Below are 1,153,433 nucleotides of genomic sequence, written 5' to 3' on the forward strand. Positions count from 1 at the left end.
ATTCTAGCCAAGCATGAATAAAGTCACTGGGGAAACGTACCCAAACCAACAGAACTTGAAATCATTTTCCTGATTGCCTATACGCACACATGACACAACAGGAAAAAAAAAATGCCTTGGATTGGTGATATTATTACTTATATTAATTTAAACTATTGAACAACACATCTAGTGTCCAACACATGAAATGTGGTGTTTACTTCTCGTAGGATTTCACAGGAGGTTACACTGGAAAAGTGACTTGCAAAGCACGGCGGGTTTCCATTTAGGCAACTTCTGTTCAGATAACTACATCAGGAAAGTATTATGCACAGTGAAATGGACTACCACAGACATAAATAAATAATTTGGCAAAATTATTCACAGCACGTAAGAAGAACCCAGATGTCATAAGTGACAAAAGAAATGGCAAACACCCCTAGCCCTTCAGCACTGAAGATTCAGAATGTCCTTAAAATTCCAGGAAATAAAGAAAAGGAAGCAGAAAATCAAAACCCACCCAACCAAACACACACACGCAAAAAAACCCCAAACCAAACCAAAAAAAACCCACCAACCCACCAAAGTTATTCTCATTTATGACCCTGATTACACCTACCTCTCTCTGTACTTAAAAGACATATCATAAAATCCCAGGCAGCATGATAGTCCCATGCCTTTATGCAGACAAAACAGTGTGGGTAAAGTGGCTAAAGGAAAAGCAACAGCACAAATGCCTCTGTGGCAGGACTAGGTTAGCTCAGCAGGTGAAACCAATACTGCTTCTCAGTGCCTAAATAAAGATTGACAGGAAAAAAAAAAAAAAAAAAAGAGAGAGAGAGAGATGGGGGATCATGAAAGCCACACGATGTTTCAGAAATTTTTGTTACTGATATTTCACAATAAGGCCAGATGTTGCTCACCTTTATCAAAAAATCCACACCAGTTGCTACATTTTGGATTCAGGATTTTTATCTATTTTGTCTGCATTACTTTCTGTTTACTGGGGTAAAAACAAAAATATATATCTCTGCACTGAGATAGAAAAAATTACACCTCTCTACAGTGAGATATATATATATATAAAAAATCTCTACATTGAGAGTTGACCTTTTTATAAAGAAAGGAAGCGTCAGCTCTTGGAGATGGACAATTCCTGCAATGGTTCCATACTTCCAGCCAACACAAATGTCAGCGAGGCAGGCACCACCAGCTCACCACTCCTTTGCACTTGGTCGTAGCGTTCCCAGGCTAGGGTCAGCCTCATGGAAGCAAAGGAAGGAGCAGATGTGTGCTCCTCAAAGGCAGAGTGACTCCCTTCCGATGGTCTTCAACCCACCACAGGGAAACAGAGGAGGGTGTTTTGGGGTTTTTTTTTCCTTTAAGAGGTACAGAAACCCGGGAGCGAGCAGAGGGGGCTTCGAGGTGAACAGCAGAGACCTCCTAAAACCACCTTCAAATGAAACAACTCTTCACGTGGAACCAGAAGGTTCATATCACACTAAAAAGACACAGTTTCTTCAGATGGACAGAGCTGTGGAGCAGAAGCAGCGTGGCAATTTGGGGATAATTACAGGACCTTGGGACCCATGGCCAAGCCTACGCAGCTGGCAGGTCAGCAGGTACAGGCACACGCAGCGGGGATGGGGTCCAGCATGAGGCTGGCCTGTCAGCTCTGAAAAGAAACATCCTGAGCCAGCTGCCACTAAAGATGGGACCCCACTGATTTGAGTGGACATTGAGGTGGAAAATATGGCACTTTGTGTGCAGACACAGCTTTGACACAATCCAGAAAGGCTTCATGGTCTGCACTACAGGCACCTCCTCCAGCTCCTCTTCCCGAGCTGCAGCATCCGACAAGGCCATCCATCCTGCAATGCAACTGGGAGCAAACTTACACTTCAGGAGGGTATCTGTGAGCATTTTAATTCTGTTAAGACCAAAATAATGATAAACAATGATAATAGTCACAAAAAATTCCCCCTCCCAAAAGAGTCCTAGAAATCCTAATTTACTGACTGGTAGCTAGTTTCACTAAACAAAAATACAGTAATTTAATAATCTTAGCATAGCAGTTTTCAGTAAGGAAAATTAACTAATTCATTATCGCTTATAATTTGCTGAGGCATAGCTGCCATATTTGTAAAATCAGCAGGTTCAGAAAAAAGCAAGTTTTTAATGAATGTGGGTTTTTTCCTTCCAAGATACATAAATGATACAATTACTTAGCTCCCTCTAGTGCCAATTTCTAAAATAAATTTCCCACTAATGACTGTATTCACCAATGTAATCATAGGAGCAAATTAAAAATTCACTTGGCAATAATTAACTAGTGAACTCTCAAAGGATTTAGTAAATTGCCATGAACTAAAGCAGAATTCAACTAGTGTCACAATTACAAAGAAAGGTCAAATGTAGGCTTTTTGCAGTAACAAAAATATGACATCAATGTTCAGACATTGTGTAGTTTGAACAATCGAGGCACACATGCCAATAAAGAATAGCAGTCAGGGAGCAGTGAGAGCAAATGCAGCAGCTCTATCGTTCCTCTGATATATCCAATGCTATCATTAAAGTTGCATGCTTTTTTTTTTTTCCTTTCATTCGCAGTCTTCATTTCTAAGGCTTTGTAATTTGGTTTTCAAAAGATACTCCAGGCTGGAATAGGACACAAATCTACAAATCTAATATATATATTCCTAAATAGTAAAAAACCTCTTTTTTTTGTTGTTCTGGTTCCTAAAAATGGGCACAAAACAGTATCACATACAGTTGCCCTGTTCTTAGATTCTTCCCTTGGTTTCTTCTTTTGGCCAGAGAAGATGCTGAGCTAGATCAAACTTTGGAATGACCCCATAGAAGTACCCTAAATAATAATTGGTAGTAGTAGTAGTAGTATTCACTACTAGTAATAATAACACACAGACATGCAGTGCATCCAGAGGAATGCTTGTGCTCATCCAGATGTTAGAGGCAAGAGGCACCACAGGGGCAGGAAGGGTCCTTAACTGTGTTACTGGTATGGCTCCTATGAGTTACACTGTAAATAAAAATACCCATAAACACAGCCATAGGAAACAGCTTACTTATAGGAATATTTGGGGTTTTCTTATAACTGTGGCATAGTTGTTCTGTGTTCCATTTCTATATTTCTTTCCTTTGCCATCTTCACACAGCACCCTTCAAGACAAAACAAATATTCTTTGTGCAGAACATATGTTGCAACTACTTTTTACTTGCAGTTTTAATATAGCAGCCATTCTGCAAATGCAGGTGTATAAAGTAGTCCATGCTGAACTTGGAAGGTACGTCACAGTGTACCAGAAAACACTTGTAGATGTTACAGTAAAAGTTCGTATTTAATATATATCGAGATAAAACTGAGGACTGAGGTGGGTTGCGCTTCCTTCAGCAGGAGTGTGCCATGCCTCATTCATTGCTCAGCCACCAGCTTAAACATCAGTCTGGGTCAGGCAGTGGATTTATGGTACAGAATCATCTAAACCCAATTGATTTCCAAGAAAATTCACCTCTCTCTTTTGAGTTACAAAGAATACAAATCCAACAGCTCTTTACCTGCTAGACACCATATGCAGTGACACTGCAAAAAAAAGGGGTTCCAATAGAAATACACTATTTCTTTTTCTTCCCATTTTTCTTTAATCCCTCCTTGGATTTGCTTATTAAACATCTGTTCCACATACCACAGAAATGATGGTACCCAGCTGATAGAGCTGCGATAGCTCACATAAACAATCCAGAGAGCTGAGTTTCTTTGGGGGCTCAGAAGTGCGTTAGAGGCACCACAGTAGGCTTCTGGGCATCCCCACCACCCCTGCCAACAGCTGCAGGGAGGTCAGCCCCACCTGAGCAACACCAACATCCCATCAAAATGGCCACCTTTGGGAAAAAACACCTCATTAAAACCTTTCCCATCCAGTGCCTCCCACCAGACTGTGCTGTAGCCTTTTTCGGGCTGGTCCAGCTGCATTTCTCTGCTGTTTAGGGTAGAGTAGCCCATTTGAAAGTAGTTGTGGCTGCTTATGAAAGGACAACTAGCTTTCTGCAAATGCCAGCCTTAGGTTGTTCTGTAGAAACTGAACTAAACTCATATTAAAAAAAAAGCAACCAAACAAAAAACCAAAACCCAAAACCCAGAAACAAACACCAAACAACAAACTAAGCTCTTGTTGAGGATGCGAGGGAAAGGGTAGTCCACACCTCCCAGTGATCTGATCCAGACTTCAGTCACCCTTTCTGCAGGAAAACCAAGTCTCAATTCCAGGCTGTGGTGGCCTAAACTTCCAAACATTACTGTCTGCAAAGTCAAAAAACAAACAAAACCTCCAAAGGTCAGAAAGTATCTTTCCCTTCCAAAGCAGCTCAGAAGGCACTCAGGTCACCCCTGAACTGCCAGCGACTTGAAGGCTGACCTCCTTAAATCTCCCATCGTAAGGCTCGTTTTCAAACAACAGTTTGTATTTGTAGTCATCCTGCGAACTCTTGTCAGCAAGTTCATGTTCCTCCTTGAAGTGCAGATGCTGGAAATAAAAGAGCAGCCCTGAAGCCCTCTTACCACAGCTCACTACCTCTGGGTGATAGTCCCCTTTTGTTTTTCAGGGATTGCATTAAGCTTCTCCAGAGGGCTCATGTGAAACAGCTGGCTGGGCAGGACCCCAGGAGGCCAGAAGGTCCCTGTGTCACTCAGCCAGGGCAGTGCCCCAGACTGCCTTCACTGCTTGCAGACATATTTCCTTGTTCTTGGCTTTACTGAGAAACATTTCAAGCACCACATCCAAGATCTCATACAAAATAACCGTAGCGGCTCAGATAGTTCCTCACCTGCTCCCCTTAAGACCCTTGAATGGAAGTCACCTGGAAATGTGAAAATATTCAGTTTAAACAGATGCTGTCTCACAGACAGGAAACCTCCACATTTCACCCATGCCTGTCTTTTTTTTTTTTTTTTTCTCCCATTTATTTTAATGAAACCAATAATAGCAATTGATTTTAATATTCCAGTCATACAGCCTATCCCACAAAATGTCAGTAGTTCTATCAATACCACACAACAGCAGCTCCACCTCCTCTGTTACTGCCTGTTCATTGAGAGGAGCCCTAACCACAGAGACACCTAAATTAGCTGTATGACATTAGTTACAGTCTACGTTGAGATTTTTCCACTTTGATCATAAGCATCCCATATTGCTTCTGTTCCCTTAAAAAAAAAAAAAAAAGAAAAAAAAAAAGCTTAAATAAATATTGCTGCAGTTAAAGAATGTCTCTTTGTTGCCTGTAGAGCAAAAAAAGGGACCTGAAACACTCACAGACATTAAAAGCTACAGGCAACAGTAGTGTGATATGATTCCTCAACACTAAAAAACATTGCTTGCTTTGTACAAAGGGCTAACAACCCCCACACACCCCACCCCACCCCACCCCACCCCATCCCATAATTATATCAAATAAAGTAAGGAGCACATTTGTTACTTTCCTGCAAACATACACAGCCAAAATATTTCAAAAGCAATTTGATCACTGGAAATTTTTAAGCCATGTAAAGTTAGAACAGAATAGAACAGAACAGAACAGAACAGGAATAGAATAGAATAGAATAGAATAGAATAGAATAGAATACGTAGGAAAAGGTAAAACGTATAATGCATGGCAAAACATGAAAATTCAACTCAGGATAAAATTTTAGATAAACTCCATTTTCTTAGAAAGCCACAGAAATAGTTTTCAATCTTCAGAGAAAGATCTCAGACAAAACTGGTCCCAATTGAACTACAACTTACACAAAAATTTAAATTTTCCATTTCAGGGCCAAAACTTAGGCTCCTATATCTATTTTTATTATCAAAATTATCTAGTTGGGATTTTTTCAGAAATGCCAAGAAACCCACCTACAGCTGGTATCAACTAAAAGCATCTCCAAAATCAAATTATTTTTAAATGTACCCAGCTACTAGTCACAATTTTCTGTTACAATAATTTTCTATGCAAAACTGTATTCTACTGAAGATTAAGATTGGTCAGCCAGTATCGCTTTCCTGTAACTTTTTTTTGCTCATTCAAAAAACCTCCCTTTTTTAATTTTTTTTTTATTTTTATTTATTATAAAAAATCATTTTGAACTACCTTTGCATTAGAGTTTTCCGTTTTAGGCAAACAGTATTTTAAGTAAAACTGAAATTTTCTACTCAGAATTATTAAAACCAAACAACTTTCACTTCCAATTTTACTAATCAGCTTTTTTGGCAAATTCTTCTGAATACAACTGCATTTGCCCAAAACCATCAATAAAAATGGAACCATTGATCTCCAGACATGCAGGTTGAAGGCTGCATGCTTTATGCAGACTCTGCATGGGTATTTTGCATTTAGGTGCCACACAACTAAATAGATTTTTTATTGACTTACCAAAATATTTTGCTGATAGCTTTCCTTAAAATAATTTTAAACCCATTCTATGTCCATTACTTTTGCCTTCATTCTCTTCTTTGAAACTTATTAATCTTCTTTTACCTTTTCCCTTTTTCTAATCTCTACTTCTTCACCTCTAGCCAACACTGTTAATCATTATTCAAAATCTTTGCATATTTTCTTTTGACCATTATTTCAATTTTGTTGTATATTTCCATTTTCTAATGTCTTTTAGATTTTTACCCACAACTTCCCATTCACTTCTCAAACTTTTATTTTTCTTTCACGTTTTTTTTCTTTTTGTCATATATGGTGATGCTCAGGTTAAAATTAATTGCTCTCTCACCATCTTCTTGGGGAAGAAAGCAAGGATGGAGGAAAGGCAGCATCTTTGTCAGTAGGAGAGGCATCAGTCATAATTCGGGCAACCTCAGAAGTTTCAGTTGGTTGGCATGGTTTCAGGATATATTTTTTGTTTTCCAGAATCGTTATTGCAGGCGCTGTAAGAATATGTGAAAAAAAAAAAAAACACCTATAACCTCTGCAACCTCATTAAACTTCTCCACTGCCTTTGGAAGAGACAATTCCTCTAATCTCTGCTTTTCCAAATTCTTCCAATTCAACAGCAATTGAGTGATCAGGTCCATTTCCCTATAAGCCTATATACACCTCTTCATTTTTTCCTGAGCAAACCATATTGGCTTTAAATGACAAACTGATTTCCCACACATACACTCAGAGTGTTCTGAAACTGTGATATTTTCATTGTAATCTAAAATGCAGAACTACCTGTAGGTGCTACTGACTCTAGTCACATATTTCAACGGATCCTTGTCATGAACAAATGACACTGTGCTCCTTTCTCTCGACCATGTTTCCATTAAAAAAAAAAAAAAGTGTTTAAAAACAACAAACAGTGGCATTTGGTAATAAAATACTGATAAAGCCTACACACCAATATCACAGTAGTGTTCTCCATGAGCTAACCTGATGAACTGTTGAACATAATTATATTAAAAATATAGGTGCATTATAGATAAATTGTACAGCAGTAATTTCTAAAATGCATGATACTTTTTCCAATACTGCCACAGCACCTGCTGCTAAGTATAAAGATGATTAGCCACAAACTAACCCACTACAGAATTATTATCAGTATATATTTGCGCAATGAAGAACTAATGGGAATTATGCAGATTGCATTTCCTTTCCTGCTGAAGGCAACCAACCTTCACCATCAATAGCAAAACGAAAACAGAACTCAGCTGTGGAAGAACAACACACGTTTTATTTTATTTCCAAATATGTATTGTTGATTATTTCAAGACTTTAAGACACATGTTTCCTTTTCACATAATTACATGACAAGCAGTCCAGTATCATTTTTAAAGGCGTACAAAATTTTCCGTTCATTTTAATGGCTTTAAATATGTAATAACTCTAACTGCTGTATGTAGAAACCGGTAAACACACATCAAAGCGGCTTTTAAGAATTATAACATAATCAGTAGGTAGTGCAAATCAGTAGCGATTGGCTCCTTAATCTGATTAGAAGTGCTGCTTTACATGCTCTGCCTCCAGTCAGAGGGCAAAAGCCAGCTCCTGGTCCCACTCCTCTTGCCGACGCCTCATCCCTGGATGGGGACAGGATTCCTGGGGGCACGCTGGGACCCTCCACTCACCACCTTCCCCACAGACCCAAATTCAAGTCAGGTGGGGGTCTCCCAACAGAGTCACCAGCACAAAGGGGCTCCTGAGGCTGCCTGGCCTCGGGGGCCACTGTCCTTTGAATAAATAAATAAATGAACAGCTGTTGATTTAATAGACCTCTGTCTGTACTTCATTCAACTTGGATACATCACCTTAAAAATGAGCAGTTGGGAGCACTATAAAATTAGGAGCTGGTAATCTCTGGGCAGAAACAAAAATAGGACTACCTAGAAAAGTGGGGGGTTGTGAATTTTTTTAAGGCAGCTTCTTCAGGCACTTCAGGGAAGTGGCTGCAGGATTTAATTTGCTGTGCTTTGATTTCTTGTTTCTTTAAACTTATGCCAAAGGTGATGGAAATACCAGATGCACATTTTTTGGTATACTTTAAAATCCAAATAAATACAAATAATGTATGCTTGGGGCTTGGGTTTGGCGTTTCCTTTCTTTTTTCTTTTTTTTTCTTTTTTTCCTTTTTCTCCCTGTGGAAAAAGCATTCACTAGAAATGTAGGTATTTCTGGTCTGTCATAAGAGCAGCCACAATGAGGATTCAGTAAATCTTTCTGAAAGAATCACTTACAGAGGGACTGTGAGATGAAGAAACATTTTTCTGCACATGAAGAGATGTGTAATCAGTGGTTTTCTTTTGTACTGTAATTGAGGCTTCAAAAAATGCATTTATTTGAGTACTGGTATTTAATGTTTCAGTCTGGAAAAACAAACAGAAATGAGCAAAACCAAACAGAGTTAAATTCTCAGATGATCAGCTTCGTTGCATAAGTCCTCTCTGGTTCACTTGAATCAACTAAATACTCAGAATAACTTCTTTCATTCTAAAACACATTGTGACAATAGTCTGAAGGTTTACATTCGTTATATGGAAAAATGAGATTATTTAAATATAGCCTTAAAGAAAATGGACCAGGATACCTTTAAATGAATTTTTGTAAAGCGGAATATTTAAAAACAGCAGAGAAAAATTTATAGTATTATAGTTAGTGTGTCGGTTCATTATATTTGCATGTACAACTTAAGTTCCTTCAATACATGGAATATTCTTCAGCCTAGCCTGAAGGATTCAAGGGTTTAGAGAACTAGAAATTTCTTTGCACATTCTGAAAATACGGACTGCTTATTGGGAAGGAAAGCAAATGTGTATTTGATTAATTGATGTAGTCACATATTAAAAACTTTTGCTTCTTATCCCATTAAAAGTAACACTAATGAGCAATGGCTGTGACCTTCAAGTGGAAAGCCACATGTGCTTCAACCCCTCAATATTTACCACCCAAATTTAATCTTTATAATGGACACCTTAAAAGGAATCTGATAGAAAATACTAAGAGCTGCTCCAAAACTAAAACACTTAAGGAAGATTTTGATTAATGCCTCATGATTAATCAATTGATTAATATAGTTTTCAATACAGATGTTAGGACACTGTCTACTTTAATCAACCATCCTGGAAACAGTGAAGACAAATGATCTATTTTTTTGTCGATTGAAAAAAGAAAGCCTATTTTAGCGGTTATGTAAATTATTAGACAAGGCTTCCTTAAGATGCCCACATTTTCCTTTTTATAAAAACCTTACACCCTGGAACTGTTAATTAGGTAAGTGTCATCCTTTTGGGCAGGAACTTTTTATAAACCTAAAAGAACCCACACATTCAGCCAAATGAATGCACTTTTTTAAAGGAATTGTTTTAGAATTGCACTATAATCCATATTTAAAGTCCCTCTCCCTGATATTTTTTTATTCTGAGACTGTTTCTAATTTGTGATCATGCTTTCTACCATACTAAAACTGAAATCTTTATTCCAGTCAAAAATAATCACCCCGTAATTACTGTGACAAACTGCCCAAGCTGTATCATTGTGGCCATTTCGACTAATGATATTGTATTAGAATGCCTAGCAATAGACTTCAAATGGAAAATATAATTATGTGCATTAGTTTGTCTAAGCATTTATAAGATCACATATCCATCAGTTATCAGGTCTCATAAAAAAAGCCATATATCACTGTCACTGCTAGTTTTGTTATTGGAAATGTGGGCCGTTATGAACTCGGCTTAAGATGTGTGTCTTAAATTTCACTTATTCTGTTGTCCAGTAAATCCATGTAAGCTGAACTCCTACAAAATGAGCAGAATTTTCAGCTGATGGCACAGGAACAAATTATTTGACAGTCTCACCAAACATAAACTAAATGTTTAAGGTACTATTTAAAGCTAAAGGCCTTAATCTTGAAGATATGTTTAACTTTACACACTGGACTACTCACTGTGCATAAAGTTGTTTCATACATCTTCACTGAACATCTATATGTTCTCCTTTTTTGCAAACCTAAGGTAATACCCAAGCAACCTCTTCGCATCCTGAGCAAACTGAGCATCCAACCCAGCTTCGCCTTGTCAAAATTGCAGTTTTGTGATAGCAACTACCTCAATGCTCTTTTCTTTTCTTTGGAAAGCCTAAGCTGCATATTTTTCATTCCAAAAGTAAATGCCACTTTGACCTATGAGCCCCAACATCCAAAAGCTCCTATGAAAGAGCTACTAAAACCCCCAAATGAAGTCAGTAAAGTCAAAGCAGAAGAAGAAAGGTATACCTGTTTGTTGAGTTACTGGCACTTGCTTTGTCTTTCGAACATGGCCAGAGGAGAAGCAATCCTTTTGCTCTTAAGAGTTTTCATAGTGATAGCAATGGCACCTGGAAAATGTCTATGCTGGCAGCCACCTCAGGCATAGCAATCACAAAGAATTTTTGATTCTCAGAGAAGTAAGGAGGGGGGTCGGATTTTGGCCTGTTGAGGAGCCTGGTTGACAGAGTCCCTTGGGAGGCAGCCCTGAAAGGCAAAGGAGTCCAGCAAGGCTGTATTTTCTCAGAGAAGGAAATCTTCAAGGCACAGGACCAGTCTGTCCCCATGTGCTAAAAGACGAGCTGGTGGGGAGAAAGACCAGCCTGGCTGGAGAGAGCTTTGGCTGGCAGTCAGGGGGAAAAAAGGTGAGTTTATAGTTTATGACCTTTGGAAGAAGGAGTAGGCAACCCAGGATGACTACAAGGATATCATGAGGTTATGCAGAAAGAAAATTAGAAGAGCCAAAGCCCAACTAGTATTTTATCTGGCTACTGCCATAAAAGACAATTTTATATATACATACATACATACATATATATGTGTGTATATATATATATATACACACATAAATACAAACATATAATATCTAGATATAAAACATAGATATAGAAATTATAAATACATTAGCAACAAAAGGAGGGGTAAGGAGAATCCTCCATCCTTTACTGGATGTGCGGCTAACATAGCCGCAAAGAATACGGAAAAAGCTGAGATATTTAATGCCTTCTTTGCCTCGGTCTTTAATAGTAAGACCAGTTGTTCTCAGGGTTCCCAGCCCCCTGAGCTGGAAGACAGGGAGCAGAATGAGACCCCCATAATTCAAGGAGAAATGGCCAGTGACCTGCTACACCACTAAGACACACACAAGTCTATGGGGCAGGATAGGATCCAGCCAAGGGTACTGAGGGAGCTGGTGGCAGTGCTCACTGAGCCACTGTCTACCATTTACAAGCAGTCCTGGCTGACCAGTGAGGTCCCAGTTGACTGGGGGGTTAGTCAATGTGACACTCACCTACAAGAAGGGCCAGAAGGAGGATCTGGGGAACTCCAGGCCTGTCAGCCTGACCTCGATGCCAGGGAAGGTCATGGAGCAGATCATCCTGAGTGCCATCACATGGCACATGCAGGACAACCTGGGGATCAAGCCCAGCCAGGATGGGTTTCTGAAAGGCAGGTCCTGTTTGACAGACCTGATCTCCATCCATGACAAGGTGGCCTACTTAGTGGATGAGGGAAAGGCTGTGAATGGTGTCTACATAGACCTTAACAAAGCCTTTGACACCATTTACCATGGCATTCTCCTGGAGAAACTGGCTGCTTGTGGCTTGGACAGGTGTTCTGTTTCCTGGGCAAAAGCTGGCTGATGGCCTAGTCCAAAGCACGATGGTGGATGGAGTTACACCCAGGTGGTGGCTGGTCACATGGGTGTTCCCCAGAGCTCCGTGCTGAAGCCAGGTCTCTTTAATATCTTTATCAACGATCTGGGCAAGGGGATCGAGGTCGCCCTCGGCCAGTTTGCAGACAGCACTGGGCTGGTGGGTGTTGGTGTGCCGGAGGGCAGGGGGCTGCAGAGGGGGCTGGGCAGGCTGGGCCGATGGCTGAGGCCAACTGCAGGAGGTTCAACACGGCTCAGTGCCGGGTCCTGCACGGGGGGCACACCAGCCCCAGGCAGCGCTGCGGGCGGGGGGCAGGGGGCTGGGAACTGCCCGGCTGGGAAGGGCCTGGGGGTCGAGAGCTGGCTGAAGGTGAGCCGGCAGTGTGCCCAGGTGGCCAAGAAGGCCAGCAGCATCCCGGCCTGTATCAGAGTGTGGCCAGCAGGACCAGGGCAGCGATGGCCCCCCCATACCCGGCACTGGTGCGGCCGCCCCTGGAACCCTGGGGTCAGTTTTGGCCCCTCGCTGCAGGGGGGTGTTGAGGGGCTGGAGCCGGGAAGGGGCACGAGCCTGATGGGGGCGGCTGGAGGAGCTGGGGGGTTCAGCCTGGAGAGGAGGGGGCTCAGGGGGGCCCTGATCACTCCCTACAGCTCCCTGGAAGGGGGCTGCAGCCAGGGGGGTCGGGCTCTGCTCCCAGGTAACAAGCGACAGGACCAGAGGGAACAGCCCCAAGCTGCACCAGGGGAGGTTTACATTGGGTATTGGGGAACATTTCTCCACCAAAAGGGTTGTCCAGCACCAGAACAGGCTGCCCAGGGAGGTGGTGGGGTCACCAACCCTGGAGGCATTAAAAGATGTGTAGATGTGGCAATTGGACATGGTTTACTGGTGGGTTTGGCAGTGCTAGGATAGCAATGGGACTCGATGATAAAGGTATTTTCCAACCTAAATGATTCTATGATTCTATGTCAAAGAGGATACATCTCCCAACGTCTGATGTCATATTATTGCACAAGGATAAATTATTACATCAGCTATTATTACATAACAATGATGAGTTACTCTCAGAAAATACAACTATTTTTCTTCCATTTTTTGGGTCATCTGAGATGCATATCTGTGGTTTCAGCACCACACTTAAATAATATCACTTGCCGTATTTTGGTGCCAGTATAAATTTAAGCCATCCAAACAAGATTGTATATTTGAACTGACAAAGAATAAATTATTTGCATCTGGCATAACTGATGGTTGAGTCAAAGCCCTGGCATATAATTCTTAATCTCATAGATGTCTGTTTATCTGTGCATAAGATAGCTGTGCTGAGTCTCTTCCCAGAACAATTATCAAGTTATTGCTATGGGCTAGCCTGGAACTTCCAGGGGAAGTCGCATATAAACGCAGCAATCTCGGAGCAGTCTGAAAGGGATATTTTGAATTAGAGATCACTGCTCTGCTTTTTCCTCTGTGCTCCCGGTAAAATGGGAATCGGAGCGTGCTGGGTGGGCACAGAGCCGTAGGTAGGTCTTTTGCTTCCATGTGCTTCCCAGCACAAGAACCCCCAAATATCACGTAAGCGGAGGAGAAACGTTATGCTCCTCAAAGGCTGAAGAGGTTTTGTGATAATATAGTGCATGTAACACAGTATATTTTTTTAAATTAAAAATGTCTTTCAATCGGCAAGGGGACTTTTCTGGTTGGTTTTAATTAATATTGATTCTAAATGTTTAGAAAGAAAATCCAACAATTCAGACTTGTGAAATGTTTAAGATATGTTGTTTTTCTAGGAGAATTTTCATTGATTTTTATTAATCCTGTCATTTGTGATGGCTAGATCTGTTGTTGTGTATTTTACATTATGATGCTAAAATAAACTATTGTATATGATATTCAAATGTGCAACAGAAAACTCAAAGAAACTTTCCCTGTGTCTACTTTTTCTACCCCAATACAGGGCTGAGGTCCTATTCTGAAAGATCAATAGGCTATGAAATTTCTGCCTCCTTATTAACAGAATTAATTTTAAAGTGGCAATCTACATCCTAGAAAATTTGCTTCATATTAAGAAGTCCAGATGTTTTTGGTCTCTCTGTCTGACATTCCCACCACCAGGATAAATTGTATTTCCAGACTAATGTAATAGATAAGAGATATGAATAAATCTCATACAGTTCAGTTGATAAAATTAACATGCTGATGATATTTTAATGTTTCCATATAATCAAGGGGGCATGGATCATGCCTCCACCAGTTCCAATGTAATTCTGTTCTTTAATCTTTTCTCAAGAAAAAAATAAAATAGAGCATTAGAGAGGATTATACAGTAAACAGTATGTGCTCCAGTCTTAAAGCAAGTTGTTTGCGGTACGGTTGAATGGCTTTGCCCAAAGGTATTGCAGCAAAGCAACTAATATACTGGAGACTTGGGGTCAGAACCAGTATTCCTGCAGTGCAAGTGTGTCACTTACACATTGTAGCTTCTGGTGGAGAAGCTCCACTGATCTGGAGAATAGTATTAACATATCAGAACCACTCATCATCCGTATGACTTTATACAGAGGACATAAAATCATACTTGTCTTATGCATAGGAAATCTAACTGACTTGAAACCTAAGGCAGTCAGAATTTGGCCCAAAAATACATATGAGGGTTTGCTGGAGCAGAGCATGGGCATAAGGGAACTTGAAATAAAATTACATTTGATGACCAAAGACAAACTGAGGACAAAGACATGAAAGGCAAAGGAGAGAAAAGAAGAAAAAGGAAGAAAAAAAAAAAAAAAGAAGAAGAAAAAAAAAGTCTAAGTATTGAACCTAAGAAGTATTCCTATTTGGCATTAATTATTGGTATGTGGTGGATTTCATCAGGCAGAAGTCTCAAATGTAGTGGAAGGGATTTAAAGACCGAGTTCCCACTACAATTTGATGCTGCTTGGGTATCTAACTGACTTACATGGCTTTAGACTCATAGCTTTAGTCTTTAATGTGAGAAACATCAGAACACATCCCCTTCAAATATTTGCAAGGGAAACATTAATCAGCTCCAGGACTAAATGGTAAACTTTGAGATTGATAACACTTAGTCTTCATCACTCTTTCTCCCCTTGTGATTTTTTTGATGTACAGAAGAACCCCTTGTTTTTCAAGCTAAAAACAGACACAATTAAGTGTGATTATCATTATATTATGTTGACAGAAAAGGAGCAGGTGATCCCATACTACAGTGAAGATCAGCATCATGAGCATAATATTCAGAAGGGACCAACCTTAAATTTGCATGCTGAATCCTTGACTTGCCTTCTGAAGGCATTGTTATGCCAAGTCCTAACATATGTTTGAATTTTCACATGAAAAGAATATTGCCATCCTGTTCAGCGTTACTTTTATGAAGAATCTTAACATCCCTTTAAAACTGCCAATTAGCTGGTGACATTTTGAGGCCTAAAAATTCACATGCAAATAATCTGAAGAGATGTAACGAAGGTGAAATTAATGATGATCAGCTGCCAGCTATGTGCACAGGCTCTATGTCAGGCGGGGATGACAGGAGAAAGAAGAGGTCTTAAATAGCCAGAGGTTCCTCTGGAAGCTAATCTCAAAATGTTATTCAGAAACAACATGTTCCCTGGGGAACTTGCAGAACACTAACACACAACATGGACAAATCACACATGTACTGAGACTATGAACATGGCAAAGAGAACTGTGTTAGGAGGAAAGGAACCCATCAGAAGTGTACCTCAGTGAACGAAAGCAAAACTCTCTCTATGGCAATTTCATCAGCATCTCTTCAATCCTTTTTCCCAACATACCAGTATAATCCACTATGGGAATGTCTCCTTACCACTCCAGTTTCTCCATGGTTGGGTGTCCAGTGTCAGTGGGCAGTAGCTCTGGGCCCCTGAGATGCTCTCAGCAGTCCCTAGTCTCTCAAGAGCTGGAACTGTGTTTCAGGTTCCTGCCCTGGTCATGAGGATTTTATCTTTGTTTAAAAGTAAGGAGCAGTTAACACAGCTCATTTGCTTTCTGCTTAGGAAAACAGCTCTGTAGCAACTTCCCTCAAATATCTCGCAGCATTTCTCATGCAAAATCCTCCGTGTGTGGCCCTTTACCATGATAGATAGAAGAGGTGAACTTTAGGCAGAAACGTTTCTCCTTGAGCCAAAACATTACTGCAGGATAGAAGCCCTGTTTCACCTAACTCCATTTCAAGCACACAATCGATTTTGACATGGGATTGACTTATAAAGGGGGCAATTGCATCGACCCAGAGGAATCATGGACAGAAAGTTCATGCAGGTCTGTTCTTTCTGTTGCCACAAGCTCCATCTCTGCCAGGAGACCACCAAAGGATGCTCCTCCTGGCAGATGCAGGACACTGGCCTTTTCCATGTAAGGAATATCAAGTGTCAGACTGTATTTCATGAAAATAAAAATCAGTCTATTCCCTATTATAGCAAATAATCTTTGAAGAAGAGGCAATATTGTCTTTACATGCACACACACACAGAGGTATCTCGCACCAGGAACGAAAGTACCTGCAGGTCTTTCACTATTACTGGGGAAACAACTGGCACCTTAATTTGAAACCTACCACTGAAAAAAGCAGTGGTTATCATGTAACAAACAGCAACCAAAAAAATATTGTGTGTACACATAACTGATTTTTTTATAGCTGGGTGCATTAATAAGAATCGTTAGTAGATTCCTCTAGGAGGGGAACTTAAATTAAATACTTAGTTATGTCAAAAGGGTTAAGATTGGAGTGAAACACCTTGTCCTATTACCCTGAAAAGACTGATGTGCTGGAGACACAAAGGAATGAGATATAGAAACTTTTACAGAACACATCCTGCTACCTTTTTAATTCCCTCACATATGAAGATCAGCAATCATGATATATTCATATAATCCCTCTACTGTGAGCACCTGTACACAACCTCCTCTGGCGTAGCTCGAAACAGTGGTATTATATGGGGAAGTTATTATAATTAAGAGTATTGTTCAAAACTAATTTATCAAAACAATGCGAGACTGTTCCAACAGAAAAAAATTGAAACTTTATTCCAAGGCAATCCCTGTATCTTTGCAAGTGGTCTGTGAGTTTAGCAAAATCCTGCTCAAGGAGCAGGGGAAGGCAGATCTGACCGAGAAATGATGAAGGCACACAGCTCAGTTTGGGCCAATACGAGACACAGAGACAATCCACCTAGCAATTGTCTCAAACTGTATCCAAATATTTCCACATGAGGAAAATGAGAATGTTGATAGCATTCTCGGGGGTGCAGGAGGATGAGAAAGAGGATGCACAGGTTTGGAGCTAGTTTATATTGCATACATTCTTAAAAATAATTTCCATTTTCCTGCTGGTGACCAGTGCGCTTGCACTTTCATCCTCCCATCTAGCATATCCTGCTCTTGGGGAGATGGAGCAGGATCGTGCCGTTTCCATCAGAGCACGGGTCAGCTGTGCACGGCACATCGGGACCGTATACGTGGTGTTACCAAACAGACGCGGAAGGTGCTGCAGAAAGAGAAAGCTCAACCTTTTGCCTCGTAAGTCATCTCTTTCCAAGTGATCTAAGAACACTACGCTCTTTGAGCAGCACAGCACATTTTAGACGCTACAGAACCACTCTGAGCTGTCAGCATATTTCCAACAGATTGATGACTTTGAAGACCTCCAGTGTAGAGGGTAATGTTAAGGATCTGCAGTTACTCAGCTAAAGTTGAGATGAGGGATGCCTTCTTTCCAGTCTTGGTTATTGAATTTGAAAAGCCTCATAGGTTTTGCTGTCAGAGTTGTTGCTTAAAACAGACTATTATAGGAATGAGTTAAAAAGGAATGACTTGAAAAAGTTTAAAGGAAAACGAAGATGTATCTTTATCTTTTTCAGGTTAACGTGGTGACAAAAAAAATAGAGTTTCACAGTAAAGTAAAAAAAAAAAATCATTGTGTTAGATTCTTGGTTTTAGAATAGCTTTTTTTTTTTTCAGCCAAAAAGCTCTTAATGTAGAAGTAAGCTCAGGGCCAACACATTTTATTACGCAAAAGTTTACCATAGGCAGAGGCTTATGGTAATACCTGAAATGCAACTTACATATTGTATTTCACTGATTTTATTCTACTTCACAATGAATAGCCATCAACCAGATAAAACTACTAAAGATAGAAAGAAGACTGCAAACAAATGCCAAGTCAAGGAAACGTTTGAAACCAGAACAATAAAACCCAAACATTTTCTAACTTGTTACATTTGAAAGGTAAAGAACTATAGCTCTATCACTGTAATTCTTTCTCATTTTCTGCATAAACCTATTTATATAACTGAAGTAAGATATTATACTAACCATCTGCCTTCCCAATCCCTCACATTCCCTCACTTACCCACCTAGAACTCCATGAACTTATCACCCTGTAAATCTGGCCTTCATTGTTCAAGGTACCTTCATGTAATCACCACTCTGTGCAATGCCTGCTAGAGTTTAATGAGTATAAAATGGCAAAAATGTGAATTGGAACATATGAGAAATACCAGAATTGCTAACAAATGTAATGCTTATGTGGTGAAGCTGGCTGTGCAACTGGAAGTTTGGGAGAAATGTAGTTCTAAAAATTAATATAGTACTGAATATATGTGTCTCTCTAGAGAGTGGTTTCATTGCACTAGAGAACTACATATTTGTTAAACATGAATAACAAGTACATTTTTGATTAAGCACCAGGAAGGTAGCCAAAAGAGTGTAGTATAGCTGGAGTGGAAAGCCTCACACTAAAAGGAATAGTCTGAAAACTGCTTCTTCTATTGGACTTTCATGTGTGAAGTAAAATTGAGTGTTGTCATATCATTCTGACATTGCCGACTGGGAGGTCCTCAGGAAAAGCAGGACTTTGTGAATCTTCTTGAGAATTAAGTGCCTAAACTTCTCCTCAGAGGCATTTGCCTTGGCAAAAGAAGGCTGCCTTCCTTTTCTTCCACCCTCTTGGAGGTATTTTATTTCTTCACCCTTAATCAAGCTTCCAATACCTTTTATGAAATCACCAGCAGGATTTTGCATAGTTCCAGCAGGGGCATTAATTATCTGCAAAATGGGCTCATAAATTCAGGAAGTAAAATACTGCTCTGATGTCCCTCTTTCCCTCTCCAGCCCCATCTGGAGGACAGCCACCCCTGCCAGGCACACTCCCGGCAGACAGCCGATGTGGGCATTACCCAAGACAGGAGGTAGAGCTTTTCCTTCTTCAGCAAACCACTGGTGTAAAGCTTTACATATAAAACAAAAGGCAAAGCTGCTCACAAGGTTTTTTTTGCCCCCACTGATCTTCATATGACAATGCAATATTTAATGAATCAATCAATGTAAAGTCTCTAGGCAGGAGGGTTCTAAACTTAGTGTTGTAAGTAGGCATTTAATTTTGATTTACTGAAGTAGTTATTGCTTATTAATCAGATAACATTATGAAAGCTGAGTACGTGTATGTCAGTTACACATTAATTAGTTAGTATAGTAAGAGATACTAAGTAGCACTAGAAGTTGCTTACACGTTCCCTGAATAAATTTAATTACAAGGAACGAAGTTCAGGAGCACGTTCTTCTATATGGGTAACCATCCATATGAAAAACAAATTGTAACAAATAGCAAAGTCTTCAGATTAAAAAATAGCTTCTGGAATTCACATAAGTAATGTGATAAAGCTGTATACAGACCAAATTCCAAGTTCAGGTATGTACAGGAGAATCGGAAGTTAGCTGTTTGCAGAGTTATGCATATCCATAGGCTGTGACTTAAGCAGAGTTTAGCTGTAAAAGCTGGGCATCCCATGTGAAGGCAGGATCACATCATGAAACTCTAATTCCCAATCACTCTTACCAGTCTACTATATCTCTACATATTTTCACTTTCTGTTTTAAATTTATCTCTAAAATATTCATTGGATGCAGCTCACAAATCGAAAACCCCAATACTGTTGGTGTTTAACCTGCCTTCTACCCTGCCAGCCTCCCCTCCCTGCTTCCGCAGCAGAGAAACAGCCCAAGACCCGGGGGTGGGTTCACCCCCACTGGTGAGAAGGGCGCTTGCTCACTGCAGCCACCTGAGCTTCCCTCGCTTTGCACACCACTCTGGCTTATGTTCCCTCTCTAGCATGGGCTAAAATAAATTTTCTTAATTTGGTAATAGTTTTGCAAACAGCCTTTGCAAATTTGTCTTACATAAGAATATTATTTCTTAGAAGTTAATCCCATATTTTCACTCGGCCATCGTGTTGAAATTATTTGCTGCAGCTGAATGTAAATTTCAAGGACTAATTTCAATGATTTTCTTGGTCATGTCCTAATGCAACCAGGTAAGGAACCTGTGAAAGGGCAGCCACCCTGCCCAGTCAGTGTTCATCCTCCTTCAGCATCGCCTCACCAGCCTGCCCTGCGGTTCAGCAGCAAGTCAGCCCCACTCAATGCACACACATCCTGGAGAATGTAAAAACAAGTTATAGTCCGTGTCATACGGTGACAAATACAGTTCAAAGTACCATTATCACTTGTTCTCATGGTGATAATTAATCCCATCATCATTATCATAATGAGGAACCATGTTCAGAAAATGCTGATTGAAAAACTCCAATATAAAAAATACAAATCATTCACTGCCCTATCAACCTCACTGATTCTTACATTTGCTGTTGATTAGCACACAGTCTTCCAAATAATTTTTATACCCCAATCCAAACTTTTCCAGTGTTCTTATGTTTCACTTTATGATTTTTTAAAATGTTCCATTCTAGCATGAAGTGCTAGGATTGCACTTTTGTTCATTAATTTATGATGGATCTCTAATCAGAACCTTTTCCTGATTTTTCTCCTCTCCCAGTGATATGGTGACAAAGAAAGAGAAAGAAATTGAGAGAGATAAATGAAAAGAGAGAAAGGAAGATGAAGAGAAGCGAAAAGAAGGCAAAGAAAAGCATAGCAAAGAGAAATAAAAAAAAAAAAAAAAAAAAAAAAAAAAGTGCTGTGAATTGCCATAACTATAAAAAAGACATGGGTTTAGGAAATGAATCAGTGTAATGCCATGGACTGACCTCTTCTTTCCAGCCCTGCCTCTTCCCACCAGGCAGAAGTCTAGACCCTGCCGAGCATCCCTCCAACATCTCCAACGGTGCCGGGCCGGAGGGGGATGCAGCTCAGGGATGTGCTGGGGTGGGATGCAGGCTGGGAGGCTTCGAGATGGAGCTGCCAAGTGCATGTCAGCACTCAGACGCCTCCATAATCTCCATGCATCCTCCAGGCTCGGCTGTGCAGAGGGCTGCAAAGGCAATTAAAACCACTTCAGCTCTTACCAGACTTTTGAAATGCAAATACAGGCTCCCGTTTCAACTTTTCATACATCGTTGTGTATTAACCGTCTGAACCTAATAAATAACCCAAACCTATTGCACATAGACTACTCTTCAGCGAGGCTGATAAGGCAAATTTAAACTACTTTAGATAAGCATTACATTTTTATAGGCCTCAAATTTTTCTCCAGTTTTAAGCTCACAATTAGACTGTGTAAACATAAAATGAGGTGTCTGAAATCACAGGACATTATACACCCCTGGGAATATGGTCCTACTTATACTTGAACATAGGTCAATGCCAAAATCTATGTAATACTATACAATGATACTTTTAAAACCCCTGTACATCAAGAATGTTTCTGAAAGATGTGCTGCAGATACCATATAGCTATATTATATAGTAACGTGTATATGTAATGACCTGACACTGGTTGAAATTAAAGGGTTGCACTGTAAACAAAGGTAGATCAGTTGATCATGGAGGCTTCTTCTAGTATTTTATCTGTTCGCAATATATGAATTCACTCACAGCATGACTGTATACATATGAACGATCATTATGTGACAAATTGAAAAGGGGCACATAACAAGCTTAAGTCACCATAAATCATATAATAAACATCTGAATGAGAAAATTTAATAAACAATATGTTTCCACAACAACTTTATCCCCTTCCATTAAATCCATATCCCCCTAGGACTTGTTCTAATATTCTCAATTCCTAAGTACACATCAGCTATTAAAAGAAAAAAAAAAAAAAAAAAGAAAAAAAAAGCACAACTCAGCCTGCCAGGATACATCTCTTACTCTCACTTTTTGGTCTGGCATTTTCTCTTCTGTGGCCAGAATTCAGCCTCCAGCCCATGGCTATTTTGGATAGAAAATGATTTCTTGCTCCACAAAAAAAAATCTTAATTTTAAAAATAATTCTAATCTGCATCAGCAAGAAACCAAGTCAGTGGGTGAACAGGACAGCCACAAGGAAAGACCTCCTTGCAGATTTTTACTATGCCTTCTCATGGCTGACAGCTCAGATTTACAATTCCTGCATCCTATATTAATGCCTCACGCACTGAATTTTCAGCCAGCAAAACCAGCTGAGAGTTTCCCTTAGCAGGAGCAGAAACTCCAGCCTAAGCTTGACAAGCTTCTCCTATAATAACTGATGCATTTACTGCAAAAAGAAGTTTCCTTTTCTGCACATAGTTTTGTGGCAGAAAGCTCTGCCTTTGCTAGAAAGAAACCTTCCCAGCTTATATTTTTCTAGTACGTTTCCTGACAAATTTGCCTTTAGAAAGAAAATTAATGTTTCTCTAATATACAGAGCACACTGGGATTTAGACCATCTCTTCACAGCACTCCAATGTGACTTTGGACAAATCACTTTTAATCCTATGTTGCCTAGGTGTCAGAACTGATCTTATTTAACAACTTTGATAATTAATTTGACAGAGAATGCTAGTATACCAATTACATTTTCTTCACGACGAATTTAGGAGGCATTGCCAACACAAAGGAATATTAAGCTACAGGTAAATTAAATGATCTGAGGACTTCAATGAGAGAAGTAGGATAACATTTCGTAATACAAAACTGCAAGTTTAAGAATTTAGGGACAAATAGTCAGTATTTTCACTGACAGCTTGAATTTGTTTTTGGAAAAAGAAGAGGAAGGCAAAGGTTTCGCAATACACTGACTATAAGCCACCGATACGATGCACCCACAAACACAAATGGTAAATACAGCTTAGGATAGGGAAGGAACAATTTTCTCGTTAGAAACAGGAAAATATTCATGCTGTTGTACTAGCCCACGCTAGCACTGTGTTGAGATTACCTAGTGCTCCAGATTGTTCACACACAGGAGGAAAATTCATAAAAATATGGGAAAAAAAAAAGTCCAACCTCTCTTAATTGATGAGAATGAAAAAAAGGCATTTACATAGCCCAGTAAAATGAATAAAGGCAGGGGTTAAAACTATTTTAAACCACTAAACAATTTTGGCAGAAATATGAACAGGCATTCACTGGCTACAGATGAATAGAGATTAATAGAAGAATATGTCTAAATAGTATGTCTAAATAACATCTTCAGACAGGGGAGAGGTTCTCGCATAGTAGTAGTGGAGGCAAATAAATTACTTAACTTTAAATTAGAGTGGTCACTTTATGAACCCAATTCCATTGTATGCTTCCCTGGAAAAGCTGGGGACTGAATTCGATAGCCCACACTGTCACTTCAAATATGTTGAGTGTTTTTAGTCTATTCGATGACATTGGAGCCGAGAGCCTGACATCCTTAGAGTCCCTTGAAAATCCCAGGCAGAAACAAAAGATGTGACTGCAGGAGCTGAGTGTATTGGATTTATTAGCACTTGTTTGAATTGGGTCTGTCAGCCAGGAGAGACGTCTACATTCCATATGTATCCCCATAAAGTGCTATTATAGCACTTCACGTCCCTATAAATATGTCACAGATAGTGCATAAGTGCATCCATATAAGTTACAGATATGCACGTTCTCCCTATGCAAGAATGGACTTCAAAATTATTTGTAAACGTATGTTTGAGGTTCCTAATATTATGATCGCATTAAACAATAAACATGTGTGTAAAAGAGCATGTTTCTCTATTTCCACTAGTTCTAAGTACAAGTTACAGTGTCCCTCCATTTTGCTATCCAGCCAAAAAGCATAGAGAAACTGGGATGCTAAACTAATATTTCTTTGACTAAAATCTTCCATCTTTTGCAACTAACTCATCTGATTTCCATGATCATAAAGAACTGTAGAATATTAAATTATCACAACAGCAATCAAAGGCATGGGGAGCAAGAGGATTCTCGATTGCAGCCCATGCATCACTCAATATCACCACAGAAGAAGAGATTGAAAAGCACATCAATTCACATAACTTCCTCACGGTGCCCATTGTCTTTTTCAGTTCCTAATGATGCTGAAGTGTCTCCATGATTAAAATTTAAAGGTTTCCCAGTAACCAAGTAATTTGCCCAAAACTCCTTATCTAGCACTCACCATGAAGACTCTGATTTTAATATACCATTAATCAAGCTCCAGCCAAGTTTACTACTGATACTTTCAATTACAGAGGAACTAACTCCATTCTTCTCACTGTGTCAGTGAGAGACCACTTCCTTGATTAGCCACAGACCCTAAAAACAGATGGATAACAGGGCGGGGTTTGATGCACTTTACCAAAGGAGCTGTTTGTTGCAAATTACGAATTAGTAAACAGAATCAGCGTTCTCTGCTGCAGGATAAACTTCAGCCAATTTTTGAGCCATACGTATCCTATTATAATGAAAAACATTAACTGTATAATGTAATAATAATATGTGATTTGATTAAATGTAAATTAATGCAATGGTGAATCTAACAGGCAAGTTCTAAATATCAGCATATTTCACAACGCAAACATTTACACAAATGCGCATGATGCGTGCTTAATTTAAGCATATGAATAGATCCACAGCCTTCAATAGGACATCTCATGCTTTAAGTGATGCACGTGCATAAGTGATTGCAGGATCAGTTATCAGAAAATGATCCCTGGTACAATTTATAAGAATTCCAACAGATTGCAAATAGCTATGATTTGTCACACAACATCTGGTCTCTTCTCTTCGCAATCAAATGGACAAATGGAAATAACAATACAGACTGTGAAATCGCAGCTTGTAAAAAACAATTAGAGGAAAAGGGACCCATACCTTACCCTGCCAGAGTGATGGAATTTGCACAGGACTGTCTGGCTCAGCTAACAAAGAGTCAGCATTTGTTCGAGATTGAGCGTGATTTCCACAAAACAAAGATTTAATTCTGAAATTAGTTCCCCAGCTACGGTCAACACTTCAGGAAAGCCTCTGGCAAAGCAGGCTTGGAAGTCCTGTTAGTACCCTAGCATGCCCCAAAAGCTTTCCCTGTTCTACAGGGCCCGCTGCATGGCAGCAGCAGCAGCACACCAGCATCGTGCCGAGATGGGCCAGCAGGAGAATTGGCCAGACAAAATTGTGGGGTTTTACCCAAATAAATCGGTAAGATCATTTCAATTCACTTGGTTCTGAATGCAATCGACCGTAAGGTAATGATTCCTTTTTCTTCAACTAAAGAACATTACAGCACTTCCAGTTACATTGCAAAATGGCAGGAATGTTCTCAACAGCGAAATCAAAGGGACAGGTAACGATAAGCTTGACTGTGGTGCCATGGTCGTATCTTAAAAGCCACCTAAGAGCAACATTTAGGAATATCATCACAAAGCTCAGATTTATGCAATACAATTTAAACCAAAAGGATATATAGTTTTTTTGAGGAAAAAAAAAATTAAGAGAGTATGTACTCTATGATGACAGTAAATGAGGTAGGTTTTCATTGACAGAATTATTCAACACCTCCGGATGGCACCGTCTGCTGGTAAGCTTGATTATTGAGCTTGTCTGACTAAAATAAGTTTGCTATTTCAGAAAAGAGCAAGGATACACTGAATTCATTGAAACATCTGAGTTTACTGTCATTCAAAGCTAGCCTTCACATATGAGTTGGCACTCTTAGCGCTACTTAAATAAAGTTTTAACTTACACACGTGTTGCGAGGTACCTGAAGACAAACTCCAGCATCTCTTCAGGTCAGGGCTGCAGTGTATATGTGGAAGGCTGTTTTACTAAGAGGAGAGAGACTGGGATCTCCCTTTAGAATGATGTCAAAAGAAACTAAAGATTTGGGTGGATTTCTCAGACAATAAGCAAATCTGCTCCTTTGGAGTACCTGACCTCACTGTGGAGCTCCTCTCAAAAGAAACTGGTCACAGCTTTGCAGGCAGTGAAGACAAGAAAACATTTAGGCAAGAAACTAAACTTTTTTAGTATTTGTCGAAAACAAAGTTCCCAGATTTCTACTCCTTACCTTTCTTTTAGTATTTTTTCTCCAACCACAACCAACAGTGCAAAGTGGGATAGATAAGGCACAAGAAAAAAAAAAAAAAAACCAAACCAAAACAACAAAACCCACACACTACGCTTTTTCCTGAAGTTGTAATTTCTCCCAAACATAGTAATACCTTTTTTGTAAGATTTATAATGTTAACCGATTCTTTTCTGTCAACTAGCAATTTTTTGGCAAATCCCTTTTGCATGATTCATGAAGGACCAGTAAAAGGCTAATTGTTCAAATTAATTTGCGTAAATGACTAAGCAAGAGATAACAAAATTACATCTGCACTTGTTTGGCAAAGATTCAATAGCAGCGGCCCTGTACTGCCAGCTGCTTCCAGACAACACTCTTGCAGAAATTAAAAGCTACAAATATTAATTAATACACTTTTTTGGTACGTTAATTTGCACTGAAAGGTTCCGGAGTACAAAACTGCTGAGAAGATGAACCATGATAATTAGAATTAATGGGATGGATGCATGTTTTTTGCAGCTGAAGTTTTAAAAACCCATGAATGGAACTGGGAACTTGGAACTGACATTCTCATAAATCTCTATGATAATGCCGCTATTAGTATTAGAAGGATTAAGTACTGTGGCTCCAGCGTTATCCATCACATGACACGTTGTATCCCATCTGTCACTGCAGCAGCTAAGACATGATAGCTGTCCTTGAGGAAGCCATATGAAAAGCTTGGGGAATTCAAGGAATTGTGGTGCTGAGTGTCGGGCTACAAAATGAATAGCTCAAACCTCTGACTCTCAAACAGAAATAATGGCCGGTGCTCTGTACTTGTCAGCTTAGTGCTTTAACAAATACTCCGACTATGGTATCTGTATTTAAGTTAAGTTAAGCAGTCTGAATTATAGATAAATCAGGCAGGGAAAAAGAACAGTCAAATGTCACAGATTTTTATCTTCAACTCCTTTCTGTCTTTGTAGGTTGGATGTCTCTGGAACTGTTTTTACTGATGTTCACCCCATTAATTTTGCATATTTTAGGGCAGCAAGCACCACTGGAGCACTACTCAGTGCATTGATATAACAATGAATTTTTACATGAGATCACTAATGAGACCATTTACCTACTTCACAAGGTTATCTGCACATTATCATGAGGCAAATCCCCTTCTACATGGAAATGCTGTCGTGAGAAAATGAAATTTTAGATGCAGCCTATCTTGAAACTTTGCCTGCCAAATTAACTTTAAAATTTGCCTTATTGCTTTCCAGATTTTTGACAAATCATTGCATTTTTACATTCTAAAAATACTTTACTGGGACACAGATGCAGCAAGACTATGCTACCTATTTTATTAATCAATTTTTCGGCACTAAGTCATAGAAAAGGAGCTTCCAAGCTTTCAGAGGTAAGAAATCCTTTAAGTAGCACTTTCACTTCTGTGTTTAATGATACCTGTGTATGCCCACAACGTGACTGGTGTGAAAGGCAGAACCCAAGGGCATAGCCAAGCAAGAGCAGGCAGTGGAGAGGCAGTGGAGACTGTCTGGGGAAGGAGCAGCTCCCTCACCCTGTTCACACAAAAAAGCCGCACCGTGGTGTTCAAGGCTGGCCAAGGCATCAAAGCTCCCCCAGAACAAGTAACTCATGCGAGAGAGCAGGCTGCAAGGTTGCATCCACAGTGCATTGCCCCTGGGTAGCTTGGTAGAAGAAAAATCAAAATTATGCTTTGATGATTTCTCAGACTCCCAAAACGTTACTTTTACCTACCAAGGCAGACAGCGATACCCTCTGTCCTTTTACAGGGCAATCACAGGCAAATTCAATCCATTCAGCTAAAACTTTTGTGGAATAACAATCATTTTATTTTTTTTTCCTAGTGAAGTTTGTAAAATATGCCAGTAAAAGCAGACAATCAGCAACATAATTTCATCCCTATTGTCTAGCACAACATTTTCACAGGCTACCCATGTTATTATTCCTTTACTCTGAACTACTGGATCATTTTCCTCTTCTACAATGAGATAAGTCTGCTTCTATTCAGCTTTTATTCATCTACATGAGCTAAAAAAAAAACCCAACAAACAACTTGTTATGTCCCATCTCTGATGATATCATTGAACAAAATAAAAAATTCTTCTTGACCTTGCTTCTCTGCATTTCAGCTGTTAATATTGTGCAGTCAGACTGCTCACAGTCTCACAGCACACAAAGCCAACACAAATCTTTCCATCTCTGGGCACCTGATCAAACCGAGAGCACAGCAGCGAGGGCTGGTGCTGAGTGCTCCTTCCTTGCTCCTCAAACACAGATTTTTCAGTGCCCCATTCACAAAAAAAGCCTGAAAATCATAAGGTATATGCATCTTTTAGAGCTTATCTGTATAATACTAATAAAAATGGATTATATTTAATTAATTATTATGAATTACAGAGTACGTGGATACTTTTTCCTCACCGACTGTGTGAGATTTATAGTCCAAAATATTCACTCATGTGGGTAGCAACCACCAAGCTGCAGAAATCAATATATTTTCCCTTTTTGCACTCTGAAGAGAGAAGTGTTTACCACTACACAGAGGTGCAAGACAAAAGTATTCTGTTGACGTACAGCTGCCACATGGAGTAAACTATTCAAAGAGTTTTTGAGTCAAGTAAAATCAGTGATTAAAGATAAAACTGAATAAGCTCATGAACCACAACACAACAGATAACATAGAGGAACAAAATAGGAGCATGGGTAAAACAGAGTGCTACATAAAATCAGTTCCTAACCACCTAAATTGTAAAATATAACAGAAAATGCGGCGGGGTGGGGGTGGGGGTGAGGATATCATCAACAACATTTTGGATTTCTGTAGCAGGTTCCATCCAGAAAATCCAAAGCACCTTATTGATGTTTCTGTACATTATGATCTTTAAAATCCCAGCAGGTTAACCATTACCACTATGGTTTTATAGACTGGAAAAAGAAGAAAAAAAAGGGGTAAAAAATTTGCCCAGAGCACAGGAGCCCCCAGCTGCAAAGGGAGGCAGGCTGTGCCCCATCTGGGCTCCGGTGCTGCCCGGGATGCTGGTCTCACCACTGGTCCAGGATGCTGCCAGGGTGGTACCCACCAGGCAGGAGAGACCCCCGCACAGGTTTTTTTCTTCCTGTTGCAGCATGTGCAGCTAGAGAGACTGCCTGAGATCACCCTGAGCAATAAGTAGTTTGTTGTTCACGGAATTTGTCTGAAATATAATTATCACCTCTCTGCTGTCTCATTAAAGCTAAGAGTAATTGTGGTGCCTACTTTATACCAGTTCTTCTAATGTGGATTGTGGTTTCTTTCTGTCTTTAATCAGCATACTGGACCTGATAAAACTTTACAAAACAGGTGCATACTTTTGGAAAAAGTTTTGGGGTTTTTTGATGATGCTGTCTTTTCCCATTTGCAGCTGCATCATAAAATAAATTCTTGGCTGTTTCTGACACTAAAGTTCATACTGAGAGCAACTTGAAGACGAGAAGCTTAATTATTAATTACATTGGCTTCCTTTAGGCTGCAATGATAGACCAGCATTACTAAAAAGAGTACTTAGATTTGCATTTATGGGCCTTTACTGAAACCATTTTCTTCCCTTGAGGCAGTCCTTTCGTTTTCCATCTTATCAGTCTTATATCCCAGTAGAGGGCATCAAACTTGTCACTATCAGTCTCAGTCTGCTTGATTCAGAAACTGGAAGTTTGTTAAAACGTCACAGAATGGTACTAATCTGTCCTTTTGCTACAGCAAAAAGAAAAGCAATGTACATCTGAAGTACAAGGCTGGTTGTGACTCAGATAGTCCCCATCTTCTTCCAATAGCACCTTTTGCACTGAACTTCTCAGGAAGATTTAGGAAATATTAGATGTTTCCAGAGATCTAATGGCAGACAGCAGGCAGCTGTCACCCAAAACGAGGGAAATTGTGCCACAGGGCAGGTGGGAAATACATTACGGTGGTCAGTGAAAATAGCATACCTAACTATACTCACTCCCATCCAGTGTCCCCAAACGCTACTGAGGTTCTGTATGGGGGGTTGAACTAATCTTGTGGAAGAGGCTGATGTCTGATGGGTACCTTCTCAGTAAATTTCTACAGACTTCCAGAATGCAGACACTAATAGGACATTTTAAAAAAATGCAAAAGCATATGTAAAAAGTAACTAAATTGTGGACACTGTGGGTATATAAGGTTAATTTCATATAGTTTAATTTCAAGAAAAATATTTTAACACACAAACCCAAAAATCCAGATCACCCCTAGCTATCTGTGATAAAGAGGTTTACCCAGTGTCAGGTGTCGTCTCCCCAGCATTGCTCCTTTACCAGACAGCAACTGACTAACTCCCAAGTAACTCCTTTATTTTTGATCTTGGCACTACCAGCTTGTAACTCTTGCAGACAGGCAAGGAAAAAACATCTGTTTCTGAGATCTCCAAGCTGGCCTTGACTGGGATATTTTGCAACACCTTTCTGTATGGGCTGGTTGCTTGTGGGAACACACATGCCTTGGACTGGTCCCTTAAGTCCTCCAAGTTCACATTGACCACTAGTGAGAAGTCAAACATGAAAAGAAGTTGTGTTCCAGCAACACAAAGAGTTAAATTCTTGATAACAAATAAAAGATAATCAGATTAAAAATAATAATAATAAAAAAACAAACAAACAAACAAACAAACAAAATATTTAAATAAGCCACCCCAGAATCAGAACAGCCTTGGCACCAATCTCACTTCCTAGCAGTTTCTTGACGACTCTCAGAGGCAGCTCCTGGTGCCAAAGGGATGGTGCCTACCCAAGACCGAATTCAGCTATGGAGAATTCAGATATGGACAACAAGAAGCATCTTTGAGGAGCCCATTTGTATTTTCCAGTGGAGGTATTAGTTGTGCTTTCCCCTCTACTGAACAGGTTGGCCTCTGAGAGCACTGAAGGAGCACGTGCAGGTTTGTTCGAGGACAATTTCCCCACAGACACGGCAGGGAACCCTCCCATGGCTGGTTTTCTTTTCTTACATTCTTTTATTTCCCCCTTAGAAAGTCCATTGAATTACATTATAATAACCTGCAAGCAAAGACCACAGTCGTGTTCCCGTTACACACCAGTGCCCATTTTCTGCTGGTTTACCAGGATTTTGTGAAGAACCCTAGTGAATTTTAATATGCCCTGTTTGTTATCACTGTCCCTGAGCCACAGAATATAAATAGGAGCAGGTGGTATCTGCAGTATATTGCACATTGTTATACAAAGCATTTGCAAACACTCACACAAAGTCTGGGTTTGGTACCCAAGTGAAGGCTTAAGGATGGATAAGAGATAGTCTTTCATCACTTTTTTAAGCAAAGATCTCTGTATCTAATACGTTGCTCCTCATTTCCTCAGCAATTATTCAAAGACAAACCCTACACCACCACCTAGCAATAAATGAGCTTTCGAGGTTAATGGTCTTAACCGGCACTATGCCCGTCAGTACTCGTATCACCTCCATAACCGTCATTTGCATGGACATTTTTATGGGTTTTTGGTGTTATTTTCTTTTCCACATTTCTCTCTAAATGTCCCTGCCATGCTCTGCATATTGCAGTTTCTACCATAATGGAAACAGGAGCAAAAAAGTACCAGCCTGCCAGCTGTAGAAATGAAGTCCTCTGTTTCTACACAGAACAGATGTAACGTGTATATCAGAAGGGCTGCCTTCATCCGAGCAGCTTAGACCGTATCAGCCCTGTTCTGCAGGACCATGCCAGAGGGTGGCGAGGAAGAAATGATTTATATTTGTGCATCAGACATCCTAATTCCCTCATGCACAGTTTCAATAGAAAGAGACACCAAGAGCTTTAGAAATGTGTGGCTAATTATACATCTCATCAAATGCTCAACACTTATACTCACGATGAGCACAAAGCACTTGTCTAGTCTGCCACCTATCCCCTTCCTGGGTTGTCCTTTTTAATGGTCTCTTATGTAAAGAGACTTGGCCGCTTAAATATTTGAAGTCTGCCAGTTTAAAAGATTTAACGTATTTTAAAAATGCAGAATAGATTTTTTTTGTGCTCTTATCATTCAAGAAAACCTTCACTGATACTTTTTTTTTTTTAATTAAAAAAATCCCTTTGGGCTATGAATGCCAAGTTTTAGCCCAGAGGGAATTTTTATTGCAGATATAAACCCCTGGAAATCAGAGTATGTATACATATACTACAGAGCCTGATAAACCCTTGACTGTGACACTGGTACTGAGGGCTGCTATAATATCTGATGACAAAACTGACAGATTACTTCTGATGAGAATGTGGAACCCTTTTTGTTTTTAACTTGACCCTGAAGACATGTCATAACATTTGTAACATCTGCAATAAAGTGTCAACTATACTGCTGTAAGACTGCTGGAGCTTGGAGTTAAGCATTCAGTTTAGTGCTCCTACAGCTTTCAATTTAAAATAAAAAAGACTCTTAATTTCCTTTTGGACAGTCCAAACCTCGTATAACTACACTGATTTGTCTTGGAAAATACGAAGCAGCAGTGGGGAACACGACTACTGGAAAAGAAATCCAGAGCAAGAGAGAAAACTGAATAAAATAAGCTTATCAATCATCTCTACATAAATAATAGAAATAATCTCAAGAAGGGATTGCAGTAAAGCGGGTGTCAATGACCACCTCAGTAGCAGGGCTAACTTGATTTCAGTTGGCAGCGAACCAAAATTTTACTCTAACCAAGCTACACAAGGTTCATGAAGGATTTTAAGACTGTTTCAAGAGGGATACAAATGTCAATAATGCCTCCTGTTCCCTGTACCTGATGCGCAGCTTCGGACCCCAGTCATTCAGTTCGGAAAACGGATCCTCCTGGACGGGTCTAACCCACCCTCCCACACATCGTTTTGCCCTGCTGTTGAACCACGCTGGTCATGATGCCCATAACAGCCTGATCTTGCCATGGTACAACATCTACTCTTTGACTTGGAGATGGCATTTCTAAAGATGTTCGGTGCAGACTGGAACAGAGAAGCCCCACTTCTCTGATAAACTTGTGCCAAAATTAATAGCTTGATATAAAAGTAAGCACCAGGCACAAGTCCGTGAAAGACAATATTTTGCTGCCACTAACAAGGGCTGATTTCTTTGTCTAAGTGTACAATATAGTAAAACTAAGCTTTATTTCCCGAGAGACGAAATACTTCATTTATTTGTGTAACTTCCTCAGACTTTATATTCTTGTGTGTTTCAGGACTTCAGTAGTTGCCTTCTTGTAATATTTCAGCTTTTAAGCTGTTTTCTTGCCTCACTGAACTCACATAAGATACATCTGAAAGCTTTAGTACAAATTTACTTCGAATAAAGTCTTCAATTCATTTTCATGGCACCAAAAAGACAGCTTTAATAACTGCAATGACAAATAAACTGGAAATCATTCCAGGCCTTTTCACTTAACTGACAAGTAGAACGCTCTCATAATGAGCCGCAGGTTTTACGTTTTCTCTTTGACCATAATAGCTTCATTTAAGAGCGTCAGACCCTGACACTTCATCATTTATCTACATTATTTCTCATCTTCTTTCAAATAAATTATGGAATACTAGACTGAGCACATAAAAACAAAGTGACTTGTTATCTGTAAACAGCAAGATAAATTGTCCAGAAGTTCCTCATTTAGTTCCTTTTAAATTTAAGGGCAAGTTATTGGTTGTACCTTTTTTTTTCTATCCCAATTTTTTGCATTTTTTTACAGCCATCTTATTCTGTTGCCAGTGGCCTTTGTGCAGCCATCCAAAGCCTGATGATAGTGCAGAAGGCATAAAATAATTCCATTATCCCAAGGTTGGACAGGGTAGTACAGAAAAGAAAAAAATCTTGAAAAAAATCAAATAAACAACTTACATGGATATATCTCTCCATCTGTAAAATTCCACGTCCATAATACATCTTGTCATACTAGCAAATGTGACACATCCAAAGTAATGAACAGTGGGTCTGTAACCGTCCTCGCCTTCAGAAAGATAGCTCTGATATGTACCATCAGCAAAGCCCCCCCTCCCTGGCGCAATGCGTTAATTCTTGTCTCAGAGCTGTGCTGAACACTTGGAGCTCACATTTATTTTAAAATCATATTGTCTGAAAAAACTATTAGCAACACTGCATTTACATTTTAATTATTAGTGAGAGATGAAATTAAGACAGGTGTGGTTTAATAGTACCGCACGTTTCCACCACACCTCCCCCTGTGAAAAATCACTGAGTGCATCTACCCGATGTCAAGGGGTGCGGAGACCCCCCAGCCCCCAAGCCAAGTCCTGATCTGAAATCTGTGAAGCCACGTGGGGGGCAAACAGCCGTCAGCATGTTATACCCTGCCAAGAGAGGTGGGGTCTCTCTTTGGGAGACAGTCAGACTATTCCTGGTTTAGAGATGGGGAAACAGAAACGCAGCACGTCTGTAGCGGGATTTTGATGGCTAAATGCTATACCCTCCGTTTCAACTATGGGTTTGAAGCCCTACATCTCAAGATAGAGTAAAAAACAGAAAAGCAAGAGTAGGTAGAAAGCCTTTTCAGAATTGCTCTTCTTTTTGCTTTGAAGGGTTTCTTTTAAAAGTACAACAAAACTATGACATCAATGGATTCCCTGTGCATTCCTTGTCCCAAGAGGGACTGTCTCTCACCACTGTCCTTGAGAAAACAGGGAGATGAAAAGAGGCTAAAACCCTCAAATCACTGCGAAGGATACCTCATCCAAGTGAGCCAGCTTGGCTTGAACTTTGTCTTTTGGTGACAACTTTAGACGGAGTCTTCGTTGACCACTGCACTGCACCATCAGCCAAGCTGAGACAGGGGGACCTTTCCTTGTGCAGAGCGAACGGCCCCAAGCTTTGTGTGATGCTCAGGTTTGGCAGCAAATCAGACAGTGGAATCACAAGTTTCATTAAGAGGCTGGTGAACAATTTAGGCCCGAGTCGTTTCGAGGTGCAGAACAGCACCTACACCTCACTGCTGCTCTCACCTGGAACCTGTGGAGGTCCACAGTTCCACACACCCACCCCCGCAGAAGAAAACAGTATGGTTGCAGAAGGACTTTCATAGGACTCCTCAGAACATTTAAGGCCAGACCTTGACCTGTTTGATTTTTTTCAGGTAAGTTTTCTTTTAAAGCTTTTCCATACCCTCTCTTCCCCAAGCTCCTGGTGCTGGCACTGTGGGCACCCAGCCATCTTGCAATTCAATCATGTTATCTGTGCAGTGCAGGCAACAATCAAATAAAGACAAAAATAAGAGTTTAAGCTGAGGTTCCCATCAGTTGCAATTTCATATACATAACATTTTAATTATATCTCATCTCCAGTGTAATAGTTAGAGATGCCATTTGATACAGCTCTTTTTTTTTTTTTTATTTGAAAAATTAAATCTAACTAAATTAGCAAAAATAAAGTAGTAGAAGTTAATTGGGAATTATCTACTTCAAAATAACTCTTACTGGTAAATGCTTTGTGTGGTTATAAAAGGCTGATAAATATAATTGTATTTATGTAATGAGTATCATGTTTAATTTACTGTACTTGGTTGTTATACACCATTTTATGCAGGCCTCATAAGTGAGCTTCATATTATTGCTTGTATCGCCTTTAAAAAAGAATCAGCATCAGATGCAGCACACAGAAAATGTCCAATGGATTTTGAACAAGGTAGCGATTAACAATTTGTCCAGAGAAATATTCAGGATCATCTGCATCTGTGTGACCTAAAAATACGAGTGTTTAGTAACACTCTGTACGCTGATGGTTCATGCCTAAGTGGCTTGACACAATGCGCTGCGGTCTGGCATATGTAGCCTATGGTTTAAGAACTGTGATGTTAATCTCCGAGCTCGCCTGCCCGTCAGATGGGCAATTACAGCCGAGTGCATGACAATGGAGTAATGCTTGCTCCTGGCAGGGCTGTGCTCTGGAAAAGGGTGAAATTTCATTTTTTGCACTTAAATCTTCAGTTAATACTATTTTCAGAGGTTTTTACATTGCAGAAAGCACAAGTCAACCCAGCCACTGACTTTGTGGGTTTCTCAGTTTGTTCTCGTTTAAGGAATTAACTTGAGACTATGGCACTTTTCTGTCAGTGTTAGTAAAAATTATGTAAAAAAAAACAAAAAAAAAACCAAAAACAAACAAAACAAAACAAACAAACAAAAAAAAAAACACAAAAAAAACCCAATGCAAAAAATGCGTTGGCATGACTCCTTTGGTAAAGATCTTTAAAATCGAGTGGCATTGCATGTGACACACTGGAGACCTGTACATACTCCATGCATGTTCATCCCATTCACAATGCAGGTAATACCCAAAAGGAAGGTAAGATTTCTCTTGCGTAAAGGTCTTTTCCAGGGTTACTTGGCAGTATACCTCACCGGATGCAATACAAACCAGCCGCATGACCCCAGGCAATCAGTAGGAAAATAGCACTCTAAACTGAGAAAAAATACACAGTATTTTGCCTGAATGGAAATTTCACATGCAAGTTACAGGAAAAATTCTAATTTAAGATCTAACTTAAATATCTAGGTGCAGCGCACTCTGAGGGGCATGGTAGGAACGTCTTTGCTCTATGGCTTTGTTCAAAGTCATTATCCAGTCCCTCCTCACACCCATTCCTGCTGAGAGACTGAATCAGATGTGTGTATTTATCTGTCCAGTCACAGAGTTGGCTAAAAAAATTCAAATGTCAATATATAAAAATATTTATCATATCTAAGTCATGATGTCCCCCTCTGCTTTGAGGAGTAACTATGTTCATCGGTCTTATTGACTTCATACTTTCACATCATTTTGGTGTTGGCCTTTAAGTTTTAAAATTATCTTCTATTTAACACATAAAGTACTAGAAACTGCATATACAGGATACTACTTTTTATCTCAGAAAAGTGTTTAAAGGGATGGGGAGCTTTCTTAATCTAAGTCACCATTCACAAGACAAGTGAAGAGTTTGGCTTAAATTTGGGTCTTCGTGTTTGCAAGTTCTTGAAGGAGCAACCATCCTTTTCAATTCATCCACCTTGTAGACAGAGCAAGGCTTTTCTCTGCAGGAAACAAACAAGCAAAACAAACAAAAAAATTCCACAGCAAAACCCTCTGTGTTCCCATCCAAATCCTTATAAGTTGACAAAGCCCAGTACAGCAATACAAAGCTTGTAGCAGAATTATCTGTGCTCCTCATCACGATAGTGGGAAAATCCTAAATTTAATTCTTTCTTACATTACTGAGATTGAAAAAAAACCCTATACAAAATACTAGTATCTCTAAAAAAAATAAATCTGACATCTAGGCCCTGATCACTATTGAGGAAATCAGTCCCAATCTCAGTACTCTCAGGACCATCCTTAAAACAGACAAACAGAAAGGACAGCATCTGCTGAATGTTATCACAATTTTAAGATTGTTCCATGATCTTTCTCATTTCTAGCTAAAGGTCTTTGAATGTAGGGTGTTGGCAATACTATTAGGCCATGAAAATCACTAGTTCCCATTACTCATGTGCAACATATGTAGTAGATTAAATTTCTTCCTTCTGCTAGCACTTATGCACACAGTTAAAGACCTGTTTGCATCCCATCCTGCCCACCAGCCACCACATGCCACAGGGCACCACATCTCACGCTTTCCTCTTGGTCACCATTTACACTGTAGAGACTCACTATATCTATGTGGACAACTTTTTGGCAGTGTCCTTATTCCCATTAAAAAAAAAAAAAAAAAAAAAAAATCAAAAAACAAAACTCTCAAAATTTGCTATTATAAAAATAATAAATATTGGATTTTTGTACTTCCTTTTAAACTACTGCAGTTCACAAGACCGCTAGAAATCTGAGATGCTCATATAATTACAGCACTGGGGTCTGAAGACCAGGTCTCCAAAAGAATATTGAAAATTCCAAAGAACATCTGGATTTTGAAGGTCTGGCAATGCTGCATTGCTTTTAGGCAAAGAGTCCAACCAAAAAAACCTTCTTTGGAGCAAACTGATTGGCAGCAAGTTGGCAGCAATGACTTGCTGACTTTGGAATACCAGAAAATCACCATATACTTTTAATTAAAAAAAGAGCATATTTCTCTCCAGCTCCCCCATACCTGCTCCAGCTTGGCCTGGTTTCTGTTATTTCTGTTGTGGATACGTAGCTGCAAGATTTATTGTACAAGATTAAAAGTAAAGGCTATTAATGTTGGATTCCATAGGGATTTTTCGTTAAGGCTTCTTAGTTTTAGGTTATTTATAAATTATCATCCTGAGGCTTGTAAAAAGGGCTTTCCCCCCTTCTCTTATTCTAGTGACATTGTAATTTATATTGCTGGTATTTCCATAGGAGGAACGAATTAAGAATCACAATTTGTTTCATTATAACAGGAGTTAAACTGGAGCTGTGCCTCTACAATGAAAGCTATCGACAGATTTTACACTATTAGAATGCCAAAAATTAATATATCCTCCACCAAAACCTAAAAATACCAAAACCAAACCCCAAAACAAACAATTAAGTCATTTAGCTGCTATAGAGCACAAATGTGGGCATTATGTTCCTCTACCCACCCTAGGCCAAGGGGCAGGAGCCACCCTTTGAGAAGCACATCCTTCTAAAGGGGTGGTATTGTAGGGACCCAGCACACCCACCTGGCTTAGCTGTTGACCTACCAAGAAATCCAAAAGGTTGCAAAATACTTTTTCTTGTAGTGAGGGAAAGAGGTACTTGATTATCAGCTATCACCCTCTTTACTGACCCCTTTAACGTTTTAAAATATTAGTCCTGTTTTGGTAAACCTTCTGAACGTGTAATTGTGAGCAACATACTACATCTTATGGAGCATGTGCCTGCTTAATTTGATTCTGCCAAGTTTCTACTTGAGGTTTGGACAGATATTTAGCAGGGACTAGAAACCTGGCACTTGTGACTGCCAACCGCGGCCCAGCAGGGGTTATACTGACATTTCTAACAGCACTAGACCGAAGGTGTTTAAAGCACTCTTGAGCTAATCTTCCTCTTGTTTTCATTTAAGGTTACCTACTCTGATCTCTTAAGGCCTTCATACATTTTTACATTCAACTATAAGATTCTTTAAACAGAAAAGATACAAAGTCACATACTCCTGCATAGATCATATTGTCATAGATCATAACGTACATAACTATACTAAAACCCACAAGATGGACTTATAATCTCACTTGCGCCAAATATTACTTTTTCTATAGCCTGGGTTCAGAAAATAGTGTGCTTATGTTTGCTTGACTTTCTGCATCAGCAGCCTTGAGGTATTTCATGCCATAAAATTACTATTTGATACAAACATAGAGGCTAATAATTAACCAAGAGCAAAAATTCAACGGACAGAAAACACTTAGGAAAACAGCGAGGACAGGTCTTGCCCTAGACAGTATGTCCTCTCTTCCAGTTCAGTGCACCAGCACAAGCTTGTAACATCACCCAGCTTCCAGGGTACCAGCAAAGGCCAGTGAACACAGCATAATCACCAAGTGTATCATAATTACAGAAACATCTGTTCCAGATGGTTTTGATGCATTGTGCATCACCATTTTTCACAATAGCCTGCAAAAGTTTACCTTCCTTATTTACAGCAGATCAGTGGTTATTCTTATTATTTCAAGTAAAATTCATGTTGATTAAAGGTATTAGATGACAGCCATAAAAGCTGAGAGCCTGCATTTATTACCAGCCAAATAATACTCTAGTGGCACCAGCAGTGCAGGTTTTTCTCAGTGCTCTACCAACACACATGTTCATCATATTATGAAGCCCCCAGTGTGGGAAAATTTACCCCACGTGGTCGGAGCACCCAGAGGAGCCCTGAAATGGACACACCAGTGCACAGCCCCACTCCAGATAGCCAAAGCACTGCCGTAGGTTCAGTCATCAGCAAAATAACATGGGAGACACAGAAACGAACATACTGATTACCCAAGTTCTAACATAAACACAACAGTTTAAGAGAAATTTATGTCCTTATAAAGTCTTTAGAATCATTTGGAAACAGCATTTGCGATAAAATACACCAAACCTATTGTCACATGAAAAACTACTGATCTTTTTCTTTTTGACACAGTCGTAGGTGCCTCAGACATCGGAATAAGGCAGTGAAAAATAAACCAATTAAGTCATGATGAGCTTGAGAAGGTATGCATGCATTAGTTTCTTTTTGCCTTTTAAAGCTGTCACATTTCTCCCGCTTCTTGTGTTTTTAAACCGTAAAGGATCCCTGTGTTTCCCTGAGACAAAGGACAGGCTCTAAAACTCTGTCTTCTGAAGTGATGAGTTAAAGAACACTGCAGGAGTACTTGCCAAATCATACCACCATTATTAATTCAGGCATGATGAAAGTGTTCATTTTAGTTATAATCATGTAATTCATCAAAATACTACTAGAGCATATCATTCTGAACTATTACACTGATATAGCACCTTATTGCACCTTCACCGAAAGCAGGAAATGTATTTTTTGATGCTTATCTACTGAAAAGCAATTCAGTTTGGGATTTTGGAAGCGCTATCTTATGTTACAATAAAAAGGAAATTTCAAACGTATTTTCTTGTACTTGTATGATGATGTTATGTATTTGGGTGATTATCTCCAGCGATGAAGTTTAAAAATGGTAGAGCCCTGCAACAGTGTATTTATCCAATGCTGAAGGAAGGAAAGATTGGGTTATGAATATACAATATGATATGAAGTTTAAATGTAGATTTTGGACTTTCTGCCCACTTTTAAATAGCTTTAGAGGCCAAAATCTTTCTGCCACAAGGACCTTTCTAAAAAGGGTTCTTTGAGAGTTCTTTCAATGACAAACAATACTTGTAAAAAACCTGCATCCCGTGATAAATCTCAGGATGTTGAAAGGAACAGCAGCATCCCAGGCGCTGGCCGAACCGAAGATCCTCATGTCATCATCTGGCACCGCAATTGCCCTCTCACTCTGCCTATCTGTCTTTTGCTGGGCACAACTGTTTGTGAGCAAGCTGAAATTACAGGAGGAAAAAAAGATAAAAAATATATATAGAAAGAAATGTGAAATTAAATAAAGCCCCGCTAAGTACAGGCCTTGCTGATTCTTTTCATGAATTAGCCGCGGCGCCTTTGGCACAGAGCTGGCTGGTGCTGCAGCTGTGCACACTGCTGAGTGATGCACCTAGATAATTTCCAAAGAACAAAAAGTCGTTAATTGTCCACATCAGGAAAGCTTCATTATTACAAATAGAAAAGCAAAAAGTTATCCATTCTCACTGTCAGGCAAAATCAAAGAAAACAAGATGAATGTATGTGAAAGGCATAAAAGGGCTACAATTAGAAGAGCTGGTGATGAGCACCAGTACCCCGTTTTCTCTCTCTCCCCTTTTCCCTCCCCCTCAGCCCTGGAGCTGAGGACACCCTCCTACATGAATGAAAAGCAGAATATAGGGATTGGAGGTGAATAACTGCGCATGCAACAGAGACACATCCACCCGCGCTTGCCACGCAAAGACGCCTGACAGGTCCCTTTTCCCCTGCAAAAATCAGGTTTCATCCTCTCGGAGTTTGGCTAAGAAGGTCACTCGGGATTTACAAAAGCATCTTTTCATCTAGAGCAAAATACCCTTAGGAAAGGAAAAAAAATGTAAATTCACGACTAACAGGAAGGCCACAAGCTGAAGGCATATGCTTCTACTACATCAGAACAGGGTGAAGGACCAGGGCTTGGATGACAGCAGAGGAGGAGAAAGAAATAATTTCTGAACTGCCCCTGTCTATTCTGCTAATACAATAAAGCTACAGTGCTCCATCCTCCCTCATCCACACCACTCCACATTGGCACGACAGATACATCAAAACAAACTCAATGCTTTTAGTGGAAAGTGAAAACAGAAAACAAGAAGAAAAGAGGCTGTTACTGTAAAGACTGAGGAATATAACCAAGTTATACACAGGGAGAATCCAGCAATATATTGGTAATTTACCTTTTAGAGGCAGCTGCAAAGCAAGAAACTGTTGGAAATGTTGTCCTAGTGGAAATCTCAATGTTTAAAGAAAAATGTAAAGAAGTCCAGAAATGGACTGAATGAAATGTACAGAAATGGAAATTTTTGTGCACAAAATGGAGTGAATTAAAAAGCCCTAAAAAGGTGAGCAACGTAGGAAGAAATGCAGCATTAAAAAAATATATCGTTATTTGGTGCTTCGTTATTTGATGGCTATAGCACCATGGGATTGGCTATTCCATGGTTCTGAAGTAAAAATATTACAACTGGAAATTTGATGAAAAATATGTATTTGTTGTAAATAGATCCCTCCTTTGGGGACTTTGAAGGTTTACAATTTTTTCCTGGATATTACATGATACCCTAAAGCTTTAGTAGGCTTTTATTCTTCATATGTCAAAAGCTAAACCCTTTTCCTTCACAAAAAAATATGAGGTCTCAAGTCAGTTGCAGGGGACGGAGGTTTGTGCAAACTCTCCAAAGAAGATGATGCAATACAAATTGGGCCACTAAGTAAGGACAAACTGATAATACATATACACCTGCTGCTAAGTCAAAATCACACGAGAGATGCTGCCCAGCAAGTGAAATCACAGATCTGCAGGCAGCAGGTGCAACACCTGAGCTATAAGCTGTTCCCCAATTCTGGAAATCAGAACCATACATACACATCTAACTCCTATTGTCCTCCTGCCTTGTAGTTTTCTGTTTGGTTTTGGTTTTGGTTTTGTTTTTTTTTTTCCTTTTTCAGTATTTAAGTTTGCTTATATAGGTCTCCTCTACAGAACTCTGACAATAATTGCATTTATTAGGGGTGTTTACAAAGCCACCCGGTTTCACATGTGTCTATATTAAAGCTGAACAAAACCTAAATTATTGTTGGAAGCAATGTTTTATGTTGAATATTAAAGAAAGCTAATAACATTTACTATTCTATTCAGTAATTATTTGAGAGTAATTATAAGCTAATAGCTACTAGTTTATAGCTATTAAGTCTCTTTAGCACTACAGCTTGGCTTTTATATGGTCCTTTTGTTTATTTTCACTACAATGATCTCTGCAGCCGCCTTCATGCAAACACAAACATCTTCCTCTTCTTTTCTTAAATTGCCCCAAAACCAGAAACAGGGAAATTTGTAAAGTAATCACAAAATAAAAGTACTTCCCCTTCAAGGGAGTTCTTTCTATTCTCTGGTTACAAAAGTGATTAAATTTAAGCATGTGAGTAATTATATTAACAGATTTACTGGGACGGTCAGGAGTAGAAGGTGCATCCACACATACCTGGCTCCTCCAGCACAGAAAGCACTTTTATTCAGGAAGAAATTCTGAGGAACAGCAGACAATATATTTTATGTATCATGGAAAGAGAGACTAGTTTCTTTTGTCCCATTTTCCAGTAAGAAATGGTTGCTGTTCCATTGCTGGAGCGATCCCACACCAGGAGGATGAAGCAATTTCACAGCATGTGGGTACAAAATGAGTTTTTTCACATGATTCCCTTTGAGCAAGTTTCTAAATGCTGCACTGGAACCAAGATTTTCTGTTATCTTCAGTAGCTATTATTGTCGTCCATTTCTAGGTGTGTGAGCACTCCTGGTGTAACACATCCGAGTGAGGTACAGATTGGCTTTGCAACCCACACCAATCTGCAGCGTGCCACAGGTACACAGATAGACCCATCTGGTACCCAATTTGCTGGCAAAAGATAACTTCCATAATAAATAAATCTTTCGTGTCAAGTATTAAAGTTCCTGTGGAGCAAGATATAAAGCCAGGCCTAAGGTTAAATACCTCATCAAGCGGACCAGGCTCATGAGCCCAAGTGTCACACAATGCACATCTCCTACAAGCTGAAGCAAGCCCTGAAATGCAAATATTTGGTGCCAGCGATCTTGCAGGCATTTTTAGCTAAGAAAATTTCATTCTGTTCAAGGATGCTGACACATTTCCTGACAAAAGCATACAGTAGCAAAAGCTGAAACAACTACGCTTTCCAAAACCAAATTGATACGCCGATACTCATCGACTGCCACCTGGTTCATTGAACTAAGCCTGTCAGCGGGGTGCAGCAAAGCCCTGCTGGGCTCTTCAAGCTTCTCAACACCTGTATCTAGAGGAAGAGCTGCAGGAAACAGAGCTGCATCTTCAACCGTCAGGAGGAAAGTGTGAGCAGTAAGAAACAGTGGAATAAGGAGCGATAAGAGCAATCCCAAAGCATTGCTTTGCTGGGGCAGGGACAGCAGCCTGCGAACTGCTCCTCCTCATGCTAACGCTCCCAGCCACCAACAAGGGTGACAGGGATAACTGTGAACTTTTCCACTGGACTACATCTTGCTAGAACATAAGCTGACTTTTTTTTTTCTTAGATCTCCATTTAAGCTGATAAGTAATATTTCTGAAAGAAGAGAATGTTAGATATAACAAAATAATGATGAAAATCTCATTTACTTAATAAAATTCCTTTGATTTCAAATCGAAACTGATCTCCATCCATTTGAACTTTAACTACCTAATTTTGTCTCGCATTTCAGATAACACACAGTAAATGTAATTTGTCATCATAAATGTATTATTATTTAATAATATGAAAGTTTTGGTTTATCTTGAGAAAATATTTATAGTAGTTTTAATACACGGGATCCATTCTTGACAGAAATGATGAAACAGATTTATCACCCTTGACAAATTATATTGCAAAACGTCCTCTCCTGACTGCTTACAACAGAAATATTAACAACACGCACAACTGGAATACCACCTGTGCTTCTCGTTTCTTGCGGCTAATGCCATGGCACCCTCGAATCCCCTTTCACGGAGACTATTACAGTACCTCAAATCTGAGTTACTTAGAAGAGTAATTCTATGAATGACTGAAACCTGTAGCCCTTTAAATCAAACTAAGTAGTGTTTTATTAAAGTGCCCAGCAAATCAATCTAAATCCAAGGATAATAAAGCCCTAATCAGGTGGTAGAAAAAATAATAGGTTGTCATGCATGAGGAAAAATAGGCAATCATGGAATGTTTTCTTTAATTAGGTTGTGTAAAGTGGAAGGACTGAGTAGGAACTGGCAAGACATTCATCATGAGCAAGGTGGGAAATTATTTAGATTACTGAGGAAGGAAAATTGAGTGTGAAATACTAAGATTTGACTGGACAGAAAATTAAAACTGTTTTGTTATTCATGTCACTTAGTTTCAGCAGCTTATTGGCAGGTATGGCTTTTCAAAGTAGTGTGAATCCAGATAGTTCTGTAGTTTAAAGACCCCATACAACTCGCTCTAACTTTTAATGGTATTACCGCATGCACATTGTGCCGGTGCCTCCCAGGGGGGGAGAGTGGAAATTCATATGTACAGTTTTAGCTGGAAAAATCATGTGGATTCAATTGCTACTTTAAAATAAAGTGGTTACTTCTGCTATCCCAGGCCATTTGTACCTTGCCGTGTATTGAAGCTATCTTAAAAATTACAAACGTCACAAGGTAGATTGTTCAGACAGTCAATGACTTTCCCAAAGGTAAGGAAACTATCTTTGTATATTCAATACATGGTGATGATGGTGGTGGTGGTGAATTGGTAGTAGTAGTAGTAGTAGTATATCCAATGTTGAATTCAGTTCTGTTATGTATAAAAATATTGACAGGACTAAGACAAGCTTATAAATGTCAAAAATAAAAGATATCCTAGAGGCTTTTAGAGATATTCAGATTAAGGAAATTATAATGCACTTTAGTTTGGTCAGCATTTTTAATACCTAGCTTAAAGTCTTAGGCGGCACAGCATGTACGGAGGACTCAGGAGCTCTTCCCAGCTGTGATAACATTTCAGTATTAAACTCCGAGATGGCCTCTCCATCTTCACTCTCATTCCATTGAGATGTTAAAAGGATACACCAATGATTATTTTGGAATTCCACAATTATTAATGTTATCAAAACAGGGTTTTTTTCATAATTGGCTAATGAGGAAGAGAGATCTTGACTTTTAGTAGTCCCTTCTCTCACCATTATGCTTGATGGTGGCCTCCATACCATAAATGAAGAGAAAGTTCCTGAACACCTTTAATGCTAATCTTAACAGTGAAAGCTGTCTCCTGATAAAATCAATATAATGGCAGAAATAATTTTAAACTTAAGGTCACTTTAAAGCCATCTTCTTCTAGGCAGGGTTTCAGTTTCTTGAAAATTACATCAATACCTAAGAGCTTAACAAATTTTGCTCGACTGAAATCTCACTATTTTGTTGTAAAAACCTGCAGCTGAGGGGTATCCAGGAATGAATTCTGCTCTGCAGAGTTTTCCTGGAGTGCTGGATGCTGGAAGCTGTAAGGTCTTCAAGAGGCAACCAAGATGTTTTCCCACTTTTGAGCCGGTAACTCTAGAAAAACGGGCACAGTAGCAGGCAGCCACGCCAGCAGGCAGAATGGCAATCAGGGTCTGTCACCGTGTCACCAAAGCCCAGACGGACGCTGATGAAATGGCAAACTCCAGTTCAAAAAGTGTTTCAGCAGAGACCTTTTAACCAGGTCTGCCCTGGTGGCTGTTCCGTGCAGGAGAGGATGTGACACAGTTATTGCCAGATTTGCATACAAAGTTTCTTTCGATAAAGTCTTCGGAAAAATAACTAAGTTTGAGTTGAACAGCTGGTATTGGCCCACTCCAAATTCACGTTCTCTGGGGTTTTTAGCAGAAGTACTACTCGCACCTTTGAAAAATGAGGCTGTTTCTTCTTCTATATTATTTTAAGAGTAAATAAAAGTGCTTCATAGAAGAATTTTCACAACACAAAAGTTTCACGGTAATTTTCTCCTTATTAACTGGCCTGCCCCTCAGGAATGGCATTTGGGGCTTTCCTTTGAGGCTGCTTGGCTGAGCAAGGAGTTGAGGGGCCACCTGATTTAGCGGTTCAGAGCACCAAGCAGAAGAGTTGCCACCTCCAGCCCACCACTCCTGAAGAACAAACCTACAAATCACTTGTCACCAACTTTGATCTACCTTGTTTCAGGTGGTTTCCTCTCGGTCTATTATTTCTGCTAAGAGACCCGTGAAAATTAAATACAGACCCCATCAATGCTTGACTGACCTAGTGCTCCATCATACCAGCAGTGTAATAGCAATAAATCATTTCAACTTTAATCTATTGTTATTGATGAATGTACAATTATTTGTCATCTAATATGCTGAAAATGATGACCAAAGAAATAGATCAACTTTTTTTCTTCTTCCAAGTACGGCATTGATGGATTGTATCCCTAAGCTGTTATTACACTTATAATGTACTCTTCTGCTATGACAGCACAGCTAGTTTTTTAATCATTCCATAGTAATCAACTTAAGACAACATAGCAAGACTCATAACTCATGTTCTTTTCATTTTTGGCAGTGATGGGAAATGAAAATGTTTTTATTCTTTTGAAATAATTCTTACCTGACTAGGCTGAAGATTGCTTTAAAATTGTAAATAAATGGTTGTTTATTGAGCTGGAACTGAAAAGTGACACATTAAAATGCCCGTTTCTGAAGAAAAGATAATAATTTAGGCCTGAGTGGAGCTAGAGTTGGTTAAAAAAAAATACTTTGTTTTTCTTTTAACTGGTTCAGTGCTAACTAAAATATGTACTTGCGGGTTACGTTATACAAGCAAGGCTCCTATCACTGCCTTTAAGAGCAGAGTAAGCCTGTAAAGACAACTGGCTTAGTAAAGCAATCTCAATGTGTGTTTTCAAAAACTCCTTTTGAAAATCTGTGGGCTTAGGAGACACTTACCAGTTTCAGCAGCAGCTCTGAAGTAATACATTCTAGAAAATGTGGTCAATTCAGGTTTGGTAGATGAAATGGAATTAGTAAAAATCTCTTGGAAGAGGGAAACCTAAGTCATTTCTCATGCATTGTAAGGATCAGAAGACCAGATGCTGCTTTCTAGGAGTTACCATGCTTCTGAAACCTGTGTGCACTATAAGAAGAGAAAATACTTCAAGAAACTGTTTCTTGATCATATGTCTGAAAAAAAGTTGCATTGCAATGCTACCAAAAACCAGACACTAATAAAATCACCTTTTTTTTTTTTTTTTTTTTTTTTCTGCTGACTCTGATCTGATGGGGTTTATATGACAAAAAAATAATACATTACTGGATCTGTCCCAATAAATGGGATTTGGCTTTTAGTGCACATCCCCTATATTTTATTTTAAAATGCCTATGCTAAAAGGACCATAGATAATTCTTTGTCTTACAGCATATGCAGGATTAACGAGAGGTCTTTGAAGTATTTCATTGCCCAGCAGCCTCAGACAGCCTTTGCACCACTTGACACCGTGCACAAAGCAGCTTTCTCTCACCTCTGTCATGTCACCTTTATCTTCACATATATTTCTAGCCATTTTTTTTTTCATTTTCCAACTGTTTTGCAATGTAGTACCCTTTGCTGGGCAAAACCTGACCTCCTGCTTTGCTTCCACTGCAGCTCCAGGTCTTATCTCACCCAGCTTGGGTGCTGGTGGCTGCTGGGATGAGTCCCTGTCCCTCCCCTGGCTCGAGGTGACACCCTCTGCCTTCCCCCTGCAGCAACACGTCTGCCGTGTTTATTTTGCCTCTGAGAATTCTTAATTGCAACCTTTTCATCTTATTTCTCTCTTTTTGTAAATAAACAACTCAGTTACTTGCTCTCCTGCCTTTCATTTATCTGTCTTCCCATCACTCTGGTGGCTTCAGTTTCTGGGAAGTAATTCTCAGTTTTGAACAGTGTTGCAGACCAAAGTCCAATATTAGGCTGGGAAAAAAACATCATTCCAAGTGCAGTTACCAGAACTGAATTCGAGGTTTCACTGTTGTGATAGTTTAATGCAGGTAGGACACTAGCTTTTCTTTCAAGCTACTAGGCTATTCCTCCCTGATCTCAAGTCTTGGTGGGGAATCCACATGTTTACAACACAGAAGAATTTAATTCTCCAAAGGAAGAATTTGACAATGAAATTTGACATTATTTGTGTTTTGAAGTCCCTTTACTGTATGGTTTGTTCCCTGTGGCCATTTAGGAACAAATGAAACAATATCAGAATTTTCCTGACAACCATTATGATGAACTATTTCCTCATTTACCAAGTTGGGGTTTTTTTTCATTGCCATTAACACAACTTCAGTAAATGAAGCAGAAACAACAGACAGGGCTAAATGGCTAAAAAGGACACTCTGTTTATGAAGCAAGAGCATCACACATCTTCAAGAAGTTGATTTTTAAAGATTCATATGAAAACAGAGAAGTAAAAACTTACTTTTCTGCATCAGGGACCCAACCTGGCGTAAAAACAACATTAAATCTATGAAAACCACCCGCTACTTGCACATGCTGGAGATCTTCATCTCTAACCCAACTCCAAAACTGCAAACCAGAAGCAACGATGAATGCATTAGCTGAAGCCCACGTACCTAGAGGTGAGTATAACTTTTTGCTGATCCTGTAACACCAGCCCATTTGTGGCTTCCTCCATATCAACGTGCCTGCCAGCCTGCTCCCATCTGCAAGTAAAGCACCGATTTTCAAATGATCTGGGTTCATCAACTGTCCCCTCAAGTGATTCAACTAATCTTGAATACTTAAGAAAAACACTTTCGCTCAAAATGAACCCTTGGTGATAGCAGACGTAAGTAACATTGGCCAAAAGCAGTAAAGAAAGCAGCAGTGAGCTTCATTCACTGCTTTGAGTGTGGTGGGAAACCATCTCTTGGCTTGGACTCAAGCAGCCCACCAGTACCTGGGCAGTTTTCCTCCAACCCAGAAAAAACCCTCTGCCAAGACAGGTAGCCCTGGTGCAATATAGGCCATATGTTCAAGAAACATTTGGGGAGGGATAAAAAAGTGTATAAGGTCTTTTTTTGTTTATTTCAGTGCAGCAGAATTTCAAGTGAGGAATTTTCAGGGAAGTTCAAGTCACTGCCAGCCTCCCCCTGCAAGAGGTCTGAGATGTACCTACGGCTCCTCCATCCCTGAGCAACTTGTAAAGGAAACTCTGTCAGGAAAAATCCTCCAAAGAACCCGGGATCTCAGCAGCGCTCTCAATGTCAGTGCTCTTTTACAGCCTTTTAAAAATCTTAATCTTTCTAACCACCCAACTCAGAGCTGGTCAGCACGCAATCTCCTCCAAGGAAAAAAATGAAAGTGAAAATGCCGCTGTAAGCAATGAGCAATGTAGATTACCAACTTTAACAAGCCTCCACAAATCACCAGCCTCTTCGGCTATAAAGGTCGGCTCCAGCAGGGTTGCTGATATATCCTACTTGGTGATGGCTGCGCTCCCGCAAGGCTGAGATGGGCCCTATCTGTCATACAGATTGGCTTTGGATGCTGCCGATGGAGCAGCAGAGGAGCAAAGCCATCAGTCTGCGGGTGCAAAAATATCGGCTGTCCTGGTACACACCAACGTCAGGTGCCGAGTGTTTATCTTCCATCCTAAAAGAGCCATAAGTACCACCAAATACCACTCCCCCCCCCCCAAAGAAAAAACCAAACCAACCCACACCTTTTAAAGGTCTACAGTTTTAAAAGTAGTTAAAATCTATAAAGTTTTGTTCTTATCATAGGTATATAGTATGCGATAAAACTGCAGTATGCAATGTAACTTTTAAAAATGTGAAAAGTGATTTAAAACAAACACAGACATATTCCCCTTTGTGCGCTGACTCCATTAGAGAGCTCGCACACACTGATTCAAAAGTGCCCGTTAATCACTCCCGAAGATGGCCCAGCTATGGAGGAAGCTGGCAGGGTTTTATTTTCTGGTTCTGCAAAAGGTCGAGACCTTTTAAAATTATTTTATGGGGAAAGCAAAGCAATGCTTCACTTGCACGCCTGGAGAGATGCAAGCAGTAAGTCAGAGCCCTTTAGTGACTTCAGCATCGCCCTGAGGTGTGTGGGTACCACTTCTCCCCATAATGTAATAGGGCACAATACGAGATACATTTGTACCTGTTTAATATACGTCCAACGCTTCTTTAAACAGCCTAATTTAAAAACAGTCCCATGGCATAAAACACATCTTTCTAGACCGAAGAATATTTTTATTTCCTTAAGAACCTTTGTCCCTCGCTTGTTTTGTTTGCCTTTCCAATCCCCACTTGTTGCAAGTGCCTGTAGTGATTTTCATTGCATCACCTCTACTGATGATAGCAAAACATTTCTCTACCAACACACAGCACTGAAGCAGCAGAGAGACAGACTCAGTAACTCTTTACCAACAAGAATAACTAATTCAAGAAGATAAATCATTACATCTTCACCAAAAGCACACACCATTCAACTCCAGAAAGCTGCTTTTTGTTTTTAAATGTTGGGACACCATTAATCATGCCTTTTTTCATGAGAAACTACTAACAAATAATTAACATGGAATGTTACACTTAACAGCAAAAAGACCCAACAAATAATACCTAAAGTGCTGCCTATTTAGCTACCAGACAGACTAAGCTGTATTTGCTTTTCCACAGAATTTGTTTAGGGAATTATGAATGTTGTTAAGTTGCTCGGTGCTCCTTGCCTTCAGCCATCATTATCAGTTATCTTTAGGGGTAATCATTTTTCTTAAAATCATGACCCATTTGATATCTTAAAAACAGCAACATTAATTTTCATTTGTCACATAGTAGGGTATAAATTGACTAAATGTTAATAGCATTCTTCTTGAGTAATCAGTTCTACATGATTAACCTAAAAATTGCCAAAATATTGTTTACTATTCATTTGTATCTGAAGAAAAAGAGAGCCACGATCCATGAGTTAAAGCAGGATTAATTTGGTTTCTGATCTGTATTAAAACTTGCCACAATGACTCATAATCATTTTACTCAATATTTATCCTGACATAACTATTTAATTTGCAGAGCTCCTCACAGTATAATAATGCTGCCCAAAAGCATCACTGCTTTCTCATGCTTGCAATTGATTTCAGTACATGCACTGGAGAGGTATGTTTATTTAGTTAGAGGTTTGGGTTCGGTTTTGGGTTTTTTAAATGTACTCTGAACTTTTTTCTCTCTCTTTTTTTTTTTTCGAGACAGGAGAATACAGTCGATGGTCTTTACCACCATCTAGTGGATCTAATTACTTATAGCAAGCCACCAGAATATCAAATAGAGACAAAAAAATATCTAACCTGTCATATATATATAGAATTTATCCATCTGATGGAAAATATGGCATTAGTTATCACATTGTGTTTATTTCTGTGTATTGCAGGCTGTAATACAACACCACCACTTCATTAAGAATGGAGAAAACAGATTTATAAGTGATTAAAATTGGGGGGAAAAAAAAAGAAGTGAGATAGCATACAGGACATAATTGAGCTCACAGTTATTATTGTAACATATGAAGAGGTTTGGGGTCAGAATACTATTCCAGATCTTAAAACATAAACAATTAACCAGTGATTCTCACAAATGGAGTCTGAAGCGGACATTTTTTCTCTTCTGAAGCACTCACTGGGTTTTTCAGGAGTTTACAGGTGTAGTTCAGTTCTCCGAGCGGCACAACAGCTATCCCTCCACGCATGCTTTTCCCAGCCCACCGCCAGCTCCCACCGTGCCATGCCGCTGCCCAGGGCAGGTAGGACAGACAGAGCTTCCCAGCCCCAAGTAGGGAATATTTAGTGTTTACTTCTGCACAAAGATCTTCATCCAAGGCATGTGCAGGAAAAAAAGCTTTACAATCACACACTGTCAAAGCAGACAGAATGTAAGATGTGCATCAGCAATATGCTCCCGTTAAAAACTGTGTCACTTCTTCCTTCAGGCAGAAAAATGTCCACGGCTACAATGTACCTTCAGGATTTTTACTTTCTTTTTGGATAGAGGGGAAAAGAGAAACCCTGATGAATGACAAAAGTTTCCCCCAGTATTATCAAAACAGATTCCAGCCCCACAAAAAGACATTTCAAATGGACACTGTCGACCACCGGTTGGAGGTGGGAAAGAGGAGTGTTTTTTCGATGCTGGGTTTGGTGATGAGGAACTGGCTCCTGCTACAGGATCCCAATATGATTTTTGAGGCAGGACTTTCAGATCACGATCCCTTCTATGCGTTCTGGAGGAAATGCCTCTGTCATTCCCAAGCATTAGGCTAGGAGGAGCTGACCACCGTGAGGGTCATGTGCACTGCAGGAGGACAGCGAAAGTACATATAACAATAGTAGAAAAGTAGAAAAAATAAATAATTATTATTTGGCAGGTAGAGAAGGCTTGTTTTCTTCCTCCACATGTAGCAGAATGGACCTAAATGGCCTCCTGTGGCTCCCAGGACACCACAAGACGTGGAGCGATACATTACACCTGGAGAACCAAATGGACCAGGCACATCTCAGCCCCCTGTCCCCAGCAAGGGATGGGCAGCAGCATCTGCACTCGCCTCCCACAGAACCAGCCCTTGCCTTTTGCAATACCTGACGGGTCAACAACTGCATCAAAACCTGCAAAAAAACCAAATTAGTTTATGATTTGTTTCCAGCCTTCTTTAAGGTGGGTTTTACTGGGGAGGTTTGTTCTCCTCTAAGCCCCTTGGATAAGGCTGGGACTAGTGACACTTTTCTAAAGATGCTTCTTGTTCCAAAACTTTTGCTTCTTCTGAGCAACATGTATTGGTGCGTCAAGCAAAATTTATTCTCTTTCTGTCAGAAGGTGTAGCTGTACTTTCACCACTGCCACGCTTCTCGACACACTGCCAGCCACTCCTACTGTTTACCTGAAATCTTACTCAGGTATTTTCCTTCTTAGCAGCAAATGATTTCATAAAAAAGCTTCCAAAATAGTGTTGAGTGGTGCTGCGTTCAGTTACTGAGGTAGTGTTTTTCTCTCAAGCACATAAATGTATCATCCAATTAACTAATCCACTATTTTTAATTCTGCATCACCAAATCCAGTCCCCAGCCCTGGCCAGGTTACAGGAACACTGAGCCTTTGCTCACCCACCTGGAAAGAAATAATATATTAATTGTTGTGCATGTGATGTGGTCAGTCCTCTACATCCACAACTGCTGTATATCACTATATACATAGTTGCACAAGCGTCACTACGTATATATATTTATAGTTTTTATATATAGAGAGAGAGCTTCTTCAGTGTTCCCAAATGATTTTTAGCACTTCTGTATGTCAATAAAATTTCCTTGCCTTCTCCCTTATTGCAAATAGCACATTTTTAAGCAGTGAGCAGAAGTGCCACCGTGCCCTGCGGCCACCTGTGGCTTTCTCCACCATCCCCCAGTCTGGAGAACCCTGACCACCCAGCTGATGAAGCACTGGGATGCACAAATGACGTTGTATGCACTTGCTGAGGCACTGGGGGGTTCTTTTCAAATTTATGTTTATCTCGCTGCTTTATAACATTTTAAGGTAACATTGCAGGGGTGATGCCCAGGTCCCTTTCCCTGGCACTGGAATTACTGTGGGGGAGGGTACACCAGCATGCTCATCCCACTGTCGCCGCGCTCAGCCAGGCTTGCTCCTGGCCAGTGGATGAAATGGGGTTTCTTTAACCAAAGTATCTCCATAAAGGAGCCAGCTGCACCCAGCAAACCCTAATCTTCCTTATCACATACCACTGAATTACCAGCAGTCTCCTTCCCAGCTATTCAGGGGGTTATTTTAAATTCTGGCCTGGAAATATTAACAAAAAAAAAAAAAAAAAAAAAAAAAAAAATTTCTAAAAGGAATGAAACCCCCCTCAAGCAGCTTCTCTCATTGATACCCAGTAGCAGGACTGTGTCCTTCCTGGAGGCACCTCTGATTTTGCACCTGATTAAATAGTAACTCAGGGTTAGAGTCACGCTCTTCACTCTTCGTGACTCAGTGATCTGGTTGACTGGCTGACAATCTCCACAGGGTAGAGTGCAATTTACTTGTGTGCCCCAATTAGCACTGCTAATTGGGGCACAAAATCTGTGTAATTTTTTTTCTTTCTTTTTTTTTTTTTTTTTTTTTTTTTTTTTAAGGCAACCACCGTTCTGGGAATGGCAAGGGGAGCTGATCTGCCGTGCTCCTCCAACGCCTGAACAGAGAGTGGGGAAAGCACTAGTAGAAGGTATCCAGGTGAAGGCAGAAATTTTGGGGTGTTTTCTCAACTGCTTCACATGCCTGGCTTCAAATTCTGCATTTCAGCCCTGCACAAGAGGCAGAGGCGGGCAGCTGCTTAAGGGGCATTTCTTGGGGCCTGACAGACCCCAGGAGATGCTCAGCTCTCCTGGATCTGCTCTGCACACTTTGCCCCTCTGGAATTCTCTGCTGCACATGCCGGAGGATCCCGACCCGGGTAGTCTAGGTCTGGTTTCCATCACTTATTAAAGAATGCTAAATTCATGAAAAAAATAACAGCAACCCAAGATTTTAGAACAATCCAAAAGATTACTGATTTTATCAAGTTTCCAAAGTTTTTCTTAGAACAATTCAGCAGAGCAAAGTATTTTTTTATTAAAACATGCAGGGAATTACTTAGGCTTATATGCAATTATTTCAGCTGTGTGCCAGATACCACAGGTACTAAGTAACTGCTAGTAACTCCTTTAACATCATTATTCTGGTATTTGCATACAGAAATGGCACTTCAGATGCTTAACTGCCATTAGCAGGCATTAATATTTGTTTTGCATCCACAGTTGTAAGTTAACTGTTTGTGGAAATATAGGCATGAAATAATTTGAACACTTTCGCATGCACAAAAATTACCTCTTTTAGGATCAAGCAACACTTACTAGATCATTTCTGTGGCTGATGCTCCAAACAAAATCCCCGATTTCAATACAAATATTTATCAATTCAAAGAGGATATGTAAAATAAACAGCCTAGAAAATGAGATGCTTTTTGCTTTTTTATTATGCCATTTGATAACACTGTAAAAGAATTACTGTACACTTCTCCGGCTAAAAAACTCTCCATTTCAGAAGTGCAAGCTGATTTTATTTTGATCTATTATAATAATAAAAGAACAATTATCTCTCTCCTAGAAGCTTCAAGCTTAAATCACCTTGTGTGCGTAATTCAGGATACTGAGAAAACCCACAGTATTAAGAAAGGGCCATCTCACATGGCTCCAGCCAAGCACCAAAGGGTATAAAACCACCGAGACACTTCAAACTTGGACTTGTTATTTGTGGCTGTTATTTGAGGGCCATAACGGTGACTGCAATAGCACAAGGTAACAGCACTTCACCTACAGCAACCTCAAGAAGATGCTGCAGCAGCCCATGCAGCCCTGCCCAGTGCTGGGAGCTCTGCGGTGGGACGTGGCAGCACCATGGGGGCCAGTACGAGGCCAGTCTCTCTGAGCTAAACAGGAATGTGTGTTTTACAGAGGAGCCGCTGATAAGTCATCTGAACAAGAGTGTGCTCTTTTATTCCCCAGGACCTAGGGCTGACACAAGTGCACAGTGTGCTGATGCTAAAGAAGTCAGATAATTTTAAAACTCTCCATTACTTCACTATTCATAGGCCTTTATGCTGCAAGAAAAACAAAAATAATCTGCTTTTATAGCTTTATTATAAACGACAAGCAAAAAATTGTTTGCTCCTCATTTATCGGGACTTTACTTGTTTAGAGCACGTATGTATAGTTACTCTTATCCTTAACTTGCAAACTAATTTAGCTCACACATGTGCTAAGGTGCCATGGAAGCAAACCGGGAGCCAAAAACCACACAGCCAAATAGTTTTCAGCATCCCCCGGTCCTGCTTGCCAGGTGGCATCTCTGTAGTGCTGCTGCGTGCCATGAGGTCCTGCCCATACACAAACTGCAGGAGGCATTTTCTCCACTCTATAAATTATCCCTCCTATAAAAAGATTAAACCAGGTTGCATGTGCATGCCCCTGGCACTTCAGCTAAGCCAAAGTGTGTCTTTGCAATGGATTTAGAAATAAGGGAGCAACCGTACGTTTTCTCACAGAGCCAAAACGACTGTCTTTATCAGGAGCTAAGCAGGACCATGGATCTGGCCCTCTGTAATTACATATGCAAACATAGCCAAATGCTTTTGAAGCTGCTGAACAACAGTTTTAAAACAAAGGCAGGCAACATCACAAGCAAAGATAAATAAAGTATTTCCATTTGTATTACTGCTTTAGTCCCAGCAAATATCTATAGCTTACTCTGAATCATTTACTCGTCAAAATGGAGACTTTGAAACTGACAGTAGCATCCTTTGTCCCCCACATATTTAACACTCAGAAATGCATAATAAAGGTTTTATTCAGCCCAGGTGATTTTTTTCCCATATCCTTGCCTCTCAAAATTTCCTATGTTCAGCCACACGTGCACGTTGCTGCCGGAACCTGTGTCTCACTTTTTGCAAAGGGCTAAAAGGGGAGCTCAGGCTCAAAGCCTTCCCTCAGGATTCCCTTCCCAACCTCCCAGGCAGTGCTCTGGGGTCAGCGTAGCCCAGAGACACAGGCAAGCAGCAAAACAGGCAGCCAGCAGATGTTTCTCTCCTGATACACTAAAACTTGTCAAATTTTATCTCCCCAAACTGAAAGTAGACTTTCTGCCAATATTCCCCATACCTGCCTTCCCGTCCTCCCTCCTTACCCATGGGCTTTCTTTCTAAAGCTCAAGACCTTTAAAAATATTCAAATCTAAATCCTAACTCTGCAACCCGGGCTCCTCTCAAAGGCACAAGCCCAGATTCCCTGCAGGAGTCAGGCAGCAGCTCCAACATGTTCTCGCTCTCCCCTTTGGGCTCCCCTAAAACCCCAGCGCTGCGCATTCTTACTTCGATGCTCCACCACCTCCCAGAAGGTCCCTTGCCTTCTCCTCCCCCTGGAAAGGTCTGGCAAAAACACCTCTCTGAGGGGTTTTGAAACGACATCCCTTCCCCTGTTTGTGTTATTCTCACCCCTTTGTGTTTTCACCTTTCAAAAGCCATTACCTCGGCCCCTTCATTCCCCAGAGATCCGCGTTGTCCCTCGGGGCTTGCCAGGCAGCCACTTCGCACAGCACTGTCAATTTATTCACCTGCTCTTCATTTCAAAACAGAGGCCACATTAAATCTGATGAGACTACACAAACGCTTATATTTCAGCACACACCTCGTTAGACTGAGACAGAACGTACTGTCCTTATGGGATATTCACAGAACGAAAAGCTCATGCAGCCACATGCCATGTCCCCACTGGGGTGCGGGAGAGGAATGTATATATGCATACATATTTTGATAGAAATGTATATTAAGAGCAATGCTTTCAGTAAAACAAATTGTCAACCATTCTTTTTTTTTTTTTTTTTCCCCACAGCAAGATGGAAAGCTCAAAAAGGATGGAGTCTGATAAAAAGGAAACCCCGAAGAGTAATGAACAGACGGGAATTGTGTGCAGCTGGGAAGGAAAAACTTTGCAACAGTAATTAATATGGAAATAATCTTCACCCACTCTGCAGCAAGCATGACATATGTTAAGGTCATTCCAACTCAGAAAATCTTTACTAAGCTGAATCCTTGAAGGAGGATGATTTAAATTAATAGGTAAAAATACCCTCAGCTACCCAGGCTGCACAACAGTGACCGCAATTACAGGCAGAGGCCAAAGGAGAGGAGAGCAGATTGGCCAAAGCGCAGGCTGATCAGGCAGTGTCCTCTCAAGAAGGACCACAGAAAGGCTGTTCCTTGAAAGTCCTAGCTACTGACACCAAGATGTACTTGGGGAACCGTGAAATCAATAGTTCCTTGTCCAATATTACTCTCCTACGGTGTATTTAGGAAAAGCCCGGAGGAGTCACGGTGGTTAAACGCCACCATCACGGCAGGCTGGCAGGAACAGTCCTCCTAGTTGACTTCCAGCCACCATCACAAAGAAACCCACTTGCCTTCCACGAGTCAGCCTGTCCTCCCAGTGATTCCAGCACAACCCCATTTTTTATTTCCCAGCAACGACAAACTGTCTGCCTTCATCCCCTTGCTGAAAACAGCATTTCCTATGCAATGCACACCTGCAAAAATATATCCAGTGTGACAGGGCTAATCAATGACAAGACTGTGAAGACAATGGAACAGCACCTCCGTGATCAGCCCTAGTTTGTAAAAACTCTGGGCGACAAATAATTAATTGTTCCTTCATTAAATAATTGGATATTAAAAGAGAAACACTGATTAGACTGTACTGATATCATAGTGTATATTTTCTCTCTCAGCTTTATCACTGAGGTCACCATACAACCAAAAGCCGAGAAGGATAGTGGGAGACAGTGTATGGGCATGGCTACAGAGGCAAGCCTTTCATTAACCTTGCTGATCCCCCATAATTTCATATGTCAGCAGCTAATCAACAACTCCCTGACATCATCAAGGGACAGGGAGAAAAGATCTCCTGAGGGACTGATCACTTCTCACAGGAGAAAATCTATACTTACACTGGGAGGTTATGTGTATTTCGCAAATAAATAAAGTGTTCTTGCATTGTAATTACTGTTGAAATATATGTTTTCACAGTTAGTGGCAATGATTTATATCTAGTGCGATGGAGATCACAGTTAAAGGAGTCAGTCCTTGATAGTCCACTAATTTCTGACTTTGTCCAGTTGTTGCACTTCATCAATTAAGGAACACACGCAAAATCATCTCCTTACTGACGCCTAGTCCACAGTTCTGCTAACGTCATTGGTTTCCCAGCCAGAAGAGGAAATACAGGGCACACTGCATTTTTCATAGAGTTGGATTTTAATCATTTTGTATTTACTTAATACTTTTATCCCAAAAGATTTTGTAAATCTAATCAACACAGCAGTTAATTCATCTACAGCCAACATAAAGCCTCCTCTTAAGCGGGATATAGATGCCTCCTTAGCAGTGCACCATGGTACCAAAAGGCCAGCGCAGATGGGAGGGGGCTTACCCACATCAGCATGGGGTCTGCAGAGCATAGCTGAGGATGCTGGCCAGGGCCTGTGGCATCATATACCTGCATTTCAAGCAGACAGCATGGGATCTGCAGGGATAATAGATGGTCAAACCAAGCCCATGTCGTGCAAAAGGTTTCCCAAAGCAATGCATTTCACCGCACCCACCTGAGCACCAAGGGAGAAGGGAAGTGCAGCATCCTGTGTTGGTGCTGCTGAACCCCTGGGCCCTGCTCAGGAGCAGCGGTGGTCTGCCTGTCAGTTCAGACCCTGCTGTATAGATGATCTTATGAGATCAGAGCCTGCCCTGCTGTAGCTGCAGGGTTATTTCCAGCACATAGTGTGGGTGGGGAGCATCACACAACTCATTAATACTAGCAGAAGGCACTTGCTAACAAGGAAGAAGCGGGCAACAGGGTGTGAGGTCCCTCACACCCCAAAAACAACAAGCCTTGGAACTCTGCATCACTTCCCATGGAGATATATTTTACATTTGGAAATAAGAAACCCACCTGTGTAATCTTTCTCTAGCATATCGTACGGGCACCAGTTTAACAAAACCAGTCCATTTGGAAAGCCACACGACATTCTCTCCCACACTGCGCTGGCACACCTCACTCACCTCCTGTGATAACACGCACCTCCAAGTGGCTGCTCAGCAGCTTCCTCAGGACCACTCCAGTATCACGTTGCACAGCCATGAGCACTTATCTCAATCAATAATAATAATAAAAGAATATATTCCTTGGTCATTGTTACCCTATGGACTGCTGGGTTTGTGCAACTGGACCTGATTATGCAGGATGGTGAATGTCCTAAATCCTTGATGACTACACGTGAGCTCAATGTCCAGTGCCCGTGTGTGTCTCTCTATACATCCATTGACCATTCAATGTGCCTATGACATGTCCCCAGATAGAAAAACTTGCCCTACCTACCCCAATAAGGCTTTATATACGTATAACATAGAACTAACACATCACCATCAACAGTCTAAATAAAGGTTTTCCAAATAATCAGGTTAGCTTGAATGTATAAGGATGCCTTGTGTCCAAAAAGGGTATCAAAATCACCTGTACAGAACGGAAAAAAAAAAAAAAAAAAAAAAGACATTTCTGCCTGAACAGCGAGATTTGCCCTGCACTGATGGAAAGTTTTGAAGAAGTACATATCCAGACAAGAGATCATGATATGTTAAAACAAGCATGTTAAAAATCAATAAATTATTTAAACAAATTATTTTGGAGTGGGGGGACTGTTTCAAGCAAGCAGATCTTACAGAGTAGATCTCTGTTCGTTTTTATGAGTTTTGGAGGGTTGTGAGCTAAAAAATTAAGTCAGCAGAGGAAGACAGTGTACTTAATTTTACACAATTCTTGCTTAACAGTCATAAACTAATGACATCCCAAATCACTGAATTAAGTAATTTTATGAACACACTCAGGTGATGACATGAAACATTCACTGATACTGGCTGCAAAAGAACAATATTCTAAAATTGTATTTGTGTAAACATTTACACCTTTTTTTTCCCCTGGCTGTAATTATATATATATTTCTAAAACTCCATTTCTGATTAGCACCTCTTCTCCTCTTAACTGACAGATTCTGCACCTACAAATCTCACAGAGATCAGCCAGCAGCCCTAACCTATAATCTAAAATGCTGGAATTTCAGAATTTCTTCTTGTAATCCTCATTCCTCTTCCTCTGTTTTGTTGAATGCGAAGATTTGAATTGCTGGGGAACTGTGCCTAATATGCTACATTCTAGTTCAAATCATGACCATATGTATTGTAACACAAAGCAATTAATAGCAGCATATCCAGGAAATTGCCACTTAGGATCAGCTGCCTGCAAACACATTATAACCACACGAAAAACAAAGATGAAGGAGTATTTGTCTGGTAATGAGAATATTTCCTGTTCAGGTTTGTAGAGAGGTTACTCCTTCCACAGCTCTTGTGAAGTGGAGCATCGATTTTTTAGGAAACTTTTGCCTGTCTCCCAGGTATCATTTTTACAGTTGTTAATGTGTCCACTTAATACCTTTTTCTTGATTTCTGTAGTATAAGAGCTTGAGCTAATTGCTTAAGCATAGGCATCACATGCCACTTCAGGGTACCTAAGGCATGCACACAGGACCAGCAGAGCACAGGATCTGCTCGCTCTGGCCATGACAGCTGGGGACTAGCCAGAGCACCCAAGGGCAACCAAAACGGGCACAGAATTGAGCCCTAAATGCAACAAATCTTGATGGATACTTGTTTTTATTCAGTAACTGGAAAATACATTCCCTATAGTCAATATATATTAAAAAAAAAAAAAAAACATAAACAAACCAATCAACAAACAAGCAAACAAAAAAAAAAAAAAAAGAAAAAGAAAAAAAACCCAAACCCAACCAATAAACAAAAAAAAATCTCAACAAATTAGCATTATACATGTAGGACAATATTTTAAGAATAAGACCTTACTTCCCCTTCCCCAGTGATGATGTGGCTACTTAGGCACATGAGAATTGCAGAAAGTTACAGTATTTGGGGTTTCTTTATTTTTAATTCTTCTGCTGCAAAATGGGAATTCTGAATAAAACCAAAAATAAGTTGCATTGATTTAAAATTGGATTCTGATTTTTTTTCAGCATACTATTGATTTATCATTCTAGTGAGACTTAATTCCTACTTATTAGGGTTTTTTTTACTTACATCTACTTATTCTAGAAGATCCACTTATGAATATAAAGCTGAATTTAACCGAGTTTTCACTTTAAATTGGTATATAATAATTGAGAATAAGGATATTTGAACCCAGGACCAAATAACCCCATTTGCTCTCTGTGACCCGGGTATCATCTTTAGGCATATCACCTAAATAACCTTAAATGATCACATCCTTAAATAAAACTTACAGGGAAAGAGATATGGGCAATAAATAGAACAAAATCCAAATGTCAGGCAAAAATAGTCTTTTCTAGAGTCATCTTTTCACATAGGTTTCCCAGTGTCTTGGGGTTACCACAGTATAGGAAATTCAGTAAATCTATATATAAACAGGCAATTCTTTGCAGGCACATCTGATACCCTCATCACAGTCCACAGCCTCGTTATACAGTTTGTTCTCCTTGGGATTTAACTTGGGATATAATACAATTTCACACCTAAAAAAATATGTAATTTAAGGTACTAAATGTTAAATATCTGTTCTCCATTCCCACCTACCTTGAAGTTACAAAAAAGTTCCTTTTTTTTTTTTTATTTTTTTGCTGTTCTTGCTATCTTAGTGCTGTGAAGAGGATTCAGTCAACCTTCTAATTTTAATTTTCTTGAAGAATCCCCGGAAAGATATGTAAATTGTTTCTTTCAAGATACTGAGCACTTTGTTTTGCTTTAAAATACATCACTAGAAGCAAAGTCTAGGCTTCAATAACTTCTGAATGTCAGCACATCTCTGATTTCTAAAATGTGTGTTTTAGTCAGTGATATTGTGAGAAGGAGCCTGTTCCAGCCCTGCGATAATGCCGGCACTAATTTTCACTTATAATTGTTTACTCCTTAAACAGCCCCACAGAGAGACACGCGCATCTCTTCATTACACATAACTTATCATGGCATTAAATTTGCCTCAATTGTACTCTGGTGCTGCCATACTGCTGACCCTTAAGTCTGTAAACAAATACATTTGTTCTCCATATATTTATGTTTTGTCTTCTAAATTGTGAGAAAATGAGCCTAGAATCTTCATATTGTAATTGTATCATCAAAGCCTGTTGAGAATACGATAAAGTAACCAGAAGTTAAATTATCAATAAGAGTCATTTATTTTGCATTTTTATTTTAAAGAATACTTATGAGAATTGTGATAAATTAGCAGTGACAAACTACTTCTTGCAGGCTGATTTTGTGTGGAGAGTTTAATTAAACATTGCAGCTGTTTATCTCTATGGTGATTAAATTTTCATATGTAAATTACATGTATTAAGATCAAGATACTTATGTAAATGTCACTTGCCTTAATGTTTTGTGTTACTGTTATTAACATCTAACCATCAGCTTGTAATCTTCTTGTATTGCATTACGCTGGCATGCACTACATGACTAAAATAAGTAGATTTATATCTTAATAACAAACAAGGTTTTTTTAAAAAGAACATCTTACTATGTAATTGAGATGGAGATAAAAAATAAAAAATAAACTGTCAAGTGTGAATGGCTGTAGACTGGAGAGCCTCGCTGGTTCGAGCCACACTCGCTGTGTAGGTGTGGTGCTGAGGGACACGAGTTAGTGCTGGGCTTGGCGGTTGGACTCACCATCTTAAAGGTCTTCTCCAACATAAGTGACTCTGATTCTAGGAGTGCCTCCCATCTGTCAGCAAACAGCTGCTTGAATTGAAGTTAAATGGACAGCAACGTTTTTAGATACAGGGGCCAAGTATGGACCCCAGGGGCAAGTGCGCTACTTCAGCTGCAGGGAGGGAACAGCATCATTTCACTGCACAACCTCTGAGACCCAGAAAAACTTTCACCTGGACGTGAAGGATCTCTACATCCATTCAGAACAGCAATTGAGGGTATAATGTTTTATTTTGTGTTGTTGCTGCCCAATAAAAAGCGGAATACTACTATAGTTCTGATATGAATATTTTCTTAATGACAACAAAAAAAAATATATTTGAAGTAGAAAAAAAAAAAGCTCAAGATCTACACATTTATTTCCAGCAACCAAAAGAAACCCCTAACAAATCACAAATGTTTCTTTAGCAACAGCGCTTTAAAGATCTTACAAAGAGTCAACAGCAGAAAAACACTGGGATTTGCCATTTACTAGATTTTCCTTTTTTTTTTTTTTCTGCTTCTGCTGTATCCTCGTAAGTATTACTCTTATTCACTTTGATGATAAAGAGTAGCAACAACTTGGAATGAATAAAGAGGAAGATCTGCCATCTGATCTTAGTTATTAGAGGGATGGAAGTTCTTCGTATATAAACTTGCAACTCCGATACAAGGGAGACTTTTCATTATGCCAGTCATGCTTGGAGCCTACTGGAAGGCAGGCACTCGATAGCAGGAAATCAAATTCATCATTTGTGAAAACAAATTAAGAGACCTCATTGCAGTAGGCAATACACAGAAAATGAGATAAAAACAGAATTAATTTATGTTGAGGAATCTATAGGTTATATGTGATCTCAGAGTCTGCATTTGTTTGTGTGCTGTGTAGGAAGAAAGGAAAAGATCACTGGGAGGTGGGGGCTTCAGTTCCTTACATTGTCATCCAGGAGGCATGCCGCTATCAAACAAGAGTACATTATCTCAATGATCTACTCAAAAGCAGTGAAACACTTTGAAGATACCCCAAATAATTGCATGGATGTTCTGATGGGCAAATTGAAGATGAGCATTGTCTCGCAGCTTAAAGTAAGTTCAATAACTCTCTCAGCACCACAATGTGCTTTGAAGAAAGAGCAGTCAGCTCACTTGGCAGCATAAGAAATTAGCAGGTTTTTTAATGGGTACTATCCCTCAGTGCTAATAACTTCATCAGAAGACAGCCTGACTTTGTACTTGTAGGGTGTCATGCACACATCTTCCTCAACAGCTGCAGTCTGTAAATTCAGCCTGAGTTTCCTTTTTACTTTGGAGTCTGAAATTACATCCCAAACACTCTCATGGGATTAATTCAATTTGCTTACAAAATTTTCTATTTCCAAATTAAAAATACACAATACATCTCCGTTAAACCTAGTCACACATTAAACCGTGCGAGAAGTGGTTGTTCCTTTTCCCAGCACCATGTTTCAGGTCTTAACAGAGGGTATCTGCAATGTCCAAATTCTCCTCCAGATTTAGTTGATGGTTTGGGCTTGATTGCTCCCAGGTATCTCAGCTGCTCTGCTCTACTTCTAACACACTGTTCCATGAGTCCTACCATCACTTTTTAAGCTAAAGAAAAGCAAATAACATTATGCAGAGTACTTACCTTCCACTGAGAAATGTGGTAGATGCAAGAAAGAGAAGAAGTTGGGGAGGAATTGGTGCTGCAAGGCATTTCACTCACTCTACTCATTTGCAAATTTACCCTTACAAATTTCTTTTTCAAATTACAATAACTGAAATTCCAACGAGTTGTGGGGTGTTGGGTTTTTTTCCCCCCAACAAAATAAAGTCATATTACATAAACTTCTGGGTTTGCAATGTTCCTTCCTGTGGAAAAGCTGCTGTGGCAGAAAAATAAATCATTCCAACTTTTACAGATAGCCACATCTCCAATTAATTGGCAATAGAGTTCTGGACATCATAGCAGTTTGTTGTGGGTTTTGGAGGTTTTTTGACTTATTGTTATTAAAACTGCTACTCAGCCCTGCAATGCTAGTGACAGTGCCTTTGCTTCTCCTGCACCAAGCATGTGTCTTTGATGAGGAGCTACAACCCACGACACTTCACCAGCTGAAGCAGGATAGCATTTTTGCTATCTGCAGATAACATCCACAGAAAGACCTGATCCAGACATGCAAATCTGCCAACAAGCTCCAGAGTGCCACCTCCAAGAAGTCTTACAGGCTACCATGGGGAAAAACAAAGACCGCAAGCTCATTTCGCTGAGCCATCTGCACCGCAGCCCCTTACTTCAGGGGCTTTCCTTGGCAAGGCAGTGTCTAGAGTAAGTGAAGAATTCGTCCTTGCATGCATAAATGTTTTAGTTTTCTATGGCTAAGATATTTGCAGCGGGCTCAGGCGGGAGTGTTGTTGTTTATCACTATTACAACCACCACCATGGTATAAAAAATGGAGTGTGGGACCATAAAAAGGCCGAGGAAAGAGGACCAGGATAATTGTAAGGGAGAAACCTTGTACTTCTTCACGCAAATCTCACTGATCAATAATAATCAGGGAGAAAGAGTCAAATACTGTTTATAGGGGGGTTGTAAATTACTACATTATCACAAAGATTGCCCGGATCTCTCAGCAGCTCTTAAACGTGGACAGATCATGATGAAGTTCACCAAGAGGCATTTTTCTTCAACAAGAAAACCTTCTTCTGCTATTTAAGTTTAGTTTGCCATAAAACTTCCTATATTCACTGGCTGACTGTCTACTGAAAATAATAACCCTGAATAATGATCATAGCTGGGATAGTTGGCAGCAGATCCACTACAATTACCAAAATTAATTAGAATTATTAAAATAACAAACGCAAGGGCACCGGTATTATACATCTACATTTAATAATGGAATCCAACAGTGCCTCTGATTCATGAACTACATTATATTATTTTAAAGCCTTTCTTTCTTACCAAATTAAATATTGATGGATTATCCTCTCCGAATTAGTTGGTGGATTGAATTCTATTTATACAGGCCCTAAAAATTAAGCTACAGAGCAGAACTATAAAGAGCCTGTTGTCTCCCCGAACAGTAAAATAACTTGCAGCTCATTTTTGCTTGTTGTTTCCCTGCCCACGGTATTATGTTTGGAAAAAGATATTTCAGACTTAAAAGCAATCGGTCAGGCAATCTCATCAAACACAGCCTCACCTCCTATGGCTGATTTAAGACAAATTTATTTAAGGCCATGCTTAAAGAAATTGCAAGTTCAAGTTGTCAACATCTTTGCACCCACGTGAACCCTAATAACTTTAACACGCTGTCTATACGCACAAGCTCTCACAGCTTGAATTTTCCAGAGCATTACAACACCTCTCTGCTCTCACAAACGCTTGTCTGCGGCCCTCCTGCCTCTTTCCTTCACACGAAAATTATTTTAATCAGCCAACTCAGAACAGATATAACATGTGTTTACTTCACTTCTGCATGTGCACAGTATTGTAAAGAACCTCGCTTTATTTTTAGATCCTAAACTGCATTATGCAGCACATGGTAGCAGAAGATAATTTTCAGGCTTTTATACTGGCAAATTTGAAGAGGAATTGCTGACACATATAATGCTGCTTTACACAGGCAAACGTTGTCAATGCCACACATAGTCATACTTTCTGTTCACTTTCTTAACAAAATCAACACCATTTCAGTCCACTGTTCTCCTCGGTCATTTGGCAAAATGCAAACATCAGTTTAACCCCCCTAACTGAAAAGACACGGAGCTCCCTGAGCTGCTCAGAAGGTTTTCTTTCAAGTCACAAGAAAAAATGCAATTCTTCCTTCCCTAACCAGCTATCTTAGCCATCAGCCTTCCCAGTTCTTCCAACCTGTATGTACAAAAAGAAAACATGTAACTAGTCCTAATACTTTAAAGCAAAATATTCCTAAATGCAATCAGGAACATAAGCAAAAAAAACAAAATATTGTCTGTTAGGATAAAAAAAAAATTAAAAGCCAAATAATGGAACTGCATATAATCTTCCTTCTGTTAGTTATCATGGGTTTAAACGACACCACTTATTTAGGAAAGAAAGAATATCAGATTCAACAGAACCATTAAAAACGCTCAGAGGTCTTCAGGCTGTATATTGCTTTTTTGAACTTCACATACATAGCAGGAGCGAAAGCGTGGAAGAGGTAGGAGAGGCAGCTCCACCGCAATCACTTAAAAGTAAAGCTTGCCAACCCTGCACGAGTGCCTTCTCTGCAAATTATTTTCAGATCTTTAATTCTAAGTAGTGGCAAGGTTATGAACCCAAATTTCCCCAGTTACGCTGTACCGAAGATAAAAGAACAACAACAACAAAACAAACAAACAAACAAACAAAAAAGCTAAAGGTTATAATTTGGAAAAATTCTTTTAACAATAACCACAAACTTAAGTTACAGATAAACTGTCCAGGAGCAATTGTAGTTTAGGAAAAAGCAATGAAACATAACCCAAACATGTCCAAACTTTGACTGTAAAGTGTAACAATTCTATAAAGTATCTTTACACTATGAGCAAATCCTATAGCATGTTAGATGAAATGTAATCGAATGTATCAAACACTGCATTTAATACAGATAGTAAAAATGAAGCTGTATATTTTAACTTTCAGTGACTTAACGTAGATTAATTATAAGAAAGACCATAAACACTGAGATAAGATTTGTATATACTGTGACTGTATCTCCTCTTTCATTTGCTATTGCAACTACACAAATATGGAAAATAGAAGTGGTTACCTGGCAAATCAGCCAAAGAGAATTTATATAAGGTGGCCAACTCAAGCTGTCTAATTACATTTACCTCCTCACAGTCCAGGACACAAAAAGACTGAAATAACAGTGCAGTACTGTACACTGAAGTTTAAAAAGAAAGAAAAGAACAAGAGGAAAGATTTTCCCCTCCTGCTGGAGCTTGAATCAAATTTTAATGCCAACCATAGCCTAACCAACCTGCCCAGGTGGCTGGTAGAGCAGGACACACCAACCAGCTGAGCACCCAAAAAAGCTTCTACATGTACGCGGAGGGGGAAATACATATGAGCCTGAGCAAGGGGTTGCTGTGAGGACAAGTTAGAAACTCCCCCTCTTAAAAATAAAATAATGGAGAGTCCATCAACAACTTACCACGGTGTTATCGATAAAAGCCCTAATAAAGATCAGCCTCTAAACAGCAGCTCTCCAAAGCATCAAAAATTACAAAATTGCAAATAGCAACCTTAAAACATAGGAAGAACATAGAGATACCGCGAGCTGCTGGGGAAAGGGAGAGGTGAGGAAGGGCTGAAGCCCTGGTCCAGCAGCAGAGATGCAGGACCAACACCTATCCGTACCAACAAGTCCACGCCCCTGCGTGCCAGCTCCTCACCATGCCCATACCACAGAGTTAGTGTGACTCCAGCTCACCAGAGAACAAAAAATGCCCTTTTTCCTCACTGCTCTAGGAACAGTATGAAGCCGTGGAGACTCCCTCACTCATCTCCTTGACCACTTCGACATTGCTTCTCTTCCGATCTGCTCCTTTTTGTTTCCCAGAATATCTAGGGATTTTTGCTAATTAAAAAATTTCACACCGTATTATCTACAGTTAAAATGAAACCAAGCTTTACTAATTTGATCTCCATATGTCTAGCACCATTTATTCATGCTGTATCACCATCTTTGAACATAGATGACAATTGACCTCTCGGTCTCTGTTCCAAAGCTTTCACAGAACTCACAGTTATCAAAAGTCAGAAGGAGTTGAACGTAACCCAGTGAAGATGGTATCAGGACATCACTATGTATCTAGCTGAATTGCAGATTGATTAGCTAGATGTATTTTTCTAAATAAATTTACATAAATTTTCAAGGAAGGTTGTCCTTCAAGTGGGGCACACTGGAAAAGGAGCAATTTTGGGATTTCTTTCTCCTCCTGCCTTTCCCCCTCCTTCTCTCCCTTCCACCTTCTGCATTCTTCTTTCCTTGATTTAAAACCTGGCCATTGTTGGTGACCATTTCTTTTGGGTTTCACTATTGTGAAAAGATCTTTCTGACGGCTGTGCCATCATTAATTTTTCCCTTTTCCCACGCTGTGTGTGGGCAGTGCCCCCTCCCCTGTATGGCGTGTGGATGTGTACATCCCGCGAGGGCACACAGGGAACAACCAAACTTATCCAGCTTTTGCCTCGAGAGGACACATGGATTCCCTTCCTTTTGCTTTTCAAATTTCCCTTTTAAATTTTCAAGTGATGATGTCAGCTTTGGTATTGTCATTCCCTGAGGATGCTGGACTTAATTATATTGGTTTGACTTTTCTCTGAATAAAATAGCCACTCTGCATTTCCAAGAGAGCCGTTGTCTCTCAGAAAACAATTAAATGATACTTGAAACTTCTCCAAACTGTGTTTGGGGTGCCATGGTTTAAACAGCTGAGGCATTTTAAAAGTCCTATCCTTCATTAAAACCTGCACAGAGAGTTTTCTGAAGACCTAAAACAACAAGCCGCTGAAACCTTCAGGTGGGGGTGTCGCTTTTAACATTAATTTCCACTGCTACGGATGAGCCAAAAGGAGTCTTGTCACTGACTCAGAAGCTTTCATGAAGCCAGGCCTTCGTGTACCAGTTACTGAAGCGAAATTCCACTCAACAGAAGTGTGAAAATATTTTCAGCATATTTATCAGCACCTCCTCTCGCTCAGAACGAAAACAAGATGACTAGATTATAGGAGAGTGAAAGACAGAATATTAGCCCCCTGCGCTGCCAGTGCCCCCAGATTTCTGCCAATACATGTCACTCCCAACCGGGGCAAACTCACGCTATTTTCTCTCATCAGCCTATTTCCAAATTCTTAAAAAAAAAAAACAACAAAAAAAACCCCAAATAAAGTTAAATAACAAATAGCATAAATATTTTAATAGGCCTTCACATTACCAACTGCCAGACCAGCTGTCTGAACCGCAAGGGGTTTGGTGGTGCTTTTTTTTTTTTTTTTTTTTATAAACCAGAAACACATACGTCTACGCCACCCAAGGCATCTGTCTCAGGAGTGATCCCTGGCCCACGGCGGTATGGCACAGATGGGTCTGTGGACACTTGTCCCCTGAGGGATGCTGCCTCCCACCTCTGCCACCACATTGCATCGCCACCCAGCCTCCCTCCACTCTCATCTTGAGGGGGAGAGAGGACAAAAAGAGTCCTGATCCCAGCATATCCAGCTCAACTTCCTTCTTCAACAATTTTCAACACTACATAGAAAAGAAGATGGAAAAAATAAACATAATACTGTGTATTTACCTGCAGACAACAAAAAGCTGTGGTTCCCTGTGTGGAGAAAGTCTTGTTTTGCACAGCCACGCTCCCAAAGAGCAGATATGACTTCATCCAGCTAATATTTTGGAAATGTGATGGCTTTTGTGACAGATGCCCCTTGATTCTGAGTATTTAACAACATGCTACTGGAAAACACAACGAAGATGATGTATGGAACATCATAGCCCGAAGGAATCAGATCAAGAGGAATCAAGTGGCTACAGCTGTGTATTTAATGATGTGTTCATGGAGAGAAAGAAAGATGCCTTGAATCTGTAAGTGAAATACCTCTGATATTGCATTCTAAAAAAAAATAATAATATTAAACACTTCCAGTCCAGTCCTATTAAAAGTAAATGTAATTTTCAATATTTCTGAAACTAGGAAAGAGGAAACTAATTTCCTCAATGTGGAAAAGGACTACAATTAAAAAAAAAATATATATAAAAAAGGTGATACAAGCCTTTGCTATGCAATATGAAAAAGAAACACGCACAGCCCCGTTATGGCACTGAAACAGTGAGATGGTAATGACAATTCACTTGTCCCTTTGTGTCTTGTGCAGGCTAACCTCCAAGCAAGTTCAGATTTTAAAGACAGGCATAATACCCACTGAATGCACAAGAGAGACAAGTTCAGTAGCTGAAATTTAAGGGAAAAAAAGAAAAATCATTACAGAAACAGAAAGCCTCCCAGAGGCAATGCAAGAGCAGCAGTGTACAGTCACCAGATCTAACTTCCATACCATCAAGGTGTACATGCATAACAATAGCCAACATTTTCATTCTGAACTTCTAATAGATTAAATAGTAAATTGACCAAAGCTATACACTGGTTTCATTTAATTATTACTCACTAAGCAGTAGTAGTTAATTGCAAAAATTTGCACTATGCTGAGGATACTGATTTTCATTAGGAATACTGATTTTCCTATAACACCACACTAATAACATGCTCTCTATTTTCTACAACTTCAAGTCAAAAGCTTACGTGGAGCCTCAGGAATAGTTTGCATTCAGCGAGAAAGATTTTGTTGAAACTCCTACTACTGCTTGCTCTTGACGTTCCCTAGACTTCTGTATAATACCCCACTATTTTATTTACAATTTTCCTGCTCAGCTAAACCATTTCCCTGCCTCTCAGTAAAGGATAACTAATAACCTGATAAACAAACACTAGTAACTGCTCCGAGTCCCCAAGAGAGAGGTTTTCCAACAGCTTTGATGCAGTTCCACGTGTTTTAACAAGAACTTCACGGGCAGGTTTGCACCTCTTTGCCAAACGCAGACGGTGGGTGACACCATGGCTGGAGCCCCACATTGTACCACAAGAGCTCAGCAACATTTTCCTCTTTCTCATCTTCTCGAGCCGTGGAGAAGGTCCCTCCACGGCCGTGTTACGGTGGTGGGAAAGGCCCGTTCTGGGTTTCCTTCCGAGGGGAAGCAGGAGAGGAGGTTTGAGCGGTGCCACCACACGAGGGCGCCATCTCCTTAAAGATCCACAGGTCTGGGCGCCTTGACGCCAAACCAAGCGCATCCCGGCGGGTCCTGGGTGACCCCAAGATGCACAGCCCCTGTTCCAGGGCCAGCAGCACAAACCCCAGATCATCCCAGTCAGGCCTGCAGGAGATCCAGGGAGAGATAAAATCCCCAGCCAGGGAGACAAAACCCCTTGTTTTGTACTATTCTCATTTACGAGCGACAGAGAAAGTTCCGTCTAATAATCATAACGGCAAGGTGCAGCCTTTCTGCCCGAAAAGCAAGCTCCAGGCAATCAAATACACAGGTCAAGTATGGCAAAGACTAAGACAAATCTGACCTTGGAAACCTGAGATAACAGGCACCAATCTTTTCTATTTTGCCCCATAAATTGTACCGCCTCCAGCAAGGCAGCTGGCCGGCACCTTTCCCTTGCCATCAACTCCCACCACCGCGCAGCCTCCAGCATTTCTGGCAGCCTCAGCGCTGCCATCTCTGCAAGTTTTTTTTTTTTAACTTTATTTATTTTATTTTAACTTTATTTTTATTTTTAAGTGTTCAAACAGAAGTGCTTTAACTGCACAGTCTTAATGTCTCACACCAACCTATTACTGACACAATTCATCCCCAAGTAGGTGCTAAAGCAGCCGAGGTGATTTTTTCACTCCAAATCACACAAAGCTCGTTTGGGTATAGAAACATTTAAAATATTGAGATCACAAATTTAAATTATTCAAATTGAGCTTGCTTTGGTATCTTAATCCTCCCTTGGCTGCTGCTGACATGTGCACTGAATATGACTCGGTTCCCAGGGAGAAGGTGTAATTACAGATTGTATCATACCATGTGCAGGGAAGGGAGCTGGATGAAGTTTGCACAGCCTTAAATCCAGCCCTTCCTGATGCTGAATGCTTAATTCCAACCCCAAATAACGGTGCTGTCCTGCAATCCTGTTCTATTCCCACCGCAGAAGACCCCACAGTCAACTTCTGAATAGTCATCTACTGCTGCCACCATACAGGTGGCCAAGGCTCGGCAAAAGGCACAGAAGGAAAGGGTTATCATCAGCACTCAGCCTTCAAAAGTCCTGATGGACACAACACAGTGCAGAGATGCAGCACGTCCCCCATCTGAGGACATCTCCCTCCCAAATATCAGAGCCTTGAGCCAGAAAAGGCAAGACCCCAAAAACAGAGTGAACCCCCAACAAAGCAAGGTGCTGCCATGGTCCGTCCTGGTTCCCCTCCGAGGATTTAAAGCAGATTACACGGGGAAAGCATTTTGAAAAAGGAAACCATCATGAAGTAAATGTATAATTTGTCAAAAGTCTTCCTGAAATATTAAAATACAACAACGTTTCTCCTGCCTTATATTACTTTACAGAAGCTTTGTATAACTTTGCATGTTTTGCAAACTTTAAATATAACAATTAGCTGAAAGAAGGTGTCTTCACACAGTAAGCCAAAATATTAGGGAACATTAATATATATATGTACTCAGTCGCTAGTGCTTGTAAGACCATATGATCCAAAAGCTTAAAGACAAAACTTCTGAGCCACCACTCCCACCTACACCGAATCCAGCTGCTCCCTTATTTAAAACTGCGTGTACAAACGCGGATCGTGTAACAGGAGGGTGGTGGAACAGTAAGGCACTGCACTCCTCCACCTACTAATTACCACTAAACGGGAAAGGATTTGACAGTACACCGTATACTTCTCAGACAAGGTCTCATTTTTTTTACTTTTATTAACGAACTCGGTCTATAATTAAAACAACAGTGCGAATCCTTGTGATAAAGAAACATGACTGCTTTACTCTTCACTTCTGCACTGATGCGCTGCATGCGTTGTACTGTGCATGATCATACTGTTACATTTTCTAACTAATAAAGAATGAAAGAGCCTTTCAACTGGGTTCAGTAGCCAGAAATCCTGCACTTTGCCTGTGCCTTACCCACACACCCTGCTTGTGGCCTTCCCGCACGGTGTGCACAGCCAGCACACTTGGCAATGGGACCTTCGCAGCTCTGGGCAGAGCTGAGGCAAGGCAAGGACACCTTTATGGGAGCAGTGCTGCAGGTCTCCACGCGTTTAGGCGTTCATGTAAATTAAACGCCTTGTGAAGTCAGCACCGCATTCACATATGAAGTCATGGAAAGCAAACTGAGGTCAGCTAGGCTCCTTTCCTCCACACACACACACATTACGTTAGAGCGGTTAGATCAAGCTGCCCGTGCCTTGTGCACTTTTTCTCCCCATGCATGATGTGGAAAAAGTAAAGACTTGACAAAAAAACCATCCTCTTTGTTTCCTAAAAGATCTATTTTTTTCATTTTTCTAAATTAGCCGTTAAGTACATTGTCCTCATCTCATCAATCTCTACCTCCGATGTTAGACTCTGTCTCAGCATGCAACGTGAGCTTTGCAGGAAGCTTTCGTGCCGCTGCCCATCCCTGACCTCATTGTTTGGGAGAGGATGCTGCTCACACCAACACATGGAAATCCTGTGGTTTCATCCTGAGCAAGAGTTATTTGCAAACTCTTCCTTGGATGCAAACAGGGAACTGAGCAGACTTATATATGCCTGAAGGTATGTACATACGTACACAAATCACATGCTCTATTTTACCTTCCTTTAATCTTCATCTCTTCCTATTAATTCAGCATGTGCTCTCAGGATAAGACTACCAGAGGGAGGATGAGCACGCTGAAGCCCCAGTGATGCAACTGGCTTCACCAGGCTCCCATCGTAGGCAACACACCATAAATCAGAATTTCATAAACTGATGACAAACTGCCATTGCTACCTGAAACTGCCTTGCAAAAGCAAGAGTGGAATGAATGAGCAAAGCAGCCTTCTGTAATTCATGCACTTATATATTGTCAAAAATGATGTAGTTGATGCTTCCATTCATCTAAATTTGCCTGGCAATAAGTCAGGCTGCCCACAGAATTTTCTATTAGCAATTACGCATGCACGGTTGCAATTATGCTTTGCCCACACTGTTCACCTAGTGCCGGATAGTGCCAAAATAACTGTGTGTATAAACATAAACACCCATTTTCAAGCACAGAGTGGAATTTCATCACTTTATCCTGAAATCACTACTGAAAATAAATGTTTAGGGTCTTCTAATCTGCTCTTCTACCTCACATACTTTGGTAGTTCTTTCTGCTTCAGGAAAAATGGAAGCAGGTCTAACAGACCTTAGGGACAGGACTCCTTTTGTAATTGTATCCTGCTACTCCTGAAGTCCCTCTACTCTCCCACACAGACTAGCCAAGTATTTCTCTAAATATTTGCTTAGCATAAGGCCTACAAATTCCTAACACCTACGAATAGGAAGCCAGGGTTGGAGAACTCTTAGATAATTGATCCATACCAGTGAAATCTATCTTTCATGACAAGGCCAGGGACATAGATACTTAACTACCAATTAGAAGTTTCCAGCAATTTCATTTGCACATTTGTCCAGGACTCACATTTGTCTGGGAGCTAAATATGAATGGATCTGTTGAAATTCATAGATAATGACTGCTTAAGTAAACAGAATTTCATATTTGAAACATGTTGATTTTACAGAGACCATCCCAGTAGTCGCCTGGCACATTGTGCATGGATTTATCATTTACCTATCAGAAACAAAAATTACATTTGGAAAAATAAGTAGAAAGAAAAAAAAAATGTAGCCCATCCTACAGGAAATGTAATTACAAACAGCATTTCATTGTTCAATTTTCAATAAAATGTAAGGGTTGTGATTGCAGCAGATGTTGCACACTATTCGGAGAAGCATCATTTACCTTTAGGTCAAGTGTTTTTTTACATCTCTGAAGACACCACACCAAAAGAAAAAAACCTAGGAGTGAAAAATCATCATTCATGAGCAAGAAAATTAACTTCTAGATACCTAAAATTTTCTCTCAAGTCATTTATTCTTCACCTACTAATGTAGTTGCCAGGCCTCACTTCTTTTTTTATGAAAGATTGCCTTCTGCATCAACAATTAATTTGGCCACTGCAAAAACAAAACAAGCTAACCATAACAAAAATAGTGCCCAATACAAAAATAATGCCTTTACCCTGGAAAGAAAGTAAATACTTGGTTTGTACCAGAAGCCACTGTGGGGTGGACATGAGCAACCCCAGTCCGAGCAGGAGGGACCCAATACCCCGATGCAATGCGGTGACTGGCACAACGACAAATGCCATGCAGATAAGTGTTAATTATGGTTACCTTGGACTGTCAGAGAAAGTGTTCAGTATGATCACTGCATTACTGCAGCTCAGATTAAAAGTTGTTTCTCTGAATCAACCGATCCCACTACTTCCAAAGAAGACCTTTTTGGAGAGTGTTTTTACTTTATTATTTTTTTTATTAATTTATGTCTGAATAGCTTCCTTAGAATATAAAAGACAAACAACTTTTCCCTCTCCCTGTAACAATTAGCAGAGATTATACAGCTCAAATTTCTAACTTAGTTAATTTAGCATGTCAAAAACTAATCTTTCCCTGGTAATTTCAATACACTGAATGTCACAGAAAGGCCAAGTGACAGATTGCTGCATTTCAGTCAGAACACTCATCCTACTAAAAATGTAATCGCTGATGTTCAGTTCTCATTTGACTATGCACTGTACAATATCTGGTTTGCGGGTAGCCTTTGGCATCCTCTTTTTCCCTGTCTCATACAACAGAAAAATGAACGAGCTTCAACATAAGCTTTGTGACTTATATGGACAGGTAAGCCTAAACCATGATAGTTTAATTCTGAGTTCAGATTTGACACCAATTAATACAGAGTTCAGTATTATCACTGGGTAATACTGGGTGCAGATTCAATAATGTTGGTAGGAACTGGAAGTATGTTTCCAATTCATACTTAGGAGACTACCATCAAATAGAAATTTAAATCCTTTACCAATCATAACGAAGCCCTGTGTTTAAGCACATTCCTACAACTGCCTGAACTTCGTTATTGCAATATGAATAGGCTCCCCTCCCCTTGTAAGCTGAATTTCAGGGCTCTGTCATCTTTGTTGTGCCCCATCTTTCAGCAAGCTTTTCATGCATATATTTGTTACAAATGATTTTGATGTACAGGAAATGTATTTGTCTTCTTTTCCAAGAACGGTTTCATAACCTCACTATGTTCCAAAGCTAAATAACACATATGGTTCATGTTTAACAACCTCCATTTGGTGCTTCATATGTGTACTTTTCCTTTTTGCTTCCAAGCCCGTGGCTGCAGAGCACTGAGGATCAGGCACCAGCATGGGTGAACACTGAATAGGCTTGCTTTTCAATTGTCAGACAGCAATTGACTGAAATCAGGGGAAAAAATGGTTATTCTGACAGCCTTTGATAAGTCACTGGCTCAAAAAGCCTTTCTGTTCAAGTCTCCTATGTCTATCAGATATTCAATGAGGCATATGGCATCTCCTTGATGCGATGCCCAATATCGGTGTGGAATGGTAACCTCTGTGCTTGAACAAGCCTCCCCTAGCTCTGCCCATGCTTTACTTTCTGTAACAGCTTCCTCCAACCAGTCCATGGCAACACGCTGATGTTGGCCATTTTAATTGGCCCTTCAGGCATGCGGAAAGCTCCGTAGGTGATTGACTTTTGCCCAAAGTGATGCTATTTGAGCTGAAGCTACTGTCAACACACAGGTGCCAGAGGCAGGAAAAGGCACTGTGCTGGGGGACGAAGAGCTACAGCAGTGAGAACGTAAAACACAAACTTTTATGCAACACCTTGTTCTAACTGTTTTCAATATCTACATTAAAATATAGGTCAGCTGAAACGATGGGCAGGAGCTCAATGCCTTGACAAAGCGCTAACTACATGTCAGTACCCGTACACGGGAAAGCGGCACGGTCAAATCATCTTACTTCAGGCTTTGCTTTACATATGTCTTATCTTTCCCAGTTTCCTTACACAAGCTGGCATACCTGTGCACCCTCACCAGAAAACTAATTAAGCCTTAAAATGAGTCCTGGATGGAGCAGTACTAGACAGGACCACTTCCAGCCTCTAGATGCCAATGCATGAAATAACATCAGAAACACACGTTTTTCATTACAGCCCTTGTTAACAGCCTAAGGAAGTGCCTCCTGCAAAGTATCTGACCATAAGTCGTAATGAGCATTTTAATTAATACTATCCCACTGCCAGGGAAAAAATATTATATATAAATTCAATAGATTATTTGCACTGGGGAATCATGCTGTTTGTGCACAGGCAGCGTCAACGCAACCCAAAGACCAAAACCACCGGTGTATCTCAAACACGTTGGTTCCCCAAGTGTAAATATCTGTCTGTGTCAAAATTTGGATGCTTTCACAACAGGCTTCTCTATCCAGATCTCCTCACTTATAGTCATTTTTATTCATATGTATGCAATAAACGGTTGAAGGTTCAAGAGGAAACAGTAAGAAAGGACTGGAGGAATTGCCATAACAACCTAAGATTCAAGGGGAAAGGTTCCTAAGTAGGTAATTTTTACAGGAGATGGCAGATATAAATGCCTATTAAGTTTTGTATCCTTTCTGGATGGGTAGAAAGAACGGCACTTCTAAGTAATATGAAAAACTTCAGTTCATTAAACAAACCTTAAGGGGAAGCGTAAATGAGAAGTGTTTTATATTCAGTGTCATCAATTCAGCTGAAAACATGTTTGTACCACTCCATGAAATGAATGCTTTTTATAGTGCCTTTCCTGCCAATGTTGCCTCATGAACATAATAAAATTAAACATGTAAAACCAACTCTGGAGCTGGCAGTTAGCAAGTAAATTCCAGAGAAACAGTAATACACATTTCTAAACAAACAGCTTTTCAAATATGAGGAGCAAAACAGGTAAACTGAGGAAAGTGTAATGCAGAGGGTGCATCGCATGTATATATAGGTCAGAGGAAAGGGGAAAAAAGACCCTTTAGCAGAAGAAGAAACTTCCTCCCTGGATGCCAGCCCCCGTGAATAACCACTGTAGTCCCTGGGGTCAGTCTTTCCACGTGTATTTCCGAAGCCTCCGCATTACAGCATTGGCAGCAACACTGCAGCCCACAAAAGTGATTAATGTGCAGATGTTTCTGCACCAGATCCACCACCAGAAGTCAGTTACCATGGAAGCAAGCTCAACTCCAGCCCCAAATCTGGCTTCACACCACTGCTGCAGAAGTGACCCCGACGATCATCAAAGGGACCCCTGCCCCAAGGGACTGCCTGCAGCAGGATCGCGCCATGCAGGCACGGTCACAGCCAAGGGGAGGGCTCAGCCCCTGCTGCTGTTGCCCACGAGCATCCTGCCCATGATGCCAGCAGGGACCCTGCACTCCCTTCCCGAAGCTGAGCATCCACCCTTGACATCTCAATGAAATTCGGATATACTCTTTTTGCTGGTTTTTATTCCTTAGCAAAACAAAAAACCAAAACAAAATATCTAGGCAAAAAGGAGGAGGGGGGTGGTTTTGTTTTGGGGGTTTCTGTGGGTGTTTTTTGGCATGGAAAATGCCAACCCTGCTTTCATTCTCCTCCACTCCAGCAACAAACCCTCCAAAGGCAGCAGAGCTTGCAGGACTCTCCCCCCTCAACTGCCACCCTTTCACACCAGTTGATCTCAAAACAGCTGAAAGGAGGAATAATAAAGCACACAAAGATCTCCAAAGTAATGCCACAGTCATCAAATACCAGAAGCATTTGGAAATCACTCTTGTGGCCCTGAGTAGGAGCAAACCTCTCCAAATAAGGCAGCATTTCTCCTCCAACGTGCAGAAATTGGCAGCTCCCCTCCCAGAGTTTATGTAAGATTTTGCAAACAGATTAGCCAACAAACAAATGTCAAATAGCCTCCTTTCTGGCTTGGGAGCGGCACCAGCAGCCTTTCATCTGCAGAAGTGGCTTCTGATAAGATTTCAAGTTGGGACACAAATCTCCGTGTTGCCATGATGGAGTTGCAGGAAATTTCCAAATACGTTACAACGAGCAATCAATGTCGAATTGATGAGCATTCGCCACGCTGCCACCCTGAAGTCCCCCCTCTGACACCCCCCCACACACCACCACCACCCCACCCCCGGTAAGGGTAGTGTGCATTGGCAGAAAAACGTGGGTTCAGGAACAAATTACAGGAGCAGTCTGTTAAACAGCAATGGGATCAAAAGTAATGTGGCATGACAAATATGAAATGCTGATGGAAAAATGGTAACATGAGGACAAAACATTCCCGAGGGGTCTCAGAGGGGCCAGATAACGCTGTATTTCTAATACCCAGCAATAGCAATTTCTGTCAGAAGATTGACCAAGTAAATTCAGCTTTACTTTCCAGTAAAAGGCTGCAGGAGAGCTATTGACAACTTTTTGGACAGGAGAACTTAAAACCAGGCTGTCCTGGGTACTGGTTAACCAAGAGATGATATGGCAAGTGCTTAGCAACGATCTTTCCCAATTTTTTTAACCTCCACATGCCTCCCACAGAGAATGACAAGGAGTTATTACCTACTGACAATGAGCTCTTTCTTCTGCTTCTTGTCCCATTAGGCCCTGATCTTTGCACAGAAGTCACTTTGAATATCTAAATACCTAAAAGACACGATTGTGTGCACAAAAGGCTCTTCATAGCAGTGAGAATCTGGGGTTACTGAATACAAAATCTCAGAAAAAGGGATCTGGCTTGTTTTGTCTGCAAAGTGCTCAGCACTTTGGAGCTCAGAGTGGTGGTGGCACTGAAAAATATAGTTTCAGTTACTTATTAAAATATCAAATTGGTGATGTTCATATATGCACATGCATCTTTCCACTTTCTGAACAGCAAATAAAAATAAGTAACAGATCACTGATATAGTCCGATAAAATAGAAAGAAATTAATTCCTCTGAGGAAAAAGCTGATTTTGTGGGATTTGAAACCTCATGGCGTATCCATCGCTTTTTCTTTCAATATGCAGAACAAGTAACACATAGGCCCGGCCAGCATCTGTTTCACTGACGAATCTCAATCCTAACAAGATACTCACACACAGACAGCAAAATAAAAAGGTACCAAAGCTCATCAAGTGTTTGGAGGCCCTGAATAAAACAGGCTTTGATCCACATTCACAGAAGAAAGGTGAGGTGGTCATTTAACAGCGTTTAAAGGGATTAAACAGAGAAGCAAGATATGGAGGATGGGTTTAATTCTGCTTTTTCCACTGAAAAGCTTTTCCCACACCATGCATAAAGACAAACACATAGCTGATGGCAAAAGAGGGCATGGCAATATTCATCTGGGAAGATGCATGAAAAAGTGCTTTTTCTTATACTGTTCTCTGCGAACTCCACTCTGGTTTGATCACCCCTTCCACCCGCATGATGTCAGTCCCAAGTTCTTTTATGTGGGCAATTAATAAATCTTAACCATTGCTTGATTTATCTTTCTTCAACATGTGTAGATCACATGGAGATGAACTGTGTGAATTATTACCCTATGGAGCCAAGTGAAGAATTCTGGTTTTACTGTCCTGAAGTTCTTACTTCTTAACTTGAATGAATAAGAAATACCATAAATATAAATATTAAAAATATAAAAATATAAATATATACAGTTTAAGAGGGACACAAGAAAATTCCTTGCCTAAACACATGCTTTTCTCTTGATTTATTATTCAGATTTATAAATGTACTCTCTGCAGTGTTTGAGTTACGCATTTTTTTCTCTGTTAAAAAACAAGGATCAAATCTTAACCACAATGCCTTGATTAAAGCTTAATTTTTCTGTGCAGCATTTTCTCCCTTACTTTTCTGCCTCCTGCAAATCAGAGGTTGCATGACTAAGTTCTTCCTGCTGCCGCAAACTGACGTTTTGAACACAAGATTTCTCTTGTTTGGCTTATGCATAGAATACCATAAAATCCAATCATAGTGTCTGCATTGACTAAATCTTTGTTTAAAACTAACTACGGAGGCTCAGCACGCCCTTTTCCTCCAGAGCACACTGAAAACAGCTCTGAAGGAGGCAAAACATGACAGGATTCCTCCAAGGACATTTCTAAATCGGCCCCAGAGAAGGGGCGCTGAGCAAACAGGGACTCCAACAGTTCAGAATTCAGCCCTTGAGTTATATCGCATGAAAAAGAAGTTCTCATCCCAACAGAGCACAATCGATCATTACATAGCATGGGGGAGTTTTCAGGTCAAAGGTGCCTTTTCTCTATGACTGGCAAAGATAAACATGAGAAACAATCTCCGATATCTTTTCACTTTCACGGCCCTGGATCTTCACCTTTGCCTCCAAGTCCAGAGACAGCTGGTTACGGAGGCACGATGCCAAGGAGGTCTGAGATGTATTTCTCCTTACGTGACTATGGCAAGCACAGTGACTCCAGCTTATTAATTAAAAGCCGTTGATGAATTTGAACTAGAAAACTGTGGTTTCTCTAGCTCTACTTCCAAAATGGAGCTAGGCATCACAAGTTCAAATAAAGTAGAAGTTCTACGTTAAATTTTGTGATGTTATCTTCTATCTGGACTGCAGCAGCTGTTTCATTCTGATTTGTATCCAAAAGGTATTACTATTTCGGAGTCATTCTGACATCCTCAGAAATTTTCATTATCATTTACTCAGATAAAACTGAAAAGAATGACAATAGCAAGCCCCGAGGCCCTCTGACATGGTTTTAAGCTGCAGGAGTGGCAGTTGGTCTGTCCATGACTGTCAGCGTTGCCAGTACTAGAATGGGCTGAATTTTCCTGATCTGCACCAAGCCAGAGCCATCCTCACTAGAAAATCTTTATCATTCCAGACCAAGTCCTCTCTCAGTGGAGCTTGTATGTGGACTGTCAGGTTTTAAAAGCCCAAAGCATTGAAGACTAATGCACTATTATGGTTTGCATAGATTTAGGAAAAGTACCAAATTAAACTCATACCTGAGGGAGCCTGTGGTTCTCGAAGGAAACACAGTCAGGTTATTGACTATACTGAGGTATCTAACCCTGCTTCTGTCACCAAAGCTGGTCTGTTAGAGGGCAGAAGACAACAGCTTTTGAAAAACTCCCTATGTTGAAGAAAATCTATTCCCTCCGGAGAAAGAAGCACCTGGTCCATTACATACAAAGACATTTCCATTGCAGGCGACATTCAGACTTTTCCAGACTTTAGTTTCCATCTAGTCAAACTGAGCTGCACTGATGAATAAGCAGTAACAAAATTTTGAGACCAAAGAATAAAAGTGTACTCAAACTTCAGTCCATATGCAAAATCAGAGCTGGTGCTTTTATCTGTAAATTTACAAATTAATCTATCTTAAAGAAAAACCCATATTAAGTTTAATACTTCAATTACAATTTCACAGAAGCACAAATGGCCAGTTGAGCAGATGCTACGGTGCCTTCCCATCACGGACACAGCTTCAACATGAACCTGATACACAAATTGTGTAATTACAGCCCATTCAGCAAACAGGGTTTTCTTTGTGATAATTTCCATACCAAAATATTTTTCAAGGCAATGGTTTGATGTTTCCCATAGATCTTTATTTTTAAAGCAATTCTAAGCAACATGGTAATTAAAGAAGTATTAAAAAAAATATAGAAACTATCCTAACCAAAGGTACGTAACACGTAAGGCTCTTCTGTGCTACAATAACTTTGTGGCTACATGAGCTGGTAGATAGTATAAATAGAATTATCCTGATAAACTGAAGAATTGAATAGAGATTAATTAAATCAGACACAATGAAGACATATTAAAAAGATTTCTAGAAAGAATAAATCAAATCATAAATACATTATTACAGAACCAGGGGTCAGCAATAATATTATTGGAATGGATGTTTGTATTAGTCTCTCCTTGCTTATTAGCTAGACAGTCCTATGGCTCATATGACTAAGTAACCAAGTAGCTCCCAGCTGCTGGTGGAATCATCCTCCCTAACGCCCTTATGCAAAGGAGAGAGTAGCATTTGCTCTTCACAAGCAGAAAACAATCAAATGAAGGCTTAAATCACTTGTCCAAAGTCACACAGGATCCTGAGAAAGTAGGAAATTCAGGAATGAAATAGCTCTCCTGCATCCTCTTTAGGCAAAGTGCCTGCCAGTGTAAACAAACCTTGCAAAATTGGCTTCGTCAAACCAGTCTGTCTTCTGAGCTCACCTATCTCCATGCTCCCCCACGCTCAGGCTATTCACTTTCAGTGACCTTCTCACAGGACTTTATGGGAGCAAGAAGAAAATGGCCCCAAAGCCCTACCTTCCGTCCAAGCAGTAATGCCCTGACTAAATTGTTTAGTATGTTCTCTGATATTCAGCTGACATGCTTTATCATAGCCATTTTCACAACTAAAACCACCTCACCTTCTCAGCATAAAAAAATCTTTTGTCAAGGATTAAAAGCACACAATACCCTATAAAAAGACCAGAATCCTTCCTAAGCAACGGTTAACCCTAGATCAATGCCTAAGACAGGTAGATATTATCTGAACATCTCAGATTGAAGTGTTAATTTTGTTTTCAAGTGAAATTCCTGAAAGACTTTCTGACATTCACAGTGAAAAGATCCCAAGTCAAGACTTTGCTCAACGATGTCATTCAGCTTGTTCTGTTGTATCAGTTGTTTGTTCAGTATTTATTCCCAGGTTTTGTTTCCATATCACCTCCGTACCCACCCTGCTGCCCTTGTTTATCACGTGGGTTTCTATGCACTCATAATTCTTTGAGCTTCCTTTCAAGTAGCTTGAAAAAAAAATAAATCACAGTATGAGTTCATGAAACAATGTGTGAATAAGACATTTCCTGCTTTAAATATGTCTCTGAGTAAATGATCCAGAGACTTTTCAAGAACCATTTACATAACAGTTGCTGATACAGTCTTCAAATTTTCATGTCAATCTCAAAATGGCATTTTAAATCACCCCATTTTCCTAAACGAGGTGAGCGAATTTTAAGAGAAGGTTTTTCGAACTTTTAGAGCTCTTCTTTTAGTTACAAATTTTTAAATGTTGAATTCCCCTCTTCTTCCTTCATTGGGGGTACTGCAGAAATGTCAGAAATGCTCTGTATGGATAACCCATCTTCCAAATGCAGTAGGGGTGCTACCTCAAATAGTACATTTTCTTTTACAACTACAAATGCCATAAATTTCAGCAACTGTCAATCCCGCTTCACAGTCTGCAGTTGGAAAATAAAATTTGGAGGCTTTGCTAGATGTAAATAACCATCTACTGCGGTACTACTGGGAAGACACCTATGAATCACAAGATGCTCAACTAGTTACAAATAAATTTAGGTAATTTCCAGGCATAACTCATAGACAAGTAAATAAGAGATTATTTGGCTTCCACGTGTATTTCTGAAGTATTGTAGGAACACCTATGCTTCCTTGGGATCAGAAGCCAAGAACAGCCTCAAAGGCAAATCTCTCCCTCAAATCTTCTTGGAGTGGGAATAGCAGTAAGGAAGGTCAAACACCACTAATAACTGGTACCCAAAGAAGCTTCTAGACATGGTTCCTGCAACAGCATGATTGCTCCAAAAAACATCAAGGAATGCATGCCGCTTCATAAAGCGGATCATCAAGAGGTCACAAGCTCCATGTGGTAGCTCTGCACAGGGTGCTACAGGGCAATGCTGAGTTTTCCTTTGCCTTGGGGTAGTACAGGGCTGTGCTGAAGAGCTTCTCCTTCCCTTTGATTTTGTAAATGGAGACAAGTACTTCTGCTGCCAGCCTGGGAACAGAAAGCTAGTGTTCAGATGAGCTTCTCTTGAAATGTCTGTGTGCTCAAAGGTCTTGGAGCACAAAGGAAAGGGCAGAGACGGGGATTCTGATCTCTGGCACTGTGAGAATCTCTTTGGAGACCAGCCTCCACATCTGCAACAGCCCTGATTATCTTTTTTGCTGAGCCAGGAGTTTAGGAGCGGGATAAAAGAGCATGTCCATAGCAGTTGGCACTTTTGTTTGATTGACCTAAAAGAACTCATAGGTTGGGAGACATAAATTCCCAAAGATATGGCCACATTTCTTTTTTTTGGCATCCAGTCTGAATGCCAAAAAATAGGACAGTTTACTTTGATGTGTCCTACTCCCAGACAGCAGAGGCAGCGGTTGTGACCCTGAGAGACTAAAACCCACAGAATAGCCTATTCTTCAAGTTCACTGAAGAGGTCATAGCCTTGTAGGTGTTGAATCCAGAAATACAATGTGATTTAAAACAGAGCTAAAGGAGAAGACAAAGCAACTGGGGGAAGGGAAGTTGCCAGAAGGCTAACTCCGTGCTGAAGCATAAAAAGAACAAGAAAAGGGCAATGTGACTTCACAACAATATTAAAAGGGAATCTGCAAAGAGTCAGAGGGTGAGGACCTGTGACCCTAGCCCAATACAGCTGAGCATGAGCACTGGGTCACCTAAGCATTTGAAAGGACCTGAGAAGGAGAGGTGCGATCCATCATTTTTATTACCAGCAATGCTGCGCCCAGGGAAGGGGAAAAGCTTAGAATCACCCCGTGGTGGGTAGTACTGCTAGGGTGCCTCAGACAACCTTCAGGCGTGAGGCTTAGAAAAAGGACAACACTACCAGAGGAGAGGAAATTAGGCGATTTCAGGATTAGAAAAAGGGGGAACCAGCGGAAAAACACCAGCAGAAATCAGAGGGAAAACTGTGTATTCATTTTGTTACTGTAATCTCAGAAGTGCCTCTTCTGGTAGAAGTCATGATTTTATCAAATTTCCACAGGTAGTGGTGCCAACTCTGTTGCAGAATAAACACTGGAGAAGAGGGTTTAGAGAACGTATCAGTCATAACTACATGACACGTTAGTGGTGCATGTTTCTTAGAGTGAGAACAAACAGTATAATTCAACTTCTAATGAAGTCAAACAACCCAAAAAGTAAAGGAGCAAAAGGAAACACTCTCTCTCTCCTCCCCATCACAAAACACATTAGCAAAATGGAGCGTTCATGATTAATTCACATTCCTTTCCGATTGTCTATCTTGCTAAAGCAGCATAAAATTCAACTCATTGTTTCTTCTCTCTGAAGATATAGGAGACATGACATCATGGCATCTCATGTAACAGTCAAACCAGAAAGCACAGCTGAGAGGTTTTGAGGTTTCCTAGCAAACATCAGGATGTCTGCAGCAATTTTACCTATTTGGTGTGAACTTCAAACTGTCTCCACAAGGAAAGGATTTATTAGACACTTTGCAAAGAGCATAGCATTTGCTGCCCCCGCTGTGTGTTGATGGACAGAAAATTCTACAACATCACATTATTTTAAGACTCGAGGCTCTTAAATTAGGCCATAAAAATGCAGAGAGTGGAGATCTTTACAACTAGAGAGAGATGCAGAGGTACACTGAGATGGACTCCTTTGCTGGATTAAGACATTACTAGAAGTTAGTGATGATTTGTACAATATACAAGGAGAGAAAAGTGTTTTCTTTTATAAAGAAGAAAGCTAAAACACATCAAATATACTACACTTCTTCATAAGAACAAGTTTTTTGAAAGTATTTCAATTTAGCCTAGCAAACTCTTCAAATTCTTTCAGATTGTTCCAGATCTCACCTGACTCTGTTCTACATTTTCATGCAAGAAAAAGTTATTTTACTTTGAAAATCTGCATAATTAAAAATGGTACTGTCTTCTGATTGATAAAGTTTTAAGTGACAGCTTTGCAGCAAGCTGCCTCCCACACAGCAGCAATTTGTAAAAGCCTTTCAGAGTTTTATGTAACTGAAAAATCTGAGTTGCTTTCATCCAGGTCTTTCTTTCCAGCACCACTTTAAACACGACTGCGAGGAACTGCAACAAATACATATTTGAATATAAGATTAATTTAGATACCAATAATTTTGCCTAATTATGAGGCACCTACTGACAGCAAAAGCTTTTTCTTGTTCCTATTTTGTATTTGGCAAATTTTGAAACGATATTATATTTGAAGTCCAACTAACCTTTATTTTTTACAACACAGCTGGGTACACAGCACACATTCGCTATCAGCTCAGGTGGGCTTGCGAGTCCCATGAAAGCAAACCCTATAGGAACTTCAGCAAGAAGAAAGAAAAGGTTACGTTAATTCTTTCACTGGATTTGCGTGAACACAAATCTGCAACTGTTTTCTGGTTTCAGTCACATAGTACATTAAACACTAGAGGGAGTACAGCAGAAAGTTGAATATTTCCTTCAGACAGAAGTGCAGTATGATCAAGATACGAACAGGAGTTGTGAAGGTTTCATCTGAACCCATGTATCTTCAAAATTCCCAGAGACCTTGAAAGCTGGTGGGGATAGTACCGTTACCCAGGCTAGATATAAATTTACCTGATAGCTTGTAAGAATTCTAGCTCTTCGTAAGCAATCTAAAACCCAAACCAGTAACATGGAGGTAGGTAGCTGCCTTCCCAAGCACATCTTTAGCTTTTAAGGTAAAACAGAAGTAATTCACTTCACACACACACACACACACAAAAAAAAAAAAAAAAAAAAAAGCTGAAAGCATTGCAGCTGGGTCAAATGCAGCTGGGTCAAAGTTTGCCCAAAATAACTCAGTAAAACACATTTTTACTAAAAGAAAGCATCACTAGTGGGCTTTCGCTTTGTTTGTTTAATCAACTCATCTTGTTCTTATAACCAAATAATGTGATATTTACAGGCCGACTGCTGCTGTAACATTACACAAAGGTAGTAGAAACGGAGTGAAAACATTTAACTTGAGTCTGTATTGAAAGATAAGAGAAAAAAAGTCTTAAAAAGAGTGAAATACTAAGAAAATGTAAATACATTTCTATTCCAGTACTGCTAGATCTGGCTAGTAAATTATTTTAATGCTCTAAAGTTATAGGCAGCTATTTCATAAGGTTCACAATAACTGCATCTCCAATCATCTTGACCCTGAATTTTCATTTACTTTTATTTTGATTGTTCAACAGAAACAGGCTAAAATCTGTAAAAGAGAATTCATTCTTTAGATGAGACTATTAGGACCAAAAGCCAAGTCAGAAGAAGAGCTGCCTGTATGTCATATTTTACCTTATACTTTTCCTTTATTTTGTGATAAAGAACCAAACCCAAAATACAGTGTAATTTCCAAAAAGGTCATAGTCAGATAACAACACAAGGAAAGTGTTAGGAAAAGACAGCTCTACAAATCATCTAATACTGAGGCAAATCCACAAGACAAAGATTCTAGACCTCATAAAATAAAACTCTAGTAATTTCCCACTTCAATACAGAACTGAGAAACCAGAGACTCACAGAATAACCTCCCCTGTAAGGCATCTGGAGGCCTCTGGTCCAAACACCTGCTCAAAACAGAGCCAACTTCAAAGCCAGATCAAGTCACTCAAGGCCTCATCCCCTTCCTCACTTCCCACTGCATTTTACATATTTTAAATACTGTTGTCCTGAGGTCACTGCAGCCTAGGCTGCCATCGATCTGCACATCCCCAGCCAGTTCCCCCTCATTCTTCACCAGCAGCTCCTGCAGAGCACCTCCCCCAAGCAACCCCTCTGGGGGCACATCAATACATTCCTAGAATTGTAGATTGACAGAAGAGTTTGTGTTGGAAGATACCTCAAAGCCCACCCGGTTCCCACCCCTGCCCCGGGCAGGGACCCCCCCAGCCCAGGCTGCTCCCAGCCCCATCCAGCCTGGCCTGGAGCACTGCCAGGGATGGGGCACCCACAGCTGCTCTGGGCAGCCTGGCCCACCGCCTCGCCGCCCTCACGGGGAGAGGTTCTTCCTGATATCTGACCTGCATCTGCCCTCTCTGCGCTCAAAGCCACCCCCGTGCCCTGTCACACGTGCCCCTGTAAGAAGCCCCCCCCAGCTTTCCTGCCGGCCCCTTCAGGCGCTGGGAGCTGCTCTAAGGCCCCCCCGGAGCCTGCTCTTCTCCAGGCTGAACAGCCCCAGCTCTCCCAGCACGGCTTCATGTTGTCCTGTTTAATATGCTCCAGAAATCTCCTACATTTTTTCCATCCTAACCCGTTGCCTTCGCAGCAGGTGATTGTTCCCCATTATATAGGCTTTCTCCTACTTGGTGCCCCTATACCTCTGCACCATCTGCCACCCATGCTATGCCCTCCACCAGCTTCTCCAGCTCACCTCTCCCAGACCCTCTCAGCCAGCTCTGAGCATGAGCCCCCCCCCCCCCTTGTCCTCATCTCAAACTTCATTCGCAAACACTTGAAATACCCTGTTGACACACAAATTCATGCCCACAGTGGAAGTAGACAGATTTGGTTCATATTGGTTTCCTGCCCTTATGCAAAGAAGACATCAGCCAATTAGCTGTACCCCATGCCTGTGAGTCTCAAGACTTTTGTTTCACACAGAAAATGACAGCAGCCTGAAGGATGAGGTAAAAACGCTCAAGACAACAAACCCAGAATACCCTTTTTGCCAGGCACATTTGAATGACTTGCTTTTTTACAGTCAGTAGACTTTTCTCTTTTGTTCCAGCTCTGTTGTGATCTTTCAACATCCAAGTGTTACTTAATTCAGGAGTTTGTCAGATAAAAGATATATATAATTTTTTTTAGAGGTTTTCATTTATGAGTGATTTGTTCTTGCTGGGGAATACTCTTAACAGCAAATCTATATTGATTGTTGCATTATACAAACCAGAGCATTAAATACTTTCTTAAAACATACTTTTTGCTAGTTACTTGCAAGTGGAAGTTGTTTTTTTAACCTGCCCAGTAAAACAGGGAGCAACCACTTACCCTCTCTATCTTTGGACTATATAGAGTCCAAATTATACAAAAGAGAGGAGGAAGAATTTTGACTCTCATCCTGCCCAAATTTGCCGTGAACTTTGTTGTGTGTGATTGTTTCAAAGAGTGAATGTGGAAAAAAGAAAATATTTGTATCGTAGTAATGGCCTCATCTATCTGTAGCACTTGACACCACAGCTGCTAGCTGTATGGATAAATATCGTGTTGCAGATAGATTGTGTCTGCAAAGCAGTGAAAATGGAATGTTAATTTAGGCTCAGCCGTGCTAAAACCAGGGAGGGCTCCGAGCATGCTTGGGGTAAACGAGGTCTCCATGAAAGCCTATGCTATGCTCTGAGCCAAGGGCCTTCTTAAAGTACTTTAAATTACTCACTTCTCTAACTGGCTTGAGTACTGAGTCTGATAGCTATTGCAGAAGAGCACACATACAGATTGATTGAATCACTCTTAGAAAATCCTTTTCACTGATTTGTCTATGTTCCTTGTTTCTTTTGGCATCCCCTTGCTTGTTCTTTTTTAGTTTCCCAGAATGTATTCCCTGCTCTCATCCATCCTCTTTGTCCCCTCTGAGATGAGGTTCTGCAGTGGAGGGAATGACCCATCCTCCTCGCTCCTTGCTGTTCCTCTTCACTGTGCCACAGAGGGAAGGAGCAAGGTTCAGCTTGTAGCAACCCATGACAGTGCTGGGATCACCACCTCACAGCAGTGAAGTTTGCACCAGCACCTTCTAGTGCTCACTAGACACTCACAGAGAGTCGACAACTGGCAAGCTTAGCACCATCAGCGCCTGCCCATGACAGCACCCTGGCATACGCTTTCAGCACAAAGTTACCTCCACCACAAGTTACCTGCTGGAGGCTAAAGGTGACCTACTATTCTTCCACCTCCCTTTATAACTTTCAAAGCCAAAGCCATGTTTGAAACCTTTTCCTTTTCTTCTAACTCAAAGGAGGATGCTTTCCTTTTACCCAGCTGTCCACCCATCCATCCACATGATTATGGGGGTAGACCAAAGGTAGTGTCTATCACACCCAACAGCCAGAACTCCACCGCTGTCTTCTGTCACAGCACTCCCCAAACTATCAAGCTGCAACAAGGTCTTTTACCACCTCATACCAGCATACTCTTCATGCAGTCCCTCTGCTGCCTTCTCCTCATCTCATCCAGAGCCTACTCTCTCTTCTCCCTGCTTTTTCCTCTCTCCTTCTCTTCCTCGGCTGCCCTCTCTTCATCGGCTCTCAACCACTTAACTTAACCAGCCCCAGCTGCACCTCAACTACATCGGCCAACCCTGCTGCCCCTGAAGCCAACCCACAGCTGTATATTATCAATGCTAATTAACCCAGCTTCATACCTCTACAGTCTTCAAAGTACAACACATCCAGCCCACCATGGTTTGTCTTGGATCCATGCATGGAAGCAGATTTCTGTGGCTTAATGACCCACATTAATGGCACATCACCCAAAACAAAGGCAGTCTCTGCCTTTGTTCTTGGCCAAACAGAAGGTAAATTGTAGCAACTGGTTAAACTACAATAACATCATTAGGTACCTAGGGCCTCAGAATTTGTAACAATTATTCCAAATTCAGCCAAAAATAATAGGAAAAAATGCCCAACAGCTCCAAAAAGCAACTCGTGAACTACTCATGTCACCCCGACAGCCAGCATCTAGGGGGAAAATAAAAATAAAGAAAAGGAAAGTAGCTCAGCCTTGGAATTTTAACTGTTTATGCTTCCCAGCAGGGCTGAGCTACCAGACAACGATATGGGCAAGACCTTCTTAGAGGACGGCTGGTGGTACAGTCCTTTCTATGAGCTTTGTTGTTTTTAAATCACTTCTGTCAAGCTAAGTAAAGAAAGAGACTTTGCTCTCAGGTTATAGACAGTCAATATCCTGGTCGTCAGTTAATTGTTACAGAACTTCAACTAAGCACTGTTAATTATCTAATATCTAGGCACTTTTTCTACTTCATAGTAATTTTCCATCCTATTAGTTTTTATATCAGAAGTCATGCAGAACTGACTCTATTTATCTTTTCCACACTGGTATAGTTAAAATTTCTTAAAATGCAGACCTGAATAAAATCTTAATATCCCTGCTAATTTGTCACCGATATGAAAACTGCACTTGAAATAGTTTGCAGAATCTCTTCCACACAGGTCTTTTGTTTTAATTGAACTTGTCTTTTTCCCACAGGAAAGCTAATTTAGTATGACTTGCCAGCATTAAAATTGAAATTCTTTGGCTAATTAACTTTTGTACCTGAAACTGAATATAGGCGACTCCCCCCACCCCACCCCACCCCACCCCCCACCCCCAGTTTTTAATACCTCCCTCTCAAAAATTCAATCCTTGGCATATGAAACCAAAGGAGAGTTAGAAAAGTTTTCAGGAATTATAAAACGTTACAGGAATTATAAGGTTTAACTGGGATTACTTTACAGGTTTATAAAAGTTTTTCATCTCTCAGAGTGGGTAGTAAAGTCTGGAGCCAGTACTGGCTTCCCTTATAGAAAGGCTGCACGGTGAGGCAGGAGCACCTGAACTTTTCAACCTCATTTCCACCAGTAAAAACCAGGAGACACATCAAGAGCAGAGATGTGGTACACGGGTTGTATGAATAGATAATGTCTAAGAGCTAAAAGAAACCACTTTTCTGTACTTACACCCCAAAGGGGTAAATTTCCCTCCACAAGCACCACTGGAGCTGAGCGTGAGTTGGGCCATCAGGGCTGTTGCTGACCTTGGGCTTTTATGCCAGAATTTTATATTGCAGCCAGCCTCAGACATTTCTCTGCTATTTTCTTTAATCTACAACTTTCAATTTAAATACTGCCACGCCTTTAACACTCCAAAATCACCCAATCTTTTACACTAATGCTTACAGATATTTCTCACCGTTCTACATCTTTTAGCAAATATCCCTCACCTTGGATTTTTGCCTAGCTGATAGAATAATATCTCACTGACTTCTATTTGCCGATGGCAGAGTTAAGATCAACTCCGGTAATTGCAGCAAGCCCTGTAATAAATTTAAGCCACTTCCATTACGCATACAAATTCTTCTGTGTGATGCCCAGAATACAGAAAAGGTCACACATTTCATGCCCAGGTGGGCCACGGCACTTCTTCAGCAGCACCAAGAACCAGGGCTGAAGGTTGTCTCCCACCACACAGGACCCCCCTGGTGTGCACCCAGCAGAATTTGCCTCTCCAGCCTGGTTTTGCCTCCCAGGGCAATGCAGGGAAGCAGTACACCCCGAGGCAGAAGGCAATGCATGCCTGGTTTCACCACGTCTCCAGCTGTGCCGCATCCCTCAACAACGGATGCGCCCAATAAGCTGCAGAACAGTTGTTTTCTTTCTCATATACCATTCTGCAAGCACAAAAATCACTAGGTTTTCTGCTGTCTTTCCCTTTTCCCTTGTACATCTTTCCCCACCACCAGTGGGCTGCCTGAAAGCTTGCGAAGAACTAACTGGAGGCTCCAGAAGAGACAAAAAAGCACCTGCTGCACACATGATGGCAACGCTGTGCTGCAGATGGCCTCATTTTGCTCCTTCTTTATGGCTTTCTGACCAGTCATACCCTCACTCCGCAGGTTTTGAGAGCATTTGTGGCAACTCCTACGCTGCAAAACACTACACGGCATTGGTCAGACACCGAAGTCATTTGTGTATGATATCACACAGATTTACAAGGATAAAAGATTCAGTGGAGTATTTTATGAATCATCACTACCTAGTTGAACCTTTTGAACCTCCACAAACGAGGCCAGCCCTCGGGGCTACTGCGAGGCAGGCAGGCTAGCTCTGGTTTACAGGGCGAGACAGAAATTCCTCCTGGAGACACTTGTCACTCTGGAGCAGACCCTCCAGAGCCACCTCTCCAAACCAGACGCAGCAACCTGGAAGATGATTCAGACAAGACATGACACCAACACCCTTCATGGGCTTAGTTATCTTGAAATGCTAAATTAAAGAAAGAGCAGGTGTCTGTTAAGTCCAGGCTTGCATTTCCTTCAGATAGGCGGGGAGGTGTCAGCACTATGCTTGCATTGATCTGGTTTTGGCTAGCAATACGAGTCAGGAAGGAGCAAGCGGTCCTCTGTACGTGCCCCAACACCCATCGCCCACGAAGCACAGCTCTCCCCTTCATCTCACCCTCCTTTGAAGGCTTCTTTTCTCTATCACACAGCCCGAGTAGAGACCACAACCCCTCCCAAGCATGCCCACAAACCAACGCTGATTCCCAGCAAAACACTCACCGAACCCACTTTTTAAACTCGTTTCCAGTGGGAGCTGTGCTCATGCGTTTGATTATGTACATGGCAAACATACAAAGCATGCTATTTACACAACTCCAGACGTTTGAAGGAGCAGCAGATAAATATGACTTCTCCAACTCTGGTCTTCACATTATAAAATGATCTTTTCACATGCACATATTTGAGGGAGAGCAATGCCACATTTTATTAGTGCATCCTATATAGGAAACTACACATGAAGTGCCTCGTGGGTTGTGTCTGTAAACATGCATTGCAAGCGATAAAGCACCTCATCGGTTGTACTTTCATATGAAAAAATCACCCATAAATTAGCATCTTTCCCAGTAATTATGTCTGTAGTACAAAACATCTTTCTGAATCTAAGTGGCGTGCTAAATACAGTGCTGCATGAAATAATTAAATATACACTTATTAATTAATCTGAATCCACCATATATCAACATCCAAGCCAAAAGATATGATTTAAGATATGATACAAAATACATATATTTAAGGAAAATGGGAAGGAAGAATTTGGAGTTGTTCTTTCTTCTAATGAATGACCTCTCAAACAGCAGGAGGACCTCGCAGGAAGCGTGAACCCACTCTAGTGCAGACACATTACAACAACCGCGGCTGCTTTGCTGGATTCTGTTATGAAAACAGACTTTTGGCAAAACATTCATATTTTGGAATTCTGCATAACCAAACTATGTTTTATGTTGCATAGTGTAGGTCTCTTTACTTCAATCTTACCCAAACTGAGGTGGCTTTGTCTTAAAGAGATTCAGTTTTCAAGAGACATTCATCAAGCAGTATGTCATCTGTCAAGCATAAATCAGCTAACCTCTGCTGAGTAATTGTTTTTAATTACTTGAAAAGTAAAACCTTAAGAGGTATACATGAAACTTTTTCTGCTTTTTAATAAGAGACTATTTTGCTACGTATGTTTTTCTCTTGGTCAGAAGCCTGGTGGTTTGTATGTATGGTTTTGGACCTTACAAATAATCAGTAATAAATAGTTAGATGCCCATAATTCAAGGATAGCACAGGATCCTGTCACTTCTGTGCCTGAGCAATATTTTAAAATGCAGCAGAGTGATACTTCTGTTATTTTCCAACCTGCAAGGGGAAGAAGTGACACCTAAGGCTATATACCACTTTGATAGATTAAATCTTTACCACAAGGATGAGCTTTTAAAACATGCCTGAAAATGTTTAAAGATTCCACAGGTGCTCTTCCTGAGTGCAAACAAAGGCTTCTCTTTGTAGTATGAAAACAAAATTAAAATGTAACAAAGTCCTGGGAGCTATAGTTTCTGCTTAAAACAAATCCTTGACTGGACATGTTGGATTTATTTATTTTTAACTAACACATTTTTGGAACTCATCAGAGTAATCTCTATATATGTATGGGGGGCAGGCATGTGTGTATATACATGCATGTCCATGGCTGTATATCTGTATGTATATATGAACATACATTTGCAAAAAACTTGAATCATAGAACAGCAGGTTTGAAGGGGCATCAGGGATGATCTGGCCCAACCTTTCTTGGCAAAAGCACGGTCCAGACAGGATGGCCCAGCACCCTGTCCAGATGAATGTTAAGTGTGTCCAATGTTGGGGAATCCACCCCTTTCCTGGGGAGATGATTCCAATGGCTGGTTGTTCTCATTGTGAAAAATGTTCCTCTTGTGTCCAACCAGCATCTCCCCAGGAGTAATTACTACCCATTACACTTCATCTTTTCCATGTGACTCCTTATAAAAAGAGAGTCACTGTCTTCTTTGTAGACACCTTTTAAATGGGTGTGAAGGGTTTAACTGGGACACGGTGAGAAGGTTGCCCCTAAGCCTTTTCTCAACAAGCCCATTTCTCTCAGCCTTCCCTCAGATGGCAGGTTTCCAGCCCATTGATCATCTCTGTGGCCCTTCTCTGGACACTCTCCTGTCCACATGGGTTTTGTATAGTGGGGGAAAAACCTGAACACAGTGCTCCAGGTGCAGCCTGACCAGCAGTGAGCACAGTGGGACAACGGCTTACGCACGTGGTGGTGACGCCCTTGTTGATAACTGCCCGCATCCTGTTGGCTTTCGTTGCCACAGCGACACACTGTTCATCACATGGCGCTTGTTGTCCACCAGGACCCCCAGCTCCCTTTCCACAGAGCTGTTCCCCAGCTGGGTAGATCCCAGCCTCTTCTGCACTCCAAACTGGATTATGTTTTGCCAGGTGCAAGACCTTACATTTGTCGTTGTTGAGCTTCATAAAGTTTTTGTTAGCCCACTCTTCCAGCCTATCCAGGTCTTCCTGCAGGGTGGCTCTCACTTCCAAAATGTCCACTTCCGCACTCAGCTTGGTACTATCAGCAAAATTCATCAGCATATCAAGGTCAAACAATTTGCTCTAACATCTTTTTTTCTCTCCATGTGATGCTCCTTGAAGATACTAGATTCTAGTATTAGAACTATTTGCTTATTTACCAACATTATCCACATTTAATAATAGCCACTGTAGGTAATGATAACAAAAGGTGGAGACAAATAAAAACCTTCATTAATAATTAATCCTGGTACATTGCAAAGTATGCATAACTATGAAAACAACCTTGACACTCTTAGCTGAACCTCTCTTGGCTAGAAAAGCACAGGTCATAACTTCACCTGAGATCTCTCATACCAATTTGTGCAAATTTCAGTCTCACATCCATACGTGGTATTAGCAAAGACACAACAGCATTACTATAAGAAGAAGATTGTTTAAAAATATTATAAAATACAACTCACAGGTGAATATACAGCATAGAGCTATGCAGGCAGTATCTTTTTAAATTCATTTATATATGTTTAAAGACTGTGTGCCTCCCTCATATCCCTCATTTTGGAAAGAATTCAGTATTGGAGGAAAGGCTCCAGTAAAGGTATTCTTCCATCATAAAACTCCTCGTCTACATTATCATAGATGTCCTGTGTCGTTAGGGAACATGATAACATAACGTGTTGCCTTCTGATTTAATGCCTTTTAAATTTTTGTCAAAATTTTTTGACATTCGATTTCATTAATGAATTACATTTCTCCGAGAACATTGGCTTACACTGTAAAACCATCTACAGGCACGAAGTTTCTTGAAATATAGCTGGAAACAAAGTAAATCAGTCCATTTGAAATTTCAGGACATGTCATATGCTGTCAAAAATATGTAAAATAAGAAATGTGGTGAGGTCCTTGTGTGAAGCTGTGAAGCTAACAGATAGATGAACATGAATGTCTTTGAAATCTGATTTATTCAAATATATTTCTTAAGTACTGCTGACATTATTTCTGAAGGGGGGGTGGGATTTCAGTCAAAGCAACAAAACCAGTTATCATTGTCTTATGAATACATAGAGTAATTAGTAGGAGTACAACTTCTGCCCTTTATAACCATGGATTACAGCAATGCAGAGTGCAACAATTCCATAAAAACTTTCTACTTCGTGAACTTCTGTTGGCTTTTGTTCTACCTGCGGCTGGGATAGCTACTTTTTTTCTCAGTAGCCGGTGCAGTGCTGTGTTTTGGGTTTGGTGGGAGAATAATGTTGATAACACACTGATGGTTTTAGTTGTCGCTAATCATGTTCATATTAAGCCAAGTACTTCAGTTCCTCAGACCCTGCCAGCAAGAGGGCTGGAGGGGCACAGGAAATTGGGAGGGCACACAGCCAGGACAGCTGACCCAAACTGGCCAAAGGGATATTCCATACCATAGACCATCACGCTCAGTACATACACTGGGGGAAGGAGGAGGAAGGTGAGGACATTTGGAGTGACGGTGTTTGTCTTCCCAAGTCACCGTTACACGTGATAGAGCCCTGATGTCCTGGAGATGGCCGCACACCTGCCTGCCCAGGGGAACTGGGGGTTGGATTCCTCGTTTTGCTTTGCCTGCGTGCGTGCGTGGCTTTTGCTTTACCTATCAAACTGTCTTTATCTCAACCCACGAGTCCCTATCCCTGGAGGTATTTAAAAGACGTGTAGACGCAGCGCTGAGGGACATGGGTTAGTGATGGGCTTGGCAGTGCTGGGTTAGCGGTTGGACTCAATGATCTTAAAGGTCTTTTCCAACTGAAATAATTATATGATTCCATGATTCTATTCTATAACAGAGAACACGAGAAGTGACAGAAATTCCACCACCAAAAATGGCTCTGGACTCCTCCTGCCAAACCTCAAGACCAGTTTTGAGAGAAAAATACCATCAAAATATTAAGCTGTGTGCTTTTTTTTATTTATTTATTTATTTATTTATTTATTTATTTATTTTAAATAAAGTGTAACTATTATAGCACTGACATCAATTTTGTTTCCTATTCTCAGGCTATTTAATCATTTCCAAGTTTGGAGGCAAGCAAGAACTAACAGATTAAAACCCTATAAACTATATCTGAATCTCCCATTAGAGCTAGAACAGTCTTAAACAAATTATCTGTTAACTAGCTCCACGGATTACAATGGTATTAATGGAAAAGCATTTGGTCCTTGAACGTGCAACTGAAGAAAGATGCTGAGCTCCATTAAAATCAGTAAAAGCTCAAGTAGAAGGAAGATCAGAAAATGTTCTTTATTCTGATGCCTGTAACCTAAGGATGATCACTGACTTCTCTTTCCTTATGACTCCATGACAAAGAACAAAAGGCCAGAATTTTAGGACTCATTTCAGCATAAAATTGCTTTAAAATGTGCTTTCTGAAATAGAGTTCTTCTTTCTAATTCCCAAGGAGTTCATAACTGTATTTTTAGAAAGGCAATTTGGAATTTAACAAATACAGATACTTGGAAATGTCTTTGTGCTTTCTTACTTTTCACAGAGACACCAAGGTCATATTTTTTTTCAAAAGTGGAGATTACTTTTGAGTGGTCGTAACCATGGCTACCAAATTTGGAACCAAATAAAACCACTGAAATTGGAACTCAGCAAGATGTATATAATGCATTTGATTTGATCCACAATAATTGTGACTCAGACTTACAGAAAATCTTCTTAGTTGCTGTTGCAAGCAGTCCCAAGCAGGGAAGAGGACAGACCTACCCTGCACCAAATTGATTCACGCATCTGTCAGCCCATTCTGGAGCATCCGCTCCGATGTTACAATGACCCCTACCCCTAATTTTCGTTTGATTTGAGGCCTCACTGACCTGTCGTACAGTCTAAGATCTTTAGGTTTGTTAAGGGCTCGTTCCCCCCTTAGCAGAGAGACCGTGAACTTCATGAACAAGTTATCTTGTCCACTCCTTTTAAACCAAGTAAATAGAAATAAGAAAATCAGGTGTCATCTGAATTATTTGGGGAAAAAGGTGCATTGCCCCCTTTACATGTTTTGTTCGACCAGCTTTTTTCTCACTTCAAAAAGATTTTTCTGTTACAGAATTCAGGACTCTTCAAAGTATGAGGAAGACTGAGACTTAAAGGACTAATAGGGGTGAATTGACAGGTATATTCATTTTTGAAGAGTGATGACAGTGTTTTAAATATTTTATGCACTGAAAAACATATGGAAAGAAAAATAAGGTGAAGTTGGCTTTTGCACAATAACATAACACCATATTTTCTGTGTCTTTGTATGTTGCAGCTACATTCTAAAGAACTGTAAAAAAGAAAATGGCAGATTTTAAATCAGCTATCATGGTGCTATCAGCTTTAAAAAAAATAATCTTTTTTCCCATTTTTTTTTCATCTTTCCAGTGCAATCAATAAACAAGCCATGGCTATCAATCTCCATATTATGCGGCAATATTTTATTTTCAAGCTGATAGCTTCACATGATGAATTATAGTCATTAGAAAGCTTGATAGTGTGTTACAGTAGCTTCAGCACACTTGTAAGTGTTGCTGACAGAATAAAATGGCAGGGTTTGCTTATTATTATTATCTGTATTTGAGATGTAAATATTACCCTGAGTATGCACCGTTCTGAACAGCCTATCAAAGCCAAACTCAATTGTTTCCAAACATTTGAGATGACATTTCAAAGCTATTTCCCCAATATTCTTTTTTTATTTGCAACATTTGAATGCGGTTTTATGGTCAAATATTTGGATAGGTAACCATTTCTGTTAGCAAAATGTGAAAGGGGAAAAGAAAAAAACAACCATCTGAAGCATTTATCTGCTATCCAGGTACATTAAAATGTCCACAAAGACAGGCTCATGATGGCAAAGCGAATTGTAACTTGGCACCTCTGACTTAGAAAGCAAGACAAAGAATACTTTTAGTAAATAATTATGCACGTAGCGTAATAAAAGTCATCTCAGCAGCATGGAGCTCCTGCGTTATGCAGCTTAACAAGCTGCCAGAAGCCTGAACTGAACTAGTAAAAGTAACTCTGTGCCAGTAAAACAGAACAGCTTTACCATCTTTAAGACCTTTCTTCAAATCTTTTCTACGTAAAAGCTTTTTTGCTCCTGCACATGTAGCAGCCAACATAAAAGCGAGGCATCTTCAGATGGATTGCAGGACTAGAAATTAAAATAGGTCGCGCTGATGTCTTTAATGTCACAAAACCCAGCCTGACAGGAGGCACACTGGAAGGACGGACAGTGGAAATGTGTTTTGCGGCTGGCGAGTTCGCTCTCTGGAGCTGTGGGATCAGCAGGGGAGAGAAGTGAGGTGGGAGGGGGAGCAGCCTGGACCGGGGCAGCTAGGGAGCAGAGCGGGATAAAAGCCCCAGGAGAAAGCCTGGGAGAAAATTTAGTGAGGGCACTAGAAGCAGAGAAAATGAGGGAAGGGGAAAAAAAGCTCCCCATCCTGCCTTTTAGTTACGAGCCACCCAGAGCAGAGATTAGAGTTACATTAGAAGAAAAAGCTTCCACTGCCCAGCTTAATGGGCTTCAGATCTGAGACATATCTGGACACCATTTGGGGTCCTAGGTCTGTAATAAATAACACATCCAAAGATGCTGTAGGTGGTAGCTACAAAACCTGAGCACACGCTGCTTAGACAACACAATGCAATTATTATTGTTTTTTGTGGCACGATCTGCAAAAGATTGTGAACCTCAAAAAATTCCAGAAACATCGGAAAACAGAGGAAGAGGTTGAATTTTATTAATTAAGAAAAAACAAAACCCAAAACCCAAAACACACAAACCACCCACAAAACAAACAAAAATAAAACAAACAAAAAACCCACCACCACCAAAAACCACACACACACACACAAAAAAAAAAAAACCACCACCAAAAAAACAACAAAAACAACATCAACAAAAAAAATGGGAGAGGAATTAAATATAAATTATTAACTTGCACTGAAAAAACCTGAGGTAGCCATGGCTAATTATTGGAATTTGGAGGAACATTTTCTAGCTGGCTGCTGGGACGGGGTCAAGGATTGCAACTGAAAGATGGATTCCAGGTGAGATATTTGGAACTAATCAAAGAAGCAGCTTCTGACAAATTAACAGAGACTGAATTGTTTCTTTTGTAAAATTTGCAACAAACACAAGAATCTAAAATCTTCCCTACATTTTTGCTAAATTTTGTTAAGCAAGCTTGTGCTCCATTCTGGTCTAAACCCTGCCTGGTGTTGGAACCCAGAGCAAAGGGGGGCAAAGACAATTGGATTCAAATCAGGCTTCAGGCAGAGAGAACATCCTCATGAGAGCAGGAGTTGTGTTCAGAGACCGGCTTTCCATGGGGGCTCAGAGGAGGCTGAATGGGCCACGTCCTGCGAGACTGCAGGGGTTTATCCAGAAGAGCTGGCTTTGGGGGAAACTTCCCACTGGCAAGAGCAAACAAGCACCATGCCCAAAAGAATGGAGAGCAAAAAATTATTTCTCTCCAAGTAAACAAATCTTTTTACAGTGGACAGTATTTATTTGAAGCCTTAGTGGAGTGTCGTAAATGAGCATTAAGGGTGTTACGTATCGCTATCATAAGTGAGATAACTTTTTCAACATGAATAATAAAGAAATATTAACTGAAATCATTTGAGTAGATTGATTGTAATTCTTACAAAAGAAACTTTCAAATGTCTATCTGTCAGTCAAAGGAATGAGAATAAAGTCTAATTGCTTCAATTAATTGCAATATATAAGATAAGATCTAAATATTCTTAAATTTCAAGTGTGTTCTCATCTGAAATGTAAACATCTGCCATATTAAATCCCTAAGTTAGCATTAAGGCATTCAGTCTTCTTTACAGTACATTACATTATATCCTACCTACCTTATGTTATACCAGTAGGTCATATGATAAGCTACCAGTGAGTTATATTAGAACCAATAGGTTATACTATAGCCTACTGTAACTTAAAAAATATATATGCATTTTGTAGTACCATGAAAAATATTTACAAATATAGTTTTTACATCCTTACAGAATGATAGCTAATATGTATAGTAACTCATATACTCATTAAACGCATTTTGTAGTACCACGCGCAATATTTACAAATATAGGTATTACATCCTTACAGAATGATAACTAATATGTATATTAACTCATATATTCGTTAAATGCCTTCTGTACCTACAAAGGCCAACTAACTTTGCTTTTTTTGTCTAAAAAATGCTTCATACCTCCATTGCATTTGCATTCTCTGACACCAGTAAGAGCCAGACTAGGACAGCCTACAGATCTCAGCACAGACCTGCAACACTTCGTACTTTTCTATCTAGTTCAATAAGCAACTAGTTAGAAAGATAGAAATAACACAGCAGCTGTCAGTCATTGCAATAGTCTCATCTCCTTTTTTCCTTTATATTTTCCAGCTAGATGCAATGACTCACCTGTCAGCCCCTACTCCAGAATTCTACTCTGGGCACTTCTTCTACACCCAATACTGCAGATTTCTATAAGAAGCATAGCAGAAGTGCATTCAACTCTGATACAGACCAATATTAAGATCACTCCTGTTCAAGAACCTTCCTGCTTTTACGTAGCAACGGATCTAAGCCTATTGCACATTTTTTCATTATATGCAAGCTGCCATCTTGTAAGAAAGGAGGAATAAACATATGGATTTGAAATATGTTGGAATAATCACTTTCTGCACTGATACTTGTCTGTCTACATAGACATCAAAGAACACATAATATCTAGCTTTCTACATGTTGTGTTATTTCACACCGCCTCCCATTTCACACGGAAAAGGTATTTGACTTGGTCTAATACAAGCTCAGTTTCTCATCGATTTACCACCAAGAAGGATCCAACTGTCTAAAGTAGTCCTGTTTATTTCAGCAAAAATATTGTAAAGTGAAGGTATGAAGTGTTAAAAGAGCATCAACATTACAGTGACTAATGCAGATAAAGGTCACATAACTTTCTTGAATGCACAGTTCACTATTTTTTCAAGGGAACACACACACACACCCTCGATCCAGGGTGCAGCTGTTGACTACTTATGCATTTAAGACTTACACTGTTCAAACTTAAAATTATATAAATTTAGAAACAATTCTGATGTAACTGCAGTAGAAGCCACAAAAACATAGAATAACTAAGAACAACATTTAAGAAATTAATTTTGTTTTTCTAAAGACAACCTGGAGCCAATTGAACATGAAACAACAATGCAGAGATTTATATCGTAAGTGATCCAGGTATTCAGACAAGAAAGAATCTGGGCAAAGGGAGAAAAGTGAGGAGCACAGACATTATTCTGCCTGTTCTCCTATATGATTAATAAGCAAATTATATATCATCACTTTTCCTCCAACATTTCAGAAGCATATCTGGTCTTTTTGGGAATCTATCTTAGTATGCCAAGTAGCTGCCAAGACTTCCACACTCTCCATGCAGATGATTAAACTGGTCAAAATATTGCTATGTGAAAAATGAGTAAGTCAGAGGATAATGAATCTCTGGATTTTGAGTCGTCTGGAAAACCTTAGAAGAAATCTGGCAGCACGAAACATGCTCAGGATGAAATGGAGCAGAAGAAGACAGGCATGAGGTCCCAAAAAACCAGTCCTGCACCATAGTGCCCAGAGGTTTGCACTACTTTGTAGCTGAGCCTGTTCTGTTTGCTTCCTGTTTACTTTGTCTCCATCGAATAAATGTGGATATGAAGAATAAAAAAAAAAACTTTATTTTTTAATAAAAAGCTACCCTGGCAGCTGAGCAAGCTGACCAGTTTCATAGCATCTCATAACTGCCAAGAGTTTGCATTTGCACTTACTGTGCACCCTGCCTAGAAGGTGAATGTCATGAATTTTAGTCACCATTCTTCCCATGCTGCATGGTACAAGCATGGTACATCCCCTTTGCTGCTCACCTCATCTTTTCTCACGCATCACAAGGATCTTGCTTTACCAAATTACCTCCTCTTGCAGCAGAGTATTCAGCTGGCAATGCTGTGATTATTATTATTGAAGTACCAATATGAGTATCCTGGAAAGATATGCAACTCAATGGCTAGATATAGGAGATACTTCATGTCATCACATGTTATAGTGAAAAATATAAAAGGTTTGAGTTGTACTTGGATCTGGGTGTGCTTTCATTAATTTGAGCAAAGTACTGTGAAAGCCATGGAGGGGTGCAGCAGGAGCTCAGCTCGCAGCTGGATGCTCCTCGTAGCAGAGACGTGGCCAGAGCCAACATCTGCAGCTCTGCTGATTGAAGAGCAAAGCTAATAATTTCAATATTCATGGGGAATAGTTTGCAAGTATTCTCATTTTTTCATGCCTCCTCCTTCTCAGACCAATTAACCCCTTTTCTAGAGAGTCAAGCCAAGCCTTGTCACTTACAGTAATTTGGAAATAGATGCAAAAAAATCACCTATCTCCCTTTTGTATTTGGAAGAGTGTTCCTCGGGGCTGCCCTGTCTTTACAGGGATTTTAAACCAAGAAAAATTCCAGAATGCAGAGCTACCGGAAACACACTTTGATCTGTAAATACTATCCTTAAAAACAAAATCCTCCAAACCTACATTTATAGGCTTATTTTTATGATGACAGTTTCGCTACATTTGTTGAATTGTAAACCATGTAAAGCTCAGCAATAAAACGTCTGCAATCTGTAGCGGTAATGGGAGGCATGTCTCATAAACAAGATAAGTTGTTTCTTGCCAATATTGTTACACTTCATAAATACGAACTCAAGTCTGTTTTGCGTTTCCTAGATCAGTAGCAGACTTTTATTTTAATTAAACACAACATATAAAAAATTCATTTAAAAAACAAACATCATTGTTTTAAAGACATTATACTAAATTAAATTATAGTGCTTTTGCCATAAAGTTCTTGCACAAAAGAACAATTTTGAATTCTAAGTGGGTTAAGACGGCACAAGCGTCCATCAAAAACCTATAGTAGGAAGATGGTAGCTGCCCTATGAATAAATAAACTATTTCTATTTCCTGATAATGTAAGTGCTTATATGAACTCACTTCAATTCCCAAAGACTGCTCATTTCAGATGGAGTTGTAATTAAGAAACTGTATCACATGGCAGCAAGGAAGATGCTGCCAGTCCCATTTTATGTAGCAGAACTACTAAGTGTTTCACTTCACACTGACATAATTTATAGTCTCATTTCATTAAACTAATGCTGGATATCTTCAATAGAGCCGTCTTTGACAGTCTCTATCCCAACAGCACTTTAGTTTTTGAAACCTACCCTTTTGAGTATAGACTGACCAGGATCCCAGAATACGATCACAGTAACTATCAGCTAGAGCTAGGTTAGTAACACAAATCCAGCTTCTGGAATTAGCATGGAAGCCAAACACATTTCTTCTGACATGAGCCTCAGAGATGGTATAAATTACAGAAAACAAGGTTTTAAATTGTCAGTAAAGGGAATTTTAGGAATTGCAAAGAAAGTGGCCAGAAATATCTGAATACTAATTTGTGCTATACAACCAGCTACCCATAACCATGGCCTGGGAGGCAGCAGACATCTACTAAAAGTTTCCTGCGTGGCCAGCATGGAAAAATGCATGGCACAGTTGTAAATCTATCAAAATGGCCAGCACCAGGAATTCACTGTGTTACAGGAATAGGCAGGAATTTACTTCAGAAACTCCTTGGCCAATAGTAATAGTTTGGTCACATCACATCATCCTTCTGTACCCTTAAATAAAAGTTTTAAAATAACTGAAATTACTCAGTTATGCTTTTAAGTGTTACACATTACTGCACTGATTTGTTTATTACTAAAGCCACTTCAACAGATTTCAGGAAATAGATTTGGGCTGTCAGTATCTGTATCAAACTCATGATCTTCTCAGGTCACTGCCTGAAACAACTCTGCAAAACAGCCTGGTAGCCAGATCTTGTCCCAGACTGGTCAAAGCTTTACATTGGTTTAATTCCATCCTTCTACTCCAGGAGAAAACTGGAAGGAAAAGAATAGCCAAGAAGCAGCATTAAGGTACCACTAAAATTTCAGGCTTCTATGGAATCTCAGCAAAGCAGAAATGAGAATAGGAAATAAGAGGAAAACTTAAAGTCTTGAGATGTGCCTGTGTCACGGGTCATTGAAAACCAAGATGTGCCTCAAACACCTATTTTACTAGTAATTTTCCAGAAAGGAAGCCCTCGATCAGCCCCAGATTCAAGATGAAGAAAAGTTGTAATAAAATCCCTGTCCTGTCAGGCTAGACAACTTTGTGCAGTCCTGCAGTCCCCCAGCTTTGGTGCAAGATAGGTGAACTGTTCATTTTTTTGACAGTAAACCAAACGGAACCATCAATGGACTAAAAGGGGAGCATGTTCTCAGAGTGGATCTTCAGAGACTCCCTCCCTCGGGCCATCCTTCTCTAGTATTTTCCATGTTTCAAGTCTTAAACCCATCTGCTTCACAAGAAAAAGATGAAATGAAGAAAAACATGGGTTTAAGGGTTGAAACGTCATTCTCACAAGGAAAAGATGAATAACAAAATGCATAAAACTCTGACCATCATCTCTACTCTGAGTCTGACGGCTGGTAAGTTACATTCACTTCAAACAGCCATGTGTGCAAAAAGAGCATAAAACATCCTTTCCTTTATATGCTCATCTAAAGCATGATTCATCTCTGCTCATTTTTTTCCAGTATATAATTTCTCAAGTTTGAGTAACTGTTTGTAAAAATCAAGATTATAGTTTTTCAATTAAAAAAAAAAATCTTTGAAATTTCCTCCTATTTTCTGCAAATGAACTGCTGAACAATTGAACAATTGAACAAATGAACAATTGCTGTTTGGCAACAAGCCTGATGCTTTTAGTTCATCTATACTTTCCCTAATCTCTTAATTTGGTAAAGCATATACTTTCATTCCAAATTGTTGTTGGTACCTCCACTGATTCATCCCATGCAGATACAGTGCAAAAGTGAAGTCATTTTAGCAGGTTTTATAATATTGCAGCATTCCTACATTAAACAGACAGTTAGTTATAAAAGACAAACTACACTGGGAATATTTGTGTTCCTAGTTGATTTACATTAAAATCAACGGGAGGTGATTTATATAAATGAATTGTGGTCACAAAAAAGTAGCCCTAATCAGACCAACTATTGTATGGGTTGGGGATGGGGATAAGGGATTAATTGTGCTTCCAGGCTGAGAAGGAAATGGTGAAGTAGGATTCATGCCTGTCTCCTGTACTTAAGCTTATCAAGAAGCAGCTTCAAACCCTGGCGCAAATGTTGCAGACTCCTCAAGAGAGAGCTGAGTGCGTTGGGTGAGTATTTAGTGAACTGATTTGGTCACAGCTTCCTGTGAGCCTGAGTTACCAGGCTTGATGTTTTAATCACACAGTCATTTATTTTTATTAAAAGTGTAAAATTAAAAATTATTAAATTAGACCAGTACTCAATATACCAACAAACTGGTCAGTAATCACTCTTCATATGGATTCCCAGCGTAGGCTGTTTCCTAATCAGTATTTTCCTCTAATGAAAAACTTCTAATGGTTTCAGATTCTGAGACAAGAGCTATAAAAGCTGTCGTTTCAGTCCCTCCAGAGCCCGTGAGCTGCAGCATCACCAGATGGATCCTCTTTGCTTACCCTAAAACCCAAATGAGATTTCTTCGAAATAAATCACGAGCCGTGCCGGCTCTGAAAGGACAGAGGCACATGGATTCGTTTTGCAATTCAGACAGCTATAACTGAATTTGTGTTTTCTCTTTCCTCCTTTTCCATATGTCCAAAGCTGGCACCAGTGAAGGGGAGTGAGGACGGATAACCCTGCTGGCTGGGAGACTGCAGGAGCAGGGAATTCAAAGGACAGGAGATCTGTTCTTCTCATAGGCCCACATGTCCATCAGCAACACTAAGCTCATATTTGGCTGAGAAACACAGAATTTCAGGCCCGGTAGCTCCAAGGAGGGACTAAAATGTCACGATGCAAAGCAGCTGAGTCCAGACACCTAATAATTCTGCACATTTTTTTCATCTTACAGAGCTTTAGAGAGTCACCAGCTTCTCTAATAAAAGTCGGAACAAAAGCAAGGATTTGGCTTGGATTTGGAGGACATTTTGTGTCATCAAAGTTTTTCTGTTATGTCAAATATGATCTCCCCAGTTTCTCATTCTCAGATATATAGCCTTTTCCACGCTAACCAGAAAAGTCTGACTCTTGACTGGATATCATATTCTTTACCCATCATAAATATTGGCATCATGTGAAAGAAGTGACTCACCAAAGATATCTAATTACACAGTAAACTGAGAAGATTATTATTTGTGTAGCCCAGTGCAGTTCAGCTGCAGGTCTCCTCCACAGCACAGACTGTGGCCACCACCACCACCTTAAGTCACGTCTTCAGCAAAGCAAGAGCTTGACCAGGTGAGGACCCCTCACCACCCTCGCCACAGAGTTTGACAAGGTCTTCATTGTTTGCTGAAGCCCGAGGTAAAATGCACACTGAAGCTACGACGAGGATGTGTGCGAGCCCCGGGCCACGTGCTGCTCAGCCAGCCCCAGCAGAAGCCCAGCAGAGGACAGCCCTGGGAACACACACAGCCCCCGCAAAAGATTCTCTCTACTTTTACAATGCAAAAGGTGGGGTTATGCCACATTATAGATAAGGCGCTTTACACCGATCCTGGTGTTAAGAAAACAGAGGGATGTGTTGGCAGAAAGGAGCGGGCTGATTGTAGGGTGGCTTGTCCCTCAGTAAGTGCTGGTAGAGCCCCGGGCAGCGTTAACACCTTTGCTGAAGGAGTTTGGCACAGACAGCTGTAGTGGAAGTGCTGCGGAGCCTTCAATTTCCCCTATTCAGTCCAGCAGCACTGTACTTCTGCTGATATAATCGAATTGGAATACATTTTTCTTATTTTAGTGGTTGTTATTTATCTTGAGTGGCTGTGAACTATGTTTTTGCTGATCTGAATGAATTGCTGTTCTAAATAACAACTAAATTAACTTTGGTATTTCGATTAGCGTGGCGAGAGCCTTGAGCTGTTTATTTCATAATCATTCAAATAACGTTTTTACTCAACAGCTTCATCATAACATTTTCATAAGCTAAAACTTGCATAGCATTTAGAAAATGGAGAGTAGCTACCAATACCAATACCACTACAACACAAGCAGCAGCGAGAAACATGTTAGCCCATTTAAAGATGCAAACGCAAGCAGCACGTTGAAAAACTTCCGCATAGCCACACAGAAAGTTATTAGCAGCATGTATATAACAATTATTTCCATAAAAGTTAAGGATATGTTTAATAGGAAAAATATAAAGCATCTACATGAAATTAAGCATGTTCATAATTATTGTGATGACTCAAGGAATGTTTCCGCAGGTGTGTAAGCAGAGTCACATCTACTGAACTGGCATGGGAATATGAAACTGCCTTTTTATTATCATACTAGTTAGGCAAACAGCCATTTAGAAAAATACACACTAAAAGTTTCTGCCAAGTTAAATACTTTCTAACATATTAACTATTATTAAAAATACTTAAACAAATCCCCAGGTATCTTTATTTTTCCCAGATGTGTACGATATGCCTCAAACACACAGTACGATCCTAACAAAGAGTTACGCACCTTCTGTTACAAATATATTAAAGCATGGAGCCTACAACAGGATGTATCTGGGTGTAGGATTCTATGTACGCATTCAGGAAAGGAAGAAGCGTGTCTCACGACTGACTCACTGCCATTAGGAGTGCTGAAAACCTCTCACAGGGTTCGACGGGGGTCCCTGCAGTCAGTAATTCTCAAGATTGTAGATGTGGGATCAAGAAGCACCGCTAATATTTTTCAGCTGGACCGAAGTCCAGCTCAGCAACATTTTCCAAAGTTAAAAAATTTACTCCCATCAGTTCTAAATATACGTAGAGCTAAATATAGTAAACCTCAACTTGAAAAATCACGGCTAAAGCTAACATACACTCAGTCTCAGTCTGTGCACCAGCTGTGGATAAAAATGTGCTGAAAAGTAGAACATTTTGTCTCTTTTCATTTATCAAACATTCAGTTGCAAACACACAGTCATCTGTTTAAGAAGAGCTGAGAATCTGTTAAAATTATTCATTTGATGGTTTTGTGAATTTAAATCACAATTTTCTCTGGAATTTAAATTCTCAGGTAACTTTTTATGGATAATGCTTTCAATCAAAAAAAACTTGGGTTACTGGAGGTCTTTTTTTAAATGTACTTTTACATTTTGGCAACATTTTTTTATTTATTTATTTGTTCAAATATGAAATTAATTAATATAAGCAATGCCACTTTTGCTAAACAGTTGTAAACCACATATCTGCACCATGCCTGCAGATTAATGAATCGACCTAACTGCTAGCATAAATTCAGTTATTATTTTATTTCTTTTTTCTGTATTTTACCATAGGTAGCATAGATTGCTAAAGTGTTGTCAACTTTGACACTTCTGTCTTTCACAAGGAAGGATTTACAATTAACTAAGTCCCTAAACGAATCTGTGTGAGCAGGAACAAGGCCATACAGGACCCAGGTGGACTCCAGATGAAAGGTTTTACGCAGACCTTGGACTTTATCATTTATTTCCTTTTCAAACCTGTAAGAATAATAAAGGATGGTTCAAGGGTCCATCAAACTGGTGATTATTGGTAAGCCAAATAAAATTTTCACTGTCTAGAACACAGTTGCCTGTACCTGAACTAACTCCCTATAGTGTTTCTAAGGCCAAGAGAAAGCACGGTGTTTGCTTCTCCTCCTTGAACCCCCCTATTCCCTCACTGCCTGTGCTCAAGCCCCAGTCCTAATCCTCTTCATAATCACTCTTATTCTTCCTTCTTCCTTGCACAGTCCCCTAACAATTTTCTCTCCTCTTCTTTCCCCTCACGGTACAAACATATTTAGCTTCTGCCATCTTAAAAATGCCTGATGCTACCCATGCTCCTCCCCCTGCCATTTCTCTGTTTTCCTCCTTTTTTTCTGAGTTCTCTGGAGCTGCTTTGCCATCTCTCCCCGGTGTCCCTTCCCCCTAACTCTCTTCCAGATTGCCTTCCTCCCCTTCCCTCCCCTAGGACTTCTTCAGCTCTGCTAAAGAGCCACCTTCCAAGGACAGGAAGATTGCAAACCTCCCTTACTTCTTCTTCAACTCAAAACCCAGTATAACTTCATCTTTTTTTTTTAAACCACCAATCACGTAATTTCCTTGCCAGTTGTGTTTTTTTTTTTTTTCTTTTCTCCTGACCTAAACTTCCAAGGTGCCATCACCTTTTTTTTCCTCTCCACTCCGCAGGGGAGGATGGGCCTTCGAGACACCCCTACATTACATTTTTCATAAGCAGCTTTGACGTATCTTTACATTTGAGGACACCATCCCACTCAACTACCTCCTCATCCTCTCTCAAACTGCTTCCTAAAAAACTCCTGGTGTTCCTGGTGACAGGAAAAGAGTTCATCAAAGTGCTGGCACTGAACTGCTCTGAGAGTGAACCTCCTACGCCCCAGGATAAAAATAAACAACAACAGTCAGAAATATTGCTAAGAAACCATATGCTTCAGATTTTTGGCTATCACCAAAAGAATGGGAATCGTTGGTACTCTGGGTCCCTGAGAATCCAACCACACATAAAGTAAAAATAATAATAATAAATCTTCCAGATAAGTTTGAAGTATAGACAAGCTGATAAAGTGCACTGGCTCTATTTTTTAATTCTTAGCAAACTATTTTAGATTGCTAAAGTGTCGATTCTGTTATTTCTCCTCCCATCTTAGAGCCCCAGACAGCTGGAGGTGTTTAAAGAAAAAACTAATGTGTGTTTTTTCCACAAGATGTAGAATTCCTATTCTTATATTAGTTTTTATTCTTAGAAGCTTGAGCTGAAATTTGAGTTCCACTGCAATGCTCCCACTAATTGCCTTGAATAATTCAAATTTTACCACTCTCAAGGGCACAACTGGAGCCAGACTGTTATAAGCCATATTTGTTACTCTGGAGCCAACAAAATAAGTATGCTTTATGCTGTAGAGCACGCTGAGCTTAAGTTACATTATTTTGTTTGTTTCGAATTTAGACAAGTGAAAAAAATCACAGTGGATTGGCTTGTCAAAGGAGCCTACCAATAAACACAGAACAAGCCAAATTTTACTTTTCAAGCAGCAGGAATACGTCAAAATCACAGTGTAACCCTTAAAATTGTACTTCGCCAAACAAAATTAGAAAAGGCCTGAACTGTGGGATCTCTCTATTTTTGGCTCAAGAGAGAAATTCTGAAGCTGCTGATGATCTGAAATGGGTCCTGAAGAGAAGGAAAGAAGGAAATTAGATTTTTTTTTTAACTTACAAAATTGTCTTGCCTGTGTAATAACACTGAGCATGACTGTCACTCTGAAGACATATTAGCTCATTTAGGTAATTAGTGTGAGCAGCATGTTTCCCTGCTTATTCCATTCAATTATAGGGTGCTCACTTTGTCATTACTGCAGTATCTTAATGTGACTTGTAATTAGTGTAATTACAATCCAATGTTAATTATATCTGCCACTTAGACATAATTTTATATAGTAATGGTCTTATTCTCAATAACCTTATTATGTTGTTTATTCAAACAGGAATTTAGCCTTCTTTCATGCGTCAAATATGGAGATTACAAAAAGTACTGCCTGTCATTTTTGTAGTTATGACTAGGGGATCTTTGCATTGCAAAATCATATTTGGGGCAATCAATGAATGGAGAAAACCAAATTATAGAGACTGATTATTAGAGACATGCTGAACTAACAAAAATAATTTGCACAGGAGGCACATTAAGACATACTCTGATTCACGAGTGCCGCAGAGAGAGAGGTCAGTGCCCAGAAGTTAACCAGAGAACAAGAGACCGCAATATATATATGAAGTACACGTGGTGGTGCATATACTTTAGCGGCAGGATTGCTGTTTCTTTTCTTAGCAGGGTAATAAAATAGCGAGACTAGATGGACCAAATAACATCCTGGGAAAAGCTTCTCAGAGGCAATGACGCCTTCTAGCACAGGGCTTGCACATCTGGTAAGGGGGTTTATTCTTTTGCCGGGTTGCTTTCTCTGATCAACAGCACTTGTGGGGGGACAGCCACGCCATGGGTTTCCTTCGGACAAGGAGTGGGGTCGTGCACAGTGTTCCCTGCTTCTGAGCTTTGCTTCGCCTTGTAGGGTTGGACTTGTGGATGAAGGCAAACTGAAAGGCATGCCCCAGGAAACCCCTCGATGCCCTGGTAAAGGATGCTCTCCCACAGCACCAGACCACAATGAGTCAGAATAAAAAGCCACCAGACGCGGACAGCAGGTCTCAGCACCACCTCGCTCTACAGACCTGCTCCCACCGGGCCCCCCACTTGCTGCTACAGCCATAAGCTCACTAGACTATATATATATACACACACATATACATAAACATACACACACACACACACATATATATATAAAATAAGGTTTTCTAGGAATTAACCCCAGACTGGAATAAACTCCTTATAGAAGCAGAGAGCTCCAGTCCCAAATCACAGTCTACCCCATGCATGCTTACCTGCTGTCTCTAACACAGTTACCTATATTTAGATTAAAAAAAACCCAAAACACAACACTAAAAGAGCCAGTCAAAACAATGTGCATATTTGTCCCTCCGGAGAGGCCCAAAAGGACAAGTAACACATGACAAATATTAGCCATGTTATTCAATGCACTATGTTGAAGAGCAGCACAAGAACCGGAGGAGCAGAGAAGGGAATTTGGCAGCTCTCTGGGAGATGCAAACTGAGATCCCCCCTAATCCGTGTCTTTTACTGAGAGTCTGAAAAGGGTTTCAAGCTTTGAGCTCACTCTTCGGAGGCTAATGAATCACTCAGATTTCCATGGCTCAGGGTGATATCCCAAGACAGCTGGCAGCTTTCTTTGAGCTCAAGAAGTTTCAAAAGGAAAGCAGAGAGTCAGTGAAAATGAAAGTAAATCAGGGGCATGTATACCAAGGAATGGTGTTATTGCTAACCCAGCTGGATAACCAGGAAACATTCCCTGGTACTGAAGAGAGGCTTAAGGAGCCAAACCCTGTGTGGCAAACTAAGCCCTCTCCTTTGCTCGCTGCTGCTGAGAAGCCTTGCTCCCGGGTCCACACGGCTCTCTGCCTGCTACCAGACACAGGATGGAAAGTCAAAGGTTTGCTCCTGTTGCCTTCCCAGAGTCGCCTTTTGGAAAACATGTGTGCACAGGCACGCTCCTGTGTGAGCAAATGCTGCTTCTGCCTTGGGCCACTCTGAACGGCAGCACTCTCCTGCCTTCCTCAGCATCGCACATGGCTGTTGGCTATTTCAGCAGTCTCACATGCAAGACATTGCATTGGGCCCTTCATGTCTCTTCCACATCAAATAGAATTATTTTTACTATTAAATCTGTTGCATTAAGTGGCTGTGAAATCTCCTTAGAATTACTTTCTTTAAAACTTTCAGGCACCCCGGGATCACTCTACTGAAACAAGGAATCAAGTCTGAGAGATTTACTGACATTGTTAAAATGGCCCAAAGGAAAAAGAAAAATACTTCTGTTGTTGTTGTTTGAATGGTTGCACAGGACACATCTGGATTATCACAATTCTATAATCTTATGGTTATTTTAACAAGACAGTTCCTATTAACTGCAACTAGGAACCCCATATAGGAATGTATCCCAAATACAACAAATAACGTAGCACACAGCATCGCTTAGGTAGCTACCTCAGCATTATGCAATCAAATATATCACTTGGTTATACAATAACAATTATTTATCCTTCATGCAATATAAAGCTTACTGGTACTCCTGCATAAAGAGTGATTTCTCACTGGCTTCCAATTAAATCATGTCTCTGCCAATAACACTAACTAAATTGACAGACCTACCTGTTTTACTTGCTTTTTTTTTTCTTGCTTTTTTTAACTCAAAGTCCACCTCCCAACAGCCGGCAGTGAATTTACAGTTCTCCAGTGATTAAAATCACCCAGAACTCAGTCCCATGTGTTACAACACCACACGAGGACTACTGTAATTGCCTCGAAAAGCACCACCTGTTGCATTTTATTGCTTAAATACAGTCAGCAGGGGCATCTCTGGAATGTGTGTTTAAACCAAGGCTGGTCACTAACTATTAACCAGCAGCTATCCTAACCAAGTTCTTCCACTTTCTTTGGTAGCTGAAAGGACACAGCAGGTCCACTGTGTAAGAAACATCTCTTGTCTCTCACCACCTTGCTGTCCTGCCAAAACAGTGTAAAGTCACATGCGATAAAAGGTTAGCTCTCTACCTTTTAGTATTTTTTATAAACTAAGTACTGTTACTGGCTGCTACAGCTATAGGTAAACTATGCTTGAAGATGAAATCAGGATGATGCCACATCCCTGGCAGTGCTCAAGGCCAGGTTGGATGGGACTTGGAGCAACCTGGGCTGGTGAGAGGTGTCCCTGCCCAGGGCAGGGGGTGGGAACTGAGCAGGCTTTAAGGTCCCTTCCAACCCAAACCATTCTGTGATTCTGTGATTGGAAAAAGAGAAGCCTGTGCCAGCTCATCATACATAGCCTCAGTCCTAGGACAAGCTGGGAGCTGGTTACACCTCCAGGAAGTACATTTCCTACACAGATTCACTTGTTTTCCTTGAAGAGGTCAGGAGCAACCACATATGAGCCCATCATACTGGTTATGTTGCCTGCTCAGAAGGGACTTTCCAGGCAATCTCCAGGATGGGTTTCTGTCTTCCCAAATAGTAGGGTTTGCCCACCCTGGAGTCACAGGAATCAGGCTGGAGGAGGTGGCCAAAGATGACATGGTCCATTCACCTGGTCCAAGGATGGAACAAGCTCTACCACAGTGCTCCTCAGAAAGGTTTCCTCACATACTGTCCTGAGACTTCCATGGAAGAATGTTTCAGTCTCTGTAGGGATTTGTGCCAGTAATTTACCTGACTATTAGAAATGGTTCCTTCATTCTTTAAGCAACGCTGCCCTGCTGTGATTTTTTTATATCGCTACTCTTCTTCTATCACAGGGGGCATGGAAAGCAGATTGCTGCTTTCCTTCTCACAGCAGCCCTTTCCATATTTGAAGGCTGTATAACTGTCATTGGGCAACCTGAAGCTAAAGGAGAAAACCGTGCAAGGACTGGATCTGGGAAATATGCTCAGCCTCTTCATTCTTCAGCTCTTTAAAACCATTCCTGCAGGCTTCCCTCCCAGTCACCTTCTGCACCCTGTGGTCCTTCTTTCAGCAAAGATTGCATTGCTTTGTCTCCTCACCACCATGACAGCTCCTGAGCCATCCATCTCCTTGATCCCACAGCGAAGGATACAAAACTAGAGATGGAGCACCAGCATCAGGTCAGCTGTGAAGGCAAACACACCAAGGGCTACCAGGGAGCTCACTGGCAACCAATACAGCTACCTAGAGCACATCTGCAACTCCAAAGCTGCACCTAAGTGCCAAATTCCTGTCTTCACATACAGCTTCACTGTAACCATAATGCTGAGTCCAAAACAAGTGATGAATTGCATCAATTAACGTATTGCAGCCATACAAATCACACTAATGCATAGCGAATACGGCCCTCCTTTAATTACAATTACAGACACGTACATTTGTTTTTCTTAGTAATTAAAATGTTCTATTGTACTTAATACTGTTATCTGTATTCCTTGGTTAAGTGCAATTACATTTGCTTTCTTAAGAAAGGTGCATATAATTTAAAATTAAAACTATATATCTTTTGCTAATATTCTTTTTCTAATACTGTTGCTTTCCATGACTGCCAATCTAGAACACAGTAACTTCTCCTGAGTTTGTTCACAAAGTTTCTAGAAAGTAATACTGTTCTAAAGCTCAAGAAAACATTTATTTGTGTTTGATTTGGGAAAATTTCCTGGTTCCTAAAGCACTTAATGCGATAAATGAGGTACCTGAGGCATCTGCAAGGCAAAGGAGCTTTCACAAGGAGCACTGGGGTGCTCTCGAGTGCACTGTTCATAGCCGATGTGCTGTAATTATTTCAAGAAGAGCTGGAGGAATTCCTTTTAAATCCTATAAGATGAAAATCATCCCTATAGAAGGGGAAACTTTAGGATGTTCCACAGTTGAGAAAAAAAATCACAGCAGTGAAGGAAGCAGCTCAGTCCCACATCCACCTGCACAGGAAACCAGAGACCCTTCCTACTCATTATGCCTTTAATGCAGCTCACAACCTCATGCGGGAAGGTCTGCAAATATAAATTTGGTCTGTCATTAACGTGATTATTATTTGGCTTGTCACAGCATAGGAAGAATTTCTTCCCTGCAGGAAATTATTATATTCTTTCTCTGCATACTGTCCCCTCTGCAGCCACAACCCATCCTTAACCAGCTCACCCAGAATGATCAAGGATGGAAAAAGCTACAAGAAGGAAAAGTATTTCAGCACACATTGAAGGGTGAAATACTGCAGGCTGCAGTACTGACTGCCATCCATCCTACACAAAGCAGGAAGGTATCCAGACCAAGAGCTTTAAACCACCGTTTGGCTGACTTGCATTTCTAGAGAAGAGAGAACTTTTGTAAACAGTGTGAGCGAACACCGGGCTCTTACAGATGCTGGAAGAATGTCCTTGCTTGCGTTTGCTGCATGGGGAACAATTCGTTTCGAAACACGCTCTCCCCGACAGCTTGCCAACAGCAGACTTTCTCCATCTTACAGCGTCACAGAAGCAGGGATATTGTGAAACCGTTCACAAGAGATGACCTGTTTTAATCTCAGCTGTCATTTCTAATACTGTTTAAGTTTATGCAGTCTCTCTAGGAAGGATGGAGCAATGTTTAAACATTACCCACTCCCTTCCTGTAAATTCTTATACTGTTTTGATTCCTTATCTCAAGCTGGAGAATCTCAAACCGAATCTGAGATCCTGTTCTCACTGTATGACGCATTGGTAGAGCACAGAAATAATAACTCCAAAATTCACTTAGAAGAGGTTACGATCCGGTCCACGTTCACAAACTTTCATGTTTTCTTAGTTCAAGAACTGGAATTTCCCCAGCCCACCTTTCAGGCGCAGCCTTGTTTTTGTCAGACTATGGAAATACTCTTCAAAAGCAGATTTTTTGCTTAATTTGAAACACAATGCTAGTCAAACCCAAATACCGATACCAATATTATCTCATACCAAACAGATTCAGACATTATGTCAGAAACCAGCTATCCTGCAGGATTACCACTTACAGGAAGGGAACAAGTCACCCCAAGCACTCAAAGAGCAGCAGCAGGTTATGGAGAAGTTGCTCCTGGCCCTCAACTGTGAGCTTGAGACACAGGCTGCATCATCTCCACCAGCTGCGCTTGTATTGCCCTGGATAAACAGATCCTGCCCTTGTCTGCAGTTTTTCTCTCAGATTCAAGGAAACCCCAACCTCACAAAATAATAATAAACATCACAAAGCCTCATGGTATAGAAGCAGAAAATCGAGGGAAGAGGTGGTGCTGTTAATTCAGAACAAACCCTCTTCCTCCCACAGAGGTATCTCAAAAGCCACACAATTAATTAAGTCTGCATTTTTAATGAGGTTAAATCAAGCAAGTTTGGGTCATTATTATGAATGTTTCACACTATTTTAATGACAAAAAGGTAAACCACTGAATGGAAAATTTGCAAATGTAGAAAACGTAACTCCCATTAACTAACAGTTTCAGGTACATAAAATCTTTGCAAGTCTCTTAAAGTATCCACTTTTAGCCAAACAGCTGAAAAACTAATTTATTTCATTACCAAATCTTTTGCTCTGCATGTTGAGAAGCAAGATTCCATACAGGTATCATAGCTGCACATGGTTAACAGGCCTCAATAATTCAAAACCACACAAGAAGGACAATGACATCCTGCATATCTGACAGGTGCCAGCCCACTGTAATGTGAAGAACCCAAAGCGCTGCACTATGCTGTCCTTTACACCAGCAGCTGCACTGGTGATACGCCAACCAGCCCAGCAGGGCTTTGTATGTCATTAACACCTGACCACGTCCCCAGGGGACAACACCTGACCACGTCCCCAGGGGACTGCAGCCCAAAACTCACTGCCTGCACCTGACAGACCCCTTCCAAACACACCACCAGTGACTTACTCTTTCTGGTTTGTTTTTATGCCGAGATTTTCCTCGTCTTGTGCACTTAAGCTCCAAGCAACTCATCTCCATTTCTCCACAACAGCTCCCCAACTCTTCAGAGAGCACACTGTGGCCAATGCTATCACAGGCAAGGAAGAAAGCAGCGCTCGGAATGTAAATCAGTGCAGTTTAAGCCCTCTAGCAAACAAGACCTCAGCTGCAGGCTCCCTCTGCTTCGCTGCTTCCCAGTCATTGCCACCCTCATGTGAAAGAGCCCCTCCTGCCATGCCTGAGCACCGCTCCTTTGACTCAAGTAGCTCTGAATCCATTTGCACAGCTGGTGAATTTGCCCCACTTGCTATTATTGATGCCTAGACAAGAAAAGCACAGACACAGAATTTATTTCTTTTTTGTCTGGGTTTTGGGTTTGGTATTTTTGTGTGTTTGTGTATTTTCTTTTCTCCTGGCAAACCAACCACTGCTAGAACACTATATTTCTGCAACACGCTAACCTAGTGTTTAACTCACCCAGCTGACACATACTACAATTACAACTTGTATTCTCAGCACCAGGACTGTAGAATGTGCTAGTTAACCTCTGTTCGAAATTCTCCTGTTTTCCCTTGGAGCTGCAGGGACAGATGTTTTCCCACAATGTGCAGTCATGCACATACATAAAATACATACATAAAAGTAAGAGCCCTCCTGGCCTGCAGCCCATCCACCTGAACTGCCTGTGTTAATCCCTCTCTGTGTCCTAAAAGGAAGGGATAACATAATATATATATAGTTATTTACAATATAACAAAGACTTTCTCCTCTGTAAAGCAACAGTTAGATATCCAAGCTCCTTCAGGCCACATAATATACTTTGTAAAGCACTCTGCAATACGTATAATTTCGAGAGGAGAGACCAAAACAAATTAGCAGCTCTTATTCCTCTGTGCTTTGATAATAATTTGTTTCCAGTTCTGTGTCGGTGATCAGGGTTAGTGTAATGAGGGGCAGGGAACAGTAACAGCCTAGTTAAGCTGGGGTGTATAGGAAGTAAACTGCAAATCAGCTAGTTAGCTGGAGCTTGGTGGGCAATGTTCCTCCCATGCGCTGAGAAGAGAAGAATCTTTTAAAAAATTAATAAATTAAAGGTCAAAGCAGAAACAGAAAGACAACTGCTTTGACCTGGATCGTATTTGCCCAAGTTCCTTTTCAAAATCTTTTCCAGGACTGCATACTGTTACTGAGTATATATGGGTTCCTAGACAGCACAGAGAACAGTATGTTTGTTCCCAGATCTTACAGATCTACTTCCTGGTTTGGGGGACCATGGCAGAGAACAAAGATGATGCATAACTTGCATTCTCCTGGATGAAATTAAGCTACTTTGAATTTACAATAAGCCACGTATATTTATGGATCAAGAAATTAGTGGCCTCAGCAGCAATACCTACAACTAAGAGTAGCAGCATCAGCAAAACTCCTTTTTTTACTCAGTTCATCTGCAGCACTTATAGAAAAATATATTTACTATATAAATTATGCCTCAGCTACAGAAGGAAGTCTCTGTATACTCCTATAGCTACATATACAGAGCCCCCAGAGTAGAAGCAGCATATGCTTATGGAAGGAGTTTTTCTGCTGGCTTAGTAGCATCAGCTTTTAGGAGGACAAGTGAAGCAGATGAGCTCCTTGGTCAGGATAGCTGTATCCACATCATAGCCTTTTGCACAGTGATATCATCTAGAGGCATGAATTTTTCACAATCAGAGCAAACACAGCCATGCCAGCACAACGTTGCAATGTGGCCACATTTCAGTCTTCTCTCACCACAAGGGAACATTGAACATGTCCAGCAACAGGAGGGAGAGAGGAGTAAACTGCAAGTGCTAAAAAGTTTCAGGAAAATCAGCCTCATATTTTGGGATTTTCAGCTGCCTGGCTGAAGAAATCTTGAATTTATTTCCAGAGGAAAGTTATCACACAAGCCCCAGATCCAGAATTTTAAATGTGTTCATGCGGCACTTTCAGCAAACATAAGGGCGCCTTTGGGATCAGGATTCCATCACTGCCACTCTCAGGCTTTTCCCATAGTGCCTCCAGTTATTACACTTCTTGTTTTATTTGGATATAAACTTTCTGAGGTGGCTTCCATCAAAAACTGTGATGAAATAACTGTCAATAGTATCAGTAGGACTAACACCAGATATCAATAGGATGATTTTCACAGTCACTCAAGGAAAAAAAAAAAAGAAAGAAAGAAAGAAAGATATATTTCAAACCAAATTCAAAACATCATCTCCTTCTACCACAGAAAGACATTTTGTGGACCTGCAGAACACTAAGGTTTTTCCAGCTTGACTCAATAACCTCAATTTGGCTCTGAGACCTACCCACGAGGATTGTCGTGCCCGTGCCATTTCACAGCCATAGCTTATTTATCTTTATCTTTACCTAAGCTTCCAGCCTTGTCAGTGAACAAAATCAGGTAAAGTTTTTGAAGCCACCAGAACATGAGAAAGAGCTAAATGTATTTAAGTAAACACAACAAGAACTGAAATGTCTCAAAATCCAGACCTAAGCAATGAGATTCCAGAGGCCTGATGTACCACTGCTCTACACGACAGAGACTGGGGATGATATTCTAAAAAATCCCCTGCTGTACTGCATTAACATTACATCTCCAGCAGAGCATTTCCCCTTATCTATCAGGGAGCCAGTCTGAATTTAGCCTTCATCCAGCATTTATCTGACATGAAGATCTATTTATTTCAAAACTGATTTTGTAGCTTCAAGTATTACACTGTATTTCTTCCAAATAAATAGCATAGCTGGTGCTAATAAATCCCCTGGGTCGCCGTCACTGGCATTGGCACAGCAGGTCTAATATCTGATGTAAATAATACATACAAGATGTTCTCTTAAATAGAGTGTTAGACCATGATATTAAGACTCCAGCCTGAGGGCTCTAAACCCCTATGTAATATTGATTATAATTACTTCATTAAGCCTGATTCTTTAATATCTTTACACCAAAGCGATATTACTGAAGGAGTTTGAAGCAATCGCCTACTAACACTAAGGCCCGAGTTGGGCCATCTGTTTCTGACACATCCAGTAAATGTCCTTCAGAACCCCAGTCCAAAGGGCTGAAAAGTTTGGGTTTCAGACCCCGTCCATGACATGAGATTTATGGTCAGAAAGTGATGGTGTGACGTGCTGAACCTTCATCCCAAAGGGCATCACGCTGAGCCAAGCCCGGCTCCTGCAACGCGCTCCCAATAGAGGCAGAAGGACTTGGACTAAGGCACGCTGCTCACAGCTTCACTGTCTCTTGTATTAAATCTGGGGTTTACAACCTTCACAGAGAGGGCACAGCTTTAAAAGTTAAGACAAGTGACCATTGCCACGGCCTGTGTCATGCTGCATGCAACACGGCTCATCCTAAACATCAGCAGTAAATAGCTCCAACAGCTCTCCTGGCTTGGCCAGACCTGTGGTGTATTGCCTGCATCAAAGCTAGGAGAAAACAAAGCAGAGTTTATTATTGCATATAATATTAAAAGTGCATATTATTGTTTACTTTCACTGTTTTGTTCCAAAAATTTGTATTTTTAAGCAATTATCTTCTTGAACATGCCTTAGATCTGTGGTGAAGCTGACACCATCTGTCAAAATACGATAGCGCTTTTAAGGTAATAAATACAAACAGATTAGATAATCCGTTATCTGCTGGGAAATTCCTAAAATGTCTGCTGTCTAGCAGGCTGTGGGATTCCCAAAAGTGGGGCAGTCATGCCTCAGCAGCAGAAGTCTAACCACAGGTAGTAGCATTGTGAAACGGCACCTCTCCCAGCTGGCCTGGCCCCCAGCCTCTGGTTCATCCCGCAGGCTGAGACCTGGGACTCAGCGTGACGCAAGCTTTGTGTTCGGGTGGCTAAACAAACCCCAAGGCTGCTGTTTCATGAGGAGTCCTGTGTCTGTGATATTTTTTTTCCCCCTTCTATGTCAGTCCAGCCCCATGTCAGACAAGAGGGATCCCCCAGAGCTGTGGGGAATGTCCTGACAATCCAACTAGGAGTTACTCACTCCCTCCTGTCAGATACATACCGGTACATAGAAAGAAAAATACAGGTCTTGTTGTTCTTCTGTCCCCAGTATTAAACTAGAGAGGAAAAATGTGTTGACCAGGAGAATTTGGCTGACTACACAAATTTATACATCCACAAACTACCCGAGAACATTGGTTGGCAGAAGACGTTGTTGGCATTTCAAGCACATTAAACAGTGATGGATTTGAACAGTGTTTAGCCTTCAGCTAACGCAGATAACTTTAAGATGTAAAGCATACCTTTTGATAAGAAATCAACAGGAGTTACCTACCTGATCTGCTTAAACTCTCCATTGGAGTCCTTATTTGCATAAATACTTAAAGGCTTTTTGAAAGCAGAGCCCATATTCTGCCCCAGCCCAAGCCAGGCTTGGCACGCCATTGGCCCATCCTTCATTTATACACCAGCAGGCAAACATTTCCCTGCCCTTGTACCCCAAATGGCAAGTTACAGGCAATAAACATGGGAGGAAGACACCATGTAATGTAGGATCTTATAAGCATTATCTAACCTCTTCGCCCCCCCCTCCCCCCCCCCCCCCATTTCAGTCTTTGCTTTTCTATAACCTGGTTTCAGAAAAGCATTGCACTGCATGGGGTGAAGGTAAAATAAGAAGCACCTGTAGCCCCAGGGTTCAGACCAAGACACAGAACATCAGCCTGAAAAGCCACAGCAATATTTGAGAAGCCATCAGGTAAAAAGCTTGAACAAAAAGGCTGCCTCATAACATGCAGTGATCAGCACAAAGAGTCCAGACCTTGACTAGAGTAATCTGTTCAAGCCCAATGTAAATCTTAACAAAATTACGTATCTTAATTCCCTTTCAACACCATGCTCTTCACAGCTCTTTTTAGGGTCGTTGTGGCATTTCTTGAGTTATCACATACCTATGAGAGATACACTTCTTCAGGTCTGCCACATATTCCAGCACTGACCTTGAAAATTTTTCATACTTATCAATCTATATACATAAAATACGTGCATGCACATATTCATAAATAAATACATTTATGGCACCGCTTTGATAGATGTGCTTTTTTGTAATACATTGCAAAGTCTTACGAGTGCCTTATTGAATGATGTTTTGGAAAAAAGTTAAATACTCAGCTCTGAACCAAGCTGTGTCAAACTTATTGCCAACTATAACAAAGGACTGCTGTGAAACATAACTCTTCCATGGAATATACTGTAATTGTACTTTTTGAAAGCAATGTCAAATCGTTGACATTGACTTGGTATTCTACAGTACAAGAAATGCAGAAAAGTTACAATATATATAAGCTGTAAATTAGATTGTAATCCAAACTTATAATTTTGCTAGTTGTTAGACAGACTATTTGGGTGCATCTTTATCTCTGTGATTTTTCTATTCCTTTTTCAAGCTGTTGTCTTTTTCTCAGATGTTCAAAACCAGATTTTTCAATAATATTTACAACAAATTACACTACAGTTAGAACAAAATACAGTTAAAATAAAGTTAAACTCAAGCCAAATCACAAACACAAACTTACCAAAGATTTATGAAGAGAAAACCCAGACTCTGGCAGATGAAATCCAGAATGCAGTATCTGGGGCAAATACTTCTTAGTTGCTGAGTATTCCTGAAGGTAAACATCTGAAAAACAAAATTCACATAAGCTCAGAAATGAGCGGTTATCCCATTTAGCACATACATTATATTTTTAAAATTCATCTTGCCTAATTGATGCCTTGTCATTCACAGAGCATGATGCAAGGAACAACCTAAGCTATGTGTACACTAGTGAGCACTGCCAGCCAACAGGACCCTCTCGACAGAGCAACAGAATTGGTGCTGAGGGTCTCCAAGTTGCAAACCTAAGTGCAGAAATGTGGACAGTCACACTCCCAACCCAATCTAACACACTCATATAACCCTCCCTTTGAAAGCAGGAAAAATCCTGGAAGGATTCAGGTTGAGCAGACATTGGCATGTAATGCATTTACACACACAAATTACTCCATGGGATAAAGCAAGATCTTAAAAGTATCTTGTTAATCATCATCAGATGTTTAATGTGTTCATTATCACCTACTTTGATTCTATTTCATAAAGCTACGACAGAAAGATTTCAGATGAAGATTGTACCTTCCAGATGGAAATGAAAACATAACAACACTTATGTGCAAATATAGGAGAAAAAAAGAAAGAAAAACATATTTTCCAGAGAAAACAAGTTCTTGTTCTCTTGAGGATCCTCCCTCAACTGCCAAAACTATGACAACAAAAACCACTTTGGAGAGAGATTTCAGTGATATTTTAAAAAGACATTTTGGTGGCATTTTTCACATTCTGCCTTTCCTTGTAAAGTCATGCAGCTTAATCAGCACAGGCCAAACACAACCAGGAGTATGACTCCCACTTACATTTCTTTGCTTCCTGATATCCCAGAGCTGCTCAAATTGAAGACACACTGACGGAGCATACTTATGGATTGCCCTGCAAATTTACACGGCATGTTTACTTCTGCCCTGCAAACTACCTAAAGTCCATGGGGCATGTGGAGAGTGCTATGCCTGCTGACATCTTGCTGGACTTGCCAGGTCTTACTGGAAGCTGAAGATCTCTCCTTCTCGCTAGAAAACAGCTTTTCCATCCTAACCTTTGGAAAGAGTCCCCTCAGCATTTCTGCAACTCCATGGCACAATGTTTTACATTGGGTTTCTCCTGAGATCACCAAGCCATAGCTTTAAGTCGAGAAACTGGAAATACTCTGACAGTTTGGTTATTTTTTAATATCTGAAGTTCTGCAGCTGGTGAGTGGAAGGTGAAGTTGCTTAATGCTTCGAACGCCAAAGCCAGATGGAAATACAACGGCGGACTGAGAACAAGTGAGCTTAGTAAAGGTGCCTAACAAATTCATTTCTCACAGTTTTGTAAGCTGCCACATGAATCCCTCCTTAAATGACCATGATGTTTGTGCAACAGATCTCTCCCACAGTTTTACAATACATTATGCACCTTTAACTGCTTTCTTTGCCTCCCTCCACCCACTATTCGATCTCTGCCTTGACTACTTCTAACATTTCGAACATCTGAAGAGCTGCCAAAATTTTGAAGCAACCTATTTCCAGAAATGTTTCTTTACCTCCAGATACGTAATTTCTCCCAAAACACTCCTCTGGAGCAAAGCCTAGGACGGCAATGTGTTACCCAGGATCAGTGAAAGGTTTACGTTTCAGTACCTATTGCACCTGTCATGATAATACCAGGCATTTTCCACCCACGATGTAGGAGAGAATCCAAACTTCCTGTGGGATGTGCAAAACTAGCACTCAGCCTTGGGAGCCATCCAGGCATGGTTATCAGAGAGAGAAAAGCTATTTCTGCTGGCTTGCAGGAATTGATGGCACCATTTAATGTCTTGTCTTTATATGCAACTGTGCATAACCCAGTTTTTCCACAGCTGCTGTGATGTAAATAAATTCCGTATTATCTCCATTTTACATTGTATGCTGTAATATAAATAGCACTGGAACTTACGCTGGGCATAATTCAATATTTAAGACATTTACCCTTTTCAAGTAGAAGGCACCCACAGAGCTGCCTAAAAAAAGACAAAATAGTTGACCTGCTTCAGGTCTGGTAAGGACAAAAATACTACGTATATTCTTAGATATATTTCCCTAAGTAGGATAGTATTTCTGGAAATAATGTCATTGAGTTCATCATTTTTTATCGTTGTAAACTGATAGTTCACTTCAAGGGCTCTTTTTGAACAGTACATCTATATTATACTGATTGATAAATATTAGTATACATGATACGTGAAGAATCCCTAAAATACCGCCACTTGCTTCTCATTATTAGCTATACTTGAATATCTTGTCCCTATGTATAAAATCCTGAATTTCTGTACATTCTGTTACCTAATTAGACATCATCTGCTTCATTGAAATTTACCAGAGCAAAAATGTATCCCTTGGTACCTGTAATTTTCATTCAGGCTTTCTCTCTTAAGGTAGCAGTACTTCAGCTGCAGACTGCAGCAAAGCCCCATCATTCCCAGAAAAATGGAATCCACCCTTAGAAATAGCTAACACACAAAAGTAGATACAAACAGAGTTTTCTTCACAATAAATACAGCTATGGGCAGCAAAATTCCTTCTATTTTGTTTCAGTAATAAATCACTTCCCTGACTTGAGTCAGTAATGAGATTTTTAATCATGTGGATTGAACATCTCCTCAAGTAAATAAAAAAGTATAGCTTCCTCTTTATCTTTAATAAAAGATTTGTACACTGCTGAAAGGATTAGTATTACACTTTTGAAGAACCTGAGATTGATGCTTTTCAATTCTCCTTCCTATTTTTCTACGTCTTTATAATTCAACGGTAATACAGGGAATAGTTAATAATTCATAAGGTAATTTTAAGGCTTTTATTCAGAAACCTTTTGCCTATTGACTTAAGGATGTGCCATAAAATATCCAGGTATTACTATCTTAGTAATTTGCAGATTATACAGATGAAATCTCTGAATTTATGCAAGTCAGGATTTGTGCTTAAGAATCAGAGCACATCATTACCACCTTGGAAGGGTACAGGGGGAGGAAAGAGCTTTGCAGGACTATTTAAACCAGTATATTTCATGTCTTCACACAGTTCTGCTTTTTTGCCCTTGTTTGCAGGTTTATTCTTGATGGAGTTATTTTTGCAGTTGCCTAAGAGACAAAGGAGCTAGCTGCATTTTTTAAAAAGGTAAACTCTGCCGCACGTGTTCCATGCACCCCACCTGTACGAGGTCCAAGGCAAAACCATCGCTCCAGCAAAGCTCAGCTGGACAAAACCCAGATTCTCCTAGTCTCTTAAAACAAAACAAAACAAAAACAAAACAAAACAAAAAAAAAAAAAAAAAAAAAAAAAGACTTGTTTGAGATGAAAATGTCAAAACTGGCTACCAGTTCATATGGATTGAGTATATTCGATTTGAGTTGCTGATGGACACAAAGCTGACACCACGCGCTGGCAGGGCACTCGCTGCCTTTGGGAGGGGACAGCAATAACCTCGCAGCCCCGACAGCGTTGCAGCTGCCTCCGAGCGCTCACCAGCCTCTTGCACATGGTGCTGCCTCCTCCAAATGGCTGTGAAATGAGCTGGCTGAAGAGTTTCCATCCACATATTGTTTAGAAAAATGATATTTTTGATTGAGCCCATAACTAGTTCACGAGGAACTTAAGTCAAAATTGGACTGGGGGTGTGTGTCAGTATTTGATTCTTGAAAATTATTTCTTTTAGTATTATTTTAACAACCACCCCACTTTAACTTGTTATTTCCCTCAAGTAAGAATTGAATCTTCTTCTCTCAGAGCTGCTCATCAGACTGAATTTTGCTACTTTCACAAAATACTCAATAGCAGTCAAGATTCAATAGATTTGGGTATAGCTTTGTTACCTACTTTAAAGAACCAAAGCATTTTTACCAGTGTGTGTCCTACTTTCACGTATGTGCACCGTAGCTGCTGCAAAGGCATCACCCATCTTGTGCAAGTTTCCAGGTACTGCGAAGGAACAACAGTGGAGGGTAATAAAAATTGATAGTAGTTATTAATTCCACACCTAACAAAGAAAATTGAGTTGAGCTGTGTACATAGCTGTTATTTACTGCTGTGACAAAGTTAATAGCACCACCTTTATTAGCATTTCCCTATATATAAATCTATGAGATCCTGCTGCCTGTTCATCTAAGCTTGCTGAATGTTAAATGCTTTAGATAAGGGATTTTGCTGTTAACTGATGGACGTAAGTTCTACCACCCCAAGGAAAAAGGTGTCTTTATGAAGTAATAGTAACACTAACTAGATTTCAGGCCAGCTCTGAACACATCCTTTGAGCTCCATTTAATTACCGTGTCTGCTAGAGCAGCTCTGAACTCTTCTTGGTTTGACCTCCGAGTCCCAAAAACTCCTGACTAAAGTTTACTGTCTCTATTTGCCAGCTCCAAAAATGCAAAGTGCTGTCAGGTTCTTCAGTTCCTTCTGCAAGACAGGCAGCATATGTCATGTGCATTATTCAGAGCTTTACATAGATTCTTTTCCATGGAGGTTTAAAAACGAATAGCAAACTGTGTATCAAAATCAAACCCTTCTCAAAAATACTGACAATCATGAAAACAAGTAGTCTAAAACTAGACTAGGGTTTTATTTCTAAAACAATGGGATGGTCACACAAGAAATTCACTACTTTTTAGACAGACAGGTGTGAAGGTACACTTTACACAGTCCCAAACAACTGAGGTCTTTTGCAGACAAAAAATTTGACTCAGGAAATAGTCCATGAGGAACAACATGGAAAATGTAGTTTGCGTTACCTCGAGGAGCAGGAAAACCGTGGCAGCAAAGCACAATGAAAGGACTTTCCTTTGTACTCAGCTAAAACAATAAATGCATGTACTCTGTAACAAGTGCTCTTCACAACCCTGAGAGCACCTCTAGGCTCACGCACTAGAGGGAGAATCAGAGAGTTCAGAGGAATATTGTGGTGGGCAAACAAAATTCGCTAGCTACTAGGCATTATTCCTCTTGGTCACCCATATGCATCTCTACCTTCCTTAAAGAAATACCCCAGGAGGATGCAGAGGTACAGAAACACCCCTAAAAAGATCCATCCTTACAGGGACCATCACTCGAGTTTTTCTCTCCTGCATTTCCATGACAAAGATAAATATATTGCTAAAACGTTATGCAAAGCCATGCTAATGATAATTCAGTATACAACAGCAGCTAAACGAGCAAGCTGGCTAAGCAGTGTTAAGTATTAATGCTATGATACTTGTTTATGTTCTGAGAGATGCAGACTCCATACAAGTGTCAAACATTATTAGAAGCAGCCCAGCCAACTAAGCAACCCCCAAATCCTCCCCCAGCTAACATTTGAGAAAAAAAAAAAAGCCCGAAACTTTGAATGACTCCTAGCACTCAGTCTAGTAGTGCCTGCCAGGAAAAAGGGAATTTTGGAGATGGCATACCATCAATTTTCTTCATTTGTGTCAGAATTTGAGCAGCTGTCTTCTTACCAGACTGAAGTGGAGCCAAAAGCCTTGTCAGGCAGCCGAAGAAAAAGCACTTTGGAGGAACTAATCTCAAAGACCCAAAAGTATGTGTCACATTTTTGAACAGGCATGTGTTAATATTACTACTACATTATCAATTGGCAATGTTTTGCAGAAGTAGTGTAAAAAAGACTGCTTTGTTTGTTTACACTGCTTGCAAAGGGAAAGCAAGATGCCACACATACTTGAACTCTGGTGCTTGTTTATTTATTTACTTATGGCCAGCAAAAGATTTTTAGTATTATCTTCCCCTAAGCTGGTGAGGGAAGTGAAATAAGATTCAATTCCACAGAAAGAAAGAAGATGCACCTGGGCTTTTGGTGGCAAACAGCTCCCAGTCTCAGCAAGCTCTGTTATTCCCCAGGCACTGCAGACACGTCGGCAAGGGATAAATAATCCCAGCGAGAGCTGCCTTTGAAACAGCTCACTGCTCCAGCAGTCACGGATTGTGACAGACTGGGAAAACCCAACTCGGAATTTGTTTCGTCTTTAGTGTGTGCTCCAGTAACTGTGTGCTGGGCTGGAGGATCCTTCAGGACACCCTAAGAAGACTTTACAGGTACCAGCACCAAGGATGTGACGAAGAAAGCAATCAAATTACAGCAGCTACGGCACGAGGGGCTTTCCCAGGTGGAATCCATGGCCGTAAGGCACAGTTTGGTCAGAGCACTGCACTCACTGCTCTGAATTCAGCCCAGAGGGCAAGCCAGAGCCAGGGGTGGCCTCCTCCCAATGGCGTGTCACCATCCAAGGCACTGGGATCCCAAACAACCACCAAGCATGCTCCATACTGGTGTCTGCCCTCTCACGAGGTGCGTTTTGTGATCATTTTAACATAGAAAGTCACCAGTTGCCCCCTTGTACGTGAGAAGGCCACTCATGAAGTAGAGGCCCCTGGGCGCGGGGTGGGGGAAGGCTTGCTGCCAGGAGCAGGCTGCACCGCCACGGGAGTTGCTGCTCCCTCTCAGGGAGATGGGGGCTTCTGCCGACCACATTTTACAGCAAGAAGAGTTGGCATTTGCAGCCATAACAGGCTATTGTCTAATTATATTTTGATTCTGGTGAATGAACCTGTCATTTGCTAACCATACACATATCGGTGTCATATACAAGGACAGAATTAAAGCGAATAAACAAATTAATAAATAGACACTCAAGATCCTACTTGGCTAGCCATCTTCTTTGAGCCAGCTTTTCCCCGAAATGTTTATTTACTACACAGCCAGGCTTTTGGCAGCATTCCCACTGTGAAATGTGCTGCCCAGATATTACAAAGTGAACTCCAAATGGAAAAGACTGGTTTTTTCTTAGGTCTCCTTTCCTTCCACACAGATATCCCTTTACTTCAGAACTGTGCCTTTAAGGCACAATTTCGCCTGAAATTTCTAGAATACTCAGCTTAAGAGAGACACATTTATAGACCATTGCTAAAAGTGAGATTTCCTATGTGGTGTTCAGCAAACTACTTTAAACAGACATTTTTGCTTCCTCCATTTACCAAAGCAAAGCTTCCTTATTTTTCACAGGTCTTTTTTAATTTTTTTTTTAATTTGAAAAGATATTAATGTACATGAAAAATCACTGCTGCTGTATTTTTAACATGTTTAATTTTTTTTTTTTTTCAAAAATCATTGTTCTAATCGCCCAACAATTCTGGCATTCGGGGTATCACATGCTGGGGAATGAGGTTTCTGTAGAACTAAACACAAAAAAGCAAAGAAAAGAAATTAATGATAATGCAAGTGGATGATGTTCCCCCATTTCAGAATACATATATATATTCAGCTGCTTTTCACAATGACGTTCCAGTCATGCTTAATAGCTCTGAAAAATCAAGAAATATAAATGCAAACCAGTAGGAAAATAGTGGGTCTTAGCTACTTTTACTATGGTCCAGCAGAGATCCTCAGATTAGCATTTGCAGACTGTACTAAGCATATCTAATATAAAGGCAATACATACTGCACAGCTCTCAACAAATATTATCAAGATGGAAATGCCTACTGACAAATTCACAAGCTGCAAATGTACAGTCATGAAATTCAATAGCCTCACAGCTGCGCACTTGTAACTTGTGAATGCAGAAAAATGTATGAATTGGCAGCAGGCTTTCTGGCAGATGATATCATTTTACAGATGACACTGTAGAGTCTGCCAGTTTGACGTTGAACTCTCCTCTTGCTTTTTTTTGTTGTTGTTATTTTGTTTTTTTGTTGTTGTCATCGTCATTTCGTAGCTCTTCCTCCGAGATCTCCTAGGATCACAGTGGCTGCTCTCCTAAGAGCTTGCTAGTCACTTTCCTGATTCTGCAAAGCGCTGTAATTGCTCCGCTCAGTTCCCTCGGCTCTGCTTATGTACAGCTGACACTGAACAGTGTTTATTCTGGAAAAACTTTGCCTTTCTCTACAATACTTCAGATGCACAATGCGCACTATGCCATAGATGTGGCCTAGGTGTTTTCCCCTGTTCAGAATAGCTTGGGTTTCACTGCAAGTGCCTCCCCTTCATAAATAGTTGAAATGATTGTGCCTTGACTCTCGTAATCTGCATATTTTTAGACCACTTAGAGAGAAGGAAGCATTCCTTGGAAAAGAAAAAAGCCTCTGTGCGACCCGTGGTGATGTCCAGCCAGGGCACTAAGTGCCAAGCTGGCCTGATGCCATCGAAAGCTTGATGACATAGGAGGCCCGTCCAAAAAAGCTTGGAAATAAATTGTAGTTGATTCATTATCATTTTTCCCCCTCTGAGCCCTGCGCAATCATCACTGCAATGCTTGACTAGGATCTATGACCAGATTCAAGCAAGGCACAAAAGCAGGGCACCACTAAAATGAAGTGGTTCTTTGTACCTTGAGGTCACACCTACACGGCAAAGAAATTCCTAAAGAGCCAGTAAGATGACATCATGGTGACCTGGGCCGTCTGGGTGGATTTTAATGCAGTTCAACCCTGAGTTTTTGCCTGTTTGTGTGTGTGTGTGTGCTTCTCTTGCTGCCTCCATCCCACTGGCAGGGGCCATCTCTGCACCTGCAGGGTCAGCCCTCTGGGAAAGGTCACATCTTGAATTAACACCTTAAATCACCACAAAGTACAAATGTAAGTACTTCAGTGGGACTGCATCAAACTTGCTTTAGAAAGCCAAATTTTACGATGTTTTGCCAAAGGTTTGAACCTGCATGGTTCCATCACTGAACACAGAGGCTCTCCTTTCTGTAAACTTGTGCACTTAAAATAAAGTAGAGGAACCTGGGGGAAAAAACCCAAACCAAACAAGAGAAACATATATGTGTGGTTAATCTCCAAATAAGGTGAGAGAAAACTCAGCTTTATTTCTTATAGCTGTTTTTCTGCTACTGCTCCAAGAAGTATCTGAGATTTCCGACCAGGCTCTGCACCACAGTTATCAGGGCTAGCCATTTTTTTTATCTGTTTTACTAGGTCCTTGTTCATATATTCTGAACCATAAAAGCCCATGAGCCTTTTTTTTCAACACAACTCTAAGAGCAGTTTTCCTGCTTTACACCTCAGCTATCCTCCTCTGAACTTAGTACAATGGTAGTAACTCTCTAGTAACCTATACACAGATGATCAAGTCATTATCCAGTGCCATACTGCCTGTGCTATTTTGCTTTAGACATTCATAGTTGGGAATCACTGCACAAAAATCTCCAGCCTGTCGTGGTGTATATAGCTAATGTATATATTCTGCCAGAAAAATACATTACTGGCATTTTAGCGAAGGTTGATTGTGATATTATCCGGTCTTCCTGTACAGATTTTTAATGTGAGAAATATCTCATACTTTTAAAGCTTTCTTTAATCACCAGACCTTGGGGCCACACTTCAAACATTTGCAACCCAACAGCTTCCACTGTTCCACCTAGCAAAAAAAGTAGGTTTTTTCCTTGAAAAAATCAGACTCCTTATATGAAAAACGAACTATTATTTATATATTTTTTTAATTTATTTATATTATTTATATGTTCTTTGCAGGACAGACACCATCCCCTCGAAAAAAGTTCAGATTCTGGGAGCTTCTATGACCTCTTCAACAGTTAAAATCATCCACAAAATATTTTCGCGGGAAGCCTTCAGGTTATTGCCAGGGGTAAGAAATGGAAAGGAAGGAAAATTACCTGGACTGCCAAAATAACACTTTCTCTTTTGATGTCTCTGATTTTTGTGGGAGAAAGCAAATTGCTCTCCAATACAAGAGCACGAATCACATCACCGAACGCACACTGAGAGCCACGATTAGGGGTGATCTCCTCCACGCTGCTTGCTTGGCTGCGAGAGGGCAAAGTGACCTGCCTCCATGAGCCTGCCGAGCGGGAGCTGCCGGGAGGAAACACAAGGAAACGTTCCCCCCTATGCCCTGCTCTCTGTGCCAGAAGGAAAACTAAGCCAGAAACAACATACAAATTGAAAAAGTTAATAACTAGCCTAACGTATTCTCAATTTTCCCTATTATTTTGAAAGGACAAGAATCATACTTCACAGCACCTTCCCCACCCTTCTTTTCTTGGATTTTGATGCTGTTGACAAGAATGGAAAAATTTTCCTTGAAAGTGGGCTGAAAATATACCCGATAAGCATTTGCTTGACAAGAGACTGCGGACAGAACTAGAGAACAGTTCATTCCCAGCCTATTTCTTAAGACAGCAAATACACAGAATCATTACTTATCTCCTTCCCGTTTTATCTTTTTTGAGAACTGTTGCACAATCTGCTCTTTCACAGGATTTCAGCAAGTATTCACCACTTTTAAGGCTTGGGTTTTATTCACCCAAAAAGCTTCAACTTTCCCTTCAAACTTTGTACATCAGCCTCAGCAAATCATACACAGAAATGTGCATTAAGTGTTTTGTTTACTTATAACTTGGCAGAGCCACATCAAAGAACAGAATGTAAAGAATGAACTCCTTTTGCAAAAGTCATTCACATCGAGACAAAAGCCTTTACCTTCCTGAAACAGATTTTCTAAGCAGGCCTCACTTATTTCTGAATTGCCCAGCATTACAGTGAGCTCTCAGACAACCAAGAAATATTTGAAAACCAGTCTGAAAACAGAAAGAATGAGAAAGTTCTCCCGGATCTGGTTTTTCATTAAAAAAGCATTAAGGAAATATGGGCATTTCAACACTGCAATCTGGACAAGCAACCACTTTTCATGTAACATGTAGAAACCTGCTGGATTCAGACTGCTTCCAACTTCCCCTTGGCTGCAGCAGCTGGATAGATTTGTTTCCACCTGCTTTTACCGTTTGTCATTACTGAGGTATGTTTCAGAAAGCAAATTTAGTTCTAAACTCTCAGTTTGGCTGAAGCCACAACAATTCATTTTTATTATTTGCTCACATCCTTTGGAGTGTCTCATGTTGCTTTAATTCCCTGCTCCCCACACCTCCGCACCCGAAGAGAATATCGCTGGTGTTTGGTTTTTTTTCAACCAAAATGCCCTTTTCAAAAGCACCGGCAGTAAAACCGCAGGTGGTTGATGCTAGCCGCTGGTCCTTCCCCACCGCTTGCTCCAGGAGCTGCAAACTTCTGCGGTCACCAGAGACCAGAGCATCCAAATGTGGCTGCAGCAGAGAGCAAAAGGCTTCTGAAGAACATTAAAATCTCATTTTACAATGTTCAAAACCTCTCCCCCAAAATCCTTTCGAGGGCTGGCTGCCTCCATCGCCTCTGCCAGTGCTGGGAATAAGGCTGCCAGGTACATCTTCCACCATTCCTCCAGAATTTCAGGGTGATAGGAGAGAGTGGGTGTGGGGAGGGAAGGTATCTCAAGTACAAGAAAAGATGATTATCGAGTCTAAAGAGAGCACGTCATAAAATGAAGAAATATAAGGCTATTTTTAAAGCAATTATTTTGTTTTCGAGATTCAAACACGCTGCAGTATTCCCCTCTGCTTGGCATTCCAGAGGAGGTGTTGCATTTAGCTAGCAAAATTAATTCACTTGAATAAAAGAAAATTGAAACACTGGAAGCAAAATAGAAAAGCATAAGATGAGAATTTTGTTTGCTGTATTTCGAACAGGAAAGAAATTATGTTTTCACAACTTGATTAACTCCGAGGCCCCGTTCTGCAATAACCACCACAATGATTCACTGAGGCTGCTCATGTGCATAAACTCCCCCTGGTACGACTGCAGGAGCAGGACATAAATGTGTGAGCTGGGATGAATATCTTCACCATGCTATCTGCATAATTTATTTGTAGATATTTTGAAAATTCAGAAAACTCTCCAATTAGTTAGAAAGATTTAGGAACTTTTGAAAAATGTGACCTGTTACGTAAACCTGTATTTTAAGAAGTGAACTAGAGACAGGAGGAAGGATCACAGGGGTTGGACACATAACCAGCTGTCCCAATTTGGCTGAGCTGTTTTAGCTGTCAGTGTGTGAATTCTTAATGTGTGATGATTATAAAGTATGGAGAGATCGTTCAGCTCCCTCATTTGAATTATTTTGCTTTTGCCTCAGAGTAACAGCACATACATGGGTTGCTATCCTCCAAAGAGAATGTTGATGGCTTCCACCCCTGAGACCCACATGTCTAAGCCACTTGCAAAGCTTAGACCTCAGAACACTTATTTATTAAGATCTAAAGTGATAAAATCGTGGTTATCCTAGGCTCAAATTTCCCTGACACCTTCACTAATTACACAATATAATGAAAACCCAGAAGCACTGGAACGATTGTTCCAGCAGGAACTCAGCCAGCAAAACACCTATGGAAGCTTCTTTCTATTCATCCATCGCTATGGGAAGTAATCTCACGGTTCTCTCCAAAAATCCCTTCAAACAAATGTCTTGCAGCATATAAGGACATTATCAAATTCAGACTTGGAGTGAGCATGTTCCAAAATCCAAAAGCCCTCTGAGGGAGTGTTTTGTCAGACACACCTTGTCATCCATAGAAGAGGGAGCGGGATCCAGGGTGGGTACCTTCAGCAAGATACGGCTGCATGGGGAAGAGCAGCTATTTCACCTGTCCAAGGCCAGGCATGACCAAATAACACTTTAAACCTAAGTATTACCACCACCTCTACCTGGAGGTGAAATACCAGGCAAGGTACAGCTCAGAAAGAGCTGCAGGGTGGCTTCTGTATGATCTCCACACTGACATTATGGATGTTCCATGTTGCTACTCTCATTTGGTAGCCTGAGTTGGTCACTCAAAGGGCCCGTGCTGAGAGCATCCAGGACAGACCCTCCCAGTCCTGGAGCAGGCATCTGGAGATGCGCATCATGAAAGTTCAGCACCATCACCCACCGGGCACCCATGTCCCCAGCAGCTCTGCTTGAGCACATGGCATGGGAGCCAGCAGCAGTGATATCCTTGCAAGGGCAATGCAGCGTGCTCCTACTGAATGGGTGCCCAGATCTATTACCAGGCAATACTAAGATAGGTTCTCAGCTTTCCCAAGAAAATATTTTCAACCGGGATTGATTTTTACTGTTTTAAAACTAACATTAGCAAATGTGATTGCACAGTGCATAGATCTGTCAAATTTGTTCTCAGCTGCAATCCTGAAACATATCATTATCGTGTACTGTGTGAGCAAAGCTGGGCTTGGCTTTCATGTGACTGAGCTCTAAATTAGTTTACGGATAATATTCCTTAACAATGTGTTCCATCTTTTGCTCCATCTTATCTTAATGAGTACATAACTTCTTAAAAATAGGTTACTGCCGTAAAGACTAAATACAGAGTACTAAAGTCTCTGAGAAAACCACAGGAATGAATGTCCCAGCTCAGGTAGCTCCGTCCTGCTTGAACACAACTTCTTTAGGGTGAAGTCTGCAGTTTTCAACTGCACTGGAAAAAATAATTTCCACTGCATTAATTCTAAAACTCATTTGTAATTAACAGGTAGTGCTATTTCTTACAAATACACGTGGAAAATGATAACCTGAAAAATGTACTTTTCTTCTGGAAAACTCCATGGTTCCTGCACTTGCAACCTCAGCATTTTAGGTTTGGATAGCTTTTAAAAACGTGCATGCTTAAAACCTTTTACAAATGAAAATGTTACTTTATAAAAAGTAGATAACTACTAAACCCTACATTGGCAGTTTTCTGGCTTTTGGTTAGTTTGCATGGACTGCATCCCACAGAATGGTTTTAGCACCTGACCGTGACTTTGGCACGGGATCACTGCCTGAATCCTAGCTGTAACCCAGACTCACCCCTCTCTACCAACCACTTCTGAAAGGATATAAATCTCACAAAACATCATCCTGTTTGGCCTGAAAGTCCCCTCCAGGCACTGAGTGGAGCACACCCGAGCACGTCCAGAGGTGCTGCAGGTATTTCCCCAGCAGGCAGGGAGAGGGCCCTGGTACCTGCTGGGGTCCAGTGCAGTCGATGCCACAACTAACACAGGGCAATGAAAGCGGCTGCTCTCCAAACTGGAATGGAAGCAGCCTCCATTTTAAAATTCAGCCAGAGCCGCAGCACACATTATATAAAACAATTATATCATTTAATCCTCTCATATCCCTGGATAAGGCTCCTGTTTGAGAAGCCAAGGAGCAGGCTATGGACCAGACAGTTTATTGGATTTGTGCCACTCCAGCAACAACTTATAAAACTTTTGAGCAGAAGACAGCAAAACAAAACAAAACAAAACAGGTGTGTAATTCTGGCCTTCCCTTGTGAGGATACCCAGACAGGTGCTACGCCCAGACTGTGTGCATGTAATGTGAGTGTGTTGCTGGATTAGGGGATAAAAAAAAAAAGACATTCAAATTGCCTTTTAAAATCCCCTCTTTCTTCTGCTTCTCAGATGGCCTATAACTCATGTTGGGAATCGCAGCAAGTGGGAAGTGGACATACTCTCCCCCACACCCTACCTCTTCAGGAAACTTACTGTCATGTGGAATTAATTACTTAGGGGGTTTTGGTGTGTTTTTTTTTAAATACATAGAATTTCAAGTTCATAGTCCAGCATCTCTGATTCATAGCAATAAAGGTTGCACAACAGCAGCATTGTGTAGAACAAAGGTTAATTTGAGACTAAAATATCCTTCCTAATGAACTCAACTGGAAACATATGCTGGTTTCAGAGACGGCACATACCTGCAGCACTATTGATCCTTAATTTCTCATTTCAAGAGTTAGAAATTTGGTGTGTTTAGACATGAGCAAGAGGAGGCAGAGAGAGAAAGCAAAGAGCTCTTCCAGCCCTGCTGTTTCTGGCCTGTGATTCTCTTGAGATGTTCCAGGCTAGTTCTTCTGTGTCACATAACAGCTTTGTGACACCTACACCTTCTTCACTTCAACGTTAAAGAATTTTTAGGCAATATCAAAAAACCCAAAGATCAGAACACAGGTCTCCATGCCAGCCCCAGATATTTAGAAAGCAGAGCTAGCTCTTCCTCTAATGCCAAAATCAGGAGGCAGCTTTAAAAGAACACTTCTTTATTGCTAAGTTTTTATATTCTCAGATTCTCTTTCAAACTGGCGAGGACTGGAAGTGTTGTTTCTCACTTCGGTTCAGACGGAGAGCCTGATGCACTCCCAGGGCTGCAGCTTTGGGAAGAACACCATCCATGACAAGGCTCTGAACAACATTATGAGACCTGGCAGCTGCCACAGCGTGCTCAAAAACATACATGAAACAAGAAAAAGGTAACAGAGGGGGGGAGGAAAGGACAGAAAAGTGACAGGAGAGTAAAGAAATGGCATTTTCTAACCATGAAGAATGATTACTGAGGTCAACACTAAAGCTGTTCCAGGAGTTTCTGATTAAATTCTGCTTTGTTCAAAAATGCTGACATGCTAAAATCACAATTGTTTGGGGAACATATCAATCTGATAGGACTTGTTCCTGTCGGGTCATTTGCCTACTTGTTTTACTAGAAACCTTGGCTCCTAGACAGCTGCTCAGATGGGCTATTGGGAAAGCCAGATTCCCAGGCTCCCCAGAATGTCAGTATTAAAAGAAATTAATTATTGATACAAGTCTATGTTATGCATGTTTGCCTTATCAAATTATCTGTAGCTGTGCCTGTAGCATGGGAGTAGCACATCTGATATGCTTTAATGATGCAAAAATCTCATTCAAGTGGCAGGGAAGCCAAGCTGAGCAAGGCTTCTGCTTTGTGCTCTCTCTCGCTAAATACGTTAAAATAAGGAGAGAATTAAGAAGCACAGTGCTCCCCTCGAAACGTTATATAGAAGTTTTAAACAGTAAAGCTTCCCCGTTTCTATTAGGCAAATCATAACGAGCCAAGCACTATGTCTGCCGCTATGAATGGTTACTTTGTAGTATAATGCATTTACACGGTGAAATCATAATATCCTGGGCATTTGGGGCTGTATTATGCTATAAAAACGAAAGCCAACTCCCTCTAGCTATTACATTTTTGGACTGGTATTTGATCTATTAAGTTCTGCAGCTTTCTTCTGCTCGGAGCGATCCGCAGCCGAACAACTGGCAGCTGCTGCGTGGCGATGCGCGCTCTGCATTTTGCACCGAAGCCATTAGGTGGTGCTTGAAACAGAAGATTGCAAGAAAGAAAAGCAAGACCTTGTGTGTTGCCCAGGCAGTCTGCTTAATAAATATTTTGTTCGAGCCATTTGGGGGTGGGCAGTGGGGGGATAGAGAGGAGGGGGGAAGAGAGAGGCGGGGAGTAGGGGGAAACTTTGCTTTAGGATTCAGTTTAACAATCTGATTCCTAGGCCTTGGCAAAGCTGAGTAATTAAATAAATAAATAGTCAACTCTTCCTCCTGCCTCAAGCATCTCTGCTGACACACACACATACTCCTTTAAAAAAGCCTCAGATACTTCAGTGCTCAGCCAAACTTCTGCTCACGATGTCCTAGATTTCTATCTCGCTCCTAGGTTGATAACTGGATTTCCAGTAAATTTTGAGACAGAGATTGAAATACTCTTTAATGCACCAGCTCCAACAGGGGTTTCCAGGAAAAACTGTCCAAGTGCAGAGCAGCATGAATACTTTTTATATAAGGGAGATCTCACTAGCAATTAGGAAAAAGCCATGCTTCTGCATGGGGAAGCAACAGCTTTCTGCCTCTCCCCGTCTTAAGCAAACACCTACAGGCAGTCCTGGTTCATAAGATGCTCTCTTCAGATACATTTACAAAATTTCCTGGCTTCCCTTTAACATTACATTCATGGAAAATGCCCTGTGACAAGCACGGAGTAGAGGCCATCAATTAAATACTGGCATGCTACTAGAGACCTACGCAACCCACCTGTCTAACCTTGGGCTCCCACTGTCATTCTTCTTTTCTGCCTTAACCAACCTTTCCATCACTGGCATTCCCTTCTCTTGCAATGACCTGTAAATATTTCACGGCACTCCACCCCATCTTCCCAAGTTCAGAAAAAAAGATCGGCAAAAAATCCTCCCACACTTTTGGTGCAAAGCTTGGAAGACCCCACAATGGCTGTACTGGATATGATCACAGGTTTGGTCCAACCCTACGCCGTGCCCCTCACGGTAAGAGATAAGGATGCTCAGGGAAGGCGCAGGGCACAGCGACTCCCTGCCCCTGTGCCCTTCCAGCGACTGCCAACAGGCAGTGCAGGGACCCCTGAGCAATCCGCTATACCCAGATCATCGTGTTTAGAAGCCACAGCTCCATCACTCCAGTTTTGCCTAATCCTTTAGACAGCTCCTGACTTCCAAAGCCACGCTGTCACACCAAGATCCACAGTTCAATTATACCTTGTGAGAATAAGCACTCCTTTTAGTTCTTTTTAACCAGCTACCTTATAATTTCAATTCTTGCATTTTTGAATTATCATGAAATAATGAATAATCATTCTTTATTCACGTTCTCTGTGCCACTTTTGGGTTTATAGCAACTATATTTTAACAGCTCTCACAGCAAAAGACAGAATGGCTGAAGGTAAAAGAAAAAGAATTCTCTGGTAACTGTTTATGAAGCTATTTAGAAACCTACAATTTGCTTACGTACTGCATGGAATGATTAAAAATTAAACAGAAAGAAATCCAAAGTTGAATGTTGTGCTTAACAAAGGAAGAGCTGCTTGTTGCATTTGTAGGAGGACTCGGAGTTCATAAATCCCTGGAAGTGGACTAAGCAGCTTTCTCACCTCTTCAGAAGTTATCTTAAATACCAGGAGGTGGGCGGTAGTTGGACAAAAGATATAAAGGGAGGCAGCTGATGCATTTTAAAGCCTCTCTGATTCCTTTTAGGCTTTAGATTTCACATAAATATTTCTTTAAAGGCATACATCTATGTACCAAAACTAACATTTGAGAAGCTTCCAAAACTTGGCTTTTAATTAAACCCATGAAAGTATAATGCTCACACTGACTAAGTATCAAAAATAGAGACAAAACTGAGAAAATATGCAGGCATTTTTCTTGGGTTTTGCAAAGGCACTGCAAAGACAATTAAGTTTCTTTTCTTCACTATACATATAATACTCAGAAGTGAAAGCTTAATTAACTTGTCAGAAACTATGGCATCTCTTTTCTTCAGCTGCTGAACCCACCTTCCCAAAAGACTTGAAGGGAAAATAAAAAAAAACCTAAAAGCTCTAGCTGAAATACCTGATCATGCATGACATTCCTGTCCTGTAACACAGTTTGTCTGTCATTACCAGAGGCTTTTTTATCCGTCTGGGTGAGCATACTCTTTTTTTTTCTATTTGTCTGGGAACGTCTCAGCACAGACTCACCGTTGCACCGAGACGACGGACATTGCATGATGTGCTGAAGGAGTAAGACACAGCGGCACTAATTACATCATACAGCACGTGCGTTTATCAGGCAAAACCCGAATGTTTCAGTAAAATATTGTTGATCACACAGCTTTTCATGGCAAGTAAAGGCCCCGAGCTCTCCTGTGAGGGGCAGATACAGCAGTTATGAAAGCAAAACTTTTTTTTTTTTTTTTTTTTTTTTTTTTACCCCTAAGCAATATGATATCCCCACTTTGCTGGGGAGAGTAAGCAGGTTTCGGGTCCACGAAGGCAGAGCCCAAGAAGCAAGGAGACATGCTGCAGTGGCCAGTGCAACAGGCCTGGGACTGCACAGTTCTCTGCTGGCTGGCCTCTGTTTTTTGTAGATATTTTGCATTTCTTCTCTCTGAGTCCAGCGGCAGCTGTGGCCAATAAGTCCCTGTCAGCCAGCGCTGCCTGGAATTGTGCTCACAGCAGCTGGAGGAGCCACTGCAGCCCCAGGGTGACTCCTGACCCTGCCTCCAAGAACCCCGAGGGTTCTGAATGCAGGTTTTCGCCAGGAGCGTGGGCTCAGCCCGGGAAGCCTACAAGGCATCCAACACCTCACAGCGAACGCCTTTCCCCTGACCAACCGCCCCGCTCTAACAACTGAAAGAGAGACCTTAGTTTAACCAAGGTTCAGTTAACAAATCTAACATTAACACTTCAATTTGGCAAGCCAAAGAAGTGGCTTTCACATTTTTGTTTTTTTTAATACAGCCTTTCAACCTGAGCTCACTTAAGTCTGAAAAATATTGTACTTTATCCTCCTGTAATCTCCCCTCCAAGATATGCATGTTTAAACAAAGTGCAAAGGTCCAGGTGCTTTACTGCATTAGTGATGACCCAACATCTCCTCGTTAATAATGCAACACAGAACACAGCATAGCAGTTTTTTCTTTCTCATTTTAAGAATGTATTAAAACTCTTCTCTGCGGATCCAGGTGACAGTACAAGGGAGGAGAAATTGTTGTTTTTTTCAAGGCAGAAAATGTTGCTGAGGCGTTTTCCCCTCCCATTTAAATCACTATCCTTACATCTCTACTAACTTTTCTACTCTCCTTCCAGCGCTATGTCAGGTTTTAGTGAGCTCTGGGATTCAGCCCATGTAACTGTCTGCTCAACAGACCTGAAGCCTGTGCGAGTGATTCCGAGCCCATGCAATCCCACCTAACGCGTGATACACAGAATCCCTCTTCTCTTCTGATAGATATTAAAAACAAACACACACAATTCCTAACCACTCAACACGAATTCATGCTTCAGGTCCTCCTTGTTTCTTAAAAATATAAATTAAGGTTTCACATTTTCTTGCTGACAGAGCACTCCGGAGACTCACACAGACCCAGCCTGTGAGCTTTCCGAGCAATCTTCGTTATGATGTTTCTCTTGGTACAAAAGGAAGCTTTTCTGTAAAACATCATTACATTACCAGGCCTCTTTGGTCACTCCAGGTGACAAAAGATATGATAGCCTAGCGGAGAATACACATTACAAGTCCCTGTCTCTGATTTCATCTCTACAATGCGCTTTGGTTAGATGCGCAGTAGCTCACCACCCTGGCTTTGAAGGTGCCCGATTCAGGTCTCCACACACCAGCCAGGGCAGAAGCACAAGCAGCTGATGAACGCCGGCAATACGTCTGCATTTATCAGCTTAAACCAAAACCAGTCAATGGGATGAACTTATCACTGGGAGAATCAGCAGCAATAAAACATACGGGGCAGACCCCCTGCAACTGGAGCTGCCACGTGAGCTGGGTTGAAGACGGGAGGTGTGCCTGGAGGTGGAAGGTCCTTCAGGACAAGGGCAGCTCCTTCAACCCCCCTGCACGGGCTTCAGATGTAAAACCTGCAGTCATACCTTTGCTACGTACGCAGCAGGCCACACCTTCCCAAACCATCATTTTATCTGTTATCCACAAAATCCAAACAGAAAAATGAGCCGGTTTCCCAGATGAGCATAAACACTAAGCCCTGGATTTAGTAGGGAATCTTCCCCCCCACTTGTACACGCTAGCATAGGGCAATAATCCTTCTCCCCATAACAGATTTAGATTAGCAATGCCAGCAGTATTAAAAGGGGCCTTTTGAGCAGGGAAACATGTGCTGGTAGTCTGGGAAGGGTGTTTACAACATGTGTTTTGCAGGTATTAATGCTCACGAGGCACAGCGGTTTGTAAAGGCATAATATGTCCTGCCAGTTCCCTGGGGCCACCACTCACCTCCCCACCTCTCTGTCCCTTCTCTCCCTCCAGAGGCACAGCTGAATTCATAATTGTTTTGCTACAGGTATAGGCAAAGCCATAAAATGCACCAGTTGGGACACAATTAGTGCTCTAAAAGACGGGAAAACCACATCTGGCAAACAAGTGTGAGAGCCCAGGGAGCGCTTTATTCAAAACTGAACTCTCCAAGGGGGGAGAAATAAGTTCTTAAGCATGTCTAAGCTTTCCCAGTTGTGCTTTGGGCTCTCACCCTCCCTTCCAGGCTGCTCTTGGTTTCTGATAAAATAAATGAACCTCTCCCTACCAAGATGCTGCATAAATCCTGGTCACATTAAGGTTGGCTCTCATCCCACGCAGACAAATGCCAATACCAGCAAGGCCGCTGTGGTCACCACTGAGGCTTTTCCAAACAAGCCTAAAGGTGTTTGCTCATCAAAGCCGAAACCTCCAGCGAGGCCCTGCTGTAGCACTGGAAACACATGTTTCCTCATATTTAGCACACCCAAAACGTTGAAACTTAACCAAAGTAAACTTGGAAATGGAAAGGGAAAACGTTCAAGGTTTGATGCTGAAATGAACTGTCCTGAAGTTACTGCTTCATATTTTATGAAGACATAGATTGTCCTGTCTGTTGACAGTGCAATTATGCCACCGGTAGGTATATATATCTCATAAAACTCACCGGTTTCTATCTAGACCTTCCAGTACTTGCTCTAACCTCAAAGACAATGTATCTGACCTGAAAAAAAACAACCCATACATTAAGAAAAGAAGGTAGAATCAAATAGCTGAATATTGAAGTGGACTGACAGAATTGCATCAAAAAGAACTGCTATTCACCTGGCCCTGCTTCGGGCACCAAACTCCAGCCAATCAACCCCCAAGCACTAGAACTGAGGATTCCTGCACTTGAGATCCATCATTTACTAACAATAAGAATATATGTACACCTTAAACAGCAGCTCGTTTGGCTGCATCCTTACACAGCGCAGAAAAAGATCTGTTGATGGAAATAATTGATAGCTATATGCCCAGATCCAGCCAGGAATGGATTTTTTGCTTAGTGATTCAAAGGAGGAACAGGAAGGTATTCATGAGAATGATGCAAAACACCAAGGCGAAAAGAGCTTCACCAAGTCGTCTTTCAAGTTTCTGTGCTGTTACTTTTGAACCTTACATTTGCCTGTATCTACGCACCACCTGCAAGCAGAGTCAGCACCTCCTCGCCCAGCTGTAGCTCAGTGCCCCTCTCACATCGATATCGTGTAGAAAATACAATGCAAAGGGGATGGATCTCACCTACAGTCTTCCACGGGTACTGTCACTAGCAGGCAGAATGCCTGTCGGGTGCCGTATAAAGAACAGAATCTCCCTCCATCTCACCGAGGAAAAAAAAAAAAGTTTACGTTACACTCACACACGAACCTTGCCTGTCAGAATATTAAAACTATAGAGCCTATAGGACCCATGTTATACTGCAGGGGAAAAAACCAAAACCAACCAACCTTTAAACCTCACCAGTATTTTAAAGAATGTGTTTTTCATAAATAAATCATAATTTTAAATTAAATCATCCATTCTAATTACTCAGAACTATGGTTATTTATTGAGGGGAGTGGCACGCTGGCCACATGAATGTGGTTGAGGATCACACAAAAAGCTGTAACGCAATTTACAGTTTTTGCTGTTGGTATTGACATCAGCGGAAAAGACCTAGGAGAGCCAAAAGTCTAGAAATGTCTTTTGTCTTTTTTTCTACCATTCTTTAACAGATATGTCACTAAGATTCTCTCCTACAGCTCAGGCAGTTCCACTTTGGTTTTCTGTGGTTAATTACAGCGGAAGAAATCTTGCAAAATACACTGGCAAGTATCTAAAAATCTTGGTGACTCACAATGAACGTAAAAGTTTGACCAGTTCCCTTCACTTACTGATTCATTAAAAATAACAGTAAAGAATGGACATGGATAGTTCTGGGCAGCAAAAATAGTTTAAATATGACTTTGATTAAATGGTTAGAAGTGATGACTGCACCTAAGTACTCTGAAATACTGGTGATAAGATGTTTGACATTGCCTCCCACAGAACTGGTTACAAAACACGTACCAGCGAGATATACATGGAGTTAGTGCCAGCAGAGATTTATGATAAACAATTTATCTGCAGAGTTAAGGTTATAAAAGGACTCTCTGCATCGTTCCTTTCACTGGTAACAGGCAAGTCTTCAGTGTTCAGCAGTTCCACACTCCTTACTGCCATTATATACCCTTATAACCTGATATATATTTGTTTATGTATATATAGATATATATACACACCGTTTGTCTCTTACAATCAGTCTTGTCCAGCAGCTGTACAATGGTACTCAGTAGCATCAAGGTCCACCAGCCACAGTATTTACATCCAGCTTTTCAGTTATTATTCTATCTTATAAATAAAGATATCTGAATAGGATGGTGCAAGACAATAAACCCACCTCTTTTGTAGAAAATTTACCTATTTTGCTTCAGCAGCTATTGTTGATAAAGCACGCTGGTTTTCCAGGGATTTTTTTTTTAGCAGAGGAAAGCTATTTTTTGGTGACAAGGGTTGATGCCTGTTTCTTTCCCCAGGTTATTAGCAGGCATGCAGAGTGGTCCTGGATGAGCTGTGTCGTGCAAGAGGGAAGGGCGATAAACTTGCAGAAATACCTTGTGTAAACAGTGTATTTTCTCCACAGTTTTCTCTTGACCAAGTTGGTAGAAATAAGAATTTCAAACAGCGTACACTAGATAAATAAATAAGAGCATTGTTCACATTTGTCTGCAAAACATGTTGCAAAATGCATTTAAAATGCAATTTCTCTGTTGAAGGAACACCAGCAGTTTATGTTTGTTATTTCAGAAAATTCTCAATGAAACTGTCAGTTCCAAGAGGAGGCTGAAGAAATCTGTTTCAGACTCACAAAAATGACTGAACCAACAGTTTTTAATTAAATCTCAAATGACTGTAACTGTGTTTCGCTCAGTAGTCAGCACCCCATTCCATGCAGATACAGTTGGTTATAGGTAATAAGATTACTTCTGGGTTACCGCCTGTAGCCTCTAAAATACTGCCAAGAGTGAATACGCAACATGTTCTAGGGTTAAGGAAGCCTAACACGGTGCCAACATCATACTGTGACATTGCCTGCAGAGTGTGAAAGGATTATATCCTGTCTTAACATACCATTTCACCCATGCCAGAAAATGGAAAAGACTCTAATCACCGAGTAAGTATGCAAGTCACTAAATATAAATCTAAACCGGTTTCTACTGCTATAATATCAAGTTTCCCTCAAGAGCAGCTCTCCTCTGAACAGTGGCTCTGAAAAGTTTGCGCTGTAGGTTTGCATATTTATGGCAGCTTGGTAATTTCCAGATGAAATCAAATCACACTAGAAGTAAAGAAGTAGAAGGCTGGTGTTGGTTCATTCTTGGTTGGTTTTTTTTTGTTTTTTTTTTTAATAGAAGCCGTGCAAACTTACTCCAGTTCTGGATTCCTTCCAAGTCACGCATTACTAAACAACAAAGATTTGGCAGCCAGATTTTACCGCTAATTTTTTTCTTCTGGCTGAGTTCTGAGTCAGAACTGAATCCTACCTCAGCTCTCCTGGTAGAATCCTCAGCTCTCTGTAGAATTTACAGAGGGAAAAGTAGGTCATGAAAGATAAAAACAGCCAAAACCAGGGCAAAACTGTGGCCCTACCAAAGCAAATGGCAAAGAGCTAATGTTACTGGGGCAGAGGATTCGCTGGTCACATGCAAGGACTACATGGCCCAAGAGCAGCTCCAGTGACTCACAATGAGGCCATTTTTGTACATTACAGCACAGTCTTGTACTTACTATTAAAATTTTAAAATTCAGTATCTGAAGTCATGCAGGGCTGCCTTTTCCCTCTCCCTTCTCAAAGGGATGACTCGTAGCACTACAGAGACCTCATGACAAACCGTGCTTAATTGCACTGCAGCCCAGGATGACTCCGGCAGATCCCGAAAGCTGTCCTAAGGAGTCAGGCAGCCGCGTACCCCCAGGCTAAAGAGATAAAGCCAGATCATTTAGGATCTTCTCACAAATGTGCAGGGTACGGGATAGTGGGTTCACCGCGGCAAAGGACAGAGCAATGGCAGTGCATCACACGGGCAACTGCAACGCCAGGGAAATACCGCAGCAACCAGCTTAGAGCTGTAGTCACGCCTCGTGCAAAGCAATTCAGCAGAAGAGAACGACAGCTCTCTGGAGGACTGCTGAGGTTTACCAACCTCAGATCATGTTAAAAAAAAATAATTATTATTACTAAAACAAGACAGAAAAGAGTAGATTTTGTATGCCTTTTTGTACTGGCAAAAATATTTGGATAGGGTACGTCACTCTCTGCATCTTGATTTACTTAAAGTGTAAATGTGGTGACCTTTAAAAACTTGAAAAAAATGTGCTAGAGAAGTTTTATTGTTAAATCATAAAATGATCAAAAATATGATTGGGAAGAAGAAAAGAGACATCTTTTTCTCTAAGTAACCATTAATGCTCATGCCCTTTAATTCTAGTTATAATTCTTAAAGTCTTTTAATTTTCTGCTTAAACCCATCTAATCAATGTTACAATGTTCTTCTGCATTTTTTTGATTTCAAGAATTAATTAAGTTAATGTTCTTCAAAAAAGGTGCAAATTTGTACTCAGTTATACTGTAGCTGCTTCTGATAACATCATTTCATTTTCTTCTGACCTCTGATCAGAAAAACAATTTTAAACAATGCCAAAGAATATATATTATAGCACACAAAAAAGCAATCATAATTAGAAACTAGAGATTTAAGACCTCCAAAATAAATCAGACATTTTTCCATTTAACAGTGAATCAAAATATTGTTTCCCAATCAAACTTTAAAGTCGAGTTGAAATACCCTCAATAGTTTGTGCTTCTTCCCAGAAATATTTAAGATACCCACAAAAGAAGTTAAAAAACTCAACAGCTGCAGCAGAACACAATGGCTGAAAAAGAAACCACAAGATCATGTCTGAATGGAAGAGGGAAAGGCAAACTAATGAATAGGCAGAATAAAGACAGAATAGATAGAATAAAGATTACTGGTAACCTGAAAAGACAAATATGCTAGAAGATATCTATTGACAGATGAAGCTTGCTAGTAAATTAAGATTGACAGTAAATGAAGATTGATAGTAAAGAAAGAAATCTCAATAAAGGTGTTTTCAGTCTTTGTGAAGTTTTCAAGGAGGCTATAGATTTTTCTCATGTGCAAATTCCACGTTTTCCCTACCCAACACTTAGAATCCAAATTCTGTTCTGATAATCAGCGAGGTACTTACAAGTATGAAGAAAAATTTGCAATTGTTAATTTCAGAAAGATTAACCGAGATACTGTTCCATGGGATAGGTCCAAAATGGATTTTGGATCTTTCAGCACTAATCCAAAATGCTACTATTTTCTCACTTCAGAAGAGGTTTTCTGGGTGTGTCTCAGCTGATCTTTGAGTCCAGGTCAACCGTAAAGGGATAGTCCTGCTCCCAGCCTCTTACTCCAGCTGCATCTCCCCACTACTTTCCTCCAGCAGCTGTAACATTTCTCCAACCCCTTCCAAGAGCCAGTTAAGTTCACTAAACCAGCAGGAAACTAACACAGGGGAAAAAAAAAAAAAAAAAAAAAGAACCATTTGCTACCAGTTTCTGACCTCAAGCAGAATCAACTCATGAAGAGGAAAAGACGAGTTTTCACACCAGCTGGAGAAGAAGATGCGGTAGGGACAGGTCTCTGGTGGCCCCTCTGGCATAGAGGAGGGCAGAGGAGGGAGGCCGTCACCATGGCACTGCTCACCACACTGCTCACCTCGCCCAGGCGAATATTGGATGTATGGGGAAGAACCTCTGCAGCAGGACACCACCGCCCTGACCCTGTACGTGAGTCTATCTCCATATCCCGCTCTCCATCTGGCTGTAGTGCAGGCTGGCACTCAGACACAAGAGAACTATAATTTAAGGACAATTTCACATGACACGTTCTTGGCGATACGTATTTCATCCTTGCATTGTAGCAAATCTGCTTGATGTTTGGCAATTTTTTCCTTCTGTTTGTTTTTTTAACACAATGTAAAAACACAGTTGTTGGGCCAGCTCTGCCACCCAAGGGAAACCTCCTCTCTGAAGCCATCCCTGAAACAAACTGTTTCTCACTTCAGAGATACAGGCAGCTGTTCTTTGACCTCAGTGAACCAAGGACTCAGGCACCAAAATACAGACAGGCCAAATGTAAACAATAAATTTGGTATTAATTAAAATATCGATAGTAATAACCGTAACTTACAGTAACATTTATCATTTTCATGGTCTTTTTTTCATCTAAAGTTTTACAGTTCTTTATAGAAACTCTTAAAGACCATGAAGAACAGCCAGATCCTTGTGCAAATTATGGGAGCTCACAAACACACAGAATGCCACAAAATTCAAAATCTAATTTCAGATATGAGCTGTTAAGTGACTCCGGAACAAGTAAGAGACATGAGAAACGACACGGCTTGCAACCCAATACTCAGGCAAGTTATGCCAGTAAGAGGAGGAAGAACTGCATATTACTTGAGACTTTTCCCCTGTATGTCCACTATCACCACTGACAGGCGGTGCTCGTATTTGGATTTTCTTTCTAGGTGAGGGTGACGGAGGAAGGAGTATGGCAGTGTGGCAGTAGTCAGGGATCCAGGAAATAGCAGGTGTTTGATCAGGGACAGCTTTGAGGTGGAAAAGGCAGACGTACCGAGTGGGGGGATGAGGGAAAGAAGTCATGCCTACGAGCAGGTGGTCCCCAGGGCCTGTCAAGTGACTGGATGGATGTGGACGTGATTGACAGCTTCTGTGCTGGCTGTCAGGGGGGCTTGCTTCAGCTTAAGGAAGTTGCCAGGGACATATGGCAGGAAAGGGATAGCCAAATTTTAGGAGCACGTTGACAATGTAGTCTATAAAAATACCTTCCCTGGAGCTTCTGGTGCCTGGAGGAGCGGCAGGAGGGGAGCGGAGAGGGCAGAATACCTCCCACCTCAGCACCCTGAGCACAGCACGAGACCTAGGTGAGCTCCCAAGGGAGGGAAAACAAGCTGCTTGTTCCCAGCATCACAGCAGTGACTGTCCTGCTCGCAGGGCAGCCCACACACACCCACGCCCCACGGCCACTGCAGTTGAGGTCTGCAAAAGATCCTCACCCTGTGATTAAAAGGCACCCGAGATAAGCCTGTTGCTAGCAGGAAGGCAGCCGGAGCAGAGGTTTCCTGCTCTCAGGGAGCCTTGAGAAACCGGCATCAGGGCTGAAAATCTCCATCTCAATGGGCAGGCAACTCTGGTAACGCTGCAGAAAATCTGGTGGGGCAGAGCACCTGTGTGGGGCACAGCCTTTGCATGAGATGCCACACTTGCATGGGACACAGTGCTTGCATTGGACGCGGTGCTTGTATGGGATGCAGCCATTGCATGGGATGCAGCCCTTGCACGGCACACAGTGCTTGCACTGGATGCAGCCCTTGCATGGGACACAACCCTTGCATGAGACACAGCCCCACACTCCCTCCAACCCGCATGGACATTAACAGTTGGACTGGATGATCTCAAAGGTCTTTTCCAACCTAAAGGATTCGATGATTCTATGATTGCATGACACAAAGCAGGCTCTGAGCTGGTGCCTTGCCACAGCTGCAAGCCGGCCTGGGGAAATGAAAGGCGTCCTGGCCTGCAGCCAACCTCAGAGCAGTCCTGCAAACAGCACAGCATCCACGCATGCTGCACTGAAACTCCCATGGAAGTAGAGACCCACAGAGTTTCCTATTTCTTTTAATTAATAGAATTTGCCTACAGGCATTTTGGAAGTATTGAGACAACCATTGTTACTCATGTTCCCACACTTTCCCTTCTGCTAATTCTCTGCTGTTGCAAAACTCAGAGGCAATGACACAAAACAATGTAAGTTTAAAAAACTTAAAGAATGTCATCATTTGTCCCAGAAGCTGGCTCAGGCCTCTCTCAGCCTCTGTGCAGATAGCACCTCAAAGCTTGCAAATGTCTCCACAGAGGCCAGCACTGAACTGGCTGCTGACAGACAAAAATGCATGTTATTTCAATATATATTCTGCATAGATTTTGAATGTGTTATCAATCACACGGAAGATAACACCCAAACAAACAAGAAACAGGTTTAGTGATAAACCCTCTCAGAAGATATTATCTTCCAGATGTTAAATAAACATCTCAATGTTTGGCCAAACTTAACGAAGACATAGCTAAGACGTATATTTTGAAATGAAAAGAAATACTTACATTAGCTTGATTACTGTGATCTCAGTGGATGACTTCCATATGACTGTGACAATCCTGTGAATACAGAGATTATCTTGCAGGGATGGATTATATTATTACGGTCCATTAGGTTCATCTTCTAAGTCTCACCGTTTTAACGGCACATTTAACATCAAGCAAATATGGGGGGCAAATACCAGTTTTCTCACTCCTTTTTCAGCATTTTGGATCCCCAGCCTAAATTTATCCAAGACCAGTCTCAGAAAATTCATATTCAAGTTAAACGAGACTCAAGGATTAATTTCACTAGTGCAAAGAAAGCTATCGCATGGCCCTACCAATAAAACCTCTTAACACACATACTGGGATATTTCACCACCAAAGCACAGAAGCTGATAGAGGAGCAGTGGCTCAGCCTGATAGATTTATTGTAATTCTGCTGTTAAGAACTGAAGGGTCTTTCCACCCATAAATGCTGGTTAAAATATTAACTACAAAGAAATGGAGAGAAGAGCCTCTGTAGAGCTGAGCACCACAGCAAAGAACCCCGCTGCCCTCCAAAGCTGCTGGCAGACAACGGGGGAGCAATCTACCAAGTTTCTCCCCTATAGGGTGTTGTAAAAATATTTCCTCCAGTTTCACTCCATGAGAAAGTCAGTTGAAGTCCCCAAGTCTCTCCTGGTTTCTTGCCAAAGCCATGTGAAAATACAATTGTTGCCTGATTTCAACATATAATATGACACAGACTTGATAAATACCGGGCTCAAGTTCATAGGCTTTAGAAAACAGTTGCGTTACATGTTTAAAGGGCTTGATCCTGTTCCAGCAAAAGTCAATGGACGTTCGCTCATCTACCACAGGACGAGGTCGCATAGCCTTGAAGGAATCCAGCCTTGCCATTATAAAACACTGTCTCTGTCTCTCACAGACAGAAATGTTACAGGCTCATGGAAAAGCCTGCGTGCTGGACAGAATGCAAATCAGTTACTCGGTGCAAGACCATTTTATAGCACAGTGAAAAATATCTAATTCCATTTTGATTTGGTTTGGGTTTGTCTGGCTTACCACTGCTTGGATTAAACATTCCCACCGTTTTCACTGTACTGGTTCTTAATGTCCTGCAGCTGGATCTGCTGGGAAGGGCTGGCCAGCCCATGCACCCAAACATAAGGTAACAAAAGCAACTTCTGGAGATAGGCTCAGGTGCTAGCAACGTGGCCTCTGCCGTTTGTGTTGGGCTGTACTTGCGGGGATAGTTTTAAAAGTTTAAAAAACAGATGCCATCTTGAACTGAAGCTAGTCTGAGCTCATGACAGGTTTTATTCTGTAATGTAAACCCATCACACACAAAAAAATTAATGTTAGGCTAATATGTGTTGTGGAATTCCTTTATGAAGTTTCTCCTAATGGGATAGACAAAACTTCTCTTGGTCCTGAACATTTATGGCATCTATGTCAAGTTAGTCCAAATTCAAAGGTTACTGTGCTGTGTCCTCATAATTAAGAAATTAAGGCCAGGTCAGATGGGGCTTTGAGCCTGGTCTAGGGGAAGGTACATTGCTTCCTAAAGGTGGCGATATAAAAAATATGAAGATGGTTTTCCAGAGTCCAGAATACCCGAGTCGTGCATTATAAATGCAGTTCTCCAGGTGCCATGAAAGCAAGGGCAGCCTTTGCAAATACAGCAGGAGGGGAAAACATCTTTATGTAACTAGGGGTGTATGATGTGGATCTACTGAAAATAAACTTACGTTCCAAACTTGACATCTTACTTCTACATTATCTTGTAAGTCACAGCACAGAACCGAAGAACTGCTATCCAGTGAGTAACAGAGGTGTAATCTGGTCCTCAAAGAGAAAAAGAGAAGCGTGCAGATGTTGATAGGTCAGCATATTGCCACTTGGAAGTTACTCAGCAGATATTCCTGTTCCTTCTTTAAACAGAAGTCCAACAAACCCTGAGTTTCCAATAACAAATGTCATCCTCTGAGAGAAATCTCTTCCTCCTACCACTGTACAATCCATAAATTTGACAGGAAATCAAACACTACCATGGCAAGAGCATTTTAAAGAAAATCCCTATTGAATTCTCTAAAAAACTAAAGAGAATACCACAAGAATCAAAAATCCCTAGCCTGAATTTCTTTTTAAAACGTGCAATCTTCTAATGGTTTCTTTCCAAAATCAGAAACATCTTTATTAATTAATCAGCTATTTCTCATCCATTAGCACTCCCCTCCCCCAGTAACAATGAGGACACCTAGCATTATGGGGATAAATTTTGCTTTCCAAAGTGCCCTGACTCTCCCACTGTGCAAGTCTGTCCGAACATCTCAGCCTGGGAGGTATCCTACAGGAACCGCAGTTTTACAGATCTGACCATCCTGAGATTTTCTCCTCCTCTGAGAGTTGACACTTGACTCCTTGACACTTCAGACAAGAAGCAGTTGCAGAGATCTCAGCAGAACTATCCAACAGGTCACAACTGTAGCAGGCAGGTGCACAGCCCCGTCCTCAGGAAGAGCCAAGGGGTTTTTTACAATCCTGCAGATTCTCAGAGACCCAAAGGATGATACCAAGGACACAACTTCTGGCCACACCCATTTAGGGAAGTAGCAAGAATCAACACTTTTTAAATAAAACCCAAGTCACCAGATCCTCTACACATGACGTAGATGCCAATATCCCTCAAAGTCAGGGGGATCTCAGAGTCCCCTTCACAGCAAAGTGCCCAAGTCACTGTATCACCGACCTGGTGGTGAAAGGACTTTCTGTGTTTTTCCTTGTCTGTTGTGCTGCCATACAACAAGATCAGAGGAGTCATGGGACCAAAAAGAGAAAGGTTACAAAGAAAACTGACCCTGCAACAGCCTGTCTTCCATAGCAAGTCCTGGAGTCTGACCTTGCTGCCAAGACTTGATGCATTTAATATCAATTAACATCAAAAAGTTCTTAAACCTGAAGTTTGAAGTCCAGTCTGGACTTTCCTGTTGTGCCCACACATGGTACAGATTAAGCCACAGTCACTTTTTTTTTTTTTTTTTTAAGATCTCTGGTGCAATACATCTTGCATTAATTCCCACACAGTGGTAAACTTCCAACTAAAGCTCTAGGGGATGAACCTACCCCATCTGGCCTACAGCCCACTGCTCTGACCACTCATTCTGAAGATGCGCAACGTGGTGGTGACCTCCACGAAGACAAGAACAACCTGGGTTACCTGCTTCTTGGCCAAATTTCTCTAAAGCCTGGCTATAGGGTATAGAGAAAGCAGCACCACAACCATCTCTTCTATCAGTAACATTTAAAAAAAAAAAAAAAAAAAAAAAAAAGGAGAGTTACGGCAAGCAAATTCTGCAGGGACCAAGGCCTGCCAGCATGTGGGAGGATGTGCTCTGCGGATCTACGTGCCGTTCCTCTTCCTTTCTGGCTTCCAGCGAGAGCCAGACATCTCGCAGTCAGGCTGAGGCAGCTGGGCACACAGGGAAGCTGAAAAACAGTGCAATTTCTGAGCAAAGGGGGGATGGCCAGTACATTTTCATTACTTCCACAGTTGAGCTGATATTTTGGTAGTGCAGGTTTGGATTTAGGCACTGAAGTCTGCCTCACTGCTAAATCCCTTTTTGGATTTGGCCTTAAAACCTTATGTTCAGCAGCATTTATTTTATCTTCGAGACTTAGAACACAAGGAGAATTTGGCTTGACTATTTTCTTTCTTCATTCACACTAGGAATCCTGTGAATTCATGTGGATGGATATATGATAATAATCTCTCCTTTAGATTTACCATTATAGGACACTGAAGCTGCACAACCACACAGAGCACAAAGTAAGCGATTAGCAGTTAAGGATGTAAAATGTATCTCCAGATTTCTTGGTTTTCACTGTAATATTTAACTAGACTTTTGGTAGCAGAATGTAAGCTCTTTTAAAAATAGTTTAGACAAGCCATTTTGCAGAAAATTGTAAAGCATATTAGCTAGTGAATAAAAAATAACAGAAAAATGTCTTTTCCAAGCTATGTGCTTACTGAAGTCATGGCTGTGAGACCTGTAACTCGGTCTCAAAAGACTTAAGCAAATTATACGTGGGCCAGCAAATTCTGTCTAATAGGCATGTCTCTGTTCTGTTTCATACTTTTCTTTTTAATTCATTGCATAAGTGTAACAGAGCAGAAGCTAATGTTATATGCTTCCTTCATTTAAGTGCTCATTAAAGAGCAAGAAAAATTCAGACTAAAAATACATTTCTAAAACTAACTGGGTAGTAAATATTTACTGGCAGAGCTTTATGCCATGGCTGCAGAAAAAACAGACATGAAATTAGGACCACCTTGTTGATTAGAATACCTTTTCTAAAAGCTTTTGAGTGAAATAAGTAATTATAAATCTGTAAGTATTTGCATTTAGTCACTGTATAAAAAAACATACCATTTTCTACAGCATGGAGCTGCAACTGGAGCATGCATCCAATTGTGGCTGTTATTCTGCAGGAATCTTTACATATTACAAGGACAGGCAAGAATATACATTTTTAGTGAATTTAAATGACTTTTGTTTTTAGAAAAACTGTCATAGATTTTCACCAAAGCGTAGTATGACAAAATAAATATAGTATGTTCAGCACTTTCAGAAAATACTGCAATTTAGTGTCCTCAAGACAGATAAAGAGTAAAGTAAAAGGTAATTAAGAGATGAGTGGACAAATACTGTAAGAGATGGGTAAAGATAAAACAAGTTTCTGAAGAGAGATGGAAAGTCTCTTCAGTGAAGTGATGTCGTTCAAGAAGAGAGTACCAGATGGCAAACTGGCAGAGTGTGCTCCTCTGCCAAAACGAGTGTGTCAGTAGAAGGAGAAAAGTAGAATTAGATGAACGGAAGGAGATAAGAAGTGATTTGATTTGGAACCACTAGAGCTGTCAGAAGATGAGGAGGAGTTTGGCTGAACTTTGTGAAAGTGAGAAGCATCCTGCAAAGCAGGGCAACGAGTTTACGCTCCTTCAGTAAAATCTAGTGCTGTGTGTGCTCCCAAGGTAATCAGAACGTGCTTAGCTGCCAGAGCTACATCTAGTTGGAGGGGCATAGGAGAGTATGTCCTGCTTCGTAACGTGGCTGCTTAACTCGCATGTGCTCTGAATGAGCATGGTGTAATTGCAGCTGCCGGTGCAGGTACCGTTCCCCATCCTTTCCTGTGCTATGTAAGTTAGGAAAGCCACAACAGGACGAAATGCTTCCCTACATGTGGCAGGAGACAGTGATGTGAAAGAAAACGGCACTGAGGTCAGGGCAACACAGTGACAGACAGTTCTGCAAAAAGTCATCCGTATTCTTCAATTACAAACCGAGACCCTCGCACCAACGAATCAAAAATAACTGCAGCTATAAACTAGATCTTTCTTTGCCCTCATTGCTGATCTAAATACATAGGCTAAATCTGGTATAGAGAACATAGTCATTGAGCTCAAGACAGAGGAGAACCGCATCAATGCAATTCAACCAACGTGATGCCACCCGTGCCAGTTAGTACAGAAGCCACTCGAGTCATACTCCAACACACACCGTCTTCCCTGTCCCTGAGCATCAACAGCCTATGAAACGTGTGGGTATGTGCCCTCCCACTTCATCTCACTTACTAATCTCTTGCCAATATTAGATAGCATTGGGCATTTAATAGGCATATTAATAGATGCAATGGGCATTAATAGATATTAATAGACTGTGTATACATGAAGCTTATGAACTGGAACAAACAAAATCTTAATAAGGTTTCCTGGAAGAAAGTACAGACTAAGAATATTAAATATTAAAAAATAATTAAGTGATGGTCCAGTGCTACATTCTCAACTGCTTGAAATAAACATATATGCAACTTTTAGAAAACTGTATCATGTTTATATTTAGAAACATAGAATCACTTTGGTTGGAAAAGACCTTTATGATCACTGAGTCAAACAATTAACACAGCCCTACTATAAGTCCACCACTAAGCCATGTCCCTGAGTGACACAAAATTTGAATTTTCTTATTCTTCTAAATGGTGATTGCTTATTCTAAATAAAAGGTAGTTCAAAGAATTTTTTAAAAGAAAAAAATTCCCTTTTGAGATGTCATAAGATTAATAAACTGCCTCATAAGAGTAATTTGATGAAAAAGATCTAGTTAGAAAGGGAGTAAGATCAATGGTGAAAGTGTAATATATAAATCTTAAAACAAATTTTAGTAGATGTTGATAGAAATTATGTTTGAAATATTACAAAATCTCCTTTCTGCTATACGTTGATAGATATGCCTGACCTTACCCAAACTGCAGCCCTTACCAAAAGATCCCAATTTACATTTGTCTGATGATGCTGTTTATTTTAGCTTGGTTTACATTCTGTATTTTCTCCAGTCAGTCTTTACTTTGACCTTCTGGCCTTTGCTAATGGGCTTTATTTTTGCTGCAGCCCTTTGCTAGAGTAACGCATCTCTCAGGAACCTCTTCATAGCTGTTCCTGTAAGTGGCTGATTGCTGCCTTCCCCCGCTGCAAAATGGCACATGGCTTGAAGGAAAGCTGTGTGCCTGGCTACTCTGCAGGCTTCAAGGAGGCCCTTTTCAACGTGAATAAAGTGAGAGAAATGGCAACGAGAAGAATGAAGGCAAATATTACTCAACAAAGGCTCGCACCAGAGCTCAGACAGCAAGGCCAGTCTCCTTCTGCCTCTAGAAATGCAAGAAAACCTCTACTCACCACTTGTACCTATGGCTAACACTCGGCGTAGAGGCATGCAGTGTTTCAAACCTGCTTTTCTAAGGTTTATTGCTACAATCCCATTTACATAATGCTGCGCTGAAACTGATAATTACAGCTAGTTTAGAACAGCAGGATCAAATCCTCACTTGAAACCATCCCAGTTTTCATGTTGAAAGAAATAATGAACTCTCTAAAACATAAATCATTTTAATAAAAAAAAAACATTCCACCTTACTTTTAGTTAGTATGAAACTCATGTATGTGTGTGCCATATTACCAACTGATTTATAACCCAACAGTCTTTGGTTCATTTACTAATTCATTACTAATGTCAGAATGTTCCAAATTTCATTTCACCTGGAAAACAACACTGTGAGGCAACAAGCAATAAGCAGTTCAGCTCTTTGGGATAAATACCAGTATGTGCATGCTGTGGCTCCTGCTTCGCTGAAGTTATTACTGTCGCCAAGTTTGAATGTGGATCTTACTCAGAGCATTTTTTCAAAAAGTGAAAAACATACCTTCTCTCCCCTCAGGAAAACCTCAAGTCTTTTTCTTAGCTCTGTTTCAGACCATGCAAGTTCATACATAGTATGCATCTGAAAGATCTAGAAACAAAAGCCTTTAATCAGTATTATTGTAGATGACAGAGTAAAGATTTCTTTAATTAATGGTCCTTTCTGGCAACCTATGCCACTGTAAAATTAGCTCCAAATTTGATCTGCCATGTCTATGGGCTCCAGTTCAAAAATCTATGAAGTGTGGAGTATTTTACAAGCTCCTGCAGCAACACAGAAAAGCAGGTGGTTGGACACAGTATGAGAAGAAAATAAAGGCACCCATTTATCTAGAATAATTTGCAACCCACCAGGAGAGCTCAGATACCAAAGGAGTGACAACTCCAGGATATCCATCTAGCAGCACAGCTATAGACTGATGTGATTTCCACAAGAAATCTGCAAAACAATTAGACCGCCAAGGAGAGAGAGATGTGCATGGCGTGCACACTCTACTGCATCCATTACTTACAGGTCTGTATCCAATTCTGTATGAATTTTCGTTATCACATAACCTTCATTTTCTTGCCAGGTTTTCATCAAGCTCTCTGCTTTTGACATTGTTACTAAGTCTGTCAGCAACTCTGCAATAGTTAAGTTACTAATTAATTGCCTTACATGCCTGAGTAGCAAGGAAAGCATCACCCAGGCTGGCTTTGTTTATATTGTGGAAAATACAGCCGCGGTCTGAAAGGAGCGTTAGTGCTCAGCAGAAGCTGCTGTCCACATACGGACCAGGCACTGCTCTGGGAGGGAAAGCCTTCAGGAGGGCAAGCTGCTCCCTGTCTTCCCCAAATAATTTCCTATCCACAGAAGCCTGTTCAAAAAGTCCAGAGCCGCTGAAATCATTGAACTCCTGGGTTCCTCCTTTGCGAGGCACCGTAAGGGCAGAGATCTCTGGGGATGCCAAGGCTGTGGGGCAAGATGGGGTGTATTTGCCTGTTCCTGTTCCCCATCTCCTAGGCTGAGGACCAGATGCTGCCAGCCCATCCATCCCATTCTGGAGGTTTGTGGGTTTAAGTTTTTCTGTTTCAAACAACACAGCTGCCTGGGGTTTGTTCTGATGCTTTTCTCCAATATTACGTTTTCCCCCATGAAATAAAGCATTTTTCCTGCCTCAAATAGCACTTTGAAAAGCTAAATTTAGGCTGCCCCCAATACAGATTCACACATCACTATTACTCTTTTACATGCTGTGCAGGTGTCTTCACAGGGTTATTAGTCAACAAGATGGGACCTCAAAGCGGCTGTTTGAAATCTGTGACATCGTTCTCCAGAAATCACTAGGTACAGATGCAGGTGCAGATGCAAGTCCATCAGGCACAACTGAAAAGTCCTTCAAGGCTTATAAAACATGCAGTACATCTGTTCCTAACATGGCTTCGTGGCTTTGTTTCTGCATCTGTGTAAAACCACACAACAACAAGGCACAGATCTATTTTATTTTTCTAGGCACACTTTTTTGTTGTTGTTGTTGGCTTGGAATCTGTTGTAGGGCTGGGTTTTTTTTCCCTTTTCTTTTCTTTTTTTCTTTTTTTTTTTTTTTTTTTTTAAAGTAGTTCTGAACCGAAAATCAATCTACACTGATCTATCGTTTGGTCTTCTGAGCAACTTGGCTTGACAGTTCACCATTCGCCCGGTGTAACTTATAACTTCTTAAGGGCAGATTGTTCTCAGACTACTTAAAATTCATTACATGAGACAGGGGGTCTACTCCACGCTTTGCTCCAATGCGAAACATCACATGGAAGTTGTGCTTTTGGGCTTCTGTATTTTCTTCTAATAACGGAACCTTGCAGGTGGATTTGGGGCAGAAGATTTACGTTATTTCTAGCCCCTCCGTGAGATTGGCCATCCCTGCTTTGCTCTACTTCTGTTTCTCACTAGGTTCCTACTATTATAAGCTGCCACCTCTCTGCTGTACTATTTTTCCGTTTTAATGCAAGCAGTTTGTTTCAAGGCAGATAATGGGAGTAGGAAGTCAAAACACCACGCTTTGGCCTCACCACTTGTAAGATCTTGGATGTGTCTTTCACCTCTCTATCACTTATTTTACGTATCTGTAATAATGCAAGTAATGATGCTTTCATTGCTCTGCAAACGCAGCCAAGAAGCAGTGCAGAGGAAATAAAGGTTACTTCTAGGAGTTTCTGCCCGATGTGGAGAGCAATACTTCTCTGTCACTCCCAAGTCCCTCCCCAAGCTGCCTCTCAGCAGGAGGGACAGCAAATATCTTGTGTTATGGGACACGTTCCCTGAAGGATATGATCAAAAGTTCAGTGAACATAAACTTCAGCAGGTTCATTAATGATTAGTTAGTTTAATGTCCTTAATATGCTAAATGAACAAGTAGGTCATTGATACAGCCTCAAGTGACTGACTTGGCATAAGCAAACAACATTCATTTCAGCACAATGAAATTTAGGGGGTACTTCTACGAACAAAGAATGCAGTCCATATTTATAGGGTGGGGGGTTCCTAGGAAACAGCGCCTCTGAGAACAGTCTGCCAGATACTGTGGGCGTAAAGCTGAATAGGAGCTCCCAGTTCAGTGCTCTCTCTGAAAAGACCATCCCTCTGGTTTTGAATGCATAAGAAGAGAACATCCTTTGTAAACCAGGACTCTTTCCCACCATCAGGTCTGACCTGGCCATGTCTCCTGAAGAAATTATACAGTGAAGCAATTAGCAGAATAAATGCATCAAGAGCATGACTTGTGTTTGTTGGTTTTGTTTTTTTTAAAACCCACCTTCTAGAGGCTATTCTTATCACAGTTTTAAAAAAAATTGCTTTCTTAATATAAAAACCACTTATAAGACGAGAGTAGCACACAAAAGAAAAAAATCATGGAAATGAAGCAATGATACAATTTATCTATAATTAGAAATACTTATGCTAACATTTTTTCATATATCTTGAAGAATAACAGAGATTGTAATCAACAATCTGGTTCAAATGAAGATAGCTTTATGCTATCTAGTAATTTTTCATACTCCATGAGATTAGCTTTATTTCTCCCTGTTCAAAACCTTGCTATAGGCTTAAGATAATTTCTTCACTTCAATAAACTCAGTTCATTTTTTTAACGAGGATTCCCATATAACTCTCTGCTTTTCCTACTACATATCAGAGGATGAAAAAAAGCATCTAGATCATACTTTGTGATTACTAATGTTTAGAAAGCTGAATATACATCCTTTGAGTTGATGAAAACTAGTTTTTTCTGCATTGCTAAATAGACTGAGACCTCAGTCATTAAAGTATAAGAAACCAAGGATTAAATACGCTCCTATATACAGATCCATCTATCAAACCTACCTGCCTACATACGTACACACACATACAATGGATTTCAGACTCGCATGCTAGTGCTAACAAGTTTTGTAGCCAATCCACATTCCATCTAAAAGAGTTAGTTTTATAGATCACCATCCAGTGTCCCCTCTTAGGAATTTAGTTTTCAATTAAATCTAAGTACTTTGAAATTCCTTGGCTCTTTTAAAAAAGAGCAAACTTTCCTCAAAGACGGCTGCCAGACTGGTTTACATTACTTATATGAAATGGCACATTTGGGACTTTTGTCATGGTGCTCTGAAACACAATATGCTGTTCTGTAAGGCCTTGGGTGCGGAAATAAGGGGTTGAGAGCCAAGATAATGTACTCGGGGAATTTGGCAGGATACAAAGATGTAGGAAAAACAAAGCAGATGTAGGGGATGCAGGATAATACTGGACGCAGGGTCTTGTCGTTTAAACTCGATACGATTTTCAAACAAAATTTGCCATCAGCTCTAAAGGGCCCAGGATGTGAGCAGACTTACTTTGAGTGTAACATGCCAGTGAAAAAGAAGACAAAAAAATAAAAGCACATATTCAGTACCCATTGATAACAAAGGCTTATATACTACTTCAGTTATTAATCACGTTTGGTACTTAAACAGAAGTTTGGATCACTTCCTTAATTTTGTTAATACCCAAGTTTTTGTAGTCTTACGTATTTATGTTTCATTTTGAGAGTAAAATATTGTAATAATAATAATAAAGAAATCACTTCAAAGGTTAGCAGGCATTGCTATCTTGGACTCACATGAGAGCACATCATTTTTCCAGTCCCTTATTAAAAATATTTTTAAAACAAAAAAAGTCCCTTAAGAAAATGCATTGTTCAACATTCAGAAAATGAAAAATCTCTCTGGCATTAAAAAGCCAACATCTTTACCTGATGAAACTCCACTGTTTTCTCTGTTCCTCGGAACAAACTGATGCAATAAACTGCACTGGATTGAGAGCATAAATATTACACAGACTTTCATTCACTTTCAACTTCTTGAGCTTCTCTTTTCCCCTGGGTCTAAAGGAAAAATCTCCTTTCTTATGTGAGGAATTGCACAGGTAGCATCTCCCCCCTCTCCCTGGAAATGGTCCCTGCTCTTAGAAAGTTCTCGAATTAAATATTTGTCACAGCTGTTCAGCAGACACAGTATGTCTGCTGTCTACCCTGGAGTGAAAACAAATCGCAGCCAGTTTGCTGGTCACACGTTCCAACTGGGATTTTGCCATCTGTCATTGTGTTTGCAGAGCTATTTAGATTTCCAGTTCATACCAAACAAATTCCACCTCCAGTACCAGGAGGACTTCAAAAGGCGGCCGGAGAGATCATGTAGATGGGGAAACGTGCCCGAGAGTCGGGGGACCTGCATCTGTTCACAGCTTTAAATATTGTTCGGCATAATTGCATTAAAGGCTCCTAGAGCGGGGTGGGATCATCGTTACCAGATACAACAGCGCAATAAAAGTAAAAACACCCTCGCCCGATCATTTCCTGGGCTATTAGCAGTCTATTCTCTGTTTAGGTATGTTAAATTGTGTTAGGCAAGATCACAGTTTTATGTGCAGTGTAAAATTCTAATAAAAACATACTGATCTTAAATGCTATTAGTTAAAGGTATTTTTAGTTAATTACGCTTGAATGTGGAGAAGCTCAAAACATTTTACAGACATCTAAAGTCTCTAAGGGTTTGAGTGTGAAAGAGATTAAAAACTGGGTTTTTTTCCTCATTCCTAGAGCTCTCTCAATGACACTTTGTGCTCTAGACAGTGCCTGTGGACCTGGGCAGAGGAGAATTTAGGGGTTTTTGACAAAAAGAAAAGAGTTTGATTTGATACCTATTTAACGTTACCAGCTCTCGCTGAAGAGGGAAATTCAGCCCTTGGTTGTTCCTCCTCCTCCCCCAAAAGCAAAGCCTGCACGGAGCTGCCAACTCTCATTCTTTCAGAATGAGGCACTCTCATTTATTGTCTCAATTTCAATCTGCCTGAGGCCGAAAACAAAGACAGAGACCATTGATTTCAAGCGGATATTTAGAAACACATTCGGATTCTTTCTAAGTCTATTAGATGATCATAAATTGGCAACTCAATAAATTTCCTGCTGGGGACTAGGTTGTTGCACCAAAACCTCACACTTCCTTCACCCAAACTTTCAAAATCTTTGACCAAACAGTATGTCAAAGGGGGTGGCAATGAGTGGCAAGTGGAATGAGGAAAGCTCCCTGCCCTTACAGCAAACTCCAAAACGTCCCATCAAGTAAAGGGAATGACCTCAAAAATGTAAAATGTTCCTAATTATATTTTGAAGCCACTTCCCCTGCAAAAAGCTTGGCCTTGAAACTCGTCAGGAAGCAAAAAGCAGAACAAAATAATAAATTTGGATACACCAGAGACAGAGCTTCTGACCATTTAAATACTTTGATGTGTACACAAACAAGTGGCATGCAGATGCTTGGCTTTTTCACTTGCCAGCTAGCTTGGAGCAGATGGTTTTGAAGGAGGATTCCAAAACTGCTGCACATAAGGACAGAGATCCCTAGAGGTGCTAATAATACTAATTTTCCTCCATAAGATGCTGTGCTTCAGCCACAACAACTGCTCCCAAGGCTGTTTGATCAATAACTTTACATCTAAGAAACATTTAAAATCTAGGATGCAAAGCAGCTTCTGCGCGGGCAGCTGGCCCATATTTAAAATGTGCCCCCAAAAAATGCACCAGTACAACAGGCCTGGAGAAGGGAGCTGCATTGTAAGACAAAGTATACTTTGAGATAGCATCAATTTAACAAACACAGAGTCAAAAAAAGCCACGAAAATGAAGAAACAAACAACAAAAACAATCAACAGAAAAAATACAAGCATTTTGAGAAGCAGCACCAAACCACCACACTCCATATTTTGTCCATCTATTAAGAAGACTGCAAATATATATAATATATATTTTATTTATATATACAAATAGAATATATATTTTACATATAAACATGTATAATATATATAATATATTAATATATATTTATATAGTATATAATATATATATATAGTATAAAATATATATAAAGTTTCTCTTTATATAGTGTGGCTGCTAAGAGAGAAGCACCAGCAAATGATTACGGAGCACCTTCAGCGACTACAGCCAATGGCACACTTGTGTTGTAAGAGAAGAAAGAAAAGCAGTTTAACAACCAGTCATACTTACCTTTCTCTTGGCAACTCAATTCTAACAGTGTTTTCAAATCTGCAGCTGGGTGAGCGTCAAGTCGGAGGAGACCCCAGCAATATCACATCTATCCCCCCGGTGCAAGCAGAAGGCTCTTTGCAAGGCAGCACCTCCCCAGCTCCTCACCAAAACCCATGAGGAGGCTGTGGGGAAAGATGCTACAGCCAGAGCAGGGTTTATAGCCAGCTGATACCCTGCTGCTTTGTAGGACACACGGTGACATCAGGTACCCAAACCGATCCAGCCCTGCTCTCGGTCCCAAGTACCAGCTGGGCATGTAAACCTGGACACAAACCACAAACCCGCATGTGGATACTTCATACATATCACACACAAAAGCAAGGAAATAAGAGGTATTTCACATGTTATTCAAGTACTACAAGCGTTTTTCTTTGCTATATTAATCATGTTTACTATAGCAATGCCAAAACAGCCAGCCACGTACAGACTCATTTGATTACATTGAGGCACAGATAGTCCCCTGCTTATTTGCTAAGCAGATGCAGCTCATGCTCTTCCTGTTCATATTTGATCATTTCTTCAAATAACAGTTATAACTGAGAAAAGAATGGAGAAAACATTGTGACACATTTTCGTGTTCTGGATTAACTGAAAAACATAATCTGATATTCAAGTTGTGCTGTCGAGGAGTGATTTGACACATAACTTGCATCTAAGTGTTTTACTTCCTGCCTGGATGAGTGAGCAAACATTTCTAAGTGGACATAATCACATACAAATGCAATCCACTGCTGTGCAAAGGCTATCAGGCACAAATCACATTGTACTGCCTTGTGGCACTGATGATTCCCACCCAAGGACGTACTTGAAATGCAGTATGTTTAAATAAATGCAAGTTAATTTTCCACCAAAATTTATGACTGTACATTTTGAAAGTATTAGTATGCACAGAAAGTGGTCAACAGAGTGCTCAGAGCCCACCACGAGAGCACCAGATAAGTTACGCATCAGATACATATCATCTGTATCTTTTTGGTATTTATTCAAACAAAACTATACTGATGACAGCAACAGGGAAGATCTGATTTCAACAGATGACAAACCCATTCCAAAAGAGTTGATACTGTGATTAAAATAGTATTTAAAATAATATTAAAAAAAAAAAAAAGAAAACCAAAAATCAGCTTAAGATTTATGTTACAGCTTATTCTGAGCTTTTTCCTTTCGCACATTAATCAAGCTAAAAGCAGGGCAAGAATCATTGTTTGCATAAGCTGAGTCAAACAAATTTTAGTAGTTTCTGTTGAAAGCAAAAAAACATTTTGCAGGAACTGAAGCGAAAACATAATACATGCAAAAAAAACCCCAGAACCAAACACCAAAAACCCCAACCAAAAAAAACCCAATTAGATTCCTTTGTCCCTAGCATATGGTATAGAGGTATATGCTATGTACTAATGTCTTTTCAGTGCTATTTTAAGATCCTATGAGGCTGCAATCTGAGCAGAGTGGTGACAGATACACAGGCACAACTGGGTTACATTCATCATGTATGCGACTTGATAACTCCCAGCAGAAAGGAACTTCACAGACAGGATAATAAACTTCCCTCTCCAGCCCTAAAGTCTGTGCTCCTAACATCTTCTGGAAAACAAGAGGGCAGAAGAAATGTTTAGTGGACACAAAAGTTCACAGTGAAAAACTGACCAGTTCATTGGCACTTCATAAACTGGGATGTGACAAAAGGATCAGTGACAAATTACATTATAAGATGCCTCTTTACCTTTTTGCAGACTTTTTTCCTGTAATCAGTTTATGTATTCAGGTTTAAATATTCAGCTTTTTCAGGCATTAATATATATGCTTTAGTCTAAACTTAGTTTAAACTTTAATTGGCGGAGAAAATGTATCGAAGCCTCTTAGCACCAGCATTACTTCTAACTGTTCATAGCTCGCACCGGTTTGACAGTACAGCAATATAAATATCTAAGGTATGCCACTGCCACAAAAGAACACAGGACATTTTAAAGAAGCAACTTCAAAGCCTCGTAAAAACCTGCAAAGAAACCTGAGTTCCTCTGAAAACCACGGCAAAATTCCCAGGGATTTCAACAGGGATGGGATTTCATCGTGATTTTAGCAGATGAGCTCAGAGGCTGAGCTATATATTCTGTTGGCTAATAACCTGCTGGACAGACCTAATTTTGTTGTGGCAAATTTATCTTTGATAGAAGGAGAGGTCAGGTTCTCAGCAATGGCAAGAGGACTGCAAGTAGCAATGGGCTTGCTGGTCTTTTCTTTATGAGGGGTACACCACAGTTTCTACATTATTCCTTCTCCTGATTACCTTGGCAAAGACAAAACTTTCCCCTGCTCCCTTGTCATTTGCACAACCCATCACAGGTCTCCATCTCTTTGGTAAGGAACACATTAGAAAGCAAAATAAATAGATCTTATTTCATCCTTAAACGTTTGGGTTTAAATACGTTTAGACCTCAGAGCACTGGAATGTCATCCAGCTTACAGGAGCTTACAGCAGAGGAGAGGGAGAATATCTGCAGCTTGGGGATGATCAAGTAACAGAGGGAGCGGCAGAAGGGAGCCTCATTCTTCCATGCCCCTCGCAGGCTACTGACACGCTATCAGCTACCTGACTGTGCTGATGCATGGGGAACAAAATTCCAACCTTACTTCCCAAGGTCTGGCAGCATGTGCCGTGTACGGAACAGGTTCTGTCCCTCCCAGAGCAGCAGCTGGGCTCTGACACATTGCGATGGGATTTCATGGTCCACAGACAAGGTTGTGGAGACGAACATAAGGAAGGATTGCACCCCGCCAGGTACTGAGCACTGCTGCTCCCATTGGGTTCAACACAGGATAAGAACATCAGCAGGACTGCATGTAAAAGTTTAATAACATTCACAGATAAATTTGCGTAATATTTCATATACAGTAAGAATGCATAAATCCCATTTGCTTCTATTAAACAACTTGATAATTATTCTGTCTGATACAAGCTTGAGAACATACTCCCCAGGGAACAGCTACTATCAGCCAGGATGCCCCTGTGCTGTGTACATGAGCCTTTTTTAGATTTGTAAGCAAATCTAAAAAAAAAGTCAAAATGTGAACTGATACTCAGTATACGAGTTCAGAGGAACAGAACTGCTCTTTTATTTGTAAATGCGAAACCCTGCTTTATCTGTTATTGATGCCAGCGAGTCGCTATCTGCGCATCCGTTTTATAAAAACATCACAACTTTAATTGCAAAATAATCTTTTAAAAGGCAGGGTTATTATGACTGCTGAGTTATCTCTCTCACTTCAGCTCCTTAGAGGGTACTTTCTGGAACAATTTGCATGGCAGTCAAAGCATGCAAAAATTTATAAATACCAACACAGATGCCAACATGTCGGGAGAAATGTAGTTACAACATTTGAAAGCTAGGAAGAAATTAATGTTGATCCTGATTGGAACAGTCACTGTATTTGCAGTGTCTAGTAATTAAAAAAAAACCCAACAACAATATAAATTTGGTTTGTAGAAAATATTCCATCCCCCCAATTCTGTTTCTTGGCCCTTCTTGGCCCCAGCATGCCAGTGTTACAGGAAGAAAAGAACAGTTTATTTAAAACAGTTCCAGGATTTAAGACTGAGCTGACATAACTAATTTTTCCATCCAAACATTGCAGGCTCCGTTGGAGGCATCAGCTCCAAATAAGACATCCTGGATGTTAGGCCCACGCTGTCTAGGAGCAGACAGCACTCCTGCTAGTACTGGTGATTGCACAAATAACCACACGCTGAAGGAAAGCAGATCCTCTCCCTAGGACGGAATGGTGCGGCTGCCTTGGTTGTTTTAGACTTTAAATACGACATGCTGTACCTGAGGCTGTGGGAGCTCGCTGGTACATAAACAGACGTCTGTCAGGGTATGCAGGTGGAAGGCAAGGAAAATTTTCTGTGCGGCAATTCAGCCAAAATAATTCAAATACTTCATAGCTATTAATTAATTTCTGAAAAGAACACCAAGTGGTGGGAAAAGTGATGAACTGAGACGAAGCTATGGGATTTACTTACAGAGCCCAAGGCAAACTTTGGTTAAGAGTCCCTTACAAGGCAGAGAAAAATCCAGCATCATGCAGAATCAAGCTACTGTCCCAAAATAAGTGCAGCCCTGCCTGCCTAGCGCTCTCCTCTGTTTAACCAAGTTCTAGTTCTAAACCCTCCCATGTGAACTTAGAGAACTCTTTACCTTGCTTATGCATCAAAGCCAAAGCAAGGACACTTAAGAGTCACACAGTCGCGCACCTGGGAAACGAATCGTGAGTCCTGACCCCTGATTTCTTCCCAGACGGGTGAAGCACTCCCACTGGCCATGGTCCGATATTCCTCCTCCTAGCTGAGCCAGTGGGAGCTTCGACGCTGGTCCCGCAGCCCCAAAGACCTCTCACAACGATGGCAATGCTGTTCTGCCATAACGCAACACCACATGCTGGGTAAAGTTGGCCAGACCCCGTCTCCCACTACATCAAACACCAAAGCAGAACCAATAGTTTGCCTTTTTTCATTAATTCAGTCCTCATTGTCTGCAATGAGTGGTGGGCGTGGACGACAGCTGAGCCAGAGGAGTGTCAGGACACATCAGGACACATTAAGACTACTTAGAATCCAAGCCTCCAGGACTTTGTTTTGCTGAGTGGATAGCAAAGGTTAAAACTTAGACTTGCTTCTAATTACGTATTATCCATCCAATAGAAGTCACCTGGGTTAAACAGAAAAAAAGAGTTGCCAAACACAGAAATTCAAACACAGAGTTCTTTTCCTCTATCCACTTCATTTTTGCTGTCCACACAGTCCCTCTCCAATCTTAAATGCAGCTTTCATGGCACGTGTTAAGAGGTGGTTCTGATTTATTGGATTAAAGCAAAAAAGCATCAAACCCTCTCTGCTTTGACAAATGGTTTTGTGTCTTTTGGAAAACCTGTAAGTTTAGGTGCAAATACTTTGAAAACATTCTGATGAACAGATTTAGATAACATACCATTCTGCATAGCAGGCTGAGATATAGTATCTATTTTCTCTCTTGCCTGTGAGAACTGTTAAGAAAGTTAAATTAAAAAAAAACAGCTGATAAACAGCTTAAATTAGATTTGCAATCTTAGCCACACTTGGAGCTCAGACCTTTGAAAACCTCACAAATGTAAATTGCTTTGATATTTTGCCCTGGCTGAGGGCAGGCAGGGACATCAGCTGGTAGCATCCTACAGCCTTGCTGGGACCCACAGCCCCAGACTGGGCTGAAAGAGGGTCCTGGGCCTTGGGCAGCAGCTGGAAGGAGGCTGCTCAGGGCCCTTAGGACTTATTAGCGTTAGTGATAGCATTATTTCCCTTTAAGAGATAAGGCCTTGAGCTGGCATACTTGTCAACTGGTTATCACACTGGCAGGAGAAGACAGATCAGAGGACAGTTCCACATGCCTAATGCCATGGTCCTTCTCACAATATTTCTTAATAGATTGCTTTGTAAAAAATAAAATGGAATGTCCATAGCTACTGCCAGACCACATGCACAAGTAGCTCTGTGCAGTTTTAGTCCCTCGTCACAGAGCTGTGCTACCAAGGAGTTTGTGCAGCAATTCAGTTTGTCCGGCAGCATGAAAATCTACAGACTACTTGGTAAATCAAACAAGCAACTAGAACACTGCACACAAAACCAGAGATTTCTGATAAATGGGTTCCAAAAGCCATTCATAAAGATGATGACCTACACATTTTCATCCATACGTAAATTGCTGTGTTTAAATTTAAAAAGCACGCAAAGTAACAGACTCTGTATCTTACTTTGAAGATGCATGAAACAGAAATGAACTTCGGTATGTCATATCAAGGGTTTGCTATATTGATTTTGGAAGCCAATCTATATATACTTTGCTACAAACGTCACATATTTCACAAAGCAACTGCTTTATGCTATTTACACTGCATTAGAGACAGACAAATTGGTTTGGACAAAATGTGTCAAAGCTAAAACAAATCTAAGGTCTGAAAAAAGTTCAGTTAATTTTTACCTTACACATTTCTTGCCTGTCTCTGGTTCCAGGTACTATTCTGGAACACCGACATACCACGCAGGTCTGCATCTCCCTCCTGTTCAATGACCACAAGCAAGAAGCAGCAAGTCACAGAGTTCAGGTTCAGTACCGAGGCTTCACAAAGTATTTGGGTCTAGGTCCATTTGGGGGTGAAAGCTCTAAAAATGTCATGAGAAAACAACACACAAAATTCTCAGCCTCTTCTGGCTGCTCTGGGAAGTTTAGTAGCTTTGAAAAGGCAGCCAAATGTTTGGGGTCTTGTCCATGGCACAGGAGTCAGCAGAAATGACCAGTGGGATGGAGCCCATCTTTATGGTCACATGGTATTTCCCTTTAAAGAGCATCATCACATCACTAAGCCACTGAACATTTTCTAGCTGCCAAACAGTCAAAGCGATAAACTCAGACCCTAAAAAGGAATCAGAAAATCTCATACTCGCACACCCCCCGGCTTCAGTTTTCCAAATTGGCATTTTTTGATAAAATCCTTTTAAGTTCAGCTTTTCCTCAGAAACTTCTCTGGTGCTTAGAGGACCAAGGCATGTCAAAACAGCACGTCCACGCATCTGATTGTCAGCCTTCTGCATCCTTGACTGCTCTGAACTCAGAACAGGGTTAAATGCCTCTGCACCTGCACGTGCCCCTGCCCAGCATGCCAGGGGCGATCCGGGCCACGGCTATGTCCCCCGCAGCGAGCCCAGCCGACACAGTACCCTGCTGTAAGGCTATTAACGAGCATCTACTGACTATGAGGAGACATGGCAGGGAAACTAAAATTTGTAGATCAGGTCAACCCAGCCAGTAAAGTTTATTTTTTAGCTAAGACCACAAAAACCCTGCTGTCCTCTAAATAGAAAGTTTTAAACTCAATAGTTTAAAACCATAGTGCCATATGCTAAATGACACAAATAGTGTGTTCATCTTTATAATTAACAACCGCTCTCTTGGGTTGTCTGCTTGGTTGCGTTTGGCTGCTACACTTCAGCCTTGCATGGTTAGTGCTGCACAAACCTATTTTGAAATTTCACCTTCACCAAGGTCACCCACATCCACGATTAATCAGAAAAAAGGCCCATGGGACTGACCCCACTTGTTTCCCCTCCTCATTCTGAATTTTCTCACTCAGCAGCACCCTCGGTTTCATCTCCATCAGCCGGTTCATAATCCATTTCAATGGTTCGTCTCCTCAGCTATTTTTAATCTTAAAAAGCCCCATCAGTCTGTTGTGTCACAGGGTGTCTAGCGCTCCTTTGAAATAAGGACTGAAACAAGGCAGCACTTTCCCTCTTATGTAGATAGTTGTTGGTATTTTCAAAGACATTGGGGCAGGGGGGTGTTTAATTAATTATTTATGCTTTTTATTATTATTATTCCTCCCTTTCACTCCAGTGAAGCTCACACAAATACTTAATTTATGCCTTTTCCTCTCTTTCATCTTCATGGTTTCTCTAAGCTGGTGGGAAAGCCCTAGTTCTCCCCAAGGCTCTGCCTTCAGCTCCTTCCTGGACCAGCACCAATCCTCTCAAAATTCATTGATACGGTTTCTAGTTTTAGCTGCTAAGCAACAGGGAGGTCCTCAGGACCAGGCAGTACCATGCCCACTGCAAGCATCCCTCACATTCCCAAAAACCACGGTCTGGACAAAGCAAGCACAGAAAACATGTTGGACTTCTTAGTATTTCCTCCCTGCCCTTCAGCCCCCTTAAAGATTTTGCAAAGCTTTTTCACTGAAAACGTTCACCTTCAAGACACAATCTTTAATTTTATTATTTACTTTGAAATACTGCATTTCAGGTTTTCTTCTTCTCTCTCCCCCTACTTTCCCTGAACTTTCTCCTCTTTGCAGTGACAAATAGGAGAAGAAGGAGGAAAAGAGGTGAAGTAGTGGCAAAACCAAACTTTTGTAATATATCCCCTTAAATTATATAAAAAAAAGTGTTCTCCCCATTCAGCAAGAACAAAAGAAGGAAAAGCAATTGAAAATGTTCAAGAATTGTCACAATTTCCTCATTTTTAACCATCCCTAGAAAATAAACGAGAGCTATTCAACCATGAGTACATTTCACTGAAGTGACACTTAACAATCCAAAAATATGGCATTTAGTTTTGCATTTCTCTGAGTAGTAGATAATTTTATGGGTGGCTGCTGCAGCAGCTGCACTGGTCCACAAAAATTCATTGTTTGAGAGGAAAAAGGGGGTTAATCGTGCTGGATTCATCAGTTTTTGTTTTTTTTTTAAAGCCAGCCTTCCACATTTAAAAAATTAGGAAAATTAATTTTCATAGAGAAATGCTATCAAAATACAAATGCTATTTTCTTTTTACCTCTGTCCCTGAAGAGGGATTATATTGACACAAAACTGGAATCTGTCACCTAACATGACTCTAAAATTGCTCAGTAAGTGCTGGACACTGATAATTTCTGCTGAGTATGCTTTTAGAGATTAAGATCCAAGTTCAATCAGCCTACTGAAAACAATGACTGGATCCAAGTTCAACTGCTGTTCTGCCAGAAGCATGAATAATTTTGCCTGTTCCACAGTCGATTTTACACAATATTAAATCCTCCTCTTTTGTTTCAGACATTTTTGTGGGCAAAGAGGGGAAGGACGGGCAAAATCTCAAAGCAGGCATGGCATCCTGCTGGCACAGCAAAGGACTGATTTGCGGGCTGATGATACAGCACAGCAGCTAACTGGTGCTCTGCAGGGGAAAACCAAATTTTCCCCCAAACCAGCACGCAACATAACCCAACGGACCTAAAAAACTCTTACCACACAGTCACTGGCATCAGGGCTAAGCAGTGCTGGCAAACACAGGAGCCCCAATTCCTTTCACCTTCCCAGGATGGGACTGGAAACCAAGTGTTCCTGTGAAGATTTTTAGCTACATATTCAAAAAGTACATAAATATTGATATGGGGTGGGAGGGTGGAGGAAAGAATGGGGTCACGGTGACTGACGGCATGCAAGAATTACCCAGCCGTTCATACGAGCTGCAGCAGCTCTAACAAGGGAAATGAGAAAATCCCAGGCTAGAATAACCAGCACACTAGCTCTTTAGGTGGTTACCAACTCCACGGAGGACTGAACTTCTACTGTCTATTCTAAATAAAGTACGTTGGGAAACAAGGTTTCCTACGCCTCCTACGAATGCAGCCAGGTACACCATTCTGGATTTCTGATCCCATCCTAAAGTGTATTTTGTGTTTTTCCTGGCATCATTTCCTCCTGCAAAGGTCTCACACCAGCAATTTGAAAGCAAAAAGTACAAGGCAAAATTAAAATGGTTATTATTTTAACCCTATGGTGTTTTAATCTGAGGCCTGATTTATGGTGTTTGTATGGCTAAAATTTAAAAATGGGTCATGCTTTCTTATGGTTCTTGAATATAGAAGTGAGACAGAGAAGGGCAGCAGTGTTGAGCTAGTTTGCAGTCATATGCAGAAAGACAACTCCACACCTCTCTCAGCCTGAATAACATGGTTCATCTCAAGGTCTTTTACAGAAAAAAAAAAAAGCTGCATATTCAAGTAAAAACAAAAAACCAAAACCTAAACAAAGCAGTAAATATTTTCTTTACCAATTTATTAAATTGTATGTAGCATAAATAACATTCTTTGTGGCACAGAGCAGCAAGGTTAAACAGAATCTGTAGCCTGTAACTTTCTCGTGTGCTAAAAAATAACCCCCTTTAACTTTGGAAAATGTACTATCGATTAATAGCATGAAAGATCAGCCACAACATTTTATTTTAACCTTGATCCCTTACCTATGAATTTTTATTTACTTAGATAATATTAAATATTTGATGTCATAAAATGTATTCTTGATCTAATAGATCTTTAAAGCATGTCCCTTTCCTGACTGATATATGTATCCCAGTATATCGGACAAGTTCAAAGACAGTCTAAACAACTTCCTGGCTTTACCGCGCACTAAAACAGTTGCCAACCCTGTCCTTTTTTGCTCTATTTCACAGTTCAAACTGCTTCAAAAGCATTAAATTTCCAGTCATGTATGGTAGCTAGGATGTACATAGTAAAATGTTCCATAGTACATATATATATATATATATATATATATATTTTTTGCCTTATTGTCTAAAATACTTTGCTAAACAGCACAATACATACAATTTCCAGCAGGGAGGCACATTATTTTTTAGTAAGAGTATATCTTTATGCGATATTTAAGCAAAGATGGCTGTGTGATTATTTCCTGGAAATCAATATTCCACTGGGGAGAGCTGATGGTCTCAGATACATGGGAGAATCATTGACTCCAGCTGTATATGACATAGAAAGTAGTCTACATGGAGGCTGCTGGGTCTAAAAATAAAAGTATAGGCATATGGATTTTTATATGCATTATGCAGTTCACAATTGCAATACATTGCATGAGAGAGTACCAGAAAATTAATGTTCTATATATTACTCAAATTACTCAAAATCTATTCCATATCTACTATTTCCCAATCAGTTGTATTTCCGTAAAATACTGATAATGTTTGCTGATATTATTTACACAAGATGAGAGCCTAAATTAGAGCAGGAGGTGTGAAGCAAACTATCAGGTCACTCTCCTCTGCACCGCTTGCATCACACACACAAAGAGAGCTGAGACAGTGACCGGGTCCCAGAGTCAGGAATAAGATGGAACGGCCCAAGGCCAACTCTAAATTACACGCTATTTTTTTTTCTTTTTTTTTTTTTTTTTAATTACAAATGTTTCTGTATTGGGAAAGTGGGACACAGCATGTGTAATTAACTCGTTTGGGCAAGTTACAGGCCTTTGCTAAAAAACTCCACCTACTTTATCTGATGCGTACACACCCTTGTGTGCCTTCAACACGGCATGGGATGCGTGGCTTTTCTCTGATGGCAGGTTCCCAATTTTACATAATGTAAACAAAACAGCCACATTCAGCAACTCTTTGGCTCCCCTTTAAAATTGGTTTAAAACCCAGAAGCGCAAGAAAAACCAAGCCATGGCCTATAAGCCAGAGAAAGAGAAATTAAATCACTTTTAAAAGAGAACGTCTCTGGGGTTGAGGGCAACACCTAAGCAGAGTAAATTCCAAGAAAGAGATGTTGTGCCATTTAAAAAGAACAACAACTTCATCCAGCTGAACGCAAAATTCCGCATCATCACGCGCGGTGCCTGGGAAGCCAGCCTGAAGCCACAGCTTGTTTAGTACGAGTGGAATAATGCTTGTCTCTTGCTCACCATCCCAGCAGGAAATCACACTTGGGCAATCACTCGGGAATTTGAAAATTTTTGAGATGGTTTCAAACTGCAGTTGGGTATTCTGAATACCCACCGCCAGCAAGGACCCTCCATCGCTTTTTTGCGATGTTTTTTTGCTCTGTTTGCACAGGAGGCCACAGAAATCGGGATTTGCGAAGGCAGAAGTCCAGAAATGCTAAGCATGAAGCTAATTTCATCTCTGCGCCGCCACTCAGCAGCTCCGAGCAGAAGTAGAGACAGGACAGCAAAAGCAATAAGGTAATTCCAGTGAGGATTGGTGCTGCTGAAGGGCTGAAAATTAGGCCCTTTGCAGGGATACTCCCTATGCAAAGCCAGGCTCGTTTTAATTAGTTAGGTGTTAAGGCACTCAAGTAGGAAATTCAGCCACATTTCTGGACTATTCTCAAAAGCAAAGCTGGGGGGTCTGCTCTCCTTCCCCCCTCCCCGTCTAACGAGTGAAAACCAGGTGAAATAGCTCCTTCCTTATTAAACCAGCTAACACCAGATGGCTTGACACCTGGCTGGAGTTGGCTTTGGTGACCTTCTGAGTGACAGCAGGTTGACATATTTAAAAGAGAGAGTCCTCAGGGGGCTGCAGTGGGACACAAAGGGGTTTGTGCAGCAGTTGGAGGTGGTTTGGTGGGGAAGACACATTGTTTCTTGCAAACGGAAGCTGACTTGCTCTGCTAAATCTCTCCAAGCCAGCGTGTGCATGCTCGTGCTGTTTAATCTTTACAGAACCATTAATAGGAACTATGTGAAATCTATAAATGAGAAATGGATTAGGAAATGTCCGCAGCCGATTACTATTCTTATCGCACAGAATTGATCCCCCTAGTACTACTTCCATGTTTTTGTGCCACCGCTTTGGCACCCTTAACATTTGTCTTTGGCACTTCAGATATTTCTGACTGCTTTCTCAGCCTCTAGTGCTGGAAGAATTTTACCTAAAGAGTGGATAGAAATTCATTTTTTCTTTCCTTTTTTAACTTTCCATAGTCTTGGCAGCAAACTGTGTCATGATGATGTTGGCAACAACATATTTGTGGCAGAAGGAAGAAAGAGAATCATAAAATATATGAAAGAAAAAGTTGACATTTTAATGAAATACCTTGTAACTTCTTGGGAAAAAGTTATTAAAATGCATTCAGTTTATAGTTGTTTGCACAGATACGAGGAGTAGAACACTTTCTCCTGAAATCTTTAATAAAAATTGCTTGTTAACAAAAAGTAGTAGCAGCTAGAAATCATTTTCAAAATTCGGTGCTGGAAAGAATTTTAGGTTTGGGACATTCTGGGCTTTTCTGAGCATACACGAAGATTGCTGGCACACGCCTGAGTTTCTGGGAGTGCAGCATGACTTGTTCACAAGAAGAGTGAGCAGAATGATGGAGCATCTAATCTTCCTTTCAACCAGCTACCAAAGCTGGCACTTCTCTACAGAGCTACAAATAAATGAATTGGTTTATCTTAAATGCTACTCTGTGAGATTATAGTGGCCAGTACTCCCAGCCCCTACAAAGGTTTTGTCTGCCTTTGGACAAGGAACAGTGGTTGTAGCTCTGTAAACACCCCCAGCCCAGGCCAGCAAGCCAGGATCCCAACAGCATCAGCAAAGCTGCAGCAAAGGTCCCTCCCAGCGCTGCGCAGCAGTGAGGTACCCACCCTTCAGCTAATTAGTGCCAAAGAAGAAAGAAATTAAAGGCACTCTTCCTGTTGCACACCGCCATCGCATCTAACCTCTGTAATTACATGTTCCGCTTTAATAGGACATAAATCTGAGGAAAAGCTTTTTACTCCAAAGCGCAATAAAGCCAGTACCACTGTCATCAGCTGCACAACAGTGAGGGCAGCAGAGCAGCCACACCTGGGTGTTCCTCACAGGAGAGGAAAGCAGAAGGGGAAAACATCCGTAGCCAGCCCTAGGTTTATCAGGGTGTAAGAAGAAAGAGCTGAGGGCTGTGGAAGCTTTGCTGCCCTGTCTTCCACCCCCCACCCCAAACTGGGCTGTTTTTTCCCCAACAATAAGGGCATAAGAAAAAACCAAAGGGAAAATACCAATCGCCCAACTGTCAAATACATCGGACAGTCACCAATTAACATTTCGCCACAAACAAACATGTTCAAAGCAGGAACTTAGGACAGGAATCTCAGACCTCTCTGTGTGATAAAGTGATATCTGGACCCAAATAAACCTGCCTGGTTCTGCGCCTCCTGACTCACCTTTTCAAAATGTAAACTTGAATGACAGGTAAACCTTAGGAAAATCATACTTCCAGTTGGTTTCAGCTACAGCTGTAGGAAGGGTAGGTACTGCATTTCTGGAAGGGTTTTGGCATTTTGGCTTAGTTCCAAACCCAATAAACCCTCCACCATTTAACCAGACTCCACGATGAAAAAAGAACCTTCTTTTTAGGAAGAGCTGAGGCATCTCTTACAGTTTAATATCATAAAGCAAAGAAGAATTTCAGACGGAAGAGTCATTTCAGGAGCAGGCCAGCAGGCACTACTGCAAAAAATTCTGTAGCAATACAGTGCTTTAACAGAGCTGAAATTTCCCTTCTCCAGAATCAGCCTTCAGTCTTGCAAGCGGAACAGCCTTCCCTTGCACTAGCACTCACATTTGCATAACATAGCTTGGAGAGTTGACCTACGTTAAACACAAACCCTGCCGAAAATTAAGAGAGAAACGTCAAGTAAAAGATGAGTTTGTGGCATGATCAGCTGCCTGGGCCATCCCACCGCAGACACCCAAGCAGCTCCTGGGCAGGCACGTGAGCCCGAGCCACAGCAGCTCCCACCGCCGCTTAACACCACTCTCATTATTTTTAATTAGCTTTAGTTTCAGTTCTGACAGAGAAATCATAACCTTGGCTGTGTCAGACAATAACTGGGTTCGTTGGGTCTCCCCAGCACTTTAGCACACGTGAAAGCCCGGGGGGGTTCCTCAGCCATGAGTCACTGGGGCGAGTGCTGCTGGTGAGGCTCCACCCGTGCTCTGGTGAGAGCGGGGCACAAGGCTCTGCTCGCTGCTGGGTGGTCAGAGGAGGAAGAAAAAGCTTCTGTCCTTTAAGGTATTATTTTTAAAACTCACTTTTTCTTATTAACTAAAGAAGGGGCTCTGCAAGAGGTGATGCTGTAGAAAGTAGCCTGCCCGCCCCCCTACAAAGCCCAGATGCAAAATTGTGGATTCAGTGGTTGTCCCTCATTGTGTGTTCACTCAGCAAGGAGGGGAAGAGGTCCCCACCCTCACGAGGGGTACCGCAACACCCCTGACGACACACGTACCCTGTCAGCTTCTGCCAACAAGCCTCTGAGGTAAAACTGTTTGTTCCTAATGGTCGTACGAGACAGTCATTCCAAAAATTATCATTCAAGATTTCAAGGATAATAATTCTTCTACAATTGGTGCAACTGAGAATATCAGACATACATCTACTATACACTAGAATAATATACGCTACACACTAGAATACCAAAGTGTTGACCAAGCACAGCTATACTTATGGGATTCTGTTGATAGTGTTCCCGATTCAAGTCATAAAACCAAAACAGAAATAGAGCGTAAAAAGTAGAAGACAACTCCGATCAGTTATTGGCCATGAAGAATACAGACTGTTTTGGCAGATCATTTGAAAATTTCACAGCTTGGAAAAAAGCCTCGGTAACAAAATAAATTTTCTTTTATTGGCAACTGCTTATAAACATTTCTAACAGTGGACTGGATAGCAGTGAATTTAAATGCATATTGACAATCAAAACTGGGTCACAACCACTGGGTAATAATGCCAATTGGGGAACATTTCAGTTATTTTCTTGTTATTTATGTTCTGTTTAAGTACTCTGTTATTAATTGTCATAAAACTTCAGTTAATAATCAAGTCATGCCATAATTATCATATCAGTTATATTGTCTAATTAAGAACTGGTGAGTGACTGGAATTCCAATACAGTAATAGAGGCACAGGCTGCATTCCTAAACAAATACAACTGTGAAGTTACTGAACAAAAGACTAGCTAAGCTTTAATATCTACTGGCAAAACTCTTTCACTCTGGATCATTGGCTTCCAGTCCTATTATTACATACAAATGACCAATTTCTGCTAATTCCTAATGCTAATTCCTTTAAATCATTATTTTGTATACATTGTGTTAAGGCTTTTCACTTGTTCAAATTTGCATAATTATAGCAATTGTCTTCTGATCTTACTCTACTGAAATCGTTCTAAACTGGGATTTGGCATATTTTTAAAGATTAGCCAACTTCTATAGAGTTTCTGGCATTGGTTTTGCCTAGATGTCCTGTAATTCAGCCCAAGTACAAGGAGGCAGTTTGGAAGGGCCAGAGTGGAAGATCGACACATACAGTGCTCAGCAAAAGATACGTGGGTACAACATGAGGAACAAAGCATCTATAGAAGATCTTTCTTCTATGGATGTACTATCCCTGTGTCTATCATTAATGAAATACTGGACCAGAAGCTGCTTCCCAGCTATGAGCTCTGACGGAAAGGTAGCACGCCTGCTCCTCTTTGGAGATCATTTGTTGTTTTGCCTCTCTCCTAAGAGTATGGGGAGATGCTGGGTCACAACAAAGGTGGTAGTTCTTGCTTCCAGAGCTCTGGAGTGACCAGACCCAGGATCACAGGCTCTGGCTGCAGCTCAGGTGGGAAGAGGTCCCCAGAGTCTCTGCCCTGACCTCCTGCCCCGGCAGCTCTGAGCTCTTCAATCTGAGCCCGTTCCTGAAACATGTGCCTCCTAAGGAGCAGCCTTAGCACAGAGCCGTCCCCAGCCTCCACCACAGAGAACAGCAGCACAAACTCATCTCGCTTCCCTCTGATGGCCTTATCTTCCTTTAATGCTCCTGTTATGCCTTGATCATCTATCAGTCTGACTGCTGCTCTGGCAAGCTTCCTGCTTCTGATGTGTTAAAAAAGTTTTGCTTATTAGCTTTTCCACATTCAGTAAGTGCTCAAAATCTGTTTGCCTTGCCTGTTACATTTAAATTGAGAGTTGACTGTTTTTCCTTTAAAAAAAAAAAAAAAACAACACCAAACCAAACCTAATAGCTCCTTTGTATGTTGGTTTATATTTTAATTTTGGCAGATCTTCTTTTAAAATTATGTGGCACATATTTGTGTTGAGTAGTAAAACGAGTTGTTGCCTTTAAAGAATCTAAGCCACCTACAAACAAATTCCTCTCTTAGCTGCTCCTTTAATTTCCTTTTAATTATCTTCCTCACTATTAGGCAGTTCCTCTGTAGGTGCATTGATTTTTTTCCCCTTCCTCCTCCTCCTACAAGGATGTTCAATGTTGTTATGACTATTCCGGATTGGCTTTTTCACACATACTGATTAAAGCAGATGAAGAACTGCAGTGCTCAGAAGTAACTGAAGAATTACTCTTCCTCATGCCAACTGTTTTATTGTCAAAAAGCATTTCTGGAAGGGGTCACTTCGCTGTGGCACCGTCAGTCTGAACAGGGATAAACCAACTGACTCTTACTGTGCATTTTTATTAATCCTGTGGCTGTTTTATCACTGGGGCCATGTATTCTCCCACTGCTGGGGAACTTATGCCTTGTATCGTGGCGATTACCACCTTTCTGCAACACCTGCAGCAACATCTCCTGAGCTTTCAGACTTCGGCTGTTCATAGAAAAGCACTCACACGGCTGGTTGTGATCTCATTGTCTACATCCCCAAGTTTGTCACAAACATTCCATGTGCTTTAGGATTTCCTACTGGAGGTTCATCTGACTTTCTTCCAGAATAAAATTTCCACGGCTTCATCTTTCCAGGGTGGTTTCTCCTGAACTTTGTCCACATCTCCTGGCTTCCTTTCACTTTACCCTCTTATCTGTCTAATGACTAGTGCCAGGAGAACAGAGCTCATCTCTGCTGTAGGTTATCTGTATTTCAAAAGCTTCTCATCCCAATACCTAACAGACCCTTTTCTCTGCCTTCTGCCTGCCTGGCTGGCCTTTGAAGCATCTCATCTCACTTTCATCTGCTGCCAATACAACTCACTCCTTCCATACCTATGTTCTGAAATATGCTGCTGTACACCTACAGATGAGATAACGTGCTACTTATTAAAACTCGAGCTATCCAAAGACAATCAGCGGCACTCCATAACACAAGGCAGAGTCCCCAAAATTTTATGCAAATGAGATATTAAGAAGTTCTTCCTTTGAGAAAAAGGATGAAGTACTGTTTGGGTTATGATCTGTTCTGTGTAGGATGCACTTAAAAAAACCAAACAAACAAAAACAACCAAAAAGCCCATAGAGTTATATATTAAGTATGAAAACCCATCTTTTCTAATAATTCAGTCATGTAAAGAACCATTTTCTTCATAAACACCAGCAACAAGAAGTGTCATTTTCCCTTCACATACTGTAACAAATTGGAGCATGAAACTATGTTGTATTAGTCTCCTGACTCCGTTTTCTTTGCCGATTCCTTCTTTTTCAAAAGAAATGAAAAATTATTATTGCCTGTTTCTGTTACCTGTTTCTCACCAAAGCATCTGTCACATGCTAAAACAAACAGGCTATATCCACACATAGTTTATTTTAGCTTATTTCAGGCAGAGAAGGAAAAACGGAGATTTAACTCTTTGCTACCCATCTCTACAGTGAATAAAATCAAAAGAATGACTTTTCACAGCACAGATCAACCCACTCATGCACTGGGACATGTTCTCTCCATCTATTGTACCATCTTTTTAAGGAACTTTACAAGATTTAAATGTGGTACCTCCAATTACCACAATTTCAGTTATCTAGGACTGAGAGGCAAAAAACCTCTAGAGCTCTTCTTGCATACAAAAGGAGTCCTCAATATTTTTTTTCAAAACAAAACATCAAATAACTCGGATCCTTCAGATGTTGCAGATGAATGCAGCTTGTCACACTGCCAGCGTGGGAGTATCGCCTCCCCAAGCCTCTGTGCAAGCAGAGCACAGGAATTAGCCCTCTTCAGCCATTTTAAAACAACTTGGCTCTGTTGATGTCATACCAAGTTGATCAGAGGGCCTGTCCCCTTCTGTCTGTCCCTGCAGGGCCATAGGATATCAGACTTTCAAAGCCACGATATTTGTCATTCATCCAGGACTTTTGCTTCTCTTCAGCTTCAGGCAGTGGCAATTTGTGTAGGTGAGGGAGGAAAAAAAACTCTAATGGGTTTCTGGAGTGGGTTAATTTTTTTAAATTAGTATCTTTTGAAAGTAAGTGGCTGGGAGAGATCGATAACGGGCAGAGGACAAGGAAATGCTCCAAGGTACGTGACAGGCACATGTCCTACACAGCCCTACAGCCTGTCATCATCTCCATATGAAAGAAGAAGTAAGCCAAATAATTTGTTCTTTTTGAGGTTTTCCACACGAATGAATAAAAGCAAAATTTTCTACCAAATACTGTCTTCGTCAAAAATTCCCACTTCAGCAGAGGTACATCATTTTAAAAATGAGACATAATTTGGGGGTGGGGGAATTAGTATCACATTTTGTTTCTTTTTTACTTTCCTTGGCTATAAAGATGAGTTCTAGGAATTAGCTTTCTGATTCCACCAGAAATCTATTCTTCATGATCAGTAAATGATTTCTGAAAGAGCATATAATGATGCAAATGAATCAATTTGCAAAAGGTCTGCTCTGATATAGCATGTGCATGGCAGTAAAATATACATGAGGTACTCTGAATAGTAACTATGCAGTTAGCAAAGCAATAAGTGTAATTTCCATCCTGAATTACTTAAAATACAAATTGCAGTAAAATTCCAGTAGCCAATACAAGTATAATGACAATTTTGTTTAGACACAATACTTTTTTGCCTTTGAATGGAAGAGAACAAATAAATGCAAAATTCAAACTGTCCTAGGATCAAGTAACTTCTAATTTAAATATCATATGTGGGAGTCCAGCTGATGTTGCTGTTAGACTTGGGAGTACCATTTACTTTTCTATTGCTTTTGTGGGAGAAGAGGAAGGCAAATGAATTCAGAATTAATTTGTATTGATTTTGTTAGAACTCTACTTTGACATTTATTTCTATAAAATATCTTAGAACAGCTAAAATAATTTCCAGGACAAGCAATTAAATAGAAAACCTAAAAGTATCATGATCCCCCACCCTTGCATTTGCCTAATATCCACAACTACCAGATTTTCAAGAGAGAAAATAAGTAAAGCTGAGTGATACAACTTTTAAATTCAGTCTTAAACTGATGGTGTCATAGAATGTGCATATTAAAGAACAACTTAAGGATTTCTTTAATTAATCTCACTATTTTTAACAAGTAATGTCCTCTGCTTTAGCAAGTGTTGGCAAAGACAAGAGTAACCATGAAGTACTGAGCCCTGTCATTACCTTGTGAGGACTTAAGCTTTTCAGAAGGAGCTTCTGGACACCCAAACCAAAATATCTAGTGAGACTGAAGGATTCGCCTCCTTGCAAAAGGTGCATCTTAAGGTATTGACAAGGAGATGCTTGAAAATCTTGAATTTCAATTTCTTTTACCATCACATGCTCTTCTGTTGCAAAGACTGCTCTTCAGTTTTGGGGTTCAAGGGCCTCAACAGTCTCAGGGAAAGAGTTAATTTTGTTTCCCCAGGAAAACACAATGCCACAATTTCTGGTTAGATATCAAACACAGGAACGATGAAATGGATCAAAGGTGCTATAGAAACACTGATCTGACATTAAAGTTGAATGGACCAGTACCACTCTATCAGGCAAAACTCTTAACTTTCTAGATCCCAGATATCTGCTGCTCACAGACCCTCATGTTTTCAATAGAAAACTCTACAGAGTTTACTTTAAAAAACCTTTTTTTTCTTTTTTTTTTTTTTTTACTTTATATCTAGTATATGCAACATGAAATTACTAGCTGCTTGGATTTAACAAAGCCACTTGAAACACATGCCAGAATTGCATTTGATCATTAATGACCTTTTGATTATGACAAGATGGTTTAAGAGATTTCTCTTTTTCTCATGTATTTGGCTGATCTGGCATGAAAAGCCCTTGCAAAGATTACAAAGACATTCTTTAAATGTACTTCTATGGTTTATAATCTGAGACATTCCTAAACAATTTTTTTTCCTACTGATGGTTTAGTGTCACATAACACCATATACTCTATGCTGTATTTCGTGTTTGGGAAAACAGAACTATTTTCAGTATAAATATTTATTTTGTTGTCTACATAAAAATGCAAAATCATTAACATACATTTTTTGAAGTTAGTGGCCAAAATTTCCCCCAAAATGAGACAATTTAGCAATACATGTAATCTTTTTTTTCAATTGAAAAAAAAAAAAAAAAAAGGTTGATCACTGTCTTTAGTTATTAAAAAGTTAGCAGCTATTCAATATGCATCTGCAGGCTATACAGCCCCTTAAAAATATGTAATAAAAGGAGAAAAAATTAGAACAACAGAGTAATTCAGGTGAGAAGGGGTGATCAGGAGGTCTCTGGTCAGACCTCCTGCCCCAGCAGGGACAGCTCCAAGGTCCAACCCAGCTGATCTGGTCTTGGTCCTCTCAGGTCCTGCAAATCCCCGGGGATGGAGATGGCACAACCCAGAGGCACAACTCCAGTACGGGCTGGACCTCTCTGCTCCCAGTGCAGGTCTGTTGTCATTTTTCCTTCCACCCCATGCTAAGCGCTGAGTAAAGCGGGATAACTGTGACCCTCGACCTCCTGGCCCTGGCCATGCTCTGGCAGCCCAGGAGCTGCTGGCTCCAGTACCTGCCCCTTTTCCCCGAGGCTGCTCACCAGCCAGTTCTACAGACCCCAGCTACATTTCTGAAGCAGCCAAGCCCCATGTGCCGCCCTTGGCAATATGAAGCTTTCAGGGATGAGCCAGCTGCTAGGGCTCATGGCAGGGGCAGCGATGCTCCGTGACCACTCTTGATGTTCCTCATCAAGCCACTCATCCGCTTGCCACTGCAGTACAGTTTTAGCTATCATTAAATGAAGCTGTATTTTTAATTTACATACAGATTCAGAAGTCCTGCTAGTGTTTTTAGAATGATAAAAAATAGCACTATATAATGATATGAGAATGAGTAGCGTTACTGCAACTGTGTGATTAAAGGCAATGCTGACGAGAGCAATTGCTGACTTGTAGCTGACATCTTCAAAACAGCCATCCACAGAAAGTAATGACCTGGCTAACATCAATAATTAACAGATAATAGAAAAGTATTAAAATGGCATGATAAAGCAGGTTTTGATCTGCAACATTCACGTTTCAGATTCCAAAGGGAAGAAAGAGAAACAGCAGTAAGCTGTATCCTCCGAACGGCTATTGCCGTAGATAAATATTAAGATCAGTAATTATTATTTGTTGTACACCGCTACAGTTATAACATCTACCTAGCTTGCACTTCCATGTGATATCACTGAGCTGAGGAGGAAATATTACTGCAACATTAATTGCTTGCAAATCGTGCTATACAAATTGTACTGAGATAACACTTTACCTTCTAAACAGAATTCATATGTAACGCCACTGCTGGCTGCACCAAGATCAAGGTAGGATTTGTAATAGGAACCATGCACAGGTGCATAAAACAAAGCTGGAGAGTGTGATTTCTTGCCAATCCTTTTGCCAAGTAACGAAACAACAAAGTCTATCCGACTGGAGGACTTCAGACCGAGTTACAATTTACAGCATCAGCCTTTATACAACATACTAAGGCTGGAACAGTTGCACAGATTTTTCAACCATCAGGCTGATCTCAATTTAGGAAAGTTCTGCCCCTCCCACCTCAAAGTAAAATATGAGGAATTGCAGAATCTCAAAATGGGAAGGAGTTGAGATGGGTAATAGCAAGTCTAAAATTTCTAAAATGCATCAACACAAGCTTGTATTAACTGAGCCTTTTTTGAGACATGACAAAATTACCCCTATTTCACATAGTTGCAATTTCCTAGATATCAGCCTTAGGAATGACTGGCAAACTGGGCTGACACATCCCTGATGTGAACACTGGGTTATTAGTTCTAACCATAGACCTGCTCATAGGTTGCTCGGTAATCCCACGCACAGCACATCCATGTTGGGAATGTGCATGGAGCCCTTTCCAGCTGCACCGCGAAAAACCCCAGGTACCTCCAACCAGACCCACGTATGTAACTAAATTTCACAACGATCTATACAAAGATTACATTCCAGGTCCACAACAGCTCCAATCAAAATACAGAGTTTTGAGAGGATTAAATTTGGCACCAACTGACACCACAGCACCAGGGTGGGAGGTGGCAGTCAGCTCTGCAGCTGAGCATCCCTCCAAGGGACGTTTTTGCCCTAGAAAGTAAATCCCTTCTTGGCACCACGGGCCACATGCGCTAGCTGTTTTAATTAGCTCTGCTCAGTTTAGGTTTTGAACAGTAAAGCAGTAGTTTACTCCTTAGGTACACAAACAGAACCACCCCAGAATGCAAGATGATAATTTCTTAGGGATTTCTGCTGTTGTTCCTTCTGCTTGTGCCCATGTCTCAGCAATATTGAAAATCCGATGGGAAATGGAGAAATTCATTAAATGTCTTTTATAAACCATGTATTGTTTCGCTCCTTGGATGACTGAGTATGCCAAAGAAGTTAAAAAATAAATGAGTGTACTTTGACAAGACTGCATATGAGTATCACCTAGTTCTGAATAATATTTACATGATTTAAGAATAGGCCCTTCCATTGAACTGAAAATGTGAGCTTATTGTTGAATTAAAGAGGACTGAAAATAATTAATGCAGATATACTGAAATAACAGGATGAAGGCTAATCCTGCCATATTTGGAATTCTAAAAAAACGAAATAATTTCATGTAGCTGCCAAACTAGCTTACTCGGGAGACTGCAAAACATGCTGATTTTGTTGCAGTTCTATGCTTTTAATTTGAATATAGATCAGAGGTTTGAGTGCGTAATACCAGATGATTAGAAAACTGGTTGTTTAATACCAGATGATTAGAAAACTGGTTGTTTTCTAAGTCAAAATTCAGGCAGTAGGAAAGATTAAAAAACTATCCCTCATTGCTTATTCTGGACTTCAACATCTGGAATATGATAGCACAGAATAGCACAGAATTTGGATAATGGTTTTTTCAGTGTATGTTGTTCCTCTTCTCAATGTTAGCTCAAATATTATTTGGGTTTCTACTCCTTTCCAGGGCCTCCCAAGTGACTAGGGGAATGCATGGAGCGTATTTCTTGCTCTTCTGACGGCAGCTCCCAAGTTCCCACCGATCTCTGGACCCTTGGGCAGTCCCTGTTGGCACTGATATTGCAAGTTCAGGCATGGAGATGATTCTTGCCATTAGAAGAGATATTTTCTACCAGCTACACAATGGCTTGGGTCATGATGATGTTATAATTGGCCTGAATGAGAATGACCTGTTAAATATATTTTTATTTAAAGAAAATAGAAAAAATAATCTTAGAAAACTAAAAGAAAACCTTTCATTTTGCATGAAATAGGGATTTTTCTGATTGGGCAGATAGTTCCAATTGCCAACTTGTTTATCTTGGGGGAAAAAAAAAGTTTCAGCCACCACAAAGATACAAGGTTTTGTTCTCAGTCAAATAAGTCCTCTGCAGACTGCTGCCCTGCCGAGTCAGCTCTCAAACCTGTGCTCTACAGCCAAATGCTTTTGCAATCTGATAAAATTGTGCAAGGTAGAGACCTAAATGACCCACCGAATACGAAGCCAAAACTGAAGTCTTGCTTTGCAAAGGACAACGAAACATTTTGGATGAAGTATCAAATACTACAATCAAGTGGGATATTACTCATCCAGAAACATAAAATGCAATCTTATTATCCATGTGTGGTGTGCCATCTGGCACCAAAGACAACACGCACTACAGCTGGGTAACATGGGGAGCGAGCCAATTGTCATCACCTGAGTTGCCAAATTTCAGCAAAAACTAGTCTTACTATTTCCTGCCAGCAGACGTATTTGTACACTATAAGGAAGGAAAAACATAACAAGCAATCTCTGAGAAAAGTCTAAAACAGAAAAGCCCTTTAACTATGCACATGTATTGAAAAGAATGCAAGACCTGGCACATAAAAATCTTTCATGAAAACTAGTATGTGCACATGACATAAAGAATAAATAAATACATTCCTCGTGTTGGTAATGGGAAAATGTAATAGGGAGCTATAACCCACGGAAAGTCTCGCCATGCAATAATTCAGGTGTTGCAGCTGCAGCTTGCCTCAAAAAAAAAGAAAAGTTAAGTAGTCACTAAAGGGGAGAAAGGTTTCAGATTCGTACGGTAGCTGTTAGATATGTGAGCTGCTTTGTCAGTTTTATATTGTAACCTAAAAGATAAGCACCTGTTGCCTGAGGAAATACAACCCGTTTCTTAATGCAAGGACATTCCACACTTACTGAAATGAGAAGCAAAGAAACAGGTAAATGAAAAATGAAAAATGAACGTGCTAGCTAGGGGCTTGTTGACTGGATGGTAAAAAACCTGGAAGATACCAGATTGTCTTTTGTGTAAATGAGGAAACTAAGACAAACACAGAAAATGATCCTACTTTTATATCATAAAAATAACCTACAGAAAGATGAAAAGAGATTGCTATAGAAGATATATTTTTTAAATGCTGTTTATGCTTCTGCCCATCTAAAATGATCACTCTTGATTTATTGGTGCAGAATATATTGCTGAAGCAACTGAAGTGATGATAATAGCCCAGGAAAAATGTTGATGCTGTTAGTTTGATGATTGATTGAAGCACTACTGAACCAGCAAGGGAATTTATCAATGTACCTCCGAACTTTGTAAATGATGCTTCTGGAAGCCTGTAAACAAACTAAACTGGAAGACAACTGCCAGCACCTCCCACTCCAGAGATGCACAAGGACTCATTTAGAGTATTGTTTCAATTAGGGATGATTAACTGTAATAACGAACCATGCATCGCTACAAGGAGGCAGATGGGGCTGGTCGAACATGGGGGGAGAGCTAAAGCAAAAAAATGTTCACATGGGTTGGCGTGGCCAGTCTGTCTATGGCAGTTAGCAATGCTGGATGGACACAAACCTGAGGGGTTTGAAGAAGTTGATCTATCTGCCACCACAACCAGCCTGGCCATAAACGCCACGTAACCTCATCATCGCCATCCCCCCAGTTCCCAGCCTTTTATTTACCAATGCATTGCCATTATAGTGTGAGTTTTCTAGTTACTTATTCTCCCAGTTTGCTGGATCTTATAAAACCATTTTGGGCCTTTGCATCTCCCAAAGCAAAAATTCCCCAATCAGCACGACTACTTATTTTTTGTGTGCTAAATGTTGTGTGAAAGGAACCAAAAAGTTTCACCAAAATTAGTAAAGACAGACCACTGTCTTGCCACCCATTCATCCACTACACAGAACAGGACCTACATTTTTACCCAGTATCCATAAAAAACTTCACACAATAGTAAAGCCCTTTAGTAGAGATATAGAAATTAAAAGCAGAGACAAACCAGTGGGTTTACCAAGAGAAAGGTAAAAAATTGCAGCCAGGTGACAATCCTTGAGGACTTAGATGCCAAGGCACTTGTCAATCTGTATTTCTGAAACTTTCCCCCTTTCTTCTCAATTATAAACCAATACTTTAAAATATACAGCCTTTTTATTAAAAAAATTAAAATTTAATTTACATTTTAAAAAAATCTAAACAACCAGCCTGTGCTGCTGTTAATGGCAGACTACTCCCCTGAACACCATCACAGAGGAAGGGCTAACTCCCAGCATCTAGATTCTTTTCAGAATGTATGAATCTCAGGATTTGGTTTTATTGATTTTGGCAGATAAAAGAATAAAAATAATTATCAGAAGTGCTAGAGCAAGACAATAAATAAAAGAATCCCAGAAATTTTATAATTGTGGGTAGACCTGTCAGATGATTGTTTGAGCTGACAGCAGGTGAAGGTTGCATCTCAGTATGCAGAGATCCTTTGCATGTTGTCAAACTTCATAACAATGCAGATTAAAACAAAGTAATGAGGCAACAGATCGGTGTTCCTAACTGCTCTTGTGGTGCTTTGCTTTAGATTTCTGTGTTCAAGCCAAAGGAAGACAAGCTGGAGCACTGGGGTACCTGCTGGGTGTCAAGAGAGCTCCACCACTGACTCCTGCAAATGACCCTGCACCACACAAGGCAGCAAAATGGTTCACACAAGCTCAGGTCCCAGAAGTAACAAGCTGTAATTGCTCCTTCCTCAGCTAATGAGTCCTGCCATGATGTAAGAGCAAAGCTGATCTAGCAGATTCATGTGGCTGAAGCACAGAGCTCCCCAGTCGTCCTCCTCCTCCTTCCCTTACCTGCAGCCTCCTGGACATCTCCCATGAACCAAGTTAGTGCACAAGCTAGTAGAGAACTACAGAGGAAACAGTTCTTTGCCAGGTTAAAACCACACTGAAGGATCTGACAAGTGCTGGAGCAAGGAAGGTGGAGAAGAGAGAAGGGGAAGAAAATGGGACCTTTTCTTCCTGAGGGGACAAGCTGTAGGACTCACATCTCCTGAGCCCAGGCAGACCACGGGGCTGACCTGACCTGCTCCAACACATCTCAGCCAAAACTTGCTTGTTTGTTGCAGCTCAGGTATCTCTAAATAGCATCCAGTGCACAGTAAAGACACATCATCTGGTGGGGAAAAATTCAACTGACAGATCTTTATCTCAGCTTATGAGAAAGACAAATATATTTCACCTTCTTAAAAGGAGCAATCTTTATATTACCAGTAATTTTTAAGCAACGGTTGTGGTAGCCCCAAGTTGGATGAGCCAAACAGGTAGGAGAAAGCCGCATGATGAGTTGTTTGGAGTGAAGAGGAGTACTGGAGGATCAGCAGTAACTATTTTATATGCAAAAAAAAAACCCAAAAAAACCCCATTCAGATAACTGAAACAGAGCAATAAAGTTACACTGTAAAAACCTGGAAGGAAATGCAGAGGCGCGCTCTTTCAGATGAAAGTAGCATGGGAAACAACCTGTTCTGTGATTTTTGCTCCCCAAATGTATGTTCTTCCATTAGCAAAGGGAAAAGCATTCCAGCTTGTCATAAAGTGTTCTGTCGGGTCACACTGCGCTGCACTCGGACACGTTCCATGAGACATGACAGGACAAATGCCATGACATAACACAAGTGAACAAAGCGCAGCACTTCAGCAACCAGACGCCTGCTCTCCTTCCCTGGCCACCACCGACTGTCACTCTGCATAGGAAATTTTAAAGTAGCATTGACTAGAAAGTGCTGGGAGGTTGTTTGGTGGAGCCGCTGCCCCCAGAACGTCAGAAACCCCCTGGTGACTTCTGGTACCTAAAGGTACCAGCAAGAAGAAGAAGGACAAACTCTCAGGCGCTTGATCCAAAAAAACTATTTGCAGGCCTAAACTGCTACGGAGTTACTCTGAGATTTTCATAGTCACCGATAGCAATCTTTTGCTTCTATTTTAGAAAAATAAAATTAAAATAACGATGAATTAATTTGAAAGGAAAAGCAGCCACCATTTACATATTACCTGACATTCAGGAAATGGCTGTTTTTACTGCAGGGAGCTGAGAGCCTGAGGATAAATAAACAAATAGGCACTAGCAAAGAGACAAGATTAAACACAGAGGGTTTTATATATATACATACAAATTATTTAAAGGAGGCGCCATGAGAGAAGTATGCTTTTGAGTTTGAGTCCACAGTGTGCAATTAACCCAGATGACTGGCACCTCAATTACACCACCAGGCTTACCCAAGGCGGGCACGAGGATCCTCACGGCTCCCGTCTCACTGCATCCTCCCGGCAGCATCTCGGAGGCATCTGCACTCTCTTTCTGTGCCAAACTGCCTTGGCATTCCTCTGCAAATCAATGGCAAGAAAAGGCTCGAAGAACAGAGCAGAGGGGGTGGAAGGAACCTGGGGTGAAGATGAAAAGATGAAAGAAAATAGAGACTGAAGCACAGCTCAGATCAGAAAAAGTCTGGGAAAAACTTAAGAGGCTTCTCCAGGTGTCTTATGCAGCTTCTTCCACTGGCAGAAGTCTCTGCTGGCTTGTCCCTAAAGATTTTTGTGTTAGTTTATGTAGGGTTTGGGATTTTTGAGGGTTTGGGGTTTTTATTTTTGGCCCAAGCTCATGGGCTAGAAGGTAGCAGAAAGGAAGACAACACTTAAGAAGCCCTTAAAGTAGGGGGCATCTATGGACTCAGTCTCAAGGGTGATGGAAATAGGTGTGGCCCAAGACGCTCCCCATACCTGTCACTTGACACAGCTTGGCTCCTTCACCCCTACCAAATCCCAGGCTTTTTGCCTTTAGGCCAGGGCCTGGCTCCTTAATGCTATTTAGGTTCCTTACAGACCACTTCATCTGCAAAGCAACAAAGGTATTTAGTTCTTTAAATGGGTTGTATCATTAAAAAATGTTGCATTTCTTAATGCACTGAACTCTAATTTTTAGACTTCTTCCTTCTAAGTGGAAAGCTCTTCACCACCTGGAGGTCAAGCTTTAACATACATGTTGGTACTTTGCAATGGATTTGCTTGAGAGCAATTAAAACTTTAAGCCTTGATATACATGAGAGTCAAGTCAAGCATCTAAGATTTTTTTAAGGATCTTCCCTGATTTCTTTGGGATGTGGGATTTCTATGTGTTCTTTCAGAGCCTATCCAGGCAGAACTTTAATCAACATTAAGACCTCCATATATTACATACAACAAGATATTATTGACAGAAACAGCAATTTCACTGGAAAAAAAATACTGTTGAATAAAATGATACATTAAACTCAGATCTCCAGATTTTTGTATCGTTTCAATTCAAAAATGTTAAAAGCCTCCAGTAAATTCAAAATAACTGTCAGTAATCTACCATACTTCCCCTCCCTGACAACTTATAAGTTGAGTTGAAAAGTAGTGCGATTTTGCTATGCTGAACAAATTTCCCAACTTCAGAAGTTACAGAGCATATGTTTCAAAACTGGCACCTAGTGAGGCACACCAGGTTCTGCTATCTTTACCCTGCTGCACTGCGGCAAAGCCCACAAACACACAACACACTGCGCGAAGGTGCTCAAGGGGTTAAAGTTAAAGGGTTGAACTTGTCAAGATATTTTTGCATTGTCTAGCAAAGTTGTTTGTTCTGTGGTAGATGCTGCAGGGTATCAGTCACTTTGAAGGAGAGGATGTCCAAGCAGTCCCACGGTTAGACAGTGACTGGCACTGTTAGTAAAGCATTTTGTCAAGGTTTCGTTTTGCAGCAACGCAAAGGAAGTTGTGTGATTGTTTGAAATGAACTGAAGCTGTTTGTATTTATCGGCATGCTGAGTCCACTATAAAATTAACAATTACCGCTTGTTGATAGCACTCAATAATAGTTTGGAAGTGAGCTTTCAGACTTGCTTTACTGCGGGTAGTTTCAGAGTACAGCAGGTCCTCCCTCATTTTTAAGTGGAACAGTGGTACCCTTTCTGCTCTGTGATATTTTCGGCACAAAGCAGCGAATTAAAATGGTTTTCCACATGCTTGTCTTCACTCAGCCCAAGCTAGCATCTTCTGTCACATAGCTCTACACACACAGGATAAGCAATTAATAAAAACAGCAGAGAGAAGAGTTGCAGTGGTTGTGGTTTTGTGATGCTGGCCAGGTCCAGTATCCAAAATAACCACAGGTAACAGGTGATTGATTTTAAAGCTTTTCAAGAGTATTGGGATCTTTGAATGTCAGTCTGCAAAGAAAGCGATTTTTTGGTGCAATAGAAAGATACCACATGTTTTGCTGGCCAGAGGTTGCACTTCTAAACTGTCACAGACATCCATTTACAACAAAATGTATCTGCCATCAGACACCAAAGCGTAAGTATAATCCAGATTAATCTGCAGAGCATTCACTCCTTAACTGTTGTTTCCCAATCAGTGTTGGTAAAAATTTTCCATACCACCTATAGCACTTATTTCTAATGTGCTGACTGACAAGACCCCTGGGACTTGAGGTGTGCTAGAACCATGTGAGAAGCTGTGCTGAGTCCTACAATGAGTTGAATTCATCTCTCCAGCTTCCCTCCGGTAAGGATGGGTAAAGCCCATGGAAGATAAGGAGTGGCTGAACAATGACAAAGAAATAATCAAGTTTTCTAATTGGATTTAGATAGGAGTAGGGTAACCTTTCTAGATCTCCCTGTAGGCAAAAAGGAGAAAGACGAATATTAGATCAAAAATCAGCTTAACAAGTAGAAGCTGGTGCTGCAGCTAATGCTGTACAATGGCAGTGAGTCAAAGTGTATTACAAGAGAGATTTCCACCTACTTTGAAATCTTACAGTGAAAGCCTTTACTCTTAGCCCATAAACGCTCCAAATGACAATCCACAGACAAGCCAGAAGATTATGAAAACAGAAGTGAGGATAATTATTTCAGATATACACCAAAGCTCTGCAAGAATTTAGAAAATTACGGTTATCAGTTCATGTTGATAACAAACGTGGCCTCCTTCCCTTGCTCTGGCTTTTCCAAAACTTAGGCATCAAACACACTTTCAGAAATAATTTTAACCAGCAAGCTACTGGCAAAGGAGGCATCACAAAAGAAAAGTAAAAAAACATAGCAGGGGTTATAGAGGTGGATATGGGAGGAATAATTAGAAGCATTTCAATTAAATACATATAGTCAAGCCAAGCAATATCTATGGGCAATATATCTGTCAACACACACATGAAGGATGTAAACAGAAAGAATGGAAAGGAAAGATTTAGTGCAATTCACTGGGCATAGCTAGGAGTGATGTGATTAAATTAAGAAAGATAATTCAGGTTGAATCTGAAGAACAACTTCCTGACAGTGAAATGTTTCAGCTTCAAACAATCTTCCAAGTAAGCAGTTAATCTCCATTCTTTAAAACATGACTGGGCAAGAGCCCTCGTACATGCAGAATGGGGAACACTGCTGCTTTTGCCAAAAGATGGATTGGAAAATGAAGTAAGCCTTTAATTTCTTTAATATCTGTGAATCTACCATCCCAGTGGGGATAGCATAGTGGTGAGACTGAGGAAAAAAAAAAAAAAGAAAAAAAAAAAAAAGAGATGGATGGGAGGCAGACCCGTCCTAAACTCATATTTTACTGGATTTCTTGGAGCAAATATTTTAAAATTAATAAATAAGAAAGAAAAAGTGATGCAAGGGTGAGGAGATGAAAATCATGGGTAGCAGCTCAGCACATCCTTAGTAATTTATTGTAGTAGCTTCCTCAAAGTTTCCAAATAGCTGTGCTTCAGTCTATGGCCTCACATCTCTACCTGGATCACACTCTCCTGGTCGCTGATGTTTCACACCTTTTCTTCTTCCAGCTGCCCTTAAACACAGGGTCAAGCACCACAACTTAACAAAGACTAAGTCTGCATAACTCACTTTGCTAGAGTCGGCTCCTGCAGCAAAATGTGGAGCCCTTTTCCTGCCCTGCGCCCCTGTGGCGCACACTCCCATCTCCATCCTCCAGCCAGCCACCCCGCCAGCTTCTCCTGACCCCCTCTCCACCCTCTCTCCACAAACATCCTAGGAAAAAAAAAAAAAAAAAAGAAAAAAAAAAAAGGATGAGACTAGCTAAGTTTCATTATCCTGCTACACAAATTAAATCAACTAAGGAGAGGCAAACTTAAGAGCTTTGCCCAAGGTTACAATCATATTCAGAGGCAAAGCCAAGACTAGATCTGGAATCCTGCTTTCTCCTGTAATGTTTAGACTACATCTCCTGCAGCAAATGCTTTCACACTTTATAGTGTTTACTAACTTCATAATGTCTGCTAACACACTGCTCTGCCTGAAGAAGCTGCACAAGAAAGAATTTAATCAATGGAAAATAAATGTAGTTATTAGGAATGACACCAGGCAGCACTTAACGCAACAGCTTAGATAGTCCAACAATTTCTATTGTTTCGGGAGAAGGCCAACAGTTTCAGTATTGCTGTAAGGAAGAAAATCACAGGGATTATTCAAGCTTCACTTGGAAGGTACTAGAAGCGCAGAGCACCATCCATCATTTTTATGGTACATCGCATCACCTGAGGCATGAAGTAATCATCTAAAAATGCACTGCCTGACGTGACCATCGTGTATAATCAATAGCTTCTACGATCACAGAATATTAAGAAAAATCTTTCATTCTATTGATGCCTTGTTTTCATACAAAGATGTCCATTACCAGAATGGCACAACCGGAGAAGTTACCTGACGTAGATGGAAAAGTACTCACTTTAGAACTAAAAGTGCATGGCTCAGTAAAGCTGTAAATCATCACTGAGAAACTCTGGTTGGTCTGTACATCAGAATTACCTCTCGGGGTAGAAAAGAGCCAGCTTCAAAAATCAGCCCTCTGTGTGTCTGTGTATAACATCTGCCAATTTTGTATTTATAGATATGCATTCAAAAATATATAGAAAAAAGAAGAAACACCGCATTCCTGCCCTGCAAGAACAGTGACCTCCAGCACCAGCGACCACACACTCGCAGATGATGCCAGCCAGACAACGCAGCCCAGAATGGACAGTCAGCTGCACTGGCTGAAACTGGGACTAATGCTGAAACTTGAGCATATTTTTCTGTCTCTGTAATTCAGTTCACACAAACCAGAAACTGCTTCTCAAACAGTCGCAGAAAGTGATAGTGTTGAAGGACCCGGAACACCACTTTAAGGACCCATTCAGGACAGGTTCTTGGGAGCATCACATGCAAATGTCCAGAGTTCCCCAGGTCCATGACTGCATTGACACTTACTGTAACTTACAGAGAAAAATGAAGTATTTTGGAATATAAAGAAAACTATTCTCCACATAGGCCTAACACACGTGCAATTTGACCCTATATTTAAGTTAAATACACTAAAAGCCTAATGTCTTTTCTAGCTGAAGTATATGCTGTGTATATATGGGTGTGTATGTGTGAGTGCTGATTTTTTAACTGTCGTTCTTAGAGAAATGAGGCAGGGAGCAGAGGAGACGAGATGGCCTGGGGATGTGCTACGGAACTGTATAGACAGACTGTGAAAATATACATTGGGTCTGGGACGGGAGGCTGCGGGTCTCCTCTCATCTATTCCTCTTTCTGGTTTTTAAACTCAGAGTTGCTTCATAGTCGAGCTAATGAGCAATGCAGGATGACAAGCAAAGTTTCCTGGGTGGGACCGTTCAGTAGTTCATCTGCTGCTACAAAGATGCTAGCAGTCATTCAAAGTCCCACCCAATCTGGAAAACTCTTTTGCCCCTCTGAACTTCTTTACATACTGCTACAGCTCGCCAGAGAGCATCCAAAGGCACGTGACCTGGATTCAGGCTGCATATAAGCCCATCAGTCCAGAAATCTTATGTCAGCCAGCAGCCAGCATCACAGAATGGTGTCTCCCTGCTGTAACTTTTTTACACGTGATCAGACTCTCTCACTCTCCTTCTTTTTTCACTCTTGCAAAATACTCCCAGCTTAAATTGCAGTCTTTGGAGCCAACACGTCTGGCTGTAGCTGCTCTGTCATTCATAGGCTTATTATGCAAATAAAACATAGACAAGCTGTAAGTTCCAATTGAATCCAAACACCCTGGAGCATCCAATAAATGGAGACATCTAAAAAACATAACTCCATGGATGACACACATTTGTCATCCAGCTGAGAAATCTTAGATCGAAAGATGAATAAGAGTGAATTCACAAATGTCAAGAAGCTTCAGGATCCTCTTCCCCATTTCTATTGCTCCAGGGAAGAGTTGAGACCCGGGGTGGGGGGAAAAAAACACCCTCTCACGAAATGGCAAGCTGTGTTTGCACTTCTTACATTCCCTGAAAGTTGATCTAGGGAACAACATGCTTAACTTGGGATTTATTATTTTTGCAAATATTTCATAGATTCCTAAATCAGAGACAAAGAACTTCAACAGACCTAATTCAAACTACACTTCATCTGCTTTTCAAAAGAAAACAAAAAGGTAACAGAAAAAAAGTTGACAAAAGTTGAATAAGTAAGCATTTTCTTAATGTTTTGAAAGCATAACTATCATTATATCATGGACTGAGACCTGCACGTATGGAATACCTACGCAAGAATAACTAACATTTTAGTCAATGGATTTTGCTGATCACAAGCAAAATGGGAAAGACTGTGAGCCACAAAATATCAATTAACATTGCTGGCCAGTGGAGGAGATTCTAATCGATATTCTTAATTTAGCAATAAATTATTGGCAATATTGGCAACATTAACAAGGAAACCACCATTTTCTAATCGGCAATATCAACAAGGTCACAAGGCCTTCAAAACCATAAAAGACCCTGATTAAGCATGTCAATATTCCTCCCAGCTTCTGGAAAGGTCATGCCAACCATCTGGATCTATTTGCCCTTTGTCCGGCATTTTAATTACGACAGCAGGGGTGAAATGAGTATTTAGAAGCCCAGTGAAACAACTGAAGGTTTGATATGCAACCTGTTCATATTGCAACATGTTTGGAAATTGCTGGGATGTCTTACTAGTACAGACTGGTCCATAAATACCATTGATTACAATCACTTAGATGTGATTTTCATTGCTGCTTTAGATAACCAGAAGGTTTTAGAGTAGGTAAGGATGTAGTGCTGAGAAGTGATAGCGATGATGGCTGCCATGAAACGAATGTTTATAGAGGTCTGCAATTGCTTTTGGATCAATGTCAATGGATCTATCAGTCACTTTCAAACACAGCGGATGGAACATTTGTACCTCGTAAGGAGGAAGAGTAGCAGTGGAGATGAGCACGCCAGGACTAACCCAAGAGTACTGAAAGATTTCATGCAAATTCAGGGATTCTTTTATTACACATGTACTGGGACATATTCCCTACAGTGTTGCTGTTGGGGTTAGCCCAACTGGAGGGTGAGTAGCCACCTCTGCCCAGCTGCTCCCATCCCAGGGGTGTGGAGCTGGCAGGGGCCCGCAGGATCCCGGGGCTCCTCACCTTCCTGGGCCCTCCCTTTCCCTGCCCCACAGATGAAAGTATCTTACTAAAAAACTCCTATATACTTGTTGCTGCCAGTCAGAGTAACATTATAAATGATTAAAAACATCAAGAATTACAATTTCCAGATCCTCAGCTGCTACCATAAATCAGCACAGCTCCAAATGCTTTAGTACCGTCAGCTCAGCTTACACCCAGCGATAGCCTGGCTTTGTCTACATTTCGGTTAGTGCCTGTAAGGCTACTTACGCTGGAAAAGTCACAGGTCAGCAATTAGCTGAAGGAATTTTTTACACATTTGTCGTTAGGCATACACTGTCACGCTTACACAAGTCACTGTTAGTACTGCTTCCTATAAATACAAAATGAGGGCTATCATGTAAACACGGAGGTGAGATAAAATCAGATTATAAAGATTATTTACTGTCTCCAGTGGTTTACAGTGGGTTTACCACTGAAACAAGTCTGTTGATATCTACTGACCAGGGCTGGTGTACATTTCATTGGCAGGAGTGGTATCAGAAACAGGTGCACTCAGTAGCATTACTTAGAATAAGTATACATAATAATCATTACAAAACGAGATTATTATTTTTTTTCCCAAGCATATTCCACCCTGTAAAGATGCAGGAAGGGCAGTTTCTCATATTTACTTTGACTGGAAAAGCATGATGGACTGGTCCTGACATCACTTTGTTTTGCAAAGGCTAATATAGATATAACCACAGTGACAAAGCTAGCCTCCCCTGGACAGGCTCCCGAGCACCGCCGGGGAACTTAGGGGTGCCCACCTCAGCCAACAGATTTTTGCAGCTGACAGGGTAGTCTGAGCCTGCACCCAGTGCAGCAGGGCTAACGCTGCCACCCCACCTACCTATAAGAGCTAATGATGCCCATAAGGGTGTGAGCGCTGGTAAGTCCTTCAGATCATTGCTTTGGAAAAGAGACCTAGAGATTTGTATTCCACAATACATCCCGAGAACTGGATGTCTGATCGCAGTCACTTATTTTATGAAAGATAATTTAAACAATTGGTGATGGAGTAATTCTGTAGCAAAACTACAGTGCTTATAGCAGCAAGCCGCATCACACTTACTATAAATAGTTGGTTTAAATAATAGAATTTATAAGTAAATTTAATCAATTTCATAAAAGAAGGGACAGATTGAAGAAAGGGACTGAAATGGGCACCTCTTGGAGCATCTCGGAGAAGACCACCCCTACCCCCCTCGAGAGAGGAGTGTACCTTCTCTTTCTCTCTTACATAGCATTAGCTTAGCAGCGCAAGAACCCCAGACGATATGTCCTGTGGCAGCACCAGAAAAGAAGGGTCCATTTTCTCCTCCTTCCCTTCATCTACTGCTCTTTTCCTTCTACTTAACCGATATTTTTGGTAATGATTTAGGACACAAAAACCATCTCGCTGTTGCTATCCCATTCTTCACTCCGCCTTTCTGCTGCCTCATCCCCATAAGCCATGTGTTTTTGCATGACAAGGATCATTTATTACTCCATGTTTGCACAGTCCCCAGCAAACAGGGACCTCCTTCTGGATAACCTGTAGGTTATCATAATAAAATGAACATTAAGAAATTACGACAGCATTAGACTCAGCTGAGTGCTCACTGAGGTATGACTTCATGCTGTTACCATTATGTTTAGTATTAGATTATCTCATTATCTTCACAGACTATCAAATAAGTTCCTTGCCAAAAAAATATACCAAAAGGCTGAAGAATAATGTGTAAAATACCAGATGAAAATAATTAAAAATGTGTTTTATTAAAAAAAATCTTTTCTTTGATTTCATTACCATCTCACCTCATGAACTCAGAGCATCTCCTAATGCACTTGGTGGATCTTAGCTTCCTGAAATCCTTCAGCCTCAAAAAAACCCTACCTGTGATCGATGAAAAACTGAACTTAGTTGTATCACAAATGGGGTCTATGAAGGTTTATTCTACTGTGTAGAGGAGTCTTGAGTTTTTAGGCTTTCTCTTTTTTTTTTTTTTTTTTTTTTTTTATTTCTTTTGCCAAGAATGCTGACTTTCACTAATATTAAATCACATGTCCCAAAAGCAGCTATTTATTGAGTCTGTTTGCCCTTTATTACACGAAAAATAGAAAGCTTGTATTTTCCTTTGCTGGGTAAAGATGCTTCATAAGTAATCTAAGAAGCCACTTTCATGTTTGTTCAATAAGTATTTCAAGATGCTGCTATTTTGATAATGTGCTGACTGATACATAATTCACAGCAATGCAAAGTTTAATAATATCTTCAAACTGAAATATAAAATGAGCTCTCAATTCTGACATGCTAAATCTAGTTCTAAAGCATGCTATTTCTCATTTGTTTTGTAAAATGATACAGAACCGCTATTACTCAACATAATGCATGTGTTTCTTACACCAACACATTAAAAAAATAAATCACTTAATTCCTGAACCCATATATAAACATACCTCCTAGGAAGTGAAGCAGATGAAATGGTAATCACTCACGGAGAAGACCTCTGCCCATTTCACGGTGAACACTCACTGAAGAATGACTCACACAAGGCACCATTCCTTCCCACGAATGCACTCACCGATTAATTCTCCCATCAGTAAGAATTTCGACAAGGAAGCCTGACCTGACCTCCACAAGGAAGTATGTTACAGGGCAGGAATCACAAATGACAACCTAATTGCCTGGGCTTCGTGGAGACCGTGTGCTCACTAGATATTCGCCTTTGGCCACCAGTTATGGTTCTTAAACCTGCTGGAAATTTTGTTTGCTTATGAAAGATGGAAGTGATTTATCTACCTTTAAACAGCCACCATTAGATATAGCCTACTCAAAATACCTGAGGCACTGCACTGCTCCCCCTGCACACCCCCCATCCCCCCCCCCCCCCCCCCCCCTTTTCCCCTTACTTCAGTTTCTGAGGTTCTCGGGGATTTTTGTGCATTTGTTCTCCCAGTACACTGTGCGGTAGGAAGCTATCCCTCTCCACATTTAATAGACAAAAAGCTGCAAGTTGGGAAATTTGCCACTTCCACAAAATCAGAACATTTTGCAGGCAAGGTTCAATTTTTGCCAAGTACAACCAGAACCCAGGAGGGTTTCTGAAGGAAACCTGCCTCCTTTCCAACCATCTTCTCCTCCTGGAGACTTGATAACTACCAGGGCAGGATGACAGAGGCTCCTTTACTCCGTACGTGAATAAAACACATTTCAGCATCTGACGTTCTTCTGCAAGAGCAGAAAAATCCTAGCACAAAAAGGGTAAAAACTCGTCTAACGTTGACGATGCCTTGCCAGCCCCTTAGCCCCCGCTGCCCTCCTCCCCGCAACAGCCCCGCTGAAGTCGCACACTCGCTAGCGGAAATCACACAGGGGCACTGAGGATCAGCAACAGCCACAGGCATTACTTCATCATCTTCCTGACTTAGCCTTGCCCAAACACGTGTAACTGCGGCGTCGTTTCAGGGCTGGGAAGGATCTGGGAAAGACGAGATGTTCTAGGTTCGGCAATGTTGCTGCGCGTGGCTTTTGCCTCTCTGCTCAAGTCATGAAACCCCATCTGTGCCTCAGAGTCCCCATCTGTCAAGTGGAGACAATCCTTCCCTGCCTCACACAGTGACGATTGCTTTATAAGCACTCTCAGATCCACGGGAAAGGCAGCACGGAGAAGCGAAAGGCATTACTAAGGCATTAAAAACATACCGTGATCTTTCCACTTGGGAGATTTCTTTTGCAACTTGCGTTTGTAGAAAATATATTCACTTACAAGGTGAGGGTGGGGGAAGCAACAAAAAAGCAGAACTAGAGTCCCACTGCTTTGCCTTGCTCTTACCCATAACTCATCTCATGGTGCTTTCAAGGGACTTTGATATCCTGTCATCTGCCCTCAGATCAAATATATTCATTTGTGGACAAAGGAGTAAATCTGAGTGGGGTTTACCTGAACACTGCAGCACTTTTCTCCTTATTCCACTTGCCTCCTCTCCAATCCCTGTACCCCGCCCCCACCCCCCCCACCCCCCCCACCCCCGCCTTTTATCAATCCCATTATAACATAGCTTAAATAAAACCAGAAGTTAGACAACCTCACAGCAGGGATTGCTTCCCTTACCTAACGAAGTACTATGGCATTTGTAGAGCTACAAAACTAAGTTCAACATACTGCACGGGTTTCCAGCCAGTACAAAATGCTGTAGCCAAGGGAAGTGTGGCAATTTACACAAGCAAAAAGGCCGCCCCATCAAATACAAAATTTTTCACATTTTAAACTCGTGGCATGTAATGGACCTTCCCATACACTCCTGATCACTCTATCACAACCTAAACACTACAGTCTCTAATACTCCACAAGTACTCCTCACCCGTGCGCCTTCAGAAAATATTTATATGGTATCAATCTCTCTCTCTAGCTTTACATTATGAATGAGCAAGATGTAAAAAATTATAGAATGTTTTAAGAAAATTAAAATGCCAAACATATTTTTCTTCTTTGAAAAATGCTAAACAAAAAATCTGGGTCTTCCACCTCTCCGCATGCATCACTGCCAACAGCTACAACCTGATCTGTAACACCAGAAAATTACAAACAGTAGAATGGAAAGAAACCCAACAACCTGCCTTGAATGAGACCCACTCTCACTCTGCTTCTGCACAAATAAGCACATTAAAAATGTAAATAGGACTAGCATAAGGCCAGGGTTATGAGGAAAACGAATGATGACAGACTTCAATCATTCATATAACAAATAATTCAGTGTCACAACTACATGAAAGCTAGTTTTCCAGACATTTTGGTAATCATCTGCACCAAACTTTCATATTTTATACCTAAAAAACTGTAAAATTACCTAATTCTCCTATTACAGGCAGGAGAACCTGTGTGTAGCACGGCAGACGCAGGCGAGCCCTGCGTGCCCTTACCAGACTGCACTTCGTTGGCAGTGTTGTGTGGGATAAATCTCTCCCCTTCAGATATCTCTCTCTGCTTCCTGTGCTTATCTTACGCAATAAACACTAAAATAAGCCTGCTTGCCCTTTCCCAGCTGTCTTTTGACAGAGACGCTGAACTAGTGGGTAATATCTGCTTTCTCGTAAGCCTCATTAAAAGCCAAGAAATAAAAACAGGAAAGGTTTTTACCCCACTGTCAGGATCTGCCTGTACCAAGGGTTGTGCGCCCGGTGTGTGGCTCGCAGCGGTGCGGCTCACCTGGCTCCGTGTGCTCCATCTGTTGGTGCAGACGGATGGTATTGGACAATGGCAGAGGTGTACCTGCTTCTGTACAACAAACAGAAATTCATAACCTGATCCATAGGGGTTTCAGGCATGGGAAGCCCCCAGAGTTTTTATTGGACACGTGACGTCAAAAACCGACAGTGGTTTGCCTGAAGCCGGAGAGGGAATCTGTGGCAAGAGCAGAAACAGAGCCAAACCGACCAGCATCCATCTGACCACTTTGTACCTTACTCAAAATGCAATGTAGATGTTTTTTACCTATTTGCATTAAAGTGCCACGTATATACAGGGCCGTTGTGCCTCCTCGACACATTCCCAGGAGCAAGTAGAGACCCCCACAGAACAAGGAGGGCTTCTGCAGCTGTTGGGCATGGCCGCTGCCGTGGCAGCTGAAGCACAGTGCAGGCAGCTGCCTGCTCAGCAGTCAGTTCGATTACCAGACACAAAAAGGTCTAGACATCTTAGCTGAGCCAGCCATTCTTAATACTCCTGCATGGGTCTTTCAGACCGATTCCTGCCTCCAAGCGATTTCTCTCCTTACCTTTATCAAATATATAAAGCCAACCTGGAAATTAATGGCAAGGAAAATAGAGAAAACAAATTGGTTAGTCGACTCTTGAAAAATGCCAAAATAGCATTGTTATTTAAAATAACAAATGTTTGTTTATATTTAGGCTTGTTTCCCCTCTCTTTCAGGCTCTGTAGCTTCTGCTGCCAAAATAAAGCCCAGATGCTTCTTCCCTTTGTTACCACTGATGAATTTGCATTTGGAAATGCAAATTCCTGTACAACAAGAAGCATTTGCTGTTCCATTTATTGAAACAAAATGAACTTTTCCTGAGGGAGCAAGAAAACCAGTCACCTTGGGTAACATCTAGCGATGCTGAATTTCACAAATGAAAGGCGATCCCAGGAAGCCTGCCCTCCATCAGGTGTGCTGATGCTCCCCATCACTAGCCCTACCCAGAGTTTTCCCTGCCTTTCTCAGCCTATTTCAGAAGATCCCTGGGAGTCCATCCTGCTCCATCATAGTATGTATTTCTAAACCCCCGAAGGGATCTTAGAGGCAGTACATTGATATAGCCACACTCTTCCCAAGCCAGGTGTATGGGGAACCTCCAGCTCGCCACACAGCACTCCATCAGCTTATGTCCCCTTTGCCTTCCATAAAACAAAACACTGTTTCAGACCACACAGCACCACGTACTTATGATTATCCGAAGAAAGATACTGTAAGCGTATACCTTTCAGCATTTATTAACAGCAGGGTGAACAATTTTTGGCTAAATGAGGAAGAAAGCACTTTCAGTGCTGAGCAGCATCAAGCATGCCCACGACAGACTCCTATCACCGCTCGCTTCCAGGATTAACAAACAGCAACTTTCAGTAGAAAGCTGAGCGCTGTTGTTGCAAACTAATAATGATGTACTTTCAGGAGGGCAGCTGCTGCACATTTAAGTGCCTCATTCATAAACCCTCTTTTTATTTTGAAGATAGAACAACATACTTTGCAATACTACTGTACAGGCTAATGATAAACAGGACTTATTGCACATTTTGGTTCTCTGGAGCAATTGCTCTGTGTTAATGCTGCATCATGGTGCTCAGCACTTGCCTCTACAATTAGGTACTCTAGAGCCCCTGATAAATCTCATCCGCACAACTGAATGCTTTGAAATGGCATATTATACAAAGATCAGACCTGGATCTAAATCTTGAGGGCGCCTAGTGAATTGTGATAAAAATATGCTCCCTAGAGACCTGTGAATGCTTCAAGTAGGATGAGGGGGAGGATTTAGAAAAAAAAATCACTTTGTGTAGTGAATTTTCTGTCCTGTTTTCCTTTCCCATTTTTATTACTTAGTAAGCATTCAGGAAAAATGGATCTTTGCTTTTGAGATATTCTGCACCTGCTGTCTAGCCTATAAAAATGCTGTTTTCAATTCAAAGCAATAAAACACTGCAATTAATCTAAATCACATCATTACTGTCGGAGCTTAGACTCACAAAATTGGCTCCTTCTACCTCAGTTTATACCACTTATCTTATTTTCAAAAATATTTTCAAAATGTACTTTGTTATTCTTACCTCTTTTAACTTGATGTTATTGCTTTTTATTTTATTGTTTGTATTAGGGCTCACGGGCTCCATTTATGATTAGATGGCCCAAAGTGCTTAGCAAGCATGAAGGACAGGTCCCTACCACACAGGTTCAGATGGAGACACACTCCTGCGCATAGCCAAGTATCAGCCAGCAGGAAAATTAAAAGCTGGAAGAAACACCATGTGCGCCCAATTCCAACAAGGCTTGGCAAGACAAAGGTTGTAACAGGGGTCTCCAGGCACTCCTGGGCTCCCCACGCTGCTGAATTTCATGTGCCAAGCAGTGTGGAGCCGAGTGCTGTGCGGTGCTGTAAGAAATCCCTGCAGCAGTGAAGCGCAACAACCGCCACAAGCACTGAGAGGGGACAGCGCAGGAGCAGGGGGGATGTACTGGCAAAACAGGCTACAGTATTTCCAGCGCCACGCCTGAGCAGCCATGTATTCGCTCGATGTGTGAGTTACATGCAAAAAAACCAAAATGTAAGCAGCTGCGTCCAAATAGTAGATCCCACGGTGGTATTCTGCAAGAACATTACATCACATTTCATTTAAAAGCACACATGCCAAATAAAATGACCTTTTTTCAGCCATTCTCACTTGGTAATTACACACAAAAAACAAACCAGAGGTAGCTTTCACTTACATGTACTAACTCTGCAATTTCCTTCATAATAATTTTGATTTTTTTTTTCAATAAATCAATTTATTAACTTCCACATTCCCCATTCTGCCAGCCATGCAACAACATTTACAAACTCTGGTTCCTGCTGTTATTGAGATACAAAAGTGTGGACAACCATCAACGCGTGGCTCCACAATGTGCGGGGCAGGAAAAGAAAAAAATGAAAAGATTTATCACAGGAATTTCCATTTACCTTCATAAACAGGACTTCTCTCCAAGCATTTACGGCGCCGGAGCGCAGGACAATACACACAAAGTTATACAAATGAAAAGGTAACAAAGATGCCACTCACGGTTACAGCGGAGGATGAATCACTCCTTTGATCAGGTTTCCTATTCTTACTTCTAACAAAGCTTGCCAGATCATATGGACTCAAATACACATACAAATTCTTATTCTGCACTTCCTAACATTAGCAGGAATGAAGAAGTTGGAAATTTGTATTAATAAGCTTAAAAGCAGAAGCAAGAGATAGACTATTCAGTGGAAGGTCAATCAAGTAACATCCACAGAAAATAATTCAATCCCTCTTCTTTCCAGTACGTGGAGGACTAGGACATGGCTCTGCCCCAAAAGATGACTTTTATCAGTGGCTTAGCAGGTTGAACATTGAACTGTCCCTAACACCTAGACCACCTTACGCACACAAATAAGCAATGCCTTTCAGACTTCAATTTTAAAATATTGTTAAAAGCTTCTGAATTCTTCCTGTATTTCAGGTGGTACCTTCCACAAGCCACAGGTGGTAGAACTCCGTCTCCCAAGGCAATTTTACCGTGGTTTCGGACAGCCAGCCTAGGCCTTTGCTAAGTGATTTTAGAAGCTTGCTACACATCTTTCATCACTGTGACAAATCTGACACTTGCTTTTGCAAGTAACTTCTCAGGTCTCTTTTCTAGGTGTAGTACCTTTTTGCATTGTTTCTCCTGTAATGAATAGAGGTATCAGGATGATTTCCAGTTTGGATATAAAATCCTCTCACTGATAAGGAAATTGCTTTATTTACATCGCCAAAATGGGGATAGAAATAAAGTGCTGAAGTGTATCAGGTGAGACGCCTCGCAGCGACGTAGAGAAAGTTGTTTCAGTTGCCCGTATCTTGCCTGATGGTCTACGTTGTCACCTTGTCATGAGACCACCACACTGTTCATAAGCATATTAAGTGATCATTCTCTCATTTTTCTCCCTGCTTTCTTATTTTAATGACAATAAGACTTCTACTTCCTCTGGTTTCCAAATTGACCTCTTTCCCCGTCTCCGAGATATGAATCCCGTTCACAGGAGAGCCATTGAAAATGTGAATCCCATTCACAGGAGAGCCCGTGACAGCCCAGAGGCAGCTGCCCAGACACCGGCACCACCACCGTGGCATCTGCAAGATACTGGGGGAGAGCTTCTCATGGCACTTACAAGAGGAAGGCTGGAGTGCTGCGTAAAAGTCGGCTCTCCTGCTGGACAAAATCTGACATGTAATAGGATGTGTTTTGAACTATCAAGATGAAGCCAAAGCCCTTCGATGTCAAAAATCGGGACTTCAGCAAGCTGAGGTGAGCCAGTAGCAGTGTGGTTCCTCAAGGCAGTCACAAAAGAACAGAGCATTTAAACTGTAATTTTCCATGTTCAAGACAAGTCCTTTATTGGTCTACTGGCTGCACTAACAAACAGTATGCTGTATTATTTGGGGGGGAAATATGTTGTAGAAGCCAAAACTTGGGGGGAAAAAAAAAAAAAAAAAAGCAAAAGCCTTTAACAGCATTCTTTATGGAGCTTGAAGATTTTCTAGAGTGAGATGCTGTGGAAGTGTAATCTGGGGATTTTCTTTGAAGAAATATCCTAGTCCTGTTTAATTTTTCTCTGGATCTTTACATCACCAAGAACAAAGAATGCTGGGGAGACATTTTTATTTACAAAATAATCAAGTTTCTCTTTACCATGGACTAAGAAGTTAGGAGAACTTATTACAAAAATTAAATCCATCTGAAGCACAAAGCCTAATGCATTTCTTTCCCATCATATCTGTACACTGCAGCTTAACTCAAAAGAATCCCAAACAGAATTTATACACATACTTCCTTCTGGTTGCTGAGATTTTTTTTCTGGCTGAACTCTCCTTGGCATAAGATCAGAGGATGGGAGATTCAGATTAGGTGGCTTTAAACTACCCATTTCTCTGCAGTCTCAGGAACACTAATGCACACTCGGTCCAGAGCGTGATGGACATCTGTACAGCTGCTGGCTACTGTGAGACAACAGAAAACACGACACAGCCTCCATGTTCTGGGGAACTGAGGACAGAATAGATTAAACTGCTATGCTGCATGTCAGTGACAATATAATAAACAAACGATAAGTTCTGTCCCACGTCTGAGCTCAACTCAGAACAAGCCAGAAGACAGTGAGAGAAGCAAGAACCGGCATCAAGCATTTTGTCATCAATGGTCCTTTTTTTTTTTCTTTTTGTTAAAATGTAGACCAGAACAGGAGCAGAAATAGGAGCTGTGAGAAACTGAAATATTTTAGAAATTAAAAAAGAAGGAAAAAAAAGCCACAACAAGACATCATTCCCATATTCAATTTATAAAATCAGGACTGAGACTCTCATATAAGACAGGTAGGATATTTTTTTTTCTTTTCTGTTAAATCACAGCGCTGCAAAAGGGCTTTCCAGAAAGCCAAACTCTCATACATAAAACTATGCCAGCTTGAGTTTCTTGGCATTTAGCAACACTAATTGTCCCTTTTTTCCTTGCTGCTCTTTGCCATATTTCTTGGAAAACAACAGCTGTGTTTATTCAAATAGCAGTATCCTGATGACTTGATGATAGGCTAATCTGCAGGAATTTCAAGTGTGACTGTCCTGTAGGAATCTTTGCAGAGCTCCACACAATTGCCTTTGGATGACACAAATCCTTGGAAAGACATCCATATTTGTGGCCAGTCTGGAAGGTTACCCTTATCCTGGTTCATTCACTGAATTTCTTGCAGCATGCACCATCTTTTTCAGGTTTTGTGGAATTATTTCCTCATGCATCAACGTCAGAAAGTAATTCCACAACATAAACAGTTTCCCTGCCATACACTTAAACCGGAGGGACGTAGGCAGTAGGTTGAATTAGAATTGAAACAAGCCTCAGCATTCGTCTGGAAACCAGGGCTATAAATCCAGCGGGACTGTCAGTGTTCTCCACGCAACGACTCAAGCTTCAGACTACATGATCTCTTAGTAAGCAGTTTACATAATATATCAAACAATCCAGAAGACAAGCAACCGTATGAGAGCAGCTGAATTAATCACATGTGTTCAAAGAAGCGGCTTTCAGACAAGCGTGCAGCCAGCCAGGCACGTGTCTGCTCTTTGGATCGGGAGGGGATGCCCCGCTGATAGCTGATCATAAAGTGTTGTTTACTCAGCGCTTTTACTAAGGAGGGAAAACTATGATAAAAGAAAATTTACTCCCTACCTAAGTCCTGTGTTAAAGGACTTCTATTTAAAAAATAAACTCTTAATACATACATTAATCTAACGGGAACGAGGAGCGAGGTGAATAAAGAACAGGGGTAGCAGGGCGAGGGGGCAGGATGGCCCCATCAGGCACCGCAGCCGATGGGCACAGCAACGTGCAGAAGGACAGTAAGGGACATGGGATGTACACACGGTGGTCCTGATAGCTCCAGCTTCTCAGAAAAGCAGGCAGTATTACATGCTCCAAAAACCTAATACAGCCTTTTGAAAAGACAGAACGCATTCAGACCCACTCCCAGACAGAAGGAATCTTAGCTTCATTAGCTGCGTTTCAGGAAATTTGGGAAAATGTTCATTTATTTATAATTTATTGTAGAGTTGTTCCCTGATCTTTCCATCTGGATTACTGTTTTCTACAAAATTGCACCTGTCCAGCTGATACACTAAAAACCCTTTGGGGAACTCCAAGGGCTCCCTGAGCGCAGCGAGAAGGTAACTGCAAAAGCCTTTTGCAAACACAGTGAAGAAGGGAGGTTCACAGCCGTGCAACAGAGACCACGGTACCCCTTTAGCTTAACTTCCAGTATAACTTAGAGCAAAGCTGCACATTATATTTCATTCCATATAACCATCCTCAGTCACCAAGAGGTCACGCAGGCAGATCTACTGCTTTAAAATGAGAGAGCAGTTAGATAAAAAACAAAAGTAATGTGGCATTACACCCAGAGACCACCAGAATAATGATTAATCACATCCATCTGTAAAAAGTGCCCCTTACATACAGTCAAGCTTGCCTAGTTTCATCTCCTGGTCCTGGATTGCACTATACCTTTGCCTGCTACTTAACGATTATACAACACGTAGTTTATTATGGATGAGGTCACCGCACAATTTTTAGTTTGATAAGACCGATACATCAAATTCCCTGCATCAAAAGAATATATACTTTCTCTATAATTCCATTCACCAGCATTTCAGTGATGCTTTTAGTTTTTCTGAATTCTGATGAATAAGGAACACTAAGACCTAACAATAGGAATACTAAGACCGAACTCACACAGAGAGTTGGTGTTAGGGCCAAAGATGAATCATGGAAGAACTGGGGTTGGAGTGGGCTTCTGGAGTCCCCCCTCCCACCTCCTGTCCCAGGCAGTGCTGGGTAGCTCAAGCTGCGCAGCCCCCTCCACACCCACTGCTCCAGCCCCCCCAGCTCAGGGGTCTCCGCTGGACCCGCTCCAGCACAGCAGTGCCCGTCCTAAGCAGGGAACCAAACGGGATGCACCCAAGTCCAGTGTGGCCTCTTCACCATGTGTTATGCCCCCAGTCTCCTTATTACACCCGTGTGAGACTGTAATACACGCTTTGACACAGAATATCCCCGCGTCTATCTCTCCATATGTATCAATACACACAATCAGTAATGATTTCTTGCCTCCTTCTAGGTCATCAATAGAAGCAGGCAACAGCAGTGAATCTGGAACAAACCTGGAAGCCTCTCTACTAGCAACTTCTCAGTTATTATCTCTTCAAGCTACCCTTTGAAGCCAGATAGCCAGCTCAGCTTATTTAACATGTGCCAGATAATGATTTATATTTCTTAATCAACATTTCAAATAAGACTTACTTCAAATGTTTTATTTCAGTTTAGGTTTATTACATTATCTTTTTCAGCCTAACCTGCAGAGTCTCAGAAAAACTAAAAACAGAATAAAAGATCAGGTTAGCTTGACCTTCTCTAATTCCAAAACACCCTATTGACTGGCCATTTATTGCTCCCATTTATTTCTTTATTCATACCATTTTATATTCTTTCCTATTATTTTTCTCTGAACTGAGGAAGCAATTTCATTTCTGCTTTTGTCTCTGAGTATGTATTTAATTACATAGCCCCAATCTGCATAGAAATAGAGTCACTTAATCATTTCCTTGCCCATCTTCAAGACATGATAATTCAGATTGGTTTCACAGGTACACTGAATCCCCAAACAACTGAGGTTTTTAAAACAAAGCTGGTGTTTTCCTTCTTGCTTTCCAGTATTATAGACCAGTCCTTATCTTACCTCTCCTAGAACACCACCACAAAATAAATCACAGATACCCTTAAAAAGCACAAATCTCCCCAAGTGGTGATTCAGGGGGAAAAAGGCTTGATTTACATGTAGTTGTACATAAATACTGTCTCATCAATGCAGATGGTTCTCTACAAGTATATTATCAGTGCTGATGGACTGCATAAAATTGGTGTCATTTTCCTTCACATGACTGAGTTTCTCTTTGCTGGAAAATTAAGTACAATTTGAGCTTTCCAAATAGAAAAATAGGCAAGAGATTTCTTCCGCATTTAGAATATGCAGCCAAAAGAGTTCAAAAGCCTACAGAACCAGAGTATAAAACACCTTAGCTCTTAAAAATAAATAAGATGCCCTTAAATCAACTAGTAAATTTCTGTGCTCATGGTCCAGCCTTCCAGCATGTGTCTATCTTAAATACTCATTTCAAGAAAGTTATTAGTTTAATAGTTTTACCATCAATTGCCTTATATTAGATATAACTGGTATTGGTTATGTTAAGCTAAAAAAAATTACAAAGCACTTTTTGGGGGTTTTTGCCTTTTTTTTTTTCCCCCTCAGGTATTGTCTGCACTGTCATCACGTAAGAAGCAACTGTCAGCAAAATAAATTGCTTTTAAGGGCAGGATAAGTACTTTTAATTATTATTAATGCACTGAATGTAGCTGAAGTTCTCAGAATTGTAAAAAAATGAAGATACATACTATGCATGTATTCATTCCTTACTTCTCTTCCCTTAGCAAGCTTGCTTACACAGTTCAAACAGCAATGGGCACTGAGCACCAGCCTTCACCAGCGAAAGCACCAAGTGTCGCTGTATTGTAAGAACACAACAGCAGTATATTCCCTTTCCCGGAGAATCTATTTCATGCAAATGGTTTTAAGTTGAGCCGCTGCCTGGCTTTGAATTATCTTGTGAGAGTATCAGCTCAGAGAGCAAATGCTCTAGACTGTCCTCTCAGCTTTTAAGCCAGGGTTCCCATGCCAGCCACAGGATTTGGCTCACACCTCACAGAGGCGCAGAGGGCAAAATACACTTTGGAGCCCTCTAGGTACATCAATCAGCTGAAAAGTTTCAACTCAAAAGGGTTTAAAAACAGTTACAAATGTACAGTGCAACCAAGGCCACAGGAACGTGCACAAAGAAAAGCAGCGATCCCACGGTACCATACCCTACAGCCCCCCGCAGCAAACCCTGTCCCGCTCTCCGGACCTGCTCCAGGCATCCATCTCCGGGGGATGCCACAGCCCTGGGACTCCAGTGCCACTCCTGCACTGTGCTCACAAAGCTGATTGTGTCTGCCATCTACCTTGTTTATTTCTGACCCAAAATCCACCAAGCATGGATTTCCAGGGGAGTAAGGGGGCTTTAGCAGCCCCATCAACACCCACCTCCTGCGCCAGCCCCACGCTGAGGCCAGTGCCTCCACCAGCAGAAGGCTTCTCACTCGCTCTCTGAAAGAGTGAATGCAGATAATTAGATAATTTACAATCCACACTATAATTAAAATATGGAATGCCCTTAATGCCGCAGTTCATGTTCACAGTTCATTATTCATCAGGCATCACAGACAACGTCAGTAATCATTTTTTTGTATTTCCAGTCTATTCAGGAGCTCACACCAGGCACTCTGCAGGGTCTAAGGCTTCCAGCTGAACTGCTGCTTCTTCTGAATTAGGATCTTTCCCTATTCTCCAGATACCTTCCTAAGCAGGAAACCCTACAACTAGTTCAGCCGGATTTTTTTCCAAGGGAATTAATTGTTGCACAATTCTCAGGTGCTTGCCAACCATTTAAATAAACCAAGGCTCAGTGCTGCAGGAACTGCCTCAGTAGTTTTGCCTGTGGCAGAGTTTGCAACACCTTAATAAGCTGAAGTGGTTACCTGAGAAGCCACACCAATACCGCAGCATCCAGCATCTCTCCTAACAAGGAGAGATGTGAGCAAGACTTCCAGTGCAGAGCTCCAGCACCTCTGCAGCCCAGTGACTGGAGACAGTGCCAGCCTTTTGGGTCAAATAGCTAAGCTTGGAGGACATCACATGCATGTCAGAAATGTCACCAGACAGTATCTGGAAGGCAAGGAGGGTATATCCTTAAATAACTTTTGTATCTATTTTAAAATCAATCCACAATATCAATTGCGTATGATTAATTCTTGCTGCTGGGGTATTAATTTTTTCTTGCAGGTTTAACATTAATGACTCCTGGATTATTTTTTTCCTCCACCTTGGTATTAAATAACAACATAAAGTCATACCAAGTCAGAAGCAGACCAGCATGTAGTATGATAGGATTCAAAAAGTACATATAAAACTCTTTCAGCATCAGATTCTAGAAGACAGTTAATGTTTCTTAATGTCATTGAGGTCTGGGTTTCTTACTGCTCCTGTATAAAGCCTCAGTTGTTACAGCCAAGATCTATGAAGGTTCCTCAGCAGTATTGTAATACAAATGAGAATAACAAGTAATACAATGTATATTTATGCTATAATCTGAATCATTAAATAAAACGTCACTGTATACACACAGCTGCTTTTTGGAGAGCAACAGTAATTTCCTGCTTTTCAATGTCTTTGAACAAATGTGGTAAGTTTTATTTTAAAGCCTTTTTGCTTGTTTCTTAATTGGTGAATTCTTGTGTCAAAGAACCCAAACAATTCACAGAATTCAAAAAAAAAAGGGGGGGAAAGAAAAAAAAAAAGCTTTGAAATCATTACTGGCAGAATACATCTATGAAAGTTGGAAAACACAAATACATGCAGTAATCTCCTGGTTTACTTATTGCTAGTAATCCTAGGCTGGGTTGAAAAGCATTGTTAGACTTTTGGCGTACCAGTTAACTAGAGCCAAGTTATCTGTGCGCTCTCTTTAAGATGATGTTATCAGACTGACAACACCAGAACAGAGTTTCCCACTGATATATTTTTATAATCCTAAAATACCTGTTTTCTTTGTAAAGAGAAAAAAATTATCCTTTATGGAAAAAAGACAACACTGAAAAGAACAAACATTTCCTAGCGATACTGCATTCATGAAATACGCAGATGCAACATGGACTGGTTTCCATGAGAATGAGTTTCACATTTTCACTATTTAAACACTGTTCAGTTTTTCTGTGAAAATATAAGAAAATAATTCCCAAATTGTAGTTTAAAGAGATCACAATCTGACCCCACAGCCATGAACAGACACGCGGATACCTAGATGTTACCTGAAAGATGGAACAGTTCTGTAATTCATGACCAAATGTTTTGAAGTACCTCAGTCATTTGCCCTTCTCCTCCTCAGATGAAATGGGGGTCATAAGACACATAAAGTCACCAAATTCTTGGAGCTGGAAGAGACCTCAAAGCCCACCCAGTTCCCAGCCCTGCCCCGGGCAGGGACCCCCCCCCAGCCCAGGCTGCTCCCAGCCCCATCCAGCCTGGCCTGGAGCACTGCCAGGGATGGGGCACCCACAGCTGCTCTGGGCAGCCTGGCCCACCGCCTCGCCGCCCTCACGGGGAGAGGTTCTTCCTGATATCTGACCTGCATCTGCCCTCTCTGCGCTCAAAGCCACCCCCGTGCTCTGTCACACGTGCCCCTGTAAGAAGCCCCCCCCCCAGCTTTCCTGCCGGCCCCTTCAGGCGCTGGGAGCTGCTCTAAGGCCCCCCCGGAGCCTGCTCTTCTCCAGGCTGAACAGCCCCAGCTCTCCCAGCCCGGCTTCCCAGGAGAGGGGCTCCAGCCCCTGCCCATCTCCGTGGCCCCCGCTGGGCTTCTGGAGGAACCAGCTGAACAGCCACTCCAGGTCATTTAGACATGGTAACTTAAACCATCACCAACTGGTATGTAGAGCAGCAGCCCAGGCTGCTGAATACGCAGCTCTCTGTGGAACACAGTCCATGGTCCTCACCATCAGCGAGACAGCACATTTTAGCTGAGAGAAATGGGACAGAAAGGTGGGACCTTGCAGCCCTGCCCCAGTATGAATCCCCAGGGCTTATGGATGAAGCAGACATCAAAACTGTAGTGACTATACACTGTCTCTGGCCTCCACAGTCACTTGAAATTTATAAAAATCCTTGATGCAAGTTTACAAATCAGTCTGAATAAGACATGGGTATCTATTAATGTTCAAAAAAGGAACATTCATAATTAAATTATTATCCTTCATTTACTTGCCTTCTCCCTGTTTCATACTGAAGGCTTAGCTTCTACTTAATATCCATAGTAGGTAACTTTCATTCTCTATAGAGATTTACATTTGATCTCCAGAACAGTAGAAAGGATTTCACACAAATCTTCCTAATTTACTGTGCATACATCACTGCCACCACTCTTCAAAACTACTATTTTGTCTGCTACTTGCAGTACTCTTTAGATAACACGTACACACATATATATATATATGTATGTTAAATATGTGGAGTTCCTCACCAGCTTCCTAAAAATAAAGCTCCATCAAATAAAGCTGATCCTACAGAAAATATACAGATATTTGGAAGAGGCAGAAAGAAGGGAAGATTTAATGACATTTTTTCTTTATGTAAGTAAAATTTGGACATGTGAGTTTTGTCCAATGCAGGTCAAAACTGGCATATGTTCATGGAAATTGCTTGGGTTTGTTCATTGATTTTGAAATTTCAAAATGCAGCATTTCAAATTCTGAAAGATTTCATATCCTTTGGGAATTAATTAATTTATTAGCCCAGCCAATGAAATGAGGTTTTAAGTCAAAAAGTAATCTTAGTGAATACTGACAAGAATGTTATGGATTTGTCCTGGCAAGGAGACCAGGGACTTGGAAAGAAAATGCAGCTTTGAGAAAACCCGCACTACTTATTTCCTACGATATTTTGTTAGTGAGATCATTGGCAACAAAAGGTTCAAATTAATTAAAGTCTGGTGCGTGCGTTGAAACTTTAGTTTGAGGTTATCACAAAATACATCTGAGCAAGAAAATGAGCACCAAATGAAGAAAAAACTTGAGCCCTTTCCTCGGTGACAGACCAAATTCCTGCTGTCATTACCTCTGCCCATTGTGCTTCCTTATTCTGATTCCACAGTCAGCCAGTAAGACTCTGCATAAAATAAATTAACTTTATTAATTATGTACAGACAGTTTTTGTTGTTTCATTAATACGTATTGAACTCTGTGTCTCCACATAAAGTGAAAATGGAAAAGAGATTATTATCATTTCAGTTCTAGGAATTTGTCACAGTGATGTATGGAGCAGGAGATACGTATGAACATGCATATACATCCTCATACCCACACGTATTGGCATGCAACAACATGATGTTTTCAGCACCTGGCTAACAAAGCTCCCAAGTGTCAACAGGGAGCTCACGAATAACAAATGCCTTGTGGATAGGGATAGCAGTGCCGTTCCTGTCTGAGAAAAGGATGGTACTTAGCAGTCAACCCAAACAACGTGCTAATAAAACATTATTTTTTTATATGTGCCGGCAAACATTCTGTCCATAAATGAACAGATCAATATAAGCAACGGGATTTAATTTATCTACCTTTAATTGATGTTTTCAGTCATTCATAAAGGAGGTGAAATCCTATCCCTGAAGAGCCAACAAAGTCCATGACTCTACCAAGGCCAGAATTTTAGTCAAAGATGTCTCGTGACAGAGTCTACAACAAGTATACAGGTGGTGGTGACCGGCTGGGGCCTCTGCCAAAAAAACAGACATACTTTTGTTCTAGCTGGAATTTGCTTCTTTTCAGCCAGCCTCAGCTTTAATTTCTGGGGGTTACAACTCACACCAGGTAAAGGTTGGACACGAGCCAGCACGCCACACCTTGGCTACAATGGACAATGTGCCAATGGCGTGACGAGGACGTGAGGGCCCTGCCCTGCTGTGCACCGTCTACCTGTTGCTCAGGGGGAAAGATGCAACTGACAGGGATTAATTTATTAATTTGTGCCGATACATTCAGCATGGAATAAACACAATGAGTTTCTTTTCGGGTAGCAACGTGTGGTGAATTTCTTCTGTCTCAAGTACTTTTACGCAGAGAAGGGCAACCATGCCTGGCTGGAGAGCAGCTTCCCTGCTGCGCTTGGCCGTGCTGAGAGCAACAGCTCTTTGTACCGAAAGGTGCTACTGCAACACACTCACAGCAACCACGTTTCTGACTGCTAGCCTGCTAAAAACATGCACTCCTTTCCATCGTTGTGGTTTGGGGAGGGGAGAGGAAGGCTAAGGGACAACCCACCCCTCTGAATTTTCTTTCTGTTTATTGACTTCAGACAGCTGTAATTTATTAAGTAAACTACCTGGCACCAGTAGACAAACTCGAAGTCTATCCTTCCATTACCACTCAGAGGAGAAAGTATCTAAGATATATGCCAAGTGCACATAGGTAAAGTAATCAATACGGGGAGGAGGAGAGCAGATTAATCACAAGTTATGTAATGCTGTACTCCGAAAGCCATCTGATTTCATCTGCACCACTTGTAGCTATTTCTAATCTAGTACAGTACAGGTGTTCACAGTTTCGTGCTAGCCTCGTATGACCCGAGTCTGGTTTTAATTGCTTAACAAACATAATTTTATTAGAGAGATAAAGATATAGCTAACACTAATAAGCTGACTTCAAAATATAAAGAGCCTTTCAAGATTGGATTTTTAGTTAGCTTGCTGCTCTTTCTTTAGTATCTAATTGATTTTCTTGACATCTCTTTAGCCTGGCATACTGCCTGCCTAAGTACTTTATCTGACCTTCAGGCTCTTTGCCAGGTATTGATCCAATCCCTACAATGGCTGTGTTGTAGCTGCTCTTCCAACTTTGATAAGGGCTAATGTACCAGCACCAGCGAGACGGGAAGTCAACGGTCACCAAATTTCTTTCATCCTGCTCTCCCTGTCTACTTATGCGAGTATTCTGAGCAACGCTGAAATAAGATCCTAAGCAGGCCATATGTGCTTGTATTCCAAATTTCTCTTCCAGGAAATATTAAAAAAAAAGAAAAAAACAAAAACAAAACACCAAAAAACCAAAACCTTAAATAAAAGTGTTTAGATAGAATTTTTATCATGGAACTAAAATAAAGCTTTCCTGATTTGATGAGCAGAAATAGAAGAAAACTCAAGCTGTTAAATAAAATATCAAAACAATACAAAAAGAAGGGAAAAAAGGAAGTCAGATTTTTTAGTAGCATCTCATACACCCAAGCCAATGAAAATAGTTTGGACATTACAAGCCCTTAAACTAAAGTGAAAGTTCATTGTATCTTTAATAACCTTTCCAAGGCAGCAATTTATTATAAATTACTCACAATAAAAAAATTTAAAATGGGAAAGAAAAAAGAACATCAAATTTGCTAACATTTTGTAGTAGCAACAGTCAAGGCTAAGCTTTCCCAAATCCTGCTTCACTCATGCAAGGCTTTGTAGCCACATCATTAGAGCCATTAATCAATCTGAAGATAAGACTAATATAAGCTGTTTCCACCTGATGTTACACTGTATAAGGGGCTACAACATAAGGCAGAGGAAGCTAACGGATCATCTCCTCAGTGCAGACTCCTTAAACCACTGCATCTGATTAAAATGGCAGCATGCTATACAAGATTTTGCTTTGTTCAAAAAGCTTTACAGGGCAAATAAACACTTACACCACGTGAGAAAGAGCAATACTCCACAAAAGCAAGTAGCAAAGCCTCGAGATGGACAACAGAGTTTTCAGACACATTCCAAAGAACTGTTTAAGTTTTTCCAGTGCAGTCTTTTAAATGTTTTTTTGGTTGGTTTGCTCGTTTTATACACCCACAAAGATGCTGTGAGGAGCCATGGTTTCTCGATGAGAAACTGGGGAAGCATTGGTTGAATCCTAAAGCTGTTCAAACCACTCTTCACAACTATTGAATCTTTCAGTCTCCATAAAACATTGACAATGGATACACAAAGAATGCTGTCTGATAAATACATTAAAAATTGTATTCAAGGACGACTGTTATAAAGCAAGACAAATACCACAGACAGACAAGAGACCAAAACATGTTTAAAAGATACTGCTGCCCTGAGGCTCCTGCTGCTCCACCATGAAGTACAGCTTAGATATAATTGCCAGTTACTCTGGATTCAAAAAATGCATTTACATTTGGTCAAAACAGTTAAAATAGACCACATTTCAAAAGTTAGGCTTACCAGCCCCCACCCCACACACACATGGAAAGGTAGGGATTAGCAGGAGAGTAAATATAAGTACTTCAATCGCTATTCTTTCTTTCTCTTTAAAAGAATTTAAATCAGCTGAGGGAAAACTGCAGCAGGGAAAATGATGGATTTTTCATGTGACAAAGAAAACGTTACAAACAGAACATCATGTTAAGTGTCTTTTTCAGTATACAGGAAAATTCCCTGCGTAATACCTTGCCCTGAACTGTTCACTAAACATAACATCCCTCACCTGCTCTGCAAACTGTTGTGCCTCCCTACCTCATTGTTACCAGCCTGAAAAAAGTCCTATCGTTTTTGCAAGGACTCATCTGTTCCTCTTCCCGAGAAATAATTGAAGTTACAAATTAAGATTTTGTAGATTGATCCACTATTTAAATTTATTTGGCCTCCCATAAGTGCTGTGATGCTTCATATATAAGTAGAACAGGAAGACGCCTCCCAGACGGTCTGGCACAGCACCAGCAGACCATCAGCAGAGGCAGCTGAAAGATCTGCTCTTGCAAAGTGTATGTGGAAGGGCAGAGGAGCTCTGCTTTGACTGAGACTGGCTGAAGTCCTGGATCGTAAAATAAATGCATCTGACAGTGAAGTCAGCAACGACGCTAACAGAATCAGCATAACCGAAACACTGATGTATAGGGCTGCTCATCTGCTTTCTGGTGCTAAAACAAAACGACCCAATGAAAGGCTCACCTCCCTGCTCCTGTTTCCCTATTGCTTTGTGCTGCAGAAATTTCTTACCACAGGTTCTCAATTTCTGCTCAGATGAACAAGTTGAAAATAAGGAAGGTGAGGGAGGCTCCTCCTGCACCTAGAAAGGGCTGGTGAAGCGCCCGCTGCTCCAGCTGGAAGGGGAAAATGCTGCAGGAGTTGCGGTGGGGAAGGTCCCCAGGCGGGCGCCTCCAAGGGCTCCAGCCCCCCAGCCTCCCCCCGGAGCGGCCAAGGCGTGGGGAGGGGAGCCCTGGAGAGGGCTGCAGGAAAACTTACAGAAAGTTCTGAAAAGAGGGCAAACAGGGAATGGAACTCAGAATTAGGGAACATGATTAAGTGGGACATGGGGCCAGGGATGAGAGATACACACAGGATCTGGTTTCCTTATCTTTAGGGGAAGGACTAATTTGCTTTAGTTGCAATTAGCCTTTTTACCTTGTAAGTGCTGACATTTAGTCCAGATTTATATGTTTCTGCGCGTATATCTGGGAACAGTCTGTGTATTTGGAGCCAGTGATTTTTCATTATTATTATCACTAACGATACAAGCTGAACAAATGTGGCATGGGAATTACTAAATTCTACAGAAACTTTGCGAGGTCTGGAAAATTTCGTTATCATCAATGACCGTGATATTTAGTGGCAAACTTTCAGCTACAGAGATGTGGGCGGCACAAGGTCCTGGGTTGTGGGTTTTTTCTTTCAGGCAAGGAGCAGTCATGTTCAGGACAATGCAAATTGACTGATCATCAGAAAATGATGTAAGGCATACATTTTTTCAAGCTTTTGCTAAATTGTTTCATTGAGAGGTTTGAGAACTTAGATATAGGAGGTTATTTTTTAAGCAAATTTATATTTCTTAGTCACATTCTAGAGGGGTTTTTTTTCCTCTCATAATTTTTACCTTTGGTTTAGTGAATTTTTTTAGGCTGAACGTACTTTTAAACAGAAATATTACTTAAAAGAAGTTAATTTAAAATGGAAAATTTGGTCATTAACTCTACATCATACAAATGCAGAGTGAATATTCAAATGGAGAGATCAGTGACATTCTGTTCCCTAGACAATCTGCTCCTACTTCCAACTATTTATCTTCTCTTAGCAATTCCTGACTTTGCAGGTTTCATTTATATTGAGATCCCATCCTTTCTCAATTCCGTACTATCACCAGCCCTCTTAGAGTAACACTATTTCCTGACCTGATACATGAATACTTGCTTTTCTGTATTTGCCATTCTTTGATTTCTCATCTCCTTTATTTCTCCTCTTTATTAACTTTATTAACTTATTTTACATAACTTGCTCTACTGATATTACCCATACCTTGGAATTTTTAACATTTTATTTTCCATAAAGCTCACATCCTACACAGAAACTCTGTAACAGATGACTCGAAATACAATTGTCTAGCAATCACGGTCAAATGTAGCACAAGATTTTACATGAGCCTAATCCAGCTGAGTCTGTAACGATACCGTTCCTCTTGTATATAGGGTAGGATAATGTGGTCCAGACAGCTTCAGAAGGAACAAAAATCACGGTTCGTTCTAACATAGACACTGTTTAAGGGAATTGGAAAGAATGAGACACAGAACACTTCTGGTACTATTCCTTTCTTTTCCTACTTCAGGAACTACCATATATTTGAGTACTATAAATTTTAGTAAAACAAAAAATATCTGTTGAATCAATACGGGGAGGGTTCTTGTTACAAAGTACGAAAAAATATAGAGATCTGCAACAACTGCCTCAGGTATGCAGGGTTTTGAAACCTAACAACACAAAACCATGCAAAACTTCATTACTTTTAATGAGTGCAGAAGCTTACTATACAGAAAATTGAGCAGCTTAATATCAACACGAGAATACACTTAATAACCTGATTACATCCTCACTTCCTTAGAATCTGGTTCAAATTGGGCTGAAGCCACATGGGTGAAATAAGTCTCTTCTCACGCAAGTGTCACGTTGTAAAGGTACCACAGAATTTTTCCACGCTATCAGGTGTTGCCTGGAGGTGCTTTGGCCACAGAGTCTCTAGAAGGGGGTCCCAGTTTAGATGCAATGGCAGAGATTTATTGAAAAGCCTACTTCGTCCCTGCTTCTATTGCAGCATCCTCAAAAAATATATCTATATCTCTTTCACGATGACTAAATTTCTCCCAAAAGAGGGTTTGATCCATAAAAGTGTTGGTTTAATCATCATTGACTTAATGAGTCTTTTGCAATGTCAATTAAATGGTATGAAAAATTAAACCATTTACAGAACACGAGGACCTTTTAAATTGCACATTTCAAAAATATTATTTAAAATTCTACTTATATAATCCTTTTAGAACTGTCAAAGAATAATGCTGCTTTAACATTTGACTCATTACTCATGCCAATGCTTGTTGGAATTCACAGAGCTGGCAGATATTTAAATACCAAAGTCAGTAAAAATGAAGAAATTAGCAAAGTGTAACAGCAAAATTAGCTGGTGTGATGCAGAAGAGGGGCATACACACCATGCAGGTGATAAAGCCTGTTAAACGTTAAGTTTTACACTGCTAATGTCATGGTGCAGCTGCAATTATATAACCATGTGAAATTTCTATAAATTAAGTCATATAGCCAACGTGGGTTTCTACTTTTGTTCTTTGCAAACACATTGAGCCATTTTGCTGGGAACATTTATCTTCCTTTCAGCTGTTTTTACCCTTTCCATCTGTCCCTCCCCACACCCACGCCACAGCGCAGCCCTGAATGGCTGGTTTTACTCCTGGCTCGTTCATTTAATTCTCTCAGAAAGTTGCCTTGATGCCGCTAACTACCTCAAGCAGCTTTCTCAGGCTGTGTATTCAACTTCGACACACCGCGGAGCATTTATTTTAGCACCTGGCATTAGCACTGGCAGTCAGCAAGCGGGAAGCTGCTACAGCTCGCTCTTCAGGGACTAACTGCTGCTGCCTTCCCTGCCTCTGACGGGAGAGGGAATGAGAGGTTTTATCTGGGACCTGTATGAATGTGGGATTTCCCCTCAAGGGAAACACATTCAAATAAGCCCAAACACATACAAGAAAGACTTATTTTGCTGCTCCTAACCCAGCAGATACACACTGCAGGTCACAGTGTTTGTCATGTGAGTATCAGGGGTAAGCATTATAATTAAGGAAACTAAATAAAAGCTGACACTTACATTTGTAATAAAAGACACCATTCATGAAGCTGTCTGTTTTCTGAGCAACCGTCATGCAATAGCATACATAAATTAGCAAAAGACAGTAAAAGAATGGCAGGCAGCCAAATTACCATGATAATTTCTGGCTTCAGTGTCCATCGCAGTCTCCAGTGATTTTTATCAGCATGTGAAGTCTCATGGTTGTTGTTGAGCATGCACTACCAAAACTCACTTCTCTTTCAGTCCTGCTAAATCATAAATACATTCTGGAAATGAGTCCGCCCCTTCTCTCACTCCACCTTTTATATATATATTGGTTTTACAAAAAAAAAAATAAAATAAAAGAAGAAGAAGAACCAGAGAGGCTCAAGAAACATTAACAAAACCAAAACCACCTAGTCAAAAAACACTTTCAGGGGACGAGCTTCCCTTTTAATATAGATTCCTTCAAAGACCCCCACTAATAGGATTCTTGTAGCCAGTCTGTCACCACAGGCTCACTAGTTGTCGTGACTTTAGGACAGGTCAGTATTTTACCAGCAGTTTGGACTGAATATCCAGGAGATATTCAGGCCAATTAGGTTAAAAACCTTTGCTCAAATTACACATCCCAAGTCAACCCACTTGTACACTTATTAATCACTGCTGACACAAGCAAACAGACTTCTGGCTTTTCTTCACACCGATTCCCACACTGTGCAAATATGGTTAACCTTGCCCATACTGACACTGCTGTATTCACTATTCTTTACGCACAGGGACTTCAAACCATCCTGCCTTCTCCATGGAGGAGAAATAAGATTTGTGTGACAAGTCGTACAGCACAGAGAGTCCGAGATTACAATCCTCAAACTGAAATGTTATTCTCTAAAATAAAATCAGCCAACCTCACACTGCAGACCACAACACTCCCTTTCCCTGATGACTAATTTCCTAATAGCCATTTGTACCAGTCTTCATTACACAATTGTAAATGTGGTCAAATGATACCACTGATAATGGTAAGAATATTCTGGAAACAACATTTTTTTAAAGGTCTATCCCTAACACAGATGAATTTTAATTGAAATTTCAAAGGTATGGGACATTTTTGTTTCCATGGGGTAATGAGTTATTTTGTAGCTGCCTGTGTTTCATATACTTCTGATAACCTGAAGCTAAGGCTGTGTAAATGGAGCATATCTGTCCTGTCCAGACCTCAGCAGTCATTAACATTTTACATTTGAAAGGTTACTCTCCAAATGACCCTATTCTGATTTCTGAAAAAGAATCTAATGGAAACTTCTATCATGTTAGAAACTTCCGTTATGCTTTCTCTTGGCAATGTCAATTGAAGGAATAAAGTAGGAGCTGGGAAGCTTGGATGTCTACACCAATTTTAATGTCATTTTCTGATCCTTCACCTCAATTTCCACACTTTCCACACCAGCATACCATTCAGTTAGATTAAGTAAACCACATCACTGAAATGTTGCAAAGCACAGAAGGATATAGAGATAATTTCTCTTTCATAGTTACAACCTAATACTCTGTGGATGCCTCCTAATAAAAACAAAAGGAAGCTATCCTCTCTGATAAGTAATTATCATTTCTCCACTTGCAGCTCAAGATCACAACGGGAAGACAGTTGCTTGTGTCTTCATGATATCAAAAATACTGGCTACCAGGTTGCTTGTGGGGTGTCCCTGGAGTTTGTCTTCAGGCTTCTAATAATTTAGGACTTGATTACCTGAGATACCATCTCCTAATGATGTAGGCAGGTGCAACACAAATACTTTGGAATTTGTTTCTGGCTTTATCTTCCCCGAACCAGACTTTCTTACCTTCAGAACTTACTGCAAAATTCCAGCAATGAGGACAGTGTTTCAAAGTTCTCAAGCTGGAGAAAAATTTTTGGTGCTGCTAGATGAACACTCAATATTTTGGAGCTGTTGGGACCAGAGGAGAGGTACCTCCTCCGTAGGATTTATTTTCATATGAAATTCCACCAAAGCAGAGTGTCTCTTCTTTACTCAGACACAAGGTTAACAAAACATTTTTGTCGATCAACTCAAAATACTGTAGTTTGATAATCCAACATTCAATAGCAACAACTAGAGTATACACTCTGACCATGACAGAGGAAAGAAGAAAGGGATGATCTGCGTTAAACACAGATGATTTTTTGTTAGTCATTAAAACCATTTTTTCCCTGCAATCACATTTTACAAGACAAGGTACTGGATTTTTATAATATGCTAAAAAGAGAAAAAAAATATATCTGCTCGATATTGCACACATCTGCAAAACACTGGGAAGATGTACAAGAGGCAACTCAGCACAGGTAAGATATAAACTAGAATCTCCCACACATACGCACAAGCTGTTTTATTTGGGCTTTTTTCAGTAGACCCTGGAAGGTTAAATAAGGGGAAGCCTCCAAATAGTCCTGTAAATAATTTCAGAACTATCACAGGTGTATTTAAACAAAAGAATGGTAACAAGCGATTTCTCAGCAAAGAATGATAGCAATTTGTGATGTTATCACAATTATCATGCCATTATTATGAGATAAACAACCTAATATATTAGGCTAGGTTGCAGCTCAGCTCTGCACATGATCCTGCTGTGTAACACAGCTAGTTACTTATGTATTCTACACAAACAGTATTGGTAATTAGAAGCTCATTTTTTTTAAAATGCTCTGAAATCCTCTTACGTGCTGAGATCCCATCTGAGTAGCAACAGCCTAGGACCATTTTCTCAGGGAAATTCAGCGACTTATTCTGGAACTTTGGGACAGTATTCTCAACTATAATTACCATATTTTAAGGAGAGAAAGAATAGAAAGAAAGAGCATAACAATTATTTACTAGCCTAACTGTAGATTTTGCAGATGGTGGTTACTTGAAAGAAGGTATCTAGGAAACTTTGCAGTAGTGGTTACTGTTAGGACTTCCAGTCAGCCACCCTGCTGTCCTCTGTGAGGTACAACACCTCCAAAAGAGGCAAAAAAACCCAGAAGGTGCGCGATGTCTCAGCTAACCCTGTTCAGAGAGTGGCACCTCAGTTCTAATTGCTGACAAGAGTGGGTTTGAGCCGACTCCAGTTACGACAGAGCATATTTTCCTTCCTACCAGCCCTGGCACGGGCTGATGAGCTCTGGCAGAAATACAGAGGAGGCTTCTGGAGCTCGGAGATCTAACCTCCTCAAAGCAAGATCAGTTGAAACTGGTTTGTCAAAGCTCTTGTGCACCACCAAATTGAAAGCCTTTACTCTAATGCCCTACTGTATGAAACAAAGCCAGTTTAGAGGAACACCACCAAAATTTAACTCTTATCAGCATGGCATCAGAAATACATCACAACATTCACACCACGGGAGCTCCATCCTCCATCCAGGTAGATTTTTGGGCAGGTTTCCATAGCAGTTTGGGGGGTTATCATCCTTCTCCAATGGCTAAGGAAACCTGCTGAGGTACGCTTGTAGTAAGGGATTTCTACAGTGTACTTCATGCTTTGGAGGAGGCAGGGAAGGAAGAGTGTGTTACAAGAAATAATTTCTTTTAGGAGCTTGGAGCAACCTGGTCTAGTGGGAGGTGTCCCTACCCATGACCGGGGGGTGGGAACGAGATGGTCTTTAGGGTCCCTTCCAACACAAACCATTCTGGAATTCGAATCACAGAATCTCACAATGGTTTGGGTTGGAAGGGACCCTAAAGAGGATGCACTGCCATCCAGCAAAGAACAAAGGAACCCAGTACAACATGTTTCAAGCTGCCTTACACCAGCTCTCAGATGGGTAACCCCGAAGACAGTCAGCCTGAAGATGCTTCCGCAGCAACGTCTCCTGAGAGAAGGGCTGGAGGGGAACTGGGTGCCCACAGGGATGTCCAGGTGAGGACACCAGCACGACCGCAGCAAGAGAAGGAGGCGGCATGGGAAGCTTCGGACAGGCTGGGCAGTAGAGCACACCGAGCAGCATCTGGGAGTTACTAAGTGAGATCGACTTTGCACTGCTAATCACTTCCTCCGTGTGCAGTTTATGCTCTGTAACACTAACCCAGATAGCCTGGATAATGAGACTAGAGAACTGCTTTCCAGGTCATTGATGATTAGAAGGGTAGAGTTAGCACTGATAACAAGCTGTTTCTCTATTTCATAAATGATTATCAGCGCTCGGGTATGACTAAATGGAACCCATCCTTTTCTCTGTGTATGAAACACTGGAAATTTTTTTCCCCATCTGTTTTAATTAATCTCATGATATATGAATTAACAGAATATTGCTTAAGGAAATTATATCTTCTTTTGGCAAATGGATGTTTTAGTTGTACTAAAACCTTTCTATTGTCTAGCATAATCTAATGCATTAAATGTTTCCAAACCAAATAATTGGTAGGTCAAGGTCTGTAATCCACCCCCTTCACATTGTCAATACATACACTACATTTGACCACAGTTAACAGAATTAATGTCACTTGTTTCAGTCAAGTTATATTGCAAAGCCCATGTCTGATCTGTGACATATATAAACAGATTTACAAAGCAATAGCTTATATGACACCTTGTCTTTCAAGGTCACAGGTTACACTGCAAAGAAGCCAACTGCAAGATGCCCTTACATATATATGCACTTACCCTGAGCGTAACAGTATATACTAATCTATATATTCATATAGCCTATAGACAGGCTCAAAATATCAGGAGGGATAGCAATTTATTAAATTGCATTTACTATAGATCTTATCTATTTTAGTACACCTTTGCCTGTTATGGAGCACATCAAACAATCCCAAAAGATACTAAAAAAAAAAAAAAAAAATTTGTGCCTAAAGTTATCATCACTTCTTTTTCAAGAATTCCTAACAGAAGAAAACCAAATCAAATAGTCATTCTGTTAAGTAAATTAGGCTGCATCTAAAACATGTTTTATGGGAAACCACTGCTTCGTATATCCGATTTCTTCCTGCATTGAACAAAAGAAGTTATTTCTTGCAGGTATATACTTCTTGCAAGGAACCTATATACTGAAATATACCACATGGACATATCATAACTACTGTCAGACTATACACTGCTTCAGAATACATCAGCCGTCAATCAGTGAGCTGCTTACAAGGCACAAAAAATGTGATTAACAAATAACTATGAGATAATGTGAGTACTGCATCTTGGAAGACTCCTCCATCATTTGTATGCTAATGAACACCTGCCTGTAGAGCTGTATTTTTCCTGGACATTTGCAGCAACTTAAATTAACAGAAGAGAAACTAATTTTGTGACTATCTTCATATAGTGTCTTAGACCAAGGAGATACAACTCAATTTTCTAAACCAGTTTAAAAACTCTATTACAACAAATTTCCTTGTTAAAAATAAATAAATAAACCAGTATGTATAAGCTGAAGCCATTTTACAAGCTCTTGAAAACTGTGCTATGGGCTAGATCTTAGATTAATGTTTGTGATGCTCACTGAAAACCTGTACAGCATTTATGTAATTGCTAAGCAGTATTATTTTTATTACTGTAACAGATGGAACCAATCCATCTTCGTAGATAATATCTCATAAATGATTCATTACTATTCCTTTAACCTGAAGTCTTTTGTATTTTGCAGATCCATGAGAAATAACTATCAGGACTCTCCATGCATAAAATAGGACACAAACTACCTAATGTCTTCCAAACGCAGTAGCCTTGCTAACATATGAAACTTGCAATTTTTGCATTGTTCCTGTTCCTCTCAGAATCTGTTACTTCTACAAAATGCTCCACCTCATTTTCCATCACTGTTTTCCAGGTGTTGTAAAACACCACCGCAAACTACTGGTAATGTTTCTAGATTATATGCTTGGCATTAATTGCAAATACAGACTAGACAAATGCTTTACAAGAGAGAGAAGTATCTCCCACAAACGCATGACTTAGTTTTATAATGCAGCAACCTTGGCTTCAATTGCTAACGAAAAAGGGTTATGTGATCACACTGTCCATCTTCCCTTTGTCCAGTAACTTTTTGACCCATTTTAATCAAATCAGAAAGCCAGGTAGACATCTCACAGATATGAGTTTCCATCAGGTTAATGAAAACTGATTGCTGGAAGAGAAAAGTAGTACACAAATTGGTTGTGTCATTGGTAAAAAGGCTTAAATGGGAGCTCATCAGTCATCCCCCATGCCCAGGCTGCCTCTGGCCATTCAGACACTGTGAGTCCAGAACCAGACAGAGCAGATGCCATCTCCTACCCACCTCACAGCTGACAGACAGACCACTGACGATACTGGGAATGAAAAAAGTTTGTCTAAAAGTGTATTGAAGGCTGACACAAGCAAAGTAATCGTAATGATATCAATGAACGATGAATACCCCATCATTCAAAGTGTGCAAAAATGCTCATTTACACACTAAAAATAAACCATTTATTGGATTGCTAGAAGCAAACACAGAGAGAGAAGCTAAATCCACCACACCTAGGTTATTATTTGAATACTGACCTTGGGAGCATCACTAGCACAAAACAGTTCCCAGATCCCAGTCTGTTACCCACTGGGCTTGCTGGACCATGGGGAACACACAGGTCACCACTGTTTCTATGGCATTATTGAGGTTGTTCAATCTGCTCTCTACACACAGATCAGTCATTTTCAGTAGATTTCTATGTAATGGTAAAAGCTAATTGAAAGTGATGAGCCCTAATATGGTATCTAAAATCTTCATGAGTTTTATGAATGAAAAAATAAATTTTGTTCTCCATGTAACCCTACAGACATTGTGATTTGAATATGAACAAATGGATCCACATTATTCCCCTTACATTGTGCACAATGTGATAAATTAAGGCTTCTCTTTTTTTTTTTTTTTTTTTTTTTTTTTTTTTTTTTTGGCTGAGTGGTTTTAGATTCAATTCTAACATCACTTCCTTATCTAGTCACATTATTTAAGGATTTGGAGCATTTGAGTAGGGATGCTATATACAGATTGATTTTCAAAAGGTAGTCACTACCCATACACAGAAGATAAGCTTGTTAGAGGCATGCTGGAAATCTCCTTAAACTTCATGAACAGCAAATACCAAGGGACCAGAAGTAAAAACTACTGTGAGCGTTGATGTCAGTTTATTTGAACTACAACAATGAAAATTAACAAGTCTCTCCGAGACAAACAAAACTCAATAGGCGAGATAAAGGTTCTTGCAGCGTGTAGCATCGGTGTGTGCAGAGAACAAGACACTAACAGGTTTTTATTTACCTCTGTAACTCCAGACCTTGAGGGCTGGGGCAACTGGGGAAGGCAGCGGCATGGTGAGGAGTCCTAAGTGCTCTCCAACCCAGCCCTTCCCTCCTTGACTCAGTTCGGCACTATATACTACAGCACGAGAAGTTTCCACAGGCAACATGCCACTTCTCCCTGCTAATGCTTCCCACCTCGCTAAGCTGCAGCCAGAGGAGGTTCTGGATGGGGAAAGAATTTGTAGATTACATTAAACTGCCAACCTTTCAAACCTCCTGCTCAACCTACTTCTTACAAAGGTGTTTTATTCATCACCAACACATATTTACTTTTGCTGAAGAATGTGCTTAGAGGTGGAAATAATGGAACTTTTCCACCAACCACTTTGACACTGGGTCTCTTCTAAATATTTCATAAGAAGCTACTATTTCCCTTGAGAAACCACATGAAAGCAGTTCTTGAACAAACGGAGCTATCTTTGACTTGAAAAGTCCCATGTGATCTCAGCCATTCTACTTGCAACTAGTTTCAAACTAATTTTGACTTACAAAACAGTAAGTTGCCTTGAAAGCTCTCCCTTAAGAATCTAAATTCATCTAAAATTTTCATGAAAATTCATGTAAAAACACAGTTTGCAATACCCAAAAAAGGAAAGTCAAAAGTAGAATATCATGTTTTCTAAGCAGCTTCAAACTCCACACCAAAATGAGAGAGTGTGGAGCCAGATCCTCCTTTGGTCGAGGATGACGAGCAGAACGGGCAGGCGGAGCGGCCACCCTCGCTGCCCAGGGTGGTGATGCCCTCCTAAAAATCCTTCATGAAGGGGAACACTACAAAGTACAGGGCTGAGGCATCACAGAGAAAAGCAAAGACCTAAATCCTTCATCTCTTCTTGAGCTTTTCAACATTCGACTAGAAGGACTGGCATTTATAAACTGCCCCTTTGAAAATAATTTGTTTTCCATTCCTCTTATCACATAAAAGATACATTCCTTATAAAACCAGCTGCAGAATTGTTCCTTTAGCTAATACCTCAGTTGAATACAACGCACTATGTTTTACTCCACTGTGAAGTGCGTTCACTTAAATGAAATGACATTGCTGTAAGCAGAACAAAACGTGCTCTAATTCAAGCAAATACCGCTAAAGCACGTAATTTTTTTTTAAATCCCTTACAAGTGGTACCATATGACTTTTAACAACGTAGGTTTGGCAAGTTATTAAAATAAGTCATGCTTATGAGAACAACGTGCGAGCAAAATTCAATTTTTTTCCTAGACATATTTTCACTTGTACTCAGCTGTTCTGGCTAAGACACAAGTCGCTCTGTTACCGCTCTGGCCCCTCAGTATACAGATTTTAACTTTGTTACTCATTTGCTTTTACATAAGGTGTTTAAATACAACTACCAGCTGTTCAACATGACGAGGTTTCATTTACAACTTCCTAATGACCACGAGGGTAGACAGAAGAAAAATCTCAGCTTTAAAATACACATTATTTTATACCAAGGGAGAGAACAGCAAGCATTCATCTGAAGTGACTGGTTCGGATGACAGTTTTGCAGTGAAATATATTTTCATTTCAAGATCCCCACAGCTACTTTGAATTTAATTGCATGAAGGATCACCAGGATTTCTTTCTCAAACACAAACGAAAAGCGTATCACCAGCGAAACAACTATGACTCGCAGGAAAACAATCTTTAGTTTCAAATATGTTGAAACGTTTTAAAAGGAACCAAAAGTCAAAAAAATACAGGAAGCGTGACTTTCAAGTGTGCACCAAACTGGGGTTAGGTACCCTAATGAAAGGAAAAGTTTGCAAATGAAGCTATTAGCAGGGCACAGGATTGTACGTGAATAATGTGCCCGAACCCAAATGGTAAGGGACAAATGAGCACAATAGGAAAACAGATCTGGGCTGCTCTTTTTGTATAGGTGGGGAGCAGAACCAAGATTTGAAAGCCTACGACACACAACTGAGTTGTGAAAGACCAGCATTGCCTTACCTTCTGGGAGCTGGGCATGTGGAGACGGGGGTCCCTGGGCTTGAAGATGTGTTGCAACTGCCAACAGAGAAAGACGGTAATTCCATTCTGCAGGCAAATGAGGGTATGTTTTGAAACCAGAAAATACTCTCTATGTATAAAAGATCTGAGAGTGTAAATGAATCCTGCCACATTTAATACAGAATATTTTCCCCCTACTTGGTCACATTATGGGAAGCTGAATATTTTATAACCAGGTAGCAGAGAACGGTTGAAGAAATGGCAAAGCATCGGATACACACAGGTAATAATGGCTTTGTTCTGTAGTTAACCTACTCCAGAGAAAACATGTCAAATTAGAGATGCTGAAGTAGGGGGAAGTAAACAAAAGTTACTAAATTGTGCTACTCTAACGCTTCCCATTCTGAAAGAGCCCATGAATCATAGATAAGGCTGAATATTTGTCACAGCTGTGATTTCAGCATCAAAAAGAAATAAATTTAGCCCAGATTTTAGGGGAGTTTCCAGAAAATTTGTCAGTTCAGCCAACCGGATACTAAACTTCTCCGTGATCTTCTGCAAGATTAGCTTTCTTTGGGCTTGAACCCGCAAAGCAACAAGCACTCACTTTTGAAACCGCTGGGATGACTAACATGGTTAAGAGTCCTGGTGTCGTCCTGGATGAGGCCAAAGCTCTCGGCACACTGAGAGACCCAGCTCTATGTCGATGGCTTTTGGTGCTTTTAAACTAATGTGTGCACTGAATATTTTTAATCTGAAAGATGAAGAAATGTCAGCAATACAAAAAAATGAAAATGCTGAACCACTGTTTTCCCTTTTTATGATAAAAAATGATGCCCTGAAGTTTTCTGCTTTAGTAAAGCAGGGTGTTTTTATTCTTGGCAATGACAAAACTCAAGTTCCACCCGCAGCCCTGACTCACTGAGAGCGTATGGTAGGGGAAGTGGCCTATCTTCACAAGAAGCTATGGCTGGCAGCAAAAATGCATAGTTTATATTAAAAAAAATTATTCTGGAGTAAACAAAGTATTTGCAAGTTCAGATTGAATTTTATAGCAGAGCAGAGGAGATCTGAAACGGAAAGTATTTACAAGCTCAAACCAAAATATTTGATGTGAAACAAAATATTGCATTCAATTCTAAGTTAATTGTTTCTACGTTTTCAGTTTAAGCACTGAGCTGAAGAAAAAAAAAACAACAGTTCTGATTTTATTTTTAAAAAAGAATGCCTGTATGTTGATGTTCTCACAAATCCTGCCAAAACACAGGCACATGCATAAGTATATCCAAACTTTAACCCCCTCTAAGTTCAGCTAGACTTTCCATACTTATTGGAACAATTACCTGGTGAAGATATTTGTATTTTCACAGATTCATGCTATCCCCAATTTTTTTTTAAAATGGCTTTAACTCACTCTAAAAATTCTAAGAAGGAGATTTTGGATTAGAGTTAATTCAATCTAAAAGCTAGCCGCAGCTGAAAGGTGGTGTCCGCTGGCTCCCCTCCTGTGCTGTTCTACCCACACTGCTGCTGCTCTCCTGGCTTTGCAGTTTGTCTCACTTGGTCATGAATCAGTGCAGAAAATGAGACAGCAAAGAACTAACTATACAAAAAACAGCAAGTAGTTTTCTGCCAATTTTGCTCCCTGAATCAGCTCACCACAGGGCAAACGAGACACAGAGCCCGCACGAGGATCACACAGTTAGGGGGAAAGGAGAAAAAAAGATGACTCTACATGTATATGTAATTTTTTTTAACATCAGCTAATTTATGGATTGTCTTAGCTCTAATGTACGACCTCACAGCAAGTTCTAGCAGCCCTCTGTTTCATACCTTCTGGGCTGAGCTCTCTCCTTTCAGGTACAAATAATCTATTCTTAAGCCCCCTGACAGAAGGGGGGAAAAAAACCTATTTACTGTTTTAAAATTTCTCAGAAGAATAAAAAGCAATTACAAGGCAATTTATGCAGTTGTTAGATGAGAAATATAAAGGAGGCTAATACTATTCTCAAATTATTTTTTTCAGCAGCTCATAGTTCTTTCCCTGTCAGCCTCTTGTTATTGCACCTGTACTTATCAGGACCTGTGCATTCAGAGAAAAAAGCAGCATTTTGTTGACGAAGACATCTGCTGCCTCAGACACATGCCACGGGCTCCTCCTGGCTGGATCAACTCGGTGGAGGCAGGGCAAGCCTGCTTTGTGTTCCAGTCACACTGGGATCTCAACTGGCACCTCAGAAAGACACCCCCAGCTTTTGTCGTCAGGGCAAACTGCTCAGGGAACATGATATGCTTGGACCATCCAATATCCCGCAGGATGATGTTCAGGTATATTGTTGAGGATTGATCTGTCAGCTGCCTCACAGCTTGCATTTAGCAAATACATTTTTTTTTCCTGCAGAAATCCTGCCTAACAGGTTTAAAGGGAGTTTTCCATTTTTCTGTATCAGCCCTACAAGCCAGCAGGAAAAGCCAAAGTACAATCACAGAGCCAGCTAAAGCTGACCTGAGACCCCCCGGCCCCATTGCCTCTAGTCCTTTCCAGCTCCACATCCTCACCACCCTCCCTATGGCAGAGGGGGTTCCGCAGAAGACCTGAGAGCTCCACGCTGACAAGCTCAGCCTGAGGGTCAGAGAGAGACAAAATGACCCTTCCCTACCCTCCCGAGCTGATCCACCGTACGGCTGGAGACCCCGCGCCCCCTCCCCAGGGCAGTGCAGGAGGGGTGCTGAGCGCAGGTGGGAGGGCAGGACTGGCCCTTGCCACAGTTTCCAACTGCAGCTCCAGGGTAGAGCTGGTCCGAGACAAGTACGTTCACAGGAAATCTTCCGCCTAAAATAAGCGTTGTTCTTCTACACCTCCTACTGAACAGTGGGTACAATTCATGAATATAGACTTTTGAAACTGATTCAGAAGAGATCTGAGGAATGTATCAAAAAGTCCATATGGTTTTGCCAAATCAAGTATGCAGAACTGGGTAAATTTAGCCATGCACTTAAGATCTAAAATTTGTCTTGTTTGACCCAACTGGAAGGAACATAGTCATGAGGCACTTATACACACATCAATCTGACTAACTCTTCGTCTCAGTGAGGTCAAAAATTGATGAGTAACACATTATTTAATGTGTGGAAACAATAGGACACCTCAGTTACCAAAAAATGCAGTGGAACATGAAAGCACGACCCAGACAGGTCTAAATAATGCCATTTTCTCTAACATATTTAGGTAGAGAAATTACAAATGACAAGCGGTTGGTGCTCTGACAGCTGGGCCTATGTTTCCAAGTTTTTCCCCTGTAACTCAGAAAAGTAAAAGCTTTGTTTTAAATTAAGGCTGAAATCCTTACAATAAGACAGGAGGTGGAAGCTCTAAGAAGTATTGCACGTTCTCCATTCTAATAATCACAGGTGTTCCTAAGGGTGAGGTGTCGGGCATATCAGGAAAGGCTTCCCCAGCCTCTCTGCACTGTCATATTTCCATTTGCATTGGAATCGCTCAGCCTAGCACCTTCAATGCCCTGCACCTGGAGCACTGTGGAGCTAGCTTCCAAACTGCCCTTCCACCACCAAAGGCTGCCTCTCTGAAGCCTTCAGAAGCCTCGCTCAAGGTCATACTCCAAGACCCCAAAGTCCAAATGGCTGAGCTTCTGCCTACACTTATAGGGGTAAATCTTGAACATAAGCCAGTTCTCCCCACTACTCTTCTCCCCCTCTGTTATCAAAGGCTTTAGCAATAGTTCCTTGGATCCCGCTAAAAAACTGGGGAATTAGGATGCCTACCAAACCCCCATGTTCCCTGGCACACTTGCCACATCAAAAGAGCAGAGAGCAATCAAGCAGTGCACGCAACGAGATACCCCAAATTTACACAGCAACACAAGGTGCAACTAGAAAAGGAAGGGTTTTTTAAGCACCAGTACTAATTTCAAGATAAGCACACAAAAGGTAATTATTTATAAATCTGAATATGAAATATTGAAATGCAATGCTTTTGTAATGGGAAATACATGTAATAATATATCTACATGCAAAGGAAACAAATGGAATTCTTTTGGTGATTGAACTCGCAGATTTATCTAGAAAAATTTTAAAAGATTTATAGCTCATTTTTTAGTAACATTAACCCAGCCCTTTTAATATACACAGCCTGTATGATCCTTGTGGCTGAAATGTTCAGGACGTTATTCTGAGAACAGTGAAATCCCAGAACCCAGGAACCTGCAGGTGAATCCTTGGCAGTGAACAAGAAGGTATTTTCACCTTCCAAACCTAAAATGTAACAAGTCCTCTACATATTAAAAAACATGATAATGCTTTTCAAAAATATCTGCCTGTGGTTATAAAACGCTCACCATCCTCTTTTCTCCCTTGAACCTTTAATTAAGCCTCCACAATGCTTCGAAGCAGCAGCAGTCTAATGGGTTCAGAATATTTTCTTACAAATAAACTGTTCAAAACACACAGACTCGCTGTGAGTTGTAGTCTTTGAACACAAGCTTCTTAAATACTCCCCTTCGTTTCTATTTGTTTTTGAAAACAGCAGATTATATTCCTCTCTAACCAATGTACACTACCAGTAATAAAAAAACCCAAATGCGTAGCACGCTGGAATTTTTTTCCTTTTTTGCCATTTTTGTGAAGAATACTCTGCAGGATTTCCCACATGAAAAGTGTTCACAGCCACAAAAGAAAGCATGGAAATGGTTTTCATCAACAGATCTTAAAATACTTTTACAAAGCACTATTCTTTAACAGATAGGGAACTTGAGGCTCAGGCAGATACTGTAACTTGCCTAAAGTCACCCAACAAGGTATTACAAGTTGAGTGTCTGCTGTGCTAGTAGTTCAGTCTTGTGACTCTTTAGGACTACCTGGAGTAAATCCACTCTGTGTTATACTTTCAAGAATGGCTTTACGGCATTGGATTACCAGTTTTCTTTGACAGCAGCAATACACAGCCTCAAAAATTACACCTTGGGAAACTAAGAGGGATGGAGAGAGACCAGCATTGCGCTAAGGTGGAAGGGGTAAGACCACAGAAGCCTGGGTCCACCTGTCCTGGTGGCTACAGCACTCTCCCTACCAACGTGGTGTAAAAATAAAGTGCTGGTGAAGGAAGTGGACTACCAGCCTGATACTATGGTGTGAAAACTATAAATCTGCCACTACAGGTTTTAAATTGCATGTCTTGCACAATAAAACATCACCTCTTTCATTGGGGGTGCATGGAGTTTCTGCCTATTGGCCTGGAAAACCTATGTGAGATTTCTGGACAAAGCAGCTATTTCATCTAAAACCAGTATTAGACTCTGTTCATCCCAGCAGACCTTCACTGTGAGCTACGGTGTCACCCTGCAAAGAGGCCTCTACAGCGCAGTTCAGAGTGTTTAGCAACCAGAACAGCCATAACAGAACTATTTCTAGAATTTAGCGTCATATAGTTGTGCTAGCAATAAAATACCCGGACTGTGTATCTAGATGTTTTTATCACATCCCATGCAAAATATGAACTTCTACACCTGTATGAATCATCCTGTATTTTGCTGCTAAACAAACTGCAGAATGATCATTCTGCAGAAGAAATACATTTGGATGAGTATCTTTCACACCTTCCTAAGCAGACCTTATCTTCCCCTGTAGAGGTAAACTGTGGGTTTGAGAAGCTGAAGATTAATACACAAAGGCTGTATTTTTATTTACTGCTAGTGGAGTGATGCCTCTGGTAGTTTTCTATAAAGCTACACTTACTCTGCTTGTAGTGCCATGCTTACTTAAGATCCCCACGATACACTAATACAGCAGAGCACACAGAGCCTGCTGTGAATGTTTTCCCACATAACTGTTTTAAATATAAATTCAGTGCTTAGCTGGCTAAACACTTGTTTTCTTCATATTTCGGTATTTGGAAAGAAAATAGATAGTTCATAATTAAGCAAACATTCATTGTGGAACAAAATCACCAACAGCCCCCTTAAACTGTTGTTCAGAAGTCTGCAGTAACTGTAACTCTGTAAATAAATTTCTGCTCGCTATTTTATATTTGTACTAGTGGCAAGAAATTCTCTAACAAAGACTTTAGCACTATATTCTTGTCTGAAGCAACACTAAAAGCCATTATGTTTTATTACTTTCCTGTTTAAACAAAAGAAGACAAAGTCTAAGATATTCAGATTTGCAATGTGAAAGTAAACTCTGCTACTTGACAGATATTTAATAAAGTATCACAAGTCATGCATGGAAAACATGAAGCCTACACTGCTGTAAACATTAGCTGGCATGCCTAATTTTTCTTGGTGGTCTGAGTTCACAGTTTTATATTTCAAAGGCTATGAATGAAGACAGCTTTACAGTTGCACGTCTTCTTGCCTGAAAGAGCTCTTTAACAGTTCTGAAAGTAGTAACTTTAACGTTCTACCCACCTCATCTTACCAGAGACTAACGAGGAACATTTATAGTGGTACTTCGAATGGGAATAACCCAACGTTTTCCAGTCTGAACATACGCATCGCTCAGAGCTGCACAATTCTTTTTATATATCTTAGTGGGTTTTGTTCAGCTAGAAGTGTGGGGAGCATATATTCTAAATTACATGTCAGCTTGCAGCAATTATTAATTTGCAGCAGTGTAATAGCCTGTGAAAATGAAAGGTTTGAAATAATTGTCCACTTGCCTTTGACACAAAGAAATTCCACCGTTCAGGCATTTTCAAACGAAGTCCCAGTGACAGGCTGGAGCACAATACTTAAAAATTGCTATTTCAGCACATGGAAACCTATTTTAACTAGAAGTTAGGGAATGATCATGGAAAACACAAAACCTTCAGCTTTGCGAATTCAACAGAATAATCTGCTACTCAAGACCTGCTTGAACACCTCAGCAGAAGAACAAGTATCAAATCAACAGATTTGGGAACTGACTTGCTAGTACTTTGTTGTTCAGAGGATGGGAAAGCTTGACACTATTCACATATAAGTTCTGCATATGATTCAAAATAATTGGAGGAAAATTCTTAAAGCTTAATGAAGTAGATTGCTTTTTTTCAGCCTCTATAAAGCTTTTAACTTATCGGTGCCAGAACAAGGTAATACAGTTGTGAAGGCCACATCATGTATGCATCACATATACATTGCGGTGTAGAAGAGAGGAATAAGGTTACACTGAGCATTTTACTCACACATAGCAAAGCCACAGGTCAGTCATGCACGTCCCCTCTAACTACTACCCAAAAAAACCTGTACATCACAGCAGAGCATTACACGTGGAACAATTCAACTGGGTACTGCAGAAATGAAATAGGAAATTTTCAGCCATTTTTACAGGGACCCTGGTACTCTAGCAGTAGCAGCAGATGCTATATGCACTCATTTTGAGAAGTGTTGAACACCCAGAATATGAAGGGAAGTCAACAGCAGCTGTATGCACTCAGCACCTCTGAAAATAGCAGCCACAGAGCCTTGAGGTCTTAGGTGTTAGGGGTCCAATTAGAGGAAAACTAAAACAGTTCCATTACGAAGCTACTTTAAAAGCCATTTAGACAAAAGATATTTAACTTCGAATACACATATTCTTAAATTCCTACAGACTTAGAAGTCAGCACTAGGGAGCACATTTTGATGTTACGTATTTCCACAATGTCAGTAATACAAACAATCTGTATGTCGCCTTGGCATTTAGGCACAAGGCATGTGTTTTCTTTTAAAAGGGTGGATTTAGGGGTCTGTGAACTCACACCACTACTAACCACCCAAGCGACTAATTGAGAGATAATTTCTGGGCTGTAGTAAACAGTACACGTTAATCCCATACATAACTCTGCATAAAGAATGCATGCCAAACTATATTATTTATATAAAATTACAACTCTAAAGGTGTAAAAAATCTTCAGACCTGAGATTTGGCTGTTGCCTAAGTAATTTGCTTTTTGGACTAATGACGTGCTAATATTTCGATCAAGCATTAGAGGTGATTCCCCATGGCCTGCCAAAGAGGTTTTAGTGGCTCCAGAAACCAAGGGCAGCCAAAAGCCCAGCAAAAGAAGTATCCAAACTACATTCTCCTCGATGCAAAGAGCTACATATGCTCGGAGCACAGAGATGCTCACACTAAACCTCACACCAGCGAGGAGGGTATGGCATCCAGCATGCTTCTCCTGCCTAAGAACTGCAACACCAGACAGGTGCTAGGACTCAGTTACCGTTCAGGCAATAAATAACCACAGGCAGCTAGTGAACCAGATTTACAAGGGATGACTTTTGGGATTTGACAGGTTTGAAAACACAGAGGAAAGACAGAGGCTTTCTTTTCTGTCTTCTCTGTCATGACAAACCTCCACAACTGCATTCATTTCTCTGAGATTTTGCAAAAAGTCTGATTCTCTTTTGTTTGTCAGATCAGGGTAAGGTAAAGGCACTTCAGTCCTTCAAAACAGCTATTCCTGACACAGGATGACGGAGCGCTGCAGCAATGCCGAGCGCCATAAGCTCACTGAGGTGCACAGCTCCTGCGCGGCTCAGCCGTCTGTGGAGCAAGCGGGAGGACTGTCTTGCAGAGAGTTTCATCAGCCAACTGATAAGATTTCTAGAAACTTTATTCATGTAGGACAAACACCTTCTGAATCCCCAGCAGTTTTGTAATATGTCACCTAAAAGAAAGTATCACACATCATAGATTTCAGAGCAATAATTTCAAGTTTTGGATTTTGTGAAAGACCAGAGAAAAAGGGAAGATCTCTCTTTCTTGCATTTTGATTTACATGATGACTATTTGAAGCTGAGAGGGCCAACACATTGGAACTAACACCATGACGCCTACCAAGGAGAGCAAGACTAAATGTCCATACCCAACCGTGCATTCAGTATCTCCACTTGTACACAAAATATGTTTCCAGAGCACCCTGAAAGATGATGCCATTTCCTATCAGTGTAATGCAGAGAAATAAACCGGAAAAAAAGGACACTGCCACACCTCCACCCCCTCTTCTGCATCCTGATCTCAGGCCACAGGGTGCGCATCGCTGCAACACACAGGTATCCTGAGCCGTGCCTACTCCGTGGCTCAGGGCAGACTTCCAAAGCCCCCTGCCAGGACTAAAGCATCATGAAGAAGGTTTCTTTCCAAAGCCTGAGATGAACCGACCTTTATCAACCTTAAGGATATCTACCTGAAAAAGCACTGGGTCTACACCCCCATAACACTTTGGGCAGACTGGGATACAGCAAGAATATTCAGTGTAGTAGCAGAAGGGCACTTTGCAAACCAGCTCTGTGGCATTCGCCTGCAACACTAGGCAAGGAGGTGAAAGCAAACATCACAATCTGTGATGGAAAGCAGAACAAATCGCTTCAATGCAAAGCACAGCGAGGGTGGCTCAGCCTCACACCGTTCAATCCCGCCGTCGGCAGGAGGCCATCCTCTGATCCCAGAAAGTGGCAACTCACAGTGGAAAAGCCGCATCTATCGGTACATGAATTTGTACAGTGCTTTAACTCAGCTTTCAGAGGAAAGCTCAAGTGGGAGTAGCAGTAGTTTCACACATATAAAAGAAGCCCTATTTTTAAAAAAGAAAAAAACAAGGGGGGGTGGGGGGGTGGGGAAGAAAAGGCTAAAGAACGAGGAAGTGGAGGAGTAAATAACAGTGGTGGAGAGAGGAGATGTCTCCTTCCATTTAGACAAGCAGACATGCTCTTGCAATTTAATGTATTATAAGGACTCAAAGATATTTACTGTCTAGCCACGTAAGTACATTCCAGCTCTTGATTTGCCTTTAGCATTGAAATCTGTCATATATTACATCAATGTGATTCTTGTTTGTTGAAATAAGTAAATAATTTGGGGAGTACATTCAATTCACTGTTTTTACATTCCCTTGTTTCATCTGTTCTCAATTTCCACAGTATGCTGTTTGGAAAACTACAGCTGGAAGCATGTGGCCAGTTGGACAGATTGGTCAAGAACTCTGACTTCTTATTTACTCCACTACATGTTAAATTAATAACACAGAAGCTAAGCTGTTTCAGACATGATATGACCACTTTTTGGGTTTTGGTATGCAGAGTTCAAGCAATTCGAGGATATAATTCAGTTAAGCCAATTTAATGGCTCACTTCTGCCAAACGGTACCACTGCATCCCCCCACAGCCACGTGCCTCCATTCCTTGCCTCACACTGGCAGTACTGGTTGACCTTCCAGATGAGCCAATTGGGGGAACTAAACTGGCAGAAATCATCTGCTTTTTTGGTAGTGTTGATTTTCTGCTGGTTTAGGGCTCTCAGCTGGCTCCCTGAAAGGTTAATAAGTCAGTACAGAAAAAAAAAAAAAAAAAAAGCAGACGCATGCAGCCAGGGAAAAGAAGAAGGAACAGACATAAACTCAACCATCAAAGAGTACCTGGTGATGGTTTCATTCTTGTTCTTCCCATGTGGAAAAAAAAAGTTCCAAAGTAGGTAGACATCTTGTTTCTATTGCTAAAGCCTGTAACTGCTGAAGTTACCAGCTTCTGATGTTCTGTGGAATAACTACTAAGGCAATTTCCCACAAAATCTCTTAAAACATAGTTTTTTTCTATTACAGGGCTTAAAATTCAGCCAGTCAGAGATAGCCAGTGAAAACAGAAACATCAGCCATTTAAATTCCCATAATATTGACTTGAAACAAAATACAACAATGTTTACTCTATTGCTTTGGCGTGGGTTGGTTTGTTTGCAGTCAAACCGTAATTTATACTGGCTCCTCACATATTGATATGTTGAGGAAATAAACAGTAAATACTATTTCCAATCCATCTGTTTAACTTGTTAGAAAAACAACAGTCAGAGGCTTTTCAGAATTGTATTTTTCTGTACAAAACCAAATAGGGAACTAGGGGTTTGTTACACTTAAAGTACTCTGTGTGTGCGTTTGGATGAAGTATCATTCCAGCCTGACTTCCCAACTCTCACTCCAGCCCTGGTCCTGGCAGAGGGTTGCAGCAAGTCAGTGACCATCATCTGGAGGAGACTCACCACACCTGCGAGCGTGGCGAGAGCTGCCCTAAGCTGCAGCAGACTCTCATCCATCTCTCTGTCTGACACATGACTATGCATTTTAAAGAAAAAGTCCCCCCCTAACCAGGAGCTCTCTACGCACGGCGATGCGAGGAGGATCAGCTCAGCTCCTGCCTTGGTCACCTGCTGGCTGTGCCATGGAAGACCCTCAGCTGGTGCATACCAAAGAATATTTTTGCCTTGTGACCTTCAATTCCTTACAAAGAGATGAAAGTAGTTATCTAACATTTATTCTCAATAACTCGCCAGGCACCCACAGCCGATGCAGGCTGCCTAACTGATGTCCTGCTGCAGGGGCTCAGCCCAGCCAGCCACACTGCTGCAGAACACAGCCTGGTCAACTCCAGTCAGCTCCAGCAGTGTCACTGGGTTGAAACAAGCATGAAACTGAAGGGAAAACAGCCTCACAGGGTCTTACCTAGCTATCTTTCTGGCACTCAGCAGTATTGTCTTATAGTATGGACTACACGAAGGCCTGTAACAAAAAGTTATGTTTAAATGCAGTTGAAAAGTTTTAGCAAGTTGTCTAGCAGGTCATAGACACTAAAGAGGGTGATGGGGCTTCTTTGGCCTGTTAAGAGCTAATCCAGTCACGAAGCCCAAGGAAAGCCTTACTTTAAAAACAAAGAAAAAGAGAGAGAGAAAGAGAGAGAGAAAGAGAGAGAGAAAGAGAGAGAGAGAAAGAGAGCGAGAAAGAGAGCGAGAAAGAGAGAGAGAAAAAAAAAAGAAGAAGAAGAAGAAAGGGGGGGGGGGGGGGGCGGGAAGACCTGCCTTACGATGGCTCAGGTGAATGCCAGAGCTGGTAGGAAGGAGCACCTGGTTACCACTGAGCAAACTGCAATCTTTCATTGGCCTCAGCCACCAAGCAGAGATGCCAGTGGAGTCCAACTGCATCTGTTAAGACTCACGTTCTGCTGAAAGATGGGATAATCAGGGTGGGGGGACGACACACCACATTCCTTCTTTTCAGACTGTCATTTTCTGAGTCTAAGTCATTTACTGCCAATGAACTAGACAGGGAAAAAAAGTATTTGTTGACTCCTGTAAAATGAGATAGAACTAACAGCTTTTAAGGGTTCAGTTATGCTGCTTTCAAGATCTAGGCCAGCAAGTTAGTACATTTTTAAAAATATTAAAAATGTTGAAATGGATCTGAGTCTTACACTCAAACCCTGAGGTAGGTAATTTAAACCATCTAAACTGCAGAGCTGTTGCCGAAGCCACTAAAAATATTTCATAATTACTTTTCACTTCCTTTTTCAGCAGTGTCAAATACCATCATTGTTAAAGTTCAGAAACATGCCACTTTTCAACACTTTAGGAAAATGTGCTTACCTAACTAGCCAGATCAGTACTGAAACAGCTGCCAATAGCAGGAATATTCTCAGGTGCAAGTTCTGAGTTTTTGAACAGCAAGTTTCAGACTGTCACCAGATTTCTGATACCATGAGATATCTGAATGATTTTATTTTCATTCTGTGATTTTGAGTGTTTTCCTACAACACCCACTCAGAAGCATTTTTCAATGTATTTTAGGTGCATTCCATGTAAACCTAAAACTCTTGACAAATTTTGCATTTCTTTTTGTAGCCTGTCTTGGTCAACTACAGATCTTTTTTAAAAGAGATTTTTTCAAAAAAAGGATTAAATATGCTCTTGGTAGTTTTTTTTGTTTAATTTCCAGTCCTCTAACAATGGATTAAAATACATAAACAGGCTGCAGCTGTTTAGCCTTCTAAATTCTGACACCTCCTTCCTCCATTTGGGACCGTAAGTCTCTTTTTCTTTTTGTCTTTGACTTTTTGTCGACTGAAATCCAATACTATTGTCTGCATCTGCTGCTAAAAGCCATTTCTCCCCAGTCACAGAGCATTCCCCTTGTGTCTCATTAAGCACATTTACATTTGGCTCTTAAAATCTTAAACAGAGCATTTCATGCCCAGCAATAGCGCACTGATGAAAGCAGCACTCTGCTCATGGCTTCTGTAATGACACATGGTAATGCCCCATTATTTGGGGTGACTCAAACAGAATCTTATTTTAAAAAGTGACTACCTTATTACAAGCTTTTTTTAAAAAAAAAAAAAACTAGTAGTTTTCTATAGTATGCAACCATTAAATTTAATTAAAAGGCATATAGAAATTAAAATTTTGCACTGTGGATAAATTCAGTGGGGCAGCTATTTTGTGAAGCTCCTCCTAAAGTCAGTCAAGAAGAGTTGCCTCCTCACAAAGATTTTAGCGGCACTGAGTCCCAAGGTATGCGAGCCATGTGGTGCCATCAGCCTTCTCAAAGTCACCTGATCCAACCGGGAATAGCAGGCCTACTAGATCACAACAATGTAATTGAATACAATTAATCAACTCCAAACCAATTCCTTCCAGAAGTGCCCACTGAACCCTTTCAAGTGGCAGGAATGTTAGGAATTTGTAATTCTGGCACACACAGTAGGAAGTAATTCCAGGCTGGCTCCTACAAGTCATATTGGCTTCAGTTCAAGGCCTCTATTGATCATTCCTCTGGTAGCATAAAATAAACAAAACAAAAGGAAAAACCAAACCAAAAAAAAAGAAAAACAAACAAGAAGGAAGCAAGAATCAGGAACCCAGCCCTGAATCACTTGGGACTTAGATGAACAGCATCCTGGACCATACTGCAGGCCAACAAGTAGAACCACCTGTAGGCCACAGGTGCAGTATGCTCACCACAAGAACCTACCTTTAACCACCTGCCTGTGCTGCATGAACTAACTGTACATTCTAAGCAGCTCCTACGTGTAGCTCCAAGAAAAATGAGGAGCATTAGACTAATCCAAAGCTAATGAAGGAAGGCAGGTCTGCCCCCAGAGTGAATTGTCACGTTTACCTTCGCAAGAGCAGATGGGAAAAGCAGGCTTTTGGATGCTTCTGTAGGAGTTTCCAGCCAACAGCTCAAGGTCTACTAGACCTTGAGCTTTCAAAACACGGCTTTCAAAGAATGGACAGCTATCATCGTCTCCAGCTGTCATAACTAAACAATGCTTTGATTTCTTCTTTAAACTTGCCAGCATTGTCAGTTTTAGCTGGATTACGCCTCAAGGCATGCCACCACCAGAAGACATTGTGTCAGCCACTCTAGTCGTCACAAAAGCACAATGGAGACCTCACCATTATAACATGGACAGTATCAGAACGGGCTCAAAGTCTTCTTCCATACTTCTGAGAACATCTCTAATCCAACAGCATTAGCACTGATTCAGCTTCAAAAGCATAATAAAATCAAGGAAGTATTAAGCACATTAAGGTTCCTTAGACAAAACCAACAATCTAACAATTAGCAGGTATGATCTATCATATCAAAAATGTGAGATCACTAAAAACCAGAGACCTTAAATTAATATGATCTCAAGAAAATCTGGCAGGTGAGTACCAACCAGCTCTCTGATGGCTGGTCCTTACAAGCCAACAGATGCAGGGAGGCTGTTATACAAGTAGTAGCTTGAAGTGCCCTCCTTCCTTTCAGTTGCAAGCCAGAAAAAGGCTCAGTTTAGCCCTTTGAAACATTCTTCTCCACCCACAGAAGCAGCAAGTTTTATCTGAGAAATTCTGCCAATGGTACAACCAGCAAATTCCTCAGCTGGAAACAAAGGAGCATTGCTGTCATCCCGCAGTCGTGGGCTGAGGAACTTCCTGCCCCCAGCCAACAGAAGAACTCCCCTGTTAGTGCTGCAATCAGCATTTACCAACCTACTTCCCATTCTCTATTCTGTGGCCAAACTTGCCTCTAGCCAGCAGGAAAAACAGGCAGCCTTCTGCCTGCATTCCCCCTTTGCTGCCCTTACACAGCAGAAAGAACTCCAGAAGAATACACACGCCATGTCAAATGGAAGAGCCAGCTGACCTCTTTTTCTTTCCAATCCTTACTCTGCTTTCATTTGTTTCTGTTGTCCCCATTCTCTATCACCTCTTCAGAATTCCTAGCATGAAGTCATTACCTATCACAGAAATCACCTCCAAAACCTCTGGCACCTCTTATCCAGCTTTTTTCTTTTTTTCTGTAAGACAAGAGTTGGAAGCATCAACACCTCTCTCTGGAGGTTTCAAGAATGGCCTGTTCTAAAACACTCTGTAACCTTCATCACATGCACCCATATAGCTCTTGGTTAAAAGAAACTAGTCTATCCCTGCTACTTAAAGTAATAAAGATACTGCAATCTAGTATTTTTGGCTGGCTGTGCACATACAAGCAGAAGGGAAGCTCTTCCTTCCCTCTCTGACCCAGACATTCCTCCGACTGGAACAGGCATCTGAGCCTGTGTTACGCTTCCTGAGCACTGTCTCCCACCTGGGCCTAACCGATGTGAATAACAGTATCTGGTAGACTGTTTTGAGTCATTTTTTTCCCTTCAAATGGCTTTACTTCTGAACTGCAAAATAGGAAGAAGCAAAAAAAGTGCTCTGAGGTATCATTGTAATAGAGTACTGAACAGAGCCAACCTCAGAACTCGGTCTGAGCTTCACTCAAGTTCCTCCTCACAATTTATTTCTTCTGTTGATGCATACAGAATTTGGGAAAAAATTATGATCAGTAAAAGACTCAAAGATCTTGTAAGTATTCAGTTGTGTTTTCCCCTGACTGGTCCAAACATGACTCATCAGTTCCAATATAGCACTGGAGAGATCCAGATTCAAGTAAATTCACTGCTGCAGTGTCTTTAAAGTCCTTTTGGATAAACAGGAATATCAAAAGAATTTATAAACTTCCTCAGTTATTCCAGATTTTCCAGTGTTCACAGAAGTGCCACTGGCAAGGGTTCCACAGAAATGGATATAATTTAATTGTTTCAATTTAATATCCAGTTATCCTCTGTATATATAGGCACTTCATTTGAGAAAAAGAATTCTTCCAAAAAGTTCAGAGGAATCAAAACTAGAGCTACACGTCTAAGGTAGGACTAAGTATTGTAATCACTTTTCATGCATTTTTAAATGTTAATTTGTTTGAAATATTCAGGTGATTTCCTTACACCTATGAATAAATAATCCCATGCCTGTGTGTATATTATTTGTATGCACAGGAAAAAAAATACAGTAATGAATCTTAATGCTTTTCTGCAACATCCAGCAGGCTGCAGCCCCCCAAAAGATAGGAGAAAAAGAAAGTGAAATGGGATAGACTTTAATTCTGAGAAACGACAATGTTTTGAAAAATCCAGATGACAGATATCTGATGCCACCACCCAGTGTTTTATAGGCTGCTACTAAGTGGAATTTTACTCTCCTAGGGGGGCGTGATTCGACTTGTAAGAAAGTTACTTAAATTTTCACTTCAGAGAAATATCAGAACCACAAGAAGCAGAAAAGCTTCTTATAGCAAGCAGGCAATGTGAATCATGGAAAAAGCCACTACTTGGACAGTGCAAGAAAAAGTAGGAACCTTGTCATCTCAATACTGTAGAGCAATGAGCAAAAGGGGCAGGAAAAGCCTCTCATACAGCCCATGTTGATAAAAAAATTAGACATATTGAGCTATTTAAAAAAACATTACGTACCGTATAGAACAGCATTGCTTTTGACCAAAGCCAAGCATTGAAAATTAGAAGTTCCGTTTTCATGGTCATTCAAGATAAAAGACTGAGGAAGAAATTGGTAGACTGGATGCAGGCTTGCTTATTCAAAAAAATTTACAACTGCCATTTCTCCTAAATATAGGAGGTGCCAAACAAGCATCATGTTCTTGCAATACCTAAAAGGTATGTGACTGCAAGTTCTACTGCTATTGCCTTTCTCTGTCTCCTTTACTCAAGTCCATGCTCAGCAGCGCTTCAAGGTCTCTGGAGCCTCTCTGACAACTGCCTTGTCTGGGTAAGAGGTTAAATGACCAGAGAACACCTCTTGCATGCACATCCTCACTTCTTTTTAAAAACTGCACTTAGCAATAGCATATACATAAAGTTTTGTGTGCTTTCACATGAGATGCAATCAGTGGCCCTGTAGTCTGCTGCACACGCATATTAGGTGAGATTAATCTTTTTGTCCCTCAGATGACGTATTTCAGAAATAGACCACTGTGTCCAACCAGTTAGGAAGCCAGTCTTCTGTTAACAGCCTGTGCTTTGCTAATACACCCTCAAGCTTCTGCTCTTCCAAATAATAAAATTACTTAGCAACTCATAGCAATTCTTCATCTGATGAAATTCTACTGAAATCAGTGGGGACCCTTATACCAATTTTAATGGGCATCAAGTATATCAACTCATGTCTCATAATTTTGTTCTTGTAGCAATACAAGCTAGGCGTAGGTAAAAAAACACTCACAGTACAGCCTGCATAAAAACAGAACAGGAAAAAGAAGGGGGGGGAAAAAAAGATTCTGAGCTGTCTAGAGCCAAGCAAATGAGAAAAACAGTAACAGTTGGACTGCTGATGTCTCTACTTAATCTCTCTCGTGCTAACCATTACTGCCTTACTCTTCCTGAAGGCATTGTTGGGAAAAGAACAAGTGACAATATTTATATAAGGCTCTTCTCAAGGGTGAGGGGGAGTATGAGAGAAGCACCGAATGTTGATTTACCGGGGGTGGAAGAGGCAGCCCTAACATCATCACTGATTTTATTAATATCACCTGGAGCTTCATGTGTCACAACATGTAGTCCCAGGTCCCACCACCTTTCAGATTGCAATGTGGGCTATGGCATGTGTTAAAAAATGTCATAGATATGTAGCACAGACCAGCTTAAAAAGCAAAAGTAAGACTATCATTAAGGATATGTTACTACTGTTTTCAGTCCAGGAAGCCAGGTCATTTTGGGTTCCCATAAATAGAAAGTGGCAAGCCAGTGAAAAAAGACTTAGAATCTTGTTGCACAATTTTTCTTCTCCTGTTCTTGATTTAATGCCAATGTAACCAAACAATTGACCTACGAGAGCTCAGATTTCCTTCCTGTTTCTTCCCTCCCATCTCCAAGTTTCAAACTAATAGTTGCATGTTATCTGTAAACCCTGCTACAGTTCTCTTCAACAAAGTTAAACACACTGTCAAATGAATCAGCAGTTGAAGTATGAGCTAACGCCATCCAAACACCATGAAAGGTTATATCAACATAGTGATGGCTTTTTAGCATGGTTTCCTAAGAAAACAAGGTTTATGTAAATACATTAGTTACCAGTCTGCCTATGACCCTGTTCTCCCACTCCACCAATGATTTTTAAACCACTGGCTCATTTCAACCCTATTTAATGAAATCTCAATGCCATTAAGGGGGACTGGAAGGGATACCAGAGATACTTGAAACTGTGCTCCTGCTGTGGGCATCAGACTCAGTGGGGGGTGCTAAGGTTCCTAAATCTCATTTGAAATCAGTTCTAATTGAATTTGTTTCAGAGAAACTAGCAAGTTTGACCTTAGCTTGAAAAAGACCAAAAGCACTCAGACACTTGTCTAGTTTCATGACAAAGAGATGAGAGGCCACAGGGAACAACTTCTGCTCTAGTCTCAGAACTAAAATCTGTGCTTATCCCCTTGCTGTCACAAGGAGAGTCACATGTAACTCTTCAGCTCTGGAGGTTTTTATTTAGCAGGGTGCTTCATTCACCTCAGGCTCCACAATATCTTGCAAGGGAGCATTTGCCATTAGTAAGACGCTGATCCTCAAGCAAAGAGTCGGCGCAATACCAATGCTCTCATACAGACCTGTCTGCAGCAAGGACAGTCTTGTCAGTCCGCATGAAGGTTCTTGACCAAGTCTGAGCTCCTGGACAAAATCATGACAAGCAGCCACCTACACTGGTACAAGCACATCCCATAGTGCTCTCAGCATAGCAGAGATAGTTTTACCCTGACACCCTAAAGATTACTTCTCGTTTAGCTCTTGACAAAACAGGGTTCCCTCTTTGCAGCCTTTACGGTCAGTATGATCTCTCTCCCTGCGCAGTAATCACACCCAGCTCGCTGACAGTAAAAGAGCCCATCTTGTCAGCCTCTCAGTGTGGCAATAGTGCTGCCTTTCGACTTCTTTCTGCAGAGTGGAAAGATACTGTGTTCTTAACTGCTAATGGCAAGCCCTCGCTGCATATTAATAAGCCAGCCAATGAACAGCATCTACTTTATTATTTGTATTACAGCTAGCACAACAAGCTGAGGTGACAGACAAGTACTGAAAAAAACCCATAAAAGGTATCAAAAAATGTACATATGCTCCAAATTGCTGAAAAACATGTTATATCCAGGGAGATATTTTTAGGTTTCCATAAACCAACAGGTGCCTACATTATGCTAGAAGTCTTTAATCTATAAAATTGGATTTACAGCCAGTGCTTCAAGAAGAATGAATGCACCGAACAGCCACAAAGACCTACATTCTCTGTACGTTTTAACTGGCAGAAATTTGTAGGGCTCACTTAGAACTGTAAAGAAGCGTACACGTGCTCTTTCTAAATTTTCAAGTTTTAATGGCCACAAAGTAGAAGGGGGGGTGTTTTGATTTTTTTTATTATTGTTTTGGGTGAGCTTTCACTTAATCAAAGCTTTAACAATATGTAACTTTTTCCTTGGAAAGCTGGCCTGCATTCAGCATATTTAAATAGCAAACAAACAGTTTATTATTAACTTCACAGAATTTAACAGCTATTGGCTCAAGCATGGGTTAAAGAAAACCATTACCAATGGCTTCCATAGTCAGTACATCTGTTTTGAGTGTAAAAACAAAAACTCACCAGCTGTACAGAAAGGATTTTTCCTCCAGTCTCCAAACAGAGCAGATTATTTCACCACAAATGCCGTCAAGACTTTGTCTGGCAGGCAGAATTCCTTTCCTGGTCAGATCTCTTCACCACTGCCCTGTTAACAGAAAGCATTTGAAAGGTTTTACTTCTTACAGATAGTACATATCCAAATCACTGGGAATAATTATTAAGTTTGTAAAACCCTGAGCACTCAGTTACTGCATCAGGGTGACCATCAAAACCAACTCTGGAATTTAAGACTAGGCATTTCGCTACCAGCTGCCTGTGTAATCCCAGCTACCAGGTATCCTTTATCATGTGGGCTTCTGCACATCCTCCTTCAGACCCCAAAACACACCGAGCAAAACAACTTTTCAACAGTGTGATAACCTTGTGTACTGTCTAGTTATGCATTTGTGAATCTTGTAAAGCCTAAAGAACAAATTCCTAGTACTTACTGTAAAACAAGAGTTACTGGACTTGCAACACAGAATGAGTATTTTGAACATCATTGTACCGGTTATAAACCTAAGTAATCCTCGAATGACAAAATGCTTCTATTCGCATGGTTCCACTGTTTCAAGCAATATTTATTTATTTAACCGCTACGAAAAGTTCCTTCCATTTAAAAGGAGTTAATGACCTTTCGACTCTGATGCTTCTACATGCGAAACTTGTAAATGTTACAAGCAAACGCTTAACTGCCTTCCCTCTCTTGGTGATCCAGTAGAGACACCGAGGCAGATACTGAAACGGCAGTCAGATCTCTAGCTGCCCATGACATGGGAAAAGGTGGTCACTGGTGATACTGTGCTTCTGAGAGCATCCTGAATTGACTAGTTTTACTGTTTTCCTTGGATCAGCACATTCTGTCATTCTTATTTGCTCTGAGCACTACTGTCTCAGACCTTCAGCAATTTCATTTAAGTCAATTACATCCTTATGGACTTAGAAGTTATTTGAAGCAAGAAAATAACTATATTTAAAGCAGGATATGAGTAATATTTTTCTTTATATACCTTCAACAATGAAACTTGATTTCACATTAGTAAGATCTCGTTTTAATGTCTGTTAACTCCCCTTCAAAACAGGGAAGCTGAGTCACTGAAAAGTTGAATAGCTTGCCTAGATAAATTCAGCAGATTAGATTCCCTGCCTAGATACCAACCACTAGATTAGCCTGGACTCCAGTCGCTTCTCTAGAAAGATTCTCTCGCTATTATTGACTCTTCTTAATTTCTACATGTTTGTACTATACAAATACCAATGGTGAACAAAGCAGAAATCACAAGTTCTATAATAAACACTTGGCAATCTTCTCAATGGAAGATATGTCTCCTGTCTGACCTTGTTGTCTCTGAACTAGAATGACAGCAGGATTTAGCAATCACAACAAAATTTTTTAAAAATCTATGCTTTAAAGTTATTCTATCAAAAGCATTAATCCTTTCTGCCCTTTTGGGAACTGGTTACTTATTTTCCCTGAGCAACTGAGCAATAAATTGTGCAACTTTAAGCAATGGAAAGAAAATGTTACTCTGGTTTTAGTACGATATAGGCTATAGGAGTTACCATAAAAGCAAATTACTAAGACAGATCAGTTCCTTATTCCACAAATATGCAAAGAAAGGGATGCATCCTCCACCAGATTCATTTAAACACTAAAAAGGGGGAAAAAAAACCAGAGACAAAAAAACCAAACAAACCACACAGCCAAACAGCTCAAAAATCTCTGGGACAGAAATAGAGATTCCAGATACAGCAGAATCTGCAAGTGAGAATCAACATACAAATAACGTGCATCCAGCACACTCAAAATGTTTTTCTTAAAATTCTGAAGGACCACAAATGGAAACAACGAAGGAATCTCTGAAATCAAGGAAGTCTTCTGCTTGCACGCATCCTTCCAGAAACACAAGACAGTGTTCTTAAAAGTGAGAAGACAGCACTCAATCTGGTGTCGGAGGTCAGCCTCTGAGGAGGAGTAATTCACTGAAGAAGATGGTGATGTCAGCTCCAAACATGAGATGGAAAGGATCCAGGAAACTTGTTAGTTCTGCAACCATTCAGAAACAAATATTTAACTTGGGGATTAGCAAGGAGACCAACTTGGAACTGGCAAGGGATCTCTGTAGAAAAGCAAAGCAGGAATTATATAAGAAATGCAGGTCAGAGTCTGCAAAGAACAGGTCCTGTTCTGCTTGTTCCTCCAGCTGTTCCACCCAGACCGAAGCATTTGCATCAGTCAGGCATCTGTATTTTGCATCAGCTTTACTGAGACTGGAAGCATCCACGCTGCCTTACATCAGTGGCTGGAATGCCTTGAAAATGGAGAACCCCTGCCAGGTGGGGAAAAAGTAACTTCAACGAAATTTCTGTTCCTTGGAATAAAGCAGTCACCCTTTTTTGAACCTGCCCTGGTCTGATACTCTTTTCACACCAGTCTAAGGCTGGAAGAACCGGTTCTGTATGTCCACTGATTTTCAGCTTTTGCTTTTGGAACATTTTATGCCCATACAAGCAAGGCTGAAAAGCCCTCCTGTAAGCAGGTAACGGCTGATACACGAGGTCGTAAACCACAGCTCAAGCTTGTTTCAGACAAGGAAACCTTCATCTATCCGAGCCTCATTTCTCTCTCATGCAACCTTCTCATAGCCGTCTTATTAATAGTTCTCTGGAATTTCTGCATCAACAATTATACAACCCTTTTTTTTTTTTTGCTTCAAACACCTAGGTATTTATTAAATATTTCTCTCTTCTCTGCAGTGCAAAGTGAAATAACCCCCTCCCAGCAGCAAGAGCCATTCTAGGCTCTGCTCTTGTCTCAGAGCCCACAAGCACGGGTACAAGGCTGGTCCCAGGCGCAGAGCAGGAACCGAGCTGGTGGTTTGGAGAGAATTAGCTTAAGTAAATGCGGTGTAATTCTAAGGATGGAGAGGGAGATTTGAGCCTTGATTTGAAGAGCTGAAAAGCAGAACAGGAAGGAACCACACCGGTGTGGGAAGCTGGAGCGCACGGTCTGGGAAGTCCAGAACTGCTGCTGCTGCCACCGCAGCCATAAAACCTGGGAACTCAAACATGCCACTGATCCCTCTGACTTTCCCTACAAATGTTCTCATCTGGTATTCACTGCCGTTTACTTCCTCTTTTCTATTCTTTATTCAGTGCACTGTTGTTTGTTCTACTGCCAATTATTTTCATGTTTTTCTTAAGCAGGTTATTATTTCTTGACCAAATTTTTTGATGTCTATGGAGCCACAAGTTTTTGATATCCCAGATGATACTTTTAGATAATTCCCAGTTTCCAATATATTCACCACACTAAGTTACATTCCCAAATGCATTCTGTAACTGTAGGCATCAGTCTAACTTTGGAAGATTATTCTCATTGATGTGGCGTATATATGGGTGTGCAAGCACAGGGGTGCATCTGCACATACACTTGCGCACACAGGCCACAGATAAATAACTGGAGCCATGTCCTATTTACAGGAGAAAAGTGCAACCAGATTGTGATTAGTACACAAGGATACATCAGGAAGCACTCTGTTTTAGAGTGACAAAGAAGCATTCTGTTTGTCCCTCAGAATTACATTAGTCTATGCAGTAACACAAGCTTTCTGTGTTAAGAAAAAAACATTTATATTTTTAGATGACCGGCCTTCAATAGTTCATTACCTACATGCAACAATTTTCTAACCAGCAAATCTTTTCAAAGTTATGAAAAAGCATATTCATGTAGGACTCCAAGAAGACTGGCCCAGAATTCACTCAACAGTGAACACCAATCTTAAATTTGAGGAGATAAGAGGACCTGGTAACAAGTTCTATTATGCTCAAGAGAAAACTGAATATAAAACTCATGTCTTAGCAATTTAAGTGAAAGTGTTGCCCTTCTGCATGGCTGAAAGCTTCACACTGTGCTGAGAATAAACTTGCAGACAGCAATGACAGCTGTGGGAATGATGCCACATATTAAAATGTTTAAACTTTCCTCACAGATGACAACAGGAGTAGTCACCCAACAGAGCATCGTTCTGCTCAGGTACAGGTCAGCTGAGACAAGGAGCAACACTCTGGGGAAGACTATAACTTGAAGAGAAAAATAAAGCCCAAATATTTTTTTTTAAAGATAACACTAAGGAAAAATGCTTAAAAACATAGATTAAAACTAAGAAACCATTAAATTCTACATCAAGCAAATTCATGCATTCCATAAGCAGACATACATCTTGCCAGAGAAAAATGGAAAGCTTCAAACTGACCTCTAGAAATTATGAAAAAAATGCATGAGAAGGTAAATAAATGTGCGTTAGGCATCTCCTGCCCCCATCATCAATAAAAGGCAAATATCTACACTGAGCCAAGTCCATTTGCACCAAAAAAAAAAAAAAAAGTTGACATATAGCATGCGTAACAATCTTTTCATTAATTCATTTAAAATCATGTGGAAGATACTGCATTGTGACAGCCACTGGGATTCCTTCTCACCGTCAAATCTGGAAACTGTAGGGTTTTAATAAGATTTGAGACAGACGAAGGGAAGGAGCCATAGTTTGGGATTCCTGATTTGCACATCGCTGCTTGTACCTATGTACTGGGAGCCAACCAGACACGAAATCGGGAATCGCACCTAGGATGTGCGTCAGGAAGCAGTGGCCTGCTGTAGTAGCAGGTTGCTTGTGAAAGGCCGAGGCTTTGCAGGATCACCAGAAGGAGGGTGCAAAGCCAAACCGCCAGCCGTTAGAACTGCGGTTCTCTGCGGCAGCGGTAGGAAGCCCTGCGGTGGCTTTCAGTAGCCAGCAAGCCCACCTGTCGTATGAACAGCACTGGGTGAAATGGCGTGACTTGGGAAACGCCTTTCCTGCTCTCCTGGCCCTGTGATACAGCCAGCTGGGAGATTTCTGCAGCATCCCATCCTTCTCCATCAAAAGCGACCCAGGGACAAAAGGTGCCGTCTTATCCCAGACTGCATTTTAGCCCCCTCTGCCTACACTGCCCAGCCAAGAGTAGAAAGAGGTTTGTATATGAAGCCAGGAATTCGTTTTCTCCACCTGGTATGGAGCCAGCACTCGCAGCCCTCCTAGGCCTGAAGGCTGCTCCAGAGGCTAATTTACAAAATGAGGATAAACATCCCCAGCTTCACAGAACAACACAAAGTGCACATTTGACAGCACAGTGTGTGCATTTGTTTACTTTTCGCTGCAAAAGCTGCCATGATGTAAGCTGCCCTGGCACTGGCTCTTCCCAGGTCTCCCCTTAACTCCAGGCAGGAGAACAGTGGGTGAAGGAATGGCTGGAATGTGTTTGGTGCCGCCCAGTTTTCTGCTCTGCAATCACTTGCCATTTCCCCATCAGACTGCAGGGAAAAAAAACCCAGGCTGCTTTTAATATCCCTCGTTCAAAATGTAGCTAATGCTCCATTTTCTTGGGATAAAAGAATGCTTTATTAATGGAAATCATGCAAATAAAAATATTCTTAATTAATTTTTTTCCATTAATTTGCTCCTTTTCATACCGAGACTCAAGCATGTAGGTCTCTGTATCTTATCCATTATCTATTCTTATGTACATATTTTGCAGAACAAAGACATTAAAATTGTGAATCCAGTTCTCCAATCTAGGCGCTTCATACTGTCACAGCCACATGAAGAGGCGCTGAAGCTAGCAGAACAAGATTCACAAGGAATAACCTCAGGATGAGGGAGTTTCCCAGCTGTCATAGAGCCAATGGAGGAACTCGGCAAAGTTTCTCCCTGTGCCCTTGTAACAAGGGGAAAAAGTGCTCAAAGATACTTCTGCTATAACCAGCTGCAAGAACAAACCCTCCTGGGCTTTGCAGTGCAGCATCAACCTCCCTACACAAGATCCAAAAGCTCGTTTGTCCCCACAGCCTCACCAATGAGGTTGCAACAAGCAGAACAAACCCAGCTGGGGCTCTTTTGGTACCGCCAAAATCCTCACCAAATATACAAAATACTCACCCAAAACCTATGCATGTTTCAAAACTGGGATTGTTGTTCTTCAAAAAGGAGCATATAAACAAAAATTAAAATAGAATGTTTTGTGTCTGCTACAATACGAGATTTTTCATGGCAGTAGTAAAATCTTTATATTTAGTATAATATCAGAGCAGCTGCCCTCAGCTGTTTAGATTTAAAAACTAGTTTCTTATTGCAAACTTTACAGTTGCTTCATATACAGCACTTTCATCTGTTAGACGACATCTGAAATTTGTTACTGGTTTACAAGACTCCAGTATGCATTTTTAGATATATTCCTTAAATGTCATTTACAGAGGTTAGTGCCTTTGAATATCTAAAAGCAACTGCAGCTGTATCTACCTAAAAAAAGAAAACTAGTTCCATTTATATTGTATTCATGATGCTAGAACCAAAAGCATCTATGGATTCCAAATTATTGAAGTATGTATCTATTTTTGCTTCCACTATAATTGTGAGGAAAATAACCACCAAAAAATAGCAACGTATTTCATAACAAGCAGTACGGTTTTAAAAACCCATCCTATTTCTTGTTGATATTTCATCTGGATTTTTCAAAACACAAAGATATGAATCTGTAGCTTTTTATTCTGGTGTGTTTGTACCATAAATTAAAAATCACAAGACTTACAAAGCACTACCCTCAAATATTCATACCCCAAATTGCTCTTTTCTGGGAAGTACTCAAAGGGGAGCAGGCATGAGGTTTAGCACATGCCTCTATCCCTGCTGGAATCTTCCCTTCAGAGTATTTTCATGAGATCACAAGAGAGAAAGGGAGAGATCCATGACTACATTATTCTGCTCATTTCCATACCGGCTTTTTCCTACAGCACAGTCCCCAGTTTTTGGTATGGTTTCATTTTAAAAAAATGAATAGCCACCAGTTCTCAAATGCTGCCACCCCTCACAGTGGTTTTCCATGTGCTCTCTGTGCACCTCCATGCCATTACTGCCAGCTAAGATCTCCTCTGCTGTTCACAAGCTTGAAATATTTGCAATGAGAAGGCAAATCTACACAAATTATAAAGAGAAAAATCAGCCAGAGAAAAGTGTTAAATAATGGCACTTTTAAGCTACAACAGCAACACAAGACACTTTCTCTTTCACAAGTACATTTTTGAAAGCAATAATATAGAGTGTTAGTTAAACAAAGATGTTGGCACCAAAGGGACTGCAAAAATATTCAAAAGGAGTGTTTGTAAAGCTAATGTATGGAGCACACTTAGTAGTAAGCTTTGTTTTATTTAGAAGTTCAGTATCTTTAAACTAGAAGTTGATAAGAAGCGGAGTTTGTGCAGATAGCAGAGCGCTAGACCCAAATGCTTCCCAAATGCGTGCCCCCGAACTCCCACTGGTGCCAGCACGTTCCGCACGGCATCAGGCCTGGGACTGCTGGCAGTTAAGGCTTCATGATGGAAGTGGAGAGCAAAAACCAAATATCCCACCACTGCAGATTGCATCAGGCCATCGCTCAACTAATGGAAACATGTTTCCTCCTCACAGTGACTGAATTCATGAAATCACACCATCAGAGCAGCTACAGTAACATTTTGCCTCTATAATTTGAGACTATTTTGCAAAATTTTGTATCAAAAATAGCTGAGTTTTAAACATTTATTTTGCAGAATAATTCAGTTTTGCATAATGAATTTTCTTTTAGCGGCCAATATTTTCATCTCTGGAAGCTCCCCTGTGTAAGCATGCTTAACTGCTCCCTGTGCAAAATAAACCTCCCCTTTTCCTTCCGGGGGTTTCTACCTTACCCACTTATCTTCAAGGCACGTAACATAATTAGACCCAGTACCGGTCCTGACACCATACTTCCATTTGCAACAATGCTAAGCAGAGCACACCCTATTTATTTGCAGAAGGCTTCTCGATACGGACCAAGCTAATACTAGTGGGGAGCGCTCCGCAGAAGTACCCTCAGCTCTCAGGACGGAGAAGCACTACAGGGGACCGTCAGCTAGAAAGACTGGCTTTTCAGCAACAGCTTTTCTTTAAAACAGTAACAACATTCAACACTTCACCAGTGAAAACTGGGTTTCCTCCTCTACTGCGAGAGCAATCCAAACCCAAGGACAGTAGCCCCAGCACCTGGCACCCAGCACCCAGCTGTGTGCTTTCTGCATCAGTCACTTCTGGAGCTATAAAGACATCAGCCCTTTATGAAAATGCTGGAGGACAGTAAGAGCACAACACTAAAGATGTGACAAGGTAAATAATATACCTTTATAGCTCCCCTATATGTCCTTCCACAAGATCACTGCAAGCAGCAGCAGACTTTTCCTTCTAAGATCCTCAGTGACAAAACTATTCTCATGTGAGTTGGTACCAACGTTGTCGTGAAGGCAGCAAGGAAGAGAGACGTCCAGCACTGAACCACTGGCTGTTCCTCCCATCCCCATCCAGTGGTACTGTCTCTCCTAGAAGGAGGGTGAAGCAGATGAGTTCCCATTGCAGTTGTGTGCCTCTGTATCTCAGATTTAACATTAGCTGGGAACCTCCCAAAAAAATGCAAGAAAGACTTCAGGGTTGTTGGTGGGCATTGTCCCACCACATGCTAACCATTTCCAACACCAAACAATTATATGAAATGAAGTAAAAGGGGATTAAATTGCAGAAAGTATGTGAGCCACTAATGCTACATGAAAAATGCATGGTACACTGAAGTGATGCTTTCCTTAAAATGTGCTAGTAATATGTTTTTCTTAAACAATACATCACTAATGCAATTCTATGAAAGCCTTGGGATAAATTCTTTACAATGTGGAATTAATGTAGGAAAAATATTTTGAGTTTAAAAAACCCTATAAATTCTCATATGAAACATGAACAGCAATTAGTTTAAGTAGGAAACATTTGTTTATTCAAGAAACAAAAAAAATAATGTGTTAAACACTAATAATTGTATGACAACCAAAATAATTTCATGGTGGCCATCCCTGCTAGAGTAGAACCATTAAATGCAGAGCCCTCTGATATAAGCTTTCTCCTATCGTCAGTTCACACCCTGCTCCAGTACTGCCTGGATCAGGCCAGCTGTCAGCTACAGCAGGTTTACTTGTCCTCTGCACTCCAGCAGACAAAAATTAAAGTAATCTCAAAGACAAAACTCTAATTAAAATGTTACCCTGATGGGCAGATAGAGGTTGCATCTGATTCAGAGTAAAGACAAAATAACTCTAATGACTCTAGGGCCACCACTTGAAATTTATGTCAGTATTCACCTCATTTCCCTTTGACAGAATCTCATCAGTTCAAAAAAAAGTTGTTCCTGAATATCACATTTCCTATTTTTTTGACATTCTGTAACAACCTCAGGGTTTTGTTTGGATTTTAAGGTTAAATTCAGTAATATTTAAATACTTTTTATTCATTTTTGCCATTACTTATATCACAGAATCACAGAATGATTTGTGTTGGAAGGGACCTTAAAGGTATTTCAAAAGAGGCCATTCATAGCTAGAGGGAAAAAAAATAAATCCTCTGTGTTCATAAAATATGTAAGCAAACATCTTTTAAAGCACCTATGTATTTCCAATTTATTTCAATGCAATTGAAAAAACACTGTGCAGGTAACTCTAGATTGGAATCCCACGGTAAGGGTTAGAAAAAAAATCAAATTTATCTACCAGATTACAAAAGGGCTTGAATGTCTCCAGAAAATTAGATATTCACATAGATCAGTGAACTGCTGTTGCAAATAATCATACCCATACACAGAATAAAAGAAAAAAGCTCTGCCTACGTTTTAGGGCAAGTAAAGCTTCCAGTGTTCTTAGCACGCATATTTCCAAATTTTGTGTTTTCCTAAGTTGCACAGTAACTGTGTGGACTTAATGCTTTTATAGGTGTCCTACTGCTGCATCAGCATTCAACTGGTTAAGTTTTGACCTTCAGACTTCTCACCATCCGTAAAATAAAACAAATACTGCTTGCAAAACAGCGGGCTTTTCACATTTACAGGTGAGTAAATACCAATACTGAACCAATAAGCAGAAGAGCTCATAAACAATTTAGATCCTTCACTTTGTCTTCCAGAGTCATTTTCTAGAGGATTTGAAGGAACTAGGACAACATCTGTGTGTTTAGGTGTGCTTCCTAGTATGCAATAACATTTTTGCTATTCGGGAAGTATGTCCCAAAGATTCATTTTTACTCTTCAGCACTGGCAGTGGCACCGTCAGCACTGGCATCACCCCGAGAAAGCTTCACTGCATCTACCCAGCAGTTTATACACCGCATTTATAGCCAGAAAATAACTTTTTCCCAAGATCATATCTGATGTCGACATTCAAGGATCTTTCTCATGCTAGTACCTGTCCAGTAAAGTGTTGAAATGTAATTTTAACCACAGTACAATACGCAGCTCCCATGTGCACGTTATTTGTAACAGCCATCCTTCCGTTTGGCCCAGGAAAGAAGCACAAACAGAAAAGTCACTATCTCAAAATTTAGGTGTTGAGGGAAAGTTCCTGGGATAAGACTGAAATATAAGCGTTTAAAATGGGCTTTATGCATCACTAACCCAACAATCTTTAAGATTCTGTAAGCACCCAGCAAAAATACACAGTGATACACAGAAAATGAATCAGAATATTAACAGCTTGGCTGCTATGAGGGTAATGATTTTAGCATGTTTACAACAGCCACGGTCTCCAAATCCACAAATGCAGAACCTATATGTTAATTACATTGCCTTGACATCAGATGTGGCTCTGACTATGGGACGTAGGGTGTATATTTCTGTTATAAGGACATTTGTGGGTTCCATTGGCCACTCTTGTTAGCTACTGAATGAAAAATAAGCTTCCTACGGTTAACTTTCTGGAGGTTAATTCTGAGATGAGACAGAGGGTAAAGTTCTATGCTCTTTGTGAATTTTACTGCAGATAGGGATGCGAAAGAAGGAAAGGAGTAAAAGAATAGGAGAATAAGGAATTCACAGACTACCTAACATTTCTAACACCTTGCGTTTGAATGCAAGAAACAGAGCTGCTCTGTTTCTTTGTGAGTGATACAGAAATCACTGTATCAGAGCAAAATACACTGAGAAAGAAAGAACCAGGTTTGGCCTGAGCTTTTGTAAATAAACAGAAGAACTAAATTGTTTTGTGTTAAATTAGTTAATAGACAGATCCCTGGATATACAAGAACACCACCTACGGATGCATAGAGCATATGTAACTTGCTGTAGAAAGGAGATGCATTACCATCCTCCACAATGACAAAGTAGATAAGGGCTATAAATACTTACATTTTTGTAACATATTTGGGGTTTTGCTTTTTGTAATTCAGAAGGTGGTAGAATCTAAACAAGTATGGTACAACTTGGAAAGCCGATGTACATGCGACGTGACTGAATTTTACTGCAAAATTATGCAGACGTGTTCACATATCTCCACGCTCGCGAGCCTGCACAGATTTTTGCGTATACCTACTGTCGTCCATGAACCCAGAACTGATACTATATATATTAGTACTATAAACCAAATGGCAAAGCATTCTCTTGCTGACTCTGCTGAAAATCCAGCTTCCCGGCTGGTCACAAACACCTTTTAATTGATGTTAAGTCCACACACAAATACATACGCTAATCCCTGCCATAAAGATAAAAACCAAGAAAGTTGGTATTCTACAAAAAGCAAATTTCTGCCTTTGACATTTAAAGAGTATACTAATGATGTTAATAAGCTACCGGGAACTGTAGGCAGAGAAATATATAGGCTTTTATTTTTCTCTTGCAACTTCAACTCCTATCCAAAACAGGTGGCAGCTTTCCACTCCGCAGCTGATCAGCTCTTATTCACAGCTAAGTGCACATGTAAGCAGTTACTCAAAGATTCAGCTTTCCATGTAATTCTCTTTACACCACCCTTTACGACAGCTAATGTTCTTTATGTACCTGCACTTGCTGGCACTGCACACTCCCTAAAACCTTATTCCTTCTTTTTTTTTTTTTTTTTTAAATCTATTTTGATGTAGTTTCTTACACAGATAAAAGGCTAAGATAGACCAGGCCCCATGCTTCATTTAGAAGACGACTGCTTTACAAAACATTATTTTTACTATATATATATTTAATAAATTATGAGGAAAACAGAAAAATATAGTTTTTAGTGGGACTACTATTGACAAGGCCAGACATAGTGATCATATTCCATAATACATGGCTCCTATAGCACCATTACACCAACATAGCATGAAAGTACTAAAGGGTATTTTCTTCCATAAATCCAATTAGTATTAATTGGAGCTACATCCACATTTTGAAAGAGAAACACACACTAAGAAGTGACTTATCATAGCAGGATTACTCACCTATATCAACAACCAAAATGTAAGGATGGTGATAAATACAAGTCAATCACACTGAGATCATTATTCAAGCAAAACCACTACTGAACTCATGTGCACTCAAAGTTTCATGATTAGAGCCATCAGAAGTTGCTCTTGCCTTTGAAAGAATCTCTTTATATAAATTTTTTTTCCAGTCATCATCAGATTTTCTTATTTCTCTAACCAGCACATGCTGCTGGAAAACTAATTTGGGGAAAAATACATATATATACACACACTTAAATACACCTGCTCACTAAATACAGCTATACTTAACATTTCAAAGCAAACGATACAGAAACATAAAAGAATCTCCTCATGTATTTCATATCCTGTTTGCTAATATATCACTTATTCAGAAACTTTATTCATGAAAAGAAGAAGGGGAAAGAAAATTAATCTGGTTTATAGGAAATTTAAAGAAAAGTATGTAACAATTACTCTGGAACGCCTCCCTATCTTTCAAGAAGGATGCATTTCCATCTTTTTTGAAAAACAGACCAATACAGTCTTAAAACAGTCAACTTTGCTTTGTGGTAGAGTGTCTGGTATGAACTAACATTAATTTTTTATATTTTAAGTTGATAGTTATTGCAAAACTATTCATAGGGCAGATAAATGTTCAACCAGGCTATCAGAACATTGGCTACTTTACATTAAACACTGATAGGACAACACAGAATGAAAAAACCCAACAAAAATTCCTATATTGATATTCTTTCTTAAAACTGAGATTCAGGAACCAGTCCACAGACCTTGAGCAATGTTAAAAGCAAAGGAAGGCCACAGCCCAGTGGATCATAATGTCAGTTCATAGTGATAAGCTCATTGTAGGGTGTTGCATCCACACGAGTCACTGAATGAAATGAGGTCATGATATTATCAATTCAAACTATTCATCCTGAAAAAAAAATATTTCTGTTTAGTATATATGTGTGTGTATATACATGCACATATGTGTACAGTTATATAATACAGATATATAAAGACAATACAAAGATGGAGAACAGAAAAACTTTGCACAAACCACAGAGTAAGAACAGAAAGCCTACGAAGACAACCTTGAGCAATCAATTCAAACTACAGCCTACTCGTGGGTAATTCCTGAGCAGAGCAGAAAGCTAAAGTTGGCAGATGCCGATGCTTTGTGAATTACTCACTCACCCCTCACAGAGGTAATCTGAAAAGACTGTAAATGTAAGCGCTAAGTGAAATGTGTCAACCTCAGGTTACCAGGTAGTGGAACCGTAAGCACAGGAACTAGATTTTCACACCTGTTTTGAACCCCACATCCAAAGGTTACATGACAATGATGAAGCTCTGTAAAATTCCCCTTCTCTCTGTGTGATGCCACAAACAAAAGAGATAAAAAGAATATGGAAGAAATGGAAAGAAGCATAGCAGCATTTTTATTTCTCAAGAGAAAGTGTGTAACACTAACTACAAACTGATTGCATAAGCCTTGAGTTTTTTCAAGGCACAGGACTCTTTCCAAAGCTATTTGTCCAGTAGTAGAATCAGTAACTATTTCTAGTGGAGAAATAACTATTCACCCAGAGATACTGTTGAAGGAGGGCTAGGAAGAGAGAAAGAGAGGCATTTATTCTTTGAACTAAAATGTGATCCTACACACAGAGCATGTAGGGTATGTTTCAAATCCAGAACAGATTTTATAGCAGACTTAAATTAAAAATTATTGAAGTTTTATAATGGAAATGCTGACAGACCCTAAAATATAGCGACACTAGTGGGCGTCACTATAATAAAGTGGTATTTAAGATATTTTTTTTTTTTGCTAGACACCGATTTCTGCAAAGGTCACATTTGAATAAAACTCTATATCAGTAAACCTCATTAAAAGTATTATCTTTGCCAGAAAAGCCCCCCCCCCCCCCCCCCCTTTTTTTTTTAACCTAACTTGCTAGTTTTAAAGAACAAATTACTGCTTATAACAAACCTTTGCTCATGGATCATTACTGATGGAAGTCCTCTAAAAGGTAAAAGGAGGAAGGACTCCACTCTGGAGCTGAATTCCTGCTGACAGAGCACTGGGACTGTGACACAGCAGCAAGGCAAACACTCTTGGCTCTTTCCCAAGCTTCTTTTCTCTTTGATTATATCCCCGTGGGGTGCTTAGGAAGCTTAAGTACTATACAGGATTTTAAAGCAAAAGAAGGGAGTGCAAGAGGTTCAGCAACAAAAATTCACAATTAGCTTTGCAGAAAAAGAAGCTGGACTTCAGGTCAAGCCTACATTTCATGGTATTTTAACTTGCTAGTGCTGGCTAGACCAGGCAAACCTTAGCTGTGGCAAAAATCCACTCATCCATTGCTTAAGGAATTCTTACTGTTTTGCTTCCTTTATACCAGTATTTGTTAATATCTAGGTTCATGGAAAAGTTATTAAAAGGTTGGTTTAATCATATAAACAACTGACTGTACTACCTACAGTTCAGTGTGATTAGCATTCGCAGCTGGAAAATTCAGCAAATTACTGAAGGCACGCCCAGGTGTTAGGACCTCAGGCTCCATTTCCTAAGAGGGTTTCAACATTTTGCTGAACCACAGAGATTTAACTGTGGTGGTACGGGACTGCTAAAATGAACACCTATTTTAGGGTGAAATCCACAGCCCGGCATTACAGTCCTTAGCTCCCTTGCCATCCTAAGGATGAGAGAAACATCAGGGAATGGATGCCTAGGAAATGGTTTGCTGAACCTAGAGCCTCACAGGGCTCATACAGGGCTACACTGGACTTCAAAAAAACCAAACAAAACCAGAAAAAAAACCACAAAACTGCACCATATAAAACTACTACAGAAATTCTGGTTTCCTTTTCTAAAGGAATTTAGTATCTAATACCAGTTTAGCAAAAAATTAACAGCGGCCATTACTGCTGATGAACTATAGAGCATTTTTTTTTTTTTTTTTAAAAGTATAAGGAATAGAAGAAAGAACATATTTTTAATCCTGGTCTCATCTGCATGGAAGATGCATTTTACCTTCTAAACATTCTGCACTGTTCATTTAGCCGGCCTATGGCATAGATATCCAACCGAATTAGTATAGCCAATGAATGAAAAATACCTTAGTTTCACACTGGGAACTATAGGCTACCTGATACACTGCAATGAGGAAATGCTCAAAAAGTGTTTCCTCCCATCACTTCCGCATGTGCTACTTCCACCATACATTCTCAAAAGTGGCAACACCACAGCTATATGAGAGAAGGATTTACAAATGCAAAAACAGAGGATTTACAAGTCAGGTGTGAAAAAGACATCATATTTATGTATGTTGAATTCAAATTCACTGCATATAAAATTATTAGAAAGTGGAGTAGCGTAATTTGCTGTCGTATAAATTACTTGAATCTGAACCCCTATGTCTGTCCTTAAGCAGTTCACAACATTGCAGTTATCCCAGTCAGAGAAGTGCGATAAAAGACCATTTCACAATTTATCTTTGCACATGGAAGCTTCAGCTCAGCCACATTCCCATGTACAAATCCTTTGTTTTGCTAAGTGTGATGGGCTTACTGAAGCCTTACAAAAAGAGAAATAAGAAATCACAAGACTCCAAGATAAGTCAGAGGTCATGGGATTATCTGTTTGATTAATAAAGGCATACATAGAAGCTGTCTTCCTCCCACATTAGTAAATCCTGATGGTTTTTCAGATTTTGTACAGTATGTATCCTTTCATGCTGTCCTAAAGCAGTAATTATATTGCTGTATGTTCTGCTGGTTTACTTGCTGTAAACAGCATTGCTCGGGTTTGATCCACTTCCTTTGCAAAAAGCTGTTTTTTTCACATGCCTCAGGGCAATTCTGCTGACCATATCAAAGCTACTTCATTAACTGTAAAGGGGTCAACTTCCTCATTACTTTCATTTGCCCTCGCCCACAGAGAGATGGAAGTTTGTAGCACTAATGGTTCTTGATGGTATCAAGAACAGCTGCAGATATATCAATGGCCTCAGTGCCAACAGACTTCAGTGATCCCAGACATAAGCATCCCACTGGATCATACTCAGAGTCTTCCAAAATACTTAGATATCACTAAGTCTAGAAATCCCATATAGAAAATTCTTCTCTGCTATGGATATAACTGCAAAAGGAGACTCTGCTATCTTACCCCTACCTCATCCTCTCCAATAGCAGGAGGCTAAAGATCTCCTACATCCCATTTATTATTGCTTTTTTTATTATTATTTAAACACGCACATTTATGTTTAAGTTCAACACCATTTCCATATTTCATCTGCATGATATATAAGTAATCTCAAAATAAAAATAATTAAGTGCTTCCAGAACATATATCCTTTGCTTCACATATAAAATTTTTGTGTATATTTTTTCTTTAACATTTTCACTTGAAACATTCTCTTTTACAGCTAGATTTCATCTGTATTGGGCTGTTTTTTCTCTTTTTCTCCCCTTAATTAATAAACATTTGTCTACAATAGCTGAGTGACTTCATTTTGTTATTCTTGCTTTTCTTTTAATTTGTACAGTTTGCTACTTTATTTACATTATCTTCTCAATGTTATTAATTGCATAGAATATCTACTGAAAATAATTTCTCAGGGACAGTTACCGAAAGCCTGTTCCTGTCACATATTTGCTCCAACTTCCAGTACCTGTTTGTGCAAAAGACAACGTGAGAGAAGTCCTTCTTTTTCCTTTCTACTCACCTTTATTCCTAAATAATACCGCACATTATTGCACAAAAGTCCAATGACTGAGTGCTGCAGTCACAAAAATCTCATTATTCACTTGGACCCCTTGCTAGAAGAAGGAATTGCAAATTGCTTCAATTAAGCAGCAACCAAACTAAAAGCCACAGGCCTGTTTCTCATGCAGTGCTACTTCGCTGTGTTGACACAGGCCGAGTTACAGCTAAGCTGGTGCAGCCTGAAGATGTCACTTAAAGCTCTGAGCATCCGTCCAGCGAACAGCCTAATGCAGAGCGATGCTCCGCTTGAGTGCATGCTAAGTAGCGCGCTGGCGGAAGCCTGCCAGCCCTCCAGCCCCCGCCGTTCTGCCACGTGGATGCTTTTAGCTGACAACTCAGATAAAGAGAAGATGAACAGCTAAAAAAGTAGTTTAGGAAATGGTTTGCCTCTCCTGCGCTAATTACCGGCTTATGAACGAGACCTGGTAACCAACTTTATAAGCAGCTCCAGGTCAGGACAAAGGAGGATGAGTCAGCTCACAGCGGTCCCAGGACTGGAGCCAGCCATGACTACCTGAGAGGAGGGGGTAGGATAAGATGTTCAGCCTTGCACTGGGACCACAAAGAGAGAGAAATCCTACGACAAGTTGCCAGGCTTCTCTCACACATGCCAACCGAACTGCAGCGTGAAGGCCCAGCTGATGGAACGAGCTGCCAAGCTGCTGGGTGCAGAACCAGGGCTACGGCTTACGGTGTAGCCTGGAAAGAGCTTCAGGGACGAGATTTACAGAAGCGAAGGTTTTTGTAACGAGACCACAAGAATTGCTTGAATAGCGTATAACAGAGTTACAGGGCACACAGGTGCCATGCCAGGAGAGAGCGTTCCTCACAGCAACACGCTTCAGCACTAACCAGCCCATGAGCAGCACATCTGGACCATTTTCTGTACCAAAATACCACATTTCAGCTGGGCCAATATATATCCTTTCCCTTCCCCCCTCAAAATTTCTGCCAAAAAGAGCCCAGGACCGGCTCTTTTCAATAGCAAATATACTTTGGATTTCCTTGGTTTCTGGAAGACCGAACAACTGCAGATAATCAATGACATTCAATAATCCCTACCACTCACCCCGAGTGAAATTCAGCTATTCCATTAAAAGTGCACATCCTTGTAAATGTTTCCGGATTGCTACTGCAATGAAGCTTTTAATAAATCGACTCCCAATAGCTGTGAATGCTAATAAAAATAATCAATTCAGCACTTAACACTTCAATCACAAGACATATTTTTAGCTTATTACTGATAGTCATGTTATAAAAACAGTAGTCCGTTATGTTCGATGTTTTCTTGTGAAACTCATGTAACAGCGCCAGAAACAAGCAAATAGGCTAAGCATTTTCCTTTAAATACTTGTTGTGTCTCAGACTGAAATATCACAGAATCTCAGCTAACTTTCGCTGGGTGACTATTCAGTACATCAGGCAGGCGACAAAGATATATATTTAGTCATTACCGAGACTCATCTTCAGCAGTGATATCCTCTGAGTTTAATTTTTTAGGGGACATTTGACTGAAACTGTTGATGTATCTTCAAATGCAGCTTGAAGTTTTACTCTATCATGTCTCACCTTTGCTATTGCTTTTTTCCAGTTTTCCTTCTTGAAAAAAAAATCAAACTGACATGAGAAAGCCCCAAGAGACCAAAGCTTCTATTGTTTTCTGGAGGTTTTTAAACTTCTTTTTCTACACAGAAATACATACATGAATATGTCATTTTAATTAGGAGAGCTTAATATTCAGGAAAGCTAAATTGCCTTGTGCAAGGAAATCACTATTGCAGCAACCATTTATACTCTCTGCAAGCCCCAGATGCATCTACATCTTGATTCCAACCATCAGCTTAATTACAAGCACGTGTCTTCTTCCCCTGAAGTCGGGGAGATCTGGACAATCCACAGTTTGTCGAACTAGAGACTTCAATGCAATGTAGGGTGTTCAAGTTTCATGTAAGAATTGAAAACATACTCCGCAATACCAGCAGTGCCTAGAATCAATTCCCATTGATTTTAAATGCCTTTATACCTACGTATTTACTAATGGTCCCCATTTGACCAGCTCCACAAGGCACGCTCAGGCCACAAAGCAGAGCAAGCCATCACCTTCATTCATGAAAACCCACTCAGCGCTTCAAGAAGGAATATTTCCTCGCGAAGAAGTGCCATCATCAGAACTATAATTCTGATGAAGTCCAGTTCTCCTTGCAAAGAACCTTTTGAAGAAAGGCAATTTTCAATGTTTAGCTTACACTTTCGGTTTGAACTTTCTCACTAGAAAAATGCCAAACCATGCCACTGGATTCCAACTGCACAGAAGCTTCCAGGCATTATATTTCTGTCACTGACTTAACACGTTCACTTTAAAATACGAACCTGAGCCCTAACTGAAGAGTCAGCCTAAGGAACAAAAACATTACACCGACCAAATGGCAGAGGCAGCCCTGCCTCCTGACGAAGCCTCTCAAAGCCAGTACTAATGTGCGGTGTCAGGACCTAGTGCCAATGCCGTGGGGGCCAGAACAGCTACAGCCCTCCCACTTTGTGCCTGAGGAGCACCACGGGCTCTGCGGTGCCCCGAGAAACTCATCTGCTGGCCACTTCTCACTGCTAAAGCAGCAGAGAGATGCCTTTGCAGACACCAGGGTCGAGGCCAAAAGCCAGAGATTCTTTTGAGAAAGAAGCAAGATTAATTATTACAGGGATACTGCCTTCCTCATCTCTGATATATTTTTATTGATTACTGTAAGTGAACAGCTAAACACAGTTGATACCGATATTTTAAACACTAATGAATAAAACCGCAAGGGAAATAAATTTCAAGAATCTTAAAGGAGAAAATATCTATCTTTTTTGATCTTAAGTTTGTTATTGAATGTGCTGAAGCAATGCTGAAGTAACTTAGTGCACCAGAAGGCCCAAAGATCCTGAGTGATGAAAACCTTTCCCAATTATATACATACACGCATCCACATGTATAAATGTATTCCTACTCTTGCTCTGCCTTGTGGCGTCAGAAGTCTGACTCACAGCCTTTAAGTGCTGTAAGGTCAATGTTCCCGCTCACTAGTATGTTTAGCCACTATCCCAGACGTTTTAATGTATCTGTTAAATTTCCATTTTATTAACCTTAGCTAAAATGCATAGTAATAACACTACATCAATTAAAGCCTCCTGGTTCCATAATTCCTAGACAAAATTTAAAAAGAAAAAAAAGAAAAGAAAAAGCAATGCATTTGCTTGTTTCCTAAGCATTATAAGATGTAACATATATATATATATATATTAAAAAAAAGTGTTATCTAAAATGAAGGAACAAGCCATTTGAGATCATGGCAATGCTATGAAGACAATGAGAAACTCACAGAGCTGTCTGGTGCAAAGATGTCTGAGACACAAGCCCAAAGGTACAAACCAGAGAACAACACGCACCAGAAAAGCATGCCATGAATTGAAATGGCATTAATATTTCAGCTTTACCACAGTTTTATTTCAAAACAAGTTCTGAAACCTCGTTATCAGCGAGAACAATTCATTAGCGTATTTAGTCAAGTTTTTGCATTTGTTGGAATATGCTGTTTTCTACAGCATTACTTTTTTCAACTATTCCTGCAAAAATCTGTTCTGCACAAGGAATGACACCTACTAAGGAGTCTGGCACTGACATATCTCACGCGGGATTTCTAAGTGCACCAAAGCTCCTGTTGCTTGAGGAATGCAGGAATTCAGGATTCAGTCTGCAGCTTGATATTTGCCGTATCTTCAACATAGCGAATGTCACATTAGGAAACAGTACATCAGATAATATCATTTATTTGTATTACAGTTGGTTACACTTGATTGTCATAATAAACTCCTGCAGCCCACACGCACAAAGCAAATGTTCATTACATTATGATCAAATCATGGAGTGATGGACATTTTCTAGGCATTAAGCTTCTGTAAAAGTCTCACTGGCCTACAGTTTATCTAATCTTCACTCCCTGCTGACTCTGAGAAAGACAGGCTGCTATACAGCAGGGTGATTTGCACAAGCCTGTTATTGATCAGCAGAAATGATCTGTGTAGTTTATCTCTGCTGATTTGATTTTTACTGTTCCCCATCCTCGCATAATGAGGACCTCCAGGCTAAATCTGGTAGATTTTTATCCACTGAAGTCATCACCATGTCCTAATTCCAAATACTTTTTTTGTTAGTGGGAGTTTAAAGGCACAGCCCAGCACGGGGATGCTCTGCCCCACCATCGCCCCCAGCACAACGGCTGGGTCAGGCAGATGGCCCCGCTCCCATCCCTCCGTTTGCAGAAAGACGACGTTGCTAGAGGACCTACCCCTGCTAAAACCCCTTTTACGTGCACTAAAGAAAACCTTTCCCAGAGGGTGAAAAGTCAGGAAAATGCTGCACATTTCCTTTGCCATCTGCCTTGCCTTGGGCTGACTGCAGTCTTGGCCTCAGATTTAAAAATACCAGTAGAGGAGAGTCTCAGCTGGTGATGGGAGGAAACACCCCACTTGACAAGAAAGTCTGGGGATTTATTTCTTCTCTGCTTCATTTTTTTCTCTATCACCTTTTGCAATTGCTTGTCTGGCTAAAACAGAATTTGGACCTGGAAACTGTTTATCAGAAGGTACTAGGATTTCACTAAATTTGTACTGTCAAATTACAATGATTATCCTTTGGGCATAAAATTTACCACACAGAATAGTGAAAAATCACTCTCCTCCCAAGTCTTTTATTTCCAGAAGAGCATATATGAAAGAAAAAAAGGGAAAAAGTCGAGAAAAGAAGGCAAAAGTTTGTTATGGACAAAATTCTGTCTACAAACTTGCATATAGGCCTTGAATGTTGCCCTTTTCAATATAACTAGCAGTGTAATATCTGTAACATCTGGAATTATTTATTTATGCATAATAATTTTCACTGTTGCTATTTAAAGAACCTCTCTGTAAAATCAGGAAATGGTATACATATGCACAGGTCCCCTAAAACAATAAGAAAATAACTTTTTAAGTTCAAAGGGAACCTTTACCACTGATTTTCCAATCCTAGAAGTAGGCTACATTTCTGTTTCACCCAGTTCCTTTGCCAACAGTCAATATTCTATTTTCTGTAAACTGTCCAGTAATTCTAGTGTAGTTTCATAACTGATTTCTAAACCACAAAAGACACTGTAGGGAAAAAATTATCTTACTTGGAATTATCGTGTAAGCAAGTATAAAAAAATCAACAATTATGTATTACTTTCATATAAAGAAGCTACTTCAAGAATAATCATGAAAAATCAGAAACTCAATGGGTAATGTTAACTCTAGGTACCTCTTTCAGCTCTGAAAGAAACTATATGAACCATTTAAATGCATATGGCTTGCTGGCTAAGTACTAAAGGAAGAATATAAAAGACTGAAAAAGAAATTTCCGCAAGTAAATACAAAAAGAAATTCTCTCACTACGATGAGAAAACTTGGCTGATTTTTAAACTTGGTTTAATCAAAGGAGGCCCTAACCCACCCTGTTCGAGTCACGTCTCTAACCAAGGGTGCACCTTCAAGGAGTTTCAAACCTCTCTGTTAAACAAGGTCTCTGCCAAAGTGTTGGCAAAACTAGAAACCCTTTAAAAAAGACTCTTTGTCGTGCTCAGGGTCCAGCCCTCCACCACCACCCCCACCCCCACCCGGGAATAAACAGTCCATCAGATATGCTCACAAGTATGGTGGAGATTAAAAGACCATCCAAATATCAAGTGTTTGCTCAAGCTGCAAAATACAACTTTCAAATTACAGTGAAAGCTGAGAGGGACACTTCTTCATACTCTTAAGGTCAAACTACCTCTCCCTCTCACACGCTGAATTTAATCATGATTTCAAAACAATATATGGAGACTCTCAAGCTACAAGTATTTCTTTTCTTGAAATCATTGGGAAAAAACATTCTAATTTAACAGGCAACACAGTCTCTCTGTTCCACTTCAAGATCAGCAGCAACAATAACTCACACCTTGTGCAACACAAAACAATTCACGACCTTCAGAGAGATGCAATAAAACCAGAGTCAATAAAGAAACCTGTACCCCCCCTCCTTTCCTCACACAGGCTAACATATGTTATCACAAACCCACTAATTCTGAGTGTCAGTAAGCCCTTTGCTTTTAAATAGATGCCTCATGACTTCCACAAAGAGGGAGCCAGGGAAGTGAAGCACCAAGAGCCAGCAAACACGCTCTTGTGTGGACACTGGAGCTCCTGTTGCTGCCTCAGGACATGCCACAGATTTGTGTTTCTGGATCCTGCAGGCTGCTGCTCCAGATGATGCACAGCCAAACACCAAAACCCTAACTTGAAGGGTTATTAAAAAAAATAAACTAAAATTTAAAAAATTCTACATCTGATACCATTATACACCTGAACCAAAAGTACAGATTAAAAAAACATACAAAACTTTTTTTTGTAATTTAACAAGTGAATCAGAAACAGTCAGACTCAGCACTCTAATTTCCTCATTTCCTATAATTAACTGAGCTTTCAACACCTCTTCTAATTTACTGATGATTATCTTTTTATTCACCAATCTAGATTAGAACATAACTGACATTCTTTGCTACCCACTGGTTGTGATGTTCTCATCTTTCTGCCTCTAAAGATAAGAAGTAGTTGTTCTCTGGTGGATTTATTTTCTTTCCTTTCTGCAGACTGCCCTAACATTGCAGACATGTTACGGAGAACCAGAAACCCTTCGAAACCGTTCAGGGTTGCCTTTCTCTTATCGCCGCACACTACTTTTTTCAAGAATCAGCTCCTTGTGTGTTTTAATCTAAATTATATTTCATCTTGCAAAGGGGTGTCTATTTATCAACCTGTTTGCTCCTCTCTCCTGCACAGTACATGGAGCAAATTTTTCATGCTTTGATAAAGCAACATACACATGCTCAAAAAAAAAAATATGGTACCAGAAACAGGGATTTTCCAGATAATTTCTACAGCTCTTGATGATGAAAATGTATCTTAAGAATGCAAGAAGGAATAAGAGCATAAAAAAATTGCATTAGAAATAGAAAACCAAATATTTCTTAGTATTAGTCATAGGTTTTGCCTTGTTTTAAAAATGTAACAGACACCTGATTTTCTTTTCTCTGCTTTCTAATAATGCACAAACACTTCTTTATTACAATTTTTTAAAGTGACAGTATCTGGGTGACTACTACACAGCAACCCACCAAACTGCGCGCTGGTTTTCTCTAACCACCTAGTCAGTATTTCTGCAGACATGATCTAACATGCAAGTATCAACTCTTTGAATCGTTTTTAATCTAACAGTATAATCAATTGTAAACCAAGAAAATCTTGTCTCACAAGATCCTCTCCCAGCCTACTCCAACACTGATCGTTCCCACCTCTGCTTTTCTAGCTTTCCTTTGCTATTTTCATGCTGCTGTTCTTTCAGAATGGCTTACAAGTGTCGTTCCTCCAAACATTTTTTAGGCAAGAGAAACCATCTGAGAATACTGGATGATATCCACAGTCTTCTGTATTACAGAAGATCTTCACATGGAACAAATTCTGAAGAACTACAAACTGCTTCGATAAGAAATTCCTGAGAAGCAATAAGCAGAGAGTTTTCCAGGTTTCTGAAATAATCTTCCAAGCAACCATAATCCACTTTGTCAAAAACATAGGATGAACGTAAGAGCACATTCTCAGAGGACAAATACACAAGGCTTTTGACAAGTATTAGATTTATACTCTGTGCCTACAGAACAAGTATCATATGGACTTTTGCAGCATGAACCTCCCCGAACTCCTTGTTTCACCCAGGAAATATGTATCTGCAAATGTGATCACAGCTCTATCTCTAATCTGATCTCCATGCACTTACCTCACCTCTTATGAATCAGATCACTTACTGTTATTTCTCACCTAATTTAACCTATTCTGGTCTATACTCTGTAATTACTGTGTTATTGTAACACACGTTCCCAGAAAAAATTAGCATGCTTTGTAAGAATTACTGATAATCAGGGTAAGTGGGTCCATGGATCCCTTCTCTTCCCTTTCTACAGCACTGGTCTAGTTGATCTGCCCGCACACAGAAATTGATCTATAGTTGCTATATTAATGACTCAAAGATCTATTTATTTCATAGCTCACTGATCTCAGAATTCAGTTCAGCCTGTCTGTCCTCAGTCTCCCAGTGAGTGGCTGGGAACCAAACCTCAGGTGCTTCACATAAGCAACTAACATTCCACATCACTCTGCACTCCCCAGCCTTCACCACCACAGACAATACCAACAGTTTTAGGGGGTGTCATCATTAACATTCATCTTTTTTAAAGTCTTCATACCCAAGCAGTGTCTGAGCAGCTATTTCTGCATAAAATGCCCACACTGCAGCCACCACAGTTGTCATTACCTGGGGCTTGGCTCACCAACCTTCCCTATGCCATCCTTACCCATCACCTTCACTGCGATGTCCTGCCCATGCGTCCTCCTAAAGTGCCTTTTGCTCAAAGTTGCTCAACTTCAAATCTGCCTCTTATTCAATATTCAGAAGTGAATAATAATCTGGCTTTCACATCTTTCAAATATGTATTTTATACTTTCTCTGTTGCTATTCCTCATGTGTGGAAATTATTTCCCGTAAACACACAAAAGTTACCCAATTGCGCTCTTTCAAATCCCAGTTGAAGACTGTCCTCTGAATGTTACCCATTAAAAAAACCTGACATTTTGTTTAGACCACTGCCTGTCAAATGGATCTGTTTCATCACAGTGTTGCCAGGGGCTTCCCTGTTTACTGACTTCATACTTAAATTGTCTCTTAAAGCTGAATTGTATATCTAGGGGACACTTTTAATCCAAAAAAAATCTGAACAAAATGCTGCAGAGCAGATCATGTTCCAGAACTTCACTCCCTAGGCACTGGAGTTACACAAACACCAGGGAACAATGAAAAGCGTGTGTGTGTTTGTGGTTTTATTAATCAGTTTCCTAAGCAGAAATACAAATATAACAACAAGTTAAATGATTTTCAGTACCAGATACAGATTAACAGTATGGCCACATAATGTGCCAGAGACTTCCACTTACAGTTCTTGATATTGCTTTGCTTGTGTTTCTCCTGCTTTTAATAGATTTATTCCTAGGATAGCTATAGCATCCCCCTTTAAAGCACCTAACTTAAGGGTCTAAAACAGGAGTTGGTGGGCAGCCTACTTCTCCAATAACCCATGGGGAGCCCCGGCTACTCACCCAGGTATGCAAATCCCATGCATAAAGGTAGACAGTGTGAAAACCCAATCTTCCATTGCACAACTGTGCAAATCCAGAAATTAATAATGCCCTGACGTGGAAACCAGAAGGCCATTCAAGCAATACACTTAACTGTGTTCACTGAGAATATTTTCAGATTTAGGGGGGTGGTATTTGACGCTTTCAGTTCCGGGCTGCAGGTTTTCTCTGCTTTTGGTAATTAGCAATACTGGTCCCTCAGATGTGTGTAAACTCAAGTAACAATAACAAAACAATGTATCTCAATTTATGACTAAAGGAAATTCTTGGCACTGTGAGCACACTGCTGTATTTACTGATTTTACACTGTAAACACATATGTTGCAAGACAGATGGACCTTTCCCCCCCAGCTTTCAGCAATGGGTGTCTCATCAGGGAAGGGATTAAGATGATCTTAAAATCTTTAAACAAGGTTTCACAGCCCTTGTCTTGGACAGCCATCTACAAAGGCTAGGATTATTAGACACAAAGGGGTGTGCTTTCGGGGAGCAGCCAGGCCTCAGTAAACAGATAATTCAGCAGTGTTTTAATTATATTACAGAAAAGGGGTTAACAATAGATTTTACTATCAACTGCAGCCAGGTGGCTTTACAAGACAAAATTATGGCTTTTTAGTCCATGGAATGCAGTTCCTGTACTAACCATATTCTGAAAAACAGTGGGGCCTGTGATTTTAAACAGATTAGCTCTCATCTGAAAATACTTCTGCAAGACAGTAACAACATCAAATTATTTTTGACACATTTTCTATGAAAATATAGTGGATTTTACATAAACATAAGCCATGGGTTTGGGTGTAAACCAAAATTCACGTCAAGGCACTTACAGATTTGCCAGAGCAGAAACTTTTTATCCTTAGTCTTTGTTTGATCAAAGGTCTATTATATTTGTAGAATGAAAGTCCATGTTATAATAACTAACCTTCTTTTTTAACTGAGGAAAACTCAGGAGTAGCAGAATGCACTGTTACACACACAAGAGCCAGATGGGCCCATGCAAACCTGTCCATGTTCAGCAGCTCCAGCAAAGGATCCCCACTTACAGCTATATCTACCTCTGCCATCTCCGTCATTCTTTACAATATAACTACAAGTTTTCCTTTCAAAGAACTGCAGGAGTCGTCATAGTTCACGTTTCTTCTCAAAATTCTTCAACCAGCAAGCATGTGTTTCTCCATGTTTACCTAAGGAAGGCTGGACACAAACCTCACCACCAGCTATCGGGAACCTTCGATCATTTATCACCAGTCCCAGCTGGCCGGGAGGTCCCAGCTGACTGGAAGTTAGCAAACACTCACCTACAAGAAGGGCCAGAAGGAGGATCTGGGGACCTACAGCCCTGTCAGCCTGACCTCGGTGCCCGGGAAGGTCACAGAGCAGATCATCCTGAGTGCCATCACATGGCACATGCAGGACAACCTGGGGATCAGGCCCAGCCGGGATGGGTTTCTGAAAGGCAGGTCCTGTTTGACAGACCTGGTCTCCATCCACAACAAGATGGCCTACTTAGTGGATGAGGGAAAAGCTGTGGAGAGTGTCCACCTAGACCTTAGTAAAACCTCTGAAACTTCCCCACAGCATTCTCCTGGAGAAACTGGCTGCTCATGGCTGGGACGGATGCACCTTTACCTGGGAAAAAGCTGGTGGATGGAGTTATACCCAGGTGGTGCCCGATCACACGGGTGTTCCCCTGGGCTCAGGACTGGAGCCAGGTCTGTTCAGCATCTTTATCAACGATCTGGGCAAGGGGATCGAGGTCGCCCTCGGCCAGTTTGCAGACAGCACCGGGCTGAGGGGTGTTGGTGTGCCGGAGGGCAGGGGGCTGCAGAGGGGGCTGGGCAGGCTGGGCCGATGGCTGAGGCCAACTGCAGGAGGTTCAACACGGCTCAGTGCTGGGTCCTGCACGGGGGGCACACCAGCCCCAGGCAGCGCTGCGGGCGGGGGGCAGGGGGCTGGGAACTGCCCGGCTGGGAAAGGCCTGGGGGTCGAGAGCTGGCTGAAGGTGAGCCGGCAGTGTGCCCAGGTGGCCAAGAAGGCCAGCAGCATCCCGGCCTGTATCAGAGTGTGGCCAGCAGGACCAGGGCAGCGATGGCCCCCCCATACTCGGCACTGGTGCGGCCGCCCCTGGAACCCTGGGGTCAGTTTTGGCCCCTCGCTGCAGGGGGGTGTTGAGGGGCCGGAGCCGGGCAGGGGCTGGGGCACGAGCCTGATGGGGGGCGGCTGGGGGAGCCGGGGGGTTCAGCCTGGAGAGGAGGGGGCTCAGGGGGGCCCTGATCGCTCCCTACAGCTCCCTGGAAGGGGGCTGCAGCCAGGGGGGTCGGGCTCTGCTCCCAGGTAACAAGCGACAGGACCAGAGGGAACAGCCCCAAGCTGCACCAGGGGAGGTTTACTTCGGGTATTGGGGAACATTTCTCCACCAAAAGGGTTGTCCAGCACCAGAACAGGCTGCTCAGGGAGGTGGTAGAGTCATGAACCCTGGAGGGATTTAAAAACACATAGATGTGATGCTTAGGGACATGGTTTACTGGTGGGCTTGGCACTGCTGGGTTAATTGTTGGACTTGATGGTCTTAAGGATATTTTCCAACCTAAACGATTCTATGATTCTATGGTTCTGTAGCAGCACTACTAGGCCTGCTGTCTTTATCACTGGTTCCGCAACAGAATTACAGAATCTTTTCATTGCTGTTTTTTGTTTTGGTTTGGGGTGGGTTTTTGCTACTAGCAGACTATATAGCTAGTTTCAGAGACAGAAGTTTTAGAATTACATATGGTAGAACAAAAAAACCCTCTGACTTTTTATTAAGTTATGAAATTTGCCTTAAATAGACTACAATCTTTCAAAGGCAAAACACACACAAATAGCAAATTAAAGCTGTGCAATGACTGGAAAGACAATAGGCATAAGACTTTTGTCTCCTGTTTCAGAAGTTATTAATAAATTTTCTTCTGCAAGACTGAAGTAAGGGAAGGTAGTAAGAATGAGTGTGTAAATAGGTTTGAAAGAAAAGGAAACAAGGAGGCAAGGAGGAAGAGATAAGCACAAAGGGCAATACAAGAAACCTTTTTTTTTTTACAAGTAGTGAAAACTGAAAAGTCTAAGAAATTAGTTACTTCCTGAAGGAAAACAAGCTGCTATATTCAATTTAGGTTATGGGTTCAGACGAAAGCTCTTAACAAAATAAGATGCTGTACAAACAATGCCTTATAGCTTTCTCCTGTACAGTCTCCATCCTATGACTTTGCATATAATAAAAACATGTACAAAGATCGTGTTAGTTGCATCATGATAGTCTTGTATACGAGACTTCAAACTCGTTTTGAAGCACTCTTTATAAAGGTTGGTAAACTAAAAGTGTGAAACGGCTTCTTCCCCCCATGTGCATCTTATCTTCCTCTCTAATTTATATGTCAGTCTGATTTTGAATACTAAATTTTTCAAGTCACAACAACCCTTGCCAGCAAAGTCTTCAAAGAATCAAATTTAATTTTTAGCACAGTAACTTGCAAAACAGCAAACATTTTTTTAAAAGGTAGGTGATAAGAACTGACTGGCATTCTCATATGTTATGGATGAACACACACTCTAATGCTACTTAAAAGATTTAACGTCTGATATTCTCTTTATAAGATTAAGGGGGCAAAGAATTAAAAACAAGGGATGTTTACAATTACTGGCACCTGAAGAGCGGTGATGTCACATGGAAAAATAAACTTTCCACCATAGATGAATTTCCTTGTCAATGTAAACATATTTATCTCTAATTTGTCTCCTTGTACCTAAGACCATTTCAACACTGTTACCAAGAATAGAAATGAATGCAACAAAGTGTAATGGTCAATCATCAGCAATTAAAAGATGAGTACATTTACATTAGGGTAAAACTCCACGTGTAACTGAATAATTGAAAAATGAAACTATCATTAGAAACATCCCACAGCACGTGGGCAGAAATCTTACAACTCAAACATGTTACAGTTTACGAAATGCTGTTTTCTTTGCCTTGGGACAAAACTACTTTTACCTGGACAACATCTTTAAAGTTAGCTTTTGTAATTATTATTACCTTGCTATAATTTCATAACAGTCATAATGTTAAAGAATGTAAGCTGGAACAACGCTTGGATCATCTTTTTGAAATGTTGGTCTTACTAAAATCAAAATTGAATTTCCATCTTCCTTCAGGAAAACAGTATTTCATTCCCCATCTTTACCACTAAAACACCAGAACTCTGCCCCTTCTAACATCTTTTTTGTTGTCTCTTTTTGCTTTCCCTTCCATGCTACACAGCCTCCTAGTTCTTCTTGACCTGTTGCTATTTTAGGGTCTGAACCAAAGGCTTCTAAAAAATAAAATATAAATCCTATTCATTTCTGTGCTGAGTAACATTATTTTATCTTTATGACATCCTAAAATCTGTTCCCACTGTAGCCAATAAACTTGCCAGTTCATGGTGTCTGCATCTCTAATCTTCCTCCTTCAAGTTGCCACTCTTACTCTGCTGCGTTATTTTCAAAAGGCAAATTTTGAAAAGAGATGAATTTTCAAATTCCTTAAGTGACAGAAAAAAGGGCAAAAAAGTTTGGGTTTCTTTTTTTTTAAAAAAAGCCACTTGCCCGAATAAACTTTACAAGACTCAACTGAAAAATTGGATAAAATTGTTTCACTTATTTCTCTTTACTCAGCTGTGTTCTACAAATACGTATCTGAGTTTTACTCAAAGGTACAGTCCCACCAACTTTCCAAGAGCATAAAAATGGGCCCTTCATTTGCAAGCTGTAAATTTATTTATTTGGTTTCTTTTTATACTTCAGTAGCTGGATATGCATAACTCAGTAATTAAAGCTTGGGCCCCCAGCCTGTTCCCAGTGAGCACCCTGCTTCTGAGGCTGCAAAACCCAGTGCCTTCCTGCACCCTGTGCTTTGGGACAGCAGCTTCCCGGCCAGGCAGCACCTGGGCCCCAGCAGATCAGCACATTCAGTCCTCACAGTTCTGCCCCAGTAGCACTGCCCAGGGACTGGTATTTGAAATTTTCAGATCTTTAAAAGGAGGGACGAACACTTCAACATATCCCTTCACAGGTGAGTGCTCTGTTAGACTCTCATTCAAAAAAAAAAAAAAAAAAAAAAAAAAAAGATTAACTATTTCCACTGTTCTAAAAAGGAGAACTTCCACAGCCTTTACTTATGAGTATTCTAATGATCCCAAGTGAATGGGGCCTGAGACAGGCACCAAGTTCAAGAAGAACTTGGAACAAAATTTTGTCTTGTCTATCTCCAGAAATTTCTCTAAACCTCCTACGTGACACCTGACAACACCTAATTCTCTGCAATGACTGCACTTGAAGCCAAAGCACCCATGTGGGACACATCAAGTGACCTGCCCAAACCATACACCTATACTTCAGACCCTGCTATGCCTACATAGGAGGTACCTAAGCCAGCACTCTTAACATCGCGGATATTTTAGAGATCTGTATCAGTTCAGCATAGAGTTTTGTTTCTGTTATGGCCATTGGAAGCTCAGACCTCACACTACTGAGTTAATAAAAGAAAAAACAAACACAAACCCTGCTTATTTCTGGAGCCTTGCTCCACGCAGTACTTGCTCTTGAAAACCTCTCATCAGATCTAGAAGGTAAAATAGTATGATAAGTTATGCAGATCTCATTAAGCTGATTTTTATCTAATGCTACCTCTGCTTTTATAAGAGAATCTAGTAAAAATACTGAAGGCAAGGAATCTCTCTTACTTTCTTGTAGATTTTTTTAAGTTGGAGAGTTTTGAAGTCATATTTGGAGGCTTCTCCAGGGTTTTGTTTGTACAGCAAACACCAGTGTTTTATTCTACAGAGGTAAGTTAGACTGCCAAAGTAAAATTTATTTTTGAACGTAGTTTTTAATAAAAATATTGAACTACAAATATAGTGTTTGGCAAGAATGAAAACCAAAAACAAGCACACAAGAAAATGACACCATTCCCAAAGGGACAAACTAGAATATAATCTCCTGAAAATACAAAAACTGCTTTCAAAAAAAAAGACAGTCTTTCAACTTTTTAACACTCATTTTGGCTTCTGTGTTTAAATATCTGCTTCACTGATTATATGGAAATGAAACAGCTCAAACCTTTAAATTAGTCATACTAAGCTTCTACTCATTAGTGATGCGTCATATCACTGATATATGCCACAGTCTCCTCAAGTAAATATCACAGAACGGTTTGGGCTGGAAGGGACCTTAAAGCCCACCCAGTTCCCAGCCCTGCCCCGGGCAGGGACCCCCCCCAGCCCAGGCTGCTCCCAGCCCCATCCAGCCTGGCCTGGAGCACTGCCAGGGATGGGGCACCCACAGCTGCTCTGGGCAGCCTGGCCCACCGCCTCGCCGCCCTCACGGGGAGAGGTCCTTCCTGATACCCAATATATTCTTCAGGCTGCTCCTGGCTGTATCAGTGGTGCCCATGTAAAACAGCAGGAGCAGACAGCAGCCAACAGACTGCAGAAGGCTTGGTAGTCCCTCAGAGACGTGGCTTACATGGCCCTGCAGCGAGCGGCACAGCTCTCTGGAGAGCGCGTCCGTCGGTAAATGGGTGCCTCTGTGTCTCTCAGAGGGGAGTAGTTTACTACTATCACCCATGGCCTTTTCTTAGTTGTGCTGGTTGTTACACAGGGAGCAGCTCAGGCTGCCTTACTCAGCTCCCGCATCTCTCCCGCTGTGCCACATCTTTCCGCTTCAGTCTGCGGAGCAGCACAGCGGTTCTGCAAGGGGACCTCAGCCTTCGGGGCAAGTCGCTTCCTCCTGCAGGCCCTGGCCAATGCAAGCTTCCATTCTTCTGCATCACTGTCCCACTCCCACCTGTGTGCACCAGTGGGGGAGTTTTGGGCTGTTTGGCCATGGGTCTACAGCAGACTGAGTTTGAAACCAACAATCTAACTCCTTCCTGGCCTCCCTGACCTTACGCAGCCTTCCCACTGTCTCCCACAGCCCGGCCACCGGCTGCAGGACACGCTGCACCCAGACACACCTTTTGCAGGCAGGTCTGCTGCCTGCCCCAGCCCCAGGAGAAAGGTCACAGCATGAAAATGTTCTCTCAAAAAGGCAGAAAGTTCTCAAATGCAAATATAAAATGGGAAAAGAGTTTAAAGTAAGTGTAACATTTTTAGATAACATTAACATAACATGTTTATTTTCTACTCCTGTACTTTTTCCTCCAGCTAAGGGAGGCTGAAAATCTTGAAGAGATGTTCTTCAAAATTCAGAATTGTCGTTTTGCCACTTACCCTACCCTTTCCCTAATGCAATGCATTCAGGACCTCTTACTGTGTTAATGTTTTCTTTCCATAATCATTATAACGAACAACCTTTATAAATAATACATTTCCTTTGTTCCGTTTTGTTCTGTGGGGACAATTCAGTCTCATAAAATATCATGTATGACAGGAAAGAATCATAATTTTAAAAGATATAGAAATATTAAAGTGTCAGATTTTTCCATATTATATTTTTTGTATTTAATTTAAATACTTAGTATAATGCAATTTTGTTATAAAATACTCATGTTGTATATAATAAAAGGAAGAGCTCGAGATCAGTAATTTTTTATGTTCTTTCTGTCAACAACTAGACACATTTTGCCTCTTTTTTTTATACAGCCATTTCAAGAAATGTCATTATTCTCTAGTCATAGCCCATAACTTCATTATAGTTGTCAGCCTTCTCCTTGAATATTTATCTCTAGGATTTTCTTTCACTTCAGTAGCACAGAGGGACTTGGAGGTATGAAGATGAAATACAGATGTATTTTTTTCCCCACCTTGTGTTTTATATCATGAGGGCTTCATTCAGGAACATATGCCTAATTTAAACAGTATTCTTAATTCTAAATACACAAATAGTCCTACCAACTTGAAAGATGTTAAAAATTACGTAAGCACATATTTACTTAAGTTTACGAATCACTGTTTATTTCTGCCCTAGTTACTTGAAAAGATATTGTCCATGTTTACATCTTGTTCCAAACATACTGATCTATATTCAAGATTTTTTCTCAAAACAAATAACTAGGACTGCCTATAAATTTCAGCAGCGTAGATGTCCAAAGCTACAGAATAAATACACAGACACATGGGGCTATATTCATAGCAAGTAGGATCAGACATTAACTTTCACCATCACCATTTCACAAACAAGGACAGTAGCCAGAACCTGAGACAGGAAGCATTTACATATGCTAGTACCAGTAGGCAATAAAATATATATATATATATATATATATATATATATATATATATAAAGTAGATTCTTAGTCAGAAGACTAGAAGTGTGATCTGTTACAAAATACTAGTGAATATTTAATTTAAACAATACCAAATTTCTACTTTCAGTTGTCTGTTGGTCTTGTCTGATATCTCTAAAACATATACCTGTGTTCCCACTCAGATTTTCACAGAATTAAAGCAGCTAAAATCACATCTAAAAGCAAAATATAATTAAAGATGGAACTGCAGTAAATACGGATGTTCTCACGCAGGCTTCACCCTACCACACTCAGGTTAACAATTGAAAACCTGGTTTCGACAAAGTGACTTAATGATATATTTAGTAATTGGTAACAAACAAAAATCATTTCTAAATAAAGTTATGTGTACATTTCTAGAGCCATCTGCTATATATAAAAAGCTGGGTGTTAGAAGCATTTTCCCAGAGCAATCTCATCTGTCTTGTTGTCTGTGGAGTTAAAGAGTTTGATGACTAAAATCAAAACCTATAAATAAAGATTTTGTATAGTTTTTAAATTTATACTGTGGATCTTTTCATATAATACAGCTTTTCTGTATTCTGTAGCTTTCTACATTCTGCTTTCATACTCCATACAAATTCCTTCTATTCATATAGATTTTCTATAATCTGGAGCCTTTTAGTCTGAATGCCTTTCAGACAGAAATGAGAAGGGGAGAAGACAACTACCTACAGACATTCATTTACAAACTCTCTTCTCCCCCTCTTTAAGGTGTTAAGGATGTATCATCATACAGGGGCTCTAAGCAACCTGGTCCAGTGGGAGGTGTCCCTGCCTATGGCAATGGGGGTGGAACTAGATGATCTTTAAGGTCCCTTCCAACCCAAACCATTCTATGATTTCATGATGCAGCAGAAAGATGATCTCCCATGTCATCACGTGTGGACTCAACACTGGAGCCACCCCCGTGAACAGCTGCTGAGCACGCACAAGTCCAGTGGTTTTCATTTTCTGTCCAAATCACCATGTCATCGTTTGGATCCCCCTGCAGCTGCTGAATACATAAAGCCAGCGGTTTGCAGGGAACATTGATTTAGCGTAAGTTTCAGGTGTGGAGAGGAAAGAGGAGCACCCACCTTTCCTCATTACCAGAACAAATTCTAAAAGCAAGCACCTGCATCAACAAGACTCCCCACAAAATACAAAAAGCTGGATCTTTTACCACAAACAAGCCTGTACTGAATCAAGCTAGCTGATAACCTAGTCCACAGCACTGGAAATTATTTCAGTAAATAGCCTGAGTAAAAATGAAATACATTTCTTGGAAAATGTGTTTTCAAAAGCACAAGTGTGCTTCCATCCAAAATACATTGCTGCAGTCTGTGAGAGTGTTTACCTCAGCAAGCTACGCAGAATGTGGCTTTGGTGCTCCTGAAGCACTGGTTGTGCTTCATAAGCTCAGCCAGCAGAGCAAATAACCAAAGGGACGCTGTGGAGTGCTCTACCTTCCCTGGCTGAACAGATGAGCAGGCCAGTCCCACCCTCCTCAGCCAGACAAGTCAGCATCGGTGACTTGCCCACTGGTGACAAGAGCCCAGTCCTGCTCATCACCAGCTTTGTCCTGGTCTCCGTGAATCCCACAAGAGCACATGTGCTTTAACTGCATCCCTGTTGCACTCTGAGGGTGGAGATCATGCAAGTAACTCCACTGAAATGCCTGAAGAGCACAGAAATTATTGCTTTTGCAAACACCCAGGACAAGCATTACCCCAAAACAACTAGAAGAGATCACAAGTACCAGGAGAAGCAGGCAGCAGTCTCCCAGGTGCAGCTCTTAAATAACACAGCTTTCTAACTGCTCTTGAGACATAAGCCACAGCTGGGAAAAGACCCTCCTTGCAACTTTTTTTTTTTTTTTTGATAGATACAGTTCCACAGCAAACATCAAAACATTCGTAAAGGATAAATATCCAAAATCAGGTGAACACACATGAAAGTCACTCTTACCCTTTTAGTTGTAACGGCAAAGCTATGAATTACAAACCTTGAGGCTTTTTTCCTGATCCTGAGAGAAAGCTGCCGATGGAGGCAGCTATTTCTTTGATGCAGCCCAGCTTGTTTACAAGAACACAGGAACACCTTTTTCCCTGAGCACAGAAGGAATTAAATATCAGAACCAGTTTCTTTGTTCACAGTTCCCTTCACAGGCCACTCGTGCTACCAAAGTGTCCGAGGCTACAGCTGCTTTCTCCCTCCTCCCTCTCCTCCTTAAGTAACCCCCCAAAACATGCTGCTCTATCTAGCAACACCTGATGAACTCCTTCGCTCACACAATTCTAATTAGCCCTGCCTAGACTTGAGCAGTGACTATGTTTTAAACTCTATCTCTAATATAAAAATTAGGATTTTTTTTTAACAAAAGAAAGAAGCAGGACCCACTAATTAACTTTTACTCAAACACTGGCATCAGAGATGATTTCAGAAAACCTAATCAAAGTTATTAATCAACAGTATATCGATACTATTAAGTACACACATTGATTGTATAGAAGCAATGTATGGAACCAGTACAGAAATGTGCCCAAAGACAGAGATGTATCATCCTCAACCAAACTGTAATGGTTACACTTGAAGGCTTCTGGTTTCACCACAGACACTCTCTAGGTGAGAACACACTGGAATAAAAATTTTTAAAGGTATCTTACACCATGCCTTGGTGGAAGATATTGCCATGCTTTTTGGAATAAAATTGGAATTACATGTTAGCATCCCTCAAGAGAGACAACAGTCTTCACTTTTACTTTTCACATGATTATGTTATTTGAAATGTAAACAATTATTTTATATTGGTTCTTTTTGTATATACTTTTTAAATTCAGATTACTGCATCAGTAACTTTAAAGATATTCTCTCTCAAATCAAGAACTTTGCAGTCAGATTATTAATACCTACTGAAAAGATACAATCCAACTAAAGAGCAGAGGGAATTTTATCTATTTATTTATTTATTATTTGAATGCTATGTATTTTGAGAACACCTCCAGAGTTAATCTATTATGTTATAAAATACAGGCGTTTTTCTCCCAGATTTCTCACACAGATTCAACCTACCTCCATAATATCTACAAGAGCTTTTCTACGGACTTCTTGTTAGATCGAAGCACAAAGCACGGGGCTTTGTTTCCTTTTTTCATGAGCTCTATGGAAATTGCTGAAGAAATGATGATTTGGATCACAAAACGCCCCCCCTTTTTTTTTTCAAGTTCTGAAATGAATTCATAAATAAAGAAATATGTCACAATAAACACACAGTACTTTTCTTTTTACTTAACAAGCTGTTCTAACACAGTGTGTTTCCTTTCTGTCCCTTCTAACCTCTACTGCAATGGAACCTCATGTAGAGGTCTGTTTTATTTTTGGAATAGCGTGGAAACTTTGTTCCTGTCTACAAGGTGGTTGTTTTGTTTATTATAAAGCACTCATATAACATCATATTAGTATAGTGCTCCTATAGCCCAATCTGTAAAGAATACAACTTGTTCATGAAGAATAATCGAGATATAACATTAGCTTTTAAAGAAGCCAACTCCTGAGAGAAACAAGAACATCCTTCCACTGTTTACAAAGGTCATATTTGAAAATACTAACATTGCCAGAAGTAATACTGATGCTTGGAAGTAGCATATTTATCATACTTTCTTTGCATATGATTAATAATGTTTTCTTCTCTTTACATAAAATACAAGACTAAAAATACCACTATCTCTTGAAAGCTGTTCTTGAATTCTACAGCAATTCTCATCAATGTACAGCAATAGCAGTTTTACTGAACTTGAAACCAATGTATAATCTTCTGTATTTCAATATAATGCAACATAAATGTGGGCTGGCTGTTCAAAACAAGCTTTTCGTATAATGGTATAGACCTATTGTAGAAAGATATGTATCATTCAAAACTATCTAAAAACTAACTAGTGCAAATAAAGGTAGTAAAAAGACAACCAGCAAAACTGAAGGCTGAATTGCACTCTCTACTTCACCAATGTGAGTCTGTACCAGTAGTTCATTTAAAAAAAACCCCATAAAATAACCGGTTAAACATTGCAGATGTTTTCTGCTAACAGCAAAATTCAACAAATACTGACACCCACCTGCAACAGTAGGTCTCCTTGACCCACCACTATTTAGTAAGGGCTATCCAAGACACAGAAGTAGAAAAGCAACAACTGAAATGTGTGCATAGGTACTCTAAGAGGAATTGCAAGAGTGAATTTTTCAGCAGAACAGTCTGAAGTTTATACAGTTTATCTCTCACAGAAATGTCAAAAAAAATTGTAATTTACTTTGCTAAAAATCAATCTCTGATGTTTTGAAAACTTTCCCAGGGATTACAGATTTAAATGATGCCCTTCCTTCCCCTGGCAGGGGAACTTTGCTACAGAAATATTAAACATTCTGTTCTGCAGAAATGGGAATGCACAGATGCCAGCAAAAAAATTTAGTTTGAACAAACATCTTGTCTCCTAGAAGAAAATATAACTTAATCTTAATCTGGGCCACCTGTCCAGTAAAGTATTCAACATTTGAATTTGGATCTGATTTTAATGTGACACTGTATCTAGCATCAATACAATATTCCAAAAAGATTATTAAAGACAGCATTATTTTTAAAAACCCAACAAATTCTTAATTTCCAACTGTAAACCAAACAACACAAACAACTTCATCACAGGTTTCTGAAACAGCCTTTAAAAATAAATGTCAAAATCATGACTGAGACTTTTTAATCAATAAATGTTCGTGTCAGGGATGACAATTTATAACTTGCAATCTACTACCAAAGAATGGGAAATTTAGTAGCAATCTGGGTTTAGGCAACAAAAGAAAATAATCCACATGCTGATGGGATACTTATGATCAACATTTCCTGAAAGCAGCTTTAAATGACTGTGTTTCATTTTGTTGGTTCTTTTTTATTATTATTATTATTATTATGTGTTGCATGTGCCAGCTTGATGGGTTGTGATCTATGTATTAGTTGTATTCAAAAATATCAGAAAGCTCTTGTAGCAGAATGCTTCATATGTTCAACTCTGGTTGCTCGATAAGCAATTTCTAGTGAAACTGATGATCTGCTTGGGCCCTGAGCAACCCTGAATTTCTTGTTGCTTCTAAAATACATTGTGATTACTCAACTATGATAAATACGATATTAAAGCCACATGAATGTTCCAAGACCCACTCTGTTATTTTTAACTTTAGCTACAAAATGAACGTAGTTTTAGGGCATGATTCTCATTAACAGGACATATAGTGAACTCTGAAATGTCACTGAGAGCTTGTGTTGTTTTTATTTTGGCCCCCCCCAGGGAATCCACCAGGCTGAAATAATAATAAAAAAAATATACATTCAACCCTACTAAGCTAACCTAAACAAATGTCCCTGTAAGCAAAAAAAAATATATTGCAAACATTCAATGAGATACATAGCTTTTTCTATTCGGCTTGCTGAAATAGAAGAGAGCTATTTGTAAAATCAGAATCAATGGTTATAGTAATTAAATGCTATCGTAGCTCTCACCATCATTTTGCTTCTCATATATGGTAACAAATGTTGCATCTAGTCTAGCTCACAAAACACCAAGTCAATACGTGACACTATCACAGGACTCAGTTTCCAGAACAAGATCACAAAGACTGAAGGTCTGAATTCACAAGGGTACTTTTTTCAAAGGTTATCTGTGAACTTTGTGATGTCAACTAAGTGCATTACAAGAAATCATGCAATTTGTTAGCAGATTTTAGAATGAAGCAGTAAGAGAACTTGTTAACTCCAAAGATCTGACAAAAATTTCTTTGGAAGACCAAGAGAGATTTTCACACAGAAAGCTCATGTCAAACAGTGCAGGCAGCTTACAGATCTGATAAAGTTTCAGTGCTCAAATCTGATCAAACTGGTATCTAATGCAACTAAAACATTTCTAAAGTTCAGAACTAAACTGGCATTTATTTATTAAACACCACTCAGTCACACAAATCTACTTTTCAGGATGCCAATAAACACTAGAATTGTCTAATAATAATGAGAAGAAATAATCACTTACTGAGTCTGAACTACCTGAAAATCAGTAAGGATTTAATAATTCTTAGCTTATGAGGAATTGATTATTAGCTGTGAACGTCACTGTACAAGTTACCAGTTCAGACTGATAAAATAAAGAGCATACACAGCTGCTGACTAAATTTCTGCCAAACCTGAACAAGGGAAAATGGTCTCAAATTGATGAGGTTTGTAACAGTTTGCTTAAAAATGGAAAACTGGACTATCCAACCAAAGGGTAGGAGCAAAGAAGTTCAGACCCCAGCCACACGGAGCAGCAGCCGTGTGAGCACACCGGGCAGCCAGCTGGCACACATGTACCACGGCCAAGACAAGGAACTTGGCCACGTCACCCAAAGTGACGAGTACAGAGAGTTACAAGGGAAAAGACGCAGGAAACAAGCTCCATCCTTCCTCCAGTCACTATACAACTGATTTGCTTTTGGAACACAGACTGAAGCTACAGAAAACACTCCATTTTCAAACCAAAACCAGTAACAATGTACTCCATTTTGATGTTTTAAACATTGTAGAAGTGTTTTATTCACCAAGGTTGGTGAATAACATTCACTTAAATTTCAAGCAGTTTTAATTAGACAAATTCTTTTTTTTTACCATTTCAATACACATGCACATTTGTATCTTTTTAAAGAGTTTATAGGATTTTACTGTCTTTGAGCCTACTTCTACTTAGGTCAGCATCAAAACTTTGGCTGAATTGAGTGAAAGGAAATCAGTTCACTGGCAATAATAATCATAATTCTTATTATTTTACTTATTCTCTGATTATTGGAAGAAAACATAGAAACAAGGCTAAGAAAAACTGTTCCCCTCATTGTCACTTACTTAGTACTTTATTTGCAACTATTCATAAGCACTTTTCAATTATTGTTTTTCTTCTTAATTGGACACTTTATCATCCCATCCTGGTGGCTGCCCATGTACTGGATCCCAATTAAGGCCACAGCTATACCGGTGGAAAGCTGCGTTTGCTCTTCAATCACAGTTACACATGCTTTAGGCTAAAACCCTTTGTAAAACTGCTATGCCCGATTTACAGTCCAGACAAACTGTTTGAACGGAACCTAAGAGGATTCTGCTTTAATACCCAGAAGGAATAAGGCTCTTTAACACAGAAAAACCCTCCTAATGGAGTCTGCATATAAGTCTTCACTACCACGCAAGCATGACAGAGGTACCTGGCAAGCTTTTACACCAGCACTCCTAACCTACAAATGCTAATGGCTGCGACTTTTAAATGGCTAATGCTTATGGAAGTGCTGAAGTTAAACACTTTTTTTTTTTCTTAGTGAGTAATGCTTTCTCACCGCACAAAGTGCTAGACGGCAACATTAAAATTGGAACTGTTCCTTTCAAACTTCCCAGTTTCCACAATAAGTGTTGTCTCAAAGTTTGTGTATCAAGGGAAAGGTTCAGAGACTGAGTATTTGATCACACAAAGAAGTCTTCTGTACTGCAAGTTCACAAAATCATCCATTTTATTTAATACCTAACTATTTGGTAATTGCTCATATTCAGTCCCACACCAGCTTGAATGATTTCAGCTTTTAATGTGCCTCATCTCATTCTGAGGCACATCAATCCATGAGTAGATCACAGCACCTTGAAATACTAATGCTTGTCACATACTTTAATCTCTAAAAGGTCTTGTTCGTTGTGTGCTTAAATCTCTTAATAGCTTTTTCTTCTCCTTAGGTTTTTACTTTTGTGGCAACTGATTCTAGTTAGGATGAAGTTTGTTTAATTTTCATCTTAGTGAAGTGCAGGAGCAATAATCTAAAAGCTTGAATTATTACTGTATTAATAGAAAGGTAAAATTGCTTTTTCTAAAAAATTACTTTTTTCCCCAAGCATGAAACTCTCTCAAAAATGTATCTATAGCAATAAAATAAACTTTTCAGAATGTAAAAAGACACGCAAGAACTTACACTTCATCATGTATGAGGATCACTCAGATATGCAAAACTGGATATCACAGCTAAATTTCTAACATTATTGTACAGCACAAAGTCTGGGAATGACTGACACTGTGCTGCCAAACACCTCTTACAGTAATGAGATTATTGTTTTATTCCAGACTCATTTTTAATCTATTGTCTATGTAACCAGAAATGGGTACTTGCTATTGTTTTATCTCCTGGCACACATTTCAGCTCTGGATACCCTGCTAATTTCCCTCCCACACCAGCCCCTATAGGGGACTGGGCTTCGCAGCCGTGGTGAGGTCAGATGCACGCTGGAGGCTGATGCTGCAGCACTGTGAGAGCTCAGATGTTGTAGGGGCTCAGCTGAGAGCTGCTGCGTTCACACACAGGCCGCACAAAGCGCCACGCACTGCGTGCATCGCTCCGGCATGCAATCGTTTGCTTCCATGTTGTGTCAGCTCCATGCTCAGACTGCTGCAGGAGTGAGTCACGACCTCACATCGTACCAGCCGTTTTGACAACTTTTCCTTACAAATCAAACTACAGCATAACTGATTTCTGTTATTTTCTTTCCAATAACAACAGAAATGTAATGAAAAAAGAATTGCCTAACTGAGCAAACCTGTTGGACTTTCCCCAAACCCTCTGGAGAACAGTCACACCTGTTTGGAGAGCATTTTAAGGCTAAATTAATACCACCTGGACAACAGCAACAGTTCTTCTGAAAAGCTGCTGCTGTCACACACATTTTTTTAATCCTTTACTCATCGCTTATTTCAAACCATGTGAAGATGTGGCAAATAGTTACCTAGTCTCATTATTCACTCCACAGTTTCAAGACTTATCAATGTTCATCCAGCCCTTCAGCTATCTCCAGTATATACGTAAAGCACTGTGCTAGTCAGTATGATCAGGGACCTGCTCTGCGATAAATAAAAACCAAAAGCTAAAAAACCCATAGTAATTCTATCGATCTCCTCTGTGGAAATATTAAGCAATCTTCACTGTTCAGGGCTTTTTTTTTTGCTCACTGTTACCCAGTACGCTTTATAATAATTGTCAAAAATCTTAAAGATGGCTATATTTCAGTCTGCTTTATTTTTAAATGAATGATGCTTGACGATTTGAAGTGCTTTTACATTGCAGTTCCTGCTTAAGACAGTACTTTAGCAGTAATAATACCAGAGATGGGACAGGGTTAAAATATTTTCTTGTTTTAGTCTGTCAAAATACTCATTGAAACTAACATATCTGATACATTAAAATATTTATGTGAAATCTGTCTGTTCAGCACTCAAGCACAGAACTGATAAGTATAGTCAAATTCCTACTGGATGTCAATCAACTGACGAATGAATGGAACCATTCAATTAAAAAGCAATGATACAGAAGCAGGCACGCACGTACCCCTTGCAATCCAGTAAATAACTGCTCATTTTCAGCACACGGGACAAGGCTGTCCTCAAGCTTCTCCACAGTTCTTCATATTTTCTTTCCAAACTATGAGGCAAAGGAGATTAAAATCAATACATGAGCTGTTATGAAATGTCACTTGGGCAGCCTAGGGATCTCACTCTTTTCATCAAAGATGATACTTCGTTTCTCTGTCAAAATGTTTACTCAAAAAGGGGTCATCTGCAAACATGTTAGCATAGTTCAAACTTTACTCCCACACTGTTAGAACTTCCAAACAGTTTTGCAGATGGGATGGTGGGGTTTTATTGTTTGGTTGACCTCTATAATTGAGGAAGAGATCACCAAACAATAGAGTGCAGGTCAACAGCCACCTTGACCAGACTGAGTTCAGGTAGCACCTGAACTTCTACATTCTTCTTCCAAACCAAAAGATACTCAGTTCTGGAGCAAAACCTCTATTTTCTCTCAACACCTTTTCCTATTTTGTGGGAGGGGAAGGAAGTTCAGCATTTCCTGGTGGGTACATTTCCCATACCCTAACATGCCTAGTGTTTCTTTTCTCCCCTCTCTCTCTCTGTTCAAAGAGCAAACAGGAGCAGGGGCAATCCCACAGCCCTGGGAAGTAGCTGTCAATGTCTACCCTGCCGGCAGGGGATGAAACACGCTGCTTATTCGCTGCTCTATGTGCGAGATGGCAGCAGAGCTGTCATGGAGCCACACACTGGGGACCAAATGAGTGTCAAGTGTGACTCTTGGCAGGGCTGTCTGCCAGGACTTGAACCTGTGGTTCCAGAGAGTCTAGATGTTAGTCTAGGAACCAACCTGCTGCTTAGATGATGAAACCATCCCCAATTTAAAACTTGCAGCCTTATTCCTCTGGAATGTCCCTTCAGATGAATGGAATATCCAACCATGCTGGATAAGCACATTAACTGAATGCTTCTACTAAAACAACCAGAAGTAAAATAACTCTGTTGACATTTAAATCGCCATAATCTGTCTGCAAAGCTAACACTCCATTGAGATGAAAACGAACATTTATTACTTCGCTTTGTACCCATATATGGTATGATTGCACAATATCCACAATATTCAAGAGGTTACCTTTGCAGTCAGAGGGCAGTTAAATTAAAAAGTTGAAGGAGATGCCTGTTGCATGTACATATGGGCATACAGTCAAGATAAACACAAATATGATTCCACATTCTTTAACAATTAATGAGAAATATTGCATCCAGAATGAAAAGAACTGCAGCAGCTGTCTCATCAGACAATGAACAATCCCAAAGATTTCTAAAATATAGTCAAGTGTTGTGTTAATTTTTATGAAGACCATTGAACACTGCAATGACGAATTGTCAACAAAAAGATTTCGCTCATTTTCCCAAATATTAAATGCCTATCTTTAAATTACAGGTGCTTAGCAGGTGCAATAACTATATTTGGGTCTCTACAGCTTTAATCCCCACTTTCCCACTTGTATCTTGAATCTAAACAGCTGAAAATAAAATCAGAAATGAAGCAGCAAAACACACCTTAAATTTCTGAAGCAGTAGCACTATTCTAACACTCCAGAGGTAATTATTATCCTTAATAACACCAGATATGATTGAGGCTTTTAACAAAAGGAATGCAGCTTTGAAACCATCTGCTACTACTCAGAATTTGACTGCTAAAAAAAATTGTGAGCTGAGGAATAAATGTGCATTTTTAATGATAGGTACATGATGGGGATGTGCAAACTGTGCCCAGAAAGGGTTGAGAAAGGTTAAATTCCTTAACTGTTACAAGGAGAAAGTTGCACAATATACCTTAGCCAAAGCTAAAAGGAAGATTTTCTAACCATGGTATCAAACCCAACAGGTTTGAAAGTAGAGGGTTTGGATCAGGATGTATTTGTTGGTAGGAATGGATTTCCTGAATCTTGAGCATCATTGCTTCTAAACAGTTACTGTTTTAATAATGCCTCTTTCCACATACAGTGTTGTTGGATGCTGCAATCAATGATCATAGTACTTCTTAATACAAAGTTTTGTTATTGAAGTTAGTCAAATCAGGCACAATTTATCAGGTAAGATAATCACATTTTTCATACACTATCAATGCTAACATTTTTTATTGAATACCTCATGAAACTATGTGTATATTTATTTCAGCACTGTGTGAAGAGTACTGCTGGTATTTGGTTTGAAGAAATCAGGATGTTAATACATGCTTGAAATAACTTTCCCCAAAGGATTTTGAGTAACTCAGAACCAGATTGGTCTTCTGTTGTTAAGATACGGAGCAAACCAGAATCACATGTTGCCTCCTGAACCACCTCCTGCAGCTCTGATTCAAAATAGTCTTTCAACAATTACTCCAAATTGTGTCACCTACAGACAGCAGTACATGCAAGCACAGTACATCTGTAAGTATGTGATTAATACATTGACATCTCTCTCAAAACTAGGAACATCAACGTATTCAGGTAATAGCCCCAAAAAAGAAAACACACCTGATCCTGAGACATGCTATGTAGATTACTTTTTATTCTGAACCTTTGATGCAAAGACCAAACCAGTGATTATGATCCTGCTATTGACTTTACCGTGTATTCTTTTAAACTCTTCAAAAGGGTAGAGGGAAAAGTTCAAATAGATCTTTGAGAAACATTAGTTTGACTGGGGTACATCCACTTGAATTTTTAAAGACACATTTTTAGAAAAAAGATATTAGTGAATAATAAAGACTCTGAAAATTAACGTTTCAAAACATTCTGATTAAATTATGCCCATTAGGATAAGGCTGTGCCAAGACCAACACTGGAGAGTGCTCTCAGGGGAGCAATCAGTTGCAAGGGCTGGAACAGTACAAGCTGCCCTTTCATTGCAATGGTGTTCAGATGTGTAGAACATACATGAAAAATACAGATGGATTTATGGAGGTTGAAGGAATATTATGCTATGCTATTATTTATTATGCTACAATACTTTCCCTTTTCTTGTAATACTCCTGACCAGTGCTGTTCACTGGAATGAAAGATGAAGCCATGGCTTCTAACCATTCTTGCCCTCCTTATATTTACATATTTAAAATAATTATTCCTAACTACTATAAAATAGTATTAAATATGAAAAATATTTTCTATTCATACTATGAAAAATACCTTTATATTTCTCCCTGTTATATACTGAAACATAGAGAGCCTTTTCTTAAATTACAAAGGAAGTCTGTGACAAACTGGGAAGAGAATAGGTATTTTCTGAATCTGTCAAGCACCAACGGGATTCGGAATTTGTCCCAAATTCACCTTTTCTATCTGAAAAAAGCACCAAGAAGAAAGGAAAGATGTTTGACACACAAGGTAGCTGGATCAATATCAGAAAGCATGATTCATGAGAAAAAGTGACAATAAGAATGTGAGGCCAGAAGAAAACTCAAGAGCATGGGCCAGAACATGCAGAAGAAATACAGGCAAAGTTGTGCAAGAAGTGAAAGAGGACCAAGAGCCTAAATAAAGTACAGATCAAGAGAAGTCCTTTGGCAAGCAGTGATCACCACACTTCTAAGGAAAGGCAAAACTGACAGCTCCACTGTCTGAATTCACATTCCACCTCTGTTAACTCACTCACAGTTAGGCAATACTATTGTATATACACCAAGTATATACCAAGTGTAACAGTACAGGTCACAATGGCTGGTGTTGTTCACCAATGCAATAGGGTAAAATTCTGTTAAATAAAAATTAAATTTCTACACTGAAATCAACAAACCCCAGTAATTGTGCCTGACAGATGTCAACTGTCACTATGAATTCTTAGTAATTGTCCTATTCAGCTTTTTCAGTGTTCTCAGGCTCTGTATTGTGTGACTATAAAATATGGTTTCAGAAGTTTTCAGCTGAGGGCTTTTTTACAACAGGAAAACACCAGCAATCACCATGCTTTTACACAAAGAATTCAGCTCAAGTCAAGATAGATTTCAACTTTGACACAAAAAGTAGAGAAGCTGGCAGGTTTTTAAGCAGCTGGCAGGGAATAACTATAAATTCACTTCTCCCACTGGCTTAAAAAGAAATTTGCTATACTTATTACTGGAAAAAGACCCATCCAGGAGATTGTTCCAATCAGAACATTATATGGTACAGAAGCATCTAAGTTCAGAGTTTCAGAAAGATTTGCACTGAGATTTTGAAGTCATGTGAACAATACTTTATTTCCTAATTATTCCTTTTATACTTAAGATTGAGTTGTTTAAAAAGATATAAACTTAGTTCCCCACATGTACTCAGTCTCTTCTGAAATCTCACCTTTCTTACAAAATTTTTTTTCACCAAAGACAAAACATTGTCTGGTACACAGACACAGAAGTGCGATTTTCAGTTTCTCACTGCAAGACATGATGGCAAATTGTTTAATTTTAACTTCACAGATTGTAAGGTGTGTGAATACAACATCTATACCTCCAATAAAATAAACATGAACAGAAAGAGGCAATGAACTACTAATCTGCCTTATACTGCCAAGGTCACAGAGGGCACACCAGGTCAATGCATTAAGTCTTGAGTGCTAGTAATAGCTGCTCTTCCTTTAAGATGTCACTTTGCATTTGTCTAGAGAAATCAAGAAAGGAGCTAAATACGCTGTAATGGAGGTGACAGGCAGAGTATGCAATTTTTAATCAGTAAATTGGTTTACAGAAGCAAACTTTCTGTTAAATTGGCTTTCAACATTAGAGCAATACACAATAAACATACTTTTACCACAGAATGATTCTATTCATAATGAACTTAACACATGCGGGATCATCTTTTTTTTTTTTTTCCTGAATTCAGATAAGTACATGATCCATGTTCTGGGCTTCACCTCAGATACAAAGTTCTAAGAAAACACTACAACTAACGCTACACTACAACTGCAGTTAAACAGTGAAGGTGAGAGACAGACTAACATATACTGTCACATTAAGATTAACGTTCAATATGATTTGGACATCAAAATCTCTCTTGGGCTCCTTAAATCACAAAATTATCATAAGGCTTCAAAATATATCTTAATAAGGTAAAGTTATTGGGTTGGGGTTTTTGGTTTGTTTTTTTTTAATTTTTGTGGTGGGGTTTTCTTTGTGGTTTTTATGTGGATTTTTTTAATTGTCATTGTGCAATGTGCCAAAATGTCAGAATTCTCAGCATTTCTTTCAGAGTATTTTCTTCATGGGAATGTACATAAGAGGTGAAAGAATGGAAAGAACTGTAGTATCTCTGGTCATTGTATAATCTAAAGGCCTCAGTAGTGAACATTTTGACTATAACCAGATGGCTGCAGGCTGCCAAACTATTCACTTCTTCAGCATGAACAGTATTTTAGTAACTCTTGTTTTTCTCCACAGCATTACACAGATTAGTCTGTGCCCCCTATTTTTGTCAAGTGTCTAAAACAAGGCTGCAAGTGACTTCCAGCCTTTTATAGGTAAACCTTACAGTCATTACCTTCCGCCCTTCACACCTCATTCCCCACTTCCAGACCACTGCCTCTTCACTATTTCAAGCCTTTTGCCCACTTGATTACAAACTTTAGCATGGACACAACTCTACTAGTAGAAAAGTACTTAATTAAGCCATCACCTTAGTCCACTTGTATGGAAATACAGCACAGCAATGTAAGGCCTCAAAAAAAAAGAGCTGTAGCTTTAAAACCACAGAATCTTTTTTGTTAACTCAGACCACAGTATGGTCATTTTATGACAGTTATAACAGCCTATTAAATAATACTGTAAGATAGGAAAAGTTTGTGGTGTCCAACATGCACAGGCAGCTCTACAAAGAAGTTAATGCTCGCATGTCCTAATGCCCTGTCCCTTCTGGTGTGCTCTGCAGCCCCGGGTTATGTGCTATCAACAGTTCTTCAGTGTTTCATAACTACCCAGCGCTCTGCCCGAGCTGCTGCCTAACCAGAGCTGTGACTCCTCCACTAGCTGCTGTCGCCTCCCACACTCCAAGCCAGGCAGCAACATCAACTGCTGTTCCTGTCCAAAAAAACTCACAGCGTTTGGGTTTGGGCACGACTAGTTGGTGCTGCACTGCAGTTTGATCACTGCTGCCTTCTTGTCACGCCTGCACTCCAGACCCCTCCACTGCACCCAAATTCCTGCTTCCCACACCCCACACTTCCCCATGAACCCCTTCCATCCAGCCCCACGCCTCTCCACCACCTCTTCTATAAGCCCCATGGCTCCTCGAGTCCTTTCGGGTCTCATCCTCTATTTTCTTTGGTTCTCTAGCTCCCAGATCCCTCTCCCACTATTTTCCATAGTTTTCAAATTCTTTCCATGTTTTCAGAATCTACATTGGCCAGTCCTTGCCTGTGAGTTTGGTGACTTTTTGTGTAAATTACATTCATAAAAACAACTCTTGGTGAGGTCACCTCACCTTGGTTCGTAACATCCTGGCTAGAAGAACTGTTCATTGTAGAAGACAAATTCTGTATGAGAGCTCTGATTATCAAATACTACTTCCACGTTGTAGAAGCCAGCACAAGTCAACGCCTTCTGCAGAAGGCTGTAAATCATCCCACTCCAACAGCTAGTTGAGAGGAACTAAATAATTCTTCTGATTGCCCACATGTCTCCCACAGAAAATACTGGGGAGAAAAGGTGATTAGCATACCGGTTAATAGAGCCCAAAGCTATTAATAATAAATCCATTAGAACTTTTAATTAAACCCCTGAAACTAGTCAGACAAAATCCACCCCATATAATATAATAAATCTATACTATCAGTAATAATTAGCAATGCATCCTGTAGGATTAAAAATAATTAAAATAATTACATTTTGAAGTATTTTTAAATAGGTAATAGACTGCTTCAAAGAGGCTAATAAAATTATATTCAGAACCTGTAGGCTACTGTCCTGGCAGGATGTACTTTGAGTATAGTCTCAAATAATGAATTTAAAAGTAATTAAGAAGTATCAGGCACTGGATAATTATTTTTACTGATCTTGCCTTCCTTCTTGAAGAAAACAAAGATTTGGGGGCCCATTTAGCAAAATTTTGTAACATTCAAACTTAAGTGTTAGCCACTGTTCACAACATCCAAGAAGAAAACAGGTATCAAAGTATTCTAAGGCAGCTAACAACTGTGATTGCAGTGGTATACAATGGCATATACAAGTATGAAGCCCAAAATTCCTACGCAGGCACCAAAATAAATAGCCAGTTGTCAGGGGCGATAAGAACTGGCTTTACTAGCAAGTGGCAAAATAATTGCCAATAATTTGAAGATTTTTTTCTGGGGCAGCTTATATGAAAAAGGCTGGTGAGTAAAGGATAGCAAAGCAGTTAACAAGCCAGTGCAGACCAAACAGGAAAAACTATGCGTGACACTATAAAGCTAAGGGAAATTTAGAGGGGACATAAGTAGAGGGGCAAAAGAAAACAAAACAAAAAAAAAACCACAAAAAAAAATGGTATTTGCCTTGCATTATATAAAGACCCAATGGATTTGGTAAAACTTTGACCAAAGAAGGCATCCTCCAGAGCACTGCAGGGAAAATTACTCTGCTGTAATTCATTAGTAATTTGGAAGTCTAAGTGATCTTACTTGTCAAAGGTTTTCTGCTTACAGGCACTAGAGAATTTTTGCAGAGAATATGCAAAAGCATGAAGAACATGGGAGAAAGGGAAAGAAAATTATACAGTTTCCATGAGGCCTGACAAGTTTAGGCATACAGCTTAGGATTTAAAAAAGCAGTTCTACTATACATAATTGGCTCTTACCCAACAATTTAGCTAAGTAAGATTTATGTAAACTCCTGTTTCTCAAGACAGATATCTAAACTGCACTCCACCCATACTGAATCTGCCAAACTTTTTTGTTCATAAACAACCCCATTTAGAGATGTATGGAGCTTAGGGAAAGAGAAAAGGAAAGCTCCATGCTAAAAATCTCCCAGTAGGAAATATCTTCCTGGAAAAATTATCAGATGCAGAGGAGTTTAAGTAGCTTACCAAAATTAAAAATGCATATGAAGAACAGACCAGCCTTACATGGACAAGCTGAGTCCCCATACTATAAGCCTAGATTAAATTATCACACTTAAAAAAGCAACCTCTTCCTATAGCACAAAAACTCAGAACCGAGAAGCAATGCACTTTTTTTGCCTAAAATAAAGATTTGTTTAAAATTTAAATTTGTTATTAAAAAAGGTCTAGAACTATTAATTTCTAAACTTCAATTAAAAATGACAGAATAACATAATACCACTGACAAAGCAAGCCAAAGAAAAGCTACGGTAGATTAAATTTCATGCAGCTATACACTGAAGACTCAACTGAAGGAATACTTCTGGTTATTCCTCTTGAAACGGTAAAATTAATTTTCAGCCTTTGTTGCTACATCCCTCAGGTAACTGTATCAATACCTCCATCAGAGAAGAGAAAAATAATGCATGGTTTTGGGGTTGGGTTTTTTAAAGTTATTAGCTTAGCTCTTAAGCCATGACATAAACAGTAAATATCTTGAAAAGGATATGAATGAAAATATGGGAGAATTAATTATAAACAGAAAGTGTTTTATAAGACAAGGCAATTCAGAAGGCAAGAGCAGAAAAAGCAAATATATAAGGCATCAAATTTAGTATGATTTCTTGTTATTGTGCATAATAAGAGAAATTTCCATGTTGGACAGTAAAGTATTTAATCATGTAGCCAAGAAGTTTTCCTTTAAACATTCCACAGTTATTAAGTCCAAACTATGGTTCAGGGGTTTACAGTTCCCTCCCTCTCATGTAATAATGACAGTGGTGGTTCAAGAGAAAAGATGCACAGGAACTCTGATGTCTACAGCTCACCAAAAAATCCACTGAGTTACAGTTTTCCAAACAGAGTACTGTATCTTCTTCTTGTTCCCTTCCCAGAGTATGATATACACTGGCAGAGTCCTCCATCACATGTACATGCTTGAGAGGCCACACATGATGTTAAAATAACTTAATGCTGCACAATCAGCTTTTAAATAAAAATTTGCTTGGGTGCTAAGAGTTCCACACAAACCAGGATGATCTATTACTTGATGTTCAACCAAGGTCTTGTGCAAAAAGCTATCCATGGGATTGCAGAAAGAGGGGCTAAAGAAAAGTCAGCCTTTGCAATGCAGCATCTTCTGTCTTTTTAAATACATACCGATGACATAACACATAGTTTAAAGGATTTGCATGCACAGCCATATTAGAGACTGTAAGCAAAAGCACTGTACCTTGTTTATCCACATCACTGAACTGTCCTCTAGATCTGCTTTTGAAGCAATCCAACCCAGCAGATTTCTCCCAGAGAAACCTCGGCCACAACTCTGGGCAGAACTCTCTTCAGTAACTGTTGTTAAGTCAGTGAGGAGCTGGCTACGTCAGCACTGCCTCCCTGCAACCAAACCAGCCTGTCTGCACAGTCCTATAAGATTTTGTGTCCTTGGACTCCCCTAATCTCATGCCAGTTGGTGGCCAGTCACAAGTGGTGTTCCCCCGGGCTCAGGACTGGAGCCAGGTCTGTTCAGCATCTTTATCAACGATCTGGGCAAGGGGATCGAGGGCACCCTCGGCCAGTTTGCAGACAGCACCGGGCTGGGGGGTGTTGATGTGCCGGAGGGCAGGGGGCTGCAGAGGGGGCTGGGCAGGCTGGGCCGATGGCTGAGGCCAACTGCAGGAGGCTCAACACGGCTCAGTGCCGGGTCCTGCACGGGGGGGCACACCAGCCCCAGGCAGCGCTGCCAGCGGGGGGCAGGGGGCTGGGAACTGCCTGATGGGGAAGGGCCTGGGGGGGCTGGTGGGCAGGGTCTGAGCATGAGCCAGCAGTGTGCCCAGGTGGCCAAGAAGGCCAGCAGCATCCTGGCCTGTATCAGAACTGTTGTGGCCAGCAGGACCAGGGCAGCGATGGCCCCCCCATACCCGGCACTGGTGCGGCTGCACCTCAAACCCTGGGGTCAGTTTTGGCCCCTCGCTGCAAGGGGGGTGTTGAGGGGCCGGACCATGTTCAGAGAAGGGCAACAGAGCTGGGGAAGGGTCTGGAGCACAAGTCCTATAAGGAGTAGCTGAGGGAACCAGAGTTGTTTAGTCTGGAGAAAAGGAAGCTGAGGGAAGACCTTATCGCTCCCTACAGCTCCCTGGAAGGGGGCTGCAGCCAGGGGGGTCGGGCTCTGCTCCCAGGTAACAAGTGACAGGACCAGAGGGAACGGCCTCAAGTGCACCGGGGCAGGGTCAGACTGGGTATTAGGGAAAACTTCTTGACCGAAAGGGTTGTCCAGCACCACAACAGGCTGCCCAGGGAAGTGGTGTAGTCACCAACCCTGGAGGCATTTAAAAGGTGTGAACATGCGGCACTTGGTGGGCTTGGCAGTGCTGGGTTAACAGTTGGACTCTATGACCTTAAAGGTCTTTTCCAACCTGAACAATTCTATGGTTCTATGATTCTAAATGTCTTCATACCACAAACAGAAAATATAACTTTGGTGGCATGTAATTAAAGCACTGTTCTGGTGTACTGCAGCAAAGATCTCACATTTTCAGACTGTGACCTGAAACCTGTGCCCCCCTCAGAACTGTACCTTAGGTGTACAGAGCTGTCACATGCTGCCCAGAGGAGACAAATGTGATGAGATGGATCCGATCAACCTGTTTTAGAAGTAGCCATTCGAAGCCTTCACACTATTTGGATTTGAAGGCAGAGACTACTGTCAAACTTTCTCTAATTCAGCAGTAGAGGCATGCCCAATCAGTTTACTCTCAAGTCAAGCTCGTTATTCCCTTTGAAGCCCTTTCTATTCACTGAAGCTTGCTCTAAAAACCTGAACAGGAAACAAGACCAAGAACCAGTTTTCTGTGGCAGTTGTATACAGAGGTGTGAATTCCGAGATACTTTTATCTAACAGAGTGCTACATTGCTGAGTGTGGTTAAGCATTTCCATGTTTATCAAAATAGCTATGCTCCCTTTCTCATTTAGATTACATGTAACCAGAATATTAGGTGAGAATTGTCAGATGTATGGAGTAATGTGCAGACAACATGTCAGAAATGCACAGCCATAATTCTTGTCACCAGAAGTACATACAGCTGTCTCTTAGCTAACCAGGCGTCACAAAGACATAAGCAGGGGGCTCCTACTTACCTGTTTAAGACACTAGTAGAGAACAGAAAGCAAGCTGATAAACGGGCACTTGACTGTTCCTGTTACTGCAGACATTTGTTTCCAAGCAGCAAGAAGACTTGGAAACTTCCTTGATATCATCTTTGCTTGATATCAAATCAACAAATACACCAAGAATTAAAATTTTCTTTTGATGAATAGAAAATCTTACAGACATATATCATCTTTACTAACTTTGTAACTAAAATGCAACAATCCTTCTATACCCTGCGATAGAAATTAATGCCATGTAAGAGCTCTCCCATGCCACACAGGTAAACACCTCCAATCCCACCTGCATTAGAGAAATCCCATCCTACTGGTGTTTTCTCAATGTCCATCCAACATCAAGTTCATAGTCTGCACATCCTTATAAAGTCCACAGGTACACATAGAGACTGAAAATAAATACACAGTGCTAATAAATAGAATGCAAAGATGCAGTCATTAAAAGCAAATGTAATGAACTGTTACGTCTAGACTATTCCACAAAGACGGGCAATAGGCTAGATTTTTAGCTTTTTTGTTATGTGTCCTAGAATAAAAAGTAACCAACATGAAAATTAACACTAAGAAAAAAAAATCCCTCAGAAGATGTTGCAGTTTTAAGGAAGAATGATAAAAATATTTTTAAAAGGAATCAGAGAGAAGGCAAACTGACAGAAGAGGATGAAAAAAACCTTCAGCTTAGAAAATATGCAAAAAGTTGAAAGCAGGGAAAAAAATCTGATATGCTTTTGCAGTAGAAAAAAAAAAGAAATAAAAACCATTTAGCAAGGTAACAGTGAACAGCAGCTCTATGAGTTAGCAACTGAGCTTGGCAGTAAAAATAAAAATTGAAGTGATACACACTTGTCTATGTTGAGAATCCAGCTGAGGTTTTTCATTACCAGAATGATTTAAATTAATGACAGAAGATCCATGGAAGAATAATAAAAATTATAAGTGAACAGAGACAAATGAAAAATCATTAGAACTTTGAAAAAACCGTCAGATATAGACACTATAGTTTAACACAATTATGAAAAAAATGGAGGGAAATGAGTACTGCCTACACATTTTTAAATGGTATAAATATTAGTGCTGAAATTGATGTATTTAACTCAATGAGAGTTTTGCCATTGTCTTTATGGGGACAATGAGTTGACTTAGAAGTAGGAAGGGAGAAATGTAAGGTACAATTAGAAACTAGTTTCAAGTTAGACTTGTTGAATTTGTTGAAAATAGGGTATTTTGAATTGAGAAAGCTACGTAAAAGAAATGATGGAAGCTTCAGCACAGGTGGTACTTAAAATAGCCTGAAAAACAGCCTCAAAAACACATAGCAAGTATAGTCCTATACTGTCAACTGAATTAAATGTTCTCAGCACAGTTCTGCAGCTTGCAAATTCACAAATACTGCTGCAATAATTTAAAAAGTCAATACAGAGACTGTCCAGAGACAAAGAAAGTTCATATCCACCAGCACTAATTCTAATAATAATCATAGTTCCATAATAGGCTCTGTGCTTGTGTCAGTCCCTATGCTATATTCCTCTGACTCTGAGTCACCATCAGATTCTGTTTCTATGTTCTCCTGATTAATCTGGATGTAGATTGAGCTGGTATTAGACAGCAACACATGGTACAACCTGATGGAAACTCTTAAATGCTTGTTAGTTCTGCAACAGAATCTCAGTCTTTTATTAGGACACGTCTACACATTACAACAAAGCATGGCGTATTGGCCTTCAAGCTAATATTGACCAAACTACTGCCACAGCTTAAGTCTGGGCCACACAACCGCATCCTCAGAGGGCTGTGTTCGAACTAATATGGTCTACAAGAAGCTCTTGCTACAAAGGCCTGAAGTCATAGCTACCTTGCTTCCAACACTGGAGCTTACTCAGGTGGGACTCAAGTCCTCATCGTACCCTACTCTTCAGAACAGATGTGCTTCAATTACTCTTTTTCAACAGAGAAACAAAATTAGAATCTGAGATGTCTACGATGATGTTTGGTATCACTGTGCTTTCACCCTAAAATCAGCAACCAAAACCTTCATACAATAGCAGTCCATAGGCTCTACACAAGTAATTTACATGTCTCCCCCTCCCACCCAAGAGGATGTATCAGTGTGAGTGGAAGGGAAACGAGCTATCTGCAGAGGCAAACTTGATAGAAGTGGGAGGTTTTAAGAAGTCTCATGCACTTCGCAGAACACAGAACAAAAGCTGTAACAATTGCACTTACAAACACAGAGCTACATTCACAACAAGCTAAACCCTGCAGAGCTATGTTAATAATAACATATTATTTCACAGGTATAGGATGCCAATGTCCTTCCTAAGATGCGCAATTTAAGTCTCACGTCTCATGTCACTACTGTCATTGGATCAAGTCTGAACATTTCAGGGACTACAGAAAAACAGACAGTAATTGAGCTCAATGTGGGATTTTTATACTTAAAGTAGAATTATATGTACTTACATCACCTCTTCACCTGAACCAGGCTCATATTTACAATCATGGTGTGAAAGACACCCTGCCATCTGTGATTTTTATTGAAAGAAAATACCAAGCCATAAGAAGCAGCTAATACTAACTGCAGCAGCTGTGCACTGTCTCCAAAGAGAATTATGGGACATGCATTGAATGCATGGCATTGCTTTGTAAGGATTTGATTAGATATAGTTTGGTAAGAAAAAAATGTTATCCATCAAATAAACAGTCTGCTATTTTAGAAGTTAACTTCTGCATGTACAGCCTAACACATTTTCCTTCCTGTATTCCAAATGTAGGGTAATTCCAAAAACTACTTTACTAGTTATTATAGAAGTAATTAATTCTGTTTATAGAATAGAGAGTGAAGCTAATTACAGATAAAAAGTATCTATAAAATGAATTAAAACTCATAAGAAATCATTACTAAAGGCAGTTGACCATTTGTTTTTAATGTTTTTAGGACCATCTACTCTTGAAATGAAGAGCATAAAGGCATCTGGCAAAAATTTATCTTTTGAAGAATATATTTTTTAAAAGCAGAATACACAGTGTGACCACATTTAAGATGTTATACTACAACTTCTCAGGCTACTACTGACACATATGGCACAAATTCTGCTGTCTTTGAAGTCATAAGCTGTCTATAATAGTGAAGTATACAGAGGATTTAGTTAAATTTTAGCTCTACCTGCATAAAATACTAAAAAATATTGGTTACTTCTGAATTTTGTTAATTATTTCTACCTATTTAAGGTGTTTCAACAGAAAATAAATACATAACTGTGTCACTGGAATAAAATTTTCAAGTACGGTAAGCACCACACTTAACTCCTCCACACCTATTGCAACTATATATTAGGGAAAATTTTGTTACACTCCCTATGATTGAAAACTCATCCCCATTAATTTAAAAGCTGTCTGTGACACAATCTACACATTCTGACTTCCTATAATCTGCAAAACCTTTTTTTACGTAATATTTTATGCACCTGTAAAAATGAATGAACACAAAATAATGTGCATACATTTCCACTGAGTTCCACCATCCTCATTTCTTTCTGTTAATAAAGTGAAAAGGTTATTCTATGGAATTGATTCTGCAAGTTTTTGAGAACTGTCTTGTTCTGTGACAGATCACAACTTGTAAGAATCAAGGATGCAGAGCTCTGTTGTTTTGTTTAATCACAATATAGAAAGGAAGAATAATAGTCATTCTCATTTACAGACACAACCATAATTTTTTGGTACATGAGAATGCAGATACTTACATGAACAAAAACTACCATTCAAGATAATCTGTGACACTTTTCTGAAATTTAAGAATAAGCAAATGTAAGAAAACAACATGCAATAAACAAGTGGCTGTTCTTACAAAGATTTTATATATCAGTGACTTGAAATAATATGGATGCTATTTCCATCCACTTAAAAATAACTCATAGTGCAGTATTTTCTTGTTACTATTGGGGGTGGGAGCAAAAATAGCTTTCCAAAAGAATATTTGGCATAGGAACAGCGTGCAATATTTTTTTAAATAAAAGATCTCATGACACTCAGGCATTTGCAACTCAAGGACATGAAAAATCAGCTGGAACTTTCACACCAGTGAACTTAAAAACGCAACTTATATTCCCCAAAATTCTTGATATGCAAAGAAGCGCATTATCATCATGTGAGATTATAAATATTAAAAATACTGCAACAAGTTGATTTATAGTAGCAAACCAAAATATACTATCAGGCAATTAACATACTATGAAGTGTAGCATTTACTAGCATGAGACATCCATCAGCATAAATAAACTTCCATTAGCTCTTTATTGGGGCCTGCCAGTATACTTGTACTTATGGGTCTCTTAACTGCAGGATATTGTTTAGATCCTCACCTGGTGCAAAGTAAAAGAACTCACCCACAGTGTTTCTTTACAGAAACCTTACAACACTAGAAGGAAAATAAACTGTACTGGCATTAGTTTATTAGTTGATGATCAATCCTGACTGAAGTGCTTTCTGTCACACTTCATTCTTATCCCAGTGCTGGATTCTTCTCAACTATGTGATTAAATCACTGTTGAGCCCTCTGATACACCATAAAGCTAAAAATGTTGCCTTTGTTATCAAAATGACTCAAACTAGCACAGTGAAGCACAGTAAACAGCTGGTCACATGGTTACACACAGCAGCCCAGGAGGTCGTTCTGTAAGGACAGTGTGAGCTTAAAAAAGATCTAGAAAGAAATAGGAAACTGAACCCAATAACCAAAATGCTACTATGATCTCATCCTTCATTTTAAGAGTTACTGTAGTAGCAGTAAAGAGAATATTAGGACTATTTTGGCTTCAGCTATGCATGGATGATTGGTTAGATGTCTACAGGGAAATACTGTCCTTTAAAAATGGCCACATGGCTTTTGAAGTGAAACTGTATCATGGTAAGCAAGTAACAGCACTCATTCAGGACCCCAGTTTCGGACAGTTGACATGATCATCTACCAGTAATCTTACCTGAAACTCATTGCAATGAAACCACAGAACCATTAAAAAAAAATGTAAACCAGCAGCTATGTTTATAGTAACTCAGTCTCCCCCATACACACACACACACACTGTAATTTTAGAATTAGCTAAAATTTTTCACCAAAGTAGTGCATTTGCCAGCTATGTCTTATTACCAAAACTGATACGCATTTTTTTTGTACCTATGCTGTGAACTGTATCTTAACATGGGCTTGGTGTACCAGCAGTATGGGGTTAGGAAAGGGAACTTAGACCTCCGTAACTGCATCTCCCTCGGTCTGGTGGAGGCGATCCCATCTGATTCAGGTAACTGACTGACTCAGGTATAATGTAATGTATGAGAGTTATACGAAGTATTTATTACACTTATATGCAGGGATCTGTAGGATACCGACCCTCTGTCCTTCTTTCATGTTGTATACATCCAGGATGGATGGAGGTACAGAATTTGGGTCTGTCTCCCTCACTCATGAACTCCTTTCATACTTAGACAAGTCATCCCTCAAAGACAAATTGAATAGCAAAGCACCACTAAAGTATTACTTTTATTGTCATATTATCTATTCCCAAATTGTAGCTACAACCCCAGAAAGGACTGGCCAATTCTAATATGAAATGAAACAAACCATTCACAATATCAAATGCTTGATGCAAAGCCTAGACTCGGGAATTGCTGCAAAATTGTTCACTCGTTTTCCTGTGTTTACATCAATACTCAGGAATGCAAGGGAAAAACACCTGCATTTTAATTATTTCATATTCCTCCTCCCATGCTATATTTCTGTAAGGCAACAGTTTCCACTTCTCAATTATTTATATAAATGCCTTCTCATTTTGTTCCATACCTCCATCACTACAGATAAAATACTTTACTTGTAACCTGAAAGCCCTTTTTTCTTTAAATTCCTCATAAAAAAACACTTCTATCTATGGTGCCCACAAGGAACTGCCAGCTGACAATACTTAGATAGCTTGGAGGTTGGAGGCTTTTTTGGCTCTACTGAGTTAATGGGATTTTTGTACTACACACAGGAAAACTGCCAGTATTGTGATCTAGGTTTGTATGAGGAAGTGTAGAAAAATTAAATGTCCCAATGGATCACAGAGAATCCTGCTTCCAGCAACCCATCACTTTTTTTGTTATTGTTTACCATACTGCCAACAGATTATAGATACTACCAACTATAGAACAGGGTCTATATGGCAAAACTTTGCCCTATTTTGTAATTGCCACCTCAGGAAAATATTCATAGCTGCATGTCCATGACTAGAGTTTCTGTTGACTGTAACAGGATTTCCAGACTCCACACATCTAGGAAATCTGAATGTGGGTACATGCCATACTGCTACTAATTCAACACATTATAAGTAATGTCACAACAATAAGCACATTTTCCTTAAAACTGCAAATCCTACAGTCATGGAATTATGAGAGAATGTGAAGTGAAAAGAGAGTTTGTGTTTCCAAAGAGAGTTTTTCCAAAGTAAATAGCTCAGAAAAAGGGGGGGGGGGGGGGGGGGGGGGGAGAAAAAAGTTAAAATACTTGGTCACTAATACAAGGTACATTGCCTTGAGCCCAACACATGGCAGATTGGCATGAACCACACATAATGAGTGCTGCTCCTCTCCACCAACCTTTCCCGTGCCAACAGCGACAATGTCCCACAGTGCAAAAGGTACAGGACCGACTGGTTGGCTGTGAGACCCTGAGATATCCTTGTTGGGGGGGGGTGGGGGGTGGGGGTGTCCACTTGTTTAAACCGTGGACTCTTTCTACAACTCTTTCTACAGACATAGTCTTTCAAATGTCTCTGATACCTAACACAAAATGAAACCCAAGATCAAATGGCACTTTTGTGAAGTACTCAACAGGCAGCAGCTTCTGTACAAGTACTTCACTTTGCAGATCTTTCTTTCCCAGTGAAGGTGGAATACTGCTTAATTTCTACATGAACTACAACAGTGTATAGTGAACTCATGAAAAATGTTCTTCTGGGAGGTTAACTCTACAAAAACAGAAAAAGCCATGATAAGGATAAAAGCTTTGTTAAATGGGTAGAGCAGAATTTATCTGCCATTTTCTAAGGGTTACTGACGGATACAGAGTTGTACAGCACTCTTATTTAAATCTAATGGAACAATCTGTGGCCTTAATTTTTTTTCCTGTAAGATAGCTCTGACTTCATATTCTATTCTTAACACTTGTTTAATAATTTAAAACAATTATATTATTAAATAATAATTCATAATAATTATGCTAACTCTCAATGATTCAAAGACATTTTCTTACTTAACTATTTGCATCCTGTATCTAGTGTCAAATTTAGCGACCCTAAATTTCTCATTTTAAAAAGCTAGACAGAATTTGCAGGGAAGAGAAATATGTGTTACATCAACTGATATAATTCAGACAAAACAGACAGATTTTTGGGCACAAAGCCTTTCCTCAGGTCAGGAGAAAAGCTGCTATAAAACTTTTTATATAGCTAAAAGAGTATTTTTCTGATTTATGGCATTTAAAATAAGATATTTAAGTTCAGCAATTTGAAAATTGACAAATTTAACAAATTACTAATCAGGTATGACACTATATGTTGTAATACGATAAAAGTGGAGGACTAAACTAGTATCTCACCTGGGTTAGTGAAGTACTGCATGTATGCAAACCACTAACAAGTATGCACTACAGGCAGCCCTAACAGTTCCTGTGCTAAGATGTTTGCAAGTAAAGAAAAACATGGACAGCTAGTAAAAGTGAAATTCAGGTCTCCCACCTCTTAATTCAAAACTATATCCATGGAACTATATTAATTAGGTAGACACAGCAGCCAAAAAATACTTAGTGGGGAACAGCAGAATCTACTGCAGTTCTGTTTATAGCCATGTTCCTGGACCAACTCTTGGAATTTGTTCTCCACGGACCAACAAAAATTTCTGCTTCAAGACCTCACAAGAAAGACAGTGGACCACTATTTCAACTATAGGATCAGGAATTTTCTTTATAGTTTTAGAACAATGAAACTTAATTTCTTGCCTAGAAGCAAAGAAAGAGCATTTTAGTCTGGCTAATTATTTGATGCAACTCTGTCTGAAAAAAAAACCAGTAGGCTATTCAATTAATTAGGATTGGCACCAAAAGCTGTAGTATAAGCCTAAAGATATATCAAAAACTCAGCTCAAAAGCAGGTTTTTAAATCCTGATTTGTAGGATTTCTTGAGGCACAAAGCTTTGATCATTTTTTTAATATCACAAAACAATCAAGAGGTCTTGTGAAATATATGTGATAGATTACGTGGGCTGTATATCAACACAGCAAACTAGTTCAGCCACGACCTGTCACCTACAAGGCTGCTTGCTGTCACACTCAAACACAAGGGAGAAAATCAGTGCATATACAAACACTATGCAAGTGTTTCCATCAACCCATCGTTAGCCTGAAAGATGTCAATCTCAGCAACAGAGGCACTATCAAAATGAGCATAAAAATACTAAATTTTCCCAATTTTTGAAGCACATACCAACAAACTTTATATAATATTTAGGCATAATACTTATTTGAATATCAATCAGGCTCTCTAAAGAACTTATGAATTACTAAATTCTCACCAACTAAGGAACAGCAGACTTCAGAAATAATACACGTATCAAGAAAGTACCCCAATAATTTCAAGTACAGCAAAACGTCAGTTTGAGCTGTCATGGACCATTACACAACTGCTGTACTCAATGCCAAAGATGGCTGCATTTCATCAATGAGAGAGTGAGTCATAGTTTGCACACTCGGAAAAACTCTTGGGATGAAAAGTACTGTACAAGTCATTCATAGTATCACTAGTGTTCCAGTACTGAAATTGGCTACATGTATGAAAACACTCCCACTTACTGAAAAAACAAAGCATGACTGTCAAGTGTTTGGTTATACATCCTATATCTACTTACACCTGTTATCTTTGTTATTTTTGGCAAGAGTCATGAGGGAGTCCAGTTTAAGTGTAGATTTCACTGCAGCTACAGCATACTATTCAACCTGTTGGCAAATTCAATCAAGTGGGGTTCTCCAGGCTTGGTGTCAAAGACAGTGACGTGTAATACAAAAGACAACATGAAAATCAGAGGTGTGAGCCCCTGTTATGACGTTTCCTTCCCAGATGATTTGCAACTGTAAAGGAAGTAAACAACAGGATGAATTCTGCAGTGTACCCACGCTATTTGTATTCTCTGATCTCTCCCAGTTCTGCTGCTACTTTGGAGTCATTTCCCTTTGGCTGTGTTTAAATAGGCAAAGAACAGCTTAAACAGAGAATAAAAACACTGAGCTGAAAACCAAGGACTTTGGGTAGATTTTTACTATATGGACTGATATCAACAAAATTTAGGGGGTTTTATGGTTTTAGTGATGCAAACAAAGATAAACCATAAAGTGATTATGTCCCTGATGGAAAACCATTTGGATCTGAATAATGTTCATCTAATGCATTATCCTGGCTCTGGATGTTAGTACCACCTCTGTCTCCTGTAATTAGCAATATAGGATCCTTCTGAACAGGAGTTTGCACCCTGAACAGTTGTTTTCCATGTGGTTTTAGGTCTTTTGTTTCACTTCAATAGCCATTGATGGTGATTTAAAAATCTGTTCATGCTTTTGGCCTCCACAATCTCCTGTAGTAGTGCATTCCAAACCTTAATTCTGTGCTATTTAAGAACACTTCACATTTGTATATTGCCTATTTTTTGTATTACAAAAAATGATGCAAAATTATCTTCTGTGCACCTTTCCCACACTATTCATTAATTCTTAGGCCCCCTCTGTATCTCTCCATTTAGTGTTCTCTTTGCAAAGTGGAAAAATCCTAAACAATTCCATCTCTCTTTACAGAGCAGTTGCTTCCTAATTTTGATCACTGTATCTCCTCACTGTACCCTCTCAAGTTATCGCCTAATCTTTGTAAGATCACAGTGCTATGCCAAATAAACCATTGTTTTGCCAGTTACAGTTACCATTAAAAAACCAAATCATAATCACAGTCAGAAAACACAGTTAAAAGTTCTCTCATTAATAAACACAGGGAAAAATGAGCACTCACAAGTGACTACCAGCACTGTATCATTTACAAGTGATATGTTGGTCCAAATGGGGCTGCCTTAAAATGAAAACTCATAATTAATATTGAGCAGAAAATATATTTGCAACTTTAAATTTACAACAGCAACTTCCCCATTAGCTCCAAGGCAGCATTGGAGCATTGTGACTGGAAGCTGATGATTTCTCTGTAGCTACCAAGTAGATTTCCTATTGCATGACAGAGTGAAAGCAAAACCACTGTTCTGGCTGCCTTATAGTTGTCAAGTCCTCGCAGAGTACCCAAGTGAAGCAAAATGATAACTCTTACTACCACCATCACCAAGGAGCAGAGAATCTAACAGTTATAAAAGGACAGATTCTATCTATCACATAAAGACTGCCTGAGAACTATGCTGACCATATCTGTAATTAGAGAAAAGCAGCAGTTATATACAGGTAAACCCTCAGCAGTATAAGGTTGTCACTCTGGGTAGATATACACTGTGGAGAAATACCAAAGAGAGCATATGGGGCAGTAAATCAGCCATTGGGCCTAAGAAGATCTCAGACAGGCAAAAAACTGCAGCAAGCTGAAACAGCTGTGCCCCAGCCAACAGCAGAACAAATGGATTTACTACCTCCCGACTACAGTGATACCAATACCTCTGTAGAGAACAGCAGGGCAAACAAGGGAAGCTGAAACCTGCAAGTTAAAGTATTTGATAAACAAGTTATAAATATCCAGCACGCTGCCTCATTTCAGTATTTAACATCATGTTTCGCTCAGAAGGGAAAATACAGATGACTAACGTTAACAGGCTACCTCTGATACCAGACATTGAAAATTGGGTGCTATGTTTCACACAAGCTTATGTTACACAGTATTGACCAGCTACAGCAAAAGGCAAAAGTATCTGCATTTCCGTAGTTCTATTTACACTACACAATGCAGTGCAACTCCAAGCTACATGACAAACTCTGAACGAGGTCGTATTTTTACGTGGCAAAGAGCATTGCTGTGCACAGATACCAGGGCAGGTCTTTAACGTAGTACAGCTGCTTCAGTGTAACTGAAGCTAGTTCGTGAGAAACATGATAATCCTAATGCTGCTATGCTGCTTTCAGTTCGGGAGAGGACTTCAACATCGACGTGGGTAGCTCAACTGGGCACTGCATTGCATGCTATGAGCGCACCATGGCAGATTCTCTGTTCTTAGTAATTTCTGTACCATAAAATAGATAGGATGGTCCTTTATCATGGAATTTGAAGGTAAGAGGTGCTGCGGTAGAACGACTTTCCACCAGAATGATTAACTGAACATGTCCAGTTCACATCCCATAGCACTCTCAGCAAATTCAGTGTGGAACTGTGCAATAAGCAGAACTGGGGTCTTAGTTCAGACCGACTGTACAAACCCATGGCCTATAACAAGATACATGTTGGATTCAGCTGACTGGTTTAACAGATCACCGCCTCTGGCTGCAGGCATCTATATTTCCATCTTTATTCTCCCTAAAGGAGGTTACCGTCCTCTCTGATCACTTACGGAGCTGCACAGGCAATTGTTTTCTGATCCACCTGTATCAGATTCAACCTACCATACATGCAATAAGTACACAGTATGTTAATAGTTTACTAAAATTTAACCTCAGCCATTTTGACATAACTAGATTAAGTAAATACTACATGTGCAGTTTTGTCAGCAGCTTTGCCAGCTTCTGGCATAAATGGAGGGATGAAGAAGTGTGGAAGTACCTTTCAATAAGTCTCAGTTGCAGATTGAATGGTACATCTGGCCACAGCAGTATATTTTTGCTGCTTTTGCAAAAGAAAAACAAAATTAAGTAGAGCTTGATTTACAATTTATCTACGTGCTTTCATTACTGTACTCTGGTTTTCTGTACACTGTAGGATAGGTATTTCATTCTAGGCATCGGTTGTTACTCTGAACATTTGGTGAAGACATCTGATCAGGTTTGAATTAATTCTAGACTTTTTGACAAAGGCATGGCCTACACAATAACTGTAATACTGAGACTTGTCAGTATGCGGTGAGAATATTCATGCTATTTTATTTCTGTAGGAGGAAATAAAATAACAAAATCTTTTTAGCTTTATAGAAACATACAGGAAAGTCCTAGAAATGGAGGAGAGGTAAATATCAAAACCCATAATGACCTAAAGCTGCTTACTACAAAAATAGCCAAGATACCACACAGTATATTTCAAAAACCTGTAATTAACTGTGCAATATTCAGTTATTAATGACATTGGGTTACTGTGTCCCTACATATAACTCAAGGCCCCAGATGTAATTTTTTTTTTCTAAGTTAGAGCATCTTTTCATTCCAAAGAAGATTTTTCCTGAAAAATTACCGAGAAGGAAAAGCTTTCTTACCATTGGAAAAATATAAAATGGTATTTTTAAATCACGACAGGAAAGACTCAAAAGACCCTGAACAAACAGTTCAAATCAATAAACTGAAGTAAATTTTGAGAATACACATATGGATTTATTCCATATTGGCACGTACATAACAGGAAAATAAGATTTATGTATAATAACAAAATTGAGATGACAAGCATTTTTTCTGAAAAAATAAGCTAGAGAAGAAAAAAAAATAACCAACAGAAAATTAGCACTAAGTTTACTAACATATGAGCGTTCCATGTCACATAAAAAGAAAATTGCATCTCCCATGCATTTTGTTCCCAGAATTGTTTATTAACAACAAACAAAGAAACTCAAGTTAGAAAAGAATGCTATCTTCTCTGCCACCATCTGCAGTGGGAAACCATCCACCAAAAATATTCCCCTGAAAAATATCTAACTAGTATTGGATATCATTCTCAGAAAATTCCAAATACTGCTGAACACCATCAAATGCTCTCTTTTTCATTAGCTGAATTAGTAACGCTACACAAATCCTTCGACTGGTCCATGACAAGCCAAAACCAAATCAGACCTACAGTCTTCCAGAGCCATTACTATCCAGTTAAATGCCTTATGGCCTGTGTGAAAGAAAAGGCAGGTGTCCTAACAAAAACCAATAATGCAACTGGCTTATGACCATGCTCAAAAAGGCAGAAACTGAACTGAGGTGAATATTACAATTGTCTCACCTCTACAACTCAAGGCAGAAACACACTCACCACATTTTCTTCTTGAAAGATGTTTCCCGTTAAAAGGCATAGCTACACAGTGAAGTACTGACATTCAACAGAACATCTATACTTGATAAGGCTTGGGATGTGGTCAAACAGGGTTTGATGAGCAGCATGAATAAGGTTCCGTGGAACTAGGGAAGAACAAGAACAGACAGTAATAGGGATGGCATTAATATTAAGGTGGTTTTAGAATAAAAGTGTTTAGTTTTACCCTCAAAAGAATAAACTGCTACCTGTTTTGCTAATCCACATCTAGGATGGATATACTTTTCCATTATTAAGCATTATCCTAATATTTGAGGTAAAAATTATTTCATCTGTTTAACCTACTCTAACATCTCTGTTTCATCATCTAACATCAAGTTTCAACCAGTTACACTGGAACTGATTTCACAAAGGATATTTGATGAGTGTAACTATGTTTAGACACACAAAAAAAAAATTATTTCCATATTTTTCAAAAACAATATTAAGGATTTAATGAGCCTCCAAGATAGTGTGTAGAGTCAGTTAAACATTAAAACTGATCATAAAATGATTAAAAAAGTTTATTCATCTGTAGTTGTAATTGGGAAAAGGGATCCAAATGAATCAGTTCAAATAAATTTCAACTTCTTCTCTAGTCCAGCCATTGAAAGAATATTTTAATGTATCTAGGAGACTGTAAGTATTAAGATGGGGGGGGAGGAGTTCAAACTGAGTATTTCTGTATACCAGCACTACATATTTCAGAACTGAAATTTTGCTCTACTGTTCTATTAACCGATTTTAAGCAGAAACCACAGCTGAAAATAACTAAGTCAAATATAAGAAATGATCCTCCATGTATATTTTTAGTCTGTAATGAATGTTTTTGAATGCTTAACTAAATGTTTATAATAAACTACTATTTAATCAGACTTCTGAATTTCAAGTTGATTTTTCAATATTTATGTGAATCACATGGCATTATCTTTTATATCAGGTGCTAACTAACAAAAATGACTGAGACAGGTTAGCAACACAGGTTTCTTGTTGCTGTGCCTTTTGAATTCGGGTGAGGTTCAATCCTTAAATGTTATCAAAGCACTCCCAGTTTACTTTGAAATTAAGCAACCTAAAAATCAGTTAAAAGAATTTCTGTAAGAAGAAAAGTGTAAACTTATTTCAAAACAGAAACTTCCTAGCAGAACAAATAATCTCTTAAGCAAGGAGATGATGGACATGAAAAAGGATGACCTGCCATTAGAAAAGCTCTATTTTATAATAAACTATATATCTTTTAAAAAATTTTTTTCTTGTTTAAAAGAAATGGGAATTTAAAATAATCTGTTCTGCCAATGATAACCTATTTTTAAACTAAATTCTGTTTACTTCCTGCATATGCTATCATTGTTTACTTGAAGTGGCTTATAAAGATACGTAACCAAAAAAAATAGCATTATCATATTAAATTAGTAATAGTTCAGTAGATGCACCACACTTCCTCAAATTACCGTGACTGTTAACAAGATACTGTTGTACTACTTGATTTATTACAGGAAAGACTGTGGGAACTCTGAGGTCCCAAGAGCCTTCCAAAATGGTGAGAGAGGAGGAAAAAGCGAAGTTCTGTGTCCCTGTGTGCCAGAACCAGTTGGGTGCAGAACAGGAAGCACTTTGTGTTTCTAGAGGATGGATTCTCCTCCAGGCTTGTTAATTCAATGGGAGACTGAGATGACTATATCTGTGGCACCATCCTATTATTTTCACTAGCTGTTTTCTCATTTCTTGGGGTGAGGATTATTGCTGTGCTTTCCCAGTAAGTGATAATAGTCCCTTCCTAAATAATACCACAGAGACAGGCAAAGAAAAGGGAAGCAGCATTAATAAATGCTTGAGATGAAGTGAGTAGAATTAGTACAAAATAGTCCAAAATAGAAAAGCAGTAGACCACAAGATGAGACTTGTTTCATTACCTATATGTAGCACAATGTGTAGGAGCATATAAAGTGTGGCTACATTTCAAATATAAAAATATTACCATGAGGCTTCTCCCTCCCACTCTATTATACTCTCCAAGAAAAAAAGAGAGTAGGTAGACAATGAAATTCTTAGTTCACTGCCAAGAATTCCAGTGCAAACAAATTATCAAGAGAATCAGATAAGAATAATGATGTGATATTGATAGAGAAAGCAGAAGCTTGGTATAAATTAAAGTTTAAAATAAACTGTAGGAGTGACAGAAGGAAAAGGTAAAAAGGCAGGCAGAGAAAAAGATCTGTATTTTGACAGAGGAAAGTGTACGTACATCCTGTAGACACTACTGGTAACAGCACGAACAAACAGATCTCGCTTTGTAGGCAGTCTGGTCCTCAGATAATGTGGGCATCAGCAATGCAAGACACCGCTTTGGTAAAAAAGCAGTGACTTCAGAAGAAAATAGTTCTTAATTGCCAAAGTTAGTACTTGGAAAATAACCTGCACTAGACTATACTAGTACCTGTACTAAATAATGAAGAGCAAATAGGTTTATTCTACTGTTTCAAAGTTTAAGATTTTAGCAGCTCAGTCCATTTTGCTTAGCTCGTGGGAATACTACCTTAGTCTCCTGAACTGCAACACGCAAGTACAAGTATTTTTACCCTGCCTGGCTTACTTTCCAAGGTTATCTAGTCTGAAGTGATCAGGTATGAAAGCAGAATTCTCCTTCACAGGCCTTCTTGAACAGTCTCAGTTATCATTAAATTGACCTAGTTTTCCTCCTTCTAGATACTCATGCTTCACGGTATCTTACTCTGATGTATTTGATACAATTCTGCAGGGAATTCCCAGAAAGATATATCCCCACTCAAGGACGAAGATTTACTTAGTCTGTTGTAAATGTATGTACCAAGGAATGTTGATCATTCCAACAAAGACAAAAAAGGTAAAAAAAAAAAAAAAATAGTACATGGAAAATTATAAATTATGATAAAATTATTTTGTTTGGTCGGAAGTTAAATTTAATCAGCACAATGAATTGGCAACACTATTGTACAGAATCAAAGAATCAGCATTAAATGAAAATTGTATCAGAAGACCCAAGAGAATTCAATTGAATGACTGTTGAAAAATGGAGTAACTTTAAGAAAATGAAAAAAAAATTAAGGGAGGACACTTTACCACTATATGGGTAAAAAGCAAAAGGTAGACAGCCATGCAGCCATCACCAAGGCAATTCAAATGCTGATTCAGCTGACTATGGACTAGAGAACTGGCCATACAGATGCTCGGTTTCAGAAACGAACAAATCACGCCTAGTAACGAACATCTATATTGAACTTGCTCCCACTTCAAGTAAAGACACTTTAAGATGAAAAGTCAAGGATTTAAAAAATATTACGCAAAATCCTGAGGATATGAACAGAATGGATTAAAACATTTTGTATTTTTTTCTACACAAAAAAAAATTCTGTCTATAGAAATGACGTGCTTTACAGCTCTACAACTGGTTTATTATATGGCGAAAGGTAAAACTGCAGTATAGCACTATCCTTCATTCCTAAGAAGATAAATGACTGGAACTGAAATTAGGCCATTAACATGGATACTTTTGAATGTTGTCTTAAATCAAAAACGGGCAAATTAAAAAAAAAAAAATTGCTTTGTATGTAGTAAAAAATCACATTTAACCTAAAGAAAAAAAAAAAAAACATAATGGGGGGGGAAATACTTTAAAATGCTGATGACTTTCATATTTTACACTAACATAAAAAAGCATGTTCTGTAGAAATTAGTAACTCACAAAACAAAAATTCTTGTTACTCAAAGACGACATGAACTAGATTTCACAAAGCTAGGAAGGTCTTCACTACTTTCTATTTCCCTATTTTTTTTATATATACTATTTTATTGTACTCGAGGGGCAGTATATGCTTTGAGATACAATAAGGCGCATGCATGCATACAGGCTGAAGTGTACTACAGAGTTATGTATTTCAACAAAAAGAAACCTTAAAAAGTGAGTTGTCTAGCTCAGCAGCCATTCTAAAGGCTGAGAATATATTACACCACCTCTCATGCTGCTTGCAGCTCCTCATTAATATGAAATACTGTAAGATATGCTCACATAAATCCCAAAGAAAGCATTTATTGATACCTTCATCAAAAGTGTATTGATTTTCCCTGTCTACACCAAATACTACAAAATGAGTGAGGATAGTCACCATTTGCCACCCACTGCATAACAAGTTAATTCTAGAGTGGTTGAATCTTTAACACGTTCACAGCTATAAATAAACCCTTACATTAAATAAATATGCTCTAACTTTCAGTGCACGTGCTTGTGTTTCATATACAACAGACAAAATAGGACAAAAAGAATGGTGTTGAAGCTTTTGACAGGTTTTGGTTCTCCTATGCTAATTTGTCCTGACTTGAAATCTAATGATTTAATAGATATCATGGTGAAGAACTACACAGGAAAACATTGACTCTCTTACTTATTTTGATAACCAGGTGTATTGGGGTCTTTCTGGGAAACACCTGAATAAAGAATGTGTGCACTGGGTAGGTCACAGTTTGGCTTCTGATTACAGAGGAATCCCATTTTACAAAACCTTCTTACTTCTTAACATAGCTACAGATACTCAACAAAACTTGAAATTAAGAGAATAGTACATTGACAAATCAGTCACATTATTTTCTTTAAAAAAGTAGTAACTGTGAGATTAGAAAACATTATTCTTAGCATTAAGGTAAGAGCTAAAGCAAAGGTCTTTGAAGTAAAGCCTCATGTCCACAGAGCCAGTGGGTGAAGAACATGGCTAACAGTCAGAAGCCCTCAGATGTGCTGATAATGAAAAAGTTACAATGGTTTTCTATGAACCAGTTCATAGAAAGAACATATTGAAAAGCATCTTATTTATATAAAGTATTTGTTATTATTATATACATAGAATTTCCTGAAGCTATAGGAGTTGGGTGGCAAGTCCCATTCTATTGCAACAGGCTTGCACTACACGTACTACAGGACAGGGAACCTACATGACAGGTGATGGAATTTCACATGTCTATCTTGGCCCATGCTTGTGCCTAGTTTTATCTGAAGTACTCAGCAATTGCCTTTACCCACTTAATGCAATTAAATCTGAATAACCTGGATGCAGTCAAATGGCCACAGATGGGAAAGATTTTGTTAGCTGTTTCTCAAAAAAAGAAAAAGAAAAAAACCCCAACCACCTAAAAGGTCTGAATCTCCTGTGTCAGTAGTCAACCATATCAATAAAGTTTCACATAAATGTCTTGGAACTCATGGAAACTAATGCTATAAACTGTCTTACTAAGAAGGACAACAGAGTCCACATAATATGAACATTACATGTATTTGTAAAATTAAAGTGATCCTTTACTACTTAAAGTACTATTACACTTTTAAAAATAATGTAACATACTACTGTTTCACACCTATATACTACTTAAAGGCAGAAGTTATTATACAATTAGAGAATAGTACTGTAAGTAGTACAGTAGTACAAGATTTTGATACTTTCTATTTAATGATGCCAGAAATTTGAATTGTTTTTCAGAAGTGTTCATATTACATTAAAGGATGTTTAGGCAAAGTTTTTAAGCATTGTGTTTATTACATAATTTGTTTTGAAGGAGTTATACTTTTCTGATTCTTTAAGCTCTTTATAACTCCCTCATCCCATTTGCACTGCTGGAGATCTTTAAACCTACTCTCTTCATAGTTAAAAACAACGTAACAAGATTAGGCTGAGAGCCAACAAAATCAACTGTGTGCCAACCAGTCTTCTGAATTCTAATTAGAACATCATTTGTATTAACCTCCATCTTCTAACATAAGGACAATACTATTATTTCTGTGATTATATCAGTGAAGTAATTATCTATTCCAGGAATATATTGCAAGATAGAAACAAGAAAATGTAATACTAATACGACAACTTGTAGGAAGCTATTAATAGGCAATTATTCCAGAAAACTATGTATTAATCAAAAAATGTTTAATAGAAATGCAAAAAAGAGATAGCAATTTGTAGTCAAGAAAAATTTGATAAATCAAGAGTATGTACGAGAGTATTTATGTCCTAATCTAGTGAAAAAACCTTCTAGATGGGCAAGGAATTACTATGCTTTCACATTTCCTGACTAGCTTCACCATCTATATTGTAACTTACTCTAAAGAGAGAATGGCTTTTTCAGTCAGCCTTGAAAAATATTTTTTTTCAGTCTCTGAGGTAAGAATGACAAGCATTGCTCTTTTTTCTATTCAATTGTTAGTACGAATCAGATTACTTAGTTTACATGTGCTTACTATATGTGCATACTGCTAAAATAAAAGATCATGAATATTCTAAACATGAAATAAATGTGTAGTCTCCTATTATTTTTGTTTAAATAAGCCATTAAATACCATTCATTAACAAAAGAAAATTTAACTAAATTTCATTAGAAACACACGTACATAGATTGGAAATGCAGTCTAGAAATGAAAATAAGAGCTTGTTAGATATGTTGTATATAAATCCTCTAAAACCCACAAAACTATTTAGCCACCAACTAAACACATTGAATGCTTAAAAATGTTTTCCTTTCATTAGATCAAGTATGCAATCTATTCCAAAAGCTGGTAATGCTGCTCTCTCCTGTCACTTTGCATGTCATTCCATGAAGTATTCTAATATTTCACAATCAATCTAGGTGTCAGTTGTCTTCTGCTCTGCCCTAACCTCTGTCTCGCCTTCACGGGGAAGATCTCCAGAGGGCCCTTCCAACCTCATCCATTCTGCACAATTCCTATTCCTCACATGCACCTCTCAAAATTTCTCTTATGTTTTTGCTATTGTACTTCTTAGGTTAATCATATAAGCTATATTGAGATCGCTTACCCAATACGTTCATGATTAATTTGGCTCAGAACAGACTAATTTTACATTTGGTCAAATTTTAGGCTATTTCATATTACTATGTGATCCATAACACTGAGACGTTAAGTAAAGCGTTTTTAGTAAAACACAAATTTTGTAGAAGGATATTATTTAATCAGTGAGGCCTTCAAAATCCAACAAAGGCCTTTAGCGTACCAGCCAGAACACTTTTTCATATAAAAGAATAAATTTTAAAACCAAACTCAAAGCTTACATTTTAATGTCAAAATTACAATACCTTAATGAACTTGCAGGAAAATTCTGTGACTTAAATCACAGATAGTATTATCACTCCCTTGCACTGAAGACAGCTTGAAAAGCATGCATTGAAATAAATATTAAAAATATACTTACAGCAATTTACCTAACTACGACTGCTGAAATTAAAATAACATCCATATTTTAAACAGAACATAACCTACATACGTGTATTATTGATGGGTATACATAGTCACTGAATACCTATGGCACTCTGTGCAAAATAAACCTAACACAAACCCAACAAAAACTGGGGATGCATGAAATGCAAGTGTGTATCATATATACATTTACCACAGTAGAATCATATATTAACATGAATCTCAGAGTGTGAAAATACTTATGGTGCATGTTTCAGCAGTTCTTTTTCAGTGAAGATGCTAATTTTGCACACATAAAAAAAAAAAAAGAAATTATGAAAGTCTTTTTAGATCCTCTGCCTTAGAACAAATCAGCTAAACTTCTAACAAGACAGCTCAACACTTTCAAGAGATTATTAGTTGTGCCTCAGGTTACGAGTGTGCAGTTTGCATTGTATTTCCATGTGGCAGTGACCAATACTGCCTGGAAAAAAATAATCAAGTTATTCATAGGACATCTCAAGCTGAGCACGAAAATTATTTATCATCTATGAGAATGTAAGTACTTACCTCCTTTGCAGACAGAGCACATAAAAGTATTTTGTGCAAGGAAAGACACTTCCTATAATAACAGTCATGAAAATATCTTTTAGTATTCTATAAACTCATTTCTCTACCATATAATTTATTATATAACATGAACTCTTTTATATAACAATTGCACAATGCAATTGTTTATACAAAAGTATAAGAATATAATACCTGAAAAACTAAAATACAAAAATTGGTTTCAAAATCTCAGTGCTTGATCTGACAATATAACTATTACATATTCAATGATTTTGATCTAGGATATTGAAAATATTCCTCATTTACTTTCAAGGTAACATCTCTTCATAGAATAAGCATAGAGTATCAGCTCTATCCAGAAGCAGGATGAACAGAAGCAACAAGAGCAAAAGAATGACACATTTTTACTTAAAAAAACAAATGGGAATTTACAGTTAGCAGAGTAAGACTGTAATACGGTTCCTTTATTCTGATACCACGAAAGACATAGTTACCAAATATCATTACAGAATCAACTCTTTATGTTTAACACTTGGTAGGGGTGCTATTACCTTATACTCAGTGTTATAGTGCTATACTCTAAAAAGTGACTGCTGTCTTTGGAAAGAGTCCCACAAGACAAGGCGTTCTGTAACAGATACGCAGGCACAGGTACAGAGATCCCTCTCTCGGTGCTAGTCCTCACACACTGCAGTGAGCCATAAGCAGTCAGAGGAAGGAGCAGTAGTGGTACCTGCGGTAGTACGAGCAAATCAAAGCAACTTCAGTATTTCCAATGAGCCTCTTGGTGATTTTGCCAGTTCTTGCTAAAGGCTTGTCTCTTACATTTATATACAGCGTGAGAGGTCAAGAAGCAACAACTATCTCTGATATCAGTCTAAGTTTCTCAGAGACTAGTCTGGAAATCAGTCTAGTAGAAAATTCACAGTTCTTTATCTTGCTCCTACTTTTTGCGCAAGATTTTATTTCCTCTGGAATTTTTCACAGGAGTTAAGAGAACAAAGACACTGGAAAGACGTGATCAGGAGGGAAAGAAGGTTAGGGAAAAGGAACGTTAGGAAAATGAAGAGTGCAAGTGGCAGGTTTGATAAGACTCAGAGAAGAGGCTGCAAAGAAAAGAAGTGGGAGGATGCCACAGCAGACAAACCAACGTTGTTCTACAGATTGCTGTGGAGAATATCATGGACTCCGTCAGCCAAGTGGTAAATACATAAGGGAACTTGTTGCTTAAGGCTTAATCAAGCTCAGCTGTAATAAAAATTTTTCAATTATTTTGAAAGCCTTACAGAATTTATAATATTTTGGTTGGTGTTTTACAAGTCATTGGGCTCAATTTCATTTAAGAAGTTAATTTCTATTTTTGAACACTCTTAAAGACAACCATATGACTGGAACTTCCACCTGATTCTCCCCAAAAGTATACTGCCTCTGCAGCTCATTTTAACACTAAGCAGAGCAGTCTTACATTTTAATGCATTCAGAACTAGGTAAAGTTCCTTCCAAAAGAAAATATGATTGATTGTTACAATGACAGTAATTGCATTTTAGTAAAAGTAACCATTATGGTAATTTTCCTCTAGAAAGAGACATTTAACTAACTTAAGTAACTTGTTACTTTTCAACACATTAACTTTGGCAAATTTAACATTACAAACGTACAGAGTTCACAGACACAACAACATGCATCACTGAGGGAGTGTGCTCTTCTTTCATTCTATATATCAAGTAGTGTTTCCAAATTATATATGCTAAAAAAAGTGCCTAAGTAACATAGCATTAATTAAACAGTTAAGAGCAGTTATAGCACATCTATTGCCAAGTCTCCGGTTTAAAAATTTTGACTTCAAAGTAGCAAACTTCAGATCATTATGAGATATTAATTCCTAAGCATCTACAAAGATAAAATGCCAACTTGGAGAAAACCATGATAAAAGATCCTGGGAAAGCAGAGCAGATCAACAGTAACTCATGACATACCACTAAGAGAGGTAGGCAGGTGAACGACAGACACAAAAAAGCATTCATAATGCAAAAAACCTGTACAGAACCTTATAGCTATAGATCGCAACACAGAAGAGAGAAATTTCTTTGATAGGCTACCTGTTACATCACAGTAATACCTATAAGTTACTAAACCCCAATATTAGCATTTAATTTTGTGTATTGGTTCCAAGCACCACTCGAATACTAGCTAGAATCTAACCACTAAGGCCATAGCACTGCACATATGAGAGATGTGAAATAGGTGCATTATTTTTTCCAACCTGCTATTTATAAACATTCAATGCAACTTAGGTTGTAGTAACTTCTTATTAAAAGTGTAGCTTCTGATAATTAAGAATTACATCATAAAATAATATAAGCATTCAGGTTTTGTTTCATACTACTTTATATGAAACTAAAAAAATATCCACCTCTACTTTAAAGTTCTTTAAAATAATAATTCCTTCTTCTTTAAAGGGATTCTAAACTGAAGCTCATTGAATTTCCATACTACTGAATATTTTTATACTAGAAAAAGAACTGAAATTAGTCTGGGTTGAAATTTTGCCTTTAAAACATTTCTTCTAAATGGAAATATTAAAAATCTGAACTTCAATAACAGATTTAAAATTTTCACTTCAACATTCCTAGCTTTTCTGAAGAAACAGATTTTTTACCTCTGGCTCCTTCCACCTCCTGTACCCTCTTTGAATTGCATATAAAGTTTACAGTGCAGAAATATGTATTTGCAACTTGAGTTTTCATATATGATGTTGCAAGGAGCAGTAAATCCTTAGTCTTTCCAATATTTTTTCCTCAGCCCAGTACCCTGTTCAAAAACTAACCTGCTCCTCTAGATTTTCACACACAGTTGCAAATGAAACAACAGTACATAACTCAACATAAGAAAGCTTTTTATAATTATTTTTTTGTTTTTAACTCCCCATAGTCAAAGGAGTACTGTTACAGAGGCAGCTATGCTTCCACACTCATGGTATCTTGGCTGGCAGGTGCAGACTAACAGGTTCTGCCCTCCTATATCATCACAGTGGGACACAACCCTCCCTTCTGAAAATCACTGACCTTTCAGGTATGTTAATTCAACTATTTTATAATGTGAAAATCCTCTATTCTATATTTTAAGAGGATTTTTCAAAATTGATTTTGATTAAGGAGCTTCAGTCCAAACTGTGATTTAGGTATTTAGCTGGAAGGGTCAATGGTTTTACCGCTCTCCCATTTAAAGATTCCAGTTATACTTTTAAGATAAAATAACATGGATGCTAAAAGGTGGAGAGGCTAGAGAAAATTACAGAGAAGAGGGGTAAGAATTAAAAAAGTTGTAATATTAATCTGTATTATCTCAGAGTCTGCTGAAGTGCTTTTTCAGCAGCAGCCTTCCAGATAAATCTAGATAAACCCTTTATTATTATTATTATTGTTATTATTATTTTTAAGAAATTACACCTGTAAATTGGTCTATTATTTTTTTGGCTTTTGTAACCGAAAGCAACTATTAGGTTGCAAACTTAGTGAAAGAAAAGCCAGAACACTTGAATAATTAGAATGAATCGGAAATTCACACAGTTCAACAAGTTTTTCTTTCAAATATTTCCAGGATTAAAATCTTTCCACTACTTGTCATCTTCTTTTACATTATAATGAAAGAACATTTAAGAAAATTTCAAAAATTGTTTGGTTGTTCAAAGATGCAATGAAATTAGAAATAAATCAATGACTGACACAAACAGCAATAACCTAGGGCACATGTTAAGAGCTTACTAACACCCATTCCACCATGGAATTTTGTAAGACTATTTTTATAATGCAGTGTCCTAGTTACTTTTACGAGGAGGAAACTTACAGTTTAAATGGAATTGCCAGTCGACCTCTATAATTAGTCCTTTATCTCTTCTGTATCCTCTAAATTTCATGTGGCAAACTACATTCCTGAATTTTTCTTTGCTGGGTGTAGGAGTTAATTCTTCAATACTAGCTGAAGAAATTAATGATTTTGTAGTGTCTTTGCAGTTCCACAGGTGATGTGCTTTACTTGATGCAACTCAGAATAATGTCCTGATCTTTGACCAGATGTTTAGGTTAACTGTTAAACACACACACACAAAAAAACCCCACAAAAAAACCCACCACCAAACAAAAACAAAAAAACCAGACCACAAGTCAGCAGTGCAGTGCAACTTTTCCCTGCCCATGCGCTGCCTGTGACAGAACCACTGCCTGTTTCCTGTAAAGAAAGGTCTATGCTGGTCAGGTCACCTTACAATACCTTCAAAGAGAAAATGCAATGGGGAAGAGAAACCTTCCACCTTCCAGTGGAGCTCTGTTGAGCAAAGGGACACTTTTACAACCCCAGCAGACTGCCACGCAGCATCACAGCCTCTCTCCATCCTTTGCTTCAAGCATCTGAGGTCAGAAAGAAGCAGCAGCTGTGGTGCAAGCTCGCAGTGTATTAGATAAAAGTGCCAAGCAAACAAATACAAATTGGGACTTATATGAAAAACTGTTGCACATAATGCATTAAATTTGGGAGGTTTATAGTGGAAAGATGGAGGAAAAATAGCATAACTAGTATTTGCATTGTACTAAAAGATTACTTAAATTAAGGAGAATTTCTCTCAAAAAAAGGCATTCCATTTTTATTGAACTAGCTGTAACTGTCTCAGAAATTCCAAGCAATACAGATGTATGCATAAGTACTATGCAAGACCTGTAAAACTAACGAAAGGAGTTGATGCGACTAACCATGATACATAATTCTGTTCTGATGTCCAACAATGTAATAAATGAGACATGAATGCGTTTTCTAGTATGTAATTTGGGATGAGTGAAACTCTGTAATTCTTTGTAATCCAAAGATAAAACACTTATGAAATGCATAAATTATCTTAGCACAGTTTTAGACAAAAAGAATGAGCTACTTAAACTGTCAGATTGTAATACTGACAAGCATAATTCATCTAAGTCCCGTATTTTTCTCCAATTGTTTTGTTGCATAAATAGTAAATGTAACTACCTAATGTAGAAAATATCTGTTGTGAGAGGTTGTTATAGAGTAGACAAATACCTTAGTGGATGTAGAAATGTGTTCTTGTTAGACACAGTTTGGATCACAGAAGATAAATTTTGAAGTTCTTCAGAGAAAAATGTTTAAAGGCAGGCAGGTGATACAGACAGCATTCATCCAAGGCCACACCCTGGGTTCTATCCAAGGTGTGTCTTGGAGTCAGGATGTAAAAAGATGACCATTAACCTCCTTTAGAATGCCTGGCTGCTTAGCAAGGAGCTACAACTTCAACTGCAATTCCACAAGTCCATTAAAACAGCCCTTGCGTCAAGAAAGCAGCTCCTGGTTTTCTTCACACACTTCTTACGGTCTTAACATCAGGAAAGTGAAGACCTTCAAGCCAGCATAAATATTTGTGAGGCCAGGAATCAGGTGAGTTCAGAAACCAGTTTAAAGCAAATGTTTTGTTTTGATTTGTTTGCTGGGATAGTTCTAACGCAAATCAGTTCCCCAATCAATTAAGTGTGCAGCTGCAAGAACATTTGTGCAGGGCAGGGCAGCATCTCTTGGCTCATGGCTGGTTTAAAGTGTTTGTGGAAATACAGCATGAGTGTAACTAAAGATCTGCTATAGTATAACACTGCTAATAATCCACAAATGCCATTCCAGAACACAGGAATAGTTAAAGCATATAAATGGCCGTGCCATGTGCCTTGCATAGGGGCCTAACAGAGGAGAGCTTAGAAATTGATATAACAGCTTGAAAAATAGGTAAGATTTGAGGTAACTCTATGTTCCAATAGCAAGGACAAAAATTTGACTGCCAAGCCACTGGCATCATGGTGTGATTGATGATAACACGGTCAATGTACTCACCAGACTTCTCACAATGCAGCTTGTGAGAAAGCTGATGCCACAGTGCATTCTTCCCACCTCTCTAACCCTAACCTGTCCTGCCATTTGATCCTCTTTGAACTTCTCTGTAGACTGCAACTTTCCTTCCCTATAATAAGGCCACTTTTAAGCCTTTCAGTCTCTGCTTAACATTTTCAGGAGTGCTCCAAAGGTCACAGAAAATCAAGCTGAAATAATAGCAAAAGTACCAGAAGAATCAAGATGGAAATGACACTCCCAATTTTCCCATTACTACTTCATGGTAATATAAACACCAGCCACAGACAAGCTGACTGCTCTTACTCTATGATTTCACAAAAAGCTGGACTGGACATGCGCATAAGGGTTGTCTTTACTTGGAACCACAAGCTTACTGCATCAGTATGTTCTACAGTGTCTAGTCTGTTTAAACATTTTATCTGCATTGCTCTACTGGCACAGTGATTCTACCAAACGTATTAGCTATTCCAAGTATTAGAAGCTATCTATTAGAACTTGTATAAAAATTTTTGTCATGCTGATTTGCTGCCTGTTTTACATAATAATTTCATTTTTTCTACCTGTTTGTAAGAAACTTTTGATCAAAAGGTTGTAATTACATTCTAGTTAACTAAAAAAAATAATTCTTCATCAAAAAAGCACTTCTTATCTGATACATATCTTAAGCAGAATTTAAGCAAAGCAATAATGTAGAAGAAGAATCACCCGCTAACATATGTACACAGACATACATCATATATTGTGCGTATCCCACTAAGTTTTTCTCAGGTTCATTATCAGCTAACGGGGCTTAAACACAACGGCATGCTATTTTTAAAAATTAATAGTTAAAAAAGAGGTTCTTTCATAATTTTGAGGCTTGTTTGCTAAATAATTGACAACATCTTCACAACAGTCAGTACTCTATAGAAAGCAAATCTTACACGCCACTGATACTAGGCTGCTAGAAGATGTAGTGTAATGCTGATGATCCTAAGAAGATCCACAAGTAAAGCAGTTATTTATACAATTCCTAAATATACCTGGATAATTTCCATTATGAAATTATGAAGAAGCATAGCAAATGATCAATTGACAGCATACTATATACTACACAGAGCTGAAAAAGGCTCCACAGTTGCACGAAGTTACTGCAGTTCAGTTATAACAGCTTCATTAAACCTGCTTCAGAAACTATGATTAACTGAACGCTTCCATATTATTTAGTTGGAAAATGAGAGGGAGAGAGTCTGTCCTTACATTCTAATTTGGTTTCTCCCATCACTACTACAAGAGACAACATGGTTCTATAAAATTATTCTGTGCTAGCTAATACAGATGAAACACCCAACCACATCTTAGTCCTTCCCTCCAATAGCACAGCTGTTGACATGACTCAGTGAATGACAATAAAACCTGTAAACCAATATAAATTGGGGCTATTAGTTGTAAAAGATCATTAAAAGAAAAACATGAACCAAGCAAGAAAAAAAATCTCCCTCTTTCACTGGCCTTAGCTAGTGCCTGAAAACTTCCATGGTAATGTCCATTAAACTTGCCAAGAAGTGTTGTCTGACCTTTCTCAAAGGTGGAGCACTCAGCATGACCTGAACTTTCAAACTTGGAGTATACTTAATAAAAAAAGCAGAACTAGGTAGTGCTATGGACAATTCCAGGAGAAAAAACCCAGATCTTTCAACCCAAATAGCAGCCAAGGAACAGTTCCAGTTAAATATGCCTTCAAAACCATGGGAACCTCTCTCCTGAGAGCTGTTTAAGTTTCCTTAATGCTCTTAATCCACCTCGATATTGCAATGCTAGACACACTGGCACTCACTTTCTGACTTCCAAATAGCTGGTCAAGTGTCTGAAAGTTTCTTTTCTCTCAGTGTAGAACCTGACAGGCTTTAAGACACAGGCTAACTGAAATTTTCTACAACTGTGGTTGTGGCCTTCAAGAAACACCTTACTGGAAAGTGAAAGCCTCTCATGAACTTCTGAAAAAAACCAGACTATGATAATGGTGAAAAAAAGTAAGTAAACCTCTCTGGAAAAGAAAGACACTATTTAGGAAATGCCACAGAAAGAGGTACCTCTAAACTACACTGGCAGCTCTACTGGCCATTAGCTAGTTCACCAGTACTCATGGCAAAAAGAGGAATATAAGATGGTCTTCTGGTTGAGGCAACCCCTGTTTGCATATGAATCCTAAGCCAAAAAGGCCCCATTTGCATTTCACACCTTTAGAAACTTCATTGTCGTGCCAACAAATGTATAATAACTACTAAACCACCACTACACTTATTATCAGAAGTGACTAATAGTTTCAAAATGGTGGTGTTCCAATGGAATCATGCAAATTCATGTTTTGAATCATCCATGTTTCGGAGCAAGTATCAAAAAAAAATTATCTAGTATCCATGTGCATGTACTTCAGCTTCCCTACGTCTCTGTATAAAACAAAAATACTTTCTTCTCTGCAGTGTTATGAAAGTTAATTATCTGATGTTCCTTAAACAGGGTGCATGCACTATGTATAACTAAAAAACAACCTTAGAAGTATGTTTTCATTGCCTGAACAATTTGAAGGAAAAAATGAGCCTTTATTAGAAAGGTTGACCACTGTGTTCAAAACTTTCTAGTTAAATAGAAAAAAGGTTAGCTTGTATTCATTTTAAAATAGGCTGAACTGAAAGAATGTCTCACTATAGGGAGTAAATGGAATTTTGTCATCTCAGACATTAAAATATTATTTGTCCAATGTCCAAATAGTAATTATTATACAATAACTTGTAGATTAATCTACCCAAAACTATTCAGCAGTAGAAGCTGGAAAGGAAGGATTTAGCTACCTGGTGAGCTGGACAACGACTAAGCCTATGTAACAGCAGTAGGCTGGGATCTTCTGCTGGCTGCAGAAGCAAGTTTACAGGTTTTAACGCACAGAACTTTATATCACCTTGGATTGGCACGCCCCATCCACCTTGCCAAAGGCACAATTGTCAGAAAGAAATGTTACAGCTGGACTCTCCTCTTTATAAAGAAGTGGACAGCTATACAGAGGTGTTCCTTGAGAGACTTCTAAGGCTATAAACTTGTTCCATCCTCCTTTAGACCTGAAATAGGTCAAATTTGGGAATCAACCATACTTTTTACAAGGAAACCTGTAATATGCCAGATTTTCAGGAATTACAGCACTTGGGGAGAGGCATTATTTTTGTAACAGTGAACAGGAACAAAGGGGTGTCTGCAGGCTGAGCTGCTGTTGGCAGGATTATTGTAATGCTACTTAAATTCTGTGCAGAAATTATGAAATCCCTAAATCACCAATTATGGGCTGAAACCAAAACACATTAACTTAGACCAATTCGTATCTATTAGGCAACACCGTCCCAGCGTCACACCTCTGACTTCCTCAGGGCTCCTACATTTCTACATCACTGCCTTTAATAAAAAGCAGTGCTGTTTATTTGGTAGATCAGAGAAGTGAAACACTATCATGAGCCTGAGGAAGATGCAGTTTAAGATGAAGCACTGAGAAGCAATAGCAGCTCTCACCTTTAATGTTGTCAGATCTCATTGCTCAGGCAGTGATGTAATAGATTTTTCTGCTACTCATAATTTAGTAATATTTCACTGTGCTACAAAAATTACAACCCACAACAAATATAACAGAAGCTCTGGAAGCTCCCCTTCCCTTTGCAATTTTACTCTATATCAGTATTTAGTAGATGCAGCCGTTCCTCTTTCACAATGGGAATTCTAACAGTCACTATTCACTACTTGGAGTCAAGTATTCAGATAACAGCAGGAGCATCAATAGCTCAGTTTCTTTCAGGGAACCGGGTGTCATATCTTATTCCAATTCTTTTCCTTTGCAGGAAGGCTTTATTAACCTATAACTGCTGCCTCTAGAAGCAGGACAACTTCTTCTGCCACATAATGTACTTGTAAGGGTTAATTCTACATTCTTCAGTTATTAGCCATGATAAACCACAAAATTATTAGTATCTTGTTCATTACCATGGATCTTCATATTTCTTTTACAAAATTCCAAATGACTGATTTTCAAATGCAACATCCACAGGTTTTCTGATAGATACCTGACTCCCAGTTGCCATCTCTTTCTGAAACAGATTAGTTACATTTTGAAACCTCGATTTCTTAGTATTTTAGCAAAAAATGTAATTAATGTTTGAGCCCCAGTATCCTCCAATCCATTTGAATCATCAAAAAGTCCAGCTCCAATTATTGTTCTTTAACAATACTATCAGGAACTTTATTATCTGTTAAACCAAAACCTGGGACTCATTTGTCTTCCCCAGCATGCATCTTGTCTACGATATCAAACTGAATCAAATAATATTCCAAGGAATGTTACACTTAACTGAGGTTTTAAATTACTAAAGCGAGACAATAGGACCTCCCTGACAGACAGACTCAGAAGCAACTGTAGTCTTACTCAAGGCCCCTCACTCCTCCTCTTGCTCCAGGCAGCTAATTTCCATTCAGACCTGCAAACCTTTGATTCACTTCTCAAAAGGTTTCTTCAGCAAACTATCACTGCTCATCTCTGCTAGCAAACTCTAAAATCCACACATACCTATTTCAAGTTTCCTCTATTTCTTGAAAACCTGCCCTGTGACAATTTGGCTACTTGTAACCTGGCTGGCTCCTCTAATCATTCCTAACTGCAATCATCACAATGTACTTTACTAACCCATGGAGACCTTCTAATTTGGTGTTCCAAGACAGACCTCCAGAAACTGTATTTTTAAGGTTTGCAGCTCAATCTTTGTAACTTTTCTTCTTCTTTTTGAGTTGGACAACTATTAACATCCTGTAAACTTTACTGCTACAAAGGAACTCAACATTTCAACATTCAGGGCTGACATGAAAACTCAGAGGACAAGCTCTGTTGTCAGTTATTTTAAAAAATATTATGCATGTATGCAATTTGTTGCTAAACTTTGAATCCAAACTGCACATCACAGCTCTGATATCTAGCCCACTCTCTTAAAGTTCTCGATCCGCACCCCTGGGGGCACTTCTCTATGTGTTTCATTTTAATTCAATGAGCAAAACTGAGCTAATTTTCTCTAGAACCTAAGTTGTATACGTGACACTAGTACTATGCTTTTCATCAAGCTCCCATAATTTTTTTCTGCTACTAAGAAATACATGAAGACTTCAGGTATGCTTTTGCTAGAATGTCTTTGGCTTCTGAAAAGCATACATGCATCACCTGTGACAGTGTATTTGACTTTCTTGTGTTCCTTTAATACTGTTTTTAAAAAAAATATATATATATACACACACACAATTTGTAAATAAACTCTGAATTTAAACCAGACATTACAGCTTAGAAAATTAGCCAACTCTCCTGATCCCACTTTTCAGCCATTAGAGAAAGCTTCTACTATGTTTTGACTGACATAATAATTCCATCTATTCAAGTATTTTCCTTGTTTCAAAGGAATGAAAAGTCATATTAACAAAATAATTCTAAAGAGCACACAATTTAATACTATAAATATCTGACAATTTCTCCCCACTTGGCTACTTTGCCCTCCTATTTCTTTTAACTATTTAATTATAAGTTTTTACTCTAAAACATGTAATTCTTTACCAATGAATAGATATACATATAAGGACTTTGTAAGTAAGTGAGAAATATACAATCTTTAAAATCTAGTATCATTGTCAGGACACTGTAGCAAAAGAAAACACATAATGGATGTTAAGAGTTCATCAAAAACAATGGTGAAAACATTACAATGTTGTAGCACTTTTGCTTTCTGTGATGAACACAGAGTTTGTTCATAAAGGGGTATGTAAATTACCATACTGTTTTCTGAGAAGGAAAATCTCTACACTGGTCGGAAGAACCTTGTTTTCATAATACAGACTAGGGTTTTAAGAATTCGTCTTGGACTCTTTGTGGCACTTAAAAAAAAAAGGATTGTATAGTATAAATGAGGACTACAGTGCAATATCTAGAAATTTCAATTTTACTATCAAATATGTATGAAATCATACATGATAAGTGCCACAGTAATAAAAACTGTGACATAACAACCTGCCTCTAAGAGACAGTGTAGTGTCTGAAAGCAACAGGAAGCTCTAGTCAGATGATCTTTTCTGACAAGACAGGGCAAATCCTAGAAAGAAACAGCACTCTGTCCTCCAAGAAAATAGGTTAGTTATTTTTGAATCTCTGCACAAGTATTTTAAGAAAACAAAAGTCTGGATAGCAGATCAAACAAGAAAAATAATCATTGGTATAAATGTAGGCTTTAATGAAAATGACTTAATGGAGATTGTACGTAAGTGTTAATTTCTGTAAAATTTTGTATCTATGTGTTTGTTTTCAAACTTGAAGCAGGGAGACATTCATCTTAGTGTGGGTTTACAGGCCCCATCTGATTACATTAAAAAGGACTCTGTCACATGCACAAACTCGCTATAGAAGCAGCCTAATATAACACAATACCAGTCAAATCCTACCCAGTTGTGGTTATTAGTACAGCTCACATGAATAAAATGAGCACAATTTAGCCAAACTCCAACATACCTGAATCCAAAATAGGGCTATGTTTTCAGCACACGTTTTAATTTGTGTATTGTGGATAGCAGTTGAAATCGACAACCACACCTAAAATTTGTGTTTGATTACAAGCTTGTAACCAGAAAAATTTGATAGATGGATATACTGACCTAATCCAAAAGTGTAGCGGAGGCAAGCTTTTGATTTCATTTCAGTTCATCAGCATTTAAAAGATTGATTAATTCTACATTTTCTCATGATTTAAAGCTACGTTATGCATATAACTGTAAAGTATCTGAACGGTTTTGGAACAGAGTAAAAAATACAAAATACCGAACAATTTGTAGTAATTACTGTCCGCTGCACTAACTGAAAATTTGTTTTAAAACTCTTCTAAAATATTATGAGTTTCACATAAGTGATGCATACTCATATGGAATTAAAAATACCTTTAAGGCAGTTATTTACTCATTAAAAAAAAAAAAAAAAAAAAAAATATAATTAGGCTGTCCTCCAGTATCTGCACTTTTTCCCACAGCACGGAAAGTTAAGCTGGCTGGTTAGGAGGAGATCCCTTAGAGAGACCAATTTCTTGATGTTTTTGTAATTTCTGGTTTGGATATGTAAGGACTGTCTGAATGTGGTCCTCCCTTCAGAGTTTCAAAGGGAAAATTACTTGGACCATGAGAGAAAATTAACGAGGTAATGACATGGGTTATATTTGTTGATATTACAAAGTCCATGTTTCCCACTCTACATTTAAAAAATGCTTGTATGGATACTATGAATGAGTCTTGCACAATAGTTTCTTACCTATAATGCTGTTTTTGCTTAAAGAGTATTGATTCAGTGGCAAGTGTGGAAATAGCAAAGGCACAGCTGAAATCCTCTATTCCTAGCAGTGCTCCAAAGAGAAAAATGAGACATTGCTGGATTTTAATTCTTCTCATTATTCCCTGGAAGGAAAGTTATATTTGTGCTGCCTCTAGGCAAAGTACCATCCCACATGAACAAAAGAATGAAACTAACATCATATCCATTTAATCTTGCTGCTGCCGCTCCTGCACAGAAGCTTTCCGCAGATGCTTAAGTCCCTGACACTATATCTTCAGTGCTCATATGTCGCAGTAAATGATTCATTAAAAATGCATAGACAGATTGATCATAGAAGAGGGAAAAAAGATCTGGAGTTTAAGGCAAAAGGAAAATAGAAATTAAAAACCAAAAGGTAGAAAAGGGAAACACCCCCAAAATTCACATGAGAAAGGCAAGCAAAAAGACATTTAAAAATAAAGAGGAGATGGCAACTGTGTTGACATTTAATATATCTACTTGGGATAAAACTCATCCTTTTACTAGCAATAAAAGCAAGAGCCTAGAGAAAGCCCAAAGCCCTTAAAACATTTTGCATCAAGTAACTCACAAAAATGGTAGGCAATTTCTGCTAACTTCTGTACAATATTGCACCAAACTGCCTGATTATTTTTTTAAATGTAATTAAATGGGAACAAATCCCTAATGCAGATACAGATAGCTCTATTGACATTGTGCCTATAATGACATAACTGAAACAAGATTATGGTGCTGCATCCACACAACAGAACTGTTTTTTATTGTTTGCATACCAAAAGTAAGCATATTTGTACCTTTTCTTATTTGTTTCTTTTTGTATGCTACATTAGGTAGGTCTGCAAAGGATGCGAGGCTTATATGCAGCACCAGTGAGGCTGAAAACAGACTGATGCTTCTGAAGCGGTATGAAAGTCTGAGCGGGCTCTGTGATCCTAGTTACCGATAGTCACCCTAATTCCATACCACTTGCCATGCTCCCATTTGGCCTCAAAATGGGGAAGGAAAAGCTACAATAATATGCTTCATTTGTTGATTCCTGTGGTCCTGATAAACAGGGGGTTGACAAGAGTAGCCCTATACTATTACTGGCTTTGTAGTATTGCCTGGATGGCCAGAAGGCTTTACTCTGCTAAAGGAATCCTGCAAGCAAAAAAACCACCCATGCTTAATAATAAGCTCCTTGAGTAAAAGACACCTCCTTCCTATGACATTCATTCAAATAGTGTTATAGAGGTGACATATTTATTCTACTTTTACTAAAAATAATTGGTAAAATACAAATGTGTACCATAATTTACATTGTCATTAAAAAAAAAAAAAAAGAAAACCCCAAATACCTACAATGGGAAGTGTATATATATATATTCACACACACACATACACAATAGCAATATTTTTAGCTATAATTTCCTACTCATGTGGCAACATGACGAGCATTTTGAAGAAGCTGAGCCAAGTGAAAATACAACCTGCAGAACAGGTCACATTTAAATATTCTGCTATTGAAGAATATTAAAAACTACAGATTAAGTAGGAGTGTTGTAATACTTACATTAATTAATGCTTGTAAATCACTCTGAAATACTTGGATAAAAGATGGCATAAAAAGTGTTGCCACATGCCTTGATGCTTCTCGATGCGCGCAATCCCTTACATCTTGTTTTGCTTTTTGGATGTTTCAAATCATAAAAAAATATTGTCACTGGATGAATTTAGTGTTGGTAAGTGTTTGAACACAGCAGAGAAACACAAAGGATGCCTGAATCCTGATTAAGAACTCAAGCAGACACCTCAGTATAAATTGGCTGAAATACCTAGATTTCTTCATGTCTGAATCCAAGTGCTATGGTGGCTCACCAGGTTTAGTTACTGAACACCTCTGTAGATCAGTGAATTAGCACAGCTCAGAGAGCTTGGCAGTGCTACTCAGCCTTGACTTGGCTGTATATTCACATATGTGGAAAATCTTATATGCAATATCCCTTCCAATCTAGTACCACCTAGTATTTGCATCCCCAAAAAACATCAAGTAGGCTGAAAAGGAAGGTATCTGGAATTGCTCAATACCCACTTCGGGTTCGTGAACAACATAACCCTTTTTCAGAGAACTTAGTACTTCTTGCTTATGCAAGCACAGGCCTTTATAAAATACAGAAATTAAAGCCCAGCATTAAGGCCCTTATGCTTTCCCTCATTGATCTCCAGATCCGAGACACACATCTTCCTTTTTATTCAGAGACAAGTAACATAGCTTGTGGCATCCATTTAAAAAAACAAAAAGCATAGGGAGTGTGTCATCAAGCTCAGGAAGGAGGACCACTGTCCTCAACAGCAATAATCTAGTGCAAAAGTGTTTCATCTAGAGGGACACAAAGTACCATTGCCTTCCCCAAAAAGCGAGAACACTGGAAATTATTAATCCTTCCTGCTTTCTCCCTCCTCCGTTCCAAACCCAGCACATGTGCTGCTTTATACTCACGTTCTGGAGCACAGACCCTTTGTTCTGCTCTTGCACAGCACGTAAACTAACGTAGTGTTGTACCCGTCTCGGGAACTTCTAAAGGCTATCTCCCTACGAGAAAAACCGTGAGCCGCCGGTCTGCGGCAGCCAAAGGACAAACAATGATAGGAAACAGAAGTTTGTTGTGATTCGGAGGGAGGCTCAGCAGGCTGCCAGAGGGAGGAAGGGCAGCCACCATGCGAGCAGAGCACCCTGCTCCTCAGGCCGACCAGCACAAACCTAATTGCCCGCACGTGATACGCCGTGTAGGTACAAACACCTATTAACGCAGCACCTTGGCGTGGCAGCGTCTGGGAGCAAGGCCACAGAGCACGACCTCGGGTGCTGGGGCAGCAGGGGATACTCCGAGGGACGTGGCCGCCGTGCGGAGCCCCCAGAGCCCGGCCCGGGCTCCGCAGGGCGCAGCGCGGCCGGGAAGGCAGGTGACACGGGGTGGCAGTGCACAGCCGGGCACCGGCCCTCACCGCGGATCTCGCTGTGGTTCTGGGTTGGGGTTCCCTCCCCTACAGCTCTCCGGCACCCGAAAAGGGCCGCGCTCGGGGGGAAAGACGCCCTGGCACCACGAACAAGCCCCGCGAAGGTGAATTACTAACACCGGGGGGTGGGACCGGGAGGCGCCAGCTCTCCTCCTCCGGCGCCGGCAGACCCGGGCGCAGTGAGCAGGTGCCGCGGCCCGGCCCTTCCCTCACACCTGCCCGCCGGCCGGCACGGCGGCCTCCTCCGGGCAGGGCGGGCGCCGGGCCCCCGCCTCACCGAGGCGAGAAGCGACCGAAACTCGGCCCCCCACCGACCTTCGCTCTGCAGCCGGCGGCGGGGCGGAGCAGGGCGGGGGCAAGGGGCGAGCGCGGAGCCGCGGGGGAGGCGGGCTGGCGGCTCCGAGCTGAGGACGCCCGAGGGCCGCGCCCAGAGGGGCGAGCGGGGGCGCGCTTGCCTGGCGGCGCGCGGGCAGGTAGGGTGGGGGGACGGCGGACGGGAACGCGCACCACCCGCCCCTCGCCGCGGCGGCCCGCTCCGCCCCGCCGGAGGGTGGGGGTGGGCGGGGCTTGGCGGCGGGCGGCACGCCGTGAGTGGGTAGGGCGGCTGTCAATCCGGGGCGGCGCGCGAGGGGCTGCCGTGCTTGTGGGAAAGGAGGGGAGGGTGGGGGAGGCGGCGAGGAAACAAAAACAATCGTCCGGGCGCCGCCATCTTGGGTCCGTTCTCCACGCCACACAAGTGAATGGGTAGATATGAAATTACCACAGGGGAGCAGCAACAGCAGCAGGGTACGGAGGGCTGTTCCGAGCTGCCAGCGGGACTCGGGAGACTCTAGAGACGGCTCCTGCCGCCGCCGCCCAGAGAAAATCCCCGGGCTCGGCCTTTTCTCCTCGCCAACCCCTAAACTGCACTCCTGGAGGGACAAAGTTGGTCTCAGCCGCGCTGCCTTCGCCGCCCGGGAGACGAGAGAGTTGCGTTCGGCAGCGGCTTCCCTGGAGCCGGGAGTGAGCCGGGGTCAGAGTTAGGGGAGAGGGTGACGAGGGGATTCCTCCCCCCTCCGCCCTCTGGCCGGGGCTCGCCGGGTGCGCTGTGTGGGAGGCACGAGAAGACAGCAGGAGCACAGCCGGCTTTTCCCTTCCACCCCTGCTCGCTCTTACTCCTTTCTCCTAGAAGAAAAAAAAAAAAAAAAAAAAAGACAAGAACTGGATCGAGTTGGAGGAGGAGGACCGTCTCGGGTCTCCGTCTGAGCGGCAGCGGGGCGGGCGCGGAGATGTGTCCGTGAGGAGTTGGAGAGCAGCGTGCCTCGGGCGGGGGAGCCGCTAGCCTGCTCGGCGGGAGGAGGGGACGCGTCGCCCGGCCGGCCAGCCCGGAGGGGGCCCGCAGCCCCCGCCGCCTCGCTCGCCTCCTCGCCGCCAAAGAAGCCGAATTCTAGAAGCACGGCAGGCAAGGAAAGGATTTGCCACAAAGAATATATCACCCTCCTCCCCAGCGGCTGGATACTGCATTTTTTTTTCCTCCCAGTCGCTTTTCTGTGTTTAAATACCAAATATAGCCTCTTGGGGGGGAGGGGATGGAAATCTCTTAGAAGAATTTGAGATCTTGCTGGGATTCGGGAGTGCCGGTGTTGCACGGCCCGGGAGAAGGACCGCGGAGACGGGGGAGAAGAGGGGTTGATGCGCGGCTCTCGCTGACTGGCCGAAGGACTAGAGATTTGCCACTTTTCGGGAAGCCCGAAGGTCGGTTTGTTATCAAACTGTCGTTTCTCCCCTTTCCCTCTTCTGGGCTACGCTAAATCCCTGAGCATTATTAAAGAAAACCGAAGTGTCGCCCACGTGTAGCTGGTGGCTTTCCATTTTTTTTATTATTATTATTATTATTATTTTTTTAAGGTAGTTTTCCTCAAGAAACTGACAAAACTTCCTCCCTTTACCCGGAGGCTTTTGAGGTTTGAAGCTGAGATGGAGCTACTTTTCTCCCAAACACTACATGCTGTATGAGGGGAGCCAGGACGAAGACATCGTGTTTACTGATTTCGATACGACTCCCCGACACTGGGCACCCACGAGGGATGCTTCACGGAGCTTGATGTGGAAAAGTGTTGGAGTGTGCTCAGAGCCTTCGTCGTGTCCAGCAGCTTAATTGTTGACTTTTTTTTAAAAAAGTGGATTCGTAGCGTACTTTTATGAATTAAATTTTGCCACCGTTTGTACAGAAGCCAAATGACACGTGTGTTTTGAAGCAGTTCCAAATAGATCCATCCCTTAACCCGGATTCTCGCTAGAAAGAGCCGGTGGGAGATCGTCAGTGGCTAAGCAAATCTGATTTTACTGTTTTATGAACATTATCTGCTGCAGAAATGTTGCTATAGATTGCTTTATAACGGTTCAGCAAGAAAGGAGCTCTTCCAGCTTGCAGGACCCAGGAAACTGGATACTTAAAGTCACTTAAATGTTTTAACAACGTTGGAAAATGGGAGCTGCTACTAAGTTGGCGTTCGCTGTTTTTCTTATCTCTTGTTCTTCAGGTAAGTGAATGATGTTGGTTTTGTCCTCTAAAATGTAAGGCTTTGGGGCCGGCACTTAAAACCTGAGGTAACTTTGTCGATCAATGTGAATGGGGAGAAATCGTTCTTTTTTCCGGATGACAGATGTTTGGGGATGACGCTGACTGTAAAGGCAGAAGCTGTTTTCATCGCGATTCTTAAATATGTATAACGTGAGCACTTCAAACGCGTGCAGCGCTTAGATTTCAGATCAGTTGTGGGGAACAAGTGTGGAGACGTAACCACCTAGTGTCACATACAGTAATCTGGCAGTGCAGTTATTAGTGTTTCATCGTGTTTGGTGTGTTTCTGTTTGGGTTTTTTTTGTTTGTTTGTTTGCCTTATTTTGTTTTAAATAAGAATAACCCAGCTGAAATGCTCTTAACTTCAATTAGATCTCTTCTTCTCTTCCATTCACTGATGAATGGCGAACTTCATTAATGCTTCATTAGTTTAGAATAGGTACAGATCTGAAAGCATTGGCTCGTCCTTTAGTGATAGTGAGGAGTGTGTGCATGTGTAGATGTACGCACAGAATGTAAAGGGAGACTTTCCAAACAACAATTGGTAACGCTTTGTATTTTGCTGCTCAGTTTGTCACTGACTTGTTGTGGAAAAAAAGCTACTACTTTTCTCTTTAAAACAACCAAAGTCGAGTTTCAAACGCCAGCTCTGTGAGTCCCAAGAAGCGAGCGGGGTGTGAGGACTTCCCCACGTTTCTTTAGGAGGAAAATTGTTATGGTAGCAACCAGTGGTTGGGAGGATTGTTCGTGCGTTTCTGCTTGAACCTCCATCAATTTCATAAGAAAAACCCTACTGTGACCGTGTAACGGATCTTATATTAGCTTTCATGGCAAGCCTGGCACTTTCTGCTTACACTTGAAATGTGTACACAGTTCTTTGTGTAGGTTTAGATACACTTTTTAACGTTCTTGCACGGTGTGCACAGGTATACTTGTTTATCAGTGTGAAAGCTAGCAGAGAAGCGCTCACTTTTTCAGTGTAGCCGGTGTAAGGGAGCAATGAGATCCGTACAACAATGCCTTTTAAAATTTCAGTGTTACAATGTACAGGATTTTGCTGAACAGGACATTTTCTTGTGGTTAGTAAATGGATAGTCTAGTCTTATGTCTGTAGCAGTATTGATCAATTCCGTGTGTGCTAAGTGTGCTGTGAAATGGCGAGCGCTGCCAGAAATAAACCAAAAAAATCCTTTTTTTTTTTTTTAACCAGAAAAATAACAGAGCAGGTTAAGGACAGGCAGAAGGTTGTTTTGGGTTTTTGGTTTGGGTTTGTTGTTTGTTTGTTTTGTTTTTATTAGGGTGGACTATTTATTCCTGTCTTGAAACAAAACACCATTTCTTCTGACAGATTTGTCTTGCATCTTTTCCTCATACCTTATTTTTAAGTTACTGGAGCAACATTCCTCTTAATTCAGGGATGTTTTGTAGGGAAACTTCTTTTCCCCTCTCACTGACGGTTTCTGAAAGACTATCAGCTCTTCATGTGTGTCTTTCCCTTCCATGTCCTCCTATTAAGAGCCTTTTGCCTAGAGCACAGAGTAGTGATCTTGTTGACATTGCCTATCCTACTTACTAAAAAGGACAGTTAAGAAACAAAACCTGTCTTTTCTGTAGCATTTCTTGCTCTGATTGTTTTTGGTAAGAAGACGAATCTTTCTCTTTCCTGTGAAGATGCCTGCGAAGAATCTTAGCTAAAGGAGCAGGAAACTGTCTGCAATTCGGACTGCTTCTTATGTTAATGACATTGTTTTGGTGGTTATTCCAGTATTGCACATTAAGTGTTCCAGTATTCAATTACTTAAATATTTTCTACCTGCCTAAAATTTTAGAATATTTGCAGTCCTGGTAGGTCTATAAATAAATTCAACAGTAAAATTTGGGGGTTTCTGTGATTGAAATCATAATCTTATGTAAGCTTCTAGCACAAAGTACAGGCATTTTGGTAAGTAGTGTTTTTTCTCTTAACTGTGACTTGCTTTGGTTTGAAATCATACCGGATCGATTGATTCTAACATCATCGTCGGAAGCAGTTGCTTCTTTTCCAGTCTTTAGTCTGAAAGGAAGTCTGCTCAGGCTATGTATTTAAGGATATTGGCAATGGTTGAAGAAGTCCCTGGAGTTCAGGTGTGAAGGTGTCTGGTTTGTCTTTCTCCGGTATGCAGTCTCCAGCTGCGTGTGTGTTGGGGAGTGGGGGTATTTGGTTTTCTGTATTTGTGAAATATTTTTATATGCAACTATCTTCTGCAGCTGTTTACATAGCCAATTAATACTAGTGTTATTTAAATAGGTGAAAATATTGTGGGTTTCTTTCTACGTGGTGGGTGTGGAAGTGGTCTTTAGGTTGAAGGCATTTTATTTTACTATCTATAAACTGCTGTGTGAAATCCTGTAAATGTGCTTCAAATGGGTAGGGATTTCCAGTGAATCTAATAATCTTTGTGAAGGGAATGAAAATATTTCCCCATTCTGACTAAGATATTTGAAAAAGAGCATCTGTGTTGTGTTATTAGGCTTTACAATATTTGTAGATGCTTGGATAAAAGTGGGTGTAGGTTTGCACCCATGTGTACTAATTGAAGAGAATGAGATGAATGTTTATTAACTAAACATGAAAACAAAGTGCCCAGGTCAAGGTTCTCCATGTGCCCTCTAATATACTTGTTATATAAACCTGTGTGTATTAACAAAGAACAGAAGATCCTGAAGTAATGATAAAATGCTTAGGAGCAATTCACTGTTCTTCCTGTGCCTCTCCTATAGGTGAGGCAAGATTGTGGGTGAGCTTAAAAAGAAAAATAGTAAAGAAAATAGCTTGTTCATCAGAGAATGCTTCTCTTTAGATATTATCTATGTTCACCCCTCCCCAAAGGAAGTGTGTTTCTGTGTCCTCTAGTTTTCATGATTGCTGAGTTATACTTAATGAAATTTCAGGAATAGAGAGTGTGTACTTTCTTAATTTTCTGTGATGTTTCAGAATACATACCCTGTGCAGCTGGAAATGTGGGAGATACTGAAATAGTGGATAGTCCTCAACCAGAATCTTCTGTTGTAGGTGCAGTAGTTTTTAACATCTGGTGGTTCCTTTTGTTACTCTTAAACTCCATTATTTCCCAAACCATCATTTCTTTTCTGAGCTGCCTGCTCTGCCTTTGGTACCTGGGTGAGGCTGTCATCACAGTAGTTCTGCAGCCCTAAGTCTCTTACAGGGAAGAAGACCTATATTTGTTAAAATTCACATAAGCTAAATTAATGCTAAAAATCACCCAGGCAAAAGTAAGCACATCAGAAAAATCTTGCCTCCCCCCCCCCCCCCCCCCCCCCCCCCCCCGCTAGATCATTCTCAAGCCACTCAGAAAGGTCTTCAGTAATTTTGCTAAAGGAAATGGCAAAGATACCTTCGTAGTTGAAGGTATTTTTGCTGCATGGGGAATGTTTTAATCTTTGATTTTAAATTTATTCTTCTCCTGTCTTGTATCAATTATTATCAGGGGAAGTGATTTGAAATTTACTTTTTTTCCCCACCAAAACCCCCTGCCTAGAACTGTAAAGCCCGAGATAACTGCTATGGCTTCAGAGCTGAATGGTTAGGTGTTCTGAAGGAACTGAGAGGTGAGACATGGGATTTTTTTTCTTTAATTTTATTATTGTAAAGGGTTTTTTTGACTGTCCACTCACTATTAATTTGGTAGCACTTTAAAATCCTGCACAAGTTTTAGGGGTATTGTCTGTGAAATTGTATGTGCTGGTATATTCTCTGCAGCTGCCTGTGATTGTGGTTGAACTCTAATCACTTTATTGCACAGGCAGTGCAATAAACCCCTTCAGACTTAAGTACTGCTTTTAAAGTAAAATCCTGCCCGAGATTCTTTTTTCCTAAGAGTGTACACTTTTTTGTTGTTGTTGTATTAAGCGTGTTGCATTGGGCAATACCCAGCACTCCTGATGTTGCTGTTGAGAGCAGGACTTGTAAACCTACATAATACATTGTTTTCAAGCATAGATACATTTGCATACCTGTAAATGTTATGTAGTTTACAAAGTTTCCAGCTTGACGTTATAACTTCGATTACAGATCGAAATTCTGTCACTATTTCTGTGGAATCTGTTAATACTTAACAACAGTTACAAACCCTGTGTTCCGGGTTATGAGAAATAGCTGTACTTGCAAGTGTAGTTCTAGTAGAACTCTTGCTTGACAAATGTTTCTGGAAAGATGCTGCTGACAGGGGTTTATTTGTGTATCTACCCTTCATACACAAGTTTTTCTCATAGGAAAGGCTTAAATAAGTTTGTCTTCAAATGCTGGATGCTATGTGAGTTGGTGGGGGGAGGTGTTCTGTGTGAGGGAAAGGCTGTTCTCTGCTATATGAGGATGCAAGAAGGTAATTACTGTTACCATAAGTAATGCTTTTTGGGTGGTTTTAGTGGAATAGTATTTGAATGCCATTTCTTTTTTCTTTCACTTTTCTGGAATTTGGTGACAGAATTCCTTAGGTGATGATTTGCAAATAAGGACAGACAACTACTTCTGGTTTTTTCCTTTTCTCTTTAACTATAGAGGTTCTTCTTTGTCATATCATTACTTTCAGGTAGTGGGGAAAAACAGTAATTCCAGTGGTTTTCATTCTTACTGATTCCACCTTCTCTTCCAACATTTTATACTTCCAATTTTGACAATGCCCGGCTTTCAATTCCCATAGCTTATTTCTCTTTGAAATTGGAATTCAGTTCTATTTTAAATCATCATTATGAAGTTTATATGTACAGTTGTCTGGATCTCTTCTCTATTCAGACAAATGTGGTGAACACAGTATGCAAAGGTAGTCTTTTGGGGACCTATATGATTCAGAGCCAAGATGTAGCAAGTCCTGGGTGCTTATCCTTGGGAAATCATCTGGAGAATAATAATTATAACATGGGCTGTAAAAAGATAGAGGTTGACGAGGAATCTGATTGCGGAAGAGATTTCTTGGTAAAGGGGAGATGCGTTTCCACCACTTAATTAACAGACAGCAGATTAATGCAAATGTCTGCTTTAGTTGGTTGGTAGAATACATGGTCTGTTAGCTATCTGATGTTCTTGAAAATGAGAACTCTTTAAAAAGATCAAGAAAATTACGAATTTTACAGCCAAGTTCTTATGTGATGAAATCTTAATGTGTTTTTGTTGCCTTGGTGCTTAAAACTCAGCGCATCTTATTTCTTGTTATTTCCATATGGAAATTGAAGTGTTATTGGATGCCAGTGACTGTATGCAGCATCTCTCCTCTTCTCTCCCCTACGCTGTCTGTGTGGTGGTGGAGGTTTTTTTTTTCTTTTTTTTCTTAGAAACAGTTTGTGACTATGGTGCCAAACAGCAGAGCATATTTAGGCTTAATCCCACAGAAAATGAATATTTACTGCCATATTGTTTATATTGTGTATCTTTGTGGCTAAGAATTCCAGATGTACATTAGATACATTAAGTACTTCAATTGTTGGTGGAAAGAGAGCAGAGAAGTGTTTATCCACTGCAGCAAATATGATGATGGTTTCATGGTAAAGTAAACCTTGACGAGAGAGACCAACATTCATGGGTTTCTTCTAAATTTCCTAGTTGAAGCTGCAACTAGAAGTAAGCAGTCTGGCTAGAAAAAAAAAAAAAAAAGACAATTCGCTTGCTAACTGGAGGCATAAATCTTTGGTTATGTGGTTAGAGGTATTTGAAAAAAAACACTTGGAAATGAGGGAAGCGTTTGTGGGAAGCCTACCTGTTCCTGCCGCTAGAAGCAGCTGGAGGAAGCACTAGTATTGTTAAGGCAGGATCTGCTGAGGCTGGGTATTGGAGGAGTGAAGTACTTCTTTGTACCTGGCTGGGTGCTGTCATAAAAAACTGAATTATTTCAGATAGTTCAGTGAGAGAATGTACCCTTTATTTGTTTCTTTTCTTTCTTAACCGCTGTTCCACAGTTCTGCCAAATTAATCCCATTTTCAGGCAGAGCAGGATGGTAGCCTTTACCTCTGTGTCTTTGGAACTTTCTTTGTGATGGCCCTCCTAATGATCTGTTCTACTATTGCTTTTCGGCAGAAACTTCGTTACAGAGAAAATGAGCAAGTGACATACTTAAAATTGTATTGATGCCAGCAAAGGTCTGAGTGACGGCTGTGTAACCTAAAATCTTGGTGATGTTACAGTCAGTAAAGCAGTACAGTGGTAGGACAGGAATGCTCGTGTGTATTCCCACCTCAGTGTTTCATTGCTTTTTGAGGGCAAATTAAGTATTGCTGAATTCTAAAAACTTGCCTTGTAAAAACAGTGGTATTTTTGTATTCTGCTGGTATTTCAGGTTTAAATTGGTGCAAGATAATCCGTTTTGATCAGGATGCGGAATCAGTCCAAAATTGTAATTATCAGTGTTACTCTTGAGTTATTCACTGAGAAGGCTTGTTAGTAACTATTAAACTGCATTGACTTGGCCTTCATATGGTGTTGAGTACCTTCAGTTGGCAAGAAGGCTATATGCTGTAATTTGAATGGCTAGATACCACCTTCTGAAATTCCTTATTTTGTTAAGGTATAATTTCTGTTTTTAAGGGTTTATATGAAGGTGTAATTAGGTGGTAATTCAATTAAAAATGCTGAAACCAGAATGTAATTAAGAGCAAACGCTTGTATACTCTTAACTGTGTTGGGCATGTAAGAAATGCCAAAATATATTATTTTTCTTAACTCTCATTATATGAGGGAAACATTGCCCATGATTAATGAATTGAACTGACTGAAAGGCAATAAATGATAGATCTTGGCTAAAATGAGAAACAAGGATATTTCTTAAGTTCCTTTGTTTTCTGAACTTTGAAGTAGTCATCAACTAAGCTAAAATTAAGAATTAATGTTGTATTTTGCATTTACAAACGGTAGGTATTGCTGTCTAATCTAGTTTTGTTGTGCGCGTGAATGAGGCCATTCTCACAGTTGGGAAGATTCCACTGTCTATAATGATGACAGCAAATGAGTTGTTTTCCTGTTTTAATTCTTAACGTTGACATAGTTTAAAGCTGATACCTGAAAGGTTATTTAAGACATGTAATTTAATCTAAAGGTTTTGTTTTCAGAAAGCGTCTGTATAATTATTTTATAACTGGGAATAAGAATCTGTATTGCTCAGAACTTTGTTGCTTTTTTATAGCTTTAACTCTTAGTCTTTCATTCTTAAATGGAATGCATTCGATGTATTATCACTTCACCAGAAGAGAGTTAGTTTTTATAACTGAAGTTGCAAAGTTTCTTGTGACAGGTGGACTTTTAAAATTGGATGGTACATTCATCTTTTTTAGAAATGGAGAGGGGAGAAGGTGGTCAAAAACATTTAGGATATTGTTCCTGTATGTTCTGAGAGATAGCAAACTTTTTATGAGAGGAAGCTGACATCCGGCTTTTATTCTGGAAAAAAGTGGAAAGGGGGAAGGAAACGGAACAATATTTCTTTAATTGTTGTTTTTTTATATATATATATAATTGACTGTGGATCTGAAGAATATTTTAGAGGTGATCTGTGGCTTGTCTCTTTTGAGTGTTTCTAAACTTTTTAATGAAATGAGGCTGCAGAGTTAACACAAATACTGCTTAACTACTAGTGCAGTCATGATACTGTTTTAGCTTGTGCCAAATGGTGTCTAATGAGATGACACGCAAACACAGTCTGAAGGATAGTGCAGGCAGGAGGCCAGTGCCAGGAGGCAGCACAGTCAAGACTGTACCAGAATTCCTGCAGTTTCAGCATTTCAGTATGCCCTCATCTTGTATCTGAGAACATGGAGTATGTATCGTCAGCGTGCTGTGAAAACAGTGATTTACACTTTACACTGAGTTACAGCTTAGATTTTGCATTATTTTGGACATTCAAACTGAAAAACTCTTTCACTTACCAAAAAAACACCAAACCAAACCCAAACAACAAAACCAAACTAACCCATAACCTGCTTTGGGGCCAGAATCGCATCCTGCGGAGCCATGAGTAGGAGGTCCATGGTCAAGTGCTACATGGAACGGACGTGCTGAGTCTATAGCATGTAACCTAAGGGCTAGTGAACAGCCCCTGGGCCTGTTGTGATCTGCAGTATAGATAGAGGATTTGAAGAAAAAATGGCCTGCTTTATGTCTAAAGGTTATTTCTATTTTAAATGAGTATCAAAAGTTTTTATGCAGGAACAGTGCAGTTAGTGGTTACTGTAATCTTGCAGTCTGCCTGTTTTTTGCTGTCATTTCATAATAATGTCTCTGAATAGAAATGGTAGTTTCCTATTTGAAATTACTTTTTTAAATCATAGCAGCATGGGTCCATTTGGGTGTTCTCCAGCCTTATGCTCAAAGCAGTATATTGTCCACCAGACCTCCAGGTTCATGTCAGCAGAGCTGCAGCCTGGTCTGACAGTCACCACTTGTACTGATGCAGAGAGTGCTCTGTCCCAAGGCTCAGGACACCACGTTTATCCTCATTGAATTTCATGAAGTTCCTCTTGGATCACCCCTCTGGTCTAGGTCCATCTGAGTGACATCCCTGCCATTGGGCATCACGCCCTATTGCATTGTCTGGAAACTCACTGAGGTGTGTGCCACCACCTCCTCCAGCCATTGATAAAGGTGTGAAGTAAGACGGGTCCTGGGGTGGGCTCTTGGGGGGGGGGGGGGGTCTGCTGTTATGCTTCTCATCCTGCTGAGGATGTGTTCCTTATGAGTGGTTCTATTCCAGTCACATGCTGGCAGTATCTTGAGCTTTATTTGCTAAGTCGTGTAGCTGATTTTAACTTCGTTTCAGCAGCTTCCTTCCTTTTGGTGGCTTACAAACTTATGATTCAGAGGGTTTTTTTGCAACTGAAGCTGTAATAGCATGACCTTATTTTTTCAGGTTCAGAGTTCTTATCTCATCTAGATAACGCTAATCTCTAGTCTTTAAATACTGCCTAAATGATCATAGTGATCTTTATTCTCTCAGCTGTATTTTGAATACTTTCATTTTGATATCAACATGTAAACTGGTAGTCTAATCTGGTTTTAAGAGCTATTTTAAAATATAACCAATCATTTTATCAGGCCTTCTAGCATGAAAAACTTTAATTCTAGGAACTTTGGGGAAGATCCATGTGAACAGGGAAGGGGTTTAATTTTGTTGTTCAGTTAGTTAAATGTATGAGGCAAAATCAAACTTTGCAGTAAGTAACTGTTAATTTTAGAAATTTTTGGTTGTGTTTGTCAGTAGAGGGTACAGATAGTTCTCTTTAGCTCATAGCAATTACATGATGGAAGAATTTTCTTTAAATATTTCCATGTTTCAGGGTTGAAAAACATTTAGGCCTTGCAAGTTGCAAGATTTTTAAATTGCACACAGTTGATTGAATTACTGTACTCTTTATAATTAAATCTATTTTTCATCATTTGTTTGTAAAGCTACTTTGGTTGTCTTCTCTACGCTACTTTTAGTTAAGTATTTTCATTTTAATTCTCTGATCTTTGATTTTGGAAAGGGTCTGTGTTGCACATTGTCCCTAGGGATAGTTGTATTTCATTAAATTTAAAACACAAAGCCTGTCAAAAAGATTGTCATAAATGGCTTTTAAAAATACTATGGTTTCGCTACATTTTGTTTAATTTCAGGTTGTGGCACACACTGGGAAGGGACAGACCCCAACAAATTAGGCCTCATCTAACCTTGCCCATTTAGAATAATGCAATTCATTAGCGAGATCTTAATTATTTGTATGTGCCGTATGTGTACCAAGAGCAAGACATGGAACCATGAATAATTTGAGACAGTTAATTGAAACCACAAGATGATTTTGCTCCCATTTCTGCCTCCAAATAAATTCCCCGCACTCCATAAATAAGACAGCAGCCCCAAACTGAGCAGTGAGGAATAACTAAAGAACACTCTGGAAAAACCCCTGTGGAAAAAAATGCTTGACAGTTTGGTGAAAGTCTTCTGTTTCTGTCCACTTAAAATAGTGAATCACATCCTGATTAGGTCAGGTGCTTTCAAAGAAGCCAGGAGTTCTCAGGTTCCACTTTTTATTTCATGGGAAATGGAGTGGATCCCTCGTGAAAAATCTTGATGCCTCAGTGTGTGTGCAGCTGTACTTTTTCCAGTGGCTTGAAAACATTCTAAAGGATGGCAAATAAAGAAAAAATCATTGCCGTAGGCTTTTGTCCCCTCTAAATGAGGAGACTGTACTTTTGACAAGTAGAACATAAATCACCATTTTTCTCCCTCAAATGATGTGTAATAATTTCTGTAAAGTATTACTTTTTAAAAATAAATTACAATTTTTTTTAATAAGATTGTTGAAATTATTCAGAAAATAATTTGAATGCTGTTTGGACCTGTGGTGGCAAGTGCTCTGGAGGTTTTGTTTGAGGAAGGGAGAAATTTTCTTCTACCCCTTACCCTGTTGTGTCCTGCCGCAGACTGCATGAGGGCAGAAACTCTTGTTCTCTAGTATCCGTTAATACACTGTGTACTTTTGAGAACACCTACACAGAAGCTGTAGATGATTTTTTTTTTTTAAAAAAAAAAAACAGTAATCCAATTTTTCAAATTAGGAAGGTGTAAGATTGCAAGGAGAGTCATCTATGGCATATCCTATAGAGAACCATCTCCTAATGACCTGTCATGAGGATTCAAGCATAAAACAAATTGCTTTTGTTGTTTAGGTGTTGGTGTGGTTTTTTTGTTTTTGTTTTTAAACCTTGAGTCTGTAAACAGTGATGAAAGTATGTATCAGGAGTGATGGTATTGATACTATTCTAACGGTGTGTAAGAAAAGAAATGTAATAATCTTTGGATTTTATGTAATGAATGATGAATAAATTTTAGAATTAAGTGAAACATCTTACCTTACAGCTTTGGAAGGTGAATGATACCTGATAGAGTGGGATGAGCTTTTTAGTTAGTGATTGATGAAGATTTTCTAGAATGTCGTTTTCCAAAATATTTATTCTGAAATGTAGTAATCCCAGAAGTTTTTCTCTCCCCATTATTACAAATATTTTAGTGTTGGAAGCTCTTTTATTCAGAGTGAAGATGAGGAATGGTATCTGTGTAGGAAACCTATTAAGATTTTTCTTACTTCAGCATAATCACCTTGGCCAAATTATGAAGTTTCTTTAAACAAATAATGTATATAGCACATCAACTCAGGCAGTTAAACTCTCAGCAGCTGAGTGCTAGCAGACTTTGGTATGTGAGAGAGGAGGCAAATGACCAGTTTTGAATTTAATTTTGATAGACTTTTGGGAAATTTGCATGCTGACAAAGTATGTTCTGGGGGAGCTTCAGCTGACCATCTGAACTCTTCTCCCCACTGTCTTCCTTCTAGCGAAAGTCAGTCCAACATTTTTCTAAGAGAAGCTTGTTTGCAGCCTCAGTGCTTGTTTGAGAAATCTGTTATTCAAGCATGGGCTGACACATTCACCATGCAGTAGGTCGTAGACTTTGGTAGGAACTTTGGAACATTATTAATAAACTTCAAAATCCTTGTGGCAGACAGCAAACAAGTTGAGTGTCTAGCATGTGTCAGGTTTTGCTTGCAGAAAAAGTAATTTTGAAACAGAGGTTCAGTAATGAAATAAGATTTTAGAAGTAAGCCAACAAGTGCATGCTTTTTAATTGTTCCTTCAGTAGTTTCGCCAGCCTCAAAAAACACCTAATTAGCTTCTACTTGTCCAAAAGGGTTATTCTAGTTGCACCCATTGTTAAAGGTGGCAGCCGGTATCTCTTAATGTAGCCGTTGAGGGCATCTTGTCCTTCTGTAATTAAAACCAGAGGGGTTTCCCTCTCTTGAGAAGTCCCTGGTTCTCTGTGTTGCAGAAAGCTGTGTATGGTAAGAAATTAAGTCCTTCCTTTCCCCAGTCATCCTTGAAGTGTTGTTACTTAAAATTTGTATTGTTTGGCACTTTTAGGTTATATTTCTTGCTTTAAGCTAGCTTCTTTATTTGACATAGTGTGACGAAGACTTCACAAATTATACATAATGAAAAATAGTACATTGTAGAGTCCTTTCAGTGTTGATATCTTGTAGTACTGTCAGCTTTGATTTATGCAGGGTATTTAAGAAAAACTGATTCGAGAACTGGGAGACTGACAGTTCTTCTCTGTACCCTCTTCCTCATCCACATACCCACTTCATGGCGAAGTTACACTTAACTGTTGGTTCAGCCCTCTCATATACCAACCCTTGTGGCTGTCTGACATTGTACTGGGCTGATGCAATTTGCTAAATTAGCAAAGGTGAACTGAAAAAAACAGCAAGTAGCCCTTTGCAAGCAGTATCAAATGAGGACAAGAGTTGGGCTAAAAGATGCTAGGAGCAAAGAAAGAGTTAGGTGGAATAATGGCTGGCAGTGAGTTTGCACGATTTGACCAAGGAAATGAATTACCAGGGGAAAAGAACATATCAGAGTTGGTGAATAGAGCTGTTCTGTATACATATTGGGTAAGAAAGCAAAAATGACAAAATTAGTTGTCAGTTTTAATAACCTCTGTCTTTAAAAAGAACTTGCTTCTCTTTTTCAGAGTTGTTCTTAAGATCTCAGTGCATGCTGGTTGTCACAGGATTTTTTTTCTCTTCCCTTGCTTTTTAAGCATTTTCATGTCATGTTATTTTTTAGGGGCCATGGAGTAATTATTTCCAGGCAGAATGGCAGGCCACTGCCTGTTGCAGCATTGCTCTAGACAGCACTTTTGCTCATCTTGCATTTCACTGGTACAGAACTACTGGGGTTTTGTATGAATGTATAAGGCTTGCATATGAGGAAAAAGCAGGAATCTAGCAGTGAAAACTTTTCATTATCATCATTAACTTAACTGGCACCTTTCCCATTGCACTTCTGGATGTTTCACAAGTAACAGAAGGCAAAGTTCCCGTATTTATGGAAAGCATGTCACAAATTGATAGAGCTGGCACACACATCTGGGGGACCAAATTCAAAGGAGAAGGTGATAAAATCCACTTCTGTCTCCAGGTTTGCTGGTAACAGCAAGGTGGGAACTAAATAGGAGGTGCAGACTGATACAATGGGCTGTAAAAAACAATTGCATCCCAAGTTTAAGAACAAAATTTGGAAAGACTTATTTGGAACACGATCTTGGTAGTGTCTTGTGGTACTCAAATTTTAACCACAAGTTGTCCTAGAAACTTCTTCTGAGCAGGTAGGCATAAAATTTTGTGCAAAAACTCTGGAAAAATTCTGGTCCAAGCAGAGAATAGACAGCACTCAAGGATCTAGAAACGATGGGGAAAGAACATAGGCAGGGTCCTTGAAACAATGACCCTCATCTGATAATGCCTGAATGTACTGAATTCAAAACACTGAACACAGCATCAGTAGTCACACTTACAGAAAATGGCCCATCTAGTGATTTTTACATATCAGCTAAACAGCCACATAGCATTATGTCCAGGATCCCAATCTCCCCAGTCTGAGAGGACTCAATCTCCCGAGCGTCTTCCAGTTGCCAGGGGAGCATGTAAGAACCAGGCTACTTGTCAGGAGCTTGTCAGGTTGTTGCCATTGCAAATCCAAGTGTCTCTAAGCCAGATGAGCAAGCCTGAGGGACCAGGGCAGTCAGGAGTGCAGAGCAGTTACAGTCATTGAACTGACAAAAGCCGTAAACCAGGGAAGTCTTCTGGACAGCAGGGCATGCTTCTGAAAAGAAAAGGTGTGGCTCTGACAAGTCAGGATGAGATTGTGGTGCTTACAGTTCAGCTGCTAACCAAGTCTTTTGGGCAGCTACCTAAACTCATCAGCCTTTTGTCACACTCCAGTGTGAAGTAGGCCTCAGGCTTTTCTTGGCCTCTGTTCAGGCATCATGTTTCTTTTAACTTGCCCTGAAACTCTACGTGAGGACTTCTGTGTTAAAAGCCAAGTATGGCCAGCAAAAGTGGGACATATATTAGTCTCCAGTAGCAGTATTCTGAAATTTTTAATAAAACGTGACTAGAACTTGAGGTCAGTTTCAGAAGCACGGGGGCATATCACCTCAGGTGTTAGGTGAAACCTGTTGTCTTTCTCTTTCTTCCCAGCCACCGTCTTCTCCAACTCAGCCTAGAACCCACCTCCCTTTTAAAGAAGAACGAAGCTAATGTTCTGAGGCCCAGGTTGTTATTCCCAGTATCCTCTTCCTTTGGCTGCTTCCAATTAATTGTTACATTTAAGTTGCCTTCTGCTTAAAGCAGAATTTTTTAAACCCCTTCTTCCCTGAGGTGATGGCTTCTGCTGAGGACATCTAGGTTAATGTGATGACTTACTGCCACCAGAAAGCAAAGGCCTAAATCTACACTGGTTTTCTTTTCTGTCCAGTTTCCTTCTATTGAGGCTGTTCATTCTTCTCCTGAGGGTATAAATGTTCCTTTCTTATTTACCTTTTCCAGCACATCTTTCTGTTCACCTCAATAGAATCTCCATCCCACCCACCCCGGTCCTCAAAATGAGTTTATTTGTTGCTGCAGTAGTTTTCTGGAATCTTAGGAACTGAATAAGTCTGGTAAGTTCTGGAGGAAGAACAAGATAAAGGCAGTGGAAGCAGAGACAGATAAGGTACCAGTGAGACCTCTGACTTTCACAGCCTTCATATCCTTTTCCAAGCAGATTCAGGACATTACACGCAGAAAGTGTCTAACAAGAAGAGGTAACACTAGTCTGCAGCCAGCTTGGCACCTTGGAACAGCTTGTTTGTACAAGAAGGGAGGAAGAGCCCTGGTGGGATTGATGTGGGCTGCTGTAGAATTGCAGCCACAGAGAGGCTGAGGCAAATGGAAATGCATGACTGTAAAGTTCCCTGGTCAGATGATCTTCAGCCCGTTGCGGAATCCAGCTGCTCTGAGGCTGACAAGGTAATTGAAGCCTGGGCCCCCTCTTCTGAACTGCTGAGCTTTTACACAAAAAGCTTTTATGTGGAATTACAGTTAGCTGCCTTCTACTGGAGAGAGCTATTCTCTAGCATGTGGATTTTATTTTTTTTTTAAAAATGGTGATCTAAGTGGATGGCCTCAAGCCTGGGAAGGATGGACTAGATGGAGGCATGAAATTTAACTTCTGTGGGCAGAAACTTCTGTTTGTGCTCTGGGTTCCCTACTGATTTGCTTAGGGCAGCGCTCTGCTTTATGGTTAGGAGTCCCACGGTTCTCCCCTGACTGTACAGGCAACTTGGGTAACGAAGTTCATAGTGTTACCAATCTTCGTATCTCTGCAGAAGTAACACTATAGTCAAATAAACAAGAGAAGAAAGAAAAAGCAGTTGGAATGTTACATCCACCTTAAATGTACAACATTACTGTTAAGTATATTCAAGATGAAGGTGGGTGTTAATTTGTTTTCCAAGGGAGCTTTTGATATAAGGGAGGTAGCTCATGAAAGCCTGGGATTCCCTGTATTGTCTCAAAATCATCAGTGTTGCTGCTCCTTGTAGGACAGAATAAACCACTACTCCGAAGAGTGCTACACAGAAGAGCTGAGTCACTGTTAACTGTTTGTCCACTGATTTACCAAGTATCTGTTGGCTGTGTTGACTACCTGTAGGTAGTCCCCAAAATAAGAAGCAAACAATTTTTCTCATTTTCAACCCTCGCATGAGTCTTAGTGATACAGTTTTTCATGTACTTATTTAAGTATTCATTAACCACTGCAGAAAAGAAACACCTTGAACAGGCAAGACATGAGAATTCTCCCATCACTTTTTTTTGCAATTGTGAAGCTTTGGTGTTCTTCTGGACTACCAGGAGAATTTATTGCTGAATGAATTCCTCAGTTGTGACAAGAGAAACACCTGTCTTTGCCTGAGCAGAAGCACTCCACTATCAAAGACAACATCTGGCAGTAGCAGCCCTTAAACTTCTGTTTATGACTTCCCTTTCTGTGTAAGGTACTCCAAACACAACTTTGGAAGTTCTCTTGAGAAAGTAAGCATCAGTGAAATGGAGATTGTGGGCTCTCTTAAACAAAAGGCAGCACTGGAAATATATCGTCATTCTGTCCATTCCCTTAAGAGGCTTCTTTTTTACTATTAAAGAAATGTATTTTTGATGTTGAGGTGTGGGGTTTTTTTCCAGTAAGTAGGAGCAGAAAGTTACATATGAGCACATATATAACTTAATCTAAACACTTTAAGATCTGCTTAATTCTTTTATGTTCCCTCAGAAGTGTCCTAAGACTGAAAAGTGTTAGACTGGAGGATTCAGAAATGCATTTAGGGATGCTTTTGAGGCTGAGTACCTTTAACTTGTCTCTTCTGTTGAGCCTGCTGGCCAGCTGCTTCACATCAAATCCAGCAAAGTTATTGGTAAAGGTACTTGAAACAGAAGTACATTTACTAATGATAGGTAATTAAATTGTAGAACTCACTGTTTCAGAACATGTGAAAATTAAAAAATGGTCTCACAGATGGACAAATTCAGGGAACATAGTTTGTTGAGAGGTACTTAAACTTGATCTGAGTGGACCTTCCAGATCAAATAATTCCTGATGGCTGAATATTCCTGCCAAAAGCCTTTAGTTAAGCCTACAGTTACTGTTGTCTGATGCTTTTGAAGCATTCTCCTCAAAATTATATTTCTGATGGAAATTAGGCAAACCTGCTGGTTTTTTTCCTGTGTTGTTCTTGTAGTAAGCTGGCACCTTAATACCAAAATGCTTTACCACAATTCATGAAAGGTAACTACTGTTTGAATGCATTAGTTTTCAGATCTTTTCCAAACAGGGTAAAAGTTCTAGCCTCACTGTTTGCACTTAGGAATTTTGGTACATATATGTCTTTGAGAAGGCAATGATAAAGAAGTATTCTTGCACTTAGGGTTCCCTTTCACTTCACACCTGGTCTTGTGTAACTACTGACTCCCGCTGGAAAGGGAGTGGTCCTTCCCCTCCCTAAGACAAGTTTCCACAGCCTGCCTTCTGCTGGACCCAGCAATTGTGTGGCAGGAGGGAGGGAGTTGAATCAGCAGTTATAATCTTGTGCAAAGTTCACTATGATTTCATTTACCATACCGTTTCAAAAAGTTAAATTGTAGCTCGTGTTGTAGTTATGATTCTGTAGTTACTTCTTTTGCATAGTCCTGGAAGAGTGTTCTTTAGGGCCTGAAGTGAATCAGAGTGCAGGTAAGGCAGGTGCTGAACAGTCAAGTCTGTGGTGGTACATTTATAGGAAGTGCTGGGTAGTTAATCTTCTGTGTGAGTTTGTCTTATTGATCCTAGGCAGGGTTAATGTCTGAATTCTCTTCGCAGTCTGCATGTTTGAAGCATATATTGTCAGCATATTCAATATAATATACTGCTTGCTTGCTTTAAACTGGCTTATTCTGGGTGACTTTAGTCATAGTGGCAATGAAGGCATTGCAAATGATATGGGCTAGTCCAAAGTAAGTATCCTGGGTTCTTTTTAAGTTGCTTTGATGTGTTGAATCATCTACTTCTGCTCTATCATCAATGTTGCTTGAGCAAAATAGATCAAAACTAGTTTATGTCTAATAGTACAGCCTGTGACTTGTACTCAAGTATAGATTTCTTTTCCTGGTTCTAAGAATCAGGCATTTATAGCTGTTGGTTAAAAATCCTGGATTTCCTGTTAGCTCACCTAGATCATTGATGGTTTGAAAAGCTACTTCATCCTCTGTACTGCATGCAGCTATTGAGGTGGATATTCAAGGAGTTCTGTTGCCAGCTTTCTCAAAACCTTGGTTGACACAGAGTAGTCTAGGCTAGTCTTATTTTCCAAAATGCTGTGAAACCAGAAACTCAGGAAAATTACTTGGTGTTAGCCCATGGTGCAGTCCAAGAGCTATTTCTTTGCCTCTTACCTTAGCTGCCTCTATGTACAGTGAGTAGAATGCTATTTCTAAGGAATCCTGTGAGAAACTGGCATTATTGTAAGCAACCATGTAACTTCTGCCATCACTTAAGGTATAGATTTGGAAGTTCCGGTGAATTTGTGCTTATTAGAGAATGACATTAATAGGCAGAATTGTCGCTTCACCGTTTTCTAATCTTTTCTGCAGCGTAACTGAAAAAATGTCTTTCTCCTCTCCTACTGAAAGCATCTGATATTCTGATAATTTCTTAGGAGTGTTGTTGAAGACAGCAGATGACTTGTCTGGCAGGTGCTTTCAGAGATAAACCAGTAGAGTATACCTACCACTGTCTTTGTCCTCTTACCTTTGATAGGCAGAGAGATTGATACCATTGCCTCTGGGCAGGGGAGTATGTATGGAAAACATGTTTAGGGAGCCCTGCTTGAGTTTTTCATTAACATGGAACCTGGAGTTTTAATTATCGAGTTTAAGACTGTTATTTTGTTAAGGTGTGGAGAAGCTTTTTGGTGTATAACAACATTCATGTTCTGGCTTTCACTGTGTTCTTGAATAAGAAGAATAAGGTCAAAATCATACCTTGAAGTGCCTTCAGGATTTCAGGTCAATAGATACCGTTTTCTTAATTGTTATCTAAATTTAGAAGAGAAATTAACTTCTATTAGCAAGTGCAGTACTTTCACCTGGAAGCTTTTGTTTTTGTTTTTTTTCTGTCACATACATCCTTGATTCATCCACAGAATTCTGGATTTCTTTTTTCCACTTGCAGCTTGGTAAGAACTGTCAAAACCTGAGTTGTCTTTATGTAGGCACAGTGTTATTTCTTCTAGGCTATGTGGTTAATGGTTATTCCACAGAACAAGCAGAACAGTGAGTGAGACTGGCTTTGCTAGGTGAATTTGGAATACCAAATGTGCATCCATGAGGTATGTGGTGAACTGCAGTTCTTTCATGCTAGGCTCCTTAGATGGAAGAGGCAGGTATTCCATGTTAGATGTCTGTAGTCTATTGGAGTTTCCAAACAGCAAAGCTTGTCTTCTGAAGGGAGCAGCAGTTCCCATAGCGGAGAGGTCACACAGGTCTGGGGGAGGAAGCCAGAATGACAGCCTTGAGCGTGATATGGCCAAGGGAGCAGGTACCTCTAAGCTATGTAGGCTGGCTGGTCTGTAGCAGTGATGGGCAGTTGGGTAGGATTACTTTAAAATATGCTTGAGTTGATAAATACTTTACATTAATACATCACAGTGCAGTTGCACTCTAAAAGAGTGAGTTTTTCATTCTTTTCAGAAACACCCAAAGGTAAAATGTTCTTGAGATTTCTGGGGTTATGTATTAATGGCATAGCCAGGTATTCATTCTGACATGAACACACCCCCCCCCCCCCCCCCCCAACAAAAAACAAACAAACAAAAAACCCACACACACACACCCAAAAAAACCCCAGATATTAAAAATTGACGCTTGTACAGCTGCAGTACAATAGCAACTGAATTTCGTTTGCTAGGTACAAACCAAAAGTAGCCTGTCTAGTTTTAGTTACTCTATAAAATTAAACACAGTAAAAACTTTTGCAGCAAAAACCAGTTCCATGTTTTTGAAGATAAATAGCCAAGCTCTGAGAAAGCCTCTGTATGATCTTTCAGCACTTTAAAATTTCCTGTCTTATCTAAATACTTTTTTTTAAAAAAACTTACAATATTGTGATGGAATAAATCAGATAAGCAAATTGAACAATTGGCCAGAAAATAGATTGCCTTGGTGTGGCACTACAAGGTGACTCAGTAAAATAAGAAAATAATGCTGTGGTTTATATTATTGTGCGCTCATTGCATGTGCCAGTCTAATCTGTTTTGTTTGGTGTGCTTTGCCACAAGCCTCCTGCCCCAGCAGCTTTGCAGAGCTCATCTGTTAATTCTCGTCCTCTCTTCCTGAGGAAGCAAGGAACTTAAATCATAGTATAGTGGGATATTTCTTAGAGCACTCTGTTTTCCACAGGTGTAGGAGTCTCAAAAGATGTTCAGAATATCCTTTCATGTAACTGCGTTCTTTAGGAGGTTAAAGTTAGAATTAAAAAAAATATGTTGTCAGTAGGACTAAAGATAGGTAATTCTTTAAATAGATCATAGGCAGATCAACTATAGCAATACTGCAGAGCTTTAGGATGCTAGTGCTGCATGTGCAAGAAGAATAAAACACGGGTGCTTGCCATATTCACTTCAATAAAGTGTTGATGGCTTGGGTGCGAGGTAATAATATTATGGCACTTGGTGAGATAGTTGAAGTTGGCAAATGGTGAAAGATTCAGATAAATGACCTTAAAGAATAATCTTTTTGTCAACAAATCTTGTGTTATTGAGGGGCTAAGAAATCTCAATTTAGTTTAAGAAACAGCATGATGACTGGCAGTTATCTACAATGACAGGTGTTAGAAAGTGTAAATATTGAAAATCAGTATTTTCAGTGAATCCTGATGGTGAGATTACATACAGTGTCCATTTTTAACAAAGAAATTTAACACTGAAATTTTGAATTTGCTGTTGCATTTATCAGATTTCCTGTGGGATGTGGGGTTTTTAAAAAAGTTGTAAGCTTGATGCCAAAGTTACCAGCTGTAGTTCCTTGCTCCTAGTGGTTTAAAATGTTGTGAATTTTCAGAGCTGTTGCCTCAGGTTTGTAAGATGATGGATTTTTTTTCTGTGGGTATGTCTCTCCCAGGCTCTTGTTGAATAGTAGATCATATGAAAACTTTGGCAGAAGAGGAAACTTTAATGCAAGACACTTTTAATAGAAAAACATTAAATCATTGCTAGTGAGTGTACAAAATCTTAAGCAAGAATTAACCAGAACTTAAGCAGAATAAACAAAGGCACACAAGGAATAGATTATTTTTATATTAAAGTATATGTATTAAAACATGTAAATATTTTATATGTCTATGTGCACCACCCCTCCAATTTATAAATTAAAAGATTAAGAGCAAGGTATGTTTTTTATAGAAAGAAAATTAAAAGGAAGTTGATTACTTATATTCTGAAGTTGTTTCTTTAAGCTAGTTTAAGAAAACTGTACAGAAAATCTTTATTGCTGCCTGCTGAGTTATAGTTGTAAATGCAGAAGAGCAAATCAGAACTTCATTCAATATTCAGAATTGCCATTTTATACCAGCAGTGCAAAAATAATTCTGTTGCTGTTTAGTAGGTTTCCTTACCAATACTTTCTTCTGTCCTGTACATCCCCAAATCCTTTATCCAGGGAACTAAGCAAATGACATTAGCTTTTTTCAAACTCAATATAGTAGGTTTGCAATCAATGATAAATATCTAATTTAAAGATAATTTAAAATGCTTTGTCAGACATAAGCATATGATTTTTAAGTAAAAGTTGTTTCTGCTTGCTTAGGAGGTGATAAGATTGTAGACTAAATGTGATTAGTGTACTTTGCAGATGTTGCTTTATATGCTTAGTCTTTCAGAAGTAAAGCAGTCTAGACTGTCTGTCTGCATTCTCCTACAGCTTTGATCTTGATTAAAACTGGTTGTATTGCATTTATCATCTTCCTTTCTTGAATGCCAGAAGTATCTTAACTGGCTTTTTGTATATGTTTATACAGAAAGATGCTAAGTATCTTCTTTGAATACTGTAAAAAGTACATATTTGTATATATTCAGCAAATAGCAAAAATCGGTGGCTTGTATCTTGAAAGCTTTAAAACTATGATTTGGCTTATTTCAGATACAGCAAATGTTATTCAGAATGTTAGTTGAGTTGATAAAGTTAACATTAAGTGGATTTTTTTGCTCCCTTCTGTTTGATATACATCTAAAGATAGGTGGTGGCTTCTTTGATCTTCTTGCTGTAGTCATCTATCTGTATTTTTTTCAGATCTGTTATTAGTGATCTGTTAATGCCTGTTTTATTCTGCCAACACAAGATTTTTCTTCCTGACCACCACCCTTGCAGCTCAGGGTGACTGAACCAAACTGCTTCAAACTGTAAAGACACATAGAGTACCTGAATACAATAAAATTTATTAGGGACTGGTGTGTGCCCACTGTATGGCACAGCGAAAGATCTGAAAGCATCTGTGTCAAATTTTTGTTTTGGTGTTAAATCTTTCACTGCTCTGGGAGGTCATCAGTTCCTCACTTGTGCACACCAAGTACAACTAGAATTATTTTTAAGGATTTTAAAGGGGTTTTTTTTAAGATAATCGGATTTTCTGTTTATTTGCGTGTTTATCAATTAGAGATTGTATAGGACAGATTTGAGAACTTGATATATTTTGGGGGGAAGTTTTAAGTGAAGGTAATCCTTATAAATGCTAATAAACTACTTGATGGTCAGACAGTAAAACATTTTGGGTAGTTCCATTAAATATTAAAATAAATGGTATTTATTTTCTATTACAACTTTTGTTGTTGCCGCCACTGAGCACTTTGTGTAAGTGTTGGTTAGAGTTGTTTATGAAATGTTTGTAGCTTCGAGACCACAGTGGTGACTTAAATCTAAGTTTGGGAACATGGCTCCATATACTCATTAAGTACACAAAACGGATGGAGAAGTAACTAGACAATAAGTTAAACTATACTTAGCTGTCATAAACCACTTGTAAACACATTACAGGAGTTGTATGTTGCTCTGTACTTTGCCATTACTTAGTATTTTTTTCTGATCCTTAACTATACCATCCTAAAACTTTTTTAGTTTTGTGTCTTGGCAATGATGTCTGATTTTTATTTCTTTTTGTTTGATGAGTGTTTTTTATTTAGTGTCTAATTTTAGTTCTTTAGCAACATTTATTATTTTTATGTTAGAACATGGTTGTCATTATGGAGATCTGTAATCTTGCCTGAATAGTAACATAGTGATCAGGGGAAAATTAATTAAAATAAGGTATTTTAATACAAGTCTCACACAGCAAATCTGGATTCCTCCTGTTTTAAAAGCATTACCCAGTACATAATTAATGTACTGGCTGAACCAGAGTTGCTGTTCCAAATGTAGGTACTTCTGTAGTTAAAAGCTGTGCAGGGCTTTCATACACATCTGGGCGTCCTGAGAGTAATTTCTTAATAAAATTCTGATAAATTATCTTAATACTTTGAATTAGCATATTGAAAAGTTAACACCAAAGATTTTTACAACATTTTGTAACAAATGGATTTTTAAGGCTTTCTTGCAAAATTAAATGATGCAAAACTGGCTTAATTGAACACTCAAAGGCATTTTTTTTTCCCAGTGAATTGCATGCTATAAATGTCTTTAAATAGTTTAGGATTATTCTATGATGTCAGATGTGGGCTATACAATCAGGGTATGTAGTACCAAAATTCAGCTTGATCATATGCTATCAAACATGTGATTTGCTAAAACCAGAAAATCCTATAGTGGTAAGTTTTTAATGTCTTTTTGAATACTTTTCATAGCAAACATACAGTGAAGCATGGTCCTGTTGACTTCAGTTTTACTACGCGTATGTGCATGGTTCTTAAGTGAGAATTTAATTTGATACTGTATTAAATGTCTAGATGTTTAAAGCCTTCAGTATCTTCATACTTGGAGTTCTTGTTTTTCTAAAAGGTATTTTTTCCTTTTAAGTGAGACATTGTAGAAGGACACCAAATTTCTGTTACTCATACATAACCACAAATAAGAATGCTGTTGTGTTTTTTCCTTAGTTGGATTTTTCTAAATTACTTTATGTTGGTGGATTATATGTATAATCTTCCAGATATTTTTATTTGTGTATTTTAAGGAATAGGAAGATAATTTACAGATTACTAAACTGAAGTGGTGTTCGCTCTGAGGGGGAAAAAAAGAGGGGTGATTCTATAATATTCCTCTAACTTTTCCAGTGTATAGGTTAAGATACAGCAATTCAGAAGCATTTTTTTTTCTGGTGCAAGAATAACAGCAATTTTCATCCACTTCGGAATTTCTTTTGAGAAGGCTTTCTGTAGAGATTAATATTTCTTTTGCTACTTTATCAAGGCCAAACTTTAGAAGCATGTGCATAGTTACCTTTTTGTACACAAGAAAGTGTATTTGTTTGGGGTTAGCTCATATATTGTTGAGCTCAGTTTCAAATATGTTGGCTTTACTTCATACCGAACATCAAACAGCCTTAGAAGAGGCTTTTTAAATTATTTTTTTTTCTTAAACAGTGAACATGAAAACCTATTTGTAAGTGCTTGTAGGCAGGTAAGGGAAATAAAAACCTTTATCTTGGATTACTTTTGCATTGATTTGATTCTCATGTTAGATCAGTGCTGATTTAAGGCAGCTGTTGCAGCACTCACTGCATTTAACTGTTCTAATGACAATAAATGTGCAGGTTGTCAGATACGTAGCATATTCTTAAAGCCACTACTACAGAGTTATGCTCTAGAACACGGGTAAGAGTTTTTACAAACATACTTCTAAATTGCTCCCTTTTTTAGGCAGTTATTCTTAAAGCTCTGACAACAAATACAAAATGAGTTATGGTTTAGTATCATGACTCTAATAACCTCCTTCCAGCTTTGAAATACTTTGGTTTTGAATTTGTTCTAGTTGGTGAACTTACTTTTCTGGATACAACTAGTAATAATATTAAAAGAAGTGACCAGTGGATAGCAAGATCTTCTTCATGAGAATCTTTTAATGAAGGAATTTAAAAGAATTCTGTTAATGACAATTTAAAAAAATAGAGCAGAAGAGTAGTATAGTACTGAGATACGTTAAGAAATTGCTTTGTTGTTTCATTGCTTTTTCATCTTGCTGTGAATTTTAATACTTGAAACTTGTGACAGTTTACTTACATAGAAATTTGTTCTGCATAAAACCTGGCATAATAATGATTTCTAGTGAAATTCTTTCAGTTCTTGCTTTCTTGAGGGAAAGCTCACTTTTGATGTAGTATCTTTAGAGAATGGGAAGGTGATGATGGGGGTCAAAAATAATAAGAGTATTTAAATTCTAAGCATTACATATGGTGAAAATGTTTACTTCATGAAGACTCCATAAATAGTTGGACTGTGGATTTCCATGATCTTCTCTAGGAAATAAGTTCAGAACGAAGTACTTCAAACAACAATATCTTTGGACTCTTCCACCCATCAGTCAGTAGTGCCCAGGTCAGCTCTCAGGAAGGGGATTGTGGTTGATGAGAGCTGAGCTGCAGCTGAGGTGCTGCATAGCTGGAACTGCCTATGCTGTTAATTTTGGAGGTTCAGACTTAAAGAGTTGACTTGGGAGCTTGAGAGCAAGGGGAGTATGTGCTTTCCCTATCAACAGTTTTCTTGTCTATAAAAATGTGGGTTGTTTCAAGCTCCGTGAATGGGATTTTTAACATAATCTTCAGATTACAGCCTGATACAGTGAACAAAATAAGGCAGCTTGAGAGGGGACAAAGGGAAAATCCATTTGAAATGACAGCCAGTTTAGCTAGAGGTAGAGAGGCAGTTTTTCTGGATTTTTTGAATATAGTGAATACTGATTTCAGAACATAAAGACACAAATTTTAAAATTCTTTCAATCTGGAATGGGTTTGGAATTTTATATAAAGAGAACTGGGCAGTGGAAATGGAATTAAACAGGTACAGCAAAGTTAAAGCTTATGCAGTTTGTTTTAGATAGAAGGGTTCATCAGTCAAAAACATATTAGCATTTTTATGATGATACGTATTTACTCAGATGTGTAATGCTAGTCTGACATTTATTTAAGTTTAGTGGCTGAAGGAAGGAATTACTTCCACTCATTTGTGCCAGTTCAGCTGTTTGTGAGGCTGTACAGCAGAGTCTGCTTTTTTGATTGCACTACAACTTAAAAATGTATTTCAAACTGCAGTCTTGCATTATGTTACTAATGTGATTTGGCAGTGATGTATCCAAACCTAAAATGCTTCTGGAGGAGTATTTCTGAACAAAACCAATATTGATTCCAGACATGTTTTTGGAAGTGTCTTAAGTATTGAATGTAGTTCTGGCCAACCTGTATAAGAAAGATGAACTTGGAAAGGCCTGCTGTTTTGCTGAGGTAGTGAAACAAAAAGGGGAACGACAATGAAAATACAAAAAGGCCCCTATATCATTGACTGTCTGGAATCAAGACTGAAGCTAAATTTGATGATTCTTCATAAATATGTTGGAGAGTTAAAATAAGGGAGGGGTAAAGAAGGGTTTCCAGCTCAGCTGAATGAGTGAACCTTGAAAGGCTTGAATTTTTTCAATATTGGTTCCTCCTTTTTCCCCACTACGTTATTCTGTTTGCCTGCATGTCCAAGGTAATCCCTCTCCCTGTTTACACAAATCTGGAACCTGTCTTTCATACTGTTTTAGCTGCCATCTGGACAAGGGCAGCTGTAGCTTGTCTGGATCTGCTGGTCAGTGTATGTGTAGCCATCAGTCAGCCAGCTAGCTACTGCCAGTCAGCTGCTGGCTGAGCCAGGCCAGACAAATAGCTTAGCAGTTTATAAGTTTTCTGGGCCAGTTTTAAGCAAAACAATACAGCTGGTGCTTTAAAAAAAAAAAATGCACAAAAAACTGAACAAGCAAGCAAGCAAACAAAAAAAAACATCCCACAAAAAATATCACTGTGGAAGCTGGTTGTAAGAATGTTTAGGCTGGGATCTTGGTTGTAACCACAGAAAAAGTGAAGTATAGCGGTGGCAAAAGAGCTTTAATTTAAATAGGAAGCTTGATCAGCATATGAAGGATAGCTGTGTAGTGTTTTTGCTTGCAATAGCACAGAGTGGGCCGCTACACCCACAGAGGGACTTGTTTGAGATCGGAGCTTAAGACAGAATTGTACTGGTCCTGTTGTCTTTTAAATAGTTATGTAAGGTCCTGAAAGACAGAAAAAGAAGTGGGGGTAGGATGCATCGCATGGAGGAAACATCAAATGCGGAGTTGGATGCTTGCCTCATAGATGTCATGACTGTGTTTTTGTTTGACTTGGTGTGTGGTTCTGTTTACTTTCCAGTCAAACTGTTAAAAAATTTGCATTTAACTTAACTGATATGGAAGGTGAAAGGTATAATATTTTTTGTAATTATTCTTACTTAACTCTTCTGTGTAGATTTTTTGAGGAATCTGAAGGTTTTCTCCTCACAGGGAAGAGGAAGAGACTCCTTATTTCTCATTATATATACTGGTGAAATGATGATGCTGATTGTATTCAACAGGATTCTGGAAGATGCATGAAATTAGTCGTACAGAAAAAGAACTGGAGAAAATTTTATTTATTGATCTTGCCTGTCTTAAAGTCTAATCAGATAAGGAAGTTTAAACACAAGTAAAATTCGTGTGGAGCTTTTTTGTGCTTTTTTCATTAAGTGATTAATATCTTAGAATTTCCCTATGAGGTTGCAGGAGTTTCAAACTTTCATTCTAGGGAGTTCTTAAAAATGTTTCCTAATTCACAGTTGGCAAGTTCTTACAAAGTTTCATAGCTGGGAGAAGAACTTCTACAAATACCAACCCTGAGAAAGGATCACTTTGATCAGAAATACCATAGAGGTTCACAGCCAGGTGTTATTGAGGTATTGCTCAGAGCAAGGTGAGGACTAAAACCGCTGGGCACTGGCAGTAGAGGCAGGATGACAGCCGTGAAAAGACCACGCTTTTTTAACCACTGTCTGTAGACTGATTCCCTCTTGCTGTATGGAGAATTCAGATTGTTCAGTGCAGTCTGTAGAGAGGGGGAAGTTTACTTCTACCTGTAAGCTGTCAAGATAGCATTTCTTTGACAGTAAGACTTTTTTTTTTTTTTTTTTTTTTTTTCAGTTAACAATTCTTTGTGGCCCTTATTGTATCTCTGGAAAATCTATCCTGGAGAGGGTTGTGAAGAAAAGCCAAATGTTACCTCCTGAGCTGCCCTACACATTAGATGAATGTTTGTGTAGAGGCTTGGAATGGATATTCTGGCCCTTAAGATGCAAGCAGCCTGCACTGAGACTTCTCCTGTCTGGTATGCTGCAGTGCATGTGCTGGCAGTGAAGCACTGCAGAATTCCACTTGCTTTGGGACTCTCAAATCAGATGAACAGCTATGACAGGTATCTGAGATCATTTCTGGGAAACTCGCTGTCAGGCCTCAAAATAGAAATTCTGCTAGTTGCCACCACCAGCATGATAGTCATCCTTCAAAACGATTCATATCTTCCTAATCTAGTTTTGATATCCTTAGGTAGTTTATTTAGGCTTTAGTCTGGGAGTATGCTTACCGGTGAAGTGCCTTATGTTTTTAGTTTAATAACTAAGTATCACTGTGGAAATGGTGTTACTCATGTATGTAGTGGGAAATCATTCCTAGCTACTTCTTGAGCTTACCTGAGCTTCATCCAGAGACAGTTGTAGAAGATGCCACCTTAGATAGCTGGGGTACAGCAGCACCCCAATTCTCAAGTTTTCAATCTCAAAAACTGAATTGAGTTTAAATTTGGGGGTTGTTTATATAATCAAACCTGCATACAGTATTGAGGGCCAGTATTCTTGGGGGCAGTGGTGGGAAGGGACCTGTAAAGTCCCCTTCAGCTGTGCCACAGCTCTTTTTTTCCTCGCTTCCTTTTAAATGTTGATTGACTCGAAATGCCTTTTCCTTTGAGGTTAGCTACTGTGATCATTTTCTGTAGTGAGTGATTTTTTTGTTTGTTTGTGTTTGGGGTTTTGTGCTGGGGAGAAGAGGCTAATCTGAACTGGAAACTGAGTGTATTTCTAGCATTAGTGCCTGTTCAGCCGTGATCTATTTTTTTCAACCTCTGAATCTTGCAGAAGTTAAACTTTCCTGGTTGAGTATTAAGCCCTTTTTGTTGTGGTAGATTTTTGCCATCTTGTAATACCTTCTCTGTTGTGTTGGGGAGGGGACAATTTGACCAGTGACATTTATAAAAGCTACCAGCATGTATGAGGCGAGTGTAGTCCCAAGGCTGTGCTTCAAAAAAACAAACAATTTAAAGAATCTTTCAAGCTTTTTCCCCCTCTCTACAAAATCATTAGACAGTAGATGAGAAAGTTTTTCTATTTTGTGCTGCTCACACCTTACAGTGACAGGAATGGCATGTTTGAACTTGAAAACATCAGCCTGTGTTTTACTGTGTTCCCTTGAAGTCAAGAAGTGTGAAAAATAGCACTTACTTTAACTTGAAATTTCTAGAGATTCCCACAGGATGACATTTTTTATTTTCAGAGGTAGGCAACTGATGCTATAGGTACCAGTTGTGCTGTTACTGACACCTTAATTTCTCTAAAGAACATAGATGTCACCTGACCCTTTTTCACCATCTTCTGGCACATGCTTTGCTCCAAAATGATTTTGGAAAATGTGGACACCAGAGGTCTGGGGGTTTTCCCACTTCCTTAAAACCACTCTTAAATAAGATACTCAGAAGTACAAGGCAGAAAATGGAAGTTCTCTACAAAATCGTATTAATGACATTATTAATTTCTTCGAACAATAGGAAAACTGCTTGGAGGGACTGTGGAGAGTAACACATTGCAAAAGTAATTTCAGCCTTTTTCCCTTGAGCAAGAGTTTAGCGAGATTTAGATGCCATGTTACACCTCCTTCAGTGGCCTTCTCCTGAATACTCCACATGTCACAATTGCTCCCTTAATCCCATCTTCTTTAATCACTCAGATGGAGATGCTACTTTGGGTGGTACCATGGGATCTCAAAGTAACAACTGAACCTAGAGGTTCCTCATGTTTACTTGCATCTTTTTCCTTGAATTGTGACCGTACCCTTTAGAGATGCTTTCCATTTGTTCTGCCACCACCATTTCTAAAATCTCAGGTCTCTGAATAGTGTAGATCTTCGTTTAAATTAATAAGTTTAATAGTCTGTCTTAAAGATTGCTCTGGAGAAGTCATCAGAATGAATTAACGGTTTTATAGATGCACAGGTTTCTTCAGCGTGGCTAATTACTGAAGCTTGCACTTAGAAGGGTCAAGTAGCCACTTTTGCATGGTAGGGATTCACAGGTAGAGAATTTCTTCTAGCTTGAGTGTTCAGTGTGTTTTAAGGGCATCTCTCTTTTACAGGTACCAAAATCCTAGTTCTTTCATTTGATTGTATCTAGTTTTGTGTTGTAGGTCATGTGTGGATAGTATTTTGTAATCCGAAGTGGTGTTTCTGTTCAAAAAAATGTGTAAGTTGCATGATACCGAAGTCTGCCAAATCTCTCTTACTAGAGCTACAGTATTTCCATGCCTTTAAATATTAAGTGGAACTTAACTGTAAAAAATGGGTGTTCATGAGATTAAGAAGTCAAATCATTTTGGCCCATTGCTTGCACCCTGAAGAGAAAGAGTCATCTACTTAAGCCACGTACAGAGTTCTTCAAGTGTGTATTAATTCTGTAGGTCACCTCAGAAAGACTAATTAATTGTGCACTGGCTGTTTAATGTCAGAAAAAATTAATGAATGGTCCAACTCCATCTTCCATCACCAGAGCACCAGCCTTTGTATCTGTGAGAAAAAGAGTGGTTGAATACCATGCATGCTCTCTGATCGCTTGTTTCCAAAATGTAATTGAAATACGTGGATTACCTGATGCTGTTTCAGAAAGTTTCTTGGAACCAGGAGTGATACCTAACAGTTTTTGAGTTGCCTAACTTCAGAAGCAGATGAATGGTTTGATATATTTGGTACACGGAATAGAATCTGGATTCACACTCACTGTAATTTTTTTAATAAAAACTATATATATATATAAAAAATATTATCACATGGTTATAGCAGCTGACTCTTTAAATATTATTTTCCATACTGTAAATCCGGAAGACACTTTTTCTATTAGAAAAATCTTTGGATCTTGTTGCCGTCTAGCAAACAAGGAGTTAACAAGGAGTCTTTAATGCTATAGAAAGTGGAGTGGTGGTATTCTTCTCTTCCTCTCCCTTCTCTTTCCCCCTCTTTTCTCAGGTATGTTTCTTATTTATAGATGACATCATCCTCCATAGTTTCCACTATATTTAGGAACCTATGCTTTTAAGACTTAAAGTGCCATTAGGTAGATAATTCTTCAGTTTTTTCAGCCCTGGATCCTTCCTCTGGCAAGCTCTTTTTCAGAAGTCTTCATCTTAGCTACAGAATTTAATACTTCCATGACCGGCTCATCCATACAAGTTTTCCATTTTGGCAAAGCATAAACTGCAGAACAGTTGCATTATTTTTGGAGCATATGATGAAATACCTAAGCAAATACAGGTTTCCTCATACTCTGCCCTCTCCCCGCTTCAATCATACTGTAATCCTAAAGATTTGAAGTTTAATGTTGAGTTGCAAAGTGAGTTATTTATTTTTATTATTATTATTTTAAAATACCCTTTTAGGAAAAGAAACAAGCCTTTCAGAATGTCAGGTCAATCTTTAAATTTTCAAGATTACCCTTTTAGCCTCTTGAAAGATAGTAAGTCTCGAAGACTTCTGCACAGAGGTGCAGCACTTTGGTGGCATTTCTCCATTCTTTGCCCATGACTTTTTGATTAAGTACAATGCAGGCTTGGTGAAACATGCTGAAAAGCAGAATGATAATGAGAAACTCTAGTCTGAAAAGATATACGTCTTCTATATAAGGCAGTGTGACAACAGTTCAGGTGATTTGTTACTTTACTCTTTTTATTTATCTTCTTCCTGATTGTTGCGTTGCTTAAGGTAATGGATGTTGTGTTTGGATTTAAAGAATTTTTTTTGGCCCAGTTTGTATGAAGTACAGTCCTTGTTTGACCTGCAAGCATTGAGAACAATGATAATAGGAGTAATAATTGTTTAAAGAGTAATAAAATGTGGTTTGGGACATATTGGTATGTTTAAGGAGGATCGAATAGGTCCTTTCTGTTGTCACTCGGTTTCATTTATTAGGTTGAAAATAACCTCTTTATTTTTCCTTTGAAAAATGTTCCCCTGGGTGTTACAGAAAAAAAACCACAGAATGATAAAAAGCCTGCTTCCTGCTTGCAGAAGTATCAAAGCTGGATCTTTTTAGTATATATTTGTAGTGTGTTCTTAAATATATTTGTGGGTTAGAAAGTGTGTGAACACCGTGGAAACAAATAGAATAATATATATATGGACAAGCACTTGAAAAAGATACCTGTACAGTAACTAGAGTTTTTTCCAAGGCGCTATTTCTATTTATGCCACATTTTCTGTTTTTTTTTGTTCCTCTAAAACAGTGTATTACAGTTCAGATTCTTTCACTGAATGGGCCATTCTATTTGCTGAGTAACTCACGGTGTCCAGTCCCTGTGGTGCTTAAGGCCATTCTGCTCAACTAGTTTATTCTAATAAACTACTCCATTCCTTTTCTGTTTGTGGACCTCGGTGCTCAGAATGAGTTCAAATTAATCTCAGACATGGTACAATTTGAGTATCCTTTCTACTTTAAGTATAGGTAGCAGCCAGACTGAACTTTACCCTTTCATTCTTGTAATACACTAAGTTTTCTAGGGAACAGCAAAAAAGAAGTGCCATTCTATCACATGAATATTATTGCATAATTCCTTACCAATACTGTCATTAGTGCATCTAATCAGGTTCAAGTGCAGCGTAATGACTGGGTGGGTTGTGCAGACGTGAAATACAGATGTGAGCACTCCTTCCAGACTTCATTGTTCCCGTTTGCATCTCAGAAACGTTCACTGGAGAAGTCTGTAGTTCTTCTAGTGCTGGAAGACATGCAGAAATAAGTTTGAAATTTTATTTGTAGTTCCCTTCTAGTTAAGGATGTGGTAGGCACATGTTGGGAGTGCCCATCAGAGCAATCTACGTACATAGACTGGCTTTCAGAAGACTTGGTGGTTTTTTTTCCATGCTGATGTTCTAGGTCTCAGTGCCATCAAACTAATCTTTGTAGCCTTTTCACCACTTTTCACGCTTTCAGCTTAAAAATTTTGCTATATTTCACAAACCAGCAAGGAATCACAGATTCATCTTTCCTTTGACTGAAAGCCTTTGTATCTCTGCATGGTGTCACTAACAGAGTATGTTCCAAAAGCATTTATTTATTTTTTTTTGGGGGGGGGGGGCGGGGAAGATTTGTTAGATTTGAAGACTTCTCAGGAAATGGGGGATATGATCATGTTTCAGCTTCTTTATTGAAAACGTCAGGAAGCCATTCCTGACCGTTACAGGCCAATATGGTTGTGTTGCTCAGCTTCAGGTGTGCTAAATAAACATGGATGATAAACTCCCAGAAGTTTCTCTCTTTTGTTTTCCTCTCTGGGTGTAACGTAGTGTTGTCTGTAATAAAGAATTCCTATTTCATCCAGTATTTCTTTCCAATAATCCCTTTCAAAATTAAGGCTATGTTAGTATAGTCCTTCTTATTAGCTATGCAGAGTTCATTGCCTGTTTGTTTGGTTGGGTTTTTTTTTTTCATAAAAATAAATAATTAAAAAAAGAGAGAAAAGGCAAAAAAAAACCCCAACAACAGACTGGCTAGATTTTTTTCAGGCATTGACATAGTCTTTCTTCTTGAAAAAGCAGCAGCCGGTCCTTCAAATTCTTACTAAGGTGAGGTTTTCCAGACTGCACATGTGCACTCTTAATAAAATTGCTTTCTGTACTGCTAACAATTACATGGTATCCTGTATTATCAGCAGTTCAGAAGTTCACTAGCAAATGTTACTTTTCTTTTCTTACTGCAGCTGTTGTGGGTGAACACAAGCGTATAGTGATACAGCAGCACACTAACAGCAACATGATAATGGCATATATAAAATGTGATCTGTCTTAGCATGCCAAAACTAATATTTTATACTTGAATGTTCTTTGCTTTTTTCAATGTGTTTTCCTCTTGGAAGCTTTTAGACTTTAAGTTCTGTCCATGGGATACTGCTTCTGGTTTGCTCGTGGCTTCTTTCAACAGCAGCATTTTGCCTTTTGAGATTCATTAGGAAATTTCCTGAGGACCTGACAATTTCATATGAAAACAGTTTGTCAGCACTCGGAGTGGGTATAGAGGTTTCATTAAGGACATGCTATGGCTGAACTGGGACCCAAATAAATTTGCTTTTCCTGTAAATGCCAGCTGCCCTTCTCCTCCAAGAGTCTGATTCCCGTGGAGGGGGTGGCAGAGCTGGTTATAAGCAGATGCTTCCTTTGTGCAGCAGGCTCAGGGCTGCTGCCTTTGTGTGGTTCCTCTTCTCTTCTTCCTTTGCTTCTACCATATTCCTGTTTTTCTGCTTCGAAAGGTTAATCTAAGGTTGTCCTGGTATGTCCATACATCAAGTTTAGTCTGGCCAGACCTATTGCAAATATCCCCTCAGCCCCTCAAGAAGGCATTAAGGTTAGATGCTCTAGTCAGATCCAAAGTCACTAAACCAACGCTGTGATTGCTGGCCAGTTGGATAGGTTGAACTGGTTCAGAGCTTTAATGGATAAGAAAACCTGACCATAGAGAAGACATGTAAGAACAATATTTGTGCAAAGTTAATTTTCCTGTAGTTTCTGAATTTTATCAAGTTCAGCTTGTCTGTGGTCCTTCAAAGCTAGGCTTGGCAGCAGAAGAAAAGGAATGGCACGTATGAGAGAAATCCAGGACTTCTGCTTTATTGCACTGACAGAACCAAATTGTTCAATCTGTTGCCTCATCTGTTTCTTGCCATAGCTGGGAGTTGTAAAGGTCAGGCCATCGCAGCACAAAGAATATAATAGTTAACATGCTGCATCTCGCAGTGTTACCAGCTGGCTAGTGCATTTCTCCCATTGAACATCCAGGCTCTTTCCCAAAACGCGTAAGCAGCATCCTCTGCCTATTTTGGGAATGCGTCAAAGTCAAAAGTTTCTGAAGGTGGTAATGTGGGATGGCCAGTATGATCAGCGCTGTGCTTGACTCTGATGTCCTGTGCTGCACTTAAAGAAGGCTGAAGTGACTTTTTTCAGTTTGAAATAATTCTGATCACCCTGAGAGGCGCAGCTTTTTTGGTCCATGTACAGTGGGGTCTGTTTGCTGAGGAAACTTTAACTTACTGTCAGTGGTGTGTGTTGGAGGAGGTGTTAGTGATGGAAGCCTCTACCAGTCACCCCAACCCCCACCTCCTACCACTGTTGGGTAGAGTGCCTGCATGACAAATATTTCATCCCACAAAAGAAGTCAGGGTTATAGCTACTCTGCTTGTTACACCCTCGTGTAGGAGAATAAGTGTGGGTATGGCTACAAGGCAATAGCTGGTGTACCAAAATTATTTTGAATATATGTGAATAAAAGAGGTAATGAGTTGTACAAATAAATATGTATGAAACTGCCGTGGAAGACCTTTTCTGTTTAAATCTATCTTCAGCATGATGTGTAATGTAGCTCTCTTTCTTGAAAATATTAGATGGGTGCACAGGCAAAGTAAATGTGCTTTGTCATCCTCCTGACCCTTCCTCAATTTTGAAGTGAGTCATCTGACTCTGTAGCTCTTCAATCTCCCTCTCTGGTTTTCTGTGGTTTTAATACATGTTAAATAATGAAACTTTCATGAAGATTAATGACACGCTTTTGACAGTATTTGACAAGATAACAACAGAAATAAAAGCCAGTTACTACTCCCTTCCAGTATTTTGTTAACAGTTTTGCATCCTAACAACCCTTTACCTTTGCGGAGACCAGATTGGTGCTTCTTATCACTTTAAAACTGTGAAGATAGCTCCACTTTGAGGTGCCTCAGCCTGTTAATTTTTGCTGGGTTTTGCTGTAGGTTGTCAGGAGGCATTGATGAATCAATTACACTTGTAATTTAGAAGACAAAATTAAATTCTAGAGTTCAGAAACTTTTATTTTTAATACTGCTGGGATGACTGAAAAATAGAAATCGCATGATATCAGGATAGGTTAGCTGGTCTGGTGGTCCGTCCTGCTTTACCAGTGTGTTTAATAGAGGCTGCACCAGTGTTTTGGCTTCCAAACACCGCTTGGCTTTGGCCTGAAATATGCACATTAGCCGTTGTGGTTGGTCCCACTGTGTGTGTTGGGCACAAGCTGTGGGAAGGGGAGACATGGCCCTGGGCCTTCCGAGAGCGGCAGCACTTGGTTATTGAGTTACGGCAAAGATCTAATGTCTTTTATGTTGCAGCTGATTGCCTGGGTGGGACAACACAGCAAAAAACCAGCGCTGACCTTGGAGATTGGGGCCCGTGCCCTCACACCTATTGGTCTCAATTCCAGTTGCTCACTTGGCAAATCAGGGTGACACAAAAGATACTGTTTCAGCACAGTGTGCCTTCTGCTGCAGTGCTTTGTGTTAAGGAAGCTACATTGTGGATGAAAGCTAAGGGGAAAGATGTTGATGGTTTAAAACTGAATTTATGAGTTGGATTTAGGTTTCTAAGATGCACTAGCTGCTTTTTGGCACCTGTAACAAGGTAAGAGACAAAAATGCCTTTTGGTAAACTCTACTAGCTAAAAAATCTTGTTTGGGTAATATTATAACTAAATCTTTACTGTTCATTATTTTACATTTTCTCTGCTATTGCTATTCAGAGAGGAGTATTGCCGTAACTTGTTTTTTATTTCTTCAAATCTTGATAAGTTATCCAAGTCACTGTCTGACTGAACAGAAGATCTTTGTTTTATGTTTCAACACTTACTTGGAATGCTTGTGAACAATTAAATGTTTTCTTTCTTTATTAAAAAAAGGGAAGGGAGAGGGCATATTGATGCAAGTGGCATATGATATTTTAGTACATCCTGGTTTTGTTCATATACCTCATCCTTCAGAGTGCCATTTAATTGTGATTTACTTTTCATTCCTGAAAGGTGCCATACTTGGCAGATCAGAAACACAAGAGTGTATCTACTACAATGCTAATTGGGAAAAAGATAAAACAAATCGCAGTGGTATTGAGCCTTGTTATGGTGATAAAGATAAAAGACGACACTGTTTTGCTACATGGAAGAATATTTCTGGATCAATTGAAATTGTGAAGCAAGGTTGCTGGCTAGATGACATCAATTGTTATGACAGGTGAGTTTTCCTATAAATTTTAAATTTATTTGTAATTTTAAACTGTTTTGCCTGTCTGTGACTTATACATCCTCACATCTGCAAACAGTACTTGAGCCAAATGATAATTCAGTAGTCTATGAATAGTTATCTTGGTTTTAGATGCACACATAATCATAGCCTTTTTTTTCTCATTTACCTGTGTTTAGGGACCGGACTTCATCCAAGTACTTTGTCTTTTTTGCAGAATAACATGGTTTACGTTCTTTTGTTTACTTACTGTATATCAAAACCCAGGTGTTTAATTTATTCTTTTTAGGCCATTAATAATACATTTTCTAATGACTTGTTATTGTCAAACAATGTAAATATAGTTATCGAAACCAGAATGCAAAATTCTGTAGTACACTATTGCAAAGTCTTTGGAGTAGGAAAGTCAGCACTTCACATCTGCTCCTTACTTAAACATGTAAGTATTTTGCTGATTTATTATAAAGCTCACCTCAGTGGCAGCTCTAAGAGACATCAAGTATTCTAAAATTCCAGTCATTTTTTTTATAACAGATGGTGTAGCAAGTACCCATGAGCAGTAACAGCAGGACTTGGGGTTTGTTAGATACTGGCTGAATAAAGGTCATGACTCTCTTAAGAAATGGTATTATAGTTCTTTGAAGTACTATACTAAGTTTTATTTGACCAAAGCGGTTCTTGTTTTGAAAGGGAGAGAATTAAGAAAATAAATGCATAATAGATCTTCATTTAAAATGTATTTAGAGATTATTTTTAAAATTTTCCTTTTATGTTTCTTAAATGGTGAGTGAGTAGAAGAAATCATTTCTACCAAATAGTTTCCCCACACAATAGGATTTTTTTTTTCCTTTAATGAAAGGTTAAAGCTAAGTTAAACAGTAGTTCTGGTTTATCTCTTCCTCAGAGAAGTAGTGAAGCATCTACAAGCTTGCTTGCACAGCATGACTGAGATTCGGCTATGCTGGAAGTCGAAGGACAATTTCAAAGAAATCTTATTTGTTGCTACTAGTAATTATTAACTTCATGTCACTCAGGATGGGGGAAAATACTTTTTGTTTAGGGTTTTTTTAATCCATTCTTAGTTGTAGGTTTGCAGTAGTGGGGGCATTTACAATTTCCAAACCAAGCTCATTTCCACTAAACGTTTAACTTCTAGGACAGAAGTAAAATTTTTCAGTGTTGAAGGAGAATTAGGTTCTGTAGCATTGTAATACTACTAGTTCCACACATATCTTTGAATAAAAAACCCTGATATTAAAATCTCCCTTGAGTGGGGAGAAAAGAAAAAAAGAAAAGAAGTTGGAAGAAGAAATAAATGTAGGAAAGGATGGTAAGGAAATAGTTGAAAATGGAGTAAAAAATCTTCTGGCTCTAAGACTTCAATTAATTGTAACTTGTCATAAGAATGCATGCTGCCACATTTTTCTAAAATACCCATTAAACAAAATCTTATCTCTGGGAGTGAAGAGTGGTTTACTAAACAAGGAGTTACAGTATGATGAATTCCACACAGCAGCAAAATAAGAACATCAAAGAGTAAATGTTTTGTGGAAATTACAGTACAGTGTAATTTTAATAGCTGGTTATATAAAATAACCCAAATTTTTGAAGGTGAACCTAAAACTTTTTTGACAGTTTTTAGCTGTATTTAGAATCACAAATTATTTTTGCAGGATTTTCAAATTCTTCTCTTTCTGCTGTCAAGTTGTCTCCTGCATGATGCCAGTTTTTCTTTGCTGACTGGAATAGTTTCAGCTTATTTGTTAATAGAACTTCTTTCCTGTGATTAACTCATTGAGTGAAATAAGCCCTGTCCCAGAGCATAATGTAAGCAGGGGAAATTGTAGAAATTGTATCTTTTTTTCCAAAAGTAAAATAAATAATTTAGAAATTCTCCTTCCCACTTACCTCCAACCCATGCAACCCTGTACTGAGAGTTTATGGTTAAACACAAGCTGTTTGATCATTTGTTTGTCCTGTTTAAATCTAGATCATGAACTGCTCTTCAGTATCCTGTTGGTGGTTTTCTTTTGACTTTGTCTTAAAAACAGCAAAAAAGTGCGGTTTTGATTGTACTATGCTTCATTGCAGTACAAGATAACAAAATTTTAATTTGTTTCTTTACATTTAATTCTTATTTGGGTAGTATTTTGTCCTGAATGATTTAATGAAGGTCACTTTAAATTTTAAGTATGTGTGTTTTCTCTTGAACAAAAAAAACCCCAAATAGACAACAAAAACCCCCAACAACTTGGGATTAATGAGTTTTTTTATCATTATCTTTTATAGGAATGATTGCATCGAGAAGAAGGACAGCCCTGAAGTGTTTTTCTGCTGTTGTGAAGGCAACATGTGTAATGAACGCTTTTTCTATTTTCCAGAAATGGAAGTCACGCAACGTAAGTCAGCCTAACGCATTTATCAAGGAGTTGCTTAGCAGAATTCAAAAATATTTAATACTGTGCACGTTCAGGACATAAGACTTTTGAAAATGTTGTGGTCAGTTTTTCCTGCCGGAAGGTTTCCAATTCCCAGATGACAGAGTGCTGTGTGCGTTCACATAAAGAGCCTAGAAAATTGCCAGTTCATTTCTTCAGTTTTGAAAGGTCTACTAGAAGTAATTTTAAATTGATAAAAGATATTTCAGCTCTTTTCTAAGGGTGAGAAGGAGGGATAATCTGCAATAATTGGCTGTTTTAATATACAGAGGTTACTGTCAAATCTCACTTTAATTGTATAGTTAAACTTCTGTAAGTGTCTATAAATTATTGGGCTAAAAGCCGTATCATCCCTATATACATGTACCAGCTCGTGAACACTCCTCCTCTTGAAACAATGCTCTCACTATTTCCTTAAACTAATTGGATCTTTGAATTTCTCTTGACACACTGACCTTTAAAAAGGGGGGAAGAATTTCCTCTCAGGTTACAAAGAAAGTCAGATAGCCAGACTTAACAAATAATTGTTTTAAAAAACAATAACTAAAAGATTATTTGATTGTTCTTGCGTATCTTCTTCCAGTCAAGAGCCTAATTGTTGTTGGAAAACTGATGTTAATAACCGAACTGAAAACAGCAAAAGTCTTCTACCAAATAGCCAGAGGAAGTTGTTTATGAAATTAAATAACATTTTCTATGAGATTAAAATAGCTTTTGACCCAAGAGATATTCTTGTCATTTTTGTCAGTGATACTGCTAAGGCAGTAATCAACATTCTTCACTCAGGAAACTTTTTTGCCCCAGGGGCCTGTCGCTGTCCCTGCCTGTGCCAGCTGCCCCAGAAACAGGGTTTCTCTGGAGCCTTTCTTGAGGTCGTGTGGGAGTGTCTTCAAGCTAGACAACCTTTACTTTCAGCAAATCAACCGTGCACAGAAACATTGACAGATTTTTTTCTGGCCTGTTCTTCTTATTAATGACACCTTATTATACACATTCCAAAGACTAAATCTCTGTATTTTTTTTCATTCATTAGGTACTGTGTTATTGCCATCTTTTAAAAATGCAAACACCTCTTACACACTGTAGATAGACAGAGCTTAGAAGCACAAAAAAATTAGATGTGCTGATGTGTGAATCCGGGGATCTAAGTTATTTCTGTGCTTTTCAAAGTACTGCCCTTTTAAATATGTGCCTGTATTTTTACAGTATGCTATTTAATTATTTTTAGCCCATTGTGCTGATTGCAAGAATTTTTAGAAAATCAGGGTGCCTAGACATTTCAAACGCTGGGATGATTTTTGTTTCTTAAAAGCTGTGTCTTCTTTTATTTTCTTCAGCAACTTCCAATCCTGTTACACCTAAGCCACCTCTGTTCAATACCTTGCTTTATTCATTGGTGCCTATAATGGGAATTGCAGTGATTGTGCTCTTTTCATTTTGGATGTACAGACATCACAAGCTAGCGTATCCTCCAGTACTCGTTCCGACCCAAGTAAGTCACTGAATTATGATTTGGGGGTTTTTTTGAATGGTAAAACCATTTTCTGTAGAGGAGAGGAGAGAAAGAGGATGTGCATCTGTCTCATGGCTGAAGTTGTCTATTACTTTCCTGGTTTAGAGGTGCTAATGCTTGCTATCCGCAAAAGCAGAAAATTAAGCTTTACTTAAATAGCCATGTCTCCTGTAATTAATTGGTCTCTGCATGTATGAGCAACTACTTAATGTTTTTACACATCAGGGCAGGGGGGAGGAGAAAAACTAAACACAAAACTGTAGATGGCAAAGGTGCAGTGTTGCTGGACAGCTGTGGGAAGTTTGTACTCCCACGTAGTTAAAATAACTACTTTGTCTGAAAGTTGTGTACAGCTGTGCTCAGGTGCTTACAGTTGAACTTTATGTAGTCCTTAGCTTAAAAGTGAAAGAGAGATGATAATTCATAATGGCAGTTCACAGTGAATAGAAAATAGTAAGTAGCAGAAGCTTAGCTATTTTTAAAAAGGCATGGAACTGGGATACAGGTATCAGTTAAAGGAATATAAAGAAAATTTTCAGCTGAAGCACAGTTCCAGGGCTTAGCTCAGCTCATGGCCTTGCTGTGATTCCTGTCACCTTTTTCCTCTTACTTGTTTATGTATTTTGTGTCTTGTTTTGAAATGTTTCAGTTTTTAGCAGTGTGTGCGTGTTACTTAGAAAATGTTATGAGATTGTGGTCTCCAAATTTGAAATGAAAACTGGCTGTGTTGCATCAAACCAAACCTATTTTGGCAGCATGTGCATAGTTCCTGCTGTTAAGCTCCAGCTGATTATGTAGGTGTAATTAGTGTTAATACTAGAAACCCTCTTCCTTCAGTTATGTCTAGAGATTCAATTGAGATCAGAAGGCTTTTATGAAAAGAGTTAAGACAGAAATTCTTCAGGCTGAAGTAAGAAAGATGAACAAAATGTGGTAGTGGAAATGGAGAGATAAATGACTTGCCCAGGGTCCCACAACACTTGGGGGTTTGCAGTAGGAATTGAATTTAAGCTTCCTAACTCACTGTAGTGACCACTCGGAATACATTGCCTCTCGTGCAGTGGTGATACGGTGATGCTATTTATGATTGAATAAAATTAAAACACTTGTTATTTGTGGCAGGATTGCATTTAAAAAGGATTGATTCCGTACTGCCAGCTTCTGTGATACTTGCAGTGTTACTGCTTGACTTCAGGGTTTTCCAGGAAAGAGTATTGCCTATGGTTGATAAATAAAATTGTTTTATTTTCAGCTTTGTAGTAATAGATGAGAAGAATTTGGGGGGAGGCAGTGGGCATATGCTCTTGCTAAACAAAAAACATAATTTAGAGGAAAAAAGTATGTTTTCTGTCCTTGCAGAAAGTATCGCAGATCCTCAAACTTCATGCAATCTGTTAGCATAATTATTTCATCCATCTCAATTTGTGTGGATTTGGGACTTTATGTCAACCTGGTAGCCTTCACTGTAAGATGAAATTCATAACTGCTGGTTGTGTGAATAATTTCAGCATGTGATTTCCTTTCAGCGTGTGATTTCCTTTCTAGACTTAAAGAAATCAAGTAATGGCTAAAGCGATAGAAAAGCAAGCAAATGTTAAATATGTGCAAGATACCAAGAATTTGAATTTTTATGTTCTTCAGTCTTTTTATTGCGGTTCAGTTCTTGCATGGTTTGTTTGGTACAGGAGTGGACACGTCATAAATTTTTAATAAATAGGATAATAACCTGTTTTGTTAATGCTCAGATTGTATCTGTTGGGATAAGTATATGTTGGTGCTTGAGCTAATTATGGTGTAATAACACTTTCTTATCTTCTGGTGAATAGGCATTAAGGTTTGTTGTGGAAAGTCAGGAAAAGCTACTTCTTCCTGAAAAACTAAATGGGATTATTATGGAAATAGAATGTATAAATATTCTCCCATATGCAGCAGAGCAGTATTTCCCACTTTAAATTTGATTACAGCTGATTTGAACAGGAGACAGAGGAAGCAGGAAGCGAGGGAAAAGTATTAGTAATTTTATAACCACTAAACAAACATTTAAATATTTATGCATTAATATATTAAATATTAATATTATATTTAATAATTAGCGCATGAGTCGAGTTTGTAGGCAAATGGATTATCTTCTAAATCTTTCTGTAGCAAACAGTAGAATGGATAGCTCAGATGTATAGCACATACTCACCAGAAAACAGGGACTTATCTGTGTGAGATAGAGATAAAGGTTGTCTCATTTTACCTGGTTTATTCCCAGAAGGCGATGGGAATACTTAGTACCAGGGTGAACTGCACCTAAACTTTCATCAAAAATTAAAGGATAGTTGAGGAATAAGTAGAAAATAAAAATGAGGAAATAATGAAGAATGAGAAATTTTGGAAGGATTAAGAGAAGAAGGGATAAGTAAATGGAGAGCAAAAGGGATGGGAATTGTTTGGAATATTTCAAAAAAAGGAAGAAATACGCTAGAAGGAATTTTTGAACCTGTAGTGAAATATAAAGGACAAACATCTGAGAAAATGCAAACAACTTCATTTTCTTTTGAAAGTCATATTGTTTCACGGTGTGCGCAGGCAGTTCCTGCACAAACTGAACTTAGTTCATAGCTCTGTAGATTAACTTAACTTTATATTCCCTTGGAACGTACAGATCATTATTTTAAATTTTCATGTAGTAGAATTAGTTAATATGTTTGGTTTAAGATAGGAAAGCAGTAGATATTTTTGTTTGCTCCTTCCGTGTTTCATTCTGGCTTGCTTTCAGGTATTGGGTAGAGGGTTCAAGGGGGTTAGTAGACTAAGGTGTAACTGCTGAGATGCTCCTTGTTGGTATCTGAGTGAGAAGTGCTTAGTGGGTCCTGAAGGTGTCCGGGACAGCCATGGCAGAGCTGGGTGCTCCGAGGTGCTGCTGCCAGCGCAGGGACCTGTGGTTGCTCCTGCCGCTCCCTTTAGTCTTGGCTTATGCACTTCCTTGTCTCTTGGTGCTGTTAACTGCATGCCTCATTTATTTGTGTAGGGAGCTATCTAGTTAAAGCTGTCAGATCTTATAAAATCAGACACTTTTTAAATTCTTAGATGAGTTATTAACAAATGTAAGTTTGCTAAACAGGTGTATGTATGTGTAAAATGGTTTGAAAGAACTGTCATTTTCTTATTTGTATTTGATTTAGTCATGCAGCAAACATATTCCTGTTTGATCAAATTCACCAAAAAATGAATTAGTATTTGAATTGGTGTGTATAGAGATATATATGTAGAAAGAGTTACTTTCACCTGGTTAATTTTCACTCATAAGCACCAGGTATACTGAAAATGAAAAACTGCTGTTGTTGTGGACAGAGGCGTTCACTCTCAAATTCAGTGTAGTTTAGATTGCTCCGCAGCATCCTACTAATATCTCTGGTAGAAGTACGAATGCGGATGGCAAGGAGTTGATATGTTATGCTCATTTATTTTTTACATCTCTTGAGCTTGGGCCAGAGTTGTCAGTCAATGCTAATTACAACTGTGGTGTTACCACTCTGTCATCCGATAGATAGGACCGTAACCTATTTTATAGCGGAACTGACACAAGTAACGCTTTTGTTTTTTATCAGTTCACAGAACTGTGGCTCCCAACATTCTACATCCATTCTGTGCAAAGAGAGATTAACCTCTTGTACTTCTTTTGTTGAGTGCCCAAGTTTATGAATATCTTACTGAATCACAGAGTTGCTTTTTTTGTTGTGTTGTTTTTAAAATAAGAGTCATATGTTGAGAGGGTTGAAAAAAAGCTTTACAGATTCACATAATGTCTTCGTAACCTATTTTTGTACTTTCTTCTGAAATGTTTGAAATTACTCGGGTCAAAGATTCTTGTGTTTTTAATCACTAAGCACAAGAAAGCCCTGATCTACACCTGTTTGGTGTTACCAAAAATTAAAAAACTTGAAATGGATAGATCCAATCTATTAATTAATGTGTCCATAAAAGCAAGGTTAGTTGCTAGGAATTGCCATTTCTTTCTCCTCTCAGAGAGGAGGATTACACGGTTGAAAAATATGACTGCATCTTACGCTTTTAACCTCCTGTATATCACTTCCTTTGAGCTCTTCAGCCAGTATTGCCTGTATTGAGCACAATAGTCTTTTTTATATATATAGCCTTCATTTTCATTTTGGGGTGGGTTTTTTTGGTTTGTTTTTTTTATCCCATGTGGATGAACCTCACTGGTCCTATTATATATATGGAAAATATCCCTTGTTTTCAAAGTCACATGCTATTTGAACCAAAAATGTAAGAATAATTGGAGCACATATATCAGATATAAAGAGACAGTGATCTTAACCTTCTGGTCTCAAAAAGTTTTTCTTGAGTAAAAAAAAAAATACTCTTGTGATTTTGGTATGGCTCCCTTCACTACCACATGATAGCCTTTTTTCAGTGTATCTTTTCGTGAAGACACCCAAGTATGAATAGATCTTTGTAGCTATGTCACAGTTTTGATATTTCAGTTTCAGCTGTAAGAAATTAGAATTGAAAACAGTATCATGTAATGTGAGGAGAATAACGATGAAGGAGGAAAATCTCTAGCAGTGGCTGATGCAAGACCTACTCTGAACTACTGACTGCAGGTCTGACTGCAGGTCTGACTGCATGTGTAGCAGTCTGTGATGGAAAACTGATAGGAAAAGAACATATAACAAAACAAGCACTGTTTTTGATGCAGTTTTTAACCTCAGACATCTGGTCCAGGCCACCAGACCTGTGCCAAGGAGTTTGGTGAGTGTGTGTGTGTAACTTGAATGGTTTGTTTTCGAAAAAACATAAAGGTAATTAGTAATGGGAATTTTCTTATGGTTGAAATTGGAGAAGATTTTGATTTATTGTTTTTATTTTCTAAATTTTTAGCACATCAAATAATCTACCTGGTGCACTTAAAATTTCTGGGGTAATCTTTATCCCTTTGCCACACTAGGAAAATCATGGTTGGCTACTGAAGAGGAATGAAGAAATCAAATCAAGAGTTCAGGCTTTTTCTGGTTTTGTTTTCCAACCACTTTTTTTTTTTTTTCTAGTTGTAGTTACATGTGTTTTAATAGAGACGTTATAACACTTGAAAAACGAAGCATAGGAAAGGGAGAGGTGTTCTTACAAGCACTTAGTCTAGACCTAGGAAGACTAGTAGCTGCTTGAAAATTATATGGAGAGGAAGCTAGGTGCTTTTATGAAATGGGAAAAGAGATTCATTAACAAAGAAAATCTGGAGCTCAGAAAGAGGAAGACGTTAAAAAAAAACCATTTTGTGGCTGCTTAGGAAGGAGTTAAGGTTGCGTACATATCAGTAGTTAATAAATGATTAACATATAATGAATGGCAATGTTGGTATTAAAAAAGGAATAGCTGAATGATCTCAAGATTGGACTGCTAGATGTGTGCATGATCTCACATTCTTTAATACTGCATCTCATATCTTCAGGACTAATAATTTCTTCTATAATTTATGCCAATCATTAGCTAAATGAGGCAAGAGAAAGATATGGTACTATATGTCCTTTGATTGTGGTACTGTGAGGCACAACCATGATGTGGTTGATTAAAGGTAAAACCCCCACAAATACAGGGACACTGTGAGAATGAAGTAGGAAAGTTTTTACAGATAAGGAGTCCTTAATGTGTAGTAAGTAAATAGCTTGTAACTGTCTTTTTTTATTCTCCCCCTCCCCCCCCCCCCCCCCCCCCCCCCCAAGAATTTATGGGCTATTACAAGTAGTTTCTGAAAATCTTTTACCAGAGAGAAGAATTTGTATGATAAATGAAAGCTAAGCACGTAGTGGTACGTGCTTTTTCAATGCTCAGTATACAGCCAGGTGTCCAGAAACTAAAACTGGTATCTTGTAAAAAAAAAAACAACACAAAAAAACAAAAAAAAACAACTTGGTTCTAAAACTTGGTAGCTTGTAAAAAAAATTTTTTTACACTACTTTCCTGAATTCTCACTTTGTTTTTGGAATGAGCTATCTCCATTTAAAAAAACAAAACATAAATGCAGCTCTTCTGGTGGTTTGGGGTTTTTTGTTTTGTTGTTGGTTTTGGTTTTTGTTTGTTTGTGTTTGGTTTTTTGGGGGGTAGTGGTGGGGGGTGGTTTTTTTTTAATCTTCAAGAGGTAAGAAAATGCAAATCCAGATTTTTGATATCTTATCCTGAATGGCAGCCTAAAGGCAACTTTATAATTAAAGTACAATTGAAATGAAAAAAATAGATTCAATAGTGAAATTCAAGTTTGTACTTCTGCATTCTTTCAAAGAAAGAATACTCTTATAAACAGTATGGGTTCAATACTGTACCTTATTCCTGGCTTACTAAAAAGTTGGTTTAGTTTTAGGATTGGACCTGTCAAGCGTGGGTCTGAGAGGCCGGTGCAAGATGAGTATCCATCTGATAAGGCTGAATGTTGGCAGTACTTTGTGTCTTATTCTCATAAACATTGACTTGGCAGATACGCATTTAACAACTGACAAGTCACTGAAGGCTTTTACAGCACTGCATTTAATTTTGCTTGGAAGATTTTTTTCTCTGTGCGTTCATTGTAAACAGTAATATTCAAAATAATCTAAATTATCAAGATCACATTTAAATTATAGTCTTAGACAGTGCTTTGGAACAATTACAGGAAGGCTGAAATACTCATCTCTGAAGTCTGCAATCGGGTACTCTACCTTCAGGAGCTTTTCAGTAGTTTTCCATAATAAAGTTCAGCTTGCATATCCTCAGATATGCTCTCCTGAATGTTTTACATTGACATCTTCCAGGTAATCCTTTATATCACTAAATGCGTGAGAATTAGACAGTTCACAAGGTATAAAAAAAGTAATTCATTTTATGTTACACTCTGAAGAAATGAGGGACTGTATGAATAAGCAGGCATCTTATTTGGAGTACTAGTTAGAAACAAATGAAGGAACTGGGACAATAAATTTGTAATACAATGATTTGCACTTATTTTGAACACCTGTTTATAAAGATTTTAGTGACATGTTTGAAGTTCGGAATACGGTTGTGGATAACCCAAATTTTCAAAGAGACCACACTGCTTGGTTTCTGTGGTCTAACTAGTTACAAATGTTACAATTATTTGCGTAATCCCTGATAAAACCTATAGAAGTAGTTTTCAGACAGTATAAATAGGAAGTTAATGTGTTTAAATAGATTTGTATATCTGATAGCTAATTTGGGGAGGGGAGTTAATTACTCCCAGTTTTTATTTATAAGAGTTCTATCAATTCCTGATGGAAGAAAGTGCATATTTGCATTTCTGTAATAGCCTGATACTGCTTAAACTGGTGATACTGCATTCTTACTGAAGAGACTGAGGTGGTGGTCTGTAGTCTTGAAGGAAGGGCAATGGTTTTTAAAACGGAAGGTCCATGATGTGCGTAAATCTCTTTGAAAATTTTCATGCATGTCTCATTTATTAGTGTATGGGGGAAGTTGGTCCCCTCAAGAGCAGTAGGAGTCTTGGGAGAGGACTCTTACTTCTCAGTTTCATGTTTGCAGTTTCTCATTACAGGAAGAGCAAAAAAGGTTGGATTCGTGTATCTTTTTCCTTAACTCTGAGAAATTTATGTAATTCTCAGGAGCTGGAGAATTTTAATAACAAATAGCCCTGAAAGAACTAATACATTTTTTCTACATCCACAGGAAAGATATTTGTTGAACCATTATTTCATAGGAGCGATGCTTCTTAATTTTTTTAAGTTATTGTCTGTTTCTTGACTACTTGAGTTAGTAGAAGTAGGAGTACACAGAGATAGTTATATTATTCTGTTCAGTAGCCACTCCTTATCTGATTCACAGATTGAGTATTATTTCTGTTTTGCTTGGCTGCCGTTTCTGGCAGAGGAATATGGGGGGCTTGGAGGAGGAACTTCTTCCATTAACTGTGCTTGTGGTTTGTGAACGTTGTCTGCAGAATCTTACTTGTAGTTTTTCTAAGTATATGCGGAAGAGCTGTCATTCTGCTGGAACCACCAGCTCTCAAGAGATTTGAAGGTGAAGATCAGCTATTCTGAAAAGCAGTGTAAGAGGTTAGGTTTTTTTGTTTAGCGGGGGGGGGGGGGGGGGGGGGGGGCGGGTTTTCCCCCCCTTATGAAGTGCCCCAACATATTTGTGGGCTGTACAGGTCCTGCAAGAATCTCCTTCGGACTTGGTGTGGGTGTTATCCTCATCTCCAGGGTCTACTGACCAACAGTGAGAGGAGTGATCCTCTCGGGCTTTGGTGTGTTCTTTAGTGTTCTGTCAGTGGCAGCAAGCTCTATTACAGTATTTATAAATCTGACTCCCATCTAATCTAGCCTTCAAGAAATACTTCAGCCCTTCTATTATTAATTATTTAGATAATACTAAGTGTGTGCTAGACAGTTTTCAAGCACAGAGAAATGCCTCTTGTTGGCCCTGAGCTCTGTAGCATCCTGAGTATGTTGAGACAAAGGGTGAAGGAAAGGATGATGCAGTTACGTTGCAGCTGAATACTTAAAGTGTTTGAATTTCATGCTCTTGCAACATCAACCTGATCAAATTATAAAGGACAAAGAAAATGGCTGAGGCAAAAGTACAGGAGGAGGAGGAACAAAGGTGTCTTCAGTGCTTTTCTGCTTGAATGGCAATGAGATTGTTCAATAAAAGAAGAGGTAAAAGTAGCATAAACAAGCGTGTGTCATTAAAATGTGTTTTAAGTTTCAGTAACAGTGCTCTGGGACTTAGGTTTTTATAATGGGTTTGATTCCACAGTCTGTAAACTCATGTGACTTGTTTGAAAGAATCTTTAATATTGTAGTCTCCCTTTATATATGCTGGATACAGTGTTTTCAAGTTCACTTGTTCTAGTTACATGTCTAACATGCCATATTAATTGATTAAATTTAGTAAAATAGACCTAATGTATGATGACCTATTTGTTTATAAGGTTTAGTTACAACTTAGATATTAAAAAGTTTTCATTTTCCACAGCTAGTGACTAATTACAGTGAATTTTTAAAAATACAACGCTGCCCTCTCCTGAACAGTTGGAAGCATAACAAGAAATAAGTTCGTGTAACTTGTTTGGATGAATGTTTAAATTTCTGCATGTGTTTATATACTGTTATGTAGTAACAAGATTTTTATGCACCTATAGTGGACAACTCAGGTTTTAATTATAAGATCAGTTTAGCTAATGGTCTGTATAATAATCTTTTTTTACCCATTTTTCATTGCTAACATACCAATGATGGATTTTTTTTATTTTAAATGATCTGTTATTAGTACAAGAAAGTATTGCTGTCCCCGTGAATATTTTCATAAACAATTGATTTTGTCTCTTTTCTTATAAGCTGTTTTTTCATCCCATTCTTGGTATAAATAGTAATTTCTTTTGCCTGTGTTTTTTCCCCCCTCTACAAGCACGCCTTTCATATAATGATTGAGGTAAGATGCATTGATGTTTGTTCATGGTTATGGAACTTTCTGTGGACATGTAAGAAGTTGTTTTGGTATAATTTACATATTTTTTTTCCCCAGTATTTGGGGCAAGAAATTTGTAAGCATGCGTGGTTTAAAAATACAGAATTAGTCTGCTGTTCATAGCTTCCTTCAAACGTACTGTAGTTTCTCTGGCTGTTGAGTGAAATGTCTGCAGGTGTTCATGGTGAAATACAGCAGGCATAGTCAGTTTGGGGTTCCTCAACTACAGACGAGCTCGGTGGTGTCACTGCCCCCCTAGCACAGTGTCGCAGGAGTAGTGGTAAGGGCTCTGCTGGCCATGCCCGCCCCGGCTGTGGGAGCGGGCCAGGCAGCAGGGACTGCGAGTATTGCTCTGGTCGGTGGCCCTGGAAGCACATGGCGTGTCCTGCCCGTTTCTGTCCTGTCTTGAGGCATCCGTTGTCATCTCCCACCTGTGAAATGCCTGTAACTGTCTGAGGTGTGTGGTCTTTGTGCTGTGATTGAGTGGTGTGGTGGGTTTTGTGTGATTGAGGAGCACAGAGAAACAGATGACCTGGAGAAAAATGTTCTTTCGCTATTAAGTCTCTACTTTGACTTTCTCACCGGCCAGAAGTTATTTTTACTTGTATTAAACTGCTGATGTTTCATGTGAAACTACTAGTGACTGAAAACTGTGAATTGAGAAACCTGGTCATTATAGCTAGGCACTTAAAACTGAATATTGAAAAAGTCAGGATTTTAGTTGTTATGTGAATGCTTAATTTCCGTTGTCTCCATAGGACTCTAATTAATAGCTGAATTAATAGCCTTTTAAATGTAACTTAGAAGGAAATAGAATGGTGCCATTTACTTTCCTGAATATTTTGCATCTGTAAAGAGTTATCAGAGTTCCTTCTATTTGTATGACTGTTTTGCTGAAGCTGAAGTGTCCTGCCTACAAGTCCCTAAGTTTAGGGAGTATGTTTGCAACGTATGATAAAATAGAGGATTTTGTGGGGTGAAAAAGAAAAATTGTTGCCATTTAAAAGAAATGTAGTTGATACGTACTACATGAAATGTAGTTTGTAGTCCGTTTTAGAGTAATTACAAAATTAAAGAATTCATATTCCTTTATACTGTATTTAGATCTTAACTTTACAGATCATCTGGTTAAAAATGTACTGGTCCCAAACTAGAAAGGGAGGAAACAACCAAGATAGTCATCAGGCTCTTCCAGTGAGAACTTGTCAGCCATATTCACAACAGAACTTGTTGAATAAATGTAACCAAGGGGAAATCCTGCACCATTTAACAAAACTCACATGTGCTCTGGAAGTTTGAGAACTTGCTTATGTTTTGGAGTCAGGAGAGAGAAATGCATCTGTGTACAACCCCATTTGGATAACTGGTCTTTTTTCTACCCCCTTTGTTGTACGTGATGGATCACCTGTTTCAGTTGCCATATGAGAGGCAAAACTGGAGATAAACGCAAGTTGCTGACAGACTGTGTTGGGGCAGGTCTTGAAACAATCTGTTCAGTTGGTCATATTTTTAATGGAGTTGTAGTCTCATGTTTAAGCTTCTCTCTGATCTTGAGAACCATTCTTGAAGACACTTAAGGAAACTTATTTCTGGGAGTTACCATTCTTTAATGAGTATTTTCCCCTCTGTTCTTTTTCCGGTATGACTAGTATGCAGTACCTGACAGCTGACTGCAACCCCCAGCTGTAAAAATCAGAACCAGAAAGCCCTGTTTGAGATTTTAAAACCTTATAGCGTACAACATAACTTGATATCCCTGATTTTGAGATCACTTAATGGGTTTAACGATCAATGGCTTTGAGCTGCAGGAAGAGTAAAGCTTAGTTGCCTGAGTATGATGCATTGTATGACACAGTCAGTTCGAGTGCTTTTGGCCAATGTAGCTGCTTCTGCTTTTTATCTGGCAGTAGACAGTTGTGCAGCAGGAGTGTTCCTGCTGTGCTGCCTTGTGAACTGCCCGGATTGAGGACAGAGCATGTCTTTGAGCAGGTGGAGTACTTGGGATGAAGTTACATGGGCCAGCGGCTCACCACTGCCTCTGCCTTGCAGTGCTTCTTGTGTTAATCTGCACCTTGTTGCAAACTGATGCAATTTGCTAAACTAACCTGAAAAATTTTTTTTTTATCATTTTTTTTTTTCTTTTTCAAAAAAAAGGCTTTCTGGCAACGTAGTGTATTGCCTTGATGTGCTGTGTGGTCACAATCAGCCCAAGGGAAGGGACAGGGAATGCTCAGGAAAGGGAAAGTGGGCCCTTATTTTTTCGACAGCTGTGGCAAACTGTTAGACTAATATATCCACATTATATCTTTACTCACATTATATCAGCATCCTTGGCACCACAGAGGTGATTTTTAAAAGCCATACAAAAATAATTATGCCTGTGGCACGTTAAAAATTTTTGCTTAGAAGCAGAACAAGTTGAAAATATTGTCAAGGAATGTTTCTGTATAAAAATAGTCCCTGTAGTTTTAGAGTAAATGCCTGTTGATTTTAACAAAGTTGTTTGGGGTTGGGGGAAAGAAAAAAAAACAGGAAAACTATTCTTTTTCATTATGTTAACAGAAGACAATTATACTTTGCATTTTAAATCAGGATTTGTTTTGATTTGTATGTGTGGGTGTGTGTTGCTGCTTCATAAGCATGCCGGAAGTTTTGACTTCATAGAAATGTTTCAACACAAAAGGCAAATGTGCGGGGAACCACAGGAGGTTGATGTATAAGGTAGTGGGGAAATATTTTGAAATGCCAGGTTTTTCTAAGAAATACGAAATTCAGGTATAGGAAAAGTATCGTAATCTAATGTGAAAATAAGAAGCACCAGTTTTCACTGGCCACTTTTTACTGAGTAGTTACTGCCTTCTCTCATGTGATAGATGCTTTAGTTTTTTCATTAAATCTTTGAGAAGTATTAAGTGGTCATTTGCTTTGTGGTCAAGAAAAAATTCACATAGTGTGCTTCAAAAGACTGGCAGGTTTTTTGGGTGGAGGGTATGGAAAGGAAGGGATGTTCTTCTAGCCTCTAAAGCAAAGTGAGATTTGGTTTTACCTCCCACAAATGATTCTCTTTTATTTATATTTTGGCAAGTCACTAGGTTCAAAACTTTAAGAAGTTTTCTAATTAACTGATGTTAAATCCCCAGATGCTACACAGTGCTCAGGATTCTTAAAAAAAAAAAAAAAACAAACAAAAACAAACAAACAAAACAAACAAACAAAAAAACCCCAAAAGACCAACCAAACAAAACAAAACGTGTTTTTTACAAGCTTAACTAGACTTCTGTGAGTAAATTTGGGCATCTTGTTTCTAGTTTCACCTGTAACTGTTACAAATTGATGATAGTGATTTCCTTGATGCCTGAAATATTCATAAAGGGCTTTGAATGAAAGGCAGCAGGGGAGGGAAAACTTAACTCTTAAACTTAATTTTCAGTATTGTTGTTTGTCTAGTTTAAAGCCAGTGATTTTGATATAACTGCTTTAAGCACTTGTCACTGCAATATTTGTGAAAGGATTTCATACTTTTTTGAGGAGAGTATCGTAATGTGCCTCTAATTTGAATTTCAAGCATTATATTTTCCTTTACAGTTAATGATTTGTGGAATTAGGTTACAGTTTCTTTAAATTGATATAAATCCATCTCTCAGTGAAATTTGTTCTTTTTGAAGAATGGATTTGTTGCTTAATAAGAAACAAGATAATAGTTTTTTATTCCTGCATTTAAACTACTCAAAACTTAAGTTGGATACAGAAGCACTTGCCTTCATCCTCACAATAGTAAAGCATACTTAAAACCACAGCTGTTCAGAAAATGTCTTTAACATGCACAAGATTTTTATGTTGCTAACTGAAGTGCTCAAATGCTTAACTATCGAGTACTGTCATTTGTTTCGTGGAAGCAACTACTCCAGTGTTTTTCATTGTTTTTAAAACAGCGTTATGGCTGTTACTGGGAAAAAATAGAGAAGCCAAGCATATGTTTCGGAGGCTTTTTTGAACAGTAGACTTCAGGGTTTTTTTCTGTTGTGTTCTGCGGTGTGGATGTCATTTAAAAGCAATACCTAACTTTCATTTGTATGTTTGTTTCTTTCATATGTAATATTGAGACTCGTGGTTTGGTTTTGTGATCTCCATAGACCTGCACTGCCACTAAAAGCAGCTGTTCACCCTCTTCCCATCCATGATGTATCTGTCTGCCCCCAAGTTATCACCGCTGGCATTGACATTTGCAGTTCTGTATAGTAATTTGGACCGAGGAACAAATCGTGGTTTAAACTAATTTGGGAAGGGGGTGGAAGGAGGGTGGAGGTGTATTGGTAATTCTACTTGGTGAGCACGGCACACTAGAGCTTCTTTTCCTGCGGAAAACAGGGATCAGACAGAAGAGATCATGTTTCTCTGGTTCTGTGCATAGGGTAATACCCTTTGATGCAGAGGCATATGGAAATGGTCTGATGCATTTGTTTATGGTAGGGAAGAAGCTTACATAGGTACAGGCTAATGTAACGTGGTAGATAGGAGAGGACAGGACAGCCCAGACAGCAGCATATCTTTGGCGGTACAGTAGAAAATCTACTTGTTATATTCAAGATGATATGTATGATACAGACTATGTAAGAGATGTACAGAATATAAAATACAAGATATTCCACAAGCTGTTGCATTTTCTTTCCCAGAAAGGGAAATTGTTCAAATCTGCCCTAAGATTGCTGGCTATATGGATAGCTGCATAGAAGCTCTGTCTCACTTGGAATTGTACTTCCCAGCTTGTGTTGTCGTATTTGAAAAGGAATTATTGGGCTAGCCCCTCAGTAAAGTACGACTGCTGTAAGATGGGAAAAGATAATATCTTAAATTTTAATTCTGGTTCTGTTTCTGGAACCCAGCCAAGCATGCATGTTTCAGTAACATACTGGCTATCTACATTAGTAGAAGCTGGGAGCACTGGAAATGGATCAGTAGGTTGAAGCATTGGCGCTGTGGTTCCTCGCACCACCATCGGCACGGCTTGGAGGGTTGGTACTTGGCTTCCCGTGCTGAACATGTGTGCTGGGCGTGTGGTTCAATGGTTTCTGAATGAATAAAAATTGTTAGTTACGTATTCGGAGACCTTGTAATGGCACAGCCTGCCTACATACTGGTTTGCAACCTTATGTCCCCAGTAAGCAGTGGAGTTTTTGAAGTAGAGATGAGCTGGTATCAACTCAATGACTTGTGGGAACTGTCGGTAGTGAGGGGCTTCACTTCAGCTTGGCGCTGCTGCCCCCAGCCCATTGCTGATGTAGACATCTTCTGTTGCCAGCTGAGAGCTGAGGGATGCAGTGTTAGTCACCTGGAAATGCACTTTTTAGAGTCAAGGCACTAGGCCATCGAAGGAAAGGATTGAATAGGTCACACATGTCAAACAAACCAGCCACCCTCTTAAATGTATCAAAGGTGCTCATTTGAATTCTGTCTTTTAAAAAAGTAACAAGTAAAGCTTGATTATCTTTTTTCCTTCATTTCTGCTCTGCTTTTACACCTGGTTAGATAGATTCATACTGTAACTGTTGTTATGCTGTTGCTTGCACGTTAATTTTGAGCATGTTCTACAATCTCATTTCTCTTTCCTGCAGAGGAGGCTTGCTGTTTTGTTTCTGGTTTGTTTGGGAGAATTTGTTATAAGGAGGGTTGGGTACATGGTGCAAGTCTCTTCCAGTTTACGAGCCTTTTAACGGTTTTAACCTCATTTCAGGATCCTGGACCACCACCACCTTCACCGCTGATGGGTTTGAAGCCATTGCAGTTACTAGAGATCAAAGCTAGGGGAAGATTTGGTTGTGTGTGGAAAGCTCAACTACTAAATGAGTATGTTGCGGTCAAAATATTCCCTATTCAGGTAAACACAAGCTCTTAGTGTCCTGTGTGGCTTGTAATATGTTAAACCAGCTTTTCTAGTCACAATATGAGGCTTCTTTGTTTAGAGAATTTTCAGTATATACTGTAAATCTAGATAGAAATGTCTTGAGCTTAAAAATATGCAGAAAGAGTTCTGTTGGATGTAAAATAAGTATTTTAATGTAGCAAACATATCATTAAAACATAAACTCTGTGAAACTTACCTGTACTTCTAGTCATCAAAATACATATTTGGCATGAATAGTTTTAAGGAGCTCTCACACATCTCTTGATCAGTTGAGAAGAAAGAATTTGTTAATATTTTTTAATTAAATTGTACTTAGAAGGGATGTCCTGAAATGCAAACCTGTAAAGTGATTGTTCCAATTACATACGTCTCAATTAAGTGAAATAATATTTACTTCCCAGCAAGCAACCTGTGAAAGCCATCTTTTACAATAGATTGTGCTCATAATTACAAGATCCAGTCTAGTTAAAGAGTACAAAGTGATCATACACGATGATACTAGGATAGATTTTGCATGAATTAAAAACACCCACTGCTACTTGAGGTGAAGAAATGTGCTTGTGTTTTCTGATGATTAACCACTTGTTGACTTGCTGAATAAATACACCTGCAGGTGGTTCTAGGAGAAACGGCATGTATTTATGCTGGTCTTAGCCATCAGCACAACATAAATTAAATCTGAGACTTTATTCATTATTTTTAATCAAGGAAAACTAATTTTAAGTCTTTATGGGCTTCTTGTGGATTAATAAAATACAAAAATTGAACCATGCTCTTAAGACTAAAGCAATTGTAATGAATTGCATTACACAGACTCCAGCTCTAATCTTCAGCTTTCTGTGTTTCTGTGGTTCGTGTCTGTGGGAGTTGAGGTTGTGTTCAACAGTTGATATTTGTTTACCACAAATTTAAGTTTTCCAGACTATTTTCCACTATACGTGAATTTAATAGACATAAAGAAAGACAGTTTTTCATATTTTTGTATGTTAGGTCAGTAGCTTGTAGCACAAATACTGTTAGTAGTTTAAACATTTGTAATTTTTAAGTAATCAGCCTCATAAAGTTAATAGCATACACTGTGCTTCCTTTCCTTTAGGTAGTAAATCCTGTCTTGCCAGAAAAACCCACGTTTCAGTCATTTTGACAGATCATTTACAAGTGCACAGTAAATTGTAGGAGGAAACTTCTGTTGGGGAAAGTACCTTTTATTCTCATTATTATGGTATGGACTTGGTTTGTTGTGTTCTTTTGTTTAAAGGACAAGCAGTCATGGCAGAATGAATATGAAATTTACAGTTTACCTGGAATGAAGCATGACAATATCTTGCAGTTCATTGGTGCAGAGAAAAGAGGCACCAGCATTGATGTCGATCTCTGGTTAATTACAGCATTTCATGAAAAGGTATGTTTAGTTCTCAGTGTCAGGTTTTTTTTTATGATTATGGCAGAGGAAGACCAGCCTTAGAAATTTGTCATAAACGTGAACTTGGGTCAGTTAAAATAGTTTTTGCTTTACTTGCAGTTTGTCTCTTTGCATTGGATATGGGTTTATTTAAATCCGTTTGCAGCCAGCTGAGGAAGCTGTCATCAGTCTCTACTTAATAGAGGAGTTGTAGAACACAAACAAAAATTCATTCTACTTTGTTGCTTTTTAGAATGCATATTTTTGAGTATCCTCCATCTAAACCTGCCTAAATCAAATACACTCCATCTTGTAGAGATGGTGGTGGTGTTTGAACTTGTGTTAGTTGATTTAAATCTATAAGACTCTATGTATCAATTCTATTGTGATAACCACAGTAAGAAACATAAATACATGTAATTAAGAATGTTCACTGTTTTATTTTCTCCTTGGATTATTTTTTAATGCATGTAAATGTTACAGAGAATGTAAGTACAAAGAGGGAAAAAAACTAACCAACCAAACCACCCCAAAGTTAAATTTAATGCTGAAACAGGCAGGGAGGCATTAGGAAGATGTTACCTGTAGCAGATTTCATAAAATATAAATCTGTCTAGTATGAACAGGCTAATGCGTGAAGGCTAGGTCGTAGATCATGCTTCTAGTATTGAATGTTACATTCTTCATTCTGGCATTTTTGTCCCAGTTACACCTCAGTTTTAATAATTTAGACTAAAACTATTCAACTATTTAATATTTTTGACAGATCTTCACAATTGAGAGATAATATCAAATTAATTTACCTTTCTGAAAGGTCATTGCCATTTTTTAATTTGGTTTTTGTCTTAAGAGTTTTAAAAACCTTGTTACTCTTGGAAAGATGGCATCTGAGATGACTCTTAATTAACGAAAAATACATTTCTTAAATTTTATTTCCAAAGTGTAGCCACCACACTTCGAGAGCTGTGTTCGTTTTTTCCCTTTTGTATCATTTTTCATACAGCAACATGTGACACAGTGACATTTCACAAACTGGGTAATGTGTAAAGCCATGAAAATGGGTTTATAGAGTGGGCTATGGAAGTGAGTTTAAAGAGAAGAGCTTTATGTTGAATAACTTTTACTTCACGTTACCTTTTTGTATTTATTTGGAGTGTATATTTCGCTCTGAAACTGTGTTGTGGAACTGGAGTTCATTGTAGTTGGTCCGTAAGAAAAGAAAACCTGGCCATGAAAGGTCCTACAGAATGGCCGTATGCAGTGCAGCGAGGTTCTTGAAGGTGAATCTAACCTGTAATTTTCTGTCCCTGGAAGATGATAAATCACGTTAGTAAAAGCAGGGTTGTCTGGATAAAGAATTGGCATATCTCAGGTCTAGCTCCCATTTCTGGTACTGACAGTTAAGAGCAGTTCCTTGTCAAGTGTGCCACCGAAGTGGAGTCGGTTGTGCTTTTTGCTTGTTGAGGTGGTGTGTGGGTGCCTCTTGATTCTCGTTATGGACTAGAGATGATGCAAAGGTTAACGTTGTGTTGTGTGAAGTAGCGGCTGTACGGTCTGTCAGAAAACAAAGGCAGATAGGCATATCGTGTTCTTTAATGATGGAGGCCATCTAGAAGTTTTCTTTATGAGTAGAAGAGCATGACATTGATCTTGTAACTGTTTTTCTTTTTGCTGTGCAGGGTTCATTAACAGACTTTCTCAAGGCTAATGTGGTTTCTTGGAATGAGCTATGTCACATCGCTCAAACTATGGCTAGAGGCTTGGCTTATCTTCATGAGGATATACCAGGGCTAAAAGATGGACATAAACCTGCCATCTCACATAGGTATAGTATATGTAACATACTTTCAGGTGATTTTTAGTATATTAACTTTGAGGTAAAGGATATGAAACGTGGATAGATAGGAAGTACTCAGATAATTAATCTGTGATATCTTCCTTCCAGAATTCTAGAGCGCCTCGTAAGACAGATCTGCTCAGCCAAAGCAAAAATCTGACTAGCTGATTTTTTTAGAGAACTTGGTGATTGTGGCAAATGTCATAAGTTCTTTTTTTCTACAATTAATTATTTTAGTACCCTCTGCAGTATATGAAATAATTGTCATTATAACTATTTGAAACAACTTTACCACGCTACGTATCTAACTTTAAGTAATACTGAATGCCTTTAGACAGACATTTACTCTAAGTGGTGTTAGGCCTGTTGAGTGTAATTGCTGGGGTTTGGATTAGGTACATATAGAAAACTATTAATAGAAGTAGGGAGCTGAAATTATAGTGGTAACCAAAATGAAAGATAGGCATATAGAGAAAGAGAAATAGAGATACTGCATAATTAGGAATTTCATGAGCAAAACTGTTTGACTGTTTTGGGGGAGCAAATGGGGGAGGGGGAGAGATACATACAGGACAGATGGGAATCCCTGGATCAAAGCCGTTACCTTTTTGTTTCTGCAAGAAACCATGTATCTCCTTGTTAGAAACAATCAAGATTCATTTTCTAGAGTGTTTTGTTTCCTTCTATTTAAAACAAAAAGTAGTTGTAATTAAAGCGTGCAGTAACTACACTTTTATTCTATTTCTGTATTGTACGTGCTCAGAAATCTGTATATATTTCAAAACTTAGCATAAAATGATAGTTCCAGTTGCTGTCTTATATATTTCCATAAAAGTAAAAGTGTGCAAGTGTGCTCCTAGATCTTACTATTATTCTTTTGTTGTTTAAATGGAATGCTTCCTGATAATTTTCTTGCCTTTCATATTATAATGTTCTTTGGTTTATTATATTATTTTTCCTTAGAATTTTATATGGTATTTCATGTTCTACATCTCTAATTTTTTTCCTTAAATTGAAAGGGACATCAAAAGCAAGAATGTGCTGCTGAAAAATAACCTTACAGCTTGTATCGCTGATTTTGGTCTAGCTTTAAAGTTTGAGGCTGGAAAGTCTGCAGGGGATACACATGGACAGGTAAACAATTTATTTACGTAAGTGATATAACTGTTAACTACGTGTGGATGGAAATCGATAGGTTAGGCATTCCTCATGGACAGGATGCTATATCATCAACCAGATTTTCTGTGACCTTTAAGGAATGTGGTAATTTGTGCTTGCTTCTCACAGGCTAAAAATTAAATAATTCTTTAGACAATTACAGATCACAGCCTTCCTCTCTATCTCATTACATGGCCCCTCTCCCCCCTTATTTTCATTCACTAGAGGATTTGGACAAGAAAGCATGGTCTTGCCCTATTTTATTAATTGTTCTGAGGTGTTCAGAAATTGAGGCATGATACTGGCAGCCAGTCTCTAACTTTCTGACCTAGCAATGGTTGCTTTCCTGAAATGGCAGCGGCACTAATCAAGCACTTGTCGTACGACAGGAGCTGTATTAGTACCATGTACTTTTACAATAACAAGCTTGAGCTTAGAGCATTACCATTTCTGGAAAACTAGGTTTATTTAATTTGAGGTAGAACCTCACAGTTCATGGTTGAGCAACAAAAGTAAAATCCATACGATAAAATGATAAAACCTCAGTAACACTGCTTAAGAGAAACATAGCTATTACCATGAAGGTTTAAACAGTGGAGCAGATATTGTTCAGACTTCACGTCTTATGAGTAAATCAGAACATACATAATTTCATCACTGACTGTGGCCAGAAAGAATGGATATCCCCAAAGATTTCATTTAACAGCCAATTTTGTGCAAGTGGTTTCTTGTAACTTTCTCAGTATAAATTGCACTTCAGTAGCTACTTTCGCTTTGTATTTTTGTTACTGCTTTTGTCATGGGGAGAAGCATAAGCACATTTCATGTCTTACGACATGAAAAAATAAGAATAGTGGCCTTCCTATAATCTAGAAAACAATCATAGAATAGTTTGGATTGGAAAGGAACTTTAAAGGTCATGTAGTCCAATCCCCCTGCAACAAGCAGGGGCATCTTCAGCTAGGTCAGCTAGATAACTTAAGGAATGGCAGTGAACAAATACATAGAATTGTTATGCAAATGTGTTGCTTTAAAATGTATTCAGATTTTCCTGCTTCATAAATATCCTTTATAGGGCCTAGTCTGTACAATTTTTTCTAATTCCTCTTACCTACTGTGGGATATAAGAATAGTAGAAACTTCCAAGATTTAGCCTTAAGCAGGGATAACTATGGCTATTTTAATCCTAAAATGGCTTTTTTAAAAAAACAGTACTGCTCTACAGTGTTATTATAATTGGCACCAACTAGAGCAGTGATTGTGGTCATGTTGATTCTTAGTGTACAAATGTTTTCCTGTCTTTCAAGGTCGGTACACGAAGGTATATGGCTCCCGAGGTACTAGAAGGTGCTATAAACTTCCAAAGGGATGCGTTTTTGAGGATAGATATGTATGCCATGGGGTTAGTCCTCTGGGAATTGGCATCACGCTGTACTGCCTCAGATGGTAAGCAACATATTTGATCTGTGGAAATATTTAATGTAATTTGTGAGAGGTACATTTAAAGCAAGAAATTGGAAGGTAGATTATATGTATGTAATAAAATTTGATAGGGGTGGTAGTCCTATGGGGAAGTGAATGGAACACCGGCATCATGTAGTCACTTTATAATTCAGTCTACAGTATTCGGCATCACAGGTCAAAGTTTTCTGATACATGGGATACCTGTTGTATTTCTTCTCCTGGTCATGGTAAAGAAGAGAGAGAATTACTGTGGACCTCCTAACCTAATATATTTGATTTTTTCTGAGTTCAGCCTGACGGTTTCCATGCCAGTCAGTTTATCTTAAAGGTATTGCTGCTTTTCATAAACAAAAGCTCTGATGAGGTTAACAAGGATACCCACCAGCACCTGCTGGAAGGCGATGTCTCCCGCTGTACCCCTTGGCATCTAGAAAGCGACCTGCCTCTTAGTGCCGCCTGTGGAAGATGTGTGTAAACGCTTACTGATGTCAGGGATCGGTTCCCAATATAGCAAGGCAACACAAGGCTCAAAACATGAAGAATTTTCATAGGTCAGCATATGTGTTATTGCAAAGAGCATCGACGCTGTTAATGACTTTCTAGCTTCTCATTAGCATATGCAGGATGCCACCGTGGCCCTTCCTGAGTCGTGGTGAACTGCTCCTCAGTGCATCGGGAAGTCAGTTGTCTGCAGTGAGACACAGAAAAAGCTCTGCTTCTGTTCTGGTTTAACTGCAGGTGCCAGGCTCGGACTGTCCCTCCCTGCCCTCCTTCTCTCTCTTTGTTGCCACTAGTGTTACATTAGTTCACCTCCTACAGATGTCAGAACTTCTAATTAATTGTTCATAGCTTAGAGTCTGAAAGTACAGTAACATCTGAGAAGTCTGCAGCTGGTACTTTGTTAGCTGTGGGTCCATCACAGTTGTTTTTTCATAAAGCAAACTGTTGGATCCAGTTTTTAAGCTATCAAGAAAAGATACGATACCCTGTTTGAAGTATGAATAGTGTTCTTTATCTTTTGTAAATAGAGACTTTTTTGGGGTGCCCAGAATAAGTCAGGATTAATCAAGAACAAGACAAATGACAAGGCTTAAAAATGTTTGGGAGAAAGTTGCATTTTCTGTACAGTCTTTAAAGCTGCTAAATTCAACTAAGTAAATATGGCTGTTTCACTTGGGCTAGTGATGTCATTTGTCTTAAATCTCTCCTGCGAGAGCCCCGCGTGTCTGACAGGTACCCACATAAAAAGCCAAGATGTACTGGAGAGCTCGGCAGAGCAGCACGTGGCCACACCGCGCCGTTCTGCTCCAAGCCCTGCTTTTCTGCCTCAGACGTTCCTCGCAGAGCAGAAGCCCCTAGGGAGATTTTACCCTTCTAAAAATGTTAAGCTGTTTACTAACAGGATTGACACAATCTTGCAGGAGTCTGAGGCTGTCCCGTGGTCTGTATTGATTGTTCGTGCCTTGGTCTCCTGTAAAGCATACATTCCTACATTTTGCTAGCCGTGTCTCATAGGCTCGCTGGCAGGTGTGGTTACTGTTCCAGAAAGTGAAGGAGGCATCGCTGAAGGAAAGCAGCCTCCCTGAGTCACAGCGTGGTGTCGCTCGGCAGGCACAGCTGCCGTTTGCCTCTCTGCAAATACGCTCAGGCTTCTCATTGTCTTTTTTGAGAAAGTATCTGACGTGTTTGACTGAGGCTCACCAGCCTCATCTGTGCCATCCCGTTATTTCTTCTATCTTCCTACTCTTCTTTTTTCAGACTTTTGATCTGAGAGCACAAAACCTCTTTATTACATTAAAAAAACTCTTTATTATATAAAAATATAAAACCTCTTTATTACAATTTATTACAATACCACGTTACTGTAGAACCTACAGCGATGTAATAGTAATCTATAAAGCTTGTCCCTCTGTTCAGTGAAGAGTGAATATTAATGTTTAGCTTCCAACATACCTTTGTCCTGGGCCGTGTGGGTTGGAGGAGGAAGCACGTTACATTCACGCAGGGATGCAGCAGCTGCTGTCGCCAGCTTGTCTTCTCTAGTGTCCGCGGTACTGGAAACACCAGTGGCTATCGGGGTGGCTGGGGACCAAGTGTGCCAGCAGGTGTTAGAGGGGTGCAGCTTTCTCTGACCAGAGGGGTGAGTTGTTGGAGGAGGCAGGGGAGAAGCGGTGGACTCGAGCCTCCCTCCCCCTGCGCGTTTTGAAGGTTTCACCTGGGAGGGAGCTGTGCTTGGCTGCCATGTGCAGGACAGCAAAGGCTTGTAGATCCCAAAAACGCCGCTGCTGCTTCCTTAAAACCTTTGTCCCTGCTTGCTGACAACCTGTCAGAGGGTCAGGTTTTGATGGCAGCAGGAGGTAAACGGCTCCAGAAGATTCTGATTATGGACTACATTTCCAAGAGACCAGTCTGGTTTTCTTATATATTTTCTCCCTTTTATAAAGCAAAAAATTGGTCTTTTAACTTTTTTTTTCCTTTTTCTTTTTATCTATAGGCCCAGTAGATGAGTATATGTTGCCATTTGAAGAAGAAATTGGACAGCATCCCTCCCTTGAAGACATGCAGGAAGTTGTAGTTCATAAAAAGAAGAGACCTGTGTTAAGAGAGTGCTGGCAAAAACATTCTGTAAGTAGCAACTGAGTTCTTCACAGCTGTGTCATGATTTGAATTCCAAAGTTTTGTTAATCCTATGTTGTGTTTGTAATGCTGTCTTTTAGGAAGAATTTAATAATTCTAGGAAGAATTAAATGGACTTTAAATGAATGTGTTCTTAACCTTAAAATATTGTCTCTTGGGTGATTTGAAAGTGATATTTTTTCACTTCTTTTAGTGAAAGAAGAGATGCTTGAGAGTAAACTTTCAAATGTATATGTTAAAATATATTTAACAAATACTAGTCTTGATTTACTACAGGAACGCTACAAACTAAACGCAGTAACATAGGGTAAGCAGTGTTGTAGGAGCAGTTTCTGGGGTCAGTTAGGGAGGAATCGCACACGTTCCTGATCTGGTTTATGGCTAGAGAGACTTGCCGTAACGTCACTGCTTATTCCTGGTGCTGTCCTTTCTCCCAAGAAAACTGGTTGTTAGAAACCATAGGTGATGCTGTTTGTCTGCAAGAAAAACGAGTGTGTGTTACCACCCGCTCCTGGCGATCAGCATGTTGCTGCTCTGGAGAAAAGTTAACTGCTCACCAATACAAAGCCCCTTCTGTGCCGCTTTGGGGGCGGGGGTGGGGGGGTTCATTGAAGTTTCTTTCACTTGATCACTGAAGAACTTAACCTCTTTTATTGCGGGATCTTTTCAAATACCATGGTGACTTTACCAGCACACTACCACAGTGTCTGGTGACAAGGTTTTTGCTCACTGTTGTTTATATTGTTTAAATAGTGCAAAATAAGTAAGATGTAAGGCCCCGTATGACATGCTGGGTTTCGAAACAAATAGGGGGCAGCTTCCCGTTGAACAGGAGGGTGGCGGTTTGGCCACGTGCCTTAACATGCAATTGTTGGTTAGAATCACCAGGCAACCCCGCCTTCATAAAACTTGCCGCTAACACCGTATCCCGTCATTTTGACTTGGCTCTGTGTGCTCGCAGGGGATGGCGATGCTTTGTGAGACAATAGAGGAATGCTGGGATCACGATGCCGAAGCCAGGTTGTCAGCGGGTTGCGTAGAAGAACGGATTATTCAGATGCAAAAATTAACTAACATTATAACGACAGAGGACATTGTGACTGTGGTCACAATGGTGACAAATGTTGACTTTCCTCCCAAAGAATCCAGTCTATGATAGTTGCACTGGTCATGTCACTGACCACCGGGACTCTTCACTGGAGCTGCTACAGCTAACGGGACTGCTCACGTCATTACTGTTTCTGTGTGAAAAGAATGGTAAGTCTCTCTGGAACATCATCAAGAGGTGTTTTTCCTTTATTTCCCCCCCTTCCTCCTCCCGAACCTGGATCCGTGAGACTTTTTGCATTCCCTGCTTACACCTGAAGGACACGTGACGGAGAAACAATAACACGCTGTTAAGGAACTTAAATGAAGAATATGGACCTGTACTGGCTAATCAAGCATTTTAAAAACTGACATCAGATTTCTTAATACCTGTCAGAAGAGACTAATTCCTTAAATGAACTACTGTTATTTTTTTTAAATCAAAACATTTCATTTCAGATTTAAAAAAAGGGTAACTTGTTTTTATTGCATTTGCTGTTGTTTATAAAAATGACTATTGTAATGCGAGTATGACACAGCTTGTGAATGTTTAGTGTGCTGCTGTTCAGTGTACATAAACAAAAGTAATCAAGTGGGATATAGCAAAGAGGCTTCCAAGTATTACTTAACCTCCCTCAACAAGGTATACCTCAGTTCCACCTCTGCTAAATTATGAGATTGATGACACTAACAAAATTTGAATAATAAATCGATCCATGTTTTGTAAATGATGTATTTCAAATTCACTGTGTTATTTAAAAAGGGTAAGCTATGCTTCATGCCAACAGTAAATGGCCATTCCTAAAGCAGTGTTTTTAGCCTTTTCTTGTACTAGCTTGTTGTGTATAAAAAAAAAAAGTGCTGTTTATTGAAACAATTTTCCTTCCTCTTTTAGTTTAAAGCTTTTCTCTTACCTCCATTTCCCAGAGTATCTCTCATACATTTATTTAACTGAATACTATTTAGGTTTGCTGTGTCTGAGGAATATTTGAAAACTTAAGCATGACTTTTTTTTAATTTTCTGTGAGCTATGACACTGGAAAGCTCTGAATTCTTGTTCTTTTTTTTTTTTTTAAAAAAAGAAGTCTTTTCCCTATTTATGTTTGTGAAAAGGTCTGCCTAGTGTGTTTTCTGTTTCACTAAACAGTATGCAGTGGGTTCTGTATCACTGTTCCAGGATCACCTCAGGAAGCTCAGTTACCCCGAATTCCTTCCTCTCCGCTTTGAGATTTGCAACTGCCCTCTACTTAAAGCTTGGTGCCATCTTATCGGAGTACTACTTCATGTGTGTGACACGTAGGTTTGTCCTAGAACCCTAAGAAAAAATTCTAGCCACAGATTTCAGATTATAAATGCTTGCAAATTTCAGGGATAATTCAGTTAACACTTACAACGTAAAATATGCAGTGACTATTTAGAGGTAACGAATACCAACATCCATAGCACAGACTCACAAAAATGACGAAAAACATTGAAATTGCTTTCACAGCTCCAACATTCTTTCTGAGTTTGGGAAGTCATGCCTTATATTTAAATGACAAAGTGACTGGTAGACAGGTGCCAAACATTTCATCCTTTACACAAACTTCCCAGTAAAACTAAATTTTGTAAACCTCTAGAGTACAGAACAGACTATAGCTAGTAGCATGCCATGTATTTGAGCATTGTTTTGTTCTTACACCAATGTCTTTCGAAAGAAGCTTTTTAAATGTTGCAGTTAGGAGCTCACTGTGAATGTTATCTCAAAAATTGATCTGTACAAATACTCTGTTTTACACGTACATGAATTTAATCTCTGGGAACAATAGGAGACGTTACAGATAACCAAGACCTAGGTCAGCATGCTCTGGCAGGGAGGGGAAGGAAGGTGTAGCCGTGCCACCTGTGTCCCTGCGCTGCCCGTCCGGCTGTCACACACGTGCCTGAGGCTCCAGGGAGCCGGGAGCGCCCTGCTCCAAAGGGGTGGCTGATGCTGTAGGGTGCAACTCCGTGGTGTTCAGCTTGGCGATAAAAAGAAAAAAAAGCAAGCAATCTAGTTTGTGGCCGTTTCTTCGATTGACACTTTCCTTTTGCTTCCATTTTTAATCCAGGGATGTTACTTTACGCACACAGCAGGGCGTGAATGTAGCTGCTGAGTTCTGAACAAATAAACATCCATTCGTACTTCACCGCAGACCCCTGTGCTCCCAGTAAGTTTTAACCCCTTTAATGAAATAAATAGAGATGGTTTAATAACGCATTAGTCAAGGTCTAATGCAAAAATTGGTCATGTATAACGCAGCATCTGCACGTAACCCCTTACGCTGGTGCCGCCAGCCGGAGGGGCAAGGGCTGAGGGCTGGGGTCTCGCTCGCACTTCGCCTCACCGCCCCCGCACTCAGCCCGGCCCCAGGGGGAGCGCGACAGTGTCCCTTCCTCCCTCCCTCTCCTGAAGCTGCTGCTGGGTATCCCAGGTTGGTTCAGTGGCACACTGCTCTGAGTTTCCTCATTTTTAACAGTGTAATTTAGTGTCACTGTGGAAAGGATGTTGATAGTACAAGTGTTTCTATTTGGTGATGGTGACATCCCCGGAGCTGTTCTGGTCCAAGTGTTCTCGCAGGCATTTTGATTGGGGTTTTTGTTTCATGCCTAGAGCATTAAGCGTGCGAACCGGGAAGTTGGCAGCAGCACCTTGAGAGTGTAGATGAGGGCAGGACTCTGTGAGATCCATGCTAGCAGAATCCTTCGGCATTATTTACTAGCAGGCAGTGACCATTCTCCCTTCATGTCCTGTGGTGCTGTGGCACGAGTTCCACTGGTCACCCTGTCCTCTGGCGTGTGAGGCACGGCCAGGCCCCTGCCCTGTGGGCTCAGCCCGCTGTAGCGGTGGCTCAGACCTGCCCCCAGCCTCGCCAGGAGCTGAAGCCTGGTGTTACTTTTTACACTGTCTTAGAGGGGAAGAAGCTTCTGTATCGTGTCCTGTGTGACTCTGTACTTAAAACTACACATAGCATTTCAGAGCAGAGACTCTGCCTGGGAGTTGTTGAGCTAGCACTGTTACTTGTGGTTGTGTTCTGGAACTACACTGCGGGGACTGAAATGCACCGTTTCCTACCTTCCATCTGAGATTTCCAAAAGTGGGTGTAGTTTTCAAATACCAACTTCAGGTGTGCCAACTGAATTGTAACCAGACAGTAATAAGACTTTTTCCCATTCATTTTAACATTTGACAGAATAAATAGGGTTACCGGTTTGCTCTTTTTCCAGCTTCTCTTTTTTTAACCTTTTTTACTACATTTACTTTTAGTAGGAACACTTGGTACAACATGCAGAAAGCTGCAATATACCTTCATGGGCAAAACGATTCAAGTAGTATCCTTGATGGAACATCATTTACCTCAGATACTCAACCAGCAGTACTTTTTTTTTTTTCTCCCCCCCCTTTTTGTTTTTTAATGCTGTTTCAGTCCATATACTATTCGTTACCTCTCAAGATTTTGGTAAGCAATTATTTTAACTTTACTCTTTGTATTTGTCAGTGTTTTGGGCACAGGTTGTTGTACTACTGTCAAAAGGTACTTGCTGTTTTTCTGCAAGTGCTAAAAACAAACCAACCCCCCCCCCAATAAAGTGATTGTTAAATATTGTACAAATGAAAATGTATACTCTTTCTCCCCTATTCCCCCAAAAAGTTAAAATAAAAAATGTGACTACTATGACTTGCATATGCCTTTTTTCAAACTGTGGGAGGAGACACGTGGCTGTTACTATACATGCAGCCACCAACAAGCTGGTTTTTTTGGCAAAAAAAAAAAAATAAAAAACAATAATTGGGAAGACCTCCCAGGTGGGGAAGCAGAGGCAGAGTCCACATCAGCTGCAGCCCTTGCAGAGGAGAGCTCTCCTCAGGTCCCGGGGCCGTAGTCCTCGCCCAGCAGCACCTTGAGGAGCCAGGCGTGGTTCCTGCGGTGAATGCACAGGGTGGGCCCCCAGCCGCTGGCAGAGGAAGGCTCCATCGGGGCTACGTAACTCCGCTGCTGCTGTCCCCTGGGCTGGAGTCACAGCCTGGGTGGGCTGGTCAAAATGTTTCCTCACGCAGCCATTCCTGCGCTGTAACTGCCGTGCTGTTACAAGTGGATTGGGTTTTTTCCAGCCTGCATTATTGCTGCCTAACAGGATGCGATTTTCCAGTGCCAGGGCCTGCAAGGTGAGTCTCTGATGAGCAGCCTCTCGCTCCACCAGCTGCAGCCCATTACTGAGCCACTGGGCAGGGGCACAGGGAGCAGCTGCTGTAGCAGGATTGATCCCCAGCAATAGCCCTGAACGGGCAGCTCCCTTGGTCAGGCGCAGCAGTGAGCTCACCCAAAGTAACTATGGAATGAAACAGGCATCACCATCCCTGCTCATGAGTACTGCGTAGCACCTGAACTCCCTGCTCCCCTAGTACGGCATAACACCTGCATTCCCCTTTAGGAAGACTATGGTGTCTTCCTTTAGGAAGACATGACCTACACAGAGACAGGAAGAGATTAGCCGTGGCTGAGTACTTTCCTTTCTGAGTAAGTACTTCTGCAGAAAAACCTTGCAACAGCCTTTTTATTTATAGTTTGCCATGGCATTCCATTCTGATAGCATCACAGAGGCTGCCCCAGCCATCACTTCAGGACCTAGACCAAAGTCACCCCCCCCCCCATCACTTGTTCTCCTGCTTTACCAAGCACTGCTCGGCCCTTCAAGATGCATAGATGCTGTGAACAGTATCTGTACCCAGCAGCAAACCCAGTAACCCCCGGACTGAGAAGAAGCAAGTGGCATGAAACCAGGGAACGAAGCCACTAAAATGTCTTCATCTTTTTGACAGACTGAAGCCCCCAGGCTACTCGCAGTGCTTGTGACATCGCATAGGCTTTAGGAGCCAACTTGCTCTGCTCAGGGAGGAGAACAGCACCCCTCTCCTGCACCCCTCCTTGGGAAATGCAGCAGGAGGGTCCCAGCACAGCACCTCCACCCCGTCAGCTGCCCCTATCAGCAGGGTCACTGTGAGCTATTCCAGGGACCAGACTGTGCCCAACGCTGCAAGGACGGCGCTCACCCAGAAATGAACGTACTTCTGACACTCTGTCCTGGAAGTACATACACGGTATTACACACCTGTCGTACAGATCCTTCATGAGAACAGCTGCAAACCCAGTTCCTCGCCTCACAAAGCCCGCAGCAGCTCCGACGGCAGCAGCAGTGTTCAGGAGTGCGTGCCCCGCGCCCTGCCAGGCAGCACAGTCACATCTCTAGTGCCGTGCTGTCACAGGGTGACCGGCAGAGGTGGGACATGCTTTGTACAAAACCAGCGCTTGCTGCTGAAGCCAGTTATGATTAAAGCTTTACTTAAATAACTTTTCTACATCAAGTCAAATTTGAGAAGTACACCAAGGACGAGCTTTGAACTGCAGTAGAGACGGGTCTGCGCTTCACACTTGGAGCAAGAGACCTGCAGCTGTTGGTGGCCACCTGCCCCCGTGCCAGCAGCTAAAGCAGCCTTGATGGGAGACCAGGAAACCCAGTGAGCTTCGATGCCTACAGAGTGGAAATTGCGCACAAGAGGAAACCTTAACACTGAGCTGCACTTCAGTTAGCGAAATCTACGTCAGTGTAGTTCTTGAAAACCAAAATGCGCAGATCAATCAGCAAAGCAAGCTTCTTCCAAAGATTTATTAACCTGAACACCCTGCTACGGGTAGACATTACATCTTCTAAAGTTAACTGTAAACTCCAAAAGTTTTGAAAGTAAGTAGTATTTCAAGTTCTAGAACATTCACAACCAGCTGAGTGAGGACACTGCCCACTGTTTCACATCTGTTGGGCAGTTTGGATACACTTGCAAGGCATCCATGATTTGGTTACTGTCCAAAAACAGTTTCACTAAGATGTACTCTCTCTGAGCACGTACAGATGTTCTTTCTATTGGTTTTACTAATTCCAGTCGTAGTAAGTGTTCAAATGCCTGAAACCAAAAGAAAGAAAAAAAATAATGAGGAAATGGAAGGTAACATCATTCAGGCTGTGCTGCTCATGATGCCCATGACGTGCGATCCCAGACAGGCATTCAGGGCCAGCTCTATTTTACCTCACATCCTTTTGCACAGACAGCCAAGTGCACCAACTGTGCGACCTGAAGCAGAATTCACTTTTCCTCCTAAAGAAAAGGTATTTGAACCTGGTGTACATGTCACTGACCAGGAACGGCTCCAGTATTCGGGGAAACTAAGTGGAATAGTCTACTGCAAGTGTGCAGGCAGCACTGCAGAATTCCTAGTTTAATTGTAACCGAATAATGTCAGATGAAACTGCAAGCTTAAAAGCTGCAAGACTGGAAGCAAGCTTTGACCCCCAGCTGCTGGTCCCTGGGTTACATTCATGAGCAGAAGCTGCAGCACCTGCACGACCAGATGCACAACAGCTACGCTGCAGCAGGATCACGCCCCAGGACCCCATCCCCAAACAGAGCCTGGCAGTGACACTCGCTGAGCAACAGCCCAAAAGCATCAGGTTTGTAACCAAAATCTTATTTTCAATTTGCACTTCAGACTGTAGTTGAGAGAGGCAAAACCAGACATATTAGGCTACAAATTCATTCCACATACCGGTCGGATCTACTGGGACTGGATTGAGAAAAGCAATTTTTGATGCGGTAAGATTACATTTTGGAGGCATCACTTCTAAACATCAGGAGTGAACGAGCAAGCTGAAGATACCTACACACATACACAAATTCCTCCTCTGGAAGCTTTTCTGATACGTTCTTGCTGAACCCCAGTCTTAAATCATTTAAGCTCACACTTGCTGGTCTTCACGCTGGTACTAAACTCTCAAGTGTAACTATTTACCAGAACAGCACAGCCTGGAGCTCCTCACCCCAGGAACAGTAGCAGGGCGTGGGAGGCCAGCAGCAGTGCCAGGGGCCAGGCACTACCCAAACACACCGCCCTGAAGCCCCTTGTCTCAGTTCTAGGGCTACATTTGACTACTCAAATCCGTGTGCTGAAAAAAACCCAATATCTAAACCCTTACAATTAAAAGAAATGACGTTTCAGGCTTACCTTCATGACAACTGGCTTTTCGAAGTTGTACATACCATGTGCCTTCCTTTGTATGAACTTCTGGAATTCTGCATCAGTAATAGAAAAAAAAAAGTTAGTTAGGGAAAAGTAAATGATTTAGTATTTGTAAAGCCATGCATTTTTCTTACCGTTGTAAACCATCTGGAAGTTAAATGGCTCTCCTTCATAAATATCATTTAAGTGTTTCATAGCTATAATTAGGCAGACTTCCAGGACAGACAAACCTAGAGGGAAAGACAAGAGCTCTAAATATTTCTCTTAAGCATATCAGAAACACAAGCAGTTCCCATACTATTTTTATAACTCTATTTTTATATGCTGTAGGCCTCACCTATTTGTGTTATGCATCGTCATAAAGTAAAAAAATTCCAGAATTTGAGAGGCTAGGTAAGAGAATACTTGTTTTTCAGACCATTGAAGCAAGAACGCTAAGAAACAGTCTGCTTCCTTCAAAAAGACAGTTATTTAATAAAAGCCATCATTGCAGATTGTATGGCATGACACGGAATTTTTAGCAGCACCAAGACAACCTCCCTGCTACTGCACAGCATGGCATCAAATGAGATTTTGAAGAGGTTATTTGCTATTCAAAGCTAAAGAAGTGACACAGCAGATTAGCTCCCCAGTACTAAGCAGACTTTGAGAATCACAGGGCTGAAGCTAAACCCAAGCCTGTAAAATCTGGGAGCCATAAAGAAGTAATGGGATAGGTTAACTTTTCCTGATGAGGGAAGCAATTCCCTCCGTAGCTATACTTAACCTTAGTCTCATCACCAGGAGATGTTTGTTTCTTCTGGCTGTTTGCACAGGTTCCAAAATGCTTATCGGAGAAAACTTGAGCGTAGTGCTCAGCACGCCCCACCTGCCTAGGCTCAGAAAGGGAGGGTGCCCAGCCCGCACGAGGGCAGCGGCAGCAGCAGCAGCACACAGTGACACAGCAGAGGAGCTGCTATCGCGTTCGCAGCAGCTCAGTTAAATGCAGGTGTCTGCGGGCTGCTGGAGTTCACTTAAGTTTTTGTACAAAACCAAACACAGACTGCTGCAACAGCTCCCATCCAAAGCACCTTAGGAATCCTTCAGCTCCCAGCACTGGCAGGATCAGGCCCGCGCCTTCCCTTCCTCCACCACAGCACAGAAACGCCGCCTAGACTGGCTCCTTCGCCCAGGCTGGCACTGAAGCACTAGGCAGGCCGTCTGGTGCCGACAGCTGTGAGCCTGCGCCATAGCAGCGCACTGCCCAAGCTCCCTGCGTAGCAGGATTTACATCAGCTATTCTGTAACTTGGTTTCTGGCTTACTCGGCAATGTTATCTCCTCATGTGTGTATGAACACAAATTAGGCAAGAGCAGACTCCACGGGCAGAGACAGTCCACGTGCAGCTCATACCAACGGGGGACACTGCCCTACACAGCAGCTCTTAAACCAGGGGAATTGCAGGGAGGGACTCGACGCGTTCCTTACTCCTAACATACATCTGGGGAGGAAAAGTTGAGCTTTACCATGTATGATATTTGCTTTTGAGTCCATTCTATACTGCCTGCTTGCTTCGTGAAGATCTGATGCAGTGATAAGTGGGTGATGCACAGTAATGTTACTCACAGCAAGCATCTAAAAATAAAGCAGAAGACATTTTTCATTTAATTACTAATTAGCAGACACACTTTCCACTTGGAGATGGAACTCAGAAGAACAGATTTCCCCTCAAGTCACCTGCTGGAAACATTAATGAAAAAACCCTACACACAGAAGCAGGCTCACTGAAAACCTTGTAAATAGCTGGTAGCTAAAACTACATTTTGCCAGGAAGGTTTGCCAGGCTTAAAACTTTAAAGCTCCTCACTACAGGAGCTAAACACTCATTAACTTGTTTATATTAATTTCAATGGATTAGCATACTCCAGTGATTGCTGTAAGGATGACTTACAACTATTTTAAACGTACCTTTGTCCACAAAGCTACAGCGCACTCATGTCACTGACAGTGCTAAGGAAGTGTCGGAAGGCATCCCCAGCTGACAAGACCCTAGTTACCCCTGCAGAACGTTTGCTAAACTCACAGAGCTGCAATTTGAATCTTTAACAGTCTTCCATTACCTGTCACAGAAAGTGTGTTTTGAACAAATGCAAGTTCCTGAATATATAGTTAACTGACCTCTTCCGCCACTGCTCCTCCAAAGCTACTGCTTATCCACAAGCCTTTGCAGAGCAGCAGGCACACCGCAACGATCTTCACTAGCTCTTTAGGGCTTTAACTATCTGCATCGTAAATACTGTGTAGTTTAATATTTGTCAACAGAAAAAATGGCTTTTAGCAACTGCCTCCTCACTTTGCAGGTCTGTGTGATGAAAAACTATTCATTTCATCCATTTAGTTGAGGTATTTCACCAAGAACACCCAATGTTATCTACCACCAGTCTTTTCCAGTCACATTTCCGTCCTTATAGGTGTAACAGCCCCCAAAACCTGCACAATCATCCAGACTTCCAAAGGTATGGAATGGGGTTTTATATTATAAAGCTTAAAGGGAAATCAGACGGGGAAGAAGGGGAAGGTAAAGAAATGACAGCCCCAAGTCCTAACAGACCTGTCAAATGAAATGCAGGAAACACAGCAGAATCTCTTGTACGTCACTGCCCCCTCTGCTTCAGGGCTAGTGAAATTTGTAACAGGTAACTACACCAAACAGCCTGGAGCGCTGAGTATCTTCTGGTTTACCAGGTTCACAGACAGACAAGCAGCAGACCACATGAAGTCACCCACAGGAGAGAAACCACAGGGAAACAGCATTTACCAAAAGCAAAACTATTTTACCAGCTCAGTTATGAGCTACCTATTTCTACTCAGGTAAAAAATTACTTTGCTAAAACTCAACTTGTTCAATTCTTCCAAGCTTTCCAAGGATCAAGGTTTTGCCTAATACCACGTAGGGTACCGCAAGATGAAACAGGTAGTAGGTTTCCATGGAAAATTGTGTTCATGTGACAAGGCAAAGCAACGGGGAGCGCTACATGTAATTTAAAATAGTTGGTCATTGCAAACAAGTCCTTGCTATCAAAAAGCAGGTAATTAGCAAGAGTAGCACCAATTACCACCACCACACTGCCCATCATGAAGCTTTTCTCACCAGCTCAAATGGCAGACACTTCCACATTTTCAAAACTAATGAAAAATTCATCCTGCGGGGTGGTTAAGCCACACTTTAGCTAATACAAAAGACTTAGAGAAGCACTAGAATCTGCATTAGATACTTTCATGAGCAAGATGACTTCAGGGTGAAACTGCCCCTTTGTAAAGGAAAAAAATCAGAACATGCTGAAGAAAGCAATCGGGAACTTCAGCCTCAATTCTGACACACCTTGGAGCTTGAAGGGAGGCTATTCAGATAGCCATGGGCTCCTTCTCCGGCATTCACTCCAGCCAGCCAGAACTGGGTGCCCCTAAACTAGAAATATCTGCAATCTCATAACTCAAGCAAACAGAGAACTACCAAAAGAAAGAAAGAAAGGAAAAAAAAAAAAAAAAAAAAAAAAAAAAAAAAAGGACTGATCACGCTCTGTATTTCAGAACTAGAGCAGGAAGTTTATGATCTAGTTTTTAGAGCGGCTATAAACCCAGTGCTCGGAAAAGCTGTCAGCAGCAGGGAGTCCAACAACAGCCCACCACAGAGCTGAAGGTTAAAATCTGAATACTGGCACAACACAAGATAAGCAGGTCCATTTAGTGGGCTTTTCGCACTGACAGAAGCACATAGATATTTTAAGATGTTTAAATAAGTGTTACTTCTGGAATGAATGTTATTGAATTCGTATTAACTAGGTTTTTTAACAGATTTAACAAAAAAAAAAAAAAAAAAAAAGACACCCTCCAAGAAAGCCTGACCACGCATGAAGTTTCAGCTCATTTATCATGATAGCAGGAAGTTCACTGTCAGCTTTACCACCTACTTAGGAACACCGAAGTCTTCCCTCAAAGTTAACAGGAAGACAGAAGTCTAATTTTTCTCCACACAGCGAGGAGGCCCTCCTCCTCTTCCCTAAGATAAACAAGAAAGGTTGAGGCTACAGAGTAAAATTCTGAAGGCCTCCCTGGGCCCTTGATGCCAGATAACGTGGTCACTCTGCAGAGATGAGTAGCCTCAAGCTTCCAGCACCTCAAGATTTAAGAGATTAAGATCGCATTTCCTGGCCTAGCAATACGGTAACGGACGAATTCAGGGCAGCATCTGGGCTACCTGAATTGCTCCGTATTTGAAACCAGCTCTGGAAAACAAAGTGGCGCCCAACCATACAGCTCAAAGTGATTTTATCTGATACTCTGCAGAAGAAGAAATTGGAAGTGATAAAAAAACCCCAAAAGCATTTCCTCTTTGTGAAGAACAAGACTGTAGATCTGTGGGAACGCTCTTACTGAAGAGGTATCCTGGAGCGACTGCTTCATAAATACAAGCAATCTGTGCTCAGGAGCATCATAGCAAGAGCAACGTTTTAGGAAGAAGGAGATGTGGAAAGAAGGATGACAACAACAAATATTTTAGCTCTTGCAGCATGATGTGCTTTTAATACCTACCCAGAGAGTTATTCAAGAGTAGCTCAAGAAGCCCGAGAGGAACACAGACAAACCCTAAGGGTGTCAGGAGGGCGGCAACATGGAACCTAAGGTGATGCAAGAATACAGTAAAAGACCATAGTAAAAAAACAGCACCAACATCTACTGCGCTTTGAAGCAGACAGACATTGATGAAGAGATGCAGGTGTAGTACAGTAACGTGTTTAGTGAAAGAGGAAGAACAGAGGAACATTTGGCTGTAACAACAGACTTAAAGGTAGAAAAAGTAGGTTTCAGAACAAGGAGTTTTCAGGATTCACCAGCAACGAAAAAGAATCTCAGAAAAGTAAAAAAAATACTGTGAAAGTATTTCACTTACAGTTTTGCTTTATAATGGAAAGACTTGGCAAAACTTATTTTAAATACAAAAACCCCACCACAATTTTAATAAAACTGTACACCCTCACAATGTAACTACTGCAGAAATTAGAACTACTTAAATTCATAAATAAAGCATGGACTGATAAAGCGTGCAAGAAACCAGTACTGTCAAAAGCCTGCTAAATAAAAAGATGTTTCAAATAAAGCTCAGATAACTGGCTTGGAAAACACAAGTGGTGTTTACTGATTGTTGTAAATCAAGAAGATATTATATATACCTATTCAAATACATACCAAGAGCAAATGAAGGGAGCGCAGATCTTTAGTGTGGTGAAAAAGGTTCTGCAGCGTGTCCTGCACAGTTCTATCCCCTGAGAGGTGCTAAAAAAAAAAAAAAAAATAAAAAATATTTTCATCATCTCAGCAAATCCATTTCACTCTCACCTGAAAAGCGACCAGTTAGCTAACTTCCAGAAAGAGCTCAGCTTACGCTTGACAATACCATTCTTTTCAACTTACCCTAACTTTCTGGACTGTTTTGTGACACTTCACCTCCAGTCTTCAGTAAGCAGAGATTCTCTATCACAATTTGATTTATCCCCTACCAAATTTAAATAGTGAAAGGAAATACTAATCTTGGGTAAAGCCTTTACACTTATGAACTGGTCTTACTTTAGAAGTTTTACTAAAACCAAGTATAAAGATCTTTAAATACCTGAACATTTTGATTCCATTTTTGTGCAAAAGACTCATCAGGGAATTGAGCAGGAAGAGAAAGCTGTTCCTTGAATATCCTAATGTATTGTTTAAAATCAAAGGAATTCATCAAATATATCTGTCGGTGAGAGAACCTTGATTTTACTCTCTTCTCTAAGAGCTCCAGGATATCCTTGTTAAAAAAAAGTTAAAGTAATAATTAAAAAAAGCAAATTTATTTAGTGCATTCTTTGCTACATTAAAAACTACAAGAGAAAATAACAAAGTAAATTGTGTTTAAAAAAAGAATTATTAAATTCTCAGGCTTAAAATGTTCTAACAAGACCTTTGCTAATTATTATAATTGACATGCCTTGAAACGCCTAACAACTAGCCATTTACCCAAATCACGTGATGCACTACATCATACAGGATAAGTAGTTGCTAGGATACCCAGCAAATTTTCTCCATAGATTATGTAAATATTTCGGTTACTTAAGTCTGCAATCAAGATGTTTCAGCCGATCCTGGCTCTAGACAAGTTGTCTGTTCAGTAGATACGTAGGTTGGCAGCTGTCAGTTCACATGCCTTTTGTCAGACTGAAAGAATCGAGCTTAAAAAACCCCCACAACTTAAGAGCCAATATTTATCTTCTAAGATTGTTACACAGAACTGAGCAAGTCTGCCATCAAGTTGTTGGTTGAAGATAATAGAGTAAAAGCTTACTTTTCTCGGAACACATAGCAATAGACTGGCATCACAAACAAGCTGTGGGATTCATCCATTTAGAGAAACACAATACTACCCCCCTACCTCCTACTGGGACAGAATGATTATTCCTCCTATTTTCTAGGAGTTTGGGGGGGGGGGGGGGGGGGGCTTTTTTGGTTTTAAGCATTTGTGTGTTGGTTTTGGTGGTTTTACTTGCACTAAAAGAAGGCATGAAGAATACTGAAATTCCTCACCAAAAAGAGAGCCAATGGTGAAAAAAACAAAGACTGCTTTCGATTTACAAGTCACATGCAACATGAACCAGCAATTTAAAAAAAAAAAAAAACAACACAATCACCAGCCGACCAACTTGGAAGCAACAGCTACCACCACAGCCATGGTACAGCCTCTGAAGACTATACCTTAATTACATTCAAAAGCAGAATATGGGGTTCTAAAAAATAGGTGATGAGGATACCAGACTCAGGACAGTAATGGAGCAAAAGAAAAGATTGTATTTTACTAAATGAACTATTAACTATTCTATTAACTACCAGAAATTTTCTCAGCTAAATATCACCTAAACCAAATCAACCCCAGATCCAGGCTGCCATTAAAGATTTTAATACTACTTCTTGTCATAACCTGGCAATCTTCACAACTAATCCAGTTTATTGAGAAAAAGTGTAATTTTTATGAAGTATCAGGTTCTGTAGCATTACTAAGTAATTATTTCACAGTATATGCATAATCTGTCCACAGTTCCCTATAATGTCATTGTAAAACTCACAGCAAGTGTAACACTGATCCTAAACCCATTCTGAACACACTAATACTACAGTAAAGGCACCCTACTGAAGCGTTTGCTTAAAAAGCACATCGCTCACCTACAGAACACTGTAGGTTAATACAAGTCTGCTCTTGCCAACTACTGACCGAGGAACTGAAATGCACAGCAGCCTCTCCAAGGAGCGAAGGACAGTATAATATACACCAGCCACATGGATAAATATGGCTTTTCTGCAGTCATACAGGACAACAACCTTGTGTTTCCTTAGAAATGCAAACTTGCTCTCCTCTAGCAGTAAAACTGAAAGCTTTGAAGGTTTTTTGTCATCCAAGTTTGCTCTCAGCACAAATACTTGTGGGATTTTTTTAATCTCCCCCCTATCCCCCCCCAACTCTTCCTAATTCAAAAGTCAGAAAAATGGATAATTGAGAAAAGTGTCTTAGAAAATTAAGTAAAGTTCCAAGAGAGGAGAAAACATTCCAACTAAGACAAAAGTCTCTTTAAAACAGCTAAAAATGTTGCATGAGCAAGTGTAATTTCTTACCTGTCTACATGTCAGTCCAATAACTGTTAATGGAGTCTGTGCTGACTGGGATACATCAAAGAGGTTATAGAGCAGCGTCTGACCCTTGTGATGAACAAACAAGTCAAATTCATCCAGTATAAACAGGACGGGACAACTGCTAGTTCGATCTCCTGAGACAGCAATTTTAAAAGTTAGCATGGTCATTTCATCAGACTTCCACCTGTACAGCTTTCACAAATTGTGGTTTAACAATTCACATGTTTTCTTTCAGCTTTTCACTAAGCCCTCCTTTCACATATGTACTGCTACAACAGTAAAAAGAAAAATACACTGAACAATTGGTAAGGTTTTGTAGTATTCTGCTGAGCGTCATTTCTGGTTGCAAGGGAAGACAGACTTTATGGTATTTTTTTAAGGAAAAACTACTATTTTTAATAGCGTCCATCTGGATAAAAGAATCCATCCTTCATAGCTGACCAACACACACAAGCCTTTACGGCATCAACTATGTTAGGTATATGTTTGTTCAGAATTACCTGTTTTTTACATTATTTTGTAACCATGACACATTCTTGGACTAGATTTCTTCATACCACTTGTAGGAGTAGATGGAAAAACATGTATATGCTAACTTCTCTAGCCAAGTGACAAACACACACACAGTTTCAGAACAGGGGCTACTAATGCTTACCTTTCCTTAAAGCTTCAAGAAGGAATGCAAGATTTTCAGCAAAACTGCCCTATACAGAGGGGAAAAAAAAGAAAAAAAAAAGTTTCACAATAGATTTTCAATGTCATTCTCACAATTGTGTAACTACATCAAGTTCAGACATGTAATGAAGGCCATCTCCTTCTAAAACCTTTTCAAAAGCAGCACAATTTGAAAATTCATAATGTTACTTTACATTGTATAATCCTAACCTCTTCAGGACAAGACGACTGATAGTCATCTCCACATTGATCCACAGTCCAAAAACCCCCAACTAATTGCCTCAGACCTGCATTTAGTGATCAGAAGAATGTCTAGAGTAAGGTAAATTTACAAGTAGCTTTATCCTTCCATAAATAGCTATTGCATACTCATTTTCCATCTACACACATGCAAAAAGTGCCACCTAACGTGTTCCACTGAGAATGATCACTTTGCAGGGTTTTTTTTAATTTGCAACCTTATTAGATCAATGAAAGCATCAAACATTCTTGACAGAAAACACTGAGTTGCTATGACTATCCTACTTCAGTTACACACACATTTACACACTCTCAAGCATACAAGTTGCAAGAGGAGAAGTAACTAATTGAAGACCACAAGCCCTATGAGAAGACAGAAAAGCCAATTTACTCCCTAAATGTAAGTTGCAGAAGCTAAGAAAGGAAAAGTTTCTACAGAGAGAAGTAAGGACAGTCCTGAAAATCACTGTATCCATGCCCCTGTGCAACCAAAGGGATTAGATGGCTCAGAGTTTATAGTAGTACTATATATTCCACAATAACTTACTGGGGAAAATTATAGGGGAGTTAAGCATATTTTAGTCCAGCTATGCCTCCAGCATTTTTGGTAGTGGAACTGTGGGCTTTGAAAGGTTGTTCTAGTACTCTGTTGAAGAGACAACTCATTCATATGGCTATGCTGAAGTTGAGTACTTGCAATTTCCTCTTATTACTGCAGCTGTATTTGGGAAAAATTTAGCTCACCACCAGAAAGGGCTTTCCATTCTCTGTCTCTAAAATAATTTGGACTAAGTAAGAAACCAAATCACAGCCTAAGAAGCAAGCATTTCCAGAAAATAATAAAGCCTAATAACTATAATCTATGCTTCATCTTGTATTCTACACTGCCTCTAGCCTGGTTCTCTGGTTTCTCGTAACTGAAGTAGTAACATCTCATCTCTTCAGCTTTCCAAATGCAACTGATGAAAATAAACTTCACCTACTGCGATTTCACCTTCCTGCATCCCCTCTCATAATTCTGCTTTAGCCACCTGGATTGGTGTTACACCTGTCTCATTACTATGTAAACTCTGCCAATCTCAAAGGCCCTACCTGGGAGCAAAGGAGGAGATGCTGCTCAGAAGGACCTTCTGCCATACCAGAACGTGGTCTCTGAACAACACTCATGGAGTAACAGGCAATAACCAGGATAGCTCAGATCGCTGGTCCACGTTATTTCATACTCAGATGAGTGAAATTTAATCTGAGGCACTTCAGTTATTCTCTTTATTACTGACTTCAGTACTAATGTAAATGAGTTTTTTATCTTTGGGAAAAGGTAATAGAAGCAAATTTTTTAACAGAAATGCTATGCAAAATGACAGCTCTAGGAAGCCCGGACAGATTTCCCTATGAACTAGAAGAGGTTGCAAATATACTGAAGACACTGCTTTTTGGCTGGTTAACTTGCTTACTCTTTGTCTTGAAACGCTAAAGCCGATGCTTCCAAAATACTCTACCCCCCTGCAAACACTTGAAGTGTTTGTAAACTAGGGTCTTCACAAGTAAATGCTGCCACGGTTCATGACTGCCATCAATCATTAAATATTTTCAAAGAGAAAGCTTTGAAAAGACTGCACCAGCCCATCACAATGTTGCTAATAAACTCTCAAAGTCCATTCAGTCTCAACAAGCTCCATTCCATAAAGCTAGTTTTCTAGGCAAGGATCTGTGAGGGAGATAAGCAAAGAGTGTAATAAAGTTGATACTTACAAAAACTTTATCCCCAACCACATTTTCCAGGTGCAACTGTCTGGTGATCTCCTTCAGGGCCACTTTATCATTAGTCTGCAGAAGCCCTGAAAGAACATGATTTTTCATGAAGAACTGGCAGTTCTCCTTTGCTCCAGGAGGCCACGTCTACAGCCACTAGAAACTTATCAAGAAGCTTCTCCCCATTTCCAGCCTTACAAAGTTATGCCTTTTCAGAAAGTAAGACTAGTAATTTTCCGTAAGTAATAAGTTACTTCAATCAATTCAGTCACAACTGATTTTTAACATTTCGAAAAGTCATTAAAAGCACAAAAGTTTTCTTTATATAGAGAGATACAAAGAAAGGTGTTTTGGAGCTCACAGACAAACGTGTCCATAACTGATGCTAGATTACAATTACTGAAACCGAATTGTTTTGTTCAGTACATGCAATATAGAGCAACAGAACAGAACACAACTTGGAATAACGCTGTATTACTTGCCATTCAGACGAACTTCCAAGAGGTTCATTTGAACTTGTTTAATTCCCATGAGCTCTTTTAAGGCATGGTTTAATAACTAGGAAAAAAAAAATTACATTATTTCTTTATAAAAAGATGGATGTATTAACAGTAAAATGTACAAGTGGCTATTATCTGATAGGAAGCAGTATGTGCAGATTCATTAGGTAACAGCATTTGAGTATTTTCAAGACTAAAATGACAACTTTGCATTCACTACCATGACTGTAGCCATTTCATTTGTTCATTCTGCTGAATTAGGAGAGAAAGAAATATAAGAACTACAGTATTTTAAGCACTCATTTTGGGGGTCTCAGGCTTTTGGCTTGATCGAAAAGTGCTTTCAGAGTCTGAGATGTGAGAGAATTTGTCTTGAGTTAGTATAGTATTCAGCTTTATTAGATGCTGTAGAACAAAAAAACCTTTACTTAATTTTTTAAAGACACTATTACTTATTCTTTTCCTCTTTAAGTTAGGAAGTGTGAGACAAAATTAAACTGCACATAATTACATCAACTACTCTTATAAAACTTAGCGCTCCCAAATTTACAGTCCATCAAGAACTTGTTCTTGGTAAAAGTCTTAAGGAACTTGTATTAAAATACACCTAAGCAGATGAAGTGTTAGCTTTTCATTCACTTGCTACATCTTTGCTTTTGCTTCCTCAGCTGAGCATTTGCAGCTCCCATCCATGTGTATGTATACATACATATACACACACATACAATTTTCTTGTCTCCAGCAGTACTTTTGGAAAACTAACATCTTTTACTTGATACAAAGTAAGAAAATCATTCATTTTGCATACATTATTTACTTATATTCTGGCAGGAAGGATGACAAATTCGCTATCCTTATTAAAAAGGTTTGGAAGAAAATTTAAGTAATAAAAAGAAGGTTGAGTTTGGTGATTGGAGCGGGGGCACGTACTATTTCAGGGATCATTCTGTTGTGGGTTTTTTAAACTTTCACATTTATTCCAATTTGCTCACAGCATAGAGCTCATCTATGCTTTGCCATCGATATTGTATTTAGAAGCAGATACAGTTAAGACTCCTACTATAGGTGCCAACATTTACTGTATGGTTAGTTGGAACAAAAAAGTTATTCCCTTGGTTTCTCAGGTTTATGCCAAATAAGTAGATGCCATCCATTCTGGCTAGCCCCTTATACAACAGTCTCAATTGTATCTTTAAAGTCTACATTGCAAATACAAGAAAATCTAAAAAAACTTTTTTTCTGCAGTATGAGAGTGCTTGTTGCTTACTTAGAAATCTGTAAACCTAACGGAGGAAAAAATAAATTCCAGTTCAAGACTAGCATGAAGTAGACAGGTGGAGAAATCCTCATCTGCCATTGGTTTATCAACTCCTTCCCCACCACCACTCGCACAGGATTTTGGCAGTGACCCTTCTTCTGAAGTGTCACAGTTAACAAAAGAAGGTAACAAAACTGACTGGTTTTGAAGTGCAAAACAAGAAAGCTGTCAACAAATTGGCAGAATGATCAGTGTCAGCTGTATCACGGATGCGTTTCCCATCTATTAATTTATTTCTATTGAACTGCATTTAAAAGCTTGAAGGCCACTTGCTTTAGCATTTGGGAAGACTTGCGAATTTTTTTTTAATTTATCAGTCTTGAATACATTTTGCATTAACAGCCAACCTATTTAACACTCTATACTCACATAAAAGACTTAAGTGTTTGCATAATATTAAGGTATTATTATTGCATAATATAAGGTATTAACACTTAAGTTAGATGTCATTCCTTCACATGACTCAGCTAAAAAAGCTCCTTTAAAATAAAAAACCTACACTTGTAAGCTAGAACTACCACACAACAGTCTACCTCCTAGGAATTTAGGTAACAATATTCTCCAACATGTTTAAAACAGGATTAAGATAGCTTACATTCTCTACCTGCAAACAGCTATGTTTGTAGAAATCCACCCCTTAGTCTACTCCTTTTAGGTTTTGGATGCTTTTTCAGTCATTTTTACAGTGGAAGCCCAAAAGCAGTAGCAGGTTAACTTTTCAGGAGTAAGGAAAACATGGGTTTAACTGCAAAGATGAGCTCCTCTGTGGCAAGAGTAATTTCAGAACTGTAATAGGAGAAATGCCAAAAGAAACCAGAACCTACGATGTAGTCAGATCACTGAATGAAAAAAGCAACTTGTTCTGATAAAATTATTTCCATTTCACATGTTCTGGGTACCTGTAACATGTCATGAAACCTGGTGAAGACACACAAAAGAATTCCAAAACCATGCATAATTCTGCAAGTCATTGTGAGGATGGACAGGTACATGTTTTTGTCAGCCGCACGTGAAGCTATTCTATTTTAGAAAACCACTAGGAACTCAGCACTGGACAAATTTTAGAAGAGTGTTAGGAGATCAATTTCTCTATATTGTCATTCAACAGAATTAGCTCACAAGAAGTCCTAGAATGTTTTGAAATTATTTATAAAACAGGCAGAGATGATAATTTAGCTCTCAGGACTTCAGTGAGGTTATCTACCTCACGCTTCATGTGACCCTGTATAAACTTTAATGCATGTATATACCACAGTCTTTCCTGATCCTCGGGGTCCAATAATGAGGGCAGAATTACTTTCTCCATGAATCACAGTTCGTTTCAGCAGTTCCAGCAGATGTCTGTGTTAACAACAGCAATAGGTTACAAGCTTCAAACCAGACAAAATTCACTGAAACTATGGAAAATGCAAAGAATCTTTAGAACATAAGAGAAAACTTGATACATTTCAACTTACTCTCAGAGCCAACACTCAAGGCATGCAAAATGTAATACAATAAAGTACAAAAGGCTGCGTGATCAGATCTTTGAAAATATTTTAAAATATTAAAACATGCAGAAATCGAGACTATCACTAATTCATAAAGTTCTGCAGTCCTCCACCATGAAAGGACAGACTTCAATAATTATTCCTTTCTTGAGGGGGTAAAAAAAAAAAAAAAAAAAAAAAAAAAAAAAAAAAAGATTGCTTTCTGTGATACCACTATAGTTTAAAAAAAAAGGAAGTCTGGCAAATGCATTGAAGGAAAACCTTGATGACAGTAAAAATTAATAATCTAGTGAAATATATACAGTTTCACAATCTTCATAAAACTGATTATATGTAAATTTAGGCATTCAAAGCTTACGAATGATAGCAGCAATACTGCACATCAAGTTCATATTCTATTCCCACCCAAAAGAATGAACAAACAACTCTAAATTATCTTCAGATAGGGTTATCACCTCTTACCACATTTAAAGTACTTACAAAAGCTACTGACACTTCCAATTCTCAAACGCTTACAAATGTATGTATTTAAATAAGCTTTTTTTTTTACTTAGAATATTGGACATTATGCAGTTGGTTCTAAAGGACTAATAAGAGTCACCATGGAACAGCTTTAGCAAATGTACATGCTTTTGTTCACTACCTGAGAGCTAACTATAGCCAAGAGCCCTGATACATCTTGGGAAAGAAAGAGTCAGGAAGCAAATTGTGTTTTCTCACCAGTATAATTCACCAACAGGGGCATATCAGGTAGAAGACAGTTTTTAAACTGTTTTTTTTTCAGAATTCTAATAGAAAAAGGGGAGGCTTCTTTTGTAGAATACTAATATGACAGAAAATTTCTCACAACAACAAACATGCCTATGTGAGCTCTGCACGTACATTTCGCTACACTTTTTTAATAACAGAAATGTTGTTTTCCTTCTAGTAATGAAAAGGAAACTAATGCTCACATCAGGCAATTCAACTTGCAAAAAGTTACCCTTGGAAAAATTGACTGTTTAGAACAAGTTTTTTAGACACATTTGTTATTTTAGAATTTGACCTGCACCTGTAAAAGGATTAGTATGAGGATAGCATTATCATCACAATAGGTCCCTTCTTCATAACTTCAACCTCAGCATCTGGATCACCCCAAGGAAGCAGTTTTATTTTGAATATGGGTCTCTACTTCCAAGAAACATGATGCTGGCAACCAAGGTTCAAGATCTACTTTTAACACAGCTTACTAAAACAGAAGAAAACCTGAAGCAAAAACCTAAGATTCACAACAAGAGAAATTAACTTTTTGCTTGGTCAGGTCATTTAACATAGCATTAGAATATGCCCTAGAAGTATCTTTCAGGCTCAAAAATAAAGTGTTTCAGGAATTACAGATTTGAAACAAGGACAAGACATCCAAAACTCAGAGCCTGACAAACAGCAAGCAGCAGTTGTATAAAAAGTCTTAAAATCAGAGGCAATTTTTGGAAGTGTTGTGCAAGTTATTTAAGCCTGTATAACTTAGAAAAACAGAGGTAGCAGAAAATTCTGACTTCACCTGATAGATTTTCTACCGTGGTTTAAAGTAGAAATTACTTTGTATTTGAGTCTGCTCACTTACCTGTACTGGTGTTCAACTCCAAACAGTTTCCCAGTACCATAATTGTGACAGAATCTTTCACGCAGAATTTTTTGCACCTATGGATATAACACAAGACAGAAAGAATGCTTGGTGTTCCAAACACCAGAATGTACCAATTATGTAATTATGGCAATAAACAGTAAAATATGCATGTTTCTGTGTTCTGTAGCATATATATTTTAATTGTTATCAGTGATAAAGAGGTCTTGAAAGTAAGGATAAAGTTGCAGTAGGGTGAATGTTTACCAGACAATTTTGTAGCAGAAAAGAGAAAATTCAATTAAATTATAGTAGTGTGTGTCTTTAGTCCTAAACCTACTGTGTAATACAGGTAAGAAAGCATTTACCAGATGACTTAAACAGGACATAACCCACGTAGTTATTCCCCAAAACCCCCAGTGAATACACTTTTTGCACCACTCACAACATTACAGCCTACCTACAACAGTCAAACATTAGAAAGTATAAAATTGACAGTTTCCTCCAAGACTCAGTTAAGATACCCTGGTCCTAAAAGTTTGGAAGGGGGACAGGAAGTAGTATGAAACAGAAGCTTGTTTACAAAGGATGGAATGAAGTCTGTCCAGCTTAATTTTTAGATCAAGTTCTGAACTCCTGCACATTGCACAGTGAATACAGTTATTTTTAACTATTAATTTGCATTTATTGCTTGGGATATATTTAGATATACACCTGCACTAACTGCTGTTAAGAACTGTCACTTAAAATTCTATCTTCAATTCCCTAACACCAACCTTCAGCATCATAGCAGGTTTCTTCCCACTACTTGACTAGCAGCACACAAACTGGACAATCTCAATTTTTACTAATTGGCAGAACTCTCTATATTACTAGTGCTCCTGATGGGCCATTTAAGCTATCCTAAAATAACCTCCATATTCCACCCTTTTATAATGCTAAATTTCCAATTTAAGTGCTCATGGTCAAAGAATTTCAGTGTGTCATGGTTTAACCCCAGCCAGCAAAGTACCACACAGCTGCTCACTCACATACCCCATACCCTGGTGGGATGGGGAGGAGAATCAGAAAAAAAATGGTAAAACCTGTGCTTTGAGATAAGGACAGTTTAATAATTGAAATAAAGTAAAATACAATATTGATACCAGTAGTTAGAATGGAAAAGGAGGTAACAAAAAGACAAACAAATAAAACTCGAAGAGAAAAAAAACCCAACAAACCACAGGATGCACAATACAATTGCTTGCCACCTGCTGACTGATGTCTAGCCAGTCTCTGAACAGCAATTCCCCACTCCCCTCTGCCAGCTCCCCCCAACTTTATATACTGTGATACATGATGGTCTATGGTATGGAATATCGCCTTGGCCAGTTCGGGTCAGCTGTCCTGGGTGTGACCCCTCCAAATTTCTTGTGCCCCTCCAGCCCTCTCCCTGGCAGGGCCTGAGAAACTGCAAAGTCCTTGACAGAGTATAAACATTCTTAGTAACAACTACAAACATCAGTGTGCTTTCAACATTACTCTCACACCAAACCCAAAACACAGCTCTATGCCAGCTATTAAGAAGAAAATTAACTCTGTCTCAGCTGAAATCAGGACACAGATTAAACTGCAAACTATAAATGAAATTATTTTACTTTAAAATCACATTTAAGCACCTTGTCTTTCAGTCTAAGTGAATGTCCATTTGACCTGAAAACTAGCTATATTATTATCATGTGCATCTATACGTCCTTTTCCATTCTCTTAACCAGAGTTACCTCATCTTCCCCTCCGTGTGTTTTTTTCTCTAGATTCTTCAGCTGCACCTCTTAACTGAGGTGTCTTTTCATTTCTGCTGAATCCAATGAAAATCATGAAAGAGTGCAGTGTTTTATCCCAGGGAAACCTATACCAAGGCAATACTGCATGGCAAATGTTTTGCCTTTCTCTCAATTAGCAGTTACTCGCTGATGCCCGTTTTAGCCAACCAGTCACTGTCCTGGGGTACATTACCAACACGCTTACAGTATCTTGAAGATAAGTGTTAGAAGAAGATGTATCTAATTTATAATGGAATTATCACCATCAGCTCTTGGCGGTTTTAGTTTAAAAATAAACACATGTGGATGCATCTTTGTGAACTACTCCTCAGCAACAGAAATCTATTTCACTAATAATTCCGCTTCATGAAAAGAATTCTTTTTTAATATGAGCTGTACTTGCCTAGCTGATTTTTCAGTTACTTTTTCTTCTACTAAAGTCTTGCTGATTTAATTTCCAGATTTATTCTGGTTTAACGAATAATCTACCTGAACAGTCAGCATTGTCCACTTACAAGTGAAAAGGTTGTCTTCCTATATTAAAATATAAGAAATCGCTGAACCAGAGATAATTCACTACAAGATGCACCACAGTTTTGAAGTGGCCACTGTGAGAAAACAGACAAATAAAGCTTTAAAAAAAAAAAGAAACTGATTTGGCAGCTGCTGTCCTGTCTAACCTAGGCCGTTAAAAAGAAGTTGCCTAGATTCCGATTCACCCTACAAACTGGAAGATAAAGAATTTGAATAGTAAAAATAGTTTTATGCAAATCTGTTGCCACAAATGGCTCTAAAAGCACAAGACAACCTTTAATCATTTTCACTAAGACTCCAAAAAGCAGATCATTACTGTAACGCTTGAAGCAAGCAAACATCAGGTAAGAAGCTGAAATACAGAACATAAATACCAAAACCATTTACAAACCTAGAAACTACATGTATCTGTTCATGCCTTTTTAACTGGTCTAGTAAAAAAATCTACAAAACATGGATGTCAGTTTCATAACTCAAAAAGTCTGTTAATCGAGATGTTACTAACCTGTGAAATGCATTCTCTGTTTGCTTCACTGTTCTCCTTAAACCTACGTTTACTCATTGCAGTTTTCATCTTAAATAAAAAGAGAATACAAAGATTATAACAAGTAACATTGCTTTCCAAATAACGCTAGTCAGAAACTGTACTCAGATGTTAGTGAACTAAACTTAGCATAGCAAACAAGATAGCTACTCATGTGTAAGAACCTGTAATGAAAATTATTTCTTAACTGATAGCTGTACTAGTTCACCTCACCCAAAACATCAAAAGCATTTTTGATTTCTTGTTAGATTAAATCCATGTTTACATAAAACTTCTGAACAGCATTTGCTTTTCGATGTTTTTCCATGTAATGCAAACAGTACCTAATGCAACTGATATGACAGACTTCCAAGTTTTTCTAGCAAGTTAACAGCAACAATGACATTTGTAACTCATGCCCAGTTCCACTAAGACAGCACAGCTACACAAAGGCCGACCTCGCACAGAACCAGGAATTGCACAACTCGTGCACTTACCAGTTGAGATAAGTTATTGCGAAGAACAAAATTGCTACTCCAAGAAAGCTGAACTATCTAGTGACATTTGTACATGCCTGCCTCTGCCCAGCCACCAAGTGTAGTATATCCCTTTTAAGTGCATTTAAGATAGTTTGAAACAATGTATTCATGTTTCAGCAGCTGGAACAAGCTACCGGAATGCTCAAAATCACTACAATTAACTTTTCATAGGAAGAACTAGCTATCCATGTTTATATTGGTGCAGCTTGTAACAGTAACTACAGTGCCTCTCTCAATAAGCAGCATCAGTAAAAAACAATTCTCCTTCTTTGTGCTAACATAAAGCTTCCAAGACTTGCTCTGCAACAATTTATGCTTATTTTAGCACAGCTTTTTCCCTTTTCTCCCAGTTTTTCTCCTTCCGTTGTAAAGCCAGTGCCATTCAGTTCCCGGAACGGTAGCTTAGTATGCAAAGGACGAGACCGGCTGCTAAAAACATACATAAACAACGTGGTCGCTACGGAAGCGGATACAAAGGAGTACAAGGCACGAAACCACGAAGCTGGAGCAGCTGAACCGAAGCGGTTAATTAATGAAAGCGGAATACAACAGCAGCCAGGCGGCCGGAGGAGGAGCACGCCCCTTCCTCTCGTTTATCCGCGGCTCCGAAGCTCAGCCCGAAGCGCCGCAGCCGTGAGGCGCCGCCGGCAGCCGCCACTCCGAGCCGTCCCCCCGCGCTTCCCGGGCCGCGCCGAGGGCCCTGAGCGCCGCCAGGGGCAGGCACTGACGCGCCGCTCCCCCCGCCCCGCCACACCGGAGAGACGCGCGGCAGCGGCGATGCGGCCTCCAGGCACCTCCCGGTGCTGGGGGCGGCCCTGAGCCGGCGGCCTACGGCAGCGCGCCGGTACCCCGCCCGCCGGCCGAGCCTCCCGGACCCGCGAAGCCGGGGGGAAGGGAGACGGCGCATTCCCGGCCCCCTGTCACCGGGGGCACCCGGCGGAGGCGGCGGGCTGGCGAGCGGCCGCCCGGCCCAGCGCCCGCCACTCCCTCACCTCAGGCGGCGGCCGCGGCAACGGCCACCCTCGCACCGCCCCCACCCAGCTGCCGCGCTCCCGGCAGCCCCCGCGCCGCCCCCTCACGTGACGGCGGCCTTCCCCCTCCCTCCCTTCTTCCTCCTCCTCCTCCTCCTCGCCCAGCCGCCCCCTCACTTCCGCCCCGGCCTTACCCCGCCACTTCCTTCCGCCCCGCAGCCGGATCTCCTTCCGGGTGCGCGCGGCGCGCGCGGCCCTGTGGGAAGGCACGTCCCTCCCTCTGCCCCCCCCCGCGGCCTCCCGAGCTTCCCCGGGGCGCATGCGCAGTGGCTGCCTCCCCTCTTCCTCCCCGGCAGCGCCGGAGCCCCAGCAGCCGGAGCAGCAGCAGCAGCTGATGATGAGGAGCGCGGGGGGGGGCGGGGGGGCCCGTTATTTATACCGTTAAAGGGACAGGGCGCTAATTCCGCTCGGCATCGGCGCGGGGGCGGGGGGCCGGTGCCAGGCGCCCCGAGTTTCTCCCCCCCACCCCCCAGCCCCGCCGGAGGAGCCCGGGGAGTTTCTTCCCCCCTTCCCCCCTTCCCCCCCCCCCCTCCGCCACCCCTCCGCGGCCGTCGGCGGAGGGAGAGCGAACCCGAGAGGCGGCCCCGGCGGGAGGCACCTCGGCGGGGGAGCGGCAGGCAGTTGGGCAGCCCCCACCCCCCGCGCTCCCCTCCTCCCCCTTTATTACCCTTTGTGTGCGTCTCCGCCTGCGCCGCTCCGGGGCCGGCCGGGCGCCGGGGGGCCGCTGAGGTGAGTGCGGGGCGGCGGCGGGGCGGGGGGAGCGGCGGTGGCGGGGCCGCCCGCTTGTTTACCTCAGGGAGGGAGCGGGAGGGGGGGCCCGGCGCTCGGCCGCGCTGGGCCGCGGGCGGCGGGGAGGGGGCGCCGGGCGCCCGCCTGTCACTTTCTGCCCCCTCTCGGTGCCGGGGGCTCCCCCCGCTCGGTCCTGCCGGAGCTTTGTTGTCGCCGGGGCGCGGGTGATGCTCCGGCCCCGGCCGCGCTCCCCTCCCCGCCGCCCCGGGGGTTGCCGCTTCAGCGCCCCGCCGCCACGGGCCGGGGAGGGGGGATGCCGGCGGGGGCGGCTCGTCGCGGGAGGCGCGGGGTGCTGAGCAAAGTTCGGGGTGGGTGTGGAGCCCCGGCTCGTCCCGAAAGTGGTGTTTTCCTCGCCGCAGCGGGGATTTCGGTGGCTGGAATAACGGCAGGGTGTTGGGGTGCCCTCGGGGTCCGCTCCCCCCCGGTTGGGCTGTCTGAAGAACGGCGGTTCCAGGCCGTTATATGACTTAGCGACCACCCCCCACCCCATCCCCCCTCCCGCGCTCCTTAAGGCCCTGGTGGTACAAAGACCTGCTTGCCAGCCTAACTTCCAGGGCTAGTCCAAGAACTGGACTCTTGGCGAATGTCAGATGTTTGCAGGATTGGAATCGGTGTTGCACGGTGGATAGCACTCCATGGCCATCGTTGGTGGCTGGCTATATTTGGTCAATGGTTTGCTCAAATACATATGTCGTGATCTGTTTTTCCATGGCCTTCTGGTGGCAAGGCCAAATGTCTCCATCCACACCGAACGATGTTGGTGGTTTGTTAGGTCAGGTACCGCTGGTAGGCTGATCTGACCGGGTGGGTTTTTTTCTACTGATTAAAAGGAAAGTTACGTGTCAAAATGTCCGAAATAGATTAAAATGTAAGGGGGCAAACTAAATGCCTAACTCAAGGAAATACTGGAAGAAGCCTTGTAGAGAATTGCAAGAATCCAGAAGTAAGAGTTTGGGCATTAATGCCGAGTTGAAATAAGTGTCCTCTACAGAAGTAGGATGTTTACATTAAAATTGCTTTTCTCTGCTTATTTCTGGAGCTTAATTACGTCCTCTGTAATTTTTAAAAGACAGTTTGACTGCTCAGTTTATTAAGTACCATGGTGCATGCTGAACCATGAAGTAGGCCATGAGTATGTATTTCAGTGGGGCATCACGGTTAAATGGTGGTCAGCAGAGAGTGTGTGTCATCTCTGCTTCACGCTGGAAGGATACCCACAAGAAAGAGCTCTCCTGAAAGCTTTGCTGTCTCCCATTTCTAATTTGTACATACATGTCTTATGCGAAGCAGTAATTTTGTGATCAAGCTGGAAAGAGTTTGAGAAAGCCGTAATTTGATGGGTTGGAAAGAATGAGAGAAAAGTAGAGTTGGACTGATACTTAACAATACTGTGAAGAAGAATTTAAGGTAGCAGCCATAACTATAGTTCTTTCTAATAGTTTGCCATTAGTTTTGTGTTAGCTTGTAAAAACAGGATTAATTTGGTTTTAAATGTGAAAAAATTCAACAGCGATAATCATTGTCAAAAGCGGCAGATACGTGTTGTTAGGAAACACATTCTTTAAATGTGCGACTCTCTTTTTAGTTAGTTTACTACAGGCAAGATTTGGACAGCAAAAGACTGTCCAGCAGTAAACGACATAGTTTTTGTTGGGGTTTTTTTTCCATGACAGTGCTTCCTTTCTGAACCTGAGATACCATTGATCTACTTTCATCTGTATATGAGAACCTATAGCAACTTCAGGATTATGCTCCTGGTGTATGTAGAGCTGCAGATCTGCCTGCAACTTTCATGGCCTACAGCTGATGAGATCTATTATTTGTTAGGGGGGATTGAACACTTTAATTTCTTTGTGTTTTAGTGTTAAAAATAGGTATGATTTGATTTAATATAATTGCTCAGTAAAGTACCCTAACAATTCTAAAGCTGGTCAGAATAACTCAGGGTCTTCTCTTACTTTAAATCTTAGAGATAAACTTACTAATAAAACCTTCATTTCCCCTCCAGCTCCGGCAGCCAGGTCTGTGCTGGAAAGACAACTGCTGCTTTGGGGAAATAGGGTAGGGAAGGTTCCCTCCTCAGGAGCCACTGGTGGGGCTGGGGATTCCAAGTTGTCAGACGCAATCCCTGCATTTCTGCAGCGCCTAGCGCAAAGGGGTCTAAGGCTAATTTGGGGCTTCTGGCTGCTGTCACAGCAACCTTCTAACAACTAAAAGAACTGAATCTCTTCAACCTGTGTTAAGGCAACCTCTGTTAAGACTGCGTTATCAACACCTATAACTAAGGGGCAATACAGATTTCTTTTGTTTGGTTTTTTTAAGCTGTCTTTGCTGCTATTATGAATAGGTATTTATATTTTCTAATTGCTTTTAGGAAAACTTTGTGCGTATTTTTCAGTTCTTTATCTTTTGAGACAAAATTAGTGATTGCTTTCCTCTGTATTCCAGGTTAGTGGCTTCCTAGGCTCTTGGGCAGAGAGTTTGTTTTGAATTAGCAAGGAACCTACCATAGCAAAATGTAGCCTGTGCTAGACATAAAGATGCTGTTCATGCCAGACTTATATTTGTCTTTAACAGTCTTTCCTTGGAGTTTGCTGTCTTACCTTTCTTTGTAGGTGAATGTGTTAGTTTCTATTTAGACTAGGTAGGCGGATGTTTGAAGAGAATCTTTATGATGCAATACTTTCAATAAATGAACTTTTCTTTGCTTGGAGTCCTTTCATTCTTCTGTGGCTGTGGAGGGATCAGTCTTTGTAAAAAAAAAAAAAAAAAAAAAAAAAGCACTGAAGATCTTGGCATAAGTAACAGTCCACTCAAAAATGGAATGCCTTGGTTTTCAGCTGGGTAGTTTAATTCGGTTTGTCAGTAATTTTTCTTTTTTTTCTCTTTTTTTTTTTTCCCCCTGCTGTTACTCATGGTCGTTCCTTGTATGTGGAAGATCAGTAACTTTAATACAGTCCATAACTACAAAGTTAGTTTCTGAATCAGCAGCGGGTGCTTATCGTGGATGTTCCTTCTGGAAAGCAGCAAACCAGGTGGGTGGCCCCTTGTGCCCATCTGGAGCCCCACTAATGTCAGCGTGTCTTTCTATGGGCTTAAGAGACCACACGCACAAAGCAGTTTCCAAGAGAAGAATCTCGTCTATTAATGGCTAGGGACACAAATGTTGAAAGTGGCTGAGCTTCCTTTAAAAAAATATTGTTAAAACTTTTGAAGAGTGGGAAGTTCTGCTTCTTCTTTTAGGCTTGTTTGGTTTTTCAGGGGCTTGGTTTTTTTTTGATTGGGTTTTTGTAAGGACCCTGTATTGATTTCTGCTTTGTCCCACTGGAAATGGGTATCGAAGTTACCATTGATTTCAACAATAAAAAGATACAGGATACATTTTTTTAAATGTTTTTGTGTCATTAAGGACCTCCTTATTCTTTTTTAAGAGTTATTTGAATATTTGAAACCACAGGCTTTCATTGGCATTTCTTTGTTTTTATTTTAGGAAGTATTGGGTGGAATAATATTGCTTAATTAGTTTCAAATAGGCCTGCACAGGAACCAAGGCTTGTATTAGTAACAACATTTTGGAAGAGCATTTGAGACAGTTCTCAGAATGCTTTAGTTTTTATCTATGTAACTAGAGTTAAAACAAGTGGGATGCTAATAAAAAACAGCAGTTAAAAAATTTAAGAAGTGTGGACTCCTTTTCTCTCTTCAAATTCCAAGTTTTTTTATTATAGTGATACCTATTTTTTTTGTGAATCATCTAGAAAGGAGTTCAGACTTCACACTGTTTCTGAATAGAGGTAAAATTTGTCAAAATCACTCAGACTACAGTGTTATTAAGTATATTAGTACATATGCATACATGTATGTACACAAATGCACATGTATAAATACAAATGAGTGTGTAAAAAATTGATACTTTAAAACAGTACTTAAAATTAAAGCAACTGTGTGGCTCCAAAGATCTGTATTTTGAGGCTCTTACCTCTAAGTAGTTTTGTTTTTTTTATCTGGCACATGGCAGCAGGAATCAGTCATTACCATGAGATGGCTATTCATAGACCTTTGTGAAATGAGTTGATCATCTCAGTTTATCTGCAGCTTGACAGGTGTTCCCATCACAAAAATCTCCATTACCTCCTGTCCTCCCCATGGGAATGACTAAGGAACGCATTGCAGAGAGTGGCTTTGAGGGTTGGTTCATTGGGCTGGAGCTGGGGAACATTGTGGTGGGCAATACAGAGAGCTGGAGATGCCCAGGCTACATTTGTTACTTTGTTGTTTGTTTGTTCTTGGGTGTTTTTTTTCTGAAATCTTCTGTTTAAGGAGCTTTAAATTTACTTTAAAAATGAAATGGTAAAATGTCTGGAAATTCTTTGTAAGGTTTCTAATAACTTTCTTTATTAAAGAAGGAATAAAGGGTTTCATTTATTCCTCCGGTTAAATTCTTCGATGTGCTTTTTTCATTTTTATTTTTTTTATTTCTTCTACAGGAAGTATTTTAAAATAAAAAGCAAGCAGTATTTTGAAAATTCTTATCTCGTCACGTTATCTGGTAGCTAAGACTTACAGAAGCAATATGTTAATTATATTATTCCTATATGAGGTAAAATTGAAGCCCAGATTTTAAAAGAATATATATTCTCATAATTTTTGCTTAGTCTACATTTTCAGTGACATTAAATCCAAATTTATTTTGGTGACTTGCTGAAGGAGGAGTAATCTGAAATGTAAATAGCATCTTAATATTAGGGCCCTTGGTTTGCAGCATCAGTAGCATGGCATCGCTAAGAAGAATTCCCAAGTGAGGGAACCAGAACAGTTGTCAATTGTTTGCACAACAAATCCTGTTGGATCAAATGGTGATATTCTCAACGTTTAGATAAAAAGAGGCTTGCAATAATGTTGCCTTGTACCCCACTGCCAAAGGAAACAAATGCAGTCTAAGTTAGGAGAAACATAAAAGTTGGCCAAATAGAAGCTAGGTCTACATATCATAAATATAGATAGGCTAATTTTTCCATTCATACTGCCTGATGTTACAAAACCACATAAATTTAATTTCAATTTGCCAATTTTAGAGTTTATTTTTAAGCTCTGGTAGATCATTGTCAACACATTGTTTAGGATTATCTGTTGTGACAAACTGAAGTCTATAAAAACGTGTAAAACATTTGGGTTTTGTCTTCATCCTTTAAGCTTTTACCTGTATACATATACATTTATATATGTATACTCATGCATGCCTATTTATACACATGTGCGCTTGTATATATGTATATATGCATATATATGATTAGACCTGCTAGAATGAGTACAAATTTCATGAGTTTTGGTAGGACTCAAGCTGTAACATTGACAATAGCAAAAAGCTGGCACTGGCTTTATATTTTGACTGTTTGCACCTAATCCACTTTTAAATTATGCATATTTTAAAGGTATATAATTTTTGACTTTTAAGATTCTGATGCAATTAAGATTTTTACATCTGTTTAATTTTTGTACGTAAGCATGCCGTTAACTTAAGGAGGTAAATTTTATTTGTAAGTATGTAAAAACAAGCACACAAAAAAATTTTTGCTGGATCCTCTCATCTAAACCCTAAATGAGAGGATGAATTTTTTGGTGTCTGCTGTTTTTGTAAGAAAACACTGTGAAAGTGGACAAATGAGATCATTGATTAAAGAAACAAAGTGGTCAGAAATCTGTAGCGAGCAATTTTTTTTTTTAGAACAGAACTTTCTTTTGTTTTTACAGGCTTGGGGGCAGAAGGGGGGATTTGTTGACCCCTCGTAATCTTTATGGGGAAGAAGCTTGGTTACAGCAAATAATAAGAAGGATCAGATTTAAGAGGTAGACATGTTGGTATAAATTGGTGATGCAATGGGGTTTTGTTATGCTGTTCTTCATCGCTACTGGATATGTGAAATGATATTGTAAGGTCTGCTGGTATTTCAAAGTTCAATAACTTCTTGATGCATTTTGAAGTGTTAAGAGAAAAAGCGTCTGGAAAATATTGTTCTTTTTTGCAACCATTTGTTTTAAAGTTTTCTGCCTGCCCTTTTTTTTTTTTTTTTTTTTTTTTTTAAGAATCAGACTGTGTTTCTCAAGGATAGCCCCCTTTGAGCTTAAAATAATTTTCCTCAGAAGATTCCCATTCATACTATCTTAGGAAAGGTTAGGATTTTTAAGATAATGTTTAAAAATATTTTTGCTTCTTTAACATTTTGTCACATAGGGGTTCTTGCCGAAGGGATTCTTGGCTGTTTTAGAAACTGTAATCTAGTTAAAAGGTTTGTTTATGCTTCCCATCTCTGTTCTGCTGATGGCATTAAGAGTGCGGGCCAGAGCCAGGCAGCTAACTGTTTATAGCAGTCAAACTTCAATTAAAGCTGCAGCCTTCAGTTTACTAAATATCAATATGTTCGTGGCAGCTGCAAATAATTGCAGAAAACATGAAAGTAGAGTGGTGGCCTGTGATTTTTTCTCTTTCTCAATAAATTCTTTTTCACTTGTTCTTTTCATATTTAGAATCCTGAATACACTTTCAGATTCAGAAGTGATTTGCACTTTGAAAGAAGCTGTCTATGAAAGGCTGAGATCTATATTTGGGACTGTATCTTTTAGAGGCAAAACATTCATTGATTTCAGTAGAAGTTCTGTCCTAAAGGCTGTAGAGTATGTTCCTCTGTATCAGAGCAGATACCAAAATTATTCTACCACAACCATTGCATAGGCTGTCGTCCAAACGTGAAGTGCCGTTGACTTTTGTCTACAAAGATAATTTAAATGTTGAGGGCTGTGAAGTCCCATATTCTCAGGGTAGCAAGAATGCGCTATATTTAGTGGACAATAACTCAAGAATTTGTGTGTTAAAAAAAAAAGCAAACTAATAACGTAGATTTCATTTAATACTTTCAACTTCAGGCTGATGTTTGGGTTTAAGGATTATGTATTTAAAAATATGTGGATTGTTGGAGCCTTTTAAAACACGCGTGGTTTTCCTTAAAGTGTGCCTTGGTGCTATTAAGTAATGTAGCACGTATGCGTCTGTAGGCCATCTGAACTGAAGAAGCAAACCATATCTGGCCTGTAGGCTATTGGTTCCTCACCTCTGTTTTAAAATTAGTAAAATCATTTGCAGCGTGATTCATTTCTAAAAATTACTTGTCCATCTGTGCAGAGCGTACTAGCTATAAAGTTGCACTGCTCACTGTGGTAGTGTTGGTGTTTTTTCTGAAAGTTGCATTACTCTTGTAATGGCTTTGTTGTAACTGTTGTATCACACTTTGGCCAAGTTGGTTTTGTTTGATAAATACGTTTGTATTAGGCAGGTAGTAGGGGGTGTTATAATAATGTGTAAAGTGATGTTAATTTTTTGAAATACCAGTAAAATTTTTATACTCTTAATATTTTGTTATTAAAAATCTAGATATGAAATCTTTAAGGAAAAAAATAAACGGTCTATCTGTTTTCACTGATGTCAGTGCTAAAATATTTATTAACTTCCTTGGGTGCTGGATCAAGCCCTAGATCTGAATTTTTCATGAGTTCTAACTTCACAAAGGTATTGGGGAATGAGCAGTTCTAACCATGTAATGATCCCAAAAGCTGGTTGTTAGGCAGCTTCTTAATCAGCTGGTATGTGGATTCCTAGTGGATCACCTTACAGATTTAGCTTTCTTCCTGTGCTTGTGGTTTTTGCTGGTCTCTTTCCCATGCTGCTTTTCTTAAAAACTTCACCGTTATGAATCAGTCTTAATCATTTTTTGTAACTCAAGTCAGTAGCTCATGCAAGAGTTCTGCTAAGAATCTGCAGACACATGGTGAGGTAGAACTTGACCAAAAGTCCTTTTTTATGTAAAAGGAGCTTAGAAATACTTCATGCTGGTAAAGGTATTCCTGTGTGTAGGAGCTATATCGTTTTTCTTAAATAATAAGTATCAGAGCAATAACTGTTGTTCTGTCAGAGAATTGAGTATGTAAATTTTGTAGAACCTGTTGTTTCACATTTTTTCTTTTATTTGAAAACAGTCAATCAGCTTTCTCTAAGTACTGATCTGTGCTGAATAAAAGTAAGTTTAATTTTATTCAGGTTTTTTTGAAGTTACGGGTTTGCGACAACAACCTGAAACACTGTTATCCCATACTGGAACTGTTGGAAGTTCCAATTTTTAATGCTACTGCGTTTAACAGTAAAAACACCTGTTAATATTCAGCTTTTGCTAATTATTGCAAATAATTATAATACTTTGTGTGCACTGGAATTTATTTATAGTATCTGTATGTCTGGAATATTTCTGAGCTGCTCTTAGGAAAAATGAAATGCCTTTTTGTTTCTCTTTTGGTGGTAGGTAGTCAAAATTCTTATGTAATATATGAAAATGTTCATTATAATGGTGGTGAATGTAAACTTACTCATTGCTGATGACTGGTGAACCTTACATTGAAGATATGTTAAAGCATCTCCAGTTACCAGGGTTTTGATAGACAAAGTTCTTTTTAGAGATTTCTATTTGATGTCCTAATGTAGGGTCTGAAAAAAGTCAGTTAGCATGTGTACTAGAGGTCTCCAGACATTTTTTTTATTGGGTTATATGAATCAGTATGTTCATCAAAAACCTTCAAATAATTGCCACTTTTTTTTGATCTCAGCATTAATCCCATTGAGTATAATCCATAATTGTTCTGTCCTCGGTTTGCATTGACTCTCCTGTTTAAGTTTGCTTTACTCAAATGCTATATTTTGCCCTAATAGAAATACCTGAGGACTTACTAACTGTTAGTTGGTCTAAGTAGTAGTGTCTGATTCAACTTGGTGATGTTCTCCTCCTGCATGTCAGTAGCACAGCGAGTTTGGAATGCCACAAATAAACGTGAAACTTCAGAGAATGCATTACTAGGTAGAAATATTTTTATTTTTCTGCAAGCAAAGGATGGTGAAGCCTGCTTCATCAGAGAGGCAAGTTCCCTGAAGCTGCAAGGTGCTGCCTGTGGATAAGTCTTACTGCTGTTTGCTGTGGTACTCAACTTTAGGTATACTTATTTTAAGGGAAGATGGTGTTTTGCTCACTATAAGAGAAAGGATTGTAACTGAAAGCTGCTGGAGAGGTCTCGTGGTGTGGGAGTAGGAAGGAAACAATGTCAAGACGTTAGGAAGTAGCAGACTCTGGGGAGAGGGGTTGGTGGTCAGGAGTGAAGCAGTGTAGTGAATGGCAACGGAGAGAGAAGGGGGGTGCAACAGGGAGGGAGGTGGATGGAGGCAAAGCGTTTGGAGAAGAGCTGAAGGCTGGGGGGGTGGTGTGGACGTAGTCGGAGCTGGAATGAAAACTGGGAGGTGTTTGGGCAACAGGGGCTGTGTGGCTGTGTGTAAGGTCTTTGCCATGGTGGAGGGGAGGAAATCTGGTAACGGACGTGATCGGAAAGGGAGATGGTGACTATTTATGGAAAAAAAACCTGGTAGCCTTACCAAAAACACAGTTACGAAGCCCCGTGGCTTGTGTTTTCACATACAGTATCAACTAAAAGTGCTGCTTATCACAGTCTTTGCATACAACAGTCTTATGATGATTGGAAAAGGGAAATAAATAGGCATCCCACTACTATCAGGCATATCTATAATCCATAATATTGTCACTGTGGCTGCCTAGAGTTGAGAGCGCTGTAAGTTGTTAATGGATGGATCATTGGGTGTATCCAGACACCAGGCCCCAATGTTTTCAAATGATAAGTGGTATCAGTAGAAAAGAGGTGCTTAAGTATCTTTGAGGACTTCGGCCTACATGTTTAGGTTTCTAGGAGTTAAGTCTCTAGGCAACTAAATACATGAGTTCAGCTTTTTCTTCTTTGTCCTATTTCAGTTCTGTCTTGTGGCTGCAAACTCCATGTCTTTGTTGGAGTAAAGTATCAGAGAATTCTGCCGTCCTGTAGCATAAACAGTTCTCTTTGACAAAGACCTACATGTTTCAGTTTTCATTAGGAAAAGTATCCCATCGTTATATTCTGAAAAGGGTGGCTGGAATGCTCAGCATGCCTTCTCTGGCTTGCCATTATTTTGTTTACTTTGACTATATTCTTTCTTACTCCTCTCTTGAGTAAACAATTCTAATCCACTACTGTACATGGAAGTCTTTTTTTTGGGGTTTTTTTTTTTTATTATTTATTTATGAACCTCCCTATTTTTTATGCATCCTTTTGACATCAGATGACCAGAAGTAAACACAGTATTCCTAGTGAGGGGAAACCACTGATTTATATGGATTATTCTAATCCAACATCATGCAAGCAAAATCAAAAAATAGTTTGACTACCTAATGATTCAGAAATGCAGAAGTGTTGCCAAAAATTTTAGCATTTGTTAGCTTTACACTTGAGCAAATGCATTCTGGTAGAGGATTTAACTTCTTTGTTTTAACTCTTATCTTCAGAGTTTTAAGGCTATGAATTTATTCCACAAAAAGACAGAAGCACATGTTTTACAATTAATAGAAATATTAACATTAGTTTTTAATTTGCTTGCATTTTCTTTTTCAGATAAATATTTCTAGACTTACATATACAGGGACAAACATTCTTCCATTGCATATAGCCGCAAAAGTTGGGTTTTTTATTGAACAGGAGCTGTAAAATGATGTAGCATTTTCTAGTTTGAGATAATGGTCTGAAGCTTATGCCATAGGAAACAAATTCAGTATACCTTAGTGAGGAAAGGAGTATCTCTTGAATAGCATCAGTTTCTGTGTATTTTGAGTGCTTAAGTATTTCAACAGAAATGGGAACAACATTTTTTGAGGAACCTGAGCAGAAGCAGGAACCAGATGTGTTGATACTGTAAGCATTAAACAGTCTGCAGTTTAAGAATTATTCTCTGGTCCCTTTGAATTCAAGGACTGAATTATTTTATGTGCCTCTTCTGGACAGTGTTTTCCTGTGTATTTGTCAATCATACTGGAGCCCTGGTATTACTGTAATACAGAATAATAGAAATACTGAGGGAATTTTTTTTTTTTTTTTACTTCTGTGAAAATTATTTTGGGCCTAATACAGGGGGATGATTTTACATAGTTCAATAAAGAATGGAAAAAGAAACATGGTAATTTAGGATGAACAGTAGAAGAGACTTCTTATAATGAGAGAAACTTGATTTCTAAATTTGATTTCTATTGGATAGCTTAGATTTGAATTGCTGATACTATTCTATATTAGCCTCTTAGCTTGGCTACAAGGGAATATTTTTGCTTTTTGAAAAAATTATCTTATTTTTTTCATTCCTTTTTTTTTCTGTTCAAGACAAAAAACCCCACAAAACAAAAAAAACCTGTCCCAAAATACTTAAATGTGTGTTTTTCTCTAAACTACAACAGCTGTACAACATTGTTTTAAATAAATATTCTGATACAGTTCTACCAAAAAACCAAGAAAAAGGGAGTTGTTCAGGCGCTGAAATAAAATTATCTGCAAACTAGCGAAGTTACATATGTGTTTTTCCCATGATTCAGCATTTGATGAAAAATATGTTAGTAAGTATTTATTTTAAGTTAGAAAACCAGATTTGAGAAAATTCTTTTTTTTTTTTTTTAGATTTTTATGAGTAATATATAGGTCAGTTGACTATTTGACTTCAGAACAGTTCAGGGAGGAATCTAGCAAAGTGAAGATGCCTGTTGTGCATGAAATAGAAATACATGCTCAGCAACTGGATTGATTTTTGATAATCTTTCTTGTTAGATGTTTTTCTCGCTATTATAAAATACAGAATTTTAAAATCAAACTTAATTGTTCTTTATAAAAGTGAAGAAAATTTTTACAACATTCAAATATGAAGTATTAAATGGGATATGCATGGAGATATTAGAAGTTTAAGAGTGGTGGCCTCAGTTTAATTTATAACCAGGGAGCTTTACATTACTTTTACTATGACTTTTATTTTAAAGTCAAGTGACTTTTTTTACATAGAAAAGTAACAGTCATACATGTCTAGTAGTTTTTTAATATTTTTTTTAGTGTTATGTATTGTGATTCGATGTTACCATTATAATATTAAATATTAATAACATGGTTTTGGTAAGAAAACTTCAAAATAATGTCTGGGCAGAATAATGTGTGTTTCTGTAAAGAAGGGAATTGCTTTCCTAAATTCAAATAGCATATGTTTGTGGGGTTTTTGAGGCTACTTCATTTGATGGTATTAGCTCATAGGCATTGCTTCCCTTTGAGATGGATGGGGCTTGTACCTCTCTGAAAGGTGAGCTTATGTCTAGTAGTGGAGTGTAGCATATTTTTCTCTGTGCAGTGGAAAATAAAAAGTTTATGACTTGGGCAAAATGCTTTCCCCGTTTTTGTAGAGTCTTGTGTGTTTAGCGTCCAAAAACCTTTTCATAAATAGAGCTATAGAATACCTAAGGCTATTCAATTCATCTTTTCAAGGGCAAAGGATTTTTCTTTTTCTTTCTTTTTTGAGAAAGGGAGCTGTCAGAACGAACTTTATAGTTTTTCCTTTGTTGAATTGACACTCTATAAAATTTTATTTTAGCAGATTCGATACAAGAAGGAAGAAAATGATAGACTACAAGTAGGGCACAGAAGAAAGTTGTAGGTTATTAAATCTTTTCAAGGAGAAAAGGAAGTAGTTCAGTGTGCTTGCAGAGGTTCCTGTGTCAGCATTTGAGAAGCCTGGAAGAGATTATCTTCAGCCAACAGCAGGTAACGAAGGACAGGATGTGAAGGGAACACTGAACTACCAGCATGAAGGAAATTTGAGATATTAGCCTGTTTCAAAACTGGTTTTGCTTTAGATGTTGTCTTGCTCTGCAGTTCCTGAGCTGCAGTGTGAGAGTTTTGAGCATGCAGATTAAAAAGTGAATGCTGATGTCTTGAAATAGACATTTTAATAGGCTTTTTGGCTTTTTTTTTTGAGTGAATTTATCATTAAGGAGAAATGATAGCAACTCAACAGATAAATCGGAGCAAATTAACACTTCACAGAACTGTTTGGTTTTGGGGGGTGTTTTTCCTCCCCATACTGCTATCCACATGCATGTACATTTTACTGAGAATTGGCCCCTCTCTTGAGGGCATGGGCAGTATTAATAGAATTAGTTAAGGGTCATTTGGCCACAGGGTTCATGTCATAATCTGTCAGCTCAGTTCTCTCTGGCAGGTGAGCTGGGTATTTTGGCATGTGTATTGCTCCACCTGTGGCACTAGTGTTCTGCTCTGCACCCCACTGAGATTTCTCAGCTGGATTTTACTTTGTCTCCAGCAGTGAATTTGTCAAAGGGACGTCAACATTTTTAAAAAAGAATATATTAGTTGTCCTTCCAGCCCTGTGAATTGGTAATGCTTCTGGAACGTACGCTAGAGAAAGTGGGGTGTGTACGTATTGAAGAGTGGAGCAGGTGGAGCCAGGTAAGCTGTGCTGAAGCTATCAAGTCTGTAAGATCAGTCATGCCCTTGCCAGTTGAGACTTGTGTTAGACTTGCATGTATCATGAGCATAATCCTTTACTCAGATGCTATTCTCACAGAAAATTGCTTGTTACTTTACTTGCATGGGATTGGTCTGGCTAGGTGCTTGACTGACACTGACCCTCTCTGATAATGAGGGTCGGGAGCAGGGTATAATAGTGTTGCGGAATATGCCTATGCAAAGGCTTACACAAGTACGAGCACGTCTGGAGCCTGCTTGCAGAGCTCAGTACCTTGACAGTGCTGTCTGTAACCCAGATGTGTATAGCTTGGAGTTGTGCTTTCTTGTTGCTAACTTTCTGAAGTCCTAACTGCTGTAGCCAGCCTGTGAATTATTACACTGTAAAAGACTGCCTTACTGAAGCCCTCTTGCATGAGTATTTGCCATCACCTTTTTTAAGCGAAGGTACAGCTGATTCGATTATGTTCTTGCTTCTGCCTTCCTTTAGCCAGTGGCAAACCCTGGTTCTGCCACCGTGAGATGGGCTGCGCCTGCTTGGGGCTGAACTGTTGGTTCATCGGGTTACAACCAGAGATCTTGAGAGAATTATGGACAGCGTTCCATCAACCCCTTCTGACTTCTAGGAGCCACTGGCTCCTCTCAGAGTGGAGTTGTTACGGCAGGCTGGAGAACCCTGTAGTTTCTGTGCTTGGCTTCTGATGCAATGCATTTGAAAAGAGATGAAATCATACAGGTATGAATACTTGAGAACTTTTATAAAGCAAGTCAGTCATACATGGAACTTTTCTGAGAGTATGCCACTTATCCTTTGTCTAGCTAGGGAAATGAGAAATACTGTGAAAGCAGGTGAACATTATCAAGACTGCAGCAGTTTCAGGATCAGACCTTACATTTGGGGAACTTGTCATTTCTGCAGTCATGGAGACACTCATTAAATATGTCACATTCAATATGCAGTTTATTGAGCAGTTTACTGACAAATGACCACAAATACATCTTGAGTGATAGCTCGTTTTGGAGAGGATGGCCTTCCCTGGGTTAATCGTGTTCATGAAATTTCACTTCTGAAGATTACTGTCTGGTAACACAGGTCTTGGTTAGCCATCTTCACTCTCTTCTTGGAACAAATACAACAGGGTTGCACTGGCAAGTGTGCAACTTCACACAGCTGGGAAGACCTACCATTTATTTATTTAGGCAATGGTAGGCCTATACTTTCTGAACATGATTTTTAAGAGGAATATTCCAGTGTTATTTCAGAAGATTTTGCCCACTTTACACTTCTGTGACTACCTTAGAGTTCCTGGCCATGCTTTAATTACAAACCTAGCAGTTACAGGATGATGTGCATTTCATACTTCAAGACAAAAACCCAACATGAGAATGCTGTTAAGCCAGTGTGATCTGTGTTGCTGTGTCGTGCTGTGCTCTGCAGCACAGAAAGTGTATGTGTAGTTGTTTTAATCTGAAGTGGATAGAAGATGCTGCTGTATTCAGGCGCTTTTCAAATGGGTGCAAGTGCCCAAGTGTGGGATAGGTCCAGGTGAGCACAGAACAGTGCTTTGGGTTTGTATCTTCCTTATGTGGAGATCTAGGAGAAAGCCAAGTGTGGTGATAAGGAGAATGTGCTGCTTGTTTGTGTAACCTTTGGGGCTTTGTTTTATGTGCTGGTATTACAAATCCTTAGACTCTTCAGTAATGATATGAGATGGGTGCAGTTTCCTGATTCTTCTTCCAAAACTTAAAATGCTGTTGTAGTTTAAAAAACCCTAAATTAAAAATAGCAAAGCTTTAAACTAACCAAAAGTACATGGGAAAGATTTTGGTTTCTTGTCCACTGATAAGTTCATAGTTAGAACAGTGTAGTAAAACAAAAACTGATATAAAATTGTGCCCTTGGAGAAATTCTACAAGGAGTCCAGAATAGTGACTTATTCTGCACTGAGACTTCCACTAGATTTCTATATTCTACAGATTTTCTAGCACAGATAAAAGGGCCCAGATCAATGATATAATTACCAATTTAGACCTTAGTTTCTATTTTTAAGTAAGTGATATCTTAAATTTTTGCCGTAGGGGTTTGGGAGCATCTTGTGAAGGAACATTTGTCCTTCGACTGTTTTGGATTATAAAGCCAGAATAAATACAGAAGGGAGAGCATACCAAATTTATAAAATATCAATCTGTGCAGAACAAAAGGATTCTTTTTATCTCCTAACTGGAAAATACTCCAATTCTTCCCCACCCCCAACAGAAGGAATAAATGAACAAAGAATTCAACTGAACTAAGACACCAACAGAAGCAGCAGCAAAGGTGAAAAGCCACAACCAGTGAGGGAAGACGAAAAGAAGGGTCATAAATGATTTGTTGTGTGGTACACATGTTGTTAATGCTGTTAATGATTGAACTGTTTATTGGGGATTACAAAGGGTTAGTAGACTACTCTGCTCAGGAATTTCACTGAATCTGACAGAAATGAGCAAAAGGGAGGTTAGCAGGATGCTGAACTAGGACTCGTGGAGGTTTGCCAGCAGAAGTCATTGTCCTTGATGAAGCTCCCCGAGCCTGGCAAGGCTGCCCAGAGTGAGGAGCCCAAACACAGACGGCTTCAGGGTCCTTCTTTGCTTAATTCAGCGGCTGGACGTATTCAGACTGAGACACTCCTCTGATGCTAATAACTGTATAGCACTATTAAGTTACCAGTGTGATAGAGTTACAAGGAGTGTGGAAATTTACAGAAATATGCAGTAATACTTGCTAGACCTGTAAATCTAGTTTGGGGGTTGGGTATTTTTGGTTTTTGTTTTCTAGGGTTCTTTAATAAATGTAAACTTCCTAAAATCAACTGGTAGTTACATACTTGTTATTTGCCCTTGCTTTGAGTCCATCTTATATGCTACAGAGATCAGGAAAATCGTGTTACCTAATACCTTTGCAATTAAGGACATCCAACTTGTTACTCAGAAGATCCCTCAAAACTGTAATATTACAATTTAAAAAGTGGAAGTCACTTGCCCTATTTTACCCCATTGTAATAAATATTACAGCTGCCCCCCTTACTCCAGTTGCAGCTCTGGCCTGCTTCTCTTCTCGTTCTTTAGGTTCACTGACTCAGATTCTTGGGTTGTGTCCCCATGGGTGGTGACCTTAAAGAGGACTCAGAGGAGTACTGTGACTTGTTCTGTGTTTTGTTTTGCTATTCCTGTCTGAAATCATACTGTTCCTGTTCATAAACCTATCATGCAGAATCTGATCATGAGGTCTATATTTAGAAATCAAGGAGGAACCTTTCAAACTCCCAGTAGTAGATATGGGAAGGGGAGGAATATCCAGACTTGTCATTTACCCACAGAAGCAGCTGTCAATTTCTAGAAACATTTCCGGCATTGTACAGCAGTGTACCTATGCTTGTACCTATGTTTGTGTTTTAAGTAAACAAATATATATTTCTGATGTTTTTCCCAAAGTCATAGACCTATCATTACTCTTAATAGTTCTTGGGCATGTTATTCTCAGTGGTTGGCTGTAGAATAGGCAATTGGAGTTCAGCTGATTCATGCAGATCATGCAAAATGGTGAAAAGGTGCATTTAATCAGTGTTAGTTTTCAGCATTAGAAGATTAGGGAAATAATGAGCAGATCTTGGCCATTGTAGGAATTGTAGGAATACTTAAATGTATCAAATGACGCGCGCATACCCCATTTATGCAAAAAATCATTAATCCAAACCATGTGTTTGTACGTGATTTTATTTTACCTATTGATGATGAGTCTGGAGCAAAACACGTCTGTGAGTAAAACTGTTGGTATATTCTAAATGGGAATTCAACCACAAGCGATATATCCAGTTAGCACAATTTACATTAATTAGCAAAATTCATCAGCTGCCAATCAAACTACTTTTGAGCTCCAGTTTTGGCTGTAAATTCATGCTTACTGGGGCTAACCTGAGTATACTAACTCAAGTGGAGTAACTGTTAGCTCTTCACTGTTGCGGTAATTTGGGCTGACTCTTGCTGTGAAGGTAAGCGATGGCTTGCAAGGAAGCTCCTGATGCTTAGAAGTTGTTCCTGCAGCAAACTGTGACAGTATTTAGTATGCACACTCTCTGCTCTTGGCACGTTAGCTTCTGGGGCTGCTTTTCTCCTTCATAGTGTAGTGTGCAGTATAGTAAATAGAGAGTATAATGACACAGTGATGAATCCATCAGTTTAGGATAAGTGTCACTTTTTTTGTTTTTTCTCATAAATTGTTCAAAAATTGATGCAAAATGTTGCATTAAACCTTAGTGTGCAAAAGCAGAGATCGATACACCACTTTACTGTGGAAGTTTAAGTTCATCCTGTGAACAGGATTTTAGAGAAATAATGCTTATCTTCTCCCTTCCCCCAGAAAAAACAGAAATCTGCTTCTGAGAACTTCTGAATTTTTGCAGCTGTTTTTGGATACTGGGAAGAAGGGAAAGTGGATGTGGCTGAATTTATCTCTAGCATTTCAAGGTATCATTTAGGACTGTTTCGTGGTATGGTTGTGTTCTGCAAAAGTCATGGTATCCATACTCATAAATAATTTGTGCTTTGTCTGGACAGTCCTCCTTTAGAGCCTGCTTTGTTAGCAGTGAGTTCAGAATGAAACCTCACTTGATAAGCTTAGGTTTAGCAGTTGATGAACAGCTAAGTTAAGAGCTGTGTCCTCTGTGAAGCAGCCTTTCTGCATCCATTGGCTCTTACGGAAAGAGGTCTTTGCGTTGTTACCCATGCATCTCAAACCAGGCACTGCAGGTACCTCCTTGGTATCTGCCCTGTATTCCTGGACTTCCTTAACCTGTTCCAGAAAACTTTTGACATGTCTCACCACTCAGCAGTGTGCAAGGAAGGTGCTCTGTACTGCCTCTGAACCAAGCTGCTCTGGACCTAGAAGAATGTGCTGTGTTAGCATGTATTCAGGGCAACAGACCTGTCCAGGGTCACCCAAACGCCACCTGGACTTCGGTGATCAAGCTGGAGAGAGTCTGTATTTTCCCAGTCATGGAGGAGATGAGTGATAGTGTCACATTTTACATTTTATTTCCATTTACAGGCAGTAGATTACTTTGCCTTTTTCTGTACAGTGCAGGAAGTTTTTCTGGCATTAAAGTAGGTTGTCTCAATTTGGAATTTTTTCTTCTAAACCTGAAGCTTTTTACTGCAATAGAAACTTTTGGGACAAGTTTTCTTAAACTAGGATGCCTGTACACGTACAAAATGATGGCTCGGTACCCACCCATGGTTTAAAAAATTGCTACTAAAGGTCGTACTGTTCAGATACAGTAAAAGTGTAGAGATCATAAGTGGTACAAAGTTGCTGTTGCCTGTTCTAAGAGAATGCAGAGGAGAGCAAATGTCTGACTAGATTGCAACTTGAATTACAAAATACTGAGAAAGCAGGATGGAAGTTCTCCGGCCTATGCTAGTATATGTTGCCCAGGATACATATTTGTGTTCCTCTCTTTAAGAGACTCTGCAAGACTTTGTCTGAAGTTTCACCTACCTATTAGAAGTTTTTTGATGTCTCCAACAGAGGGTGAAGGAGGTTCTTCTGACTCGTGATGGCTGTAAATTCATAGGTAAAGAAGGCTTAGCTTTTTGTGTCACTCTCTGTGTCAGTCAGGCTTGCCTAAGGTGTTTGAAAAGACCTCTTCATGTGCATCTCGGGGAACACCAACATTGCGTACAACATGCCAGTGGGCTGTGCTCTGGCTTAATGAGGAACACAGATACGTGATGGGTGCTGCACAGTATCCTGCATGCACTGCCTTTTCTGCTTGCTGTTATGTGTATGAGTGGCATAGGAATGTGATACAGCCACCTGAGCCCCCTCACTCCCTTTCCCCAGCAAAGCCCAGGCGCAAACATGGCACGGTGGTGTGGTTGGTAAATAACTTCACCTGTGAACACCTCAAGTCATAAAGCAATGTAATTGCCTGACAAGATACATCCTGATGCCGAGAAGAATTTTCAGTTACCAGTCATGTGTTCAGTACTCTTTAGCACACTAATATGAATTTGTCATAAAGACCCAACAATTTGGAAAGGAAACGGATATTGCAACCATTCGGGAGAATGAGTTTCTAAACCTGCAGGAGTTTTGTGCCAGAACCTTTCTGAGACTGAAGGTGTGGCAGCTGCTTTTTATTACCTGGTGCGTCTGATTCTTAACCATAGCCATACTTTTAATTAAAAAGACTAAGAAGTAGTTACTTGGTATCATGCTGTGGCCTGGTCCCTTATTAAGATGGAAACATGCCACTGGATGATCGACTGAATGCAGACTTTCTGTAAATGCAGCTGACATTGAGATGAAGTGTACCCGAGCAGGTTTCTCCTATCTCTATAAGGAGTGAAGCTGGAGGGGTTTTACTGTTTGGTAGTGTGTTTATTTTCCTTTTGGAGGAAAAGTTCAGACATGTTAATGAAGTAATCTCATTGATCCCCCTTCTGGGTTTTATTAAATACCTTAGGAAAATTCCTCTGGATCACTTAATTACCTAGAGCTGTCTTTTTAGAATGCTCAAATGAATACTGCTGTCATTACAGGAATCGGGTGTCCTTACTCTTGGGTGCTACTGCAAGTACTTCTTCAGTCCATGTGGGCAAGAAGAGCACTGTTTTTATTGCAAAGCATTTACTTGAAAACAGGCTCATTCCTCTAGTCAGCAAGTTGCTGGCTTTGTTAACATGGCAGTTCCCTGTCAGTGTATCGCACAACTGTAATCCCAGATGTGGTCCATGTGAAATTTCTTCTGGCTGTTGTAACCTGTGAGAGAGATGCCCCAGACAGACAGAGTTCTTAAGGCCATGATATAACAGCACATCAGCCCATTTTGGGGTTTTCCATGGTAATGTTAAGATGACCGACAAGTAAACTGGGAGAGCTTTGTCCCAAACAGCTGGTAATGTCTTCAGGTACAGTGAAGTTTGCACTGCACTAATTTTAAGTCTCCCTACATAAACTTACCAAACTTTAAAGGGAGAAGAGGGCTTATTTCTTCCCAGTTATCTTCTCCTAGTTGCTTGACTTCCCTGGCCAAGAAACTTTAATGTTGTACTAATACTTTAAGGAAAGGGCTTAAGCAGCTTGGCATTCACTAGTGTTTGTCAGTACGCAATTCATCAGTAGGAGATAGCAATTACATGTTTCATGCATGGGATCATTGCTGGGGATAGGAGAGAAGAAAATAAAAAAGCTGCCAGTTACTTTCTGTTTTTGTCAGTGCTCTTGCTAGTTCATGGAGAGCAAAGCCACATCTCAAAAGGAAATAGGAAGAGAAAAGCTCTGACACAAGCTTTTAGGAGACAGATCTGTTTTCAGCCGAGTGCTGAAGTGACTTTGTAAGGAGCGTGCTAGCTTGGAAATGTGTAGCTTGCCTTGTGCATCTGCCAGAAGTCCGCCTCTGCTATGCTTCTGTGGGGTCTTTATTTCTTTAATGGTCATTGGGTTATTGCAAGAAGAGACAGCAACAGGCATTCGGTTGTAGGCCTAGGAGGTGTGACTGCAGCATATTCAGGCATCCTCGAACTAGCTTGGGTACAAAAAGCAGTAAACCTGCAGCAGAACAGGCTTCAGCATGCTCTAGCCACTCACGGGGTACCTTTGCTGCTGCCTTTCTCATTGCTATTTGTACCCAAGCTATTGAGATTAAAACTAGGTCATGTCTGTCTGTCTGCAGTTACACCCTTGTGTTGGCAGTGTAGGCATACCTGAAGTTTGATTTCCTCTACCCAGCGAGTCCTCCCTTTTCACCTTCCCAACCCCAAAGAAGGGAGAGTAAATGTGACTCCAGAGTGTTAGATCAGAGGAAGAGGCTTTTTGTTGCTTTATCTAATAACACTAGGAATTTATTGCTGTGATTCTTCCTGAGTTTACCAAGTAGAAGAAACAGTGCTTTCCTCGTTTTAGGAAACTGGAAAATTAGCGTGAATGCATATGTTCATAAAATACTTAATTACAAGATGTCAATTAATGCCTTAAGTATACTTGTCTGAAAGCCTGAGCTGTCCTGTTTTATATGGCCAGGATCATTATGTCCCTGCATGGACTTCTCTGAAGACTCTGGGTGCAAGTCGTGAGCCTAAGAATGCATTTCTCGTGCCCATGTAGTAGTCACAGTAATTCTAGGCTATGGTAATGATGTCCTAAAAGGAAAAAACATTTCTAGGCAAAAATAACTTTCAAGTTTTGCTGAAGTCAATTCGTATTCACAGTGGCAAATATCCAGACATGCTTCTTTTTGCTTACTTCCTTTCCCATCCTCCAGTCTGCATGTTTTTTTCCCTTAAAGAAAATAAACTTTCACTTCCAGATTCAAATGCCTTTCTATTGCTGTGAATCTCAAAACAAGCAAATAGGAAGGGAAGATCTTCAGGTAAAAGTCATAACCTAAAGCTGAACTCTGTTCTCTTAGGAGTATTCATTCCTTATTTGTAGCTTTGGTTTAAAACACACACCTTTTTTTTTTTGGTTTGTTTTTTCTTTTTTTCTGCTAAAGCTACTTCACAGAGGAAATGTCTGAGCAGAGGTGTTTTATACCTGTATAGGGGGTTTTCACGTGTAATTCAGTAAAGCTATTTTGAAAATATGTGGGGTTTTCAGGAATTTGTAGTTCATGTTGTCATAATTTTTCAGCTTGTCACAATCCAAATTTTGATTTAGGTAATGCAAGCCAGATGGGTTATTCTTAGTTTTGTACACTAATAGTTGTATTTAGGATTTTTTTAATCATTTATACTAATACTGCTGAGGCAGTATGCATTATATAATAATGATTAAGGATTATTATTTTTTTTTACCTCAGCTGTTTTTATTTGGTTTTCAATATTAGTTATGAAGATGTTAGGTGCTATGAAGATTTGATTATCTTGTATTTGAGTAGGAAAAAGGTTCTTTAGAAGTGTTTCTGGTATGCTTTGGAAGAAAGAAAAAGAGTAGTTTATACAAATGCAGTAAATAAATAAATAAATCTAGAAAAATGTATGCAAGTACAATACTGCAGGAAACATGAGACAGCATAAAAACAGCCTTCTTTGCAGAAATACTTGATCAAGTATTCATCCCTGAGAAGTAAAATTCAGATTAATAATTATGACAGTTGTCAACTTCTAAATATGATGAATTTTATAAGCTCCATTACAATTTATTTTTTTTGTAGATCATAATTTCAGATAAATATCACTAAAAAGCAGTTCTGAGCTGAAGAGACAAAGGCAATTAAATTCTACATTAATTTGTTTACCACTGTCACATGGAATAAATCGACTGTAAGTTTTCATAAATTATCTAGATGTGCCAGTAGAGGAATAATTTCATAAATATTGGAATGGGGGAATCAGAATTCTTTTCTGTGGTCACGTGTTTGTTTAAATATTATGTAAATGATACTTTATATGACAAAAATCATATTGGCCAAATTATATTGGGATGGCAGGACTGTCTTTTACATTCAAAAGCAAAAAGGGCGGGGGGGCGGGTAAGGGAAGCAGGGGCAAGTGAGTAGAAGCTCTGTGAGCAGAAGCTCAAAACCAGTACTTGCTTATTCCTGTTTTCAAGCAGTGGAACTTCTCACGAGCATAAGCCCCATCCATGAAGGAGTACATATTACCTTGAAAATATTAATTTTGAACTGGATTTGGTTTTAAAGATAACCTTTAGAATGTGAGCCAATGCAATGCAGTGATTCCAGGAATACAAACAGAATCATTGCTTCTGCTTCAAACCTCAGCGATTGGAAAAGCAACAGCATGAAAAAAGAATTTAGCAGTTTGGGGTTGTTGTGTATTTTCTTCTTCAGAGCACTGCAGGCAACATGAACATTAAGACAAACATCTCTCTTTTATACTGCTTGGAAAATCTGTGAGTAGGAATAGCACCTTCATTCCTCAGCAACTAATGCCTATACTTTTCTAGATTTTATGATTTTTGCTAGTGCTTTTGAGATAGATGATAGAATTGTAGAACACCTTGAGTTGGAAGGGACTCATGACGATCAAGTCCAAGTCCTAACTCCGCACAAGGCAACCTAGAAGTTAAACCTTGTACATAACAGCATTACCAAAACATTTCTTGAACACCGACAGGCTTGGAGCCATGACCATTTCCCTGGGGAGTTTGCTCCAGTGCTTGACTGGAACAGGTATTAGTTGCTGGTGTTGACCATAACACCTCACTTGTAAGTATTTATTACATGTAACTCTTCAGATCTTTTGTGTTCTCTACCGTATCTTTGGCCGAAATTAGAAGCAAATTCCATGTTTTTCATCATTTACAATGGACCTGAAAATACATAGATAAAGGTTTGTCCCTCGTGTTAGCTGTGAGAACCAAACATGCTCACTTTAGTGGTTTTATTATTATTATTATTAAACACAAATACAAGATAGCAACAGTGATTAGTCTGTTTTATGGATTTTCTTCCAGTTCCATCCTGATATGCTTAGGTTGTTATCCTTGGCTGTAATTATTTTATTTTATGATGCCTTCAGAGCACCCAATTTGTTTTTCATCGTTTATGGTTTGGTTGGTTGGTTTGTTGGGGTGGTTTGTATGTTTGGTTTTTTACAATTTCAGAGTCACATCTATTGCTACATCCTCATAGTGACTTAAGAGTCAAAGAAAAAAATGTCATTTGACAAGTGGCAACTGAGAGAGATTAAGTCACTTGCTGAAGTCAGTGTCAGAGTCGGAATTAGAAGTCTGTTCCTGCTGTAGTCTCTGAACACTAGATTATGTTGTTATTTCTGTCCTGAATTATAGTCTAATAAAAGAGATTTTAGAAGGTACTATTGTGTGTCCTCTTGTCATTATATTTAATTTAATCTTTAAAGAGCAGGATTTATCAACTATGTCTAGCCACCGTACGCTCATCCTTCATTGTTCAGCAATTAAACTTTTATTTTTGTGTACATGTATAACAACTGTTTATAAAGATACCAGTTTTAAAATATATTTGAGTAATTGTCATATGCTTATTTTCACTTTGGGATTAGTTACCTGACTGAAGGAAAGAATATTGTCTGCATGCAGTGAGAAATAAAATACTAAAGAGAGAAGGGGCAAATGTTCTGAGGTCTCTTAAAACTTTCCATTGATATTCTAATACTGATACGGGCAGGGAGTATAACCAGCCCACTGTCTTTGTAAGCTATTAGTTAACATTGCATAGGCCAGGACTAGAAGACAAAGGAGCAAGAATCCGAGCGTGTGGCTTGGATAAGCATTTCCAACTTTATTAGCAGTAGCGAGCCTCTACCTATGCCACAGTCACGTAGGAGATTCATACTCTTTTGTTAGTGATTTGTGTGTACTGGGAAGAGGATGTCAACAGGAACTTGTAGGTTAATTTAGTGGGAATTTTGAAATGGATTTAGGAAGTAGCGGGATTATACCCTATGTTGTTTTGTGGATTTATCGTATGTTCCAGTCACAGGTGAAATGGTGAAGTTAGCATGTGAAAACTACCTTGTCAGATCTAAAAGGACAAACACGAATTGGTTTAATAAAGGTGAGGGTGAATTTTTGTTGCCGTCCTTTAAGTAGAACCATGAACCTGGACTCAACACCATTTTGAATAAATATGTTAGCCAAGTATGTATACCACAATTATGCACATCACTGTATTCATGGGAGGAATTAACAGCAAAAAATCGTAAGGCTAACTTTTGCTGCTCTTTATAAATTTTTTTCTACAAACAGAGTAAGAAAGGACAATTTGGGAGACCTTTTTTTTTCTTTCATGACTAGGATCTAAATCTAAGGAAATGACTTTCAAAGCAGAATACATTTTGCATGGTTGTCACTGTGCTGTCTAAAGGATATCAAATATCAACATAGTTTGAAAAAAGTACTCTGAAAGTAAGATTACTTAACATCTCTGGAAAGTAATGCTTTAATGAATACTACTTTTTTGGTGCTTAGGATACTGAGTTAGACTGCTGGGGTTTATTCTAAGATATTTTAAATACTGGTCATCATTGAGTGAAAGTAAGCTTGTACACAAACAGTACAACTCAGTTAAAAAGATGAAAATATGACAACAGTCTCAAAATATAGATTTGTTGATGTAGATTTAAAAAAAAATAGCTAAAACCAACTCAAATGTCTGTTGTTTTACTTTTTTGATGGATAGAGAATTGGTAGATTTTTTTTTAATGGACTTTGTCAGAGGAGTGAGTGGTTGTCAGATGAAGAACTTTAATCTCCACAGGTTTGTCTGCCTGCCTTTGAGAGCAGTGCTAATTGTTACCTTACGGTAGATAATAAAACACATCTGTTCTTTATAAAGAAAAAAAAAAAAGTGTTCTGCCCTTTCTTCAAGTCTTCAGAGTCAACTCATCCTTTACAAATACATTTTATTATTTGGGTTTCCTCTTCTGTACACGTATTATGCATGCTTATCCTAGCATGAGAATAACTTTTTTGAAAAATAAAAGGAAAAATTTATCATCTGAATGTATGGTATCTGCACCTCACCTAGAGGGCAGTGGATCCTGGTTACATCTCCACAGCTTCCCCGGGAGAAGCAGAGCCTTCAGTCACCCTTTGGAGTGGGACAGAAATTCTTTCTCTGATTTTTCTTGAAAGCCAGCGCTGTGTGATCTGCAGTGATGGGAGTGTTTGTCAGGCTGCAGACAGCATCTTTTTGTGGTCATTTCTCACCTTTCAGTGGCCAAGTGTTTGCCAGCAGGCATGAGCAGAGGGCAATGTGCAAGAGGAACTGGTACTTCATGATGTTGCAGGTTCAGAGGAGTTAATGTGAGAGAGAGCAATGCAGATTCCTTCTGAACATTTTCCTCCATGTTAGAATCACAGAATCAGAATCTTTTAGGTTGGAAGAGACCTTAAAGATCATCGAGTCCAACCGTCAGCCTATCACTGCTAAGCCCACCACTAAGGCACGTCCCTAAGTGCCACATCTACATGTTTTTTAAATACCTTCAGGGATGGTAACTCCACCACTTCCCTGGGCAGCCTGTTCCAATGCTTGATAACCTTTCCGTGAAGAAATTTTCCCTAATACCAGATCCAAACCTCCTCCTGGCATTGCTGCAACACACAGGCTTGACTGGATCTTCCAGAAGGAAAAGCTCGGGTTTGAGCTTTCAGCCCTTTTCTTCAGTGCGTCATTAACAGGCATCAGGGATCTGTGACCACTTTCTCATGTTTGTGTGGCTAATTGAAAAAAGAAGGTGTGTTTGGAGCAGTCTGGCTAAACAAAATTAGTGTGGGAAAAGGGTGTCTGGTTGTTAAAGACGTGTTGGGATGCCAGGGGAGCATATGGTCTGTGGTGAAAGGTCTGGGGCTCAAATGGCTGAGCTGTATTCTCAGCGCTGTCACTTACTTCCTATGTGTCGTTGTATTGATCACACTCTTCTGCATCTGTGCGTTAAAAAGTGACTGATGGTAGCCTTGCGTCACTCTTAATATGTTAAATTTATTCATGTTGGTAGAGGGCTCAGGATTACAGTAACTGAATACATGAAGAAGCTGAAAACAAGTATTCCTGACAAGGTTTATGGTGATAAAATTTCAAAGTTATTTAGTGAAATTTCAGCCATGTAAATTACGTCTGACTCATGCACACAGTATTCAACGTCAGCTTTTAAAATACACTTTTTAAAGTTTTCAGTGTTGCATATGCACTGTTGAGGCGAAGAGGAGAATATCGGCGTAATAAACAGAAAATCAGCAGGCTCTGAGCGTTCTTGGCAGTTGTGTAACTCCAATATAGATTTGCATTCCTTTATTTTGTTTTGCTTTAAAGTGGCCTTTTCGTGATATCTTTACTTTTCCCATTTATAATGAGGGGAAAATTGACTGCTATCAAAGCTAAAATGTGCTAAAAAGAGTAGAAGCTTATCACTTCTGAACTTGTATAATGATTTTCTGTCATATTTTGTATGTGTTGCAGAAGTTCATCATTGCAAATACCTGAAATGTCACAGCAAAAATCTTGTGTTTGATTAGGTAACTGGAGAACTCCCAGCATGATTTGTGTGGAGTTGGTTGGGGTTTTTGTTTGGTTTTTGTTTGGTTTTGGTTTGGTTTTGGTTTGGTTTGTTGGTTGTTTTTTTTTCTGGGGGGGGGGGGTTGTTTTAGATTAAAGGAAGACAAGGTTCAATGATAAGTGCAGTACCTTGCTTTGAGAAGAACAGTTCAGATTTGTCCTCCAGCTCTGGATAACTTCAGAAATAATAAATTGCCTAAATGTTAGCCTGCAGCAGTCCCCCATCATGTATGTTAAGAGGACCAGTAACTGGTAGCAGAGACATGTGTAATGGCTATGCTGGGAAGAACTGAGAGAGGGAAGGGGATATTTCACTACTGTCAGCGGAGGAAACAAGGCATGCCTCACATTTACTGAAAACTCTGCTTGCTTCCCCCAGCCTGTCCCCTGGAGTTGTGTGCTGCTCGGCCCCGTGACAGGTGGCCTCTGAATCTGCTAATTGCAGCCTAGCACAGCATGTGCAAAATGCTTCCTGCCTTATGTCCTGCTTATGTGGGAGCCCTTTTGGTGCTATCCTGTCAGAAGCCACAGCAACAGATGTGTTCAGAAAAGGCAAGAGCTTGCATTTCATTCAGTTTGATTCCACGTTTTCACAGGACCATATGGTTTATATAGATGTTTTGTATACATCTTATCTAGCAGATGATTAGAAGTTAAGGATTAGATGCAGTATTGAGCCTCCACTGAAGTGACATTATCAAAAACATGATCAAGCCCTAAAAGTGACTGACCTGCCCAGACATCTTTGTCTTTGAGAACATAGAGGTAAATGTCCATACCATGTTTAAGAAGATACAGCTCTTGCAAACCACTCTGAATTTCTAACATTGAGATACAAAATGCTAGAGTGTTTTTTTTTTGTTTGGTTTGTTTTTTTTTTTAATTATTGTCATGTACAAATTAAAAAGACATTTTGTTTTGGTGATGTGATGCTGAGTTGAAAGGTGGATGCAGGTACCTGGCTGTAAGCAGGTAGTGCTTTTTAACGTCTGTTTCCTGCCTGGCTTCCAGTCGCTGCTTTGTGTGGTCTTTGGTTGGTCTTTGTGCACCAGGCATAGCAGAGATGGTGTTGGATGCTTACATTTAAGCTGAAACCCACCCTGGGAAGTAGTAATATGCTTAAAAGATGAGAAGGCATTGTTATCACAGCTGGGATACCAAACTTGGGCTTTTCCAGTGCCCAAACTTGTTTCTTGAATGCAACATTCAGGTCTTTGTCTGAGGAAAAAAAAAAAAGGAAAGTACGAATATACTGAACTTCTATGAGTTTATATTCAGTCTAGTTGAATTGAGAAAAAGAAGCCTTTTAATTTAAGGTTTGATTTTTAATTTACTTTTTTAATTTAAGGTCTTTGATTTAAGAAACCATTACAGGTGCAAATATATAATAAAAGATTTTACTCAATTGACTGCACAGCCCAAACATTTAGTTATTTTTGTAGTTTCACTTATCGCAAATGATAAAGCATCATTAAAAATAGCTTTTTTTTTTCCCCTCTTCCATTTTGAGAATATCCAGCTTTCTATGCGGTTTTAATTGGGCAGATATAAAAGGGATGTGGGAACTTAGTATGAGAAATTGAAATAAGATTCTATTTAGATTGAGTAGCCTCAGAATTGAACAGCCCTCGGAGTTTAGAAAGTGTATTTGTTTCTTGAATTAAATGATGTATGTGTAAGTCAACTTTCCTTAAAAAAAAACCATCACTGTCTTTATTCGGGCAGCAACTGTGGGACCAGTGCCATGGAATACCGACTGGGAGCATCGCTGTTTCAGGTGTCTGAAATACCTCCTTAAGTCTGAAATGGTGGCCTGGAGGGGACAAAATAGAAAACATTGTCTGAGTGTTTTCTTTTAACTAAATATCCAACCAATAGGATAGAAAGAAAAAAAAAAAAAAAAGAAAAATTAAAGGGAAATAGGAATAAAATAGAACCCGATGGCATTCAGATTGCTTTTCATCATCGGGTTTATCCATGGTAAATGTAGAAGTACCGCTAATACATGTGATGATGTGGTCATCAGTTGCAGAACACAAGTTGTGGTGATGTGTGTTGAGTTTTTCCTTCCGTTGGTCAGATATGCAGTACAGGATCCTTATTCGGGAAGGGAATGCTACACAGCTACGGCAACCAAGCTGCCCACAGGCAGCTGCAGAGGCAGCAGCAAAAAAAAAGTGTGCAGTCAATGGCCTTTTCTTATCCTGCCTTATCTGAAGCTCGTGTTTTCCTTCCAGCTTCTCCTCAGTATGTTTGGACAAATTAAAATGGGGCGTTTTCCAGAACTCATTGATGATTTAATCAAACCTGTTAAGATATACCTTTATATAATGAGTATCCATCCCAGCTCAGGGCAGAAAGCCCAGTCAGCACTCAGCAGGCCAAGAGAGATTTAGCCTAGAGATATCACCTCGGTTCTCCTGCTTAACTTTCCGTTAAAAGTAATTAAAACATTCAATGATAAAAGAAAAATCTGTAATTAAAATCATAGGGCCATATACAAGACAGAACCGCTCGTGTCCTTCCATTGCCTCGTGCAGAAACACATTAATTTGGGAGGAGTCTTGGGCAGTGGTTGAGTTTTGACCTGTAGTATTATGATGGGATATTTTTAGTTCTGTAGGAGCTTCGTCCTTTTCTGAATTAAATAAAATTTGAGCCTTCAGATTTTTATGTGAATACTGTTCTGCTTCACAGAATTGAATTATTTTAATTGTGGTTTAATATCAAAATAAATGGTAAGTGATGCATCTGTGTAAACGTCATTCTCATTCTTGTAGATATGAATCAGTGTCTCTTTCATGTTTTAATAACTATGCCCTTAATTTATCACATATGATGACATTTGAAAAGTGGCAATGTTAAAGAATATTGGAGCAATCTAAGAAAAGATACTTGAGGTGTCTAAATATCGTCAGATTACTTCATTCAGATATTAAAAAACCCACCCAAACCAAACAGAACAAAACCGAAACCCCCAAACCAGCCCTTTGACTGCTTTTTTTTTTTTTTTTTGTATTTAAGACTGAACATTTGAAAGTTAATACGGTGTTTACAGAGTTGAAGGTGTATTGATGCAGAGGGGAGAGTATGTCTGGGATAGCATCCTGAAAACTTTCACAGTTTGTAAGTAACTTTTGAAAGCAAATTCTTTTTTCCTGTAGAATGGAAATATTGTTTTGCCAATCACAAATTGATTACTAAATTTCAAATATTTACTTAGAAGAAATCTATTTGTTGATTCATTGAATTTTTAATTGACTAAAGTTGAGAATTCTTGTACAACCAAAGGATTTTGAGATTAGTTTTTTTTAATTCTGTAATTTAATAAGCATTAGAAACAAGATAATTCCCTATATTATGATATTTCTGGTATTAGGTTATGAATATGCTAATATAAATTAGTATGTTCTGGCATTTGCAAGTGTGAGAGATTGCATTTAAATAAAGTACAAGGAGTCACTCCATCTGCATTCTCTATAAACTTGCCTCAGAGTGATGAGCTCTCTCTTTATACTTCCCTACACGTGTAAATGATGCTGAGTGTGAGATTACTGATAGGAAATCCTTCAGACCTTCTTATAAAATCTTCTGCAAATAAGGAATAGTTGCTGATTGCTGCTACTAGTAGTCTTGGTTTTTGTGAAAAGTTTTCAGTTTTTCAGAACAACTATGGACTCTCTGTGTAGTTCAGAAGTTCTCAGATCGCTCTCTTTTGCACAAAACTGTTACGGTACTGAATAGGAAACATCGATGAATGAAAATTCTCCAGTCTCCGTGCTATAGGTGCATACTCTGTTGCCCAGATATATCTGTTTTCCCTTCACGCAGAAAGGCTTCAGATGTGCTGTTGTGAAGCTTCCAGCCTTCTTAGCCTAGTTGAAGCTATAATTTATTTAAATACTATGAAAGTAATGTTCTGCTCCTCTTGACAGTTTGCAGTGACTGATCTCTCTGTGTGATCTCGAAGTAGCAGAAACTGTAGTTCAAGGTGGGATTACAGTTACCAGTATTCATTTGGTGTCACCAGAGGGTTTCTGAGTGAAAGGATCTCCAAGGTGCACAGAAGGGGTTACTGCCAGTCTAAATCTGTGCCTGTCAGACAGCAGTTCTGCCATCCCGGGAGCCGTTCTAGGGTCAGCAGCAGATGGTAGAAGGGTTTACTGCCTATTTTTTGGGTTCTTCTGATGTAATTTTCAAGGACTATTACTTCAAGGATTTAACCGCTTTTGAAAAGCAACGGCAGTGGAAATGCAACAGAAGTTGCACTTTGTCATCTCTTGAACTTAGGATTCTTCATGTGTGATTTCCCATAGGGCTTTGTCCCTGGAGCTCAAGTTTTGAAATTTTCTTAGGAGTCTCTTCAGCAGAACAATGCTCTTTCTAAGGTTTCAGCAGGTTTTTAGCAGTTGATGAATGACTGCTCTGTGATTTTTGGTTTGTGGAATGTTTGCCTTTTTCCTGATGTTGTCTTTCCTGCCATGCGTGTTCTTGCAGCCTTTTATGAAACTTCTTTGTTCATTTTGGTACTACAGCATCTTGTCATTGAAAAGCCCATTTTTAAGATACCTGATGCCTCTATAGCATCTGCCTGTAGTCTCTGAAGCTTTTATAAATATAATAAATAGTTACTCTATCTAGACTTGTAAGTCATTCATACTCCTATGCTCTCAATTCAGTATCACTACTAGATAATCTTTATTGTTGCCTATTTGTAATTTTTTTCCCTCATTTAGCCAATGTGCTACACTCACTTTATGTTCAAAGCCTTGACACTGAACATATTCACTTTCCAATTTTTTTCAACACCTCGGTTACATTTTTTACCTGTTCTTTGATATGCCAGATAATACTAATAAATATATTTTGTCTTTATATTCATCTGCTTTCTTATATACAAGTTCAAGTACAGATTTACAATGTACATATTTACATACTTTAAACAACTCTTAAGATGTGTTATTACTCAAAATACTAATTAATGCAATCATTAGATCATGTAATTACCACGTAACAACCCAGAAGTTGTAACAAATTCTTTCTTTGCCATTTTTATATTTTGTGGACTGTTAATTTTCATTTATACCAGAGCTTACCTTAGTATTTACTATTTACATTGATTTTAAACAGCCACGAAAATGAAGGTTCTTTTCCCAAATGCAGCAGTAGTTTGTGACTTCTTGACCAAATTGTCAGATATCCCTAAAAGAAGGATCCTAGAAATATTAATCAATTTTAAAATACTACCTGTGAGATCTAAACTTTGTGTCAGCTTTTTCTCTCTGTGGTTTTTGTTTGGGTTTTGGTTTTTTCGTTTTTCTTGCTTCTCTAAGGACTATTATAGTTTAACTGGGTAAATAGTTCAGATCTTAAAATTTAGGAGTATAACTGCTTAGACTGAGGTTGAAGTTTGTGACTACATCTCAAGATGAATGAAACTTGGTTTAAGTGATGAATTAGTAACTATTGTTCTTTACAGAATGATTTTGACATGTGAATGTTTCACTTGTGTTGAATATTTTTACATTTTGCACACAATATATGTTTGTAAAATTTTAATTTAAAATTTTATTTTGTATGCCGTGTTTGTTTCTCTGGGATTTAGTCAGCCTTATAGGAAGACTGGTATTGAACTACAGCTGTGAAATCTTAGGGTGGGCTAGAACCGTCAAAGTACTGTGACATTCTTGGGCTTATTGTCTCAAAATTTGTTCTGTTTTATCAAGAAGTAGGAGGTACTTCATGAACTAAGCTTCTGCCTACTAGAACTTAAAAAATAACCCGCTGTTTCTTGAACATTATATTAGAGAATTTTCTGTTCTTTGCTTATAGCTGGGGTCAAGGCTTTCTTTCATCATCTATCAATCTCAGCTTTGCAAAACTTCTGCCAGCTAGTGTGCAGACCTTTAACTAAATAATGCTGGAGTTACCAATGAAAGAGTTTTATTCTTCTGAGCAATATTTCCCAATCACTTTGCCTGGGAGATTAAAATAAACATTTGAAGGAAAATTTGGCTGCCAGTTTTGACGGCTGGCAGGTAATCTTACTGACTTGAACTATCTGTACCGGCCATTCAAGCTTTATCCCTGCAGTGGACTGAGTGTGTCACGTTCTTCTGTTTGTTCTTTTGCAGTTACTTCTTTGTACTTCTTGTGAGAACCCAGTGCCTGCGTGATGCAAGCTTACCCACAGTTTTGTGGAAGAAAATAAATTATGTATGTACTACATTGGCAGGCAGGTAGAGCATACTTCAGCAGTTGCACCACAGGTGGAAAAGGTGAAGAGTAGAGAGGATGAAGCCCAATATGATGGTATCTGCTGACATGAGAACTGGAAGTGCATTAGGCCAAGAAGTTCCTAATCTCAGGAACTACTACCAGACTAAAACAAAGTAGTCATATTTTTTTGTATGAGATTGTTATTGATATAAAATAAGGGATGATGAGGAGAACTGATGTGAATAGAGAGAATACACAGGTGGATATGAATGTGATTTGATTTTGGGGATTAGTGGATGAAGAAATTTCAGGAGACCAAACAGCTGTGGTCAGAGATGAGTTTGATTTGGGGCTGCGGTGGCAGAAAGGCAAAGCTTGAGGAAGAGGGAGGAGACTAGGGAGACAAGTCATAAAAAATAATTAAATTAAGAAGGCTTCTAATTTTTCATATAAACAAAAATCTCGGTCTCAGGTTGTCGGCCTTTGTGTCCGAGGGCATTGTGTGGAGGGGAAGAGGCAGCAGCCTACATTTCTCCTTGTTCTCCTGTGGTTGTCCTGTGGTCTGAAGGGGTCTGTTACCCTCTTCAGGAGAGCCATGCAGGGTCAGTTCTGTGGCCTGTATGTAGCCCTTTCTGTATCCCATCTGTGACAACCGATGGTGCAGGGGATTAGCAAAAGTGGATGTATAGAGATATACTTCATTGTTTATCAGAACCTCAGAGACCATCAGGCATATAGAAATGAAGCTTGGACTCGTACCATGTGGTTTTAGTAGTTACTAATGGATCTGTAGTCCATAACTACTGTGTCCTTTTTGAAGGCATTTATATTTCCATCCTCCACAACCTCCTATGGCAGCATTAGGGATGCTCTCATCACTCCCTATATCCTTTTTAAGAGTATAAGAACATCTTCCTCTTTGTATTGCTTAGATCACACAGGAGGTTTTCAGTATACAGACAAGCGTGTCAGAAATCTCTTTGTACAGGAGGCAGGGTCTGGGAGGCTCTGTGCTTGTGGCTGTTCCTGGCTTCTCTTGCCTCCCCCCACCCCGTCATGCGCACCTCTGCATGAGATCCTGCTAGAGCAACACATGCTCTGGGAAAATAAGGTGATATCCTTGAGACATTCGGGAAATACCTGACAGGAAGTGCTGGGGAAGAAGCTGGGGAGGGGCATTCAGGGAACCTAGAGTGGGTTCCGTATGTGCTAGTGATGTAGAACAAGGCAGATGAGAGCACCCAGGGAGACAAATGAGAGATGTAAATCTTGCAGCTATTTTAGAGTATGTTATTCTCCATGGGGAATTCCCATTCAGCTAAGAATGGTGCCATTCTTGTAAAGTGTTTCAGTGAAGCTTTGTGATACAATTTTGTATTAGAAACTATAGTTAAACTGTAGAATGTAGAAAATACTATGAGAATTATCCATCTCATCAAGGCTTTTAAACATAAATGACTGTTAATATTGCAGAAAGGGGAACTTTCAGGGTAGCGTGAAGTTAACGCAGGAGTTTAAGGACAGCCTTTACACTGATTGTAAGCGTTTGTATTACTGACTTTGAAAAGGCAGTCCTGATGAACAAAGTTGGGAGGCATCACTACAGGGGAAGAACAAACAGAACATGACAGCCAGCTGCCTGTGTCCCTACTGCTTGCTTTTGCATTCGTACAAACGTTTGTATAACTAGAAAATGAGTAGAAGCTCATATCTTACCTTCCTCCCTACTCCCCCCAAGTAGGTTTCGGTCAGATCAGGTGCTCAGCCTGGCTTGCCATGGGTCATTGCATGGCCCCATAAATGCCAGTGCTAGCAGGGGGAGGTAATGGGAATGAATGAGTGGGTTTGTGAAAGAACAAACCTGCCCTTTTCAGAAGTAGCATAGCCTTACATCAAATGAAGTAAGGGACCCTGGAAACACTGCCTACACTTCAACATAAAACGAGCTGGATTTTGAATGGCAGTTCATGCAAAAGTGTTTGAATGAGACTGTGTTGGGCCAGATGCCCTTTAGAAGGGAGAGAGGTGCCCAAACCAGGTCTGGTGCCCAGCTGGATCGTGGTGACTACAGGCCTGCTAAGTACAATACCTTGCAAGAGCCTCATAAAATGGAGGAAGTTGGAGTGGTGGTGACCGGCTCATGTGTTTGTGGTGATTTGTGATTACAAGGTGAGTGGAGATGGAGAGAAGTCTGCTGTAAAGCAGTTGAGAACTGGGAATGCATATACTTCTGTAGGGTATTTTTTTCCCCCTCCCTCCTTAATAAGAAAGCAACTTCCCTTTCTAAGCATATTAAAAGCAAAGGTTACTATGATGATTAAATTGTAACATTATTTACAGTAAGTGGTAGAAGACCTAAGAAATCTATAGCATCTGTAGCTTTTGCTAATGACAACAGTAGCTTGACAGCAGACTGACATTTTAACCTCCACTGCCTAAAAGGGCCCAACTTACTTTCAAAAATATTTCCTTATGTTTCAAAAGAAAAAAGAAAAACTTGCTGAGGTATTGAGATTTGTTGGCAGTATCTCTTGCTCTTACAGTACACAGAATTCAGAGTATCTCAGACCTTGACAACCAAGAAATGAAAAGTTATGGTACAAGAAAATCCAGATCTAAATCTTCCCCCACTGAGCTGGCAGTAGCAGCTGAAGATTATTTGCATGCTAAGGTGTAGTTGCACCGAATAGTGGAAGGAACAGCTGAAATATCTAAATGGTGCTGTTGATTGGATTTAAGGAGATATATTAAACTTTCCCTGTTCACCTCATGTACAGTCTTTCTGCGTGTTTATGCTTCATTTCTACAGTAAATGGGGCCCATTTTCTATCTGTGAGATGAATAGGAGATAGACTTGTGGGTTTACTGATATTCAGTCAAAGTACGAGTTGGTTGTCATCCAGGGAGGGGGAATTATAAAAGTGCATTTCTACCTAGCTGGAGGGTATGGAGAAGGCAGGGGCACACTTCTGGAGGTGCACAGTGAGAGGCAATGGAGACAAGTTGGAAAAAAAGAGATTCCAGTTAGATGTAAGGAAAACTAAATCACCGTGAAGGTGGTTATTACTGGAGAGGCTGTAAAATCTATGTATTCAGAGGAATGTGGAACTTGATTGATCAGTGCCATGAGCATCCTGATCTAGTTGGACCTCTTGAGCACCAGGTTGGGCTGGAGACCTCCAGAGGTCCTTTCCAACTGGTGAGTTCTGTGATTTCAACCTATAGGAACTGTAGGTTTTCTGTGGAATAAGTGAAGCATGAGGTTATAGGCCACGTGTACTGCCCTAGTTCAACATACATTTTATATGGGTAACTGCCTTGTGGCCATGGTGACTCCAATATTTACAGGCCTCCACCGCTGTGCTGCAGTGCTCCATATGGCCTTATCTCTCTGTAGTTACCTTCTTGTGCTCTGCTGCTGATAAACTACAAAAAGAAGCTCGTTCCATGTTGTCACAAACTGTCTTTTGCCACCACAAGTGTTTGTATGATAAGTTACATCAAGAAGTTAATTCAGATTATAAGTAGTAAACCAAGAAAACAGGTTACTTTTAAGGGTCAGCTCCCGGTTTAGGATTAAGGATTGGCAGTTAATTGCTTGGGTTAGTGCTAGGGGAAGGATGAGGTGTCAGGCAGAAACAGCTCAAGTGCAGAAAAAGTAGGTGAGGTGTAAGGCAGAATCAGATAAAGGCCAGAAGTAAAACCGCTTCCTTCAGCAGTTGAATGTGAAAATGCAGAAATCTGGTATCAATTTCTGATAGATCATAAAGTTACATTTCCTCTGTGCCGATTATTTTTTTTCTTGATCCGAAATCTTGGGTTTATTGCTGTAACACTGTTTTCAAATGGCCAGGATTATCTATGAACGTACAGACATTTATCTAGGTTGATTTCCTATAAAACCATATCACTGTATATTTACTTTGCACAGGGAAAATGTTTAGAAGTTCTGTGAGTAGAGTTTTTGGGTGGGGTTTTTTTTTTTGGTTTGATTATATTATCGAGTATATTTTCATGTTTGCATGTATTTGTTGTTCATAGGTTACCAAAATGGGAGGATTTCCTTGTTTCTTGGAATTTCAGTACCAAAGGCTCATACATCACGGCATGTGAGAGCTAGACACAAATATCAAATTTTAGGACCTCAGTGCAATCCACTGAAAAGAATTTAACTGGTTGCATGACTTATAGCCGTGTCTGTGTGGACACTCACTCCAAGGGATTCCAGCCAGATGATTTAGTGTAACTACTTCTGGGCTAAGATGGTGGTTTGCCTTATTTATCAAAGACACCTGAATGTGCCTTTGTCTGGTCTCTTAAGGAAGTTATGTTATGGAAAGACTAAGAAAAGAGAACAGGCAAGACAAGACTTAACAGCCTACGTATATCTGAAATTGTAAACAACTGAAGATAAAAAGGAAATATTTGGGCTAGCATAGGGGCTTATAGCTAGAAATAAAGCAGTGAAATGAAGAAAGAGAAGATTAAGGCTAAATGTCATGAAAGAGTGTTCTGCAACAGTAGTGGTTTTTTAGATGGCTCTTCCAAAGAAAGCAAAGAAAAAACTGTTTCAGGACAAAGGCCCTTTTTTTGCTGTTTCTTTTTTTTCTGTTTCTTTCCTTCAGCTTAACCACTCAATGTAAAATAATCTCATATGGGTATATAAAAGAATGTATTAAATTTTTGAGGCATGAATGTGAATCTCTGCATCCTTGGGAGTTGCTGTGATAATGCCTGAATGCTGGGCAGCTTTACAGAACTGGAGGCACGGTCTTTGCCATTGGGATCTCACAGTGCAGGTTCTGATCTTGTAAATAAGTCGATGGTGGTAGCTCTGCGCACTGTGTGTGCTTCACAGACTTCAGTGGGACTTTGTAGGAATGGAGAGATCTGGGTAGTTCAGGATTTACTTTTAGCTAAGTTGAAAAAAGTGAGAGTAAAAGCTGTTCAGGCTGAAATGGGTAGAGACAAATACAAGAAAGAAATTAATAAGCTTTTATAGGAGTGTTTTGCTTTCTTTTTTGAACGCATATAAATGCTGCTGCTGTATTTACCGTCAGTAGGACCTAGGTGGCAATTCTACTAGTAATTAGTACTATTTAATTTGAGATTAGAATCATTCTAAAAGAGCAAGAAGGAGGCGTATATTTGTGGTCTGTTAACCACCAATGGGAGGTAGAGAAATAACAAACAAAAATCCTGAATTTAAACTTTTAAATGGGTTATAAATAGATGACAGTTTTTAACAGTATCATTATTTTGACATGGATGCACTTAGCTAAGCTTTTGAAAGCTTTTGATGTCTTTCCTTAAACTTCTAGTATTATCTCCAGTAGCCTAAAATTCTTGCAGATCAAAATTGCTTTGGTGGTTTAAACTGGTGATTTAAACTGGCATTAGCACCGCTGCCCATGAAAAGGATACTTTACAGTTTTCTCCAGCAGCCAAGCTGGTTGGAGACATTTCTGCCCACTTCCTCTCGGCCATTCATTCCTTCTCCACATGAGGGTTTTCTTCCCTTTCTTACTTGCACAAGTGAAAGCGCTTGTGCTGGTGTATGTGTAGGATAATGAAATGGTGCAGATAAAATATTTTTTTTTTGTGGTTTTATTGGGAGGAGAGGAAGGTGGTTAGCTGGATTCTGCAAGTTCTCCTCCAATAGGTTCCATTCTCGTTTCTTTGGGAGTTTTTTAAGTTGTTTCTTTTTTGCTGTAAGCCCAAATACTTTCAGTGCTGTGCTTTTCAGTGTGGCTTTGCCAGTATTTGTTTCGGCACATTGGGGTGGTTGAAGCATTGTAAGGGCCAGGTGAGAAATGCGCAGCTGAGGACCGAGCAGCGATTCTGTAACAGGCTTGGTACGAGAGAAGCGATACATGCAAAAGCACCCTTGGATTTTTCTTTTTCCACATAGATGTTTCCAGTCTTCTACATATCCCTGATAACCATTGGAAACCAATTAAAAAATCTGTTAAAATATGCACTGCTTCTGTGAAACTTAAGTACTGTAGCTGAAGATGAAAGTTGTTAATAAATTTGTTTGACATTACTAGAGTTATCAACATCACCTTAATTCTCATTTTCAATAACGTGACGGTAAACTTGGGCAGTTTTCCGTTACTTTCTGCTTTTCGCTGAATTTGAGCAGTGTTCCAGCTGAAGTCTGAAATCTGACAGTTGTCACTTCCAACCTGGTAATGAAGTGTCATCTGGGTGAAACTGGAGACTTGCCTGGCTCCAGACCTCTTAGGTATTTGCTCCATAATTAAAGAAGAGATGTTACATGATATTTTGCCTGATGTAACAAAAATAGTTAAATCTCTCCTTAAGATTTAAAACACAACTTTTCTTTGTATTCACATGACTCCTTGCTGCCCCGAGAGGGTCTTATTGAAAAGCAGACACTCCATCTTTCCCTTTCTTAGAGAGCAACCTGTCTTATCAATTACTTCCATAAAATAGCATTTACTACGAATACCATTTCTGCTATTAGACTGTGAAGAGACAAACTGCATAGCTGATATGTCTGGATACTAAGGAAATTAAGCAACACAATCCTTGTAATTTCTCCTGACGACTGTGAAACAGAGATGTGACAATTAGGGTTCTCCTGGGAGATGTCTTAAAAAATTAACAAGGTCATTTTCTTAACAAAAATTGCCAAACCTTGTTTTAACCAAGTAGGAAGGGAATACTGCTTTTATCTGCTTCTAACTTAATTGTCCATGTGCCTGTTTTGGAGATGTCATCATGTGATAGCGGTGCCACTAACTCAGAGAGGTGCCTCTATAACCCCTGGGAGGAATAAGGCAGTTTCCCTGAAAGATTTTCTTTTTAGTGAAGATAAGATGGAAAGAGTAATGATGGAGACAAAAGTGATAAAGGCAGTAGTATCAGAAGGAATGTCAGGCTGAAGCTAGAATTTTTAAAGATGCATTAGATGCATCTTCAGAGCTGGAAAGGCCATTTAGAAGTTCTCTGCATCACCAAGTCCTTTAATAGCAGATGATTTTTCTCTGCAGAAGAATAAAAAGTGCCAAGTTCTTCGCTAACGTGTCTTAAACGGGGATGTCTGGCAGGGTGAGTCAGGTTGGCCTGAGTGCTGGAAAGCACGGGTAGCCTGGAGAAGCTTGCTGTCATCGAATGTCTGAAGGTTGGATACAGGACTTGAGCACCATACAGAAGCAAGTACTCCCCTCCGTGATGCCTAAGTCCACTTTGTTAATAGTGCAGAATTACAATTGGACTAAGCTGATTAAATGGCACAGTAGATTTGTCACACAGAAACAGTGTTAATCTGGCAGCCAAATATATTGGAGAGGAAATGAGGTAGAAAAAGATGACAAAGTCCATCCAGAATTATGATTTTTCTTATTTTAAAAAGTTTTTTAAAAAGCGCAAAAACCTGTGAAGGCTTTTCCTTTTATAATGTGCTAGAAAGTCTGTTTTTCAAGAAGGCAACACAGTGAACTCGGAGGAAATAGGATTTTATCTTTTATTTAACCAAGGAAGGAATACAGGCATAACTTCAAATAAATTTGCTATTAAAAGAAACCCACAACATTACATTTGAGGAGTGTTCTGAAGTTTCTTAGTGTGATTTGCAGGTTCTGTGGGACTGATCTGTATGTGCTGTGCACATAGTTGAAAAGGGAGATAAACTCCTTTCTGTTAGTAATACAATCATCTCATAAGGTATTTTTATTAAATTAGACTTGCGTAACTAAATTGCTCCTGATGCCTTTTGTAGATGCTCCTAAATCATCAGCTAAATAGCAGCTGATCTAAGTTTGGCAAACGGTAGAAATGAAGTTGCGGAAGATTATAGTCATTGTTCCTGATAGTCATCAATCAGAATTGTATACAGACTTGTTTTAAAGTCATTGTAATTATGGGAGTGCTAAAAGTCTTATTTTAATGGAGGAGGAAAAAAAATAGTAAATATGACCCATACATTGAGCTTAAACATTCTGTGGATATTACTTGTAGAGTGAGTACTGTTTCCCGTAATTAAGGTGAACAGCAAGATGAAAAAGATCACTTTCCCAACTTTTTTCTGGTATAATTAGAAGCAAAAGCAAAGCATATACTGGCTTACCTGCCCAATTAGCAAATTGTTTCCTTTTGTTATTTCCCGTTTAATTCATGCTTTTGATAACTATTTTTTGTCTTTAGAAAAATCTTTCCTGTGTTCTAGGGGTCTTTTTCAAAGCAACACTCAGACAATGAGCCTTGTTGGTATTTAGGGCATGTCCCCAGCTTTCATCTGCTTTTCCTTACCTTTCATGTTTGTTTTTTCCCATTGTCAGAACCTGCAGTGCCTCCTCTTTGGTATCCCTAGCTGCAACTGGTTGTGTATTTGTTCCGGGAGGTGGGTGGCCCTTCTGTCCTGCTCTGTTCCAGGCATGAGGGCGAAGTGGAGGGAGGTAGGGTAGTAGGTATATGTGAATGTAAAGCCTGAAAAAGTGGGTGTCAGGCATATGTATTCAGATACATGCATTAAAAACGTTTTAATCCTAGATAAAAAGTTTTGCAGGATTCCAGTTTGGTGGTGAACATGCACTGCTAATGTAAAGAACTATTCCTCTGTTAAATCTTGCGGGATTTGCAGGCACTTGTGAATTAGTTTGTTTCTAGGAGTTCCGTCAAAAGAGAAGTCCTTTGTAAAACTACAGATGTTAAAATACAGACAAAAGATGCTTCTTGTTTTGGAAATGATCTGCAGTTATTAGCAGTTGAATATTGAAATTAAAATGCAGAAAAGACTCCTGAAGCCTACTATATTTCTAAGATTTCAGAGAAATACTTTCCCTAGACCTTCTTTCTAGTTTCTTTCCTTAAAAATAAATAAGATACTTACAGATTCATGGAAATATCCATACAGTTTTACTTGCAGTTCACCAAGATTTACTGCTTCAACCTGAATAGAAATTAAGTAAATTACAATAACCAGGAGAACACGGACCTATGCGGACACAGGGGAAGCCCCCAGCCATGGTGGTACCTTGTAACCAGCCAGAACAGCTCGCCCTTTCATACTGCTATGAATGCATCTATTACACTTGGAAATCCAACAATTTCATAGGAGTTTTCATTTTAAGTCTTGTACCTAACATGATTTTTGAGGATTTAGCGCTGCCCTGTTCCGAATCGCTGCCACGCGTCAGGAGCTCTGTACACACAGAGCGCAGACACCCACACACTGCTCCAGCAGCATTTGCCATCCTGTTTCTTGTAGTGCCATGACCTCATATGCCTCTTCCTCTCATGTTTGTGGGGGTTTGTTAGTGTTTTGTTTGTGGTTTGGGTTTTTTTTTTTCCTGTCAGGTGGGAAAGTCATCTGGCACAACAGGATATTGAACTCTTTTGAGAGTCTGGCCAGGGGTAGAAAAGGACTATCACTCTGCTGAATGCCATGTATAATTGGTGCTGATGGACATCTGCCTAACCTGGTACCTGATATTAAGGTATGACTGCTGAACAGACAACAGGGACTCCAGTAATGTCCCCATGTCTTTCCTCTTTTGGTACCAGTTTTCTCCAAAGCAGTAGCAGTCTGCCTATTGGTATTTGAAACATGGTTTAAAACTATGCAGTTTGTGCTGAATAGTTATGCTTCAGCTGAATGAATGGAAAAATACTGTTGAATGGAAACTGTCACAAGATCAGCCAATTAATACAATTTTTCTGTTGCATTTGATTGCCTTTTCTGTTCTTTAAAGAAGACAGAAAAACCCCAAGAGACATATCTGAAGAGATGCATTTTTTGTTTTATCTGCTGTGTAGTGTCCTCTTTTCAGTTTTTGACTCAGTGTCATGATTTCTGGTATTCAGTGTTTGAAAGCACAAGAACAGTAATTATTTTATAATGGTAAATGTCAGCATGCAGTTTTCTCAGAATTAACCAAAAATAGAACTTTAGTCCAACTTGTAACATTTTTGCAGGTTTTAAATGCAAATATTGATAGGAAATAGCCATTCAGAAACTAAAGCTTTGTATCTACAGTTCTATAATGTAGTTCCTTCAGTCTTTAGTTCTATGTTTAGAAAAATTATTACTATGACATCAGTGCTGTGCAGATTTGTTATAGACATAGACTGCCCTGGAGCTATAAAATGCTGTTAGGGTGATAGCAACTGCCACAAATCGGAGGTGAGTATTTTTGGAACCATCTAAACAGCAGAGGATCATCGTGTTATAAAGCATGGTGATGCTTGCACAGTTACAAAAATACTTTTCTGTTTTCTTTCTTCGGTCCAAAAATTAACAATAGGTAGTCTTCTTAATCCTTTCATTCATTTTTCCCAATGTACACATTTCCACATTTTCAAAAGAATTTCAACTAACTTTGCAGCAGTAACAACAAGACTACAGTTGACAGAAATGTTGTATTTTGTTTCCCACTGTCACCAACATACCGAGGATTTGAGGAGGTCACTAAAAATCACTCTGCCACAGTTTTTTGCTGGTAAAGTAAGAACTTTGTCATCTTGACGTAACTTTGGACATGAGTTACATTTAAGAGTGTATTTTCAGTGTATTAGGTGTTTGGATGAGTGATGGTATGGATGCAAAGTGTTTTGTATATGGAAATTTTAAAAAGTTCAGAACCATCTTTTTTTGGAGAGAGATTGTTCAAATTCGCTGATGTGTCATCTTCACTGAAAGGTGAGGTGTGTGTGACTGGTCATTTAGCATTTCTTAATTAGTCAGAATTCAAAAGAGTACTTGGGTGAAATGTGAGTAAATCTCATTACTGTGACAGTGGTTGCTTAACTACAAAGAAAGCATGTGTTTAGTAAACCCTACTCACTTTTATGACCTAGTTTGCTGTGGATAGGCACTTTCTTAGGGCAACACAGGGCTTACTTTTCCCCACTTTAATTCTCTTTAACTTAAATAAATGAGGGGTTATTCCCATCTCTCATCTTAATTTCTGGGCTACTTATAGCAAGGGAAGGCTCTTCCTGTTGGTGTCTGTAGTAACTCCTGGTTCCCACTGGGGCTTCTCTTTGGTCTGTTCCCGGTCCTCCTCTGGTTCCCATGGAAGCACTTGGAGTTTCCTCTCTGATAAACTAAGAGTTTAAACACTATGTTCTATTCATCTTCCTATGGCTGCGGATGGAGTAGATACTGGTTGGGCAGCCTGACGCAAAGACCAGCCTGAGATATGAAATAAATTGTTGCAAAAGCCTCTGCATACTCATTTGAACCACTTGTAACTTCTGTACTCGCATAAAGCACTTAGCTTTAAGAGCATGCTCTAGTGCTAAGGTAGTAAGTAGAAATAAATGAGAACAGGGAAGAAAAGTCTGGATGCCATGTTCACGTGTTAGTGGATGATGTGGCAGAATATGGTGCATGGCAGGGACTGAAGTGAGGGGAGCTCACTTCCTCAGTGGGTGGGCTGGTAAGGGGGTTTGGGGAGAGGTTCTTCAAGTTTGTTCTACTCCTGCTGTAGGCTCAAGTCTAGTGTTGGTTTCCCAAGATGTACAGCCTGAAGTCCTGTAATGCTGCAGGAGACTGTTACATGTTAGACAGTCTCCATGGAGAATTGTGCTTTTGGTAATTGCAGAAGAAGTTCCACTGTTCAGCTTTAAGTGAGAGATAAGCTGCTAAAAAAGTATTTAAAGTAACCTAGAAAGGAAGGAAATGTAAATATTCATGTTTCAAAGAGAAGTGGGATTTCTTTCTAGTGTAGCTTTTGTCTCATTGAGGACTGGGTTTTTTCTTCCAGAAATATTGTTTTATTTCTCAAAACTTTTAATAGTGCTAGGATTTTGACTGTATTAAAAAATAAAGTATTAGTTCTTTGCATAGAGAAAACAAATTTTTGCATTTTAGATATAAGTTATATTAAATTATAATGTTGGTTTAGGCTTAAATATTGGGGGGGGGGGGGGGGGGGGGGAGGAAAAAAAAAAAAGGCAAGTATGTTACAGAAGCAATGCCCAAATCACAGCAGCCTCACCCACGGCATTTGCCCTGAGGGCTGGGGAGGGCTGCAGCACCACTTCCCGCTTTGCTCAGCACAGTGACCAGGGAGGTTTGGTGAGTGACAGTGGCCCGAGTGCAACTGAGGAATGCTTGGGAGCTGCAAAGACTGGTTTTCACTGGCGTGCTCATGATAAAATTAGTGAGGCTTTCATATTTTTAGTTAAAGTGTCGTCTTTTTTTCTAATGCTAATTAGAAAGTTCAGTTATTTTGGTGTCAGTAAAACAGTAAATAACAGTTAAAAGCCGGATGAAATTCTTTCTTAGAACAGTATTGGAGCAGAGTCATCTGTCATGTGATTGTATTAGTTCTTGCTTGCTCATCTCTGACCAAAAAAAAAGACAGACCTGGTTTATTTATTTCTCACTTAAAACTATTAATTTAAAGCAATATTGAGGCAGCCTTTTCTGCATTATTGTGGAATAAAAAAAGAAAAACACAGCTTTTTTGCTCTTAATTCTTTCCCAGAGCCTCTGCAACTGAGTTGAATCATCTTGTGGATTCTCAAATCAGAGGAGAATGTAACCCTGTTAAGGATCACGGTGTGCTTTGTGCAGTGCCGATTCCTCTTGCTTTCTTCTTCTTCCACTATGCACATCAGGTGTGCTCACCAGTACGCAATGTATATGTGTGTTCATGGGTGTAAAAATAGAAAGCTGGAAAACAAAGATCTCTTCGGTGTTCTTGAAATCTACTAGTCCTTTATATTTGCCACTAAAAAAACATTTAGAAAACACTTTGCTACCCTTGTGTAGCTCTGTGCAGATATTCTATTATGTATGCTAAAATTTCTAGTGTTTTCTGTGTACCTCTATCTTAGTGTGAAATAATCTTCATGTGACTGTAAGGTGGGTTTTTTTCTCACAGCTAGGAAAACAATACCTCCCAGAGGCAAATGACTGATGGAGATTGCAAAGGCTTTGTAGTATTTCTGTGGTAGTGCCTCTTACATATATTCCCTTATCTAAGAGAAAGTGGTCTGAGATTTTGCACCTGTCTAAGCCAATGGGTTTCTTTTAATACCTAAACATCTGTATGAAGCTCAGGCGTGTTTTTCACCCATGTGATTTAAAGGAACACATGTAACTTCATCTAAGTTATTTTGGATTTATGCCAGTGCAGAAGTTGGCTCTTTCAAGAAGCTAATTTACTGAAACTAATGCAAATATTTAATTCCTGAGGTTAGAGTGTCTTTTGTTTGCATTTGTGATATTCTAATTAAAAGCAAACCCCCAGTGTGGGGTGGGCGCAGACAGTTACCACAACTCACAGGGAAGCAATGTTTCGCCATCAGAGCTCTGGGTGGGACCAGCGACTCATATAAAGAAATCCAGTTATGGGGGCAGCGTGGTCTACGCTGTATCATTTTCTGTGTTCAAGTTATTTTTTGTAAAATGTTTGAACAACGCTTTGGGCCACTGCGTTAATAATAGCAGAAAATCTACCTTACCCCAAATAATTAAAAAAAAAAAAAAAAAAAAAAAAAGAGTACAAGAGCTATTTACACTGAGAACAAATGATAAGCTAATGACATTAGAAAAACGTATCAATGCTTATACATAGCTATGCAATGTAAAATTTAGATTAAAACACTTTTAAGACACTAGCACCCATGAACATAAAAAATAATGTCTAAAACAAATTTATTATTTTCCCTCAATGATTTTTGAGCATTTATTTTGAATTATTATTGTCATGTATTCAGATGGTTTAGCTTCTTCAGAGTCGCTGTTTGGGACTGAATTAATGAAAATGTGTATGGGATTTAGAAAGTTTCATATCTCAGAAGATACTAAATGTTGAGTTGTATCTAAAGAAATGTTTTGTCCCTGGTCCAGGAAGAAATTTAAAAAAAAAAAAATCAAAACAGATTCTTACATTTGAGCAGAGACATATGTTTTGTGGGTTGGCACCAGACTAGGATGCAGAATCTTGTAGAACCAACTCTTCATACTCTAGGATATTTAGAGGAACAACATTCAAAACAAGGTGCTAGAGACTTTTTTTATTTAAAAAAGAAAGGAATAAAAGGAAAAAATAAAGAGCACCTGCAGAACAGCACAAAGGAATTCCAGCCACTCCAGTCAGCAAGTCAGCTTCATGGGGTCCAACTTTGATGCTCTACGCAAATGCACATAGCGTGGGGAATAACCAAGGGAGTTAGAGATGTACGTACGCATGCAGGGCTGTGGTCTTAATGGCATCACAGAGACCTGGTGGGATGCTCCTCTGACTGGAGGGTTGGAATGGAAGGATGCAGGGCCTTTAGGAAGGACAGGCTGGAGAGATGAGGAGGGGCTGTCAGTGACCAGATGGACTGTGTAGATCTCTGCCTGGGGATGGATGAGGAGCCAGCTGAGGGCTTATGGGTCAGGATTAAAGGGAGGTCAGGGACAGGTGACATTATAGTGGGGGGCTGCCATAGGTTATCGGACTAGGAAGACCGAGCAGATGAGGCCCTCTGCAGGCAAACAAGAGCAGCCTCACATCCTCACAGAGGATTTGAACCACCCCAGTACCTGCTGGAGGGACAGCACAGCAGGGCATAAGCAATCCAGGAGGTTCCTGGAATGCGCTGATGGTAATTTCCTTCTCCAAGTGCCAGAGGAGCCAACGAGGAGAGAGTCTATACTGGACCTTGTTCTCACCAACAAGAAGGGGCTGGTCAGGAATGTGAAGCTCAAGGGCAGCCTTGGCTGCAGGGACCATGAAATGGTGGAGTTCAGATCCTTAGGGCAGCGAGGAAGGCACATGGCAAGCTCACTGCCCTGGACTTCAGGAGAGCAGAGTTTGGCCTCTTCAGGGATCTACTTGGTAGAGTACCATGGGATAAAGCCATGGAGGGAAAAGGGGTGCAAAAGGGAAGCGTACAGGGGGTGGAGGCAAGGACAGGTAGCCAGGGAGGAATACAGACAAATTGTCTGAGCAGCTGGGGATCAGGTTAGGCAAGTTAAATCCCTGATGAAATTCAGTCTGGCCAGGGACATAGAGGGCAACAAGAAAAGCTGCTACAGATACATCAGCGGTAAAAGGAAGCCTAGGGAAAATGTGGGTCCTCTCTGGAAGAAATGGGAGACCTGGTTACCCAGGATGTGGAGAAGGCTGAGGTACTTTTCTGTCTTAGTCTTTACTGGCAAGTATTCCAGCCACGCTGCCCAACTCACAGAAGATGAAGGTGGAGACTGGGAGAATGAAGAGCTGCCCACCCATAGGAGAAGATTGGGTTTGAGATCATCTAAGGAACCTGAAGGTGCACAGGTCCATGGAACCTCATGAGATGCATCCATGGGTTCTGAGGGCACTGGCAGGTGAAGTTGCTAAGCAAATGTCCATCATATTCAAGAAGTTGTGGCAGTCGGATGAAGTTCCCACTGACTGGAAAAGGGGAAACATAACCCCCATTTTTAAAAAGGGAAAAAAGGAAGATCTGAGGACCTACAGGCCAGTTAGTCTCATCTCTGTGCCTGGCCAGATCATGGATCAGATCCTTCTGGAAACTATGCTAAGGTACATGGAAAATGAGGCGGTGATTAATGGCAGCCAGCACAGCTTCACTAAGGGCAAATCATGCCTGACAAACTTGGTGACCTTCTACAATGGGGTCACAGTGTTGGTGGATAAGGGAAGAGCAACTGATGGCATCTACCTGGACTTGTGCAAAGCATTTGACACTGTCCTGCACAACATCCCAGTCTTTAGACTGGAGAGATGAGTGTTTGAGGGGTGGACCACTTGGTGGATAAGGAATTGGCTGGATTGTCACACGCAAAGAGTTGTGGTCAGTGGCTTGATGTCCAAGTGGAGACCGCTGACGAGTGGTGTTCCTCAGGAGCTGGTACTGGGACCAGCACTGTTGGCATCTTTGTCGGCAACATGGCCAGTGGGATTGAGAGCACCCTGAGCAAGTTTACCAATGACACCAAGCTGTGTGGTGTAGTTGACACACTAGAGGGAAGAGGTGTCATCCAGAGGGACTGCGACAGGCTTGAGAGGTGGGCCTGTGCGAGCCTCATGAAGGTCAACAAGGCCAAGTTTCAGGGTCCTGCATCTGGACTGGGCAATTGCAAGCACAAATACAGGCTGGGTGGAGAATGGGTTGAGAGCAGCCCTGAGAAGAAGGACTTGTGAGTGTTGGTGGATGAGAAGCTCAACATGGAGGGGCACTGCGCGCTTGCATCCCAGAAAGCCAGCCGAATCCTGGGCTGCATCACCAGCAGCGTGGCCAGCAGGGTGAGGGAGGTGATTCTTCCCCTCTCCTCTGCTCTTGTGAGACCCCCCCCCGCAGCGCTGCCTCCAGCTCTGGGGCCTCCACCATAAGGAGGACATGGACCTGTTGGAATGAGCCCGGAGGAGGCCACGTAGGTGCTGAGGGGCTGGAGCCCCTCTCCCGGGAAGCCGGGCTGGGAGAGCTGGGGCTGTTCAGCCTGGAGAAGAGCAGGCTCAGGAGGGGCCTTAGAGCAGCTCCCAGCGCCTGAAGGGGCCGGCAGGAAAGCTGGGGGGGGGGCTTCTTACAGGGGCACGTGTGACAGGGCACGGGGGTGGCTTTGAGCGCAGAGAGGGCAGATGCAGGTCAGATATCAGGAGGAACCTCTCCCCGTGAGGGCGGCGAGGCGGTGGGCCAGGCTGCCCAGAGCAGCTGTGGGTGCCCCATCCCTGGCAGTGCTCCAGGCCAGGCTGGATGGGGCTGGGAGCAGCCTGGGCTGGGGGGGGGGTCCCTGCCCGGGGCAGGGGTGGGAACTGGGTGGGCTTTAAGGTCCCTTCCAGCCCAAACCCTTCTGTGATTTGATGAATATCGATTTTCTTTAAGATGGAAAATAACTGTTTTGAGTTTCGTTGTGACTGTCCCTTTATTTCTAGTGCCATTTAACTGTGTCTTTGTGTCTGTGCCAAGTGGCGTACTGGAATCAGATACCGTAAACAAGATAATGTGTTATTGAAAAGAAAGTTTTAATTTCATTGGTAAATATACATTAATTGAAGATGAGGTCACAGTGACTCCTTCTGGTTGTTAGGATGATGATCATAAAATCATATGAAGAAGGAATGACAAAGTTCTTGGGTGCCATTCAGCAAAATGAACAGGTCCCTAGAGGTTTAGAAGTTTCCCCTGAAGCATGTGGTTTGACACAGAAGAAACTTTTTCCCTGTGATGCGATGGTCAAACTCCTTCAAGGAGGATTGGAGGTTTTGAGAACAAAATTAATGATGCCATTACAGTTATTGCAGTTGCTATATATGAGGGAAAGATGATTAAATCTGTTCAGAAATAACATCTGTAATGGGAGCAGCGTTCAAATATCTGGATTTTGGTTGTACAGGATGTGTCAACAAAAATAAGAAAATATCATCTATTAATACAAAAGGCAAAGTGAGAATGATTTACTTGTCAGGCAAAAATAAAAGAAATATTTTCAGTGGCACTTAAAAAATCTGGGGACATTTGGATACGATTCAACTTCTTAAGAAATCTGAATGCAAAGTTTGAAGGGCAATTGATAGAAAGCCTCAACACCAAATTATATGTGTGAAGTCACCTTTAGGAAAAGCAAGATTCTGAACCACTTTGAAGAATAATTGTTTAAAATGGCACAATGAAATGGAGCAACTACAGGGAAATGAATGCAACGTGTTATGTGTTCTCCTTTTAAAAAAAAAAAAAAATCAAACATTTTTTGCATCTTCAATTTTAAGATTTCCTTGTCAGCAGGTGTGCTTTCTGGTTTGTACCTACTGGTAAGTATCTTCTGTGCTGAACTTATTAAACAAATCCGTTGATGGATTTTGCTTTGGCTTCCATACCAGTTTATTCCTCTGACTTTATTGGTTTGGCATATAAAACCAGTAAAGCATGGCCAGAGACTAGTACAGCTAGCAAAACAAGCATATGTCATGACTGCACAAGATGTAGGCCTGTTGAATTGAAGGGAATTGTTTCGGGTGTAAGGTTTACACGGCGGACAGTAACGCAGCAACGCATTTGGTATCTTAGATTGGGTTTAGTGCCTGAGCGGCCTATCAGCAGAACTTGTTGTTCATCTGTTTATTTCACAGAGTACTACTGCGTGCCTCAAGGTATTTCATTAGCCTTAGCTATTTTAAAAAGCTTTTTTCCGCCCCTCCCCTGCCCCTCAACCCTGGCTTGAACCATATCTGAAAATGCAGTGGCAGTCTGCTGGGGCAGCGTTGCTTTCAGTTTCCTACACAGCAGCTTTTTAATACTTTAATAGGGTCATTTTGTATCTGGATTTTTTTTTCCCCATAGCAATCCATCAACTCTCAGTTTGGCAGGCATCAAGGCACAGCATACGTTCAATTTCTTTTTCAGATTTTTCATTAGAAGAAGAGAGTTAGCATAATCATGGTATAGCCTATGCAATTCTATTTCGGAGACTGATCTGGCAGTTATTTCTTCTACTTTCTAAAATTCTGGAAGCACTAGAAAGAGCAGAGAGTATCCATTTAAGTATTCGATAACTTGCTATTTTGTGGAAGAAGTTGATTTACAAGGTGCTTATTTTTGGATTATGGAAGTTGGGGGGATTTGGATTGACTTCAGAAGACACAAACATGGACAATTCAGATAGAGTGTTTTCATAAAGCTGAGATGAAATAACTTTGCATAGATATAGGCAAACTGCAAAAACTTGGTAGTTTTGCTAATAGAGCTATATTTATATTAATTATATTAACTATAATAATATTTAACTATTATGGCTTTAAGCAGCAGCAAATTGTCCACAGAGCCTGCCAAGTGATGTAGTGATCCAGTTCTTTCCACACATACCCTGACAGCTGGCAATCAGATGTCCTAGGCCTGCAAATAAATAAATGGGTGAATAAGTAAATAATGTTTTTTTTAAAAAAATATATTCATGATGATTTAGTTGCTTGTGCTAACCCAAGCTGGATTGCTGCTGCGGCTGTACAGTGTCAGGAGGCAGCAAAAGGTTTTTCTTTGCTCGGAGTTGGATTTCTCCATAATCTGAGAAAGAGTAAACCAAGTAGAATCAACCGAGTAGAAGGGAAAGTTGTTTACAAGGTGAAAGCCTTTTGACTTGATTAGTTTTCAGTTAATTGCATCTGTGTTGCTAAATGAGGACTGAAAGATTTCAAAATTATTGCGGCATATGTTAGGTTATACGGGTACCAATGGGGCCTAATTTTGTGTATGCTGTCGAGTGTGTACCTAAGGGTTGGTGTTACTGACTTCAGCCTGTTCTCAAACTTTCTGTCTCGTTACACAGCTGTGCTTTGAAGTTCCTTCACTAAGGAAATGTTCTCCAGAGCAAAGAATGTCAGGACATTCTGGACATAAGGAAACATCATTTTTCTCTGAGGGTGGTTGACCACTGGACCAGGCTGCCCAGAGAGGCTGTGGGCAGTCTCAATCCGTGGAGATGTTCATAGTCCACATGGTTAAGATCCTGGGCCACCAGCTCTAGGTTGCCCTGCTTAAACAGGCATGGTGGTCCAAAAGCTCTCCAGAGGTCTATGGCAACCTCGCTACTCTGTGGAAATTTTATTGTGGCTATAATGGACAAACGGTTTGTCTTTCAGTGAAAGAAGTTGGGACCTGAAAAAAAAAAGTTGTAGCTGTTGGGCATTTTAGCTTAAGTTGATTCCAAAGGAAGTACGTACATAACTAGTTCATTTGATGCTGACCTTACTGTATGCATCGTAATTTTTCTTAATTCATCTTTCCATAGTTACAGGACTGAAATATGAAAACAGCACTCATAAATTATACTGTATGGTTATACATATATGACTAATGCGTTTTAACAGTTTTTTAAACTGTAACTGGCATTTTTGGGGACATCGTCTTAAAGTTACTTTTCATTTGGCTTTTCAGAATTTAGGGAGTTGGTTTAACTTTTCATAATCTATTAGTGCACATAATATAACACACTTCAAGTTGTAATTTTATGTGCCTTTTCTAATCTTTAATTTACAAGATGATTACTGGTGTTATTTTGGTATGAGAACAGTGAATTACCCAAATGTTGTGTATTTAGGCTTAAATAGACTAATGTGGTGTAATTGTTAAATGCCTCAAGTAGATAAATGCCTTTCCATGTAATGGCTCCAGTGCTTGTCTATTTGTTTTTAATAGTAGGTACTAAATTCATCTATTTTATGAAATGCATAATACTTTTTGTGCCTTCTGAATAAATAATTAAAACCTTTAAAAATCCTCATTCTAGTTGGAACTAACCTGGCTTATGTACTGCTTTGTTGTGTTTTTCTTCAGATACTTATTGATGATGGTGGTCATTGGAGGCATATATATTGAAGAATATATCATTTACAGACAAGATCTTTGAAATCAGTTTCCTTCAGACAGCAAAGGTAAGTAAAATAATCTATATTGTGCATTTGTATATAAGTAATGAGTCAGGTGGGTTTTTAACCTCAAAAATAACCAAAATTGAATAGCAGCTGAAGTTCAGAAGCCTTGACTATACTTCCAAAAGTTCTAACTTTATTAAGTTTTTTTATCCTACTAATGTGGAAAATAAGCTTTATGGAATGAGCTGAGTTTCTTTTCTTCACGTTAGTTACAATAACATGAGTCCTTAGCTTGTTTTTTTTCTGCATTTGATGTTATTCCTTGTTCTTTTTTTCTCACAAGTTTTTCAAAATGCAGGTCTTTTGCAGTATCTCTGTGCAATACTGATGAGAACCTGAAGTACCTTGTACATTAAAATCTGAAGAATAGTTGGGCATGGAGAATACTACTCAAAAAGACAAAATTTATGTGGAAAAGAAATAGCCGGCAACATGCGAAGTAAAATAGCGGTCAATCTCTTGAAGATTTCTATAGAGATTTAGAAATGTTTCTTCTTTTTAATTAAGTATTAGAGACACGAATCGGATGTGCACTCTGCTTCTACTATTTCTTTTGAATGTGGACTTTTGATCAAAATAGTTGTTAGAGATTCAGGAGAGTTTTGTGTATTATTTTTTTCTGTTTTGAAATTAACTATATAGAACACTAGGTAATATGGGAAGAATTTTTTCAGTTATGGAAATAAAGCTAATTTTCCCACTCATTATCTCCTGTTAATTTAATGTGTGGCAATATCTGGAATTTAGTGATGATTATATGGCAGTAGATTTTTGGTTAGCTGTACAGCTCATCTATGAGCAAACCAATTAAGACATAATTTCAGAATATAATTGAACTCCTAATGGGGCACTTTAATTCACTGGAAATTTACATATTTGCTTTTCTTTGTTTTAGTAGACAGGTCCAAAATGAGGGTGCAGCTTCATTTTTGAACTTCTCAGTACAGCAACTTCATCTGAGACTTTTCGAAGTGAAGCGTGTAAAATACTATTGAATAAGAGGATGGATAAGTTCATGAATAAGCTACTTAGTTCTGAAATCTGAACTTTGAATAGCTTTTATTAGCTGTTTATGTGAAGAACAAAACTTATGCATTGTCAGGATGCTGTGGCCCTGTTGATACTCTTCACCTACAGCGCAACACCGTACAATACAACACAGTGAAGACTGATTTACTTGGTACAAAGTTTTAGTGTTCATAACTAATTGTCTTCCTTTAAGCATGTCTGGGCAGCTTTGATCTGCTGGAAGGGGCTCATTCTGCAGATCCTTATAACTGACTTTTCAAGCAGTATGAATAGAGAATTCTTGGAACTGCACAGTTAGTCCAGACCCAGCCTGATGGAGCATCAGGGCTGGAACACACAGCATCAGAGTTTTGTCTCACTTCTGTGTTACAAAAACAAAGCACCTCATTTATGTAGTGCTTGTAATGCATCTCTGATTTACTGCCCCTTCAGTATCTTTTTGCATAAGTCAGGGCTTTCCTGTGAAACCCCCTTTTTTCTTTTTTGAGTTTTTTTTTCAGCCCAAGTTTAACTGCAAGGGCACTAAAACATTGTTACTCGTATTTCACCATATGCAGTGGACACTGGCAGATGTATCTGGGCTAACCCAGCCCTGATTGTGTTGGGTTTTGCATCGCTCTAGGTTTTCGCAGCTCCCAAATGATGCTGTAAGGGAACAGCAGATGGGAAGGAGTTAAAAAGTGCGGCACACATAGCTGACTTACATGACCTAAAATAAGGAAACAAACAGTAACTGTTTGTTAGAGGAAAGCTCAAATTAAGAAAGAATTGAAGGCAGTTCTCTCTTTTTTTTTTTTTTTTTTTTTTTTTAAACTGCCCCCCCCCCCCCCTTTTTTTTTGACCCTGAAAATGGAAGACCTTTTTCATTTAAAAAATAAACACTACTGAGCTGGGAGAGGTTATTTTTACCTCTGCCATGTTGAGGTTATATTTTGGGGTTTGTTTTGTTTTTCCTGTTTCCTTCAAGGATAGACCTTTGCATATGTTTTTATTTGTTCTAAAGTGGGCATCTACAACATTTGGTAAAGGAAAACCAAATGTTTTGGAGGAATAATTATCAAAGTTTGCATTTGGATTAAGAGGAAACATTTCTTCTATGTGAAAAACTGGGGCAGGGAAAGTATTTCTTTCTATAATGTTAATGTTTTACTAGTTACTTCCTTAAAGTTTTAATACGTACATACAGATAAACCTCAGGATGCTTCTACAAAATCCAAAAAAAACATTTAGCTCTCTTTGTCGGTATCTTAGCTTTTATTTTGTACTTTTTGTCTATCGATACTAAAATGTTCACAGCTGTATAGGTATGTGCAGACACTGTTTCTATTCCATTTGATCTATTTTTAAATGCAGGGGCTTTTTCTATTTAATACGCATTACTGTGCTTGCAGTCTAATACTTCAAAACCTTAGTGACCTTGGTTCACCCACTTGTACCTTGTACATTATCATGCAGTCTTTAATTATGTGGTAACATGCTATTTTTCTCCGTAGAAGGAAATTCTTGCATTCAATAGGTGACATTTAATCAGTATGCAGCTATCTAGTATTTTTAATTGTTTCGTGTGTACATATTTTCTGTACTATATAATTTTCAGACCTTGCTCTGCAGATGGAATTAAGAATTTGCCTTTATGTTTCACTGTAGCTTTTAGCAACAGGTTTTCTCTAAGTCTTTCTGGCAAAGACCAATCTCTGAAGCCCAGGTTATTTTTCAGAAACATTTTCTGTGCTAAGAGCTTCCCTTGCCAGTTCTTTTGATGGGCTGCTGAGGTTTGTATACCTTTTACAGTAGTTGCAGAACTGGGTTACTCACTCCATGAAGATTGTTTCAAGCCAGAAAAGCGAGAACGGTGATCCTACATGAAGATCTTAGGAATTGAAAGAATCGTTGGCCTAGGCATCTTTTTTTGAAGTCATGAGTTCATTCTTCTTGGTTCTCAGTTTCACACTCAGCCATTCTTACTTGTAACCTGCTTCCTTGTACGTCTCATGTCCTGCATCTCTGTTTTCAGTCTCCCTCATCCAAGTAATTTCCAGTGTCAGCTGGTTTCTATTCCAGGTTCATTATCCGTTCTCACACAGTACCAGTCTTCCCTCATTTCAGTTACTCTCTAGAATTACAGTTCTATTCTGGCTCCAGATTTGCACCCCTTTTTCTCAGGGTGAGTCTGCACAGATGGGTATTGAAGGTAGCACATCTTTCTACCCATGCTCTGAGTCAGCTGATACAAGTCAACTTCTGTGCAACAGCCTTGTAGCTACTTTGGTGTGACTGAAGTGCTACGGAGGAGCTAATTCTGCCTCTCTGCTATGCTAGGAAGGTTACACACAACCATAATGCAAAGATCAGCTGTCTGCCAAATGCTGTCCTTGCTATAGTGCATGTGTACGTAGAAATTCTGCATTTCCAAAACTGAATGTTTAAAAAAACTTTTAAATTCTGTATTGGAAAATGGGTATTTTTAATACGCGTGTAGCAATTTTAGCATGATCACTGTGGATTTTCCGTATCCATAAACTGAGATGGTGCTTATTGATTTGTATTATTTATTTCAGCATGTGAAAGAAACCAGAACAAGTCTTCATAATATTTTTTCTTGTTAATCACTTAAAAGCATGCAAAGATATATCAGAGAAATATAGCATGAATAAAATAGAAAACTGTTTATGCAGGCTTAAGGAGGATGTGTGAGGTTTACATCTGTTTCATGTGTTTTATCTTTTCAAACAGTACATGGAAAATTCTAGTAGTTAGATAGAATTTTATACTATGTGATAAAACGATAAACATGTTTAGTCCCCTGTGCCATCTCCAGCTGCAAGCCATGTAGTCTTTGAGAACTTTCTGAACTGCCTAATTCTGGGATTCATGATGTATCACTGCACAAAATCAGGCCTCTCGCTATCCAAACTTCAGAATTTATAGGGCTGTTTAATTATACTGAAGTATATAACATATGACTTGGCGCTGCATCCACAATGCTTCTCTAAATAGTTTGTCTTAGAACTGTGTCATTACTAATGTTTTGATTGCAGTTATTGTAAGACAGAGGAGGAGCAGTGTCGTGTTGCATCATTTTTCTCCCTAAAGCAGTCTGCAGTCCGGATTGACAGACAATTTTTCCTGGGTTGTCATTAAAACCAAGGAGCCCAATTGTCTTTTCTGAAGCCCTAATGTTTTTCTGAGAACAGTCAATTTTCTGTCTCTCTCTCATCTTTTCATATGAAAGGGTTGGGTTTTCTGTGAAATCCCAGGTTACTTTCTCTAATGCAGGATATAAACTAATTCTACCTTCTTAAATTTAATAAGGGGAAACCTACTTAATTTGGAAGGTTTCTTCTACAGAATTTTTTTAAAGGCTTTTGGAAAAAAAAAGGTATAATATTACAATATCAGTACTTTTAGGTACATTTTAGAGTACCTTTTGAATATAATAGATTTGATAGGTCGTTCTTTGCCTTTAGCAGAAATTTTTTACCTCTTCTGCCAAGTTTTCCACATTTCACTAGAGCAAGAAGTTTGTTTTCAGTGGTCCCCATTTTTTTTCGAGCTGGTCCTTCTGAAACAATTTTCAAATAAAACACAGGCTGACGTTTTGAATTTTTCTGGAAACATATACTGTAAATAAATCTTGCAAACTACGATGACTTTACATTTTGAAGAATTGGAACAGTGGGCACCCTGAACAAAAGCAAATATGCCCAACACTTTCTATTGTTACCAAATTAATCAAGCTCAGAGGTTTTAATTGTAATTTCAAAGTTAAATATTTAAGTAATGTGAATGTTTGTGGTACTGCAGTGCATCTCTTTTTTTAAAATTAATAACATCATAGCAAAACTGTTAAAATTAACATTTTTTAATACATAATTATTCTTAGCAAAGCTAGGCATACATGCACACAGCTTCTGAATTAGTTGCCTCGGGGTTGGCTTCATACAGTCACAGCACCCTGGATATCTCCAGAAAGCTTTGGGTTTTTTTTATTATTTGAGTCTGCGATGTTAGTTTTAAAATATCCATCCTTTTCCTGTAGTACATCAAGATACTTCTGTGAAGTAAAAGCCACATCGTCTTTGTTTTCCTTTGAAGAGCTATGGATTTAAAATCACAGATAAGAGCTACTGCCATTATATTTTAATTACACAAAATATTTACAGGATGAATCTTAAGATAAACTGAACAAAAAGTTATAACACCAAACCAAACCCTGATCTTTGATTTTTGTTTTCGTAATTCCTTCTGAAAAAAACAGTGTTCTAAAAAGAAGCTCAGGGGTAGCAAATTTAAAATCTGGCTACTAATGAAAACCAAAGAAACCATTGTTTTTCTTTACATGAAGGTGGCCTGAAAGGCTGTGAATGTTGTTTTTTTCCATTTTGCTCTTTAATTTTGTTTTATTTTCCCCTTACTATAAATTCCCATCCTTGGAGGCCCACTGTCTTGATGAAAATCTGTTGAAATGCTTAAGGAAGGTGAAAATATAAAAGAAAAGGTGGGGAGATGTCTGTGCTGTGATTCATCAGCCAGTGGTTGGTTTGGGTAACTGGTGCTGGTGATTTTGACCAGTGGGTGCTTGTCCCAGATACAAGTGTCCCCACTGCAAAGGCCTGGCCAAGTTGGCCTTTCTCCTTCTTTCTGTCCTCGTTACAATGTGCAGGGAGAGGGTGCAGGAGCTTTCCTTGGCTCTGTGTTGAGCTCCTCTCCAGTTGAGCAAGAATTTGGTTCTCTAAAGGGACTGGTGGGAAGGCATGAACTCTTGTCATTCCCCTGGCTTCACGTACAGCCCCGGTTTGAAGTTGGCACGTTCAGCTTGGAGATTGCCAGTGCTGATCCACATCTGATCTGGCCTTGTACCACCAGGAGCTGCAATTTATATATTCTAAGTATAGCCACAACAGCTTTCCTACAGTGAGAAATAAGAGCTTTCAAATTGAATTCTTGCTTTTGTTCATTTATCTTTAAACAAGGCATTGGCATTTTTCAGATTCTTAACTGGCCTCTATCAGCACATTGCTGCTGAAGGGAGATCCCTACTCCAGTTAGTTTCTACGGTCCAGCTCAGTGAATCTCAAACATCTTTGTCTCCTCCCCTAGAAGGATCCCATTCAGTGAAACGCTTTTAAATTAAAACCGGCAATGCTTTTAAATTCAAGCTCACACAAAGCTTCTGAAGAAAAGAACCACTCTTCCTCTGAAAACCTGTGTTGATATTCCAGAGCTGTCACTGAAAACAGAATAATTTTTTTTTGTTACTACATTCATGAAAAATATTTATGAGGCAAGATGATCACTAAGATGATTCCATAATTGCCATAGTTGGCTTTAACTTGGTCTCCCAAACTATGGTTGCATCACTTCAAAGGATTCATTAAATTTCTTTTGGTTTTTATCCTCAGTGTATGAAAGCTTATAGGTACTGTTCTGAGAGTGGGGACAAAAATACTAGAGCTTAGGAACAGGATAGGTGAACTAAACTTTCCATTGAAAGCTCTTGTGAAAACTTTAAATGTCACATCGTTATTGATCAGCTCTGTCCATCTGTTGAGTTCTTAATACAGAAACTAAAATTATTTAGGACATAGATCCCAGCCTGAATTTTCCAAAGTAGCTGTAATGTATTTGAGATGCATGTTGTTTAGATGTTAAAGAACAAAATGCTATTTTTTTATACTATTGATACATAAATGGAAATGGTCTTTGTTGAACCATGTATAAATTGGTAATAGTTTGAGAAGGTAGCTACATGACAGAATTCTCATTTAATTGCTCTCCTGACAAAGGGAACGGGAAATGGAGAAGGAAGCCTGGTCACAGGTATACCTTCAATAAAAGACAGAAGAGGAAAAAATGTATAATATATACTGTATGCATTATAATATATGTAATGTAACCTCACCTAGATAATTCTAACACAGCATTTTTGTTTACACTACTAATGCTTGTTTAGAAGTTTTATACCTTTTCCAGTGTGGATATTTATATTGGTTCAGGTGTATATCTTTTTTCCTTTAATTTTCTTTTTATCTTAAGTATAATTTAAGCATTTGAGTGACAGCAAGTGATATTTTCACAGGATAGATTCTGTAGGGAAATGAACAGTTGACAGTAGGCATAATGGCAGCCTGGAACAGCCTGACATGTAGGTGTTCTGACTGGAAGATACTTACTGTGTTGAATGAAGTTCTCATGTAGAGTGGCTTTCAGTTTATATTGTATTCTCATAGTATAGTATTAAATATATACCCATTACATGTATGCATCAGGTGGGGTTTTTTACACAATATAATCTCTTGAAGAAGAAATAGCATTACATATTCTGAAAGGAAATTCAACAAGTAGGTCCTGGCATTAGTCAAAGTCCTTGGCCTTTGCATTCTGTAGGTGTGAAAGAGCAAGATGTCTTCCAAAGTGGGTAAATACACTTGTTGTTCCCATATAACTTCTCTGTAATTAGCTAAGAGCAACACAGAATAAATGTCTTTATTATTTTTTTTAGAAAGGAGAAGGGAGCTCTTGGTTATTAGTTGCATGCCAACTTTTGGCCTTTTTACAGACTTACAAATCCCAAATATTCATCTTCAAAAGACCTTGGTAAAGTTATCAAGTACCTTGTGTGTAGTATGAAATTTCACAGCTGGAGAAAGTAAGAGAACTTTACCTGATTAAAGTTTAATGTCAATATTTCTGTTAACTTTCAGAAGATTAGATAACTACTTCTAGCTGAAAAACATGACAAATTGAACATTAACTTAAATGATACTTGCATAATATTCTGCCTATACAGAAGATTGATCAGTAGATCATTTTACTTCAATATCATTCTGTTATACCATTTAAAGTGTAAAAATCGTAGTAACCTCTCTTTAACTGTTATATCAGCAGAAATTTATGCACATGCCTTGATCAAGTTAATATTTATTAGAATTATTTGTGATCCTTGGAAAACAGTTCCTTGAACCCCAGTGACGCTAGAGAAGAGCACTATTGTTCCTGCAGAGGGGCAGATTAAAACATGGTGCACATTCATTCATATTGTGAAACTGCAAAATGTGTATCTTCCAGTGCAGCAAGTTAGCAAATAGCTGATTTAGATGATGATGCTTTTAAAAATTGCCACATTACCAATATTTAAATGATTTTGCCATCTGTCACGAATAATATTAAGACTGTGGATATCCCTGGTACCTTATCTGCATACTGCAAGCCAGTAAAAATCAGCTATTTTTCAGTAGTCTTCTAGAAAGAATTGAGAAGGGTGAAAACTGAGCCAGGCACCTTCCTCAGCAGGATGGTATAAAATTTGGTGGTTACCACCAAATGTGTTTCCGTAATTCACTTGGTTTTGTCTGTTTGCTTCATACTTAAGACTTCTTTCTGATATCTTTTCAGTGGAAATTATTATGAAGTAGTAGCATATAAATAAAAATGATGATTGTCATGGTTTTTCTTAAATTACATTTTTTGGATGAGCTAAAATTTGAAATACATTTCAGATCTTTAAAAACAGGTATGCTGTTTCAAATGACAGAAAAAAAAACCTTTTTGCCTACTTGTTCAAGACAGTGGGAGTACCATCCTAAACGCACCTAATATTATGTAGTCCCTTTTCTTAAAAAAAAACAAACAAAAGCAATGAAAAAACCCAGCCTAGTTATCACAGTGTGAGCCAAAGTAGTGACACTTGATTTTGGTGGCACAAAAGACCTTGGAAAATGGTGGCTTTTTTTCCCTCCTAGGGCATGAGAAGAATCTTTCTAGGTTATTGTTTGCAAAATGGGTCACCACTTTAGGATGGTCTACTGGTACATTTTACCAAAAAGCTTGTCATTCCCAGTTTAACTCAAGAAAAACGAAGTTAAACGTCCACTGTAACAATGTGTAGGACTCTGTCACTCAGCTGAAAGATACAGTATTTTGAAATCCTCTGCCTCATGTGAGAGTACAAGTCACTGGTTTGACACAGATGTTTCCGAATGAGGTTTGATGCCCCCAGATTAGATTATCATGACTGGCCTATCTGAACATGTATAATTATGCATTTTTTATGAATAGTTTTGATTTGGGCTACAGGAATGCAAAGCTAAAATTCCATCGGAGACAGTAAAAGATAGTTTATAATTACAAATGAACGAGTCTGGCTGCAGCTGCAGGGACAGGGGGGTAGGGACCAAGCTGATGAGGCTGAAGCAGCAGGGTCCGGAGATGCAGCCCACACACCACGTCAGATGGTGCCCCTTTGGGAAGTGGGGTGAAGAGGGATGAGCTGCATTTCCCATAGCTGCTGCCTCTTTCCCTGGTGAAGCAGACTCTATTATAAATGTACGCTTAATGCACAGTTATATTTAAGTACTTTTGCAAAAGAGTGAAGTGCAGCTGATCAATGATAAAATGCTTTCAAACCAGAAATACCTGTAAAAGCATATCTTCAAATGAGGATGGGAGTGGTGCCTTCAGCTGGGCATAGGTTCTTTAGTTGTATCTTCTGCCTGTGTATCTACTCTGCTCATTTTATTTCCTGCCCAGGACAGGTCCTGTTTGTGGGGGGAGGTTGTTGTTTGGTTTTGGGTATTTTTTTTTGTGTGTGATTTTGGTGGGGTTTTTTCCCCTAGGCATCTAAGGGAGAATAAGGGAGATTAAAAACCCAAAGGCCAGAGGCCACAGTGACTATTTTCTGACTTCTTTCAGCATGCAGACTATCACTTTTCGTAGAACCTGGATGAAAGCTCGGCTATTTGAAAGCTACCTGATCTTGTTTCGAAGTCTGGAAGTGATAGTGAGCTTGCCATTTCACCTAGAAAACTGTTTCCGTATTTAATTACCTATAATAGTAAGAAATTGCATTTTATGTGAAATTAACACTGCTCTACCTTTCATCAGGAAAGACTTAAATATTTTTCTCTTTGTTTATGTGTACTAAAGCTTTCATAACTGTATTCTTGCTTGTTGTCATAGTGTGGGTATACTTTCCTCATCCCCCTTAGCTGTACCTGTGCTTTAGCATTTGCTTGCACTATTTGCAAAAAGAAAAAATGGTGCCAATTGGGAAAAGTTTGTGAAAACCATTTATGTGAAAGTGATCTGCCAAACAGTGTGCTAAGAAACACAGCCTAGCATACTTTTGCTGTGGCTCTCTAGCATAAAATTGATACATTGCATACTAAGTTTGCAGCTATACTACTGACATGCCTTATTGCTTTATCTCCTGAATTGCTGATAGAAACAATGTGGTAGATGTTAAATAGAATTTAGAGGTTTTTTAGAGGCCAAAGCATTCGTTAAGGCTAGTACTGCCCCAAATATACAGTAAAACACAAAATTCTGTGATAGGGAAGAATTGCATTGCTGTATATTTAGGGCCTGCGCTCCGTGCTGCGTTAGGCAGCTCCCTCGGTGCACTGCAGCCGCCACGCGCTGTCCTTGCCCGTTACGGAGCATTTCTGGGGGAGCAGCTAACACAGTAAGTGACTTTGGGGTTCAGGTCAGGGGGATTACGTTTTTGGCTGGAAGGAAAGAAGGCTCTGACTTGCTCCTCTGTGATCAATTCCGAAATCCAGAACTAAGTATATAAGAAGCTAAAAGCTGTTTAGTCCCTCAGCCTGGGAAGTGAACTCACTGGCAAGTGGGCTGAAGGGAAGGGAGGAGGGAGACGTTGCAGGGGCTCTATGTTCTTCCTTATGTGTTGGAACGTAGCAGGGATGTGCTCCTTAGAGTAAGTTTTAGCTTAGATTTAGTTCATGTAATATTTATGTTAATGGGATATATTCACTGAAAAAGGGGATGGAAAAACCAAACCGCAATGTACAAAATATCTACTGGACTGACACAACAGTAAATTATTTGTTTAGGTAGAAATAGAAACTTAGAGAACATGAATCTGGGATTGAACTGTATGTTTTAGCTTTGAACCAAATGTGGTCATTTAGTGATGATTACAAGGTGATTTTAACGCAGCCAGATTTGAGGATCATTGTTGGTATGCAGTTACTGAAGTCTGAGGTTCTGGCTCTGTGGAAGCTGATGGCAGACCTGAAAAAGCCTTTCAGTTATATTTGCACAGTACAGTGCTCTACTGATCGAAGTGTGTTTCATTGCTACGTTCTGAGTACACATCTCATTCAAAATACTTGGTCCTTCTGGATTTGACACATGTAGGTATTTTTGCAGCACGTTTTGTAATACAAGCTCTAGGCTAGAGATTCTGTATCAGTTAAATGTTTTTCTTGCCTGTCCCTGAAGTCACCTAGTATTTTGTCCCATCTAAAAACTGTTCATTGGCAACGTTAGGGAACACTGAATGCTGAAGCTATCTCTGTTGTTTATTTGGTCTAGTAAAAGGTAAAAAGAGTTTGGAAAATTGTTGGAGACATTTTTAATGAAGTCTCTGGTGAAGATTTTCTAGAGAAAATAAACACGGGGGGGGGGGGGGGGGGGGTGTTGTTGTTGGGTTGTTTTTGGTTTTTTGTTTAAGTAGATTTTTCCGTACCTTCTGCAACTTGGTGATTCAAGTTCAATGAATTGCTAAATTCAAGGTTTGGCCAACAAATGTAAATGGTGGGGTAACCTGACACAGCCAGATTTGTCCAAATTGATGTTGAATGCATTTGTCATGTACTCCTCATGTACTTCCCTTCGCTGTGGCTGCTGAAGAAGAGCTCTCCAGATATCAGTGTCTGACCATTCAGTTGCCACATGATGTCTTTAAAGACTGCACAGACAGTCCTTTGCCCCGGGTACTTAAAGCACCAATTCTCAGGTAGGTTCCACTTGCCTGTCTTCATGCCTGCTCCCTCCTGAGCAGCCCCGATGGAGGCAGCGTACCCTGAGCTTGTCCTTGTCCACTGCAGTTCCAAGGCTTGACAGTAAAACAAAATGCAGAAGTATTTCTGAAAGCTGAAAGCAGAGAATGCTGAGTTAATACTTTCAAGACTTAGAAGCAAAACAGTATAATAAAACCCCAAACCTAATCTGTGCTTCTAAAGAAAATATGCTAAAATAGCTAAAAACATGCTACACCTTCAAGGCAGTCTTTGAACATTAGAAGAACTTGCATTTTATCAAATTTTCACTCACCTCACCCTCAAATATGTGATCTTGGTGTAGTTTCAAATGCAAATGTTGGTGATCTCTAGAGCCTGTATGCTTTTTACCTTTGACATTTCATAACTACATAATAGAGAATGGTAGGGCTAGCTGCCTACTTAATTGGGTTGATTTAATTTTTTAACAGTCAGCTTTCAATAGATTTCACATACAATATCTTTGGATGTATTTTGACAGGAGTACAAGTTTTAAGGCCTTTGGCCAGTCCTTTTCAGGAGTCAAACTGTCTCTTCATCTGTTGCTGTGGTTCATGTGTACAAGTGCAAAAATGGCTTTAGAGATTTGGGATGCAGGAGAACTTCCCTGTGTGTCTGTTAATTCACTCTGATCTGTGTTGGTGCCAGAAAAAAAAAAAAAAATCCTGATGACTCACCAGGAGAAGGTTTCCATTCTGTGTGAAGTACTGTTCGGGTGTTTCACTAACCTAGTGGTGAGCGTAGCATTTGATAGTAGGGCATCAGCGGCTAGTTCTTTTATGATGGACACTTGCGGTGTGTGGACAGTGGTGTGGGCAGTGGTTCTCAATGCTTCAAGTCTCAGATTATGCTGAGGCTTTTGACAGAAACTGTGTGTTCCTATTGTACGATATATCAGTGTGTATCCAGGAGGAGATGAAAAACTGAGTAAATCAGTTTGGGGAAACTTGTACTCATTATGTGCTTAAAAAATACCAGTTTTTGCAGCGTTCCAAAGAATGCTACCAGAAGGAACCTGATAATTTCACCCTCTTAGAGGTGGGGTACCTCAACAGTTGCTATCCATAGGTCATGCACGGGATGATTTCGAGAGGCAGGAGGAAGTGTCACACCTGGGCTGCTGGACTCTGGGCGATATGTGCCCACTAGTAACAGGACACAGTGAGTTTTGCATAATATATGCGACACTAAAGCAAGGTAATTACTGATGACTAAGTTGGAAGTCATAGACTTTCAGGTCGTTTTCCACAGTTTGAAAAATTGTTTCCTGTACTAAGGGAAATGGGACTGGCAGCAGGGAAAGCAGGAGGAGATGGAATGAGCCCTTACGAGCAAGCATAGAGAAATCTGATGTATTACATAGGCACCTACAAAATATTTTACCTTAGCATCATATACTCTCTGTTCAGATTGCTTTCATAATTTCATCCTGCTTCCTCATTTTGTGAACTATTTATGCTTAACATGTTTCTGTTGAAATAAAATTAACATTCCAGAACGCTATCTGGTAACTGTGAGTGTGTACCTGAACAGCAGTATCATCTTTTGTGCAAAAAATTGAATATGTTCAGCATTGCTGTTTAAACCAAAAGATACCAATAATAAATTGGAAGCCTGTTGCTTTTTCTCCCTTCTGAAAAAAAAACCAAAATGGAAGCCCAGGGTTGCGTTACATCCCTGGTACTTTATTAAATCCAAAAAATATAATAACTATTTAATAAAACAACAAAAAAAAGGAAATTCAGAGACTGTATAAGTTGATAATTGGAAAAGAAAAAAAAGCTCCTGCTGGACAGCATCAAGCATCTGAGGTTGCAAAGAGCAGATAGTTTGTCCTCAATGCAGTCCCTTGGCTTTCTGGGTGCTCTAGGGTGTATGAAACTGCTGGGAAATGCTCTCCATCCTCAGGGAGAGCAGTGAAGGAGAGCCGTCGTAGGGGCTGGGAGAGTGGAGTGAGTCATTGTATCCTGTGTTAACAGTTCAACCTCAAGATCAGGATTTGTTTGCAGAGATGATCTTGGGTGCAGCAGGCGTCTGTGGTTTAACAGGACAGGAAGCTGGTCCCTCATATCCAAAATCTGTTCTTACCTTTGTACAGTACTCCCAGGCCTTTCTCATAGGTTCACATACTTTCTTTCCTTCCTTTTTTCCTCCTCCTTCCTTTCTTTTTCCCCCTCCTTCTGGTCTGAGCCACCTTTTCTGGTGGCTGTAAAAGCTCCGACTAGAGCAGGGGGCTGAGAGCTCTGAGCGTTGAGGTGTTGAAATCTTGGGTACGTTGCAGTGCAGGAAGCAGAAAGGCAGCTCTCCAGCCAGCCTCCAGAAGGAAATGCTGTGCTTTGCCATGGAGAAATCCTGGGGTGTCCATGCTAATGGTGCATATGTTGGGTAGAGAGGAGAGGAAACACACCACCTCTAGGAAGTCCTGTTAACATTTTTCCATGATTGGAGAGAGAGAAAGAGAAAGTCACTGCTGTATGTTGTGGAGAGAGTGAGCCTTGCTCTAGGGTGCTGGAAATCAAATAGTTAATGCTACAAGAAATCTTTATGGCCCTCTTGTAAATCATGCTCAGTTAAAGGGAACGTGGCAATTTTAAATCAGCTGTCCCAGGAAGTCAACACTGGTTTTAAATGTGTGCAAACTGAAAATAATCTGTGCCAGAACTTCTTGTGCTAGTGCCAGCTAAAAAGAAGAAAGAAAGAAAAAGTCAAATTGATAGGTTTCAAAGCTGATCATTGTGCTTAAGTGCTATGGCTGGAAATTGCTGAATTAACTTTTCCATTGAAATAACAGTTGCTGTATGTGTGTGAAGGTACATATGGTGCCTTTGCAATAATACAAAATACCTGAAATCCTGAATTCCTTGCTAAGCTTGCAGCATTGCACAAAAATACGACCTGATGCAATGTATTGCCATTTGGCTTAACCTGAGATGATTCCATGAATGTCAAACAACATAATGCTAAGGATGTTCAAAATTCATGCAAAACATGATGTCAGTATGTGTGACCTCAACTCCATAGTAGCATAATGTGTTAAATTATCTTGCTGTAGTTCCAAAAAGCTTCATGGATTAAGTTTTTTTTAAAGTGCTACTCTTTAACAGAGGAAATTTTTTTAAAAATGAAAAATTCTACCTCTCCAGCTCTTCTGTTTACCTTAGCTTCTCAAACCTCCTGTATCCCGAATCGTCTTTATAGTGTGACAATTCCTGCCAGTCTCTGTGGTCATTCTGGGCAGGGAAAATCTTCATGCTGAAGGTGTGTTGCATCTAATTCTTGATATGACTTTTCACACCTAGTGGCATACATGGCAGTTTTCAAGTTGTCTTCTAATGCTGGTCACACAAAAACTTGAAAGCAGAGATTAAAATAAGCTTCTCTTCCTTTTTATTGGTTTTATGTGTTAGTCTTCTCTCCTCCTAAGGGGAATCTGGAAAGTATGCTACAAAACCACATTTCTAACAAATCTATTGGCAAAATTTATAGAGATGCTAAACAGTCTGCAGTTAGTAAAGTTCAGGGCTGTGGGATTTGGCTGAAAAGAATTTAGAAGACCAGTGTGAAACCCGACCGCTTTGACAGACTTGAGCTCTTTAATACTTCTACATAAATTGGGTATTTTCAGCTCTGAGACCTGTGTTGCAAGGGCCCAGGCTACCATTCAGCGTACAATTGCAACATATTTAAGAGTTTGCTGTGGGATTTGTATTTGACTAAGACAATGAATAAAATTGACAAATGAGAAAAGATAGTTTGCCACAAAATTACTTGGTTACATCAAGTAGGAAGAAATACTGATAAAAAATATTTTGGTGCAGAAGTACAAACTTTTTTTACCCCACTGTATTTACCATCGTGCGCTTATTGGGCTGACCTACAGCAGTTACAAACAAATGCCTTGACTGTTTCCATTTACTACCGTTTTGTGTATGTTCTAGGATAAATTCTTACCTTGCGTAAATTTATACTGCTTTGTAGCAGAGCCCTGGTATGCAAGATGAGGATCTAGCTGCATGAGTAGATTCTTAATTTGGGTAGTTTAGCAGAGGATATGTTTATAGTTCAAAAAATAAATAATTCAGAAGACTGTATCTGGGTTGTGTTGACTATTTGGAACCTTACTTGAAAATTACTCATTCAGTCATTTCACTTAGTTAACAGTTAACTATTAACTATGTGAACTTTTACAGTATTACAACTTTTTAAGTAATGTTCATGTACTGTATCATGGCTTGGTTAGGTGCTTCGCATTACAGCAACACGTTTGGAGGCTAATTTTAGTAGTGCTGGTGCTGGCTTTTTGAAAGTAAATCAGCCTTGCTTTCTAAATTGCCTCTGAAACTCTTGTTTTGGGTGTAAGGTGCTTTTTTCTAGCATCAAAACTTCTCATGAAGTACATTGTACCTCATCAAAATGACATACATCATTGTAGTTACTGGAACTGAAGAAAGGCTTGAACACTCTTACTTGTTTCTGTCCACTCGGAATGTCAAGATGGCTGTGCTGACATACTCCCCATTTAACATATCAAGAGGCTACTAGAAACTTTGGATGATGCCATAGACTGGGAAACTCTTTCAGCTTTTAAAATCTTACCACTAACGTTTGCGATGTTAGACTAGCCACATTACATTGCACGGATCTCAGTTCACTGAGAATTAAAGGCATTCTTACCTGGTTTTCATGCTACCTTGATATTATTTAAAAAATTATGAGTTACTGAGAAATAATTCACATTGCCCAAACTTTAAACGTTTTCAACTGCTCTCTGAAGTTGAGCAGTAGTTAAAATAGGCGTTTCCTAGTGCACTGGTGCATGTCACCATTTTACATATTAGCTTAATTTTGTGCCTGTGTGTATGACCGTGTTTTGTAGTCACCCTCTTACACTAAGTTGAGAGTCAAGTCTTTAGTTCCTCACATGAAGGTCCTGTTCATCACACTGGTTGATCATCTTGTTAATCCGATTTGAGGATGAAAGCAGAATTTTACAGAGTTATTTTAGGTCCCGACTTCTTTTTAGGTGTGTTTGCCACATGTTTCCATGCTCACGTGTTCAAAAAGGCTGACCAAAATTTCCACTGACATAGCTACGTCCTGCCATCCCCTGAAAGATATTTTCAAAATTAATCAAATTCTTTGTGTATGCAATTTCAGCCACGAGTGCTTTCTGAAGGTGGCAGAACCATTCAGTTACTTGAAGTCAGGCATGCACCTGCTGGGTTTGGATCGGGTTTTGGTAGTTAGAACTCCAAAATACCGAAATACAGGGGAGGCTTTCTCAAGGAGCACCACCAACTTACGTGTGCTTTAACGTCAGGAAGAAGTTTCTAAATGAAGTACGTGAGGAGACATCTGTAATTTCTGTTTTCCTGATGGGGGACACAGCCTATAGGTCCCAGTAGGTGGGTTGGGTCCCATCTGCCCTACTCTGCTGTCCCCCCACACTGCTCCCTGCGAGGCTGGAGGTGCGGGCGGTTGGCTGCTCAGGCACTCCAAATAGCTGGACCTGCTGTGCCTGCCTTATTTCCAAGTGAGACCAAGGCCACCAAGCGCTGCTTCCAAAAATCTGGGAAGTGTGCTCTTAAGCTGTCAAATTTAAAGCAAGTTTGCATTAAGATGAAGATGTGCTTTCGTCCTGAGGCTGCAGCTCACCGTTAGTATCTCGGCGCTTGGTTTGAATAGAAATCTTTTTATCTACCAGATTAGTAGTTGCCAGGAGATCTGATTGTCCCATCAATTTCAATCTAGCGTAATTCAGTAGGAATTCAAAGTTTTTCTCCTTGAATGGATGTCTTGTACTCTCTTTGGGAAATGAATTCTGTCATCTGGAAGCTCCCATTAACTCCTTCCTACCAGCCGCCACACCTTTGAATTAGAGAAGTTTGCAAGTACAAAAGAGGAAACAAAAGCTTCAGGGGTCGGAAACTTTCTTTTATATTAAGCCTAAATCCAGATAGTGTAAAAACATGCGAAGAATGAAGGAAGTGGGACACTTAGCTTGTGGTTTCTGTAAAGAAGGAAAAAATCCAGTCATTAAATTAGACTAGTTGACACAGTGTAGTTCACTGCTCTCAGAGCCATACAGAATTGTAAGGCAGTACTGCCACTACACTTATATTTTTTAATCATTAAATTAAGATTACTTGCAAAGCAATTCAAAGTGTTTAATTCCTTGTTAATGACTGGAGGCCTTAATTGAAGTCTTTTGCATCATATGTTAGAAGTTTCTTTGGCTTGAAAGAAGGTTTTTTGGTGGTAGAGAAAATGTTACATGAAATCTTTTAATGAAAAACCAAACCTCTGTGTAACCAAGTTGTCTGTTGACTATTACTAAAAGTCTTATCTCAGATCCTTCTTCTCTGTGTGCTCTGGTGATGTGAAAAGCTGGCTAAGATGTAGCTAGCAAAATTCATTCATTAGCTGCTCTAATGCAGAAACACTTTCTAGATCTCTGCACAACAGCAGTAATGCAGCCGTTCGTTGAATTGCTTCCCGAAAACATTTTAGAAGCAAGAAACCTAACATGCTTCATATTTTGAATTTATGTTGTAGATTTTGGGATATAACCAACTTTGAGAAAAGAGTTAATTCTGTGATTATTTTTTTACAGATGTGTTGTTGTTTCAATGTCTGTCTTTAATCCTTCAACATTTATCTGTGTGTTTAACTCAAAAAAATCTTTGTGTTACCAACTCCAGTTGTTGATTCACTGTCAAACACCTTGGCAACTTTAAATGCTAGTTTTTACTGTCCCCTCTTTTTCTTGTCTAATAATGCTTATAGAGCAGGCATAGGATAAAAAATTGCATCTAGGTTGGTGGAAGCGTTGAGGCTGGGAGCATATTTTCATGGCGGGGGTTGCTAAGGCAATGCTTTCTAGTTTTGTTTTCATCTTCTTTCCCCAGAAGCTATTTGTTTATCTCAGTAAACCAAGGGACAGTGAATTTATGATGCTGTGTAACAAGTTTTTTCTGAAAAATTATTCTAAGTTTTTAAAGACATAATGTTTCCTCTGGTTTTTCATTTGCAATTTGACTAGCTGACATTTTGTCAGACGTTGGCAGCTTTGACTTTTAGCTTGGGTCTTGTTGGTGAATTGCTCAGAGTAAAAACAACGTGAAAGTTTATCAATGAAAAATTATCGCTTCTGTTACGCATAATAAAGTGTGCAAACCAGACCAATAAACCAGTTACGTGCCTCTGTCCACAGATTGTTCTTGAGCCTGCATAGTTCTATACTGCGTTAAAACAGGAACTGGATGATGAAAAACATTTTATTTGCAGTGATTTTCAAATTGAAAATGAAAGTTTAAAACCAATCAAACAGCTGGGTTTGAGTACAGAGGTGTCAGAAGCCATTTATGTAATGGTCTGGGAATTACTCTTTTCTCGATGATTAAGAACTGTGTAGTAAAGGTTCTTACTGCCTCCCTGGTAGCTTTACACCAAATCTTTCAGTATTGCAGCTGCTGAGGACATGCTTGAGTATCTTTGTTAGGATATCGAGCTAAGTATCAGAATCTAATTAACTCACCGCTGTCAGATGGTTCTTATGATCAACTTGCTGTAGGAGATGTTTTATGTAATGCTTTGTCTATGTCAGCTGTAGCTAATACCAATCATTGCCACCCAATTTAATTTATATTTTTTTACCAATTACAAACCACTGCAGTGAGACAGGCTGCCAGAGCTGAGGAGGGCCTGGTGGGGCAGAGAACACCGCAGCCCAGGTCCCAAGGCAGCCCTGCCTGCTGCCTCCCAAAAACTCTTGGCATGAGTACGTACAGCCTTGCAACTTGCTGAATACAGTGGGATGGCATCTAGCTTTAGAAAACAGGCTTGGGCGTAGGTTATCCTGATTTTTGTGATGTCAGGAAACCCAACCAGTGGCCCAAGCTAAGCCTGCCAGCAAGACCACTGTGTGTTGCTTAGTCATTTGCTTGGCAATAATCTCTCAGTGGCCGAAATCTTACCTCTGGAGAGGTGGTTCTTCACGCTGGTGGGGAGATGGGTCTGCTTCTGGCTGCGGAAGGTGGTGGGACTGCAGAGGGCCAGCCGGCTTCTGAGGAGAACAGTTCCTTAGTGTCAGCCTGGAAAGAAGCAGGGAACAGATGTGGATTAGGAGAATTGTTTTCATTCCTGCTTCACATGAACAAACTACCAGCTTAGGTATTTGTATATCTTTAGGTTTTTAACTGAAAAAGTCTTCTATGACTAGAAATGCTTCCATATCCGTCACTTGCTTAAACTAACCTATGGCCGTGTCTGTCAGTAATGTTCTCCACCATCTGCAGCTCCCTCGGATTAGCTCTAACACCAGCAACAATGTCCTTGGAGGAAGGTGTGTGCTTTCCTTATTATGCTTCTTTAAACTGGGTGATACACTGGGACACGTTTTCCCCTGATGAGACTCCACAGAGATAATAAAGAAATGGAGAATCCTGTATTTATAATCAACATACCATATGAAACATATGATGCTTTCAAGCATTGAAAGAGGCTGCCCAGGGAGGTGGTGAAGTCCCCTTCCCTAGAGGTATTTAGAAGATGTGTAGATGCGGTGCTTAGCGATGTGGGTTAGTGGTGGGCTTGGCAGCGCTGGGTTACTTGTTGGACTCGGTGATTATAAAGGTCTTTTCCAACCTAAACAGTTCTATGATTCTGTATCCAGAGGATGAGTAGCAAATGAGTGAATTCAGCTGGTGCTGGAGTGAGATGTGTTACCGTGTTTAGGAGAGGACTGCAGTAGAAGATGAGGAAGTTTCAGGACTGTACTAAGTGTGGGTTCTCTACCTGATGTGTGTGGGCAGTTAGATCCAAGAGCAAAAGTGTGGTTGGAAGAGGAAAAGATGAAGGAGCAAGAGGAGTTGTTGGTGAGAGTGCAGGAACCAGCTTTCCAGCAAAAGCCCTGAAGGCATCACAGCTGGTTCTGCCAGAGGTAGCAGGGGAGACATGCAGGATTTGCACTTTGCTCGTACGTCAGTAACAAACTAGAGGAACTGAGGTATACCCACCAAGCTCGATCCCAACCGTCATCCTGCGCTGGAGAGCATGGTTTTCATGGCCTGAGCAGCACGACATTCTCAGGGTCGGAAGCTGCAGGGATCGTGGCAGGTGTGCCCTGCTCTGCAGGATCCTTGCTGAGGGCAGCCCAGAGTGCGCACTTCAGTGAGCGGCTTTCTCATTGACCCTAGGATGTTTCTGTGCTATGTTAGGCGTAGGCTATTGTCAAATCACTTTTTGCTGGATAAAAAAATGCAAAATCTTTGCTTTTTTAGTAATCAGATTAAAATTATGTTTTCCTCTGCTGCCAGCTTTCTGTGCCTTTTTATTTGATTCTTGGATTAGGGTTTTTTGTATTTTCATAGGTTATATAATGTACATGTTATGTGTTTATATAAAACATTATATAGAACATTATATAGATGTTAATATTTTTGCATTTCATTGTGAGTCAGTGTTCAAAGTGGAGTTCAGGAAAAATTCAGCCCTGTCAGATTCTGCAGCAGGAACAGTTATTTTTACGATCACAGCAGTGGCCAGAACAATACATGATATATGTATCAATACTTGCCAAAGGTCACCATAAAGCTTCTAAATTAGTAAATTCATTAAGACATCAAGAGCTCTTAGATATGTTTATATATTAACTATTGTTTCAGGCATTTTTTTCTCATCTCTGGCCTTTTCACAAACTCATAAGGCTTCAGGAAACCTTGCAGCAAACAAGTGAGTGTTATTAGCCTTTTAAGAGGATGTGTGTATTTTTCCCCAATGACATTCAGTACATTTGTCATTAATGCAGTTTAATAATATTTCACATGTCTGTTTGGCCTTACTACTGCTTGCAGCAGGTGATATATATTTCTAAAAATCAGAGGAATGTTTGATGATTTAATACCATGGTGCTTATAAATACCTTAAAAACAGACTTCATAAAACCTATCAAAGCTTTCTGAGAAATTTTTTGATCCTAGGCTAAAATTTTAGAGAATTTTGATTTCTTATCTATGAACAAGATGGATATTTTTTAAATTATCAAATGATTCAAATAGTAGGGCATTTATATAAATATAGACTTAGTAGTGATCCAATGTGAATTATATTAAACTCAGTGGGAAACCATCTATTAACCTTGGCAAGAATAGAATTACAATTCCAGAAACTGAATTCTGCTTTAGGAGTCCTGTGTCAGGGGATTATTAAAATGCCGTCCTGATACTTTATGAATGAATTGGACAATTAGTAGTACTAATTAGTAGCAACGTCACTTTGAAAGAGCTGCTTAGAGGAAACACAATGATAAATATTCCTCAATGGTGAAGGAGACTGTCTTCAGCAGGCAGCATGGTACGTGTTAGGTAGTGAAATGAAATTCCTTTGCTATGTAAATTTATTTGAACTTTCTCAGCCTTTCCAGTTTCAGACGGGATACTTGCTGTAGTATACACTGTCGAGGCTTTTCTGTAGCTTGACAAAATTTAACACCTTGTAAGGCGCTGCTGAGATATTCAGTAATGAAATCTGTGTGTAAGGTAATGGTGGGTATCATTTTACTGGAAGATTAACACCCTCTAGCCACAGAGAGACGTAGAAGTAGAGAATGTGGAAAGTGTGAGTGCTACGGTGATGGAGTTGCTTACGTCACTAAATAAGCAAAGAGTGAAGCTCAGCGCATTAAAGCCATTGGCACTGCAGTCAGTAGTGGTTAAGTCCCTGACCTCCCTTAAGGTACTTCCTCTTCAAAAAAATTAGTTAAGAGAGGATTGTGAAGCAACAACCTCTTTTGGGTTTTTTTTGGTTTTTTTGTTGTTTTTTTTTTTCTTTTCTTTTTTTTTTAAGAATTCTCCAGAATTTCTTAGCTTCTTCAGAATTTCCAGATATCTCATACCAGAGCACTAACAATGGAAAAAATATTTATCTGTGATGGTGTTCATGTGCCTGGGTGGGATGATACCTTTCTATGTGAACTCTAGATGGACAACGTATTACTTCAGGTACAGGAGAAAACAGATTTCTCTGCCACCAGCATTGGTTGTAGCCTGAGTCCAGACCAGAATTAAATTGATGGAAGAAGTCTGTGCTGGATGCCAGTTGTTGAGTCGTCCCCCTGTCAACTGCCATGGCAGCATTTGGCCTGCACGAGAGTTGAAAATAATCGAGATTTGCCAGTTATGGAAAATTGTGCCAAGAATTTTTAAATAAGGAATAACACTGTTTAGAAAAGTTTATGTTATTTTCTTTTTGGAAGATTTAATTTTAAACAATGGTATAATGTCATGTCTAAAAGAAGACACTTTATTATGTGATGATAAAGTATCATGAGGCAAAATTATAAACTGTTAGTGTGCTTGCTGCATTAAATTTCTTCTTTCCTAATGAGTTTGAGGCTTGGCATAAGCGATTCATCTTAAAGCCCAGGTATGCTTTTCTTTTGCTCCTTATGCTGTTGGTATATTTATTCAAGCATTTGTGCAGCTTTGGCTGCTTATACCATGTTCTTAAAGGAATGGAAAAGCATAAAATCTTGGTGTCAACATAAATATATTTCTATAAAATAATCTGAATCCAATTATAGAAATTGGTGGGTTGAGTTACCTCTTGCCTGTGAAGGAAGTGTTCCAACACAATGTGGAAACACAGGAGCAGCTGGAGGGGCAGGAGGAAAGTGTAGTTGAGCTGTCTTCAGGATAAAAGTTGTGCCTCGCCTGTGTCTGTTTACATGGATGCTAATAGAATGCACATAACACTTGTTACTGACCTTGAAGCAATTTGTAAATATGCTTTTGAGATTCTGTTTCTTCAAGTAGTATATTTTACAAAGTACAGGAGCAGTTAAAAGTCATAATTCAGGATGACTGACCCCGCTGTCAAAGTCTCTGTTAGTTTCCAATGTCAAGATACAATGCAACAGACAAATGAAGCTGTGTACAATATTTTCATGTGGGGGGAAATGGGGGGACTGTGTGCACTTGGTGATGGTGGAAACAACAGCATTCCTATCAAAAGGAAAATACTTTAAAAAAATAAATGTTTGACTATTACCAAGTTCTGTCATGGATCTTTCTTCAGTGGGTGGTAGCTGAGTTTGCATTTGGTTGGTGGAAAGATTGTTTCTCTCTCTTCTTGGGGGTTATTTGATCAAATGTGTTCACTTCAGGGTATTTATATTTTGTATGTTAAGGCTGTATGTTAGCCAGAGAAATCAAGAAGAAAAGGGATTACCATTGTCCTCTCCCTTTTAGGATGGCTTTTGTCCCGATAGTGGGCTTTTACACACCTTCTGAAATACCACTGTGTTTCAGGGCAAGACAACTACAGAAAGAAATTCAGTTATTTCTTAGTTTACAGTAGTAATGACTAAATAAGGGGGGTTTTATTAATTCATTCTTTCATACCTCTAACAACATTTGTTTAGGAAAAATAAGGAGGGGAAAAGACAAATTCGTATTATACAGAACCAAAATTATTTGTTTATCATCTCAGTTTTCATCAGCTTCACTGTTATCTCTATATTAAATTAAAGATCAGTGAAGGAGAAAAGTAGATTACATTTCCATTGTGAGCTAGAAAATAGAAATGCATGTACAACAGGTATGCAAAGTAGCTAATGGAAATAAATCACAAGTTTTTAAAACGCTGTTACAGATGAATGAAAATGATTTTTAAATTATTCATTAATTTTTAATTCTAAGATGTTTTCACAAAACCAAAATAAATTGGAATGCATGATTATTTGAGAGAACCTTTCGTTTCCATAACTCACGAGTCCAAATCTTGAGTATTAACTTCATCAAAATATCAAGAACAAGGAAGCAGAAAACATATTACTGTTTAATGTACAAAATACAGGCAAATGCTTGCCATAGCAACCAGCACTTAGGTGAGACGAGTGCTGTGGTACATGGGCCTGCACTGTGCTTACCTCTTTATTACCCAGGTTTGTACATGGGAGTGATTTTCTTCATAGTTGGAAACTGATCTATTTGTCAATTTGATTGTTTTCCTTTGGTTTTTAAATTGCCAGGTGAAGATTGCATGTATGCTGTTTCTGAATAGTAGCATGCACCTTTCCCGTCAAAACCAAGGCTTTTTATAAAATAAAAGTCTTTTCATGGTTGTGAGATATATTATTAGTACTTGCCACTTTCTTTATGAAAGTATCAGATATGCAGGATTTATAGCATTGAGACTATTGACTAAACTGACGTCTCTGATCTTCTCCTCTTGCAAATTAAAACTCCATTTCTTTTTTTTCCCACTTGTAACTGGAGACAAAAAAAAATATTATTCTTTCTTACATCTTCTCTGTTCAAAGCTACATCGACTCAAATGACACCGTTGCCAAATCTGTGAAAAATGTTAGTATGTTAGCCTTATAGCTATATATCACATACGTAAAACAAATATGTTAGTATGTTAGCCTTATAGCTATATATCACACAAGTAAAACAAATGTGTTAGTATGTTAGCCTTACAGCTATAGCTAATTTTTGAATTAGCTTCTCTGAAAGACCTGCCTGTTATTACTCTATTTCTCCTAGCTTTCATATTTTTCACTTGGTATATTGTGTTGTTAGGCAGTTAAAATGCATTTTTGAAGTTATATTAATATGGCCAACTTGTTGTCATACAAAAAGAACAGTACCCTTGGAAAAGGCCATATGTTCATGCAAAGGTAGTCTTGGAAGGTAGGATATGTGCTTCTTTTTTTCTTATGCCATCTGTTAGGTTCTAACTTCATTTTCTCTAGATACCCTGTCTAGCAAATATTCAGCTAATAGATGTGAATTCTAATCAGTAAGGAAGCAAGATTATTATTTCCAACAGCTTCATGACGACTTTAGTCAGGTCCTCAGAACAGATTTTTTGAGACAGGCCTACCTGCTCTTGTACTATAGCAGTTGATTTAGAATTAGGATCGTACATTTTGAATACGTAGGCAGCTAAATACTACTTTTATTTAAACAATGAAGTATACTGAGTGCCTCCTATGAAAACAGGAGGTGAAAAGGTATTTTCAATACTGCGGTACTCTAAAATAAAATAAATGAACAAACATACTGAATTTCTCCAAGCACTTTGGACTGGCATAAGCCACATTCACTGCTGCTCTTTCCACTTCAAGTTACTCGTTCCTGTACACATGCCGCTCCTTCCTAAGCATCTAGTCCGGCACAAGCATTCCTCCAGGCACAGAGATTAGGGAACTGATCTAGGTTAAGACTAATCCCGCAAAAATAACACAAATCGGCTCCCTTATCTGATTCACTGGACCAGTGTTAGCCTCTGCAGAGGAGAGGGAGCAGCATCCAGCTGCAGCGCCTGGCCTGGAGCTGGAGGAGCTCTTTAGCTGAGGGTTGAGTTCTGCACTCTGTCATGAGTAAGGGGCTACACCTTGGGGATTTCCTCCTGAAGAACAGTCCCAAATTCCGGGAAAATGAAGAAGCAAGGAAAACCTCTGGTGTCCCCATAGTTTTCAAGCTTTCTGCTGAGGAGCTAGCAGAGCCCTCATTTCAGCCAGGTCTTCTGGATTGATCGAGCTTCCAGGTCTACGCTGGAGAAACCTGAAAACCCTGTGATCCCTGTAATTAGTCCAAGCGTAATCATGCAAAGATATTTTCACCAACTGTTTTGTGCAGGTTATACAAATAAAATGAAATAACAGGTTCTGTTTAGGCTGAGCTCATGATTCTCCATCACATGTTCAAGTCACAGAATTAGTTCTAGCTGTGCCTCTTTTAGGGGGAAAATCTGCAAGGCATTTTAGGGAAAGATGCCTGCAAGTCTAAAATCTACTTTTAATGCTATCTAAGCTGCTTTGGTTTTTTATGTTAATGTATATGTGTATGTGTGTGAGTGTATATATAGAGGGAGGTTTGTATATAAATTAGTTATATATTTAAGCAGAACTGGGCATCTTTCTGACTATTTTAGATCTCTGAAGTTTTATTGTGAGATTTTCTCAAGAATATCTCATTAAAAAATGTTTTTAGCCATTTTCCAGCTGAGTGGGCTCTATTTCTATAGCCTTAAATTCTGTACAAGTGTAAAGCAGTGGAGGGTATGGCCGGAGCTGGAGCCTGCCCTTGTCAGTATGGTGTCCCTCTGATTTTGCGTTTACGGTCAACAAAGAAGGAGAGATCCTTCTAGAGGGCAGTTCCGAATATAGCTCTGGTTAGGATCAGCTTAGATTATTTTAAATTACACTTTGGACTCTACCTTTTTTCGCTGACTACTGAGAGCGCCTGGGTAAACTCCCCGGTTTTGTTCACTGTTTGCTTTTCTGAACGCGCCTGCCGTTTCAGTGCGGCGCAGCAGTCTGTTAGAGAACCCGTGCAGTCTGCGTGAAGCGCGGGTATTGGTACCCTGTCCTTCTGCAGATCTTGTTTTAGTGCAACATGTGTTTTATTGCAGGGAGAAGAGGCTTTATCACAAGAAAACGGGCAAAGAAACAGAAAGACTTGAAGAAACAGCACTTAATTCTTCCCAAAAATTCAGAGACCCACCAATACCTGGTGGATTACCTCCACCAGCCTTCCTGATTTGAGGTAGGTGAGTTCTCACTTCGCCACTCTTCCTGTCGCATATATATGGATTGTAAACACAGTGATTTCAAATGTTAAGATTGTTTCTTCTGTTTTATTTGATGCGTCAGAAAATAATGGTGGGCTTTTAGTAGGCTGGTGTTATAGGCAGTGTTGTTTATCTGGTGGTAATGTAGTGCCACCACTAGAAATTAATGATACTGCATTTGTTTTCAGTATTATGCAAGACGATGCAATTACTAAATATGATTTTGTGTGACTTTTCCACTTAAAAAAATAAAAATAGCAATTCTTGAAAATAAAATAGGCAAAGTCAGACCGCATGCTTATAAACAGGTCTCTTAAGTTTTTTCCAATATTTTCCAGGATGGTGCCCATGGCTCTGATTTGGAATTAACTCTTCTGGAGTGTTTTTCAGTTATGCTACAGGGTAAATGAGAAGAATAACCTAAGAAACAGCCAATAATCAAGTTGATTTGTTTAGAAGAAATATATTTAAAACCTACCTGAAGAAAAAGGAAAGCTGGCTGACTGCCATTCTCTTTCTCTACTTACTTATAGACTTACTTTTCAACACGGTTGAAAAGTTACCGAGTTTTTTTCCTGTTACTGGAAGGTCATTTTTTGGTATTTTTCATTTTTTCTTACGAAAAGTAGAGTATCTTTAATTTTAGATACATCAGATACCATAGTTGTAAGAATATTTTATGTATCTTAAGAGATTAGATGGGGACAGGATTTTTTAATCCGTTAGCACAGACTTGTTATGTAAATAGAAAGCTCACAAAGCAAACGAGGCAGTACATGCACTGGAAAAACAGATGTCTCTTCCCCAGCATCGCATTCACCAGTAGATTCCTGCAACTTGGTGAGAACTCATTGGGAAGTTGATCATTACAGATGTGTACGTGATCGACAAATAAACACGCTGTAGTAACTGTGTTAAGTCCTGTACTTACCTCTGAATGATAAACTGGTCATTTCACACACAGCGCAGTGCTGTTTAATAACAGGGCAGTCCGTCACAATCATCTTCTTAGATTAAATAGCCAACTTCAGAAATTTAAGTGCTTTTTTTTCAATGTCAAGTGTCGGGTTTTTAGTTGAAAAAAAAAATATGTTGCAGGTTTTTTTACAGACACTTATTTTTAATTCCTTTTCACAAAACCTGGTAGTTTCTAATGGGCAAAGAAAGATAGGAAGGCTGGTTAAAAAGAGAATGAGAACAAGAGTTTCAGGAGGGGAAAAGCAGTGCAGAGCCTATTGAATTAGCCACAGAAATTCTCTTGGCTCACCATATAGGAGCCTTTTGATTATTACCGGTAGTCTATGCTTAGTGTTTGTAAAACTCTGTTCTGTAGCTGGTCATCGATCTCTGTGGTACTAGTATTTTGATGCTAGTAAGTTTGTAAGTGGCATATGCATCATTAAGGCAGTATCTGTTTTTTCAGCAGAGACTTTAATTACAGCTTTGCTTACATGTTTCCATTTCCGTATGCTCAGTATGGACAATTTTTATCATTAACTTATTATTGCTATTTTATTTAGATAAGTTTAAAAAAATCAGGTTCTTTGTTTGAATTCATTTTAATAATGCTTTCTTATAGATTTCTCAAGGCCTTTATTAGGAGCTTCTTTTACTGGTGCTACTTCAGTCCTTGGTACTGTCCACATGACCTAGTTATTTTAAGCCTTAGTGTGACTTAGGTTTCATTCTTGGGCTATTTCATCCATCTATTGAAATGGTTTCCAGTAAATTAGTTTTACAGTGTTTACTGTGTTTAGCATTATATGCACAAGGGAAGTTCTTCATAAAAATGTCTCTTATCAATACCTTTCAATGTGCTTAAACATTAATAAATAATTTTATATGAAGAATATAATATCCATAGTTAAATTACTATCTGAAATATATTTGTATGCAGATTCTTTAGTGGTACATTATACCATCTATTTGTTTTGTTACTGTAAAAATAAGCTGTGTTGTGAAACCATGGATACTTCTTTATCTCTAATTTTATGAATAACCTGCGTAAAAATGTTCATTCCTTGAATCATTTCATGCAGCTTATATACAGTGGAAAGAAGTTAAGAATTTCTGTCATTCCTGCAATGGAAGAAGAAATTCTTGTATTTAAATTACACCATTTATATGTTGGATTTTAAGATTTGGAATTTCTGGAGTAATTTAGAGAACATTGGCATTCAGTTGCTCAATAAGCTGAAGCTAGTAGCTAAAGCTCATTGGTAAGAGCCTAACCTTGTGGGTCCTGTGGACACTTCACAGGAGAAAGTTCAGTGTGTCTCAAACTCTTATGAGATTTTTATTGTTCTCCTTTCACAGTCTGTCTGACTTTGTCAGGACATAACCTTTCCTGCAGCTCTGTCCACTGAATGCTCCATTTCTCCACTTGCTAAAATGCAAGTGGTTTTTTTCTAGTCGTATAAATTCAGTATTTAGAGCCCTATGGCTCCTTGTATTTATAAACTTAGGATTTGGGCTGTTCAACAAAGTTGTTTAACCCTTTCAACTACTGGGAAGAGGTTTTATTTTACTAATAGTAATAATATTGATTTTGTTGCTACATGTGTTCTATTTTGGTTTTATTTTAATCATCTTAATAATATCTATGAGCTAGATGTACCTTGTTATTAATCTAGGTACATAAAAACATGCAGTATTAAGAACAGGTAAGTCTTGTACCATTCAGAAGCATTAAATGTATGGTGTTTAAACATGGAAGCTTTCTGGTGCTCCAGTCTTTAAGAAAATCTGAACATGTATTCCTAATTTTATAGGAGCATGATTTTCAGAGTGGTATTGGTTGGAGAAGAATTTAGGCAAGTTAATTTTTCTTCTAAGTAGTTTGCATATGAAAAAACTAGTAACAAAAAGCTCTATGGGGTTGGTAAATGCAGTCCCAAACAACCAGGACTCTTTCGTACACATTTTTACAAAATGCTGTGCCCAGATTTTGCCCTTAAATTGGGAAGATGCTGATCAACTCAGTTAATTAGTGTTACTAATAAAGTTAATGAGAGAGCAAAAAGGTTTTGCTTACGAACTTAAGTAAGATATTTTAATAATCATACTAAATGCTGTATTTGGTGTTTGTAGCTAATGTACTTTATGTGGCTGATGTGCTTATACCCTATTTGTGTGGCCTATCTGCAACTTTTTTGTTTTAAAGTCTTACAGTTAACTCTTTTGGATATGCCTTTAACGTAATGGGATCCAATCCATTTTACCTGTAAAAGAACTGATTAACTGACTTAAAGTTGTGCAAAGACTGCTAACTCCTTTCAGTGTCAGAGAAATTGAAATGGGCGTAATCAAAGCTTAACTAACTCAGCCGGTGGAGGGCTGCAGGAACATTTAGCTGATGATTCGGAAATAAATGGCTCAGTAACAGGCAGATGTTATGGAATAACCCAGGTTCTGTTTCAGCTGGGGGTTCACCGGTTCCGTGTACCTGTGCAAAAGACACATTTAATAGCTCATCAGCAGTGCTGGTGGAAACTTTTACATAACCAAGGCCATTTGCAGTAGTGTAACTGCAAAGCCTAGAATTTTGCCTCTGTAGTCAAAGGTTTTTAGCATGCATCAGTACAACTCAAGTTGTCTGAAGAAGTGACCTTTTATGTATGCATACTAGTTCTATCATAAAAACCCATCTACTCATTTTTACAGAAATTACTCTCTCTTCTGGACAGTGAACTACCATAATGTAGTAAAAGGTACATTTCTTATCAGTTCCAGTCAGAGCCATCCTACCCTTCTTTAAAAGCAAATATTATTACGGTTTATAAGTTTATACTACAAAGTAATTGAATAAGGGCTTACGAAGCAATCAAGTGAAATAAAAATGTGGTTCATTCTTTAATTGAAATAATGCAACTGTCTCAACAGATGTAACGTGGGGTGCAAGAGTTCCTCAGATGAGGGGTGTAGTAAGACAAAGAGCCAGCCTCAATGGACATAGCCCATTACCGAGATCCAAACAGGAGACTGTCTAAAGCAAAGCTGAAAGCGCATCAAGAATTTTAAGAAGCCTAAAGATCCCCAAGGTAACTAGAAGCAAGACCATGAGAAGTAATGTAGGTAAGTATTCAAAATAAATCGGTGCATTTATTAAGCTGAGAAACTTTTTATTTTTTGATAGTTTTATGCTGTGGTAGTAAAGTTTGTTAGAAGATGTATTTCAAGTAGCATAATACAAAAGATTTGAGCCAATACTGAAAAAAATTAAACAGAAGAACCGCAGACATCTTCCAACATTTAATGGTGCTGAAGTAGAAAAGTAAACAATTTAGCAATTCATATCTTTGTACACGATAGACAGTGCACCCATACGTGGACCTTTTTGATAACAGAACAAAGAAGAAAAAAACACTCTTGACCTAGATTTAACAGATTGTATTGAAACAGCATATGAAGCACAGTATTTTAACGGTAAGAAAATTACCGGTTTGTGACAGTGTGATTCATATGGAGTATTAGTCATAGTTGGTAGTAATATATTTTGACATAATTAAACAATAGAACTCCAGTTATCTGTATCAGAAAATATGCAGCACCATTCTTGACCTAGATTATATTGTAGTAGGAAAGTATAGCTGCCTTGTCCTGAGATGAAGCCAGAACTTTACAGTAAAATATAAAATGAAATGCTTTTATTCTTACATGTTTTCATAAGGTTATACCATGTCAACAACCAGCAGATAGAGAAAAAGAACGTCCTAGGAAGCTCAAACAACATGCTAGGAAACTGAGCTATAAATACCAGGCTAATTCCATAGCTTTAAGATTTCTCCAAAGCTTTTTTAAATCCCTCCAGAAAAGACTGAAGAGATCCCTAATCTGAAGTGCCCCAGTTGAAGAAATGTGTGTGGTTTTATTTTTAAATAAAATTATGTTGATCTGCAGTCGATTGTTTGGACATCTTAATGAGTCAATGTAGTATCTCTACTATATTTGTTGCATCAAAATAAGGGGTTTAAACATTTTTATTCTTATCAGCACTTCTTCAGAGAAAATACAGAATTCTGTCTGATCACCTCTGAACCAATAGATATGGTATTCCCACAGAATACTTGATGTTTGCAACTCCTTTTGAATCTCTTTTTTTGGAGAGCTGTCCCTTTCAGTAGAGAGAGCTAACAGAAGAGTAGTCTTCTTTGGTAGGATTTTATGCAAATTTGGGAAATATTTGGGGTTTTTTTCTTTTGCATTTGTAAATTGTTCCTATGGAACCTAACATAGCTATATTTAAAATTATTTGCTTTTCTGGCTTCCATACTTAATATTCTAAATTCTAAAAAGCAGGCTTTCAGATTTGATGGCATTCAAAGGAGGATGTATGTTATTCTCATGTTGTAATTTAATTTGGTGAACCTGCAATGTGAACAGGTTCTAAGACAAGTGTCTGTAAGAAAAACTGGATTGTGAGATAAGTGAATTGCTGAGTGTGTAAGAGAAGGGATTCTTTTATCCATAATGTTGGGTGAAAAGATGTATACGCTTGTATTTCTGAAGCACTGTGTAATGTTTCACGTTGAAGTTATCAAAACCAGTAGCTGGGGATGTCATGAGACAGAATTATCGTGTAACCATAGAAAGATACTGGTTGCAAGGGGCATCTAGAGATCACACGGAACAGCTGAGGTTGGAAGGAGCCTCTGGAGGTCATCTTGTTCAACCCCTCTGGTCAGGCAAGGTCACCTAGAGCAGGTTGTCCAGGATCACGTCCAGACAGTGTTTGAATACATCTGCAGATGGAGACTCCACCACCTCTCTAGGCAACCCATGCCAGTGCTCTGTCACCCTCACAGTAAAAAAAGTATTTCCTGATGCTCTGATGAAACCTCCTGTTTCCATCTGTGCCTGCTACCTGCTGTTGCAGAATCCCAGAATGGCCAGGGTGGGGAGGCACCTCTGGAGATCACCTAGTGCAGCCCCCAGCTAAAGCAGGCTCTCCTAGAGCAGCGTGCAGAGCCGCATCCAGGTGGGTTTTGAACGTCTCCAGAGAAGGAGACTCCATAACCTCTCTGGGCAGCCTTTTCCTATTACTGGATCCACTGAAAAGAGCCCGGCCCCATCTTCTTTGCACCCTTCTTTCAGGTATTCATACACATTGAGAAGATGTCCCCCAGAGCCTTAATTTTCCTAATATGTATTCAAAAGTTTCCGCATTGCACATGTTTCTGCTGCTCGTTCTTCTGTGGACAACAGAGCAGATTCTGGCTCAATCTTCTCCTTCACCACATGTTAGCTGGTTCAAAACAGCAGTAAGATCTCCCCTAAACCTTCTCTTCTTGAGCTTCTTCTTCCATAAGTATCTCTTTGCTCCTGAAAAACATCTCTTACTTTCTGTACTCATGTTTTGCTTGAGAAAATGCATTAAAAATAAGAACGTTTTCAGAAACTTCTGAATTTCCTTTGCATGTTCCCTCTGTAAGAGGAAGACAATTGGAGAGCTTGGCGGGGGGGGGCGGCGGGGGGGGAATCACAAATGTTCATTCCTAGAGCACTGGAGATTTTTGCAGTGTCTGACACGAGACTCAGTATATGTTCACTGTCAGTGAGACCTTTAGGTAGAATGTTTTGTGTTTTGTGGTACTGGCCACTGCCCTTTAAAAAAATTTGTATTAGCCAGAAGGCGGCAAAGCAGAGCAACAAGCTAGTGACAGATTTAGAAAGCAGGACTGTTAAAGAACAGCTGAAAGGATTGGGTTTGTTTATTCTAGGAAAAAAGAGAACACTGTAGGATGGGCATAAGGCTTTAAAAAGATAAGAGGTTTTTATAAAAGCAATGGTGGCAGTTGCTCTGTAGATTTAAAAAAATAATAATAAATTCAATTTGCACAAAGGATAATCTAGGATAGATGTAAAGGGAAACAGTCCAAGCTTTTTTGTTTTACCTCATAACTGACTGCAAATATGGATGAAAAACTGGGATATTTTACCTATAACTGTCATGAAATCTGTGATGGGAAATGTGAAAAAAAAAAAAATGCATCAAGCAGCTTTCAGAGACAGATCTTGGTAATTTTGACCTTCCACCACTGGCAGTGGGCTGAGCAGATTGCTCTCCTGTGATCCCTCTTCAGCGCCTCGGTTTCTGTAATTCTGTCAACTTAATTGTGGGATTAGCTTTGTTTTGTTTCCCTGCAAACTTTTTCTATTACTGATAATATACTTCGGGTTAAGGTATGTGGTATTTTTATAAAAAATTCTTTATGTGTGGCAGTTTTCATTACAAAAAAAATTGAACGAAAAGACATTTTTTCTTAAATAAAATGCTTTGAAAAGCTCTTATTTAAAATGGAGTGATATTCAGGTTCAGCAGCCTTTGGAAGTTTGCCACTAAATTCCTTGAATTCAGATTTCCATCGAGATGGTAGGCTGAAAGGTAACATAAGAAATAAATATATGCAAAACAAATGTGGGGAGCTATCGTACCTGTCTGTAAGCTTGAATTCATAGTTCTTAGATTTTTCTGCCAAGAGTTTATGGCATTTGTTCATTACACTAATGGCTTTGTTTAGGGGGGGTGGGGGGGTGGTATGTGGCAGAATATATTTGTGTTGCTAAATGAATTTCTTTTGATTAAGCTTTAAATAAGTTGGGATGAAGAGCTGACTAAATGGTTCTTTGCCTGCATTTTTTCCAATAGCTCACTTTTTGGAGTGTAGTGCCAGAACATGCTAAAAATCTGTTGTGTCCCTACTGTCTGCATTTCCAGAGACATTTTTCAAGCCTATTCAGAGAATAAAGAACTGGTTTACGTTTTAAGTTAGTATCTGGCACAACACATAGTCCTTCGATTGGGATGAAGTAGTGTGGGTTTTAGGTTCTTATCTTTTTTTGGAGCTTTGTTATTGAACTCTTGGATGTACTGCATCCTTAAAGAGACACATGGTTTTAATTTCTGGGTGCCTGTGGTCCTTTAACTCTCATTTTTCTTTTCTCTGCTTTTGATGAGCTGGTGGAATTATCTTATACTTGTCAAGCTTGACTGTGACTCACCCTTTTGTTTAGTTTCTTCCGAAAAGAATCAAACCTTTTTTGTCCAGCTTAGCATATGTGCAGTCTATTGCATATGCAGTAATATCACATTTTATAGTGCATCAAGTGAGCAAAGCCATCGATACCTGGCAGGATAGAGTTGAGCATCATTACCAGGTACCATCTTGCTCTACATTAAACCTAATGATGTTGTGTTTGGATGGCAAAACACCTCCAAGGAGAGTTTCACAACCCCTGTACTGAAGTAGAGAACAGAATGCTTTTTTATTATCAAAAAACCCCAAATGTTTCATTTTCTAGGGGCCAGACTGCAGTATTTGTCCTTATTAAGGTGTCAGTGTGAATACGTCTGATAATTGTTACATAAAAATTCAACCCAAAAATACACAGATACTAATGTTTAGATACTTTGCTCATTTTAATAGGCTAAAAATACCTTGGCTTTCTTAAATCTCCGAGTGAAGGAGGTGGAACAGCCAGCCAGGAAAGGTTTTCACTCATGAAGCACAAAATCTTATTTGAAACTAGTGGTGTGTGTACAGTTGAAAACTTTTAACATCTTTATTGCCAGAATACAGATCAAAATTTAGTAGAGTAGATTTTTTTAAAAAGAAGTTTTACATTATTTTTTTCTTAAATATTAGAAATTTTTTCCTGTGCTCATGATGTTTTATGGAAATGAAGTGTGTACAAAATATGGTGTGGAAACAGTTATTTCAGAATTTCAAAGGAGCAATAATATTCTAGGAAACCTCTCTGATTAAGTGTTTATAAATATGAAGAAATAATTAAGAATCATTTCATATTGAAATCTTAACATCCTGTCTGGACTGCATCGCTTACTATTGCTTATCTTCTCTTTCAACTGATTATTTATTTTTCAGCTTGGAATGAACAAGATGAACATATCCACCTTCAATCTAATGCTTAATGTGGAAAAAGGTCAGGCTTTTTTTATTTATATATATATATATATCTCCTGTGCCCTACTGTTAATTAGTATATTTAAAAGTACTTTGTGTGTGCATTACTTACTTAATCGATCTTAAATAACAAACCAAATGTGTTGTTTTAATATGAGGGGGAGAAAGACTATTTTTCAATCAGATGGTATATTCATAAAACAGCTGACTCAGACCAGTGTAAGTGGAATAAAAAGCTGTAGATGGAAAGGTCATGTATACAAATCTTCATAGAGATTCATTTAAAAATGATTAAACTTAGAATTCATGGACCTCTTGTGTATCAAGAAAGAAATATTTGTCATAATTTTCATGGAGTGGAAGCATTTAAAAGGATTAAAATCACCCATGTTTTATTTTTTTTAAATATCCTCGAACTTCTGAGTCCTTTTTTAGAAAACAGAATTGTCTGTCTCTTAAATAAAACCGCAGGGCCAAATTCTCCAAATACTTACACATTCAATTAGTGTATCACTGAAAGACAGTAAGTAATAATCTACTAATGCCAGCAATTCATCTATCATATTGTACAGGTTTGTAGCACACCGGATTTCAGAGAGGCAGCCCGAGCTCTCAAACACTATTATATATATGCCAGATAAGGCTGTAGAGTTTGCATTAAGGTGTCTGAATAGCTGATTTTTATGTTACCATATATTTTTAATATCTTAAGAGTATTTTCATTAGGGAAATTGCTGAGTAGGGATACATAATTCAGTAAACAATTTAAAAAACAGCACTTGGAGAAAAAAAAAATCTATGTATCTAAAAATAGCATAGTCATGTGACTTATTCCTTTGGCATAAAAGCATAATTTACAGGTTTAATTTGCAATCCTACTATGTTTCTGACATTCTCTTGCACAGAAACTCGGTCTGAATTATTCAAATTATTTAAATATTGCCATGTCCTGAACTTAAGGTGCCTTATACAAAGGAGGTTTATATAGTTTATGAAGACCTCTGCATTTTAGATACGGGAGTGTGATTTTCATTTTTACCATTTATTGCTTGATTTTTGATATCGCAGTGCTAAGTTAATGGAGATCTGGGGCTCATCCAGTAATTGCAATGCCAGCAGCTTGGAGCCTTTCACCATATTTTTTGCAGTCTGACTTTTTCCTTTTTAAGCTGCTTATCTAAAATCTAATTGAGTTTTTACATTCAGGTTGTGAAATAGTTAAATTTAAATACTGTTTTCTTGTAAAATTAACATTTCTGTTTCCACAAATTTGTATTTCCTTAGTAACCGGTAAGTCAATAACATAGAGCAAAGCTGTCAAGAGAACCGAACACTTACAAATAGTTACTACCTATTTATTTTCTGCATTTGTTTATTAGATACCTTAAGAACATTCTGTATCAATTTTTTCCTGAAATTCATATGATCTTCATTATAAAACCATTATGAAAATAAATTTAATTATTTCAGAATTTTGGAAGCTCTAAATCATGAGAATGGAAAGTAGTTTCTTACTGGTTAATTCATGTGCTCTGATCTCCTTTTGAAGTAGTTTTAACTTTGGTCTGAAACGTTAAAATATTTATAGCTAAATCATTCTATAATAATCATTGTGCTGCTATTAGAATTTTAAGTTTATGTTAGTTTTAAGTTCCTTATCACTTTTTTGGACAAATGTAAATGTCTGCAGTGGTCATTTCCTAATGAATCTGTGTGTTATGTTAGGGAAAGCAATCCCACTGTGACAAAGTGGATTTTTCTATATTAATGTCTTCTTCTGTTGTGGCAGTTGGTCTTGGAAGGTCTGAATTCTCTCCTGTAGGCATGAATTGCTTTTTTTTCTTCCACATTTTGCAGTCATTTTTTTTCTTGACGAGCAGTCATGCTAACTTTCCCTGATAGACTCCTCTAGAGTTTGATAGGCTCTTAGAGAGCTAACAGAATGATGATACAGAAAAATTTCGGTGTTAAAACCATGAAAGAGACCTCAGGCCGCAGAGAATTAAGATTTGCTCATGTTTGTTCCAGAATACTAAATTATGGAAAAGCATTACATCAACGAAATCAGAATAGTTTAAGAATTGTGCCTTTCTTATGGCAACATGGGGTTTGGAGGAGGCAGAAATTCCTATTAAAACAAAACTTAAAGGGGACCCAGAAGAAGTAGCCTTCCCGGAAGTTGCAGAACTGATACATAGTGACGATGCATCATCACTGTGTGGTGGAGAAAGAAGAAAAAGAACTGAAGAAAAGTTTTTCAGGCAAAAGAGTTCAAGTGTAATTTCTCTTTATATTATAGGAAACATGGTCCTTCAAAATCCTTAGCTAGGAACCTTGCTTTGCAGTTCTCTGCTGTGGAATGCTTTACTTGCTGTCTTGTTTCAGAGAATAACAAAATAAGCATTTTGGGTAAGATTGTTAAAGCTTTATGCCTGCAGATTGAAACAAGACCACTGAAAAGTAAAGTATGAATGGCTTTTAGCCATTGGAAAAAAAAAAAGAGAGAGACAGAAAACATCTGAGTCCAGGTTTGCTTTTCTTAGATTGGTAGGTTGCTGAAGATGGACGTTGTATATTATACAAGTTCCTCTTTTCATTATATGAGTTCCCCTAAAGTGACAAAGTGGATGTAATAACATTTCTTCACTTATTAACATATAGGTTAGTAATACTCTCTTTCATAATATTCCCTACCAAAGGTTTTGATAATGGTGACATGATTCTTATCTACAGAGTAACTTTGTTGATTTAAATTGCATACCAAATATTAGTCTTAATTTTTTGAAAATCTTGAGTGCCTGCATTATTTTGACAGTAGAGTAGGCCTGTGTCACATGCACACAGTTCTGACCTATTTCCCTTGTAAAGAAAAAAATTGATGTGGTGAAAGGCCTGAAAGAGCATTATGGTGCTCTTGTATTCTTCTATGGGCTATATCGGGTGGCTGTTGTATTTATTAAATTCTTAGAGTAGACAGAGCTGAGGCTTAAAAAGAAAATCCTTTTGTTTCCTGCCATCTTTTTGGACTGTCATGTAGCTGAATTTTGCTATTTGTCAAAAGCCTTTCATGGATGCTCTGTGTTTGTACACGTGCACATGTGTACACAGAGGAGTTCTTGAAGGAATGTACTTGCTCTGTTCTTTCACTGGAAGTGAAAACCCCAGTTGCTCCCAACTCTGGGAGTTGCACAGATAGACATGTATAAAAGGCAGGCATACTTTGAGAAAGTTTCAGGGGTTTGGTACTGTACATGCACTAAGAAGGAATGCTAAAGAATCGTGCTCCTTTCCAGGTCAGCCATTGCTTGGATAACTGTAATGGCACGGTTAGATCTCCTAAATAGGGGATACAGTGCAGCTCAATGAACTCTTAATTTTTACCTGCACCGTGGACATTGGTAGGAAGGATATCAAAAGTAAAGTTACAATTTCTGATCAGTTAACAGCATAGTGGTCCACAATACTCCCAAGAGATTCATATTTTGTGCTCTTTAATAATCAGCTAAAATCTCCAAACTTAAATCAGGCTTTTTCTCAGTGACTATCTTTTCCTTATTGTTTTATTAGTGTAGATTCCTAAATAGTAGGTCTGAAGTGACTGCTTTGCTCATCTAGTCTGGCAGCAGAGGAAAGCAAATACTAATAGAGTTCTGTTTGGCCATGTGCAGGTAAGCAAGGCTGGCTGAACTGGGGCATATCCAGTGGGCTACTGGTAAGGGTCATTGAGTGTGGGTGTAGAAACAGGTACAGTGGCCTGAGCTCTTGAAGGTTTTTTGCTATTTATGAGTGAAATAATCCAAATAGCTATCATCTTATAGAGTTGTTACGTTGGGATTTTCCAATCCTGAAAAGTTCTACAGCATCAAAAGTAGTATAAATTAGGAATACATAATGCTGGTTGCAGTATACTGTAGAACTGTCCTTTACACAGTTCACAATAACTCAATACCAAAGGTAGTTGGACTGGTATAAACTGATGCAGCACCAGGACAATTTAAAATGTATCATTTTAATTAAGTCATTCAGTGCAGATCAATTTTCTGGTTGTTGCAATGTATTCTTAATACTCTGTATTTACGAGTAAGATGAAGATGTCTTTCTCAAACGAAAGGCCAGAGTATATCATGTATACAGCTGTATTATAGTCCTGGATACCAGTACAATGAGATAAGATTGAAGGAAGAAAGGTTTCCTTTATACTTCAGGCACATTTGTTTGTTGAATCACTCGCCTAAAAATAGGGCTTCATAAAGTATTCAATACCAATCTAATTAGGCAAGAGAATACTTCTTTTCAGAATGGAAAAGCATTCCCAAAAACTGATGCAACATTTGTATCTAATTGGATGATACAGGAGAATCCTAACTAATTGCTTTGATAGACTTAAACAGATTAATAATGTGGAAGCGATAACTAAATAAGAACTCATTTTAAGTCTGCTGGTTTGAAAATAATGCTTTTTAAGAAGCTAAAGCTTCCTGTTAGTTCTAAAACCCCAAGACTGTGATTTAGGGCATTTCAATTTCTGAATGTATTTTTAAGTGTTTCTGTGATAGAAAGGAAAGCCTGGGAAATGAGATTGCAATTTGTATCTATAAGCAGAGTTTTGTATACATTCTAAGTGTTTGCAAAACTTTTTACCCCCGATCTGGTCAGTCCATAAGTAAGCACTGGGTTTTGCACATCAGAGAGGCAATCGTTGATTGTAGACCTCAAAGTAGCCTTTGTGATACGTGAAATCGTTAGGCACACTTAAAAGTTTTCATGTAAGAAATAAGAAATGAAGCATCTCTACAACATTAGGCTGTCAAAATTTGTCTTGATGGGCTTTATCTCCCTTATTAATAAAATAAATGTTATATTGGTATTCATATCATATGTGATAGATCTGAATCCAGACTATTAGTATGTAATTTAAGTTTCTTTTTACTTTGTACCAAGTTTTCAATTACACCGCTTGACTAGAAAATTGTTAAAGTAAACATTAACAGCTGAGTGTGCAGAAAGGCTTCCTAAAGTGCAACTTTTTTTGAAAAGTGAGACAGTTGCATTAAAAATTGAAACCATACTTTCAGCATGTGAAAATTAAGGAGAAATTTTCCAAGGGGGGGAGGGGTTTGAGGGGTCTAAAGGGGGGCAAACAATTCAGTGTCGTTTTGCATAGTTCTCCAATGAAATATTTTTAAGCATATTGTAATGAAACTGGACTGCAAAACAAATCTAAATGGCATGTCTTGGCGCACAGAAAAAAGAAGTAATTGATTTAGATGTGGAAAGTTGTGTTACTTGTGGTGAGATAACATGAGTTGTCTGGAGTTGTTATGAGATTACAGAGAAGAGGTATTTATTACATGGGTTGATGAAAATCAGACCTTTGGATAGAATCCAGTGTCCAAAATACTTTGGATTTAGTCCAGAATCCAAATATTTTCTATCCCAATCCAAAGTACTTCAGATAGAATACTTTGATGGAGAAGGGGAAAATGGTACATCAAGAGACGGGATTTTTCTGCAGTCGAGTTGGAAGATTCCGGACTGGTACGAAGTGTAGAGGTTTGAGTAGTCTACTGGATGCTCTGTACATCAGAGCATTCACGGTCAGGCTGATCCCTACTGGCATTTCAATGCCTTTTTTCAATCACGGAACAGTTTGCCAAACCTAATAGAGCAGTGCCACTGTCTCCTCAGCTGTCCCTTTCAACTTGCAGCTTCGTGTCTAGGCTGCCTTGTCCTGTAAAATGTATTATAAACCCAGCCTCCGCCAGCGATAGGGTGGGCAAGCCAGACCCAGCCAGGTTTAAGTGACTCTCATCCTCTTTTTTTTTTTCACTGCTGTCTTCCTTAGCTTCATTTTCTTTCTTTGGCTGATAACTGGTTATTGGGAAAACACAACAGCTGTCCTTTGTTGAATCAGATTTGAGGGGCTTAACTCTTCCTGGAGAGACCTGTACTATGCTTAACTTTTCTATGGTGTTATGCAGTTAAATAAAATAACGCATAGCAACTCTGCACGTGCAGTTTAATGAAGGATTTCTGGACCGAAACAACAATGGCACCCTCTTAATTTTGCCATTCATGCCTAATAGAAAAGTGCAAGGGTTGCAAGATGTGCTGGGTGTTTTATTGCCTGCTGTTTGTGGAAAACTGCACAGGACTGTGCTGGGGTTTAGTGAGAAAAAATCTCACTTCCATGAGCGTTTTCCTATAAAACATGGCTAGTTACATACTGATTAGCTATGTACTTCTACATGGCTAGTTACTTACAAGCTGCGTACTAAGAAGCTTCCAGGGAGCCTTAGCCCTCTTCTGTAATTCATTGCACACAGGCACATCGGTGATCTCACAGACCCCAACTTGCATATGAGCACAGTAAATTACGAGATAAAGGTCATACTCCTGGATGCTGGGAGTAGCATTGTTCTGTTCTCTGCTTAGGGCGAGTGTGGTACCTGAAGTATTTCTGTACCTGGGGAAGAATAGGAACTGGATTGTTTTACCGGTGCTCTGATTCATCTTTATTTTTTACGTCACTCGAATCTTTGTGTTAGTTTCCAGTTATTTAGTCTCTAGTATTCCTCAAGAAAACGTCATACAAATAATAAACTTTGACTGAAGGTATGTGATTGAAGCAGCCATTTTATTTCAGTTCATTGTACTGAGTAAAAATATTCAGATGTTTTCCACAGAAGAAGCAGTTAGGTGAATTCTTTTGCTTCTTTTAGTACTATTTCAAGCTATGTGCAGTACAGAAAAATGGTTTAGCTGATTAGATGATGATAAGTATTATGGTGGTGATGGAATGGGATGTTAGCTGAGGCAGGGCATTGCAGAAGCAGTAGAAATAGAAGGTTACTTCAAAGCATCGTTTGCTCCTTGTGCAAAAAAGAAATTGATGGCTGTTGCTTTCTTGTAATGTATCCAGTGTGATTGCCCTAAATAGCAACATGAGCCACAGCAAGACTGGGCTCAGGGGTGAGCAACCTCCTCTGCACTAAGTGCTTCCAGTATTTTAAATATGTATTTTCTGATTCTGATTCTGCTGTGCTACAGAAAGACAATTTTCATGAAAAATAATATGAAAATAATTTACCTATTTTAGCCTTACATGGGACCTGCAATTAAAATATCAATGCAGCATTCAGCAGTAATGCTGAAACGAAGGTAAATTCTGCCTTGGTTTTGATGAAACATCACCTGCTGTCTTCTTAATCAGGATAAAACCAATCAAACACCAAAACTTGTAACTGAAAACCTGAGAGAGTCCTGAACTGTTGCCTAGTGCTCTCCAAATCCTTTTTCTGTGTACCAGATTTAGAGATTAAAGGGTAGATTGCTTTCATATGAGAGGTGGCAAGGTGTTTCATGTGACATTCACTCTAACCTTCACTAGCTGGTACTCCATCACCTCTCCGCTGTCAGTGAGCGGGATCTCAACATAGTCTCCTCATCCCTTCCCTGGTTTTAGCTGGCCAAGGATTACATCCTATTGGAGTGCTCCAGAGTACAGGAAAGTTGAAAGAGGTCCCTGCAAAACAGCGCCAGGCTGTTCTAGAAGGCTTTGTCCTGCAGAAAATCGCTCTCTTTATTCTGAAAATCACATGCTATCTTTTAGATTCCATGCACCTTAGTCAAGGTTGTATGTCCAGCCAGCTCCTTTCTTCCATTGTTCTTGTAAATAGCATGGCTATTTTTTTAATTTATGTAGCCTTTTGAACTTCAAATTTATAAGTAGCACATCTAAAGAGAATGTACTGCATAACTGTACTTAAGGGAATATTTTCAAGGACTGTATTTATGCTTCTCTAGTCTTCCTTGAGTGGTCTTGAAGGAAGAAGCTGTTGTTGACGTTAAATATACATGTAATGCGTTGTTGGTACTATTGTTGGAACTGTTGTAGGATTCGAAGTCTTTATGTTCCATTTCTATCTCAAAAAACCTTTTCTTAGTAAAATTGGTCAGGTCTACAGTAACATTTACTATGTTTTAAAGTGTTAGCATAACATTAGCATTAGGAATAAAGCAGAATTGACATGCAATTCCAAATGAAACCTTTTAGCATTGTTACTACAACCGTCACCAATGCCATCTTATGTTTGAGTTCTAGGATTGTTGTTTTTTCTGACACATTTTCTATTTGAATCTCATATTCCAATTTGTCTCACCGTAAGAAAATGTCCAATCTCTAGAGTTAAGTCTCACCTGGTCAACTTGAAAAACTGTTTGGGGGGAATAGCACAGTTCACATCATTCTGAACTTCTGTCATGAAGATTTGCTCATACAGTGTAATCGTACAGAGGGGGTTTATCACTTATGATATTCAGATTGTTTCATAGGTATTCTGAGATCAGTGTATTGATGCTGGCTTTTCCCTTTTTATTATACAATTCTTTGTAAGGTGATTGTTTTAATTTAGTCTAACTGCAGGGTTTTTTCATTTTTATGGATATTATCAACCCTAGAAGCAGCTTCCTTCACATTACATTCATTCAGTTTTATAAACAATTTTTAAAGGGCATTAATTGAGCTAGTCATCTGTTGATAATTCTGAACAGAAGCATATGTGAAACTATTCAGTTAAAAGATACATTCCTTAATTTACCCACACTGTGCATTAACTGTTTAGTAACTGTTGCAGTCTCGTAGCTTTTAAGATGTAGCTCCCTTGCATCCACACAGAAATAGAATGTGCTAGCAGGATCATATTTACTCCAAACCTTATTTTGATGGTTCCATTAAAATTTTAAATTTTGATTCTAAGCTCTTTAAATGGATGCAGCTGTACAGATCTTCATGAGTTACTGAACTGGGCTGGAAGACTTCAGAAAATGGTTCATGTGTTTTCTATATCTGTATTTTTCAGACTGTTTTATTGGAGCCAGGGAGTCATGAAAGAAACTCAAGAAGACAACTTGGATAATGAACGGAAGATAAAAAGAAAACAAAAAGAATGTGGCATATAAAGGGTATAATACCTGGAGGTATTAGATCTGACTCATATTTATAAAAATGAGACGAGCTTTCACAAAATACAAGTTATCTTAGACAGTCATCAAGCTTGGAGCCATGCTGTTGAACTAGAAATTCTCCTTTTCCCCATTCTCCTTTTTGACAGGTAACAAAGGATTGGTGAATTATGATTTTCCCAAGTTGGAAGCACTAATTTTTATCTATATAGTTCATCCTTATGAATATATAAGGAGTTAAACATTGCATATTTAATGTGGATTATAATGGGAAACTGACTCATTAACAAAAATGGCCACTTTTAAGGACTTGGTTTCAAACTGAGCTGGAGCCTCCCAATGCACTTTGTACAGTTTGGGGAAAGGTGTACTGAATGGCTGCCTTCGGGAGGCCATGATGACATGTAGTAAAAGGATATCATCTTACTGTTGATATCTTTGAAGACTCATAAACAGAAACAGAAAAATGAATGGTGGAAAGGAGTGTGACGGAGGGGACACGGATGGAGGGCCACCAGCAGTGCAAGTTCCCGTTGGTTGGCAGCGACGGGTGGACCAAAGTGGAGTGCTCTATATCAGGTAAGGTTATCTGAGGTGGTTGCTGGGTTTGGTTTTGTTGTAGCTTTGCCAGAAGGTGTGGATTAGTAAATGAGTGACTCAGCTCATCTTTTGTACTCAGAAACTTCAAGGGCTTGCTCCTTTGAAGTGCGTGATCATTTTTTCTGCTATTAGTGGAGTCCGCTTGTGTCAGTTGTGCCATTTGCATGCCCTTAACGTACTCTCAAATCTGATATTGCTTGTTCTTGAAAATTTGATAATCCTCGCTATACATTTTGCTTTAGGCGTGAATAGTTCTTTATTACTTATTATTGTCATATGGGTTTTAAAGCTAAGCAGTAGCAGATTTAACCTTAGTTAGTATCTTTATTATTCAAACTTTTTACAATTAAACCAACCAGAGGTTTAGTGATATGTCACGTCTGAGATGGTGAGAAACCTCTGCTGTCTTTTGCCTGCTCCCAGATGCATAGGCACTGCCTTCTCCTTGGACCAGTACAGGCTTTTTGTCAGAGCCCTTGCTGGTCGAATCCCAAGTGGTGAGCAGGCGTGCAGACAGCTCGTGGCGGGTAAGGTGGAGTGGGGCTTTCTTTTTCCATCAGCAACAAGCCTTCAGCTCAGTTCATGCCATGCAACTTTATCCTGACATTCTGTAGCTCTTTTTGCCTAAGTCTTTTCTGGGTTTGTGGTCCAGGTCTCCATAACACTTTTGTGTTTTACTTACCCACTTTTGACAGGAAATGTAAATACTGTGACTTCTTAGTTGCTGCAGAAAACATCAGGTTTTATATGCCCTGCGAAGGTCCTGTGTTTAGTATCGCTGACGTTCTCCAACAAGATTTACTTCTATGGATTCGCCATGTTTCTTATGTAGAAAAAGTAGGAACACAAGCCTAAATCCAAAGTTTTAGGCATTTTATTTCTTTATTTTGTTAGCTTATTGGATTTTTTTTTTTGCTTTACCCTGGAACAGTCACAAAGAAATACACTGAAATTACTATTAAATAAATCTGTTCAGACAAACAGACTATAAATTAAGTGTTATTGGAAAAAAGATCAAAGTTATCTTTAACAAAATACGGGTACGTCAGTTTCACATCACAGAAGTTTAAGTGATTATTAGTCTGTTATTTGCTTAATCTTATTCCACTGTTCTGTGATTAAAATAACCACATCTTCACAACATTTTATGTATTACCAATACAAAATTCTTTAATGAGACAAAGCATACTCCAGTTTTACACTAAACTACCATAAAAGATCAAATGCATTCCAGGATTTCTTGTTTATATTCTCAATTAGCAGAATCAAACAAAATCCGTGTCAGTGATATGCATGTCAAAGATAAATCGCCTTCCCCTTGTATTTCTCATTACAGCTGTAATTTACTGGGCCTCTGCCTTAGTTAAAAATCAATGAGAAAGAAAAAGTTGTGGGTTGTGTTTTTTCCTGTCATCTCTATAGACAGGCATCAGGACATACAATGCTTTGGTATTTTTATATACCTGATGATCCTACCTGCTTTTGAATTTCATTTTATCCCGCTATAAGAAGCAGGTCAGAAAGCTGGTGCTGCTTCTTCAAACCTATGACTAACGTTTTTTAACTAGTAAATTTGGTATAATTCTGACAGTTACTTGCTTTTCTGTCTTCTTTTTAGATACGTTCTCATTGTTCAGGACGACTCACTTCATATTTCTGTTCTGAATTGCCCACACAAAACAGTATTTATTCTATTAATCAAGCTTACCAGTTGCCTTTTTCATCTGGGGGAAGCTTGTATTATTTCTGCCCTCCTCCCAGGCTTTGCCCATACATTTTTTTTTCCCAAGGGTTACTTTTCTAGTTGCCTTCTCTAAGCCATTCTGATTAAGGAGGGGCGCTTAGTATGGTCCACAGCTCTTACATTCTTGCTCGGTGAAAAGCGCAGGGTAGGACACGTTGGTTGGAAAGGACAGAAGTCAAATAGTCGAACCTCCTGCTTGACGGGGAGCATCCGTAGCACTCGATCAGGTCAGCCCTCGCTTTCACCAGCTGCATCTTCAAGGACTGAGTTTCCACAACCTCTCTGGGTAACCTGCTCTGGTGCTGCACTGCCCTTCTGGAGGAACAACCACCCTGAAAATACGCACGGCATTTATCGAGAGAATGAAAGGTCAAACAATATTGACTCAAAAGCTATCCAAGGGAAAATTAGTGTATATATTAAGATCTGACGTGATTTAACTAGAATAGATGATCCCAGCTGAGTAAGGACTCATTCTATTTGTGCCTCCTTATAAAGCACGCATCTTCTGTCAGCTGGCAACAGTTTATTTGGATTAAAAGCATTAACTAACCAGTGTTTATCACCTGGTAAAAGCAGTGAGCTGAGTCTCTGCTTTTCATAGTAAAACACTGCCTTAAAGTAAGACCTAAATCTCTTCTTCAGTTTACTGTTCGTCAGTAGTCATCAGGGGAATGAACTGGGAAAAGCTCTTTAATAATAGGAACAGATTTCACAACTGGCAGTAACAGATCCTAATGTATTTTATAATCTGCTCTTTCTTGCTTCTTTGGGAGGCCTAAAACTTCTGGATGACCTTATGTGCTGAAAAGAACCTGGTAGTTTCTTAGATAGGAAGCTGTGGATTATCCTTTGCAGTATGAGGAAATTTGTGCACACACAAGATACTTCGCGATTACATAGGTCTGCCCAGGAACAAGGCAGAAACAGGAAAAAATGGGCCTTTTTAAATTTTTGTTGTTTCTTATGGAGAAATAACCATGCATATATGTGCAGTAGGGATGCTGAATCCCACATGCCACAGATCTGGTGGACTGATCTGTGCAGTCCTGATAAGCGTGAGTATCCAGACCGTCCTTTACACCACTGATCGTCGGTGCAGTACAGATGTGCCTTGCAGGTCTGTCGTTTCTGGGCTCTGGTATATCTCCTTGTGCCTGAACTGGAGATGGGTGTGCAGGCAAACCAAATGCCAAGGAAGGTTATTTAAAATTGCTTTATTCTAAAAATAGGGGGGGAAATGAACTCTGATGGTATAGCTTTACTTTTGCTGCTCAGTGAGCCCTTTTTACTAAATAAAATGGCATCCTGATTCCAGAGCATTTTCCCAGGGACACCTTTAAACGCGAGTTTTTAAGCATCACAGAAAGTGTCTGTAGAGGTTCTGTGTGTAGATGAGAGAGTGTAGAGCAAACGCCATGAGTTCCTTGCACGAGTAGCTGTTACATCTTCAGGTGTGGACCTTGCCTGGGGTGAGCAGTCGTTCCTGTGTGCATAGTCAGAACAGGTTGGGAAAACCCAAAGCGATCAGCCAGCACTGGAGATGTGGATCCAAAGTAGAGGACAAGTGATACTCACAGAGTTAAAATGTGATCATGGTAGCAGCGTGGTTTAATCAGTCTATAGCTGAATTTAAAATAAATAAAAATAAAGGGTAATTTCCCCCTGCTCCCTCAGTATTTCAATTTAAGACAGACTTTCTGACCCATCTATCGCTTCATACCTGTAATGTTATTTTTAGATTGCTCTTTTATCTTGTTTACCCTCAGAACTGTCACTGTTACACATATTCAACCTGGGCAGTTGTCTCTGAAATAGCTAGTTCAGGGCAAGTCTGGCAAATAAATTACTTACTTAAACTGTCAGCATAACTTATTAATGTCAGTTGCATATGTTGCTTTATATGTGACTTAGTTCTTGTGCGGAATTAGGTGTTTATACATCGGGTTTTAACTACGAAAGTTCGTCATAGTTTGGAATTCTGACTCTTGACTGTTTTCATGATCCAAACTATTCCACTTAAGTTGGTTGGGTTTTTTTTAAATAAGGGCTGTTTAAAGCTACCATTAAGAACCAGTGTTTTAGCCAGTCCTCATAAATTATTGTATTCTTTCCCTGATAAACAGTTTAGATGGCTAAGCAATAAAGAGCAATCTGGAAGTTAGAAGCTTGTGACATGAGAACTTTTTTCATCTTATGAATTAGTGATTTTGCCGTAACAGAATTTCCAGTGTCCTATTTTTGGATATGAAGATAATGATTTTCTGGTGGGAGTTAGAGAAATCCAAGTGCAGTTTATCACAAACTCACTGGACTGGCTTCTTGGTGTAAAACTTCTCACTTTGAGTGAGAATGAATGAAACCAAACTGTTTATGAAACTAAGAGACCCAACCCCAAACAGTTTTCTTACTGTGCCCCCTTTTCTTGTTGTCTCGTACTTCTCCAAAGACACTTCTGTGGTTTTTTTCTTTTTAAATTAGGTCCCAGTCCTGAAAAGTACAGATGACTGTCATGCCTGCATGGAACGGCAGTGATGTGATGGAGGGGGAGGAGGTCCATGGGGACTGCATTCTGCCTGTGTGTTATACTTCAGAGGAGGGAGAAAAATAATCTTAGTATAGCTAGGCAGTAGTTAAGGCTTTCAAGCAGGACTATGATGTGAATAGTAAATATCAATAGTCTCAGTTTCTTTTCTTTCTGCACTTGATGTGTTTATCTTTCTATAATAAAATCATACTTAAAATTTGTGGGGGTTTTGGCTGTTTTTTAGAAGTATCATCTGCGTTCTGGACTAAAAGCAGGAAATACTATGAAACAAAAATGTGAAATCTTAGCTGTGTTAATTTAAACACACTCTATGCGAGCTGTTAGGCTGGGAGATAGAAGTCATGACCTATCAGATAACTTGTATTCATCATTTCTGTTCCTTTACAGTCCCAGTGGGTCTTTATTATCCTGCTTGGAGCAGGTGAAGACTTACTTGCTGACTGATGGAACATGCAAGTGTGGCCTAGAATGTCCTCTTGTTCTTCCCAAGGTAAAAAAAAAAAGCATTATTTTTGATCTCTGTGCTATGATCTTTATGAGCTAACTATGTCAGCTGATGTGCTATGCCATGACTTAATCTCTGTTCAGATCATATATATAAAATGAGGTAAGTGGTGTACACCCAAAGATATACCATAAAATACAAAATTAATCTCCCCTCTGCCTTCTCCCCTCGTGGAAAAGATCTGACTTGGGGTTTATGGTGTTTGAACATTTTCCTATTTGGAAACCTACTGTCAACAGAGTCATGTTAACATGTGAGAATCAGAGTGAGACGCTGACTTAGGTGATAGCTTCAGTGTCAGCTTCACAATTTCATGGTCTATACACAAATGGTAAACTTTTCTTCTTAAACACACGTGGGTCCTTTCTCCTTTTTCTCCCTACGCTGTATACTGAGGAGTGTTAAAGTTCTGTTGCTAGATGACAACTTCCATGACTCTGTTTACTTATTATAAATACATTCACTTTTTATTCATAATTTTGAAACAACTGCAAAGGTATCTCTTGGGCAAGTAGGAGCAGTCAGCTAGCTCTAAGGAACAGAGGCAAATCTAATTCTATGTAAAATTTCTGATTTAGGTATATTGCATGAGTTTGCTGCCTATAATCATTATTTTAAATGTTGGAATTTTTACTCTCAGGTCTTTAACTTTGATCCTGGAGCTGCTGTAAAGCAAAGAACTGCTGAAGATGTTAAAGCGGACGAAGATGTCACCAAACTATGCATACATAAAAGGAAAATTATTGCTGTGGCTACGCTTCATAAAAGCATGGAAGCACCGCATCCTTCACTAGTTCTAACTAGTCCTGGTGGTGGAACAAGTGAGTAAAATCCTGCAGAATCATTCAATTACCTAATTTTAGATATATGTAATTAATATGCAGAAGCACCCCCAAAAGTCTAATGTATCTATGAGTGCAACAGTAAACAGATTCAAGGAAAAAATAGAGGTAGTAATTAGAGAGATGTAGGTAGATAGAAGATGAGTCTAAAAAGCAGGTCATCCCAGACTAAGAGCATGATTTTCTTGGAAAAGATATCAGATTGTTCTAGACAAAGAAAATACATTAGCTCTCATCTTTTGGAACTGTAGTAATATGTCTGATATTCGGTCACATGGGAAATTAGAGAAGCAGAATAAAGTGATTATAAAGGGATTAGAATGTGGCTAAGGACTTGGCTAAATGGGAAATTGTATTGCAAGGCAGAATATACAGAAAGAGAAGATCTCCACTGTAATTTCTCAAGGATTATTTTTGGGGACCAACCCGGATTAGCATTTTCATTATCCATATCAACAAAAAATGAGGTAATTTGTTGATGGATGAAGTTGACAGGTATTATCAAAACAAGAGAGGATCAAAACATGTTGAAAAACCAGGGGATCATTGAGACCTGGAGTGAAAGAAAAGGTATAGCAACAAATCCTGTTAATTGTAAGGTTATTCACCTGGGGACTAGTGAAAAAAGCTATTAGCTGTAAATTATTGAGCTGATCAAAGATGCCTGTGAGCAGTACCAGATGGCAGTATGGTGCAGATCAATGTGACTCTGAGAGAAGGAAGTACGAACGCCGTTGTATGCTTACTGCCTTCCTCCGCCACTGTTCTCGCTGGCGGCACTCAGGCTGAAATAGAGCAGAGGCTTTTCTCTTAGTGAACTGCAAAACCTGTTTTATGAAAGTCATCTAAAAGCGTTTAGCTTGTTCAACCTAGCAAAATGGTGGCTTGAAGGAGATACGATTGCCGTCAATAAAGGCATCAGGAGAATCAGCACTAGAAAATAAAGCTACTTCAGCTAAAGGACAAAGTTAGCACTGAAAGAAACAGCTACAAAACCAGAGTGGCATAGAAACTGAAACTGTCAATTAGGTGCTTTGTAAGAATTACAAGGAAAGGTTCCAAAGCAGTCTTACACGTCCAAATGGTTAGGACAAAGGAGTGAAGGTTACTTTTAAGACAGCGCTCGGTTAAGTTTATAGTGATGTTATAGTGATATACTCTGATGCATGCAACTTCTGAGAAATGGCCCTTGATAATCTGAGAGATATTTTGCACCCCTATATTGCTGCAATAATAGCTGGCTAATTGCTGGCTGCTCTGTAGCTTGACTTCATAGTGGAAAGTTTTTAAGAGTATAAAAATAAATAATAAATTTCAGATACATAGCCAATGCTACGATACCAGTGCTGTTCATAGTACTGATGTGCTCTTGCATTTTCAAATTACTATTTACGATTTTAAAGCTTTTAAAAATTGCGGTTTTCAATGTCATGGTTTGGGTTTTTTAAACAAACAGTGCAGTTTCCCAAATGACTATGCGTTTTCCTTATTTTTTTTTTATTCTTTATGGGTAGTACTCAAACTACATTTCTGTTTTCAAAAAATTAGCAAAATGAAGGAGGTAAAACCAGCTGAATATCAAAGACACAAGTCATGTTTATGTGGCCTTGCCTTCTCTGTTGATCAGAATTTTGTGCATTAAGCAAAGAAGAAAATATCCCAATAAATTGCCTTTGTAAACAAAATGTCTTTTCATTTATGCACAGTTACATTTTACTATTTCTTTGGTCCAATATTCAAGGTGAGGGTTCTCGTACACACTTGTTTTGCAGTTCATTCTGGAGATTTGTCCCCTAAATGAGACACTGGTTGTATTTTGGGAAAGGTAATATGTTTGTTTCTGTCATGATGTAGCCGGTTGAGCAAATAGGATGAAGGCAGGATTGTCAATGCCATCTGTCTCCTGTGGCCAGGCTGGAGGAAAGAAGGGAATTGGGTTCTTGTGAGTTGAGGAATTTAAAGGCACCTCTGAATTCATTTGAACATGAAATCTCTAGCTCATTATCCAAGTTTAAGTTTGCATATTCAGAGGCTGCATGCCAAGCACTCCAAGCTGAATTACAATTTCCCAGAGCAGCAGAACTTGCAGAAAGTCCGCCAGACTTGAGCTGCTTGTGATGGTGTTCTTAAAGTAAAACATTGAAAAAAATCTTTTTAAATAAAACTGGTATTAGTGGACAGAAAAGGAAAGTGGTCTTGTGCTTCTAGGAATGTCTAGTCTCAAAGCCGGGATTTACTGGGGGGGGGTTCTGTTGCGGGGAGGCTCGCATGTCTGCATATCCAAATATCCCCAAGGCTTTTATCCTGAAAACAAACGGTAGAGCCCCTTCTTAAATTAAGCATCTTCACCCCAAGCAAAGCTCGTTGCAGAAGCTGCAGGGAAAGTAATACAGGACGTGATATAATGTATGTCTTTGCGTGTTCAGCAAGGCAGTTCCCAGGACCAGATGAACTCAGAGGACTGGAACTCGGTGCCAGCGAGTGATGTGGAGTAGCTGCTTCCTGCCTTGCACAGCCTCGGTCTCTGCAGTGGCCTGCTTGGCTGAACAGACATCTAGGCCAGAGCTGTATGGCATGGCTCCCCCGGCATCCTCACCGGGGACCGCAGCTGGGGCAGGACCCTGCTCGCGGTGGGGTGTGGGGAAGCTGGGCTGAGCCCTTGCTGGGCTTTGTTCCTCCTGGACTCGATAGGTGGCGCCAGAGGCTCCTTTTCCCTGCACAGGGATCCCCTGCTTGCTCCTCCCGCCAGCTCTTCCAGCGGTACCCAAAGCGGTGATGCTGGAGGTTCAGGAGTAGGACACGAGTTGATGGTTAGAAAGAAAAGACGGAGGGGAAGGACAAAGATTTAAAGTTGTCCGTATTTATGCACTCTTTATCTGGGATATGGAGATCTATACTGCTGCGCTATGTAATAGGGTAGCATGCACTGTTCCAGCAACTACTTGATGGTTTAGGTATTATTTCTGTTGAGGCAAAAGTTTAGCCAAGAGGCTTTCTAGCTTTTATAAATATTTTCACACGCAGTAGTTTTGCGCTGAAATGTGTGACAACAGATTTCAAACCAGTAACTGTTGTGTTTTTATATCAGGTGCAACTCCAGTAGTTCCTACTCGAGCAGCAACTCCAAGATCAATGAGGAATAAATCACATGAAGGAATTACAAATTCTGTGATGCCAGAATGTAAGACTCCTTTCAAGTTGATGATAGGGGCATCTAATGCCATGGGTAGGCTTTACATGCAAGAAATGGCTGGAAGCCAGCAACAAGAACTTCATTCTGTCTATCCTAGGCAGAGATTGGGTAGTAATGAACTTGGACAGAAGTCTCCGTATCGTGGCAGTCATGGTGGGATGCCCAGTCCAGCTTCATCAGGATCACAGATATACGGAGATGGCTCAATCTCTCCTAGGACTGACCCACTTGGAAGCCCTGATGTTTTCACAAGGAACAATCCCAATTTTCACGGAGCACCCAACTCTAGTCCTATTCACATGAACAGGACACCTCTGTCTCCACCATCAGTAATGCTACATGGTTCTCCCATACAGTCATCCTGTGCAATGGCTGGAAGGACTAATATACCTCTTTCCCCAACCTTGACCACAAAAAGCCCAGTAATGAAAAAACCCATGTGTAATTTTTCAACTGGTATGGAAATACCACGAGCAATGTTTCACCATAAACCGCCCCAAGGTCCACCCCCACCTCCTCCACCGCCTTCTTGTGCTCTTCAGAAAAAGCCATTAACATCAGAAAAGGATCCACTTGGCATACTTGACCCTATTCCTAGCAAACCAGTGAATCAGAATCCTGTTATCATTAACCCAACTACTTTCCATTCAAATGTCCACTCTCAGGTACCTGTGATGAATGTAAGCATGCCTCCTGCTGTCGTCCCTTTGCCAAGTAATCTTCCTTTGCCAACGGTAAAACCTGGTCACATGAACCATGGAAGTCATGTTCAAAGAGTTCAGCATTCTGCTTCAACTTCCCTTTCTCCTTCACCAGTGACGTCCCCAGTTCATATGATGGGATCCGGGATCGGAAGGATCGAGGCTTCTCCCCAAAGATCACGTTCTTCTTCCACATCATCAGATCATGGAAACTTCCTGCTGCCTCCAGTAGCTCCACAGTCATCGTGTAGTGGTATTAAAGTTCCTCCCAGGTCTCCAAGGTCAACAATAGGGTCACCGAGACCATCGATGCCATCTAGCCCTTCCACCAAACATGATGGACTTAATCAATACAAGGACATCCCTAACCCATTAATTGCTGGAATGAGTAATGTATTAAATCCTCCAAACAATGCAGTTTTTTCTACTGCATCGGCTGGAAGCGGTTCCTTGAAGAGTCAGCCTGGTTTGCTGGGAATGCCTTTAAATCAGATCTTGAACCAGCACAATGCTGCCTCTTTTCCAGCAAGCAGTTTACTCTCAGCAGCAGCCAAAGCACAGCTAGCAAATCAAAATAAACTTGCTGGTAACAACAGTAACAGCAGTAGCAATTCTGGACCTGTTGCCAGTGGTGGCAACAACGAAGGACATAGCACTTTAAATACCATGTTCCCTCCTGCTGCCAATGTGCTTCTACCAACGACTGAAGGGCAAAGCGGCCGAGCAGCACTGAGAGATAAATTGATGTCTCAGCAAAAAGATCCTCTGAGAAAACGAAAGCAGCCGACCACTACGGTGTTGAGTTTGCTGAGACAGTCTCAGTTGGACAGTTCCGGAGTTTCCAAAGCTGGATCTGATTTGATAAGAAAGCAAAGTCAAAGCTCCTTTCCCATCAGTTCTATGTCCCAGCTACTTCAGTCCATGAGTTGTCAAAGCTCTCACATGAGCAGCAATAGTACCACCAGTTGTGGGAGCTCAAATACTGCTTTACCTTGCTCTGGTAACCAGATGCATTTTGCAGACACCAGTATGAACTCTGGCGGTCTCCAGAACTCGCTGGCACAGAGTTTACCCTTGCGAGGGGAAGGTGTGCACTGCCAGAACACAAACACTAACTTTGTCCACGGTACTAGCCCGGGCACAACCAACCATCTTGCAGGTTTAATAAATCAGATGCAGGCTAGCGGGAACTGTGGGATGCTCAGTCAGTCAGGAATGGCTTTAGGAAATTCCTTACATCCAAACCCACCTCAGTCAAGAATCCAGGCATCCTCCACGCCAGTGATACCAAACAGCATTGTTAGCAGCTGTAATCAAACAAGTCCTGAAGCAGGTATGTTTCCTTTTAAAAGGATACCCCTGTGTTTGACTGCTTGGAAATACATGATGACTGTTTTTAAATGGGTTCCTTTTACACATCTGCTTTTTAAACTTGAGTTTACCAATATGAAGAGTATGCCTATTTCATGCTGATATCCACATACTCAACAACAACACAAGTAAGAAAAATACAATTGTAAGCTAAAATAGATCTCCCTTTATCTGAGCAAAATCATCCTGGCCTCCTTCCTGTAACAACTCTTGCTTCTTTTAACTGCCACGCATTTACATGGAGTCATTCCACGCACTTTTGTGCATGCCCAAGCATACACTTTTATCACTTGCCCAAATAAATTACGGTTTTTTTCGCAGCAAACCCTGCTACTTCCACCCTAGAATGCTGTGGCTAACCTAGCAGTGTATGTCCGGGCTATACATTTGTTCTTTACTGCTTGCATTAAAGTGTTGGTGTTACCAGATACTAGGAGTACAGAAGTTTACAAAATAACCCGTTTCAGGGACAGCGTGGGAGAATGCCGAGTCTGTGTTTGCCTTTATCATGATAATTTTACTAAGCTGGTAATTAAATGGGTGAATTAACTGTATATTCAGTTGGAAGAGTATAGAGAGAGATTTCCTGGTTTATTCGTCAGTGAAGACTTGGAGAGGAAACAGGTACGCTGCTGTTACTGTCTCCGTGCTGTTTAAACATTAAAAGGGAGATAGCTCAAAAAATTGTATTTCATTTAACTACTACTGATTGAACAAAGTATACGGTTTTGGAAGATGGTACCGTGATATTTCTTAAGCAGAAAGAAAACCTTCCATTTGATGTTTAAGTCTTTCAGCTTGGTTAACTTTCAAAATGTGTGTTTGATACAATCATAGCTAAACTTCATCAGGTCAAATGAAAGTGACTGTAAGCATGCAAGCAGCCTCCCTCATTAACCCAAGAAAGAACCTGATATGTATTCCTGAGCTTCCTCCAAGGGAACTGTTTATTCCTTAAAATATGGAATGGAATTATATAAAAACTGAATTACATAAAAATAATTTTCTAATATTATGCTGGTCACAGCTTCTGATGACTTTTAAGGGTTTCTCTTTCCATTCCTGGGGAAAAAAGGCTTTTTTTTTTTTTTTTTTTCCTTAGCTATATTGGTGGTTCGTGTTGCAAGCCAGCCGCTATTAATCCTTGCATGGCTGTTTTGCCTTGTCATGCTGACAAAGAGGGGAGTGTTTCCTGATGTACTCTGTCTCTTCTGAGACTTTGTACTCTCTTCTGAACAGAACAAAGGTCTGGGTTTGCCTTAGTAGCTTGTTTCCGTGTCCCTCTAAGCATACTAGAAAATGCCTTTAGCAAGGATTTTTTGGGTTTCCACCTCTGTGGAGCTCAGTGGGGAGCACTGGTAGGTATGGGTTCTTCTGAATTGTCGCTGTCCACCCAGCTGAAGAAAGCTGTGACGTTATTGCAGCAGTGGACCATGTTAACTCGCCCTCCAGAGAGCAGAAAAAACTGAATGTGATGTGAGATAAGAGCCTGCGCAGCAGCGGTTACCATCAAGAAGCTGAGCTGTAGCAATTCACCCCATGTGGAGCAAGGGTTGAAAAGGCTCGAGATTAACAGTTGTTTTACATTACATAAAAGTTATCAATGAAGTGTTGCTTAAAGACTATTAAAGTAGGCTTCAAAGACCAAGAATCCGAGTTCATCCCGGTGCGGGATCTTCTCACCTCTGCTCCATCAGTTTGCCCCAGCCTTATGCCGTAGCTTCAGCAGGGTGGTGACTGGGAGCACTGGTGAAAGCTGCCTTCGGGCCGACGGCACAGCTTGGCAGCATTCCCCTGCTAGTTAATCAGAGCCTTTGCTTGTATTGCCAGTCCTTGTCCTCAGGCAAGCTGAATTTCTTCCTGAGAAGACAAATCTGACAGAACAAATCTGTGCATGTGTCAAAGCCCCATGAAGAAAAGTTTTGACATAAACAGCCAGTTCCGTTCTCCTCAGTGTAGGAGAAGCAGTACGTGTAGAACCCCACTCAGGACTTCTCTTCCACTGTGGTATTTCCACAGAATGGTACTTTTAATACCCTGGAGATAGCTGATAGAATTCTAGCGCTATAATTATAGGGCCTTAAAGTGACACTTTTTTCCGTATGTAAATGGTAAATGATAGTTCTGCGCAGGGAAAGACTAGAAAGATTTTAATATGTTCTGTTCCTCACTACCGAAGGGCTTCGTGCCTGTAGTTCTAATGCTTGCAAAATACACACAACCTGCAGTTAATTATTTTATTAAATATCCGTGATGGCTAGAAGCCTAGAAACCTGTTTTCTTCTTTGAGATGAAATTTCAGATTCTGATATCTTTGTGTTATTCCCAGGGGCAAGGCCCTAAAACGGCGCATAAACCTTCATCCCGCCTCCCGCCTGAGTCATCGCCGCCGCGCAGGCCTCAGGCATAAGATTTAAATCTAATCCGTAGCCTGTGAAAATCCAGACTGGGGCTTTTTGTGTTGGCAGGAGGGTGGAAGCATTCTTTCCGTGAAACAAGTGTGAAATGTTGAATATATTGCATGAATAATAACTTTTAAAAAGAAAAGTTAGTTACCAGTCGTCATTCAGTGACAGGTAAGAGGAATTATTGGGGATTGTTGTGTGCCAAGGCACAGAGAGTCGCTCGTTCTGGGGGCTGGAGCCGAGCAGTGTCAGCCATGCCCTGAGAACCACGCTTGCCAGAGCAGTTTAGCTGAGTAAGATGTCTTCAGGAAACTCTTGTGTTCGTATTGGAGTTTGTGGCTTTTCTTTTTTTTTCCCTTTTTTTTTTTTTTTTTGTGCTTTGTTTTGAAGTATTTTAATTGCTAAATCTGTTTTCTGCTTCTGTGCCAGCATTCAAAGTAGCTACTAATCAGAAAATAGTTCCTGAGAGAAAAAAATGTGGAGAATCACCACAATTAGATAGCTGGTTATTACCTAAGCTTTTAATTATATTTTAACCGCATGGACCAAGTTTTATTATTCTAGCTTTTGTTTTCTTCTTCCGCAGATAGTATCTTTAGTTTCCAGGTAACTTTCAGTATGAGTGTGATGGAATTAACAATTAATAAATGCAGAAATAAAAATCTCTGCTTATGCAGTAGAAAGCTGTTGCAGTTTTTCAGGTTTGAGCCCTTGAAAACCAGTTATGCTCAAATTAATTTTTATTAACAATTTCAGTCTCTCAGTTACATAGTATTTGGGTTATAAACAGTGTTTAATAACAGGTGCCTTATAGGAGAGCTAGCAACAGAGCTGTATAGATTATGTAGGGCTATCCCTTTGAAAAGAGTCCATTTTCTGCCAGGAGACTGGGTTCTAAACTCTTTTTTCCCAATGAGTGGTGTTAATATTTCTGGTCACCTTTGACACTGTATTCCTCATTAATCAAGCCCTCGGACTTCTGAAACAAGCTGAAGGTAGAATCCAGTTTGCAGTTTTAAGATTTATTCATTAAGCCACTTCACCTCTCTTTGGATTTGTCTGTTCTTTTTGCAAATTTGTTCTTTTTGACTGCATCACTGTGTGATGTATTTTATTGCAGAGTTTGGTTTGTTTATTTTTTTCTTGCTCTTACCATGTGCCTTTAGTCCAGAAGTTCTCCTTGTAGAAAATCTCTCTGTGTGTTGAACATGGAACACACAAATCCTGCTAAGAATGCAACATGCATAAATGATGGGCTAGATGAAAATAAGTGAATAATGTTTGGGAGTAAAATCTATATATGGCTGATAAGGGAAATCAAGGGAACTAATATAATAACCATAGCAAACAGAAATAAAGATGATAAGTTGTCTCAAATATCTGAACATCAGAAATATGAGAAACTCTAGGTCTAGAAGTTCAGTAGTGACAAATAAAGAGCAGATTTAGCAAACAAAAGCAATATCCCTCCCATAGACTCAAAAGAGTAATTTTTGCTGCTGAAATTTACAGAATAGAAAATACTAAAATATAATTAAGTAAGGAGGAGCGCGCAGGACCAATAACAGTCAGTGAGGAGCTTCTATCCCACTCAAACAGAATTTATTTTAATACAGCCAAGTACAGTGTGATATAATTGGGAATGGAACATTGCCTTGGAAAACAGTGACTGAAGAACGGGGTTTAGGAGGCTTTGATTTAATAGACTTAATGCAAACTGTCAGAGCAGTGATGTAAAAAAAAAAAAAAAACCTGAGTGGATCCTTGCTTGGAAACATAAAAATTGGAATATGCAGTGGAACTGGGGATGCTCCTGTCTCTGGATATAGTTCAGAAAACCAGAATTAGGATGTGGCATTCCGGCAAGTGGTCACTCCTCGTGAAAGGTACAGAACTTTCAAAGGAGGACAGCAAAATTGATAAGGGGGGTTATTGATCAGACCTTGGGGTGTAAGTCCGAGGCAGCATCTCCTCTGTTTTACAGAAGATCCTGAAGTCAGGCTCACCTCCCACACTGCGAGCTTGTCAGGAGACCACATGCCAGGGAGTCGGGCTGGATGCGAGGTATTCCAGCACTTGGGAATGCCCTGGAATCTGCTCTTTCAAAGAAGTAGCCAAGGAATAGTATCTGTTCCTACAAGTATTTATTCTTGGGCACTATCCGAAAAGGTGGAGGGCTGAATAATTTTTGGCTGGTGGGCAGACATTTGCTAACATCTTCCAGTGGCGGAAAGCTGGTGCATTCAGCATCGAAGGAACGAGTGGTTTCGTTCTGACGAGAATACTAGGTGATCTACTCTAGCAGAGAGTGTGTTGAGTATACGAACAGAATGTCACAACCCAAGTGTCCATAGGGCCCTTCTGAATGACGATAGTGGTTGCCTCTGACCTTAGCATCCGTTCAGCTCAGTTCCCTTCTTGCTGCCCTCCCATACCGCCCTTCAGCTGGCACAGAGAACAGCCCTGCTTTCACGCTCACGGCCCAGAGTACTTCTGCATCGGTATAAAACATTATCATATAACCTCATTATTGGGATTTAATCCTGGTGTAACCTAAAGAAGTCAGGAAAGATATTTTTTTTTCCTGCCAAACTGAGCGTTGGCTAGAGCTTGGCAAAGTGGAGTGGTCAGAGGTTGTCCTTTTGCAGAATCAGAAACTATCTTGTTGATAATCAGATCGCAGCTCAGAGAAAAATCATTTCTGAGTCAGACCTGCCTGGGTTTTTTCTCTTCTACAGCAGCATGGGTGGATGGGAGACAGGTCCCAGTTCTCTGCTGTTCATAATGTTTTGGTTCCTCTTGCTTTTTGCCTGTGTAGCTTTTTGCCTGTGTAGCACAAAGCTCTGTCCCCTGAGGAGTGAACTGCTTTAGCCTAACAAAAGGATTTGTCCTTAATCTAGGTGAAAAATACTGATGAAAAGTATTGTTTCAGATTTTAGTTTGTGAACCTGTGTTTCTCTGTAGTTTGGGGTACGTATTCTTCCTTACCTTCTGGGAGAACTGTGAATGTCAGTGCTTTAGATGGAAAGGAATGATGCTGCAGTCACGTCCGTATTTTGATGATGTGAGGAACCTAAAGCATAAAGTTTTACAGGAATAAAAGGTTAAATTACTATTGGATGTAGTGGTAGTTATCAATACACTGTAGGATCTTCTTTCTCTGAAAATGGTCTTTCCTGTGCATCAAAGAAGATGGAGTATTTCATAGTATATCACATTAAATATGTATAAAGTGGCATATTCTAGCATGTTTCTGGACTTGCTCCCCAAAATTACTTTTATATTTCATAGAATTATAGAATCAGTAGAACTTTATTACTTAAATGCAGAAGACTATCTGGCTGGCGTCCTTTATGGGGCTTGTTACGTCTTAGAAAAATTTTTTATTAAACTGCTACAACCCCTAGACAGGATGCCAACCAGCTACTCTTCTAATTATAAAGACAATTAAAATGTTCTATTGATTTTAGGTTTTAGCATTTATATAAACATACAGAGGGACTTGTCTCTGGTGGTGGGGGTGGGGGAATCACTGTTATTTAAATCTGGAACTACTTTTCAGCATTCTACTTTATTTTCCCTTGTAACTCTTTTTGGGAGGAAAAAGTGATTATTTTTCTATTCAGGTGAGAACTGTAAAGAATGGGGAGAATGTTCTCCATGAAGAATAAGGTTTCCAGGCATGGGATGTGTATGGTAGGTCGAGTCTGCTCCCTTCCCTGCCATTGAAATGAAGATTCTCATTTATTTTCTCTTTTAACTTTTATTAGAAGATTTATGAACAAAACCACTCTCATTCTCTGAACATAAAGGAATTACTTAGTAGGTATCAGCAATCTTGTTAGGTAAAACTTAATTGTTCACATGATAGGTTTTTGTGCAGCCGGTGTAAACATACCTGCTGCCATGAGGGTTACAATAGAGGAAAAATTTGGAAGTGGAATAGACTTTTCTTTTCAAATTACCTCTATTTACGAATGTTTATTGTTAGCAAGTGCTAGCAAATTAGAAAAACTTGGGAATCAGCTCAATCTCTACTTAATTAACTCAGTTGTTTGGTACAGGGAGCTGAAATGAGTAAGCTTCTAATTTTAGTAGAAGTGGAAAAAGGAAATATAGGAATGATTTATTTATAGCTGCATCAGGCACATTACGCTGGTTGAGTTTTGGTGAGTGACGACCATAAGAGGTAACACGCGAGGGTTGTGGTGGGGTCACGCACTGCCGCTTCTGCGTCTTGGGGCACCTGCTCTGAGCATGAGGCTCTTTAATGAAAGGGGTGCAGTTACATAGACCGCTACTACATCATTCATCCTTGTCTTTGAACTTGATCCCATCGATGTATATTAGCTATATTCTGAGTTCATCTACTGTTTGGGCCCCTTCAGGCACTGCCAGGCCTAGTTTGTGAATCACAATGGCATTACCTCTGAGGTGAATACCAAGATTAAAAGTTCAGCTCTGTTTAGCTCTGCTTACCGAGCACATCGCCTGCTTAGACACACAGCTTGGGGTTTTCTTGGGTTGCTTTGTTTCATATCATTTGAATTTGCCTGTAACTCACAGTCTTTTACTTAACTGGACTTACCTGGTTAGCGTTTTAACTGCCATACGTTGTTCTAGGAGTTTGTATTAATAACAGAGGATTTGTAAAAGAATAAGAATGATAAAATAATGCAGAAATATGAGTCTTACTTTACTAAAGATATTATTGTGAAGAGGAAATTAATTTATTAGATCAGATTTCCCATACATATTTAGCTCTCACCGTGTTCTGAAAATATTCTGAAGCAGAACCAGTGGGCAACACCAAGACTTGCTACAAGGTGGAATGGGAACTATTGGAAAGAAATAATGCTTTGTATCCCATTTTTAGTTTCCCAAATTTGCAGTAAAATGTTTTACCTCATCTACAGCGCATCTCCCACAACTGTGACTGAGGGAGCGATACAGGATGAGATCAGGCTAAGTGCCAACGCTGAGAGAATGCTGAAAGACTATCCCTTCATTCGCATGCTGTTGTCTTGACAGTTTTTTACTAGAAGACTGCTTCTGCTTTCTGTGAACAGCTCAGCACATCGGAATAGTTTTCCCAAAGTCATTTTAAAAGCAGCAGTGATGCTAAAACACAGAAGTCGGAAGAGACAGGGGCAAGGAGAAGAGCCAAGGCTGAAATTCGGTCAGGTAGCTTTAAAAAAAGCGTAATTTTAAGGCTTTCTGTTGTCCTAGAAACTGCTTTGGGCTTTTTGCCCTTCCCCCAAAATTTTGACAGACTCCTTCTTGGCTAAGTCACTTTTCAGAAGATGCAGAGACTGTATGCTGGAGTCCTCAGTGATTTTCATCCTTAAAATAATCTGTAAAACCAAGAATTTGAAAAACACTGTTAAGAACAGGGCCAACATTACAGCTGTTTTGTTGTAAGTAAAAAAAAACAAAAAAAAACCAAAAAACCAAACCACTATCATGCAGCATTATGCCACTGGTAGTCATAGTAATACACTCAGCTGCTACAGTGATAAGCATGATATTATGGATAGGCAGTTAAATCTGTTTCACAGAAGAGCACCTTCTGTGCGGATGGGGTATTGTATATGAGAGGAGTTCACATTTTTAACTGGTTCTGCTGGGCCGAGAAGGATGTTTTATTTATTGGTCCATTGTTCGTGGTTTTGCTGGTGTCTCAAGGGAGCACGCGATCTCGATAAGGAGACCAACTGACAGTAGTTTGCGGTTAACAGCTGAATTATGGTTTCTTCGGAAGTGAAAGCACTGTAATAAATGTGATACCAGATAAATATCTTAAATGTTTTCCATTCCAAAAAGAAAATGGAGAATATAATTATAAAAATGTACAGCTCTTGGTGCTAAGTTTATAGGTAATTGATGGAATATGTAGTTAAAGCAAGAACATGGTGTCTCAGATTTTTAAGGAATATGAGGTCATATCATTTCCATCAGCGATTATACTTCTGGGAATGTTAAGCCTCTTAAAGTCGTTAATTTGATAATATTGCCACTGATGTAAACTGTGTGGTCATACGTCCGAGTCATTAGTATCGCAGTAGCTTCTGGAGGCCTCGCACGTGGATTGGGGACCCTGTGCGGTAGAAATTGCACAAACCATTTGAGATATAGTGGTAATTACAATGCCTAATTGATCTTCAGTACTTTCACACCTTCATGATCTCAGGGTAAGGCGTGCAGTGAAACTTTCCTCTCTCCACTCTCACTGGATCTTTTTGAAAGGATTGTGCAGTTTTCTTCTGCAAGAGCTACTGCATTTTACCAGGGGAGAAGATGGAAGTGGTGGAGAGTTTAGCAAGAAGCTCAATACATGGCCAAGGAGTTAAATGTGAGTTTCTGGCAAGGGTTTCAGAAACACCGAATTTTCTAAATAAAAAAAAAAAAAAAACCAGTAAAGAAAATACAAATATAAAATAAAGCTAGCTGCACTTTTATTGAAGATGCAGAAAAGTAAGAATTGAGAAAGTGGTATCTATAACATTGATTTGTTCTCAATTCTTAACATTTTATAGGTGTTAATGAGTAAGTCCTGCACTTTTAGCTTCCTAAGTACTTAATACAACTGTTTTATTGGTTATTTTTATGCTGCAAATCCCAGCAATGTGCTGTTGGCACCACTGAAATATTAGAATACATAATGGATAGTTTCTTATAGGGAAATTATTCTTAAGCATTGTATAATAGCATTTGAATCATCATTTTTAATTGGTATTTTTTTAAGTGCAGTTTTTTAGGAAAAGACGTATGTAGTTAATGTTCTTTGATTTGGTAGAAATACTTTTAGCATCTATGAAGGCTACAATAGTTTGCTTTCACTTGGAATTGTCTTGCTTATAAGGAGGCTGAGCATTATTCACAGTATAAGAAGTTGTTACATTTCCTACATATTTTTATGCAGACACAATGCTGCTGCTGCTGCAGAAATGATACATGGCTTCTAACTCTTTCTTTTTGTTTAGCTGGAAATCAATAGCCCACAGCCAACTTCTTTTCCTGAGGACAGCCATTGAAGCTTGCTGTACAAGTCTTCATATTGTTCAAATCTTAATATTGTTTAAAAACCAGGACTCAAAACAAGATAGTCCTCCAACTATATCCTACCGCCCCAGTAACTTTTGTGTACATACGTGTTCCTGTCTTTTCATGATAGGACAATGCTCAGATATTAATGATAAATACCTTCCACTCTAATTTCTTTATTTTAAGTGAGCAGGGAGAGTGAATCTTCTCGAACACAGACTGATTTCATAATACCCTTTATTTTATTGTATCTGGTGAAGAATACCTGTCAAGCAATACTTCAAAAAAAAAGGAATACAGATAAAATCCACACAGAAAAACAAACCTGCTTTCAAAAGAAAACAAAATTAAAATGCTCATAAATAAAATACTATAGCCCACAAAGTACTAATTTTAAAAATGAATATCCTGTTCAATTTCGATTTATTTACTCCCAAAGCATTCATTTGACACTCTAATAGAACAATAGATCTACTTTTTCAGCATTCTGGATATTTCTTCTCACTGCATTAAAAAGACGGCTCCTTTTTCTCAACAACTGGCAAAATACCTTTTGGCAAACGTCTGTCTCTGCGAGAGCTGGAAGCTAGCATTTGTCTTGGGCTTTTATGGCTTTTAGTCTCACTCCTGGGTTTTTTCATTCTACTCTTACTCTTAAGAGCTGATTATTAAGGACTATTGTTTACTGAGCTAACGCGTACGATGCCTTGGGTTTCCAGGTTTCAAAATACCATGTTTTTATGAAACCTGGAAGCAAACTTGTGATTTCCTTTTAGCTTTCAGCTCCCATTCGCATTTCTCATCGAAAGTCTCCTGTCACCTCGGAGCCTGGACACTGTAATAACAAACCATTTCATATTGGAGGTCTGGGTGAACTAGCGCACTCTTGAAACTCTTTGGTGCTGCGGTGCATCTTCTTTTTTTCTGGCTGTCAGCCTTCTGCAGGCCTGAAGGAAATGCAAGCGGTCAGAATCACGGTCCTGTTCTCCTTACAGCACTGCTGGCCAAGACAGCTTGTTTGCGTAGGGATCTTTTTTCAGCTGTCATCCACCATCTGGTTTCCACTGTCATCCTGGCCTCTTTGAAAATTCCGGTAAATATAATGTATATGTCAAGCTATCACTCTGAGTAAAAGACAGACCTCAGAGGACATTGAGTCAGCTCCAAATCGCCACTGCTACATGTTGGTGCCACTGCCTGATTTGGAAGGACAGGCTTCTTATTAGGACTCTCCTTCTCTTGGACTCGCAGTGTAGCTTAAACCGTTGCTTTGGTGAGGCATGTTAGATTTTTCCATGCTGTTTGCAGAGAATCCCACATCTTCATGCTGCTGGTGCCGCGCATCGCTTTCTTCTCATTGTGCGTGATCTCCTTGTGAGTCAAAAAGACGGGACTGCTCACGTTCATGCTGGATCTTGCATTTTGAAACTGGGGAAGGGCAGCTCAGACGGCTCCCCGAGGGCTCTTGTGGTCCTTCCAGAGGAAGATGGCCTTCTGCGCCTTGTCAGTGCAGCACTATCAATCACAATCACAGAAATCGTATGTGTTTTATAAAGGGGAAAAAATAAGTCAAGATTTTGTCTTTGGATTGGGGCCAAATATTCAGGAGATGTCTAGCAGCACTATATTTTAATGAGAATGGGTGTGCATGCATTTCTTCATCTGGAATATTGACTTGTTGGAGATGGTATTTTGGAAGAGATCCAGAAAATCATATTCTGGCAATTCAGGCTGCTGCTAGAGATAGATTTGTCCCAGAATGCAGTTGTAAATATTGTATTAGCTTCTACCCAGCTACTGCTACTTCCCTTCAGAAAGTCCTATGGTGTCATTCCATGAGCTAGGTTTGACAAAAGCTAGGGGGTATTTGTCTTCTTTTCCTGCTGAAGTCATCACCTCTTCAACCCCCAAGCTTCTCAAGTCTGCATTGAAATAAGGACACATTTTCTTCCTCCTACTCAGAATCCATCAAGGTGTTTCCCCCGCACCCCTAGTAGCAATTAATTGATTGCCTAATTAACCCAGCGAAAGGCCAAGTGTTGAATGCCCTCTGGACACCTCAGGTTAGAGCTCCAGAAGTGGTGTTTGATTGGGGTTAGAAAACAGAGCAGGGTTTGACAAAACCCTAGCAACAGTTTCACAAGTTTGAGATTTGCTTCACACCAAATACTCTTCCATGTGGTCATTTACCCAAGCAGAATGGCAAATAAGATCATCAATAAATGAGAAACAGAGATTAGGTCCACTGGAAAATACCAAAATTAGATTTTTATATTCATGAGAGCTCTATATATACAGTAGTTTTCTCATGCCTGAATTAAAAATGTATTCCTGTGCAGCTTAACACATTGAATGTGATTTCTACTAGTGAGGGAAGCTTTTCTTAGCCACTGAGGAAAAAGCTTGTATATCCATCTTTCCCCTGTTGCAGGAGTAAAGGGTTTTCAGAACAATACTTCCTGAAATAAATTGCCTTAGAAAGTCCAGTGTATCAAACCATTGCTGCTGAGCTGATGGTAGCCTGGTTTTATCTGTATGACAGTGAGATGTTATGTGGAAGGCCATTTACAAATGGGAGGAATAGCCATCTGAAGGTATTGAGGTGTTACCTGGTTCATCTTAAACTAGATTACAACTAGGAAGACTAACCTTAAGTGTGTCTCCAAAAGTGCAGTGACAGAGTTTTGTTTTAGTGAGCAATTTTCTTGCCAATTTCTTCCTCGTTGAAGAGGCCCTAAGTATTTTTAAGTATGGTAGGCATCCATCTCGTGTCATGTGAGTGGTACAGCTGATTCTGCTTAAACCCTACAGGAATGACTTTGTAATGGTCATTCTTAAATCTGTAGTTTGGTCTTTGGGGTTTTCCTGATTTTTAAATCCTTGGAGTGTCAATTCTGAATACTGATTTTATTTTTTTAAAAAAAGGAAATTTCCTTTTTTTGTGTGCAAAAAGGTTTTCAACCCACTGCCTTGCCCTCTTCTAAGAACAGTGCCCAACCATTACGGTCACCATGGGTGCTGTAACACACTGATCCATTACAAGCCTGGCATGATCATGTACACCTTGATGTGTAAACATGTGCTTGAGAGAATCTTTCTTTTTTCTCTTATGTTCCATGTTGGAGATATTGCCAGGGGCTTCTCGTCTCCAGAATTAGGCGACCAGCAGGATGCCTACGTTGGCAGAAAACAAACTCCCTTGCGTTGCTGTGGGTTTCATTCATCTGCACCAATAGGTTTGCCATTGCTGTCCTCATCTCGGTCTTGAGTAATTTCTGGGCAAGCCATCTGATTAGCAGCTTTCCATTGATGTTTATCAGGAAGGTGTCTATAATTGGGAAGGCTCTATTTCTGAGCGAGGAAGCTGGGCAGGGTGCGGGTACCACTTTCTCTATAAATGAGGCACTTGCCAGGCCTGGGGGTGTCAAGACAGAGCGTTTGCTGTTCCTGCCTAATCTGAAATGTTAAACACAAAACCATCACTGGAAATCCAGTGTAACATATATTTTCAGTGCATGGTTGGGTTTTTCTTCCTCAAGTGCTTATCTGTTTTTTTTGTTCCAAACTGCAGCCTAGAGAAATGCACTTGTCATGAAACCACTTCTATTGCTTTGTTAACCTATTTCTCATCACACCAGAATAGGATATCCTCTGCTTTACGATTACAATTTGTTCTTACTTTTTTTTTTGTTAATAATTAAATTAAATAATTAATTTAAAAGTTTTAATTTCTGTACTGAAATGCAATAATGATACCTGGGAGAGAGGGTGTGATCTGTCATGCATTCAATGCAGTGCCTCATGTGCTGTGTTAATTTTGTACCTTTTTGAGTTGTCATAACATTACAGTACTTGAAAAATGGTCTTTTAAGTTACAAATGATGTAAAGATTTGATTCAGTTCTTACCAGTTAGGAGTGTAGTTGCATATCCCTTTTCAAACAGTATTTGTTTAGAAAAATGATAATTGATGCTTATGGATACTCAATACCTTCTGATGCCTTATCGTGTGAACCATATTTGCAGGGCAGTTGAGAATGGAAAATTATTTTATTGTGTCAAAACCATAGTTAAATACATTTATAATTATACCATTCTCTATATATAAAGTATATGATTTTAATACTCGAGTGTTCTCCAGTGGATTGCAGTGAATAAAGTAGAAAGGCGTAGTTCAAGGCAAATTCCCTTGCTTTAATTCTCTTAGTTTCCTCTCCTAGATTTTGTGTATGTGACCACTGTCAGTTCAAGACTCTGCCTGAAGTAAAAGACAATGAATAATTTATTTTATACTTCAGCTTTGGTAAAGGGTTATAAAGATACCCAAATAAACTTCATTATTCTCTCGCTCTTTCTGCATAACCCCCTCATCGTAAATTTACCCAGTTGGTCTTTCTTTTCACGCCAAGTGATAGATATGACTAGACCACACCAATGTACATTTTTTTCGTTATAAATCGTTGGGGGTGTTTGAATACTAACCTACCTTGACCATAATGTATTTTGCTCATTGGATTTTATCATAGGTATCATCATGACATGTAATAGTCATCACTGTATATTTTTTTCTTCAGGAGTTCAAAATAATGCTTGAAATAATAACTCTCCAAAACCCCATTAATGGAATAGAGGTGAAAATAGAAGAGCATAAGGTTCACGTCCACGTGTAGGTCATGTGCTAACACTCTTTCTCTCAGCATCATTCATGTCTCCCATTGATCCTTCTTCCTAGTAGTTAATTTCTTACTGGTCCACGACTATGTTAAATTGTGGTTGTTTTTCGGTTTATGCTAATCAAAATATGTGATGGATGAAATCCTATTATATCCCCACTTAAAGAAATTTAAGGGAAATACAAGGGTATGGTTAAATAATTTTCAATGAGATGTGGCTCAGCACGTAGTGTCTGAAGCTGCCGATGGCAGGTTCATTCATATTTAAAAAGTTCTCAAGCCTGGATGCTCCAGACATTTGGGTATCAATCATTACTGGTTTGTATTAACATGGTTACTTTATAACTTTGATGATAGCCTCCCAGCCGGCAGTATACTACTAATAGTTTTGTCCTTTGGCGTTGCAGGGGGTTCAGGACCATCATCATCAATAGCCATAGCTGGCACCAGCCAACCTGCCATCACAAAGACAACATCTGTGCTCCAAGACGGTGTTATAGTCACTACTGCAGCTGGAAACCCACTTCAGAGCCAGCTGCCCATAGGGAGTGATTTCCCTTTCGCTGGCCACGAACACTCGCTTCATTTTCCGCAGAACAGCTCTTCAAACAACAATCTTCCACATTCTTTGAATCAAAACCTCCTCAATTCTCTACCTATCTCTTTGCCAGTGAATCAGCAACATCTCCTAAACCAGAATCTATTAAATATACTGCAGCCTTCAGCAGGAGAAGGCAAGTCTGAGGTCAACCTCAACCCTTTAGGTTTTCTCAACCCGAATGTAAATGCTGCTTTAGCTTTTCTCTCCAGTGACGTGGATGGGCAGGTATTACAACCTGTTCATTTTCAGCTTCTAGCAACCCTCCTTCAGAACCAAGCCCAAGCAGCTGCCATGCTTCCCCTACCATCTTTCAATCTGACCATCTCAGATCTGTTGCAACAGCAAAATAACCCTTTACCCTCAGTAACACAGCTGACAGCCCCACCTGAGCATTTGCCGAGCAATCAGTCAGAAAGCAACAGGGTGGAGACCCTTTTAACCAACCCCCTGGGCAACCCTATACCAAGCTTTTCAGGCACTGACACTACTTCTAACCCCCTGCTCCTCCCAGCTGTCTCTGGGGCCTCAGCATTAATGGCCTTGAACCCCCAGCTGGTGGGAGGTGTCCTGAACTCTGCATCGGGCAACACTGCTAATCATCCAGAGGTTTCCATAGCCACCTCCTCCCAAGCAACCACTACCACAACCACTACATCATCAGCAGTGGCAGCACTGTCTGTCTCAACCCTGGGTGGTGGGACAGCAGTGGTGTCAATGGCAGAAACATTGCTGAACATATCTAATAATGCTGGGAATACATCTGGTCCAGCTAAACTCAACAGTAACTCTGTGGTGCCACAGCTACTTAACCCTCTACTGGGGACAGGTCTGCTTGGTAAGTTCAATTTCTTCACAGATATAAAAGGAAAAAAAAAAAAAAGGAAAGAGGGTTGGGGAGGGGGAATTTCGGATTCTAGTTTCTATTTTGAAAGACCACTGTATCTTACTTTTTTTTTTTTTTTTGTAAGGCTTTTGTATATTGCAGCTTGTTTATTGAGAAAAACACAACTGTTATTGTAAGAAATTTAAAATACTTCTAATTGAATTCAGGAACATTTAATACTGGTTTTGGAAATTATTTTACATTCCATTCTTAATTCTGATGCCACTAGACCTACTATATACACCTGAAAATTCTGTAACCAATTGGACTTGGTTTACTTTTCAAGTAGTAAAAGCACAGGTGCGTCTCTGGGATGCGGTGTTTCATTTCAAGTGCATGTGGCATCACAGGGTTAGTATGAGTAGCTGTGCGGTAGATGAAAAATGGCCAAGTGCATTTTTTCAAATGAATCAAAAGTGCCAAAACCGTGAGCACACTCCTCGAGTAAAGTAATCCATAAAGCACTTGAAGCAGGTCCTTGCAGAAATCCAAAGAGAAAGGTTGCCCTTCGAGCCCTCTATTGTGTATTTATATTTTCTCATTTCTCTGGGTGCTTTTTTTTTTCCTTTTTCATTTTAGTTTGTAGTTTAGAAACCCAGGGTATCTCACTTAACACCTACAGCCCAAAATATGCAATTAAAAAGCCCTTAAATGTCATTTTTTTCCCCGGGGTCTTTTGATGATTTTTACAAAGAATACATAATATAGTAAGTATTCCTCTGTTGTTTGGTCTGTGTAATCTAATAGAAAGACTAGGAGGAGGAATTAAATAGTGGCAAAAAGCTGATAAGTATTTTAATTTATTACCTCATACTTACCTACTAAATAGCTATCATGAACTCAACACTATATTTTCCATGTAAAAAATAAATAACCAATGATTCTGCAAATGGGAGTTTTAAGAAAAATGTGAACTCTTAACTAAAACAAACACCTTCCCCCAGGAAATGGATGTATTTTTAAGCTTTTTATTATTTCATAGAGTCAGGCTCAGCAACGTAATTATTTTACTAGAAGTAGAATTTTCCTGTAAGATTTTCATTAATACAGAATGTTAATACAGTTGTTTCTCTAGAATATTAAAAATAAAAATTTAGTGTTGGCTGACATGTCCGTGAGCCAAAAAGCCTTTGCTCATCTGCAGTTAGCTCATGTTATTTTGTCATAGTTAACGAAAAACTAGTTTTGTTGGGTTTTTAAAATTATTTTCTCTTTCTCTGTTCCTCCTCCTCCCCCTCACCACCCCAGTACTGTTTGAAGCAGTCATTTTTTGGAAACTAAGAGTAAGATTCCGAGACACTGAATATCACAGAAGCTCGTTCTGCCATGCTTGGCTGTGTACCCTTCCAAAAGCAGAGACAGTAGTGTCAGAAACCTTTAGAAAGAGTCCAGATAGAGGTGACATGCAAAAGAAGCAATACTGAAGCAATAAAGGAATAAAGAGTAGGGGACACATGCCTTGAGGACCGTTCCTTAGAAGATTGAAGGGGAAAAGTGTTGTTTTACAGAGGCATTTGCTTAGCAGTCAGTTAAAATTTGAGTCGAGGAAATTCCTCCTGACTGTTGAAAACTGTACTGACTTATGTTTCCCTGTGTTTGAATTACAGGTGACATGTCATCTATAAACACTACTTTGAATAACCATCAGCTGAGTCATCTCCAGTCGCTATTAAACAACAATCAGATGTTTCCTTCAAATCAGCAGCAACAGCACCTTCTCCAGGGGTATCAGAACATGCAGGGCTTTCAAGGCCAGCCCCCAATTCCTGGCCCAGCTAACAACCCAAACCCCATGGCATGTCTGTTCCAAAACTTCCAGGTAGAAAGCAAAATAAAATCAATATTCAAACAAATGTGCAACTCTCGCTAGGTAAAATTATACCCTCTGCGGTTTGATGGGGTTTTGCTGAGTGATCAAGACAATATGATACATACAATTGCTTACCTCTTTCAAATCAGTAATGTTTTTTACTGAAATTTTACACCTTCTTCCTTAGAAATAGGGAGTAGTTTCTTTGGAAAGAGTTATGCTGCATGTATTGAAAAAAATATGCTTTGTATGTTCTAACAATTGCTATATGCTTTTAGCAAAACTGTTTTCCATTCCGCACAAACAATCATACATTCCCCTTTAGAGCACTCTAACAATTCAGTGGTAAGAAATAAATACTGATAGTACTTTACAGTAATTAGAAGCTTAATAAATGATTATAGGTGACTGTGTGTACCTGTCCTCTTATATTCCTGCTGAAATTGAGTGGAAGAGCTAGCTGGGATGTGGATTGGATAGACTGAAAAAAACGAGCATTAGGATGAATATGCAATGACAAACTGTGCAGAAATGATACCTCCCTGCTACCCACCGAAATAGACAGTTCTTCATAATGCAAGTGGAACTATCAAGCTAACATACTGATGGGAAGCATAGCAACCAAAATAGATAATAAACCCAGAGTTAAAATTTGTATTTATTATTACTCAGAGTTAAAATACATATTTATTATTATTTGGTATTGCTGTGCTTGCTGCAGAACTCGAGACATGAAGACAGAAGCATGCAGGTAGAGCCAGAAAGTGCTTTTACCCTTTAAGAAAGGGAAAAAAAAAAAAAAAAAAGGACACGTCATTTTCTCAGTGTAGATGTTTCGCTGCTATTGCAGAATCACAGTCCTCTGCCTATTACCTCGCTTTGTTTTCGTATGCATTTTGGTAGCTTTATCTCAGTAGGTTTTGCTTCAGATATATTAGATAGTATATAAGTATTTAAAGGAGCTTTTGGAAGTATTTTACCTTGGATTTTACAATTTTTTGCTATAGCGCTATTACTGACGTCATCTTTGCTGCCTACATATGTGACAAGAAATATAAAAGCGCAGTTACTTTAATCTGAAGGTTGCAGTTTACTGTGGCAGTGCCTGATATTACAGCTGCAATGCAAAGGGATGCAGGCACGGTCGGCGAGGGAGTGATGTAAAAAAGACATCCCACGAGAGAAGCATAACTGAAAGGGGAAACATAGAAATGTTAGCCAATTCCAAAAGGGCAGTGATGGCCTGCATTGCAGAAACTGAATGAGGAGCATACAAGGAGCCCAGAAGAACGGTTGGTAGGGAGGAAAGAAGCAAAGCTCGGGTCTGGGAAGGAAGGAACAAGAGAGGATAGTTGAGAACACAAGTATTGACCTTGGTGGAGTTGTTTAGGACTTGAGAGAAAAAAGGGAGAGTAGAATAGTAGAATACTAGAATCAGAAGAGGGAATCCCTGAAGAGACTCTTTTGGAAAGAGATGATAATGTAGTCTCACTAGGGCATGGTTGGTTGTATCATTTCATGGAAGACGTCTGGTTTGATCCGTGCGGCAAAGTCTAAGAGCCAGTGATTTTGATTTCCTCTGAATTATGCTTTTTTGTTTGTTTTCTATCTAGCTTGTTCAGCATAAAATGTCATAACTGAGGTATAGCCAAAATAAAATTGCCTAACAAATAGCCACCCTGGCCACCATCCTGATTTTTTTACTAAGATGAAACAAGGTTTGTCTGTTGAAATGGAACTTTAGGCAGAATAGCAATTTCCATCTTTTTCTCTACTTTTTCCAGGTGAGAATGCAGGAGGATGCTGCTGTCCTAAACAAAAGAATGATCACTCAAATGGGAATGGCACCAGTTCCTGAGAGCTCCAACACTATGCTTCCTCCTTTCCAAGAAACATCTTGTGATTTGCAGCAAAGAACTGAACCATCTCTTGGACAACAGGCAAAGGATAACCTCAATGTTGTTGCTCAGGGTGATACATCGGTGGACGCTATCTACAAAGCAGTTGTGGATGCTGCAAGCAAAGGAATGCAAGTAGTAATCACCACTGCCGTAAGCAGTACAACACAAATGAGTCCCATTCCAGCTTTGAGTGCCATGAGTGCCTTCACAGCCTCAATTGGTGACCCATTAAATCTTTCTAGTGCTGTCAGTGCAGTAATCCATGGAAGAAACGTTGCCGTTTCTGATCATGAAGGTAGGATAAGGAACACTAGAGGAACACGAATACTGAAGAATTCAGAGCACGGTAAAAATTCAAGTGAAGGGGATGGGTATGAATATTACAAATCGGCAAGTTGTAACACACCCAAAAAACAGTGGGAAGGGGAGCAAAGTCCTGTCAGTGAGATAAATAGATGGAAATGTGAGGAGTTTCTAGACCATTCTACCCATATCCATAGTAGTCCTTGTCACGAAAGGCCCAATAACATCTCCACACTGCCACTGTTACAAGGCGAGCAGCATCAGATACTGTTATCACAGCGAAACTGTCAAAGTGATAAAATGTTGGAGGAGAATTTCAGGTATAACAATTACAAAAGAACTATGATGAGTTTTAAGGAAAGACTGGAGAACACTGTGGAACGATGTGCACACATAAACGGGAATAGGCCTCAGCAGAACCGAGGATTTGGGGAGTTGCTGAACACTTCTAAGCAAGACCTGATTCTGGAAGAGCAATCTCCAAGTTCCTCAAATAGCTTGGAAAGTTCGTTAGTTAAAGACTATATCCATTACAATGGAGATTTTAATGCCAAAAGCATTAATGGGTGTGTGCCTAGCCCTTCAGATGCTAAAAGCATCAGTAGTGAAGATGACCTAAGGAACCCAGATTCCCCTTCTTCAAATGAGCTGATACATTACAGGCCGAGGACGTTTAACGTTGGCGACTTGGTCTGGGGCCAAATCAAAGGACTGACTTCATGGCCTGGGAAACTAGTAAGAGAAGAAGAAGTTCACAATTCATGTCAACAAAACGCTGAGGAGGGGAAGGTATATTTATATATATATGCACATATCTATCTATATATATATATACACATGTACCTATGCCCATCAAATGTTTATCAAAACTATCTTGGTCCATTCCTTCTTTTATTCTTTGTCTCTTATTTTAGTAGTACAAATCAGGTTTTTTCCTAACTATAGCTTGCAGAACTGAATTCTTCCCATAGTTATCGAATGAGAAACTTCTAACGGTGCCATGAGACAAATTATATTTTGGGCTGATAATGCGTTACTAATTTGTGCATGAAAGACTTGCTACACAAAAAATGTTGTTAAAAAAATTGTTTAACTTACATTGTGTGTATAGTCAAACTTCTGGCTCTGTCCAAAGAAAATGGACACAGCCATCTAAAGTGTTGAAAACTGCAAAAAGGAAAAGTGGTCTAATCAGACTGAGGAGTCTGTAATAAGTAAAAGCTTGCTGATCAACACATACACTCTTTAAGAGGAAATGCATGCACATTTTCACCCTGAAAGGAGGTTTAATAGAGAGGAAAGCATTTCAGTTTGCGCTTCATACTAAAATCCATTTTTTTTTGTCAACAAATCATACACTTATTGGGGAATATACAGAAAATACAGTTATCAAAGAGTTACTGATTATTTTATTATGAAAAATACTTCAAATTCTGGTCTCTACTATGTGTATAACATTATTTTTTGTAGTTCTTACATGTCACATCTTCCATATATAAATATTTTTAAGTGCTGTTTTATAAAATGCAAATTTAAAAAATATGTAAGCAGAAAGGCAAGATCTAATGAAATAATCTTTTATCTGTGACACACAGAAATCAAAGGACTTAAAAATTACATCTTTTTCCCCCATATACCTGCCTAGTACATTGCACAACAACAGTCATAAGAACATAGTGGAATACTAAAGTATTGCTTTCGCCAAAATTTGGCTGAAGCAGATGCCCAGAGGAGGGAGAGGACAAGAACATGTTGAGGAGTGCTTCTTCACCAGCAACCTCTGACTCCTACTGGTGTGTAGCTCAGGATTTCTTCAGCTGGAACTGGTATATCTGTTGTGTAACCACTGCTGGTCTTACTGCAGTTCGTAATAGTTACCAGAGGTTGACATGCAAATGTAATTTCCCCAAGGAATCCAACAGGTCCTTGATGCCACAGACGACTGGGGTGATGTTTGGCCAGAATGTTTTCAACCCTAGTCCAAGAGAACATTAGTCTCTCTTCACGGGTGGCTTCTCTGTTGACCTCTTAGCCACAAAGGTTGCAGAGAGCTCCCGTCTGAGCACACCGAACAGAAGTATTTAATTTACAGAGAAATCAGCATGCTTGAGTAACAATATTTGAATGCTTATCATGGTTTAACTCTATCACAGCTGAAGCCAGGACAGCGCTGAAGAGCTCATGCCTTATAAAGGTTAGATCCCCAAAACAAGTCAGTTTATAAAGTGTAGACAAATGAGACAGACCACGAGCTATAAAAGATTGAACAAAACTGGAAAAATTAGGAGATGTACAATATCCTTGTCCCATCTGGATTACAGCTACAGTAATTACACTGTATACGTGTATGTATTCACAAAATTGTATATCTATGTGACTGTTATGATGTATTTGAAGAGCTTATATTTTATAACTTTTGTAAAGAGGTGACATTTCTTTTTTCATTTGCATTCCTTAGCAATTCTTTACGTTTACTCCCCAGCTTGTGGGTACCAGAATGTCCAGTTGCTTTTGTGCAAACTCGCCTTCTTTGATTTTATGCCTCTTATGTACGTTATATAAGCATTGTGTAATGTTATATTCAGTGGCACAGATTTTACTGTATACTGAAGCACAAACAACAGGGAAGCAAACGGGAAATGCGTACGTTGCTGCTCGTGCAGGTACTTGTGGAGGCAGCAAGAGAGACTTTCAAGTTCTTCATCAGGAAGTCCCACGTAACGGATCACCTGTCACATCAGAAGGCCTTTAATAATAATAATTTAAAATTTAAAAAAAAAAAAAAAGTCTCATTTTCTCCCAGAAGTACAGAGTGAACGACCATTCCAAAGGTCAGGAGTTGAGGTTGAAAGCTGGGATACAGGGCAATACGAGAGAGGTGAAAATGTGCATGTGCTGTGTAATAGTTCCATTTCCAGTTGGAGATAGGCAGGAACGCCCATGCACTCTGGCAATTTATACACGTGTTCAAACACTCCTACAACATGTTGTACAGCTACATTCTTCAGATGTTTGAGCAGCCTGGTCTGAAGAAAAGAAAAAAGGAAAAAAAAACACATAAAAAAAACCCAAACAAACCCACAAACCACCACCACACACAAAAAAAACCCACAAACATGGGGAAAACCACTTTGAAAACCAAAAAGAAAAAAACTGGAAAACCAAATGGTCTTCAGAAATCCTGTGCTTCACAAAAACCCTGGAAGGTTACAATTGATGGTGGGAGTCACTAGCAGCAGTTCCAAAAATTCAGTTTTCTGTGGAGCTTCCTTAAAACATCTTTTAAAAGTATTTGTATAATCAAATGTTAACTTCCTATATTGTAACACTAGCTTTGCTATGCTGTTGGGATTTCATAGTACTTTGTATATTCTCTCTTCTTTATATGATACATAATTTGATTTTTGTTTCCATTTAAAAGACTATGGGTATTAAATGTAATAATGCTTCTGTTTGAGGAGCAGCTAGAGTGATGTTTCCCTAACAGGAGAAGGGAGGAATATTGCACCTTTGTTTCCCAGTGTACACTTGCTTTTTGGCTCTTGGAAAATTAAAGAGGAACCCCAGGGAAGTGCAGCAACAGCAGTAGATATTGCTGAAAAAGGAGCAAGCCTGAAACTACATGCATCCTAAAACAGAGGATGTGTATTTCATCAAGTAATTAATCTGATTATTATCCAAATTAAATCACCTACACAGGAACAAGGTTGTGAGAGCAACAATGTGAAAGTCGAAGGGTTTGTGTGAGCAGCAGTTGCCTGTTGCTAGTGCATTTCATAGCAGTTCTTACTGGGCAAGTACTGTTCCCAGTATGACTTTCCATCAGTTAAACTAGGTTTTTTAAACTGAGCTCTTATAATTCTGCAGGTAGTAACAGGTGTGATTTATCAGTGTCCTGAAAATCCCATTTGTATGTATTATTTAGTGTTGTAATGGCTTATTGTAAATGAAGGCGTATGATGTTATTAATTCAGATATATCTGTTATAGTTGCTTCCAATACCATGTTATGTTAGCAATTTGATACTACTTCAAAAAAGCGCTAGCGGGTTTTTTACTCTTCTGCCGCCACAGAATTCCAATAATGAAGATATTGATTCCTTTTTGTTACTTAATATAAGTCCCTGCTTAGCCAAACATGATATTAGCTCTTGATAAAAGTATTTCCTATTGAACTTTCTTATATATCTAATGGCAGGCATATGCAACTCTTTGCAAAGTTTGTTCCTTATACACAGACACACACACACACATATATATATATATATATATGGATGTGGATAATGTCCAATTTAGCATCCGTGGCAACTCTGTCACGTAGTAAAGCATTGGAGGCAAAGGCTCAAGATGGTTATGTTATTGCCCTTTAATTTTGTTCAGTTTGAAAAATAGACATTTCTTCTGTAGCTGTTTTTCAGACACGCTGTAAAGTCGAGGCTTGAGGGGAGGTGTACGGCAGGCAGAGTGACGATGCCGCCGTTAATACCATTTTAATGTAGATGTAATGTATAAGCCACTGAAGCCGGTTTGCTCATTCTGTGACTGTTGTGTGCCTTTTCTGCTCATGTTTATCCTTAGTAAAGCTCCACAGGTTTTAAACAGATACTATTTCTTCTGTATGCATTTGTATTTTTCCAAAGTCTGATTAGGAGAGGAGTTATTTGAACTATTTGTAGTCTTGCATTAAAAGTAAACACCATTGTAAGGGAAAAGCACTACAATCTGTGGCCGTAATTGAATCTATTTCATGAAAACAGAAATCTTGCCTCCCCATGCGCAGATTGCACCATTAATGACTCTTGTCTTTAAGTCCCCACAACGGCAGTATTCCCCAATTTCATTATCAGATGCGCAAGTTCAAGACATGTGAAATTTGGACTAAGCATGTATTGTATTGGGCCTTATTTCTACAGATTTTGACAACTTGCTCACTCATTAACTTCACGTTGTCACGTCTAAAAATCAATTTCTTTGTGAATATAAATTATTTAGTAATTAACAGGCTGGGTTTAGAGGGAATTTGCATTTAAATTTCTTTTTCAGATTGTATATAGGCATGCTTAATAAATTTGTATTTATAGAATTAATTTTCCTTGTGTCAGAATACAAGCTGTACTTTTTAACAAAACAAATGGTATATAAGGTTCTTGTTAAGTTATGGAAAGATTAAAAAATAAGTCAAGCAAAATGTAGCAATACTGAAAAAAAAGGAATTCATCCATTTGTTTTCTTTTAATTGATGTGTTTTAAATACTTTTTCTTTTGTTTTTACAAGCAGAAATGACTCAGCCAAATCAAAATAACATGCAGAGTTAAGTGGACTAATGTTTTGAGAATGCAAATGACAAAATCATGTAGATGATTGTATTGGTTATACTAGTACTAACTGGTGCCAGTGTTTGTATGCGGAGTTTTATATACAGATTGCTTAAAAGTTCATCATTCTGGTGGGTTTCAAGAGAACTTTATTTTCCAGTGAAAGCACTTTAGGTACCAGCTCAGCAGCCCTGTTGAGCACGTGCTCAAATTCATTCCTGACTCAGCAGATCGCTAAGTATGTGCTTAAGTACAAAAAAAATTTAAAAGCCCTTTCTCAGGACCAATAAATCAGCTGGCTGAAGCCAGCTCTAGTGAAGGCTCATGGATTCATAATGCATAAATAAAGCTTGTCAACCTGCCCAACCCCCTTTTAAGGCCTTAAGCCTTTTAACTTAAGCACAGACCCTGGATCTTCGGAAGTAGGAATAAATTTGGCCGTGCCATTAGCATTGTCAAACTGAGCCCTTAAATAGTTTATCCGGAAATTTGAGGTGGTATGAAACAGTTTTGTGTTGATAGCATCTGTAAAAATTGTACCATAGGCAACTTGCTATTTTAATGCTTCCCAGGTGGTCTCAAAGGTGTGAACTACATTTGTAAAATACATTTGAGTACAGAATATGAGACATTAAAACCGTGTTCATATTAATAATATAAAGACAAACAAGGAGGTTAAAATACTGTTCTCCTTCCTAGTTTTGTTTCCATGAGTGTCACGGTTTTGCTTTTTGTATTTCTATTGCTGGTGGTGTGGGCATCTAGAGAAATCAGAATATGTACATATATGTATGAGGGGGTGTATATAGCCAGACATCCATTTTTTCTTTGCTGGGAAGGTTAGTGTCTTATGGATGCGGTGAAAATTAGGCTCCGTAATAATGCATGTCTAGCAGTAAAGTAAAAGCAATGTTTAATAATTGCAGGTCTGGGTAATGTGGTTTGGTGTTCATACCTTCACTCAGGTGGAGCCAGAGAAGTTGAAGACACTAACAGAAGGTCTAGAAGCTTACAACCGAGCCAGAAAAAGGAACAGAAAGTAAGTAAATGCTCATTTATTTGCTAGTGGAATGCAATAATTAAATGATTTTGCTTCCTAAGTCTCTTGTTTGGGGTAGCTTAGTAGAGCGGCCAAACTGAAGAGTTAATTTTCTGAATTCCTTTGTCGGTTATGATAATCATCCGAGATCTTTGATATCTGCATTTTTATTGCATCTTCTGATATTTACAGTAGCCTTTGTAAAATGTCAGCCTACTTGTTTGAGCTTTCATGTGTAGGATTTCTAATTTACAGCAAAAAAAGTTATTACATCAAAACTATTCTGACCAAATATGCTCTTTAACAAGATCTGCCCTTCTTATCTCTCCCCTCTCCCTCTGGCAGCTGCTGCTGCAGGCAGAGCACAGGTTTATTCAGATAAATTCAGTTTATTTCCCATTGCTGAGAGGCGCTTCAGAATTTGTGAATTCTGGCTGTATTTAACTAGACAAGGGGCTCAGTGCAGAGCTTTCCTTATGCTCTGCGTCAGACATCTATGAACTGTTTGGTTTATCTTGCCTTTTAGCTCTTATTTAAAAATATACAAGGATAGGAAGGCTGTGAAACAGTAGGCATTTAGGGCATGAAGCAGCAGCATAGACAAAAAGAGGAAAATGGTCGACTTTAGGAGGAAAAAAATCTGGACAGCTATAAAAGGATCAAAAAGTACAAATTGTACTGGGATTGGATTTGTTCTAGGGTGCTGTTGCAGTGAAAATATATTACTTTGTGTCAGAATCCAAAGTCAGCTTGCAATACTTGTCTTTAGCACAATAAACATGGCCTTAAAGGAATTAATTAATTATTTGTCTTCAGCTCCTTTTAAGGTGTAAGCCCTTCTTTTATTTATATGTCACGCAGCCCTGAAGAGAAGTATTTTTTAAGCCAATGAGACGATGTTTGATGGTTGTTTTTTCCGAGATCATCCTCAAAATATCTTACTGGAGTTTAAGGGTGTATGGTGAGAACACAGAAGGGCTTTTGGCAACCCCCCAGTTATTTGCTCATGTCCCTGAGGCGAGATACGTGACTCAAATAAGGTGACACCGGGGGCAAATTTAAAGAGGTGTTAAAGTTGAAATAAACAGTACAATCTAAGAAAAACGCCTATCTTCTGATTTGCATTTGTGTATTTAGCAGGCTGCAGGGTTTGTCTGCAATTCCCCTGAATCCAGTGGCCTTTATTTTGGCGGCAGGTCTGGTCCTGCCCCGTTGCTTGCCCGTAAGGAAACTGGGGGTAGCAGATACCCCAGCCATGCCAGGGCACATGGTTATCCCTCCTGTAGGGTTGCTTTACAGCCTTCCAGGTTTTTTCTCCTTATTTCCACTTGCACTTATTTCATAGTTCAAATATTTTGGCCCTCCTTCATGGACCCCTTCCTCTTTTTCCTTTGTCTGAAAAAGTTATTAATCTCCTTACGGTCTGCTTTTTGGTGTATGTCTGTGTAGTATCTTGTTACATGCAGGTCCAGATATTTTCAAACATTTAGCATTAAATATAATTGCTACATGTAGAATACTTCTATTTGTTATCTACCTGCGTAAGTACTCAGCACTTACGCATATCATGTACTGGCATCAAGTTGAACACTTCTATAGTAACCAAGACATAGGTAAAGAAACCCAGGATAAATTGATGTTGGGAGAGCGTGGACTAGCATCACATATGTCCGGTTTGTTTAGCACGGTGGGGTTAACATCCAGGTCCTCAAAGTGACATTCAGATACCTTAACTCCATAAACTATTCTCCATGTTCCTACAGTTCTTGTCTCAGCCCTAGTATATTTCCTGTTTTTCCCCTCCACTGCACAGTCTTGACTCAATCTCTAACAACATACTTTGAAATTATATATTAAATACAAAATCATTAAAACTAAACTAAAGATTAAAAAGTCTGCAAAGCTGAAAGCTATATTATAATAGGGATGTAATAAAATGTAATTCAAGTTGCACCTTAAATCCAGTATTTTTGAATTGTAAATCTTCCTGACTTTAAGTACTGGTTTTTAAATGGAAAATTTTGTGTATTCTGTTTCCTTGGTATCTAAACAAGACACCAGAAAATAATGTCATTGTAGCACATTTCATCAGCATAGTCAGAAGTGTTAGCTCCGCTGCACGGAGCTCTGTACCTTCAACTAATAGTATGATCTAAAGCATTCTTTGTAGCAAAAAGGTGGTTTGCTTGGGAGTGTCTCAGAGGTGTGGTGTGAGTGCTGAATGTCATGTGAGTTCTGGGGGTTGTAGGAAGATGCACTCACACAGACCGCTGAGCCGTCCTGACCTTCCTTAGTTCCATCTCATGTCAGTCGGTCCGTTCGTACCTGAACTGTGTCCCTTCTTGCTTCCAGCAGGTCATGGCGTAGCTTCCTCACCTGTCCAGTTGTAGCCTCCAGAAGACTGGTGGAGGCCCAGTCTTCCCTTACCAAAGCCTCGTCTGATCCAATCTTCGTTCTTCCTAAGCTTTGTAGTTACCTGTACTCCTCTGTTCACTGGCATCCTGCTGCCCCACTTCACAAAACATCTTCCAAAGGTCACCACCCAACACCAGTGTCTCCTCCTCCTGTGGTTCCCTGTTCCTCTGGGTGTTATTTCCCACACCAGGCTTCTCTCTTGTCAGGAACGTGCCATTTACCATCCCTACCATTACCATCTCAGCCATCCATACTAAGTTATTGCAAAATGAAGTTGGAGCAGTGGCTTCTCAGAGTTGAAGTTACATCTCTGATGTCCATCCTGTTGGGCATGTGCCATGTTCAAGTTGAACAGGACTCTGGTAAGGGAAGAACTAACGCATCTCTTCCACCACCTTTCCAACTTCCCGTCAGTCACCGTCCTGACACAGTCTTAAGTCTCTGTCTTTGGTAGGTGTGAGTTGGGCACTGCGGGCGCACTCAGATGTCCGTGTTAACGCTGCCAGAGCTGCCCAGAGGCAGCACCTGCAGGCAGAGTCTGGGATGTGTCTGCTGTGGGAGGGAACTGCAACTCAAAACATGCTCAGATTTCATTTTGATGATACAGTTTGGTAAAATGTTAATGGGCCCTAGTAGGGAGGAGGAGGATTAAAGGAACACTTCTGATGAAAAGGTTGTCCTCCCTTCCTGAGGGAAGGAATTTCAGTCCTTCTCCAAGCTGTTGGCCAGGAGAGGTTTGGTAAGAGATGATGTGCTGCATTTTGATGAGAGGAACAAACTGTTGCTAGGATCTTTTAAATGTAATTTGACCAAACCTTGTGATGTTTACAGGTTGGTTTGCATCACTAGAGGGCTGGTGCATGTGTTGTATCTGATGTCAAGTCCTCAGGTTTGTAGCTGAGGTAAAGGGGACATTTCAGTGACGGGCACTTCTGACCCTTCGATTTGCTCAGGGGCAGATCATCATCTTCACAGCAAAGTGAACGTAACAGCAGCCTCTTAAGACAATTCAAACCATCTTTTATATTTTCAATACTTTCAAATGGCTGTTATGATTAATAGCAATAATTTCATAGATAGTGCAATAGGGGTGTGTTGCTGATAGAGCATGTAATGTTGATTAAATAACTGCATCACACACAGGTAACTTGACATCTGCAATCTGCTTCTAGGTGATACGCAAGTCAGCAGTGTTATCAGTTATTAAGATAGCTGCATTATAAATAGTCATCTTGCCTTTATAGGAAGTTATGTTGCCGCTGAACAATATTGTGCTCGGCATTTGTAATATCTAAGGGTGCCTTCACTTGCCCAGGTTGCAAAACTGAAACTGGTTTTTGCAAGCAGTCTAGCCCAAGCAGTGCAAAAACCCAGATGGACATGTCAGGCTTTGGGCGGGAATAGTTATTTCAGTTTATCTTATTTCTTTAGTCGATTTAAACTATATCAGGATACCTAATTTTAAAGTTGCACGTGACTACCACTGTTTAATTCATTCAAAGCCTTAGTTCAACTTGTGCAACATCGTGTGTGGATGAAATCCAGTTATACTTCACTTCTGTGCAGTCGGGTCAGTAAGGTTTCTGTCTTTTTTAAATTTTTTGTGCAATTTGTGCCCTGGCATAGCTCAGATGACCAATGCAAAATGGTATTAGTGAATATCTTCTTTGAATAATGAATAACAGTCCCTCTGATCTCCTATCTTTGATCTCCCAGCTGTGCTGATGGGTATGGAAATAATTTTGCTGAGCTCGGGGGGTGGAATTACTGTACAGCAATGCTTCCTCGGTAGTTCCTCTGTGCCAGTTCCTTGGCAATCTTTTGCCAATGCTTTTAGTCACTATAAATCTTTAAGTGCCAGGGAAGAGTGGCCCAGCTGACATGAGAAGCTTTCTTTAAGAGGAAAGTTTTGTTTCGAAAGTGTCTCCGGTGTGGGACGGTCCTAGTGACCCAACCATCCTTTCCAGCATGGAACGAGGTGTTCTGTTACCTATCTCTGCCATAGTCTTCCCTCATGATGCAGATGGCTCTCCAAAGCGGGGATAACGGCACTTCTTACTTCCTGAGGATATTGTGATGGATGCTTATAATATGGCTCTCATCTCACATTCAGCCATTTGTCTTCAAGTCCATTACTTGAAGTAAACGTACCTGTTCAGCTGAAGTCATGAATGAATCAACCTATCTAAATACAGATATATACATACACGCACATGCGTGCGTGCCATTAAGCGCAGATCCTCAACGAGCCATCGACAGACGGTAGTAACTTGTGTGCAAGTACAATTTGCTGGCTTGAAACTCTTGAGGTGTGAACACACAGTCAGAGAAGTATGACCTGTCATGCAAAGCGTGGTGTTCAAGTAGGAAACTTCTTTAAAGAAGAAATGTACATAAATGTCTCTGTAAAATTAGATCTATACGGAGCTGCCCAGTGACTTGGCATAACTTTTGGTTTGGAAGAAGAAGGTTTTCAACCTACCTTTACCATTGCCCTTGGTGTGTTGTCATTCCAGGGTAAAATAGCAACATTTTAGAGGATTAACATGACTTACTTTCCTCTGGCTATTGAAAGTTAGAAGAGATATTGAACTTTGAGCTGTGTGCTTTGGGTAAGGGGGAAACTTTGCCAATCACGCTGGTTTTTCAAGGAGATAGCGATGTACATGTTTAGTCCTTCGCAAAAGTATCACTGAAGTGTAACCCCATGTACAAGGTCAATGCAGCATATAATGTGGAGCAAGAAGGAGGCAGAGGCGAGCTGGCACTAGAGGTTTAGTAACGCTTGAAGTCTTTAAGAAAGCCCAGAGTAGCTGGAGTGCTCCTCTTCTGCTCCTGATCAAAACCCATGGTAGCCTGGCCCTTTGCTGGCGGTTCAAAAAAAAAAAAAAAGACAAGACTGCACAAAACATTGTGTTACCATGAAGTACTTTTGCTTTTTATTCATGGGCTTAATCTGTCTTGTGGATATTGTAACCAACCATACAACTCATTGAAGTGGTTTTCTTCTGTCATTCCAACACAAGCCTCTGTTTTGCGTGATATTTTGTGCTGCAACAACCTGGGAGGCTCTACAGTTAGTACAGTATGTCCGAGGAGTTTGTGTGTTTATTATGACATTCTTTAGAGTTTTTTAGCTTTTTTTCTGTTACTGAGAATTACTAACGGCATTAATTTTTTTCTTCCTAGAAGTGGAAAGCTAAATAACCATTTAGAAGCTGCTATACACGAGGCCATGAGTGAACTAGACAAAATGTCTGGGAATGTAAGTTTCTTTTCACATCAGCAATAATCTTTTTCTGTGTTTCTGCACGTGTGTCAGTTGAAGATAGGGAGTGCTGGTTTGGGTTGCTATCTAACGTAAATTTTGTTTCTATTTTCATAAGTAACGTAGAATTTTTCAATATTTCTCCTGCATTAAAAACTGTTTGCAAATGTCTAATCATTCTGAAAAATGGGAAAAGTTGAAGAATTTTAGTTGCGTTGCCAATTATATTATTTTTTACAAAGATTGATTCCTGGACTTAGTTTTACACATGCAGCCTGATAATATTTGGATCAGTTCCAGTCCCACTCATATTCCATGGGTTTTCTCTGATTAGTAACACAAAGTCAGGCTCGTTTGTTTCTCCATTTAAGCAGCAAGACATTGAAACCACATTGCAAAGCATCATTCTTTTGAATGTAAAACTCTTTGAGTAAAGTTTTCCTCATGTGAAATGAAGGATATTGTCATGAAAGGTAAGTTTAAAAAAAAAAGAGGAGAATTCCTAATACCAAATCTGATGGCGTTCTTTCTACAGTAATTACACTGTTGGTAGGTAAGCCCAGGATCTTTCTAATATAAAAAATCGGTTTATACAATGTACTCATCATCGTATTTAAAACATGGCTGTAATTTCTTTGAAGCAGACTTAGAAATGCAACAAAGTCTATCACAGCACATGTAACCTCCCCTATCTTATCGTTTGTAATTATTCAAATTATTAACTATAAAACATTGGAATATAGAAAAAAGTCTTTTTCCTGATCTTTGGTGCTCGGTACTGAAGATGCGTGTACATGTGCATATTTAGAAGTAGCAGTAAAACTGCAGGGAAGCTTCTGGAGTGTACGAAGGGAGGCGCCTGCAGAATGCCAGGCTTACAGCCCGGTGCAGAACAACCGGGAAATGCGGGATAAGTTGTTCAGTAGCTTTTAGCGACTGCCGTAAATAAGAACAAAATCAAATCTTTTGTTTAGAATTGTGAATTTTAGGAAATGGGATTGAGTTTTGACTCAAAACGATGCGTTTTCCTCTTGTCTTTGGGAGGAAAAGGAAAGGTTGTAGGTCTGTCACAAATAAATATGGGGTACTAGTTTGGCACACACGCCTCCTGTGTCAGTTACGCCACCACTTACACACTGGGGCCGAACCAGTCCGCTGATACCTTTTTTTCGTTTATAATCCAGTGACACTACAAACTGCCTGCTATATGCATTTTAACTATGATATAAACCGGCGCAGGGGAAACTGCTGTAATTGGATTTGCTGATCTAGTTGTTTCATAACACAGACAAGCTGATGTACCAGCCTGTGTGTCATTACATAGTCTTGATTTATATTTGAATTATCTGGTCACAAAAATTGCGATTGAAATCTATTCCCATAAAGATTATGATTCCTAGAAACACTCATAGGGAATCAACAGTTCTCTTTTTAGTGACTGGCGTTTTTTTCAGCTGTTCAGACATCAGTTACGTTTTAAATGAAAAGCATGTGCAAACAAGATCATTAGCTCAAAGAATTTGTTTCTGCTGGTAAGAGCCAATACATACATAGGAAATGTTAGCGGTCTGAAGGAATTCAGGAAGAACCCAAGGAAATAATTTGGCACGTTGCTGAAGGATTTGTCACTGTTGCCTGACTGCTGTTTGGAAGCTGCAAACTGCTCTACCCAGGACAGAGCTCACTCCGGCCGACAGATGGTAGTGCTATTCCGTGCTAGGCACCAGCCTTCCTCCACCTCCTTCTGCCAGTTAGGCTGCGTTTTTTACTGAGCAGTCAGAGATGAAAAACATTTTCACGCTCAAATTAATCTCGCATGCAGCTTGAAATGGAGTATTTCCTTTCAAAATTTAAAACAAAGACCGAGCTTGCTAGCTGTAGCTTGCTCCTTAATAATGCTACCGCAGACCCGGATTTGACTTCTCTTATTTTTCCCTGTGAGCAGTACTTTCTCACCACCCACTTCCTACTTTATTGCCCTTGCCACGGTGTTGCACATGGGTTTGCCTCTGAGGGTGTGACACGGTCGCAGTTTGGGACTCGATGCCCAATTTCATGGTTTCACGATGCCTGTCACCGGCTGAGATGCGCAGGTTGTGGCACCAGCCTCTTTCTCCCTGGTGCCTTAAAGTTCTTGAAGTTCTTTTAATTCAGGCTTCCACGTAGACATGAAGTAGTTAAGAACCGTTTCATAACAGCACCTCAAGCAATCCTGTAGTTGTTTTGTTACTGGGTGGTTACTTTGACCAGTCTCCTTTGCTAACTTGTAACTGTCCTTGTTTTTAGGTCCACCAAATCCCCCAGGGAGACAGACAAGTGAAGCCTCCAAAGCCCAAGAGGAGGAAGATCTCTAGATAACATTGAATGTCGTTGTTACTGGTCCAGTGCTTATCAAAATGAACGTGCACATAAGTCTATATGTAGGTATTGATATAGACGTGGTTATATCAATATTTATATGAAGACAGATAGATACCATCACAGGGTGCTACGCGGATTAGTGGTACAATATTTTTGATGATTAGGAGGGATAGCGGTTGCTGGGTAAGCCAATCAGAAATCTTGAAAGGTTGCAGTAACAATGGCAGATGATTACTGAATTTTTTTTCTATAATACTAAAATTGTGATTATAAGAAATAGTCCAAATGTTTCTGAGAAATTTTCATTGTGTATATAGATAATACAGAATTTCATGGTGATATCTGAAATGTAAATATTGTACAATATTGTCATGTACAAGCGTACCTAATGCACACTTTATCTTTTATTGTACAAAAAATAGTGTACAAAATTCTTTGGTTTCTATTGAGTACACATACAAGAGACTACCAGTGTAAAGTGATAAATAAAAATACAGCCTAAATGCTTTTATATGATAATGTAAAAGATGCTGTTTTTGTATTTAACAGCAGAGAGAAGGCATGATTATGTAATACCTTAATTATGACATACACTTCACGCCACTGAGTGTTCATTGATACTGTCTGTTTGGAATGAACCTTGCCTGGAAGTACTGTACTCCATTTCAGGTCTCTGTAGGAGAGTGCAACCTTGCAGATTCCTAACGGGATGTGGGATCACAGCTCTAATTAATAATTCAAAGGCTGCAACTATCGGTTGCGTTTTTATTTACTTAGCTTTTAAAGTAGAATGCTGTAGATTTTATTAAAAAGAAAAAAAAAGTAGATGGACTATTTTAGTCAACCATTTCTGTAGTTAAAGTTTCATAGCCACCTGATAAACTAAACAGTTAATATCCCCCGTAACGTTGACCCCTCAAAACCCCTAGATTTATTAGCTTAAATTATCTAACGTCATTAACCATCGTGTTTACTTTTAAGGGGGCAGAGGCCCTGCTTTAATAATGTGATCAGTATTGATTACGGTTTGGTTTCGCAGTAGAATGAAAGGGCATGCTCCGCAGCGTTCGTAAAAGTAATTCCAGTATCCATCTCGCAGTATTAAAACAAAAAATTAAGGGTGGCTTACAAAACTATTAGCAACAGTAATTTTTATCAGTATTATGTAACATATCAGATTTATTTTATTTAAAAAGAATTATTTATACCATTAACAGATTCTTATATATATTAATGTGGCTGAAATGTGCAGGTTAAATCTATTAACCAAATTATTTATGTTATATTAAGTGAGAAATGTGAAAAATATGTAGAAAAAAATTAATACACTACAGATTTAAAAGTCTAAAGCTATGAGCCATTATAAAGTTAACGAACGGAGGTGTAGCACAACATTATTTCCATTTGATTTCATTTCTATTTTTGACACGGATGGTGGTGATGGTGATGGAAGCAATGACATCCTCTGTCTTCAAGGCTTCCCGAAATAACTCTCAGTTCACCATTCCCGGTCCCGGGCTGGAGTCCGTAACCCCTACCTCTTCGTCCGGGACCACCACTTACCTCAGATTTCCTTTTCCCCCCTCCCTGAATTCCCAAATCTCACTCTCTAGCTAAGGACTGGCAGTGATCAGCATCCTGGGAAGCTGGCGGTATCGCCACTCTCCAGGTACCCGGCACTCGGCGCCAGGATCACAAGTCATTGCTCCTCTTCCCATCCGCCTTGCCCAAGTCCCACACTCCACTCTCTGAAGGACATGACCGAGACCGGCCGTCCCCGAGGACGACAGGACCCGGCGGCTTTCCCAGCCTCGGCTCTGGCGTGCCAGAGCGGGCAGCACTACCTCCGGGCTGGCCCCTGGCCTTTCTCATGGCTGGCGAAACGGCTCCCACTGCTCCTTCCCCCGCCCGAGGGATCGCAATAGCTACACTGGCTGCAGGGGCCTGGAGGGAGGCAGGAGCCCTTCCTTCCGCGGGGTAGGTTCATTTGTCTTTTTGTAACGCCACCGTCCTCCATGCAAGCTCATGTGAAGTGATTGATTTTATTAATTTAAAAAAAAAAAAAAAAAAAAAAAAACACCACAAACTTTTTTTTTGGGGGGGTGGGTGGTGTAGTTTAGCTCCCATTTTTCTGTTCCGAGTTGCTGTGTTGGTTTCAAGAGTCGATGTTGTCCGTTTGCCACGCCAGCCCGCTTCCCTGCTGTCTGCCCACACCCGCGTGGGCTCTGACGCCACCGCGTGCGTGCGTGTGCGTGTGCGAGCGCCTGCCTCAGTTCAGTTTCTTTCGCCCTTTGCTTTCTGTCCTAGAACTGAGTTTGTATTGACCGACCCTTCTTTTGGCATTTTAACTGATTAGGTTTGTACTTTCTCACCGATGTATACTTTACATCAGTAGGCCATGTAAAGTATTTTTGTGCACTTGATTTCATTGGTTAATAATGGCGTTGATGTGGGTGCTAGGAGTAGTTTGTTTCAGTCCATACCAATTTTTTTCTCTTTTAGAGTTTTTATGGTTTCATGTAAGCAGTTAATGTAAATATTGTGAGCATTACAGGTCATGCAGTGTTGTAACATTTTAAAAAATGTTGCACCTACTTTACGATTAAAAAACTGGTCACTCATACTTGAATTTTGCCCATAGAGCCATTTCTTTCTCTTTGCATTAAAGCATAATATACTTTTTTGATGGAGGCCCAACCCTTCTTTCTACCTTATTATTTTTTGTTTAAAAAATCTATATTTTTTCTAATAGAAGACTTAAAAATGAAAATTTAAAAAATACTTTTTGCCTACTTTCTAATTTAAGAGAGAATTCCTATATTTAAAAGGTGGAAAAAGAAAAAAAAAAAAAAAACAACCGACTCCATTGTGGAAAGTGGAACAACACTTTATTTGTCATTAATATGGCACAATCACACAAAACTGAACTGGCTGAGTAAAGCGAGCCCACGACGTCAATCAGTATCTCGGTAGATTAGGAAACTATGTGATTCTTTGCGGATGTAAAGTGTTACATATTCTTGTTTATTTATTTATTTATTTATTATGCTTTCTTTTGCTAAGTGGGTGACAATGTGGTTGAGTCATTCAGATGACGTTCAAATTAAAGGAAATATTCCTCTTTCTATTATGGTGCATTTTGTGAACACCATAAAAAATATTTTCATTTATTTCAGTGGATTTTCTTCATATTTTTACTTCTGGCAGAAAACATTTGGCTGGTATCAGCTGTAAAATTAACATCCACGTAGTTTAAAAAAAAAAAAAAATCAAAAAAACCCACCCCACTTCTGATGTCCCAGGTCTATTATCCTCACAGTCTAAGGTTTTAGGGGTTAAAAAGAACTTAAAATTTAAAGGTATTTCCTAAATCAGCTTTGCAGGAGGTTTATAAGTGATGTAATATCTTTTTGGAGTCCCTGAGTTTGATGGTATAGAGATATTAGAGGGCTCGTGGTGGACTGAATTACCTTAGGACTGCTACCTTTCTTAGCTACGGTTTGTATTTTGCTATGTAGGGTTGTAATGTGAGAATTCCAGAAGAGCAGTAGCATAAAAGTGCTTTTCTATTTTTTAAAAAAAACCCATTCTAGTCTTACTAAGAATTAGAGATTTTTTTAATATCAGTTTTGTAATTTTTGATAAAGTTGTCAATATTATGATTAAATCACCAGAAAAAAAAGTTACTGTGATGTTCTCTTCGGGGCAGGGACTGTCTTCCTATGTATTTATAAGATGCCACGATGGGATGCCCAGGCCTAAAAGGGGCCACGGGCACCGCTGTCAAATTAAATAGCAACCTACAACATGGAGGTTGATTTAAATGCATAAAAGCCAAGAGAATTCACAGTTAAGACTGCAGATCAAATTACCGGTCCTTAGTTTGCCTGCGGTGCCCTCGGGGAAGGTAACGGCATCAGCTGCGACATCCAACGGGTAAGTTGAGGAAGCCGGTGGCTGTTGGAGCTTGTGCTCACGCAATCCAGGACCTTCTCATCCAAGTCCAAACAGATCCACTCCGTTAACACAGCCCTCGGTCCCCTCCCTCTCTCTGCTGTTTTTACCAGTACTAACTGAGCAACTCAACCTTCACGTTTCACAATTCCCCAAAAAATGCCATTAACCCAGTGCTTTGAGCACGTTCCTGATCTACAAAGCCCCAAGCCCATCAATGGATCATTTAGTTCAAAATCCACTGTTCACACTGGTGGTGAATCAACACTGCTAGACCTCCAAAAAAAAAAAAAAAAAAAAAAAAAGGAAAAAATCCTGCCAAAAATAAATTTGTCTATCCCAGGACATGAGCCTGGGGGCTTCCTGGGGACCCCCCAAGCCCAGGGAGCCCACAGTCCACCACCCCGAGGGTTTCTGCCCTGCTGCTGGTTGCTGTGGACTTGCACTATCAAGGATGAGAGGCTAACTAAAAGAGCGAGCCTTTGAAAGTGAAAGTGCTCACCTATTTCCTGCAATATTGTCCAAATGCAGTGGCATGTATGGCTGTGATAAATGCTGCCTGGGCACATGTACCCCAAAAAGTCTCACCAGCCTCTTGCTGCCCTGCACCGCCAGCTGTTACTGAAGCTGAACTAGTCACGTATTTGCTTTGCGTTTGAAAGCTGAGCAGCGGGACGTCAGGCCTTCGTCGTTCATTTCTCTCTGCCAGTTTTTACAATGTATTTATTGGCTGTGAACACTTAAAAGCAATTTTTGTTGTTGCTTAAAAAAAAAAAAAAGATCTGATTGAAATCACCCCCACAAAAGCACATTCTGGGGAGATTTCATCTCTCGCGTTTTTACCTGCTGCGAGATAAGTGTGTGTCTGTAATTGAGTGCCAGCCCAACAGAAGATGAGGGGTTAGGATTTAGAACAGAAAAAGAAAAAAAATAAATATATGTGGAGAGAGAGAGAATAGTTCTTTCTGGGAATTTCTATTTTGGAAAAGATATGGGAAATGGGAAGGGTGTTGTCGTACTTACCCTGGACAAAGCGGTGTGGAGAAGGCGGAGCAAGAGCATCCCCAGGCATTCCTGCATATAGACCCCAAGGAAGCGTGAGCACAGGTGCGGCACAACAAAGGGAACAACGGCACACGCGCGGCATCAGCTGTGTCTTAAAATTGCCGGTGGAACTGGGTCCCAGTGAGGGAGCGAACTGGGTCTGAGCCACCATTTGAGCCTGGCTTTGAACAGTGCTAAACCAGTTCCAGTGTGGGATGGGGACGGAGCCTCTTACGGTCACATCCGCGTCCGGGCCCAGCGGCGCGGGACACCGCCAGGTAAGTCCTCTTGTGGCGTCAGTGGTTTCACTTAACTAACAACATTAATACCCGTCACTTCAAACCAGCGATGGTGTGAGAGGGGGAGAAGGAAAAAAAAAAAGCAATCTCGCCCTGAGGAAGGTCAAGGCACCAAAATCAAGGCTGCAATGCAAAAGAAATCCAAAACCCTAAAAAGAAGTATCCTAAAAATGAATAAATACTTTCAATTTTATATATATATATATTTATATATTTATACTACTCAGCGGATTTCTGCTTTGTATGTTGCAGAGTCTGTGCTATGAGGAACCACCAACTTTTCAGACAGGAAAAAAGTTTGCAGAATAGACTTTTTTTTTTTTTTTTTTAATCTGACTTCAGAAGTTTCCATCTCATCAAATCACAATCATTTTAGGCCTTTTTGAAAGAGAAGCAATTCTTAACTCTTGGTAGAAAGACTGCTTGTTCTGAGTTCCAGGAAAATAATTTGTTCTTCTCACTGATTTTTCTTCAGGAAGAGAAACACTCATAAAAATAACAAAAAGTATTGGGGTCTGCCATTAGCTGTTCTCCATCATGGGAGCCGCTCTGCTTCTGAGGAGAAAAGTGAAGATTTACCCCTGAAAAAAAGGGAAAACTTCTTTCTCCTCTTCTGTTCTATTCTGTTCTATATTCTACATTCTATGTGCCATGTTCTATATTCTGGTCTATGTCCCATGTTCTATAGTCTCTGCTCTATAATTCTATATTGTATTCTATATTGTGGTCTATGTTCCATGTTCTATATTCTATTCTATTCTATGTTCTATATTCTATTCCATATTCTATTCTATTCTTCATTTGTTTAGTTGTGACCGAAAAGAGAATCTGTAGTTCCCTGACTTGGTCTCATACATCTTGAGAGTCTCATCAACCAAAATGACAAAACAGGAGAACTTGTGTTTCTTCCTCCCAGTATCGCTGCAGAAAAGCATCCAAAAAGCCAACTCGATAGAGCAAAATTATTTGTCTGGCCACAAAGGTGTCATCACAGTATTCCAAAATAGCTACCCCAGCAGCACGCCTACTCCCTTGCCCAGTTAACTTACTGTGTGCCAGCCATCTCAAGCCTGCTCTTCATTTTTCAGATATCCAAACATGTATTTTACAAAAAAATGAAGTTACTATAAATTATGAAATGTGAGGCTTTTGGCATTTCAGATAATGTCACGACAGCCTTTCTGTTAATTTGCTTTCTAAGTTATGAGGGAAGTTGTTGTACCTTATGAGCAAGGTATCGACATCCTTACCATATGTGCTTTTGATTGGCAGGAACCTCCAAATTATTGATACAGCAGCAAGGAGCATCACTGACATTCTTCTCTCCTCCCGTTATTAAACTTATGATTTTTATGTTCCCATCCCACACTCCTAAGGCTGCACTGGCATGCTCTGCCAGAACTTTTTTTGCATGATAAAGCCTGATCATATATGTGATATTTCAAGTGGAAGTGGAAATGGAAGCAGTATAAACTATGTAGAATAGAAAAGAGAATTTCAAATGTAAAGCAAAACCAAAGCAAACAAACAAACAAAAAAAACTAAAACCCAAAACGTTGAAATATTGATTAGATACCTGTGCTTTGAGTTTGAGGATATTGGCTCATCAAGTGAAGTCTTCAGGATATGATGCAGACCAGTGCTCTGTCTCCAGGTGAGGAAAGCAAGCTTGTCCGCTGCTGAGGAAAAAAATGAATTAAAAAATAAAAGGATTTAGGCCCTTCAGTGTGTGCTGTAGTTGTGAAATGAATTTGTGTCATGCTCCTTGAGCCATTAGTCTGAATGAATAAATGAAGCAAGCTCTCCCTGAGAAGGCGGCAGGCTGATGGGGCAAAAGCACCGGCAGCTTCTCCCAACTGCAGAGTGTCAGGACAAACCTGGTTCTACCTGAACCTTTGTGACTAGTAACTTGGTTGCAACCAAATGGTTAAAATAGACAATAGAGTGTTTGAATTAAAATAAAAATAAATAGTATAAAATACACACATTTTTAAAATAAGTACAAACTTCAGGAGATTTATGGAAGTACAAGCATGGTATTTACAACCCCAAAACCTGAATTAGGTCAGTAACTTTTATAGAAATTGCATCTGAATTCCTGCTTTAGCAACCAACTTGACAAGTTTCTGCACAGATGCTGAATGCAGGTGTGTCTTCAAGCACCTCTCCTCCCTCCGCGGGTCAGGGAGCGGTGGGAGACGAGTGGCTGTGAAGGGAGAAGGTCTCTGTAGCTTGGTGGCAGAGCCCCAGCAGCCACCTCATTGCATCCGTACAAAGAGTGAGGTGGAACGAGTTTGTCGTAAAATGAGACACATGTAGGCATGGAAACACATGTCCAAACTACGTGTGATTCTTGTTAAAATACTTGGAATAGTTGTGGGAGAATTAGGCTGAAGCCCAGTAATGGTGGGAATTAAATCTGTAGAGAGTGTTTCTATTACAGGCAAAGAGCTCTTGCTGGGAAAGTTTTAACATGGCTTTAGCTAAATACATATTCACGTTTTACAGAGTAACAGCAACATATCTGCGTTTGTTAGAATTGATCTACTTCACTAACAGCAGAGCTAATATTACTTAGGAATAGAAAAAAGGCAGCAAAGCACAGCAAGCAACAAATTATGAATTATTCAATGCAAATGTCAAGTTTTAGTAGTGAATGTGGATGTAAATCTTTTTTTGAAAGGCTAAGCGTTGTCATTAAGCAAGTCCATATGACGCTACATCTGTTGGATTTCTTTTATATTTATATCATTTTCTTTTTATGTATGCTGGGGAAAAGTATTGGGAATTTCCACATTAGAATTTTAATAACATCATTTCCCCAACTTCTGTTGTCTGCTGACTTAATGTTTGGTGAAGGGATGATTTTTCTGGCAGAGGTTAAACCCGTAACCGCTTCATTAGCTACCCAAGCCGTAAGTCTTCAAATTAAAATTTGTTTTTGTGGAGAAATTTTAGTTTTCCACATATCGAGCTCAAGAAGTCAGATAAATTTAACTATCTGCCATTTCCAGAGCATCGCCTCCTGATCTGGCGCTTTTATGTGATCTTAGACCGGGTATCTTTTTGAGTCACTCCATAAAAAATTCTTCCACATGTGTGTGGAGAATGCAGTCTGGATTGAAATCTGTTAAATTCAAATTCTCAAATCAGAGATAATATCTCCATAATGTCTCCAAGTTGTTACTTTGAATTGCATCTTGCCCATGTAAGCCACGGGCAATTCAGTCCAATTTTTCTGCTCTCTTCTGTCTGTCTTTATTTCAATACTGTCACATTTGTTCCCAGTAGCTGCAGTCAGACAAAGCCAGTTTAATTTCTTGCGAAGACGGGGAGTGGGGACGTACACCAGAAGAGCGCGGAGGTATCCATTACTCCGCAAATGTATGAGAAGCCTGTGCCGGGGGACTCCTATCTGCTCTATATAATCAATCTGTCCAAGTATTTCTATAGCTCTCATTATCCTGCATGCCTCCAGGATAAGAAGCTGAGAACAATGGCCCATTGTCAGTTTATGAAGCAACTTTTTCATCTTCCTTCCCCAAAGACTAAATACTTAATTAAGTAAATTAAAATTAATTATGGAATCTGTACAACAAGATCTTATCACATCTATCCCCCAAACTGAGCGCTCTCTGCTGTTCCTGCACACTCGCTCTCCTAATCATAAAATCACAAGCTGGTTGGGGTTGGATGGGACCTTTAAAGGTCATCTCGTCCCACCCCCTGCCCCGGGCAGGGACCCCCCCCAGCCCAGGCTGCTCCCAGCCCCATTCAGCCTGGCCTGGAGCACTGCCAGGGATGAGGCATCTACCACCTTGCCGGGCAACCTGTGCCAGTGTTTCACTGCTCTCATCGTAGAAAATTTCTTCCTTATCTCTAATGTCAATCTCCCCTAAGACAGGAGGTGCCCAGAGGAGCAGCGCAGGTGCACGGGTGGCTTTCTTCAGCAGATCCCACCTGGAGATGGGATCCCACCTGGAGATGGGAGCGTTCCCATCACCCAGCCAGGGACTCAGCCTTGTACAAAAATCTCTGCGTGTTTAAGATCAAGCGCAGTGAACCAGTGCTGATGATCAAAAATACACATTCATCTTCTAGAGCTGAGGCTGAAAGGCTTTCACTTTTGAAAAGATCATTTCATATCAGGCTATACTTAAATATACAATGAGCAAAGTAGGTTTCTAACAAACCTCAGAGCATCTCTGCATATTTTTAAGTGATTTCTTCTGCTTCATTAGCAAGAGGTTTAGACTGAGACAAATTCCAAAGGACTTGAATGTTGCGTTTCTATTAATTAGTTTTCAGAGGAAGATGTTGCCATTAACTATCTACAGTGATCCTCTTATTAACTGTCTGATAAGGGTGACTTAAGCATCTAATAAAATAATGGATTAGACGGCAAGAGCGAATGAAGTGTATCATGAGGATAGTTGAACCTGCAGGAAAATGAATGCAATTATTTACCAAATGAAAGGACTGTGTTATAGGTTTATTGATTTTGTCCTTAAAACTTTTAGGAGATGAACACCTCGAAGATGTCAAGTATTTTTAGAACAACAAATGTACCCATTCCGCATGTTGGGCAGAACCAGGAGGCAGTTTCTCAGCAGCGTGTGCAAGTACCAGCTGGATGAGGCCAAGGAGGGACTGTCCCCACCCTGGGGCAGGGGGTGAAGAGCAAGCAGACACCCAGAGGGAGCAGTGGGGGTGGCTGGGAGCAGCACCTCTCCCCAAAGTAGCTATCGACCCATGGCGGCGGCGGCAGCAGCAAGCCCAGCAAAGCAGCAGGCACAGAGGCTGTTCTGCTGTTGCCCACCATCCTGCTGTCCTGAGCTGCTGCTTATGTTTAGATCTGATTTTGCAATAAAGAAGGATTAATGAATATTAATTTAAGGAGCTGTAAACAGAGCCTCGTGATTCAGGCACTCACACCTCGGGGGTGTGTTCAGTAGGAGCAGTCGCAGGGAACTGTAAACATGGACGGCTCTTGCAGGATGCGAGTGTGTGATGGCGTGGGTCTACCTGCTGGGTCTCGCAGGCTTGGGGTATAGAGCATGGAGCAGAGAAGCCCTGCTGGGTTACTCATTACAGTGCTGGGATCATAGAAAAGATAATACGTGATGCTCCCAAAGCAGCAGGCTCCAGGAGAAGAGGCAGCGAAGCAATGTGTCCTACAGCACACGCAGTCACCTGTCCCTGCAGTAACTCCAAGTTACCTCTCAGCTGTTCTGCTGTAGTGGAGAGTGGTCCAGCAGCCAGGCTGCTTCACCGCTTTTCTCACTCACTGAAAAATTACCACCAGTGGAAGAAAAGATGCTTTTTGTGCTCCCTTCCTTCAGCCCCACACTGTTCCTGACTACAGGAAAAGCAGATTTTATTGCTGTGTTTCAGATGCTGGTGTGCAGCCCCCTGAGCCCAGCTGTTGGGGCATCATTCAGGTAATCTGGATGGGCAGTACTGGGGGTCTTCCTGAAATGGGACTAATAATGTGTTACAGAGCTGTAACTAATTATATGGCCTTTAACTATCAGGCTCACAGAGTTGTTCATGGGGTTTTTTTAACGATCCTTAAAATAATGAATGTGATTCCTTCCTGATAGTTTCCATGAGTTAGGGGCCTCCTAAATCAGGTTTATAATGTGCTAAGCCTAAAAGAGGTTTATTTCAACTTTGTTCTTCAACAAAACCAAACGCAGGTAGAGCATGGCTTCTGATCAATGTTTGCATTCTCTTGTCTCTGAAATGAAAGAATAAGGAAAACGTCTTAAAGTTTACATTTCTCAGAAAAAAGAAAGTTTTCTTTTAAAACCTCTGACATTGCTGGTGCAGAAAGGCATCGGGGCCCACTGCTTTCAGGTAAATAGCCATGAATCTAAAGTTTGCTTGTCTGTCATGCTCCAAAATAGCTGTTCTTAACTGAAGTTGCACATTATCTTTTTTGTCTGACATTTGAATTAACTCTTATTTAAGCCCTGTAGACAATTGTATCTATTCAGTTTTTCAGAGAATTCAGAAACGTGGGCAGGGTTTGAATATTTTTTAGAGCATCTTCTAAGAAGCGTGTTCTAAGCACAGTCTGATCTCCAGAGTAGACTCAGCTGAATGTATTCCTGCTCCCAACCACCTTAGCTAGGACTCTTGCCATGGTTACCTGCTCATACACCTGGGTCAGAGCTTAATGGATTTGAATGGCCCATGAAAACTGGATCGCCGTTCCACAAAGGATGCTGCATTTGGAAATGTCTTCTCCCTTCAGTCACACTGACCTGCTTCGCCCAGCTGCTACGCAGCTCTGGCTCCCAGTGCCAGGAGGAGACTTGGCACGTTTGTTGCATCACTGAAGGAAAATAATTTCTTGACCTGCACACATGACTTTCTTAAGGAGAAATCGGCCAAGCAGCACGGTGTGTGTGACTTTCTCTCTGTTTAATGCTAAAACAGAGAACCTAGTTTGAGGCTAAAAAACTATGCTTAAAAACAACCCCCTAGCCCCAAAATAGTGGTGCAAGGGCTCTGCCTGTGGGAAAGCCTCGGCCAGTGCTACTAAGCAGAGCACTGCATAATCCTTAACAGTTTTTAAGCTCCATCATGCTGTGTGACTTCTTCCTCTTGTTCTGATTGGGATATCATCCCGCAGTAGTAATCATCTTCTGATTTCCAGCCTGCATTTGCTCAAAGTTTGTTTTCATCCATTTCTTCTTGTTCTGACAGTTCTTCAGCTTCCCTCTCTGGCTATGTAATTGCTGATCCCTCTACAGCCAGCGATCATACCCCTCCTCGGCTTTCCTTCTGTCAGAACAAGCAAGCAGCACACCTCTCAGCTCTTTCCGTACAATAGTTTCTCCAGTCACTTGGTTATTTTGGCAGCCGTTTGTTGCCGAATTAGGTAATCAGTTATACCTTGTATTTGAGAAGCAGTCTCAGCAGTACGCTGGAGGATAACACCAGTACATTGCTGTTTCTCTCCTAAATACCTTTAAATCATCCGAGCTTGGATGGAAGGGTACTTGGACCCTGTGTTCACGTTGGAATCAACTAATGTAGCTGGTGGTTAGGTTTTTTTCCGGTTAACATGGTATCACTTTTTTGGCCCAACGTGTGTTGGGGGTTTTTTGAACTAGGATTAATATATGGCACTAGATATCAGACTGCAAAGCATTAATACAAAAAAAGCATTAAGATAAAATTTAACATTGCTATACAAGAGGGCATGTAATGTAGAGCCTGTGCCGCACAGTTTGTGCCATAATGCCCATAATTAAGGCAATCGCTGGACTGGTGATTGACTTGCTTGTGCCATTTGTATTCCCAGTCCTAGTACAGCAGCAGAAACCTGACATCTCCACGCAGGAATGTGCCCCTCGCTGAGCATGTGAACTTGCCCACGGTAATGAGAGAAATGTATTTGTAGGCATGTAGGCACACATCTTGCAGACAGCAGCTCCAGCTGGCTCTTAAACAAGCTGCATCGTATGGTCCATTCTGCCCCTGAATAACATGGCACGGGTACTTCCCTCATCCACATTTTCCATCTTTCAAGGGCTTTGACTGTCTTTTTATTCTGAACAGTATCTTTTAGACAGCACAGAGCCCTGATCTGTAACTAGATCTGCCATACACCAACAGTAATTGGCAGTGGTATTTCTCAACCAGAGCCAAATGGACCTGTTTTATTTTCTTGGCCATTTGCTTTACTGTGTGATCTTCTTCAAATAAATGCATGATCAGAAAATGGGAAGATGCCAATGAGCTCAATTTTGGTATTGCTTATGTTACGGGAGGTATTGACGCTGCCACATCACCGCCTCTTCTCACTCTGTCATCCAGCATTTACTTTACCAGCAGGAGCTTTTCTGCATCGCTTTCTCTAAAGTACCAATTTCTTGTTGGGTTTGATTGTTTTCCTAACTGCCCGTTCTGGTTAGTCTGGCACTGAAGAAAACTTGCTCCCTGGTGAGGAGGCTCCTGGAAAAAGCCTAAAAATGAACTCATTGCTTTGAAGCAGACACTTGCAAGAAAAAATGAGACAACCCAGTGTCTTCCTCCATTTCTCCTCTTCTTTTGCTTGCTTATTCTGGCTAAATCCTCTTTATAGCAGGGAGATCCCAATCATCTTCAGTTATAGGGTTTTATAAACTATAGGAGAAAAGTAGGATGTCCTAAGATGGTAGGGTTTACAAATCCACAGGGGGGGATGTTGGTCAATGAAAGAAATGAGAGTACAGAACAATGCATTTTTTTCATCTTCCAGTGTGTAAATGTTGCAATTCTGAATATAGCATTAAAAATATTTCCTAAATCTTTCTTTTAATCTCCAGAGTACTTCACATCTGGCAGCAACTTGCAATACATTGCAGAATATTCTGGAAAAAATGAAAGACTGTAAAAGCTTCATCTTCTACTAGGATGTGATTTAGCAGAAATACTCTGTAACAGATTGAATTATGTTTCCTTCTAGCACAGTAATTGGCTTCATGTTTCAAAATACGAACCACTACAAATGATGTTTCTCTCATGTATCCAGAGGTATCTCATATTTATATCTCAATAAGCTTATAATATTGAAGAAATATGTTGGGTTTCAGGCCTTGCATGACAGCTGTAGCTCTTTTAATCATAATTATTAAAGAATATTTGCACAAGTTTCCATCTCTGTCATTTTAGAAAAAAAATTTTGCAATTTTGCAAAACAATTTGCCTGCCTTGATCTCTGCACACGTTGTAAAGGCTCCACTTATTGAGCTCAGCAAATGTCACTTGTTGACTGCGTATTTCTTCTCGGTTTCAGCTGTAAATTAGCCTAGGGAGAAGTCTCACAGAAAATTAGAGCTTTTGTTTTAAGGAAGTTAATTGTTGATGTAGCTCTGATCCCTTCTGCTTTTATGTCAGACAAATACACGTTCACTTGGTTTGCTGGAATCGATGAGTGAGGGTATATATTGGGAAGTGGTGTGGGTTTGAAGTGGGATTTGCTTTGATATTTCTGTGCAAATCCATGTGATAGCTCACTGACTCATATAGCTGAAAATAAGTAGTGATATCAACCACAGAATTCTTTACAGATTTTAATTTTTTTCCTTTTCTTGCTTAGCTAGCTGGTCTTCAAAAAAAAACCAGGTCATTATTCAAATCTGCACTTAGATTAAAACTCCGGATAGCATCACTCTTACTCATGGATGAATCACACTGGAACAAATTTTGGTCCTACTGAACAAACTATGTGTTGCCTTAGTCATGTTTGTTTAGCAAATCACATGTCAGGCTTAAACTAAGCACTTGCTTAAAGCAGAAACTTCTTGAATATATTCTGGTAAGCTTGCATGTAAGATTTATACTGAGTATATAGGTAAGATTTATACTGAAAACTTCTCAAAGCAAAACTAGAGACTGAAAAATTCTGTCCAAGGTATAGGCTCAGTCTTTATCCCCAAAACACACCAGTTCAGCTTGTATAATTCGGACAGAAATAAAATGAGTTATAAGTGTTAAGCGTAAGAATATTAACCTGTTCTTTTAGAACACACTAACTGCTGAAGAACATGAGTTGCAAGTTAAATGACCTATTCTAGGCTGTTTAACAGTAAGCAAATTCAAATCCTTCTCTTTGCTGTTCTTTGTCAGTTATATTAATCTGCACATAAATATATTATTTAGCAGCACAGTGAGGCTAGGGGCCATCACGCCGAGCTGCAGCAGAAGAGCAAAGGCATCCAAGTGGTAGCGAGACTGCACAGCCCTGTGCTAGAGGAAGGAGAGAGCAGTTCTCAGGCAAGTCCTTCCATATCCAACAAAAGCCAACTTCAGGAGCAAAATGGAGATGTAATGTCGTGGGTTAAAATATGTACAGGTGTTGTTAGCAACATACCTAAACATACCTGTCTGCTGGACAGACCTGAAATGAAACTTGTTTTGTCAAGTCTATTTCCAAACTAATTTTAAACATTGCCCTTTGGAAGCGATTGGTAAGTAGCAAAAACCCACCCTGGGTGCGGTGGTGCCAGCCTGGCTGCCCACCACCACCCACAGCTAGGGGACAGGGGCATGCTCAGCATCCCCGCGGCCTCTGCTCTCTTACTGCTAACAGCAACTTGACCTTTCTCAAAGACCTTTTTAATATTGCTTGATCCTATCCTTATGCCAGCATCAAATGTGCACTGAATCTTTTAAAATACCACTAAACGGCTTTTTACACTAACAGGGCCATTCTACCCAGCCATGAATGAGGATTACTGGAATTTACCCAAAATTACAATTTAAAACCAAAACACAAAATAGGTAATGTAAATAAAACCATTTTCAAAAATATGTATCTCAGAACGGAGCACTTGAGAAATTTTGTTGAAAGGAAAGGCAGAAATGGAGGTGGTGAGATTCAGATTATAAATCACCTGGCAGATGGAGATGGGGTTTGGTTGGATCCATCCATAGCTCCAGCTCCTACATGCCTCGTGCAGAAACATTAAAGTGGAAATTAACTCTCTAACAGACTAAAGGTATGGTTAAAAGAGGAAAAAAAGAATCATAGAATTTAATGATTCAATTCATATTTTGAAAATATTCAAAACATATCCTGAATGATGACATGCCCATAGGAATAGGACAAATGCAGAAATGAGACTGGCAGTTTACAGCTAAACCACAATTCATTTTTTTCCAATCCATTGGAAAAAATATCATCAACTCTTCTGGTGCTGTAGCAGACAACAGCTCCACTCTCACTCTCAGCTAGAGAAAAGCCAAAACTTTCACGATGCTGGTTAAACATAACCAAGTCTCTGCCTGCAATGGAATGAAGACCTGAGGAGCTGTTCATCAGGAAATAAATAACCTCAACGATGTGCCAAGATGTACAGTCCCTTGTTGTGGTTGTCTTGTCATACGGAGAATCTGTCCCCTTTCCAACTGGTAGCAGAGCAGAACAAAATGCGTTATTAAAGAGGTGCCAGCAGGAAGGGACAGCCACGTATATGGAACCATAACGTCCCAATTTAGAATATGTTAATATATCCCAGGTGATGTGGAGTCACTGTTTTCTTAACCTTTTGAGTTGGTCATCTAGATACCTGAAGTTAGAGTGAATCTCATGAGTCTGAAACTCACCATCACATAAAAACTTTAGGGTAAACAAGTTGACTGGTATGAATCTCGCTGCAGGACTGGGAGAGCCCCATTCTCCCTTGGGAAAAGGGGGTGTTCATCGGCCCCCTGATGGCCAGCAGTCCGGTGAGATAAGCATGTAAAGCTGGAGATTTCAGCGCTGCTTCAGCCTGGGTTCTTTCCGCACATTAACCACAGATACCACTGAACCGAAGACAGAAAATAAAAAGGAAAATTTAAAACAATAGAAAAAACTCCCTCAGTGGCTGTTCCTTTGAGGAGAAGGAACATTGCTTCAGCAGCACTGCACACATTGTACTTATGCGCAACTAGTGTGTAACCAAAGGGTAAGACTGATGTCCTACTTTGGGTTCAATTCATCTCCATTTTTTCTCCCCTTTAGGACAGCTAAAACAAACCTGCAGATACGGACACCGTCGGTTCTCCTGACCATTCACGCAGTTGGTACGTAGTACTCCTGGGTGGGCAGGTCAGAGCTCTACATCAGCTGCAACTCCACAAAAAGGTAATCATCTTGAATTAAACAAAGCACATGCTGTTGGCACCTGTGTCTCAGATACTGAGTGGCAAGAATATATATTTTGATAGCACTAAATTTTCTCAGCCATACCTGGCAGCGTGAAAATGCTGAGTGGCTGAAAGAAAGAGAATTAGCTAAAAATTAGAGGAAGGTTTAGAATCCTTCAAAAAACCAAAAAAATAAATTGATGTTTTTCTCTTCTTCCTTCAAATTTGTCATATGAAAGAATGAGAAAATTTTTCAATATTACTTGTTTGTCTGGGGTTTAATGTATATTTTCCATTTCTATTTCAATAGATACACTGTTATGCATATCTACTCTAAAGTGACACTGTCTATTAAAAATCTGAGGCCTAGGAAAGCCTTCTGTTAAATGCAGATCATAAGAAAAATCTCTTCAAGCTTAGCTAAGATCCATATTATCCATACTCGGGCAGTAAAACTCAAGAGAAATATCACAAAGTTTGATACCAAATCTCTATGAAAAGATTTTCTAATGTCTTTTTCATTTTCCCCAAGAAATTCAGGAAACTCAGGCTCTAAGCCATTAACTAATGTGATGTTTCCAATTGATTTCCTGTTAATAAATTTCTGCTTTGAGGGCCTCTGAAAAACACATTGCTAAGGTAAGGTCCTGGGCCACCTTTTGCCAATTTGACATTAGTGTGCCCATGCTAAAAAGACAAAAGACAAAAGGCAACTAAATTATCACAGACAAAGCTGTTGAAAACAGATTTTAAAATTGTAGAAGCTGTTTGACACATCAGGAGCCTCAGTTCCCAGTCCCTGGAGACAGGCGTGACTGAGAATTCAACCCTAGTCCCTTCTGAAAATAATGTAATTTCTTGCTACAGGGTGATCAAAGTTGTGAGATGGCTGGGTTTGATTTTGAAGGAATTGGGAAGCTGAAGAAAGACGGGAAGCTTCAGCCTTCAATAGAAAGCTAATCGTGTCATGCCTTTACAACAAGGCATTTACCCCCATTCTTTCAGGCTTGGTGGTCAGGATTTTTTCATGGAAATATTCTTTCTATTCCCACTTGTCAGCCTAAAATACAGGTAACCTCTGAGAGCCTGGGCAGCTAATGTTTCTTCTGCATGGCAATGTATTTTAGGATCACAGACTAACTGAGGTTATGTCTTCTGGAGGCCACAGGCTCTGACCCCTGCCCAAGGCAGGGCCACACTGGAAGTTGCTCCAAGCTTTGTTCAGTGGGGTTTTAAGTATCTCCAGTGAAAAAGATTACCCAGCTTCTCTGGGATGCTGCATCAGTGTTTAACCAAACACACAGGGACTATTTTTTACCTTGTGCTTAATCAGTTTTCCTTGTCACTGCTTGTACCTCTTCCCCCATCCTTTCATGGTGGACCTCCAAGGAGAGCCTGGTTCTGCTCAGCAAACAGATCCCCCCCTTAGCCTTCCCTCCCTGTGTGGAGCAAACCCAGCTTTCTCAGATGTTCCTCATATATTAGGTGCTCCAGCTCCCAACCGTCTTGGAAGCCCTCCAGACTTGGCTCCTCTATAGCAAAATTCTCCAGATGAAGTATCACAGTGCAGAGGGGAGGAACAACTTTCATGCTTAGCTTGCACTCAAATACGTACACTCAGTCTTTCAAAGTAACTTCAATTTGTTATTACCAATCTCCACTTGTACCCACATGATGTCTGCATGACGATTTTGACCCAGAAATAGGATTTTCCACACCCTGTTTTTCTAAAAGAGGAACTGTGAAGGAGCTGGCATGGCTATCAGTGAGTCCATGCAGAAGCTCAGCAGCTATTCCTGGAAGGGCACCAGGCAGCCCAGCACAGCGGAAGGATTATGGCTTAAATAGCATTGCAGCTACTCGAGCTCCTCTAGGCACCAGCTGCATTTCATCCTGCCCCACTAAGCCAGTGTCGCTGGCAGCAGCGCTTTCACCTGGAGCTTAGCTGTGACTTAGACTACCTTACTGCATTTCAATATTTAGCTTTGTGGCTAATGGGAAAAGGGGATTTACAACAGGCAGTTGGTGGCTCAGCCTTGCAGGTGATGAGTTAATGCTGCTGGGCTGACTGGGATCTTCCTGGAAACACACTGCTCCTGCCTCTTCATTGAAGAATTTTTCCTAGGACCTAGCTCAACTTGAAGAGTTGAGCCGTCTGACCCCTTCAGCCATCCAATATTCTCTCTTATAAGGTTCATAAGTACCTTGTTTATGAGATAGTATGAATGAAATAATGATCTAAAAGTAAATTAAATGGAAAAGAAAAAAACTTTCCTGCCACAGTTAATTTCTCCAGAGAAAGAGAGCCACCAGAAAGCCCAACTTGGAGCAAGAAGAAAGGGCTTGTAGAGTTACTGTGAAGTGCTTCGATAAAGAGCAACTTTCCTGATGGCATCCCAGAACTGCTGCTTCTTGAGGTCTTCAGGGTGAGTGTCAAGAGGCCGGGGCCGGGCTCTGCCCAGTGGTGCCCAGCGCCAGGGCTGGGGCCAGCGGGCACCCGCTGTGGCACAGGCGGCTCCTGCTGCCCGTGAGGGAGAGCTGCTGTGCCAGGGGTCAGGCTGGGGGGGCTCCGCGTGCCCTCCAACCCCAACCTGTCTGGGATTCTGCGATCATGGGGCCAACGCAGCGCAGATCAAATATGTAGACAGATTAATTTCAGTAATTGCCACCACAATCTGACATTAAATCTCCTCACACCATGGTGATCCTCATGATCCTCAGTATCAAGCTGTTGTTTCTGCATTGTTCTTCCCCTTACACAGAACTCGCTCCCCACTTTATTTAACAGCAATTTAGAATAAGCTTTTTGTTCCGTTTTTCCAAATAATTTTTTCCTGATTTTGCCATGTGCTATTATGTTTCTCTGCAAAGTGGCAAAACAGTACAGGAAAAGCTTGGTAATATTCTCATAACCTTAGGAGGCTACACATTGCAATAAGCCTGAAGCTTCCGTCAAATAATTTGCTATTGGGCTAAATCATCAATGCATATTTTTTTTCTGCTTTGACAGTGATAAAGTTTTTCCTGCTAGAACGACCATATAAAAGTTCTATTGGCTCCTTGTTGAATATCATTGTTGAATATCTTGTTGAATATAACAAGAAATCGATTAGAAAGTGCTTTCTTTTGCTTTACAGGTTGCTGTGGGTCAGTGGTAGACAATAATTGGTGTGCATTTATTATCATTTAAATTTTGAGTACGAGCTGTTCATCAAGTTCCCCAAGTGGGTAACATCTCAGAAGAATGGGCACATGAACTACAAAGAAATCGGTCTTTGTATCTCCTATTGCTGTTACTGTAATAGAATATTGTCTGATAGTTACGGCGAGAGGAGCAGGTATCTTTCGTTCGCTTCATTATGTTTTGCTTTTAAGGAAAACTTAAATCTGTCACTCTTTTTGATCAGAAGAAGCATAGCCCATGTTGCACTATAATTTCCCTGAGAGGAAAAAGCTTGTATTTTGGATAATCCAGACAGGTTGGGATTACAACTCCTTGCAACTCTTAGGCTTTATGGATCACTTTCCTCTAAAGGATTAACCTGTGACTTCAGGAGAAGCTCACACAAAAATATCTGTATGTTTAAAATCAAGAAAGAGGTATGCAAAGAAATTCATTAATAAAGACCCACCAAATACTTGGTGGAAAACAGGAATGGATTAATTTGGGCTCCTTGAAAATACAACTATTGCACTGAGATTTTTTTTCAGTTGAAGATTTATACTAAAACTCTGATGTAATTTTCTTTTTATATAATGGCAGTATTCTCCACTCCTTTATTTCTCCTTTCTTTCAGAGAATGATTAATTAGTGACACTATTCAGGTACTTGCAGAAACATCACCAAACCCAGTCATTCTCTTGTCTTATAAGATTTTTGCTACAGCTGGAGTAGCCAAAGCACTGGTGGCCTGATTTTTAATCTCATAGGCATTATTCAGGATTTCAGAGTTAGAAATTCCCATCACGCCTGTGGCATTCCCTGATTCTCCTATGAACAAGCATGGGACGTATTGCACAAATGTTACTAGAGTTTTCAAGCCTCAGCAGCAAGGAGTAAAGCTTGCCAGAAGTTTGTTTTGCATTGACTCACCATGGGGTAACCTAGATAGAAAGTGAAATGGTTGCAGCTGGTTTTCTGTTATGGTTTAACAATGCCTGTGCGGGCTCTTCAGAATTGTCCCACATGGTTTGTTTACCTCTTCTGTTCTCTTCTTATTTAAAGCTGTTTTCAGCTGCTTCTGCTCCTCTGTGCACTGGCTCTCTGGTAAATCCTGCCTCCTCCTGATGACCTGGGTTTGCTGGGAGTGAGGTGTTTGCAGTGGCCTGAGGAGCGGTCTGCCCAGAAGTCACCCTAGGAGACCCTGAGTGGCTACGTGGGCATTTCTGAGCATCCTTGGTTATTTGATTCACTGAGGAGAAGGCAGCCTTACTGCAACAGAGTGAAATATTTATTTAAAATATTTATGAAAAAATAATCTTTTCTTAGGCTTTCCCATTCTTATTTGGCTGCATATCTTCATTGTAGTTCCACAAATATTACCTTGACTTATCCATAATTTGCTTTGCAGGCTTCCAAGGCTTACATGTGACAACTCAGACTTGAAGGCGTCACGCTTCCCTCACTTTCACCAGTGTCTTCTTGCCTGGTCTGCTCCACCTCATGCACACAATTTGGTTCCTGCTTTTAACTCTTTTCTTCCTTTTTTTTTTTTAGTGAAGTTCAGAGAAATGTTGTGAACAGGTACTGCTCTGTCTGTACTCCAGGCCTGAGTCCATAAGGACATGAGGCCATGAGGACATAAGGAGGCTCTACACATCCAGGTTCAAGTTCACTCTTAGAGGAATATGTAGTTAGACTCAGCTGTGTGAAAATATCCGCTCAAGATCAATTCAAAGTGAAACAAAAGCTCTCAGAGGCGTGAATGGCATTATTCACACAGTGAGAGTGCCTGTGGATCTGCATATGCACCACACTTCCCTCTTTTTGATTACTCAGCTTTCTCCCAGCATTAAGTTGGTGCATACTCCAAACCGCCCTTTGCTCAGCTCTGCATTGCACCCAAACCGCGCTGTTGCCTGCACCATGCCCTGGGTGCACAGCCCACCCCTTGCCATCATGCACCCTGGGCACTCAAGCGCTCCAGCCCAGCACTCGACAACTGGTGTGTGTGTGGCCCAGCTGCAGCTCCTCACCCAAGCCCCGCAGGTTCAGACTGGCTAAATACACCACGTGGAGGTGACAGCAAGGGAAGGGCTCCCTGAATCCACATGAACATCTACAACTGGTAGCAAAGTGGCCTTTTTTAATACAACGAGTTCCTCCTCTCTTCTTCCCTGTTTGCTCCCACCTCTCCCATCATTTGGGCTCAAATCCCTGAAGTGGGGCTCGCCGAGGACAGGACCTGGTGATGGGCATGAGGCATTGAGGTGCACGCTGCTCCTCCTTCCAAGAAGAGTTTAACTGTGAACCGAAAGCACAAGACTGAAGAAGCTGAATGTGCTAATAGGCAACCTTCTCCCATCTCTTCAGGCAGCAGTGCCGAATCATTAGTCACTTAAATAAGAATAAATTGCTCAGCTGAGCATAGCTCACAACATTTTTCCTGAGGAAGCAATAGCTGGTATAAATGTGTGACTTTCCTGGAAGCAGGTCTTCTAAAACATTTGTGTATTTATGAAGATACAGTTCTATCTGTAGTAAGATATTTCAATGAACAGTGATCAACGGCAATTTGGAAGACAAAATGCTACATCAGATTTGCTATGACTGATGTCTGCATAATGAAAATGTCTTTTTTTATACTATTTTCTTAAAAAAAAACCTCTTTGGCAAGGAAGTACAGAAATTTGAAGCTTGAATGCATTTTTAAATCTGCATGTTGATTGCATAACTTATAACAGAGGACTAAAAACTTTCTTTTGTTATGATGAATTTATGCGCTGGGAGTATACTACAAACATTATCACCACTATTTGTTGCTAATGTAACGCTTTCATTTTCCTTTTGACTTTTCCTGCAGTCAGGTTAATATTTTTGTTTCTCAATGCACAGCAACGTTGTTGAGTTTTCTGTCATTGCTTTTAGTCCCATTTTCCAGAAAAATGGGGGAAGTACAGAACACAGGACAACACTACTCCAACACCAGCGATAATAAACTTCACTCTGATTAGCATCACAGTCAAATAAAAGTACAATCTTTCCTCCTAAGGAAACGCCTCTGGACCACAATTAACAACAGTGATTTGGGGCAGGGGAATTGCTGCAAGGAGCAAGACCTGAGTAATTTCTGCACGGCAGCTATCATTGTCCGGAGCTGGATGAGCAGGAAATCATTCTCACAATGTGGCCCTTCACAAGCACGAGTTAAAGAGTGCTCTGCCACCCTTTTGTTGCCCAACCCTGGCAAGCCTTGACAGAGCACGAGTGGCCCGCACTGCTGGGATGCCAATGAGACCCAGATTGGTGGTGACCTCCAAGGCGATGCCATTCCGAGGAACGGCGTGACACAGGAAGAGGTGACCGGAGCAAGAGGAGGAGCAGCAGCCACAGGCACCTTACTGCTCTAGAGGTGGGGCACCTGCCAGCTGTAGACAAGCACTGTAAAGATTTTCTTTTTTAAGGGGTTGTGGAAGGACTTAAGAATTTGAGAAGGGAAAATAGACTGAGATTGGATGGTGTGCATGCTAAAGGTCTGGTAATTATGCAGATACAGGAAAACACTAGAGAAGGCAGAGTTTTGCTGGTATGAGAGCATTTATAGCAGAGGCTTTCTGCCCAGACACCTTGAGAAGCTTCAGCCTGTGCCCACGCCTGAATTCACAAAATCCAAAGGGTCACCCCGCCACCCAGGGTCACCTTAGTTCAGCCAGGCATGTTGACATCAGGTAAGAATGTGGCTTTTGGAGTATTTACAAAAAGTTACACCTTGTGCAATTCCTGATTTCTTATTTTGACAGTTGCCTGCAAATTTGTTTTTAGAAAACAAACCCACTTTGACCTTTGTGCTAAAATTCAGCAGAATTATGAAGCTCTGAACTTCTGAGCTGCTGAGGCCGAGTTTTTCACAGAGACCACTTTAGGAAAATTCCTTTGCTCTGGCTTCTGAACTCTGAATAAAAACTGTAACAGCTTTAATGCTCTGTGATTCTTACTTTATTGGTACTTTAAGTGGCAATATGGGGTTTACTTTTTAATTTTTTGACACAAGGTGGGGAGCTCCCAGCTCCTCAAAACACATTGATTAAAAAAAAAAATAAATTAAAAAAAATATCTTGTATTTGCCTCCTGAGGTGTGAGACTTTGGGATAAATTTGTATACATTTGTAAACTTGGTTGTCATTATTTTTTCTGCTAGATTTTTTCAGCAGAGTTGAGTAAATCTCTTTTTAAGGCCTACCGTTATTTTCCAAAACTCAATGGTATAAATACAATCCTTATTGTGTACCAATTTTAAAAGTAGTTTTCTAGTTCCAGTCATAACCATTCTTTTCCTCTTTACTGGTCGCTGCATTGTAAAGTTACCTTTTTCCTGGCAGTAAAACAAACAAGTGTGCAACATTTACACAAGTCTTGTGTCAGCAGTGGAAGCTACAGTGCTCTTCAGAATGACCAAGAAGGGACAAGCCCGTGCCATGCTGAGAATCATCTGGTTTTGTTTAGTGCAAAGGGCTTTTTTTTGGTTGAGGGGGAAGGGGAGAGAGTAGGAAGTATTTGTTTGTTTTAACAGAAATACGCTGAGATTTCCTCATATAGAGGAGGAGTTTGGTATTTGTACTATTTGGCATCACCCCCTCCTGTTCACTTGCATATATTCTAGATAATGCCATAGAAGAAGCTGTTGCTCTGAAGCCCCTGGCCAGTCTGCCAAACCCACACATGAGTAACCGAACCAGCTGCCTTAACTTGATCTCACTTTCACCGCAATGTCTTGCAAGATCACACCGTGTGATGTCAACACTGCTGCGCTGGATCTCCTGTCAAGTCTTGCCTGTGAAATACTAAAAGAACCACCAATTCCTTCCATGCTGACCATTTTCAGCAATAAGTGATGTCAAATAGGTTTGAAATGCTTTTGGTAGACTTTTTGATGTTTCTGATTGCCAGTGGGTTTATCTCTTAAGACGCAGTGATTTCTTTAATATGGATTCATGTATCATATTTAAGCTATAAATAGCTTTATTATTATTAAAATAGCTTTTGGTGAAAAAGGATTTCTGTTTTAGAACACCAGTTTGTTTTCAAATGCATCATCTTTGCTTCATATTCTATTCTGCCAGTTTCAAAAATCAGGCCCAGATTTCTGTGTCTCTGAGCTGCACTCGTACAGGTGGCTAATGGCTTGACTTGATGTTCTATATATGCTCAGTTTAAATACTAACTGTGACAGAGATGAATATAGACATGTATGTATGTCTACGTTGATGAGGAACAAATTTCAGCCTACAAAGATAAAACAATGTCACCTACAAATGACCTTTTTTAAAGTGAAAGCTTTTGCAGCCTCTGTGATTGGTATCTGTCAGGCAAACTAGTTGTTCTATAAGGAAGTAGTATGTCACACAAACGTGCAGATTTGTGGAATATAACTCTAAACCAAATTCATCTGGTTTCATAATTGCATTGTTGTTATCTTACTTGTTGAGTTGTGTCATAAAAGAGTGCAGTCACAGTCAAGAGTAAATTCATCTTTTCACTAAGAATCCGAGACTTTACACAATAGGGAACAGCTGCACCAGGTTCCTTTAAAGAGCTGCTGACCCCTCCCGACGCCTGTGTTAACCTTCAGGCATAAAGCATGCTTTCATTTTAAACGTATTTCTTGACATGGACATCTTTGGTATAAAATTCTTAAATCAGGAACTTCCTGCTGCTTCCTAGCTCAAGCATTTTTCATCATTTTACCTTCCTGCTATAATGTGGGGAATCAGCTATTTTCATAGCTGCCTTTTTATTTAGTTTTATATGGTGTCTGTTGCTGTTGGGCTCAAGATTTTAACTTGAATTCCAACTTTTATAATTGTCATTCACAGCTTTAAATCTCCCAAGAAGCTGTTCCATACTAGGTTTCAGGTTTTGGCTGATAGGTTTTGGTGACCTTAAAGAGGAAAATGTGCAGGCTGCCAGTCCCCTAAACCCTTTGAATAATTTGAAATAGAAATGGTTTGGAACAGCTGATATATTTAACTCTGAACATTAGCCACTAAGCATGCTTACTAGCTACTTTGATCAAGCTCTTTTTCCTGACAAAACCCCCTTTGAAATGAAAAGGACAGAGGTTCCTTTCACTTCAATAGGAGTTCTCAGACATAGGGAGAAAGAAGGACTTCATAACCTTTAAAAAGACTCCCCTAGTCCATTCATATATCTCCTGGAAAGCTCAGCACTTTCCGTTGTGCTGAAGTTACTAAGCCAGCCTCCTGGCTACTTTTAGGCTCCCTTCTAGTGAAGCTTTGCTTAAACAGGAGATCAAAACACTCTATAATGAGGCTGCTGCTGCTGCTGCTACTGAGGCAAGAATCCTGAATGTACAATGGCTGTATCAGTGACACTGGAAATATTCGTTAGCATAGATCTGTCAGCATCGCTTTCCTAATCGCGTCTTCTAACCTCCATGTGGTGTGTATATGGGATGTTGCAGGAAACAAAGACAACTCTTCCATGTGCTTTGTAGCTTGATGATTATTTACAGTCAAGTCATTAGCATTCTAAAATTCTAGTTGCCTTTTAACACCATACAATTAATTAAGGTTTCAAACACAAGGCTGAACACCACCATGCCTTTTCAGAGGCCATTAACTACTTCTGAAATCTCCATTTCTATACTGTCCATGTGCTTCTTTTTTAATACTTCTTGACTTATAAGGTAATGACACGCAAAAAGAACTGTGACAATATTGCAATATGACATTATTGCAATATGACATATCGTATTGCAATAATGTACACTGAGATTTCTTGACATAATCTTCCATAAGTAATGCTTCTGCTCGGTGTAAGACCAATGCAGTGAGATGTATACTGTTAGCAAAAAAACCCAAAACAACCAAACAAACAGAAGAAACCTGCAAAAAGACCACCAGCAATGACCCAGGCTTTAGGCAGCTACAGTGGGAGCAAGCATTCCTTGTGTTACATATCACTATGGAGAAGCAGAACCAAAAGCAAAGACATGACAAAGCACCCGAGCCTACATGACTCTAATATTTCCATGGATATATGGGTTCAAATGAAATTTGGATATTTTTTGTCTATCCAGTACGCAAGCATGCATAGTCAGTTCCATTATCTTATCAAGAAAATATGAAGACAAGTCAGAACTCAACTGCTGAACAAATAATTTAGTTTGAGACATTATTTCCTTGATTTGTGCATCAAAAGTAAGTTATTTTATCTATAGGCCAGGTACAGCTCATCATTTTTTTACAGCTGAAATTCCTCAAAAAACCTGTAATAGTTTACAAGATTAAGAAATCAGATTATGCAATGAAAAGATGTATGGTTCTGGCTTAAAGCTAAGCTAATGTAAGCTGAAACTTTAGTTCTACCCATGTTTGGCTCTGTGCAATGGCTTGTTTGACTACATAAAAACCCCTCAGTATCCTACAGGGCATAATTTAAAAAAAAGTGCACTGCTTGTAGAAATAAAATAATGGGATGAGTTTAGGACTAAGAGCCACCTTGAGGGTAAATATGTTGCTTTTTTTGTTTTGTTTTTTGTTTAAGCAGTGAAAAAGGACAGAACATGCACACAAAAGGAAACAGTTATTATTACCTATTGTTCAGTTGTGCTAACTGGAAAAGCAAAAAAATCTTACAGCAGTGCATAAAATGCCTCTTTCTTGCTAGAAGGGAAGCAGAAAGAGGAAAGCCCTTCTTGTATTTTAACTACTTGAGGAAGTACTTCAGGAGGAACTGCCTGTTCCATGCAGCTAACCTAACCTTTTCAAATGCAGGCTATCTGTACAGCACAGGCCATAACAGAACCTATGTAATGGCATTTATATGGAAAATTCATTAAACAAGAGCTGAAAATGCATTTTAGTTACTGAAACTGGAGTTCATGCCCCTCATATGCTATTTGTCAACAGCTGCAGGGGAAGCTCACATGGGTACAATTTTAAGTGTCTGTGCTAAGATGAGAAGGTAGGTCTCAGCAGGTGAGCCTGAATTCAGTTCAGCATCCACTTTAGGCACACATTTAAGTGGCTGATAAACAAGACAACTTCAGGCAGTTGCCTTGTGAGTGAACATTCACAGATCTCCTCTCGTCCTCTCACTAAATCAAGTCATCAAAATGCAAACCTGACTCCTGAGCTGCTGAGAGCTCTAGTAACTATCCTTGCTCCCACCTTTATCTAGCTGAAACAGCATTACTGTTATTTCAGCCTAGTTTCTCTGAGTTGTTGGCACTAGCTTATTCTAGAGAGCTGTGAGGATGCACAAGAGGCAGTCTCCAGCTCAGGTTGAGCCTGTGGCTTTGTTTGCCTTACGATCTCCATATTGGTGCTGCACAGCAAGACGGAGACGCCAAAGTTCATGCAGAAGTGTGTTGCAATTACTCTTTCAAAAATGGCAACTGTCTGCTGCTACCAATCAGTTGTGAATCACTTTGGGGGTATCAAACTTTGGGTGTTGGAAGTTTGGCCACTTCTAAAATGGTGCTGAACTATAAATTCTAAGAAAGACACTATACAACTCTTAAATATCTCTGTGTTAATTCTAATCCAAGTCAAGAATTGTCCATTTTTATGACTAAAAATATTTTAAGAGAATTATAAATAAGTGCAAGCCATCACAGTTTTGTTCTCTGTTCCTTTTCTCATAATTTTAAAAGCCTCATTTGTTCATATGACTATTACTGAAAACTGACCTGATGCTTTCATAGGAGTAGCTAATATAATTTCCAGATTTCTTTGCCAAGCTAATTCGGGTCCATGGTTTGTGAACGTAACGTTATTGCTGCTTCTTTTTTCCTCTTGTGTATTGCTGCACTTGTTTCATCTTCCTTCTCTCTCTCTCTAGCTGACACAATTCTTCATTCTTCATTTTGTAAATCATGTGTTCATCATGACCAATAACTGTTATATGCTATATAAAACCATATAGATAAATGCAGCAGGTAACTAAAAATGAACAGCAATTCAGAGACTGAACCAATTTGGTCAAGTTTTGTTTTTTTTTTTTCTTCGTCATAAAAAAAAAGTAATATTAGATACAGTTGGCACTGTAGCCAAATGGTAACACGGTCAAGTTTTGTCTGCCTAAACAGTTCCAGTTTATTGCACAGACAGAAGATTGCACTGACGACAACTGTAAGAGCTCTAAGGTGGAGGTGAGAAAAAGCAGCTGGCCTGCTCTTAGGGTGTCCAAATACTATGGAAATGGTGAGGTATTTGAAGTACTAAAGGTCTTTGATGAAGAGCTTTTCAGACTAAAGTCAATACGCTGAACCAGTGTGGGAAACTGGATCAGTAGAGGACTGTGGCTTTGTCCACATGGAGAGCTTGGGGTTATTATTCTTTTCAAGTTGGACGTCTTGTTCGTGTTTAGCGTTGTATTCTTTGATAGCTGGCTGAACCAAAGAGGAGCAAGGCACTTCTGCAGCAGAAGTGCATAAATGAGCTGAAACACCACACAGGCAACCCTGAGCCACTCGGCACCGACAGGCGGGTCTGTAACACAAACTCCTGTGCATGAGCAGCACCTGGTTTTGCAGCACACAGAACTGCAACCCCGCTGCAGGCTCAGCCCATGCAGAGCAGGATACAGGACATCGATATACAAAAAAAATAATAAAACAAAAGAAAAATTGAGCGGTTATGAGTTTGTTTCTGAAGTGTTGGTTTGTATCAATAGCTGAAGTTAATTCTCCTGACAGCTGTTTTTATTACTAAGACGTTTTCATCCCAAAAGGCTAAGGGTGTGAGCCACCGGCCCGCGCCGGGCGCTGAGGAGAGGAGCCCGGGCCGGAGTGCGGGCTCCAGCCCCGGGGAGAAGGAGCCCGCCCTTCCCTTCCCGCCTCGCCGCCACCACACGGGCCTCCCGCCACCGGCACCGGGTGATACTCGGTGTCTGTCACCAGTTCCGGCGCGGCGGGGGATGGCGAGGAACATCGCTCGCAGCCACCGCCCGTCCCGCCGCTACTTTATCCAGTCAAAAGCTCCTCCCGCCTCGCCCGCAGCGGGGGGCGGCGGGGGGGACAGCGGGTGCCCATCGTCGGCCCGTTCCGTTCCGGCCCGGCCCGGCCCGGCCCGGCCCGCCTCAGCGGCCGCCCCATACGCCCGCGTCCCCGCCGCCTCCCCTCAGCCTCCCGCCCTCGGCTGCGCGCGCACCACGGCTACCCCTCTCCTCCCTCCTCCCTCCCAGCCTTCCCCCCCCGCCCGCCCGAGCTCTCGCGTTGGCTGTCGGGATCGCTGGCCGCTTTGGTTAATGTCCGCCATGTTTGCCATGGCGCAGGGAGCGGATCGAGCGAGCCCGGCGCGGATCTAGGGCTGCGGGGCGTGCGCTGTGAGCAACGGGCGGCCCCGCGGAGAGCTGTTCCGGGGCGGCGGGACCCTCCATGGTGGTGCGGGCCGGGTGCGGGAGCGGCTGGGAGGCGGCGGCGAGGCCGCACTGAAGGCCCCCCCCGCCCGCCCGGCCCCGGGGTGTTATTGTGAGGGGGAGACAATGAGCAAACTCTCCTTCCGAGCCCGGGCGCTAGACGCCGCCAAACCGCTGCCCATCTACCGCGGCAAGGACATGCCCGACCTCAACGACTGCGTCTCCATCAACCGGGCTGTGCCGCAGATGCCCACGGGGATGGAGAAAGAGGAGGAATCGGTAAGGGAGCCGCGCAGGGGGGGCACCATTGTTTATCAGACACCCCCCCTCCCCTCACGGGAAATAGGCCATTGGCATTCACCAAGCGCACTACGCACGCTCCCCGCCGCAGCGCCGTACGGTTCTTACGGGGCTCTGCGCAAAGAGCGCAGCGTAAACTGCTGTCCGACGCCGTAAGCGGGCCCTGCTCCGCCATCTTCTTTGCGTCCCGACTCGCGAGTGTTTTGATTAGTGGGGTGGGGGGGTGGGGGGGAGGCCTTTACGCTAGCGTAAGAAGGAGGAAGGCGCAAGACGCCGCTCTGAATGAGCGAGCGGGCGCCGCGGCCGCAGTTGGCGTAGCGTGCCTTTGCTGCCGCCGCTTGCCTTGTGCGCGGGGAGCGGGAGCGGCAGCGGCGGGCTCGGGGTGCCCGGCCGCCGGCGCGGCCTGGCGGGCGCGGGGAGCGGGTCGGGGCGGCTCGCCGCTCGGCTGCCGCTACGGCGGAGCGCTGCGGAGTGCCCCGCGTGTGCGCGGTCCCGGGCGAGCCGGCCGCTCCGGGGACGCTGGAGTGATAGCGGCGTGGCGGGCTGCGCTCTGCTACCTGTCCGCCGGCTGGCGGGGCAGGGGCTGGCGGGGGCAGCGGGCGGCCGGGGCCGGTACAGCTCCTTCCCTGCCGCAGGTGCTGTGGGAGGAATCCGCCGGAGTTGTAACGAGTGCGCGTCCCGCTCGTACTTTTGCAGAAGAGGCATTTTGTGCCGCGCGGTGCACGGCGAATGTCAGATGCATCAGCTGGACGTGTTGCATCAAGTTTTAAGCGTTTAGGTGACTTTAAACCAGCAAGTGTTAAAAATAGACATGTGATGCTTGTTCTTGTAGCGTTGGGGGGGGGGGGGGGGGGGGGAAGCTTTTGTCCCCTTAAGTAAAGATAAGTTCCTGGGCTTTTTGATACATCAAGCAGTAGGACAGCACTTCTTTGAAAACGCTTGCCCGCGGTTCTGGTGTCATTTGAACGTACATTTTGTTTCACTGATATTTAAACATCGACTCCTGTGCTCCTTAGAGCTGTATAAGGCTCAGATACAGGCTGTCGCCTAATGTGTCTGTACTTGTATGTACAGCCGATAGTAAATGTACCCTCAAGAATTTCTTCAATGAATCCGTGTCTCCGCCTCAGCCAAACCTCTATGCGTGTGGATTGGCTTTTCAGAGGTTACAGCTGTCAAAGGAGGCTCCATGCCTTTCTGATTGGTTTTTCACACTTGGCTGTTCGTATTAAAAGGAATCCTCTGTCTTACCGTTGTGTGGTTTTGTTTTCAGTTTTTTTTCTGTTTCCCCCATTGTTTTACAATAGTGATACACTGTGATCAAAACTTCCAGTACTTCCTGAAGAACAAACTTCTGCCGGAATATAGGACTGTATTTAAAAGCAACAGCAGTGTGGTATTAATGAAGCAATCCTGGAGACTAACTTGGTTTTCCAAGTCTTCAATGTCTACCTTGCAGTGCTGTGTTTGCATTTAATGTGTGTAATTTTATTATCAAAATGATTGTGGTTTTGATAAATCACGTTTCAAATAAACTTGCTAATGGAAAACTGCTGTGAGAGTTCAAGCAGGCAAGCTGCTTGCAGACTGCTTATGTTTGTGAAGAAGGTTAGATTTATACTTCAGTAAAACTGCTTTAGTGTTGTACTAAAATGTTGCTTTTCTGTTAGAATGAGGTTTATTTGCTCTATACTGAAATGTGGCTATATTATGTAATAGTCTCAAAATGGAATGGTCATTGAAGCAATATATAAGCATAGCGCTGGATACAATAGCCAAGCAAGATTATTAACTGTACTATTAATAGATTTTTTTTTTTTACATTATTGCTGTGTAGTAACAGATTCATTCACGGGGCAACCCTCTTCCCAGCATTGCACGTACAGTTCTTTCGTGTAAGGTTTTGTCGTAGTGGTACATAAAGCCCTTCTAGGAAAGGCTGTTGTGGATGACTGTAGTTACATTTTTGAGAAATGTTTAAAAGGCTTTTACTTCTAGCAAATATTGCTATGATCAGTTTGATGTATTGTGAAAGGGACTTGGGGGGGCGGGGGGGGGGGGAGAGAGGGAGGGGGAGATCCACATAGTCATTTCTGACATCTTAATTACTTGAGTATCTCAAAGCCTTTTTTTAGCCAAGACTTTTGCCAGGGGTGCATCTTGTGAAAGGTGTTTGAGCCATCAGGGTAGCTGCTGATTTATACGAGCTGTACAGAGACGCAAAGCTCATGTTACTCTGGCCCTAGTACACTGCTTTCCTTCCTGTGCTACCCTGCGTGATGCCTCGGTGAAATCAGAAAGGTCTTGTAGTACAGTGTTTCATAGGGTCAGGTATCGCCTTCCAGGGCTTGCTGTCACCGAAAATAACTATGCATTTACAGATTTGCAAGATTTAAAAGGGTTAAGATTGACACATCTGTGTGACCTGTGCTTTACAACCTAATCTTGCTAGTGCACGCATGTGTGTTGCTTTGTTCATGATTGGTATTTTGTATATGTGTCATTAATGTGGTTTTTTTGTGTTGTGGGTTTTTTGTTTTGTTTTTGAACTGCTGTTATTGTTTTGAACATAGAAAGGCTTAAACCCTGAGAAAGGGGGATTAATGATTTATCACTCTTTTCTACTACAATTACTAAAGTTATCTGGACTGTATATTAAAATGTTGTACAGGCACTGTAGTCGCAGACTGGGCAACAATGCATACTGCAGGTCATCCTGCTACAAAAATGTGTACGGCCCAGTTTGTCAGTATGAGCATGTTTTTATTTGACTTTTCTTTTTATTTGATCTTGATGAATATTCTGAAACTATTTCTGTTTAAGTATCTTGGAGATTTATATCCACTGGCAGCATGTTACAAATCAGCGGCTCATTTCTCTCACTTGGAGATTCCAGCTGTGAAAAATTAGGCTTCTGGTCTGTAGCATGTTTATGTCAGTGTTTATAATCTACCTTAAATTAAACCTGAGGAAGAAAATTGTGTGGGTTTGTTTTTTCATCTCATGTGAAAGAGTGATTACTAGTAAGCAAAAGTGGGAAGAAGTCCTTTTGTGAGCTTCAGAAACTGAGCAGGAACATTTGGTATTGTTTTTTTTCTGATGAGTAAGAGTTGTATTTCATAATGCTAATGAATTGTTTTGGCTAGAAGGGGGAAAAGTTGCAGAACAGATAAGCCCTTGTTTTGTTTCTTATCGCATAACTGTGTTTTTTATCTGAATAAATATTACTGGAGACTGCAGAGTTGCATGTTGTGTGTGTGTGGGGAAATCATGCTTAATAACGAGGCAAACTCAGGCTGCAGGCTTTCGGAAGTAATTTACTGGAGTTAGGAATCTAAAAGCACAGTGGTAATTGAGGATACTTAGGTTGCCTGGTCAAACCAATCTAAATGTTCATCTCGGAATACTTGTTTGAACATACGTTCATTTACAGTTAAGTTTGACATCACATGACAAGGGTAGGGTTATAGAGGAAAAGTGCACAAATAGCAAGTTAAGGGCATGGGTTAATGTTATTAAAATGCTGATGGAGTACAAATGAGAAGTGACTTTCATTCTCAATCCTTGAGTGATCACCTCAGGATGGTCTTTTAGAGATTGTTAAATGTTCAATTTTGGGTATTTTGACAGGCTGGAAGTAGTTAACTTGAAGACATCTTTTCTTGCTTTCTCTTCTGTTTGTACTCCTTCTATCCCTTAGTTCATTCCTGTTGTTACACTGGAAACTTGGAAGTGTTCATCATCTGGCTTTGAAGGTGTCCTGGAGCTAGCGATGCTTCTGAAGCAGCATATTCATTCACCTGTCAAAGCAGGAGACATTAACTTTGCACAAGTCATAGTTTTTTGTTTGGATATTTTTGCTGATACAGTGTAACATAATGAGTATTTTTGCTGATACAATGAACTGGAAGAGTTCAATCAGGAGGACTTTGAAATATGTGCATACACAGATAAGATCATTAATGGCAATGCTTACTTGCTTTTTTTTTTTTTTTAAAAAAAAAGAAGATTGTTAGGACCTAGTCCTACATGCGCATTTTCTTATGCCCGAACTTTTTTGGGGGTGATTTCTGTTTATAAGATCAAATAATAGTCACTTCTTAATCTTGTCTTGGAGGGGTTTCATCCTGAACTCAACTCAGGGGTGTGCATGAGCATAAACACCTTGGTGTTGTTTAGGGACTGCAGGGGTGCTCTGCTTTTGCCCCTTTTGTCTAGTGTTGAAATGGTACGTGTTTTACAGATTATGCTTTTGTGTGTGTGTACATTGTACAAACTGGGAAGTGTAATTTATTTTATAAGGAGATTAATGGAGTTGTTTATATGTTACAGCTAATTGTCAACATAAAGGCAAGTAGTCTTTGTTTGATAGATGTTCTATACACTGGAATTGTGTTGAGTGCATCTGTGCTACCAGCTTGCTTTCTGCAATGAAATCAGAGTTTGGAGTTCAGTGTTCAAGTTTCCCTCTTCCGCTCCAGACACACTTTCACATCTTTATTGGGAAGCATAACTCTTTTAAAGCTGGTTTTATATATGGAAATGTTACAGATAGTTGCTTTCATGGCATTAATAGTTTTTTTTTCTTTTAATCCTAACCTAGCAATAATTATTCATACTAAACAAGAACCAATAGTGCCTTAAAACAGTTAACTTAACTTCATCTCTCCCTAATAGAAGATAGCATCGTCATCACAAAAATTATGTTGTTTGTTGTGCTGTTGACATCTGTGACTTCTAGGAAGGTGCTTAAATGTGGTCAAGTATGACAGACTCACACAGAAAGACTGAGGTCAGAAGGGACCCTGGTGGTCATCTTGGCCAAGCCTCTGCTCAAGCAGGGCCACCTAGAGCTTGTTGCCCAGAATCATGTCCAGATGGCTTTGAGTATCTCCAAGATGGGAGGTATCAAATGTGCAAGGACTTAGGTGAGCTGTTGACCAGAAGTACTAACCTGGTACGCTAACCTGTCTAATGCGCTCAGGTTTAGATTTATAAACAACACACATAAATGGCTCACATGTGGACAGAATGTATTCTAACTTGAGATTTGTGTGTCGGATGTGCATTCATAACCTGTGGTTGAACCCTTAAAAGCGCTTGCAAATGAGGTGCTTTGTAGAACAAAGAAGCCGGGACACCAGTGTGTAAAATAGAAGGTCAGCAGAGGGTAACTTCAGCTCAAAGCATGCGAGTATTCTGTAAATCAAAAATCCTTCAAAAAGGCTTTATGAAGGTCTGAGAAGGAAACTCAAAAGATCGTACTTCCATGCAAAGCTAAGTGAAATCAAGACAGCAGACTTTCCTTAAGAAAGAATTGGGGTTTGTTTGACTAGAATCAACTGGCTTATGTGTTGAGAAAATGTAATTCCCAGTAGAAGTTTGTTTCTCAGTTTAAGCACCTGTATTTATTTACTTATTTTGGGTATGTTTGGAGACTGTTGGGAGTATGTTTGGTAGTAGGTAGTGTAATGCTGTTGTGATCTTGATTCACGGAATTTTAAACTTAAGTTCTTGTGGTTTAACCCCAGCTAGCAACTGAGTACCACACATCCCGCTTGCTCGTTCCCCCCTCCCCTAGTGGCATGGGGAGAATTGGGGAAAAAGGTAAAACTGGAGGATTAAGAAAATTTCATAATTTAAATAAGATAAATTATAATAATGAAAAGAAGAGAGAAGGAGAGGGATAAAATCCAAAGGAAGGGGGGAAAATGATGCGCAGTGCAGTTGCTCAGTACCTGCTGCCTGATGCTTAGCCAGTCCCCGAGCATTGATCCCCAGGCCCTGGCCAACTCCCCCCAGTTTATATACTGAGCTTGACATTCTGTGGTATGGAATATCCCTTTGGCCAGCTTGTGTCATCTGTCCTGGCTGTGTCCCTCCCAATTTCTTGTGCCACCCCAGCCTTCTCACTGGCAGGGCCTGAGAAACTGAGAAGTCCTTGGCTTAGTGTAAACATGATTAGCAACAACTAAAAACATCAGTGTGTTATCAACGTTATTCTCACACCAAACCCAAAACAGCATTGTAGCAGGTACTGAGAAGAATGTAACTGTTATCTCAGCTGCAACCGGGACAGTTCTGTTTAAGACCTTTTCCCTTGCCTTCAGGTCTTGTATTTTTCTCCCTCTGTTTGAGACCTGTTGGGTGATGCAGAGGTGTTCCTCACAAGTGCACAATTCAACTCCCATTTGCTAGCCATTATTTCAGTTTTCAGCTGCAATCCTCTACCCTTCCTGTGCTTTCACCTACAAAGTATTTTTGCAGCTAACATAAACTTCCTTTAAGTCTACCACTGCATAGTACCACTACCAGGTGCTTTTTAACATCCCATTTGATAATGGTGTATCAGATTTAAAGCTAAGTAGGTTGGACTGTGTTAGCTTGATACTGCAGTGGGAATGAAAATAACCTGTTGCTGAGTGTGGACCCTATTTAAATGCTAGAGTAGCAGAGCATAGTTAACTGGTGAGCTGTTAAAGAGAGTCGCTTTTGTTTTAATTTGTTCTGGCTGTATTTATGTGGCTGAACGTAAACTGTACAATGATTTACTCTTAAGTCTCAAACTCAAGATCAGTTTATTAGGGCTTATCACATTAACACCTGTCAGCTAACCTGTAACAACTGCTTGTGACTATAGGCTTAGCCTGTGACAAATGTCAAGTGGTTTATCTTGGAGCATGCTTTTAAGATACAGCTGAGCCAGAGTAACAGTGGTCTGCAGCTAGTAGGGATGGTCCGCTGTTCGGAGTAGTGAGGCACAGCCAACTCGATAATGGGAGACAGAAGCTCACCATGGAAAAGCTGAGCATCCTGTACTTGCAGAGTGGTAGGAGCATGTGGGGATAGAGTGCTTGGGAATGGAGAAGCATGAGACTGCTACCCGTTTGGTGTGATCCTGAGGTTAGATGGGTTCAGCCATATCTTAAAATCACACCCCATTTAGATAAAGCTGCGTTTTTGCTGCAGGCTAGAGTTGTAAGCACGGGGTCAGTTAACAACAGGTCCCTGAAATCTGTCCTAACTTGTTTGGGTGCCTGAGTCCATAGTAGAGAACAATGGTATCTGCAGTAATGTTAATTGAGAGTCACACCTCAATTCATTATGCAGCAACTTTCCCTTATAGGTAGGTTTCCTCAGGATGAAATGTAATTCCATGACAAAAGCCTGTGAGAACATTTGAGTACATCTTGTGAGAACACCTCTGTACTCTGTTGCTCATCTCTGGAATGTCTTAAGTGTAGGTAGCATTTTTTCCTTCTCCTTCAATTTAAGAAAACCTTGGAAAGAAGTACCTCAGGCAGCTTCGGTTGTACTTTGAATTACGTGGTGCCAAATTTCATATTGCATCTGCTTGCAAAATTGAGCGGTAGTCAGCTTGGTACAATTTCTGTGTTGATCGGAATCAGCTGAGATGTCCCATATTTGAATAATTTAGATCAGGGGTTCTCAAACTACGGCCCGCGGGCCGGATATGGCCCCCCAGGGTGCTCAATCCGCCCCCCGGTATTTACAGACCCCCCTGCCCCCCCCCCCCCCCGCCGGGGGTTGGTGGGGGGAAACCAAGCAGCCGCAGATGACTGCCTGCCACTTCATCCGCACTGCCCCCCTGGTTAAAAAGTTTGAGGACCCCTGATTTAGATCAATAGACAACAAATTAGCTTATATTAATCTTGGTTTTAATTATCTTTTTCGTAAGAAAGATCACTTGGATTAGTGCTAGACATTCAAAAGGTTATTTGTAATTTATTTTGCCAACAAAGCCAGTAAACTATGCCTTGTTTATACTTCTTTGAACAGTTATATGCCTTAGCATATTTAGCATTTGAACTGTTCAACTTTTTGAGAGATAAATAACACATTCAATAATTACATAAACAAAACTACAGTTAAACGTTAGGCACTGGTGGTAAACATTAATTGTAGGACTGGAATTTCTGTAACAAGTAGAGAACTGAAGCAGAACTGAATTATATACCAGATATGAAAAGAAGTAGAGAAAATAGTTTTGTTAAACTAAAAGTAATATCAATATAGACTGTCATCACTTTGCATTGAATGTTGACTAGTTCTGAGTCAAAGAAATGAAGTTTTGAGAATATACTATTCTAAAAATTTGATTTTCATCCACTTTGCAAATTCCTACTTGTTAATATGTCATAGTGACCGTATGCTGTGACTGAAAGTGTTGGGTTAAAATATTGTCCATGTTCATAACAGAAGTGCTCTAAGTATAAGGGAGCAGAAGTTTGCAGGAAAACCCCCCAAACTTAGTTCTTTTCCTAATTTACTTTGGCGAACTCTGTGATTGATACATTTAAACCAACAACATGCCTAGTCTTTTATGGTAGAAGGAGAGTTTACCACACCTGATTCTCATTGTTTTGGGGTTTGTTTTGTTTCTTTGTTTTTTAAAAAAAATTTTTTTTCAGAAATAAAGCGACAATGAAATGCCTGGAGTAAGAATTTCAGACTTTAGACAGAAATATGCTTTCGGTCTGTTAGTATTGTAAATGCACATTTCTGAGTGGGAAGAGTAGGTAAGCTGATAACCAGAGTTGTATTCTCTCTAAGAAGCTGGCTTGGAGAAAAAAGCCGTTTCTTGCTGGTAGATGTGTGAGGATAGCACTGGGTTGCTTTTGTCTAATAGACTTTATTTCTCTGATCTCTGAAGTTTGGAGGGCTCAACACCTCACCAATATGTTTACTGCAGCATGTGTTTTCTTTCTAAAGTATTTTCTCATGTTTACATCATGTTCAATTGCAAGAAGTCAGGGCTTACCCAACTTGCTTGTGAGACTGTTCTCCCGTTTGTTGGATGTCATTTTTCTGTCAGTTTTCTGTATCAGTAAACTATCTGATCATGTCCCCCTTTACTATGCAAAGTAGTTCGTGTATGTACCAATTCTTAGCCAGCATATTTATAAATACTTCCTCTCCCCCTTTCCCTAACTGTTTTCTGTTGTTTACACTTTAATTCATAATTTGATTTTCTTAGCTTTCTACCATTTTTATGGCTGCAACTCACATTTTGTATCTGTTTGACAATTTGGGTCGCATAACAAGAACTGTTCTACTTTGAAGCATCCTCATAATGTCTGATTCCCCTGTGTTAAACAAAATACTGCATGTCTGGCAGCAGTATCAAATGACGAGAGAGAGAGAGACGCTATTATTACAGAAAGTTCAAAAATAATAGTACATATGTTTCTTGAGTTAAAGATGTTTGAATTAAAATGGAATTTTGTAGTTTTTAGTAATTTGAATTCCTAGCAATTAGTATACGTGTACTTGTGTTTTAGTTTTTTTGATGCTGTTCTAAGTTGTCCTAACTTTAGAACTGATCTCTAATATCTTTATACGTAGTATCTAATATGATGGATTTCTCTTTGGTTCATCAGGTCTTCAGTACTACAGGTTTCCTCACATTGGCGAGGACATTTGTTATAAAAACTCTCCAAAATAGAAATTCCCCATATTGGTGTGTGTAGTTCAGTTAAATAAAAATCCATAGTAAGAACTTTGGATCCTACTGGATCATTTCCTGGAAGGAAAATGTTACACATAAGTTGGAAGGTTAAATGTGTAGTGGATCAAGAGAGGGACAGGTCCTGTAAGCAGCTTGTTCTTGAACGTACACCTGAAACATTCCAGGAAATTGCATTACTGATGAAGATTGAATTAGTGAGTTTATTGGTGCCTAGACTCTTGGTAACTTCTTGCCACCTTAGCACTGAAGTGTTCTGCTTTGGCCACAGAACCTTATTTTTAATACGTCTTTCACTGAAATAGCCGTACATGTTCACAGCTCTGCATCTTTGTCTGTTGTAACCAGCCTTTAGGCTTGTGATAGGCAGCAGCAGGACGAGACTCCACTTAACTTGTGTGGCACGGATGAAAATGGATGTTTTGAAAGATCTGATCTTTACTATTAAGGTAACATGGTTTCTTTGCTAATAAATATCATAGAGCAAGTAGCCTCAGCCATCTTAGCCACATGAGGCTCTTGAGTAGCTTCAAGTGAGGTTTCTATGCTGGGACCAGGGAGAATGTGTGGTGTTACAAAGTTGTTGGATAATACAAATCTCTGATTGTGGGAGGAAGTGAGGCAGCAGCCACTACTGCGCTGCCTTTCCTAGGTCCTTGCGGCCTCCCACCAGGTAAATGGATCCAGCAGGGAGCTGTAGTCACCTTCTGCTGGAGAATCTCCACAGTCCTCCCTCCCGGTGACTTTTCCTCCCCTCTTTTGCAAGAAGCACGGTTTTGTGACTCACGTTCCCATGAAGGTTTGATGCATGGAGCCAGGAATCAAACCGATTTTTTAGCTTCTGCGTGTAATACTGTATTTAATAAAGGGGGAAACTAGTTGTGGAATCTCAGCCTTTTAAAATACATTGTGGAGTTAATTCCATGAAAAATAGGAAAGAGCAATTATATATGTAGTTGTATAGCTTTCCATCCTTGGGACAATCAAGTTATGCTAATTGAAGCAGACTGTCAAGAAAATAAAAGGGAATTCTTCAGGTTCAATCTCTGCTGTGTAAGGTTGCATTTATTAGGTGGGTAATGATACAAATGTATCGCTAGGAGACCGCTTTCCCTGTGTTGTGACTAGATGTTATGTAATAGGAATTTTCCCTTATGGTCATGCCAAAGTATCTTGCGGAAGAAAGGTACCACTTTTCAGGAAACACTTACAAAGCACCATATTCAGCCTTTCCAAAAGTCATTCCTACTAATTCAGTTTAATTCATTGTTATAACATTGTTTCTATTTTTAGTAATTCATTTATATGCATATTTTGACAGACTGGAAACTTGTATAATTGAATGTTGCCTTGAAATATAGTGCTGTAGTTTGTTTGGGTTTCTTTTGACATTTCATAAACAGTAACAGTTTTGTGTCAATTATATGTTCATAAATAGTGAACAGTCATTATTTATAGAAATGAAAGATTGCTCATGTTCTTCCCATACATTGCTGCTCTCCCACTCAGTAGGGTGATATTTGGGTTGCCTCACAGTTATTTCGTGTGCATTATTACACAGGATGATTGAAATTGCATGGCTTGCCTTTTCTGTATTAAGAGATTTTTTCTTTTCTCTCTCTCGTGTTGTGTTTTGTTTTTTTTTTTTGTTTTTTTTTTTTTTTTCAGCGCACACACAGAGAAAAGTTAACTAGAGAAACACAAAAATGATGGCAACATTCTGTGGTCACTTCCCCTGCATCTGCATCTCATGGGCTAATTCTCACTCTTATTTCCTAGCTTGCATGTAGTGATTTTATAGTGCTTAAATTGGCTTTAGTCAGACTACCAGAGAGGAAATTAAGGATTTCAGGCTTTTTTTTTCGTTCAAACTGGATTTTTCTTCATTTAGATGCACATCTGCTATGTAGACATATGTATCTAGACATGAAGTGTCACCCAAGGACACTGGGCGCAGTTAGGTGCTGTTGGTAGCCCTTCTGTTGTATTGTTCCAGCCTACATTAGCATTTGTGAGAGATAAGGTTCTGGTGAGTATCATCAGGTGATGTATTTAAAGTATTCACAGAATGGCTTGTCTTTGGTTTTTAGATTGCACTAGCATTGCTTTGAAGAGGGAAGAAAGTCAGGGAAATGTGTGTGGGTGGGGTGTTTTTGTTGCCATATTAGTTCACTCCTGAAATAATAGAATGGCTTTAGAGTAGCTAAAGAATAAAAACCTTAGCAATTCCAGGGACTTTGGTGAATTTTTATGATGGCATAGTACAGTTTGATTCACTTTGCTGCTGTCTTCATTGAGTCATCTGTAACAGCAGCCTATCATTAGTACTGTTTGTTTTGTACCTGTAGGCATAATTCAGCAGTCTCAAAGGTGAGTGCGTGGCAAGTGATTCTTGTCATTATTTAAGTACAAAACCAAAAAGGACAGGGAGTATCACACTGGAAAAACATGACATGGCCAAAAGTGAAACTGAGAAGGAAACTTCAGTTTTATGAGCTCTTGCCACTTGTAAGGAGAATCATACACCATACCTTCTCCTGCTTCTTGTAGGTGCCTTTGAGCTTCCTTCCACAGAATGCCTGAAACCCCTTAGGGAAATAAATGATCAGCTTTGATAATTCACTAAAATACTTACTTTTCAAAATAAAAGCATTGTATTTCTGCTAAGATATTCATTGCTGTCTCCACGGTGAAAATTGCCATGGCGCACAGACAGGTTTCCTGCTTGATGTAAGACTCCTTATTTCAGTTGTTTTCCATCTCGGGGCAGAGGAAGGGGAAAGAAAGGAAAACAGGTCTGTAGCTATCTTCTGCTCCCTGCCCTCCCCCGCCACCTTTCAGCTGCTGAGATCCACTTTCAGTTACAGTAATGTTAAGGTAAGAAGTCAGTCATACTTCAGGTAATTGGTTGAAACTTCGTTTATGCTAAGTTGATATGCCCAGCAATCTGTTTTTAAAAAAGAAAAAGAAAAAAAAAAAAAGCTTTGCCAGTAAACTTCTAATGGCTCGAGAAGATGTTCATCCTGTTGGTGTTGTGGAGACAAATTAATCCTGCTTGATAGAAAAAACCAAGCTCTTTCTGCACTGAGGAGGATAGATGTTCATTGGCCATGTTTCTTCTGGCAGTTAAGGATTGAAAGGGTTAACTGCAGAAGGAAACAAAAGATGGTGCTTGAGTTCATACTTTTGTCTTGGAGAGCTTTTAAAGAAGCCCAACAGTATGAGTGTGCTGGTGTGTGAAAAGAGGGAGCAGATAGGGCTGTGGCTTTTGATCAAAGTAGCTTTTGAGCTTGGTGACACATTTTTCTTTAAGTGTTGCCAACAGGTGTTATCTGTGCTGGAGACTTTGCAGGAGGAGCCTGCAAGTTTCAGACTAAAATTCTGTAAATTTTTGTTGGTGTTTTTTTAATTGGATATAAAAGTGTCAATTAATTTGTATTTCCTAGTTTGAGTATAGTGTTATGCAAATAGGATCTCTAGGGCTTTAGTCAGTTTTCCTTGTTTTCTCTGCTTTAATTCTGTTCTTGATTGCAGGTAGATTGGAAGCCCAAATTTAGGTCAGTGTAGAAATAAGTCCTTTTGAGTAGGTAAAGCTGTTAATAAATTTACTTTTTGCTTCCTTCGTACTTTGAGTGGAGGACTATAGAGTTAAAGCCATCTATCTCATTAAGGGAGTCAATTTTAACAGCTAAGCTGAGGTATATTATGTTGTTTCCCTTAAGTTGCAGTAACATCTGTCAAGATACTTCTCTCATTAAAGTCTACAGTGTTGCAATTGTGTAACTTAAATTGTGTGACCTGTAGCTCTGTTGTGAAAGTAGTGACAAAGAGGAAGTTATTTTCTTAAATAGTGGCACAGTAAACTCTTTTGGTACTTTCTACCTCACAGGGTAAATGTAAATATTAGTAAGTGAATGGGAGTGGTGGAATAACATTTTAAAGGTATGGTATAGTTTTAAGGAATGCAGAAGGGAACAGGTATGTTTAGTGCTAAAGGTTTGTCTTCTTGGGTGTCTGCATCCAAGATGGAATTGCTCACTGCCGTTCCATAATCAGGACAGATCTGCTTTTCAGTGTGAAGATGGTATTCAACCACAGGCATCTCAAACCATGCTCATTCAAAAAAAAATTAGCACACTAATTTAAAGTATGATAAACTCTGTTTCAGAGAGAGTGCAATGGGAGGTGGTTACAGGGAGCTTAAAGGATAAGGAACAAACCAAACCTGTCTGTAGAATCCAAGTGTTCTGTTTTAAAGCAGCGGAATAAAAGGAAGCATATTGGTAAACATAGTTCTAATGGGTAAAAAATAATGTTCGGTATTGATCACTGTTTCCCTTGAAGCTTAACAAAAATAATCTTTAGGAGAATATTACTTCTTGACTTACTATTATTGCTAAACTTTTTTTCCTAGAGAAGAATGTCTCAGATAGAAAGTTTAGAAAGAACGTGAAACCTGGGGTATTTCAGGGATGAAAGTCAGTAGCAGTTGAAGCTCTGATTTGGACTTTGACGTTGGTTCTAAATGTGTGCAACCAAAGCTAAGTCTTTTTAGGTACCAATATTTAGGATTTTTTTGGTTTTCCCCTCTGAGGAAAAATTAAAGCCGGGATTGCAGTGTCTCAGTACGGGTTCAGAGGTGTGATTCAAGTCTTGTTCTGGATGAAAGCTGCTACTTACTCTGTCTGTCAACCCGGCTGTGAATGGCTGTCAAGTCATTCAGACTGGAGCTTTGAAGGTGGTGGTGTGGCACTGCTAGGTGCATGGTGTGACACTGCTAGGTGCAGCGTACTCTTCTGTGTCGCTCCACATGGAATGAGTGGATTCATGCTGGCAGGACAGGCAGTTTACACCATGGAAAACATACTGGAATATATAAAGCCAGTGACTTGAGCAATTTGCTGTAAACTGTTGTCAGTGTGGTTATTGTACCGTGAAGGTACAGTGATGACTAAAGTGCATCTAGAGAGATGAATCTTTCAGTTGGAGAACAATTTTGTTTTAATGTGTAAATATGCTAAAGCAGCAGTATTACATACACTAAACATATAGATATTTCTGTTATGTTTTTAGTTGAAGAAGTACTCCAATCTAAGCTGTATTTGAAGTTTTTTAGTCAAACTAGTGTGAAAGGTTTGGATGTGCTTTTTAAGAAAATAGTGGGTAATAACTCTTTGACAGGTACTCTGTTTTATTCCCATGGCAGCACGTTGTTTGCTATCATCACTGTTTCCTCTAATGTTCAGTTATTTTGTATGAAATCTTTTTATCTTCCCTACTGCAGAACGAAATTTAAAGTGTGGTGTATGTCTTTCAAAACCATAAGAAAAGGTGAAAGATAGACAAAATGGTGTGTTGGTAAACCAGTTAGTAAATCTATCTTTAAAAACACTTTCAGGTTTAATAAAGCCATTTAATTAGACCAACTTTCAGGAGTTAAAATCTGTATTTTCCTTAACTTTATGTTCAGCAGAAAGGTATTTTTTTTTCCCTCCTAATTTTAAAAATTAAATAGCTTATCTGTGTCTTTTGAAGCTCTACCGTTTGATGAGTGACAGTAATAGTGTTAAGACTTTTCTGTTGGAAAGCTGTGTTATGCTTGAAGGCTCTTTGTTGTAAAGTGTGTACTAACGTATTGTCAGATTTTCCTTGGGAACTCATTTGTATGCTTACTAGCAGTGTTACAGAAACTGAGAATCTGAATTACTCATCTGCAGTGTTTAGTGGGCTATGGAGCTAAAAGGTGTTTGGGATTTTGGTTGGTGTCTGTCCTTCTTAAATACTTCCAGAAAAATTTGAACCATATTTACCCGTTCATTACTTAGGCCATGTGGGCTAAGGGTGATTTCTCTACAAGTTATTTAATCCCATTTTAGGAGAGTGTCCGTGTTTGTTTGATTTTTGGCGTCTGGTGGTCAACTATTAAGTTGGTCAGTCTTCAGTTGGTTGGTTGTGTAAGGAATGCATCTTCAGCAAATTTGTCAGTGATCCTGTGTTAGGGGAGGAGGAGTTGGCTTGCCAACTGTGGAGCGTCTGTCTTTGTGGATGCTGAGAAACCAGAGGACTGGCTCAGCTGAAATGTGAAGTTAAAAGTGCACAAATTCTGTACTTGAGGCAGCATAATAATGCTGTGGCGATAGTGGCAGGGTACTGCCCAGCTGATGAGCAGCACTGATGGAAAGAAAGGAGCAGGCAGTGGGCCAGCAGTGTGTGCACACTGTGTGCCTGAGGCATGCTGTAAACTGGGCTACCTTAGGAGGAATGTGGCTATGAAAGGGGGAAGTTATGATGCTCCTCCACTTGTCAGTAGCGAGGCTGCTCTTGCAACGCTCTTTGCTGTTACTCTGCTTTCCCCAAATTTCTCAAAGCTGTTGAGAAACTCTAAGATAATCTATCAGTGGGCTGCCAAGAGTGGCTAAAAGCTTAGACTGTAGGTACTATGAGGAGAGAGTGAAGCAACTGCTCTTGTTACCTTTGGCAAAAGAGGGTTACTGAACAGCCTCACTGTTCAGTAACTGAAACAGGTTACTTAGTGGGGCTGTGGAAACTGGAGGTTTTCAGGACTTGAAAATGTCATGGCTGACCTACCTAGTGTTGGAGATAATTGTCTTCAAATAGGAGTTGAACAGATACCCTCCACAAGTCCTTCCTAAAAGCATTTCTGTGGTACTCCCGTGTACTGTGTTGTTAACTGTTACGAGACAACTCTAGGGACATCAATTGAAAGCAACACAGTAATGAAACAAATTTTATTTAGCTGAATTATCTACTCAGTGCTGTGAAGCTCTCCAAGGCAGATTTTAGTGGTGGAGTGATAGATTTACTCAGTATGTAGTAACTCAAGCAGATCACACCAGATACTTGATTGCATGCTTGTCTTAATTCTAATAGCATTCACTTGGGAGCCCCTGATAGTTTGATTTAATGTTGCTTCATCTGCTACAGGAGATTCCCAAAGCTGCTCTTTCAGTCACTGATTTGTTATATTCTAACTTTGCAGAAATTGCGTTATTTGTGTTTCTGCAAGATCTTAATATTCAAAAGGGTATAATTTATTCAATGTCATTTACATGTTTTTAAAGATTTGCTTTCATTCACTATTTTTATTTTTTTTTTACTAATGTTTCATAGAATTAAATTCTATTCTTGAGACAATTTACCAAGCATGTAGCACAGAATCTCTGCATGCAGGACCACCATGTGTGCCAGACTGCATTGCAATCAGGTTACTGAAATGCAGGCCAGTTCTGTTAGTGGTGGTGATGCCTGGCAGCTGCTTGTGCACCCAGTCAGTCACTGGTGCTAATTGTGGGGAGGGCTACCCCCAGAAAACAGAAGGAGGAGATAGAGTAGCAAGGTCTTTTTTTGTTTGTGGGATGCTTTTTTTTTTTTTTCCCTGTTCAGAAAAAATACAACAAATAATCTTTCCAGCAGTTAGGTATGTGGGAATGGCTAGAGGACCACCTGAAGCCCCTGGGAAAAGCAAGGTAAGGTTGCATAGATCTCTGACAGAGCTGAGCTTCAATTTTGAGTTGATGTTCTGCTATGTCATCCTGCCTGCCTTTGAATTTTGGAAGCTGGAGGCAAGAATGCTATGGTGAGGAAAAACAGTGAAAGGAGAACAAAACTTTCAGGCTCCTGGCTCCACTAGAGACTAGTAGTTAATTGGCTAGGAGACTGCACTTTGCTTGTTCTATATTTGACTTAGATGGATGGAGAGCTCATGAATTTCCCAAGTAAATGGCTGCAGTGATTTAAGATCTTGTCCTGGTGCAGACTACTGCTCTTCCTTTTTACTGGACATACAGAAGACAGCATGTGCCACCGCAGCCATTTGGAGTCTTGGCATGAGACGTTTTTGTCATAGGCTGCACTGGAGGGCCTGAGGCATACACTTAGACGGTACAACTGCCAGCCTCTGGCTCAAGGAGGGAGACTGCAAGAGGGGTAGCATTGACAATCACCCCAGCAATCTGACAGGCTGCCAGACAGGCTCCTCTTGTGGCTGGTCAGTTCGTATCAGGTGTTCTGCTGACTGCACGGGAACGATACACAGTACTGTAAATCAGAACAGTGCAGTTGTACTGGTTGTCTTTACCAAGGTTTAACATGAGTATTCATGAAAAGCCTTCAAGAGAAAAGTTACAGCTTAGTGCTAACTTGCAGCAGTAGGTAGGTTTCGCTGAGTTAACAAATAAAATTGTGTGAAAAAAATCTTTGTCAACTAATACATTTATTATGAAATTTATTTCACTTGCAATGTTTCTGTAGAAATTGTGACTCCTGTCCTGTGAGAATAAAGTGAAGTGATACCTGTTTAGGGAGCCCATTCTCTTTGAGTCCTACTCTGTGAGAACTGCTCTTTGTGTTGCTCTTAACTAGTTGAACTTCCAAAGAAAGCAAGCTGTTAAGAATTGCTGGGTAGACAGGAATAATGAAATAAGCTATTATTTTGATTTGAATCAGTTGCTTACAGTACTTTAAAGGTCTTACTATGCATCTGTTAACTGAACTTGCATAAAGTTTTTCTGTGACAGGTTTTGATGGATTTGGCTTATACCAGCCCAAATTTTCTGCTTAATTTATTTTGTGTAGTTTGAATGTTTGACTTTTTCCCAGTCTGGTAGAAGGTGTGGGCTATTGCCTGAACAAAGGGTTCTTTTCAACTTTGTAGTCCTGCCTTAAATTCACTGGAGCTCCAAGAGTCCTGTCAGTTAGGAATCCATGGTATAGTAGATGATGGAGAACACACCTTCCAGCCTGGAAGCAAGCACCTTGCTGTCCTCTAAAATACAGTGCAGCCTCAACTCTTATCTGTGCCTCCTGTAGAACACCAGGAAGACAGTAGGAAAAAAGGATGAGTGTCTTTGTATATGTTTCTGTATGCTGATACCGAAATAAACAAACTCTTAAATTTCTTCTCTTGCAGGAACATCATTTGCAACGGGCTATCTCAGCACAACAAGTTTTCAGAGAAAAGAAAGAGAGCATGGTTATCCCAGTCCCTGAAGCAGAGAGCAATGTCAATTATTACAATCGTTTGTATAAAGGAGAGTTTAAGCAACCAAAGCAGTTCATTCACATTCAACGTAAGTTAACAAATGTTGGGTTTGTGTGTCTGTCTGTCCCCCCACCTCCCTGCCACCCCCCCCAGTCCTTTAATTAACTTGAGTAATCCTCAAACAGTCTTGAAGACAAAGTTGCCACAATATTCAGAAAGTGGGAGGACTGAAAAATCTGGGTGGGATTTATATAAGAGATACTAGAATTTACATATATCTGGAAGACTATAGGGTTGAAAGTAAATGTGAAGTGTTCTCTGCTGCATTTGTTTATGGGCTCTGTGCTGATGCTATATGTCCATGTACAGTAGCTGGGCAAGCCTTATCCTGTCTGTTGGTCATCCAGTAATGATCAAGCCATTCTTATTTTTTTTTTTTTTTATTTGTAATTCTGAGAAGAAATAACTAAACCAGCAAAGCTGCCTCCTAGTTGCTTATACTAATGCAGGGAGTGGAAGAGGGGTTGTTACTGCTCACTGAATGAGTCTGGAATGCCTGTTACCTCAAAGTTCCATATAAATGGAGATCAAAAAAATAGAAGAGTATTTGTAATGAAACCTGCCTTCATTTTATTGATCGTAATAGAGTTAATGGAGGTTCTGTTTTAGCTGTTCTAACAGTGGAGTTCAAGCTATGCAATGTGGCATGGATGTATTCTGGGCTATGGGTAATGGTTATTTGCGTTTTGCTAGAACTATGGAGTTCCCTTTCTGTGGGGAACTCTGAGCTTATTTTATAGGTCAAATGAAGTATTCTTCTGCATGAGTTTAGCTTCCTGTGTCTTAAAAGATCCAATTAATTTATCTAAACTTGCAGTTAATTACAATGGTCTCTGAATTTTAACACTTATTTTTGGTTGCTGCTCTGTTGACAAGTGACACACATTTATAAATCAGTTATTCCTTGGCACACAGATCATGTCTGTGTGGTTCTAGGGGGTTGTTTTGTGGCTTGGGAGTTCTCCCAGGAGTTGTGTTTTTTTTTTTTTTTTAAGTAAAACCTTAGATTCAATTACTGCAGCGTCTTGTCAGTCCTCATGGTAAAGCACAAATTCAGTCCTGGGTCTCTGCGGAGAAAACTTCTCATCACCAGTTAGTTCACAGTTTTGGTTCTTAGTTGTATTGGAAAGACTAATGTCAGGGGTATGATAAAACACCTTCAACAGGAATGTGGTCCTCTTGCCAGGCAGAATGTGTTGATAATCTTTTTCACACATTTCTTCAGCTGCCTCAACAAGAGGCTGTTGACCTGCATGTAGATTTGAGCAAGGAAAGCATTTTACGTTTCTGTGTCTTCTGCTTATAGACAGAACTGCAATTGAAGTTAGGCAAAGATTCTTAAGCGCAATACCAGCTATATATTGAAGGCCCTGGGTATTCATAAAATAAGAGATTTTTGGAAATAACTTTGCATTTGGAAATGCTTAAGATCTTCCATGATATGGTATAGATCATACTGGTAATGTGAGAAATGAGCTAGAAGGAAATTAAGTAATTTCTCTCCTTAATACAAGAAAGAAACCTGCAAGCAAGGGAGGCTGAATTAACTGAAATTAAGCTGCTGAATGAGAAATGTATTTTATTCTTTTCTTTGGACATTGCCAGTAACACTGTAAATATTGTAAATAAACGTGTCTGAAAGTTTTAAACATATTATGCCAAAATGTTCTTTGTTTTGTTGAGACTCACAGTCTTTCCGGACAGAATTGCAGAAGGTATTTAAGCTGAAAATAAACATCAGATCCTGCTCCAAGATAATTTTTCCCACATACTCTGGTTGGAGTAGGTGTGATACAAGCCAGCTTTATGCTATGTAAACTGCTTAGAAATTCTGTTTTCATGTTAAAAGCACAAAGAGCAACAATACTTAACTTTGGGCAGGGAAGTTATGTAAACTAATAGATGCCAAGAGGGCACGTACTGTAGTGAATACTTACTGGTGGTTATTTCTAGCAAATTATGTTTTGCTGTTCATCTGGTAGCCAAGGATTTTAATATTTTTAACTTACCAGTGATTCCAAGCAGAGAAGAGTTAATTTCTTTGAGGCATGGAATTCATGGATAAGCATGGTTCCAGGTACTAGTTGACCTAGGTAGCACCAACTCAGGTGACTTTGAACTGAATATAAAACAAAAGCCTTGAACTACTCTAATTATTCCAGTATGCTTAATAATTTAACAAGAATATTTCTAGTTCCAGTAACATGAAGATGCATTGTAAGTTATTAATATGCAGTAAAGAGAATAGGTTAAGTACACTTGTACCTGTGCTAGAATTATAGCTAAGTGGGTGTAAGAAAATCACTGTCCATAACAGAAATAGTAAGAATGGCACCAAAAAAAAAAAGTAATTTACATGTGTGTGTATATAAAGGGTAATGATACCAAACTAATGTTTTATCATAAGTAACAGAGATTGTTCAAATATAGGTCAAATAATCATCATTAAGTTGTATGGGATGAACTCTAGTCACTCTTTAAATTTAAAAAAAACCCAAAACCAAAGCACAAGAAACACAAGTGAAGCGTGTGCATTTCTTGTAACTGAGAGTTGGCTGGTTTTTATTCATTGTGTGTTCCATGTGTTTAGAAGTTGCTGTAGCAGGATCTGTTCAGGCTGTGGGCTTACAGCCTAGGTGTGTAAACAGGTATATATATTGCACCTTCCCTGTGAGCTGTTTCGGTGCTGCAGACTTGCCACTGAGGTGGTGTTTTGCTGGTTTGTTACTACTTTAGCTATAACTACCGTGATGTGGTGGTTCATTTGCTCTTGGTCAGTACAGATGTAGCTGCTGCCATCAGGATGGACACTGCTCCTTTCTTACTGCCAGCGTGCCTCTGGTGGCAGTTGTGTTCATGGGTGAGTCAGCTCTGGGAAGTGATCTGGCAGAAAGCTTATCTTTCATTTTTTGGTTAGGTTAACCTCCATACTAGGTATCAGTTTTCTGTTGTGGCTTGTTGCATGATTGCTGGTGTAGCAAGGTGATAGGAACGTGGCTTACTGGGGAGGGAAGCTAGTGGAACCGCTTGTTTCAGTGGTAACTCATGCCAATGACAGCTTAAAATGACTGTGGAACCACAGCCTTAATTTTGTTAAGTAAATTAAATTAGTTAATTTAGCTAAGTTAAACCGAATTTAGTGTAACTTACAGAAATGCAGTTTGTTTTTAAGTTAGTATAAACCCAGCTCCTAGGGGAGCTTAAGTAAACAAAAGCAAATCTGTCTGACAGGTACTGCCATTGGGAATGGTTAAAGTGGTAGAGGATGTAAACTGGGATGTTGGTTCTGCAACAGAAATTAGCAAGCAAAAAGTTTTGAGCATTCATATGAAGTAAACTTAATGGGTAGGATCACTGGGGCCCTGTCTAACAGTGCACTGTAGAAACATGCAGTGTGGAGGAATGCAGCAGCTTTGGAGTAGGAGAGCTAGATTCATCAGTCAATCACAAGAATCTCCCAGGAACAACCAAGAAAAAGGGATATAGGTCCATTTTAAACTATGTGAACTGGCAGATTGGTTGCTCTTAGAATGCTGTGTTTAACTAGTAGCGGGTCATCTGAAATACAGTGCTTTCTGTGGCTGAGTGGTTTTGCGCTAATTCATGCAGGCGTGAATGAACAGTTCCACCTGTTGCTATGGCAGGGGTAGGAGCAGAGAGGTGGTGATGGGTGGTTACATCAGGGAGCACATAAACCACCTGTATCTTGTGATGGCTTTTGAAGCCAGCAAGCTGCCATACTGGAGGCCAACTCCAGGATGAAAGATGTCTTCTTCTGGAACCAGTACAGTTCACTCAATGCTTGGGAAAAGAAGAAAAGTGGTGATTGAGGATGGCACTGAAGGTGCGTTTTGGAGAGCAATGATAGATAAAGGGAAGGTGGACACTTGATGAGTGTCTGAGAGCTGTGGTGAGCCAGCTTGGGTCGATTAACTCGTTATGATTGCATGCATTGGTTAGAGCAATAGCATTGCATTTCCCGAGCCTCATATGCTTCCACAGGCTGCTGAGGCTCTCTGGCCTTCCTTTCTGCATTGACACAGGAGTTGGAATACAAGTGTTACTTCCATTACTTCAGTGTCCTTAACCTGCAGCCTCCATGTAAACCCCCTTTCTTTGAGAGCGAACTGTATTGGTAACTACAGGTCATGAAAATAGTATGAGAGGCATTGCTAGCAAAAGAAAAGCATTGCGAGATGGTATGAAAAACAGTGTATGTGACAAGGGCTACTACTGTTCTCACATCACAGTACTGACGTCTTTTTGTTTAAGAAAGTGAGACTGGATTTATTTGATTTAATTTGTTCCTGGCAAGTACATGTTGGATACCTTTTATCTTGTCATCTTGATTATTTCTCAAAATATTTTTGTAGAGTTGAAGTTCAGGGTGTAGTTTTTGGGTTTTGTTTTTGTTTTCTTAATGATTACAGGTTTTTTTCGATTTTCCAGTTCTTTAGCACTTCATTTGTTATTCATGAAGTCTCAAAATGACTGCTAAGAGGGCTGATGTTTTATGAGCAAATAATTTAGTCCAACATACGAAGTTAGGCGGACTTGATATGTTACTTAGCTGCAGTTCACAGGGGCAGATGAACCAATGTAATGGTTGGAGGGGAGGTTCCACTTTGCTTCCCTGTTCCACTTCTGGTTGCACACGCACCTCTGTGTCTTGAACTGGTCCTGGTGTTTACCGGGTGCCCCTGCAAACTGGTTTGGCTTGCTAGCAGTGGGAGGGAGGGACTCCCCTGTTTTCAGCAAAGATGTACTGTAGGGTTGCATTAGGTGCTGGCAGTGCGGTAATCTGCCTTCCCTTTTTGAGATGGAGATCTTGCCGTCTTGTCACTACTATTCATAATGCATTCCTGGGGGTGGTTGGTCTTTTAAGTTGCTTGTCGGTGGAATGGTTGGGCTTCTTTTCTTCTTGCTAGCCTTAGTGTCTCCTTAGCATCTCACTCGAGCCTGCCTGATTTAGTTCTGAAAGGTGGTGCAGGAAGGTACATGGTTCAAGACAAAGGCAAGTTCACTGGCACTGCTTACAATTTACAGGTGAACAGCGTCACGTCTTCTCTGCATAGGGATCTTCCTGCTCTCTGGTAGTCTGGTTTAAAGAAATTGTCTTAAAACGTTATGTTTGCAGGGAATTGATTACCTGATCAGTAGATAATTTAGTAATAGGTTGACATTGCTTTTTTTTTTTTTTATCTGTAAGATCCAACATCTGTCTGAGGGTAAACAAGCAGTGCCTTTTCTGCACTTGTATGGATTTCTGGGTATTGTCACATCATCTGCAAAAACATGGTTAAACATCTGTTTTTTGGAGTAGAGAGACCGGCTTTATTGTTAGGAGAGTTTTTCCAAAATAACGGGAATACCTGGTCTAGAAAACTTTGACCACCTCCCTTGAGCAGAGTTGTGAGTATGTGATTTCACAGTGTACATTAGGGCTGTAGTAGTTTCATAGGCACTGGGGGTGGTCTTGGGTCAGGGAAAACAACTGTAATTACTTTCTGGTGAAAGTGGTAGCTCATGCTTAAGAGGTCAGTGAATTACAGTTGTAGTGGAGGGGAAGTGCAATATCAGGGATCGTTCCACAGCAGCAGGAGAAGTAGGAGCTGCCAGGGCTGGACTTCCCTGGCAGAGCTCTGAAGAATTCAGAAATGCTGGTGTATGACAGTTGGAGTCAGACATACTCAGCCCACGTTTGAGCACAGGTCAGTGCTGTACGAGAGAGAAGCTTTTTCCAGTGTTGGGAAGTGAGGGTTACAGCTCAGACGGGACAATTCACCGCGTTTCGGTCTGTGGCTGATGTGATGGTGATGTGATGTGGGTGATGTGATGCTGGTGCCAACACTGTGCTCCCAGGTGGCTCTGCTGGGACCACACGGGAGAAGTTGGAGCAAAGCTTACAGGCACTGAAGATGGTAGGTAGCAGACTGGTTTCATCAAGTCCAGCGCAGGCCCTTGGCTGCTAGTTTGTTGTTTGGCTGTTCAGCTTATTGGACAGGATCATGTGACAGTCACCCCAGGTACTTTAAATCTAAGTGCATAGTTTGGCCTGGTGATATTTTTAGTGCATTTTTACAAACTGAATTATTTTTTTTAAAAAGGGTCAGTTTTTATCTCAAAACTTATGCCAGATGCCACTGGAGAAGCAGGATCCAGTGTTGTAAGCTGTAGTGCAAATATGGTGGTTAGAGGGAGAGCTGTGGGTCATGTGCCCAATGACAGCGTCTTAAATAAAGTTGCTATGCATCTTTTATTATCAAATTAATATTATTAATAATTCCATTTGATACATAGTTACAGTCTGCTACATTAATTTCTTCTTGAAATAAATTTTTATTGCATGCTTACACTGTGTGTGTTCATGTTTGGCCGGAGAAGCCTTCTCACCACGTGGTATTGTCAGAGTTTGTAGTTGAGCACTGTCTCTTCCGAGAGGTAGCAATTTACAGCTGGAAGTGGTGAGGGACTGCTTGTGAGCACTTCTCAGCTGTATCTGACAGAGCTTCCATGCGTAGCCAAGTAGATTACATGCTGGTAGTGGTTTAGCTATTCTGTTTCAGAAAGAGGGGTCTTGGGCTAGTTTGCGATATGGCAAGAGTATGCTGCTTACCACCTGTGTGTTGACTGGCCAGACCATGGGAGAGAATATACTATAACTTGCTTTAAAGATTTTATTTTTTTTTTTCAGTGTTTTTCTTTTGTTCCTGGTCTTCCAAGTTTTTGTTTTAAGGCTTTCACAGGGGAAGAGTCTTTACTGGAAAGCTCAGTAGCAGAGGTTTTCTTGAAGTTAGTGCTCAGATATAGCCGTGAGTTAAGAGCATAAATATAAGTGCTGTTTGTCTAGTAAGAACAGCATGTATTTCAAGAACCCTTCGCTGCTGTTAATACAGTTACTTGTTGATTGAATTATTTGGAGTGTTGTAGTTCTGCTTTTGGTGGGACCAGAAACTTTGTCTAAATGTGGAAAACTAATAGCACAATCTGTAATAAATGAGCTTTGCTGTAAAGTCAGGAACTTGCTCTTTGCTGAGTATGTGGGAATATTCAGGTTCTACATCTAGAGTTGAGTTGGTTTGGAAGAAAAGGTAACAATTCCCACAGTTAGTCTAGCATAGTTTGTGTCACAGTTATATGAAGGAAAAAAAAATAAAAAGGTTTAGTCTATTAAGTATTTTAAGATTCCAGATTTGTTAACTATTTAAAAATAAACAACTGACATTTTATTAGAGCTTCAGTGTAAGTGATTTTTCTCCAAGTCTGGGATTCGATTGAAAATTATCTTAATTGTTAAGAATCTTACTGTGATACTCTGGAGGACCTTTATTATAACAACAGTAAGAAACATTTTTGCTCTTGTTTTGTAAAGCTATATTAAAATTTCTGTGCATTTGTGGATTATTTTTTAACTAAAGCTTTTTTCCCTGTCACCCCTTCAAACCATTTGAAATAAAATGAAATTTCTTTGATTCTTCTCATATTGGAAGTCAGACACAAGCAACTTCTAACTACTGTCTTGCGGCTGTTTTATGGGGAAACTTTTTAGCGTAATGAAAAAAGTATTACAGCAGAGATGTGATAATCTGAAATTGTATCACTCATTTTATTTGATTGTCATATGCATGCTTCTGTATTTCCATAGTTTGTTGTTTCCCAAGCATTTCAGATTTTTCTGTGTGTATATTTTTGTTTCAGCTTTTAATCTGGACAACGAACAGCCAGATTATGATATGGATTCTGAGGATGAAACCTTACTGAACAGACTAAATCGGAAGATGGAAATCAAGCCGCTGCAGTTTGAAATAATGGTTGACAGGCTCGAAAAAGCCAGTTCTAGTCAGGTATTGTACTGTGTTAAGAAATCATGGAGGTTTCTTGATGTCTGCATTTTCTGATGGGGTGGTTCTGGGTGGTTTTTCATTTGCTAACTCAGTGTTTTATTTCCTACTAACAGAGTAAGTTGTGTTTGTGTGAGTCTGCAGTTAAACAGAAATCGCATTACTGTCCTTTATTGTCAATATTGGTAACTTCGAAGAAAAACAGGTGGGGAGGGAGCTTTGGGGGGCTGGTTGGAGGGAGTTGTTCTTAAATGCTAATGCCTGACCACAGCATGTTAGAGAGTACAGCTTAAAACATCTGGTTTTGCCTGGGTTGGTATGGAAGAAGCTTGTGGTGATCAGTAGGGCTATAGATTTGGCTATAAACATAAGAGAATCCAAAATCTTTGTTTCATTTGGTATGGGTGGACATTGACCTTAGTTGACATTTGAAGTGAAGCAAAGCATTTGTGAAGGTTGGGCCCTTGGAGTAGAAACTGCACAGATGCCAGAAAAAGTTATACTCAAATTCGGACTTGGAGGCCAGTTTCTTTGCTTTAGAAGTAGGTGTGTGCTGTGTGTTACTTTGTCATGGATAGAAGGTGCCAGTATCTTAACATCAGTTCCTATGGTGTTCCAAGATGCCAGTGTCTGGAGAAGGGTCTTAAAGCCAAAAATGTTACTCAAAAGTTACATCTGAAGGATCAGTTTCTGAAAGGCAAGTTTGAAATAGGTAGAGTTATTTCTCAGTGAGATGGATGTTTCGCAGGAGAGAAAAAATCCATTGCAGGATCTGCAGCTCTGCCTCAGTTAGTTAGCCTGATTTAGTTCAATGCTATGTGTTGAGAGCCCAGATTTTGTATTCTCTACGCCTTAGAGCAACTTTAACAAGGATTAGGTAAACATTTCTTACTGTGCTAAGATGGGATGTGAAGAAAAAAACCTGCGAAGTACACTGGATGATAACTTGTAGAACATGTGGTACTTGGATCTCTTAGAGCTTTGATATAGTTAACACTGTTTTGACTTACAGTTAAAGCAGTTCTGATTATCAGTTTTCAAGGTTAATTTGCATCCTCCTTATGTTCGTTTCATCTTTCCTGATTGCGTGAATAATGAAGATAAATTTAAGAACTGAATGATGTTTTCCTAAAATAAAATATTATGAGAAATAAATTTTTCTCTGTGGGCAGCCGCCCCTTTCTCTTTCCCTTAAATGTAAATAACGCCGAAACATAGCAGAACCAGAAAGTGCTTATTTAAGGAAGTCCATGACAGAAAAGCTGTTATGTGCACATGAAGCACTGTAATTGATTCTCATAGCATAGACTCCCTCTTTAAGGTGTGTGAAGAGAAATTCCTCTTCGCAGATTAAATCTGCGTGGAACTTCATGTATAGTATTTTTTGCCTGACTTCAGGGATTGTGAATTGTGTGTTCAAGCTTCTTGTCCTACTTTTGGGCTACAGAAAATTTTCAGCTGATATTGAGTATCTCTGTTTTAAGCTCTGTGTTAGGAATGCGAAGACAAAAAAAATTCTTGCAGGTTACTGGAGCCTGGGAAAGAAAGAAGTTTGGCTGCCTGGCAGATTCCTTCCCCACATGGGGTTATAGTGCTCTCAAATCCTGCTTGGAGCTACTACACAGTTTGCTTCAGTTTACATGACTTACCCTCTGAAATACAAAAGGATGCTGGTGGCAGTGCCTTCCTTGCCAGGGAGGGGGTTCCAGACATTCCTCTTGGGCTTTTTGGTAACCTGATTTAAGTAGGGAATATAGAGATTGCATCCATGTTACTTGCAAAAACAAGCAAGCAGGGTTAATTTAATGTTGCTAACTGTGCACTCAAGTCAGAGTAGATTTTTTTTTTAATTAAGAAATATGTTAATGGAAAAAAGGGAGCAAAGGACAAACAAGACTGAAATCGTTTTTAAGCACTGTTCACAGTGATGGAGCGATGTTTAAGTTGTGTGTTAGCTACATACATAATCATATCAACTTTTACATGTGGGTAGGATATGCTGGTGAGTATGTGTGTTTGATTAACCAGGCTAATGTCCATTCTAGTTAGAACAGATGCAAAATTATTGTTTTAATACTGCACAGAGGCATTAGTAGCCTGTTGGGTTTTTGGTGTTTGGTTTTTTTTTTTTTCTTCTTTTAAAAACAGTTCTGTGTTTTTCTAGTTCTACTGTAGATTGCAAGGGTTTTATTCTGCTCTGGCTGGAATTAACACTTATATAGTAGCAGTGGTTCTAGTTCGGATAGCCATATTTTTCTGAAATGTGTTGTTTCTTTTTCTGCTTACCCTAATGTAGGGACAAGTTTTAACATAGTTTGGCATGTTGTAGAACTGCAAATTTAGGTTGTCCAGTTGATACTTTTCAAGTTACAGGGAAGATGAAATGCTGTGCAAATTCTGTTTTAAGTAATATTAGAGATACTGTTTTCTTTTTATTTAATGAATGGGTTTCAGATGGTATGAGCATGTTAAGCAAACATACTAGTTAATCAGTGATGGGGTTTGCATTTATTTAGAGTCTGATTGCCATATAAAAAGCCGAACATTAAATGATAACTTTTCTTCTTTTTATTACCTGTGTTGAACTATCTCCTACTGAAATAACTTAGCTAAGGTGTGCACATCTTTGTGTCTCTGAGCTGTAATAAATAGGGACAGTCATTATCATTTTCTATCACAAAATAAACATTTTGGGGTAAAAATTAAGAAACTGATTTACTTCAGAATATTTTCTGTCTACAGTAAAATATCTTCTAGTGGAATCAACATTAAACTGCAAAGAATCATACATTAATAATGGCTAACCAATAAGAAACTTCTGTTTTTAGGGAGAGAAATAGCCAAGTTACTGATTTTCAAATGATGATCTGCAGATTGTAGTAAGTCGTTTATATCCTGTGCTTGTAATTTTTTCAAACCATGTTTTCAGATTTCATGAAGAATTGATGAAGTGCTAGACTACTGTCTGAAAGTTTCTGAGAGATGATGATGCTAGTTCAGAAGAGCTGGGAACTATATATCTAACTTACGAAGACCAAGTGGTGGCTTAAGTTCTTCCATTTAGATACTTTTTCCTCCCTTTACTCTTGTGCTGGAAAAGAATTAAGTTTATTTAGAAAGCATACAAGAGATGTGTGGTGATTTTTCTCCCTGTACCACCACCTCACCCCCATTCCAATTGCACCTTTTGAATTTTGTCTTTTAGCTCGTAACACTTCAAGAAGCTAAATTGCTGCTAAATGAGGATGACTACCTTATTAAGGCTGTATATGACTACTGGGTAAGAAAGCGTAAGAATTGCAGAGGGCCGTCTCTCATCCCCCAAATCAAACAAGAAAAGAGGGATGGCTCCACCAACAACGACCCTTATGTTGCCTTCCGGAGGAGAACTGAGAAGATGCAGACCAGAAAGGTAACTTGTCAGATTTCACTGTGTTAAATCTGTCACTTTAAATCCTGCGGTCATAGGAATTGTTTTGATTCCTGCCCAGCATCTTGTGGGATCTGTCCTACGGTATCCACAGTTACTGATCTGATTATCTCTATTAATAGTTGCAATATTGGATGACCCAGCTAAACTTCAGACCTCCTGAATGATGTAGTCAGTGTGTAATCCATCAGTGCTCTATAGAGAATTTACAGTCTGTCCGTTTTTTAGAAAGCTGAAACTCAAAAGGTGATTTTTTTTGTAGGTATTGGCACATAAACAAGCAGCTGCGGGACTTGCTAGGTTACAAACTTATTTTTCTGTGAAAAAGGGAAAAATTACGTTCCATTTGCCATGGAGTAAACAGTTCAAGTTTTTTATTTGTAGCATGAATTGATGTGAACTAGGTAATCTGTAATTACACAGTATTTTACATCAACTTTGTACACATATGTAGACAACCTTACCATGTGCAGAATCAAGGTGGAAAAAGTGTTTTAGGAAGCCTTGAATTCCTTGTTCTGACAAACTTCTGCTGGGTTGATACAGAATCTGATCAGACAAAGCAGGGGAGGAAATTTCTGAAAAGTTCTTTTTCAGTTTACTCTTACAAGTTAGTGTTTGTGTTTTGTGGCCTTGTTTACCAGCTAGGTTATGCTTTAGGAAAAGCAGCTTCTGAATGTACTTGTATGATTCTCACTTGCAGCAGCATTATGTAACTGTTTTTTGCTATTTATGCCTCCCAGGTTTTGCTTTTGACTTAAAATTTGTTTAATCTTTCAATAGAATCGAAAGAACGATGAAGCATCTTATGAGAAGATGTTGAAATTAAGAAGAGAGTTTAGCAGAGCCATAACAATTTTGGAGATGATTAAGAGAAGAGAAAAAACAAAACGCGAGCTATTGCATTTAACATTAGAAGTTGTTGAGAAAAGGTAAAATTGCAAATTCTTATCTTTAAGAAGTCATTTATAATACCAAGGTTTTTAATTTTCATCAAATCTGAAAATACCTCCTCTAATATATTCCTGTATCGGTGCTAGTCTTCTGAACACATGCACGGCCGAAGACTTGTGTAGCACCATAAACTTCAGAAGCTAAATTAGAAAGGGTTTTATGCAAACTGTTTGTTTGTGTCTTTCAAGCAAGTGGAAATGCATTATTATATTTTTAATTGTGGTTTTTTAGGTACCATTTGGGTGATTATGGAGGTGAAATCCTCAATGAAGTGAAGCTTAATAGACCTGAAAAAGAGATGAGCACAACTCCATCCACTCTTCATAATGGAAATCATCACAAAGTTCAAGAATGTAAAGTTAAGGTAAGCTTTCTTCTGCTGTGAGTCTCTTGCTACCGGTTCCATCACCCTTTTGGATATACCCAGGAGACGGGAAAACTGAGTAGGAGGCTGCTGTGCTTGAAGGTGGGAGTCCAGGAGACTGCTGTGGTTTTTCCAGTTCAATGGTTGTTGTCTTTCCCACCTAAGTTTTTAAACGTTTGGCTGGCATTGCTGTTTGTTTCTGTGAACACCAGTGTTAGACTAGTCTCCATTTTTCTTCTTGGTTCTGTCTCTTTTGTTGTAAGGTGAAGTAAATGGGAAGGTGTTAAATGGCTAGCAGGACCTCATGAGATTGCCAAGTATAGCGAATTGTTTTTCCTTCTTACTTCAAAGGGAGACTAGTGCACTGAATTTTTCTGATGGTGGTGGTGTCCTTGAGCACTGACTGGCCCTCAGTGCAAAGGTAGTCCTGAAAATACAGGATTTTACTGAATTACAGCTAGAATGCCAAAGGACTGTAGAAACTATTCTGAACTGTTACTGATCTTTGATTAGTAAAATTTCCAGGTGCAGGAATGCATCTGTTACCTTGTTGACAGCTGAAAGAAGTTGTAAGCAACTAATGTTTTCAAAAACACTTACTAGAATTTGTAGTAGTTAGTTATTACTGAGGCCTGTATGCTTCTCAGTAATGCCGAGTAGACATTTTTATATCTGCTGCTACATAGCCCTCAGCATATTAGGTAAGTAGCAAACATAGGAAGGTGGATGAAAGAGGCTAAATTTGGAAACCCCTAGTTTCTGCAAAAGGATGAGAGAGTGCTCAGAGAGTGAGTGCAGGATGTACAGCTCAAGTTGCCATGTGTGACACACTAGTTATTTTGTCTTTCTAAAACTAGCAAAGTTGTGGAGTGCTGTACTTAAAGCTACTTTGACAAAGCCTTCCTTTACATTTTTTTTGTTTGTTTTAATCTATAGAGGAACCTAATTAATCTAGTTTTATAATTTACCTTGTTAGTAACATCTGGAGAATAAGAATGTATGAATAATAAGTAGCTAGAAATGCTAAACTTTAATGGTTTGGGGTTTTTTTTGTCTTACGAAGAAACTTACTCCACAAAAAAAAAAAATTAAGAAAAATACAGCAAAGGGATCTCTATCTTCTGTCACTATTCAGTTCCAGTACCAAATCAGGTCATAATGTTCTGCATACTCATTATGATGTTCTTATGAGGACAGTCTATACATCTGTGCAAAAGAGCATTATAATCTTTTTCCAAAGGATCCTAGTTGACCATGACTGTATTTGTTGGTTCTGGTGATGTGTGGTTCTGATAAAATTAAATGGAAGCTAATAATATTGTCACAAGCAGCTTACACTACAAGCAGCACTGTTGACAAATGTATCCATTTTGGGTTAATGTTTTTAAGATTGCTACTTGAGAATAAGGTTTGGTGGGGTTTTTTTTGCAGTTAATACAAGCATTAATTGAAAAATTAACTGCTTCCAATCTTAGCATAATTGTATTACTACAAGTGATTGTCTGCTTGTCTTGTTTCTACTTCTTCATATCATGTTTCCTTTAACTTAAGCTATAAGTACCTACTGAAGTTATAAGTACATATTTTCCTCCTTAGTGGCTATCCTTGCTTTAAAACATAAATAATAGAAGGTCATGTGTTTGGAACAAACAAAAACCCTGAACAAACCAAAACAAAAACCCCAGGATACCGCTGCAAGCCATTTTAATGTCATTATAGTTATGAATGAAATACGGTGTAGAAGAAGGATAAGACCTGATGTTCCACCGTTAATGTTGCAGGAAAGAAATGCACCCAACTTTGGAATTAAGACGTGGTTTTGAGGAAATAACCTGAAATACTAGTTCCTATAAAATGCTTGGATGCAAGGCTGGGGAGCTGAAGACCTTTTGAAATTTGTATTTAGCACCCGCGACACCTTGTGGTCACGGAGTTTACTCTAAGCCCCCGGCCGCGGTTCTCGGGCAGGGGTCTTTGTTGGGCCGGCAGCTTTGCCTCTCCCGTTATGGAGCTCAGCTCCTTTACTAGGGCCGTTGTTGATAAGTGTAGTTTGGAGCAGACAAACACTTTTTCAGAACTGCCCTGGCTTTAACTTACTATAGAGAATTTTTAAAGTGGAGTAATCTGCCTTTGAATTTAAAAGCTTTGAGGTCTGATAGCATTTGTGTTCAAGAGAACGGTTTAATATTCATGGAGTTGCTTACTATGGGGGGGTTTATGCTCGCAAGATCTTAAATAGCAAACCCAAATTAAAAGTGCATCTTTTCAAAAATACAAGCTGAGAAACACGAAACAAATCAGATTGTTTCTTTTGAACATATCAGAGCAGGTCAGAAAATCAGAAGTGTTTACCACAGAAAACTGAGATTTCAGAAAATAATCAAATTAGGATTTCCAGTTACAGTATACTGAGAGTACTACAAAGCTAGGAACCTCTTAAGTAGCCATGTGGCTTGAAAACTTTCAGCTTGTTTATTGATAAATACCCATAAAGACAATTGGAGGTAAATTTCTGGGTTTTTTAGTGTTTTAAGTAAATTTTGCCTTATGTATCTGAAATAGTCTGCAGATGCTGCATGGTGAGAGGCTCTGAAAGACAAGCAGTCATGTCTTCAAGGCATGAGAAAAGGAAAGGTTAATTATTTTTTTTAAATTTTTGTTTTTTTCACAAACAGCATCCTCATCATTCATCGCTAAAGGAGGAGGTGTCAGATGTTGTACGTCAAAAGAAGAAGTATCTAAAGAAACCTAAAATGGAGTGTGTAGTAACTCCTCAACAGCCCTCTGCTGAGCCCTTGCCTGTTATCAGCAAGAGTGACATTAAACAGTATGACTTCCACAGCTCGGATGAAGATGAGTTCCCGCAGGTAATACTCTGTTACAGCATCTCCGTGTACAGAAGGCAGAAATTTCAGTTGCCTGTGATTTGGTCAGTCTGGCCTGAAATGGAGAATAACTCTGTTGGACAGTGGATGTACGTAAGGTACTTGGATAAACTGTGAGTAAGTGTTCTTCTTTGAAGCTAGGCTTTGGAGAAGCTTGCATTTAATATATAAATGTGGCAGTTCATGCTATATAAATAAAACTTGGTATAATAAATAAAATTATATTATATAAACATGGCAGTTAGAAGAATGACTTTGTTTTCTGGTCTAGGTACCCTCACCAGTATCAGAAGCAGAAGAAGAAAATGATCCTGATGGATCTTGTGCTTTCAGGAGAAGAGCAGGATGCCAGTATTATGCTGTAAGACTGTCTGCTGTTGGATTTAGTGTGGTGTCTTTTGTTTTGTTGCTTTGCTGTTGTTTTTTTTTTTTAATTGAGATTGTCGTTGTGCTAGTGTAATAGTTCTTCTGTTCCCACTTTCACCACCAAAGCTTTGATGATTTGGTGATTCCAAAGACCTGTTATTCTCAATCTTTGAGAATTATTCTCATTGTATTGTTACTCTGTGATGTAAGGGAGTGAGGGTTTTTTTTGTCGTCGTCCCCCCCCCCCCCCCCCCCCCAGTTTTCTTAGCATGTTCTTTCTTCCCAGACTGTAGAGCTCATTAGGAGTTAGGTACTAGTTGTCCCGGTTCTCAGACCTGCTGAGAGATCCCACTGGGGCATTGAGTAGAGTCTGCTGTTGAAGCAGAGGGGTTTAATCTGTTGAGGATTTTTTCATATAGTTGTCAAAATTTTCTTTTGAAAACAGTGCAGACTGTAGACATATTGAAAAACACTAGATTGCAATCGCAAGAATGTGCAGAGGACAGAGACTAATTATAGATGTCCTGTCATCATCTCAGAACCACCGAATGATAGTTTTTTACCAAGCATGTGCTTCTAGATGGGGAGCTCTAGGCTGCAGAGGACCAGGAAGGGCAACAACAACACTGTGATGGGTCTGGTTTTTCTTTGCTTGCTTCCCATGGGAAGCATGAAGGTACACGAAAAAATAATTGTGTAGCGTTTAAAGCCACTTACAGGGAAGTCATCTAGTCACTAGGAAGGCTGTTTCAGAAGCCCAGACATTCCCCAGAATGCTCAGATTGTAGCATGGGCATCTCATACAAGTTGTACTGGAAATTCTTTGCCCAGGTCAGGTGTGTGCTGGCACTGTTACTGTGCCATCTTTGCAGTGTCCTGCTGTGTTGTAGTCACTTTCAGAATACCACAGACAACTCAATCTTTCCCAGAATGTCAGTATTTTTAAATACTCCTCTTCTTTTAGAAATTTATGAGTGGGTTATTTAAGACCATACTTGTCTGTTTGCCACCCATTTTTTGTTTGGCCTCTCAGGTTACTTGGTATTTCAGTTTGGGTGAGGGATTTTTTTTTTTTTACTACTTGGTTGCTCATCTAATCACCTTTTCTGCTTAGCTTCAGAGGGTTAGCTGAAGCTTCTCTCCTGCTTAGAATTCATCCTTCTTTTTTTCTTTCCTTAGCCTGTGAGTTAATTCCTTTGCCAAAACAAGTTGATGTGACTGAAAACTTCTATTGTTCTTTCCTGTTAGTTTTCCATTGTTGTGTAGAAGCAGGTTTTTTAACAGCCTTAATGTTAGCCTTTTAGGTTTGTTTTTTTTAACTACTGAAGCCATTTGAGTCTTGGTTAACTCTTAACATAAATTGATTGAATCTACAGCACTACTGTTGCTGTAGTTTTAACCTGATCACAAAAATTGATAATGAGTATTTCTTAACCTGTCATATAAGACATTTCAGACAGCATTCAGCATTTCTGCTTGTAAAGATTATGCAATTTTGAGTTCATAATAATAATGAAGATATTCCTGGAGTGATAAAGATGCCCTAAGGTAAGCTGATACAGGCAATACACTGTCAAGTTCCTGTAATTGAACGTTGTGTATTGGAACAAAGGCCGTTCAGATCAGCATCTTTACCTTTGGCAGTGTGTGTTTCATGAGTAAAACTAAAGGGCAAATTTTGGACTACATACTCAGGTTGCAAGCTATCTGAGTTGGGAAGTTTTGCTTTGTACAGCTGGTGATTCAGCAGGATCCTCTGATAAAGGAATAGGCTTTCTTGGGATTTCCTTTGTCACAATAAATACTAAAAGTATTCTTCTGTAGCACGACGCTTAGCATTGGAGTTGTGCGTACAGTTTTGAAGTATTTCTATCAATTATTTTTTATAAACTCATTTTTACAGACAAAAGCTTTTATGCTACTGACCCTTATAGTGGAATTAGACGAATCCATGAGAAGGGTGGCCCCTCAGCTGAGTACAAAACATGGTGAGGGTGCAGCCTTGCCTGTGGGAAGTCCTTTGGCTTCTAAGAGTCTGAAGCCCAGAAGCTGTAACAAGTGAAGGATTTCTCCCTGTGTTTTATATCTTGTGACGAAGCACTGAAAGAGCCATTATCAGACGGGAGGTACTTGGCCAGATGGACCCATGTCTGAGTAGGATGGTTTTATGTGTTTCTTGGCAGAATGAATTAATTCTGGCTTGTTCTATATTTTCGTTGTGGCGTCTAATGTTATGACTAATCAAGGAAAGAGGGTTTTCTGCTTTGTGAATTCACGGGGGTTTGTTTTGTTTTCGTTTTTTAATCTTCCAAGTTCTTTTATGATCTGAGCATATTAATCAAGTGATAGTTCTGTGGGCATTGTCTATACTGTGGCCTGTGCATGATAATCACTTAGCAGTAACCTAATCGAAGTATACACTCTAAATGAGTGCAAAATCGCCTTTTTTTTTTTCTTACAGCCTCGTTTGGACCAAACTAATTCTTCATATGAAAGCTCGGAATTGGCAGAATTGGACAAACTGAGGTTCAGGCATTGCCTTACAACTCTTACAATTCCAAGAAGATGTATAGGATTTGCAAGAAGACGAATTGGCAGGGGTGGAAGGTACTATTGTGTTATTTCTACTCTTTGTTTCCCTTTCAAAGGATGGAAGTATTAGGAAGGGGTAGTTAAACTAACATATTTTTTTTCCCCCATCCTCTTCAATCAGGGTTATAATGGACCGAATATCCACAGAACATGATCCTGTCTTGAGACAGATTGACCCAGAAATGCTGAACAGTTTTTCAAGCTCTTCCCAGACTTTAGACTTTTCTTCTAATTTTTCACGGACCAATGCTTCCAGTAAACGTTGTGAAAACAGACTGTCCCTTTCTGAAATACTAAGCAATATCAGATCATGTCGACTGCAGTGTTTTCAGCCAAGGCTACTAAATCTACAGGGCAGTGATAGCGAAGAATGTACCTCAAGGAAACCAGGGCAGACTGTGAATAATAAAAGAGTTTCTGCAGCATCTGTAGCTTTATTGAACACCAGCAAGAATGGCATATCAGGTAGGCAAGGATTTTAATTTTTCTGGAACTCGAAATACTGAATACCAGTGTCTTTACTTGTGATTGGACTGATAACATCTTCAGCAGCGATGTGTACCTAAACCAAAGATACAAGCTAATCATTTTGTGTTTTCTTAGAGTATACAGAAATTTTCCACAATCAGTCTTCTTCCTTCTGCTTTTATTACAGTTTCAACAGAATCTTGATAAACGTGCCGGACTTAAACATGCATTATTCAAAGGAGGGATTCTGCTTCTATTTAAGAATTGCTTAGGTGTGATTGAGTCTTAAAGACTAACCTTGTTTAAGGAGAGAAGAATGCTCTTCATAAATGCAAAAGAAAAGCAGTTGGTTTCATGGTAGGGGGGTGGTGTGTGTTGGAGTTTTGCTTTTTCACTTACCAAAACATCTCAGAAAACCAGTAGTAAGTCAGTAAGCATATTGAGCAGGCATGAAAAAGTCTGAAAACAGCACGTTTTGCCGATACCTGTTATAGTAAAAATTTTGACACTGGAAGCATCCAATGATGCGCCTTCTCTGTTGACTTTTTTCAGAAAATCATCAGCCATTAAGTATGACAGGAGATTGCCTTTGCCTTTAAATGTCATCTCTCACAGCCAGTGAAGCCAATCTCTTAATGCTCAGCTTTATGACCCGATAGCTCCAGATGAGCAAGGCAGCCATAAACTTTTTTTCTAAAACTTAGAACCATTTCTTGTAGTATCTTCACAAGAATATAAAACATATGCAATACTTCTGATCTTCGTAGACCCTTTGTTAGCGATTTGAGTCTAGGAGCACTAAAGTTGGAATAAAAGCCACCAAAAGAAAAAAAAACCCTCCTTTAAGCTTACATTATAAGTCTTTACATCATTTGCCTCATGTACTAGGAGTTGTAATTGCTTAAGTTTAATGTCACTTTTTTGTAGTCGTAAAAGGATGTATGATTCTTTAAATGCTGAACAATTAGAGATACGTCAAAAGAGATCCACTACCAAGCATCAACAAGCATCTTGACTATTTTCCTGCTCTATTGTGTATATATGGAATAATTACATTTAAAAAATAGGCTGATTCTGAATTCCATAATTAGCTTTGTATGGATGCGGAATGATCTGTCTCTTTTGAAGACAGTTGCAGGATTGGGTATTTAATCTTCAGTAACATACCTTTAGAATTCATGCGTAGAAATTACATTTCTTGAAGACAAAAGCAGGTTTTTATGTTAGGTCTGTAAAAGACTGAGCATTAGCTTATTAAGTACCATCAGTGCAGACGAAATGATTTTGCACAACAATATTGTTCTGCTGCATGATGAGAACAAATATTACATGCTATGGTCATGTTTTATATAATTTTTTTTTTTGTAAGGAACTTGAAGGTCTGGAGAGTTGCATCTGTAGCAGAAGGGGGCAGTTTTGTGTGATGGGATTGTTGATAAGCATCAAGAAATGTCTTGTTAAAGCAAATGCAGAAAATAGAAAGGAATACTGTTTGTTAGAGTTAAGGATGTGAAACGTGGACTACGAGCCGTAAGGAACAACGAAGAATTTTCTCATAGCTCTTTATATAACATGCAAGTAATACTGCAAGATTTCTATTTTGCATGAATAAAGTATGGTGACATCAAGGTAAGGAAAGTGGCTTAAAAAGGTACAGGTTAAGCTGATTATTTTTTCTGTAGAATTTTTCATGGTGATGTAATAATAAATATCAATTGATTATTTAAGGATTAGCTAGATGTAAGACTTTGAGGCTTTGAGTTCTGCTCGGGGGAGATAGCCTCCTCCCCCAAGGGTGGAGTCTACGTAAAAAAACCTAGGCGAATACTTTGGGATGGAAGCAGATATATTTGCTTTTAATAGTATATGAAGAAATGAGTGAAGGGAAAAGGTTGAAGAGATTGGTAAAATCTCCACACCTGGCTTTAGTATAAATGAAGACCACATCAGTGGAAGAGAATTGTAGTAGCTATAGGAGGAATGACACAGAATAAGAAAACAAAAACGAGAACAGGTTTAAGCAGTATATTCAGGGAAAAGGGGGCTGTGTTTTGGTAGGGAACTGTGTATACGTAAGGAAAAAAATGTCAGCCCTTCATGATTCATGTAATGCCATCAACAAGAATAAAAACCCTAAACTGTTGGTGCTGCATAGCAAATTAATGACAGACCTGATATATACATGTGGACTAGCACTCAAGTACCTCAGGATTTACGCTCTTAGGGAATGAGAACTGAAGGAAAGGGAAGAGAAATACTGATTTTAATGGTGGGAGAGGCTATAGAGAAATACAAAAAAAAAAAGCATACTACTAAATCTGATGGATCTAAGACACTTTGTAGAGGAATAGTAATTAACTTTGGTTATATAATTTCAGAAATCATCTGAAGAATACATTTAGATTTGAATAGAGATCACTGAGTAGTTGAAGTACATTATGCAGGAAAACTTGTGGTTATGGAAGACCTTTTTCTTTCCAGGTTTGAATTATAAAACAGATCCTGTAATTCTGGTAAAGGATCAGATGCAGTAGACAACAAAGCTCTTCACCAAGTAACTGAGCCAGCAAGAGGCACTGCTGTTAGATTTTTCTCATTAGTAAATAGTGAGTAAATTTTAAAAGGGCTGGTCAAAGTCTGGTTGTGCATTAAATGAGCACAAGTATTATTGCTGCATTTATTAAAGTCATTCTGTTTGGAAGATGATTTTTTATAGCACACTTATGTGTAAGCATAAAGCTGCCTCTAGAGGAAACAATGACGGTAGTTAAACTGAGTTTTGTTTTTGTTTTTTGTTTTTTCTTTTAGTTTAGAGAAGACTTGGAGTTGCTCGCTTTGGTTTTTGGTGTGCAAGAATGTCTAAAGTTACCTCTGACTTAAATTTTTCACTTGTATTAATAAAGCAACTCTGGTATTTCCTCAAATGCTAGGCATTGTACAAACTGAAAGACTTACTTTAAAAATGTGTGACTAGTGTTTTCTTGAAAGTGCCTCATCAGTGCATAAATAAAGAACCACTGTTTCAAGTTAAATTACTCTCTTGCTCATATTATAAGAACTGCAAACAGAAAAGCTGAATCTGAGGAACTTTGAGACAAGTTCAGTGAAACAATCTGTTCCCTTTGATCAGTTGTGTAAATTTTTTGTAGTCTTGCACACTTTGGCAGAGACCAGCTTACTTTTCCAGACAGAGACACCTCCAGACCAACTCTGTTTAATATAAAATGAGAAACTGATGAGCTAGGGATACAACTAGTCATCAGGAGAGATGATGGAGGGAGAAAGTTACCAGGAATTTGTGGATGGTAGAGTAATAATTAACCTACTTGCAGAATTCCTAGAGTGCAACTCAGCCAGTTTTTGGGACTGAAGTAAGTAGTAAATTTTTTTTAAACAAAATCTTCAGCAGTTTGCGGTACAGTCGGTATGTTGCACATGGCTTCCAGTCTGCTTCATCTGCCAGTTCCTATGACCTGCTCAAAGAGTTACCGATTTAGTTACCATGTCCCAAGATACAAAAGACAACTGCAGATGATGACATTCTGAGTTGAAGAACTGTGCTTATGGAAGAAGCTCTTACATTTTGAAGTTTTTCTTGGTTTTGTTTTTTTTTTTGTTGTTGTTTTTTTGTTTTGTTTTGTTTTCCTTTTTTTCCCCCCAGAATTAAATACCATATAGAAATAATTAAAGAAATGCTGCTTTTGGGGCAGCCTGAAAAGACAATCTTTGATTAAAGCCTTCAGATCGTAAGAGAAGGGATGCAATAATCCAAACCAAAGCTGTCGAGGAGGAGAGGAGCCTGGAAGACTTAATTTCACATTGGCTTTTTTTTACCTTGCTCAGTTGTAGTGTTTCAGTACAGTCAGGGTATGGTAACATAGAAAATCCTGATACTCAGCAGTGGAAGCTAAAATTCTGGTAAATAGAACCTTTAATAGAAATATAGAACACTTTCACTTAACTATGACCTTTAAAGGCTACCTTGAGATGTCATAGAGGTTTGCTGTTTTCTTTTTTTCTCTAGGACCCTTCAGTTGTCTGAGTTGGCAGAAGCAAATAATATTAAATCTGCTAATGAAGATCTGCTGTTTTATAACAAGGCTAACAGCTGAGTTCAGTCTGACCACTGAATAAGTATCTGGTGACAGGTAGTGAACTGAGTGGAGTTTAAACATGAGAAGGCAGAGTGAGCAATTATTACATTACTACGATAACCTTCCCTGTACCTGGAAATAGTGTGTTTGATGACTTCATGGTCTGTGTCAAACTGAGAATGAAGGGAGATTGGAAGCATAGAATTGATACGTGGGCTAAATCAGATGATCCCTCGATGCAGAGACTGCTTTCCGTGTTACGTCTTTACAGCCCGTAGAATAATGAACTTTGAGTCTAGATGAATACCCCTGTATTGCTGAGAAATGACAGCTGATTACGGCTAAGTGTAGTCTAAGCTTGTTCTAAAACACTTTTTTATAAAAACAAAATACATGTTCTGGAATTTGTTACCTCAGAACCTAAAAATAGAAATACATATATATGTAATGTTCCATAATGCTGTTCTTGGCTCTCTTGCCTTTAGTAATACAACACGTTTTGGGAGACTATTGTGAGGGAACTTAGCAGGTTTAGCTGACTGAACTCAGAATTAAATGCTTGCAGTAATAGGTAATCTTCAAGAGGAACACAGTAAAGCTAAATACAAAATAAATTTGGTTTTGGAATGTGTTGGAAATGATAATATTCCCAGAATCCAATAAAAGTGTCTGCATAACTCATTGGATTTTAAGTGCCCTCCTAACATAGTTGAAACCTGTTTTAAGAATGTAGCAGTAAGGAGCAAGTGCCAGTACTAATTTCTAAATAGTCACAGTCTTAATTTTGGTATTTACTCAAGAAAGGAATTTCAGGACAACCACATGTGTTACAACTAGTAGGTGAAAGAGCCAGACCCTGAAAGATAGATCACTTCCTATTTTAATGCTAATGTAGTGTCTCTTGATAAGGTGATATTCCTGCAGAATCCAGGTGTTTTGAGATGAGTGACAGCTTCAGAGTTGAAAAAAAATAGTTCAGAACGAACTGTTGAAAAGTTAATTCTTTTTTATTTCCTCCTAGGATAACTTGGTTGTTAGGTTAACATCAGCTACTTAGGTTTTAATATGAAACACTTGACAGTATTTTCAGTTTCTCAAGTGTACAGTTCCTTGGGGATGGGGGGAGAGTATTAGAACTGCTTGTCTGACTTCACTATTCCCTTCACTTGTTGCGAGTACCATGCTCCCGAGGTTGCATTAACCTGGTTCTCATGAATAAGCAAACTTAGGGCACTCTAAAACTATTTACTCCACTTAAAAAAAAAAAAAATGAAGAAAAAATAATTAAAAAAAAAATTGACAGAGAAAATCCTGTTCAGGTGAAAGTTAAGTTTCCTTCAAGTAGGGGTTGGGGGTGGGAGGTGTGAGTTAAGGAGGTCAAACTAGATTTGCAAAATATTTGTGATATTTACAGACATTTACTAAGTTTTAGGCCTGGAGATTAGCTTTGTCATTGTGTATTAGTTTATAGCTCTTTCAAGTGAGGGTTAGTATAGCACTGTATACAAACTGTTTGAATATATGAATTCTGGTTGTGCTGTTTAGGTAGGCGTTCTCAAAGGAAGAGTATGCCTGGCAGACACGAAGTCCTTTCTGGTGTCGGTGAAAAGGGCAGTGATAAGGGACTGTAGGAAGGAAAGCTGTACAAGGATTAACTCCCCATGTTCACTGCGAGGGAAGGCACCCAGCTCAGCCCAGTGTACTCCTTCTGCAGCTGTGACTGCTGTTTTCTGAGAGGCAGGAAAATAATTTCTTTAAGCATTTGCTTAAAGCTACTGTAGAGAAAGCCACCAAAGATAGAAACTGCTTAAAAGCAATGAAAACTATGAATTCTTTTGTTGTAATTTGATTTAGTGCTGAAAGAACAAAATAAGTTTAGCTTGACCTCTCCTTTACATAAGGATATATGATGATCTCTGCAGGTGTCTAACACAGTGTATGTTGCCTTCAACCATTTGTGATCCAACATAGATACACTCTTGCATTTCAGATATATTTTGTGCAGGCCTGTCTAACGCTGCTTCCCTTTCTTTTTGGTAGTAACAGGGGGTATCACAGAGGAGCAATTTCAGACACATCAACAGCAGTTAGTTCAAATGCAGAGGCAACAGCTTGCTCAGCTTCAGCAGAAACAGCAATCTCAGCATTCCTCACAACAGACACATCCGAAAGCACAGGTAATGCACCTTAAATGTTGTCATGTGCTGATACTTTCCTTCTTGCTTCTGTATTTTTTATCTCTTAAGCTAAATATAACACAGTAAATACGTTAAATTTTAGAATGAGCGTAGAATACTTTTGGTCAAGACGCTTTTCCAGTTTGCTGTACAGTGCTTGGAAAGCAACTTATGCTGTAGCTAGTACAAATACCTTGCCTTCATTTTTCTATTTGGAACAAGAGAATATTTTAAGTTTTAGCATCACAACCTGTTGTTGTTGGGGTTTTTTCTTTGTTTTGTGGTTTTTGGGTTTTTTTTGTAAGTTATATATCATGGCTACATTTTAAAAGTTGAGTAAGAGATTTCATATTTTAATGCATTAGTTGCATCCACAGAGTAGGTCAGTGTAGAAATAGCCAGTGCTCTGTCAGGTCATGCTATTTTCACTAGTTTTGTCCTCCTTTTGTAAGTGCTCCAAAGAGACTTCTTTATTAAAACTGCTTTATGAGGTAATGTATTCTGTTACAAACAGATGTTCAGTGAATACTAAAAAATTGGTAGGTTCTGAGGAGGAAAAATGTAGTTTTGCATATTTTCATTCCTTCCTCCTCCCCATCTGCAGTGTTACTACTCCTGTCTTCTAAAAGAATCATATTTTTCCTCTGTAATGCCTTGCAAGTGAAGAATATGTGTTTTTCTGTTAAGCTTAGTTTTCTGTTAGTTTCTTACTAAGAAAATATGACAGCTGTTGCTGTTGTCTGTTTCTAGGAAAACTTATTTTACTTTGAGCATATTCTATCTAATTGCCAGTGCTGTTTGTCCCTTCCTTTCAGTGTTTTCTGCTTTGGTTAGTCAGGGATTCTGTATTGGTTGTTACTGATTACATTTTCTGTATGTGTAGAGACAGGACACCAGAATATTTAAACAAGAGGAATGAATTTTGGATTTTTAAGACACTCTGCCTATGCAAAGTAATTTTCTGAGTTCATATAAACTGAAGCTGCAGAATGATACATGCAGCCATTTCAGGGTATCTTTCAAAGAAACTGGACTAAGAAAAGATGTGTACTTCCAGAATGTGATGGGCAGTTAAGTGGTAGCAGAAATTACTCCATGAGAATGAATGTACCATGAATACTGAAAATTCTTCAGACTTGCAGTTGCAGTATACTTGCTGCCTGGAGACAGAAGAGAGAAGGAAACTTAAGGCATAGTCAGTTGTTCTAGAGGAAACTTCTTAAATGCACAGAATCACAGAACAGTTTGGGCTGGAAGGGACCTTTAAAGCCCCCCCAGTTCCCACCCCTGCCCCGGGCAGGGACCCCCCCCAGCCCAGGCTGCTCCCAGCCCCATCCAGCCTGGCCTGGAGCACTGCCAGGGATGGGGCACCCACAGCTGCTCTGGGCAGCCTGGCCCACCGCCTCCTGATATCTGATCTGCATCTGCCCTCTTTTAGTTCAGGGCTGTTACCTCCTCATCCTGTCACTGTGCTCGCTGATAAAGAGCCCCTCCCCAGCATTCACGTAGGCCCCTTTAGGTACTGGGAGGGCACTGGAGCGCCTCCACGGAGCCTTCTCTTCTCCAGGCTGACCAACACATTATGAAGGTGATCTGTTTTGCCAAGAACTGCATTTGCTGTTGACTGGCTGAATTGGGCAGGACTTACCCAATGGTCATTTGGACACTAATTTCCAGTTTTTCATCAGACTTGTGAAATGGAAATATTTAATGTTATGGTGCATTAGATTACACTTAGAAGATTGATTTATTTATTTGCTGGTAACTCTGCATTATAGCAATTGTAACTTAGTTTATTTTTATACTTGAATAATTATAAAGAAAAAAAATATTTTTTCTTCCCACAGGGCTCCAGCACCTCTGACTGTATGTCAAAAACACTTGATTCAGCCAGCGCCCACTTTGCTGCATCTGCAGTGGTTAGTGCACCTGCTCCTAGTCGCAGTGAGGTAACGAAGGAACAAAACACCAGCCACAACAATATTAATGGTGTTCTCCAGCCTTCAGGTGATGATTTCTTAAAACTCACGGTCTAGTACTAGCTGAGAATATGTCAACTGGTCTTATTTCTGATTTCTAAAATACTATTTAATAATCATAAACAAATCAAATATATTAATTGTGATACTTCTGAATACTGTTCCTTAAAATACTGTTGTGCACTGGTGTGTAGGTTAGTATGGTAATAAAACTAGCAAATGCTCTCTTGCATTGGAAGAGCATTTTCTGTTTTCTTATGTAGGATTTTATCTTTTAATTATCTGTCATGATCAGAAGCGTAAGTGACAGCATTTTAAAAACAGTGTGAATTTGTAATTAAAATCAATTGCTTAAAACATTAAGTACTTTAAGAAGGAAGTAGAAAAGTTGTTACGTTATTTGGTCATTATCTCACTGGCATATTGAGACAAAAACATACTAATGGACGACTACTGGCAATTCTTCTGACTTTACTGTGAGTTTCAGGTTTCATTGCGTTTAGGATTTCTCCCAAATTCAGGAAAAAGTGTAGACATTGGCCTTCACTACCTTCCCGCCACCCCTCTTTCTGAACCTCTGCTACCAGGAGGCAGTAGTGCCAGTCATGCTGGTGTAGTAGCCATGTTGCCGAGAGACAAATGTTATTTGGCATTTGACTGCCATAACACATAAAAGGTTTTTAGAGTAATTTGTTGTTTTAACAGCTAATGATGTGATTAGTTTTATAGACCTTCTGCCAGGCTGGGTTAATGATAATATGAAATGAATCGAGGGAGGAAAAACCACAGCTGAACAAAATCAATATACTGGAACAGTTCCAAGAAAGAAAAAGACATCTATGTACAGTTCTCCAAGATCATATCTGGGAGGGTGGTGTTTTGAGGGGTATAAGATCAGGCACAGGGTAGTGTACCGTGTCAGTATGTGGTACACAGCTTTACGATTGATGAAAACCATTACAGATATTATGCATACAAAATCAGACTGCTGTTACTCTTCTAAAGCTGTGAGCGGCAATGGTGGGAAGGAGCTATTCCTGTTCAGGACAGGAAGACTTGTAAATTAGGAGATGTTAGCTGAAAGCAAATTTTTTTCAGGAATAAGAATCCCCTAGGTATGAAACGAGGATCTAGTTCCCCTGTGATCAAAAGGAGAACAGTGAATAGCTAGGATGCCAAGATGATATTTGAGAACCTCTGGTTTTAATACACGCTATGAAACGTGAAGTTTCTCACACCTCAGGAGTGTGAACAGAGCACTGCAGCAAAATCTGAGCAGAGTTTTCTAATTTGCCCAGCCTTAGACCCCTAGTTTTGCTGCACTGAGAGAGTCTGGTCCCCAGAACCTCTTTACGTTACCAGCAGAACAAGGTAGGGGGTGATTCAAAGCATCAGAATTTGGCTTCGCAGTCGGTCGCTGAGGTAGTCCCCAGCCAATACACTTGTATGGGGAGCGTTGCCCCTTTGATTTAAAGCACCTAAAAAGAGGTGTACCAAGTTGGGCAGTGTAAAAGCTCTTTGTCATATGAAAGTTATTTGTCAACTTCTTTCACTTGCTGATGTTCTTGTGAATGAAAACATATGCCATGTTCCTAATGTTAGCTAGAAATATTTCTAAAGTTTTACACTTTGCAGATCTTTAAAAAAAACCCATTGTTGCACAATTCCAGTGATGTGTATACTTTAAAGCATTACCCTTGAAGTTAATCTTTGGAATTGAATCCGAGGAATGGCATATTTTTAACTTGACAACTTTTGGTTTGTAACAGGAACCTCCAGAACTTTGTACTCCACCAACATGGCTTTATCATCCAGCCCAGGGATTTCAACTGTACAGCTTGTAAGGACAGTTGGCCACACCACCACAAACCACTTAATTCCAGCATTGTGCACAAGCAGCCCTCAGACGCTTCCCATGAACAATTCTTGCCTGACAAATGCAGTGCACCTCAACAATGTCAGTGTTGTTTCTCCAGTCAATGTGCATATCAATACAAGGACTTCAGCACCATCGCCAACAGCCTTAAAACTCGCCACAGTTGCTGCCAGTATGGACAGAGTGCCAAAGGTAACTTCTAGCAGTGCCATCAGCAGTATAGCAAGGTAAGCATGGAGCCTTTTTGAAGTTTGAAGTTACTTTTGTTTGAAGTTTCCTTTGTGCTACAGAAATGCCTCCACAGAAATGCCCAACTCGGCCCTAGAGTACTAAACAGAATTGTTTCCACCTCCAAGAGACTTCTCAGTTATAGCTTCAGCCTCACAAAAACATCCAGCTGCTGGCAGCTTCGCGGTGGCTGTGACAAACTGCAAGAGCTGTTCTGTATATTAACCCCCAAATAATTCGCGCTGATTTTAGGCACCGGTAGTTTTGGTAAACTTCCGCTATGTTTAAAATGGCTTCATTTTAACCATTTTCATTTGTCCTTTCTCTCATGCAGCACTTCCAGGTAGATTCTATCAAACCCTGCACATCTTCTCTCCGTAACTTTGTGTAAGATGCAAGCTGGACGTACCTATTTTATATATACATACACATATATCTGTATGGGAAGTGTAAACCACTTTTATGTGCCAGCCTGCATCTTATGTATATAGACAAGAGATTTATTCTCATTGAACAGCAGCACTCTTGGTTCAGGATACTTAGAAGATGTTTCACAGGAGTGGCAGGAGCTTGCAGCTGGCTATGTTTTCTGAAAATGGTGGTATTTGGGCTTTGGTTGAAGCCTTTGCTGGATTGTATGATGTTTAAAAAAAAAAAAAAAAGTAGTAAAGTTTGTGATGAATTAGAAAAGTGAAAAATGGCCATTAGCAAATGTGGCTTCCTGATTATTTCATAACGCTCCTGCAGAGGTTAAAATTTTAGAGTTTTTTGAGATGGAAAATGGCATGTATAATTTAGTCACTATAGATTGAGGAAAAAGGTATTTTTAAATTAGCAGCTGTGCCTTAAAGCATACTTTTGTATCAGTAACGCATTTAGTTCTTATTTCCCTCAAGTCAGAGGGGTATTTCAAGTCATGTCAGCAAATGCTGTGAAAAGTACCACCTTAGCTGAACAGGTCTGGGGCTTTTCTACAAAGAATGATAACAAATTGGGAAAACATTTAAGATTTCTTGCACTAGTGCTAAAGTGGAATTGGGGTGGGTGGGAGAGGATTATGTTAGAATAACGCTTTACTGTGAGTCAGTCAGTCATAATATATCTTGACTTTCCTTCTTCAGGAGACTCTTTAGTACTTTTACCTATAACTTAGGCTGGTAATTTACAGTTAAATGCAAGAATCTTGTAGAAGGGACTGCAGTTAGTGGAGTAAAAGTTAGTATTTAGTTTTAAATAATCTGTTTCTAGTACGTGTTTTCTCCCTGATCCAGGCTAACAGCTGTGTAAAAAAAAAAAAAAAACAAAGCACATTTAATAAATCATTAAAACTGTGTAAGAAAATATGTTCTACCTGTAACTATTGAATATTTCTTTTATTGCAGAGAGAATCATGAACCAGAACGACTGGGTTTAAATGGCATAGCAGAGACAACAGTAGCCATGGAAGTGACATAACCTCAAACCAGTGTCTCAACCTGTGCTAATGGTGTAGTCATTTATATTCCAACTGAGTGCAAAATACAGCACTCTGTGGATCACAGAGAACTAAAATGGACCTAAATGGACTATCATTATATCGTGTATTAAGTCGATATATAATGTAAATTTTGTAAAATTGGGAAAATCACTACCTTGTAAAATAGTTTATTTGTATCATCAATATTATTTCTGTTACTTGAATAGTAGATATTCATCATCATGCTTTTGCACTTGAATTTGCAACTGAATGGATTAAAAAATAATTCTTTAATGGGATCATGAGCATGAAATGGGATCCTGCATCACTTGTTTTAACTATTTATTTTGCCATGTTTACATTTTGTATCTTGTACAAATAAATCCAACTTTGTGTCTAAAAAAAAAAAGTTAAAGATTCATAGCTAGGAAACAAAATTCTTGTAATTTTTTTCTAAAGGAAATGTAAAGTTTTCACTTGGTTCATTTTGTTTCACAATTTGACTAGATGGACTTTTTGGTAAATACTTTAGTGGCATTTCACTGTCAAATATGAAGTTCAAGGCAAAATAGTATTTTCTATTACTGTGCAGGGGAAAGGGATGGATCGATACATGCAAATTTAATGTAGTAACTCACTTTTCCATATATTTTGAATGTATATTTCTATTTATAATACCAGTTTATAAAAAATAATTACACAGGAAAAAAAAACTGACTAGAAAAATTATGCATCTAGCACATATAAAATTGTGCAGATATGAGAAAATTTTCAACTGATTACATTTTATCTGAAGACTGCATATTTTAACTGGCTTTAAAACTGTAACACACCACATAAAGGATATTTTACCAGGTATGTATTGCATTATATATCATTGCAATAATTAATTATTGGATGTCTAGATATCGAGCCATCCCAGGTGGTGGGGGGGAGGGAGGGTTGTGGCAAGATTGTCTTTTCAATTTTGGAGAGTTTTCCTGTGGCTACAAGGCAAGTAACGGGTTGGAAAAAGTCTGACTGTAAGCGTTGGACACCTTCGTAGTGTAGTGTTTTAGTGACTTTTTTTATACGGTTCTTGTAAATTAGATACGTGTAGTGGTGTTTCAGAATGTTTGTTTATGCACTAGTTCAGACAACTTTCCCTGTTACTTGTTCTTGATAAGTGAAAACTGCAGGGAAATAAAAATACATATCAAAACACGGACATGTTGCATATGTGTTTATTTCACAATGTGCAAGCAATAGAAGTGTAAATTTTGGAGGTTAGTGGTAGTCTTTTGATGACTTTTGACCAAAGCATGTGCACTTTTCTCCAAAAGGTTTCTGATTACGTGACTATTTCCCGCGCTTACCGTATGCGGTAGGGGAGGGATGGTCCAGTAGTTGGGACCTGAGACCCTGGGCATAATCAGGACGAGACAACAGTTTCTTGTTCTGCCAAAGGAACTTCAGGTATTAGTTTGGGCGAATCAGTTGAATTTTCTGCTGTTTGGTTCACTCTCCACCTGTAATTTGGATGATGTTTCTGTATTTCCTTCCAACCTCAACGCTTCTGTGATTTATAAGAACTTCAGGACATTGTCAAGTCCAGCCCCTGCCCCATGGAAGTCAAGATGTGATTTGCCTGTATGTCATGCAGTCAGTGTATTTTTCCTCTTGGCTTTTTATATAAAGAGCTATTTTTAATCGCAGTTGTCTTTAAACATGTTTTGTCTTACGTTCTGTAAGTTAAAAGTTTTGACAGTTAAAAACGTTTGCAGAGCTTTAAATACTGGGAGCTTGTCAGAAACTCTGATGTCTAAAATTAACTTTTTTGCTTAGCTGATATTGTATTTTCTATTCAGTACAAAGTCTGCAAGGCAAGATGAGAATAGATTGTATTTCTTGCGAATAGTCAGAGGCACCCACGACAATAGTGTCACCACCTTGGTCAGGCGGGGCGGGTGGCAGGGCTGAGGGTGCCGGCACAGCGGGGAGGCGCCTGTGCAAAGGCTGCTTGTGCCTCACTCAGCCTGCACCGGAGCTGCTGCTCCCTATGTGTCCGTCACCTTTTCACATGTGTCTAAGGTTCTGTAGCCCTTGGTTCATTTCTGGGAATGACTATGACTGTGTAGTCTGAAGTATGAATAATGTATTTTACTTTTTTTTGAAAGCAGAATTGTTGCAGAACTGAGTGAAAAGGAAAGAAGAAGTTATTCTCCTTGATACAGACAGACAACCTTGCTTCTCTAACGTACCCCCAAAACCTTTCTGAGGTTTAATGGAAACATGAAGTAATTTCTTTTGTGGATTGCAAGCTAGCAAATGACAGCTGCTGAGCTCTGCAGTATAGACTCTGGTCACTACATAGGAGACTTTTAGGGTAAATTGGATCGAAAATGTCCTGAAGATTGCTGCCTATCTGTGACTTGGTGTGATCTAATCCTCATCTGATTATTAGAGGCTCCAGCTAAAGGTTTTTTAAGTTACAATATATTCTGGAAAAATGTGAGGTAGGAAAAAGGATTTTGTAAACTCCAAAGGCTATAATAGCACGTGTGCTGTATGTTGAATGAGTTTCATTTAAAGGATTAGTATTGATGTAGCTTTCTGTAAAGTAGAACTAGAGTAGTCATCTTAAGAATATCTAACAATTAATTGCATGGCTCAAGTGCAAGAAAAGGGGAGTGATGAATAATGCTGTAGTCCACAGAAATCTGCATGGGGAAAAAAAATAAAATTAAGGGAATATGGCTGGTGTCTTCTACCTTCTGATCCTGATGTACAGCAGGCAGTGCCAAGGACTGCATTACTTTTGTGTGCTGTTTCAAAAGTGTTTGAGGATCTAACATTCTTTAATTCCCTTACTTGCACATCATGCATATCTGCGATATGATTTGAATAGTGTTTGTTGTTCTGTTACATATCAGAGGCTGTTGTTGAGGCAAGATTTTTGAATCTACAGCAACTTATATTGGACTTCAAGTGTAATGTGTAGAGTTTTTCCTTAAATGCCAGATGGTAGGAAATGCTGATTCTTTTTCTAATAAGGTTTATCTAATTGATTTAATCTATAGATTGACTGGAGTTTTGGTATGTGTTTAATTGTAGGCATTTTGTTTCTAGTTCTGCTGTAGGGCTTTTCCTCTCCTTTCCAAACAACATCTTAACTATCCTGTTCTGTTTACAGAGCCCTCGCTTTTCTTTACTCCACTATAGTAGGCTGTACGGTGGGGGTATTTTGCCTCGACAAACAAGACGACAGTTCCTGCAGCCCTTTGTGGTTTTCCTGAGGCTAATGACTTTGTGACTCACTTTTCCTTCCCCGATAGTCCATTTTCCTTTACTATCTCCAGCTCCTTTGTAGAGAATAACAGAAATGTTTCTTATTTCCTTATTGCAGTAATTAAGATTTTTTTTGAAGCAGGATCATCAGACAGTGCAGCCTTCCAGGTGACTGATGATCCTGAAGTGGACTCGGCATCGTGCTCGCAGCTGGTCAGCCTTCCACTCAGTTCCCAGTACCATACAGGAAGAACGACTGAGACCTTCCAAATAGCGTGTCCTGCTAGAAATTCACATCGTGTTTGAAGCTCTGAAGGCTACAGAAAACTAAATGCTCTTTATACAGGATTGTCATCTTGACAGGCTTCCTGGATTTGACTTGAGAAATGGTTTCAAATCTCACTTCCCTATTTATTCTACTTCTAGGTTTTGCAATATTCAGACTTACTTTTAGAAGGATGGAGAATAACCGTTAAAAATTACAGCTTGTCTTCACAGTAAATTGCTACTTGGGGAAGAAGAGAAAAGGAAAGACACATGTAACAGAGAGGAAATGTTTCCAGACCCAATCTAAGTTGGCAATGTAAGTTGGGTTAGCTTTTAAGATCCACGTGTTTACACTTGAACAAAAAGGCATGTGGAAGATGATTGGTTTTCTTATCATCTAACCAGCTAATTATGTGGAACACATTAGATATGGGCAATTGCTGTCTGTGAGCCAAAGCAACCCTGGGTTGGTTTGATCTCCCAGGAAAGCCATCCTGACCAGTTGACGTGGATGCAGTGGTATGTTGGCATGTGGGGCTCCACTGTGGAATAGTGTGTAACCAGGAAGCACCGTGAAGCAGGCAGCCGCTCGGAGCGGGATTTCTGGGGGGAAGGAACAGGCAGCTTTTGGGTGAGGGCAGTGGTGAAGGCAGGGCATGCGAGGTGGTGGGGAGCAGATCTGTAATGAGGGCTGTTGTGTGTCCCAGCTTGTCCTCCTGGAACTGCGTTGCCTGGAGTTTTTCACCCTGGGGAGCCTGTTGCTTTTCTTTAACAGAGCTCACATTATAGATATGCTGTTACATACATTGCTCTAGCCCACACAGAAATAAAGCAGCCGTACAGCTATTTGCAGAGTGCCTAAATGCATTTAATGGCAGCATTTCTCTTGTAGGCCAGTGATGATGTGAGAGAATAGTACATGTATGAAATGGGAATACATGTGGATAATTTTCTTTACAAAACTTTACTTAAATGGCCAGAAGGAGAATGTAAAGATGCGCTTCTAGAGAACGTAACACTGATTTCATTCCTATTTGGTAAGAAAGCCATTGGCTGAGAATAGGAGTTTGAAGCAGGCTGCAATTCTTACTCGCATGTTATTTTGTCCTTTTAAAAGCACCTAGCTCACAAAGTACTTGTGTGCCTTGGCCTGCTAGTGAACACGGAGCTCTCTCAGAGGAGTGGCTTCAGAACACTTTCAGGTAACTTCTGCTGACTGAGGGTAGTTGCGTCTTTGCTGACTGTGTTAAGGCAAGACCTAGGAACACCAGCGCCCTGCTTGTAGAAACCCAGCAGCAATGGCTGAAACTAGGAGATGTGAAGTTCTCGCTTATCCCTAAACTGGTTTTGATGCTGATTTTGCAGTGGGAAGGTCAAAGATTGGCTGTGAAGGAAACTGTAAATGTCTGTCAAGGTTTAGAATGAGAATTATCTAAAATATATTTTACAGCCTTTTTTTTTTTTTTTTTTTTTTTAAATAGATGACTGAATGAAGGCCAGGAAGTTCCAGAGGAGGACAACATCTCCTGACCAAGGACACGGATCTTGTTAACAAGAAGCTGGCAAGATAAAGAGGGGCTCTGGTGTCCTCAGATGATGCATGGCCATAAAAAGAATAAAAAAAGAGTAGGGGTATTCCTCCCCAAACGACCACCAAAGACTCTCTTGAGACCCCTGCACAGGCATAAAAGACTTTTGCTGGCTCAGCACAATTCCTGCACAGGCACAGAAAACCTGATGAGCTCAGCATAGTGAATATGTATTAGGTAGGCAGAATAATTGTATTAGTTAAGTGGAGCTTTGTAACTCTCGTGTAAATATTTGATGAGGGATCCTAGTAGGTGTGCTTGATTGGTGGGAATAGAGCACTGAGCACCCTGCACAGAATAAAACATCATCTTCTCTCTAAACAGAGTGTGTTTTGAGAGTTCTCTTTCCAACAGGCAACAGTTTGATGTGTGCCATCCTGCTGCAGTGACTGTCAGTACCCAAAATGCCAGTCCCTAATGTGAGAATGTTTGTTTCCAAAGTGCCTTTCTGTTATACCAGAGGAAAAGGGAGTTTCGGGTTAAGTTCCCTGTTTTCCCAGTGACTTACTTGTTTCTGAGTCACCTGGTGTATCTTAAAATGCAATCTGTGTGTCGGTTGGATTTTTTTGTAATGGCGTCATTTAAAACAAAAAATGAAGAGTGCCCATGCAAGTCGCATTTTGCTATAAATTTAACCCCATTTAATCACAGTCAGTATTGTTGCCAGGTAGTTTAAAGGAGAAGAAAAAAAAAAAAAAAAAAGCAATGGAAATAAGACTAAAATCTGAAAACTAAAAGGGAGTAACGGTGAAGCACCTGAACTGCTTCCTGAACTTGCGCAGTGTCCACCACTTAGTGGCTTTGTCCATTCTTTTCTCTGAGTATCAGCATCATCTTCCTATTCGTGCTTCATACGTAGTGGTGTTGAAAGTGCTGGTTCCTCTACGAGATGTGAAAATCACCTAGTGAGCCCGGAGACCCTACGCAGTCTCGGGGTAAGTGGATGTGCAGGCGTGAAGAAACACAACGGCCCAAAATCTGTGCAGGAGATTAGATGTCTGGAGCCCTGTCGGTGTGCCAGAACAGCCTTTCCCCTGTACCACAGTTATGTTGTGGGTTGGTTGGTGTTTGGTTTTCTTTTTTTTCGTCTTTTCTCTAAAGTTACAATTGTTTCTGTGACTAAGGATGGGAAAATCTGTTTAGGCCAATCTGGCTTCAGTCCATTACGTGCTGATTTAACTCTTAACACAAATGTAATTCCACAGGGAGGTTAATACAGAAAGATCAATTGGAGAGCAAGGAGCAAGTGAAGGAGGGAGGAATTAAGGCCATGCTATAGCAGGTAACAGGCAATTTTTAACAGAACAGATATATCAACCTAAATCTTTTTGTCTGACAGCAGGGAGCACACCAGCGCTGCCTCAGAGTTCTGACAGGTAATGTGAAAAGACAGACCACAGCACCATATGTGTCATACCATATATTCTGGCAAGATAGTATTGCCTATTCAGGAATGCCTGTAAAAAAACAACAAATGAAACAAACCCCCACCAAAACTAGTGTGGTGCCTGTCAGCAGTTGAACTCTCCTATGGACAGCAGAAAGAAGTGAATGGGGCAGAAGATGATCAGCTGACCAAGGCTAGGCATAATTAATAGTTGCACTTTCAAAATCTCAGTAGCAGTTTGGTCCGATTTTTTGACGGACTGCAAAGCCCTGCTTCAGCAAGCTGCGATGCAGCCCCACGCCGCCTGACTTCAGGCCCTGGGGACAGGCTGGTGGCAGCTAGCTGTGAATTGATGGCAGCCTGGTGCTTGCTTTCCCACCCTCACTGCTAATGCTTCACTGACTCCTGAATTAATGTTATTTCACTGAACCCTGCCCTGGGGATAAAAGTGATGCTTAAAATAACATCTCATCCCCCATCTTCCTGATGATGATCTGACTAGACTAGTCATCGGGGTTTTAAATCAACAGCTGTGTAAGTGACACCAGAAGATGGCATCATCTGCCTGTAATGCGGTTTTAACTCTTTCTGGATCTTCACGCGTAAAGGTGGTGGGGGTTTGACAATGGGCGTGTTGTCCCTCACAATGACACTCGGTGTGGAGGCTTTGTGGTTTGGGATTGTGTGTCTTTTTTTAATGGGTTTGGGCTTTTTTCATTCAGTTGGTTGGGATTTTTAGGATTGCTTTAGAAAATCCTATACTTAAGACAATTTCCCCCCCCCCCCCCCCAACTTACAGTTCTTTAATTTGAGTTGTTTATTGAGTAACTCAAATGAAAGTCTGCAACTTGGAAAAATATTTTGAGTGTTGAAGCGGCTAAAACATTTTACAGTTTTATACAAAGTGGTAAAAATTGATTTTATTTATTTTTAGCTAATTCATTTTTTTATAGGTGAGTTAACACAATTTATATGCCTATGCATCATGTGAATAATTCATATGAAGATTATGTGTGTGCTTAACATGCTTTATGTATATACTTTAAAGTGAGCATATATTGAAGTGTTTTGCAAATTGGAAACAATGGCTGCTCTTAAACTCCCTGCTAGTGTAGTCCAAGCGCTTTCTGACAGTATCTCTGAACTTGCAGTACTCTATTTCCAAATATCTGACCTTTCTGTGGAAGTGTGAGAAAGAGGAACCCTGTGCCCCCTAATCACCAAAGAGATCATTACCTGTCTGATCAAAGGAGGTGTGGCTTTGGGGATAATCATTTTGGGTGACTGAGAGGGTCAGTTATGCAGATCCTATACGCTTTGCTATTGAATTTTTCCTTTGCCTGGACAAATGGTCTCACAGCTTGGTCTCTCCTAACTATAAACATGTCTCCTTGCCTTTGGTGATGCAAGCAAGGATACACAGATTAGACTGTCTCTGTATCTCGGTTCCTGCTAGCTGCCTTCTCAGCTCATTTTGCTGCTTGTTCTTCAGTCTTTGACTTCTATTTAATTTTTTTCCTGTTAAACACATTATGTTCTGGCTTTGTAAACATTTTCCCTGATGGTGTCTTCAGGACACTATCCTCGCTATTTAAAACTGCTTTTTATTATGGGGATCCCAACCCTTTTGGTACTTCCTGGAAGAAATTCTTTACCACCTCTTTACCCATAGACATATCTCAACACTGATGAAATAAGCATATCATCAAATTTTATCTCGATGGCCATTGATGAGATGCCAAGATCAATGGGATCTACATTAAAGTCGCCCTCCCTGCTGGTAGGTTAGGTCCCTAGCCAGCACCGGTGTGTGTTTCTGTAACAGCAGAAATTTAACCTTGTTCTTCTGCTGAAGCTCCTTCCCAACTCTAAAGCTCATTCCTGGAGCCCAGAAGCAATGACATGAAGCAATGTTCTTTTGGCTCTGTGGATCAGAAATCTGCTTTTCACTTCTGAAATGCCCAGGTGTCTGTTCCGTTATTTCTGTGGGGCCACCTCTACCAGAAATCACAATCTGCTGTTGTTCAGACCCTCTACCACATGCCTGCTGCTTGGTTTTCCTGCAGCCTGAACAGCTTGGCAATATTGACAGCTCATCCACAGAGAAATGAAATTTTGTTGTTCTCTTCTGGCTGTCCCCCCTTCACCCCACTCTTCGAGGAGGGGAATTGTTAATTCCTTTTGGAGACCTCTGACATCTTGGGCTGTTTAGTGAACTGTCGCAGCTGAGAATTTTTTCAGGAAAAATCAGAGCTCACTGTCGAATTGTGTCTAATCTGCCAGGATGTTCTAAATAGTGGACTTAGTATCTAGCGGGAGAACTTGCTGGAAAAGTAGGAAAATAAGGTGACATCAAGGTTCTCTTCTTTTAGTTTTGTGGTACTGGTAGCAAGAAAATTGTCTTGAGTTCTGGTGTACCATCGCTCAATCAACCCATGTGAACTATGCCTATAGTGGCGTTTCTTGTAAGGGCACAATCTGGAAAAGGTATGGTTTCAGAACTGAAAGAAAATAATGATAATGCTTAAGACTATAGCAGTGGAGTATGACTACTTTTTCTGTATCTTGATCGTTCATGTTTTATGTGGAGCGGGTTCCCAATAAACAGTAAATCATGCCTTCCATCAGGCATCCAGAACAGCCTGGAAGAAGTTCACAAGCTCAAGGAAGTTCCGATCACTTGAATCTGGCTGAAAACTAATGTCCTGCTAGGCTGCTTAACCCAGGAATTTGGTAATAAGTAGTAAAAATAGCAGCTTTGTGACAATACGGTATTGTCTGCGATACAGACAATGTAATACTGTGACAAAACCGCTAAGAAAAGGTGGCTCTTCAGTGCATTCTTACTGATTGTAGATTATACCTGTTCTAACAGGAAAACGGAGGTTTGCCAGTCTTGCTCCAAAATCAGCTTCTTGATAATGGAGAAAAATAAGGATTAATTCATCGAAAGGGTTGTCTTTTATGACTAAGCCCCTACTTGTCATGACTAACAAATTTGCTATTCAGGGTAAAAGCTTGAAACATAAAGAGAAATAAAAGGGCTATATAACTGGTAATCCACGGGAATAAATCACATTATATAATAATGTCTTATCATGTGCTGCACATTGCTAACTCTCCCTGATGTAATTGCTTTTAAGAAGGGCATGAGAGCTTTTGAAACTGGCTTGCTCTTCTCACATCCACAGCAGGACAACCACGGTGGTTAGGAGAAAGGGAAATCTCTGTAGAAATGTTGATGGACTTGCCACTGCCATCTTGACTGTATGATTGAGGCTGATTTAATGAATCTGGCACTCTGGAGGAAACCAGTTTCAGAAGCTGCTGCTTGTGGTTGCTCAAGTCCAGGGAATGTCTACAACTTTCCAGAAGGCACCAACAGTTGTCGCATTCATCTTTAAGTGGTCTAGCAGGGAGAAAATGACAGAGGAGGAGATTACGTGTGTTGCATTACATTATCTCAAGTAACATGAATGTGGCAAAAGGAACTAGCCTTGGCCCGGGTTGGGGGCAGGAGGGTAAGCTGCAGGTGTGTTTAGCAGGTCTGGAAGGAATGTTGCCAGGAAGTGCAGGCGAAGGAGGAGGGGGCCAGCACCCCCCATGTGTAGGAGCAGCTACAGCCACTTTCTCCCAGATGCTGATTCACCGACCGCATCGTGACAAACTTCTTGTAAAATTAACAAGGTCAGAGCATCGCTCGGAGGTACTATCGCTTCTGCTTCTCCTCACTGGAACTGAGTGTTGCATGCAGTGGGGGACTATCCCAATGATGAATACCCTTTACCCTGGTTACAGACGGTTTGTCAGGGGCCGCCGGGGCTCTCTCCTTGTTCCCGCCTTGTTTTTCCCCTCAGGGAGCGGCGGGCGGGCGGAGCCGCTGGGAACGAAATACCGAAATACCTGCCCTGAGGCCCGAGGGCACACGCCGCTCCCCGTCCGAGGCCGAGCGTTAATCGCTGTAACCTCCCGTAGAGCCGGGAGTCCCCCGCTCCCGCTGAGGGGAGCCCGGGGCGCCGTTAGAGCCGCTGGCGGCCGCCCCTGCGCGCGAACTACGGCTCCCGGCAGCCCCCGCGCGGCCCGGCCCGGGCGCTGGGGGGGGAGGGGCAGCCCGCCGCCCCTCCCCGCGCAGCCGCGCCTGGCCGGGGGCCACCGGGGCTGAGCGGCCGCTGCCGGCACCGAGCGGCTGCCGCCCCTCCCCCCGCCCCGCCCCGGCCGGCGGCAGCAGGGCGTCTGCGGCACCTGCCCGGCGGAGCGCCCGCTCCCTGCGGCCGGTGCCCGCCGCCATGGCGGATCCCGCCGAGTGCAGCATTAAGGTGATGTGCCGGTTCCGGCCCCTCAACGAGGCGGAGATTCTCCGGGGGGACAAATTCATCCCCAAATTCAAGGGCGAGGAGACGGTTGTCATCGGGGTGAGTCTGCCGCAGCCCATTCTCCCGCCTGCGCGGTGCCGCGGCGGGGCGAGCATCCTCCCCCCCCCGCCTCCCCGTTACCGGGACGAGCATCCTCCCGCCCTACCGGCTACCGGAGCGAGCATCCGTCCCCCCCTCACCGTTACCGGGACGAGCATCTTTCCGCCCCACCCGCTACCGGGGCAAGCATCCGTTCCCCACCCCACCCACCGTTAGCGGGGTGAGCGTCCCTCTCCCCCTCACCGTTACCGGGACGAGCATCCTCCCGCCCTACCCGCTGCCGGGGAGAGCATCCGTTCCCCCCCCCCCACCGTTACTGGGGCGAGCATCCTTCCGCCCCACCCGCTACGGCGAGCATTCGTCGCCCCCTCACCGTTACCGGGACGAGCACCCTCCCGCCCTACCCGTTACCGGCGCGAGCATCCGTCCCCCCCTGACGGTTACTGGGGTACTGGGGCGAGCATCCCTCTCCTCCCCCCCCGTTACCGGGGCGAGCATCCCTCCCCGCGGCCCCGCTGCCGGGCCCCGCGGCCATTGTTCCCGCTGCGGCGGAGCGAGGGAGGGGCGGCGGGGCTGCCCCCCCATAGCGGGGGTGTGGGGGTGGGGGCTGCTCCCCACCGCGGGGGTCCGGCCGGGCCGGGAGGGGTGGGGGCGCGGGGGCGGCCGCGCTGCCGGCGCTGATGTCATGCCGGTGACTGGGCATGCTCGGCGCTCCGCGGGGGCGGCCGGCCGCGCTCCGCCGCGCCCCTGCGGCAGCGCCGGAGAAAGTTTCACCGGTGCGCGGGGGGCTGAGGCGGGGGATGGGGGGCTGAAGGGGGTCCCCGAGGAGGGTCCCCTCCCGCCGGGGCTGCGGGAGCGCTCCGCGGCCGCGCAGCATCCCCCGCCCAGCGAGACAAAGCCGGGCCGGCACCGGAGCGCGCCCGTCCCGGCGGCGTGAGCGGGGCACAGCCCCAGCATCCTTCCGTCATACGGCCCGCGCCAGGGGAAGCATTTTCCCTCTCATTAAAAAAAAAATAAATAAAAAAATAAAATTAAAACATCAAATGACAACGCGCTTGCAGCAACAGCGGAGCTCTGTGTTTCCACCCCCCGCCGCCCCGGCCTCGCAAGGAGCAGGCTGCTGGCCATGGCAAAGGCTTTGCAATGAGCCAGGCGTGGGGCTGGGGGCCCGCTGTGGGGTGGGATGGGGCTGCTGGCCATGGCAAAGGCTTTGCAATGAGCCAGGTGTGGGGCTGGGGGCGCGCTGTGGGGCAGGATGGGGCCCCTTTGCCCGGCGTCGAGCGTGGCGCAGCCCCTGTGCCAGCCTGGCCTGCGAAGGGGCCACCCCCGGCTCTTGGGCCTGGGGCTGGAGCTTCCCCGGGGGGGTCCCTGCCGGCTGGGCTGGCCTGCGGGGCTCTGCTGGGTTTGGTGGGCCCATGCAGGCAACAGCAGGCGCTTGGACTTCGGTTGTGGTTTTGGGTTGCTGTCTGACCAGCCCGTGCCTTCAGTGCTTCATTTTACACATCAGTCTGCTGTGCTTACAGCCATAGGGTGATCCACACTGTACTTATGATAGAGATCTTGGTAACACAAAGGATGAGCTGTTACTGGTCTGATTTGTTAGGATATCAAAACCTTGAGTTTCTAATAAACTTTTTTCATGAAAGTTGCAAAACAGTTATGGATAAGTGAAGAAAAAACTAATTCTGGACATAAACAGCTAATTTGTTTTTCTTAATTTGTTCTTATTACCTGTCTTCTGTGTAGCCAAACTAATTTTCTTTTTTTGAGGGTTAAAGTCAGAACACCCACAACAGTCTGTTAACAATAGAATAACCAAACTGGTTATCAGCCATCATCAGCAGTGGAGGGTTGTCTTTGGTCAACAAATATTTGGAGCAAAAGCGTAACTGTAGCACAGTCATTTGGAAGTTTAAGGAACAAATGTCAGCAAATTTCTCCCCCCTGCCCCCCCCCCAACAAAGACATTCTCAGACATACTAGATATGATTAAATACGTAGATTAAAGAAGTAGAAGTAGATTAAAGTATATCCCATGTAAATCCCTTAACAATGCTATCTTTCAATTAAGAGAAGTGGAATATAGAATCCTTTTTCCCACCTAAGTGAATGTGCAATTATGTAATGCATCTTTGTCTATAAAGTATCTGTTGTCTGGGAAAACTATGTAAAACTAAGTAACTATGATGCTTTGAAAAAGGTATTTATATCCTGCAGGCAGGAGGTAATTCCTTTGCTAAATGTAGAAAGGAAAAATAACAGCAGCTTTCAATGTCCTGCCATGGAAGTGTAAAAAAGCAGAAATGAGAAAAGTGCATGTATTTGTTTACATAAATATATATAAATATTTATTTTTATGTGTATATACTCATTCCTGCAGGATCATTTTTGGGGGTTGTTTGCCATCTTGAAAATCTAGTCAGAAGCTTGGAGTATTCCTTTCCCTCCACAGGGCAACATAAAGGTCTTTTTCGGTGCACATTTTAGTCATCTTAATTAGTGCGATATGTCCTCCAGTACAGCTGCTTCCCCCCAAAGAGAAACCGTCCGGCTGGGGTTCCGTGGGGGTGCTTGTAGTTTTGTAGGTGTAAGTGAACATGGAAATCTTCCCATGTTCTTTGTCCTCTTCATTCGCAGTACCGAGCTCCTTGAGCTTTGATGGAACTTGATCTACAGTGGATACCACTGCAGTACCTTAGTAGAAATGGTACCAGTTGTTATTCTTCACTGGTTTACAGTGGCTGCTTAGCTCCAACCAACAAAGCCTTGCAGGGGCGAGGAATCCCGGTTCTGGTGGAAGGCATTACCAGAGTACACTTCCTTCTGGAAAAGCAACATGTTTGTCTTCAGAAGCTCTTAGAAACATTATATAAAGCAAAACCAAACCAGAACCAAATGCTTTTTAAAATTTGTTTTACTGTAGCATTTGAAAAACACTGCAATGCAGCTTTTGTTTTTGTTCCATAAAATATTGGAAAGAAATGAGTTTTGTTAAAATTAAAAAAAAAAAAAACAAGCAAAACCACCACCCCTCCTCCAGAGGAATTCTGCCATCATGTAAAAAAAAAAAAAGTATAAAGGATTTAAAGGACATCTATTTTTTCTGACTAGTAAGTCTGAATAAATTTACTCCTCCTTCGCAACAAACAGTTGTGGGGAAAATGCTTTCTTTCTGAATTTCCCACCATCACCTCCTGTTATGCTTACCTAGGGCCTTGAGCAGATTTTTTAATGAAAAATAAAGATCATGACTTGATGAGATGTCTTGAAAACCAACAGCGATGAAGGAAGCCTAACAACTTAGGCTTGACTTTCCCCAGGATATGTTTCAAGCCATGAATAAAGCCGTATCTTGGGGATGCCTGTGGCTGTGTGGTTCAGAGCCCTTTGTCAGGGAAGCCCTAGGGCAATACGCTCACTCTGTTCAAACCAGCTAAACCCTTCGGGGTTGGGATTTGACCCAGTGTCTTATATTCCAGCCTCTTCCATCCATCTTCATGCGCTTTGCACATGCAGCGCAGCGGAGTATGGAAGATTAAAATGTCTTACTAAAATTTTCCTGAGGTTAAACCAGAGAAAACCGACTGTATTTTGATTCTACTTTAAAGTTTAAACTATAAAAGCCTTTTAGATGTATCTCATCTTTAACCATGGCAGGAAAAGGCAACGGTGGTAAATCCATTGCGTTCTTTTGCGGTTAGCTACCCAACAGTCTCAACAGACTGCAGTTCCATTTTACGTTTCTGCCCTTCTGCAACCTCAAGGTGACTCTCTGATTGATTGTGTTGGCTGACATACCTAAAAATGTATTTTTCTAGATGCCTTGCTTCTTACAGTCTTGTTGGAGAGCGTGGAGCTGTTTGCTGTAGCAAACAACTGGGGCGGTCTTCTGGCATGTGCTTTCTTTCTGTTTCTCCCTGTTGTTCCGAGTGCTTTTATTCCTGAGCATCTGCAAAGGAAGGATGCAGGGAGGCTCAGCACCTGGCGAGATGCTCCCTGTGGGGATGCTTTTCTGGCTGAGGTTTATGGGGGAGAGTGTTTCCAGCCTTTTCCCCTTACCCCCTGTTGTAAATTATTTAGGAATTTAGTTGTGAAGGAGACCGTATTTGGTCTGGAGCGACTGCTTGCCTTTTAGTGCAAGGCTCATCAGAAACTGATTTTTCAGGCAAATATCTCCTGTTTAGAAGGAGGAACATCTAAACCAAATCTTTCTAGCCAGCTCGGAAACCTCATGTTAATATTACCAGAAAGGGTATAAAAGACTCTTCATTCTGGTTGTCAGCTGCTTTTGGAGCTGCAGCGTGCGAGCGCGTGTAAAGCCCAGCTTAGCAGGAGCTGCTGAGCGCTGCAGTTCTGTGCTGCGCGCTCGGTGTCAGGCGGGCAGCTCAGAGCCTTCCCCGCCAGCTCTGCACTCGGCTGCCCACCACAAAACCAGCAGAGAGCTGCAGGGGCAACAGCGGGGTCCCTGCAGGGCACGCGTCACTCACCCGGGGGAAAATTCATCACTTGTTTCATCTGAGAAACGTTACACGTAATGAACTGTTGTGCCTAAAAACAAACCCCAAATCACCACCTGGTACTCTGCTGCTGTGCAGTGGTCACCGCTGTTTTGCAGTGTCATATTCCATGAAATGGAGAAAAGCAAAAATTGATGGCTTGATTCTTTTGCAGTGGGTGGGGTGGAATATGAGCAGGGTGGTGGTTGTTTTTTTGTTGATACTTTCTGCTAAAAGTACTGTTTGGAATGCCTTGTGGAGAGATTCTCACTTATTTCCATCCCTAGAATATTTTGATACACTTTCCCTTTTATTTCATGTATGCCAGTGAAGTCAGCAGAATTTGTACTAATGAAAAGAAGACATGTTCTTAAAGTCCATCCTGCACAGAGGTCTTTGTATGCTGTTAAGCAGTTGTCACTCAATGGTTAAGACAGACCTGAAACCTCCCCCTGGGATAGTAGATAGATGACTAGTTAAAAAAAAAAATAATAAAAAATTAACCTACTCTGTGCTGCATGGCTTTTTTCATGGGGTGTGGTACATTGTGCTTCTAACAAAAGCCGAGCATCCATCTCTACTTCAAGTGCACAAATGCTTATGGAGGATTTGTTCGTGATGTATCTATAAATACCTTTTATAAAAAGCTCATGCCAGTTTGATGTAGGGTGTGAAGTGAGATAGGACTTCTGTCTTGGCGTAAAATATGTCAGGGGCTCCGTAGCATGCTATTTTCCTAGTAGAACACGTAATCTGGGAAGCTAATGCTTGCTGTGTCTCCCAGCAACTTTTGTGCGTTTTCCAGCTCTGCTCAACTCTCCTTTTCCAGTGAAGCCTCAGCAAGTTTTGCATGAAGGGTTTTGTGAAGGGCTGTGTGAGACACAAGTAGCTGGCATAGCTAAGCATGACATTTATGTGGAATCGATGTATCTGAAGACTCCAAGAGCTGACAAACCCCTTTGTGGGAGCTGTTTTTTTCAAAAGTGTTGCTAATCTTCCTACACCGTGAGATTTTCCTGTATCCTAGCATAAACTGCGAATGTCTCTAACCTGCTGCATTTTCCTGTTCTGTGGATGAGATGAACCACGATGTGCTGTGCTTGTTCCCCTGGGGCTTTGGGCTATGTTGCTTTCAGGTCAGCCTATTTCCAGAGCAGCAGCAGCACAAAACTGACAGATCTGGCACTTGATTTTTTGGGGGTAATGTCTCTCAGTAGCTTAACCAGTAGATACCGCAAGAAGAAGCCTGTAGATCATTGCATAATACTGCTCATTTGAGAAAGAACAAATACAAAATGATTCCGCTGGGTCCGGATGGCTTTCTGTGCCTTGCAGAAGAAACGATTTAATTTACTGAAGAACTGGGGTGGTAGCCATTCAGGGAGCTACTTGCATGCTTGTTATTTAAAGAGAGTGGTTGTTTTCCTAAGGCATACTGCTGTGCTTCGTACCGATTCTCAGGAGCTTGTGTAGAAGGTTAAAATGATGGGACTGATGAGATGACCAGCACAGTAGGTTTTTTGCTTCTGTTTTTACAGTGTGTTGGCTAAAGAATGAAACTGTTCTAGAAGTAATTATCAAGAAATAAGGTACATTTACGTCTTGACACAGCGATACTCCCATAAAGCACCAAAGCAATTGTAGTGTGCAGTATTACTTACTCTCCCATAATGTAAATCAGTGGAAAAAATACCTGTCTCGATACAGGCTTGCAAAGTCTCTGAGCTGCTCCAAACCCCAAACGTTCTCCTTCTCCATCACCAGCCTTTGTGTCTGTCCAGTCCCATAACCAGGGCTGGGTCAGTATGGGATGGGGAGGCAGCTTTCCTAAGGAAGCCTTGTGGATTTGCGTGGGGATTTGGCTGATGTGGAGCTCTGAAACATGGAGGATCCACACAGGCAGGGTGTGCCGTTGTTCAGAGAGCAGTGAGTGGGCTGTATGAGCAATGCCCTCATGTCTGCCCGAGCCCCATGGCAGGCGATGCTCTGGGGGTTCCCCCAGGCTGCACCACAGGTGTCAGGATGAGTGGCAGCTGATTCGGCTCCCAGGGCTGTTGGCACCAAACCAGTTCTCTTCAGATGCTCCTGAGACAGAGATACTTCCCTTCCAGTTAATGTTCAGCGCAAAATCCTTGGCTTGTTAAATGCTACTTGGCACATTCTTGGGAGATATAAGCATAGTCACTTCTGCAGGGACGGTGTGGTTTGTGGGGGGTGGTGGTGTTCCGTTTGTTTCTTCTCTGAATCCTCTGCTGTTTCCCTTCTGGAAAGGATATTCTTTCAAGTTTGTCTGTAAGTGCTGAACTGGGGGAAAATTATTGAACGTGGATCAATGTGTGCTTCTTGAAGTTGTACTTGTGTGCGCTTTTCTGTTTCCTAAAAATGTAGCAAGAAATAAGGTGTGTAAATAGCTTCTATTTATTGTTGGTGGTGCTAGAAAGATGATTTACTGAAAATACAAATCTTATTTTCTTTACCAAAGCAGTTTCCCTTTCGTGTTTTCTCAGGGCATCCAACACTTTAATCTTTTTCTAATACCATTTTGATATCTTTCTCTAAAAGTATCTTCATCCTGTCAAAAACATGGATTCCTACTTAAAGCTTTGAAACTTAATATATAAATGATGTATTTCAACAAGATGGACTGTCCAACAACTGGGAAACTCTCAATGTTTGTTCTCCTCTGGTAGCTCCTGCAGGGTGCCTTTGGTTTAGACCATTCAGCATCTGGACTCATGTTCCTCATTCCAGCTTGTTGCAGTCTTTGTTCCCTTCCCCTAACTAACTAACTAACTAACTAACTAACTAACTAACACACACTAGGTGCAGTGTTAGTCACTGGTGTTTGGATTCAGTTCTGGAAATGGCTGTTTGGTCTGGTACAGTCAGATTTATTGGTATTTGGGGAAGTCTGGGAGTACTTTTTTCCCCCTGCATCATTGGAGATGTTTTCTCCTGAAGCTGCCTGCCCTAAACAAAGGCTCAATGTGCAGCGAGGAAGCTGTCGGGGAGTAATGTGTACTTATATCTCTCCACATATTGTTTCAGCATTTCAAACTGTGCCAGAAGAATAAAAGCTGTTACAAAAGATAAAATGAAGGATGGGATGCCACTTCTAAGTCTTTCATATTAATATGCTTTTCTCTGTAGTCGTTTTTTGAGGATTGGGGTGGGGAGGGCATGCTGCCGTAAAAACAGGAGGAGAGATTATTTAATCTAGCTCTTCTTGACAGTTTTTAACTAGACTGCTGATGCCCTTGCTATTATTTTTGGTGTCCTTCCTGTTATCATTAAAATGATTCAACTTAGGATGTGTTTTCTTCCAAATTTACTTGTTCTGAAATGCCTGGTGTGTCTCCAGGTGCTGACATACGTTCCTAACTCTGTAAGCGGTGTATCACAGCGAGCTGCAGAGCTGCAACACCTGCAGGTCTCAAACCTGTGTTTTCTTAAAGGTTGGCTTTTCCCTCCGCTAAGGGCAATGGGAAATAGCTGGTGTTGTCAGTATTTGTCAGTTTGCTTGTTTGAAGATTTCAGTGTGCATAAACTGAGCCATGTTGTTTATCAGTAATACCGTATGCATAGGGAAAAAAGAGTTGTGGATGTGTTGAAAAGGGGCCAGTGGCATCAAAGGAACAAATGAACGGGGTGATCTGTTTTCTGGTTGGAAAAGGATGGCACAAAATCCAGTTTCCACTTGTTAGCTTCCATGGCTGGGGACAGGCTGGTTGCCGATGCATTTCTTGTTAAATTCTGGCTGGTTTGGCTGAATACAAAAGTGCTTTTGGAATTGGCAGGAATGTTTTCGTTAAAGATCTCTACTATGCCAGGAGATGTATTTGTGGTTTGGTTTTTGTTGTTTGGGTTTCTTTTTTTTTTGTTTTTGGTGGGTTTTTTTTTGTCATAACACAGGCAACAGTCCTGTGCAGAGGATGTTTTTGTGTCTTTTTTTGTTGGGTCCCTTTGAGCTTGACATGTTTTGTCTTAATGTAGCCCAACAAGACCTAACACAATTACCCACCAACTACTTTGAGACTCTTTACCTTCCTTCTTTTGTTTGCTTTGGTGTTGCTGCAGCCCTTTAAAACTCAGAGGTCATGCCAAGTTAAGACTTATTCTGAAAAGTTATTTACTGGAATACTCAGATGACTTAAAAACCCCTGTAGCTGTGTGGGAACGAGCCTGGGTTCAGGGTCTGCTTGCGGTTCTCTGTACTGTTGAGAACCAGGGTGCTGCAGGGTGAGGCAGCGGGGCTTTGCTGTGGCCAGAGAAAGGAAGGGACATTGGGTCCAAGTTATTTGAGACAACAGCCTGGCTGTGCAATACGGGGTAATCTGGGCTTCAGCTGACGCTGCAGGCGTAGAAGCTGAAAAGTGATTTAGAGTTGCTCGGTAATTGCTTGACACTTTTGACTTGACTGTGGTTTTGCCAAGGTTTGTTTTTGCAGCTCCACTGGAAGATACACGTTGGATAATGGTGCTTGTCTGCATGATGGCTTTGTGAGCTGGGAAAATACCTTTATTCAATTTTATTGGATTTTGGAGTGTGAAAATATTGCATGCTTAAAAAACAAAACAAAACAACATCAAAAAAAGCTTTACCTCAAAATATCCAAAATGGGATCCTTCAGAATCTTAAAGATGTGGAGTCACAGGCTTGGTATATCTGATGGATTTCTGGTTTTACTCATCTACTGGAAAGAGACAAGTTGTTTCTATATATTTATGGCCTCTCTGGTTCTTGACTTTTTATGGGATGTCCTGGAAATGCATGTGATTGTTATCAGGTTCCCATTATAATATCAATAATTGGTCCCACGACAGCTTCAGAAAATGCATATTTTCAAATTAGGAGATACAGCCTAAATGAAACCAAGAATGTTGGATTTTTTCCCTGTGAGAAATGAGTATTCAGAGATAAGAACTTAAATATTTAATAGTAGGCCTCTTAGATGTCTTTGCTAAAAGTGATTCGTTTTTTCAGTGCTTCACTCTCTGCTAAAAGAAACCTTACTTCACTACCTAGTTATAATGATGGATGGGAGATGCTCTTGGTTGGTGTAAGAGGCTCTCTTCTGGGACAGAGAGCAGTAGGATTCTTGAAAAACTGTAGTTGTTTTGAAGCTGCTGTTAAACATTTCTGTGGCACGAGGAGGATGCAATACTGAAAAACACATTTCCTTACATCTCAAATGGCCCAAAGGCTTGCAGTAACTTTTGCTGTAGTCCTGAACAAAATCCTGATTTTACTTGGATACTGTTGCTATGACACAGTATTTTCTATTTTCTATTTGATTGTCCTTGTGGCAGCCTCTGAGGTAAAGACAACCTCTTGTTTTGAGGGGTGAAAGCTGATTTTTAAAGCCACATTGGGAATCTACGGGGAAGTTGAGTCTCTGATACACAGGTATCATTCTGACTGCTAAATTATTCTCTCACTTAGCAAAGGATGTGCAGGAGACTGTTATCTGAATTGGGGTAACTGGGTTAGTGAATATTTTTAGCAAAGCTGTTAACAGAAGCTGGATTTTTCTGCAGTTGTAATCTCTTTTCTTGACTCTATAGTTCTCCTGAGTTGCTTGAATCTCTGTATTCAGGCCAACAGTGAGATGTGGGTAACGCCGCAGCTTCTCACAGAGTTTTGAGATTTTATGTCGTTTACTAAGTAATGATGTGTTCCAAAAATCTGCTAAGGAAAGTCATCTGGCTTTTTTTAAACACACTGCTCTGTAGTAGAAATAGCTGAGCAGCTGTACTTGCAGGCTCTAGCGCCTAGCGAGGGATGCACAGAATGAAGTTGGAGAATATATGTATCTATGTATGTGTCTATATGTATATTGGACTAGCTCAGAAGACACAGTGATGCTCTATGAAGAGGTGCTTGCGCTAGTTCAGCTGGAGCAGGCACAGCAAATGTATACGTCTGGCTTTGTTCGCTGGGTACCTGACAGAATTTGCTGATGGCTTGATCAATGCTGTGTGCCCTTTTAAAACACAATGACTTCTTTGACCCTGGGAAGCCATGCTACTCCTAGGTTTTACTGCTGATGCTCTTAGTAGCTGTTTCAGTTACGCTGCAGACTTAATTGTCTGCACCCATACAGCTCAGTCTTCTCCAGCTGCAGCAGTGAACAGCCCAACACTGATTTTTGTCACCATATTAATCATACAAAATGCCACTGCTGAAGACTGACCTGTTAGTCTGATGCTGCTACCCCCACATCATATCCATCCTCTCCTTCTCTCCCCTTTTGTATTACATTTTAGTTTTTTTCCTCTTCCCTTTTATATTACCTGGCTTGGTTCCCTCTTCCCTTTTATATTGCGTTTTGTTTCCTCCTCTTAGAACCTATCTGTATGCTTCTTTATTTTCTTACCACTTTCTGGGTCAGCCATAAATACCCAGTGGAAAACTCTGCTGTCATTTGATAAACACATTGGCTTGATTATTTTTTGCTTTATGGTATCTTTTACAATTTAACTTCAAAGCAGAGTAGTTCAGTGATACAAACAAATCTTAAAGCAAAGTTAATCTTGCTCTATAGAGGCACATGTTTCTTTATATTTGAGAAGAATGTTTACTTATATTGGTAATAGAGGATTTATTCTGTCCATTGCTTGCTTTATGTGCAGCCCAGATTTTCAGAGTATTATAGAAGAACCTTAGCCATAAACTTCAAACAAAACTGTTGCCAGCATAAACGATTTATTTTAATCATACCATATGTGATCACTGAGCTGTGAAGCACTGTGTAAGAGGTCCCTTTTTCTATGGGGGAGGCGAGTAGGACTTTGCTGCTAAGAGCTGAAGGAAAATGGAAGCACCTGAGGTGGTTTCGTACCTGGTGTGTTGTGTGAGCCAGTGCCAGAGCTGGGAAAAAGAATGAGGGATGGAAACCTCTGGTAGTCAGTGCTTGGCTCAGAAAACACCTGATTCACCCGCAGAACTACTCCCCTTAGGGGGAAAAAAAAATGCTGGGATGAGTCACTGCTATCTTTGTCGTCTAATCAAGATGTTTGAGATGGCTGTGAGTACTGCCGGAGTCTGTGCAGGGAGAAGCTCTGCCTTCAGCAGCCCTCCGGGCTGTTCACCCCGGTGGCAGGACGGGCTCCTGGTGGCTTTTGGAAGGCTGCTGTGTGCAGAGCTAGTGGAGAGCCTCCTGGACGTGGTCGCTTTCTTGAAGCCAGCTGAGCCTATGGCCTGTTTTTTAAAATTCACTTTTGCTAGAATGGATCAATATTATATAACTTCATATGGGACTTCTGTTTTTCTTAAAATTAAGTGGATTATCTCCTTGTTACCTTTTATGATACATATGTATACTATTTCAGGAAAGGCAGAGCTGGAGTCTGTACTGAGCTGAGCACATTGCTCTTCTGACTCAATGCAACTCAACCTGTTCACCTTAGAATGTGCATTTGGCCTGTTTTGGGTTCAGACTTTGTACTGGAACTGAGCAAGCCTGGATTTGACTTGCAAGTGACCTTGGGCTCATCGGCTCCTTGGTCCCCTGTTTATACAATGGAAATACTCCTATACAATGGGAAAAAAAGTTTGGTGCTTTAAATTTCAGAGTTTTCTACTTCTTGGTACTGTGGTAGCTGCCAGTACGCACTTCAGTTTCATTTTGAGAAAAGCATTTGGGATTCTTTCTTTAAAATGCAAGAAACCTGAAACAGCTGTAGTCTTGCTGGTGGACGTGGGAATTATGAGCAATTATTCTGTCCTGGAGAGACGGACCTTCTGTCTTTAGGATTTGGAGCCTGTTCATGTGGGTCTGTCCTGCTTTTCTGAAGAGCTATTGGTAAATGTATTTCTACAGCACCGGTGGCTGAACTCTGTGGAGACGGCTGTAGGTGTGCAGGGGCGAGCGCTGGAGCCTCACACTGCTCCTCCAGCTCGCGAACAGCAGCACAACCTCCTGCTGAGGGCCATGCAGGGGCAACAACAGCAGCACAGTCCTGCTGGTCCGGCTCTGATCCCACACTGGGGGGGTCTCGCCATCGTCTAAGTGGAGCATTGCTAATAAAGATGCCTCGTTGCCCTGGATGCAGACAGTAGGCAGGTTCAGCTGCTGCAAAGGGAAGGCAGGCAGCTCCTCTTTGCTGCTGCTGTGCGCCTGGTGTGTCTGGGAAAAGTTACCCCGGCTTTTGAGGGACTGTGTGGGGGAGAAGGGCCAGGTGGAGAGGAGACTGTTCATTCACCACTTATCTCCAAGGCTGAGCTGGTTTGGGTAACAAGAACCGCTTGGTTTTTATGTTTGCTTTTATTATTATTAAAAACTGCCATGTGGAATGGCATGGGTTTTGGAGACGTTGGCATCTAGGAACTGTAAATTGGATAAACATCAAGGATGGGGAAGACAACACCTCTGTGGCTTTGGGACTAAGGGCTCTGGGGGTAGTTTTTGGGAATAGTGCTGAGTAATGAGGGTGGTGGGAGGTTAACGTCTGTCAGCAGAATAGCTGGTGACTTAACAGGGAGAGCAACTGCTTGTCTTAAGCTGATGTAAATAAAAGGTCTTAATGATTGATTGCACCCTCCTTATCCTCCTTATTTTCTGCTAGTTGATAGTCCTGTGTCTTGCAGGTTTTGTTTGTTTCTGCTAGAGAGAAATAGGAGTATGAATCAGGATCTACATATGAGACAGGTGCCGTGTTTGTATGACTACCATTTTGTAGGTCGTGGTCCTTTCTTCATCTTCCTTGCCACGGTGGGTCAAGGAACAGCGCAAGGGCTTTCCCTCCTGTGCGTAAGCATTTAACATGATCGCTTTTTGTGCCTCCAGAACACTGTAAGGGAACAAAGTGTATCAGGCCAGATTGTACCTTGCATTGAAGATTCGGGAAATGCAGAAGGAATATATCAGCATTACTAAATCTGATAATAGAATTACTGTCAGATAATTCCAGCCAGCGTTGCCTGTTTCTGGATAGTTTAGCAAAGTGGGACTGGTCTGCTGATCTTATTGCTGTGCTATAAGGAGAAGTGCTATATATGTAAGCTGTGATACATTTCTAGCTGCAGGGGGGGGGGCAGGAAGGGGTTATGAGCCAGAAAGTTGATTTTTTTCACTTAAAACCTCAAAAATTACCAAAGAAGGTCCAAGCAGTGCTTTTCAAAAAGAAATTCTGCAGCTTTTTGCTCTTGTGAAGTTCACAGGAGGGTATTTTGTGGTGTGTGTGTTTTAACCAGCTCAATAAAACCACTTCTATTCATATTATTTGTATAACACTCTGAGCTGTATTCTGTGTAGTAACACAATCACAACCCCTTTGCCAGCTGTCCAGGCAAGCACAACTTGTCACCACAAATTCCTCGGTATGGGACAAGATGTTCTTGCTACCAAAGGCAAAGCCGATTGGAACCAGTTCCACTTGAATTCTGAATGAGACTTAAACAATTCTAAATTTCTTGATGGTTGACTTAATTTATCATTTATGGATTAATTTATCAGAAATGCAAAAAACAGATTATGAGATACTCTGTTTTCTTCCTGATAACTGGAACAAAAATGGAGGAGGCAGTAATTCTAGTTTGTAAGGGATTGCAATGTTTTTGTAAGGATGATTTTTTTTTTTTATTTCTACTTGTCTAGTTACCTAATGTGATTTTTATGAACTAGAGATGCAAATAAGAATGCCTGTACTGGAATAGCATTGCTGAGTATTACCAAAATAAGCACTGCAGTATCATGATCCTGCTCCCACAAATGGATGGGTTTTACAAATAGCATTGGGGTCTGTGTTTAACAGTTTCCTATTTAAGCTTTCCACGCCCCCACTACATCAGAGACAGAATCTTTTTTTTTTTTTTTTTAATATTACTAAAAACTATCATTTTTGTATGATTACCTTTCCCCAAATGCTTTAGCTTGAGGAAGACTGGATGATTGGTGCTAAAATTGTGAGATTTGGATGTACCAAGTAAAAGTAGGAGTTCTGCTTTCTTTTTTTTTTTTTTTCCCTCCAAATAATGAGATGAGATACCAGTGCTCCAAGCCAAGAAGCAGAAGCTGTAAGGTTGTGGATGGAAGCGAGCAGGTTCAGCTTGATCCAGAGGGTGTGGGACAGGAACGGCTGCTCTTGCAGGCTGGAGCTCAAGGGCTTGTGCTTGGCCAGTGCCCGGTGGCTTGGTTCCTCCCAAAGGAGAGCTCCTTCCCCTCTCCTCCACCTCTGCCCCTCTTAAATTGGGTGAAATGGCGGGGGGAGAGGAAACTGGGCAAATTCAGAGTAGAATCAAGGTAAAAAAAATCAATGGAAGTGTTATCAGAGAGAAAGGAGGTCAGCGATTTTACAGCTGGAATCAAACGCCAATGAAATGCAGCAGTTCCTGTGCATTCCTTCCTGGAAGATGTAACCTTGCTCCGTGTTCTTATTAAATAAGATTTAGTGGGGCCTGGCAGCAGTGGCTGTGCCCCCGGTGCCGCCACGCCAGAACAGCGAGAAATGGCGTATGCGCAGGAGCTCACCAAAATGGCTGCACTCGTGCATGAGGCCTGTGTGCCGTGAGCGCTGTTCGCTGCCCATGTTTGAAGAGGTTTGTTGCCAGGAGCAACTTGTCTGCATTACTCTGTGACAGGGTGATTCCTCTGCCTGCTTCGACATCTGAGCGCCCGTGAAGGCTCTTCCATGCTCGCGCTGTGGCTGTGGTTGTGGTAGCTGAGGTGCAGAGCCCAGTATTTCCAGTATACAACGCAAGTCTAGGCTGCCGGCCATCAGGCTATGAAATGGAAGGTAATGCCGGGGCAGCTGAGCATCAAATATTTCAATAGATAAAACCAGCTAAAGCACTGCACTGTTTGCTGCCCTTTCAGTTCTTGTTTTGAGTATGGTTTTTCAATGGAAAAAGTAGAGGGAAGTACAGAAGTAGCGCAGCTGTCATTCCTCTTAATTCTCTGATGTGTTTTCAGTGCATGTGGTTTTAATTACATTGCATGAGAGGAGGCTGGTGCAGACTAGTGATAACATTTCTATTATATTGTGGGCATTTAAATCCTGCTGCAACATCAGGTCAGTTAACACCGGAGCTCCCAGTGCTGCCGGAATTCAGTATCTGTAGTAGAATGAAGCTGGGTTAATTATCGTTGATAATATACGGCAGTGGGTTGGCTTCAGGGGCGGTGGGTTGGCTGATGTAGATAAGGTGCAGCTGGAGCTGGTTCTGGTAAGAGGGTGGGCAGCCAGTGAAGAGAGAGCAGCCGAGGAAGAGATAGGAGGAAGAAGCGGCAGAGAGAAGAGAGACGGTGAGCATGTGTGCATGCTCTGGATGAGGAAAGACTAGGAGAAGGCAGCAGAGGGACTGCATGAAGAGTATGCTGGTATGTGATGGTAAAAGACCTTGTTGCAGCCAGCTAGTTTGGAGAGTGCTGCGACAAGTGTCTTTGTTAGTAAATGAGGAAGCGAGTCTTAAGTTGTTACTGGTCTCCCAGTGGATCAGGAAGATGCTTGACCAGCAAGGTGGTGAGGGATGTTTCCTGATCTCTGGGAGTACAGTTGCTCCCATTAGATTATGGACACTGGGTTCTTCCTCACTTGCCTGCCTTGGATGCTGTTAGTCTGAGCCTTTGGACACTTTGAGATCTTTCCATTGGTGGAGGCAGAGGGAAATAATCTAAACATACCGATGTTGCTCTTGGTTCTGTGGTTTGCTACCGGTGACAGTGGGAGGAGAGCAAACTTGAGCCTGTTTGGTGAGCTGTGTCCCCACTGTGACGTGCTGCTGCACACATAGCGCTTGGCCTGGCACGGGTCTACATGAAGGGAGGCAGCCCGGGGAGCAGAAACGTGCCCGGCTGTGCTCACTGGCTGCTGGGGTCTGGGCTCCATGCTGTTGCAATTGCTAGGGCAGTTTCAAGACCCTCCAGGAGCTCCTCCCTCAGGATTCAGTCGCACAATAAGTGTGTGGCTCTGGATTAATCCCTGGGAGGCCAAGGGAGTACATAGCCCAGCTGCAAATGTGGCCGTTTATGCTTGTGAAATGCTTTCTCTGCAGAACAAATACTGTACAATGCAGGCAGTGGGGTGCAAGTGTCTCACTTGTTTCTTTTTGCCAATATATATCCAGCCTGACAGGACGCTCCGTGATCAATGGTGTAGCTTGTTCTCTGATCCCCTTCAATCCTTGGTTTCGTGGAGCATGCTGAAAAGAAAGCTGTTCTATGGACCAGTGATGCCCTCTCGTTTCATTTTGACCTCTCCTGACCTGAGATGGATTTGAATCTACGACTGACAGTGCTCAGTATCCCATTACTAATCTCCTGAGCCACCCAGTTGCCCCATAAATCTGTAAGTGATATGTTTTACAAAGTGGAGATTAACACAACACTGCCACAGCAGAAATAAGATGTAGTTACGTCTTGAAGCGGGGTTTGTTCATGCTGCGCTTCTCTTCTGTAGGTGGAGCTGAATGTCAGCATCTTATTTGGGACTTGTGTTTCACCAAAACTGCTTTGTTCATGTTTTGAAATATCCACCTGGCTTTTTTGCTTTTTGTTGGAATATTATAAACACTGATGATAGACAGACCCTGCTCTACACACAACTTATTCCTACAGCCCCCTGCCCGTGATGTGGCCTTGTCTGACTCCTCTTCCATTGCTGCTGTAGGGAGCTACCTGAGGACAGGTTTTACGCTGCTGTTTCCTGGCTATGAAACTTCTATTTTTGTTAAAAGAAAATCATGGTGTTCTTAAATTAAAACCCCAAGTACTTTAAACCCAATTTTGAAGTATTGCATTTTTACAAAATAGGCGATTAATACATTGTTTTCTTTTTGTTCTCAACTGCTACTAAAATCCCAAGACCTTTAGTTAGAGGAGACTCAGGCTTCTATAATTATGGTACTTTTCTTCCTATTTTCTCCTGCAAAGAATATTTTCTTGTATTTTCTTTCTAAACTGTTAGTTTGCACAGTTTTATATGCAAAAGAAATTATCAAATTCTCTAATCCTATTGATATAAGGGGGTAGGGTATGTTGGCTGAAATGCTGGAGCCTGCAGAGGATGTTTATCTGAAATGCGAGTGGCAACATTTTGAAGTTAATTTAATTAAGCTTCCCGTGCTTTGCTGAAGTAGAATGAGTAGATTGTGACAGCAGCTTCAAATAGGCCTGAAAAGGTCTATTAAGTTAGTTAGGACACGTTAAATTAAATTAGTAGTTATCTGTTACACATAACACAGTGGTGCAAGCTGCCCGAAAGCCAGAGGGATGGTGCTGGGAATGGTGTTGCCCTGTTTCCCCTAGGACCGATAGAGCAGCCTGTGTCGGATTCCTTGCTCTGATGGTTTTATAGCTGTGGGAAAGCGGAGAGGTCTGCTGAACTTACGATCACGTATCCACTTAAACTTGGTTTTGTGAGAAAAGATGGAAGAAACAATTTTGTGGAAGAAAAGTACAAAAAAAGTTTTATCTTAATTTCTTAACGTGGGGTGAAAGACCCAGGAGAGGGGGAGCGATGCACATCTTGAGCTAGTGCTGTACAAAGCACCAAATGAAATTCTTTTTCCCCATGATCTTTAATGCAGCTTTGTCTCTCCGGAGATTAAATTTAACCGCAGGAGGGTAACGCCGCTCTCCAAATACCCGGTTTTGTGCTGTTGCATAAGCAGTTAAGTAATTGAGGCCCAAATCTGCACGCTGCTGTGTGGCATGCAGGGCGCTGGTGGGCTGGAAGGACGGTGCTAATCCTGGTGGCATTTGCCTGTGCTGTGCAAGGCGTACCAAAGGATGCGCGGGCTGAGCGCCGCCAGTAACGCAGCACCCACACGCAGTGCCTGGTGCTGCCGGGTGTCCCGTCACTGCCGGGGCAGTGCCCCTGCTGAGGCTGCCTGCACCCGGCTGCCCACGCAGCGATGAGAATGGTGAGGAGCTGGAGGAAGCTGTCTCCTGGGGTCTTTACATCTCCCTGTCCCATTCCTGAGCCGAACAGCACTGGGGAGTCCTGGAAGAGGAGGAGGAGGCGTTCCTTGCCCTCAAGTAAGAAGAGGTCCCGTTTTCTGTGGTGCTGGTGGGTGCTTGCAGCAGGGCTGCAGCCTCCAGCAGCGATGGAGCTCCTGAGCTCCAGGTGCACCAGGGTGCTGCTCCTCCAGCTCTTCACCCTAGCCTTCTTCCTAGATTCAAGGAGTCTGTCAGCCTGCAGTGTATCATCTGCTGGCCAGGCTTGGGGCTGGGAGACAGCTTGCACTGCTTCTTATTTTTGTGACTGGCATTATACGGGTAACATTCCATCTGACAGGCTGAGAAGTGCTAGCAAGGGGTTAGAGCTTTTGCGGGGTCCGTGATGGCTGGAGGCATTGGGTTCATCTTCTTCTCTGGACATGTGGGGACTCGCTTGCACAAGCAATATACAGTAATGGAGGGCTGTGACTCTGAGTACTGCTGTGTCAGAAGCGTTAAAAAATGTTGCTAAATAGTATTATTTAACAGTTGGCATTGTATTGGGAGATCTATATACTTAAAACTCATATAAAGTTGCTTAAAGAGTGCATTTCCCAGGTCATGCATCTAGGTGGAAGAAAAGCTTAAAAACAATATTGTTTATTGTATAAAATTTGGCTTCCTAAATTGCAGATGTATAGCAAAATAAAATAATGCTTTCTGAAAACAGGATTTGTTGCAAGGAGTTAAGGGTTCTTTCTGCTGGGAGTGAAATCTAAAAGTGGATCACTGGCCACAAGCCAAATTCCATCAGTGCCACAGAAATATTCATAAGGCAGATCAATAATTAAGCCTGCTATGCAAAAGTAATGTTGTGTTTGACTCAAATAGCTCTGCAGTGCCTGTTCATACATAAGTGTTTGTTTTAATTTATTTTCCAACTGAGTTTTAGGATTATTACCAAGATTTAAGAATTTATTTTTAACAACTTGGTTTGACTATGTAGTGTATTCAGGTTATTCTGAATAAATTTCCTTTTTTTTTTTTTTAGCCCAAGTGTTCTGAATTATCATCCGCTAGGTGAATTGCTACTGCCCCAATGTTTTTAAAGGGCAAGCTAACACAGAAAATGGATAGATGGCAGTAGCATGTCCTTAATTGGTACAGCTGAATAAAGGGAAAGCATAATTAAATTTAAAATGTTTTGCTAACATGCATTAATTTTTCTCCCTCTGTCTTTAGTCATGTTTTCAATTCTCACTAGGAATAGATGACTTCAGGAGAATGGGTTAGATTCTGTTTATTTCTTGCGCTTAATCAGCAAAGTAGTAACAACCTTGTAGTTGCAGAATCTCTAACTTGTGGGGAAAAGAAGATCTTCTATCTAGCAAGTTCTGTCTAACTCCAGGGGGAATTTGCAGGGCCAGCTAATTATCCCACTTGTGAATGTAGCAAGCTTGATGCAGCATTCAGTAAACGTGGCCTCTACATTTTCAAAGGGAGTAAAGACTTTAATTCCTACTCCTATAGGCTGGAGGGAAGAAATGTGTTTTATGTTACCTTCTAAGGGAGAAACTCAGTGCTGTGGGAAGAATGTGCTTTGACTGAAAAATTGAATTGCCGCTGGTAATAGTTTACTTTCTGCTCTTTGAAAAATTCTGTCTTCCAGGTCTATGATTATATATCTTTTATTTATAAAACTTCTCCTACAAGAGCACTTGTGGTAGTGAAAACTAGCTGGGAAATAATTTCCCATTAATTAAGCTCCTGCATATGACATGATTCTTTTACCTGTATATTTAATCATTGTATGTACTGGCAGTGGCATCTTGCACAGTATGTTAAACACACTCATAACATTCTTTCCAACTGCATCAACAAAACTCTTTGACTTGAATAGAGAGCCAGGATAACGACAGAGTTTCAGCAGAGTCATGGTTTGTCAAACGATCCATCTGATAAACTGAGCCATGTGATTTGGCACTGTTTTGTTTCTGCAGGGACCAAAAGTGTTCCCGAGCTGTTGGCTGATGATGGCGTGACTGATGCACCCCTTTTACAGGGATAAAGGGGATGCCTTTGTTTGACCAGGCTGTGGAGAAAAGAGCATTCCTGCCTTCTGAGTGGACAAAGTACTAAGGTGAATGAGAGGGACCCTGTGTACGTGGTCTGTCTGCCTGTTTCTTGGCTGTTGGGAACAGCCAAATCCAGCAGCCTGGCAGAGGTGAGGCTGAGCCCGTTTCCAGACCTCCTTGCACAGAGATGCAGCTGGCATCACAGGCACATGGACCTTGTAACCTGTGGTCCCACTTCAGTTGCTGGTGCTTAGACCCCCATACACATGCACGCACACAGAATGAACTCACTCACCCAGGAAGAGAGTTAGAAAGGAATTTAGACAGAAGATACGACTGTACTGAACAGGTGTGGGGCACGGCTGGGCAAGCACAGTGACCAGCAGCCTGCTTACATGGCTAGTGTTTTTGTCCCTTCATCCCATGTTTGTTCCTCCTCAAATCACCTGCATCCCTCCCTTTCCTTGCCTTTGTCCTCCCCTAGTCATCCCCTAATGTTATTTCCCTGCATCCCATTATGTGTGCTGTACCCCTAAGCAGTCTGAAAGGTGATCCTTGGAGCCGACTCAACAGCTTTCACACCTGGACCTGGGGCAGATGCTCTCCAGGGACGTTGGCTCCTTGGCAGGAGCCCTGTCAGGGTACCTCGTCCTGGAGCCTGGCATTCAGGGCCCCTGCCTGCCTCTGTGCTTCTGTACTGCTTGGGATGTGTGGAGATGAGCCTTGGATTGACTGATGGATGGTTTTCTGTCTTTTAAAAATGAATGCATGACCTCTTCTTGAGTCTTGTTCAAAACTAGGTCCTCTTTCAGGATGTAGTAGCATCGTGTTTTGCAGGCAAGTATGAATGAGTTTCACCCCATCAGCAGAGCTTGGATGTTTGGGGTGAGAACTGCACCAGGCTTATTCACAACTGCCAGTCATCGTGTAACTTGCTCACAGCTGTTGTGTGCTCAAGCAGAACAAACTTGCATCTGTCCTGGGAGAAATCTGGATGGTATCTCTAATTCTAGGGGATGGTTTCAGGCTATAATCCCTCATCAGGCTCAAATGTCTCCTTACAGCCCCCAAAAAGCAAAGAAACCCAGCAGTCTGTATGCTCTCTTCCTTTCAATTGTAACAATTATATCTAAGCTACGTGCTGGCTGTTGGAAATTCTGTTATAAGCCATCACCTTGCCTGTGGTTTTTTTAGAAGGTGCTTTGGGGATGGACCTTGGACTGTGGATTCTGCCTCTGAGCTCAGATGCCTGAAAGTCAGGCGTCCTCCAGCTTAGCATCATAACCTGCAGATACACCGGTGGAGTTGATGCTGAACATCTGTCTGAAGATCACAGGAAATTAATCATGAAATTGCATTAAGACTCCTAACTCTTCTCATGCAGCTCTAGGCACTGAGCACTTCTCATTTCCCATCTTATGTGGAATTTAGAAGAGTTGAGGTTTATATTTTAATTTTTTTAAACAGGAAATATATTTTGTTACCTTTAATTGAGACTGCATTAGCTTCTAATGATAGTACTGCTCTGTGATGTTGCTTGTAAAATGATGGGTTTGGTGGCATGTGCATTTATGGTTAAGTTCCTTTTTGTGCTTGTGAAATCCTTTTTTTTTTTTTTTTTTTTTTTTTTTTTTTTTTTTTTTTTTTAATGCCAAGCTTGTAAACTCAATAGGAATCTTTAAACATTAAGCTGGTGAAATAATAATTGGCAATACATATGAATAGCATATTTCATGCTGCCGAAGGGCCAGAATAGAATCTATCTTACTGTCAATACAACTTCAACAGGAATTGTGTGGGTGGATCGGGGCACTTATCCTAGCCATTAGGCAGCAATGGCATAAGTTAATGGAACAGATTGTCAGGGGGACTGGAGGAAGTAATCGCATAGGAAGGAAGATGTGATTTATGTATGAGAGATAATACACTGCATATAATGAGAAAGTTTGACAAATAACGTGTGGAGGAGGTACACAGATAAAACGGAATCAACTCTGAAAATAACACTTTATCTCTCTTTGCTTAGTACTTTCTTGAATAAGCTCTAATAAGGCTGAAATCTTCCTGATGTTGGTATTTAATTCAAGCTGGTTACATTTGAAAAAAAACCAAAACCCAGTTACGTTATTTTTGAAGATGACAGTAGGGGGAAAAGGTACTGCTTGGGAACATGCTAAAAATAAGGTAATGTTCATGATTGCCTACCTTCCCTCTCTGTTTTGGAGCAAAATGTTTGGATCTACCAGCATGTTGCCTTTGTAGGATGGATATGGCTTTTGTTACCTTTGAGGGATGTCTGACAAAAATTAAGAGCTTGTAACAGTACCACCCTCCGAAACAAACAGAAAACAAACAAAAAAATGCAACCCAAACCCATAGTTTTGTGCTGAGGAAAGTCTTCTATCTTAACAGTGTCTTGGTAGCGGAATTGCCACAGCTTTCCCTCAGGCTGGGCATCTTCTCCCAGTCTAAGGTGGCGTGGTCTCCTCCACCCTGTAAGTGAGGGTGAGATTCTGCGGGAGCGTGCAGAGCGGGTCGGCGGGCTGGGGTGCGGGAGCCTGGTGGGAGAGGTGGGGAAAGTCACAGCCTGTCACCAGTGGTGGCAAAAAAAAAAAAAAAAAAATTATAACTGGGAGCTGGGGGGGGGGCATGATGGTGAGGAGGGCTCCAAGGAGAGCTGGTGGGACAGAAGGGTCAGAAAGCTGAACAAGGGGAGTGGGGTGACGCATTTCTCCAACATCAGACCCAAGCAGGAGCTTTGGAACGGAGGAAGAGGGAGGATGGTGAGGAGCCTAAGGAGCTGGGAGTGAAGCTGGCAGTGTAGGTGGGGAAGAGAGGGCTGGGCAGGATTGAGAGGATTTAGGGCAGAGGAGGAGAGGTGGTAGAGCAGAAGAAGTATAAAGTCTGACACGGAAGAGAGACAGAGAGTCTGTGCCCCTCATCATACTCCCTTTTTGTTGGAAACTCCAGCGTGAGCCTTGAGTTGTCTTTGTGTGAGATCAATGTGGAGGTGAAGCGGAAAAAAACCTCCCCCAAAAGCCATAAGTGCTGCCTGGAAAGTGGAGTGCTCTTGTTTTCTGCAGTTGGTGACAGATGCTTTGTGATCCTTTGCATTCATTTATTTTCTTTTGATGCTAGTGATGAGTGATCCAGTCTTTTAGCTGCCCAGAACAAAAATCTGGAGGAAGAAATTTGACCTGTGTAGCACACTTGTGAATTGCTGCTTTACATTTGTAACTTTTCAGTTTGGCAGATAAATAACAGTTGCAGCTGGTGTCTCAGCCGTGTGCAGGACAGTTATGATGGGATTGGGTTTTGGGGCGCTCAGACGTTATAGTTGTTGAGAGCTCAGTAGAAGAGCCAGCTTGATTGCACCAGAGCAACGTTTGCCTGGAGTGTCGTGTTTGCATGGGAGGATGATGTACTGGCACTGCTCTCTGCTGCTGTCTCGCTTTGCTTAGCTAATAAGCCTCAGCTCAGGCATGAAGGAAATAAATGGGATAAGTGGGTGGCTGAGGATGTGTGTGTCCGTGTGTTTTTTGGCCTCTTGCATTAGGGCTTACAGTCTAGTGCTTGGAATAAGCAAAACAGGGGTAAGTAGGGGAAAAAGTCCCTTTGAGAAATCGTTCCAGAATAGTTACAGCAGGGCTGGGCAGCCCTTCTCATCCTAGGAGCGGCGAGCTTTGCCTAGCTGAGAGCCTCACCATATGCACTTTGTATAAAGCTGTGGAGAGGCAGTTTGGGGTAGGTGCTGGCTGGGCACTCCCAGCAGTCCCACTGCTCCCCCAGGGGCTGCCTTGGTGACGTCAGTTTGAATTGCCCCTTTGGGCTGGTGTCTTACCAAGTGGGGTGCTTGGGTGGCCCAGTGTTCACTCAATGCCAGCACAAGTCCATGAATTATTTACTAAACAATTTATAAATTGCTGCCTTATCCTTGAGATCCAAAATTCTGGGTTGAAACATGAAGAACGCACGTTGCTGGCAAACACCTCTCTGTCTTGTTTTCCCCCGTGGCTGTTAAGTACCCGAGTTTAAGGAGCAGGCAAGTGTAAGCTTATGATCTGCTTGAAGTAAAATCAAAGTGTGACAAAAATGGCTAATTGAGCGCAGCATTTGAACAGCTGGCTGCAAGTGGCAGGAGTGGCACGTCGACTCAACAGAACAAGACTCCTACACTGGGTAGCCAGCCACCTTGCAATTATCTTTGAAGCCCTTATTATGCTGTTCTTGGAGCAGGTGTCACATCTTTGAAGGGAAATATTACAGGCTTTGATGGAAGATGAGAAAGGTGTTACACGTCCGCTTAGTGTAACTTTAAATAAAAGAATCGTATTTTAAATGCAAATGCCTTGCTTGTTTTTGAGTTGTAAGGAGCTGAACTGTTGTCTTAAGAATTGATTTGCCTTTTAAGTGTCATGCAAACCTATTTTTAGGATTGCTAATATGCTGTTTCTCTTGTAACCAATTATACTTGCTACGAAGAGGAATCAAAATTTTCTAAAAGTGTATGTGCGGGTTGTGCTACCCTGTGAGTAAGTGTCAGTCATGGTGTCACCTGGGAACTAGGGCAGCGCAGTGTCTGGTGAGACGGTGGTGATTCACAACCTGGAATGGCCCCAGTTCTGTTCATAATGTCATTTTGGAGCTCTTGCCACATGGCATCTTGTTAGTTGTTGGTGCTAAACATAAAAATCATGACAATTTCTGTATAAAATACAAGCTTAGGGCAACAAAACAGTCTGACTGGGCTGCCTGGTTGGGGTCTCACCTACGGTTTCACCAACTTGCATGTTAGCACAGAAATGAAACCAGGTTATTTCTGCTGAAGGGACACATAGTGTGCTGGAACCAGGCTTGGGCAACCTCAGAGAGGCTATGTCTCCTTCTCTGGAGATATTCAAACCCTCCTGGATGAGGCTCTGCACGCTGCTCTAGGAGAGCCTGCTTTAGCTGGGGGCTGCACTAGGTGATCTCCAGAGGTGCCTCCCCACCCTGGCCATTCTGGGATGCTGTGGCCATTCTGGGATGCTGGGACCATGCTGGACCACCCTGCCCTCAGCAGAAGGCAGCTCTCAGGACCTTGCAGACTCCTGAGTCTCTTGAGTCTGATTGCTGTTTCTCACACTGCAGCTTTCGCTAGTTTGTAGTAATGAACAGCAAATCTTTCGCAAATATTTAGATGGCTATCCCCCCTTAACTCCCAGGAGAGAGAGAAAATCAACTTTTAGTTGCTGATATTTCAGCTTATTGTTTCCTGCAACTGTAGCTGCTGACCCAAATGTGAACACACAGAAAACATATGCCGCGTTTTATTTGCCAGCTATAGAGAAGATGGTTTTGAAGCACGCAAGATGACACATCTGTTTAGTCAACAAAATATTGTCGTCTCCATTGCACTGAATGGCTTCCTTTGTAGTAAATGCTGTGTTTCAGGATGCCTGTTAAATTGGGTCTGTGAACTGTTTTAAATGTTCTTTATCTTACAGAGTTTCTCTTTTGTTTGCAGCAAGGGAAGCCTTATGTCTTTGATAGAGTGTTACCTCCTAATACAACCCAGGAACAAGTTTATAACGCCTGTGCCAAGCAGATTGTTAAAGGTAGGTGTTGTCTTTGTTTATTCCTGCCTGGGGGAGGAAAAAAGGTGTTTCCCTGTCCCCTCAAGACTGGATAATAAATGTTTAGTTGTCTGTATGGGAGTTTAATAATTAGTTAACTCCAGTTGTTACCTTTTTTAAGGACTTGCCTGTGAAAACAAAACAAAAAAGCAAAAAAAAAAACCCCAAACAACAAAACCTAAACACAAAACCCAAGTCAAACAAAGAAAAGAAGCTGAAGGAATTGGAGTAGCTGTTCCTTACTTGCTCCTTGCATGTGTTACACAAATATTTGCTTTTTGTGTTATATGATAAGCAACAAAAAGCATGTTGTTCATGCAGCGTGAGCCTGTTCAGTGTGGGATGAACACGGAATAGCTCTGTCTTTGACTGGAGGAATTGATGGGCCATTACAGGGGAATGCAGAAGGTGCTGCTTTGGTAGCTGCTTTGCATGCATGCAGCTTCCACTTAAAAATGAAATGACAACACAAGTTCCTATTGGCTAGCACCCTATTTGTTTAAAACAAAACCTTCATAAACTGTTGAAATTTCAAGATTTTTAACTTGAGAATCAAACTTTTTGGGTGCAATTTAATTGCCTGCCTTATTTCCCCCACCTCCCAAATTGCCATCAGACCTCTCACTTGGTTCTGATGCTGGGTAGTCAGTGGCCCTAGAACTGCTACAGCATCCCAGAGGTTACGATGAAGTAATTCCCTGGCCTTGTGTAGTGTCCCTGTGCCCTTCAAGACTTGGTCCTCAGTGTGTGTTTTTAAATCAAGGTATGTGGATGGTAGGAGTGGTGTCAGAGCTGGTCAGAGTTGTGCTTGTATAGCATCGCAAGGCTGCATGTGAAACGCTGTAGAATTTATGTGGCATGAGAGATCTGGGGTTGCTCAGAGGTGCAGGAGCTACTGAAGCAGTGTTGAAGGACTCACCAGAGTTTCAGGCGTGCAACTGGATCTGCTGAGAGCTGGTGCGTCCACTGGTGGGGAGAGGTCCCTGGGGTGAGCAGCCCTGCTGCAAACCCTGGGCTCTGTTCTGGAGAAGATAGGCTGGCTCACTCGGACAGCCTCCGACAGACCAACGTGCGTGTTGTTTAGGTGATTGGGAGTGAGGACCAGAAGGTAAATTATTTGATGCTGAAGAGAGGAAACGAGTTGTTAGACTTCTGTTGCTGCTTTTCAGTGGGGAGCCTAATTAGGGCAATTCTGACTTCAGAAGAGTGAGCCTTTAATAAAAACTGGTGGGATTGGAGTTGCAGAGCTTAGAAATCATTAGTTGGGGTTGATGACACACCACTCAACCCCTGGAAGTTTGGGAAACTGTTTCAATACTACAGTGTGTGCTAGCAGAAACACAGCACTGTCTGTAGGCTTGCAGAGGGTGTTTATATCCCCTGTGGAAGTTGGTTTCCTCTGAAAATGGTGAGAGAAATAAAATCCCGTTTGAGAGCAATTTGGAAGACCTAAACCAGTGACTAAGCAGTCATTAACCGAATAGAAAAGCAAATACTTTCCAAAGTCCTATTTGAAAATAGAGTTCAAATGTGCTTTTACATGTGTGTTAACTAAGGCAAGTTTGATGGGGGGGGAGGGTGTAGAAGAAAGGAAAAGAGAAATGGGGGGAAAAAAAAGGGAGGGAAAGTGAGAAGGAGAGTGATAGGGACAGAAAGGGAGAGGGGGGAGAGAAGGAGGGAGTGTGCAGCATTACTGGAGTGATGTTCTTGAGCTCTGGACTTCTATTTCCTTAGGTTTATTTTCCAGTGTAAAGCATAATAAAGTGAAGAATGTGAAACGGACCGGGCTGTTTCTGATAGACTGGAACAATGTAATTAACTACATGGAAATATAAGCTGAGTGCATTACGACTTGGAGCACTATTTAAATTTTTTGAGACTTTTTTTAGATAGCTCTTCAAGGTTACCAGTTGTTACCAGATTTCATTATACTGCCATGAAATGGCTGATGGTTTCATTGTTATTAATGTTATTACAGAAAATGCCAGCTGGCCTAACAGTCTCTAAAACAATGGTTATAGTAAGTGTGTTGATAGTGAGAACGATCTAAATGATGGTGAGTTTTTTCCGTTAAAGCAATGGCATTAGGTTGAAGTAAACAACTCGGTGACTAAGTCCAAGTATTTCACATTCCAGACATGAGAAACAAGGAGTGTTCTAGAGGAGGAGAAGCTATCTGTGTGTTACAGGGGTTTGCTTCGGGGTGGGTGTGGGATGCTGTTTGAAGGTGCTCCCAAAGGCAGAAGCACCAGTAATGGAAGCATGTGGGAAATCATCATTGGCGCACATGACCACAGCTTGGGAACTTGCATTTGCATTTTTGTAACCAAACTGAGAAATATCAGTAAACCTGACAGGGAACAATAGTGTGTAATTGCCACCACTTTTGCTTTGTTTCCCATCGCTCTCACTTGCCAGAAAACAGCTTTATCTTCTCAGTCTACACAGATGGATGGGCTGTATCTGGGTTTTGCATCTTTCCTACTGTTACATTGAGGGGAGGGAGAATATATAACAGCCCAGGCTGTTGCTGAGCACTGGAGCTGTGAGCACCTTAGTGCACATGTGAACATCTGCACGTTTTTGTGTCCTGTGCGGAGCAGAAAATTTACGATTTTTGGGTGGTGGATTTGCTCTCACTGGGTAGCTTATTGACTTTCTATTCTGGTTACAAATACAGGCCTCAAATGTTGAGTTGCAGAACTAGAAACTTTAGAGATGGAAAAGATAAGTATAGAGTAGAAATTTGGTCATGGAAATGTACTTGTCCTATTCATACTCATCAGGAGAAAGGCCATCTGGCAGTAGTTGACTGGCTGAGTTGTGTAGCTGGCTTTTGTGGGGAGGGTAAATCAAACTTGGAAACATATTAGAGTTGGACCAGGAGTTAGGAAAAGCACCTGGGCGGTTTTTGTTTACTACAAGTTATGTAAAAATCCCAACTGATCTTTCTTCAGTCACTTTCTTGATCTGTTTTTTCCCCTCCTTACCTCGATCCCTCAAGTTTTGTGCAGGCTGTTTCTGTCTGGGACTGTCTCCAGTCAGTTGACAGATGATATGTGAACTATCATAAGGGCGAAGCCTTCCAACAAAAGTAACCTCTTCTGCTGCCGAGACCACTGACTTTTAATTGCAGGTGATGCAAAGGACTTTTTTTTTTTTTTTTTTTTTTTTTTTTTTTTTTTTTTACAGAATAAGGTATCTTTTGCTATTTGGGAAGCTACATTACTTATCTATGCTTCCTCGGGCATATCTTTGTGTAAATTGGTGCAAATTCTGAGCAGTTTTCTTATGTAACAACTGATTAATCAGGTCATTTCCCCCCTAGGCTGTGTACCGGTATAGAGCTGACATTGTACCTTGCATTTACCTGAAGATAATAAACCTTTTTTTCTCTTAATTCAAACTGTTTTATTTTTTCCAGTTAACAGAGTTTAGTAAAAAGAGGAAATAATAGTAATAAACTCTTAGATTCTGTTTAACTGTGCTGGGAATTTAAAGGTGTTTGGATGCTAGGTGGTTTTCTGGAAACAAACAAGAGTTGCACATGTTTGCTCAAAGATTTCTGAACACCCTACCCCACCCCAGGACAATTATTTATATTTTTTGATACCTGAACACCTTGAAACTCTAGTTCTGTGTGCCTTCCAGACCCTGTAGTTCATCTTCGCCATGTGCTGATTTTCATCTAAAGAGGAAAATGAACCTTCCTTCTTTTCCAGCTTCCAGCTGGATTTTAGTTTAAAATAAAAAAGTCCAAAGACAAAATATTTCTTTGCTAGCTAACAAAGATGGAGCCTTCTATACACAATAGATACAGTGTACTTTACAACTGGATGTAGCCTCAAAAGTTAAATGTGACTGCTTCCCTGTTGTTAAATAAGTGTCCTTAAATAAGTTCCTGTGTGTGTTAAATAAGTGTCAAGTAAGCATTTTATTTCAAAAATTTAAAATGCAGTTGCATTAAATATAGCCTTACCTGTCGGCTATTTTGAAATTTATTATTAATTACCCTTTTACAAGGAAATAATATTTTTGTATTAAAAAAATGAGATGTAACTTTTATCTCCTGTGAGCTGCTGCCACCGCCCTTACGCTGCAGATCCTTGCCTGCATCTCCCTCTCTGCCTCCTTGGTCCTGCGCTTCGTGTTTCTGCTGGTTCTCCCAAGTTAGATGCACTGGTGCCAGCTGAGTGGAGCTCCCAGCAGGATTTGTCATTGTCGTGGTTTAACCCCAGCCAGCAACCCAGCACCTCACAGCCACTCGCTCCCCCTCACCCAGAGGGATGGGGAGGAGGATCGGAAAGGAATGTCAAACTCGAGGGTTGAGATAAGAACAACTTAATAGGTAAAGCAAAAGCTGCGCACACAAGCAAAGCAAAACAAAGAATTCATTCATTGCTTTCCATCGGCAGGAAGGCATTCAGCCATCCCCAGGAAAGCAGGGCTCCAGCGTGCCCAAGGTTACTTGGGAAGACAAATGCCATTGCTCCAAATGTCCCCCCCCTTCCTTCTTCCCCCAGTTTATATACTCAGCGTGACGCCATATGGTACGAATACATCTCTGGCTAGTTCGGGTCACCTGTCCTGGCTGTGTCCTCTCCCAGTTTTCTGTGCTCCTCCATCTGGCAGGGCCCAGGAAACCCATAAGTCCTTGATTTAATATAAACATTACCCAGCAACAACTAAAACCATCCGTGTGCCATCAACATTGTTCTCCCACCAAACCCAAAGCACAGCACTGCACCAGCTGCTGAGAAGAAAATTAACTCTCTCCCAGCTGAAACGAGGACAGTTGTAAAGTTGTAATCATCAACAATCTTAAGGAATTTTCTCTTGTTAATATTTTAATATCTTCCAAGGACAATGCTTAGTGTATATTGGGGATTTATTGGAAATAATAGCATGAAAATGGCACCCGTGTAAGTGCGAGCAAAGGGGCTTTGAAGGGGGTGCAGGCAGAGGAGGCTCGCCAGCCGCTCCCCCCGCGCTCCCCGCCGCAGCCCAGCCCTTCCTTCCACTCGGGTTTGCCCTCTGCTGAACTGAAAATCAGCGAGGTGTTCGCTTCAGAGTAGAACTGGTGAGTGAATGTTTTGAAATACCAATAACATGAAATTTGGCTCTGTTTAGAAGCCTGCTGGGAAAGTAATGGGTCGAAGGTGTGAACTCAGGTTAGCACTGCATCTGTGGCTGGACAGCTGGGTTTTTATCCATGCAATTATTATTTATATTACTTATTTTAAAGTTTGTTTCTTTAAGGCAAGAGCAAGCAGTGTCTCTATTTTTATAAATGGATAAGGATGCTAAATTCATACAAAATGTTAATATGAGAATGACAGTAATTATAGTCTCTAACCTTGCCATTCTCCTAGATTTCAAGATTTGGAAAATTTGCCCAACAATACTCTGTTGAGGTTTATAGAACCTCTGGCATGTCTGGTCTCTTCAGCTCCCCAACATAGTTCTGCCACAACTTAAATGATTATACTCTGTGTTTAATTAGAATGTATATTTTTAAATGGCTTCATTCTAACTTCATCCTTACTCAGTATTGCTGTATAGGAAATGTGGGTCTGTGTAGCCAGTGTCTTTGAAAAAGATCTCTTTCCCTTCCTTTCTTTTTATCCATTTCTTTTCTTTGAAATCACCTTTCTGAGGCTTTTCCCTTGAATTGTCTTCATTCTTGTTCCTTCTTCATTCTTTTTAAATAGGAAGGATAATTAATTAAGATATGTCTATCTGGACCATCGACATACATACAAATGGAGATACAAATAAGGAGATTTTTTGTTTATGTAAACGCACTATGTATGACCTTTTATGTAATTATATATAATACAGTTGTGTGTTTATATTTACACACACGCACATTTATACTTTTTTCTCCTGGCGGCCTCTATGAGTATAGGTGCAGAGGGTGGGAAACAGAACACCTTTCAGAAGCAGAGGCAACTCCGAAAGCAGGAGATGGTTCGGAAGAGGCTGTGGGCAGGGAACCCTCTGCCCCTGGTGGTCCCTGGGCTCTGCTGGCGGCTCCCGTGCCCCTCGGCAGGCGCTGAGCTTTCCCTTTGCTTTTATTTTTCGCTGGCAGCTCCCCCCGGCTTTGCTGCTCTCTTGCTGCCTGGTGGTTCTGCTCCGTGGCAGAGCTCTGGGACCCCGTACAGTGCTGCTGGCCCGTGGCAAGAGGCGCCAGGCACAGTGTGGGGGCAAGGTGGGTGTCCCCAGGCACAGCACCCTGGCCCTACCCTTCTTGGGGGCTCTGGGGGGTCTTTCAGCAGAGACTGATGGGGGCAGCACAGGGTTATTGGTGCCAGTTTTTAGATTGAAGGTTTCCTGCGTTCTTGATTAGCAACTAGAGTAAGTGTTACTCTTCTGTTCCATGAACGCTGCGTGAGTAGATGGCCCTACAAGGCTCTAAATTCCCCTCCGGGAGCCAGCCCAGGCCAGCAATCCTTTCAGCGGCACCGACCGGCCGTGGGACTGTGCCCAAGAACCAGCTGGTTTACAACCCTCCTGGACTGCTGCAAGTTACTATAGATGTTAACCACTGCTAAGTTAAAAATGGGTATTTTTGTATCGTAATGCAATATGAAATTACTCATTCTGCCTTGAGAGAAGTATATTTTCAATAAAGGAAATTCCTGTTGGTCTAACTTTCTTCCCGCTTTGCAGACAAGCTTGGAAATTAATGAGGCTGTGAACTGTTGATGCTGTTACAGTAGTAGAAATATATGAGTTTGTTTAATTTTCTTTGTGGTGCACAATGGTTTAAAATGCATACAATTAGGTTTCCTTTTTCCTATGTTACACAGGTATATTGGCTGATGTCTAATGTCCAAAGATACTTTTTTACCAGGAAAATGACAGAGATATCAGTAATTCTGCAATTCTCTATTTTAGATGTTGTTACGCTTTTTTTTTTTAGGCCTAAAGGTAACTAGTTACATTGTATTTTTCCCATTCTTTATTGCCCAAACTGTTTTCTGATTGAGTTTCAACGTCGTAGAAGTCTTAGGAAAAGCTGCTAATCCAGCTTTAAGATGTCGATATGAGTTTTAATTGTTTTTCTTCTTGCAGATGTTCTTGAAGGCTACAATGGCACAATCTTTGCTTATGGACAGACATCATCAGGAAAAACGCATACTATGGAGGTACAGTGGCAAAATTAAATCAGTTTGCTAGCAGCAGTAAAATTATGTGTACCAATTACCTGAACAAACCAGCTATCTGGAGCACTCAGCTGTGAGTGACATATAAAAAGAGATCTGAGTGTGTTTAGCTTCTTCTGCCTTTTAAACTGTAGTATTTTTTGCAATGTGGAGTTTTTTTCAGTTGTTTAGCTAGGTATCTGTAGACTAATAAATGAACTGAGTGAAAAATATCAAGTATATGTTCTCCATATTTGTCATAACAGTTTGGGTATGTGTATATTTTAAAGGCTTTGGGTGAGATTTGTTAATGCACAAATGAAAACAGTAATAAGGGTCTGCAGAGTTCCCTTGTATGCAGGATTATGAAAATTTATGCCTTGGTTATTGGTTTTCTCATTTGCACTCCCCTTCTGGGAATACCACTCTCACATGCTGCAGCATAGATGAATGAATTTTTGAGAATTGTTGCTTTGGAGAAGAAATACCAAATTATACCAAATTCCAGTGGTTGAAGTCCTAAGTACGTTCGTATTTCTGCTGTATGACGTGTGACAGTGTAGTTTTTCCCTGTGATTTTTTTTTTTTACTGTTCAGTTACAAGACATTAGATATTTTAGTCTCTTGCTAAAAAAAGGAGGATCATTCAAGCATTTAATCCCCACATAGGATTGTTCCATCACAGCACTGTACAAGCTGGATGTGTATGTCTTAGAGCATTTTGTTTCAGCTGTGAACTTTAAACAGGAGGTCTACAGCAAAGTTTTGCTAAATGAAAGGAAAAAAATCAGCTTTCCTTCATCTAACAGCATCAGATGGTTTTGCTACACGATTAACACAGGTGACCTACCTAACATGAAGGTGAAAGGAGAAGGGAAGCAATATTCTCTCGGGCCAACAGGCCCTGGTGAAATTGTTGTTCGATTGCCACAGTTGCTCCTTTCCTGGAGGATGCAATAACTGATGCCTCATGTCTAATTAAGTCTGTCCTTGCAAGGATGGGGGAAATCACTAGCTCAGCCCTCACAGATGGCACAATGGCTGAGTAATCCACCAGCTCTGTATGTAATTAAATCAAAATGTCTGCAGGGCTTGAGCTGGTGCTTCCACATGGCATGGGGAAAGATCTCTTAAAGCCAATTTATATTCAGAATTACAAGCTGCGATAAAGAAAATTACTGTAGAGAAATGGCTGTTTTACTTCTTTAATAAAGAAAAAGCTGTCATTTTAAAGTGGAATCAAGTCTATATTCAGTTTTAATCCCCCTTTTAACCTAACAACCTCTTGTAAAGTTGCGAAAGTATGTTGTGGAAGAAAAAAATGGTATGAAGTTGAAGAAATAGTAAATCCTTTTGGTAAAGCTGTTATGGAGGATTTTCTGTGAAATGTGAAATGCTTCATAGTGTTAGTGTTAATCTTGAACAGGACATGGTAGTATAATATAGCTAGGATAGGCTTTTTGACATATGTAGGTCTTTCTCCTGTGCTAGATAAAATATTTACCAACCTGTATAGCAGGATAGAAACCTTAAAAAATTACATGGTTTTGCCCATAAGATTATATTGAGGGGCTTTAACCTTACAGTAGAGTTTTCAATACTGGTCTCTATAGACTGTAGTCATGTCAACATCCTGACATAAACCAGCACTCTCTCAAATGTTACGCTTCGCTAGCTAGTGCCTGCCTGCTCTGTTTAAATGTGGAAATTAATGTCCTTATTAAAATGAGAGGCTTTAATGAGCAGAGAACTCTCTGTCCGGGTGCTTTGGGGGAGTTTACTAACTGCAGCGTCAGCATGGCAGCAGCAGCACATGTCTCCAAACTCTTTCTGAGCTTACAGCTAAATCCATGAGAGTGGGGGGTTTTATTATTGCAGCTTTCCAGTGAATAGCCTGCCTCTGTCTTTCTCTTCCCTTTCAGTTTATGGTGTCTTTAAATTGTAGTGGAACCTTCTTCAGTCGTCTCTTGTTTTAATAAAAATTCATTTACAGTGGCGTAAAAAGGGGTATTTTTCAATGCTTCACAGACTGCTGGTGTTACAGTGTTTTAAAGATCTTAACTCTTTCTTCTTAAAGCATTGAATGTGATCTTGCTTCACTGAAGTTTCTCCAGGCTTAAATGGTGAGAAGGCCTGAGCCCAAGAAGTTGTAGACGAAGTGGTTGAGTTACATGCACATTTAATCATGTTTTACAGATTGATTACATAGCTTTCTGTAGCTCAGAAGATAAAAGGAAAGCATAGTTATTACAGGGCTGGTTAGATTGGGGGAATGCTTAATGAAATAGTTTTGTAACTTGTCACTTCCCCACAATTATTAGGGGATGCGTTTACCTGATGCAGTGATCCCAAAGCTGATGCACCCCTGTGCAGACAGAAGTCTCTGCAACAAAACTTTGAATTCAAACCACCCTTTGGCAGAGCTAACAGCCCAGCTGGACCAAAGCTGCTGTAGAAAAGGGGCACTGCACAGCTCTGGCATTCCTGGCTTTGCAGCTCCCTTTGCTGCCTTAGGAATCGTGCCTTTTGCAGTACTTCAAGGTGTAGACACACCTTTGGTTGGATTTCTGTGCACTGAAGAAATACCAACAAATCTCCGTTTATTCTGGTTTAGGAAAAACTCTTTTCCCTTCTTGGGGAAAATTTTCTTTGAGCAGTAATACGGGGCGGTCAGTTGGTTTCAGTGAGCTTTTCAGGGAGAAGGGATGGAGAGTGTGGAAATTGCATTGCAGTCTGCTCAGTAACAGCGATGTGTGACGGAACCGAGTGCTGTGCTGGCAAGGCAAAAGAAGGTGTTGGGGTTTGATTTCAGTATGTGTTTGTGCACACAAGTTTTCCCCTCTATCAGGGATTTAGTATATTTAATCACCCTCTTTTTCATTCTCATAGTCTGAAATGAAATGGTCTGGCATATGACAAGGACTTCTTATTTTTTGAGAAGCTTAATAGGATGTTGTATATGGTATAGGGTGTAACTGCTTCTGCTGCAGAAGGTAATATTATCTGTATAATATAAATTAAATATGGTTTAGATCCAGCTGAGTTATGCCTTATAGGGAAGGCAGTCAGCAATGTAATTGATTTAGCTATATTACCTCCCCTTTTTTTCTCCCCAAGATGTTTATGTAATTTGAGGGCAGAAGCTTAGTAACTATTTTAAATACGGCCTTTGAGATGGAGGAAGAGATTGTGTCGGTTCTTCATGATAAATTTCCTTCATGCTAGGCTGATGCGTAGAAGTTGACAATTCACTGGCTTTAGCATAAAGAAAGCAATGTCTAGGAAGGCTGTATTTGAGTGTACAAGTAAAAGCTGAGAAACTTGGAAAACAGGTCAATGTGACACAGCAGTCATTCGCAAACATACATAATATTGAAAAACACACGGACGTGTGTATGATTTTCCTCCTGTTTTCCTAAAAAAAATAATATCTTGGTGTTTAATAGTTTTTGGTAATAACCAATCAAGTCTGACTTCCCATGATTTGGAGTTGTACAGTTACCCACTATATTTTAAAAAACAGTCATTCCCTACACCTGTTCAGAGTTCGGTGCTTTGTGGTGCTGAGATGTGCAGTGTTACTTGGGCAAAGTTATGTTCAAAAGGTGTATTAGAGTTTCCAGGCACTATGTTCTGATGGAGTCTTATGACTACTGACTTGTTGCATATTTAAGCAGTTTCATAAAACATTTGGAAACAAAAGTACAATGTATGTTGTAGTGAGAAAAGGTTTTAATTTTGAATTTGTATTTCTGTACAGTTTTCAAGTAGTGTTAGCTTTCCTGTGCGTGTCTGGCTTTTTCAAAAAGAGCAATGCAACTACAAGATGCAACGTGGCCAGGGAAATTGTTGGGTTTAGTTAATATTCAGTTCTTTAAAGAATAGAGGAAAGTAGTTGTGCAAGTTAATGTGAAGAACGGTAGTGTTTGCAAGGCACGGTTCTCTGGCAATAGGCCCAGCAAGCTCAAATCAGAATATATTACTCTAATCCTCAAATCCCTGCAACCCAGATTTCCCTTTAGCTTTCTAGCACAGTGGTGAAAGAGAAACAAAATGCTTTAATACTTCTTGTTTCTGACATGTTGCTAAATATCTGATTTAACTGGGAGAACCAGGCTTTAATTTGTATGTTTGTGTTTATTTGCCTATCTTTTGTCGGAGAGCGCCAGTGTACATAGCGGCAGGACAGCACGCTTGGCAAACGGTAGGAGCTGCCAGAACAAATAGGTGCTCTGTCAGGTGAAGGCTGCTAACATGTTGAGTCATTCTGCCACCTTCTCTGTGCGCTTATATCAAGCAATTCCCCTAGAGCAGCCAGCACGCTCACGGGGACCCGCTGGAGGAGGGCGTGTTTGGACAAGGCTTTCTCCTCGCTGGTGCCTGAGCAAGGTTCTCCAAGTTACGGTTTGGTTTTGTGTCCACAGGGGAAGCTGCACGACCCTCAGCTCATGGGAATCATTCCGAGAATTGCACATGACATCTTTGATCACATCTACTCCATGGATGAAAACCTGGAGTTTCATATAAAGGTAAAAAAATGCAGAATGACGTGTTATGAAATGGGTCGGGTGGAAGAAGGTTGAGCTGGATGGGAAGATCTATAGCATTCACGCTATAATGTTGTGCTGCAGAATTTTTCCTTTCTCGCTTTTGTAACTCAAAAAGCCATTGTGTTACTGAAGATATTTACTAGAAATAATCTAATACAGTTACTAGCCTTTGACAGAAACTTTTCGTGAGTGTTTTCAGCTCAGGTTTGCTAGTCTGTTGGTTGCCTTGTCTCTCGCCACAGTTGACAGGCTGGCCAGCATGGTAAGGAAACACTAATTTCTCTGCGCCTTCTCCGATGGCTGTGCCCTACTAGTTATGACCATAAATACCATTGGTCTTCATGATGTCTGTGAGAATACTGGCATCATGTTCCTATCTCAAGGATATAAACAGCCCTCCATAATATATGAGGGTTTGAAATGGAGGAAAGATGGCTTTGGGCAATTTACGGAAGGATGTTTAGAAGTGATTTTTAGCTCAAAAGCTTATGTATTTCCTTAAGATAGTGGTCTAAGTCTCAATTTGAACAGCTATTACGTTTTTCCATGTCCCTATCTTGATCACAACCATATGAGCTCTCAAATGTTTTGAGTGACCTTTAATTCTGACTGTTCATCCGGTCTCCCGGGGAGCTCTCAGCCATGGGGGGGCACTGGTCCATCTGGCAGAGCTGGGGTCAGGCTGCAGCTCGCTTCCGAGCAGACATCAGGAAAATTACCCAGCGGATTGCAGGCAAAAGGAGTACTCCTCTGCGTCATATCCCACCCCACCCCCAAACCACACAAAAGATACGTAGCGCACCCCAGTACAGGTATACTATATATATGCTATACTTCAGTAAAGGTAAGGAGCTGAGTACAGGTAGAGTGTGAAAACACTGTCCCTTCTCCTGCTGTGACCAGGTCATGCCCTCTGAGAATGGAGCTCTCCTCCTGTGTCCCTCTTGTGCCTCCAAGTTAGACATGGGTGACTTTTTAGTGCTGCTTGCATTGAAGCCCTTGAAGCATTTCTGGTGGTATATCTCTCCGTGTTTGAGTGTGTATATATATTTTTTTTTTTTTAAATTTGCTTCAATGATCTAGCAGAGTACCTCTGAACCAGCCACTGATCTTCTGGAAGGACTAGATCATTTTGTATTGAGAACCTTCTTAGCAGTGCCTGTTTGTAGGGGTGCGCCTGAAGTACAGACAGAAGAGCTTTGTGAAGTACAATAATCCATCTAAGTATTTTAATAGACCTTAGATTGTAAAATACTGAGCACCTTAAGAAGAGACATCTCTGAGTTTTCATAGAAATTACTTCCATAGGGGTGACACCGATTTCTTTTCATCATCTGTAAAGCTCCCCTGTGGCTATTGCTGTTCTGCAGATGGGCACCCCCTTGTACAAGACATAGGAAATTCCTATCACAGCCAGCAGAAGCTTATCACTTTATAAATCATGTTCTGCCAGCACTGAATTGTTTCAGTGGTTTCCTATCATGGTTGACATTTATGAATATCTTAACAGAAAAGCTGCCTAAGTAGCACTGAATGAGTGAGTGATGATACAAGGAGCTGTCATTGAGAGAAATGCGTGTTCTGTCACTGGGACCAAGAATTTAACCAAACTGTCACACTCTTTAAATAACTGAGCCAACGTTGAAAATTAGTATAATTTTTTTTCCTCTCCCTCTTTAATAGACAGCCATTTAGAACAGGGAGGGGAACTTGGTATCTCCTGTGTGTCTTGGTCCTCAGCAGTGTGTTGGGAGGATAATATAAAGCATGTGAGTTAAGTCTGGGTGAAACGAGCTGGTCCAGAGGATGGCTTTAAATGGGACACAGGTGAAGTAAATGCACAAAAGCAAAATACATCTGTATTTAATAGCAGTTGTCACATAAGATCAACTCAGAATAAAAAAAACCAGAACAATTTATTTTTCACATGAGAGAAAATGATACTGTACTAAATAACTAGAGTATACTGATACCTATAATTTAACCATCTAGCATTCCAGCTAAATAATTGCTGAATAAAGTTTATTAAGGGTATGGGCAGGCACCACATCCCTAACATATTTCTGTTTGCTTCTGTGAATCAAATACTCTTTTATTATGAGTCAGTCAGTCATTCTCTCTCTTCTTTTTTTTTTTTTTTTTTTTTTTTTCCCCCTTGAGGACAATTGTTTCTGTTAGAGAAAAGCTTATTTTCAGTTTTTTCTTTGGGACTTGATTCAAGACAGAACTTTTACATATGCTTAATTTAAAAGTTTAATATATATTGCTTTGGTTTACATAACTTTTATATTCAAGCACTGCAGGTGCTGCCTGCTTTTGTGCCGGCAGGTATCAGTATACCTCTTATGGTTGTGAAACTTGACCCTTCTTGTGATGCAGCTGTACTGATGCGATAGCATCTGAATTGATTTGATTATGTTCAATATTTTTTTCAATTTTGCTTATGTAAAAGAAAAAAGATAAGATTTGCCCGAAGTGTTCTTTTGTATACTTTACTCATGAATCATTGGTCAATGCAGAAAGATCAATGACTTCTAAATCATTCAAAATACAAGTATGTTCACATGAAAGATGTAATTCAAACTGTGTGGGTGGTGGGTTTTATTTTTAGTTTGGTGCTTTTTATTCTGACAGATGTGGAAATACAGGTACAGAGATTTTTAAATTGCTCAAGTTTAAATCTGTAACGTTTATGATTATTTAATTAGGTTTCCTACTTTGAGATATATTTGGACAAAATAAGGGACCTGCTTGATGGTAAGTTCTGCATTTCTTATGCAATGTGTTTTTTGGTTTGGTGTAGTGCTTTGAATCAATGCCTAAGTGGAAACAGTTGCTTTCTTTGAGAGTGATTTCAGTTCAAGCTGTATGGCTGCGTTTGTGAAAGAGAATTTTGCAGTTTAAGTCATCTGATCTCTGACTCCTGTGCACCTACCTCTGCAGCGCTACATAGCTTCGTCATAAATGAGTACAGAGAATTTTACAGACTTCAAGGCAGGTCTGAGCCTCGCTGGCAATGTATATTCTTAAAGTAAAACTGTAATTTAAAAAGGTAGATAGTGTTCTGTTGAGTCTTTTTTGTTAAATTTAGAATACATTCAGTGCAACTTCTTCCTTGCTTTGTGTCTGTTAGGCAGGGTTTGTTGGGAGTGATCTGTTTTACAATTTGTGTTTCTGTGTATGCATACTGTATGTTAATGCAAGTGTGAATTGTGTGTCTTGAATCGCTCTGAAGACAGAAATGTATGCTGAGGGTAACCAGGAGCACGTATATGAGCTATTTTCAATTCCAGTGAGTTCTTCTATCTCTTTTGAAATTCTTGACTGCTTTGGCAAAATCCAGCTTGGTCTGTGTTTATTTTATTAATCCAAGCAATAAACAAAAGCTTTTGCACCATGAAGTTAATTTTAAAGAAACAGGTGCAAGATTGACAGAACAAGAAACAAGTTTTATGTAACAGAAATATTGGTAGTCCATAAGGAATGGGAAGCGAATACAATTCTCATTTATGTATATATTTTATATATTCACGTATTACATTCATGAATTTAATAAATTCACTGTATGCCTGTCATGCCTATAGTTGACATATTTACCTGTGGAATGAATATTCCTAATGATCTCCCATCCTTTTTTCTAGTGTCAAAGACAAACCTCGCTGTACATGAAGATAAAAACAGAGTCCCATATGTTAAGGTACAAGGAAAATTTGATGCTCACTTTTTCATTCTTCCTCGCATACACATTTATTTATTTGTATCCCAGTGTCATCTGCCAAAATGATTCAACTCATGTTCCGTGTCTTGAATGTTCAACTAGTGTTGGTCCTTGGATTTAAACAGTTTCCTGAAATATTAATGGGCTTGAATCATGTTTGCTTTATTTTCCTGACTGTAAACATTTACATTTTGTTAGTATGGTGTTAAATTTAAAGTATTCATGTTCCCATTTCATGTCAGATATGAAAGAGAATGTTTCGAAGAATTTTTTTCTTTAGTATTTTGTGGCACAGATAAATGCTGTAATCTCACAATATTTTAGAACAGATTTGTTAGGTTAGGAATTTGGTTTATGAAGCCTGGGCCCTCACTTAAATGTAATATACTTGTTATGAATGTATGTGAGCCTTAATAATATACATACAGTTCTGTTTATTCTCATCCTGGGGAGGGCAAAAAAAAAGGATAAAATAATTCCTTCAGAAATATTGTGTTAGGGCAGAGAACAAGGATGTATCTCATCTTGTAGTTTGAGAGAGGAAGAACTAATTTGAGTGTATAATCTTACTCAAATTAGTAACAGGAACATGTGTTGAATCATTCCATGTGTTCTATGTGTAGAAACTCTTTTCTGCTTCATGTTTGGATTTGACAGAGTCTTTTAATCTTGTGAAAGAAAACTGTCTCTCAAGTTATCCCCTGGACTCCTGAAAGTCACACAAAGGCATGTTTTGGCTCATTGCCTCCCTAGTGGTCATGTTGGATGTTGATGGTTCTTCTAATTAGTTTGTTCATCAGTGCTAAATCTTTTTCCTGACAGCATTTGGAGTGCTAGGACACTTCCTAAGCTTTTCTGTTTTCAACTTGCATACTTCTAGGGTTGTACAGAAAGATTTGTATCTAGTCCTGAAGAAGTTTTGGATGTCATTGATGAAGGGAAAGCTAACCGTCATGTAGCTGTAACAAGTAAGTGTTCCTGGAGGCTTTTCTGGCTCCAAGTGTGGGTAGGTGTAGCTTCCTGGTGATGTAGTGATTCTTGGTGTTCACAAAGTACTTTAACTTACCTATGTGAACGACGTAATGATGCGCAAGTGATAACACTTTAAAGTGAATAGTGTGTACCTTTTTTACAACTTCACTGCGTACAGAAACATTTGTTGACTTTCAGCTTTGAGAACTGAATTTAATGTATGGCATTGTTATATAAAAAGTCAGAGTATGTGTTGTTACACATAGCGTAGATATTTTGAAATGATGTAGAACTGTAATTATGTACACACATTCTTCTTTGTGCTACAAGTCAATAATTCAAAGCAATTCACTGGTCAAACGGCAGGCAAAGACTGCAGAGCAGTTATCAGGCTCTGCCTGTTTATCTCTTGCAAGTTGTTCCAGTGAAGCAGTGACTTGGATTGAGTTCCAGTGATGGCAAAGCAAACAAGTCTTCCTGAATTAAAAAAAATTAAAAATTAATTGCTTCAGCCTGTGCCAGATTCGTTGACATTGTGTCGCATGCAGCCTGCTAGCGTTATGTTGATAAAGGAGGCAGGTACCTTTGGCCTGTTTCCCAATTTATACTGTTAAGATGTCTTTGATCCAAGAAGTGAGCGTGGCAGAACCTCAGCTTGTAACTCAGATCTCGGTGGTGGGGTGGAGTTTTGAGCTGGGGAGGGTGGAGGGTTGGTGGGGGGTTTTGTTTATATTTTTTTAAATTTTATTTTGTTTTTTTATGATGCACTGGATAACTTCTTTCACTTCCATGTCTCTGCCTTATTCCTTTCTTAAATACTCTATTGCTTTAGTCTTCCTCTGCCTTTCTCATCATACTAATAGCAATGCCGTCTCTTTTTTCTGAGTAATGTTTCCTTCTGGTGTTTCTGCTATTCTTTAACAAAATATAACCAAATACACCTTTTGCTGTGAGACTACCTGTTGCATTTGGTGCACACAGAAAAATCCTGACAGAAGTTGACAGGGAGTTTATTTCACCTGTACTGGAACGGCAAGGAGCGAATTTGGAAGTGTTACTGAAAAAAAAAAAAAAAAGTTGGGATATGGGAGGAGTAAGAGGGAGCTCAGCTAAATATAAATATTGCTGTGGATGGGAATGGGGGAAGGGTGGTCATGGGGTTTATGGTAACAGAGAGAACAGATGAGAAAGAGGTTTACGGATTTGCGATATTTTCTTTTTGCTTTCTTATGAAACGTCAAGCATAATGTGGTTACAATCAAACTCAAAATAAGTGGAAGCTGAAACTAGAACTGCTTGTGTTTTACCTGCGGCCTGGGTGAAGGAGGATTTTTAACTATATAAGCAATAAAAATTACTCTGAAATTTTAATTTACATAGTGTGGTTTGGATGAAAACTTTTGCTAAATGTTGGGAGATCTCCTCACACAATTGTATGGGGATGTTCCCAGCTATTATTTCATTCTCTTTATACTATTTTGGTCAGCTCAAATTTATTCCTCTGTCCAGGATGCTGAATGTACATCCTCATTGCAATTCTGTGTCTAAATAGTTTCTGTTACATCACAGCAGTTTTTGCATGAGCTGTCTATACTCATGAAGCAGCGTAAAAGGACAGAACCTTTATTTCTTACTATATCTGTGAAATGTTATTTTATTATTCTTACGCTATGATACTTTTTGTTATTTTTTCCTATTTCTGGCCAATTTTTATTGCTTCAGGGGACTGAAAAAACTTTGAAAAAAAGGCAGACAGAAAGAAAGAACACCAGCTGCTTTTCCCAAGGCTCTCATTTATCATGAATCTGGTATTTGGCCATGCTGGGAGAAGGTAGGAGCTCATCCTGCAGTCCATAAGCTGTATTTGCAGCTCTTGGCGCAGGTGCTGCTGTCAGTGCAGTGGTCTGGGCTCTCCGGTGAATGGCTCCATGCTTTTGAACTTGCTAACCATGGGCTAGCTCTGATGAAATACAATTTCTTGTCAGGTTTTAAAGCCATTTAAAAAAAACACGTTCAAATGTGATTGCAGATATGAATGAACACAGCTCTAGGAGCCACAGTATCTTCCTCATTAATATTAAACAAGAGAATGTGGAAACTGAGAAGAAACTCAGTGGAAAACTTTACCTGGTTGACTTGGCTGGAAGCGAGAAGGTAACCTTTCCTTTCTCCTAAACTGCTGAATGATCCTGGTGGGATCACTAAACTGATCATGCGAATGTGTATCAGTGCAAACTAAGCTAGGTTTTACAGAAGTCCTATTTAAGTTTATCATTAGTATGGCCGTTTTTTAAAATTTTATTTTATTTGGGATGGAGAAAAAGAGATCATAACTATTGGTATGAAGTGCAAAACCCAAAAATCTACAATGTATCTTCATTTATAATGAAGTGGATTGAACCAGTGTACTTTTTTATAGCTTTATATTCAGGTACAGGTATTTTAACAAAGTAATGTCATTTTAATGTAACTTTTCAAAGTACACAGCTATTTTAATTTGCTTATATTCAGATAGGTCCTGTTTCTAAGTTTTCTGTAATTATTTCACATATTAGATCAGTGAAATAACAGCAGGTAATGCAGTTTGGCAGCTGAATTCTATCTGAAGCTCCCTGAATAACTATCTTGATTGTGGTGACTTTCTGCTTTCCAATGTAGAAAAATACTAACCAGAAAAGAACCTGTACCTGTTTACCAAAAGAGTAATGGTCTAGAACAGTACTGCACTGAAAAAATACCATTTTTTCCCAGTTCTTATTCTAACACCTACTGGAGTGTTCAAAGTTATGTAACTGTAAATGAAATTATAAACCCCGTCATTTTGCAATGCTATGGAATTCTTTATTCAAGCAGAATCCTGGGTAACTACTGTGCGTGTCAAAATAATTACTCATGGTGAAGCAATGTCTTTTGTTGTGGTGGGAGATTTTAGTTTCTTTCTGAAAATCAGAAATAAAACGAAAGATTTTTGTTCGATAGGCTGCACAGGGTTCAGGTTGCACAGTGGGACGCTCTGGTTGATAACCCATCAGTACAATGCAGACGCTGTCCATCAGAATAATTAATCGCGTGAAACTCTATTACTGCATATAATGCTAAATGTTAAATAAAAAACTCCTAGTGGTGTTTAGAAAATGAGTGTGTATTCAGGCTTTATTCTCTGAAAACTACATTTTGTAGTTCATTAGGTTTGGACATTGTACAAAAAACCTGGAATAAGGGTTTCCTTGGTAGGTTGTCGTCTTAAAAGATATTGTTTCCTTTTATTTCATGTATCATTTTTAGAGGACAGTAGAGATACTGTAGTGTTAATGTAGAGAAAAATATATGGCTTTATCCTCCATTTCTGTGCCCTTCCCCACCCACTCCACCCTGCCAAAAAGAAGAGAGAAGGAGAAACAACTATAAAACTGTGTTGTTGTCTAAAGGAGAGCTGGTCCCAGGCTACCAAGCTTCTTGACTGGGGCACCTTGGGATCGAGTTTGCTGACCAGTAAACCTTGTGGTCAGGATGAGTGAGACTATCCTTTTTCTGCCCTGATATTCTTGGTCGGTGCACACAAAAAACCCGAAGCCCAAGATACTAGTTTGGTGGCAAACGCTGTGCCACTGAGTGTGCCCCGAGAACATACCTGTGGTGTTCCCTGGCTGCACAGCCTGGTCGTGGCAGTGGTCCCCGCCTGTCCTCAGGTGAGCGCAGACTTACCAGCTTTTCCCTTAACAAAGCAATGACCAACTTGCCCTTACACTGGAAGAAAGGGGGAGGTATTCCAGGCTTCCACTAACAAAAAAATGCACGTACAATTCTCGTTCTTCACGCTGAGGGTAAGTTTGCTTTGTTTTTCCTCCACGAGCAGCTGTAACCGTTGCGCGGTGTGCACTGTAGTGTGTGCAGGCGCTGGCTGGCAGCTGAGCCTGACTGTTGCCTGCTCTCTTTGGTAGGTCAGCAAAACTGGAGCGGAGGGCGCTGTTCTTGATGAAGCTAAAAATATCAATAAGTCTTTGTCTGCTCTAGGCAATGTGATATCTGCCTTGGCAGAAGGAACTGTAAGTAATCCTGTTTTGTGTTGTTGAAGAATGGCCTTTTTTATTTTTCTGTTTCTTTGCCACGCACGTCAAAAAATAAGCTAACATTTCGATTCGGAAAGAAGAAAGTATTAGATTTCCAACCACAAACTGGTGACGCTTTTGGTATTCTACTAAAGATAAGAAACTAATTCTTGGTGATTTCACTTGAGTGGTTATCCAATCTTAGCACAATCATAATAATTACTCTTCAGGACTGTATGCTTTAAATCCATTAAACCGGTCATTGTCGACTCATGCCCTCTCTCATTTTGATAGCATCATCTTAAAACATTGCTCTTGTCTCTTACTTGTATTTTGATTAGAAAACCCATGTTCCATACCGAGACAGCAAAATGACCCGAATACTTCAGGATTCCCTCGGGGGGAACTGCAGAACTACCATTGTTATATGCTGTTCTCCCTCTGTCTTCAACGAAGCAGAAACAAAGTCGACCCTGATGTTCGGACAGCGGTGAGTCCTGCTCAGCAGTAGTGGATGGCACTTAATCAGACTTTACTCATGTTCCCAGCCAACCATGCAGAGGCGAGTGAGATCAGTAGGCATTTTAAAATAGAGAGGTTATGGTTTCTGGAGTTGCTCAAAATAGTACTAGAGAACTTCAGAGAACTGTTTCTTCATTCCCTATGGTACCAGAAAAATAAATGTTAATGTTGGTTGGCAGCTGCACTGTTTAGAAGCTCTGGTAGTCTTTCCTGCAGAAAATACAAAGTGTATTTGTAGCTCTTTGAGATTTTATGGGGAAGATAATGGTATTGGGCTTACTCAGTAGAAAATGTTCAGTTTTGCTTTATCTGATACTTCTCTTGATGCTTTTAAGATGTGTCTTCTCCTTGAGTGGCATCTCAGGGATTATTGTTATGGTTGTAACATATTTTTTAACTGTTAAGGAAAATGAAGAATATGGACTGTGTGTAATATTGACAACTTCGATAGATTACCGTGATAGCTCATGGACATTTTGATGTTTGAAGGTTCTTAACAGTTTAGGAATAAGTCCTCAGCAACAAGCAAGGGTAACATAAGTGTGGAACTACTCAGAAAGAAAATTTCTCTTCCATATGTGTTCATTGGTGATAGTCATATGAAAAACATTTGGAAAGTTAGCAAAAATAGGTCAGACTCATTACATAATTACTGCTTTTGTTGTAATTGAGGAGAACTCTGGTACTTTGGAAAATTACTCATTTTGTTTAATTGTGTAATAGCAGAAAGAAAAAAATACTAACAAGTGACAGTTGTTTGAAATAGAATTTATTTAACAGTTTGTACAGTACAATAAATTTGTCTTTGTCTAAAAATGGGTTGTTTTCCACCATGCATAATTTTTGCATTGAAGCCTATGTTGCAAAGGAGCATTTTATATTTGAAAGTAAAATCATGTAGAGAAGATTAATTGGACAATCTTCTATTAATCCATTGCCCCACTTTTATCCTTTAATGTGAGCTTTCCTTAGATTTTTGTGAGGGAAGATGATCCCTTTAGCGTATTCATAGGAGAGTGTATAAACGTGCAGGGCAGACAGGGGCAGCAGGGTGCAGTCCTCCCTCATGGAGGGGTGCAGGTCAGGGCTGGAGGAACGTTCTGCAACATGCTTCCCGTCTGGCATTGCCAGAGCTGGATGAACTTGTCCTTGTCATCTGCTGCTGGGATTTGGGCAAGCTGGGGAGGGACTCACGTGCTGCAAGCCAGGTAGCTGCAAAACCCTCTGTAGCGTTTCCTTCTTCACTGCAGAGCCATAGGCTACTCATTTAAATAACAGCACACAGGAAAAACTCCCCAAAGGGAACTTCACCGGTTGCTGCAAGAAGTTTTTATGGAAAAAGACTATAAAAGGAGCAAGTGGTCATTAACGTAATCCGGTTAAGCATCGCTATGCGGTTTTAATTCACTGTTGTACAATGAACACGATGAACAGGAGTTTAAGTTATTGAATATGTAAGCTTCCACTGAAATCCCATATACTATAATGTGTCACAGAAATTTTGAGTAAACACAAATATTAAGATGCAGTAATTAAATAAAGCGTGTTCACCACTCTGACATATGAGTTGCAGAGTTTTTGTTGATGGTAAAAGTTTACATGTTTTGATTGACAGCTTTACACCTCCCTACGTACGATTTTCTGACGGCAGGTGATTTTAGATGAGTGTGAGGCTGGCACCTCTGCAGACCCCAGGAGCAGTCCTAAAGGTCCTGTGCACTCATTCTGGATAAGGCTCCAGGGCAGTAACGCAGCCACAAGGGGCATTTAATGTTAAATAGATGAGTAGGCGCTGCGTTAGGTTTCAGTCTGCCTGCTGTTATGCTGGACTCTGCCTGCAGGTATGGTTTGAAGTAAAAAGAGATGTAAACCGTAAAATAAAATAGTTCAGATTGAGGGGGTTAAAAGGTAACGCATCTTTTTTTAAATTACTTTTTTTTTTTTTTTTAAATCTAGATTAAAAGGGGTTTGGTTTTGCTCTGTAATGCATAACAGTGCTCCAGGATCTCTGGGAAGTTGTGTGCTTGGGTACCTAAGGAAGTTTATCGTGGTTTCATTTCTCTTGTAGTAATCGAGGGTTTTTTCTTGCCTGTTTAGGGCAAAATCATTTTCAAACTGACTCTGCCCACCCTGGCTAGCAGCGCTTGGAGTGATATGACAGGACTAACACTTTTCTAGGAAGAGGAATGCTTTTAAGATGTTCCTTAGTGAGGACTAGGATGTCAGCTGAGAGCACTGGGGAAATAGCTACTTTGTGAGAGCCCTCGGTTGGGGTTTATTGTGGGGTTTTTCTTTGTTTGCTTAAAAACTGTAGAACTGGGCTGAAATAGGAGTTTCTCATGGAAAGCATTTAATTGTAAGAAAAGGAATACAAGTAGGAGGGCTGGGGATGCACTAGACCTGCAGAGCAGCACGTGTCCTGTGCATGCACAGCGTTATTTGTCAGCGTTTTGGCTAGGAATGTCACTGTCTACGGGAACTGGCTTCTCTTACAGGCTCTTTGGTTGTGGTATTTCATTTTTCTGATGCAACAGTATTAAGGACCTGAATAACATTAAAGGGAAGGTATATGAGTCATAAGTGATTACTGGTTCCTCCATTTTTCTTAGCAAAAAAGATTGATATCATCAGTAAAATAAGTGTCAGGAGGAAAATTCATCTTCGGAGGCCCACTTGTACTAATCAACATGTGCACGTGCTGCTCTGTTAGTAGTGAGTCGGTTTCTTCTCTTTCTGCTCCATCTTTTCTTGTGGTTTTTATATTATTTTTAATTTTAGTTGCCAGTAAGTACTTCATCCATCATTAGGGTAACACAGTCAATAAACTTTATGCTGCGGCCTTTTTTTCCTCCCTGGTACAGTGCAATGAGTGGAAACTTGAGCCATGCTGTTGGCAGAGGCACTATGTAAAAGCTAACCATTAGGCATTATTTTAAAAGTACAGGGTTATTTGGAAATATTTCTAAGGTAATAAAACTCCAGCTTGCCACATAGTGCAAATCACTGGAGTGTAGTTTGGAGTGTTTTTTTGCTGATAAAATAAACTTTCAGAAATTTTATTGACTGGCCACATTTAAAGGATGCTTTAGAATCCGTAAGTGGAGCTGTGAAGAAAATCATTAAGATCGTGTGCTCGCCCCGAAGGAGGGCTAGCCAGTGCATCTGTAGCCCGTTCCCAGACGTAGTTCCTTGCATCGGCGTTTCAGCCTACGCTTTCCAAACTGGTATGAGGCCTGCCTGTTATTCCTTTACTTAGCCTCTATTTTATTCCATAACACTGGAGTCATTAGGAGGGAGTCTGTGTCTGAGCAGTGAAGAGCAAAGATCCAAAACTTTCTTAATTCATACTGATTTGTTTGGGTTTTTTTCTTTTTAAGTGAGGATTTACTAGGGTAGGTGCTGTGTATTTTTTTCTGCTCGCTTTGCATTTTCTAGTGCAATTGTTTAAGTTCAGTAGGAGCTAAGCACTTCCAAATAATAAAGTGGTGGTGGTTGTTGTTGGAAGGGTTTAAATTTTGTGATATTTTTGCCTAGAGAGGTAGTTAGCTCATGAACCTCCCAACCGTGGCACAGGCACGGGTTTAGGCTCCCTTCCCACTGAGAGCCTTCTTCAGCCCAGTAGTAACCCAGTTACCTGGTGGTGACTGATGATTCTCCTCCTTCCCTTCCTTCCACCTCCAAAAACGTGTTTGAAAGCACTCTTTGGCTTTCAAGAAGGGTAAGTTTCCATATCTCTGCTTCACTGTGTTGACATCCTTCGTGCTGCGATGCTTCAAACAGAGCTGAGTTTGGCTGGGGGAGTCTGAGGGATGGCTGTGAAGAGATGGGGCAAGCCCATGGCCAGACCTTAGTGTGGGTGCTCTGTGGTGGGTCTCAGCCCAGGAGAACCTGTGGGGTTGTTGTGGTTTAACCTCATCCAGCAGCTCAGCCCCACACAGCTGCTCCGTCCCTCCCAGCGGGATGGAGGAGAGAGTCAGAAGGGTAAAAGTGAGAAAACTCATGGGCTGAGATAAAGACAGTTTGAAAGGTAAAGCAAAAGCCACGCACACAAGCAGAGCAAATAAAGGAATTCATCCCCCAGTTCCCCTGGGCAGGCAGGTGTGCGGCCATCTCCAGGACAGCAGGGCTCCATCACGTGTAACGGTGACTTGGGAAGACAAACGCCATCACTCTGAATGTCCCACTCTTCCTCCTCCTTCCTGCAGTTTATATACTGAGCATGGCGTTCTGTGGTATGGAATATCCCTTTGGCCAGTTTGGGCCAGCTGTCCTGGCTGTGTCCCCTCCCAAATTCTTGTGCCCCTCCAGCCCTCTTGCTGGCAGTGCCTGAGAAACTGAGAAGTCCTTGGCTTAGTATAAACATGATTAGCGACATTATTCTCCCACCAAACCCAAAACGCAGCACTGCACCAGCTACTGAGAAGAAAATGAACTGTGTCCCAGTGGAAACCAGGACAGAGATGACAGCTTATCTAGCAAAGCAATAGTGACAGGACTTGGTTTTGTCCTTAGTCCAAGAACAGTTTCCAGAGCTCCTGGTTTTGGAGGAATCCTGAAGAGGCAGATCCATGTCTGCTCCAGGTCACTGGGTGCTGGATTTTCATACAGAAAAATTTCTGTTGAGGCTTCCAGGCAGTAATGGTACTGAGGGTTTGAGAGCAAAAGGAATTGTGGCATTGCACTTCAGAAAATAAATTGCAAATATTTGGTAGTTTTCCTTTGTTTCACAAAGAATTCTGAGCCCTTACTGTTTGATTGAGATTGAAGTTGCAGAGCAACTGATGCCTCGTTTTGTTGCACAGGGCTAAGACAATTAAGAACACAGTCTCTGTGAACCTGGAGCTGACTGCGGAGGAGTGGAAGAAAAAGTACGAGAAGGAGAAAGACAAAAACAAAAGTCTAAAGAATGTTATCCAGCATCTAGAGCTGGAACTCAACAGGTGGAGAAATGGTACGTACCAGAAAATGGGAGTGGGTATGTCTTTGTATTTTTAAGGTATGTGTTTAAATCTTGCCTTAAATCACAAGAGTCACAGGAATTCTGAGCTCACCGTTCAGAGTGGTGGCTCACCCTTCACAGTAACGGAAAGGCTGAAGAAGCAGAAACTAGAGAAACCAGCAGCAGATGTGTACCGAATACCACTTCAAATGCCAAAACTAGCATGCTATCAGGTGTAGAGAATCCAAGGAAGGCAACAATATTTTTTAATAATGTTATTAATATTAATAATGAAAAGGTAGAATGTCATTAGTTTTGGGTTTTTTTGTTTGTTTGTTTTTAAAGAACTTCGATCCTCAGGCACGAGAATCAGTTCCAATATGCTTTGTTTTGTGGTTTGTTTGTTTGTTTTTATAATTGAGTTTAGCATTAGAATAATTAGTCCTTTCCAATGATTATGAGTGTCATCTGATTAGAATCACCACTTGTCTCCTTCTGTGGCTTCTAAGTGAAGTTTGTTGAGAACAGCCAATTTTCTGTTTAGAAACATAGGGAATTGCTGTTCAGGGAAGGTCATTAAATCAAGTGTAGGATGGTAGAGGAGGAAGAATATGCATACATACAAATTAAAGAATTTTTATTTAATCTGGAACGTTGACAAATAATTTTAGCAAATCATCCTTACTTCTAGGTTTTTTATTCCTCATATTAAAGTAACATAAATCAACCCCCAAACTCCAAACCAACAAACAACGCTTCAACCCAAAGAAACTAACCCTGGCAGCCCCCTTGCACCCTGAAATCCCAACAACCCCCCCAGCTGTAAAACACTACTGCTTTGGAGTCATTTTTATTTTCTGTATTGCTTATCGTCTATGTCCTATGTGTTGATGTGTTCAGTAGTATGTAACTCTTGCAAACATGAAGTATCTAAAGTGAGAAGAATTTTGTGATTTAATTATTAGTCACAATTTGTTTTGCACAGTCAAGTCTGGTTTTGAACATATCCTGGGAGAAATTCACTGCTGAAGAGATAATACCTGGCCTTCATGGGTGGGAAAAATTGCTTCCTCCTTTCAGCTCCCTGTGCCGTTCCCTTGCCTTTCAGATGAGATCGTTACCTAATGATTGCGCTCAGTCTCTTTCTCTGGAGACTCCAGCACAGGGAATATTTCCCTTATCAGCATAGCGCAATTGCTATGGAGACACTCGTCTGCTGCTGGCGTTGAAGAGGGCCGAGGATTTATAACCCGCTCATGTTCTGCCTGTTTCATTCTGTGTTTGCTAAATGTGACGACTTTAATATCCTTCCCCTTCCAGAGACACTTTTTTTTTTTTAAAGACCCTGTATAGATCTTTTCTATATGCCATGTAAAGAAGCCTTACAACATGCTGCCTCTATTGTTTTGTCTAAGTACGCACACCTCCTCATCCCCTCCATCTGTCCTGCTTTTCTCATCGGCGTCACCCAGCAATACATTCAGTGCATTCAAAATCCTATTGATTTCTTGTCTGACCTTCCGCAATAGCATCCTTTGGAAGGATGTTCTGTCAAAGGAGGCTCTTTACAAACAAAAGTGTCCCAGAAATTGCTTCTTGAATATGAAATGCAAGATAGATGCATACATATGCCATAGGTATACCTCATTCTACAAATTTAGAAAATGATACAAAAAATAAACTTGTAGCAGAAAATGGGGGTGCCGAGTTCTCACTGAAGCAAGATTTCAGCAGCCTTGTTTCCAAGCACACAATCTGGCCTGTGTTTTACAGGTAGTAGGAGGTTGTTCTTGTCCAATGAATTAAAATCTAAAGATTAATTTTGGGAGGCTCTCAATGGATTCTCTGCAGCCTGAGGAGCATTTCAGTGTTCAAGGCCCCACAGTCTGACCGAGCCCACCTTTCTTAGTCCGCTCCAGTGACATGCAACAACGAAAAATTAATTTACGTTTTTCTCATTAATCATATAAATATCATCAAGCCATTAGCAATAGGGCAAAACGTATTTTGACTGAAGTACGTTATTATAGATTGCTTATATATGCACCGTATATGCTGCTTCATTTCAAATTACTCTTTTTCATGCTTCAAGTGTGGAAAAAACAAGTATCTTCTCTGTTAGTTGGTCGTGCTCTTTCATGCCCTGTTTTGTTCTGCTTTGGGGCCTGAATTACCTTGTCTTTTTGGTTTTTGATGTATTTGTCCTGTTTACTTCTTCTCTGCCAGTAAGAGAAATAGTGCCTACACTGTTTTGGCAAGAGGAATGGACAGTAAAGTTTTATGGGATTAAAATATTGTATCTTTTCATAGAAAAGGAAAAAAACTGTTTGTGCAGGAGGGTTGGACATAGCCTTCCTGCACCTCGAGCAATGTGCACAGCATTCAGTGGCTGGCAGTCTCTCACCAGACTCTAATGAGAGTAGATTCAATTTCTGGCATGAGCGCCTTGCCTGTCCCTCTTCACTGAGCTGCAGCGGGCTCGTAATTGCAATGCACTGACGTTACCGAAGGAGATACTCCTCGGAGAAAATGGTTTCGAAAGAAAACATGTAGGGAGAACCTCCTCTCTGGTATGCACAGGCAACATCTGAAAACTGGTGCACACGCTTTAATTTTACACGTGACAAGGCAGAAGGTGAACATTGTTTTAAATGCAGCTGTCTTGCCCGTTGTCCTGATGCTCCAGCAGTTCATTATGGGGGAGGGAGGGTTTATAAGGTGGATGGAAGTCTGGAGAGGAAGAGACATTTAATTGCTGGTAGGCTTTAGGCTGAAAGTCAGATTTATTTTTGTTTTTCCTCTTTATTTACATTTTTTTTTAATCCATGGAGCTAATCCAATCTATAGAGGGCTGGAGTGAGCAGGGAGCCGGGAGTTTGGTAATTTTAGTGGCAGCCACTTGAAGTGTTGCTGCATTTTGTGTGTTTGTGTTTCTTACCGTGGAGGTCATCCTCCTAACGAGGACAGCCATCCTTCCACACCTACTTCTGCCTGTCCTTTGCATGCATGGCGGCTGCCTGCCTCACACAGCTGGATACGGATACAGGCCTTCTTGGCTTTGCTGAGTCTCACCAGCTGTGAAGGACCTTCCCAGGTGTCCATGGGTTTGGGCAACCCTATCTCTTGGATTGGAATGACCGTGGCTTGTATGCCTGCAGGAGAAGCTGTGCCTGAAGATGAACAGATCAGCGCGAAGGACCAGAAGAACCTGGAGCCTTGTGATAACACGCCCATTATTGACAACATCACGCCGGTTGTCGCCAGCATCTCGACAGAGGAGAAGCAGAAATATGACGAGGAGATTGCCAGTCTCTACAGGCAGCTGGATGATAAGGTGTGAACATTTGGTTTGACTCCGTTTGTTGGGTGTAAATGGAAAACTAAGCCTTTAAAATGGGTGGGTGTCTCTCCGTATGTCTTGAGCACCACGAACTGGGAAATAACCCAAAGTTCAAAACACCATCACTGCGTAAAGGCTGATCCATTGCATCAGCTGTCTGCCTCTGCGCCCTCTGCAGAGTGTTGTGGGGCATTCGCTGTGGAACCGGGGCCAGCTTTCCCTTTAATTTTAAGGGCTCAGGACAAGCTTTTCAGTACTCCTTTTCTTCAGTGATTTTTGTAAAATTCCTCAGCAAACTGTAACATCATCTTGGAGTCTCAGGAGAAAGAAAAAAAGGGAGAAAAGGGAGACTATATCTTAATATTTTTGATATATTCATTGTGTATTTGACTTCTAAGGAAAATACATAACCATCCCTTGGGTCTCTTCTGTTAATGTTGCTCTAGCTATGAGCACTGCCTGGCATGCAGGCAGCTGTTCTATTTATTTATTTATTTATTTATTTATTTACACAGCTTGAAGTACATCATTGGCACTTAAAGCGATCAGCAATACATTTACTGAGCATTTACCATTAATAGCTTTGGCTTGCATGAAGATAAAAAGTGGGGAAAAAAAGGTTTATTAAACCTGTTAGCCATTACGGGTGAGAACAGCGTGCAAGGCTATCTAGAAAAAGTTTTCAGGGTAGCTTTAATTATGAATCAGAATTTGATATTAACTTTAGATTGTAATTAGCAGGAAAATATCATGGAAAAAAAGCTCCTTGTATGTTAACATGGAAGTTTGGCTGTGTATGAATACGGAGGGAGGGAGGGGATCGCTGTGTGTAACCCCTGAGTCTGACGTGCACATGGTCTCTCTGCACAGTCTGGTTGCACGCAGCAGTGTGTTAATGGCTTCCAAACTAGCAGTTATGGTTCTTAAGAAATTACTGGATTTCTGTGATAGAGAATACATTCCTGGTAGCAGTCTCTAGATGTTACATATTGATAAGAAAAAGAAAAGTCCATCGTTCCTTCACGTTCTCTCATGTAAAGTAGCAAAGCCCACTGAATTATTTTTGAGGGAACTGGCAGCAGGTTTGGGTTTTACCCCAGAAAACATGGGAAGCATCATTTGGTGTGTTACTCCAGTACTATAGAAAATGAAAACTTATTTGATTCCCAAACCAAAATACCACCGTTTGTAACTTGTTACAGTGTAAACCCTTCTTATGTTATACCTGGGCCTATTTTAATATTAGGAAACGGTGTGATATATTCTACCTGATAGCTGTGTTTGTTATCAGGAGTCAACCTGTTAGCATTCCTGTCAGTGAAACACAAAATACCAGTTCACTCTGACAGAGTAAAAAGCAACCGTTTGTCTTTGGTGCGTTCTTTGGAGAAGGATATCCGTCAGGAGAACAGCGGTGGGCTCAGCCCGGGGCTGTGCTTGGTGTGCCTCCTGGGGCCTTTGGAGGAAGGACTCTTACAGTGCAGTCCTCATCCTTTCTCTTCTGCATTTAAGCTCAGTTCCTACCCACGAGGATGTTTTCTTAACAAGGAAGTTGAAATGCCAGTAAAATAGGATGCCTGGCAGTGCATTGCCTGCCAGTATTTTCTTCAAGGGCTGTGGTGGAGTAGGAAAATACAAATTCTGCAGTTGAGGGCTCCAGGTGCTGTATTGTGATTTGAGCTTCCTTTTTCATTAATGCAGTTCAAAGCTAGCTGTAAGTTGTAGTTGGTTAATAAAGCTGTCTTTAGTGATCTCTTCGGCTGAAATTCGGGGTCAGAGTAAGAGAGAGCAAGGGAGCGAGGGTGTGTATGTATTTGTACATCTATAAAATATCACATCTGTTGGCAACGTCTCCTGCGAGTTGTGTGGTGCAACTCTGACCACATCAGTGTCTTGTTTGCTGTCAGGAACACCCCTGCTGAGGTATATACCAGAGCCAACTGCACGTATGCATTGCTCTGACTGTGTAGCTCTGTGTATGTATATTTTTCTCTCATACCACTCAAATGTGCATAAGGTTTGTTATGGCATTATTCTCCCTTCTTTTCTAGAAAGGTGACCAAACAAGAAGTGTGATAAGAAACTAAAATTCTCCCACCCCGTTTCATTGCAGGATGATGAAATCAACCAGCAGAGCCAGTTGGCTGAAAAACTAAAGCAACAAATGTTGGATCAAGAGGAGGTAAAAAACTAAACCCAAAACCCACCAAAAAACTCACAAATGAAAAAAACCTTGCATTTTGCTTATGAGCTCCTCATTTAATGATTCTGACATAGTTGTTGTTGTTCATATTAACTTGCTAAAATTCAGTAAGTAAGAGAAAACTCTGACAGCTAGGTTTAAACTTCAGTTTTCATAATATCCTCAGAAGAGCATTAAGCCTTGATAACTCCTTATAGTAGCATGCCATTCTGCTGGGAAGTGATCCTGGAGGTACCAGGGTAGGAGCGTGGCCAGTGTTATTGACTTCAAACATATTTTTAATATATTTTTGTACTCTTCCATGTATCCAGACACTGTGGACTGTGCGTACAAATTTCTTGGTCTGACAGTATAAAAATTACTCCTGGTAATAAATTACGGATGTTCATTATTTTGTTAGAGACAGTACTGAGGGAAATCTGTGAGTCTGAAAAAATGGTTATTGGTGCCACCATAGGTTTTCTTCAAAATCTTGGATTGCTCACTTCAAACATTTTATTTCTGTCTGTAAAATGAATGTTTTTTGTTTTTTAGATAGGGAATATGATAGCTAAACTTCCAGTGAAGTAATTTCCTTATCTGTCATTTGTTTATGAGAGGTTTTGAAGATCCAAAATCTGGCAATAACACCAAATCACCAAGTTGCCCAGATGTTGCTGTAGTAGTATTTCTTAGAAGATGTTTTTTTTGGCTGGTTTTTGAACGATGGGAAACTGGAGGACCATTCAGACCGAGAATATATAATCCAATGTGGGAGTTCACCCATCGTTAGTGTTCCAAACATTGGTCTCTCTTTGCACAGAACACTGCTGTGATGCTCTAGGAGAGCACCTCTCCCAGCTGCCTGAGCCACTTCACTGGGGCACAGCATTATGCTGGCTGCTTTATTGACCTCTCTTGTCATTGCAAAGTTATTCTGTCTGTGTCTCAATCCTTATCTAAGCCCTCAGAAAGGGTTTCCAAGGTGTAGCCCCTTAAAACAGGGAGAGAAAAACATATGAAAGCATCTGTTACTCATCGCTCGTTACTTAGCTGCCGCCTTTGGGGAGCTATCCTCACTGGTGGAATTACCAGCTTTATTTTACTTTGTGATTAAGCTCATCATTCACTTGCCACAACTTTCTTCTGATTACTTCGTATTGCGTGCTACCCGTGTCTGTGGCTATACGAATATAACAGAGTTTTATGCATCCTTAGCAACATTATTATCTGATGTGTGTTATTTACACCATCTCATTTCTCCCATCTTTTTTACATCAGTGTTCTCATCTAAAGCTTCTTTTCCCCTCAGTCCTTCTTGTGCCTAATTTTTTGGGTGATGTGCATTTCTTTCTTGGTGTTAGATATCTTAGAGCCTGCTGTATGCTGGTTTATTCCCCACGCTCTGTGTTCCATACTCAATATCACATCTGGAAGATGCATCAAGTTTTCAGTGGTCTCTAATCTTTGCCTTACAGACCACTTTCCCCCGTTTTTGCACGTGTTTTGGTCTAGCTCTGCTGACTTATAGAAGCCTCTGCAGCTGGTGCTGCACCGCTTGTTCAGAAGGTTTAGCTGCTTCATCTGAGAAGCTTGTCTATCTTACTAGCTTTGAAAAAGCTTTGAAAGCTAATGCAATTTTTTTTTCTTCTTTAAGGGAATTAATTTTTGCACGTTTTGTCTTCCACATGTAAGCCTCACCTGCACTGCCGGAGTGATGTACCTGGTCCTTCTTAGGGCTGTGATTAGCACTGTGATACATTTAGCTGCAGCGCAGCTGCCTCACTCTGCTTCCCTCTAATTAACCAGAGGACTTTTTTCTGCTCGATTAAGCTAGCAGGTTAGTTATAAATCTAAGGCCTGCCACAGATGGCGTTGTGCTGATACTGGTGTCTTTTGGTACCCTTTCACCACTGGCTATTTCCTAGGGCGTGTGTTTTGGGGGGGATTCTGAATCTTCCAGCCTTGCATCTCACGTGCTGTGAGCAGATCCGCTGTGCACTGCAGAGTTGTCTCCTTCCCTTTGTTTACAACTGATCAGTATGTTATACTGATCATATGTATGTATATATATGTGTATATAGATACGTATATATGTATATAACATATATACATATGCTATAACAATATGTGTTATTAATAGCCTTTTAAAATCTAGGTATACTTTTTCCACATTACATCAACAAGAATCTTCTGGGGAGCTGTGTTTATGCTCTAGGTGCTATATAACAGTTCCTTTTACTTGAAGTCACAGTAATATTCACACAGAAAATTTCTTAAGTAAATGTAAATAATAGTTCCATCTGTGTTTAGGAGAAAGATTATTTTAAGCTATTTTGTTGTTTAAATATTTACATGCCATCTGGCTTTGGCAATTCAGTGGGTTTTTCTGTAATGTGAGTGCACTTCTGAGGCTGCAGCATTATCAGTGAGATAAATTTCCCTTACATCTGAATCCTCGCTCCGCCACTTTGGGCACGTGCCAGTGTCTGGAGCTGCCTGGTTGGTTTCCTATTTTCCATTAGCACTCTGAGCCAAAAAACCGCAATGTCTTCTCTGACATTATTCTTTCAGGTGGTTCATTTTTAGAAAGGTGTTTCTGTTTTGCCTGGGGTCTCACACTCGACCTCTTCACGGCCTGGGAGCCAGCGGGCAGTGGTGGGATGAGGCAGAACAAGGCCACCCAGCGCACTTCAGTAATGCAGAGTTTGTTCTGCTGTCTGAGAAAGCTGCAGGCCAGTAAAATTATACAAATCCATGTATAGGAGGGCTTGGAATTAAGTGAGTTCTGTGAGTGAATGTCCAAACTTTGCCAAACGTTAGGATGAGCATGAATGCCTTCTTGCATCACATGCACCGGTTCTATACATTACTGTTCCGTATTTTATGGTTTTATGCAATGTTAAGTCTTGATCTTGTTACTATTCTTGAAACTACAGTATTAGTAATAGATGTTATGTGGCACCTTTATTTTCACATCATTCTGCAGCATACGACTGCTGTTGAGCCTGGGTTTGTGCTAGGAACTCGATAGCTGAATTTTCGAGATTTTTAACACCTGAAGGAAGATGGGGTTGTGCAAGGGAGAGGGCTATGCCACTGACCTCTTGCAATCAGTCACTGTCACTGAACCTTCAGCATCTCTCTTAGTGGCATGCAGAGAGTAAATGTGATAAGTTTTACAAATTTGAAATACTCAGGAGTATGTTTGAAGCCTATATTTTCTTCTTCAGTTAATACTTTGCCTCACAAATATGAGCAGCTAATCTGTCTTCAGCATCATGCTTCAGATGTTAACTAAAAATAATCATTGTAGGTTTGCTTATCAAAATACTTCTCTAATGCCACAAGACCTTTGAGGCTGCCTCAGAGAGCCCTTTTACTTGGTTCTGTTCAAAGATGAGTCTGTGTTTAAATATTTTATTTTGTGATATTTTTTTGGTTGTAGCTGCAGCATTGGATTGAGGGAGAAAATTTTTTTTGGAGCTACAATGCTCGGTCTTGTGTCATAATGGATTTGATTAAGTCTTTCTTTTCATTGAAGTTCAGAGCCTTTTTTGCTTCCTTCAAATACATTCATGCTGAAAGTGATGCTGTTTCTGGTAGAGTAGCAGCATTTCTTCTCTCCTGCTTTCTCTCACAGCACACATGCTTGTGTGCTCACACTTTCTCTTTTTCTCTGGTTTTGCCCTTTTCAATGTTGTCTTTTGAATGAGTTTTTGGGGTGACTTAACACTTCTGTGATACCTGGTTTCCAGCTTTTGGCCTCCACTAGGAGAGATTATGAGAAGATTCAAGAGGAGCTGACCCGTCTCCAGATTGAGAATGAAGCAGCGAAAGATGAAGTGAAAGAGGTCCTTCAAGCCCTGGAAGAATTAGCTGTCAATTATGACCAGAAATCCCAAGAAGTGGAGGACAAAACAAGGGCCAACGAGCAGCTGGCTGATGAGCTGGCACAGAAGAGTGTAAGAGCAAGCGGTTCATAGTGCCAGTTCCCTCCTCACCCCCTAACTCTGCACCTCCCCTAAAGATTTCCATAGGGGCTCCCAGAAAACTGCTAGCCTGTGCCATTGCAGGGATCTTTCAGATGCTTCCAAGTACGTTGTTAAGTAGTTTAAAAACTGGAGTGGCAGGGAAGCTCTGAAGAGATCTGTATTTGCTGGTGCTACCCTCTCCTATCTTAATTAAAAGGTAACATTAAGGTAATTCAGAAACTGGTCTGTGGAAGCTGATGGCAGGTTGTGGCTCTCTTGCAACCTGTGTATTTTGCACTCCCTAGCAGCAGCTGAACTGCCTGTGAGAACTGGCCATTCTGTGTTTTGGTTATTTAAAAACTGTATTATGCCAAGAAAGATGTGAAAATCTGCTTTATACAAATTGCTACCTTTTGTGTTTCTCTGGACTCTGTGCTGCGGAGCAGGGATTTTGTTTAGACTCAGGGGATCCCAAGGAAGGAATCAATAAAATAAAAAAAATCAGCTTTTTCAGATGTGTACTGATCTTTAGGAAAAGGGCTGACTAGAGAAAAGTCAAGATTGGCTTACTAGTTTAAGACATCCTTGTTCCTTAATTCATTACACAAATAAGGGAGCTGTTGTTAACAGTTCTTTTTTCATGGAAGACTTTGTTACCTACTTCAGTAAAAGAGATTACTATGAAATCCACTTGAAAAAATTGAATTTTATATCCTTCTATACCTGTTTCTCTGTGATTAACCTTCCTTGATGTGTATTACGTAGATAAGATTCTTACCGGATTTACTACATTTAATAGATCTAAAGTAGCCTTGTTAGCAAGTGCATTGTGAAAGTGGATTATGGCAAGGTGGAATGGTACGTGTCCGTGCATTGAGCCAGTAGGCATGTTCAGGAAAATGCAAGACAATACTGTGTAACCTAAATATCACAGAAGAATTGGTGCCCAGTACGCTCAGGGGAGGGTAACTTTTGCTTTTAAACCTTTTCAGAGTGCCCTGACGGCGACCCAGAGGGAGCTGGGCCAGTTGCAGGAGCTCAGTAACCATCAGAAGAAGAGAGCTACCGAAATCTTGAACTTGCTGCTGAAGGACCTGGGAGAGATTGGAGGAATCATTGGGACTAATGATGTTAAAACAGTAAGGGTTTATGTATTTATTTATTAATTAATATCTTTATTGCTTGCCCGTGCCCTGCCCCCCACCTCACCCCCCACCCCCCGCAATAGAAGAATACTTGACGTGGAATATGTCCTTCTCCAAGGGCGCTGCTGTTGCTGTGTTTAAAACCCCTGGCTCCAGCACAGAGTAAAATACCGAAGAGATCTTTGTCTGAGTCAGAGATGGTGGGTGTTTGTGCACACAATTACCACTTCTATTCCCAGCTCAGTGTTTGGGGCCAGACTAATGCTGCCCATCTGGATGTTGATGCATTTATTAATTGGGGGATACTCTGTTCCCCCCAAAACAATACACACATAGCCCTATTCCTTCATTAGCTAGCGTGAGCCACTATTCCTAGAATCTGCAGAATCTTTATGGGTGAGATTTGGCTTCTGGGAGGCTATCTTTTTGTTTGAAGTTTGTCCTAAAACTGTTGTGTAGCTGAAGGTGAACAGTTCTCCAAGGCAGAGGTCTGCACTGACGGCTGTCCAGGGCACCCAAATGAAAAGTTCTGCAGGGAAATTCTGATTTCTGCATTCTGGTGTTTATTACCTTTCAACAGTGGCTGGCTTCAGCAAAGAGCCCATGCTTTCATGTTGTGTTTCTGGACACAAGGTGCTTTAAACTGGCTGATTCCCAGCACTGATAAATTTGTGCTAGATACCACATAAATAATTACACGACAGTAAGACCAGCTGAACTTTTGTGTAATGACTAATGTCCTTTACAGAAGAAAAATTGCAGAGGATCTTATTCCTTTGAAGAGAGAAGGTAAGAATGGGAGTGAAGGTGGTTGAAGTGGCAGAAACCTTGGTATCTGAACACACCTGGAGATGGTGCAAATTTTGGCCAGCTTTGCTTTGAAGTTTGCCTTCGGTCTGGCTCTTGGGTTTACAGATAAGGGCAAGGAGGTAGCTACTCACTTTGTCACACTTGTGTTGGAGATGAGCAAAATGCTAAGTCTCAAGGGAGATATTTGTATGATCATTGTGAAGTTGCTCACATCTCTGATGGAAACTTTTCATGGCCTGGAAAATCTTCCTGGTGATGTTAACGCCATCTTATCTGTCCATTTAAAACCACATGAAAAAGAATAATTGCTAAAACTGGGTAAGGAATTACTTTTCAGGGTGTATCTAAATTCTGTGCAAAGCACTCTGTTTTCTTGCTTTAATTCACTTCTCAGCTTTTGAGCTATGAACATTCCTGACCATTCAAAGCTAAAGTGAGTACATGTGGCTGCAATGCTTTGAGTTATCTCTGACAGTTGATGGTATCCTGCTAAAGCCCCCTTAGACCAGGAGATGCTCTAGCCTGCTCTTACTGCAGAGGACATGATCCCTGCTGTCTGATGGGGCTATGCAGATGCCAGGACCACAAGACCAGACTTTGCTAGATGTTACAGCAACCTCTGGTGGCCACTGTAATAGGAACTAGAAGAGGCACTCTGAAAATGGAGGCAGAGGCCGTTTGATACAAATTTTTATAGTAACTAAGATGTCAGCATTTTACAGGACAGCTGTCAGTGTAAATAAGGCCAGATTGAGAAGCTTTTAGAAGAATAATTTCCAATTTGTTGGCAATTAGCATCTTCTCAAAGTGTGTCTAATTTCAGACCAGACTGAGAGTTTTGGAAGCAATCACGTTTTTTAGGCTGTTGGGAGGAGATACAGCACATGTTGCCTTCCCCTTGGCGGTGCTGGGCAAAAGGCGAAAATTAGATGAAGTTGTTAGCCACGTGCTCGCTCAAGGAGAACCTTTGCAGCTCATCCTTGGGTTACGTGAAATAAGTAGTTGAAGAAAAGTCATGAAGAGAAAGACATACAAATAAAAGGCACCACAGTAAACCAGGGAAGGAAATGATGTATAAATAGAATTATGCTAATATTTAGAGACAAGAGCCATTTTCTCTTGCCAGGTGAGATTTCCAGACCCATGTTTGTCTTACAGCTCCTTGTTGAAGTAGGTAGCACAACCCTTCAAGAGGAGACTCATTTAAGGAGTACTTTGAAAATGCTCTTCAACTTTTAGCAGTTTGAAAGAAGGAACATTTCCCATGCTGGTGATGTGAGAGGGTTTCTCCAAAATATGCTCTTGCCATGATGGTGGGCTTGGTTACTTCAGACGTTGAACCACTAAATTGATGAAGCACACTGTGAGCGCAAGTCTTAATTTCTCTCTTTTGAGGCTTATTCGTGAAGATTGTAAGAAGCAGTGTGGTATAACATTTTTAAAGGTGACCAGAAGGTCCATGGGTACTCCTTGAGGGTTGATGTGCTTTCACAGAGGCTTCCTAGCTCTAGACAAGAGTTTCACAGCAGGATGATTGCTTTGCGTTGACTTACCTGCAAGAACCACACCTTCAAGATTGCGATCTTTTCTGTGTGTGTTTAGTTGGCAGATGTGAATGGGGTGATTGAGGAGGAGTTCACCATGGCACGGCTTTATATCAGCAAGATGAAGTCGGAGGTGAAGTCTCTGGTGAACCGCAGCAAGCAGCTCGAGAGCGCCCAGATAGACTCCAACAGGAAGATGAACGCCAGCGAGAGGGAGCTCGCGGCTTGCCAGCTCCTCATTTCACAAGTACGTTTGTCCCTTCCCTCAGCCCGTTGCAGCAAGGTTTGATGACTTTCTCAGCCTCCTTCCTCATGAAATGCAACGCGTGTGCTGGGAGCAAGAAATGAGGCTTAAGGGAGCAGAGTGTGTTTCTCATGTCTGTTTTGTTGGGTTTCTCTCTTCTCCCATTCCTTCCTCTCAGTGTTTTTTTCAGCACATTCAGTGGCAATATAGTGTCCTGCTGTAGTTCTCAAAAACTGTTCTATGACATAATACTGAGAATCCTCCTCGGAGTGATTTTCTCAGTGTGAATTTGGATCTTTTACCTTCACTTTAAAAGCAACCTGAGAAAGGAGGCAGTATGGCTCGCTAGCAAAACATCTGGAGACCCCCAACATATCTGGTCTGTTAGTGTGCTAGCAAGATAACCAGGCAGCAATATACAACGTAATACGTTATGGAAAACGTTACTACCTAAGACAGAAATCCAGATGGTAGGAGGGCTTCACAGTGGGTGGCAGTTGCAAGCAGTGATGCTTGCTGCAGGGAAGGGGACTGACTGCTTTGGCGTGCTCAACTGCTTTGAAGCAGACATGTGAAGGGGAGGAGATGATACAATTAACTGTATTTCATTTGCTACCGCTTAGTCTAAGAAAACCTGGGGCAAGGGTAGCCCCTTGTCCTGCAGCAGAATGTCTTTAAAGTTCTACTTAATAAAGCTGTACTGGGAAGCGTGCATAATATTACAGGGAGGCTGGAGTCTGAGGGTATTGGTTATCCAAAAATGTGAAGTAAAAACTGTACTTTTTATCTTGTCCTAAAGCAGACCCTGGGCTGGCACAGCCACTGCAGGGAGTCACCCCGCCAGCCTGCAGGGCTCCCTTTCCTGAGGAATCTGCAGTAGTAAAGCAGATTAAGGCCTGACTTGCAAGGCAGCTGTGTGCGTGCTTCTGCTGGCAGGAGGAGCTGGAACACATTGCTGGGAATAAAAGCCTCAGCAGTGGGTGGTGGGACAGCCCTTTTCAGCCCTGCTGGTGGCCTATGCTGACCCAGCGAAGGCATGAAAGGCAGCCCGGCAGGTTCTGTGGGCTTAGTATTTGTCCTCTTACACCGCAGCCACACAGGAATCACAGAGAGCTTTGATGCTCAGAGCTTGTCACAAGCCTGACCTAGCTGTTCTCCTCCGTGCCTATTTCCAGACAGGAGACTGGAGGTTTAGGATTTTGAGACGTTTATCCAAGTACTGTATGTTTGTGTGGTGAAGGAACCAAGAAGAAATGCTCGTAAGCAGGTAGTCACCTTGCCTTGGCCTTTTGGAGGTTCTAACGTCAAAGTGCAGATTGAGGCCTGTCCGTGTTAAGCTGAGCCATAAAACGGTGCGCCACTGCTGCGTGCCATGCCAAGGGTCTCCGCTTTGCAGCCAGGACATTTGGAGCCAAGCTGAGAGCTGGCCAAATTTCTTATTAGGTTTAGGAGGCCACTGGAGGATTCGCTGCCCGAAGCGTGCAGCTCAGGTGTGCACCTTTCCCATCCTGGAGACCTCGGGGCCGGGAGGGTCTGAACTATTTTAGTTCCTGCTAAGGATGATGTCTCTCTAAGCCCGAGCTCCGCGTTGAGGCTGCTGTAAAGGTCTCGGCCCCTCTCTGCTGAGGTGAACCCACAGGTGCTTCAGTGGCCTTATTGATAGGATGTAATGATTCCCAGACAGCAGCTTAATTTTATCCCCAAGTTAGAAGATATTCGTTCCATTTTTGATGTTTTCACTATTTTCTGTGTAAACATAAACTTTCTAGTTCAAAAGGATGTTAGCAAGAAACAAATCATCAGGATGGCTGGGGAAAGTCAATCTGAGCTTCTGCAGGTTGAAGCATCCAGGAAGCCACCTCAGAAGACCACTGTTCCACTGGTTATAGAAAGCTGCTACTGTTTGTTTAACACCAAGTTATGAGCTTCCAAGGATGTTTTGGAGTTACTACCTGCACTGTTCAGCATATGTCTCGGGCTAACGTGTGACCTTTAAAAATGCAGTCTGTTTTGATCTGTTAGCTCCTCCTCGGATCCTTCGCTGTGGTTTCTCCTAGTCATCAGCTCTGCATGTGGAGAACGGTCTATTTTTCCTCCTTATGTAGGACAGTACCTGAATTCCTCAGTAACAAGCTGTGGTACTCACATCTTATTGCTATTCCCCTTGTCTTTAAAGCATGAAGCAAAGATCAAGTCCCTCACAGACTACATGCAAAATATGGAGCAGAAGAGAAGGCAGCTGGAAGAGTCACAAGACTCTCTCAATGAAGAACTTGCCAAGTTACGTGCTCAAGGTATAACACTGGGTCTTGCAGTCATCACTTCTTTTACCAACTCTACCTTAGAAAATTTGGTGTTGGCTGCATTATCATGCGTATGGTAGTCTTAAAACATTTTATTGTCTGCTTAGTATTTTGCGGTGAAGACCTAAAATTGTGATTCGGGATATTTAACATGTTGCACTTCCTTGTAGTACATTACACTTCAGATGAAACCAGGATTATCCCTTTCAGCCTAGTCCATTCACAAAATACAGAGAAACATAATTTTTCATTATCCCTTTCAGCCTAGTCCATTCACAAAATACAGAGAAACATAATTTTTCAAAGGAATCAAGAACTTTGACAAGCTTCACCTTGAGCTTTCATGATGTGAGAAATAAAAAAACCCCAACAAATACTTTAGCCAAACAGCACCGATCAATCTTGCTAAATCACTGTTCTGTAAAATTCTTGGATATTCATCTAATTTCAGTTGTCCCACCGCTAAATGCCCTTCCAAAAGGAAGCTACTTTCCTTAGGGTCAAGTAAAAGGTGTATCTTTCCTAGCTCCTATATAGGATCCAGCTGACTTCATTTTCAGAATTGCTGTTTTTTCCCCTTCTGATTTACTGTGGAAAATGTGTATCAAAAGCAGGTCTTGTAGCATTGCTATGCTCCTGGTTTATTTAAAATTACGATGTGACGTAGTAGCCTTAACATTATTCTGGATTTCTGTACAAGGGATCTTCTCTGACTCTAGGAGTAGCAGGTGGTGACAAGACTTTGTTTTTTGTTGTTGGGTTTTTTTGTTGTTGTTTGTTTTTTAAACATCTCCTGCATTTTTAGAATAGAATTCTCTGCATTTCCATAATGGAATTTTTATTCCATCTCCTGATGTTCCTACCCCACTCATAAGAAATGGCCTGGTTCTGGAGGCACCATTTCCCCGTAGAAAGTGAAGGGATAGGAGGAGGAGGAGGACTGTGATAAGTAGCATTAAAAGGAGACAAGGGTTGCTTGGAAAGGTGCTGGGTGGGCTGAAGACAGTGGGGCCTGTTAGCAGAAGGAAAAGGGGGTTTGGGCAGTATTGTCACAGCTTGGGTACTGCAAACCATGGCCTGTTTCTGCCCCTCCAAAGCTGCCTCCCCTGATCCTGCTGCTTTCTGCAAAAAGAGGAACTGTTGGGTTTATTTAAATGGCTGGACGTAGCGTGTCCTGGAACTTGTGGCTAATTCTCAACTGTCTCCCAACTTTAAACAGAAAAAATGCATGAAGTCAGTTTCAAGGATAAGGAGAAGGAGCATCTGACCCGGCTTCAGGATGCAGAGGAGATGAAGGTAGTATGGCATGCTGCAATTTTAGAGGGCGTTTCTCAGTGAGATCGTTCATTAAGCTGATAATTAGGGTGTAATTTTGTCTTCCTGTACAACGTTGTGTGCTTTTGGAAAATGCTTCCAGCCTCTGTTAGAAAACCTGACCTCATGTAATTAAGCGACCTTTGCAATGTGGAATTAAGAGAACTTGCTAGTATTGAGGTTGTTGATCAGATGATGGAAAAAAGTAAATTACAGTCTGAACATCTGAGGTGTGTGTCTTCTGAGACCAGTTTGTAAGCTGTACCAACTTCCAAGAGTAGCGAGGTTCAGTGGACTGTGTTCACTCAATTGGAAATGCCTGGGTTCCTCAAATCACACCAACGGAGAACCAAAATATAAACCCCAGTGTATTGTGTCCATAGCTGAGAACAGTTTGGTTATATATGATTAAAAAATGATATTGATTCACCTCTATGTTACTCTAATTTTCTGCTGGTGGAACTCTGCTGAAAGTCAATTTGCAAAGTAAGGAATCATGCTACTAAGGTTAATACAAATTTGGTACCAAAAAAATTGATTAAAAAAAAGGTCACTTTCCCAAATAATTTGGCAAGAACTCTGACTATCTCCTAGAAATAATAATGAAATATAAACCTGTTTTCTGGTGTTTTCTTCTTTTGGAATGCAAATAAATGCTAGGCAGTAATGCATGAGTTGGGTTACTGATGTGGTTGCAAACTGCAGAAAAGGAACGATGTAGTTATACAAGGGTAGTGATGGAGGTTCATCAGCTTCAGAACTTTTACCTCCATTATAAGAAGTTATTTTGTATTAAAAATGTTACATATATTAAAGTTATTAAAAACAGTTGCACAGTTATTCCTTACAGTTAGAAGAAAAAAAGCCAATCTTTGATTAACAAGCTCAAGAGATGCATCGAGTTTTTCTTACTACTTGAGATATATCTAAACCTAGAATTTAAGTAACAGGTCTGTCGGTAAACAGTTCTCAAGGGTGGGAGGGTGTTTTGGGTTTTACTTCTGTCACAGGTATAGCTGTACATGTATAAACAGGTGGAATCATAGAAGACTGGTAAAACCAATGTCATTCCTGGAACTTGATCGGCTAAGACCCTGGCTTTCACATGCGGCAGTTCTTGCAAGAAAATGAGTGGAAATTGGTGTACATCTGTTGCTAAAAACTGTCTGAATTAAGTGCTTTGAGGAGGAGATGCACAGTTCTGTAATCATCAAGCTATACCAGGCAGATTCCTGAATTAGCCTGATTCCATAAGCTTCACTCAAATCCGGAAAGATAGGTCATTGTAGCTGACACGTAAGAAGGAAGCTGGGCTGTGCGCTACTTGATTTCTGTTTCATGTATGGCTCTGGTTTTTGCACCCTGCAGAAGGCACTGGAGCAGCAGATGGAGAGTCACAGGGAAGCCCACCAGAAGCAGCTGTCCAGGCTGAGGGATGAAATTGAAGAGAAGCAGAAAATAATTGATGAAATCAGAGAGTACGTTCACTCACGCCTTTGCTTTCTCTATTCCTGTCCTGTTCTGGGACGCTGTAGGGATGTTTTGGGGTTGGTTTTCTTAGTTTTAATTGATATCTCTAGATTTCAGTGTCTTACAGAAAGTAGTGACCTTACATGCAACAGCCAACCCTCTAATTGTTTTTCACAGTGGATTACAGTGCCTAGTTCTTTATTGTGGAGCTCTAACAGGTCTATAAAATTATAGAGAGGAAAAAGAAGGGGTAATGTTACACCTGCAGGTCAGTAGGTAAGAGAAGCTTGGAGGAGAACAGATTGTACAAGACAAAGGTTTTGAGAGCCTCTTACAGTCCTGCCACAGACTTTCTGAGAGTCTAGGTGAATATGTCCCATTTTTCCACCCTTAATATTTCTTCCTGACACAGCAATGTAACTCTGTTAGTCACATACTCCAGCACTGAAGGGGAGTTCGTTGCTCCTGTACACTTCTTTTTGTCAGTGTTCACAAAATCTAGGCAATCCTGTTGTATTGTTCATTCTTTCATCATATTTATTGTATGGCCAGATACTAATAAATAATAGGGGAATGAGAAACATGATGAAGCAGAACAGAAAGCTTGCAAGAGTTTGTGTCCTTTAAAAGAAAGGATGCAAGCCACTGAATTTAGTTTTCCAATATTTTAAAATATTGTTCTGCAGATTCTTTATGCGTAATTTCTTTCAGAATTTCTCAGTAGTTACAGCTTTGCTTCCTGCTGTCCTCTGCTTTGTTTGTGGACATTTACTCACCCTTGTTGATGGGATTTGGGACTAAGCTGTACTGACTTTTCCTTTTGCATTCTAGTATGAATCAGAAGCTGCAACTGGAACAGGAGAAACTGACTGCTGATTATGATAAATTAAAAATTGAGGACCAGGAAAGAGAAATGAAACTGGAAAAGCTCATGTAAGTCAACAGTTTTCTCATCTGGTGTCCTTGAACATAGTGCCTCTTAACGTGTCCACAGGCAGCGTGTGCTAGTGAGAGGCTTTTGTGTTGAAATAGTCACACTGAAGGTATCATTTCAGTAACAAAGCCAACATGCAGTACTAATAAGTGATTACCAATTACTCCATAGTTTTATATCATAGGCTTTTCAATAGTGGGTTTGATACTTGCCAAAAAAAGATTTTTTGAGAGCTCTGATTTTATAAAATAGCTCAGCAAGTGTTAAACGCCTCATTCCTTAATGCACAGCAAAAATAAACAAGAAAGAAGTTGGGGGTTTGGGGTGATTGTCTTTTGGTGGGGTTTTTTGTTGTTTTGTTTTTTAAGTAATAAAACAGATGTCAGAGTAAAACCCTTTCCTGGAGATTTCATGTGTGGGCACAAAAAATGGAGATGGTGGCTCAGCCGTTCCACGTGAGAGCTGCATATCTGGGACAGTTGACAGCATAATTACAGCTGCAGAGATTTGCTCGCATCTGCAGATGTTCTAATCAAACTGAATCTTGATTGAGTCTGTTCTGTGTTACATGGCTTCAACATTTTTTATTTGTGTTTAATGTGATCTTTCTAGACTGCTTAATGATAAAAGGGAACAAGCAAGAGAAGATCTTAAGGGGCTGGAGGAAACAGTGGTATGTCTTAGTTACACTTTATTGAGCTTTTTTTTCCCCCAGGTCTTCATCACCGATGTGTTACCAAACACTTGTACCTGTGCCCAAGGAAGTGATCACTTTAGATCATAACAGGCTACATTTGTGCATTTTGCCAAATCATGAAACTGAATTTTAAAATTTAAGAATAAATACTATTCTTGTTGCCCCCCTGTGAATAAGCTATTATCGATAAGTTTACTGGTACTCTTTGTTTTGCTGTCCTTGTTCCTTCAAATCACCTGAAATAACCAGCGTGCTGAATAGTGCAGCTACAATGAAGTGCTACACGCCTGCCTCGAACCTGACCAGTGTAACAGCTTGCTTGCTTGCTTGCTTAAACATCTTAAGTGCCTGTGAGCGAGCATTTGGAGCAGGCTAGTGTGTTTGCTAGAGAGTGAATCCAGAGTTCTTGCACATCGCTAGATGTGTGTAACCATGGCCGGTTTGTGAGACTTCAGCTTTTTGCTGTTGTTTCCCCATGCCCTAAGGCAGAGTCGACGTCTTTTCCGAAGTGGCTTTGGCGTGGTGAGCACCCTGGGGGGTGCAAGAGCTCTTCAGTGGGGGACAGCGCGAGCACTGCCTTCCTGTGAGCTGCACGTGCCTGCCGGCAGGTACAGCTCCATATGTAAATCACAACAAAGCGATGGTATTGACTCAAATCTGAGGAGGATTTTTACACCAGACTATCTACAGTAGTGTCTTAGTGGTTTCTGCTTTTTATATATTTTTTTTATTCCAGGCGAGAGAACTTCAGACGCTTCATAACCTGCGCAAATTATTTGTCCAAGATCTTACCACCCGCGTTAAAAAAGTAAGACTGCACTCTTTTAAACCAAAGTCTCATCTTTTTTGCGGTATGTTTGTGATCTGTGGGAAGCCTTCAGTGCATGTTGGTGCAAATGGGATGTTATCTTTTTCAATAAGTGAGTAATAAGATTAAAACTGTTCCAATGTTTATTAGATTTTATTTGGTCCTAATTTGTTACGGACAAGTCTTGGTGGTTAAACAAAATGAATCAATCCAATTCAATTACAAAATTTCTCAAAGATGGTATTAATGGTTACCAGAAATTATTCAATATAACTTGCACTAACTTATGCCACACTGAATGCTGTGGCCCTTTCTTTCTATGGGCTTGTGACTCGTCAGCCTTTTCCTGGCAAAATTATTATTTGGCAGAAATTAACGTATTATTAACAGTCAAAGATGAGTCAGAAGCTGCATAAATAGCCAAAGGCTTCACAATACTTTTCAGTCCTTTAGAGTAGTTTTGGAGAAAGTTTTTATACTTTTTTTTTTAAGGTTGAAAACAGATATTACATAAAAAATGTCTCCCAGGAGTGGCAAAAAAATGGAAAAGAGATTTTCCCCATGAAAATCTATTATTTTCCTATGCAGTATCCCTCCACAATTGTTCAATAAGAGTGGTTTATTTTTGTGTAGTGGGGAATGTGGCTCTTAAAGATCAAATGAACAAGTAAAATAAATGCTCTTTAATTTGGGGCTCTGGAAGACATTTCTGCCTTTGGGAAGCTTGGATTCACAAAAGACCTGAGCTTCCTCTTGAGTTTCTGCCTGGCTTTGAATGCTGCAACTCTCTATGCAGAGTGTTGAACTTGACAGCGACGATGGAGGTGGAAGTGCTGCGCAGAAGCAGAAAATTTCCTTTCTTGAGAACAACCTGGAACAGCTTACAAAGGTTCACAAACAGGTAGGGGCTCTGATTCCTTCCGCCTCTCCTTCCGCCTCAAAAATTGTGCTTTTTTATGTTTAAAAGGATAATTTTTGAAGGTAACCTGTGCTGTCTGGGGAAATGGTATCTGTAGTTCTCAACTGAAATTCTTGGCATTGGGAGCTGGTGTTAGAGCTGCTCTTGCCACCACCGATACTACTTCTGAATGTGTTAAATTATTTTTTCTGTGAAAATAGATCCTAGGAGTTTTGGCAAGACTAATTGTCCCTGTATTGGTGTAACATATAAAAACCAGCACCAAGTGTTTGTTATTACCTTGTGTGCTGATAGCTGGTTTCCAGATGGATCGTGTATCTCTCGTTTTGACTCCTGGCCTGAAGCTGCCTAGAGTTTCTGAGCATGTCCATCTCTGTCTCCTCCCTCTTTCGTGGAGTCTCTCTGAACAGCAGAATTCCAAAGGGAACGGGAACAAGGGCTACGGAGAGCCCTTCACCCTAGGTACCCACTGTGCAAATGGGGGTGGAGGGGATGTGTAGTAGGCTAACATTTCGGGTATACGTCAAGGAAAGAGCCTTACCCTCCGCTTGCTGGAAGTGTGTGTATCAGTGGTATGAGTATATATCTAAGTAGCACCTTGTTAGATAAACTAGGCTATTTCTGCCCATAAGCATACTTCCACCCCCTTTTCAGATGACAGTATTTTTGAACTGTCCCACTATTCAGGTGTATAGCACAGAACAGTAAAGATGCTTTTGATTTCATTTTTGAGTAGTGACATAACATTCTCCAGTGCAGTTTTCTGAAACTGTTATTAGTGAGACACAATACTCTATGAGATTTGCTTGCTTTATTCCTGTGGAAGTGCCAAAAAAGCAAGCAGTGCTGGACCATGACAAGCGTCCGCCTAAGGTTCGGTGTTTTGAGATTCCCAGGGAACAGATGGTTTAAAGACCTAGTTTCTAAATAAGGAAATCAGGACATGTTAGGAGTGTTTTTGCTTTTACAAGTTTTGCCTTTTTTGCACTCAGTTCACACATCTGCTGGGTTTTCAGATACAGATTTTTATAGCTCTCATTAGCATATATTTACTCAAAACCAGCTAGGAGTCTACATCTCATAGAAAACTTAGAGGGAAAAATGACATTGGACTTGACCCGAATGTGCTGTCATCCTGCTCTTATAACTATTTTGTAGAACAAGGGTTCAACGCTTGCAGAAAAAGCACATTGTGACAATCTTTTAGCTTGCTTTGTGTTTTTCTTCTGGCACTAAGCCTGAACTAGCAGGTGTAAAACATTTGGATTGTCAAACAATGTGTGAATGTTAGTACGTGCTGTTGCATTACTGTGTTATTAATGTGGTAGTTAAACCACTTTCTTCCTTTCACTCCAGAAAAGGGGGAATCGCTTCTTTGGAACAGTTTTCTGTTGACTTCTAGTAGTGGTATAATCTGTTCAGTAGAAATTGTACTGGATTTTCTAACTGTTTGCATCAGCTTTTTATTTATCAAAAAAGCAATCGTCTCCCTTGGCTGCTGTTGCGTGTAAAGTTATTATGTTATTGTGGTAATTGATAGACCTTGCTCAGGTTTGTATTTAATTGAGGAAGAGCATGAATTCAGAGTAGCACATGATCACATTTATAACTACAGGCCTTAAAGTGATTTCTTAGCGATGTCTGAGGCACTGAAGTTTCCAGTTTTCCCATATGCTTGAGTAGGGGACAGGTAGGTAAGCATGCCATAGCCACTGGAGATGATGAGTTTTTGATGATACCCGGTGTTACCTGTAAGACATATTTCATCATTATTATTTTGAAATAATGACGGTGATCAAGTATTTGTGAAATGCTGGATATTTCTGCGTTCTGAAGAAAAGTAGAATTTCTGCTGCAGTTGCTCTTAAAGTCTAGTAAAGGCAGTTGCAGTAGCAGAATGCCGTGCAATAGCAGGGTTTGTCCTGGACCCCCCACCCTTCAGGATCAGATTTGTGAAATTTTGTTGAATGGAGTAAACTTACTTGTTCTTTGATCTGTCTCGAATAATTTAAATTAGTATTATACCTCAGTTAGACAAAGGAACTGCATGATTAAAAATAAATCTCGCTTTGACGTAAGCTTTTTACAGCCATTTCTGGAAGAGGCCTGTTTCATTTGTAGTATACAAGGTGTGAAGAGGAATCGGTGGCTTTTTCTGTCTCTCCTTGTAAGAGGACCTTTCCCATCGGTCCTCATAGGTTTCTGACAGGATATTTCTGAAACTTCTTTTCTTGCAGTTGGTACGTGATAATGCAGATCTTCGTTGCGAGCTTCCTAAGCTGGAAAAACGACTTAGAGCTACGGCAGAGAGAGTTAAGGCCCTGGAGAGCGCACTGAAGGAGGCCAAGGAGAATGCCATGCGAGACCGCAAACGGTACCAGCAGGAGGTAGATCGCATTAAGGAGGCTGTGAGAGCCAAAAACATGGCACGGCGAGCACACTCTGCTCAAATCGGTAAGGACATGGAGCTAAAGGGTTAGTGGTCGCTCGCATACTTCATGGTTGGTCAGTTTGCTCGTGTTTAAATAGAGAGAGCTTTGAAAGCAGCAGTCCAGGGCAAACCACAGGGTCTGCTTCTCCTCTGCTGCACAGGAATCTTCAAAGCCTTCACTTTTTAATAGAGTCTGCCCCACCTAAAGTTTAAAGTGCCTCTGCTATTTAACTCAGTAAATAGATGGCATAATGGGTCTTGTGTGCCCTTCTAGTGACCTGAAAACTTGTCTCTTTAAATTAGTCTCTCACTTTCTTCCTCCTCCCCCACATACTCTCCTTCTGCTTTCATTCTTTCCTTGCCTTTCGGGACCTTGTCCCTTTCTCTTTTTTTGCCCCTGATTACTTCTCCTTGTGATCTAATTTGGACTGTGTAGGGTCAAAGATCTTCCTATATAATTTAGGTGCTTGATATACCTTTGTGGTGTGATCTGAATGTGTGCATGAAATCAAATGGCATTTCAGATGGGCAATTTTTTAAATAATCTGTTGGAATTGCTAAAGTAGAAGGATAATGTTTTGGATGGTATGCTAACACCGGGGTCTTAAAACCTGAGAGACAATTATTTCCTGTTGTATGCTACGTCTTGTAGAAAGCCATCGCTAGCTTTGTCTCAGCGTCTGCTGAAATGATGTACGTAGTCAAATCGAACACAGAAAGTACATCCCTGACCACCAAGTGGGTCATGACTTCCCTCTGTTGTGTGGGCAGTCCATAATCTTGGCAGACGTGAGGGGCTTGCACAGGATGGTTAAATGGTTCTGTCACAGGCAGAAAATGGATGGGTTTGTTGCTGGCTGAGGTAAGGGAATGCGATGTTCCGCAGAGGCAGGTTATAGACTGCTCTGCCAAGCATGGCTCCTTGTTTGGAAACAAGGAGGTTTGTACTAGAGGAGAAGGTGCGCTGTAGAAAGCCTTGTGTGAAAGCTAAATGTCTTGTTTGGTTTCCTCTTATTCTGCAGCCAAGCCCATCCGCCCTGGTCACTACCCAGCATCTTCTCCAACGGCTGTCCATGCCATCCGAGGGGGAGGGTTGTCAAACTCCAGCTACTATCACAACACCAAATAGACAAGAAGTAAGAGCAAAGTAACTTACTCTTTCACTGATCACCCAGTTTTTTCTGTATTTCAGTCTTGCTTTTAGAAGACCCACAGGTTTGTTTTTTTTCTAGTTTTAGTAGGAGTCATTTGCTGATAATTTAACTGTGAAAATTAGTGAGGAGTGCCTTGTTAGAATGCCTTGCAAGCTGCTGGTGAGAGTGTTTACTTTAATGACTTAAAAATTTTTTAATAAACTGAAATACTCTGGTAGATCTGTACTAAAATTCACACATAGAGGTGTGAAACTCATGTAGTAAAAATAGAGTTCCAGAGGTTCCTTCTGCTCATATAATTTTTTGCTTTCTGTAACATGATTATATTTCTGTTATATTATATAGAATATGATTTTTATATATAATTGATAATATATATAAAATATATATTATATATATAATATATATAATATAATAATATATTTTGATATTCCGGCCTGGGACAGGGCAGAGCAGGCGTAAGTGGCAGCAGCACAGAGCTTTCCAGATTTGTGTGTCACAGTCTGGCAAACTTCACTTTTGTTTCTTTTGAATAGCACTCTTATTCAGCTGTCTTCAGAAAAAAAATGTAAATACTTTAATTGCAAGGGCTTGAGGTTTTCTCCTAAATAAAAATCTCATCCTGGAAAGATGAGCGGCGTATTCCCATGAGACTGCTTCATGTATCCTGTCCTCCCATTTATTTTATTACATCTTCTATTATTTTAGATGACAACTTTATGTTACAGGCGTGCTAAGAGTTGGATGGTAGTGAGTGGCTGTGAAAAGCCATTAAAACCGCTAAGTTATCCCTCCAAGTTTGGCTTTTTTCTCTCCTTGAGGATTAATTCTGGCTTATGACTCTGTTATGACAGTTTGTGGGTTCCTTTAGGCACTCAGCATTCTTGGGTGTTTTTTTCTTTTTCTTTTTTTGGAGAATGTTTCATGTCATGCATTCATGCAAACCATCCATCACATCGCACTCAAGCTGTTATTGTGTTGTGCAGATTGTTTCTGTTCATTGTGTTTTCCATAGCTCTGTAGCTGCAAGCAACATATTTTCACTGTGGATGAATAAGGGCAAGTCTTTGCTGAGTGTTTTTGTGCATTGGTTCATTATGAACTGAAACTGGCTTTTCCATCTCACAAGCAAGATAGCTTGTCTATCTACTTCATTGCATCCCCACCTCCGTGAAAGAGCAAAGGGAAAAAGAGTGTGATAAAAGCATGTAAAATATTTCCAAACATATATCATAACTGCTGCTTTGTGGGAAAAAAGACTGCTACCTGCCTAAACTGGGTGGGCCTTTAATATACCATCTGCTAGGAAATTAAGTGTCAGACTCAGACAGGCTATACATCAGGTATAGGCACATGTCAAGTGAATGACTGTAGGTTAATAAAAGTTACTAACAAAATAAATGCACTTAAAACCAGATGGGTGTATAACAAGATAGGGTTTTGGAAATCAATCAAAAGTCAATCAGAAGGCATGGGATACCTCTTAAATGTTTTAGATGCTGACTTTTAGATTTGAGGGCAGTGGAGGATGAGCAGATTCAAGGCACACTTGGAACACGTTGCAGAGGAGAGCTCATGGACAACAGGGGTGGAGGAAAAGAAGTTGGAAGATCTTAGAAGAAACTGGGTAAACTTAAGGATTTACAGTTTCTGAAAAAAATGGGGAAAATAAATACATCTGAAAACCAAATGGAAGCCCTGCTGGTTGGAATGAAGCGGTTGAAAAAGTGTCTCTGTGTGTGGGTTTTTCTTAATGGACAATAGTGTTCCTTTATGGCATTTCTTGGTCTAGTTCCCTTGTCACTCAAGATTCAGTCTAATGCCTGGCTCTGTTAGGCCATACATGGGGTCTGTAAGGCAAGAATTTGAAATGTCTTGGGAGTTGGACTCAACAATCCTTATGGGTCCCTTCCAAGCTGAGGTATTCAGTGATTCAATTCTATGATTACTATGCCAAAGAACCGCATTTCAGGCTTTATAGTTGGTTTTTAAACTCAGTCAAGTTCTAGATTTTTTCCATACACCTAGAAAGAGTTCTTGAAGATGTAGTAAACTAAGGCTGGGCAGTGATAAGAAGGTCACTTCTCATCAGTTTTGGTCCTTCGGTTAAAATTATTGGCAAGTTGCAACTGTTTGGCTGGCAAATGATTTTGGGAGTACTGGAGTAATCTGAATTCTGAGCTTGTAGGATCAGGGGCCTGACTAACAGTGTTAGTAAAGGTACTACTTGCACATGGAAAACTTTATACAGATTATTTCCGTAATATCATCAAGACATTTCTGTGCTCTGTAGAATTGCACTCTGCTTTTGAATGGCATAGTTCTACACAGCTAGAATTAGAACAGAACTTTCTTGTATGTTCATTTAATAGCAGTGAAATAAAGGTGGGGGGTTTATATGTTTGTTGCCAAGTAACATCCCTGTTTCTGGAATGAAAACTTTTATACCAGGACGAGGAGAAATTTATCTTGCATTCATTCATTATTCACAGTAAAGATAATAGACACTTACTGCTGTTAGGCCAGGCATTGATTATGATTGATTACCCCTCAGTAACAGCCAATATTGCTCTTGCTGTTCTCACAAAGTTCATTGGTAAAATTTCTTCTGCCAGAGCAAGTGGTGCCCTGTGCAGACTTCTAGGTTTGCCTTCACCAGCTTTCCAACACCTTTCTGAGGGACTGAGCTGCAGGCTGGAGGATGCTCTCCTGGTATCAATAGACCTGTGAGCACACCGGGGATGCTCAGGCGCTGCCTGGGAGCCTTGGGCAGGCAGACCAGCAGCAGATGCATTGATGGTGTGTGTTTTCATATTTCAAATCTGAAGGAAGCTGGTTATCTGCCTATCCTCCCCTTCTAGTATTTGCTCGAACTTGTCTGATACCTCATTTCGAAAGAGAAGGAAAGGACTGACGTGAAGATATGCTAACGACTGCAGAAATGCTCCATCATGGTATACTGAAATTATTAAAGCAGCTTGTTCTGGGATCTGCATTTGTGAAATACACTGTGCAAATAGGCTCTTGTCTGTATGTCCCTTATCCTAAGGTCTCTGGTATGTTCCCAGCACCTCCCCATCCTTGAGCAAGATGAATAACTATATTTAATCTAGGCAGACCATAGATAATCTAGCCAGTAAGATGCATAAATTAATAACCATCCTGGTTTCCTTTAATAAGGATGACAACTAGGAGCTAACTACAGTTCCCACCATTAATTTAGGGTAAATTTCAAAACCCTGATGCATCAATATTTATGTATTTATTTATTTTTATAACTTGATCTTGAATATGAACAAGTTTTCTTTAAGTAACTATACAAGAAAATGCTTAATTGAGGCAAACACACCTCTCTTTGTAAGGCTGATTTTTGTATTAGCTAATTTAAAAATGCTGGGCCGGTTACTTATGTGGGGCTTTCCATATGGCTAATGAGTAATGTGGGAGGAGAAAAAGTTCAAACCCATGAGTTTTAAAAAGTCTGTGTTTGAAATGTTTTATAATCAAATTTACACCTTTATACTTGATAAGTGCCTTGAACTTTGCTTCTGGATGGAATTGCTATTAAATTAGTGAGAAACATGCCTGCGTATTGTACATATATAAAATTATATAGCGTGTATATATATATATGAAATATACGTTGATAATATAAATGTCAGGGTATTGAATATAAATATACTATAGTCTCAGGATATTATCTAAAATATTTTTCTTGATTTCTGTAAACACATATTTTTATATATATATATGTGTGTGTGTGTGTGTATCAGGAAAGTACCTCTCTGTCAGGAGACATACAGAACAGGAGGATTGTTTTGGATTTATGTTTTTTCATCCCTTCATTTTATAGTAAGTTTTCAAACTCAGCTGCAGTTACTTCCTTTACTTGTTATATAAGATACACACACACATTTGGTCTTTGCCATATCCAAGTGCCAACCAGTGGAGAGAAATCCTTTTAAAAGAACAGAGACATAAAAAGAAGAAAAAATGTTAGACCTTTAGATAGTGTTTAGGCAAAACATAATGCCACACTACAGGAGGCAAAGAATTAATTCAAGAGAATTGTTTCATTATGATTGTGCCAATTTGTGGGCTGGGAACTTTGAAGATAAATCTGGCAAAATTCCTCTCCAAGACTTAGGAACTGAGACCCTAATTTTATGAATTGTTAAAATTGTGCTTTCATGGCCGTTATGGTGGCTCTTTGGTTGCTGTGCATCACGTTTCTATGAAGTGCAGGTATCAGTTGATTTGCCGTGTTGCATATCTGCTTTATAATCTCAAATATCCACTAATTATCATTACCTTTCTTGCTCTCTTTTGACAGGTCAATTCCACTTAGCATGTTAAGGACTGTCATTAAGTCACTAGTTTCTTTTTTCCCCCTCTTCAACCTGATCCACATCCTGTTCATCCTGCGCTTCCTACAGCCATCTGCAATGCACTGGTCCCAGGTATTTTGAGCTTCGTAGGATCTTCACGTGTACAGAAGTGTTCAGCTCAACTCTTCTACAGATACTTGTACAATGTATTTAACATAACCATCTAAGTAACGATAGGAAGTCTGCCACTCAGAATCTCTCACTGACTGCGTTTGACCCCTTGGCGCTGGTTAGGTTGGGGCTTCTACACTCAGATTGATGCATTTTTGAAGTCCTCTGTTGCATCAGTAAATCCCGACTTCTGGCATCAAAGAATTTAATGATTCAATGACCAAGTGCCATCAAAAGCAGGTGATTGTGCTCTGTCATGACTGATTTACTGTATAATATACATATTATTTTATATTTTTAGGGGATGAAAATGTGCTGCTATATGGTTTAATTTTACTGCTTACATTTTCAGAAGTAAATTTCCCCAAAGAACCATTTGTAATATCCTGATAAAATCTTTGGACTGTATAAAATAACCTTTATTGCAGTACCTGGTAAAGATCAAACGGGATGCAGAGAAATCTGTTAGTATAGATCTAGGTTTTGAAGTTTGGTAGTTACATGAATATATCTGTGTGACCTATCTTAAAATTAAGATCTGATCTGCTTGTAGTTCTTCCTACAGTGGTGGGTTTTCCTGGAGTGTGATGGCTAGCCATGTGTTTGTAAGCGTTGTTCTCTATGAAATTTTGAAGGCTTTCAGAATGCTGTGGAAATCTTGTCTTGGAAAAGCTGACAAGCATCCCCCCCCTGCCCGCCTCCCCCTCCCTCCCCCCGCCCTTTCCCCTTCCCACATGCTTTTGGCAAGCCCCGATCTGTTCACACTGGAATTCAGATGCTGGAGTGAACAGTCCCCTACCAGAACAGACACTACCTTAAAGAATAAAATAAAATAATCTCCCAAACCCCAGACCCTACCTTAAAAAAATTGCATAGAGAGAGCCAAAAGGAAGTGTGAGTTGTATACTCAAGCTGTCCTTTGCAGACCAGATATGGGAATGCGTTTGTTAGGAGGTGAAGAGTGTATTGCAAGGGGAAAAGAACGTCTTCATAAGTTACAATATACAAGTCATCCTACGGATGGTATGCTTGTGCTCACGGAGGTAAGGATCAGCCCGCTTGCCTTTCTTGGAACTCTCTCGTGTCACACAGAAAGTTTCTGTCTTCTCAGCAAGGGGGCACTGGAATCGTGCTGGGAAGGTTCCGCTGGCAAGCAGAAGCTACTCCTCCTCCTCTTCCTCCCTGCCTACCGCTTCTGTGCCACACATATCTTCCGTGTTCAGGTGTGCGTAGCATGCAACGTTACGTCTTAATGAAGCGTGGGTTCTAGGAAGGTTACAGCTGAGCATAGCCCTTCTAGTCTTGTTTTGCAGGTGTTTGCTCTTATTTAACTTGAGATTGATTTATTATTTTTTTTATTACTTAATGTGTTTGTTAGTAGATGTAGAACTATTTAGTTGATGTAGAGCGTTTTGAAAGATTGTGAATTGACTTTAGATATTTTTTTCTACTGAAATTATTTAGGTTGTTGCAAAGTAAGTTGGACTTAATTTAACTGTTGGGGTTTTTTTTTAATGTTGCACTATTTTGGGGAGCATTTTGCTAAAAAATATTTAATGAAGTTGCAAATTTGCATGTATTTAATTTATTTTGTATTTTCCAAAGTTTTATATTTTCTTTCTTTATGTGCATGTGCACTGCCAGAAAAATGAACTGTGAACTTGCCATATGCAATCTTTAATAAAATTACTAATTCAGAACTACTCTGTACTATCTTATCAGCTGTTCAGAGCTGCAGTTTCTACTATGAACTAATGATCCTTCTTGTTTTGGTTCTCAAACAGTTGTCTTGGAAAAGATACCAAACTTAACTGCTGTCATAGATTTTGTATTGTAGTAAACCTTTTGTTCTGTCTCAGATTCAGAGATATGGAAGTATTTTGTAGATGCAGCATTACCTTAAAAAAATAATAAAAATGTATCAAGTTCCTCACACCATCACCGTTAGTTATGTATGGCAGTTTAGACAGCTTTCTTCAGCTTGAGTAATAAGTTAGCTTTGACATCTCTTAATTGTGCTAGTGCTGATCAGCCAGTCAGTTCATCTAGCTAAAATAATGTTAGGTTTCTCCAAGTTAACTTTTACATCAAGACTGCAGGAGGACTTTCTATAACTGCAATAATGAAAAGATGCCTTAGGCTAAAATTCTCAAAAAGGAACACAGAGATATTTACATGATTGGAAATTATTGTCAATTGAACTTACTCTGCTTATATATAGATTCTTGGTTTGTAAGCCTATTTTAATTAGGCAACTTAAGTTTGTATTGCGTATTGTATATTCAACTTTTGTACCATTTTTAAGTCTTACACATTTTATATATAGAAATGAAAACCACACATCTGCTCTGCAGAAATCAAAACCTGTCTCTCGCTATTTCCACTACTTGATGCTATCTTACTTTCTTTGCTCTTTGAATGTTGTGTTGTATTTATTCTAGGCTAATTTTAAAGTTGTGATTTGTACAGCGCAAATCAAATTTCACATCTAAAATGTCATGCATGGGACAAATTTTGGTGGAAATACCGTTCACAAATGGAAAACGTACTTCAGATGGAACTAAAGTGCTTATTGTTTTTTTTGCTAGTAAGTAAAAAGTATTTCCTGCTCACTTGAGCTTCTCTTAATGCTATGTTAAAATATCTTGTGTTTGTCCTTGAGTTCACGTTTCATCGACTTGTTTTCTTGAAATCAGGTAAGGTTTGAAACCTGGAAAGATCTCGGCTGATGCATTTTTAAGTTTGTATTTAACTCAACAAGGGTGAGAGTGGATTATCCTGAATACTCTGGAAACTCAAAAATAAGTCACAAAAACTTTGCTATAGTAACTTCTGCTTACAGAACCTTATTAAATTTCATTTTATAAAGCCTAATGGACTAGGATGCACATTTGCCTGATTTTTTTCTAAATAAGGCTTGGAAATATTAAGCTGAACGTTGTTTTATTTGAATAAATGGGTATTTAAAGCTAACGGTGATGCAGGTCCAAAAGGAGAAAGCCTAATCAGATTCTCGTTACTGAATGAGAAAGACCCTGTGTAAACATGAATGAAGTACATCTCAGTTGGAAATGGAAGGAATCGACAAAGAAATGGGCAGGATAATCTTAATCTACCCTTGCTTTGATTTTCGTCTTCACTGTGCCTGTACAAACTGCGAAGTGCACTGGACAACATCCGCTGTGGAGGATGGAACACCTCTCTCACTCTCACAGTCTTGTCCATTGGAACACTTTTTTTCGTTGTGGGAGAACCACGGGGGTTGAGGCATTCTGTAGAATTATACATGTCTAGTTTGTAAAGTGTGTAACGTGTACTGCAGATGTGTATTCTCTGGGCTCTATGTATCTTTACAGTAGTGTTCAATTTAGGAAAAAATAAATTGTGGACACATTTTGCTGGTAACAAGGGGAAATTTTTTGCCATTGCATCAAACGATGCTGAAATGTATTAAACTCTTGATAGCAGACCTGAACCCTCCTTCCCCCATCCCGTGGAGATAAGTCTTTTATCTTCGTTCTAAAATTCCATCAGAGATGGATGGATACACTGGCAGACTGCATGATGTATCATTCAAGACCCGTTACAGTGGAAAATAAAACTGAACTAAACTTTGCGGTGTGCATGTTGTGTGACACGTTACGTGCAGCATCTCTGTTACAGAGGTGCTCTGCCTGTCCTCGTGACGCTTAGGAGTAACCTGTTCAATGGAACCACGCTTGAGAGCATGCTGGAGTCCACATCTGAGGCTGCTGTCTGGATTTTGGCTTTTCCTCTAAATCTGTAGAAAGTAATTAGAAGGCTTGGATGACTCACTGGGAAAGGAACACAGGATTATTTTTTATTTTTTGATAAATAATTGAATCTTCTCTGCTGCCTCTCCATCCAAATGATCCTTCTTCCTGCTCTTTTTTTCAGTAGCCTGGAGGATGACAGGGAGACTCTTCCACTTAACCTCTGCATGCATTTCTATTTTTATAGGAATGTTACACTCGCTTTATATACAGTGTAATGGAGTAAAAGTTCCTGCATCCTTGCCACCTCCCTTAAGTCAAACTCAGGAGCTTTATAAACAGCTTAATTTCCGTAATTATTAATCTAGGCATTTCTCAATTATATCGTTACTTTTCTACACAAATCTCTGGCACTCCAGAATTTCTGTAGAAATGGATTGCTCTGGTTTTGCTGCTGAGTAGATTTGTAATGAGGAGTATGTGGGTTTTGCATCATTACTTATATATGTTCGTGCTGCTTTCAGTTGGGGCCTGGTACGAACCCAGAAGCATAGGAAAACATTTACAGCCAGGCTCTATCAGTGTTCTTGCTGGTGATGGGTGGCCAGTGGTGACTGATGGCCACCTGCTCCAAGAGCTAGGTGAAACGCCACTGTGCAACTACGTGTTTAGATGCACTACTTACATAGATCATAGAATCACAGAATGGTTTGGGCTGGAAGGGGCCTTAAAGACCATCTCATTCCCACCCCTGCCCCGGGCAGGTTTCCCATCAGCCCAGGCTGCTCCCAGCCCCATCCAGCCTGGCCTGGAGCACTGCCAGGGATGGGGCACCCACAGCTGCTCTGGGCAGCCTGGCCCACCGCCTCGCCGCCCTCACGGGGAGAGGTTCTTCCTGATATCTGACCTGCATCTGCCCTCTCTGCGCTCAAAGCCACCCCCGTGCCCTGTCACACATGCCCCTGTAAGAAGCCCCCCCCCCAGCTTTCCTGCCGGCCCCTTCAGGCGCTGGGAGCTGCTCTAAGCCCCCCCTGGAGCCTGCTCTTCTCCAGGCTGAACAGCCCCAGCTCTCCCAGCCCGGCTTCCCAGGAGAGGGGCTGCAGCCCCTAAGCATCTTCATGATCTTGTAGATATACAGGTAGATGATCATGATGATTAACACAGTGTGTTTGGTAGGACAGATTACTGTCCTAGCAGACTTAGAAATCCGTCTGTTAAAATTTGGAGTCAATTATTCCTAATCAGAATGAACTTTTGATTGCACTACTTTGGGTGCATAAGGAGTCACTTCTTCCTCACGCTCCCTGAGAAGCTGCTGTCTGCAGGAGGAAGAGCTTTGGCTCCATCAGGGAGGAAAAGGCTTTCCAATTTAATAGTTTATATTAGGGACAGCAGCTGGGGCATCCCAAGCATTCCCCACTCGTCCTGCAGAGGAAGGCAAACGCTTACGGTGCCACACCACACAGCTTTTCGTGTGCATCAGAAAGATGCACCCTTTAAGATCTCTTAGATAAAGCTTGTGCCTGGATGATGAACTCAATTATAGAGCAGCCTGACTGCAAGTGTATCCCTACAATTTCATTTTCAGAATGTGGGATTGCATCAGAATGAACTCTATGAAAACACCACAAATTATTGTATCCATTTCCAAGATTCAGCTTACAGAAGAGAACAGTGAAAAACCAAAGGGGTTTGCATCCCTGCAAAAATACTCGCTGCAAATCTATTGATGAAAACACCTCTTAGCTAAAACTTAGAACGTGTTGAATTTATCCTCCCAAGGGCTGAACTCAGTGGAGACTGTGTTTATCTTGAAATACAGGCCTTCGATAGTTTTGACTGTAGATACCCGGTGGTCAGGTGTTACCAGCTCAGGCGTTAACGTGCCTCTGATACTCGAGCGACAGCGACGCCGAGGCCAAGGACCACCCAGGCCTCCATGCCCAGGCGGCATCTGCACAGCCTGGGCAGGCGAGGGCAGTCTCAGGAACTTGGGTGCCAAGTCTGTACCTCGGGATAACGTGGGAAGCACACCTGACTCCGGCCGGCCCCGCCGGGATTGCCAGGCTTCCTCCACCTGCCCTTCACGCCCCTGGGAACGGCGCCTTCTCCTTCGCAGCCCACTCAGCACTGCCCCCCGGCTGACCGCATGCCCGCACGCCTCACCTCAAACCGCGCCAGCCTCGCCACCTGCCCCGCCGCCTGATCCCACCGGGCTGCGGTCCCCATGGCGGCCGCCGGCCCTGCCGCCCTCAGGTACCGGGGCCGGGCGCCTCAGCCCCTCGCCCGGCGGCGCTCCGCGGCACCGCCCGCGGGGGCGGGCACGGGGGTGTCCGAGCCGCTCGCTCCCCGCCCCGGCCCCACCTCCGCCGGGCAGCCGGCACCGCCCGCCTCCCGCGGAGCCAGGGGCGCAGCGACCGGTGTGGCCCGGGCCGGCCGCCGCCTCACGCCGGGGCCGCTGGCCGGAGGGTGAGTTCCCGCCGCGGGGGAGCGCGGAGGGGCCGGGGCCGGTGAGGTACGGGCTGCCGCGCCTCGCGCGCCTCCCCTCAGGGCGAGAGGCGGGAAGGGCGGGCGGCCGGGGCCGCGCTGGGGCGCGCAGGGGCCGGCTCGGTGCTGCGGGGCCCGCGGGTGCTGAGCCCGGCGGGGCCGGGGGTGCTGAGCCCGGTGGCCCCCGGCCCCGCCGTTAGCTGGGAGCAGGAGGATTCAAACCTCCGCGCTGAGGGAGGCAGAAGCATTGCGGGAGGGAGCGAGCCCGTGAGAAGCGCTGGGCGTTCAGCGTCAAGTGCTTTGCATCCGAAATACACACCGTGTTTTATAGGTACGTTGTAAAATCGCAGTATTGCAGCAGTGCTCTTGGTGATTATACAGCTAAAAAAAACCCCAACCAACCAAACAAAAACCCCAAACTCTTCATTTTTCACAGGTGTGTCAGGAAACTTTGTGCTTTTTTTAAAAGTAAACGTGTTACGCTTCACCCCTAGAGAATAGTCATTAAAATACGTGTGTAATGAAGCGAATACGAGTAAATAAATAGCACAAGTAAGTAAAAAAGACAAGCTGCCCACTGTGACGGTGTGTGAGGGGCCTGGGCACCTTTGCCTGGCCTGGCCCCCGGGAACGGACACGGGCTCCTTGTGCGCCATTCCCGCGCAGCCGCCTTGTTTCCTGTGGAATTAGGCTGTGAGGTCCTTGGAGCGGTGACCGGCGGTGTCTGTGCAGTATAGAGGGTGCCGAGGGCGCGGCTCTGTGCGAGGCCTGTGCTGCTCCAGTGATACGGTTAATAAAAACAGTCCCAGCGTTGATGAGTGTACACTGTTCTTGGGGATAGAACTGGTTTGCGAGCCTCAGCTGGTTGATTCCTAAGGGCAATCTCGGGAAAAGAGGTGCATATGATTTCCCGTCTGTCAGAGGGTAACGCGGGTAGAGCCTGGAACTGCAGATGGAGAGATCAGAGCAATTGCAGAGAGCCATGTACTGCAACCTCTCTCATAAATACAGTACTGGTAATCCCAGATGCTCAGATAATGACTCAAGTTTCCCTCCCTCAATAAACATGTTTTTATTTAAAATAATAAGATATTAAGTGCTGAGATCGCTGTTTCTCAGGTTAGTTTTCAACCTCCAAGTTTACAGTTTTCAAGCTTCCTCTGTAACTATAAACGTCCTGATTGGGGCACCCCATTCTTCCTCTTCTCAGGTGAGTTTTTAAGAAAAGGACAGAAAACAGAAGGTTTATGATGACAAACAATAAAGTCCTCCCTTGTGTTGGAGAGTGCATATGCCAGCTCGGAGAAAGAGAATTCAAAGCTGAAAGAAGAGCCCATTCTCATTTTGGTGTGTCTACCTCACATCGCCAGCACCAGGCAGTACCCGGGCCGAGTGTGGCCAGGCCGCACACCGGCAGTACAGTCCTGCAGGTGGATTCCAGAGGCAATTGCAGATGGATGTTTTCTAGCAAGGATGAAGGGAGTTGTCCTGTTTGCTACAGCGGGCATGGCTCAGTGATTCATCAATCTTTGCACAGCAATACTTCTGCTCTTCTAGTCAATCCACAGTTCGCTACTAATGCTGTTGAGAGTCTTTTCCTCTTCTTGTCATGCCTTACTTGCTTTAAGTCAATTAGTGTTTCCCAGCGTGGTAACTGCAGCACTCTGTTCACAGCCTGTTGCATCACATAAATAAATCCCTTCCAGGGCAGATAATCTTAGGGCCTTTTGCCTTAGCTTGGTTTTGCCAGAGCCGTATCTCCAATGCCTGACATCTGGCATTCTGGCTGTGTGATGTTAACTGTCAGGAGTCCGGTAAATCCTGTAATCAGCTTATATATGATGGATCCTCTGTGTTGATCCTTGAAACACTTCTGATGAATTCCATCCTCTGGCTGGCACCAGGTGCTGGATGCTTTATCCGGCAGAAAGAAAAGAGGGTGAGGGTAGACATGGTCTCTTTGTTGGGGAGGCATGGGATTGGCAAGTACTGCGGGTGAAAGAGTCAGTGTTACAAGAATGGGCACCTTTTCCCGCACCCTTGGGAACTCTCTAGAAGAGACACCTGTACCTTGCTAACTCATAGGCTGATACGTCCTGCAGAGTCAATTTATCACAGTCTCTTCCTGCCTTGTTTTCCATTTGCCCAAGCCTCAGTTGTGGGAGAAGAGATATGGAACATTTCCTTTTACACAAGTTGTGTCAGTTATGTCGGAGAGCCCTTCTGAAATTGGGAGTTGCAAACTCAGGTTACAAAACAGAAGATACCAAGACTTGTGCGTGCTGTAACACAGCGCATCTTACCCATCACTGCCACACACTTCCAGTGCAGGCAGCAGATAAGGAACTCATTAGCAGAGGTAAGAGAAAGAGAATGGCAACACCGTGCATACTAAGGGTGCTTAATGTCTCTCAAGTAGAGCAAGATAGTTGAAGGGTAAAGAATTTTCCAGGGCTGTCTGTCATTTCTCAGCCCAAATGGGCCCTAACCAAAAAAAAACCCAACCCCACAAAACCCACGTACCCTCTACCTCACTAGTTTGAGGGGTTCTTTACAACAGTCCTCCATCTTAAATCAAATTTTGCTGCATGAATTCTGATACTTTAGAAAATCATCCTCCTTTTTTTAAGTCTAAATTCCTCGATATTTGCTTTTCTTTTGTTGTATCCAGTAGCTGAATTTAGTAGACTCAAGGGAAAGGAATGCTTCGGTTATTCATGTGTGTGACTCAAAGGACTTCTGGATGAGGTACACGTCTAACAGTTTAAAAGCGGTGAAAAGGTACGTACAATAGTGCCACACCAATAAACTTCAGAAGGCATTTCAGATTGCAGCTCTCCTTAAGGATTGAGTTATATTGTATGATGCGTGTGATGTTGACAGTTATTTTTCCATTAACTGCTCTGAGAATCTTTTAATCTAAATAAGAGGCTTCACCTTCAAGACTTTGCATGTGCTTTCAGCAGACATCTGGTTACCGGGCTGGTTTGTTCTGAGTGCCAAATGCTGAAATGAAGGCTCAGTATAACTGTTTGCATGTGTTGTTTTTCTCACTCAGAACCTAGTGCCCATGAAAAGCCAGAACAGAATGCACAAGATACAATCCGTTTTCACATTGAAATGGCACCTTTCTCTCTGCGCCAGCAAAACTAGATTGGGATTTCTTGCCTGAAGCTCAGGGCTTTTTGATGTACCTGGTTTGAACTACAGGCTTTGGCAAGGAACCAAATTAGGGTAAAATGGTGTTCATTTGGCGGTTTTTGTCTTGATTTTGCTTTGATATTTAAACAAATCTGAACTGTTGTGTGAAACCTGCTGGAAATAAACTTAGGAAGCTCATTCTTAGTACCACTTTACAGATCTGGAAATGGGATACTAAAGTATTAGAACATGAGTCTTTCTGTTAAAAGATCTAGGCTTCAGCTGTATTCTGACTTGCTGAATGGTTCTAGACAAGTCATTTATCTTCCATCTATTTCTTGTCTCATCAGTGGGAATAATGACGACTTTTCTATTTCCATGAATTGCTGTGAAAATTGATCAGTCTGTAAAGAATTCCCAGTGCAAACAGCACGGCAGTGATGGTATTATTAGGGGTGCCAGTTTCACCCCAAGAAATGTGAGCACATCGAGCTTCCCCATGTTTCAGTTTAACCATACGGAATGTGGAATTCTCTCCTATTAAAGATAGCAGTAGGTCAAATGGGGGTGGTGGGAGAGTCCGGAATGAAGGTGTCTGCTTGAATGTTTCTGTAAACCCTATTGCCTGTTTAGAGAAAGTTATTTTCAGCGTTGTGTAGTCCAGCTTTAAATTAGCAAAGCATTAAAAAAAGATTTCTGAAGTCTATTTTCTTTCCTGTTCTTTCTCAAATAAAATGATTTGATAACAAATCCCATCTCTCTAGAAGCATGGTGAGAAAAAAATTTCTGCTTATTTGAAATGATGAGATTAATAAAAATTTTTCTGTAGCAGTGCCATTTATTAATCAGTGAGTTATGTAAAGGCACTCTACTGTGGACTGGGACCTCACTAGCAGTTAAATAAGTTATTCTGAAGTTTATAGACAGGACACAGTCACTGCTGATTGAACTCCATCCTGCCCTCAGTGCTCTTGCTGGAGAATTGTAAGCTCTCAGATCTAATGGCATGTTGTAAATGCTCCCTACGCCTTTGCATTTTAAATGCACTGGGTCGGCCAAGACCTGTTATTTAAGTGTTTAAGCTAAGCCGACTCGTTTGAATTGTAGTGACTTACAGGTCAACTGGATCATCGTTTCTGAGGTGACCATCTGAGCTGGGGAAAGGAGGAGATTGCTGCTCCTGCCGGGCCGGCTGGCTGAGGCCAGGGGTGTTTCCACTGGCAGCTCTCAAGCCAGAGGAAGGTCCACTCCATCCTGCAGAATGTGTGCATACAGAAAGCATAATGTATGCAGAAGCTGGCTAGCTTCGTGGAAAGCAGTCTTCATCCTTCATTTTTTAAAATGTTGATATGCAAAATGGGCGGAGGTACTTGCAATAAGTAGGTGACAAATCAGATGTATGAATAGATTGAACTTACTGCTTACTCAAAATTTTGAAATATAGTTTTCACACTATTTATTTTGCTTGTAAGTTAGCGTGTCTGTGAGAACTATTTTCTTTCCCTATGTCAGTCAAAGTAGCCTTGTTGTGTCTCTATAAAGAAATGCGTCTACCTCCCTGTAGCCTAAGAAGATTACATGGGTATTTCCAAATGATAGAGAACCTAAGACTGAAATCCTTAGGCCTATCTTGGGTTATACAGACAGAAAACTAACAGCAGTTGTAGGAGCAGTGCTTGATTTACATCTATATATACTTGCTCTAGGTTTAAATGCAAGATATTGTAATTTCTGTCTGTTATTTAAAGGGAAATTTAACAAACAAAAACCCCTCTGTTAAATAATCACAGTCTTTAGTGGCCTGTAGGCCCTTGGTATAACAATGACACCTTCCAGAATTGCTCCATGAAATCTTTGGGTGTACATGTAGATGATTTCTTATTTGTATCTGTAATACACTTAGTGTTCAAGCTCTGGTCTGTGCAGCGCATTTCAGAGTTTGAAAGAACAGGTTGCCATACTAGACTGGCTCATAATCTTAGATCTGTAAAGCTGCCTCTGGCAGTGATGAATAACTAATGCTTCAGGGAAGACTAATATCCTCTATTATGCACCTACCCAATTGGGCAATGTCAAAAACAGAAAGATAGGTGTAAGATTATCTTTCTGACCCCTGCAGATCGTGCCCTGAAGTGTGGTGATTACCCTTCTCAGAGTCTAAACATGCGTAAGTGCAGATGGTAGATGTTACAGTCATCTAATCCTTTTTTTGAAAAGTGCTGCCCCAGCTTTGTCTTGATGTGAATAAACCTGTTGTGGCAAATTGCGCTAATTCAGAGCTCAACTTAATACATAGAAATGGAGCTAAAAGCTTATGAAATAGAGGGAAATGCAGGCATATGTGCCTTGCATTGCTAATGCGGTAAGAATTATCCTCTCGGTGTGTAAAACCTTGTTTACAGGTACTGTTTTTGCCTTAAACTTCATTTAAGGCCAGATATGAAGAGGTTTGGTGCCTACATAAGCAGTACTTGTCAGATGTGAGTTTGAACTGTTGATGTTCCTTCTTTAACCTGGTAACCTTGAAAATCCATTTTGGCTATAGTTTCTTATGGCCACGTTTTCCTTGGCTCATAGTTGTGTGGCTGGGGAGCATGAGGTGGGTGTTCAGGTCCTGGCACTGTTCTCCAGCTGGAGTCATCATTTGTCCTCACAGTCCACTGGCTCCGTCTGTTGTGCCTGGCTCAAGTAATGTAACATCTTCCGTAGACTCGTCATTACAGCTGTTTCTGTAGTTTCCAGCAATTTGTGGTTGCAGGACTGTGCAGGATAATCCTCTAATTGACATTTCATCCAGGAGTCACAGGACAGAGAGCATGATCAGCTGTTTGATCTCAGCTATCCAGGGTAATGTGGCTGCTCCAACATTTGAGTCTGCTCAAAGGACAGGTCCTGTTATCCGTCCTTTAAAACCAAGCCTACAAGTCAAACATTTTTTAAAAAATTAAGATTACAGTGGTTCTTCCCTCTTTGGAACTGTCAGAGAACAGACTGGTTTCCAGACACAAGTGCACTGGGGTTAAAGAGTAAATGGTGAATTGTATTTTATGTGGTATATCTGTAGACATCACCCTTTCTTAGTCTTTTTTTGGTGCATGTCAATTTAACATTTTACTTGTGGGGTGCAGGTTTAAGGGAATGCTCTCATATGCCTTACATGGTTTGTAGAATCAAATTAGAGGATGTTTATATAAACATATAAAATTATTTTTGAGTATATAAAAAAAGGCAGCAGCACAGATTCTACAGAAGTCAAGGAAGCAGTTTGTCTGAACCAGCTAGAGGTGAGAGATACTGGCACAACAGCTGTTCTTCTGGGATTTCAGTTATTAAAACACTATGTGGTTGTAAGGGCTGGGGAATCTCCCTGTGCAAAACTAATTCTGGATGCTAATTTTGGCTTTCAGCTGCATTCTGTTTGTCTTAATTTTTTTTATATTTTTAAGATTGTTACAACACTGCCTAATATCAATCCAGTCTGATAGAATTCAAAATTCACAGCACAGAAACAAAAGATTATTGCAGTTTGCAGTTCCAGGGAAGAGCCTTCCTGTGTTTTGTGGTGGTGGTGGTCTGGTTTTTTGATCAGTCCTTTCTCCCTTAGGAACTTCTACCAAGGATGCTCAGTATGCTCCCCTACTTCATACTGCCATCCCCTGTGTCACCTTACTGAACACTTGCTTCTGTTGTCTTTTCTAGTAGCACCTCACTGAAGCTGCAGTACTGACCACTTGTCACTGGGCAGCCACATTCTGATATTATCATTGTTTTAGTGAATGACTATTGGATTTAATCTAGGCCAGGTTTTAATTCCACCACCACCCCTCATCCCCACTTTCTAATAAGAATTTTTCTCTGACCAGATGCCATGAAATTGATACTCTTGCCTTAATAATTACATTTCATGTCAAGTTATTTCGATTTAACAAAATAAACTGAAGGGATTTCTTGCTTTAATATGTGTGTATTATTAGCAGAACACAGACCAAACTGAGCATAATGTTACACATTGAGGTATGTGCTGTAGTTTTGCAGGAGTTACTGTTAAATATTAGAACAGGATTTGAAAATTCTCACTGATTCATTAGATCAAAACTGAAAAGGATAATAAAGTGTTAAGCTTTAAAAGAGTATCACTGTTAGGTTTAGGAGTTGCTTACCGCTTTCTTCATAACATTTCAGAACTGGCTGTTTGGCTTCATATTTATTAGAGGAAAAAGGTGGAAATCCAGCACTGGCTGCTACCCTTGGAGGACAGGTGACCAAAGGGAATGAAGAGCAGTAAATCGTGTCGGTATATACAACAACAACAACAACAAAAGAGGAGTCCTGTTTAGAGGAAATGCTGATTACATTGTTCCCAACTGCTTCCCTTTCAACCTACCCACCTCCAGCAACATTACAGTTTCTGTACTTTCTTGGTACTAAAGCTTTTGGTAGTCTGAGTAGTCGGGCCAGACTGCTACCAACATCCCTATGCCAGTGAGGTTTGTGGGAGGGAGGGTGTGTATGCATACCTGAAGGTATTTTGTGGTTCCCACCTGCCTCTGCGCTGTTGATTCAGTACAGTTCTTTTGCAAGCCGGTTTGTTGAAATGATCCAAGTTCAAAACAATCCTATTCAAACCCCAAAATTCCCAGCTTTCTTTTCCCTCCCTGTAATGAATCTCATATTTGGAGAGATTACCAGATTTATGAGGGTATGGCTAGAAAGAATTTACACTGACACAAATTATGTCTAGTGTGGAAAAACTTAAAATAGGTGTTTAAAGTATTAATGAGGTGTAGAAGAGCTACAGATTTACAGCTAATCTGCACAGACTCGAAAATATCTCTTCTTCTGTGAAGCAATGAAATGAAGTTAATTACAGTATAATTAGACAAGAAGAAAGATCTGTCAAGCGAGGTAGGATTTCTACTTCACTAGTTCTAGGAAATGAGACATTCGGTGTGCACCTTTTCTGACAGAATTGTGTGAAGGGCTGAGAGTGCCGTTTGAACCGTACACTGTAACATAGGTACTGTAAGATACTTATAGTAAGGATTTGTTTGAACCAGCCTGCTAATTTAACTAAAATCTGCATGGCTTTTTTTTTCTTTTAGAATCAAGAGATTAAGGGCTATCGTTGCCTACCTCCAGGCACCATGATTTCTGTGCTAAATCAAGTCACAATTCAGGGCTCCTGGTGTTCAGGCTGACAACAGTTCTCCATTTCCCCCTGCCCCACCTTGATACTGCGAATGACCAGCTTTTTGAAAGTATCAGGTATTAGAACTTTAAGCTAATAACTCTTGCTGAGACTACTATCTTAACCTCTGGATATGTAGTGTTATGTATTTGGTGCTGCATCATCTTGATAAGGACTAGTTGTTGTAGGGTATCTAATGTGAAACGTGATGGAATGGAATACTTGTCATAAGCAGAGTATTTGATATTTCAGTTGTGTTATCCCAGCTGTCTTTCTCACATTCAAGTTTAATGAGTTATGATCATGTCATGTGGTTCTTTTTGTTCTGTCGTGGTTTGAACAATAGCTTATTTAGTTATAAGAAAGTGCCAGTGCTTCCTGGATTCTGAGGAACTAAGCAGATTATATTTTCAAAATAATGAAGATATCAGTTTATCTTATTTATGGATTTGTCTTGCAGAGAATCAAAATACAACCAGTTTGTGTTTATACAGCAGCCGCCATCTTAAATGGTGCCATTAGACTTGAACTGGTAACTTCTGGGGCTAAAAATATGAGCTTGAGGAAGAAATACCTGCTCAGCGTCACCAGTGAATTCCCCTTACGTGACTTCTACACTTGTAGCTCGTGGGTGTCACAGGGCAGTAGTATCAATGATCATGGTGCTTGCTAGGCTGAGATTGGCAAGGGGTATATATCTAGGTGTTCATCAAGAAGGAAAAATTATGCATTTGTCCATATTCTAGGCTAATGCAGTTTGAATTTATCATTATATTAGCTTGTGACTTTTTGTGCTTCTCCAAGCAATAATTTTGATTAGACTTGTATGTCTTGGCTAGGGTGGGGAACAGTCTGAATACTGAAGACAGATGTTGTTGTTGTGTTTATTGTTCATTTGTTTTTCTGTTTGTGTGTAGTTTTATTATGAGTCTCTTTGTATGCATTTCACCATGATGTGTCCTTCCAACCGCCAGCTGTAATTGTTCCTACTTCTGGCTGTAGGTTTGATTGTTTTGTGTAAACGCTCTTGATATGTGAGATTTACACATTCCATCTACTTGCCAGGATTTTGAATCTCAGTTCACTTAGAGCGGTTCCTCAGCTATCGTGAATGTCCTCGATGGCATGCTGAAGTAGACTTTACTCCCTTTCCTGGCCAACATTGACTTTAGCAACACCCTAGTGATTTGACAAATGGATTTCTGTCTGATGGGAAAGAATTGTTTGCTGTAGTTCAAAGCCAGTTTCAGAGATATAGAAAAATATTTCACTAAGAATTAACAGGAGAGGAAGAAAAGGCCTCTGCTGACATACTTTATTGCCACAGGACTGACTTCTACTTGTTAGAACTTAGTAAGCCCGCCACCTAGTAGGGCAAGCTTTAAAAAAGGTAGATTTTTGATAGAGAGAGGTTGTTTACCTTTTGTTATTTACACCAAAAGATATACAGTGTAACAGAAGTCGCATCAAATATTTTAACACATAGCATTTTTCTGTGTTATGTAACATATGGCACAACGAGCATTTGTCTTTCAGCAACAGAATTTGGTTTTTTTGCATTGACTGAGCACTGGCATGGGTTGCTCAGGGAGGTTGTGGAGTCCCCCTCCTTAGAAATATTCACAACCTGCCTGGATAAGGTCCTGCACAACCAGCTCTAGGTGCCCTGCACAAGCAGGGCAGTTGGACAAGATGACCTCTGCCAGTCTCAACTATTCTGTGATTCAGTGATCAGGTTGTCATTGTCATTTTTGAGTTACTGTTGGAAGGAATTGTTTCTGTGCAGAGCCTCATACAGGAGCTTGCTCATGGAGGTTTGTACTGGGTCCAGCTGGGATTGTGTTCATGGAATCACAGAATGATTTGGGATGGAAGGGACCTTAAAGCCCACGCAGTTCCACCCCTGCCCTGGGCAGGGACACCCCCCGCCCCCAGCCCAGGCTGCTCCCAGCCCCATCCAGCCTGGCCTGGAGCACTGCCAGGGATGGGGCACCCACAGCTGCTCTGGGCAGCCTAGCCCACCGCCTCGCCGCCCTCACGGGGAGAGGTTCTTCCTAATACCTGATCTAAATCTGCCCTCTAAGAGGAGTTATTTTTCTTCGTAGCAGCCCATATGGTGCTCTGTTTTATATTTGGGATTAAAACGTGTTGATAACACATGATGTTTTGCTATTACTGAACAGTAGTCGTACAGCATCAAGGCCTTCTCTGTTTCTCACTTTCCCCCCCCAGCAAGTAGGCTGGGGGTGGGCACAGGGCTGGGAGGGCATATAGCTGGGACAACGGACCTGATCTGGTCAGAGTGGTTTTCCATACCATATCATGTCACGTTGAGCAATAAAACCTGGGGGGTAGTCTTTTCAAGACAGCTGTTGCTCAAGGAGTGGCTGGGCATTATTGGTCCACTGGTGGAAGGGGTGTGCGATTGCCTCTGCACCACTTATTAAACTGCCTTTATCTAAACCCACAGTGTTTTCCTTACTTTTTCTCTTCCAATTCTTTCTCCCATCCCACTGAGGCAGGGAGAGAGCAAGCCTCATGGTGAGTGTTTAATTGCTGCCTGGGGTCAATCAACCACAGGGTTAAGAGAGGAAGGGGACAGAACGGAGAGAGAGACTGCAGAACCTAAACAATGTTACTGTAGGTACCTAATGACTTGGCAGTGTATCGATCCGAAGACTGTGTTCTTAGTTGTGTAAGACAGGCAAAACTTCACGCAAGAGCCTTCCACCATTCTACCCAGTTTTTCCAATCTTACCCACTTTTTATTTGGCTTGCCATTGGTGTTACCCACCTGGGAAAAGAGCAATTAAAGTAACCAGCTTTCTCTCTGCTGGTGAGACAGTGTGACTAATGAACAGCATTCCGTCTCTTAACTTTCAGGGAGTGGCTTTTGGGGCCATTTTACTTCTCTTACATTTTCAATAAAGCAATTTTTAAAAGTGACTAGTGCATCCTGGAGTGTTAGACATACAGGTTGCTACCCTGAACCTCTTGCATGTTTTGTATTCTAACTGCTCTTGGATTTTTAAACCACTAGCATCCATCCCTTCCTTCCAAAGTAAGACCATTAAAGCTTTTAGTAATTGCAGCTGCAGGGTGGAACACTGCCTCCTAAAAAGATGGATGACAAAACTACCCTTGGCTTGAAAGAGGCTGTGTTTTCACTTCTTTTAAAAAATGCACAGGCCATACAGTGACTCTTCTGATGCCTTAATTCAGTAGAAAAAGGTTGAAGAGCTACAGTGTGGGTCAGGTTTTTAAACAGACGTCAGTGGTTGAAGTCAGGTCTTTTGAAAAACCCGTACAGAAATATAATGATAGTAGGTACAGGAAATCAGAAAGTAAACACTTTTCACTGTTTTTAAGGTTTATTCTAACTTGAAAAAATGTCCTGTGGTGCCCAAACACTGGAAAATGTCATTGGACACATGAATTTATTTATGAACGTTCTTTGTATCCCACTGTCATGCTAGAGTAAGTACAATTAGAGACAGATCCTGGGATTTTGAAGGCTGAGTGAATGCATTGTGTACAATCTTGATAGTCACAGAGATGCACATAGGATAATTTTAGGCAGCATGGAAAGAGAAGGATTTCCTTTCCTTTCTTCGCTTTGGGCAGCCTTGCATTATTTCTGGGGACAGCTCTGACTTAAGCATTCAGAAATGAGGAAGCAAAAATGGTTTTAGGGTTGACCTTGAGGCCTGGAGGTCTTGGGAAGGATGCACTCTGGGTCTGTTCCAGTTGCTTATCAGGGAAATAGTAACATGGCTATAAAAAACCATGAAACAGGGCGGTTAGTGCCTATAGTTCAAACTGATGGATAACCATGAGACCATGGTGGTTTCTTTGGCTGGTGGCCAGAGGAGACTACAAAGACTTCTTCAAAGTAAGAATCCAAGATATTGCAGACTTTCTCTGGATGTGTACTCAAGAAAATAAATAGTGCTGATAGACTTGTTGTACTGGCATGGTATTTCCAAATTGCTTTTCTCTAATTTCATTAATTGTGTTAATGTTTTACCTGGGTTTGTTTAGTTGTGGAATTCTGTGTAAGCTTGAAGACTTGATATTTTAAAACATAGATTAGTTAATTCTCTAGTTATTTCTAGGGTTTTGATGTTTTAAAACCATATTCTTGTCTTCTTTAATATTGCCAAGAATGTGGCAATGCTTCTGTGATGACAGGAAAGTCCAATTTGTATCACTTTTCTCAGAAAGTTTTGTTTATTCTGTGTGGATATAAAATATTTTTTTTCTTGGTAATACCAAGATGGTGGAAGGCATATGTTTATTAAATATATACCTCCGTATGTGGCTTTGTGAGTTGTCAGTGTAGTTTGGCCACCATAGTGAAGTAATTATATGGTAAACTCTTTTTAAGAAGCATGTGTAATTGCAAAAGAAATCTTTGCTTGTGTACTTAGTTGCCAAAATAAAGGGAGTTGAGATCTGCTCTGAATTGTCAGAATGCACTTTTAACTAGTTAAATCCATGTTTACAACCTTGCCTGTGGTTAACCACCACTAGATAAGATCATGGACTGTCTTATGGTGAGTGCTAACAAGTAAGGGATTGATGATACAATTCACATTTAAATTACTTTTCTTTGTGCTTTATTTTTTTCTGTTGGCTTTGGCTTTGAAGGAGCTTTCTGTGCTGTGAGGAATGTTATCAATTTATTAAGTGTCTGTTTCTCAGAATAATCCGTTGTAGCTGGAAAGGTGATGGTTGGCCTTCCGTAATACTACACTGCACTGTTTTCTTGCAGTGCTTTATTGGAGAGGCTTCAGTGCTTAAGACCTCTGACAATGTGCTAAATCACATGTCTGGACATATGCAAGATAGGAAACTTGAATCTTGGCAGTATATACGCTATTAAGTCAACATAGCAGCCACACTGCATCTCTTCCTGTTCCTCAGTTATCAAGAAAAGCAAAGAGAATTTATTTCAAGTACTACCTTAATCCTATCCCAGCTATTAGCATAAATCTTATTCAATTTTCACTGAAGTTTATCAAGTAAAAGTGGTATTTGAGCTGGAGCAGCTGAGGTATGCCACCAGGGTCATCGTGTTATTTTACCAGAGAAATCACAGTGTGTATATGTGTGTGTGTCTACATATGAAAAAAAATTATAAATTTTATATTGAATTATAGTATAAAATCTGTTAAGAAATGCATTAATAATATTCAGTCAAACTAGCTAGGCAGATGAGTGGTGTCCTCCACCAGACTGTAGCCTGCTGCAGAACTGTTCAGAAAAAATAATAATCTTTGCAGCAAAGTTTCTAGATGATCTTTTGTGGAGTATAGTTCTTATGTATTTTCATTTAAATAAAGGATTTTCTTATGAGCACGTTAGGCATTTGATTATTCCCCCAAACAATGGCAGTTATAGGAATTCTGTGGATTGTGTCAAGTATCTCTCGTTTTCATCTGTCTGCTCGATTACAGCATTTTTGATCTCTTCGTCTTGTACTTTGCCATGCAAGGTACTTTGATTAGGACTGTGTGTAAAATTTACATTTCTTCGGTCAGCCTCAGCACTGCTGCTGCTTTGCCTGACATGAACAATGATGTTCCATGGAGTGCCTCATTGTTCCCTAACTACTGTTAGCAGCGATATTGATCAGTGATTTTAATGTCGACACTGTGGTCGGAGTAGGATGTGGGCATTGGTGAAAGATGAGCTTTTCACGTGGGAGGAAATATTTTGCATGCCGTGATTGTGGAACTCCCAGTCCAACTGTTTCTGCTCTGTCTAGAAATAAAATAGTGTGTGATGGATATAGTAGTATGCTTGTCTTTATTTTTAAAGATGTCCACTGGAATCTGGACCTCCTGGTAATTTAAGGCTTACACCTGCAGAGAATTTACACTTACAGCTACTGCTTTGCTAGAAGGAGGATATTTGGCTCTTCTGGCACTTAGATGCAGCCTGGCTTAAGCTTTATTTATTTAATTATTAATATGATCCAATCTTTATTTCAGATTACTTTAAAAATGGCCATTGGTGAGCCTGGATTTTCTAGAATGTCATTTCCTTAGTGGCTTCTGTATCTTATTCATGTTATATTTTATTTCTCTCCAGAATGAACTTTGTGTTAAAGAGCACGTGCTGAAGAAAGTCTTTTTGGCACTATATGGGATTTGGCATTCTGCTGTGAGGATTACTGATGGGAGATGCCCGGCTAATTCCCAGGGCATACTGTTCCCACAGACAACCTGGAAATAGGTGTGGTTGACGTGAGTAGTAGCAGCAAAGGTATGAAGCTAAGATTGCCTGCTGGAATGGCAGCTCATCAAAGGGCTAGGAAAATCTATAAACTGAGCAATAAAGTTACTTTGAAAGTTTCAGGTTTACTCATTTTACTACTGCAGGAAAATGCTTGTAATGCATATACACATAAAACACATTGGTTTATATTGTGAATATAGTATATATTCTTTGAATAAGTAGATAAGGGGAAATCCCTTCAGAACTCTTCTAATAACTGTGCTTTATAAACAGGTTATTTTCTCCTGGGATAATCTTAAACAGTGTTTATTGAGGTTTCTTCAACTGAATTGTTTCCTTTCTGTGTAAAGGATGCAGTAGTTAATCGACTTTAAGTGTACTTGGAAGAGGGTTAATTGTTAATCACTGTCACCAATACTCAGAGGCGTCTAAACTAATTCGGTGAAATTCATGTTCCCTGCAGCAGGAAGTGCTGTATGGTTTTGGCAGTCTGCTGTTAATAGACATCAGTTGTACAGCTTTGCCATGTGGCTAAATCCATGAAAACTCTTGATATGTGTTTTGAAAACAGCCCTTAAAATGGTATTGAAATCAAGGAAATGCTGCATGAAACCCTAACGTCAGTTTGTATTCCTTACTGATACCAGGGAATTCATGGCAGCTGTCAAGGGCCTACATTCTGTCTGTGGGAAGATGCCTGAAGGTATGCAGAAGAGGGAGGCTAGGGAAATACAGGTTTTTAAACCATGATGCTCTTGGAAATATAGAGCTTTATTCTGGTTTACCAGAGGCGTTTATCCTCACTAAAACTCAGATGCTTTATATGCCGAAGTCATTGGATAAAAGAGTTGATAACTGAAACAAAGACTGGAATGCAGATCTTCCCAGGTGATCGTTGTGCCTGTGTGTGTGTGTGTGAGTGTGTCTCTGTGTGTGTATGTCTCTGTGCATGTGTGTGTGTGTGTGTGGTCTTTCTGTCTGCAGGATGGACCTTTGATGTTCCCTGCAAGGTGTACCAGTTTCAGCAAGAGCTTCACGCTCTAAATGAACACGTCAGCTGTCAATAGAACACTTTCTTGGAGAAGCAGTGGTCTCAATCCTAGCAGGAATTAACCCAGATCTCCGACATCTGAGGCAAGCGTGCCACTTAACTCCTCTTGAATGGAGCCACTAAATGGGGCAGAGCAGCCCTGCCTGTTACTAGCCCTCCAATTACTACCCCCACCACTAGCCTCCTTCCCCACAAGTGAAGAAATCTGGTCTGAGTGCCATCTGGATCAGACCCCTCAGATGGAAGCCCTCAAGAAGGGCTTGTGAGTACAAGTGTGAGACTGAGTTGCAAGATAGGGTGGTAAGCTGCTCAGGCCTGCCAAAATAGGGTGTGCCTGAAAGCAAAATTTCGTATGATTACAGAATGGAAAACTTTCAGGTGCCTGGGGAATCCTGGTAGCAGCTAAGAGGGTGAATGTGAAGATTGCAGCTTTTCATTTGTGTATCTACTGTGATTATTTTATTATTATTATTATTATTATTATTATTATTATTATTATTTTCAACATAGATTCCTTTTGTGGATTTAAACCTAGGTGCCGGAAAAAAATGGAAAAAAAATCGAAAAATACCGTTTAAACTCTGCAAGAAAAATCACATCAGTCCATCTCATCAAAGTCAGCTCAACTCTCTAATTTACAACGCAGAAATAATTTCTGATGGTGGATTTATGTATATGAATGCCATTCAGTTCATGGCTAATACCAGTTCTAACACAGGAATGGTTTGACTAGAGTTTGGTTTAGGTTTTTTCCATTCTCTTCAGTTGGTAAAGAAAGACTTAAAATGGAGGGATTAGCAAATTGTGCTTGCATGCATTTTCATATCCCAAATATTGGCATATCACCCGAATGTCTCTGCTGGGTGCATTGATCTGGTAATGCGGTGGCCAGTGGTTTAGAAAACTGGAATTTTTATCTTCTATTTTGATAGGAAAGCCTGAGGCTGTGAATAAGTATTGTGCAGTGCAATACCCAATTGTATACCAGACACAGGGAAAGTTAATTGTGCCTGTAGCTATAATAGTATGTTAAATACCAGGGTTATTAATCTTTCCTCACCTCAGAAACTTGTAGTCCATGTATTAATGTGTTTTTGTATGAGATTTAATTGCTCGGGCTTGTAACAAGTCAAAACTTAAGATCCTGTTTCCCACTGTGACTTGAGTCTTGAGGAATTGGTTCTATTTAAAAGCAGCAAATTGTTGTTTTGATTATATTACATTTTCAGTGGCATGCAGGGATTCATCTATGGTTGCTCAGAAGGTTTAATTTTTAAGGACAGGTATTAGGTGGCAGAAAGCAGATACACATTGTAGTTAGGCAACCCCAAAAGCCTGCTGTTCCCCACACCTGTGTGTCTCATGGGATAAGGGTGTTAATAATAGAATGTCAGAGTCTCCTTACTGAAATGGACAGTCCATTTGTGTTCTGTAGGTGGTAGATGCTATCCATGGAGTTTTCTTCTGTTCTTTGATAATACACTCAGCGTTTTTCTGTAAGAAGATATTACTCTTTTCTGAAAAATCAGTGTGATTCATAGAGCATTCTGACATCACACCAGGTAGTAATGTTAGTGAGTCGATGGAGACAGCTCGCCAGGCACTAACCTGGGATGCTCTGGGTTGTGGCATGGTGTAGCAGCTCACTTTCCGTCTGTGTAACTTTCCCTTGAACACATTCAAAAGATTTTTGGAACATAAAATACATGAAAATAATTTCTCTGCAGGGATATCTGTTATAGCTCTACTAGGTCTGGAATTGCACTGTGAACTAAATCTAGTTTATCTCTGTATTGCTCTGATTAAGACAAGCACCTAATTATATCCATAAATCTGTTAAAGTGAATGGTACAGCCTGTGGCAGAGAGCTTTGCTGGTCTGGGATCTAAGTGGGGTTGACTAAAGCACATAGCTGGAAATTTACAATTCAGATGAAATTATGTTTTTGTTATTTGGCGTTTGCTTGTATGGCATACATCAGCACCAGCCCTGAAGGTAAGATGCTTTACAGATGAGTGGAGGCCAAGGCTCAGACTGGGGCAATGATTTTCCAAAAGTAAATAGCAGCCAGGAGTGATGCTGGGAAGGGAATTCCAGAGTTACAGCTTCCTGCACTTAACTTGAATCATGTCAGCACCATATTCACTATCTTAAAGAAATTACAACAATAAAACACCTTAATATTTATCTTAACATAATAAAGAAAGGTATTTCTCACAATAAAATATGATTAGACCTGTGGAAGAAATAATAGTTTCTAAATTAGCTTCAGGTGAAGTCAAAGTGTACCTTTTATTACATGGTTTTGGCTTTCACATTGCATAAGCTCAAAGTAGCAATGCTTATTTTTAAGAGTTAAAAAAACCCTAAAAGGTTAGAAATTTTATTAAAAGGTTTTGACATTCAGTCTGTCATCATTGCCTTCTCAAGAATGCATGCAATTTAAAAAAAAATATGCTAAAGGAGGTGGTTTTGTTGAATGACATTGATCTTCTTTGGAGTTCTTGTTTGGTTTTCTGCTTGTTAAGCTTCTGACTTGGAAACAGACTTGAAAAGGCTGAGAACTATGACATTAGGTGTAGCTTTTAGGCATGTCATCAGGTCTAGTAATATAATTTATATGCTGAACTTGATTTTTATTTATTTTTAACAGCAACGACCACTACTTGAAAGTCATGCTTTTCCTCTATCTTCTCTTCACTTTGAAGTGCAACACCTAGTATCCCTTCAGAAGGTTTATGAGATAGACTACTTGCAAGGTTTCATCTCAGTTTTTGAAAATTATTTTCAGTTCTTCTGGCCTATACCAACAGCATTTTTGTGGCTCAGTGCACATTGTTAAAACGTGCACAGGATAGGAATGTATAGAAAAACAGAACCAAAATTTATACTCGAGAAACAAACTGGTGGATGTAAGCCCAAGTTTTCATGCTGAGTAACAAAAATGATAGACCTCAGTACAGCAAGGGCAGAGAAGGGGTGACAGAAGAAACAGTATAGGAGATGTAAATCATATGGTTTATGTATTTTCTTATTTTAAAAATTATAATGTAATAATTGTATAGTTCAAATAAAATCAAATGCTGTTCATAGTGCAGAGCTGAGAAATTAATTACCAGAATCCCTACTGGATAATATGAAAAAGGGAATCTTCATTTATTTTTATCTCCTAGAGTACTGGAAACAATGCAAGACCTCACATCACCAGTACAGCGGAGTTGCTGATGTAGGCTGGAACAGCAGCATGGACCAGTGGCTTCTCTGTTGTGGTTTTTTTGAAGTTTCTGTGCAGTATTTGGCAGTTTATTGCCTTTCAGCCACATGGCCTGTTAATAAGCTATAGCTATTCGTTTATAAGGTGCCTATGGTGGCTAAAATGTTTTGTATATGTACAGACTGAATAGTGGGAGGGATTTGAGGGGTTTTTCTTTATTTGATGTTATGTTGAGGTTGCTTAGAAATATTTAGAATACCTGGCTCTTATACAGTTATCCTTTTTTTCCTTTTTTTTTTAATACAGTTTTCTGGTACATATTTACCTGTCCTGGAGGAGACCTATGTACCTTTTTGTATAGCTCTTCTTATCTTGGTTTCTGTAGCTGAGTGTGCGATAGGCAGTGTTCTGCTTGCTGCTGAACGGCTGCACTGATGAGAGCTGCCAATTTTTACCAAGTTCCTTGCGACCTTCACAAGCCACTTACAGGGTGATGCTGGAGGTATTTTGCATGGTTGTTGGGATACTATATGTGAATCCTCTCAGTATTCCACGCCTTAATTTGTATTATGGACATGGAAGTGAATTGGAGCAATTAAAGTCTTTTAAGTATGTGCCTAATTATTTTTTTTGTGGGGAAAAAAACCACCAAACAACCAAAGCAACAACCTCTTTGTTTTGAAAAGCTAGAAAATCTTTCCCACAAATTAAATTCTGTTAAATTTTTATTATGTTGTAATACAGTGTCTAGAACCAGACAACATGTTTGTAGTGAAACTCCTTTTAGTGCAGACTAGGGACCAGGAGGTTTCACTGGAACTTGCCAAGGGTGAATGGGCCTCAGCAAGTGTCTGGATGGAGACTGTGAAATTAGAAGAGACATCAGAGGATACGTGCTGAAGCCTTTTTAAATTAACTTGCACTGAGTGCAAGGCTTCAGAACGTGCTTGAGGTAGAATTGTGGCCTTTCCCAGCAGGAGCTAAGGGTAACTGTACACACTGTCCTGCACTAGAAACAAAAATCAAATGAAATTCATGTCTCTGGTACACAGTTCTTGTTTAGCTTGGTATGAAGTATCCCAAGCGGCTTGCCGAAGCCATGATGAAGTAGGCTGAATTGTTTAAATCATGGATCTGAATTGTTTAAATCCATGCCCAGTCTTTGGCATTTTTGCCCTCCATTTTATCTCATTGTGTACAGATTGCTGCTGATCTGAAATGCTAAAGACATTTATAGTGTTGATACTATGTAACAGAGAGAGTTAGAAGCACCTCTGAATATAATGATGAACCAATGTTATGAGGTCCTACGGGTGGGTTTTGCAAATATGGGTAAAGAAACAGCATGTGAGGTAAAGAGCAAAAAGGGGGCCTGGAGGACAGCAAGTTGAACCTAAGTCGGCAGTGTGGCCTTGCACCAAGGCATGCAACCAGATCCTGGGCTATATCGGCTGAGGGAAGCGATCCTTCCCCTCTGTTTGGCCATTGCCAGACCACGTATGGAGTGGCGTTGCTGGTTCTGTGCGCATAGTCCAAGCAAACACTGAGAAAGTGTCGTGGTTGCAGCCAAGGTGTGCAAGATGGGCAGGAGCTAGAGACACCTGGGTTTGCTCAGCCAGGAGCAGAGAAGGCTGCAGGGGATGTTACACCATCTCTTCCCCCAGCTGGAATCACCAAATTATTTATGTTCACATAGACAGTGAAACTCCAGAGGAAAACTTGGTGCTCCAGGAAATAAAAGGGAGAAGAAGGGAAGAGGAGGTGGCGCTAGCTGGGTCTGGCAGGCTGTGCAGCAGGTTGTCCGAGTCCAAGGGTGTGATCACAAAGTAGGGCAGGGGAGAATCCTTTTGCTGGAGTCTGTCTGCAGATTTGAACAGCTGATGCACTCTAGAGTTTCTTAAAATACATGGGCATGGGACATAAGTAGATTCTTCTCTCTTCTGGGAAATTACATGTAACTTTCCCTTTTCCTGATTCATCAGTACTGCAGAGCACTCCATGTTCGTAATCACTCTCTTGTGTTGCAAATAATATTTTTCAGTTTATGACATGCATATTTTATTTCATGACTTATTAATGCAAGGAAAGCAAAATAAGGGATTTGTTCACTATTTCCATCAGCAGGCAGATGTTTAGCCTTTTCCAGGAAAGCAAAGCTCCATCATGCATGATAGTTACTTGGGCAGACAGACACCATAACTCTAAACTCTTCACTCCTTTTTCCCCCAGCTTTTATTGCTGAGCATGACTTCATGCAGCATGGGATATCCCTTGGGTCAGTAGGGGTCAGCTGTCCTGGCTGTGTCCCCCACCTCCCCCCTTGCCTCCCCCTCCCCCAGCTCCTTGTCCACCCCCAGCCTACTTGCTGGTGGGTCAGGGTGAGAAGCAGAAGAGCCCTTGACATTGTGTAAGCACTGCTCAGTAATAGCTAAAACTGTGTTGTCAACACTGTTTTGGTCACAAATCCAAAGCATAGCACCGTATGAGCTACTATGAAAAAAATAAACTGTCCCAGCCAAGTGCAATCCTCCTTGCATCTGGTGATGTTTTCTTGTAGGTTTCTGTTAATCTCAATGTATTGTATATAGTTTGTGCTTTCATCACTTAAAAAAAAAAAAGTACCCATTTATTCCTTTTGCTAGGTAACTGAATGCAGTGCTACTTTGGGAAGAAGATTTTTTTTCCCCCTCCTTCCATTGTCTACCTCGAAATGTGGTTCCAGATTACAGAAACAAAGCAATCTTTCCCCAGGGATTAGTTGTCCTGCAAAGACTCTTCAAATTCTTGAATTTGTAGTTTCTACTCTCTTGAATAGTCAGGAATTGATGTAAAACATTTGCTTGTTTATTGTCTTTGTATTCATTTTACTAGTCACAGAGAAACTGAGAAATTGTTTATTTAAATATGTAGGATTTTCTCTAAGCCTAAGCAATTGTTTGCCTTAAGTGAGTACTAGCTATCCTGTTTTACTTTGCATAAAACAAGTATGCGGTCTCTGTCATCACACAAAAGGAAACAATTGTTCTTGAATTCTCATTATATTCTCCTTGTTTCTGAATTAAGAAAAAAAAAAAGAAGCACTTGTTCAAAATAATAACCAATTAAAAAGTGTGCTTCAAATGAAATAGGATTTGTGTTACTAGGAAAAGAGGATCCTTACGCTTGGTGTGTTTTAAGTGCAGTGTGTGACCTACAGGTGTTGAATATACAGTAATTCTATTTGGCTTTAGTCCATTAAATTAGCCACCCTGCTTTCTCTAGCTTGCTGGGAAAAATGCAGATGCATTGGTTTGTGTCTCCTTGGCAGTTAGGAGTTTAGCAGGACATGGATTCTTAGTGGACTTCCAGACAGAGTCCCATTGTCTGTCATTAAACTCTGCCAAGAACTTTATCAGATGCTGTGTAATGAGCCCCCTTCTTTTAGAGATGCTTCAGTGCTGAAAAGAAACTGCTAGCAATTATTGACTTTCATTTCATAGTAGTCATTTTAAAAGAGAAAAAGCTTATTCTATTTTAACTTGTTTAAAATAGTTTCATCTGGTGTATCGGAGGATTTTTCAGTCATGGTCACTTTAAGGATTTGTGTATGGCAGGTACTGATTTGTCACTGTTAGTATTGCATTTCCCAGGTGTGGTGTGGTTCAGGGGTTGTTGCTTTCTGGGCATCAGTGTGCCAGCTCTGTAGGTATGAGTTTGGTAAGGAAAAGGGTTTCCTTAAAAAAAGCTCAAAAAAAAAAAATCCCCAAACACAACCAAAATGACATCTGTGCGTTTTGTGATACTTGGTGAGGTGAATTAAAGGCTCGTTGCTGCTGAAGGAACCTGTGTAATTTACCTGCTCTCCCAATTCCTCCTTCCCCCCTTCGCCCCACTGCCTGCCGCAGTCCATCCATCCACCTGCTTCCTCCCTGCACATTCATTTTCTGCCAGCCTGTCTGCAGAGGGAAGAGGTGATACAGCTGCTTCTGCAACTGCTCATGCAACTGAGTAAATTACTGGAGCCATCGCAGCCATGCGCTGGTCGGGTTGGGCTTTCTGCTGCAAGCAGTTACTCCGAGGGCAGCAGATGGTGGCCAAGAAATCCTTTGGGCTTTTTCTGATTCCATGGCCTGTTTCAACTCTTTTCTTCTGCCTGATGTCCCCAGCCATGGTGGCAGCTTGACAAGTGCATTGAGCTGGTACCACTGCTAAAAAGGCAGGACGGCTGCTGCCTGGTGCTGGCACAGCTGTCTACAAGGCTGGATGTGGTGCATGAGCAGGGAGCTCATCTGGGTTGCATGCAGCCAGGTCAAAAAAAAAAAAAAATTCAGTTGAAATCAGGCTGCTGAAGGCTGGGAAAGGCCTCCATCTTTTTTCAATACAAACACTGCCTTAAAGTGCTCCTCAGGCTATGGTATTAGTGTTTGACTGCAATACTTTTTCAAATGGCAATTTCTAGCGCTTCTGCCTGACTTCCCAGGGTATTCTGATTTTAAAAATTAGATATTTCATTAGCTTTGAAATATTATTCTCACTGACACTATTGCAAGTCATTTCTGAGACTGCAAGTGCATTGGGCATCTCTCCTTTCCACATGGCTTCACTGGTGTAATGTTCAGTGTGTGTTTTAAGTGTCACATTTCTGTTTTCTTAATTCTAAAATGCAGCAGAAGGGGCTATCAATTCCAGTTTCTTAACAGTTCTTAAAATCCCTTCTTAAAAGTTGTTAATTAGTATCCCATAAAAGCATGTTAGAAGTCCTAGAAGATGCTGTATTTTGCTGTAAAACTTGACAAGTGTTTTTTATTAAAAGAAGATAGGAGGGGATTACAGAAGATGCAATGCAACCAAGCAAAATTTCTATCCATTTAGAAAAATATTCGACCTACTACTTATTTTCAGGGAAATGGTGAATAATGCCCACTGAGCAAAGAAAATTAATCTATAATGATAAAAAGTTTCATCGGTCACATCACCTGTCTTCAGTCCCTCTAATAAAACAGTACTGCGGCACACACAGCAAGGCAAGATTCACGTGTTGAGAGCCAGGGTTCAGTGAATAATTTAAGTTCAAATATACTTGCAGCATATTTACTGGTAACTACCTATTTGATCAGCATGTGCGTTACTGAATCCTATCACACCTTCATCAGTACTGTTCTGTCCCCCCGCTGTCACTTGGATTAGCTGTTTGGATGGCACAGTGGTTACATCTACATCCCCAGAACAGGTCTGTACCAACTAAACCCGCCCTCTTCCTATCAAAGACCCTGTATTTCTGTCCTAACAGCTGTGTACCTACAAAGGAGCTGAAAAGCAGCTGCTGTGGTAAGAGGGCCAGAAGTGAAAAGACTGATTTTTGCATTTGGATAATCAAATGTAAGAGATTCTGCCATGCTTCAGCCATATGTAAATGTATCATTTTTTGGTATAGAGAATTTCATCTTTTGTTCTGACTTGTTCTCTCCAGCTGTGCTTTCATAGCCACTTGCTGCTTTGGTTTCCTTACCACTTGTTTTCTTCTTAGTCTGACAAGTTGTTGATTAATTATATCATCTCCCTTATATCAAGGGAAATTAATCTTCATTTAGTTTAAAATTGTGCCTAAGAATATTTCTATTGTTTCTTCCACTTTCTTTGGACTCCAAATTTATGGAAAGAGCTGACATCCTCAAAAAGGAATCTCAACTGTGTTTCTGTGCCCAGATGCTAATCTGGTCCATAGGAAACAGTTTCAGTTTTGTTATTTGCTTGCTTGTTTCCCACTTCAAATTATTTGCAATATAATAGGTTTGTTACATTCTTGGTTATTTGGAGTTCTTTAAGCTGATTGTAAAAGTTAATATAATGTTATCTGTGTTTAAAGTTACCTTTCTACTTTAAATCACCTTTTGATGGTGACTTCTCTGTTGTAGCAATACTTCTTCTACACACTTTGTCAAATAACAGAAAAACTGAAGATTAAAATATTATTTTTAATGTAAGAATAAGAAAAGAAGTGATCAGAATGACTTAATCTTACCATCTGTATATGCATTTAGGTAGATGTATTCCAGTCTCTAGAATTTCTTTTTCCAAAGTTAAATTCTGGCACTAAAGAGGTTGATGGGAAATGTAGCTATTACTTTCAATTATCAGGAATTAAGCTATTTTAAACCCTTTAATGCTCTGCATATTTTTGTTATTCTTATCACAGAGAAAAAGTAAGATCTTGTAATATTTATTTTCCCTAGCTTCTCTCTTCCATGATTTTCTGGGGTTATAGTTGAGCAGCTATTTTCTGCTTAACTTTCCTTTTAGTTCTAGAAATGGAAAGAAAACAATATGTCAGTAAAGGATTATTTTTTTAACTCCCAAATGAAATATGTTGGTAAGATTTTATAAATAAATAAAAAAAAGTACTTCTTATAAAATCTGGGCCACAAAAGTGGCCTCTGGATTTTTAAAGGAAACTTTCCTCTTTTTTTAAAAGCTGTGGTTGTTTTGATTGGGATGTACTTTAAACATGTTTTCCTGGTACTCCTGTAATGCAGTATTTTGGGCCAGCAGGTTTCTAAAGATGGCAGGGCCAGAGCCACGCATCGTTGTGACTGTGTGGTGGCTGCCCTGATGGGGACATGCTCGTCCCCACACTCTCAGGTGGGTACAAACGGCATTGCTGGAACCTGGGGTTGGGGATAGGAGCACAAAGAGGGCAAAGTACAGCAACGTGGCAATGCTAATTAGGAGATAACCTTCAACCTCAATAAGGTGATTTAACTATTACCATTTTTTGTAATTTATGTGTAAGTCCTCCTCCCCTGCCCCCCCCCCCCCCCCGCCCCCCAATGGTGCAAGAGTAAACAGGGGTACTCGGTGCTCAGTGACAGAGTTAGTAACAGGCGTTGGAGCATGAGCTAGCACAAGTGGCTCTTATGTCAAATTAACAACACTTCAAAATAGTCTGTGGTGCAAAAGGAAACTTTTTGAGTGGTATTTTCCCTTAAAGAGAGAGAGAAGACTCAGAGTATGTGCCTACTTACTCTGTCCATGTTATCTGTAACACACACATCCCCAGAGAGCCAAGTCAAATTTCGCTAATAGCTTTGAGCAGTCTTTACACTTTCCTATGAGTACTTGATTTCTTTTTTGAATTTCCAAATGATGCAAGAGTAAAGAGGGGTACTTGATGACGTAGTTAGTAACAGGCATCGGAGCATGAGCTAGTAAGTGCCTCTTCTGTCAAATTAAGAATGCTTCAAAATAGTTTCTGGTGCAAAAGGAAATATTTTGAGTGATATTTCCCCTTATGGAGGGAGAGAAGCAGACTTGGAGTATGTGCGTACTTACTCTGTCCATCTTATCTGTAACACATACATCCCAGAGAGCCAAGTCAAATTTCATTAATTGCTTTGAACAGTGATTATGCTTTCCTATGGGTACTTGATTTCTTTTTTGAATGGCTTTCATAGGCAAGTCCTATTAAAAAAAAAAAAAAAGTCACTTTTGATATCCTCTCTATAAAAATAGTGAGAGGACTGTTCCCTGGGTAGCTAACTAAACAAAATACAAAGGAACTATGCAGACTATTTAGATGTTGGCAGATATTCATAGAGAAGAACAAAGAAGGCAAACACCGTTGGAGGTTATCATGTAGTCTTCAATTTAGTCATTGAGACCAGGAAATACATTTTGCTTCTTTATTGCAGATTTATTAAAAATTTCTGGTCCATCCAGCAGCTGGGAATTATTCAGTAAGTGTTGCTGCAGTTCCATGGCAGCCTAAGCCCAATTTAACTATTGACTTCTGTGGTGCAGTTTTCTTTCCTCCATTTTACGCCTTGTGTTCCCATCTTTTTGTCTTCAGGTCAGCAACCCTCTAGACCTGGGCCAAGCCATTTCAACACGCTTAATGTGGCAGAAAGCTCCTCTGCCAAGAAAGTTCGCTTGGTGTGCGCAGTGTGGGGTAAGGTGGGTGCAAGCCAATGCCAAGGAGGGCATGAGGCTCCTTTGGTTCTTCTGTGTTCAGTCAGCTACTTAACCCATGACTGATTATTTATTTAGTCATTTACCACACTAGGGGTTCTCTACACGATCCCTTCCAATGAAGATGAAAGGGAACCGATAACCCAGCACTCACATGGGTTTAGCTGTGCAGCCAGCAAGTCTTTGGGTTGCTTTTATTTGGGTGTATTTTATTGTGCGTGAAGACTAGAATGGATGATCGTACATAGAGCTTCTGAGTGTACAGCTGTTCCTCTTTTTCTGACTAATCCCGCAAGTAGATTAAAGCAGCATGATACTAGGTGAAACATTAAAATACTTGCTGTGTGTGGTTCAGTGGCCTGATGGTGTTAGGTAGGCAGGCTGTGAATGTCAGCCTCCCTTAACTGCTTGGTCCTTGCAATGGACTGGTCCTTGTTCCTCCCAAGTTACTTTCTTCTGAGTTGCCACTTCTCTCGGGGTTTTGTGTCTTTTCACATTGGCTGTTCTTCCAAATCTTTTTGAGTTACTGAATTCACAGAATCATAGAACCATCTATGTTGGAAAAAACCTTTAAGATCATCAAGTCCAACCCCTGCTGATCTTAACTAGATTTGCCTAGTTGATCACAAAACCATGTCCCGAAGAACTGCATCTACACTGTTTTGAAACACTTCCAGGCATGGTGATTCCACCATGTCCCTGGGAAGCCTCTTCCAATGCTTGACCACTTTTTCCGTGAAGAAATTTTTCCTAATATCCAATCTAAACCTCCCCAGGCACAGCTGTTATTGAACTGGCAGTCTGATTTCTCCACTGTGCCCTTGGCTTGTTTCTGCTTTTTTGTTTGGCTAAATAGCCTATGTACTTTCTTGCATATGGACTGATGACAACAACTATGCTCAACAACGTTGTCTACAGTATAATAAGGTCAAAATCACGAGCCTGTGCTTCACACAACTGTTTGTTTGGGCCTAGTCACATACCCTTCCATAAATCTGCAGCCATAACCCTGTAGGCTATTGTACAGTACAATTTGCATTCATCTGTGTCTAGTATTTGTATCACCTAGGTGTCTAACTACAGGCATACCTGCTGAGTGTTTATTGATCTATTACCAAAGCATGTGAGGAATGCAAACCAGCTACCCAGGAACCGGCTGAGAGCAGCAGGGAAAGAACACGGTTTATTTTAAGACAGACTGCTTGGGGGGCGAAGTTCATAGGTAGCTTTCTGACAGCGTAAAACAGTAACCACGTTGTCTGTTCCTGCTCGTTCCTGTGCTGTGTTTGCATAGGCATTTATACAGCTGCAAAGTGAAGTGAGCCAGGAAAAGGAACGTGGGTGAAAAGCAACCTTTCTGGGTTTATTTCAACCTGGAGCAATTCCTCAGTTTGGTTCATGGTGTGGCCACACATGCCTTCTGGGAGGCAAGTCGAAGGTCAGAATGAGCTGGGGACTGGCAGGTGGCTGCTGCTTAGGCTCATTGAAGAAGTAATGCTGCTGAATGTTTAACCTGCACCCTGGGGAGCTGGAATCACCCTGGTGCTGGCTATCAGCATCTTCTGAAGCATGACTGCCTTTCCCTGCTTCCCTCCCTGGCCTCCCAGCTGCCGTCCTGGCCCTGGCATGCATCCGACCCCAGCACAAGGCACTTCAGGATGCTGTATTAGTACTTACATTCTGCAAGTGTGGGTGCTGCTAAATAATTCTCAATCCAGACACTTCTTAGGCAAAAATGCATTATGCTAATAATCTGTGTGCAATTTGTTTCTTATGTTTCCCATAAGAAAGATTTATTGTTTGGGTTTGGTTTTTTTTTTTCCCTGCACTGTACAGAACGTGGTGTAAGAACAGAGAATAACATTTGGAATTTTATTTTTCTTCCTGTTTTCTTCTGTGTTCATATTGTGTTTTGCTAGATTATACAAAACAAGAATCATTTTGTATTTATTAAGACACACACATTAAAACAAACAAACAAAAAAAAACCCCCCACAAACCAAAAAAACCCAAACCAACAAACCCAAACCAGAGAAGCGTGAATATGTTTGCAGGCTGGTTATTTAGAAGTAGAGGATATCTAGGAGATTTTTATACTACAGACAGGAAAAAAAATACCTTGTCAGCCACATAATGGGAGAAAACGTCACAGTTGTGTGAGATACACAGCAGAGAGTGTTAGTTTCCTAGCAGCTGTGACAGTTAATCTTGATAGCTAAAGCCTTGAAACTTCTGTTCAGCATTTTTACAAGCAAAACACCACGCTTAGAGAACTCAGTCATACTTTTGTAAGTAAAGGGATTATGAACTAGAAGCATTTGGATGCTGATTTTTATATTGTCTGTCAAGCCTGAATAAGCACAGTCTGATGAGGTATAGCAGTTTTTGTATTTTATATCCAAGATCAAGTTTGGGTTGACTTTTAGAATGGAAGGTATGTAGGATACATTTCTAAAAAGAAATTGTTGAGAAACCCTCACAACATTTGGTATTCAACAGCAGCTGCTGAGCAGAAAATTCTAGCTGTTGAAACTGGTGAGTTGTTGAAGGAATTAGATCCATATTGGCTCAATGAAGTGAGAATACTGTTTCTATGTGCTGTATACTATTTTGATAGAAAAATGAATTTAAAAACAAGAAAAAGATTTTGGCCTTAAAATACGTTGTGTGTGTATTCTGTCAACATGGAACACAAGTTTAGAGCAGGAAAGGCCAGTATGGTGTCTTCTGGCTTTTCTGGAGATGTGTTTCCATCATACAATGCATTTCTGGTCAAGGACCAAACAATTATTGCTGTGCACAGTGATCTGCAGTGGCTTTGCAGACTGAGCACGGACGGCTGTGGTAGCGACAAGCTCTGTAGTGTTTTGGGGAAGCACTGCTGTGCTGACTGCCCAGGGGCCACATGCATGCTATAGCTGGTTCTCTCCTTGGCTTTCATGCCCTGAGAGCAGGGAGGGGAGCAACGGGGCATAATGGTACCAGGATTATGAAAAATTAAAATGGTACAGCCCCTCGTTAGCTAATGTACCTGGTCCGTTTTTTAGCTTTTAGTGAGGTTGCATGTCATATTTGCTGTCTCTACAGAAGTTATCAAGATAACACTAAAAAGATCATGTGCAAATTAATGCCATTATTTTCTGTTTGTTAATGCTCTGTAAATAATAAACTATTTAGAAACCTTGAGAGCTTCTACAGCCTTTGTAGGCAGCATGGAGTTATTTCAGACATTTTTGCTATCGCTTATCACCTAAGTAGATGTGTTGGTTGATGTTAGTAGCATGCCTCTATAGTGACAAGTGTTGAAAGGAAGATGAAGAAACAGAGTAAATAGTTTCCAAGGCTTGTGATCTTTTTTTTTTTACCCAATTTGTGAGTTGTGGAGAACTCCAGTTGTCACAGCTTATATTTGTGATTTGGAAACATCCAAATGCTTCCTAGGAGGTTATCGTGTCTTCACTGAAGTAGCAGTTGCTCTCAGTTCAAGAAGTCTCCAATAAAGCTTTCCTTTGGGTTCATTTACAGTTATATCACAGTTAGTGGTAGGCTGTGTATGGTATTAGTGTAATTTATAGTAATTCTTGATGTTGAAGTAGCAGTTGACATTTCAAGGACTCATTTCAGATATCTTTTAGTAAATACAACTTTGTACAGCACCTTTAGCTCTTTCCTTGTTTGGTACAGAGTGCTACAGTGATCTTTGCTTGCTATTTGTTAAATGTTAGATTTACTACTATTTTCTTTTCCTGCTGAGATTTCAGTGGCTACATTTGAACCTGAGGGATGCATTTTAAAGTAGTTGACACAGGAAGTTATAAAATCTGATTTATTTGCAGCTTACACAAAGATAGACAAAGGAAATATGTAACACAGAAGGGCTCCTGTATTTGCAGGGAAGTCCAGGAGAGCTTTCTGTGGAGTGAGGTGTCAGGGTATTTACGGCACTGTTCCAGTTGGAACATTTCTCAGGCTGCCATGATTTATATTCTCTGGAGCGTCATCTTGTGTCTTCTTCCTCTTCCATCTGACTGCTGCTCCTTCCTCTCACCTATTTGTTACAGGAGTGGTTAAAACAGTCAAACCTGATAATGGTTAATGCCTGACTGTGAGGGAGAGCAGGAAGAATATGGGGAAGAGATGAATGACACCAAAAAGCACAGGCAGCTTGATGTCAGAGTCAAGTAAGAATGGGAAGAAAGCTTTTGGACATCAGGAGAGCGCAGCCACAAAATGCTTTATGTCTTGTTCACACCTTCTCCTTCAGGATTGCCGGCTGTGGAGGCCGTATGTTGTTATGGACTGCAGCCCTCCATCTTGGAGCAAAACAACAAATGATTCTACCAGTTTGTTGAAGGAGCATTTACTAAGGAAGATTCCTTTTTTCCTCATCATGTGTATTACCACTCGAGGCACTCACAAGAGAATTGTTCCAAGTGTTTTCTCGTCAAGGCAACTTTCTGAGCCCTGGAGGTATTTGTGATACAAAGCAGGAGAACTTTCACGTGGATGGGATTCTTAAGCTATATTTATAATTAAATTAGGATTATTTTTTTTTCACTCCACCCCTGTTTTCCCCACCCTACACTTTCAAGCCTTTGAAGAGAGGCCAGCCATCTGGCATGTCTGTCATAGTACTTGTATGGAGTGCTTCCAGTGTCAGAGATTTCTGGCAGCTTATAGAATTTTATCAAATAGGGACTGTGAGATGATCACACCAGCGGAATTGCTGCATCCTCACTTTTCTCTGTGTTACAAGAATAAAGCAGAGATACAAACTCACACCATTTCCAAACTGGAAGATGGAACCAAAGATTGCTAGGGTGAACTGTCTTCCTGAGATGTGTATGTATGAATACGGATATATTGTTTGGATGTGCATGAAAGTGTACAGTAAGCATTTCGGCTTTCTCTTGATGCCATACTAAGGCTGTTGAATGCCCTTGGTGTGCTACATCTGAGGCAATCCCACTTTTTTAAGTTCTTTATTCAGAGCAGCTGTGAGAATGGAGACAGACTGATGCTGGCTTTGGCCCAGTTCTGTACCAGTGCTATTTGTCACTAGCTGAAAATCCCAGCCCTAACTGGATTGATGCACATAGTAGTTTGTAAATATGGGTCCCTGTGATCATCAACTAGGTGGTTTTGCTTCTATTCTGTAGGAAGCCCCCTTGGTACTTAATTTTTGTGTAGTTAAACTGTGGACAAAATAATCCTTTTTCCTTCTATGCAATGTGTGTCAACACTGGTTGATTAAATCCTGGCTATTTCTATTCTTTAAGGAATAGAAGTAATTACAGGAAATTGTATATTAGGTTCTGAAATACGGTCTGGTATTTGTTTAAGGTTTGGGCCCGCTCCTTCCAAGTCTTATGCTAGTAATAATGTGGACATTTTTCCTTGCTTTGTATGCTATTAAAAACTTCTTTTTTTTTTTTTTTTTTTGAGGGTACTTAAATCTTTTTATGAATAACTTTTAAAACTAATATAATTACTCATGATCTTTTGGGTTTGGAATCAATTCTGGAGAGGACTTTATAACTGGTAATTAATTTTCTTGTCTCTAGTTATTGATTGCTCAGGTTGCTTTGAGCAAACTGGTTTTGGTTTGGCTTAACTGGTCTTTTACATGCCTTATCTCTTGTCTTCGATGGGCTGAGTCTTACACACAAAGATTTTTTTTTTTTCTCTGTCCGGGTAATAATGTAGTTTCATTCTTAAGGGCTTAAGCTATAAAACCCTCATGCATAAGCTGGGTGAGTTAACTTTTGACCCCATTTTGGCTAACAGTAGCAAGCATCAGCAGAGGGAGAACTTTATCTTTCCATGGCACTTTATAGTGTTTACACAGTGTCAGATAAGAGCTGGAGGAATTCTGCCATCTATTATAGCATCACTGCACTGTGTTCAATGGGAAATTTTTTTGTAGCAATAAAAAAATACTAAGATTGCTGCATAAGGCAAAGTATGCATTGCATTTTTTTTCTCCCAGATTCCCACTTTATCCTGTGTGGAAATCTAGAATCTTTTATATTTTTTTCTTGGCTAATGAGTTTCTTTTTTACCTAAAAATACTTCCACCATGCTTTTACGGTAGTTATTTGTTGTTGTGATGCAATTGGCTGACTGTGTTTTGAGTTCTTTGGAATAGGTTAATGAGTATTTAAACTGGATTTTTCTTTTCAGGACTGTGTTCTAGATCTGCTAGATGAGCTAAAGACCCTGAATAGGCTTCATCCTATAGGTTTTATCTCCACCATCAATAGGCAGAACTGAAGGGTGGATGTGAAGTTGGTGCTTTGCTGTCTATGGGATAATCATTGCTGTGGTTTTGTGTTTGGATTTTGTGAATTGCTATTTTTCTGCTACAAAGGCATGGTAAAAGCATGCAGTTTGCATGGTGAATGGGCAATGTGAGTGTATTGCCGCTTCCTTGTACCCATGATGAGAGCAGCAGCAACCAGATGTCCTTTATAAGGAGAAGTCAGAGACCTGTCTGGTGGAGAAAACTCTTAGTTCTGTCCCAAAGCCTGTGGGCTGAGGTCTGCATGCCTGCGCATGGTTGGGTCTGCTGCATGTATTTTCCTAACTACATCCTTGAAAACATCTGCCTGTATTTCAAACCTGCAATCCTTTCTTCAAGGCCATAATAAATAGTTCAAATTAAAGGTCAGGCACAGAGACACACATTTCTTGTGGTGGAATTACAGGATGAAGCGAGTGGGGTGATACACTACTAAACTTAAAGCTGTGGGACATCAAAGAGGTAATTCACACTGGTGTGGCAAGTGCAGGAGCTGACATATAGATAATATTTGCAAATTAGCATAGTGCCCTTAGGCATTTGAGTTGAAGCCTTTTTCTTGCACCCTTTTGTATATCAGCAGATCTGACCAGATCAGCAGTCCTCCCAGCGACTGGAAGGATTTGAGGGTCATTCATCATTTAAACATTTTCTGAAAGATTTTTTGTTGTTGTATTTAACCTTTAATCTTGTTTTGCATTAAAACATCATCACGTTTTATCTTCTTTGTATGTTGGTGGAAGGACGTTTTGGGGGGAAAAGCATGGCGCTGCAGAAATCTGGCTACAGTTATTACCAAAGCTCAATGAAACTTTTTTTCTGGCTTGCAGGAATTCAGTGACAGAGGAAATAAGTCTCTCCTTTTTCTGTTCTGTATTATTCCGCTGCAGACTCGGGAAGCACTTGAACTTTGCTGGATAACTGCATGTGCCAGAAGGCCAGTAACACTGATAATGACATGTTGGTGCTGCTCTATCATCTTAAACACTCTTGGGGAATCAAACCCTCAAAACTTTGACAAACAAGGTTACACACTTAGGATAAATATTTACGAACTGAAGGAGTATGTCTGGGCAATATCACAAGTACATAACATAATGGTTATCCAAATAAATACCCTGCTTGTTTCTTTATTTAGATGACTAGTACGTAAGCAACCAAGGATTTTGGGAGAGGAGGGAGGGAGGAGGACAGGGCAGGAGGAAAGTAGTGTCTCTTTTTGCAGCATGCTCTGTTGTGGGCTGCATTCAAAGAACTTAGCTTTTAGTCTGTCTCTCTCCTGCTGACATATGTGGCCTTTTCTAGAATGATTTTCTTAGCTCTTTGTACACCTTGCGACTCAGTGGTTTATCTTAGCTATTAATTTATTTTGTTAAACAAACACATGTACCTTTTATGGACTGTAATCATTTGCCATGGTCAAATGGTGTATCTAATTTTCATTAAGATCACATAGCTAAGTTACAGATTTATACCTGTAGTACAGGCAAATACCATGTACCATTGTATATTCAGTTACCTTCTGATACTCATGTAGCACATATAGCTGCATGTATCAATATAAATATTTTAAAAGATGAAATTCTGTTCTGTCAGAGACAGAGAGAGTGACCAGATGTACACTACAAGGTTTCTGCTGTCAGGCAATGATGGTTGTTAGAGACATTTGCCTTTTGTTCTAAGCTGCATTCCCTTCTGGTGCTGCATCCACTTCTTCATAGATACTGCGGTGTTTCTCTGAGTAGTGTACAAAGCTACTTCTTGAAAACACTGAAGAGGTTTTGCTGATGCAGCAACCCTTTATATTGGTCATATAAATGATTAAAGCATCAGCTGAGGACTGTTCAGAAATGTTGTCTTTTTTTTCCTTTTCCCTGCTGCTGGTTTTCAGTCACTGAAGCCCATTCATGGTAGTTAAGTGAGAGCACAGAATTGCAGCAAGAAAGTTCTCCTATTTCAAAAGACTGTTGAACTTCTGTTTTTCCTGTAATAAAGTTTACTGCTTCCTATATATTTGCCTGCTATTATGGAAGGGATAACTTTCCACTTGCTGGGTAATTTAGTTCTGTAGAATTCTTCAGCTTACACTTAAAGCTCTAAAATTTGCTGTTTCAGCTCACTGCCTATATTCTACATTAACTGGCCCTTCTGTCCATATTTTTATTTAATTGTCTTAGTAAGGTTTATGGATGCAGCAAATCCTGCATTTCTTTTCCCTGTTTTCCCTCCTGTCATAACACAGTGAAGACTTTTTGCTAACCTATAGTTTTCAGTGCAGTAATAATTAAGAGGAAAGGATGTTCTTTTTGAACCTTTCCATGTTTAGGGATTTAATACTGTAGCTCAGACATAAAATTTTGCTCCAGGCTGACACTTGGAATTGAAGATCTGAGTTTGACAGTGTTTCATTTATGTTCATATTTTGTTTATACACAGCTGTAAATCCTTGAAGTAGATAATTAATTTTCTGTTTGTGTCAACTTCTGCATAATCCATGCATCAAGTTAGAAGTGTTAGAACAAAAGTAATAAGCTACAAGTTGCCCTCTGAAACTCATCTGTTGATGTTAATGTGCACATCAAACAATTCCTGAAAACACGTAGGATTTATTCTGAATTAACAATTTCTGAAAGTCATTTAACCTCTAAAAGATATATTTCTAACCCATGGATAATTGGTGTATTGTATGACCTATGCTGTGAAAATTAATATAGTTAACAAAAGGAAATTTAGTTAACAAAAGGAAATTTTGTATATTATTAGCAGTAATGAAAATTAGATTTTTCCTTCAGTTTAGGTATGAAATCTGATTACGTTGGAGTATGTAGCTTATGAATATATATGTGTGTGCGTGTATCTTGCCCTCCACCTTGTAATATGTATCCATGCTTTGTTTAGTGGTTGCTTTTCCCTTGGTTTCTGAATTAATATTCTGAATAAAAAAAAAAAAATGTGCAGAGGACAATAAAGATATACAAAGATTTCAACTTCTATGAAAAAAAATACATTTTTAATTTTGGAAAAAAAAGACAACTGAATCAGGGATGTGGCAGACAATTAAATTGTGGCAAGTGGAGAAAGGAAGCCAAGAGTGGTCAGTCATTCATGTTTGTTACAGTGCAAAGACTAGATGTCATAAAATGAAACAGGCAGCTGGTTTAAACCAAAGAGAAGGAAGTACTTTTCCAAAAGGTACGTGTTTGTACTTGGCAGTTTATTGCCATAGGATGTCACCATTGCCAACACTCTAGATGGGTTCAAAAACTGACAGTAATAACCCATGGACAGTTCAATTAACCAAGCTGTGGACAGGCAATTAAACATGAAGATATCTACACCAGCTCCGCCCCAGGAGCTCCCTGAATTGCAGGTTGTCGGGAAGGGGGGTGAATATATACAGGAGGAATTACTCACTGTAAGCTGAGATGTTTGTGTATTCTTCCCTGAAACAGCTTGTTGCTGGGCAGTTTTGGAGAAAAGAGCTTCGTAACTCCTGCTTCGTAACACAGTTCAGAGCCATCTCCCAAACAAATAACACTTCCTTCTTTACAGACAGAAAAAACTGTAAAAAATATATTATCTAGTGGGAGAAAATCAAGTGAAAAAATCTCCTGCTCTCATCCATTAAGGGAGAGTATTGAAAGACATGTTGAAATACTTATATATTGTCAGTCCAAAGAGGCAATAATTACATCAACTGAAACCCTATAAATCCTCCAAACTAAAATGGCCTGACATCTGTGTTTCCTAATACTTCTTTTTGCCCTTTTCATAGAATGTTTGCAGGTGCTGAGGGAAATCTGTATAGCCCAGTGAAAGAATGTAAACCTGAAGAGACTAAATAATAAATAAAGGTATGCAATAGGTTTTTTTTAGGAGAGACTGCAGTGTTTTTCTTAATACTGTTGATTTTCTTTACTAGTCTTTGCAGGGTTTTTGCATTACTAGTGTTTGGGCCTTTTTTTCTTAATAGTATTTGGAGGTTGTTTTTCCCCATTACTAGTGGTTTGTTGGGATTTTTTCTTACTGGTGATTTTTTTATTTCTTATGTCTGTCTTTCCAGTTTATCCTGGTACTAATTTGATAATGACCTGTCTGCCTAAAATACACCCAAGGTCATACAAAGGATTTCTGCAAGGCTCTGAGTAACCTTATGAAAAAGCACATGGTGCCTTTGATTGTGAAGAGTTAGAATGTGAGCTCCTATACACAAAAGGAGTAAGATTTCTTCTTTCCCCCAGTGAATTGCTTTCTGTTTAGAGGGGAATAGTAGTAAGACAAGTTTTCATCTGTGCTCATTTATATGGATAGCTTACTCAAATGGCATCTGATAGTTCTTGGAACTGGCCTGTAGAGTATGAAAAGCACAATAAAGAGAAACGGCTACAAGAAACTATTTATTCACCCTTTATATTGAGTTGTGCACCTGTTTTGAAACACCATGTGCAAATACTGCATGGTTTGCACATGGTGGTTTATATGTGTTCTAGCTGGTAAACTTTATGAATAGTCGAAGTTAGTTTGCTGCAAATAGGTGCAGTTTTGGATGTCTGCTTCTCTTGGAAAAGGAGAGTTATTGGGCTAAGTGGAAGTGCATGGGAGGATCTGAAATTTAAAAACCAAACAACTAAAAAATAGAGGAGATGGAGCATTTGGGTCTTGAGTTGGAGCTTAGTCTACTCATACCAGTTCATAAATCTTGGAAGAAAGTCTGCTGCAAAACAACTAATGACATTTTGGATGCAGAAATTGGCATTCACTTCTAGAATACAATACTTACTTTCATGTTTTTACTCAGAGTTGCCTTACTTGCCAGGGATTTATTATTGTTAGTAAAGTGGGATTTTTAATTTTTTTTTCCTACTTGCAGTGTTTTTCTGTTTAGCATTACTCTTGATTTGTGAACAGGAAATGAATGAAACAGAAAATTTGCCAACTTTAATTTGTCAAATTAAATCCTGCACATTGCAGGCAATATGTATAGTAAATACATCTCCTCACCCAGAGGCATTCTTACTGTTACTTGCTACCGCACTGCCAGTTTAAGAAGTGCCATTGTCTTTTGGGCAGAAAAGCACAGAGGCAGAGTGTGCACTTTGTCTGTTTCTATTGCTCTTCTAATTGAATCAAAACTAGCTTTTAGTTCAGATCATAAATTACTTCCTATGTTTTGTTTTATTATTCCATTGACTTGACTGAAAGGAGTAAGCAATGAGGCTTTATCAAGTATTAGACTTTGAGAAATACAAGCCAGTCTCTGCTCTGCAGGAAACCCAGAAGCTAAAGATGATTTCTTCTCAGAGAGGACTTAAGAGATGTGAAGATAGCGAAGACTATTTGAAGTGTGAATAGCTGTACTGTGCTTGGAAAATATCACAAAGGGCTAGGATGGTACTGGATAGAAGCAGTTCCATCACTTTAATTATAAAACTCTTAGGTAACCTCCTCTAGCAAGTGAGAAAATTTCCCTGCCTTGATAGCATCATACTAAAGAGATAAGGAAGAGGGGAAAAAAAAGAAACAGCTGAGAAATGGGAAATGTGTCAGGGGAGGGGAACATTTGTACTAGACAAACCCAAGATTCTTGGTTGCTTTCTTTAGAACAAAGACGATGAATCACTCTTTTTCAGCGTGAAGAGATGAGAAGAGGTACCCCTGTCCCTTTGGTGGTAATAAAACAGGTGTCGGGGTTGGATTTTTTTGTGCAATAGACTTTTACCTGTTTCCTTCTAATATTCAGTATGCTACTAAGTTGAGGATGGGACCATTCCAAATAGTTAAGATTTGTAAGATAGCCAGCGGCAACTGCCAGGGAGATGGGGGAGCTAAGGCTGTAAGAAGTAAAAGGGACTAGCTGGAAGTTTGCTTAAAAATAAGAGTGACGCTTTAGTGAAAAATAGTATTAAAAAATGCTATATGTCTGGCCTGGACAATGATGAAAAAAACAGAAATGGTGATGTTTGGGTTTTTCAGAATCCTGGGAATGTTTCCTTAGCTGCTGTAGTATCCAAGGCTCAGCCTGTAGCAAATAAAGCAAGTAACTGCAAGATGATGGAAGTGTGATTTTCTTTTAGCTAGTATACATAGGGATGTGATCCCAGTCCTAGAGCATGGATGCTTATGGTGAAGGGCAATGAGAGAAACTGTACCAAATGGGTTCTTTTCAAATAATTTTAATTCAATATTATTATATTTGATTATTAATGCTTACTACCAAGTTGTGTCTATAAAAATGGAAGCTAGGTGCTTCTGCTTCAGAAATGTGAGCCTTAGAGGAAGAAAGCAGTGCAGTGTTTGGGTTTTGCAGTTGAAGATATGGCATATATGTCAACACAGCTTTTGTAAACCTGTGAAGGGGAGCTTTTCATGTTTGTATTGTCCCTCCCCTTGAAATGAGAGCAAATCACTTTTCTCTCACAATGCAACAGAAGGCTGACTGAGGCTGTTCAAATAACAAATTGTGCCAAATACTGCTTGGGGGTGATAGTTCTCAGTAAAAATTGAAATTTGCTTTTTGCTGTTCCAGCTGCCTGGATTAGAGTGCTGATTGGAAGTAGATGCCATTTTACACTAGGTTGGATTGGATGGGTCAGCAATTTATTAAGCCTGGTACATTTAAAGCATTTCAAAACAAACAAATTACTCTTAAGCCTTTTTGTAACTGTGTAAGGAATTGAAACAGACTTTGTTGATACTCTTAGAAAAATAAAGCCATTCTCTCCTTACCCCTTTTTATCTCTTGCTTTTGCAGAATTCATGTACCTCTGGACATATCTTCTAAGTAAAGAAGACAACACTGTGAAATATATGTGTAGATATATTCTGTCATGTATGTTAACATTTTCCTAAAAGACATCATCAAAATCACTCTCCTCAATGTTAGCTTTTCAGGTAACCCTTTAGTGGTAAATAATGGGAGTGAAAAGTTCAGCTAGAAGGGGCTCTAGGAAGCAGGGTACTGCAAGCAGGGGTCCTTGGCTTGGAAATCGGGTTTTCAAAATCTCTCAAGTAGAAAAATCTTCCTCTGTAATTTAGGAAGCCCTATTTGAAGTATCCATTGCTTCAGAGTGGAGTAGCCTGAGATTTCAAAGAGAAAACTGGGGGAAAATGCACAATTTGGGTTCATCTACCTAAAACTGCATCTGCAAGGCTGTTTGCTTGAGATGTTATTTCGGCAAGCTGTAGGGCAAGGCAGAGTAATGGGAATTGCTCACATACGTGCTTAGTTTTCAGTGACTGAAAGGTACATGCTTTAGAAATGTGGAAGAGGGGGAATTTTGTGCACAAAGTATTTTTCAGAAGTGTAATCAGTGACACTGTGATTAATTTTTTGTTCAAAACTAGTTATGTTACAGTGCTAATAATGTTCTATGTGATGTCTGACACCGAGCTGCAGTGCACAATGCGATTTCAGGGAAGGTACTTTTTGTGTCAATTGGATAGTTACTCCCGTGGTAGATTCTGTGTTGACTTGAAGTAATCAGAATTTCACTCTTTCCCTGCCTCTAGTACATACATTTGCAATGCAAATCAGTCCTTTTAAGAAACATAAACATCAAGTAGGCCATGAAGATATAACCCGCAAAAGATTTCTGCTTTTCAAGTTACATTTTTAATAAGGATTTTAATTCAGATATGCATATTTCTTAGAAATGGGACTTCTGACCTCTTGAAATGAGTTCAGGTTCTTCTGAACAAAACTTTCTTAAGGAGTTCAATATGAAGACAGACTGTTGTTAACTGATTTTTAAACTTAATGCATTCGATAGCAGGAGTTTGTTGTTGCAGTTCCCTGGGCATAGCATAGCAGAACTGGGAACCGCTGGTATCTCTCCAGAGCATTTGCAGCCATTCCTGGTGCATTCGAGGAGATTAAATTGTTTGTGATTTCAAGGATTGCGTAGTAAGAAGCTGATAGAAACATGAGGCAAAGATACTATCAGACAAGTACCAGCACTATAAATTTCACACATTAAGCCCTGCCAATATAAACCAGTAGTTAACTCTCTGTGTGGGTTTTTTCAATTGCAGTGCAGATTAGTTTTTGCTACTGCCTTGAACTGGCATAAACTGCTGGTGGAAGGGCATTGCTGACCATTTTCTTATTACTGGGAAAGTGAAGGCAAAATAGTCCCTGTAGTGTTGTGTTATTGTAGAAAATGTAGTACCTATGCTTTAGTGAAGTGTCCTGCTGTAGGAAGTTAAAGGATGTTTCACCATGAGAGCTTGGACCCTGACAGTACAATAAAACTAGACAAAGTTGGTTTACCTTTTCTTCATATTCTTTCAGCGCAAAATGTGAGTTTGTATTGGCACATACACAATACTGAAGCCTTTGTGACTTGGGAAAAGGTTGCAACTAAGACTGGAGGAAAGGGCAGGGGAACTGATTTTTTTGTGCCCTTTATTCTTTCTAAACAGGTAGGAAAAAAAACACCAAGGTGGTGAGGTAAGGACCAAGAGTAAAGTAAAAGGCTGATGTCAGGGAATTCACTCCAGACATCAATGTTGGGTAAAAAAGCAAGCTTTTCAGGTTTATGAACTTAGCTGGTGTGTAGCTTAAATCTTAGTTTTGAAATACAGCTGAATGTGAAGCTTGTGAAAAATGTTCTTTGCAATGCAGAGGCTGTCATGCCTTCTAATTTGTCTGATGCCAGGGGGCTGTTCTAGGTTCAAACAGATTTTGGTGAATTTGAGATTTGAAGTAGGATTGTATGCAAGCACTCTTTTCTCTTAGCAAATCTTTTCTGTGTGTATTTCAATTTAACATTTTAATTTGAAAGGGAATGTAATACTTATTTTACAAGTGGGAATCATGTAGGTTCTCATTTCTGTTGTCTAGAATTTTGTCATATGTTTTATTATCTAGAATGGTATATGTAACTTTGTGTCATATGTTTTATTATCTAGAATGGTATATGTAACTTTGTGGCATATGTAACTGTGTGTATTGGGCATAGTTTCTGTTAGAAACTAGATTTCACTCGGAAAAACAGGCATTAAAGCCAAGGCATATTTCTGAGGCTGAATTTAACTGGCTGAAGATCTTCATTTTCCATTTAATAATAATTAATGGATGGTATATAGGAATACACAAGTGTCTCTTGATTTCGCTGGAGCAATGTTGTTGTTGTCGTCCCACCTCTCTCATGTTCCAAAATACGTCTTGAAGAACTTCATTTGTGTGCTATGTGCAGTTAAGTAGTATTACCTTGTAGTCTTGCTGAATGTGAGTAACTTTAGCTTGGGAGGAATAAAGAAGTCTTTTAAATATTGACTTGTTGAAGGATACTGAAGATCAGAATTTTGTTTTCTACTTGCAGCTGGTTGGGTGTTCAGTGGGGCCACTGGTTCATGCAAACTGGGGTCCTAATAGCTTGTGTACAGAGAGGTAAGTCTGCTTAACTTCTATCCCACTATTTGTAGGGAGGGCTAACTAGTTAATAATGATCTAATCCACTGAGGTATTTAACAAAATATCCTGTAAAATTAATATAATTGAACCGATTTTTACGAAAGTGCTCTGATGTTCTCAAGGAAAGAAAAAAAAATGCTGGTTATTCCTATAATCTCTTTTCTGTAGAGTAATAATAAGTTCCTATTTCCAGTCTTGTGCAGGTGGGAGAGATTTAAAACAGTTGCATACGTGATATATAGAAACTGAAGTGTAAAACTGTTGGTTGGTTGTCCATAGCTTTGACAAAGTGCAGTTCTTTAAGGAAATTAGGTACTTGCAGAAGGGACTAAGAAATTTATCTCTTATTATTATATTTTTAGGTAGAATAAATTATTTTCCAGAGGTGATCAGGGATTCTGAATTTTAAAATAAATGTCAGTGCTCAAGACTAGTTTTTGCTGAGCAGTTTTGGCTATAAAAGGAGTAAGATGTAATGCAGTTTTCATTCCATGGATCTTCTCTTTTGTATGAGCTTAAACACAAATACATGTTTTATCCTTGCAAGTACTTTACTTGAGTGGTATTGCTCAGATTTATCATGGTAATCATACATTATTTTTTTTTTCCAAAACATTGCAGTTGTATGTATTGTGTAGTCAGACACCTCCAGGTCTCGCAATCTGTTCGCATCACAGCTTCCCATGCCAGAATTATACCCCAAGCTAAATAATGCTGTCATTACCAGATTTGGATGTGTTTTACTTTTATAAGATCTTAGATAAAGAACTCTATAATTTCTTGTAATTAAGGCCAAATTTAATTCCAGGCACGGTTAAGCGTGCTGTGGGTGAAGGTAAAGGAATGTGTTGTGTTAAAAAATAAAGTTGATAAATTTTATTCTGTCAGTGTTACTAGTTGCAGATGTCTGTCAGTCTAATGTAAAATCTATTTTCCTGTGTTATTCCGTACTAATATGACATGCTGTAAGGCAAAAATTCAGAAGATGGAGACTTAATTCAGTAGGTAAGAAAAGGTAGAGCTTGTGTAACAAATAGTTTTAATTTGCAGACCTGTAATAGTATTTTGGGGGGGTTTAATCCTGCAAAATATTCCCCCCTCCCCTTGTTTTTTGTTTTTTTTTTGTTTTGTTTTAAATGTGCTCCACCCATTTCCCAAAGCAAGTGAGGGTTTTCTCTTATTTGTTCCATTCAGTTATTCACTCCGTGAGTTTTGAAGTGGGGTAAATGGTTGCTTACAGAACATGTTGAATGGTCTCCAGAGGAAAGCAGGAGAATGGCAGTATTTGTCTAAGAAATGGGGAAGCCAGGGAGCTATTTTTGTCCTTTTAGGTAAGCTGGAGTGTCAGTTTTGGCCTTTCTGATTTGTTGTAGGGAACACCTGATGATGTCAGGTGTTGGTTTTAACTTTTTCAGCCCTTAACATACATACCTTTCTGCCTATGTATTTCTAACTCTTATGTCCTGAAGTGGTATTTAACAAGCTTAACATAAGCATTTGCAATTATCTAATAGCACCTGAAAATTGCTTACTAAATGACAGGAGGAAGTTTCATTTGCATTCCATATCTGATGTTAAATCTGCTAATCTTCCACAGAGTCTGCCAGGAAAAACAATGTAGACAGACTTGAATTTTATTAAAATCAGAAATCAAGCACACTGTTTCCTGCTCTTCTGTTACATGCTGCAAGATAGACCTTAAAACCTTCTGGAATATATTAATTATTTCAGCCATTGTATTCCTCATTGTTTTCTTGAAATGTGCTTTAGTTACAAGGTCTTTACAGAGCATATATGTTAACAGCCCTTCCCTCTTGTGTCATCTTCCCTCACCCCCAGAAAGCTGTCTCCATGTTCACTCTTGTTTATATTAGTTAATCTTCGGCATTGTGACAGTTTTTCCCTTTATTAATGAGAGTTCCTAATTGGGCATAATGAAGTGTTTACTCATGCTACTATATAATGCTATATGAAAGCACAAGAGAGATAAGAGACTATGAAGAAAATAAACATTTTGAAGATTTTGGATAAGATATGAAAGCCATTTTTTTGGCCAATATTTTCCTGTTTTATTTGGGAATGAGTTCTGGTGCAGCTGTGTAACTAAGACTGTGTCAAACAACATCCATTATTTATTGGCCTGGTTAGCAAACAAGGACACCTTTGACTACATCAAATTGTGAGGTCAATTTACTGTTCTTTGCACCAACTGAAGCCTAGCTTTTCTGTATTTATATTCTCTAAAATTTTCCGTTTGGCATGAGCTTCTCTGGGGAGAGCAATAGGAACTTGGGGGCGGGGAGCAGGAGAGGGCTTGAGTTTGTAGAAAGCCGGTACAAGTGGAATTGTGCCTTTTATTTGCTATCCAGGTGCATCAGTCACGTTACAGAGCAGCCTCCCCATAAAGGCAAATTTTCCTTAACCTGGTAGAAACTGCAGGAAATATATGTTAAGGAGATAAATTTTGCAACTGTTACGCATTGAAATGATTCAATATCCTTTCTTCCTACAGAGTAAAATTGAAAGAATTAAATGCTGTTGAGCTGCCCAAAATGTAGTCAGTTTGCTACTTGATTAAGACTGATTTGCCAATTTAAAAATAACTTGCTTGTGATATTCAAAGGGAATAAATAGAGCTATTTTGCAAGGGAACCGTGAAGAAGGATGTTGGCACTAGAGGCGGAAAAAAGGTTCTTCTCATACTTTAAGGACACGAGCTGTGGGAGCGAGCCCAGCGGGGGCCACGGAGATGGGCAGGGGCTGGAGCCCCTCTCCTGGGAAGCCGGGCTGGGAGAGCTGGGGCTGTTCAGCCTGGAGAAGAGCAGGCTCCGGGGGGGCCTTAGAGCAGCTCCCAGCGCCTGAAGGGGCCGGCAGGAAAGCTGGGGGGGGGCTTCTTACAGGGGCACGTGTGACAGGGCACGGGGGTGGCTTTGAGCGCAGAGAGGGCAGATGCAGGTCAGATATCAGGAAGAACCTCTCCCCGTGAGGGCGGCGAGGCGGTGGGCCAGGCTGCCCAGAGCAGCTGTGGGTGCCCCATCCCTGGCAGTGCTCCAGGCCAGGCTGGATGGGGCTGGGAGCAGCCTGGGCTGGGGGGGGTCCCTGCCCGGGGCAGGGCTGGGAACTGGGTGGGCTTTAAGGTCCCTTCCAACCCAAACCATTCTGTGGTTCTGTGATTTTACCAGCAACACTTAAGCAGTGTGTGTGCATTAGGACCTGATACTGCCCTGTTGGAGTCAGTGAAGGGTGGATCGCTGTTTGACCAGGGAGACAAGAGCAAGGAAATCAGGATCAGAGCACATGGATCTGAAAATTGGTACCTACTTGTACTGAAATTACTGTATTTATAACTCCATACGTTGGCATCGGTTTCCGTACCTTCATTTTTAATTTTAATAAAATTTGAGATACAGCAGTTCTGATTTTGAGCTAGTACTTTGCATGTAAAGAGACATTATGGTGTCATAGCAAAGGATACAGAACTGAAGAAGGTACTGAAAGACTGCTGTGTGGCCCCCTCCCAGGGCTTGGGGACCAGCTTGTCCAGGCCCAGGTAACAGGTGACCTTCTGAAAGGCTCGGTTTAGCGCAGTGTTGCTGGCTGTGCTGTCCCCTTGCCTCTGTCTTCTGCGAGTGGAAATGTTGAGCTGGGGGAGGTAGGGAAGTCTGGCTCAGCACAGTAAAATTCCACCTTGCTGTGAAAAGTAGCTTTAATCTCTCTGCAGAGGCATGAATGTAAGAATGAGGGGCTGTACTGAGTCAGACCAAACATCTCATCATTCCGTGTTTGGACTCCAGTAATGGATGACCCGAGATACCTATGGGAAGGGATACGGGAAGAACAACTTAATGGAGTGACAGGAGGGATGTGTCTCCTACATCAGAAGAAGGGGGCATTGCTGAAGAGCTGGCTAATTCAGTCGTGCATAATTGTGTTTCATATTCATATTCTGTGCTTGGGGGTATTTTTGTTTTTAAATTGCCATGTAAGAATTCTCCTCTGTGTGGAAAACAAAGATCTCCTAAGTTAGCCTTTGTGCATGTTTACTTGTTAATTTTTTCCCAGATTGGCTATTTTCATGGAAAGTATAATTTTACAGAAATCATGCTAATGAATTTTGCTTCTGATACCATTTTGTTATTACATTGACTTTAGCTTTTCAACTAATTCAGAATAATGGTTATAATATTAATGAAGGGGTTTAGCGCACTATGGTGGCTCCTTCACTTGGTTAGATCATGGAAGTCTGATCCAAAATACCATGAAGCAGAAGAGTGGGGTGGGACAATATGGGGAATTATTCTCTATGAAGAAAAGAAGAAATTTGTCAGCTGGAATAGATATTCTGTCACCTCTGGATACTGGGATAAAAGGTTATTTCGTGAGCAAAAATTTATTTGAAGAATCTTAGATACAGATGGCAAAGGATGGAGTTTTAAGCACTAACTTAAAATGAACTGTGTAAAACAAAAGGAACTTGAGGGAGAGATGTCCCCAGCGTAGACTGGTAGAGCTAAGAATGCTAGAGGAAGGAGAAATTAAGTTGGATCATAAGTGTGTTGGATCATTCCTGAATTGTAGTAGCAGCACCGTCTCCTCTTTTCCCTTTCTTCTGTCCTGGATAATGCCACATTCTGCTGATCTGTCTTGGAAAATATTAAAGGGTCATGAAGTAGATTTTGGACACGACAGTTGAGTGACAGAACATGATGTGAGGTTGACTTGTCAGCAGAAAAGCATCCAGTCATGATGCACAGGTTTGTTTCTCAACACATTAAAAGGAACCACCAAAACTAAGTGTACATTTGAAATATGCACCTTGAGTATGTGCTAGTGAGGCAAGTCAAGCAGGTTATAAACAGCCCATCTTTAATGCTGCAGAATATCACTATGCAAATATTGTGTGCTTAATTGGAGAGAACTGTAACTGTGTTTTAGATGTATTTTGGATTTTGCAGTGGCATTAAGGATTTAACCAACATTTTTATGTTTCTGTTTCAGTAAGGAACAAACTGTTGGGGATCTGTTTGCTTCATAGTTTGCTAATAACCTTGAATCTAGAGGCTGTTGATTGTCTTTCTTTTAGGTTACGTTGCTGCTGATTAGTGCTTCTGTTTTGGTCATAGCATGTGTTGAAAGTCTGGGCACCTCTCGAGTGTGAAACCTGTATTCATCTGATATAGTCAGATTCTGCTAAGGTCATTGCCTGAATAATGTTTTTCCCTTGCAAGAAAAGTAAAGTCATCCTTATGGAAAGACTGAGTAGTCTCATTGCTTCACTTCTTGTCTTTTCATTTGTCTTTTATGACATTGGGCTATCAAAGGAAGGAAGGGATCTGTGCAGTAGGATAGTACTCAATAAGGCGAGCCATACTGTGTAGTTCAGGTGCTTCTTTGGATATTTTGTTATAAAACCCACCACTCTTCTAGGTTTCTATTTTAATTTTCAATATAATTAAGGACATACAGTGTTTCAGCTAATTAGTTCCTTCAGGACAGAATTATGATGATCAATTGCTGTTTGTTTTCCACAGATTCTTCTTCGTAGTCCTTCTTTTGGTACTGGGCTATAGTCAGAAGAAATCTGCACCATCAACCAAAAATAGTCTTGGAGGTACACTGGAAGCAGAGGTATGCTGTTGCTTTCTCAGTATCTACTGAAATATATTCATAAAGCTGTGATTTAAAAAGCACATCTTAATTAGGATGGCTAAACTCCCAATGCATGAAGTTGAGTGGTTTGTTGGCAAAACCATCTTTCAAATAGTTCTGTGTCAATGGGGGAAAACACCAAACCAGAACAAAAAAACAATGAGGAAAAAGAAGGAAATCCTTTGACTTCTCTGTCATGCTCTTGAGTACCATTTTCAGTTTAGTGCTTGGGTTCATTCAGGGCTTCCTGCGTAGGCTTAGTGTACATCTACATCGGCCTGCACAGGGGCATGCAGAGAGAATTCTGAACGAATGCCCTTGGCAGCTCAGAGCAACGTCTCTGGTTTGGCAGGGCCCTCCACGCAAGCTTGTTTCTCCTGCTGGGAATCTGCATGGGCAGAGTGCCATTTAAGCTGATTCTGCTCTTTAATATCTGAACTAGGTCTCCAGTATCACTGCATTTTGCCACAGATACCTCTGCATGTGTGTATGTATATGTACATCTAAATATCAAACTGATCAAAATGCTCATTGATTAGTTCTTCTTCTCCATGAAGCCTTACTGAAATACCTGGGGGGCCCCACATAAATGTGCAAAGCACGCCCAAGCCATTTATCTCATCTCTCTGAATGTTCTGCTTTGCAGTTCTCTGAAACTTGTGTGCCCTCACCAGGCATCTTCCTTAGCATTTCCTTGGTGTGCACTTTAAAAAGAAAAAATCTAATTTACACTCATGTTCTTTGATGCTGTACCGAGTGCGCTTACAGTTCAGATGATGTAGCTTATCTGAAACCACCAGACATACATTGATCTATATTGGATAAGGCACTGGTCTTGGATTCTAGGCTGTTTGGTTAAAAACATTGTCTGCATTTTGCTTGCTGTAATGGTATTGTAATCCTGTCTGTTTCAAGTAGGAAGTAAAGGAGCTCAGGTTTTGTGTTGAATTTTAGGAATGCTTACACGGAATCTATAAGATTGACATTGCTTAGAAGGACAAATAGATTGAAGAAATAATGTTAACTTTTTTTAAGTTTGTGGAAATTCAAGTGCTCTGTACGGGATCCTGGCCAGCAGAAGGCAGTAACTGCTCAGCTTTGCATTATCATTGCATGCTTGCTTGCATTAGCTCTCTTCACAGTATAGATCTACAGACTGAATTTTCAAGGTTTCAGGAGTAGTTCATAGGAAATGTATTGTTCTACATGCTCAGTTCTTTATGATTCCCCCTGAATAATGTGCTCCCTTTCTTTCCTAGGCCTGAGAGTTTTGCTTTTCATGTACAATAATACTCAGCATGTTGTTACTCTATCACATGCTGGTCGGAGCCTTTCTTCCGTTCTTCATCCTTTCAGAAAATTGGATTTCAGCTGAGAACATCAACTTTTACAATGTGAGACCTCCACTAGACCGTAAGTAGACAGCTTTTTTTGTGTATGCAGTTGTAGCTTAACGTCTTAGTTCATTACCATATTTTTTCAATCCTTTCCTTTTAGTTGTCTTCTTCAAACATGAAGGATAAAAAGTTTAAAATAAAAATACCCACAGCAGTTTATTTCTAAGATTTTATAAGTTGACTGAATGAAAACAAACAATTGCATGGTTTGCTAACTTAAAGAGTGCATGAAAGCTTTCACATTTTAAGTGCTTTTATTATCTTTTTCTGTCTCTGAAATATCTTCCTACAGAGAAAATTATGCAGTGGATTTCTCATAAATAATACAGAACAGATGTTTTTGTCTTTTATCTTCTTGGGGGTTTTGTAAGGGAAAGAATAGGTGTGCTGTATGCAATTAATTCAAACTGAAGGTAATTAAAAACCTTGTGAGACCTGTGAAGCCAGTTGTCACTAATAGCATCATTTTTTTGCCTCTTATCTAGCATCAGAAGTGTTCTTTCCCTTCATTTAAGGGGAGAAGATTTTCATTATATGTATCATTAAAAAAGTCAGGACAGCTAAAGGTAGTAGGTATATATGTATGTCTAGGGACCTGTTATATAATGTAAATAAGATTTTAAAATAATGCTCTTGATCCCTTTGTCAAATGGATCAAACTTATTCAGAGTTGGAGATCAAGGTCTGAAGCTGGTTTTGAAGGTATAGCTTTTTCATCAAAGCAATCAAAAGCCATTTGAATGTAGATTGTGTATCTGTACAAACATATGCAGATGTAGTATCATGTGCACATATATATATATATAAAAATAAAAAAAAGATGTCCTCTCCTTCCTGTTTTTCCCACCAGTACTTAAATGGTATTTTGGACTGTAAGAGAAGGAAAAAAGGAGGAAATATTTTAAAGTTCAGGCATAACAAACCCAGTTTACATGTAAAAGCTTTCTACAAAGCTTGTTTCAGAAGTTTTATTTGTCTAACAGTGATGTATCATTGAAAAAATGTAAATGTATGTAATATGTTTTTGTAAGTATATGTGTACAAGCACTTACAGTATTATTTTGAGTGTTTTGTGTTTTTCTCAATACTTGTAAACTTACTATATTTTAATACTTTTAAAGCCACTCCATTTCCAAACAGTTTTAAGTGCTTTACTTGTGATAATGCAGCGGACAATTACAACTGTAACAGATGGGCTGAAGATAGATGGTGTCCTGAAAGTAAGTGCTCCTGTTTTAAGGAGATTCTTTATGATACTTAAATTTGCTTCTCCCTGACTCAGCCGTCTTGTAGAAGTCTAACTGGGTAGGATTAACATGCCAACACGGTGGTGCCTTCAGTTATGTTATTAGTAATATTGAGTCATAAAATTTCTGCTGAGGTGAATATTTTGACCATTTCCGAGCGCAAAGCAACAGTGAAAAAAATACTTATTTCCGTATCTATATATGCAGAAATCATTTTACATAACATATAACAATGCATTATTAATATAGTGGTTAATGTGTTAATAATATATCAATAATATACTTACTAATTATATATTTGTGTGTGTATATCTAGCTATATGCTTCCTAGGAATTAATTTTAAAGATGTTATTTAAAAAAAACCCTAAGAATTGCCTTTGTAGCCTTATCCCCTTCCTTCTGGATACCATCCCAAGATATAAAGGTCTCTCTAGGCTGTAGGCTTGCTTGCGAGCAGTGAGACCTGAATGATGAGGGACCATACTTGTATGGGAGAACGATAGATACATGGAGAAGAATGGAAATACGTTTCCTCATTTTTCTTTTCAGTGGTATTCACAGTAACAGTGGGAAAGGGGAAGAAATAAACTAAAGGAATGAGGAAACATCTCTGAAACAAAGCAAGCAAGAATGTGCTACAAAATAGAGTAAAGAATGAGAGATAAATGAGTAGATTATAGTGCTAATAAGTAGTTACAATGATAGCAACCTTTCTGAAGGTTTGAAGGCTTGGTTAAGCTTAAGAGTTCATTACTAAGTAATTTCTTGCTAAATGGTATTTTGATGAAGATGAAAAATGCTTTATACAGCCAAAATAAGTAATTTTTGTAGGAATATTTTGCTGAATTGTGTGAAGTTTGTAAATGCCATAAAAGGAGGCATACTTTATGCAAATAAACATTTTAAATTTTATTTTGTAGGTACTCAGTACTGTTTGACAGTTCATCTCTTCACAGACCATGGGAAAAGTACATCAGTCACCAAAAAATGTGCTACTGGAGAAGAATGCCATTTTGTAGGCTGCCACCGTCACAGAGAAAGTGGCCACACAGTAAGCACTGCTCTTTGTAGAAGAGCAGCACATTGGGTTTGAGGTTTGCATTTCAGTACTTGGTTTTTCCTGCTGAGCTGAAGAGGATGCAGTAAGATATGCTCTCCAGTATTTAACAATAGAAATCAGGTTTCTGTGACAGAAGCATGACTGCCCCCTTCTTCCTGCTTTCCTATCTGTGTTGCTGTGTGACAGGATGTAATACCAACTTCTAAAGAAACACCTGAGCTTTCTGGGGCATTGCTAGCGTGCACCCAATGCGTGGGCCTTGTTCCTGAGTTCTGAGTAAGGTGCTCAGGTAGGCTTTGTAGCCTGCACCGATGCCTGTGGTGCTGCTGCGGCTCTGTCACTGTCAGCGCTTGGGCAAGCCAGACTGGGAGTTAGGTAGGCCAGTCGTGTCTGTGCATAACATGGCTTGGATAATACCACACTGTACACAGAGCAAGACTGTATTTGTCCACGAAAGCCATGCTCTTAAGCAAGAGCCAACTGAGTTTTTGTTGCATGACAAAAGCTAAAACTGCTGCATTCTCTCATCCTTGGGGAACTAGGTAAAAGTTTATTCTGAATAATCAAGTGTATCCGACCTAAGTATTTTTCACTGCACTGAAGTGTGACGCACTAATTCCTTAGTAGTTGAGAAGGGTAGTTAATGTTACTTTTAACATGAAGGGTTTCAGATACCAAAAACGAAGCAGACAACATCCATGTTAAATATAAGAGGATCTCTGTGTTATCTGAATCAACTTCCATTCATTTCAGCAGGTTTTGGTGGACTGAGGGCATGAAATGATTATGCAGCCTGCCACCTTCTGCATTTTATCTTAGAAGAGTTCTTGTGCCTTTGGATTAGATAAAAATGGGCATGCTCTTGGCTTTTCTAGTAAGGATTGTCAAGTAAGGAAAATTATTTTCAGATTCCCTCCTGAAAATCAGCTGTGTCAGTGGTTCTGTGGCACTAGAAACTGAAAAAAGGAAGTCTGAAGTTCAGTATGGAAAGCTGCACTGAATGCAAAAGCTTGAGGGGAAAAATGAATGGGAAGAGAGTATTTTACAGTCAGGCTTTTTTAGCCTAAAAAGCTGAAACCTGAAACATTCAAATGCATGGGTTTAGCTCTTGTGTTAGAAGGGGAAAGTGGCAGAAAGCTTCCTTTATTTTCTGCAATGTTAATGAGCTTGTCAGTGCAGCTGACATGGCTGTATTACATCATATCACAGTTTTGAAGCCCCGTGACAGCTCTGGGTGATGACTTACTCTAGGTAGCCTATGCTGTGTGGTTTGGAAGGGAAGTTGTAGCATATATGCTCTGTCTGCTGCCAGGTGGAAGCAATGAATCTGTTGAGCTGTAACCTTTGCAACCAGTTGAAAGAACATCTATCTCTAAAAGCCACTGCTGAGTTACCCTGTGTCAGTGATCTCCTTTTCTCAACAGGAATGTGTTTCTTGCTGTGAAGGAATGATTTGCAATGTAGAAATACCAACCAATCACACAAACGCAGTATTTGCTGTATTGCATGCCCGGAGAACATCGAATGGCAGCAGGCGGACAGTCGACGTTGCAGTGCTTGTATCAGTCATGATGATCTTGTTGTTGTGATGCAGCACCCTCCTGTCATGTCTGCTTGAGAGGGTCTGCCTCCCTGCAGGCTGTAAGAAGCTGTAAGAAGATTGTTTCAGTATGTGCAAGGAGAAATCACTGATACTTCTTAATTACAGAAAATGTAAAGGGACGGTGGAAGGACAAGTGTACATCATGAAGTCCTCGGATATTTTAGTGAAGATATTTCATATGGACTGCAGTATTTTTTCAAAAACAGCACAACAACCCACTGGTTGACTAGGCAGTGGGGTGAACTCAAATTATTATAACTCACTATTTTATGACGAAAAAAAAGCACATGTGCTTGGCATGATTTTTGAACAGAGAAAAGTGTCTGTAGAAAATCACTTTCCCAGGTGAGATAAAAAGGAACTTTCAATGGACAATGTGCCAGCAGGTATCTCAATGGAAACTGTTTTTAAACTGTTTTTCATTGTGCATAAATAGCATGAAATTTCTTGTCTTGATCAACAGGCGTATTTAAGCTTATCTTTAGTTATGGTTTTCATAAATAACACGTATGGTTTTCATAGAGAACATATATGAGAGAAGTTTTTTTCTGTTTTGATCAGAGCTATCATTTCTACTGGAAATAGTACTTTATATCTTTCTTTTCTGTAGAATGTTGTCTCACACTCAGATTTTAAAACAGTGTGAAATTATGTATAATTTCTGTCCAAAACCTATGAACTGTTTGAGCACCTAAATCAGAATTCCTTCCCCCACCTCCCACCCCACCTCAAGGTATTATTTTCTTGCAATAGTCTCACGTCAGCTGAATCATTGTGATATTGTTGCAAGTGGTGGTAATACCGTGATTTTGAAATTACAGCTACAGTCAAGCAGCTAAGTTATCATAAAAATTGTAAGTGGGCACTTGGTATAAATAAGGAGAAAAGTCTACTGTGTTCTCTCTTGATTTGCAGAAGCTTCTCCAAGAAATATTATTGCCCTCGGTGGATCTTCAGCTTGTAAGTCAGCACTACTGGATATCCCAGACCTCTGGACATCATTGTTATGTAGCTTTGCCACCCCTATTTGAAAAGTTTGGGCGAAGATTCTATTTTTCATTACAGTATTGGGGGGGGGGGGGGGTTTAATCTGCTTTATTTGCATAGTTTGGTTATTTGATTCTTTATCGTTTAGATGACTGTTCATCAATTAGATGAACAGCAGCAAATTCGACAACTAATACAGTTTAGATTACAGTTAATGTACTAAAAACTTTGTTGTTTTCCTTTGTGAACCTTGTGATGCAGACCAACATAAATAAGTTTTGTGTGAACTTTCACTCCTTCTAGCACAGAACACTGCTTTCCAGGGCTCTGATAGATCAAGCCTCAATACAGTTTTAATAGGTCAGACTTACAGAGACTGCACCGGTTACTTCTTTAATGCATGTGTTCTTTGCATTGCAAATGCCCTGATTGTAGAGACCAGCAGGTAGTGATGTTATATGACTTCTCAGTATAGTTTTATGTGATGCAAAATCCTAACAAACTTCAGCTGCTCCTGTTCGTAGAATCACTGCATCACAGAATGGTTTGGGTTGGAAGGGACCTTAAAGACCATCTCGTTCCCACCCCTGCCCCGGGCAGGGACCTCCCCTCCCAGCCCAGGCTGCTCCCAGCCCCATCCAGCCTGGCCTGGAGCACTGCCAGGGATGGGGCACCCACAGCTGCTCTGGGCAGCCTGGCCCACCGCCTCGCCGCCCTCACGGGGAGAGGTTCTTCCTGATATCTGACCTGCATCTGCCCTGTCTGCGCTCAAAGCCACCCCCGTGCCCTGTCACACGTGCCCCTGTAAGAAGCCCCCCCCCAGCTTTCCTGCCGGCCCCTTCAGGCGCTGGGAGCTGCTCTAAGGCCCCCCCGGAGCCTGCTCTTCTCCAGGCTGAACAGCCCCAGCTCTCCCAGCCCGGCTTCCCAGGAGAGGGGCTCCAGCCCCTGCCCATCTCCGTGGCCCCCTCTGGGCTTGCTCCCGCAAGTCTGTGTCCTTATGCCAGGGCCCCAGAGCTGAATGCAGCGCTGCAGAGGCGGTCTTACAAGAGCAAAGCAGAGGGGCAGAGCCTCCTCCCTTGCCCTGCTGGCCATGCTGCTGGGGATGCAGCCCAGGGAGCGGTTGGCTTTCTGGGCTGTGAGTGCACATTGCTGGGTCATGTTGTGTTTCTCATCCACCAACACCCCAAAGTCCTCCTCTCTTCAGGGCTGCTCTCAATCCATTCTCCGTCCAGCCTCTATTTGTGTTATACATGTGTCCTGCATGCAGGACCTCGCACTTGGCCTTGTTGACCTTCACGAGGTTCTCACAGGCCCACCTCTCAAGCCTGTCAAGGTCCCTCTGGATGAAGGTCAATGTTGTCAAGGTCCCCCTGTTTGCCCTATTGCATTTCTTCCAACTTCCCACCATTTTCGTAAACTTTCTCTGACAGCCTAAGATATTACAGCACAGCTAAGGATTTGACCTAGCAAGGTTGAAGAATTGCATTTCACTTTTTTCTTTTTCTAAATGATTTTATTCATTTATGAATATACCTATTTGATTGTGAACAAGATAGTTCTGATATTTTTCTAGTGGTTTCTTCTCATCTTAACTGAGATGGTTAAAATTATGATTAACTGCTGAAATATTTTTCTGGAAGCATGGATCATTAAGACCTAAAAGGAGATTCAAAACTGTTCTCTGAAAAATTCAAGTAACTATAAATTGGGATTTTTAAACATAAATATTGGCTTAAATATTTGATGGTTTACATCTCTAGATATATGTTGGCTAGCAATTGAAAAACAGATTTTAAAATGTTTTTCGTCCTGTTTACATTGTAAAATTGCCTACACAATATTTTTAGAATATATAAATGTCTAAAAGTCAGGCTGTGATTTGCTGACAGACAATTGCATGGTTACAAAACTTGGATGGAAACACTTTTTCCTTTCCAATTACAAATAGTCCTTGCTGTCTCAGTCAAGGTTTTCCAGGCTTTGGGTTCTGATGACCATTGTTGTGCCATCCAACAGGCCAAGGTGCTGAGGATGTTTTGAGGAAATGTTTACTCTGTTCAGTGGTCACCCCTAGGTAACAAACCTATAGTATTAACCTTGGTGGCAGACATAGTGACAAGCACATTCCATGTTTTTATCATTAAGTATCATCTTTTTGCTACGTGATCTACAGGGCACTTGAACTTCTTTCTCATGGGAAAATCATTCCAGGTTTGCTCTCTGCACAACGGGGTGTTCCTTAGTAAAATGAAAGCAAGTTTTGTTCCATGTTTCAGGTCGTGGTATTTTTCCTGGGTTTGCCTCTAAGCACGAGGTGCTCCCGTAATTCATTCCTGGGGATAATTATTGCAATATTAACAAGGCCTTAAAGTGCCCTATAGTCTTATATGAGTTTACTGTAAATAATTTACAATAATCTAAAGTGCTGACATTTGTTTACACTGCAAATGCCATTCCGGAGCATTTGGGAATGCCAGGGAGACCCTGGAGAGCTTCCCAGAGGGGTGGGCTCAGGGGCAGAGGGAAAGGGCTGCAGGTTCTCCGCAACTGCTGAAAGACCTTTTGGGAGGGGAGGTCTCTGTGTGGGTTTGATTTTCTTGGTTGAACTGAAACTTTGATTTTTTTCTTGTTTGCCACACTGAAAAGTTAAGAAATCTGCTTATAATTTAAATACTTAATGCATTTGGTAAAAAAATTGTTTGGAATAAAAAAAAAAAAATCCACGGAAGTGCCAAAATAGTATGCTTGATTTTAATTGTCATCTGTTTAAAATTAACAATAAAGACAGCAACCTGGGTATATGAAAGGATTTGGTGTTGCCAAAGGTTTATTTTTTAGCATAATAGAATTCCAATAGCAGAGGATATTAAAGATGAGTTCTAGTCATCTTGATACATCAGTAACTTTGTTACTGCAAGGTTTAGGACTATTGTTTCTAGAAAAACAAATATGCAAAAGCTGTTAATGCAATGTTAATGCTGCACAAATAGGCACTTGGCTGAAGAAATACAGAATTTAAGAGTGAATATCAATTTCACCTTTGCTGCATTTTACATATGTAAAAACCTGTGTGCTTCTGATTATTTTAGGCTGATGTTCAATGCTAACTTTGTAGGAAAAGCAGTATGTGCTGATTATTAGAGAAACTAGCACTAAAATACACCAGAGTGCATATTTTTGGCCTGACTAATGATTGACTGTGTAGGCAATCTTAATTTATGGTAGAAATTTTATATTTTAATAAATAGATTCAAGTATCAGCTATGTTTTCTCTTCAGGTATCAGTCTGAAGCACTCACTAAGGAACTTAAAAGAGTATTATGTGATTTGAGAAAAATAATTTTCAGGCGCTCCGCAATATATATAACTTGTGCATCTCTGTTTTGGTTCACAGATGTAACTTACGTGTATATGACTTTTTAATGCCTAAATTAGCCATGCAACTTTGAAAATGGTGTTTCTGTAAACATTCATAATGTATAGAATGCACATTCATAACTTTATGTGCAGAAAAGTGTTTGCTAATGCTTCTGTGTACATCCAGCTTCCAACAATAACAGGTTAAATACTGTATTCACACTCAGTAGTGGGGCAGATGTGCCTCTCCGAGTCAGCAGGCACTGGGTAAAATCAGTGGGTGCCAAACTCATGTGCTTTCATGGGCAAAAGGATCCCCTTGTGTTGCCCTTAGAACCTGAAAAGAAATGAGGAGTAAGAGCAAGTGCATCAGTTTGTGTAGCTGAGGAAATAAAAGTGTCATTTTATGATGTATGTGTATAATGATGATTTTTTTATATTTTTTTTTACATTGCACCAGACAGTCTATAGAACATTAATTTTTAAAAGCTTAAATATAGGGAAACTTGTCTGCTATTCAGTGTTGGTTTGTATAATGCTTTCTTACTGCTGTGTTACCATTTTAAATCTCTAGAAATGACACTTTTAATTAAAAATATTAAAGTATTTGCTGGTGGAAAACATTTGTGGTGAAAAAGATAAAAATCCTTTTGCTGCTTATGACAACAAACCCGGTCGTTGGCACTAGGGTACTTGTTGAGCTGAAATTGCAGGAAGGGTGGATTCTGTGGCTCCTTCTCTTCTGATAGATGCTAGAAATTCATGGGGGCGCAGCCTAGGAGGGATCCTGAGTACAGCAAGGTAGGAGGGATGTGCAGCCAACCAAAGACACGAGGTCAGCAAGCCTAGACAGGAGAGTGCTTGAGCCCTGGGGCAGGCAGGGGGGAACAGGTTATTATTTTGACTTTTCCAGTTGATGTTTGCAGGGACATCACATTTTTCATGGGGTGGAGATTCCCTTTTCCCCAGGCAGCATAAGTCAGAACCCTTTTAATGACGTGAAAGAGCTCTGCCACTTCAGGAAATGGGAATAGTGAGAAACCGTTCATCTCTACTTGAGCCAGCCAAGAGAGACGCACCTTCCCATTGGATTCTCCCATGTATGCTAGACCAAACAGATGTGCTGCATGAGGATTTAATTCCAGTTTCTAGATGAGAGTCACCCTTCTTTCCTTGGATTTACATTGCAAGGTGTAGCGATGCAAATGTAGCTTTACGTTGCACATGTAGCTCCATTGAAGACAAGATCACAGGTACCATTATGGATAATATATGTGTGTATATATATCTTTGTATCCTGGGGAGACTGCTGCTTAAACTCCTGCTATAGCAAAATCGTAGTTTAAATTAAATTCTGTCATGGCTTTGGTATGGTTTATAATTTCATCTGCCGTGCCTTTTACAAGCAAGAGCTTCAGGAATCTTTAATGATGCCAATCCTCCCTTCTTGGAGGGTGGTTTATCCTGAGGATAGAGACATGCTGCGCCCAGAGGCATTTAAAAAGCAGGAAAAAGAATAGATTTCATTTGTATTTCTGAAAAATGTGATTGCTCTAGTCATTACTGAAGTAATTTTAAGTATAGTTCTGTAGCATTTAAGAGGAAATAAGCTTTTACATCTAATCAGAAAAATTTCAAAGAAAGGAACGTATTTCTACATTGGTGTCTTAATTTACCAGAAAAATTGAAGTCCAGGTTAAAATTCCAAATTAAGACAATAAGCAGCAGTACAGCCAACTCATTTAAACAGCACAAAATGCCACCTTCAGACTTTTGTAGCAAATAACATTAAATTAATTTTAAGATCTTTAAAAAATTTTTAAAAATCTATTTCAGAGCACAAAGCCATTTCTGTAGAAAATCCTTGTTTGTTTAACATCTCTTGACTCTCGAAGAAGCCCTGAAGATGTGGATGGTTTTTATAGTGCTTGCTGTTTGCAAGTGTTTCAAATTAAGAAAACAAGGCCAGCAGCCCTCTCTTAAGAGGAGCAGGGTAAACACTTCATCCACAGTAACACTGTCCCTGGGTTTGGCTGGTGTATTTGGGCAGGATAACCTGGAGTGGGAGCAGTTTATTGAGTGCTTCAACATCTTTCTGGTCTTCATGTCTTCTTTGCTTTCAGCTAAGGAAGAACCTTGTTAGCTGGGGAGCTTGGCTGAAAAGGTATTTTCATTGAAATGAAAATATTGTTGCTCACTGTAGATTTAGGGCTTGCAGTGATACAGGTCATTGCAACCTTGATGGAGAACCTGTGTGGGATTCTCAGCTGGAGCAAATAGCAGCCTGCCCAAAAGCTAGGCAGACACTGAAGGTCAGGAAAATTTAGCCTCTTACAGGAATAAGGCAGGTAACTGAAGTCTGCATTATCTCTGCACAAAGTACATGTTTTGTGTTTTGCATGAACTTTTAATATCGCCTGTTCCACTGTTGTCTGCAAGAAATCGAGCAGATGCAGACAAACAGCTGTAAGTTTGGGGGAGGGGGTTGGAGAACGTAATGGATGTATTTAGTATTCATAATTCATTATTTTAGATTGCTTAAATTTCATGGCAATTTGGTAAGGTCGCTTTGAAGATCATCAGTACAGTATTAAGAAGCTGCTGTTAAAGGAGGGAAAACTAGATATTTGATGTGTGAATAGATTTATGCAAGAAGAAAGGTAACATTGTTACATAGGGGTTTAAAGGTTGCATTGCACAGTTCATTTGTGTTAATTTGTCCCAGTCTTAGCATTTATTGTTAGCTTTTTTTTTATTCTCTGCCCTTTGATCTGTGCCACTGTAACCAGGGTGATGTAGTGCTGCTCTGGAATGGGAATGCTGCAGCAAAATGAACTGTATTAAGTAGAAAATACATATGTGAGTGGAGGTGGGATAAACAGAATATAAAGTAAGGTGAAAAATAAGTGAGTGACAAAGTCACTTGCAATTAATTTAACTGAATTTCTATAAAATATGCCTGGTCATTTGAAGAAAGTGTGTATGTTTTAAGTCTTAGTAATTGTTGCAGTGTTTCCTCATGGTTTTAGTTTTGCAGATTCCATTGTATATTCCCCTGCTCTGTAAAAGAGAGAGATAATCTCTCGCACAGGGCTACATCATACAAACTCATTACAAACGGCACTTCCTTATTGATCCTGGGCTTTCTCATGTCTGTTTTTGGCTGGGATTCAAAGAAATTGTTAAGAATGGAGTCCCCACGATGCACCCACATTAAATGAAGGATGAAGACAGTTGATCCCAAGCAGTTCAGCTCTAATTTGTGAGCAGTATGCAAAAGAATATAAAACTGGGAATTCTGTCATTAACAGAAGGAAGAATAAGATGAACTCCAAGTTGAGGTCATAGCTGAGTATTTTTGAATCAATTGACCAAATTTATCAGTAACACTGTAAGTTTAAACATACTCTGCATAGCAAAGTACTTCTTGGTGTCTCTGTTAAACATATGCATTCATTGGTTGGTTGGGGTTTTTTTTCCTCCTTTTGTGGGAATAATCAGAAGTTAGCATTGCCACTTGTGTTGATTATTATGAACTACAGCGAGAAAAAATTTTTTTCCGAGTGCAAATGACTGGGTGCCAGCAACTATGAGTACATATGAGGAGAAAATTCTGCTCAGTGAGAGCAGTTAAGCCCTGGAACAAAAAGCCTGAGCCAGAAAGACTTTTTTCAGAACTAAACGGAATACAGTCCTAAGCAACCTAACGTAGCTTCTGAGTTAGCCTGCTTACAGCAGAAGGGTTGGGCCCCAGACCTTCTGAGGTTCCTTGCAGCCTAATTTCTTTATATGATTCAGAGTTTGTAGCAGAAACTACATTGCATCTGATTTTTCTTTCTGTCAGTCTCTCTCTCTGGTTAGCATTCAAGTGTGCGTTAACGTAGTGTTCATCACAGAGAGGGCCTCGGAGGGTTGTTACTGATTTTTGCCTCTTGAGAACACAGGAATGTATTATCCCAACTTTATAGGGAGGGATTTGGGCAAAGATTTCCTCAAGACTGATGCTGGGGAATGGTTTAACTATAGAGGCACTTTGAGGTGAGAGGAGTGAGCTAAATGTTGATTTGAAGACTTTTATGGCTGACTTTTCTCCTGTCGCTTATTCTGAAGGTATATATTAGACATGATAACCTGTCTCCTGAGCTACAGCCAGAGCCCGAAGCAGTACGCTATCCTGCTGATTTGCAGCTTTGACTTATGCAGTTGTCAGATATTATTCTGGTATTTTGCAGAAACTTGACTTTTCTTTATGGCTAGTTAACATTGATGCATATAAAGTCATTTGTCCACATCTAAATGGTTATCACACAACATAGCTACTCTATTTTCCTAAGGGGCAGAGTAGACATTTTTGTATGTATAGTGGTGATTTTTTTTTCCTTTCCCCCCCTTGCTGAATGCAGGTGGGGTATAGATCACTGAAAAATCAATCATAAAATACATTTTTTGCTTTGCTCTTTGATGGACTAGTCTTTCCAGCCTGATAAGAAGTTCCTTCTTCTCTGTTTAACTATGGAAAAATGAAAATACTGCCAAAGAACCATACAATACATAAATGGTTTCATGAGATGTATTTGGAAAAGCTTTGTTTTTCGTGACCTGGGAAGGTCTTAAATACTGTGAATGAATGCCTTGTTCTGTTGAAGCTGATGGGAATTTTACTGTGGTAGGACTGGGATTTTAACCAGTATATACATGGTCATTGCTCACATGTAGGCAATTAAGTAATTTATATGATTGCTTTGATTAAATAAGAGAAATATATATATTGGCCTGTGGTGAATTTTGCTGGATGTGATCATTAGGAAGGACTTTTAAAAAGACCCAATGACTTAAGTAGGATTGGCTGCAGACGATATATGTGCTCCTTTAATTGTTTCTTGCAGCTGAAAAGATTTGTTTGAAAGTTGGGCTGTGAATTAATAGCCAAAGTGGCAAAACAAAGGCTTTTTTTAAAAAAATAAAAGCCTAATTGTCATCATTATTGAAATGCTGCACGGATCTAACTAGACATAGTTTTCAGAAATAACAAGAATTAGACGTATGGCTTACTTTAATGTTAATAAGATTAATGGTGCAGGAAACCTTTAAAAGTTTAAAAGCCGGCTTGGTTTCAGGAAAGAAGATGAAGTAATCTGAAAGCAGTAAATTCTAGAAAATGTGATCCAAACTGCATTATTCTTGTAGGTGAATTTGAAGCTCTTTCTCAACATCTCCAGCTTGTAGCTGCTGTCTCACGGGCTGTGCTTCTTGCTTGAGGAAAGGCCACCTCTAGTTGCCAGGTCCTTGTTGGCACTTCACATGCTCCAGAGTTTGGAGTCTGTCACCGTTTTGAAGCCGTGGAGGTCTGTCTCCAAAATGCATTCTCTGGAGGCGTTCTGGGATCCTTTTGGAAGAAAAACTTTCATGTTTAATGAGCATTTTAATTCCCGTGGAGCATATGGGGATGTGTGCTTATCAGCTTTCGTATTTCCCAAATTTGTCAGCCCTCTTCCCCCATGCTCCTTTTGGGATGTCATTTATATGCTCTGCCAAGCACTCCCTCCTGTCCTTTTCCTTTCAGAATGGTGTGCACAGAGGAAAATTTAAAAAAAAAAAAAAAAAAAAGAAAAACAAAAAAACCCTTTCTCTCTTCTTTTTTTCTTTGTTGTTGCTTAGTTGGTTTTAAACTTTTTTTTATGGTAATAGCAATAGCAGCTGTGAAAAGCAGTGGGTGCCTCAGCCTGCCTAAGCCGTTTTAGGGAGATAGAATATCAAAATGTAAACAGCCTGAGCAGTTGAAAGACATAAAAAAGACAAAATCTCTGTCAAAGGGAATAGACTATGCAAGTATTTTGGGTCTGCAAGTGTTTTTGTTAGGATTTGATCTGCAGCTGGGGGTCATCACGCAGATCAGCTGAGCCTACAACATGGAGTGGGTTAATTAACTGATTGGACACTCATGAGCTCTTGAGTAAGAGTTGAAAGACTAAGTACTTATAATCTTCTTTTGAAGATGGTAGTGAGATTGGAGATATAGAAGTCCTATACAAAAAGTAAAGAAGCCAAACGGAGTGCAGTTAAAAATGCTGGTGTAGGTTTTTTGGTGGTTGTTGTTTTCTGTCATGCTTGGTCCATAAGGATGTACTTATCACTGTTACAGGCTGGCCTGGAATTTTCAACCACCACTGCATATGTCACTTTTTAACTAAATGAGGTCACAAGTGTTCAATTAGAGAACACATACTGTGTTCTGCATTCTGGCAGACCCCAGTGACACACACCACTTCAAGGTGCTCATTACTTCTAGTGTACTTTTTGTCAGGACTCTTCTCCATTTGAAAATTGATGCTGATACAGGTAAACTGTCAGGCTAAAGCACAGCGGCTCTACCCAAATAATCTTGTGGTAATCTTGTTTACTATAGGCCTTTTACTAGATACAGGTAGATAATCCAGTGTGTCCCCACCTGATCTCGATCAGCAATGAGTAATGATGAACTCCTGTCCAGGCAAGTTTGCAGCCTCACTGGAAATGATTCGCAGTTATTTCCTGATGAATGTGTTCTTCATTGATGCATTTATTAAAAGTCCTTTTTCTCCTTACTCTTTTAAAGCATAAGTATAATTTTATAAAAATGAGGAAGGTCAGGAGAACATGGTTACTCTCTCCTCTTGCTTGTTATCATCTGCCAGTAAGCACTTGGGAATGCCGCCATGGGCGTGGGGCAGCGCGTGCTGCCCGGGCACACAGTACCCGCTTTGGATCTACGACCTCTCCAAGTGTCTTTGGTGTTTGCAGACTTTTTTACTGCTGAAGTTGCATGAAGGGGATTTCCAGTGTAAGGTGCTGTGGTGTCTGGCAAATGGTTGAAGCAATTTAAGCTTGAGGATCCAAAGATGTGCAGATGTTTAAAATCCAGAAATTAAAATGGTGGTGTTATTTGCTCTGTAAAGAGCAAGTGCTTTAAAAGTGCTTGCCTTCAATATTAAATATATGATGCATTTCTTCAATTACTGAGTGCACCTTACATTCAAAGTGTTCAGCACTGAAAAACCCCTACCCTGGGGTAATGCCTACTTGCTTGCTTTGCCTGTTATATCTTCTCATGAAAAGACATCATATCCATAATAAGATTTTGCTTTGCTAAACTCAGCAATGGAGATAATATGGAAGTATTCTTGCAACTATGCCTTTTTTTGGGGGGTGGTTTGTTTTTTTCTTTCATGAACACTAGTAAGCTTACAGTAAACAGGAAAGGTGCCTTTTGCAGGATCTGGGAAGGTGTTGTCCACTGAGCAATACTAGAGTTCAATCCTGAATACCTGCAAGCAGAAAATTCATTACTAGAATTGATTAAGAACTGTTCTGAGTGCAGATGCTTTCATTTAGATTGAGGGGGCAGTTGTGCATAGTCAGCGCATGTTGGCAGTAAATCAAATTTTTTAGAAATGTCTCATAGAGAACATTAATATAATGAGTTTTCCCTGCAGAATCCCCCAAACTGGGACATTGTTCCTCTACTCTGGAAAATGGCCCATGAAAGTTTTCAGTAAGAAGGCATTACTGGAATTAATGTTTTCTCTTTGTTCTTGGGTCAGAACAGAACATGGGTGGGTTTTAGTGTTGGGGTTTTTTTTGAGGGGGTGGGGATGTTGGCTTTGTATGTGGGGGTTTTGTGGGTGTTTGGTTTGGGGTGGTTTCGTGTTTTTTGTTTGTGGTTTGTTTTTTTTTTTTTTTTTTTTGGGGGGGGCAGTGTGTGTTTAAAGAAAATTATTTTGCCTTATTGGAGAACATGGGACCTGAATTGAAAGTGATTAAAGAAATTGTTGCAAAGCCTGCTCCTGTTCATGGCTCACTTCCATCTTGTTAAATGATGTTGGGCTTTATCAGGGACAAGAAGTAGTGGGGAGAATAAAACTACATTTTTGAAAAAAGAAATAGAGATGAGAGATGTGCAAAAGATATTTCTAGATAAGATACTGAAGTAGGAAATGGAAAGTTATGCTATCTCATCTGTAATTTATATTTTACATAAGGAAAGCCAACTCAAGGCCTATGAATCACTTTATACCCTTATACCTCTTGAAGTTGTCAAGTAAGGGTTTAGGGACAGATTAATTGTGCCTTAGGACTTCCACTGCCTGAATTGCCAGGATAATGCGTATGCTAGTACACAGCACCCAGTCATGTGAGGATCACCATTTGGTTCAAGAGGGCAGTTGCCCTGCCTAGTTATTGTGTGTATATTGGCATTAATTCAAGTTTGGGTTTTTTCCAATAAATAAATAAATAAATATCCTTCTCATGGAAAACATATTTTACTAATGAGCTTTTCCATTGTGTCATTGCTTGTGATTGCTTAGCAGCTTGTCTTTAGAAAATATCATCTCTTTCTCCCTGTGAGGAAATTTTTTGCTACTTTACGCTAGAGTAAGTAGAAAGAATAAACTGAATTGAAAAAAAAGCGTGATTTCAGAAAACCCCATCAGGGTATCAGGAGTTGGTAATGACTGTTAGTTTTTAAAACCAAAGTATCCTTCTCTGCTCTTTGTACTTTGGCTTCTTACAGGACTTTTTCACTAAATTGTTTGGATCTACAAGTAACAGTTGCTCAAAAGGAAGCTAGCTGTTTGTTTTTAGAGGAACATTATTTTATTGTAATCCCATGGATAAACTAACCTGGGCATTTGCAGGCAAGTTTCAGAGGGCTTACTTGAACCTAATGTTTGGTTTCCTTCAGCTGATCGCCAGATAGTTTCCTTCCAACTGCCTCTGAAACTGTAAATGGGTGCATTCATGCCGTGAAAACCCAATAAAGAATGTTTAAATGAAATGCCCCTCCCCCTTTTGTTTTCCCCTCCATTTGATTCCGACGTTCTGTGATGTTTGTCTTGGCTTGTGGTTAAACACGGGCTGCCGAAGCCACGAGGTCCGACCTCTGAGGTGAGCAGGGTACGTTGGAGATGCTACAGACTGGATGCTATCGCCTCTCTACCTGTTTCACTTTCCATGAGTAATCTGCTGACCTAATATATTGAGTCTCAACCAGATTAAGCAACTGTTGCCTTTGCAGGAAGTTTTGGAGAATATACATTTCCTTTACGCTGTGGCTCTGCTTTGAGCCAGGGGCTGGGCTGGGTGGCCTCTGGAGGCTTCTTCCAACCTACGTGATTCTTGAGGGCTTATTGGTTTGGGGAGCATATTGTCATTCTCAACGTGAAGTCTTAAATGAAGAAAGTCTGGGTGAACCTTTTTAGGGCAGTTGCAAAGGGCTATAGTGGCTGATTCTGTTGGGAAGTTCATTATTAAGTTCATTACTACTGCGGCTGACGTAAGTAAGCATTTAGCTTTAAATCATTCCTGCCACAGTGTTAATTACAGGTTAAACTCTTTGTACATTTTACGACTTTGTGTCTTGGTTTTTCATGCATTGATACTTCTGGTCCATAAAGCCTCACAGAACTCAAAGCCCTTAAACTCTAGAACAGCATGGGAGGCTTGGTGAGAAGTTTGCCTGTTCCACTATGAAATGGGACAATTTTGAACATTTTTATTACTCTGATGCTCTATTTGAAAATCAGTTTCCGTCTATGTGGTCTGCTGGAATGCATTAGTGTAGACAGTTTTAATAGGAATAATTCAAAACATTCAATTTCTACCTTGTTTTGCTTTTGATGTACAGATATTTTGGTTAGGCTGTCTTCTTGTCACTAAAACTTTCCCTATTTTTACTATAATATTCTGTATCAGACTCGTGTTTATGTGTGCTATGTCCATATGTTTTTTATGCTGTAATGGCTGGATCTTGCCTAAATGGAATTATCCAGTGGTTATGAACTTTGGGTGATTTTAATACTACTTTCACTCCATATTTGAAGAGTTAGTATAATTAAGAATTATTAAAATTTTAAAATAATTAGATGAAAAATAATGAGATACACCAGATTAAAAGAATCTGATGAATACCTGATCATGGAACTTTTTGGAGGCATCTGCATACGAAACTTGGTATGGAAATCTGTCTTGCAGTGCCCGCAGAAGGCAGCGCAAATCTCTTGGCTTGCTTTTGCTGCCAGTTGTGTGTTTAATTGGCTTGGCCAGCATGTGTATCTGCTTGGGGAATGTCAAAGCAGTGTTAGTGGCTGGTGCCTGTGTAGCTGGGATCACTGTTAGCGTTGTCTTGGAACATCCCAGAATACTTTGATTTTGGTATCACTGGACTGCAAGTGGAGTTCATCCATCAGCGAGAGAAATCTCCATCTCTCTGCAGCTTCTGTTCACTCAGAAAAGGCTTTGGCTAATCCGAGTTTTAAAAGTTTCTCTGTTAAAGTAACCATAAATCTAGCATAGCTTCTGCCCCAACTGTCAAAAATCAGCAGTGCTGGGGGGTTTAGTTGAGTGACATTCAACTTGCAATTTATTCCTTTCTGTTTGTGAATTATTTCCAGAATGAGCTTTTTCTGTTATTGCAGCTATAAATAAGTATTCCATTTACATACAGAAGACATGCCAAGAAATCCCAGACTTGGTCTTGACATGCAGTCATTCTACTGTTCTTGACACATACTATTAGAAGGTACTAATGATTGAAGGCTCTAAATCACATTTGTATGCCACTGATTCTCAGAATTTTCAGCTCCTGAAATTTTGCCTCCCTTTAAATGAAATTTTAAGAGTTTTAATTTAAATGGGCATAAAGGCAGTTGAGTCCTGGCTGAGACTTTGTGCTGTTGTCCACTCCCTGCCTGGCATGATTTAAAAATAAGCGCATGCAGATATGCACAGCCACGTAGACACTGGCAACTCTGCACCATTGATGAAGACTTACATCCTTTAATCCCCCTAATTTTAAGCAAATGCAAAACATTAAGGAGTTTTAAGGTATTACTACTAGTATAAGCTTGTGTATAAGTCAGACCATCAGGTTTCTGTGCTGATGTCTGCAGCAGCTGTGTTTCAAGTTACTTTATTTGAACTTGCAAAAGCTCCTGGGGTTGCCACTTGGTAAAGTTCCTTCTAAACTCTATGAACATTCTTGAAAAGTCTTGAGGTCATAGGAAATACCATGATCAATTACCTTTGTAATTTAATTTCATGGGCTTTATTTTTTTAATTCAAATCATCTCTTTTCTTATAATCAGATTTCCTAGTACCATTCTGTTAAACTTCTTTGAGGCCAGATAGAAAATTGAAAGAATCTTCAGAAAAATGTTGGATCAATATTTTTTGGATCAAAACTTGGTCTGAGCCTATGGCTATAAACTGAAACTTGGGAGATCTCTGGATTCTGTAAAGGATCTGCTGAAAGGGAGCTTTGTTAATGGGCAGTAGGGAAGGGAAGATTATTTTTGGTAGGCTCAAATTAGACCTAGAGGTGGTGTCCCCTTTAGGAAACTTAAAGGGATGCATGGGTCAGAAGAGGTTGAAGAATGCCCTTCCCCTTTTCACCTAACACTTTTTCTCAGCCAGTTTGTTTGGCTTGTGGTACAGAAATTGATGGTTTCAAGGTGATGTTCTTTGGGTTAGCTGCAAAATAAAATCCAATCACTGGAGTTCACTGAGGATTCTGCAGAGGAATGGAAATGTTCTCCCTCTGTCACAACCTACCCTCACCCTTCAGAAGTTACCTTTCTGCAGTCTTCTTAATGAAATCACGTATAGTTTGTAACACCATGTCCTGAAGGCTTTGTACAACAGGAACGTTTCCATCATACACATCTTGGTGTCTCAGGGTGCGGTCACGGCGATGCTCTTAAATCCCACACGTGCCCCAGAAGACTTGGCTAGGTGAGACTGCAGGGTGGTGCTGGAGCCTCAGGTGCCAGCTGCTGTAGGAGTGATGTTGCACAGCTTTGCTTGCTAAGGTAGCATGGCTTTACGTATGCCTTGACACAAGTCCCCTTTTAAACTTTGGATAAAATCTTCTAGCTCTTCCTTGGCTATTTAAGTTTCTGAAAGAGATGGTTATCCTTCCCTTCCCCCTTCCCCCCCGCCTTTTTTTTTTTTTTTCTCCATTTAGTAAGGGAGAAGAGTCTTTGTCCGCTCCGCTTAAGAAGCAGGCATTTAATTTATTTATCTTCTTTATCTTTCTCATGGCCTCATCCTAGGGAGCTCCCAATTAATTCTAGCAGAGTGGAAATCTTTCCTTTTTTCCTTCCTTTGCATTGCCTTGTGAGCATAACATGCCTTTCTTTGTTTTATCATATAACTGTATTCTGCATGTTTAGCCTGTTAATTTTTAAGTAACCAGTAGCCTTCAAAAACTGCTATGAATTTTTAAGTAGCTGTGGGGCAAAGGAAAGCTACTGAGAATACTGTTCTCTTGAGGGGAAAAAAAAAATGTCTTTTTGCCTATAAAAGCTAAAGGCAAACTACAGATGACACAACAATTTGTTGTGCTAGCCATTTGTTAGTCATGCTTCCAAAAAGGCTCAACGTAAGCTTATTAAACTTATAGTAAGCTATCTTTAAAATATTTTGCACCATCTTATGTAGGTTTGCAATATAAGGAGGTTGTGTGGTTCTGTAGGAAGTGCATTATTGATCTTTAAAAACCAAAAAAGTCAGCATTATTAAACCATTTCCTCTGTCCTTCTCTGTATTTGTTGGTACAAAAATGTCGGAGGTCACTGCAGGGGAGTGAAGTAGGCTGAGAGGAGCGTGATGTTTGGCGAGGTCAGTACTCTATGGTGCACCATAGAGTAAGTGTCAAACCACCCTGGGCCTAATCATATCGCATCACAGGAGGGTTTGTGTTGGGAGGGACCTTAAACCCCCCCAGTTCCCACCCCTGCCCCGGGCAGGGACACCCCCCCAGCCCAGGCTGCTCCCAGCCCCATCCAGCCTGGCCTGGAGCACTGCCAGGGATGGGGCACCCACAGCTGCTCTGGGCAGCCTGGCCCACCGCCTCGCCGCCCTCACGGGGAGAGGTTCCTCCTGATATCTGACCTGCATCTGCCCTCTTATAGTTTAAAACCGTTCCTCTTTGTCCTATCACTACATGCTCCTGTAAGACTCCCCTCTCCAGTTTTCCTGTCAGCCCCTTCTGGTGCTGGGAGCTGCTCCATGGCCTCCATCTCCTGGATGATCAGGAGAGCTGGCAGGATCTTTCACTGGGGGGCTTTTTTTCACTGCCTTCCTCACTGAAAAATAATCTCAAGTAAGTATGGAGCAAAAGGGAAGTCCTGCTGCAGTCTGTGGGTTAGGGGAATACAAGAGCTGGGATAGAACTGGCAGGGAGGGGCGGTGAGATGGTGGGTGCTGAGCTTTGCCGGCGCAGCCTGCCGTGGGGGGGGAGGGGGTACCACCCTCCCCTGGAAGCCAATTACAAAGAAATATGAGAGTCAATGTGGGGAAGGAAAGGCAAAAAAACAGTAGTAGCATGAGGAAACTTGACTTGCGGAAATCTTCTGTATAAAGAAGGATGAAAGAGCAATGAAATTGTGGTAGCTCAGCAATTCAGCGTGTAACTGCAGGGTGGAAATTTGATTTGAAACCCAAAACCATTTTGGCTAGGGCAGAGAGATAATGCTTGTGTTGGGGTATGAGTTTGTACGTCCCGGTTGCAGCAGCGGTTGCACTGATGCTGTGCGTTGGTCTGGGATGAGCAGAGAATGCAGCAAGCAATGCTTCTTGGGACACTGCGATTCAAGAGAGTGAGTTATCAAGAAAGAGGAAAATGTTGCAAGGACACTGGTGCTGCACATGTAACACAACTTTTTTCCATCTGTCATCAATGCATTCAAAGCAGTCATTATGCCTGTGCTTTGCTGCAGCTGCTGTGGAATTTGCTATCCTAAGGCGAGTAATTTCAGAGCTTCCTTAACTGACCTCCAACCCTTGCTGCCATTAAGTCCTGTAAATCTCTCTGGTATGAATCCAGCACAGGTAGATGATTTTGGAGATAGTACTAGTGACTGAATTACTATATGTGTGTGTGTGTTTTAATTTTAAATAAAAGTTGAGGGAGTGGATCTTTGGAGAAAGATGGTAGTGATATAGTTAAAAAAATAATCTGGTGGATTACAGTGCTTGATGGATTCAGAAGCTAGTGTACCAAATGACTTTTGTCAGGCCTTATTATAATTGATTAGAAGATTCTCTTACGGCTAGGTTAGCTAAATTGATCCAATCAGACCCAGATCACAAAGGTACAAAATGTTTTGTGGTCCCTGTAGGTTCTTGTGCTTTTTTTAAGGGGGATGCAAAAGCCTTGTAATGAGGCATGGTACTGGCATGTGAGAAGCGCCTGCACGTGTTCCTTGCGTGACTTCAGCTACCTTTGTCTCCCTTCCTGTTCCACAAAGTGGGGATAAAAGCTCTTCTCCATGCCCCTGCTGTGCTCTGTCTGGATTTGGGGAGCAAAACTTGTCTGGCCGTTATGACCATAAAGAACGTGCTCCCTTTGGGTTTCAGTCTTGCAGAAGGCATTTAGGTTCTACATTAAATATTAATTTAATAATTATTATTATATGTTAAACCTTATCCTTTGTAGAATAATTGTGTGCTCAGACCAAAGGCTCTGTGTGTGTTAGCTATGTACTTTCATTTTCCCCATAACATCTTCCTTTTCAACAGCTACTAGCAGAATCTTTTTACTTTGTCACAAATTGCCTTGGGTGGTTTTGAGACATGTTATTAGTCTTTCCTCAGAGAAGAAGCTTCCATTAATAGCCAGACTGATGCTAACCGAAATGGAGCCCAAATACCATTCAGAGTATCTCTTTTGTTGATCTGCCTGCCTGCACTGTCTGCCTTGTGCCAGACGGGCTGTATGCCGCCTCCTCCCCACGTGCCGCAGGTTGGCCTGGGCAGCCAGCATCAGGCCGTGGTACCCATTTAGCATCCCATGCTTATCCTGGGTCTGGGGGTCCAGGACTGGCACAAGGAGGCAGACTCACTGCTCTTCACTTCTCTACCTCATTACATGTCTTGATTGATTATTTCTATTTTTGTGATAATTTATTTTTTTCCTTGTGATGAACCTTGAGGGAGCTTGTCTGCTTAAACTTTGAAACCCAACAGAAATCTTCATTGGATGTCATCTTTAGACTCTCTGGCCACTATTTCCATGGTCTTCACTTCGTGGGCCATGTGTGACAACAAGGAGCGTGGGGCACACGGACTTCATTCTGGTGGGGTTTTTTCCTGTCCAAAAGCTGGAGGTAAATGTCTATCAAGGAGGGAAGAATTTATGTGGAGCCTTAGGCTAGAAATGCTCAGGTTTCCCTGTCAGTTGCAAAGTGAAGCAAAGGGATCCATCTGACAAAAGCAAATCTTCAGAAAAGAAACTGTAGATGAGTGTTGGGCAGGAAAATCCCTTTGTAGAAAAAAAAATAAATAAATTTTGGGTTTTTTTTTTTTCTCATGACTTGCTTTCATTATTAACCAGGAAGTATCCTTACAGAATGCATCTGTGTGTGGTCTCATTAAAATGCTAATAATCTTGGTATCCCGTTTGTTTCTCCAGACTGCAGGTCATAGTATCGTGTTTGTGCCACTGACTTTTATGAGACCTTATTAGTTATTTATGGGTCACTTTAGCGAGATAACATGAAGTATGTGTGCACCAGAGCTAATTGTATGTAGCTTCGTCTTGCACTGATACCTTCCAGAACTGTGCTTCAGCAGCTGTTTAAACCCCCAGTACTCCCTAGGATTAGCTAGTAATTAGACCTCTGGCCACGGCTAATAAAGTAGCACTGGAAAAGGTTTGCCCATCGTAAAGGTTTTGGGAGAAGAAGCCAAACACAGAACCAAACATCTTGAATGTTTGGGTAATTCTCAAATCTTTTTCTTTTTTTTTTTCTTTCTCCCCCCTGCAGTTGCACTGCGTAATTCTTTCTGTCTTTGCTTTTCTGCAAAGTACATGATTCGTGTGTGCCAGAGGTGTTACAATAAATTAGAAGGCACCTAGCCTGCTGTAACAAATGTATAACATCAGTGTAAACAGCCCTGACCTGAGTTTCTGACCACCAAAAGCAGCATGGAGAGAATCCATCCCAGGGTGTAAATGAACTGCTCATCATCAGCTAGTTCTGTGCCACTGCGCGAGCAAGGAGGCTGCTGGGGACTTTAAAAACGTAACTTCTGGGACGCTGAGGTGTGAGTGTCCTTTCCCAACGAGAGAAGGGAGGTGGTGGGTAAAGTTCTTCTCACTTCCAGTAAAAGACAGGCTTTCCAGGGTCAGATTTTAAAGTTGCTACTTAGCAGCATTTTAAAAACCATCTGTATCCCTAAGGAATTTTATAATACTTTTGGCCAGGTTTTTAAGGGTATCAAAGCCAAATTTTCAGACCACTCAACAGGCTATAAGTTGGTAAGCACACTTGGAAATATTATCCACAGAGAATAAAAATCATAATAATTTCTATTGCTAATAAATCCCTGTGGTTTTATTGCTAAAGCTGCCAGAAATGCATTTGGGAACAGATTTTTGAGTGTTTTAATCATATGACTAATCCTGGCTGAATTCAAATAGGAGAACTAGAACGAACATGCATTTCTCAGCACAAATAAAGACTGAGTAATTTGTCTCACGTGAAAAGCAGCTTTGCTAGTTTTTGTACTCCTCCCTCTGATGAGCTGGTTGTCACCAGCCATAATGCAGTAACATGAGTTTCGCCTGAAGATCCAGTAAAGTCTGCTGGTAAGGATCTCTCTGTGGGCTTTTTTTTTTTTTTTTTTTTTTTTTTTTTTCGTCTTCTTTTGTTTTCCTTTTCTGGATTTTATAACTGAAGGTCAAATAATGTTGCATGAGTGAGAGGGAAGCACTGAGATGGTCCTGACGTTAGATAAGGTGGATGCAGGTGACTGTTAGCACACTATACTTTGGGTCTGTGCCTTGAAAGTAACTAAATGTGAAATGCAGTCTCCTCTGAAGCTCTTAAGTGCACAGCAATTACATAAAATTTGCTCAACTCTTTCTCATATCCGTTGAAATCTAAGCGAGGAAGAATGTGGCGTTGGACATTAAGATTGATAGAATCCTCGATAGGCCATAGCAGCTCAATAGCTCTGTGTTTCCTTGCTGGATTTCTTCAGTATTCCCATTGTTAGTTTAAACTTGATAAATGCAAGGAGATAGTGCAAATGGAAGGCTGGGCTATTTTGTGTGTGTGCAGGAAAGATAGTGCTGTACCTGTTTGCTAGCTAGTCAAAATTCCTGGTTTTGATTCTGAATATTGGCTGAAGTGATGCGACATTAATTTTCTAGTGTTTATTTGGTGTGCTGTTGTGTCTTTTAAAAAACCCAAACATGATACTTCTTAGGAGGGGTGATCCAAAGGCTACTTATTTCCAAAAGTAGTGTAACCCTAGCATTGGGCACTGATATGTGTGCAACAATGGTGTTATTCATGCTGGTCTTCAAAGATTGAAAATGAGTGATTAATTAGGCTATCTTTCTGGGTCTGAGAAAATCAGGACTGTGCTCTTTTCCACATTTATATGGCAAAAGGTATTGGGGGGGTGGGTGGTGGAATGTGAGGCAGGAATAGAATTTTTCAATCCCCAGGCAGAGAAGCAAAGTCTGCTGCTGGCTGTTAAATGACTTGTTAAGTGCTCGGAATACTGAAAATCAGATACAGAAACTGTATCTAATTATAATACTGGATCAAAATGCAGTTTCTGCTGATCTGATCTAACCTCCATATTGGTGTTAATCCTTTGGGCTTCTAAACAGCCTTCTCTACATACACACACATACCCCCTTACTGTTAGAGTTCTTATTTTCTGAGTTGTGAAAGCTAAAACTGATGATTTCACCCTGAATGAAATGTTGAGTGCTAGGACACTGTCTGACTTCCCTCACACTGTGGGTTTGAAAACTTTCTCTGACTCTTGAATGTAAGAAATGACCTATCTCTGGTTTCCAAAATTCAACAAGTGACAGTAACATCATCAAACCAAGATATCCTTCCTTAAAAAAACCTACATCATCATTTATGACAGAGAGGGAGAGAGTGGCCAAAGTCAGCTTACACAGCCTTAAAGTAGTTTTGCAGAAGGATTTTAGAGCTGATGCTGTAGGAAAACTCTTATTGAAAATAATAGTGTTTAAATTTGCAGTTTATCCTTTGCATCTGTCTTTCTGGGGCTAAAATCATTGCATCACAGAATGGTTTGGGTTGGAAGGGACCTTAAAGCCCACCCAGTTCCCACCCCTGCCCCGGGCAGGGACCCCCCCAGCCCAGGCTGCTCCCAGCCCCATCCAGCCTGGCCTGGAGCACTGCCAGGGATGGGGCACCCACAGCTGCTCTGGGCAGCCTGGCCCACCGCCTCGCCGCCCTCACGGGGAGAGGTTCTTCCTGATATCTGACCTGCATCTGCTCTCTCTGCGCTCAAAGCCACCCCCGTGCCCTGTCACACGTGCCCCTGTAAGAAGCCCCCCCCCCAGCTTTCCTGCCGGCCCCTTCAGGCGCTGGGAGCTGCTCTAAGGCCCCCCCGGAGCCTGCTCTTCTCCAGGCTGAACAGCCCCAGCTCTCCCAGCCCGGCTTCCCAGGAGAGGGGCTCCAGCCCCTGCCCATCTCCGTGGCCCCCACTGGGGGCTCGCTCCATCTCCAATTCTGTGTGGCTTTGAGCCATCTCAGACAGCATTCAGCATGTTCTGTTTGGTTTGGTCCTGCCTGACGTTTGCTCATGTTGCCTTCAGACTCTGCTCCTCATGCATAGTTTTCCCATGTTCCCCACACAGTACGTACCTGCCCAGGCCGATGTGTGCACACCTGATGGGTTTAGCTTTGCCGTCTTTGATTTTGCTCCTGTTTGCATATAACTGATCTGCTAATGCTACACCTTCATCAAGATGAAAGAGGAAAAATTCCCTTGCTGATCATCTCTTACTAAGAATATGGGGTTTATCAGCCAAAATACCTATCTGGGTAAGAATGGTGGCCTGTTCTGCGGACAGGATAACATAGGACATATCTGCAATAAGCTATGTAAGGTTTGGAACAAAAAGCAGACACCTGTCTCTTGTGTTAAACCTTCCCCCCCCCCCCCCCCCCCCCCCCCCCCCCCCCATTTAAAAATAGGGGTTTGTTTTTAAGAAAACTGTTGTGAGTTGCGGTATTTGCCATGTAAAAGCTGTGAAGAAGGGCTTTGGGCATCAGCCCGGGTAGACCTGTCAGCCAACAATGTAGCCCATGTGAGAGAAATTTGTTGACTTGGGAAGGTAAAAGGGTGCGGGTGCATTCAGAAACATCAGAAAGCCTATTTACAGAGATGTAGAAGAGCAAAGGCACTGAACTTATGTGAGTACATATGGTATGTGTGAGCTGAACATCAGCAGTGGTAAAAAAATGCTCTGCAGAAAAAGAGCAAGCAAGAGAAATACAGGCTTGGGTTTTTGGGAGAGTATTGAATGGAGAGCGTAGTGAACCGCTGTGGGCAGAATCATACCCTGAAGATTTTGAATAAACCAGATCCAGTGACTTTGTAGCAGCAAACGAACTTTTGGAAAAGAGTAACCAAAATCTGTGCTTAGAGGAACCAAAGTACAGAGTTGGTGTCCACAGAAACCATGTCAAAACACTGCGGGAGAGCACAGGGCTGTCACAAGGCTCCCCAAATCAGCGCCAGCACCACTGGAACCTGCGGCTTTTGCATGAGTTGGTTGTGGAAGGGGAAATATCTGGTGATCTGGGATAGAGGGGCAAAATCCCCTTCCCCCCCCCCAAAAAAAAAAAAAAAAAAAAGGATCTGGTATCTTTAATGAATGCTCTGGTTTAACCATAGGGTGAAGCATTGATGTCTGTCTTGCTGTAGCTGAGAAAACGCGGTGAAGTCTCTCTCTTTCACTACACTACTTGCAAAAAAAAAAAAAAAAAAAAAAAAAAAATCTATACATACCACCCATTGGAGAGGACACTATTCTGAGCCATCAGACCACCTCGGCTATTTTGTACTTGCACAGACTGGCCAGTCTTTGGGTAGTTCAAAACAGTCAAGGATGATTTGAACCTGCCTGCAGGACAGGTCAGAACTGGGGAATGTCTATATCTGACCAAAAGCATCTCTGCAGGGGTCTGAGGTGCTGAGGAGAATGACGTGAGGGTAACAGGAAGGGATCAAAGGGTACGAGCAAGAGGGATGTGGTTGGGGATGACTGAAGATGTCCTTCAGATGCTGGAAATGCATAATCCTAAACCACCCCCATGCAAGGGTGTTTGTTCGTAGAATCATTTAGGTCGGAAAAGACCTTTGAGATCATCAAGTCCAACCATTAACCCAGCGCTGCCAAGCCCACCACTAAACCATGGCACTAAGCGCCGCATCTACGTGGGTTTTAAACATGTCTAGGGTTGGTGACTCCACCGCCTCCCTGGGCAGCCTGTGCCAGTGCTTGCCTGCTCTTTCAGTGAAGAAATTTTTCCTAACATCCAATTTAAATCTGCCTTGGCACAGTTGGGGCCGTTTTCTCTTGTCCTGTTGCTTGCTGTCTGGGAGAAGAGGCCGAGCGAATTGTCTGTGGAGAAGCCAGCCGTGCTGGTGGAGGTGCAGCTGTGCGTGTGTAAGGTGGCTTTCACAGGGACAGGGGGGTGGGTGTCTGGGTCCATCAGGAAAGCAGAGGGGACATATGTGCCCCGAGCAGGAGGCGTTTGCCTGGGCAGCCTCTCCCCAGGATGCCCAGCAGTGCCCTAAGCACCAAGAGAGGTCTCGTTCTTTGCCCCAAGCCCCTTTCTCAGGGGCTTCTTACCTCTGCTTGCTCTTGTGTCAGCTTCTCTGTGAGGGCTGGGCTGGCTGCCGGTGTGCATCATAGGGGCTGGGGGTCAGCCCCGCACCGTCAGCGGTGGGAACAAGAGCTTTTGCACAGAGACGGCAATCCAAAACAAGGGGCGAGGGAGGGAAAAGAATCTACTGGTGGGATGAGATTAACTAATCTTGCCTGGGGACAACAATTTCCCTTCCATATGCAGGTTTGAGGCTCAAACATCTGGAGAAAGGAAGGTCAGCTGGAGGGAGGGAAGGGCCTGAGCAGCTTCCCCCACACAAGACCCTGCCACAGCAGCCCATGCTCGTGTCTTGCTAAGGCCAGGTTTGCGCAGTTTTACAGAGCTGTGGTATGATCGTAGCCTAGTTTGGAATACAAAGGGAAGAAAAAACCTCTTTGACAGTTCATTTGCAATAATCTTTATCAGCAGATTTGTGGAACTTCATCTTTTCACCACTCATCAAAATCTTCAGCTATAAACCAGGTTAGACACCAGCAGACGGATATAAAGGCTTTTGATTTGCGAATACAAACACGTGCAGCTGGCCTGTAAGTGTGAGGCCAACGTGATGTTAATGGTGGTATCTCACTATAGGACAGCCTATCCCTCTCATGGGATTTATACTTTGCTCTTGTTGAACTCTGGGAAAATGTCCATTAACTTGTAATCCAGGAGAACGGGATTAATTGTGAAATCTTGAAAGTGTACGTTAATAAATTTGTCCATTAATATATCATCCCTGCTATTAATCATGTGGCATTAGCAAAATGTGCTCTTGACTTGAAGGAGTTCTGTTTCATATCCCCCTCTGCTCCCCAGTTTCTGCTATTTAAAGACAGTTACCCCTTTCTATCTTTTCAGATTAACAAGATAAAGTGTTAATGAATTGGAAAAAACCAACTTGGAACTCTCAAGCGCTACTTGGAGTGTTGGGTGCCCCTGGAAAGGGGCTGGGACAGCTGATCATCTGAGAGTTTCGTGCTGGCTGAGCAGCGAGAAGGTGGAGTGGGTGTTCCTCATGGGGTGCAGAGACGTGCTCTTTGCAGAGGATGTTCCAATCGTGTTCTGGTGGCCGTGTGGTAGGGAACAGTCGGCTTGCTGGTAGGTGCAGCTGATGTTGGGGAACTCAAGAAGTCTTGGTGAGATAGGTATGAAGGCTCCCTGTACTCCTTAGTGGTCCTTGTCTAACCTGGACTGGGAGACCTCTACTGCTGGGCAAGGAAAGCTCTTCCTATGTTTCACTGCCCTTGCCATTAGGTTTTTGTTCCTGTCTACCTTGAGTAGGTTTTGCTGTGTTGGAGGTGTTTGTTTCTAGCGTCAGCAGGCTGAAGGGATTGTCCCTTGGTGACATTTAATGAGCTTGCCCTTTCATTCAGTCAGAAATGGTCCGTAGTTGAATAGCTCCCACCCATGAGGCCTTCCTCTGTAAGTCACGGGGTTCAGGGCTCTGTTCGTTCCTGTTGCTCTCTTTTTGATGCTTTTCTTTCTCTGCTGGTTAAGCCTCTCTCTTTTCCTCTCCTATTCCTGTCCTGCCCAGTCCTAAAGCGATGACTTGGGAGGGTGTGAGTGTTTTTGGGGCAGGGGGCTCTGGGGAGCAGAACAGGGGTGGGCAGAGGTGAGAAAGCAGCAGAAGATGGGGCGAGTAGGAGGAAGAGTGTTTGTGTGTGAGGGTGAAGGCTACAGGGAAAGCACCAGAGAGCCCTGTTCAGGCTGCGCCCTGCTTCTCTTTTGTGAATTCCTTTGCTTCGCAGCAATGTGTGCCTCTCTGGAGAACAACTCCACTTCAGCAGGTTTCCTTCAAGAAGGCACCATGGTTGGTTTAGCAATGATACCTGGCTTGGCTAAAGAGAGATGAGGGCATCTGGGGGGGTGGAGGGGGACATGTGTTATGAGCAAGCAAACAGGGCCAAGCTGTGAGAGCACACCGGGTTCTGCAGTGCCTCACCTTTGGGAGAACCAGAAGAGTTAACCCTCTTGCCTTTCAAAATGCTGGTGTAGTTTTTCTTGCCTCATTACCTTTGCTTTTGCTCGAGGTGCTGCTGTGGCGGTTCCCGCAGACCTGGTACTGCTGTCCTGCTCAGCCACCTCCCGCGTGTGCCACCGCCACCCTTGTGCGGTGATTCTCCGACGTGGCTTTGCAGCATTTCTAGTGTTTTATCTTCAGCTTGGTTCTTGTCTTTTGTTAGCAATGGAGGACTTTATTTGAAGTTAATGCTTTCGCATCAGGAGGTTAACTGTGCATGTTGCTTTTTTTGTCGCTGCCTAGGGCGCGATGCTCGCCAGCCCTGTTACAGCTGCAGTTCCTCAGCGCCTTCTGACCTGCCAGGGTGCCTAAGCCAGTCCTCCGTTTCTGGCACGAGCTGCCAGACCACAATGAGAGCCTTTCTTCCCCTCTAGCTGCAGGTCCAGATAGCCCTCTAATGAGTCTGCACCAAGTTGCCAGCTGGACCGAATCCCAATCGAAAACTATTTTAAGCACATGTAAATTTAAGCATGCGAGTAGCCCAGCTGAATTCAATTCACATGTTTGGGCTGGGCCATGGCACAAGAGCTGGGGAGGGCTGTGGTCACGAAGGAGGCATTCCCGTCCCTGTTCAGAGATCCTTTCCCCATTACCGTCTGTGGCTTCCCCAGTGCCAAGCCACAGTTGCTGCTGTTGTCAGAGCATCCATTGTCCGTGAGGAGGTGACTCTGGAGTGGTTATGTTGTTGTGTGAAACTGGGTAATCTCCATGATGAAAATTTCTGTGGTGAAAATAGGCTGGAGGTGATCAGTTGTCATTAGGCTATTTTAAAAACAGAATTATTCAAGTGACAGCTAATGAACATGAAGAATATGCAAAAAAACCGAAACAAAACCCCACCTAGAAAAAAAGTGCAAAAAGGATTTAACTGCCACTGGATTCTCTTCCACTGAAGCAATATATCATAGTCAATATTTGATATTCATAACTTTTTTCCAAGGGGAAAAAAATTCTGAATTTTTCTATACTTCAGGAGGAAACACAGAGGCACGTTTAATATTTTAAAACATAACCCTGTATTCCAATGAATCAGAAACATTTAGAAAGCAGCGCTTTAGTAGCCTGATCGCAAACATTTTGGACAGCGGTGGGGAACAGGCTAGATTTCAGGTGTGTGTCCCGAGTTTTGCAGTTTGGGGAGCATTTGCATGTTTCTTAGCTACTGTTATTATGCCATTTGTGGTAGGTCTCATCTCATGTTCTTTTCTGCTGGCTGTGGATCTCTGTCTCTCCCAGGTGAGGGCATTTATTTTTACACTGATGTGATTTTACAGCTCCTCTGATTTCTGCAGAGAAGCAGGCTGCTTGGCTCCATGGCTGTTAGCATAAACTGGTTACTGGGAAGTAAACAGATAGGAGAAGCTGTGTTTATTTTTCGGGTTCATTATAAATCCTTCAGAATATTGCCTGCTCACCCACTAGATAAGAACATTCCTAGCTACAACTCTAATCCCACAGCCTAATTTCAAGATTCCCTAGAAATTGCTGTTATTAATTTAGTACAAAAAAAAAGAGCAAAGTTATGTAATGACTGATGGGTGGCATCTGGTAGCATTTTTGGATGATTTTAGTTTTTCTTATCCTATATTTAGAAGTTAACATATCGATTGTGTGTATTGGTTTTTTCCTGTTGAAAGGGAAAAATAAACCACCCTGGACTGCTTCTAGCCCTCCTCCATGGACTCACGTGTGTGCCAAGAGCCAGAACATGTGAGCATGTTGAAGTAGCTGATGCCGGGTCCTTCATTCCGTGTGATAATCCCTAAATCCAAAGTGTCCAAATCCACAAATACAAATCCATTTGTAATCCTACAAATTAGGAACTGAGTTCTGCAGCAACTATTGAGAAAAACTTTCAGACTTAGTCTTTCAACAAGGAGTAGGTTGAACTCTACCGGTTTTGCTTCTACACGTAAATTAATATCCAAATTTCCCCACGCAGCTCAGTTTAACGTTAGCTCCAGAGGTGAAAGGAACTCACAGAGAACCACCACGGCTCTAAGTAGGTCTGCCTGGTGTTGAAGTCCTTGAAAAGTAAGGTGCACGTAGGGTTTGTTGGGTGCTGAGTGAAGAAAAAGGGTGTGGGGTATAACCGTGCTGGTGAGGTTCATTGCAGGTAAATCGGCTCCTCCCCAGCCTTGACTACATCACCTCCAGAAAGGGGGCTCCTCTCCGGGGACGCGTTCTCCTGCTCTGTAAGTAGTTTGGGGACTGGGGGGAAGGGAAGGGTGCAGAGCAAGTGCTACGAGTTGGGAGCACTCGGGGAAGCAGGACTGAGCCACGCTGTTGAAAGGAGGAGTTGGCCCAAGAACAAATGGTACCTACTGGAGCCATGCGTAGGTGAAGACGAGCTGCCTTAGTCCTTTAGAAGAGGTGCAAGAAATAACCTCAAGGGGATTCTTCTTGACGACTTCCTCTGCACATAAGCTGTGCCAAAAGGAGCAGGCCTGCGTTGAAAAGCCTGTTACTGACCACTCTCGCTGCTGGGAGCAATCTAACCTCATGCAGTAGAGTGTGATGCAGCCCTGGATACCCTGGGTGGAGGGGAGTGTTTCTGGTGGTGATCAGATCGGTGAGATCCTGGAATAGCCATCCAGTTGGAGGAGCTGCATGTGAAAGTCAATCCCTTTGTGAAACAGATTTTATGACCAAACTCTTGACAATGGCTGAGGATGAGGTTGGTTGGTGAAGGAGGTTCCCTCTAGTCCCAAAGTTCTGCTTATTCGTTTTTTTTTTTTTTCCTAGGACACTGTTCAAGAGAAAAAATGTTTTATGAAAACATCGTGTCATGCCAAAATCTAGGACTGCTGTAGGGGCTGGGTATGGTCACAAAACCATCACACCGAAGGAATTGCCATGCTAGAGGTGAAACAAACAAACTAGCGGTCTGGTGCAGGCTGCTGTAGTGCCACTGAGAGGGCAGGGGTTGCACAAGTGGGGCCAGCACTCCCACAAAGCCACCAGACAAACCATTCCATTAGTACCTAAAGCCATACTTGTTCATAAAGAGACGTTTAACACAAAGGTGTTAATGCCTCAGTGACTGGAGCAGTTCTTCCCACCCTGCCCCACTCTTCTTTTTGACCACCTTCTTGATTTTCATGTGACAGGTCTTTCTGTGCCCGCTTAGGACATGGCTTCTCTTCTTCAAAGGCTTTTACTTAGTCACACGGGAAGATTAATGAGAAGGAATAATCTGTTACTAGTGATGAAGCAATTTTTCACACTATGTCAGCTCACCTTGGCCCTCCATTAGGGAGGAGGTGGCTGGCACTGCAGGGCATAGCCTTGCAGGGAGCCCACACTGTCACAGCTGTTGCTGTAAATAATTATATATTTTTTAAATATTTTTATTAAATTTATTTATATAAATTAAATATAATAAATATAAATTCAAAAAAATAAAATAATAAAGTAAATAATTGGGAAAAATAATCGGGATCCTAGGGGTGGGGAAAAAAATAGAAGAGAAACTCCAAACTGAAGAGAGGACTAAATTTGTATCCATGTTTGTGGTATTGTAAATAACTAGAAACTCTCTTCTCACCCCAGAAAGATGCTGGCAGAGTGGGAGGAAAATCTAGCTGGGGTTGTATAGCTCCATCAACAGTCTCCCAGTGACTCGTAGGCTCATTCACTCCAGCTCACTGCAAGAGCAAAATAACTGGATCAAATCTGGACTGGCCATCTTTGCATTCAAATCCTCAAAGTGTACCTCATCCTCTCTTATAAAGATTCTTTTTAGCCAGCTTGGGAGCAGCTTAAGAAAAAGAAAATTAAGAAAACAAAGATGCAATCTTGGAGTGACATATCATAATGAGACTTTTCAGTCTCTCAAACCTTCTCATTAACTTGCACCAAATGCAGACTTCAAAAATTACAAAAGGATTTTCTCTCATAGCCCACAAATAGTCTGTGCTTAGAGTATACCACACTGTCTCAGTCTTCTTGGCTTATTCCCAAAGCAGCTTCTTTTGGCATGCTACAGTTCATGGGAATGATATTGTAGGAAGAACAAAGTACAATTTTTCCAAAGGAAATAATAAATCTGCTGTGGGCTTTCAAAGCAAGCTAGCATAATCAGCAAGTGATTTTTTTTTTTTTTTTTTTTTTTGAGAATGTAGAAAGAACACAGATGTTATTTTTGACCATTAACATCTTGACTATAAAGACATGCGAAGTATTTCCCAATGGCTTTTCCCCCTTCTCTTGTTTATTTTCTTATGTTATTAAACTCAAAGCTTTCCGCCTCCCTGTGTATTAAATATGGCAACATTATAGTTCTGCCACATTGCCAGTATGGTAGCTTAGACAATTACTGCTGAAGTTTTTTAGGTTTGTTTGTTGTTGTTTTTTTTAATCTGCTTGTCATTTCAGCATTTCATATTTTATTTCCGTAACGTATAAGCCCAAAGAAGACATCTAGCTGAAAAGCAGCTCCATCTGTACAACAAGGGCAACAGGCATTACGGTTGGGATGCTCACATTAGATATCCTGTAAATTTGACATAAAAGCGAGAAACAAAACCCAAGACGTCCTTGATGATTAAAAAACTATTAATCCATTGATTAAATTTAGCTGAGGGGAAAAAACCCCCAATCAATAGAGAGGTTTGTAGTTTATTGTTTCTTCTTTTTTCTTTTACAGCCTAATCAAGAGTGAGGTTGGTGGGAGACTTGTGTTAGTTCAGCTTCAGTGGACACTGGATCAGGTGATTAATAAAAGTTAGGTGTCTAGCTTCAATCTGAACAAGGGCTCTTTGCTTTGGGGCACTGCGCAGATCAAATGGTCCTAATGAAGGCTGGAACTGTCTCTGAACGAAGAGGTCGTGTGTGTGATGAACGAGCAAGGTTTCAGGAAATTTCTCCCATTCCCAGAGTCTTGCAACATCCTTTAGGGGAAAAATTCCACCTTAGTCTATTTTGGAGGCTGAAGGAAAGGTTGAAGCAAGCATGCATACACATACTCCTTCAGCAGCTCTCTGACTGGGGATCAGTGAAATAATGATTTATGTCAGTGACACGGACATGGTGGAAGCAGGAGGCTGGAGTTCAGCTGATGTGTGATTTCGCAGCTGTGGAACTGCTCTCTTGGCCCGGGTCATTTATGTAGTCTGACACCAGTTCCACTGGAAGGAGATGGGATTGTATTTGATGTGGGTTTTGCGATTTCGTCCGTGTCATGTTTGCGCCACTCTGTTGTGCCTTCTGCTGCTTACCTTTGCACCTGTTTCAAGACTTTTTCCAAGGGGGGAGAATACAAAACTTGTCAGGTTAGCCCCCTTTGGTATGTTCTCTTAAATCCATATTTATTTTTTTTATTTTAATTAAATTGTCTTGATTGTGCTCTCTACCTAGTTACACTGGAGAGCCAAGGACTTAAATACAGGTTATTTCCCTTGTGCTTAATCGAGGACCCAGCTTTTTATAAATGGGCAGTGATGAATATTGGAAATTATTTGGAATCTTCTTCAGATGGGTATTTTTTCCCTCCCTTTATGGAACCAAAAGGATCATTTCCAGAAAGCGCAATGTTTTGCATCTCAATGTTTTAATGCATTTGCAAGCGAAGGGATGCTCCTCATGTAACTTAACCAGAGAGGTTGTACCTGATAGCAGTGGGTTTGCTTGCTTCTCTAGAAGGAATGGTGAAAATCCACCCAAACAAAAAGATACAATTTGGTAGTTTTGTGCAAATGCTAGGTTATTTATCACATAATCTAGATGATGGGATCTGCAATGAGTTCCCCCAGCCCATACACTCTTTTTTTTTTTTTTTTTTTTTTTTTTTTTTTTTTTTAGTTCAGGGAAGGAATGGAAACGCGTGAGCTGGGGGATAGAGACTGCTGTTTTAATGATTTCAGTAGGTATTAATTCCCCAAAAAGAGTTGGAGGGGAGGATTATTTACTGAACCCCACCAGAAATGAAAACATCAAGCAGTCAGAAGATCTGGTAGCGCTGTCAGATGATGCATGCGCAGGAACACTGCCCATGGGGAGAGGGGTGGGTGACATGTCAGTCTTCTGTGAATGCGTAGCTTCTTGCAAAAAAAGTGGCCTTATTATTATCTAATGGGTTAAAACAGTTTTATTGTTTGCGTCAACCTGAACTATAGGAAATCTTACCTGTTTGCTTCCTGATGCTCTGACGTGTCCCTGGAAAGTTCCCAAAACCTTTAAATTTCTTTGTGCAGTGCTATTTCTGTATTCACTTGCGCAGGACTTTCTAAGATACTGATCGAGCAAAGGTGATGAATTTGATTTCCTCGCCCGGTCCCAGCAGATACTGCGCTTTGCTTTCTATCTCCTCCTATCTCTGGTGCTGGAGATAGTGTTTATCTTTACCGAGCAGGTTACTGGAGGAATTAATGTTTGCTTGTGCCACACTGGGGAGGCAAAAGGGCACTGCTATATCCCACCACCGACCCCGGGAGTGTTGGGAGGCTTCAATTAATTCCATTTTGTGCTGTGCTTTGACAGTCCCTGATCAAAGACATGACAGGCATATATAAACTATTATTATGTTGGTGGTAAATGAATTTTAATGTTGCAATACTGTAATGCCAGGCATAAAGAGGAAAAATAGCAAGAAATCTTTTACTGGGAGGGGTTAAAGTTTTCAAAAAATCATTAGGAGCTCTTCTGGCAAGTACAGCTGAATGTAGGCATGTGTGTTTGCATTTTCACACAGATCCAAGAGGAAGAGTTAATGGAGTACAGGGCTATCAGGTTCATTTCCAATTTCCCCCCAGACTGTAATGAAACACCATAGTGCCTCAAACCAAACCTCTCATTAGTCTCCTTATTAGTTTTCACTCTAGTAAATAAACTAATGGTGCTACTAGCAGTTAATAATAGGCAATCAGGGTCTCTTTCATGCCTGTAACTTTTCTCCCTGCTCTTTGGAAAAAAAAAACCCAAAACCCACCAACCAGTGTGTGGAAGAAAAAAATAAAATAAATCAACCCCCTTTTAATTCCACTAACTTTTTTTTTTTTAATCCTTTATTTCATGATTCTGTGCTTTTTATGGCTGCCACTGATCCAAAAGCACACTTTCTGTGAAGCATCCTTCATCTGGCAGAAAGGCTCCCGACTATAGTTCTATGGTTGATACTCACCTCTGGAATCCCCTTCCTGGTGCAGAGGTGTCTCCTGCCAAAGCCTGGCAGTGAAGGAAAAACACACTGTAAGTTGTTTGCTGAAATATTGTTCCTGATGGGTACAATAGGCACTCTGAAACCGCAATTTATAAACGGTGGAGCGTGTTGTTCAAACATGCCACCCACCTTCAATACGTCCTGTTAGGAAATACAGAATTATGTAGCTGCGGGTGGGGTATTTTGGTGGTAGAACTTCTGTCCTGTGTTCCTAACTTGACTTGGCCTCTTTTTTGTGTCTTTATTTTTTTAACCCAGCTCCTGTAGATGTGGCACTTAGGGATGGTTGGACCTCATGATCTTACAGCTCTTGTCCAACCTAAACGATTCTATGTTGTCCGTGACCTAAAACCTTAGAAGAAGGTTTGGGGCATGTCCGTGCTTCTGCTGTGGCACAGAACCACGCACTAGCTAATTAATCTAATTTCTTGTCAGGCAGAAGATAGTGGATCCTTGAGGACATAAGGATTTCCCCTGTCACCTAACCATGATTGTTAAATTTTCTGGTCCCCTTCCCCTCACCCTTATTTCTCCATATTATGTTACCACCTTGACCTTGAAGCACTCCTATTTTTTCCCCTCCAACTTTTCTTTACCTGCCCACTTTTTGATTCTTTCTTTCCTATAACATGTTCTTGTTTCTTTGAGATATTAAAGAGTTTGGGGTTTTTATTACATAAGTAGTATGTCTTTGATCTATCAAGCCATGCTCTATAAAGAATCGTATTTGAGAGTTACCATTGAAAATGAAGGGATGTTGACCTGGTAAGAAATCCTTTTCTTTTTGAGATTGCTTTGGTGGTTGGGGTGCTAGACTGGGTGTAATTAGAACAAATAATTGATCAGATCTTTCACTCTTTCCAAGTGATATTTAAACCAGGAAGTCAAATGAAGGCTACAAGAATGCTCAGTATGTCCTGTTCGTCATAAAATGCTGTGATTCAATAGTGCGTTCCCAGTTTTACTACTGGGAAAGTAATTTCCAAATGCTAGAGACCAGTAACACCACAGACACCTACCTTAATTCCTGTTGTAGGACTGGAAAATTCAGTCTTGATGATACCATAGAAAGGCACCCATTTGGACTGGTCATTCAGTCTGCTGGCTCTGAGTATCTGTTGAACATTATTAAACGTTGTTAATTGTGTCACTAATTCCCTATGAAATCAAGGACTGTTTGGGCATGCAGGAGCCTCAGCCTTACATTGGTAATATGGCTATAAACCACTGATAGCTTTCAATATGTGTCAAAGCTGTTGTCCTTCCATCTTCTACCAAACGAGACAATTTGGTGGAATTTTGGTGGCAACTGAACTTGATGTTTCAAACCTCAATACTTTCAATTGTGTTCCTTTCGATGTGGAGTTTAATATCCTTGTCGCTGATTTTGAACTTTTTCTTCCTGAGGCTGCTGGGTTTTGGGTGGTGCATTCTGGGGTTCCCTGAGGTTTGTAGAAAGCAGAAGGTAGCTGGAGGGGTATAATTTGGACACTCTCTTTGTGTCAATACCTTCTCCTATATCTCTGAAAATGTGGAGATCCAGTCCCCAGCAACAAGCAAAAGGATCACTAGAGCATGCTCAGAGTTCAGACACCTGGAAGCACCGTCGTGTTTCCCCGTCTCTTTGTGGTCTTTTTGCCCCAGGTGGCACAGAGCCAGGAGAAGGCTGGGAGGGCTGCTCAGTGGTGTGAAGTGTGCGACCATCTCTGTCATGCCCTGGCTTCTGTACAGCCCGATCGTGGGTGTCCGGCCCTAATTCCACCGAGCCCCAAGTTTAATGATTTACTCGGGCTTTGTCTACCAAACTCTTGGGCTAATTCCAGGAGGTTGTAGAAAATAGGCAGTGTGCCTTCTGGGGGCTACCTGCTACTGCGCTCACCGAGCTGTTCTTCCAGAACACCCAATGCTGGGTGCTCTTGGCAAAGCTGCAGTGAACTTATGAAGGTGGTAGAAAGCTTTTAAAAAAGGGTATAGCCAAATTTGAGACAGACGTGTTATAGATGACGCTGGTAGTGGAGAACCATAAATAGTAATAATAAGGTGCACTTCCTAGGGGAGTTACTGTTCCAAGACACAGATGCAAAGAAGTTCAGCCTTGTGCCTAAACTAGACAAGGTCACGACGGACACAGAATGAAACAATAATAATCCCAGTTTAGCTATTTTCCCAGTGTTTATGGGGAATTTGAGGAATCCCATCTAGCAGTGCTAAGAGCCACAGATGCGCACTGCTGCTTGTACAGGCTATATGAGGCTAAAGAAATGGCTTTGATGTTCCCTGGCTATGAAGCGATCATTCATAAACCTTCACAAGCAAAAGGATGAATAAAGTGCATTGAATGTTGGCACAGCAACCACGGGCTGTGCTGCAGATACTGTTAAATAGCAATGTGTTTGCATGCCTGGCCAATTAGGAAGTGTCTGAAGAGATGTGAAAATTTAAATCTATTTTTGCATAGCACACAAAGGCAGAGTCACAGCACTTAAGGCCCCCCAAACCCACCAGCCATTCCTGAGGGAACAGACGTCACTCCCTCGTTCACCATAAGGACAAACCTAGGATTCCCTATCAACAGAACTGATGTAGCCAGCCGGTTTTGTCTACGATTGGTAATTCTTTCCTGTAATCTTTCAAATTAATGAATTAATAACAGCTATTAATAGCTGGCCTTCGATGCTCCGGGATTCCCCGGTTCAAATTGGCGTGAGGCACTGTAGCACTCACTTGGAGCATTGCGGTTAATTGCTGCTCGTGAACCTGCCTGAAATATCGCATGTCAGTGCTCAGGCTCAGCACAGGGATGCGTATGATGCTTGGCTGTAGTCAGCAATCCTCCTTAGGAGAAGATATAAATGTCTTTCACAATAAATTGCCTAGCTTTTTTTATGGTTCACATCAATTATTTCTTTAATCCTCGAGTCTGTATGGGACTCTTAAAATGCTTTGCAATTTATTTCATAACTTCCATAATTTTATGAGTGGTTTTATATACCAAGTTTCCAGGCTGTTTTAAGTAACTGCCTGACTGTATGTGAATGTATAGGTGTACCTTCTACAGATACTGGTGAAGTGAGCTGGAATAAATTCTCAATTAGATATTTTGACCTCATAATCTCCCTTACAGAAACACAAGGCTTTTGCAACCTTCACGGGACATACAGCCTTTATCATCCTGACACTGTTGTGGGATTTCTTGCCTGTCCTTTTAAACTTTTCATCTTGGCGATGCCTTCCCATAGCCTTGCTGTTCCTTTTGTCTTCTCTTCAGTAAGCTCCTTGTCTGTGTTGCCATGATTGATTCGTTGGGATGATTCACAAGCACTGAAAGCTCCAGCCAGATGACTCTATTCCTATTAATAGCATTCGTGGGAATAAATATGAAAATAATTACTTATGTATTACTAAATCCTGTGTATCAGGCTAGGGTTTTTCAGTCTGAAGGATGATCTTAGAGCTGAGTCAGGAACTCTGTCCCAGGGTGTCTGCTGTCTGTTAGCAACGCTCAGGGTCTGTTCCACTCTTCTAACCTTGTTTGCCCATTAGCTCCCCTGAAAAGGAGATTTCTTTCTCCACCCGTTGATTTTTTTTTTTTTTTTGTGGGGGGGGGGCGGTGGCGGGGAAGGCTGGCTACCATCTCAGTCCCTAGAGGATTGTGGAAGGCTTGCTGTGCCACAGCCAGTTTCACAGCCGCCTCCTGATGCAGTCTGTGACCGGGTGAGGGTACCCAGTCAGATGCCCTTCCTTGGCCCCAGCCGTGCCCTGTGTCCCACTGGGGCTGCCATAGCGTCCTCCTCGCATGGGCTTTCTGGCTCCTGTCCTCTCCATCCAAGCACTGCCTGCTCAGCACCAAGCTTTGCATTCCACGCCCAGCCCTGACTAAGGTCTTACACCCAGAGCTGGCATCTGCCTTTCAAATCACCTGCCCTGCAAAACTCTAAGGAATCTTCTAAAATGAACGTTTGTGCTACAGTAACCCTAAGAGGACAACATGAACCTCTCCAAGGTGCAGGCTAGGTAAATAATAAGCAATTAATTAAAGAAATGGGGCTGACTTTGCAGCCTTTCCTGTGAGCGAACAGTGGTTATATCGACAGAGAAACTCTTAAAAAATGAAATTACACATAGGAGCATACACCATGGCACTGCTCAAAACCCAGAGGACAAAGCTATCTTTGGCCGTGGCGGAGAGCTGTTTGAGTGAGCTATATATTTTGTAGATGATATTCCCATAAATATTGCAAGAGGAAATGGGAGCAGCATGGACAGGAAAGACCGGTGATGCCACGCTGGGCTGCTGCTGGAGCCCCTGCCCCTGATTTGTGTGCTGGGAGCAGGAGACAGGTTGTGTAGCTTCTCCCATCAGCGAAAGCATTCCTGCCTTTATTAGCAGCTTTCAACTGGCAGCCAATGCTGATTTAATACTAATGCTTTTTTGATGAATTGTTGCTTCGTCTGTTTTGAATACTTTCTGCATGACTAATTAATGTACCAAAATGAATTAAATTGTGTTGTTAAACTTTACACTAGAGTATGTGCAAACAAACGGCTGGAAGTCACCGCTCTTCTTCAATATTTTATCTAATCTTTACATTCTCAGGGACGGGGCATTGCTTGTTATCTAAAAGCCACTTAACTGAGCTAAAATGTGATGTCATGCTTCTCTAAGTACGTGTAGGTATTTATGTTCAGTCTGTTGAGAAACAGACTTGAATACAGTGAGATATACGTAATTTCGTTCCTTTAACGATAACAAAACCCACTTGAAATTGGCAAGAGATGAAAACCTGCAGCTTCATATGTGGAGTTTTGCTTGAGTAAAGCGTTCTGTAACATTATGCTGGGATAAACCAGCATGATTCATCGCTGGAAAGACACTCCCAGCTGGAGCAGATAGAAATCACTCACTATTGACCCTTGTGAAGAGCGGATCAGCCCCTCGGAGCGGAAAAGCTGCTGGGAACAAGGTAACCCGGCAGGCAGGAGTGTTTGTATTTCATAGCTGAGTCGCGCTGGCAAGGCGCTCTGTCCGCTCGCTGCTGCGGAGGGCAGCAGCCGTGCCACGCTGCGACGGGATGCGATTCCTCTCCCCGGCCGCCTGCTAATTCCCCAGGCTTTTGAATTTATGTTTGATTGTCTGTAGATTTTTTTTTTCCCCTGAAACAAAGCCGACTTGCGTAAGAGACTAGAATAACAGCATAGTTGTTTGATATGTATAGCTACACTTGGAAGAATCCAGCATCTAATTTTTTAATGAAGCACGGCAAGAAGCTGGAGCTCAGCACAAGCTGTGCCCAGCAAAGATCCTAATCTTCCTTTTCCAGCCGAGGAGAGCTGCAGCGGGCACACGCATCCCATGAGCCAGCGGCGTGACTGCTGCTGGCTGCGGGAGGGGGGAGCCGGCAGCCCGCCACCCCGCCATGGGGACTGGGGGGCTGTAGCGGGCAGTGCCCGGGGGGGGCCGGGGCTGCCGCCTGCCGAATGGAAACCCCCTGAGCCACGGGCTGGCACGCACGTGCTCCACAGGTACGCATCTCTGTTCTGCAGAATCTCTGCTGTCTCGTCTTTTTCTCTGTTACAGGGGGAAAAAGTGGTCTTGGTCTTAAGAGTCGCTTGGGTTGGTGAGTGCTTGGGCAAGCGTACCGCCCGTGGTGCGCAGGGAGTGGCGTCACTCAACAAACTTCAGTTCATTCAACGATCAGTGGGATTATTTAAAAATCAATATAAGGATTATTGAAACTCAAGGGTGTGGATTATTGAAACTCAAGGTATGGATTATTTAAATTCAAGGTATAGATTAGGCAATCCGTTAAGAGAACGGAACTGCACCCCGTATTTGTGAGAGGACTGGGGTGGGGGGCCAGTCCTGGCGATCCCCCCACCTACCCAACCCCTTACCCCCCAGGTCACCCCCTTACCGCAGTCAGCTACCTGGGGGGGACCGTGGCTGCGTGGGTGTTCGGTGGCCAGGACGGGGGACTGGGGCTCAGCCCATGGGGCTCAGCTCTGAGATGCTGGAACTCCAAAGCGGATGTTTCCAGGGGGAAAAGGCACGTCCGGGTGCTCGTTGGGGAAAGGTGGGGTGATGGAGCGGGCAAGGCGCAGTTCGGTGGCTGCTGGTCCTGCCCTGCTCCCCAGTGGGTTATTTGGATGTGACAGGAGACCGTGGGTGTGATTTTTCTTCTTTTAATATTTTTTTTTTGAGAGCCTGCTTATGAAAACATAGGTTTTTTACAAATTGTTTTCTTTCATAAATCAGCCTAATTTCTTTTATATTTTGGAAACTTTGACTTGGTAGTAGATATTGACAGCTATAAAAACCTGCCCAAACCGTGGAGCTACCTGCAGGAGTATCCGCTGTGTTCAATACGGTATGTTCTTAGGTGTGTGTTTATTGATTTTTATAGCAGCACAAGTCCAGGCTGTGCAGAGGGGCTGTGGTTTGTCTTTTTTGTCTACATGAGGTTCATTTTAAGGCCACACCAGAGTACAGGGCTGATGGCTGTCGTGGATTGTGAGCTTCCAATGGGCAGAGCTGGCACACCATATGGATTCTCTCTCCCCCACCAAAAAAAAATTGAAAAATTATGTTGCCTTAGAGAGCTTGTTCTGTGGAAATTAATAAATACTAAAGATCTCAGTGTGAGCTGGGTGGAGATCCCCAGTGCGGTCATTAACATACCTTTAGAGCTATCTTTGTTGCTTTTTTTTTGCTTTTATTGCTGTGGGAGCCCTGCTTTGCCGAGAGATATGGCTATCTGGCTGCATCAGAGCTCAGGGCTGCTGCTGGATGGGGCTGTCAGGGGGTCGGGCTGGCTCCTGCATCCCCTCCAGCCCCGGCTGCGGAGCCCCAGGGGTTTCAGACCTGCCTGTTTGGTTTTCTGGCGTGGAAATGTAACAGTGCCCTCCACTGTGTAACCAGCGCTTGAAGAAGGATAGCTGAAATGAAAATGTAGGTGGTTTTGCTTTATTAAGCGGTGGGCTTGCAGGCTTCATGAGCTGCTAGAGAGGAGGTGCCAGGATGAGATTTCTTCACTAGATCCACACTCACTTTGCGGTGGAACAAGGTAAAAATAAATCATGGGTCAGGCGCTCATGGGTGGGTGATCGCTGCAATAATAATAATAATAGTGATTTAGCTCATTAGTACTGCTCAGATAAAATGATTCCCAACACACAACCAGCTAGTTATGCAGACACCAAGGGCTGGCTTTCAATCAGGCTGGTCCCGGGGTCTGACCCTGCTGCCTCCTGTACGGCCCTGGGAGATGCCAGCAGGGAGGGAATTCGACCCTTTGAGTTTCCACTGGATTTCTTTTTTACGCTGATGCTGACATAAAAATGTTTGAAAAGTCACCCTGGTTGTATTACAGTAGAAGACTTGTTCACTGTAAATCTAAAACTTGATTTATGCGTCAGCGATCCGCTTGTTTAATTATCTGGTGTTCGTGTGTCTGATCTTGAGTCTGATTTCCCCTAACTCTCTGGTGTAAAAGGTAAAGTATAAGTTACAATGTAGTTTGGAAATAGAATAAATTATTGTTTCAGTTTTTGCTCATGAGGAGGATCGGGGTTTCCCAGTGGAAGCCAAACTCTGACCCCCTCGGCTTGTCCAAGCTTCCCGCTACTGTTAGAAACTGGATCGATCGGCAAGTGTAGGGGTTTAAGGAGGACTGAAATGATTGCTGTATATCCTTCAAGACGTTTTTTAGCCATGTATGAGCCTGGCCACACTAAGCTATAGCCCTCCTTGTATTTCCTGGCCCCTACATTGCATGTAGTGTCTCTCAAATCAATGCGATGGAATAGGAAGAAGAACTCACAGGGGTCAAATGATGCCACAGCTGAGCTTGGGCAACGGTGAATGCTGCAGAAGAGATCGAAGCACGTATTGGTGCAGCTGATGGTTTGGTTTGATAAAGCTCAGTAAGACATATTTAGTTAAAATGAATTTGCCTTGAAAACAAACTGTTATTTTAATCCCACGGTGGCTGACGTGGTTCCTGGGTAAAATATGGCATATCTTGACTGCTGATAGGTATCTTCCTTTTGTAACAAGATATTTACTGAGTGAGAATAGCACGAAGTGGGCGGTGAGGTAGGAATGCTGGTACTTCTTTGGCACTCTGCATAGATTTTTATGTTAGACAATACCTCCTTGTGATATAACTGGTGAGGAAGGGCATGAGTACAAACATATCCCACGTTTATTTCATCTTTTTCTTGACTTATTTTGGATTCTGTGACTTCTTGGGGGAGGATGGTTAGTTTGACTGGCAAGACTACCTGCTTGTTGGAAAGCCGCCTTTCTCTTACAAAAAAGCGACTAATTCCTCATAGTTTTCCTTGTTGCCAAGTATTACAATAGCTGTAGGAGACCTTAGATGCCCATTTTACCCCGGTGAATTTACTGTGTTCTTTGTTGTGTGGTGTGACCTACTCAGAGAGGAGCATAGTTCTTATCCCTCAGTTGCCATATGTTCGCAGCAATAATCGTTGTTTTCCGTAAGCGCCAGTATTTGGTCTGGTGTGCATACACTGTGCTTCATTGTCTCTGATATAGTTTGCATAAAGCTGCTGTGGAAATTGAGAGGGTTTTACAGTGGAAATTTATGTATGTAGGTGGTACTGCTTGGTCACGGACCTTATATAGTTGTTAAATATTTTTGACATTTGTATACCGAATAAAATAACAGTTTATCACTTGGCAGGTGATAAAAAGGGAAAAGTTTTCTCTAAATGTTGCTGCCATTTGTATGCTGCAGGGCTTTGCATCTACGTGCTCCTCAGCTCAGACCCTTCGCCAGAGCCGCAGGGCGCGATCCCTTCCCAATCCACAATATTGCCATTTATTTGGCTCGCAGCAGTGCCAAGGCAGGGCGGTAGGACTGGGTCTCTCTCAGAAGGGATGCTACAGATGCACGCGGGAGGAGCGGCGCTTCGTGCCAGGACTTCGCTTTGCTGTAATACTCAGAAAATCCTTTGTGGAAACCTTGAAGTTAAATATTGGGATGTATTCAGGATGAGGACATAAAATATCCTGCGTGTGGCTCCGTTGGCATGTATTTCCAAGTAAGCTGTTGCGGGGGCTCGCCTTGCTGCCTTGCCTGGCTTTACATAAACAGCTAAATATGATGTATAAACTGCTAAATATGACAGGAAGGGATGGGAGGAATGGAGTCAATTATAGCTAAAAGTTTTACTGTGTCCTTTTTCCTTTTACGTGTCCATATAGTATATAAAATCCCTTGTGCATTCTTTTTAAATTTGGAGGGGGGGTGGAGGGGTGTATCTGACCTTTCATTCGCTTCCTATACAACCACCTTTCCTTTAATAGAAATACATAAATTACTGTCATCGAATTCTACCTGCAATTACTTTGTATCAGTCAACCTACTGCTTTTGTATGTATCTGCTTTCATCTCATTAGCTGTTGTACAGACGAATTATGACTTGTAGGTAGCTGGCTGACTAGCTGTCGGGTGATTCCTTTGTATACTGGTGGTATTTGGCCAGCAAAACGTTAATGTTGTGAGTATTTCAGCACTAGGCAGCTTACAAAATTGCTGGGGTTTGTATCCACAAGGGTGTTTCCGTACTAAGGGATGTGCTGTGTAAAAGAAGAAAAGCATGTAAACAGATTTACAGACCAAATCATTGGGATTCAGAAACTGGTTTATAGTGCAGTGAATAAAATGGTTCTGGAAAACTGGAAGTCATGCAAACTGAAGGCTTGAGCACTCATAACCTTGCCTAATTTTGAGCTTATTAGATATGGCTGTGAAGTGCCCAAGGGCAATTTAAAAAATCCTAAAACCAAACCAAACCAAAAACCACACACACCCCCCCAAAAAAAAAACCAACAAAAAAACTTTTCACGGGAACTTATATGAACTGGCACTGTGTTACTGTTTGATTATTATTATTAATTTTAAATTCCCCCCTCTCCCTTAATAATTGGAAATAGCTAACTCCAGTCCCCGTTCCCTTTTGCTGTTCTCATTCCTTTATTCATGCCAAGATTTTCAGATGGAATCATTTCGCAATGCAGGTCCGTGCTGTTTTCCGGCACTCGTGCTGGAGCGCAGGCGGGGCGGTTGCAGCCTGTTGTCCTTTCATGCCCTGATATTCACATTGCTGTTACAGAAATCAGGGGTTTTGGCTGGGTGGTGCAGGGGGGGGGTCTGACAGGCTGGTTTCTGGAGCTTAGTCAGCTGCAGGATGGTTTTGGTTTTTTTTTAAGTAAATAACGTGTGTCTACAGTTGTGCTTTGGAGGAGGAGGTAAAGGTATGCCATAAGGGTTTTGGCCACCTGAAAATAAGGTTGGTAGGAAGGAGAAGGACAATCAAGCTGAAATATTCTTTCACTTAAACCACTGGATTTCTGTTTGCCAGCTCCAAGCTTTCTTGTGCAGTTTCATTTGTTTCCTGTTTCATATTAACATGTGTAATTCTATTATTTTTTTTTTTGAAGTAAATGAAGTACATTAAGTTAGGTTACTTTTTCAGATGTTATTTTTAAACAATCAAATGAAAACTAATTTGGGTGACTGTGTGTATAACCAGTTTCCCAAAATAGCGCTGACGTGAGTTGGAAACAATAGCTCTTGTCTCCAGAATAATGGAAGTCCTTGATAAAATTTTAGCATCTTAAGATAACGCTCTGTGCATCTGTTGCTAAAGTCATATGTTCTCGTGGGCTTCCACCAACCAAAATCCGAAGGGGCAGCAGTGTAATTTCAGTATCCCAAACAAACCTGAACCTTTTCAAGCCGGCGCGCTCATTTCTGGTGAGTGCATGCGCTTTATTTGAATGCAATAAGCAGAAAATATCCGATCGGGTGGCCACTGAGATGTTGTGATAAGTTTAACTCTGTTTCTCATGCATGTTGTCAGGGACGATGCATGTGATGCTCATGTTTGTTTTGGAAAGGCTTCCTGAAATTACAGCGATGCTCACTTCGAGTTGATCGGTGAAGTGCGTTTAGGCGAGATAATGCGTTTGATAGTTTTGATGTGCACGTGCGGTTATTTAGACTTGATTCGTATATGTTGGATAAATACCCGTCTCATGATATTTGCTTGAGTGTTGCCGCATAAGGTTTATGGCATTTCTGTAGGTCTAAATGATGTGAAATAAAACAGACCATTTGAATTTTCTGAAACAAGGCAAACTTTCAGATAAAGGTAGTTTTGACATGAGCATTAGTGGGTTTTCATGACCAATTCTGTTAATGTGGTATTGCATATGTTTAAATAGTTACTGGATTTTATATTATTTTCCCATATTTTGTTTTCATATTTTTGTCTTAGTGAGAGTCTAAAGCTTAACCAGTACAGGGCTGGATTTCCTAGAAATCCCTACTGGTTTCAGAGTGCTCTTTCCAGACAAACATTTGGGGCTAAACTGCCGAGGAAGCAGATGCCAGTCTGCAGATACCACCGGTTAATATCTCTTGAGATGTGTTTATTCTCTTAAGGAGCTTCCAGTCCCCAGCGAGGCTTCTTGCCGGTGAGATCAGAGGGGCTGGCGAGGGTGCTGGCCGGCATCTTGGGTCACCGTGTCGAGCGGCGCTGGAGGAGCGGGTCAGCATAGGGTAGGGATACGTCTTTCAAAGCCAACTGTAAATATTGAACTTGAACCTGGTGTCGCTGTGGTAACAGCTGTGACTTTGGGTAGGTTTATACAGCTTCCAAACGAGTTCATTTTGTGGGTAGGAACTGTGGTGCTTCAGAGCATCCAAGGGAATCAGCGATAACAATTAGTTTGGGGGGAGTGAAAACTTCATGGATACCCCCCAGGACAAGAAAAGACTAAGTGTCCTTGCCCTCCTTGTTTTACCTCCCATCTCTGCTGCTGCTGTGTGTGTGTGCATGCATATATATGTGTGTGTGTACATCTGTCTATCTTAAAATATATATATATATATTTCTTAGTTGGTCTTCAAGGATTGAAAAGATTTTGCAGTTGTTTTATCAGCATCAGGCAAGCTGCTAAGTATGAATTTCATTGCTATGAAGTTGTTTTCAGCAGGAGTTTAGCTTGCATCTACCAAACCGTATGCTGCTTCAACATACAATAGACTACAGAGCTTTTTGTGTGCTTTTAAAAGGTTTTAAAAATTCATATCATAGTTAGTCTTTCCCCAGATAAAAGAGGTTTTAGGCAGCTTCTCCCTCAGTATACCTTGGTTCTAGATCTGATACTCAAATGGCAAAAAGGAAAAAGACTTTCTCATTGGGTTTTGTTCTCCTGGGTCTTTTTCTGTGGCACTGATTTATTGAGCAAACTTCAGCTGAGGCAGCCAAGAGCACTGTTAAACAAGTGAGTGTTTACCTGCTTAAGAAAGGAAGAATTTTTTTATATACTGAAATATTTTATCTGGGAATAACATGTGGTTTCGTTTGGTTTGGCATCCAGACAACAAGCTTCTGGCTTTCTGGAACTGATGAAATAAAAATCTTTGAACATGACCCAGTCTGACAGTGAACCGGGCAGCAACGTGCCTTGCACCAGGGAGCCCGTGAGCCCCACGGCTGAGGAAGCCTGCTTCCTTACAGCTCTGCGCGTTATGCTGGTTTGTGGCTTGTAATTCAATTCTTTTTCCATTATCAGGGCACCTGAAAGTTTTCTCTCTTTCTTTCTGTTTGGTTCGGTTGTTTTCTTTCTTGTTTTGGGGGGGGGTGGGGTGTTTTGGGTTGGGGTTTTTGTGCCTAATCAGCTACTAACGCAAGCTGCAGTGTTTCCTTAACTGAAGCACTCGGAGGATGTCCTCAGTGTGCGTTTGATAATGTCTCAGCCCGTACCTTCATGCCCAGCCCGCCCAGATACTACCGATGGCTCTGAGCATTGCTACGTATGGGAGTAGGAGCAGAAAGGCGCATAATGACACACACTCTGATACGACAGCAAAATCCTCCTTTCCCTAGTAAATCATGCGGAAGATGGGATCAGAAGAAGGATGAAAAAGGGAGAAAGAAGTAATAACGGGTTGCTTTTTTGCCTTCTCTAGTGAAAGGGTTTAGAAACGCTGGGATGACCATTGCATGACCTGGTGCACTGACTGGTGGTGCGATTTGAGGTGGGAAATTCTCGCATATGGACCTGAGCTTTGTTTCCCTCACCTTGAGAGTCTGGTGCCATTAAAACTTTTTAGTGCCTCTAATAATAGAAAAATACTTATTTCCTAGCTGGCTCTTAAATGCCTTTTAGTGGATTAGTTTGAATCACATCAACTAAGAGCTTGATAATCTGCCAGCCGCTAGAGTTGGGCCAAAGCTTCATAAATTAATGAGCTCAAGGTGATTAGTACAGGCCTTGGTGCTTTGGACCATGCACCAAACTGTTGCCACGCAAGGTGTGTACCACAGTACGTCTGTCACTTTTTTTCCCTTTTAATTCTTACGCTGTGAGGGTGTTTGCCTGGCTTGGCAGTCAAAGTAAACATGGAGGGCTCTGTCTGATGCTAGTGAATGAAAATTATATTGAGGTTCCAAAAAGTAGGAACAACATTATAACCACTGCTTTATTAGAGATGCTTATTGCTGCGGTAGTTCTGACTCCAATCTTGACTCAAGGCCGTCAAGTGTTCAGAAGGCTTCTACCTGGTATCCATTCACAGGACCTGTTATGGGAAGAACTTTTAAAGTCTTGCAGCAACACTTCTGTGTTGCTTTTGTGAATGGAAAAATGTCTCTGTACAGATGTGTGGGTGCACCTATCGCATAGAGCTGTGGAAGCTACACAGAGCTTCTGTGGACACCAGCGCATCTTGCTGATGAGCTGTTCACTGCTAGTGAGTCACAGAGAGGAGCTGACCTGTTGCCATTTCCCAACAGGGTGTGTTCTGGTGATGTCTTTAGCACACACATTATCTGTAGATTTTTTTAAAAATATAGCAACTTTCAGTAAAATGTAGCTTCCTTAGTAGGCAGGAAAGGCCCTTGTATTTCGTAAGCTGTCAGACGGCTTCAGATGTTGGAAAAACAATGTGCGCTGGCTCTCCAAATTCACTCTGGTATTTGTGGTCCAATAACGGTTTGATGGGTTATCAATGGAGAATCACTTTTCCAAGGCTGATCCCGTACCTGCTAGCTCACATGCAGCATCTTCAGGAACAGAGTGCACCTTCAAGCCATTTGGTTGAGTTTTGTCCCATTTGGTTTAGAATACTTGATAGCTATGTTCATTGATGCCAGCCTTTGTCTTCACTCTGTTTTTCTCTCTGATCAGCATTCATACTGTATAACTGTGTTTTTCCAATCCTCTTTTTTCATGGATGTCTGAAAATGGTTTAAATTTGTTGGATATCATAAGCTTTCTTGAAGGAGGATTATTTTCAAGGTGATTTGTCTTGAAATGATTGCGTATGCTTTCAGTAGCTGTCAACAGCATCTGGCAGGGCTGGACCACCAGTTAGCAGCCTTAGATCTGTCTGAACACCATTCATTTGTTGGATTTTTTGCATTATTCTCCAGAATTTCAAGTAGGACTTCAGTATCTGCTTGTTCTTTTCAAATCCAAAATACCTGCAGATCTGTGTCCGTTAACTTGGTATTCCTCAGGGCACCATGTCTCACAGCAGTTCCACTATAACTGGTTCATTATTCAGGAGTGAGGTGGTAACTGTGGTCTCTGGTGGGGCACTAAGTCTCCTTGTACCTCCAGGAGGTGCAAGGATCTTTATTTTGTTGGTCCTTGATTGCCCAGCTCCTGGGGTTCAGGTCCATCTTGTTGGACTTGTTGAACATGGGACATATTTGCGGTCTGTGCACGCAGCAGCTGCCTCGCACTGTCGGGTGGCTGGAATAGCAGCTCGGTGCCACTGGAGCGAGGCATGGCTTAGTGGTGGGCTGGGCAGTGCTGGGTTAATGGTTGGACTTCATGGTCTTAAAGGTCTTTTCCAACCTAAATGATTCTATGAAGTATTGGAAAAGTCATGGCTCATGGACAGAAATTGTAAGACACAAGACTTGAGTGTACAATACCACACTTTCTGTGTCATCTGAAATGTTTTGGTCCTCTGACGCTTAAAATTAAGCACCGAGATTGCTTAAAGAAAGCATCACCATCACCAGATCTTCGGCTGTCATTTGCTGCTGGTGGTGAGACTAGTGCATGCTGTGTGAGATAAACCCGCCCAGCCCAGTCCTTCATGGGTGGCATCCTCCGTGGCCGATGCTGGGGGACAGCTGGGGGACGGCAGAGTGCATTTGTGCAGGTAACGTGCTGTTCAAGCTAAGCAGCCATTTGCCTTGGTGTGAGTGGTAGCATCTGCTTTGCAGATTCTCTCCAAATCTGACCCATAATCATACTCCTGACTTCATTGTGGTCAAAACTCCCCACTGTCTACAGCTGTCAGGACCAGTTGGCAGTGGTGTTAAATTAAGATCCAAGTGTTTTCTCAGAATTCCAAGGAGTAACTCCTCTGTCTCCAGCCGGGGTTTGAGGTTGTGTGTTCCACCCTGCGCTGTGCTCCGCATTTGGGAAAGGAGCGGCTGGGGAGGAAGGTCCCGCGGTGAGCAGGGCTGAGCCGCTGCTTTGCTGCCTTCTGCTGTGGGAACTCCCTCTGCATCTGTCCGCACTGACTTCAATGCAGCCACCTCACACAAGAGCCCACGCTGAATTTCTGTTCTGTGCACGCAGGAGCTGATAGTGCGATAAGATGGTAACTGTGCCTTGAGTTGGATGTATATATTTCTATTAACCCTGAGGGCAGTGTTGTAAAAGTGTTCTTTTGTTTCCAGTTGAGCACAGGAAGCTCATTTTGGCTGTGTTTAATATCGCTGCTCAAACTGGCGGGGAATCAGAAATTTAGTTACATGACATCGTGTCTCTGGCACAGCAGCATGGCTTGGAGCTTCTTAGAAACCAGCCCCCCTGATCATAAATCAAAACCTGAAATAGCTGTGCAAGCCTGTCATAACAACAGGAGGTTGTATGGCACATTTTTTATTTCTTCTCTTCCGCTTCAAGAAGAAAGAAAAAATGTCCCAGCTCCTACAGTGATCCGGATACAGGTGTATAGGCAGGGGCAGGGTTACGGGTGAAGTTGTGGGTTCTGTGTTCTGGGGGTGGGTGCCTGCCCTGCCCCTCTCTGTGCTGTCGAGGATGAAAATTCACCTGATGTCCCAGCGCAGGCCATGCTCAGCTGGGGCTGCCGATTTACAGCAGAACTGGCATTGTGAGGATTGCACGTGTTCCCAGTGACTCTAAAAAACATCACAAACGTGTGCTGGCATTTAAGACCATATGGTGGTTTAGCTTGCAAGAGTTATAGCTACTTGGTTTCTGCTGTAAAGTTCATTTTTTTAGCCGAAAGGATATAAAACAAAGACTTAAACCACTGATTATTTTGTTTTCTCAGCTGAATAATTTTCGTGGCTAGAGTGTGCAAAGTCTTAGGGTTTCTAGTAGGCAAGTCTGGGAGAAAAGAATCACTTGTGGAGGGGTGAGACCTTTCCTGCTTTCCTGTTAGTTTTATTGCACAGGGGAGAAGGCATGGATGTGCACAGAGAGTAAATGTAAAAGCAAACTCTGCAAACTGCTATCCAGTATTTTTTTTTTCTTTATTTCTCTAACATTTGTATTTGGGCAACGCTTCCCCCCCAGCAGGAGTGTACATGGAGCAATAGGTGTCAGCTTGTTCTGCAGGAGCCAGGGCTGGTGCCTGTGCCTTCCTTGGAAACAAAGCTGTAGCAGAAAGAGCAGACACCTGATCAGACATGGAAACCTGTTTTCTAATTAATTCCTGGTGCTTCTCACGCTGCTGTATAACTTTATAAGGAGTTCAGAGAGATACTGTTCCCCTGGTTTGGGAGGCTGGGTTACTGCACGCCTTATCCTGCCACATCTCGGCAGGCCTAGATTTCTTCGGTTACCGTCCCTTCTCTGCAGAAAGGTATGTTTTTTAAAAGCACTTGTTGTATTGTGAGGGGTTTCTTTATGCTGCAGATGAGGGACGTGGCTGATGGTGGGCAAGAGCGGGATGGTTTCCCAGTGGCAAGTGCGATAGCAGGAGGTGCCGCGGCAGCGCTGCTTCGGCTCCAGCGCTTGGGTGAGTTGGGGTGCAAGCAACATATTTTCATTGTGCGTTTGTAACTGTGGTGCTCGGAGCTGTGGCTGCAACTGGGAGCTTAAGTGTAACGCTGCCGTGGGTGTAGGAGGTGCCGGGTCCGCGTGGGTGCTGCAGCTCTCCTCCAGAGCATGGCCATGCTGCCGCTGGTCTTTGCTCAGCCTCTGCAGGACGATGCTTGCCCTTGCCAGGCAGTGTCCCAGCAGCCCTATGGAGCCAGTATTTGAAGTCAATGGAATGTTTTCTGCTGACCCAAATGCCGATGTGCTGAGCCCCAGAATGCCAGAGGAAATAGAGCAGGTGAAGTGTCTTCTCCTGGGAATTTCTGGTTTCCAACACGTTTTTGGAGTTAGCAAGGCTTTACACCTAAATATGGAAGCAAACCCTGAAGATTTCCACTGAGATGAGTGTTGAGGGTGTGTAACCACTGAGATAACTGCATGTTTTTGAGCTTGTGTACTGCTGCAAGTGATGGCTGTGTGCAAGTGCAGGGCTGGAGCAGGAGCTGTGCAGGCACATGGCTGCCCATGCCGTGAGCATCCTTGCATGGTGCAGTCTTGTCTGCCATCCGCTCGCATGGCTCTGCCAGATGATGGCTGAGCATGATGCTGGGGTGGAGGACCATGCACCACCAACTGTGGGTGCTTTGTGGGGGGCCACCCCTTCTCAGCCTTCTCTTGGCCCACTTCATCTGCAGGGGCAGGTGTAGCTCCCATGTATTAGGGAGTGCAGAATCCACGGGCAGAGCTGTCTGTTGACATAACAGCACATGGATATGTATATACCTTGACCAATATGTGTCATGTAAGCTTAAAGGGAGTTTACTTACTGCATAGGTACCGACCATTTATTGAAAGTTTAGAAACATGTGAGAGAGGCTGCTGTATTTACATCTCTAGATAAGCAGCATGTTTCATTTAGCCCAGAGCTCTTAACCCCGCTGGTGGGACTTTAGGGAGAATAATTACTGGAAATAGGATCTACCAGTCAAGGAGTCATGGATAATGAACTGCTTCTCATAGCAAAAACAAAAAAAGAATCAGAAAAGGGTTTGAGTTGGAAGATACCTTAAAGCCCACCCAGTTCCCACCCCTGCCCCGGGCAGGGACCCCCCCCCAGCCCAGGCTGCTCCCAGCCCCATCCAGCCTGGCCTGAGCACTGCCAGGGATGGAAACAAATAGGAAAGGGAAGCAGGGGTTGAATGATTCTTCAAAAATTATATGAAAGGGTTGAAATTACTAAAGGGGAAGGTTCTCTGGTTGGGAGGTGGCAGATGTTGGGCTGAATGTGCAGCTGATGGTGAGCCTCACTGGCTTGGCACTGCTTCTTCTAGCTCCTGTGCCCCCTGCCCAAGATTCTAACAAATAATCATTGCAACCAGCAATGACACGTGAGCACGTACTAGCACCATGCCTATATTTCTGAGTATGACCAGAGCTGACTTCAGTCATGAGCTGGGTGAACATGGTCAGTGCCTGGAGCTTGCAGAAAGGTTCCCAGTTCTGTAATTTCCCTGCAGTGCTGCAGAAGCTGGGGGCTCTTCCCTGGACATAATTGATTTCCATTCCACACTTCCCAGTGTGGAATTCTATCAGATAATCTTGCTGCCTATTTATAGTACTGGTTTGCTCCGTAATAATGTCCCATTGTTTAAGGTTCTGTTTTTAATGTCTTTCTTGCATTGATACTTCAGGATATTTACAGCTAGTGCACATTTGACTTAAAAAGGGAACAGAAATGCTATTTATCTTTAGATAGAACCCAACATGGCTTTAAGCACGTAGATGGTTTTGTAGCCAGTGACTTGTGACATAATTAGACATTATGGAAGTTAAATCAGTCCTTCAGTGTCAAAATGTGTATCTTTTGGTGAGTGTGGTGGGGACGATCATAGATGTTGTTGAGTAAACTATGTTTTATCTATAATATTCTTAGAAGGGCCATCGTTCCCTATTAAAAAAACTTGGCCTGATTTAATTTTTTGTGAGGTTTTAATTACACATAAAAGATAAAATAACTAAAATAGTGCCATAGAAAGCAATTTGGAATGCTTCTTATCAGACATGTTCTCATGTATTCTTCAGACCACTAAGATTTTTGATTTTTCAGCCCATTTGTTGATTAGCCTCCCTGTTGGCTTTAGGGAGTAAACTTCTATCATACATGAGTCTAGGCTGATTTAATTAATTTTTTTTTCAGGTTTTCTGTGATCTGTAAAAACTTTCAGATAAGCAGTTCTTACTAGTGCTTGCCATAGTGTTCAGTTTATGGAGTTGTTTTTTTTCCTCTGTCTTTTCAAATCACGGTGTGGGCTGGGTTTGCTGGCCTGGCTGTGCTATCAGCTGTATGTCTTGCACAGCAGTACTGGCGGTGCTGAGCCATGGGCGATGCTTTGCTAATGCAAAGGAGCCTTCAGCTTGTTGGACGTGGTTTCTCAGTGCTTAGGGAGGTCTTTGCTAACAAAGATGTAAAATGGTGTTGGCCTAATGCTTCAGCTGGAAAGCAAAACTGTACAAAGTTTCAGTTCAAATGTTTGAAAGAAAATGGTTTTATTTTGGCTTAAATATTCCTTTGTATTTGCTGTGATAAAAATCTAGCAATGTTGTGGCTTTGGCTGGGGAGTGTCTTTGCTAGCAGCCCATTTTCTCCCAAGGCCAGAGGAAGAGATGTCCTCTCAGGCTCATTATTTATGGGGGTAGATGCTCACTGTCAGCACTGGAAGTAATTGTCAGAAAAGTTCAATTTTAGAGAAATTAGCAGATGAAGAGCAATATATTTTCAAGTCAGATCAACATTTCACTGATCAGATATGGATTCCTCAACAAGTTGGGGGTAGGACCGAGAGTGGAGATCAGGTCTAATGAAAACCAGTAAATCATGGTCTTCCAGCATTGAAAATGTCAGCAGTGACATAATGAAAGCTATATATCGTGGCCTGTGGAATGCCAGATGATTCATGTGTGAAAATTAAGCAACTGGTTAAATCAGGGGGGGGCACATTTTGAAAACTACATCTGCTTTTAGCATGTTCTGTAGGTGAGCGTTTCAGGCAGATGAGTTGGAGCATGATTTTGAGGTATTCTTCAGCTATTCTGGAGATAACATCTCTTAGCTGGCAGACACTTGAATTACTGATGATACTCCATAAACACTCTGTACCTTGGGAAAGTGGACTTTCTAATGCCAAGATGATGAGGCATTTGGATCTAGCAACAGGCACAGCAGATTAAGAGATAAACAAAGGAGCAGAGGAGTCTGCAGTGAAGCTTGATCTCCAGGAGGTGAGAGGTTTGATAGAGCAGACGGAAGATGGAGCAGGAGGAGGTCCACCTTAGCTCCCAATTACTGATATGGAATGCATTATTTAATATCGTATATAATATTTGCCATCTGGTGAGCTAATGATATGAAAGCATCTCAACGGGACAAAATGGACAGCGGTGGAGATGACAGTGCATGGAAGGGTGGTGGGTAGAAGGTGTTAACAAAGGTGTTAGGGCAGATGCACGAGACATCAGAGTGGGGGGCTGGTTACAGCTGAAGGCAAAGAGGGATGAGGATGCCAAAAACCCTGCAGAGGTTGCCTGGCTGCCCCACATGGGAGCCTGCCCCAGCTAGGTTTATCAGAGGCACAAGACCGAAGGGTGACAACTGTGATGCAGAGATGTTCCAAGATGGAGGGGGAAATTATTTTTTGAAGTTCAAAGCTTAACCAATGCAAAGTAGGGGTTTATGTTTCAATTAGCATGCCAGAGATTGGTAAAGTTGCCAAGCAGTACATACTGACCTGGTGTGACCAGCTGTAAGGTGGTTGGTGGAGATGTGCGCTCAGGTGCACCCCAGTGAAGCAAGTCAAGGAGACCTGTACTGGTTTGTACAGGTGTGACTCCATGCAGATGGGCAGGAGAGCAGACCCGTTGGCTTCAATGTTTTCCTCATTTTCTTACGGGGTGAAGTGTAAAGAGATGTGGTAAAATTGTTCAAGGAATTTGGTTTTCCTTCCATCTTGGGCAATGCAATCTCTTCATGACTCAGCTCCTGTTCCCTTTTCTCTGCTGATCTCAGGCAAAGTCTAGCCCTTTGTCCTGGCTTACAGGCTCTTGCCTTAGTGTGCTTCACTCTCCTGTTCTTGTTTGGTTTGTTTTTATTACCAGAACCAGAGTTTTCCGGTGCTCCCATGGCTCCCAGGATCTAGCCCACAGAGCCTTCCTGTAAGGGCCCCAGTGGTCTCCCTGCCCCCCTTCCTCCTTAGCCCTTTTTTAGGTGGCAGTATTCATGTAGGCATTATTTCTGCCATGAGACAAAACAAATGTATGAATATAAGTTTTTTTTATTTCAGGAAAATATCAGGTAGCTGGGCTTCATCATTTCTGGGAGGTTCACTTTTTCTATCCTTGTGCGCTGTTGTTGTTTGAAGTTAACCGTGAATCAACACGCTAAATAACCAATGAGCTGCAGGTAATTCTTTCTGGTGGGTTAAAGTAACGATTGGAAGAAAAAAAAAAAAAAAGACAACTGCAAAACACAACAAAACCCCCCAAACCAGCAGCAAAAACAAAAAAAATATTTTCTGCTTACAAATGAATAGGGCTAGTTTAGCAAAAAAATCCCAGAGGATGCGCACCTGGTTTTGTGCTTCCAGTGATTCTAGTGCGACAGCGTTTACCTCTCTGTGCAGTATCTTGATTTACTGTTATTAAAAAAAGAACAAATATTTGCATTAGTTTGATGACGTGTTAGCAGACAATTAATGGTCATGGGAATGGTTTCCTGTTTAGATCTGTTATAGAACATCAGTATTTTTAATGAGAATATTGTGTTATGCCCATACCCTTGCTTTTATGTGATTTGTACGCAGTAAAATGGAGGAAAGATTGACAGTAATTAACTATAAGTGAAATGTGGGGAGGGTGCAGATCTTGTATGAAAATCGAATGAAAAATTAAATGCACTGGTACAAGGGGGAGTGAATATGTCTCTGCTTTACCCTTGGAGTTTTCATTTTACACATATTTCACTTTCTAATCAGTTGCCCCCAAACAGCGAAGTGGTTTGGAACACTTCAGCTTCAGAAAGATGAATTAAAACTCATGTTAATCAGCTATTCAGTGAACAGCGTGTACAGACTGCATTGCTCTGGCAGGCTTGGCTTGAGTCGGGTTGCAGGGTGAGCATTTCGTCCATCTGTAAATTGTAATTATCATTACATTGCGTTAACAAGATGGGGTGGCTATTGCAGGGAAGCTTTCTGTACAAGCAACAGGTAAAGAACTTCCCGTAGGAAGGCGTGTATATGCTGCTGCTCGGCTTCGCAGGCCATGTATGCGTGGATAAGTACCAGGGAGCACCCCAAGGTCTCCATCCCATAAACCTACTGATACCCATTGGTGCGGTGCTGGAAGCTTGAAAAGCTCACGGGAGTGGTGACTAAAATGAGGATGGCATTTTATAGCTTCCCATCGTGGTGGAGATAATAATTTTTTTTTAATAGGTGCTTTTTTTTTTTTTTTCCACAGACAAGTTACAAAAAATAAAGGAATTAAATGGCTTTTTCTGGGAGGACAAGTGCTGAATTATTAATTGGCCATTGAATTGAAATAACACTTGAAAGTCTTATGAAGCAGAGGGAGTATTGTTTGTTTTGGGTTATGCTGGGTTTTGTTTTTCTGGAAAAGCTATTGAAAATGTGAATGAATTAATGATGCTGGTGTTTGTTTACTCATGGATTAACTAGACAGCTGAAAGAACACTGGTCAGTTCCAATTTGGGTTTCTTTTGCATTACTTTAATGATATGTAGCTTTTTTAATGTTCCTGCTGAATAAGATATGCATTAAAATTGGAGGGATGGCAGTGGAATAACTTTGAGTAAAGCTTTATGAGAAAAGTATTTTAATTTCAGTATCGCATGATAGAAAATATGAAATCAGATTAAATTTGCTCTCTTAGTGTAACAAATTATGGAGATCTCTGCAAAGAGAGGTTTGCTACAATGTCTGTTATAGATCTTATGGAGCAAAGGGTGGCAGTACAAATAATAAAATAGCGGAAGAGAAAGTTCGTATTTATTTTGGTGTGCAAAATTGGTTTTGCATGCCACCTTTGACTTGGCTAGATGTGGGTGCAAGCAAACATAAGCTACTGTTTGTTTTTTTTCTATCAGGAGAGAAATGAGAATGAGATACTTATCTGAAGGATCGTTGCATGAGCCTCTGGTCGTTGTTCATTAAACTTTATGTAGGTGCTGCGAGCGTATAGCTGGGAATGGTCAGCCCGTTGCCAATTATTTCCCTGAGGGTTGGCTGCCGACATTTGTGCGGTGTCTTCTGCAGCCGGGTGTTAGATGTGCTCTTTGGAAATAAGGAAAAGCGGACATGTTGTCCTCATACGTGTCCCTTCCCTGTGTGGCTTGCCTGTATTTTTGATGCCTTGCACCAGCAGGAATTCACGTGTGGGTCGGGAAATAAAAAAATAGCATGAACTTGGGGTGAACTGCCAAGGGAACAGAGCCCTTCTGCAGCCTCATCTATGCGTGGCCGGGTCTCGAACAATACCACCTGGTGTTCATTAACTACTACATAAATATGTTAAATTGTTTGGGGGAAAAACGTGGCACTACAGCGTGAATAGGCAAAGCCAGGGAGTTCATTAGTATCTCGCCCATCGTGAGGAATAGTAATGGCCTGATGCAGTTTACAATGATTTTGGTGACAGAGCTCTCCTTGGTGGGGCAAAAGCTCAAGTTTTGAATTCGTTCATAATAATAAAAATCTCATTCCCACAATATCGTGTTTTCAGGGCTGATCTCTGAACTTCTGCAAAGCTCGCTCTGGGTCAACGCCGAGCAGTCTGTGACTCGGTGCTTAATCTAGCATGTCAAATGTGTGGGGTGATGTCCGAGAAGAACTGTCACAAATCACTCTGGAGAGCGGAGGGGGAAGGCATCAGGAGACCAAGGACACAATGGTGCAGATTGATGTATGGTTTTATTAAAGCACAGTTTGTTGCATGATGGACAAGTGTTTCAGCTCACCCTTTAACATCTTCATCAGGGTTTAATACAAGAAGTTTCTTGTTGTCAATACTTCTGGGGCAAAAATGGTGAATGTGTAGCCTTGCAGGAAAGTGGGGAAAAGATAAGTATTTTTATTTTGAAGATGTCTTTTTCACCAGTTAGATTTTTGAGATGTCACTAAGCTGTTGGTTTTTTTTAATTTGGCCCAAGCATGCCTGGTTAATTGGGTAGAACTCATTTTTGTAATCAGAAGGGTTTGGTGCTTTGGCTCTCTGCTTTGGTCTCTCCCCAATTATTCTGTGTAACAGTCTCCTTTCACAGCCAGAGCCGTAATCCTGCCCATTTGAAAATGACGGGTTTGTTTGGAGACCCATTTTCCACAAAACGCGACCAACCCTCTCTTGCCGTCTTTTACAACTTGAAATGTTACTTGCAGTAGCACAAATAAACTGCTCCATGAGTTTACCCGGGACTGACCTTAGGCTAAGCAGTCATTCCTTTGATCTTTCAAAAATACTGGGTTTGTGCTGATGATCCTCTTGGTCTCCAGATTGTCCCAATTTTCGAGACTTAATAAAAATGCAACCTTAAAAGCTCAGTGGGACCATCTCATTCTTCTAAAACAGCTGTGGATATGTGTCCGCTAGCCTGGTATGTAGACTACTAGAAAACTATTTTCTGGAAGATTTTCATGTCTTGGCTGCAGATTAGATCATTTGCCAGCTACATCTTTGTAAGCATGGGGTGTGTCCTCCTGTTTTGTTTGATTCCATGTGTCTCTGGCATCTCTTACTCTTTGGCTACGTTTTATTTAGTAACATGCTGCAATGTTATTCCTGTTTTCCTAGCAGATGCATCGCACAGTTGTGTTGTCAGTGCTCCCCCGTGTTTTAACTGCAATGTTCTTGCTTATTGGGTTTAAATGTAAGTAGGAAAGATGGCCCAGGGTGATCCCAACTACTGTTGTCACACCCAGCCTCACCAAAATTTAACTCAGTGCATAGGCTCAGGACCTTGTTTTACTTTTCCCTAGGAGAGCACCGGCACCCTGCCTGCTCCCAGCGCCGTTTCGTGGCGTGGCCACTGACCCTGGGCTGGCAGTCGTAGCCCCCCTGCCCCAGAACACCCTTCCCTGGGGCTGGCTGCACGGAGCCTTGCACCTCCTTTTTCTGCAAGATATGCACGAGGAGCAGAAAGGAGCCGTATGCAACGCGTGGTCCACAGGAATAGTATCCCTGCCTTGGACAGAGGAGCCCTTTCTGTTGCCCTCGTGAACTTTATGTGGTTTTTTAGGAAATAATTTAACCACCCTTCTCCCCTTTGCAGAGGGGTCTGGCCGCTGGAACTCAATGGCTGGGTTTTTTGCTTATTAGCAGGAAAATCCCAGGATTTCTGTGCTCACGCATGGTTTCCTTATCCTCTGCATGGAGCCGGGCTGTCTGGGGGCTCCCCATGCATTGAGGTCAGCCCATGTGCCTTGGGACACAGGAGGGGCAACCACTGGCTTCCAGAATTCCCAGTCCGAGCCAAATCCTGATCTCATGCATCTCATTGAGTTCAGGACTCACTGCCCCTGCTGCCTTTATTGTATGCCATGCAGAAACCTGGGGGATAGGTCTTGCAATGATTTATTAGATCATCCATGCCCCTCTTTCTGCTAATTCAGAAGTGTTCATAATCACAGGCTTGAATATAATGTGTGATTTAAAAGAAACTAGTGGTGACCCTGCACCACTGTGCATTATGTGGAGTGAAATGGGAATGAATCCTGTCGAACTTTCAATATCTCACCTTCCCAGTTTAAGAATTAATTTGCGTTAATTGTATTTTCTCATACGAACATCATGGCCTTGCCTGATTTTCAAGCTAACTTTTTGCTGTCATTTATGCCCAACACTAAATATCTGAAATACTCTGGGGAAATATATCCGTTTCATCTCTCCTCTGCGTTTATCTGACGCCAAACTATCCTCTGGGGATGCATGAATATAAGTGACATTTTTCTACAACTCATTAAAAGATGAGGGGTTTGCACAGGACCTAAGAAAAGTTAAGCATTTGCTAGTCAGACTAAAAATGTAATTAATACAAGTTAAAAATAGAAGCAATATGCTACTTATAAAATAATCTTGAAATCACATCTTGGTAAAGATTAAATTGCATCTGAGGGAAGGTGGCATGAGAGGGAACATATTGTACCCCCCTTCACTTCCCCAGGACGTGGGCTTTTAGCTCAATGAACTACAGGCTTTGTAATTAGCAGCAAGGCGATTAGATCGTCCGCGTTTCTGGGACCAATTTGTGCACTAATTGTGTTTGATTGTTTAATTTCTCTTGCTTACTGTAATTGAGGAGCGGTAGTGAACCCCTTTGCAAGAGCTCCTTAGGCAGAGTTGAGGTTTAGTTTTTGAAGCTGTCGAGGTATGGAAACGAACACATCTACTGCAGATCCAGTAGTGGAAACTCCAACCTGTTAGCTTTGTGTGAACTGGAAGAAAAGCAGAAGGGAAATCTAAAGAGCAATTAATTCCTACTTTATTTGGGAAAGTCATGTTGGTGATGTGCATAAGGAGAAATTGCAGTTGGGTAGACCTTGTACCTTCCAACATGGCCACATTGGTTGTAGCTCCTTTGACTTCATTTATCACTGATGAATTATTGTCATAACATAGTTGAAGGATGGTCCAGCTGACCTTGTGCAGCAGAGTTCGCAGGAGCGAATTACTCATGCTGTGGTTTCTGCAGTTTCTCACAGGTGTTGCTGCTTTGGCATGCTGCACTTGATACTGTAGGGCTGATACGTCTACTGCCTGCTGAGAGGGAGCTTTTGTTGTTTCTGCTATTTTATTTATCTGAAGGAAGTGTTGCTTGAGGGCGCCCTGAGATGGAAGCTCTTCCAAGTGAAAAGATAAGAGAAAATGTCTTCAAGATGAAATGAGGTAGTAACCTGTGAACCTGGAGGTGTGGCCCAGAGAGTGAGGAGGAGATGGAGGAGGCAGGTGGAGCTGAGATGTCAGCAGAAACATCAACCTCTGTGAGACTGGGCAACCTCCATCTGTATCAGATGTCCAGGGAGAGCAGGGCAATACTTCATCTCCTGCAGGAGGGAGGTGGAAGGGCACCGAACACCACATATGTCCTACTCTCACAAGGAGGAGAACCACAGAAATGCCCACAAACTGGGAGTTCCTTCATGCCTGGCTTTGGCCAAGTGTTTCTATGGGAAAATTTGGTGTCTGAGACTTTTTTTCTCCACAACCCTTGCCCCCTGAACATCTGCAACTTCTGCTGCAACCTTGCAGTTGGCAGCAGCCCAGCTCGCGGCCTTCAGTCAAGGCCAGCTAGCAGATATCTACTGAGCTTGTGAGAGGGACAGGAGGGACAAATCCATCCTCACAAATAACTGTCCACTCCAACAACATGTCTGCCCCAGAACCAGAGGCCTGACGTTTCGGAGTAGCTCTGCTTGAGGACTCCCCAGTCCTTCCCTGGAGGATGGGGATCTTCCATTGTCCCCAATGCTGGTGACAGCAAGGATGAGATGTCACCACCCTAATGAGACCTGACAAATGGGCAATTGGGCTGCTGCTTAGAGAATTTAATGGTTAATTTCCATAGCGCTGTGTCAGGGCAAAGGGCAGGAAGAAGTAATCCTGCTGCAGAGCGGGGATGGGGCTGCCTTTCCGTCTGAAAGGTGCTGGTGAAGCTGGAAAGATTGAGTTAACTAGGATTTCTGTGTCAGCGCCCAAGACCTTTTATAAACAGACTGTATGATCTAAATACCATGTGACTATTTCCCCTAACTGCAATCCAGTATCAAATTCAGAGTGGGCCATGCCATTTTCTATTAGGTTGGTGCATGCACTGTGCTGTGCACGGGAGGCTACTGCGTCTGGAAAGGGGCCGAGTTGTTTCAGAAGGAAAAGCGTGCCCGTAAGCTGGAGAACAAGTCTGTTCTGCCAGCAGAGGTTTAGCACCGTAGTAGCCAAGATGTCGGCAGTAACTGCGCGAGGAGATATTTTTGTATGATGCTTGGCGGTTTTGGCTGAAAGCCATGAACTAAATGGGGCTTGTGAGCAAAGGGGAAAAGCCTCGTGCCTTCGATGAAGCTTCTTCGGGCTTCATGGAGAGAAGCGTCTGTAGAAAATTACCATTTCAATTTTCAATTTTGTTGGGTCAAACAGCTGCAGGTTTTAGGGCAGTGCATCCATATATAGATCCCCTTCCTTTAAGAATAAGAAGTAACTACATTTGATTTTTGTGTGTGGGTGTAAAAACAGAGAGTGTGAGTGTGCCAAACAGTCATTTTTGAATATGATTGATTTAATCCAAAATAGTTTGGGATATTCCACTGTCTGTGAAAGATCAGTATTACCTTAAATATTAAGTACTTTCTCAATCAGATGTAGTATGTTTGTATGTGTATTTTGCCCCCTGTGAAAGACAGAACTGTGTACCCATGTGTATCTACTCAAAATATTTGTGAAATATGGAATATTGAGGTTTCTGACAGTAGGCACTTCCATGTACACGGCAGTATCTATTTGTGTGCTACCTCTGTGTGTATGAAACAACAGGTAGAGCATGTTGCTGTGAGGAGCAGTGACTGCAGCAGTGGCAGGTGTTTAGCTTGATGAGTATTTTCTAGTTTAAAACAGTGGCCAGACTGGCCTTGCTCCGAGACAGGGTTGTTTTGTAACACAGAAGGTTTTACAATTTTAATTCCTTGCCTATAATTAAATTTGTTTCAAGCATATAAAATGGAGGTGGGGAAGTGAAATCGATATGTTCATTTGTGGTTCTTGCAACTCATTAGAAGTGGTGTTGGCAGTTAAGCTACTTGTAATTACAAGAGGCACGGAGTGAGGGTTTTTAGCGTGCAGCCGGAGGATTTCTGCCACCCTTTCAGGCAGGACTAACAGCCACGTGTCTTCTGAATCTGACAACTGGGCAAGTCCCAACAGCTACACACAGACATCTGGAGATGGGCTGAGTCAGCAACTGGTCCCATAAAAAGGAGCATGTACAAGAGAGGGAAAACCGGTGTCCTCAAGTGGACGGCTTTGATCGGCGCTGCAAATGCAAAACCTTTTTGTGACTGTGATGAGAAAAACCAACAAATTCTTGGGCAGAGTTCCTCCCATTATTTTAATCTTGCTGTGTTTTAACTGAAAACACTGTTACTTGTCCTTCATGTTGATAACCTATGTTAATCCTAGGTTGCCACCGAGAGTTGGCATTGAGCTATGAAGAGCGGCTCTCCTTGGGATGAGGGTCCTAATTTTTTTGCGCTGTAATGCAGGATTGCTTCTGAGACCATGTGAGCTGACAGTTTTACTGCAAACTGCTGATTTCCTGAAATGAGTAACAGGGCTTGTAAAGTCTGCCTTGTGTTCTAGGGGATTAAAAAAAAATAAAAATCCAAGAATTCCTCTCTCCTCCAAATCTTCATTATCTTAGCAGTATGAACATTCAGCAGTTTCCCCACGTGAAAACTCAGTTGCTGTGGGGTGGCTCTGGGCAAGCAGCGAGGGTGATGCGTGTGCCACAACGGACGGCTCTCCTCTTGCGTAGGAAAGGAGAGGGAGAGGCTCAGGAGTCCAAACACGTCTTCTTTCCTCATCCTGAGCATCGCTTGTGACCCATGTTACATGTAGATATGTGCCCTGACAGCAAACTGTTCCAAAGTGCAGCGTGTCTACTTGGTGCTGATGCCTGTGCAGCTGATGATGGCTCCTGTTGTCCTCAGCTCAGGACCATCAGGACAGTGTCAGTATTTGGCCACTTCAGCTCCAGGTCTGTGTCTATTTAGGCATGAGAAACTAAAAAAATGTGAATAGTCCTGAATCCACACGCCTACCTGGCTCCCTCGCCGAGGTGGGCTCCAGCTGGCTTTGCTGGGACTTTTTCCTCGAGACCCCACAGGGAGCTGCTGGTCCTGTTTCTTTCATGTGGCTGGGAGAGGTTGGGTTTGTTTCCTTTTTGCTTCTAAGCAGGACTTCATTTTCCCCTGGCTGATACGCATCTGTGGAGTAAACCCAATGGAAATTGGCATTTCCCCCTTCGGAAGGTTAAAACAACGAAGTTTAATGCACCATGTTGTGTGTTATCTGTTTCCCTGGCTATTTTTATGGATTTCATGGTGTTTTATTAAGAGTTGCTTTCGGATAAGAGCCAAGGGTGATGACAGCCCCCCCAGTGGCCATTGCTCTGCTCACATTGTGCGGGTCTCCACTGCCAGACAAACATTTGGAGGCAGAGGTGGAAGCCTCTCCACCCTGGAACATCTTTCCATTAAAAAAAAAAAAAAAAACTAGCTACTCTGCTTTCAAAGTTGCTTAGGAAATATCTTGGGTATTGCAGAGCTCTTGGTCAGTCTAGGTGGAAAAATAACACCCAGCCGGTGTGTTCTGGATGGACGCCAGCAGCCAGGGGAAACCGACGGCTCCTGCCTGGCTCGGCAGCTGCGTCCTCTTGGGGCTTTCCTGTCCCGCTCATTTACAGGCATGTTTTCATCATTTTTAAGGAATTGTAATAATATGAGCTGTGTATTTAAGGTGCAGTAGCGTTGCCTGTTCCTGGATGGCTCCCCACACCTGGGTGGATGGATGGGGATGCTCCTGAAAGCTGCTGGTTTTGGGATGGCTTCACGAGTGATACCGCAGCAGGTGTTTGTTTCTGCTTAAATTAGTTCCCTTCATACAGGGACGTGGGGAAAATACGCTGCATCGTTTGTCAGCAGCGTCACAGAGGGAATAAGACCCTTTGGAGCATGGACAAGGAAAATGCAATAGTCACTTGATGTTATTAACAGCAGCCAGCTGAAGGTAGAGACAGCCCGCATCAGCTGGAGCCTTTCCTGAGATATGTGGAAAGTAACATGGAGCCTCTTGTTTGCCAAAAAGGTGCAGTTTTGAAGGGTGCGAGCTTGTGTTGGAGTGTGAGTGTGGGAGACCCATCGCTGCTTCCCCAGACATCCCAGTGGGTCTCCAGCTACCCTGTTTCATTTCTTCCTGGTCTAATTCTGCACTTTTCCACTACCCTCTAAAAGAAGCTGTTAAATCTTGTTGCAGTGCAGTCTCTGATGACTTTATTGCTGTCTTACAAAGGACAGTCGCTGACTGGTTAAATTGTAAATGGTGACAGACCTGACCGCAGGGGAAGACAGCTGAAGGTTCATGTGAGAATCATGGTTTCGGTGAGGTTGGGTGGCTGGGGACCGAGGTGGTGGCCAGGCTCCTCGCGGGTTTGCTCTGCTCACCCTTGTTCTCTACTGTTGCCCAGGTGAGTTTTTTTCGGCCGCCGCATGAGTACGTCCTCACCCGGTGATGGCCTCGCAGCCCACAGCGGCATGGGTGCTGCTGCTCAGCCTGCTGGCCGCCTGCCTGCCTGCCGTGCAGCCCAGGGACTTCACCGTGAAGGACATCGTCTACCTCCACCCTTCCAGTAAGCCCACTTTGCGCAGGCTGCAAAGCCACGGGCGGCCACGGCGTGGGGATAAGGACAAGGGCAAATGTGTGTTAGGGCAGCAGAAACATCAGGGCTGAGCTGAGATGAGCAAAGGTTAAACAAACATCCCCAGCTCTCATAAAACCGAGTGGATGTAAAACCAGAGCATTGCTTCCCAAAGCGTTTGATGGACAGCTAGGGTTACAGGCAGCTGCTGAGCATGTCGGCTTCTTGTTCACTATTTTCTGTTCCTCAAGAACCTCTCTGGCAATGAGACCAAGCTCTGTGGCCACGCCGTTTGCCCGAGTACATCAACAGCTGTGAGCAAGGGCCAAACATGACCGGCAGCAGCCGCTCCTGCCTTTATTTCAGTGAGTCCCTGAAGCAATGCTATAGCAAAGTTTTATGCATCTTATTATTATATTCATAATAGATCATCCACAGATTCTCCTTTCATTAGCCTGTTGGATTTATCAGATACAAACTTATTTTAATTCTACAAGAGGAAAACTGTACCAGCCATCTGTTCCCAGAGAAAACTCAGTGCCTTTCTGAATTTGGCTAAAAAAATTATATTTTGTACAAGCAAGATGAAATTCCTGTTTCATGCCGTAGCCGTGACCTGCTAGAGGCTGAGGGTGAGGGGGTGGGTTTAGTTAGTGCTGTTGTGTTGTCCCGCCCAAAGCTGTTCCTTGAGGGCAGTGCCAGCCCCACCAGAGATGCTCCCAAGTGACTTGCTGGCCCTTACCCAGAGCAGCCTGGGGGAAACGGCCAGCAAATGCCTCTTGCTTCACTTCTCATACCTGAACGGGGTCTGGCCCGGAGCTGGTGGGCAAGGGGAGGAGAAGAAGAGGGAGAGGTGAGATGTGGCCTGTAGAGGTTCAGCTTACTTGGCCCCGTGGAGATAAATGTAACCTGTTTAATGTTTGGCTTCTGAGAAGGTGGCAGCATCTTGAGGATGTATTGAATGTGCTACAGAAGCCCTGCCAGGAGACCACTTAAGGAGTCACGCTCTTCATTTGGCGAGATACATTAGGATAGAGTCTGCTGATAAAAGCAGAGGTTCAGCACCAGCACACTGATTTTTCTTTCCTTTGGGGACATCGACTTGCCTTCAAAAGGGGTAGCTCATTTCCTCAGTGGAACAGTTTCCAGAAGTATTTAAATCCATCTGATATTTTGTTATCAGCACTGATAAAGTAGCAGTATTGGATGTGAGCTCTGATATCAAGAGAATAAGTACTCCTTGCTCACATCAGCTCCCTTTGAAGTGAGCAGTGGGCGCTTTTGCCAGGTAAACACGGCTGAACCGAGTTCTTGTTGTACCTGTATGTGCCTTTCCTGCACTGCTATTGGTAATAGGATTTTCACAAATTGGGACTAACTTGATGAAGTTGACGGGTATATTTGTAGAAAGATATGTCTAAAGAGAACAAATGTTGCTGTGTGCCTCTGGAAAGCATGGTAGAACCAGATGAACTGGCTCATTTTTACCGCATATTTTCTATTCTTTTCAGCCACACCGTATCCTCATGGATTTAAGTGTTTCACCTGTGAAAAGGCAGCAGATAATTACGAATGCAACCGATGGGCTCCGGATATCTATTGTCCAAGAGGTAACCAGCCGCATGGTAGCATTTAATTTAAACCCACCTTAAAACAACTGCTCACTGTCCCTGACGCAGGACAGCACTGAGCCCCCATTATTCATTGAGCAGACTCGGATGCTGGTGATTGCTGCTCCCGCTTGTAAGCCCTCTCAACAAGAAAGATGTGTAAGTGATATGAGTAATCCTTTAAGCTTTTCTGTCTCTTTGAGGTGGATGAAGTTTAGGACTTTCATCTACTCCCCATCCTCCTCTAGCTCAGCTGGAAATTAAATCAGGCTCAGGTTTATTTAAGGGTTATATTTCTCTTACTGGTGAGTATGGGACTGATTCTTGCTTTCTTTTCTTCCTTCCCCTGTGGCACAAGCCCACACTTCAGCTTTTTTCTTCTTCACACCTCTTTTCAGCTGGCATTAAGGTATTTCTGGTATTTTTGGTTCATAACTCCTATTGGAGTCTGATGTCAGGAACAGCTCAGAAAGAGCTTTGGAATACAGGCACCCAAATATCGGATCCAGGTATCAGTGAGATCCCCAGATCTCCTCCTCCCTTACCAACTCTCTTTTTGAGACACTCACAAGTCATTAAGATTGTCCACAGTCCCTGACGAAGCCTGTTTAGTTGGGTTGGGCATGGGCTGGGTCCTCACCAGCATGGGAACCACATGCAGGCAGGAGGATGCCGGGACCGTGACAGTCAGAGGGATGCTGCCGGGACTGTGACAGTCAGACGGATGCTGCCGGGGCTGTGACAATCGGAGGGTGCTGCCGGGGCTGCCTGCTCCCCTAGTGCTTTCTCTGGGCTCGGCAGCCCTGTTCAGCATCCATCCAGGATGTCTGTGGTCTGTTGTGGTGCAGGGCTCCCAGAAAAAAAATATTTATTTTGGAAGGAGAAAGACAGTGACCTGCTCTGCAAGGACAAACCAGCTGTGTTTGCAGCCTGTGTCAGAGCACTGCTATCTGTCCAACAATTTATTTGCTTTGAGCTGAAATCAGCACATCAACAACAATAAAAGAGATCGGGCTGGTTGGCACCAGATGAGACCAATATTCACGGACACTCCCTGTTTTGACAGGAGTGGGTGGTATTTTAGTTGCTGCCTGGGGATCCTGTGCCAGCAGAGAGGTGTGACTCCAAGGTCTGCCTCGAGTAACAACCAGCAGAAATGCCTTCACCAAAAAAAATATGCTCATCTAGGAAGCAGAGTTAGTACATAACGGCTGTTTAGGGGAGGGGAAAACCGTGCTTTGGTGCGTCTGTAACTAGTCAGCTGTGTTCATCCAGACCAGATCTGCTCGTTTCGGTCACCAGCCCTCCCACCTGCTGGTGCAAATACCCACCAAACATGAAGTAAGGATGGGGTTTTAGCCGTGAGAAGGGGCTAGCTGGAAATCTGGGTCTGTCTTTAATCTTCAGCACAGAGGACTTACTTTCTCCTTAAACCGGAGGGATCCGATAACGTTTTACTCCAGGCACAGTGCGTTGTGCCCAGCCTGCCACTGCATGCCCTGGCGTTGGAGCACGGCTCTCCTGCAGCACGAACCCCAGCCCCTTGCTGCTGGCTGGCGGGTGAGGCCAGGGACCCCCCGGTGCAGCCGGTGTGATGACTGCTTCAAAGGAGAAACCGCTGAGTCAGCAGTCACTGTGTTTCAGAGGATCAGGGAAACGTGGAAGGGGGACGGGTGCTGGGTCCTGTTCTGTTGCAGTGGAAGCAAAGCTGATCATGTCCTTGCTCCCCACCTTGCTCCCCTTGGCGAGATCAGCCTTGCTTCAGGATGCCCCAGCACCAACAGCTTTTGTCAGCGTCTCTTAGCTCACATGCGATGCGCTTCCTGCTTCCACATCACAAAGCTTTCCTTTAAGGAAGCCTTTTTTTTTTTTTTTTTTCCTTCTTGGTTGCGTTAATTTTCAAATGGAATTCTGAGTTTGTGTAAGGAAGCAGCAGAAATGCAAGCTCAGGTTTGAGGCGTGACTGCAGGCGTGCTTGGGGAGGGGGGAGGGGGGAGGCTGGGGTTATTTGCTTGGGTAATTACCTTATCTCTGGGAGTCAGAGGGTTATGCTTATGGCATGGCCTCCCTCGCCCCAGTGATCCCAACCCTTGCTTGTTTGGCTTGGGTTAGGTGGTGGGAGAAAATGAGGAAACTCCATCCTCCTATTACTGTTTTATTTTAAGACAGAACGCTACCAAGTAAACCAAAATCTTATTATTAACTATAATGTAGGACTTAAAGGGAACCACATTTTGAATAATAAAATTCATTATAATGGAGAGTAAATAGATTAATACCTGTATTGAACAGAGATTAGAAAAAGCATTTCCTAGAAAGCAGGCCTCCTGCTATGCGTTAACCTTGTTTTCTGTTATTTATTAGCTTCAGCTCAAGCAGAAATTGTGTTAGTGATCTAATTTGTATGGAAATACTGCAGTCAGAATACTCCCAGTACTCTATTTTCAGGTGGTCTGTGGGTGGGCTGGTAGCTCGGGAAGGGGATGATGGCCACGACCATCGAGGTGATGTTCCAGCATTCTCAGAGGCTGCGGTTTGGGAGCAGGCTCTCACAAGTCAGTGTGTGATTCTGAGCCCTTTGAAACACCAGATTCAGTGTTTCCCTGCCCAGTTTAAAGCAAGGAGGTCCAATTTCTCCTACTGGAGGCCCGTACAAGCCTTGCAGGGTCTCAACATGTGGGGCTGGTTTGCTTATGTTTAGCCTGGATGTTGGTCTGCACTGTGGCTTTGGTTTCAGTAGCTGGTTCCTTCACTCATGCTCTCTTTGAGGGTACTGAAGGGTGCCCATGAGGGGGACCCCGTACAGAACGTGTGTTTTAGCCCTTGGGTGATGCTGCTGTAGGTCAGCATTGCTCCTGGTAGGTCGAGACTGGGGCACTTTGTTGTATATAGACCTTTGGAGATACCTTGTAGCTGAATCTTAGCAAGACAGTTCTGCCAGAGGAAGGGGAAAATGCAAAAGAAGAGGGGACGGTGTCACCTGTCATGCCATCAGTGTAAATCAACTGCCGTGAAAATCCCCCAAATAATCACAGAGCAACGATCTCATTTTCAAATTATTTTATAATGCAATGTGTTGCTGGAGAGCCTGAATATCACACCACAATCAGTCTGACTCTCAAGTGCCTTTAAAGACACTCTGGAACCACAACATTTAGGAAATAGAAATCCATGCATCCCACTGAGAACCATCCTTCCTTGTGGCTGTGCTGCTGCCTGGGGAGCATGTTACTTAGAAACATCAGCTTTCATACTGCAATATTTTATTTTAATTGCTCTAAATGTCTCTGTTCTTTTCAGTAAAATGTTGATAGTGTTGGGCCCGCTCAGCTTGGAGTTCCTCCCCGTTGCCCCTGTCCCTCCTCTAGGCAGCCTCCCTACCTGCAGGGCAGGTGTTGCGGGTGAGATGGGATGCTCCCCACCTCTGCTTTGCTCTGGGCTCCCCCAGCGCTCTCTGGACCACTCCTTTTCACAGCGCCCGTCCTCCTCATGCTTAGCCTGCTCTGAGGAGAGAGGCGAGCCAGAATGCAGTGCAAGAGTTAATATTGATTGGAGTGAGTGGATTTTGTTCCTTGTTGTGGAGTTAGTTTGTGGCTGCGGCCCTGCCTTGCAGGAGATGTTAGCTGTCAGTGATGGCTGTGCAAGGAGAGGCAGGCTTGGTCCCGCATGTGGGCAGAGTACCTATCTGTGAGATGTAAAAAAACACACTTGGAAGACAGAAACAGCCTAAAAAGAGTTATGGGGTGCTGGGAGCTTTATTTTTTCCATCTGGGACCCATCAAGGGCGAGCTCCACTGCACAGAGCCACTGCAGGAGACATCAAGCTCCAGTGACACGCGCAGGTTGTCCGGGGAATGTCGCTTCCAGGCAAGGGCCTGGGAGAAGCTCAAAGCCGTCATGCAGAGGGTGCTCCCATTCGAGGAAAAGCAGGAGCTTCACCCCTTGTAGCAGGAGAGTCTGGGCACACGTGAGAAGGTGGCCAGTTGAGGGAAGCCAGCACACCATGCGCCGCCAGCCCCCGGGGATAAGCGCAGTCTGTTTGCTGCGGATATCGCACTCGAGTTAAGAGCAGGTCAAAGATACGACAGATGTCTGGGGGGTTTATTGCCTAATGAATAACGCGTTCAGTCAGCAACCTCGCTCGGCTCTTGCCGCATGCCTCAAACATGACAAGTATGCAGGGCTTTGCCCATCAGAGACGAAGGCTGAACGGGAATGCTCGCTTTAAATTAATTGCACTTTCTTTTTTCCCTGTGAAAGCAACAATTTTATTAATAATAAGGTTGATTAATAAGAAGCAAGGCATAATTTAGAGAGGAAATATATAATGGCATGTTTCCTGTTTGGAAAACCCAGTGTTTTCTTTCATCTTGGAGTGCTAGGAAGGGGAACAGCACCTTCATCTTCCCCCGAACCATTAATGCCTGAAATAAGCCCAAATTCCTTCATGCCTGAGGATAACCACAGCATTTGTCAGTCATTTGGCTTTGAATTTTCCTCTGTGCTTTACAAGTGTTACTAGAGAAGTAGCTTAAAAGAGGAAGAGGAGGAGGAGGATGGTCTCCCCTGGGGACGAGGGAGCCCACAGGAGAAGCATGCAGAAGATGCGATGGGGATAGGAGGGACAGACTCCATTTCATGGTGCTTTTTCCAAAGACTGGGAAACTGAGAAAGGCATAAATCCTCCCAGCTGTTCTGCTGATATTTTGGCCTTATTCTATAGGTGATAAAACTGAGGGACAGAGAAAAGGTGAAGGATCTTCTCTGGGCTGTGCAGGAGCTGTGGGAGAGCCAGGATTCGGGGCATGAGCATCCAGGACGCGGGTTGTTAAGACATAGGGAAAGGCACCTCCAATGTGCAATGCTTTGAGTAGTTCTACAGAATTAATCGTTGTACATGAAGCTAAGAAAAAAATATCAAACCTAGACAAATGAAAGCTTCAGACATAAACAGGTATTGTGAATGTTTTCTTTTTTTGCCTATAAAACTAACAGGGCATGAGATTTGGGCTTTTTGTCTGAACCTCCCTCCACAATTTGGTTCTCCAGTGTGGGTGCATTTCTTTGTCACGTTGAGGCCTGCACTGTATTGGGAATAAATCTTTGTATTCCACAGTGCTTTGAAACCTCAGGTTTGCACCAGAGCTTGGGGTGTGGGTGTGTATTTAGTAACATTTATGTATTGCAATAAATACATCAACATTATCTTTTGAGTTTTTTTAAATCCCAAGATTTGGGAAGCAAAAGAAATCTGACTTTTTTCCCCATTTCTTCCTATTGGTAGACTATCATAAAACTCAAATTTGACAGATAAACACGTTTTTCTGTCTTTTTAGATACAAGATACTGCTTTAGCCAACACATGATGAAAGTTACTGGAGAGAGTGTATCTGTCACCAAACGCTGTGTACCATTAGAGGACTGTCTGTCTACAGGATGCACATATGTAAAGCATGAAGAATACAAGGTATAGGATAAAAATCACTTTTTTAAAAAATATGAAAACTGGGCAGAATCCTTCTGGCTTTCACCAGAATTCTGACTGGTTCAGTGGGTAAATCGACATTGTCAAAAATGAAGTTTCTCTTCTTAACGGGCTCCAGCTCATTTCCATTTGTTACTAGAGAAACAAAGGAATAACCTCCCCCCAAACAAAAGAACAATCCCTTTCAGTCCCTCTCCCAGCTCAGGGGAGCACGGGGCTCCCCTTGGGCTGAGGAGCGCCTCGCCTGCAGAACTGCGTCTGCTTCATCCCCTTTGCCCTCTGCAGCTGCTGCCCACCCACCTTCTCGTGGTCTTCTTGCTGAAACGGGTGGGGAAAGCCCCGAAACCTTCGGAGCAGACACTTTATACCAGAATCAAATGGTTATTTATTAAAGATTTTTCTGAAGGTCAATAGTCGACCTTCTTGAGCTTCTCCAGCAGGTTAAGATCAAAGGGCATTCTGAGCTGCCAGGCACGCTGCAGCCTTAGCTCTTGTTTTGCACGTAATTTTATTCTCTCCTGGCCTTGGGTCCGTTACTCTTGTTGCTCCAAACCCGTGTGCTCTGGCAGGGTTACTGGAACCGGCCCTTCCTTGCCCCGACAAGGCAGAGCTGCGTGTCCTTGTGGGCTGACACGTCGATCACTCCAGGGCCTGCACACGAGGTGATAGGCAACAAAAAAACCCCCCTATATTAATACATACTGTTTTTTTTATTTGGGGGGGAGTTCTGGCTTTCAAGGTCTATTTCAACCCAACAACACTGGTTTTCAACAGTTGACTTATTTGGGGTACGAAAAAAACCACAAACCTCTTCAGAATATGGATGCATCCTCTTTGCACCAGCCAACATACTGTTCCTGTGCAGGTGGAATTGTGCTGCAAGTAGATGGAATTAGGGATAAAAAATAATAAGGGGAGGGGAGGAGAAAAAGGAAGAAGGGGAAAAAGAAAAAAGGGGGGAAGGGAGGAAAGAACAAAAAGAGAGGGGGAAAAGGGAGGAAAAAAGGAGAGAGGGCAGGAAACCAGACTGGCCACTGTGCTCCTTTGCAAATGTATTATTTTCCGTATGTCTTTATTCGGGGGTATCGGTATTCTTCAAATAACCAAGTTATCACCTCGCTTGTTTCAGATCTGCACCTCCTGCTGCGAAGGAAGCATCTGCAACTTGCCCCTCCCAAGGAACGCCACAGACGCTGTATTTACCACCCTCTCCCCCCCCAACAGAACACAGAGACTCTCCCACTCCCTCCTGCTGACAATGGCGTGTCTCTGGCTGGGGCTGATGTCCCAGCACTGGGTCACCCTGCCACACGCGGCGGGTCCACACAGCTGAGCTGGGCGAGGACTCTGTGTCCGCATGCTACCCCTCCCCATGGAGCCGGCGCTTCGGAGCCGGCTTTGAAAAAGACTGGGTTTCCTCCTGATGGTTTGTTAATGATGAACTAGTGAGCCTGGGATCTGGGTGTATTTGAAGGGTGTTAAGAAAAAAAGAAAAGAAAACAACCAAACAAACCAACCACCCCCCACCCCCCCACCCCAGTTTCTCTACTGTTTTCTGGAGAAACTCATGCAAAATATTCCCAGAATCCATGGCTGAGACCGATGCATACGCTTTTCTTAATGTCTTTTCTCCATGGATAAATGTTATTTAAAAGTACTATATCACTGCTAGCTGCTAGTATCATCACTTACTTGTTCAAAACTTTCTTGTGATAACTTGTCAGAGCACTAACTCCGGTGTCCTGTTAACCTCTTTTGAGAACATACAGTAAATAATACATAGTCGGTGTGTTTTTGCAGTCTCCCCACATCTCCTGCTCATTTCGGAGAGGGCAGGAGCATGCAGTGGAGCAGCAGCAGCTGGAAGGGATGAGGTCAAGGGAGCAGCAGCAGCTTGGATCAGGCTGGCGTTGCGCACAGATGCTTCCTCCAAGGTTGTCCACCAGCAGCACGAAGAGCCACCCCCGTGACAACACGCGCTGGGACGTGCAGAACATCACTGCGGTTCATCAAGTGAACCAGAGACACTCTGAGCCCTCTGCTCCTGCCGTGTGCTTAGAGGGGAGGCGGGTGGGCTGTCCCTGACCCGCCGGTGCAGGAGGACGCACTGCCGAGGGCTGGCGGGTGCCTGGGTGCAATGCTGCTGCTGGCCGAGCCAGCGGGTTCCCGGCACTTTGAGGGCTTTACATATTTCCATGTTTTGGCATCCAGTTCTATAGCACAAGAGAGTTGATCCTGAATAGCTTCTGTTATTTTATTTACTGCACTCCTGCTATGGAGTAGGGACTGTTACTAGCTAGAGCTGTATTTTGGTGACCTGTGTTGCTTGTTTTGCTCAGAAATTGAGTATGCAATATTTATTTTTGTATGTTGAGTAGGATCTAAAGCGTTTAAAAAGTTCTTAATACTGATATTGCCAGGCAATATGGTTGTTTTGCAAGTGGGTAAGCCTGTAATATATAAATTATCATAAATATATATATATATATAGTTTTGCATCTCTTTTAAAAAAAGAATCAACTTTGTTTTGCAAGGTCAGTAATAAAAGCAGGGTGTTACAGACTTGCTTTATAGTTAAACCAAACCTTTTTATGATTTTTTTTTAACAGCTATAATCATAACTTGTTCTGTTATGAGCTGATTTTTGGCTTCTTGTGCTCCAAGGTAACCCGTGTGTTATGAAGTTACAGTTTGCTTATGCTCTGAAGTGCTGTTCTGGGGGAGCCACTGCTGGAATCCAAATGCTTTCTACAGGGCTCATCCAGCAGCATCCGTGTCGGGTACCATTACCAGTGAGAAACCCGCAGCGCTGAGCGTGCGAGGTGCTGTCCTGAGTTTTGTGCCCTTTGAGTGAGCTCCGCTTGTACTCTGGTGAGTTTTGTTGGGGGCAAAAGAAGAGGACTGAGAGCAGCACTTGCTCCCAGTTTAGTTTCAGGTGATTTCTCTGGGGAAGCAAAGCAGGCTGGAAGCCTTGGTGTGTTTTGCTGGGTGATGTTTTTTAAAAATGTGTATATATATGTGTATACATATATATATATATATATATATATCAATCATAGCAAAAACTGAAATTCAAAGACTGTTTCTTTCCTATTTTTTAACCTTTTACATAAAATAACATTTTTGAGGAAAGGCTAGCTGACCTCACACACAAACCTTGCATTTTGCTGTCCTTTTAGCTCTTCTGTGACTCGCTCACAGATTGCTAGTATTAAGAGGGTGGTTGCAATCTGTTATTCTATGCAAGTTAGACCCATCTCTGGAGCCCCCCAAAAAATCAACCCTGCAGTCTTTATAAAGCCTGTGCCCTCCTCTGCAAGCTCAGTCGAGCAGAGCTGTGCAAGGTACTTACGGGTTGGGGTTGGAGGGGTTTACAACTTCTCCAGCAGCAATTCAAATATTTATTAGTGTTATTACTATTATTATTATTATTATTATTGTGCTGCAAAATGGAAGATTTGAAGTGTGGAAGAACCTTGTTCAGTTGAGATACCTCTGCTGGGGCAGGGGTGAAACAGGCTTTCTGTGTTGGCTGAGCATTTTGGCAGCATTCTTGTGTCAGAGCAGGGCTGGATCCCAGGGCATGTGCTTTGAGAAGACGTGTTGGAAAGCCAGCGTGATGTCAAAGCATGGGAAATCCAGGATTACTGACAAATGACTTGCTGAGGTGGGCTCGAGGCTCAGGCCACGTTGCTGGTGGCCAGCAGTAGCACCTTGTGGGGAGGTCCCTGCCGGTCACAGGGCTCGTACACTGGTTGTGGCAGCTCAGCGGGATAAGGATTTAGATTTTTTTACTTAGGGCCTTGCAGTTGAACACATGCATTTAGGAGTCACTCCGTAAGACACCTAACCAGCAGCAAGAAGCAGATGTCACCTCCTCACCTGAGCTGGCTGCCTTGGCCCATGGCTCACAGTCAGGTTTCTGGCTGTGTTTTCTGGCTTCTCTGTATGTCATTTCCTCTATTTCCCATATATTTTGCAGTTCCACTGTTATTTAACAAGCCTAACCTGTGGTATGGTAACTGAGCTACTTTAACCACATGGGATGAGCTGAAGGAATGGCTGGAGTTCTTTATAAGATGTTGGATTTCTAGGAGCACTGCCACGATGTGAAAGGTGAGGTGCCTGCAGCAAGATGACATGGGCTCCAGTGCTAGCTGGCTCGTCGTGCGTGCTAACGGGTAGGACTGTCATACTGTGTTTAGCGTGACCTCAGACCCAGAGACCTTTTTAGGGACCTAGTAGCATGCTCTCCCCAAAGGCTGGGATGCCACTGATCAGATTTGTTATTGGCATCACAGAGGTATTAAACCAAGCCAGTTAATTCTACTCCCTTTGTAGTTAGCAGAGGAAAAAGTGGTATTTCAGGGCCTGATTCATTGTATGCGAAGGTGGATGGTTAAACTGGCTCAAGCCATGCCTCAGAAAAGTAGCTTGGATGTATACTGCATGCCACCTAGGGTACCCCGCTGCCAGCCACATGGTTACGCCAAGACCAGTGTTTGCACATCCCTGAGCAGGCACCACTCCTATGCCCATCCCCAGCTTTGCCCTGACCGTGATGGTCCTGCTGCTGGAGAAAGTCCCAGTTCTTGTGCTGGTCCCTCTCCCCCACCAGTGTGCCACAGCTGTGCCCTTCAAAAGTCCTGTCCAGCTGAGCTGCTACCTCTGGCTGTGGTATGAGAATTACGGACAGAGCTTAAAAAAGTAAATTAAGGTGACCGAGACCAAGTGGGGACCCTGCCCAGGATCCTCTCTGGACCAACAGGTCGGTGTGCCCGGTCTGTCCACAGAGCTGTTGGGGTTTTTAAAGCACATAAATGCTGAGCTGCACCGTATTTATTTTTAGGCTCTATAGATGTGATACTGCTTTTAAATGTCTAATTTTTTAACTCTTGTAAATGCTGTATATTTGTATAAATAAATGTTTAAAATATTCAGATGATGTGTGAGGTGTCTGATAACAATGTACAATTGCCATCACCAGCCCTGCTTTTCAGTGTGGTGCCACCCCTGTGCTGGGACACTGCTGTCCCCTTTTCCTTTCTCCGAGGTCCTAAAAGCAAAAAAAAAGCCCAGAGCTGAGCTGTATTCAGAGCATGTTGGTTTAACTCCTCCTGTAGCTAATGAATCTTCCCATGGTTTCCTCCTGTTCAGCTCCCATGGTTACTTGTTACAAATTGTTTTATACTGGGCATTTAATAAAGTAAGTCTGAGGAGGTTCCTGTTTAGTTTGTGACTCTTGGATCTTCCTTTCCCTCACCTACTCTGGAAAAACTAAGTTTTCTGTAATTGTGCTGTCACACTAATTTCGTCCCAGCATGTTCCAGGGGTTGGGGGTGGTGGGGGTGGTGTGTGTGTGCACAGTTATTTCTAATTCCTGCTCCTGAAACCAACAATTATTTGGATGTAAACCACTTCACGTAGCTAATGAAAGGTTTCAGACAAAGTTATTTGTGAGTAACGAGAAGCTGGAGGCAGAGCACAGTGTTTCTGCACAGTCCTTTAAAGTGAATAAATGCAATTTACAGCAGTAGCACAGGAAACTACAGTATATTGACTTACAGCTCCTGAACTTCCCCATAGTCCCAAAATAAATTTCTCTCTGGCAGTTCAGCATTTGGTGCACCTTTGGCTTACAAATGTGCCTTGAAGTAAGAGACTTTGTTATCCCATTTTGACAGGTGCCTCTGGGAACACCAGTCGGTGCTTGGGGCCAGGAACAGGATAACCCCCGGGGCATGCCGCCTTACAGCACTTCCCCAGCTCGTTGTTGAATTACCGATTTTTGGTATTACAGCACGGTGAGCTGAGGGCAGGTGTTAAGTTAACAAATGCTTCAATTTCTGCAAAGCAGTTGAATTCATTGTCAGTAAAAACAATTCATCTTGACTGCACCACCCTTTCCCTCCCCATGAACGCCACTAGAAGCAGCCTTTACCCGCTTGCTTGGGAAACTGTCAAGCAGCCCAGCCCAGCTTTCAACACCCCAGTTAATGCAAAACCCACCCTGCACCAAGGCAGCCCAAGCAATGCTCAACCTCCTGACTGCTCAATCCTACAAGTCTTAGGCTAAACAAACAGTAGGATATTTTCAACATGATGGGCACTATCCACAATAAAGGCAAACAAACGCAACATAGGGCTAATGATACTGGAAAAATAAAGCGATATCAAACTATTAAAAAAAATATCCAACACCTCCCAGAGGTTTTTATGCCAAGCAGCAATCTGAGCAAGCCAGCTTTCCTGACTTTTATAAACATTTCATTACCAGTGTAAAATTTAAATAGGTTTTACTTGTGCTACAGACATTCCCATCAAGCTCTACTGAAGACAGGCTAAACCTGAACTTGTCAGTCCACATGTGTTAGAAATGGCTAACCCCAACCTCCTACCCAAAAAGTGTTGATTTGGGACTGTGGTAAGGGGGTACCAGCCAAGTCCTTTCTGCTGCCGAGTGCTGGAAGGAGAATATTTTAAGCAGGTAACTATTTTAAAGGGACAAGTTGCTCAGGTTTTTCCTGTAAAAAATGTAAATTATCCTCCTGCTGTGAGGTTGTGTGCCATGCAGTGCTGTTTCTGGACAGCCAAAAAGAGCTGCACCTGAGGTCCATGACAGGTGGCACAGGGAACAGAAGAATTCAGGGTTGATTTTACTGACCCCATAGCTGACCACCAGGAATGGGTATCGCTTACTGTTCACACTCAACTAATGTCTTACCAACCTAAGCACAGGTAAGGTGCAACACATGCACCCATGGATTTTTCACAACCAAAATAATGGGTTGTCACCTAAAAACATCCCCCTAACCAAAAATTTGAGTTTCCTCCAGGGGAAATATATTACAAGGAGTCAATTTCCCAACATCTTCTACCAGTCATCACAGTCTCTACAAGATATTGCTGCGTCTCTTTTAGCCACAAAACCTTCCCCGAAGTCCAGCTCTCAGACTACATTTGCTTGTCTTAAAGCCTTCCCAATCTGCCAGACACTGCAGTTTCAGCGGCAGAGATTACTTTCTCAGTGAAGCATAACACCCAGCTGCATGAAATTTCAGTCTGATAATCCTGTTATGTTCCCCTGTCAGACTCCATGCCGATGGGACTTTTGTGTTTGTGCAGCTCCTGAAATAGCAGCCTGAGCCTTACTGAAAAAAAAAAAAGTTAAAAGCAAGAATTGCCATTGCCAAGGTGAAGGGCTACTATTTTAAAGACACCGCAGCAGCCCATGGAAAATAAAAGCCACAATCAGTTTGCTACTATTATTTAATCTTAGGTTTTATGTGGATTGCAGGTTTGGGTGTCAGGCCCAAAGCTCCACCACCAGCCCTTGGCTTTCCTCCAGGTGAGACCATGGTTTCTTTCCTTAATAGATGATGGCGATATGCTCAGCAAGAGGAAAAGAAACCCAGCTATTTCTTATCCTGACGGTAGGCATTAGTGTGTAGCAGAAACTCTCATTCATTATACTAGAATTTTTGGAATAATAGATGCTTTTTCAGTTAAATTTTCATTGAGATTCTTTCAACAGGTTTTCAGAACCAATTTTTTTCAGTGGGTAGGCAGGAGCAGAGATGGAAGGAGTTAATTTTATTGACATTTTGCTCCTTGACATTTCAGTGTCTTTTCAAACCCCCAGTTTTTTTAGCTCACCTCACAAGGAGCAGGGGTCGGACCTGACAGCCTCCCGAGGCCTCTTCCAACACCAAATATTCAGCAAGTCTGCAGCAATTTTCTATCGTCAGACCCAGAAGAAAACCTGAACAGTAAGACACAGCTAGCATACAGAGGAATTATTACAGAATCGCCAACGTGGCATACCAGTGACCCTAATCTATTAGCTTTGTTTGTGAAAATCCTACATTATAAAGGATTTCTAGAGAGATACTTCTCTTCAAAGAGAGATTTTTCAGCCTCTGACTCTGTGCACACATAAAACCTTGACTTGTGTAAGAGCCAGGCAGATAAAAACACTAGTATCCATCTGTCTACAAGTACAGTATAAATTTATATAAAGTATATGCCATACATCTATATATATATATACACATCTTTTCAGAAAAATGAGGACAGCACATGCGTATGGAAAAGGAGTTGGTCACAGACCCTTGCTGAACGTGCAGAGTCTTTAGTGAAAGGCTATGGTCCACACAGCCCAGGATCCCTGCACTGAAGTGCCTAATAGCTTTCCAAATAGAACAACTCACTATATAGGTACTAGTTATTGAGGGTTACTGTTAAGCAAACAAGTAATAATAATAAATTAAAAAAAAAAAACCTAGAAAAAAAGGAAACTGGCAAAACCAATAGAAAGTGTGTGGCTCTCGTGTCTTTAATGAGATCAGCTGGAAGAGCAGTGGCCTTAAGACGACTGCAAACATCAAACCCCATGCACCAGGGGGGCAGCCCCACATTTGTTTCCATTTCTGTGGAATATTTAGGTCATTAAACAGGGCATATCCCCTTGGGAAGGGACAAGATGCTGGAAGTGTCGCGCCTGCATAAGCAGTACTCCAGCAAGCGGTTTTAGGAAGGACATGGTCATGTTTTGTGTTGATGGTGGGCATTAGAGGAGCAGCAGCAGGAGAAGGGGCAGGAACAGGGGGGTCCAGTCATCTGAACTCTGCAGGCACATCCAGGAGGATGTTGGCTTGTAGGGAAATACCCTGAGCTGAAAGACACATGTTGCTCTGGACAACTTTCATAAATAACAGGATGGAGTTAAATACCTGGGTTTCCTTTGAATCCTACTCTGATTCCTGCCTCTGATAATTGCTAATGGTATTGTCTATGCATTTGTTCCTAAATTCTGAACTTTTCTATCTCTCTCTCAGACTCCGAAGTACCAAGTCAGCAGTGATCCTCTTCCCTCAGCACCCTAATTTCCTTTTCCACACATATATATACACAAATATACCTCGCTGCAGCACCTCTGGGTCTTCTCATCTTGCTATTCATCACCCTCAATATTGTTGAAATTTTATGGACTTCTGGATTTAAAATGCACTTGCCACACAACACTACTCCTTAGAGGGAGCAAAGATCAACAGACAAAATAAAAAGATAAATATATCTAAGTCCTCCAAGTAAATAAAGCAGTCCTGCAAAACTAACTGAATATTATCTCAAGCTCATCAGCTCCACTCCAGCATTTAAGTTTTACTCAAATTAGTAAATTACTCAGTACAAGATTTTTCAGCTTCAGGTCTTCTTGAGCCAAGACACCACGGTGGTGTATCAGCTGGAGGCTCTGGGGCTGAGCAGCAGCCGTGTGGCCTCTGCAGCAAAGTCAGCCCTCAGGGAAACCCCACCTGGTAATAAATCACCTAAGGATTTCAGCAACCCTTGAGTTCACTGAATATCTTGAGTTTTCTTCTCCTGTCACCACATCAGCTTCTCAGCAAAGACTGCAGCAACAGATGTCACATTTGGGTCTCCCTCCTCAAACTGCTGCTCAGAGGGACAGCAGGAGGCTTGCAGCCACCTGCAAACCCACCAGACAGCCCCTCTCCTGAGCCCTGTCCCCCCAGCACAAGCCCAGAGAAAGCCCCTCCAAAACCTGTGGAACATTTATAGGGTCTTCACTGCCTTGAGACCCAAGTACTCATAATGGCAATTTAAATTATTTTCACAGTATTCAGAGTTGAAAGGCCAAGGGCATCTCACAGACACAACTCACCCACATCGAAGTGATACATCATCGATCAGATCCTCTCAGAAGAGGCAGAAGTAGTGCGGCAGCTCAGCAAGAGGCTCCACTGCAGGGTTTGCTGCAGGACAAGCTGGGCAGGGCTGGGGGGAACCAGCTGCGGTGTGCTGAGCTCCAATCACCCACCTGCTGAAAACCTGCCTCCGCTGGTAACTGGGTGAGGGGAGGGGGTTTGTCTGGTGTCTTGCAGCAAATCCAGCTTTGCTGAGCTGTTGCTAGAATTTGCTGGTTTGAGAGTTTATGTGTCTGAATGTCATGTTTAGGATGTGATCATGATTCCGTCTCGGTCATCTGGTTAAGACACGTTAGCCTTAACCAGGTTAGAGGGTTAAACCCTGCCTATTCACAGGGCACAGAAAGCCCTCACACAGCAAAAATAAACTCTGCATCTCTAAAACAGGCCTAAGCAGTATGTATCACCACCACTGCATGCGTCCCCTGGCAAAGATCTGCTCCTGACAAAGGCGGCTGTCAGATGCCGTTATTTCCCTGGAAACAAAGAGAATTATAATAGAGCAGGATCCTATGAAAAAGGCAACACGTAACTTATTCTTGCAGCTGACACAAGCTGTTATTGTTGTCATTGAGCAGCTGCTGCGAGCCTCGGGTGCGTGTGTGCATATGGGCATGTAGATCCTGGGCAACTTCCAGATTTAGGGAAAAGTTCCCCTACGCAAGTGCCAGCCTGCACGAAAACTTCAGGGCACAAAAGGCTCCAACTGACCTGCTTGGAACAGCATGCAGGAAGCACGCACGTATGGCAATGTTTAACCTTCCTTGAAGCATTAAAGTACCATAGGCTGTACCTTTATTTGGTGGAAATTAGAGTGGTCTGCTGGCTTCAATGAAATAATTTAAAACAGCTAAAGCCAACTGGCCCAAAAAGTTAAGGGGAAAAAAAAAAAAGCCCAGGTCATATCAGTGACAGCAATTAGCACTCAGGTGCAGCTGAGCTCTTGATGGCTGATGGAAGCTCTTTAGCCAACAGTTTTTACAGTAGGCTCAGAACTTCAGTACTTCACCACTCTAAAATTAGTTAGACCTGCTGAAGTTATGCTTGAAGAGGAAAGGTAAATCACTTAAAACAACTAGATGGAACTAGATGATCTTTAAGGTCCCCTCCAACCCAAACCATTCAATGATTCTAAAATAAACTACAGGAATTTTACTCTAGATTTGTATCTTATGTTATTAGTTTCCTCTGCTGGAAATTCTGACTAACCTTAGCACTCGCTCCTGACACAGCAATTGCACAGAGGATACTTTTTTTGGACCAAGCATCATGTCCCCTTTCACAGCACACCTAGCTATAGGCAGTACCTTCCCACCCAATGCTTTTTCAAGCTTAAAAAAAAATACATTGAATTGGATCCAATTAGAACAATGACATACAATGAAGTATCGATACTAAAAGGCAAAACAATATAGCCAGCATGTGAATACATGCTAGTGAGGGTTTTTTCTCCCCTAGATAGCACACACAGGCCAGTCCCAAAGCAGCAGCACTCATGCATTCTGCCTTGTCTTCCTTAGGAAATAATTCACTGCGATGTTACTTCACGTTACAGCCCTAGTGTTAGCCTGGGGTACTAACTAACCCAAGCTCTGTGATAACAGGAGAACAGCCTTGGTTTCAACAGAAGTTAGCAAACTCAACAATACTGGTAAAATTTGCACTCTGGATCTACTCAGCAAGACTTCATCAGAAGCCATGAGTGCTATGGAGATACATGCTATGAAAATGTGACTTTTCAAGTTTTGGGTTATCTCTATAGATTTCCTAGTGGGTTCTAACATATCAGCATTAAATTCTGCTGTTTACAAGGGAAGCTTAAACCAGAGTGTTTTGCTGACCATGACTTTTATGTGCATAGGGATAGCTCAAGTGAAAAAACAAATATTAACACGTTATGTGGTAAAAAAAGCTATGCAGAGAGAACACTAGTAATTGTGTATAGGTTTTGGCTTTGTGTAAGAAAAACTGAAAAAAATCCCAGAAATATTTGAAAATTTTGTGTGAAAACACTCCATTTTAGTAAAAGAATAAGCATGTACAAATATCCACACATGGGATGTTTCACTTTGGATTAAGTGAGGCATTGCAGCCCTCACCAGTTAATTCACACAGAAACGGTTTATTCTCCTTCATCAGCCTACCTGCCACACCTCCACTGTGACACTAACAAGGCATCACTGTCATTAATCTGCTAGCAAATGCAAAGGTTGTTATTGGTGTCCACTAAGTATTAGCTCAAGAAAAAGGGAATTAATTTAATATACATGGTTACATGGGCAGCTTTTAAGTAGTAACACTGTAGATTAGTAAGTTACCTTGTTTCTAAAGTCCATGATTTCAGAAATATATATGCTGTGCACCTTGCAACACAATGCAATGATAACCTCCTCGTCAGTATCTACCAGACATTTTAGGCCATGCATCCATGAAAATCAATTCCATGCGTGTTTTGAATCAGCAGCTTTCACAATTCTTTCAGTCCAGCAGACAAACTGCATGGAGAGCTGCTCTACTGCTGTCCTAAGGGTGCAGCGGGGGGGGGGGGGGGGAAAGCATTGCAAGTGTGCTCTGATGCCTTGGATCATACAAATCCTCAGAGTATAAAAACTATATTACTACTCCAAATTTACTTCAAACTATTTCAGCAGCAGCACTAACACATGCTCTCTACACTTCTTCCAAATTCATGCGGTTTTCCGCTACATATCAGGATTTCTGCAATTAGTTTAGCCTGACTGGGCAGAAGCTTTTCGAGTAAGACAAGCTCACAGACCAAGTTTTATATACGTTACTGTGACGAAGCAGATTACGTCCTGTGGCTTCACCTTTCTGGATCAGCTACCTGGAGCTGTCTAAAGTTACAGCCGCGCTCTCCTGTGGGTTTATGAACCAGAGTATCTCCTGTTGAATGACACCTCAATTAGCAAGAGCGGGCAACAAGCCTCCAGCCAAGATGCAGTCAAAGAAAAGGGGCCCACTCCCCCAGGAGATACCTTTGACCCTCTGAATTATTTTGAGAGCTTTTTTCCAGCCAGGTGGCTGCTAGTGGAAGGAGTGTAAGAGTTCTTCACTGTTTATGCTCTTATAAATGACAACTGTTCAATTACCTAGCTTATTTTTCTTGTTCTGTATAAACATATGCCCAGGGAACATTAGTTTGAATAACGATTTTGAGGATGCCAAGGAAGAAAAGAAGCAACCCTTGATAATAAGGAGATTTTAAAAGGACTGGGCACATGAGGAGAGTCATGCAATTATTTTGCTATTATATTTCAGCTCTACATCACTATTTTTAGTCCCTCCACAAGACAGACTGCATAGTGTTAATTTTTAACTCAGTGAATCAAAGAGTAGTTTATTTGCTCTCTCACAAACTAAGCACAGTTGAATATAAAGCCAAGCTCTAAAGCCTGCACTATTACACAAGGATGTCACAAATAAATCAATGAATTCACTGAACTGAACCAAACTGGCTGAGTACCAGATTTGGAGTAGACTCCTCCATACACAATCCTCAATCTGTTGAAATACTGTACTTCTGTCCTACCCACCACAGTCATCTACTGTTATGTAGGGAACAACACAACTCTTACAATACACTCTTGCTGTAGCACAGCTTAAACACGAACATTTGTGGCACTGAAAACCATGGAAGCTTTCCGCTTACTGAAAACAGAAACTTTTTTGATATTTGCTACTTAAGACATTTCTGCTGGGGTCCAAGTAAAAGCTACCACCAAGTCTAAACTTTAGCAGTCTTCAGGTGGAGATTCCAATCACAACATTGAAGGCCTCAAGATAATTATTTCCCTGTACTGAATTCAACCAGCAAAGCAATGCCCCCCTTTTTCACTGAGTTCTGACATGCAATGACAGCTTCCATCTTCCACACGACAGGAAAATACCTCTTTCCAGCTGTGAACTGGCCGCTTCTGTCAGTATCTTGTTCTGGATATTTACCCCTATTAAACTTTTAAGCCTGGATTCAAATTTGGTTTTGTAACTTCAAATTAAAATCCTGTCACTACTGTCCTTAGCAGCGATACCACCAGCTATTTAGGAGACTATGGTGGTATAGAGCTTTACGATAATAGCTCATGCAGGATTATAGTTAAGACAACTCCCATCATTTCCCTCCTCACCTTTACTAGGAATTCTGTGGCAAGTCATTTAGCTCAGTTTTGGCTACTCTTCCTCATATCTTAGGACACCTCAGTGACAAACATTTCACCTATAACAGTTGTTTAGCCTTCTGACTACTACAAATAACCTCTAGACTTGCATCATTTTAAGCTTATTCTCCATGTATACTAACGTGCTTGCAATTGTAGATAGCACTGCTCTTGTGACACTCAGCATCATCACCTTAAGTAAGTGTTTATGGAATTTACTGCAAAAAATAAATCCTGGTATATTTGGTAATGAATTAATAACATCTAGAAATTAAGTTTGTCTGGATTAAGAAAAACAGCATTTCCCACAGCAATAACCTTTGCTAAGGAGGCAGATGTGACCTCAAGTATAATAGTTCTTCTCATGTGTTTCTTTAATTTTCCTTTAGAAAGGACTTGATTTTATAACGCTGAAAGTTGTTTTGTTTTTTATTATCAGAAGTACAGTTACACTGTATTCAAGAACTTTTCTTTCATAGTAGCAAGTTAATTAACACACAGTATAGCTCTTCTGATGTAAGGGTTGTAGAACTAGACCAGCTCTAGCCTCTTTTGAGAGTCAATATACACAAGAAAATTTTATTTAGAGAAATAATTAGGAAATCATACCTCCCCTCAAATTCTGGCATGAAACATTAGTATTAGTGCACCCAAGGCAAATCTCCCGGTATTTTAAGTGAGATTTCTACCCCGGCTTGAAGCCATTTGAAAAGCCACTGTACAAGCACTTTACAGGACAAAACTTTAAAGCACGAACTCAAAAAACAAAGTCCCAAGCTTAATTTGACTAGCTGCCTGGCAGCCCATCCTTTCTAAAACATAGAAAGGCACGTACAGCAAAGACATCTGAAGGAAAGATGGCATCAAGAGTCTTTAAGACAGCTAAAATTCTGTGAACCATTTCACAGAATTTTTCTAATATTCATCCAACAAAGTTCTCCATAAGCGTAGTCTACTGTCCAGTGAGACTCTAACCCTCTTTTATCAAATGAGCTAATTTGTGTTCTGCAAAATAACTGCGTTTTGCAAACAGACAGGACACATTGCAGCTTCTCAAGCTTCCTTAATTCTCTTGATGAGAATGAGAAAAAAAATAAGAATTAAAGACTTTGAAGTAATACAGCTTTCTTGGACAGTAGAGTGGGGGTCAAGAACTTGGGCTCTGGAAATAGAGCACAAGTTCCACAACAAAGTGATAAACAAATCCTGTCTCAACAACCATACGCTTCAACCTGGGAATGTGCACAGGCTAGAGCCAACAGCGATGACAACGATGGTAGGTGAGCAAGATAACCTCTGAATTGCTGGCTTAACGAGTGAATTTAGAGTAGACGGCACTCACTTCTCCAGTGGAATGACTTCATCACTTCCATCTCTGTGATCCAGCAAAGTTACGGGCTTGCAGCAATCATTGACAAGGACAGATACAGGTACTTGGTAAAGGATCTGGTTCTAAACCGTTAAAGCCTTTGGTGATAACTGGCTTAGACCCCCAGTAGGGAATAGAAGTAGTATACAAACCTAGAACAAGCTTTACATCCATAATTGTTAGTTAATGTTGGAAAAAGACATAACAATTAAAATCCCTAGCTATCTCACAGGACACTAAACCTCTCAGATCATCAACTTTTGCAGCCATTATCCAGACAAAAGTTGCACCACCTTTTGATGGAGTCAAGACTGAAGGATTCCCATTGCTGCATGAACTGGCACAGCTACTGCAGTGGTATATTAAGAAATGGCCTCAATAACTGACTGCGGTGAGATTAAAATCTAGTTTGTTACTCAGACTCTGCAGTGAGGCAGCTGTTTTGGTATTTCACATGCTTTGAATTTTCTTCACTATTCTTCCTCCAGTAACTTCAATTGACCTGATTGTTTTTATGATACCTGAACAGACTGACTAGTTTACTGAAGCCTTCCTGTTGAAATATCTTTATAATTGCTAATAATTGCAATAATTGATCATAATTGCTCTTTGCGCAGGCATTTCGAAATTCCAGAGACAAGTCTAAATTGCATCCAAGTACAGGAAAACAATGATGGTATCCAAGCACTGCCCTGTTAGCTTTTTCCCCCCACAATGTACTTAATGACCTAGAAAAGTTACAAAAGCATCTTTGAATTACATTTACATATATAAACCAACCAAATATATTCAGCTAACACTGAGAAGAGAATGTCCCAAGCAGCGTGAAGACAAACTTTTGAGATGACTGATACTAGAGCAATTTAAGACTTTTTACTGAGTGCCTGGATGTAGCAGTCAAGTGCACACTTCCCTACTGAAGTATTACTTGTAGTTAGAGACCACTGAAAGCTTATCTCATTATTCCCTTTTTAGAACAGCAAATGAGTAATTAGTCCAACATTAACTTCTGCAGGTTTTATTAAGTTCTATATTCTGGGAGAACAATTTTATTACTTATTCCACTTTTTTTGCCACTTATTTCAGTAAGTGGCAAAATTACTAGAAACTGCAGCGGCATCAGGATTTTTAATACTAAGAGCACAGATTTGTCAGACATTGAAAGATAAAATGGTTAGGAAGCACGGCTTGTGAGATAATATTAAAAAAGAATACAGAGATAGCTATGTACGTGTATGTTTGAACTCATTAAAGATGAAGGAAACTCACAGCTTAAAATTAATGTGGCACATAAAGGTATCTGTTTGAATGCTGTCAATTAATATTCCAAGTCACATGTGGTGAACACATACTCAAAGACTAAAATAAATAAGAGGTACTTTATTATCTAAGAATAGTTTAAAGTGTGGCATTTCCTGACAATGCTTAGAAAGAATCATCAAGTAAAAGAATGCAAAGGTCTTAAGAACTTGTGAAACCCTGATGACTGCTATTTTCCACTTAGTTTTCTCATGATAGGGCTGTCAGGTTCAGCATTAGTGAAAATACTTCCTACAACCACATGAGTACCCCAGATGTTATGACGAATAACTTTGCAGCAGCCAAGATCATCAACGGAAAATCCCAAGTGGCGGTAGCGTTCATCTGTTTCAAACAGAGTGTTGTTTGTGTAAGGTCCAAAAAACTAGGTGGAAAAAAAAAAAAGAGAGAATTTTTTCACGTGAGCACTTCCAAGAGCATTTGAAATGTCAGAACTGCCCCTTTTTAAAACAAAACCCAAGTCCAGAAGTACCAGTTACATCTGTTGAAGGAAATTTTATGTGCCGTTTTATTCATGAGATCTACAAAGGAAACTAAGCAAAATACCCCTGGTTATACTGGTACCCCATATTTAAAAGATTTTCTTTCACTGACAGAGCACTCAAAGCATACCAGTGTGTTTGAATATCTAATCAATCACACATACAAAAATGAACAGGTTATCACTAAGGATGTTACTACTGAATTGGAGCCCAAAGGCAGAACCCTACTTTCATCAGTCTTTAACTATTCCTTAAATGCATGGAATTTCAGGGAAGCTTTTAAGCACTATACACACCTTCAACTGCCTGTTCACCTAATAAACATCCCCTGTTAAAACTATCTGCTTCTGTTGACACAATAAATCGCTGCCTTTCATAGTGTTTTTAAGTAAAAACCCACTGAAGTAAGCTTTGCTGTGATTATGTTCACCTATGATATGGTTTTAACAGTTAGCTTCTATGAAAGCATGAGTGCCTATGTATTTTTGTCTGACCACTTTCTGAATTCTCTCTTGTAAGTTTTAAGACTGTGTTTCATAAATGTCTTGGGCAGAAACTGTCAGCTCCTCCAGAGATCTAGTGTAATCTGACAGTGAATGCCACTGCTGTTTAATAGGAACAAGCTATTAATTGTTTCTGTGTAATGAAGATGACAATAGCATAACAAGACTTTTTAAAACCCTCCATCTACACCAACAGGAGTCAGGACTACCACCGTACCTTGGGAGGGCATAACCAGCCTATTCTGCAGTGACTAAGAGCTTTTGGGCATAATCTTCTGCAGTTATCTAAAGTTCAACTTCATTGCTGAACGACATTCTCCAAAGTGCCGACTGCAATGACAGCTGACACAGTACGGGAACTGGCTCAGGGTTACTAACCTATCTTAATTTGTGAAACAAATTACCCTATGAGAACAGCTCTTTGACCATGTGAAAAAGCTGGATTTAACCCATACAGAATACAAATACCACTGCTAGTTAGCACACAGCAGTGTCCCTTGCATATTCCACACAGTGCAACTTACTGCCAGTCCTGAGGATGGATCAATGAAGTCAGCCCAATAGCCTTCAGAACAAATTGCATAGCAAATTTCCTTGGCACCATTAATGAACTTAAAGAAAATAAAGGGAAAGAAGGATATCAAATGAGATTTTTGTTACATATATATACACACATCAGAACACATACAAGATATTCTGAAAATGAACAAGCACAGATTTCTTTTGCCCTCTACTAATGAGAAATTCAGCATGCTTTAAATAGAAAATATTAATAATATTAAATGGATTAGAATTAATGGCATACATTAGACTACTCTGATCATATGAGATTTAAAAGTGTTCCTTGTGTCACTCAGTAATGGATTAACAGCTTGTACAAAGAATAACTTAACTACTTTGATTATTCATGCAGGTTGCAATCATACCTGTTATCCTCTTTAAGAAGTCAACTATTACTTCAGGTATTGCTGTGTTATTTCCAGCAGTTTACAGATCTCACCTAAACCCCACAATTTGGACGCTAAATGTAGCATTAAATGTATTTATAATGTATATGCAAAAGACAGTTTTGCTGTAAGGTCCTACCTCAGCCAATACTACAGTATTACGTAGTTCTTCCTGCACTGCAAATGTTTAACTGCAAATTATTTTAAAGAACAATTTAGGTTTGCGTCATGATAGCAAATAGTTCCATAAACATTTGTACTTTTAGACTAATTCTCTTGTTGTAATTTGCTGGTGGTCAGAATGAATAATGATTTCAAACTCTCCCACTATTTGAGAGTTTGGGTCATGTTTCAGTTACACTGAGGGCAACAAGCTGATGTCCCTGAAAACAGTATTTTCAATTAAGCAACAGGCAAAGAAGTTCCCTGTTCTGTAACATGTCATCAAAAACCTCTGTTCTTTTAAGAGACAGCTGAAATTATAATTATTTTTTTTTAGCAAACTTTTCACATCTGCTAATTTGATGAATTAAGCTTTTTCTTTTTTTTTTTTTTAAATCTTTGGTGTTGTGTTGCAGTTATGCTTTTGTCAGATACAGAACAGAATTCAACCAGGCAGATTTAAAACTGTACTTCTGTATTCTGACATCAAAACACAGGGCACAAAATAACTACACAACCTACACAGCACATTTTTTCCAGATAAACCAGCAACAGCAGACCTCAAGTTATGTGCTTTTAATCACCTAGACCAGCAGTTTTCAACCCCTGTTATGAGGGCCAGCAGGGGCCCATAGAAAACTTCTGAAGAAACCTGCAAAGGTGGGTGAGAAAAAGCAACCACAAAAGTCGAGATTTGTTATGGTTCTAAAAACCTTCTGTGCACTCAGAAAAACACATCTACGTGCAAAATCTAAACAGATGAATACAGTGAGCTAGAGTAAAGCACAGGTAGAATTCACATAGCTTCCTCAAAATGTGAAAGGAATTTCCTAATGTCATAAAAAAACCCATTTCTAACCTCAGAATAATTATACTTTATTCACTGACAGTTATACAAATGGGATTGTCTCTATAATTAGCGCCGTCAGCAGCTCAAGGTTCTAAATTTATAGAAATATTATAGTTACTAAGCTTCAGTCCCATGATGGTCCAAAATAAGGGAAATTTATCCTTTACAGTAATCTGTTCTGTATTTTGAGGTTTGACAACTCTTACGATTAACTGTGTTTCAACTATCAATTAAGTCACCAATAGAAGTCATCTGAAGACAGTATTTTGGGCATTAGATTTCTGATACAGTACACATTTTGATCCAGTGTTGTAACAACCCCGTATCACTCAGAGTGAGGTTAACAAACACTTGAGATTTACTACTGTAAACACATTTGGCTGTACAAAACCCTCACTACTTTAGCACAAGCTTCTCACATTAAATTAGTATTTTTAAGGTTACTTCTAACCATCTATGAAGCAAACAAACAGACCATTTTCTTGTGAATTTGCTGTTAGTAACCTTTAGGCTGGGAGGTTACATCCAACATCCTAACACCCCTGCAATGACTATATTAGACTTGACAGGGAGGTGCACAAGGAAGAAAGATGCCAATTAACATATAATTAGACCAGATTACAATGCCAAAGACCAACAGACCATAAATAATTCAAAGAGAAGAACACACTAAAATGAAGGGAATTCTAATTTGTGTGTAATCTTTATGCTGATCCTTCAGACTGCTTCTTCCTTTTCTGTGGTAACCCTTACACTGCTTTATACAAGCCACATTTGCAATTTACAGGATTGAAAAGGACATTACCAGACTATTTTCAAACATGAATATGACCTTCACCATTCAGATGAAAATCCTACAGGACAATTTTTACCAGTTTGAGAAAAATTGTAACAAATACTATAGAGAAACTTTGTATTTTGAGGTGCCAAGAAAAGACTGCCAGCAGTGGTGAATGACGACACCTGCTGGAGTACACACACAAAAAAAACTTACGAAGAATGTGGAACAAAACGACTCAGAGACCTCTAGTGGCAACAGAACAAGACCACAAATTTCATGAGAATAGTTAAGATGAAATAAACATAACCGGTACACAGGCTGAAAGCATTAACAGTATCCACTATCAGAATGGAAAAAGAAAAAAGAACAACAATCAGCTATCTTTACTAATTTACTGTAGCGTTTTACAACATTAAAGCATACTTTTGACTCACCTAACTATAAACAAAGTAATAGCTCTAAGAGACATTTTATGTAGAGTACTCAAAAAGCTACAAAACTGGGAAAAAGTTACCTCCATTTTATCAGTAAAAGAACATAGGATTGGTTCACAAATGTTCTACCAAAGACAGAAATGGACCGAAATACACACATAGTGCACAAAAGATTCATCTACAAACAAAAATACGCTGATGGTAGTGTCAGCTACTTACGTTTTCTAACAGCATTTCTCTCTCATCCTCCACTTCTTGACTCCATACGGTCATATCATTTTTAGTCTTCTGGGTGACAGTTAATACCGTTAAACGGTTGGCATTCACTTCTGGAAACAGCGACTCAAAGTCTAAAAAAGTGAAGCCAGCACGTTATGGCTTCCTCTTACATTTTAGTTACATTTTTTTCAGTTTTATTGACCCTACATGAAAGGCTTCCTTCCATTTAAATCCAAGATATGCATGTGTTTTTCATGTCAGATCCAGCAATCAGCACACTGGTTTGCAATGCTGACGTTGCTTTTGTGGGAACTAACGTACCTTGGTAAGGTCCTGTTAAGAGCAATTTAGGGAGTCTGCTATTTCAAGACCTTCTATTTAACGGTAAGATAGAAGCCCCACTAATCTGCACATATCAAAATGTGCAAACAAGTGTCTTAAAAAGATGTAAAATCAAGTATAATAATATTTTAGTATTTTGAACTGAACACCACCACAATTCTCCACACACACTGGCTAAGTCACATCACAATGTACACCAATTTTTACATTATTTTTTTCAGTAGAAATGTCTCCGACCTACTTCCTAGGACATGACAGCAGACTCACTACCAGTAGTATATTGCTGGCACGAGTTGTGACAGTTCTTCCTCTAGAGGAGAAAAGGTCCAAGCACATCATGTTTCCCTCTCTACATCAGCTGTTGTACTACAAACAGGAATACATGTGAAGCACCAAAGTCATGACTGGGCTTCAAAGAGCCTTGTTTTCAGTGTGCAAGGAAGAAAGCACTCGCCACCAGAATTTAAAGTCCAAAGGTTCATTCTTTCTTAGTTTCTGAAAAGTCTGCCCTCTTCAGCATCTAGATCAAGATTTCAGCTTCTTTTCTCTTTCAGTACATCACTTTTTACATTAGAAGGTTTAACTCCAATTTAATTCCAATCATTTCCTTCTTGAACAAAGTAAAGAAAGATACAAACCCAATGCTTTCAGAAGTTTCATAATTTCAGAATTTACTATTCTACTAAGAAACCGTGCCAAAAGATCTGATTTTGTCAAAACCTGGGTTTTGGATAGTGAAGTAGCTCCAGAATCTACGTGACACTAAGCAAGCAGCTGAAAGTTACTCCCTACCCCAGCTGATCTTGAATTTAAATGGCACAGAATTTTAAATGAAATACCAAGTATTGTCAACAGCTAAGCTTCAGTTTTCGTTTTAGAGTATGTATTTTTCTTTTTTAAAATACTAACTCTGGATTACCCTTTTCTACTACACATTCTGTGGCATCAATTACCTCATTGTATTTACTTGCATATTGTTGTATTTTAAAAAGTTACATTTTCTTAGTTGTCAATAAAAGTGAAAATATACCTTTTCGTAACAGTTCAGGACAAGCTTGTACTGCACATTCTACTTTTGCATTTTCAAAGTAAGTTTCAGCATTATTTATTTGCCGTTTCTGTGGAACATCAGCACCCTGAGGAAAAAAAAAATAATGAAAACTAACTTTCTCATTCATTGATACATACAAGGAGTAACTGTGTATACCAGACTGTTTTTGTGACTAAATATCCACTGATACACTCAAGCACTTTCACAGAATTTGCAACAAGAGTTAAAAGGTTTTCCAATATTTAAGTGGAAGAGATGTAAGTATTACCTGTTACTTAAACCTACACAAATTTTAAAATTTATATTTTGCTGTACTCTTAATTATCTCAAAGCCTTAACCAATGCAGAAATTTTTGAAAAACTTTCTTCTGAAACAATGGCCTTAAGTATTCAATACAACAGCAATGGACAGATTTCAGACATATGCACATTACCTGAGACAGAACAAATTTTTTTTTTTCGAAGTTACACAACAGTTCTAGAGCTCTGAACTATGGGTATTTTCAGCTTTGGCTGTTGTAGCTTGAAAAGCAGAACAGTTTTCCAGTAATATCTTCTTTATTCTTTACAGTTTTTTAGTTCTACAGTTTCAAAAAACACCAAAACAAAACAGGAACAGATTCTTGCAGATATGTTACAAATGGAGTACCTGTAAGTTAGCCACAGAACATTTAAGCTTGTAATGCCCTTAAGAAGGTAGTGACAACAGCTGCCTCCTTTGGGACAGCAACTATTAGTAATAGGCACAAAATGCCTTAATACAGTTTTTCTAACTCTATGTTGCAATTTACAAGGAATTTCGTAAGTCTAAGACTGGTATTACAATGTTGAATAATACATTAAGTTCTACCAAACACCTGTTTGTATCTGGAAGTTCTCCCTAGAGAAAACTGTGTGGCCAGCATTTTCGTTCTAAAGTTAACAATCAAGAACAGGAAAAAAAAAGCCACCAGAAAACACAACAACAGACAAAAACCAGACATTAACTGCAGTTATTCAATACATGTTTCCAAATGTACCTTGCATTACAATCACAAAAGTCACTGGGACAGATCCAAGCCCGACACACCATGCTGTTATGCTGGTAAACCCCTTCTTCCTAACCGTAGGATGCTTCTCTTACCAAGAATGGTAGTTCACTGTGATTGCTTGTCTACTACTCCCATTCTATCTGGTTAAACACCACTTACATAGTCCATACACCTAGCAGGCATGCTATCATCAAGAGACTACCGCCATTATCCAAAGATCAGCACCACTTTCTGATACTGACAGGCTGGCAGGCCCATTTACTCTGCTCAGTTAAATGTAGTAAGCAAATCTCAGGTACACAGAGGTCAGAGCAGTTTGCCATTTCTCTGGTTCAAGGACTGGTGCATGAGCTTAGCAGAACTAAGCTTTTCTCCTGCTTGCTGCAGCAACCTACAGGAGGTTCCTGTATTCAGCTGATCCTATCATTCAAATTTGGGTCCTCTCCTTAACTGAGTAATTCAGCCTTTTCATTAGCTGAGTGCTGTTCAAGGATTCCTAAAAACCACTGGTATGAAGAGTCAGCTCCACTTGACCGCTTTCTGAATACCAGTTGCAATACCAGACAGCAACAGCTGCACCGGGCATTTCATTATACAAGTAATCTTGCTAGAAAGCAGACCTGCATTCAGTGCACCTGGTTTGCACCGAATAAACTAACTAGAATTTCCTGTTGGGCTTTTTACAGAAAGGATGACCCACACAAGCTGAAAACAGAATCTGGGGGGTTCACCAGCAGCTTATGTTTTCTGAACACTCTGGAATACAATGCTGCATTCATAAAAAACACTATACATTGTTTTTTCAATGGAGATTTGCTAGTTGACTTCCAGTGTTTCTGAGCATGTCACAAACTAGGAGAGCCTGGAAAGCTGAGTCAGCAGCTAGCAGCACTAAACATTTGTTGGAACGGTGTGATCACACTAGCAATTAGCAAGCTGCTTGTTGTTAGTAACGCATTTGACTTAATGCAGGCTCTGCCATTGCCAAAATGCAGTCTCATTGGGAGACCTGAGGTAAAGTTAAGTTGATCTGCTTCTCTGTGTGAATTTAATGGTTATCAGAACTAAACAGGCAGATCTAAACACTGTCCAAACTGTCTAAGTCCAGATCCACTAAATGAAATACTAAGAAATGACAGCAGGTTTTGAAACTGAAGTTTTCTTTTCGCATCTACATATAATCAAAGTCACTACCAAAATGCTATTTCACTAAGCACTGTGTAGACATACAGTTAAAAAAAATCAAACAAAAAGCCCCCAAACAAAAAACCAAACACATCCTGAAATATTTCTCTCTCCTAAAAGAAAAAACTTCAGCTAGGTTCTCCACTGTCTCTCACTTACCCCGGTTGAAGTTCACCTTTCAAAACCATCTAGAAAATCAACAGTATCTTCTTGCAGGAGGAAGAAAGATTAGTTATGTCTCTCTCAGACAGGAAATACCAGCTTCACATAGAAGAACCTGTTCTTACCTGAAATTCATTTATGTATTGTGCCATTACAAATTCATGCCTTTCACTTGCTGAAGGCTCTGCTAATATATCAGGCAGACTTTTTGAAACTTGGCTTTTCTTCTGAGAAGCGGTTCCATTTAGGTGACAGTCAAAACCAATATTACCAGGCAGCTGAAATCTCTGGTCCTGAGGACCAAATGGACCCATTACTTCATCTGGCCATACAGTTCTTGGACCTGTAAAAGTCAAGGCCTTGCTTTAGTCATCACATGTAAAATGAAATGAAAAAAAAAAAAAAAAAAGGAAGGAAAAAGCCCTCTCCCATTTAAACACCTGTATTTGAACACTATCATATATAACCAAAGAAACCACAATGCCCAAGTCAGGGCCCTGACATAAAAAGCACACTTCAGAATTCCCAAATTTACATGGGGTGCAAAGTTCTGATAGCACACAAATTCAAAGAAAGTTAATTTGCTTTTTCTTACATAAATCAGGAGGTGTAGCAGCAACATGAGGCTCATCTGAGCCAGAGGAACCTGCTGTAGAAAAAGCCTTGGGATTTACAACTCTTTTGACTAAGGAATAAAACCCTGGTAGGTAGGTGACCAATCTTGCTCTGTTACAGAGCACCTGAGAAGACAAAAACAAAATTAGTATTACATACTGCTAACAAAAATACTAATTTAAGTAAAACTTTGTGAGTTACAAAATAAATCCTCACTTGATAATTAATTTACAATTTTAATTATGATCAATTGTGTTTCTATAAAATCAAATTTTTAAGTATTTTATTATTACTTTGTATTTTACTAGTACTAGTATTCTAAGTAAAGGAAAAGCCTCAACAACACTTATTGAAAAGCCTCCTCATGTGAGGAAAAAACCCCAAACAGTTTAAATAGCACCACTGAAATCCCACAGCCTAAACAAAGTTATGGACGGGGATTGTTTCCATGATTATTTCCATGTATGTCATTGTTTCCACAATTGTCACAATTCAATCACGGGACTGATTATCAGGAATACCTAGAAATATCGTTATTAACTAAACACTGATATCCAACACATTTGGATATCACTCCAGATACATCTTGTGGCTCTCCTCTAGAAGCACACATACAGGTGTGCTTACACATATTTTGTCACTAGCAAAGGCCACTATCAACAGCTCTGAACTACAGGGAAATAAGCATATCAAGACAGGCAGGTATGGTAATTTCAGCTTCTTTCTTTTGCTCTCTCAATCCATAAACATTTAACATGTGCAAAACTTTAGCGCAGTGTTATTTATATTTGCAAACTCCTTGCATTCACATATTTATAAACAAATGTTACTGCAAACAGATTAGTATCACGGGCGAAACGCCAATAAGCCATAAAGCCTCTATGAATTCTGTGGTCTTGGAACACATCAGAAAAATCTGCTTCCCACCACAGAGCTGTACTGTCAATGTAACTTTGAATTGCTGAAGATGATTCTATCAGAAGCTGATTCAGCCACATAGCAAATGATGCAATGCTATCTCCCTGAGCATGCAAATGGTCTCAGCAACAGGGCTCCAAAGAGTAATCCTTACTATGAGGATTAACTCTGAGGGCCCATGACAGTATCTTAAGTAGTAATATGAGCAACTGTTGCTAGAGCTTTTCTGTTGGTTTTGTGTTTTGGTTTTTTTTAAAGAAGAAATACCCAGGTGATGTGATTACACTGAAAAGTCTGATTATTTTGTTGTACTTTAAAAATAGATGATGATTTTCATGATGCATTTACATACATTTAACAAAAATAACCAATCATACACTTAAAAACAAGAATTACAGGTGCAATTTAAAAATTTTTTACGAATTTAACACAAAACTACTAATACTTTTGACTACAGTTGCATAAAAGCATGCATTACTGGAAATATAAACCCCACCTACCACACCATGTGCGCTTTTATAAAATTTTATTTTCCAGATAAGGAAAAGAAATTATCTCAAGAAACTGACATAATGGAATTTTCCTTAACTGCTGTATTCGCGATTCTATAAATGTTTACACATTTACTACTAAACACATATCTAACAAAGTTACTTAAAAAAAAGTGAATAAATGCTATTATTTAACATAAGAACTTTATCTAAAGTATCAAGACCTAAGCCAATAAGCATCAGTTTCCTGTATAACATCTCTATGTAAACACACGATGTCTAGTAAGTTCTACCATCATCATGAAGACTCAAATGCATAAAAGCATATTTGATTTTCTGTTTTAAATCAAGTATATACAGTTAAGGCCTTAAGCTGTTTAGTTCTAAAGCAGCACTGGGTTTAAAAGGTTACTTTAACAACAAAAGTCTCCTAATTTCACTTAAATGTTTTTTCCTCCATTATGTAAAAGCACTACTGAAACTAATTTTTGCATAATGATTACATTACAGATAAAACAGATGTAAACAATTACAGCTGACACATAATTACAAGAAAAGAGCACCTTCCCTTATAATCAGACTCACTTAACAGGGAGATGTTAGCATTAATTACAGATATGTTGACTGAGCTCACTTACGCAAATATTTACATACCTTGCATCACACAATTGAAAAAAACACTGCTGAAATCGATAAATTATTCATGTCTCCGCTGCAAGACTACATCAATAAAGGGTGTTTTATTCTTCAGTCTGAAGGCAGCCTAGTGAACCTAAGTACTTCATCTTAACTCATGACATTTAAAACAGAACAAAACACATCGTACCCAAGCATCAGTTCAATTACTCCCATGTTAGCCACAGAAACTGGCTTCCAAAACTTAGACGGAAGGATGACGATCGCACTGCCTTATAATGCAACTGTACCTTGGTATAACTCTTAATTTTGAACAAGAACTCCCCCATAAGCACGATGATTTAAAGGGGAAATAAAAGGCAAGGGGCTGGAGCGGCACGGAGAAGTCCCTTCCTCCGAAGGCGCCGGTTTGCCTCCTCCCCGGGACGAGACCCGGCGGGTGTACGGGTGCGACCGCGGGCCGAGAAGGGCCCACCGCGGTGTGACCGCCCGGGAGACGGGGACCCGCCGTACTCACATTGGCCATGGCAGACTGCAGGCTCCCTCTCGCCGACAGGCCCGGCGCCCCTGCAAGAGAAGCGAATGCGCTGGTCTCCCAGGCAGGCCTAGCCCCGGCCGGACCGAGGCTCCTGCCCGCCCTTCACCCCGCACCGGCGGGCCGGCCGCCCTTCTCCGCTTCCCGACAACGGTCCCACAGGGCCCGGCGGCGCTGCCCACTCGGTGCAGGCCCGGCCGAAGCTGGCAGCGGCAGGTGACGGCAGGGGGGAGACACGGAGCACAGCGGGGCCGCCCCTCTCACCTCTTCCTGCAAAATGGCGCCAGCCCCCGCCGCACCCGCGCGACGGGCGTCCGCCCCGCCCATCCCCAGGCCGAGCGAAACGATCGACCGACACATGGATTAGCGCGCCCAGTGAGCAGCCAGGGCCAGGCGGGGTAAGTCGATCTGGCGGTCGATTGCTTGGGGCCGAGGCCGGGGCCAGGGGGAAGCCGGAGCCGGCAGCCGGCGTGTGGCGGCCCGGCCGCATCCTCAGAGCGGGCGGGCGGGCGGGCAGGCGGCCGCGGCCGAAGCTGGGGTTTGTCCTGGTGCTGGTGCGGCGATAGGGCGCCCCTGGGTGCCCCTGCGGGGGCTCGACACAGCCGTGGTGTCAGCACCGGCTGGCCGGTCACGGGCGGTGCAGTTCCCGTTGGGTGCACCAGGAGGCAGTCACGTAACGTAGTCCGGGCTGGCGTTACAAGGCCCCCGCCTCCCCGACTGGGGGGGCCTGGGGCCGGGGAATGGGGTGGAGTCGAAAATTAATAAAAAGGGGGGGTGGTTATTAAAGAAAATGCGGGGAGAGCTTCTCAGCTGCCGCAGGGTCGGATTCCTGGGAATTCAGGGAAGGGGGGGAGCATAAATGCCACTTCTGCTAACCACAGTGGGCCTTCCAAGGCCTCAGATAACTTTTTCTCAAATAACTGTTTTACGACATAAGAATAAATCCTTTTCCCAACGAACCAAAGGCTGGGTTGATTTGTTTTTTTCTCCACTTCGTTGTGAAAAGCTTTGGGTTTTCCACCTTTTCTCCTTAGTGTCTCAATTTACTGGGATCTGGCGGAGCTTTGCTTGCAAAGCCAGCTTTTATTGAAAATAAACTTTGCCATTGTGAGCTAGCTTGAAGGAATTCAATGGGCAGAGCTCTGAAATCTCTGGTAATTTCTGGTAATTTCTGTACTTGCTGCTACATGAAGTTAATTAACTGCAGAAGTTATTAATGCGAATGCCTATGTACACATTGAAAGCATTCTCCTTTGTGTGGCGACGAGCAGCCGGGCGGTGGGAGTCGGCTGGAATCCCCACGCAGGAGGAATCTCCAGAGCTCCACAGCAAGGAGAAGGGCTCGTGGTCTTACTCTGCTCTACTCACCATCTGCGGTTAAAGGTGCTCCGAGCTGTGTCTGTGGGCAAGTCTTTGTTGCTGCAACAGAAAGAGGCTATACAAAGATAGCTTATGGTTGGTATTGAGCCCTACTGACTCTGGGATCTACTGAATAGATAGATCGCTCCCCACAGAATGTATGTTGAATATACACACAGAGTCAGTGAGGCTTAGCTAGAGTCCGAAGACATGTCCCTGCGCATGTGTAGAGTTCCTGCACATGCTCCCTCTTTGTCTGCAGGATTATACTGGTTTTCTAGTACATAACCTGGGTTCAAATTGCCATCCTCTTTTGTTTTTTAATGTCAGCTGGAACATGACATGTTTGTCCCCCTCTGGCCTGAAGTGTACTTCTAGGATGCATCATCTTAGCTCCTTCCTTTTCATCTTTGTATTTGCCTTTTTCCTCATCCACTTCAAACACTTTAGCTGTCATGCCATATTTACCAAATCCATGACTTCTCATATGCTACATCTTTCTAGCTTTTCTAACAAAGCTATCTTTTATCAATTTTCTAATTCTGAGTCCGGAATAGCCTTCCACAGGCACTGTACTGAACAACCTTGTCATCTTTGTCTTCAAGTTCAGTCTTTTTTGTTTGCCTAGTACTGGTGATCACCCTCTGTATCTTGCCTTCTCATAGATCTTGGCAGCAGCGGAAAGGGGAAGGGAGAGAGCTTTGTAGCTAGCTTGACTCAGCATTGTTTTCAGGTAGCTTTTTTGTTGTTTTTTTTCAATATTGTGATTGTGAGTTCTTTGAGGTAAAAACATCCCTACTTGCATATGTGGAAGGTGCTGTGCATACTAATGCAACTATTTAAATGCTGAAATAAAAATATCAGGGAAGAGGTGTTCAAACCCCAATCTTCTTAAAGCTAGTATAAAAGAGCTGTATTGCTGTTTGCTTCTGCAGTAGAGGGAAAATACACACGAGCCATGCTGGAATACTAGGATTAAGACTCATTTTTCACCATTTCTTTCCTGTCTGTTCAAAGCAGCAATGCTGGTTAAGGAAAGGGAACTTTAAACTGTTGCCTTCAAAAGAAAAGATTCGACATTCAGGATCCCTCTGTGTATGTGCACATGACCTTTAATTCACTTTGGTTATAAACCAGATGTTTCTGGACAATCTTTTTTGTTTTGCTGCTGGGTTATTGGTGTAAGCCAGTTCTAAAGGTTTCAATACATAATAGCTAAAAATCAGAGCAAGAATTTTTTTTTGTTGTTCATGGTAATAATAATTGGCCATACAATGTTCTTGCTGTATTTAATAAAATTTCTGCTTTATTAGGATCAAGAGGAAATCCTTATATTCAATTCTAAACAATATGATATACTAGATAACTATAATGTTGCAATTTTTCAGATTTTTTTCATGGGAACATTTGCTCACTTTTGCATGCTACTGAACTATTTTATTAATTCAATGTTAGCACACTTAATTCTCATTTGCTTTTAAATTAAATATTCATGTCAAATCTCTGAACTTCAGCAAAAAACGGCTGGAGAAATTCAGCTTTAACTTTTTAAAGAATGTAATTTATTTCCTTTAATAGGAAAGCACTCTGGATTACATTCAGCCTGTATTGACTTGTCCTTAGGCAATCCCAATTTATCTTCTCTCCAGGGTTAGCACTTCAAGATACTCAAATCAATCAATGAGTTATCATCCCCTGAAGTTTGTGGCCTGAATTCATAAAGATTAATTTCAATAAAGTTTCTACCTCTATTCAAAGGAGACTGCAAAATCAAACGATCCAATTACAGATTTATCAAATATTAATAATGAAAATCTTCCAGATCTTTCTGATGCCAACATTCTTCTCCCCTGGTGTCAGGAAAGTAATTAGCAGCTGGCTTTGATTAAATTCTTCCCTCAGAGATTACTTTTCTCAGTTTGGGGGAGAGGAAGGAATGCACACAAGACGATACCTAACTCCTTGTTTTAAAGCCTTTTCTAAAAAATACACATAGGGTCAGTTAACTGGACACATCTTTCCACAAAGATGGAAGAAACTCAGTCTCTGTCCAAGAACCTGGAGCAATTGTAATGGTGACACCTGAAGTGCACGACTGGCATATCCTGGTGTGTTACTGAGATGGGGTTTTTTTCCTTATCAGTTTGTTTTGGGTTTTGGGTTTGGTGGGGTTTTTTGGTGACAGTGGCTTCCTCTTGGAAGTTTGAATAGGGTGCAGCACAGGCAAGAGTCTGAGTAGCTGCAGCAACATCAGAGCAAGAGGGATGCAAAATGGAACTTTCCCAGTCACTCTCTGCCTGCAAACTAAACTCCAAGCCCTAGCTGGTGTTCTACTTCACCATCCCCAGACATGCTGGATTTCTTGGTCTGAAAGCAAAGGAGCCAGGTGCCTCTGAGAAGCTGTTTTGGTACCTAAGACAAGCAAAGGGTGAATTTTCAGCCCTTCCTGTTCTGGTCTTCCACATGCCCAGAGAAGCTGTGGAAACTCCATCCCCACAGGTCTCCAAAACTCATTGGGATGAGGTCCTGAATAGGACTGCAGAGTTCAGAGATCCAGCATGGAAATGTGTTTTTTCCTGTGATCAAGTGCTTCCACGTTCATGAAAGTCAGAGGGCTCTTCTCACACAGACATCACATGCTCCTGGACAGTTCAGTGTTTGTCAGCCAGCACCTGCACTGGTACAGATATATGTGTTGTCTTCAGTATCTTCTCAGCTCCGTAGCACGTCTGTTGTAACCCATTTCTTTGGTTTATGAGTGATGGACCTGTCCTGTTCAGTACCAGGGAAGTTTGTCTTTCTGTAAAGAACCACGTACTGTTCCTGAAGCACGTACACTGCTGAATAAAGCCCAGCCTTGAGGGGGTTCTCCTGTCCTCTTCAATTGTTGCAGAAACAAGACGTTGACCACAACCTCTTCATCTTCATCTTTATTCATGAGCTGACAGGTAACAGTTTTTTAAGCCTGTCCAAATAGAGGCTTTTGGAATTCTTCCATAAGCATTAGAGTTGCAGCTTTTGTCTGTTTTCCCAAAGCCAGGGTTTCATCATTTATTTGTGGTCTTTGCTGCCTGTATGGCCCAGTTCACCCTGCTGTTAATCAGGTGTGATTCACCTGAAGGCACTGGACTGCACCAGATTATAAGAGCAGTGGGTTTTTGTCTGTAGGTGCTTATCTGAATACTGCAGAACTGGTCATAAAAATAATGAGATATTCTTTATTCTTATTGTACTTAAAGAAGATACTGTAAAATGTGTTTTAAAGTATCTCCATTTCTGTGCAGTGATGGATAGTGTTGGTGCTTGCAATTTACCTAATGGCAACCATTAAACTTCATTAGGACTTCGTTAAACCGAAGTTAAAATCGTTGACATTGATTTTTGATCTTTAAAACCTGCTCGCAGCAAATCAGTAACTGAGCATGCCAAAAGCCAGTCGACTCTCATAGCATGCCGGTCACATTCCCTGTGGTTCATGAGCAATGGCAGAGGGAGGGAGGAGGGTCTCAGCCTGTGGTCCGTGTGACATTTAGGAGCACCATGGGTCTGACCTGCAGAGCTTAGCCCTGGGCTCATGCTCTGAGCTGACAGCCTTCAGCCATCACATAGCTTGCCTGTGTCACTGCCCCAGTCAGGGAACTTCTAGTCTCTACGCTCTAACTCAGCCTCTTTGTTTATTCATTTCATTTGCTGTATTTATTTTTTCTTGCATATACAACTGCGGCTCCCCCTTCGCTTGACCTGCTAAACCTTGTGTTTGAAACGAGGAATGTCTGTTCCTAAGTGCCAGTGGAATGGTGATGAAGTAGAAGGGAAGAAAGATTTTAACATACTCTTTTTCTAGAAATGTAAACATCCTCTGGCTATAGGAAGAGTAAACTTCCTCTGGAAATATATGTGTTTATATGAACAATCTCTTTCTTTTGGCATTTCCAGATACTAGGCCTGGAGATTTGTTCGCTGCCACTGGGAAAAGAGGCTTTTTAGTAAGTGGTGCAAATGCACAAGATAAGCCTTAGCGTGGTTTGTTTTCTTTTTGGAAAGACATCCCACCCCACCCCACCCCAGATCTATTTCTATGAACCTGAAAGCGATTTCCTCCTTTATCTTAGGGCGTTGCTCTGTGTCTCCTTCAACTCCCCTGCCCGTTTGAACGTACATCCGAATGAACAGACAGAGGAAGTGAGCATTTCCCTGATAACTGGCTGGGTCTAACTCTGCCGGAGCTTAGGGAGCTTTACTGGAAATCCTTTACCAGCAGAACTTCCCCTGTATCTGTAAACTACCAGTTTACATTTTTACCAAAGAGAGAAATTTATCAACCGTACTAAATTGGGGTGTGCTATTTCCAGATGTGGTGACCTCTTTCGAATAGGAGCCCTGACATGTGATTACCCAAATGGATCTGAAGCTGTAAGGCAGACATTAATCCATCTCAATTCTTGTTGTGGCTTTTAATGTTTTAATCAAGAAGGGGAGCTTGAGCTTTAAAAGCTTTATAATTTGCTTGATAGTGATTAAAAACACATATTTTTCCTGGGGTGGCAGCATGAGCTGCTCCTGCCTTCGGCCCTCCCCACTTGCATGGAGAGAGTGGGGGGATTCCTGTCTCCTTTCTCTCCAGGTATCACTTCCACCAGCACCTCTGGGATGCTGCCACATCCAACATGGCCGGGCTGCCTGCGAAGTGGAACAGGGGGTGTTTGCAGGTTGCGTGTTTCAGGAGATATTTACATTTATGACTGGGAGACGTTGCTCCCACTCTGAATCTGCCTCATTGGGAGACCAAATAGGGAATTTAGGTGTCAAATGTTCAATGCTGAGACTGTCACCAAGGTTAGAGTCCACACAAACTTTAGTGTGACCTGAATTTGTTCCGCATTGAACTTGAACTTGCAAGGGGAGTGTTTTGCATCAGGACTGCACCAGAGTGTTGCTGTTCTGTTTGACTGAGGCCCCAGGTCTTTGATGGAGAGGTCTGTGAGGAGGAGGAGGGGCAGGAGGAGATGAAGATCTCCCCCTCAATCTCCTGGTGGGAAAGACCGCAGGTTTGGCAGGCTGCAAGCGTTCTGAGTCTTGGCTCTTGGCTCTGGTGGTCTTCAGCCATGTGTCTGCTCTGAAACATGGTTTTCCAGGCACTTGGCTCTGGGTCTGCATGCCAGATGTGCTAGGTGGCAGGTAAGGAGACAGGTTCCCATCAGAACTGTATCAAAATCAGTCTTTTTATAAGGTGTTTCTATTTTGGTGAATCTTTATTTTTCCATCTGGAAAGTGTTCTCTTAGAAAATCTGAGAAGTCAAGATTCATGCTTAAACATAGTGCCATGCCTAATGGACTACTTACTCCACTAGATTCCTCATTTATTGCTTCTAAATGTATGGGATCATACTTTTTAACCCTCATGGTTATGAAGTATGTCTCACAAAAAGGTTTATGGCATCGTGTGTTGCCTGTGAGTTATGAGACTGTTCCTGTCTGGCAGTGAATGAAACAGCCCAGCATCTGGCAACGTGTAAAACCAGATATTGCAAAACTTCCCACTTTGAGGAGATGGGATGGATGATGGATGTTCTGATAAAGTATCTTCTTTGACATGTAAGCTGGGGTGGTTGGAGGCCCTTTCTATAAAAATTTACAGAGCTTAACCAAACCTCCTGGCTGGAATCTTGGGGAAGTTAGTGACTGTGAAGCATGCCACTGCCAAGCAACAGCAGGGATGCTTAAAAAGCAGGGATGCTTAAAATCCTGCCTTCTTTTGTCCTGTGCATTAGGAGCAAATCCATGACTTGGCTCTGCAGTGAAGCAGGTGAGTGGTGCCCAGAATTTCAGGGATCAATCCAGAAAACCTTCTTGTAAAGTCTCACAGCATTTTTGTTACCCACATTCAGAGCCTATTAAAATCAATAAAAGACCTTCTGAGGCCTTTAGTGAAAACCAGAATAAAAATTAGACATTAAGATATGCTGCATAGTAGTAATTCCCCAAATATTTCTTATTATGAGTCACTGAGTGAGACAGAATCCACCTGTGAAAGCCTCTCTGTCCATGCTCCCCAGCATCAGTCTGATACTTCAGGGTTAAATTGTACTGTAAGAGCAGCCTTGGGTAGAGACAATGAGATGAACTAATAATCATTCGACTTACTGCGCTTTGCCTTGTAATATATCTAGAGCTAAACCTATTAACTTGGAGAGCATCTTTATTGCTGAGAGTGAAATGCTTCTGCTGACAAATCTGGTTAGGTGCTATTACATATTTCTGTCACCAAACTCTTGTTCCTAATTTGCTATTTTGCTAATGCATTTTTGGCCTAACTCCATGGCACACCACCTATTTATACTTTAGAAAGAAAAAGAAACAGTATAATTTCCAGAACACATTCCTGGTGGGTTTAATATCCTCTTTTACCAGTTTAGGAATAACAAACAGCCTACTGACTTGTCACTGACAGATACATTTTCCCATGTTGAGCTGACTAAAACAAATGACTGAAAACTACATTTTGCATGTGTCAACCTTCTCCTTTCTAAAGGTAACCTAAAATGAAAGCTCTTCACTTTCTTACATGAACTTCAGAAGAAAACATCAGACGCCGTCTTCAAAAGTTATTATAGAAACAGATGAGACATACAAGGTGATCAAAGGGAGACTGAAGTTAGCCGAAATGCCCTGCTTGTATGATGAAAACATAAAATGCTATGGATTCACGTGCTGCATTCCAAATTTAAGCCTGCAAAGAACAGCCAAAAGCTTCCTTTTGCATTTTTGTGACATTTAAAACTACTGAGAATAAAGAAAATCAGTGGTGTAAATGATCAGTTGATCCTGTTTTCCTCTTGGATAATTGCTGATCAGAAGAAATGGGTCTAGTGAGGACAAACTGCAGTGCCACTTTGGAAGGGATCATTCCTGGTCCGTATTACTGATTCCCTGCTGAATCTTTAATGGCATTGCCAATTACTTCCCACACAGGCCAAGGCTACTGTCGATGCACAACTTTGACAGACACAGCTTTGGCTGAAGTGTTGTTTAGCTGGTGTTGAATTGCTATTTGTTCCAAAGCTGTAGACATGAGACCCAGAGACAGAGCAACGTGCGTACGATTTTCTTGAATATATAGTTTTATTTAAGCTCCATACAGCAGACCCAACATTTTCTGCTGTCTTCCAAATGCTATCTTTAGCTTCCATTTGACAGCAAGTATAAATCAGTGACTGGGGTGTCTAACAAAAGGCGTCATCAAGCATATCTCTACGTACTTGAATATTCAAACTCGCTTCTTTATTCAGCTCCCCGCAATGGTTCCAAAGTTGCTCATCACCAACTATGGTGATAAACCATATGAGCTATGAGCTCATTAAAGCCTTCTCCATAGACGGACAAAGGAGTCCCATTAGGTCATGGTAAGATCATCATTTCATCGTGCTGAAACTCATCTGCAGCATCTCCTGGGAGCAAACCCAGCTCAGCTGCTCACAGCCTGTTCTGATCAACCTATATAGCTCGAGAGGAAGGAGAAGGGAAACTTGTGCTCCCACTTTCCAGCCTTTGCCCATCTTTTCTGCCTTAAATAAAACAAGTTTTAGAGTGAATCAGTTTAAGGGAAGAATGCTTTGGGGCCAAGTATTTAGTTGGGTAGAACAGTTTGGTGTGGAAAACCAGCAGAAGGGCTGAATCTCTTTTAAAGCTTTATCCTTTTCTGTCATGTTCGTTTTTTCACCAGGAGGAAGGTTTTTGGCAAGCTGCCTTCAGCTGGTGGATTGTGCTGCTCTGTCCCTGTGCACACCAGTGGCTGCACCTATTTCACACGTCTGTGCTGTTCCTTTGAGAGCTTTTTGGGAGTGAAGTGACTTGCAGAGAAAATGAAATTTCTTGTAAGTGTGGGCACAAGGGGATGACATTATGGAACTGATAAAGCGAATGTATTTTGAAAGGTCACTGAGGCAGGGTGGCTGCAGTGTATGCACATCTCTTTTGTAGCACATTATTGCCTGGCAGTCTTGTTTGGAGCTTGCCTGTCCCTCCGGTCTTCCCAATGATGTAGGGGAAGTGTCTGTAACTCGTGCAGGGCAGAACTGTCACCCCGTCAGTGAGAGGGCAGAGGAAATGAAAGCACTGCTCCCTGGAGCACCTTGTGAATATTTATTGTGGCAGTGCTAAGCATTTCTATCAAGCTGCCCAGCCTTTAAGGGTCTGGAGCTGATTTTGCTGCTGATGTTTACTTAAGAAATGCCAGGAACCATCCCAAAACACAGATGTAATGTTTCAGTGCACAGCAGTGACAGGGGGCTGTGGCAGGCGTCTCAGCAAAGACCCCACATCCATCGTTACGTTTGTGAACATTGTTACCCCTAATGAGCCTGGCCAACAGCTCTGGGGGTGGGGGCAGCAGGGCAGAGTGGGTCATAGATAGACTGATCACCCCCAGAAAGACCCCAGGGTGCAGGTAAGAGGCAGCAGAACAAATTTGCATGAGCTGAGGACCTGGTGGGCCAACTGTGAGCTCCTGGGGAGAGGACCCAGCTCGGCGCGCTGCTGGCAGTGCCCCTGCAGCTAACCCAGGTAAGCCCGCCAGCTCTTCTGCTTGGCCGTGCATTGACATCAAGCGGTTTAAATACTCGCCAGTACTTAAACTGAGCACATCAGCCCCTAGCAGCAATAAAAGTCAGTGGTGTGTGTTTGTGCACTGACTGCAGATAGCCTGCATAGAAGAAAAGTGGGTTAGACTCAGACTATTGCCTTTGTCCACATTACTGACCTTTTGCCTTGCATAATGCATGGCCTGCGGGTGGAGGATGGAGGCTTAAAGGTTAAGAAACCTCTCTTGAAAGAGTTAGGATGCCTAAATGTTTAAAATGTTTCCTTTCCCCAGTAATTCCAATATATATTAAAGCTAAAACCCTTCTGAGAGGTAATAAAACAGAACAGCGGAGAAGATCATTGGGAAGATTAGGAAGAAGAGACTTAAGAGCTTACTCTTGATGCTTTTGGTTTTATACTTTGTTCCTATTTTACTCTGTCAATCTCTTCTAGTGTTTCTCACTGTGATTTTTATTGTCTTTTTATGGAACAGAGACAGCATTGCGAACTACCAGGGAAAAGCTTGTTGTCGTTTAGCGGAGGGGGGAAGAACATTCCTTTGCACATTTTTTGGTGTTCCTGTTATATATCAAATTTAGAAAGTAACAAGAAGTAGCATCCAGTTTTCATTAATGCTTCAGGGATTTCTTGGCGCATATGTTTTCATTTCCAAGCATTCACGCGAGAGGCAAAGGAGAAGATGAAATTCCTCCTTCCCAGCCATGGATGGAGTACACCTCTTGTAACCAGGGGGGTGCCTGGACCTTGGTGCCAGATAGCAGGCTGGTAACCTGCCCTGTTTGTCCGCTCTAGCTCTAAAGCCAGCAGCAATGGGAAATACGATGATGGTTTATTAGGACAAAGGGCCACAGTGTGATCACTTCCCTTATGCGAGCGTTCCTCTTGACACAGTCTGGCTTGTGGCCCGTATTAATTTGCTCAAAAGGAAAAGAAAAGAAAAGATGATATTCACATTCTTGGAGGAGTTGTGTGTTCCATCTGGATACTACAAACCTGCTAACCCCGTCCAAATAACTCCCATGTTCGCCTTGCTCAGCAAGTGATTTTTATGCGTTTTGTCAGTTAAATATATATGTGAGCTCCTAAGGCTGAGCATGAGGGTGTCTTGTGCCCGTCACTGCTTCCTCACAGCTGGAGGAGTACCCATGGGAGGTGGTGATTGCTCCCTCATTAAATCACAGCAACGAGTAACTGCTTGGGATAGCTCTCCAGTCAGTGTTGTCAGTAGGTCTGTAAAATTTCCACAGAGGTGAGTTTTGTCAGCTCGGGTCTCAAAACTCTGGGACTGGTGCTCACCGGTGTGCTGGCAGGTGTGTGGACTTGGTGATGTGAAAAGTCTTCTCTCTCTTTTAATCTTGGTGTTTCTATGGAAACGGATACTGAACAGGAATTGTTCTTTCCTGCCTTTTTCCCATCATGGTTTCGTCAGTGGGAAAAAGTGAAGCCAGAGCACCCAGGGGTAGGTGTTTCAGAGAGAGCAGGACCAGGTCCTCACTGATCACCCCTTTCTTTGCTTTCAAATCAAAGGTTGTGGAGACAGGGACTCAAAAAACTTCAGTTCTTATTTGGGAAATTATTTCAGATTTTTAAGGCCAAAGTGACCCGTGTGACCGTGGCTTCAGGCAGTGTGTTGCTGTCAGCTGGGAAGGAAGGGGGCTCCAGGGTGACAACTGTGATTTCCCAGACATCTCCTAACCAGCCTGACCTGGAGCACCTCTGGTTTGCGTTTCATCTGGAATAGAAGCTTCGGGAGGCTCTGTGTACTGTACCTTTATGGAAATAAAATGATCACTCAGGTCAAAAAAAGTTTTGATGAAAATAGTTTGGGTATGCAGGGGCTTCCCAGTGCCTGCTGGAGAGGTGAAAGCCAGCTGCTCTCTGCTGTCTGAGACATCTGGGTCTCATCTTCATGACTACACTCCTGCACAAGAAGCACAGGGTAAGGAGGTTCATGTTGGGGTTAAAGCTGGAAAGAAAAATGCCTCCACAAGTTGCCAGTGAAGCAGCTCCTTGGCAATAAGAATTTCATGACTTTTTTTCTCTTCGGTGATGCCCTTGTAAGTCTGGATGTTGCATGCCTGCTTGGCTGGAGAGGGACCTGTAGCTCACATCTGTGGGGTGGAGGCTGTAGGACTTGGTGCACCCAATGGATTTGGTGCTTTTGAGGCATTTCTAATACTTCTGATGGCTGTCACTCGGTGCCACAGCAGGGGTGACAGGTTTCACCATGGCCCAAGTGTCCTTATCTTTATTGCAAGGTGTTCCACTAATGGATGACATCCTTGTTTCATACTAGTCTTGCTGTGAAAGGTGGCGAATTCTTCAGGACCAGCTATCCCAGCACCTGTCAGAAATGCAGAATGGAATAAACCCCAATAATTTAGGATGCTACTAATCAAACAGCAGTGACCCTCTGGCTACATATAGAGAAGAGACGTGGAAAAGGAAAGGAGGACAGTAAGCAGGTGAAGGACAGGTTCTGCACTCCATCCCAAACCAAACCAGTGGCCGATTGCACTGGAGAGTCTCTCACAGGTTGGCTCGTGAATAAATCACGTTTTAGAGGATTAGTCCTTTCTGTGGCATTCAGAGGCAAAGAATAGGTCTCAGGAGGACCATCTGGTCCTGATGTCTGTGGCAGGAGGGAAAGCTGTCCATTGCCCTCCCAGCCATCTTCTGAAGGAAAAGCAGAACTGTCCAGTGATTTTGAGGCTTTTCTCAAATCTCCCCATCCAGAGGCATGTGCCTGTGCTGGGCGAGAGCCCCTGACAGCATCTAAGCTGGCACAGCACTCAGCTTCAGCCACCTTGGCATGAGGGTCTTCTGCTTCAGCAGCCTGCTGTCTCTGGTCTCATCCCCTCAAATGAAAGGTAGATGTCACTAGAAAAATCTATGCTTCTTTATTCCTACAGAAAAGAAAGAGTTAATCCTTCTTCTTTTTAGGGCTTGCCTTCCTGTAAGTTTTGGTATTTAAAATTAATGAAGAAAATGAGAAAAAAATGTGGATCAGATTACTCCTTCTCAGCTGTTTTGCTTTTTCTGGCGAATTGTTGCTTGTAGAGTTCTGACTTTTTTTTTTCTTTTCTTTTTTATTTTTCTCTTTAAACATTGACATTTCTCATCATGCTCTATATAACTCTTTCTTCAGAATTATATGAGCGGATGGCCACTCGCTCCTGCTCCTGCTCCTCAGGGCATCCTTTTGCAAGCCATTCTTGCCCTCTTTCTTCCCTCCTCCAACCTGTGGGCGTCTGACTCGGAGGGTTGGAGACTCATTATGGAGTTTTCTCATGTAACTTACCGTTAATTAACTTGTGACTCAACATGTTCGCATTAGAAAAGAGGTAATTTACAGTTTTACTTTTGCTTTGCCTGTTTCTGTGTGCTGAATGGATACGTGATATAAATCCTTTGAAGCTGGTAACATTTCTAGGTTAGAGGAGGTTGTAGATGCCCCATCCCTGGAAACATCCCAGGTCAGGTTGTACGGAGCTCTGAGCAACCTGGTCTAGTTGAAGATGTCCCTGCTCATTGCAGGGGGGTTGGACTAGGTGACCTTTAAAGGCCCCTTCCCACCCAAACCGTTCCATGATTCTATTTGTAGTGTTACCGACAGTACTGGTGTGCTAGAAAAAGACTTGGAAGGAAAAGGTCTTCTGTAAGCAATGAGTTTCTTGCACAAGTGCAACTACACCAGAGGGAGGACCCCTGCGGATGGTGACCTGCAGCAGTGGGGTTGTCCACGCTGCTCTGTTCCCCCAGCACAAAATACCAGTGCTGAGCTGGTTGCTGCATGCCGGCACGGTTGGGCATCTTCCATCAGTGATGGGTCCAAAGTCCCGCATCTCCCATAGGCAGAGGGGCCAGCCTGTCTGGCTGTTAGGTTTGTGAATGAAGAGGCATTAACAAGTGTGGCAGCAGCTCATAAATCCTGCTGAGGTTTTGGTAAGCGCCGGGTGGCGGGATGCTGCCTCCCTCAGAGCAGTGCAGGGTGATGGGGACCATTGCAGAAGATGACATTGCAAATGGCTTTCTGCTGGTGCCTACAGGCGTACCTCCTAGTGTTTGTCAGAGGGGACCTCCCTCCTTGTGAACCTTAAATGTCCATAACCCCCCCATGTTTCTCTTTCTCCCAGTTTGCAATTTAGGACTATTTTGAAAACTAAAACGGTTAGGAGAAGGAAAAATTGTTAAACTGAAGCAATTGAGTTGAGCATTGAACTGCAAGCCCAAGGCTAACATGCCGACAAGGAAAACAACTAAAGCCCCTCACAAGCTATTCAAAACACTCACGCACCCAAATAAATACAAGAAAACTACAAACCTAATCTTTAACTTTAGCTCACAGTATTGGGGTTATTAAAGTTATTAAAAATCCAGTTGTTAGAGGGCTTGGGGACTCCGTCAAGGTATCTGCGGCTCATTGAGCCTCATGAATTTTACCTGGGGGAATTTTCTGGTTAATGCATATGTTGACTGGCAAATTGCTTTCTGTCTGCAGAGCTGGCTGGGTGAGTAGCTGAGATGCTTCCATATGGAGGTACTGCTGCTGCTGGAGGTGAAGAGGACAGAGTGGGGAAAACTCTCAAGTAATTCAAAACCTGTGTGTGATTTAGCCTCCTGGTGCTCTGACTCGGCTATAAATATTAAACACGGGTTTGGGTTGGGATTTCAGCTTGGCCCGTTGGCTCCTCTTCCTGGCACACAGCAACCTCATCCATCTCCAAGCCAGAGGGGTGGGCTGCTGTCCGGGCAGCCATGGCTCGGAGGAGCAGGACGCCTCTTTCCTCTGCTTATCCATTTTTTCTCTCCTTCCATTAATCACACTAATAGCAGGCAAGGGGGAGGGGGGGAAGAGTTTAAAACCCTCTAATTGTAGGAACGTGTCAGAATTGGAGCCGTTTCTTTCTGCCCCACTGGCAGGGACACAGACCCTGGGAGGTGGGAAAGCTCTGGAGTTTGGGGTCCGGGGTTTCCCCCACTGCTGTGTGTCTGTGGCGGGGGGGTGACCTGCCCGGGGTACTGTAGGGTCACGGTGCGCTGGATTTATTCCTTCTGAGGACTGTAAAACATCTTTGCAAGGGGCGCATTTGAGTTATGAGTTGCAATGCGATGCAGAACTGTATTTCCATCGAGTACCAACGCCTGCGCAGAAATATTTCCCCGGTTCATTGTAAATATAGGCATGCTTGCATTAAATAGGATTCAATTAGTAGGAAAAAGCCTAGAAAGCCAGGATTTCTTTGCAGTTAGAAGGGCTGGGAGCAGGAGGAAAAGGGCCCTCATGCGAGCCCTTGGGAAGGCTGAACCGGACCTAAAGCCTGATTCATGCTGCACTGGGTAAATCACTCCCTTTATTAAGTGCACATAAGGCTGGAAATATATCCACCTAATTTAAGTCATACCAGACTAAATTTTGACTTCCACCTACGGTGACTTTTGATAATGTTGCCTGCTAGGCTGCAGAGCAATCTCCTGCCAGACTGCAGAGCTCCGTGTATGAGATACATTAGATATTTAAGGCCAAGTCACCTGTTAATCTTTTCCTTCATGAAAAGATTAATCTATTGAGCTTAAGACTTTTGCTATAAAAATGTATTTAACGTTATTCTTTGTGTGAACAACGAGTCTTTTCAGTCTACCAGCATCTTGTATTCTTGGCTCCAGCAGTGGGAGATAATTTTTCCTGTAACAGTATTACAAAGTGCAAGTGCAAAAGTAAATACCCCTTCACGCCTTTCTCCCAAGGAGACATATTGCTGCGGGTGCTTTTGGTCAAACACCACATTTATTAAAGAATATTGCATTTTGTCAAAAGATCTTTTCCCAGTCTCTTACATTTTGGTTATTTGCATCATTTGGTCAGAGGATGCGGAGTGGTCACTGAAACAATTCCAGACAATATTTTTATAAAACCCAAAGTTATTTCATTTTCTTGGAAGACTTTTTCAGTGGGAAAAAAATATTGGAATGGGTTTCCTGGCTAAGCCTAAGAAAAGCTGTACAAGTCTGTGTTGCTTACCCACTTGTATAAACGTGTTCAGTTCCACAAACACGAAGGTGCCGGCACTGCAGGTGTGTAACTGGGTGATAAGTGCTGTTCATACCCTTAGTAATGCAGCATGGAAATAAATGACCACATTTCAGATTATTTTAAACTCTTGACAGGTTCCGTATGGAAAGGAAACAGCCAGTACAAATAGATTAAGCACAGAACCGATGTTTAATGTATGAAACTCTCTGAAGGCTTCTAGTGCTAAAAAGCACTGCAGGAAAATGCAAAATCCCACATGTTTGAACAGAATCATTACAACTTTGGGGATTTTGCAGGCAGAAATGCTAATGATTATTGCACAGCGACAGTCGCCTTTTCTTTCCCATCCTCGCAAGGCTGCTGTGATAGATGCACGTCACTCCCAGACGGAGCATCTCTAATGGTAATGAAAGCACCCTATAAAGCAGTGGGTATTGGCAGAGCGTAATCATTAAGATTATTTTACTCCATAATGAGATGTTGTGGAGTACAGCTCCATTCAAAATGCTTTAAATAATGTTAACATTGAATATAATAACCTTACAGGGAAATAAAATCCCTCTCCGGGTCTGTTTCTGTCTCTGAAAGGGAATCAATTTTCTTTGCCTGATAGCTTTTCCCAGCACTTAAAACAGATGGGGGAAGTCAGTTATTGTTAGGGTTGCCCATGAATTTCCTTCTGAAGGTCAAATCTTTTTTTTTCTTTTTTTTTTTTTTTAAAAGGGGGGGGAGAGAAGAAGAGGTCTTGTGACCAGTATCCTAATGGGAAATGTGGATGCCCGGCACATCCCCTGTCTTGCAGATCCCGTGGGAAGGACCTGCCACTGCTGCTTTGGCGGGGAGAGGGTCTGCAGCACTGATACGTGCTGTCATTGCAGTCACGGGGGTAACAGCAAGGCTCGTGGTAAGGTAAGGTTGCAGGACTTAATTATATATATGAGGAGTCTGTGTTTGTGTCTTCTTTAAAATACCCATAAGGAACCCGACCATAGACTGGACCAGAGTAACTGAGGCTCTGTGGATGTTTGGGTGTCTCTCTCTTTTAGCTGCAGCATCTTTGACTTACGCAGTCCGAGCCAGGTGGTGCACCCGACACGTTGCTTCTATCACTTTTGAGAGAAAACAACGTAACCCCCCCCCAAATCTTAAAATTATATATTCCTGGCTTGCAAATCTCCTGGGCCATCTGCTCTGCGGCTTTGCAGGGAGATCCCCAGCAAAGTGCAAAATCAGGGAGCCCTGTTAATAATGCACTTAATTTCCCTTCTCACGAAGCAGCTGAGAGAGGAAGGGTGCCTGGTTCTCCTCGGTTTGCTCCGCTCTGCAGCTGTAAAAAGCACGAGTTAGCAGTCTGAGGTGAAACCATGACTATTCGGGCCAACTTCTACTCTCAGTTACTGTACCGTAACCCCCATGAAGTCAAGATTAATAGCCTTTAATGAGCTTCCCAGGGATAACAGAAGGCAGAATTTGGCCCACAATGTATCTTCTGCAAAATGCAAAGCCTGGGGAACGTGTACGTGAGATAATGAAATGCCTGCCATGTCAAAGTGGGGGTTCAGGTACTGGAGGGGGAGCATTTAACAGAAAAATACAACTCAGGAGTAATTTTCCCCATAAAACCCCAACTGCAGAGTGTCACCATAATGCACCGTAATGACTGGGAGGGGGTGTAATTTTAGAAAGTGGTTTTAAAATGCTGTTCTGGAATACATCTGGATTCTCTTAGGAACAAGCAAAATCTCATCAGGGACCACTTCAAAGACCATTTCCTCATGGTTAAATTATCTCGCGTGAGCCTGCTGTTGCATGTACATTGTTACATTATGTATGATTTTTGACTGCTCCTAATACGAACAAACTGCACAATATTCCATTAGTGATTTTTCAATTTGTTCTGAGCCTTAAGTCCTGCAGACAAGCCTGCCTTGCTGGCTTGGCTTTGTAGGTGTATGGCAGGGGAAATTTCACAGCCCTCCAGCCTGATGTCCTTGCCTAAAGGCTTTGGAAACTGGATTTAATTGTGTCTTTTAGTAAGCATGTCATTGTTATAATAGTGTTCAAGTTGTTTTCAGGTTTCGTATTTTGATAAAAATGAATTGTGGTGCTGCTGCTGTGAAGGACGGCTTGGCTGTACAGGTCTGATGGCCAGGCTCTGCATCCGCTCTCCAGGGTGTAGGTACAACATGCCGCTGTCACGCCAGGTAGCGTCTGCTCAGGTTTTCTTTTCTCATTTTCCCTTTTTAGCTGGCAGGCAGGTGGCTGTCCTCTGTAAGTGAGGAAAGTGGCGCTTGGACAAAGCACATGCGCTGGCAGGGAAGAGAAAACGATGTCCTTTGCTTCCCAGTGAGGTATGTCTGAACGCTGGAGATGTCTTTTTATGTCAGTCCCATGATAGCACAACAGTGCATCAAATTAAACCCACGTAGCTACGTAGAGCCTATGATCTCCCCATATTTCTCAGTATACTCTTGTGGAGCAACTCTTGTCGTTTGGCAGATTAAGGAAGTGCAGCTGCTTGCTGCCTGGTGTCTCTTGCTGAAATTGCTGCATGCTGTATAGTATAATTTGGAAAGAAACTATAAATGTAAGATCGCAGAGTAGATGTCTGTTGGGAACATAGCAGGGTCACACCATCCTGTTGTTTGTACCACTAGTGAATGCCATCATCTTCCTCTTTAAATCAAATCCAAATCCTTTTGTGGGCCAAAATCCTGAGGGAGTTTAATAAACCTACAAGGTAATTTTTTGCTTCCTTTTCTTCCATTTCTATAGGTATGCTGACTCATTTTAAATTCCATCAAGCTCTTTCATGTCATGGTCTGTGATGCACATTTTGGGTCCATTCTCATGCATGCACTGCTGGTGCTCACACCTGATGTAAAGGCTGTGTGTCTAAAAAGATCACCCCTTTTTTAATTTACAGGAGATTTCCATGGTCTGTGAGTCACATGGAAGTGCTAATGCATTGCTTCTGGTCACATCTTGTCGACTTCTCTCACTTGGGCCAAACTATTGCAAGTCAATAAATCGCATCAGTACTTTCCTAATATTACTCTTCCATGGAAGCAGTTGCTCGGGCTGCAGGAGGGATATTATTCACCTGCTGGAGGGATGGAGAATAGGGTCTTTCTGAAGATATAACCTGCATTATGAAAAAGCTTCAAAGTCTTGATTTTCCATCATCTTCTGTCTTTTTGGCATATAATTTGGACTGTGTAATCATCCTTCTTATTCCCTCATGTATCCTTCACCAGGGGAATGGCTCTGAGAGTGTGCTCCTCGCTTGTCACCTTGGGACTGGCCACACTTTTACCTGGTGCCTGGCGCAGCTGGTGCTCCACCCAGGTGTTTTCGGGGTGCCCTGGGGGTGTCCCTGGGGGTGCCGTGCAGCCCCCACATCTCACAGCCCCGCAGCCCCTGCCTGCAGGCAAGGACCCCCAGGCGGTTCTTGTGCCCCAGCCCCGCAGAGCTGCCAGCCATCCTTAGGGCCATGGGGCACTGCAGCATGCTCCGCATCCAGCAGCCACAGCGGGGGGGGGGGGGGGGGGGGGGAACTCTCCTCTCCTCTGCCCTATTTAGCTATAAAACACCAAAGCTCTCCTTTCTTTCCCAGATCCCTGGCTGAGCTGCGCCAGGCACTTGGTTCTCTTGGCTCACTGGTGCTCAGGGGTGTCTCCTTGCAAACCGCGGCTGCAGGCTCTGTTGTGGTCCTTGGCTGCCTGCACTGGTGTGATCAGGTACCTCCTGCCTCTGCCTGGGGCTAAGAAAATAATAGTGGAAATTAGAATAGAATAGAATAGAATAGAATAGAATAGAATAGAATAGAATAGAAGGAGGGGAAAATAAAAGAAAAAAGACAAAAGAAAAGTGAAAGAAAAGAGAAAGAACTTAAAATGAAAGTGAAGAAAAGGAAAGAGAAGAGAAAGAAAAGAAAAGCGAAAGGAAGAGAAGGGAAGAGAACAGAAGAAAAGGAAAAGGAAAAAAGAAAAAGAGCCAATTGCTGTAGCCTGCTTTTCCCCCTTCTCGGAGCCGGGAAGGCTGCTGGCTACTTGCACACGTGCAGGCAAACAGTCCTGCAAAGCAGAGCTCTCCAGTGCCAGGTTAAAAGGCAAGGGTGGGGATGGGGAACAACCACACTGATTAATTGAAGCAATAAAAGTCAAGCCAACCTTTTACTAGCTTGAAAGGGTTTCAGCTGTACCCAGAAGGATTCACGAAAGTGGTTCTGAGATAGAAAGAAAAATAATTTGCCAAGAGAATGTGACCATCCCCTTTCTGAGCATCCTCCTCCCTGCAATCCCCTCAATGCTCTAGCACAGAAAGCTTCATGGAAACGTGGGAGGAGGCTGCACTTTGCTTTGAATCATTCGCATCCCTGTTGGTCAAGATTTTGGAGACCTTTGTTTTGGGTCTCTGTGTAAAGGAATGGGTCAGTCTTGATTTTCCTGGCCAGAATGAATGAGATCTAGCTTGTTACAGTTCTTCCTGAGAGCAGACTATCGGTCGAAAATAATAATAATAATAAAAACAAACCCAAAACAACTGCAAACAAACAAAAAAATAATTACAGATAATATTTTCTGGTTTTATCAGTTAATAATTTTGTGTATAATCTGAGTCGCTTTTGTGTGAATCAAACAGAATCATCCTCATAACATAAGGTAATAATCTGAGTCATAAAGCAATGGCAATTACCTTCCTCCTCCTTGGGACACCCTTCCCTGGCATTTGGCCGGGTCTGGCAGGCTGTCTGTTGGGAAGCTGGGGATTCTGCAGGTGGCTGTTGTGTGTGCAGCAATGCTTGGTGGATCTGGTGGTGGTACAAGGTGGAGGGTAAATGGGACGGGGTCTGATAATAGGGATGAGCTTTGGATGGAAAATTAAAACATGGAGTGGTAGAAGGAATTTGTGATTCTTTTGTCAGGTGTTCTGGTCCCTGTGCACCATGTGGCCAGTGTGGGGGAGGCTGCCATGTGTGGAGGGATGTGCTTAATGGTGCATGGGCAGGGACCCCCCCCCAGCCCAGGCTGCTCCCAGCCCCATCCAGCCTGGCCTGGAGCACTGCCAGGGATGGGGCACCCACAGCTGCTCTGGGCAGCCTGGCCCACCGCCTCGCCGCCCTCACGGGGAGAGGTTCTTCCTGATATCTGACCTGCATCTGCCCTGTCTGCGCTCAAAGCCACCCCCGTGCCCTGTCACACGTGCCCCTGTAAGAAGCCCCCCCCCAGCTTTCCTGCCGGCCCCTTCAGGCGCTGGGAGCTGCTCTAAGGCCCCCCCGGAGCCTGCTCTTCTCCAGGCTGAACGGCTTCCCAGGAGAGGGGCTCCAGCCCCTCAGCATCTCTGTGGCCTCCTTTGGAGGAGACAGTTGGTGTTAGGGAAACCTCTGGTGGTGTCAGGTCCCTGCAAGAGTTTTTCTTCTGGATGCTGCGTGCCTAGGATGTCCCAACATCTGGTGGTGGCTGGTGACCAGAAGGCTTCCCAGAGGCTGTGGGTCTACTGTCCACCTTGGGCCCTTGTACTTTGAATGAGGCAACAACCCCATGCCCTGAGAGGGCACAAATACTGCTGATGGCCCCTGCTCATCATCCCAAGGACTGTCCGTGCAGCGAATGGGGCTCGGCAGCTGATGCTGCATCCCTGCTCCCTGCCGGGAAGTTCCTGCAGGAGCAAGACTGAATGGGCTACATACTGGAAGAGGAAAAGAGGAAAGCAGCTATTAATTCATTTTATAGATATAAAAGAAGCTACTTTTATGGCTCATCAACACACAAGGCGGTGTTGTTCAATATACTTTAACATGTACCATATATGTATCCAGCAACTTCAGCTCTGACATTTTTCAGCAATCCAATAAACCCAGAGTAGATTGTGGTTTTTTTTTAATTGACTCCACTATAGCTTGAGGTACACATTTAATATCCTGACATTACTTCTGATTTGATGTCATATGCAATTTTCTCAAAGCTATTTGACTTCCAAATCAGCACTTCTAGCTATGCTTTGTTTTTGTCATTGGTGGTTTGAGGGGGAGTTTATACGCCCAAAAAATTTGCTATACAATAAAAATTCACGACTTGTGAATGCCTAAAGAAATTAGTTTTCCAGGTAATTCAAGTTTCCTTGTACTGAAAGCAAAATAAAGCTGGATAGATAAAGCATTTAAAAGAAAAAATAATAGCCAAACTGAGAGAAAATAGATTCAAGTGAAATTTATTTTTTTTCTTTTTCAACCCAAAACATCTCATTATATTCTAGGTGAAATCTGGGGGCATATTTTGGGTTAGTTAATTTTCTTGTTTAACCTCTTTTATTTTTCAAATGAATCGATTTTGCCATTTTGAAATGAAGGAGGAAACATTCTGCTATTTCTGAATTTGCTGAATTCAGCCAGAATTCATATATAATTTCATTCCTTCCCAAACAAACACTCTTCTTCTGCTAATTTTTAATTCATCTCTGAATTTATGCTCCACAGAAGGAAATAAGTGGAAAGAACAGACTTGCAGTTAATTTTTGCTGAGACCCAGGAGGTGCAGCACTGGGGAGGAACAGCAAGAGGCCGGTGGGTCCTGCAGGAGCAGAGGAGACAGCACCTCGGAGGGCTTGGAGGGGCTTTGCACACTTTCTCCCCCTGCCCCACACAGATACAACCTCTCTCTTTGTCCAAGACCCATTTAGAAAAGCAAACAAAGGAACACACCAACATAAAGTCTGTCTTGAAATCTGCACGGTGATAGGACCGTCCACTGAATTAATCTGATAAAATTCATGTATCTTTGATAAGATGTTTCAGACATTATTTCTGACCTGGACATTCACCTGAATATTTGCTAAACCAATTGAGAAAAAAAAAAAAAAAAAAAAATTAGGAATGAAATTTTTCACGGCTCTTTTTGCTCAGTGAAGAGAAGTGAAGAAGATGAAATGTTTATGATGTGTTGCAAATCAATATAAATCTGGAAAGTCTTTGACACATTCATATTTTTTATGAAAAGGTATGAGAGGATAGAGAATACTAGAAAAAACAATATTTCTGAACGCCGGTGCCTTTGTCTGTGATCTGATGGGATATGACTGATGTACCATCAGCTGAGAAACCTAGCAAAATGCGCCCCGCAAACAATGAGAGCTGAGATGAAGCCAACTCCCGGTGGGTTTCCCTTTATTAAAACAAATGATATTCATGTTTTATGAAGTGCACGGTAAATCTATCATATAACTGAAGAGTAAGATTACTTTTATTCTCTAGCTTGAGAATACATAGTTTTATTTACTTTAAGTATCTGAGATTTGTAGCTGAACTGTGGTGAGGACACGTTGCAATGCCTCCAGTGTCCATGTTCCTCAACAGGCACAGCTGGATGCCGGGTGTGGGGGACACACGATAATGTGGTCACCTGTGCCAAGGGGCTGTGGTGGAAAAATAAAATGTGGGTTTTTTAAAGACAGATGGAAGTGTGGTGGCACCAAATTATGTAAAACGTAACTCTTGCACAGTTGCTCTGTTATGAAAAAGGGGCCTCAGTACAGTTTTACACAGTTTGGCTACTTTGAGATCATTTTGTAATTTAACGTCTTATGCTAAAATCAGCCAACATTTTGACAAGGATTGGGAGGAATTTTTGAGAAAACGTTGGTGACGTTTGACAAAGCTTTGACAAAGAACCAAGGAAAATCAACGGGTTTGGCTGAGCTTTGCTCTGGGTTTTGGATTTGCATTCAGAGCAAGGAAATACACAGGCAAGGACATTTTGATGAGAGCCAAATCACTGCTCTTTTGGACCAGTGCAAACCAAAACTGAGAAGTGCTGACCATGAACCACCTTCTTTGAAATGATGGAGAGGAGGGAGCAGATGCTGCTGTGCTTGTTGGAGGAAGGCAGTGAAGAGGAGACATGGGCAGGTTCTCACATGCTCCCCCAGTCACACAAACTCCATTTGTTATTAACGCAGTGGAAAGGGGTTTAAACTAATGCAGTTTGATAGAGCTCACCCATGCTTGCTTTTCACTTGTGATTTTAATTCAGGTGGTTCTGGTTCTTACAGAGTTTGGTGTTGTAAAGGCTGGAGAGTTCAGGCAATTGTGGTGTGTATCAGGGATTTTCAGCGTTTCTCACCTGTGTGGCGGTACAGATGATGTATTCACTTAAATCAAGCTGTGATGGAAAACTTAGTTCTTACTGTGAAGGCACTGAAGGAAATGAGAATACGTGTGGACTGCATTTAGAATTCCTCTGATTTACGTAACACACATTACCTATGAAAAACATAGTATGAAGAGAACAGGCAAAAATAAGCATATGATTTTCTCTGCTGCCACTTGTGGGTTTGTCCTATATCATTTCAAAAAACACAAGTCTGCTGAAAAATATCCTGCAATTGCCCATGTCTTTGTTTTCTGTCGTAGACATCTATGGCTTGTTACACTCTATACTCTTGGCTTTCCTGCAATCTTCTGGCTGTTTAGCACTGAAATAATGTAATCCAATTTCCTTTGTTGCCATAAAGGCCTTAATTATGGCTTCACGGGATATTGTAATCAGAATCCGCTGGATTTTCTCATATGTCAAAGTGACGTCTGCTTCAAATTCATCAGTGTCCTTGTGTTGTTGTAAGCACTCGGATAGTCTGGAGGTCATGCCTCGCTTCATATGTCATTGCCGAAGATGAATTTATTCAGTATGGGTTCTCCTGCAGCAACACAAACTATCAGCTTGCTTTGAATTTTTGCCTTTATCTTTAGGTTATTGCCGCAGAAGTGCAATAATCTCTCATTTATGTCAGTGCTGATAACGTCTTTCCCGCTTTGATTTTTCTGTTGACATTTTCAGGAAGAGTTTTCATTTCACTCGACCGTATGCTGTGGGTCGACCTTGGATGGTGGGGTGTGCAGGGGCTACGCGGGCTGCTGCGAAGGATGGACACTGCAAAGGTCTGCCATGGCCCCTCACAGCTTTGCGTAGTTAACACAGGGGCTTTGTGTTTGAAGCAAAAAAAATACAAAAAAATGTCCTGAGAGCACCTTTATCTTGCATTTGCCAGGGTACGTTTCTATTGCAAATATATTCTTTTGCGAAGGCGGCGCTGGCTTGCCTGCAGCCCCTGTGTTTCCAAGTCACCTCTCCAGCAGCAGAGGTGATGGGGATGGAGCCAGGCTTTGCAGGGCTGTGGGGGGGTGCCTACAGCCTCTGCCCACGGGGGACAGGCATTTCTGAGAGCAGGAGGGTTCACAGCCCCAGCGTGGGCATGGAGAAGTGGTTCAGTGCTGAGCGTACACCCTGTGGGTGAGGCAGCAGGTGCTGGAGCAGAAATGATGCGCTGAGCAGGAGAACTTTCCTTAAGGCTGTGAATTTGTTAGAATTTCCAGCTGTGTGTGCTAAGCCTGGCTGAAGACATGAGGCAATAACACGCTGGGGGCTGTGGCACTGGGAGGTGGGCTTGCTCCACCCCAACCTTGCTAGCCAGGCTCCTCCTGGCTGTGGGCTGGCGAGCTCTGCCAGACTATTTTCTTTCCTAGGAAAGCAAATTAAATCACTTCTGTTATCTGATCGTTTCCAAAGCATCTTGCCCCACGTGGCTTACATGGACAAAGAACCTGATCCGTATTTCTCCCATCCAGCCTCCAGTCTGCCCTGGCTGGCTGAGGGTGGGAGTTATCCTCCTGTTTAATACTGCCATAGGATTTTCCAGTAGGATTTCCAAAGCTGTTTAATCCCCCCTTTTAAAATAAAAGCCCAAGATAGATTGTAGCTCTTTCCCAGGTTTGATCACTAAATATATTGTGAATCATTTTATTTTCCCAGAAATACCATTTGAGCAGTGCGTGGCGATCCCCAGGGAGCCCATTTCGGAATGCCATCCCCAAAGCGAATCCAGCTGGGCGTGAAATGAGCCCTTTTGTCTGGCGGAGCGTCGGGAGAGGGTCAGTGCAGGCAGATCGATACAGCCGTGCATCTGAAACAGCCCAGCCAGGGACCTCACAACAATAGGAAATAAGGTTTAAAAGCTCCATGCCAAATACAGCCAATTGCAAATAATAATAATTTTAGCGGGAGCTAAAATTGCTCCTCTTGCTCCTGTCTTAGCCATCCAGCTGAAGCCCTGAGCCAGGAACGGTGCCCTTGGATGTTGTTAGTCTTTTCCTAACCTAAGTGCCACAGTAATGTCACAGCTCCATGCAAATCTATCCAGCCCTTGGTATATTTGTAGACAAGGCTCTCTCCCTCCTAGCAGCCTTGCGCTTGTTCCTCTAAATGTTCTTACTCCATCCTGCAAACCAGCCCATCTTGGTTCGTAGCAGCATCCTGCATTCACGTCTTTTTGTACCGCGTTTCAAATTAATTAATCCAAACCTCTCCGAAGTCCTAATGACGAATTCTTTGCCATGAAGTGTTGCTGTACATAGGATGTTCATTTTACTGCAGCTTCTGCTATTTACAAACATTTATCGCCCAATGCAGCAAAGGCAAAGGCAGCTGGTGTTTCCAGCAGGCAGATACCGATTGTTGGCGTGTATGCAAAGTGCATGTCTCTGCAGGCACTGCAGGAAGGGAGGCAGGTTGTGGGGATGCAAAGGCCAGTGTGGTGGTGGGGACAGGAGCCATCTGGGACTTCCTTTGGTCCACAGAGGCATCTTTTCTCCATTTTGAAGCCAATCCATACAGCAGCTTGGGCAGAACTGCCATAACCGTTTCCACTGCAAAAAAATGAGGCTGAATTCTGGTGTTTGTTATGGTTCCTTTTTTCCCCTGTACATGATATTTATTTTGTCATTTTATTGCCTTGCAGGAGTAGGAAGCCACTTTGCAGCAAAGCAAAGTACTTTTACTCAGCTTTGAACCATGGTCTTTGCCTCTTCCCAAGTGGAGCTGCATGCAATTTCTTGGTCAAATACTTCCTCCTCAGAGAAAACGCAAAATCAGATCTGTCCGTGTTATTTGCACAGTCTTCTGTAACTTGCCAAGATGTTTTTGGGGCTGGAAAAAAGCCTCTAAAGTTCACTTCAGCATTTCCCAAGTCCATCATTCTGATATTTGATTTCAAGACAGCATTTCATTTGCCTACTTTAATCCTAAAATGCCAACAAGGAGCCATGATGGAACTATTTCATTTTCACAGGAAAAAAATTTAATTTCACATTGACCATGAAGGAGTGAATGAACTTGAAATGATTTTTCCCTCCCATTTTTTCAGACCAGCGGGAAAGCGAGAGCCCAGCCAGCACAAAGCTCCATCTGGGGCAGCATCAGGGAACATAAATCACAGCCACAGCCCCATGCGAGGTGTTACCCCCACCTGGCTTTATGGTGGGTATAATTTAAGCCTTCACAGACTGTGAATCTTAGTAGTTAAAGTGCATTAACCCTGCCTTTCTCTCTTGTTGCTACTGGCTGGAAATGCTGTTCCTGCTTGGAGCATCCTTGCTGGTTCAGCTTCCCAGGAGCGCTCACCAGACGGACGGGGCTCGCAACGTCTGCCTGCCATACCTGTAACTCGGGGAAGTTCCCACCTCAAAAACATGAAGGGTTCTTTTATTTTCTAATTGGCTTTTGATTTGGAAGTTGTCAGAGGAGAGCTTGGCAGTTAAGTAAGAACTTAGCTGTTGGTTTATTTTATTTGAAAAAACTTTCCATCAAAATAGCCCATATTTCCCTGGCTTTGTTTCTCCTGCAAGATCCCAGGCTTGTTTTCTCTCATCCTTTTTGCTTTAGTGTCATGACCCTGCCCTTTTCTTCCTTCTTCCGCATACTGTGCTTTGTCATCAAGTCTTAAGATCATTAAATAAAGTCATTTCTGCTTGGTGCATTTCCCTTCAGCTTCCAGCGGTCTCCTCGGGGAGATGGGGATCTAGCTGAGGACAGCACATCTCTGAAATAACACTTATAATAATACCTAAAGATCACGATATACAGTAGTTGCTGCTGTTAGCGCACTAATATGTCATTTGCTCATCCTGTGCTGTCCCCGGTACAGTTGCAGGCAGAGCTGCTGCCAGCTCCACCAAAACCTTCCCAACATACCCACTGCTGGGTTGGTTGGTTGTTGGTTGTTTTGTTAGGGTTTTTTTCAGGGTTTTTTTGTTGGGTTTTTTTTCTTTGAGTTTTTAATTGTGGAGTGGGTATGGAAGAAGGCAGCATATGAAAGATTAATGGTGCTATTGATCACGCCAGCGTGCTATAACAACTCGGCATGCAAAGCTGCTGTAGACATCTGAGGGCTACTGGCGTTCCCGTACATGAAAGCTGAAGCAGGCGTGTGTATTAGCCTGCATGACATCGTGTCTTATGGTTTTTTCCCCTTTGTATTTTCACTCATGTTCCGCGTATGTAAAATGAAGTGCTGCAGAAGGAACGGGAGAATAATGAGGGTCAGGTGGCAGATTTCTTATTTATGAAGAACCCCCTTGTAGCCTTCAAAATAATTTCCAGTGTTATTGGGTAATCAAAGCCAAGGATAAAAATCCTAAGATCAAATAGATAGCGTAGAACTAACGAAGCTCTATCTACATGCCAGCAAATGTCAGGAAAAAAGGGCTGGGCATGCAAATGCCTCTTCATCCTGCTCCCCAGGGAAAAGTTCAGAGAGTCTGAAGGTCATCTTAGACATTCAGATGGGTATAAAGTGATGCCAGAAGAAAGAATCACAACAGGAATCTTTCTCCTGTTTGCGGTATGTGGTCCCCAAAGAAGCCTTACATCTGAAATGAGCTGGGGCATAAATGCAGTTCTGGGCTCCAAACTGGAAGGTGTCTATCTCCATGGATGGTGAGCTGGTGGGACAGGTGGAACTCCTCGACCTGCTGGTTAGAAGCTGGTCTCGTATCAATAAATGTGAGGGAAGGAAGAAATCTTTCTTGCTTCTGGACCCAACACAGGATCTATGATACCCTTGCGTACAGCCCCGATTAATTGTATTGTTTAATGGTACACTGGAGGACATACTAAAAAATATAAGAAGCAATTCTTCACTGACAGCAAGGATGAATTAGATGGCTTAATTCTTTATAAATATGAGATTTCAGATTGCTGTATCAGCTCCGTGTCCAAGGGTAGGTATTTCATACTGCACCATATCACACTCTGAGTTGTCTAGCCCCAGTGTGATGTTTGGCTGCCAACAGGTACATTTTGCTGTCCAAGTTCCACCTGAGACTCTGGAAATGTACCTATATACTTTCTATATAGATTTTATTTTTTAAATACATCTGAGAAAATACCTTGACATCTTTGATGAGCACTTTGAGCAACAAATGTATAAATCCTCTCATTTATAAAGAGCTTAAAACATTCAGAGAAGCATTGTTGGAAAACAAGTAAGACAAGAGCATCTGACAAATAAATACCTTATTTAATACATGCAGAATACATAAGTGAAAAGGCTGGAACATATCAGGTCTGGAAGAAGCCTCTTTTTTATACTACAGGTACCCTGACAAGTAGTAGTACATCCATGCAAACGTAGGGATGCGAACTCATAGCCTCACACAGCAACTACAGAGCTACAGACTTTGAATTTCCCAGAAAACTGGGAAATATTCAAACTTTGGCACCAAAGTCAGCCAAGGCTACAGTGAAGTATGAAAAACAATGGTGAACATGGCCGCAGCTCCTGTTAGAAAACACTGCATGACTGGTTAGACTCTATTGCCATGGTACGTAAATGCTGGAGTACTGCTTCTGCACGAAGATAATATGTAAGATGTTTTATTGAAAACATATAAACCTCCATATGTCAGAAGGAAATGTAAATTGCAGAGGCATCAAAACCTATGGAAGAAATGGCATGGGTTGTGACCATTATTTAAGTCTGGGAGATCTGATAAGATTTGTGAGAAACAGCTCTCCTCCCTCAAACACGCACAAGAAAATTGGAAGAACTGGAAGGAACTCCATCAGCCCTAATTGTGAGATGGGTGAGACTTTTTTCTATTTTTTTGAACTGGATTTTCTCTTCTTTTTCTGAAGTATCTCCATGCTTAGATGAGAAGCATTGAATCATTTAGGTTGGTAAAGACCCTTAAGATCATAAGAGTCCAACGGTAAACCCAGCACTGCCAAGCCCACCAGGTCTTTTAAATCCCTCCAGGGATGGGGACACCACCGCCTCCCTAGGCAGCCTGTTCCAGTACTGGACAAACCAGTACTTCACTGAAGTGAAGAAATTTCCCCTAATACCCCGTCTGAACCTGCCCTGGTGCAACTTGGGGCTGTTCCCTCTTGTCCTGTCACTTGTTAATTGGGAGCAGAGCCCAACCCCCCTGGCTGCAGCCTCCTTCCAGGTAGAAGTTTTTATTGTTAGCTCTCAATGCAGTCACGTTTCACCACCTTCACAGAAAAAGACCCAACCAACTCAACCTAAAACTTGTGTTAGATTTCCCCCTGCAGAAGCAGGGACTTCCCAGGAGGACAGCTGTATTTTGGCATCAGTCAGCCCTTGCTGCATCGCTTCCTGGTGCCCAGCATCCTTCCTACCACCATGCATGGGGGCTGGGGTGGGGGCTGCATGGCTGTGCGTGCATTTTCACTGCCGAGGATGAACAGCTGACCAGGTTTGGGTGTTGGAAGAGCCCCCCGTTAGCTCAGGGGTGAGGGCTGGAGCCCCAGTGATAACCTGGGGCAGTCCCGCCGGGAAGGCATCCTGTTTCAGCACGGATTTGTTACCCACGTTAAGCTACCTCTTGGCTGCTCTCCAAAATGTAAACAGACTTCAGGGCTGGGACTTGGGAAGTAATTTAAAATGTTTTAGCTCTAACGTTGGGAATTTGGGACTCCTGAAGCCCAGGGCCTAAAAGGAACATTGTTTGCCGTCTCATTAGCCCTCTTGCTGAACTCCAGCAACAGCCTCCCTGGATTTTCCCACCAGTATCTCTTTATCTAATGGGGCTGAGAAGGAAAACCTGTGGCAAGCATTAAATATTTTCTGATGGGTCATATGCTTAATTGTGGCTCTGTAGGCTCATATTTAAGGTCTACAGAGCTATTACGACTGTTTTATTATATTTCAGCTTTAAACTCTGAGGACACTGCCAGCTGCGGAGGTGAGCTGCCGGGGGACACACCAGCGGGGTTTTTCAGGAGAAAGCTTTCCTTCCCATGCTGCTGGCGGGTGATTTCTCCTGGTGCAGGGATGCTCATGCACCAAGGATCGTGCTTCTGAGCTGCACAGGAGGAATAAACCAGCACTGAGAAATGTGTCTGCAGGAGGGACTGGGTAGGATTTTGGTTTCCTTGCAGTACAAGCCTCCCCGGGGGCTGTCCGAGAGGTGGCCATGTGCTTTTCCTGCTGGCTCTGCCTGTATTTCTGATTTTCGTACCAGTATTTCTGAGGCTGAGTGCTCAGCCTGGGGTCCCTCTGGGGGCCCAGCATGGGGATGTTGGGTAATTCCCATGTGCGCTGAGCTCAGAGCAAGGACCGTGGTAGCCACGAGATGCTCTGTGCTGTGGGGACACCTTCCTCCTGCCCATGGAGGAATGTCAGGGCAGCAGTTTCATCCACTTCTGTCCTACTCCATTTCTTGTCTTTGATCTATTATTCCCCCTGTGAAATAAGCTGAAAATAAGGCTGGATATTCCATTGATAATCAGGGTCACTGCATTAAAGCTGATGGATAAAATGAAGATGTGGGCCACTAATTTGTCAAAGGGCTTAGGAACAGTGATGACAATGGCCAAGTGAGTTTCTGACTGTCCACCCCAGCCATTGCAGCAGCCCGTGCATGCCTGCAGGGTAAAATCCATCCATTTTATCTGCTCTCAGCAATGTTTGAAGGGAGGTGGTTTTCCTGCAGCCTTTGGGGTCTAGGAAGGGGCACACGACTTCCTACAGGGCCACTGGAATTGCATTTTTTCTCTCCCAGCATCTGAGCTGATCGGTTGTTTGCATCAAGTCTGTCCCATTGAGTCCTGATTTGTAGCGTGGTTGCAGGTGGTGTTACCCACTGATGGTATACTGGGATGGCACTGAAAGGACCAGGTCCCCTCCACCGAGCGCAGCCACCACTTAGAGTCCTGGAGGAAAAGTGTCTGCCATCTTCCAGGTGTGCAGGAACAGGGCTGGGTGTATTTTGGAGGGATGCTCCTCCAGCATGAAGTTAAATTCTTCTGATTAGGGTGGTTTTGGAAAGATCCCCCCAAGTTTGCAGCAGTGGAAAACCAAGTCTAACAACCGCATGCCAGGATCTACAGCAGGTAACAGGTCAAGGGTATGCAGCATCACATGCATGAAGGAGGCATCCACCATGTGTGACTCACTCTCCTGCTCTGTGCTTCAGGAAAGTTGTGAAGGTGGAGGGTGGAGAGTGGAGGATGGAAGATGAAGGATGGAAGGTGGAGGATAGAGGGTAAAGGATAGAAGGTGGAAGTTGAAGGGTGGAGGGTAGAGGATGGAGGGCGGAGGATGGCAGATGAAGGATGGAGGGTGGAGGATGGAAGATGAAAGACAGGAGGTGGAGGATGGAGGATGGAAGATGAAAGACAGGAGGTGGAGGATGGAGGATGGAAGATGAAGTATGGAGGATGGAAGAGGAAGGATGGAGGGTGAAGGATGGAAGATGGAAGAGGAAGGATGGAGGGTGGAGGATGGAGACTGCAGGATGGAGGGTGGTGGATGAAGGAGCACACACCATGGTTTCAGGGCTGGTTTTGCCAGCAGAAGCCTGCAGTTTTCCGAAGCTATCTTAAGGTGGCAGGGTTGCAGTCTGCTGGAGGCTGAGCCCTAGAACTAGGTTTGCAATCCAAGGGGAAGAAAGGTATTTCAGAAAAATGACCATTTGTCTGGCAAAGCAGGGTGAGCTTTACAGGAAAGGAAAAGATCTGAAAGTAAATTAGCCCATACTAATTAGAAATGTACCGGCATTGAAATATTCAGGTCATTACAAATTTGTATCTCCCTTTGAATTGCTCTACGCCAGCATATGAGCAGATGGTGAGTGATCTTCTGCAGCCAGTGTCCCACCCTGCCTGTGCAAACTGGTGCTGGATGCGTGCCCTGTCCTGGGCTGGGTGCCACAGCAGACCCTGTGCCACCCCAAGGCTTTCCCAGCACTTGTGGCACATGGCTGCAGCTTCTCTTCCTTGGCAGTAGTCATTGCAACCAGACATGCTGCAAAGTCAATGGTGCTAAGGGATGGAAGAAAGGAGATGATGCCCGATAGCATTCATGCAATCTAGTTGCTGGAAGGCTGAGCCAAATTGCATGGTTTCAATGCAACACTGAAAAATCAGCTTGAAATGGCAGCCGAGCTGTGTAACATGTGTTGGGGTCACTGGTACCTGCTGCGACCCCTTCCCACCCTTCCATGTGCCAGGGCAGGAGGGGTGTCTGAATCTAGGAACATTTTGTTTCCCAAAGGAAAAATGAGATGGAATTGCATGAGTGTTAGTTGCACTGTTGTTACCACTGGCTGCGTATTATTTCAGATAATAGTAAGTTCTACCCATCGTAGCCAAAGCCATTTCAGTTCATTATCTAAGTCTAAGACTTTCTGCATTTGTGTGTTTACAGCATTTAGAATAAAAATTAATATAGTGGGAAATAATCCTTAGCACCTTGGTGGGGCTTTTGATGTATGTACTTTGCAGGTGATGTGCCTCCGGAGGAGGGCAGAGTCACACCAAGGTACGGAGAAGATGGTTCAAGTCCAGCTGCTCCTCCCTAGGTTACCAGCCCATAAAAGAGAGCATCGTCTGGACACGCCTGAGCTACCCTTTGGAGTCAGAAGGTAAAGCAGAGCTGAGGCTATTCATCAAGGAAAATTTTACGACATAAAGGGCAAAAATTAGGAATAGCTCTATTTTTGTTATGATTCCTTCTGTCTGTCCTCTGGGAAGTAACATGTATGTGTCCGTCCTATGTGTTGCGTACTGGTATAGGTTTAGGAAACCCCAGCTCCAATCCCTGCGTGACACCTGGAGAAGCCCCCCCAGCAGGCAGACCAGCCTGTGAGCACTGGGGAGATGTGCCCAGCTTTCAAAATGAAATGCTAAATGGGAAGACCCTCCTCCAGCTGCCCCAGTGGAAGATGCCACCATTGGTGGTATAACCACCACTAACAGTGTGCGTCCAGCTATCAAACACGGGGCTGTTGAATCGCTGCCAGTGCAGAGAGGTGCTTGGCTTTCAGAAGGTGAGAGGAGCTGCAGGAGGTGGAGGGCTGTGCTGCAGTCCTCTCTGTGGGCACAGGAGGCTTTCCTGTGTAACTCAGCTCAGAGCACCGAGCCGGCTGTGTTTCGGGAGGAGGAATGCAAGTGTGGCTTTGTAGGCTGTGGCACAATGGGAATCTCTCAATGTGTAACAACCCCCCCCCAAAAAAAAAAAAAAATTCATAGTTTGGGGCTGTGTTATCTGCTGTGACTGTTTGCAGTGTTCAATAAGCCACGAAATTTCTCATTTCTCAGCAGGGATGCAGTGGGCAACTGCAGCATGATGCATTGCAGGCTCCCTGCCCGCCGACCTGCGCGTGTTAAACACCCATAGCTCCCACTGTCAATACCTGTACCCAGGCAAAGGTGAGTCTGGCTTCAAGGGATGGAGAAGAAAACGCAAGTTTGGCCCTCAGCTGGTGGTTAATCTCTCTTGCTGAGGCAGCAAACTGCAGTGCTCCGGCTGCTTGGGGCAGGACCCTCCTGGGACCACGAGCAGCTGGTGCCACAGAGTGTAAGAGGGAAGGGTGGTCAGTGGCAACCCTTCAAACTCCCTCTCCTGCTCCCTGCTGAGGGTACAAATTCCCTGATAAAAGGGCAGCAGAGATGGTCATTTATACATTAAATTACGCTTCCAGAAGCACTGAAAGGACAAGTTCGTCTGAGAGGTATTCAAGTTTTCAGATTCTTTGGGTCCACCTCTGCTCATGCAGAGAGCCTTTACCTAAGACACACAAGTATCCTAAATCTAATCTCTGATGTTTCTCAACTGTGTCTGATCTCCCATGAATGTAGATATCCCCTCCTGCTCCTAATTTCATTAGCAGTGCCCTCTTGAGAGCCCATCCAAATATCTCACGTAGTGTCAGCTGAGGTGCAAACATCCAAGTGACTCGAGCAGAAGGGAGGATGTACCCCCAGTTCTGATCACTGCCTTTCCTCGTCATTATGCACTTCCACTGGCTTGGAGCAATCAAGCATACCACTATCAAGGACATTGACGGATTAGCCTCATCAGTCCCCTGCTGTGACCGCCAACTTTCCGTATATTAATCAGAAAAAATAGCTCCCTGATTGCCATTTAAGTTGCACAAAAGATATATTTGTCTTGTGGTAGTCCATGACATTTCAACGTGATGCAAGATTGCAACATCTTAAAGAAGCTTTGTTGCTGTGTTTCCCAAGAGGTTGGAAAAGCAGAAACCTCATCAAAAGAAAACATTTTGCTTTGTTCTGTTGGTCTCCTGCTGAATGCACATCAGCATAAAAAATGGAACACCTCTCTGAGGCTATCAAGATGGCAAGCAGATTTTACTGGGTAATATTAAACATAAGCTAGTTACTGTGACTTGGCTTCTGACTTGGGCTCTCCATGTCCTCATGCTTTGGGCCGTGCCATTTGTACTGCCTCATTTTTCCTTCTGAGCTGGCAAGAAAAACAGTCTCCCCCTTAGAACTGAGATGGCTGGGGTGTAGAGTTGCAACAGTGTTTGTTTTTCCTCCTTCTACCCTCCAGGGCTGAGACTGGTCACATCAGATTAATTTCTGGGCGCTTTGTGAGTCCATGGTCCCTTCCTATTGTAGCCACAGCTGCTGTTGTACATCACAGGCTCACAACGAGACATTGATCCTAACCTGAGTTTCAAAATCTGATGTTCAAATTTGGCTTTTGTGCATCATGTACCGGGCATTCAGATTTTTTGAACAACCCTAAGAACAACTGGAAGGTCAGACAATAAACATGGGATTAGTTGTGTAGAATAAACCTGACTGCAACAGGTCCAGGAGTGCTCCTGGAGCATCCCTTGAGGAAAGGATGCACACGAGAGCATAAAACTTCTGCACAGTGCCAGGGTGAACCCATCCAGCATGCGTGTGCTCCAGCACGTCCTGGCTCGGTGCAGGGTAAGCATCTAGCAAAACATCTGCAAGGTTTTACAAACCACCTTCCAGCAGCAGCTGCTGAACATCTCCTGTATCCCCACACACTGTGAGGGTGCGATGCACAGGGCGTTTGGTTTTGCAAGGGTGTTTTCACTGCCTTGTAGAACTATGTAAAGATTGAAAACCTTAAAAAATAAAATATATCTGTTACTCACTGCCCACCACGTGGTGTCTGTGCAGCACCTCCTTGTAAACCAGGCTCGTGTACTCCCCTCAGGCAATGACGGGTGAGAAATTATATATGATATAGTTTATTGTGCCTGTATAAATTACTCATTTGAAGAATGACTGCATCTACAGGAATGCAAAGTGCTTGCCCTGCACTAATTACTGTGGCAGGTAGTGCCTCCGCTGCAGGAGCTGCTCAGCATCGTTAATGCCACGTTGGCTCCGGCAGCATCGTCTTTTCCAGCTATTTATCCTGCCCTGGGTGGGTCCTTGGGAGCTCATTTGCACAAGCTGAGGAGCTTGCCCCTGCCAATTTTTCCACGTATAAAGTGAAATAATTTTGAAGGTGTCTAAAACCTGCTGAGAAGTACCTGACGGGCTTTTCCAGGATGCCCCAAGAGATGGGCATGTCCCAGGCGTGGGAGATGCCCTGTGTGGCCTGGGTGTCCCTCACTCCCAGCATCCACCTTGTACCCACATTTTCTCCTGCTTGTACAGAAGCTCATGTATCTGAGCAACAGTCAGGTTTCAGTCCTTCAGGAATTTATTTTCTTCCCTTTCTCACCAATATTTGCTTGCTTCATTAGCTGCTTATATGCTCCCATCTCATTTACGCGTTGACCTTGCAGGCTCCCATCCTTTCTGGGAGATTACATTGCAACCTTATTTCAGATGATCTTTCAAAGATCCCAGTTGTAATGTAAAAATTATACATTAGACCCAGATATAATATGAGAACATTTTTTTTGTTCAGAGTGAAAACAGCTTTCAACAGACCATAGAGTGATGTGAAAGATCTGTTTCCATCAAATTTTCTTTATTTTGCATAAGATTCTACAATCAGCTACCACTGATTTTTGTTTTCTTGGACAAATAGTGTCTCCTTTTCCATCTGGAAATTTTGTCTGTGAAGATTTAGAGAATTTTCTACACTTGTCGAAAAGTCTCCAGATGTGTCATGGACCGGGATGTGCACCTTCCCTAGCATGCACTTTCTGGTGCCTGTGCCTGTGGCTCTGGCCAAGAAATCCCAGCCACAGATACAGTCCTCTTTGTCCAAAAAATTCTACTGATAATAACCAGTAACGATAATCCGTGACAAAGTCTTTGTTTTCTTCAGAAAGCCAGAAAGTCTGTTTAAAACTTTTCTGAGTGCATTGGTTGCATTAGTAAATGCTTTCCCTGTGGCTGTCAGATAAAAAGCAAAGATAAGAAACAGATTCATGCTTTGTGCCTTAGACCCCAGCAGAGTGTATCTAGAGCAAAATGTTAAAATATTACGACTTCCCCTCGACGCCCCCCACAGTTTGCTGGGTGAGAGCCAAGGAGCCATCCCATGCTGCCCATTACCTGCATGCTTCCCACGTGATTGATGTGCTTTCTGCAAGCGGGGAGGATTTGCCATCTTCAGTGGTGGGGCTCCCACAAGGCAGCTGAAGTCACTGGTGGGGTGGTGGGCGGTGATGTAGGATGATGGGGAATGCGTGAAGCTATGTTAAGTGGACAGGCTGCAGTCCCGGCACGCCAGGATTGCCTGGGGCTTACGTGGTCCCGGGCAGACCCCGCGGCAGCAGCCACGCTCATGGAAACCCTACGGTGGGTAAAATGAAGTCTTTGCTCTGTTTGCTGAGAAAACTACAGAAAGTAAGTGTAAAAATGGATATTCCCAAAAGATGTGAGGGGTTCAAGATGAAAAGAAGAAATTCCTGGAGAAATATCTCTGGTATGACCTCCAATGTGTTTTTTGGGGGATGCTGCAACTGCAACTCACTAGTGTTGCTGCAGGACCATGTCAATTAATGAGCAGATAATCAGCTGGGTGACCCATGCATGCTCTGGGCACAGCATCACACAAAGTTGTAAGGACAGGAATTGCCATGTCCACTTTGGCCATATCCAAAGCAGAAGGACTCCAGCGGACACTGAATTATTCCTGATCCACTCCCCAGCCCGGGGGCGATGGGCAGGACCCACCAGCACCTTGCAGCAGCCCGAGGCTTTAACCCGACTGGGTAATGCTTCTTCTTTGGGTGTGCGTTCAGCTAGAATCCCAATGGTTTTCCAAAGCTGCCCATGCAGATGTATCTTTTCATGTTTGCTACAAATGTTTTCCAAGGACATGAAATAAATGGGGACTGTTTGCTTCAGTTTTTTAAGATTAAAATACTCCTCAATGCACACACCTGTTTAATAGACCAAGTACAATGAAACCAGCGATGAAGAGTGATTCTAGAAGTGTGGAAAATATAGTGCCTAACAGGTTTGTATGAATACCAATACTTTTGTCCTAAGAAAACATATTGAGAATATGAAAAGCTCAGGATCATTAGAGAGCATCACCCTGCCCACATGTTTGAAAATTTGTTTTTATTTTAGAAGGGAAATGTCCTGTCTTGTATTGACTGTTTTCCCAAGCTATAGACTTGACCATTTCTATTTTTAAAGAAGAAAATGTGTTGAAAAGTGAGTAGTTCTCACAGCCGTTAGCTACATGCAGGTATATGCTAAGAGGAGTTGAAAATGAACCTGGTTCTTCCTTTCCCACTGCATGTTGCATCAGACCTTCCCTGTGCCCATACTTGCAGAGAGCTGACCAGAGCTGCCCCAACCTACCTCCCACTGTAGCCTTCCCCAAAATCTTTCAGCAGAAGACCAGAAGGACTTAGAGTAACTCAGTCTTTGTAAAGTCTTGTAAAGCCAGGTTGGAGGGAGCTTGGAGTGACCGGGTCTAGTGGGAGGTGTCCCTGCCCATGGCAGGGGGTTGGAATTTGATGATTTTTATGGTCCCTTCCAACCCAAACCCTTCTGTGATTCCTTGCAAGGGGAAGCAGCACCATTCCCTGGTGATTGCTCTTCCTGGCCAGGTGTGCCATCAACTTTCAGCCTCCTCTCCTAAAACACACTTGCCCCTGCTCTCCTCTTGGTCCCTCCCTGCCTTTTCCTCTCTTTACATTTATTTTTGTGGACTCATGTTCCACTCGTGCATCCTTTCTTCTGATGGGGGAAGCCACAGATGAGTTATTTATCCATCCAACTATTGCCTGTACGATAGCCTAAGTGCAGAAGATACTTTGCTGCAAGCATCTTAGTAAAGACTTCAGCTACACCAGCTTACACGCTGTTATTTCAGTCCGTAGTGTGTCATTCTTCCTCTTGTGTATGTATTTCTACACGTGTGACTATAATGGCATTGAGATAGCAAGAGGCAGAGACACATGGGCACGTAGGCATTAGTCACAAGCACAGCTTCAAAGCAATTAACTCCAAGGTCAAGAATGCATTTTTAGATGCCAGAACTGCAACAAGATGTTTTACGTAGCTGTAAAAAAAAAAAAAAAAAAAAAAAAAATTAAAATCAATTGCTGTCTGTCTCCATTCCGTTTGTTCATGAAGCAGTCCTCTAATTTGATTATAGGTTTTAACAACAACAAAAAACTACGGATGATTTTCATGAAGGCGTTTTTGTCTTGCTGTGTACCATTTTCAGCTGTTTATTCGTCCTTGTGTAGGCGGAAGAGGCATTGAAGAGGTATTTACTTCTCTGGGTAAATGAGGGAAGAACCAGGTCCTCCATCAGCACCGTGGTGCATGGGGAAGGTGGTGGTGGTGCCAGAAAGCTCGTGGCGGTCACCGGCGTGGGCAGGGCACGCCGTGGTGGTGGAGGGGCCATCCCAGGGCTGCAGAGAGGGTGCACCCCTGCACCCCATCTACCTGGGCTTCTGGGTCCTTTGGAGTACAAAATCCTGCACCTTCCCCTATGATGCTTCTGGCCCTGGGTCCCAGCTGGTGCAGTGTGGAGGTTGCATAAAACAATTTTCTCTCTGGTAGCACCTTTCCGCAGCAGCTCCTCATTAGCAGCACTGGAGAAGCTACAGCATCTTCCCTGCCCTTGCAAACTGTTATGCAAATAGCTCTTGCTGACAGCATAAATACATTCATTTTGGTGTCGCACTAATTGATTTTAGCTCATTAGGAGTGATTTTGCCCTAATTTGATAAGGAAGTGTGAAACTATTTTTCCCAGCAGCAGGTTTGTTATTTGTTGAGGTATTAAGAAAGTGTTAATTAGACACAGTTCTTCTGTCATGTTGATGGTTTGGGGAGTAGTCACCATACAGAGCGAATAGGCTCCGAGACAACCACGCCTGTTGCTTGATGCAGTTTGTCAAATTAAGTTAATTATGTTAACGTGATCGGCATGCGGCACATATGGATGTGTGTCAAAGGCAGCAGCACGCCCCTTTGTCTCTGCTGTACGTGAATTTCTCAAGCAGGAGGGATGCAGAGGCTGGTGGTACCTGTCATAGCAAGATGGATATTGAGTGCTCTTCGAGTGAGGTCTTCTTCCTTAGATGTTGTCCCATGTCCCGTTGTGTACATGGAGGCTGGAATCTCACTACAGGAATGACCCTTCAGTAAAATCAGCCTAACATTTGATTCTTCAAGTTATAGGCTGAGGAGAGGCCTTCCCCTGCGTTTATTTCCCTTGGGGTCCAAGATCCTGCCATGGAGGTGGGGTTGTATTTGGTGGAGCAGTTGTTCTCATGTGTTTAGCAAACCCCATGGTTTCGGGGCAAAGAAGTGTCCAAAAAATGTCCCTGTTTTGCTACTGAAATGGCAAAACAGCAGCTCAGTATCCTGGGGGTGGATTGTCCCAAATATTTCCAAGGACCTTCTGGATCCAGAACTGTCTGAAGGCTGGAATATCTGTTTTACTGTAAATCTGGATGTTTCAAAAACTGTTTTCATTGCACTTGAAATACAGCCAAATATTTTCAGACTTACATGAGCAATGAAAGTTTTTAAAATACAAGTTTTGAAAGCATTGTTTTCTTTCCAAAAAGAGAACTTCCCAAAGAAAATTATTTCTTTTATTTTTGTTCTGTAGAAAATGTCATTGACATACTTTTTTTTTTTCCATGAAAAATTATTACCATATGTGGGGGGAAAAAAGAACTGAAAAACTGGGCATAGCTTGGGTGCTTGCAAAGTGTCTGTGGCTCGTGGGGAGCGTGAGGCAGGGGATGTTTCATGCAAGCCATAAAAACAAGCCAGGGCTCTGGTCTGGTGACACTCAGCTGGTGCAGGCAGGCACACATGGAGGCATTTTAAGCTCTCCTGAATCAGAATGAAATACTTACCACGAGTATACGATTGCACTGTTTTCAAGAAATGACACAAATTAATGATGAGGCTGGGAATGTAGATTGCTCACAGATGGCAACTGGAGACAGGAGCAGTGGTGGGACACGGACTAATCAAAGGAAGAAAATAAAGGGAAAGAATGCAATAGCTTCATAATGTTGGGTAAAAGCTAATTGATGTGAAAGAACTAGAGAAATCATGGGTTTCTGCTCGGCTTTCCACCACCAGCTCCCTGGGGATTGCTCACGTTGTGGTAGGTTGATGCTGTGAAGTTGTTTTCTGTCCCACTGCCCTGGGAACCGCTTTGTCACCATGGGCGAACCATCGGGCTCTTGGTCTGAGCCCGCTACAAAAAAGGCTGGTTCCAGATGAGAAAGGACAAACTGGAAAAGGGATGGTGGGATAAAACCCCTGAGACCTCTGTGGGTATTGCCTGCTGCATGGTCTCACCCTGCTAACCTGATGCTGACTTAGCCCTTGGGCCAGACAATGGTCTGTAACGGTGGGGTGTGATATACCTATTTCTCTATGTTATATCCCTTTTAAAAATTAAATTTCTACCTAGCTTTTTCCTGTATCCTTTTCTTCCTATGTCAGATGTTGTTTTTTAAGTTTTGTTGAATTTAATCTGGATTTAGGTACAAGAAAAAATGGAGGGATCCATCGCTCCCAGCAAAGCGCCTCATCCCAGCTGCTGGACGGATCCATGCTGGACCTTAAACATGTGTTGCAGTAACATGTTGGAACTAACTAAGTGTGACAACTCGTGCAGTGACCCCAGACATCTCTCTTAACAAGTTTATTTGTTCTTTTTATCAGACAGTTTTTGTTACAGCAAATGTGAAGGGACTGAAGCCGCAGACTGCAGATTGCTTGAGATTCAGATCTTAGTTTTGGGCAGGAGTGCCTGAATTAGGTTTTCTCTTTTGATCACTTTTTGATCACTTACAGTCGTGGGCTCCAACTCAAGGAAAAATGAGGTTTCACCGATTTTCTGCCACGAGGCAGTGCAACAGTGTGGGCAGAGAGGTGCAAATAATGTCCTAACAAGTGCACAGAGACTGTGTGTTCAAACAATCTCCATTTCAACTGACATCCAGCAAAGTAGATCACTTGTACTGCTAGCAGAGAATTCCTGCTTTTTGGTCCTCACTCTTACTGCTCTCTGTTTTTTAATCTCCTCCAGTGCTGAGGTTATATTTGGCTTACAGTGAAGTACCAGGTATATTTTATGGCTATTTCGTTTAGCTTGACAAAATGCATCCATTGTCAAAATGAGTGTGGTTTGCCAAATTATCATATGCCCACATTAAAATCCGTAGCATTAGAGTAAATGATGTATTTTTTTGAGCATTTCCAGTCCTAAAGTTTCCAGCACGCTTTGAAAGCTGCTGTATTCTCTTGTGAGAACAATTATTTCTACTAGGTCAGAAGCACCGAACAAGGGGCTTGGGAGGCGGCACAGCAGTGGGCTCCTGGGAAAGACAGAGGCATTGCTCTGTCTGGGGCTGAGCCCCAGAAATAGAATTTTCCAGGTTAAAAATCTGTTTTTCACAATCCAGCCTGTAAGTACCAACAATAATAACAAATGAGCAACACCAGCAACACACTCCTTCAGTCCTGTCTTCTACTAGACTCCAAAAATGGTAGTTTCTTAATCAAATTTCATGTAAATTGCATTATTTATTGCATCTAAAACGGTTTTGATGAAATGCATTTAAAAAAATTTATTGGCAAGGATAGCTAATAACGTCTCCATCTTCAGCAGGAGCATACAGATCAGGTAAGAGCTAAGCCTCCATAAAACACAACCCAGCAGCAGTGCAGACTCAGCTTGTATTAGCAAACTCTGAGTCAGCCTGTACTGCAAAACAACCACGGAGGGATAAATTTAGCTTTTTTTGTAAAACACTATAGCATAGTTAAAAATATTTGAAAGTAAATATTTTGAAAAGTCTTTTCCAAGTGTATGTGCTCAACAAAGAACATTGCTAGGAATCCAAGAAGAGTGTTGCTTTCTGGGTCGAATTCATCTTTCAGTTGTTGTAGCAGTGTCAGGATAGCTTTGGCACTGGAAGCCTCCTGGACATTTTTCAGCAACACCCACCCTTTCTGGTGTTTAACCTCTGCAGCCCACACCAGACCCTGAGCCACCACCCTAGCGACAAGTCAAGCCAAAGGTGCCTGATCCTGATTGCACTCATATCAAATGCAGAAAAATGAGAATAATCCCTTAGAACGAGCAAATGCTGCATCAGAGAGAGGGAACTGCAAGTTTATCACCCCAGCAATGATGTGAAATTCTGGAATATGCCAGGTTCTCATTAACTGAAAACCTAAACTTGATCTTTTTTCCAGAATGGAAATTTCTGCTAATTCTGCAGCAGCAATCTGAAGGCATGAAAAGCCCTCAGCCGTCCGTGCCCCACTTTCTTCTGAGTGTTTGTTCCAGGAAAGGCCAGAGAATATTGTATCAACATATTGATCTCACTAAATCTTATTAAGAGGTGCAGCAGGTTCAGGCATGTCTTCCCCTTCCCCTTGTCTTTTTTTTTTTTTTCTCTGTTAAGTTAAATCTAAAATTAAACACTATGCAAATACCTTCTGTGTATACACACATATTTTTCATAGTGATGTTTGAACTGAAACTAAGTGAAAACCTGGGTTAGATGTGGTTACTCAAGATAATTCCACCTCAGACAAGAAGCTGGTGTTCTTTTCCACCTGAAGGTTAAATTTAGCCACTGCAAAGGTGAAATCCTCTTTTCTCCACGCAATTCAGTGTACAGAGCTTTGCTCCAGGGAAAGGATGCCCTAAATCCCAGAGTTCACTCCTGAGACATGTAGCACAAAAATGCATCTCGGTGCATCATCATACCAACGCATTTCGTGACTGAGGATGAGAAATTTGTTTAATCTCTACACGTCTCAACTTTCCCAGGTGTAAGTATGGAACAGATATGCCCTGCTTTTCTGTCTGATGCCAAAGGCTTTAAAAAAATCACATCGTGCTTTGAGATGACCGCCCAGAAAGCACCAGCTGAGAGCAATGGTGTCCAGTTATCCTCTTGCACAGAATGATAGACTGTAACGGGGATGTCCCCATGCGGATACCAGTAAGTACAGCTGTGACCTTCTGGGGAAATTCCAGCTTATTTCACTTTGTAATGCACATGGAAAGACACACAGCAGATAATAGCAACAACCACACGGGCTTAAGACTGAGCCTCCGATTGCCTGATGTGCCTGTAGACCTCCAACACCTCTTAGGCAGTTTGGGGTGGTCTCCCCCTCCTCTCCCAGGGGTGGGATACTCCTTTTTTGGTTTTCTCTCTTCAAAATGGATTTCTTCATGCTTTTAATCTACCTCTGTTATCAAAACCCAAGCATCCTGCTTGACTCTTTTCTAAGCACTTTACTGGAGTGGCCGTTCCAGCTAAGAAACCTACTGACCTGAACTTAATGTCATCATTAAGGGACACAGAAATGCAGTTGGGACTTGGTGGTTGCCCCAGTTCACTCTCTTCCTGCTGCACCCCTAACTCGTTCCAGGCAAGCAGTGCAAGCAGCCGCGCTCTGACTCCGCAGCCACAATTGCCAACCCATGAAATGATCCCCATCGACTGGGGAAGCCCATTTTAGGTCTTGTTCCAGCTGAGACGTCACTTCCTGGACCAAAACCAGACTTGAGACCACAGTCAGCCCTTCCAGACAAGACAATCAGGAGAAAAATAAAAGGATATAACAGGTGTGACATCCTTCCTTCCACTTGAGCGTTATGTCGGGGTGATTATCCGTACGAAAACTGCTCAGCCTCAGGTCTGGTAAAACAAGGAAAATCCAGCACAGAGATGGAAAACAGAGATGGGAATCAGAGGTGGCTTGGAATGTCTTTGGTGAAGATGCAGGGAAGAAGGGCAAATTTCCTTGAAGGTGTACTAGTGGGAAATTCGGTGTTTGATGCTTTCAAAAGTCTCATCAGGCGCCTGTGAGCTTGGGCTCACAAATCTGTACTAAAGAAAAAATGTTTTTTACTTAAGTAACTGTCTAACTTGGGTGTTCACAGCTTTAAGACACTTTAAGACAGACAGTGAATAAAACAGAAATGATGACTGTACTCACAAAACACAAAATAAATCTACATAGGGTTTTACCCTCAGATAGGCACAGCGATCTCCTCCTGACTTTGGGGAGATATTCATGGCTTCAGGTAGAGCGAGAGCCTGAAAACTTATTGCTTGTGGTTTGTTCCCTTAAAACTGCTGCACCTCAAGGACATAGGGAATTCGTGGTCATCAGTAAATATACATCACTAATTTGGTCACATAAATCTTGGAAAATGGTTATCTGATCCTGCCATGAGAGCTACCAAAAGAAATTGACTCAGAAAAGGCAAGCATTAAAAAAATTATCATCAAACTCTCTGAACATTGACCCCTACCCGTTCCCAGCTGGCCCATCTATGCACTTTCCTTAGGAAGGAGCTTGGTATGGAAAAAATATGGATTAAAACGTGATAAAATCACCAGGTGACCTATTACAAATGACAAGGTTAATACTCTCCTAATCAATCACCATACATTTCACAACACGACGGTTCAGATAGCTGCAGAAGGGATTTGTGCATTCATCATCAAGAAGGCAAAGGCTATTCCCCCACCTCTGCAGCCCATCTGGGTCTAATCTAGAGTGAGGGACCCCATCACCTTCCCACTCACCATCCCTCATCCTTTCACTAAATAGACATGCGTGGGGGTTTTTTTAAAGCACTAGAAATTATCAATTTTTCCTCCAAAGCCTGGTGAAGATCGTATCTTTAGCAAGCTGTGAAGTAGCTGTGCTTGGACAGGATGATATGAGTACTGGGCTGATGGTCACATGAATACGGACATTAAATGTTCAGCCTACCAGAGCAGGAACTCAGGGGTGTAGTCCCACCACTGCATCTAAAGTAGCTTGGTCATTAGCTACTAAACTTCATCATGAGGCACCAGAGAGAAGGATTTGGGTCCCAGCTCCATTCCCTCAATGAAAGACTTCTCAAGGAGGGCTGCAAACCCCTGGTCCTGCTGGGGCCATTTGGTCCAGGATGCTGAAGGGTTTCTCTGGCTCTGAGAAATTCTCACGCCAAAGGATGATGCTACTGTTCATGACTGCTTTTATCATTATTAACATTTTCTCCCATTCAACTATCAGCAATACAAGCAAAACACCTAAACAGCCATCCCTTCTTGTAGAAGATAGATTCACAGAGGTGATTATTTTTATTGCTCCTCGACTGACTGCTATCAGCATGATTTAGGGAGAACTTTCCTCGCAGAGCTCTGAGCCATCTCCCATGGGAAGCCCCTACACTCACCACACCACAGTGAGCCCAGTGGCTTGCTCATTTTCTTCATTGCCAAGGTCTGTGGTCGGAGGATGGTGTGGGAATGAGGAGGCTGCCGGTGGGAGGCTGGGAGGACCATAAGGATGCTCTGGAGAAGTTTGGACAGTGTGGCAACCCTGGTGAAGTCCCTGCCTCCTGGAGCAGTGTCTGGTGGTGATGGAGAATAAACTAGGATGAGGCTTGGGCTTGTAAAATCAGATTTTACAAAGCTGAGCTCCAAGGACCATGCACCACAGATGAGACTTGCAAAACCAGCTAGAATAATAAGAGATGCAGTTGGAGAACATAATGCAATTGGACATGTAGTTACTTTCAAGCATGTCTGCTGGCCAAGTGAGGGGGAAAACAGCAAGAGACACCTTGAGCAGCTTTGAAAGCTGAATGGGCGCAGGACGCCTGATCGATGATGAGAATTGGCAGAGTTTGGCCCCGGCAGAGGCAGAGACCCATTTGTAGTCGGTCAGCATTGCAGCAGCGGAAGGCAGAGGGTTGCAGTGAAGAGTTAATTGCTGTTCTCTGTGTTATGCATGAGTCTGCTGATTTTTGCCTGCTTTGGTCTTTCATCAACGAAAACATGGCAAATGGGTCAAGAGGCTGTGTATCGTCTCACAGCAGACAACAGCTTCCCTCCCAAGGTGCCCAGGTGCGTACAACGGGACAGCAATGGCAAATGTACCTTGTATTTATTCATCACTCACAAAGGAACATGGTGTTGGTGTCAGTGGGCAGGAGTCAGTTCATTATTGTTTTTCTGCATTTAATCCTTATTGTGGGTCAAACTCTGCCCAAGCTCCAAAGCTCTGCAAAGTCTCTCTCTGGAAGCGCAGGGAGCTGCGTACAAGATTAAAGCTTTGGAAATCACATTGCAACCAGTCAATAATTTGGAGGTAGTTGTTATGGCTGGAAAAGCATCGAATTTGCTATGAGTAATGAGACAGAACTAGTCAGGACCCTTTTCTTTTTTTGCTCTCACTGGGTATGGTACCTCCCTCAAGTGAATAAATCAATTGTAACTACAGGAGTGGTCTTTCTGGTCAGGGACCTTGAGCATTGAAAAAGCTTAGTGATTTAGGTAAAACAGGTAAGCAGGAAACTGGCTGATAATATTGATCCAGTTCATGCAGAGAGGTTTTAGAGCAAGGGCAAGTGATGGCTGCGGCGAGGCGAGGCTCGTGTTGCAGGCACATGGACCCAGAACTCCAACTATTTATTTCCCTGCTCCTTCTGCCAAGGCTTTGTGCTAGATGAATGAAGAGCAAGAAATGACTCAGCTGTGAATGGCAGCAGAGATCAGAGCTGCTGCTCTCACCCCGGCGAGCGTTACCACAGGGGCAAAGGGTGGGAGAGAAGTGATGAAGACGTTTATACATAAATTAGTGCTGGAGTCTGGTGTGTGTCTGACAGCTGATGTATCTATTTTTATATAAGAATATTTAGTATGTCATAGTGACTTCTGGCTTTGTGGGAGTGCAGGGTCCCACAAACATCCCAAATATGGGGAGGTGGAAGAAGATGGGATATGAAGTTTGGGGGATGTGTCCAGCCCTTCCTCTAAGTTCAGCTCCACCAGGAGAGTGGTGGGCATTGAAATTAAAACAGTCAAGTCTTTATTGAAATAAGAGCTGGACTTTTGATCATTATCTAGTTTTCTTATTACAAAGCTATGTGCTTTAAATGAAAATGAAAAGTTAACAGTTGCTGGGGATTCTACCACATAGCCTCGTCTCTCCTACTGATAGTACCAATGCTGTAATTAAGTTGATGTGTGCTCACACTTAAATATACACACCTCGGAGGCAGATGTAACAGCATATATTTAGGCTCAAAGTAAAAGTATTTAATGCATGCTGATTTTTGTAATGCAATGACCTTTAATATCTACTTTTCTCTGTGGAAGCACCCACTGCTGATAATTACTTGATTTTGCTGTGGAAACACCCAAGAATTACTGTTTTGGATTAGATAGGTGCATTATCCTGATGGCTACAAAGGTACCTTCTTCCAGGAATTTATGGGACCAATAAAGCAGGGGTGAAACAGAACTAAAAAGAGTATTGTCATGCCCTCAGCTGTTAGCGAAGACAGCGCAAGCGGCAGCAAGGAGCTGCCTCACCTTCAACTGTGCATCCCACAGCTGAGACACAGAGGGTGCCCGTCTGCCTCCCTGTGGTGTTTGCTGTTTGCTCTTCCCAGCTGTGCACGTGGGCAAACATAAATCCCAATAGCTGCTGGTGGTTAATCAGAAAAATATCTCTGGACAGAGAGTGTAAACAGCTTGGCGAGTGTATATGTTCATAGACCACAGGAATGAAAGCCATGCAAGCCGGCAGTGCCAAGAACCTCTTGTTAGATGCATTAAAACCAAAACAAAATCTCCTGTGCTTGGAAGGGGACCAGGACCAGGAGCAATGTGCGAGTGGCAGTCTCTTGCCGTCTCGCAGGGTTAAACCGAGGGGCACCCGGAGCAGGGACCACAGGCATGTGAACCATACACCCGCTGAAAGGGTGGTTTGGGTTTGTGCACATTTACAGGAGTGCAGTGATGGTAAATAAGGCTCAGCATTTTCTTTCCCCTTTTTCTTTCCCAGCACGCAGCTTTCTTACCGCAAGAAACTGGAAATCATTTGGCAGGGTGGAATGGCTTTGTTTGCAAGACATTGTTTCAAAGCAAAATTTCTCCAAAACCTTCATTTTTAAAAAAAACCCAATAATCCTGGAAATCTTCCTTTCAACTGCTCCTTCCAAACCCTTGATGTGCCAAATTTCTGGACTGTTTTGATTTTGGTTCTATTACGACTTGTGGATGTCAAGATCAAAAAGAAACCCGGGTGCTAGTGACTTTGTGTGGGTTTATCGTCCCATTTCTTTTAACTCAGCTCAGAAGTGAATGAAAGAGGAGACCCCAGCGTTATTCCCAGGGGAGGGCATTCAGGGAAGCAAGAGGCACGGTGAAATAAAAGTCGAAACCTTCAGGGCATTTGAAATGGTGATGAAAAGAAGAGGGGATGCAAGCCTAGGGAGATGTGAGGAGTGAGGGAGGAAGGTGGATGCTGCAACAAGAAAACAGAGAAGGCATGAAAGGAAAAACGGGCAGAGAGATGAGAAAGAGAACAAGGCAATTAAAGGCAGATGCTGTCTCACAGGGTCCTCTCCTCCATCCGTGCCTACAGAAACCGTCCTGCACCAGCAGCATCCCCTGCTCTTCGTAAGGATGTTGCTACCTTCCCCTCAAGGGGTAGGGATCAAGGTCCTGCTCAGCTGCAGAAACACCTAATCCTGGTGGGATTCTGCATGGTGCATGTCTGGCTGAGCACCTCTCCTCTGCTATGTGCAAAATGTGAGACACAAGCCCTTCCCCGTGCCAGCCTGCGTGTTTCCCTTTCCATGGGCAGTTTGTCAGCAATACCCAGTAAAATACAGCACCCTGAGCTGTACCAGCTGTCTGTGACTGCTTGGTCGGGGGGGGACCAATCCTGCTCAGGCTGAGATGTCCCTGACTGGTGGGGCAATGTGTATGTGTACAGGGGCTAGAAGCTCTTCAGTGCCAAAATTTGGAATGTTATAGCCCCAGCATTATTATTTTACACCTCTTGCTCCTTTACCCTTGGGGCCTGAGAGAAGAACTCTGCATCACATCCTCACCACCTTGCCCAAGCCCTGGAGCAGAGCTGAACATCCATGGGGAGCTGGAGGGATGCTGGGCAGTGACAGTGTCCTGGGAAACCCTCTTTGGAGCTACACCACAGCCACCAACCTCCCTCTGACCCGTTTTACATCACTGGCTTAGAGGAGCTACCCTTGCACGTGGGAGTGACGTGCATGTAGCGTTAGAACCCAAAGCCAGGGAGGTCAGAATCAGGCTTTCAGAGAACTGCTTGCAATCCAGACCTAAATGTGAAGACCAGAAAGTCTGCTGGGACACGTGCTGCTGAGCTCCCCAGCAGGTCCTGCAGAGCAACAGTGGACTGAGCCCCAGCAATGGGCTGCTGAGGCTGATGAGACTTGCTGGAGGGCAAAATGAGAACATGATGGGACAAAGGAAATGCAAGCAATGTGGGAAACCACAAAAAATCTTTTTTCTCCTTTGTTTTAAAATATAAGCTCATGTCTGCAGGGTGAGGCTGCGCGGAGGGATTATCTGTGTCCCATGGAGTGGGGCTGGCTGGCAGGCTGCTAGTGGGGTCTATGGGTGTGAAACCATGCACATTTTTCTCATGCTGAAAAAGGGGGAAAATAAGCAAAAGCTTGCAAATAACACCAAATAGACACATAAACAATTTGCCTGCCATGGGGTTGCATCTTAATGTTGCTGAACTTTTGCATGCTGCAGTAGGCTGTTAAGGGGATGCTGCAGCTCATACCAGGGCCCTTACTGTGGCTGAAGTGATGCAGGATAAGAAGAAATGGGGAATTTCCTTCCTATTAAGAAGGAACAGGCATTGACGCCGCATGCTAAATATTTCCTGCATTTCTGAGTGCTAGCAGAGAAGTCATTCACTCCGAAGCCAGCCTGTTTGTGGCCAATTTTACAGCTGCCTTTATGGTCAAAGGGGAGAGCTGGCAGACAAAACATGTATAATAAAACAGCTCAGAACTTCTGGAAGATATTTATGTACATTCTCGTAAAATGTGGCAATATTTTAATCTGTTGCTTAATGTTTACATAGCTCTATCTTCATTTTACATTCTTAAGCAGGCAGCTGTGGCTCCCACTGCATGTGGGGCTGGGGCTTGTTACTAGAACACATCTCTGGGCCCAAGGCAGTCCTCTATCTACACAATATAGTAAAAATCACCTTTGTTTTCCACCTAAGGGAGATGAGCAAGTGCACACAGCAGCTTTGATTGAGCAGAGGTTGCCAAAGCATCTCGCCTACACTTGGCTAGCTGGTGCTGCTCTGGGGGGCTGCAGGTGCTTATAGGGGGGAACAAGTGTTGCTGAGCATTAAAAATGCTGTGCTGGGAAGCCCAGCTCATTTTCACTCTGCTTGCTCTTCTAAAACTCAGTTGCTAAAAATAGTTTGTCTTGCTTAAAGAATAGTGTGTAAAAAGCCCTGAAATTCCCTTGCCATTTAAAGACACAGAGATAAAAGACTGAAAATTATGACTAGAAAAAATGAATGGTCTGGCTAAGTTATTTATTACCTTGAGCAAAACCCCTTTTTTCCAGATATCCCCGCTGTGTGCTAACATTTCCATCAGGGATGACATGACTGGCTCGTTTGCAGAGCTGAAGTAGACAGATACACACAAATCTCCTCGCGCGGATGTCCTTCCCCATGATGACAGCAGCACTAAGATCCATCACAATGGATGAGCAGTCCTGATATCTATTTGATTTATACCCCAGCTGGACCGCAGTAAAAATGAAAAGAAGACTCGTAGGAGTTTCTCTTGATAAATACCAACGTTATCATCGCAGCCCCACTGAGGTCAGTTATTTCCTCCTGGCGATTAGCAAGAGCCAAGGAGATATTATGTGGGCCAAGATATTTATGAGAATATATAAGTGTCTTTATTAAGATAAAGGAGAAACCTTGGGAAAGATAAAAAACCCCCCACCTTTTGTTATCCTTTTAGTAAGAAATTACTAGTTACAGTAGTCCTAACGCAGGGCTGGAGGGGAGGGCGGGGGAAATGCTGGCGCAGACCCTGATGTTTCCCTTGGCAGACAAGCGATGCCGAAATACCATGGGCAACGTTTACGAATAACAAAAGTTAGCAAATACAATGCTATGGTTTCCAGGGAAACCCAGCCTTGGCCTTTAGTCCCATATTTCAGCGGGTTTCATTATCCTCACTGGATTTAGTATAATGAATTGGCTGCTGATGGATGCTGCTGCCTCTGTGCCGCCTTGTTTATGGAGGTTTCCGCCATAGCCCAGTCGAGGTGGGATGCTGGTCTCAGTGGAAATGTGCTGTGACCACCAAAGGCACGGGCGCCCCTGCAGAGAGGTTTCTCCTGGGTCCAGGTTGCAGCATATAGGAGCCCTCACGACTCCGTTGAGTTTTTTCTTTATTGAAGGCTGTCTGTCCATTTTCTGCATAAATAAGAGGCATTTATGGTTTTCTCATACCTTTCCAGCACCGAAACCCTTACCCAGCCAGTCATGTGAAAGTTTTTTATATGATACCATCCATACCTTGTATGGGTGCTTCCAGCTGATTGCTTTATTAATTATCCATAGAATGAACGATGTTAAATGTGATTTAATGAGTCTCTCCTGATTAGGATTATCTGCTGAGGTTTCTGCATGGACAACTGTGGTTTTATAGCACCGATTCCTCCTCCAAGCCAGAATTCATAAAGTACAAAATTTGGAGTGAAGCCACTCTTACTTGCAAAATCCTTGCTGAAATAATTCAGTTTTTAATAAAACTCTCAAGAAATCTAGACCAAAAGGGAAGTTCTTGCTCATCAAAATTACCTTTATGTATATGTATATGTATATGTATATGTATATGTATGTGTATGTGTATGTGTACGTGTACGTGTACGTGTATGTGTACGTGTATATGTGTATAAACCCCCCATGTATATATATGTCTATGCAATACATAAATACGTACACACACACAAACGCCAGACTAAAGCAGAAGCCAGAGGCTGGGGCAGTCCTGTGGTTGCTGTCCTGGGGCCATCCATGCCCTCCTGCAGTGGGCTTGGAGGGCTTTTCCTGGGCATGAACCTGACCCTTACAGACCGATCCCCACCTCGCCCAGCACAAACCACTGGAAATACCTTTGCATCACCGTTTTAGCCAGGGGAACAAATTTCCCAGTGTGAAGAAATTTCCAAAGGATATGGGTAACTAAGAGAGGCAGAGAGATACAGAGCGCCTACTATTACCCCCAAAAAATAGGCAATGGGGGAAATGTACTCAAAAAAGTGGCTGCTGGCTTTTTTATGTCTCTCTCTCTCTTTTTTTTTTTTTTTAATAAAAATCAACCAGTCTTTAAATGCATTCCCTGAGGTCACTTAAGAAACATGGTCTACACAGGACGTACTGGTGGCACCTGGATATAAGCCCACCTTTCCTGAGCAAAACCAAGGCATGTACCTCAAAAACTGAAGTGAAACAACTCTCCATTCGCTTCATTTTCTCTTCTTAGCAGAAGTCCAACTTTATGCAATATGTTTCAGACATTTAAAAAATGCATTAAATTGCATCAAAAATAGCACTATATTTTTACTGTACCGCTTCACTGTATTTTGAAGCTATACATCAAAATGGTTTGGGAATAGCCGGGTTAGTTTGACTTAATATTTTTTATAGTTAAAAAAAGCTGTTGACTCAGGAGGTCATTTTATGACTGATCCTTCAACTTGAAATTGTTTAAACTGAAGGCTGAGAGACAGTGCTTTAAACGGAGGCAAACATGGTGGTGTCAAAACTTCCCAGACCATAAACCAACAATATTTTTCAAATCACAATTGTCATTTCCCCATTAAGGGGAGAAAAAGAGTCTTTTTCCAGAAAAGCCATTTTGCAGTGGAAAATCACGAGCAGGTCTGGAAATAGTAGGTGCCAGTGTGGGTGTCCCTACAGTGTCCCTGCTGTGAACCCCGGTCTGGCCATGGCGTAGACTCCTCAAACGCCCAGCAATGACCTCTGCAACTCTGATGGGTTCCAGCTTCAATGTAGCTGCCTTTTGAATGGCTTCGCTTTTAGGCTTTTCCCCCAAAGTGAATATATTTAGCTCATGACAGTGATGACTGTGGCAGAATTATGAGTCCACCCAGCTACTTCCAAACAAGCAACAGGAGAACGTTCACCTGCCCACGATAGCCTTGCTAGCTTTGTTTCCAGCAATCTAGGAGGTGATCTCCACCCCTTTTTTGCTGACTTTCCAGCTCAAAACTTTCTGTGTTTTATACAAGGGACAGAAAATACTCTAGGCAATTATTCTGTATTAATACAGTTTTCTGTCCATTCTGGAGCAATGAATCTATTTTACTAAAGCTTCAGATTTCTTGAGACATCACTTGCACTTTAAAGGAAATGCATTTATTTGCTTATTCTATGTTTATTTTTGAAAAAAAAAATAGTATGAAGGAAAGCATGAAGATAAAAGTTTCAATATGCAACGAACAGTTACAATGACTGATTCAGGCTTTTTGTAGGTCGAGTCATCTGTTATTCATTAAAGCCATCTCAAAAAATTTAAAAACAAAAAGTCTTTTGAAGCAGGTCTAAAGAGTTACTTACATTTCTTTCAGTGGGCAAGCCTCATAGAGACATCTGAAATATCTAAAACTGCAGCTTCTAAAATGGCAGCATTCGATATAGGATATCGTAGGCTGACACTAGCACCCCAAGTTAGACTCTTAAGTTAGAAATAGCTCATGTAAGAAGAAAGTCTGCCAAAACTTACTCCTCTTGAATTGAATGCCTCAGTATGAGGCACATTTATCTGCTGAAATTTTAACAAGTCAGCTTGCTACTGGTGTCCTCTAACGTGGGCACTGTGCAGGTAGGCCACCTCACTCTTCTCATGCCCATGGACCTCGTGCTGCTCCTCGCAGGCTCTCTTCCTTGGGTCATCCCAGGGATGTGGAGCAAACGGTGGTGTGAGATGTTCTGTAATGAGACCATGGACCAGCAAAGCGCCTATGTGTTATTAACTTCACAGTGTCTTAAAGTCCCAGTGTCCAAGGGTAGAGGCAGTGACCGAAGTTTCTGTGTCCACCTTTAGGATGTGAAACCCACCAGGGTGTCTTTCCCCACCCACCCTTTAACTACACCTGAACTGTAGGTTAAGTGAAAGCTGTTGTAGGGAACTTAAATTTGTGGGGATGCTTTGTGAGATGCATCCCAAGGAAAATACGTCATGAGATTTGCTTTTTCCACATGCTGGTATGTGAGCAATGGTCTTAGATCAGCAGGGAACCACCGCCTGTAACAGGGGCAGAGCCTGGGCAGAGGACCGTGGGAGAGGATGGAAACACAGCTCCTCTCACTGTCACCAAAATGCTCATCCGCACCTCCCTGTGCTTGGGGAATTGGGCTCCAAAGAAAAGATGCTCTTCTTTTGAATCTTGGCCACCTCCTCTGCTCTTTGCCTTCCCTTTTTCAAACACTTTTAGGCAGTTCTTCTTCCTATGGTTTTTTGCAGTGTGGGCCAAGATTTGACAAGTGACTCATCATTTTGAGTGCCAAGGGCAAGAAATGTTATTTTAGAAATTAAATACTCAACACATTCAGAAAACAAATCCCCTTTAAGGTGTCTCCCAAAGTGGTTCCTAAAAGGAAAGTGTTTGCAATTAAGTAATTTTAAAAAAATGTTGGCTTCTGTGCTTAGTGGCTGAACTTCTTTCATCTTCCTTTGGTATAGTGAATTTTGGAAATGTGAGCAAATATACCATTTCACCTCATAAATGAACTGACAATGAAACAAATTGCTTGAAAATGTTGTTTATATTTTCTCGGTTAATTATGTGGCTTGTGACCGTTAGAGTAGGCTATAAAATATGAACGCACCAAAGAGCTCAAATCAAATCTGGTCTTCGTTTTTGGACATGTATGGCTGGTGTCTGTGCAATTACAGTAATCCTAGAGTACACAAGTTTGCTCTTCAGGCTGATTCTTTTATGTTTCCCATATGTATTTAATTTTCTAAGCAATGCATTTCCACTTCTGATTTTGTACTCTTTAAAACAAGTGAAATACACAATTGCTAAAGGGATTCTCATGTGATGGCTTCATTCTGAAATAACATGGGGGAAAAAGTTCAGAGCAATCCTTACCTGCTCTTAATTTACTGCAAATATGATTAAAGTTTGATCCGAGGTCTTTTTTTCCTGTACTTTGCCGCTCTGTGTTTTCATCAAGCACATAAAAGAAGGTTTCTGTACTTTTCCCAGCAGTTAAGTGGTGCAAAGGTGCTTGTGGAGGAATTTGCTCTCTGAAAGGGACTCCTCTGAAAGCTTCTCATCAGTTCATCACAATTTTGCCATCTTAAAAGCAAGACAGAAAAGAGATGGGTAATAAAGAGCCATGAGACACTAAGTGCAGCACATCTGATGCAGCCACCCTGTGAAACTGGGGTGAGTTAAAGCTGATTCCTCCCTGTGGGGCAGCTTGGCTTTCCAGATGGGAAGGAAATAGCTCTATTTGGATTTTTAACTCGTCCGTGCTTCAGAATTAAGCCCTTTTCCCCTTACACTTCTATCTGCCACAAAAGCAGCCAAGCTCATTCTTTAGCTTCTTTATTTGCACATCATCAGCACGGTTGGAAAAGCACGCTTGGTTCTGAAGGGAAGGCTTACCAACAGGCTGCAGTAGCTGTTCTTTGATCTGAAACACACTATAAGCATCATGTAAACAACAGGTAAAATAACAAACAGCGCAGGGAACCATTTAAAGGTGGCTTCTGTGGCTTGCAACTGCTCTTTTTGGCACTTTCAAGTTTCTTTAATTGAAACTTTACAGCAATAAACCTTTTATTTTGCTAATGTTTCTGACAGCTCCGCCTTTTGCTCTTGGTGTGGATTCATTCTCCATAGAGGCATGGAGATGTGGCTTTTACATCCCTGGCAAGGCAAGTCCTTCATATACAATATAATATTCTGTCTTCTATGGGCAATTTCAGCTGGCTGCATCCTGTTTCTTAATCATGCTTCTCTCTCCTATGTACAAGCAAATCTGTCAGGAGTAGGCTTGGGCGGCTGGATAGTCCAGATGAGGTTCAATTTGGGGATAGTAGTTTGTAACGCATTGCTTTTCAACATTGAGATGTATTTTACACCCTGAGAGGCTGGTGCAACGGTCCTTGCACTAGATCAGGTGCTGTAATAAAAACAAAAGTATTTTGCACATTTGTAATATAGCATCGCCTAACTGTACACCCCTGAGCACTCCAGGAAAAATTAATTTGATCTTACACAGGTCCCTTGAGGCATATGAACAGTATTATTTGCCATGCCAGAAATATGGACGCTTAGAAAGGTTGATGATAAACACTTTAATTGGGCCCTTGCCAGGGTAATTGCAGCAGCAGCCCTGGCTGGTGATGGAGAAGGAGAGGAAAGGGTCTGCTCCGCTCCTCCATGGAGAAAGCAGAGAGTGAGCCTCCTTAAGGAAAACACAACAGCTTTTACATGTTTCTAGGCTGTCATAAGGGTAAGGTAAGGCATTGGTTTTGCTCCCTTACTCCCAATGGGGTCAGGGAAACCACATTTCATTGCTCCCAGCTAGTATCACTTGGGATTGTAGATGTTACGAGCTAAACTGATGGGAGTTGCATTAAAATAGCTATGAAGTCTGTAATAGCTTTTGCACGGGGGCAATTGCATTTCAGTGCCTCTGCAGAGAAGCTTCTTTTCTCTTGCTATAAAAGAGCTATAACCAGTCCAGGCAGGGAAGAGCTGCTGCTGGGCATCTGGTCCTTCATCAGCAGGCTGGCAGCCCTCCAGAGAGCCAGGGAGTTTCCCACCGGCAGAAGAAGGTTTGGAAGCACAAACCCAAGGAAGATGGGGACAGCCCTAAGCTCAGTGTGCTGATGCAGATCCCGGCATGCCAAACTGGGATACAGCAGGAAACTGCTCAGACTGCAATAAACTTGTTATTGTTTTCAAGGAAGGGGATTAATTAACTATCTATGGAATGAGCCAGATAAATCAAGCATGACGGGCAACTTCCAAAGCAAATGAATACTTCAAAGACTACTTTCAAGTGACTGCAGCAGGGCAGAGTTGCAGCCTGGGGTTCCCACATAGCTCTGCAAGCTGTCACCTATAAGGCTTTTATTGAACTATATAATGATGCACCAAATTGCTGCCTTGATGGAGTGATGGGCTGGCTGACCATGGGAGGATCCAGTGGGTTGGGAGGTCCGCAGGGCCAAGGCTTGGTGAGGATGCCCAGCAGTGCTGCCCCAGACCTGTTAGGCATGTGCGTGCCCTGCTCAGGCACCTAACAGTCATCCACTAATTAATCTTTGGGACATGCCTGTGAGCTAAGTGCCGTTAGCATCCACCAGCTTCCCAGCCCCTGGGGAGCTGGATGTTGTGCTGCCAACAAACCTAACTGATTTCCCCATCGCAGAGGAGGAGATCTCAGCAGAAATACTGTAGGAGGCTGCTCGGGGGGTGTATTCATAAGCAAAGTGCGTCCATGCTAAATGGAAAATTGGAAATAAGCATGTCTTCTATCAAGGATCCCAGTGAATGAGCTATGACTCATGAGGCCTGAATGAGAATCTTGCTACCATCTGTCTTTATTTTACCACTCCGTCTGACTTTGCTCAGCCACGCAGTAACAAGCTGGTGCTGATGCAGTGGTGGCAGCGGAGGGGGTGGCATCACCTGGCACTCTCCTAACCGCACACCCTTGCCTGACATTCCCCCTTGCCTGCAGTGCACAGAGGGCTCAAGAGGGCTGGCAAAGCCCTGGGAAGCTCAGGCAGGTGTCATTGCCCCTGGAAGTCCCTGGCACGGAGGGGACTGCAGCATCCCTGTGAGATGATCGGTGTCCTCCTGTGTCACCCATCCTTTTTCTGTTGAACCCACAGGCTGAGGTGGACCTTTGCTTCCAGTTAACCACAAAAATAAACAGGGAAAATACATTATGGAACTCAGAAAGAGTCTGAGCTAATGAAACATAACTGCAGTCTTCCGGACTAATATAACATTTGCATTTTTCTAACTTTAGTAATTTGCCAGACTTTGGCTCTGGCTTCAATGAAAGAATAATTACTTGTTTTCATAAAGAGGAGTGTTGATTTAAAAATGCTAGCTCCACTTTGTGAATTCAAGGGGAAATGCTTTACTTCATATCAATCAAGCTCTTTTAAGCGATGCAAGTTCATTTCACGCTCTTCTCCTTGATTTCAGTACCGTGTGTTCAGCAGCAAGAGCAAAGCACAGAAATAAAATGAAGCCTGTTTTGCAAAAATAGCTTTTGCAGAAGCTCGTTGAAGAAATGGAAGGTTGAAAGCTAATGCCTTGCTTTGTCCTGCCTTGTTTGTCAGGAATAGGCAGGAGACTGATGAAATGGGGAGTATCTTGTGCAGCTAGTCCCAGTGCCCAGCTGAAATGCCACTTCCAGGTGTCCTGTGTGCTCTTTGGCACCTCCAGAAGACAAAGCCCACCTAAGGTTTTGACCATCATCTGGAAATGCTCCACTCCCTGGGGTCATTGTAGTGCCTGGTCCCATACTTTTGGCGTCTCCAGAGACTGGTTAAAGCTGACTTTAAGTTCTCATTGAGTGGCTGGTGAACCTGTGGGGGGGTCCTGGAAGAGGCTGGAGAGCATCTTCCAACCCATTTGGTTGCTGAAGGACAGGTGAGGACCAAGGCACAACATTCATGTTCATCATCTCACTGGCTTCAGCTGTGATCAGGGAACACTTACTGCATCCACCTGCACTGAAGGTGTTGGGGGGTTGCTTTTCCACTGTAAAAGGTCTTTGACTATTTACTGCTGAAAAGCCTCATTCTAGAGAGTGGAAAGGCCTTAGAAAGAATTATAAAAAATAAAAAATTATAAAAATAATGTGATCCTTCAGAAATGTACCTTATAGTATCTGGCTAATGAAATTGATGTCTGGCTTAGCAAAGTGTGCGTGCATTCAGAGGTGAGCTGCAAGGGGCTCAGGATGGCAACATGTAGAAGAGACTTCTGAAAGCTTTCTAATCCAGTGGAAACTGGCATGAGATCCTGGAACTGGAAAGGCAATTCAAACTCGGAATAAGGGGCAACATTTTAACAGGAAAGAAAATATATATAGAAATAGCCTATGAAATGGTGTGGAGTGGACCCGCTGCTCTCTAGCCGAGTGTCCATGGTTATCCCAACAACCGCTGCTCTTTGCTAACATTGCATTTTGGGGAGCCAAGGTAAGCATCTCAATTCTTTGGATAAAAAGCTTTTGCTCATCCATAGATGAGAGGCTGGCTCTTTTATTATTTTTTTTTTTCCCAGCTAAAGCTCACTTTGCACGCTGGAGTATAAGATGCATTTTCCCTTTTCTCATCCTTTTTTGTCTTGGTGCGATTCTAATTGTTCCTGTAAACCCTGATTCCCAGAGGGCATGCTGCTAAACCAAAAGGACTCTTTCCACTTCCAAACCCAATGGCTGCAATGCTTCACTGTGGTTTTAAATCTCTTTCTTAGCTAGTGTTTCGGAAACTTGCCATTATTTAAAGTGGCTTCACTTCAGTTTTGATATTCCTGTTTATTGCTCATGAAAGGAAAAAAAAAAAAAAAGAGGCTGCTCTTCTTCCTCGTCTCCTTTCCCAAGACACAAAATGAGCAGCCTTCTGACCGGCTTTTGTAAATGATCACTGACTGACATCTCCTATCAATGCGCTTCCAAGATTGACATAGCGTAAAAAATAAGAAAGGACCACGAGAAGAGCATCCCATTCAGCACGTCTCCGCGGCAGCCAGCCATGGAGCACTCAGCACCCACGCATCACTGCCTGAGAGGTAGCTCTCCTCACGGGGGTAAAAAAAAAACCAACCAAAAACAAAGAAAAAGGAGGAAACTCGCCGCATTCAATCTGCTGTTCATTTTAGCAGTTGTGGAACAATAATTGTGTATATTCCCAATGGTCACAAGGGTGATGGTTGTACTAGATATGGGCCAGAGAATACAATCGCAGGGCAATTTCTCTCTGTCCTTAATGGACTTGTATTGTACTTGTAGGCAGCAGAGTGTCCTAATCTCTTCCTAGTGGGGTCTGTCTCACTGTGGGGTCATTGCAGGGACCCTCTCTGCTTTGCCTGGCCTAGCAAATTCCTTACAGGCCAGATGCTGCCACCTTTATCCACTCTAAGTGGTGCCTACCCCAGGGCCCCCATCCGACGGGAGGGGAGCGGGCACTGCGGGGATGTGCGGAGCAAAGCGGGATGCTGTGGGGAGTCCCTCAGAGCTCTGCCTTCTCAGCTGCTCATTTTTAATGGGGATTTATTTGTAAGCTGAGCAAACCAAGGGATTTCTCCTCTTCCCTTAAGCGAAGAGAAAAAAATGACAACCCAATGACACACCAGCTTAAGAACACTCCTTCCTAACCTGTGTTCTCCTTCATGGATATTTTTCTGTAGTATTTTTGGCTAATTACCTCATGAAAGACTGAATGCTCCTTTCCAAAGTCTTTCTGCAGCCTTTCCCAAAGATGGTCTTTCAAAAAATCAATGCTTTTATAACCCTATGCCTTGAATAAATTCTGCCAGGAGAGCATCACCTTTTCATTATTGCCATGTAATATTACTGCAAAGTCACATGGAAAATAATAAGATTCAGTAAGAATTGTTTTTAACTCTCCACCAGCACAATGGAGAATGTGATACATCACAGCTGCTTGCAGGCATTTAGTACCATTAGATGCCTTTTTTTATGGGGAGCGAAATCCTTGCTCTCACTTCGGGTTAGCTATTGCTACAGGGGAAGAAATGAGGTCAGCAGATTGCCACAGCAAAATCTCCAATTTTTGAGGGGAAAAGAAAAAAAAAAAAAAGTAGCTCTGCCTTGTTTCCTTCTGGCTCTTAGAACATTTACCCTTGATTGCCAGCTTGACTGTTGATGTCCTTCCCTAGTCCTTGTGCAGGGCACTGTGCTGCTGCCTCCTGCAGCAGAGGAACCTTCTCTCCTTTCCCCTTGCAATCCATCAGGGAGATGTCCTGGCTCTCCAGAGACCTCCCTCTCCTTTCTTTCCACTTATTTATTCATCTAGCATAGGTTTGGGGGTATTACTCCCATCACAGGTGCAATATGGAAGTAAACAATGGAGGTATTCCAGGAATTTCAAGAGCTGAGCTTCTGAGTCCTCTGAAATCTCTAAGATCCACCTCATTAGGTTAATTGAGCGATTATGGTTTCTACAAACCATGAAGGAAAGACAGGACCTGAAAATCATGGAAAAACACTGACTGAATGGCTGTCTTTTCTTTGTGTTATTTACATGACCTTAGGGACTGACAGTGGAAACAAGGAGAGAGAGAAAAATGAGAGTGTAAAACCAGCCAGCTCATGGAAAAGCCAAGAACTTTGTAGAGGACCCACCCTTACCTTTTGCCACACAATGAGATGCTAACTATCTTTATGTCAGGTTCAGAGCAACATTTGGGGAGAACTCCTTTTATTCTGCCATTTCTTCCACTTTTTTAACTAAATGTTTGGCAGCACTTTGAATATTGAATTTGAAATGGGGCTATACTTCTGTTTGATGTGTCCCCTCAACCCGCTGCCCCATATTGGATAAGAGACCTGAAATGAGAGCTGGATTGGGGTTGTAAAGTTTTGAAAAGGTTTAGGAAGTTTGTAGTTTTAAAATGGATGCTGTTAAAGCTATCCCAACCCAACTGGAAAGAAAGGACATGTTTTGTGAAGCATGACACAGGGTGGCTTGGTATTTGTCACATTAGACATTTAGAACCCTGGTATATTTGCCATCAAAAGTAATGATGGAGCACTTGGATGATGGGGGGGGGGGGGCTAGGAATAATGGAGCTTATCTGTCCTTTCAGGGCCATTTATGTCCCCAGCTACTTAATTTGCTGGTGAACCTCCTCATTTCCGAGCCTCCCAAGGCACAGGGAGGTATCTACTGTTGCGCATCTGCCTGAGTTCCTGGGATGACATCTTGTGCGTTACGCTCCACCATTGCTATTAGATCCTCCCATAAACGTGAGCATTTTTTATGTCTGTCACGGGTCTCCTCTCACATAGATTGCCTCCAGGCTGAACTTTTGTGTAATATATTTTGACACCCCAGATGGTCCCCACGGTTCTCTCAGGCACAAGCTGAAATCTTGCTCGTGTTGTTGGCAACTGCTGATATCTGGAAGCAGTCTGTCTTTTATTTCTTCCATGGTGATATTCACATTTGGGAAGATTAACGTGATGATCAGGCACTGGCAAGGAGATAGAGTAGATGACCTAATAGGTCTTTTCCATCTCTAATTCCTGCGTTTTATTAAGAGGAATTCTTTGTTGCTGTGGCACTAATTTGTCTGAGCTGTCACCGCGGAGGGAATGCAGAAGAGGTGGCACTAACAGTGTCATCTAAATCCATCTTTTTTTTTGGCACCTCTGCCCCTGTGAATCAAGCGTACCATCTGGTGAGCAGGCAGATTGCCATGCCAGCAGATGGGCAGGAGTGTATCTAGCTATGAGACCATGTATGATTATCAAATGTGTTGTTGGGCGAGGATTTCCAGCAGGAATATCAAAACAACTTTTCGTAATGAGCTTCTGGTTCCCTGGGTAAAGAGACAGGCCATTTAGTTCCCCAAGAAACCGGCCAAAATTCAGCTCCTGGGCTGAGTGGCATTGGTGCTGGCAGGGGGAGGAAGGCTAGCGATGCTTCCCTGCTGCACCGCTGGGTACCGGCGGTGTGCCGAGCGGCAGCCGGGTGCTGGCAGCCAGTGCTACCCGGCACTGCGACATGATCCCTCCTGGAGGCAGATCAGAGTGGCGAGGGATCCCACTTCTCCTCTTGGAGCTGCAACCCATATCCAGGGGGGTTTAATGCAGAAAAACACGCATTTGGTCAAATGGTTGTTCTCAGAGTAGGGATTTGTGATTAAAAAATTACCTCCACCACTGCTATGCACATTTCTTCCCTATACACCAACAGAAGCGTTTGCCTTCAGGTCTCAATCCTGTAGTTGTGACATAAACACAGACAAAGGCACGATTTGGTACTACAGAATATTTTTAGCAGGGAATGTATTATTACAAAGTTTTTACTTTCCCATGAGATGTGGAAAGCTATTTTTCTCTTAACATCTACTTTATTTCTTTTTATTTCTGTCACCTGACAAAGACAAACGCTCTCCACCAGGGCACGGTGTGACTGCAGGGACTGTCACCATAGGTGGCTTCTCCAGATGAACCACACTGGGCATTGCTCAGGATGGGGGTACTGGGGGTTCATTTTCTCCATCTCCTCACACCAGTCCCCTTTGATTTATCCAAATCTGGCTGAGCTAGGGCGATTGCATGGGTGTGCAGACAGTCCTCACTGCCCATCAGTTCTGGAGTCACGACTCTCCGGTATGCTGGGGAAGATGGTGAGGATGGTGCTGGTGCTGCAGCAACCTGCACTCACTCAACAGGGTTTATTAGCATGGGCTTTCTGCCATCCAAAAGTGGCTGGATTTAATCTGGGTCCAAGCTGGCACGTGATGCAGCACAACTCTGCCCATGCCACGCCGAGCCTGGGCTAACGAGCCTGGGCACCGCTTGCTTGGCGTGGAGCAGGTCCTGGTCTGCAGAGCATGGTGCAATTCAGCGGAAACTGGATAAACTGCCCAGGAATCACATCCAAATGGAAATTCATTGAATAGCATTTTTAATATGTAACTGTGGTGCTCAGAGCAGCAGATATTTTAGAAACTGATTAAATAGAAACTGCAGCAGGAAAATCAACAGTCACTTCATCCCTACTGACATGTACTTCCATGAACCCTCCTGTGATACAGAGCCAGGGGGGAGACATTGCCCAGCTCTACAGGTGACACCCACCCCCCAGTTTCAATTAACACAGGATTTCACACTAGGCTTTCAAGCAAAAACCATGGTGTATGTTGAGTTAGACATCACACAAAACAGTTTGAAGGCAGATGGGAGTATATGGTGTGTATATATAGCATCACACACACTATAGCAGTACTATATACGCTAGCCTACAGAGACAAGTGGAGAGGAGCAGCATCTCCAGCATCGCTCTTGTCCTTAGCAAATGGGCCATGTTGCAAAAGTGCTTTTGCTTTTCAACACCTGAGAAGAGGTGGTTATGATAATGAGGAAATGACAGTTCTTGCCTCACTGTAGCCAGAGGGATTGATGTGGAATGGGATCCTGTGATGTAAAGCTTTTTTAATGCCCCCCAGATTGCTTTTGAGGTGATTTCAGTCACCTTTCATCAGGTCTCCTTCCAATATACCTTCCAAACAGCAGATCCTTGTGCCCCAGCACCCTTCCCTCCCCAAAGCAAGCCAGTGCAAGGAGCTGAGCGTCCCTCTACTCAGCTGGATGTGGTGGGTGCCCCTGGGAGCCATACAACTGCCACGGTCAGTGCCACTGCCACTTTCAGGGACATCCTGCAGGAAAATGTGCCCAGAAGACCTCTATGCTGGCTGGCCTGGAGGCTGTGGTGAACTGAGCCATGCCATGAGCTGGAAACAGCATTAGGGGAAGTATAAGACCATGGAGATTCATGAGAAGCATGTTATTGAGGGGGGCTCTCCTGCTGGGGGCTCTCTCTCTGTACATGCAGCTTTGTCAGCAAAGGTCATCTTTCTCCTGCTTCTCAGTCCAAACTCTCAAGGACCTGCAGGAGGAATATGATGAACACCATGTTTGGGAGCAGATCTTTCTTTCACTCAAATCCTGCTGGGATAAATACCATCCTGTGAAAGCCCTTTGTGACTGCTGATGTGGTATGCCCCATCCTCTCTCAGCACAGACATCCTGTGGTCCTCGTGCTCGACACGCCAAAAAGATGTGTGATCACCTTCCAAGGTGATGTCTCTTATGGTGGTTTTCAGTCTAGAAACAAAAAGATGAATTGATTTCCTTCCAAAATAAGATTAAATACAGCTAGAAGACTGGTTGTGGTGACATTAAAAAGTAATATGAGCTGGTATGATGTGTTATAGAAAATGGAGATGCTCTCAAGTCCAAGAGCTTGAGCTGGACAGCTGGCCGTGGTGTTCCCACGCACACCAGCCTGCAGGAGCTGGACCAGGCTGCTGCTGAGGGACATCCCAAACCCCAGGCCCTGGATGCCACATTGCCACCAACCTTGCAGGCAAGGGCAGAAGCAGATCTGTAGCCAATGCAAAACCACAAAATTTTGTTGACCTAGCAATGTCAAATCCATTACCTGGGGAGGAAAATAGTTGAGTTCTTCCCTGTTTTTCCAAGGACTATCTGTATTCTAGCCTTGAACAACTCATTTTTCCCACACCATGCTGTGCATGTCCTGGAGTGAAGAGCAGAAGGTGGCACTCAAACAGATGGTGGGCTCCAATCCCACTGTTTCTGACAAAGCATGGAGCGATGTGTTTCCCCAGGAAGAAGATTTCTGTGGTTAGAGAAGGCAGACCCAGTCTCTGAGGGCTCAGTATATGACCAGATGTGAATTCAGTGAACTAAAATAGAAAAATAAATCAAAAATAAAAAGTAGAAAATAAAACAGAAAGAAGAGACGGTGTTAAATGGGTTTCATTAGCACCACAAAGCTGTCCAGCCAGGAATGATTAGTAATTTGTATGGATTTCCCAGTGGAAATGCAAAAAGTCTAATTATACTCAAATGGTGAGGACCAAAAGAGGAGCAATTTCCAGAAACAAATCTGCCATGCAGCATATCAATGTGTTAAAGGTGTCTCTTCCAGACTGGAAGCCAGATTAATTTATATTTATTCCCCAGACCAATGGGAAGTGTGGTCCTATGTGTGGGATTAGAGCACAGAAAATACTTTTTGCTAATAAGTAATTTATTTCGGAAAAGCAAATAAGGAAAAAAAGCAGTATAAGGACCTGAAAAGGCTTTTGGGTGAAACAAAGAGGTAAACAGCACAACTGGGTCTTCACAACTAAAGCTCCTCCATACTGTTTGATTTTAATTTCAGATCTCAATTAGAGGTTAGTGAAAGGTAATTGAAAAATAGCTGAGATGTGGAATTAAATGGCAGCTGCCCACACATCTACAGACTTCAGTCAACCAGCCCCTCGGCGTGGATATGTTTTTTTTGCCACAAGCTGAGCAGATTTGTTCCTGCACTATTAGGAATAACTCTCCCAGAGCACCACAGCACTTTGCTACAAGCAGAGAGTCTAATTATAATAAAAGACCCCCTTGAACATCACTACCCTGACTGTATTTGGAATTAGGGACTGTTCTTAGCCAGGGAATTAGCTGTTCGTAAATCAGAGGGTGAAGCTGCCGAGGTCTCCTTGCTTTCCGAGCCTAGGCACAACTCTTCATGCATCAACTTGTGGTTTTTTGCGCTCGTGTGAAGTGCCCATGCTTATGTGTGATATAATACACTGACACATGATTTTAGACATAACAACAAACAGCCTGAATGAAAAAGAGCCAGATAAACCCATACGAAGTCACTTATTAACAGAGGTCCTTCCTCTGGTATTTCTTTAAACTCTGCGTGGCTTTTTGTGCTGCCAAATTCACTTTGTGATGTTGAAAACTAATTTATTAATTTTTTTTCCCTTATCAAGATAGCTATTTTCCACTTGGCAAACACTGAGTTTTATTAGTTATTCCTAATGGAGCCTGAAATGATTATGCCTTTTTTCCCCCTGTTTATTTCTCTCGTATGTTCATCATGACTGAAATTGGCTCATTTCTTGGATCTGGATGATTTCAGTGAACGCTACCATGGGGCCAGCTGTCTGGGACCGGGGAGCAGACTACTAGAAGGGTTGCCATTTTACCTTTTGTTGTGCTGCAGCAATTCTGGAGACATTAGCATGTGTTTGTGTGTATATATGAAGATATTTGCATCCAAAGAAGGCATCCTAGTGCACTGAAACAGCCTCAGCACATGGTATATCTGCACAGTGCATGTGTGGCTCTGCTACTGCTGTGACAGCTCTGCTTAGCTGGAAAGAAAAGATGGGGTGTCTAAAAGAGAAGTCAAAAAAGTAATAAAAATGGCTTGGGAGAAGAGAAAGGTTTATCTTATGTAGTTTAACTGCCTTTCAATTTTTTCTGGGTGATTTTCCCTGTATTGATGAGATGATTCTGTCCTAAGAAACCCAAAAGAACAGCTGAATTGGACAGGGAAGAGGTGAGCTGCCCTCCAAATCCCTCAACAGGTGGGTGCCTGAGGAATATCCCATTGGGTTGCCCAAGCCCCAGGCCACCCACTGGAGCCCTCCTACTGCCACCCTCCATCTCTGTGACAAAAGAAATGGCACAAGCTACCAGGCAGGTGTTTGCTAGGGTATGACCAAAGTGCTCCCGGGCATCCTTCAGAGGCACCCTTGGGTGAGTGGACCAATGCTGATGAAGGTCCCATCAGTGCACAGAGGAGAATTTGTCCTTTAGACGTGGGAAGAGTCGACTCCTGCTCTCTCCTCAAACGTACAGCTCCACCTGTTATCACTATAAAACTGTAACATTGGATTTTCAGCCATTTAACTGCTCCATGCCCTAGCTCCCAGTGTGCTGTGCCATCTCTCTCATCCTCCTCTGCAGGACTTGGACCATCCATTCTCCTGGGGCAGCCTTGGGTCCTCTCTGTATTTCCATGGACAAACAGCTGACCTTCAGCTTGTTTCTGCCCACTGTTATTTTCATAAGGGTCCTGATTAATTCAGGTGTCACTGTGAAAAGGTAGCGGGACAGATCTTGGCATTCCAAGTCAGACAGAACTCCACCTCCACCTGAGCAGGAGGACCAGCCCAGCACATAGCTGGACATCCACTAGAGGCACAACCTATGATAAAAGGAAAAAAAGCTGATAATGGATTTTCCAAGAGCAGGGTCTGAGCTTTAAATCCATGTCCCTTTCCTCCATCGATAAATCATGACAGTGCTTTTATCCGTATTATCCCTTGTGATGGACTTTGCTCTAAACACACCACTCCAATAGCATACACCCCCACCCCCACCTCCCCACCCCAACTAATCCTTAAGCTGACTTAGGCAACCTGATAAATGCTGAAACTGTGTCCCTGTCCCAATCTTCCTGCCCCACTGAAGCACTTTGGGGGTGGGTTCGGGTCAGCCTCAGGAAGGACGTGTGCAGAGCTACTTTGTTATGTCTGACAGAGCCGGTGGCAGCTGCTTCCCACCACGGAGCATCTCTTGAAGGGTGGGTGGAGCCCAGTGTATCCTGGAGCAAACCCGGGTGCAAACCTCAGTAGCTGAACTGAGTCCCGTGCAGCAGCCCATGAAATTAATGCAGAAATCGCCGCAGGCTCTGCAAGGCAATTTGCAGCCCTGGGATGGTCCAAGAGTAGAAGTTAAACTCCCAGGAATGCTTCACAGAAATTACTGCAATTTATCTTGTATATTTGCAAGGTGAGCATTCGCCATGTTTATGAAGGTTATTTATTCAAGTGGTGCTTACCATGTTCCTCAGGTAATTTTTCATATTTCAGGGGTGCTCACATCTGATAAAATCTCAGTTCCTGTGGAAGCTTCTCCAAATTCTTCATGCCAAGAAGCCTGGGGAGGGGATGGGGGGCACAAACTCAAGGGCTGGGACTGCTTTTGAGCACACCAGGAGGCTTTCCCTGCTGACAGCTACAGCCCAGCCATTATGAGGGGTCTCCAAAGAGACCATGTCCCACCTATGGAGAGAGCTCTGGGCTGGCATGGATCCCTGCAATGCTACCAGGTCACACTGCCCGGCTCCACTCACCTGTGTGGCAGGGGATGCTCTGAACCGCTCTGCAGGGCCTTCCTGGCATAAAGCTCATTTCCTTTGGGGGGCGGGGGGGGAAGATAATTAACCCCCAGTGAGCATGTGGCTCTAGTTCTTTAAGGAACAAGTTGTGGTGCTAGGGAGCGTGGTGCTTTAGGCTCCTTGTTTGTAAAGCAAAGACCCCAAAAAGCTGGAGTTGTGTTTCATGAATTTCCTTTGATGCAAACACTCGCCTCACTAACTGGATTCATGCTATTCTAGCCTAGGGTGTTGTATGGCATTTTTTTCTTTTTTTCTCCCCAGAAAATCCTTCCTAGTTAAAATTTTTCACTGCTTGTAAAGTGTCCCATTATAGTGCTCTGGGCAGGAGGAGATTAATGTCAGGTCCCATTTATGCATCACTTTGGATCAGAAGAGCTTGGCCAGCCCTTTGTAACGCTCTGTTCTTCTGGGGGGATGTGGATTAAAAGTTTACTGTCGCAAAAAAATACCCCATTGTCACTGCCTGAGATACGGCTTTTAGAGAAATTCCTTTTGCCATAATAACTGATTTATTTTGGTTGGCTGGCTACGAAGCAGCTGAAGTGGGTGATCCCTGCCAGACTCATTAAATGATTCCTAATGTTGACGGAGGACTTTATATCGCGGTTATAAAAGCAGAAGTTTCAGTATTTGCTGGAAGAGCCCCTTTCCCGAGGGCGAGCATGGAGGACGGGAGGAAGCTCTCCAGCGGCACCCATGTGTAAGCAATAAGCAGAGGAATGCTCTCGGAAACTGCAGCTTGAAGGGTTTACTTTGGCATCGGGTTTGGTTGCCTGGGAAGGGAGGGAAGCTCTCAGGGAGGCACAGGGATGTGGGGCTTTGCTCTCTTTCTGGCCTGGGAAAGGAAAGTTTAAGGCCAGAGCCTTTTTGTGGTGCAGTACCGAGGCGTGCTGGCTGCTTCCCATCATGCTGGATGCTGCTGGGTGAATCGTACACGGAGGCATGAAAGTATCCAGGTCCTCATTTCCCTCTGAGCCACGTCCCTGTGACTATGCAATGGAAACGTGATCGTGCAGTGGGATATCACTTCTGGGTACAAAAGGGTTTGTGCAAACCCCAGTGCCTCCCCATGGCCCTGGCACCATCCCTGCCTCGGTACCAACTGCCTGGGAGCATCCCAGCTGGGGAACTGCCCCCAGTACCTCCTGTTTTCCCATCAGACCTGTCGTGTTTTGCTCACACTTGATGCTTTCAGCAGCCAGCGCTTATTTCCGTGGGAAGCTCAAGCTTGGTGTCGCTCCCTGTGCTGCAGGAATGATCCCAGACAGCACTGTCGCTTACAACTAGCTCAAAACAAGCCAAGGGGGAAAGAGTGAACCAAACGCAGGGTACAGTCTGAAAATCATCAGAATTATCTGAAAATGATCAGCTAGCTGTATCCTGGGCTGCATCAAAAACGGTGTGGCCATCAAGGTGAGGGAAGTGGTTCTCCCTTTCTACTCCACTCTGGTGAGACCCCCCCTGCAGTGCTGCCTCCAGCTCTGGGTCCCCCAGCATAAGGATGTGGACCTGTGGGACTGAGCCCAGTGGGGGCCATGGAGATGGGCAGGGGCTGGAGCCCCTCTCCTGGGAAGCCGGGCTGGGAGAGCTGGGGCTGTTCAGCCTGGAGAAGAGCAGGCTCCGGGGGGGCCTTAGAGCAGCTCCCAGCGCCTGAAGGGGCCGGCAGGAAAGCTGGGGGGGGCTTCTTACAGGGGCACGTGTGACAGGGCACGGGGGTGGCTTTGAGCGCAGAGAGGGCAGATGCAGGTCAGATATCAGGAGGAACCTCTCCCCGTGAGGGCGGCGAGGCGGTGGGCCAGGCTGCCCAGAGCAGCTGTGGGTGCCCCATCCCTGGCAGTGCTCCAGGCCAGGCTGGATGGGGCTGGGAGCAGCCTGGGCTGGGGGGGGGTCCCTGCCCGGGGCAGGGCTGGGAACTGGGTGGGCTTTAAGGTCCCTTCCAGCCCAAACCCTTCTGTGATTCCATGATTATTACAGCAGCCTGGCTGACCTCAGCTTGCGGTGGCAAGGATGTGTTCCCATTTTCTCGTCTCCTTCAGGACAGCTGTACAGGGGGGAGGGCGCGCAGGAGCTGCCTGCAGCATGGCAGCGTGGGCAGCGGGTGAAGCCCACGGTCTCTTCTGGGAGCAGCAGCAACGAAGAGAGGCCTCAGAAAGAAAATCTGCCTTGCTTAAACCCTTGGTTAAAATAACATGGAGGCAACTCTCCACTGTTGGTAATCTGAAATGTTTTCTTCTCTCTTTCTTGATCCCAGATTTCCATCTCTCTGAGGTTAATATAATTTCTTGTCCCCTTTTTGTATTTACAGAACATGTTTTCTTTCCTGAGAGGGACTGTGGCGTTTGGCTGGTAACCAGAGGATAGGAGCTGTAATGCCACACGGGTCTTCAGGCTGGTTTGCAAAGGGATGGCAGGATGCTTCAGCAGCTCTCTGCTGCTGGCCAGTGCTCCCAAATGATGGGAACTTTAACTTACTCCCTCAGGAGCAGGCGCTGGGAGTGTTTGCAAATAGCAGGAGCATGAGGAAGATCAATTAATCCCTGGCTGCCCCAAGATCCCCAGCAGAATAAGTGCCTGGCCAGGGAAAGGGGAAAATGGCAAATCAGTCTTGCAGACTTTTTTTAGATTCTATGACTTGAATAACACACTGCTGCGTAAACCTCGATGTCTCCTTTGAGCCATTTCTGGGGCTAAAAGTGGAAGGGTGGCTTTGAGAAATGGCAGAAATGAGAGGTTCTGGCCAGGAAGGTGGAGGAATGGAGGGGGTTTATTGATGGGGCTGCCCCACACGGGCTGGGATGGGGAATTCCCTTGAGATGCTCTGCGCATCCCCGGCTCCAGGGGCCCAGGGCTGTGTGGGGACACCTGCCTCACCTTGCTCCTTCACAAAGTAGTTTAACTGCAGAATTTTTGGCCAGCTGTAGCTTGATCTCATGCATGTGTGAAGCTGACAAGAACACATAAGTGACAAGTGGTGCAGCAACCTTGGATTTAAACCCATATAAACCAAACCTGGGTGTGGGTCCCACCCCATGTGCCTCCACCTCTGCCTCTTCTTGTCTGTGGGCTCAGGATGAAAATCGTAAGGAGTCTGGAAGAGCCTTTCTCAAGGGGAGGTCTGCAGTGCCTCTCTGAATCTGGCAAGGAATAATTAGGCATCTGAATATGAGTGCAGCCAGGACATACAGCAACCTGCCTTCTCCCAGGGTTTGCATTTGTTAAAGAAAATCTGATGTGAAGGGAATGGTGTTGCTGTGATGCTCTTCCCGTAACCCACAGGTGTAACCAACTTCATACCATGTCTTTGCAAACTTTTGGTGAGGTATTCTGAAGGTAGGAGGAGCTCAACAATAACATTTTAATGGACATTGAGGGAGTTCTCATTCATGTTTTAGTTGAATATTTCATCTCTTCGTTTTAATTTATTAGAGGGCATTTTCAAAACTAAAGCCTCTCTTTACCTAAAATGATCCATTTTCCAATTTTTTCCCAAGTCTTTCCTCCCCTCACTTCTGTTTCCATTTTGTAAAATCCAGGGAAAACATTTGCTTTCTCAACCCACATTTCTCTGAAAACAAAAAGGTTAAATTTTGAAAATGATCTTTTTCACTGCAAAAAGCATGACCATCTCAGTGTACAAGGGGATCCTAAAATGAAGGCTCAAGAGCCTTTCCTTCTAGAAAGAGGAGCAATAGGGTGCATCAATGGGATTTTATTGCCGGCATTTGGCAAAAACCCCTGTGAGCATCACCAAAATCCCTGCAACATGACATTGGAAGGGTAAGGGCAGAGCAGTCCATCGGGGACCCAATCCTCCCACTCATGGGTTGTCTTGCTGTCCCTTGGGGTTGCAGCCGGGAGGGGACCACCAGCAGCCTAGCTGCTTTTTGCTTCTTAGTCCTTTGAAAGCGGTGATTTCCTTGTGTTTGCAAGCAGTGAGAGCTGATGCCCAGACGGGGGGCAAGGGCGTTTGTTTCAGGGACAAGGGGAGCTGGCAGCACGCACCCCGGAGTGCATCCCCTGCCTGTGCTGCCCAAGCCTCTCCAGGGTTGTCTGGCAGGAGGGTAACAAAACCAGCTCACCAAAACCTGCACTTTGTGATGACAACAGGATTTTTGGTGGCATTTACCTATTTATTATTTTTTTTGTGATGAGGCTGAATTGTGGAGAGGCCACTTTGTGCAAAGAAAAGAGGATCGGTACAATTGCAGCATAAGAAATTCCACCAGGAAAGTGATAAAAATGGTCTGAACGCAGTTATCAAATGTCATCACAGAAAAAGTGCAAGCCTACTCTTTCTTTATGGATTTTATTTTACAGCTTTAAAAAAAAATTGTGTTTAACCAGTGACAGTGAGGAAATTACTTTTTCTGTTCTTGCCTACATCACCCTTTTAAAAACACCATGGGAGGTCAGGCACTGATGCAGGGGCTGTGCTGCTGCTGCTCAACAGCACCTGGCTGAACTGGGACATACCCAACTGGTGGGAATGGGTCTGCACATTTAAAATGTGCAAGTGGAAAAATAAAACAAAAATTTAAATAAAAATTAAAAGAATAAAAATAAAAAGGACAAAGGAAAACAGAAAAAGACAAAGACAAGGACAAAGGAAAAGAAAAAAAGAAACAGAAAAAGAAAAGGGAAAAGAAAAAGAAAAAGAAAAAATAAGAAAAGAAAAGGAAAAGAAAAAAGAGAAAGAGAAAAGGAAAAATAAGAAAAAAAAACAGAAAGAGAAAGAGAAAAAGAAAGTAAAAGAAAGAAAGAGAAAAAGAAAAAAGTAGAAGAAAAAAGGGAAAGGGAAAGGGACGGGAAAAAAGAAAGAATGAGAATGAGGATGAGAATGAGAATGAGAATGAGAATGAGAATGAGAATGAGTGAGAATGAGGAGGAGGAGAAGGAGAAGGAGAAGGAGAAGGAGAAGGAGAAGGAGAAGGAGAAGGAGAAGGAGAAGGAGAAGTGGCCTCCCAGAGATGCTCGGGGCAGTGCAGGGGGGTCCTTCCGCCTCCCTCCCCTAACACAACTCCCAGCCCATTCCCCAGAGCCCCTCTCCAGCCGTCAGAGGGGCTGGGGTCTCACCCCCCCCCTTCCCTTTCTGGAGGCATTCCCCTGGGGAATGGCACCCAGGGGCACGAGGCGGGTTTGGGCAGCCCCGGGGGCTCCCGCAGCCAGGGACCTGCCTTTGATTTTCCCTTCAGAGAATTTCTCCTCTCCGCTTGAAAGGGTTGTGATTTTGTGAAGAGGGAGGTAAGAGCAAAGCTTAAACACATACTTACACAGGGAGTCACTCCTTAATGAGCAGAGATCTGAAAAATAAGCCCTAGTCTGTTCGCAGAATGTCTCTGTTGGCTTTTTCTTTTTTTTTTTTTTTTTTTTTTTTCCTTTTTTGATTGCAAATTTCTCCAGTCCTGAACCTTCCAATAATTCCGCGTCGTCTTCCAGCTTCTTACGTATTTAAACTGAATCGCTCTTATGGGTATTTGGAGGTGGAAATGTGCAACTGGGGCTTCAGCATCGTGTCGTGCTGTGCTGCTGGGAACGATGGGCACACACTGGGTGGGAGGAGAGCTACCTCCCTGCTGTCACCCAGCGATGAACATCTCTGCAAATATCAAAAAGCAAAAAACACCAAGAAAAATATTGTTTATAACTCTACCAGCAGCCGTCTTCCCAATCTACAGTGAATCTCTTGATTATGGCCTTCCTGCAATTCTGCTGGGAAAATGTCTGAACGTTGAAGCCTGTGTTTGATTTCCATGTAATAACATTTTAGAATAAGGTCCCATTGAAAAATTGGGGGGAAAAATTTGAAAGAAGTCATCTACACAAATTGTTCTCCTGAGCTATTTTCCAAATGGTCTTACTGCTGCTGTTTCAGATGTGATTTCTTTGCCTGACATGAGGTACACTTACTGCTCACTTGAAAGCCAGGAGAAGAATTGCAGATGTTAACAGTCATCTGCAAAACTATATTTCAGATTATTCCAAATTACTCTGGGGAAAGAGAAATCTGAGTACCTTTAATATTAGAGCAGCAGGAACAGCAAAGAAGCTCATTGCTATTTTCTACCCGCAATTGAAAATATGAGAAAAATACACGTTTAGCCCACCTTTATTAAAATCACTTCCCCTCCCCGTCCCTGTGTGTATATCTCACACCCATAAGTGCATATCCCTTGTTTATTAGCTCTTTGGAACTTGCTGTTGGGAAATTTGCCTCCCAGATTGGGAACCTGCTCCCAGTTTTTGTCCAGTTTGAGGGGTGGGCTGAGATGGACATCACCGATGTGGAAAAGAGACACAGGCACCTCAGCAAGCAACAGCACTATCTGCATCCTCAAGGGCATGGCAGAGCCACGTGAGAGCACCCAGACACCAGGATGGCAGAGGCTGAGCCTGGGGGGAGAGGCTGCTCTTACCCTGGGCAGACCTGCCCACCCCTCCACATCTCTCCCATCACCAGGTGGTTCCCTCAGCCCTTTTCCTGGTGGCCAAGCCAGGCTGCATCACCTGCTGCACCTCTTTTAAATACTCAGCTCAGGATAATACCATGTTTGACTCACGACATTGAAATGCATCTATCAAATTGCTTTTTCTTCTCATATATGCCTCAATTTTTACCCTAATTATGGATTGACGACTTTTTTTTATATATCTTTTTGTCGATAACCAAGGGCCAACCATTGCTATTCATATCCATCCATTGCTGCCTCCCCTGCCACACACGGCCACAGTGAGCCACCCCACCAAAAACAATGGGAGCATGTGAAGGACTAGAGAGAGCCCTGTCTTATCCTCACGCTGACTATGATTCCAAAGGAAAAATACTTCATATAGTTTCCCCTGAGCAGGAGTGTGGCAAATAGCCCCAGGAGCAGTGCTGTGAGCCAGCAGCTGGAGGATGCCAGGGCGATGCACTTGGGAAAGAGGACGAACCTTGCAGCCATGGTATTACCAGCCCCATCCTCTCCTGCTGCTTCAGAGTTACAGAGCAGCAAGCATTAAATTCAGTCCTCAAAATATAATTTTAACATATCTAGAGATCTATATGAACTACCACAGCTCCCCACTACAGGTATTTTTATTGTGTAATTAATTAAGAGCTGAGAGAGCAGCCTTAAAGCATATTTATTGCTAGCCAGGTTCCTCCGTGAACGTCAGCACTGAGACTTGCTCCTCCAAGAGTAATCCACAACCCATAGATAACTTCTTTGCACACTAATAAAATCTAACTTTTTTGGAGAGACTCTGTTAATTACTTTTCAAGCCAAGATGCCCACAGATTCCAGACTCCCACCTTGTGCAAACCTTGGTGATGAGCAAAAGTGCTGACTCAGCACTTTTTAGCAAATCATGTTTGAAATGGCCCAAAATTAACATTTCTCAGCAATTTTTTTCTCAGTCCTCTGGTAGTCCTGGGGCTTTGCATGTACCACCCAAAGCACAAAGTGAACATTAATGAAACTCAACACAACTGTGCCCATTATGATATGACACTACGGTAAATTAAGCCATCTTCTCCTTAATGTTCTAGAAAAAATGTCATAGGCCAGGCATTAGAAGAATCTGAAGGAATTTAATGTTTTAATTTGAAAAAGTAATAATCCAGAGGCCAGGAAAAAAAAATGTCATGTGTATTACAGGCATAATAGCTCATTATCGAAGCATTGTAGAGTCATTATTTTAAATAACTGTATTTCATTCCAGTGGCTGGGATGGAAAGCAGAATGTATTTTGTGTAAAATAGATTTGCATTATTATTTATTCATGAGTTTTAAAAGGATCATTATTTTTGACGGACAGCTCCTGTCAAAAGATTTATATATGAGAGCTCGTGTTTTCCCATAATAATGATTAATCAATAAACATTTGAAAATGGTGTTTAAAATTCAGCGTTACCAGGATACACATTTACCTCTAATTAGAAACAGGTTTTTGTTTGGGAAACCAGATCAATTTCAAATTCGTTCTAACTGCACGCAAGCCAGGGTGGCAGGTAACACGCTGCAGCGTGCCTTCTTGCCTGCTGCCTGCCACGGCAGCACCCAGGGCACCCACTGGGTGCTTCACCCCCCCAGACCTGGGACCAAGGCATGGCTGGGGGATGCTGGGTACCCAGGAGCATCCAGCTGTGCGTCTTTCTGCATACACCACGGCTCCGGGAGTGATGCTGAGCAGCTAGGGGAGAAGCATCACAACTAGATGGCAAAACTCCTGGTGCCAGCCCAACCGCGCAATGTCAACTTCAAATGAAAATGCCAGGCTGTTGTTATTTTTAATGGTGACCCCACTGAGGGGGGGAAACAAGCAACGGAAATACTTTGTGTAGGTGAAATCCAGAGCCTACTACAGGAAAGGAGAAAGCAGAGCCCGTGCCTGCTGCTCCTTCATACTTTATCCTGCTACCGTGATGCAAGTGTTGCCAAGAAGGAAAACATTGATTTTCTCGTCACTCCCCAAGTTTTCTCCCCACGCTGCCTTGTGAATGCGAGGTTTGAATTACTGGGTATCTACATGAGCCTGAAAACAGGGATGTTGAGGAACCGGCTGCTGTGTCTGGCCTCTACCCCATCATTTCCACCCTCTTCAGTGTCGGTGCTGCTGGAAGTGCATGTGTGCTGAAAGCCAAAAACCTGGGCACTACACCCCTCTTTTATGTTTCTGAGCCAAGCCTTTTAGAAGCATCAGTACATACAGTAAATGTGCTTCCTTTGCATTTCCCTTGGCTTACATTCAATGAATTTTGAAGACACAACACCTCCAAAACTGAGTGCTCACAGACTGCTTGGTCCACCAGATGTGTTGTTGCCTTTGCAAAGCGTGGTATGGGCTGAACGTGTCCCACCTCCCAGCATGGAGCTGAGTGATAACAGGGTGGTGCAGAAATGACGGCACAACCTTCACCACTGGCAAGGAAGGTTTTTATAATGCTGCCTTCCCTGCCTGAAAGCTGTACAGGGTGCAGTGTAGCCAATGATTTCAATCAGGCCATTACCTGACCCATGGATTAGTTCACAGAGATGATATCTTTTTTTTTTTCCCAAACCACAAACCCAATGTAGAATGGTAATAACTTTTATTTTGGCATTATCCATAGTCAGGCTCATAAGACCCCAGATGAAGCAGTCAGGTGGTGTTAGCCACAGGGATCTGGAGCTTTCCTCCATCCAAAACACACCCTTTTTCATGTGCCAGATTACTTATCCTGCACGCAGGCTGGTGAAGGATGCATGGATGGCATGCAAATGCTTGGAAGCAATAACAGCAACAACAATAACCATCATAATATTAAAGAGGCAGCTGGTAATTGGTGCCAGCCCGGACAAGGAGTGCAGCCATTACCCTCATTATCCTGCCCACTAACAGATTTTCACTGCAGAGCCAACAACCAGAACTGTGTCGCTGTCACCCAGCTTTTCATTTATACCCTGGAGCTTTTGCTCTTGGGGATGTGTTAATCTGTGGGGCTGGGAGCAGATGAAGCAGGGGAACCCCTCGTCGAGGCAAACCTAGGCCCAAAATGCAGCCAGAGCATCCCTGGCTGGGCAGGGCAGGACAGGCAGGGCAGGCAGGGCAGGGCTTGCCAGCTGTGCAAGGGAGCACCAGCTCCATTTCTCCTGGGAATCCTGAATCATTTAGCAGGGCAGAACTGCTCTTGCTTTTCCTGGTCCACCCAGTGCATCCCAGTGCCTGGGTTCATCCCTGCTCAGCATTTACTGGTGGGATTACCAGGTGAACCCTTCCATCAACACACAAATCAACACAGCCCCAAAACCTCTTTTTCTGCCTATAAATAAACCTCAGATCATAAATTTCATGTACTTCTTCCATGACCATGAATGGAAACAGCTCAAGCAGATGTATTTGGGCTGTTCCTTACCTGTGTGCTACAGCTTTGCAGCTGGATGGTGCTGCTGCAGGGATCCTGAGCCGGGCAGGCAGCCCAGTTCCCACCTCTGCTCACAGCACCCCAAACCCCATGGTGGGGAAACTGCTGTCAAAAATGTTCCCGAACACACAGATACCCCACAGCAGCACATTTCCCTTCAAAACAGAACAGTATTTCATGGGGTAACTCTTCTCTGGATGCTTCCACCCTATACAGGAGGGAGACGTGAGAGGGAAGGTAATGACACAGAGTTTTTTTAAATAGGTTGGGAATTTTAGTGTTAAATGTTTTTAGAATAATTCTATTTTAAATAAATTTACAGCCTGAATAGGTCCCTTCACTAGTAATAGCTTGTATTTTATGTGGTGTCACGAGCCTTTCTAATGTACCAGGGTAAAATCTGGAGGTATTGTGCTGTCAGAAAAAACAGCCAGAAGTCACAGAAGCCCCTTCTATTTGAAATGGATGATAAACTCTGATCATGAAAGTCTTCTTTAGAGAAATATGTAAAAAAAACCTTGAAATTCATTTCAAATTAGCTGACTTGAATATTTTGTACCCTAACAACTGTACAGCAAGAGAGATGGCTCAAAGGCAAGGGGAGAATTGACCTGAAATGCTCATTAAAATCACAATAAAATGAGGCTTTAAGAAAAGATGTTCTTTTCTCCTCTCTCCAGCATGTTGTGAGAGTGGAAACTCCAACTCTTTTCACATGCTCCCCTTGCTCTACTTCAAATGCCTTCCTGCCAGCGCTTGAAAGAGGCTCTTGGGCTACATTAACCCTGGGGTACCCAGTGCTGGGCTCAGGAATGGTGTTTTTTTGCAATGGGACCATTTTCATCACTGGGAATAAAATTCGTGGCAGGTGGGAAGGTGCTGCTTCCATCCCTGATTTTGGGGTCTGTGGAGGTCATGGAGGGGGGGTGGGTCAGGATTTCAGTGCTGTCCTGCTTTCCCCCTCGGACTTATACAGGATATATCATTCCTGCTATGCCATCGGCATAACCCTGAGCATCCTCAGGTGCGCCAGGAAGGCTTTCACTGGCAATATCAAGCGCCATCCCACTCTGCAGCTATTAAAAGCTGGCTCTGAGCCCATAATATAATACATTGCGATTAAAGGAAGCACATTTGTCCTGCTGGTAATATCAACATTTTATGAATGAGCAGGTTCTGATATCAGCTAATTAGGAGCAGGTTTATTGCAACATCTGTCACCTGGAGTTAAGCAATTTATCCTCGGAGGCTCCGCATGGGGAGGGGGCTGTCAAAAGCTGGCAGTGGGGAATGTGCAGGACACAGGGAAAACGGCTGTGCCTCGGCACTGCTGGGGGAAATCCCCACTGGAAAAGTGGGGAGAGCATGCTGGAAAACATACAAGCAATTAGATGCATTGTGGTAGCTTAATTGCCTAGCTAGCCAATAATTTGGGAGAGATAACCATGGCAACGGCAGGATCACACACTTGTGTGTCGTGGCTGGAGCACAAGGAGCCAGTGGGCTTCCTTCTTGCCTTGGATGCAGGCAGTGCCCGTCCTTTCTCCTTGAAGAGTATCTCATTTTAAAGCACCACTACAGGGCAGCATCCTCTAGCAGCACCAATACAGTACCCGCTGCCTCCCACCTTGCTGGCTGGGCTCTCCATGGCGCTCAGGAGCACCATCATCCCCACCACCAGCACGGGCAGGAGAAGGATGCCTCTTCCTTGAAACCCCAGTATTTGAATTCCCCAAGATGAGCTTCCAGAAGACATGGGGAGAAAAAAGTCCCATGCAGGACATTATTTGCAGTGAGCACTCCTAATGATGTGTCAGGGCAACTGACGTGTTCTGCTTAGCCTCTCGTTCCTACCAAAATAAAAATAGTCATCTTCATTTACAACACGCCTCATGTTCAAAGCTTTTTACCCTCACTGCAAGAAGCAGTATAAAAAACACATGTGCAACATTTTGCCCACACCCACATCCCTGTTCCTGTTGTGTAGGACATCCAACACTGGGTTGGAGTCCAAATTACCCACGTTCAACACTGCATTTTAAGTGGGGTGTAAATTCTGGGGGTCATAATAAAAAGCCTGGGGTAACCCAAAACTGAGGTTTCCAGACAGTTGGGGTGGAACAAAGATGGATTTAATCTCCTGGAAAAGGGTGAAAATATAAAGGGGTTTGTGAGGAATCCTGAAACCTGCACAAAGGTGCTGGTCCTTATTTTAGGCTTGTGGGGGCCCTGGGTTGCAGATGCTCATTTCCCTGTGATGTGCAGCTCCATCATCCCTTGCTTCCAGCACTGCTGCGTACTGGGTACCCTGTCACCCTTCCCTACAGTGACCCCCTCTTTGGGGCTGCCACATTCCTTGACTCCACCTATCTGCCTGCCCTCCTCTATATTTCATTCTTGACATTTAAGGGCAGGACTAATGATTTTTTTTTAGATGTTTTTTTCTGCCAGTTTTTATGTTCCTGTTTCCTTTTGCTGTCTGCATGTGTGGGATTTGATAACGATACAACGTGCTGGCTGGCGCAGCATGGATTTCACCTGCTTTACAAATACTGTGTGCTTTGCTCCTCTGCCCACGCTCCTGCAGGAACATTTCACCATCATGAGCATGTTTAACATGAGGAATTACCTCCACGCGCGTGGCACTGGTTTATCATCACTATCCCTGGCACGCAGCTGCTTTTTTCATCATGTGCAAGGAGATACCAAGTGCTTGCCTACAAGTATATCTTGTTAAATATCTTGTTAAAATAAACCAACTTCAAAGGATGCCACAAAGTTTTACATCTTTAACCAACCTGTAATCTTTAAAATTAAGTGATGCTTAAAATGCAAGTATGGATTTTTGTGCTGGGTGATGAAGGGCTAGGGTAGGGTTTCGGAAATGGGCTCCGCATTTCATTTCCTTGGCATTAGGACAGCACGTTGTCATCAGCATTTCTTTTATTTGCACATCTGGAACCAGGCAAAACGCACAGCTGGGAAGAGCTGCTGGCCATTCCTGGTGCTTTGCTTTCCTCAGGAGAGCTCAGAAAACTACTCTCACTAAGGAGTAATTAAGCAGGATAGTTAATAAAGTCATACTAAAGACGAAATGAGAGTCATGTTACCATCAGCCCTGAGCATATGGGAAAGATTTTGGAATCTGTTGCTTTTTCAACAGTTTAACCATTTGTAGAAATCCATGTTTAGAAAAAAAGTTGTGGCAGCTACAGCTGGGAGCATAGACTCCCTGGGGCCAAGGCATCTTCCCGTGCTGGTTTTCCCAGGGCTCAGCATCATCTCATTAAATTCAAGCAGCTTGAGCTGGTCCTCAGAGAAGTGTGATAGCAAAGCCAAGGCTGAACCGCCCCCCCCCCCCCCCCCATGCATTACAAAAATATGTACACAAATACCCACCCGAATACAGCCACCTATGGAAATGCCTTCAGGTGCTGAGGGAGGCTGGGGGAGCTGAGCATTCTTTTTTTCGTACTTATTTGTGCTTCTGTGATATAGCCTGCCTTGTTATACAGGGGGCTCGTGGAGATGTTTCTTATCCATTAATAAAAAGGAAATCACTGTGATAACTGAGGTTTCACCCACGCTCAGCCCTGCCAGCAGGTCTGTGCCATTGGCAGCTTGGCTTCACAGCTAAGCAAATACCAGATTAAAAAAAAGAGGAAAAAAATCTCATTTCATCTCTCTTAGCCTCAGGTCAGAGAGACTTTGTGACACATCTCCATATTCAAATCTGGTTAAGTGTGGCCTGAGACTCAGCTGACATCATTAATACAGTGCATATGTTTGGTATTCCACCCGCGGTTACGCCAGGGTCGGGGTTAAGCGCGGCTTGGTAATGACATGACTCCCACCCGCGGGTGATGCTCAGCCTGGAAGATGCTGAGCAGGTTTGCAGAAGTGCCCTGGAGAAGGGCTGTGTTTTTTGAGAGCATGAAGTGCCCAATCATCCCCCTGCTGAAAGTGTTCCTCACACTAAGGCGCTGCAAATACTAGTCATGATGGACTGCAGTTTATGAGAGGTACTTTCTCACCCATGGGATGCTCTGGCTTCAGAAATGACCTGCTGGGAGGAGGGTGTGTCATGAAGAAACAGTTTGGGAGAGATGATCTCTGTGTTCAAAATGCTGATTTTAGAGTGAAGGCGAGGGCAGGTTTAAGTGATGTTTTCCAAGCAGGATTACCAGCCTCTGCTCTCTGATATGATTATAACCTTCTCTCTTTTTTGCCTGTGACTGTTCCTGGATGTGACACCTGAATCTCAAGCTACTCAGCATCTGCTAATGCTCTGCACCAGCATGAACACAGACCTGGGCTCACAGGACATCACAGCCCGTCTTCTCCTACCACCACTGCTCCTGGGACCTACTTTTGGGGTCATCATGCCCAGTAAGGAGGGGAAAGTTGGCATACTTCTAACACCATATTTTAAGCATCCAGTTCCCAGCACAGTGTGGATCCTGTGCAGCTTGGTTTCTTGTCACCTTGGGATGCCACACAGGGGATAACAGACTTCTCCCCCAACTGCAGCATCTTTAAACCATACATTTGAAGTGCAATACATCTGGTAAATACTGATAAAATCAGGGCTGCCAAATAAAAGCCTGATTAAGGGCTTATGTCAGAGAGAGTTCTCTGAGAGCATAACACCAGGAAGGGCTCCTCCACAATGGATTTGACAAGCAAAGCCAGGGCTGCATGAATGCAGATACCAGGAGGTGCCAAATTCAGGTGTGCTCACCCATCTGAGACCCTGTAAATCCTTGTTTGTACAGGAAAGCTTTCCTGGGGGCAGAGCCACTGCAGGCAACAGAAATACCTGCATGAGCAAATGCCTGGGCAGCCAGCTAGAACTTAATTTGTTTGGAAAACAACCCCAAAATAAAACAACACAATAGCCAGATAAATAAAAGAAGAAGAAAATTTTAGTTAAAATATAGCTTTATAAGCCAGTACCTATAAAACTGAAATGCTGGGATTGGAGTGTTTCGATGGGTGGGGAAATGTACTTTTATGGTATAGCATTTATTTTGCTGAGCCCTGTGACCAAATCACAGGTTGCCTTAATCAACAGTGACCGCAGTGGCGGTGAGAGGCAGCATTCCCACCCTCCTGCCTTGCAAGGCTTAGCCAAAACCTCCGGTGAGCACCCAGCATCGAGGCACCCCAGCAACTCTTTGTGGCCAGGTGAGCTCCAAAGGCTGGAACAGGGTTTTACAACTTGCTTTGTAAGAATTTGAGAAGCAGAGGCTCTCACGGGTGAGCCCATCACACGCGCCCTCGGTCCATGTGGTGCTCGTGTTGCTACTTCTCCGCTGTCATCTGTGCTGCAGTTGAGGCTGAGCAGCAATAGGGGACATTACTGGATTTCCAATGAAACACCGAATCATTAGGGACTTAAAGTAGGAATAAGCAACACAGCTAATTAATTGTAACAGCTGATTTCAGTGCCAAATTTGGAAGACTGCATTAGACTAATTCCCCAGAAATGATATCCTCGAGGCACGCTCTTCCGAACACAAGAGGATACAAAAGCCCTTCTCCAGGCAGCTGAGAATGCCTTAAATAACCCAGCTGTGGACAAGGCAGGTAGGGAGAGCAGCAGCGATGGCCCAGGAGCATCAGCACTGGTGTTTCTGGTCAGCTAGTGGGAACCATTGGCCCAGACAGAGGTGGTGGAGGTGCAGGCGGCTGTGGTGGGTGGGTAGCAGTGACATGAAACACTGTGATGTGCTCAGGTGGTTATATTGGGATAAACACCCCGTTTCAGGCCACTTTACATGCAAATATGACTGTGTGTCTGGTTTGTGTGGGTGCTCCTGAGCATCCCTGAGCACAAGTGTGAGCAAAGGGGGAAAAGCTGTGTTCGAGGGTGTGCGATTCACCTTCTGGAGCCACAGAAAGGAGTCATGTCCACCTGCTCATTTGGGTTTGAAACATGTGGAGGGGTTTGCCTGACCCTAGATGTCAGAGCTCCCCAGCAAAGGGGCTTTGCTGCTCCCCCTGATGCTGCTCTGTACCACATCATGCTTCCCACATTTCCCAAGGCTTTGGCATTTTGGCTGCTTTTCATTAAAACCCTAGCCCACTTCAGAAATTAACATTTTATGATGAGTCAATACAGTCTGAAAGAAAACGTGGCTTTTAGCTACCTCGTATTTCCAGTCGTGTTTTTATTTGAACCATTCCTGACATTCTTCTCCTGTGTTTTTCTGCACTAAACATTGATTTCTATGTGATGGCGGGGAGACGTTCGGAACAGCTACCTACCCGTGAGACTTCACTCCAGCCTCTGCAGCACGAGGATGGGTGGAGGACATGGCTTTATCACCTGTCCCTGCCTCAAGACCATGCTAAGGAGGGGTGAGGGCAGAGTGCCAATGTTTTTTTGCAAAAATAAATATATCCTAGTGGAAGTTATTCCAAGTAATCATCCAGGAAAATGGGCTTTGATCATAAGGCAACAAAAAGATGCTTGGGTGTAATTGAATGTGGCTGCAGTGAATCAGGGTAGATAATAGTTTGGACGGTAATTCAGTTTCAGAAGTGACATGGCACGCATGAATTTGTAGAAAATGTCTGCTTTTTGTGGGGTGGCCAGAAGGAAGGCTTTTAGGAAGCGTATTTTAAAAGTAGAAGTAGCATGGGATGGGAAAAAGTATAAAAATAAGCGCTTGAGCAAAGCCAGCACAAAGAGGTCTACACACACAGCCTATTCACGTCTGTGTTTTTAATGGGATTTATTAAATTTCTGGCAAATGCATCGCTTTTATGAAGAAACACATGTTATTTCTCACCTTTCATTAGCTGGAAAAGAATGACAGGTTCAAACCCGGTACTACCTTAAAACCAAATAAACCTTCATCCACCAATGCATTTCACATTGTTTTGCTACCCCCCAAAAAAAACCAAAAAACCCAACACCCCCCCCCAAAAAAAAAAAAACCAACAAAAACCAACAAAAAACCCAAACCATAAAACCTGGAATGGAGCCTCAGCCTTCCATTAGCCAAATTCTGCTGGAGCAAGCACAGCGTTATGTGAAGCTTCAGCAGCCAGCCAGGACACTGCTGCAAAACAGCAGTCCTTCCATGCCAAATTCAGAAACTTCCCTGTGTTTCTGTTAACTGTTTTCATCATGCAAACTTGCACCAAAGAAAACATCAAGCTGGTAGAATCATAGAATCATTTGGGTTGGAGAAGACTGTTAAGGTCATCAAGTCCAACCACTAGCTCAGCACCACCAAGCCCACCACTAGACCATGTCCTTAAGTGCCACATCTACATGTCTTTCAAATATCTCCAGGGATGGTGACCCCACCACGTCCCTGGGCAGCCTGTCCCAGTGCCTTACCACCCTTTCCATGAAGAAATGTTCCCCAGTGCCCAGTCTGACCCTGCCCCGGTGCACTTGAGGCCGTTCCCTCTGGTCCTGTCGCTTGTTACCTGGGAGCAGAGCCCGACCCCCCTGGCTGCAGCCCCCTTCCAGGGAGCTGTAGGGAGCGATCAGGGCCCCCCTGAGCCCCCTCCTCTCCAGGCTGAACCCCCCAGCTCCCCCAGCCGCCCCCCATCAGGCTCATGCCTCAACTCCTTCACGTGTGGGCCAAAAAAGGACCATCAAGGACCCCCTCCTGATCTTACACATCAGGGTCACAGGCACACTGCCAGAGACCTGAAAGGTGCAATATTCTGCAGATGCTCCTGGCATCGCAATAGGGCAAAAGTTGTGTTGCTTTAAATGTCCTCATTCCTCCCAGGGCGTGCATCCCTCCCTGCTGGCTACTGGGACAGGGACCCAGCAGGGTGCACATCCCGTGGGTGCTGCTGCCAGGCCCTGGCGAGGGACAAGGACATTTTAAGTGATGCAAGTTGTGCTCGATTGCAATGCCAGAAGCATCTTTGGCTGTGAGAGCACAGCAAAAGCCTGTATATAACCTTTCCTTTGGCCCCTGGAAGGAAGGAAGGAAGGGAGGAAGGAAGGGAGGGAGGGAGGGAGGGAAGGAAGGAAAGGAGGAAGGGAGGGAGGAAGGAAGGAGGAAAGGTGGGAGGGAGGGAGGAAGGAAAGGAGGAAGGAAGGGAGGGAGAAAGGAGGGGAGGAAAGGAGGGAGGAAGGGAGGAAGGGAGGAAGGGAGGAAGGGAGGAAGGAAGGAGAATAATCCTCCTTTCCCTGGGCACAGAGATGCTTGCTGGAGGAAGCAAGCCTGCCCACCCAGGCTGGGGGCTGTGGCTATGCCAGGGCAGCCCTGATGCCAGGGAAGAAGGCGCATGCTCCTTGCATGAGGGCTGACCTGCCCACTGGGGCTTTTGCCTGCCCAGGGCAGCGTCGGCTGCCCCTCAACAATTTTGGAGATGTGTTAAAATATTGTGATTTGCTTTTGGAGCCCTGCATGGGCAACAGAAAGCAGTCTGAAGGATGCGGCTAGTGCTAGGGTGAGGGGACTGGCCAGGTTTTAAAAGGTATAAATCTGTTACGTGCATCCCCTGAACAAGTCTGTTTCAGAGATATACTTTTTTTTTGCAGTGATGTTAAGCTGGGCTGGTGCATTAAATCCTGTTTTGAGACCAGATCCAAGCAGGGAGAGGTGAGCAGCTGCAGGTCACCTGCTAGGAATTACACTCATCTCAAGAAGGCTGAGGAACACCCTTGTGAAACCTCAGCGTTTGATACCATGGGGACGCTGTGATGCAGCACAGTGGACATTTCCATCACCTTTCTGTGCAAACCTTTCCAGGTCTTGCCTGAATTCATGGCCTGATACAAAGCCTTGGAACTGCATGGAACAGGGAACTCCATGTTCTTCAAAAGCTTCTCACCAGCATGAATAGCCCATTACCTAATAAACCTCTGTTCTCTGCTTTTTCAGGTGTAAACTCAACAGTAAGGTGGTGTGGGGATGGTGCAGGGATGGGGAGAGCAGCTCGTGCCACATGGCTCTAGGGCCAGCAACCCTGCGGTGAGCCTCCGGGGGCTGCCGGCTGCCCGTCAGGTGCGTTATAGGGCTGAGATTTGTGTGCCATAAATTAATAAATGAATAAATAGTCTCACTGGCCAGTGCTTAGGGAAAATAAACAGCGATCTTCTCCCAACTGAGAATGAACACTGTCAGCTGCATGTTAGTAATTTACCTCCAGCTCTTGCCAGCCACTCGAAGGATTTATTGCTGCCCAGGCACGTTCCCACTGGCACTGGTGGAGCCCGGCCAGGTGAGCCCGTTGTGAGCACCAGCTTCATTTACACCAAGAACAATTCCCCTTAAAGACAATGACATGTTCTTCTACGTGCAGGCACTCCAGGATGTTTGCTGTTAGCAAGTTATTTTAACCCTCCTCAGTGTGAATGCTGTAATTTCCTTTCCTGCTGGGTTTTCCAGCCTTTGGCTCATAGGTTATTGTTTACCAAAGCCACCCAGGTGTGCTGAGACACCCCAAAGCCATGCCAGAGCAGCTGCCAGGGCTGAGACCCTGAAACCACATTTGGCCTGGCAGCAGGACTGCACTGGGATAACAATCACATCCAATTTCTCATTCTGGGGGGAAAAAGCAGGGGACATCTCCATTTTGCAAAGTGCACCCACAACCCTTGGGCATAAACCCCGTCCTCCTGCCGGCTTGGATGCATGTGCTGGTTGCACCAGGGCTGTGCTCTGCAGCATAACGAACTCATTAGGACACTTCTCATTAATTGCAGTAGGTTCTGGACCACAGTTTGTTTGACATCTGCAAACATGACCCAGATGGAGATGCCGGGTGTGGAGTGTGCCCAGGTTGGGGACTTCCCCCCCCTCCCCCCAGCCCTACCTGTGGGCACAGGGTGGGGGGATGCCAGCCAGCGCTGCCTTGATACTCAATTCAGCCACGCGACATTTTTTTGCTTAAAAACAAACAAAGAGAAGATCTCAGATAAGAAGACAAATGTTTTTCTTCCCCCAGCTCCAAGCAAAGAACTGTTTTATAAATCATTTCAGATAAACAGAGACAATCAAACCTTTGTTTTCAATTCACGCTGGAGATACTGTGCAGGCACTGATAGCCTGGGATTGCTTCACTCCGCGCCAATAAATCTGCCATTTGCAATACAGGGTCTGCCAAGAAAATCCCCCTAGGCTTGGTCTGGTTTCAGCAGAGGATATGGGAACAAGACTGTATAAATATTGCAATTTTAGGCCAGCTCTCCCTCTCTCTCTCTCGCAGCTTTTGCAAACCCAAGCAAGTTTCCTCTTGGCAATGTGCACATCAGATACAAGTGCTGGTTGGTGTTTGCTCTCGCAACCTGATTTTTAAAGATTTTTTTTTTTTCCTGATAATTCATTAGGTTTAGGCACTGGTGGGAGAAGGGGAGCAAAGAGGATGGTGCTGCAGCTTTTCCTGGCCCTAGCCCTTTCCAGCCACTTTGCAGCTTTGGGACTGGGGGATGCTGGGGAAGCTGCAGGTTCCCTGCCGCCATGGGGCTTCCCAGAGCGCTGCCACCACGGCTTTGATGTTTCAGGGTGTACCTGGGGATGGGGAACGGTGTCCTCGGAGGACTCCAGCAACATACTGATGCTCCAAGAAGAGGGCAGAAAAGGCTCCTCCTTCTTACAGTATTTCTAGCAAAATCAGAGCCCTGCAAATGCTGGCGTTGAGTCAGACCCTATGAACTGTGCCAGATGAGTCAGGTTGGTGGGCTCTTTTTATTGAAATGTTAGAAAATAAGGATATTCTAGGACATTCCACGTACTGTTTTTAACCTCTCTCGTGCATAAGGGCTGGACCACACCTGGCAACGTCGGTGCTGGGCAGGGCAGCCTCTGGGCTGCACCACTCCCTGGTGCTGAGGGGGGTCACCAGTTACGTGGCATTTGAGAAGACTTTGTTGTTTGCTTAGAACTATTTATATATTTTACATGAACATATGACAGCGTGATTTGGGCTTTTGTGGGAAGCTGGGAAAATTCTGGCTTTCCCCTTGGTAGGAAGATTTGTCTCACTGTAGGGAATATGGTGATCTGAGGTGAAATCAAAAAGACTTCAGTACAAAGCTAAATGTATACTTTGATATACATCATATCAAAGTATACTTTATATATTATATTATGATCAAGACAAATATGTATAGGTACATAGGCCAGGGGAAGTCAAGGTGTGTCTGTACCACATATAGGAGCAGGAATAAGTTATTCTTGTCTTAGGGATTTGGCAATTTTGCTTTTAAAGGATGCAGCATCAGTGATGCCCGGTTCCTACCATTGTGCTTACCCACCAGGAGCCCAGTTTCACCCTATTTATGGACTGTCAATACTCAGGACTGAAGGATCAGTCCTTGCAGAGTTTGTAGTCTAGTAACATATTTTATGGCTCAGGTAAAAACATATTTTCTGCATTTCAGGAGTGATTTTGGGGCAAATTTTACTGTGTAGGATGTGACCAAAAGAGACAGCTATTTGCAAGCCTTGCGATGGCAAGGGCTGCTTGTCCCTCCAAAAAAATACATTACATGCAGCAATCGGTGAGAGATGGTGCCATGAAGCAGCTCAGATAAATCAGGGCAATAATGTGGCTCATAACAAACACCAGTTGTGACCCCTGGGCTTTTCAGGGGTAATTATTTGCAGCACAGTGCTGTATTCAAAAGGCAGAGCTGTGCATGTAAAGAGCTCTCCGCAGGGGTGCTGGGCTTCTCTGCGTGGGTAACCTTGCCTTGGTAATGGGACATGGGTCCTGGGGACAGCATCAGCCGCACGTGGGATGGGGATGTGACCAGGACCAGCTCTGGGACAGCCTCAGCTGAGAGTCTATGGCCCTTCATGATGGAGGCAGCCAAAACACACTAGTGCAGTGCAGCAGTGGCCAGTGACTGCAAATAATCACCTGAGCTGTTTCTTTAACTGCCTATCATACAACGCACACACTGCGTCACATCTCACAAGGGCGAGCTTAAATGGCCTGTAATTGCTTTGGCAGTAGGAAGAAATGGCTGCAGCATGGGCTGTGCCTCCTGGCCCGTGGGGTCCAAAGCCCCTGAGGTGTTTGAGGGCAGTGGTAAGAGCAAACAGTGTCCAACCATCCCTGCACTGGGATGCATGTTGGATCTGGAGCATGTTCACGCTCCAGCTTTGGCCTCAGGAGTGGAGCATCCTCCTTCACGTCCATGGAGAAGCCAGCAGGAAACCTGGCCTCGGCAGCTTCCCGGACACTGTGAGCGGGCTTGTGCGGCAGCAGCTCTGTGCTCCCACAACCCTGCCTCACTGGTGGGTTGGCTCTGGGTTTTTTTTTGTTCATGGGAACAAAACAACACTTTTTTCCCCATCTGTTTAGGGAAATGAGCCATTCTTGTTGCAGCCACCTGGGGAAAGAATCCCCAGGGAGACACCTGCCCTGGGAAACTGCCTCATGGCAGCTGAACTGGGGCTCCCCAGGACCCTCCGCCTTTCCCGGGAGCTCCTGGCGCTCCTCACTGCCCTGATTTTGTGCAGAAATCAGGGCTATGAAGCATGGGGCTTGGCTGAGCAGCCCTGGAGGAATGTAAACCCAGGCAGATCACTCAGAAGCTAAAGTTAGCCAGGCCGTTTTCCGTCACGGCTCAGCCCCGATCGCAGCCCATATACAGAGGCAAAGCTGGCAGGATGAAGTGCAGAGCAGTGCAATAAATTCTGCGTCTGTCAGGGCTCTACCGCCCTCCCCGCTTCCACTCACCTCCACCCCCTGGTCCTGATTTACACCATAGTGGAAGAGAAAAGAAGGTGAGCATGCACCTTTACACCCAACTGTTTGGGAAGGGGGAATCTGTGACAAAGGCATCTGGGCAAAAATACTTGGGGTATGGCAAATGGGATGGAGATCAAGACTCAGCAGAGTGAGACCTGGGAAAATCCCATCCCATCCCCAGTTCCTCTACAGAAGGTGCTGATAACACCTGTGTTAATGTGTGATTCACCCTTCTTCCACCTGCTCTCCCCCAGGTGATGGCAGGGAGCTGAACAGCGCTGTTAGGAGACACGTTTGTCTTGAAACAATCTAAGTGCAATGCAGCAGAAATTAATTTTTAACGTGCAAGACCCTCTTTTGCATGTTCTTGCAGATTATGCCCCTGACCCTCTCTGAAACTCCTGCCCAAAACCATCTTGGAGGTCAGACCATCCTTGCATGATGTGGGGGCAAACACAGGCGTGGACCACGGTGCTTGGACTGGCTCATATAAACAGGGCTCCTTAACACATATAGCAGGTGCAGCAGTGCCCGGGCTTATAAACCAGCAGCATTCCACCCCGCACACATGTAGCCCTTGGAAAGGCAGTGGCTAGGGTCAGCAAGCTCCAAAAATGCCTGAAACAGGTAGGAAAAAGAGGGATATAGGTCTCTCTTCTTTTGCAGGTTTTTACTTTTGCTGTATTTTGACATCTTTCTCCCCATTGATTGTCCTGGGCTGGTAAAGTCGTCTTGGATTGAGAGGGCAATATAATAATTTATCATTAATTAAAGCCTTCAGTTTTTAGTGTCCCTTTGAACAGATTGGCAGCTCCAAACTGCAGGGCCCAGGGGATGCAGAGAGCTGGCTGTGCATCTGTGCTCTGTGTTGAAGAATCTCTTAAAAACTGAGCAAAAGAAGCGCTTGAGCCTCGATTTCTAATTTTTGTTAGGAGTGTCTCATACAAAAATAAAAGAAAAGCTGGGAAACAGTATTGGTAAGAGGGTTTCTTCCTTCTGGATGCTGGAAGGAGGCGAGCAGTAGGGCTGCAGCCCGAAGTAGTGCCCAGTGAGGCCAGACAAGCCCAGCAACATCGCCCCGAGATGCAAACCAAAGTGTCACTGCTGCATGTGCTGTTACAGGGAGGCGTGGGATTAGGGAAATGTATAATGTGCCATTATGTGCAATTTCCTTTTAAAGTTTCCTTTCTTAATAATTATTCCTATTATGTAGGTGGACAGTCTCTTAATATAGATAAAGACCTTTGCAGCTGCTCCATCGTCAGCCTCGCGTTTAATATGCACTTTATAATTAGCCTGGAAGGGAAGACCCACAGTTACAGTCAGCCCCTGTTCTCTCAGATCATTTTTAATCTGAGCCGGGCTCAGCTGGGAAGGGCTGATAAGCACTTCTGTACATGACAAACAGGGCTTTAATCTCTGCTTTCCATTTCTAGTGCACTCATTACACAAATTTGTCTCCAAACAACCCCAACGCATCAAAAATTACACACCCTGGATGCTGCATCCTTTCTTTTAAACTTTCTTAAACCCCTCGGCTTGACCCTGGAGTTCATAGAACGGAGGGAGGCATTTGTTGGGGGCAGCAAAGGTCACCAGTTCCTCCCCACAACCTGGTAAGCCCTTTGCTTTTTTATTGATTTGCTGGCTGCCAGGCCTCCAGAAAAGCCTTTTCTGGGTGAGGACCGTGATGGTCCCAGTCAGATTTAGGAGGGATGCTGCATGCGGGGCTTCCCCATGCAGAGGGGTTGGTAGCAGGGATAGCAAAGCCTGATGGTTGGATTTGGAAGCTGGGCATGCTCCAGTTACCAGTGACACTCATCTTCAACCATGAGGATAGCTGAGACCCTGGGTCAATTCTCTAGCAATTTTGGCCAAGCCAGACCGGGTTTTGCTGTAGAAGAGACGTCTATAGCCCAAATGGACATTGTAGGCATGATGCCAAATTTACCAGGTTTTTCACTCTTCACCTAGAAGAAGTTCGGTGAAAGGAACACAGCTTTCATCCCTCCCATCTCTCAATAATTACAATAGCAAGCCAGTTTTGTGTTTACCTGGGTGAGATAAGGCTGCTTCTGACCAACATATTCCAAATACAATATTTTATATTTTTTTTTTTCAAAAAAATGCATTTTTGGTATTTCTGCACATCTTTATCCCATGAACAGAGAAGTAGATGTCTCCCAGGGGTGCTTTAGCCTGGTTTTGTTCAGGTACCCTTTGCCAGGGAGGAGGGCTCCCAGACCCCCCCAAGATTTCAAATTGCAGTAGAGATGCGTGGGCTCCTGATGGGGGTCAAGTAAGAAGCCACCCCAAAAAGACAACATGGTGGGACCTCCCATGGCGTCAATGGCTTCATGCTCAGCCACAGCAACGCCAACCACACCACCCTGGACACCTCTCCTGACTGCAACTGAGATAAAGAGACAACAAAAGACATAGCAGTTAATCAGCTCTTAATTAATTATAATAGGATAAGGAGTCTGAAAGGATATGGAAACAGATCTGAACTTTCTAACAGCATTAGGAAAATCGCTGTTTGCTCCTGGGGAGTTAGAAATGTGAGTGTGAGTAAAAATGGGTGTCATGAGGCTAAGCCAAAATTTTACTAAATATACCATTTTTCCCTATAATAAAGCATCCAAGCTATACTAAGATGAGCAAGAAAGGGTCTTTGCAATAGCTCTAACTACAGCAAACTCACTCAGACCTCTGATGATTGTAGCTTGACTGCCTTTATATTGGAGTGGGGTGATAGAGAAATAAACTTTCACATTAAAATTTTCGTACTTGGTCTTGATAGTATTTTTCTGAGACATACAAACAAGTATTTGCATTTTGGAGATATACACAGAAGTGTATTTAATCATGCACAGTTCATCAGACTTAAACACCTTGGAGACTGGTAGGAGATAAAGATAGCATGGGTCTGGCACCAGGAAAGACATTTCCCCTCCACCTCCAGCAAGGTTTAACTCTGACCCGTGAGGTCCGTACCGGGAAGCACTAACGCTCGCACTGCTGTTTGCTTTTCCAGAGGAAGACCAGCCCTTGTCTCTGGCTAAATCACAGGCTGGAGGAATATGATTTTTTTAATAGACAACAGCTCCCAGAGAACAGTGCAAAGTACAACTGTAACAATAATATCTCCATGTGCCATCGCAAGCAATGCCACAGTTTTCTGTGTTTCCAACACACCGATCCCCACTTTGCTTTTATTATTGTAAAAAAGGTTGTATCCTATTGCACTAAATACCACCCTAATCATAATTTTTTTCACAAGTGCATAAATGCATACAGTGGATAGAGATGCTACACCCACACATCATTTTCAGTATTATTTTTTACTAAATTTACTAATTCCTACTATCCATAGGGATAAATAATCTGCATTAATGTATTTCTGGTACTTGCAGAAAAAGGAGGCCTGTATAAGATAAAGAAAAGAGATTTTTAAACTTGTCCTGAAGACTTAATGGAACGATATAACTTGGAAATTTTATGAAAAGATGATGCTGCGTTCTTGTGAAATGCCAGCTTGTGGAGCTCAATGTTAACTGTTCTGAATAGCCAGTAATGTTGGTGCATTTCAGGTGGAAAGTGCCAGGTGTGAACAATGCCTGCACTCCCATAGCTCACACATCTGAGAAAGATGTAATGTTAAAGCAGATGAATCAAGTAATTTAAAAAAAAATAATAAAAAAAAAAAAACCAAAAAACGAAACACACACACACACACAAAAAAAAAACCCACACCTTCAAAGAAGGCTTTAAATTAAACTTTCCCACTGCAGGATGGAACATTGGCATGGGGGTGTGAAGGTATACCATGCACAAGGGACTGTGTCATCGCTGGTGTTCTGCCTTGGAGGACAGGAGGTGGCTCCCCAAAAGCCCTCTCCCAATGGCAAAACACTGCTGGGCAGGGTCCTGAGCTACAGGAACCCCACCAGCTGTCCACATGCAACCCTCAGCCTGGTACCCACCAAACATCCATGTGCGACTCTCAGCCTGGTTCCCACCAAATGTCCACATGTAACTGGCCATCTCTGGAAAAATTAGGGCAGTGAGTGTGTACAGCAGCATTCTCATTTTGCTGGTTCTTCTCCTCTTTGACCGTAAATGACTGTTCTTACAGTCCTCAGACTCCAGTTTTGAACGACCGCAACAGCATGACATTTCAGATAAAAGCTAAGTAAAAATGGCTGTGTTGACATCTCCTGCAGGAAAAAATACATAACTATTAGGCTGCAACTGGTATTTTCCCAAGAGAAATCTTTGCTTTTCATGAAACCATATGTTTTGAAAGAACCCTCCATGCACAGGTCTTGACCTGTTCACCTCTCAGAGGAGATAAAGCCTTCCCAAGGTTACCCACCTCTGTTTGGTTTTAATTTATTGGGAATAAGGGTGTCTGACGCTCCGAAATCAATAGTAAATAGAGACGTATGTGTCGTTGTTCATGAGGAACTTACAAATGGGCACAGGCGTTTCATTGCATGGTGAGCGGCTCTTGTTTGCTTGGCTGCAGCCAGCTGAGCTTCCCAAACCCCAAAGTTAATGTGATCTTATGAAGACTTATTCAGCAGCACAAAGGCTTCTATTCAGAGAGTTTCAAGGAAACAATCCAAGAAAATGTTCCCTTCAAACATCTTCTGTGCAAGTATATTCAGACAGCTTTTTGAACTCACAACTAGCTACAACACTCATTTAATTGCGCATTTGTTTAGAAATATTTATCTATTCATGCAAAATTGCTAAAGGGAGATGCTACGGGGGTGCCTTAAGTGGCATGATGCAGCGTGAGATTATCAGCATCTTGTGTATAACCTGTTTGAACTTTAGATTTTATACTTAAAATCTTTTTTCTTGCATGTTTTCAGATGCAATTGGTTTTTATCAAGAAGATGATGACAGTTCATCACTTGCTTTTGAAGATTTTGTCCTTGAGAAGAGGTGTAGGGATCACGTGAATTGAAAAAGGAGGAAAAAAAAAATAAGGCTCTTCACTCAGGCTTTCATAAACTGGGTAGCATCAACATCTACATATCAATCCCTCCTGCTCTGTTAGCTGAGGAATATTTTTGCATTCTTCAGACGACCAGACCCCTGTCTGAAAACAACACATCTCTGGAGATCTGTTTTCTTGAGCTCGAGGTCATGTGTAAACCAGAGGCTCTGCTGAAAAATGGAAATAATCCTTCTCTTTGGGAAGTCTTTTGAATAAACAATTCAATCTGTTTTCTGACCAAGTACTTCGAAGACTCCAATTTGTGGTGATTTAACAACACTTGAGAGGAGAAGCCCAATAAAAAGCTCATTCAAGGTGGAAATCACAGCAGCAGTCGTGCATGCATATTTCAAACATCACAGTGAAATAGAATTACTTGGAAGAGTAACATGAAATAGAAAACAAACACTTCCATTTGAAGGCAAAAATAGAATAAAAACATTTTACAGAAATAATACAACTCTGGTTAACAAAAGCAGTGTTAGCTTACAAAATGCTTTTATTACTTTATATACTATTCTTGGATGCACAAACAAGGAGCTAGCACGGTTCCGCTCAGCAGCATCATAAATATTCCCAAAAAGTCACTTAAAGGTAATGAACAGGTTGAAACAGTCTGGCAAAAATAATTCCAGCCTTCCCATGGGGATAATGTGCCCTGATAACACTGTGCACAGCCCCTGCAATTCTCCGCAGTGCTCAAGGGCCAGGCATTTCTGCAGAAGAAAACTGAATTTATCCCCCACGATGTTTTCCTGCGTGGTGTTGCCAACCGTGCTCAGTGGGGCTGGGGTGAGAACCATAGGGGTTTTGCATCTTATCCCCACACTGAATTTCAATGAGAGTCCCAGCTGGTGGCGGTTAAGCCGGAGGTTAAATCTGGAAAAGTTGCTGCCAAAAAAGATAGTAATTTATCCAAGTGTGCCTAGCAAAGGTTCATACATTTCTAATCAGCACGTGGCAGGAGCTGCCACACCACAGGAATTTACGCCCAGCTACTACAGGGTACGGCTGTGATTATTTCATAGCGGCGGTGCGTTGTTGGTGCGTGTCTTATCATCTCCCTGGCTGGTGCGTTGCAGAGCACAGCTTGTGCAGCTGAGCTCATCGCAGCAAAACGTTGCTGGAGTTTGCAAAGGGAAGCTAGTATGCGTGCATGTATGTGGAGGGAAGATTTTCAGCATCCTATTTCTGTTATTTAACAAACAAACAAAAAAACAAACAAAAAAAAAGGCCTGGGGAGTTTGGACCGCCCCATAGGAAGCTGAGTGGAGGCAGCAAGGATCAGGAGCCCTTTTCCAGGGATGACTTCATGGGTGTCACCTCTTGCTGCTCATGTGTGTCACCTCTTGCACTTGTGCTGGCTCTCCAAGCTTGCCAAGTGCCACATTTTAGCTATGCTCAGCTAAGCACCACTGCAGCACCTGCAATGCGCTCAGCATCCCATTTCATCCCCTAAAAGGCAAATCAAATGCCATGTTCTCCAGGTTCATTGTTGCTAAATCTGACTCGCGGTGTCTTTCAAACACTATTTGTCAGCAAAGTATGTGCAAATTGATCTGAGCACATAGTTAAATTTTATTTTCAATGACCTTTATAAACATTTTAATTGTGAATTAAATTTCTGATGCCAATTTCTGGTGATTACAGCTGTCCACAGCCAGAGGCAACTTATCCTGGAAAAGTTTAGCAGAAGCTGCTTGGTCATTGTCAGGTTATCTGGGGTGGAAAAATCTATCCAAATGCTTAGTTTTACTCAAACTTGGTTTATTTTAAAAATCTCATGGACAAGCAACAAGAGGGCTTCAAGAAATATGTTGCAGTAATGCCACTAATCCAGCTCACGCTTCAAGCTGGCACACCAGTATCTTCACACAGGTTTATGCAGACAGAAAATGCAGTACACAGCTTACATAAATACATTTTAAATTACCTTCGCTAGGATTCACAGGTGTTTGACAACTCTTACTAAGCGTTCAAACTTCTTTTCTCTATTTTCTTTCTAAGACAGCTGTAAAAAATCCAGTGTCTTGATGTCTGAGTCACCGCTGACTCACAGATAAAACTATCCATGCTTGTTTTGGATAAGCCAAGAGTACGAACACAGTCTGCGGCACGCCGAGATACCTCAGAGCATCTGTCTGCGCAAACAGAAATTAGACTTCTTTGCATGAAACACACCAGCTCCTGCCAATCGATTTAATGAGCTGCACACGGTTGCCAGAATATCATCCCCACTTTGCATCTACTTATCCTCTCACCCAACGCACTCCAAGATGAATTCATTATGGCAGCATGTTTGGATTTAATATCCACTGTTTTCTGGACTGAAGGATGTTTTTCTCTGTTTTCCAAATCTGCAAAGCTTCCTGCTTCATTCTCCCTGCCGCAGAGACACCCGAGAGATGCTGTCGCCCTTTGAGGATCAGCATTTGGGATTTCTCACTCCTTTCAATGCCCATCATCTGAAGGACCCAGAAGAGGAGTAGACAATCAGGCTAGCTTTGTGGGGAAGAATAGCTGGAAGAAAGGGTTCTTCAAGGAACAGGAAAGTGGAGGCAGAGGCAGAGGCAGAAGCTGGCAGGAGTCCCCTCCATCCCAGGTGATGCTCACAGGGGTAGTTACAGGCATGGCTGCTCATGCCAGCACAGGCTGACACGTACGGCCAGCCTGGGCCCTTGGCCCAGGCATGGGACCCTCCAAGCCCTCCTTCCTCACAGCCCAGCCCAAATTCCCTGGCAGGACTATTTTTGGTGGAAAAGCATGTCCCTGGGAGGTATGTGCATGCCACCACTCTACATCTCAGTCTTTCACAAAGCAAATGCAGCTTCGTGGTGCACCTCTGAGCAGCCCCAGGTACTGCAAGACTGGATCCAACCTCCAAGGCAGGATCACCCTTCTCCAGGCTATTTCCATCAGGGCACCCTGTGCTGCATCTCTTCAGGCCAGGCTAGTTTCTTTTTTGATGTATATTTCATTTTGCACAATATATTATTAACTCTGTGTGTTGGTCCGTGTCTTGCTCAAGGGCAAGTCTCCCTTTGCAGTGAACAGGACCTCAGATGTGCCAGCAGTTCCCAGTCTGAGCATCACTCCCCTCTTCTGACTCAGTGGGGCAGAGGCTCTCACCAAGTACTGCCCAGATCCTGCACCATCAAAGGGCAGAAGAGCCTTGGATACTGTGGTTTTAAATGTGAATTATGGTGGGACGAGATGGTTTGGTGAGGAAAACACCTGCCTGAGTTTTCCCGCAGCAGAATCACTCACTTTTAGCTAAAGACAAAATTGCCGGGTGTCTCCAGCCAGCACTGCTCCTATTACTGGATTAAGCAAATCCTTTGCTATGCAGCTGCCTATCGGAGGACCTTCTAATTTAAGGGTTACTTGTACATATTAATAGTTGTAAAATTGGCCAATACCAGAGGGGATTGGAGCTGGAAAGGAGAGGACACAAAGAAAGATGACCTGATAATCTCTGTTAACCAACTCTGTGGGGTTTTGAACACTGAGCATTTGGTATAAGGATTGCTCAAAGGATGCAAGCGTGAATAGCAGCACCCAAGTGGTGGGATCACGAGGACATGCATGGTAACACCATCATGCAAATGCCCAGCAAAAAGCTGGAAAGAAAACAGGTAGAAGAGCTGCCTGAAAAATGGGCTTTTCCTTTATTTAATCTCATTTACCAGTATTTTAACATTTAGAGTTAGAAATTGCTGTTCTCCAGGGATACATCCCCAAGAGTTTGAATAACCTGGTCTCCAACACCCTAGAAGACTCCCTGCAGGTTCAAGGATGGGTTTGCTCCCGTGGCCCCAGCAGGATGCATCCCGGGATGTCCTCGGGGAAGCCGCAGATACAGCAAAGTGGAAATGGGATGATTCAGCTCAGGCCAGAGCTGATTTTTCTATGCAAACGGCCAAAGTTCACAGTGAGTCACACACAGCTCCTGCCAGCTCATGCAGGAGCAGAGTTTTGCCCTTTATACATGGACAATGACACTGGGAAACTGCAAATCTCTTGAGCCTTCCCCCAGCAAAGCATCAGTGGTCACAGCCGGAGTGGTTTCTTCTCATAGTGATGATGAAATCTCAGATTGTATTGGCTTTTTATGCAAGGCTATCACATACTTTCCTGGAAGGAGAGCATTTAAAAAGAGGAGAAAAGGAGGGGTTTCCTCCCAGGAGTGAAACTCAAAACCTAGCGAGTCACCTGGTAGTCCCTTACCCTGAGAAAGTCCAGGATTTCTCCCCATCATGCGTCCACCAACATTTTGTCTAGCCAAATGTGGAGAGGATTTACTCGCTGTCTGGCATTGCTCACTTGCCTCTCTGGTTAATATTGAAGCATCCCTGCCAACATGGCTTTAACCTCCATCTCTGCAAGGGATTATTATAGTTAGGCAGAAGTGAAATGAAGGATGAAGATAAATAATCTACCCTGAAAGGGAAACAACAGCTCATCACTCTGTGCTCGCTTTGAGTGAAGCAGATTTCAGTGAGATTTAGAGGTCATCCAAGTCACAGGGGGGTTGGGCCTCCCTGGGATCCCAGTGCCTGGGGGTCTGGTTTTTGTGTTCTGTGGTCCCTGTGGATGGGGTTTGCACTGGGCACAGGGGACAGGACATCTCCCAGGCCAGCCTCGGGGCAGGTGGGGTTGGCTTCATTGGCTGTTATTGTCCACAGAAAATAGAAGCTCCAAAGGAAGATCACAGAATCACAGAAAGATTGGGGTTGGAAGGGACCCTAAAGATCATCTTGTTCCATCCCCCTGCCATGGGCAGGGACACCTTCCACTAGACCAGGTTGCTCCATCCAACCTTACCTTCAACACTTCCAGGGATGGAGTGAGATGATTATAAGTATCTATTTTACTCTAATACTAATTTTTTCTGCTTGGTTATTGTTTGATGTAATGATGGACGCCTGTCAAAGAGCAGGGAACAGATGTCTGGCACTACCTCACACCTGCTCTGCTCTGCGTGGCTAGCATTCACTGGGCTGGAACCAGAGCAGCCTTCGGGAAAAAGACACAGCATGTCCCACCCAACTGATACACCTTTGTGCCATTCCAGGTGAACAACAACCTGTTTGATTGTTTGCTTTTAAAATTAAACTAAAATATCATAAGCAATTATTCCCAAGCATCTTCTGAGCGGCTTTGCAAACATCTTGCCTGGTGGGTAAATGGCATTTAGGTCATCTGATTGAAGGCAAACCCACTCGTCTTTGACGCTGCCCTTGCTAGAAGATTTCTGTTTCATTAGCACAGTATTAATGAGGCTGGATTTTAAAGCAGGTGTTAAGTGCAATCAGAGCAGCTTTATTAGGCTACAAATTGTCTAGAGCTGACAAAGGCAGTCGGATGGGTCCATGCTCAGTTAACCTTTGCCTGCGTGCATGACTTGGCTGATTAAACAGCGATTGATAATGACCTTCAGCTTGGGGAGCCTCTAAAGGTGATGCCGCATAGACTCCGCTGTGCTGAATGTAAATCTTCAGAGGATCATCACCTTTTCATTTTAGGAACCCATATAATCATTTTAAGATTGTGCAATAGCATGCTATGGCAAGGAGCTAATTTACTGGTGCTAAACTGGTATTTTGAATGCAGGTTGGGAGAGGGACGTTAACATGGTTGTGCTTGACAGAAACAAATATAGAGGATTCAAGAATACCAATATTTAAAACAGTATCTGGCGATTTGAGTACTCTATGTGTATATAAAATGAAAGGGAGAGCTTTCATGGGAGCTGCCCTCTCTGAGTCCTGACCCCAGCCGTGCTGAAGTCAAGTAAAACATTTCCCCTGGACCCCTGGGCTCGGGGGCTGGTGTTTTGGGGGGCAGCGGGTGCTGTGGCTCCCAAACCCAGCAGCTCCCTGCATTCCTGCCGAGACCAAGGAACAGGCAATGCGGGGGTTACTCGTGGTCTTTCTGTCCTGTTTGCTAAACAGAACAAGTAGGACACCACAAAGATGCTCAGCCCTGGGGTGTTTCTGATGCCCATACGACAGTGGTGTCTCATGTAAGAACAGTGAATTATTAGAGTCCAACAGCTAAGGCGCGATGCTTTAGCTAAAAATACAACGTTAACCATTCTCCCTTTCAGAAGATATCGATGGCTTGTTGTTAGATAACTGCACATTGAAATAACATAGGCACTTACGAGGAAAAGCTGCAGAAATGTGTTATGGAGGTGAGTCTGGCATGAAAATCTGGGCAGAAGAGGAGATGTTGGAACTGACTCAGGATGCACATCCCAGGATACACAGCGATAACTGAATTTGTCTGGTCCACATGAAAATGTGAGCATAAAACTTCAGAAATTCTGTGCTTTCTTCTTTGCAACTGTGAGAAAAAGTACTCTGTGGAAAGAAAGTATTAAGAGCGTGGATGCAGAGCAGAGGCAGATGCTAATGATGTACAGGTGAAAACAGAGAGAAGGATTTGATGGTTTCATAAGTGGTCAAGTCTCGAGCAGAAACGTTCAGACTTGCAACAAACCCAAAAGAAAATAAGCAGCTGTGGCTGGTACCAGCGAGGGTCACAGGGTGGGACCAGTGCCAGCAGCTTGAGCTCCCCAAGGAGAACTCGGAGCTCCTCTCTGGAGGGGTGGCTCTGCTCCCCACAGCCGTGCCGTCGGGTGGCCCATTGGAGAAGGATTTAAGGAACCCCCTGAAAGCCCCTCCGGCAGCACTGCCCCCGTGCTCTCCAGAGTTGATGCTTTATTACTTCCTTCCAGAGCCATAGATTTTGCCGCGAGCGTACAATTTCTCACATGTCACCACACCTGACGGGGATATTTATGTTCCCTGGCGGCGAGAGCCCCCTGCGGGCATCCCCCCGGCCCCGGCCCCTGCGGAGAACTGGAGCAAGCCCCAAACCTGCCCCTCAGCTAGAGAAACGTGGGACTTGTTCCTAGCACTTCATAAAGCCAGCCCCTCCCTCCCCGGGTGCACGAGGGGGAGCGTGGATGAGGGGGCTGTGCAGAACCCCACACCTCCAGGTCACCGGTTCAGAGCTATACATGCTTCCAACATCCAAATATGATTTTATTTCATGTCTTTTGATGGTTTTAAGCAGGTCATGAGTTTGCTGCATGGAGGGGTCAAGATGGCCACAAAGCACCAGCTCGTCCTGTTTCTAACTGCTAGGCTACATCCAAAAAGCAATTACAATATAATTTATCTCAGGCTTTCCCATATCAACCAGTGATGAACTTGCTGGCACAGTCAGCTCTGGAAACCTGGGGACTAGATAAGGTTGGGGGGGGGTCTCCCCTGGTCCCCACATCCTCACTGCCGGCCCACTGCCACTGCCCGCCCGGGGTCTGCCTGCCTGGAGGGGGTCCTCTCCTGAAGGATGGTGTAAGACACCAATTTTGCTCCAACTAAAGAAGGAGAAAAATGTCCAGTTGCACATTTCTGACCAGAATGGGAACAGTAAGGGGTGGGATCCTGGGAGGTGCATGTTTTCCCTCCCTGTGCCAGTGCCCTCCAGAAGCACAGGCAGGGTGGGAATCTCCAAGAAAATGTCCATTTCAAAAGAAATGTTTTTTAAAAATCCCAATGGTATTTCCTGAACACTTGTACACATAAAACATTTGTGCTGGCCCTGCATGGAGCGTGTCAGTGCAGATGCAGCAGGCGTTTGGAGGGCACCTGAGGGAGCCAAGCCAGCCCCATGAACCCCTTGTGCCACCTCTTGCTCTGCCCAGAAACCACCCCATTTTGGGGCACACAAACCTCATCTTCATACTTACTGACGTGCTCTAGCTTCGGAGCATCCCCCTGTTTTCACGATCCCTGTGTTTGCCCCCAGGGCCGGTGCTGCTGGGCATATTTTTAAAGCAGCTCCACAGACTGGGCAAGCACCTGGGCGATCTGTGATGGGCAAAGTGCTGGCAGCATTTCCTGAGAGCAAGCCTGGCAGCTCCTCCTGGGCCCGCATGGGTACAAACCCCTGCAGGCAGCACCGCCGAGCTCTTGTTTCACTCCAACAGCAACAGCATGAAGTCACAAATTATTCTTTTTAGCAGAGCATCTTTTTTTTTTTCCCTTTTTCCCCCCTCCTCAGCCAGCTGCTGCCCATTCATCAGTAGTTGTGACTCCCACCTAATGAATGGAGGAGATGGATGTGCCCCAGCTGCGGTCCCCACTGGTGTCATCCTGGGTTGTACAATGGGTGACAGTGTAACCGTTAATTTTCTGGAAAGCCCCATCCCCATGTGGCCCTGGGCTGTTGGGGCAAGCAGGGAGCAGAGCAGCAGGAGAGGGACATCCTCCATGAGGCTATGAAAGCCGTTTGCTGAGGTCCCAGCAGGAAGGAAGATGCAAAGCCATGGCAAAGCATCTGCCAGCCCTCTTCCCCGGGGCCAGCAGAGACTTTTTCATGTGTACACCCCCAAACCCAGGCTTTTGGCTTGCTTTTAGGCTGCAGAACCAGGCCAAGCTCTAACTCCATGCACATACCCCCTGCTCCACCAAAGCCCACACAAAGCTGGTCTGCAGCAGCCAAATGTCTCTCTCACCTAATCCTGGCACACAAGATTATCTTGGAATAAAGGGTGATAATGAAAGAGGAGAAAACTGGATTTTGCTCCTGGAGATTTTGATTGTGCCTGGCTGAAAGGCTGTTGTACGGTGCTGGGCGACACTCCCGTTTTATTGCCCCGTCAGCACAAGGAGGTTGATTTATCCCGGCTTCCCTCGGCGGCAAGGTGGGAGGGATGCTCCTGTGGGCTGCATGGCCGCTGTGCTGTGCTGTGCAGGAGCAGGCAGGGAATAGTGTCCTCCAGCATCTCAAATGAAGGAGTTAGAAGTAAATTAAGTCAAGAAGCCAAAAGCCGTGGCTTTTCTTCTTACCACATCATCCGCTCGTATCTCTGAAGCTTTGTGAATGACCACAGGAGGATGGTGGAAGGAGAGAGCCAGCTGCTCAGCTGATTTGTAACAAGATTGTGGCTGACAAAGAAATGTTTGAAGAAATGCATTTATATGTAGTATCTGGTTTTCCTAAATGCATGTGTTCACTGCTGTGGGGGTACGGCCGCACACAGCGAACCCCGGGACCGGGGATGGCAGAGGCAACTAGGCTCCTCCAGAAATGTTCGGTTTTATGAACTGTGAGTAAACATGGAGATAAATATGATCTACCCTTCCTTTATGACTCTGCTGAGACCCACATACATCCCTGTGAAATACAACCCAGCATTAAACAGAGCCCGGCGTGGTGCTTTACAGAGAGCCCTGCTCTCAGCAGCTCTTTCCTACCCCATCTCGGGAAGATAAGCAGAAAAATCGGCTGCAGACCTCGTGCAAAGGAACATCACACACTGCCAAATGGAGCAGCATAAATCAGTTTTTAATTTCAGCTGTATTATTTCTTCATTAGTTCATTTATTAGTTCATTGATTGAAGCCCATGGTATGTCACTCCTCACCCTCCTGTACATATAAATAGATATCACTGTCAAGCAAACTGCACTCCCCAGCTTAACAAAGCTTGCTCTGCACTAAAGTGGGCATCACCTTTTTGCAGCAGTGAGAAAAACAGCTTCTCCCTGCTATGGTGCTAAGGTAAATAAGGATTCATTCATTCTGCAGCTTCCAGATGCATCCCGGCCATGTACCAGTCCTTCCCACGCCTGACATCTGCCCATTAAAATTACTGCGGAGATTCAGATCTGTAAATGTAATTATGTATCTCGTTTCTAATTTAAAACTCTTGTTTAACAACTGACTTAGCAGCATCCAAATAGTTTAAGTCACACGGTTCGTGTCACACAACTCAAAAATAACTTCCAAACCCTTGCAGGCTGCCCTGTGACTTCATACGGGTGAATCAGAAAAGCCCCTAGAGCAAGTACGGGGCGGGGGGGGGGGGGGGGGGGGGGTGGGTGGGGCGCAGCCCAGAGGCTAAGCCTGGCTTACAGCTGCTTTTCCCAGAAAAGTCACCAGCCACTGGAGAACCTGGTGGCTGCCGTGTTTTGACCACCACATGCCTGCCTTAGGACATCTTGGCAGTGAACGCCTGGAGATCCATTTATCTGAAAATGTTAGGACATGGGGGATTAGAAAATCAGCAAGATGTGTTTGTACCATCAAACAGAAATCCCAGCAGAGCTCGGGTTTATTCCAAGTCGTATGAGGCAATGACCTAATCCTGTTTGATGGTAAACGCTGGCCTTTGATCTGCACGATCAAGCTCAGGTTGGGAGTAGCCAGCTGCGCTGTTGGCTCTGAAAGAGAATGTAATATTGCACACCTCTGAAGTTAGAGACACCTTTATACATCCTCCTTATCTTCTCTATCCCAGGAAAAAAACTGAATTCCTCCGTGTTATTTCCTGAGGCTCACTGAGGCAGCGTCAGCAAGCAACTCTCCATAAGAGTGAGCAAGTCAGTGCTGGGCTCATGGGTTGAGGTACTGGGGGTCCTGCAGGAACTAGTGATGGAGGGGGCATGATGTGGCTGGCACCTGTGAGCTTCGGATGCTCGACTGCTGCTTGTGGGTGTTTGTGTGACTTCTCCTTAGCGTGTAGGATAAACACAAACCCTGTTCGCCTTGCTCTGTAACACAGCCTGCATCTACCTGGTGGGGAGGGCTTGCCTGAGCAAAGGCTGTGGGACCAGAGCCTAAAGTACAGAAAACGCTCCAGCCCCAGCGCTGCTGCTCTGAAACCAGACAGCAATGCAGCTGGAGCCAGACCCCCTTGCATGCAGTGCAATGCATTTATTTCCCATTCAGTACATCTGCCTCTTTCAGTGCATTTTCCTATTTCAATGCATTGTCCTATTTTAACCATTTTTCTATTTCAGTGTATTTTCCTATTTCAATATGTTCTTATATTTTAATGCATTTTCCTATTTCAATGCATTTTCCTATTTCAATGCATTTTCCTATTTCAACGCATTTTCCTATTTCAACACATTTTCCTATTTCAAGGCATTTCTTTTCCTCCATCTCAGTACCGGTGCTTTTCTCCACCTCCAGGTATTCAGAGAGGCTTCCCTTCAAGACCTGGCTGTCCTGTGCATCCAGGAGAAGCAGCAGCAGCCAGCACCATCCTGCCTTCGCCTATACCGGTCCCTGCACGGGGACCACCCGCCCGCAGCCTCTCCCCGCATCTGCTCGCATTGGAGCCACCCGTCCCGGCGGCTGGTGTTTAATCTTGTGGAGGATGACTCATGGGGAAATGCCAGCCTCATCTGCTGAGAATTTTAAACAGAGGCTTTTTTAAAAAAGGAATTGAAGAAAGCAACCATCTGTCTACAGAGAAACGTGCTGTTTTCTTCTTTCTGCTGGAGAAGGGGCAGAGGGAGGGAGGCAAAGCTGTGCCAGGCGCGGGGCCTTACCCATCAAATGTGCTTCACCAAGTTTTGCTACCGAAGCCACTCCAGCTCCAGCTTGCTGCCTGCTGATGGCACGGGTCGTCATGACAATATCCTCTTAATCAAAAACTCCCAGGGAATTTAATGGGGATTAAACCGCCTTGAGTCCACAGAAGTGAGCCAAGATGTGCCATGGGACCCACCGGCACCTGCGTGCAGGTTTCTTTTGCTGTGGAAGGTGTTTGCTGTCAGCTGGGGTGGGTTTGAGTGTCTCCCCCCATCCCGGGCCACAGCCATGCCAGCAGAGATCTGCTTGTCACTGGGTTAGGGTGAGGATTTGCTGTCACTTTCGCAGGAGGAGACGTGAAGTCACTCACCCCCAGTGCTCAGCTTTTAGGGCTAAATCCAGGTGTAGCTTTTGCTTTTTGCTCCTACAGCAGAAATGTAAAATTGAAAGAGTTGCTGGAAAATTGCAATTGATTAATTGGGGAACTGCCATTGCACAGAATCAGCTTTTATCTTAATACTTGAAATTAGGGACTGAGGAAAAGGGCCATCTCAGCAGCTCCTGAAAACAGATTACAGAGAGCAGGGGAACGGGCTCTGATTTAGCTCAGTGCTCACTCAACCCATCCCACACCCCAAAACATCTCACAGCTCCGGCTCTGCTCCCACCTCTGCTAGAAGGGATCTGCCCAGCCCGCCGTGCATTTATTTGTCTCGCAGGCATGGCTGACTTTAATCCAATGCTGCAAAGCCACAAGGAAAATACCCAGGGCTGTAAATAAGTAATAAACAGAAAAGAAATTGTAAGGACCTCTGCAAAATGCTTGGAAAGAAATAATTCCCCCTTTCTTCCAGTGCTGCTGGGGTGCTGGCAGCATGGATCCTGCCCTGGGGGTACAACAAGGAGCCTGAGAAAGGCACATGCCCCCTTCTAGGAGAGATGATGAGAGGGAAGGAGCTCCTTTTGCAAGGGCTGAAATTGTTCCAAGGGCTCCCTCATACCTTGTATACATACGGTTGGCACTGGCGATGCTTTCAAGTTAACACACAGCCAGAGAGTTCTCGGTAACAGCAAACATTATTGTCTGCTTTTCATCAGGGTGGCCGTTTCAGAAAGTCATGCTCTTTTCTTGCCCTGAGTCCCCAGCACCCTGAGCACACCCTGGCACAGGACCCCACATTGCTCAGCTGGATGGATTGCACCCGCTTTGGTCAAAAATGCAACTGGAAAAGCAGCTTTCCAACAAACGGCATCAAAATCTGTTCAGAATGTGTTCAAGTGTCTAATTTTAGGGTATGTCCATTCCTTTCTGCTAGTTTGGCTGGTGAAAATAGCTCTCAGAGCACTTTCTGCAAGCTTTTAACAAAAGCCCTTTGGCCAGGAGCAGCTCTCATGGGTTGCTATCAAAGATAGTTGGTTTTTTCCATCTGCAAAGTTAAAATTTAAAAAAATCATAATTAAAAAATAGATGAGAAGCCATACTGGTGACCTGCTAGAAACCTTCTGGGATGAGGGAGCTTTTGAGGGCGTCTCAGCAAAGCTCAGGAGGGTTGACCCTGATGATGCCCAACTCAGGTAGCATCGCTTGGGCAGCCGTGCTCGCTGTGGCTGTTCGATCCACAGTGCAAAGCTGGTGCAGGAGGCACAGCCAATGCAGCAAGCAGTCCTGCTTTCTATGCACAAGGGACTGATTTTCGGGATGCATCGCTTGCTGCTGGATGCACACATACGGATCCAGCCTCACTCCCTGCGCCCTTCATCCATGAACGTGCTGTAGGAGGGCTGTCGGCAGCCGAGGCCGCTCAGCAGTCACACTGATGACTTCCAGCCCATCCACCATGGCTACGTGCAAACCAGGAGTTATTTATACCATTACTTTAATCTTTCAAATACCAAATTTGAAAAAACAGCAATCTGTTTCCAGATACTTCACAGAGAGGAAGATGAGGCTGCATTTAGCGAAGTGATGCAGTACCCGAGCCCAGCTTGGGTGAGGGGGGTTACGCTGGTGTGCTCTGGGCAAAACGTGCAGGGGAAAACGATTTGGAAGAGACTGTTAAGGAGGTGGCTCTGGACAGGTGGGAGAAAGCTGCTCTCCTGGGCAGGGGCAAAATCTGGGGGGAAAAAATACCCTCTGCAAGCAGAAAAACAGAAATGCTGGAGTCCCCTGCTTGGCTGTCCCCTTCTGTCCTCGTACAGGAGGTGCCAGCTTGGCAGCAGAAGAGCTGTCCCTGGGGCAGCCGACCCTGCGGTGGGTGCAACCGCCCTTCAGCAGCATTTCTCTGATTTGAGCTGCTAATGTGAGTTCAGTGTGTCTGCACATAGGCAAAAGGACTAGAAAAAAATCCTGAGTGCAGTTTCTAAGGTTGATCTTTTGGAGGGCTTCGCTTCTTTTTTTCTTCCTTTTTTTTTTTTCCTTTTTTTTTCTTTTTTTTTTCTCCCCAGAAAATCAGGGATTTCTGTGGCCTAATTCCTTCCAAAAATTGTGGCCTGACTCACTGTCAGCTTCTGCCCTTGCCATGCAGCAATTCATCCAGGTGCCTCTGGGACCTCTCTCCACTTCAGCCTGTGGGAGCAAAACGAAATGGAGAGGATGCTTAAAACCATAAAAAGCTTCCAAAGCATCACGCAGCTCTTCCCATCTGTGCCAGAGCAGCAAGGGATGGCCTTTTATCTCACCGCTTCTGAAATTTTAGGAGAATTAGCTTACTCCTTGCCTTTGAAAGTCTCTGCTCAGGTGCTCACCAGAGCTGCTGTGGGTCTGTTAGGATAATCAGGAGATGGACAGGCACTCCTCTGCGCTCCCGGGTGGTCCACTTGGAAACTCCCCAGCACACCATGGCTTTCCCATCCCACTAACTGGAAAAAAAATCAAGTAGCTCTGGGGAATCATCCCAGCATTTTTGACAGACCTGAGTTATATCCCAGCTAAGCCCTTGTGGCCTTCGCTATGCTGTACAGCCTTCTCGCTGGGAGACTTCATCAGCACAGTCATGAAAATGGAACCTTCTCAGATGTATGCTCTGCTCCTTTTGTGGTGCACCAGAATACATGGGATTTTTTTTTCCCTTGTGCTCATCTGATGGGTTTCAGGAATGTGAGTCCCAGGATGGCCACCTTCCCAGGATGCTGCAGCACCTTCCTGCAATGCTGCAGCACCTTCTTGGGATGCTGCAGTGCCTTCCTGCAATGTTGTGATGCTTTCCTGCAATGCTGCAGTGCCTTACTGCAATACTGTAGCACCGTCTTGGGATGCTGCAGTGCAGTGCTTTGCTGGGACGTTGCAGCACCTTCCTGTGATGCTGGAGCACCTTCCTGGGATGCTGCACCACATTCCCACATCCTGCTCCCTCTGACTGTTGATGCTTTTCCCTGCAGACCCATTAACCCATCCAGTTTTCTGCATCAGCCTTGTTTCTCTCATTCTGATTCAGCAGGGCCAAGTCTGGTGCTTGTAAATTTGGGATGTAAAGAATTTTGGCTCCCTGGGGAGTGTCCATGTTACCTGCTGCAATGCAGGTGCAGGCTGGCATCCTCTGGAGCTGGGCAAGGACCACGCACAACCCTCAGCCATCAGAAATCCAGGTGTTTCAAGGCCCAGCAAGCCAGTCCACATTTAGATTTAAATGCACAAGGGAAAAGATCTCTCCTGAACCTGGGCTTTCTGTCACTGCCCTGCTTCTTCCAGTCTTCTGCTCATCCTGCCCACGCCTCTCTCTCTCCCAGCACTGCAGAGATGCTTTCCAGAGGGCACTGTGCAGTGCAATGCAGGGTGGTGCAATAGGGGAAGCCGAGCCGTGCAGGGCTGAGGGCTCACTGAAGAGCAGGTCCATGCTTTTTGCTCACCCGGGGGCTTTCCTTCCTCCTCACCCCAACCTCTGCAGCCGGCATGGCACCAGCAGCCACGAGCAATAGGAGGGCACAGGTTTCCAAGTGCCTTAGCAGTTACCAATAAGGCTGCTTCCGAGGGAGAATAATTAAACTTAAATAAGTTTGCTTTGGGTTTGGTCTCAGTTCAAAGCCTGTTTGAGCTATTTAACAGCTGTTGGTACAAACAATGCCTTGCACCAGCCGTGTGTTTGAGATGCAGGTAGGGCAGAGTTAAAAGCCCATCCTGCTGGTGAGGGGCTACTGAACACCCAACCTGCTAACACACAGCGATGGCGGGCAATGAAACACAGAGCCTGCAAACACATGCCAAGCATCCCTGTACACCAACAGTCGGGTTTATGGCACAGGTTTTACAGCATCTCACCCTTAACCATCACCCTTTATCACTCAGTCTTCATTCTAACGGGTGCAGGGAAAGGCGGTGTCACAGGAGGAGCTGGGCTCACTGAAGGACCAGGAAGGGTGCTGTGGAGGATGCTCAGCCTAGGAAATTTCAGGTCTGAAGTACTAGCACTAACACCACGAGGAGTTTTCTCGATTTATTTTTTTATTATATTCCTGGAATCTACAGACTAAAGTGCATCCAGATCCCCGTTCAGCAGTGAAACAGGTAGAAAAGATGTGAGCGATGCGATTTGGTCCAGCTGTCCCCAGGGGAGGCACACCACTGCGTGCAGGGCAGGCAGCACACGAGGGGGCTGTGGTGCTGAGCGGGGCAGCAGCAGCCCAGGGAGCTCACAGCAAACGGGGAGAAAAACTCAGCTGCAGCGGGGTTCCCATGTGCGATCCCCACTCGGTGCTCTCCTCTCCCTGACCACTGCTGAGCTGCCTGCCCCGATCTGTTACACATAGATGGGATAGAGATAGTGTATACTGTATGTATATATGCACACATAGATCTATCACATATAGATATAGTATCCCATTTTTTAAATGTATGTATACATGGGAATTTAATATGAATAGATATAAAAATAAAAATTTGCAACTAGAAATTATGCCTGTCTTAAAGCAGTGGGTCGAACGGCTGCTGCCGAGCCTGTTGCTGCATTCCCCTCCAAGCCACCCAGGCAAGCCATGGGAAGCTTGGATTTACTGGCTTCTTCATCAAGATTTTATAATTCTTACCCTTCCCAGTGTTTCCTCCCATTGCATTCACTTTTCATCCAAAATTAAATATTATTCATCTAAAAAACAATAATCCACCTTCTGCGGTCAGATGTATTGGATGCAATGAGGAGTCTCTGCAGTCTCCTCCTGCGCTGCACGAGGGCTCACCTGCTAAGCCAGTCCTGTTTTCCTCCCAAAAAACTTTTTCCCCTTTCTCCAACCCTGGCAATGCACACCTCACCTGGTGCACAATGCTTTTCTTATTGCACAACTCCTATTTTTCATCCTTTCCTCTTGCACGGGTTCACCCATCGCCCACATCTGAAGACATCGGTTTAAGCCGTTTAAATGGATCCAGCCACCAGCCACCCATAGTTAGCAGGATTATCACAAACCGCTGGGAAGGCGATGCTGCAAGGGCTGCACAGCATGGGGCAGAGCAGCCCAAAAAAGCTGGGGGTACTGCTGCTGTGCTGCAGGGACATGCTGAACCCGTGTGATGATGGATAAAACCAGAGTTATGGTGAAAAGCGAGTATATCCTGCAAATGTATACTGCACAAACAATGCCTGCAAATTTGTTGTGAGATTTTTCTCTTCCCTTTCTGTCATTAAATATACTTGGGGGGACAAAAAACAATAAACATTATTTTTAATATCCCTGAGTGCTGGAAATGTGAACATCTTGAAAACTCCTTGAAAAAACTGGAAACGATCCAGTCACGGAGCACAAAATCTCACGCTCAAACCTACAGCAAGAGTTTCAAAAAGTGACAGCTCAGAGATGTAGTCATGGTGAACTGTTTGATAAACCAAAATAAATTGGGAGGGGGGGAACAAAAAGATGGGAAAAGGGGATTAAGGGCAGCCTCAGTGGGAATAGTGGGAGGCTGCTATGGAAATCTAACCGTGGCACAGCAGTGGGGACAAGTAGTCGGAACAGAGGAGGATCGAAATACCACACGTGAGTGACCTGAGTAGCAGAAATAGGGTGAAGTTAAGAGTGTAGGAATGTTTGATGTGTGGGGATGAGTAAGAGAGATCTGTGATGACACACATCATATCCCTGGGAAGCAGCGGGGCACGCACCAGAGCGGACAGCTGCGGGGCGCAGTGGGCACGCTGCCCGAAATAAGCCAGATATTTCTATAGTAAGGTGGGCCAGACTGGGCCAAAAGGAAGAAAAATACTCAGTTTGCCACAGTTTGAAAACTGTGAACTGGGAGTTGGGGGCATTTTGAAGGTGGAACAGAAAAAGGCATCCCGAGGGTGCTGGCTGAGCATCGTCCCCAGGCTGCATGGAGAAGATGCTGCCGGCTCCTGGAGGTGCCCGCTGTCGACAGCCAGCCCCTGCCTGACAGGGGAAGGGTTGGCACCACAGGGAGTCGCTGGTATTTTCCCGAATATACCATATGCAGAGAAATCGAAAAGGGGAGGGATAATGACCTTTAACACTTACAAAAAAAAAAAAAAAAAAAAAAAAAAGAACCAACCCAAACCATTACCATGATCATTGTAGCATGAAACACAAAACCTTCCTCTCGGAGCCACACAAAGCCGTGTGGAGCACACCAGAGTAATTAATAAAATGAAAGCCCCATTTCTTGCAGATGGAGATGTGGGGAATAAAGGAGCTACACTGCGCTGAGCTGTCATGCATCGCATGCTACATCTGTTATGGAAATCAGTGGTAGTGGGGCCTTTTGTTCGGGCTAAAGCCCTCCCAACAGGGATTTGGCTGAAGTAGATTTTCTTGTTATTAAACATGATTTCTAGCTAGTTGAGAGCAGATGCTCCTGCAGCATTTGGAACTAATAACCAACCTTCAAGTGTGCAGCATCCCTGAAAAGTCTGGGATCGCCTGCAAGAGTGATTCCAGCTCGGAGCTAATGTGCTGCCCTGGGTCCCTGCTTTGCACATGAATGCTGCTGACACCAGATGAGCCTTCTGGCCTTCCCGCTGCCAGCACCCCCGACACCCCCTCCCAGCCTTTACCGCCCCCCCCCCCCCCAGCCTTTTCATTGCCGGGCTGCTGGGGAGCAGAGTGAGAGCAGAGTGAGATGCGCGCGCGCACACACACACACACACACACACACACACACACCTCAGTGCCCTCCCAGCCACACAAAGCCCTCGTCGCTCTGAAAAGGTACCAAACCCCATGTGCTCACCCCTGCAGCATCCCTGAATCTTAACGAAATCCCTCGGGTGTCCCCATCCAATGCACGTTTGCTCAAGCCTCCTTGGCCATGCCCTGTGTGGAGCGGGAAAGGAGCAGAGCAGCAAGGCATGGGGCCACCTGCGCTGGCCGGAGCCACTGCAATTACCAGTGGCAGTGCAGAGGGACGGGACAAAGGGAGGAAGGCAACAAAAGGCACCGGTGCATCCTTCGAGCAGCACGCCATCAGTGTAGCACTTGGGCGAAAGGGTGGTGTGTTTCACCCTTTCGCTATTGCCTTTGTCAGCGCTGGAGAAAAGGCTCCTGGGGAGGTGCGATGTGCAACAGTTCAGCAGTTTGAGGTGTGCACACACAGAGAGAAGATGCACCTCAGCTGCGTTGCCCCACATTTAGTTGTAGAAGCACGTCTCTGTGTGTTTGCACAAGGTGATGCTCCCAAGCTCATTGGAGGTGGTTAAAGCTACGGAAGTGGTAGCAGAGAATGAGCATTTCAGAAGAGTTTCTCATAGCAGAGAGACGCCATGCAGCTCTGCCCATCCATCTTGTCAGCTGCCCCTGCTCAGGAGTACCTGCAGCTCCCCACTGTGAATCATGGCAAAAAAGTAGGATGAAGAGCAGGAAAATGCCTCCAAAGCAGACAAACACCAATAAAACCAGGATGCTGTGCTGGCAAGGAGAGGGCGAGATCGCAGTGCTGCCATGCAAAGGTCCATGCTGCGCATCCCCAGCGTCACAGATGCTCTGCTTCCCTCCAGCATTAGTCATGGGAGCTGGCAGCATCGAAGGCAAGGTATTTCCCTAAACACTAGACATGCTATAGAATAAATGACTCACTGTCTGGTTTAAGGAAAGTCTTGAATGTAATTTGTGGTTATTACAGTCAGGATAAGGTTAATGGTTCTGCTCTGAGTAACTTGAAACTAGCAGAGCAACCTACAACTGAAAGTCCTTCCCTGACTTTGGGAGGTCCGGTTTTGGGGGTAGGTAACACCCTGCAGCCCCCTAAACCGTTTTTGTTCTCTTCTGCCTGTGTTGGGAAGGTTGCGCAGCTCAGTGCAACCAGCACATTCCCAAGATGGGGAAGGCATTCCCACCACTCCAGATCAGGCTGTAGAGGTGCAGGGCGATGCCTGCCCTTGCGGCCGAGTTGGTCACAGGAAAAAGGCTGAGGTTCGGCGCGCAGCTCCTTTGCTGTTGCATCCCCAGATGCATTTATCCAAATGACTGCTTTCCCCTTGCCCCCTCCCTCCATGACCACCACTAGCTCACCCTCAGCACTGAGGTAACACAAGGACTCACCATAACTCCTCCAGTCGAAGCCAAAGGTACTCCAGGGCATTACAGCTGATGGTCATCGCCTATTTTACATGGAGACAACAACAATGTATATTGGTGCTGGCAGGCAATTCAGCATCCTCTGCCCTGTTACATCCCAGGGCACCAGAGGACCACTGATGCCATTTGCTGGCCTGGCTGAGCTGGACCCCAGCCATGGGTTGACACCTTAGAGCCACTCACAGTGTTTGTTTATTCTTTTCCTCCTCCAAACTGCGTGCTTGCTTAAGTCAAAGCTCTTTGTACTGGGGATGGAGCCTTGCTTTGGGCTTTCCCCTAAAAGAACAGGTGACCCTGGCAGGCGCCAGGGCCCTTCCACCTCCTCTACTGCTCATGAGTTACAAGGGACCATAACTTGACTTTCGACATGTATATATTTAATAATATTAAATAATATGAGCATTATTTCATTGCATTGCATATACACTGAAAAATCACTTTATTTCACAAGCGCACAACATGGGTTGTAGCGGGTTATTGATACCTCCCCACTGTAATATGTTGTATTTTCTTGATAAAGTGAGTAAAACAGCAACTTCCACCCCAAAGCAGCACCTGGGGTGGGCTGGAGGCCCAGCACTGGTCCCCTGGGGGGGCCATTCCCACCCGCTGCTGGGGGCTGCGGGAAGCAGGACCCCAGGAATGCGGTTTAACCAGGCGATGCTCCCACTCGCTGGGTGAGGACACTCAGGATTCCCACAGCAGGTTTACCATCAGCTGGGGGGGAGGCTTGCTCAGCCCCCCCTCACCCCCGTGGGACCCTCATGCTGTTGCAGCTTCCCTGCCCAGCACAGCATGGCAGAGCAGGGGCATCCTGGTGCTGTGCAAGGGGCATCCATCCCCTTTCGCAGCCTTCTACAGCTTAGATATAAGCAATCTCTTACCAACTTCAATAGCATATCGCATGAGAAAAAGATTTATCAGCTTTAGGAGGACTTTGCCGAATTTGTGCCATGGTGTATATATAACAGCGAAGAGCTGGAGCTGCCAGGATTAGTGCTTCTGCAAAATGTGTGAATCGGTGGGCTAGAAAATCATTTCCCCATTTGACAGCTGTAGGAAAGCTTCCTTTTTCACAGATCCTTTTTAAAATTGGGTGAGATCTTTCTTATTTTCATCAGATTGCTTCTCATCCCTAATCCTCCAAACTAATTTAGGGAGGATAAAAAAGAGACACTTGGCAGAACATCCTTCCTTGATGGCAAAAAACTTCTACCACCGCAGGGTTCTTGTGCTGGGAGCCTGGTCCCCAGCATCCCCTCACCGGGGCTCAGCAGAGTTCAAGGTCATTTTTGACACTTAAGGGCCCCCTGGGAAGCCGAAGGAGCAGAAAAGGCTGCAGGAAAATATAAAAGTTGCTTTTGTTTGACCATACAAATTGGCAACGGCCGCGCTTGCAGCCCTGGGGACCGCTCTGCTGCAGCTCCAGCATCTCTGTGGCTTTTGCAGAAAGGCTGGCAGTTAGAACGAGATCTGAATGAGATGTAAAGTCCCTGGGAAAAAAGGTTAATAAATCTTCTAAGAAAGGAGTTGGGTAGGAAGAAGCCCAATGATCTGAGAATTACTAATTACTTGCTTTTCAACAAATAATCCCTCCCTTAGGAGAGCCAGTGCTGCTACGTGAGGATTAGGCAACGAAATACCGTATTGACAACATCAAACTATTCATTAGCCAAGCTCTCCCCGTCTCGCTCCGCAGATCGGCGGCGAGAAGCCGTCCAAGAGAGGAGGCAGGAGCTCAGTCTCTCCCTCGGGCTCCCCTCCCCACCGGACTGACCCGTCCACCAAAGCCCCAGCACCCCCAAGCCCCATGCCTGCAAACCAAGATACCTGCTACTGTTTTGAACAGCTACAAAAATAGGTGGAAATACCTGTAAATGTCCACCGAACAGCCTAACTCAGGCGTTTTAAAAGTTTTAGCGAGGAACATGGCGTGGGTTTGCTTTTGTCACCCACCCCCTCCCCACCAGGCTGCATCCTGCTGGCCACTGCCCCCTCAGCGCTGAGGATGCTCGTTACGAATAGTCTGCCTAACGAGGAGGTGCTGAATTGCACGTCCTCAGCATGGTGAGTCTTTGCCATCCCACCGAGGTGCGGTGCCAGGTCTATTTCTGCACCACAAAGCAGCCCGCTGTGTTTAGAAACAGCTCTCCTGGGGATCCCCCGGGATTTTCTGCAAGGGATGAGTTTTAGTAACCCGCCTCAATTACTGCAAGCGATTGCACAACCCAGTTGTGCAATAAAAGAACAACAAAATTAAAAAAAAAATTGCAACAGTTCAGTGCTTTTTGGAAGTGGACCGAGTCACGGCAATCTGCCAAACTTGTTTTCCAGGGATCAAATGGTGCTGAAGAGAAACATCTGACCAAGCCACAGCCCACAAGTGAAAATACTTGTGATTCACCCCTTGCTCATTTCAGCAACTGGAGAGCTGACACGGCTGATCATCTCACCAACACCAGAATCAAACCATGTGGATGTCACCTCAGCCCAGGCTCTAGTTTTAGAAGAGTAAACTTACGGTCCTTCCACTTGCTCGGAGGTTTCAACCACCATTGGCCAAAACTAGCAAGAAATGTTTCATGTGAACAATGAAGTTGGCAATTCTGGTCTAAAGGAAATGGTAAAACTCACAGTAGTGAGAGAAAAAGAAACACCGGCCGGGTTAATGGCGTTAAGACAGACCTACCAATGTTCCTTTTTGAAGGTTAAGAGAAAAATATACATAAATCAAGACATCTTCATCTTCCACCCACTTAGAGCAAAATAAAGGGGGGCTGAGGTGGTCCATTAAAGAGGGTAGTGATCAACTAGGGATCAACATTCTTTAATTGAAAATGTACCTTTTTTCTCCTTTCTGTAAGAGTCTAAGAATGGTTTAAGAGTACCTTTAATAGTACCTTCCTAATCCACACCATTTGACTTGTGACCACATCACATGTTGGTATAAACACAGGAGCGACATGAAACCAAGCCTGTGCACATCAATGGGTCAAAAATTCATTATAAACTTTGATGGATCTCGAAAGTAAACATGTAGCCACCAGGAAGGCACGCTGCCACAGCGAGGCTTTGAAGAGGTAATTTCTTTCTCCTAACCTACTCCACAACCTTATGAAGACCCAGAAAACAGCAGATCAGAGGTTTGAAAAGGAACAGCAGGATCTACAAAACCCAGAAGGTTTGTAGATCACATAGAATGTGCATGGCCATATTGCTCTACCAAGTGCCAGCAAAACCCAGCTGTGCCGCAGCCAGATGCCCCCCACTAAGCACTGGGTGGGGGGAACTGGCGGTGAGGGGCCAGAAGGGTTACGACGAAGCGTAGGATAAACATGAAAGCACTACTAGCAGAAAGGCTGTGTGACCCGACTGCTCTTCCAGTATTAGTAGTTCCGATAAAGATGCCATAAACCCAAGAGAGTGCTTGAGAGGAACCACATGGTTAAATAGGAATTGGGAAACACTTACAAGAGATTCAGAGTCACTGAAGACGTTGATCTGTTTGGGCTTTGCTGACTGAATTCTAGACTTGTGACGTACAAGGTGCACTGACATTCAGTAATCAAGAGCACATCAATCTGGCACACATTAACTCGACGGAAAGACCACAGGCTGAAACAAGACAAGTTCGGACTACAAAGACAAGGCAGCTTTTTAGGCACAAAGATAATTAACCCTGGCCAAACACAGCCTGCCGCTGCAGCCTCACCAAGGGTGTTTCTGCACCCCAGCTGCATGCTGCCAGAGGCCACCTCCAGCTCCAAGAGGAGCTGCTGCAGGGCTGGTGTTGCAAGGATGTAGAGGACAGGGGTCCCCAGGAACTCACCAAGCTGCTGGCAGTGACACCACAGACCCACCCCAGCACCCTCCCACCAGCACAGGCTGCCTTCTTGCACAGGGAGGCCTTCACTCACCTACTACAGCATCTACAAAACCTAGGAAGAAACCCTGGTTTGTCACCAGAAGTAGGAAAGGATGATAGGTCAGTACAGGGTAAAGCAACTGCTAGGACTTCTGCCTGACTTGAGAGGTGTAGAGAAAACACACATGCTTCAATAGACTTGAAAGCAAGATGCTTGGAAGCTCTCTTGCGTTGACTTTACAAGGGGGAAGAGGAGCCTTGCAAGGGTGGTAGAACAACGACTCTGGCTGCGCTCAGCATCATGTCCTATGTTCAAATGGGAGCCCAACACCCAGCAGAGCTGGTGTGTCAGGACAGCTCTTCCAGGAGGAGCCACAGCAACCACAACGTCCCAGCAGTGACAGAGAAGGGGCATATCCCTTTGGTTAGGAAGGTCTGTCTGTGCTGGACTCACAGCAGGCACTCCTAGGAACAACCTGAACACATGAAACCTTTTTAAAAGTGTCATTCAATGCTTCAGAGGCAAAGCAAACTCCATTTTGCTTGCTCCAGTCTCCTCTGCCTCTGCCATTTTTGGGAAATGCAACTCAGGTAAGTAACTCCCACTACAAAAATGTAATGCCAAAGAACCCAAAAGGCTCTCAGCAAGGTAAGATGGATTGCTACTCAAATCACATCCCGATTCCCAGCTACGCCTGGCCTGTACCTCACTGCAATTATGTCCAAAGCACACAAGTATGAATGAACTAACACACACAAAGGCCATTTCCACTACAAGTCAATTACTTTTTTTTTTAATTCAAAGAAAAAATGGTATTTTAATAAATACTGCAGAAACATTAACCAAACATACAAAGTGACTTCAACAATTAAAAAAAAAGTAATGAATGTCCTGCTTTATAACAGTTATAACTTATTTTTTCCACAATATTTAAATACAGAAAGCACTTACCAGCTATTTTGTAATACTGCCCTAAGCGCACTGTTGCATCAGTCAAAAGCTTATTACGGTAGTAAAAATGTCTTTTTGTGGGAAATAATCGGAATGGGTGTTTTTTTTCTTATCAGATGAAACAAAGTGCCGGAAACACACAGAACAGTTTTAATTATGGTAACCCTTTACCCTTTGCGCAAGTTGTCACAAACACAGCTTTAACACTTCAAAAATGAAGCATTAACCTTGGGAACAAAACGCTTGTCCTCAACAAGCGATAGACACGCTGGTTAGAGCTTACAGTATCCTTCTTTTGAGAGAAGCTATGAAGTTAAGTCAGTCAGTAAGCAGTTACAAACCGTTTTAAAGGCCGATTTATTTCACTAACAATAGTATTCAATAAGCGAAAAGGAGTTTGACTTAACTGGTTCACTGATGTTTCATGATTGTTGTCTGGATACACGTTTATTGATCTTAAAGACTAAAGGCAGTATCCAGTTTCCACTGGGGACCCCTTAAGGCGTCACAGTTCCTCAGACCCCATTTCCTCACCACGAGCAAATGCAGTCTGCAGTGAGAGACGGCTGCCTCACAAGTAAGAGCATCACAAAAGATAACCTGACTCTGCTGGCTCATTTGCAGATTCTTGTTTTTTTTGCAAAGGTAATTGCAGTGAACCACATCACAGAATAGCACCTCTCTGTAGCATTTACAGAGAGCTAGATCCTGGGATCTACCCAGCTCTCCAACTGCTAGCAGAAGCAGGAGTCTCAAGGCTTCCCCAGATGGGCAGTAAGGCTTAACAAATTATCACGGTCATAAAATTAAGGATCATTTGTCATCATAGCTCTGAGCACCTTTCACTTGAACCTACAGCGACATACCCACACAGTACACCAGAACTGGAGATCATTTCCACTCTAAATTACAATCACAAAGAGGAATGGAAAGTCACAGGTCCTGCAACAGGCAGGTAGTTTGCCCCCACACCTCAATTTGATCCATTTCATTTCCACAGTGCAAGGGCACCTATAATACTGGGAACTCTCAAACTGTTGTCTTCATTACCAGCGTGCTCAAACATAGCTTGTGCTGCCGTTTCAGGAAGGCAAAACTCCAGACTTCTCACATACTTTTCCTCTAAGTGACACACAGGCCTCAGTATACTCTCCATTTTAATGATGAGCTACTAAAAAAAATTAGATCATATCCTTTGGAAAACCAACTATAAGGTCACAGGCATAGTTCCTTAATAAGGAGGGCATATTAAGAGTGAAGTCTTTAAAAAAACATTAAAGTATTATTTTAATGAAATCAAAGTGGTAGCATCCAGGAGTAGAGCATTAATGAAAGAAACAAGCACTGTCAATGACATCTCTCTCCTTCGCAGCGTTATCTTCCCATTCACTCTTTTCTCAGCACATTCAAACATTTTCCCTTTTTTTATCTTTTTGGCATTTTCTTCAACATATTTCCTGATGCCACCTCATTTAGAGCCATTTCTTCTCGCTGCTCAGTTCCTAAGTACAGTCTCACACAACAGGTGAAGTCTCGGTTAAAGCACTGGCATAAGCCCTCGTTAAATACCATGTGGCTGTGTACTTCATTGAGCCTCCACCCCTCCCAGATGCTCTCTTCCTCCTTCTCCAGGAAATCAAGGTCCTTCACATCACCGTGCAACTCTTTGCTTTGTCCTTTCGCAAGTCCGTCGCCACTGTGGAAAGTTCTGGCCTGCCAGGCATGTGTGAAATTCGCTTTGTTGCCCTCTGCGATTTGTTTCGTTTAACATTTTTATTTGTTTTATTCACACACGCCAAGGTGGCAACATGAAAAATGTCTCTGACACTGTTTTCTGACTGTAAGGCTGAGCATTCAATATACGTAGCCGCTCCAATCTGTTTGGCCATATTTGCACCCTAAGGGAAAAAAAGCACATGCGATCAATACCAAGTTTCTGCAGAGTGCCAAAGCAAACAATACAATTACTTTTCAGCACTGTTTTCCATATACAATGTTTTGTGAAAACCAAAGCTAACGCTCCAGCACTACAGCCAGCAGCTCATTTTGCAAAACAAACAGAGCTTTGGTTCCAAGATGCAGTGAACAAGTATCCAAGCATTATCTCCTATGACGATAAATACAAATTCAAAGAGAGAAGATAAGCTCAGCGACCTGCAAACAACTGCAGAAAGCCAGAAGAGTATTAGTAGGACCTATTTAGCAGTTTCACCCTTACACCTTAACTCGCATCTGTGAACCACGTGCTCGCCGGGAAAGGCCCGAACCTGGCAGCTTCCAGATTTAAGCCTGCTCTCTCCCAAAATGTATTCTGACTGCCTTAAGGGCTGGCCAGCGTGCCCCTGACCTGGAGCGGAGCTGTGCTGCATCTCCACGAAGGAGGCAAAGTTTGTAGGGAAACGTGCTGTGGGTTTCTGAGTCAGGGATAGTTATATCAACTTGTAGCTAAGGAAACAGGCCAAAAAAAAAAAAAAAAAAGAAAAAAAAAATTACATTAGCAGTTACACAAGCCCTTCCTTTTTGATTTTAAGTGCATTAGAAGTCAAAGCAGGGATATTTGTTCCAGCAGCACAAGGAAAACACTACGCAATTCCAGAAGATGACAACACCCTGGTATCCTGTTGTGCATTTTGCTACTGGAAGACAATACAGCATTGTATGGAAAAAAATGGAGTTATTTGAATGGAATTTTACTTCTGAGGGATGAGTTTTTTCTAAGTTACGAAATCCAACCACATCCTTGATGTGCCACTCCTCACATATTCAGGGGGCCTGAGATACAGGCACAAGTCAGCCCAACCCCTCCTCTCTGCTCTAGTGCCAGGTCGACAGCACTCGCCTATTTGGACCCATCTGTTTAGTCTCCAGCGTGCCCTGTTTTGTTTACACTGCAGTGATGCACTGCAGTGATGCGGCTGCCATCTTATCAATTGCCAGTGGGAGTGGCTGATAAAGGATTGTTAGTCCATAGGCCCAGCCCTCCCCACAGTCAAACATCCTATGAACCAAGCCTAGCCTATACCTCAGTCACAGAAATGTTTGCTCAGGTGCAGCTGACTAGCTGACTGGAAACTGGCTAGCATACTGGAGGCAGGGCGTCGCCATCAACTCTCCTTACCCTCCCAAACTTATGAAGTTAAGAGCAATGTGGAAAACACCAGTAAGTTCTTTGATCCCATGTTGACTTAACAAGGCAAGGGAATTTAAAAATAAGCTGCGTATCTCGAGCCCAGAGGATCCTTTCCTACAACTACCAGAGGAGGGTTGCTTCATGCCACCAGGGAGGGACTGGGCAACCAGAAGATACAACCATGGCTCCGTCCAAGCTTTTGCTTACATTCAGATGGAATTATGGGAGTCTACTAAGTATGACCTTCCCTGTAACACATACAATTTTCCCTTTGGCTGCCAAGTAAAAGCTCCTGGCTTAGCCCTTTGTCTTCAGCAGACTCCTGTTCCTAAGGACTGCGGGCTCAGCTGTGACACCAGAGGAGATGTGAATCTTCAACTCCAGGGGATAAATCCACTTGTCACTAGATTTTTTGATCACTATCCATCATGAGACTTGGTGATTTTACTGAAGTACTGTAAAAAAAGTAATACATGAACTTATGTGTGCAGTAAGTGGCGGACTATTTCCTTTTAAGTTTTTAATATTAAAAAAATAGTATGCAAAATCACAGCTCTGAAGCTGAACAACATTAATGCATACATGCAACAGTGGTGGTCTGTAACTACGATGACATCTTCTGCAACAAGCAGGATTAAAGGACACTTCTGAATCGTTTTACACTAAGGTAAAAACCTGGCATTTAGTTTCATACAAAACTGTCTGAGATGGAGAGATATTTACTGTGTGAAATGTTGAAAAATGCCATAAGCAGCATAAGCCATCACAGTACAACATCCCATGCTTTATTTTAATCAAGATAATCACTTTATGATCTCTTTGCATTTTCCAATTTAAACGTGCTGTAGGAGGCTGCATTATTAGCAATTGCTAATTGCTAGGAGCTGCTGGTTTGGAAAACCTGAGGCTGTGGATAAAGCATCAAAAACTGTTTGATAGCATAGGATATACAGACTAGATAAAGTCACATCTGGAGATACCATTCTCGCTCTTACACCCTGCAGGGTGTATCTGAAACCATCACCGATTCAGCTGCAACGTATGATAGACACATGTGAGTAATAACACACATTATATAGAGAATACACAAAATAAGGGGAAGTTTACCTTCAAGACCAGTTTTCCCTTGTTCTCTGCCTCCTGCTCTCCCATGGCCTGATTCTTTTCCTTTTCACCTTGGCTTCTCTATTCCCTGATGGCTGGCTGCAAGCTTCTCACTTCCTCAGCAGCAGAAAGCTGCTGCCAAGAATTAAGATGCTTTCTGGATTTGCTGCCACCTTCCGAGGGAGCTAGAGTGTCCTTACAGGTGTTTTAAGGCAACAGGATTTTAAAGGGGACATTATATGCAATACTTGTCAAGATGCTTAACATCAAATGAATGAGATTCAAATCTAACGTCTGAAGACAACAATTTTACCAATTTATCAGTAAATAAATGGGACATGTCACCTCTCAGTTACTGTTTTGGCCTCTGTAGGCCCAGAAAAGCAGGAAGTTTATTTCCAACTCACTTAGAAGGCTCTTTGCAACTAATAAGGCTACAATTTTATGACACTTAAAGCATACGTTGTGGGGCTGCATCATTTTTTGCTGCATCCAGCCTACAGGTAGGCTTTGCCTTTACTCATAAGACCTTTCAAATTCACCTTAGTCTAGTAGTAGAGTATGCCCATCTGCCTTCTAGGAAGCACTCATGTCAACGCTGGGAGAAGCTGTTCCTAAAGATGGCTGCAGTGATAGAAGAGTCTTATCTTTCACCCCTAAGTACAAAGATGGATGTGGCACATACCTGATCGTAGGACACTGGTGTCTGCCTGTGATTGGAAAGCTCCACTAGCGTGCTCACATCTGTGCGCAGATCTGACTTGCAACCAACCAGAAGCATTTTGGTGTTTGGACAAAACTCCTGGATTTCACCTTTCCACTGTAAAATGTTAGGTGGTTGTTATACTCGAGTAGTTGAATGTTTAAATCCAAAGCAGCAACAGATACAAGATTAAGTTTAATAAGTCATGACATTTTACATGGAAATACTCTTACGTAATAGTTTTATCTACCTTCAAGCTAATTTCTAAAGGCATCAGTTCCAGCAGAAGCCGGTTGCAGATGAAATCTTACAATCTCATACACTCACTAATTCCACTGACTTACTAATCAAGAGGGAATGACTTGAGATTGTTTACCTACATGAGTAAAGGTCTGCAGACCTGTCGCACCTCACAAGCGGTAAACACCCAGCCATTGCCATTTGCAGACAGGAACCAACGAAAGCCAGTGTCACCAAATTCAATGGTTCCTCAAGACAGAGCTACAGAGGTAGGTCTTATATGACCACAAAATTAGCACTGCTATATACTGGCTCATGGCTACACCCTCACACCTAAAACTACATGAATCTGTCAAGGGTTCAGCTATTTTGAGCCAGTAATAAACCCCTCATACAGAACGTGTGATATATTTCTGGGGTTTCTTCCTTTACGTGGTTATTTTGAGAACACAAGGCAAAAAAATTCCCAGCATAACTTGAACAGATCATACAATCCGTAAAAACTTAAGGATATAATCCAAGTTTAAAAGCATATTAAGAAAAAACTCTTGCAGAATTAAGCAACAGTATATTAACCAACATTATCATGGACAGAAATGAGAAAGACAGTTCTAGATGCTTGTTGGCACAGTTAGTAGCTGAGAGAATTGTCTTTTAACTATTTTCTATAGATTATTCAGAGCATTGTATGCCACTTCATTCCCAGTGACACAAAAATCACCAGCCCCAGCTACAGAAAAAAGGAACTTCAGGACAGTAAGCCTTAAAGACAACACTGCAAAGTTGAGTCATGCTCAGTGACCAAGAAGAGGACCAGGACCACCTCTGCAAACACAGAGCTTGATTATGAAAATTCCATGTTTTAAGTCGGGGAGTCTGGCATTGAATCTCAGATCACTGAGCCTGTGGAAAATTCTGAAGTTTGGTCAGGATTGCATTTCCATGACACTGCTTGGACTTTCAGTGGCTTCCAGAGGCATTTGTCACTGGCTCCTTCTAACTTCAGGCTGAGAAATTATGTAAAGCCATGGCAAAAGCCCAAACACTTGGCAGGCATGTATTAACTGTCTTTGCAACATGGCAAAGTTTCTCAATCTTGTCTGTTATAGGAATATAATGCAAGAGACAAATTCTTGCTGCACCCAGCCCTGCACCTCACACCACCCTGAACAATTCACTGCTGGTTAAAAGCTGAGGAATGAGAATTTACTTCACCCCTAAGCATCCATTAAAGACTTCTTGTTTTCGATTAACATTCATCCCTTTCAAACAAATTCTAGCAGTGCAAAGCACGGTCCAGTCATTTCTCCATTAAAAGAAACAAACCAACGTTTCTAATATAAGAAACAGCACCGCTCTTCAGAGATTTAATGACAAGCTACTCAAACAGCTCTGTACTCAAATGTTTCTCAAACACTTGCCTTCTTTAGCACACTGTCAAGAGTTTCTGGCCGACTGATGTCAAAGCAGATCAGGACAGCATCAGAATCTGGATAGGAGAGTGGGCGAACATTGTCATAATAAGGAGACCCTGCAGGGAAACAAACAACATGTTTATTAGTTTGTATTTTTCACTTTCTGCAGTCATTCAAGCTTATTCAGAACGATTAGAGGGGTTTTCGGTGAAGGCTCTTCAGTAGCACCCAGCTACCATCATTTCTTCAACAGCACTGCATTCCCAAAAGGCTCATTGCAGTTGCTCATTTCCCTACTTTCCTTTTGTTTCTCACCTACAAATGCAACAGCTTTCCCAAGTAATTAAGAGTGATGGCACCCCAGTGACCCATGTCCCATAAAAGCTTGTGATGCCCCCAATAACAAGTTAAGGGAAATCAGGTCAGCCCAAGTTTAAGTCCCAGCATTAATGTGCAGGGATTTGACTTTTGAGAACAAATCCTTGACATCCAAAAGGCTTCTGCAAAGCAGATTTGTCACAGTTGTGCTTTCATGGGAAAAATTCAGAAAGTTTTGAAATAAATCCACTTTGTTTCTTCTAACATTTAATTTAAAACAAATAGTTCCAAGTGCAAGACGCATCTTTAGTGTCATGAATATCTGCAATTTTTAGAAGAAACTCTTGCTTCAAAGCAAAGCATTGGTTGCAGTATTCCAGCAGGGAAGAATCCCAGCCCTAAAGGCAGGCACGCAAGTTATCTGTCACAAAAAAGCCTCAATCTGTAAACCGATACATGCTTGCACTAAATGTTTATGTTTAGCCCATAAAACAAGTTCTTATCAACGAGATCAAAGCAAATTAGTAATCTGATGGAACAGGAATAGGCCCAATTTTGCACTTTGAGCAGGTTTTACTTCCAGATCTGTTGAGGGGTACGCTGTTTTCTTTAAGAATTGTCATGATGTGCAAAGTTAGAAACATCTCCAGAGTCAGAAACCTCATTTTGGTCATCTCGTAAATCTGTAACAGGTTGGGAGTGCGGGGTGGCGGGATGGAAATCTTCCTTTTTTTTCTAGGAAGTACCATTTGGTTTGGCCTTAACTCTGCTGAAGTTTTCACTTACTGAGGAGAATTCACTTCTAATTTGGAAGGCTACTTAAAACAGTTAAATAGCCCAACATGATAAGGCCTAGGGCTTTAAACTGCGTGCCTGCAACTTAAAATTCATTTTCTTAGTTATGCATTCTTATTTCTGTATTTTTCTCATGAACCTAAAATATAGCACAGAACATACGCAACAGGAATACAGCTTTCAAGAGCGTTGGGGTTATCAGCTAGTTATACCACCTATTTTTGCAACTATCTAGAACTAATTGGCTGTAAAGGTCTCAGAGGCTGAGCAGACTATTAACTGGATTAGAGAAATTCCTCAAGTTTTTAACTGACAGACAGCTCATGCTGTTGCACAAAGCAGAGTGGGGAACGGTGTGAACGTATCGCAGATGACTTCAGTTGGACAGCTTATACTGGAAGGAAGGAGTCAAGAATCCCAAGAATGTTGTTTTTGAAATGAAGAGTAACACATGGGGAATGAAGCATTACCAAACTAGGTAGCAGAAGGTAATTTAACAAGACTGTTTTATTCAAATGCTTATCTTCATAAATGTCAATCTAACAAAGAGGCAGCTGTCAAGAACTGCTCTTCAAAAAAAAAACCCCAAAAAACAGTTAGGTGTCTTCAGTGGTAAATGACATGTTAGAAAGACATTTAAGTGAGCTGAGCTGACCAGTAGTTAACTATTCATTTCAGCTCTGCTCGCAGTGATTATCAATAAGTGTTTTCCACTACTAATTATTCCCCAGCTATCTCCAGCACTGCTATTACAGTGCCTCCATCCAGGGGCCTCAGGGCCAAGCTATTTAGCCTGGAGCCCCAGGGCCAATTTACTTGCCCTGGACAGACAAATTGATGTGCCGTTACCTAGCCACCCGCACTGCTCTGTGGCATTAAACTGGCGAAAGCACAGACTGGTGCACAGCCACCAGCCCGCACGCTGGTGAGAGCTGTGGCCTGGCTAGCTCACCTCCCCACCGAGCTCCTGCAAGTAAGGGCAGGATTGAAGATCATTAATGCTTGGCCAAGCGGTTGCTGGCTAGAAAGGAGTCTCAGAAAAGCCTCACCCAGAAACTCATTCCTAAGACACATACCTATCTTCTCACTCACCAGTCTTTCAGGGATACAACACACCATGTATGTCCACCAGCATGTATTTATGTACACATACAGTCACCACCTCCAGCCCAGAGACTCCTTTCTACTGTGTCAGCTGTAGCTGTGTGTGTTTTGAGGGTTTTTCTTTTTAGGTTTTCCTTCTGAACGTCTCCTATTAAAGATGCTGAGCTAGAGTAAGTGTGCTTTTCTAGGCAGTCCTGCTCAGATGCAAGCTAGGAGAAATATTTGACACATCCTTTTCTTTAGGGTAGTGTGTGGCAGAACAAACGGGAACCATTTAAACTACTCAGGCTGCAGTATCAACAAAGGAAATTTCCTGATCTCATTCAACAGCAATAACTGAACCTTTATTACTGCGCAAATAAAGAGGGGCTGCGGCCCTCACTGTGCGGGCCTATTCAAACTGGCATTTCATCGTTTCGCCCAGAGAAACCCTCAGAAGCCAGGAATCTCAGGAATGAGGCTCAAGTCTGAACAGAGAACTTGAGCACAGCCCAGTAAGGCTGCTCACTTTTTCAACTTAGTCTGCAGATCTGAAGCCATGCCAACCCTAGAGAACAGAAGGAGAATGTAGAGCTACAGCTACAGTATTTGTGGGGAAGCAAAAAAAAAAAAAGCACCTATTTGTGTTTGCAATTCTGTCCCTACAAAATAAAACATTTTTATCAAGGACAGATGAATTTTACCAAGGAATTGCTGATAATGCTGTAGCTCATCTTACTTTGTAGTGGAAGTATATTCCAGATGCAATCCCCTTTTTTAATCTGTTTGGCAGCACAGATAATTTAAGCAAAAATAATTTAAGCATTATATCCACTTCTAAAACTTGATGTTTTGTGCAAAGCAAAACAAATTCAGCTTTTAAACTGAAATAAAACCCCTCCCCAGCAACATGGTTGGTTTTGGTCCACGGAAGATACCAAGCTTAGACTTCAGGGTTGCTATCTTAGTAACAGAATTACATGGTTAAAAGTTAAAGCATACTTAATTTTTTGATGGCTTAGTACTGCTGTTAAGATGCTAGATCACAGACAGCTGAAGCCCTAACGTGTCTGCAAGATCCAGAGCCGCCACCAGTCCCAACCAGGAGGGGTTCAGCCCCGTGTCCCACCTACAGAGCTGAACCTGGGCAGCTCCTTGCTCACCACGCTGTTCAGCCTCTGCTTGCCTGCAGGCTCTCAGGGAAGTGGTGCTCAGTAGCAGGCAAGACTTTACTATTTACACACCACCAAGCAGCCATCAGGCATTAGTCTTTGTAGCCTTTTGGACTCCAGTCAACTGAAAGAACAACAGATGAACAGCAGCATTTTCACTCTCAAACCCTTGGGCTCACTAATTATCAGCTGCATAGAAAACACATCAAATACTGCAGTGGCCACTTTAAGTAGCTGATTCACTACTGATTGCTTTCCTCCTTCCAAATCCACCTTGGCTGTTTGGAGAAAATGCAGGTGATTTGTATAGTGAATATCCCAGAACATGTCATCTCTAAGCACATGATTATTACAATCATAGCATTGTTTACATTTCCACAGCTCAAACAGAAAACAGGACTTTGGCAGGTGACTTGGCATCCCCAGTTATCAATTTAATTATTTCCCCTCTAAAGGGGAAAAAAACCCTATAAAGACTAGTTACTGCTACTCTGCCACAAAAAAAAACCCACCAAAAAAAACACACAGCTCAACACAGCCAACTTTAAAGTTAACTGGAAGGCAAACAGAAATTTGAAATTTCCCTTACGATGCTTACTGCCAGAGAACCTGGGGAAACAGTAACTTTGATTCCTGTATGTTACAGTTGGTTTTGGGAAGATTTCAGCACAAAACTTTATAATTAATATGAAGTTTCTATATTGACATGGAATACACTGTACACATTCAAACCACAGTAAAGCTAAGTAAAGCTAACTTGATTAAGCTCTAATGCCCTTCAGGATTTAATTATATGCTAATCCCCAGCAGTGTATATGTATTTCTGGCCCTGTTGAGAATTATTTTATTGGAGTATCCAGTACAGTTTCCACAGTTCAACCAATAAAAAAACCCTAAAATATGTTTTAAGGAGATACAGGTATGTATACATAATTAATGGTACATAATTTCTATGCCACATAGTGTACTAGCAAGAAACAGAAATATCAAAGTAGTCACTTTTAAGGGAAGAAGCCAAAAACTCAGTAAATATACATTAGACTATGCTGATGGTAGACAAAGGGTCTAACACAGAAGCACTCTTCACATCGTCCATGAGAGTAGAAGATGAAGCTTTAACCTGAAACTTCAAATACTCTACCTAACAAAATAAGCACGCAGCTCCCAAACAGCTTAAGACTTAAGACTGCCATACTACGTTACCACACAGTGGAATAATTTATCATGTAGTTAGATTGCAACCAGACATTCCTGCTTTGAAAGAAGGGCTGGCAGTCCAAAAGCCAATTGATATTCAAGTTGGCAAGTGCCTTCCTTAATGCTGTGGCTAATTTAAATCCTTATAATGACTTGCAGAACTAGACAGCACCAGAAAATATTTGAATAATGAATCTTCCCATTCCATTCTTACTTGTAAGAGTGTTTTGCCCCATATTTCTACAGGCATATCCAAGATACAACAGAACCTTCCCAATAAATTTACAGCTAGCTTTAAAATGCTCTATCAATTGCATGACTCCCTGCATTTTGGACTTAAGAGTCCTCTAGTAAAAAGTGTGTTATTATATAAAAGATTGTAACCCAAAACCATGACAGCAGGGCCTGTTCTCACCCTAGCTCAAGACTGTTTTAATCAATGCCTACAGCTTCTCTCATTTTCTCAGGGAGCAAAAAAATGCTCTAAGTGGCAGTACCTTCCCTTCAAAGGATTCAATGCAAAAACCAGACACTTACTTTAGGTCAAGTTAGGGACCAATTCATAAGGCAGCCTGCTGCATGCTCCCAGTTAGGAAAGAGTGAAGAGGGTTAAATATGGATACTAAATACTTTCAAGATGACTTGATAAGTATCTGTAGTATACAGCAATCAAAAACAGCTAAATAGCATCCTTTCATCCCTCCCCCAAGAGGCACTGAAGTACCTCAAATGACTCCAGCCATTACCTCCCCTGTGTTGCAACTGACATCATGTTCCATGATTATTTGGCTTTTAATCAGTCATATTTTTATAAGTTAACTAAATCTAGTCCTGCTTTAAAAGTGTCATTAAGACATTTATTTTAATTCAGCAAAGGACTAGGACAATGACTTGTAAAAAATTATCAAGAATTTAAGACAATGCTTAAACACTATCTTATCTTCTGATGTCTCTTATCTGGTGATGCGATTTTGCACGGGGTTAATAGGTTTGGGTGTTTCTTCTTCAGTCTGTGAGAAGGGCGGTTTATGAAGACAAGTCTTCATCCGCAGAGTCCCACAACCAGAGGATCCAATGTTCAGCAATACCTTTAGAAACCAAGCACTGGACCTTTCAAACATTTCCTCTTCAGTTTCAGACTGCAAACTAGCCACTTGATCCTAAGCTTCTGACTCAGTCAAATTTTCTGCTAGTCCCAGGCCAGGCCTGAGAGGACATCATGTACACACAAAGGCTGGCAGGTGTTCCTTCCACTGCTTTTGTCTTTTGAAGTGCTACAGAATGATTTCATTACACAGGTGTCTCCAGCCTTTGACATACAGATTCCAAACCTTCCCATGTCAAACAACCTGTGGGTTGTATTTCAATAGCTAAAGATAAAATTTTCCAAAATAACTAACTATTAATTTTTAAGCAGCCCTTACTCAATGGGAGTTTGTTACAGCCAGTTTAGTAATCAGGATGAAAGCTCAAACCAGAGACACTCTAGAAGTCTGCAAGTCTTACTTGGCATAAGATGAAGAAAAAAAATCAGTTCAGAGCTAAGCTGATACTGGTTGTGGGCAGAGAGACTGCCGTTTCCCAGTAATTGTGTTGCAAGAATTTGGAATCATTTCCTTAACAGCAAGGGAAAAGCCAACTCACTGCCTAAACTTTTTTTTAAAGGGATTAACATCTTAGTTACTGGTAAAAGGACTGCTGTCATATTTAGAAGGAACTGCTGGTGTAAATTCAACACGAACAAGCCATCTACACAACATGTCTACAGAAGAAAGGGCTTGCATGTTCTGTCAAGTTCCTCCAGCTTTTTCCCTATCATTTCTGCAGAGTAACGTTGTTAGTGGGGTCATTCACCCGAGCACCTCTCCCAGCACCCTCAGTCCCTGAGCGGCAGGGACCCGCACCCCCCTCCAGCACCCAGCAGGCAAGTTCAGGGGTGCACCCTCAGCCCGGCACCAAGCTCAGCCCAGCTACCAATGCCAGCAGGACCCAGAGGGGCACAAGACGGCCAAGCACCCCAAAGCACAAGAGACACTTTTTGCCACAGCCTCTGAAGGTACAACGGGAAGAACGACGAGGACCTTAAGCACTGATCTTAGTATGTAGAAAAGGATGGGTCCCCCCCGCACCCTCAGAGGGCCAGAGATGCCTAACTGCCCCCATCCCTCCTGCCTTTAGACTCTAAAACACAGGGGGAAAGTCCTGTATATTGTAAAAAAGCCAAACAGGCACGAGAGAGGAGGCTACAAGGAACTCAAAGGTGAGCTGATGTAATTTACCATTAACATATCTAAACACCTCGTCACTTTTCCAGGGGGCAAAGCGGGGGCTCCGCAGCAGCGGTGGCCCCGCAGCGCCTCACAGCAGCAACTCCCAGCCGGGCAGGTGCGAACGCTGCCCCTGCCCTGCCCGCCTGCCCCTGCAATGCTGGCAAACCGCCCCTGGAGCCTTGCCCACACCCTTTTCCCTCCCCAAGTAAATGTATCGCTAACGTATACCTCAGAGTTAAAAAAAAAAAAAATAAATAAAAAGCGGTCGCCGGTCTCGTATGTGGAAGCAGGAAGACCCGCCACGACGCGGCGGTGAGGGGCTGCGGGGAGGGTTACAACCCCCCACCCCCACCCCCCACCGATGGAGGCTACAACCCCCCCTCACCCCCGCGGGCTGCCGCTCCTCACCGACGGGCGCTATAACCCCCTCCCTAGCCCCGGGGACTGCCCTTCCTCACCGATGGGCGCTATACACCCCCACCCCCGCCCCCACCCCGGGAGCCGCGGGGGAGCGCTCACCCGAGGTGTCCCACAGGCTGAGCTCGATGCGCTGCGTGTCGATCTCGAAGCTGGCCGTGTAGTTCTCGAAGACGGTGGGGACGTAGCTCTGCCGGGAGAGAGCGCACGGTCAGCCCGCGCCCACCGCCGCCCGGCCCCGGCCCCAGCCCCAGCCCCGGCCCCCCCACCTCGGGAAAGCAGTCCTTAGCGAAGACGTGGAGCAGAGCGGTCTTCCCGCACTGGCTGTCCCCCACTACCACGATCTTGCACTTCACGTTCTGGTTGGGATCCATCACCGCCTTGCTCGATAACTTCTGGCTCGCTCTTCTTTCCTTCATTGATCTCGGCTTAGTCCCTCGGCCGGCCACAATAAAAGGAAAAAAAAAAAAAACCCACACACAACAAAACACACTCGGTTTCCCCCAAAAAAGATAAAAATAATTTTAAGAAAATTAGGAAAAAAAAAACACAGATGGAAGTGGCAGAGCCGCGGGACGCACTGCCGCTCCAACTCCTCCCGCCCGCCGGTCCCGCGCAGACTGCTTTGTCCCCCGCCACCCGCCCTTATTTATAGCTTCTCATCCGCCAATCACCGCCCGCCGCCGGTGCGAGGCCCGCCCCCTCGCCTCGCGCGGCCGGCGGCCCGCCGGAGCAGCGCGCCCCCTAGGGGCCCCGGGCGGGAGCGGCGTGGCGGGGAGCTGGGGGGGTCCCGATGCCGCCCCCGCCGCCCTCCCGGCGGGGACCCCCCCCCCAGCCAGGCCGTCCCCGCAAACCTCCCGCTTCCGCCGGGCTCCGGCCCATCCGCTGAGCCCGTGCCGGCGGCAGGCCAGTGTCATCCTGTCAGGGTGAGGCCTGGTGTGGCGCCGGCTCCCTCAGGAGAGGTGTGTGGTATAAATGTTTTTTGTGGCGTTTGACTTTCATTTTATACAGGCTGTCTATAAATTCCAGTGCTGTGGAAGGGAACCTGCGGCATGCGGAGCTTTGCGTCTGTCAGAGGGGTGGTGAGGCGGGCCGGGCCGCTGCCGGGCCGGGGTCCCTCGGGGAGGTGCCCCAGGGCAATGGCCGGCTGAGGAGAGACCCCAGAATGGGCTCAGCTGTGCGGTAGTGGTGACTGTGGGCACAGGGGGGTTTCACTCAAAACAGTCACAAGGAGCATGGGGAAAATCATTCCCGCCATCAACGTGCTCCTTTTGTTTAGCTTCCTGGACACAAAACCGAGCAAAACTGGGTAACGGCTTGTGTGGGCCAGAGGACTGAGCGCTGCTCTGAGACAGCGATGCTGTACAGTGCGGGGTGCGTCCTTCCCGAAGCGACAGCCCCAGACAAGGGACGGTTTGTGAGCCGTTCGTAGCACACTTCTGCATCAAGTGCTGCTCTCCTCTCCCGCATGGCGCTGCATGGCAGGCAGACAGGCACCCTCGGGAAGGGGCTGGCAGCAGGCAGGAGGGCTGGAACCCAGCCTGCCGCCCCTCCTGGCTCAGGCCTCACGTGCCAGCTCTGCCTAGCGCAGCCGAAGACAGTGGTGGCCTTTGTAAGCTGGGTTCTTACCCTTATCTCTTGAGAGTGTCATCCAGGCAACAGACTAGCTCTGTGTCCATTCTGGGCTGAACCATGATCAATTAGTAAACTTTTACAACATGCTGAAACAGCAAGCGCTGCTATCTTGTGGTGGGCTTGTCCGTGTTAGTTTTACAGTTGGACTCGATGATCTTAAAGGTCTTTTCCAAACTAAATGATTCCATGATTCTGTGTTTGACCATAGGGGGATACATCAGTAATGCAGACAAGAGAATCCCAACATGACATTTCAGAATTCAGTACTAATACTCTTGCTTTTGTTCCCATGTGTCACATCTTTAGCTGGTCAAATTACTTGGCTCTAATGAATTTTCCAAAGAATTTAAGCCTTGGCTTCTGCTTGGAAATCATGAGCAAAACAGTAAAATTTGCAGTGTGGTTATTTGTAAGGTCTTACCGAAAAGTTGGAGCAGACAGCTTTACATCTTTTTTTTTTTTTTTTTTTTAATTAAAAGCTACTCTCAGCTACTTTGCAGTCTTCATCCATTCCTGCTGTCCACCAACACAGCTTCAGCTCCATGGACATATGGTGGAATGGGAGAACAGTGCAGAAACTTACTGCTCACAGCCAGTTGGGTTTCTCTCATTTGTTCAACTGTGTATATTTGAACAGGAGAAAACTCTGGGAAAATACAGTTGCAGAAATGCTCTCCTGTCTTCTCCAGAGTGCAGAGAATCCTGTTTCTTTGTTCCCCTCCAAACTGAAACAAGTGGCAGCCTCAGGGGCAAATGCAGGTGGGACAGAGCTCTGGAGGTTCAGCTCCAGCCCTGTACTCTTTGTGAGTCCAACATACCAACTGGGGCATATCTGTCAATAAAAGGAGAGAAGACGGGGTTGAAAGAGCTCTTTGTTAATCCTGAACGGGAGCTGGGTGTGAACATCTGCTCCCTATCAGCTCATCGCTCACCTCCATACAGATGGAGGCAAGGTGCACCAAAGCAGACGCTGATGCTGGCCATTCCTTGGTGGTGGCTTGGCTTGGCCAGGACTGAGGGTGCTCAGAGGAGCAATTGCTGCTCCCCATCACTGCACACCAGGGCTGGGGGAGACAGCTCCCTCACACAGCTTACATGGAAAATTCGCATGCATCCAGCTATGTTAGGAATGTGGAAACTTTAACACACACAAAACACTTACTCATCATGACCACAGAGCTTCCATCAGCACCCTTCCCAGTAATATCATGTTTACATGCTTTGTTTGCTCTTATGATCCTGAGGCTGCCAGCGTCACCCAACTAAACCCCCAGGCTTTCAGGGTGGTCTGCCATGCTTTAGGCACTTGTGACAATCAATAAGCTACAAGGCACCCCTGCCTGCTCCAAAACAGTCTACTTGTTGTCATTCCTTGGGGAAGCTGTTCCAGATATGTTAATCCCTGTAAAACTATTATTCATGTCATACTCTTAAGTTCCTATATCTTGATAACTAGGAGGATAACACTGGGGGGTTAACATTTCCATCGGTATTTTTCACACGCAGTCTAGGTTTTGATTTATAAAGCAGAGTTTCTTGCTTTGCTTAGTTCAAATTCCTCGTTTTTCTTCAGACCCGATTCCTTTCTAGACTTTCACAGTTTTGCCACTTTCCATCCAAGAAAGCATTATGCCTATATTAATAACATATATACAATGCAATCTAGTATTATCTGTGGTAATGACTGCTGATCTGGTATAAGATTTTATGGGAATATCAGAATACATTTTTCTCCTCTCAAAAGTATTCTGCCTGAACACTTTCTACGACTGTACTAAAACAGCCGAGAACAAGTGCTTTTAGTATCAGAATGACTGATTATTTAAATCTAAAATTCCAATCAGAATATCTCTCCCCGCTATGCCAACTACCAAAGCATCTGTGGAAAGTATTAAATAATATACATAAAACATGAACCTTACGTATCCCATCCCCTCCTCGTTTCTGCACACATCTGTAGCTAAATGGGATGTACATTAAAAGAACATTACTAAGGTTTAAGGTCAAACACTTGTGTATTAGGAAATGCGTATTTCCTGTGTGTTGGAAACATGGGCTCCCTTGTGAATATGCAGTGATAGTCATTAATTTCACGATCACGTATTATTTTTTCCCGAGAACCTATTCAGCCCACAGAGCGATACTGTCACCTGAACGAGCAGCTATTCAGAAACATCTGTACTCCTCACAGGCCAACATGTAATCTGTGCCTCTTTAGGGACACTATTCAAAACCTTCTTCTGAACACATACCCATTTGTTATCTCTTCTATGGGACTTACCAATGTCATACTTGAGTTCTTAACAGATGAAAAGAAATTATTTTTCGCCACTGCCGTATGAGATGACATGATCTGAGGAGGCCTGTTTGACAGACAAGAAGCAGTAAGGTCACAAGTACCTGCTAATTCTGGTTGAGCCTCGGTTCATTCCCAATACTTAACATTACGCGGCACCGCAGATGTTTAAAACAGAGCTCCTGCTACTTTTGTGTGTGGCTGTGAGGGGTTAGGACTTAAAATCAGAAAGCACTGCCCCACATCGCCTGCAAAGGGAATAAAAAATTCTCACTTAGGGAAAAAACAGGGTTCAAGGAGCTCCACTGCCACGTGTGGCTCAGACTGCTGAGGGACCAGAGCTTTGGCTGCCAAAGCCAACACCGAATTTTCCTGTTCCAATGAGAGTTTAAAATTGATGATGGTAGGATGAGATCTCCTGTTCCGTGATGTTGATATAATAATATGGAGGAACAATAGCAATTGTGAAAATAAATGCTAATTACCTGTGAACTGAAAACAAAATGAAGCTTGACACTCTTCTAATCTGTATTTTGGCATTTAGAAATCTGGCCATAACTACACTGCCGAGAAAGAATGATATAAATTTGTAAAATAAGTTCAAGACATTAGCACCTCTCCCTCGCCTGACCAACAGGTTATTGAGTGCTAAGACTGGGATGGGAAATAAAGCTCAGCTTTTCCAAGTTTCAGGAGCTGAGGGCAATGCTTTAACAAAGTTATAAGCACTCTAAAATTATGTTAAACCCTCTTAATAATTAAGGTAGGTTATTAAGACAGAGGACAAGGTATTTTAAAATACTGACCGTAGTGTAATGATCCACATGCAAGTGGGAATCCTGTATGTCATGCAAGTCTGGTGCACTCCACAGCACATCTGCCCCCGGCTCTCCCCACAAGGGCTGCTGTAGAGCAGCTACTCACCCAGCACCAGCGGGATGGCAGGTGTGGTGTTCACTCCCATTTACGGAGGGGTAATACAGTGGTTAAATCACTTCTCCAGGAACACCGGTGGAGTCTACAGCAGCACCAGTGAAAGGAGGATGTACAGGAGGTCCTCACCCTTTTCCTGCTTTTGCTCTCTTCCCAGCACACCACCCAGCTAAGGAGGCTCTCTAGAAGCCATGAAAATTATGTGAATTGTTCACACGTATGTCTTAATTCTGTCTCTGGAAAAGCCTGATGTTTGGAGACTATGGAAATGTATCTATTAGGACCCAGAGAAAGAGCATCTGGGGCTATTTCTTGCGAGGGGGAGGGATGGGGTTTCAGAGACACTCCTGCTATGGTTTATGGCTGCTCGACCTTCTCATCCCACCAGCTGGGGAATTGCCTCAAGTCAAAACTTCCCTGAAGCAGAACTTACTTCTCTCGGGTAAATACATCTAAACCAGGAAAACTCCTGGATAAACACAGTAAAAGTATCTCATGCAAATCCGACATTAGCTGCTTTGCTGTTACATTATGTATGATTTGTTAGTGCTCGCAGTAAGAACAAATTGCATGTCGGGGGTGTTCTGCCATCCATGAAATCACGTGCAGCTCAAGGACGTTTCCTGCTGTAGGATGGTGTAGGGAACAGCCTTCAGTGAGCAAGAACGCATGTGAGAAGCCAAAAATCAGCATTCAGAGCCCACAGCTTTAACTCCGGTATTTTGTCTAAATTCCTAACGCTGTTGTGCATTCCTCACTCGTACAAAATCCACACAAACATCTTATGAAGTACTGCTATCCACAAGCATCAAAGACTATGGGTCCTTAATCTGGATGACAATAGAGGATTGAAATTCAACAAAAAGGAAGATTTGTTTTGAAATTTATTTTTTTCAAAGGCCCATCTGGATTTGAGGAAACATCCAGAGTTGTATTAATTTGATCTGGCTCTGAACTCTTATCTGAACCAGGCTCATCTGAAGCTCCATTGAAATTTGTGGGGAAGATCCTATTGAATTTATTGTGCTTTGGCTCAGAGTGAAATAATTTCTAAACGTTGTTTGAGAATATCCTGCAGACAAAAAGATTTCATTTTCAGTTCCTGGAGGTTAATTATGGAAATTCGTTATAGAGGATCAGTGGTGCCAGTTGCTGGGGAGAAGTAAAACTATTTGGTATCAAATTGTAGCCTAGAGCTGGATAAAAATTTTCTGACAGAATGGATTTCCATCAGAAATATTGATATGCTGAAGGCAACATGTTTTGCAGAACTGCTTCAATTTCAGTGAAATTTGGTAGTAGAAACTTTCCGATACGAAGCTCCCTGCTGAGGTTACGCCATTCTGATTTAACCTTTTTTTAATGAGATAATTCAATTTCAAGGTTTGTTTATAATATATTTTCTGGAAACATATAAGAAATGTGTAAACTTGAACATTTTGACCTTAGCCAAAGAATGAATTTAATTTCACAGGGAATTTTGAAATCCTTTTTCTTTAATCACATTTTGGGGTGGAAAAAGTAACTGGAATTGTGCAATCCTCAATTCTCACCCAGCTCTGGCCTATCCCAGTGGGTGCTGGGGGCCAAAGGCAGACGCTGGGAACAGATTCCAGGGCAGAGTGAAGTGGATTAGGTCAGTACTGCATGTCCTTACCCATTCCTGTGAATGCTGCATTTCACAGGGCTTCCCTGAAGGCAAAGCGGCTTTAAATTATTGCTGAAGAGCAGAAAGAACTCGGCAAATAATAAATGGGGTTTGGTTTTTTGGTCGGGGTTTTTTTGGTGTTTTTTTTCTTTGGCTGCAGTACCACCGAGGTAGTTTAATTGTCCCGAGGAAGTTAAAACTTTTTCTCTTCTCCTCAAACTGCTGCGGGCTGGAGCTGTGCTCCCCACCCCTTCATACCACACCAAGCCTCAAATATTCGGTGAACCAAAGCTTTCCTGGCTGCACAAGCATACTTGTAATTCTTGCCCATGTGAATGAGTAACAGCAGCGTCCAGGGCAGCAGCACAGACCCTCAGAAACATAGCAAGCATTTTTTTGGTGCCATTTGAAACTCTTAACACGCTTCGGCGTTGATTTTTATTGTTATTTTCTGTCCCATAGGCCCATATGGCCTTTCCCACCATAAAGTCGCGGGGCCGAGTTCTGGGCTGAATTTCGCCGCTTATTAGGCTTGTGAAGCGGATAGCTTTAGCCTCGTGGGCAACTAGCACCAATCTGTGATTAATCTGGCTTCGATCTGCAGAAAAACCTCAGGAATTTCAGGGTGGAAAGCAGTAGGGTTCAGCAGAATGACCACGGGCACCCATGTGGGTAAACCACCCGCCGGCTTGCCCCAAGCAGCGACGACCAGCAAGCGGTGGGGTTTGCATGTGTGGAGCCCAGCGCTTCTGTAAATCAAATAGCAGAGAGGAGAAATGTCTGCAAGAAGCAGTGGTGAGCAGCATTTTGCAGTGCCACATGGGGATTTGGGAGCTGCATGGGCATCCATGGGAACTGGGCATCTAAATCTCTGGACCAAAGTAAGAATAACAGATGCTCGACCTTTCTAAACTCCCTCCTAGACAATCACTGGAAAAGCAAAAGCTTCTAGCACAAGTCCTTGCCCCCAAATTTCTAATTAACTAGAATTTTTGAGGCAGCTTCTGCATGGCTGCGGGTGTCAGCACCGAGGGATTACTGCTTCAGGAGGAGCCAGTCTGCAGGGCTATTTGAGTGAGGCTGCAGACCAGAGCTGCAATAAAAAAATGAGATTTAAACCAAGCCCTTGGGTGAGACAGGACATTTCTGGGTCATGGTGACCCTGGCCTCGATTTTCACCCACGCTGCCTGCAGCCAGGAAGATGAAATGCAGAGGTTTGCTCCGTTTCTTTACTTGCTTCGAGATGCTGTAGAGGTGCATAGAGGGATGTAACATGGCCAGCTCGGACACCTGGGCTCGTTCTGCAGTGTGGCCAGGACATGGAGCTCAGAAAGCGCCAGCATAGATGGAGAGATGGTGGTGGGCATTGGGCTGGGGGTCCTACGGCTGCCACTGCCATCCCACCCCAGGACAAGAGCCTGTACCACCTTAGCAGCTCCTAAACCAGATTAGGCTGGAAAAGTGTGAATGTCTGTGGGTTGTACACGTTGACTGCCTTCAGAGAGAAGCAAATGTGAGGCTCATTAAGCAAGTGTTGGTAGCAGCAGGTTTCACACACTTTCCACGCTGAGATTTCCATAGAGAGGGAAAGTTAGTCCCTCTAATTAAATGACTCAGAAAAGACTAACTGGTCTTCTAATGCATTTTGTATTTGGTTTTGTAGGTAGGTGTTTTCAAATGAGTGACTCAAAGTTTTAAATCTCTTCTTCCTACACTGCTGTTTACTAAATAAAACGAGCTTTATAGGAAGGTTACAGAAAGCAAGGGCTTCTGGAGCAGCTTCACTTTATTTGCAGCATGATGTGATGCTGTGTATCATAAAAGAAGCATTGGAGGGGACCTGCAGGACACTGCTGCTTCGTCCCTTTACCTCCCAATCCCGCAAAGCAGCGTGTGGGCTCCATGCCAGTCAAGACAAGGACTCTGGGGCTTTCTGAGCCCCCGCGGGGCAAGTGTGGCTGGGTTTGTCTGCCTTGCTCTGGGCTCCACACAGCGGAGCAGAGGCAGCAGCAGGGATGCCCTGGGAGAGCGGGGCTCAGGCATTGCTGCAAGATTCCCCATGGCCTCTCCAGACCCAGGAACAGACTGGCAGTGGCAGCAGGAGTAAGTGTACCTGACTCCAAAATTCTCACTGCCTCTATTGGATGCCTTAAAATTTAATTACTCAGCTTAGTTCTTTCATATGGAAGGCAAGACTGAGCAGTAAGAACCAAATCCTGTCCTCAGATAAAACCATTACATCAGCCCGCTTTCAGCAGCCTAGAGCTGTGCCTTCCCCTTTGCATAAGCCCGTGCTCAGCACATCCAGGTGAGGGGCTGCACACGCTCGGCTGGGTATTAACACACAGGTTGGATTTCAGCTGGAACATGTATTTGCAAAGTCAAAGGAAAGCCTCATTTTTTCACCATAAAAGGTAAGGAGCGAAATTCCAGAGCTGAATTTACATGTCCTGCTGCTCCTCAACGTGGGAAAAGAATGCTGCGTCCTCCCACATATCTGCTTCCCATCCCAGGTCTTCCTCCCTCCGACTTGTCCATGCAAGTCAAACCTTTTCTGCCATGAGCCAACAATTAATTTTAAGTATATAATAACTTCTCATAAAGAAAGATACATCAGAAGCCAGGTCTGGCTCCCTCAATGCTTACATAGTTTTTCTCCTACTGTATTTTCCGAAGTAATTGGAGCGGCCCGTAGTTTTCACAGGTCTGGGGGGACATCTGGCACAGAAATCTCTTCTGACCTCCCGCCTAATAAATAATAATGGGGAGAGAGGATTATCCAGCAGCTGAGCTTGTTCGTGCCACGGTGTGGGGGTTTGAGAGGATATTCCTGGTGGGAGTGGGATGCCTGTGTGGGGTCAGCATCCCTGCTCAGGTGCTTGGGGTCAGAGTCACAGCACTGCTGCGCAATTTCATCCCTGTGAAAATCAGCAGGGCATGGACAGTAAATCTTCAAAACAAAGGGATTTTGGAATCGAGCTTTGGAAGTACGTTATATGGGGAACGAGAAGGATAGTTTTGCAACAGTTTTCTCCTGCCAAAATGAGCATGACAGAGAGGCTGGTGTGCTGACAATAATGAAAAGCTAATTTTAGACACTAAAATGGGGTAAATTCTAAGTTTTCTTGAATCTTCTGGTCCAAGTACAAAAGAGACTTACTGTGTTCCTGGTTCTCCTGCCAGTTTTCCAGTGGGAGCTGGGGCAAGCCAGTACATGTCCCTGTGCCTCTTTCCTTATCTGAGGCTCGTAGTAACTCCCGGGCTTACAAGGGCACCGGGAGGGTGAACCCATTGCCACCACCTCCAGCAGAGCTCTGGTGCCTCCTGGGGTTCAGCTGGCAAACGTGGTGGGTGGCTCTGCAGCCTCCCTGCCAGGTCCTTGCGAGCTGCTGGCAGGAGCCCACACTGCCCAGAGCTGCTTCCCCCAGCCCCGCTGCCCTCCCTCTGCCTGGCAGGTTTAACCCAACCGTGTCGGTTGAAAATGTCAGAAGCACCTTAAGGACCCATGCTTCAAGCCCAAAAAAGCTTAAAGGCAATGATCAAATGGTCTTCAGCCCAACAGGCCTCCTGATGAGGAGCTGGAGACAGATGAACAAAAGCAGGCGGCTTTTTGCGCTCAGGTGGAGGCTGCAGGGAGGCAGGTTGTGTTGTTGGAAGGAAGATGGGGTTTGTCAAGTGGCATTGGGTTTAGTCAGTCAATAACAAGAGAAGAATATTTACAAGCTTTTTAGCTGAACGGTGCTTTTGAGCCTGCAAAGCCACACCAAGCCCAGCAGGAGTGATGGCCACCCTGGGGATCCTGATGCACCAAGGAGCCCGTCCAGGCTGTGGTTTGCTCTTTGTCCCCAAGACAAGGAGACACTAAATGCGAGTGAGCTGACCCCTGGCAGTGGAGAGCAAATCTTTGTAGGGAGCACCCAGGGAGCAGAGCCTGGGCCAGAGGATTGTAGCGCAAACCTGTGGTGCTCCAGGAGAAAGAGGTGCGCGCTAAGCTGTTTTTACAGAAGGGATGGCAGCTGGGAAAGGGTGCGATTCACACTCATTGGAGGGTAAGCTGATGTACCAGCAGGCAGAGCCGGTCCCCTGGGCTTGGGCAAGGAGACAGATGGCATTTGCTGCACTGGCATCCTTTCTCCAGTGCCAGCTTAACCACACCTGGAGCTTGTGGGTGCACCAGACGAGCCAGCTCATGTCCTGGCGGTTTGAAAGCCGCAGTGAATCAACCCCAGAGAATTCCCAGTTTCCTCGATGGAAGATTTATTGCTTGTGTTAATCTGGAGAACATCAATGCCTGGCTGCCATGGAGATCAAGGAACTGCATTTTACAGGGGTGGTGGCTCCCTGACCGACCCCAGGGAAGTCCCCCACAGGGTGGCAGTGCCACCAGCACAGCTGGATCAGGAGCACAGTCTGTGAAAGGGCAACACCAGGTTACTCCCCCCTGTGCCAGAGCTTTTGAGTAACACAGCACCAGCTCCTGATGTAGAAACCTCTTGGCATCAAATAACACTGTAATTACGGGAAAGCCAAGGGGAATTTTCCCATGTTAAACCCTACCTGTGCCTAGGTCCAAGCAGATGTGAGGGGGCTGCATGAGGAGGGAACAGCTGTCAGGAGACAGTGGGGCTGCCCCCGCGCTGTAGTTGAGTGCATTCGTGCTCAACAGGGACGTAGGTAGGGAAATTGGCTTTGCCTGTTGTGAAACCCCATTCAAAGTGTTTGCAAAGGCACAGAGTTGCTTCTTCACTGGGGTTAAGGCCAAGTGCCCTCTCTTTCCTGGCAGCATGGGGCTGGCTGGGCTGATGGGAACCCTCCTGTACTGCCCATCCCTTCCTGGGGCAGGGCGAGCGTCTCCCATACTGTCTGCAGGAGCTGCTGATGGAGCCATCTTAATTTGTCAGCTCTTCTGGATCCCTTCATAGGAGATGCTTGGTCACTGGTTTTAGTGATCCCCCTGCAATGCCAGAAGATGGAGGAGTATCTCCTGCGGACCACTGTGCTCTGGAGACCATTCGACCTAAGGGACTCACACTCCCTTATTCCTTCATTTTACTCAGCCTTGCAAAATGATATTGAATTTTCAAAAGGGGGTGAGAGGGATGATTAATAGGGATGTGGAAACAAAGTCGAGCAACTCCCAATGTCTCAAACTCTGGTGGGTATAAGACATCCCAAGCACTTCATGGGAAGACAGAAATACCTGGGATCTCAGCAAGAAGCACCAAGAGCCTGGGGTACCCACACCCCCCCATGCTGCTTGTGGGGCATAAAAGCCCAAGGGCTTGGGGATGAGCCACAAGAGGGGTTTGACTTATCTAGGAAAGCCCAAGCTTTCACTTAACACGACGATGTCAGGATGAGTGCCGGGGAGGGCGACGTTCCCCTTGTGGCGGCGGGACGCCAGCCCTTGCGTATGAAGCAGCCCTGCTATTTATTTAAGAGACTCTCCCCCAAGTGCAACGTAAGCAAGGAAAGTGGCCTGGGCTAAGAACCAGGGTGCTAGCGGAGGGATCCCTATCGCTCCTCTTCCTTCCTCTCCTGGCGGGTGGGAATCCCCCTCCCAGCCCTCAAGCCCTCCGGCTGCCATGCAGTCAGTGACATCAGCACATTCCCAGCAGCATTCCCGTGGGCACTTTGTTAGCTTTGCACTGAGTCACCCTTCAGCAAACAAGAAAGATAAGAAAATAAATGGCAGCATTCCAACCAGCACAGATGCTGGTTTATTTTGAACTACAGAAATAATTTATGCACTAGAGGAGGGATCTCCTCCTCCCAAAAGTCCTTTTTCAAAAAGTCCCCTATTTCTCCCTCGCTGTCACCATTTTCCTGCGGCAATCCCCTATCATGTCAAGTGTGTTCACTGTAGGTACCTTAAAAACAAGGAAGGGCCAGAACAAATATTTTGTTGAGAACTGAACAGAGCCAAAGCTCCAGAGGGATGAGAAGAGGTTTTGTTTTATCGGAAAGGCAAACATTATCTTCATGAGCAAAATGCTGTTTTCCCTCTTGAAACTGCCTTATGAAAATGAGGCCAATGCGGTTTTCATTTGCAACACTAATTTGATGAACTCCAGCGGGTTAATGATATTGCCGTATTTAATTAAAGCAGCCATTAGCCTAGCTGAGCCCCTCCTCCCTAGCAAGGACCTGGTGCTTTGGAAGCACTGCCAACCCATGGCACTGGAGCCCAGACTCTGGCCAGAAGTGTGGGACAGGATGGTTTTATGGGCTTTACCACCCTGTCCCCTTCTTTTGGTATCCGTGACTGATCTTGGAGTGTCACCAAGCCCTGAGGTGCACTGGGGCTGTTGAATCTGATGTTACTTATCCCTTGAGAACTCAGACAGCTAATGACCATGGGCAAGGAGTAGGGGCACAGCCCCAAATCCCTATTTCAGCCCCATTATTTGCTAGGTCAGTGTCTGTACCAGCTGAAGTCCGAAGCAGGGATCTGATTGTCCACAATGGTTTCTCAGGCACATGTGCCTTTGAGCTCAGGTTGGGAAACCAGAGGCAAAGGTTTTGCATTCAGTGTTCACAGTGCCAGCAAGGTGTGGAGGGGCACGGCCACTCTGCTCAGCTCTTGCCAGATCTTACTGACAACGAAGAGGAGCCTGAGAGCCTCGGAAATCAGATCAAGCAATAAAAGCCCTGGCAAGCCCTGAGCAGCCATTCCAGCTGTAGTCCTGATTTCTCCAGACTTAAAGTGAACCAAATACAGTGGCTGCCATTGCTTTTCCCAGTAAGTGTTTGCTGCAGAAAGATCCCAAACGTGACATAGCTGCAAAGTGTGACTCACTGCTTGGGTTACCTGGCATGACGTGTGCGCTCTCCATCTCCGTTTACACTGCAAATCTCATTTCTGACCTGGTTGTCATCTAAGTGCCTTGTTGATAACTTTATGCTAAATTACACCTTCCAGCCCATGGGCGTGTGCGTGGTGCCATCTCAGCCATGCTTCTGCACTGGGCAGGGAAGCAGCGGTGGGAATGCTGACTGATGGAAAGTTGGAAGAGACCAGCAAATCTCCCTCTGTCAAACCTGGGAATGTTGGCTCTGGCTTTCTTCTCCTTCCCAAAAACCTTAGGCTTGCTGCTTAGGCTCACCCTGGCCTCTCCATGGGTTTATGGGCAGGAATATTGCACCATTTCCAGCTCTTACAGAGAGGATGCTCTGGCTCATGGTATTAGTTTTCCAGTCCCACCCTGCATCCCTGCTTGCAGATCAAAGTCTTTACTAAAAAGTTGTTTCTTTGCTTGGAAAATACACATGCTTTCTTTTCTCATTTGAGTTCTCTATGTTAATCCAAGTAGGACAATAATAATAATAATAATAATAATCTACTACAAATCAGTGTGATATCCATGCAGGTTCCTGATCTCCTGTCACGTTAGCTGCTGCAGTGCTAATCTGCCAGTGGGATGCCTGCCAGGAAACCTTGCGGGGTGAGTAGCCTTCACAAGTATCCCAGGGATCCTTCCTCAGGGGCATTCTGCAAGAGCAGTGCTTTAATTCTTATCCTTAAGTTTTCCGGCCATTAAGCTAATAACCACATTGTTATGTTAAAGTGCATCTTCATTTTTGTAGGCACAATACATGAAGCATTTAACTTGGTGGAAGATAATAACAATCTATTTTAGTGAGGGATGAACCCTGGTCTGTCTGATGAACACCACGTGAGATCAGGACAGTTGACATCAAAAAGTGGTGAGTTGTTCCAGTACATGCAAGCTTTTTTAAGAACAAAAGCATTTTTTGAAGCATTCAACCCAAACAACTTCATAGCTGTTAATGTGTCTTTGATAATTTAGATTTGCACGCACATCCTCAGCATGAACACGCTTTCATTTGGCTCAGCAGTCCCAGGCACAGAGCACCAGAGGATGTCACCCATCCGTGGTGGCATCCCAGATACTAGCAACACGGTAGCATGGCTCTGTGGATCCTATACTGGCCCACCACACCCTTCAAGGATTTTCCCTTCCAACCCCTTCAAGTACATGCAGAAGAGTTTCCCTCGTCACAGCCCAAGTCTGCATTATACATTCATGCATTTAAAGCATATACAGCCTTGTAATTAAATTCTGGAATATTTTAAGCTCTTCTAGTAGTGATTTGAAGGTCTCGTAATTCGGTGCAGCATATGTTGCTTTCATAGTAAGCTCGTTTTCTGACAGCTGCCTGCGTGGGTTTCCCGTACTATCTCCATCCTCCCATCAATGAGCTGCACACCAGGCGCCCGAGGAAGGGGGGGAGCGGCGGGGCAGGTAGCGTTCCCAGGCCGGAGCAAAGCGTGTTCCCTTCTCTGCCCAGGCACAAAATCTTGATGTTTTAGCAGCAGCGATGCTAAGGTGAGACTTGGAAAGATGTGAAGACTGCATAGCTCTGCATGGAGCAGTTTAATCAGAAAAGGGATGGGGGGTAGCATGAATTATGCCATCTCACAGGCTAGCGTAGGCTCCTTTGCCATGGTTACATGAGCCAGGAAGGGAAAATGAAAGGTGGTGGATACTCAAGTGCTATTCCTTCTCTTTTAAGCCCAGATGGTTAACAAACCTGGTTTCCAAAGCTGTGACAGGAACACTAATGGGCAGGAAATGCTCGTGACTCTGCGGGTACCTGACTGGAGCTGGTACATATGTCTCAGCTTCTTCTTTTTTTTTTTTTTCCTGGGAAGAATCTCATCCTCGCCTACCGACTGGTAAACATTGCTACTTCTTCCTGTTTGTTAGTGAGTCTACAAAGCTCACAGCTTCATCTTGGCTCCTCCTCAGGGTTTTTGCGTGGAAAAGAGCTCTCCTGGGAGTACCTGCAAGGGCAGGGGTGCTCCTACAGGACAGGGGACTGTGCCCTTGGAGCGCATCGCTCAAGCCCGTCATTGCTGGTGGTGATTGCCAGAGCTCAGCAGCAAGGGGCAGAGATGTGATTCCTTACCACCGTCCCCAACCCATCCATCACCGAGGGATGATGGCGTGTGAGGTTACAATTGGCAGGGCTACAATCTGAAAGAAACCTACTGAATAATATAATTAGTAAAAAATAATAAAAATAAATTACCTAGCCAGGAGCATGGCTGATTGTGTGGCTCTTTGGGTACCGTAGGGAGATGACCCCCTGCATCCGGCAGTCCTCCCACGCTCCAGGGAGCAACCTCCTCCACAAAGACACAGAGAAACTCCTTGATGTTAATGCACACTTTCAATTATTGTGAAAATTCCCAATGCCACGGGTGAGTGCTTTAAATATAACTCAAAATAGCACAAAAAGACAAGTGGCACTCCCCAGTGTCATCCCAAAGACCTACACCATCACATGAGACCTGGGAACCAGCCTAGAGTCAGCCAGAACATCCACCATGCTCCCAGCTAAGCATCTTTCAGATTTCAGGGGTTTAGCTACCAGGGGGGAAACCCTGAATCTTTTGCAAAGGCCACACTGCTCTCGCCCTCATAGTTGCGAAAAAATCCTGTTGTTCTGTTTCTCCTCAGCAACAGCTGGCTCAGCCCTGTGGTATTCTGGGCTGTCAGTCACGGTGTCTCATTTCAAGCGATGCAATGTGTGATGGGCAGCGTAGCCCCGAGCTGCAGCCAACTGTTTCCCAGTGCGCTTGGTGTGAAATTTTCCCATAGTTCGGTCAGGAAACTCTTCCTGGCCACTTTTACTTGGAATGGGCCATTAACACCGGATGGAAATCTGCAGGCTCTGGGCCAGGTTTCATAATGCCTCCAGAAGCAACTTGGGGACAGTAGGATTGCATTTAAAAACCAAAAGTCAAACGAAAACGACAACCTTTGTGCTTCCCAGGGGAATAAACATCACCTTTCTTTTGCTCTGCACGCAACAAAGCTGATATGAAGAAAGCGTGTGGACACAGCTAGCCCCCATATAACTGAAATAACTTCTTTAACTAAGCACCTACCACATGGGAATGCTGGCTGCATGAAGGTTGCTGCTATGGAGGGCTGGGGGAGTGTCAAAACACAAACTGCTGGACATGGTTTAGCCCTCCCTGTGCCAGCCCTACATACCCCTCTGGCTCCGGGCTCCCACACGTCTCAGCCTTCCCTGGGAGCACATCTGTCTGCTAGGCAGAGGGAAGGAGGGGAAAATGGGCAAAAGCCTTAGCACATTTGGGGAAATAATGTGTACAAAACCCTTTTGGCTGTCAGAATTAGATCCCATTCGTGCTCTGGTGTAGATCCACAGGGAAGAGTGTGGGAGGAGGAAGACCTGGGGTTCTCAGGAGCAGCAGGACTTGCTGCCCGTGCCCAGGGCATGAAGGTCTGCGAGGAAGAACTGCCAACATGCATGCTATGAAGATAACACGGCATGTCGGTAACTCACCCATGGCTTCCAGAAGCTGCTTTGTGTTGTTTGCCTCTGCAGCCCTCACCTTAATATTCAAATTCAGCAGTGGCTAAAACAAGAGTTGGTTTGGTTTTTTTTCCCTGGTCGGAACCACTCCTGCACGCTGATATTTAAAAATACGTGTCTTGTTACCCTGAGGATTTCTTGGTGTGTGTGTGTGTGTGTGCGTCTGAGGAAGAGAAAAGCTGCAGGGAGTGGGGAGCGCTGTGGATATATTTAGACATGTGTGTGTTTGTCTGCATATACGTGTCCCAGAAGAATTTTCAACTTGTACCCGCCTCGGCACATCGCCTAGGGACTGAATTAGCCCTCCTTTGGGTGAGATGCACAGGAAGAAGATATAAATGTTACCAGCCCAAGTTATGCATTTATAAGCAGAATAAGCCAAGCAAAAAAAAATTCCAGTCTGGTGTGAAAATCATTGAAACCAGAGCTCAGGCTGGGCAGATGAAGCCGAGTAGGTGGGTCAGCACCAGCTGGGGCCAGGCTGTGGGAGAGCGACGGTCCCTCCTGGTACCCACGGGCTGATCCTGCCACCACGCTGTGCCTGCATGGAGCAGTGACCGAGCTTGGCTTCCAGGACAAGCCTTTGCAAGGCAAAACCTGCTGTAAGGCATGCTACATGTATATATATGTATATACATACAACCTCTACCAACACAAGCATTCTCTCATCCACTTAATGAAATACCCTGCTATCATCTTTCTTGGGGTCAGACTTTTCAGTAGGGTCTGTAGCTATAGGACAAGCAGGAGTGGTTTTAAACTAAAAGAGGGGAGATGTAGATTAGAAATAAGGAAGAACCTCTCCCTGTGAGGGTGGCGAGCCAGTGGGCCAGGCTGCCCAGAGCAGCTGTGGGTGCCCCATCCCTGGCAGTGCTCCAGGCCAGGCTGGATGGGGCTGGGAGCAGCCTGGGCTGGGGGGGGGTCCCTGCCCGGGGCAGGGCTGGGAACTGGGTGGGCTTTAAGGTCCCTTCCAACCCAAACTGTGATTCTGTGATTCTTTTGCTGCCCTGTCATTCAGCAGCATAATGTCAGAAGATCCTGTGCTTAGTGCTGGCTGGTGTTCAGATACGTGTATGCCTGCCCTCCTGCCTGCTGCGGGGCCAGCACTGTGGTGACCTGTCTCCTGCATCCCCAAAGCCACCACAGCTCCTTGGTACCCAGCAATCCTCAGTACCCAGCCCTCATTGCCATCACTGCCCTGGGCGGCAAAGGTGTGCTGCTTCCTGACAAAGACATTTTGTGTAGAAGATGTTTTGGGTGTTTTAGTTCCTAGCGGTGTGCCTCTCCGAGGAAGTGCCTTGCAGAACCATGTGAGTTTGACCTGTATTGCTTCATGGGCCATCAGTTGACTTTTATTGGTCTTTGAGTTGAGGCTCGTTTTAAACTGCATCTATTGTGCATGAAATGTGTATTTGAGTGCTCTGCCCTGAGTCCCTTCTTTAAATAACAAGCTGCTGAAACAAGAGCTGTAGGAGGAAAATGCGTTTCCAATTCTATGCTGTTCCCTTTCACTGCAGCCCTCTGTGTATTTTGTATCCACTGCCAAACTATTCATACGTTAGGTATCTTCACCACACCAGCTTTATGATGAACTCATAAAACATAAACATTCTGCACTCCAGAGGGACTTTTATTGTGTGGTTTCAGGGTACTTAGCAAGCACTTAATCTGGCCCAGGCTGTGGCTTTCTCAGCAGGGTGGAGCTCCCCAGTAAGGGATGTGCAGGGGACAGGGACCAGCAGAGCCTGTGCAAGGTGTGGCACTGCCTGTTGTCAGGTCCTCATCCCGCAGCATCACCATCAAAGCAGCCCCTGCCCTGAGGCAGCTGGGTCAATAAACCAATAGGTTTGCCTTTTTATTAATGTACTTAATGCCTCTTTTTTTTTTTTTGTACGTAGTTTTAATAGCCACAAAGTTTAATGAGGAGCCATAAAAGCGTAATTGTGGGACATTCAGAGGGCAGCTCTGGCATGGGCTGGGCAGTGAGCAATGAAGGAGCCATGAGATGCCCCTGGCCAGGGCAGCAGCACATGGGGTGAGGGAAAATGTGTGGGAAGAAAATATGGGCAGAAAATGGGAAGTGGTGACTTAAGTCAGGGCGTATTCAATAAATGTAATGGAGGAAATGCTGACAAAGCTTTTTTTACATTGGAAACCAAGTTAAATGAGATCTAAGTGTCTTACAAAAAATACACATATGCATTGTTCGGACGAAAAATACTCCAAGGGTTGCCAGGGTGAGGAGGGTGGGATGGAGTGGGTTTGGCACACCTGGGGCCTCAAGCTCCCATGGGATGGGGAGGAAAGGTCGGTGGGGGTAAAGGAGGCAGGGACCATGCTTCAGGCTCATTCAGGCTGCGGCAGATGGAGCTACAGGGTTTGCAAATGCTCCATGTAGGCGACGATACGGGATGGTGGTTTTACTCCAGCACTAGGGAGTAAAGCCAGCCTCCTGCCGAGGCAGTGGAAAGCCTGCGCTTGAAGCCTCCTATCGCCAGTAAAGGTTTCTGTCAATGACAAATGTGCAAAAGCATTTCAACAATGTTCTTCAAACCACCTCAGACTGTTTTCCCGAGCCTTGTTGGGCTGGAACAAAGCTGGCCAGGCTGCCACAAATGCCTCTGAGATGGGAAGCTGCCCTTGTGCTGGGCACACTGCTGAGCAAGGGCAGCTTCCTTTGCTGTCCCAGCAAATTCTGACTCCAAAACATAAAGATGATGGTCCTAAATTAAATTGAGAGGCATCCTCCTGCTCCTCTGATACTAAGTGAAATGGAGCATTTTATTATAATTTTATTTTAGCCTTATTAATTTCCATGGCTGCTTAGCCTCCCTGCAGCAGGCCACCCACTGGGTTGCAGTCAAACACACCTTTTGTCATTTATCATGTGTGTCTTCAGAAACCCAGCGCATGGAACACAGTCTGCTGCTTGTGGGCAGAGTCTGCTGAAGCCTCCGGCATGTTCCTTGTGCTGGGTGCCTGTGCCAGGTACACCTGGACTCATATTCTGGAGCTATAAGAAACCCATTTCTCCTCCTGCTTCCACAGCATCATCCTCCCAGAGCAGCTAATGCACTGGTCACAGGGAGCAAGGACTAAGGGTGCTTTCAGGACTTGCTCCAAAACCTGGCTGGCTCCATCCTGAGTCTCCCTCCCTCCACCGCAGCAGCAGCAACCCCCCTGGGTTTGCAGCCCCACAAGCCCCAAACCACTGGAGGTTCAGATGTCCGCCAGCGCAGGTTGGATGCTTGGAGCCATGCACGTTCCTGCCCGGCTCCATGTGCCGTCCAGTTCAGCGTGCCTGAAATTGGCCCAAATTCACAGTGACACAAATACCACCAAGACGTGGAGTTCAGGAGGGGAGACCGCGGTGGGGTGGCACTGATGAAGGTAAGTGCCAGCATTGTTCACTGCGCTGGGATTTTTTTTGGTTATGGATGAAAAATCCAGCTTCCTTCTGACTTTTGTACATTTCCACTTCTGTGAACCTAAATTCTACTTTTTAAAATAACTGTTACACATGTACAGTGTCCTAAAATACACACCTAACCTACTTTCATCAAGTTCTCTACCAAAGATGTCAATCTGCAGCTTAAGGAGCAGGATCCCTGTAGCAGGACATTGCTGGGGGTTGATCTGCTTCTCGAGCAACCTGCTGAGAAGCAGCAGGGCTGCAGAGGGTGAAGCAATGATCTTTTTTTCCCCCTAAGGATCAAAAGAGCTTGTCTTGAAATTCAGCATTTGGTTTTAGGACACACACGCAGGCATTCAGGGACTTGTCCAAACCACAGAAGTATGTTAACTCTGCTTGTTAATCCCCCGGGAATGGCCGCACTCACCTGATGGTAGCCCATCGCTGAGACTGCTGCCTCTCCAGGCTCTGGAGAGGGTAACAACAAAAAACAAATTTAAGGAAAAAAAAAATACCTCGTCTTTCATAACCTTCAAAGCAAGGCACTAAGCGTTGGAGAATGTGTTGAACATCTGTAGAAATACAGGGGGGCTCTTGCAGGTGTGTTTGTTTTTTTTTTCTTCCAGCAGTTCTAATGCTGGAAGACTCCTCCAAATGCAAGCTGAAGCAGTCACCCCAGATCGTGGCTTTTAGAGCCCCTCTGTGTTGTGGAGCTGGTGGGAGGGGAATGTCCTCCTAAAAGCTCTGTGGCTGCCCAAAATGGGGGTGTGATGCACCCCAAGCCCAGGTGCAGGGGATGTGGCATGGGGAGGCGAGTGCAGTGCAGATTAGTGGTCCTGCACAATGTTTCAGTGCCAGGTACGTGGCCTGGGATGTCTGGTGTCACCTCCCTGGCCATCTCTCAAGGCCACATGATGCTGGTGCTGCTCATGGTTGATCTGATATGTCCTGGGCAGATTCTTGGTGCTCCTTCCCCATGCCCCAGCCAGCAGCACCACCCTGGGGTGGTGGAGGGGACCCAAGGGCTTCAGGTTGCAAAGACTACATCTCATTTTTACTTCCCACGTTTGAACTCAGACTTCCAGAGGTGAAAACACTTATTTCTGAATATTTTAAGGCCCTTTTGAAGAGGTTTATGAAGCATTTTCACCCAAGCTGCAGGGAAGAAATGCAGCGTCGTGAGGAGGAACAAAGAAGTTCAATCTCCAAGGACTGATGAGCATATCCAGAGCATGATGGGTTTATCCAGGTCACCTTTTTCATTCGCACCCTGTAACGGAAATTAATGAAGCTCCCAGAGTTATTACCTCTAATTCATGACCTATTAATGGCAATAAAGCTTTAAGAAAGCATAAGACATATTATGCTGAAGGGCAAAGGTACGTGTTTCTTGGTGGTTTGTCTTAGTGATTTGGACCCCCATTTGGGAGAGAAGAATTACTGGGTTTGATCCCCACCCCAAGGACTGCTCTGCATTTTATTGGGGAACACCGTATGTGATACCGACACTTAAGAAAAATGGTGATTGAGTAATTAAAGGCCGACTAATCTAACTTTATGTAAAAAAATGGATGAAGGAAGGAACCGTTACTGTTACAGAGGTAAACGGAAAATGCTATAAAAGTGGAGCAAAGGTGAAACAAAGGTTAATTGAGCCTGACTTTGCTAAGATAATGGATTTCTTAGACAAAGCAAATGTAGGAGATTGCATCTATCTGGAGCTCAGTAAAAGCAGGTTGCAGTGGTGCAGGGAGGATGTGGGACAAGGAGGGGACTTCAGCTGGAGGTAAGAAACTGAGCAAGGGCAGGTGACAGCCAGAGGGGTAGAGCCTTTTCCTTCAAGATTCACATGGAAAGCAACATTGTTTAATATTGTCATTAATGACCATAACAAGAAAAAAAAACAGGGAGGAGGGCTGCTGATGAAATCTGCTGATGGCACAGATTTAAGGGGAAACATCAATAACTAGGAGGCCTTGAGATTAACATGATGGAGAGGAGAGGAAATTCAGTAGTGTAAAATGCACTCAGGATCTCACAAGGAAGACTTGAGCCATATGGTAAGAGTGCATTGGTTCAAAAGGATTAAGAAGAAGAGTTCTGCATGGTCACAGGGGATGAAGACCTTCTGGGGGATGCACAAGGACCTCACTAGCCCTCACCTGATGTGTTGCACACAAGTCTGATCAGGTGTGTTCAAGAAAAAAAGGAGCTCTCCCAGTGCAGGATAGACTAGCGGAACCTGGTGCTACCAAAATCTCATCAAAATAAAGCGTGAGAAGATCTGACCGCTGTTTATGAAAATGTTTAAAGGCCAGATCTTAGGCAGAGGCAAGACATTTTTCCAGTCATGGACAAGCGGGAGCGCACAGTGGGAACTGGAGGAACCCTGCAAGATCTGAAACAAACCCATTACAGCAGTGAGGTTTCAAAGACCAACACACTGTTTTGGTGGCCAGTTGTGAAAGCTAAGAAGCCAGCTCTGCTCAAGACATTGGATGACTACGTTCTTCGGTGGAGAAGGAGACTATTTGATGTGGTGCCTGCAGTAGAAGAGGACTCCATGATAAATCTGAGGATCCTTCAAGTCAGACCAGAAAAACCTGAGATCCTGCCACCCACCCTCATAGTTGATCTGATCACCGCCTGTGATAACTAACAGGCAGAAGGAGGAGGAGTGCACAGAAGGGCTTGATGTTGTCGAGGATTTCTTTGTTCCCACAGTCAGCTGGGTGCAGATGAGATTACCACTAAAAAATTTGAATAATTGTCTTTCCAAGCCTCCTGTACTGTGGCACAGTCTTCCTCTTCCTCCTGTAGCAGCATCCTAAGAGTTGATTTTTATGTTCCATGGGTCTCAATAACTATGATTTTTGAGACTGGGGGGAAAATGAGGAATTTATTGGTGATAAAACTGCTAGCAATCACTTGATTTTTTACATTTTTTCTATAGAAGCAAATCAGATCAGAGGAACAAGATTTAGAAGCATTTATTACTTTGGGCAATCAAAGATCACATTGCAACTTGAAGCTATTCTTCAGTGCAGGTGAAATGCCAAAAGCCTAATCCCGAGAGTGGGGAGGGGGTACCAAGGAGGTGTTAGGCTCAGCACCAGCGGCTTGGGAGATGCTGACAATCATATTAAAAAACTATAAACCAAACCTGTCTCCTTCCTCCACTCACTGGTATTTGAAATCAGCTTAAATGCTGTGAGTTAATAAGGCTGAGTCCTGCTGCTTTGGTCCGTTCAATGTTTGTCTTTTCCCCTTCAATGTGAAAACAGACCCTATCGATTTACTAATACAGCAGCCGATGAGCAGCTGAGACGGTGCTTGAGGACGCATACAGCTGCCCCAGGATGGCAAGGGAGAGGCAGAAGGGTGTCCTGTCTAATTGCAGGGCTCCTTCCCCCATGAAAAGCAGCATGGTGTGCATCACCGAGCCAAGGGGCATCCCCCAGTCCAGCACTTCATTTTCCCTTTTCAGGGAGGAACAGAAACTCCTTATCTCTCCAAAAATAAAATTACACACTTAACAGTGGCCAGTACTTGGATTTTGGTCGAAGTTTAAAGTCAATAGAAGCATTTTTAAAACTCCAGCGGAATGAGTAGGTTTAAATATATAATCATTCAGTTAATTGGATTTAAATGTCTAAGACAATGCCACTCAAACCTGGGCTCCCAGGCTGGCTATGCACAGGGGCACATCTCCTCCCATATCTCCCCTGAGGGACCATGAAGCTGAACATGCACAAAAGTGATATATTTCTTGGGTCTTTAGATTTTCTTTGTTTTCCTGGTAGTAGAAGCAACATGGATGTCTGTGGTCTCCTGTAGCCTCTAGCAACATTTGCTGGGGACGTCCAGTGCCTGCGGTGCGATGGAAATGCTCAGATGCTGCTTTGCTTCTCCTCAGCAGATGCTGCTGAGCTTTCCAGGTACCCACAGCCTCTTCCCTTTGCAAAATGCACTGTGGCTCAGTAACTTGGCACACACACACACCCAGCCCCCAACAACACTCTGCTGGGTGACAGGCAGCCACACCAACAAAGCGGTGTTTTCCCTCAGACACACCGTACATCAAAGTGCTCGATGGCCAGGGGTGTGTTTCACCACAACTCCCTTTCTTTCCCCATGTGGGCTGAAGTGGAAAAATAAACACCGGTCGCTGTATTATAATGCAAAGTCAAATGAAATCCTCCACTCCTTTTAGCTTCATTAGGAGGGCCTCCCATTTGGCAAATTAAGATGAGCCAATCAAAATCGCATTTGCAAAACACACATTAACAAATCAGTAACTGTAAAAACAGCCATCAAAATAGCTTTTAATGTTTCCAAATTGACTGCAGTGAATGAAGATCATATGGTGCTCAATTGAGTTTAGGAATGAGCTATAATTTCTGCATATTTATATACCAACAGCTGAATTGCATCTTTCAATTTTTAAGCCTGTGGCTTTCAAGCCACAATAATCCCAGCTCTGAAAACCCTTTGATTCAGCCCAAGACAATGGCAGGCAAAGTATCAGGAGAGGAGGAATCTTAGCCCTAACTTTTTTCCCAATGAACTGAAATGGCTGTGGCAGTGGAAGAGCAGGCAGAAAGCGGCTGGCACAGAGGAGGTTCATCACAGGTACCGGGATGCTGGTTGCCAGGTCTCCTGGCTCGGCTCGCCTGTCCCTCACCAGGGCTCACCCTCGAGATGGGCAGGCCGAGCGGTTTGGTTACGGTTGGCGCTTTGAAGGGACGGTATGGCGAGACAGTGCTGCTCACTGGCAGCCAGGGATCTGCCTTGGCTTGGGGACAAGTGAATCCCTGGCCAAACCCTCAAATCTAAACACCCCAGCAGGCTCGGGAGGCACAGCAGCAAGTCCAAGGGCTGTGATCTGCACCCACCTCAGCTCCAGAGGATGCTCCTGCACCAGCCTGTGCCCCTAAATCCTCCCAAAGGCTGTGGGAAAGCCGGGGGTGGGAGGTGGGGGGGTGGTGGTGGTGTATGGGTGTGTGTGTCAATTGGGATTTGGCGATGCATTTGCTAAGTGAGCGAAAACAAATCTTTGCAAACACATCGATCGTTGCACCCTGGAGCCAGAGTGAGAGGAGGGGGATGGAGAGAAGGGAAGCAAGAAGAAGGAGAGAAGCCAGCAAAGGAAAGAGACCTAATTTGCGCAGTGGGGATGTACCTGGGCTCTGTACAAGCCTGTGCTTAGATCAAACATCATCTGAGCCCAGACACATGCATACTTAAGGAGTGAGTTCCTGCATATATTTTAAGACTAAAACAAATGCCTTTAAATAAAAAAAAAACACCTGGATGTACTGCTTCTCCACAGCAGAAACATACCGGCTATTCTCCAAAGTGTTACTCTGCTTCCTTGTACAGTCTGACTTAGAATAATCACTGTATCGATGCTTTTAAATTAAGATACATACGCTGTCACGCTCGATTAGCAGAGTGCACAGAGTATCCTTTAATTTGGAGTAAGAAGGTAATCCATACACATGGATGCTAACAGATCTCCACAAGGAAAAGACTACCACAAAAGCTTAAGAAATGGCCAAATCAGTGCAGCGAGGCAAGATCTGGCAGAAACCCGGGGCAAAATTCTTTGGGGTGGCTGGAGGGGACCGTGAGGCTGCAGTCTTGACCAGCACCTTGCCCACGATGGGAAGAGCTTGTCCACACAGCTGCACAACTCTTTGTGGCCTCCTTTATTATAAACTCTTCTGGGTTTTATTGTAAATAACACATATTTAATAATGCTATGAAATTCTTAACCATAACTCTTTGGAAATATTCTGCATCTGCAGGTATCTGCACGAAGTGCAGCCCAACATAACTGTAAAATCCTGCATTCTCCTGTGCTACAGAAGCCCTTTCTGCAAGGGAAACACCTTTATATTTAAAATACAAACCACTGCAGCCATGCCCAGCCGAGGTGCCGTACTCTCTGAACTGCCCTGCTTGATACAACTGTCCTCAGCAAGGGAGAAGTCACAGGCTGGAGGCTGTTCAGCCTTTGGTGGGATGTACTGGCAGGATCTGTTATTTCTACTGATTTATTTCCAATCAGCTCTGCACAAGATGGATTTCTGCCCGCAGAAGGGCTGGGAATGCAACCCAAAACCTCTATCTGGCCGCGGGATATCAGATTGCAACAGATTTTTCTAGTTAGGGGGAAAAAGCCGACTCAGTAGCTCTGTGCCGGATGGCCGGGAAGGGGAAATTCCACCTCCAAAGGCTTCCTATCAAAATTTGGGAGTTGTAAACTCTCCAGCCCCAAAAGGAAAATATAACATTGTGTCATCCAAATGAAAAACTTTTCTTTCTATCTTGTTCCCCAACTGCTTATTTTCCTTAGTGAAAAAGACCCCAAATATCATCAAATTGCATTAAAAACCTAGGGAAATGTTATCAGTATTAATTTGGTGAGAAACCATGATAAAAAAGAGATTATAAATGTGATTACGTGCCTTTTCCTCTCTTCTGTTTGTTGGATCAAGCCTCCAAGCAGAAGTCCCATTACTGAAGGATCTTCCTCTTAAGACAAGCAACACTTTTTGCTTGTGCACTGAGAAACATGCTATTTCGGAAGTGTGTCTGTCTTTCCATATGTTAGTTAACACCCCTCCATAGTTACCATAAGTTATCCCAGATGGAGGGTAAACTGGAATTCCCCAGGAGCAGCACGGCAGTGTTTGGGCACTGCAGATGCCTGCACCAACATCAGTGCAGCGGTGCCGTTTTGCACCAGCTCAGACTCTGCCTTCTGCACTCAAAATGCAAAATTAAAAAAAAATAAGCCAGCAGAAAATGTTTCCATAAAGAGGAATTTCATGTGATGGTTCCATGCTCCGTGGCAAAGCTGGAGGTAGCTAAGTGTGGAAGGCTCCTGGGAGCTGGGGAGAAGCAACAGAGAGCAAAGCTGGTTTGGTTTGCCTGAAAGGTAACAGGCAGCACGTTTCTTTATATTATTTATGAGTTGCAAGGTTGAACCGTGAACAGTATGTGGTGTCAGACACTAAAGGAAAACCCTAGGGAACAAGCCATTTTGAAGATACGACCTACAGGGTGTGAAAGGGACATTAATCTATTTCCTTAGTGTAGGCTGTAGAGCTTTCTTAAAAACTGCTTTGAACATTTTCTAGAAATCGTATTTAAAAATGGTATCTCAAATTCAGCTGGGGTTTGAAATTTTCGCTTTCATTGCTGAGAAAAAAAAAAAAGGAAATCTGGGATTTGTGGGGTCAGAGAGCAGCAGCGTGGGGTTTGTACTGGGGGATGAGGAGTAGAGGTGGCAGGTCACTGTCTGCAGGCTGGGGACGTTGCAGGACTGCCTGGCACCTCTGGACATCCCCTGAAACAGACAAACCCCTGCTCTCGGCAGCATTTCTAGGAATGTGAATGAAGTCCAGGCTTGCAAGGGAAGCTTTTCATTCAGGTCAGCAGATCTGCCCCGGCCACCACAGACCAGATCTCAACAGACTCTTCTTTTCCCACCAACTCACCATGAAGTCATCAAGGGTTTGTATTTCTGTCCTGGGCTTTGGCAGCAGCGCGTGCTGTACTTGGAGCAGTGCTAATTAACCCAGGGATTCTTTTATCTCCAGTAAGATTATTTTTTATGGCAGGCCTATTTCAGGAGCGATGAAAAGTTGTCCTCACTTCCCTAACTGGCAAGGAAAGGATGTTTCGGGGAGGGGATGAGGGCTGAGACTGGAGCATACGGCCAAATTCAGGAGAAATTTTAAGAGTGACCCCCCCAACACCTCCTCTTTTGCAGAATTATCTGAATCTTTGCTGCAAAAATCCTATTTACCTACCACCACAGCGGAGCTACCCCACAGATGAATCCCATCCTCTAAGAAAATACAAAAAAGAATATTAATGTCCACATCCACCTGTGCCATTGAATACAATCAACAATCCTGACCGTACTATCACCTGAGAGATCTTCTGCAATTAGGAGGAAAATGGCCAGGACAGCCTGTTTGTGCCCCTGGGCATACATTCCCTGTTAGAGGGGCTCAGGTATTGCACTTCACATTCTTGCAGAGCATGTCCCAGCTGACTGAGGAGTTCTTGAGATGATTTTTTTGCCCTTCTGATTCATGAATAATGTAGCGACGGGCAGAGTGTCTGACAGAAGGTGACAAACAAGCATCCTGAAATACAGCGCGAGCAGACAGGATCCCATCAGCTTTCCACCCGCATGCTCCGCTCTGGATCACCCCTTCAACAGCTTTGGGCTTGGCTGTTCGTCTGCAAAGGACAGAAAAATGTAAACTTGTAGAAGCATCCTTGAATGTAAAAAATCAGCATTATGTCCCTTTCAGGAGTTATTGTCAAGAAGCAATTGCATTGAAATGATTTTTCATTTCCCATTTACCCCAGCCCATGGCTCAAATTTCTCTCTATAAAACCAGCAATGCATTTACTGAGGTTTGGGGCATTTCTCCCTGTTTTACAGTGTCATAAAATAAAATGGGCCTGGTCTTCAGCTGGTATTAATCAACACGGCACTGCTCAATGGCCTGCGGCTGACTGACACTTGGGTAGAACCTGGCCCAACGCTGTCCCTCATTGCATGGCCTTTCCCACCCCTGACTGTGAGGCATCGGCCAGGGAGACCATAACAAGTGTGACCTGTTGGTGCCAGGACACCCGGTCCCTTTGCACCTCATACTCCTTTTCCTAAGCTTTGCACTTCTATTCGCCATCCCACTCATTGGGTTAGAGAGAGGACTTTGGGGCTGTCTGTGCTGTCTTGTTTGCTTTCCTTATTTTTAAGCTGCTCCTCCAGCTTATGATCTCCGCGTTGCTCATCGACACCAGGGAGGGTCTGGAACATCACAGCAGCAGCACACAGCACTGCTGCAAAGGGGGATGCTGGCATGAGAACCTCTTCCAAGAGCAACAAAACACATCAAAGAACGCATCAATGTAACGCATCCTCTGGAGAGGATGTTTTTCCAGAAGGACTATCCCATGCACATTCACGGCTGTATGGAGGTGATGCAGCTGTTGGCACACAACTGCACCTCATCTCAGATGCACTTTTCCTGTCTGTTCGTTGCCACGTAAATATTGACACATACAAGGAACCTGGCAGCAGATATGACCTAGAAATACACTTTTTAAAATTTTCCAAGCTCTAAGGACAGGAAAATACATTTGCATTTTTCAAAGGGGAGCTAACTGTGTGGGTTTTTTAAAATGCATCTGATCACATCATTGTATCTGTTCTCCTAAAACGATCAAAACTCAGCAGGGTTATATATGAGTGAATACAGTGTTTAGTTAATGCATGAAGACTGTACCTTTTCCATTCATTCAGCATGTTGCTGAAGTGCATAAGGATGGTTTGTGTGGTGCCTTGCAATAAACTCCCTTCTTTCCCTGCCCTAAAATTGTATGGCCTGCCTGCAAGGGTCACAGGTACAACATCGAGCCGTAGCTCCTGGCTGGGTGATGTGGTAGAGGGATCTGTGTCCAAGCAGAAGGAATCTCCTGAAGCCTTCCTGCCTCACAAAAGCTGGTGTCCACTGGTGTCCATTCTATTGCCAGCTCCACATGTCATGGGCAAAAGCAGAATTAACACCAGTGTTGTAAGCAGGGTTAAAAAGTCCCCAGCAAGTTAGCTGTCTCCGAAGAGGAGTTGCTGCAGTGAGTGATGAGCAGCAGATCTGAAGGTCTCTTCTAGCAGGGGCAATGTGGCAGACAGCTGAGCTCTCGTGACACTGTTGTAAGGTTTTATTGCTCCAAATTACAACCATTACTTATCTGCATTTGGAAATGCCTGCAATTGCTCTGGCGAGGCCTCTGCAAGGTTTCATTCATGGTTTTGGGGAGGGGAAGAGCATCTGATAGGACTCACTGTCTGACATCGCTTGGTGCCGTGGTTGTGGTTCACACCATCTGCATCCACTAATGCAGTAATGAGATGACTTAATTTTCCCCACAACATTTCAGACAAGATTAGTTTTGCACTGTGTAACTCTAAAGCAGACCTATTTTTCCTCTATCCTAGGATGGCCTTACTTCTGCAAGCCAGTGACAAATCAGCCAGCCCACGCAGATTTTCTTTTATTTTAACCCAACCAAACCCACTGCAGTTGCTGACTGCTCCCTGCAGTTTGGTGAACAGCACAGTTCCTCCCTGACCTGAGTGACAAGATCTCAGATCCCAGCTAAGGGACAAAAAGCCTAGATGTCACACTTGCTTCCAGGGATGGTTTTCCACTTTTCCCACCGGTAGCTACCCAAGAGGCAAAGCTGGTGTCGCCATGTGTGGTGGCTCTCACCTGGACCCCAGTGACAGCAGCAGGGCTGGCAGCCGTAAGGAGAGAGGAGTTGCTCAAAATCTTCTTGTATTCTTCAACTCTTTTTTAGCAGGAAAAGTTTCCCACCACATTTGCGGGCAGGTGCCCAAGCACCAGGACACTGACACGATTGGGATGGAGGTCTGGGAGCTGGTGTGGTTTGTGCACTAGTGTCACCCCCAGTGACACTTGCTCTTGCAAGCAGAGGAGATGCACAGCTGAAGCTTAGCTGAGGATGGCTAAAATGTTTTTCCAAAGCTGAAGGGTCTTGACCCCTTTTTCCAAGTAAAGGGCATTGCAGCGTGCAGCTGCTTTATTTAATTTCTCAGGTGAGCGGGTTGATGTGGTGAGTTAAGGGAAAGATTCTCAGTCTGCTTTTAGGTGTCTGATGATGTGAGAAACCAGGCTCTGAAGGGAAAAACAGAGCAGCCCAGCAAACAGCGGAAGATGAGCCTGTTGCACGTCTCAAGGGGAAAAGGGGGACGGTGGCCAGCTCCAAAGCCCGTTGCCCAGTTCCCGGTGAGTAAATCCCATGGACGGTGGGCCGGTGAGCACCAGCTCCCCCATCAGTGACAGGCTTCAGGACCAGAGCTGCGGAGGGATGCAGGAATGGCTCTGGGAAGCTGTGCTACAGCAAGCCACAAAACTGCCACTGCTCTTTAGTCCAAGGAGGTGGATTAACTGACAGTATCGAAGATACCTCAGCGCTGGACCAAGGGCATGTTAAGCACAGGGTATTTTTAAATAGAAAGTACAACTTAAAAATCTTTAAAACCATCATTAGTCGTGGTGAAATAAATGTTCTTACTGCCTTTCCTTCGCTGTTATGTGTGTTACTGATCTAGCACTATGGTAGGAGATGTGCCTTTCAGGCGCGTTAGGCCAAAATGTCTGATTTTCACTTGCGCTAAGACCCCCTCTTGCCACGGGGCTCAGAGCAGCCGTTTAAATGCACTGAAGGGTATTGTGCACTCCTAGAGATTTGCAAAATGGCCATTTAGGAAATGAGAACCAAATCAGCGGCTCAGAGAATTTACAGACCTGACTGTGCACCATTAGAATAGTTGGTTGTAGACTTCAGCAGGTGAAAACTGGGCTTTCCTTCATAAGAAAGTTAATCCTAAATATCACTCGAGACAGACAGCTGCAGGAAGGCAGTGTGGGTACCAGCAGGGCCAGCACGGGTGAATTCCCAACTGAACCAGCCACCTGGCTGCGTGTGTCCTTGCCTTTGCCAAAGCCACCGTATTCAGATGGGAAGGGATTTGCCACAGTCCCAGCGCAGTGATGGCCATGGTCCCAGCGTGCAACTCCTGCCTTGGGCCCTGTCCATTGTGGTAGATATCACAGATATATTTGGGGAAATTATGCAGTCTTTGATTAGACGTTTTCTTTCCTGCTCCCTGGCTGATGTAATCCCGGGCAAACAGGACTCAATGAGATTTTGAGATGCAGGCTATTAGATTATAGGATATTATATTAAATTATTATTGAAATATTATTGCATTATTCACATAGGAGCTGAAAGGTGTAATGAAAGCATCAAGCAAACATAAGCTGGCCAGACAGGGACCTGACTGTATCCGAAGCTAGATAACCTCACTAATTAAACCCGTTACAACACAGAGCAGTCAGCGTTGGCTACGGAATGATTTTGTTCACTCTGCACCAGTTGCAAGATCCAGTGGGAACAGCCTCCGGTCCTTCAGCCCAGGCATGGGTCTCATCATCCAACCTGGCAAGCTACCTGGTAAGCAGATGGATTCACATAACTGTGTGCTGTAACTGCATTTCCATTAGAAAACTAATTTATGATCAGCAAATCGCTAGGATGATTACTGTAGTCAACAACAGAAGTAAATGTTTAGCAGGAGCAGGGACACCTTCCGAGGCATTCCAGCTGCCCGCCGCCAGTTGTCCCACTGTGTGAGTGTGTATATATGTCATGGAAATCAATAGCAATAATCTGGTTTAATGATGCAGGATCTGTTCTTTTGAATTGCAGATCCTTTATATTGTACCTGTGCTGCTGGTTTGGGTTTTTTTCCCCTTTGAGAGAACTGCTTCCATCGGCCCTTTTGACTGCACTTGTGGTTCCTGGGATGCAGCTCCCACTGGTCCCTGCTGAAGTCATGCTGGGAAGAGCAGCCTTGATAATTCATTGCTCCCACACCCGCACTGGCAGCCAGCTCCTTAAACTGATGTATCGAAGCTCTAAAATCAGCCATAAAACCCTGAGCATCCCCAGCGATGGCCTCAGCAGGGACACTGCTGACTGCACTGTAGGCAGGCACGGGTAGAGAAGCGGCCCTGCTTCAGTCATGGATGCTGCCCATCCAGGGAGAATTTTTTGGCAAAACCAAAGCAGCCCATGCAGGCATTTCAGAGCAGATTTAAGCAGGTCAAAAGCCTGTATCTCCTGCCAGCTCTTCGTAAGATTGGAGCAAGGCAGTGCTGGGCAGTCTCTGGCTTGCCTCTCCCAGCTTTTCCCCATGTTGGTGGAGATAGTGGGGGAAAATCCTCCTCCCAGGAACTTGTCAGAAGCCCAAGGCAAAATATCCTTGGCATGCCATTGCAATCACAACCCATTGCTCCAGCTCTTGATGAGAAACAGGTTTTACAGTATTAGACCTCAAGCTTCACAAGCGAGAAAAAAAATCCTCCCATCCATGCTGTTGCACAGATTTTGGAGAGCACAATGAGGAGCCAACTCAAAATATTGGGAGTTTTGCGCTATGTGACCTAGTCACGCTGCAGACTAATGAGATGGATGTGATAAGCAGTGCATCTGCCTGTGCAGAATAACGAGGCTAATAGCAACGCAATCCCAAGGAACAGAGGCACTAGGCATCAGGGACAGAGGCGTTCATCTCCGCAGGTCTCCCATAACCCCATGGAGATGGTGGAGGGTCCTGTGACATGGAACACCTATGGTGGGACAGGGAGCAAGCTTTAGACTTTACGACTTTTCAGATTAGAGTGGCCTGAGCTGCTTGGCAGTTTGGGGGACAGCTGGTGGCACACGGCTGGTGATACTGCAGTGATGGGTGGAAAGATCCTGTGTGTCAAACTGGCAGGTCGAGCACCAAGCGAACTGTGGTGGGAGTGTGATGACCACCAGTAGCTCTGGGACCACACACACATCCAGCATGGGTGAATGAGTGGAGTAGGGAGGATGCACTGTCTCCAGCCTTGGAGGATGTCAAGACCCAACTGGATAAAGCAACGTGCTCCAGCCCCGTAGCTGACCCTGCCTGCGGCAGGAGGTCCCCTCCAACCTGAATTTCCTATCGTCCCACCAAAGGGCTGGGGACTCCTGAGTCCTGCCAGATTCCTCCTGCACCTCCTCCCATCAGGTTGCCCATAACCTATACACCACACTTTTGAAACAGCTGACATCAGTATTTCTCCACTTCCAGCAGACATCAAAATGCCCTTGGAGGTCTCCTCCTCCTCTCTCCACCAGCCCCCTTGAAGTGGGTCGGCTTTTGTGCAGCTGGACAGGCTGAGGGCAGCCACAGAGCCACCTGCCTTTCCCTCACCCCCTTGCTCCCAAGGTCCTCACCCACCTTGGGTCACCCCTGGTTGAGACCCTTCGTACAAGCAAAACCCTTTCTGGGAAGGGAGGAGCAAAGCACAGCACTGCTTTTTGCAGATTTAAATCACAGAAGCTCTTTGTGTTACAGAGATTATTAATGTTTTTATTAATACCTCAAATACTTTGCTGGCCAGAGCCCACGAAGCATTTCTAGCTGTTTCCCCTAAACCCTTCCACTTACTTTAGGTAACTAAATATTCTTTCCTCTGCACTTGCTTGGACAGCAAAATACATACTGAGAACCACTGTATTGCAAAGTAATAAGAAACAAGAAAGAGCCAAGGAAAACCCTCTCTGGAGATCCTTCCTGCAGATAACGCTGTAAGAAACCACGGATGGAGATGGGTAGATATTTGAAGAGACAGAATGTCTTGCTCTTTGGCCAGGGAAAGCCTTGCCCGCTCTCTTCTGTGGATGGCCAAGCCACCAGCAGCCACCCAGGCACTCCAAGGACGCACACCCATGCTGCTGCCCCATTAAAACGTGTCTCCTGAGGCTCCAGGTTGGTTGTCACAGCAGACTGATCCTTAAGCTAACAATGCTCAAAACTTCTCATCCACAGAGCAAGGACGGACACTCTGGAGCACAGGCAGGTACGCCTGGCAGCGCCTCTGCTTTGGAAGTATGTTCCTTAAATAGCTCATTGCATCAATCATCTCTTTGTCGCACAGTGTTGACATCTTTCCTTCCCCAAATCCCTCCCAGTGGGTAAAACATATACTGGGTTACAGACTAATGGCAATTAAAACATCTCTTTCATAATTTATAAAGCTCCCATAATGGAAACAGCAGAAGTCACTGGGGCACTGGAACTCTCCTGGTACCCAGACCTGAGCTCTGCTAGTGACATCAGGGGAAACGGGCAAAACAGATGAAGCAGTCCTATGCTTGGCTGACTTGAAGAAAAAGGAAATTCGAATAAAGTTCAAGGTTAACCCAGAAAAATACATCTGGGAAAGAAAAGGAGGAAAACTTTTCCCTTTCCTCTTCAAAATGGACAGGCTGTTCATCTGGACTTAGAGGGGATCTGCTCAGAGACAAATGAAGGGTGGGGCCAGCCAGGAGGAAATAATCACCTGCTAATTGCTAATCACAGAGACCTGGGTTGAGGCTGACTTTCCCTGTTACAGAGATAAAAGCAGAGGATTATGAAAGCATCAGTTTAGTCATCAGAAATCCCCTTTACCCAAATAATAACTGAAGGGCGAGAAAAGAGTCACAAATGCAGCTGGGAATGCAGCAGTTACAGCACAGAGACTGATTTCAGGAGGGAAAATTTCCATGCTCTGATGGAGTTACAGCTCACCCTTTTATTTTTTATTCAGTCTCTTGTGCTAAAATCACCTCCTGGGCTTCTGAGAACTGCAAAGCTTGTAGCAATGGGCTGTGGACAAGGGGCCCTTCCCTGATGCCCTTTGAGACACCCGTGATTGCTGCTTTTTCTTATTGTTCAGCTTCAAGGTTTTGCTAATTTTGTGTGTTTTAATGGAGATATCACCAGCGTGATGCCTGCAGACTGGCCCATGTGCTCACAGCTCTCTAAGCACTCATAGATGGGCTCTGGTTTAATCTCAGGCAGAAACAGCCGCACGGGGAAACTGCCCCTCAGCAGAGGGTATTTGGTCAAATGGGGGGCTTGGTGTGCTCTGGTATCATAAAAATCAAAGGCAAATTCGAGTCATGGCTTGCTCCTGCTTTCTGACCTGGAGTTGCTCTTTGCTCACTCAAGGTGAAAAGCAAACATTTCAAAACTCAGTATATTTTCCTGTTAATACCCCCCAAAAATTGCACCCAATCAAATTCGTATCCATTTCACTGGGACAGAGTTTGAAAGGTGCCTACAGTTAGAGGGGGGCTCTGGTTTCCTCACATTTTTGGCTTGGAGGGGAGCACAGCCTCTGTATCCCTGGGCCAGCTGGCATCCCTGAGCCTCGACTCCAAAACTTGTGGAAAGGAGTTTTCTGAGCTGCCACTATTCATCACCTCACTGGGATAGATCACTTGAAGTTGATTATTTTAACGAGTTCATGGAAAAGAAGAAATAGCAGAGGAAAAAAAGAAAAAACTGAGGGTAATGTAATCAGGTCCTGTGTCTGATTATGTTATCTCTAAGCATCAGCACAGCAGCTTGTTTAGCTGTGACATTTTTCTGCATAAATACAGAAGTGGAGGCAACACTGCCTTTGGCTGCAGTGTTAAATATTTGCCTATCAGAAATAGGAACAAGAATGGTGTAAAAGCCAGCTTTTCATGGCAAAACAATCCTCAGCCAGAGAGTTGGGTTTTTTGTTTTGTTTTAATTTGGGGTTTTTTGATTTTTGATTAATTTGTTGCCAGTTAATATCAGCTTCTCAGCATGGCTTCAGGTATTGGGGAAAAGAAGGATGTGAGCAGTTAAAGGTTTTGCCATGGGGTACGCTGCTCAGGTCCCAAGGGCTGCTGTGGTGTTCCTCGTGAGCATCCCTGCCCTGCTCATGGGCTTTGGGTCAGAAAGAAGGAAAAAACAGCATAAATGTTGCTGGGGATGGAGCCAAGCCATACTCGGGGAGGTGCTGGGTGACAGCCACAGTGATGTGAGGGGGTGATCTTAGATTCTTGCCCCCCAGCACTTTGGGCATTTTTGACAGCAGGAGGGAAAGACAGATTTCAGGATCCCAGTTCAGCGATCTGTACCTGGCAGCAAGCCAGATAACCTGGCATGCTAACGTTTGTGTTTGCGTTTCCTAAATCCGTACTTAATTACCAACTCAAGTGCCAGAAGCATCCGTCAATACGTCTTTCTAATATCTTTTTTTTTTTTTTTTTTTTTTTTCATGGGCACTTTGAAAAACAGATCCCAGCTGCCAGCATCCCTGAAAGGGAAGATGAAGGTGCCCGCTGGAAAGTGTGAGTCAGTGCAGAAGCATCTTCTCTGCTGACATTGGTAGGAATCAGGCTGGGAGGGAGAAGCTTTGCCTCTGCTGGACCTCTCCTCCAGCATCAGCTTCTATATAAGCATGATTGTATCAATCAGAGATGGGTGTTTACTCCTTTCTCCTATATCTGTGATAATAAAGCCAAATTAATATGCCCCCCTATTAATTTTCCTTTATTATCACGGAGCTGGTGGGCTTGTGCAGCAGGTAGATGAACCCCAAGGCAGATCCATAAGGGTCTGTACGGTATACGTTATCTCCTGGCATTGATCAGAACCAGCCTGCTAAGGACACCAGCCTTTTAAAGCAGACCATTTTGCCTTATTTCCCAGGTGGCTGGCTGGCTGAAGTCGATAGGAAAGCTTTCATTGATTTAAATGGGATTTTGATCAAGCCCTAAAGCGCTTCCTGGGTTTACAGCCCTTCTTTGGAACATCACGTGAAAAAAAAAACCAATATCTCTGACCAAAAGGAAACACCAAGAAGAGCTTTCCAACAGTACCCATGCTTGCTCCCAACGGCACACGAGATGTCCCTCCCACTGGTGCTTGTAGGAAAGCCACGGGTGACTTTAGCCCTCTCCTGTTCCCTGTCAGACATGGCCTTGGGAAGCACTGAAAGTAGCTGGATTTGGGTTAATCAGAAAGCTTACACTGCAACTCTTTAATTGAAAAATGCCCTATTTTTTTCAGGCTTGAAAGGCAAAAAATTTCCATGTGCATTCTCTGAGAAAATGTTTATATGATGATTGGCTTCTGATATCATATGAGAATAAAAATAACACACTGAGTATCAAATCCCAGTCTTCAAATTATATATTATTTTTCCCCAAACCAGTATTTTCTAAGAATCTCAGTTAGGGGAATTGCGCCTGCAGAGGGGGAAAAAACCTTCAGGCTTTTGCTCAGTTTCCCTGGTGCAACTGAGAAGGTGTTTAGATCACCACCGTGGTTTAGAGCTTTAGCTACAAGTCTGCCAGGTTTAGCAATTCAGGAGGCAGGGCTTTGAACACTGCCCACCCGCCCCCACCCCCATGGTAATACACAGAAATGCACTTTTGCATCCACATTGCTCTTTGCCTCAGCTGTGTGTTTATATTTCAGTGCTTAAAGCCCTGTAAAATGCAGAGACATGTGTAGAGATGTGAGAACACGGATGAGGATGAGGAACATGCCACGGGGTGGAGAGGCAAACTGTCCTGCGTGCTGCTCTCCTGGGCTGAAGGGAACAAGGAGCAGGGAAGTGGAGGGAGAAGGCAGGAAGAAAGAAATAAAATGAAGAAGGGGGGAAAAAAAGCAAAATACAGTATGCCCATGAATTGATAAAACAGAATCTCAAGAAAAGGATAGATAAGGGCTTCTGCCTATTTACATTTATTTCATTGTATGACTTTATACCACCTTAACCCAAGGGCAATGCTTCATCAGTGTCTCTCCTGCCCCAATCAGCATAGCTAATTGACTTCAGGTCTTTCTGATGAAGCTTTCAGTGATAGCAAGCCCCAGCTGAGCTCCCTCCCCACTTGATGATTTTAAGAGGCTGCTGCTTGCTAGTGCTTAGCCCCTGCTCACGCTCAATCTGCTGCCTGGTTGCTGCTCCCCGGCCTGCACCTATCATGCCTGGAGCCATGGCACTAAGGCAGGGGATACAATGGGTCGAGATGCTGCCTGTTCCTGAGGAATTAAAATTGAAATGAGCTGCATTTCTCTGCCATATGCCAAAGAAGCGCTGGGCTGGCTCCATGTGCGGGGTCCTTTGTGCTGGGGTGAAGGAGCTCCTGAGCCCTCAGGTTACAAACAGCCTGGCTGGTTCTAGGGGCTCCTCACGCTACAGGGGAAGGCTTGCGGAAAGTGTTGTCTAACATCTGAAGCTGAATTTTCAATCCATTTGTACTGGATCTGTCCCCTAGGCAGATCTGAGGGAAGAGATGTCCCTTTCCTGGTGTGGTTCGGAGCACAAGGTACATCCTTGGTGAGCCAATTTGGGGAGATGAGGTGAATCAGGGCAGTCAGGACAGCACCGTGCTGTGAGAGGTGCTGACAAACGCTTGCAGCTCTTTCTTTTGAAGAAAGAAGGAAATCTGTGTTTAAAATAACTCCTTGCCATGGCCAGGCTGTATGTGCCCATGCACTTCTTTGCTAAATCCTGCTTGGGTCCCATCCAGATGCAGGGGAAAAGGGCAGGCAAGTTCTGCACTTGCACCCCAAAGTTTGACCTCTCGTACAGTGAACTCTCAAATCTTGATCATATAATAAATATTATGGAAAAACTATTTAAACTGGCTGATTCCAATATGTAAAGAAGTCAAGCCAAGGGAATTAGCATTAGCTTTGGGATAAAACTTTAAAAGTGGTGGTGCACTGATAAAACTTAAATTTCCTATAGTAATAAAAAGCAAATTGCTTTCTCAGTGGCGATGGATGTGATGCTGCAGCCTTGTTCTCTTGCAGCAGGAGCTGCTTCATTGCCGTCTTTCAGTGCCTGTGTGCAAGGCAGTCATGAGCAGTGTTTGCCCTGTGTGATACGTGCTGCCTTCCCTTGACACAGGACATTTTATTGCTCCCTTGGAACCGGGATGCTGCAGGAGGTACCCAGCTCCATCACAAACTGTAGGCAGTGGTAAATAGACCCCTAAATCACTCTGACCTGCCTATAGGACTTCAGCTTCTGAGTCACTTAAGCACACTTGAAAATTTGATCACTGAGACTATTTCACAGAATTCACTTTTTAAAAACCCAGAGGACACGGGTAGCATCAGGTCCTGTGGATGGCTGCAGAGAGCTGGCGAGGGTTTAGTTAAAAAGTAGAGTTCCATTTTTTCCCAAAGCTAGCCTAATGTGTTTGATAATATATAGCTTAGTGGTACTGAGGAGGGGCAAGGGAAATGGATATAGCCTGCATTAATTTCAGTTGCTCTTTAATAATTATCCACTACACAACCTGAATTTGGTTGTGTATTTGTATATATCTTCCTTTCTCTTCTCAGCTTCTGTTACCTCCTAGATTGGGCGCTGAACATGACAATCCATTTAATTAATTCTGTTCATAGTATTATCACGAGGGCGTTTCTGTATTTTTTTGACCTTCTTGCGGTGAAGACTCTTGCATGATGTAAGGAGTGTGAAGGTTTTCCTGTTGGTGTGGATGCTGGCCCCAGCACACCGAGCAACTTGAGGGCTCATGTCCCATTCCTGACATGTTGTATGATGTTAAACAACAGGTTTCTGTCAGATCCTGAATTATTTATGCTTTCTCTTACATGGAAAATAACATCAAACTGGTATGGAAATACTCTGAGTCACCAAGGCATGTGTGTTCTTTGCTTGGCTCCAGCTGAAGCTGGTGAGATGCCAACCTTGGGCCACCCTTGGCAGATGTTGTGTTCATGCCAATGGACCAAACCCATAAAAACCAAAAGGAATGAACTCTTGGGAAATGGTAGGTGCAAGTTCAGCATCCCTACAGCATTTGGCAGAGGCGGAGGGCAGCGGGAGCCTGGCGGGGTGCCCCTTTTCTGGGGAGAGACACGACCACGTGCTGGCTGTGGGTTTGGGCAGCCCCAGTAATGGATTACATACTGCTCACCAGCGTGGTCCAAAAATGGTTTCCCTACTTCAGGAGCATCCCATGAAAGAGATGAAGCAGTAAGAGCCACACCATTGCTATCTGCTCGAGCATATGGTCCTTTCAGTAAATACACCCATACACACATACCTAAAGGCAGCGGGAGATGGCAAAGCAGGGAAATGCCCTGATAGAAATAGGGTGTGAAATGTGCTCTCGGTTGTACCGGTATGGGAACGTGCCATCGCCCCACAGTCCCGTCTCCTCAGGAAAGCCTGCAGAAGGTATGGCCAGCTGGGGCCAGTGAAAACAGTCGTCAGCCAGGAGCGCTTCGCAGTCACAGGTGGGAACCCCGCTTACAACTTCATGTGGCCACAAACAAACCCCAGTAAACCCACTTCAGGTTCTGCCAGCAGCATCTGTCTCCACAGCGAGGCAGAGCCCAGCTTCCCCGTCCATTTAATTCCTCCCACAGCCAGGTTTTCCAGCTGTGTGTTTTGAGAAGCTCCTTGCAGGCTGTTATTTGCAGAAAATAACCAAATGAGATGCTACACGCAGCAAGCAAAGAGAGATTGGACTTTCGCGTGCCAGTGCTGGCTGGGGCTCAGCATCACGCTGCATCCAAGATCATCGGTGTGAAGCTGAATGGTCCTGAGAAAGCAAAGCTTCAAGCAGCCTCTCCTACTGTGGGGTTAAAGCTGGGTGATGCAAAGCCCTTGGCAAGATGTGGCATCAGATCCCCAGAACTCAGACAAATGGGTTTGGAATCCAAGCACTTCCCAGGACTGAGCTGCTTCCTCCATTTCCCAGGTAAATTGCAAGGAGCTGTTTGGCTTTTTTGTTGTTTTTTAAAACAAATGTCATAAGCCAAAGCCATCAGGGTTCACACAGCTTCAGGTCTGTGAATTCAGAGCCTTGTGCTTATCAATCTGCACTACACTTCTCATACAAACCCAACTCAAAAGCCATTCCCGTGGTCCCCGGAGGCCAACAGAGTGTTCTCCGGTCAGGAGCTGGGGTGCTGTATTTTTTTGCACCGTATTTCATCTCACCTCTGCTCTGCCTACCGCACATTTCCCTAATTGTCCCCGCTTCTTCTTGAGCTGTTGCTGGGTGTGCTTGCTTTTAGCTCTGCCTCTTATCATTCGTATTGCTAATGACTGACTTGTGTATGCTAATTAACATCCTGTAACATCAATGTCTATTTTTACACACAGCCATACATGTTATAGATGCTGTTCAACACATTTTGTGCCAGGATATCCCCAGAAATTAGATTCAGGGCGGTGTGGAGTAGGCAAATATGAGATGCCAGCCTGAACTGTGTGTGGGAATGGGATGGAGATGATTTATATCTCCCTCAATTGCTAAATGACCTTGCTGATAGCAACCATTAGTTTTACAGTGTTAAATTGCAGGAGACAATACATTCAAAGCCTATACGATGGGACATACTTCATGTGCTGCGCTAAACACATATTAAAAAAACGACTACAAGAAACTGAGACAATTTTTCAATTAATAAATATAGCGGATGCCTGGTGACTGAGAGTGCAGCATGGAAACGGCTGCTGTGGCAGAAAGCAGATGTTGGATACTCAGGAAAAATCTTTGCAATTTCTAATCCACTGCGGTATTAATTTCCATAAGCATTTTGCGGATCCGAGTTTGCATGCCCTCGGGGATGAATCAAAGCCACTCTTCTCCGAGTTTATCTTGGCAGCACAAATGTCTCTGAGCAATTTGGGGTTTGAATTTCTAATGGGGAAGCTGTGGCGATGGTACCGAGGTATTTACGGGGTGAGGTGATGCCGCTTAGCACGCTGCAGTTGGCCCCCGTCCTGCCGGCGGGACCTCTGCGAGTGTCCCACCATCGGATTTGGAAGGTCAGTTCAGAAGCAAAAGCCAGGAGAGGAGGCAAACAAGGTTTTGAAGATGCTTTGGTGCTTTCAGTGTGAAAACATGCAAGATTTGACGTTTTGTTTCTGCATGACTCATCCCCTTGGGGTTAGATCTGGCTAATAAGATTCCTGGACCTTATGAAGATAGGTGGGAGATCCCGACCTGCCCGGGTGCTGTGGTGCTGGCACTGACCTGGCCTTTCAACCTGCTCCCCAATTCCCTCCGCTTATCACTTGCCATATCCAGGTTTCTCCCTGTGATCTGGTATTCAAAGCTCTTCCTGAACCCCCTGATATTTAAAGTAACTTTTCCTATACCTTCACCTTGCTAGCTCTCCCATTTAATTTTAAATGTAATCCATAATAATATATTTTCTCTGCTTCCTCCATGTGTTACCACATGCCTTTTTTTCAGTATTTTTTTAATTTAACACTGACTCTTATTTACATATGTGTTTTGAATAGATGTGAAGTGAAACTTATGTCCAAAACAAAAATGTTCTATAGAATGCAATACATAGATGTTTTGCAGTGTACAACCCAGTGTGGAAAGGTGCCCAGGAAGAAGCTTTAGGTAAAAAGAAAAAGAAAAAAAAAAAAGAAAAAAAAAAAAGAAAAAAAAAGGCAGAATAAGCTTCCTCAAAGAGCTGGCAGCTGTCATATCCATGAGCACGCTGGTTATTTTGGCAGGGCTGGCTAAATTAGCTGACAGTCAGCAACTGAGAAAATAAATGACTCCTGTCTATTTGATTTTAAAATAAATAAAATATTTAAAACAAAACAATAACAACAACAACAACAAAAAAAAAAAAACCAAAGAAAAAAACCACCAGACCCTGAACCCTGTGATAAAATAACATTTCCAAGGTTTGAAAAGTGGCACGTAAGGAAAGTGTTGCACAACGTGCATCTTCCTCTGAGTGTTGCAATCCGGTCCCCACCCAGGGCTCGGGGGAAGCAGGCACCCAGCCAGCCCCGTGGGCTGCGCTCCCTGCCCGGCCCCGGCTGGTCCCGCTTCTTTTTCAGCAAATAAAATCTTTTTCAGCATATAAAAGGAGTTAGCTTGGGTTTGACCTTAACTCACTTTTTTTGTTGTTTTGTTTTGGGTTTTCTTGTTTTTTTAAATAGGAAGTCATTATAATCGTACAACTGGCAGGTCGGAGAAACATCTCCCAGCTGGAGGCTGGCTTGACAGAATTATGAATTACAGATGTTGCTTGTGCGAGCAGTTGTGTTTCTGAGCGGGGTGAGGAGTCCCTGGGGTGGGCTCCGGAGCAGTGCCTGCTCCTTCAGTGAGCCTGCGGGGAGAGCTTTTTTATTTTCCACACCAAATGAACTTTTAACCATTTGGGTTTTACCCCGTGAATTACAGACAAGTAACATAAGACAAGTAAGGATGAAACAGCTAGATCCTCGAGTAGGGCAACTGCTTTGCCTCTCTCTTCTTGATGCACACATGGGAAGTCCTACAGGAACGTGGCTTCGGGGCTTGGACGTCTCCCCAGCAGTGGTGGCACCTCAGATCTTATTGTCAAGAGAAGCTGTTGGCCAGCAAGGACTGAAGGAAGCAGCAGGCTGAAAATGATTTAAATTGTGATTATTATAGTTAAAAGCATTGCAGCTATAAGGGTAAAAAGGGCAGTGTAAAAATACTGATTTTTGGTCAAATTTTACTGAAGCCAAGTTGCAAGCACAGTGACAATTACTCCTTAAACCAGCTCCACCAGTCCTTCAAGCTGTTGAAGGTCCAGCCTTTGAGCCAAGCTTAGCTAAGCTGAGCTCCATGGCTTTTTCCCCTCCAAGTGCATAGTTTCTGCTCTGGAGGGCAGAGGTGCCATTATTTCTATGTCCTTGTCCATAACACTGCATGGGTGACGAGAACTTGTTGCCATCCCACATGCCGCTCAGGCTTTAGAAGGAAATGCCCTATTTGGGGTTGGCATTTGGGTTTTTTCCTAATTTTCATGCACAAATGCTACTTACTATTCTGTCCTTTTTTCTCCCCAGAAGCCAGCTTTGACTTCTGGATATGAGTTTGTTGTTGAGGAAGGATCCGAGTACCTCCATGGATGTACTCTGCTGGATGTGTTCTCTTCTCTTACGCCTTTCAGTGTGTCTTATTGTGGCTGCCGATCCCTAGTTTTACCTGATGTCATTTGTAAAACATAAAAATTCATTAATGATTCTTGGCAGATCACTAATACTCATTAGAGTACACAACATACACAGGGGCCTGGGATTGCTCAGCCTGAAGAAGAGAAGGTCAAGAGGGGATGAAGAGCCTCCCACTGTAGCTGGCTGATGGGACGTGGTGGAGGTGGGTTACCTGGACCTGTTCACCTGGCAGGAGCGTGGGGCTGGTGGGGATGACTCTGGATATTGCTTTCAGCTGTCTTTGGAGGCTTCCACGCATGGTCATCAGTGGGGCGCATGGGTCAGCCCCACTACTCCCAGTGGCTGCAGGGTCTGCAAGGACACTGGGACCATCCTGTGTCTCGTGTGCCTCTTGGTGGTCTGATCGGGACACAGGACACTTCTTGCCTTGAAGCCTCAGCTTTGGCAGAGCCAGGGATGGGTACGCAGCATGGGCATGACAAGTGGGCAGTGAGCATCCCTGGCACGTTTCTTTTGCAGGGCTGGGCAGGAGAGCCGCTGGATGTGCCTTTGATTTCTCTCTAACTTCCTTCCCAAGAGCACACATCCACTCCCCCTATTGCCAAACAGCCAACAGAGGACCCACAGTTTACATTTTTCAAGAGAACATTAAAAGCAACAATTTCCTGTGCTCTTATTACCCAGAGACCCTGGCCGGTGAACCAGGCAGATTTACAGGTCGGAGCAGGCTGCCCGTTCCTGCCTGCGCTGTGGGGAGCCCCAGCCTGCGTGGGCTGGGGACCAGGGATAATGAGGTCTTCACACCTTCATGAAGCTGGGGGGAAGGTGTTAAATCCCTCTTACGCAGCTGGGATGAAATGCGGGTGTGAGGGAACATTAAAGGTGCTGAATGGAAAACAATAACAAACAGAAAAGGGGAAAAAACCCACCTCGGTTCAAATTAGGAAAAAAAGAAAAAGAAAAAGGGGAAGAAAAAAGAAAAAGGGGTGGGTGTGCAGGAAGTGTCTGATGCTGAACTCAAAGGCACTCACTGCCTCCTGCCTCCTCCAGATGCATCAGAGGCTGCTGTGCCTCTTGGGTGCGTAAGGGGAGGGGGGGCAGAGGACATGGCAGGAGTTGTTTTTGGGAGATGATGCCGATAACTGCTCCCTAGCAAGCCCTCTTTCACGGGGGTTATTATAAACTGCACGGAGGTGTTTCCCTCAGCTTTGTTTTGCAACCTGGTTTGTAAAGGAAGGCTCCCGCAGCCAGACAGCTCAAAGGCATGTAAATGACTAACACTGAAAACCCGTCAGGGCCCTGCAAAGGCCCTTCAGTATTTTTTTTAAGGGATGTGATTGAAAGCCACCCTGGAAAAGGCAGGTGAGAACAGCTGCTGCCAAAGGGTGATGCTGAGGGCAGCCTCCGGTGTGTTGGGTCTAAGTGATGCCCCACCAGATGAGGTGGGACCAGTGGTCGCTGCCTGCCCTGCCTGCACCTTCCCCAAAGGCCACGACACAGCGTGGGGTGGCTTGTGGCCCTTAGGATGTGCCACCCAGGGGCTGCAGGAGCTGCTTCGGGGGTAACTGCTCATCCCCAAACTGAAAAGCAGGGGAATGAGATGCCACATGCCCCTGGCAGATTCAAAATGCCCCAGGATCATAGAATCATAAAATCATTTAGGTTGGAAAAGACCTTTGAGATGATCAAGACCAACTGCTAACCCAGCACTGCCAAGCCCACCACTGAACCGTGTCCCTAAGAACCTCATCTACACGTTTTTTAAACACTTGCAGGGATGGTGATTTCACCACCTCCCTGGGCAGCCTCTTCCAATGCTTGACCAAAATCACCTATCTCTGCTGGCAAAGTGGCAACTGCTTTCCACTTAAAGAGAAGAAAAGCCACCCTGATCAAAACACCTACTGCACGTCTCTCTGGACATTGGTTCTGTTTTCTTACAAAACTCCCGAAGGAATGAAAATGAGCAAAACTCCCGGTGAGGTTCGAGGCGCCGTTGGAGCAGGTGAGCACGGTGCCTCCTGCAGAATGCATCCTTTGCACTTTGCTTTGTCCAAACTGCTGTTTTCCCAGAATTTTGCTGGTTTTCAGAGCAAGGAAAGCAAGAGCTGAGTGTCCCTGCAATCTACCTGGGCCTCAGGGGGTCTTCATACAGCACTGGATAAGCCAAAATGAGAGCAGAGGGATAGATGCAACATGCCCAGCAGCCGCTTTCCTCCATAGCTGATCTCCCTCTTCTTCCTTCCTCTGGTCTTTTGCCTTTGTCCTTTTTTCTGTACTGTTTTCTCCTACTCGCCACCTCCACAGTCTCTCCTAACCAGATTGCAATGCCATAGACATTAGGCATTGCCTAGACATAGACATGGGACACAACCCTTGGATTTATGGAGAGGAAAGGGTAGGAAGTCACCCTCGTCTGGACCCAAGCTCCTGATGCTGGGCTGAGCTGCCTGCAGCTGGGAAACGGGGGAGGAAAGGTGCAGCAGCACTGTGGGGCACAGCTTAAAGAAAAGAAAAACATCTATTAAGAAATATTATATCAGTAAATGACCCAGACACACACAAGGGATTATTTTTTTAAAATCTTTTTTTTTTATTTGTTTCCCTTTAACTTCCCTCCATTTGGCCCAGAGACCCCTGGCAGCAGCTGGAAACAAAAAAGGTTTTGAGTCTGAGAGGCACATAAGCCCCAGACAGTTTGATTGCTCAAACATTTCTCAAAGATTAGCTTTGTCAAAGCAAGCACCAGGGAGGATAAATCACGTGGATTGAGCTTAGCTTCATCCAGACTGTTCCAGAAAACAACTGACTCAAAAGGAGTATGGAGATGGCAATTAGCTGAAGCTGCAATATCACACACAAGAAACGTCCCACATAGATGAGGAACATTTCTTGTCTGTGGTTAAAATACAGGCGTGCACTTGCCCCGTCCAAAAAATCACTGGCTGCAAGGCGTCGTAGAGATGAGCCAGATGTTCCTCTGGTTTCAAAAGGTCATTAAACAACTATTTTTACCCCCCAAAAAAAGATCAGCTTAGAGAGCCATCTATTTTGTCAGGGCTGTTTGCAGAACCGAGGGCTTAAACTTAGAAAAAAAAAAAGTATGATGGTGATCTTGAATATATCTGACCGTGCATGTTCTCTCATCTCATTTATTTTTAAATCCTGTAGCTCTGAGCAGGAGGATGGTGCCTGGGTTGCTTCAGGAGAGATGCTGTTTGTGCCCAGAGCCTGCTGAGGGGCTCAGGTCCCCGAGTGCTCCTGCAGACCGTGCTCTGGAGGACTAGCACCGGGCTGGCCGCATCCTGGCCGAGGGATTCCCTGCTCCATCCCGTGCGGGATGAGCTGCAGGATGAGCATTACACGCTCCTGCAAATCGTTCTTTACGAGAAGAGCTGTCACAAACTGTTCAGGACTGGCATTAGCAGGAAACCATGCCTTGGCTGGGGAGGACGGCCAGGGGTTAAGCTCCCCTCACCCAGGGTTCACCTTTAGGAGCATTTTCCCACTGCTCTGTCGTTGGGTTTTATGCATTTCGTGTTAATTAAACACAGTACAAGTACAGCACAGCTCTTCCTTTGCTCCTTCAGGCTCAGCCTGTGAGATATTTTTTGCATGGCCACATGTAACAAAAATCTTCATTTATATTATATATATTTATATATAATCGAAGAGCTTTATTTACAGCTGCTGGTTGCAACTGCCCGTCTCCGAGCCCTGCAAAAGGCACTTTGGCTGGAAGCAGCCCTCATACCTGTAGGTTGGTTTGCCACCCAGAGCTTCACCAGGGGTGAAGATTTTCCTAATTTTTCTAATGTTCCCAGGTGGGAAGCACTGATACAGCTAAGTGGGCCTATAAGGGTTGGTCAGGGGTAGGGCAGCCTGGGGTTTGGTACAGATGACTTCATTTTAAAGTTCTTTACATATCTCCCACACATGTGTTTATTTAAAACCAGTTTCAATACAAATTTTTGTTGGTATCTTTGAAGGAAAGATTGGTGATCCAGGTGCGCAGGTGAGATAAAAAGTCTGGAGACAGATGCAAAGTTTTATCATGCAGAAATTATAATTATTTTGGGTTTGATGTGAAAGAAGATACTTAATTTGCCCAAAATCTGGGTCTTTGAGAATCTTGTGGTGAATGTATTTACAGTGGAGTTCAAGATGACCTGTACAAGGATTTATTGCTGTTTCATTGATCTGATCAATTAAACAACCACCAGCGGCTCCTTTCATCCTACAGCAATGCCAGCTGCTGACAGACATGCTGCAGAGAGGAAGCAGAAGCAGAAGCGGAAGTGGAAGTGGAAGAGGATGAGGACAAGGACGAGGACGAGGACGAGGATGAGGACAAGGATGAGGATCTTCTTCCCCCGGGAGAGGTTTGGATGCCATGTCCCACAGGACATCCATGGAGCTGCTCACTCGTTTTTGGCCAAAACCAGCCTCTGCACTGCCCCGTGCCCTTGGCACATCTGCAGGTGTTTGCTCTCTGTTGCAATGAACCTATGGAGTAACACCCCAGGAAAAACCCAGATACTTAATGGGACATAATTTTCTGGGTGGTTATATAAATAGCTGGGTTATATCACCACGCATTCCAGCTTAGCCAGAGATAACTGCACAAAAAGAAGCTAAATAGCTTGAAGAGAGGAGGAGGTGGCAATAACTTTCTAATGTTAGCTCCAACCCGGCAATTTCTAGTGCTTACTTGTAGCATCACCTTGGTAGCAGCCCCCAGGGCTGTCCCGACTATGGACCCAATGGTAAAATATTGTTGGTTTATGTGGGGGAAGATGGAAAACAGAGGAGGGTTTGGGCAGCACAAAACCTTTAAACTTCCTGGGGTGGAATGTTAGGAGAAGCTGTGTTGCCAATGTGGTAGGAGCCTCATGGGAAGCAGGACATGCCGATGGCTCTTGTAGGAGATCGCTGTGGGAGAGGAGACACGAAAGGGAAGGACAGCATTTAGGCAAGAAAATATTAATTAAACAAAGACCACTTGAACAGCAAGATACAGAAGATAAACCATGTCTTCTGCCCTGAGGACTCTCCACTTACAAATATCTCACCGTCCTGAAATGCGGGGCAGGCCAGACTCCTTGGGAAAACAGGAGCATCACTTCATCCTGGCACAGAGACGCAGCTATATGCAAGCTTAGCCAAAAATCTTTTCTGATGTTTAGATGCAACAATGCTGCAAAGATCAGTGCTTTTACGTGTGCTTAGGCAGAAACCTGACAGAAGTAATTTAGAGGCAATGTCTGTCATTTTTAATACAGTGTTTAGGCACCAAAGATGACCTGAATAGAAAAAGCGAAGATCAGTATATGGGACAGAAGTATTTTCAAGGACAGGCTGGGATTCACAGCGCTCGCCCCTGGGACAAGCTCCATTTAATTCAGCAGGACTCCTCCTGGACCTTATTCACACGTCATTCCCACGTTGGTTCTGCAGAGCTCTTTTCATCCAATGTGAAAAGAGAGCAAAGAGCTCTCTATTTACGAAGGGTTGTACTGAAATGTAAGAAATTAGTTGTTTCAGACCAGCTGCTGCCAAGACCTACATTTCTACAGGGAGGACATGCGCAAATGAGGACAGCCCAGAAATGTGTATTCTGGCAGGGTTAATTCTAACATCCTCATACCACTGCTAAATCCAGCTGCAGCATCCTCGGGACAGAGCAGCCAAGATCGGTCACAGCAGCCCACCATGGTGGCCTCAATGGTGGCTGGAGGAAGCACCAACCATAACATAGGCACTTGCCTAAAATCTCAGCAAAAGAGGCCCAGGAGCCAAAGACATACACACAGACACACACACACATATATGTAAAATCAAAGAATCATCAAATCTTTTAGGTTGGAAAAGACTGTTAAGACCATCGAGTCCAACCACCAACCCAGCACTGCCCAGCCTATCACTAACCCATGTCCCTCAGCACCGCATCTACATGTCTCTTAAATCCCTCCAGGGACGGTGACCCCACCTCCCCCTGGGCAGCCTGTCCCAGTGCCTGACCACCCTTTCCATGAAGAAATGTTCCCCAGTGCCCAGTCTGACCCTGCCCCGGTGCACTTGAGGCCGTTCCCTCTGGTCCTGTCGCTTGTTACCTGGGAGCAGAGCCCGACCCCCCTGGCTGCAGCCCCCTTCCAGGGAGCTGTAGGGAGCGATCAGGGCCCCCCTGAGCCCCCTCCTCTCCAGGCTGAACCCCCCCGCTCCCCCAGCCGCCCCCATCAGGCTCGTGCCCCAGCCCCTGCCCGGCTCCGGCCCCTCAACACCCCCCTGCAGCGAGGGGCCAAAACTGACCCCAGGGTTCCAGCGGCGGCCGCACCAGTGCCGAGTATGGGGGGGCCATCGCTGCCCTGGTCCTGCTGGCCACACTCTGATACAGGCCGGGATGCTGCTGGCCTTCTTGGCCACCTGGGCACACTGCCGGCTCACCTTCAGCCAGCTCTCGACCCCCAGGCCTTTCCCAGCCGGGCAGTTCCCAGCCCCCTGCCCCCCCGCCCGCAGCGCTGCCTGGGGCTGGTGTGCCCCCCGTGCAGGACCCAGCACTGAGCCGTGTTGAACCTCCTGCAGTTGGCCTCAGCCATCGGCCCAGCCTGCCCAGCCCCCTCTGCAGCCCCCTGCCCTCCGGCACATCAACATCCCCCAGCCCAGTGCTGTCTGCAAACTGGTCGAGGGTGCGCTCCAGGTTGTTGATAAAGATATTAAACAGACCTGGCCCCAGTACTGAGCCCTGGAGAACACCATATGGGTGTTGCCATATGGGAAAATCTCATCTGTGAAACACTGGTCTTTAACAACGTGGTTCATTCCTTCTGGGAACTAAATCCAAATTATTTTATTTGCTGAGTATTATCTGTTGCGCTTAGCGCTTGGCAAATCGCAGAAAACCAGTCTCGTGGCATTAGTAGGCAAATAACAAAAGATGCTTCAGTAATGATACAGCCAAGCATGAGGCAGGGAGCAACGGAGATGCAGCAGGGGAAATTGCCATTTTTGTGTAAGGAAGATTCTGAGTGGTCTCATGTTGGAAAATAGTTGGAGGTATCCAAATGTGAGGGATATGTAATGGGGATTTGTATCTTTGCCTGGCAGAACCTCTCCCAAATAATTCATCATTGCTGTATATAGGCTATGATTCACACTAGAGGAAATGATGAATTTCAGACCATTCTGTGCATTTCCCTCAGCCCTTTTTATATCGTTTGGTCAAACGATTATTCCATATTCTTTGTTTCAGCTGTGATGAGAAAATAATAGGTGGTTGAATCATTTCCCCTTATCTTCAAGTTATCACATTAAATGCGTGCCCAACTGTCTCAAAAATGACTTACTGCATCCAGTTATTGTATTAAAAGAGGCACAGTAGGCTGCGGGTGGCTATTTCAGTACATACCGTTTTTTCACTGTAATTCTCCTTTTCAAACGTTTTACAAGCGCTCCAGACCGGGGAGGTTCCCAGCCTCCCACTGACTTTGCTAACAGCCCGGTGACAGCTAGAGGATTTCTATTTGCAGGGACTCCCATAATACTCGATTTGAAGAAGTACACGGCTGCCTCATTTTGCAGAAGATGACAAAAACTGACAGAGAAAAGAAGAAAGATGGAAAAGGTGGGAAGAGCTTGCAGATGCTGCAGGGGCTGCCAAAGGTGTTTCATGGGCATTACAAAATTGCTTCCTGACCCTTGTCTTTGACCCCAGGGAGGAGGGAAATGTCACGTGTGGCGTCAGGGGAGAGAAAACTCCTCTTTCATTTTTCTTACCTTCCTTTCCAGTGTATTTCTGAAGCACTGGACCGTTTTCCCTGCAAAGTGTCTCTTTGCAGGGACGACATCATGTCACTTGGCAAACCCTGCTGACACCCCGCAATGGGCATCCTTTAGGGCCATGGTTGGGAGGACATCAGAGAAATAAGAGACTGAGATACCCTTCTGGAGCAGCTCATTTGCTCTATTCTTAGCTAGCTCACCTTAAAATCTACTTTTTGGGGACTTGCTGTACACTTTTATTTTCCCTCCCTTCTCCAGAGAGCTTATTTGCTCCAGTGCTCCTCGCAACTAATTTCTCCCATCTGTTTGCCACACCATGTACCAAACCCTTCTGCCAATGCACCTTGTAGGCACTTCCTACACTTTTCAATTCTATTGCAAATCAACTTTTTTAGTCCTTTCCATATGCCTTTGCAAACAACTCGTCTGTGTAGCTGCTTATCTCTTTACTCGAAGCATCCCCACAGCGATCCCGCCACCGCCGCAGCTCCCATCCCCCCTCTGCTGAAAAGCCCCTTCCCATTTCTGCCTTCTTTACTTCCTTTCTGCAGCTGGGCATTAAGTTAATAACTTAAATTGTTTTTCCACAATAACGGCCTAATGCTTTGTCTTATCAGTGTAGCTGATTAATTTTCCCAAGTGTGGTTAGTACCTTGTCTTCTCCCTAATTATATGGAGACAAATTTTGCTCCTGGATGAACACAGGATTAGCGGCAGGCAAAGCCCAGAGCAAACCCCAGACTTGGAGAGCATCTTCCGACTACCCCGCCTGGCTAAGCCAAGGCAGATGCAGACCATATTGCATCTCAGCTATAAATACACTCTGGTCTCTCCAGCTGTGATTTACCAAACACTTCCCCATCATTTACTAATAGTGAGGGGCTGTATTAGCTGGAGCAAGTTGGTGTGAATGCCTTCCTTCACCCAGGGGCCACCCTGCTTGGCCATGAATGTTTCCAAGGCGGGATGAACAGAAACAACGTCCCAAGTAATTACAGTGGAGTGCGAGAGCTGATGTATTTCTGCCTGGCAGTTACACAGTTGGACTGGGAGCTTGCAGAGTCTTCACAGCTTAATTACAAGGGAAAGATGCTGTTTGTTACAGCAGCGCAGAGCACAGTTGTCCTTACACTTCTTTCTCTAATTTGTCTTAATAGCTCCTATTTCCATTAGCAGGTAAATGGTTCCTGATGCTCCTCCAGCCCCAGCAGATGGGGCCAGCAACCCAAGGGCTGAACCGGGGGTAAACTTTGTGCCAAACCAGCTCCAGGACCTCGAAGCAACTTACAAAAGCAAAATGCCCACTTGTATTTCGCTGGGTTAATATCCCACCGTATGAAAGCATAAACACTGAACGATTGCTCCGTGGGTCCTTAAGGAACTTACTTTAAAGCATCGTTCACCTGAAAGGCCAGACAGATCCCTCCAGACTTGTTCTATTTTACTGAGCCTATAATAGGAATTTCATTTAATTTTAAATGCCTGTCTTCGTACAAGACCAGAAACCATTCCAAGGCCTCTGGTAAATATTTACCAGCATCCTCCTGTGTAAAGACTAAGCATCTTAAAGGCTCTGCAGGCCACATTCACTCTTCATTTATCCCTGTGTACACAGAGCAGTCCCAGCGCAGGCAGCTGCTGTGTTACAAGAGCCAGGCACCGATGCTGGCTGCCTTGGAAAGTCCTCTGCTTAGGTTTGCCCTCCCTGCTTCCCCACAGGGTCTGGTCCAGATCAGAGGAATGATTTCGTGTCATGGAAGAGCTCGTTGGCTGGGAGGAGGGATGGGTTTCTCCAGGTGATCGTTGATGACTCGGTGTGGTGAGCTAGCCAGGCGCGTCATACAATGCACGTGGGAAAATACCCCCACCAATTAAAATCCCAGTTAGCACTGTCCTTATTTTTAATGAGCACTCAAGATGCAAGAAGTCCATATATTTGTTTTTGTTTTCACTTTAAAATAACCCTATGGGTGGTGCATCATGCACTGGTACACATGGTGCATCATGCAACTGCAACTGGCAAAGCCTGTGCTGATACGGAGAAATTAATGTACTAATCTCATAATGATTTTTAAATGCCAACTTAAGCTGCTGAGAATGGATTATGCTCTCAGAAACCAATCACCATTTTTCTTTAACGAACCACTGAAGTAGAAGAAATATCTTGGGGCGGGGGTGGGGGGTGGGGAGGGAAGATCGATGTTTCATTACTAAAATACCTTACTGCCATGAGAATATTTTTTGGCTCCTGACGCCTCCTTAAGCTTGTTTAACAACAGCACAATCCATTTGCCTCCCAGAGAAATTCTTAAAATTAAGGACAGAGAGAAAAAAAACCCCAAAAATAGGCATTTAACATCAGACTCCCAGCAGGAAAAGACACACCATGGAAATGAAAATATGGAATAGCAGAGAGGGTTATAACATGGAGCATAATTTCATACTAAATCTGTATGTAAATTCCACAGTGTTTAAGTACACAATCAATGCTCTGCCCACCCATTCGTGATGGGCACAGAAAGTGTACTATGCCGCGGTCTGAATTCTTTGCACTTTTTTCAATAAAATTATGTCTTTATTTTTTAATTTGTGCAGGTGACAAACATCTCTTTTCTTTAGCATGAAAAACAGACTGTAATAAGTTCACCCTGAACACATCTTGTTCTGTGGAAAATAAATACAAGGGGAGGAAAAAACTTAATTATTTAAACATTTAACTCCTAGTGGAAACAGTACCAGTTTTCAGAAGCACACAATTTCGTGGCAAAATGCATATCTACAAATGTCCATCCACCGAAGGCACAGGTGTCACACCCAAGCATACCTTGTGTTTGCGGGACGATGTCTCCGATTTGTACAAGTCCTTGTGATTTGCTTTGCATTTCTTTTCATTCTGGGTCTCACCTGAATCTGGTTCCTCTGTGAATAATTCTTTCACTATGGGTACTTCAGGGTACTGAAGCCACTCTTAGCTCTTATCAGTAAATAATTGAATTTATAACCTCTGGGTTTGAAGGCATTTGTGCTTCTACCCATATGTCGGGGAACTCTTTAGCTTCTATATCCTTCCTCATCTGCCTGTGGGTCTCACTGCTGCTGCCAGGGCACATGAAAGGATCCATCTGTGTGTCCATCCCTGGAATCGAAGGGAATTTCTGGGCTTGCCCGTTAGAAACCTTGCTGGTTTTCCAAGAACAAATTATGAAACGTCCCTTAATTTGCATTGCTGTCCAATCCTTGAAGCAAAAAAGGGCTTTGCCATAACTGCTGATGGTGGTTTTCCTGGGATGCCTTTTCCCAATGCAGGTTGCAGAGGCTGGACCATCTCCTGCACTGCTGCTCTACCACTGCAGTCCATCACCAGCCAGCCAGGGTGTCCCTCCTGACCTTGTGGGGTCCCTCCTGCCCACCCCCAGCCTTGCAGGGTAACCCCTACCCTTCCCCAGCCTTGTGGGGTCCCTCCTGCCCACCCCCAGCTTTGACCCCTGCCCACCTCCAGCCTTGCCCATCCCCGCAGAGCTGGCTTGGCATGAAACACAGGCAAGATCTGGGTGGCCAATGCATAAACTATGTCCGTGCCCAAACCGCAAAAAGGAAAAAGCTCCTCAAAACCAAAACAACCCATAACTTCTATTTCCACCAGCCATCAGGAGCTGCCTCTCCACCTCCCTACAGGTGATGATAAATGGCTCAAACAACTCACCAAATTTCTATTTATTTTATTTCACTTTTATCACACAGAAGTAGGGTTAACGCTAAACAAAATGTTTGCTGTGCTGAAAGGAGAAGTGGCAGATGTGACTTGGTTCTGGGTAGTGCCAGGCCCCACGGTGAGCCCCTGCGCCAGCGCAGCAGGGTGCAGGACAAGAGCCATTAGCCTGCAATTTCTGTGCAGGTAATAAAAGAGTTTTATAGGTAAGGGTCTGTGCAGTGCAAAGCCAAATTATTGCTGGGCAGCTTTGGAGCCTGATAGGGTTCTTCCTAAAACCAAACCATTAACATACACACAATGAGGCTGGCCGTATTGTTATGCCGCAAGCAAAATGCAATCCCTTCTTGAAATATATAACAGCCTTTTAGTTGAAGAAAGCTAGCAAGGAAATATGTGTTAGCATTAAAGAACTGGGGGGTTAAAATCACATCTAAAAATAACATTTATATAACCACCTACCCTGACATTTCACATCAGCAAGTGGCCAGAACTGCCTCGCTCAGCTGTATTAAAATATGCAAACACAATGGGATTTTAGCAGATTTGCTTCCTGAAAAAGAATTGTGTAACTCAAACTTTTGAGGCAATAGGAAAGCCAAAGTGATTTTCTACTCTGGTTAAAATAAATCATCTGCAGTGCATCCTTTGGCAGTTTGGTTACAGCCCCTGCCTATGTTAATTAATTATATTACCTCTGTACGTCCCATGTTAGGCATGCAGCACACAGTGAGGCAAGAGCGCCTAACGTCTGGCAAGATGAGAAACCACTTAAAGGCAGCAAAATGTGTCAGCTGGTGCCTTTTGCCTCTCCACACACACAGCAGGTATCTATGGAAAAATATGTTTTTCTTTCCTTCTTTCTAACTCTGCTCCCTGATGGACTCGGCACCTCTCTGAGAAACATTTAGGTCCTAACAAGATACACCTTTTATCTAATATCAGCCAGCGCAGTACAGCGCCGATACCACAGGCTATAATAGCTGACAAGTTTTAAACCAAGACCATATTATTTATTCCAAAGATAACCCTGCTCTCCAGGTGCAAAAATGCTTCATCATCTGTGGCACACACCTCGTCCTGTTTGCAGGTAAATGATCTCAGGGTGGCACCATGGGAGATAAGCTCCAGCATCTGCAGCTGCATGCTCCCACAGGAGGAGAGGAGTCCTGCTCCTGCTCCCCAGGCCTTTGGCATTGACATCTGGATCCCCTTTCCTGGCTGCAGGTGCGGAGCCCTGCTATCTGCAGGGCTGTTGGCACATCTTCCCCAAATTACCTATTTGTCCAGCCACTGCTGTACACAGAACCATGATGCTTTGATGAATTGCTGGGTGCTGCCAGGAAAAAAAAAAAAAAAAAGAACAACGAAAAAAACCCCATGTATTTGAGGATCTACAAAGAAGACTTTGGAGCAGAAGGTGAATGAAGGCCAAGTTCCCACTGCCCAGACATTGTACCCCAGTAGGACAATACAGCTGCACTTTGGACAGGGGTCTGCTTTTGGTACCAGCCTTGGTCATTCTTCTCCAGCTAAGAAAGTACAGGATGTTCTTTTCTGAAAACATCTACAGATGTTCTTCTACAAGAACAGATGTTCTTCTCTAAGAACATCTATGTACAGCAAAACCAAAATGGGAATTCAGTGGTGTTTAAGAAAAACTCAGAAACTCAGTTCCCATTTCAGTTTTCCTGTACATAGATGTTCTCAGAGAAGCAGTTGAGCTGGGTTTGTTCAATTATATTGAATATAATGGGATCTGAATCCCATCAGACAGATGGGATTAGACCCATCTCCAGGCATAAGGGGTTATGCACGGCAGGTGGACCTCCGAACAGTAATGCATTACTTGAAAGCTCTCTTGGTGCAACACTGCTGCCTCCAAAGAGCATTTCTCAGCTCTCTGCAGCCAACCTCAGCTGACTTTCTACAAATCATTTGCTACCGAGATTGATATTACAGTTATGTAAACATACATTATTTATCTGTTATGGCCCTTTGAACTGGATGAGTGTTCCTGGCTTTCCATTATTGCATGTCTAAATTAATCATGGATCATAAAATCAGTCACCGTTTATGCAATACAAAAAAAAAAAAAAAAAGATGTAAAAATAACACTCACGGTGTAGAGATTTCATGCCATGTTCCCTGGATAGTAACTATTCAGGCATCATGCTTCTTCCTCCAGGCCTCTGAAATATTTATTGTTTTTTTAAAAATGAAAAAAGTCTCTTAAAATCATCTGTCTCCTCAGGAGAAAGTTGTTCCCTGATCCAGTCATCTACTCCCCCACACCAGAGAGTGCAGCTCCAGGTCCCTGTGCAGCATTCTCTGCCAACTCCACATGTCCCAGCCCTCAGACCGTTTGCATCACACAGCAGGCTGGGGATGACAATCACTTGCCGAGTGCAGCCAGGAGCCTCTGCCACCCTGGACATCTTCTGGGGACATTTGCACAGGACTGACACCGGTGTCTGCGCTGGGAATGCAAAGGGTTATCAGGGAACTGCAGCATGGGGAGCTCCAGGAGGGTTTTGACACCCTCATCCATGAAATGAAGGAGGCGCCAGCTCCGTTCTGCTTTTTGGCATGAAGTAGACACTTCTGCAGATCCAAATGGTCCATGCCATCCCCACATCCAAGAAGAGCAGTACTGTGCAGCCAGTGTCACCTTGCACTCACCACTGCTTCCTCCTGCTGGATGCACATCAAAAGAACCAATTGTCTCTGCTTTGGCTGTGTACAGTGCTGGAATTTCAAGCTGAAGGCATGTCAGCCCTCTGCTCCCACCCCAGGAGCTGCACATGCCGGGGCTGGGCTTCTTGCACTTTTGCTGTCAATAGAAGTCATAGTGGGAGAGGAGCTCAGGGAGCTGGTTTGCTGCTGGGATCCAGTTTCATCCTTTTCTATTCAGTCCATCTCAGGGCACCCCCAGGGTGCTTTAAAGCATGCCTAACCTTCACAGCCCCCCACGACAGCTTGAGGCAGCCCCAAACCCTGACCAGCCCAGTCACCAATGACCCCAAGAGCTACTCTGATCCAGCATCGCGATCTGAGAGACACGCTGCATCTTGCTAACCTATAGGATGAAGGCAGAGAGGGTTAAGAAAATGAGATATTTGAAAAAAATTCTTTCATTACACTCCTTTTTCAGAGCTGCTAGGATCCATCCCATCAGTTAATGGTGTGCAATCGGCAGAATTAATAAAGATACCACTCAGAGGCCCCAATTAACAATGTCATGGAAATAATTATCTGCACACAGAAAGCTGCTATTAGGAGATTTCTGATGCGGTCAGAACCCACTGCTGAGCTACCGGACCCTCAATAAGATAATTTTTTTTTATTGACGATGCTCCTCATGCTTCAGCAACAGCTGTATGACTTGATTCAGGCCTGGGCCACAGCAGATGCCAAAGCCACCCGTCACCTCTGCAATGCCGGCACAGACCTCCTCACACTCCTCTGAGTGAAGGAGCAGCCGCTCCTGTGGGAATATCTTGGTGATATCCTGCAATATCCCAGCTCGCTCGACTCTAGCTAATAATAACTGTCCTCACAGCGACTCCTTCCCTTGCCCTCTGCGGGCTGCTTCCCCTCGAGCGAGTAGCGTGGCTGAAAGGAGGAACTTCTGAGAGCTTTAAATAACCTCCTGGATGCTCCTCCGGGCGTCTGCTCCAGCTGGGAGCAGCTTTCCTGTTTGTTTGTTTGTTCCTTTTTCCTTGCCGTGATTGCAGAGAGGAAGGAATCTGCCTTCTACCTCCCTGAAGACCTCGAAGGCTCTCGGCCTGGGCTAGGAGTGCAATTACTCAACACTGCAGGATTTGGTTGAGAATTAAAGGTCAGGACACTGTTGCTGGTAGGTTTTTATTCTGGGCTTCCATGGGGTCATGGCTGGTGATAAGAACATGCTACAAACCACATTTTCCAAAGCAACTCGCAGTCCCAAATGTGGCCATGAGAAAGCGAGGGCATGAAAATCTAAGGAAAGCATTATTAACCCTCTCTTTTCTCCTGATTTTCTTTTCCATTTAGATGGAAGGGACTGGTCAAAACCTGGGCTGATTTTAACCCTCTCGGCCTCATGCAGTGTCGCGGCTGCTTCTCCAGCGAGCAGCAGCGTGGCCAAACCCTGCACCATGCCCAGGAGGTGCATTGCTGGCGGGGGCGAGGATGCTCTGATCAAAAGATGGGAGTTACTAATGCAAGGTGTTTCAGAGGAGCTGGGAGCTTTGAAGGGCTTCAAGTATTGCCCTCCTCTGGGCAAAGGGCTGTGAGCAGCTATCAGGCACAACCATCTCACACTGGAGATCAAGGGATGTCCGCAGCCACGCTGCCTCTGCCTTGCCCACTGCCTGCTCCTCACCAGGGCTGCACGGGGGGATTAATGGCCAGAAGGTGCTGTAGGGATTCAGGGTCCCTGTTCTCCAACGCTGTGCTGCCTGTGTTGCTGAAGCCTTGTGTAACTTCTGGAAACATAGGAATGCGTAGAAAAAAGAATATATCCTAATTTCTGTCTTTCCATGAAAAAATTCACACAACACTGAAAGAATGCAATCCCACTGTAAAATGTCTTCCCTTCCAGTAGCTCACTGTTCATGAACACCCTCGTCATCCTGCAGCTCTCTGGGCTGCACATGTCTTGGCTCAGCAGGTAAAAGCCAAGGAATGACATGCTTGCCGTGCCTGCTCACCGCGCCGTGGGAACTGTGGTGCTCAGTGCTGTGCTTGTGAACCCAAAAGCCTTCAGACCCAGATCCATTCAACGAGGCAGGTGGAGAGTGGTGGTGGTGGGATCTCTGCATCCCGAAGCTCTTCCTTAGAAAGTGTGCTTTTGGTTTTTTTGACCAAAAAATACCCTCGGGCTGCCTTTCTCCTGGAGGTGGTGGATCCTTCCCCACTCAAGTCAGTGCTCTGGGGGATTCAATGTGTTTGTCAGATGTTTCTGAAAAGCAGCTCTGTCATTAACTTGGCACAGATTGGGAATGTGGAGGCTGAAGCTTCCAGCTGGAAAGATGATTTTGATAAATAATCGGCTGACAATTATCCCAGAGGTGGGGCTGCCTGTCCTCCCCAGACTGTCCTGGGGCATCACCTGCTTGTGGGATGGTTCCCATCCATCCTGTCCAAGGTCTCTGCATCCCTTGCCGCTCTCCACCTCATACCCGAGGTCAGCTGAGGTTTTCCTTCCCACCACATCCCAAAATCTTGCTGGGGGTGAAATCCTTGGTTTTGTGGTGCTGGAAATGAGCTGTGGCAGGCAGGGGCAGAAGGCAGCAGCCCTCAGGCTCAGGCAGCCCGTGTCTCTCCCAACCCCACAGTGCCACGCTTCCAGTGCTGATGGATGGTCTCGCCTGAAAAAGCCCCGTCACGAGCTTCACCAGCTGCGAGATTAATTTATTACACCTGTCCAAACAAAATGCTTATCTATTTTATCTGCATTACTGCCTGTCCTGCAACGTGATGGAGAGGTTCGGGTGTGCCCACGCTCAGATGACCTTGGCCCAGCCTGGTGGGGCTGTCCCCGCTGGGGGTGAGGCAGGGGACACACAGACACTGAGCATCACAGTGTTAGTCCGAAGATGAAATCCAGCAGAAAATCCAGTTCCTTGGACTGGGAGACTGATCCAGGGGCGTGCAGGGGGAAGGATGCAACCCTCTGCTTCGGCTGAATGGGGAGCGCCAGAACAGCTCATGTTATTATTAATAAGGAAATAATTTGGCATGGAATATCTTAATGCGACTGATTATAGACTGCAACGCTTGGTGGGATGCATCCTTCAGTGTGAGAGCAGCACAACAGTCCTTCCAGGAGCAAAGGAAAGGGGAGGAAAGATGAACATCCACCAGAAAGTGCTGCTTTGCCTTCCTTCCCAGATCATGGGCCAAACCTGAGACCTCAAATTCCCAGAGAGTTCAGTGGGATTTTTGCCTGATTAAAGCTTGAGCCACAGTCCAGGAATTTCTGCCTCTGCTGCGATCCAGCCAGGCTTTGCGCAGGAGCTTGTAAGCAATCTGTTACCCTTGATGGAGGCTTTTTTTGGAGTGAATTCAAGTTTATTCCATTAGAAAGGGGTTTAGTCTTCCCTTTTCATGGTGGTGGGAAAGAGAAACTCCTCGGCTCCCCTGAGCCAGGACAGTAGGCTCTGATCTCGCTTGATTTTAACCTTCTTTTTTGAAAAGTTACTGAAGGACTTTGGAAATGATTGTTGCTGCTAACGAGGGCCAAAGGAGCTCTGGAAAGTGAAATAAGATCATAATTAGGTGAGCACCTTCCTTTCGCCTGGTCAAGAAATTAGAAATTTCAGCTGGAATTTCAAAGGGAGGAGCAATTAGATGAAGACGAACTTCTGACCCTGTAATTGCAAATATCAGTTCTGCAGCAGTATAAACGTGCTGCTCTGAGCCAGACAGCTAGGTGGGTGGTAGCCTGCCCAAAATGACACCAGCAAAATGAATAGGAAAATAATAATTAGAAGGGCTAACATCTACCAAATATAGTCTGAAATAGCTTGGCCTTGACATCTACCAAATATAGTGTGAAATACCCTAGCCCTGAGGAATTAAAAAGAAAAAAAAAAAAAAAAGGAAGAATTCCCTTTAGGGAGATGGGGACAACCATAAGAAGTGAAAATGACTTGCAAAGATAAGGGGAATAAAATCTTCCTGATACCTGGTGGCAGCCACCCTGGAGCCATGCCCACCCCAACACTGTCCGCAGCAACCCCGGGGATGCAGCAGCTCCTCTCCAACACAAAAATCCTGCCTTTGCATCGTGGACCTATTTTAACACGTAGCTACTGCAAACACCGCTTCAGCCCAAGATGTGGTGATAACTCCAAACATGAGTTTGGCAAGCCTGAATAATTTTACATGTATTAGAAAGAATCAAACTTGGCTTTGCAAATCACAGATTGTTTTCAGAGTTTTTTTAAACAAAGCCTGCTGAGCTTTTGAGAGCAGAATAAGAGATCCCTAGCATCCCCTTTGCTAGAAAATGACAGCAAACATGATGTCTCAAAATTATCTACTCACTGGTTTTGGTGCTTTACTTGATATCAGGGACAGGGCAGGACAGGGCAGGTTCTGGTGGGTGGGTTTGGGTGATGCTGTGCAGGTACCCACAAGTGACCCTCCTCCCTGGGGACATGGGGACATCCCACCTCCCCGTCCCCATCAGCTGCTTTTCCAGCAGAGTGAGTACAAGGAAAACCAGAAGCTGGAAGGAAGAAATTGTCTCAGACCAAAAAGTGAAGGACCTGCCTTTGCCATCGTGATGGATCAAATGTCTCCTTGCACGAAGCTTGCTTTATTTTCTATTTAGCATTCAGGTCTTTAACTAAAGAGAATACAGCATTACAGAAGAACAATGACATTCAGAGACATTTTTTTCTTTGGTTTGTTTATCAGCAAGAATAAGATTCCTGGCTGCGGAATAAAGGAATGTCTCCATTTATTTGTTTGGGGGCATGTGGAGTGCATTTGTTTCCTAGCATGCAAATTCATTGTTCATGCTCTGAATAAAAATCCCAGTGCCAAGAAACAGCCATCAGATTCGGATCTCTTGGCATCGTTTCTGCTATAACTTCGTACACAGAGTGGGGATTTGATTTTTCCCAATATCCCGCCGCTATGTTTTGTCTCTGAAAAGCTTTCCCAAATTCTTTCTTAAACTTTATGTCAGCTAATTTCCTTCTTTCGAAATTACCGCTGACGGCTGTGAGGCTGCAGGACCAGCCTTTGGGATGTAGGTCATGGCACCATCCCTGGTGTGATGCACCCTCACCCCCGGGGAAGCCCAGGCAGTGGCGGCAGCCAGCAGTACACCCCAGCCATGCCAGCCATGGCACGCCGGGGCTCACGGTCCCTCGCTGCCAAACCTGCAGGAATGGAGGCAGAGATGCACATTTTGCAGCACTGGGAGCATCCTCAACCCCTCTCTACCCAAAGCAAGCAAAATTGGGCGTTAAAATGCAATTGGCTGTGGTTTCTAATTTTATTTATTTATCTCTATATCTGTTTATTTTTTTCATTTATATTTATGTATGCACGCACGCATATACACTTCTCAAAGCTCAGCTCCAGCTGTGCAGTGGCTCAAAATCACACTCCTACCAGGAAAGCTCCTGTGTCCATGGGACACAGCTGGGCCGTTTTCATTTCCAGCCCTTCTCTATAAGCACCGTGGGCATGAACCCCCCTCGGAAGGCTCGAGAGCGGCTGAGCTCCCCATTCGTCCCCAGGGTGGGCAGGACCCGCTCCCCCAGCCTGGCGCAGGGGCTGCCACCTTGCATTAGCTGCATCTGGGTACGGCATGTTGTGACATGCCTGTGCCTGACATGACATGTCACCTTGGGAGATAATTAGATGGAAATTTGTGCTAATAATTGTTTTGACTGTTCCCCAGGAATGAGCAGGGGACAGGGGGGTGGGTCAGCAGAATGCCTTATACCCAAAATGATTTTATTAGGGAATAATAATAAGAGCAATAATAATAGTAATAGTTGTTGTTGTTATTGTTATTATTATTATTGACAGAAAAAATATCTATTGTGACAACTGGAGGCTGGGAGTCAGTACCCAGCACCGCTGCAACCCCCCAGGGTGGCCCTGGATGCCCCGCAGTGCTTCAGGGAGACTTTCCCCCAGATCCCAGCTCCTTCCCTCTGAAACCCACTGCCGCAGCTGTCATCACCTTCCCCACAAGCAGGACCCTGATGCCATTGCCACTGAGGAATGGACTTGCATCATAAACATCTGCTGATGGTGGCAGGATTGCACCCCATCTCAAGGCATAGGGATGCGGCACCGAGCAAAACCCTGGGTACCTGGTGCTTGCACAGGGTGGGGGGCATATGGGGGGTTATCACCGCTGATTCACAATGTTTCACTTTGCATCACAGGGTGCTTGAATCCTTAATTGGCACCAAGCACATTTGCTTTCTGTCTACCTGCTACAGGAACCCTGGAGGTTTTTCTAACGAGCAAAGCAAGCTATCGCTGGTGGATTTTTCAAGTTCTCATAGCTTTACAAATTACATTTGCTCTAGGCAGCCATTCATAATAATCAACTTGAAACCACTGCTAGCACAAAAAATCTTTGCGTCGTCAGCAATACACCTCTTAAATACCGTACTGCCATCCATCACAGCTCACTGTAACTTGTAATTTGATTAAATCCACTCCAAAACATGGGCTTGGAAGTGCACTTGTCTGCAGTTAGTGGATTTGTGTTCCCTCTATTAGGCGGATGCACATTGCAACTTAACGATGGAAAACACTCATTACAGAAATCACTTGTCAAAGACACCGGGTCGGGGGAGTCTATTTTTGCCCAGCACCCATGTGAAAACGCAGTTTCTCTCCACTTGGCTCAGATGGACAGACCCCACCAGCCAAGCTGCTTCACCCCTTCCCTGCCCAAAGCAGCACGAGTCCCTTTCACGGCGGAGCACCACTATTTTGACAGCCTTAGTACCACATAGGTTTGGGGGGTAGGTTTTCAGAGATGAGCAGTGCAAGGTAGATCAGCCTCTCTCCAGGACTGGGCTGGAAGGAACATGCTCACAGCAGCTGGGGAAAAGGTAAAAGCAGTTTGTCAGCATCACCAACTTCGGAAATACAGGGGCCAGCTATTTTGTTCCCAAATATATTAAGCAAGAAGATGCCGGGTTTGTAGTCAAAATATTTGAATGTGTTCTCCACAGTTCTCTTGACCTGGGCTGAGCATGTCAGCCTGAGAACCCATTTTGTCCTCCAGAAGTTCTGCTCCCAGGGGCTGCAGAGAACCTGGGACCACCTCACATGGACAGTCCCCATCCCCAAAACCCAGCAGATCTGGTCACATCCCAGTTTGGCCAGGCTCTCCCAGCAAGACAGACAATCTTTCCCCAGGTCTAGAATAAAGTGCCACTAGTAGCAGCCAAAATGTCAGTATTAAGGCACTTATTCATTCCCTACTATGTATTTACAGTTTTACTCCTGCCGTAGGAGCTGGGCAGCTTTGCTGATGGAGACAAGCAATGGGCTCATCTTTGCTGTCCCATTGCCAGCAGCTGGTTTTGAAAAATACAAAATTCCCCCATGTACCGGCGTCCCCATGGCTTTCCCGGGCACAGTCCTATGGGGTGCTTCAAAAACCCTTTTTTCTCAAAATTTCTCAAGAGGGAGAGAGACATGTTAAGTAAACTGAATATAAGATTATGGGAGGAATTATTTTACAGACCATAAAAGACTTTAATGAGGTCTGAGCTATATAAAAAGCCTCATGTTATGGGAGAGCCCTGTCTGGAAGGCTGACAGGAGCCCGCTGTTAACAAAATGCAAAGGTATCTTAAACTCAGCACTTTCACGTGGTTATTATGGCTGGAGTGTGTGAAACGCTGCACTGAAATGTAAATAAAATATTTAAGGGACCCTAAAAGCAGGCTGATGCTCACAAGGTTCATGCTTCAGAGCAGGGATGTCCTCAGTGGGGCTGGGTGGGTGGTGGGTCCCATTTTGTACGCCTTTTCCTAAGCCTTTTCAGCAACTCCCACAATATTTTGCAGTAATGTTTAGCCTCACAGCAGAAAACTGGGCTGTATTCGTGCGGGGGGTGTATGGAGTACAGCACGTGGTGTCTCACAGATTTCCTTCTCCTTGAGAAATGGGATTGTTTGATCCAAAGGGGAAGAAAAATGTGAGACAACAGCCTGTGTAGGCAAAGGGAAATCCCGCCCTCCAGCCGGCATGGTGGGGGATTTGGGCTTTTCTTAGGTAGGGTCAACCATGTGGACCGTCGGGTGTTGTCCCCTCTGTCACCATCACCCAGAGCCATGGGTTGCTGGGTGGAAGCCCCAGGCACCGGGAGCATCTCTGTCCTCAGGGAACAGTAACTTTCTCCAACACAGAATTTCATGTAAATCCAAGTGTCATGAGGGCTGAAAAAGTAAGATTATAAATTAACAGGATTGCCAACAACTTCCAGGACATCCCAGGCTGCCCCAGCTTCACTGAAGTGGCTGATCTGGCAGAGGGGCTGAGGCTTGGCATGGCCCCCTGTGGTGAGGAAACTGTTTCTGCATTTTAAGATGCCATCAGAGAAGCCATGACCAAAACAAAGTGGGACTTTTTCCACAGGATGATTTTGAACATAAAATTTCACCCATGGCACAGAGAACAGGACATAGGTTTTCTGCTGTCGTTAGCATGATTGGCTATTAACAGTAGCTAATTAAATACGACACCCAAGGGCTATTACTAAGGGTCCTGAGCTCTGGGCTCAGCAAGGGGCTCTAGACACTTGATTTGATCCCAAGTTTGCAGGAAACTGGGTGGGTAAGTGTGAATGTTGGTGCAAATTCAAGCTCCCAGCATGGCTCGGGGTACAGCCAGCCACCGGAGGCATGCTGAGCTGGCTTAAAGTGTCATCGCCAGCAGAAGGCTGTGGAGGGTGTAAGAACAGTCCCATAAATTACAGATATGAAGCTTTGCAAGAAGTGCTGCCATCTCCCCAGCAGAGCTTACTAGCTGAGCCTTGCAGCTCCAGAGGCGGCAAGGATGATGCACACCCTTCCTCAGCATCCCTGCACCGCCGCAGAGGGCTTTTACAAGCATTAGGCTCATGAATGTGACATAAAACACTAATAAAAGCAAGAAAATAACACACAGAGGACAGGCAGCGCTTTTTTTTCAGCAGAAGGACGGAGCAATGACAGCATTGGAAGAGGCTCGTTTATCCCTTCTAGGTGCTGCACATCTCTTAACAGGAGCTCATAGACCCTCGCCCGCATCCAGCCCACCCAGCCTTCCCACCACGAACGCACATGGCTTTGGGTTTGGGAGGGAAAAAAAAAAAAACAGAAAAAAATACAATTACTTGGAAAAGGTTATGGCAAAAGCAAGCCAGAAAGTTAAATGGTTTGGGTTTCCTCTTCATACAGACTAGGAGGAATTTCTGACCACGCATGTCCTGGCAAAGCCACGTCAGCTCCTAAATATCCAGAGTTTGCCAGTGCCAGGGTGGCACGGGGTACCCCCTCCTTGGGGGACCACACTCCAGAGCTGAATGGTGACGTTCTCCTGGGAAAATCAATCCTGCCCTACCTGCAAAAAAAATCAGGGAAAAATCTGTTCACAACAGTGAAATATGTCATTTTCGCAGCACTGAAGCCCATTTCAGTTTGACTTCTGAATTTACCTTTGTATAGACTATTACATTGTTAAGTACGGTGCGTATGACTTAATTAAATAAACCATAGCTCTTGCAGCAATATTTTATCAGGGAAACCCAAACAAATTGTTCTGACATCATTTAACTTCTTCTTCTTTCTTTTGCTTTTCATTGTCAAAATATTCATCCAAACTGGCACATTCTCACCGAGTATTTAGATTTTTGCAGACATCTTTTCAACCTATTTGCATTTTTATGGAAAACTCTTCCATCTGTTTATTTCCCTTTTGCAACCGGCTGGGATGACTCGCAGCAGAGAGATCAGCAAAAGCCCAACAGCGCCGGGAAAGAGCCTGGCTGACGGCAACACGGCTTTCCATGGGCTCAGTCCTTGTTCTTTCCCCTCGAAGTTATTTTCTTACATGCTCAGAGATCCCGTCTGTGAAAATAAATCATCCAGACGTCCCTTCTCTGCCGGCTTCAGCCACTAAAGCTTGGCAAATTCTTTGCAAAGCTCAAAACAAAACCCTCGCTGACAAAGGCGCTTTCAAAACCTGAGCTGCAGGTGCAGCCCAACGTAAACAGCCGGTTTCTCAGGAACATTGTGAATATTTTTGTATAACGTGGGTTACCATTTTCCTCCTCAAATAAAAGAATAAAATAACAAAAGCTGTGCTTCAGCACCCCAGCTCGCACCTGCAATTTGTTCAGGCTCCGCGCTCGTTGCTAGCTTCGAAGAGAAGGAAAACTTGAGGATATTTCTGCCCTTTTCTGTACATTTATGTAATGCCAAGCAGGGATTATTTCAGCCCCCACAGTGCGGCTGGTGTTACTTTAATGCATAGATACTATAGCGATATACACCCTGCTGTGTTATTTGCAGGGTAAGAGCCAAGGAAGGGGACGTATCCCCCAACAAGGCTTATCTTCCTGGGACTGCCAGGTTTACGATGTCTTCCGAAGGGGAAATTTTACACCTCTTGCACAGTAAAATGTATTTTTAGAGGGAGCATGTGATAAACTTCTCTGGGCAGCTCCCTAGCTAAATGATGTATTTGCTGGAATTGCTGCACACTGCCAGTGTTTCACAGCCCAGCTCTTGGGTTTCATGCTTGGAAGGGTGGCTTGTCCTCAGAACAGGGAAAATCTACAATAATTGATGCTAATAATACATTTTTTAAAAGCACATTATTTAATTTAAGAGGTAGATTACAACCAGTGTGCCAAACAAAACACTGGCAATTAAACCCAAGGCAAAGTTCCAGCACCTGCCCAGTTCCCTCCAGCACTTTGTAGAGGTTTGTGTTCTGGTTTTTGGTGGCAGTAATGTTGGGCTGGGTGCTGCCAGCTGCAGGCTTTGTGCCTGCAAGTGCCCAGACACCCCTGGGCCAAACTCCCCCCTGCCCCGGGTGTCTGCTGTGCTCCTGGGAAGGAAATCAGATCACTTGGATCAAGGCAGAATGACAAAATAAGTAGAATCATGGAATCATTCAGGCTGGAAAAGACCTTCAAGACCATCAAGCCCAGCCATTAACCCAGCACCGCCAAGCCCACCACTAAACCATGTCCCCAAGCACCACATCTACACGTCTTTTAAATACCTCTAGGCCTGGGGACTCCACCACCCCCTGGGCAGCCTGTGTCAGTGCCTGACCACGTTTCAGCAAAGAAATTTTTCCTAATATCCGGTCTAAACCTCCCCTGGCACAGCTTGAGGCTGTTTCCTCTTAGTCTTGCTGCATGCACATGGAAGATGCTGAGAGGGGGTCTCGGCAAGGACCCCCTGGTCCCCGTTGCCCCCAGCATCAGGCTGTGGTGTGGTGGGATGGGCAGCTTGAGCAGAGCCCCTGGGGAGTGCAAAATTCCTCCCCACCGACATGTGCCTGAAGGGCAATTGCAAGTTAATAATCTTTTCCTGAAACCACTTTATACTTCACATTTATTTTTTTCCTCTGGCATTGTTCCTGCTTTCCCAAAGGAAATGTCCTAGCCCTTATTGCTCGTACATATGTAAAAAGGTCAGCATGAGCGATGCTATCGCATGGTGTGGTTCTCAGCCCTAACTAAGTGCAGATGAAAGGAGCAACGCCACATCTGTGCGACTGCTTTAACGTCTATATCTGCATTGCAACTACATGTGAGGCAAATAGAAGTACCGAGAAGCCACTTGCAAGAGCTAACCCAGAAAAATGAAAGTACATAAACACATCCTTAGGCGCATCTCCCTTCTCTGGGTTTTGCAGAGCAACTTGGACAAACACAAGCATCATGCTAGAGACCCACCGTAGCATGGCCCAGACCTGCTGTCAGCCAGGGAGATGGTTATTTACAAACCTGGTTTCTTCATGTGAGAGTTTTCAGGTACTTCATTGCAGTAAAAAGCTAACATTTATAGATTAAAAGATTAAATAAATCCAGCAGTGCCATCATTTGTTTAGAGTTGTCTTTTCACAGGCATTTCTATACCCACAGGTTCACTCCTCCCATTTGCTCACCTCTCCAGCCTGGCAGCATCCACTGAACGGGAGGTGCTGTTGGTCCACCACAATTCATTTTTGGGGTATTCAAATCTGATACTACCACAGCTTTTCGCCTTTGTCTCGTGGAGGGGCTGGCATGCCTGTCTGATTCCCCCCTAGGACATCTCAGTGTCCCACACGTGGCCATCAGCCATCATCTTGCAACCAGCCCTGGCTTGGGTTTAAACATAACAAATTTGACTTCAGTGGCTGCTTCTCAGCCATGACCGAGCACTGGGCACCCCCAGCCCAGGGGGGTTGTACAAAATGTTAGACGGGGGTGGCCCCTGCGCTATCCCCAGAGTTCAGGTGGCCACTTAGAGGGCTGCGGGCAGTGCCAGACACACATGTCCCTGGTGCCACCCAGAGCTGCGCTCACACCTCTGCCACCATGCCATGGAGAGGACAGCTCGGCGGCTTGTGTCCCTTCTGTGCAGGATGTCCCGTGCCCAGGAAGCCTCTCCTGGAATTGGTGGGAAGTGGCTCAGCCACAAACATCCCTTGGCACTGCTGCACCCACAGCATCCTTTAACACATGGGCTTAATGCAAATGGATGCTGAAAGGGTGTTTGACGATGACAAACCTTTACATGAAGAAAATCACCTTTGCAATGTATTTCAGGTCTGGGCTTTGCTTGGAGGGGGACACTGAGATTCAGCCCTATCCACCGCTGTGGTCCATGCCCCCATGCTGAACCTGCCAGGCAGGGCCTCACCCCACACGCACTGCAGGGCACGCTCCACTCGGTCTGGAGCTGCAGGTCATGTCTAATGGAAAGACGAGCTTACCAGCAGAGATCAGAGCTATGGAAATGCCTCCATTTTCCTGGACACAGCCCCTGTGGCTGAGCTGCACCGCTACAATGCACCGCAAGCCATTTCCAGCTGCTCTTGGTTTGGCTCCCTTGCACAGCCAGGTATTCTCCTACATGCTGAAATAACCTGAAAGAGCCTCAAGTACTCCTTCATTTCCACTTGTAACCATTTGCATGATGACAGTCATCAGATAATAAAGACTGCGGACCAAACTCTGCTCTCAGAAAACACACCGCAGCTCCCACTGAGAGTAATTCAAACCGCAGATTTGTCTTCCTGTAAGCCCAGGCAACTGAGAGTCATTTGGAAAAGATAATCAAAAATCATCGTATAAAATCATGGATGTAATTTGTAGGAAAGAATCCGTTTTGGCTTACCCATAATTTCACATGATCGGGCGAAAGTAGACATGCATCCTATTTACGGCTTCTAGGAAATTTCTACTTGCCCAATTCATGTTAAACATATGGAGTTCATTTTGTCTCACACCTGGCCATATATATTTGTTATGAAAGGTTCATGCCTCTCCGGGTTATGTGACCTATTCCCAAGACGATTAGAGTTAAATGTGTTTCCTGCTCTCCCAAATTCCATATAAACTGAATAAACCAATCCATAGATCCCCAGTGTAATATCCTGAGCCTACAAATACACACACGCAATAAGTCAGGGAGGAGGGCAAATCTTATCGCTGCTTTCCATTAACTAGCAGCTGTGAGGGGAAGGTAATGAGAAAAAGAAAAACCCGGTAATTGAGGGAACAATACAGATATTTGGATTTTGTCTCACCTAGCTGCACTCAATGAGAGCAATGAAGCATATGTGTACATTTCTCCTTATTACATGGGTTTGCCCTCACGCTCGGAGCAAGCTCTGCTGTGCCAACCCAATGGACGCCTTCAGGTCAATGTCGCTCCCATCGACTCTTGGGCTCTGACGAGGAAAAGTCACTTTCAAGCCCTAAAACTGGCCTTGAAACCCCAGGGAGGGGGACACTTCCCTGAGCTCAGAGCTGATGCGATTGCACCATGTGGGAAAGGGAGATGCTTTTAGAGCCTCAGCAAATGGTGACGATGGTCTCGAGCACACCAAAATGCATCAGCGTGTCCGGGCACAATTTCATTGAATGCATAACAATATGTGCAATGATAATGATGATGATGGTGATAATATAAACGCGAAGATATATATACACACACACAGAGCTACAGTGGCACATAGCCCAATGGCATAAAGGGCCCAAGCAGGGCTGGTGACCCTGGTCGCTGCCACTCCTGGGCCATCCAGTGACAGCAGTGATGCTGGAAGCAACAGAGCTGCAACCAACTCCTTTCCCCCAGACACTTCTTTGGCTCAGGACATGACCCAAGAGTGATTTTGTTGGCCCACAGTCCCACATTTAAGCGATTGCTGACCTTTTTAAAATCAAGGGCATTGAGATCTAGCTGTTCTTATACACCCCATATGGAGAAGAAAATGAAGCATCGTTGGCCTGACAGAAAGCTGGCAGGCAGCACAGGGATGCGGTGACCTGTGCGGGTCCCACTCATGGGCATCCATAGAGGAGGCTTTGTGGTGGCCACCTCTGCCCCTGGGGTGAGCCCATGGTGGTGGTCTGGGCATTAACACTGAGCAGAAACCCACTCACACCGACAAAACCTTTTTGCTTAGCCAGGTCTCACTATGCATGTTTAAATGATGTATTCATCCCCATGTGCAAGCTTAGGAGTGACTTTGGGGATTGGGAAATCGAATATAAACTCTTGGTGAGGTTGCTTATGCGTGGGACATCGCCCTGCACACAGGTCCATGCAGAGGGTGTCAGTTGAGGGTTGTCAGGGCAGACTGGTGTAGCAGAACCCCCCCAGTTGAGATTATTGTCTCAGTGGTACCAGAGGCTCAGAGACCATTGGGAAGCACTGCTTGATGCTATGGGTAACGGCACCTCCTGTGCTGTGGGCATCTTGCCATGTCAGAGCCGAGATGGTCCATGCATCAGCGTGCAGCTGTGCATCCTGATGGCCCTGACCATTCCAAGGGCTGGGAAGCAAAGTCAGCTCCCCTTACAAGCAGCGGCTGGCATTGATGGCTGCCATCTCCATGACCTCATAAATACAGCACTCTGCTTTGCATCCCACCGCTCTTCCCAGCCCACCGCACACCAATCTCCTTAGAGCACGCTGCCCCTAGTCTGCTGAACCCAAGTCATATGGGGACAAAAGTCAACCCGAATAAAGAAAACGTGGCCGTCGGGAGGGAGGAAAGAACAGGGATCAGCCTAGCACTGTAAAACCCACAGTCAGAGGTTTTTCCCTTTGAAGAACTAAAACAAGAGCTGGAGGTTGTGCAACGACTCGGCGCTGATGTAGCGGTAAAAAATATCAAGTGAATCACTTCCAAAAGAGTTTAGTTGGATGTCGTTGTTTCCTGTTGGTAGACAGAAGGAGAGTGGGAAAAACTCCTGTTTCGGGAGCCAAGCACTGCAGAGGAGAGCGATTAGCAGATGGCATGGAAATTAGCTCATTATTATTAATTTGCCAGGCCTTTACCAGTCCATGAATTGGCCTTTGAAAGTTGAAAAGCAGCGTGTGCATATGTACAAAAGGGGCTTCTTTTGGCAAATCATCTAATTAAAAGCTGTGCCACCCACCGCATGAATGGAAGCCATCCCCACCTGCCTCAGCACAGCCCTGCGCCTGGATTTGGGGGCCAGTCGGCGCCGGCCCCAGCTGGGATAATGCAGCCACTATTGCAGGATGCTGCTCAATAGGAAACCTCCACGACTGGTGCTTATTAATGTGCTAATGTTTTGTTTGACAAAGTTAATGCTGCAAAAGGACTTTTTTTTTTTTTTTTTTTTTTCCCAGGGGGGTTCTGTGAAGGCGGTTGAACCGACTGTTTAACAGTATTGCATATCTATATATCTATAAAAAATTTAAGGCAAACAATACTTCAGTACACCTCTCCTCTCAACCTCTCCTCCATCCTTTTTAAAGCTAGATTTAGTTTTGCCTAGACCATGCTTCCCAATGTGATGTCTGCATCCTTTTATTTCTTTCCAGAAGATCACTGCCCTGTGGAGCCAAGAGGAGTATTTGGGCTGGTGAAGTAGTTCAAAGTCTGAACGTTTAAATATATAGTGACTACATTACCTCAAGCTGGAGCTGGAATTCAACTTTTCTCCCAGCTCCTCTGTGTAAAAGCTGCTGCAAATCACAGAAGAGTGACAATCATCATCATCATGTTTCCAAAATAACTGATAACACAAATTATGGATTTGTAGGTTTTAAAGGGACACCAAAAGGTGGGTTGGTTTCCACATGGGACCAGGTCATGTAAAAAAGCGGAGGCAGCAAGGCCGTAGCGTTCACTGCATTACTCCATCCTTACCAGGAGCCTTAAGAAGTCAGACAACACCATTTGAAAATTATCTCCCCGCCGGCCATGCACACCATGTAGGCAGGCCTGATTGCTGCCAATTAAAGCTGTTTGTGGAGGAGATCCCACATATGGCTGATTTCCAGCTGGAGGAAAGCAATAGCTGTCACCGGCAAGAGTGGCAGCACTGCAAACCACTGGGAGGGCTGTAAGTGACACAGTCACTGTCATTGTCACATTAAAACCGCAGCCTCATAGCTAGAGACAGGGCTAATTGCCTGAGCGCATCGCCACGTGTCAAAACTCCTAATTGATTTCCTCCTCATTAATGCTGCGATGCTGCTCCAGGGCTGTATCTTAGCACATGCATGCACGCGCACCACGCTCCAGCTCTGCCTGGGGTAAAACGCTTGAAAGTCTGTGCATGTAAACCCAGCAAAATGAGTCATGGAAAGCTAACGAGAAAGCTCACATAAATATACTGTCAAAGCATAACACATGTCGGGAGTTCGACTCATCGGTTACCCTGGGTGCTGCAGCCAGTTTATTTAATGCTGCTCTGTGCAATGGTACTGCCTTCACTTGGGGGTGAGACGCCACTCCGTGGAGCTGTGACCACGTGCCCATTTTTGCTACTTGAAGCATCTTGGATGCAGAGCAGCATCACTCCTCTGCAAAGGTTTGGTCCAGTTTGCAGCAGAGGGCACACTCGCTTCGGCGCCCAGCCCAGGAGGATGCACCAGAAAAGTGTCTGGCTTTAAGGATTCATGCATATGGATGAAGGAACTGGCACCCTCTGATAGTGTGGCCATTTGGTATCCTCCAACTATCCAACATGGAATTTGATTGTTTTGATTTGGAAAGCGTGCCGAGTCCTTAGCAAAAGCTGCCTTGAAGTGTCGCAGCAGCGTGATGGGGACGAGGGGCTGAACAGTTACATGTCATTCTCCAGACGGAAATCCTCAGAGAAGCTACAATGCGCTTTGTAATTAGAGTTAATTAACACTTTTGCAAATTGGTCTTTATTTAAGACCAGCTGCTGAGGAAAAAAAAAAAGAAGTCTATAAGCCCATAAAATATTAATTAGCACAAGTGTCTCGTCTGCTCCCACCAGTTTCTGCGTGGATGGGTGTTTGGCAAAGGCAGCTTTGTCTCCCTGGATGAAGAGCTGAAGAGTGAGGTCTTGAAATAAATAAATTCCAGATTTCAACCCTTCCTCACACAGACCCCGCACTCACATGTCGCAGGTACAGGGAGAAAGTCTCATGCCCAGCGGAGGTCACCCAGAGCTCAGGAAAAGCAGGATAATAAACTTGTAAAGACTAGAGATGCTTTATTGGTCAGAATAAAAGGCAAGGTTTAATGCACGTACGTTAACACATGCTGTGGGAGAGCGCAGTGGTCAAATGCTGCTGACTCTAATGCCATTCCCAGGGAGTTTTTTCCTTTTATTTTCCCATAAGGTGTGACTTACATGGGACCCTGGATGTTGTGGAGGAAGGGTAAATTAGAAACTACGAGGCAGCCTTTTTGTTAAGGTGTCCTGTCTGTGCACCATGGGAAAGCTGGAGGATACCTGGATTAGATATTGCTTTTCTCCATCTATAAATTCAGGGTATCCACAAATTTGTAGGATAATGCAACGCAGCAATAACGGAGATCTCTGCAGCGAACACCCCCCCCCCCCCCCCCTTTTCTCTGCAGCAACTCCCTTGCTCTGGGGGTTTCCCTACTTGTTCCTCCCTGTTGTGTTGTCTATACCAACTTACCCGAGAACTTCATGACAAATGCTATTTAAAACAAGGATTTTTGCCCAAACTCTCCGCTTTCATGCTTGTGGGATTTTGTGCTGAGGCCACAGCGGGGCTGGTTCCTGTGCGGCTCCACTCTGCTCTGACTGAATGAGGTCATGGGCTTCTCCAGGCTATAATGATCTTAAAACTATGTGACAGAAACAAATAGGAAATATTTAAAGTTAAGGCTCTGCAAGTACTTTTCTTCAATATAGAGATAGGATCACTTGGAGTTTATATCTGCTTGCTAAAAATCCCTTTAAGAAGCTTAGCTAGGGATAAGAAAACCTGCAAAAACTGGTTTTTTTCTCCCTTTCGCGCGCAGCCTGTATCTGGTGCACGCTTGCTGCTGCTACTGCTGCTGCTGCTGCTGCTGCTGCTCTCAGAAAATGTCATTTGTAAGAAGGTACAAAACCAGCCTGGAGTTTGCAGAGGAAAAAAACCTGCAGAAACAAATAGCTGTGGGAAGGCAAGAGGAAATGTGAAAAAAATCCACAATTTCAATGGAAATGTTCAAACCAGCTTTACAGTGAATTCCCTTGAAAATATGTCATCTACTTAACTGCATGGAGGCCGTTAACTGTTCCTGTTAGATTCAGTGAATAGTTTCAGCAAGGAAACAATTTCTTTGTAAAAGGAGAAAGGTTTAATTACAGGTTGGCTTAAAGAATGGAGGTTCCTTGTGTTGTAGTTATATTTGGTTTTCAGAGTAAATTCAGGAAAGGTTTTAGAGGATTAAAACCATGTTAAGCTGAAACAAACCATTCCAGATCAACACCATCATGGGGGGTGGGGGTGGCTCTTTTTTTCTTGCCTGATACTTTCACAAACACTGAACCATTTTCTTTCATCCTGCCCCAAACAAATGACTATGAAATATGAAAAAGGAAATAGGAAATACGAAACATGAGATGTGAGACGTGAGATACGAGACGGGCAGTTGTCTGCAGCGATGTTAACCCACAGGTCAGCCATCTCCCAGCATCGCTGTGCTGGAGCTCTGCTTTCCAGTGTGAGATGCTCAACCAAGACCTCCATGTCCCATGCTCCTAATTTACCATCCCATTAAAAATCCACTTTCTGTAGAATATTTCACTTTGGCAGCCCACAGTATTGCTCAGCAGAAGACAAGGCTGGAGACACCCCAGGGCAAGCGGGGACCCCCCAGACCATAGGTCAATGCCAAATGATGAGGAGAGGCTGCTGAATGTTGCAGTCACCCCCCTGAGGATGACAATCCATCACCTTGAGAAATCAAATGAAGCACAAGAAGTTTAGGGCATGCAGTGATATATATGTTTGAAAGGGGTAAATGGGAGAATGTGATGACTCATGGACCAGGAACCCTTTCATGGTCAGGGGTGGCTGGACCAGAGAAGTCACCAACTGCAATATGCTTCAGGCATCTTCAAGAGCCCAGATCCCAGGAGGGTGGTCTGGTCATGGGAGGAAGAGCTGTGTGGGTGCTCCTGCGATGTAGCTCTGCCACCCCTCAGCCGAGCAAACCTCCTCGGTGACTCTGACAAAGCACAGCATTCATGTCAGCAGGTGACATGATCCAAAGCGATGGCTGTAGTAATGCATGCTCGCCGGCGAGGTTCGTGCCAGGTGAGACAGAAGAGGAGACGCCGGCATGTTCCCTGGGAAGGTGTTGGACGTGGCGGGGATGGCACTTGCATTTCTACAAGCCGCAGCAGAATGTCAGAACAGCTCCCGCACAAATTAATGTGATGGGAAAAGTGCATTACAGAGTGCTGCCCACAGACAGAGAATGTTGGATGACCCAAACAGCAGCACTGGAAAGTCCAATATCTGCGTTTTCAGGGGGTGACATTCAAGCCTGAGTTATGGCAGTACCCCCCTGAGATCGAAACGGCGTGTATCCCATTGCCATTTGTATGGCCGGGGGGTTGGCTCTATAATCTCAAGGAGAAAAACACTCCCAAAGATTTAAAGAGACTTTGGATCAGGCTTTGAATGCCTTTTCATTTTACTCTATTCATATATCAAATAGAGTTTTCTGGTCTGAATAATTGCATTTCACCTGCTGAAAACATGGTTTGAAAACATAGCCGTACTTTATTTCTCCTCATGGCGCATAAAGTATAAACATTAGGTATTCTAAAAATAAAAAAAAATAAGCCTCATTTTTCTCTTTAAATATAATTTACAATAGGAAACGTTAACTCATAAATCATAGGCACAAATTCAGATAGAATTGAAACACTACACTCAGCAGCAGGCGAATTACAGCCAGACCACTCCATCACCAAGCACTCCTTCCAAGGGCATTATTGGAAATATGTTCTTCATAAGGTGAGTTAATAAAAAATAATAATAATAATAATAATAATAATAATAAAGTCAAAGCCAAGAAAGAGCCCCTAGAGCCATGAGGAAGGAGACCCCCAGCACCCAGCAAAGTCAGGCAAAGCCCCTGCGATGTAGGTAGGGCTGGGTTCAGCTTGCCCTGTTTTGCCTGGACTCTGCCATGGGCTGGTGGTCCATGTGCACGAGCTTGGGTAGCAAATACCCACTCCCCTGGCTGCCAGCCTGGCTGCTTGCTCCATTTCTCTCCCTAGCTTTGCTTGAAAGCTGCTGGCACCATTAGCATTCATGAACACTCCTTTAATAAATCCCTATTAATTCCTTTACACCTCTGAAGTCACTAGCTCTCCCAATGCCATAACCCCTCGAGTAGGAATCTGTCCCAGTTTTCACCTGCACCTTGTGCAACGGGCCTCAGACCTGCTCAAGGACATGGGTGGCCCTGCAGTCCTCCAAGGAATCCATCCCAGCTGCTCCACAGTGCTTTTCTTGGTAGCCTGGTGCAAAACAGGCAACAAATTATACCTGGGATTTTCCTTCTAGTTCAGCAGTTTGTGAGGGGGCCATCAACACGTAGCTTGAAGGAGAAGAAAGAGGAAAGCACCAATGTTTAGCACCTCTAAAGTAACTATTGACACTTACTAGACATGCAGACCCTGTGCCATGCAACTCAGCGCTGCATGGAAATGGCAGCAGCTCTGCAGTGACAGCTTCCAGCTCTCCTTAGGTTCAGCAAAGGAGCCTGAAAAATAAAGATTTAACAGGTTTATTATGTACTTCCTTCCTCTCAGATGTAGTATTTCCCTTTAGGTCCTCATCTCCCAGCCAGTATTTAATAGCTGGTCTTTATCAGGCAGAGCATCTCTAAAACCATCCAGCTCTCCTCTGCTCAAAACCTGTTATACAGAATAGTTATGTCCATGATTTTTTCCCTTTCAGTCTTGCAACGTGACTAATCCAGCAAAGAAGGATGCATCTCAGAGGATGTGTCAGCTGCAGAAACAAAAACCAGATGTGGTTCAAAGAGGAACCTTGAAATACTTTCTGCTTGTTCAACACCCAGCTGCACCCTGCCACCCAACCTCGCCACCCAAAGCTGTGGGAGGGCCAAAGTTGACAGGTTTGGGGAATTTCTTTAGAGTTCAAAGCCTGCTAAATACCTCATAGCTGGATGTGTGAGATACCCAAGGTTTTGCCAAACAAGGCATATAAAGTGCATTGCATATTCCTTATTTCCTTTACTTTGCATTTTCTACGGTATTTAGGGCCAGGGTTCCCCTTCCTGGTGCAGGCTGCGGTTCTGTACTGGGGAAGGAAGATATTTCTGGGTATTTCTATTTTCTGTATGTTTGTGTTGCTAGGATGGATGGCACTGCGGGTATGTGATGCAGGGAGCTGGGCATCCCTCGCCCAGCCTGGTGCGGGGAAAAGGCTGCTGCAACGCGCAGCCCTGGCACAGCCTCGCAGCTCACAAATGACATCAAAAAGCCTCATTACAGCTATGAAAAGCACCAAGCACAGAAAGAAGGAATGTCCCCACTAAAAATCTTTTCCTTCTGGCCGGCAGCAGACATGTGCTGCATTTACTTTGGGGCTGTAAAACACTGCTTGCCATGGCCATCGGGGAGGGGGGATTTACAGCACGAGTGCCCCTTCCCCTCTGCACTTCCAGCACATAATAACCATAGGGATTAATTTTTTTTAATGCCTTGCTCTGTTACACTCACACGCAGGCATGAATAATGCAGCTGCGCAATGCAGGCAGCATACACTCCCAGATACTATAGACTGCTTATAGGCCAGATACTCTACATTGCTTATACACCAGCCATGGTTATTTTTGAACCCTACCTAGATGAACAAATGAGGGTGTCTCTGAAGGCTGAGCACCCAGCACCCTCCTGGGCTCCAAAACATGAGCCCATCGCTGCCACTTTTGCCAGCCATAAGGTGTGATGTGTTTGACACAACATTTGTGGAGGTTAGAGGGTTTTTTCCCCAAAATAAAGGTGAAACGAGGTCACTAAGTGAGCAGGGTATAAGTTTACACCCATGCGGAATTGGGATCATGGAAAGCAAGACCAGCTAAGGCCTGTGTAGAAAAGAAATGCTGCAAAACAACAGAAAGTTTGGTTTTACCAAACCACTTGCAAACACACTGGAATGTGAATGGCAGCGAGAAAAAAAAAGGGGGGCAGGGAAAGGGTGGGAAGCAGTGGTGCAGGGACACCCCCTCCCTGCAGACAGCCCTGCAGTGTGCAGGCGCTGCTCGCTTCCACTCTTGATGGGCCCGTGGCTCGGGAGATCTCGGCCAGACCTGATGGCAGTTTGTCTGAGTGCTGGACAGTATCATAACCGAGGGGGGTTTGCATGGGGATTGTATCTAAGGCAGGGTACCAGAGCAAGCAGCCAGGGCTGGTACGGCAGCGGGTGGGCTCAGTGCAATGAACTTGGTCTGTCTGCCCGTGCCACGGGAAACCCGATTCACTGGGTCTGAGAAAGCAGCAGGTAAATGAAGGGGAGAAGGAAGGAGATGGTGGGAGCGGTGGATGAAGGAGCACTGTTCAGGGGATGCTCCAAGCTGGTGACAGAAGCCACTGGAGAGATGTTCAGCAGCACTACAAGACCTAGGATCTGCTCCACCTTAATCTGGCTTTAGTCACTCCACGTGCAAAGGTCCAAGACTTGCAATAACTTCAGCCTGGCCACCTCCAGAGCCACCTCCATCCCCTGAAGGTTCATGAGACATCAGTCCCCATGTCGGAGGCCTGCAAGCGGCTGGTGGGCAATCCCTGGGCACATTTATTAGACCCAAGAAAAAACCTGCTCATCTCATTTTTACTGCAATGATTGATGATAATGGGGGCAAAACTGTCAGCCAACAATAAAACACAACTCCTGAGGCAAACAGAGTCTAGCCAGGCTGTGCACATCTTGAGGATCGGCCAAAATCACATTAGAACATTAAACATTGCATTAGATAAGAGCTGAATTAGATCAGACTAAACAAAAAAGATATTAGGAAAGTTCCTTTTCCAGGTCTTCCAGTGCAGCTTGTTTCCTGCCTGATGGTGCCGCAGGCCCCCACCCTTCACACTTGTGCACGAAGCTAGACTTCGAATATCTGTTACAATGATATGCCACCGCAATGAAAAAACCCAGCATATTTTTAACGCCAAAGCTGAAGTCTTTCACAGACCTTTGCTTCAGCGCTCAGTGTGAACTTCTGCAGAAGCCCAGGGGGGATTGCATCCCGGTGGTGATGATTGCGTCATCACCACCCCTGCAACAGCAGCTGCCGTGTGCGCTTGCAGCTAGCGGCTTCCAACCCTCCCCCTCAAACCTTAATGATTTTGTCTCACCCTTGCTTTAGCAAATTTGCCAGTAGCAGGCATGGAAATTATTCGTTGTGCAGCCACTAAAACTGGCTCACGGGCTTGACAGTGAGCAAAAGGGCTCAACCATTTGCTGCTGCACTGGACAGGAGCAGTGGCACTACAGGAATAAGCCCTATTTGCACTGGTTTGTCTCCCCAAAGGCACACAGCGATCTTTATTTGGCACAGTGCCCGGGGTTGCTGTCTTTGCTGTCACTGCCATCTGTCTGGACCCAATTAATCCCATTTTCCTAACGCTGCTGGGCTGGGGCTCACACAGGACGGACCCTGCAACAAGGGATAAGGATGGGGATCCCGGAGTGGCTCTTTCCCTCCCATCCCATCCCACTCGCTCACCTCCCCACCATGTGATGCTCCAAAAGCAGCAGCATCAGGTGTGAAAAATGACATTACAGAAAACCATGATGGTATCTATGCCCTGCTCACCTCCCCTCCGTCAGCTTGCTCCTTGATTTAACATATTTCTGCTGCTTGCTTATATTTTAGCATATTTTAAAAATACCAGGGATATCTTCAGAGGGAGGAGAAGGAACGGGAACTGGTGTTTCCTGCAACATGGGGAAGTTTGCTGACCATCAGACTGCTGGCCTGCAGGAGCCTCCTCTGGCCTACAAGCATTGCCTCTTCCTCCCTGCCACCTTCTGTTGCCCTCAAAAAGGAAACACAGGCATTGCTATGGGACGAGTGCAGCCCTGCATTCAGAATGGACTGCCAAAATACAGCTCTCCAATCACAACATAACCCACCAGGCCTCTTCCAAAGAGTGTATGAGACTTCTGTGCCCCTCAGAAGCTCTTTGTGGCTGCAGACACATTGCTGCTAGCCAGCAGAAAACCAAACCAGAAACAGCCGGTGCTGTTTGCTGGGCTGATGGGCACGGGCACGTCCTTCCTCCTGCCTGCCCTGCCATCCGTTTGTCCACACCATTTGTCATTTGGAGGAAATAAATGTAGTAATGGCAAACACTCATGCGTTTCCAGCAGCTAACTTTCAGCCCAGCTGTGGTCCTCCCTGCCCCCATCATGTGACATGGGGCTTCGTCACGCTGGGAGCAGGCATTGGCTCAGGAGTAAAGGCATTTCTTCTCACTTCACCCATCCCTCCAGTGCCTTCGCCTTCATGCTCTTGTTGCTCTCCACCAGCCCTTCCCTCTCCCTCCCCTTCCCCAAGCTCTCCTCCTACCCCTGAGCTTGCCACAATACTGCACCTTCCCCTGTACAGAGCAGAGCTGCTGCTGATGGGTGGGTGGGAAATGGATCTTGTTGCCTAAAAAGCATCTCTGTAACATCACTTCTCCTCCCTCCTTGGCTGTCACGAAAAAAATCAGAATCTCAAAATCTTCATGAGCCAACGCTTCCAGCCATGTTTTGCTCAGCCCACGTAGACATCACAACTCAAAAGCCACCAGATATTTTGATTTAAACTTTAACATTTCTGTGTAGATGAGAGACCTCAGAATGCTGCGGTTTTCACCGATGCCTTTAACCAGCAAGGGCTGCAAGGACTTACTAACAAATGCAGCCCAGGCATGGTTTGATAAATGCAATTCTGGCCCAGGGCAGTGGCAGCTAAGCTAGCTGGGGACAAGGAGGGATTCCCTGGGGACAACAGCGATGCACACACATGTGCCATGTGGATGTTGGCCCTTCTTCAGCATGGTGCAGCCTGGGCTGTGGCAGAGGACTGGGTGGTGCATAGGTGGTCTGGAGTTTGCATGAGCCTTGCATAAACTTTTTAATCCTCAAGTCTTTATAGTGAATGACAGACCTCTCTTGGTGGTAATTGCATACATTTCCAGAATTTATCTCTATTGGATTGCCTTTGTCATCTAGTCCCATAAAAATTACCTATTTAGTGAATGGATATCATATGTCTTGAGGCACTGGAGGGGTTAATGTAATGCGTAACCAATGTAAGATATATTTAATGATCTCTGAAATTGCTTCTGTGAAGCATCCACATAACTGCCACAACTCGATTTACTACAGATCCTGCAAATAACAAATGTAATTACTTTGGAATCAACATAATATTAGGTCAGACGGGCTTATATTCCCCCAGTTTGCTGGAAACTTAACATAAATCTGAACCAAGTGTCTATCTCCAGTCATATTCCCTGGCTGCGCTCTCAGAAACAACATCCATGACTTCTCTGGAAAAACACTTAAAAGCCAGAACACCGTAATGTCCATTTTTGCCTTATTATGGGCCCATCGCTGAGCTGGGAGATTGTACATTTTCATCATCAAGTTAAAGCCTTGAGCTGTTGATGCTGGTTTCATCATGTCAGTTGTGTTCAGCAGCATGGTCAGAGGCTGCTTTGTTGTTCTCAGTCCTTGACATCTCTTGCTTTGCCTCCTGAAGGACAACCAGGTGAAGAAGATAAAAAATACCATATGATGGGAACACTGATGCCAACAGCATCTCAGCCAGCTCCAGAGCTCTTGTTCCATTCAAGCAAGGTTTGGGTCATTGCAGCCACAGAGCTGGCTGGGGAAGCCTGGATTTTTGGGGCATCTTTCCTTCCCATTTCCCTTGGCAATCCAAGGTTTGAAGACTTTCCCAGCTCAGAGGCTGGGGGTGCCAGTCCTATTTAGCTGGGGACAGTCACCTCCTATGTGCCTGTGGTGGTGGCAGCAGATGGACCCTGCAAGCAGAAGATCCTCTGAACACTGGAAAGGTGGATTGGTTTGGTGGCTACAGGGATAACTGTTGGATAATATATAATAAAATAAAATAATCTTAAATCTTCTGGAGAAGATTCACCTTACTGTAAGGCAGGGCATTTCTGCTAGCCAGGTGTTCCCACGCACTTGGGTGGTTTGCAGGTCACACATCACTCTCCTTTTGAAGGCTGTGCAGGAAAAACTCACTTTAAACATCTAGGGACAGAAAACAGCTCTCCTCCGTGTGTGCTGAGCTGCTTTATATACCCAGGTTGCCTCAGAGACGTGCGATTTTATGATAAGCATCACATGCATGGCAGTAGGTGATGAGGTCTCCTGGCCATGTCCCAGTGCTACTGCTGCTGGATACAGTCCCTCTGTCTGAAGAGATGCCTTCATCCCACACATGACACCAAGGTCCCGCGGTGGCCAGAGAAGACATCCCTGCTGCCAGCATCACCCCCATCTTCCTCTATCAACAGCACTCCCTAAAGACAATCCTCTGGCAGCTAAACGTGCACAACTGATGCCTTCTAATTTTCAGCTAAGAACAAAGGGTTTATGCCTAAATGATAAACCTCCCAAAATAAAGGAACAGGGCCCAGATCTGTACATGCAGCGGCGCAGTGACAAGCAAGATAAAGCAGACAAAGGCACAGGGAAGCACTCGTGTTGCAGTGCTAATAAATAAGGCTCTCCACAGTCTCTCAAGTGGAGAAACATGCTGGTTGGTTCAATAAAACAGGCTATAACAAGAGATTTATATAAAATATATTGGATTTATTCATTGAGGATTGCATATCTCTTTGCACAGTGATATTTTTTTCTGCACCAGGTCCTTCCCCACTGGCAGCTGCTTATCACTTGGTGCATTTATATAGTAGATGGGGGCTCAGGCGTTCAGATCATGCTCACAGCCCTATTGATTGCAGGCACATCACAGGCATACAGATGTGTGTGACTTTTCTGCCTCCATCAATGTAGCTCCAAAATCCCCAAGCGAGATAATCTTCAGATACATTGAAAAAATAAATGGCAAAATAGCAATTCCTGGCAGTAAACACAGCTGAATGCAGCATGCAGCCTTTCCCACCCTGGCCACCACTTCCAGGGGCCCCTTTCACTCAGCTACACCAAAATATCTCCACAGTAGGCAAAAACACAAGTTTAAATTGCTCAGAATTTAGACTAATGGTGTTTTAAAACATAATTTTAGGATGCTTGCTGTAATCTGGATGTGGGCCATTTGGAGCTTGGTTGGTCGCAGAAAGAGTTGACCTACAGATGTGAACGGCCCTCCATGAAGGCTGAGACACACACGTATAGGTATGGCTACGTTGGTATATAATGTGTGTATGTGTATATATGCCAGAAGCTCCCTGGGTCAGGGCAGGTGCCCCCAGCACCTCTCCCACAGCCCCGCCTGTCCTTTCCCCTCTGCCAGCCCAGCCCAGCCCAGTCGGCCCTAATAATGAGTCAAATTAGTCTAAATTCAGTGAGTTCTCATTATAGACCTGGAAAACAATTTATTTGCTTTTCTTCTATTACTGATGACCAAATACTTTGCAAGTACTGCGGTCATTACAGCATGGGTTTTCTTTCTGTAACATAACTTTCCAAATTCTATTATTATTATTTATTCAAAATAATTTGGCCAGAATACTAAAGCAAAGGCACAAGCTTAGGTATAATCCACTTCAGCCAAAGGTGCTTTTCACAGTAATCCAGTAACCACATGTCAAAGAAGAGGTTATCAATGAAATTTGGCTTTGCTTGGTTTCTTCTCATCTTTATCATCAGATTACATTTAGTGAAACCCTAGAAGATTTGAGATGACCAAAATCGCATAAAGAAAAAAGAGATTGGGTCAGGAGGGCAAAGGGACAGTATTTGTATGTCATGCAAGGACTTGGAAAAGGAGATGTAGCGCCGGATCACCTCACATAAATAGAAGGATGCAGCGGCATCATAATGTAAAATGCATTAAGCTGTCAAAATGAAGATCCTGTCTTCAATCACACCAAGTCCCCCAGGCCTCCATGTTAAATATTGCATCAAGACATTTCCTGTCTGGCATTCAAAAAAAAAAAAAAAAAGAGAAAGAAAAGAGGAAAAAGGTACCTTCGCCCTTGGAGCGCGGGGCTCTCCCCACCGCAAGCATCACCTCCTAGGGCGAGCCAGGGTCTCACTTTGTGAAAGATTTCTCTCCTTTTTCTCCCACAAATGCAGTTGGTCAGTGAGAATTCTTCCCAGGAAAGCCTGCTGTCCTGCTCCGGGTGGGTTTTGGCTTTGCTGAGGCCCCCCATGCCTGCAGACAACTTCTGTTTTGCATCTAACTTAGCCAGCAAACCCTCTCACCTTAGGTAAGCCCGTTACCGAACAGCCTGCTCCGTTCTTCCTCCGAGCTTGCCTACCTGGGGATGCTCAGAGAACTTAATTTGAACTAATTTCTAAAGTGGATTAGTTAAACCTCATTAAATCCCTGTGTAGACAGCCTTTTTCAGAATTAAGGTGGCCTTAATTTAATTTACTCGGGAGCTTAATTTACTTCAGTCAGCTCCTCGTGCACCTTGCAGGGACAGCCCCAAGCAGCATCGGGCAGCACGGCAGCACCAAGCCATAAGCATCGGTAGGATGCTCAGAGACAAACCATCGTGCCGCCCCACTCCTCCCCATCCCACCCCAAAAAGGGGGCAAGGCATGACAGAAAGAGTTTGAGCACTAAGTGCTTATTAGCCTTGAAAGTTTTCTGCAAAGGGTTTTGCCTTCCTTAAGCCTGCAGTCCCCACCCGAGACTGGGTGATGAGAGGAAAAACTGCAAAACCCATTTTCTACCAGGCTGTTAGCAAGCAGCATGAATAACTTCACCACCGCTTTTTAAAAAACTTTACAGCTTCCCTCGTAAAAAAATGCCAATAAACCCTGCCAAAGAAGCCATTTCAAATTATGGATTTCAGTCTTTCCTCTTCTGCTTTGATGACTGCCGATGAAGCGATGTTACATTACCTCCAGCTTGGCTGGTTTGGTAAAAGAAAGCCTTAAATCTCGGCTCCTGTGTTTCCAGCCTGCACACAAACCTGCCCGGCCGTGTCTGACCGCGCCAGCACTTCTGTCTAACTCAGGCTCGCTTGCACGCACCGATGTGACAGTTGCAGTGAATAACGTACAAACCAGGACTGCCCGGACCCAAACACTCATCTTCACATTGGGGTGTTTCAGAAAGCAGGTGAGAAGTCCCTCCAAAGTATTTGCAGGAGAACGTGTCACATCAAGTGTTTATATGAATTTGGCTCCTAGAATAAACGTGGCTTCTATGTTTGGGAGAACTGGCTCGTCTCAGACATCTACCGGGAAAAGACCTGAGGTGACACCCAAAAATTAAATTCTACCAAATTTACAGCGTGTGCGTCGGGCTATGTGTCGTTGGCAGCAGCTGCCAGTGCCCAGGTCCAGCCCAGCAGATCGGTGACACCTCAGGAGCCAGGGCAGCACCCAGCCCCCCTGCAGCAGCAGCAGCTCTGCTCTTCATTTCCCTGGGACTGGCACCCTCTGCAGCAAAGAGCCCGGGGTTGGGGTCGTTGCTTTGCCGGCCCTGGTTAAATGTGATCCGAGCCCTGCAAGGGCAGAGCTGGCAGCTGGCCGCCACCACGTGTGTTGGATCTGCCTGTCCCCTTGGGAAGAGATACGATCCCTTCTGAGCTGACAGCCACCTCCAGCGAGGTGCCAACACGTGACAAGGAAAAGAAGGGCCGAAGCATTAAAGAAATCCTACCTGCATACGCTTTCTAGAAAGTAGTAAAATGTCACACCCCTCTCCTCGAGGCCATAATTTAATTTAGCAACAAAAGCTGGAAGAAAGGCAGGTGCTTCTTACAAATCCTGACTCTCAACAACCCCTTGTCTGCTGATACAATATTTGTATGAAGCCATGAAGCCCCTGATTAAGGTGTCCAGGAGCTGTGACACCGCCAGAGATGCTGCACTAAACAGCTCGTACAGAAACACCGTGGAAAAGCAATTACAGGGAAATGCCCGAGCAGTGGAGATTAGCGGCAGCATTTTGAGCAGCTTTACCTCGTTGTCACTGGGTTCACTTTTAATGAAAGCTGGAGCTGCACAGATTAAAGAGTAATGTCACAGAAGGGGCTGATAAAATTGAAAAGATCCGTCAGATTAATTACCAGGCTTAAAGGAGCTTGTCCATTTATTAGAAACAAAAGCCTTGGGCCACTTGCTATTGAAATTATGATATCTTCACTTCTCCAATTTTTCCACTTGATCTTGTAAAACCAATTCACGGGGATGGTATCAAGTCAAACAGAAGTTTGCACAGAATCCTTCCCCACTGCCTGCTGGGGATGCTCACCAGCCTGTGCTTTCGGAGCCTCAGCAAGCTCGTTAGCATCAACATTCGTCTTCGCCCTTTGTAGTGCACACAGGCGTGCGTTGCTTTTCATCGAAGTCTTGCAAGCACTTCCTGGCTGTTTTCCAGTCCTCACAGAGACCTGCCTGTGCATGAACTGTTTGAAATACTGCATCAATATTTATCATAACTTTTGAGAATAAGGAATATTTTAATCTTGAAACACCTACCTTGGTGGGGTGAGATTTAATAAATGCATAAATAAAAGATCTAGGCAGTGAACCTCTTAACTCCACGGCACCGTTGATGCAGTAGAGGTGAAGGCAGGCAGGCAGGCAATATCAGGGCTCCAGACCCTAAAGCAGCGATTCTGAATTAAAATCATCTGTCGGTTCACCCAAAGCTTTTGAATTCACACATTGCAATTTCCTTTTGGACCACAATAATGAGCATAATGTTAATAACATAGGCTAAGCTTTGCCATCGCATCGCCTAAGCTTCCCAACAAAACAAAGAGGCTCAGTTCTCAGTGTCCCCCGAGTATTTCGCGTGGCCTGGGATTCCTATGGGATGCTGTGTCCCCGTGGGCAGGGGGCAGCCCGCACCCAGCTCCACACCCCTGAAAACAAGGCACAGCTTAGAGGAACTGTGGGGTTGCCCTAAGTGATCCCTGACCCAGAGGAAGCCCTGCCAGCCCCGGGCTCACAAGCAAGGGATGTCAGAGCTCCCTCCCACCCCACTGCCCAAACCCAGCAGGGAGGGACTGGGACCTGGTGGGAGAGGTGGCACGAGTGATGTACTGCGGCCAAGCCATTTAAAACACAAAGGGGGAGACCAGCTGCCAGGAATACCGACCCCCAAAATACATTTTTAATAACAATATACAAATATAATTTCTGCAGCGTTGTTTTATTCACACTTATCCGAAGGATGTCATTAATTTGGGGTCATATATAAATACCCATGGCGATGGTGCCATCCATGGGTGGTAAAAGAGAGCACCTTGCATCGCTTTTAGCCACAGCTGAGCTTCCCCCAGCATCACCCAGCACCACCCCACCTGATGTTGCTCTGCAGCTCCGGCCAGTTATAAATCATGGAAGCAATCAATGATCCTCAAGCTCTTTCCTCAACATAATAAAATCACTGGCCATGGTGGATTATAGATATCCATACATGCTCTTTGCTG

At 41.6% G+C, this 1,153,433-nt stretch overlaps 11 protein-coding genes and 2 long non-coding RNA genes across 44 annotated transcripts; 9 read left to right on the forward strand and 4 right to left on the reverse strand.

Annotated features, from left to right (window-relative positions):
* Positions 1 to 12,710: 12,710 nt before the first annotated feature.
* LOC308068823 (uncharacterized protein) lies at positions 12,711 to 238,313 on the reverse strand. Its single transcript, XM_080400113.1, has 5 exons — positions 231,178 to 238,313; positions 163,572 to 163,658; positions 130,731 to 130,802; positions 127,489 to 127,592; positions 12,711 to 21,433 (listed from the first exon to the last, which is right to left on the reverse strand). Exons 1-5 carry the CDS (start codon positions 231,259 to 231,261, stop codon positions 21,382 to 21,384), a joined length of 399 nt encoding a protein of 132 aa, XP_080256239.1. The 5' UTR covers positions 231,262 to 238,313; the 3' UTR covers positions 12,711 to 21,381.
* A 110,891-nt stretch (positions 238,314 to 349,204) lies between these two features.
* ACVR2A (activin A receptor type 2A) lies at positions 349,205 to 424,394 on the forward strand. 3 transcript variants are annotated; one of them, XM_080400077.1, is made up of 13 exons: positions 349,205 to 354,278; positions 354,432 to 355,066; positions 391,668 to 391,875; positions 394,174 to 394,283; positions 395,660 to 395,814; positions 405,256 to 405,279; positions 411,047 to 411,190; positions 412,476 to 412,619; positions 414,299 to 414,444; positions 415,476 to 415,590; positions 416,922 to 417,060; positions 419,573 to 419,703; positions 420,677 to 424,394. In XM_080400077.1, the coding sequence occupies exons 2-13, from the start codon at positions 355,012 to 355,014 to the stop codon at positions 420,869 to 420,871; spliced, it is 1,566 nt and encodes a 521-aa protein (XP_080256203.1). In that variant the 5' UTR covers positions 349,205 to 354,278; positions 354,432 to 355,011; the 3' UTR covers positions 420,872 to 424,394. The 3 variants fall into 3 exon arrangements, with proteins under 3 accessions (XP_080256203.1, XP_080256204.1, XP_080256205.1); XM_080400078.1 differs by having other exon boundaries at positions 354,436 to 355,066; XM_080400079.1 differs by lacking the exon at positions 405,256 to 405,279 and having other exon boundaries at positions 349,208 to 355,066.
* Positions 424,395 to 426,467: 2,073 nt separating this feature from the next.
* On the reverse strand, positions 426,468 to 448,280 carry ORC4 (origin recognition complex subunit 4). Of its 5 annotated transcripts, none has more exons than XM_080400092.1 (14): positions 448,256 to 448,280; positions 446,001 to 446,069; positions 443,160 to 443,236; positions 441,317 to 441,407; positions 438,731 to 438,806; positions 438,249 to 438,334; positions 436,237 to 436,285; positions 435,564 to 435,715; positions 433,537 to 433,710; positions 433,116 to 433,202; positions 429,395 to 429,503; positions 428,024 to 428,119; positions 427,875 to 427,942; positions 426,468 to 426,778 (listed from the first exon to the last, which is right to left on the reverse strand). In XM_080400092.1, exons 2-14 carry the CDS (start codon positions 446,067 to 446,069, stop codon positions 426,590 to 426,592), a joined length of 1,323 nt encoding a protein of 440 aa, XP_080256218.1. In that variant the 5' UTR covers positions 448,256 to 448,280; the 3' UTR covers positions 426,468 to 426,589. The 5 variants fall into 5 exon arrangements, with proteins under 5 accessions (XP_080256218.1, XP_080256215.1, XP_080256217.1 ...); XM_080400089.1 differs by lacking the exon at positions 448,256 to 448,280 and adding an exon at positions 447,550 to 447,658; XM_080400091.1 differs by lacking the exon at positions 448,256 to 448,280 and adding an exon at positions 446,999 to 447,541.
* Positions 447,755 to 623,813, forward strand: MBD5 (methyl-CpG binding domain protein 5). 15 transcript variants are annotated; one of them, XR_013930136.1, is made up of 16 exons: positions 447,755 to 448,317; positions 502,302 to 502,399; positions 529,651 to 529,784; positions 533,692 to 533,883; positions 538,695 to 538,752; positions 547,595 to 548,276; positions 552,977 to 553,079; positions 553,735 to 553,915; positions 557,025 to 559,163; positions 573,730 to 574,758; positions 576,414 to 576,625; positions 578,401 to 579,609; positions 585,062 to 585,174; positions 590,779 to 590,854; positions 593,144 to 617,031; positions 617,964 to 623,813. XR_013930136.1 is itself a non-coding variant. In XM_080400056.1 (16 exons), exons 7-16 carry the CDS (start codon positions 548,164 to 548,166, stop codon positions 593,213 to 593,215), a joined length of 5,247 nt encoding a protein of 1,748 aa, XP_080256182.1. In that variant the 5' UTR covers positions 447,755 to 448,317; positions 502,302 to 502,399; positions 529,651 to 529,784; positions 533,692 to 533,883; positions 538,695 to 538,752; positions 547,595 to 547,846; positions 548,142 to 548,163; the 3' UTR covers positions 593,216 to 623,813. The 15 variants fall into 15 exon arrangements, 7 of the variants coding, with proteins under 7 accessions (XP_080256182.1, XP_080256178.1, XP_080256177.1 ...); XR_013930137.1 differs by having other exon boundaries at positions 593,144 to 616,715; XR_013930138.1 differs by having other exon boundaries at positions 593,144 to 612,569; positions 614,861 to 623,813.
* EPC2 (enhancer of polycomb homolog 2) lies at positions 623,813 to 674,451 on the forward strand (the record flags this gene model as incomplete). 2 transcript variants are annotated; one of them, XM_080400070.1, is made up of 14 exons in its annotated part: positions 623,813 to 623,965; positions 642,403 to 642,562; positions 650,233 to 650,378; positions 653,581 to 653,787; positions 654,589 to 654,737; positions 654,991 to 655,123; positions 657,799 to 657,990; positions 658,280 to 658,369; positions 660,836 to 660,981; positions 661,088 to 661,431; positions 667,569 to 667,705; positions 669,553 to 669,712; positions 671,454 to 671,787; positions 673,171 to 674,451. In XM_080400070.1, the coding sequence occupies 14 exons, from the start codon at positions 623,813 to 623,815 to the stop codon at positions 673,241 to 673,243; spliced, it is 2,424 nt and encodes an 807-aa protein (XP_080256196.1). In that variant the 3' UTR covers positions 673,244 to 674,451. The 2 variants fall into 2 exon arrangements, with proteins under 2 accessions (XP_080256196.1, XP_080256197.1); XM_080400071.1 differs by having other exon boundaries at positions 667,575 to 667,705.
* A 9,302-nt stretch (positions 674,452 to 683,753) lies between these two features.
* On the forward strand, positions 683,754 to 767,597 carry KIF5C (kinesin family member 5C). The gene is made up of 26 exons (XM_080400069.1): positions 683,754 to 684,166; positions 710,123 to 710,213; positions 717,309 to 717,382; positions 721,804 to 721,908; positions 724,638 to 724,686; positions 725,571 to 725,626; positions 726,528 to 726,615; positions 728,649 to 728,773; positions 730,561 to 730,665; positions 731,010 to 731,158; positions 735,993 to 736,141; positions 739,288 to 739,463; positions 741,583 to 741,651; positions 745,410 to 745,616; positions 746,618 to 746,764; positions 749,183 to 749,371; positions 751,545 to 751,662; positions 752,891 to 752,967; positions 754,354 to 754,463; positions 755,287 to 755,388; positions 756,002 to 756,062; positions 756,823 to 756,894; positions 757,691 to 757,795; positions 760,051 to 760,267; positions 761,267 to 761,380; positions 765,732 to 767,597. Exons 1-25 carry the CDS (start codon positions 684,041 to 684,043, stop codon positions 761,371 to 761,373), a joined length of 2,874 nt encoding a protein of 957 aa, XP_080256195.1. The 5' UTR covers positions 683,754 to 684,040; the 3' UTR covers positions 761,374 to 761,380; positions 765,732 to 767,597.
* A 4,261-nt stretch (positions 767,598 to 771,858) lies between these two features.
* Positions 771,859 to 820,233, forward strand: LOC308068825 (uncharacterized protein; the record flags this gene model as incomplete). The annotated part of the gene is made up of 3 exons (XM_080400115.1): positions 771,859 to 772,100; positions 814,524 to 814,591; positions 820,147 to 820,233. The coding sequence occupies 3 exons, from the start codon at positions 771,859 to 771,861 to the stop codon at positions 820,158 to 820,160; spliced, it is 324 nt and encodes a 107-aa protein (XP_080256241.1). The 3' UTR covers positions 820,161 to 820,233.
* Positions 794,511 to 842,225, forward strand: LYPD6B (LY6/PLAUR domain containing 6B). 3 transcript variants are annotated; one of them, XM_080400112.1, is made up of 5 exons: positions 794,511 to 820,243; positions 821,524 to 821,677; positions 822,783 to 822,881; positions 823,830 to 823,960; positions 825,394 to 842,225. In XM_080400112.1, exons 2-5 carry the CDS (start codon positions 821,563 to 821,565, stop codon positions 825,556 to 825,558), a joined length of 510 nt encoding a protein of 169 aa, XP_080256238.1. In that variant the 5' UTR covers positions 794,511 to 820,243; positions 821,524 to 821,562; the 3' UTR covers positions 825,559 to 842,225. The 3 variants fall into 3 exon arrangements, with proteins under 3 accessions (XP_080256238.1, XP_080256236.1, XP_080256237.1); XM_080400111.1 differs by lacking the exon at positions 794,511 to 820,243 and adding an exon at positions 821,376 to 821,433; XM_080400110.1 differs by lacking the exon at positions 794,511 to 820,243 and having other exon boundaries at positions 821,045 to 821,677.
* Positions 842,226 to 860,510: 18,285 nt separating this feature from the next.
* On the forward strand, positions 860,511 to 903,370 carry LYPD6 (LY6/PLAUR domain containing 6). 9 transcript variants are annotated; one of them, XM_080400099.1, is made up of 6 exons: positions 860,511 to 864,758; positions 865,373 to 870,581; positions 891,165 to 891,326; positions 892,847 to 892,945; positions 898,282 to 898,412; positions 899,560 to 903,370. In XM_080400099.1, exons 3-6 carry the CDS (start codon positions 891,209 to 891,211, stop codon positions 899,761 to 899,763), a joined length of 552 nt encoding a protein of 183 aa, XP_080256225.1. In that variant the 5' UTR covers positions 860,511 to 864,758; positions 865,373 to 870,581; positions 891,165 to 891,208; the 3' UTR covers positions 899,764 to 903,370. The 9 variants fall into 9 exon arrangements, with proteins under 9 accessions (XP_080256225.1, XP_080256230.1, XP_080256226.1 ...); XM_080400100.1 differs by lacking the exon at positions 860,511 to 864,758 and adding an exon at positions 871,272 to 871,388 and having other exon boundaries at positions 865,334 to 870,581; XM_080400104.1 differs by lacking the exons at positions 860,511 to 864,758; positions 865,373 to 870,581 and adding an exon at positions 864,770 to 865,317.
* An 11,689-nt stretch (positions 903,371 to 915,059) lies between these two features.
* On the reverse strand, positions 915,060 to 926,868 carry MMADHC (metabolism of cobalamin associated D). Its single transcript, XM_080400094.1, has 8 exons — positions 926,628 to 926,868; positions 926,346 to 926,395; positions 923,764 to 923,908; positions 923,294 to 923,511; positions 920,770 to 920,875; positions 919,398 to 919,528; positions 916,529 to 916,615; positions 915,060 to 915,383 (listed from the first exon to the last, which is right to left on the reverse strand). The coding sequence occupies exons 1-8, from the start codon at positions 926,851 to 926,853 to the stop codon at positions 915,189 to 915,191; spliced, it is 1,158 nt and encodes a 385-aa protein (XP_080256220.1). The 5' UTR covers positions 926,854 to 926,868; the 3' UTR covers positions 915,060 to 915,188.
* A 34,273-nt stretch (positions 926,869 to 961,141) lies between these two features.
* Positions 961,142 to 999,251, forward strand: LOC308068832. The gene is made up of 2 exons (XR_013930154.1): positions 961,142 to 997,236; positions 998,842 to 999,251. It is a non-coding gene; the product is annotated as an uncharacterized lncRNA (long non-coding RNA).
* A 49,358-nt stretch (positions 999,252 to 1,048,609) lies between these two features.
* RND3 (Rho family GTPase 3) lies at positions 1,048,610 to 1,063,244 on the reverse strand. The gene is made up of 5 exons (XM_080400097.1): positions 1,062,897 to 1,063,244; positions 1,062,730 to 1,062,817; positions 1,055,382 to 1,055,491; positions 1,053,703 to 1,053,837; positions 1,048,610 to 1,050,681 (listed from the first exon to the last, which is right to left on the reverse strand). Exons 1-5 carry the CDS (start codon positions 1,063,044 to 1,063,046, stop codon positions 1,050,430 to 1,050,432), a joined length of 735 nt encoding a protein of 244 aa, XP_080256223.1. The 5' UTR covers positions 1,063,047 to 1,063,244; the 3' UTR covers positions 1,048,610 to 1,050,429.
* A 237-nt stretch (positions 1,063,245 to 1,063,481) lies between these two features.
* LOC308068829 lies at positions 1,063,482 to 1,093,196 on the forward strand. The gene is made up of 3 exons (XR_013930150.1): positions 1,063,482 to 1,063,589; positions 1,076,511 to 1,076,585; positions 1,076,728 to 1,093,196. It is a non-coding gene; the product is annotated as an uncharacterized lncRNA (long non-coding RNA).
* Positions 1,093,197 to 1,153,433: the final 60,237 nt, after the last annotated feature.

Source organism: Falco punctatus, assembly GCF_963210335.1.
Source record: "Falco punctatus genome assembly, chromosome: 8".
NCBI lineage: Eukaryota > Metazoa > Chordata > Aves > Falconiformes > Falconidae > Falco > Falco punctatus.

What these genes read in the sequence shown, in the direction of transcription:
- MMADHC (XM_080400094.1), bottom strand. Translation starts at nt 926,853, where the DNA reads ATGCGGCCGGGCCGCCACACGCCGGCTGCCGGCTCCGGCTTCCCCCTG. An exon ending in AATACATAAATGAATTTCAG is followed by an intron (nt 920,876 to 923,293) that starts GTAAGAACAGGT and finishes TTTTTTCCTCAG; the next exon opens with GGTGCTGATGTTCCACAGAA. An exon ending in TCCTGAACTGTTACGAAAAG is followed by an intron (nt 919,529 to 920,769) that starts GTATATTTTCAC and finishes TCACTTTTTTAG; the next exon opens with ACTTTGAGTCGCTGTTTCCA.
- RND3 (XM_080400097.1), bottom strand. Translation starts at nt 1,063,046, where the DNA reads ATGAAGGAAAGAAGAGCGAGCCAGAAGTTATCGAGCAAGGCGGTGATG. An exon ending in CAGCCTGTGGGACACCTCGG is followed by an intron (nt 1,055,492 to 1,062,729) that starts GTGAGCGCTCCC and finishes GTTTCCCTGCAG; the next exon opens with GGTCTCCTTATTATGACAAT. An exon ending in CACCAGTGTCCTACGATCAG is followed by an intron (nt 1,050,682 to 1,053,702) that starts GTATGTGCCACA and finishes TTTTTCCCTTAG; the next exon opens with GGTGCAAATATGGCCAAACA.
- MBD5 (XM_080400051.1), top strand. Translation starts at nt 548,164, where the DNA reads ATGAATGGTGGAAAGGAGTGTGACGGAGGGGACACGGATGGAGGGCCA. An exon ending in AGTGGAGTGCTCTATATCAG is followed by an intron (nt 548,277 to 552,976) that starts GTAAGGTTATCT and finishes GTTCCTTTACAG; the next exon opens with TCCCAGTGGGTCTTTATTAT. An exon ending in TAGTCCTGGTGGTGGAACAA is followed by an intron (nt 553,916 to 557,024) that starts GTGAGTAAAATC and finishes TTTTTATATCAG; the next exon opens with GTGCAACTCCAGTAGTTCCT.
- KIF5C (XM_080400069.1), top strand. Translation starts at nt 684,041, where the DNA reads ATGGCGGATCCCGCCGAGTGCAGCATTAAGGTGATGTGCCGGTTCCGG. An exon ending in CCGTCATGTAGCTGTAACAA is followed by an intron (nt 726,616 to 728,648) that starts GTAAGTGTTCCT and finishes ATGTGATTGCAG; the next exon opens with ATATGAATGAACACAGCTCT. An exon ending in ACCCTGATGTTCGGACAGCG is followed by an intron (nt 731,159 to 735,992) that starts GTGAGTCCTGCT and finishes TTTGTTGCACAG; the next exon opens with GGCTAAGACAATTAAGAACA.
- LYPD6 (XM_080400099.1), top strand. Translation starts at nt 891,209, where the DNA reads ATGGCCTCGCAGCCCACAGCGGCATGGGTGCTGCTGCTCAGCCTGCTG. An exon ending in GGATATCTATTGTCCAAGAG is followed by an intron (nt 892,946 to 898,281) that starts GTAACCAGCCGC and finishes CTGTCTTTTTAG; the next exon opens with ATACAAGATACTGCTTTAGC. An exon ending in TAAAGCATGAAGAATACAAG is followed by an intron (nt 898,413 to 899,559) that starts GTATAGGATAAA and finishes CGCTTGTTTCAG; the next exon opens with ATCTGCACCTCCTGCTGCGA.
- LYPD6B (XM_080400112.1), top strand. Translation starts at nt 821,563, where the DNA reads ATGTTGTTACTCTATCACATGCTGGTCGGAGCCTTTCTTCCGTTCTTC. An exon ending in AGATAGATGGTGTCCTGAAA is followed by an intron (nt 822,882 to 823,829) that starts GTAAGTGCTCCT and finishes TTTATTTTGTAG; the next exon opens with GTACTCAGTACTGTTTGACA. An exon ending in ACAGAGAAAGTGGCCACACA is followed by an intron (nt 823,961 to 825,393) that starts GTAAGCACTGCT and finishes TTTTCTCAACAG; the next exon opens with GAATGTGTTTCTTGCTGTGA.
- ORC4 (XM_080400092.1), bottom strand. Translation starts at nt 446,069, where the DNA reads ATGAAAACTGCAATGAGTAAACGTAGGTTTAAGGAGAACAGTGAAGCA. An exon ending in TGGTTGGGGATAAAGTTTTT is followed by an intron (nt 436,286 to 438,248) that starts GTAAGTATCAAC and finishes CCCTCTGTATAG; the next exon opens with GGCAGTTTTGCTGAAAATCT. An exon ending in AAAAGCAAATATCATACATG is followed by an intron (nt 428,120 to 429,394) that starts GTAAAGCTCAAC and finishes CTTTCCCTCTAG; the next exon opens with GTTTGTCTGTCCTGGAAGTC.
- LOC308068823 (XM_080400113.1), bottom strand. Translation starts at nt 231,261, where the DNA reads ATGCTCAACAACAACCATGAGACTTCACATGCTGATAAAAATCACTGG. An exon ending in TGAAGCCAGAAATTATCATG is followed by an intron (nt 163,659 to 231,177) that starts GTAATTTGGCTG and finishes TTTTGTTTCTAG; the next exon opens with ATCTTTCAGATGCATACTAT. An exon ending in TTTCTCTTCATAAATCTTTG is followed by an intron (nt 21,434 to 127,488) that starts GTAAGTTTGTGT and finishes TTGCCTTTGCAG; the next exon opens with CCCTCTGCACAGCCGAGCCT.
- ACVR2A (XM_080400077.1), top strand. Translation starts at nt 355,012, where the DNA reads ATGGGAGCTGCTACTAAGTTGGCGTTCGCTGTTTTTCTTATCTCTTGT. An exon ending in GACATCAATTGTTATGACAG is followed by an intron (nt 391,876 to 394,173) that starts GTGAGTTTTCCT and finishes TATCTTTTATAG; the next exon opens with GAATGATTGCATCGAGAAGA. An exon ending in ACGCTGTACTGCCTCAGATG is followed by an intron (nt 417,061 to 419,572) that starts GTAAGCAACATA and finishes TTTTATCTATAG; the next exon opens with GCCCAGTAGATGAGTATATG.